The 1,038,967-nt window shown below is 40.8% G+C and overlaps 6 protein-coding genes, 6 long non-coding RNA genes, 2 other non-coding genes and 2 pseudogenes across 50 annotated transcripts; 8 read left to right on the forward strand and 8 right to left on the reverse strand.

Annotated features, from left to right (window-relative positions):
* Nucleotides 1-53,232: 53,232 nt before the first annotated feature.
* On the forward strand, nucleotides 53,233-87,987 carry LOC112674720 (uncharacterized). The gene is made up of 4 exons (XR_004803407.2): nucleotides 53,233-53,349; nucleotides 72,997-73,217; nucleotides 81,850-81,970; nucleotides 87,841-87,987. It is a non-coding gene; the product is annotated as an uncharacterized LOC112674720 (transcript).
* CCDC148 (coiled-coil domain containing 148) lies at nucleotides 75,996-357,497 on the reverse strand. Of its 15 annotated transcripts, none has more exons than XM_049106215.1 (17): nucleotides 357,224-357,497; nucleotides 294,588-294,641; nucleotides 293,298-293,419; nucleotides 286,187-286,290; nucleotides 280,528-280,604; nucleotides 280,170-280,321; nucleotides 278,989-279,084; nucleotides 278,729-278,910; nucleotides 263,254-263,392; nucleotides 260,877-261,083; nucleotides 202,463-202,603; nucleotides 173,940-174,058; nucleotides 127,602-127,716; nucleotides 125,184-125,324; nucleotides 92,470-93,205; nucleotides 76,421-76,631; nucleotides 75,996-76,082 (listed from the first exon to the last, which is right to left on the reverse strand). In XM_049106215.1, exons 2-15 carry the CDS (start codon nucleotides 294,637-294,639, stop codon nucleotides 93,044-93,046), a joined length of 1,809 nt encoding a protein of 602 aa, XP_048962172.1. In that variant the 5' UTR covers nucleotides 294,640-294,641; nucleotides 357,224-357,497; the 3' UTR covers nucleotides 75,996-76,082; nucleotides 76,421-76,631; nucleotides 92,470-93,043. The 15 variants fall into 15 exon arrangements, with proteins under 15 accessions (XP_048962172.1, XP_048962170.1, XP_048962167.1 ...); XM_049106213.1 differs by having other exon boundaries at nucleotides 294,579-294,641; XM_049106212.1 differs by lacking the exons at nucleotides 294,588-294,641; nucleotides 357,224-357,497 and adding an exon at nucleotides 294,408-294,529 and having other exon boundaries at nucleotides 76,002-76,082; nucleotides 92,470-92,653; nucleotides 93,085-93,205.
* On the reverse strand, nucleotides 91,341-91,447 carry LOC112674767 (U6 spliceosomal RNA). Its single transcript, XR_003145575.1, has one exon. It is a non-coding gene; the product is annotated as a U6 spliceosomal RNA (small nuclear RNA).
* LOC112674722 (uncharacterized) lies at nucleotides 94,597-108,910 on the forward strand. Its single transcript, XR_004803406.2, has 6 exons — nucleotides 94,597-94,901; nucleotides 96,597-96,675; nucleotides 96,754-96,866; nucleotides 97,001-97,135; nucleotides 99,436-99,608; nucleotides 107,969-108,910. It is a non-coding gene; the product is annotated as an uncharacterized LOC112674722 (long non-coding RNA).
* Nucleotides 250,205-251,341, reverse strand: LOC112674721 (TP53-regulated inhibitor of apoptosis 1-like). The gene has a single exon (XM_035696525.2). It carries the CDS (start codon nucleotides 251,248-251,250, stop codon nucleotides 251,020-251,022), a length of 231 nt encoding a protein of 76 aa, XP_035552418.1. The 5' UTR covers nucleotides 251,251-251,341; the 3' UTR covers nucleotides 250,205-251,019.
* A 375-nt stretch (nucleotides 357,498-357,872) lies between the features above and the next one.
* PKP4 (plakophilin 4) lies at nucleotides 357,873-590,725 on the forward strand. Of its 12 annotated transcripts, none has more exons than XM_049106377.1 (23): nucleotides 357,883-358,026; nucleotides 394,856-395,089; nucleotides 429,670-429,806; nucleotides 486,335-486,447; nucleotides 514,168-514,202; nucleotides 531,635-531,766; nucleotides 531,879-532,069; nucleotides 535,069-535,621; nucleotides 541,082-541,270; nucleotides 543,823-544,046; nucleotides 551,146-551,274; nucleotides 552,339-552,552; nucleotides 566,668-566,851; nucleotides 569,888-570,005; nucleotides 571,312-571,503; nucleotides 571,708-571,881; nucleotides 575,538-575,688; nucleotides 579,174-579,369; nucleotides 583,328-583,412; nucleotides 583,534-583,651; nucleotides 586,155-586,283; nucleotides 587,931-588,004; nucleotides 589,717-590,725. In XM_049106377.1, exons 3-23 carry the CDS (start codon nucleotides 429,675-429,677, stop codon nucleotides 589,963-589,965), a joined length of 3,582 nt encoding a protein of 1,193 aa, XP_048962334.1. In that variant the 5' UTR covers nucleotides 357,883-358,026; nucleotides 394,856-395,089; nucleotides 429,670-429,674; the 3' UTR covers nucleotides 589,966-590,725. The 12 variants fall into 12 exon arrangements, 11 of the variants coding, with proteins under 11 accessions (XP_048962332.1, XP_048962336.1, XP_048962337.1 ...); XM_049106385.1 differs by lacking the exons at nucleotides 357,883-358,026; nucleotides 394,856-395,089 and adding exons at nucleotides 429,927-430,023; nucleotides 495,178-495,284 and having other exon boundaries at nucleotides 429,669-429,806; XM_049106375.1 differs by lacking the exon at nucleotides 394,856-395,089 and having other exon boundaries at nucleotides 357,873-358,026.
* Nucleotides 372,412-425,249, reverse strand: LOC125754461 (uncharacterized). The gene is made up of 3 exons (XR_007408778.1): nucleotides 425,148-425,249; nucleotides 424,895-425,000; nucleotides 372,412-372,874 (listed from the first exon to the last, which is right to left on the reverse strand). It is a non-coding gene; the product is annotated as an uncharacterized LOC125754461 (long non-coding RNA).
* LOC112674717 (uncharacterized) lies at nucleotides 483,976-530,043 on the reverse strand. 4 transcript variants are annotated; one of them, XR_003145524.3, is made up of 5 exons: nucleotides 529,898-530,043; nucleotides 526,840-527,017; nucleotides 505,277-505,480; nucleotides 505,099-505,201; nucleotides 483,976-484,344 (listed from the first exon to the last, which is right to left on the reverse strand). It is a non-coding gene; the product is annotated as an uncharacterized LOC112674717 (long non-coding RNA). The 4 variants fall into 4 exon arrangements; XR_003145523.3 differs by lacking the exon at nucleotides 483,976-484,344 and adding an exon at nucleotides 501,709-501,875; XR_007408777.1 differs by lacking the exon at nucleotides 483,976-484,344 and adding an exon at nucleotides 501,913-504,441.
* A 3,067-nt stretch (nucleotides 590,726-593,792) lies between the features above and the next one.
* Nucleotides 593,793-598,787, reverse strand: LOC118350144 (uncharacterized). Its single transcript, XR_004803415.2, has 3 exons — nucleotides 598,686-598,787; nucleotides 597,187-597,311; nucleotides 593,793-595,441 (listed from the first exon to the last, which is right to left on the reverse strand). It is a non-coding gene; the product is annotated as an uncharacterized LOC118350144 (long non-coding RNA).
* A 41,728-nt stretch (nucleotides 598,788-640,515) lies between these two features.
* On the reverse strand, nucleotides 640,516-645,389 carry LOC118350145 (uncharacterized). 2 transcript variants are annotated; one of them, XR_004803423.2, is made up of 3 exons: nucleotides 645,244-645,389; nucleotides 643,002-643,121; nucleotides 640,516-642,800 (listed from the first exon to the last, which is right to left on the reverse strand). It is a non-coding gene; the product is annotated as an uncharacterized LOC118350145 (long non-coding RNA). The 2 variants fall into 2 exon arrangements; XR_007408628.1 differs by lacking the exon at nucleotides 645,244-645,389 and adding an exon at nucleotides 643,377-643,607.
* Nucleotides 645,390-693,474: 48,085 nt separating this feature from the next.
* DAPL1 (death associated protein like 1) lies at nucleotides 693,475-713,667 on the forward strand. Its single transcript, XM_025471130.3, has 4 exons — nucleotides 693,475-693,628; nucleotides 702,466-702,553; nucleotides 704,922-704,982; nucleotides 713,382-713,667. The coding sequence occupies exons 1-4, from the start codon at nucleotides 693,571-693,573 to the stop codon at nucleotides 713,496-713,498; spliced, it is 324 nt and encodes a 107-aa protein (XP_025326915.1). The 5' UTR covers nucleotides 693,475-693,570; the 3' UTR covers nucleotides 713,499-713,667.
* A 27,739-nt stretch (nucleotides 713,668-741,406) lies between these two features.
* On the forward strand, nucleotides 741,407-776,146 carry LOC112674623 (uncharacterized). The gene is made up of 6 exons (XM_049106126.1): nucleotides 741,407-741,433; nucleotides 744,599-744,681; nucleotides 745,192-745,930; nucleotides 756,063-756,234; nucleotides 766,857-766,976; nucleotides 774,738-776,146. The coding sequence occupies exons 1-4, from the start codon at nucleotides 741,407-741,409 to the stop codon at nucleotides 756,153-756,155; spliced, it is 942 nt and encodes a 313-aa protein (XP_048962083.1). The 3' UTR covers nucleotides 756,156-756,234; nucleotides 766,857-766,976; nucleotides 774,738-776,146.
* A 10,458-nt stretch (nucleotides 776,147-786,604) lies between these two features.
* Nucleotides 786,605-787,896, forward strand: LOC112674621 (tetraspanin-17-like; annotated as a pseudogene).
* Nucleotides 787,897-810,894: 22,998 nt separating this feature from the next.
* On the forward strand, nucleotides 810,895-1,037,638 carry TANC1 (tetratricopeptide repeat, ankyrin repeat and coiled-coil containing 1). Of its 8 annotated transcripts, XM_049106149.1 has the most exons (28): nucleotides 810,895-810,983; nucleotides 864,955-865,065; nucleotides 889,404-889,483; nucleotides 899,639-899,719; nucleotides 914,821-915,021; nucleotides 950,550-950,654; nucleotides 961,323-961,453; nucleotides 962,555-962,741; nucleotides 976,303-976,566; nucleotides 981,816-981,938; nucleotides 982,714-982,995; nucleotides 984,145-984,302; nucleotides 987,031-987,262; nucleotides 988,412-988,578; nucleotides 990,526-991,133; nucleotides 997,806-997,914; nucleotides 998,745-998,867; nucleotides 1,004,766-1,005,002; nucleotides 1,007,371-1,007,556; nucleotides 1,010,058-1,010,136; nucleotides 1,024,434-1,024,567; nucleotides 1,026,553-1,026,676; nucleotides 1,026,994-1,027,169; nucleotides 1,030,113-1,030,245; nucleotides 1,031,444-1,031,535; nucleotides 1,033,535-1,033,681; nucleotides 1,034,211-1,034,311; nucleotides 1,034,789-1,037,638. In XM_049106149.1, exons 5-28 carry the CDS (start codon nucleotides 914,946-914,948, stop codon nucleotides 1,035,975-1,035,977), a joined length of 5,163 nt encoding a protein of 1,720 aa, XP_048962106.1. In that variant the 5' UTR covers nucleotides 810,895-810,983; nucleotides 864,955-865,065; nucleotides 889,404-889,483; nucleotides 899,639-899,719; nucleotides 914,821-914,945; the 3' UTR covers nucleotides 1,035,978-1,037,638. The 8 variants fall into 8 exon arrangements, with proteins under 8 accessions (XP_048962106.1, XP_048962103.1, XP_048962105.1 ...); XM_049106146.1 differs by lacking the exon at nucleotides 899,639-899,719; XM_049106148.1 differs by lacking the exon at nucleotides 899,639-899,719 and having other exon boundaries at nucleotides 981,816-981,917.
* Nucleotides 924,033-925,208, reverse strand: LOC112674713 (uncharacterized). The gene is made up of 2 exons (XR_003145520.3): nucleotides 925,005-925,208; nucleotides 924,033-924,646 (listed from the first exon to the last, which is right to left on the reverse strand). It is a non-coding gene; the product is annotated as an uncharacterized LOC112674713 (long non-coding RNA).
* LOC112674712 (chromobox protein homolog 3-like) lies at nucleotides 1,018,866-1,020,337 on the forward strand (annotated as a pseudogene).
* Nucleotides 1,037,639-1,038,967: the final 1,329 nt, after the last annotated feature.

Genomic DNA, 1,038,967 nt, shown 5'->3' on the forward strand with positions numbered 1-1,038,967 from the left:
GTGTCTCCAGCATACATTGAGCACCTTGGAGGGATCACGTGTTCTCTTAAAGACCTTACCTTGTGCAAAGGTTGATGGGCAACCTATGCTACCAAAACAATTCTTGTGAACCAGATAGTGCTGTGAGTTGTATACCACTGGTGTGTTTCTGCTATTTTATTTTTGAAAATTAAGTTTAATAAACAAATGCTGTAGGTCTAGGTCTGGATGACCCCAGCCCATCCCTTCTTCCTGTGGAATTTGAACTTGAAATTAGCTCAGGCAGCTTTGATGATTGCTAGGCCTCATCTGTAACCCTGGAGGGAGCCCAAGGATTTCTCAATTAATTATGTGCTGAGAAGGACCCCTTCCCTCCTCACCTCACAAGCTGAATCAGGTGGGTGATGGTTCAGGCATAAGTCCAATCCTCTTCAATTTTTCCCTCTGCACGGAAAGGAGAGCCGAAGAAGAATGAGTGACTAGACTTTGTAACTGCTCATTACGGGGCCATTCATTACACTTTTTAGTATGCAGTATGTTAATAAGCCAAGATATTATGGCAGAGGGTCCATAACTAATCTACTGTAATAAATAAGAGTAATGGCCATGGTACCAGTATATTCTATGGATATAATGTGCTGCTGGCAAAGTGTGACATTTTAAATAAACTTTATTCTTGAGGTATTTAAAAAAACATAAAGGCAGTAATGAAATATAGAGCACAACATTAGTTGACACAGCAATTCCTGCCTCCCAAGACCCTGCTAAATAACCAGAGTTTAAATCTTCATCTTGAAATACACAGCTCGTCTATGATTTTAAGTGAGTTGTAAAACTTTTATGGAGTGTGCCCTAACTTTATTTAAAAAATATTCTCCACTTTTATTGTAAAGGTGACCCAGAAGTACCTTGTGAATAATAGAACAACATATTTAAGCGATTAAATTCACCTCTCCAGACAATACCTGAGCCTTTGTGGTACTTCTGTCTCTTCCAGAAGGAAGTGAGAACAGGGAGGAATCTTGAATTAACAGTTTACCCCGAACACACTGATTTTTAACTCCAGAAGGGACAGAGCTGTACCTCAAATGGGCAAACTTCAAACTTCTGCCATCAGGTTGAAATTAGGATTCAAAAGCTAACACCACTTATTGTAGAAAGTCACAGAAAGTCAAATATTTGTATACCTGAGTGTTGAAATCACCAAAAGTTCATACCCCCCACACCTGGTTTTGAGCTGTTGTTTTTGGACTTTCAAAAGCTGGTTTAGGCCTGTGGGATGAGTTCATTCCCATATATGGAGAAGTAATTTTAAGTCCAAAAACTAATTAAGATACTCAAGTGCTTTTTATTTACTGCCAGTTTCATCACTGAGTTGCAATCTCCTAATTACATCAAACTCCTGTACAGTTCTCTGTAAAGAACAAACCGTTCATTTTCTACTTTCTTTGGTTTTTCTTCTTAAGCTTACAGTCTTTGAAGATACTTGCTGTCTATTAAATATATATATTATGTCTGTGGGTATTTATATACATACACACAGAAGGGTCTTGAGCCTAACAGTGTGTGCGGCCTCGTGTGGCTATGGCAATGGCTCACCAAAAATGAGGAAGCGAGGATTCGTCTCTTTATTTCTTCTTTTTTTCACTGAATCACATACAATAACTAGACTGTGTCATAACCAATAAAAAGCACTTAGCAAGTAGTTTCTTTTCTGTGGTGCCACATTGAACATTATTCAAATGACACGGGTTTTAGTCACTGCAAGTTCTGCTTTCTGTAAATTCCATCAAACATCCACTTCAAAAAATATTTGCAGGAAGGCAATTATTACAGAGTCTTGTGAAGACCACTTGGAGTTCATGAACACTGTCTATTGGAGTGTTTATAGAGGGCAGGGAACATGATGGCGCTGGGCCTTTTTTCCTCCATAGGACTCCCCTGTGTGAGCATTCGCTGCCTTTTTATCAGTGCTCGGTGGCACCTCTGTTCTCTCTCTGTCTCCACTTCCAGCCCCAGCTTCGAAGGGAAGAAGTCAAGGAGAGGCGCAGCAAGGCTCAGGTATGGCTGTCGCCCATGTGTCTTTGGGGAACGTGTGCTGCTAAGCCTGGCGGCCTGGAGCGAAGGTGGGCAGTGTGGACACATGTCTTGTATTTCAGGTAAGGTTAGGTAAGCGGTAGGTCTGTACTGGGGAAAGTCTTAGTGGGAGGGAAAAGGTAATCTTTTCCATGTTGCCAATACTCTTCCATTCCTTTTTTTTTTCTTAAGGTTTTTTTAAAAGAATTTATTCATGAGAGACACACACACCGAGAGAGAGAGAGAGAGAGAGAGAGAGAGAGAGAGAGAGAGAGAGAGGAAGAGTCACAGGCAGAGGGAGAAGCAGGCTCCCGCTGGGGAGCCCTATGCAGGACTCAACCCCAGGGCCCTGGGATCATGACCTGAGCCAAAGGCAGACATTCACCCAGGTGCCCCTAGACTGCTCCATTCCTAGCTTACTTGCCAGAGGAGGAAGAGAGTAGAGGAGTGGCAAGAAGTAGAGAAGAGGCCAGCAGGTGGGGTTTATAGGGAGGGAGGCATGAGTGGGGAAGAGCGGAGGAAGCTGGAGGGATGCCAGGAGCTGGTGCTGGGGAAGGGGTCTGGGAGTAGGGTGGGAATGGAGGAGTGGAGGTTGAGGCTCCACTGGGTGGTGGGGAAGGGGAATGCCGGGACGCCTACCTTCCTGAGAGGCTACTTTCCTCTCGCATGGTCCCACCACTGCCCATACTGCTCTGATGTCTCCTGTTACAGCCTGCAAAGTCAAGCCATCATTTTGCTTTTAAAAATTATTGAGGGACCTGTGTGGATTCTTTCTCAATAATTTTTGTATCCTCCAAAGTGGAAGGAAATCAAATCCTCTAAAGCACACACGAGTTTTGTCTTACAAACAAAATGTGTATTTCATTTTACAAATATCTTGGTGGCTTTCAATTTATGTGTACACCAGGATAACTATTTTGAAAATCATTTCAAAGGGCCAGTATTCAGGAGCTTTTAGGTGTGATGGATCTGTCTCCTGAAGGTGGTTACACGAATGTTAAAATTCGTGGAACTATATGCCAAAAAAAAAAAAATCAATGATTTAAAAAGTAATATAAAATACAGTATTTTACTGCCCCAAGAAAAGCCCAGCTCCATTGTAAGATCCAAGGTCTCTGTCTTTTTTTCTTTCTTTCCGTAATTAGCCTAAAGGCTAATGTGGCTGTTGAGAAGAGACTAGATTAACTCTAAAGGTCTAGACTCGCTCTCTACAAACATTAATGCATCCAATTAAACAACACTTACCAGACACTTGCTGTGGAATTCCCAAAAGGCCACTCTCCTGGAGGGGTGGGTGTTTTGTTTTCCCCCTCAGATGTTCAGCTAGAGCAAAGTTCAGGAAATCTGTGCTCTCCTTCTGACTTGACATCACACTTTTCTTGAACTTCACTGGTCCTCCTCTGCAGAATGGGCTTGATTCCTTTCCTCTCCTTAGAAAGGTTGGTATGAGGAAGTGGAGTCCTGGGAGTGAGCTGTGTGAATTGCGCTGTGCAACACAAGTGTGGGCTTTCTTAGGACCAGCTCCATGTACACTCACGTCCAAAGACCAGACAGCAGGGCTGAGGTAGCATCTCTGTTCTTTTGCTGAAAAGGAGAAACAGAAAAGGGTTTGGTTTTCCCTGTGCCCCAGGATACTGTAAGTGTCCTCCGGAGCATGTGCTAGATGGCACCCCCGATGCCCTGATGTTCTAGGAAGAAGGGAGGATGCAGCAGGGAATAATGTCCAGAGAGCTAGAGAAGCCCACTGGGGCAGCGACGAAAAAGACTCCAGGCACAGAGCTGAGGTTCAGATGGCACGCTCCTGAACTGTCTGCGTATAATTGGCATCCATTCCGATTGGTCAGTGGCCACACTCCACTGATGGTCACTGATGTTGAACATAACCACTGCTGGGCAGGGACCACTGAGGCAGCATAAACAAGTGGGGCAGCTTACTGTAAGAATTTCAAGGCCCTCTTGGTTCAATTTTTCCCCCCAGCTTTTCAAAGAACATGAATACAGGGAAATATTTCATGACAGTGGGAAAAGCACTTCAGTGCAGCAGAAATTGGAAGTGAATGCATGGATGCGTGGCCGCAGAGCGAGTGAAGACTGATGATAACTGTGGCCAATTATGTGTAAAAAGGACAGCTGCTAGCTGGCTATAGACTAGGGGTTCTTAACCTTTACAGGGCCATCAGCCCCTTTGGCAGTCTGGGGAAATCTCTAGATCCCTTCTCAAGATGAGGTTTTTAAATGAAATAATATATGTAAGATTATAAAGGATACTATTATTTCAAAATACAGGGATCTCATCGGTCAAGTTTTTAAAAGCAATTGTACCCGTGTAGAAATATGGGCGGTGTGGTGCCAAATATTTTGATGTTTTAAGAGAAGCCGAGTGCCAAATTTTTAAATGAAGCTTTCTGAGTTTTAAGTGTCAACATGACATTTTTCAAACATTAAGCCAGTCTACCTCAGCAACATGTCTGGGTTGGGTTGGCTGCTGGCCACCATTTCGAAACCTCTGTGTTAGATGTTGTAGGAGACTCTGCACAAAAGGAATGGTGACAATAACACATGATGTCAACAGGTAAGAGTGGGAACAGTATCATAGCCAAACCAAGGAAAGCCTAACACTTAGCCATTGGTCCGATGGAAGAGTACAAAATATGGCAGAAAAGATGTATGTATCCCATGTGCTTGGATTCAAGTTCATAACAAGGTTAGTCATTATTTTTCTTCCTTTGTGATTTTAATTTTAGCATCCCACCTTCCACTGCGATTTCCCACTGAGATACTTAGATTTTGTTGTAAGTTTGGATTTGGAATTTAAGGTTTTTAATTTGCTTTCATCACTTCTTTCCACTGTTAGAAAATGGATTCTTTTTTCTTTTTTTTTTCTTTTTTTTTTACCCTGATAGGAAAGAGGGGAGAGCTAGTCAGATGCTGTCAGTATAGAAAGGTAATACAGGAGTAGACACCAAAGGAAAAACAGAGAGGAAGGTTGTTATTTCAATGAGAATTTCTTACAATAATAATATCTAGAAAGGATTTTTGCTTGGTTGGAACTTAACTGAAATTAGGTAAGATCAGATAATTATATTTTAATATAATTAGAAAATACATTGGTCTCTCAAAAGAGTTATGGAACCCATATATATTTACTTATAAATGGGTCCCCACATTCCAATAAATGGAAGCCATACCATGAGGCCAGGGAGTTATTTTTTCAAATGAAGTCAAGGTAGTATATAGGAATGACCTTTCCCAAATCAGTGGCTTCTAAATTTTTTGACTACCCCATGTAGAAGAGAAGTATATTTTATATCATTGTATGTGTGTGATTATATATATGTATACACATACAAATATTTATATAAAACAAAAGCTCCATAAAACAGTACTTGCTCTTGCCAAGAGATGTGTTTTCTAATTCTATTCCGCTCTATTTCATTTTAAAATGTTGGTCTGCGGCATCCCGGGTGGCTCAGCGGTTTAACGCCGCCTTCAGCCCAGGGCGTGATCCTGGAGACCTGGGATCGAGTCCCATGTCAGGCTCCCGGCATGGAGCCTGCTTCTCCCTCTGCCTGTGTCTTTGCCTCTCTCTCTCTCTCTCTCTGTCTCTCATGAATAAATAAATAAAATCTTTTAAAAAAATGTTGGTCTGAATCCACTAATTGATTTCAAAACCTTCTAATGGCCTGTGACTTGCACTTTGATAAGCAGTGTTAGCATAAGTCACCATGTTTCTTCCATCCTCCGGGGTCCATTGGGTCTGGATCCGGTCCTTCTTTCTTCATCCAGGCTTGTTGAAGATTAGGTGTGTGGCTTCTGTATAATAATCCATTTCCATCTTCTTAATTCTTTAATTTACTCATTTTTTCATTTTTAGTTTCATTTATTCGATAACATATTTCTTGAATATTCACTATGTGGTAGACACAGGTCTTACATACAGGGCACCAGGAGTGTAAATTGATTATAATGTCATGTATTAAGAACTGAGCCAGGTAGTGTATGCACAGGTAGTGATGGAATCGCGGAGAAGTGGCACCTGCTGGTGGTGAGTTTGAAAGGATAAGGATGGGCTGGATAAGGTCTGACTAGACAGTCGCTTGCAGGCATCTGAGTGCCCTCTAAAATAAGCTCCCTGGTAGGAAGTGAGTCCATACACCTGAGGCCGGGGCATAGGCGTTGGCATGGGTAGGGAGTCTGGGATGACAGGGTGAGCTGAAGTCTTTGGCTTATAGCAGGGGGAGGGGAGAGGAAGTGATGAGATAATGGGGTTTTGGGAAAGTTTGGAGGTCTCTCGGCCTGGTGCTAAGTTTTTCTCCCACAAAGAGGTGACATTGCAAAAGTGTGTTATTTTCATGTTGACAGAAGGATCTCGTCTTTCACCATGATACTCCCAGAGAATGGATTCCTGCAAACTAGTAAAACCTAGTCCTGAGCTTGGAATGAACAAGAACTCTCAAGATCACTCCTCATGAAGAGCCCCTTCTTCCTCTGAAAGTTCAAAATGACAAGAGATTCAGTTAGAGCTGGAAGAAAATTCAGTAATGGTCCTCCAACCACTCCCATTTTGTAGAGGACAACTGAACCCAAAGACCCACCCACGTCCACAGAGCTAGTCAGTAGGAGAGTCAGGCCCGGAAGCCGGTCTTCTGCGACATGCCCCAGCCTGGGCCCCACCCCCGTAACTACCTGACGAGGAGCTTCTGGAGGGTTGGCCCCAAGGAGCAGGGCAGCCTCTCCTTTGCCTCCTTGCCTTTTGCTGCTTCCTGTGCAAGCCCAGGGAGGCACCTGCACACGTGGGCCACTCTTTTGGTAGATGACAGCTTCTTGTTTAGAGGGTCAGCTGCCGTCACAGCTCACTGCAGTCTTTATGGCGTCTTTTTTGTTCCAGCAGCAAACATTCTGGCCGGCAGGAACTTTGGAAACTTACTGCATCGGTGTCTTGAGCTCTGTTCAGCTCCAAATTCCCTCTGTCCCAGCGCCTGAGGGAAACTCCTCAGGGTCAAACCCAGTTTATTTGGGAGGCCTCTGTCTAATTTCTTCTTTGCGTAGACAAAAATGCAGCATTAACAATTTAGTGTGTGCAAAAGTCACCTAGTGAACTTGTTAAAAATGCTAATCCCACAATCTGTCCCCAGACATTCCAGGTCTTAGGTCGTGCTGTACGTGAGCCTTTTAAATATCTTCTTCAGGATGGGGATACACGAATCCCCGTAGGGCACATTTAGAAAAAAAAATACCAGAGGACAAGCATAGAGGATTAGAAGAAAATGGAGAGCTGGGCTCCCCTGAAGTTATTTCCTCTCTTGGCTGAGGTGAAGTTAGAAGACCAAAAAGGCCTCCTTCAACGAAACCACTGAGGCCACTTAGATTAGCCTCCTTTCCCCAAACTGCCAAGAAATCTACACAAATTGGCCCACAAAGAAGCAGGCTTGGGACGTGAGCTGCCCAGGGAAAGGGGACAGTAGGCGCCCTTCGCTGTGGGGGGCGGTGGGCCCCAAGCCCAGGACAGAGCGGCGCCGGCTGGTCACAGGTCCCACAGTGGCCACAAGGTGGCGATCTTCTGCATCCATTTGAAAACGCTCTGCGCGTTCTCCTCAGGTTTAGCTTATTTTCAGTATTAAATACATCATTAGTTTCAGAAGGACGCATTAATTTTAAAAGGATGCAAGGAGAAACGGTTTAACAGGCAAGCCTTCAAACTCGCATTTCAATCAAATACTGACATACTCTAGATGGAAGAATTTAGTCAGATTTCCACATCAAACCCCAGAAAGTTGATAAAAATCTGTTTGAGAAAAGGCTGTAGTCTTTGCAAAATGAAAAATGTCACTCAAAGAAAGTGTCTTAAAAGCTTTCTGAGAAGTTGGGTTTTTTTTTTTTTTTGAGAACTAGCAGGTCATTAAGAAATAAAAAAAGCATCATGTGGTAAAACTTCCTTTATCTTGGTCTGCAGTCAGGATCAGAAAAGAGAGAGAGAGAGAGAGAGAGAGAGAGAGAGAGAGAGAGAGAGAAGCTCTGGATAAACATAGTACCAGGGCAGTTCTGAACAAAAGTGACAGCGGAGCTGTGGCTTGGCTGGTGCAGACCTGAGTTTCTCCCAGTGACACCCCCAACCCCCACCCAGGCCTCCTGGGAGGTGCAGCTGCAGGTGAGGAAGCCAGTGGGCCGAGAGCAGAGAGACGCTGTGAGGCACCACAGCACAACTCCAAGCCCACAGCGCGGCCTCAGACTACTGGAAGGGCGAGGCATCGGCAAGGTTGCACGCTGGGCCTGGGAGCTCAGGCACAGAGAGGCCTGGGGTTGGGTTTACAGTGAGAGCAAGACCACATTCCTCAGGGATAGGCCGAAAAAGATGGCAAAGGCCTCAGAGCCACTGGAGCATGCAGGGGACAGGGTGGCTGGTCACCTCGTGGGCTTTGGGCCATAGGTATCCATGTCTGTGCACACTTAGCAGGGAGCAGCCCTTGGCCGCAGCCTCACAATGAGGATGTCCCTGACACATTTGAATGTCGGAACAATGTGTCTAGGAGGTTAGGCAGGAGGAGAGCGTGAAGGGATAAAAACTCACTTTTCAAGGGCACATGGGAAAGGTGGCCTCACAACCTATCCTCTCATTTTAGCTTCTCCTGGAAGAAGAAACCCTGGAAGGCAAGAGGACATCACTGCCGGAGGTACAAAGGGCTGCCAGGACTACAGGGTGGCAAGGAGATAGACAGGCCTCCGTAGATGGGCCTTCCTTGCTCTCACTTTTCCTCATGTTTTCCCATTGCGCTCATGGTCAGGTTAGGACATGGTTGGAAGGGGAAAACTCTCATGAAGAGGAATGGCTGAAGGGACCGTTTTCCTAGGAATTTGGAGAGTGCAAGAGAGATGCCTGAGAGGTTGCCTTTTTTCTCTTTTCTTTACAACGTGGGGCTGGGGCAAAGGCCTTGAGGTCCTGGTTGTTTTAAGGGACAGCCATCCTTTGGTTATCCTCTGTTCAGGCCCACTCACCGCAGGGAAAATCAGCGAGAGCTTTGGCAGAGAGGTTAGACATTCTCTGCAGAGCTAGTGTGTCTGCAGGACAGTGTCCCATGAGAACCTTCCCTTTGCTGCTAGGCAGCTGATGGAGAGGCTTCTAGAGCTGAGGAGAGGGATATTTAAGAGACATTCCCTCGGTAAGACCGTTTCCCCACTGCATTATCTGTGGATCTAGGGAGATGGGCCTCTCGAAGCTGGGCCCATGGAAAGAGCTCAAATCTTGCCGTCATGAGACCTTGGGCCACGAGTAATGTCAAATACTGTAGGTGATTTAAGGATAAGCAGTTTTATTTAATGACCCTCGAAATGAAAACCATATCCCCTAGCCAGTGTGATAAATGCCTTACCTTTGGGGTACATGACTCACTGACCTGGGCTGATTTACTTAGACTCGGGCAATCAGCTCGTAGAAGCAGGAATGGAGAAACATGGAAGTTGGTTTTAAGAAGTAAGGTTTTGAGTTTTTGTTTGTTGGGGTTTTCCTTGGATGGCAGATTTCATGTTTGGAGATGAAGTTTCTGATCTACAATGAGGAGGGATGGTGCTTAGAGCTTATTTTCTGAGGAATGGGAATGGATTTGCATAGATTTGTCCTCTTCAGTCTCTGCATAACTGCATAATCGTGCAGGCAGTCAGCTTGACCCAAAGAAAGGGAGGAGAGCTCGCGGGCTGGCACAGGGGTTGGACTCCTGATGTGGGTCTCCTGGGCCTAGAGCTTAGGGCTGCTCCTCTACCTGCTTCTACCCCCCTCATTACACGTGACACCCTCACCTGCAAGATGGTCACCTGGACATGAATTTTGCCTTCATCAAGACATCTTTGTAAGTATGAACAGTTACATCATAAAATAAGAAATAAAGACAAGTTCCCTCCAAATATTTAGAAATATTAAACTAATAAACTAAATGCATTGTTCTCAGATCAAAGCAGCTGTTTCTAACTAATTGAGAGAGTTTCTTGTAATTAGATTTCTTTTAAAGATTTGCTTAAAAAAATAATGTTTCCTTTAGAAGCAGATGCTGTGTTGACTGGTAGTCAAATTACCAGAATCTTAGACATTTTAATATCACTTTAGATAATTAGCTGCGTTGCATTAATTTCCAACTACTGTGCCTTTGAGTTCTGTCTGGCAGCCATGTGGGTATTAGTCTCACAGGAAACTTGCTGAATGGCCAAAATGTTGGATGCCTTGGCAAGGCCGCAGAATTACAATATATAGTGTGCTCCTTGCTGTAAGTGGAGTAGCGTGTAATTTATTGTCCAAACTTTAGAGAATAAAATGAGGCACAATTAATAATCACTCCAGGAAAACAGATATAAACTGGGATTTCCTTGCCTATAAGGCAAGGTTTTTCCTTCAAAGTTATTTCACAGAAAGATGGAAGGTACAGCTATAATTATAAAGGTTATTCAGGTTCTCATGAAGTTATTCATATTTCAGGTCAAGCTCCCTTTTTTGTTGTTGTGAACTGGAAAATACTCTTTAGGCAAGACATCCTGAAATGATTCCACCACTGTTAGTTTTGCATTTCTGTAGGGATCAACTAATGGAAATCAGGTTTAAAAAGGAGGGATAGAAATTTGACACAGATTTACTAATTATTCCTGCTGGATTTTGCAAACAGTTCTAAAAGCAAAACGGTAAAATGGGTGGGCTGTCAACCTATAGGATAAATGGAAATTCCTATTGTTATGAAAATGTATGGGTTAGAAGAAATTTTTCAGCAACACCATCAAGCATGATTTTTAAAAGTACTATATGTCAAACAACGGAAGCGTGATGATATGTGCTCTGGATGACTCCGCAAAAGATAAAAAAAAATTGGCCATTGTGATGAAGGACACAATGAAAACAGAAAATGTGTATGGAGACTGAATGTATAAGAGTGGGCAAAATGCTAAATGAAGCATTATTTTATGTAATACCTGATATTTAATATCAGTATATAGTTTATTTAACAAATTAAATATTATGATTAGACACTTGAGTATTTTATTCATATCCCCAAAAGTTTATGTATGCAAATTGGCCAAAAACTTCCCTTTGGATTTTCTTAGGGGAATCACTTTATATTTGGAGTCAGCTTACATCCAGGCATATGTTGTAATCACCACGTGGGTTTCTGTTCTGTGTAGGTTTGTAGCAACAGGCTCTTGGAATTTAAGAGGGGGTGGATAAGGGGGGGGGGTCCCCCTGACTTCCTGACTGGGCAGAAAATTCATCAGGACTCCAGGTGATAGAGCAAAACATTGAGTTTGTGAACTTTGTCTTTTTTAATCCTAAATCCAGTTGCTGTCTTTCAAAATACCACCATGCAGGGGGTAGGGGATTATGAATATGAGCAGGTCCTAAGATTAGTAGGCGACCAGCAGGGTCTCTGCAAGCTAAGTCTCTCAAGGCTACACTGAATGGCTCAGGGGCAGTTCCTTTCAATCACATGCTCTAAGAAGCCTCAGCCATGGACCCTTGGGTCCCTAACTTAGTTTGGTGTTAAGTACGTTTATCAAAGACCAGCCACTGTATGGCTCTGGAAAGAAGAGTGTGTTGTCCTGGTCTCTTCAGGCCTCCTGGGAGCTTAGAGTCTAGCTGGGGACAGGGGGGTGATAAGATGCACTCTTGGGATAACCAGCTCTGCAACTTCAGGCAAATCCCTTAAACCTCCTGATGGAGTTAGAGGAGTTTTCTTAGAAATGTTAACATCAATGATGTTAACAATGAAATGTTAACAATGAAATGTTAACATCAATGGTATAGAAAATGAACACCTCCGAAATAAAAAGAAACAGGATCAGCGTGGCTGGGGTGATTGGGAAATCCTCTGATGTCTTAGGTCTTCATGATAAAAAGAAATTAGGCTTCCCTTCTCCATTTACTATGGGCTTAGTTCTACAGATCTTGGAGTAGAAGTACACTGAGGGTCAGGGAGGAGAGTTCACTTAGTTAAACCTATACAGATACATAAAAGGCCCTTAAGAACCAGAGAAAATAGTCTAGCCTCCCAAACCCTAACTTAAGGTATTACTCGGTAGAGTGAGTGGCTTGGGGAAAAAGAAATCATGTGATCCTGGTGATGACTCCATTCTCTTGATTGGTCCTCTAAGGGAACTTCAGAGATTTCGAGGTGCTGAGAGCAGGCTTAGGGATGAGAGAGGAGTGTAGAGATGGGGAGCCAGGGTATTGGAGCACCTCCAGGACTGCTAAGGTACTTGGTTGATCTGGCTGTTTTCTAAGGAAGATCTGGAGAGTCAGCCAGCGTCGGTTGGGGAGGCTTGCGGCTCTGATTCTCTTCCTTTTCCAACTTGCTCTAGTTACCTCTGTGGTTGGGAGCACATTGCTGGATAACCAGGTACATGAACTTCTTTGTAGAACTCACACAAACCACAACTATGCCATCAAAAGGCTGTGAGATAAAATTGAGAAGATGGATTCCATGTCTGTTGCAATCCAGGTGGTTCTAATTCCTACACTTTTGGTTTTCTTTAAAATTGGAATCCCTTGGTTGGGTAAAATACTTCCTTGCTTTCTTTAAAAAGAATTTCTTTCTTGTTTTAAGCAAAGATCATTGCAATCTGGTTCTGTTCAAGATCATCATGGTTAACATAAAAAAAAAAAATCTCCTTCAGTGGGGTGCCTGGGTGGTCCAGTGGGTTGAGCTTCTGACTCTTGATTTTGGCTCAGGTCGGCTCAGGTCATGACCTTAAGGTCATGGGATTGAGGCCTGCATTGGGCTCCATACTCAGCATGGAGTCTGCTTGAAACTCTCTCCCTCTGCTCTTCTCCCCTCCTCTTTGAAATGAGTAAATAAGTTAAAAACAAAACCCAAAACACCCCAAGCCTCCCTCAAGTGCCTTCTTCCCTTTGTTTTGGGCTCATCACTCAGAATGCACATTTTCAATAGCCAAGTATTGTATTTAGTTCCAGGCAGCACATTTCATGAGGGATATCAGAAACCAGAAAGTTCCCAGGAGAGAGGGATGCTTTAGGATCTGGAAACTATGACAAATGAAGACCAGAAAAGAGAACTGAGGATCTCGTCTGGAGAAACAAATCTCAACCTAAAAATTGAGAGCTGGTGCTGCCCGTTAATGCAAAAGTGGGACTAGATATCGCTCATTTTAGCTTTAATAAAACTTGGGGCTAGTCAACTTTGGAATGGGCCGGGATGAAGTCACGAAGTCATGAGAAATGTCCTTGGAAAGATGAAGTAGGCCTCTTTCAGGGGTGCCACATCTGGGACGCCTTGCTGTGTAAGGCTCTGAGTTTAAATCGGGGATACAGGTGATGTATTACAGAGTGCCTACCTTGGCAGTGCCTACTGTCTTCCAGAAGAAATGATGTCTAAATAAAACTATAAGTTAACAGTGTAGGAAGTGCATACCACGGACTAGGGACATACTGACAGATGCAGGACGGCCAGGAATCGGCAGACGCAGAGGGCTTCATTAGGAGGTGGGATATAGGATGGTTGTGAAATGTGGCTGAGATTCAGATAAGTGCTTGGGGAGGTTCTAGGGGTGCAGCTGGGGCTCCAGGAAGACTGTAAACAAAGGGCTGGGCTGGAACCCTGAGGATGCCTAGAACCAGGAGGAGGGTCTGTGAGGGGAGGACTCATAGGGATCGGAGATAGCTGGAAAGGCCACGTTCTGGAAATCCTTGAACTCTAGGTTGTTGGAGTAAATTCTCTGCTGGTACCTGAGTTGCTGAATAGCGATGTCTTTCATACTTGACAGGCAGTGTTGGCCTCTTTGTGAAGCACCTCGAGAGAAGACAAATGTTAGGGTAGAAAGCAACTACTAGCATGGCGTTTTCCTGACCTCTTTCATCAGTGGAGTCTCTAGCCTTAACAGGCTTTTAAGGGAAATAGTACATTCTTTCGGCATTTGCCCGTATTAGCCTGCCCACCCCTAAACCCTCAGAGCCCTCTGTATAATTACCCCCAGGAGGCCAGAGGTCATTTAGAATGGCAAGTGTAGGCAACACCCAGCTATTAGAACTCAAATTTCAGAGCTCTCCCTAAATTCTGGCCTGAAGCCTTTTGGAGATGGCAGGGGGCCCCAAAGGTGGGGAGCCTTTGAGGTTGGTATTTTCTGCCTGCAATGAAGGCGTGTGGTTTCTGAGGTTGGCATGGGTAGGCTGTGTTACTGTAGGGAGGGGTGCGGGTCCACTTCAGGGAGGCTCTGTCTCCTAAGCACTGGCTGCAGCCCTACTCTTGGCCCCTCTACTTCCTCAGAGGCACATATTTGTCTGTTCTCCCTTTTCCTGCATTTATTTAGCTACACTCCTAGGAAGTGTAGGAAGCTCAGAGGAGACTCAGGGCTGCTCCTGTGACCTGCTACCCCAGATGGGAGGGGTGTTCCAGACAGGAAGTGCTAAAGGGCAGCTGTTCCAGAACGGTTCTTCCAGTGAGTCTACAGGAAGCCATCCAGCTAGCCAGTGCTTCTCTGGTTTCCTGAGACAAGGAGAAGCTGGGAGGTGGGCAACACAGTCATTGGTCTGCATGTGGGGCCTTTGCTTGGCAATAACCACCTTCTCTGTATAAGAGCTGCCCCACTTGTTCTCATGGAGGGGCCCCAGAAGCCCCTCAGCAGCTTTGGCATTAGGCTATCCGAGGTTTAAAAAATGCTACCATCAGGATGGATTCACTGGATTTTAGAATAATTCTCACTCCGGGGTTCTCTTTAAAAATGTAATTTCACCAGATACAATAAAATTAGTCTATTGGGTCACTCCTCCCTAGTAAGAGGAGTGCATTGCCCTGGAGGCATTAGGAGTTGGAGAAGGCAGCCAAAGGCAGCTAAATATTTCGAATGGAGAGAACAGATAATACCAAGGGCCCTTTTACTTCCTTTAGGATTTGCCATGGGCCAACACAGACCCAGTTGAGCAGCATCTCTTGGCTCTGGGTAAGCTTCTCAGAGCCCAGGGTAAGGCTCTATACTCTAAAATGGATGCTTCTGAAGCCCTGTTTTATGTTCACTTTTCCCAGCAGCAAAGCACACGGGAACCCAGAGCTTAACCGTGATCTCTAATTCCACCCTTTCACCCCCGACCTGCTCTGTCTGGTGTCCTTGCGTTCATTTTCACCATCAGGGTCTTGTCTTTGAAGTTGGCTGGAGAGTCTTAAGTCTGTTTTTGGTGGGAAGGGGGCTCGTTTTCACTGAGCAGACCCAGCACTCATGAGGGCGTGGCAAGCTCTCCATTCCTACTCCAGGCCAGAAGCCAATGACCTGGGACCATCGCATGCACAGCAAAAAAACTTCTGCTCAAATGCTTTCCAGAGAGAACCGTCCAGCAGGTGTCAGTAAGTTCTAAGATGTGCAGTGAGCCTGGCTTGACGATCAAGTGTGCTCTTTTCCAAATCGGCTTAGCTTTCAAGGACTTCATAGGGGGATGGGACCCACCAAAGGGCCACGAGTAGTGGAGTTCCCAAACAGGAGAGCGAGGAGGGGAAATAGAAATGCCTTTCCTCACAGAGAAGAACTGAGATTTGTCGTGCGGCTGAGGATTCTAGAAGTCTGGCTGTGGAGCCCAGGCTGAGAAATGCATGCTGATTGACGAGGAAGAGATCCCAAGGCCCAGACAGCAGTTCATGCTGTCTTTTTTCACTGCCCCGGGGCACGTCCAATCTTACCTGGAGGCAGCCTGTTCAAACTAACCTCAGGTTTCTGGTTCTACTTGAATGAGGCCTGACCTGAGGTCATTGTGAAGAGCCCAGGCCCTGTCAGTTGGCCCAGGGGACTCCATTCTACACTAAAATGACCCTCCACCACCTAAAATTGTGCACATTGGAAACCCAGGAGCCACTATAGCTTGGATGGGGGCCCTGTTTCTGGCTTAGCATCAGACCAGGCTCCAGGAGACATGAGGCAGAGGTGTGGAAAAGTCTTTACTTCTCCATATCCTCTTTGTTTGATCAGCATTTACTGAAAGACTGCTGTTCTCAGAGTTAGTGCTAGAAACTGTGGAGGATACGGAGAGATGCAATGTCAAGTGCCTGAGTTTAAGGGGATCGGTGTCCTGAAGTGGACTCCGGATTTACAATCATTGTCCATCAACTACTATCCTGTCCTATTGTGCTGGTTCCAATTAGAGGAGCCCCTCCCCCAGCTTATAGAATCTTAATAGAGCGATCAATTAGGCATCATACCCTACTACTACTGGGGTGGGATTGTGACCTAACCTGGATGATCAGTCTACACTGACATAACTACAGGAGGTTCTCTTACAGCTAAAGGAAATGAAACTAATCCATAGATTGACGATATTTGAGCTGTCAAACTGTTTAACACTATATAAAAAACAGCGTGAAGTTTCCCAGAGAAAGGATTGACTGATCCAGAGATGTTCTTGTTTTACATGGGATGTAGTTGTTCAAATATACTGAAATTGGGTTTCCTCCGATAATCAGCGGATATCATCATAAGCTACTGGAACAGGGGATGTCTAGGAAGTTGATTTTCTCACTAAACTTAGATTAATGAGTTCTGAAGGACCAGGATTGTGTCAAATAGTTGGCCAGTAGTTTTTGAGCCCTTGGAGATGCTCTGACATGTGAGTCGGTTGGCCAGAGGGAGAAGGAACCTGAACATGGACCTTGAAGGAAACCAGGCTCAGTTTGAAAAGTAAAAGTGCCCATTTAAAAAAGGCAAAATACCAGCTTTGCTTCTTTATCCTGAGATATTAGATACATCATCATCAGAGAATGGCCAGGAAAAGTGCTTGCTGAGTTTCCTAAGCCATTCTCCAAGATTCATAGTGTCACACATTCTGTTATTAAAGTGATATTTTGTGTTTTACAGTTTTCCCTGTCAAAGTCTAACCTAAAGTCTTTCCACTTGAGCCTGAAAGGAAAGGGGGTGGCAACAAGTCCATTCACTACTGCTCTAGCCCCATGTGCTAAGCAGAGACATCACGTGTTCCTGCCAAGGCCAGGGATGGTCTTATAATTGACCTTAGTACAAAGCTGTCCGCCTTAGCATTCATTATGAATCCATTAGCGTTGGCCTACTGTACACCACACAAGATGAAAGCTGCTTTCCAGCATAAACTGTACCCAGTGATACATGTTTATGTAAAGACCATGAGCAGAAATTTTGCTAGCTCTTATCTGTTCATAAGCTGGTGTAAGGCTCAGAGAAAGACACAACTTCAAAATCAATCAACTATAGATTGTGACAGTGATGCTGTGAATATAAATGTTTATGGAAAGGCAAATGAAGATAAGACCAGTTGCTTCTAAGTACTCGACACGTCAGTTTCCTGTCCCTGTGGGCAGAAGATAAATATTCAATGAATGAGGCAAAGAATGGTGATCAGTTGAAAGGGGTACAAAGTTTCACATTTCCAGATGTGTTTTGCTTCACACTGACAGATCCCAGACAGTCAAGGAGACCCAAGGTCATCTGCGTGTGCTTTAAAGAAAAAAGTGACACAGCTTCCAACCAAACACTGGTCAGTCTCAAGCCTGCACTGGGTTGGGAAAGTTTCTGATCTTCAAGCTCATTTTGTTTCCTAAAATCTCAGATTCATTCTCACCTTACAGAGTCAGCCACAGTCTTTAACCTGACATAGAGGAAGGAAATGCAACAATCCCCATAAGGGGGACATATTAGTTTCCTAGAGCTATTATAATAAGGTGCTACAAACTGCATGGCTTAATGCAATCAATAGAAGTTTAATCTCAGAGTTCTGAAGGCTAGAATTTCAAAATCAAGGTGTCAGCAAGGTTAGTTCCTTCTGAGGGCCTTGAGAGACCATTTATCCACTGCCTTTCTCCCAGCTTCTAGTGACTGGCAATCTCTGGCATCCCTTAACTTGCAGATACATCTCTCTAAACCTCACGTCCATCTTCACATTGGTGTTCATTCTCTGTCTTCATATGACCATCTCCTTATAAAGACACCAGGAATATTGGATTAGGGGCTCTCCCTACTCCAGGGTGACCTACCTCGTCTTAATTATACTTGCAACAACTCTATTTCCAAATAGAGTCACATTATGTGGTACTACAGGTTAGGACTTTGACATATATATGGAGAGAGAGAGAGAGAGAGAGAGAGAGAGAGAGAGAGAGAATTTTATGGGGCATAAGGGGAAACAATCCAACCCATAATAGGGAATGAGGAATTATCTGACCCTGTCAAATAATGAATGTTGCCAAAGCATATATGGTAACATCTTAGATAGTTTTGATTTGTGGTGGCAGGCCCAGGGGGCCTTTGAAACTAGGGGATCCGATAATGTATCCGCAATGGATAGAAGTGTTTGTTTCATTGTCTTTCCATCTCAGCTCTGATTAGAATGTCCACTGTCACCTAAAAGAGAAATTTCTATATCCCATCATGAATTTTCAGATCCATCTTATTTTTTGTTTCCCAAATTTGAAGATGTCAGGAACACATCCTTTGGTATTTGTGTCAATAATACGAGCTTTCTGTTTTGGTTCAGGTGGCTTCTCTCCCCAGAGCTTTCTACCTGCCAGATTTTCAATATAGCTTCAATACATGTAGAAACAGAAAAACTATCCCACAGAGGCTAAAGTAATATGAAGCTGATTTGTTAAAAAGTTGTGTCTATAGGATAAGTGGATCCTCAAATAGTCGATCTCAAAGAACTAGGTCGATAACGCCTCATTATTGAATGAGGACAACCAAAGTAATGCTATTTGGTAGCATGCATTTGCTAGTTGTTTATAACTTCTCACTGGGCAGATGCTGGAATGATATATTTTGTATCATGCAGCAACAGTAGACAAACAGCTAATATTTCTTTTTCTAGTTCAGTTATTCATATCTCAGCACTGCTGTAGAAAGGAGTCATCTCGCTCCTTTTACCGCAGAAAAAGGAGTTCATACTACTCTTCGCCACTGAATTGGAATATCCTGTGGCTAATGCAAAACCACACTAGAAGAGAATTTTTTACTTTCCGCTTTCTGACCTCCCCAAAGATATCACTGTCAAGTATAGGCATTAAAAACTCTATTGAGGGTTCTTATAAAGATAATAGGGATAAAGAGAGGGCTGTATGTGTCCAACACTTGGACTATATATAACTTTATCCCCGGGGACCAGGTCAGCAGGACTAGTGCATACGTGGTCTATACCATAGGTTCCACTGGGCATCTGTAATTTCCCCTGGGGAGGAAATGCCTTCCCTTGAGAGCCATGGGGTTCTGCATACTGCACTGAGGAGATCTAATCCATTTTGGCTGGTTGCACTGAGATACTCTCTGTTCCCAATTAAATCAATTATCTGGGCAATCTTCATAACTAGCGGCAGAAGACTTGAGCTGTCAGGACTGGCTGTAGCAAAAATATTTGGGCATGTGGGTTAAGCCACAGTTGTTCTGTGGGTGTCTGAGGCTGGGGCAGGGAAGTGGGCTGAGTGCACACTGGGGCCAGCTTTCTCAGTTATTGTTGGGCTCTAACTAAACAGCAGAAAGGGCTTTTGCCTGGAAGTCAGGACGTAGTGTTCTCACTCCATCTCTGGCACATTAAGCGAGCTTCTTCACCTCAGAGTAAACTTACCTTTACATTTACAAAATGAAAGGGTGAAGCCAGACGGTTTTTGTTAGTTTTTACAAAGCAAATGCTGAATATCAGGCACTGTAGTAAGCATTATTTCATTTAACCCTTACAACCAATCTCTTATGAGAAATGAGGCCCAGAGATGATAAGTAACTTGTCCAACGTCACACAGCTAGTAATTTTTGATGATCAGAACACCCCTAAGTTCCTTTCTGACTATAATTTTAATGGCTATTCCTGGAGAAGTCAAGTGGAAGATCCTGTGTCCCAATAAAGACTTAAGTTCACTTAGATTCTTGCTCCTCAAAGTCCATGGACCAATCACATAGGCATCCCCTGCAATTTTTTTGGAAATTTGGAATCTCAGATCCCATTCCAGATTTGTGAATTGGAACTTGCATTTTTAATCAGATAACAAGTTGATTCCTATGCCTATTAAAGCTTGAGGGACACTGATCTAACTAAGGCTGACCAAAGGCCAAATTGAGACCATTCAAGGGATTTCTGTTTCCGGTCGCCTCTGGTAAGCATTGAAGGCTCTATACTAAGGGGCCAAGAGAGGGGTGCTATGTCTTCCTTCCTGCAGCACCAAGCCATCTGCCCCGGGCAAGGATCTGTGTTTCTTCTTGGACTTTGTACCCAAGTCATATACTCCTGACTGTTGGCTTCACTCCCAAAAGGAAGCTTTCCGTAGCCAGAGGAGATCTTTGTATCTTTGGGGGCTGACTGCAGTGGGAAGGCCATCATCAATGGATTAACATATGTTCAAGATGAAATTCTCCAATGTCCTTTTGCAGGCGGGAGAAATTGCTCTTCTCACTTTCCCACTGGCTTCCCTCCTTTATTTAACAATGACTCCACACAAAAGCTTTCTATGGAAAGATAATTGGATTTCTAACTCTATTTGTTCAAAACTCACTTAACATTATAATGGCCCCAGTTATATTGTTTGTATCAACTCATCAGTAGTAAAGTACCAACTTCTGAATAAATATGTAGATTTTTGTACATACATCCAGCATTACTAAAGCAGGAAAGGAAAAGGAAATGAGAAATAGAAATCCATTAATAAAAACAGATACCAGGTACCTTGCTGCACTAGGCTTAAACATGCTGGATAAGTTAGATTTTCAACGTCTGAGTGCTATTTTTATCTTACCTATGTATGCATTTGCTTAGTGTTTAATCACTGTGGAACTTCTGGCAAACGGGTCACTGAAGAAGAGTATAGCCTGCTGTATTCAGCACTGAAGTGCCAATTTACCTCAATCTAAAAAGAATTAAACACACACTTTAACAGTGATTATCCCTCCCTCAGCATGGGGGTGCAACAGAACCTTGGATTCCTGAATATCCTAGAGGTTTTCCTTTAACATCTTTAGGCCAAAGCAGAATGTATGTGTGTGCGCGCTTGCGTGTATTTCTAGGGCTTTCACTATGTAGTTGGACCAAGATTTTTTTCACCTTTCAAGTACACATAACAAGGCCTTTTTTCCATGTTTTTTCTTCACTGTTCTTTCCCCTGGACAAGGAAGAGGCTACCACTCAATAAATGAAACAAAGGGCAGAGTGTATCATCCGCTAGGCCCAAACCAATGATGTTCATAAGACATCATCCTCCAGAAGAAAGCACGTGGCTGCTCTTACGTGGGGGTCTGGGGAGGCTTGGCGCTCCGACAAGTGGGAGTAGTTGGGGTCGGCCAAGGGGAAGCAGCACTAAAGTGTGGCTGCTGCTGATGGGTTGGGTTTCAGAAGCCTCATTATGGATTCAGAGTTGTCATTAACTAATTGGGAAGGGTTAAAACTGAATTGGGTGGTTACTTCTTGAAGATCAACTAGCCTTCAGTCTTTCCTTGTTGAATTTGGAGTCTAGACACTCTCTATGTTCACCTCCTGTCCCCACCTGCCACCTCAGGCAGCCCGTGTACTCACCGTTGTACGAACTATTAAGGAATATATTTATGAGTCCACTGAATCTTAAAGTGCCATGCCTTGGCACTCTTCCTTAGGGAGAATAGGAAACACACGGCCCATGTGTGCACCCTCCCCTTCCAGGCCTGCTCAAAGCTCATGCCACTCTGCCACAGAGCCCACATTAAGACTTTGACTGCATTCTAGCAGCCTCTACTCATTAAGTGAGATTGCCAACTGAAGGAAGACGATTGCCATCTTTCATGGAGGAAGGCTGTCATCCCTGCTCTTGAACAACTTTGTAAATTTTTAAAAAAGATTGTATTTATTTATTCATGAGAGACACAGAGAGAGGCAGAGACACAGGCAGAGGGATAAGAAGGATCTGGGTGGGGAGCTCAATGAGGGACTCCATCTCAGGACCCCAGCATCGCACCCTGAGCCAAAGGTAGACACTCAACCACTAGCACCCAGGTGCCCCAACCTTGTAAAATTTAATTATCCTGTGCCTTCTACTTTTCAATAAACCAGCTGAGGAGAGTTCCAGGCAATTTTCCTCAGAAAATGTAATGTGTTATGCAATGCATGGTTGTCCTATAACTGTTAAGGGCAGAGATCCTGAGTGTCACAATGTGGAATAGATCTATTCCTGCCTGAGAGGGCACGGTAGTGCGTCAGATAAGAGCACCAAGACAGATAAACACGTGGATTCTAATTCTAGCTGAAAAGTTTACCAGCTCTGGGACATTGGACAATCTTTTAAACCTCTCTGAGACTTACTTTCCTCTCTTGTAAAATAGGGATAAAGCACATAGGATTCTTGTAAAGATTAGGTGAGAGGAACACATAAGACACTTAGGACAGGTACTTGGTAGACTGTAAGTGCTCAAAATGTTGGTGATAGCATAATTTGCTATTTTATCTGTAAAGAAATCCTGGACATGGGAGTCAGAAGGTCTGAATTTGAATTTAGCTAATATTACTAGCCCTGTGGCCAACAGTCACTAAAATTAGAACACTTGCAATGCCTACGTAATTGAAGCTGATGTGTACTAACTTTGTGGCACTGTTCAAATCACCCTTCCAGGGCCTCGACTATCTTCTCTGTACAATGGTGATAATAACTACTCAGTCTAAGAGATAAGGTGGCTGTCAGTATTAAATGAAATAATATCCATGACTTGATAAAGAACCATGGGTGGCACTCGTTTCTTGAGAATAATCGAGATTATTTAAAGAATAAAGGGGAAATAACTTAAACCAGGAACCAAAATTCCTCCATAAATAGTATTTTTAAAGTACTGGTTGAATTTTATTGTTAAAAATGAAATACATAGGGGCACTTGGGTGGCACAGTCGATTGAGTGATCTCTTCTTGGTTTCTGTTCAGGTCGTGATCTCAGAGTCCTGAGATTGAGCCCCATGTTCAGTGTGGAGTCTGCTTAAGATTTTCTCTCCTTCTCCCTCTGCTTCTTCCCTGACATCTCTCTCTCTCTCTCTCCACCCCCAAATAAATAAATCTTTAAAAAATGAAATGTATAAAAATAAGTTAGCTTATATTTTCCAAAATTTTATAGTTGTAATTATTTAGTAATCTTTAGAATTATAAAATGCATCTGATGTTCATTTTATTGGCTTAACTTGACAGACAAAATGTTTAGTCATCTTTTTCTTCACATTTGACTTTTGCTACACACTTATTGAAAGGGTCATTTTTTGCAAAAATATTAAAGGACTTCACTCATTCTCCCAAGGGTCTCTTTTAATTCTGATATTTAAATGACTCTCTTTTGAAGCTCAAATTGTGTCCTCATCCAAGTCAGATGAAAGCCCGCATCGTTTGCAGGATATGCAATTTCACTTTGTTGCAATCAATTTGCATTTGATTTGCATTGTATTATTGACCACATGGGAGTGTCCGACAAAGATCTTGATACCATATGTGAGGGTAGACACCAGCTTAATGGGAAGTTATGATTAAATAGGAACTAATTATAAAAGTGGTCAGTTAATTAGTGAATCTTCTTCTGTCCTGAGAACTTTTGCTTCCTCACCAAATCTTGGCACTGCATAGATGTAGTTAATGAGTCTCCCTGTTCCCATTAAGACTGTATATGATCCATTTCCCAAGAATTTGATTTGGGATCAAATTCTTAAGAATCAGACTGTATTTCAAATGCCCTCAGATGGGAGATTCTATTTTAAGGCATCCTTTGATGTTTCTCAAGTAAAACGAAAAAGCTACCTAATCCCTGACTTAATCTTACTTTTCACAAATCTGAATTTCCAGGAATCACATTTTCTTAGAGCAGAGTGCATCCACATGGCTTCAGCAAGTTGGCGAGGGTGGGGGTGGGGGTGGGGGTGGGGGGGTGGGATAAGTGTTGTTGCCTCAGTTTTCTCTCTGCAGGGAAGGGGCGAGGCCCAAGACCATTTTGAAGTAGGTGCAGGTGGACCAGGTATAGAAATAAATTCCCTACTTGCAAGGAAAGAGTGAACGCCCATGTGGAGCACCTTTCCCCTTCCCAGCTGCCCGACCAGTAGATGACTGGGGAACAGGACATAAGCAGGCGAGGGAAGCATGGCCCCATCTTTCCTCAGCACCTCCTGACCCTGTTACATCCCTTGACGTGTCTGGAAGGAGAAGCGTCCGGTGTTCGTCATGATCATAAAAGCCACCCTTTCCCCCATTTTTAAAAAAAGATTTTATTTATTTATTCATGAGAGACACAGGCAGAGGAAGAAGCAGGCTCCCTGGGGGGGAGCCTGATGCAGAACTCGATCCCAGGACCCCAGGATCACGACCTGAGCTGAAGGCAGACGCTCAACCACAGATCCACCCAGGTGTACCCCCACCCCCGCCTGCTTTCCCCAATTTTGAACCAAACTCTACTCTCTATCTGTGGGATAAGCAGTGAGTATGGTTGAGATCAAACCGGATTTCATGGTGCTTTTGTTAGATTTCCTAAACAGGCAGCTGTGGGCGAAAATTTAAACAAACAACAGGTCTTTTAAGGGGATCCTGAAATGATCTTGTCATTGTGGACTGTGTTGCTCCCAGGCTGCAGTCTGACCTTAGTATGACAAGAAGCTTGCCCTCTGAAGAACCGGGAGGGCCTTTTGAACAGGCTTTGTTCTTTTCTTTCTCCCAAGGAGGACAGTGGGGTGGGTAGAGAAGGAGACAGAGGGAGAGACAGGGGAAAGTTGGGGGCAGGTGGTGAGGCAGAGGCTCTGGAGAAAATGCTCCGCTCCCGGGAGAAGGGAGGCGCCATATTGCTTGTTGGGAGGACGCCTGCGAGGATGTGGGTCTCCACCCGCTACCCCCACCCCTGGCAAGTTCTCCCACAGTAAAGTGGCCGCGGCTGAAACTTCTCCTGCCAGGCCTGGGTCTGTGAAGCTCCCACACATTATCCACGAAGACCCAAGCCAAATGTTGACAGTCTCCAAGCCTCACTTCACTACATCTTCAGGCAGTCCTAAATGCTTGTAGCTTCTCGTTTAGAGGAGGGGAGAGAGATCCCCTTGGGAGACTGCCTTTGAAGTCCTAAGCTCTAATGTTTAAAATCTGTTAGCAAACCACACATTTCTCCGCTCTCTCTGGAGCAGCTGGCTTCTCTCCAAATAAAGCACAGGGCTGCTGAGCATTCTAATGGGAGATCTTCGGGCTCTCCTTTAAACACTGCTCATAAGCCCCAGCTGCAGAGCGGTTGGCCTGAGACCACCTCCTACGGGCCGCAGTCCTGCTTATAAAGTCCTTTGGGACTGGTGTCTGGAAGGTGGACTTGGGACCATTGTGCGATCCCGACATTGCAAAACGGTGTCAGGTGGTGGCCAAGGCCCTGGGACATCAGAAGTCAGGCCTAGAAGATCAGCAGAGGGAAAGTTGAGGCCTCCATGAGGCATTAGATGCTCCGACCTTCTGTGGATGGCACCTTAGCTGTGTGGGGGCTCACAGAACTTTCGCAGGAAGAAAGAAGAAACACAGCACCTAACCTCAGGAGAGTCTCAGTAAACCTTAGATGTAAAGGTCATGTTGTTCATATCTGAAAAATGGTGACTCAACTGGTTCGGGGGAGATGAGAAGTACCACTCCAGGGTCTGCTGTGTGCCCGCATGGGAGGGCCCAGAGGGCCCAGATGGCACCATCTGGCCATATGGGTGCTTGTCCTCTCGCTGGGGAGATGGATGAGGACAACTCACGTCAGAAGGAGGCATTCTCTGGCGATGATATGCCATACCAACTGAAAGGCCAGCGTCTGGAGTCCAGTTTCTTAGCATGAATCCCCCTGCGTCCCCCCACCCCGTGTACAATCTCAGTAGGGCCGAAGCTTGTTAAGGTTGTACCATAGTGCCCACCTCACAGGGATGCTGGGCATTTCAAGTGAGCAATCCCTGCGAGCCCATGGCAGGTGCTCAGTAAACATCAGCTCTTGACATTATCCATTACTCAAAGATGGACTATAACTAGGCTCTAAGTGGCGGGGTATGCCAGAGGGTGACCCACAGTTCGGAGAAGCAGAAGATACGTGGCTGTGAAGTAGGCCTGGAAAAATGGGCTGGATTTAACCTCTCAGAGGAGAGGGGCAAAAAACAGGACATGCAAAGGGCATGAGAGGAAGGCCCAGACAGCGGTGTCTATTGGGTCTATTGGGTCTAGACAGTCTATCGGGTGCCAGACTGGACTGGGGCTGAGCAAAGAAAGCACTGGGATTCGTTTACAAGGGCAGAGACAACCAGCGGGCTGGGGCAAATCGGACTGGCTAGGACAGGGAGGAGGGAGAGATGGAACTTCTCTGAGCAGGAGTGCCTGTGGTGATGGTGGAGTTTTAGGACTAGAATAACAGGACAGCAGAGAGCCTGGGGTCAGGCTGGCCAGCTAGGGTGCCGTAGGGGTGTATCGGGGGGTGCAATGACTGGTGGCATCTGGGGCTCGGTGGAGGGCTGCATTCGAAAGACCTTTGCAGGAAATAAGAAATGGGACTTGGCGACATTCACCTGGACGGTGGACACATTGTAGAATGTGAAGCCTTCGCTGAAAGCTTTCCTTCAGTCAGATATCTTGGCTTAAAGGAACAGAAATGCACTCAAGTTAAATGAAGTGATTAAAAATCCGTACACAAGCACAAGGATTCGGGAGAAGCTAGACAAGCAAACTAACAAAAGGAGGCCTCAGGGAGACGCTAAGTGGAGAGTCTTCTCTAACCTAAATGGCTCCAGTGAAATGTTTGTGTTTTTGGGCTCTACCGATAACAGGCTTAATTTTGCTCCAAGTGTGTGCATCCATCTCAGTTTCTCACTTCTGACCCCCTCCCTCACCCTTGACAATTATATTTTGTAGTCCCTATAGTGTAACAGGGATACTATTTGCAAACTAATATGTTTTATTCCCCTCTTCAATCATCTTCTTTGTAGCTTTCCATCTCCGAGGCTCCACCGTGAAATCTTTTATTCTTTGAGAAAAGAGTAGTTTTGAAAACTGGGCTAGGGTGAGAAAAGCTTTTCTAAATGCCTTCAGAAATTCAGGAACTGACCTTGTTTGGGTCAGATCATAGAACTCCTCGCAGGGCCTGGAGATATCTTTTCCATCTAATCTAGCCAAGTCCCAAGGCTTGACTAGCACTGGTAGAGGGATCACAGGGTGCAGGTGAAGTGAGGGGAAAGCCATCCTCTGCAGGACCGAGGGAGAAGGGAGAGAGGCAGAGTTGAAGGAAAGGAGATTTCAGACACCTGTTTTGTTCTTCTTCTTATCTCCCACAGTTGCCTCAAGGCCAAATTTGAAGGGCAGCGGGTAGCTTTTGGACCATCTAGGTAATGCGGAGTGTTCAATAGCATGAAGATCCTGCTCCGCTCTTGCCCAGGACACCAGAAGGCCATCACTTCCACATTAGCTCTGGGACAGCTTCATCAAAGTGAACCCGGTGGTGCCTCCTGTTGCTTTAGTGTTTTCCAACTGCTTTTGGTGTTTCAGTGGTGTGGATTCAACACAGAGGAAAGAGTTCAGGGAGCTCTCTTTCTGAGCAAGAGTGTTTTGATGCTGTGACAAATGAATGGGAGTCACAGGCCTTTCACATGAGCAGGAGCAGAGGGAGGCCACAGGATAGGGAGGGCCACCAGCCATAGTCAGAGCTGCACGAGACAGGATGGCAGGTGATACCACCTGCCAGTGGCAGTGGTGTGTGTCAGCAGGGCCAGCTGTGGGGATGAGAAGAGACAAAGGATATCGCATGGCTTTTAGGGCTCTTCCCCATTTGCCCCATAGACTCAGATGCCATACTGAAATAGAGAAAAGAAAGAAATAAAATTCTAACACACTTCGTAATACCTAAAGAAATGTCAAAATTATTACTTCCAGCCAAGAATTGGGCTAAGGTGTTCTGCTTTATTTTGCTTTGTCCCTTTGTTACCAGTCAATGGGGCCTCAAGAAGATTAAAGAAGCTATAAATCAAATGAGGAAACCACATTTTCTCCAATGCTGTGGAATTATACTTCAAATAAATTTATAACCTTACCATGAGGGTGTCTGCTTGCTCATAGTTTCCACTTGAATATGGTCCATCATGATTTCCCAGCCAACTCCCAATTGCTCTCTAAATCAGTATTTACAATTTCATTTCTTACTAAGTGTCTCATTTGCCCACCATTTGTTAGTTTAAGGACCCCCCCCCCCCCCCGGGCAGAGAACCTGCTTTGGACCAGATCATCCCTTTGAGCCAGATTGTACATTGGGCTCTGACGTTTGTGTCAGGAAATGGGAGACAGCTGTACATAGGGAAGTTCCAGGAAAGCATCTGAGGTACAGAAAGTAATAGCTTAGTGAATTCTTTACTATTTCACCTATGATTCAAGTCATAACCAAAGGAAAAGTTGGAAAAATAAAGGCATAAAAATGTTCTGTCTCAAAGACACGTTCCTTCCTCTGTGTCTTGCCAGTAGACCTTTGTAGTTGTGATTGAGTTTCTCCCCTACCAGAAATAAGTGTAGGGTGTCCTGTAAATTTCACCTTCTTCTCCCACATGGGGAACCGAGGATCCGTCCATTCTTTTTATTTATATATTTATTTACATATTCCAGTTCCTCAGATATTACAGTTAATATAATTTTGCCATTATATAAGTAGAATATGATTTTTCAAAGAATTCAAATATATTGGAACAGACGAACTAAAATCACGTATCGCATGCCCAAACACACTATTCTTATTTGAAGATCTGAAGATAATTCAGCATTTTGCAGTATCTCTGGGTTATAATTATGAAAGTCAGTTATCATTGTTCTTTATATGTGCATCTGAGAGAGTTTTGGCTAACAGTCTATGTCAGTTTATAATTCTTTCTCATGTTGGCATTTATTCCAAATTTCATTCTATCCAAAAGCAACTTTGAGGTGTCCTGTGGTGTATTTCCTCCCTTGTGAACATCTTTGTCAGGAGCTCCACATGTTCACACAGCAGGGATGTTGAGGATCATTTAAAGAGAATCAATCGTAAAACCCAGTCCAGGTGATACATACTTCATCATGAGCTCGGGGCTGGTGAGCTAATGAGAAGGCCACATGGTGACCGAGGGGTGTTTGGATATAGAGAGAGCTGCTGGTTTGTTTACTCATTAGCCTAATATCAGCATAAGTTTAAACTTGCCTTTTCTGAAATTTGTGTGTCAGTGGCAAGAGCAACATGCCAATATGAGGATTTGGTAGCTGGCATCAGTTTTAACCTGGGTATTATCACCTACTCACAGCCATGAGACCAATAGAAATGGACAGCCACAGAAAGTCTCTCTTATTTTTTCTAATTTAGTGCCATTCCTTAGTGTCATGTGGAAATAACATTCACTTCAATATCAGCTGTAATTGTTAAAAAAATAGGTTAAGATAGAGCAAAATTATAAACAAATGTACCTTCAATTATATTTGGAAGTAGGGAACAGCTGATCATCCTAATCCCATGCCCTTGTGGCTCATCTACTAATTTACTTTTATTCAACCAATATTTAGTGAACAGTTACTATATGCCAGGCTTTTTGTAAATTGCTGGAGCACAGATCTCCTCAGCTAGCTTTCCTCCCACCTCAGCCCTGGTATATTTGGGTATTTACTTGTTTTGTGGGATGTCCACTTCCAGGTCAGCTTAAAATCTGAAGAGAGAAGAGGTATGCAGGGTAAACAGTCTTGAGTAGCATTTGGTCAAGGGGAGATGAAAGGGTGAGGGCCTGAGAATCCATAGCTAGCTACTCAACCAGGGATAGATTAAGGGGTGAGGTGTCTGGGCTTCTGTCCCCAGCCACCTAATTGAGAAGGGGCACTCAGCATTACAGGACATCAAATAGGAAAGAACACAGGTTTTTGCAGCAACTGTTCTCAGACGTTGCCCTTCTCGTTTGGAAGGAATACATGGACAAGTGGGATGGGCTGGGCAGGAGCATTGTGAGACCATCCCCTGGGAAGGCTTTGGAAATAGTGAATGTTAAAGAGTGGTATTATTATTATTATTTAGAGAGAGAGAGAGAGAGAGAGAGCGACATAGAGGAAGGTTAGGAGGGAGAGAGAATGTTAGGCAGGTTCCACTGAGTATAGAACCTGATGAGGGGCTTGATCCCACAACCCTGAGATCATGACCTGAACCGAAATTAAGAGTCAGGGACTTAACCCTGACTGAGCCCCAAGAGTGGGGTGCCCCAAGAGTATTCTTGTGTTGCTGAGTAGTGGGTGTGGTCCCAGCCAGAGGTGAGCTGCTCAGGAATATAAGAGAGTTGAGGGAGGCCCTGGGTGGCTCAGTTGGTTAAGAGGCTGTCTCTTGGTTTCAGCTTGGGTCATGATCTCAGAGTTGTGGGACTGAGCCCCGTGTTGGGCTCTGCTCTCCACAGGGAGTCTGCTTGAGTCTCTCTCTCCCTTTGCCCCTCCCCCCTTCTCTTACTCTATCTAAAATAAAATTAATAAATCTTAAAAAAAAAGAAAAGACACTGAGGACCCCCCTCCTGTGTCTTCTCTCTCGGTTTCCCCTGATGTAACACATAGTCTGTCCTCTAAGCCAGGCAAGTACTTGAGTATTGGTTTAAAGGGGTGGCCGTTACTAGCTGTCCAAATTCCTGATTCCATGTTTAGCCATACTCTTCTAGTTTCTCTGGGACCTAAACCATTTGAGTGCTTTGAAAGGACATCAGAAAGCAGCATGAGGGCCTGAAGGGTGTTTGGAAATCGAGGTGAACTCCCATCCAATTTCAAGCCCTGCTCCTCTCCCAGCTAAGCCATGCAGGCTCTTTCAAGATGTGAGGTGAGTGAATATGTCCTCGGTCATTGCTCTTTTCCTCTGTAGCCCCCGCCGCCTTCAGGCACCAGTGCTATTGGAGTGCGCCCTGACACTTTAGGTCTCCCCGGTGGCTCCAGACACTCTGCTTGCCCACCTGCATCACAACTTAATTGTGAAGTGTTCAACACCCTTGGAGCTTCACCAGTGACTTTTACCATAGTATCATATTTCAAAATAGTAGTTGATTATGGCTCCATGTTGAACTTCTTCCCCAGAAGAAGACACCTTTTAACAGAGGTTAAAAGTAAAGTGTGAGAGAGAGACAGTGTATTTCAGAGGAATGCATGTGGCATGGTAGGCTGTGGGGACAGATAGTGATTTAGAGGCTTGTGCTGCCTGATAGTGTACCCCGGAAACCACAGCTCCTGTGGTATGAAAACTTCCCCATCCATGACTCGACCCTGCTCTCTTTCTTTGTCCTCAGCAGATCAGTTCCAAGTTATTTTCAGGTGCCATGCAAACCGGAGGACACCAGGTCTTATTATGTCTTTTCCCCATTTTCCTTTCTAAATTTCCTCATCCATCTGTGACTCAGCATTTCTTAGTAGCAGAGAAGAATTTTTCAGCCCCTTTTCATCTCAGGGTGTGACACAGTCGTGAGTTTTCTCTCTACTGTGAACAACAGGTGCATGGAAATCGTAGTTGGAGAGAACAGGCTGTAGCGATCAGACTCTGCAGGAAGTAGGGGCACCGAGCACTCCAACAGAGTCCTGTACTTGGGATCTAAAACCATTTCAAAAATCAGTCTGTACTAGAACAATCATCAGCTTTCATTTGGAAAGAAGTTTGTGTTTTTCATTAGTTTCTTATGATTATGTATTAGAATTCAAATGTATTTGTTTTAAGGCCTAAATCCTGTGGACAGTTTTTACCTGAAAGAGACTTGAACAAAATGGCTCAAATAAAGAAATTTAGCTGAAAAGACTTTTGAGGAGTAGACACTTTTATGCGCTGAGGCTCTCCATGAGCATATTCTGACATAGACCATCTCCTCAGACAGGGAACATAGTATTTTCTCGAATCTGCATTTTGAAGGAACTTGTGAAACTGTTAGCAACTCCTTGTTAAAAGCCTAGAGGCAAAGCCTTCAAGTGAAGACTAGGAAGTAAACAGTTTGGCTCCAATTTATTTATGTGGGTTACTTGCCTAAGTTTTTTTTCCCCTTCATGCTACTTTACTCTGTCCTTGTTTTCTGATGAGATAATTGATGAACACTGCATTGACTCCAACCAGAAAATTCCAGTCTCTAAAAGAGATCTTAGAGTAAGAAGGACCTGGCATTTACTGAGTGAGCAAAGAGGACAAAAATTCTATTATTCAAGAAATTTTTTAAGATGACATTTTATTTGCTGCTATCATATGTGAATATGGAATTTGGAAAAGGGTGGCAGTCAGAGCAGATAGTATTACTGGTCGTGAGCTATTAAAATTCATCGGGGAACACTCTAAGGAATATATGCGTGGAATATCCTTCATTTTATAGCAACCTGAGTTGATTAATTGATTTTTTTTCCTATGGAATTTATAAACCAAGGAGGATTGCTTAATATTTAAATCAACTTTAATGATGAGTGAAATTCCTCAGTCAGATGCTAGAAAAGAAGGAGCTTGGGGACAGAATCCACTTGGGCTATGCTGAAGGCATATTGAGGAATATGAATTGAATGTGAACTATCAGAGGAAATGATTAAAATGAATTAACAAATAGTGCTTGGGGAGAAAACAGTTACTACTCTTTACCAAGGACAGTGCTTTACACATACAACATTTTATTGAGTCTAGGAGGACACTGTTATTCCCATTTCATGGGCCTGAAGTATAGGTACAATGAAATGTAAGTATATGACCCAGTGGTCCTGGCCCATACTTCTTCTAACAAGAAATCATGTGTTCTTTTTTCTAACCCACAAGACCTTCCATGGAAATGTCCTGCCATTCTGCAGTGGATAATTCATCTTCTAGCTACAGAAATATAGGGATAGGGTTAAGGTTGCCAGATTTAGCAAATACAAACATAGGAGGTCCCAAATATTGTATGGGACAATTTTTTCCACTTAAAAGTTACCTTAATTGTGGTAAGATACATGTAACATAAAATTTGCCATACTAAAAAATTGTTGTTTATCTGAAATTAAAAGATAACTGATGTCCTATATTTTATCTGGCAATGTTATGTAGGGGACATGGGGGATTGTGAGCATTTGCCGAAAGGGAGGAACCTGAAGGAAAAAGCAGGCAAGAAATTGGAACCCAACAGTGAACCCCTAGAGTCCAATGAACAGCAAGGAATCTTCCTAAGGAAAAAAAGATGCACCTTACTGAGTCCATTTGCACAGGAAGCTGTGGGAGAAAGTATGATGACAGAGACACCAGAATGTGGTAAGCTTGGAAAAAGTTCACTTGTGGTAAGTAAACATTCAATAAACCGTGGCAGAATTAAGGGCTGCTGTTATCGAGAATGGACTCACTTCTTTGTCTAGAATAAGACCGACCATATTACCCCTGATGGCTCATCCTCTGGATACCAACCGTACCCATTCATTGTAGAGGTGTGGAGCTACTAAGTTAAGAGCACAAACTTTGGAATGATACTAGCTGCCATTATTATCTCCATCACTTTGATCAGGTTATAAAAAGTCCGTGGGCTCCAATGCTTTTATTTGTGTAATAGAGTTGATATTACTCTCTTTAAAATCTATTTTTACTCAATAAACAGCAGAAGTGGCTTTTCTTCATCACCACCACCACCACCACCACCATCATCATCTAGAATGGGAATTGGTAAACATTTTCTGTAAAGCCTCAGATGGCAAATATTTTAGGTGTGATGGACCATAATGTCCCTGTCACAGTTACTCAACTCTGCTATTGTAGTGAGAAAGCAGCCACAAACAATATAACGGATACGGCTGTGGCTGTGTTCCAGTGAAACTTCATTTATGAAAACAGGCGTTGGGTCAGATTTGGCCTGTGGGCCGCAGTGTGCCAATTCCTGATTTAAAGCAGGGTCCTCAGTCTCCTCCCAAATCTCATTATCATGAGGAGGGAAGGAAAGAGGTGCTTCAGGAACTGCTGGATAAATAGGAATTTATCTGTCAGGACATCAGCTCTATGTGGTGAATGGCAAGTGTGGTGAATGGCAAGTGTGTGTGTGTGTGTGTGTGTCTGTGATCTTATATTTTTACAGCAGTTTTAAGTTCACAGCAAAAATGAGGAGAAGCTAAAGAGATTTCCCATATGTTCCCTGCACCACTCATGCATCACCTCCCCCTTACCAGCATCCCTCACCAGAGTGGCACATGTGTTAAAATTGGCGAACCTACTGACTCATCGTAATATCATAACAGCCCAAAGTCCGTAGTTTGCATTAGGGTTCACTCTTGGTGTTGTGTATTCTGTGGGTTTGGACAGGTGTATGATGACATGTACCCATCATCATGGTATCATACAGAGTATCTTCACTGCCCTAAAAAGTCTCTGTGCTCCACCTGTTCATTCTGCCCCACAAACCCTGACCCCTGGAAACTACTGATCTTTTCACTCTCTCTATAGCTTTGCTTTTTCCAGAATGTCATGTAGTTAGAATCATATAGTATATGTAGCCTTTTCAGATTGGTTTCTTTTGCTTAGTTGTATGTATTTAAGGTTTCTCTATATCTTTTCGTGGCTTCATAGCTTATTTTTATTTTTATTTTTTTATTTTTTTTTCATAGCTTATTTTTAATGCTAAATAATATTCCATTGTTTGGATGCACCACAATTAATTAATCCACTCACCTACTGAAGGACCTTTCAGTTGCTTCCAATTTTTTTGGCAGTTATGAATAAATAAAGCTACCATAAACATCCATGTGCAGGTTTTTGTGTGGACATAAGTGTTCAGCTCCTTCGGGTAAACAGCAAGGAGTATGATTGCAGATCGTATAGTAAGAGTATGTTTAGTTTTGTAAGGAACTGCCAAACCGTCTTCCAAGGAGGCTGTACCATTTTGCATTCTCACCAGCAATGAATGAGAGTTCCTGTTGCTCCATATCCTCATCAGCATTTGGTGTTGTCAGTGTTCTGGATTTTGGCCATTCTATTAAGTGTAGAAAATCTCATTGCTGTTTTAATTTGGATTTCACTGATAACATATGATGGGAAACATCTTTACATATGCTTATTTGCTACCTCTATATCTTCTTTGGTGAAGTATCAAGGTTTTTGGCCCATTTCTTAATGGGATTGTTTTGTTATTGTTCAATTTTAAGTTTCTTTGATATTTTGATGGACAGTCCTTTATTAGATATGTCTTTTGCAAATATTTATTCCCAGTGCCCTGCCTTTTGAGAAGGCCTGATGTGGAGGAGTAAGGAAGAAACATGTACGCTCTCTGTCAAAAAACTCTAAGGAAAAAGTTGAATTTTATGTATTTTGTGATAATATGTAACACGTACTGGATGCTTATTGTGTGCCAGCAACTCTGTTAAGCATTTTATACACATTATCTTGTTTAGTATAGCTCAAGCTCTAAAAAGAACAGGTAGTATAACTATCTCTACTTTGCAGATGAAGAAACTGAGATTTGGAAAGATTCACAGGATCACACAGTTAGCCAGAGTTCAAATTCAAGCAGTCTTACTCCAGTGTCTGGATGCTCGACTCCTATACCATAATCCTAGTGCCTTGTCCTGGGCCTGGTTCAGTACCATTCTAGAATCAGTTGTAGAAGGAGCAAATGAGTGGGTGAATCTATGAAGCTGTAGATCACATCCTTCCAGGAAATTTGAAGCATTTTACGCACAAGTTGTTGAACTCATTGCCATTCCTTTTGAAGCCCAAGGGATTTATCCACTCTAAGTCAAATGTGGAGAGCTTGGCATAGACAGATTAAGGTCTTCTTAACTGGAGGTAGAAACAAGTAGTGAAGAAAGTAATAGGGAATAACACCCTATTATTATTCCAAAGAAGGTGTTTTGTTTACTAGGTGGTATCTGCTGTAAGCATTTGCACAATTTCACTGTGACTTACAAGCAAAATATTAGTAGCTATGTTGAGTAAAGATCTGTACATGTAGGAAAGTCACCAAAGGGAAAAATGCAGATTTGCAAATGATTAATAAGGTTTTACTTTATTTTTTCATGGTGTTGTTTTGTTTTCTTGAAGAAGAGAATTCTTAGAATGTCTGGGAAGGAAATTCAATATTGTATTTCTCTGTGTGTTTGCAGAATTGTGGGGTCTGCATATTGAGGTTCCTGATAACATGGGATCATGCTGAAATTGCTGTAGTGGGCCATGAAGAAGAGTGAGGTGATCAAAAATGTAAAAACTATTCCCAACCCAATGACTTGTGGGAGTCCAGTGTGTGCTAGGGGTGCTTGGGGGATAGGCTCTGCCTGCGGCTTTTTTGAAGCCTTCTCCAGAAACATTGCCACTTGTATTTCTGTTGCCTGCTTTCATCCCCATAGGCAATGAATTTCACATTATAGTGAGCTAAGAATTTTGTCCATTAACAATTATTTTAATTGTGGTAAAATACATGTAATGTAAAAATTTCCATCTTAATAATTTTTTAAAGATTTTATTTATTTATTCATGCGAGACACAGAGAGAGAGGCAGAGACATAAGCAGGGGGAGAGGCAGGCTCCTTGCAGGGAGCCTAATGTGGGACTTGATCCCTGACCTGGGATCATGCCCTGAGCTGAAAGCAGACACTCAATCACTGAGCCATGCAGATGCCCTATTTATTTATTTATTTATTTATTTATTTATTTATTTATTTATTTACTGTTAGAGAGAGAAAGAGACAGAGAGCATGAGTTGGGAGAGGGGCAGAGAGAGAGGAAGCGTGAAAGAGTTCCAAGTGGACTTCACACTGAGCTCAGAGCCCAATGCAGGGCTTGATCTCACAACCTGGAGATCATGACCTGCGCTGAAACCAAGAGTCAGACACTCAACCAACTGAGTCACCCAGGTGCCCTCCATCTTAATAATTTTTAAATGTACAGCTTAGTGGCATTAAGAGCAGTCATAGTGTTGTACAACTATCACCACCATCCATCTCCAGCACAGTTTTCATCTTGAAAAATTGAAATTCTACTTATTCAATAACTGCCCAATCCCACCTCCTCTCGATCCCTGGCAACCACCGTTCTACTTTCTGTTTCTATGCATGCACGTGACTACTCTTTTTTTTTTTTTTTTTTGCACGTGACTACTCTAAGTACCTTGTGTAAGTGGAATTATGCAATTGTTGCTTTCTTGCATCTGGCTTGTTTTCTTTAGTCCCATGTCCTCAATGTTCATCCATGTTGCAGCAAGTGTCAGAGGGTCGTTCCTTTTTAAGGCTGAATAACAGTCCCTTGTATGTATGCACCACATTTTGCTTATCCACTTATCTGTCAAGGTACATGTGGGTGGCTTCTGTCTGTTGGCTACTGTGAATAATGCTTCTATGAACATGAGTTGAGCTAATGATTTCTTAACTTTTTTTTTGAGTATAGTTGACACACAATGTTCCATTAGTTTGGGGTGTGTATTATAGTGATTCAATTTCTCTGTGTGTTACGCTGTGTTCACCACAAATGAAGCTACCATGTGTCACCATACAACACAATTACAGTATCATTGACTCTATTCCCTAGGCTGTGCCTTTTATTCCCATGACCTCTTCATTTCCTAGCTGAAAGCCTGTATCTCCCACTCTCCTTCACTCATTTTCCCACTCCCTTCCTTCTGGCAACCATCATGAGCTCATAAATTTTACATAACACTGTGCTAAGCTCTGTATAGAGGAAATGCAGAGACAACTCTCTTGGAGTTTCTGTTTTATTTGTTTTTTTATTTTTCATTTTTATTTATTTATTTTAAGTAGGCTCCATGCCTGGTAGGGCCCAACATGGGGCCCAAACTCATGACTCTGGGATCAAGACTTTAATGAGATCAAAAGTCAGATGCTTGGAATCCCTGGGTGGCTCAGCGGTTTGGCACCTGCCTTCAGCCTCCAGCCCAGGGCGTGATCCTGGAGTCCCGGGATTGAGTCCCACATGAGGCTTCCTGCATGGAGCCTGCTTCTCCTTCTGCCTGTGTCTCTGCCTCTCTTTCTCTGTCTCTGTCTCTCATGAATAAATAAATAAAATCTTAAAAAAAAAAGTCAGATGTTTAACTGACTGAGTCACCCAGGCACCCCTAGGAGTTTCTTTTTTAAAATAACATCACATTTAGCCAGCAAATATAATACCTAACTCTTAACTCTTTCATTTATTTGACATTTATTGAGAGCTTACTATGCACTCTTGTGTACTAAAGAATTTGGCCTTGCCAACGAGAAGTTCTAGCCTTTGCCTTTGACTTCTGGGAGGTAATCTCTGAGCCTTTGGAAAGTTATGCCTAGTAGGAGAGCTTTGTTTGCTTGGGGCCTTTAGGTCATACTAGACGTCTAACAATGTATTCAATCTAACAGTGTATTTATAGTGAGGGCTGCCTGCATTCATTAAACCTTAGGATGGGACTGACCAGACCAGGAAGATTAATAGTGTGGCCTAGGGTCAAGGAGTGAGGGCAATCTTGGAGACTTTATCTCTAACTTTGTACTTGGTCTAACTCCTTATACCTAGGTGTTGTGTTAGGCACTGAGTGTATCCTATTAGATACAATACAGCTTCCTCAAAGCAAGGGAAAGGAGAAGTTAGATTTCCAAGTGCTGAGGACAGACTGTTGGAAGTGCTGAGGCATGAAATAGCATGGTACATTTCAGAAATGGCAAGCAGTTTGGCATAACTGGTCTTATTTTGCTTTCCCATATTTTTCTGTCTTGGTGGATGACATCTCCATCTATCCAGCTAGTCAAACCAGAAGTCTAGAAGTCTTTAACTTCATGATGTATCCCATTAATTTGACTTTCTATACCTCTCAAGTATCTACTCCCCATCTCCTTTACCACTGCTACCACCACGTGGTCTACACTACCATCAACCTCCATCTGGATTCCTGCAATAGTCATCTAACTAGTATGCAAGATCCACCTCACCTCTGTCAATCCAGTCTCTACACTGTAGCCAGAGTAATATTTTAAAAGTACAAATTTGATGATGATGTTACTTATTCCACCACACAAACATTTAATCTTTTATGGTTTCTCATTGTTATTAGGGAAAGACCAAATCCTTGGTCTGGTTTCAAGATCCTGTAGGGTCTGGGCTCCAATTTCCTTCTCCAGCCCCTTTCTACATAAAATCACTTCACCCCACCTCACTCAGGAAGATGATAGGAAGAACAGATGTGTAGGCACAATACCCATGAAAAAAGGGAGAAAGGATGTTGCCCAGATCAAGCAAAGATTTCCTGACTAGTGGTCAGAGAAGTGAAGGAGGAGAGATAAGTATAGGGATATAAATGAAGAGGACAGGGGTGCCTGGGTGGCTCAATGGTTTAGCGCCTGCCTTTGGCTCAGGTTGTGATCCTGGGGTCCTGGGATTGAGTCCCACATTGGGCTCCCTGCAGGGAGCCTGCTTCTCCCTCTGCCTATGGCTCTGCCTCTCTCTCTCTCTCTCTGTGTCTCTCATGAATAAATAAATAAAATCTTAAAAAAATAAATGAAGGGGACAAGTACAGAGGGTCCCAAAGTCAGCTGGGGTTATCAAAGCAAATGGCCCTGTTATTAAGTGAGCTGTTGATTATCAGTCATTGAGGAGATCTTCAATAAACAAAAAAGAAAACCCTGGCTAGTGGTGAGATCATAGATTCCCTCCAAAAGGCCAAGCAAGATGGGAAAACACACGAGAGGGAAACTTTGCACTTACCGAATTTGCTGCCTAGCTCTAGCGATTTAGTGAACTTGACCATCAGGTAACAAATCTGGTGTTCTCAGCCAGCGTCATATTGGACACAAAGCCTATCGATATTTCAATCATAAGGCTATTTGATTGATGGTTAGGATAACTGTGAATTCCTTGGGCTTCTCTTGAGTGTTTTCCCATGTGAGGTCATGTTTTAACATAAGCGATATATCATATCTAGGCAGCAAGGCATGACCAAACTTGAGCACCTGGCTGACACAGAGACAGGTTTTAGTGACTGACTTTGACTATGGTGAGCAACGGGCAAATGTAGACAAACCTCTTTGAGGGAGGCTTTACACAGAGTACAGATTTTTTAGTTCAAATGTTGGCTATTTACTTGGTATGTAACTTGAGGTATCTTATTCAATAAGTTAGCTGTGAAATGCAAGTAAAAAATTCAATAGCTGTGAAATGCAAGTAAAAAAGTTCTACTTCAAAAGATAATTGTGGGCAAAAACAAAACAAACTGAACAAAGGAAGAAAAGAAAGAGACAAACCAAGAAACAGACTCTTAACTATAGAGAACAAACTGATGGTTACCAGAAGGGAAGTGGGGGGGAGAATGGGTGAAATAGAGGATGGGGAGTAAGAAGTGCATTTATCATTATAAACACTGAGCAATATATGGAATTGTTGAATCACTGTATTGCATGCCTTAAACTGATATAACACTATATGTTAACTCTACTGGAGTAAAAATAAGAAACTTAATAAAAAATAAAAATGAGAAATTAAGATGTAAAAAAAGATAATTGTGGGGGTAAATGAAATAAAACATTTGTAACATCTTCAGTAGAGTATCTGGCACACAGAGATCTGGAGAGGGCACACCCCACTTTCTGTAGCCATCTTCCTAACATGGCTTCCTCTTTCTCCTCCATTCTTTTTCTTTCCCTCTTTTCTCCCTTTCGTGTCTTTGTCTGATACCCTAGTTGTTCATGGCTCCTAAATTCAGCCTTCTATTCAGGCCTCTCATCCCACAGTTGTCCCAAACCAAAATAGCTTCTTGCTTGTTAACATTCATCAAAGCTCTATTTCCTGAAGTTCTGACCTCAGCCAGATGTTAAGGAAAAAGCACTTTGATTAGTTGGTTAAAGTAGTTCATTACAAAGTGTAAATAGTTTATAGACATTAATACATTAATTAGTACATGTCACTAATACATGTTATTTTGTTCAAGCATATCTCTGGTGTGTGTGTGTGTGTGTGTGTGTGTGTGTGTGTCTAGGGACTCTCCCATTACTTGTGTCCAACCTGAGGCTGTACAGCATAGGTGATTAGGAGAGTAGGCTCTGGAATTAGTCTGCTAATGAATCATATCCAGACTCAGTGTCATATTAACTATGTGACCTTATGCAAGTTACTTAGGCTTTCCACATATTAGCCTCTTTATCTATACAATAAGTCTAATAAAATTGCAAGGTGAAATGAGATTATTCATACAACATACTTTGAAGAGTGCCTGGTGCACCATAAGTTCCCCAGTAAGTGTTAGTCATCGTGATAGTTGATCATCAGGCCAGTCATCCCTACATCATCCCACCTCTGCTTTGAATCTCAGAGAAAGTGGGACTCAATTTGATACTTCCTGCTCAAAAGTTTCCTAGTGATAAGAAGAGCTTCTCCTTTTGCTTTGTCCATGACCAGAGAGCAAAATTCCAGGAACTCAGCATCTAAGCATAAAGTCATTTCAAGGTTTGTGTGATGGACAAGGATTCAAGGGTAATTAGGTTCAGATGAGGTCATGAGAGTGGAGACCTCATGACGTTAAGTGCCCTTATAAGAAGAGACCCCAGAGAGTGCCCTCTCTTTCTTTTCCTGCCATGTGAGGACATCACTAAAAGGTGCCATCTGCACCCAGGAGGAGGGTCCTCACCTGGAATCAGCCATGCTGTCACCCTGATCTCAGACCTCCAGCCTCTAGAACTGTAAGAAGATAAATGTCTATTGCCTAAGCCACCCAGGCTGTGGTATTCTGTTACGGCAGCTCAAGCAGACTAATACACTTTGAAGTGATAAGAAGATCTTATAATCATCCAAGTATAAAATGTCACAACTTTTCCGTGCCCTGGTAGAAACTTACTAATAAAGCTAAGACTTTGCTCATTGACCTGTGATCTTGTTCGCTACGCTAATGATAGTCACGAGCTAAAACCCCCGTCGGGTGTCTTTTAGATGAATCACAAAATTGTTGTCCGAGTTGGATAAGAACTTCGGAGTCATTGATTTACCTTCTTGTGTGGTGGGTGAGGTAATGAGGCCTAGAGGGGGTAGGAGCTTCGGCAGGAGCCGCACAGTGGGGGTCCGGCTCTCTCCCTCCAAGGCCTCTCCTCTCCACACAAGCCCATGGTACACATCATCAGTCACAGGAAGCCCTGGTGAGGCTGTAGAGACGAATTAGCTCAAGCCAGAGCTCCTAGGGCGTGCAAAGATTTCCTTTCCTGCTCTTCATGTGCACAGGAGGAAACACCGGGCAGCAGTGTTAACCGTTTACCTGCTCTCTAACTCAGAGATGCCGAGGGACTGGGGCTTGTTTCTTATAATAGGTCTAAGCTTCCTCTTGAGCCCCATCCCACCCCTCAGTGTGGGAGATGGGGTGACAGGGAGTGGTGTATTTGGGACAGTGGGTCGTGACACCTATATTTGCTATCAAACAGTATGGCTGCCTCTTCCACTTAGTCTCTTTTAGATCATTTGGCTTATTTGGGTTTATTATTCCAGTTTCTCCCCCCACCCCCACGCTCCTTCTCAAAATGGAGCACACCTTAAGTCAGTCTGTGCAAATCTGTGCGCTGTTCTGCGGTGCTAAGTCTGGTCCTTGGCTGGTGTCTGCTGAGTTGCCCCTGGACCTGCATCATCACCTTTGGGTGCAAGATCAGGTAATTTGGCCCTATCTCAGGGCTTCACAAGCCTGCCAGTTCTTTCTGTGGCTCCTGTCCCTTCTCTGAAGCACATGGGAGCTTTGGATCCTCTGGACCAGGGATGGGCCCGCTGTGGCCCTCTGGCCAAAGCCTGTTTTTGTAGATAAAGTTTTATTGGAACATGGTCACGCTCATTCATTTTCACACAGACTATGGCTGCTTTCGTGCCAGTATTGAGTAGTTGTGAATAAGACCGCGTGGTTCACAATGCCAAAAATGTTACTATCGGGCTCTTTAGAGAAAATGTTTGCTGGCCACTGGTCTAGATCACTAGAGCTGTCCAATAGGGCTTCCTACAATGTTGGGGCCGCTTCTTATCTGTGCTTCTCAGTACAGTGGCCAACAGCTGCATACAGTTATTGAGCACTTGAAATGTGACTAGTACAACCAAGGAATCATATTCAAGTTTTATTTAAGTTTGATAACTTAAAAATTTAATTTAAATAGCCTTATGTGTCTGGTGGCTACTATGTTGGACAGTGCAGCTGTAGACACTCCGAACAGGCCCTGGGAGCCAGGAGTTCTGCCTCAGGATCTGCCCCAGCCACTCCCGGGGTATATGTTCCTACTGAAGGCTTTTCACCAGGTGTACACAGCTTTCCTCAGGGAGTGGGGAGAAATAGGCCATTAGTCCCTGAGGTTCCAGATTCCTTCATTTCTATCAGATATCCTATAGAGTACCACCCACCCATGCTCTAGGTTTTGCCCCAGAGAAAGGTTGCAAAGAGCACTCTAACTCTCTTCCATGGCCCCTGGGTCCAGGAGGGCAGGTGTTTCCTCCTTTGTCCCGTGGCTGAGACTTCCCTTCAGTAAGGGAACTGCTCTGTCTTCCAAGTCCCCGAGATCACATTTGTTCTCTTGCCTTCCCAGGGCCATCTGATGGATGAGGTGCAGAGGAAGAAGCCAGCCTCACTATAATAGAGGGCCATCATGGCGGCACTTGAAAATACTGTTCTTAAAGGGCTGCTACATTAACTTGATTTATGTGAGGCTAGAAGCTTGACTGTGCTCAGGTCCAACACACATTTGTTGCGTACCTGATGTTTCAAGACCTCAACCCATTGCTAGAAAAAACCCTATCTGCTTTTCTCCCTTGGCTTTTTCTCTTCCACACTCCTAAACTGACAAATACAGTTTCACCACCATCCCTTTGAATCTGCTTCAACAGTTTTAGAGGAAATACCTGCAATATAAGCATAGTCTTTTCTTGAATAATCAACATATATGATCTTGAATAATCAATTATTAACTTTCCTGGAATGCCTTTCCTGATCCCGTCCCTTAAGGCCTCATCACTCGCCCACCTGTGGCAGCGCCCCCAATCCTTTCCCTGCTTCGCTGTTGTCCACTGCACTCATCATCACCTGCCAAACTCTGTGATTACCTGGCTCACTAACTTCCTGTCTCCCTGCTTAGCATATGGCTATAGTCTCTGGTTCACAACTGTATTCCTAGAACACAGAATACTGCCTGAGAGAAGGTAGGCACTCCAATATTTTTTAAAATTTTCATTCCAAAATAGTTAACATATAGCGTTACATTTGCTTCTGGTGTAAAATATAGTGGTTCAATGATCCTGTAGATTACTCTGTACTCACCAGGACAAGTGCACCCCTTAATTCCCATCACCAATATATTTCACTCACCCATCTACCCACCTCCTCTCCGGTAACCATCAGTGTGTTCTTACAATTAAGAGTCTTTTTGTTTGTTTGTTTGTCTCTTTTTCTCTTTGTTCATTTGTTTTGTTCTTGAATTCTACGTCATGAGTACAATCATATGGTATTTGTCTTTCTCTTATGGACTTATTTTTCTTAGCATTATACTCTCTAGCTCCATCCATGTTGTTCCAAATGGCAAGATTCATTCTTTTTGATGGCTGAGTGATATTCTATACTACATCTTTTTGATTGTCCTAATTTTATTTTATTTTTTAGAATTTTATATAAATTCAATTAATCAACATATAGTGTATTACCTTTCAGAGGTAGAGGTGAATGATTCATCAGTCTTATATAATACCCAGTGTTCACTATATCATTAAGGAGGGCTCCTTAATGTCCATCATCCAGTTACCCTATCCCCCCATCCCTCTCCCCTCCAGCAACCCTCAGTTCATTTCCTATTTTTTAAAAAATATTTATTTATTTATTTATTTATTTATTTATTTATTTATTTGACACATGGAGAGAGAGGCAGAGACAGAGGCAGAGGGAGAAGCCAGCTCCTCATAGGGAGCTTGATGTGGGACTCGATCCCTGACCTGGGATCACGCCCTGAGCTGAAGGCAAATGCTCAACCCCTGAGCCACCTAGGCGTCCCACTTTGTTTCCTATTTATTAATTAAGAGTCTCTTATGGTTTGTCTCCCTCTCTTATTTCACCTTGTTTTATTTTTTCCTCTCTTCCCCTATGATCCTCTGTTTTGTTTCTTAAATTCCATGTATGAGTAAGTCATTCTCTGATTGACTTCTTTTGCTTAGCATAATTACCCTTTAGTTCCATCCACATCATTGCAAATGGCAAGATTTCTCTTTTTTTTCCATGGCTGAGTAGTATTTCATGCCATATATATATATATATATATATATATATATATATATATATATATCTCACATCTTCTTCATCCATTCATCTGTTTATGGACATCTGGGCTCTTTCCACATTGCTGCTATAAACATCGGGCTGCAGGTGCCCCTTTGGATTACTACAATTGTTATCTTTGGGGCAAATATCCAGTAGTGAAATTGCTAGGTCATAGGATAGCTCTATTTTCCACTTTTTGGGGAACTTTCATACTGTTTTCCAGAGTGGCTGCACCAGCTTGCATTCCCACCAACAGTGCATGAAGATTCCCCTTTCACTGAATCCTCGCCAACATCTGTCATTTCTGACTTGTTAATTTTAGCCATTCTGACTGGTGTGAGGTGGGATCTCATTGTGGTCTTGATTTGTATTTCCCTGATGCTGAGTGATGTTGAGTATTTTTTCATGTGTCTGTTGGCCATTTGTAGGTCTTCTCTGGAGAAACCACTATTCATGTCTTCTGCCCATTTCTTGATTGGATTATTTGTTCTTTGGGTGTTGAGTTTGGTAAGTTCTTTATAGATTTTGGATAGTAGCCCTTTATCTGATATGTCATTTGCAAATATCTTCTCCCATTCTGTCAGTTGTCTTTTGGTTTTCTCAACTGTTTGCTGTGCAAAGCTTCTTATCTTGATGAAGTCCCAATAGTTCATTTTTGCCTGTTTCCCTTGCCGTTGGAGGCATGTCTAGAAAGAAGTTGCTGCCTGTTTCTTCTCTAGGAAGAAGAACAGATTTTGATAGATTCTTGTCTCACATTTAGGTTTTTCATCCATTTTGAGTCTATTTTTGTGTATAGTGTGAGGAAATGGCCCACTTTCATTCTTCTGCATGTGGCTGTCCAATTTTCCAAATACCATTTGTTGAAGAGACTTTTTTCCATTGGACATTCTTTCCTGCTTCATAAAAAATTATGTGACCATAGACATGAGGGTCCATTTCTGGCCTCTCTGTTCCATTTATCTGTGTGTCTGTGTTTGTGTCAGTACCATACTGTCTTGATGATCACAGCTTTGTAATAGAGCTTAAAATCTGGAATTGTGATGCCACCAGTTTTAGTTTTAGTTTAGTTTTCTTTTTCAACATTCCTTTGACTATTCAGAGGGCTTTTCTGCTTCCAAACAAATTTTAGGATTATTTGTTCCGTCTTTGTGAAAAAAGTTGCTGGTATTTTGATAGAGATTTCATTGAATGCATAGATTGCTCTAGGTAGCAAAGACATTTTAACAATATTTGTTCTTCCAATGAGCATAGAACATTTTTCCATTTCTTTTTTGTCTTCCTCAGTTTCTTTCATGAGTGTTCTATAGTTTTGTGAGCACAGATCTTTTGCCTCTTTGGTTTACCTAGGTTTATTCCTAGGTATCTTATGGTTTTGGATGCTATGCTACATCTTCTTTACCCATTCATCTATTGATGGATACTTGGGCTGCCTCCATAATTTGGCTATTATAAATACTGCTGCAATAAACATAGGGGTCCATGTATCCCTTTGGATTAGTAATTTTGTATTTTTGGGGTAAATACAGTAATGCAATTACTGGAATGTAAGGTGTTCTATTTTTAACTCTTTGAGGACTCTCCATACTATTTTCCAGAGTAGATGTACCAGTTTGCATTCCCACCAACAGTGCTCAAGAGTTCCTTTTTCTCCACATCGTCACCAACACTTGTTGTTTCTTAAGTTTTTGATTTTAGCCATTCTGACAGGTGTAAGGTGATATCTCGTTATGGTTTTGATTTGCATTCCCCTGATGATGAGTGATGTTAAGCATCTTTTCATGGGTCTGTTGGCCATCTAAATGTCTTCTTTGGAGAAATGTCTGTTCATGTCTTCTGCCATTTTTAAATTGAGTTAGTTATTTTTGGCATTGAGCTGTATAAGGTCTTTATGTATTTTGGATACTAGCACTTACTGGGCATATCATTTGCAAGTATCTTCTCCCATTCAGCAGCTTGTCTTTTAGTTTTGTTAACTGTTTCTTTTGCTATGCAGAAGCTTTTTATTTTGATGTAGTCCCAATAGTTTACTTTTGCTTTTGTTTGCCTCAGGAGACATAACTAGAAAAATGTTGCTTAAAAAAGAAATGTTGCTAAAGCCCATGTCAGAGACTGCCTGTGTTCTCTTCTAGGATTTTTATGGTTTCAGGTCTCACATTAATGCCCTCAGTCCACTTTGAGTTTATTTTTGCATTTGGCATAAGAAAGTGGTCAGTTCATTCTTTTGCATGTAGCTCTCCAGTTTTCCCAATGCCATTTGTTGAAGAGATGGTCTTTTTCTCATTGCATTTTCTTGTCTCCATTGTCAAATGTTAATTGACCATATAATTGTGAGTTTATTTCTGGGCTCTTTATTCTGTTCCATTGATTTATATGTCTATTTCGTACATTGATTAATTTTGAATGAATAAAAACATGGGATTATACCTCATAGTATGACTTTGGTATTTTATTTTTTATTTAAAGGTTGTATTTATTTATTCATGAGAGAAACAGAGAGAGAGAGAGAGGCAGAGACATAGACAGAGGGAGAAACAGGCTCCATGCAGGGAGCCCGACGTGGGACTCGATTCCGGGTCTCCAGGATCCTGCCCTGGGCTGAAGGTGGGTTAAACCACTGAGCCACCTGAGTTGCCCCTGACTTTGGTATTTTAAAATGAATTAAACTCCTTCCCTTCTGGGAGTAAAGATAGTAAAGGCCAAGGGGGATGAAGACTACAGAGATCTTTCTTTACTGGAGGAGCAAAAATTGTAAAAGAACATGGAATCCCACTCACATCATGGGTTAAAAAAACAAAACTTTGGCAAGTTAAATGATGACTCATTGCTGGCAAAGAAGATGTAAACCCACCTGCTCTGTTTCCAAAATTCTAATTTTTCAACCATTCTTTACTTAATTATAAATACTGCAATGCAGATTAACTTCTAAAATTCATATTTACATAAAATTACCAACTTCTGGAGGTGTCTGTTCTTTTATAATAAAATAATGAGGTTGTGGAGATTACTTCAGTTTCTATTTGGAATTAACTAGAACATTTTCTGAATTATATTTCACCTAACATCTTTAAGCTTCAATGTATCCTAAATTAGGCCTCTTTCTTAGAAAATAAAAGGGTACTAGCAAATAAAATTTCTGGAGATTTATTTTAAATTAAATAATGTGTGTAAAAGCATATCATTAACCATGAAGTGTTCTGCATTAGTAAGACGCTGCTACTATCGTCATCATCAGCAATCTCGGGAAAATTTTGTAATACGGTTTCCTTTCTCACCCTGCCAAGAGTGTGAAATTATTTGGGATTAGAAATTGCCTAATGCTTAGATACTTAATGAAAGTAGCATATATTTCCCATTCTGGTGAAGTGATAGGAATCTGTACAACCTCATCACATGGAGAGTGATAGCTTTGAAAACACAGGACAAGAGAAAAGGGGGGAATCAATGGAATTGTTTTTGAGTAGTAATTATAGATTGTGAGGTGCTGATCTGGTTGTCAGGGATTGTGAGTGAGATTTTACATGAGGGCACACTTAATATCAGGGTAGTTAACCCAAAGAAAAACAAGTCTTGATAAGCCCCTGGGTCTTTTCTTGCCAGAGGATTACCTGAACACGTTTCTTCTAACAATCTCCTGATTTTAGGTAAATGAGCAAAATCTATGCAACTTACGCAGCCCAAATCCAGTGCAAGTGTTTGAGAAAAATCACTATTTAAGATAGGTTTATTTATTACCTCCACTTTGCCTTTTGTTTGAATATGACAGAGATGGGAGCAGAGGAAGGAGTAGCTAGTTTAAGCAGGCTGTTTCATTTCTCTGAGCCATGGTTTTCTCATCTGTAAGATGAAGCAGATAGATGGTCAGGGATCACAGATGATCACAGGGACCTGGTGTGTATTTGTATGAAGCCTGCTTGCTGCAGCTAAGGTACTAGGGAGTTCCTGAGAATTTGGTAAACCAGAAGGCCTTCCTTAAGGGATTCACAGTCAAAATGCTGTATGAGTTCTAGCTATCTTGGGGTGGAGTCTTTTGGGTTTTCTATGTAGAGTATCATGTCATCGGTGAAGAGGGAGATTTTGACTTCTTCTTTGCCAATTTGAATGCCTTTTATTTCTTTTTGTTGCCTGATTTCTGAGGCTAGGACTTCTAGTACTATGTTGAATAGCAGTGGCGAGAGTGGACATCCCTGTCTTGTTCCTGATCTTAGGGGAAAGGCTCCCAGTGCTTCCCCATTGAGAATGATGTTTGCTGTGGGCTTTTCATAGATGGCTTTTAAGATGCTGAGGAATGTTCCCTCTATCCCTACACTCTGAAGAGTTTTGATCAGGAATGGATGCTGTATTTTGTCAAATGCTTTCTCTGCATCTATTGAGAGGATCATATGGTTCTTGGTTTTTCTCTTGCTGATCTGATCAATCACATTGATTGTTTTACGAGTGTTGAACCAGCCTTGCATCCCGGGGATAAATCCCACTTGGTCATGGTGAATAATCTTCTTAATGTATTGTTGGATCCTATTGGCTACTATCTTGTTGAGAATTTTTGCATCCATGTTCATCAGGGATATTAGTCTCTAATTCTCCTTTTTGGTGGGGTCTTTGTCTGGTTTTGGAATTAAGGTGATGCTGGCCTCATAGAACGAGTTTGGAAGTACTCCATCTCTTTCTATCTTTCTGAACAGCTTTAGTAGAATAGGTACGGTTTCTTCTTTAAACGTTTGATAGAATTCCCCAGGGAAGCCATCTGGCCCTGGACTTTTGTGTCTTGGGAGGTTCTTGATGACTGCTTCAATTTCCTCCCTGGTTATTGGCCTGTTCGGGTTTTCTATTTCTTCCTGTTCCAATTTTGGTAGTTTGTGGTTTTCCAGAAATGTGTCCATTTCTTCTAGATTGCCTAATTTATTGGCATATAGCTGCTCATAATATGTTTTTAAAATCGTTTGTATTTCTTTGGTGTTGGTGGTGATCTTTCTCATTCATGATTTTATTAATTTGAGTCTTTTCTCTCTTCTTTTTAATAAGGCTGGCTAATGGTTTATCTATCTTATTAATTCTCTCAAAGAACCAACTCCTGTTGGTTGATCTGTTCCACAGTTCTTCTGGTCTCTATTTCATTGAGTTCTGCTAGAATCTTTATTAACTCTCTTCTTCTGCTGGGTGTAGGATCTATTTGCTATTTTTCCCCAGCTCCTTTAGGTGCAAGTTTAGCTTTTGTATTTGAGTTCTTTCCAGTTTTTGGATGGATGCTTGTATTGCGATGTGTTTCCCCCTCAGGACTGCTTTTGCTGTATCCCAAAGATTTTGAATGGTTGTATCTTCATTCTCATTAGTTTCCATGAATCTTTTGAATTCTTCTCTAATTTCCTGGTTGACCCTTTCATCGTTCAGCAGGATGGTCCTTAACCTCCACGTGTTTGAAATCCTTCCAAACTTCTTGTGATTTAGTTCTAGTTTCAAAGCATTATGGCCTGAAAATATGCAGGGGACGATCCCAATCTTTTGGTATCGGTTAAGACCCGATTTGTGACCCAGTATGTGGTCTATTCCAGAGAAGGCTCCATGTGCACTTGAGAAGAATGTGTATTCAATTGCATTTGGATGCAAAGTTCTATAAACATCTGTGAAATCCATCTGGTCCAGTGTATCATTTAAAGCTCTTGTTTCTTTGGAGATGTTGCGCTTAGAAAACCTGTCAATTGTAGAAAGTGCTACATTTAAGTCACCAAGTATAAGTGTATTATTATCTCAGTATGTCTTAACTTTGGTTATTAATTGATTGATATACTTGGCAGCTCCCACATTCGGGGCCTAAATATTGATGATTGTTAAGTATTGGGACTTCATCAAGATAAGAAACTTTTGCACAGCAAAAGAAACAGTCAGCAAAACTATAAGACAACCTGCAGAATGGGAGAAGATATTTGCAAATGACCTATCAGATAAAGGGCTAGTATCTAAGATCTATAAAGAACTTATGAAACTCAACAGCAAAGAAACAACAAATCCAATCATGAAATGGGCAAAAAACATGAACAGAAATCTCACAGAGGAAGACATAGACATGGCCAACAAGCACATGAGAACATGCTCCGCATCACTGGCCATCAGGGAAATACAAATCAAAACCACAATGAGATACCACCTCACACCAGTGAGAATGGGGAAGAATAACAAGGCAGGAAACAGCAAATGTTGGAGAGGATGTGGAGAAAGGGGAACCCTCTGCACTGTTGGTGGGAATGTGAACTGGTGCAGCCACTCTGGAAAACTGTGTGGAGGTTCCTCAAAGAGTTAAAAATAGACCTGCCCTACGACCCAGCAATTGCACTGCTGGGGATTTACCCCAAAGATACAGATGCAGTGAAATGCTGGGACACCTGCACCCCTATGTTTATAGCAGCAATGTCCACAATAGCCAAACTGTGGAATGAGCCTCAGTGTCCATCGACAGATGAATGGATAAAGAAGATGTGGTCTACATATACAATGGAATATTACTCAGCCACTAGAAACGACAAATACCCACCATTTGCTTCGACATAGATGGAACTGGAGGGTATTAGGCTGAGTGAAATAAGTCAATAAGAGAAGGACAAACATTATATGGTCTCATTCATTTGGGAAATATAAAGAATAGTGAAAGGGAATAAAGGGGAAAGGGGAAAAATGTGTGGGAAATATCATAAAGGGAGACAGAACATGAGAGACCCCTAACTCTGGGAAATGAACAAGGGGTGGTAGAAAAGGAGGTGGGGGTGACTGGGTGATGGGCACTGAGGGGGCACTTGATGGGATGAGCACTGGGTGTTATGCTGTATGTTGGCAAATTGAACTCCAATAAAAAATAAATAAATACAAATGTTTAAATTCTTTCCTGTCCTGGTTTGGTGGGCAAGCCTCTGGCTGGCTGCCCCTGGAGTGAGTGATTGCTAAGATGCAAGAAGTCATGTTCCACCAGCCTATATCTTTTCTTGTAGGAGAGTGCTTTTAATGTCCACCTGTGCAAGTTGTTATTGCATCTAGGTTTAAATGTGCCCTTTTTGCCTGCTCTGTGAAAACTAAGCTGGGCCGTTTATTTTTTTTAAAGATTCACTTATTTATTTTAGAAATAATGAGAGAGAGAGAGCATGAGAGAGAGGAAGGACAGAGAGAGGGGGAGAGAGAGAGTCTCCAGCAGACTCACCACTGAGCACAGAGCCTGATGCAGGGCTCAATCCACAACCCTAAGATTAGCAACCAAGCTGAAATCAAGAGTTGGATGCTCAAGTGACGGAGCCACCCAGGTGCTCCCAAGATGGGCCTTTAGATAGTTTTCTTATGTCAGGTGGCATGAGGTTAAGCTATGCTAGTAGGTGGTGCTGGAGAAAGATTATAGAAGAAAGAAGTTTACTTCTTGATTCTAGTGAACTCTCTTGGTGGGCTCCCTCTGTGCAAGCAGCTTCTCCAGTGTCCATGCCTGTAGATGCATATCCTCTCTAGCTCTTGCCTTTTGTAGCACGGGTGACTCCTCAAGCATTTGACTCCTGCATTGCGTGCAGCTACTGTAGTGCAGTGACTTCTTCAGTGCCCACTTTTACATGGAGAGTGATTTCTCAAGCATCTGGATTCTGCACCATAGCCATTTCCCCAACGTCCAGTTCCTATAGGGTGTGAAGCTTCTCCAGCACTCAGCTTCTACAGCATGGGTGACTTCTTAAGCATCTCTCTACTGTAGTGCATATAACTTCTCTACACCTGGCTCCTGGATGTCTTTGGTCACGTTAGTAGCAGAATACTTCTGACAAGACACCTCCCTGTAAACAGCTTTTCCCAACACCCTAGAGGGAGGATTTCCAGCAAGTTCCACTGGTTTAGCATCACAGCGACTTTTCTGACAATCTGTGAGCCATAGTCATGCACTCCAACAAGATCTGGATTTTAGCCTTAGGTAGAAGAGGTCTTTCTTGGGTGCTCTATCTCAGCCCTAAGTGTAGCACCTGACCTTATAGCTGCTGTTTCTATATTTGTTAGAGTTCTCTTCATTTCTTAGTAGCTAATCTCTTGTGACTTCTTAGATTTAAGAATTATTTATAGTAAATTGTCCCTTGTTTAAATTACTGTGTGGTTTCTGTCTCGTGAATGGACCCAAACTGAACTATCCTGGAGGTCTCAGTAGCTCTCCCATTTATGTTGGTGTCATTCAGATGGGGCATCCCTACCCATTCCAGGTAAGACACTTCTATCTACCTCTTTCTAGAAATTAGACATGCCTTACAATATATGCTTAGGTCTCTTGTCTTGAGTGAAGACTCTAACCTCATTTAATAGATAAGATCTCTGAGAACAAGAAAACTTACATAATTTCTTTATGATCATGAAGCCAGTTAATTATGGAGGTGGCACCAGAACCCATGGCCTGACTCCCATTCTGGTGCTCCTTCCTTTCTGCCCCAGTGACATTATTCACCAAAAATATTGATTAAGCAACTATTCGCACATAACTAAATTTGTAAGTTTTAATTAAAATTTGAAAAATTGATCCAATATCCTTCTTAAGTAGAAGGGCTGGGGGAAGTGTGGAATTTAGGATCAGAGAGACAGGGGCTATTCACCACTTGCAGGAAGTAGGGAAAATGGATGAACATTGTTGTAAAAAGGAAATATCTATATTAAACATTTGTTGTAAAGAAGAAACAAAATAACATACACAAATCACTTGTCATCATTAGACACATTTAGGGAAGCCAGACAACTGAAAAAGCACTTAAATCATGCTGAATCCATTTCATTTCACACAATTCTTTTCCTTGCTTGCTCATTTCTTTCATGTATATTTTACTTTATTTATTTTTTAAAAGATTATGAAAGGGTATGATTTTACTTATACTGACACAGGTATATGATTTTACACTAAGATAAAACTAAAGAAGCTAAACATGTCTTCAAGAGACAGGGTGCTTTTTGCAACAGTATATGTTATAAAGCTTCATTTTCTCCCTCATCCCCCAACTTCATTGAGGTAAAATTGACAAAGAAAAATTGTATATATTCATGGTGTACAACTTGATGTGATATAAGTATACACTGTGAAAAATTACCACAATTAAACTGATTAACACAATTATTGCCTCACAGAACTATCACTTTCTTTTGTTCTCTCCTTTTTTGTGTGTGGTGAAAAACACATAAGATTTACCTTTTTAGCAAATACCAAGTATACAATATAGTATTGTTGCTATAATGATATTGTTGCACATTGATCTTCAGAGCTTATTCACCTGGCATAATTAAGACTTTGTACCCCTTGACCAGACCAACCTTCTCTCTCTCCCCAGCCTCTGGCAACTACCATTCTACTCTCCCATCTATGAGACTGACTATTTTAGATTCCACATATAAGTGAGATCCTGTCATATTTGTCTTTCTGTGCCTGACTTATCTCAGCATAATGTCCTTTAGGTTCATCCATGTTGACACACGTGGCAGGATTACTTCATTTTTAAGGCCTAATAATATTCCGGTGTATATATATGTACCACATTTTCCTCCTGCATTCATCTGTTGACAGATACTGAGGGTGTTTCCATATCTTGGCTATTGTGAATAATGCTGACATGAACATAGGAGTACAAATATCTCTTCCAGGTCCTGATTATATTTCCTTTGGATATATACCCAGAATTCCATGCATATTTTAAGAAAAATAGTTTTTAAAAGGCTTTCCCAATTTTTTATCCTTTGTTTGTAACTATTTCTGCCCTCAAATAATGAGTGTACATCTAGCAAAGAATGGTCAAATTAATTAGAGTGAGTCACAATCATTGAGAGAGGGTGAGCTACATGCTACCTGATTCATTGCTCCTTCATGGAATCAAGGTGGGTAAGTGTAAAGTTAACTGCATTCAGACAAATATATCACAGGAATCACTTTTCTGTCTGTCAGGCACTATTTGCAGAGATATCTGGGCCATTCAGTGTCATCACCACCTGTGGTTGAAGTCTGATTCTCTAGGGCAGACGCCTGCTTAGGTACAATACAGCCACATCAACATGCCTGGCCTCAGCCCCATGACTCTCCCCTTTTGAAGCATTCTTATTTGACAAAGAGATTTGGATTCCATAAACCACACATCATTTCACATTTCTCTAGTTGCATGTTCCACAATTTGTAAAAAAAAAAAAAGGGGGGGGGCATAATAAGATAATAGGTGGTATTAAGGTAGAAATTGTCATCCTTTATTAAGTGCTTATTATAATCCAGGTGTTTAATATATATTTTCTCATTTTGTCTTCCCAACACTCCTGCGTGGTAATTACTATTATTTCCATTTTACACAAAACAACCAAACTAACTAGAGTTTGAAAAGATGATGAGCTTGCCCAATAATACATGGATCCACTTGACATAAAAAAAAAATTATCTTGGGGATCCCTGGGTGGCTCAGCGGTTTAGGGCCTGCCTTCAGCCCAGGGCATGGTCCTGGAGTCCCGGGATCGAGTCCCACATCAGGCTCCCTGCATGGAGCCTGTTTCTCCCTCTGCCTATGTCTTTGCCTCTCTCTCTCTCTCTCTCTCTCATGAATAAATAAATAAAATCTTATAAAAAGAATTATCTTTTCAGTACACCATATTGCCTTGGTAGGTGCAATTTGTTAGTCTACCATTATGAAACAAAACACCATTCATATACTGTGATAGAATTGTGCTTACTTTTTCCTTCTGCGTTCAGAGCCAAGAATATGGCTTTTCTCTGAATACAATGACTTTCCATTTATCCACACACTGATTATACTCAAGAACAATGCATCATTTGGTTTGTTGTTGGTCTATTTTTATAAATCTTGGTGTTCTACTCTCTTCAAGCTTATTAAAGCCATAGTTCTCTGTCCTAGCTAGCTTGACTTAAGTCAAAACTTGCCAAATTTTGCAAATTTTTTCCCCCTGCTTTGAAAAAGAATTGTGATGCTTGTACCAAAATCCCAGCCCCTGCCTTTTGTTTCCCAGGCTATGTCCTCATTGGTCTGTGAATGAAGAAGGGATTAAGGCAAAGAATTAGGGTATTTGAATCAGGGTGGAATATCTATATGGTCCTGTTTCCCTGCCCCTTCTCTCACCCTAAGAATGGAGAAGGAGCCAGGCTCTGACAGGAAGAGAGGGAAAATGTCCATGAATGTGAGTTGTTAGGAAACCACATGTAGCATTTTGAAAGTATTTATTTAAAGGCATGTATTTAAAATTTTTCGAAGAAAATTTAGTATTAAAAATAGTGAGCAATGCCTGTGTCCTATTCTAAATGTTGATTTGCAGTGTTGTCACACCTCAAATGAGTTAGAGACATAAGAATCAAGCATTACCAGGAAAATAAAGGAATAGATATATTCTTATAAAGTAAATCATAGAATATAGCAGAATTATGTGAAATGCTAGTATTGGGGAAAAAAAGAACACAAGTCCAAAAGCTGCTTGTGTCAGTTCTTTAGTGCTTAATAGAAACAGGCCATTTTTAGTGCTTAACAAAAATCAATCCTATTTTAAGAAAAACTTGTGGCCCTGAATTATATACTCTGTACTGAGCCATGTTTTTCTTTCACCTGAGGACTCAGTTGAAAAAATCTCCAGTTTTTATAGTATTATCTTTGCTTATTAAACAAAGCATGTGCAAGCAACATGGAAAAATGAGCCACAGCGACATGTCTCTGAAAGTAAACAAGATTAGTACTGCATAAATGTTAATGAGTGCCCTTTAAGGAATAAAAGGGCTAACCCTAAACTGCAGAAATGAAGACCATCAGCTCATGAGCTGATGCTATCACAGCATAGTGAGGATCAATCTTGGAAGAGACCCTTACGATGCCAAGGTACACGGGTTTTGCAGGATGCACACACGTGGTCCTGGCTGACCAGAGGTGGGACTTGGACCTGAAACCCCTGCCTTAAGTTGAGACCTTGGAAATTCTGTACCTAAATATTCTAATGACCCGTCTTGAAATGCAAAGGAATTTTGTTTTGTCAGCAAATGTCGATACAAATGCAGTTTCTAGTGAGAGACAAAGTATGACGTGTGGTTGTACCTGGTGCTGAAATCCTTGAATAGGAAATTTATATAAGCCTGGTGCTAGACTAGGGCTACCCTTGGAGCTCCTGGTAGGAACAAATACAAAACCACTGTCTAGGGACACCTGGGTGGCTCACTGGTTGAGCATCTGCCTTTGGATCAGGTTGTGATCCTGGAGTCCTACTATCGAGTCCCACATGGGGCTCCCTGTGGGGAGTCTGCTTCTCTCTCTGCCTGTCCCTGCCTCTCTCTGTGTGTCTCTCATGAATAAATAAATAAAATCTTTAAAAAAACAAAAAAAATCACAAACCACTGCCTAGGGATACTTTCATAAACCGGTGTGTATTAGGCTCATAGAAAATGGCTCAAAAATAAAATTTATAGGTAAAACTCAGAAACAATCCCTTATGAGGGAAAACAACAGACACAACAAACAGGAAGATTTGCACCTCCAAGGACTTGAGAGAATTAAGCAGTCTGAAAGAAGCTATAAAATAGCTCTGTTTAAAATGATCAAATAAACAAAAAGGTGAGATATAAATATATGGAAACAACAGGACACAACTTAAAAAGAATAGGCAAAGTTGAAAAATTACAATTAGAATATCTATGCATGGAAAACCACTCAGCGGAAGAGACATCTCAGAAGATGGTGTAGCTGGTATATGTTGCCACAGTAATGCTATGGCCTAGGACTTGAATGATTCACAATAAGCGTATGGTGCCCATGTGCCTGGGGTCAGCTGGGGCTGGCAAGGTGGCTCTGCTATCCTTGGCTGGGTCTACTTTTGAGGCATTAACTGGCTGTTGGCAGACCTAGGCTGGCCTCAGTTGGAGTTCCTGGGGTGACTGGGCTCTGATTTTCATGCTTTTCATCCTCCAGCAGACTAGAGTGTGCATGTTCTTATGGCAGTGATGGAGGTGCAGGGGCAGGAACAGCTGGCATGCTGCCTCATTTGTTTGATCAAAATAGTGACATGGCTAAGCCTGGTTAAGAGGCAGGGTAGGTCACTCCACTCGTGGTGAAAGGGAGGTCACGGAAGAGGGTGCAGATTCGGGAGACAGGAGGAATGGAGGATGTTGCTATAGGAGATAGTAATTGGGTGAAAAAGCTAGTTTAAGGACACCTACCGAGAGAATGAGTGAAGAGAGACCTGAGAAAATTTCTCAGTTCGTAGCAGACAAGTCAAGAGATAGAATATATGAACAAGGTAAGACATTGGGACGGACTGAGATGGCCCAACATATATCTAATCGGAGTGCCAGAGAAGACAGTGCATTCAAGGAAGAAATAGTGAGAAGTTTAGAGTCTATAACAGATCTGCTGTCTCTAATTTGGAAGCACAATGAGTCCTGAGAACTTTATTTTTTTCAAATGACACCTAAAATATACTTTAGAAAACTTGAGACTATAAAGAGAAAATTCAAAAGACAACAGAAAGAATAGTCAGGGAACTTACTAAGATAAAACAAGTAAATGAAAGCAAAATTTTCATTAGCAACAACAGGTACCAGAAGACAACAAACTAATACCCTCTGAGTGCTGGGGGAAAATAACCATCCATCCAGAACTTCATCCTCCTAAATAGTCACTCTAAAATGAGGGCAAAAATAAAGACATTTTTCAGATAAAATCCATGCTGAAGAACTATTATGTAATGTGTTTTAAATGAAAGAAATGAAACTCAGAAGGAAGGAATAGAGATGAGAAGCAACAGGAATCAAAGACATGGATAATTTAAAGTATTATTAACTGCAAATAAAACAGTAACCATAATAATGACTAATGGGGGTGGAGAGGCATGAAAACAGGATGCAGGAACTAGGATTAGAGTTCTAAGTCCTTGTGTTATTCAGAAGAGTAGAGGTATTAGTTAAACATAAATTTTATTAAGTCAGGTATGCTTGTTAAAATGTAAGAATAACCATTAACAGAACAAACATAGAATATATAACTTCAAAAACAACACAGAGAAATGGAGTCTACAGATAACCTATTCGACAGAAGGCAAGAACAAGTGAAAAGACGTACTGTCTGTCTGTCTCTCCGTAAACACACACATACAGAAACACAAAATAAGGCAAGAAATGAATTACAATATATCAGCGATCACAGTATTTGTAAATGCATTAACTCAGGTATAAAATTCTTAACCTTGGAACCCCTGGGTGGCTCAGTTGGTTAAGCGTCTGCATTCGGCTCAGGTCATGATCCCAGGGTCCTGGGATGGAACCCCTCATCGGGCTCCCTGCTGAGCAGGGAGCCTGCTTCTCCCACTGCCCCTCACCCTACTTGTGCTCTCTCACTCTCACTCTTTCTCAAATAAATAAATGAAATCTTTAAGGAAAAAAGGAAAATGTTTAACCTCACTAATAATTAGGGAAATATAAAATGAAGCAAAGAAACACCATTTTAGGACTGCCACCTTGTTAAAAGAATTATGGTTAATAAATAACACCTGATTTATTGCCAAGGCTATTGGGAAACGGGGCACATTATACACTATTGACGCAAGTATGACTTGGTAAAACTACTTTGTAGGGCCGTGTAACAACAGCTGGTGAAATTGAACATGTACAAACATATGACCAGAATTAGAGCTCATGTGCATACACAAGCAGATATTCGTAAGGAATCCAGAGAGAAAAATTGGAAGCAGCCTAAGAAAAAGGTAAGCTGTAAAGAATATTTATATAGTACATACACTCTCTCACGTTGTCTCTCCCCCCCTCCCCACCCCGTAGCTTATATTACCACACACACACACATGAGCACAGGCAGGTTTAAGGTACAGATATACATGTAACTCGCTCATGTAGATATAAACACATAATAAAAGTTTAAAATGTGCGCTAGAACAATATCCACTAACTTATCCTGCCTCTGGATAGAAAACAAAAGTAATGCAAAGGTAAGGAAGGTGGAAATCATTTTAATGGGTTCTTTAAAAAAATTGTATTAAATGTGGCAAATATTAGTAATTGGTAAATTTGTGTATTAACTACACGGGCATCTGTTATAGCTGCACGCTTTTACATGATTGAAATGTTTCATAATGAAAACTTCAAGGAAATACTGAGAGAAAAACCGACAATCATCACAATAGAAAATGAGATGCAAAGCCAAGGTGAAGTGTTCAAAAAAATCACTTTAGAAAAATCATGACATTTCCAAGGATGGCATTAATAGAAATGTGAATGTGACCATGATGATGTACTCAAGATTTTCTACTGCTTTAGAAAAAATGTGAGTTCAACTCAGTGTATTGCACTTAGTAGGTTAGGAGAGTTACCCATGGAACACGCTGTTCGCTGGCACTCAGCTAAACCCAAATTAGAATCACTCAGCTTTGAAATTTCATGACTTTCTGGGCCTGGAATTCATCACCTCCACGATGTATTAGCATTATTTTCCCATCTGGGCCTTCTTGGGCAGCAGCAGTAATAACCTTGGATTTTGTTAGAAGTTTGGGCTGCACCTGCCTTGAGTTTCAAGGCAAATAGCGTCCTCTCTCATTTCAGGGTGAGATCTGTCAAACTCACAGAGCTTCTTTCCAACTGAAAGTCTGATTTCCTGATGAACTTCACTTTCCAGGTGGGGCATTTTCTTTTTTGAAAAGTAAACTCTACACCCAATATGGGGCTCGAACTCACAACTCTGAGGTTAAGGGTCACATGCTCTGCCAGCTGAGCCAGCCAGACACCCCACAGGTGGCGCATTTTCATCTGGGGCTGTGAAACAAACTCGGAGCTTTAATCTCCAAGGCCTCAAATCTCCATAATGGGCAAGCCACAGGGAGCTAAGAGCCTCTCAGGCCCAGGGCCTTTTAACTCCCTTTATAGAAACTGCTCAGGAGCACACAGAACTGGCTACAGGTAGGGTGTTAAATTGGACCAAACTTTTTTTATGGCTGAATAATATCCCATTGCATATACACCACATGCAAGAGGGTTCCTTTTAATCTACATCCTTGCAACACTCGTGGTTTCTTAAGTTTTTGAGTTTAGCCATTCCGACAGGTGTGAGGCGATATCTCCTTATGGTTTTGATTTTCATTTCCCTGATGATGAGTGATGTTGAGCATCTTTTCATGTGTCTGTTGGTCATCTGGATGTCCTCTTTAGAGAAATGTCTGTTCATGTCTTCTGTCCATTTTTAATTGGATTATTTGGGAGGCGCTTGGTGTTGAGTTATATCAGTTTTTTATATATTTTGTATACTAACTCTTATTGGACATATCACTTGCTAATATCTTCTCCCATTCAGTAGGTTGTCTTTTAGTTTTGTTCATTGTTTCCTTTGCTGTGCAGAAGCCTTTTATTTTGATGTAGTCTCAATAGTTTATTTTTGCTTTTGTTTCCCTTGCCTCAGGAGACATATCTAGAAAGGCATTGTTTTGGCCAATGTCAGAGAAATTACTGCCTATGCTCTCTTCTAGGATTTTTATGCTTTCAGATCTCACATTAGGTCCCTAATCCATTTTGAGTTCATTTTGGTGTATGGTGTAAAAAAGTGGTCCAATTTCAATCTTTTGCATGTTGCTGTCCAGGTTTCCCAACACTATTTGTTGAAGAGACTGTCTTCTTCCCATTGCATATTCTTGTCTCCTTTGTCAAAGATTAATTGACCATATAGTCATAGGTTTATTTCCAGGCTCTCTATTGTGTTTCAAAGAGGAGTTATTTTCTTACAGAAAATCTCAACTTTATAAAGATTCCAGATGTCAGAGCTCTGTGGGTCCTGGAAAATATGTCATTTTTAATGTATTTCTAATCTCATACACAATTACTGAACTTTCAAAACCTAACTAGAGTAACTCTAGTATCCCATGGGACTGAACACAGGAGCCTCGGTCCTCTGCAAGGACTGGGGGATGCTGGCATCCACTCCATGGTCTCAGTGTGGGTCAGTCTCCACTAGAATCCCCTTCAAGGGACCCCGCTCATGGCAAAGGCTTCATCCACTGCCCCTCTGCATGGCCCCATCTAGAAGAGGATCATATAGTTCAAGTACAGAATTCTAACAGAACTGTAGAGGGATAAGTACTCCAAAGAACAATATAAATACTGGTATTCCTGGCCTATGTGCCAAGGCTTTAATTCTTATTGCTTAGAAGTGTTATGGAGATAGTGGCTTTGAAACATATTACCAAGCTCTTCTTTCCTTTCTGGGCACAAGACCATTTTCATAGTCCATATTCCTATCTACTTGCTGAGGTAGGTTGTACCTCGGGGAATTAGGACTTTTTTTTTAGGATTTTACTTATTTATGAGAGTGAGCAAGCAAGCATGAGCAGGGGGAGGGGCAGAGGGAGAGGGAGAAGCAGACTCCCCTCTGAGCAGGGAGCCCCATGTGGGGCTCGATCCCAGGACCCGAGATCATAATCTGAGCCAAAGGTAGATGCTTAACCAACTGAGCCACCCAGGTGCCTTGACTTAGGAGTCTTTTCACAGGAAGTCTGAGTCCCTAAGGAGGCAGTGTGAGGAACAATAAGATTTTAAGAATATTTGTTTTCATTAACTGTTAGAAGCTAGGTCCTGTGAACTTGAAGATGGGGATTTCCAGAAGCCAGGGAAATTTCAGTTTATGATACAAGGGTATTTTACTTTGGTCAGGTAGAAAAGATACAAAGAGGACCTCATCTCCCTGTGATGAGAAAGGTGGGCTTGGAAGCAGGGAGAAGTAGGGCAAGATGTTCAGACAGGGTTCCTGGCCATCATCTACCCCTGGGGATGAAATTCAAGGGAGACAGTACCATATAAGTATCCAGTTAGGCATAGGTCAGCCTGAGACCACAGGAGCAGGAAGTGTGCATTCTTCGATGAAGCCTGGGAGAGATTGCAAGTCTATAGGAAAATCTCCATCTAGCATGGTGTGGGGCTCCAAGTGGGCAGAGAGGAATCGAGAGAGACAGCTCAAGACAACACCAAAGCCTACATCTAGCATGCAGAGTACTCTCGCAAGGAAGCAGAAGTTCTCAGAAGCCAGTGGGCTGTCAGGGGCCTCAGGACTAAACGAAGAGGCCACCAGAAAAGGGAGCTTTGAGACAAATAGGCCTCAGACTTCAGAGGTGGGTGCCAGCATCATGTTCCATGTGCCAGATGGGCCCAGCTACATTTCCGTCACCCCATTCAGAGACCTATAGACCAACCCAAATAGCTATAGGTTCTTCCCCAGAACACAACGGATAGAGCCTGACCTGCCACCTCCCAGTGGAGCCAAAAGATGGGGACCTAAGAACATGGATCCCAGAGCCCTGATCTTCCTTCCTGTCAAGTAACCAAGTAAGCCTCTCCCCACCCATCCCATTCAGTGTGCGTCATCTCACATGGGAGCGGTGGGCAGAGGGAGGAAAACATGTACTTGAAAGAGATCAAGCCATTTAAATGAGACTGTCTAAAGCAAAGACCTGGGACACCTGGCTGGCTCGGTGGTCAAGAGTCTGCCTTTGGCTCAGGGCATGATCCTAGGGTCCTGGGATCGAGTCCCACATCCCTGCAGGGAGCCTGCTTCTCTTTCTACCTATGTCTCTGCCTCTGTCTCTCATGAATAAACAAAATCTTAAAAAAAAAAAAAAAAAGCTTAAAAAGTAAAGCAAAGACATGAAGATGTTCTTGATTGGCAAGTTTAAAGTCACCATGCCTTGCCCTAACTTTCAGGATGGTGGGCATATTGGGAAAGATTGGATGGCTAATAGAAAATAAGATACATTTTCCTGTACATATGAGTAAAAATGTCAGGTTGCAACATGTCTATTCCATAAAGGAAACAATTGTGTGTTTTTTAATACCTCCCCTCTTCATTAAAGGATTTGAGGCAGCTGCAATCTATGTATTGGAGAGTAAACACTTAAGGAAAGATCCAAAGTTTCAATGAGCTTTAGTTATTAGGTATGAAGAAGAGAATATAATGCTGTATGTTAACTATACGAGAATTAAAAATAAAAATAGAATGTTGAATCACTTAGTACAAGTGATTCAACATACAGGTTTGCATGAGCAGTGTGGTAACTTGTATCTTTTCTATTTATGGAATGTCAATATTTTTGTGGAAGAAATCAGAGAAGCAAGAGCTCTCTTAATCATACCTGTAGCTCCAGCACTTTCTAGATTTCCTGGAGCGCAGTGTGTGCTCAGTAAATATTTGTTCAATGAATAAATGAAAAAATACACTGCTTAGCATCAGAATGGATAACTTAAAACATTCGTGAGCTCTTTCAAGCCATGGATGGTAGCATGGGCCAAATGGTGGAGCAGAGGAAACTGGGGTGCCAGGAGGTAGGCATTACCCCAAAGAGTTACCCCATCGTCACCATGAAAGACCAGCTTCAGAGAGAGGGACAAAAGAAAGGAGTAGAGGTGGGGCTTTGCTGTGCATTGCCACCCCTGTCTCTCACAGGGTGTGTGTGTGTGTGTGTGTGTGCGTGATTGTTTCCTGGGCAAGAGTGCTTGTTGCAGCCTTAGGAGAACTATAGGATCCTTTGTAGGCACCTCGTGGAGAGGCACTCTCAAGACAGACTCTGGGCCCAGAGCAGAAGGGGTTGGTCGGGAGAAAGGAAAAGAGCACCAAGCATGGCCTCAGGGAGGCAGGCCCAGCCTAAAGGTGGGACAGTGGTTGTTCTAAAATTAGACTCAACTTCTAAACTTTGTTCCATTAAACTTACAATGTGTGATGAATTAAGAAATATTTTTATAAGCCCTGCAATGTCTTGTGATGTAATTCGACTATATTCTTTATTAAAAGAGTTAAGATGCCAATTTGTTAAGTATAAAATTTTTTTATTAAAGATTTTATTTATCTATGTGAGAGAGAGAGAGATAGTGAGAGAGAGCATGGGCAGTGGGGCGAGGGAGAAGCAGGCTCTCACGTGGAGCTCGATCCCAGGACCCCGGGACCATGACCTGAGCTGAGGGCAGATGCTTAACCGACTGAGCACCCAGGGCCCCCATTAAGTGTAAACTTTTAATGCATGACTACCACCACCCTATTTTGGCCTTTCTTTATTTTTTAAAATGCCAGAATTTTAAAAGCTGAAAGCCACCATGCCCTGTCGGAGATGTTCTGCTGCCTATAAGTGGAAGCAGAAGCACATACTGCTACAAAAGGCTCCCTAAGTGAGACGCTTGCTCTATCACCTCTGTGCATCTCACACACTGGCCCCTGGGCCCTGAGCACAGGCCGCTCGTATTCACCCCTGACCCCCAGGAATAGTTTTTGGGACTACATCTTTCCTCAACACACAGCCCAGGAATCACATCCTCCCAGAAGGGCCTGCCCCTCCCTGACCACCCCCCCCCCCCCCCCCCCCCGCCGCTGGGCTCAAGGCCTCACTGAAGGGTTTCCATAGATCCTGTCATATTCTTTACTGCTCATCTCTCTTCTCTCCAGAGTGTAAATACCTTTAGGGCAGAGGCCACCCATCTCATCCTCTTTATGTCCTCAGAATTCAGCACAGGGGCTGGCATGAGGTAGCTGCCCAGGCCTCAGAGCACGTTTCGGGGAGCCCCAATTCCTAGCCATGCTCCTCCCCAGAATGGTAGGAGCACTGTTGTCGGGGGTGGGGATGGTCCTACGTCTACACAAGTACATCTCACCGATTAAGCAGAAAGCATAATGATCTTGGAGAGAGACCCAAGGTCATCCGGCTGCACACTGGGACTGATTTCTTTTCTCCAACACTAAAGAGACAGGGGCAAAATCGAGCCAGATAGAGCATTGTCATGGGAGTGAGAATAGGAGAATGCTGGCACCGCGGAGCCAGCCGGAGGGAAGTAAAGGCCTTTGTCCGGGGTCGGGCCCTGTGAAGCGTGGATCTGGCAGAGCCGACGCAGGCCCACCGACCTCGAGGCTGTGCCGGGTCACAGGGCTTTGCCTGGCATGCGGCCTTCATTTACAAAAGGTCCAGTGCTGGCCCTTGGTTGCCCCGTGCAGCCTGTGCACCTGCTTTCTACAAACGAAAGCTTTGCCCTTTGCCATTCAAGTGGTTGGCCTTTTGCAACACAAAAAATTAATACCATCCAGGAACAAGCTACCATAAGAGTAGGATGGAGTCTGGGAAGATTGAAAACTAGGGAAAATCATTTAAGTCCAGCTAGAAGACATTAATCAGTACTCTGCTTTCAAGGATTCCACAAAGCTATTGTGCAATTCACCCCAATGATGTCCACTTGCCTTAATGTCCTGGGGTCTTGTTCTATGGGGCCCATGAATCTTGGCTGGCACGACCTGGCACTACTGGTGATGGAGACCATGGCTGATGGGATTTGCACTGGAAACAGGCTTGTTAATTAGTCTAATGAAGTCACAGGAGTCATTAATTAGCTAACACGTATCTAATTAGCTCGCAGTGTCGCCTGTCAGAGCCAGGGGTAAATGCCAGACCGGAATTCGGTGGTCCTCCTCATTATCCCCTAAAATAAATTGAGACATGCAGCATGGAATACCAGGTAAAGGGTGGAGATGCCCTGGTGGTGAGTGGGCATGCTGCAGCTCCCACGCTCAGGTGGAGCAGTGGGAGGTGGGTCACCAGGTGGGACACGGATGTATCATTGTAAACTACCAACAGGTACTTCTGTCTCAAGTCACAGAAGCAACACCCCTGTTCAGGCTTATGTTGCCTCAAGGTTGTTATGACCCATGCGAAGATCAGTTTCTTCGAGGACTTCTGAGTACTTTGGGCAAAGTTACACACATCTATTTGGTGGTGGCAGCGGCAAGGTTTAGGCTGCTACTACGTTAGTTCTCCAGTCGCTTTCTGTCTCATTCTGTAAGCTCTGTTACCTGGGCAAGTTGGACTGAAGGAGCCCAGCATGGAATTTGAGGAGTTTTTCCAGAGTGACTATCACCACAAAGAGGAGCATCCTCAACACGGAGATCCCAGGTAGGATATGAACACTTGATTATTGACTGTCGTGCACATTCTTAGAAATCCGTTCACAGGGATCTCTGGGTGGCGCAGCGGTTTAGCGCCTGCCTTTGGCCCAGGGCGTGATCCTGGAGACCCGGGATCGAATCCCACGTCGGGCTCCCGGCGCATGGAGCCTGCTTCTCCCTCTGCCTGTGTCTCTGCCTCTCTCTCTCTCTCTCTCTATGACTCATAAAAAAAAAAAAAAAAAAAGGAAATCCGTTCACAGTATGCAGTGCTTTGTATTTGCTGTTGTTTGGGCACTTATGGACATTTTGAACTCTGATTTGCTTGAAAGTGATGAGACTAATGTTCTCAAAGCTCTTACCAGCATAGGATTTTTTTTTCCAGCATAGGATTTTAATTATCATAGTTGATTGCCATGAAATCTGAGGCAAAAAAGGATCAAGATGAATTTCCTCTAAAATCTTTTAGATTTTCTATTCCTAAAGTATAAAGTGAGAAGCAGCAGCAAGGTAGTATATTCATGGATTTCTTTTTTTTTTTTTTTAAACAGTGAGAGAGAGCTCATGTGCATGTGCGAGCATGCAAGCTGTGGCGGAGGGGCATAGGGAGAGAGAGAGAGAGAGAGAGAGAGAGAGAGAATCTTAAGCAGCCTGATGGAGCCCGATGCGGGGCTCGATCTCGCAACCCTGAGATCATGACCTGAGCTGAAATCAAGAGTTGGATGCTTAAATCCACTGAGCCACCCAGGTGCCCTAGGAATTCACAGATTTCTTAACACTGTGTTTTCTAAAAATATTGGACTATAGTTCATTTTTCTACCTGGATTAACCTCTGGCAGGTAGTTCACTGGATTTTAGCTAGGATTTAGCTAAGTGAAGAGCCCCTGGGAAATGGATTGTGTTTAATTATCAGAACTTCCATGTGATTTTGAATGGGCAAAGTTCACATGAAGTCCTGACTTTGAATGTTCTCCTCACTTCTGATTATAAAGAATGAGACCAAGTTGGGGAGAGGTAGGGATGGGGGGTAAGAAAATGAAATGTTTGGAAAGGGAGACATTTTTGGGACACATTTTTGAGATAACCCAGTGGAGTTGCTATGGAAATCAATGGAGAACTCATATCCATGTATAGTTGTCTCAAAATAAATAAGTCAGTATGCTACACCAGACCCACACTGGGACTAAGGCCAGATGTGAGAGAAAGGCTCACTGGTTAACAGTTGACAAGCTAACCAACTTGGTCAAGAAGACAGGATGCCACACTTTCAAAGAGAGCCTATCACCTTGGGGAAGTGCTTTTCTGAGAGCTGGATTGGAGTATAAAAGGCCATGTCAGGGAGGATATTTTGAATTGATAAGGGACTTTAGAATGCCGAGGGAAAAGCTCCATTAGCAATTTTAGAAGAAAACATAGCTTATAAGGGAGGGTATCATTCTAACTTGGAGCTGAACTACTATGATTTCATCTATAATTTAATAGCAAATCACAATATTTTTCTTTTCTGACATCAACTTAAAAATGATGTAGTAAAAACTATGGCTTCAAATTTACTTGCTCAGAATAAACCCACAAAATCTGACAGGAATACATATGTTGAGTGAGTAATTTTGATTTTTTATTTGTTCTGATGAGATGGATATTCTTTGGATTTTATATTAAGTGTTATAAGATGGACCTCTGCAGTTATGGTTCTTAAATTTATTTATTTATTTATTTATTTATTTATTTATTTATTTATTTATTTATTTATTATGTTCTTAAATTTAGAGATAATACAGTTGGAACACAGCTCATAATACAAAACAGAATAAAAACAATTCACGTTTGCTTCCCAATGGCATTTTCATTTCTTGGTTCTTTATGGTATTTGGCTCATCTAAGAAAGTGGAGGAGTCTATCAATTATATCTCACTTAAAAAAAAAAAAGAAAATAGGACAGAAAAAATGTCATAAAAAACATGCAAAGGTTTAACCAACCTGCATGAGTGAACAAACTCAAAGTTCAGCCTGGGATTCAGCCTTTAATTCCAGGACCCTGGGCTGAACCTAAGAAATAATTAAAGGAGCTTCCCAATGCCTAAAGGAGATTTAACTGTGTTGCAGCCTATTATGAAGTGATTTCATGTGCTTTGTGATGGACTTTACATAGAATTCACTTCTAAAATATCATGTATGTTATTCATCTCAGGGGTAGACATAAATCTGCCAAAGCTGTCTACAAATTTAGCTCCAATTCTTGCCCCAGGTTCACAGAACATAATAGAGCATTAATCTTCATGAGGCTTAAGGAATTCTTGCGAGTTCCCTCTGATTTGCTGAGAGTTGTGTGAAACCTCTTGCTAACGGCCTTTATCATGTCAGCATTTCAGAAAATGCTCCACTTACTCATCCCAAACAGAGGTAGCCTCCTAGGTGTTCATTTCTTTAGGGAAGCCAAAGAGAGGGATAGGAAATATTATGAAGATGAAAGCAAGGGTAAAATGAAAGACTTCTCAGCCAGCACTTTCCTTTGGTTACCAATATTTAAAACTGACCATTCTGTGTAACTTCTCATGGTTTGCTATAAGACTTTATTCCTAATCCCACCTTTGACCCATGTTTTAGGAAAAGAAAATACAAAACAAGATTGAGGAGGAAGTGGTAAAAGCAATTCTACTCAGTAAAAATATATTTTAGAAAGATCAAAGTAGGGGTACCTGGGTGGCTCGGTCAGTTAAGTGTCTGCCTTCAGCTCAGGTCATGAGCCCAGGGTCCTGGAATCGAGCCTCACGTTCGGCTCCTTGCTCAGTAGGGGAGTCTCTCTCTCTCTCTCTCTCTCTAATAAATAAATAAAATCTTTAAAAAAGGAAAGGTCAAAGTACTACCGTTGCCAGATTCATACTGGGTGGAATTTGGTGGGATACCCAAACGAGTCTTTCCTTTGATCATTAATAAAGTGATCATCTTAGGAGTGCCTCTTGGTGAGCTCAATGGGATAAAAATCTTCTATGGATGTGTCCTCCAATAACTGACCAAGGGATTATCAGACATTGGGGCAGACATCAAGGAAAACTAAAGAGCAAAGTAAATGGTTGGCTGGCTTGAGAATTCTTGCTTCTTGAAGATAGGAAACACAGAGTAGATGGGTGATTTTAAAAATACCAAAGCCCAGATCTCCTTGACCAACTGAATCAGAATTTCTGGGGTTGGGGGCCCAGGTATCAATACCTTTTAAAGCACCCCAGGTGACTCTGAAATGTTGTTGGAGTTTAGAATCACCAGAGAAGATGAATGATTCCTCTTTTATAGAATAATGATTCATAGATTCTATTGGGAAATCTCTAGATAGTGAAAGCAGTTTTGTGGAGTAAAGCAGAAATTGTAAAAGTTGGAAGAGAAAGTGGATGGCAGTGTTCCTCAAACTTTGATGTGCATGAGAACAGCAGAAGAGCTGGTTAAAATCAGATTTTGATTTGGTAGATCTAGGTAGGGGATTGAGATTTTACATTTCTGACTCAATACCCAGGCAATGCAGCTGCTGCTGCTGGTTCATTGACCACACTTTGTGTAACAAGAGACTATGGGTAAATGTCCTCTTGCCCTTCACCAAGAGAAGAAAGGAGGTGTCCTTTTGCCTTGAGGCTTTGAGGCTTATTCTGAAATAGGAGAGTGTACTAACATCATGGAATGCTTTATTTTTGAAACCAGCTATGATCCACTAACTAATTAAGAATCTGTTACCCTAAATGTTTTTGAGGAGGAAGTTAATAGTACTTCTGTTCCACTTCCTGAACAGTTAAATTTAATTCAACAAATAGAATTTGTTAAGACTTAGGGATTAAAAAAAGATATATGAGACAGCTTGTATGAGGGAATTCACAATCTTTCTGGGGAAACAGAAAATTAACATGTAAAATGCTAAATCAGTGCTCTAGGAGCACAGCGGGGAGGAATCTGTATTGACCAGGGAGGAAAGATTCTTGGAAAAGCCTTCATGGAGGAGGTGATATTTGAATATGAGGTTGAAGAACAAGTAGGATTCTAATACGTGAAAAAAGGAAGGGAAGGGGAAGGATGCTTCAGGAACAAAGGCGTAAAGCAGGGGTTCCTAACTTTGGCTGCACATCAGACCATCTGGGAAGATCTAAAAAGTACTTTCAGAATCTAAATTAATTGGGGCCTGAGAACCAGTATGTTAAAAAGCTCCCTGGTGATTTTAATGGGCAATTAGGTTGAGGATCACTGGAAATATATAAAGATACTGGCTTTTTGTTAAGATTTTTTGAGGTATTTGGAGGAAAATGGGAGGAATGCAGAGCAAAGAGGTCCCAGATGGTTCTTGGCAAAGATGGCTTGACCCACTGCAGTGTAGGGAAGAAAACTTGTTATCACTAATAATTAAGGCAGTATATAATTATTACTGAAATAACCGAAGGCTGTGAATGATGTGCTTCATAAATATGGATTAAATTGAATTAAGGTCATTCCCATAGCAGCAGTCAGCTCCCTGTCTTGCATACATGGCTGACATTGTTTTCCTGAGAGAGGAGAAGGGCTAGTGGCCCAGCTAGCACCACTGTGCTGGAGGCCTGGGCTGGGCCAGTGGCCACCAGGGAGGAAAGGAGGTAGATTTAGCACAGGCGATAGAGGGAGTCCTCCATGGCAGTTCTCCTCAAAGCATGCTGCTTGGGCCAGCAAAATCAGCACCGATGAGGAGCTTATCAGAAATGCAAATTCTGACACATACACCCCCAACCTGTTGAATCATAACTTCTGGAAGAGGAGCCCACGAAGAATCCAGTAATTTTTACGTCAGCTAAATTTTGAGAAGCACTGAGCTACAGGGCTGAGGGACTACAGGACTCACAGATGACATGAACTTATACACAGAATTTCTATACACATAAGTTCTATGTATAGAACCCCATGGAAACCCAAGAAGGAGGCAAAGAAGTGGAGATGGAGAGTCAGGAGTGAGAAATGCCCCTCGGCAGGGCGTATGGAAGAATTGCCATGGGAGCATCAAGCTGCCAGTTCAGGACGCACTGCTCATGAAGTGGGGGAGGGGACAGGAGGACTGGCGGCCATGGCAAGGCTAGGATGGATGCTGCGGCGTGCTGGGCCATCACAACCAGGGTCAGCCCGAGTGAACAGGTCACCACTGAACACACTGGGTGACGGAGTGATGGGCTAGCCCCCTGAGTGGCTATAGTCCTTTCTTTCTGGCAAGCCTGCTTTCCTTTGCTAAAATTTCCCATATTCTCTCCTGGGAATCTGGTGGAAAAATGCTGCTGGACAAATATTTTCTATATTAGAATGTCCTTCTTTTTCTCTTACCTTCTGTTTTTCAGTTTCACTTACCTTATGACAATAATTTTGTATTATGCTGTCACATGTTTGCTAAACTGAGGTCTTTGAGTCTCTAAGCTCTTTAGCCCTCATGTCTTCTTCATGCTTTTTCTTGAGCATTCCTTTTCTTGATAAACTCTAAATCCTGTTTCTACAGAACTTTGTGCCCATTCATTCTTTCTTTGCCCCTGTTATAACCAAATCCAGTCTCTCTGGTTCCTTCTCAGCTCTATGCTTCTACCCCATTTCATTTATTTCCTACTTAAATCTTCCAATGGCACAAAGATCATTTCCAAGTTGATAAAACTAAAAACCTCTTGTTGTTCAGGTAGGATAATGCTATTTACAAATATCAGTGGCTTCTGGGGTACCTGGGTGGCTCAGTCGCTTAGGTGTCTGACTCTTGATTTTGGCTCAGGTTGTGATCTCTGGGCTGTGGGATAGAGCACCATGTTGGGCTCTGGGCTTACCACAGAGTTTGCTTGAGATTCTCTGTCCCTCTGCCTCTCCCCCTCCTTGCTGGCTCTCTCTCTCTATTTCTCAAATAAGTAAATAAAATCTTAAAAAAAAAATCAGTGGCTTCTTGCTCAATCTAAAATAGTGATGTCTACCCTGCAGCCATTTGAGATCCAGGGACTTCCATCTCCTGCATTTTGGCCAGAAGGCAAAGGATTGGGTGAGATACTAGAAGATAAGTGTGTCATTTCCACCGACATATCATTGGCCAGAACTCAGTCAGATGACTTCACCTTACTGCAGGGAAGTTGGAACTGTGGTCTAGCAGTGGAAAAAGAATTGGCATTTGATGAACGCACTTTGCCACACCCTACTTTCTCAAGGTCAGTCTCTTTACAGCTGCTATCTTTCAGATTCTTCATGTGAGAGTTGTAATAATGAGAGCTAACAGAGTTAGTCTCTGTTTCGTGTACATCAGGTATGTCACAGACATTATCTCAGGCCTTACGGCAATCTTGCAAAGCAATTATTTTCATTCTACCCATTTTTACAGATGAGGAATCTAACAAACCAAAATAAAGTAACTTACCCCAGAACCCAGGCAGTCTGCTTCCAGACCCCAGTAGCTTATATTATACAGTCCCCCTGCAAAGAAAGAAAATGACCACTAGGGCCTGACAAAATTGGAGAAATGACTGTTCTGTAATCTACTGGTTGTATAACCTTGCATGAGTTTCTCAGCGTCTGTAAGCCTTGGCCTCATCATTTGTAAATTGCATTATTAATATTACTTACTTAATAGAATGATTATAATATTAAAATGTAACCTACTAGCAATGCTTGGGGATGTAAGGCTAAAACTATTTCTAACTTTAGGAAAAACAACTGAGTTTCCTCTGCTGCCGTTTCTTCTTATTTTCCTAAGAGAAAGTTTATACCTTTGGCTAGAGAAATGTCAGAGATCCCAATAGGAATCAAGCTATGTTCATACTCTGAAACCATTTAGAATGTACACATCATGAACAATTGTCTCCATCCCAACAAGACATAAAGTTTCCTAAACTAAATTGAATACAAATACGATTATTTGGCTGCTCTGGTCCCTAGAGATAAATACATTTTTATTGACAATACTGCTGGGTATTCGGAATTCGTTATGATGTTAGTGAACTTAACATCTACATTCAGAGCTGAACCTCATTAATTCTCATTTTATTAAATCATACACTAAATCAACAAAACTAACAATACTATCTTATTCCACTTCTTGAAAGTAACCATTATCCAATATTTCCTATTATTAAGATTTGTGTTATTTCATAAGAAATATTATGAGAAAATTGTTTATGTAAGACTGCTAGGAAAATTGTACTTCTGTATTATTTATTTTATCATATATATTTAAATATAAGAGCAACTCCTGTTGCTTATTTTAAAATTGAGAAAATACAAACAAGAACCAAACACACCTAAAATACACCCCTGACTATTTAAACACAGATACCATCAATTTATTTTCTTTTCTCTCAATTGTTTTTAATAAATATTTTAAACAGTTGGAATTATATAACTTTGCATTCTGCATTTTTCACTTAACTTTATGTCGTTAACATCTCCCCATATTACAACATTTTCTTTGAAACATGTGTATGAATGTCAAGTGGCTGTACCATCCACTCTCTAGTCTATGTTGATTTTTATGTTGAAGTATTTTCTATGATAAACAGCACTCAAATGGATATTTTTATAACTAAAGATTTTCCCCACTTACTTAGGATGATTCATAGAAATGGTCAAGGGAATAAACTTTTTAAAGAACTTTTGTTTTCCAAAAATCTGCACCTATTCATAGTACTGCCAGTAGGAAGTTGTGTGGTTTTCTTTTTTCTTCTCGGTTATTGTTATTATTTTTATTTATTTTGTACTTATTGACGTATAGTGACACACAGTGTACATTAGTTCCAAGTGTAGTACAACATCATGTTTCAACAAGTCTATAGGTTATGCTGTGCTCACAGCACATGAGAATTGTGTGAGAACTATCTGTGAGAATTGTGCAGTGTTCATCTGACTTTTATTCACTTCTTTAGTAGAAGGGAGCAAAAGTCAAAGTTCTTACATTCACTATCTTGCTAAAGCTTCAAATTAGGTCTTGTAGGTGAATTTAGCAGGTATTAATTTCCTCCATAAAACAAGGTAATTGTTCTGAAAGGTTAAAGGAGGTAAATAAGTTACATCATATAGTGGCAAAGCTAGGGCTGGGGCCAAGATCCTCTAAGTCCCATTTCCAGACTTCTTGCCCACTCTACTGGGTATACTCTGAGTCATAGTAACTGAGAACAGTCCATTAAATGGGAAGGGGTATTGAAGAAAAGGAAGAGGTTAGCTAGAGGAAGAAATAGGAGAAGAAAAGAAGATGAAGGAAGAAAGGGAGGGAAGGAAGGAGGGGGGAGGAAGAGAAGAAATAAATCTGTAATGTTCATTAATATTGGTGCTAAATTGCTTCCTTTCCTCCCATCTCTCCAAGGGCATCTGTGATAGGCATAACACAACTGGTAAATAAAAAAGCTGGGATTAAACCTTAAGTTTCTCTGATGAAAAAGGTCATGGCTCTTTCTCTATTTGAAAGAAGAAAGTACTCTACTTTGATATTCTAAAGGTAGTTTCTGGGAAGCCATTGGGATGGAAAGCTTTATTTTAGACATGAAAATTATGAGACTCACCCCCTCCACACACACACACAGTTGTCTCGTCTTTGCTACAATTCCAGGAATCAGACCTTTACCTTTCTACCCAAATAGATTTTCATTATCACTTATTCTCACACTTAGTCATAACCACTATCCAACTTTATAAACTTACATCTACTTGGTTATGGATGGACCTTTTCTGTAGATTGTCTTTTGGACAAAACAAAAATGAAAACATGCTGTATGGTCCCACCAGAGAACAACTCTTATTGAGTGGGTCATTTTGATGGCTAGGAGGCAAAAAGTGTGTGTGTGTGTGTGTGTGTGTGTGTGTGTGTGTGTGTGGTGTGGCTTGGGGAAGTATAGTCTGGTATGATCAGAATTGGCTGTTTAACCTCTAGCAGGATTCTTTAGAGGTAGCAGGTAAAGTAAAGTCTGTTTTACACACACAGAAGGTTTTCTCAGAAACTTGCCTTCTTCCAGCCACATTTTTATCTTTGAAAGAGAACATGCCAGGTTCAATCTCGACTCCCTTGAATTCCTTCAATCTTCTTCTAGCTAAGAAGAGAGGATAAAATGCATCAGTATCTGAAAATTTAGCCTTGTCTTCATAAAGATGATAATCATTATTAATAGTATTATCTACAAAGGAAAGGAGAACTCTGGGTGTATAAAATTTAAACCTCAAAGTTTCTAATAAACATTCTTTTGTCCTTCATTTCCTTGCTTACTAGATTTTAAAAGGGGTTGCTAGCTGCTGCTGAAAAATATTACTTGCTTAACACAATGTAAATTTATTTCTCACTCTCATAGATAAAAAGTAAATGTTCCTGGTGGCTTTCCCCCCAACTAGTGATTCAGGGACCCAGGCTCCTTCCATCTGGTTGTTCTGTCACCTTCAAGGAGAGGCTTAGGAAGTTTCCCTGGGTGTCAATACTCATTCAGCAGACAGAAGAAGTCAATCTATTAGAGCACCAGTGGGAGATTTCTATAGGCTAGGATGGAAGTGGTACTCATCAAATTTGTTCACATTCTAGTTGCTGGAATTCAGGCATATGGCTTCATCCAACTGGAAAGGAGGCTGAGAAGTTGAATTGAGTTGTGTGCCTGGAAAGAAGGGAGATAGCTCTGGTGAATAGCTTAATCAGTTTTTATCAAACTGACTAGAAATAGGACCAGATTAATGCAACATGGACAACATGGCAAAGTTAAGTCCTTTAAGACACTGAGTAGGGGCGCCTGGGTGGCTCAGTTGGTTGTCTGCCTTCACCTTAGGTCCTCAGGTCATGATCCCTGGGTCCTGAGATGGAGCCCCATGTGGGACTTCTTGCTCAGTGGGGAGCCTGCTTCTTCCTCTCCCTCTGCCTGCCACTCCCTCTGCTTGTGCACTCATTTTCTCTGTCAAATAAATAAAATCTTAAAAAAAAAAAAGACACTGGGTATATTTGAAAGTGAGTTCATTCTGGTAGTCATTACTCAAAGTCCATAACATATTTTTGTAATTCTTCAGAAGGACTCCTTCCCGATTTATTTCCTCTTTGATAAAACCAGGAAAAATGATAATTTTGCTTAGGACATAAATCACAGAAGTGCCACTTAAGGTCAATGTTGATTGGTGGTCTTCAGCCATATTTTACTTCTCATTAAAGCAGGCAGACTGAAAATTGTGTCTAGAGGTGATATTTAGTAAGTCTGAGTTAGGAATAAGTCCTCAAGAATGAAAATGTTTCTGTCTGTACATATTATCTTTGTGTCTCCAGAAACATTCAGAAATTCCTGTTGATTACAGCAGTATCTATAGTTCAAAGAAGAATTCAAACCACAAGCTATTCTAACATCTGTTTTGGTTATATGGTCAATCTGAAGAGTTGTAATTTATATTCACTGGCACCACATAATGAAGTTATTTTCAAACTACTGTATTTTGTAAAAAGAAAACAACAACAAAAATGACCTCTTTGTACTTAGATGTTGAGCCGAGTCCTAACTCTCCATACCAACAGAAGGAAAAAAGTCATGAGTTATGAATAATAACTTAAGACTCACCTTAGACCACAATCTTACCCTCTTTGCTACCCAGCCTTTATGGCTAACTTTCATTGCAGTTCATTACCAACCTTAGGCCCATCAGAGAAACCCGTAACAGGGCACTGAAAAGACAATAAGAGGGTAGAAGACTAGCAGAGGCCTTGGATAAAAGGATAATTATATCCTATAGTTGAAAATGAATGTGGAACAGGAATTATTGTTAAATGGAAACAGAACGCATCATATAATCAGACCACCCAATAGTCCTAGTAAATCTTTTGTGAATGAGGGGACCTACTCTGTAACCTCAGTTAGGTGTTTCCTTGGACAGATAGTCTTCATCGCTGGGAGGAAGCTCACCAGCAGTCCTTCTGATCCTGTGCCTAATGCTGCCCACACTGGTTAGGCGCCACCAACTGCCTTTTCCTTACTGGATTCCAACCAGCTTCATTTGTACTAAATTCTACAAGTACAGCAACAATAAGCAAGCTCAAAAGCAAGGCCAGGAAATTGCTACGTGATGTGAAAACTAGTAGTTGCCATTTGTTGGACACTTGGAAGTTACCTGGCTTTGTGCAATGTCCTCTGCCATATTGGATCCCATTTTATCCTTACCAAAACCCCCCAAAGGGTTCTGCATTTTTCTATCTTGGTGACAATGATCTGAAGCACATGGAAATTATGTACGTAACACTAAGCAAGTCACTAATCAGCGATAGGGTTGGGGTGCAAAGCCAGGTTTATCTAACCTCGGAGGGCAGGCCCTGAAACACTACATCCGTTGCCTTCCCCTCTGACTTGGACCTTCTTTAGACTCTGTGCTCCTCACTGCTTAGCTCAGATTTCCAAGGGGCACCAAGCCCTTAGCTCAGATTTCCAAGGTGCCAAGGGGCACCTCTTCTGGTGCCCTTGTATGGGCAACTTCCCGGGGTCTCTGACATCTGCTACTGCTCATCTACTCCACTGCTGGCCCGGCCGCCCGCACTGTTAGGCTGCTACCCCCCTCCCTCTGGCCTCCGCCTCACCCATCCCCGAGGCGGGCTGCACCCCGATAGACCACTGCACACGCAACCACCAGACAGTTTTATCACCACATGGTTATTAGATTCGACACCCTTGACTACAGCACCTATAATTTCAGAGACGTTAAAATGTGAATAAAACTAAGACAAAAACAAATCATTGGAATTGATGAAATATCATAGTGAGATTTCCAGTCTACAACGATATGCTTATTTCACGAGAATTTCTTCTGAAGGAGAAGTTGGAAACTCTTGGTGTGATTTCTTTAAAGATTTAAGCTAACATAGCACATTTTACAATAAAGACTTATGTTGGGGACTGTGGAATGAGAAGACACATCTAAAACTCACTGTTCTTTTTTTTCTCCCCTCATGTTACTTATATTCCACATCCATGGTAAGCATATGGCCTGCTAATGCCCCCAACTGAGCTGTCTGTAGCAACTCAGGATGCTGGCTGGTGTTCACTGTAAACAAAATCACCAGGAAACACCTACCTGAGCAAAATCATCACTTACTTTGATTTGGTGATTATCTTTTTCTTTACTGATTAAGTACATCAAACTTGGAGTCAGGTTGCCTTATTTACAGGTCAGTGACACAAGTTAGCTCAAGTTAACTCATGAACATGACCCCTAGCATCTCTGGGCACCCACAAGGAAATTACTGAAAAAATAAAATAAAAACATTAAAGTTGAAAGCTGACCCTTGGTGCTTATACCACTTATAAGGTGGAGGTGTTTATTTTTATTCAGTTTGTCTGTGTTGGTGGGAGCCCGGGCACAATGAAAGAGTTTGCAGCGTTTATGCCCAAGAGGCTGGGATTGGAGGAAGAGGGAGAGGACCTAAAGGACGTCTGAGCTGGAACGGACAGATGCTGCGTGCCCAGAACCGGTGCTGTGTCCTCCCCCGGCCTAGGTCCTCAGTGGCTGCCCTCTGTAGTCCTCACAGGCTAGCAGAAAAAGGTGCAAAATCCTGAACACAGAGTTCTTTCTCCTCACCTGCTTTGCATTTTCACACAAGCAAATTAAGAGCCCAGCTGTGGCATTCATTGTTGGAAGAAGTCCTAGGGGCAGGACATGGCTTTGGGGTCACTTTAGTTGAGTTTGTTAGCTATCACTTAGCTATTCAAGTTAGGGGGGACAAACCCCTCAAAACACACCTCCTCTCTTTAGTTTATTACTGATTAAGCCACCAGCAATTTTCTCTCTTCTCCCCCTTATCCAGCTCTGGGAATGTTGTATTCCGAAACAATAGCTCCATGTTGTCGTGTGTCTGGACGTGGGAGCCCTCCCAAGGGGCCCAGGCCGGGGTGGGGGGTGTCCATGCAGAGTTGTGACACTTCTGAGGAGCTGGTGCCATGCAGGCCCTGCACTGGGGAAGAGCCCTCATCTGTCAAGCACCTCATGGCACCTGTGATGGACCGATGGTGACCGGGGCGGGAGGCCTGGGCAGCGGAGGTGGGCTCCCCTCTGGGCCAGGAAGACCTTATACCTGCTTTTGGGGCTCAGATGGAAAAATCCATTCATTTAACCATTTGCTCATTCAACTATTACAGAACGTCTGCCTTAGAAGGAAACTGAATATTCTCCGATCTCGGCAGGTTTTGTTTTACTAAACCTGTTTTTGCTTGACTTTTAGGCTACGACTGTTTATGCACAGTAAATGGGTAAGAACAATAAAGTGACATTTATATAAATGTGAAACTATCATAGACAAGCAGTAAAGCTTCCGAGTAAGAAATAAAAACAGCACTGGACTGATCCGCTGTCCTGTCTGGGAAAAAGACCTGAAACATGTGTCATGGCCAGGGCTCGGCCCATTAAAAGCAGCCTCCACTGGGCAGACAGAGGATTTCCAATGGGGACCCCTTCTTTAAAAATTCCTTCTCTCCAACAGCTGCTGAGGGTGTGTGTGTGTGTGTGTGTGTGTGTGTGTGTGAGAGAGAGAGAGAGAGAGAGAGAGAGAGAGAAGAGAGAGAGAGAGAGACTTTAGCAGGAATACATTAGCCCATTTGTCATTTTATCATCATGTTGCATAATAAGTGATAATCATAAACCTATCAAATATCTGATTTAGAAGGAACCTAATAGATCAAATAATAGTTCCTTCTCTTAATTTATAGTTGAGGAGAATGAGATTTAGAGAGTCTACCCATTAGTGGCAGAGCCAGTGCCAAAGCCCAGGCTTGTTAATCTTGGACATGCAAATTAATACAGGTTTGATTCATGTCTCCAGGAGGCTTACAATGCATTTGGAAGCCAGGACCTGTTCAATGGGAACCAAAAATGGCAACCTAGGGGTTCAGACTTTCCATAGTTTAATACTCTTGATGGCAAGAGAGGGGGAACTCAGCTGAGCACACGATGGTCAGGTTGCAATAGTTTCCCAGATACGTTAATGAGAGAACTAGTGGCAGGTATCACCTCATTGCCAAGATGCTTCTGGTGCTTTTCCACACACACAGTCTTTGTACCCAAGAGGAGAACACACTGAAGAACACGTTTGACTCTCGATTGTTATGTTAGGCACGAAATAGCCACCGATTCAAAACTCAGCTCCAGCTGCTACCAATTCCAGCACAGAGGATCTTTCTGGAGAGTTATTAGAACATACTGTAGCCACCAGGAGTCACTAAACGCTCTTACCTTTGGGGACCCCTATTTCTGGTGACATTGATTTTATTGTAGCAAATGCTGAGGAAAATACGGGCTGTGGTCATGAAGTACGGCGACATAGGCTCACTGCGCCCTGAAGGCCCAGGGGCGGTGTAGGCCGCTCCTCTACCCTCCCTCAGCCCACGCCGAGTTAGCAGCAAACGCATGAGCACGACGAAGCGGATTTACTATTCCATTTAGTACGTGGAAGAGGACAAATGACACGACAGCCAAATTTATATTTCCTCGGAATCAAGTCAGTCTCGCGAAAGGCTCTTTTCCAGAGGCTCACCGCGAAGAGCCCAGCAGGGCGAGGAGAAAGGCCGAGCCCCGACCCCAGGACGCCTCCCCGTCCCCATCTTCCGCTCTTGACAATGAGCGAGCTCCGTGTAACGGGCGGGGACACGGCTCTGTCTGGTCCTCACAGATGGACACATCTATCAGCGTGTCAGGTAGGCGTCAGTTAGAGCTGACTTACGTTTTCCTCAGCTTTGGCAAAGTCATAATGATTATGTAAATTTATCTGAGGGCTGCTAACTTGTAATGAAGGAAGAAAATATGTCCTGCTCGTGTACCAGTTTGCAGGATGTATAATGACTTTCTCTTTTCTCTCGACAGCATGGCCCTGGCAGTCCCTCCACTTCTAGAATGCTTATGCTCCACGAGCTCATCCAATTAGAGCACCAGGCCTGGTGCTGTGAAGTCACCGCTATCAGAATCGGTACCTGGAGGAGAATAGGTGAGACGGGCTGATTTCTATCATCAGATCCAAGTGACTGCTCCAGACAGGGAGCTGCCAAAGTACAGCAGCACGCTCCGGGCCCAGCAGATACCCAGATGGGCTAGAGAGTGTCAGGAGGCTGGGCCTGAGGAAATTTAAAGAAATTTAAATGAAAGAAAACTAAATCTAGTGGAATATTTCCTTTCTGTCTTCCTCCTTTTTTGTCCTCCATGGAAACCTGGTGTGAGAGATCACACTGCGTCTTGCCCAGATGGACTTAGGTAGTCTTACGGGGGAGGCTGAAAGAATTGCTAGCGAATATGCATGAGGATAAGTATAAGTTTTGGAGATAAGTATGAGTAAATGTTGAGGCTGAGGAATTTTGTAAGTGACAGAAACAAGTGCTTTGAAGGAAAAATTAATCACTAAGATTTGCCTTGTTTGTCAGCTAAGGAAGCAGATTTCAGAGCTTTTAGGAAAACATTGTTTTAGCTCATGTCAGTGACTACAGCCCTTTTCCTGACTGGCTCTTTTCCTCATCAACACACCAGAAGAGATCAGGCTGGGCTTTTGGGGAAGGGCCAGGTGAGGTTTCCTAAGGTTTGGCCAGGGCCCCTCCTCCTCCCTTCTTCCTTCTTCCTCAGCCGGTCAGGGGCTGTGCCTCTGCTTCCATCTTGGGTTGACACCAAGTTCTGAGGAAATCTCCTTATTTTCCAATCTTTTCTCCAGGAGCAGACCGTGTGAGGAGGCGATTTTACTATGTCACCAAATTCAAATATAGACAGGACATCCTAACTGAGAAGGTTTGGTTGACAGAGTGACTGGATTGCATGGGAATTGTCAGAAGGCCTGTGACTCTGCTCTCAGAATTACACAGTAATTCTGGAGTAAGTTTGGACCTTAGCAAACTTCAGACAAAGACCTAGAGAAGTGATTTGTCCAGTTGCACAGAGCCACAGGTGGCTAAGCCATGCTTCACCAGAAACAGACATGTTCACAAAGATTATGCCCTTTCCACTGCTGGGGTACAGGGCAAAGTCAAGCCATGGCCCTCACAGGTGGGATAGAGAACATCTGTGGATGGCCATTCAGAAAGAGAAGGACAATGTTAGCAAACACTGTTAAATCAGGCACCCTTCCGGACTGTTGTTCATCCAATGTTACTCCAAATAACCAGTATTATGTAACAGTGCATTTGGAGATGAAATGGGTAATGTTGTTATTAAGATTGCTTACAATTTGCGGTTGTGAGATACAAGGACCTGCTTGCATAGCCCACGCCCATGCAATGTACCATCCTTGCCGCTGTGGCTGCCACTTGATAGGAACAAGTGTCCAGCATGAGCAAGGTACTCTGCTGACCACCCAGCTCATGGTCATGGATTCTAGTTCTTTAATTCTGTAACATGATACATCCGGTCCACAGGCAGTACCAGTATCACAATGAACGTCTGTGAATGGTGGGAAATGAAACCACCGTGCTGTTGTGTATACTTTCATTTCGAAGTTTTATCCTCACTAAGAACACTTTACTTATTGGTAGGATGCAAATGTTTGTCTTGTTTTAAGCAGCATTGCATTCAGAGATGAAGGAGGTAAAACTCATTCCTTTGCTGATGTTCCCACTCCTTAGATGAGCCAACGAAACTTGATGAGGATAAAATACCCAATTAAATGGTACTTTGACCTTTGAGTGACTCTGACCAAGACGTAAATGTTCTAACATATCTAAATTTTAGGATGGCATGTGAATAATATCATTTTTAAAAAAAGATTTTATTTATTCGTGAGAGACACAGAGAGAAGCAGAGACACAGGCACAGGGAGAAGCAGGCTTGCTCTGGGAGCCTGATGCAGGACTCAATCCTGGGATTCCAGGATCACGAGCTGAGCCAAAGGCAGACACTCAACGACTGAGCCACCCAGGCATCTCCTCCCTTTTTTATTTTTTATAAGATAATATCACTTTTGATGCCCACATTTTCAAATTCCTTCTCAATCACTTTCCTGTTTCTAGGATATTATGTATAATTCAAGGAGCCTTTTGTTTTACTTATTTATTTTATTTTATTTGTTTTACTTATTTTAAAAGTGTCTGACCCACCAAGCTCTTTCATCGGAGCCCACTGTGGGTCTCTCCCTGTACCTTCTAAATTAATCCCATGTTGATCAATTTTGGAATTCATAAAAACCCAGAAGGTTATGGCTGTGCTCTGTGGCACGGTGAGATAAGCTTCTGTAAAGGGCCAAATAGTAATTATTTTAGGCTTTGCAGATCGTATGATTTGTTGCAACATCTCAACTCTGCCATTGTAGTGTGTAAGCAACCAGAGGTAATGTATATGTAAATGAATAAATGTGGCTGTGTTGCAATAAAACTTTATTTATAAAGACAGAATTGAATTTGGCCCATGGATTGTAGTTTGCAGATCTCTGCTCTATGGCATCTCTATGGAAGCATTCACTCATCCAACAAATTTTTATTGAGTACCTATAATGTAATAGGCAAAATGCTAGGCTTGCAGGGACAACGGTAAACAGACATTGCTCTTATCTTTATAGAGCTCACGTGTTATCCGGGCAATAGACAGACAATGAGTGAGGATGATAAACTAAGGATGATAAATGTTAAGACACAGAGAGTCTAGGGCACTATTGGTATATGTCCCCTTATCCAGGCTCTAAACAGAAATCAGAATGGATCAAAAATTAGATCCAAAGCTGGGCTGGGGAAATTTAACATAACCTATCCATGTTGCCTCAACACGGATCATTTTTCCCCCATTTCCCCCCCATCTTCCCCCATCATTTTTCCCCCTCCATGGATGCAGATGTTTTGAAAGAAGTGACTTACTTGCACACCTGAAGAATGAGTTGGAGGTAGTCTGATGAAAGACTATGGGGGAGGACAAGAGAGCATTCCAGGCGGGGAGAGTAAGAGTTGGCATAAAATGGTTTCTCGAGTCCCTAAGTCTTGAGTTCCTGAGTTCCATGAACAAGCCAGGCTTTGCAGCAATGGAAGGTCAGCCAAGAGGCCTAATTTACATGAGGTGGGGGTGGGGTGGGGGAATGATGTGACAAGAATCAGAAGGAAGAGAGGATAGAGATGCACAGAAATTACAGTAATCAAGGAGTTGCAGAGAAGATTAAATATCAAGCAGTCACATCACTTTATGAAAGCTACTTGCTGGCAGGCTCATTTGGTTTATTCCTGACCTAATTTACTCAAATTTGAGCCTGAAGGCCGATCCTAATTTGCATGTCCAAGAGTCATGTTTGTCTTGAAATCTAAACCTGATCACATTGTAAATGCGAATCTGGAAAGACAGCAAATGTAAATGCCTGTTCTGAATGTGATCATTTAATTGCATTTGGAAAAGAAAATAATGTAAAAGATGAAAATAGGGAGAATCATTAGCAACCAGCACTAATTAATGTTGGCAGAATAGATTACATATTGCATGTCAAAAGTAAACTCTAAGTGACATTCTTCCGTAAGCACTTTTGGAATCCCACATTGCAGCACTGCACCGGGTCGGGTGTACCAGCAGATGCGGCCGACTGCTTCCCGGAGCCCCAGTTTGAGTAGGTCACGTTGGACAACATCACCACCTGAAGTACTAAGCTTGACAAGGAACTGGCTGAGGAGCACCTCAGCTGTGGGAATTCCCACTTCCCAGCCCCCATCAGACATGTGATGTGTACCTAGGATTTTTATAAAGGTGACAAGAAGTTATAAACTGAGAGAGGGACAGAAAATTGTCAGCAACTCTTTGTTATTCAAAGCCATAATTTATATTAAAAACTCTGCTTTAGAAAGTTAAATAGTTGGGGATTAAAAAAAAAAGAACTGAAACAGCCTTTTTAACTTATTAGAGCGTAGGACTGTAAGGACATAATAAGCAGCAGAGAAACATCCATAATGAATTTATATTGAGAGTGGGTTTAATCCTCCAAGAACAAATCAAATACTAAAATACAATTAGCCATGTTAGCAAAATCTTATCTCTGTTTATGCCTTTAATTTAAATTGGTGACTCTGGGAAAAGAGGAAATGCTGATTATATGTTTCTGCCATTTTGTTTTGCCAAATGTACCTCAGAAAGGATCTGGTACCCAGGGAAGAATGGGGACCCAGAAACAGGGACAATTATTTAATTATTTGGGAGAGGGAGAAATCTAAAGGGATGGGTGGTCTCAGAAATTTTTTTTTTTTAATCTCTCAACCATGAAGGGTCCCCAAATTAGGTTTAGGGACAAACTGAAGGTGATTGCCAAGTAGTAGCTCTTGCTACTACTTGGTGAGGGAGGGGCCAGGGGAAAACATGCTCAGAGGCAGACCTTGCTCATTCCCGAAGAAAGAACCTAAGCAAGATTGCTACTGTTCCTTAAAGGGCCTTCTAGAAATCTTGTGGTGTTGTTGTGTTTGTGTATGTTCATCAAACTATCTCATTTTAAATTAGGTTTCTTTTCTTTTCCCTTGGATCAAACTTAGGGTATGATATAGAATTTTTTAAAAATTATGTATGGAGACAGGTTATACTATCTGTAAATGTTACTTCAGATTAGTAGAAGTGGTGTCAGTATGTATGTGTCATAAAATAGGAGGCATGTTGTGTCTGATAGGGTGGAGACTCTGTCATAGGCCCCTGGCTGCTTCGCGGGGAGGGTCATCGATAGGTTTCAGCCAGAGCCTGTAAATGGCAGCCTGTTGGAGCTGACGTTTTCTTTGGCCTGCACGGGTATTTTTTTTTAATGTGAATTATTTTGCCAACATTGAACATTTCTGGAGGTTTCGCATGAAAGTCCAGATTTTTGGCATCTTGAGATAACATAACATAAAAAATATAAAATAATCTATGCATGGCAGCCCTGGCAAGGCCCAGCCCAGAGCCAGGCTCCATTTGCTGAAGGTGAGGCAAGGCTGATCCATTCAGACCACGCAGACCTCATCGATGTTACCTGCTTGGCTTCTGGGACATCAGGGTTTGCATTGGCTCAAGTAACACCGTAGTAGAGGTGTTGGCAGACAGCAGGGAAGAGGGAGAAACAAGGAGAAGCAGACAGCCCGGGTGGAAGTAGTGTGTAAGAGGAATGGAATGGGAGGAAAAAAGGAGAAAGGAAGCCAAGATGGAGGCTGTGTGAATAATGGATGGTGACAGAGTGCATGGCCTCCCTGCTTCAACCCCCCCCTTAATTGGGAGCAGTACACACACGGTGGAGGAGGCACAATAGCATCAGGCTTTTCCAATTCCTTCTGGCTTCACTAGTTGGCACAGGTGAAATTAAGTGCTAAATGAACACTGAGAGCGGCCTAGAAGGGAAAAAGGGATCACAGAAGGGTGGCATGCTGCCTGAGACACGTGGGGCCGGGAAGAAGGTGGATGAGTATTGGTTGTATACAGCTAGCACCGTCCTAATGGACATGGGGAGCTACAATGTCCGAACCCCCCTTCCTGATCCACAAGTAGCTTCAGGAGACTTGAGGCTGCCTGCTGCTTCTCCGCCAGCGCCCGTCCCTGAACCATCACCCAGTCACGGAAGCAACCTGAGATTTTCCTCAAAGGGTAGATCTCCTAGCAATCCTCGAGGTTATGCTGTCCCAGTCCAGCGCTAGCTGCTGTGGCCACTCAAGGATTACTTGCCCCAGAGCTGGAGTGCTCAACACCATGGAGACTCCTCTCTACAAGAGACTCTTGAGCCAGGCACAGCCTTGCCCCAGGCCCCTCGATAGGAGGATTCAGATGGCTGGGTTTATCCTATCAGGAGCGCAGACCCAAGCACTAGAGGTAGCCATAGAGCGCTTGGGTCCCCAACAAGCCCCTTAGTAATACTACTGTCACGCTGGTAGGACGTCAAGTTGCTACATGTTCTCCATTCTCTTTCAGGCCAGGGTTGACTAGATGGAACACTGTGGTCCTCTTCCAGAGAAGAAAAGTTACAGCGCTTGAAGAGAGCATATAAAGCCAGTGTTAGAAATACTGAAATGGAATCAACAGTGTTCGTGCCTGAGTGTAGATTTTGTGGTCTTAAAGGTAAGCTATTCATGAAAACCTCAGGTCCAATTCTTTTTCATGCAGTTATTTTCACTTTATAGGAGAAGAAAAAAGAATCCAACCATATATTACTTGGGGCTGAAGGCATGCCTTGTGATTGTTTATAATATGATAATGTCTTGTGGGAGGGCAGGACATTATTCTCACTATGAGATGAGAAAACCAAGCCTCAAGAGTCAAAAGTGAGTTGCCCAAAGTCATGAAGGTTATGTAGTCAAGACTTGACAGCAAGTTCTACTTTTTTGATCCTGGCAGTGGCTGCTATTTTCTGTTACAATTCAATTTATCAAGATATGAAACAAAATATTCCCAAGACAGTTTATCAAAGGACAAAACATTAGTGGAGTAGTATGTTTTTAAAGTTAATTTACATGCATTTTTGCTTTTCCCAGCTTTTTATTTTGAAAAATTTTCAGAATTCAGAAAAATTTAAAAATAGAATACCTGTGTGCACTTTACCAAGATAAAACAATTTTTAATATTTTGCCACATTTATGAATGCTTCCTAAATATTTATATACACCTATTATATGTATATATATTTATACTGGCATGTGTAAATTTAAGTATCTATACATCTATTTGCTCTTTTTCCTGATTCATTTATAAATGAATTGCAAACATGCCACTTAACTCTTGTACCTCAGCATCATTTCCTTTTTTTTTTTTTTTTAAAGATTTTATTTTTATTTACTCATGAGAGAGAGAGAGAGGCAGAGGGAGAAGCAGGCTCCATGCAGGGAGCCTAACGTGGGACTCGATCCCGGGTCTCCAGGATCAGGCCCTCGGCTGAAGGCGGCACTAAACCGCTGAGCCCCCCGGGCTGCCCCTCAGCATCATTTCCTAAGGATAAAGATACTCTCCTAATAACCAAAATACCATTATCAAACCAAAAACAAAACAAAAGAAACTAAGGAAAGTAAAAACAGCTTCATAACATCACTTAATACCTATTCCATATTTAAATTTCCCTAGTTTTCCTAAAGTACCTTTTATAGATTTTTTTCTTACTCAACATCAAAATAATGTCATACATTATATTACTTGGCTGTTATATCTCTGTACTTTTTACGTCTAGAATAGTCCCTCTACTTTTCTTTTTTTCCTATGACAATGGATTTTTTTTTTTTAAAGAGTCAAGGCTGTTATCTTGTTGAATATACCATGTTCTAGATTTGTCTGTGTGTTTCATCAGAGGTTCACTTGTTCATCTATACTGCAGATTTCCTGTAAGTGGAAGTGAAGTCCAGTGGCCTCCCTCAATCAGCTACATGCCAAGAATACTTTATGGCAATGTAAGCTTTTGATCGCACTGCCTCAGGGAGATGTAACATGAAGATGTCTCACTATTAGTAATTTAAAATTGGATTACATGGTTTAAGGGGTAACTGCTATTGTTTTCCACTGAAAAGTTAAAATTTTCCCTTTGCCTGGAATAAAAGAATCTCTGCAGGACACTTTGGCACTGCGTCAACACCGTGTAACCCAACCATCTTCTACCAATTATTTTAGCATGGGCTGCAAAATGGCTATTTTTATTTTTTTTATTTTATTATTTTATTTTATTATTATTTTTTTAAATGGCGATTTGTAATTCCATCATTCCCCCTATGTTTAATATCTGGCATTCTTAAGAAAAGTTTTTCTTTCTCACACTTCTCTTTCTTTTGGTAGTGGGGGGTGTAGTTATTTATGGCTTTCTGGATTTTGTTCAAATCAATGTGTTGTAAAGGGTTTCTGTCATTGTTTTTGATACTCAAATTATCCCAGTATTGACCAGGAAGAGCTCCTTCTAGTGTACTCTGTTGTCCTTTTGACATAATCCTTTCAACTCTTGAGAATTTTCTTGCTTTCAAACACAACAGGATTCTCAGGCACAGCTTGGGCTTTCCTTGCCTCGGGTCTGGAATGAGCCATTTCTCCAAGAAGCTCTAGTTCCTTTTGGTGGAGAATGGTAACAAGAAATCAAATATGGGTGTGCCATGCATTTTAATTTTTGGTGAAATTATTCCAATAGATTTATCTCAATTATTATCTTCTTAAATAAAGGAATTTCTTTTTAAATTAATTTATTCATTTTAGAGAGAGAGAGAGAGGACACACCCATGAGGGAGGGGTTGGGGAAGAGGGGGAGAGAGAATCTCAAGCAGACTCCCCATCGAGTACAGAACCCAATGCTGGGCTTGATCCTAGGACCCTAAGATCATGATCTGAGCCAAAGTCAAGAGTCAGACACTCAACCAGCTGAGACACCCAGGCCCCAAGAAGGACTTTCTTCTGTGCACCAAATAATGGCCTGAGTGCCCAGGATTTAGTAGAGGACAACACAGACAGTCTCTGCCTCTGTGGTGTCTAATGAGGGAGACAAACAACAGCAAAGAGTAATGTGTAGTAACAGTAATATGTTGAATGCTGAAGAGTGCTATGGCAAAAATTGCAGCAGGGAGAGGGAACATGGACAAACAAGTTGGGGAGTAAAACCATAATTTTAAATTGCATGGTCAGGGAAGGGTGCATGGAGAAGGTACTATTCAGGACAATGGCACATGGATATCTGGGGAAGAGCCTGGGACATGCAGATCAAAGGCTGCCAGGCAGGAGCACACAAGCTATGTTATAGGAACAAGGCCAGTGTGACTGGAGGAGAGAGAGCAGTGCAGAGTGGGAGGAGCTAGTGGGTGCAGATTGTGTGGTCACTGTGAGAACTGTGACTTTCACTCTGAGGGACATGGGCAGCCATTGGAGGGCTGTGAATAGAGAAGTGACCAGATCTGACTTGCATTTTAACAGGAGCACACTGACTACTGACATGGGGAAAGCCTACTGGGGGGTTCGAAGCAGAAGCAGGGAGAGGGGTAGGAGGGTAGAACAGTGGTCCAGGGGGAGACGATGGACCAGGGTGATAGTAGTGGAGGGAGTAAGAAGTAGTCAGATGCAAGGTACATTTTGAAGGCATATCCAACAAGATTTGTTGACAGTTTTTATGTGGATTTTGAAAGAAGACAAGAGTTAAGAATAACTTTGGGTTTGGTCCTGAACAACGAGTAGGATGAAGTTAACATAATTGGATTGGAGAAAATTAGGGTTAGTAGACATCAAACGGAGGCTAAGTAAGCAGGTGGACTTATGAACCTAGAGTTTAGATGAGAAGTTTGGGTTGGAGAAGCAAAATGTAAGTTGACAACATATAAATAGCATTTATTTTATTTATTTTATTTATTTTATTTATTTTATTTATTTTATTTATTTTATTTATTTTATTTTATTTTATTCAATTTGCCAACATATAACATAACACTCATTGCTCATCTCATCGTACACCCTCCTTAATGAAAAATATGGAGTGTTTCACAAATTTGCGTGTCATCCTTACACAGGGGCCATGCTAATCTCCTCTGTATTGTTCTAATTTTAGTACATGTGCTGCCGAAGAGAGCACTATATGTGGCATTTAAAGCCATGCAGTGGGGACACCTGGGTGGCTCAGCAGTTGAACATCTGCCTTTGACTCAGGGTGTGATCCTGGGGTCCGGGATCGAGTCCCACATCCGGCTCCTGCATGGAGCCTGCTTCTCCCTCTGCCTGTGTCTCTGCCTCTCTCTCTCTCTGTCTCTCATGAATAAATAAATAACATCTTAAAAAAAATAAAGGCATGCAGTGGATGAGATAACAAAGCAAATAAGTCTAGAAGCAGATGAGAAAAAGTCTTTGGTTAGATCTGAAAGCTAGGGGAGGTGAGGGAGATCCAGCCAGGACCAAGGAGGAGGGGCCAGTGGGATGGGCAGTACACCTGGAGAGTCTAGTGTCCTGGTCCCTAGAAACCTCCAAAGAAGTCAATAATTACAGCATGTTAATGTGTCTTTTAAACACAGGTAGAATTTTAATTCCAATATTTGACCTTATAGTCAATCAGCTTCAATATATAAAACCACAAACAAAATATATGGGGTAACATTTCTAAAAAGACATTTTAGAAAGAAGTTATAGTTCCTAAGAGATTAATTGCAAAACCACTGTGCCTAATACTCCCATCTCTCAGAATACAGCACACGCAGATCCCCGCAGTATGTGGGGGACGAGTGCAAATGCACCGCACCCTCTTTAGAAGGTCAGCAGTAACGCCCTTTTGTCTCCACAAGCTAGTGAGGGTAAGAGCCACAGGCGGGGGCCAGACGACCAGGAAACCACCACCAGGTGATGATGGTTAATGGCTTCACTTATACATAACTTTTTTTCTTAAAGATTTTACTTATTCATCCCCAAGACCCACAGAGAGAGGCAGAGACACAGGCAGAGGGAGAAGCAGGCCCCCGCGGGACTCGATCCCTGGACCTGGGGAGCACGGCCAGAGCCCAAGGCGGACGCCCAACCACTGAGGCACCCAGGCGCCCCCCCATACATGACTTTTTATGTAACAAGGGTCTCTAGAAGCCATTGTACTACCTCAAAGGAGTGACTCACTGAATTTGGACTGATGCGAAGTCGATCTTCCTGCCTCCCCCTGGGACAAGGAGGACAACCTTGTGTCCACGTGGATGGCCGCTTCCGATCTCTGTGATGAGCATCAGCTCTCGCCACAAATCTCACTTCACCAGGAAGACTTCCTTGTATGATGACCTCGACTCACCCACTGTACTTCATTTCCCTGAAGCACATTGACCACACTATAAATTAGATTTCTAGTTTCTTTACGTATTAAGATATGTATTATTTTACAGATATTAATGAGTGGAGGTACATACTGAGCATCTCTCTCCATTAGCACTGTAAGCACCGTAAGAACAGAGACCTTGTTTGTGGTTTTCTTGCTGTTTCTCCAGCACTGAGGCTAGGACCTGCCATAGGGGCGGTCCAGACGTATTTGCCACATCAATAAACGAATGAATGAAAGCAATGGCCATTAACTCTCATTTACCATGAAAAATGGCTACAGCAAATTCCTCTGGTTCTCTCATTCCCCGGCCCCACTAATGACTTGGAATTCCTAAAGGCCCTTAGAGCATCTCGAACTGTCCAAATGGGAAAAGGTAAAGCCTTAGAGGCAGGCCTTCCTTCGCTGTGAGGCGCATGCCCTACCTCTGCTGGATCTCCAGCCCCTGGACCCTTTTGTGCAATAGGTGTACAATAGGTGTACAAGCTGCTCGAAGTGTGGCCACGGACACCCGGACGTCGCTGTTGTTATGCTGATCTCGTTATCCTGAAAAAGAACAGCGGAAATCCAATGTTGCTTTAACAAAGATTACAGCAAAGGGAAATAGTGGCATTCACAGAATCATTCTCCACTGGAAGGCTAAACCTTCAGAATAATGTAAATCCACTGTATAATGCGGCATGAATGAATTCATCTATGGTTCTGTAATCTGCATACATCTGTCCCTCCCTTAAAGCAGAATGTACTTTAATTAAAGCCCTAACACTCTGATTAAAGATGATAATCCTTTTGCACTGTGAACTTGTGATAAGTATGTTCAATTTGTATCCATTTAAAAGACAGTTGCTGCCTTTTGACCCAAGCTTGCTTCCATGGCTGTCTGTGAAACCTAATATTTATCTAAGATTAAGTTCTGCTTAAATCCTCTTCTCTGTCTTTAGCTGTTTGCAGCACTCACAGTGTGGGTTTTTTTGTTTTTTTGTGGTTTTTTTTTGGGGGGGGGGGTAAAGGAAGAAACCAGTGTTATTTCTTTTGACAGATGCTGGTAACTTTGGGGATATAGTCGATCTTCATAATATTATTTTATTACAATTCAATGAAAAGGAGCAGAATCTTGATTTTAATTCAATTTTATATTCTTCTGCTGGTCCCAGCCATGAAGGATAGTGGGCTCTGGGAACTGCACAGAGATCACTGATAAAGTAGATATTACAGCGATTAAAGATTACATCTGGTCTAGAGCTGGAGTATTTCTTAACTGCAAAATGGAGAAAAACAGGGTTTTAAAATATTATTACACAAAGTATGAGGCAACCAATTGCAGTTCTCTTCACCCTCCCAAGAGACAAACTGTGGCTCAGAGAGGTTCAATAACTTTCCCAATTCTCCCAGTTAACAAGCAGCTGAGCTGGGATTGGAACCCAGCTCTGATTCGAGACCCTTTTGCTCCACACTCTGCTACGTCATCCCAGCAGCTCCCCATGGATACACAAGGTTCATAGTCTGTTCAGAACAGCAACGACAACAAAAATGCAAATTTCCCTATTTTAAAGGCTGTGAGCAGATAGCTGTTCTACTTTGCCAAGAAAATCAGTCAGTGTATCCAGGAAATTAGGCATCAGTGGCAGGTAAATCATTTATTACTTTTACAAAAACTAGATTTTTAAAAATTGCTTCTGTGTTAGTTTTTACATACTTTTAATCAATTTGAGCCTCTATAGTTTTATTTAATTTATTCTAGTTCTCCTCTCCTACCCTCTATCCAACTCTCCCCCCTCCCACCATACCAATACATTCGCGTATAAGGGGATCATTTAGGGTCAATGACTCAACCATTTGCCTGGTTGGTATTGCTTGTGACCTGTTTTGCCCTCACTGTGACCCCAGTGAGTATTCCTGGGTGTCCCTCCTGGAGTCTCCCACCCGCAGCATATCAGGTACCATCCTCTACCCATCCTGATGCCTCTGTAGTTGGGGTCCAGCATCCAGCAGACACTCAAATACTCAAGGCTGCAGGTGGACCTCTTGGAGATGACAGCATGGTCCTCACACTGACAAGATGATGGGAAGCACATAAGCTGAGGGTGTGGACTTGGGACACGCCTCTGAGATCCAACTTGCTCCCATCTAGAGGGTGAAATGAGGCAACCTGCCTAAGGAAACCACTAGACAGAGAAAAACAGATGGACGAGAACCGAGATTTCCTGTCTCCTGATCTTCACTCTCTCCACTATTCCATAAGGTGAAAAGAATAACATTTATCTATTAACAGGTTACTTATATTCTTTTTTTTTTTGAATAGGTATTAGCAGCAGCTTTCTTTTTTAAAAAATATTTTATTTATTCATGAGAGACACACAGAGAGAGAGGCAGAGACACAGGCAGGGGGAGAGGAAGGCTCCTTGTGGGACTCAGGTTCCCTGATGTGGGACTGGATCCTGGATCCCGGGATCACGGCCTGAGCCGAAGGCAGTTAGATGCTCAACCCCTGAGCCACCCAGGCGTCCCAGCAGCAGCTTTCAATAAAGGATGAATGTTTAATGTAATTTAAGCAAAAGTAAAGAGAATTGAGGCATATATTTAAGGAAGTAGGTGAGCAGTTCTCAGTATGAAAGAGGCCACAAGGGAATACAGTACTAAATCTAAATACTTAGATTTAGATCTGAGTTTCCTGGAGGCCAAGTTGAAAATGGAAAGACGTCTGGGTTATATAGCACTCATCATCTAATAAAAGAAATATTCAAGGTTTATCATAAAAGCTTCATCCAAACGTTAAGCTTGAGTGAAGTTGTCAGCTATATTATAAGAGATAGTGTCTTCAATAAACTTTTATAAGTGATATGTGGCAATTCTTGATAGAATTCATTCTAAGTCTTGGTTCTGTCTAAAATCAGCATTTCTTTGGGAACCTAAAGCACTAGGGTTCAGATATGTTGTTGTAACTTGATTTGACTCAGGATAAAGTTTAAAGTCTTAAAAGCAAATGTGCTCAAATATCAATGTGAAAATAATTTACTGGTAAGGTTTTCTTTTTTAATGATATAAATCTATATTTTATTTTATTTTTTTTTAAGGACAATGATGACCGTTTTTAATGATTCTTGTTCAAAACATTGCTGATCCCCTCATGTTTGCTCCTCCAGGTTGAAGGAAACTTTGTCTCTAGAGATATCTGTAACTTACAGAACTTTTATGAAATGTTGTTTTGTAAACAAATTAAAATATTTATCTTTTCTCCCTACCTGTAACCCTCCAGAGTCCAGAAACTCTCAGTGAGTATTCTTTCTTTTATAGCAATTGTAAATCATCTGCGTAGATTGGGTGGGAATCTGTATTGTAACCAGATACCATTGGAAGGATTGGTGTGTATTATTTCTTTTTTTTTTCTTTTCTAATGTAGACTCACTGCCCTCTCTCACCCTCATCCTTCATTGTCTAGGCCTAAGAATCTGTATTATTAACAAACACTGGGGGCACCTGGGTGGCTCAGTTGGTTAAACCTCTTACTCTTGGTTTCAGCTCAGGTCATGATCTCAGGGTCATGAGATTGGCCCCTGTGTCGGGCTCTGCACTCAGCATGGAGTCTGCTTGAGATTTTCTGCCTCTGCCTCTCCCTCACCCTCTCCCTCTGCCCCTCCTCCTGCTCACACTCAATTTCTCTCTCTAAAATAAGTAAATTAACAAAATCTTTAAAAATACAAAAAAACAAAAAATAAGCTCTGGTTCTGATCCAGGTGGCCAGTGGGGCACATTTGAAGAAATACCAATCTAGAAGAAAATTATTCCTATGTTCCTTAGCTTTGATCCGCCTCTTTGAATATAAATTTTCCCCACTTGGTTTTGATTAGCAGCCAATAGCCTGAAATTGATGTTTCAGGGAAGACAGAGGAAATACATAGGCTCTGGGTTGTTGAGCCTCCTATGCTTTGTATTCCAGGCATACACGAAGTAAAGATGGGGTCTGCTTAATGAACTCAAAGCTTGAGGAGTGAAGGGGGCCATGAAAAAGGTTGAGGGTAAGTGAAGGAAGAGCAGTCATAAGGGCCAGCCTGGAAACTCCAAAGCTGATCTTTGCTGCTTTGCTATTTTCCAAGGCCCAGTCCTGCCTGGCTTCTGCAGTGCACAGAGGCAATCTGTGCCTCACCTCGCTGTCTCTGCCTATGGTTTATGCAAAGCCCTTCCGAGAAGTCCATTCTGAATCAGAGAGGTAGGGCTAAAGTGGGGGTCCACTGGGGTCTGCGGATTCCTAAGGATTCATGGTGGATTTCAGGGGCCCTGAACTCCCTGAAATCATACATGAATATTTTGTGTGTATGTGTATATGTGTATTTTTGTGAAAAGAGTTTCCAGTTACAACTTTCATCAGATGCTCAAAGGGATTAGAAAGGATCCCAAAGAATGGAGAATCGCTACAAATTCCTGGTGCAGCAGAGCTCCATGTTCACGTTGGTGTGTTCCATCATGCTGCAGCCTCAGGTCAGTTAGCTGACAACCTCCTTGGTGACAGCTAGGTCACCAAGTCTCTCTATATAGGAGCCACTCTCCCTGCCCAATCTGAGGATTATGGTAGCAAAGCTGTCAGCCTTAATTTTGACAAATTGTTTTGGGTAATTAGTCCCTTTTAATTGCTCATGGAAATAGTAATTTTAGGTGACAAGATTATTATATGCTGCTTGTTAATGGGTCCTCCAGGGTCAAGAAAACACCTCTGGGATTGCTATGACCTGTTCTCTTCCATCTTTGGCATTCCCCCTTGAAATCACCAGAAAAGACGTTTAGTAAAGTCAGTTCCCACTCTGTGAAAGGTACAGAGCACGAGTTTCCTTTTATCCATTTGCCAAGTGAAGGATTAGAGGAGGACTTTCAACTTTTCCCTGCTACTCACTGCCAGCCGATGCCAGGCTTCACAGACTAGCTGATCATTAACTCGAAGGGCTGAGGAAGTTTCTGGCCCTTCTCTTTGCTTATTTACCCATTCAACCAAGTTGCTTTACAAGCGAGTGAGTTTTAAATAAATAGAGTCCTAGGTGATAAAATATTTGGCTCTCAGCTCAAGTTGAGTATTTTCATTGCTTTTCACTTCACTGAACAGGAGGGTCGGTCTGACCAGTAGGTCAGGGCAGATCCAGGTAATGGTTCACCATGTGCCTGCTCAGGGGAGCAGTGGATGGAAGGCAGAGAACTCTTCTTGGCACTTTAGGAGGCTGGGAATTGACTGCCTGTTTACTAACTGTGTCATTCTGGGCCAGTTGTTTGACCTCCTTAAGCCCTCATTTCATCATCTGTCAAAGGGGATAAAAATAATAGCTAGCTCATAGTTCAACCGTAAGGACTAAATGATATCATAAATACCCAGCATATAACACGAACTGAAGCAAACAAAAAAGATAGCATCTATTATCATTACAGTCCATTTCTCCTTCCGAAATCCAGATCTTATTAAGAAGTCTGAATTAGTGGGGAGGTAAAAAAAAACCCACAAATATTACATTCATACCCAACTTATCTCCATGTCTTCCAAGCTTGTTAAGGTAGGCACACCTAATCCCATGTATACTGAAATGTATAACGATCTAAAATGATGCAGATGAAGGGCACCTGGCTGGCTTAGCTAGTGAGCATGTGACTCTTGATCTTGAGGTCATGAGTTCAAGCCCCAAGGTTGGCATAGAGCTTACTTACAAAAAATAAAATGATGCATATGAAGATAGAAATGACCACATTGCTATCTATTCAAGGCAGTTAACACGGATTTCAGTGTGCATAACCACGTTCCCTGAAATCAAATATTTCTTGTGAAACTGACAATAAAAGAATTTGCAGAGGACCCAATTTTTCTCTCTGGTTTTTCTTGATGGAAAAAACCCAAAGACACTACCTTCATGGTGACTTTTCTTTTTTTAAAGATTTTATTTATTTATTCATGAAATACACAGAGGAGAGAGAGAGGCAGAGACACAGGCAGAGGGAGAAGCAGGCTCCATGCAGGGAGCCCGACGTGGGACTCAATCCCGAGACTCCAGGATCACGCCCTGGGCCGAAGGCAGGCACTAAACTGCTGAGCCACCCAGGGATTCCCCAGGGTGACTTTTCAAAACAGTTTCTTTTTTAGAAAAATATGTTTGTTCTTCTCCCCTGGTTTCATATTTATCTTAAAAATTTTATTCCTAGTCTTTAGAAACTAAATTTTAACAAATTTGCTCCTTCACAGAGCTGGTTCTTAGGTTTATGCATTTCATTTCATATTTTCCTGATCAAATTTCATAAGGGTCAGGGATCACACTTATGGGTATTTCCTGATGTCTGCAATCATACCTCTTTCTCTATTTACTCTTCAGCAAGGGCTGCAGCAGGCAAACTCAAATATTGCATGACAGAGTAAAATGTCATCTCAAGAGTAATGGCTAGCTCTCCAGTAATACCCTCAAGTAAGAAGCTCCTGCTCTAAGAACTGGCAATAGGATAGAGAGCTGGAGCTTTGTGTGTCTAGGATGGCAAAGATCTCTCCTTTTCTTGTCCTGAACACTAAGCTTCCCCAAGCCTTAAAAAAGGGAAGGGAGAGTGCTTAAAATGATCCCAGCTAACTTATTTAGATAGAGGCTTGCTGGAGTCTCCAGAAATATGAATTATACGGAAGGCTAGAGGGTTCAGCAGTTTGCATCTATGTAACGGAAAATAACACAAAGCACATATGCTATGGAGATTGGAATATTTGTCTGGTTTCTACACAAAAGATAAACCCACTTATTCAGTAGTGATATTACCTGCTCTTCTAGCTCCTGTGATCCACATGACACATCTTGACCAGATCAGCTTGCCCCATGTATTCCGATGGAATGCCAGCAACGGCCTCAGCCTCTAATCTCCAACTTCCCAACAGCAGCTTGGATTTCATGGCCAGATATCAGAACTGTGCAGCCCAATCCTTCCCTGAAAATTTGCAGTTCAGGTTGTAATGTTGAAATCATATATTATTTGTGACATTTTTATATAGTTCTTATCCATGTGCTAAAAGAGTAATAGAGAGTGGTTTTATAAAACCCCTTTCTCTTGAAAAATGAATTTGTTGTAAAGGAATTTAATACTTAACATTAAATTAAATTAAATTAAAATTTCATCTTGGAATAAGTTAGCTAAGTTAGTCTAATAATTAAAATTTTAGAACTCCTGGATTGTAACATTTGGAGTTTCATATGCAGCATTAATTAAGCTCACATCAAAATAGATTAGCCACTTGTAGATACAGTTACCAGTCACTCTGTTTCTGGAACCAATCCAGAAATGTTGGAACATTGTCAGGCACTTACTAGGTGTTGGACAAGTGACAGAAATTGATGATGCACATTTAGAATATCTACAGAAAAGAAAGTGTCAGTGTAAAGTAGGTGTATATGAGAAAGCCGCCCTCCAGGAAATTTGACCATACTTTTCTACCACCTGCATGATTTCAGTGTACCATAGAATAGGATTAGAGGCCTATTTCTGCCTATGTTCATGATTTTATCATGGAACATAACAATTCTAGACCACACATTTATAGTCAGATGCAAAAAAGGATCCTGATTTTTTTCAGAACTCACAAATGACTAAATTGCCTTCTAGCATTTTTCTTGTCTTTTGAGGAAATGTTCTGAGGAGGCTATATTTTTAAATCTCATTTCAATAATCACCCAATAGGCTGAGGAATTAGTAACAAGTGAGTTTAGACTTGAGTTCAAGATGTAAAAATCATCCTTTTGTGTGACTGTGCTCTGGTGGAGTTACTGCCTCCTGGGGGGTTTCTAAAGCCGTGTGCTTGGAAGTTGGGAAGCAGGGGTGGGTGGTGGGTGGAGGATGGCTGACATGCTTGTGTAGTGTGTAATGTTGTGTGCAGATATTTATATGGTTGTGGCTCAAATAAAGTTTAAGTCCAACTATAATAAAGGTTCTTTGCATCCTGAAACCACTGCCACATGAGTGAGGCGCAGGGTGGGGTTCCCTGTTGGTGGTCAACAGGGTCTAGTCTGGTTGAGTCTGAAGGGGCCTGCTTCTGCTTAGAAAATGATCTTATATTTTAATCAGTGACAATAGACAACTCCCTGAGAGGTGCATCCATTTGAGGACTTCTTTTGACAGTAGATATGCTTGAAATATGATTTTTAAGGTACCCCAATAACTGACCATCAAATACACAGATCAGAGCTAAAAGTAATGTAGAATAACACTGCAGTCACTAGTGAGGTTTTCACTTTGTTTCATATCCTTTTTAGACCACGTGGAACATTTCATAATGTTCTCCATAAGACTCTCAGCTCCTGGAAAATCTCCTTTATTTTCCTTTTTATGGGAGAAGAAGAGGTTATGAAAGAGGGAGAAGAATGAAATAATTGTAGTTAATCATCCTCTCAGTTCCTGATTAGGAGTGTGTATGTGCCTGCCCACCTAAGTTTGTAAATGTGTATTTTCCCCACTAGTTATTTCCCATCTCAGAAAATGGTATCAGCCGAACAAACCAGAAACCTAGTTTTTAAAAAAATATTTTATTTATTTATTCATGAGAGACACACAGAGAGAGGGAGAGACACAGGCAGAGGGAGAAGCAGGCTCCCTGCGGGGAGCCCAATGTGGGACTCGATCCCAGGACCCTGGAATCACAACCTGAGCCAAAGGCAGATGCTCAACCACTGAGCCACGCAGGGGCCCCTCTTTGGTGATTCTGTCTCCTTCCAGTCAATCACCAAATCCTGTTAATTGATTTTCCTAAATATTTCTTCAGTTCCCTTCAAACTAGGGTTACACTAGGAAGATACCAATTTGTTCTAATTCCTATATTATGTTGAGAACATTCATCATTTTTCATGAACTTGGGTTATGACCTCCCAGCTTGGCTTCATTTGAAAGACCATGTCTCCCATCTACCCACAGACTGCCATGGAGTAGTCCTCTGTAGGTAATCTGCTCACCCGTGCCTGCCCTATGTTGGGGTATTGGCTTTCACTTCACTAATTCCACCTTTCCCACTCATTTCATCTTGCCCTCCTTAAGCACTCTGCAAGAATCAGGCTCAAAAAACTCTCTCCTGGTTATTCCTAAGTATGGCTGTTTGTGTACAATTTTTAATATGTTTGTTCCTTTGTTCATTCATTCATTATAAATACATATCCCTCCTTCTTCCCTAAAATAATTAGAGTAGAGACAGGTTATAAGGATAATACGAGCACATCAAAATAGTATAGATTAAAATAAGTGGGAAAAATAGGGAAGTGTGAAGGGAGGGGACATCACTGGCACAGAGCCTGGAGCTGATCCCAAGATGCATAGATGATGCATCCCATACAGTCTATTCTGTATAGAGCCTGGAAGATGGCAGGCCCTAAACTGGCTTTGGGCTAGCTAGCACTGCTCCTTAACGAGAAAAGTTTAGTGTCTCTAAGATAAAATGTGAACTAATAATTAGGAGAAGAACAACTAGTCCCGATTCTAAGAGGTCACACTGTGTGGTATGGTGAGGAGCAGGGGCCCTGGAGCAGATGGCCTGGGCATGGGAGGTGGGGTGAGTGGTGGTCAGCAGTGGTACACATTAGGATCACCAGGGAAGCCTTTAAAAAACATCATCTGGGGCCCTTCCTCAGGACAACTAAGTACGAATCTCTGGGAATGGGACTGGGAAGCCCTATTTAAAAAATTTCCCCTGATGATTTGCTGCCAAGGTCAATGATTTAGAAGGATGGAAAGTCTGTGAATATGACAGGACATTCCTCCCGGAGAACTTCTACAAATCTTTAGGTGTGTCTCCCCTGGAATAGTTCTATAAAGATCAAGCTCTTTCATTTGAGTCTCAATGTCAGGAACAGTGTGTATACACACACACACAGACACAGACACACATATTTTAATTGAAGTATAATTGACAAATAAAACTATATATTTACAGTGTACAGGGTGATATTTGATATACATATACATTGTGAAATGATTAACACAATCAAGTGAATTGACACCATCCACTACCTTACATAGTCCCCCCCCTTTTTTTTTTTTTACAATAGTCAAGATATGGAAAGAAATCCTAAGTGTTGATCAATGAATGAATAAAGAGAATGTGGCATATGCACACAATAGACTATTATTCACCCATAAAAAGGATGAAATCCTGTCATTTTTAACAACAGGGATAAAACTGGAGGGCATCATGCTAGGTAAAATAAACCAGACAAAGAAAGACAAATACTGCATACTAATACTTATATGTGGAATAGTTAAACAAAAAGAAGTCAAGCTCCTAGACACAAAGAATAGAATGGTGGCTACCAGGGGCTAGGGTGAGGGAAATACAGATATGTTGGTTAAATTGATCTGAGGATACAAATTTTAGCTACAAGATGAATATACTCTGGGAATCACAGCGTGGTGATTATATTCAATAATGCTATATTACATACTTGAAATTTGCTATAAGAGTAAACCTTAAGTACCCTTACCACGGAATAAAATTTTTTAAGAGAAATTTTTTATCCCTTCTGAAATGTATGTGTTGAATTTCTGATCCTTAGCGTGGCTGTATTTGGAGATGGGACCTGTAAGAAATTATGAAGGTAAAGGAGATCATAGGGTGGGGCCTTGATTGGCTAGCAGTAGTGTACTTATAAGAAGGGACTCTAGAGAGCTCACTCCAGAATTGTGAGAAAATAGATTTCTGTTGCTTAAGCAACCTAATATTTTGTCAGCTTGAGCTGATTAAGACATGATTTATATGTATATAATTGTACATATATGAATTATATATGTGTGTGTATATGTGTAATTTATGTGTATAACTCATTCACTCTTAGAATATACCAGGCACAGTGCAACTGTGTGTGTGTGTGTGTGTAGTATATAATGATATATATACAAAAATAAACACCAACAAAGCCATCATAGATAGATGATAGATGGATAGATATAGATAAAAGCTAATGTATAGCTAACTGCCTGTCAACTTAATCTTGCCCAAATGTTGTTCTTAACCAACCTTTCAGAGTAATATGTGTATATTATTCAATGTAATGTGCTATGTGAATTCATTAACAACCATGAGCAGCTCGTTAGTTCCATGTTTCACTTCTAAGCAATAACAAACTCAGTAATTGACACACTTAAATGCTTAGTAAAACTAAATCTTTGGTCCAAAATACACCAAATAACCTCCTGGCTTATTTGTATAGAATGTTATTTAGTGCTTTGTACCCTGTAGATCCTTAACAAGGGCTATAAACCATCAAGCTCAGGGATTATAACAAAGTCAGCTTGAATTTTATTTCCATCTCTTAAAAATATAGCTCTTAACATTTGGGACTCATTTTGGAGATTGTTGATAAAATCTATGGGCCCATTCTGCAGGAGAAGGCACATCACACATATATTCCCAAATTTGTATTAAATTTCATGGATCCAGACACTTGCCTCTGGCTGTTCATGGCAGGATACCTCGTGTCCCCCATTCCAGACTTCCTGTAGGTGGCCCTTGCCATATTTCTGTCCTCTCCAGGTTCTGGCAATTGCTCCCCCCTATCCAGCTGTTCCCAGCTCACTATCCTTTCTTGTTCCTACATCCTGACCGCTCCCTTTGTAAATAGTAATTCTTCCAGTACCTCGGTTCCATTGTGCCACCTGATTCCTGGAATACAGCCTCCAAAATATATCTGGGGACCCCAAACCATTTTGAAAAACATGGACTTACAACTCCATTCCACATGAAGATCTTTCAGTTACTTTTTTTTTTTTTTACTGCAAAACAGAAGTTAGTTTTTTTCTTAACTGGTGGAACACTTTTTAAAAGATAATCTTCTATACAAGGATATTTACTCTTACATGTAAAAATTCTCATGGAATTACCAGGGCTTATAGCTTGAGAAACATGGTGCTTGACTTATTTTCTTAACTGGCTGCTGGGCATCACATGTATGAAAGAATTGAAAGCTTGAGTAAAAGACAGATAAATGGCCTCTGTTGCTTGCCTCTAAGCTACGGTCTCGTCATCCTGTCATGGAAGGAAATTAAAATTGTCTGACACATATTGAGTTTCATAAAGCCACACTGTTCCTCTATGGGATCCTGTGTGCCTGTAGAAGTCAGTACCACAAGTAGGTTTTTTGAGGATTTGATCTACAATCTTCATTGGGAATTAGAGCTAAGTAAATTCATATTTAGTTATCAGGGTCTCTCTTTGTCCCTTTTAAAAAATAAAAGAACTATATAAATGTTTCTTTCCTCAGTCCTTCAGGACTTTTTCTATCTTCAGAGAATCCAAAAATAATATTCAGTTCCTCCTAAGATGAATAACTGAAATACTTGTAATTTGCAACCTGCTTAATTATTAACTCCTCAACTGTTCTATTTCTGGTTTGCTTTTTTATTCTCCCCAAATAGGTATTGCTCAATCCAGAATCAATTTATAATTTGTTTTTCTAAGCACTGAGCATGACAGTTTTCACTAGCAAACAAAAGCCCACCTTTAAACCACTTTTCCCCCCAAAACTTTAAACTTGATTTAAATATTATTTTTTATAAGTATAAAAATCATCAAAGAACCTAGAAACCAATATTACATATTTTGTAGAGGATTAGTAAAGAATTAGCCACAAAAGGCAGTAATTTAGGATTGTGCCTATTTTTTCTAAATTTCTTAGAAAAGCTGTTACTCTACAGTAGCTTATAATCATTACCATCATGAAACACTGTAGACATTCCAGAGTTAGAGAAACCATCTGAGTAATGTGATTTTTTCTCCATGCCCTATCAGAATAAGATGAATGAATTATTTAAGATTTAGGTTTTTCTGGGACACCTGGGTGGCTCAGTGGTTGACAGTCTGCCTTGGGCTCAGGGTGTGATCCTGGGGTCCTAGGATTGTGTCCCACATCAGGCTCCCTGCAGGGAAACTGCTTCTCCCTCTCCCTGTCTCTGCCTCTCTCTCTGTCTCTCACAAATAAATAAATAAAATCTTTAAAAAAAGAAAAAAAGATTTAGGTTCTTCTTTTTCATATCACTTTATTTTTCTTCTGAGTTTAAGATCCTTTGCATTTACATGTCTTCCCAACATGGCAAATAACAAAAACTAATGAAGAGGCAAACAAAATGCTAGTTATGTTTTACTTACTCTGGGTAAATAATCAGCAGTGGAAACTAGTCCACTACTTAGATATATTTCCTACACTTCACTGTCCTGCCTTCCTCTTTCTTCCACTGGGCCTCTGGAGAAGTCACCTCTTAGAGAGCTGGTTCCATGATTGATTTAAGGTTGCAACACCATGGATCTACTCTAAGTCAACAAGCAAATGATAGAAAAAAATGTATTTATAAAGAACTTATTTTGTGCAAGTCACAGTGATAGGTGTTATAGGAGAGCAAAACACAGTAATTTCCTTAAATGACGTATAACCTACTAAGTTTGAGGCACTAAGACAAATGGGTGCATAGTTATAATTCAAAAGATAATCTGATAGACTCCAAAAGAGACATAGAAATAAAAGTGTTTGGGGAGTCAACAGAGGCAATGATCATATGGAGTGGAAAGGATTTGAAAGGGGTTCTTGGACAAGGTGGATATTTGAGACAAGCTTTATTTAAGAGCCACAATTTGAAAGAGTCTTTGGGAAGGGTATTTTCATCAAAAATAAAACCATGAAATAAGACAGAAAGAAAATAATAGGACATGGCTATTCTAGTCATATCCTATTTGGCTGAAAAGGTAACTTTTGTGGAACCCTACAAGTCAGGTTAAGGAGATCAGGCCTTGAGCCTAGGCAAAGGGAGGTGGCTGAGAGGCATAAAGTAGGACTGATGAGGAGGCTGTTGGAGGTAAATGGGAGGAGGGGGAGGAAGGTAGAGATAAGTGCCCATAGCAAGAAACTGCATCTGGGTGTGAATGACCAAGACTTGACCGCTACCTTCCAGAATATCAAGGTTGCGGGGAGGGCAGAGATGGATTAGAGACAAGTTGAACCTGCCAAAGACATCATTTTCTTGTTAGACTAGTCAGCTCCCCTACTTGTGAAGGTCACTGCCTTCACATTTTCACCTAATAAGTTAAGCAGCTTACATATTTCAGAATAAAAATTCCCTTTTCATGTGAAGATGATGTGTTTCCAAAGTCTTTCTTTTGCTAAAAGGCAAAGGAAAGTTCAAGCATAACAGAGCCAGGAGCAGCAGCTATGGAAGAGAATGGCATCTAAAGGAAGAGATGTCGGCCATGGTCTCAGTATTTGTGCAGATAAAACACTTTCTGGCTTTGTGACTAATAAAAAATTAGCTTTCCCAGAAAGAAAAAAATGTATGAATTCAATGTTAAAATGTAAGGACTCAATGAAATTCTGACACATTGTACAACATGGATAAAAACCTTGAAAACATTATGCTAGGTGGAGTACGCCAGACACAAAAAGGCAAATATTGCATGATTTTTCTTATTTGAGATACCTAGAGTAGTCAAATTTATAGAGAAAGAAAGTAGAATAGTGGTTACCAAGGGCTGATGGAAAGAAGACAAGGGAGTTATTGTTTAATGGGTACAGTTTCAGTTCGGGATGATGAGAAGGTTCTGGAGACGGATGGTGGTGATGGTTGCACAGAAATGTGAATGTACATAACACCACTGAATTGGATACTCGAAAAAAGGTTACAGTGTCAAATGTTATGGCATGTATATTTTACTACAATTTTTTAAAGAGCAAAGGTCTTAAAAAAAAAAAGAGCAAAGGTCTATTTTGTGTTTCTATGATGCCAAATTCCAGTTCACTAATTTTTAGAGAGAAAGTTCACACTCTGATCTGATAGGATCATGCCCGCAGGTTGGCCTTTCTACACGGACCTCTGTTCTATAGGAGAAGTCATGGTCTCTAAGAAGTTTGCATGGGGAATTAGGAATCAGAGCAAAAGGAGTTGGGTATGGTAGTGGCTACCAGAAGAGAGATTGGCCTAACATTCTTGTCCTCAATGTAGAAATATATCTGCCAAGGAGGTCTGAATCTTTGCATTAGCCAGTCTGAGTACTCTTCCTCAAGATAGTGTAGCCAACCAAGGTTATTTTTCAAAGCACAGTTCATCATAGTCACAAATGCAGTGAGAAAATATGATGAACACATCAATAGCTATCAGAAAGAATGATTAAATCTAAAATACTCACTAGAGAGAAAAGGAGTGACATCCGGGAATATTTCTACAGGATCAAAGTCTGATTTTAAAGTGAAATTTTCCTGTATCAACCCAATATGCATTGCCCTTGGCATAAATGCTTTGGTGTCTCAGTGACAGTAGAAGACCAATTAATAAGGCTGTTTATCTTTGCAGGTTGACATAGCACATACGGGACTCTGTAGGATTGAAATATGCTACCAAAGAAGGAAAGAACATGATGTGAAGTGGAAGAAGCTGATAAGAAAAAAATGAGAAGAAATGTTGAGAGGGAAGGGAGACTAGCAAGGAAGGAAAGCAGTTGTGAAATAATGTTATGAGAAGGAAGAGGTCTATTAGGGTTCTGCAAGATGGAGAGCTAACATATCCCCAAGGTGCTGGAAACAGCTGCAAAAGCTGTATGAAATAGTTTTAGAAGAGAATTAAAATATGCTTTAAAAAGAAAATTTAAAGTCAGAGTGGTGACCTGAGTGGATACCTGTCTATCTGGAGGCTAGGATTTAAAGTTCATGTAGGCATAAGCCTCATTTTGGGTGAGGCAAGGTGTTGGAACTAAGATCCCCAAAATCTAAGGCCCTCAGATCCAAAAAACACATATTTCCCCAAGTAATCCAAATTCCATGCTTGATCCTTATTCAGACTTGGAGCTTAAATTTATATCATATTCCAGGAAGCCTCACTTAAAAATATAAACAGAAAATTCGGTCAGGAAATTGATGCCCTGGCACTCCTTGCATAAGTAAATGCAAAACCCACACAGGAGAACACAGACACACCTAGGTGGCAAGGGATCCTCACAAAATGACAAGACTTACTGAAGATGAGCCCATGATAAAAAAGTCATAGAATAGCAAGTAACAATTTTTGTGTGAGGTACAGGCAGTGGACACAAGATACGGGAGGATTAGACCCAATAATGTGAGTTACTAGAATGGAACTTAGAAAGTAACAACCAGGGGCACCTGGGTGGCTCAGTGGTTGAGCGTCTGCCTTTGGCTCAGGTCATGATCCTGGGGTCCTGGGGTCGAGTCCCACATTGGGCTCCCCGCAGGGAGCCTACTTCTCCCTCTGCCTGTGTCTCTCCCTCTCTCTGTGTGTCTCTCATGAATAAATAAATAAAATCTTAAAAAAAATAACCACCAAAGAAAAGATCTTTAACATTATTAAAGCTATCACAGAAGTAATTAAAACACAGGAATGAGAAATGGAAAAAGACAAGGCCACTTTGAATAATGTTGATGCTGCTGCTGCTAATAATAGTACTAATAATAGTGCTAATAATAGTACTAATAATAGTGCTAATAATAGTATGAGGTATTAGTACTTTTCCATTTTATAGAAAACGCAGCATGACATCATCACCTCCCAGAAGCCCCTTCTCCTAATATCAACACTGTGGGTTTGGATTTTAACACATGACTTTGTGGGGGGTGAGGGGGTGGGGGAATGGATAGGCACAAATTTTCAGTCTATATTCTAGAGTACAGGGTCTTAACCACTACACCAAACCAAAGAGCAAATTTTATTTCCAAATGAAATTCCAGATTCCAAAAACTTTCAAGATTTCAAAATTACAAAAGTGAAAAAACTTATAAAGAAAACTCAGTGAATGAATTAAACAGCAGATTAAGCACAGGTGAAGAAAGAATAAGTGTAAAACAACTGAAAAAAAAATCTGAAAATATAGCACAGAAAGAAAAAAAGATGGAAAATATAAAAGCAAGAGTAAGAAATATGAGAATAAAATGAAAAGAACCAACATATTTCTAACAGAAGGTTGTAGTAGGAGAGGGTAGAGAGAACAATAAGTAGGCAATATTTAAAAATGTAATGACAGAAATTTCCAGAATTGGTGAAAGATATGAATGTTCAAGAAGTGCAGTGTAAGTAAAGGTAAATCACATGAGGACATTTTTTAGTGAAACTAAGAAAACTAAGAAAATATCAAAAGCAAGCAAAAAAAAAAAAAAGAGTGGGATTCCCTATAAATAATTAGATTAATAGCACATATCTCAATAGCAGCCATAAATTCTAGAAGATTCTTTATCTGAAAGATAATATCTTCCGAGTCCTGAGGAAAGATTTTTTAACCCTGAGTTTTATACTCAGGTAGAACATCCTTCAAGCACAAGAACAAAATAAAAATCCTACACTTAGATTCTTGCTGAAAGAACTAATTAAAGGATGTAGTTCCAGGGAAAAAATGAACTCAGAAGAATGTGTAGGATACAAGGAGCAATGGTGAGCAAAGAGACTGGAAAACATTGAGAAATCAATTTAGGGAATTAAACAGTGCTAGGTAACATTAAATGGAAAACTGAAATGTGATCAATTGAAGGTCCTCAATGCTCCCATCACCAGGGAGGAGAAGAAAGATATTTGGAACAGTGTTAGAGTTCACTAAGTTACTTGCGTGTATTAAAACATGAGGGCTTTATCAAAAGAATTGAGATTGAATGTTGAATTTTCAAATAATTAGAGGGGGAAAAATAAAGGAAAATTTGATTACAGTAGTAGAAGGAAAAAAGGAGAAGAAAGAGAAAGAATAGAAATAGCATGGGAAAGTGGGAACAAACATAAGGTGATGGAAATAAACGTAACAGTGCTCACAGGAAGTACGAATGAACTCCTTGGTCCATGAGACTGAGAAGTAAAGCCAAATCCAGCTATATTCCATATATGGGAGAACTTCTGAAACTTAATGACATAGAAGGTTGACATTAATGAGACAGGAAAAAAAATGTCAGATTTATATTTCCAACAGGATGGAGAAGTAGGTATAAGAAAACCCTCTGCCACCCCAAAACACCTAGATCTGCATAGATCGCTAAAGGACACTTTCAAATGTTTTATTAAACTCACAAGAAAATAGGGGAAATTCTTATAAGACAGAAGCAGCAAAGAGGAAGCCCGGACCACAGAAGCAGATGAACACAAACACAGAAACTGGAGCCGCTCTGGATCCGGGGTCAGCGGCTCCAGCTCAGGGGTCAGCGGCTCCAGCTCAGGGGTCAGCGGCTCCAGCTCCGGGTCAGCGGCTCTAGATCGGGGGTCCGCGGCTGTAGGTCGGGGGTCAGCAGCTCTAGATCAGGGGTCCGCAGCTCTAGCCTCGGAGCCAAGCCCAGCCTGCCCTCCGTGTTGTCAAGCGTTAGCGAACCGGGCCAGGCCCGGCGTTCACATGCTGTCTCTGGCTCCCCGTGCAGAACTGAGTGGTTTAGACAGAAATCATATGACCCGAAAACGCTGAACTATATCTATCCCTCTAGAGGAAAAGTTTGCTGACCCTTGCTCCCGGGGTCCAGAGACCTGAGGATTCATGGCTGCCGGGGTTGGCGTGAGGTGAGGAGTGAGAGCGGGAGCCCAGGCCTCCCGTCTGAGCACCGTGAGGACGATTACGTGGAGACTCCTCCAAAAGACACCATCGAAATGAATCTCCTCTCTGTAAAGGGGGAGTTGAGGGGACATCTGACTGTTTGCAAAGGGTGCAGGCCAGGAAACCTGTCAGCGCGCTGGGCGTTACTCTGAGGCTGGTGCTCATTGCCCACCAGGCCCCCCAGGCCCACCAGGCCCCCCAGGCCCACCAGGCCCGCCGGCCCCCCAGGCACGGAAGCCCACCAGGCCCACCAGGCCCCTCAGGCCCCCCAGGCCCGGAGGCCCACCAGGCCCACCAGGCCCCTCAGGCCCCCCAGGCCCACCAGGCCCACCAGGCCACCACAAAAGCAGCCGGCTGGCTCCGAGGTCCACTTCCACCGGTGTTTTCTCTGCATCTGCCAGCTGTATTCTAAAGAAGGTGTTACCAGCATTTCCTCTCTGTTGCTTCTGTGCATTTTAAAAAAACAGTTTATTTATTTGAGAGAGAGAGAGGGAGAGAGCGAGTGAGCAGGGGGAGGAGCAGGGGCAGAGGGAGAAGCAGGCTCCCTGCTGAGTGGGGAGCCCTATACAGGGCTGGATCCTGGGACCTCGACCATGACCTGAGCCGAAGGCAGGTGCTTAACTGACTGAGCCACCCAGGTGCCCCATTTCTGTACATTTTTTCATTCGCTGTGGAAGACTGACTAGTCTCAAGGGAATAGTTTCATCCTTCAGGGCCTGACAGGGCTGGCGGCTGCCTGCAGGCAGAGGACACATTGGGTTCTCTCCCAAAAGCAGGCCACTACGACATCATGGCACGACTACCTTGGGGCAAGCCACCCGTGGCCGGTGGGAGACCTCCTGTGGAAGCCAGGGCCTGTGATCCCATCTCATATATTAGTCCTTTATTTCTCTGCTCATAACCCCCCTTTAATCTCCACACCATCAATAAATCTTGTCACTCACTGCAGGCTGATCACAGCTATTAGGGTGCGGAATTAAGGAAATTTCCTGTTTTTATGCTTGTAGCCAAGCTTAGAGAGAGAACAGCAACTGCCCCTGGAAGGCCAAATGTGAGATGGCAAAAGATGGTCTTCAGAGCACGGGGCTGTGGTTGGAGCCACAGGACTGGCTAAGATGACGGGCTGCCACCAGGACACGTTTGTGTGACATGTAGCCATTGCCAGAAACCTGGAGAGCAGTAGCAGGTGAAGATACAAGCTGACGGTTATGGCAAGACTATTGATATATAAAAAAGAGGTGAAACTTTATAGTCACTAGCTGGGAAGTCATTTGGTACTTGAATAAATCTTAGGAAACGAGGTTCTATAGGATAGACAGATGGAAACAATGGCTCCAGGTAGCAGCCCTCACAGAGGATTCACATCTTCATAAATGCTTCACTACTGAAAGGGATTCAGCATCCATTGCAGATAATGAGAGATCACTGAAGGACACGGCGATTGCTGGGGGACTTCCCAGCACCTCTTAAATCACATTACTATGATACGTTTGATTCCATATCCAGGTAAAAACCCAAAGAAGAGTCGCCACTACCTGACTTGCGGTTATGTCCCGTCATTTTCAGCTGAGGCCCAACATAGTTCTAGATATCTGGGACAACAGAAGGATGGCCAGGTTGGTATATCCTGAGAGTGGAGGCAGTAGTGTTCGGGGCTCAGAGGCCAGGTTACCTGCCTCTAAATCTAGGTTCTGATGAGATTAGGAAGACAAGCCACCTTACTGTACCTATTTCCCCATTAAGGGCAGCCTGGGTGGCTCAGCAGTTGGGTGCCTGCCTTTAGCCCAGAGCATGATCCTGGAGTCCTGAGATCGAGTCCCACGTCGGGCTCCCCGCAGGGGGCCTGCTTCTCCCTCTGCCTGTGTCTCTGCCTCTCTCTGTGTGTCTCTCATGAATGAATGAATGAATGAATGAATGAATAAATAAATTCTATTAAAAATATATTTCCCCATTAAGTAAGAGGGCTAATGTTAGTGCGTAGCTCATAGACCTGTTGCTGATCAAATGACTTCATACACGTAAGGCCCCTAGAAGAGTGTCTGGGGTGTGGTTAGTGCTCAGTGCACGTCGGCTGATCTACTAGGTGTTCAGGCAAAGGCCTGAACAGAGTCAAGTCCGGGATCTGTTGTTCAAGAGCTTAGATTCAGGTGTCGGTGTCTGCGCAACGAACCCCCTTAAAGCAATAAGGTGCTGCCATGTCTCATGATTCCGTGGGAGAGTGGCCTCAGAGGAGCGGTTTTCCTGTGGCTCTCACTGGGGTTTCTTGTATGGCCACAGCCATACGGTGGCTGGGGCTGGAGTCACTTGGAGACCGGAACCTACTGGAGTGTCCCAGATGCCTTCTTCCCTCCGCGTGTGGTGCTTTAGTGCTTGTCGCCTGGCGTCTCTCTCCACGGAGCCTCCCATCCTCCCCCCAGCTCCCCCCAGTCCCCGTGTGGCCTCCCTTCCAGCAGGGGCTGACTTCTCGCACCGTCTTTCTCCTCAGAACACCACAGCAGCAGCTGCCCAGGCCTTCCCTCGCGCTTAGGTCCAGGGCTGGCACGGTGTCCCAGGGGAGACAGCAGTCACAAGGTCACCTAGAGCCAGGGCGGAGGGAAGGGACTGCAGGCTCACTGGTATGGTCTCACGGGGCTTTGCAGAGGGGAAAGGAGCGATGCCTTCAGTTCCATTTTCCCCCTCATTTGACAAGGATCAGACTCCACTCCTCTTTATTTTCACATCACCTCACACCTAACTGATCATAAATGGTTCTCCCCAGTCCCAGTCTTCTCCCCACTTTCATCCAGCCTGTACCAACTCTCATGTTAGCCTTCCAGAAGCACAGTCTTTGTTTCCATGCCCAAGAAAGGTTAACTATTTAGTACTGTCTACATGATAAAGTGTGGACACCTTAGGCTGTTATTCAAAGGTCCACGGGCTTGTGTCTGAGAAGATGAGGTTGGGGATAGGTTGGAGAATGCCGGAAGCTAAACTCACATCCCAATAATTACTGCCTTCTAGCTTTATCAAGCCTAACAGGTGCACAAACAACACAAAGGAAACATATGAATAATGTATCATTTCTTTTCATCATGAGAACAGACCACAGAGGCGACAAGGGTCAGCAGCCTGCAGGGATGAAGAAACGGCCAGATTTTAACAAAAGGGCACCTGGAAATTCATTCCTTCCTCCTGGGAAGGGTCTCATTATCACCCCAAAGCAAACTGCTACCTTGTAAAGCCACTCAGCAAGCCACATCACCTAGGACAGTCATCTATGCCCAATGTCGGAGTTCTGGGTCCCAATATTCTTGTGGCACTATTTTCCTGTGCCTGTGCTATAGGTTATGCAGTTGCCTCTATTTATACCTGTGTAGGAGATTAGGGGGGTTTCATTTCTCCAGGAGGGAAGTTTGGGTCCTAGTCAACGACAGAATTCCTCTGCGATGGTTTCCCAACTTCATGTTTTAACTTCAGACTTATCTGTGCGCCACACAATGTTACTATAACACTCCCTTTTGCCCCTTGACACAAACCTTTGCAGCCATTCATACCGGTCTACCCTCTGTTTCTCCACTTCCTAGTCCTTTCTCATCTCTCTGCGTAAGATAGGAAGGGACCGCAGGGAAATAATGGAGAAAACTCAAGCTGTTCCAATGTCCCACAAGCCATGAAGGTAGCAAGAAGGATAAGAAGGTCTTGTTCTTTAGCCCTATCATATTTACTGCCTTTTACTTATATTTTTTTCTTAAATATAGATGTTTTATTTCCTCAGCCATATGATGAACATGTTCTAGGAAAAGAAGGGATTTATTTTATTAATTTTTAAGGATTTATTTATTATAAATCAGAGGGAGAGGACAGAATCTTAAGCAGACTCCACAGAGACTGACATGTGGCTCAACCCCACGACCCTGAGATCATGACGTGAGCTGAAATCAAGAGTCAGATGCTTAACCAACCATGCCACTCAGGCACCCTAAGAAGGGCTTTATTTTAGACTATGTCTTTCTACCTTATATATTTATATTTATTCAGAGCAGCAATATAAATAATTATCTGCTAGTTGATTATCCCATATAAAGACAAAGTTCTTACAGTTCACCTATCCATCCATCAACCCATTCTGTCATTGAGTCAATAATCATTTACTGACTGCTATGCACCTCAAATCTCTGCCGGGTGGTGCCCATCACAGGGCAGTTTATGCAGGTTCTGGAACTCTTAGATTCCTCAGCATCTGATACATAGAACCAAATAAAATATTCAGCTTTAACATTATAAAAATAAGGGGATGAAATTATGAAAATAGTACAAGCTCATGGTAAACATTAAAACAGCATAGGAGGGCATAAGGGCAAAAGTAAGACTCCGGTTGCCACTCCACACAAACTTCCTATTCTAATAGCCTAAAAGTAATAGTTGCTGAAGGATTCTCCTCTATCCTTCAGAAATTTGTATCTTTTTTTACAAAAATATCATTCTATATGTATTTTTCTGTTGTTGTCCACATCTCTCATCTATACAATGTATTTTGGTTATTTTTTCATATAAGGTCATGTAACTCTCCTTGTTCTTTTTTTTTTTTTTTAACAGTTTTATTGAGGAGGGGCACCTGGGTATCCCAATCGGTTAAGCATCTGACTTTGGCTCAGGTCATGATCTCAGGGTCCTGGGATCAAGCCCCGCATCAGGCTCCTTGCTCAGACAAGAGTCTGCTTGTCCATCTCCCTCTGCCCCTTACCCACTTATGCTCTCTCTCTCTCTCTCAAATAAATAAATACATACATACATACATAAATACATAAAATCTTTAAAAAAAAGAATCCACCCAGTTTCATTGAAGGGCACCTGGGTGGCTCAGTTGGTTAAGTATTTGACTCTTGATTTCAGCTCAGGTCACGATTCTCAGGGCTGCACGATTGAGCCTACATCACTGGGCTCCACACTAGACAAGGAGCCTGTGTAAGACTCTCTCCCTCTCTGCCCTCTCCCCAACTTGCTCACTCTGTCTCTCAACAAAACGAAACAGTTTTATTGAGCTATAATTCATATACCATGCAATCACCTATTTAAAAGTATATTATTCAGGGGTGCCTGGGTAGCTCAGTGGGTTAAGTGTTGGACTTTTGATTTCAGCTCAGGTCATGATCTCAGGGTCCTCGGATGGAGCTGCATCCCAAGCCTGTGTGGGCTCTGGGCTCAGCAGGGAGTCTGCTTGAGGATTTTCTCTCTCCCTCTGCAAACCCTCCCATACCCCCCCACTGCTGCTCATGCTCTCTCTCTAAAATAAAGAAATAAATTTCTAGAAAAATAGTATATCATTCAATGATTTTTAGAATATTCAGAGCTGTGCAGCCACCACCATAATCCTCATTCATTCTTCTTAATTGTTGCAGAGATTTTGTTTTATCTTATGCCACAATCTCAGTAAATATTTGTTGAATGAATTTAAACAGATTTGGATTGAAAAAGTGGGGGAAAAAGAAAATTAGAAACATAAAAATAAAAAGCTCCAAGGCTTCTGCTAGTCCTTTAAGACAGTTTTAAACAACTATGTCATAGTGATATAACAATATAAATGAAAAAATATTCTTTTCACATTATCTGAATCTTTTCTTTCCAAATAGCAGAGTCCTAATCCATGTGTACATAAATTCATTTTGCATTGTGCTGGATTTCCTTTAGCAAGTCAATTATTTTTGCTTTCAAGTAATGTTTTATTTCATTTTATAAGCTTAAAAACAAATATTACTTCCAATAATCTTCCAAATTAAGTTAGCTTATAATATTTCAACAGTAACAGGACAATTTTTCCAGCATTTGCTTCATATGTACTGTGAAGGTAAGCGTTTCAGATTAATACAATATTTATAAAACGTCTAAAGAAATGTAAGCAAATTGTTTTTGAAATTATTTATAAATATTAGGAGCTTTAAGCATATGTGGTGCTAAGTAATATTGACATGTCTGGGAAAATGTGCAAAACAGAGGGAAATAACACAACTACTCTTTCCCCACACTTACGTTCCCACATACAAAATAATACGTTCTGAGTGGGGAAAAAAAGGCACTTGGTAAATTAGTAAGGCCTCCAGTGACATTAAAACATGCCCTTAAATCCAAACCTGAATCAAGCTAAGAATGAAAAATTTAGACTCAAATGCTGTTGAAGATAGGAAAGAAAAGAACACAGGCTCTTGTTCGTGTAAAAAGAGGAATTGTTGTCTCTACAGAATGTTGGAAAACATCTTTCTGGAGATTTTAAAAACATGACAAGAACACGACAGATATGATGCCACATTCCTCTCTAAGGATTGAGATTTGATTCCATGAGGCCATACAGCTCATGGATTCTATTATTATAATCCAGGCCACACTGAGGCTCAAAGTGCAATATTCATTGTTCCTAAACGCTTCGTGTCTAAATTCCTGAAAGCTCTCCCCTTCAGGACGGCTCTGGTGCTCAGCAGTAATCTAGCAAGTGCTCAACTTCAAATGCATCAGCAAGCATATACCATTTTTCCAAAAACAAATCGATCAGATGTCAGAAACAGAATTCTCAGATCTTTTTCTCTCCTTAAACTTAATCATTCCCGGGATTTGACGGAGATCTGAAGAATTCTCTATCTTAGATTCTTCAGGCAAACAGTCTTGATCTTAAAAAGTTTCTAATTTCTCCAAGTTTCCTTAAAAATGTCTCTTACCTTTCGAATGACTTTATACTTTGCCCCTGTGTCTTGGACTTAAAATCTAGCACAGGTAAGGAGATAATGGGTCTGTTTTAATGAGGGCAAAATAAAACCCAAGAAAATACAGTCTCCATAAAAAATATCCAAATATATACCAGGCATAGGAAGCTCCAGCCTCTTCATGCTTTTTAAAAACACTGTACAGGACTTTGAATACGGGGAATTGGCTGAACTCTTTGAAAGTAGTTTTTACTTGGCCCACCCTCAGAGTGAAAATCATTGTTGTGAAAAACAGTCCTCAGGAGTTAAGGTGACCAAAAAGACGCCTGAAATGTTCTCTTCTTCCTACTTTCTGAAGAGAGGGGAGAGGGTAATAGAGAGGACAGATTACAGAGTCAGAGAAATTATCAGCGGAGGGAATGAGACTGTGCATGGTGCATCAGAAACCGCAAAAGATCAGTGTATTCCTGCAGCCATGGTAGCAAACTAACTTAAGGCAGTTTACATAGAAAAGCAATTTATTAAAGAGTGTTAGGTATTTCTGGTACACCAGAGAGTCTGTCTTTGAGGTTATCCAACTAGGGAAGATGCTCAACCTTTATTAGGAAGCTTCCTCAGGAGCCCCACTGCTGCTCTGGTAGTTCCAGCTCTACTTGCCTCACCTACCCTGAATGCTAGATACTAACAGCTATGCACCTATTACCTCCTAAGCTTGAAAGCCCCCACTGCCAGCCTTGCCAGAAAATGGATTCTTGCCTTCTCACATAGCTCTCTTATAACAAAATCTCAAATAGGTGCATTTGATTGCCATAGAACATATTATGAGAATGGGGAAAATTAAGCAGTTAGCTTCTACTCTGGGAGATGGGTACATGATGTGAGATAATCCCCAAATGTGAGAATGGTGTGGCTGGGAAGCTACAAAGCATGGTACGTTATCTTCCATTGGAAGAATGGTTCCAGTTATAGAAGCCAGAAAATCAGCAGGTCTTGATAGACTAGATATTACAAGTGAGGGAGAGGGGGTAGTATGAGTGACTCTCAGATTTCAGGTGTGCATATGTGGTGGATGGTGGTGCCATACTAAGTTGGGATGGGCATGTTTAGTGCAAGAAAGGCCATTGGGGTCAAGGATTCAGTTTGGGGGGATTCTGGGAAGACAATAGCAGAAGTGTCATATTTTTTAATCTCCTCAAAGCAGCCTATGAAAAGAAACCAAAAATAGAACAATAAAGCCAAACACTCATGGGGATAATCTTCAACAGTAGGCAACAAGGTGCTTATTTCCATCTACTACAAAATATGAACGGATAAGGAGTAACCGCTGACAGCTCTAAGACCTGCTTGTCCCAACACCTTTGCAGGACAGAGGGAAACAAGAGACATCAGATGGACTAGAGAACCCAAAAGAGCCAAGTATCCTCAATGGAAACTTCAGAAACCCGAGAAGGGTTTTACATTCTAAAAATGAGTGAGCACACCGTTTGCGGTGAGCTCTGAAGGGGCCCCAGAAGTCTGTCCCATCAGGTCCCAAGTCGTCAAAACTTACTTCTAGGACAAAGTTCTATCATGATGAGAAAATGCTGCAAGGAGAATGCAAATTGAGCACCACAGGAACAGTAGAGTCAAAGGAAATAGCAGGTCAAGATAAAATTACGGGAGGACACAGCTCCAGAAAGAAAGTTGCGAGATCTTTCGAACATTGCACAAATACAGCGAAAGAGAGAACTAGAACTGTGAGTTTAGAAGGATTATCTGGAGCCACACATATTTCTAGAAGTTAAGGAAAACAAAGGAAAGAATGATCTTAATCTTAATGTGAACAAAACGATTAGGAAGCAGAGTAATGTCTCTACAGAAAAGGAATGAACACTAGAGAGACGTTACCACAGTATGTCTTGCCAGAGAGAGAGGATGTGCTCTGACACAGCAGGGCTCTCATAGCTTATGGTCTGAAGCTTTGCATCAAATAGAGGACCCACAAAGGAGCACTGTGACTGTGGGAGACAACCTCAAGATAGTTGCCAAGGCTCACTGCCCTGAGTCTTGTTAAGGGTTCTTTCTCTTATGAGATGTGATGGTGCAAAAGGATGAACTGGGAGGGCATTTAGTGAATTGCAGATATAGGTAAGGGATTTTGCCCATGGACATTTTTGTGAAAGTTTATTCTAATGAGCTGGGTTCACTATATTTTTTATTCCCACCATGTTGAGAATAATCACGAAGCCAAATATTCCACCAGTCAGACTGATCTTTGTCTTTTTTTACATTTTCCAGCAGCTGCAACCTCCTGGGTAGGAAATGGCAGGGACTTGCAGTGGAGAGAAAAGACTTCTGCAGTGGAGGTAGACTTCTGAATAGTAATAACAGCAACTTTCAACAACACTGACTTGTTATTCTGATTAAATAATCAAAATTTTTAAATAGTAAGAAATACATACTTGAGGGTTTTTTTTTTTTCAAAAGATTTTGAGAGAAAGACATGAGTGCATATGCACACACAATTGAGGAGGTGAAGAGGGGGAGAGGGAGAAGCAGACTCCCCAGAGCAGGGAGCCCAACCTGGGGCTTGATTCAAGGACTCTGAGATTGCAACCTACAGACTGAGTCACCTAGGCGCCTCTATGCTTGGGTTTTATTTATTTATTTTATCTAGTGCGCCTGGGTGGCACAGTTGGTTGAATGACTGACTCTTGATTTCCACTCAGGTCATGATCTCGGGGTGGTGGGGTCAAGATCCATGCAGTGAGCTCTGCGCTCATTGGGGAGTCTGCTTGAGATTCACTCTCTCTCTCTCTCTAAAAGTAGATAAATCCTTTTAAAAAATGCTCCTTATCTATAATACTATCTAGATATTAAATAGATAATTTGGAATTTTTGTTAGCATTTATAGATTTTAAAATATTCCTTCTAAGCAACCACACAAACACATTTTTTTCCCTAGCCAAAACACATATTCCCATGCTTGAAATGCTGTTTCTAATTTCTAATTTATTTTTACAGGCTAATTTGCAAAATGAAATTGTTTGGATGATTGGTTTGCAGTAAACATGGTATACCAAATTGGTTTCTAAATTTAGAGAAAGGTTGAATCTCCTCTTATAATAATCAAGAAATAATAAAAGTATTAATGATAATGGAGCTTCCATAATTAAAAAGTCAAATTCTGAAATAAGCAGAAATGAACTTTAGCAGGTAGTAGCAACATAAATTATAATTCTTGCAAATGGTTATTTTGAGCTCTTTTCATGGGATAATGCAATCTCCAATATGCAATTTACTAAATGATAATACATGTATCATATGTGTCATAATTATGTTCATAGTCTTGTTGAATTTAGTACTATTAGGCATAACAAAGACATAGGAAATAGTACATGAGAGTCTAAGAGTCATAAAACAAAGTTGTTTTAATGAACGCCTTGATTTCTATGTCTGATATTTAAAAAATTTTTAAAAAGTAGTAATTGTTATCCATAGAAATGTTTTCAAAGACAAATCTTGTTTATATATAATAGGATTTGCAGATGAACTCTAGATTTTAAATATAGTAGACTCCATGTCCTTTCTTGGAGGTTTTTGAGGGTTGATTTTTGGTAAGATCTCTTTGGCATAAAATGTTTTATGAAGTCCAGCTTCTCGAAGTGCTAACTCAAAACGGAGTCTAGGGTCAGAAATTATCTGTGGAAATAAAATACATTTAAATAAGTGGCAATTCAAACTAATTAAATTTTACCATTTAGTTCTATATTTCCTCAAGATGTTTAACTTATTTTTTTCTGGGTAGATGACTAGATGAGAATAAACTTGGTGTACACTGTGACTATATTATTGGTTTGCCTTTTTTTTTTTTTTTTAAACTGAAAATGTCCAGGGGCACCTGGGTGGCTCAGTCAGTTAAGTGGCCAACTCTTAATTTTGGCTCAGGTCATGATCTCAGGGTCCTGAGATAGAGCCCTGAGTTAGGCTCACACTCAGCCAGGGAGTCTGCTTGTGGATTCTCCCTCCCTTTCTTTCCCCCTCCCCCAGGCTCATTCACATGCTCTGTTTCTCTCTCTCTCTCTCTCTCTCTCAAATAAATAAATCTTAAAAGATAAGGTCCAAATCTTTTTTTTTTTTAGTATTTTTTTTAAAAGATTTTATTTATTTATTCATAGAGACAGAGAGAGAGGCAGAGACAGAGGCAGAGGGAGAAGCAGGCTCCATGCAGAGAGCCCGATGTGGGACTGGATCCAGAGTCCCCAGGATCACACCCTGGGCTGCAGGCGGTGCTAAACCGCTGCACCACCGGGGCTGCCTGTAAAGGTCCAAATCTTGATATCATTTTCCAGTGCATCTGTGGTTTCCAATATAATGTGTAGGGAATATCATACTAGATTAGTCAAAATAGGACACCTTGAAATTATTAAAAAAAGGGGTAAAAAAAGCTCACTTTCAGTACTATCATTGATTCAAAATTGATAGCTAGAATTAGAAAATACAATCATTGATTAAACCACAACCTTGTGCATTGGTCTTTAAACATTCTAATTTCTCCATCATTCAGTAATATGTAAGTTATGTTTAAACGCATGGCCCCTACTTTAAAAACAAAAATCAATCGAGTTCTCCTTCCAAGCCTGAGATTTCTATTTCAAGCAGAATTAGAAAATGTTTCCACCAATGTGATCCTAAATGGGAATCGAAATATGAATAGCTCAGTTTCTATTTTCATTTATAGCCAATTGGAACTTATTCTTCTTCCCCTCCTTCTATGAATGTTAAATGTCAACAGACATTATTTGCAATGATAAGGTAGCCACATATTGATTTTAGCTAATGGGACATTTTATGTGGACTTGAAGTCCCCCCCTCCCCGCCCCAGAGGATAGGATAATAAGCTGTTGAATGCAGCCCCTCCTTCAAGAAACTCTTAAACTATTTGGGGTCATAAGAAAGTATGCAGATAACTACAGCTCATGGCACATGTGACTGATGTTCCAAGAATAGAATACAGAGGTACATCTCCTGGTGCGGGTGAGACTAGGATGACCTCGGGTAAGGCGGAGCACTTGAGCTAACTATAAAGCCCACCCTATTCTTCTATGAAGCAGAGTGGGGAGGAAAAGAGATGGAGCAGAAAAGGAAGTCACATGCACATTCAGAGGTCAAATAGGTCAACTTGGGAGCAGGGCAGTTTGGGTAGAATGCTGGAGTGACAGTCTACTACAATTGTCTACACAGGAAGTAATAAATGCTAAACTTGACTGGTCGCAAGGAAGAGAGAACCGTCAGAAACACTATGAAGAGAAGAGTCAAGTGATGAGGTACAGGAATGAGAGGCAGTGATGCGTACAAGTCAAAAATATGACAGAGATTTGTGTCTGAGAAGCAACATATATTTGAGCCTTAGACCTAATTTCTCCTCTTCTGGCTATAGTCTCTGTGCTCACTTCCAATGATTTATGCCCCACCTGTGTGCTCCCTAATTATGTCCTGGACTCACCTGTCTTCTCTCACCTTCTGGTTCATAAGGTTTAAAATGTCTCATTATACTATTTGTAAAATAGAGATCAAATGAAATGGAGACCTCTTTCGAAAACTGACCTCCATTTCCCCAATTTACCTCCCCAGAAGCAGCCCATCAGTTTCTTGTGAATGTGTCCTAGACATCTTCACCCTAAACCTGACAGGAACAAAACAAACTCTCTCCCTAAGTCTGTTTTTCACTTCTGTTTTCTTATATGGTTAATGGCAGCCACACCTAATGATTATAATTTACTGAATTACTTCAAGGTGTCAGGCAATAGCCTAGGCAATTGACATTTATTATCCTAATCCTCATAAGAACCTTACAAATTATTATTTTACAGATGAAGTAAACAAGACATAAAGATGTTAATAGCTTACACCAGTTCACACAGCCAGTAGATAGCAGATGTGGGTTTGAATCCAAAATGCAGGCTCTCCTCAGTGTCACTTGCTGCCTTGCTTAGGATCATTACTCCCTCCTCCAGCCAGGGCCATCCGTGACCACCCCCCCCCCACCTCCCACTTTCAGGAGAGGGGCACCACCTGAAAAGGATCTGACCCCTGCCACCAAACCCACCAATTTGCTGTCCAGGACACGTGGCTAAAACACGCCTGATTGTATAATTCACCTGCTCCTGAGTCGCCTGTGCTCTCAGGATAATATCTCCGCAGGCAAGAGTTACTGTACTTTTTGGTCTGACCCTACCCTGTTCCCAATCTCACCTACCAGCACCCACCCTTGCCACGTGCCTTACACTGGAGACACGTCAGTAAGGGCCCCTTTCCACCCTCTTCTGCTTGGTGAAACCCTTATTGCCTTAGCCCAGGTACCCGAGAGCTTTCCAATTTCTGACTTCGACTCTTGGCCAACCCCAGCTGCCCTGCTCACTTCTCCAACAAAACAATGCATCTTGCTTGAGGAGGCAGCCCTGGCGACGTTGCAGTGCCAGATACAGTATACGTTCCATACATATTTGTCCAATTAGTAAATGAGTTGTTCAAGAAGAGGCACACTCAATTTGTTAGTAAGTGAACAAAGTTTCTTACTTTTTAATTAAATATTTAGCTTCTCTCCTTAGATCTGTAAAATTAAACTAGGGAGAACTTTCTCCCTTAATTTCAGCATTGACTATGTTTTAGTGTGTTTATAAATGTGAACTCAGTTTCTGAAATTAAACTTTTTATTTGCAATTTTCAAAAAAAAAAAAAAATTCAGTGACATCCATTCATCTGTCCTCCTTCCCTGCCTTCCATCCGTCCATCCAAAAAGACTTTAAAATCCCTTCTCAGTAACAGGAACAGACTAAGAGGAGTCAGAAGTTCCTAGAAATGGTTAAATGACGCCTTAATACTTTTCCACAGAAAATGTTTTATCATTAGCTCTATTATCTTCATTTTAATTTCTGAAAGCTTCCCTCTGCTTTGTCTTATCAGTATCATCAGTTGTTGCTTTAATGGGATTTACATTATGAATTTAAACAAATTCTGAATGATAAACATTTAAACAATAAAATATGGTATTAAGACAACCTAAGTTTTAAAAATTATTTTTAACATAAAAATGTAAATTTAAAAAATAATTTTCAATGACAGATTCCTAATACCTTCAGATAAACTGTCCCATGGTCACCTATCAACTATTTTATAACATTAAGAATTGGGCAGTAATTGTGTGCTATCATTTAGCAGTAAAAATTATGCTAATCTATGTGGCATTCAAATGTAAATCTTGAAAATAATCTGAAACCCAAAACACTTCCATAAATCTTAACATCATGATGGCTTTTGCATCAATCATGCTAATTCCCATAATTACCTGGTGTTCATTGTATGTATTCAGTGTAAAGAGTGGCTTTTGAAGAATAAATTCTTCTTCAATTCCAATACCCATCCTTGCTTTTGATGCCGTTGTGTCTGACATCATTCTAACAGGGTCAAACTGAGCAACAATAGCAACCTAAAAGAAGAAAAAGCATGGCTACTTCGATTAAGATACAAGCTTCCTACATCTGGGGAACCCTGTTAATGTTTAATGTCCATTAAAGATAAAACATCTTTAATAAAATTTCCTAAGGACAGGCAGACAGAACAGTGAAGCAGGCCAATCCTAGAGATCCTTTTTTTTTTTTTTTTCAATCCTAGAGATCCACAAAGGAGTTAATGGTTTAAAAACAGAGCGTATTAAAAGGCCATGATATTTATTGTTTGCTACTGACTGAATAATTATAGTTATTATTAAATTTATAATTAAATTTAGATAAAAATTTATCTATCTGGTACTAAGTCACAGGAGATCTGATATAGAAAACCTACACATTGACTTTAAAAGTAAAAAATATTAATGTTTAACCGCTAGCAACTTATGGCCATGGTAACAACCCCACAAAGCTTTTCAGAAAGTTTAATCTGATCAAGCTCAGTCTCAAATATATTACTCATGCCTACAGTTGAGTTGTGTTGGCATTACTGGGCAAGATGGGTGAATCCTATTAAGTAACTAGAGTTCCAGGGACTGTTGTAAACCATTGACACCCTTCTACTGAAAAACTGCAGAGTCATTTTAACCTAACTGACCTTGTCCTTTATGATAATTGAAATCATTCAAACCTGTATCCTAATGAAAAGCCACTAATTTTGTAAATTATATGCACCATTAGTAACACCTGCCTGTTAATTCCTAAAGTCAAGAATTAACATTAAGAAAATGGCATTTTTAATGCCATTTAGAAACTGTAATGACATAACTGGGGGTTGAACATACTTTAATTATTATAGGTTTCCTAGTCAAAATGTCTTATACTGGTTCTAAACACTGATTACAGGTAATGGGCACCGATATTTCCTCTCTCAAAGAGTTCACAGATGGAAAGAATTCTAGTCATAGGGACTCTGTAAGCTATAAAAGTTACACTGTGATCAAGAATGTGTTTAGTAATAGTGACATTAAAGTTTTGTCCCCAGAAGGCCATGGTATGTAATTATTTGCTAATGATTGAATAATTTAAATTTTGTTGAATCTAGGATGACAAGGACTTACATTCCTACACTTTGAATTTATTTCTGTCATCTATTTTGTCGAAGAAGATGATATAACAGTTGTATGCATTTACATTTCTTCTAAATTATGCCATTTAACTAGACCTCCTTGGTTTGAATCCAGTCTGACAGTTAATAGCTGTGTGACTTTGGGGAACCCCTGTGCCTCCCCAGTTTACTCTTCTATAAAATAATATTGCTATAAAATAGAAATAACACATATCATGGGGTTGTTGTAGGTATTAAATGGGATAAAACCTAAGAGCATTCAGAATAGTGCTTTATACTTAGTATTTTTTAAAAAAATGTGAACACATTGCTACAAACCTCTGAGGCAGCTACTATTCTTATTCTCATTGTTCAGGGGAGGAAATGAGCTTAGGGAAATTAAGTAAAAGATCTAAGTTTCCTCTGCTAATAGGAGCAAACCAGGTTGTACCAGGTTTGACAGACACCAGAGGCCAAGTTCTTATCCGAGATTCCATGTTGCCTTCACTGACATGGATGGGAAATCAGAGAGTCATTTCCTGTCAGCCAGAAAATGGTGTCAATGGATTTTGGAGCTTATGAGTTGAATTAATCACTTCCAGATCAAATCTCTGAAAAATTATCAAGTAAAACTATTTTAATCACATTTCTCAAATTCTTATATTCCTGCTTTTGCCATCTACTGTCCACTTTAAAAACTTTGGTCTACTTTCTACGAGGCAAAGCAATGGGAGGCTCTAATTCTCTCACAAAAAAATAGTACTTTTAAAAAGTGGTTTTTCACGTGTTTGCTGATTGTAGGGTATTTCCAAACAGAGGTTTCTATCCCCAAAGAGGATTACCTGGCTCTAGCTCCACCAGGTTTTTTGAGACCATAAAATCCTTCTGGTAGATGCAAAGTTCCACTCCTGTAAATGGAAACTCTTCAGCTAATAAACTGGAGGAAATATGAATGCATTTACATCTTGGGAGAGCTAAAAAAAAAAAAAATCTTGGGAGAGCTTTTTGAAAGGTGCTGATAAAATTATTTTAATATACTAAGAAACTGGAAACTGTTCAACATGAATCTAATTGTTCCCAGGAATGAAGACCGGTGTCCCAATTTGGCAAAGTTACATTTTATAATCACAGATGTTGTGAACTAAGCCTGCTAATAATGTTATTAAGGACACTTACAAACCACCCATGAAACTTTCCAAATTAAAAACACCTGTTTCCTCAGGGCTTCTAGCCGCCTCTCTCTCTCCTCTTCATGTGCTTCTTGAAGGGCCACTTCTTTTTTCTCCACCAAACGCTTTTCCAGTAATTTTTGTCTATATTTCACCCTTTAAAAATAAATCACAAAGAAGTTGGGAAAATAATTATGGAAATTATATGAATAGGAGCACAGGGGCAGAAAGCATGTTGGGGGCGACATCATGGGCATAGTTTATTTTTACTTGTTTTTGGTTGATGTCTCACATCCACACGATAAAATGCAGTGGTATAAAATGCAATCTACACTAATTCGAATAGCCAGAGGACTGCAGATCATGAGGCAGGAAAACACAGTAAAATCCAATAAATCCAATCCATCTCTTTCTTCCCTAGAATCATTGTATTGACTCTCAAACTGTCTGTCGCCTGCCACAGTTGCAGCTCATCCAACCCAACTGATGACAGTCTCACTCTTTGATTATTCCAGCAGTTTTCTGAAGACGAGTTTTAACACAATTTGAGATGTTAAAAGGGCTGTTACCAGTTAAATACACTTGCTTTTAGAAAGAATAGTAAATAAAATACTATATTAATATGCCCAAAAGGTCTCAATTACTAGAACTTAAACCAAACTTTATATTATCACTCATTTTGTCAAGAATGCCTTCGGGGGTAGGGGGGCGTGTGTGCATGTGTATGAAGTTTAAAAATTGCACTTAGACTGTAGATGGCAGCAAAAACATGATTTTCCCATAGCATTGTTTCCATTCTTTTTAAACTCAGCAGGTACCAAAGCAGAGCACATTTCAATACCTCCAAACTCATTCGGTCCTCTTCTGCTGTTTTTAGACAGCCTCCCTTCCTATCTTTTTGCCCAAGCCACTCTTCTATTGAATTATAGAGAGGAGATTTATCTTTTCTAAAAGAGTAGGCACTTGGGTTCTCAAGGGAATAGGAGGCCATTGCCTGTCTTCCATTATTGATGGTTTAGATTTAACTTTCTTCAAGACATCAGTCACAAATGTGCTTTGCCCTTAGTGCGCCTACCTGGATTTTCCACAGAGGTACCTTCACTAAAACCTTTTAATTCTGGATCTTGAGGTTTATTTACTGAGGTAGGTGTTCACTATGCATCAAGTCCATTGGTAAGTGCTTTATGGGTTTTAACTCATTTAGGCTTCACCACGACCGGATGTTGGGGTACTATAATTGACCCTATTTTAAAGGCAAGGAAATGGAAGTATAGACTGATGATATAACTTGCCCATGTTCTCACGCCCAGCAAGTGGCAGAGCCGGAGATCAAACCCAGGCAGACTGACCCCAGATCTCACGCCAACCCTGACCTTCCCAGCTCCCTGCAATTAGCCACTAAGCTCTTCTCTCTTCCCTCCTTGATTGCTCCCCTCACCTCACTGACATGAATACTTACTGTGTGCTTACCCTGTGCTAGATATTATAAGCACATTGAGAGAAAGATAGCCCTTAGAAGTTTGTAGTTTAATAGAAAGACAAAAAACAAAACAAAAACAAGCCTAAGAACTAATCAAGGTATACAGTGCCTTCAGAGAGGTATAAACAAAGTCCACTAGGACTGACTGGGTTGTGGGAAAAACGGAGCAGATTCAACAAGAGCTTTGTGGAGGAGGCAGCATGTGAGCGGGGGCTCAAGGATTAGCATTTGGAGAGATGTGGTGGTGGAGGGGAGGCTGGCCTTCCTGGCAAACAGTGCCGGAGAAGTGGGACTCAAGAAGCACACTCATACTCAGGCACCTGCAAATGTACGGTTGGCATCTAACAGTGGGCAGCTTTTTAAAAGATTTTATTTATTCATGAGACATAGAGAGAGGCAGAGACACAGGCAGAGGGAGAAGCAGGCTCCATGCAGGGAGCCCGATGTGGGACTCGATCCCCCGACCGGTATCACGCCCTGGGCCAAAGGCAGATGCTCAACCGCTGAACCACCCAGGTGTCCCAAGAGTGGGCAACTTTTAAGTTTTGCCCCTTGGGCAACTAGCTTGCCTTGCTGGTCACAGTTCTGAGAAGGGAAGAGGCCAAGGGGGCTAGAACAGAGTGAGTGAGGCACTTGAATCTGTGTCATTTGAACAGAGTGAGTGAATGAAAGACAAGCCCAGGGAAGTATCAGCAGGCTGAGCCCAGCAGTCACCTGGCTCCTTCAGGAAGATTTGCTCTTGGGGAGGAAAAGAATCTTTAAAACTAGGCTGCTCCTGAGGCTGACAGTAAGCAGCACAGGAGAGAAAGGAGGAGGGAAGCATGAAGTAGACGCTCAGAGTACAAAACCCACAATGGGCTTGAGTGGGAGAATCCTGAACTCCTCTCCTGGCCGTGGCTGTCCTCCTCCTCATCTGTGCTATCAGGAGTCCGTCATATACATGGGTTAAAGAAGACCTAGACCAGATCGCTTCCTTTCCTCCAAGGCCTCCACATCATGGAAACCTATTTCTCATTCTCTCCACTTCCACTAAGGCATGACACAACCTCCCTAATGAGGTTCTACTCGATTTATGTACTGAGTACAAGCTAAGTACACTACTGTGAAGGTTCAATTAAAACCCTGGGATTTTATAATTACCATATGCTAATTCTCAGAACCTTTGAAAAGTTTCTATTCCTTTGGGATATATAGGTTGCTTTGTCTGCAACTAAGTTTTGTCTCCTGTGGAAGAGTAATACTCGATCCAGTTAGGGGAGCTTGACTAGTGAGGAAGAAGTTGCAAATCAGAGTCAGGCATTTAAACCTGTGTCTGAAGAAGCCCAGCTCACCCTTTACTCTGAGGCCCACTCACACATGCAACAAATGTTTACCAAGCACCTGCTCTGCATCTACCGCTGTTGCAGGCATTGGAGGTACAGTTTCAACACAGGAGACATGGTCTGTCCTCACAGAACTGACAATCTAGCGGGGATACATAGACCCAGCCAATTCTGTGAAAGGGTGGCCGTTGCTCTGAAGAGGCAATGGGACAGAGGCCTTGGGAGAAGCACTTTGCAGGCTTGGGGCATTCATTCAAGGAAGCATCCAAGAGAAAGTGCTCTAAATTTCAGACTTGAAAAACAGAGGGGGAGAGAATAAAAAGAATGTTCCAGGCTGAGAAAAATAGCATATGAAGTCCTAGAGGTGAGAGAGCACAATATTTTTGAAGAACTGAAAAATATTTGGAATATCCAAGAGTGACGAGTTCCAAGAGCTAAGGCTAGAGAGACCAGAGGCCAGACTGGGGCTTTGCAATCATGAGGGCTTTGATAAGGGAAACGTGGTGATCCGAAAAACCTCTCCAACTCCTAACTCTGGGAAACAAAGGGTTGCAGAAGGGGAGGTGACATAGTCTCGACATAGACCAGCCTTTACAGATCTGGGCTGAAGACATAGACAGGGGGATCTTTATCAACAGCACAGAATCTCTCAGGGGGTTGGGGTAACTAGGTGACCGGCATTAAGGAGGGCACATGACGAGATGAGCACTGGGTATTAGACTATATGTTGGCAAACTGAATTTAAATATTAAAAAAAGGAAAAATATCTTCTCTTATATGGATATGGATTGTAAAGAGTCAAGACCAGGGAGGGGTATCCACATGCAAGTTGATGGTTTCCTAACCTAGGGAACTGGTAGGAGGTAAATATTGAGGAGATACTGAAGAAGACATAGATTTAAATTTTATGTAGGAAATAGAAAAAAATGGAATAATTTTTTTACAGGAGAGCAGAAGAAATAGAGAAATGAGTTAAGTTTTCCTTCTTGCATAATGAGCGACGGTGTCCCTCACTACAACTGGGAACTTAGAAAAACAGGGAAAAGAAAGAAATTAGGTTCAGTCTTGACATAGACCAGCCTTTACAGATCTGGGCTGAAGATGTAGACGGGGGATCTTTATCAACAGCACGGAATTGAGGCCATGGAGCAGATGGAATCAATCAGGAAGAGAGTGTAGAGCAATACGAAAAGTAGGTCTAGGAGTGATTGCCAAGGAAACATTTCAGAAAGGGACAGAAGAGGAAACCATTGAGTAGACTGAGGAAAAATGGTGCCAAAGCAGTGAAAGAAAATGACATTAACAATGTCAAATGCTACAGGAAAATCTCACATAACACCAAATGGTCACTGGACTAAATAGGGGGGAGTCATTGGTGATCTTGGCAAGAGCAGTTGGGAGAAAGGTGGCTGAACAACTCGTGGAGCAGACTAGGAGGAGGTGGAGGTGGATGAGGGAGTGGAGACAAGCCCTTCAGCAAGACTGGGGCCCCTGTAGGGAGGAGAGAGACGGGGGCACTGCGGGGAGCGTGCAGCTGATCACACTTGTGTTGGCTCCAAAGTGATGATCAAGATCCCTCTGGCCACCTCGGGGATTTGCCACGAAAAGTTTAAGCAAACAGGCAACACACTCAAACTCTTCATTTATACGGATGCTAGAGTTTAAACTCAAATAACAATTCCCTTTAAAGGGGGAACTCTCGGTGCCTCTTTCTTCTCTCAGTCTGGATAGAAACTTTTCTTTGCCTAAAGAGAAGTGATGCAGAAAAACTCCTGGGAGAAAGCCAAATACTCACATATTCATGGGGAAAGAAAATAGCAACACAGTAAAGTCAATCATTTGGAAAATTTTCCACATAAATACCTTTAGCTATTTGAGGTAGCAGATTTTCTCCAAATTAAACTGTTGCTATGAAAGTCAATGTCAGGAAGTGGCTAAGCTCAATAGTCTTTAAGTTGTGCACAGAATTCCCAAAAAGGAGTCCTAGGTCTATCTCTCAGTCCATTTTATTCTCTCAGAGTCTACAGAAGTGGGAAGTGTGGCAAAATGGGCATTTTCAACTTCTCGTGGGGGAGGAGAAGCATCGTATGGTTCAAAAGCAACAGCTGCTGCAGAATCAGGCTCGGCATTAACAATAATCTGGAAAGGATTTTGTTTAAGCCTCCAGGCCTGAGTGTAGTTGAAGGTACAGGGAGCTTTCATGTCGAAAGGGAGAGTTTAGGTACCTTTAGGAGACTCTTTATTGTGTACTGCACTCTAAGAGATGAATGGACAAAAGCAAATGGCTTGGAAGCACCTGGAACTTTAGTAGCAGGGTCTCTTCAGTAAAACTTCAGTGAAAACTGGACAAAATATTAAGTACTGAACCTTGACCTCCCCCCTGTCTGTAGCCGCAGGTAATTTCAATCTAAATAAACCTACAGCAACCAAGGGGGTTGATAGCTGATAGTGGCAGGATCTGCAACTTAAAACAACATCAGAAGCTTAGGCAGTAAATAAAACAACATAAAGGGATCCCTGGGTGGCGCAGCGGTTTAGTGCCTGCCTTTGGCCCAGGACGCAATCCTGGAGACCCAGGATCGAATCCCACGTCGGGCTCCCTGCATGGAGCCTTGCTTCTCCCTCTGCCTATGTCTCTGCCTCTCTCTCTCTCTGTGTGACTATCATAAATAAATAAATTAATTAAAAAAATTAAAAAAATAAAACAACATAAGGACACCTCTTAATTAGGATACTGGAACCAGTATTGAACTCCCCCCAGAATTGTTTCAGGAAAGTGATTTGCCCTACTGAGTTAAAGGCAGTTTATATGCAAACTTGCTACTTGGGGTTGAGGTCACGTGGCTCACTCACTATTGAACAAGAACTCAGTCAACAGGCACCTGCAGGAGGAGCTGCTGCCAGAGGCTTTGGAGCGGCAGCCTGGTGAGCCTGTTCCTGCCTGTTGGGAAATCCATTTTTGGCTCAAGCCCACTCAGAAAGCCATTCTGCCCACCAAGTGGAGAGAAACCCCTCTCCTGGCCATGGGGTACTCCACCAGGGAAGAATCACAGATAGAAACACAGGCAGGCCAGGGGGCAGCACCTATCAAGAGTGGAAGGGGTGGGTAAGGGGAGAAAGGGAAGCCAGCCCAGAGAAAAGAAGGAAAAGAATGTAACTGGATGCTTCTAATAATATGAGCAATGAGATTAGACTCAGTGGGGAGCCCGGCTAAGGGCACAAGCGGGTGCCAATTTCTACAAATAGAATATGAATCCTGATACAAGGCAGTGACATCCTGGTACGGACAGGCATGGGGCAAAAACAAAGAGGATTCATAGTGTATCCACAGGACCAAGAGATGAACCCTTGCCAGCCCCAAACAGAGACTCTTCTTCCAGTTCAGAGCATTTCCTGGTCCCTTTGTGAGGTGTAAAGGCAAATTCCAATTGGAACTCTAGTCTTTAATTGATTCAGTTGGTCAACATATGGTTATTTGAGCACCTACTATGTGCCAAGCACTGTCCCCTGTGCTTAGGATATACCAGGGAAAAGATAAAACTAGACAAAAAAGATCCCCACCCTCTTAACTCTTACAGTATTTGTGGTTTGTCATAGGCTGCCTAAACTAACATTCTAATAAAATACGATTGTTCTTATTTAACTTATCACAAAGCCCTAAATTAGCCTCTTATATTGCTATAGAATAATGGTTTTCAACTATGACAGTCACTAGAATCACTAAAACTTATAAAAAGTTCTGATGCCAACCAAGGTCCCAAGCCAAACTAATTACATCAGAATCTGGGGTTGTGCTGTTGGGGCTCAAGCACTGGTGTTTTGTAAAAAGGTCCCCCAGGTGATTCTACTGTGCAGTCAGGCCTGAGAGCCAACACCCTTGGCCCACCGGTTCCCTAAGTTGAGCTAAGATCAGAACCACATGGAGGGCTTGTTAAAGCTCAGGTCACTCGCCCACCTCCAGGGTTTTTGATTCAATAGGAATGAAGCGGGGCCTGAAAATTTCCATTTATAAGACATTTCCAGATGATGCTGACTCTGCTGGTGTGAGGCCTACACCTTGAGAAGTAGAGTATAGATAAATATTCAGGTTAGAAGTTAGAAGGTTAGAAGGCCTCTGCCTGATTATTGTCACCAAGACAAAACCAGGAACAAATTACTACCCAGACAGGGCTTATTTCTGTTTGCAGGGGCCAAATAGCACACTTATATGCCTCCGGACTGACCCAAACTAGAAATTCCTGCTTTGGTGATACTGACTCTCAAGGGCAGCATCCTGCAACCTCACCTCCCCCTCCATGACCCTACCGCACACAAATGATGGGTTTCCCCAACCACAGTGGCCTCTCAGGCTCGGGTCAGTGTCAGCGACGAGCAGTTGCAAGAATGGCTGCTACTAAACCAATTTCTTTCTTCCCAATGGACGAAGTGCGGGTGTATCCTGATGACAGTTGAAGACTGCAGGCTACTGGACATATTTAAAGGGTATACTCAGAAAAGTCAAAGAAGGAAGAAATAACTTGAAAATATTTCAGCCTTAAAAAGGAAGTATGAGACATTTCCTTTGGGAATAATTCTTGTAGCTCCAAGGGGGTGGATATTTTTCATACTGCAAGTGAAAACCCACAAATGAGAGTGAAGTACATTTTCCTGTTTGTGGCGACCAATTTCAACCTAGCGTCTGACTTCCCTTGAGTTAGAAACACAGACACATAAACAGCTGCGAAACAAGGACTTAAACCTGACAATCTAGAGTTGAACAGGATCACATGTGGGGAGAGGGCCACTGAAAGACTGTTGCAAATATCCTATAAGCTCCTTCCCCATATTAGTGCAGAAAGACATTTCTACCACAATTTGTCCCCCTTCTTCTTGTTAAATTTTATCTCTTTCCTTCTAGATTTCAGTTATCCTTTTATACCCTTAAAATTTGCCTAGAATACTGCTTTCTAATAGCATTTCCAGAGGTGCACCATTAATAAAGAATTAAGAATAATAAACATCTTTTTTAAGATCATGCACTAGCAAGAGTAAACAGCTTATTCCTGTGACCAAGCTTGGAGCTCGGCATCATCTAGAACCGCTTCCTGCCAGCATTTCAAACTGAAGAATTCTGTTCCGACTCCGATGTCTAAGGCCACCACATACACTGATGAAGACTATAGAACTCCACGCGTGGATTGCCTGCTAACTGCCTGTACTTTTTCTGTTCTCATCACTTATCCTTACTCAGCCTGCTACTTTAGCTCATCAGGCTCTCCATTTTTCTATGATCTATTTAAACTGTGTTCTGTGTGCCAGACGCGGAGCTAGATCTTCCCTCGTGAAGTTTGCTGTCCTACTTCTCCTCTCCCCTCCCCGCCAGGCTGTGAGGCACAGTAAGACTCCCTTTACCTCATTCCCTCTCCAGCTATGGATCCCCGGGTCTGTGTTTGTGAGGGTGTTATCACTAGTATCCCCTCATTGTCTTCTTTTCTTTCCACATATGCCCTGCAATTCCCAGCCCTGATCCTTTGCTGAATTTATTATGTATTTATAAAGTTGAACTTTACCTGGTCATTCAGCACTCCTCCAGATTAATTTTATTTACACCAGCTGCTTAAGATTCTCCCCCTTAGCAGAGAACCTCATCTCCTACTTTACTGGAAAGGCCATAAGCATTCATTTCCCCAATGTGCTTTGCCCACATCCAATTTTGTCAAGACTCATTCATATTTATCCTCTGCTTTTTAAGAAAAGTATGTATTCATGAGAGACACAGAGAGGCAGAGACATAGGCAGAAGGAGAAGCAGGCTCCTCTTGGGGATCCCGACCCGGGACTCGATCCCATGACCCTGGGATCATACCCTGAGATGGAGACAGATGCTCAACCCTGAGCCACCCAGACGTCCCTATCCTTTGCTTCTTAAATCTGGGCTTTTGTGCCATCAGCCTATTTGGTTCTAGGCTCTTGCTCCAGAAATGAATTTCTTCCTGTATTTCTTCAGTCTCTTTCTCATGGTCCTTTCCTTTATGGTTCTTTTTCCTCTACTTGCAAACTTCTTCAAAGGGGAAAAAAAATGTGCCTCTTATCTGAATCTCTTTTCAGCTGCCATCCTCTTCTTCATTTTCCCTTCACTGCAAAAATTTTTAAAAGAATAAGACATACTTTTGACATTAGTTCTTCACTACTCTTTTAATCCCAAACCCATGCAGTCTGGCTTCAGCCTCCTGCACTCTCTGGAAACTACTCTCCCCAGTGTCACCAGGGACTCCAGATTGTACACCTAGATTCTTTTAGAGCTTCTCTCTACTTAACCTGTCTGCATTGCCTGGGACTAGTGACCACCTCCTTGAAATGCACATCCTACCTCTCTGCTTTTCCTCTCTCTCTTTTAATGGCTCCTCTTCACCTGTCCACCCAGGGTCCCAACATGAATCCTCTTCTTAACTTACAAACATCTTTTGGGAAATCTGACTCCAGCTACAACAAGGCATCAGTGTCTGTAGCCTCCGCCTCCTTCAAACCCCCAAATACTCTGATCTTTTATTTTTTTCTTTATGTAAATTCAAAATTGGTTTCAGATAAATCTCTCAAGTGTAACTACATCATACTGATAGTTAAATACAGAGAGCATCTGCTTTATTGGGCATCTGAGGTTGGCGGCATAATTTTTTCACACAAAAAAAATCTTGGGAACAAACCTAATGACACATGCCTATGAGAATTCCGGAATGTCTCCCCGCATCCTTGTAGACACGAGCCACCCTGGTACCATGGAGAGGGCCAATATTCCATCTCGTCTGTTACTTTAGGTTTGTTCTAATTCAAAGGCAGAGATTAAGTTCCCATTGCTTGATACCTTATAACACAGCTGCAACAATTTTAACCTGAAATACTTATAGCAGGGTTAATTTCAACTACTTAAACATCACAGAATGTATAACTTTGAACAATATGACTCCTTGGAGCCAAGAAAATCTTTTATATCATTAACTGTCTGAGGTCACAACATTTGGGATTATTAGCTACTAATCATTTTATAAATCAGGAGAGGTCTTCCAAATATAATAATTTTATTAGAAGAGTTGTTGTTTTAATTTTATTCCTGCTTTTTGGCAGTAATCGGATACTAGGGCTAACTGCCTATTATGGCCAAATCTAGGTTTTAATAATTAGACCACATTGTGGTAGACATCTGTCTTTTTTTCTTTTTTTAATCTTCTAGCATAGACCTAGTAACAATCAAACCCTTTCAAACTGCCTTTCCTCATTCCTTCTAGGTCTGTTGAAACCTTTAATCAGAGAATCCTCCCCCTGCCTTTCCTGGTGACTAGATATGGTTAATAATAGCAGTTACAAATATGGCCACAGTGACTGGCCCTCAGTGAGCTTCAGCTGAGCCAATCAGAATCTCTCCTGGGGATTTATAAATGGCTATTGAAGAAGAAAAGCTTTCTTTTCTCCCTGATGTCACTAAGCTAAAATAATGTAATTAAACCTGGAGCTGTTCAAGCCATGTCTCTTTTCCCCCCAGTCTCCCCAGCCCAGGCATATGAGGAAGTCCATATCAATGCACAAATAGATAAGAGTAAAAAAGTAGGAAGGGAGTGAGAGGAACCTACAGATGTCACTTGAGTACCTGAGGCAAGACCCACTCCTAGATTCCCATTCGGGTGACTCAATCTATTCTCCTTAAGCTAGTTTGAGTTAGTTTTCTCTCAGTTGCTTCTGAGGAGTCCTGACCAATAAACATATCATCTATGTATAAGGGAATACTTACTTATCTGTACAGACTCTGGAACAGGAGGGCACGTACCACTCTGTTCCAAGTGATAATCAGTTCATTTCCCAAATTGATGGCCCATGGAATGTTAATATCCCACAGGATGTTAACATGTGTGCCATGGATAATGTGCTGGGTGGTCAAGGAAGCCTGATAAAGATAAACAAAGTGAATAGGTTCCTTTATAGGAGGATCTCTCAGAATACTTATTAGAATACGGTGATACATGCATTATGAATTTTCAGAAAGGAGACTAGTGTGCTAATTTCCCCCAAATTATCTGATAATAGAAGCTTTTTTCTAATAGAGTTTAGTTTGGGAAATGTTACTTGCCTTCCACTGAACAAGCAGAGATATTCAAGTAAGCATTTTAACTAATAGGCATAAACACAGATATACTTATTTGTACTACAGTTATTTGTTTCCATGTGCTGTTTGTGTTAGACTACATTTCCTGAGTACATTGGCTATGGCTTAATTGCCTTTGTATCCATAACAACTAGCATAGTGCCTAAAACAGAAGGCAATATTCATTATAGACCAAGAAAGACAAGATAAATGATAAATTTTAAAAGTCATGGCAAACATTCAATCAAATTTTCTAAAGTATAGGTAAATAACAGGACATTAGAGTTGATAATATAAAAAATTAAAAATAAGTTGAATACACACTCTTGTTAAGCCTGTCTAATCAGTGGGTATTCCTTTGTAAGATCTGTAATCATTTGAGGAGTTGAAAGAGAAGTAAGAGAAGTTGAAACACCGGAGAACAAATCAGGTATCTAGTTCCTTTGATCAGTCAGGAACCATGGATGCTAAAAGGCAGACTTAATTGTGACATCCATGACACAGACCTGCTAGTCCTGTGATTTCGGATAGGCAGCAGAGGCAGGAATGACTTGTTTGCTTTTAGGAATTATTTATGATGATCTGAAATTTAATAGTCTACCCACACAGAGCAGCATTTATTTGCCTAATTGCCTTCATACATTCATTTATTCAACATATTAAGTGCCACATATGTAAATATGTAAAAGTCATAATCATATCAAGTCACATAAGAAAAGCCCAGAGCAACTAGAAACACCAATAATGTAGATGAAAAGATATATTTGAATCCATTCGGGAGCTTGCCACTTGCCATCACTGGAGTTCACTAAGAAGAGACATCTGGGGGCACCCGGATGGCTCAGTGGTTCAGCTTCTGCCTTTGGCTCAGATCATGAGTGATTCCAAGGTCCTGGGATCAAGTCCTGCATCAGTATCCCTGCAGGGAGCCAGCTTCCCCTCTCTCTGTGTCTCTGCAGCTCTCTCTGTGTCTCTCATGAATAAATAAATAAAATCTTTAAAAAACAAAACATCTGTCATTCGACACTAATTGGGTAATTTGCACAGTGACTCTTGAACTCACAAATGGTTTATGGTAGATAAAGTTTAATGTCACAGGTAATATGGATTGCATTTTAAAAATCTTCAAGGATCTATCCAATCATTTTATCAGTTTTATAAGAAGAGAACTCATGTTGAGGGTTTACCTCACAATATTAGCTTTCTTTAAATTATGTTTCCACTTTGGCTCGTACAGAAAAAGAAATAAAGGTAAGAAGGTGACAAGCACAGATATTTAGTTTTATTGGATTTTTTCCTGAAGAATCTTGTAAGATACATATAATTTCTGATAACCCTAGTTTCAAGAAGAGTGTTTTCAGAATAATCACAACTGAAAGAAGCATTGTGTTAGAATGAAATTTTAAAAAGCCTAACTAATGAAATACACCACTGGGTTATCAAGTTATAATAATTCAGTTTGGTTTTGCCTATTTTCAACTTCTGACTTTAATTGGTCCTATATTTCCAGAGACAGACTCCTGTGTCATTTTGATTGAACTGGTTTCTGTCCTCCAGGAATCCTGATGGAATGGCACAGAGAACAAAAGAAACCACAGTCCTCTCCCTCAAACAAATACTTTAAGTAAATAGGATTAATAAAACTTGCCTTCTCTAATATTGTTTGAAAATCCCCCTTACATTCTCTTTCCTCCTTGCCAGGTCCCTCAGAACTTCTGTAGACAGCAAACATCAAAAGGACCAAAGATTTTTATAGTGATTCAACCGCCCACAGCAATGAAGTAAACCCTGATTTTCTTTCAGCCTAGGAAATGATCAGCAAAGAGGCTTCACAAACAGCCTCTTTAACATTTGAAGTTTAAAAAAAAAAAATCAGTGTAGCAGAACGGTTACTTTCATAAACACCTTTGGGGCTTTGTTTTTTTTCTCTCCTTTTTTTTTTTTTTTTTTTTTTTTTTTTAAGTACCCTGCTAATCCCCCCTCTGCAAACATTATAGAATATTTACTTTACCATGACTTTTTGGTTAGGCATTTTAAATATGCTTTTAAAAAAACAAAAGATAAAAATATATTTCATTTTGGGCATGACTTTCCTCGTGCTTCTTTCCTTGGCTCCCTTAAGTGCTGATCGACTCCCCGTCTTGCCTGGAGTTCCTGCACGACTTCCTGCCCAGTCACGCCTCTCTTAGTCTCCCTTCAGCCCCAGAATTCAGCCTTTGGGGCTGAACTCTGAAATCACTGGGCGTTTTCTTTCTTTAGAGGCAGATCCCTCCACAAAGCAGGGCACCCTGCAATCCGGCCGGATGAGCGCTGCGGTTGGGATCTGGGGGGAGGGCGCATCCCCAGGGCCAGCTCCCTGAGCTCCCAGGCCTGTACTGCGGTTTGTCCAGGTGAGACGCTGAAGCTCCTGTTCCAGAAAGGCTATTGCTTGAGGCCAAGGGAGAGATGTGTGGTTTTCCTCGGGGCTCAAGCAGATAAACAAGGGGGGTGCTCAGCGGTTTAGCGCCGCCTTCAGCCCAGGGCGAGACCCCAGATCCCTGGGATCAAGTCCCACGTCAGGCTGCCCGCATGGAGCCTGCTTCTCCCTCTGCCTGTGTCTCTGCCCCCCCTCCCCCGTGTGACTCTCATGAATAAATAAAAATCTTTGAAAAAAATTTACAAATAATACCCACAGGGGATGCCTGGGTGGCTCAGTCGGTTAAGCATCTACCTTTGGCACAGGTCGTGATCCCAGGGAGCTGGGATCTAGCCTCTAGTTGGGCTCCCTGCTCAGTGGGGAGTCTGCTTCTCCCTCTTCCTCTACTCGTCCTGGCCCTGCTCATACTCTTTCTCTCTCAAATAAATAAATAAACTCTTAAAAAAAAAAAAAAAACCTACATCACCAACCCTCAGCCTCACTTTTAAAGGATATATATTTTTTCTCAGCACTATTTAGGTACAGGCAGAAATAAATCTACAAAAACTCTGTATTTTCCTTTCTTATATTAAGCTAAAGATATCCACATCCATGTTCCTTGGGACCTCTCTGAGTGCAGAAATGGAGAAATGCCTAGAGGAGAGTCATGGACCAGAGAAGTAAAGTGGGTAAACAAAAGCACACAATTTGCACAATTTAATAGAATATCAGAATTATAGTTAAATCCCAAGCTTGGGGAGCAGCATGGGAAGCAGCCGGGGAAGGGTGGACAGAATAGAAGTAGGACCGAACTTCCTAAATAAGTTGTTGGTATAAACAAAACAGGTAAATTAACTTTTACGAAGTCCTACTTAAAAAAAGTTACCATGGGGATCCCGGGGTGGCGCAGCGGTTTGGCGCCTGCCTTTGGCCCAGGGCGCGATCCTGGAGACCCGGGGTCGAATCCCATGTCGGGCTCCTGGTGCATGGAACCTGCTTCTCCCTCTGCCTGTGTCTCTGCCTCTCTCTCTCACTCTCTCTGTGTCTATCATTAAAAAAAAAAAAAAGTTACCATGGCCAAGCATTGGCCTCTCTAGAGCAGGAGATGGGTTGTCGCTGTTCACATTTTGCACAGCATGTAAAGCAACAGCACGAGAGCTTCCTTAGGGAGAAGAGCTCTCTCTAGTCACAAGACCTTCTTAGTTATCAAGCTCACAAAAGAAACAGACCCAGCTCTCTCAGGCACCTTATTATGACCCCCAAACAGTAAGCCCACAGGAAAATCCACTTAGTCCAAGTTAAACTAATGAAAGGGGCATTGATCTTGCTCCTCAAAGGTAGATTATTTACCCAAACTCAAGTCATTGGGTGATCCAATGGCCTGGGTAGCAAAAGAAAGTGATTTTATTTTGCCTAAAAGCTATAAGCTGAATGTCCTCAGAATTCTAACTTTTTTTTTTTTTTTTTACATAAGGAATTACTTTGTGGTAAGGAAACAAAATTGATAAAACTGGAAAAATATTCTCTTTAAACAAAAATGAAATATGGCTGCCCCAAATGACTAGCGCAACGGCCAAGAGTTACATTCTTTCTTCAAATACTAACACTACATGTACACATCCTTCAACCTAACTTTTTTTTAAAATTGAAGTATAGTTGACACTCGATGTTACATTCATTTCTGGTGTGCAACATAGTGATTTGACAAGTCCATATGTTATGCTGTGCTCTCCACAAGCACAGCTACAACTGTCACCACACAACACTATTTCCACACCATTGACTATATTCCCTATGCTGTATCTTTTATCTCTGTGGCTTATTCTTAAATGGAGGCCTGTATCTCCTATGCCCTTTCACCTGTTTTGCCCATTCCCCCTCCCTCTGGCAACTATCAGTTTGTTCTCTGTATTTACACGAAATTCTAATTTCTTAGAGATATAGCCAACCTTGTCACATATATGAAAGGCAACTCACATTTTCTCTCCAGGTAACTCTAAATTTCAATCTTTATTGTCCGCTCCCAGATGTCACAACTCCTCCTGCCAGATTCCCCATTATTTCAAGAGACAAGAATATTCCCTAAGGCCTCCTTTTAAATATACATCTTTCTGAGATCATGTTTCTGGTTTCCCTGAAGATTGTCACATCAATAAATCTATCTTCTGCCTGGATCCTCAGTTTTGAAAATAATTTTATCACCTTAGCTAGGTACAGCCGACCTTTCTCTCTTATATGTATTCTTCAATCCAAACAGAAGGATTGCACCATTTGAAGGCATAAAAACATTTATATGTAGACCTTGGCATAATTGTAGATGCAGATGAGACTTTCTGCAAATAGGCCAATTGCCAAACCCAGACCACAGGAAGACCCTATCTGAACCTGGCCCAACATAAAATCAGTTATGTCCATTATGTGGAAGCCTTAGGAAAGTATGGTTTATGGAGCAATAGCCTGAGACATCATAAGGATTAACTTGCTCCCAGTATTAAAAAAAAAAAAAAAAAAGAAAAAAAAGGCATCAAAAGCCTTGCTCCTTTAGAAACATTTAGAGCTTTCAAGCCCACACACACTCAGATAGTACTGATAATTCTCTCTCTGTTTGTAGGATTTGGAAGAGCTACAAAGAATAAAGAGCCACAATATTTTGACAAAGTATGATGTATTCTTCTCTTTAGGTATGTTTGTTAGAAAACCTGGACTTTTCCCCTTCAATTAATAAAATATCATAAGTATAAGAAGCTTTGAATATATAAAGACTTTCCAGGAATACAACAGATAAATACACATACTTGTTATATATAAAGCACTGATATTTTAAAAATCACCTAGTTGTATAAAACCACAGTTTTCAAGGTACTCTCACATACATTATTGTGAAAGATTCAGTATAAAACATTTTATTCAACTAATATCTAAACAGCATTACTCACTTTTTCCACTTCTGAGTACATGAGAGAGGCCATCAGCAATTAATTTTTAAAAATTTAATTAGGATTTATATCCTACCTGTTCCCAAACAAGATTGAAATGATGCAGAATATTAAACCCAAGGTAAAATGGCAACATTAAAAATCAAAGAACATAGAAAACCAAGTAAAAGAAGTAGATGTTTCCAAGCAATTGCAACAAGTTGTGACACTGGGGGCCGTGAACGTGAACTTGCCTCTCACAGGAGTTAGCCTTTGCTCACCAGCAGGGCGGGGGTTGGGGGTGGGGGGTGGGATGCTGAAACACTGGGCTACTTAACAATATGTTTCCAGAACCATCTGACCATCAGGGCCTCTGGATTAATTATACTCCTGTATTTCTCAGAAAGTGATTGGTAAACCAACTGAAATGGGATTTTCAGTGATGCTTATTTTTAGAATGCATATTCCTGGGCTTAGCCTAAGATCACTGGTGGCAGGATTCTGGGATTATATTTTCACATACCCACTAGGTTCTATTTTTGCTCTGTAAATTTGGAAACCACTGCTTTTCTGGGATTAGTGCCTGTGATGTGGGAATAATAGAAAACCCAGGACCAGGAAGACAGAAAATAAGGAATGCCTGGGTGGCTCAGTCAGATAAGTGTCCAACTCTTGATTTTTGGCTCAGGCCATGATCTCTGGGTTGTGAGATCATGCAGGCATGGAGCCTCCTTGGGATTCTCTTCCTCTTCCTCTGTTCCACTGCACCCCCCCTCCCGACTCTCTCTCTCTTAAAAAAAAAAAAAATTGAAAATTGTTCTGTTCTGGTTCTCTATCTCTTGGATACTGCTTTTTGCCCTCCGATTTTTGCCCTGTGCTCATAGTACTTTCAAATGCCTGGTCCATTGAAAGCTTAATGTTTTTCTTTGGATGTTCCCATATACTTGGCCTCTTCTAACTATAGTATTCTCCTTCCAACTTCCCATCCCATCCCCTAAAATTGTTGTCTGTTGGCCATTTGTAGGTCTTCCCTGGAGAAATATCTGTTCATGTCTTCTGCCCATTTCTTGATTGTATTATTTGTTCTTTGGGTGTTGAGTTTGGTAAGTTCTCTATAGATCTTGGATGCTAGCCCTTTATCTGATATGTCATTTGCAAATATCTTCTCCCATTCTGTCGGTTGTCTTTTGGTTTTGTCAACTGTTTCTTTTGCTGTACGAAAGCTTCTTATCTTGGTGAAGATAGTTCACCCAATAGTTCATTTTTGCCTTTGTTTCCCTTGCCTTTGGAGATGTGTCTAGCAAGAAGTTGCTGCAGCCAAGGTCAAAGAGGTTGCTGCCTGTGTTCTTCTCTTGGATCTTGATGGATCCCTGTCTCACATTTAGGTCTTTTATCCATTTTGAGTTTATTTTTGTGTGTGGTGTGAGGAAATGGTCCAGTTTCATTCTTCTGCATGTGGCTGTCTAATTTTCCAAAAGCCATTTGTTGAAGAGACTATCTTTTCCATTGGACATTCTTTCCTGCTTTGTCAAAGATTTTGTTCATAGAGTTGAGGGTCCATTTTTGGGTTCTCTATTCTGTTCCATTGATCTAGTTTCTGATTTTGTGCCAGTACCACACTGTCTTGATGATTACAGCTTTGTAATAGAGCTTGAAGTATAGCTAAAATGTCTGTGCTACCTAGAGCAATCCATACATTCAATGCAATCCTTTTCAAAATACCATCTACTTGGTGGTGGAAAAAATAATCCTAAAAATTGTATGGAATGAGAAAAGACCCCAAATAGCCAAAGGAATGTTGAAAAAGAAAAACCAAAACTGGTGGCATCACAATTTCAGGATCTCTTTTATAGCTCTGCACAGCTACAATCTCTCCTTGTCTTGCTTGGGATTAATTTACTCCAGCACTGTTTAGGGGAACATGTAAGATACTCCCTTCATAGCTTCTGGCCATCAATAACCAAATATGGACCTATGTAGGAGGAATTATCTGTTCTCTGCTCTTTAATGTTATTTCCAGTTAATGGGCCTTATTGGATTATTCTCTATATTTGAGGTACATATCTTATGTTTTCCCTACTCTCCAAATGCTCTCACATTCTACTACTCTTGCTATTTTCCACTTTAGCTCCATATATTCCCTGGCTTATGTTATCTCCTCATGTGCCTCCTGTATTTGACCATTCACCTGAAGGTACATTCAACATCCTGACTAAACTTAAAGTTTATGGTCCTAATTTCTGCAGTATAATGATCAATCCTCCAGTCATACATCTGGGAATTCATCATCATTCAACACCCATTTAGTCCCAAGGTTTTGCTGCTCTTGTTCCCTGTGAATTTTTGCCTTTTCTCTTATAATTTAGGATTTTACTCTGCTCTCCCCACTATGCCCCACCCCTGACTTTTATTAGGATTGTTAAGACTGTTGTCAAAAATATTTGCTCCATCTTTAAGAAATATCTTTGTCCCTAGCTCAAAACTTCTCTTAGATCATGTACAGCATGTCCTGAGAGTTATCTATGTTTGACTCTGCTTCCTAAGCTCCCAGTGTTAATAAGAGCATTAGATGAAAACACCCCCTCCGTACCCAGCTCCTTCAGTCTTACACTAAAGACTTCCAAGTTTCTAGAAAACCTTCTACTTTTCTTCGAACTGACCAGACAAGCCAGAACAAGGGCAAGTGTCTGCTGGGTGCATGGGGTTTAGGACGTCACTTCAGATTTTGGGGAGAATTCACAAGAAGGCCGGACAGCTAATATGGCACAGCAGGTCTGCATACAGGCAATTCCATAGCAATCCACGAGAAATCACAATTATCTCTTCACGGGACCTAAGTCCTATTATTGCTTTCATCTGCTGGGGTGACTGTGCCCCTTAGTCAAGTGCCAAAGCTGTCTCATACCAGCTGGAGGGTGACAACTGCTAAATGTTTAGGACCTTTGCAAGCTAGTTCTTTAATATAGCCATTAATAAACATTAACTTATATTAACTTACAATGAAATAAATTGTATTTAAAAACAAAGGGAACATGGCTAACAGACATGTGAAAAGATGATCAGTATCACTCCTCAAGGAAATGCAAATCAAAACTATAATGAGATATCACCTCACATCTGTCAGAATGGCTAAAATAAAAACCTGAGAAATAACAAATGGTGGTGAGGATGTGGAGAAAGGGGAACACTTGTGCACTGTTGGTGTGAATGCAAATTGATGCAGCTACTGTGGAAAACAATATGGAGGTTCCTCAAAAAAGTTAAAAACAGAAGTACTCTGCATTCCAGTAATCGCACTACTGGTATTTACCCTAAAAATACAAAAACATTAATTCAAAGGGATATATGCACCCCTATGTTCATTGCAGCACTATTTACAATAGCAAGCTATGGAAGCAGACCAGGTGTCAATCAATAGATGAATGGATATGGAAGATGTGGTATATATGCAATAGAATATAATTCAGCCATAAAAAAAGAATGAATTCTTGCCATTTGCATCAACATGGTTGGAGCTAGAGAGTATAATGCTAAGTGAAATAAGTCAGAGAAAGGCAAATACCATAAGAATTCACTCACATGTGGAATTTAAGGAACAAAACAAATGAACAAAAGAAAAAAAAAGAGACGCAAACCAAGAAACAGACTCTCAACTATAGAGAACAAACTATGGTTACCAGAGGGGAGCTGGGTGGGGGAATGGGTGAAATAGGTTAGGGGGATTAAGGAGAGCACTTGTCATGTTGAACACTAAATAATGGATAGAATTATTGAAGCACTATATTGTACACCTGAAACTGAAATAACACTCTATGTTAACTATACTGGAATTAAAGTTAAAAACTTATTACAAAACCAAAAAGTCAATAAAAAATAAAAACAAAGGTGGCAATAAAAATTCATCACTTCCTAATTATTTTACTATTATCTGTGCTCTTGGGGTTATTTACATCTGTTGTATCTGTACAATAGAAATAATATATAATGGCATACAACCACACATGTCCTCTCAATTCTGTGTTAAGTCACATCAAGTTGGTTGAAGTAAGCCATGGTGAAAGTATGTACACCAGAGAAAACAGCAAATGCTACAAATCAGGGCTTATCCCATCCCTTCCTTCAACCCCTAGAAAGCTGTTGAATACTGACCAGTACATTATTACTGTGAATCCACTTAGTATTAAAATGGAAAAATACAAAGGTACAGTATAGTTAGTGAAATTTCCCTACTTTAATTCACACTTTTCCATTTCTTCCAACCTGCTTTTCTTTCAAAGTGTTCCAACCTCTCCCAAGTCAAAACATGTGGAAGCATAACCTATATCAAACAACTGACCTGAATAGTGTTCATATTATTACTTTATTAATTGGCTCTCCTAAGATGAAGAGCCAATTAATAAGACTAAGACTTCATCTCCTAAGATGAAGTCAGAAATTCCTTTATATAAAGGAATCTGATTTTTCTGTTCAAAATCCCTTCTCCTTTACCTACATTGTCCCCAGATCCTTTTCTGCACATGTGTGTTTGTACCTGTGTTTGTGCATATCCATTTGCTCTATGTATAGTTACTTCTCAATAGCTAACTTGAACTTCAAATAACTACAGTTAAAGCTCAACTCTGTATCTAGGAAGACACTAGAAAGGGAGATCATTAAATGCCTTAGAATCAATACTTGAATTCTTAAGAGGGAATTCAGGAGGAGATCAGCAAATGTTATTAAAGGATCAGGAACTGACTCAAGAAAATATAAAGAAAGTAAGACTCCTTATATGGCAATGATAAGGCTAATGGGAAACTGAAAGTGATCTTAGAGAATGACTGGGAATTTTATACAGAGGAGTCATTGTTCTGGGTTTCCACTTAGGATAAGTTAAGAGAGATTTAACTTACAGCACTTCATAGAAAGAACTTGAGAAGAATTCAGCAAGAGAAAATTATCTTAAGGGGTTATTTCCCCCTAAAGTTCTTTTTAATCAGCCATTTTAATCAATGTTTCCACAGAAGCTTAATTCAGAGGTAGAGAGTCTTATTACTAAAAAGTCACTCAAAAACGCAATCAATGGAAGATGGGATGTCTGGATTTTCCCCAAAAGTAGATATGGACTTTAGCTTTCTAAATATTCTCAGATGTTCTAAGCTCACCTGAAGATCATATTTACTGAGGCTTCCTCGAATAGGTGGGTACGTATACATAAGGGATGAGGATATAAATACCAAAGACACATAATACCAAATCAGATAAAAAAAAAAAACCTTCATTCTGAGACTCAGTTTCTCAACAAGATCCCTTTGTGGGAAGGCATGGGAGGGCCTTAAATAAACAAATTCCCCTAATAACCTACCATTTGTGTGTCTAATCCCATTTTGAACCCATTTACGCATTAATAAGTGCAACCTCCCAAGGTAGTTACTTCCCTGTTGTTTTTTTCTTCTAGTATTTGGGGATTTGTTAAATCCTATGCATATATTAAAACCCTTTTGGGATCCCTGGGTGGCGCAGCGGTTTGGCGCCTGCCTTTGGCCCAGGGCACGATCCTGGAGACCCGGGATCGAATCCCACGTCGGGCTCCCGGTGCATGGAGCCTGCTTCTCCCTCTGCCTGTGTCTCTGCCTCTCTCTCTCTCTGTGTGACTATCATAAATAAAAAAAATAAAAATAAAAAATAAAAAATAATAATAAAACCCTTTTGATGGGGATCCCTGGGTGGTTCAGCGGTTTAGTGCCTGCCTTCGGCCCAGGGCATGATCCTGGAGTCCCGGGATCGAGTCCCACATTGAGCTCCCTTCATGGAGCTTGCTTGTGTCTGCCTCTCTCACTCTCTGTGTCTCTCATGAATAAATAAATAAAATCTTTTAAAAAATCCTTTTGAAAATAAGGCTATAAATCACTAAATGTATTAATTAACTGCATTAATTATAATTAATAAATTAAAAGTCAGAATTTACCCTACTTGGGACACCTGGGTGGCTCAACGGTTGAGCGTCTGCCTTCAGCTCAGGGCGTGATCCTGGAGTCCTGGGATCGAGTCCTGCATTGGGCTTCCTGCACAGAGCCTTTCTCCCTCTGCCTGTGTCTCTGCCTCTCTCTCTGTGTCTCTCATGAATAAAGTCTTAAAAAAAAAAAAAAAAAGAATTTACCCCATTCAATCCCTATGAGATGTAAGACTTCCAATGACTTCCATAATTTGGCCTCCACTTATCTATTCAATCTCTTCTCTTACCACCATTTCCCCAGCCCACTCCAAACCCTATGCTTCAATGGTACCAAATCATTGCCAGTTCCTTTAAATTGCATGGGTATTTGGCAGAAAGATATTTCCCATTTCTGGAAGATGTTTCCTTCTACCGTGAAGACTTCCTGACTCCCCCTGACCCCTCCTACCTGGTTTAGGTACTGCTTCTGTTTGTTCCTGTTGTACTTGTGCTTGCCCTCACCAAGAGTATCTGAATTCCCCATCAGACTGTCAGGTCCTTGGAAACAGGAACTGTCCTTTTTGTTCATCTCTCTATCCAACGTAGCAAGCATTCAGTTATAATTGTTAAACTCATAAATTAGAAAGGTTAATAGACTTAAAATAACATCACCACTACATTCCATACTTGAGGCTCAGTATATCAACTCTGGCCCTCTATACAGAATGGGATGATTTCATGGTCAATATAGTCACCACTTTCTGAATTTCATTAGGAATCATGCAGTCTCCCAAATGCAAGTTTATGATGATTTTATACACATATCAAGTCAGTTTTTGCTTTCTTTCCTAGTAGTGTCTGGGATTTCATTCAATTTTTTGGCTTATATCTTCATGCAATGTTTGTGGTGGCATCAAGGTCTATTTTATAGGTCGGAAAAGATCATTTATAACTATCATCCTATAAGGATGGTTTGTAGGATAAAAAAGGCAGAAACAGTGAACTGCATTTAAATTTATCTTGTTTGATTTTGTATATTACTGGTAGCACGTAATTCAGCCCTTTGTTAAACAAAATTGAAAAGCCACTGTGAAGTTCAAAAACATCTCCTCCTCTAAGGAACAAAAGCAGGAGAAACTTTCATTGTAATGAGGGAAATTAAACCTTGATTTTGAAATAGCTTTGTCCTCACAAAGATGAGTTATTAAGAGAGGAAACCAAGAGTGGAAAGATAAAGGCAGAGATGATCAGACTAGTAAAGATTAGTTGAATGTACGGAAGTCTGCTCTAAAGCTGTGTATAGGCTTTACTGGGAGAATTAGAAGAGTGTCATGGTGGTGAGGTGTGAATTGGGGAAAAATAAAATCCTGATCTATAAGAAATATTACTTGGCTTTATTTGCTCAAAAGCATATGATACTTTAAGCTTGGAAACTTTTAAATAGTTTCAATTAAAAAGATATGTTGATGTTGATTTAAAACCAGTTTTCAGCTGATGTTATTCTTAAGTTATTTCTCTATAACAGAACTTAGGAGTTTTAAATGACATTTTCTGAAATAAATTGAGATTTTAATTCCAAGTCATGTCTCACAGGAAAATTGCAGGTGAATAGGAAGGTCACCTTATTATAATTATTAGTAAAAATATAGTTATCTGCTTAGATTGTTATCAGGAACAAGCAAAGTTTTCTTTCCCTTTGGGAATAAAAGGGGTCAGTGATACAAACCTCCTGTTTGTGACTGATAATTAAAGATTGGTGATTAAAGCATAGGCACTTTTTTTCTGCCTCTCTTGCTCTTCATAAACTTGCTTTCTTAATTATTTTAATCAAAAGTTTACAGAAAAATAGGATTGATTTTATGTCATGAGATTGAAAAGCAACCCAGGAGGCTTGAGATACTCTCAAACAAGTCATTCTGGTCATGATTACAAATCATTCTGATGGAGGAGAGAGGATAATCAAATGATCCTGTACATTGGTCCAAAAAATAATCTACACAAGAACAGGGTGTGGAGACAGGATTTAGTGGCACCGTGTTTAAAAAGGATGGTTGTTATCTAAATCCATACACTCAAACAGGTTTTTATGTCTCACTAATTTATTTTAGTCTAAATAGTCAACAGTTCCATCATGTTTTTAGCCATGATATTGACTTTTTTGAAGCATTTAAAGTTGTAAATAGCATATCCATCATTTTGGGTTTGTCTGATTATTTCCTCTTGGTATCTAATGCTTTCCCTTCATTCCTCTTCCCCCTAACTTTCCTTTAAGTTTCAAACAAGGTGTTAACCAACAATATACAACTCAGAGGCCAAATCCAATCCTCCATTTTATTTTTGTAAATAAAGCTTTATTGGAACAGAGCCACACCCATTAGCTTACATATTGTCTATCACTGCTTTCCTAGGGCAGGGTTGAGCAATGCTGAGGAGACCATATGGCCCACAAAGCCTAAAATAATTATAATCTGTCTCTTTTTAAAAAATCTTTGCCAATTCCTATACTGGAAAATTGTTTAAATTGAGATAAAGTATTTTTGGCACAAAGGTGATGTATTTCATATTGCATCCTCTCAGGATGCACAATGTCAGGTTGTTAGTCCACTACTAGTGATGTTGTTTGTTTACTTAAAGCGGTGATAGCCAGATCTCCCCAATGTATAGGCATGTTTTTTTCCCTCTTTTCATTTAGTAAATAATTCATGAAGAGATACTTTGGTTCTGTAAATATTCTGTTTATCATATAAAAATATTCCATCTAAAGACTTTATTATCTACTGATGGTCTTTACCTGAAATAATTATTACATTGGCGATTGAAAAGTGCCAGCTTCTAAATCTATTAGGTCTTCAACATTTATGAGATGACAAAATGATAATTTCTTTGCTCCAAATGTAGAATCAGCCATTTTCTTCTCAGTTAATCCTAATTCTTTTAGGTGAAAATGATATTTAGAAATCAATATCTAAATTGATGTAGGTGCTAGCCTGTATGATTTAGTACCTGGAGTGTATGGCCCATAGGCTGAAATATTTATTATCTAGCCTTTTACAGAAAAAGCATACTGACTCCAGGTATAGGGAAATAGCAGAAGGGAGGGCCATTACATACCCTGGTCCTGTTAACATTAAAATGTTCCTTTAAACGTTTTGTCCTACCACAAATGTAAAATATTTCAAGGTCACAATACCAATGTTCTCACTAATAGTAAACCACTGAGTGAAGTTTAAGATTTCTTCCCAGTACTTTTCCCCTTAAAATTCATCCGACTGGGATCCCTGGGTGGCGCAGCGGTTTGGCGCCCGCCTTTGGCCCAGGGCGCAATCCTGGAGACCCGGGATCGAATCCCACGTCGGGCTCCTGGTGCATGGAGCCTGCTTCTCCTTCTGCCTGTGTCTCTGCCTCTCTCACTCTCTCTCTCTCTCTCTGTGACTATCATAAATAAATAAAAATTTTAAAAAAATTTAAAAAAAAAGAAAAAAAATTCATTCTTCGACGGAGGATGTATAGAGGCCTAGTTTCTTTTCTTTTCTTTTTTTTTTTTTTTGAGGCCTCGTTTAACTAATATTTTCCTTCCTGTGGTTATATTAGTTGGGAGGGGGCTATAAAAACATTTAAATGATAATTAAGGAAATTAGAATATGGAGTCGATACTAGATGACATTATAGAATTTTTGTTCATTTTCTTAGCTATCCTAATGGTATTGTGGTTAAGTAGGTGATTGTCCTTATTAGCTAAATCATGCCAAAATATTTAGTGGTAAGATTTCATGTCTGCAATGTTCTTTTTTTTTTTTTTTTATGTTTCAGTTTTTTAGAAAACCTAGATTTATTTGTTAAGCTATTACAAAGACAGGACAATTATCATCTGAAGTACTCTGAGGACTTCATCCCAATTTCACTGGTTGTTATGGAAACCAACCTAAGAGGTTAGAAATTAAAGGATATAAACCTGAGGTTATAACAAAACAGACTGGTGACATGTGGCAAAAGGCATTAAAGGCTAATCAGCAGCACTTGTGTTAGTGATAGTATATGTGGCTAAGATATTTCCCAAGAGGCTCCCTAAAGACACTTACCCCTCTGGAGAATGAGCAGCGGTCGGGATTTCTCTGAGATTTTTTTTTTTTTTCTTTTTAAGGGGTAAGGGAAGGCCTAGGCTCTAAAGGGGGTAGATATTATACTCCACCTCCCTCTTCCCATCCAGCCTACCTACACTTTCAAGTGCCTGTGTATTCTCACCGTGTGGCCTGCCAGGTTACGGAAGATGCACGTAGTGAAGGTAGGAACTATAGGCCTACTCAGAGGGCACCTATATACAGAGAGTTTTAAGGTAGATGATAAACTACAAATACCCTCTTAGTTCATTCACCTTTGTTAATAAAGGTCATAGTTTCTTCGGTGACAACTTTTTAATCTCTGTATAGTCTGTCTCATAAAAGAACTGGTTTAGGTAAATTTTGGAGAAGGAAAAAGACTTTTATCAACACTTACTCCACAGTAGAAGAGGCACCAAGTTCTTTTCTACAGCGAGGAGTAGAATCTCACATCAGCATGAATCATTCTCAGTGACCACAATCTGCATCCCCGAACTATCCAGCAACTGTTGGAAGCTACCTCCATCCCACCTCATAGTCTCTTGTTGACTCTTCTGTCCAGACTCCAGCCATGTTACACTGGCTGCTCAGCCTGAGAAAGCCTGTGTTCTAAACTCTTCAATGTGGCCGGGCCTGCTGCTGCTAATTGGGATAATCCTTCTTCATGGGTATAAAATGTAGGGATGTCTGCCCACCCTTGTTCATGTGCTTCTGCATCCTATTCTTCTCCATCCTCGTCAGATGGTTATCTGAATCTTCATCCTCAGGATCTGGAGGCAAAGTTGGGCGTTCACACATTGCAGTGAACATTGCTGATTTATCACTAGGCACAAATCTAAGTTCAGCAATAGGTTCAACATTATCATCATTGTCTTATTCTTCAGCAACAGATACTTTTGATTCTTCCTCAAATTTGGCATTTACCATAACATGCAAATACTCACATGGATAGGCATCTAGGTGTCTGGACACTGTGCAAACTAATGGTGGCATATTCCATTGAGAATCCTAATCTAGGGCCATCTAACCAAGGAAGGTGGCTCTCAGTAATGTAAGAGGTGCCAAGATGCCAAAGGCCTTGCTGTTCAGCCCAGCCTTGATATCTGGCTGCTGCTGCCGGAGCCCCTCAGTTGAGCATGGCAGCAGGAAACTTTGAAGGAAGCTCACTGAAGCAGGAAGCACAGAAACACAGGCCTGGAGAGAGAACCAAAGCACAGCAACTCCACCACTTGCCTGAAACTTTTATTTTTTTATTTTATTTTATTTTAATTTATTTTATTTTATTTTATTTTATTTTTATTTATTTATTTATTTATTTATTTTATTTATTTTATTTTATTTATTTTATTTTATTTATTTTATTTATTTATTTTATTTTATTTTTAAAAAAGATTTTATTTATTCATGAGAGACACAGAGAGAGGCAGAGACACAGGCAGAGGGAGAAGCAGGCTCCCTATGGGGAGCCTGATGTGGGACTCAACCCCAGGACCCCGGGATCATGACCCAAACCAAAGGCAGGTGTTCAACCACTGAGCCACCCAGGTACCCCTGCAACTTTCTTTTAAATAGTATGGTAGACCACAGTGTATGGGCGGGGTGGAGAGAAAGAGGGAAGAGAGCAAGAATACAAATAAAGGAAATAGGGCATAATACTTAAAGTTAGTATATCTGGGTAGAAATTCTTTGTACAATTTTTGCAGTTCTTCCTTAAACTTGAAATTTTATCAAAGTTGGGAGATAGAGGAAAAAGAGAGATGATTGTGAGTTCAATAAAGATTTTAAAAAGTGATCCATATACACATGCACCAATACTTTGTCTCCTTGGGCAAAATTAATTAACATACATGTTCTGCGGAAGAACCTTTTCTTGTGCTCTGCTTTGGCTGAGGGTCAGAGCATACCTAGAGCTCTAATTACTTTAATGTGAAAGGGAACTGACAAAAAAGAATGACGCCGTCGATTGAATAGAATTGTCAGGTTTTCTAGCTTTCCTTAAGATTCCAGTTCAATTTATCTAGAGGCTAGTTATGGATAGAACCCAAATACATAAGGATATTTTACACAAAGCCACAGCATTGATGCGCTCCCCTTCTACCATCCCACTAACCTGGAGTCAGCAAACGTTTTCTTTAGAGGGTGAGATAATAAATATTTCAGGCCTGTTGCTGTGCTCATACAGTCACAGTATGTCCCATGGTCATTGTTACACTGACACTGTGGGCCATACAGCTGCTGTACGTGTCACACTATATGTGCCATTGTGGCCTACAAAAGCAGCCATAGACAAATGAACGAACATGGTTGTGTTCAAATAAAACATTTCTTATGGGCACAGAAATTTAAATTTCACGCAGTTTTCACATAATGTGATTTCTTTTTTTCCTAGGCATTTAAAAATGTAAATATTCTTGGCTTACAGACAATACAAAAAATAGACAGAATGGTAGGTATGGTTCAACCTAGAAAACAAAAGGGAAGAACTTACAATTGCACCTTTGTGCAGGCTGTGTTTTAGCTGCCTCACTTGGCTCTGGTGAAGGAAAGGGGCTCCTCTGAATGGCCTGACAAGGCTAAACAGCTCTATGCTTTTAAATCCACTGAGCAGATACTAAGTCTGTTCCCAGACCTCTGAGATTCAAAAGGTCCGTTAGCTGCCCTAAATAGGAAGGTTTGTTCTAAGTTAGTAATCAGTATAATCGGGAGGAGTCAGTCATCATGTAGGTAAATAACAACTAGAATCTTGGTCTATCAGCTTGGAACTAGAGAGGTTTCTCATTCACTTCCTTCTGCAAGTGAAGGCACCTTATCCACTGTCTTTTTAACCTGGGGCTTTACCATGACCGATTGATCACATGTTAATACCTCTGTGCAATCAAATTAGTTTGCTTGTAGATGTAAATTTGTCTTACTTAAATAAATGTATTTAGATACTGACACAAATAGCGTCCTAAGTAATGGTTTTTATTTATAATAATCTCTATCCTTTAATAATATTGCCATAGTGACCTTGAACCATGATATGTGCTGAACCATGGTGGGCCCCTTTGGCCAGAGAGGGTTTTCCCCTATGCCTCTCCTTCATTGCAAATGACAAATGAGTTGAAAACCTACCTCTCCAAAAAGAGCTTATGAAAAGAAAGGGCTTATAGGGATAGAGATGGAGATGGGGAAAGAGAAATACATAACTATCCTCAGTATTTAAATGGTTGTCAAGAGAAGGAAGGTTCAGACTTGTTCCACTTGCTCTCAAGCAATAGAAGAAGGATTAATGCGTGGAAGCTGATAAGAAAGAGCTGGGCTTACTACCAAAAAATATAGAAATAACAAGAGGAAAAGAGAAAAATTCAATAGCTGTCCAAAGATGAAATGGACTGCCCTGGAAGACAGAAAGTTTAGTGTCTGGAGATACACACATACCTAGGATGTATGACCACTAAGTGGAGAGGTAGTAGAAAAGATTCAAAAATTGAAATCATTGAACTAGGTAACTTTAAGATCTATGACATTTAACACTTAGGCCTGACACTTTTGAGATGGCATTCTTAAGAAAAAAAGAGGCAGGGATCCCTGGGTGGCGCAGCGGTTTAGTGCCTGCCTTTGGCTCAGGGCGGGATCCTGGAGACCCGGGATCGAATCCCACGTCGGGCTCCCGGTGCATGGAGCCTGCTTCTCCCTCTGCCTGTGTCTCTGCCTCTCTCTCTCTCTCTCTCTCTGACTATCATAAATAAATAAATTAATAAAAAAAAAAAGAAAAAGAAAAAAAAGAGGCAAAGATAAATAATCATAAGAGTGAGGTAATTCCTTATTCCTCTAGTTTAACCACAGCAAAGACAAACGTGGCTCATTCACCCACAACAAATTCAGGCCTTACCACTTTATTCTAGCTTTATGCATTCTCCCATTTAATGGGTGTTTATTGAGATTGTGTGTTACTCTACAATTGCTAAATATGAGAACATTGTGGTGTAGACACAGATTTTGTTCTCATAAAATTAAAAATTTATTGGAAAAAATAAAAATCTAACAAGTAATTATAATTAAAATATGGGTGTTGAGATTGTGCAGATGTAGGACATTGTGCTGGTCTTTAAACATGATGACAGGGGCACCTGGGTGGCTCAGTGGGTTAAGCGTCTGCTTTCAGCTCAGGTTATGATCCTGGGTGAGGGTTAGTGGGATGGGCCTGGGATCCAGCCCCATGTCCAGCTTCCTGCTCAGAGCAGAGTCTGTTCTCCCTCTTGCTCTGCTCCTCCCCTCACTTGTGCATGCTCTCTCTCTCAAACAAATAAATAAAATCTTAGGGGAAAAAAAAACATGACGACAAATTATTTGATACTTCCTCTTTTTAAGAATTTGGAGCTAAACTCCCTTTACTTGAATCTGGTTAGGCTTATAACTACTTTGACCAACAGGTAAAATAGAAGTAACACTATGTGATTTCTAGGTCATATGGCTTCTGCCTTGCTTATTGGAAGATGAGTTTCTGGAGCCCTGTGGTACCTTGTAGGAAGTCCAGCTGCTCTGAGCCCACTGTGCTTTGAAGGAGTCAAGCTTCAGACAGAGACGATGTGGAGCCCCAGAGCTCCTGCTTCTCCTAAATTTCTAGTCAACCCAGTCCAATGAAAAGAGGAAGTCATCAAATTATTCCAGCTCCAGGCATTCAAGCCACTCCTAGCCATTGATGTCTTCAAAGGTCTGATAGTCCAGACATCATGGAGCAGAGATAAGCCATCCTCTGTGGGACTTGTCTAAACTCCTAACCCAATGAATCCAAAGCACAATAATAACATCATTTTTGTCCCATGCCAACAAGTTATGGGATGGTTTGTCACCAAATTTCATCACAACAGGTCTACGAGAACATGTATTAAGACCTAACCTTGTTTAGGGGCCAGAGAAGGCCTCCGAGGAAGTCACATTTGAGCAGAGACATGAAGGAGTAAGAATTAGCTGTGAGAGTGTTCTCAAAAGATGCAGTCTGAAGAGCCAGTGGAGGCAAGTAAAATACTGGGGCCCTTCAGGAGCTGGTAGTGTTTAGGAGTCTAAAGAGGAGTCGGATGGGCAAGAGTCAGGTGGGAGGGGCGCCAGGGTGGCTCAGTGGTTGAGCATCTGCCTTTGGCTCTGGTTGTAATCCCAGGGTCCCCGGATCAAGTCCCTCATCAGGCTCCACACAAGGGAGCCTGGTTCTCTCTCTGCCTATGTCTCTGCTTCTGTGTTTCTAATGAATAAATAAATAAAATCTTAAAAAAGAAAATCAGTCAGGTGGGAGGTAAAAGATGGAGTCTGACCATGGTCATCTCATAAGCAATATTATGGCATCTGAGCTTTATCAGAAGTGTGAAGATGAACCACTGAAGAGTTTTTTGTATCAGAATCACATGACTGGATGTGTTTGCATTGCAGGCAAGGATGAAATAGTGAGAGTTATAGCTTTAATTCTGGTGAGAGATAACAGTAGACTGATGAGGATAGCAATAGAGACCAATATTCAAAAGGTAAATTCATGGGATTTCAGCAGCCTTTGGCTGCTGAAATGGGGAGTGAGAGAGGGAGGAGTCACCTGACTGGGCAGCAGGGTGAGTGGTAGTTTCCTTTACTCAAAAGGAAATAGTAGAAGAAGAACAGATTAGAAGGGTTGATGAATAGCTTCCTCTGAGGCATGGAGAATTTAAAGTGCCAGAGAGACATCCATGTGGCAGTCAGGAGACAGTTGGTTAAACATTATAGGTAAGGAGGAGAGTATGCAGAGGAACTAATATTGGAGTATTTTAATCCAGGTACTTTATAGATAGTATTTCCTTTAATTCTGATAACAACCATGTGGGACCTGCCTAAGATCAGAGAGACAGAAAGTATAGGGTCGAAATTTCAAGATAGATCTTCTTACTCCAGTTCAAAGTAAAAGACCTGTACTATTTTCCACTTATAAAAATCACAGTGCGGGCTGATAGCCTTTGGATTTGGAAAGCAGCAAAATCAGCATTTGGGAATGCCTCTCCAGTCAGTCTAGTGGGTGACCTGGAAAGCTACAGTTTGAAAAGGGACCAGAGACAAAGAAAGCTATCCAACTGATCTAAGCCACAGTGGAGACAGCAGTGCCGCTTGGCCCTATGGCATCACAGATTCCCTGATGTATTCTGGAGGGTCAGAATGTTTCATAGAGCTTGTCTAATACCCTCAGGACTGGATAGCACACTCAGGTCTTCTTTGCAGAGTTTTCTTTTAAGAACCAGCTCTTGGTTCACTAATGGACGCTGACAATCATTATGATGACTAGCATTTGTCAAGCAGGCGCAATGTGGTAGGCTTTGTGGTGAGTGCTCCCATGTTCTAATTTATTTATTTCTCAGAACAACCTTATAAGATAGTATTATTTTTTTAATCTACCTTTTATAGACTAGTGTAGCTACCAATTGGACTATTGACTTTAAGACACCAGGTGACAATAAGACTCCAGGTATTCATAATGAGCTGGATGTTATCTGAGCCACCTGGCCATAAGGCTGGGAGTGACTAGCAACATGGACTAATGAAATGAAAGTAGATTGAGCTTGACCATGAGCATGACCGGAAGACACAGATAATTTTTATGAACAGGTGGCTCATCTTCCACACTGACATCACTCCTTCAACCCACACATATGGCCCAAGAGGCATTCTCAATAACTAGCTGACTGGAGAAGAAAAAAAAAATGAGCCAGTTTTATAGCCAGGTCTATACATATCCTGGCCCCAGACAGATGTAAACTGCTATGATGAGTAGCTCTGCTCTGAAATCTCCCTGAAAGATGGTAGAGAGAAGAGAAATTTTCCAAGTGGGTATAATTTCAAGAAGACTATCTTAATGTTCACTTTACTTGAGGCAAAGGATTAGGTAACTGCCACACATTAGGTACTTGAATATTCTTTTTTAATTTTATTTATTTATTCATGAGAGATACATAGAGAGAGGCAGAGACACGGGCAGAGGGAGAAGCAGGCTCCATGCAGGGAGCCCGATGTGGGACTCGATCCTGGGTCTCCAGGATCACGCCCTGGGCCCAAGGCAGGCGCTCAACCACTGAGCCACCCAGGCGTCCTGGTACTTGAATATTTTTAAGTAAATGAATAAATGATGGATTAATAACAATTTGTAGGTGGTAGTTAATAGTTTGGCCAGCTGATTAGGGACATTGAAGGAATATGATTGGAGGATTTGTGACAGGAAGAGTCAGAGAGATTATGTGTGTGGGAAAGTTCCCCTAATGGAACTGGTTCAGAGTGTGGGAATAATATATGGGTGATTTTAAAGAATTAGATGGAAGAGATGATCTGCTATATGTGTGTCAGTCTTCTTCTCCAACAAATTAATACTTGTTCAGTGGGCTCATGGTAAAATTCTCCCACTGGTGGGAACAAAAGTTATACATTGCTCTGTTACATGAATTTACCCTCATCAAGGCTGATCCGATTTTGTCAAGGGCAAAATACAGCAGGGATTTAGACAGTGTTAACTCGTTACAACGTTATATCACACTCATTCCATCAGGGGAAAGGCAAAAAGAATTTGGATTTTCTTTCCCTGTACACCATGTTTGCACCATTTGTGCACTGTTGTTGCATTCTACAAGATGATGCTTCTTCCTAAGGAACTCCCTAACTGTGTAAGATGTAGGGAAATGGGCTGAAGCCCCCATGCTGCTGTCCTTATAAAACAAAGAAATGGCCTATTGAAGACTTAGATATATCATGAGCTGTGAGATAGTATTTTGTGAGGTTGGGTGTTATTTTACAGGAGGCGGTTTTGCTCTCAAGTAGTGGCTAATATATTATCCTGTTTCTCCACACAGCCAGATCATATAGAGTGGGAATGGTGCTTTTCACTATTAACCCTAAAGACCCATTTGCAAAATCTCTTTTTCCCCATCCCTGAGACTCTAGTCTCTGCTGGTTTTAACTTCTAATACTGCCAGCGGGAGGATAACAATGGTTACATTGAAATGGGAGCTGATGTAAATATTTGCCTTTGGGGGTTTATCATACCAGTTAGTAAACAAGTAGAAAAGGAGGTTCTACTTGTGGAACAGTTGACATCAGAGGTGGAACAGTTGACATTTGGAACAGTTGACATCAGAAGGAAATAGGACTGCTGTCATTTAACAACAGAGGCAGGAAGAAGTAGGTGACCTCTAAGGAACTCCTAGGATATCTTCTGGCATTGCATGGTCAATAGTAAAAGTCACCATACATAAGCCGGTATAGGTCAACCCATTAGGTAAAGAACTTCACCCAGCCAAGATGCTGGCTGAAAGCAAAGAGCAAATGTAATGCATAATAGAAAAGAAAAATTATAAATAAATTTGAATTATGATTTTCACCACATACACACATATACATACATACATACATTTATAAATACAGATCTTCCTCGACTTAATAAACATCTTAATAAACCCATCATAAGTTGAAAATATTGTCATTTGAAAATGTCAATAACACACCTGACCTGCCATACATCGTAGCTTAGCCTAGCCTACTGTGAGTGTGCTCAAAACACTTCCATTAGACTACAGTTGAGCAAAGTTATCTAAAACAAAGCCTATTTTATAATAAAGTGTGGAATATCTCATGTAATTTATTAAATACTGTGCTAAAAGTGAAAAAAGGAATGGTTGTATGGGTATAAGTGTACCGATTGTTTACCCTTGTGTGGCTAACTGGAAACTGCAGCTTGCTGCCACTGCCCACTCTCAGGAGAGAGTATCACACTGCATATCAATAGCCCAGGAAAAGATCCAAATCCAAAATTCATTATATATAATTTTATATATATATATATGTATATACATATACATATATATACACACACACACGCATACACACACACTAATTTTCTGTCTGCTTTCTTCACCTTTCTTTTCCTTCCAATTTTACATAAGGCATGTTTATTGGTAGTAATCTAATATTTAGTCCATAAGTCATGGAATATTGGGATGGATCATAATAGAACCAGAGAACAAAAAAGCAAAAAGACATCATTTAGAGATCTTCAATTTAGAGCTAGACAAAATGTAATACATGAGACTTCGAGTTGATTCCCTTTAAGATGAGGTAAGCATGTTTTGAGTTGTAAAAGGTAAAATTACTGTGTTTGGTGGAAGGAAATTTATTGGCAATGTGGTATGAAAAGAAGGGTATGTTGATTTTTGCCAACTCTAACTGTGGACTATAAGAGACATCTTTTTAATCTTTCTTTCCTTTTCTCAGCTTCTGAGTCCTTCTTTTGAAGAAATTTCCCCTGTAAAGCGATGTCCGATACTTGCTTTCCCACCTTGGCAGCTGGCTCATGAGCATGTGATCTGAGTTCGGCCCATCAGCTGCCTCACTTCGAAGCCAGTAATGCAAAGAGGCAGGGCCTGTGGAGACACCGTGAAGGCTACTGGTGGCAGCAGTGTGCCAGGAGTGTGACTAAAAGCAGCACTGCCAACTGGGACATCTGGAGTCCAGAAATGGCAGAGGAGGAGGTGCAAACTGTGGCATCTAATGGACTGTGGCTGGACTTGCTGGGATGAGTCTGTGCAGGGAGTTGGAGTACAGTCTTGCCTCTTCTTATCTTTCCAGCCTCTGTTATTCCCAGACATTTTCTAAGCTCAGTTCTGCAAATGATTCTGTAAGCTACCCTAATATGAAATGTTTTTATTGCAAAATCCAAGCAGAAATGATTTAGTTGTTTGTAAACTAGAACCCTAGTTAATACAAGGAGGCTAGGCTGGATGCTTTCCCAGCTCTAAAACTACATGACCCTATCAAACTCATATTAAAATACATAAAGTAAGAAAATAACCTAGATCATAAACACGTTCCTTTCACTAAGTAGTTACTATTTAATGTCATCTGATAGCTGTGTGTGTGTGTGTGTGTGTGTGTGTGTGTGTTCCTTACAGGAGTAGTGCCAAGCAAGGAAGGGAAGGGTAAACAAGTGCTTGAAGCTATATTGTATCCTCATAGTGGTATTTTGAGGAGGTTACCATTACATTTCTCCCAGCCTATGGCTTTATACATCCTTCATCTAACCATGCTTGCCAAGTTTCCGCCTGCCTAGCCCTGCAGCTTTAGAAAATCTTCCTAGAGTTTATGCCTAATAGGTCAGTGTGTCATTACCGGAAAGTGCTTAGTAAAACTCCCTTGCTAAGGAGTTGGTGATTAAAAACCTTTGTAACCTAAACAGTGGTTGCCTCTACTTCACTCAAAAGACCATGTGGGGCATCGGAGAACAAGCATCCCTTTGCTGTAGAAAAGACATAGCAAATCATTTGCCTCTCCATATTGGTATAAATGTTGAAATGATAGCATCTGTGGTCACTTCATTGACACATACATATGAAGGACAAATAGTGATGGGTACTAAAGGGAACCAATAATGCACATTTGTATAAAAATGTATTATAACAGGTTTCTGAATATTGCCAACCCTCAACCAAACACATACCTGCTGACATTCCATTTTATGTCCTAAACAAGTAACTGCAACAGACAGATCAATGTGGCATTTGGTAGAAATCCAGTAGCTTTTTTAATGAGCAAAGATTTCTAAAATCAAAAATCAAAGTTGTAAACAATAAATTAAAGCAGCCCAAACTCCTAAACAAATGGTACTCTCTGATTGCTATGGTTTGGAAAGGATCATAGATCTGAAGCTGGACCTGCCTACCTCAGGAGATAAATCATCATCCAAGACCTCTACAATGACCCTTAGCTGAGCCATCTATGCCCAGCTGGTGCTCCGTCTGCCCACTGGCACAAGATTGCTTATTTATATTCACATTAAAATTACTGTACATTACTTTGTTCATAAACTTCTAAGCCTCCCTCTGTCAACTATGCTTGTTCAGCTAAAATGCATTTAAGAACTATTACAATAGTCCTTAACAATACAATATTACAATTAAGTCCAAATAATTTTTATTCATTCTCCAATATATGAAAATACACACACTCACACACATACATGCCATAGTTAGTTATATTATACTGATGAGCATGTTCATTTTTAAAAAGATTTTATTTATTCATGAGAGACACAGAGAGAGAGGCAGAGACACAGGCAGAGGGAGAACAGGCTCTCTCAGGGAGTCCGAAGTGGGACTCGATCCTAGGACCCCAGGGTCACAACCTGAGCCAAAGGCAGATGCTCAACACTGAGTCACCCAGGTGCCCCTGATGAGCAGGTTCTAAGTATTATTATTTTTAGACAGAATTGCCTCTATGGGTTGGAAAAATGGTTTTTTGGTTACCAGTGGGGTCTATTTCAGTCTTTTACATTAATGCTAATTTGTGAAACATTTCTAATATCATTTAAAAGACAAAGCAAACAGTCTTAATAAGAACTATATTTGTTTAATGTCTCACAGTGATCCTTGGTCGACATTATTTGGAACATCCACTTGGAATGGGGATTTGGTTGACAGAGATTTAATGAACAAGAGCATTCTACTAATTTTGGGAAATCTCTTGCTGAGAAGCAAAAACATAACAAATGCTGGTAAAGTTTCTGTTGAAGTCACTCTAATAAACATACTCTTTAAAAATCACAGATTAGACTGTGAACCCACTTTAAATGCCCTTAATGTCTTCCAATACAACATGCTGAATTTTGTATATTGTTAAGAAAAGGCATGGAAAATAGAAACATCTGGTTTTACTACTTAGAAAATGCAATAATTGTCAATTTCCTGCTGTTGGCAAGCACCCCAAAACACACACTAGATTAACAAAGGCAATTTAGTGTTAGGAAGGCAGCTGGCTCTAGTTTCTTCCTTCCCAAATGGTCATCACCATCTTAAACTTCAAATATGTACTGTGTTGCAACATAGAAAAACTCCCTTCTTTCAGAAACAATAACTAAAAACTAGTGTTTGTTATTACACAAAGCATTACTTTCTCCATTAAACACACACCCAGGCACCTGTATGCACACTCACACACATACACACCTGCTTAGAGAGAAACCTGCAAGATTTTTGCTTACAGAGGATTCTTGAATTGATAAAATCCTCCATGAATATAAAGTTTCACCTCCATAACTTCCCTGGACTATTTCAATGAAGGAATAGCATCAGAATTTAAAAATTCAGGGCACATCTACAAAGGATGGGATCTTCTCAAGAACCCAGTAGATGATTTGGGTCCATACTTCAAAAAATAGAAAAAGAAGTCCTGTATACTGGTCCTCAAACTTCACTGCACTTTAGAATCCCCTGAAGATATTAAAAAAAATGGTTAGGACCAAGATCCCATTGCTACAGATTCTGATTTAATTGATTTGGGGCCTGGCCTGGGCATTAGGACTTTCAAATACTCCCAGACCCAGGTGATGCTGTTGTAATCAAGAATGCAACCAAGAATGCAAAGTGCTCTAGGATTATATTAGCATTGACCAAAGAAGTTCTTACATCTTTACCTTCCAGTTGTTGGTCATGCTGGCTTCATTCAGGCATCTGGTTATGAAATGCTAGCCAGAGGAGCTACTTAGCCAAGAAAGTCTGTTTTAGAAATCTTTAAATTACCTTTTAGAGCATACAGTTAAAATTTTAAATATGTTAAAGTTATTACAAAGGAGGTAAGTGGGAAAGGCAGGCTTTTTATTAAATTACAAAGAACAACAGTGAATATAAATAAGTGAAATGTCACAATTACATCCATCCTTGTAAAAATAACAGTTGGCAAATACAGAGGAAGGAGAGTCTACGTTAGCTGCACTTCAGAGAGCTGAGCTTCAGAAAAGTTAGAGACTGAACATTTTAACAAGCATTTACAAAATGTCATCATGACAAGAGGAGAGAGGGCCCTCTGCATGGAAGAATGATCTAATTTCTGCATATTTACTCTGCAACTTTCAATGGTAATGGGAAGGAATGATGCTTTCTGCTCTTCCCTGTGCATATCTGACGTAAAGAATGCTCAATAAAGGGGTACCTGGCTGGCTCAGTCAGAAGAGCATGTGAATCTTGATTTCAGGGATTTGAGTTCCAGCCCCATGTTGGGTGTAGAGATTACTTAAAAATAAAATCTTAGGGGTGCCTGGGTAGCTCAGGTGGTTAAGCATCTGACTTGATTTTGGCTCAGGTCATGATCTCAGGGTCGTAAGATCACACCCAGTGTCAGGCTTTGTGCTGTTAGATGTGGACCCTGCTTAAAATTCTCTCTCTCCCTCTGCTCCTCCCCATGCTCATTCACATGCATACGTGTGCTATCTCTCTCTCTCTCAAATAAACAAATACATCTTTTAAAAAAATCCAATTCCACCTGTCACTTTTTACATCTTTAAGTGTGGCTACAAGAAAATTTTAAATTGTATGTTTGATTTGCATAATATTTCTATTGGATAGTACTGCCTATACCCTGGAGAGATAGAAGGATGAGATGAAATTGAACAGGGTAATGAGGACCCTGAACAGTGTCAGAATCTGTAGGTTATCCAGTCATTCCATCGGAGACTGGAGTTGGTGTTTTACACGCGCCACCCCCGCCCCCAACCAAATGAAGAGAGATAACCCAAAATGAGATCATTTTGAAATGAAAGAGCCTGAGATACTTTTATTTTTTTATTTTTTTATTTTTAAAGATCTTATTTATTTAATCATGTGAGAGAGATAGAGAGGCAGAGACACAGGCAGAGGGAGAAGCAGGCTCCAAGCAGGGAGCCCGACGTGGGACTCGATCCCGTCTCCAAGATCATGCCCTGGGCTGAAGGCGGCGCTAAACCACTGAGCCACCCGGGCTGCTACTTGAGATACTTTTAATGGAAAAGTTTTCATCTTTGTTCACTACCCTGGATGATGGGGTCTCATTAAGAAGTTGAGATCAGTTATTATTCTTCACACATTTGGGAATGATGTGAGTAAATACTTCACCTCAATACAAAGTAAAGTCTTTTATAGAGTTGATATCATACTTTTATGTAAATTTTGAACCCTGCTTGGTTAATCATCCTGTATACATTAATCTCTTACCAACATGAAGAAACATATATTGTCCTAGCAAAACAGATCTAAAAAGTAATACTGAAACGGAATACCATTTGGAAATAAAAAGGAAAAAAACAATACTTGCTATAACATGGATGAGCCTCAAAAACATTATGCTAAGGAAAAGAACTCAGATGCATTACATTTATTTATTTATTTATTTTTGATGCATTACATTTATATAAAATGTCCAGAAAAGGCAAATCTATTGAGGCAGAAATAGATTAGTGGTTATTTGGGACTTGGGAGTAGGATCAGGAATTAATGGAAATGGGTGTGAGTGATTTTTCTGGGATGATATAAATGATGTAAAACTAGACTATAGCAATGGTTGTACAACTACACAAATTTACTAAAAATTATTGTACACTGAAAACAAGAGAGTTTGTAATATATAAGTTCTTCAATAAAGAGGGTTTTTTAATGTTAAAAGCAGTAAGATTAATAGATTTCTATAGAGTATTCTAAATTTTTGTACATTATTATGAAAAGATGTGGAAAATAGACAAGTAGAAAAAATTGAAAACTATAAGTAACCTTGCCTTTGGCAAATACCCCAATATCTACCAATTTATTGTTAGGACATCAAAAATGAGATGTAAACTATTTAGAAATTAGATAATGAAACGCTATTTCAAAACTTGTAGAATGCAGCTAAAGAGACAGGGAAAAAAGGAATCTATAGCTAAATATATTTATTAGAAAATAAGAGATTGAGAACAAACTAACTAAATCTTTCAACCTAAGAGGATAGAAATAGCTCAATAATATTCAAGACCATGTTTCTTTCTCTGTCTTACCTCAAACTCTACTCCTAATGAAACAAGTCCTCATATTTTACCTAATCTAAATACTTGATGGACATTTGTCACCTCTGTGTCCCTTCCTAGTTCATACACTTTTCCTCACACAGCTACTAAAGAAAATCTAGAATTCGCTTCTTGGTCATCAATTTCTACTTATTCCAAAATAATTTTGAAGCCTTCACCAGAAAAAATCCTATGAAATCTTTTGAAGAAGCTGAGAGAAGACTTGAACTGGAGAGCTATTCCAGAAGGATGATCCTAGATTAGAGATTAAGTTTGGTATGTATTCTTTAAAAAAATTTCAATGCAAACAATCAACAGAATTTTTTAAAATGAAATTTGACATAAGAAAAAGATATTTTTGAAAAGAATAATGAGTGAACACTTGCTCTATCAAATAGCAAAACAGATTAATTAAAACAGCACAGTATCAATGTAGAAATATAAATATAGATCAGTCTTTATTTAATCGAGAGTCCATATGGATATGAAAGTATAATTAGAAGTATAATACATAATAAAGGTGGCATTTCAACTTAGTGAGTTAGGATGAATCATTAAATAATTGATGTTGAGAGAGTTGGCTATCAATTTAAACCAAAAAATGAAAGTCAGACACTTAGCTCATAGCATTCTTGGAAATAAAGTCCAGATGGCTAAATTTTAGAAGAAATGTGGATAATACTTACTATTTTCAAAGAATTAGGTACATCTATTTGCAGAGATGCTACATATAATTTTAAAGTTTATGTTTTGCAAACGTGATGCTGGACCAGGATTATAAACAGGGAATGAGTCCACTTTTGCTGCTGCTTGTCAAGCTGACTGCTATGGTTCAGAAAGGGGTCTTTTCCTAATTTGTCTATTCAGGTAGAGAATCTGTGCAGTTTGCCGTTAAAACAGAGCACCTTTTCTAATTGGCACAAAAATCTTAAATGCTAGCAGTAATCAAAAAATAGTTAATAATAAATAGGTAAACTTATAGATACATAAATGCTTTTATAAACACAAATGGTTTTTATAAATTGAACATGTCCCTCTAAAATTCATATGTTGAAGTCCTAATACCCAATGTGATGGTGTTTGGAGATGAAGTCTTTGGGAAATAATTAAATTTAGATGAGGTCATGAGGGTAGACCCTCATGACGGGATTAATGTCCTTGTGAGACAAGACATCAGAGAGCTACTGTCGCTCTCTCCACCTACGGACACAAAGCAAGAAAATAGTTGTCTAAAAGCCAGAAAGAATTCTCCCCAGAAAGTCACCATGCTGGCATGTTGATCGTGGACTTTTAGTCTCCAGAATTGTGAGAAAATAAATTTCTGTTGTTTAAACCACCAGTCTATAGTATTTTGTTATGTCAGCTGGAGTTAATACAATAGTATTATATTATAAAATGTATTGGGTTTTTTTTTGTTTTTGTTTTTAAACTCATTTTTTATATAGGTACATATAGAATGTATGCATATATATCAGTAGATAACTGATAACAGAAAGGACTTCAAGAGAAGACATTATATGACAGTGATCAACGGGCACTTTAGCTTGAACCTCGTGTTTTATTTTTAATAAAATGTCTCGTTATTACATGTTTTATCTAAAATGTTAAAATGCTTAAATATTTTGAGAAAAAAATTATTAGGAAGTATCTTATGTTTTAAAATTTCAATTGATAGTAATCACTTATAGTTAATGTGTGCTACATTCAGTACTTCTTTAATCCTTGCAACACCCCTATAAAGTAGACACTAGATATGCCTTTATTGTACAGATAAAGAAATTTAAGCACAGGGAAGTTGAACAACTTACCCCAAAGTCATATAGTTATAAAGTATGGAGCCAGGATTCTAATGTTGACAACCTGATTAAAGAACCTTCCCTCTTAACTTCTCTGACATGTTCAGAAAGAGAACAGAGCTTAGGAAATCAGGAGGTTAGTGGAAACTTTGGCAAAGACAACGTCAATAAAATAAAATAATTCTTAACTATGGGAAACAGAGGGTTGCTGGAGGGGAACTGGGTGGGAGGATGGGGTAACTGGGTGATGGACATTAAGGAGGGCACATGATGTGATGAGCACTGGGTGTTATGTGCAAGTGCCGAATCACTAAACCTTACCTCTGAAACTAATAATACACTATATATTAAATTTAATTAAAAACATTTTTAAATGAGGGTGAAACACAGATTATAACTGAGAAGGAAGACATAATTAATAAATAAAATGAATCACTATATCTTTTTATGCTGAACCACATAAAACTGCCAATGCTTAACCATTTCTGACCTGCAGAAATGGAATTTTCTTACAGTTTGACCTAATATATTTGGTAATTTATGGATATTGTTTTCAAGAAACTTAGAATTAAAAAATAGAAAAAGAAAATGAACAACAGAAGTTTTTAAACCCTCAAGGCCATAGGTGTGTGTTTTTAACAGATCTAGAAACTGTCTCAAGCTTTTATTCTGATGTGAAAATATGTGCCTTCAGTTAAAAAATTAAATATGAGATTTGTGAACTGTATTTAGTAGTAGAGAAAAAAATACCTAGCCAGATTTCTTAGTGTCAGGGTGGTTATTAGAGAACAGAACTTCTGGTTCTTGCCAGAAGCAAAAGCTACCAGTAGTTTTTACATGTTGAACTCCATCTCCCTAAGTCACAGAATGAGGACAATGCTTTCATTTACAACATTATCCAACATTTTCAGGAAACAATTTTTTGATACATTATATTATCCTGATGTTTTAATGAACTTCTCCACTGATTTCCCACTGGCATGCAAATATTAGGCTCATAACTATCCAAGTCTACACGTCACATGAGTTGAACCTACAGATCATAGACCCCTAAAAGTTGATAGCTCATTTAGCCCTCAGAAACGATCCAGTTCAATTTTACAAAGAACAAGGTAGAACTTCATAGAAGTTAAACGAATGGTTTTGGCCAAGTCATACACTATTCAATGAACATTTAAGACTAAAACCCTGGTCCCCTGATTTCTAGTACTTAGTACTCTTTTTGCTATGTGTGACATGCCTATTTTTTCCTGTTATGTAATGCAGATTAATCTGATTTTCCTTTTCTTCTTTTCAACTGGAGTTCTGAGTCAGCTAATCTTGATAATTATTGGAACAGGAAGCAAAAGACTGAAATGGCTCTGTAATCAAAGAAACTCCCTGGCTCTGAGGGGGAGATTCTATTAGAAGCATGCCTGCTAGATGCTGGGACCTCACATCTGTTCTGTTATTCCCACCCCCTTTAATTCCTATGGCTCTCTCTTGTTTTTCCAGCATAGCTTCAGACTACCTAACCAGCCTTTGGCCTCCACCATTGTCTTGTTCTTTAGTGGGATTTTTTGTCTCTGACTCATGGCATGACCTATTTGCTGGTATCCACCTTATCTTAGTTTGTGCTTGTTTGGCTGGTTTCTCATTGGCTGTTTTACCTCTTAGCCTTGAGCCTTGGCTTTTCTGTATTCTCAGTTTTCTCCATAACAGATTAAACTGAACTCTAAAATTCTGAGATATCTCAAAAATGACGTAAATTTCATCCAGAAAATCTTTAGGAATTGTCTGGCATCTACATGGAACTTCAGATTTACTCTGCAAACTTGGTGACTGGAGTTTGAGATAACTCCCATGGGTCACAAAGGAAGCTTCCTATATGTAAGTGAACCTCGTTGTATAAAATGGTTATATTTTCCAATATAAGTCTAAGGGGTAATTTTCATTATTTATTTTTTAAAAAGATTTATTTATGTATTTGAGAGAGAGAGTGGGGAAGGGGCAGAGGGAGAGAGAATATCCAAGCAGATCCCAAAAAGGGACTCAATCTCATGAACCATGAGATCAAGACCTGAGTTGAAACCAAGAGTCAGAAGCCCAACTGACTGAGCCACCCAAGCACCCCTATGAGGTAATTTTTAAATAAACTTTATTTTTAGAGCAGTTTTAGGTTCACAGCAAAATTTAGTAGAAACTACAGAGTTCCAGGCAAGTTTTTTACACTAACAGTAAAGTTACTGTGACCCCCTTTGTGAAACCAAAGAGCTATTCTTAATTTATCTCTTGTTAAAATCTACTCAGAAGCCAGTTATCAATTTATTATCTCATAACTCCAAACCTACCCTTCATTGCCTACTCTATGAAAGTAGAGCTACACCCTGTGACTATTTCTCCCTTTCAGCTGGCACAATGTTATGTCAGAAAGGGGTTCTGGAAAGATGGTGATGGAAGAAGTGGCCTTCTTTCCTGTTTCTGGTGTACTCCTTCTTGCTTCTACCATATGGCTGCCTGCTGCATGTGTGGGGTACACCCAGTGGCACCTGTACCCATGGAGTTCCAATGGCACTCAATGATCAGCTTCCCATCAAATTTCAGAGGCACTCCCATGGTCAGATTCCCACTGAGTTTTGCAGGCCTCCCAGTGGTTGACTTCTAGCTTTGGCCTCCTATACTCAAGCAGGGTGTTTCCTGCTTGCCCAGTGACTATGAACATATGCTGGTTGAGCCCATCTAAGAACTTCACTATGCAGTGAACCCCAACTGTGTCTTCTACAATGAGGTTTGAATCCCAACCATGGAGTGTGTGTGGGGGGGGACACTTCCACATTTGTTTCTGCTATGGGAACCTTCGTTCAGCCCTGGGATTTTCTTTAAAGTTCTCTTTATCTCTTTATATAACAGAAGTTTTCTATTAGAATTAGTAATTCTTTATCTTAAATTTTCCCTATTCAAATTACTATGTTGTCTCTGTCTCCTCACTGACCCTGATTGATACAGTAAACTTGGAAAAGTAATTTTAAATTCTCAGGGTACTCATTCATAAAATCAGGACACTGGGTTAGTTGATCTCAAATGTCCTTTTCAGCTTTAAAATTACACCATTCCAAGAAATCCTCTGTGTTTTTCTATATAGGGTGCATTCTAAGTATACTAGAACGAATTACATACAGGTATAATTGTGTACTGCCTTCCCCAGCCATCCTCACAGTAAATGGGTCTCCCTTCTTAACTGAATAATGGTTTCCTCCTTCTAGGTCAACATATTCAGTCACAGCAGCAGCCAATATCATTTCATGCACACAGTGGGCAATCAAACACTATGAAATTGTCTCTGAGGGTTTTAACTAGGAAGCTATCTAAGGAACTAAATGGCAAGCTAGAGATTTGTGTATGAATATAAGACTGAAATGCATTATAAATATCATTTTATCTATTTGTGAATATAAATATTGTAAGAACACATTAAGTATAGAAAAATCCTCCCTCTGCTACTGGTTACCCTACCATCTCCATCACTATGCAATTTAAGATTTTTCTTTTACCTTTCTCGGTCTTTCACTGATTGTTCAGCCATTAATTTCTTCAGTTCTTCCAGGCGCTGAAGATCTCTCATTTCCATTTCTTGCCACTTCTGCTCTTTTTTAGCCCAGTATTTTCTTATCTATTGTATAAATGATACACAGAATTTAAATTAACAACTGATAAGTCAAAATCAGGTGAAAAGTAATGAGAAAATATTCACTGGTTCATATAGCCAATATTGAATTTAAATGGCACTTTATCTTTTTCATTTCTTAGATCTGGCCACAGTATGTTGACAACAGAAAAAAAAATAAATGAAAACGTGAAGGTACATGTCCTGAGAAACTGCATGGTTTAACAATTTCTGAGGTGGAAACATAACTTATGCTGAGATCTAAAGTTTAAATCTAGGGCTAAAATAATTGACTTTCAGGGAACCACAATAGAAGCATGTTATTGTCTCTAAAGTATATGATCTACCTGTTACTCAAGAATATTTTTATCCCCTTATGGTAATGCAGTCTTTAACAAATATAGCTTTAAACCTATTTTTACTTTAAAAGCATGAGTTTATTTATGCTAATGGACAGCAGGATGTTGAAAGCTTTATGCTTCTGGGGAAGTGGCAGGAGATAGGTGGGAGGAAGGAGGAGAAGAAAAATTAGCAGAGTTGTGATATATAGTAGTTCTGACTTATGTGGTAAAATAAAGGACAAATTTATCCAGCTCAAAAAGGGTGAGAGCATTGTTCTTACTGGCCCTGATTTACTTCTGTTCTCTGAAAATGGAGGCAGACTGAGGAAACTGAAAGTACACATAGGGATTTTCAAGGGGATGAAACCATTATTCAAGGTCCCCTAGTGACGGGACAGTTGAAGTCAACCACTCTGGTTTGCCATGTTGTGTGTGACCCAAGAGACTGGATCTTGCTGGTAAAGAAAAGAGCAGAGCACCTCCATGGTGAATGATAGTGAGTAGCTGCCAGCAGAAGCTCTGTGTGGGGGACAGGTTAGCTTCACCCACAATGTGACATTGTCTCTTTTAAGAAGTAAATATGAGGGTGCCTGGGTGGCTCAGTTGGTTAAGCATCTGCCTTCAGCTCAGGTCATGATCCCAGGGACCTGTGATCGAGTCCCGCATTGGGCTCCATGCCTGGTGGGGAGCCTGCTTCTTTCTCTGCTTCTATTTCTCTCTCTCTCTCTCTTTCTGTCTCTCACGAATAAATAAATAAAAATTTTTAAAAAAGTGAATATGAAAAGCTAAGTGCTTTCAGACTTTCCCTAGCAAACATGGTCTCTGACCCCTGGGAGAACTAAAAGAAGCATCCCGAGCAACATGGCCACAGGCGTCACAACTCCAACACCAGCAACCACAATGGAGACATCCACTCAGTGCTTAGTGAATAGATGAATAGGCGCACAGTAATTTCACTCCAGACATCATGGAGATGTGGATTTAGGAAGAATGGAGACGAAGCTAGAAAGGTAGCAGAACCAAAGATGGGAAGTGAAAGGAGAGGGTAGGAGAGACAGACATAGGAAACACTGACAAGGTATGTTTCGGAGCCCTAACGGATAAATGCCGCAGCATTCTATCAGTGCCAGATATGGAAATGTTAACATGGTTATATCTTCTTCCTCAGGGGTTTAAGTGGTCTTTTTTATGCTTTATGCTTTTCAGTGTTACTTTATTGTTTTACAATGAATATGTATTTCTTTTGTAATCAGAGAAAACCAACTTCAAAACTAAATGTTTAAAAAAAAAAAGCAGATATTAAAGAGCATTTTCCTCTGGGCTCCAACAGACCAACAATGCTCATTTACACTGGGTGTTGGCGTTGGACGGAAGTCAGTGGTCCTTTTGTCAACATCCTTTGACTACAAGCAGACCAACCCCAGGTTGCTGGTGTCTTCAGATTGCAGACATCATTTGGCCTGCTATCCTCTGCAGGCTCTAGAAGTAAGTCATACCTGAGGCATTTGTCATCTTTGGATCAATCATTTCCATTCCCAATTCTCTGCCATCTTCAGACATTGCTAGAGTGTGAGCCTCCCTCTCCATCTTTCTCTCTCTTTCTCCCTCTGACTCTTCCTCTCCCCCTCTTCTCTCTCTCCCCTTCTTTCTTACTTCCTCCCCCATCTCTCTCCCTCCCTCCTCTTATGTGAGCACAATTTATTCTCTCTCAGTGCTTTCTACTGGGCTCTCTGAAACTCCTGTATCATTATACATTTTGACTGTTTTGACTGCAATTCTCTTGAGTAAAGGATGATTATCTTCTGATTCCCCATGTGCCAGGAGGCTGGGGAATGGTTTGGGCATTTTCCTCTTTGTTCACTGCTGCTTTACACTCCAATGATATTCCTCTCATGTACAATGCTTTCTTCCTTCTGTGTTAACTGTATCTGGCTATATCACTTTCTACCTGTCCTTATCACTGGCATGTGTGGACTTCCAGGTCATTCACAGATATTCATCAAGAATTCAGATATGCGGGTCACAGCCACATAGGACTCATTGTCCAAAACAACTCTTTCCACTTTCCTACACAACTTCAGCATCTGCCTGAATGCCCTCCAATCTATTAATCTCACAGTTTCATGATTTCCTCCATTCCAGGGAGCCACCTCTTCCTCCAGGATCCTATTGTCATCAAGCACATTTCAGTTCCAATTCTGAAATTTTCAATTATAACCATCGATTCTATGACCCGAAACTACCCACTCCTTTTCTAACATCCTCTGTGTTCTGGTTGCATAATTTTATTCCTCTAGTAGAGCCCTCATCACAAGGCTTTGCTAATTAATATGCTTGTTTCTCTCTCCCACCAGACTTCAGAAAGTGTGATGTATTTATCTGGCATTTCCAACATCGACTAAAGGGTCTAGACCATAGTATATACCTAATAAACATTTGATTGATGAATGAATCACACAATTGTAGAAACTGGCACCAAACTTATGGTTTCAACTGAATCTTCATTGACAATCAGCGTTTCTTTTTTTTTTTTTTTTAGCATTTCTTTTATGAACTCCTGGTTAATGCCTCTTAATTTCTCATGTCTGTATTCTAAAACCTGTTTACTATGTTAAGTTCCATATTTGCCTCTCCTTCTTCACTTTTATCAGGGGAAATGGAATCTCTAAATGATATTTTCCATGATGCCCTGCCCCTCAGAAGAAGAGATGCCTTTCTTTTGTTAAAGACTTATCCCTTTTGGGCTCTAGATCCTACTCCCCAATTCCATCTTCTTCATAACCTTTCTCCATCATCTACCTCTCTCCCTTGTACCTTCAAACTCTTGGTCTGTACTGCTTCCTTTTCCTCACATGGAAATATATACAGGTCTCACACATTTACAAAAATTTAAAAACTTTCTTTAGATCCCCAAGACTATACTTTCATTGTTCCCTTTTCAGTCAAGCATCTTAGAATACTTTTCTTCAACTTCACATCTCCCGTTTTACTCCTCACCCATGACATTCCTACCACTGCCTTCCCTCCAAATTCAGTACTCTCACCAGTGATGTCCAAATGAGCAAACTAAATGATCCTTTTCAATCCTTATTTTACATAATGTGTTTGTGTATTTAATTCTGTCAACCCTTATCTATAGTCTTAAGATATTACTGACTTTGGCATTCATTTGTTCAACATATATTTATTGAACACAAGCTTTAAGCCAGATACTGTGCTATGTACTTGGAGTATGATGCTTAAAGAGAAATAAGGCCTCTATTTCACAGAGCTGCGACTCTCTAGAAAGAGAGAACGAATAAACATGTAAATGAAAATGAACAGAATATTACATCTCAAGTTCTAAGAAGGAAATAATTATAGAAATGATTTAGAAAAATTGGGGTAGAATTTTCATTAAGAAGGCATATTTTTGTAATGACACTTGAATTAAAACTTGAAAGATGATTGTGAGACAACTACAGGAAGAGATGGAGGGTGATCACCACAGGAAGTGGGAGCTCTAGGTCCAATAGCATTGAGTGGGAAAGACCTTGTGCATTTTTAAGACAGAGAAGAAGCCAGTACAGCTAGAGCATGTGGTATGAGTTAAGAATGAAGGTGAGATTGAGAAGCTAGCTGGGAGCTAAGTGGTAGGTGAGGATTTAGGTCTAGAAACAAGGAAAAGCTATTAGAGAGCTTAAAGCAGGGAGTGACATGATCTGACTTACATTTTTTTAAAAGTAGCTCTGGATATTGAGTGAAGAATGGATAGTAGAGGAACAAAGGAGAAACAAGGGGACCAGATAGAAGAATAAGGTAAAAATGATCACTTGGATCAGGAAATGAAGGGAAGTGTTCAGACCTGAGAAGGTTCTTGAGTGGAATCAAATTGTTCACTGAGGAATTAGATATGAAGATTGAAGAAAAAGGGAATCAAGGATGATTCCTAGCTTTTTGCTAGAGCAGTTGGTTGAATGATGGTACCAATAACTGGGATGGAAGATTGGAAGAGTAACAGGTTTGGGAAAGAAAGACAACCAGGAGCTCAGTATTGAATATTAAACAGTTGATGTGATTGCAAGACCTTGAAGTGGAGATTCCAAATAAGCATACATCCGTACAGCTGGGTGGCTGAGGGTCAGTTCAGGGCTGGAGATCTAAATTAAGGAAATATCTATTTACAATGGTATTTGATGCCACAGGATTAGTAGAGATGTCCAGGGTGAGAACATAAATAGAAGAAAAAGGTGGCCATGTACTTTCATTCCTATCTGCCTTTTGTAAACTTTCTTAACTAGATCTATTGCCTTTCCCTCTTCTACCTGTCAGTTTTACTCTATCCTTATCATCAGGATAAATACTATCTCCTCCTTGACTCATCCTCTGAACCCTCTAGGAAAAAATCTTAGCTCTATCCTTGGCACACCGATGACCCTTGGTGAAGATCTGTTACTCTCCCTTCTTTGTCCTGCCTTGAGTTCCTGGATTCTTTTTCACGAGGCTCTGCCACTGCATTATTACTGATATATTTCGTCTTTCCTACACAGCTGGCATGGTCTGCCCTGCCTGTAGCCTGCTGAATCGCTCCTGTCCATCCTTTAAGATGCAATTGTAGCATTACTCTCAGCCTTTCTCTTTCTCCCTCTCTTCCAGACATAGGCGTACCTTCTAAGGCACTATTTAGGTATCCTTAGTGTAGCACTTTCCATATTGGTCTGCATTATTCATCTTGGTATTGTGGTACCTTGTATCATGTCTGACACAGGGCTTAATTGATTAGGTGAGTGGAAGCTTCTTCTGGTCTCTCATCCGAGAATAACAAAGTTGTGGATGGGAACAGGGCCAGCAGTTTTATTTGCAGGATGGTAAAGTCTGAACTAAGCACTTCCCTAAGGACAGTTCCATTCACTTTTTGTCAATTAATAGGAGCAGGAACTATGTGTCAAGAATTATTGGCTTTGAATGCCTCAAGCTAAAGTTAAGGCTAAGGATATTTAGCTAGCCCTTTGGGACATTTGTTGAGACACAGATTTCAAACACCCTGCTTTTCACTTTTTGAGTGATCCTTGTAACATTCCAATGATAGGGAAATCAGGCCCTAATTATGCCCCTATTTCTTCTTCTTATCTATGATTCATATTGGATGTTCCCCTTCCATAGTCCTACATTTTGCTCATTTTGATGAAGTTAAGCCAGTAAAAGTGTAAATAAACCAAATAATTTTTCTGTAACATAATGCTATGCTAACTTTTCAAAGAGCTTGAGATCATTTTTATATCCTACTTTACCTTTCTAATCTTCCAAACAATATTTCTCCTATTAAAAACTCCACTAGGAAACAATGTTTACAGCATTAGAGTACCTCAGAGTTTATTCTAAAAAACTTGGACTGATAGTACATAGCCATTAAATTATATTTTTCACTCCTTCAGTCCAAGAATTATTATAATTTAGCATGAAATAAGAATTTTTTTACACATAGAAAGCAAAAAGTTAGGACTAAAACATTATGGAAGGAAGACAGTTTGGTTTCTGATTTGAAGCAATCTGTGTGATGTTGAATCCTTGAACAAATAAGCTTCTATACCTTGCTTCCAGGTCATTATTTCAAAGGTTTTAGTGACTCATGCAGAAGGAGGTCATAATTCTTAACTAGATACATTCCCTGCAATCAATTTGACAAGCATCTATATTTCATCATATAATTCTTTCACACGTTTGTGTGAATTTCTGAAAGGTAAAGAACATTCCTTACAGTATAGTATTTATTTGTATCTAGTATTGCCTCTTGCAAATGAGAAATACATGATAAACCTCTGCTAAATGAATCCAGAGAGAAATGATATGGAAAAGCAACATTGCACACAATACTTTTCTTATTTCAACTTATATAAATCCAAAACTATTAATAAAGCATCCAATTAGACAATAACAATAGACAATAAACAATCAGCAGTCCACCCCCTAAGTCATGTAGGGGTGGAAGTGCATTTAATTTCAAAAGAGCCTGGGGGGCTTGGTATTTCTCTAAGTCAGATTGTCCATGAAAGTCAGATTAAAGATCTTTTTTTTCTTCCAAAGATGGACACTTTGTCACCTCTATCCTCAAAACCTTTCAGCCAACATTATCTCTTCTATACTCTGTGGTACAGACAGCTCTGTGGGCTTAAACCCAGGAAGCTTCTGATAAAAATTTGGCCCCCAAAGAATTACTTTGCATGGCATTCTTTATGCAAATATTTTGAACTCTCTATATGGGCAAGAAATCAAAATAGAAAGTCAAATTTGCAACCATCCTGCCTAGTTATTTGAATAGATCTCCTTTCAGTTCACAATTCAGACTATTTGTATCACAGCCCCTTATCAGTGCCCTAAACTTGAATATTTTTGCCACCAATCTCCAACTTGATGAACAAGTACATCCACCATTGGTAAGAGGGTAGGTTGTCATACACTTTCTGAAGAATAAATAAGAAAACCACTCGCAAAAGCCTTAAGGATTAAGAAACAAAGTTTAAGAGGGCCTGGGTGGCTCAGTTCTTGAGCATCTGCTTTTGGCTCAGGTCGTGATCTTGGGGTATTTGGATCAAGTCCCGCATCAGGCTCCCTGCAGGGAGCCTGCTTCTCCTCTGCCTATATCTCTGCCTCTCTCTGTGTCTCTCATGAATACATAAATAAAATCCTAAAAAAGAAAAAAAAGAAACAAAGTTTAAGAATTAAAAAGTAGGGACATATGCAAAGATTTGGGTATCGGTATGTTTATTACAGCCTTAAAATGGCAAAAAGTTGAAAATAATTTAACATTCCAAAATAAGAAATTGATTAAATGCAACATTTCCCATAATGAAATACTATATAAACTCTAAAAATTATGTGGTAGGAAAACAGGAGAAAATATACAATTTATTGATAAATTTTAAAAAATAGGTTAAAAATATTATATGCAGTATGATTCCAGCTAAGTTAAACGTATATATATCCCCATGTATATAGAAAAAGGAATATAAGGACACTGTTAATAATTTTCTTTTGGTGCTGGTTTAGGAATTGGGGTATATCATATTATATTTTGAGTGCTTGTTTGTATCAACAAAGGACAAAAATACTTTACAATTAAAGTATGTTTTTTAAGTCTGGCCAAGAAAAATCAATAGTTAGAAGGAATATCTAAGGGACACGACTATTATTCATTCCTGAAGTTTCCAAACTCTATTTCTATACCAAGTCAGATGACAAGAATATTGCATATCCTTGTACAATAACATTTTCACTTTTTATCACTTTGCATGCAGCATTTTCACTTTCTAGAGAAAGTTTCATAGGACTATGGTTTAATTTTATATCATAGGCCTTATAAAGGTTGATGCAATATCATATGAGGATTGATTTAGATTCTTCTGTAAAGCAGTTCTACTAAAAATGCTATTCACTGCATGGTTTGCCTCCCTCCCCCAGTACATGCTGTCAGCTCCTGATGTGCTGGGATGTTGTCTATTATTAGCAAATAAGAGCTAAATGCTTCCTTTTAACTTTAACCATGTTCAATTACAGCACCCCTTTTTAGTCTTGGTTTGCTGACATAACTATATTCCCATCCTCTTAATTTTTTGTCTTACATTCTCTTACTAATTTTCTATTTTAATGATTCTTAATAGGAAACAGATGGCACACTCAAAATTAGAATAAATCAAGAATATAATAAGTGGACAATTGACAAAGGAGGGTTGGAATTCAGGGCAATCATAAGACATCATGCAATAGCTGGGCTGCTTTATCACCCATTGACCAGAGTCAGAGAAAGCTGTGTGAGGAGGGCCACCTGACAGGAGCTGAGAACTCTGGTGGAGGACGCAGCTGGTCATCACAACTCTGCAGGGCTAGGAGCTGGGGAAACAACTCTCCCAACATCAGTCTCCTTTCTCATCCCCACCTCCAGTGTACCATTTTGGCTGAATCTAACCAGAACCCAGAGGGCAAGGGAGCTATACAAGACAACTCCCTGGGCTACAGGAAAGAATAGAGAGTAGATATGACCCAAGGGGGAGATGTCCAGCACAATAGTACTAATGCCTCTTACTATAATTTGCTTGGAAGTAGGTGATGTCTATATGCATAAATAAGTAACATGAATCTCTTTTAGGTGGTGTTCACTTACAAGAGCATTTTTCCATAGCTGAGCTGTCTACTTGAATTGGCAATAGCTGTTTTCTGCTGTGATGTAGTCTTATGTCCTTAGAACAATGATGAGCCAAGAAAGTATTCTGGGGTAAACACATTAGTTATCTCCCTCCTAATTGAAATGCCAGGTGGATTAAAAAATAACTGTCATGTCTTCTTTAGAAGTAAGGTCTATTTTCAGTATGAGCATTGAAATACTACATAATGATCGTGTCATATGTTGATATTGCTAAAATGAATTTGTCTGTAATCTTGTTTAATTTCTCTCTTTTCACTATTCATTAGGAAGGGAGTATATATACCAAGGATGTTGTATTTCACAGCCTGAGGTGTCACAGAGAGTAAAAAGTGAAAAGTAATCAAACCTCAGAGTCATTCAATCATAACTTCTTAGAGCTAAGGTGATTTTAGCGATCATTTATTCCAAACACCTCATTTTACATTTGAGGACGCAAACCCTCAGAGGCTGCATAACTTGCCCAAGGTCATACACCTTGTTAGGGCCTCTAGCTTGGCATATTCTCCTCTATATCTCAGATTTAAAGTACAGTTGTATACTGCTTGTTCGTTATATTCGTTCATTCAACTAATATTTGTTGAGTGCCTTGTGCCAGGCACTGGAGATAAAACAATAAAAATAGACAAACCCCTCTTTTGTTATGGGCCTTACATTCTAGAAGAGAAAGAGAAAACAGCCAATAAATAAGCAGATGGGTGGCAGGTGGAATGATAAATGCTAAGAAAAAAATACAGTAGGGTAAATGGACAGAGTGACAGGAAAGGAGGATGCTATTTGAAGTTTGGTCATTGAAGTTGAACTTTCTCTCTGATAACATGATACTGCAGTGGGATCCTGAATGAAGTGAGAGGGTGAGTTATACAGACATCTGGTAGGACAGTATTCCAGGCGGTGGGAATAGACAAAGCAGAAGCCTATGGGGACCTGTACCAGGGTCTTGGAAGAGGAAGAAGTAGGCTGGTATGGCTTGTGCAGGATGAGTGAGGGCAAAAGTGGCAGGATATAAGATGTAACAGACAACAGATTATAGGAACTGACATAATCTGACATGAATTTTAAAAACATTTCTCTGACTGCTGTGTGGAAAATAGCCAGGAGAAGGAGAATGGGAATGGAAAAGGTGGAGGAAGAGAAATTTAAGGGATGGAGATGTTATTATAATAACTCTGACTTAAAAGGTAGAACCTTTTATTTATGACGATAGGTGAGGGTATTGGTAGGAGATGTGCAGGAGAAAAGTAAGAGTCAAAGATAATACCAAGGCTTTTGGCTAGAGCATTGGGATAATAGGTTTCCATTTTTTGAGAAAAAAAAAAAACTGGAGAAGGAGTAGGTCTGCAGGGAAAAACAAGAATACATTTTGGGCATACTAGATTTGAGGCAGTGGGGTGTGTGAATTTGGAGTTCAGGAGAGAGGCCTAGACCAGGATCTTAATTGTATTTGTCAGCCTATAAATGACATCTAAATAATACCGCATTGATTGAGATCACCTAGGAAGTGTATATGCTTAGAGGATGGAGCCCCCAGGGCACTCCCAGGCCAAGAAATTAGAATGATGAGGAGGATCCATCCAAATTTATTGGAAGGAGAAACCAGTCAGGTCAAAAACAAAGGGAGATAAAAGCAGAGAGAGAGAATGGCTTCCTGGGAACCAAGTGTCAAGTTTTCCAAGGAGGAGGTGGTGATCACTTCCATCTTAATAGTTCAAGTAAAGTGAGGACTGAGATCTCCTGGAATGAACAAGATGAAGATCAATGATGACCTTGGTAAGCACAGCTTTGCTAGAGTGGAGGGACAAAATTGCCCATTAGAGAATGAGTAGAAAGAAGTTGGAGATAATGTGTAGGCCATAGAATGGTACATTTTCTACAGGAGGGTGCCTGGGGTCAAGGGAGAGTATTTTTAAAACAGAAGTCATAATGGCATGATTTGTAGGTTAATAGAAAAGATCTAGAAGAGAAGAGACAAGGGGTGGTGGGAGAGAGATTGAGATGACCTTGAATAGGAGAGAGGGGATGGGATGTAGCACATAAATGAAGGGGCTGGCCTTAGGAGTACAGATACTTTATGCATTGTAAAAGGGAAGGTGGGTAATGGGTACAAATTCTAATTGGTTGGTAGATGTGATATTGGAAGCCTGTGGAGATCCTATTCTTGCTAAATGAGATATTGATAGATAAAAAAAATCACATCAAAATCATTATTTTCTTCAGTCTACTCACCAAGAGAACAATGAAGGTGGCGTTTCTTAATCCATTCATAACACATCTTACACTTGACACTTCAACTATGATCAAACTATAATGGTATATGTAAGTGATGAATCACCAAATTCTACACCTGGAACTAATATTGTACCGTGTGCTAGCTAGCTGGAATTTAAATAAAAACTTGGGGAACAAAATCTATAATTGTGTGGTTTCTTATAAATTTCTCTCCCAAGGAGAGAAATCCTCAGGGAATATTAAGAAGAGTAAAGCGACAGACACAGTGAAACTGTTTGCACCCATAGAACAACAAATACTCCCTAGTAGGCAGACTACTAAAGAGTTTTAAAATTATCAGTTTCCAAAAAAAAAAAATTATTAGTTTCCTGTCTATTTAACAATTTTGAACTAAACTAGGACGGGACCAAAGCCATGAAAATGACCCTAAATAGTTTAAAACTGAGCTTTCTCAAAATTGGTTAATCACAAAATTAACAGCAAACCGCAATCACAATGGTGCACAGCATAGCGTAGTGTTTAGAATCATGGACTGTGGAGTTAGGCTTCTTGGGTTCAAATTCTGAATCTCTTTATGGCAGTATGACTTTGGGGAAATTCTGTATCTTCTATGTGTCTCATTTTTTTCCTTGATAAAATGAAGATCATATTAGTACCCAACCCTTAGGGTTGTTGAGAAGATTAAATGAACACAGAACAGTGCCTTGCATGAAGCAAGCACTCTATAAATGTCTGTTAATTAAATCAAATCACTATGAATAATCCAGAGCTAGGAAGAAAATATAGCCAAAAATTAATACCTGGAATTAATTAAAAAAAATTTTTTTTGAAAACTGCCTATTGGAAAATCTCTTACAAGGAAACATGTATCTGATTCTTGATGACCCAGGCTGCTATTTTCCCGTCTCCATCTGACTTTTTCTTAAAACTGCGCCCTGACAAAGAGTAGGAAGATTCTCTCACCAACTTTTGTTTTTACTTTTTAAAGAGAAGCCCTAGTAGAAAACTCCACTATTTCCCTAAGTTTTATTGAGAAATAATTGGCATACATCCTTGTATAAGCTTAAGGCATACTGTATGATGGTTTGTTTTGTATGATGTAGTGTAGGATGATTACCAAAATAGGTCCAACTAACATCCAATTTCTCATATAGATACAATAAAAAGAAACAAAGAAGAAAAGAATAAGGGAAAAAATTTTTTCTCCTTGTGATGAGAATTCTTAAGATTTACTCTCGTAACTTTCTATACAGCAGTGTTAGCTATGGTCACCATATTGTGCAATTAATACCTGTTATGCATTTATCTTATAACTGGAAGTTTGTACCATTGGACAATCTTACTCTACTTTTCCCTCCTGTCACCCTCTCTCTTGTGATCATAGTCCAATCTTTTTTTCAGAGTTTTTTTTTTAAGATCGCACACATAAGTGAGATCACATAGTATTTGCCTTTCTCTGATTTCACTTAGCATAATTACTTTCTCTGACTACACTTAGCATAATGATTTCACTTTCTCTTATTTTTTTAGCATAATGCATTCAAGGTCCATCCATGTTGTTGCAAATGGTATATTTCCTCAGTTTTAATGGCTGAATAATATTCCATTATATATATACATGTACATAAACCATGACTTCTTCATTCACCCATTGATGGATACTTAGGTTGTTCCCATGTCTTGATTACTGCAAATAATGCTGCTTTGAATATGGGGGTGCAGATAACTTTTTGAGTTAGTGTTTTTGCTACCTTTGGATATAGTCCCAAAAGTGGAATTGCTGGATTATATGATAGTTCTATTTTAATTTTTTGAGGATCCTCCCTACTGTTTCCCATACGGCTGTACCAATTCATAATCTTACCAATAGTGCACAAAGTTTCCCTTTTTCCCACATCCATGCCAGTGTTTGCTACCTCTTGTCTTTTTGATGATGGCAATTATAAAGATCATTAGGTGATAACTCATTGTGGTTTTAATTTGTATTCCCTAATGACTAGTGATGTTGAGCATCTTTTCATGTACCTGTGGCCTTTTATATGCCTTCTTCATAGAAATGTCTATTCAGATCCTTTAAAAATGCCTAATTTTTAAATTGGGTTGTTTTTGTTTTTACTGTTAATTTTTATGAATTCCTTATGTATTTTGGTTATTAACCCCTTCTCAGATATATGTTTTGCAAATACTTTTTCCTATTGCATACATTGTCTTCTCATTTTATTGGTGGTTTCTTTTGATTGCAGAAGCTTTTTAGTTTGATGTAGTCCCACTTGTTTATTTTCTATTATGTTGCTTGTTATTCAGGTATCATTCCTAAAATCCACGTCAAGGAGCTTTGCTCCTATGCTTCCTTGTAGGAGTTTTACAGTTTCAGATCCTATTTTTAATTCTTCAACCCATTTTGAGTTAATTTTTGTGAGTGGTATAATATATGGTTCCAGTTTCATTCTTTACATGTGAATATCCAGTTATCCCAGTTACATTTATTGAAGAGACTCTCTTTTCTTCAGTGAGTATTCATGACTCTCTTATCAAGTATTAACTGACCATAAAGAGTTGGGTTTATTTCTGGGCTTTCTATTTTGTTCCATTAGTCTATTTGTCTATTTTTTATGCCAGTACTATACTGTTTTGATGACTATAGTTATAATATAGCTTGACATTAAGAAGTATGATACCTCCTGCTTTGTTCTTTCTTAGGATTTCCTTGGCTCTTCAGAGTCTTCTGTGGTTCCATATACATTTCAGGAGAGTTTTTTCTACTTCTGTAAAAAAATGCCATTGGATTTTTGATAGTGATTGCACTGAATTTATAGATGACTTTCAGTAGCATTGACATATCAACAATATTGCTTCTTCTAACCCATGAACACGGGATACCTTTCCATTTAATTGAGTCTTCTTCAATTTCTTTCATTAGTGTCTTGTAGTTTTTAGCATGAAGATATTTCACTTCCTTATTTAAATTTGTTGAGTATTTTATTGTTTTTGATGCTTTTGATGCTACTATAATGGGATTGATTTCTTTGTTTTTAAAAATTTTATTTTTTACTGATCAGAAATGCTATTGATTTTTGTATGTTAATTTTGTATCCTGCAACTTTACTAAATTTACTGATTAAACAGTTTTTGGTTGAGTCTCTAGGATTTTCTATATATAAAATGTCATCTGCAAATAGAGACAGTTTTACTTCCACCCTTCTAATCCTGATACCCCTCCCTCCTCCCTCCCTCCTCCCTCCCTCCCTCCCTCCCTCCCTCCCTCCCTCCCTCCCTCCCTCCCTTCCTTCCTTCCTTCCTTCCTTCCTTCCTTCCTTCTCTTTCATTGCCTGATTGCTCTAGCTAGGATGTCCAGTACTATGTTGAATAGAAGTGTAAGAACGGGAATCCTATGCTGTTCCTGATGTTAGAAAAGCTTTCATCCTTTCACCCACTAAGTATGATGCCAGCAATGAGCTTGGCTTATATGGCCTTTATTGTGTTGGGATATGTTCTCTCTATGCCTGATTAAGAGTTTTTATTAGGGGTGTCTGGATGGCTCAGTTGATTAGCATCTGCCTTCGGTTCAGGTCATGATCCCAGGGTCCTGTGATCAAGTCCCAATATCAGGTTCCCTGCTCAGCAGGGAGTCTGCTTCTCCCTGCCCCTTACTTGTTCTTTCTTTCTCTGTCAAATAAATAAGTAAAATCTTTAAAAAGAGAGTTTTTATCATGCATGAATGAATGGATTTTGCTGAATGCTTTTCATGCATCCTTTGAGGTGATCATATAATCCTTTTCTTTCATTCTATTAATGTGATGTATCACATTGGTTAATTTGCATATGCTAAACATCTTTGCATCCCAGAAATAAATCCCACTTGATCATGGTGAATGATACTTTTAACATGTTGCTAAATTTAGTTTACTAGTATTTTATTGAGAATTTTGTCATCATCAGTAATTCATCAGGGATTGACCTACAGTTTTCTTTTCTAGTAGTGTCCTTTTCTGATTTAGGAATCAGGCCTTGAAAAATGAATTTTGAATTTTCCCTCCTCTTCAATTTTTTGGGAAAAGTTTGAGACGGTTTGGTATTAATTGTTCTTTAAATGTTTACTGAAATTCAACAGTGAAGCCACCTAGTTCTGAGCTTTTCTTTATTGGAAGATATTTTATTCCTGATTTAAAATCTCACTAGTAATTAGTCTATCCAGATTTACTATTTCTTTCTGATTCAATATTGGTCATTCATATATTTCTAAGAATTTTCTCATTTCTCCTAAGTTGTCCAGTTTTTTGGCATGTAAATGTTCATAGTAGCCTCTGAAGGTCCTTTTCTCATCTGTGGTTTCAGTTGTAATATCTCTTTACTCATTTATAATTTTGTTGATTTGGGTCTTTTTTTTCTTTAGTTAGTCTATTTAAGGGGTTTGTCAGTTTTGTTTGTCTTTTCAAAGAACTAACTCTTAGTTTGTTAATTTTTCTATTCTCTATTACATTTATTATGCTCTAATCTTTATTATTTCCTTTCTTCTGCTAATTTGGGCTCATTTTGTTTTTCTAGTTGCTTGAGGTATAGAGTTAGGTTGTTTTCTTGGGCTATTTCTTCTTAATGTAGGCACTTATTGCTATGAACTTCCCTCTAAAAACAGCTTTTGCTATGTCCCGTAAGTTCTGGCTTGGTAAGTTTCCATTTTCATTTGTTTCAAGAAACATTATTTCCTCTTTAATTTCTTCTTTGAGCCATTAGTTATTCAAGAGAGCATTGTTTAATATCCATGTGTTTATGAATTTTCCAGTTTTCCTCTTGTTATTGATTTCTAATTTCATGCCATTGTGGTCAGAGAAGACACTTGGTACAATTTTAGCCTTGTTATATTTGCTAAGACTTGTTTTGTGGCCTAATATAAGGTACATCTTAGAAAATGTTCCATGTGCATTTAAGAATGTGTATTCTGTTGTTGGCTAGAACGTTTTGTATGTCTGTTAGTTCCATTTGGTCTACAGTATTGTTCAGATCCACTGTTTCCTTATTGATTCTCCATTTGGAAATCTATCCATTGTTTAGACTATTAAAGTGCCCAACTATTATTGTATTACTGTTTATTTCCCCCTTTTAGCTCTGTTAGTTTTTTTGCTTTACATATTTAGGTGCTCCAATGTTGGGTGCATAAATCTTTACAGTTATATCTTCATGTCTTAAAACTTTTATCATTAAATAATGATCTTCTTTATATATTTTTACTATTTTTAGTTTAAAGTCTATTTTATCTGATGTAAGCATAGCTACTTTTGGAATTTTGCTTTGTTTAGTTTTTTGTTGTGGATTGGTTGGTTGGCTTTGGTTACCATTTGTTTGAAACATCTCTATCCATCCCTTGACTTTCAGTCTATGTCTGTCTTTAAGACTAAAGAGAGTGTCTTTGCAAGCAGCATATTGTTGGGTCTGGGGTTTTGGTTTTTTTATTAAGTCCATTCAGCCATTGTATGTTTTTTGATTGGGGAATTTAATCTGTTTACATTTAAAGTAATTTTTGATAGGTAAGAACTTATTATTGCCATTTTGTTAATTGTTTTCTGTTTATTTTGTAGATCCATTTTTCCTTGTTTCTTATCTGTCATTTCTTTTAAGTTTTGATATCTTTTGGTATTGATATACTTTGACTTCTTTATCATATTTTTTTGGTAATTACTACAAGATTTTCCTTTGTGGTTACCATAAGGTTTACCAAAAAATATATTAAAGTATATAACAACTTCACTTCAATAGAATATATTTTACACATTTACTTCTTTTCCCCTTTCATATTTTAGGTTATTGCTGTTACAATTGACATGTGTTTTCTTTGCATTGTGTAATAAAAGATCATTGTATTGATTATTTTTTCCATGTTCTTTTTTTTAACTCATAAACTAGAATTGTGAGTTATGTACCACTATTACCATATTGCAGAATCTAACAATGACTATATATTTACCATTACCAGTGAAATTTATGCTATTTTGTGTTTTTATGATGTTAATTAGCATTCTTTCACTCCCACTCAAGAACTCTCTTTAGTATTTCTTGTAAGGCAAGTGTTGTAGTAATGAATTTCCTCAGCTTTTGTTGTTTGGGAATCTTTACTCTTCCTTCATTTCTGAAGGACAGTACCACTGAGTATAAAATTCTTGATTGACAGTTTTCTTTCAATTTAATTGGACTTCAATTTGCCAACATATAAAATAACACCCAGGGCTCATCCTGCCAAGTACCCCTCTCAGTGCCCATCACCCAGTCACCCCAACCCCCCCCCTCCCTTTCTACTACCCCTTGTTCATTTCCCAGAGTTAGGTGTCTCCCATGTTTTGTCACCCTCACTGATATTTTCACTCATTTTCTCTCCTTTCCCCTTTATTCCCCCTCATTAATTTTTATATTCCCCAAATGAATGAGACCATATAATGTTTGTCCTTCTCCGATTGACTTATTTCACTCAGCATAATGCTCTGCATCACTGGCCATCAGGAAAACACAAATCAAAACCACAACGAGATACCACCTCACACCAGTGAGAATGGTGAAAATTAACAAGACAGAAAATAACAAATGTTGGAGAGGATGTGGAGAAAGGGGAACACTCTTGCACTGTTGGTGGGAATGTGAACTGGTGCAGCCACTCTGGAAAACTGTGGAGGTTCCTCAAAGAGTTAAAAATAGAACTGCCCTATGACCCATCAATTGCACTGCTGGGGATTTACCCCAAAGATACAGATGCAGTGAAACGCCGGTACACCTGTACCCCGATGTTTATAGCAGCAATGTCCACAATAGCCAAACTGTGGAAGGAGTCTTGGTGTCCATTGAAAGACGAATGGATAAAGAAGCTGTGGTCTATGTATACAATGGAATATTTCTCAGCCATTACAAACGACAAATACCCACCATTTTCCATTTTCTTTCAATTTTTTGAATGTTATCATTCAATTGTCTCCTGGCCTAAAATATTTGTGCTGAAAAATCTACTGATGCTCTTATAGGGGTCTCCTTATATGTAACTTTTTTTTTTTATACTGCTCTTAAAATTCATCTTAATGTAGCCCTATTTGGTTCAATCTATTTGGGGTCTTTTGGTATTCATGGATCTGAATGTTCATTTCTCTCCTAAGATTTGAGAAGTTTTTAACCATTATTGCTTTAAATATATTTTCTGTCCTTTTCTTTTTCTATTTTCATTCTGAAATTCCTATAATGTGAATTATTATATTATTATTAATTATAATTATTATAAGTGTAATTATTCTTACTCTTTTTTCTTTTTCTCCTCTAAGTTTTCTAATGTCTTATCCTCTCAGTTGCTGAATCTTTCTTCTGCATGGTTGAGTCTACTTCTGAAACTCTGTTGAATTTTTCAGTTCAGTTAAGTTCAACTTAAAGATCCCTTTTTGTTTGGTTTGGTTTGGGTTTGTTTTTTTTGTTGTTGTTGTTGATGGTTGCCATATCCTTGTTGAACTTCTCATTTTGTTTATGTACTGTTTTCCTAATTTTGTTTAGTTGTCTGCATTTTCTTGCACTTCACTAAACTTCCTTAAAAGGATTATTCTGAATTTCTTTTTTTTTTAAGATTTTATTTATTTATCCATGAGACACACCCAGAGAGAGAGAGGCAGAGACACAGGCCAAGGGAGAAGCAGGCTCCAAGCAGGGAGCCTGACATGGGACTCGATCCCAGGTCCCCAAGATCACACCCAGGGCCAAATGTGGTGCTAAACTGCTGAGCCACCAGGGCTGCCCATATTCTGAATTTCTTTGAGAGTTCATAGATCTCACTATCTTTAGGGTAAGTTATAAGAATTTTATTAGTTCCTTTTGGTGGTATCATATTTATCTGATTCCTTATGTTGGCTTCTGTGCATTTTAGTCATGGAGCTCCTCTTACAGACTTTACAGGTATGCTTTGGCAGGAACAGTTCTTCACCAGTAGGCTCAGTTTGGGTTTCTGGGTGTGTCTGCTGGTAATGTCTTTGGGTAGGTGGGGCTTACTGTTATGGCCTATTTTGGGGTGAGGGAAATATTCAAGCTCTGAGGACAGGGATGGGGATATGCCATTGACTGAGAACATTTAAATAGGACTGCTAGCTTGGTTCTCTATACAAGTGAAGCTATAGGATGGGCTCCACAGTTGTTTGAATTCTCTGGTCAGGCTTACTAGATGGTTGGGACTGGATATGATATTCAGTAATAGATGGAGCTATGAATTAGACTCCCTGCACTGTCAGAACAGCAGGACATGGCCCAAGGTCTGTTCTACTCACTGTCTGGGAAACCAAATCAGGCCTGACTGTGCACTGAATTCCCTGGTCAGGTGAGGCCACCAGTTTGCTCTGCAGATGAGGGAAGCCATAGGCTGTGCTCTCTGTTCAAGTGCCACTATGTGAAGGGCTGTTGAATCATCTATGCAACTTCTCAGGTGCTCTGGTTAAGTTCCCTAGCTGGACAGGTTAAAGGTTATATTCACCAATAAGCAGGGTGATGAATTAAATCCCCTGCCCTGGCAGAATGGAAGAGCAGCTCTAAAACTGCTTTTGTGTGTTGTCTTAATGAAGCCAACCTCCACCCCAAGTTCCCTGACTACTGCCTTTGCTCTGTAAACTATCAGCTCTGCTGCCCTTCTCTCAACTTGAGTACCACTGGACCACACAGCTTTCAGGGTATTTTTACCTCTGGTCAGATGAGGCTGGATGACACTCTCCACAGTAGGTAGGCCTGTGTCTCAGCTCCCTTGCCTGAATATGAAGGAAGGGATGCTCCTGGCTACACTCAAATTCCCAAACAGGATCTCTACTGGAGAAGGTCCGGGACCTATCCTCAGACTTGTCAATGAATTATTCCCCCTACCTATGCATAGCATAGGAAGCTTCCATGCCCTGTGGCTTTGCTCTGGGGGCTATCAGTTTTGTCCACTCACCTTTTAATTTAAGTGTCACTGGACCACACAGCTCCAAGAAACTGTTACAACCCCTTCTGGTTAAAGGGGACTGGATGGCACTTTCCACAGTGGGTGAGGCTATGACTCAGCACCTTGACTGGACATGGGCAAACTAGGCTCCAGGGTGGGCAAAACTCCTATCTGAGGATCCAAATTAGGCAGATCTGCACCCACAACTTGGTGCCGCAGATGAGCAAAACTACTCTTGTGATTACTATTTGGACATTGTGGGTACAAACTCAGTTTGCCAAGATCTGTGTGCTGGTTGTTGCAAGCCCCACCTTCAGCCTTCTCCATTACAGATCCCTAATAGCTGGGCCCCTGCAGATTGCCCTGCAATCCCTGTTGTATGAGAGAAGAGGAGGGGCTCCCACAAAGTGATTCAAAATGCTAGGGGAAGCTGGTCATCGCCCCTGGCCTTTTTCCACTGGAGGAACTGGAGGCTCAAGGGAGACCTCTTTGTGTGATGCTGGGTGGAGGATTAATGCAGTGTCAATGTGTAGCCCCTTTTCTTACTCTTCTCATGCAGTATGTGATGTCTGGTACAGGGGCCAGCTTCAGCCTCACCCCCATGTTCTAGAATTCTCCCAGTGCTGTCTTGCTCTTGAAGAGATGTTAGTTCTTTATCTGAGTGGGAATGAAATCAAGAATGACTTATGTCACCATCCTGGTGACATCACCTAGAGATGTTAATTTTTAAATACAGTTGAAACTAGAAAAGTGAGCTGCTTGGACTACCATCCTACCTTCATGTCACCTGTTGATTGATAATTGTGCATTTGAATGTACATTCAGTCTCATATTGAAATGTTAGAATCAGTTAATTAATAAGCTTAAGTTAATGTCCATTTCTAAACTTTAATAACAAAATCAGGAACATTATGAATATTTTAAAATTATATGATCTTTGATTTCTTTTGGATAATTAAACCTCCCATATTACATTAATTTCTTTACTTAATATTATTCAGAGGGCCAATATTAAAAATTCAGAAAATAATAAACTGAACCCAATTTATTTGGAGTCATTTTTACAAAAAATATACATTCACTATCTTCTTTTTCTAACTATTATAATATCCTGATAGTTACTTTACTCATTAGGTTTTATAGCTCCCTCATTTGTGGTATTTCATCAGACTCTCAAACAAAAAGACCAATAATTAAAAGACAATCACCCCTTTTCACAAGAGTGCAACTTTACACTTCTGGGAGTTAGTAATTGAGAGAACTGGGAGGTAGTTCAACAGACTGGGCCTTAGCCAGATGGTGCTACTTTGGCTTTAGTGGCAGGTGGTTCCTTTAAAGAGAGGATGTTTGCAAGTGAGAAATTTAAGTGGGTGTATATTAAAGCAGAGATCAAACTGGAGTTCAGAGAGTTTCAAAGACATATTTTTAAGGTCCAAGGCATCAATCAGAACTTTTATATTCTATATTCTCCATTTTATGAAAATGTAAAAAAGTGCTCTAAGCTCATTTTAGATCACCTGAGTGTCATGGCATTACTATGCTGCTGAGTGCTGCCATAATGTTTTTTGTAAGTTCACAGTTCAGTTGGTCCCTAGTGATACATTAAATACATTTACAATATTTATATCTTAAGTCATTTTAGCCTCAGTGGGATCCAGTTATCTCTCTTTTACACACACACACACACACACACACACACACACACGTGTGCATGTGTGCTGTTCCTTTAACCAAGGGATGTTGTCCAGGTAGTGTTCTTATCTTAAAGGCTCTTTAAGCCTTTATCCCACTACCTAAATCCTCAAATCTATATCACCTTCCCTCTGCAATAGCAGAGAATTCACTGGAAATGAAAGGCAAGCAGTCACAGGCATTTGAAAGAAATTGCATAGGACAGTTCTATGTCCTGCAGTTCAGGGCACAAATGCATACAGTAGCAATTAAAAGCCTAAACAAAAACAAAAAAAAATTAATAGAGAGTTGGTGAACCTTATTGGAGTCAGGCAGGGCAAAATGTTCATACACTAAGGCCTGAACTTTGATCAATTATAGCAAAACTAATAACTTATTGGCATAAGAGGATTCACACTAGGAAGCAATCAGGCTAGCATGGGCCATCATGAGGATAGATACCAAAGTATGGTTTGCTGATACAGGACCAGGAAATAAGAGAAGAGGAGATCCCGACATGAATGAAGGCAAAGGCGCTATCCTAAACTCCTTAAGCTATCAGTACCACTGAGAGAACTGGGAAAGTCACACTGTAATTATGTGTGTGCATATGTACATACACAAGTATATCCATTTGTAAATACTGTGTATATATGCATAAATACTTAATTTACTTATGTAGTCATAATTTAATTGTAAACTCCATGTAGTCCATTTTGTATTTTTAATTTTTCTCTATTTAATTTTTCTTTTTGGTCTACTCATAAAATTTAAAGCTAAAAGAAACCCTTTTGTATTATTAGTAAGAGCTTCTACTAACCTAACCAAGAATTACATATTATCTTCGTGGTGGAGCAGGTAAACACAGCCCTTTAAAAAGATACCAGAGTGGTACCTGGGCGACTCAGTTGGTTAAGTGTCCAACTTTTGATCTCAGCTCAGGTCTTGATCTAAGGGTCATGAGTTTAGGCTTGACATTGGACTCCATGCTGAGTATGGAGCCTACTTAGATAGATAGATAGATAGATAGATAGATAGATAGATACCAGAAAAGGGGCAATTTCTGTTTGAGTAGGGTGACCTCTTAGAATTGCATGAAGGATTGTGTATAATGTGTCTCACATTGAAGACACTTGGTACACACTTATTGAATAAATGAATAAACCCATGGATAAACGATTATCCTATTTGGACCTTTAGTGACCCCCTTGGGTTTATACACAGTTTTACTGTCAATATATCCTACTGAGAGCTGATACAACTATTCTATGTATAATAAGGTGGTGAGAAGTGAGGAGTAATTTTACCTGAACCTAGATGGGTGGGTTTGGTCTAGTGGTGGAAGTATTAGAAATGCCAAGTCTCTGAGTAGTTTTATCAGCCTGTTTCCTGCCATGAGAATTTTGGGAGGTCCATGAGCTTCCTTTCATTTCGTATTCACTCTGTCCTTTTCAGTCCAAGCTGGCAGTATTTCTGATAAAATTTTCTCAAGAACCAAGTGAACCTTTGCAGATTTTATGGGGATTTCACTCCATTAGACAAAAGCCACACAACCACAGGTCTTTTTGAGATAATCCTTTCTCTCTCTCTCTCTTGGTTTTCTATTGAAGTGGCTGAGAGAAATCACTCTTAAACTTTCAGAGTCTCTCTAATTTGAAATCTATGAGAAGCACTCTTAATCTCTTGGAAGGGTCTTTTATATGACTGAATACTCTGACCCTGTGCTCTTTGCAAGGCTATAACAAAGGGCTGTATATTCACACTTTCAGCCTTTTCTGTATGGCATGATGATGGCAATAATCTCTTAACTCTGGAGCTGTTTGCCACTTAGATAGGCTGAGAATTTCCCAGAGCATCAAATCTCTTCTTTTTACTATAAGTAGCAATAAACCCTAGTGGCATCTTCAACACTTTGGAAATCTTATAGCTCATCACATATGAAGTTCATTACTCAGGAATGTTCTCCACCTAACTGCAGCACAGAATTAATTCCTTAGGCTCCTTGTCACCACCTAGCAGTGACCCTCCTTTCCCCAGAGTTCAAGACTATGTTCATCTCTTCCTTCTGAGACTCAGCAGCCACATCTTTAACATCCATATTTTTACTAAATCAGTTCAAGGCATTCTAGTCTTTTTCCTATTATGTTCCTAAAATTCTTCCTGCTTCTTCTCACTTCCCAATTCCAAAGCTACTTCCACATTTTCAGGTATTTGTTATGGCAACAATTCACTTCTAGATACCAAAAACTGTACTAGTTTTTTAATTGCTCTGTAACAAATTACCACAAATTTAGCAGTTTAAAACAACACTCAACTCAGAAGTCCGACATGGTGTACCTGGCTCTCTGCCCATGACATCACCAGAATGAAATCAAGGTGCTGACAAAACTGAGTTCTAATATGGAAGCTTTAGAGGAAATTATGCTTCCAAGCTTATTCTTGTTTTTGGCAGAATTCAGTTCCTTACAGTTGCAGAACCATAGGTTACAGGTTCCCATTTCCCTTCTGGCTATCGTCCAGGGCCACTCTCAGCCAGTAGAGTCTACACACATTCCTTGCCATGTGACTTCCTCATCTTCAAGCCAAACTATTGAGTCATGGCTTTTTCATGCTTTAAATCTCTGATGACCCCTCTTGTGGGTCATCAGCTAAAGAAAACTCTGTACTTTTAAAAGGCCCATGTGATTAGGCCAAGCTCTTACAGGTAATCTCCCTTTCTCGGGGTTATCTGTGCCATATAACATAACCTAACCCACAGAAGTTATAGTCCTGGTGATTATATAGGATATGTATCCCAGGAGGGCAGGAAATTTTGGGGCTCATCTTAGAAGCCTGCCTATCACAGGTGTTATTCATTAGCCCCCTTTAAGTCCCAACAATCCTGAAGAAGTAGAGTTTATAGTCTGGGAATTCATTTTTTTATCATTCTCTATGTCTACCTCCCCACCCCCACCATTCTTAGCTCTTTAGATCAGTACATTATTAGATTAAGAAACACTGGGTAAAAAAAAAAAAAAAAAAGAAGAAGAAGAAAGAAAAAGAAACCTGGGTAAGGGATTTCATGATAAATTGTTCTCATAGGAACCCACAGATTCCCACACTGAGAGAATAGCTTTGATCTGAATTGAAAAGATACTCTGTATTCCCTCCTAAACACAGAGCTTCTTGAATCTTCTGGAAAGCAGTACTGTTCTAGCCTTCTAGCCTGCATTCTGTTTATGATAGCCTACCTTCTTTTATTTTAGACTTTCTGCTCTCCTCTGATTATCTGTGGAAGAATATAATTCTGAGTATTTGCTATATCACCTGAGGACAAGGGGGACCACCTAAATGCCAAGGTTCTACTGAAGTCTGGGTCTATTGATATTTACTGATATGATGTCACTTGAGGTTAAGAGATCACAAAATGATAGATTTCTCCCCAGAAACATCTCTGAGGTAAGACTGAAGGTCACATGGCTGATGGGCCATGGCTGGTGAAGTTATTCTGACTTTCCTGATAATGCTTCCCATCTCTTAGCTGTACAACGTGGAGGCTTCAGTGCTGGATTAAGAATTAGTAAAACTGGGAGAAAATTTGTAACATGCTAGAGCAAGGAAGGAATATGTCTCCTTTTAATGTAAGCCTTGCTTGAAGTCTCTATTTTGGGAGTGAGGCTGTAACTATCTTTGCTTTGACCCCATAGAACTCCAGGCATCAAGCAGCAAAAAACCTCCTAAAACTCTGTGATGCAGAATAGTTTTTATGTTGTTCAAGCCATCCAAAATCTACATCTAGTGAAAGGCTGGTACTGGGACCAATATTACATATCAGGCATTTTAAGGTTCACCTAGCACAGTAGTTTTGTTTCTTACAATAGCTTCTAGGGTTGGTTTATGGGAAGACATTATCTTTTGCTTTTATCATGACAATAATTTCAAAAGTGGAGAGATGCTTCTGAAATATTGCCATTATCACCAAACAGCCTATGAATCAAAACTTACCTTGAGTCTTGAGATAAAACTATGAAAACTGTGAATGCTATATTCAACTCAAGTTTTAAAGCACAGAAGAAAAAATGATCTAATAATTTAAAGGTCAATTTGAAAAGAGTTGGGCATCTACCAGGGTAAACCTTGGCACTAGATACAAATTAAAATGTTATTCCAGCAAAAAGACAGTGTCATTCCCTAAAAGATAAACTGCTGAGAAGAAGAATTAGGAAAAAGATTATTTGTTATTCAGAAATCCTTAGGTGGGGTTTTATACATGGAATAGTTTCTCTATCTCTACACCTGCTAACTTATAAGAAGAGAAGTCCAGGCAGGTGAAACAGTAGATGAGGAAAAACAGAGCACCAGCTGACAAAGCAATCAGTCTCAAGTCAGGGGGAGCTTCTGACTTGAGAAACTATAAGTGTGTTTCTGTCAAACTGCTGTTAAACACCAAAGAACTAAAATTGTTTCTAGCATAGAAAATAGAACAAAGAGAGTCTGGATTAGTAGTACATATAAAGGTAGCCAGAACTTTGGTCAGTTTGTCTGAGTTGACATAGAAATTTTGGATAAACTATAACACAACAGCACACAAACACACAGAGTCCCCAGTCCTGAAGATAAAGATGGAACTCAAAGTCAGAGCAGTAAAGAGCCAAAACCAAAGGACCCTGAGCAGAACTGGGCCAGATACAGACCTGAGGAGCTGGTGGCTGGGTCTTTAATATTAGCTGTGAGATTTGTGTACATGAGAGCTGAAATCGTGCCACCTAAAAAGAGTAAAGTCCTGTAAGACTTGTCCGTATACAAAATGGGAACAAGACACACCAGGACCACTCCCCAGAAAAGTGACATGAGAGCTAACTTTCTGCTTGGGACCAGAGGGAAAAAGGGATCATGAGCAGATCCCAGGCTGGTGCTGTGCGTGAGTGCTAGATGAGCACCCTCTGAAAGGTCCCAGAATAGGTTCCCAATCTCACAGGTAACCCACGTGGTCCTGGGCCAGTAAAATGTATAGGGCCCTAAGCAGAAGTGAACAAAACTCTCCATAAGGATGCTCTTACTGGGACGCCTGGGTGGCTCAGTGGTTGAGCGTCTGCCTTAGGCTCAGGGCATGATCCTGGAATGCCAGGATCGAGTCTCACATGGGCTCCCAGCATGGAGCCTGCTTCTCCCTCTGCCTGTGTCTCTGCCTCTATCTCTGTGTCTCCCAAGAATAAATAAATAAAGTCTTAAAAAAAAAAAAGATGCTCTCACTATCGGGTAACGGTTCATAAAGGAAAACACAATTCAAAAAAGGAAAAAAGTTTAATAACTTTGATTATTTGATCATTTTAAATTTCTGTGAAACTCCAGACACTATAAACCAAATTTAAAGGCAGAGGACCATTGAAAGAAAATATATGGAACCCATATAACTGACAACAAGAAATAGTATCCAGAATTTATAAAGAACTTCTACAGATTAATAAAGAAGAGACAAACAAAAAGTATTAATTGGCAATGCACCGAGGAAGAAAATGCCCAATGAACATGAGGGGATTTTTAATCTCACAAGTGATCAGATGAATCCAATTTAAAATACTAAGAGGGGGAGGAATGCCTGGGTGGCTCAGCGGCTTAGTGCCTGCCTTCAACTCAGGGTGTGATCCTGGAGTCCCGGGATCGAGTCCCACATTGGGCTCCCTGCACAGAGCCTGCTTCTCCCTTTGCCTGTGTCTCTGTCTCTCATGAAGAAATAAACAAAATCTTTTAAAAAATAAAATAAAACACTAGGATACTGTTCACATTCATCAGATTGGCAAAAGTCAAAAAGAAGATAATATTTTTTAAGAAGATAATATTTTTATAATATTCTTATAAACTAAAAAAAAAAAACTCTTATAAAATTGAAAGCATACAAATCATATCACATAGTAATTCTCTTCCTCAGTGTACCATAGAGAAAGCCAGGCACACATGCCCAGTCCACATGAACAAGGCAGCTGCTACAGCACGAACAAGAACAAAACTTTAGAAATGTAGTGTCAATCACTAAGAGAAGTGACGAATGGCAGCCTACTTCTCTAATGAACCAGTCTATAGCAGGGAAGGCTATAGCAGAGAAGGGCTGAACTATGTCTCCTGCTTATTCACATAGCTCTATCTCAAAAATATAAGGTTGAATGAAGAAGTACATGCCTCAGAGTGATATGAGAGTAATCACGAAAAAAATTCAAAAGTCACAAACCATACCTTAAAAGATGTCAAAAGCAATAGATGGCCAGAAAAGATAGGAATAAAATTTATAATTGAGTCTGACTTTGAGGAGGTAAGAAGTGGTACTGAGTAAATCCTCAAGAGAGGACTTCAACTTTATCTGTAAAATAAATCTGATAAAGAATTAAAAACATTAACAATTTCAGTGCTAGGTGATGAGTACTAATGTGTTCATTTTATCCATTTTTGTGGTGTAACAAACACAAGTAACTAAATAAATATCCCAGATATATTTTTAAAATCCTGCCTCAAATTCACTTTTTTTCCCACAGTTTCAGCAATCATTAAAGCTGTTTATAAGTGTTGTGACTAATATTTTGAAAAGTGGGAAGCAAACATTTGCTCAAAAGTAGAGTGATGCATTTGTATCAGCAAATGAAAAACAAACACTCTAACAAGTCAAGAAGTAAATTCTTGAAGAGGCCTTTTGGTATTCCATGAATTGCTCTGACTCTGGTACAATGTATTTTATCAGCAAAGACATCTCTTGACAGTCAGTTGCTCCACTGCAGTCAACCAAAATGCTATCCCAGTATCCTCTTATCTTTCCAAGTCCCTACTTAGTACAAGACTTGACAAGTCATAAATCCCATCCTTTCTTTACCTACCACATTTCTTCTAATTAAAAGTACCTGTGCTCCTGCAGGTCAGTAAAGTGGATTCTCCTCCATGTCCACAAATCTTTGAAGCTTAAACGAACTGAAGCAAGACGCCACTAGAACCTTATGAATCTTTCTAAGAACTGCCTCTGATGATTCCATGCCAAACACCAAGATCAGTCAAAGCTGAATCAGACAACTAAGCATTCGTTCACACATTCACAGCAACAGATTTCATACTTTCTTTTTCTTCTCTGCTCTTTGTAACAATTCTTTCTCCTTCCATAGCTTCTCTTTCTCCTCCTCCTTTTCTCTTCTTCTGGCAGAAATTTCCATTTCCAGTCTTGCTATCTCTTCCTGGTGAGCTCTCCATTGAAGAACCTGAAATAAATGGAAATTCATTCCAATAACTATACCCACTCAAGTGATTTTGCAGACATAATAAGACTACATTCTATATCAAGCAAAGGTTTTCCAAATACACATTAAAATTCTGTGTGCATATGACTGATATGTGCATGATATATATGCAAGATGTGTGTATTAGTGATAAGATGAGAAAGCAACTTTAAAATCATCTCATTCAGGGATTTTTCATTTAGATTCATGGCCTGAGACCCTAAAGAGTCTGTGAATTGACTTCAAAAAAATCTATGAATTCTCATAAACAGTATGTAAAAATTTTTGTTTTTGCATAGGTGTTTTTCTGTAACAACAGTTCTAGTTTCTGGTCAACAGTTTTCAAAAATTCTCAAATGATACTAAGCTCCTAAATAATTTAAGAACCACTGTTATATTTCATCCTTCCTATATTATAAGTGAGGGAAATGAGCCTGAATAAAGGTGAAGAAAAATTTTAAGACATTTAAAAGAACTTTCTGGGTACTGACAGGTATTATTGGTAGAAGCAAAACTGGTTCTGTACTTCTAAACGACACCGGGCAATATGTAAATAAATATATATCACAATATAAAATGTGCATAGCCTTTGACTCACAACCACATTTTGGGGAAGTTATTCAAAGATGATCAATTAGATAAGTGCACAAAAATATATCCACAGGAATGTTCACTATAGTGCTTAAATAGAAAAATTAGAAAGAGCCTAAGTGTCTGGCAACAGGAGGTAGCTTAAATTAATTATGGTACCCTCATGTAATGACTTCCATTGAAAAAGAATAGTCTATAACTATATTCACTGACATTAAAAATGTCTACAACATATTATTAGATGAAAAAAAGCACATGCTTTTACATGTAGTATGCATACATTAGTAGTATGATCTCCTTAATATAAAATATCATCTCTGTATGTATACATAGGAAAAGACTTGGAAGGAAGTTTACCAAAATAATAATACTGATTATCTCCTTATCTCTGAATACCATCATTTCATGAAAGTTTTCATTTTTCAAAGTTTGTTTTCTAAAAATATACTTTCCCCTATTTATCAAAATAATCAAGAGGGGTGCCTGGGTGGCTCAAGCCCAACTCTTGATTACAGCTCAAGTCATGATCTCAGGGTTGTGAGATGGAACCTTGAGAGGGGCTCCATGCTCAGTGAGGAGTCTGCTTTTCTCCCCCTTCCTCTCCCCATCCCTTTGCTCACATGTACTCTCTTTCCCTAAAATAAATAAATCTTCAAAAAAAAAAAAAATAATCAAGGGGGCAGCCCAGGTAGCTCAGCGGTTTAGCGCCACCTTCAGCTCAGGGTGTGATCCTGGAGACCTGGGATCAAGTCCTGCATCGGGCTCCCTGTATTGAGCCTGCTTCTCCCTCTGCCTGTGTCTCTGCCTCTCTCTTTGTTTCTGGAATAAATAAATAAAATCTTTAAAAAAAATAACCAAGGAAATTCAGACTCTTGGTTTTCAGACACACCTAGGTTTCTCCATCTGCTGCATATCCTGGCCATTATATTTACATTCTTCTTTGGAAGCCCATTCCTAGAATAAGATCATATGCTTTCTATCCTGATCTCCCACTCCCAAACCATTCCTTCCTATAAACCATCTTCCATCTGTAACGTACTGTATTAAAATCAAGTGTTCTATCAAGTGCTGCTAGTGATGCTGCTACATCATGTTGGCCTGTTGACCATCTTTTCCCAATTAAAGCTCTTTACTTCCTGCCCCACAACATTGTTCTCTCTGCTTCTCCACCGATGGATAGCACTCTCTTCTTTTCCTGTTCTCTGTGTCCACTCTCCATCCTCAACTCTACTGCTATCCTTTTTTTTTTTTTTTTTCCGAGAGAGAGAGCATGAGTGGGGTGTGAGAGAGCAGAGGGAGAGAAAGGGAAACAATCTTTTTTTAAAATTTTTTTAAAAAAATTTTTATTTATTTATGATAGTCACACACAGAGAGAGAGGCAGAGACATAGGCAGAGGGAGAAGCAGGCTCTATGCACCAGGAGCCCGATGTGGGATTCGATCCCGGGTCTCCAGGATCACACCCTAGGCCAAAGGCAGGCACTAAACCGCTGCGCCACCCAGGGTTCCTGAAAGGGAAACAATCTTAAGCAGACTCCATGCTGGGCATGGAGCCCAACGTGGGGCTCAATCTCCTGACCCTGAGACCCTAAGCTGAATCCATGAGTCTGATGGTCGACCGACTGAGTCACCCAGCTGCCCCTATTGCTACACTTTTTCTTTGACCTCAGCCACTCTATACTTATTATGTGTGTCTCCTATGAGTTAACCTATCCTTCTCTGTGTTTGACTAAAATGTACAGTATCAGCTTTGTCTTTTTGCCTACAATCCTATCCTAAAAAATGCTTAAAGCCTTTACTATTTGCATGTGCACCCAAAATACAGTATTTTTAAAAATTAAATTCAACATCTTTAGCTCCACCACAGCTTCACAAGCCCTGTGCACCTGCTTCTTCTTTCAAATATCCTGGGTTGTCCTATGGAACCACAAGCAGTTTGTATTTTTTTATTACTGTATATACCTATCAAAATAACTAATTCTTTACATTTTATATCTGACTTGGGCTACCTTATATTTCTTAAGATTAGATGAGTTTTACTTATGACAAATCAATTTCTAAAGTATTGAATTTCCCTAGGCCACTTCACAGTAGGTTCCTAGATCACCCAAAGTCTATCTGCTAAATATATTGAGAAAAATACCAGAGTTCATGATGTGATGCCAATTTATCCCAATAGAACCTAAGTAATTTAGTTTTCTTACAATCAGTGTCCCATTTTAACTTAACTAAGTGTAATCTCGCATTATGTGAATATGTGGCTATTTTTGTTCTTAGCCTCATGGTATGGTCCAAACTATTGTCCTACCTGGAACACCCTCAGTTTCCCCCTATTTCATAGAATGCTCCTTGGGTCAGTACATGTCCCACATCTCCCATGAAACATTCTTCAACCCATGATCATTTTTCTTATTTCACTTACTAAACCATAGCTGCTCTCTAATCATTTTGAGCATAATGTTTAATTTTTATTTACAAGAGGGTCCATGATACACATGTATTTTGTCTTCCTCATACCATCTAGCAGAGTACTAACACATCATAGATGCTCAATAATTACCTTCTATTTAATTTACCAAAACAGACCTTTTTAAACAAAACCTAATAAATGAAGAAGAAATCAAGGCATTAGAATATACCATTTTGTAACATCTAATTAAACAAGGATCATAAATTCTTGTTTATGATCATCAATAGCTACTAAACACTTCACGTTAATAGCAGATGGGAAACTTTGTACTGGAAAAATCAGGCTGGTAACAACTGAACACACTGAACAAACAGATATTTTGGCTTCCTGATGGAAATATACAACCTTCCTTGAAGTATTCCTACCAAAAACTAAAAATGAATATCATCAAATCTCTAGACCTATCTATCAGGTTACAGGAAATTCAGCTAATGGAGAAATATATTAAACAATAGTATAGGGATACAATCAGCAAAACTAAAATTTGAAAAACTTTTTAAAAAAATATTTTATTTATTTTTTCATGAGAGAGAGAGTGAGAGAGAGAGAGGCAGATACACAGGCAGAGGGAGAAGCAGGTTCCATGCAGGGAGCCTGATGGTGGGACTCCATCCCAGGACTCCAGGATCATGCCTTGGGCTGAAGGCAGGTGCTAAACCACTGAGCCACCAGGGGATCCACTAAAATTTGAAAAACTTTAAAGGAATTTAACAATTACAAGAAAAAAGGAAGGAGAACTATGGATTAAGAGATTTAAGAAACATATCAATTAGATGCAATATGTAGATTATATTTGGCTTTTATTTGAGTAAAATTAATGAAAAAATAAATTACAAAAAAATGTTTTAATATTGATTAATTAGTTGATACTATTAAGAAAATATTGTTGAAATTTTTAGGTATGATTTTAATATAGTTATGCTTTTTTATTTTTATTATTTACTTTTTAAAAGATCTATCCATTTATTTATCTTAGAGAAAGAGGAGAGGGGCAAACACGCTGAGTGTGGAGTCCAACCAGGGGCCCAGCCCCACAACCCCAAGATCATGATCTGAACTGAAATTAAGAGTTGGAAGCTCAACTGACTGAGCCACCCAAGCACCCCTAGTTATGCTTCTTTAAAGAGTCTTTTTGATTTTAGAGATATATATCAAAATATTAATAGATCAAATTGTATGATGTCTGGGGATTTGCTCACTCTTACCCAATGGTCATAGGTAATTGTACAGATGAGACAAATTTGACTAATGAATTGATAACTGTTGACATTGAGTGATAATAGACTTGTTTATGTTTAAATTTTTCCACACTAAAAACCTTGTAAAAATAAATAAACCATAAAATATAATGTATGTCCAAAGAGTTTTATGTAATAAAATATTGTAGTCTCAAGGTTCTCACACAGTAGAAAGGGAGATTTGAGACACACTCAACTAACGAAAAGAAAAGTAGCATACATTTAGCCTTTCTGAGTACTAAGACTATTTTTATAAATTTCAATAGAAAGAAGCTTGGATTTTAGAACTACTCTTCTTAAGACTAACTTACGGGAATTATCATTGAATAACCATTACATATGTGATATAATATTTAATGAAGCCTGCACATAAGCAAATATCTATAACTGGAAAAGATTCCTATTTCTAAAGACAAGTATAGCAAAATAATAATAATAATAATAATAATAATAATAATACCACCACTAAAACTAAGGCAACCCATTTTACCCATCAATTTAGCCAATTTACCCTTCCTTGTCATTTGCGAATCTAAATGATGTTTCTTACGTTCTCCAGAAAAAATATTATGGTAGTTTTTTAACTGGTTAAGTTCATATTAAATCTACATAAGTAAAAACTGTGCCATAAGAGGCTATGGTAGATTTTTAAAATATTTATTTATGATAGACAGAGAGAAAGAGAGAGGCAGAGACACAGACAGAGGGAGAAGCAGGCTCCATGCAGGGAGCCCGACGCGGGACTCCATCCCGGGACCCCAGGATCGTGCCCTGGGCCAAAGGCAGGCGCTAAACCGCTGTTCCACGCAGGGATTCCCATGTGGTAGATTTTTAAATGGGACAAACACTCTGAAGAATTGTAAAATAAAAGGAAGTTCAGTAACCAAAAGCCAATGGGTTAAGATGTCAAGCAACAGATGTATGTATGAAATTCTGGGGAAAAGACTCTTGAGCAAGTCAGCATCAACCTTTAGAAACTCAATTACTGGGGCAGCCCGGGTAGCTCAGTGGTTTAGTGTCTGCCTTCAGCTCAAAAAAAAAAAAAAATTTATTTACTTATTTGTGAGAGACACAGAGAGAGAGGCAGAGACACAGGCAGAGGGAGAAGCAGGCTCCATGCAGGGAGCCCGACGTGGGACTCTATCCTGGGTCTCCAGGATCAGGCCCTGGGCTGAAGGCGGCGCTAAACCGCTGAGCCACCTGGGCTGCCCAATAAAATCGTTTTTTTGTTGTTGTTGTTTTTTGTTTTTTGTTTGTTTTTAAAAGAAAAGAAACTAAATTGCTCCACTTAATGGAATCACAAGAATGGTCAGGGACCCTTAGAGTTTGCTTGAAATCAATAACTCACAATATCATCTGTAATTATAACCATACTCAAAAATAAAAAGTAAAGAGTAAAAGAAGAGAAGGTTGTTGGAGTAGCATTATATCCTAAGCAGCTAGAGTTGTGAGATCTTAACAAGAAACCGGCTCTGCAGCAATCGGTTTCCAGGCAGTAAGGTAAACAGGGCTTTTCAGAATGCACAATGGACACGGTGAAGAATCTGGTGGGAAAAGGGTGTCATTGAAAAAAAAATCCTTATCCCATGGATCCCCAGAGGCAGTCATGGGATTTTGATGGCTCCCATGTGGAGAGAATGATACCCAATTATTGTATTTTTGAGATGCCCAAGAATAAGAAAGCTGGCAGGTGGGCAAAGGAATCAATATTATCACAATAGGCTAAAGTATAGAAGACTTTGGAGCAAACAGTGAGTAAAAGGAAGAATAGTCCAGAAGAACATTTTAGTGGTTTTATTTTAAAGGGTTTGTTAATTATATAGCTTTAAATAGAGCATGTGAGCATAACTGTTCAGCAACTGTGCAGCAATAATAACCACGCAAGAACATTACCACAGTGGCAGTCAGGAGCATGTTGTAAGGAGAGCATTATTTAGATTATTAACTACAGGACATTTTTCCAGGTCTTTAGTTAATACTTTAATGTTCCTGCCAAAGGTACAGTCTGAATGAAACCTTAACCTAACAAAGAACAAATGGAGTTTAAAATGTTCATCTATTGCAAATAATAAAGCATTTAAGATAAAAATGGTTAGTAGCATTACATGTATTCTTTGCTTGAAATTAATAAACACATATATTCTCAGAGTAAATAAAGTACTAGAAAAACAAAAAACAAAGCCCATCAAAACTTCAAAGGTAATAATGGAAATTAACATCAAGGTAACAATATTAACACAATTTTACAACAAAGGTGAGTACATGAAAAATTCTATGATAAGTGGCAATGTGGTATAAAGGAAATGAATACTGAACTGTTGGTCAGAACACCTGCTTTTTTTTGTCTTATCTCTGCCAATAACCAATAATATTGTTACTTTGAACAAATGGCTAACCGTTTTCTTTCATGTGAAAGGGGAGGACTGGATCAGATGACTTCTATGATTTCTGCAAGTTATATTATCCTTATTCGATGTTATATTTTCCTTATATGGAGAGATCACAGTATATGATATGCTCTACAATTTTCTTCTACAAGCAAAAACGAATCGCAATGAGAAAATCAGTATTTTATAGGCCGGTTAAATAATAGACAATTGAATATTAATATAGAATTCTATCATTCATGTTTATGGAAACATTGTGTCATGTGTGTTGCCTTATACAGGAAAAGTTCTGTCTGGCCAATACCTATAACCAGCAACAATAATATTTTAAAAACTGCCATTTATGAGGACTTCTTGTGTGCCAGGCCCCTGCTACACAAAGGCAGTGAACACATGGTATGATGTAATCTTGGAAACAAGCAAGTTCTCTTTTTCACACTTCACGTGGCTGACTTCTACTTACACTTTTTCATGTCTAAGCTTAGAGATCATTTGCTCCAGGAAGCTTTCCCCAACTCACCATGTCTATGTTAGGTGCCTTTTCTAATTCCCTAGCACACTGTCCCTCTCTTTTATTACAACATTCATTAAACCATTTACCTGTACTTCCCACTTGGCTATGAACTCCTTAAGGGCAAGGACCAAATTGGTCTTATCCATAACCTTTCTACCGAGCCTATCATGGTATCTGGTACTTAATAAAGTTTCAAGAAATACTTGGGATATGCACAGAGAAGGCTCTGAGGTTTGCTTGGCAATTAGGTTGACATTTCCCCTTCCCTGCCACACTGGACTGGTCTTTAGAAAGAAAAGGCACCCCCCACCCCTACCATACACCACACATGCTACCATATTCTGACTCCTCCACAGGAGACTTCTGATTCTTGATTTCCCCAGTCCTAGTTGTTTCCATGCCCCCTAGGCTCCATCTCTGCTTGTCTCGACAGTGAAAAAACATCCAGAAAACGTTGTCAGGATTTTCAATAACTAATTCACATTGCTAGCAATATTAGAGGACACGTGCAAAGAAGTGGCAAGCTCTCTGTCTTCTCCTTCAATATTCCTATAAGTTTCTAGATTCAGTTGAGCTGAGTAAACTTCGAGTTTTCATTTTATTAAGTCTTAAACAGTCTGATAATTCCATCAAATTCTTTCCAGTTGTTCCACTATTTATCAATGTTACTTAAGCTTTTTAATCTCCTGTGTTTCATTCATGTTTAAACTTCATTCACATCATTACAGTACCTGTGGTATTGCCTATCTTACTTAAAGCTTTCTATTCTCTCCTTGGCATTTTTACTTAGCAGAAAAATTTGGTTTTTTCCTTTGGTTTCACAACTATCCCTTGGTTTCTTGGTTGAATCTGTAAGTGCATGTTTTATCACCTCACTTTGATAACCACTTTCCATTTTCTGTGGCTTTTTGTTAGTCTTTCTCAGAATCTCAAAGATTATTCACTATTATCTTGACTGTTTCATGTCCTTTACTTTTCTAATAAAGTCTTGCAAAGTTTCATTTAATTGGGTCATATAGGGTCTTAACTTTAGTGTGAAATAAAACTTATGGAGAAAGAAGCAAACTAAATGTCAGTAAGCAGAAAACTACCAAAAGATATATTTTTTTCCATAAGAGGTGAAATCTACAAATCTATCACTCTGTTTTATATATGAAGCTGACAAAGCCAAATTGTATAATATTGTCAGAAAATTGTCAGGAAATCACTTGCCTGCTGGCTACGAGATCCAGGGGAATCCTTTCCTATTTGTAGGCCTCACATCCTCATTGAAAAAATGAGGAGGACTAGTTCAGTTTTTTAAATGAGGGCCACAACTCATTAGTAGATAATGAAATTGATTTTGTGGATGGGAACTAGTGTTTTCTTATGAAAGAAAACAGAACGGAAAATATCAGAGTGCATTTTATGTCATTATAGTAATGCCGTTGCAAGAAATTTTTGTTTCCATTTGTGTGTGTGTATGTGTGTGTGATCTAAAATACATTTCTCATTGTAGGCCATGGTCAAAGAAGCTCGAAAAATACAGCAGGAAGTTCTCTATAATCTCTTCCAATGCTAAAATTCTATGACTCTGTAATATAAAGAGCAAAGCTATTGTGTTGCCGTCATTAAGCCACAGTCCCTATTCCTTCTGTAATCAACCCAGAAGCGTGGTATAGATGAGAGAACCCAGGTTTTGAAATCATAAGCCAGAGCTTGAATACTTACCCCTGTAACTTATTAATGGCATTCTGTGGGGTACACTGCTTAACCACCTAGAACTACAGACTAACAAAAAAGGGAGTAAGAGTGATGCACGCCTTACAAGACTGCTGTGCAAACACCATCAGTTTATACAAGCCAGAAACTCATTCTGCTTGTCCCTGAAACTCTATTTATAATCAATTGCTAAGTCCTGCTGACTGTACCTCTGTCTCTCAGACCCATTCACTTCTCTCCATCTTCACAGCCCCCATCCTAATCTACAAGGATGCATCTGGCACCCACTCTTAGTTCATTCCATGCCCACATCCCCATCTCACTGCCTACGCTTGCAATGGTTTCCGTTGTTTCCAACTATGGACCCTAAGACCTCCGGGATTTGGCCCTGCCTATATCTGCACCCCAACTCATTACCTCCTACCAATAATAGACTCATCCTCTGGGGTCCAGGTGCACCTGGCCATCCTACAAATCCCTGAACAGGCCACATTGCCTCCAGCTATGTGGATATTGTACATGCTATTTCCTTTGCTTGGAATGTTCTTCCCTTCCTCCTTGCCTCCCCCACACCTTTTCCAAATCAATCCTTACACAGTTCCAATGCTGTCAGTGAAGCCTTATCCACCCGCCCTACAGGAGGTTAAGCCCCCCAGCTGCATCCTCCCATAACAGTTTTACTTTGCCTTCAAGATATTTCTCATAGTTTAAAAGGAGGTATCCAGTGCTGGGATTACATGACCACCATCTGCTTCCCCACCAGACTGTGATCTCCACAAGAATAGGGACCCTATCCAATTGGCTCCTCATTATATCTTCAGTGCCTTACACACCACCTGACACCTACTAGATGCTCAATAAATAAGGTTGAATGGATGAATAATGGAATAAGAAAGCAGCTACACAAATGTTAACTATGTTCTTAGATTGCTGCAATTGCTTTCCAGTTGACTTTCCTGACTTCAGTGTCACTTTGATTTAACCCATTTTGTACACATTTGTCTATTGGATGACTTCTTACATATCTCTTTGCCTCCTGCTCTGCTCAAGATTTGAATAGTAGGGTCTTTGCATTGGCTATCATTTCAAGTGGTTTTATAACTATTTATTTGGACACCACCTTATTCATTTGAATAATTCCTTATTCAAAAGGAGGATTCAATCCTTAAAGGTAAATTTGGACTTGAACCTATATGGCCTAATTTCCTATTACTCCCCAGAGCAGACAGGCCAGACCTTTCTCCTTCTCCTCTGCCCCTTTCTCTCCCCACTACTCTTACACACTCATGCTTATCTCTGTCGCAGGCCTTTGCCTAGAAAGCCCTTACTCCTGTTCACCTATCCTTCAGGGTCATTCAGGGCCTCTTCATAACGATTTCACGCAATATTTGCTATCCCTCCCTCTGATCTGTACTCATGAATAGTTGTCTAAAATAGATACTATCCAGTCACTCTCTAACATATCTTGATTTATTTTCATTTCACTTATCACTAGATAAAAATATATTATCCTAAGAGTTTTCAACCCAAGGAGAAAATTTTTTCCTTTCTTTTTATTGTTAGATACATTTAGATACATTGTAGATCATGAGATGGTGGATATTAATTAAACCTATTGTGGCTATCATTTCACAATACATGTAAATCAAATCATCAAGTTGTATGCCTTAAACTTATATGGTGATATACCAATTATTTCTTAATAAAATCGAAAAAAAATTATTATTAATTTATTTTCTTGTCTGTGTTTCTCACTAAACTTTAAGCTCCATGGTAACAGGGACTTGGCCTTATTTATCCCCTGCTCTATCCTCATTCCTGGAACAGTGACTTACTCAGGGTTAGGTGCTCTATGATTATTTCTTGGGTGGATGAATTAGTGTCCAAAACTCAGATTATAAATTTTATACTTGATTAGGCCGTAAAGCTCAGATCCAAATAAGTACTAGCATGTCATCTAGCATGTCACTTCCGCGAGTCCATACTTAAGGTAGGAAAACTCAGGCTGACCAATTCCTTCTATGCGGCATAATTCCTTCCACGTATCCCCGGTCTCCCTCTGCTCTCTGCCCTTTTATTAACAAGATACGCTGAAGTCATTAAGATCTCACACCGCTTGTGGGACCTGAACTCGGCTTTGAACTTTCACAAGAAAGAAGGAGGATTAGGCTGTAAAACAACGGAAGACTTGAGAATACATTAAGACTAGTTTAGGGGAGGGAGGAGCCAAAGTGGCGGAGGAGCAGGAGACCTTCGTGTCCTCTGGTCCCGGGAATTCAGCTGGGGAGCTATCAAATAGGGCCCCCGGGTGGCCCAGCGGTTTAGCGCCGCCTGCGGCCCGGGGCGTGACCCGGGGTCCCGGGATCGAGTCCCCCGTCGGGCTCCCCGCATGGAGCCTGCTTCTCCCTCTACCTGTGTCTCTGCCTCTCGCTCTGTGCCTCTCATGAATAAATAAATAAAATCTTTAAAAAAAATGCTGAACACCCAGGAATTCAACCAGTGACCTAAGGAGAGAATAGCTGGGAGTCCACGGAGAGAAGTGACCCCTCTCCGCAAGGTGGGAGGCACCGGAGGGTGGATGCGAGGGGACACCTGGGGGAGGGAGCCCTGGGGGAGGGACACCTGGGGGAGGGAGCCCTGGGGGAGGGAGCCCTGGGGGAGGGACACCTGGGGGACGGGACACCTGGGGGAGGGAGCCCTGGGGGAGGGACACCTGGGGAGGGACACCTGGGGGAGGGGCCCCTGGGGAGGGACACCTGGGGGAGGAGCCCCTGGGGAGGGACACCTGGGGGAGGGAGCCCTGGGGGAGGGACACCTGGGGGAGGGAGCCCTGGGGGAGGGACACCTGGGGGAGGGACACCTGAGGGAGGGGCACCTGGGGGAGGGACACCTGAGGGAGGGGCCCTTGGGGGAGGGAGCCCTGGGGGAGGGCCGGCACAGCTGACAGGTGCTGGGCGGGGCGGGAGTGGCCCAGGAGGAAGGTGAGGGCGCCGCCTGCGGTCAGCGCGCCCCGCGGGGCCCTGGCCCTGGGCCGGGGCTGCGGGGCGGGACCGGGGGTCCTGGGCGGGGTCTCCGCAGAACCCGCGGAACCCCCTCCTCCCCGGCGGGCGTGGCCTGGCGCGGGCCGCGGGGGTCTGCAGGGCTCGGGCTCCGTGGGGTGGGCGGGGGGACACGGCCGCCGGGGGGCGGGGGACCCCGAGGGCGACAGGGCCCCGGGCGCCGGGCGGGGGGCGGGAGCGACGGGCTGCGGTTCCCCGCGTGGGGCCGCGGCTCTCGCTCCAGAGCTCCGGGCGGGACCGGGAGCCGCCACGTCCGCCCGCAGGCTGGGAGCAGGGGAAGGGCCGCCGGGAACAGCGGCCGCCGAGGCATCCCAGCGCCCTGCGCCGCGCGGCCCCCGGCAGGTGGACGGCCCCCCGCAAGCCCGCGCCGAGCAGCAGGTGGGCTCCCCGCTTGCGACCGCGAAACCCCAGCGCCGGGGGGGACACCCAACTCCCGGGGCTCCCCACGATCCTATAGTCCCGCCATTCAGGAATTCAACAAATGTCTTATTTTATCAACTCTTTTTTAAAATCTTTTTTTAAAAGATTTTACTTATTTATTCATGAGAGACACACACACACACACAGAGACAGAGACACAGGCAGAGGGAGAAGCAGGCTCCATGGAGGGAGCCCGACCTGGGACTCGATCCCGGGTCTCCAGGATCACGCCCTGGGCTAAAGGCGGCGCTAAACCGCTGAGCCACCCGGGCTGCCCTAAAAATCCTTTTTAATTTTCATTTTTATAGTTAGTTACATTATATCCTTTTCATTGTATTTGATTTTATTTTTGAATGTATATATACGTCTCTCTTTACAATTTTGAAATGTAGTTTCTTCTAACATATTGACCAAAATATACTCAGGATATATTGTATTCTTCTGTTCACCTGTTTTTATTACTTTTTCCCTTGTTTTTAAATTTTCATCTTTATAGTTACATTCTATCACTTTAATGTATTTAATTTCATTTTTGTACATATACAAGTTTTTCTTTCTTTAAAATTTTGGGATCTGATTTTCTAACGAACAGACCAAAATACACCTAGAATGGTGTATGATGGATCTGACCTCCTCGCCTGTTTGATTATATTCTCTTTTAAAAAAAAAAAAAAATTCGGTTTTGGGTCTCTTCTGATTTGTTTAGTGAATATTTCTCTGGGGTCATTGTTGTCATTTCAGTATTTTGTTCTCTTGTTCATCTATTATTCTCTGAATAGAATGACAAGACAGAAAAACTTACCTCAAAAAAGAGGACTAGAGGGGCACCTGGGTGGCTCAGTAGGTTAAGCATCTGCCTTCAGCTCAGGCCATGATCCCTGGGTCCTGGGATCAAGTCCTGAATCAGGCTCTTTGTTCAGCTGGGAGTCTGGTTCTCTGTACCCCCCCTCCCCGCCCCATTCATGCTGTCTCTTACTCTCTCTCTCTCCTTTCCTCTCCCTCCTTCTCTCAAATAAATGAATAAACTCTTAAAAAACAGAGTGAGAACAAGAGGCAGTATTGACTGCCAGGGGCCTAATTACTATGAACATAAGTAGTATGTCATAATTAGAGTTCAGAATAATGATAAAGTTACTAGCTGGATCTGAAAAAAGCATAGAAGACACTAGAGAATCCCTTTCTAGAGAAATAAAAGAACTAAAATCTACTCAGGTTGAAATAAAAAAGACTATTAATGAGATGCAATAAAAAATGGAGGCTCCAACTGCTAGGATAAATGAGGCAGAAGAGAGCATTAGTGACCTAGAAGACAAAATGATGGAGAATAAAGAAGCTGAGAAACAGAGATAAATAACTATTATATCACAAGGGGAGAACTCAAGAGATAAGTGATACTTTAAAGCAAAACAATATTAAAATAATTGGGATTCCAGAAGAAGAAGAGAAAGGGGGGCAGAAGGTATATAGTAGCAAATTATAGTGGAGAACTTCTCTAATCTGGGGAAGGAAATAGGCATCTAAGTCCAAAAGTCACAAAGAACTCCCCCCCCTTAAAAGCATAAAAATAGGTCAATACCCTGACATTTAATAGTGAAACTTGCAAATCTTAGACAAAGAGAAAATCCTGAAAGCTGTTCAGGACAAGGGGTCCATATCCTATAAGGGTAGAAACATTAGACTGGCAGCAAACCAATTCACAGAGACCTGGCAAGCCAGAAAGGACTGGCATCATATATTCAGGGTACTAAATGAGAAAAATATGTAGCCAAGAATACTTCATCCAGCTAGGATGTCATTCAAAATAGAGAAATAAAAAGTTTCCTGGACAAACAGAAACTAAAAGAATTCGTGATTATTAAACCAGTCCTGCAAGAAATATCAGAAGGGATCCTTTAAGAGAAAGCCCAAAAGTAACATAGACCAGAAAGGAAGAGACAATATACAGAAACAGTGACTTTACAGTTAACACAATGGCACTAAATTCATATCTTTCCATAATTACTCTTACTCTGAATGTAAATGGGCTAAATGCCCCAATCAAAAGACACAGGATATCATATTGGATAAAAAAAAGCAAGACCCATTGCTGTGCTATCTGCAAGAGACTCGTTTTAGACCCAAAGACTCCTCCAGGTTGAAAGTGAGGGGGTGGAAAACCATTTATCATGCTAATGGACATCAAAAGAAAGCTGGGGTGGCAATCATACAAATTAGATTTTAAACCAAAGACTGTAATAAGAGATGAGGAAGGACACTATATCATAATTAAAGGGTCTATCCAACAAAAAGATCCAATAATTGTAAATATTTATGACCCTAACATGGGAGCTGCCAATTATATAAATCAATTAATAACAAAATTTTAAAAACATATTGATAATAATACAGTAATAGTAGACTTTAACACCTCACTCATAGCAATGGACAGATTATCTAATCAATAAGGAAACAAAGGCTTTGAATGACACAATGGACCAGATGGACTTCACAGATATAGTCAGAGCAACAGAATACACATTTTTCTGGAATGCACATGGAGATTCTCCAGAATAGATCACATACTGGGTCACAAATCAGGTCTCAACCGGTACCAAAAGATTGAGATCATTCCCTGCATATTTTCAGACCATAATGCTTTAAAGCTGGAACTCAATCACAAGAGAAAATTTGGAAAGAACTCAAATACAAGGAGACTAAAAAGTATCCTACTAAAGAATGAATGGGTAAACCAGAAAATTAAAGAAGAATTTTAAAAATTCATAGAAACAAATGAAAATGAAAACACAACTGTTTAAAACCTTTGGGATGCAGCAAAGGTGGTCCTAAGAGAGAAGTAGATATACTTAATATTTTTTGATATACTATATCAAAAAGAAAAGAGAAAGGTCCCAAATAAATAAAATGAATGAAAGAGGAGAGATCACAACAAACACTGAAGAAATATAATTATAACAACATATTATGAGCAACTATATGCCAACAAATTAGGCAATATGGAAGAAATGGATGCATTCTTAGATGTATATGAACTACCAAAACTGAAACAGGAAGATATTGAAAACCGGAACAGATCCATAACCAGCAAGGAAATAGAAGCAGTAATCAAAAATCTCCCAACAAACGAGTCCAGGGGATAGATGGCTTCCTAAGGGAATTTTAGCAAGCATTTAAAGAAGAATTTCTCCCTCTGCCTATGTCTCTGCCTCTCTCTTTCTGTGTCTCTCATTAATAAATAAAATCTTAAAAAAAAAAATTGGATGCCTAGGTGGCTCTAGCAGTTGAGCCTCTGCCTTTGGCTTGGGCCTGATCCTGGAGTTCCAGGATCGAGTCCCACAATGGGCTTCCTGCATGGAGCTTGCTTCCTCATTGGCCAATGTCTCTGCTTCTCTCTCTGTGTGTCTCTCATAAATAAATAAATAACATGTTTTAAAAAATAAAGAAGAATCAATACCTATCCCTCTAAAGCTGTTGCAAAAAATAGAAATGGAAGGAAAACTTCCAAACTCATTCTATGAGGCCAGCATTAGCTTTCCCAAAACCAAAGACCCCACCAAAAAGGAGAATTACAGACTAAAATAGCTGATGAACATGGATGCCAAAATTCTCACCAAGTTACTAGCCAATAGGATCCAACAGTACACTCAAAGGATTATTTACCATCACTAAGTGGGATTTATTCCTGGGCTGCTAAGGTGGTTTGACATGCACAAATCAATGTGATACACTACCTTAATAAAAGAAAGGGCAAGAACCATTTGATCCGATCAATATATGCCAAAAACATTTGATGAAGTACAGCATCCTCTCTTGATCAAAACTCTGCACAGTACAGGGATAGAGAGAACATATCTCAATACTGCAGAAGCCATCTATGAATAGCCCACAGCAAATATCATTCTCAATGTGGAAAAACTCTCAGTTTTTCTCCTAAAGTCAGGAATGTGGCAGGGATGTCCACTATCACCACCGTTGTTCAACATAGTACTAGAAGTCCTAGCCTCAGCAATAAGACAATGAAAAGAAATAAAAAGCATTCAAATTGGCAAAGAAGTCAAACTCTCATTGTTTGCAGATGACGTGATACTCCATGGAAAACCCAAAAAACTCCACTCCAAAATTGCAAGAAATTATACAGGAATTCAGCAAAAGTGGCAGGATATAAAATCAATGTACAGAAGTCATTTGCATTTCTATACACTAACAATGAGACAGAAGAAAGAGAATTTAAGGAGTTGATCCCATTACAATTACACCCAAAACCATTTAAGATACCTAGGAATAAACCTAACTGAAGAATCAAGGGATCTGTACTCAGAAAACTATAGAACATGCACTAAAGGAATTGAGAATGACACAAAGAAATGGAAAAACATTCCAGGCTCATGGATTGGAAGAAAAAATATTGTTAAAATGCAATCTATATATTTGGTGAAATCTCTATCAAAATACCATCAACTTTTTTCACAGAGCTGGAACAAATAATCCCCAAATTTCTGTGGAAGCAGAAAAGACCCTAAATAGTGAAAGGAATATTGAAAAAGAAAACCAAAGCTTGTAGCATCACAACTCTGGACTTCAAACTATATTACAAAGCTGTAATCATCAAGACAGTGTGGCTGGCACAAAAACAGACGCATAGATCAATGGAACAGAATAGAGAACCCAGAAATGCACCCTCAACTCTATGGTCAACTAATCTTTGACAAAGCAGGAAAGAATGTCCAATGGAAAAAAAAGACAGTCTCTTCAACAAATGGCATTAGGAAAATTGGACGATCACATGCAGAAGAATGAAACTACCATTTCTTCACACCACACACAGAAATAAACTCAAAATGGATGAAAGACCTAAATGTGAGACAGGGATCCATCAAGATCCAAGAGAAGAACACAGGCAGCAACCTCTTCGACTTTGGCCGCAGCAACTTCTTGCTAGACACATCTCCAAAGGCAAGGGAAACAAAGGCAAAAATGAACTATTGGGTGAACTATCTTCACCAAGATAAGAAGCTTTCGTACAGCAAAAGAAACAGTTGACAAAACCAAAAGACAACTGACAGAATGGGAGAAGATATTTGCAAATGACACATCAGATAAAGGGCTAGTATGCAAGATCTATAAAGATTGTTGTTTTCATCTACTGATTGGTATTTCTAATTGCTCTAAGCTTTTCTTTTTTTTAGATTTAAAAAAAATTATTTATGAGAGACACAGAGAGAGAGAGGCACAGACACAGACAGAGAGAGAAGCAGGTTCCATGCAGGGAGCCAACATGGGACTCGATCCCAGGTCTCCAAGATCACAAGGCGATGCCAAACCACCAAGCCACCCAGGCTGCCCACTCTGGGCTTTTTTTATGTGACTTGAAATGATTATGATTTTCACATATTTACATATGTGGCACATAATATGTTGAATGTATGAAGGCAATTAGGCAAATAAATGCTGATCTGCGTGGGTAGCCTGTTAAATTTCAGATCATCATAAATAATTCCTAAAAGCCAACAAGTCATTCCTGCCTCTGCTGCCTCTCCAAAATCACAGGACTAGCGGTCTGTGTCATGGATGTCACAGTTAAGTCTGCCATTTAGCATCCATGGTTCCTGATTGATCAAAGGAACTAGATACCTGATTTGTTCTCCAGTGTTTCAACTTCTCTTACTTCTCTTTCAACTCCTCAAATGATTACAGATCTTTTTTTTTTAAAGATTTAAAAAAAATTATTTATGATAGTCACACAGAGAGAGAGAGAGGCAGAGACACAGGCAGAGGGAGAAGCAGGCTCCATGCACTGGGAGCCCGACGTGGGATTCGATCTCGGGTCTCCAGGACCGCGCTCCAGGCCAAAGGCAGGCGCCAAACCACTGCGCCACCCAGGGATCCCTGATTACAGATCTTACAAAGGAATACCCACTGATTAGACAGGCTTAACAAGAGTGTGTATTCAACTTATTTTAATTTTTTATATTGTCAACTCTAATGTTCTGTTATTTACCTATACTTTAGAAAATTTGATTGAATGTTTGCCATGACTTTCAAAATTTTATTCATCATTTATTTTGTCTTTCATTTCTTGGTCTATAATGAATATTACCTTCTGTTTTAGGCACTATGCTAGGATACAAAGGCAATTAAGCCATAGCCAATGTACTCAAGAAATGTAGTCTAACACAAAAACAGCACATGGAAACAAATAACTGTAGTACAAATAAGTATATCTGTGTTTATGCCTATGGTTAAAATGCTTACTTGAATGTCTCTGCTTTCAGTGGAAGGCAAATAACATTTCCCAAACTAAATTCTATTAGAAAAAAGCTTCTATTATCAGATAATTTGGGGGAAATTAGCACACTAGTTTCCTTTCTGAAAATTCATAATGCATGTATCACCGTATTCTAATAAGTATTCTGAGAGATCCTCCTATAAAGGAACCTATTCACTTTGTTTATCTTTATCAGGCTTCCTTGACCACCCAGCACATTATCCATGGCACACATGTTAACATCCTGTGGGATATTAACATTCCATGGGCCATCAATTTGGGAAATGAACTGATTATCACTTGGAACAGAGTGGTACATGCCCTCCTGTTCCAGAGTCTGTACAGATAAGTAAGTATTCCCTTATACATAGATGATATGTTTATTGGTCAGGACTCCTCAGAAGCAACTGAGAGAAAACTAACTCAAACTAGCTTAAGGAGAATAGATTGAGTCACCCGAATGGGAATCTAGGAGTGGGTCTTGCCTCAGGTACTCAAGTGACATCTGTAGGTTCCTCTCACTCCCTTCCTACTTTTTTACTCTTATCTATTTGTGCATTGATATGGACTTCCTCATATGCCTGGGCTGGGGAGACTGGGGGGAAAAGAGACATGGCTTGAACAGCTCCAGGTTTAATTACATTATTTTAGCTTAGTGACATCAGGGAGAAAAGAAAGCTTTTCTTCTTCAATAGCCATTTATAAATCCCCAGGAGAGATTCTGATTGGCTCAGCTGAAGCTCACTGAGGGCCAGTCACTGTGGCCATATTTGTAACTACTATTATTAACCATATCTGGTCACCAAGAAAGGCAGGGGGAGGATTCTCTGATTAAAGGTTTCAACAGACCTAGAAGGAATGAGGAAAGGCAGTTTGAAAGGGTTTGATGTTACTAGGTCTATGCTAGAAGATTAAAAAAAAAAAGACAGATGTCTACCACAATGTGGTCTAATTATTAAAACCTAGATTTGGCCATAATAGGCAGTTAGCCCTAGTATCCGATTACTGCCAAAAAGCAGGAATACAATTAAAACAACAACTCTTCTAATAAAATTATTATATTTGGAAGACCTCTCCTGATTTATAAAATGATTAGTAGCTAATAATCCCAAATGTTGTGACCTCAGACAGTTAATGATATGAAAGATTTTCTTGGCTCCAAGGAGTCATATTGTTCAAAGTTATACATTCTGTGATGTTTAAGTAGTTGAAATTAACCCTGCTATAAGTATTTCAGGTTAAAATTGTTGCAGCTGTGTTATAAGGTATCAAGCAATGGGAACTTAATCTCTGCCTTTGAATTAGAACAAACCTAAAGTAACAGACGAGATGGAATATTGGCCCTCTCCATGGTACCAGGGTGGCTCATGTCTACGAGGATGCAGAGAGACATTCCGGACTTCTCATAGGCGTGTGTCATTAGGTTTGTTCCCAAGATTTTTCTTTTTCTTTTGTGAAAAACCTATGCTGCCAACCTCAGATGCTCAGAAAAGCAAATGATCTGTATTTAACTATCAGTATGATGTAGTTACACTTGAGAGATTTATCTGAAACCAATTTTGATGTTACATAAAAAGAAAAATAAAAGATCAGAGTATTTGGGGGTTCGAAGGAGGCGGAGGCTACAGACAAAGATGCCTTGATTGTAGCTGGAGTCAGATTTCCCAAAAGATGTTTGTACGTTAAGAAGAGGACTCATATGGAAACTTGGGTGGACAGGTGAAGAGGAGCCATTAAAAGAGAAAGAAGAAAGCAGAGAGGTAGGATGTGCATTTCAAGAAGGTGGTCACTAGTCCCAGGCAATGCAGACAGGTTAAGTAGAGAGAAGCTCTAAAAGAATCTAGGTGTACAATTTGGAGTCCCTGGTGACACTGGGGAGAGTAGTTTCCAGAGAGTGCAGGAGGCTGAAGCCAGACTGCATGGGTTTGGGATTAAAAGAGTAGTGAAGAACTAATGTCAGAAAGTATGTCTTTTCATTTAAAAATTTTTGCAGTGAAGGGAAAATGAAGAAGAGGATGGCAGCTGAAAAGAGATTCAGATAAGAGACCCATTTTTTCCCCATTTGAAGAAGTTTGCAAGTAGAGGAAAAAGAACCATAAAGGAAAAAGGACCATGAGAGAGAGACTGAAGAAATACAGGAAGAAATTCATTTCTGGAGCAAGAGCCTAGAACCAAGTAGGCTGATGGCATAAAAGGCATCTTAAAAATATGGCATCTTAAAAAGGTTTAAGAAGCAAAGGATAGGGATGCCTGGGTGGCTCGGGTGGAGCATCTGTCTCCATCTCAGGGTATGATCCCAGGGTCATGGGATCAAGTCCCACGTTGGGATCCCCAAGAGGAGCCTGCTTCTCCTGTCTATGTCTCTGTCTCTCATGAATAAATGAATTTTTTTAAAAAGTAAAGGATAAATATGAATGAGTCTTGACAAAACTGGATGTGGGCAAAGCACGTTGGGGAAATGAATGCTTATGGCCTTTCCAGTAAAGTAGGAGATGAGGTTCTCTGCTAAGGGGGAGAATCTTAAGCAGCTGGTGTAAATAAAATTAATCTGGAGGAGTGCTGAATGACCAGGTAAAGTTCAACTTTACAAATACATAATAAATTCAGCAAAGGATCAGGGCTGGGAATTGCAAGGCATATGTGGAAAGAAAAGAAGACAATGAGAGGATACTAGTGATAACACCCTCACAAACACAGACCCGGGGATCCATAGCTGGAGAGGGAATGAGGTAAAGGGAGTCTGACTGTGCCTCACAGCCTGGCGGGGAGGGGAGAGGAGAAGTAGGACAGCAAACTTCACGAGGGAAGATCTAGCTCCGCGTCTGGCACACAGAACACAGTTTAAATAGATCATAGAAAAATGGAGAGCCTGATGAGCTAAAGTAGCAGGCTGAGTAAGGATAAGTGATGAGAACAGAAAAAGTACAGGCAGTTAGCAGGCAATCCACGCGTGGAGTTCTATAGTCTTCATCAGTGTATGTGGTGGCCTTAGACATCGGAGTCGGAACAGAATTCTTCAGTTTAAAATGTTGGCAGGAAGCGGTTCTAGATGATGCCGAGCTCCAAGCTTGGTCACAGGAATAAGCTGTTTAGACTTGCTAGTGCATGATCTTAAAAAAGACGTTTATTATTCCTAATTCTTTATTAACGGTGCACCTCTGGAAATGCTATTAGAAAGCAGTATTCTAGGCAAATTTTAAGGGTATAAAAGGATAACTGAAATCTAGAAGGAAAGAGATAAAATTTAACAAGAAGAAGGGGGACAAATTGTGGTAGAAATGTCTTTCTGCACTAATATGGGGAAGGAGCTTATAGGATATTTGCAACAGTCTTTCAGTGGCCCTCTCCCCACATGTGATCCTGTTCAACTCTAGATTGTCAGGTTTAAGTCCTTGTTTCGCAGCTGTTTATGTGTCTGTGTTTCTAACTCAAGGGAAGTCAGACGCTAGGTTGAAATTGGTCGCCACAAACAGGAAAATGTACTTCACTCTCATTTGTGGGTTTTCACTTGCAGTATGAAAAATATCCACCCCCTTGGAGCTACAAGAATTATTCCCAAAGGAAATGTCTCATACTTCCTTTTTAAGGCTGAAATATTTTCAAGTTATTTCTTCCTTCTTTGATTTTTCTGAGTATACCCTTTAAATATGTCCAGTAGCCTGCAGTCTTCAACTGTCATCAGGATACACCCGCACTTCGTCCATTGGGAAGAAAGAAATTGGTTTAGTAGCAGCCATTCTTGCAACTGCTCGTCGCTGACACTGACCCGAGCCTGAGAGGCCACTGTGGTTGGGGAAACCCATCATTTGTGTGCGGTAGGGTCATGGAGGGGGAGGTGAGGTTGCAGGATGCTGCCCTTGAGAGTCAGTATCACCAAAGCAGGAATTTCTAGTTTGGGTCAGTCCGGAGGCATATAAGTGTGCTATTTGGCCCCTGCAAACAGAAATAAGCCCTGTCTGGGTAGTAATTTGTTCCTGGTTTTGTCTTGGTGACAATAATCAGGCAGAGGCCTTCTAACTTTCTAACTTCTAACCTATAGTATTTATCTATACTCTACTTCTCAAGGTATAGGCCTCACACCAGCAGAATCAGCATCATCTGGAAATGTCTTATAAACTGAAATTTTCAGGCCCCACTTCATTCCTATTGAATCAAAAACCCTGGAGGTGGGCGAGTGACCTGAGCTTTAACAAGCCCTCCATGTGGTTCTGATCTTAGCTCAACTTAGGGAACCGGTGGGCCAAGGGTGTTGGCTCTCAGGCCTGGCTGCACAGTAGAATCATCTGGGGGACTTTTTTACAAAACACCAGTGCTTGAGCCCCAACAGCACAACCCCAGATTCTGACGTAATTAGTTTGGCTTGGGACCTTGGTTGGCATCAGAACTTTTATATAGTACTAAACCATCAAAAAATGAAATATTGCCACTTGTAATGATGTGGATGGAACTAGATGGTATTACGCTAAGTGAAATAAGTCAATCAGAGAAAGACAATTATCATATGTTCTCACTCGTAGGTAGAATTTAAGAAGCAAAACAGAGGTTTATAGCAGAAGAGAGGAAAAAATAAAACAAGACAATCAGAGAGAGCAACAACCCAAAAGAGACTCTTAATCATATGGAAACAAACTGACGGCTGCTAGAGGGGAGACGGGGAGGGGATGAAGTAACTGGGTGATGGACATTAAGGGGGGCACATGATGTAATGAACTCTGGGTATTGTATAAGATTGATGAATCACTGACCTTTACTTCTGAAACTAATAATATATATATAAATTCATTGAATTTAAATTAAAAATAAGAAAAAAGTAAAATGGAGCTAGAGGAATTGTTTAATTTCTTCATGAGTGAAGATATAAAATCCAGTGCTCTTCACATATTACTGGTAGGAACATAAAACACTACTGCTACTTTGGAAAATAGCACCTCCTCAAAAGTTTAAATATAGATATACAATGTGACATAGCAACTCTACCGCTACTCATATATCCAAGAGAAATAAATATATAGTCACAGAAAAACTTGTATCTGAATGTTCATGGCAACACTATTAGTAATAGCCAGAAAGCAGCAACATCTCAAGTGTCCATCAACTGATAAATGGATAAACAAAATGTGATATATTCCAATGGTATGGAATATTACTAGTCAATAAAAAGGAAAGAAGTAATGGTTCATGCTACATGGATGAACCTTGAAAATATTATGCTAATCGAAAGAAGCCAATCACAGAAAACCATATACTCTATGATTCCATTTATACAAAATGTGCAATATAGGCAAATCCATAAGAGACAGAAAGGTTACTGGTGGCTGGGGTAGACAGGAATGATGAGTGACTGCTAAATGTATGGGGAGACTGAGTCCAGTCACAGAGCTGTGATTAAAGCAGTCATATCTATGTAATAATGAAACCTTGATAAAAACTCTGAAGAGGTTCAGAGAGCTTCCTGGTTGGTGAATTTATGAATGTACTGAGAAGGTGGCACAAGCTCCAGACTTTCCCATTTCAGACCTGGCTTTATGTGTCTCTTCTATTTGGCTGATCCTGAGTTGCATCCCTTATAATAAAACAGTAGTTAAAAGTTAAAAAAAAAAAAAAAAGGCTACTTTAGGGTATATATGATGAAGGTCTTGAGAAAGATTAGGCATATATATGAGCTTAGCTATCTTCTCCCAGTGGATAAAGAATACTGACTTATTCTCCTTTTAATCTCCCCCAGAAATTATCTCTGCCTGAACCACAGTAAATATTTATTATGTGTATGTTTAACATGATTTAGCACTTTATTATCTTACATAAAAAGGTTTTGTTTATATAACCACAAAACTGTCAGAAGAAAACAAAAAACATGAAAGCTCCTTCATATCTGCTTTGGAAATGATTTTTTTGACACAAAAGCAAAGGCAACAAAACAAAAACAAAAACAAGTAAGACTATGTCAAACTAAAAAGCTTCTGCATAGCAAAGGAAACCATCAACAAAACAATCTACCAAATGGGAGAAAATATTTGTAAATTATATATCTGATAAGAGATCAATATCCAAAGTACATAAAGAACTCCTACAACTCAATAGAAAAAAACAATTAAAAATGGGCAGAGGATCTGAATAGATATTTTTCCAAAGAAGACATACAAATGGCAAATAGGTACATGAAAAAATGCTTAACACCACTAATCATCAGAGAAATGCAAATCAAAACCACAACGAGATCTCATCTCACACCTATTTAAAAAGCTATCATCAAAAAGACAAGAAATAACAAGTGTTGGCAAGGATGCAGAGAGAAGGGGAATCCTTGTGTACTATTGTTGGGAATGTAAATTGGCACAGCCACTATGAAAACAGTATAAAATATTAAAAATAGAAATACCATATGACCCAGCAATTCTGTGTCTGGGTGCTTATTTAAAGGAAATGAAATCACTATTTTGAAAAGACATCTGTAATCCCATGTTCATTGTAGCATTATTTATAATAGCCAAGACTTGTGAAAAATCTATCAATGGATGAATGGATAAAGAAAAGGTGTCTTATACACATATATGTAAATATGCATATATATCGTATATACATATATGTCATATATATACATATTTTTAAATATATAAATATTATTCAGCCATAAAAAGAGAGGACCTGAGGGTATTATGCTAAGTAAAATAAGTCAGAGAAAGACATACTGTATGATCTCACTTACATGTGGAATCTAAAACAAACGAACTCATAGATGCAAAGAAAAGATTTGTGGTTGCCAGAGGTGGAGAGGTTGAGGTGAAATAAGTGAAGAGAGTCAAAAAGTACAAAGTTTCAGTGATAAATAAGTCCTGGGTATGTAGGTATGCAGAATGGTGAGTATGGTTAACAACACTGTATTTTATATTTGAAAGTTGCCGAGAGAGTAAATCTTAAAAGTTCTTACCACAAGAAAAAATAAATAACAAATATGTGTGGTGATGGATGGTACCTAAATTTCTTGTGTTAATCATTTAATGCAATGTATATGTATTTTAAATCATTATGTTGCACGTCTAAAACCAATACAATGTTATAGGTCAATTATATTTCATTTTTTAGAGGAAAAAAGGTTTTGTTTATTAACCATTTCAAATGCATATCTCACTTTCAAACTAGATTATATACCACTTATATTCTGAGATCAAGGTTTATGCAGTTTTTGTAATCCATAAAATCCACTACAGTACAAACTCATAGAAGGTACTCTATGAAATACATTATAAAGATATCTGTGACCTAAAAAAAAAAAAAAAAAGATATCTGTGACCTTTTAAAAAATATTTATTTATTTATTTATTTATTTATTTATTTATTTTAGAGAGAGTGCTCGCATGTGTGAGTGGGGAGAGGGGCAGAGGGAGAGAATCTTCAAGTAGACTCCCTGCTAAGCACGGAGCCTGACAAAGCTGCATTCGAGGACCCATGAGATCATAACCTGAGTTAAAGCCAAGAGTTGGATGCTTAACCCACTGAGCCCTCCAGGTGGTCCAAAGATATCTGTGATGTTACATATATCCTATAAGAAAGTTGAGACAACTTTCTGCTGAGCAGTAATTGTAGTTTGGAATCAGGGATTTTCCATATCGCCACCAACCCCAGAATGATTTCACTTTTTATTCTGCAATTCTGAGCTTTCTTAACTTGGGCTCTGGTTAAAAATAAAATACAAATAAAATTTGCCTAATAAGGCATTTGCTTAATTAATGAAAGTGAAAGGGACTTCTGAAAAGAGGAGTTATTTAGAATCCTCTCCTGTATTCAGGATGCTATAACGTCTAGAGGGAGAAAGTGGAAGATGTGTATTATAAAATGTAAGTAAGCATTATTAAACTATTCTTAAATGCACAAGTTTACACTAGCATAGTCATATACCTCACAGCTCTGATATTTCCCTCAGAGTTATTATTTTAATGAACAGAACCTCAAGAGAAATGCTCATAGATCATTAATCACTGGAATAGGGGTTTTTTTTTTATGAGAATAAGATAATTTTGGAGTTACGATATGGAGCCCACTGCTGAGAACAAAAATTAAGGAAAATGATTATAGAGTGTGATAAAAGTGATTACAGTTTATGGATTTCCTAACTCTTAGGACCTGAACAGGAAGCCTACAATGAGAACATTGTTTTCCCCCATCAGCTCAGTTCTTTTTAGATATAGCACAGAATCAACAATAGATAATTCACAGAACTTGGCAGTACTTTTAATCTCTTCACACAAACTCATTATATCTTACCTATATGGGGGCCAAGAAGAGAAGTCAAGCAGAGATCACAGAAAGATTAACTGGGAAAAATCATAAAAGAAAGTGACTTCCATTATCATCAGCAGAATCCCCTTCACTTGGGATGTTATTTGGCAATAAATATTTCAAACTAGATAGTGGATGTTGATATATGCATATTGCCTGAATGCCTTCCTGCAGAAAGTACAGTCAGAACATATCGGGGAAAAAAAAAGCAATATCTTCTTATGAGTAAAAAAAGCAGAAGGAAAACAGGAGGATTGAGGCAGACTAAAGTTAAAATACAAAATTAAGGTGCCATTATACCTATGCACAGGAACCTCACCCAGATTATCCTCCAAAATGCTAATGCAAGTTACACACAATAATTCCTCGAATAGTCACAAGATGATAAATCCTGTTGTCTTGAACTTTTTCCAAATAGATACTAAAGAAGAAACAGGATGCTATACTGATACTACAATATGTTCATGGAAATGGGAAATCTTATTCCATTCCATAAAGTCTTAGTAAACCTCTAAAATGAATGTTCTGAGCAGATAAACACTAGAACAATGTACATTATTTTGAATTCATTTATTTTATGTTCAAGATTTAACCAGTTTTACTTCTAAACGACAACTACACTGAAGCTCATTTACATATTCCTCTACCTTCCCCAAACTTCTAATTACTTATTCTGCATATGTTTCTCAGAGGAATAGCTATGACCTCTTACATAAAATTCTATACTACTCAGCCAAGGAGACAAGTCTGTCCTAATCCATAAAAACATATTAAATAGAACATATAAAGCATGATGGTGTGAATCTAATTGGCACTTAAACTAAAAAATTCAGAAATTTGAATTTGGTCTTTCAAGTCTACATTCTATCACAAGTTACCTGCTTATAGGTAATTGCTCCCAGTTAGGAAAAAAAAGATCCTATCTGTCACAACAGAGCTAATGCTACTTACTGATAATTCTGTTCATCATTATTTGCAAATATCTTGGGGATTTTTTACATTTAAAACAAATTTGCCTTTTATAAGAGTCAGATGAGTTATGGCAATCCAGATTTCTCATATGTGTGATTCCTCTATGTCATGCACATTACATGAATCACATAGAAAGAGGCTCTAATCCTTGAATAATATTATCATTAGCATTTAAATTGATGTATTCCATGACATTAACAAGAAAACATCTCTAACTTATAATTGAATAAAAGCACATTTTAAAGAGTAACATGTCAGAACTAATAATGCCGATTGTCCATCTTCACTGGCTGGCTGGACCCACCCCCTGAATGTTCCCTCTGTGTTCCCAGGGTCTCCTTTTGGTTCTTTCCTTTTGACTCAACCCAGTGGAACTCCAGTACCATGAACATGCTCACAGCTCCCAAACTCATGGCTCCAGATCCATATACACAACTACCTGAAGGATAACCTACAGCCCTCTAAAAGTAATGCATTCAAAAAAAGAATTACTATTCTTCCCTCAGAACCTATATTCCCTATCTAGGTTGATGACATCATAGATAACCTTGTTGTCCAAGTCACTCCAGACTCCTTTCTTTCCTTACACCTCACATCCTGTCCCCCAAATCCACCTTAACATGTCGAAGATTCTTTTATCTCATCTCCAGGACCAAAGATACTATGTTCAGTCAAACTTTCATCATCTTTTTCTTATATCATGAGAATTATTTCCTAGGTGGGATTCCCACTTTTGATTTAGCCCATGTCAATCCATCCTCCACATCATGTCTGAGTAATCCTTTTATAATGAAAAATCTGATTGTATTACTCCTCTGCCTCAAGGCTTTCAATGGTTCACCACTATCTCTAGCAGAGGCACAAGTTCAAACATCTATTGGGGCCAGGCAAGTATTGAGTTAGTAAAGAGGGGGTAGGGATAAGATACCAGGTGGTGGCTAGGGCTGTACCCGGATGTATAGGCACATGCCTATCCAAAAGATACTGAAAGGAGGCAGTTGCTTTTGACCAGCTAGTTGTTGTCACATAGAAATGTAGGTCCTGGGACACCAGACATTCCAATTTTTCAAGAGATGCTGGAAGTCTGAAGTTTTATGGCCATTTGCCTAAATTATAATGTTGAAAATACACCTACTTTCTTAAAAACAAACATATGAAGACCTAATTTAAAACTTAGGCTATCAGTTTCAATCTCTCATCTACTAGATAAAATTCAACTCTTAGCATGACATACTAAATACCTCACTATCTGTCAGAGAACATTCCTTTCTTCACCCTCCATGCTCCACTCAAACAAACTACATGCCATACTTCTTTAGCCTCCCATGGCTTTAAACAGCCTTTCTACTTCTGAAACACCCTGCTACCCCTACTCACTTCTTATTTTAAAAGAAAATTGTTATTTATGCTTCCAGACTGAGCTCAAGCACTCTTTCTCTGTAGAGCCTTCCCAGACATAGCTACAGTAAGACAATCACTTTGTCCTTGGTGTCACTACCATTCTAAAACATACACTTAGGGCCCCTGGGGGGAAGGGGGGTTCAGTTGGTTAAGCGTCTGCCTTCAGCTCAGGCCATAATCCTGGAGTTCTGGAACAAGTCCTGAGTCCAGCTCCCTGCAGAGCATAGAGCCTGCTTCTCTCTCTCCCTCTGCTCCTCCATCCCACTTGTTCTCTCTCTCTCTCTCTCTCTCTCTCTTTGAAATAAATAAATAAAATCTTTTAAAATATACACTTATTACAAAATTAATCACAGTTTGAAATTAGTTATTTTAAAGTTGTTTCTCCTATCAGATAATGGAGCTCTTTTAAGGCAAGGACTTGTTCAGCTTTTTACATCTATTCACAGCCTACAGCCTGTTATTGAATATATAATACTTTTGGAAAGAAATAAGACTTCAGTGACTATGCCATTTTTCCAAGTTATAATAAAGTATTAACAGTAGGAAAACAGAGACCTTCACTCCTGTCTGAAAGAATTTAACTCTGCTTTCATATAAATATAACAACTTTAGCTTTAATTGAAAAATGCTGACAATCTGTCTCTTCTCTCAGGCTGGTCAGTCCTTCACACATGTGCAGTAGCTTCAGTCCTGTTTTCTGAGTCTATAATTCTGCCTTTTCCAGAATGTTGTACAAAAGGAATTACACAGCATGTAGTCTATTGGGTTTGGCTTCTTCACTTATCATAATGCATTTGAAATTCAACCATGTGGTTGCACGTTTCAGAAGCCGATTCCTTTGTATTACTGAGTATTCCATTGTATGGATGCACCACAGATTGTTTATCCACTCACTAGTTGTAGGACATTTGGATTGCTTCCAGTTTTTTGGTGGTTATAATTAAGCTGCTATAAACATTTGCTGCAGGTTTTTGTATAAACATAAGTTTCATTTCATTTGCATAAACACCCAGTAGGATCAGTGAGTCATATGGTAAGTGTATGTTTAACTTTATCAGAAATTGCCAAACTGTTTTTCCAAACTGGCTGTACCCATCTGCATTTCCATCAGCACTATAAAGAGTTCCAGTTGCTTCACAACCTCTTTAGGTCTTGATGTTGTCAGATTTAGGGATGGTGAACTTTTTGAGGGGAGGAATGATTAGAACCATCCTATCTGAAGCGCAGTAGTGTCTCATTGTTGTTTCAATTCACCTGCCCTCTCATAAATCATTTTATCTTTACTCTCACATATTAACTAATACATCAGACATCTCTACGTCCCACCTCACATCTTCTTAGCCAACTTTTTAACTGTAGCTGTTGTTGTGGAAACCAGCTGCTCACAGGTATGACCTGAAAGCAACTCAATTCCACCTCATTTGCACCATGGATCTTTCACTTTCTGCCCCACAGCTTCTCTGTCCCCACCCCTCATCTGAAATACACGCAAAAACCTTCTCATTCTGATGCATGCATAAACATAGAAATGTAAGAAAATGTATACTCCATTGGGCAACTTTTGACCAAATGTGGATGGCAGCTGGTGAATACATACTCCTTCCTTTGGAAGAATGGTTCCATCTCGATAGCACCTCAAAGGATGCCAAGTGAGAATGCACAGACTGAACATTGTGCTGCCCGCAGCGGTGGTCAGCAAAATAATGTATCTTAGCAATGGCTTTCCCTCTTTCTTTGTTTGACTCTTTTGAAGCCCCTACTTTTCTTCCTTGAGGTTATTTTCCAAAATAACTCTCTGTAAGAAACACAAGAACAACACTTTTTTTTTTCTCTTTGGTGGGTACTATTTTTAGGCATGTCTTCAAGCCTAAATCAAGCACAAGATCACTAAGTTATATGATTAAATGGTTGGACTTTTAATACTTAAATATGTCTCTTTGATTAGAATTTCCAGGAGATATGTGAAGATAGTATTTCAGATTTACTGAAAACAATAAAACATTAATGTCAACTTGCTAAACATTAATATTTAACTTTTATTTTAAATTTGTAAATTTACATTGTTTTACTTTATTTACTTGCACATTTTGTGACAGAGCCTCATGGAAATAATGAAAAACAACTGAGGCAGCTTATTTAGATGTGGTTTCTTATGGAAGGGTGATGTTACTGGTACAAGAGTTCACATCAGGTCTGGAAAGAGGACATGAGTGACAGTGACCCTTGTGTCATTTAAGACAGAAGCAAATAGCAAAGGAAGGTTTTACTTTATTTTGTATTAGTACACAGTCTTTGATCCTGATAACTCTGGCCACTAAAAGCATAGTCAAGTGGCTCAGATAAATCTTATGCTTAGAAGTGTTCACATGGGAACTAATTTATAGGTAAACTTGAGATCTTACCAAGGTTTGTATTATTATCATTGCCTTTGACAACAGATAACTATTTTTCTGGTTGCCCATACAAAAGTAGCTTTTGTTAGCAAGCAAAAGAAAGCTAGTCTATTCATAAGGTTAGATCTCTAAATTTTCTTGATGACAATACAAGTATAACTCAAAGCTTTTTGGCATAGATCTTTCTGGCACACATACATTGTGTGTGTGTGTGTGTGTGTGTGTGTGTGTGTGTGTGTGTGTGTGTTGATTATATCTACAAGCACTCTTGTGTGGGAGTTTTTTTCCAATTATAGAAAGTATTCTTAGTATCCTCATAAGAGGTAGAAGCTACATACTAGTAGACAGAAGCCACATATGTGTACTCTATTAGAAGATAGCCCGTGAATTTCATTCACAGTGTTTAGGCTTCATAGATGAATTCTGAAGGAAAAGCTCCTGGGAAAAATGAGCAATTTGGGTGTTATGTGATTCCAGATTAAAAAATGCATAAGAGAAAATTATACAAATAACTGCCTAGGATTTACAGTAATCAAGCATTGTAAATATTTACAACATACTCTGTGAAACTGACCTATCCTGTCTCACCATAATCATCACCACCTTCTCTTTCACTAACTAATGGAATTAATGATGCAGATTTTTACAGTTAATAAGCTATTTTGAGGGTTTTATATGTACTCTTTTAAACTTTTCAGATAATAATTCACCAGTATATGAGTGACTTGCAACATATCTATTTTATTAGAAAATGTTGACTGCAAAAAAAAAAAAAAAAGAAAAGAAAGAAAGTTGACTGCTGATTATATTTATTTAGGAGTACAACTATGATTTAAACAACATACCTTATAACCGAACTTAGTGATTTTGCCATGAAAGTAAATTGCTCTTCTCTTTTCTCTGTTATTCTAAGACACTTCAGATTGGAAATTTCAGGCCTCTTACCTCCTCTTTGTCTCCCTATAGTAAATTAAGTTATACTAATTCATCCTTTGTGTTATGGGAGTCTTTTTTTCTGTTCCCTCTCCTCCTATTCAAGCCCAAAAGACTAGGCCGATGCTCGGTCAGGATCTATCAGGACCAATTATAAGTGAGTTCTAAGACAAAAAAATTACCTGACAAGCTTAAATACAGCACTCCAAGAGGTTTTCATAAGAAGATGTATAGTGGGAATTTCTATAGTGGGAAAGCACAAAGAGCTGTAGCTCAGCTTCAGACTTATGAATGATCATGGAACAAGTCCCAGGGACAAGTAGAGCATATGCTAGAGGTGGAGACAAACATACGGGTCCTAAATCCAAGTTAGTCTCCTTTAGAGGAGGAGGCTCCTTCTTAAAAAAAAAAAAAAAGATTGTATTTATTTATTCATGAGAGACACACAGAGAGAGGCAGAGACATATGTAGAGGGAGAAGCAGGCTCCCTGCAGGGAGCCCGATGCAGGATTCGATCCCAGGACCCCAGGATCACACCCTGATCCAAAGGCAGATGCTCAAGCACTGTGCCACCCAGTGCCTCAGGAGAAGACATTCATAACTCCTTCTGCATCTCTGGTTTATGGAAGGTAAAGTATAGTTCTTGGATGAACAGATAAAGCATCCTTGAACAAAAGTCAAGAAGAAAAAGAATGCAACTACTTCAATGCTTTGGCAATTCTTATCTTTGACACAGAGAAGAAAAAGAGGAAACTCTATAATGCCTTACCTCTCCATCAAGTATGAAACCCTCCCCAAGTAGAGTAGATTCAGACCTTCCGATGTCACTGCAGAAGCCTCGTCCAGAGTATAGAATGCTAGTACTGCACAGGCATGGAGGCGTGGGGCTTACTGCAGAGGACAGGACACTGAATGCAAGTCTGACGTGGGGAATCAATCTTCCTGGGGTACTGAGTCAAGGTTCAAGAAAAGCTTGCCTAGAATCAAACATACCAACCCCTACATCTCTGCTTATTCACTGGGGGGAAAATGAATTAATGAAACCCAGCACATATCTCTGTCTGGGGCCTGAAAACCTTGTCTCCCAAATTGAAGCCTTAGAGACAAATGAAGTAGATTAATTTTTCTTCTAATTGGAGATTATGTATTTGGAAGGGGCCAGAGAATGTGAGAAGTAAATAGCTGGCTCTGAACAAAGAACCAAGGAAAGATTTGCTTTCTCCACCACAAAGTAGGATTCTGGATCAGCAAACCCCTACGTGAGCATTCCATAAAGATAAGGAAGAAAATATAGGTGGGAGTCATACAGACCTGACATAGAAGATGTTGAACTGAGAGGAGATGAAGATGGGTAAGAAGTGTACATCATGGCGATGACAGGCATGATATACAGAGAGCAGCAGTAAGGAGGTATTTGATGATTATCAATAGCAAATGACAGTGTATCCAGTCCCAGTAGTAAATAACAATGTCCTCAGACTTCTTCAACCTGTGACTACAAATGTCACGTTAGCATTCGTGTACGAATTCTACTGCCTCCTTATGCTCACCTCCTCCATGGGACTTCAGCCCACTGTAAAGTGCTCCCAAGTACTTCTAGAAATTAACAGAGGGTATATTAACAAGCAAATGTCTGCTGGACATTTGCCTCTTTCTTAGACGTCAGGGAGGATCGGCCATCTCTCCTCTCATCCACTAAGTCTGCAGCTCTTACAAGGGATTCCCTTGCAAGTCATCTCCTGGTGCCGGCAAAGCCACCAAATCCTAGGGAAGTGCTAACGAGCCCTGCATTCCCTAGTCTCTTTATACCGCAGGGGTCTAGGCTCCTCACAGAAATGCATCATGTTCATTACTCCCTGCTTCAAGGGACTCAGATGCCATGCCGTTCCCTAACATCATCTCTCATCCATTTGTCTCAGGCACCGAATACCCAAATAGAGATACATGGCATGAGATTATATAATGGTTAAGTTTGGAAGGATCTATCTTGTTCCTCTGTACTCCCAGCAAAATACTACACTCCCTTGGAGAGGACTCCAGCCTTAACCACTGACTTTCTCACAGAAGGGGAGAGTGTTTTCTCTGCAGTTTCCTTGCCCTTGCTTTGGGCTCAGAGCTTAAGGTTGCTGAACTCCATGGCTATGGTCCAGGATAGCGGTTACTCCAATATAGAGATGACCCCCAATTCATAAAGTCTTGCGTGGGACTTCAACATTTTACTGGAATATCCCTAAATGTTATGAGCCTCTGCATACAAGTGAAGTCCCCCTGGTCTAGGCTCTGGCTATTCAACATGTGGTCCATGGACTTGCAGCATAGGCATCACCTGGGGGGGCTCATTAGAAAAGCATAATTTCCAACTCCATCCTAGAATGTGCAGTTTGAGGAGACCTCCAGGTGATTTATGTTTACATTCAAGTATGAAAAGATAGTGTTACAGACTATATCATTAAATATTACCATTTTAGAAAATTACGTCACTGATAGCAACACTGTTCATGAATGAGTCATGAATACATACATCTGTATCCACCTACATCTGCAGCCTTCACAGTCACTGTGATTCTACATATAGATGCAAGTATCTGACGATTGTATCTTCTTTTTTTTTAAGATTTTATTTATTTATTCATGAGAGACAGAGAGAGAGGCAGAGACACAGGCAGAGGGAGAAGCAGGCTCCATGCAGGGAGCCCGATGCAGGACTAGATCCAGGATCACGCCCTGAGCCAAAGGCAGATGCCCAACCACTGAGCCACCCAGGTGCCCCTGACCATTGTGTCTTTTGGTGGTGTGACACCCACACATTTACACACTGAAATACATATTATTTTATACCAAATTATTTTATTTTACTTCCTTTTCGCATTATTGTTTGGGCATTTTATTTATTTCATTTTCAAGTTATTTATTTCATTTTCAAGTTATGTATGTAGGCTGACTGTATTTTCTGTGTATTTCATTTTAGGACATTGAGATTTCATAGAACAGTTTTTGCAAATAGAGGGCATTGTGTCTGAGGGCATTGACGACCACTGCCCAGGTCCATGGGAAGACATTCACAAGTTTTAAGCAGGGAAGTAACATGGATAGACATTTTGCTCCAAGTAAATTATTCTGTTGGTTGTTTGGAGGATATATTCAGGTCCATAAGGCTGGTGTTGGAGGAATCAATTTGGGAAACTATTACTGCAGTCCAAGAGAGTCAGGAGTGGCCATAGCCCAGAAGAAAAACTTGGACAAGGAGGATTCTCAGAAGCAAGGATGGGAGAATTCCAAGAAGAAAGAGGTAAGTCAATAGAGTCAAATGGAGTTATATGAATTTATTTAAATTGGTAGCTAGGTGGCCACAAAATGTTCATAAGGCCAGGAAAAACAAGGCCAACTCACTTTGCCATGGCATGAATATTTAAGGAAACTGACATAGAAAAGGAGAAAGAGGAAGGAAGACTTGCTTTTCTCAGAGCAGCATTTTCCCATTTATTCCTATCTCCCTGCAAGTGACCCTGTAGTCTTTAGGAAATGGCAGTAGTAAGACTGCAGAATTAATTCTAGTCTCAAATCAAATGCCACATATGTCACTTCTGACAGACCCATTTTTTTGACTCAATGTCCTTATCTGGGGCTTAGGGGTAATAATTTGTCTTCTCTCTTAAGATAACTTTGATGGCAGAAATATACATGTCAAAGTATTTTGAAAAATTAAGGAAGATAACTAAATCGTGATTGCTATATTGTTCAGATTTCGACAATATAATAGGTTTCCATTCAGAGCATCAGTATGCATGAGTGGGAGCCACGCCACTCACTTCTAGGTAGTAATTAGGTTTTCCTTTCTCAAAAAAGAAAGAACTTTCTGATATTAATAATTCTCTATGGCTTCATACTAGGGAATTTATGTGAACAAAGGGGCCTAACAGTTCTGTGGCTTTTTGGAGTCTCTATCTTTTTTTAAAAAAATTCCTGTCAGCCTAGTTTTATAATCAAAGTACATTCTTTGGAGACCTTTGGTGACAGCTGGAAGTCGGAGTTGCAGTTCGTTATATTTATTCAAGTATTTTGTAAAAGATTCTTGATGGGGAAATTTTAAATTGAAAAAATTCTCTGGAGAAATTATTATTACTTTGAAAAAGCATAAGTAGTCATGATGACTTTGAAAAGGTACATATTAGGGTGAGCGTTTTTCCTGCAATGTAAGTTCCAGACAGAATCACCCATGTACATCATCAGCAGTCCTTGTTAGTATCCAAAGAAGTTTATGGCTTGAGCATATATTCACTTTAAAATCTAAGTATAACTATTATACCTATAAATTCCTGACAAGCTTTCTTTTTCTAGAGAAAGAGAAAGATGCCTAATGTCTCCAAAAAAATTATTTAGTTAAAAGGATTACTGTAAAATGGCAATATTTAGTTGTAAATTATTTATATAACTTGAATTTTTTTCAAGAATCTTATCAGACAGAGTGAGGCATTTCCTGGGTTTGTGTTCAAAATTACTTAATTGTACCTTGAGCCAACTTTAAGATTGAGTATGAAGGATTACATTAGGTGAGATGCAGCTCCATTCACACACACAAAATGGCATTTCCATTATCATTGAGAAGAGTTTTTTCAGCCATATGAAACACTGTGAACTAAGCAGGCATCCAATATGGTCATTTATACATGGATAATCATAGTTCTGGATCAGACTTTGAAAAGGTCTCTTGCACCTAACTCTGGGAAATGAACAAGGGGTAGTGGAAAGGGAAGTGGGCAGGGGGTTGGGGTGACCGGGTGATGGGCACTGAGGGGAGCACTTGGCGGGATGAGCACTGGGTGTTATGCTATATGTTGACAAATTGAACTCCAATTTTAAAAAAAGAAAAAAAATGAAAAGGTCTCTTGGATTAAACCCCATTATTTTAAATTTGTTCATAGATGCTCTGTTAATATGACAAATGGGAAAAGTATGATGCTTCATACTAATTATCAGCCTATAAACAGAAATTCGAACCTATGTATCTAATACTAGAAATTCACTCAAAGATGCAAATTCACAGCAGAGATATTAAAATTGCATATTAAACGCAAATCCTAGAATTTTAAAACTGGAGATAATTTAGTACAACTTTTGTCTTTGAGAGACAAAAAAATTGAAGCCTGAGAATATTAGGTCTTATCTTTTCTAGATTACTTATGAGCTTGTTAAACAAGTTTACTTAACCCCTCTAAGCTTCTGTTTCCTTGTTCATAAAATAGAGAAAATTAAAGATCTAACTTACTGTGTTATAGTAAGTATTAAATGAGATCATGTATGTAAATCATGTGGCATAGTCTCTAAATTGTAGTAAATGTTTCATAAATGTTAGTTTTTATTTTCCTTGTTTGTGAGTCAGAGAAAAAAATTATAACATCAGCTTAATTTGGAACATTTGGTAGGTGTGAATTGTTAAGTATCAAGAATGACCATCATCACCTCAAAGAAGTGTAGGACATGTTAGAGTGGCTCTCCAACTCCTCAAAAGACTTTTTGCATGAAATAGTCAATCCTGCTGTGATGAGTCATTTAGGTTGTGCACTACCCAATTTTAATTATTGTGCATGTCACCACCCCTTGAGTTGTGCTCTATATTTACTTTGCACAACTAACATGTAGTAGCCCTGGGAATAGTTTTCAATAACGAAGGTCTTAACACATTCACAATACTCGATTGTGATCTATAATTGGACTTAAGGTATCTGTTGTAATTAGTCCTAACAATTTTTTTAATTTTAAAAAGATTTTATTTATTTATTTATTTATGAGAGAGAGAGAGAGAGATCACAGAGGCAAAGGAGACAGAGAAGTAGATTTGCTGCTGAGCAGAGAGCCTGATGTGGGACTCAATACCAGGACCCTGAGATCATAACCCGAGCCAAAGGCAGATGCTTAACCAACTGAGCCACCCAGGTGTCCTATAATTTTTTATTTTTAAGAGAATTTTTTTGGATTCTAGTTTCTGCCCTGGAGATAGATAAAAATGTTTTACACAAAATACAAAAGCATTAACCATGAAAGAAGTTGATAAATTTATTATTACTTAAAAATTAAAAACTCTTTTATGTAGTAAGTTATTACTCAGACAATGAAAATGAGAGTTACAGAGTGGGAAAATATATCTGAAGCACATATAACCCACAAAGAGTTTATACCCAAAATATTTAGTGAACAAGTATAAACCAATAAGAAAACGACAGACGGCCCAATAGAAAAAAGATGAGCAAAAGATTTGAACAGGCAATTCTACAAGAAGAAATAAAAAGTGTAGTAGTACCTTACAAAGTTGTAAATACACATATTCTATGACCCAGCAATCCACTCTTTAGTATTCTTCACAGAAATGTAGTACCAGGGAACATGTGTAAAAATGTTCATAGCAACATGGTTCCAAAAAGCTCTAAATGTGTAAATGGCTCAAATGTCATCATTAGCAAAATGGATTGATAAACTGTGGTATACCACAGCCACACACAACAACAAAATATAGAGGAAAAGATGCTATGCACAATACAAGAACATACTATTTGATTCTATTCACAAAAGTTGAAACACAGGCAAAACTAGTTTGTGTTGTTCAGGGATGCATATCCAGTGGTGAAAGCAGAGAAATGATTCTCACAAAAATTTGCTTATACAATTCAGAGGCTGAGGGCTGATGTTAGGGTAGAGCCTGAGGGGGAAAGTATGGGTCGAGGCTCAAAGAAATGGACTAAGAGAAGCACACAGCCAGGGACTGGGGTGAGGCAGAAGTCTTGGAGAGGAGGGGGGAAGAATTACATGGTGTGTGATAGACCTGGAAGGACAAATAAGATGCAGATATGGAAGATGAGGTGAGTCACAGAGGAAAGGGAGCTGAAGCACAGCAGCAGGCCAAGGAGGGGATAAACTGGGGTCACCACAACAAGCTAGGGAAGAAGGAGGCTACCAGCTGGCAAGAAATGGGCACAGGCATATACGGTTGTTGTTATATATTAACATTTCATACTATCATCTCAAGCCTGGCTGACTGCAAAAGCCTCCAAATGGGTCAGCCATCTTCTTCCCTTGCCCCTCTAGCCTATTCCCAAATCAATAGCCAGGGGGATCCTGTTAAACTGTTTATGTCAGATCATGTCACTCCTTGTTCACTATAGCCAAGTATTCTCACTTCTGTTCCTCAACTATAGTAGGCAGTCTTGGCACTTGCTACTCCCTTTGACAGATTTGTCTGTTACCTTTCCTCTAGATAAATAGCTTTCTCTCTCAACTCTTTCAGGTTTTTACTCAACTGTTTTCTTCTAAGGCCTTTCAATGACAATCCATCTAAATATTCAACAGCACACATACCCCAGTTTGTATCACTCTCTCACTAATACTTACTACTCTCTTGCACTATATATTCTACTTATTTACCTTGGTAGGCATTGTGACTTTTATTAGAATGTAAGTACTGACATATATACAAGGGTTGATATTTATGAATCTTTTTCATGTTTGACTCCCTAGTACTTAGAAGAATGCCAGTATATACTCAGATTAATATTTGTAAAATGAATGAACAAAGAATAAATAAACAAATCCATCCATCTAGTAATGAAAGCTAGAAACCTGGGCACCTTTTGTTCTTTCATTTCCATCATTCAGTCTTGTCCATTTAATTTTCTAAATATCCCTCTACCCCTTCCTTTCCATCTCTATTTCCATCGCTCTAGTTCAAACCACTGTCATCTTTCACCCAGACTATGACAATACATAACTGACTTCCCTCCACTCCCCTAGTCTATGTCCCATAAAGTCCATCCTCCCCGAAACTGTCAGATTGATCTTAAAATATGTCGATATTCTGCTAAAACCCTTCGATGGCTTCTCATCACATACAGTGATTACAACTCCAGCTCCTTGACATTGCACATTCCTGTAAGATCTAGCACACACTTACCTTTCTAGCCTTCCTCTCATTACTCTCTGGAACACAATTTATAATCAGGAAACACCAAAATGCTTTTGTACACTAATATATTTTTTATCTATGGGAGACTGTCTCAGTCTCGGGTTTAGAATGTCTTCCCACTTCTCACTTTACCATAATAATAAACACCATTCTTTAGGATTTAGTTCAAATGCTTGCCACTTCCAGGGTTTACTATTGTTGCCCCCTATGCCCCCCATACCCTCCTCCATTATCCCATAATTTTCATATGTACTCTCCTATGACCTCACACTCCATAATAACTATATTTATACACCATTGTCTTCTACTGGAATCTAAGATCTTTGTGTGCATCTTAGTCATCTCTGTATGCCTAGTGCTCATATTAGTGCTTGGCATAGGCAGGTGCTCAAAAAATATTTGGTGATTGAGTAAATGAGTGAGTTGTGCTATACATAAAAGTAATTTTTATAATAATCACTAAGGAAATTGGTAACAAGCAACTTGTGTCGCTTTCAAATACTCAAGCATTCAACATATGTCTTTTACAAATTCCATCTTTTGTGAAAGTAAAGAAATAGGCACAGAGCCCAGAAGAATCACTTTTAACATGTCTCTTATGGTTCTTTCATGCCCAGAAATTTGATTCTCTTTATTATAAATGCCTCAGGCACCAACAGATCATTTTTCTCATTTTTTGTTCAACTGTATCCCTTCGCTACTCTGCCTCTCTCACCCACAAAAAAGAACTTCCAGTGAACCACTATAACCAAACATAACATTTGTTATAATAAGACAATATAGGAGAAACTCAATATACATTATTTTAGACATTTGCAAAATGGGGATTTTCTCAAATAGTCCTCAGTGAAAATAGGCTAACAGGAATTCACTGGATAAGATTCAGCTTCGTAACAAGAGACAAGCAATCATTATGTTCAGAGAACTAAGTGCTCCATTAGGTAGAAATATACCTATATACCATAGACATCACAACAGAGATTTCCTTTAACAACTAACATATTTAATTTCTTCATTATTACCTAGAGAGGTCTATGAAGATACATGGCACATTAAAAAGATGCCCTCATCTGTCCGTTTATCAACTGTTAATCCTAAACTTGAAATTCTTTTGATAAAAGATTTCCTGTTCCATCTAGAGCTAAGAGCAAGGAACCAGGACTAGATTTCTCTACCCAATTATCCTCTCATTCACTGCTTAAAGTTTCCCAGTCAAACAATGCCAGGGTAAAAGGGCAAACTATAAAAGGCATACAGATCTGCCCTCTGAGTTTCTAGTTGGAGAAAAGTATATATAGTAGCCAGAATAAGCTTTATAGTTATGAAAACTATGGAGATTGTCTCAAAAAGACTTGGATGAGTTAATACCACAATACCATACCATACCGTTTGATTTTAAAATGCAAAATATTGGGGCTTCTGCGTGGCTCAGCTGGTTAAGCATCTGCCTTGGGCTCAGGTCATGATCCCAGGATCCTGGGATTGAGCCCCACATGGAGCTCCCTGCTCAGTGGGGAGCCTTCTTTTCCCTCTCCCCCTACCCTTTCCCCCTGCTTGTGCTTGCTCTCTCTTTCTCTCTCTCTGTCTCTCATGCTCGCTCTCAAATAAATAAATAAGATGTAAAAAATTTTTAACATTGAAAAAAACATAAAAGCCATATGTGAACAATATGAAATACAAGCAGATTATCAGAGAATATAAATGGATAAACAGGATTCTTCTCCTTGCACTTTTATTTTTATTTTTTTTAAACATATACTTGAGTATAAGTTGGGAATTTTTTTTTAAGATTTTATTTATTTATTCATGAGAGACACAGAGAGAGAGGGAGAGAGAGAGAGAGAGAGAGAGAGAGAGAGAGGCAGAGACGTAGGCAGAGGGAGAAGCAGGCTCCATGCAGGGAGCCTAATGTGGGACTTGATCCTGGGTCTCCAGGATCACGCCCTGAACCAACAACGGCACTAAACCGCTGAGCCATCCGGGTTGCCCCCCCTAGCACTTTCTAAAAATAAAGTCAATTTTATACAAATACAACTTATTCAAGGGTATATAAAATCAATATTGGGCTTTTTGAGTACCTATTATGGATTGTAACTGATGTTAGGCATTAGTGATATAAAGATGAATAAAAAAATGTATCTTTCACTTGTTGTTTAGAGTCCAGCAACAGATATACAAACATTAAGTTCAGATGGAATAAATGTAATGTGGAAGGGGAACATGGGGAGAATAATGTGGAGTGGGGGAGGAAGAGCACATATGCCTACTGCAATACATGTAAAAATTAGATCTCCAGAGACAGTTGCACTATTAATATACCATTATATATAATGTAAAAAGACCCAGCACCCCTTATACTTACCTATATATTAGGATGTGCCTGCCATAAGAAACTACTAATATTCAACCTTTTCTGACCTACAAAAACAGCAATTTGATATGATTTAACCTGTGAGTTTCAGGACAAAGTTTCATGTATTTGTTATACTAATATTTGGTCATCCCATATCAAGGGCAGGGTGAAGAGGCATGGAAAGAAGAGTAAATGGCACCAAAGGGATGAGAGAAGCTTACTATAGAGAGAAACTGACTATAGTCATCGTTTAACCAAATCTATTTTTTTCCAGAGTTTTCCCCTAAAAGACAATAGACAGCTCTTCAAGAGAATGATGTGTCTCTGAGGGTCCTGTGTTTGTTCTTACAGATAATAAGCTTTTGTGAGAATGTCTGAAGCAGAAGTAGAGTCTTAAGGAGGCAGGGACCCCAAATCCCTTGCTGATAACTCATATCCATAGTCTGCTGTTTTTTATCCCTCTTATTTATTCTCCCCTTTTTTCATAGTACTGACCTCTTAACTAGGGTGGGACATAAATCACCTGAAACAGACCACATTGTTCACATTGCAGTCATGTATGGCAGGTATTAATAAGTGCTTCATGAGAAGCTAAGTGGAATCAGGGTGCAATTTCTGGAAAGTTAACTTGAAGCGAAGTGGCCTTCTCTGGCCTTCTTTTCCTCTTCCTGCTGATTAGGAAAGTCCCCCATTCCCCAGTTCCTATAGTTTTTTCTTTGCAAGAAGATTGTATAAATGAAACTACACACTATGTCGCCTTTTGCATCTGGTATTTTTCACTTAGCATAATACCTTTGAGATTTGTCCATGTTGTTGCATATTTCAGTACGTATTACTTTAATTGCTAAGTAATAGTCCATTGTATGGAAGTATCATAGTTTATTATCCCTTCCTCAGTTGAGGGCATTGGAGTCTTGGAGTTGCTTCCAGTTTTAGCAATGACAAAGCTGCTGCACACGTTCACTTACAGGTTTTTGTGTGAACACAGGTTTCCATTTTAAATAAGTAAACATCTAGGAGTAGGACTGCTGCAGGACTCGATCCCAGGGAATGTGGTAAGTGTATATTTAATAACATGAGGAACTGTAGAAATGTTTTATGAAGTGACGCTATCAGTTTGCATCCCCCCAGCAATGTGTGAGATTCAAGTTGTCCCACATCTTTGTCAATATTTGGCATGGTCAGATTTTTTATTAGACTTTTTAATAGATATATAGCGATAGCCATTGTTGTTTTAATTTGGATTTCTCTGGTGACTAATGGCATTGAATATCTTTTCATGTCATATTTGCCAAATATCTTTTTTGTGAAGTGACTGTTCTTTTTTTATTGAGTTGTTTAGTTATTATTAAGTTTTGAAAATTCTTCATTAACTCTGATGTGAGCCCTTTATGATATATGTAATTTGCAAATATTTTCTCCTAGTGGGAGGTCTGTCTTTTTATTGTCTTCACAGTGTCTTAAGTTCTTTATTTTTCTAAAGATTTATTTATTTGAGAGAGAGAGAGAGAATGTGAGCAGAGGAAGGGGCAGAGGGAGAGTAGGAGAGAAGCAGACTCCTTGTTGAGCATAGAGTCCAACAGGGTAGGGGGGCAATCTTACCACCCTGAGACCATGACCTGAGCCAAAATCAAGAGTCAGACACCGAAGCAACTGAGCCACCTGGGAACCTCAAAGGTTCTTAATTTTGAGAAAATCCAATTTATCAACATTTTTTCTAGGGATATTGCATTTGATGTGAAGAAATCTTCCCTATCCAAGATCAAAAAGATTTTATCTTTTACTTTTTCATGTTTTATAGTTTTCAGTTTTACATTTAGATCAATGATCCATTTTGAGTTAATTTTTGCATAAGAGTACAGGTATGTATCAAGGTTCATTTCTTTTTGCATCCGGATATTCAATGGCTCCCACACCATTTGTTCGTGAGACTACTCTTTCTACATTGAAATGACTTTGTATCTTTGTTGAAAATCAATTAAGCATAGATATGTGGGTGTATTTCTGGAGTCCCCCTTCTGTTAAATGAGACACACTTAAAATTTTCTTAATGTATGTACATATATATATTTATGTATGTATGTATGTATGTATTTTAAAGACTTTATTTATTTATTTATTTATTTGAGAGAGAGAATGCACGACAGTGAATAAGAACAAGCGGGATGAGGAGCAGAGGGAGAAGCAAAGGGAGAAGTAGGTTCCCTGCAGGTAGCCCAATGTGGGACTCGATCCCAGGACCCCTGAATCATGACCTGAGCCAAAGGCAGATGCTCAACCACTGAGCCACCCAGGCGTCCTTATGCATTACTTTTAATAGGAATTTCTAAAAGGCTGGATTTCGTAACCCCAAGTTGCGGCTTCTTCTCTTAAATTACCCAGTCCTTGTGATTATTTTGCCTAAAGTTATAATGCATAAACTCACTCTAAAATGCAAACATACAATATATGTCACAACAAGTATCCTCATTTGTAAAACATCTTATGAGATGTATTTTAAAGAACATTGAAAAGTACAGCCTCTTTAGACTTTATTAAATAGACCTCAATGCAGACAAATATGCTTTTTAAAACTAAGACATTTTAAGAGTAGGGCTAGTTTGACTATTTTACTTGGAACTAATACATAGATTCATCAAGTCCCCAAGCCCTGTGGAATTTCAATTAGCTACCTGCCAAGAGCCACAGATAGCATAATATAGCTGTATAGAGGAAATACCATCTGCTTCTGTGAACAAAAATCACTCTAGTATTGATGCCTATGGTTCCTCAGGGCTCCCTTGATTCTGCCAATATCATACTCATGGTTAACCACAGAGGACTTCTCTGTGAATGTCCCCAACTGCAGAGACTACCTTGATTCTGCCAATATCATACTCATGGTTAACCACAGAGGACTTCTCTGTGAATGTCCCCAACTGCAGAGACTATAGGGAAACCAGTAATGCAAGGGATTCATCAATAACACTGATTATGCCGATGGTGCACGGCACAGTTGACCACACTAAGACATTCATAAACAAATGCCCTAAATTGGCAGAAACTACTGAATCTTGATAGTTCCTGTGATAAACTAGACATCTAAGTTTTTCCAATTATATTGTTTTTTTTCTTTTCTGATCAAGGAAGCATGTAATGTGAGCATCATTAATGCCCAAGAAGAAACTTCCTTATCTCCCATTACCAAGGAAAAACTCCCTGAGATGATATCAGATATATAAATAGAAATTAATTGCAACTATGGAAATTGATAGATTGTTATCATGTGGTGAAATTAACTTTTCCTTTTGTCATCTAGTCACTCAAGCCATGTGACTTATGGGTAAGCTTTTATTGGCCACCTCTCTTTTAAGATGATCCTATATAGAGTCTTGTGTACCTATAGAAGCAATTCTAGCTTGAACCAGGTAAGTGCTGGGTCATTATTGATTCTGACTTCTGTTCATCTTAGCCTGCAGTCAGCAAGCAGACAAGTGAGAATAGCATAGCAGAACCCAGACATCATCTATCTGGGTTTGAGTTATTAGGTGCATACATCAGAATCCACACTACTTAGTTCAAGAAGGAAAGTGTGAATTGCAGGGAACTTCACGTCTTTGGAAGGGTCAGAGAAGCAAGGTCTAGACTAAGCTTCCAGTAATAACATCTAGAACCACATAACACAGACCTGATCAGGTCATATTGACTCTGGCATGACTGGAAAGTTGCTGCCATCATGACTGATCCCAGGACATGCTGCTTTTGCTGTTGTTCACACCAACAAGATGTATCTCCATGCCATATCTGTCTCTTCACATAACTCTCTTTCCCTTCACCTTTTGTTTCAGTAGTTTGATTACCATGTGCCTCAGTATTATTTTCTTTGCATTTATCCATCTTGGGGTTTGCTAAACTTCTTGAAAATATACACAGATGTTATTCATCAAATTTGTGAAGTTCTTGGATATTGTTTCTTCAATACTGCCTGTATTTCATTCTCTCTCTCCTCTTCCTGGGCTTTAATTACATGTATATTAAACCTGTTTGCTATATTCCATATCTCTCTTATGCTCTCTATTCTGCTTTTCATTTTATTATTTTCTCTTTATGTGCTTCAGTTTGAATATTTTCTGTTAACCTGTCTTTAAGTTCATTAATTCTGTCTTCTGCTATGTCTAATCTGCTTTTAAAGCTCATCCAAAGTGAAATGAGTCAATCAGAGAAGGACAAACATTATATGTTCTCATTCATTTGGGGAATATAGATAATAGTGAAAAGGAATAGAAGGGAAGGGAGAAGAAATGGGTAGGAAATATCAGAAAGAGAGACAGAATATAAAGACTCCTAACTCTAGGAAACGAACTAGAGGTGGTGGAATGGGAGGAGGGCAGGGGGTGGGGGTGACTGGGTGACGGGCACTGAGGGGGCCACTTGACAGGATGAGCACTGGGTGTTATTCTGTATGTTGGCAAATTGAACACCAATAAAAAATAAATTTATTATAAAAAAAAGAAAAATTGGAAAAAAAATAAAGCTCATCCAAGGAGTTCTTAATTTCAGGTATTATATTTCATATTTCTAGAATGTATTTTTTCGGTCTTTTTTAAAAAACTAAATGTTACAATTAATTCCATCTTCATGATTACAGATATTGCAAGGCTAGGTGGGTACACAAGGCAAATAAAACAAACTCTTGTCCCATTTAACCAGATGCAGCATTTTGGCAGTTTTATGATAATATAGGTAGACCTAAATAATTGACTTGGGCTGAAAGCTGGGAATAGCAAATCTCTGCAATTTAAGATCTTCTTCCATTGTTACTCCAAGGATCTTAATTCCTAGGAGCTCTGAAAGGTGTGTACTGCGACATTCTTCAAGCTTTCACACCTTAATCAGAAATCTGACACCTTTTCTTAAGGTAAGGAACTCTTAAGGCTGTCTTCCTCTTGGCTAACCCAGTCCACCAGCAATCTTAAAAGTTGTTATATAAAAATAAAACCATGTCCCAAGCATTGATTAGAACCATTGTGCTGGGATCCCTTTTCAGAGCTTTAGCTCCCTGAGAGAAAAGACAGATCCTAACCAGTTGCTTCCATAATAATAATAATAACCCTGATACAATCTACCTAATGTCCTTTGAAGCAAACTCAAGAGGTCAGGCAACCCTGATCATCCTGACAAGTTTAATCAGTATTTACACACAAAGGATATTTAAAGCTGATCCTAGACCAAGTATTGCAACCATAATCCCAAGAAATCATTCAGTTTTAGCAGGTGAAGTTCCAGCAAGATGCCACAGCACAAGTGAGAAATCATCTCAAAGCAAAGAGTGATGGTTCATCATCTTTTACAAGTGAGAGGAAATCAAGGAGAAAAGAAAACTCCCTTCTGAACTCCTCATCAATTCAATGGCTATTTTCACAGCCTTAATTGATGAAATCCAGTGTCCTCAATTTCCTGATTGGAGGAGTCAATTTTCAAGGTGACTGTCAAGTTCAAGAAGAGCTTTCAGGCTTTTCTTTGCCATGGCCCATGAGTTCCAGTCCTTCAATGGGAATCTCCTTCTCCTTTATTGCTTTCTGAACACACTGCTGAGAGTGCTTGAAGAGGTCGGTGCACGGATCTCTGGAGCCGTCCCCCTTAAGGAACTTCTCCGCAAACCAGGAATTGAAGCACTGGTTGTACTCACGCTTCATGTCGGTGCAGGCCTCCCCTACGCTATTCATGGCAGCGGAGGCCTTTTTTATTGGTCTTTTAACTACAATGTCTATATCATTTCTGAGTCTGTTTTATTCCTTGATTATCTTTCAGTTACTTTTCCTGTTTCTTTGAATGTTTAGCTATTTTTACTATGTGAATATAGGGCTCAACTTCAATTTTTTTTTTCATTTCAAGAATTTTATCTATGCACTTTATGTCCAATGCCTACAAACAGGTTCTTAAAAAATATTTTGTTCAGTTTTTATAGTTGTTTACCATTTTCAACTATTCTTTATCACTGAAATTGGACCTCAAAAAACTTCCTACTTTTAATGAAAGTACCATTTACCATCTGATTTGTGAAACCTAAGTCCAAGTCTGTTCTCCATCAGCAAAGGAGCCTGAAATCTGTGAAGAGGGGACTTTGCAAATGGAGTTAATGCTATGAGAAACTATCAAAATGTGAAAAGCATGTCCAAATAATATTTATTCAAAAAAGAATCTTCTACCCTATTACTATCTGATTCTGTAACTACTATGGCTTCTTGATAGGTAAGCAATCAGCTAGAGGTGGGATAAGGAACACAAAAGTAAGATGAAGTGGAGAAGAGTAGAAGACTGCCTGGTAGCTTTATTCATGCCTAAAATGTACCTCGGTTTTATAGATTACCAGGTCTTATTTTTAAAGCCACATTTGAGAACAGGCACCCTGATGTTTATAGCAGCATTACCAACAATAGCCAAACTATGGAGAGAGCCCAAATGTCCATTAACTGATGAATGGATAAAGAAGATGTGATACACACACACACACACACACACACACAGGAATAGCAATAAGTCAGTGAGAGAAAGACAATTATCATATGATCTCACTCATCTGTGGAATTTAAGAAAGAAAACAGATGAATATATGGGAGGTGGGGGAGAGAGAGAGGAAAATCAACCATAAGAGACACTTAACAATAGAGAACAAACTGAGGGTTGACGGAGGGAGGTGGGTGGGGGGAATGGGATATATGGATGAAATGCATTAAGGAGGCATTTTTTATGATGAGCACTGGGTGTTGCCTGTTACTGATGCATCACTGAATTCTACTCCAGAAACCAATATTGCACTATATATTAACTAAGTAAAATTTTAATAAAATAAAATAAAAATAAATAAAAACCATGTTTGAGATTTCAGCATATTCAATATTGACAATTAAGACTTATACGTTACTTCTTAATGATTTTGCATATCCACGTACCTGTTTCTACAGCTAGCTTTCTCATAAATAAGGTAGAAAGAAGATAGTGAAAATAGTACTATATCAGGAGGTATTGAGAAAAAAGAGGGGGAAAATGCCTACGGCTTATTATATACTTCATTTCAGCAAAAGTTACTGAGTACCTACTATATTCCAAGCATTAAAAATCTGTGACAGTTGCAGGGAATGGTGGATTGGGATGGGAGGTGAAGGCATAGAGGAGTTGGAGGAAGTTTATGTTACTCAAGATGAATAAGATGAGGTTCCTGCTTACATTTGTGTAGGAGACAGAGATTGTCCAGTGTGCCATAATCACTGTCAAATCAGGGTTATGTACAAGGAGTGATTGAATCTGACCAAGGACTCAAGAAATCTGCTACAGAAGCTTCTGCTACCTTCTGTAGCAGGTAATTTAAGCTGAATCTTGAAAACGAGTGAGACTTAGCCAGATGAAGCAAAGTAGGAGCGATATTCCAGGCAAAATCAATAATAGCAGGAACAAATGAAGAGTAAGGAAACAAAATGTTGTATGGTGCAATGGCAGAGGTAGAGGGGGAGTGGGTTACAAAGGGTTTTACATTTCTAAATAGTAAAGTGCGAGGTTTAAGAAAGGAGGCTGGAAAGTGAGTTGGGGCCCATGTTAGACCTAGAAAGCTATGCCAAGAAGTTTGGCCATTATCATAAACAAAGGGTGTCACTAAGGAGTTGTCATCATGGGAGACCATAACCCTAATTGCATTTTAGATAGAGCATTCTCCCTATCTAAAATTCAGAAGGGCAAGATGTGCATAGCCATTAGAGCATGATTGCAACAGTCCAGGGACAATGCCCAGGGCCCAGTGATAGGAAAGAAGGGGTAGAAAGTTAAGAGATAAAATGTCCAAAGTTGGTAAATGGCTATGGGGGTGAGGAAGGGAGAAGAGGAAGCTAAGATAAGATTCAAGAAAAGAGTGCAAATTTACTGGAGGGAAACAAAAATTCCTATTTTGGACACAGGCTTTGAGATAATCAGTATGTAGCTGGATAAATGACATTCAAGAGAGAGAGGCTCAGAGATGGGAAAAAAGATTTGAGAGTAACTAGCATATAAAATAGGTAAAAACATAAGTGGGGTTAGGAACCTGTGAAGTAATGAGAGAAGGGCAATGAGCAAGGACAATAAATTTGAGGATACCAGGGTTTTAGGATTGTGCAGGCAATGACAGATGCACAGGCAGACTAAGATATGGCAAACAGATAATATTTTAGAAACCGAAATAATACTTTAGAACAGTGCTTGGTCAACAGTGAGAAATGGTCTACCAGCATAAGGATGGAAGAGCACTGACAGGATTAGATAATTGGAAGGTCACTGGTGACTTTGGGGAGAGAAGAGAATCTTGGTAGAGTAGAGAGGTCAGAAGTCCTGAGAAAATATAGATTATTCTTTCAAATGGTTGATTTCAAAGAAAGGGATAGAGATTAGAGACTTCCCAGAAGCTAGAGGATAACTTGGAGTCAAGAGAAGTTTTGATTTGAATAAGAAAGACTTAACCATATTTATAGGCTGGGAAAAATGCAGAATAAGAAAGAAAAATCATAATAAAAGGAGATAATCAGTAGAACCACGTTCCTAAAGTGGTTTAAAAGGTTTAGAAAAGGTTTAGAGTCCCAAACACTGCGGGAAGGACTGGATAGGAGTATGCAGAAGGCATCACGTCTTGGAGGAAAGCAGGGGACTAGCATAGAATGGGGTAGGAATTCAGGACCTATCTCACACTCCATGACTTCATTTTATTTTGTTTTATTTATTTTATTTACTTATTCATGAGAGACACAGAGAAAGAGGCAGAGACATAGGCAGAGGGAGAAGCAGGCTCCCTGCAGGGAGCCTGATGCAGGACTCAATTCCAGGACCTCAGGATCATGACCTGAGCCACTGAGTCACCCAGGCATCCCTCCATGACTTCATTTTAGTGATAAAGTAGAGGTGGGTTGTCTCCTGGGGGCTGGAGGGGGAGGGTATATGGCATCAGGTTAAGTATTTATTTAAAGGACATATGACTTTTGAAACAGTCATATGAGGAATAGGGGAGAAATGGTGAGCTAAGGACAGGACTAAGGCCTCCCATGTGGGATTGAGAGTCCAAGTGAAGCTGAATTTTCCTTAATAGCACTTGGCCACCCAGCATGGATGCAGAGAAAGTCAACTGTAAGACAGATCTGGGAATGAAGTTCCCCAGCCATGGTGTAGACAAGCAGGCAAAAAAATCAAGGGCACAGCTAACTGAGTGGTTAGGCTGGATGCTGGGGAGGGGCTGGTAGTCCAAGAGACCTTCAGGGATCAAAGAGCAAGGAGCAGGAGAATGAGAGCTCTACTTCTCTGCTTTCTTCTCACCACTCTGGTGAGAGGCCTCTACTTGCTACAGCATTCATTATGGATAGAAAAACCAAAATAAAACAGAGAAGGAGAAAACGAGAAAACTCATTATTTCAAAATTCCTTTAACACTTTTCTTAAAAGGTACAAATCATCTAAATCATCCCCCAAAAGCCTTTTTAAATTCCAAGACTAGGAACAAAATTATGGTTAAATGTTTAATTAATGTTTATTATAGCTAGCATGCTAGTTTTAGAAGGTCAAATTTATGATACAATAAAGTAATATTTTTCACATTTTGTGGGTCTATTTTATAGTGCATTGGGGCTCCTCACAGTATAATAAATATCTTCTATTATTTTGTAAGATTCTTGTATGCAAAGCTGTACAGGGCTGAGATAATATTGAATTTCAAGTCAAATTAGCTGGCATGAACATGAGGCAAGTCACTTTATCTTTCAGGACTTCAGCTTTTAGAGTTGTAAAATGAAGGATGGGGATAAATCTCCAAGTTTCCTTCCAGGATAAAAAAAAAAAAGAGCATAATTTAGTATTTTAAATTACTATAGAACTGATAGGACTACTCCTTTTCTTTTATGATAGACTTTTGTTTCAAGCTATAATTTATTGAACCTCAGTCCTTGATCACGAACACATACTCCATGATAACACCATCTCTATGGGAAATTGAATCCAATTGAATCCATTTTGCATCACAATCTACTCTATGTTCCACCATTCTCTGCTCACATTTATTCTTTGGAAGCTTCATCTTCAAAAGTTCAGAGAGACTTTTTTCACCACCTTGTGACCATGGGTCTCTAAGGAGAGGCCATATTACATTGCTTCCAAAAACCAAGCCTCTGATTTCCATGGGTGGGTACTCTGCAGCAACGCCTGCACATCTTGGATTTGTCACTGAGGATAATATGATAAAATGCCTATAGAGTATCTATTAGAATGCTTGAGATGTGGGAACACTCCATAGAGTATACCCAATACACTGAACAGCATGATACACGGGAAATCATCAAAACACAGCATTATTCTTGTCCCATTTAGGTATTTCTCCTGCTGCTCAGTGAAAACTAAGCAGAAACCATGACTCACTCCTGGGTTACAAAGGGTCCTAAAGTCACTTTAAGACACAAAGTACAGCCTTGATTCAAAATTAAATTGCCCAGTTCCAAGAAATGAATCAACTCTTCCCTCTTTATTCATATGATGACATCTTTCATTCCCCAGACGCTTAGACCATCAGAGTCCATGGGTAGAAAGGAAAAGGGGAAAACTGCTTAGTGATCCTGGATGGCTCAGTGGTCTGCTCAGGGCATGATTCCAGAGTTCTGGGATGGAGTCCCACACCTGGCTCCCTGCATGGAGCCTGCTTCTCCCTCTGCCTATGTCTGCTTCTGTGTGTGTGTGTGTGTGTGTGTGTGTGTGTGTCTCATGAATAAACAAATAACACCTTTAAAAAAAAAGGAGGGGGTAGATATATATAGGAGAGGCCAGCAGAATTCTCATTAGACTGGTGATTGGTGCTGTCCCAAGTTAACCTGGCAGGTGGCTAATGCTGGCAGGTGGCTAATGCTGACTCTTGCCTTCCTACCAGTTTTGTTGCCTTGATTCCTAGCTGGGAAACATTTCTGGGAACATACCCCTGATGTGGGTCATTTACATTTTCCTTTGTCTAGGTGCTTCTCTTCCACCTATCAGGTTCTGATTTATTGCTATTCCACCCCTACTTCTGGGGGGGGGGGTCCCCCTTCCCATTGGCAGGAGTCCTGTTGGGCAGAAAAATCTCAGGCAGGCTGCCTTTGAAAGTGACCTTGTGCTACTAGGTAATGATTTCTTAAGTAGGGCACATAAAAGATTGATAAATAGTATTTCGTGAGGACCTTCCAGGTTCCATTTAGAATATAAGAAGCTGGAAAGAATGTCATCTCCCACTTTAAGCACAAGGAAAAGCTGCATCAGAACTTTTCTCAAACCCATCAGAGAGCCGAGGTCACAGGCAAATAAACCGGAGATTTAAAGAAAGGCAGATGTTTCCAAGGAGACAGGCAATATGGAAACTTGCTTACTTGAGACAGAGCATCTGGGAAAGACAAGGCCACCACAGAAGTGGGTAACAACACTTTGTAATTAGTCAATGAATTTTTACAATTTCCTGCTGTTGTAGAGCCTGAGAGTGTAGAACCCATGGAAGTTTCAGAGACAGGGGAATTTACATGCCCTTACAGGTTTTTCTTTATAGAAAGCTCATAACAAAGATCAAGGTCAGGGGAGAAGAGCAGATGAAGCCTCTAAGGTCTAACAGATAAGAACAAAAGCCCTACGTGAGTGGCAACTCTTGCTTTGGGCTCAGGTTGTGATCTCAAGATCATGAGATCAGGACCCCCACCCAGTGTCAGGCTCTACATTCAGTGGAGAGTCTGCTTGAGATTCTCTCCCTCTGCCCTTCCCCCTAACCCCCCCCCTCCAAAACAAATAAATGAAATCTTTTAAAAAGAAAAAAAAAAAGAACAAAAGTCCTACAGAACAAAATCTGTTGGGGGTAGTGAGCGGTGTCAAGCAGCAAACCCACCAGGGCATAGTGTAGACCCATTACAGCTGGGGGGAAAAAACAAAAACAAACAAAAACAAAAAACAAAGACACCCTCCTCTTCTAGGGGAGGGGGAGGAAGCTCTCTCCCACACAAGAACCCCCAAGACAGGAGGCATAGTTTGTCTACCATGGGGAGGAGAACAAGATCACTGAGCAGGTTCTAGCCCCAAGACCAAGTGACAACAATCCTGCCTGAGACTGAGGCTGAACCAAGAAAGCAGAATGCCTCTTGCCTTATTAGATACAGGCCAGCAAGTGTCTAATAAGAATCTTCTGAAGGGGAAGGAACAACAGGAGCAAGGCTCTCTGAGGCACAGGCTCCCAGGGAAAGCCGAACCCTATGTCCACCATAAGCTATGCAATACTAATTGCCAATAACTGAAAATAGCTGGTGAATGGATAAACTGTGATTAACCCCAATCATGGCATACTACTCAGCAATAAAAAGGAACTATTGATACACATAACAATGTGACTAGATCTCAAATGCATCATGCTAAGCGAAAAAAGCCAGACCCAGAAGTCCACACACTGTATAGTTACCTTTATATAACATTCTAGAACAGCCAAAAGTATAGGAACAGAGATCAGTAGTTGCCAAAGGCCAAAGGTGGGTATGGGGTTGAATACAAAGGGGCATGAAAGATTTCTTTTTTTTTTTTTTTTTTTTTTTTGGCATGAAAGATTTCTTAAGGGTGATGAAGCAGTCTATATTTTGCTTGTGGTGGTAGTTAACATGTCATGCATTTGTCAAAATTCATGGAACTATACACTAATTAAAAAGGGTGATTTTACTGCATATAATTTATATCTCAGACATTTAAATTTTAAAAAAAGAATTTCGTTAAAATTAAGAACTTTATCAAAAGACACCATTAACAAAGTGAAAAGTCACAGAAAGAAAGGAAATAGAACTTGCATACAGAATATATAAATACACAAATGAATAAGAAAAAACAGACAACCCAATAGAAAAATGGGCAAAAGTCTTGAGTGGACATTTCACAGGAGCTGATATCCAAACGGTCAATATGCACAAGAAAAGACACTCCTATGAAAAAACATTCATCAGGACACTGGAGTGGCTCAGTGGTTGAGCGTCTGCCTTTGGCTCAGGTTGTGATCCCAAGATCCTGGGATGGAGTCCCGCATTTGGCTCCTCTTAGGGAGCCTGCTCTCCCTCTGCCTGTGTCTCTGCCTCTCTCCTCTATGTCTTTCATGAATAAATACATAAAATCTTTAAAAGAAACAAACAAAGAAAACAAAGAAAGAAACAAAGAAAAGACAATTCATCATCTATCCTAAATGTATATGAAAACCTTGTTGAGGTACCACTACACATACATTAGATGAGCTAAGAGTAAAGACTGGCAACCAACCAATGTTGGTTAGGACATGAAGCAATTGAAATTTGTGCTGCAAATTTGTGTAACCTCTTTGGAAAACTATTTGGCAGTGTTTACAAAAGCTAAACATACCTGATCCAGCCATCCCACTCTCAAGTATAAATCCTATAGAAATGAGTGCATATGTCCACCATAAGACATGTTCAAGAGTGTTTCTAGCACCATTATCATAAGAACAAAAACCCGGAAATAACACAAATTTCTATTAACAGGGTAATATATAAGCAAATTGTGGTATATGTCTACAATGAAATACTACCCAGCAACAAAGAAAAACAAATAATTGCAACATGCAACAAGAATGAAACTCACAGAAATGACAAGTCAAGGAAGTACAAGAGTATATACTGTATGATTTGAATTATATGAAATTTATGAATAAGTAAAACTAATTTATGGTGATGAATTCAGAATAGAGGTTATGGGTGCAGGTAATATATACTGAGAAGAGGCATGAGGGAAACTGAGCTTCAGGAAACGTTCTATATTTTCTTTTTTGTTGTTGTTTTTTATTTTTTTAGATTTTATTTATTTATTTATTCATGAGAGACACAGAGAGGGAGAGGCAGAGACACAGACAGAGGGAGAAGCAGGCTCCTTGCAGGGAGCCCGATGTGGGACTCGATCTCGGGACTCCAGGATCACATCCTGAGCTGAAGGCAGATGCTTAACTGCTGAGCCACCCAGGAGTCCCCGTCCTATATTTTCATCTCAGTGGTTTTTACATGAGGCAATATATGTCTGTAAAATTTCATTCAGTCACACACTTATGTTCTCTGCTCTTTACTGCATGTTTACCTCAATACAATACAATAAGAAGAAAATACCCCCACAGCACAGTGGAAAGGCTAATGATAATGTGCACAAATTGAATATCAACAAGACTAAGGAGTATATAAAGACTTGTCCTAGTCTCTGACCCTAGTGTGTTTTCTTATCAGCTGCAGACGAAGAAATGTGCCTTAGCTCTATAGCCCATTGTAGATAGATCAGGCTTGGATGCAGCCTCTCTCCCTTCTAGGGCCCAAGCTTATGCAATGCCCAATATAATATCTTTTTGTTTAAAGCACTGCAGAGCAGGCATTTTCCTCTAATGTTTTAAGAGATATTTGTTTTTATACACTATTAATTGCTGTAGTATAACTATTAACTGCAGGTTATTTTTTTTCTACCACTAGAATAAAATTTCTTGTTGCACTATCATTCTCCTACCATGTCATTTACCAATAAGTAAAGATTTGTGTGCTTTACTGTATGTGATGCTGTACCTCCATAAAATCGGTTTTTAATGGTCCTGCCAACACTCCTAGGGAGGCTACATCCATCGACATAGGGCCTCCAGGACTCATGCACTGGCGACCAGTCTGGGGAATGCAGTTATTTGCAACATAGCAGCCATCCTTGTTTTCAAGTCTGCCACAGAAGCAGCTCCTCTAGTTCCCTGTGAGCATCAGACACTGATCCTCAAGCCCCAACTGCAGGGCTTCCCCATTAAACTTTCCAAGTCAAACTGGAGGCCGCTCACTGGAGCTATAGAAGAGGAATAACCCATCCACTCCACCTTTTGCTTTGCCCATCGGGCTCTTCCCAACATATCTCTTCACAAATCCTCTCCCCTCTTCGTAAATGTACCCTTTTTTTTTTTTTTTTACATCTTTAATGTGAATGAGAGGTCCAAGAGTGTGGGAGCCAGAATCAGACTTCACTTTATAGCTACTTTCTGCTTTTTCATCCAGCACCTTTCCCTGGTGTGCAGCATTTGTGGTTTACGTTGGGTATCTCTCAATCCAGACTTAAATACTGACCTCCTGTTGCAGGAATTTCCACTTGAACCATATTAAATTGTTGATTGTTGACTACTGTTGATCTACAAGAATTGCAATTTCATATGGTTCAAACTAACAGTTTTATTCAAAATAAAAATTTTAGAGAAACCAAACTTTAGGTTGGGTTTGAGCAAAAGGGAAAAAGGGTTCTTAAATGAACACCAGGGCAAACCCTGAAACACCATCAGCAGAGCATCTCACCTTGGCTTTCAGATGAGCACACAGTTCCTGTTGCTTTCTTCTGTCCTTAGCCAAAGTACCCTCTATTGCATGTGCTGCGCAGGCCTCCGCAAGGGTCAGCACAGCCTTCTGGATAAAGTCTCTCCTGTTCTTATTCCAATTTGATATCAGGATCCTTCGCTGCTCCCTAGCAAAGCGATATTGATCACAATATTTCTCATGCTCCACCTGAAAAGATAACAGATGGCAGACACTTATTATGAAACTGAGCCTATGCTTTATGTCATTGTTATTAAAATGAATTATAATCAATGATTTAGAAAAACTGGGGACAAACATCTTAATTGTGAATGTAGTAACCAGGACCAGGTACCAGTCTGAAAGTTATGAGCTGATGGTTAACTGGTGACTAAGGACCAGTTATTTAATGTTTGTAAGTCCTTAGTTTCCTTGTATAGGGTGGACTCTCACTAGGCAGTCCTAAAACAACTTCCACATCTACACAGCAATGAAACTATTCACAAAAAGCATTATTTCCCCTGTATATAATTTCAAAAATGTTCTATCTTTAAATCAGTTGGGATATTTTAACAATTACTTCAAGTGCTTCACCTAGACACATGCCAATAAAAGTATATTCCTATCATAATTCTTAAAACCTCAGTTTGCCCTTGATTACTGAAATATTCAGGTGATAGGATGTCTAAATTTAAAGGAATTACAGCAATTATGTTAGCTTTTCCCATCCTGCAGTCCTGATGGACATGGACAGTCTAACATGGGTACTGGTAGTTCCTGCTGGCAGTAAATCTCAACCATGAGAGATCTCAGAGTCTTGAGGGGAAGAACAGGAATGGAGATTGCCTGAGCAGTTTGAAAAATCTTTGTAGGTGATTCTGAGATGCTCCTTATATAAAGTTGTGTCTCCTGAAATTGAGAGCCATTGACCTACATAATTCTTTATTTTGCCAGTTTAGACCACATCTCTGAATTTAATATATTATTTAACCCCTAAGTGGAGTGACAAAAGAATCTAGCAAGCAAGATAAGGTTGTCCTAAAACAATAATTTAGTTATGGTTAATTAGGTACAGGATGAAACAGGCTATGGATTCACTTAGACCAAATATCAGTTACTAAAATATGTTCTGGAAACTTCTGAGCTTTGTTTCCAAAAGCTAAAAATATACTTAAAATCTGTCAAACACTAAGAAAGGAAGCATACACCATGCAGAAATGAATACTAATCAACCTAATGTAAGAAGTGAGTTTAAAAATCTTTATCATGTCAATAGCAGGTAAATACAAAAACTTACAAAGTTAAAAATGACAGCTGGTTACAGAAATAAATAGAACCAACGGGGAATAAAAATAATGATCCAATTTAATAAATTAAGACTTTAAAAATCTAGAGTGAATTATTTATTACATAACATGTTTTTTACATAACAGGTATCTACAACAAAATAAAGATCAGAATTAAATAATTGTTGGTGGGGGAATGGGGGTAGGAGAGAATGGTCATCTGGATAAGTGACCTTTGCTTAAGTTTCTTTATCTGTAAAATAGGATAAAAATAGTACTCTTTCATCCACTGTTATACGTCTTATAGGAGCTTACACATGACTGCTATAAGGTAAATTCTACTTGCTTAATTTTAAATAATTACAGAAGTGCAGAGTATGTGATAATATTTTGTAGCGTGGCCCATTTAAAAGTTAAGAGTTCACATGTGTTTGTTTGCATATGTGTCAAGGTGAGTTATGGTAAAGTTAATTGGTGACATGGTAACTTTTGTTTACTTGTCTTTGTGGCCTTATGAACTAAAGAATGAAACAATAATTTCCCAGGACTTTCTTGGGGAAATTTCATTCATGACTCTGAGCTCTAATTTGGGGCATTTGTGTTTCAGACTCACCAAAGGGGATCAAGTGGAATCACTGTTGTGGGGATGACATAGGTAAGCGCCAGCCCCCAAGGCAAGTGCTGGCTTCCCCATGACCAGAAGGGCTCAGATGTGACAGGCTCTGTGGATAGATGAGCTGTCACCACTTTCAAGACCCAGAGATTCCAGAATCTTTGAAGATGAGCAGGTGAATGCACAGGCACCCAGAGGCCAAACACTGGTAGAGGAACCCAAGAGATCACAGTAAAGATCTTGGTGCAAGCAAGCATGGAAGAGAATAAATATTGCTTAAAGGGTTTTCCACCTTCTTATGGACCATAGGATTTGACAAATGAGAGACTCAACCTATAACTCTGTTATTTGCTAGAGTGTAGGAAAAAAATAATTTAAAAAATGTATATATATTTTAAATTTATATCTAAAAATATAAATTTTGCCTAGTAATTACTGACCACCAGAATTATTTAATTTGCTGTTATAGTCCAGCACTCACCAAATCATGCCTAGATTTGTGAGGAAAATATCTTTGTAACATGTTCAGATACAGAGTCCTTCTGCCACAGAGATCTCCAGGATACTGATCCAAAACAGCCTGGTAAATCCAGTGGTCTTCTTCACTTAACTGGAAATTTCTGGAAGCAATAAAAAAGTCATAACATATTGTTAAGCAACCATGGAGTTACAGAGAATTCAAACTGCTCAAGCTACTAACAAATGGTACAGATTACATAAAATGAAACCTGGTGTTTGTTTATTTGTTTATTTTAAATACATTAGCCAAATTAAATGTTTGCTATAGAAAAGGTTCTAAATTCTAATCCTTTATTGGTCTTGCCACAAATTCCAGGCATTATTTCAAGAAGTTTGCCAAGTGACATAATATTTTAAAAATATTTATTCTATCCTTCCTATGATAATATTTTTTAAATCATGGCCAATGAGAGAAATAAATGAACATGGGGAAATAAATTATTGAGACATACAGAATAAAAAGAATTTTTATTCCTGGAGGAAAGCACAAATGTAGACAGCTAAATGAACAATTACACAAAGGAAATTAAGGCCTGAGGAAAGCACTTATTTAAAGTTTCACTTTAAAATAAGTCTAAAATTGTCATTTACTTTACCCTTTCAACTTCTCACTATGGAATTAAGACTAGATAATATTAGTGAGAAGATTACCAGTGGTATTAAATTTCAGATCACTAAAAAAATAATTTATAAATAGGAACAACTCTTCAAGGCCCTACCTAAAAACATGTCCACCCTACACCAAAAATGCCTTTATCATTTCAGGAAACTCCTAGGCACTGGCCTGGTTTGTGTTCTACATAAGGTTTTAGCAAAGCCCTGTGCAGAGTGGAAAGGTTGCAATATCAGCTTGAAGTATAAACGGAATTAATGTCTCTTTATCATTCTGGGTTTATTTGCATATTATTATTCCTGCTTAATAAATTGGAATAATCAAATACAGATGCAATCAGAGAGAATATTATTAGCAACAAGTATTTCTTTGATCCAAGATGGAGACTTGCTATTGTTTATTTCTACTATATCAATGATCTTCTACTTTGAAGTTAATTGTGCAATTCAAAGAATTTCTCATATGTCTTCTATGCCCTTGAAAAATATTTGACAACTTAAAATAGAATAAAAAGCTCTTTAAATCAGTGATACTAATGGGAATTCCACCGTCCTCATACAAGGTTACCTAGTTTTTGTAAAGCATTTCATTATTCCAGTAAGTAGCAAGAAAGAAAAAATTCTCTTTCAAAGAAGATAATCTTTACTAACAGCTCTATAATGGGAAGAAAAAAGAGGGTTGGAGGTGCTCTGCTAGGAAGCATACTCCACACTTCTGTATGACACAATAATCTATGGCAGAGAAATACTTTGAGAGGAGTTGTTTCATTGAACACACCAAGTGTATTGGTTCTGTCTGAATCAGTTATGAATGCATAGACAGTCGAAGCCTTCTGCAAACAAAGCATTTCAAATAGGGGTATGAACCTGCAGAAATTCTTGCCTGAGTGTACTTGGCATTTAAAATACTCTCAAGTCTAGGGCGCCTGGGTGGCTCAGTCAGTTAAGTTTCTACCTTCAGCTTGGGTCATGATCTTAGGGTCCTGGTGTTGAGCCTCGAGTCAGCCTACCTGCTCAGCGGGGTGCCTGCTTCTCCCTTTCCTTCTGCCCCCCACCTCATCCCACTCCATCCCACCCCCCGCTTGTGCTCTCTCTCTCTCAGATAGAGAAATAAAAATCTTTAAAAAAACGAAACAAAACACCACCCTCAAGTCTTCACGGATAATACCTAAGCTCCTCTCTTGAACTCATTTTCATTCATGATAACAAAAATGTATTTTAATAGCAGTTAGCCACATAAATTCTCTTTTACTGCACCACAAGTAACAACAACAACAAAAAAATTGACCTGAAGTCCATGTCTTCATTCATACTTTTAAACTGTTTCCTAATCAAAGGGACTTGAACATGGTTTGACTTTCCACCTTTATTTGATTATAAATGTGGATGTATGTAGTAGGGTGTGTGCTGAGGAGGGGAAAGTAACAGAATCAAGGTCCAATAAATTGTCCAATCTCTTAAGTTGTCATTCATCTATACAGTGGATGCTGTTGTGTTATGCCATATCTCCCTTATTGGCTCAAAGTCCCATCACCAAAATGCTGATAATTCACAGATGTACCTCCATTCACTGGAGAATTGTCCTGGACCAAATGGGAACTGTCTCACCCAAAATGTTTCTCTCCTACCTGTTTTTGAAGGCCAGCTGCAACCAATGTTTGGCTGACATTGGGTATAGAACCGCCAGCTCACTTACCTCCTGATGGAACTAATCCCATGATACCATTCATGCTCTAGAGTTTCACTGTGGGAGCAAACTGCAGCCCATTTCCACTGAGATCACCTCCATACATAGACATTTTCCTCTCCTCTTTCCTTCTTCCCCTTACCATCCTTCTGAGAGTATTTCCCAACAAATCACTTGTTTTTACCATTTCTGTCTCAGCTTTTCTTCTACAGAACCTGACCTAAGATGATCTCTAAACTGTCTTACCTATAATTTTCAAAGATAGTTTTAATCCTTTGGTAAATGGAGAAGTACTTCTAAGTTAATTGCTTTGATGATCTTTCATATTGAATGGTGGTACAAGATTGCGGCTACACTCAAAAAGAAAGTATAAATGGCAAACATTTACAAAAATGCTTTTCAAATAAAAGCACACATTAAGCAGTGTACATTGCTATAAATAAATGCAACAGCAGGAGAATTTGTGGCACTGAGTGCATTTTAATGTATTGTGTGAATGTATTAATTAGGTGCCATTTTAGCAACAACATCAAAACCACTTAAACATATGAAATGATAATACAACATCAAAACTATTTCAAAGCAAGCATGCTACAAATGATCACATCCATTTTGCTCTTCTTATTGATTTTAGAAACCTCACATCTCAACAGCTTTTTCCAATTACCACAATTACACAAATTGTAAGTCATTTTTCTAGAATACATGGAATAGAAACAAAAAACATACTTAAAATGATACATAAATACTCACAATGTTATTATTTTAGAGTATTTATAGCAGTTTCCAGAGCCACAGGCCTAAATTTTGAGGCAAATATTCACACTGGCAATAGTTAATGGCACCGTCATACATCATCTCCATTAGGATGCTGTTTGCAAGGGAGAAAGCTCCCACCATTATATATACACTGAGTCTTCTGGATAGTAAAAATCTAAAGGAATATTCAAACATAATAGCCTCTTCACAATAACAAAGTAGCTGTTTCCTACTTGGCCCCTAAAATAAAATCAAATTTAATAAATCTGTATTTCTAAATTCCAATCTGAAAATTTATCTTTACTAATCGTCTTTTCATTGTACAGGAAAATCTATATAAAAAGCTAAGCTATATAGAATAACTAAGGTTAGCTTTTACCTTCCAAAGTTCCTGTTTTACCTTCCAAAGTTTTCTGTTTAATTGCTTTGCTAGTGATTCCAATAACAGAAGTAGCTAAATTATGCAGCTATTGAAAACTATTCTGATCACTTATCCAGATTTCTAAATTTGAAAAGTGACTCTATAATTTTAAAAAGTTTAAAGAAGGCTTTAAAATTATCCTAAACTTCTGCAATTTTTAAATTATCTTTAGACAAAAAAAAAAATCCTTGGCAGGTCTGTGCAATTTCTTTTCTTTTTGTCCACCCAAATTTTCTAATTTAAAATGTTTCATAATTTTCATCTTTATAATAGCACAAGATTTTATAGTTTCCAGGCTTCCTGGGCACTTCTAATACTTCAGGGAATTCCAGACTCTAAAAATGTGAAGTATCTACCATTCAATCTCCACCCACCCCCCCATCCCTGCCCCATAATGAAGTCCCATGATATAATTTTATCATGATATCCCAGGATGTGAGACAAAATAGGTAATTTAGAAAAGGAGAATGTCAGCTGTGAGAATCAAACTACACCAGGGTTGATAAGTCTCCCTAATTCTACCCGTTTGGATCATCCAAAAATCCTAAACTGACTCACAATTAAATGAACTACTAGTTTTCTTCTTAGTCATGCTTAAGTCACTTCCTTAACATTCTGGTTCCATCAAAATACATTTGTGGTGGAGGAGAGGCAGAGAGGTAGCCAATGATGGCAAACAAGGTACATGAGGGTAACAAAGTATTTTAATAGCAGATATAAGTCTATGAAACTAAACATGGTGTTCACAAATGGCTGAAAATTGTTTTATAATTTTCTCAGAGTGAAGGGAGTTTTCCAGCAAAATGGTAGCACCTCCTTAAGCTGCCTGATACATCCAACAGCTAGCTCGAGATTGGCAACTGGCCATAGTGAATCTAGCCTAGAGAAAAATTCTTAACTCTTCTAGTATAACAGTGGCAGGAGACATCTAGTGCTTCTCACCACTAAGAAGCAGGATTGGTTCACTGATGGATTAATGTGAATAAAAAATAGTTCTGATGTAATCGGCTTATTTGGCTACACTGGGTCTGACCTTCTAGGAAATACAACTTGATTCTACATTTTAATGTTGTCTTTCCGACTCAGACTCAAACACTGAATCTAATCAGCCTGGTTCCTGAAACTGTCTCCTCACTCCACCCCACTCCCTTTATTCAAATATAAATCTATCTTTGATTTTTAGCCTGGTTTACAGGGGGCTCCCCAGCCTTACACTTATTTCTGACCAACAGAATCTCCTCCTTGGGTTTTGTTTGAGTAAGTACATTTCTTTCCAGGAAATCTATTCTCACTTAGTAGTTCTCACCTTCAGGGTCCCAAGCTCCACCCAGTCTGCCTACTGAGGTGGGAGCTGATGGCTAGAATAAAGTAGGCTCTCAGAAGTATGACCTTTGCTTCTCAGCCTTTTGGCTAAAATGAAATGTAGAAGCATGGCCAAAATCCACTGAATTAAAGAATGAACAACAAAATTGCCCATAGGATAAAGCAAGAACTTGCATCAGCATCCAAAGCCATAGTCTTTGAGAGGTGACAGGAAAGTAAAACTATGGCAGAGTTCTAAAATTGATGACTCCAGAATTTTTCATAGAAAGGTTTAGGGGTATGAATCTGTCCAGAAGAGGAGGTTTAGTGACTTATTTGGAAGTTGTAATTGCTATTTACATAGCAAGTACAGTGTTTTTTCTTAGATGGGGGAGGGTGGTAATAGTTGTCATAGAAAGCTTGATTTTTTTTTTTACTACCATGTGTATTTTTTAGAAGTGGAGTAGCTGGGTTGATGGCAAGACTCCTAAACCACCTTATCCCTACATCCATCTACACAATTTTAAGAGGCAATATAACTCCTAGTGGAAGTTTTGAGATCAGGGGATAAAACAGCCTGTTAAAAGTAAAATATAATAGCTCAACCACTCCATGTGCTGGGTTTTAAATAATTATATTCATCATAAGAAGTATAAGGAAAAGGTAATTGTAGCAAACATTGCCCCTACTCCTGCTTCTGCCCACCAGAATCCTAATTTTATTCAAGATCTACCTTCTTCCATAGGGCGCCCTCTCCAGGGAAGGTGAGCACCATCCCCATCCCTGAGATTGAATCTTGATTGATTTAATCCATTAACAATTATCTATTTACAAGCATCCTGTTCTTCTGGTCAGTGTTTGGTATAAGCATGGATGAAAGACCCAATTCTGGCCAATGAAATGTAAAGAGAAGTCTTCTAAGGCAAAGTTTTCCTAGCTTACAAGGAAGAAATGGTCCTTTTCTGCCTCTGAATATTATGGTGGGAACTGCTGCAGGAAGCATCTAACTTGTAGGAAGGCAGGGCACAGAATGCAGAAAACCCAGACTTCACTGTGCTTGGACTTCTCTACTTCTGCACTTTTTGGGAAATAAGAAAAGAAATCTCCTTATTGCTTAAGTGGTATTGACTTGTGTTGAGATTTTCTTACTTATAGCCAAAGATACCCTATTTGATAGCTAACTGACGGAAAGAAAAAATGACTTTTTAAATATGGCATCCTAATATTGCTTTGGAAGGAAAGTGCTATGAAGGATATAGAGATTAAAGAGATGCAGATCCAATATGTCCAGAGACCACTATCTACGGTAACATTCCTCAGATGATTAGCAACTGTCAGGTGTTCAACATCAAGGGCCATTTTTAAGACAAAAACCCAAAACTAAACATAACCAACTCAAACTCAAATGTATAGAATCAGTAAAGACAAGATCATGGGATCCCTGGGTGGCGCAGCGGTTTAGCTCCTGCCTTTGGCCCAGGGTGCGACCCTGGAGACCCGGAATCGAGTCCCACGTCAGGCTCCCGGTGCATGGAGCCTGCTTCTCCCTCTGCCTATGTCTCTGCCTCTCTCTCTCTGTGTGTGACTATCATAAATAAATAAAAATAAAAAAAAAGACAAGATCATCTACGAGCATGTTATATGCTCCATTTTTAAAATTCTGCTGATCCAGAATTTGCAACCATGTTACTATTTTATTTTTCATTTTGAGGAAGTAAGAACATTTTTAAGTGCAATAAAGTTGAAGTGAATAAAGTTACCTGTACAGACATTAAGACTCAGTTTTAAGAATAATAAAACTGGTCTACTTCTTTGGGATGGCATGAGGAAAAATTCAATTAACCATTGAGGGCTTTTGAAATTTTATTTACTTATTTATTTTTTAAGTAGGCTCCATGCCCAAAGTGGGGCTTGAACTCACAACCCTAGGATCAAGAGTAACATGCTGTTATGACTGAGCTAGCCAGGTGCCTCAGGCTTTTGAAATTTTAAATGCCACATAAAAATAGGAGAATATCACTTCAAATCAACTGTCAGTAATCACTAAAAAATTATAAGAATTGATTAGTACTGACAGTCCTCTTTCTCAGTTTATTATTTTTTAGACATTATCAATATTCAACTTTATTTTCTTGCATAGGCACTAATATGGCAGATAGACATAAGTCTGAGCATGTTGATTATAATTTCTTACATTACTGGTTCTTCATAGCCTCAGTTCTAATGATATGGTTTCCTCAAAGGATTGGGCCTCAAGGTATAAGGAATATGCTACACATATTTTATTATTTTAATAATAAATTCTATCTGTATTAACCAGGTTAAAATAACATATGTCAATTTTCCTGGGCACAAATCTTTCAACCTGCTGTTTCCATTTTCTCCAATCTGATTTACTCAGGATTAATTTGATTTCACATCCAGCAAAGAAGAGAAACCTCTCATAAATGACTCCCACTCCTTCATCCTGCAAAACCCAGATTTTTCAGTCTTCAAAAGTATTAAAAATGTAGCTTCAGACAACACTACACTGTGTAGTTTCTAGCTGAAACAATTATATCAAGAAGGCAGATACGGGCTGCAGTGATTTTAACAATAAGGATGGTTGAATCTAGAAACTTATAGCCACTATTCTTATATTTTCACAGACATATTTAAACAAACATCTGAGTAATTATACAAGCTGAATTATTAATTAATCAAGCAAACTTTAAGATTAGCTTTTGGGGTACACTACAGAAACTGCATCCATTTTTTTCCCTTGATAAAATGCATTCCACCTTAGCCAAAAGAACTTAAAATATACTTCATTCCCATAACAAACCAAAAGAAGGTTGAACAATTGTCAAATATGGCTTTTAGTTCAAGAGTCATAAAGTAATTAAGTATTTTCAATGACATATTTAAGAGAAAGCTGTTAAATATATGTGACAAAAATAAATCATAGTCTACAATCATGGCTTCTCTCTAGCAAAAATTGCGAAGTCAGATTGGACAAACCATGTTGGAATATGCCAAGAGAAAATGAGAGTTACCGTAACCTAGGATGCTGTACAAGTGGGTCATATAACCAATGTGACTAAGTAAACATGCTAATGTTCAAATAATTATGTTCCTAATTCTGAGCACTTCTCCCCTTAGGGAAGCAGAGGAGAGCATGTCTCAACCTTGACATACAACCAGCCCAGATCAGACATGTAGAACATGAGATTGGACATCCCCAGGCACTGAAATTTTCTAAAATTTCCAAGACTACATTCTCAGAAAAGAATCCCACCTGGTAATTAAGGCCCCGATGTTTTAACTTGTTGTAACATCATCAAGTAAGTAAGTATCAGTTATTCTGCTCCTTTCCCTCTCTTTCCTCTATCTTGTATTTATCAAGCAACACCCTCATGTGTAAATATTTGTTTATTAAAAACATTTTAAAGAAAATTACATGAAGCCACTCACTGTTTATTGAGTGCTGGCTTCTGATGCTGGCTCTTATCTTTTTCATCTTTTTTTGCCAATTCTGTTGGCAAAACTTTCACATAAAGATAGTGACAGAGCTATGCTACGTAAATAAGTATTGAAAAAGAGAGAGAAAGAGCATATGAGCAAGACACTGGTGATATTCACACATGATTGCAAAATCCAATGAAGCCCAAAAGATGAGCCAAACAATGGAAAGTCTGCTGGTCAATGTATAAATTTTCTACTTTTCTGGAGAGCAATATAGCAATACTCTTAAAAACGTTAGAATTTTTCAGTCCTTTTGACTCAGCAATTCACTTCCAGAAATTCATGTTAAGTGAATATCATGGGATTACTCAAAATACAGCAACAGAGTTATTTGTTCCAAGGTTTTTAAACAAATATCAAAATGAATCCAAAACCAGGAAATGGGTTGAATTTATCTGGTACAACCACATATTGTAATATCATGCATATAATAAAAAATATGTTGTAAAGGAATATTTAATACAGCAACCTAAAACATAGGTTAGTAAACATTGATTGGAAAAATGAATAATATTGGACTTCATTCACAAACAGGAAAAACAATGAGTACGTGTAGAGTATGTTTCCATTTTTATAAACAATATACATATAACTTAAATATATAAAAATGCTACCAGAGACTATCTCTTAGTGTTGGGAACCTAAGACTAACTTTCACTTCTCTTTGCTTGTCTTGATTTTTAAAAAAATTTCTGTAATAAATGTAATTATTTCTGTATTAAGATAAAATATATATATAAGGAAACATGTATATAAGGCAACCAAACAGTTATCTTGAAATTTACTAACAAGTAACTTCACAGAGTAAATTAAAATAATTTAATTGAAACTACAGGCCTTGATAATGTACACACAGAGGGCAAAATTGTTATAATCATTGTGAATTTTAAATAGTACTCAGATTCTGATCTCATAAAATAATAGGATAATAATTATGAATCAATATTTAAAATTTAATATACCTATCAAGCAATAAAGTAGAAATTATTTGTTATCTCTCTATAGCTTTTGCTGCATATTGGCTTCAGATCTGACATAGCTAAATGGAGCATCAGACAATTATGTCTCATCTATATGATTAATTCATCCAAATATTAGGAAATTAAAGCCACAATCTCATCTGAGTCTAAAACAAGCAATTAAACTTGTCTTCATGTTACTAATGAAATACAGGCTAAATAGAATCTAAATAGCTTTATACATATTGAATAAAGAAATAGGTTCAACTGTAGTCAGATTTAAAATATATGTAAGTTAGAGTAGAAGACAACATTCTTTAAAGCTGTGCTATCCAAGACAGTAGCCACAAGCCACATGTGACTATTCAGGACTTAACACATAGCTAGTCCCAATTAAGGTGTGCTGCAAGGGTTATCTGCAGACCAGATTTCAAAGACTTCATGTGAAAATGGAATGTATTGTATCTCAATAATTTTAAAATATTGATTATATATTAAAATTATAATGTTTTGAAGTATTGAGTTAAATGAAATATACTATTAAAATAAATTTCATCTTTTAAGGAATATTTTAACATGGCTACTTAAAAATTTTAAATTATCATTATATGAGGTTCAAATCTGTGGCTCGCGTCATACTTCTATTCAACAGCACTGATCTAGTAATCAATGCATGACCAACACAACTGATATATGTACATGCTTGAAGTGGTATAGTGTGAGGGAAAAGCTGTCAATTCAGATGAGCAGAAGAAACTCATTCCTGTTCAACTATCTGCTACCTCAGAAACTTTGGAGAAATTCTTCACTTTCCACTTAGCTGCAGTTTCTTCATCTGTAAAGTCATTTTTTAAATGGGCTGTATTGAGGATTAAAATGGCATATACCTGTCATGTCATTTAACAGTCATTAAATATCAACAGTATCCCCTTCACTCTTTAGATTTAAAAAAATCTGTGTTTTTGTTTTACAAAAACAACAGGTATGCCAAATTATGTATAATTTTACCTCCTGGAGATAACTGTTGTTATTGCTTGTTTAGATAAACTTCCAGTCTTTTTTCTGTAGCTTTATAAATGTAGATGTAACACTTTCAGAAGGAAAAGGAAAAAAAAGAGAATCCACTATTTTTCAGACTAATTTCTAATTGCATAGCAACTTATTGCAGTTATTTGTACCATTATAAATTGTTTAATATAATTATTAATGAAAGTGGATATATCATAATTAATGGAGATAATCCTCTAATTGTTGGCTATTTTGTCACCTTAAGGATTTTGCTATCACGAATGAAAGGAAAAAAACAATGTTGAATATCCTTGAAGCCAACTATTTATTTCACATCTATGATTGTTTTCTTTAAGATTATTTCTAAACAATTACTCACCTTTATAAAAATTTTTGATGACATAGTGTCAGATTGCTTTCCAAAAGAATTTATATACCATTCATGTATGAAAATGCCCATTTCTTCTATATTTTCAACTTTGGATAATTTTTTATGTTTTACCATCTTATAGGTAAAAATCTGAGTATTTTAAAAAAATGTAAATAATAGTGAAAGGGAATATAAGGGAAGGGGGAAGAAATGTGTGGGAAATATCAGAAAGGGAGACAGAACGTAAAGACTGCTAACTCTGGGAAACGAACTAGGGGTGTTGGAAGGGGAGGAGGGCGGGGGGTGGGAGTGAATGGGTGACGGGCACTGGGGGTTATTCTGTATGTTAGTAAATTGAACACCAATAAAAAAAAATGTTTATTGCTTTGATGAGTAGAAAGGTTTTCATAAATTTCTTTGTCATCTGTATTTGGAATTCCTACCCAGAGTTCCATGGACTGCCACTATGACATCTATTCACCTCTCAGTACCCGCACCATGTACTGTGTGTCTCTACCTGTTACTGGGGTAGATCTGTTTGTTCCTCTATTTGTGTACCAAATCCCATTATTGGATTATTCTTATCAGTATCAAACAGAGTAATATTTCCCCCATTTTAAGCAAAACAAAAGACAAATCAACAACATAAAAGTCTGGCCCTACTTTCTTGCTCTCATTTACAAAGAACTTCTCAGAAGAGCTGGTCTATACTCATTGTCTTCAATTCTCTCCTCCCATTCACTTAAATCAAACCCAATTGGGCATCTGTTCCCACTTCTTCAATGAAAATGGTTATCAATGACTCAACAGTTGCTTATCATCTCGAGCAAACAGTCCATTATCAGCCATATTTATTTGACTTAGCAGCATTTATTCAGTGATCATCCCTCCTCAACTCACACTGCTGACCACTTCTTCTCCATTTGCCTTCCAGGACAGTATAGTTCCTTGGTTTTCTTCATATCTAATAGACCTTTCCTCAGCATACAGTATTGGGTTACCCCTCTCCTTGCTGATGCTTTAATGCCAGCAGACCTAGGGATCCATCTTTGATCTCTCCTTTGTCTCTTCACTCACTATTTTGGCGATCACACCCATTTTCATGGTGATGACTCACCAATATGAATCTCCAGCTCAGATCTCTCTCCTGGACTCCAAAGTCATATAACTGACTTCCTTCCCAGAATCTGTACTTGGATATCTGACAGGAACTCAAACCCATGTCTAAACCGAAACATCTGGTCTTCCACATAGCACAACCCTACTTTTCTTATAGTCTTCCCCATCTCAGTTGATGGTAACTACATCTTCCCAGTTGCTCAACCTCAAAAATTTTGATTATTCTTTTGTTACTCTTTTTCACATGCCTTTTGAACTCTTCAGCAGATGCTGTTGGTTCTACCTTTAAAATATGTTCAAAAGCTGGCTATTTCATAACACCCCCACTTCCTGATCCAGGCCACCATTATCTCCCACCTAGGTTACTTTAGTAACCTCCTAAGTGTTCAATCTTTTCTTGTCCCTCTCTACCTCCATCTTAAACACAGCAACTCCCAAAGTGATCCTGCTAAAACACGTTAGGTCTTGTTACTCCACACTGCTCTCACACTTTTACTTCCAATAGCTTCCCATGTCAGAGTAACATCTAGTTGCTGTAGCTCAGGGGAAATAAGGTTACTGACTGGTACAAACTCCCATCCAGAGCCTACCTTTGGATATGGGGATAGAGTCTTTCCAACCCAAACCAATGAGCTGCTACAAAATAGAAGGAATTAAAATAAATGTTGGGGTTAACCATGCATCCACTGCCTTTAGCCCAATGAAAATGTTATAATTAAAAAATGTCCCCTCAATATTTCAACTTTCTTATGTCATAGCACCACACATCTGTTTAAAATAAGCATCCACTCACTTGTGTAGGTATGTACATATATGTACACAATCTATATGAATTCTCATAAGGCCTAATAGCTAGAAGCAAAATGGGAAATGGCCATATCAACATAGTGGCAGACACTGGCAATCTATAAGTCCAATTAATATTATAGCTAAACATATCATTCATTTTGCGAATTAGAATAGTACATTTATGTGACTTACTGCCCAGCAGTCACAGATTGCTGATGCCAACCACCTCTGTATTTATTCAAAATAGTCCATTTACTCTTTTTTTCTCCTCAAAGAAAGTACTCCTGAAAACTCAATTTTATTGATGCTTCATCATTCATTACAAGCATTTTTATAAAATAGTCTCTTCAGTTAATGTTTACATGTAGTTCTTATTTGGTCGGGATACATGTGTATATATGTTGCTTCCCCTAAATATTCTAAGCCTTCTAAATGGCAAGGACATATTCTAGTCTAGTCTGTCTACTGGCGCCCCTACCAAGGAGTTTAGCAGAAATCACTTATGTTAAGGATTACTCAATAAACATTCACCAAGTAAAAATATCAGTAATTATATAAAATTTATTTTGGACAATTACATGTGGCAAGCAGACTTTAAACTAGAACTTATGAACCTATATTTCTCCAGAGTGGATTCCTACTGCTCCCATAACATGCCTTGCCACTCTCACCTTCATTGTTTTCACCTTTAATTCAACTCAACTGAACAATTATTTATTTGAAAGCTACTATGTGCCAGGATGTGCTAGGTGCTAAGGTTCTGCTAGGTGTTAAGGATACAAATATTGCTAATAAATTATTTTGTCTTCAAGGGGTTTACAGTCTAATCATTTAATATCCCTTCTTAGAATGTCCTCCCTGCTTCCTTTCTGCCTTTTTCTAATTCTACTCAATCTTTAAACTCTGTAGTGAACTTTACTTCCTCCACTAAGCTTTCTTAAGCTATTTTTCCCTCAGTGTGTCTTCCCACTGCAGAAATCTTAGCATGTAATATATTTTCATCTTATTCTCTATTTAACCTTCAGTAATGACAATGGAACTGTGAATCTCAACTTTTTCTGAGTGGTACAGCACTGTACAAAGGAAGAGCAGAAACTGAGTTCACATGACAAGGGAAGTAGGAAAATGAGCTGTGAAGGATAGGTCTTAGTGGAAAGTATCCACTTAGGCTACCAAGGCAAACTTGTCCATGTTTAGGAGCTACTAACTCAGAAACACCAGTCTCAGCCAGATTTCCTAGTGGGCCAAGACGCATCTGGGAGGAAAGGTAATAGGGCAGTCAGCATGCTTAAAAAGGAAGAAGTCAAATTTACCTAGCCACAAGCAGCCTGATTATAATCCATTCCCCAGAAAAACAAAAGAATAAAATTTTAAAAAACATCTCCTTCTTACTTGATAAGCTCTAAAATCTCTTCAACAAGATTGGGATGGGGAAGGAGAGAGGATGTTTATTTTACAATTAAAGACTTCAACTAAGTTCATGGTTGAGTTAGCATTTCATTGTGACTGAGTTTCAATTAAAGTGTAATTAATTAATCGATCCGCACATATAAATGATATATTATTAATTTCTTTTCTGAGCTTTACTGCAAGGTAAAGGGATGGAAAAAAAGAAGGCAGAGAGACAAGGGAGGACCGGGGCTCTTATAAGCCTAAAAAGTGTCTGCCCAAGAACACGTGACAATCCCCACAGAAATGTAAGAAAAAGTGTGGGTCAGGAAAGATTCAGGCTTCATCTGAGATTGCCTCTCCAAGTATGTGAAGACAAGTAGAAGCTGTACCCAGAGGCTATTAAAGTAAAGAACTCTACTTAGTAGGATTTAAGGTTTTCCTTGTTGTTATTTCTTAACACTAGCAATTTCATATAAAGGAGTTTCATTTATAGGCAATTCATTAAGAAATGTAAGGAATTCAAAATATTTATTTATTTTTATTCAAAATATTTATTATTTTAATATTTTATTCAAAATATTATATTAGCTTCAATATAATAGAATTTATATTTTGAAAAAGAGGAAAACTATTGAAGGGACAGATTTATAGTAAATTAAAGTAAACCTTTTGCTAAATTCCTTACATTTTTTTAAACTCCTTACATTTCTTAAAAAAAAAATCCTTACATTTCTTAGTGAATTGCCTATAAATGAAACTCCTTTACATGAAATTGGCTTCAATATTGGCTTCAATATAATAGAATAAAAGGCATATTTTCCTATGAAATATTCCTCAGAAATTCATATATGAAACACATACATGAGGTAAGCTAATGATCTAACCTACAGTGGCATTTCTGGCTTTGTTCACTTATTTAATTAAAAGATGACCCCGCCAAAACTGAATTTTAAATCCCCTAATGTTGTATTTGACATTCAGAAGAGGACTTGTCATTTTCAGGATATATCCAAAAGTCCATTTTCTAAAAAAAATTTAACATGTTTTTAAAAATTTATAAAACATATTTTGTGTTTGCTCTAGAACAAAATCACAGCGGATTATAGGTAACATAATTCCATGGACACATTTTCCATTGAAACCAACTATTACTAGTAATGATTTATAAATTTCCACTAAAGAAGAGTTTCACATCTTAAAATAAAAATTCATAGTTGCTGAAAATTCATGCTTGAAAACTATTTCTTAATTATGTAGGAAAGAGCTCCGTGAGGGGCATATTTTCATCATGTTTCAATTTTATAAAAATCTTTAAAAATAGTGTTCAGGAAAATTATTTTGGAGGAAAGAGAACCCTAATTAAACAAATAATCAATCTAAACATTTATTGATTGACTATATTCTAACCACATAGTAGCTATGAAAACAGTAAATCAGAAGTATAGTAACCCTTAATACAAAAATAAAAATTTAGTGGCAAAAATCTACATAATTCAAGTAGTTTTATCTTATCACCTGGATATGTCTTCTAACTGCAAATCAAACTCTTGAAGTTTCTTTTTATATTTCTCTGTAAAGTTACAGAACTCATGAAGAATTGAAGATTTCAAATCAGGGTATGGGCATTCCAATGTTTCTAATTCCATGGGCAGTTCACTAAGCAGGTTACTTCTTTCTTCTGAAGAATAATCTAGTATCTGAAAAAAATTAAATGACTGTTTTATTTAACACAAGTGACAGATTGATAAACAAATTACTATATGCATCACACTTACCTTCATATTCCAGTCTGAAAGATAGTTTTCTATTTTCTGTTGCTCCAGACTAAGTCTTTCAAAGACAGCTTTCAATTGTTTCTTCACGAAATCAACCTATAGGATATAGATAAGAGAAAGTCTTTTTGAGGACATGTGGAAAAGGGTTCAAGAGATGCCATAGCCAAGCAGTGTTTATCAGAGGGAGCTTCCAGAAACATATACTAAAAATGGGCCTAGGAAGTATGTATAGTGGAGTCATAGCCACTCTGCACCCTCATTTGGATTTTGTTTGTGGTAAGGCAGAGAGCTTACCAGATTATCTCCGGTTCAATCACCCCTTCCTCCCCTTGCATCCTTGCCTCCAATCCCCAGCTGGGCATGAGATTTTTAATGCCTTTTAAAAATATATATTATTTATGAAAGCAATATAACAACACTACAGAATAACTGAAAAATAGTAAGAAAAACCACCTAGAAGCATACATCTAGTGCCACTATGACTATGGAGCTTTTGCTGTAGCTGGGGGAGGTAGTCAATAAAGTAATAAAAAAAAAATAGATAAGACAATTATCAAGAAGAGGTAAGTGACATAAAAACAGGGTAATGTAATAGAGAATGACTATAGCTTCTCTCATGTGGGTGATCAGGATAGGCCTCTCAAGGGAGAAGACCTTTAAGCTAAGACCTATGTGACAAAAAGTGCCATCAGTGAGACAGATAAAACAGGTGATACAAAGGCCTTGAGATGAGAAGGAGTCTGGCACGTGTGAGGAATAGATGGGAGGCCAGCCCTAATGTGACAAGGCCCAGGGGAAGGTGAGAGTGTCAGGTAGGAGAGGAGGTTTGAGAAAGAGACGGCCAGGTGTATAGGGAAGAATTATGGGCCAGCAGGAGCCTTGAGGGGATCTCCCAGGTTGATGAATGATCTCTGCACTGAGAGTAGAATTCCAAAATGCACTGTGAAGAGGGGCAAGAATGAGTGCAGATGCAGGAAGACTATTCATGGCCATTGTAACTTTTCAGGAGAGAGATAAGCATGCTTGGATAGATTCAGGGGTATGTTTAAGATATTGAAGAGATAGAATTTGCTATGTCTTCTATTTAAAGACAAGGCACACATTTGTTTCTGACATCAAATGGTTCTAGTTGGGACCAAAATGAAATATTACATTAATAGAAGTAAAGGTAATATACTGACCTCTTCCAGTACTTTCACTGCATTAAGCTCAATATGTGAGTATGAGTGCTGTGAAATATGATGCTGTCTGTATTTTAGATCTGTTCTCAACTGCTGAATAGGATTTATCACATTTTTAAGATACATGCACCATTGTTCTGATAACTCTTGTTCTATGGAGAAACGAAATTAAATCCAAGTAATACATTATTATTTTAAGTTTCTTTAAGAACAGGTCCTTAGAGCACAGATTTAGCTTTGGATTCCTTTAGAAAAAAGCAAGCAGTTAATAGTAAGAAAACATAAAGTGAGTGGCCCACTTTCATCTTCAAAACAAAACTTCCCTTTAAATATAGGATCAAAAAGGAAAACAACTTACCAAAATTTATAAGGTCAGACAGACATTCATTTCCAATGTTCTTGAGAAAAGATTTTATTTCAGATTCCATTTTACATCTGAAATAGACATTTCCTCCATCAATTTTTAAAAAAATAATCATAAACATATATAGATTTTAAAAACATGTAGCAGTAGAAATTTAATCTAATGTGGTCCCATTCACCTGTTCATTTATGCAGACCATATACTAAATTCCTAATGGGGGTTGGACACTTGCTAGACACTGAGATAGAAAGAAGCATAATGAACACTTCAGGCAGAAGTAACAGCATGAGCAAAGGCAAGCATGTGGCACATCCTAGCATTGCTTCACATGGAAAGAGCTTAGGGCACTGGGAAGCCACTGAGGGATATTAAGCTGACCTCACCTGCTTCAGAAAGATTCCCAAGGCAGCAAATGGAGGGTGGGCTGGAAGGAAAGGTGGTCAATAAAAATAGAAAATGAAGAGGAGGGGATCAGGTAAAGCTGGACCAACGAGGTGTTATTTCAAAAGTTAAGAGATGATGAGGTCCTGAACTAGGGAAATGGGAGTAAAAGTATGTTTTATTTTTATACACTAATATAAGTAATAAATCTTAATGACTTTTTGTCATATTATTTAAATATGGTCATTTTTAGAATAAAACCATAACCAGCTCTAAGTGGACAACCAAAAACATTGTAGTCTATCCCTTGCTTATAGCAGATTTAATTAAATATTAGAGGAGTTTTGATGTATCATGATTGTTAAAATATAATATTAGAAATGCCATAAAATAGGGGCCTCTGCATGGCTTAATTGGTTAAGTGTCTGCCTTCAGCTCAGGTCATGACCCCCAGGTCCTGGGATAGAGCCCTGCATGGGCTCCCTGCTCAGCGGGGAGTCTGCTTCTCCTTCCCCCTGCTCTTGTGCTCTTGTTCTCTCTATCCCTCTCAAATAAATAAATAAAATCTTTTAAAAAATGAAATAATATAAAATAAGAAAATAGCATAAATTGCAACACTTTAATACAATGATTATTTTAATTTTTGCATATAAGTCCTTGTCTACATGCTTGTATATCTTAAATGACTATAATTATGGCATATTTACCATTTTATGCTGTGGTTTTTCAATAACACTTTAAGATATGTCTAAATAATTCCCACAATTACCATTCATTTTAATGACTGCACAGGATTCTATTTTATATATGTGCCACCATCTTCTAAGCCAACTCACTTACCTGGGAAAGAGGTTTTATTTGTATCTGTAAAGGACGGGTGTTATTGTAGATGAAACTTCACTATCTACTTTTTTAATATACAGTTTTTTGCCAGAAATATATTTGAAACTGTTACATGGGAGGATAGGTGCATAATAGTGGAAAAAAACACAGAAATTATTTCATGGTTGAATTGTTTAAACAAAAACAGTACTTCTCAAACATCTAGCCAGATCCCTTATATTTCATCACCAAGAAAACCATAGTAAAACATACAAGCCAACTGGAGAACTGGGTTTGTTCATACAGGAGACCAACCTGCTACTTGCCTGTAATAATTCTAATAAGTTCCATCTTGGCTTCCTAGATGGACACCCAATCCATCTGCCAAGACTAGGCTTTTTCTCTGATTGTTCTACTTTCCTGACAAAATCCAAAACCATTTTACCATGCCCTCACGAACCATGAGACTCTGAAACTAGCTGTGAATATAGGCTAACATTTCCCAAATTGTGTTGTAGAAGACAATAATGTCAATGAGATGCTGGAGTTGGGGGGAATGACATGTTTCTACAGTACAGGATTTCTCAAAAACTTGATTATGCTAAAGTACACTGAGGTTATCCAAAAAGGGTAGGAAACATATTTTCTAATTTATAGGAACATGAAATTCATTATTCTTAATGGAGTATCTTGAAGAATATTTCTGTTTTGTAGAGCATGGTTTAAGAAATATAAAAATTGTGGTCTAGGGTGCCTGAGTGGCTCAGTCGATTAAGTGTCTGACTCTTTCAACTCAGGTCATGGGATTGAACCCCATGTCAGGCTCTGTGCGCAGCATGGACTTGGCTTAAGATTCTCTAACCCTCCACCTCTGTTCCTCCCCCTAATATAAAGAAATAAACCTTTAAAAGATAAGAGCATTAAAAATGGTAACTGGAGAAAAGAATCCTGCCCTATTCATCACTGACATGCTAGACCAGGTCCTGGATGTTCTCCAAGTTGGAACTTTGTATCACATACAATGTCCTCCCCATCCAAAGAGTGAATAAATGTAAGGCAGCTCTCTGTGCCCAAATTTGCCAATTTAAGTACCTCCTAATGTTATTTGGCCTAGCCTCTGTTACCAACAAATTTGATGGTACTACAAAAAAGCCTCCTGAGTTTTTGTGAGACCATTTGCCAAGATGATATGTTAACCTATTTCCTAGGTCAGCCTAGTTGCAATGCAACCACCTGCAAGGTAAACCAGCCTGGTGATGGGTGTTATTGAAATCTCAGAGTCTACTGTCATACAGGTCCTCATCCTTCCAGGATGGTGCCGAAGTTAGGTATAGACTCCGTCTCCTCAGAATATCAAACATCCCCAGAGCTGCCTGAGATTTCTAGAATAACCATTTAGTTACAAATTTGGATAGAGTAAGCAAAACATGGGGCACAAGAATGGTAGAGTCAGAAACCATAAGCAAATAATAAGCAAAAGGACATGGATCACAAAATGCAGAGCAAGAGAATATGTTAAAGTTCCATAATGGAACTAACAGCCAGGAGACCTGTAGAAAATTAGGTACCAGAGCAGGCTAAAGGTCAGTCAAAGCTCTATCCCTCCCGCAGGGAAGGAATTCAGCAGGTCAGACAGCTTGGTTCCTTACACTTGGCTATTTGATCCACTTCTCACTTGAAAGAGTCTCACTTGAAAGAGTGAGCCTACTAGAGGCAGAGAAGGGAGGAGTCTCACAACCAGCAGCGAGGGAGGGCACTCAGGAGCTCAGCTTAGAGCGTCCTCGGAGGCTCTGAGTTGCACAGTATGAATACTGGTGTCAATTTTATCTTTAAGGATGCATGCACAGACATTTAATGGTTGTTGGCAAAACCCCATGATATCCTCTGTTAAAAGGAGATATTTTCAAAATCATATTTTAAAACTAAAACTGTGAGCAAGAGACTGCATGTATTTCTAACAGAGATTTGGTTATAAAGCATCCCTTGTAGGAATCATCATAGAAGTAGTGAAGCTTACAAATAAATCCTCCAAATTGTATGATTCAACAATACTGATTAAAATAAAAATTGTAAAAAAATAAAATAAAATAAAATAAAATAATAAAATAAAATAAAATAAAATAAAAATTGTAATTCTTTACCACATGGCCAATACAAATAATTCCCGCCTTAGCCTCTAAAATCAGTCATTTTGAAACAGGGAAGCAAGTGCCCCTGTGAGAGTATATCAAGTTCTCCGAGGGATGTAGTTTGAGAAAGAATACTAAATACTAAATGTAATTTTATAAGTTTAAATATTAAATTTTATAAATTTAAATATTATATATTTTAAATAATATATACTTGGAAATTTTATGTGTCTAGTTTCTTTAGGACAGATTTCAAAGAATTAAAGTTCAGCAAAAAAATATTTTTTTTCTAGCAAGATCAGACCAATTAGACCTTTGGGTGATATGAATGGAACTCTGTGGGGGGAAAAAAGCTTCTCAACTCCAAGTTCATGGAACACAGGAGTTAAAGGCAAGTACTCCAATGCCACCTTCACATAAACTAGCTGATTTGCCTTCTGTTAATAACTTTAATCCTCTGAAACTCACAATTGTCACCTGTAAAATGGGGATAGCATTGATACCTACTCTGTAGGGTTGCCGTAAGGACTTAATGAAATAAAGCATATAAATTATTTATCATATTACCTGTCACACACTAAATAACCCAACAAAAGTTCAATGTCATTGTAGTCCCCTACCTTCCGTGGGCCTGAGATTCTCAAATGGACTCTCTTACAGTTAGGCATAAAAATATTTTACTTTTAATTTTCTATTAAAAGAGAGTACAGGGGCACCTGGGGAGATTAATTGGTTAAGTGGCTGCCTTCAGCTCAGGTTGTGATCTTGGGGTCCTGGGATTGAGCCCCACATCAGGCTCCCTGCTCAGTGGGCAGTCTGTTTCTCCCTCCTCTCTCTGTCCCTCACTCAACTCTCTCTCTCTCTCTTTCAATGAATAAATTTTTTAAAAAATATTTTTTTAAAAAAGGGGGTATAGGTTTTTCTTTTTTTCTTTTTTTCTTTTTTTTTTGTGGCGAGAGTATATATTTTTAAAGGTTAGAGTCAAACTCTCGATTTTCTGGTGGTCTCTAAATTCTTCACAAATCCAACCACTTCTCTAACTTTTTCTCCTTTCACTACTAGTTTTTAATTTCACTGAAAACATCTTGAAATGAGTCTATTTTCTAGACTAACACAGAAAATTATCTTAGAATTCTTCTTTTTTGCCCAGTTTTCAGTCCTTCTAAGTTTCAAGACATTAAGAGTATTGCTTGAAAGCTTCTCCCTTTCATTGCCTTTGTGTCATTCCAGGTCACCCAGAACTATTTTCTATATGATATGTATATACCTCTTTTATCTAGCTCTAGTTATGCAAATTTTGAAAAAAAAATTTCTAATGAGCTTAATCATACTCTCCATAAAAGGTGACTTTTTGAGAGAGAGTCTGATTTGTTTTTATAGCAGCATGGTAACAAAGTCTATGTCATTTTGTTTTTCGATATTTTAAGTTATACAATGATGTAAAACTATTTCCAATCATGAACCTTTTAGTTCACAGGTATGAAAATCTTGCAAGAATAAGAAACTCCTATTAATTTGAAAAGTACCTACATCAAAAGCAAAGCTAATGATCTTTGAAAATTTGACTTAGAATAAGATCACAAAATGATCTAGTTTGATATAAAACATGTGATTAAAAATATACATTTTTAAAACCATACTTAATAAATACCACTATCATTAAAACTAGTATATATCCCAAATGGAGGAGAAACACTTCTGTCTTCTCTTTTTGCTCTGACCTTTGAAAGAGATTTACTTTTCAGATAAGAATTAAGAACAAGGATAAAATCATGATTTTGTTACTTCATCTTGAAACAAGGGCTGGAAATAATAACAAAAGTAAAAGATGCAAACTGACCAAGCTAGTCATGATGCAGCTACATCTAGAAAGCAGTCAACAACTTGAACCCCTTCATTTGTTCATTTATTCATTCAGTGAAAGCATTTCTATTTCTCCTCCTATGAATCCTGTGATGAAAAGATGGAATTGATGGGATGTTGGCCCTTGTTTGCCACTTCATAGGGATGACAAACATGGAAACAAGCAGGATAATTCAATGTGCTAAGGGCAACATGAATAATTACAAGTGTGACAGATTGTGTAGAAGAGTAAATGATCAGCACATATAGAAAATTATCTATTTTTCCTAAGGAAAGCAAAGGCCATATTAATGTCTTCACTAGATTCCAAATTAAATTGAGGAAGTGAAGGAATTTTAATTTGACTTACGAACTGTGTTTTTATTTTAATAGTTTAATTAACATGGAAGTCCTAGAACATCTAAATAGATGTAACTCTTAGCAAGTCTCATCTTATAGAGATTTCCCTCAGTTCTTACCTGACATCAGTTAGCCTTTGATGCTCCTGCCACCACACTTGCTTGTGTTGTTTTATTAGTGTTTGTTCCTTAGATATCTTTGAAATCTGCACTGCTTTTCTGATCTAGATTTAGAGGAACAAAAAAGGAGCTATTCCAATGTTTTCTAAATGTGTTTTCCACAACGAAATTGTTTAAGTTAAATATTTATCCTTTTTTAATCGTATCAGTGCAACACAAAATCCACCTTAAAATAAGTAATTCATTAGACAAAAAGCAGGAAGGTGAAAGAGAAAATGATTTGGAATACCATCCAATTTAAGTTGTTTTTAAAGTATTTATGAAAAGAAAGGTGAAGTAATTCTATTCTCCTTACATACAATAAAAAATACCTTAGTTCATATTCATATAGTCTCAGAAAATTTTTCAAAAGCTTTCCATATATTTTCTCATCTTTTTCATACATCTCCCCGGCCAGGCATTATGGGCATCATTATTCCCATTTGACATATGAGGACACTGAGGATCAGAGAGGTTAAAAAACCTGGTCAAAATCATAAAGCTCATAAACACCAGAAATACATAGAACCTTGGTATTCAGGTTGGCTTTTATATGATCCTTCAGCAGAGGATGGGGAAAAGTCATTGGATAAGTTATTAGAAATCCTGGGCTTTAGTCTCAACTTCAGGACCTGCTAGAAATATGACCTTGAACATGCAATTTTAATTTTCAACTCCATGACTTCATAAATAAAGTCTTTAAAAATTTAGGCAAATATTTTTAAAATTTAGGCAAATATTTATTTGAAGGAAATTAACAAAGAAATAGTGGGAAAAAAATCACATAACCTTGAAACCCACATTTTTAACTAGATGTAAGTTTTCCCCAAATTTTATGGCTTTTAAAAAAAATGTAACATGTAATTAGTGCTTTGGGGTTTGTTGGCGAGTTGTATCAGGCCTGGGTCAGCTTGCCTCGACATCCATTCTTGGCCATCTCCCTGGTCTGCTCCATATCACAGAGCAGCCTTTATTTCCCAGACAACCCAATTCACTGGCTGCCAGCTGGTTTCAGCCAAAGGGAAATACTGGTTGTAGGAGATTGAAGGGAGGGAGGAAAGGAGAAGCCAAAGGATTACTCTGCCTGCCTTCTCTCCTCTCAGACTGGTCTCCAGGAGCATCTGCATCTTCTCCATTGCTCTAACTATTCCTGACGGTTACACTACAGTTCCAACAATTTCTGAGTAAACTCAACCCACAGAATTTTGTACAGCCCTGCTTTTTATAATGTCCCTCTGACCCTTTTTATAATGTCCCTAAGCATGGCAGTGACTTCTGCTGTTGTTAACCTCTGTATTGCTTCATGGCAACCCGGTTTGGCTTCTCAGCTCTACACCTGTGTAGCCAACCATTTCCTGCATTTAAAACCCCTCTACTCAAAAAAAAAAAAAAAAAAAAAAAAAAAAAGATCCTTCTACTCTAAATCCTTAATGTCTGTTTACTGGTTACATTGATATGCATGTGTTCATTGAATTCACATATTCCATATTAATACTTCTAAACATCTACAAAAGTGCTACTCTCAAATCAGAAGTTTGATGAAATATGCATATTTTATTTTTTCTGGGTTACTAGAATACTTAGTACACAGAAAGCCTTAACAGATCAAGGCCAAAGATATAAAAACTTCAGAAGACAAGTCCTAAAAAGACTCTTCATAATGCATGCTATTTTGAGCTGTCATTCACTGATTGCTTTAACCTTGAGTTTATCTTTCCACTGTTCTGGTTACTGATTCAAAATTAGGGATATAAGAAAACAAAAACACCGAGTCAAAGTCAAATTTTTCCCTCAGGAGGTCTTAAGAATGCCGTAATTATGAAAAATACATTTAAATAAGAACAGGACACTGCATAAAAACATTCAGCAATCCTTATCCTAACCTACTGAAAACATACTGTCCATAGTCCATAGTGTTTCTAAAATCTGACACTCTAATGTTTGCTTTAAGAATGTCTGAAACCCATTCCAACTACTTGCCACCTACAGCCTCTAAAGTTTGTTGCAGCAGACGCAACTTTTAAAATTAGATTTCTCTGACATATTTGGTCCATGTTGTACAAAAAAATTAAAACACATTGGTGAAAGATGTAGACACATTTTTACAGCTTAAAAAAATCAATGCTGTTGCTTTGAGCCCAGGGAAAGACCAATTAAATAGACTATAAAAGTCAGAATAAAGCTACTATTTTTCACTAGACACTTCCAATATTTTAAAGAACATCTTGATTTTTTGTAAGTTCACTCATTGACTCCACTTCTATCCTCAGGCCAAAAATGAAGAAACATAGTCTTAAAAGAACAAAAAGATTTAGAGTTGTATCTTTATCAATAGATTTCTAGGTGATTCCAATTCATTTTGCTAGGCAATAAGCCATATGAAATCAATATTGAAGGTGCATGATGATTTATGCAGAATACTGGTGAATTAAAAATAGCAAAAATAATAAATTCATTAAGGAATAAGAAACTAGAGGTTTTCTATGTGGTTTCTTGTGAGATCCAAGATGATAAGACTCTATATAAACATCTTGATATGCCATGAAAGCCCTTTGGGCCAGATGACCCATCTTTAAATATTGGCAACAGTAACTAGTGGACCACTTGAGTGTTGGTACATATGTACATACATTTGTCAAGATTCATTGAGATATATACTTCAGATCTGTGCACTTAACTATGTGTGAGTCATACTTCAATAAAGGTAAAAGAACAGTTAAATACATAAAGAACTGTTAACCTAAATAAAAAGAAAAAACTCAACTACGCTAAGATGCAATTCCTCATCTATCAGGCTAGCAAAACCTCAGATGTGTTACAAAACACTCTGTGAGGCTATAGGGAAACATATTCTTTCTTATGTTGCTGGTGGGAATGCAAAGTGGTACAGCCTCCCACAGAGGGGAATCTGGAGGTGTATAGCAAAATTTCATATGGATTTACCCTCTGACCTAGCAATCTTACTCACATAAATCTATCTGAACACTATACCAACAAAAGTATAAAAAAATAAATGAACAAAACTATTCACTGCAGCACTATCTGTAATGGAAAAAGACTGTAGTACAAAATTCCATCAATAAGTGATCCTGCCAAAATAAATTGAACCCGAATCTGACCAAGTTTCCAGATATAACTACCAATTTACTAGAAATACAAGAGACAGAAAAACATGTTAAATGACACCACCAGGATGTAGTCAGCAAAATCCAGAATGTTAGAAAGTAAAGAAGACAAACAATACAATTTCTTCAAAAAATAAATTATACAAACAAAAGAAGATAGAGGAGGAGACCTAAAAAAATAAAAATTAATTGTAATATATTGACCTTACTTAGATACTGATCTGAACAAACTTTAAGTAAAAAAATTGAAGACATCATGGAAATTTAACACACTGGATCTTTGAAATTAAGAAATTATTAGTACTCTAATGGTAATGGTATTGTAGGATGTGGGGTGGGGCTGTTTAGCCCTAATCTTTTAGAGATACATGCTGAAATATTTATGGTTAAATATGATGCCAGGGCACCTGGGTGGCTCAGTGGTTGAGTATCTGCCTTTGGCTCAGTTGTGATCCCAGGGTCCTAGGATGGAGTTCCACATCAGGCTCCCCACAGGGAGCCTGCTTCTCCCTTTGCCTGTGTCTCTGACTCCCTCTGTATCTCTCATGAATATATAAATGAAATCTTTAAAAATATATATTATGATGCCTGATATTTGCTTCAAAATAACCTGGCACAGGGGAAAGTTGTGGTAGAGAGTATAGAAATATAGAGAAAACAATAGCCAAGAGCTGATCATAGTCAAGGCTGAGTAAATTACATAGAGATTAACCATTCACTCTAATTTTGCATGTGCTTACAATTTCCCATAATGTTTTAGAAAAAAGAATTAGTAGACAGATACTTAAACACCAAGAAATATTCATTTTTGGTAAGCAAAGCAATTCAAAAAAATAATTATAAAGATCTCTTTAATACTTAAATTAGAAATGAATACTTAACATATAATATACCAAAAACTGGTCTGTTTCTGGCCCAAATCTACTATTTGGCTTCAGGTTCAATCTGAGCCTGTGAAAGACTAGATCATTCTATGTTCACATCAGTGTCTTATCTAGCAGCCCAGAACTCGTGCATGATCGGTGACATTGACACATCTGATCAATATAACAATATCAGTAATAGAAACTAGGCAAGTCATCTGAATTTACTGTTAATTAATAATTATTAGAAGAAATTAATAATCATTATTAGTTAAATGTTATTAATTATTAATAATTAAGTGTTAACATTCTATCATTCAGTTTAAGTATGCTTACATTTAATATTGCCAGGGTATACTGCTGTAATAATTAACAATGATTGTTAAAGCTGTTAATTTCCTGTGCTCCTTAATTAGGAAAAAAAAAGTAGGAAATGAACCGATCTTTAATACAAGTATTGAAAGAATGTATGAACTATATAGCATTAAGAATAAAATATATTTTTCATGAGCCAATGCATATTTCATAAAAATAAAAATATAAGAGTAACAAAGATGATATTATAATCATAATCCTAGTTAGTGTAGATTGATTGATATATATATATCAGCATTCATAACATTAAAAAAATAAACTGTAAGAATTATATTTCAATTCCATTTAAGCCACAAATCTTTCAAAGAAAAGTCTTATTTGGAAATTGTTCACATTTTGTAAGAGTCAATTAAAAGCAAAATGTCAACTTGCCATCTTTAAATGAGAAGGAAAGGTCAAAAGTCATGTAAAACAACATTCCCAATACATCTTTCTTAATCCAGCTATACTAAAAAATGAAAACTATAGAAAGAAAGAAGAAAGTATTAGAAAATGATGAGGTATCCGGGACACATTTTGTTCTCACTAACCAAAATTCAAAACAACATATACTATAAAAATGCTTTAGCAGGACAATTCTTCATCATTATGAATCTATGGAGACTAAAAATGGAAGCAAAAAGCTTATCGAAATGATTGCTACAGACTGTGAGCCATTTTCGGTAGTTGAAGACAAGGGATTTTTTTAGATTTGCCAAGCTATAAATCCCAGGTACAGTTATTTCCAGAAAGTATGTAACTAAAAAGCTTCTTCCTGAATTATATTCTATGAACAAAAAAGTTACTGATGTTATTTAAAATATCAGTTGAAAGAGATCATCTGTTTAATCTCACAAATACGTAACACATGAACCAGAGAAGCAATCTAGTAGCAGACAAGGCTGAGAAATTACTGCCCTTGTACTTAATATCAAAAAATGAAAGCCACATCAATAATTAACATTTTTAAGCATATTTATTCTTTGATAGTGATTCTATTACCATAGAGAAATTCACTGTGACCAAGCACTGATTTTTGATACTCAACTATTCCACATTCAGCTAAAAAAAAAATTTTTTTTGGTATATGATGGATGGATAAACAGATATAGAGATGATAGTTAAGATATATGTATACATATATAAATATATATGTACATGTTTCAATACTGACAGGGTATAGAGAAAGTGTCTGTGGTGGTATCTTTATTAGAATAACACTTTGGGAAAGAACTTTTAAAAAAATGCATATTTTTTGGCCCAAACATTCCAATCATGGGAATTTATCCTATGTATGATTTCCAATATTGTAAAATTGGAGACAATCCAAATATCCAAAACTCAGGATGTGATAAGGCATGTATCTTTTTCTATTTGAAGTACTCATCACGCTTGCTTTTGCTTAATTTTTATCAGCCTTGAGATCCCAATTCCAATGTCATTGCCTCAAAAAAGCCTTCCCACTCAACTAGGATCAAATCCTGTTAGTATACATCAGACAGCATATCTATTATTTGATAAACACTGACTTTCCTCCTCCTCCTCTCCTGCAAACAATATATGCCATGAAGCTAGGGAATGCATTTTGCTCACTATTGTATCATCGAGCCATGTGATAAATATTTATTGATGAGAGTAATTAAATATTATATAATAAATATCATAAAGACTACGTGGTAAATTGTTAGAGAGAAAGTACACAGGATTTCATGTCTATGTTTATCATGGGAGAAAATAAAATATGTGTGTATATGTTTATATCTCTAAATATGTATGTGTGCATATATACGTTATACATACAATGGGTCAGAATAGAAGTCAGAAACATGAAAATAGTTTCATTAGGATAATAATTATATAAGTGATTTTCCCATAAAATTTCTTTCAATGTTCTGAAAATACCAAATTCTTTCAAAGTCATATCTGAACAGAATAAATAATGCCCTTTATAAGAGGCCTCCTTAATTTGAGGGGATATATCTCACTGATAGACAGTCATTTATTTGTAATAGGTACAAAATGTGCTTTGGAATCATGTTTGCCTTTTTAAAAAGATATTAACCATAAAAAAGCATGCAAAACTAATGCAACACAAAAATATTAAATGGAAGTGAAAATTTGTAAACTACTTAATATGTCACTTTGCCAAATCAGATTTTTAATGCAACCGAGCAATGATAATGTTGTTTGTAAGATGCACAAAGAGAGAAAGATATTGCATGAGTAATACTAAATCATTATTGGTCCTAAAATACTGTGCACACTTACAAATAAACCCCTTTCAAATTTAGTCCAGGTTCACCTTTTCTGAGATCAAGGCAAAAAAAGAGAATTGTAGAAAAAAAAAGGCACCTGAGGGCATATTTATATCATATTGCAAAAGGAGCCTTAAATCAGATGATAATCCATGGCTGGCATTTATTTGCAATTCTTATTTTTCAGAGTAAGTTAGAAATTGCTGAATGTTAATAAAATGGCTATCTTTCTAAAAGTAAAGACCTCAGGATTGTTAGGACCATTAACTGAGGAATGCATATAAACTATACAGCACAGTGTCCCAGAGCACTCAATAAACATTAGCTGCTATTCACTATTAACAATAGTGAATAGTGGAAGATTCTAAAAACTATTTAGAATGTCATTTAATTTCACATTTACATTGTAAACATCATTTTACTTTCTGGAAACACAATTTTCCAAAACTAGAAAACACACATACACACTTCTAACCTTAGGCTCTATAGAGGCAGACGCTAATTTTTTTGCTTCTGTTAATGCATGCAACTGTTGATAGTCTACTGGTTTATACTTGATGCTTCTCATTCCATTTTTCATTTGGAACACCAGATTATCTGTTTTTCATCAAAAACAGAAAATGACAAAAAATAGTATCATATTATTGGAAGTCTAAATATAGTTATGGCAACATTTTGACTGCAGGTCTTATTTTTAAATATTTTTAAGCAAAACCAAGAAATAATATTACAACATTCATATTATATTTGAAACTCTAGCTCTAGAAACTTTAAAAATAATTACCTCTATATACTTTGCATAAAATGACTTCTAACAGAACATAAAGAGAATATTTCCATTTAAGTAAGTATATTGAGAATTTCAGAAAATTATAATGCCAAGATAGAAAGCGTGACCATTCTTTTTATTTAAAAAGTTTTAGGCATCAACCGTGAATATTTAAGTATCATCTTATTATAAATTAAGTTAAGTAGATTTTTAAGTCATAGTTGTATTTTTTTTTTTAAGATTTTTATTTATTTATTCATGAGAGACACAGAGAGAGGCAGAGACACAGGCAGAGGGAGAAGCAGGCTCCATGCAGGGAGCCTGACCTGGGACTGGATCCTGGGTCTCCAGGACCACACCCTGGGCTGAAGGTGGCGCTAAACCGCTGAGCCACCTGGGCTGCCTCATAGTTGTATTTCTAACAGAAAAATTGAAAATATTTCAATTAAACTTGAAAAAAGGTTGAAACTGAGAGCTAAAAAACTTAATAGGTCAAATAAGAATAAAATGATATAAAATGATCAGGTAAGCATTATCCATTCAAATACATAAAATGTCCTAGTTTAGTATGATATTCACTGTTCTGATCAAGTAAAACATAAGTAGAAGGTACTCAAAGACCAAGTAGATTAAGTATAATAATCTGAGTAATTCAAGCAAAAAATAAAATAAAATAAAATAAAATTTAGCCCCAATTATACGAATACTTATTCTGTGCCATATAAAACAATTGAGACTAAGTATATCATGGATCACATAACTTTAAGTAGACTCTAAATGATTGAGGACAAGCACAGTAAAGGAAAGTATGGTTACCTTGACCACTATTGAAGAAGATTAAAGCATGCATTGTAAGGCAACTGGAGACATCTTCAGTATGACCAAACAATGAGCTTTCCAATAAAATTTTGAAAATCAACATTCCAACTTTACATCATGCATAATCCACAATAAGTCATAGAACACATTTGGAAGTAGGAAAAATACCTAAAATACCGTTTTTCTGAACTGCCATGAATGGTTGGTCTCTTTTATTCAAGTCCTCCATATCTGTCAAAAAAAAAAAAAAAAGACAGCTAAAATTTCACACTGTTATTTTCCAAATGTTTTTAAAGATGTGTTAATCATTGTGTTTTTTTAAAACAAAGCCCAGGACTGAGTGCCTTAACTCTTTGTATTTACTAAAATTTGCTTCTCTGAGTTTTAGAAGCTGCCTTCCATTAGTTTTTTGCCTCTATGCTTTTCCTGTTCTTGGTGTCTCCTTCCAACCTCTGAAATTTTAATCTCCTTTTCTTGGATTGTATCAGTGACCAATAAATATTTTGTGATTTAAAAATTGTGTAAGTTTTATCTTGAGTTCCTAGGAGGAAAAAAACTACATAAATTAAAGAATAAAGTCAAGTAACTCACTACTACCATTAAACCAATCAGCCTTTGTGGCTGACTTCTAGAAAGCACTCAACGCACAGCTGCCCCTTCTTTCAGAGCTGGACTCAGTTTCAGAGAGTAGCCTTGTCCTAAGGTATATCATGGCTGGGGCAGCCTGTACCCAATGACTAAGCAAGGAGGGACTATAAATCCTACCAGTTTGGGCCCAATGTGGGTCATTCTGATGGACAATATTTCATCCAAAGCTCCCTGCGGGGTTGACCCAGACTTTGTTGGACCTGCATTGAAACTGACTTTTTCATCTGCTCAATCCTGCTTCTTCCTTCTTCCTTTCATGGGTATGGATCTCTAATGAATTTCCACCCCAAGCTCTGTCTCAGCATCTCCTTCCTGAGAACCCAACCTGCAGTAGCACAAAACTAAGTTAACATATTTTTAGGGTGCCTCCAGGGCAACAGATTGGTCAAGTGGTGCTTTAAGTAACTGTAACATTTTTCATAAATTTTTGTTCCATATCCACTAGATTGAACTACTCATGTCTAGTGACTTTTGCAGTAGCTTAAGTCTTCTTAAAAGGAAGAGAAAGCACAAGTTCATGACTTTTGGAAACTCTCTCTCATCCCATTCCTTTCCTCCCATGATAATTTATATCTGTCTTCACATCTGCATGTTTACTGGCTCAAAGTCTGTCTTCCTCCACAGACTGGTGGCCTATGTGTGTCTTACTTCTGATTGCATTCCCAGTGCCTAGCACAAGTAGTAAATGTTCAATAAATATTATTTGATAAAATGGATGAAAGATAGCTGAAGATAGCTTGATGTGTTCTAGCCTCGAGAAGGGCTGCAATACCAATTCCTTAGTCTGTACTACAGCTTCCCTCTCCCAGCAATAAATTTTCACTTTTCAAAAGTCTGACTTAATTCTGTAGTCTACAGGCAGAAATGGCAAATTTACATGCCTTAGAAGGTCATCAGGTCAATGAAAGAGTTACAAGGTACACAACCACAGGGAATGCAGAAATGAGATGAAATGAAAAATTAAAGAGCATTTCATGCCCACAGATAATCAAATACATTTTTTTTCTTTTTATTAACAAAGGTATTCCACAAATAAAGCCAGTATCCAAAACAAATGGTTGCTACATTCAGCAGCCAGTTCATGAGTTCTGGCCGACTGAGTCTTACCTCTAGTTCTCATCTCCATTCCCACCTGGAATTTGTCTGAGCTTGCTATCTCTTCTTGGAGAGACCTTGTCAGTTCCCTCATTGATTACCTTTAGGTTTTCCTCAGATTTAGGATTCATTTTGGGGGAATTTAGTTTGCAAGACTGAGGTCCTGAAACAAAGTGGGGTTTTGCAGACTTCCTTTAGGTTACCTTGGTCTAACATTGCTTAGATTCTCAGATTTTCTGAGGAAAGTCAGGACGTCCACACAACATTTCTCACTATTTCTACATGATTCAAATAAGAAACTTATAATAGAATACATTCTGGAAATCAAAATTGCAAACAAAAACTACTCTGTCTTCATGAACTTGAAATCTAGTTTGGTTGCAACTCTATAGAAGACCAAGCAAAAACACTTCTTGACCTAAATTTTTTAATATTTATATATAAGTCATAAATAATTACACTTATCTTTCAGGGATGTTGAGGATCCCTGAACTAAATAATTGTTAAACTGAAATAGTATAAAATTGACAATTGTAGTTTTCTAATATTGGAGAATTAGATAGGCATTAGATTTAGAATCTGAAAAGTTCACATATAATTTAGTCTAACTTCTCATTTTAACGTATAAGATGATTGCAGCCCAGAAAAATGACCAAGATCACAGAAAACTTCAAGACCAAAATCTCATATTAATAATACAAAAATCTCTGAAAATGAAGATGTATATCATAAGCAATATAGTGGCCAAATCCAATCTGAGCTGAAATCATTTGGCAGCAAATTTGACCCAAATCAAAGTTCATTTTATTTAATGTGGACATTCATACATTTGTCCAAAAATGTTAATGTGTTTAATTTTGGGGTGCTACCCAGATATCATCAGTTTTAAGTAATGTAGGGCATATGCTCTATATCACATTTTTTAAAAAAAATCTGAAAAATCAAAACTACATATCAAAACTACATCTGGCACCACAGCCTTCTGATAAGATATTATGAAACTGTACTAAAACAAACAATCCCTGATTCCCAAACAAGCATATGTCATCTAGGCCATTTCAATTTTATGCTTACTAGTGAACTTCAAAGTGGCTACTTCAGCCTAGAGTTAGAATGCTTTTGGCTGAGTAACGGCTATTTGAACAGAATTTTCCATGTTAAATAATTTTAAAGCACTTAGTTCTAAAAATTATTCCATGTTCACATTATGTGACATTTTAGAAATCGCTTATGAGTATTATCAAAATGTTAGACCTTTTAGATCTACTCAATTACTGAAAATATTTTAAAATAATATATTTTTATGAGAAGTTTCTTATGGTTTAGGAAGACTGTTTTGATATATAATGTAACGATAGCTTTGCAGTAGCTAGAGGATTGGATAAAGATTTTAATATAAGGTTAATTTTTACAGATTTGATAGAGAATCTAAACTTAAAAAACTACATGACCTCAACTGGTCTCTATGGGGTAGTTAAGCAAGAAGGACTTCTCTAGAGATGAGAAAAAATAGCAAAGAGATCATTTATATAACAAGGCAATCTTTTTACAGTGATAAAATTTGTATTATTCTCTTTCCTAAGAAAATCTCTTTTAATACACCAAGGAAGACAATGTCAGTTGTACTTAGGCTTAGAATTGTACAGCACATAGCTGGTTTGTTAGCTCTAAACTGCCTGACTGTGTAGACATGTACATTAGCCAATCACCCCATGAAGGGAAGTTTTCAGAAGTGTCAGGAGTTTTGCTAGGTCAATTAGGGTGAGAACAACACCAATATGAAAAAATATCTTGGGTGTAACATCATATTATAACCTTTTTTCATATGAAAGATCTCCTTTCAAATGTGACTTCAAATACTACAGCCAAAGTCTGATTTAAGCAATACTTTTCTAATATGCAGTATTCTCTTTTTAATTCTAAGTAGAATGGTGCCCATTACTTCCATTGTGAAGCATTATACATTGTTGTTGGTATAAGGTAAAAATATTGTCCTGGAAAAATTAATGGAACCAAAGCAAACCTATTAAAGTTTAACAAAAATAAAGTGTTCAGTTACATAATAAATATTTCACAACCAATTCAAACATAATGGGGGAAGCTCTCACTCAAAAGAGCAACTACAACAGAACAAACAAAAACAAAATATCTGGGAATAAACTGTACAAGAAGTGTGTAGGATTCATACTCTAAAAAAAACCCAAAAAAGTTTGCTAAAGGAAACAAGACTTAGATAAAGAAAATCAATTCTGATTCTGTGGACCAAATATTTAACAGTGGCAATTTGGGGATAGTAGGATTATAGTTGATTTTGATTTAGAAATTCTGTTCAAACAAAAAGAGAAAAAATATTTTTTACAGGAAAAGAAATACATTTTAAAAAATACTAAGCAGGGGCAATAATTATTTCACTATATATTAGGGGAAATGATGCCACAGTTTCCGTATTTTACCAGTCAGAAAAGAAACTGGATTTCATGACACCAAGAATCCTTTAAGTTGTGAACTTGTATATATAATTTTCCACGCTAATATTGAACTGACTTATTTCTCCTCTTCTATTAAAAAACAGGATATGCTAAATACATTTGTAGAATTTTGTAGAATTTGAAAACATTACCATTAAAATATTAACAAGTTCGTTTTTTAATGCTATATGTGGAATAAATATATTAAACTATCCTTTCAATTATAAAAGTACTGGTTAAATAATATGAAACTGTATAGAAAAATATAAGGTAAAAATTAAAATTTCCAGCCCTACTTAGCCCTAATACTCCAAATTTTTTAGCCCTGGCAGTCATTTTCAATGTTTTATTGTATATTCTTTCAAAGATTTTCTATGCACATGAAAGTACATGTGTATATTATGATATATGCAATTATGCATATATCATATGCAATTATGATATATGGACAGTTCTACAAGTTGTTTTTCATCTATAACTTATCTTTCCACATCATTCTATTTATATGTCTAAAGATATGTACAGACATATGCATGTGTCTAAAGGTATATATAGACATATCTTTAATGGCTGTTAAATAACTAATTCACATACATATCACTATTTTTAACCAGTACAAGAATTCAAGAATGAAATTTTTCAAAAAATACTTTACCCTTTTACAGCATAATAAAATCCAGAAGCAGAAAAAGGAAATCTATAAAATTTCTGCCCTTTTTCTAATTCATATAAATTTGCTTATGAAGCAAATTCTATATATACTCACCCTTTATGAATATCCCTTTCTTTATTTCTATAATAGCTCAAGGAGGGAATCTATTTAGATTCCCTCAACTTCACTAATGAAAATGATTTAAATAAAAATTCACTTTTCCTATATGCTTTTCCAATAAAAGTCTGGGGAGCAAAGTCAAGTAGAAAGAACAGAATTAATCAAGGCAAGCAACCCACAAGTTTCTGAGGGACTTCAGAGTTCCACAGAGAGTAGAAGTAACTTCAGTAGAGCCTCTCATGCCCTTGTTTCTGCTACATCCTCAAAGCTGTTCTCATCATTTCAAAAACACAAGAGAAGTTGCATGTGTACCTAGTTTAAAGCAGTACATAGTAAAAACAAAGAGTGGGGAGAAGAGGGAAATATCAAGAAGAGGGAATAGATAAATTCACAAAACTCATATTGATAGACTCAGAAATTCTAACCAGAAGCCATGACTGGCGATTTTAAGCTCTGCAAAACAACATTGGGAAATTAAATAATTATTTATGAAGAAATATTACTTTATCCCTAATTTTCTCCCTAAATGTGCAAGCCATAAAAGAAGAGTATTAAAAGTGATCCTCTGTTGTGAAAAGACTCACCACTTGCCCTTTCTGACTTGCAATTTTGGACATGCTTAAACTGGACACTTCGTCAACCTTCTTCTGACACCATCTGGGAATCCAGTTCCTCATCCTATACACCTGGACTTGAAGTTAGAGGCTTGTCTGCTTCCTCCTGGTCCTTTTAACTTCTAACTTCTCCATCAGTAGAAGAGCATCATGAAATTCAGCCCCTCCAAATCTTTTGTTTAGATTTTTGCAGTAGCATTTTATCTGTTCTCTGGCCCTGGCTGCCATCACGCAAGTGCCTGAATAAGCGATGTCTCAAAAACCCAAATATTTCTAATCCCCCAAATGTTTTCTCATGGCCTTCCAGGATGAGGTTCAAATTCTGCATACCAGGACCTTTTATTTTTTTAAAGATTTTACTTATTTATTCATAAGAGAGACAGAGAGAGAGAGGCAGAGACACAGGCAGAGGGAGAAGCAGGCTCCATGCAGGGAGTCTGATATGGGACTTGATCCCAGGACTCCAGGGTCATGCTGAAGGCAGACACTAAACCACTGAGCCACCCAGGGATCCCCACTAGGACCTTTTAAATCTAGCTCTTCTCTTTTAGCCCCTTCCTTACCCATTACCCATTACCCCACATGCGCGTTACACTCCAGCATTCCTAAAACATTTGCAGATCTCAGAATACTCACAGCACATCTGCTATGGTAGGCAGAACAACGGCCTACCAAGGATGTCCTCATCCTAATCCTCAGAACCTGTGAATAAATGTTATGTGGCTAAAGAGAATTAAGGTTGTAGCTAATTGGCTAACTTTAGCTATGGAAATTACTCATGTGGGCCCAATGTAATCACAAGAGTCCTGGAAAGAGAAGGCAGGTGTGTCATAGAGAAGGAGATGGGAGTGAAAAGCAGAGGTCAGAGAGAAGATAGTTTTGAAGATGCTATTCTGCTAGCTTTGAAGATAGGGACCAGACTCAAAGAATGTAGGCAATTCCAAAAAGCTGGAAAGAGCAAGGAAATGGATTCTCCTTAGAACCTCCAGAAGGCATGCAGCCCTGCTGGAACCTTTATTTATTTATTTACTTATTTATTTATTTATATTTATTTTTTTGGAACCTTGATTTAAACCCAATGAGACCTACTATGGATCTATGACCTCCAAAATTATAAGATAATAAATTTACGTTGCTGAAGCCATGAAATTTGTGGTAATTTGTTATTTAGCAATAGGAAATTGACAGTGCTCTTTCATACCTCCCTACCTTTGCATATGCTGTTACCTATGGTTGGAATGCCTTTCTCAACTCCTGCTTCTCTGGCTAATGCCTACGTACTTTTCAGTCTCGTTTTAAGCATCTTACTATAGTTTCTCTAAATCCAGGTACAGATTATTTGAATCCTTTCTTGTGCTACAATTATACTTTTGTAAATCTGCTGATGCAATTATTCCTTTGTTTAGTGTTAATGGAACATCTATAACAGACCAGACTAAGGAATATGGATTTATTCAGGCTCTGCAGAGAGACCTGCCCTGAGTATCTCAACTTTAGTAGCCCCCTTAATCCCCAGTCACTCTTTATTCCTCAACCTAATCATTTCCCTTCATAGCACTTCTCACTATGTAGCATTATGCTATGGACTCGTTCATTTATTTGCTTATTGTTCACATCTACAACTAGGATGTATGCTCTAGAAAAGCAAGTCCTTTGGCTGATTATCTCTATTTCTCTTGAGTGCCTAAGATAGTGTGTATTATATACTAGACATTCAACAGATATTTGCTGAAAAAGCACCAGGTGATTGCATTACAGGTCATGTCCAGGCCCTAGGCATGGTACTATTAGAGGCAAACTCATAGTTTCCCTTCCTCTTTCCCAATTTTTAAAATCTAGGCTTGCTTGTAGGAAATGAAAATTATTATCAAAAACAAACTCCAAATCAAAATAGGCAGTGCACTGAGGCATATGCCAATAAGTAAGAAAGGAGAAACACCCCCACTTGACCTTGGTGAGTTTCAGCACTGACAGTAATGTAAGTTCCTGTTAATTACAGTTGGAGGTGCCCCTTGACCAGCTATTCAGCTGCCAGTCACAGCACATAACACATCTGTGTCATCTTACCTCTTCAAGAGTTTGAGGATAAGAAGGACATTTCTTGCATAGTACACACAGATTACCTGGCTTTATCTCCAATATATATTGTTCAATGAAAAAAGCAAGTTGCACCATGATACCATTACATAAACATGCAAAGACACCAAAAAAACGTTATGCATATTACACACACACTCCCCCATACATGCATCCTACAAAGGACAAAAGTCTAAAGGATATACAAATAGATCAAACTAGGGAGGATACTGCAACTGGAGGTTAGTTTTAAAGGGGACTCTATCTGTAATGAAATCTTGGCTTTTTTACAAAGAGAATGTATATATGTATACTTATGTAAATAAAAACAGCAAACATTACCTCCCAAGGTCTTATTTCTAAATAATTATATTATCTATTGTAGAATAAATACAATTATATTTGAGTTTATAAGGGATTATCCAGTAGGTTCTGTCGGTGAGAGCCCCACAGCCTACTAACCCGACCACGCCCATTTCTGAACCTCCTGAACTTGGACTCCTCCAAAGGACCTTTATCCTCCCAAGTTGTGACAACTCTGTGAAGCCAGGCCTGAAATACCCGGTTAACTTTATCTTTAGTTTTGAATATAATCTTTCTTTTTTTTTTTTGAGAGAGAGAGAGAGAATGAGAGTGAATATGCACAAGCAGGGGGTAGGGAGGGGCGGAGGGAGAGGGAGAGAGAGAGAATCTGAAGGTCCAGCATGGAGTCTGAGGTGGGGCTTAATCTCAGGACCCTGAGATCATGACCTGAGCTGAAACCAAGAGTTGGATGCTTAACCAACTGAGCCACCCAGGTGTCCCAATCAAATAATTTTATACAAATTTGTTGTGCCTTATACAAGAAATTTCTTCTGACATCTTCTTTAACTAAATGATTCAAAACACAATATTTTAAAATTTTACTTAATGGTCACAAATGCACTATTCATTCTTTTGATTGTAATTTTGTTCACTAAAGGAAAACTATTAACATCAAGGCCACAAGCAAGGTTAGAGAGTTCAACAACTAAATCGAACTTTTCACTATCCCACTATGACTGCTGAGGAAATTCTATCACCTTCATTTTAAAACTATGGCAGATATAACTAGGTGTCAATATCTATTCCCCCGTTTTTCCTTCCTAGCAGAATCCAATTTTTTTCAGGATTAAAAGATTGGCCTTCCTTGATATCCCTGAGACTCAAAGTGACCGTGTGACACAGTTCCAGCCAATGTGACCTAAGCAGAGGTCTTCTGGGAATTTGAGTACAAGATTTGTTTTTTTCATATGAGCACTGGTCCTTTTTCCCTGTTCTTCCTCATTTCTTCTTACCTGGAAATGTGGATGTGAAACTGGACATGGATAGGCCATCTGTGACTATGTAGTGAGTATTAGGATGAAAGATATATACTAAGTATCGCACAGAAGAAAGCCAAAAGGAGCTCAGCACACTGATGATATCAAGAATCTGCTATACCAGCTGTGGACTACTTCTCTCTGGGCTTGTTATGAGAGAAATAAATCCCAAGCTTCTACAAGCAGTTTCTGTAACTTTCAGTCAAACAAAATTCCCAATTGATACACAATGGGAAAATATGAAGCACCCAGAAAGTTTTGATGCTTTTCCACATAAAGCAGAATAAAAATTCTTCTAGAAAAGAACCCATCAATACAGCACAGGATAAAATACTAGAAAATATTATTGTGGTTGCTTTTCAATAATAGCATGAGAAAATCACAGCTAGAAAAATTTTCTGTTTGAAAACTCCAATAGAGTTTCATTTGCAGTGTAGGTGGTTCTGGAAGGGGAAAGAAAAACATCTTAAGAAACTTAATTTCACCATCAAAAATAACACAGAAGAATGTATCTGTGGGGTTCAATACTCTAAAATAAATAGTTTTTCCACAAAGGATCAACTATATGAGGAGAAATAAATCGGGTTTTAAAATTTTTTAATAAAAAGTAACAATTAGCCACTCTTAACAATAAAGACTATAGCACTCTGTTAAATGACAGTGCTTGGAACACAGTAGCACTAATACATTTTGAATGAATGAAATATAATGAGTAGGAAATATTTATTTTTGTGTGTAAGAGAAAGATCTGTAGGTGAAGATGTGAAGAAATTAAAGGAAAAGATTAAAGGAATTAAGATAAAGTTTAGAAGAGGAAAGAAAGTGTGAAGAAAAAGAAAATTAAAAAGAACAAAGAGAGAAAGAAAAATGTGCTCATTTCCTATTTCTACTTTCTAGTTCCCTTAAGTTTGGCCAAAAACAGACAGCATCTTCCTCCCTATAAAGGCAAACTCACAGTTTTGATCAGCTACACTGAAGTGGCTAGAAGTTTTACTGCAGAGGAGGTAGAGAAGGTAATTTTCAAACACAAAGGTGGGCCCTAAGGCAGGTGTGGTGGGATTTCCATTGGCAGGAGGCAACTAATTCAGGAAGAGCAGCTGCACTCTGAAGGAGACGGAAAATCTATCTGATGTAAGCAGATAGGCTGAATGCAGAAAGGGTAGTGAGAGATGTCACTCTTGTCTCAATTTTTGTTTCAATCTAATTCTTCACCCAGAAAAAGGGGAAGGAAATCCTCCACTATCTTCTATTTCATGTACTCCTTCCACAGGGATCCATATTCTCTGAATAAAGTTGGAAGTCCTTGTATGAAAAATCTCAATAATATCTTATGAAAATCTCAAAAATATCTTAGAAGAAAAATAAATTTCTCTCCTTTAACAAAAAAGTGAAAGAAGAGTTCTTTCTGCCTGGGATGGTGTGAAAGGAGGGTAAGGGGGAAGGTGGTGGGAGGCCAATTGTCATGTAACACAAGGACAAACCATAAGAATTTGGCTGCACGTGGATTTTCCACTTGGCTTTAAAAACACCATCAGAATAATTTGTTCTAAAATATAATGGTCAATAATACATAAAATAGCCACTAACTACTTGTCAGTGGCAATTGAAGACATGAGATGCAAGAAATATCCATGCAATGGGAGATTTTAAAAACCTGCTCCTGTAGAAAACATTGCCAACAACATGGATTTGTTTAAAATTTAATTGATATGAGAACACTACATTCTCAAAACTAAGATACACCTTAACTCTAAAGCAGTGTTGGGCTTTGGAATGAGACTACAGAAGAATGAGTTCCAGCACACTATTTTTAAATTATGGAACTCTCTCAGCAAATGACTTAAATGATAAAAAAGACCTAATATTGTAAATGTCAACTCCTTCAAATTAATTTATATACTTCAATTGAAATCCTAAGAGCGGAGGTAGGCGGGGGGTTGGGTGACGGGCACTGAGGGGGGCACTTGATGGGATGAGCACTGGGTGATATGCTATATGTTGGCAAATTGAACTCCAGTAAAAAAAAAAAAAAAAAAAAAATCCTAGGAGATTTTTTGGTAGAAATTGGCAAGCTGATTTAAAATGTGTATAGAAATGCAAAGGACAAAGGATAGCCAAGGAAATCTTGAAGAAGAGAACAAAGCTGGAGGATTTATAGTATTATATATCATGATCCATTATGAAACTGTAGTAATTAAGACAATGTGTTATTGGCACAAGGATGGACAACTAGGCCAATGAATAGTACAGAGGGGCAAGAAACAGATCCATGCATAAATGGTCACCTGATTTATAAGTTACACTGAGTAACACTGCAGTTTGCAAAAAACAGTCTTCAATAAATGGTTTGGAGATAGCTGGATGTCCATATGGAAAAAATGAATCTTGACCCCCTACTTCCTAACATTCACAAAAATCAATTCCAGATGTATTAAAGATCTAAATGTGAAAGATTTTAAAAATGAAACTTTTAGAAGATTACATAGGACAACATATTCATGACCTTGGAGTTGGCAAAGATTTCTTAAACAATTCACCAAAAAAGCTAATCATAAATGGAAAATGTAGTAAGTTGGGAAATACTAAAATTAAGAACTTCTGTTCATCCAAATACACCATTAAGGGAGTAAAAAGGCAATGCAGAATGGGAAAATATATTTGTAATATACATATTCAACAAAAGACTTGTATCCAGAATTTAGATGTATTTAAATGCCTACAAATTAATAAGGAAAAGTCAGGGAACCCAATAGAAACTAGGGCAGAACACCTGAATAAACACTCCACAAAAAAAAAAAAAAAAAAAAAAAAAAAAAAAAGTCTCCAAATGGCCAATAAACATATTAAAAGGATTCAATTTTATTCATTAGGAAAATCCAATTTATTTTTTTAAGGATTTTATTCATTTATTTGAGAAAAAGAGCATGAGTGGGGGAGCAGCAGAGGGAGAGAAACAAGTAGACTCCCCACTGAGTGTAACACCATCTTGGGGCTCGATCCTACAACCCAGAGCCAAAACCCGGAGTCATATGAGCTGTGTTATAGTTAAACACCTATTGCATGGAAAGATAGGTATTAGCTTCCTCACATTGCTGTAGGTCAAACAAGGTTTCTGGCAGCTCCTTAGGGAGCCCCAGCATGTTTCCTAGAGTGTGAGGTCGCCCTTTGGCAAGACAGGGTCACCTGAAAAGGGAGAAAACATTCCTTGACAACATCTCTCTGGTATGCCTCTTTGCCAAAGCAACAAGGGCATCCTGAAGAGGAAGACTCTGCATTTTCTCCTCTGCTTTTTTCTTTTCTTTTTAAAGATTTCATTTACTTATTCATGAGAGACACAGAGAGAGGCAGAGACACAGCAGAGGGAGAAACAGGCTCCCGCAGGGAGGAGCCTGGGATCACTAAAGGAGCCAAAGGCAGACGTTCAACCACTGAACCACCCAGGCATCTCTCTCCCTTGCTTTTCTGTACTGCTGCCTTACCCAAGTCCTTAAATTGCAAAAAGTGTGGCCTTGCCTCTTATTCCTAATGTATAGCTCCCTTTATGCTAAATGGGTTAAATTATACTCTCAGCTTAGATTCTATATACTCAGAAATAAAAATTATACTCATTTTTATTTGGTTTTAGCTATAATGAGAGGCATCCAGGAGTAAGAAATACGTATGAATTGAGGTAAAAGGGGAACAGAATTTACCACTTATTGAGAGAGCATCTGTAATACTTTATACACTATAAAATAGCTGCTATCAGTCCCATTTTACAGGTTAAAAAACTGAGGCTCAGAGAGGTTAAATAAGTTGTTCAAGGACATGCTTTTAGGAAATGGTTAAAATAGGTTTTAAAGCCACTGACTTCTTTTTACCAGTCCAGTGATTCCTGGTGATTTCTTAGGCTTCATTCTTTCATTCATTCATTTTAAAGCTCGCTAAGAAATGTCAATGATTAGCCCAGGTTAAGACCTACTGTAGTACATATCACTGCTTCCCTAAACCTGAAAGCAAATTAGCCATATACAATATGATTACAGTGCAGATTATTTTTTTTTTCATGAGCTTTCATCAGCTCCAGCCTCTCAGAATTTTACTCTCAAATTAGGAGATAATGCTTTTAACTGGGGCATCCAGATATCACCATAAATTCAGATTGAAACAATTTTTCCCCTTGCTCTCTCAACCCAAAGACAAATACTCCGAATTCCATGTTTAGAACTAGCATCTTACCATAAGCCCCAAACCCAAGGACAGTTTCTTCTACCTCTTTCTATTACACAATTCTTGATAAAAAGTCAACCTAGGTCCCTAAAGTCACCAGGTGTCCATTTTTTCTTCAGGGACTCCCCCAACCCCACCCTTCCCAGATTCCTTCCCACATATTCTATTATCCCTCATGTTCTCAGGACTGGTCACTATGCATTCACCTTCATTTACTTTTAGCTTACATTCATCCTTAGCTCTAACAGTCTGCCCCACTCCCATTCTAGTTTTTGCTAATCTATCTCTGGTAATCAACTCAAATCCATTGTTATAACTGAGCATCCTTGCAGGGAACAAAAAAGTATGTAAGAATACATATATGGTTAAGTTCTGTGTCCTTTTGAAATCGTCCTTTGAGTACTTCCTTGTCTTCTGGAATAACATATTTTCCAGTGTCATCTTGTGCTTTACTTGTCACAGTCCTGGAATCAGCTATTTTTTCCAAGGAGCTCTGGTTTTTTGGAGGATGGTATTTAGAAGTCAAAATCTGGACATTAGATGTACTCATGGCTATTGGGATGTCACTCCTCCCTGATCCTCCCTATGAGCAAAGCTAGAAATACACACACACACATATACACAACCCTCTATATTTACTTCTATCTCTATTTCTTCTTAAAAATTAGGTAGATAGTGCCACCTGGGTAGCTCAGCGATTGAGCATATGCCTTTGGCTCAGGCTGTGATCTCAGGGTCTTGGGATCAAGTCCTGCATCAGGCACCCTGCAGGGAGCCTGCTTCTCCCTCTGCCTATGTCTTTGCCTCTCTCTGTGTGTCTCTCATGAATAAATAAATAAAATCTTTTTAAAAAATCAGATAGATAGATAGATAGATAGATAGATAAAGAGACTATACGATGCACACTGATATGTCCAACTGCAATACAACAGCATGAAATTCATTCTCATTTTCTCCCTTTCTACATTTGTAACTCATTCTAATAGTAAGAAACCCAGCCCCTGTTATGCTTTATATTTTTTTTAACTCATCAACACTCCGTATATAACCAACCTCTCATCTCTGATGACAGCATTCCTCCTCTACACCAACTCTCTCTTCAATCCATTTGAGTTCCAACAATCCACAGCAGTACCTTACCACTACCACATAAGCTCCAATATCCCAATGCAGACTAGAACCTTCTAAATAGATTTTTTCCTCACTCTGACTCCCCATCTGTCCTGCAGCCCTCTGCATGGACATGGCTTCCCCTCTGAGTTTCAAAACTTCATGTGATGTATATATTCACACTCTACTCACCCCACTTGAGCTCTAACACATTACACTGGATTACCCCCATTCATAGGTACTCCCTCAGCTTCACTTGAGTTCTGACACCCTCATGGGCTGCCCTTGCACATAAATGCAGTCCTTATCTTGGTTGATCTCTGACATCAGCACTGGTCAGGCCTCCCAAATGAATCCTCTCTTCCCCTGTTCTGGACTCCAATGCCATGTCCTGAGCCACTGACGTTCCTTCCTCTGCTAGTACAGAGACCAGTCTTGTTCTGCCCCTTCTAATGGCTTCAGAACTGATCATTCAGGAAGGGAAGAAAAAAAAGAAGAAATTGGGTAGAGGAAACATTGCTGTCTTCCTAAATAGGTAATGTACCTCAACAGAAATTCTCTACTTTATTCTTACTACAATTTGACAGTTTGCTATTGACAACTCTAAAAATATCTGATATACAAATGAATTTATCCTATAAACAGTGACACTCTTAAAATAGGAACCAGTCAGTGGAGCATCTGCATGACTTAGTTGGTTTAGCATCTGACTCTTGATTTTGGATCAGTTTATGATCTCAGGGTTGTGAGACTGAGCCCCACTTTAGGCTCTGCACTCAACAGAGTCTACTTGTCCCTTTCTCTCTGCTCCTCCCATCACTTGCTCTAACTCAAATAAATAAATGAATGAAATCTTTAAAAAAAATAGGAATGAGTCAACATTTTCTGCATTTTCTGAAGTCACTTTATTCTAAGAAATTAAAGTTTATAATCCTTAAATTAATGAAAGTAATTATCTTTTAGTGATTAGAAGGATGGGTAACCAAGGACAAAAAAAGAGAATAATATCCATTTTTCCTTCCAGAGAAGGAAAATATCATACTATTCAAGAGTGTGAGCTCCCAAGAGTGATCCCTGGGTGGCGCAGCGATTTGGTGCCTGCCTTTGGCCCAGGGCGCAATCCTGGAAACCCGGGATCGAATCCCACATCAGGCTCCCTGCATGGAGCCTGCTTCTCCCTCTGCCTGTGTCTCTGCCTCTCTGTCTCTCTCTGTGTGACTATCATGAATAAATAAATAAAATCTTAAAAAAAAAAAAAAGATTGTGAGCTCCAGAGCTAGAATATTAGGTTCAAAATGAACTCTGAGGGGATCCCTGGGTGGCGCAGCAGTTTAGCGCCTGCCTTTGGCCCAGGGCGCGATCCTGGAGACCCGGGATCGAATCCCACGTCGGGCTCCCGGTGCATGGAGCCTGCTTCTCCCTCTGCCTGTGTCTCTGCCTCTCTCTCTCTCTCTCTCTCTCTCTGTGACTATCATAAATAAATAAAAATTAAAAAAAAAAGTTTAAAAAAAAAACAAAACAAAATGAACTCTGAGGCCTTTGGCAAATTCCTTAATTCTTTTATGCCTCAGTTTTCCCAACTGTAAAAAGAGGATAACAGTGGTACTTCTTACAGTTGTGAGGACTATGGCAGATAATATACAACAATTCCTTAGAAGAGCATCTGGCATCAAAAATATCATAAAATATTACTTATTAATGTTATTACAAGGGTACTCCCAAATACTTGAAAATGTGTCCATAGGGTTTGATTCTTAGACCCTGATTTGAACAATATATTAAAATGTAGACTCTGAAACTTAGGTCTTAGCACTTATGTATCAAAAATCCATGAACATACTAAAGAGGGCACTTGATGGGACGAATACTGGGTGTTATACTATATGTTGGCAAATTGAATTTAAATAAAAATAAATTAATAAAAAAATAAAAATACATTTTGCTTAAAAAAATATCCATGAACACAAAGATAGGCACCAAATTTTATGAATGGATTTAAGACTGTATATTTATCTTCTTCCCTTAAAGACTGTGTTTGAATTAAAAACATAAAAATTTAAATTTTCACAGAAAACTTCTAAATCTCCTAGCATATGTTGGTGATCTCTAGTGTGGCAAAAATTCCTTAGAACATAATATATTTTCATTCTCTCTATAACTTGAGGTAATATAAACAAAGATGAAATAGCCCTTTTAATGAATTTTAGTTTAGTTTAAATAGGCAGGACTTGTTTCAATTATTCTAAATAAGAATCACCTGAAACAAACTAACCGGAAAAAAAGAGAAAGAAGAAAGTTTATGTATGATGGACTCTGCACTAATCAACTGCAGAACATGAGAAGATTATGATGCACTTAATTGAGCAGATCCTAGATCAACTCCAGTTTTCAACCATAGTCTCTTATGGCCAAGATCATTACTCTTTCAAAAACATTTATCCACATCACATCTTCATGAGCTCATTAATGTAAAACTTTGTTTTTTTTTTTCATTTAAAAATAATTTGACCAAAGAGATAAGTGTAGAATGCTCTGTAGGACTACTGCCCTAACTATTTAGGTTCATTCTGCTCTCTGACTTTATTAGTAATTATTTTCTCAAGATTTAAAATGTATTTCCAGAACAAGTTTCTCACATTTTCTAAATTCAGTGCAAAAGTTTAAATGAAATAGTGAAGATGAAATATCCTGCTCTAAAAAATGGCTGGCACCTCCTTGGTCATAGTCAAATAATGTCATCGTCAAACCTTGACTCAGGTTAGGCTCTGCTCATGATAAAGGAACTTTAACTGTCCAGAAATAGACAGCAAACACTGTATTGTTCATTCTCATGCTTCAATATGCATGTAGCTCTTTACTAATCAAGGTCATTCCTGAGCACTTTTTCAGAGAAAATTCTAGTTGTCTGAGGATTGAAGGTGTCCCACTTTACAAAAGAAGTTATTTTAAGAACTTCTACCCTATTTACATGCTGCTTGGGAGTACAGTGGATATAAAATAACTGCCCTTTGTCCTTAAGTGAAAACCTTTTAAAAGCAGCAGAAAGATTTAATACAGCTATGGTGTGTGTACTTTTGAAACTTGTACATTATATGGCTCAGTTCCTCCCAGATAGAAAGCTGGATAGTCCTAGATAGACTCCTGGCCAGGGAGTCTTCACTCAAAACAGGAGGATAGAAAGATTCAAACACGTATTAAGCCCAAGGAACAGAAAATCTCAGAGCCAAACATGCCAGGAGGAGAGTTAATAAAGAGGGAAAGACAAGGCAGGGACATCCAAGTTCACAATGAGGAAAATGATGCTGAGGAAAAGCACTTGGGGATGAAATCAGAAGAGTTAAGGAAAGAGTGGTGGGATTACGAATTAATTGCTTAGAGCAAAAATTTTCAGACACTTTTCAATAGCCAAACTCTTTTGTAAACAAAATTCCTTTTCCAAGATTTTAAACTTAAAGCCAAAGAAAGCTTGAAGTTGGTCTTTATCCATGACTAAAGTTCTAAAACATAAAGCTTAACAGCTGTCACAAACCATGTTTCCCACTAAAAGAAACCAGTCTGCAGTGAGCACGTATGAAGCCAGTGTGCTGAGAGATGGAGGTGATGAATTTTTCTGAGGCAAACACTGAATCTTGCCCTTGGCTTCATTTGTTCTAGCTTTGTTGGTATACCTGAGCAAATGTTTTTTGGTTTTGTTGTGCTTAAGCTATATTGCATTGTAACTAAGAATCCTGACAAATATGCTCAGGCCTTGTAAAGATTTGGCAGAAAGTAATTTACTCTGTCCAGAATCCCTCAGCATCTCCACAGAGCACCAAGGTTCTCCAGATCCGAAACTGAAAGTCACAGCTCTAATAACTATTATTTGAGACTTGTCTTTCTGTACAGAAATGGGTTTAATATGTGGCTGGTGTCAGGGATGAAACAACACATATTTCATTCATTCATTCAACACATATTTATTGGATTCCTGTTAAGTGCTAGGCACCATCCGGTGCCCCTGGTCCACTACAGTAGATGAAAGAGACATGCTCCCTGCCTTCATGGTACTTACTAATGGCCTGATGTGCTCAAGGGCAATGAATTACAGAAGGCAAGCTCTCCTGGCTATTGATGGTTGCTACTCTTTCATAATAATGCAATGAAAAACATTAGTGCTCAAATGAATTGTCTGTATTTATCATGAACATTTAATTAAAAAATCAATATTATTTGTGAAATGCCTATATCACTAGTCCTAAGACATGCTAGCTCAGCTTATAACTGCCATAAAATCTCACAGAACATTTAATCAAGGTGACATAAATGAATTAAACATTTGCCACAAAGTAATGAGGCTTTATTTTATACTAGTTATTGAAACTATTTTGCTCTTTTAAAATACTGAGAAAATATCTTTCTTTACTTCTGAAAACATGTTAATTGCTAGCCCATATTGCTTTCCTTAGCACTTAATATGATTACTTATGCATAGAAATGGTTGAAGAATCCTTCTATTACAAACCAAGATCTCCTAAGGATAACTAATTCTTAAACAGTAAAACAATTAAGTCCTAAGGTGAGATTTTTGGTGTAGTATCATGACATGAATTTGAAAGGTTTTTGCCACTATTTTGAAAGACAAGCCTGGGTTTGTAGGGTTACGCAAGTATAGTTGTAATCATTCATCAGAAGATACTTTTGGGACTGTGACCAACTAGAGACAAATAAAATCGTTCAGGAATGCAGGTGAGTGTTTCAAAGTTCCACAAAGTTTCCACAGTCACAGAGGCACAAGTGGAAGGTGTGAGAGGACAAGACCTGGATGAGAATCTGAGCAATGGGATTCAGTTTTAAGATAAAACCACAAGGAGAATGATCCCAGATTCGTTCCTTTAACTGGCAGTCTCTCTTTCCCCATGAGACAGGAAGTGCTGACCTCACCAGACATATCACATTGCAGGGTCATAATTTCGCTGCATGTACTCAGATATAAATTCATTTCCTGCATCTGAGTCATCTGATTTTTTCATCTTGGTTTCTCACCTCTAGTTTGAGGTTGTACCAGTACCAGTTTTAAAAAAGAGAAATGATTTGGGTTTCTCTGCAGAGCATTCACCTTCTGTATTGATCCTTCCATTGATTTACTCCCTCACTCAATATTTTCTGAGCATATACTGTGTTTCAGTTGCTGTGCTAGGTGCTGGAGCTACAAAGATGAGCAAGACATAGTCTCTATCCTCCAATAGCTTTGAGCATATGGTCTCTAAACTCATGATAGTGCTCTCTAAACTTTTCAAATCCATATTCAAATCCATATTCTTAATAACATTTTTATTATGTTCTGTCAATAACAGAGATTTACTATTTGTAAATTATTACAACTATTACAGGTTATTACTATTATTCTATTCCTTTCATCTAATATCTCAGGGCAAAATAAACCCTTAGGATAATGTTCTTAGATAGCAACAGTCGATATAAATCTATTTTTAAATTTTTAAAAATTTTTTCTTTTTAAGGATTTTATTTATTTATTTGAGAAGGACAGAAAGAGAGAGAGAATGCCAGAGAGAGTGTATGGGAGAGGGACAGAGGGAGAGGGAGAAGCAGACTCTCCACTGAGAAGGGAGCCTGGTACAGGGCATGATCCCAGGACCTGGGGATCATGACCTGAGCGAAAGGCAGATGCTTAACTGACTGACCCACCCAGGTGCCCCCTATTTATTTTTTTAAAAGACTTATTTATTTGAGAGAGACAGCACGCAAGCAGGAGGAGGGGGAGAGGGAAAGAGAATCCTCAAGCTGACTCTGCTCTGAGTGCACAACAAGGGCCCTGAGCTCATGACCTGAGCCGAAATCAAGAGCTGGCTACTCAACCAACCAAGCCACCCAGGTGCCCCGATGTAAATATATATTTTAAGTGATCTTAGTAATTTAAATCTTCTTCCAAACACAATCAGGGTGCTACTGTTATTGGGTTTACTTATAATGGGTTTAATAGCAGGGCCACTGCATATTGCTGCATCCAGTCACATGCCATAATGCTGCTTGGGAAATCCTCATAGAGGTATAGAGAAGTCAGCTCTGATATTTTCTTGTTACTTGTTATACCTACATTATACATATCATTAATAATCCAGGGATTTTGTAGGAATATATTTAAGGCATTTGTCCATTTTATAAAGGTTAATTTTGATTTTAAAAAATGTTAATGTAGGGTAGCCCGGGTGGGTCAGTGGTTTAGCGCCGCCTTCAGCCCAGGGCGTGATCCTGGAGACTCGGGATCGAGTCCCATGTCGGGCTCCCTGCATGGAGCCTGCTTCTCCCTCTGCCTGTGTCTTTCCCTCTCTCTCTATCTCTCTCTGTCTCTCATGAATAAATAAAATCTTAAAAAAAATTTTTAAAAAATGTTAATGTAATGTGTAAAAAACCATATAAAAGTAATTTATAACATTTCAGAATATGCTGAATATGAGAAAATGAGAGCAAACTTGGCATAATGGGGGAACTGAGCATAAGTACCAGGATGCATCCATGCATTAAAGATAAGAAAAGTTTCCTCAGATTTGAAATAAATATAAAAAGAAGATCTAACATTGCCTTCCTGCACTCTCCAGCAATGGATCAACCTGTGCTCCACCTGGAAGAACACTGGTCTGCAGAGTGAGACAAAGATGCTGACATCTGAGATACCAGAGCACAAAGGGCAGATAACCTCATTTCACTTGAGATGGAAGAACAAGGTGGACAAAGGTAGGGCTGGTGACGTGTAAAGTGAATCCTAAAGAACAGTAAGGTGGTTTCATCATATATAGGAAGAGAGAAGGCCTTAGAAGACATGGCTATTGAAATCAGGGAGCACAAGAGCAGGATATGTTTGGAGGAGTACCAGCAGGCAATTATGCGTACCTACAGGTGAGGGGGCCAACTGGGCAGCCTCAGATATAGGCAGAGAAATAATGGATGAGAAGAGGATTGACAGAAATCTGCTGGTGCCAAGAACACTGATGACTTCAATTTAGAAAAGGGCAGCCAAAATTAAATAGATGAGCTGATGAGAGAGCAGATCACAGAGGTGGATAGGTTTTTAAAGAGAAATCATCGAGGAGCATGTCATATTAAAAGACATGGCTGTAGAGCAGCTCTCTTGGTAACTAAATAAATGGCCCTTATCTCCTGGAATATCACAGAGAATAGAGCAGTTATCCAGAAGAGCCTTTCCTAGTACCAGCTATCCGTGAGTTAGACAAATGGAATAATTACATAATACATTTGATTTTAAAGGATATCATGATCATTTTGTCTTTAATGGCCAAAGAGCTTTCTGAATTCTTTGCCTCTGATATTCCTCTTTGTAGCCTTGTTACTCTTCAAAAACTCTAAGGGACTCTGGGCTTGACCAGTGAGAGGTGTGTAGGTTCAAACAGCCAAGTGAGTCCTTATCAATTAACTGCTTTCCACTTACAATCACTGTCTACCAGTTTTGAATTTATTTATGAAAAGTAAAGCTTAGCTATTATACATTAATATATGCATACATTCAAACACCACTCTTTTTTTTAGAGAGAGAGATTTTATCTATTTATTCATGAGAGACACAGAGAGAGAGGCAGAGACATAGGCAGAGAGAGAAGCAGGCTCCCTAAGGGGAGCCTGATGCGGAACTCAATCCCAGGGCCCGGGGATCAGGACCAGAGCCAAAGGCAAATGCTCAACACTGCCCCATTCAAGCACTACTCTTATTAGGTGAAATTGTATCACATTAAATACCTTAAATATCTTACAGTTTTGTCAATTATTCCTTAACAAAGCTGGAAAAAATATTACTCTTCTATTCCCAGAAAACGCAAACTTATACAGAAAGACAATATACTATATAGTTGAGGCAAAGCAGCAATTACCACTTAACAAATAACCAGGAAATTCAGTTGGGGATTCCAGGTTGCATTTGAACCACAATAAAAGGATAAAAATATTTCATAACTGGTTTCCCAAATGAAAGAAAAGGGAAAGAAAACAGAACTCTTCTGGGATTGCTAAAAAGGAGAAAGGATTCATACTGGAAGGAAGCATGAGAAAATTCTACAAGAATTGGCATGCTAAATATTAAGGGGATGTTTGGGGCAAAGCTGTCTAATAAATAACAGTCAGTCAGAGAACAGGTGTCAGGGAATTCTTAGCATCAAATCTCCCTGACTTCTTTCAACCCTTCTCACTCTTGCAAGCAGAAGGGAAAAAAGTCTGAGGAAACTCCATGCTCCAGGACTAGGGAGAGAGAGAAAAACTAACAAGGACTTTGAGAGCCAGCTCCTCTGCTGCTCCTTTTCATGTGTCCTACACCCTCACCCAGAGTCCCTCTCATTAAAGTCATTCCCGATTTAGCTCATAAGCAGTAAAACTTGCCCACCTATTCTTACACACCTTGACAGCTAAGAATGAAAGTTTCCATTTACTGTACTTCCATAACATAACTCTGTTGTTTGCTCTTCTTCTAAAATGAGTTATCTTATTATAAAAAATTCAAATAGTACATAAAATGTCCATCATAATCCTATCCCTTAGAAACAGCCATTTTGTGATTATTTCTTCAGCTTTGTTTTCTCTTTCATTATTCATTGGGTCTGTTCCTTAATCTGAACAATAACCAAAAAACCCACAATTTTTTAAAGATTATATTTTTATTTTAGAAGTATAAAAGATGTTCAAAATATTTTCAAAGCAAAAATTCTGTGTTCTTTTTTTTAACTTCGTTGAGTATAGTTGACACAGAATATTACATTAGTTTCTGGTGCACAATCGAGTGATTCAACTTCTTTATATGTTATGCTATGCTCACCACAAATATAAAAATGCTGCATTCTTGTAGTATGAATGTAATAGAATAAAAAGCACAAAGCAATAATATGGTCTCATCTGTTTGAGGGGATAGCCCTAAAGTAAAGTGGCTAACAAACTTCCCTGCCAGAAGCCTAGCCCTGACACTAGGGGCCTGTCTCAAGTCACACTACACAGTCCCTCCACCAAAACATTGACCCATACCTCAGAATAGACCCTTCTTCTCCCTTGTGTTCTAGGAAAATCCCATGATCTCAGCTGGTTGTTTGAAGAATATTTTCTGCTTAATTTCATGTTAACATGTGAATGAAAGAAAGGTTGCTTAAGCAGGGGCCTTCCCAGGAGAATGCTTGTTAACACAAAAGAATCTCTATAGGCTAGAATTTCAAGGTGTGTGATAAGGTGAAATGGAAGAATTTCTGGTAGTGTGCAAAGATAATTTTGATTCAAAGAACTATCCCCCACTGAAACTGAAAACCACATGGAAAGACTGTCCCACATGTTTGAGTTCCAGCATAATGCTCATCTCATTGGAATATTACACTATAAAGACAGGAGAGCCGAGAGTAGCAAGATGAAGGGCTTTGGACATAGGTACATGTGGATTCAAACCCACACTGCCCCTAGCTGGAGGAATGCCTTTGGTGTGATGTTGTTGCTCTTACCATTGAACTTTCCAGACTTATTTCATCACCAGTGAAGCAGGATTGTTTTGGAGAATAAAATGAATAAAAGAGCATATATAAAATGTTTGGCACACAGTAGGTACACAAGAATAGGAGTTACTGTTCTTTATGATGTTTCTTTCAGTCTCTATACAACATGTGCTAAACTGGGATTTTTCCAGTCTTCTGTTAAGCGATTGTTGATGGAGTGGCCAAGGATGGTCCAACTACTGGCCAAATGGGAACAATACATCTCTTATTGTACTGTACATTGAAATGATTAGAATGTTGCCAAATTTTTCCCCTAAGAGAGGTCACAAACCAAGCTAAATTTGGCCCACAGATATAATTATTTCAACCTTCACAGTACTGTTTAGGTTTCTTATCTGAGTTAGTTGCCAGCATTTCATGATCAGGAAATACAACACAAAATCTATATTTCCATCTTTTTTTTTTTTTAAATCATGTTTCTGGGAGGCCTGAGTGACTTAGTCAGTTAAGCATCTTACTCTTGGTTTTGGCTCAAGTCCTGATCTCAGGGTCCTGGGATCAAGCCCCACACTGGGCTATGTGTTCAGCGGGGAGTCTGCTTGAGATTCTCTGCCTTTGCCCCTCTCTCCATTTGTGTGTTGTCTCTCTCTCTCTCAGATAAATAAATAAATCTTTAAAAATTCATGTTTCAAAGCTTATTCCTTAATGAAAACAATGGCTGGAGTAAGTAGCCACTAGCTTTTTTAGGTAGAACATAGGCTCTCCTTACCATGCTTATAGCACCCCAACATGGTGGAAGAATGTCAATTGCCATTTGTCATCTGGCTTGCACTGCTGCCTTGCTAACTCCGGGCTTTCCCCACTAATTTTCATTTCTGGCCTAGTTCCTATGGGCATTTGAGTTAGTGACCTCTGCCATAAAAGCTGATGAACACATTCCACAATACATAGCAGTATATTCAGGTTCCAAAATCCGATAATCTGGGTTTGAATACTCATTCTCCAGATTACTATGTGACCTCAGGTAAGTTACTTTACTCTCAGAGCTTCAATTTCTTTAACTCTGCAAGAGAAAGAGTAACTGGCTCATCTGACAAGATCATTGTGAGGTTTAAGTAATGTAACACATATGGAGAACTTTTCACAATATTTGGCTATAAATGTCAACTACCACAGTGACAACAATGACAAGGACAATGTTGATGATGCTGTTACTATGACTCTCGCCATTACTGCTAGTAGTAATTGTACCACTACAATTATACTAGTGTTCACAAACACAATTCTGGGCTTTCTTCATTCACATTTCTGTTTTCTCAAGCTAGAAACTGAAATTATTTAGAAAGTCCTAGGGAACATGGAGCCTTTCAAAAGATGGGAAAGAGCAATTTCTTTTTTTCAAGATTTTAATTCATTTATTTTTGCAAGAGAAAAAATGATCATAAGCAGGGGGAGAAACAGAGGGAGAAGCAGACTCCCCACTGAGCAGGAAGCCTGAGGTGGGGCTCAATCCCAGGACCCTGGGATCATGACCTGAGCCAAAGGCAGATGCCTAACTGACTGAGCCACCCAAGTGCGTGAAAGAGTAGTTTCTATCTGGTGCTGTGCATGAGCACATTGAAAATGGCTGTGGGAAGAAAGGAGAGAGCTTCTAATCTCAAAGGCAGTGAGATCACCAGCCAGCCAGACTCATGATCAAGCCCAGGTGAAAAAGGCAAGAATCTGGTGCAAAATCCCAGTTTAAAGTATGTTTTAGGGCAGCCCGGGTGGCTCAGCGGTTTAGCGCTGCCTTGGGCCCAGGGTGTGATCGTGGAGACCCGGGATCGAGTCCCATGTCGGGCTCCCTGCATGGAGCCTGCTCCTCCCTCTGCCTGTGTCTCTGCCTCTCTCTCTCTGTGTGTGTGTCTCATGAGTAAATAAATAAAATCTTAAAAAAAAAAAAAGTATGTTTTAGAAAAGCCAACCAAGTAGCCATACCAGAAAGGGAAGATAGGACCTCTAAAGTCTTGGAGCTAGAAAGCTTTAGAGGGGCAAGGGAGATACACAAAAGTTGGAACTGACCCAGGGAAGACAAAACTTTCCCTCTGAGGAAGAGGTACTGGGGCAGAGCAATGGAGGAAAGGAAGAGAACACAGCAAGAGAACCAAAGACAAGACTAGAAGAGAAGGGAGATCACGTAGACAGTGCAAATCCCACCATGTGTGATGACACATAATCTGAAATTACTTCTCTTTAGGGCCTCCACAAAGTGGAGAAAAATAACTAGGCTGTACACCTAAAGTACCTAATAGCCCCAAGGCGGGATTTTCATCATCAACACAACAACTACCATCCATCTTGTGCAAAGTACTTTCATGTTTATCATTTGATCCAAGACTAGCTATATGAAGTCCTATACTCTTATTTTACAGATGAATAGTGAAGAAGAGATTAAGTCAATTGCTTAAAGGCAGAAAACCAGTAAATGGTGATGATTGCTAGAGCTTAATTCTTCTGAAACCAATTACTTTGCACTGCTCACTGCACAGTCTTCAGAAATTGCATTTTGATCACTGTGTAGTTTCCAGGTTTGGTTTTTTCCTTTATAATTTTCCTAATCTGCCTAAGGAAGTTTGTTTTATTATTGTTTATTTGTTTGTTTGTTTGTTTGAATGCAGGTAAGACTTGGTTGAATACAGAAGAGAAAGGTCAGGAAAAAGATATGTCAAAGCCTGGACCAGCATGTCTAAGGAGATCAGTTTCTCTGGGATGTCAGGCATAGGGTCACCAACAGTCCCAGCAACAGATTAGGATAACCCAATTTTCCTACCATCACCCAGCTCCAGACCAAAGAAGTTGGAGATTACAATGTAATAACATCCCCATAAGGGGATTTATAGTAACTTCATCCAAAATATCTTTATCCTCCCAATGGATAGGTTAATCTTGTATTATTCTAGTCAGAATGAAGATTTTAGTCAAGAAGAGACTTTAAAAATTGTAGGAAAATGTAACTCAAAGGAATATTCTCTGCCAGGATTTGGAACTTCCCTGTTTAGATAGTATAAGTTTGCCAAGGACTTTCCAGTTAATATTATGCTTTCAACAATGATTAGAAAGTAAAATGTATTATCTCAAACTGGACTAATATTTTTTTGCAGGTCATGTGATTTTGCCTTAAAAGATTTTTCCAGAGCTGAGAATAGAACATGTCTCTAAGGCTCCTAGTCCAGGGAACTAAACAATGTGGTTTCCTCACTTTTAAATGGTCTGTTTTGAAATGAGCACATCTCAACACTTCATCAAGCTAAGAAAAGAAACAAAAGGAAAGAAATAGTCTCTTAGGCCAGGAAAAGCTGAGATCGGTTTGAAGATGCAGAAGCTGAAGTTACCTGTAAGGCTGCCAAACTAAACTGAATCAATTGATTCAATTTTTTAAAATCAAACAAAACTCCACACAAATCTATTTTTCATCTTCTTCTGGCCCAAACTCTGCCTTTCAAAATTAGACAAAATGCCTGTTAAATCCATTGATACACAATAGATTGGGAGATGTTGATATTTTGTAAGATAGGGATTTAAGAATCCAGTTTTTAAGTTTGTAAAATGGGGCTTTCAAACAAGGTGTGCATGTGTGTGCGCACACACACACACACACACACATTCACATGCCACACCTGCATATACCTTCTCTCCAGAAGGCATAAAGATACTCATTTCAACCACTGAGGGAAAGCACCTGCAACACATATAAAATATCTATTACATCACCCATTAAAGTGTGTATTTTTAGAGCCACTGTGACCTTTATGTGAACTGAACAATAAGCTGTTCACAAACCTGACAGAGAGCAGCTTTTCCAAAGTAAAACAGTGAACCACTGTCCCTAATGCACCCATCAAACTAAACAATTAAATGGCATCTAGCACAAAATTTAAAAAGCCATTGTAACAAAACACTGCCAAGATTATTGGTCCTATTTCAAAAAAAAAAAGAAAAATCATTGTTTTGCTCTGGCATTTATTTTAAAAAAAAGAAAAAGAACTAATTTATTTATCAGATAAATGTCTTGAATAAATTTAAGTCCCAGCAATTCAAGCTGCCAAACTAATTTGAGTGCTGGTAGCCACAGGCTAATCCTAATAACACTCTCATAACAAATAGTTATTGGCTGGATGAATACAACTCCTAGTTCCTGGGTTACTAGTTGCATGACCTTAGGTAAATTACTTAACATCTTAGTTCCCATTGTCTTTTCTAATACAAGTATCATAATAACAGTTGCCTATTGGAAGTTACACTATATGCAGTTATAAATGAAATCATATGTGAAGAGTTTAGCACAGTGCCTGATATAGAGCAGATGCCCAATAAAGGATAGCCATTATTACAATTGAGAAGTCTCATAGAGTGATTATGTAATTTCTTATTCAAACCAAGACACTTTTGAGATTGACAGGGAGCTCTATTAGCAATATAGTGCTAGGGATGGAAAGTCAATCTAATCATTGTATAGCACAGTCTGGTAGCATGGAATATAGACTAGGAGCAAAGTTTTAGTGATAAGCAACATGAATATAAAATTGCATTAGTAAAGAAGAATGCCTAGCTACCTACCTATGAACAGGAAAGACTCAAGTTAATTAAAAATTTCCAATCTTGTGCAGCAGAATGGATGGAACTAGAAAGTATAATACCAAGTGAAATAAGTCAGTCAGAAAGACAAACACCATATGATTTCACTCATATGTGGAATTCAAGAAACAAAACAAGCAAAGGGGAAAAAAGAGAGAAACCAAGAAACAGATTCTTAAATAAAGAGGACAAATTGGTGGTTATCAGAGGGGAGGTAGGTGGAGGAATGGGGGAAATAGGTGATGGAGATTAAGGAGTGTACTTGTTGTGATGAGCATCAGATGATGTGTGGAGCCATACAATTACTATATTATATATATATATACCTGAAACTAATATAACACTGTATGTTAATAATACTGAAATTAAAAATGAAAACTTAATAAAAATAAATAAAAATCTGCAGTTTTATAATCAGCTGATGATAACCAGAGACAACTGTCAATATCAAAAATTTTTTTAGCATTCTAAATTTAAACAGGTCAAACCCTTTTGCACCACTTTACACAACACTTTGAACTTAAGAGTTTTTAACATTTGCATTTATCACAAAACATTTTTAGCCATTTTTAAGTCTATATATATCTTCCCATGTGGTGTTTTTAGCATAGCTTTTATGCTAAAAATTAAACTAAGGTTTAAATTATGGAAGAAATAGCACAGCAATTATCCAAATAATCAAACCAGAAAGGCAGTAACCTGGATAGTGCACCAAAATATTCCAGTCACTAAAGAGGACAAGTTTCCTCTCTGACATCCTTAATTCAAGCATTGTGCTTCTAGCAAATTAGTCAATCAATTTGGAAATTTATAGAAGTACAATCCATAAATGTTTACTTAAAATCATCCTGTTAATTTTGATAATTTTATAGAGATTTTTGTGAATGTGTATGTAGATGATTTCATCAGCCCTCTTTAAAAGAAAAGGTAAATTACCAAATGACAAATGAGTTAGTAGCAATATTAAAAGGACATTATGGGGGATCCCTGGGTGGTGCAGCGGTTTAGCGCCTGCCTTTGGCCCAGGGCACGATCCTGGGGACCCGGGATTGAATCCCACGTCGGGCTCCTGGTGCATGGAGCCTGCTTCTCCCTCTGCCTGTGTCTCTGCCTCTCTCTCTCTCACTGTGTGCCTATCATAAATAAATAAAAATTTTAAAAAAAAGGACATTATGGGAATTTGTATGGAACTACCAAAAGGTTCCGAATAGACAAAGCAATCTTGAGAAAGAACAAAACTGGAGGTATCACAATCTCAGTTTTCAAGATAGATTACAAAGCTGTAGTAATCAAAACAGTATGGCATTGACACAAAAATAGACACACAGATCAATCGAACAGAATTGAGAGCCCAGAAGTAAACCCATACTTATATGGTCAATTAATTTATGACAAATGAGGTGAGAATATATAATAGAGGAAAGACAAGCTTTTCAATAAATGGCATTGGGAAAACTAGACAAAATTTACATTCAAAAGAATGAAACTAGACCATTTTCTTACACCATGCACAAAAATAAACTCAAAATGGATTAAAGACCTAAATGTGAGACTTGAAACCATAAAACTCCTAGAAGAGAACACAGGCAGTTATTTCTTTGACATCAGCCTTAACATTTTTCTAGATGTCTCCTGAAGCAAGGGAAACAAAACAAACTGTTCAGATTACCCTAAAATAAAAAGCTTTTGTACAGCCAAGAAACCATCAGTGATCTACTGAATGGAAGATATTTGCAAATGATATATCCAATAAGAAATTAATATGCAAAATGTATAGAGAACTTTTTTTTACAGCTCAGCACCAAAAGAACTAACAACCTAATTTTAAAAAATGGGCAGAGCACCTGAAGACATTTTACCAAAGAAGTCATCCAGATGGCCAACACACATGTGAAAAGATGCTCAACATCACTTATCATCAGGGAAATGCAAATCAAAACCACCATGAGATATCACTTTACATCAGTTAGAATGGTGTAAATGACAAGAAATAACAAGTGTTGGTGAGGATGTGGAGAAAAAGGAACTCTCATGCACTGCTGGTGGGAATATAAACTGGTACAGCTACTCTGGAAAACAGTATGGAGGTTCCTCAAAAATTAAAAATAGAAATACCACATGATCCAGGAATTCCTCCACTAGGTATTTATACAAAGGAAATGAAAACACTAATTCATAAAGATATAAGTACCTCTATACTTATTGCAGCATTATTTACAACAGCCAAGATATGGAAGCAACCCAAGTGTCTATCAATAAATGAATGGATAAAGCAGATAAAGTATATATATATGTGTACACACACACACACACACACATATATATATATGTGTGTCTATATATATATATATATATATTGACAGACACTGAAACATTGCTCATCCGTATAAAAGGATAAGACCTCACCATTTGCAACAACATGGATGGACCTAGAAGGTTTTTTGCTAATTGAAGTAAGTCAGGCTGAGAAAGACAAATACCATATAATCTCACTTGTATGTGGAATTTAAAAAACAAAACAGGGATGTCTGGCTGGCTCAGTCAGTAAAGTGTTTGACTCTTGATCTCGGGGGTTGTGAGTTTGATTCCCACATCAGATATAGATATTACTAAAAAAAAAAGATACATCAGTAAAAAAAGATAAAAAAGAAAATGTGTGAGAGGTTTTTCAAATTTAATAATTTGATTTAACAAGCTAGTAGTATAAGATATCAATATTGGGTAGCTTGGGTGGCTCAGCAGTTTGGCGCCATCTTCGGCCCAGGGCATGATCCTGGAGACCTGGGATCAGGTCCCGCATCGGGCTCCCTGCATGAAGCTTGCTTCTACCTCTGCCTATGTCTCTGCCTCTCTCTCTCTCTGTGTCTCCCATAAATAAATAGGTAAAATCTTTAAAATATGTATATATATATATATACCAATATTTTAGGGACATTTATCTGGCTCAGTCAATAGAGCATTAGACTCTTGATCTCAAATCATGACTGTAAGCCGCACAATGGGGGTAGAATTTACTTTAAAAAATTAATAAAATAAAATTTAAAAATATATCAATATTCTGAATAAACAATATATAATGTAATTTTCCTTCTTAGCAAAAATAAATGAACACATTTAAAAAAAATTTTGAAAAGGGGCATTATGGAAAGAGTTTTTAAATTTTGCCTATTTTTGAGGCCCAGCTGGGTGGCTCAGTTGGGTAAGTATCTGCCTTGGGGTGAGGTCATGAATCCAGGCAGCATCCTGGGATCGAGCTCCCCAAGGAGCCTCTTTCTCCTCTCCCTCTACCTGCCATTTCTCCTGCTTGTGCTCTCTCTGCAAATAAATAAATAAAATCTTTTAAAAAATAAAATAAATTTTATCTATTTTTGAGAGAATAGGAGAAAAACAAGAATGCATATTTGTGTTTTCTTGTGTATTCATTAAGGAACACAGAAAAGATTAAGAAGAAACTACTAAAAATGATTATGTACAAGGCAGGAGAAATAGGGGAACCAGGAATGGAATGATGGTTGGATTTCTCCTTGCATACATTCTGACATCATTTTAATTTTTGAACCATATCAAGTATTAAAAAAAAGAATTTTAAAACTGTCTATTTTAAAAAGTAAAAAGCCTTTTTATTTAAAGTAAAAAGTTTTAAAGAGACCATTTTGAATCTACAAACAATGAAATGGAATTTAAACACTGAGGAAGAAAAAATACCTCCCTAGCTCTTACAACTATAAATTTTATTAGTCATGACAGATGATTAGTAAGTCTAATTAAAGAAAATAGTCCAGCCTTATAAGGATAATCCATATAAAGACAATAAACACACAGACACAATTCACATTTCATCAGCAATATTTTATTATCCAGATCTTCAGTGACTTTGCAAAAGGAAATAGAAGCAGAGGAAAAATTGAAGAAAATATTGTAAATATGAGCAAAATATTTTAAACAATCATTAGCATGAATAAAATGTTAGATGTTTAGTTAATTAGCATTAAACATTAAATTAACAGTTTAGTAAGATTGAATCGTGTTTTCTAAAATTCCTCAGACAAGTTAATGACTGCCTTATTTACATATTTCATATTTTGTTGTAGTAGACAATAGGCATTATTTACAATATTTGAACTTATTGGATAGTATTTTTTGGATAGTATATTTTTGGATATTGTAATAGTTCAAAGTAAATCATACGGAAGAATAGCTAGGATTCACGAATATATGATGCATGTATATGAATTGTGTCTGAATATGTGTATGTGCATATTTTATAAGGTATATATGAATTTGATGACTTATGAAATGATTTTGATGATTATTTGTAAAAACATAAAAATTATAACTAGCTTTTGAATGTGAGAGCAATCTGGCCTAAACATCTGCCTCTTTATTGATTGTCAGGGGTTCTGTGTGATGTCACTGGCTAGACCAGCACTTCACTTCCCCACTGATTTCTCAGTGTAATTTCTCCCAAGCCAGCCTGATCTGTGACCTTGCTACCTATTCACATTTCATCAGCCAGTTTGAATCCTAGAAACAAATCACAATGCTGTAGAAGCGCTGGCTGAGACCTGAAATGTCTTTACACAGTTATGAAGGCTCTACTGCCCAAAGCCTAAGGAGAAACTCAGTTCTTTGTAACAGGGCTGACACATAGGGTTGGGCAGGGAGTTCACTACACAAGTGGTTCTGGCCATCAAGAGATATGGTGTCTGAAGTCTCGACTGTGCTTGCTGGCTCGGCCGCATGCCGTGGTATGGACTGCACGTCTGTTTCTAATTTACACAGAAGTGTCCTGTGGGCTAGTATAAGCCCTGAGTTAAAATCTGACATACAGGTGAGAGACAGGCCCTTTTGTATTTGTTTTCTCTGATACTCTTCCCCTCACAGTGAGGCCTAAAACACTACAATGTACACTTTCAGAAAGTCATTTTAAAGTACACCCTCGAGATTACAGCCAGGTAGGCAGATTACATTTGCAGTGTATGGATGAGCCCACTTTCGTCTAGTTTAATATAAGTGTGTTTTCTTTCCTGAACTTCTCTGTCTCACTCCCCTCTTGCTCTTCCCTTCTCTTCTCCCCCCCCCCCCTCAGTATTTCTCTATCTCTCCCCCTCAACCTCATCCCTAAGACCTTGAAGAAAACAAGATACTTTCTGCCTGCGTTTTTGATACAATGCTCAAATTTGGGTTGAAACAGTTCTCTCTAAAGCCATCTGCCACCCAAGCTGTTTGCATCCTTTATTGAATTCTCATTTCTAAAACTAGGGAGGAATCAAGAGCCCCATGCTGCCAGCTTCCTCTAAATTCACCCCTTTGACTCCAGACTGCCCTATGGTTTTCATTGCTGGTTTCAGGTTACCTCAGCTTTCCCCCCAGGCATCTTCTTTTTGATCACAAGGTCTATTGGGAGTCACTCAGTCTCAAGGTATCCATTCCTCTTTCATTCCACCAACAGACTGTCAACTTTTGCTCTTTACATAAATAGCATCCCCCAAATATACAACTGTATCAAAACACATGAATCTTTTAAAAGGACGTGGTAAGCAAAAGAAGTACAATGACAATATATGTCCTATTCAACTGTAAAGAGAGAGATAAGCAATCAGGGTAGCAACACAGTTATTAAAGTTTTGGCTATATGGCATCTGACAGATTTTTTCTAAAGACATCTAGATGTAGAGGAAAATTTAAAATAAAGTCGGTTTGGGACGCCTGGGTGGCTCAGTGGTTGAGCGTCTGCCTTTGGCTCAGGGCATGATCCCGAGGTTCCGGGATTGAGTCCTGCATTGGGCTCACTGCGAGGAGCCTGCTTCTCCCTCTGCCTATGTCTCTGCCATTCTCTTTGTGTCTCTCATGAATAAATAAAATTTAAAAAAAAAATAAAACAAAGTGGGTCCAACTAAAGAACAGACCTTAAATTGGCCTATGGTTGGAGTCCATTATTTATATGTCAGGGTTAGTAAAAACCTTCTAATTAGATGCAAAATTTTTGTGTGTTAATTTTCCTGGGGAGAGATTACACAGATTTCATCAACTTCTCAGAGGGAATCTGTGACCCAAATAAGCTTAAAATATTGAAGGAGAGTCAGTGACTGAAATATCAAAAGAACCTCAAAGTAATTGATGAAATTAACTAATATTTAGCCAATTTTAAGTGCAAATATCAAATTCTATGTGTAAATATTAAAATGGCCTCATTATTGGTGGGAGTATATTAAAGGTCCAGATAAGCTTTTTAAGCCCATTCAAATTACTTCATACACGATCAAGAAAATGTGAAAGTATTCTTTAAAGTAGCATTTCCTAAACTTCTGTGATTATGTGAGTCACTTGGGGTGCTTATAATTAAAAAAGAAGAAGTCTTTGGTCCCACATCATAAACACTGAATCAGAATTTAGAAGGGAGGGGCCTAGGAATTTTTTATTCAAGTTTTTTTTAAGAGTAGAATTAGATTCACAGAAAAATTAAAAGGTACAGAGATTTTCCATACACTCCCTGCCCCCCAAACATACAAACAAGTCATTATTAATACCCACCATTATCAATATCCCCAACCAGAAAGGTGCATTTGTTACAATCCATGAACCTACATTGATATATCATCAGCCTTCAAAGTCCATAGCTCACCTGAAGTTCACTCTTGGTATTGTACATTCTATGGGTTTGGACAAAGGTATAATGACAGAGTAGTTTCACTGCCCCCCAAAATCATCTGTGCTCTGTCTATTCATCCCTTCCCTCTGGAAATTTTTTTCAAGTGCCTCTGGTGATTCTTATCAACAGGAAGCATTTTATGGAAATTTTCCAAAGCTGCTATCAATTAATGTCCTTGTTAATTACACAAAACCAAATGGACAAAAAAAACAAAAAAAAAAAAACAAAAACCTGCAAACCTATGCCCTACTTTTTAAAAAGTATCATTTATTTAAAGTTAGATTACTTTCTTTATGAAATTTTGAATACAAATGATTAATAAATTATAATAGTTTAAAACATTTTCACCTCTATAATAATACAAGAAGTATTAATTTGGTAATCTGGATACAAAGGTTTTTCTACCCAATTTTTCCAAACCAGGTACTACAGTACACTTGCTGAAATATTTAGAAAGCTTCATGCATGTGAGTCTAGGAATTTGATGAACTATCATGCCTAAAGTATTTTTTTTTTAAGATTTTATTTATTTATTCATGAGAGACACACACAGAGAGAGAAAGGCAGAGACACAGGCAGAGGCAGAAGCAGGCTCCACGCAGGGAACCTGACGTGGGACTCATCCCAGGTCTCCAGGATCACACCCCAGGCTGCAGGCAGCGCCAAACCACTGCGCCACAGGGGCTGCCCAACTATCATCCTAAAGTATTAAGAAATTACAAAAGGAATCTTAGTATAAAAAGCAAAAAGTTAAAAGAAGCAGCAGGGGGCCAAGTATTCTCTTTCAAACATATTATTTCATTAAACTAATAGTTTATTCACAAATGGAATGTTTTTCTAATGTATTATAAATCACCCCAGGGAGGTTATTTATAATGGTCACTCTAACGGGCTAGCCCAGCTAGTTTATTCTATAGTGCCAACTTTATTAATTAAAAAAAAATACCAGAAGGAAATTTCTTTTTAATTTATTTAATTTTTAAAAGTAATGCAATCAATTCAATTTCACAAAGATTTGTTTAATATATACTATAAGCCTGGCTCTTGGCTAGCTGCTAAAGATAAAGCTATCCTGTTCTAGATATATTTTTTATTTTTATCCTGCTTTTTAAAATTTTAGGTAAACTAAAACAGAGGTTGACAAACTTTTTCTGCAAGAGGTCAGATAATAAATATTTTATGCTTTGTGGCCCATATAGTATCTGTTGTAACTATTCAACTCCACTAAGTCGCATGAAAGCAGCCAATATATAATCTAAAAAGCATCATTCCAATAAAACTTTATTCACACAAACAGGCTGCTGGCCAGATTTGGCCCTTGGGCTTTTGTTTGCCAACCACTAGACTTAATAATTTGTGAATGCTTATTTAACCTTTCAAATCTTACTTAACCTTTTATCGTACCTGCCTTACTTAAAATGCTTATGCCAGGAATAGTGAAAAGCAGGTATATCAAGGAGATAGGTAATTAAAGAATTACAGAAAACATAGGCTGAGAAAAATCAAGGAGGCTGTTAAAAGAGGAAAGGCAGTGTCACCTAAATAGAAAATGATTCATCAAGAAAGGTAAAGACCTAGAATGCAAGTATGAAAACTTTGATAACATCTGTGTAATAATGGCAGGAATAATAGTATTATACTATAGAATAATCCACTTCTACGCAAAATCACCTCTATAGCTCTAACTTGCTTTAAAAGGCAGAGGATTAAAGAATTGGGCATAAAATTAAAAATGTAATGCATATTCATTTTCTAAATTAAAAATACAAATAAGCACACACAAAAAATATTGTATCTCCTCAAATGCTATCAACTCAGAGATACTACTTTTCAACTGAATAATTTTCAAATGTGTTAAAAGAGCTCACTTTTCAAAGGATCATTCTGTAGCTTGAAGAATCAGTGCTTCAGGTATTCATTCACTCTTAAAGTTCACGTTTTAGATTGCCCAATCTGCTCAAGAGGGCATACTGCAGTGCTCGGCACTCAAGGGTCTATCACCATAGGAATAGTGTGTGCCAGACATTGTATGAGGAGCTTTCTGGAGATCATCTTACTGAATCCTCCCCACAATCCAAGGAAGCAGGCACTGTTACTATGTTTGTGTTAGAAATGAGCAATCTGAAGTACAAAGAAGTAATTTGCTCTTGGTCAAGTAGCTAATTAGTGGCAGAACCATACTATGAACCCAGGAATTTTGTCTCTAACATCCATACTCTGAATCTATAGTGCTTCCCCTAAGGAAAAATAAGTACATACACAGCACATCATATATCCTACCATCAGTATTTCTGACACTAGTTGCTTTGATTGTGATAAACATAAATATGAAAAGTATGAATGTTTCTGCCACTCATGAAGAAATGATGGGGACAATGCCACAATTTTCAGTGATTTGATAACTCCTTTTATTGACTTGTAGTAATAAATCTGAGTCTGTTGTTCAGTTGCTGAGGGCCACAATTTATTATTTTTATTTTTACTTTTAATTTTAATGCCACTGTGGTTAACATACAATGTTATATTATTTGTAGGTATACAATATAGTCATTCAATAATTCCATATATTGCTTACTGCTCATCAAGATAAATGTACTCTTAATTCTCAACACCTATTTCAACCATCTCTCTATCTACCTCTCCTCTGGTAACCATCAGTTCCCTACAGTTGAGTGTTTTTTGGTTTGTCTCTTTTTTCCCCTTTGTTCATTTGTTCTGTTTTTTAAATTCCACGTGAGTGAAATCATACGGTATTTTTCTTTCTGTGCTTGCCTTATTTCATTTAGCTTTATGCTCTCTAGATCCATCCACATTACTGGAAGTGCCAAGATTTCATTCTTTTTTATGGCTGAATAATATTCTGCTGTATATATATCACACCTTCTCTGTCCATGAATCTATGGATGGACATGGGCTGCTTTCATAATTTGGCTATTGTAAATAATGCTACAATAAACATAAGGGTGTATGTATCCCTTTTAATTAGCATTTTCATATTCTTTGGGTAAATACCCAGTAGTGAGGTTACTTGATCTTATAGGAGTTCTATTTTTTATTTTTAGGGAAACCTCCATACTGTTCTCCACAGTGGCTACACCAGTTTCCATTCTTTGAGGGCCACAACAGAATCAGATAGGTGTCAGAACAGTCAGTGGTTCAGAACTTTTGGGGGGGAACCTACCCTCTTTGCAAATATGACAGAAGCCATAGATGCTTTTTTCCCAAGGGAATGCATGTAAGCCTAGTGTGATGGTCCTGGAAATGCACCACTCAATCTCCTTCCAGAGAACTGTTGCCAGGAGCAGAGTTGACAGACAGCCCAGCTGTGGCCCCTTTGGATCGATGATAGCATTCACAGCAAAACCACACTTCCCCTGGGGCTGCTTGGAGCCAATAACTAAGCATAGCAGGACACTAGTGCCAGTACCTTTCTGCTGGACACAAGATACTTCAAATTAGCAGTTTTTCCATGGGGATTTCCCCATCAGCCTTGCTGACGTTTTCTTGGAACTGTACTGATGTTTGAGATTTTCTACCCAATATTCCTTCCCTTTTTCCCTTCACAAATGTCAGACCCACCTTGTGGTCTCATTGCTACCTATTCCTGCTCCCTCTCTTTTATCCTCCATAGGCATTTTCCTATAAATTGTCTAAACCTGTCTTGATGTCTATTTCTTGGAAGAGCTGAAATCATATTCACAAGCATGTAAAATGTGCAACTTTCCAGAGGGTTAATAGAACCTTGCAGCCCGTTTGTGCATTCCTTGGAGTATAAGAATACCAGGTTAGAAAACCAATACAGATGGTACAATGAAAGTCATATGAAAAATAGATACTAATTCAACATCTGCATTATTCTGTTCTTATAAGAATGTGGCCAATGATTTTTTTAAAACCCTGTGAAATCCTAAATCAAAAAGGTTCCTATATACTGGTTAAATTATGGTAATTTACTATTTTTTTAAAAAATCTATATTATGCTGAGTGAAGTAAGTCAATCAGAGAAGGACAATTATCATATGGTTTCACTCATATGGGGAATATAAGAAATAGTGAAAGGGATTATAAGGGAAAGGAGGGGAAATAAGTGGGAAAAATTAGAGAGGGAGACAAACCATGAGAGACTCCTAACTGGGAAACAAAGAAGGGGTTGTGGAGGTGGGCAGGGATTGGGGTAACTGGGTGACAGGCACTGAGGAGCTTGATGGGAATGAGCACTAGGTGTTACATATATGTTGGCAAATCGAACTTCAATAAAACAAAAACAAAATGAAAAAAAAATCTAATGGAAAAAAGAAGAGCCATGGAAATGCCATAAATTTGAAAACCTTTGAATATTTTGTTTGAGTGTTTTCTTAAAAACTGGTTTCTGTAAAGAACACTGGACTCTGCAATACTGAAGCCTGAGCTCAAATCCTAGTCTGCCTGGGCTTGCTGAGTTTTCTCCTGCAAGTCAACCTTTCTGGGCTACCATTTCCTTATTTCTAAAATGAAGAGGTTTGACTACAGAATTCCTAAGGAACTCATCAACTTAAAATATCATGATAATATATATTTCAATTAATAAGTTGTTCCAGGGAGATAAAGTCAGTTTAAATATAATAATATCAATAATGTTATTTCAGAAGAAACTGATGGTAACTTTTTATCTGTATCCTCACGATCTGGCCCTACTTCTTTTTCTAGTATTATGAACTGTGTCCTAGCAACACCTTCTTTCTGATACCTCCCAAGATCATTCTTGTCTCTAGGTCTCTTGCATCTGTTTGGAGAGTAGTTCTTGTAACTTTTCAAATTGATGGCTCCTTCTCATAGTTCAGGCCTTGGTTCAAATGTCACCTCCCCCCAAAAGACTTTATATGACCATCCTGTCCAAAATAAACCTCCCAAACCCTTCCCAAGTCTTGTTATTAGAAAAGCCTGTATATTTTCTTATCAGCAGTTACCATCACTTGTTTGGTTGTCCATTTCTCCCCACTAGAATAGAATCTCTATGGGGAATACATTTTGTCTGTCTTGTTTAACATTATATCTCCTAGAATGATGCCTGGCATGTAAGAAGCTCTCAATAAATGTCACATGAATGAACAACTTAGCAACTGAATAATGCACCCTTAGAGAAAACATACATTATAACCTTTAAGAGAATGAAAGGAATTATAAAAATCATAGCTCATTCAATTTTCCAGAGTCATATAAAAGTAGAATATAAACTTGGCTCTCTGTTGTTTTTCACAACTAGGAAAGATTATACCCCAAATGTGAGCCAGAAGTAGCATTAGTTTTAGCTTTCAGCTAGGTATTTCTGCAGAAGGTCAATAGAATTATATGCTGATCAATATCAAGATGATGTTCTAACTAATTGAGCAAAAAGGCTTAAATTACTTAGCTTTTAATATTTGGAAACAAGCAAGTATCAAAATAATTCTATTGATTTTCAAAGAATTGAAAATCACAATACCATATAATAAAGTTATGAAATAGCTCTATGAAAATTTAATCATTATAGAAATGTTATATTAAGAATGAGTCATAGAAATGTAAAGAAAACATTTTTCACAAGAAAATCCTTTAAGTGAATTTGATATTATAAAGTATAAGGAGCAGACAAAATTGAAGTGAATTCTCAATTTTCCATGATATAATCAGGAATTGGCTCATGAAGAGGTAGCAGATTTAAATGGTATAGGTTTTGGAGCTTTGTAAATCCTGGCCCTGACACCAATTATGGCTTTCAGTAGCTCACTTAATTTTTAATTTGTAAAATCATACTACTAATGCATGTTGCATTATTAGTAATAAATGTTTCAAAGATTCATGATACTGAACATGGGATTAGGAACATATGAGATAATAAATGGTAGCTAAGCTGGACAATGAAAAGGCACTAGCAATTTAAGTCCCTGGTGCTCTAGAGTATGTGCGTGTGAGAGAGGAGAGAAATGTCAGAACTACTTCTTTAAGCCCATTTCCCTCACTAGAAACTAGCTACCTTTGCCTTCTTTGTGAAAATATACAATATGTAGAGTTGAAATTTGACTGAAATATTTTGAAAGTAGGCCTTTTTCCCCTCTCTAGAGATATGAATGGCAAACAGCAACCATGAGGTGAATCTTTCAGCCATATTTTTAAAAAGAAAAAAAAAATTTTGCCCTCATAATAAAAGTTTACTTGAAATTAAATTCCTCTATGCTATTATTTTCAATGAAATATGAATCTCATTTTTTAGAGACTATAAATAAACTGTCATTCAGAATATATGAAATGATGCATATTAGGCAATAATTCATAAAGTGGTCAACAAATTTTCATTTAGGATCTATCATGCTCATGATTCTATAAAAATAAAAAGGCAATCATTGACTTGTTCATTCAACAAATATTTATGTAGTGCCTAGTGCTGAAGACGTGAAGCTTATTTCCACTGGGGACAAAGAGGCAGTGGCATAATTAGTTTTATACAATTATACACAAAGTGCATGTTTAAAGGTAAAGGAAGGCTTTCTTGAAGAGGTGACAGGAGCTAAAAGTCTATAGATAAATAAGAATTAACCCAGAGAAAGGTATGATTTGAATGTGAAAAAGTACATTCCAGATGTGACATCTCCCAAGAACTGAAAGAAAGCCACTGTGGCTGGATAAGAGTAAGGGTCTTATGGTGAGGGAAAAAGAGAAGTAGACAAGGGCCCTTTAGACCTCACTTAAGATTAGGGTCTTTATGTAAAATCAGTATGAATCCATTGAAATGATTTAAGCAAGAAGGTGACATGTGTAGATCTGCATTCTGGAAGATACCACTTTAGCCTGAGGTATTGGGTGGATAGTTAGAGGGCATATACAGAGGCCAGTTAAGGGACTGTTACAGTAGTAAAGGTGAGAGGCAATGTTTAGCTTGAGCTAATTCAATGGCAATCATGAGAAAAGGATGGAGTCAAAACAATTTAAGAGATAAAACGAGCAAGACTTGCTGATAAAGAGGCTACACAGAGACATAGCTAGGGATGGCAGAAGAATAAGGGAAAGGAAGCTAAGATCTCTCCCTGGTTCTGACCAGCACAACTGGATTGGGTACAGGTATAAAGTACTGAAGTATGAAACACTGGAAATGGGTCAGGTTTGGGGGCAGGGGTCTGTGCAGGTGAAAGGATCACAAGATAGACTGATCAAAAAACAGGAAGATACAAATTATCAATATCAGAAATGAAAGAAGGGCCATCACTACAAACTATACACACCTTGAAAGCATAAACAGGGAATATATTATAAACAACTTTATACCAAGAAATTCAATAACATAGATGGAATGTACAAATTCCTGAAGGTTATAAATTATCAAAGATTACTGAAGAAAAGAAAACATGAATAGCCTTTTATTTATTAAATTAATCGCATTAGTTGTTTAAAAAAAAACAAAAACCCAAGACCTCTTGTAGGTCAAAATTCCAGGGCCAGACCATTCTACTGGTAAATTCTATTAATCTTTTAAGGAATAAATAATGTTACTCCTAACCCAACTCCTTCTGACATTAAAGGAGAAGGGAACACAGCCCAACATTTAAAAGGTTGGCATTACTCTAATACCAGAACGAAAAATGAAATTATAGGAAAAGACAACTAAAGACCAATATTCCTCAAGAACAAAAACAGAAAACTCCTTTATAAGAGAGCATATCGAATCCAAAAATATATGTAAAGAACAGTACATTGACCCAGTGGTGTTCATCCTAGGAATGTAGTTATTGGTTTAATATTTGAATATCAATCAATTAAATTAAAGATATTAACAAAATAAAGCAGAAAAACCATTTGATCATCTTCAGATGCAGATATATTTGACTACATTTAACATTACCTCATTACTGAAATTTTCAACAAACTTTGATACAAAGAAACTTCCTTAACTTGATAAAGGGCATTTGTAAGAAACTGACAATTATAATCATACTGTATGGTAAAAGAATGCTTTTCATTTTCAATCAGAAACAAAGCAATGATGTATACCTTGACAGCTCCTAGTCAACACTGTTCTGGTCTTCCCAAGTACAGATGAAGAAAGAAAAATGACATAAAATGCTGAGACTTTGGAACTATAACCACTATCTTTATTCAAAGACAGCATACTGTGCCTATAGAAAATACCAAGTAATATACAAAAACAAAACAAAACAAAACAACAACACCATCTACTGAAACCATATGAGTTTAACTAAGTCATGGGATATAAGAACAATATACAATATTCAATTGTATTTCCACAATATTCAACTGTATTTCTACCATTCAATGAATGGTTGGAAAATGAAATTTAAAATACCATTTAAAATAGCATCAAAACTATGAACTACTTAGGAATATATAACAAAATACTTTGAAGACCTCTATCTTAAAAATTGTAATATATCTCCAAGAGACATTCAAGAAAATCTAAATTAAAAAAAGAGTATACTATACTCATGGATCAAAAACTTGATGTTATTGTCAGCTTTTCCCATAGTAATATCAAAAGTAATGCCATCTCAATAAGCTTCCCAGCTGGCTTCTTTAAAAAATAGAACTTGACAAGCTGATTTTAAAATTTATCCAGAAAAGGAAAAATGACTTTTTAAAGATTTTATTTATTTATTTATTAGAGGGAGAGAATGCACACAAGTAGAGGGGAGGGGCAGAGGCAGAGGGAGAAGGAGAAACAGACTCTCCACTGGGCAGGGAGACACAGGGCTCAATCCCAGGACCCTGAGATGATGACCTGAGCCAAAAGCAGACACTTATCCAACTGAACCACCCAGGTGCCCCCCAGCCAAAAGAATTTTGGAAAGGAACAACAAATTATCTCATCTTAAGACAATATAAAAAGTACAAATATCAAGACATTGGGGTTTTAGCAGAAGTATAGACATACAGAACAATAAAACAAAAGAAAGCCTAGAAATAAAATCAAGGGATCCCTGGGTGGCGCAGCGGTTTGGCGCCTGCCTTTGGCCCAGGGTGCGATCCTGGAGATCCAGGATCGAATCCCACGTCGGGCTCCCGGTGCATAGAGCCTGCTTCTCCCTCTGCCTGTGTCTCTGCCTCACTCTCTCTCTCTCCCTCTCTCTCTCTCTCTCTCTCTCTGTGTGACTATCATAAAAAAAAAGAAATAAATAAAATCAACAAATAAATATAGTCAGTTGGTCTTTTAAATTGTGGTAAGATATATACAACATAAAATTTACTATTTTTGAGTGTGCAGTTCAGTGGCATTAAGGACATTCCCATTGTTGTGCAACTATCACCACCATTCATCTCCATAATTTTCTCACTTCCCAAACTGTATCTCCATATTCATTTAACACTGACTCCCCATTGCCCTCCCCTCTGGCCTCTAGGAATCACCATTCTACTTCCTGTCTCTATAAATTTGACTACTCTGGGACCATACAATATTTTTCCTTTTGTGACTGGCTTATTTCACTTACTGTAATGTCTTCAAGATTCATCCATGTTGTTGGGGCACCTGGGTGACTCTGTGGTTGAGTGTCTGCCTTTGGCTCAAGTCATGATCCCAGGGTCCTGGGATTGAATTCTGTGCATTGGGCTCCCCATTGAGAGTCTGCTTGTCCCTCTGCCTATGTCTCTGCCTCTCTATGTGTGTCTCTCATGAATAAATACATAAATAATAAATCTTTTAAAAAAATTCATCCATGTTGTAGTATGTGTCAGAATTTCCTTCCTTTTAAAGGCTGAATAATATTCCATCGTATGTATATAACACATTTTATTTATTCATCCATCCATCCATAGACACAGGTTGCTTCCACCTTTGGCTATTCTGAATAACACTGCTGTCAACATGGGTGTACAAATAACTGTTTTGAGTCCTTCCTTTCAACTCTTTTGGATATATAACTACCAGTGAAATGCTGGGCCATATGGAAAGTCTATATTTATTTTTTGAGAAATGGACATATTGTTTTCCATTTTATTTCCTACCAGCAATACATAGGAGTTTTAATTTCTCCATATTATTGTCAATACTTGTTATTTTGGGGTTTGCTTATTTTTATCTCTTTAATAATGGCCAACCAATGGATGTAAAGTGATAGCTCATTGCAGTTTTATGTTCAGTTGATTTTAACAATTGTATGCTGATAAATTCAGTGCTGACAGGATGGCCTTTTTAACAAATGGTGCTGGATAGCTACTGAAAAAAAAATGAAAGTCAAACCTTGTTTTATACCATATAATGAAATTAACATAACAGGTAAAATTATAAAACTTCTAGGAGAAAACAGACATAAACCTTCATCACTTTGGAGTAGGCGATGAATGTTCAGATTAGACAGCAAAGCCCAACCATAAATGAAAAAATTGATACAGTGGACTTAATCAAAATTAAAACTTTTGCTCTTCAAAAGACACTGTTTAGGAACTTAAATTGCAAGCAAAACACTAGGAGAAAATATCTGTGATACATATATCTTACAAAGAACCTAAATCTAGACTATATAACAACCTTATAACTCAATAAGATAACCCAATTTAAAAAGGCAAATTATTTGAACAGATAATTCACAATACAAGATGTACACATGCCCAATAAGCACATGAAAGGATGTTCAACATCTTTAGTCACCAGAGAAATGCAAATTTAGATCACAATAAGATACCACTACACATATTTGAATAGTTAAAATTGAAAATATTGACAGTACCAAGTATTGACTAGAATATAAAGCAACTGGAACTTCATACATTGCTGATAGGTATATAAAATGGTATAGCTACTTTGGAAAACTTTGGCAGTTTCTTCAATAGTTAAATTTACCATAAGACCCAGGAGTTCCAGAGAAATATAAATGTATGCCTATGCAAAGACTTGTATACAAATGTTCATAGTAGCTTATTTATAATAACCACTGAAACAATTCAAATGTCCATCAATAGGTAGATGAATAAACCAATTGTAGTAAATATATATAATACAACGCTCAGCAATAAAAAGGAATGAACTAATGATACACACAATATGGCTGCATCTTAAATTGCTATACTGAGTGAAAGAAGTCAGACACAAAAGAGTACATGTTATATAATTCCATTTAAATGAAATAAATCTAATGTATAATAACAAAAAGCAGATCACTTGTTGCCTGGCAAGGGATAGTTAGGAAAATTTTCAAGTGATAGAAATTATTCTATTAGTGCTTATGTGGATGATTGATCTGTCAATACTCATCAAACCATACTCTTAAAATAAATACATTTTGTTTTATGCAAATTATATCTTAACAAAGTTGATTTTAAAATAATACGAATCATCTCCATCCTCATGTTCAATATTGAAAGAGAGAAGAAACATGAAACAGGAAAATAAATAAATAAAAACCTATCAGGAAATTGGATGCTTTGGTAATTGGAAACTCAACTCTGAGTCTTCCATGTAATACAGTGCATATAAATCCAGACTCCAGAATTAGACTCAAGCTGGTTCAAATCCCAGCATATGCCACTTAGTAGCTGAGTAATTTTGGGCGAGTAACTTATCTGTGCCATAATTTACTATGAAGTGAAGATAATAATAGTATACCTACCTCGTATATTTCTTACAGAGACTAAATGAAATATACATGAAGTGCTTAGCACTGTGTCAGGTAACAGTAAATGCTATGTGTTAGATATTATGGTGCAAATAAAAATGACTACAAATCTACTTCATACTGCTTGTATCTGAATGGTTTTTATCTGACAGATGTTCCATATTCTAGTAAAAAGAAAATGCAACATGCTTAACAGTGAAAACCACCTCCTATGAGCTATATAAGCAGACCGCCCAAAGATTTCATGGAAAGAAAACTTGGAACAAAATCTGAAGTACTATTATAATCCTGAGGTGAGTAGATTAGCATATAGCCCCAAGTCTGAACAAATTAAACATCTCTTTTAAACTTCTCTTACACGGATCCTAATAAAAAATGGGATTTGGAGGCACCTGGGTGGCTCAGTTTGTTAAGCGTCTGCCTTTGGCTTGGGTCATGATCCCAGAGTCCTGGAATTGAGTTCCATATCAGACTCCCTGCTCCTCGGGGGGAGTCTGCTTCTCCTTTTCCCTCTGCCTACCACTCCCCTTGTTTGTGCTTGCTCTCCCCCGCACCGTCAAATAAATAAATAAAATCTAAAAAAACAAAATTATTTAAAAATGGGATTTTGATTTCTTGAGCTATCAATTGGCCAAATTAAACTGTGAAAAATCTAAATGTACAATACATAAGAAGCAAATGAAGAGATTCTCGGAACTAATTATATTAACCAAAACATTTCTAAACTAAATATCACACCAAAAATCTAAGATAAATCAGAAATACCTGATTATAAGGTTGCAAACTAAGCATAGAATTTAGTTACCTTATACATCCTGGAACATCTACTGATTTTTTTTTTTAATTTTAATTCAATTAGCCAACATATAGTGCATCACTAGTTTCAGATATAGTGTTCAATAATTTATCAGTTGCATATAACACCCAGGGCTCATCACATCATGTGCCCTCCTTAATGCCCATCATCCAATTTATTTTTTTAATGTAATTATAGCTTCTTTTTACTAGTAGGAGTGGTAATAATATAAATTTTTATTGTGATAAAATATATATAAAATTTACCATTTATCCATTCTTTCCAGTTTCTTGAAATATCTGACATACAATGTTGTATTAGTTTTACGTCTATAACATGATGATTTGATATATGCACATATTGTGAAATGATTACCACTGTATTAGTTTAGTTAATATCTATTAAGTCACATAGTAATTTTTTGTGTGTGTATGACAACTTTCAAGATCTACTCTCTTAGCAACTTTCAAATACACAATATAATATTTTAAACTTTAGTCACCATTTTATACAGTACATCCCCAGGACTTACTTATAACAAAGCTGGTACCTTTTGAACTCTTCACTCATTTCACTTTCCTCCCTTGCTTCTGGCGACCACCAATCTGTTTTCTGTATCTGTGGATTCTGGCTTTCTATTTTTATTTATTTATTCATGAGAGACACACACAGAGAGAGGCAGAAACATAGGCAGAGGGAGAAGCAGGCTCCCTGCAAGGAGCCCGATGCAGAACTCAATCCCAGGACCCTGGGATCACGACCTGAGCCAAAGGCGGATGCTCAACCACTGAGCCACCCAGGTGTCCCTCATTCTGGCTTTTTAAATTCCACATATAGATGAGAATCATACAGTATTTATCTTTTATTGTCTGCCTTTTTCACTCAGCATTAATGCCCTCAAGGTCCACCCATGTTGTCTCAAATGGCAGGATTTCCTTCTTTTTTTATGGCTGAATAATAGTTCAGCATGTGTGTATCTGCATGTGTGTGAGTGTGTGTGTGTGTATTACAATATCTTTATCCAATGCTTAGGTTGTTTCCATATCTTGACTATTGTATATAATGCTGCAATGAACTTGGAGGCTGCAGATATCTTTTCGAGACAGTGATTTTTCCCCCCTTTGGATAGATAGCAAAATGTGGAATTGTTGAATTGTATGGTAACTTTACTTTTAAGTTTTTGAGGAAATGCCATACTGTTTTCCACAATAGCTGTACCAATTTACATTCCCACCCAATGCACAAGGGTTCTCTTTTCTCCATGTTCTTACCAATGTTTATCTCATGTCTTCATGATGACAGACATTCTGACAGGTGTGAGGTGATATCTCATCGTGGTTTTGATTTATATTTCTCTGATTGATTAGTGATGTTGAGCACCTTTTCATGTTTGTGCTGCCCATTTGTATATCTTCTTTGGAAAAATATCTATTTAGCTCCTCTGTTCATTTTTTAATCTATTTTTTTGTTGTTACTGAGTTGTATATACAGTTTCTTACGTGATCATGTGATGTGACTTTTTCTCTTATTTTAGTATTTGAAATAAAAATATGCTGAGGATATTTTATTAAAAGGCATTTTTTTTGTCAAGTGACATCTTATGACGTCACTTCTAATTTCTACTTTTGTTGATATATTTTTTTGAGCTTCAAAAATAATATTTGTGACCTGACAAAGTACATGTACTAATAACATTTTCCTTCTTTCCTAGAAAACCATGAGGAAAAGTAAAGTATTCATTGATTTATCCAGATTCAATATCTTCCATGTTTCATCAGGCATGTGCAGGATTACAATTTTCTAAACACTATACAACTTTGGCTTCTCACCAGTCAAAATTATCTCTTGTTTTTTTTTTTTTACATGACATATTTGTCATGCTAGCTCTACAGAACATTATGTATAATGGACTCCTTAATCAAAATGGATAAGCCCCTCCCCATTTAAAAAGCTCATGTGGTTGAATATTGAGGTGGAAAATATTGTACCCAAATGAGAATCTTGCTATTAGATTTGGCTGCCTTTTTCTTATCAAAAGAGCAGTTATATTTTTAAAACCTGCTTTGATAGAATAGAAAGAGAGCCCCATTATCAAAAACAAAGATTTGTTAAAGGTAGTATTGAAAATAAATAATTGGCTTTTGTTCATGAATGGCTAAATCTATTTTGTGGTTTAAAGAGCTAAGAACAGATTGCTTCCCTTAGACTGTTAGCAAAGAAATGTTTTCATCAATTAACATTCTTTGCTAAGAACAGTTTTTTCCAGTGCTATTTCTCAAATGGAGCATTACATAAATAGAGCTGCCCAAAGGACAATTCTTGGGCTTTTTTCTTTAATGTTTTAGAGTATAATAATTATGGCATGCCAGTTCAAAATGCTGGCAGAAAACAAAACAAAAAAAAAATCACATTTCAAACAGATAATTTACTTGGAGGAAAAAGTTGCCATTAGGTAGCCATTCCTGCAAATTAAATAAAAGGTACATCACCCACAAATTGTGCCAGTCTTCCTCTTCATCATGCTTTTGCCCAATATTTACATCCCAGTAGGATGAAAAGTAAAGGGCATTTATAGAATGGGTGCAATAATCATGAACATTTGTTGAGCAAGTTCTTACAAGTCAGGCACTATTCTAAACGCTTTATCCATTTTGATTCATTTAAGCCTCACAGTGATGTTTGGGTAACACTGTTGTTCCTGCTTTGCAGAATAGGAAATTGAGAAAAGGATCATACAGCTAGTGGGTGGTAAAGACCAGATGCATACCCAGGCTCTGGAGCCCATGCCCCTAACCTCTCTATTCTCCCTATCAGTGATGGGAGACCACTCACAGGCAGTGCTCCTGCAGAAGTGGACCTCTGTCATGCTTTTTTTAGTAGACAGCTACTCCCAAAGGGGAAGAAAAGGGGAAGGTCCTAGAAGGAGAGAAAAGAAGGCAAGATACAAGTGGGAGTTAAAGGGAGAGGCAGCTTATTGAATCAAGAAAAAGAAAGAAGCGTATTCAAAGGCAGTTTATGGGAACATGAGAACAAAGAGGGTGATGGAAACAGACTTAAGCGCTGAAGCAAAGTGATAAACGTTTGTGGTAAATTTCCTTCAAGAAAATAAAGAAAACAAAGCCAAGATTTAGAATGAGATCATGCAGCATTTTATTTTATATACAAATTAACCTAAGCCCAGAAAAGATTTGAGTTTGACTGATACATTTTATAGATCAGTAAACACAGGCCAGAGAGATTAAATGACTTGTCTAAGACATGAAGAAGCAGGTAGCATACATAGGCAAGGCTAGAACCCAACCAGATCTTCTAACTTTGAGCTCCGTGCTCTTCCACCAGCTCTATCAGCTTTTAAAACACAGAGGTGGTGGTCAATAGTTTTTGACTCAATTTCAGAACCATAAAAAATAATTATAGAGTATACATGTTGAAGATTAGACACAAAATACCTCAAGTTATCATCTTCTCAAGAGTCAAATAGCATTGTAGAAGAGCAATGTAGATAAAGTAGTCATTTCTAAATGCAAGGAAGAGAATTCTTGGCATAAATTCCTATTTTTTTTTACCTCTAATGTTTTTCCCTTAAAAATTTTTAAATTGAAATTATTTCAGCTTTAAAAAATTTAATCATACATGTATATATGGCAAAGAGTGAAATGAATCATATTAATTTCTTCTTTACTAGAGAGACTGAAAAGGTTGGATAGAAAAAGAATCTTAGGTGGCAGTTACATAGCCAGTTTAGATACTGGTTTGTCATCCCTAAAGTTCTTTCCAGCTTGAAAATTCTATACTTTTAGAAAATTGGTAATTGAAATAAACATTAGATGAAAATATTATAATTTAAGTATATTTGACCCTAAGATTATGATACATCACCTAACATAAGCCTCTGAGAAAATTGCTTATAGTAGCTTCCTAAGAGGTAGATTAATGAGTTAATAAAATGCCAGTGGTTGTTATCCATGGCATTTCAGACACGATAATTGATTAAAAACCTTTTTTACCTATTGAGAAATAGAGGGAAGAAAGCTAAAAGGAAAGGTGAAGTAAAGGAGAAATGAGGAAAATTTTTCTTATATAATCTCTTAGATACCAAAGACCCTGGTATTTATAGTACAGTACTATATGCATACTAAAAGCCAGTAAGATTAAATATTTCACATTTTTTTAAGTTTAAAAGTTAATGAGTAATGTTTGTGAGAATGGAGAAGTATATTATGAGTCATTTTCACTAATATGGGGCAGTCAGTGGAAAAATTAATGAGTTTTCCAGAGCCAAATAGTAAATCATTGAAAGCCTAGTGTTTTGAAATCAGGTTTTCTATTGACTGTAGAAATGAATTAATTCGGGTGTGGGTGGAATTTTTTTCTTATCTCAAATTCTCTACTTTATGGCAATTTCCTTGCCTTCTTTCCACTATATTTTGTTATATATGTCTCACTTTCACATCATTTGGCTATGTCAAAAGAATAATCTTCTCAGTACCACTTGGGACTTCATTGATCTCTCTCAAGTTGGATCACAGTTATGATTAGGGACTCTGATGATGTTAGAAATTCAAATGTGACTTGTTAGAGGTAAATGATCTAACTGATCTTCAAGACAAAGAGAACACTGAAAAGTTAGAGTGCAGTCTTCGAAAGATTTATTTCTACCACTTGAGGTAGATAGAAGAGAAAAACAAAAACTGATAGAAACAAACCTAACAAAAGGGAAAAACAGTCTCAATCACATACGTCTATTACTAAATGTAATTATAAATTGTTTAAATGTCATACTGTGTTAATATTATATAAATTATAAAACACAAATATAGGACACTCCATAAGTACAAAAAAGATGTATTAAATATATAGTATGATTTTTTTTAATGATTTATTTATTTGAGGTGGGGAAGGGCAGCGGGAGAGGGAGAAACCAAAGCAGACCCCCAGTGAGCATGGCGCTGAACATGGGGCTAACTACAGGGCTGGATCTCACAACTCTGAATCATGACCCCAGCTGAAACCAAGAGTCAAATGCTCAACCCACTGAGTCACTACTCAGGGGCCCCTATAGTATTGATAATTTAAATAAAATTTTTTAAAGGTTTATTTATTTATTTATGATAGACATAAGGAGAGAGGCAGAGACACAGGAGGAGAGAGAAGCAGGCTCCATGCCGGGAGCCCGATGTGGGACTCGATCCCGGGACTCCAGGATCGCACCCTGGGCCAAAGGCAGGCACTAAACCACTGAGCCAACCAGGGATCCCCAATTTAAATAAATTTTAATGACACTTTTTTGATGGAAAATACTGCATTACCTTGAAAATCATGGTTTCATACCCAGTCATGGAAGGATTCAAGTTTAAAATCAGCTTATTCCCATATTTGGCTGTAAGGGCTATAAAAGCTAAAATAGATACCACAAAAAGATATGGAAGAAATACAAAGTTGGCTTCATGTACTCAATTATGACACTCAAATTTCAACTCCAACCAAGAGTTATAGTAAGGTTGTAATTTAGCCTTTTTCTCTAACAAATTTCTGACTTCCCTATCAATCAGTTTTCCCTGAAAGTTTTCTTGTTTTCTTTAATGTTTAACAAATAGCATCTCAATCCACTGAAATGCTATTTGGAAAATTTTCAATCATGTTAGAAAATTGTTTCCAAATTTACTAAGTATTCATATATGAGAGTTTTAATATTATATGCTTTTATCACTTTTGAAGTTTTTGTTTGTAATAGCTTTATTGAGACATAATTTACATTCCATGAAGATACATGCATTATAAGCATACAATGTGATTATTTTTAATAAATGTATAATTGTGCAACCATCACCACCATTCAGTTCTAGAGTATTTCCATCACATGAAAATCTTCCGTCATAGCCACTTGCATTCAATCTACACATCCAGCTCAATGCAATCACTAATTTGCTTTTCATCTCTACATTTTTTTCCTTTTTGGAAGTGTCATACAAATGGTATCATGTAATATGTGGCCTTGGGGTGCCTGGGTAGCTCAATCTGACTCTTGGTCTTGGCTCAAGTCATGATCTCAGGGCTGTGAGATCGAGCCCCTGGTCAGGTGGGGTGCTCAGCCCCCAGAGTTTGCTTGAGATTCCTTAGCCTCTTCCCTCTCCCTCTGCTCCTCCCTCCAATCAAGCTCTGTCTCTAAGATAAATAAATAAATAAAATCATGTAGCCTTTTGTGGCTCTTTCTTTTTGGCATTATATACTGCATGTTTATCCATGTTGTAGAAAGAGTCAATAGTTCATTATTTTTGTTGTTGAATAGTATTCCATTGTGCCACGTTTTATCTGACCATTAATTGATAGACATTTTGATTATTTTGGGGTTTTTTTTGGTTACTATGAATATACTGATATTATGATGTAAACATCTTTGTGTGGACATGTGTTTTTATTTCTTCAGTAGAAATCTAGAAGAAGAATTACTGAGTTATATGGTAAGTTTATACTCATATTTTAAAGAAACTGTTAAATGATTTTTCAGAGTGGGTATATCAATCAGCAATTTATGATAGTTCTAGTATTCCACATCCTTGCCATCACTTAGTATTATCAATCTTTTTTTTTTAAAGATTTTATTTATTTATGAATGAGAGAGAGAGAGAGAGGCAGAGACACAGGCAGAGGGAGAAGCAGGCTCCATGCAGGGAGCCTGATGTGGGACTTGATCCCGGGTCTCCAGGATCAGGCCCTGGGCTGAAGGTGGTGCTAAACCACTGAGCCACCTGGGCTGCCCTGTATTAATCAATCTTTACCTTATACCCATTCTAGTGGTTGTGTAGTTATATTGTGGTTTTAATGTCCATTTCCCTTATGATTAATTATGTTGAATATCTTTTCTTGTGATGATTAACCATTTGCATAACATTTTGGTGAAATGTCTATCCAAATATTTTGCACATTTTATTTTTTTTATTTTTATTTTATTTTTTTAAATTTTTATTTATTTATTTATGATAGTCACACACAGAGAGAGAGGCAGAGACACAGAGGGAGAAGCAGGCTCCATGCACCGGGAGCCCGACATGGGATTCGATCCCGGGTCTCCAGGATCGCGCCCTGGGCCAAAGGCAGGCGCCAAACCGCTGCGCCACCCAGGGATCCCTATTTTGCACATTTTAAAATGGAGTTCTTTGCCTTCTTACTTTTGATGTTTAGAAATTCAATATATATTCTAGATAAAAGTCCTTCCTCAGATTATGATTGGAAAATATTCTTTCCCCAGGCACCTGGCTGGCTCAGTTGGAAGGTATGTGACTCCTGTTCTTAGGGTCGAGTTTGAGACTGATATTGGGTGTAGAGATTACAAATAAATAAATAAATAAATAAATAAATAAATAAATAAATAAATAAATAAATGTAGAAACTTAAAAAAATATTTTGAAAGACAAAACTTTTACTTAAAAAAAAACCCTTATTTTTATTTAAGTCCAATTTATCAATTTCCTCCTTTATGGATCATGATGTGGTATCGTAGCCAAGAAATTTTTGTCTGAAGCAAGTCACAGAAATCTTGTACTATGTTTTCTTCTAGAAGTGTCAAAATTTTATTAAGATTTTATTTTTAAATTATGTCTAAACCCAACATGAGGCTTGAACCCATGACTCAGAGATCAAGAGACCTAGCTCTTCCAATGGGGAGCTAGCCAGGCACCCCAGAAGTCTTATGGTTTTAGTTTTTAGGTCTATGATGCATAATGAGTTAATCTTTCTGTGTGTTGTAAGGTAAGAGGATAAATTCATTATTTTGCATATGGATGGATGTCAAATGTATTTCTTGAAGAGACAGCCCATTCCCTATTGAACTACCTTGGCATCTTTTTTTTTTTTTTTTTTTTAAGATTTTATTTATTTATTTATGAGAGACAGAGACAGAGAGGCAAAGACAGAGGCAGAGGCAGAAGCAGGCTCCATGCAGGAAGCCCGATGTGGGACACAATCCTGGGTCTCCAGGATCACGCCCCGGGCTGAAGGCAGCACCAAACCACTGAACCACTGGGGCTGCCCTACCTTGGCATCTTTAATGGAAATCAATTGACCATAAATGTAAGGACTTATTTCTGTACCTTCTATTCTATTTCATTGATCTACATGGCTATAATTATGCCAATACTAGTTAATAAATTTTGAAATTGGATATTGTAATTCTTCATACTCTGTTGGGTTTTGTTTGTTTCTTTCTTTTTTGATATTCTTGTTTCTATGTATGTGCTTCTTAAAGATTTTATTTATTTGACAGAAAGAGTACAAACAGGGAAAGTAGCAGAGGGAGAGGAAGAAGCAGACTCCCCGCTGAGCAGTGAGCCCAAAGCAGGGCTAGATCCCAGGATCTCAGAATCATGAACTGAGCCTTAGGTAGACACTTAAATCTCTGTATGTGCATTTAGGACTGGCTTCTCGATTTCTACATAAAGTGTTTGTTTGGATTTTGTAGACAACTAATCTAGGGATCACACTGAATCTACAGGTCAGAGTTCTTATACTTTTCTAAAATATATTCCTAAGTATCATATTCTTTCTCATGTCATTATTAATGGAATTGTTTTCTCAAGTTTATTTTTAAATTGCTAATTTCTAGTATATAAAAATGCAACTGATTTTTACATAGTGATCTTACATCTTGTGACCTTGTTACATTCATTACTTCTAGCATTATTTTTATTGTATATTCTTCAGACTTCTCTATGTATACAATCATGTCATCTGTAACTATAGCTTTAAATTTCCCTTTCCAATTTATATGCCTTTAATTTTTCTTTCCTTATTATAATGGCTAACCTCTAGAACAATGTCAAATAAAAAAGATAAGAGTATATATCATTTTATTCTCAATCTTAATGGAAAATATTCAGTATTTTACCATAAATGTGGTGATAGCTGCAGGTTTTTCATAGATGCACTCCATTACATCAAGGAAGTGCCCCTCTATAGCTATTTCGTGGGACATCTATATCATGAATGGTGTTGTATCTTGTCAATTGCCTTTTCTTCATCTATTTTCATCATTTTTCCTTATTTTTAAAAGCTATTAAATAACAGAAAAAATATGGCATTTCTTGATTTGTGGTTCCTGAGAAGATAATGTACCAGCCAGTGCTGTTGACTTGTCCACCTAGGCCAGTCCAAGATGCACAGAAGTTGTAACCAGCTGTGTGGAAGCCCTGTGATGAGTTAGCTGACCTGGTATGTAAAAGAAACAAGGGTCTAGGAATGGGAAGGGTCAGGTGCCATGGTGGGAGGATAGGCTATATAAGGAGTGCTCTTATGTGTGATTTATGTTCTCTCTCCTACTATTCTAATCAGCTTACTGCCACCTTTATGAAGCAGACAGTTCTGGAGTTAAGAAATGAATGAAGTTATATTTTCACAGAATTTACCTAAGGAAAATAACTTCAAATCTAGTACTTTACACAACATTTTGGTATGATGACATTTGATGTCCCAGGGTTGGCACTGAGTCTAGAGCATACTTTACAAATGGAGACTATTGACTTTTCAAGTGCCCTGCATCTGACAGCCTTCTTTTGCTTTGGGCTTCACTCTAAGTTGGCAGCTATATGGATTCTATCAGTAATTACTTCTAACATAGATCCATTAATGAGGACTGTCACCTTAATTTTTGAGAGATCATTTTGCTTAGTATAGAATTCTTGATTCATAGATTTTTTTTTTCTTTCAGCACTTCAAATCTGTTCTTCCATTGTTTTCTGGCTAATTTGTTTCTGATGAGAAGTCACCTGTTAATTTTATTGTGGTTTCCTTATATTATAATGAGTCATTATTCTCTTATTGCTTTAAAATTTCCTTGTCTTTGTCTTCTAACGTCTTTTGTCATGTTTTCATGTTTGATGATGATATATCTAGTTTTGGTTCTTATGTTTATTCCACTCCGGACTTACTGAGTTTCATTGATCTCTACATTAAATTTTTTTATACAATTCAGGAAGTGTTAGAAGTTGCTGCTTCTTCAAATATTTTTAATATATCCTTCTATTCCTCTTTTCTTTTTTTTTTTAATTTTTATTTATTTATGATAGTCACAGAGAGAGAGAGAGAGGCAGAGACATAGGCAGAGGGAGAAGCAGGCTCCATGCCCCAGGAGCCCGACGTGGGATTCGATCCCGGGTCTCCAGGATTGCACCCTGGGCCAAGGGCAGGCACTAAACCACTGCGCCACCCAGGGATTCCCTATTCCTCTTTTCTTTGTGTATTCCTAGCTATCTCAAGTTTCTGGGGCTCTGTTCATTTTTCTTTAAACTTTTTTTTCTTTCTGTTCCTCAGATTGGATAGTTTCCATTTCTTTTTTATCGTTTCTACTTCTTTATTGAGAGTCTCTATTTGTCGAGTCAATTTACTTTAAGGTTTTTAAATATATTTATGGTAGCTGTTTTGGATTAGTTGTCTATAAAATCCAATGAGTGGGACCACTCAGCACGTCCATTGGCTACTTATTCTTCTGAATTTGGGATATGCTTTCCTGTTTTTTTGTTTTGTTTTTTGTTTTGCAAGTCTCAAAATTTTTGGTTGAAAACTGAATTTTAGCTAAATATTATTACAATATTGGATCATGTCTAGTTTTCCTCCTGAAAGTTTTTTTTTTTTTTTTGATTGCTAGAAATTAGGCTTTAGGATTTGTTTCTTCTGAGCTGTGGGGCACTGATATCTCCGGTAAATTTTCCTATCCCATTTTTATTTTTAAACCTAATTTCTAAAAAGTTAATATACATATATATAATAAATATACATTCTAATATTTTCTTCCTACACCAGTGGCATGGAAAATGATTCTACCTTGAAAAAGCAATCATATTGCTCATCTTCTTAAAGTTCTTCTCTTGCTCCCAATTTCACAGGAAGAGAACTAAGTTGAAGAATAAAAGGCTTTGATTGGGGAGTGGGGAGGAATAGACACCACACTAAATAAAGCTCTTTTACTCAAATGAGACTGGCAATACTTGGAACTAGACAGATCATTCATTTTTTTATAGCTTGACAGTTTTAGACTGTTACTCTTCATAGTTCAATAAGAGGTCATAATACGTGCTCTGTTTTCTTGTCATATACTATATTATTGTCATGAAACCTTATTATAAGAAACAGAGCCTCACTAAAGGCAAAACAGGAAAAGTATGTATTGGGGTGACTATAACAAACAGCTCATGGAATACTAAAAAATGAAGTGTATTCTGGCTTTGTGAGGAGAATAGGAAAAACATCAGGGCCATGGCAGCAGTTCTCTCTGGCTCACTTGTTCTCTCAATTCTCAATTTCTAGGAGATGAATCTGATTGGCAGTATTATAGGTTATGGTCAATGGTCTGCAATGAATTGGTTAATTTTGAGTCAGGTCTCCCCTAGTTAATACAATGGCCAGATGCTAGGTCTGAAGCTTGCAGGGCTGCATACTTCAAGTGTTTTGTATATGGGTACTTGGAAACATGTCTATTACACTCACCAGATGTTGGATGCCCTTATGATGTTATAAAGTTGTTACATTCTCATGACTCCACCGTGTTCCAAAAAACAGAGCAAATGGATGCTTTAGATGAAAAGAACAAAGCACAGAATTTTAACTCTGAATATGATAACTTTATGCCAAAGCACATACAGCCGGTCCTTCTCACATTGGTCCCTCACTCATAGAGGTGTAGGTATAGGTCCTCTTAGATGTAAGATCTAACTAAGGCTTTTCTCTCTTGGGAGGCTGCATGGCGGAAACCTATACTCTGCTCTGCCATATGTTATCTCAATTTTCTACTTTGATATTCTAGTCTCGTCTTTTTGTAAGTACTTCTCAACATCACTGATTCTATGCTTTCAAACTTAGAAGTCAAATTCTTCCAAGGACTAAAAAAGGATTAATGAGTGTTGGCTTTTCTTAGTAGAGGAGACAGTTTAGTAGTCCAAGGCACTATGGAGGATACAGTCATGACTATTCATGTATCCTACCTTCAAGGAGAGAAGGCTCACACAAATGACTACACCATAGGGTAGAGAGTATTAAATGCCACCCTCTCCAGAGGTGTGGGTAAGGTCGGGAAATTTTCAGAAAAAGCTTCAGAGGTAACTATTGGGCTGTGCCTCTATTCAGAGAATGGTCTGGAGGTGGGACACAGGTCGGGAACTCTGAGCAGAACGATTATTAAGCTTTAGCAGCCATTCTCAGGACCAGTTTATTCCAGGGCTCTCTTTCCCTCACTTGCCACCAGCTTTTGTTTTAACATTCCTTTTTAAAACAAACAAAATGGGCAGTCCTGGTGGCTCAGGGGTTTAGCGCCCCCTTCAGCCCAGGGTGTGATCCTGAAGACCCAGGATGGAGTCCCACGTTAGGCTCCCTGCATGGAGCCTGCTTTGTCTCTGCCTCTCTCTCTCTGTGTCTCTCATGAATACATAAAATAAAATCTTTAAGAAAAATTAAAAATAAAAACAAACAAAACAAGCAACTATCAATTAGTGTGTTTTTTGGAATTCTTGTATTCTCCCACCTTCTCCATAGGCTTCTAAGAATGAGAAAGGAGGCAGTGTTTCTGCTCTCCCCCTTTTCCTTGTGGCCTCTGCTATTATTTTTCAGGAATACTAATCATTATGAATTATTATGAAAACGACAAACATTGGAACATTACAAAGCATTCATAATCATGAAAGGTTCTGATCGCCTTCTTTCTAAGATGGTAACCAAAAAAAACATCCCTTTGACTTCTGCTGTTTACTTCTGTTCTAGAAGGTGGTGCTCACCAAAATTTGTAAGTCTTTTGAACTTTGCCCTAGGTCCCACAATCAGCCTCAGCAGAGCCCCCACTTCCGATGTCTACTTCTCAGAGTTAGACCCACCTACCAAGGTGGTAGGATAGCAGGTTATATGCTTCCTCTTCTCAGGTTGTTCATTTGCATTTATATGGAACCTCAGAGTGGGAGACAATAGTTTCTACCCATCACTGGAAATCTGGAATTAAGGCATTGCAATTTGCAAATAAAAGGCCCTTTTGTAGGAGAGAACTTTACTAGTAAAATGAGTTAGGATTTTGAGGAGACAGTGCCCAACAACTTTCAGAATTTTTTTATCGAAGGTTACAAAATAAAAGCCTTAAGAAATTCCTTCCAGGCTCTTTTTTGGTGTAAAGAGAAGCCAAAAGATAGAGAGGGAGGTAGACTGGAAGGAGTGTGGTTTCACAAAGGGTCAGATATATATCTCCCATCCAACTTCTAACCAGGCCCAACCCTGCTTAGCTTCCAAGATCAGTCGAGATCAGGCGCGTTCAGGGTGGTATGGCGGTAGACAGGGCCAGATATATGTAAGGAAGGTGTAGAGAAAAAAAATTTTGAGAAGAAAATAACATATAATCTAAGAGAGAAATTATAATCAATGGAGGGGAATCTTGAGGTGGGAACATGGCCCACGTTTAGGAGTAGAAATGGAGTATGAGTTTAGAACAGAGAGTGGCACCCCTCCTCGATCAGGACTGAAGTAAGTGATCAGGTGTAAAAACTGAGACAGGTTTAGGAAAGTTAAATAGAGAAACCTCATGATGGATGCCTCCATCAAGTACGTGGCAAGATCATTTCCAGAACTAGAAGAAGACAAAGTACAGTGGGGGCTGGAAGAGAGCAGAACTAGGACAGGTTTGGGAGAAGTGCCCTGGATAATCACCCTCCTGATGAGGAAAGGAATTTAGAGAATCAGTGAAGACCCAGCCAAGTCTGGATAGCATAGACTTATACTGGAACAAAGTGATTTCTTGGTCTTATCCAGGAATGCTTGTTAGTACAGGAGCAGGTTCAAAAGAAATCTTTCAGCTGTGTATAAGAATTACGAAAAATAATAATGATGATGTCAAATGGCAACATTTTAGGGGACTTTATTCATGGTAGATTCCAGTAACATTTTAATTATTATAAACATGAAATACACACTATCAAAATATTCATCACGCATGTGATCTGAGAAAAATACAAAAGGATCATTGGAGTAAAAAAGAATTAATTCTTGCTTTTTTCTTTCCATGCTAGCCTAAGGCAAGAATAAAGGAAATATCAGTGTTGTTCATTCCATTAGGCACATCTTCTATTCATTCAGTGTTATTAAATATTTTTTAAAAACAAATCCTTGGCATCTTCTTAGAACATTAAAAAATAAGTCATAAAAACTTGCATTTTACTTTTTCTGTTCTCCAAAAACAAACACACACACACAAAAGCCAGAAATGAAAAGCATGATGAGCAAACTTCCATGATGGCAAGACATGAGACAGGCACGCACTAAGGTCTCCGCTGCTTCCCTCCCAATTCTGGAAAGAGTTAGGAGGATTTCTGTATAGGATCACCAACAAAGTTTAAATTTTACTACAAATTCTAAGAGATGTTTTTCCAATCAATGCACCATATTAACAAGTCTTACCTATTTTTGTAATTTTCAATTATAGTAAGACAAAAACTAATAGCAAAGCATATTATTCAACTTAAAATTCAGGACAGTGGTTAGACATAATGTAGCTTGCACACACGTTCATTTGTTTCTCACAATAAATGTTTATAATTTCCAAAATCCTATCAGCTTTTTCACAAAATGTGGTCCCTCTAACTTGAGGGGTGGTAGCACAAACATGGTCTTCTTATGTCTTACTGACATGCCAAAATCACCAAAATAAGGAACTTAAGAATGTCAGTGGCTACATGACAGAGCAGTATCATGCTTAAAGCCTAATATTTTCACGTCGAGTCACCTGAATAGCCAGTATCTAAATATGAAAGTTGTTTACATGAAACAACTGTTTTGACAAACTAGCACAAAGTGACTAAATGAAAGCAAAGAACTTGTGATTAAAGCTCAAGATCTTTCTGTGTACTGATTGCACGTCTCAGTTCACTTAACAAATTCGAGGTAAACTGGAAAATACCCAGAAAACAGCATCTATCAACTGTAATCTATTCCCTCTGCTCTCTGAGATCATCAAAAGGCATGGAGAACTGACTTTGTCACCTGTCTTTCCCCACCCTGTAGACTCTTAGGGGAAAGAGCGTGCACCTGCCAGGCTCCCGGAGCAGAATGTACACACAGGTGGGTCTTTAATAAATATCCTTCCATGGAGAGATTAGAGGTTTGCTTGGAGAAGCGGGGAACACGCTATCTTACGTGACGACTCACTGTCAGCCTGCTTCCTTGCCAAAATATCATTCAAAGGAAATCTTGTTTGAGTCTCCTTCAGGTGGGGCTTTCAGTTTTTAGACCCAACATTTTGAGGCAAGGTCTGCCTCAGGGACAGAGGGGTGCTTGGATGCAGACCAAGTAGAATTCAGGTGGGTCAGTGACGTCAGGAAGAAGCAGCGAGTTAATGGGTAGGGTGCAAACTCACCTGGAGTAGCCGAAGCGGCACACAGGTCAAAGGTCAAAGGTCAAAGTCTCGGGGGCTCCCGGAGGCAAGACGAGCGAAATGCCCACTCCTAGGCTCTCCAGGGTTCCTACAAAGGCTCAGCGGTCGCCGCCTTGGAGGTGAGGCGAGGAACGAACCCTACGTGCACAGCTGGGCTTGACAGGAAGCCGAAGCCCCAGCTGCCTCGGGTTCCCGAGCCTGCTCCCGGGAACCCACGCACCTCCTCCCTGCGCCCCCGCCCGCCCCCAAACCCCAGGCACCTTCAGCCTCCCTCCCCGCCTGCTTCGGGCCCTCTCGCTCTTAACAGCATCGGTCTCTATGGCGACCTGAAACCGCGGCTCTCATTGGCCCGTTCAACGTGAGGGCCGGGCCAATGGGGAGGGCCGGCCTGCCGCGCCCGGCCAATGGGCTGCGCGGGGGGGCGGGGCGGGGACGGCGGCGTGCTGACGTTCCCGGGAGCCCGGGGCGGGCTGGGCGCGCGCGCTGGCGGCCGGGCGGGCGGCGGCGGCGGCCTCTGGGCAGCAGAGGGGGCTCCGGCGCTGAGTCCGGGTCGACGCCGGCCGCGCAGGCGGCGCCATGGGCACCGGCTAGAGGGGCCCGCGGGCCGCCGCCGCCGCGGGGGTGGTGGGAGAGCCGCTCCGGGGGCGGGGGCGGGCGGGGGAGGGGGGGCGGGCCGCCGCTGGGCCGCGGCACTTTTCTAATTTCCTCGGGTGCCGCAGCGGCGACCCCTCGGCGCGGATGTCCCCGGGCCCGCGAGCGACGGCGGGCGCAGCCTAACCGGGAAAGTAAGTGTGCGGGTCCGGGGGGCGGGCTCGGGGGTGTGGGGGGGGGGGGGGCGGCGCGCCGCTCCGGGCCCCAGACCCAGACCCAGACCCAGACCCCGGCCCCAGACCCCGGCGCCCAGCGCCCGAGCCCAAGCCCGAGCCCGAGCCCGAGCCGGCCGTGCGGGGCGCGGGGGTCGGCGCCTCCCTCCCTCCCTCCTGCCGCTCGCTGCGTCCCAGCGCCCCGCGGCCGCCCGGCTTCCCCGCCCCGCCGCGTGCTCCTGCCCGCACTCGCCTGCCGGCGCCCCTCCCCCCGGCGGCGCACAAGTTTCCCCCGCATTGCTCTCCCCGGAGCCCCCCCGCCCCGCGCCGGACGCCGCGCCGGAGCCCCCCGGACGGCTGCCCGCGCCGGGCCCGCGCCCCCCAGCGCTCGGGGCGACGCGTCGGGCCCTCCGGCCGCTCTCCTGCCTCCCACGCCCGGGTTGCCTGCCCCGGTTGCCCCCGAGCCCCGCGCTCCCGCCGGGCTGCCCGCCGCCCTGGCCGGCGCGCCCCGCGCCCTCGGCGGCGCAGCCCCCGCTCCACCCGTCGCGGCCCCCAGCCCGGGGCTTCCCCGGTGCCGCCCTGCGCCTGCCAGGAGTTGAAGCGGAGCTGCGGCACCCCCAGCCCGGGCGGCTCCGGGGTCCCCCCCCCGCCCCCGGCCGGGAAGCGAGGGCTGGAGCGGCGGGGCCGGGATCGGCGCGGCTGAGTGCGACAGCGGCGGGCGCGGGCAGGGGAGGCGCCGCGGCCGCCCGGGGCGCAGCGATAGGCAGGTGTGTGTGTCCGGGGGAAGGGGGGGCGCGCAGCGGGCTCGTCGGCTGGCGACAGATTGTGCAGGAATGCGAGGAATGCACCAGGGGCATAGTCCGGGCGGCCCGCCGCCGCTGCACTAGCGCCTTCCCGGCCCGGCTCCCGCCGCGCAGCCCGAGGTCGCCGGAGCATCCTCGGAGCTGGTGAGCGAAGCTGCGCTCCCCCGCGCCCGGCTCCCCGCGCCTCGCTCCCCCGCTCCCCGCTCCCGGCTCCCGGCTCCCCGCGCCTCGCTCCTCGCTCCCTGCGGCAGACGGCGGCGGAGGGGAAGCGCGGCGGCTGTGTCGGGCTTCCGCTAGCCTCTAGCCTGGGTTTTGCTGCATTGGTCTCCAGGACCGGGGTTTTGAGGCGGAGGGTGGTGTAGCCAAGGTTATTCATCATTGCACAAGGTTCTTGGCAAGTTTGGTTTGCAAGGTTTGAATAGAGCCTGGTTTTTACGAGGGTTTTTTGAAAGCCTGCAGGAAAGGTGCCCAAGGTTCTTGGAGTAGTGAGCTTGCAGCCAACGCATTTTAGCTCTAGCAAAAATGTCTGTTAATGCTCATGGGTAGGCATGTGTTGCAAGAGAACTCGAATGCATCACTTTGCTATCATAAGAATTGTAATTTTTTTCTCGTCATGCTGGGTTGTGTTTAGACCTCTTATAATACATGATGAATAGAAACAGAGAAGCAGTGTTTGGTCAGCGATGGGACAGATAGAACTGTCTGGTACAGCTAAATTCGGGGCGTGTCAGTTACCACTGGAAGTAACACGGGGACAACACAATCATGTATATTTCAAGATGTAATTTATTAGTTGAGGTCGTCGTTCTTTTTGTTACCGAGTTTGACTGAAAAACATAAATAGAACCCTCCAACTTTTAAAGAATTGTAGTCATGTATAAAAATCATAATGATGCATATATATTTTTTGGTCGAATTTTATTTTCTTTAATGCAGAAAAGCAGATTTTTGACAGTGCTTTTCTAGAATTGGACTTAGATTATTTTATTTTAAAAGGGGAAGTAGAAGACAGCTTCTCTTCTTGAATGCAGTATATTGCTATAGAAGTATCTTCTTGTGCCTGTGAAACAGTTATGGAAATGGTAACATGAAAATGAGAACAACTGAGGTCCAAAATAACATTTCTGGATGTTGAAAAGCATACTATGTGTGCCTTTCTTTGACACAGTTTGCTCTGGAGGTTGAGTTTACTATAAGCCTCTCCACACTTGGTTATTTTGTATCAGATTCAGGAAAATAATAAGTTGATTGTCTAGCTGTCTTCCAATACCTACTTTGTGTGGAGCAAATGCATTGAATAGTATAAGATGAGAACCTTTTAGTTAGGACTCAACAGAAAGGAAAGATAGAAGGGGGGAAATAAAACCCAAAACTTTGCACCTGGAAACGTTGCGTCTTTTGCCTGCTACATTGTTTTTTAGGTATGTCCTTAATCTGTGGATCTTTTAATTTAGAGGCTTAACTCTAAATTAGTAACACTGTATTGGATATTGGGACGTGTTTATAGATGCCAACAGGAAACTTGTTATGTAACAATATCATATTACAACAGAGTAGAGCACCTGCTTATTTGATTTGATGTGAAGATTAGAAAGTAAAAGCACTTTCAGTTTCTCTGCTACATTAGAAATTGAAACAACTGGTCTAAGTGTATAGGTTATGTATATACATGATTGGCTGTACAAATAGTTTTACTTGCTTCAAGTAAAGGTAGGCTTTTAGTTAGAAATATATTTTAGTTGTTATAGATATTTGAAGGGAAGTTTCAAAAATAGTGATCATTCACAATCAATAACTGTGTTTTGGCCAAAGTCTATTCCCTCACCAACCCCCACTATTACATAAGAAGAAGGTGCTGCATTTCACATATTGTATGTTACCACATATTGTATGTTATGCTGAAGATTCCAAAGATTGTGGAACTAAGTGTCTAGTTACCTTAATTCTTACCTACGCTATTTTGAAGGGAGATAGTGGAATAGGATAGTGATGGAAAGCATAAGAGAAGGTAAGCAGAAAATAGGAGCAGCTGGCATTCATCCAGAAAAAAAAATGTTAATGCTGCATTTACAAGCTGAATGAGCCAAATCTACTTTTGTAATTCTGATATATTTTGACTTAAAAAAACTATTCCCAAACTCAATTTAATAAAGACTTTAGCAGTTGTATGACCTTGAGTATTTGAATTAAGTGTATATTAAGTCAGAATTGCAGTCTTTTTCCTTTACTATACAAATTGGGAAAGTAAATTTAAAACTTTTAAATTCACTTAAAAAATTCAGTTATTGATAATTTAAAAATTGAATTATTTCCTTATTGTTGGTTAAGAATTGATTTGAATAGAGAATTTTTATATCCTAGAAGATGCAAATCACTTGGGAAGTCCAGTCTCTCACCTGACCAATCCAAAATATTAAGATATTTTGATAATGCTCTATAATCTATTGTTTGTTTTTCTATTTCAATCAAAAGATAAATCCCTAATTTGCTTAATTCTAAAATGGAATCATAATAATGAAGTCATATCTTCATTATTAACTGAAAGATAAAAGGTTATTCTAGGGTTATTCTAGGGCATTAACATTCATGGAATTGTATGTCACTTTGGGAAGTTGCCTTCACGCCTTCAGTGTACTGGGAGATAATTACTTCTTAAGTGTTAAATGGTTTTGTAGTGCCTTTCCTGCACTGAAGGTGGAGGAAGAATCTGATACAGAACACCAGTGGACTGGTTATGTTTGGAAAATTAGGTAACTATTTCATGCCCAAACTGTAACTACATATAGTTGCAGCGAGAGAGAGAGAGAGAGAGAGAGAGAGAGAGAGAGAGAAAGTAAAACTTTAAGCATAACTGGATGTAAGGCTTCATAAACTACCGGTAAGTGGTGATAGCAATCAACAGGTCAATTTGACACCCAGCTGTGAGAAAAACACACTTCTTTTAGGATAAGGAGATAACGACCCTAGCTCACAAAGATCAATAATTCATGTGCTTGCTGGTTTCAGTTGAGAAGTTGTATGACATTCAAATGTTGCTTACATTATCACTTTAATAATTCAGTGGAACTATCTTCATCTTTTGGGGACTATGTTATAACTAAGTTGAGGATATTAAATGATGGTGCTCTTCAGTTTGCTGCAGGCATTCTGTTTGTCATTCGTCTAAGTTTTCTTTTTATAATTTAGATTTACTTTTATTTGGTACACTAATATATGTTAGCTACATTCTTGATCATTTTATTATTCATAGTCTTGATAATATAGTTTATTGTGATTAATACATAATGATTCACTGCAGATGATAAAATGTCATTAGATTGTAAATGTTTAATACTATAAAATATATAAATTAAAACATGGAAATGTCTGAATTATTTTAAGTCATGTCATTGTGAAACATTTTTCTTGAACTGAAAAATGCCTCCCAATTGGGTAGATGCCAGTCCCTCAGACAGATAATATATCATATAGCCCTCATAAAGTCTAGAACTACCAAATGAGAGGTGGAGAGGGAGAGGGCAAGTGAATCAATAACCCTCTTTCTTCAACAGCCAAGACATGTTTGACTTCTATAATTATTGTCTATGTTAAATATAAATTTAAATATAAATTTAAGGGAGTTGTAAATATGCAAGGAAGTCTATTCTGTTCTTACCTAATATGGATTCTCTCCCTTACCTCCCTCCCCCCAAAACACACACACCACCACCCAATGCATCTGTCTGTTTGGAGAGGCAGAGAAAGTTCCACTTTCCACTTTATATAGAATTTGGTGCTTAGTATTCCAAGTTGAATTTAGAGTGGATGGAAGTTTTTGTCATAAAAATGGCATTATATATGAAACTTAGGTAAAATGTGTAGTTGAAGAGGGGTTATCAAAGTACTCTATAGAATTTGGGGGCCTGGCCTGTTTTTCATAGACACCCACAACTGACTTACAAATAGACTTTTAAAACATTGAGTAAGTGGTGTCTGAAATTCTAGGCCATTGTAAGCTCTCTCTTAAATTGCAAACATGAGGGAGAGGTGAAAAGCACCCTAGTCCAGAAATTAGGAGATCTAAATCTTATGGCGATAAACCATTTAAGAACATTCAGGTTTATAGCCTCCTCCTTTTGAAAATGCAGTGTTTGGATTGCATTGATCTTAGATACATTTCAGCTCAAGATTTCCAAAGTCCTCAGTATTTTTTTTTTGTTGTTCTTTTGTTTTCTATGAAAAGGTTTCCTAAGCATTCGTTTATTTACTCAGTCCTGTTTCTCCTTCTATTGCAAATCATATCAGCAAGGAAGTTGAGGTTCTCTTTTGAGACTTTTGAATTTCCATCATGCTCATCTTAAATTGTTTTGTTTTCCTTTTTTAAAGATACCATTTTGGGGAGGTGAGGAGAAAAGGTATACAATGTTTTCAAGGTCTTGGCCATCTACCCTCACCCCTCATCCAGGATTCACCGTGGTAGTTTAGGCCAGAAAAAGTCCCTGGGCTTTCACCTTGACACCAAGTGAAATACATAAAAAGTGTCATTAAGGAAGTGAGTGAGGTATTTGGTTAGTAGCCAGACTGTCATAGGTGAGTTCTGTTTGCTAAGTCTGTGATTAGGTAAATTATTTATCTCTCTGGATCTTGTTTTACTCATTTATAAAACAAAGTAATAAAAATATCTACTTCAAATGGTGGTTGTGAGGATTAAATGAGTTAATACATGTTAAACACTGGAAGCTCCAGGGCAGCCAATACCTTTAAGTCATTATTTTTGAATTGTGATGTTTAATGATACTTTCTTTTTTTAGGATTTATTTATTTATTTTTAGAGAGGGGAGAATGAAGGAGAGGGAGATAGAGAATCTCAAGCAGACTCCCCACTCGCACAGAGCCCAAGGCCAGGCTGGATTCCAGGACCCTAAAATCATGACCTGAGCCTAAAGGAAGAGTCAGACACTCAACCAAATTGAGCCACCCAGGTGGCCCCTTAATAATATTTAATATTTTTGTAGCATCTACCATATATTGGGCAAATTATTGACTTGCTTTCACCTTAGTCAACATAATTATGAATCTAAACACTATTTCAGGAAAGAAATAAACTACTAAAGAGAAATTATGAGCTTGGTAATTTGCAAGAGATTGCCCATAAGGAAGAGAATCCAGCAAAATAAATCAAAGAAGGGCCCTTTTAAAATAGGGAACTTAATACTTTTTTTCAGGTAGGCAATACGTAGAGGCATGTAAAACACCACTATCCAATGCATGTAAAAAGTTTGGTTAAACATTTCTTAATACACTCATGTTTAAAAGGTAAAGTCTGGTAGCATTATATTGCAGGGGTCAGAGTGAAAATACTTGCAAAATGTAAAACGTATATTTTAAATATGTATATAACTATGGCATTTGTAATTCTAGTCATTTTATGCAATGTCTTGCTTGTCAATACATGAAGAAAGTGCTAGTGTTAATCATTTATGAGCTAATATGCAGATTGTAAGTTAACTCTTTAAGCTGCCTTTTCTGTCCAGAATTGATCACCCTTGAAATTGGTAGGAAACTGCCAAAGCAAGAAGGACTAGAAGAGAAGTTTGGAAGATAATTGATGTAATAAACCCAACAGTCAGACAAATGATTTAAGAGATATGAAGAGTCTCTAGTTCTAGACCTAGCTGTACTACTAAGCTGTGTGTGTCCCATGAGTAAGTCATTTAACTCCTGGGCTCTAGTTTTCTCATGTGTAAAATGAGGGAGTTGGACTAGATGCTCTCTAGAGCCCTACTACTTATATTTCACTACTCTTAGAGTATTACACATTCCAGTCCATTTCATTATTTTCCCTCAGCAGTAATGGAGACCATCTTCTCAAGAGTTTATTACAATTTACTCTTTGGGATAAGGGGAGAAACTTGAAGTTGTATACCTGAAATACTCATAAAAATGTGTTGTGGCTAGACAGGTATTTGACCCCATACTGGCTGAATTAGTAGCTAACCTCTTGTATTTGTTTGTTAAGTCAGTCTCCTGTGTACTTTTGAGGCTTAGCCTCTAATTGAGACTAAATTTTCTGGAAGTGGGATAAAAATAGAAGGGGATTTAGGTAGTGGTTAGAGGGACTAGTCTTGTTAAAATGAGAAAAACACCTACCATTTGCTTTGGTTTGATTTGTTCTCAAAGAAATTAACTGAGACAGAGTTGTTCCTCTGAAAGCATCTTGCTTTTCCATAAATACTTTATGTGTGTGGCCTAAGAACTCACTAATTTGTATATCATTATAGAATATAGGTATCTTTCATTTAGTTCTAATCTTTGCACATAGACAATGTACCATTGTTCACAAACTGGTGGATCTCGACAGAATGATACTGTACTTGATTGAATTTGTGCTCCCAGGGCTCGAGGGTCTTCCTTTTTGCTTTTTTTTAAACAATTGAAAACTCCATTGAGGAGAGCTGCTCTAGATCCTGCTCCCCTACAAAGGGGAGAAAAAAAATCCTTATAGAACTTATAAATGTATATGTTCCCCATAAATAGTAGTTTAAAAATAATTGGGATTGACTGTTTTTCTTTGCTAATCCAATAAGTACATTATTTTCAAAAGGAGAGTCAGTTATACTACTAATGCATGCAATATTAAATTAATTTTCAATGTCATGATCAAAGTAAACACTTGAATAGGCTTTTCAGCTTCCATACCTTCACGAAAATTAGAAACACTCACGTAAAATGGAAACCAGTAATAACCACTTTGAAGTGAAGTGCATCATATTTTCTGACACCTGTACCCTAGATTGAATAGGAAAAAAGTACTGATCTAGTTAGAAGTAACTTGTTATTCCTGAGTACCACCAGGAGTCCAAGCAAGGGGACTGAACACAATTAGTGCTTCATTTATTTACTGGAGCCCTACTGTGTGTGAAGTATTGTGTTCTGTTTTGGAAACCTCTTATTTAAAAAGATACAGGATTCATTTTCACTCCATTCAAGCAACTTTCATTAGTCCCCTACTCTGTATCTTCAGACTTTGCTAGGCCTCATGGCCAAATAATGATTTCCCCCAGGAGTTTTACAGTCTGTGTTGGATTCAGTATTGAGAGTCTCCATCTTTAAGGAATCTGTGATTGATTTTACAATGTAGTTGGGAAAGATAAGATACATGAACTGGTAAAAAGGTGTCCTAGAAAACTTTGGTTTATAAATAAACATGCAGATTTTTTCTGTGTTAGGAATGAGCTGTAAAATGACTTTGTATTAACTAGGTTTTAGCTAAATCTCCTTTTTAGGTATGTGTTACTTGATAGGTGCTGCATTAACCACTGTCAGTGACTTTCTTTGGAAGAAAAGACCTTCATCTGAAAAAGTGCTCCCTTGCCAATAATAGAGCTTTCAGAAAATATTTTAATCATGAACCTGATTATTTTAGTTATATTTCTTGGAATACTTTACCACATAGCCTATATAAAATAATTGATTACAGTGAAAATGAATTATTTATGAAATACCATAATTCTTCAAGACTTGCATTTTAAGGAAGTTCTTACTTTCGTACAGTAGTACTTTGGTTTATTGTGCTTTGTGTTCTTTATTCTTTATGCAATTTGTGTGCCTTTATAAGTCCAAACTTATTATCTATTATTGAAAATATTCCCTTCCGTTGGTATGAATAAACAGAAGAATGTTTTGAAAATCTCTTGTGACATCTGCTAGAATAAATAGTCTCATTGAATCTTACCTTGAATTTCAGACTGATGCACTGATGGGAATTTTCCACTTATTGTCAATTTGTCAATGACTGAATAAGCAGAAAAGTCAGTTTTTCTTAAAGCACTGAAAAAAGAATCAGAAAACTCAGTTGGACTTGCACAAGAACTGCTATTATTTTGAGACCTGTGACAAAAAACTCATCTGTTAAATGTCTAATTCATACTGTCAGCAGATGAAAAATATATGTTGGTCTGAAATCTTTGGACAGTATATTGGCAGGTGTCAGTCTTCAGAAATATTGTTTGTGGGTCATTTGTTTGGAGCTCTGAACACAGTTTTCCACAGAAGCAACATAAATCCAGAAATTCACCATCCTAAATGTAACTGGAATGTATTAGTTCCAGGGTCCCATCCTCTTCCTTTTCCTTTGAGCTATTCAGCAGCAGGGACTTTGTCTTTTTGTGTGACTCTAGTCTTTCTAGATACCTTATATGAATAAATTAGTTTTTAAAAAAAATATTTTTATTTGGGCATAGCTGACACACAATATTACATTAGTTTCAGTTGTACACCATGGTGATTCAACTTGTCTATATGTTATGCTATGCTGACCTCAAATGTAGCTATGATCTGTCACCATGCTATGCTATTGTAGTATCACGGACTTTATTCCGTATGCGGTGCCTTTTGTTCCCATGATTTAACTCATTCCATAACTGGGAGCCTGTATCTCCCTCTCTCCTTCACTCTTGTTGCCCATTGCCCCCCTCCTTTCTGGCAACCATCGGTGTGTTCTCTGTATTTATAGGTCTGATTCTGCTCTTTGTTTCTTCTTCTTCTTCTTCCTTCTCTTCTTTTTCTTCCTCCTCCTCCTCTTTTCCCTCTTCCTCCTCCTCCTCCTTTGATTCTATATAGGAGTGAAATCATGGTCTTTGTCTCCGTCTGACTTCTTTCACTCAACATGATACCTCTAGATGGATCCGTGTTTCTGCAAATGGCAAGATCTCATCCTTTTTTAAGACTATGAAATATGTCACATATATCACATCTGCTTTATCCATTCATCTATTGATAGACACTTGGATTGCTTCCATATCTTGGCTGTTGTAAATAATGCTGCAGTGAGCATAGAGGTGCATATATCTATGAAGTAGTGTTTTCATTTCCTTTGTATAAATACCTAGTGGAGGAACTCCTGGATCATGTGGTATTTCTAATTTTTGAGAAACCTCCATACTGTTGTCCACAGCAGCTGTACCAACTTACATTCCCACCAACAGTGCTTGAGAGTTCTTTTTTCTCTACATCCTCACCAATACTTGTTATTTCTTGTCATTCTGATGTTAGCCATTCTAACTGGTGTAAGGTGATAATCTCATTGTGATTTTGATTTGCATTTCCCTGATGCTGAGTGATGTTGAGCATCTTTTCACATGTCTGTTGGCCATCTGGATGACTTCTTTGGAAAAGATCTATTGAGATACTCTGCCCTTTTTTTTTTTTTAAATCAGATTGGTTTTTTTTGGTGTTGAGTTGTATGAGTTTATATATTTTGGACATTAACCCCTTATGAGATATATCTTTTGCAAATGTCTTTTCCCATGAATGAATGAGTTTTAAATTACAATTTTTTTTTAAGATTTTTATTTATTTATTCATGAGAGACACGCAGAGAGAGAGAGAGAGAGGCAGAGACATAGGCAGAGGGAGAAGCAGGCTCCATGGAGGGAGCCCGATGCGGGATTCGATCCCTGGTCCCCAGGATCATGCCCTGGGCTGAAGGCGGCGCTAACCGGTGAGCCACCCGGGCTGCCCAAATTACAATTTTGAAATACCTTCACCTACTACTCTTGGGTAAACAAGAGTTTATGCAATCCTCTTTCCTTTTATAAACTGTCTTAGACCCTCAGAACTGTTTATCACGCATATTTCAATGGGAAAAGTGCATTTGCTTTTTAAAAATTACCTTTGTAATACAACTTTCTAGGTAAATAATTCATTATGGCAAATTCCTTATTAAAAACCATCAATTAGAAGATTTGTAAGAGATTTATAAGAGATTGATTCATATTCATATTAATTGCCTGGATTATAACCATAGTGACATGAATTTTTACATAGTGCTCTTTCTCAAACTATTCATATGCAGCCATCAAAGCACCAAGACCAGCTTGGTCAGGCTTTGGCAGTATGACTTTGGGCAAACTTTCCATCTTTTGTGAATTAATAATAACTTTTACATACTGAACTTATGAATTGAGGTCAAAAGTATATGTAATTTAAAAAAAAGTATATGTAATTTTAAACGTGAAGTTTTTCAAAGGAAAAAATATTACTAAAAAAAATTACTAAAATGGTATAATTCATGCTATAAAACTACATAAACATTAAAAGTATTAAAACGGATTTCATAGCTTGTTTTAGCCCAGTGGGAGCCACAAACTTTTGTTTGATTTAAATAGTGTAGTTAGAAATACTCTTATACATTTTGGTGGTGCTTCCCCCAACTTGAAGTAATCACAGTGGTAAAATTTGAATAAATAATAATTTAAAATTAAGTTTTATTTGTGAGATTATTATGAATTTACATGTGGTTTTAAGAAACAGTAAGGAGATCCTGTATACCCTTAACCTAGTTTACCCCAGTAGTAACATTTCGTAGAACTATAGTACAGTGTCACAACCAGGATACTGACATGGATACAATCACAATACAGAACATTTTCATCACTACAAGCATCCCCCATGTTGCCGTTTTACAGCCAGGCCCTTACTTCTCTTTCACTCACACCCCCTCCTTAATGTCTAGCGACAACTAATTGTCCTCCATTTTTATAACTTGTCATTTTAAGAATGTTATATACATAGAATAATATAGTATGTAACTTGGGGGTTTTTTTGCTTATTTTTTGTTTTTACTCTGCAAAGTTCTTTAGAGATTCATTCAGGTTGTTACATGTATGAGTATCTCTTCTGTTTTATTGCTTTGTAGTACATAATATGATGTACCACAATTTGTTTAATCATTCACCTGTGGAGGACATCTGGGTCATTTTTAATTTATAATAATTTTCAGTTTACAAATATAGCTGCTATAAATGTCTGTGTCCAGCTTTCTATGTTACCATAAGCTTAGATTTCTTTGAGGGAGATATCCAGGAATGCAAGTGCTGGATTGAGTTACAATTTTTTTTTAAGATTTTATTTTTAAGTAATCTCTACACCCAACATGGGGCTCAAATTCACAACCCTGAGATCACAAGTCACAATCTCCACTGACTGAGCCAATCAGGTGCCCCGAATTATAATTTTTTTTAAAGCTTTCTGTAATTATACATTGAAATACATCAAAACTCAGTAATTTAAAAGGTAAATTATAAAAGCATCTATAAAATATACAGACAGCTTGTTTATTAAATATATATAAATTATTTTGTTACTGATTATTTGTTGCTGAATAAACTCCTATGAGTTTATTTTATTTTTAGGAAAACTCCATTCATTTTAAGTGGAAATCATGAAGTTGCTTTGTAGCAACTTCAGTGTTTCTGTTTTTCTGTTTTGTTTTAAGGAGCAGGTGTATTCAATTTCTGATAATACTATTTTTAAATGCAGTTTTTAACATTGAATTTTTTTCTGAATTTCATCTATGTAGGATGTGAGTAATCATAGGTAATATTCCTTCAAAAAAGATGTTTTTTTGTGTACCATTCCAACAGGCAGAGTAGATATACAGTGAGGACAGCAGTATCCTTGTGTGATTGGAATTGATCCAGTTCTCAGGTAGAAGATAATAAGCATACCTGATATTTTTAAAGGCAGGGATTCTTTCTTTACTAGAAAAGAAGACATGTTTTTTTAAAGCACAATTCTCTTACTTTCTCCCCTTTTTTTCCCACTGTCTGCTTTTTGCATAATTATATACAGTTTCTGCCAGAGAAAAATGTTGAAATTGTGTCTGGCCCAAATAAAGTCTTTACTATTGATAATTTGATTTTTTGAATTAATGTCCTTTCTACCTGGAATGTCAAATATGTTTCCTTTTTAAAAAATACTACCAGATAATTTAATTAGTTTTATATAATTTTCTGTATTATATATTTAGTTTAATATTTTTATCAATGCTTTTAGCATTCAGAGTCTTCTGATATCATAGCTGGGAACATAACTAATGACCACTATCAGTCCTAAAATACAACTTCTACAGTACCATTTTTTTAACACTGTGCTTTTTTAAAGCTTTGATCCTTTCTCTGTATTTGAACGGAATAACCTCAGTGCCCTTTAATTTCCCAGTATGATCTTCCCAACAATTTGTATATTTCCCGAAGGTTTTTCTCTAGGTAACTAGTATGCCCTTCTCTGCCGAGTGACCCCGTGGTTTTCTTTCTTCGAGGTCTCAGTGACCCTTCCTTAGTGAAGCCACCTTTGGCCCTTTGTTTCTTACCACTTTGCGAATAACTGCTACAAACATGTGTTATGTTGTGTTCGAGTGGTTTCTGTGTCTCTTCATGGCTATGTTGTAAGCTCTGATCAGGTTGGAGCTGTGTCACAGCCATCATTGTAGCTCTCACCTAGCAGTGTGCCTGCTGTTCATTATACACCAGATGCCTGCTTTGGGTAATGAACAATTAAATACTTTGTTTACAACCTTAGTTGTCCCTGTCTCCCCTAACTTTCAGTAACTCCCAGTTGTTTACCCTACAGTATGGCTTCAAACCCCTTAGCCTGCCTACCATTTAAGTCCCTTTACAATAATTACTCTCCTTCCTGAACCTTCCACATCAGCAAAACTAGTTTCTACTCACTGTTCCTTTCCTTCCTGCATCCTACATTTAAGTCTTTCTTTGTCCTCAAAGACCTAGTTCAAATATTGCCTTGTGTGGGTGACTTTTTAGGATCACTCTGGATGACCATCCTCTCTCCAAACGTTTTTACTTGTGCTCTGGCTTTTAATAATAAACTCTCCATGATGGTTTTTCTCTTGTTATATTTGATTGTTAATCTCTACCTATTAACTTTTCTCTTGTCTCCTTCTCCCAAGTAGATTATAATCCCTTGAGGGAAGGGTTCTTGTCTTGCACATTTGCTACCCAAGTGACACTTTTCAAGTAGAGGTGGTGCCTGTGGTGGTGTTGCCAGGCAGACTTATCCTCTAATTTAGGCATACCGAAATGTCCATGAAAAGGCAGTCTCTCATTTGTCCTTTCATTAATAGTTATGTGCATAGCACCTACCATGTAGCAATCTTTAGTATATGCCCCTTAGGTATATTAGTGACCTCAGTAGCCAAATAAGCTACTTATTTTGATGGCTGATTGTGAAATAAGCTGTATTAAGTGAAATTTTGCTTCTCTAAGTTACTGCCGTCACATTGAAAAGAGTGAAACCTATGGCTAAGAAAACAGACTTACCTCTTGAAATTTTTGTTTAACAACAAAAAGACTATCTACTTCTGAAGCTACAGAGTTGGGATGTTCACTATAGTAGCTACTGACCTCATGGGCTATTTAAATTTTTTAATTAAAAATCTAGTTTCTTATACTCACTGGCCACATTTTAACTGCTGGATAAATACACATGACAAGTAGCTATTATTATTATAATAGGCAGAAACAGAATGTTTCTGTCATTGCAAAAAATTCTGTTGGAACTTATATAGAGTGTAACTGGGACCAGTTATAAAAAAAGAACATTGTAGATGCTTTTACAGTAACAAAGCAAAATAGTCTAGCTTTATAGTCTTCAGAGCACTTATATTAATACTCATTTAATCTTTTTAATAACTGTAAAATAGGTGATATGCTACCTTCATTTCACGTGCAAGGAAATTGTGAGCATCACAGTGAGGAATAAAAAGAATAACTCTTAAAGGGCATCAAAATATACTTTTAGTTTGTGGTTCAGTTCTTCATACTGAAACATAGTTGTTATTTAGTAGTAAATATTTGATTAATGAATTATGGAAAACATTTGATGTACATGACTGTATGTTATTTTTGCTTTCACTTAAAATCTCACCAAGTTAAAAAAAATCTTGATTGTCTTTTGAAATTTTCAAGAGAGCTCAGTGAATTCTAGTCAACAACCATTTTCTTCTGAGGCTCTGTGCTAGGCATGAGGAGGGATGTGGAAATGATGCAGAAAAGGTCTTATCCTTTGTTAATGTTCTACACTAAGGATATTAGCTCTTAGAAGTGATACTATAGTAGCATTTGAGCCTCAGAGATTCCAGAAATGTCATTATTGATTAAACAAAGGCTTGATTGTCTTCACTTATGTAGCAATTTCAAGTCCACCGGAGCCTTTTACTCTCCTCCATTTTATCTGTACGCTGAGACCTAGAGGGGTGGCAAAGGTATAAAAGGCAAAGAACTTATTTTTGGGAAGCTTGTATTAAAACTCTCTCCATAATTCTAAGGATAAAAGAAGGAAAACAGTTGTGCCATTTGTAGTTTTGCTTTGGAAATTTTAAATTAAAATTGCCTGGAACACTTAGAAATTTGGGTATATGGAATAAGTCAACCTACATGCAAAATATAGTATTATATTCATTTAGTATATAGACTGAGCCCTTGCTTCATAGTCATCTGGAAGTTAAAGCAGAGTCCCCCTTCTCTTGTTTCTTCCTTTAATGCTGACTTAAGACCCAGACATTTCTTTTTTTTTTTTTAATTTTTTCAATTTTAATTTAAAATTTTTTAAAATTTAAATTCAAATAATTAACATATAGTGTATTATTAGTTTCAGAGGTAGACTTCAATGATTCATCAGTTGTAACACTCTGCTCATTACATCACATGCCCATCATCCAGTTACCTCATCCCCCAACCCCCAAAGACCCATACATTTCATCTGATTTTAAATGTCCATAAATTAACTTCAAAGCAAAAATGCTGACATACAATTTGATTTGCTTTAAATTGATATATAACTGGGCAGCTCGGGTGGCTCAGTGGTTTAGTGCCATCTTCGGCCCTGGGGCATGATCCTGGAGACCCAGGATCCAGTCCCACGTCAGGTTCACAGGATGGAGACTGCTTCTCTCTCTGCCTGTGTCTCTGACTGTCTCTCTCAAGAGTAAATAAATAAAAATCTTTTAAAAAAATGATATATCTTAACATTTCATGTTTTTAATGTTTAACATATAACAAATCTATGCGATACAGACTGTGGTTTTATTTTTCACTGCTTTTATTTTTTATTTATTTATTTTTTCCACTGCTTTTAAAAAACAAGGTGATTGTCCCTCCTCACATGAACACGTAGGCTGTAACTAGTATCCAGGCCACCTCCCTCTTCTGTCTGACTCGGTTTGATTGTAAAGACATGAGAGCTGATAGAGTCCATCTGAAGATAGTTTTTCATTCACTTTTTCTGAGTTCATTGTAACTTTCGGTTTTGAATTAAGCTGCTTAAAGCTTTTTGGAGCAGAGAAAAGAGCTGAGGAAGAATGCATTTTCATTCTGTATCTTTTAGAAACCATTTGATAAGCTATGTTTAAGTTTTGGCTATCTTGTAGAATAAGCCTGAATAATTTAAGCATGTTTAATTTTTCAATAATCAGAAGTGTTTAAATGCTTTTGTTAAGTTTAATGCAGTAACTTAAATGGAACTACTTTTCAATGACTAGTGCTGCTTTTCTTTGAAAGAATGCTTAGTTCAGTAAATGGCAGTTAATAGAAGGAAATTATCCTGATTTTGTAGCTGTGAATAAGATTGGAGAAATATTAAAATAGGCATTCATTGATATTTAGGTTGGATACTACTGCTTATGTCAAATCAACTAAATGAAGAGATGAATCTTACTTCCAGTATGTCTCCTCTCATATGTGTGATGAGCTTCTGTTACTGCAGTGATGTGCACAATTTGAAATAAAGCACAGTTCTTCGTGTCAGCACTTGAAGGCTTTTTTTTTTGACAACAAGCAAAATGTTAGACATTTCAGTGTGAATAGCTCTCATGATCCAGAAAATACGAGCAGACAATTTAATTGTTCTTGACTGTAAAAATTAAATCTGATACTAAATTTAATCCAGGAATCTATTCATGTAGGATTTTTCCCTTATTTTAAACAAAAATTAAACTTGCATGTCTAAGCAACTACATTGATGTAACATTCAGAAGAAAATCCATGCTAAGTGATTTATAACCCATCTTTACTCACCCGTTATTATTAATCATACCATCTTTAAAACTTTCCTTCCAGGAAGCCCACTCTTGGGCCATTATTATTTCTTCTTGATCTCTAAGGCTCTGAAAAATTCCTCTGTCCTGGGTGTTCAAGTAGTGTTTGTTGAAAGGGGCTTAGACTCGGCCTGGGACTTAGGGTAGGACCAGAGTGTGAAGCTCTGTTAGAAACAAGCATAGTGTCTTGAAGTTAGGCTGCTCATAAAATAGGATGATTTAGTTATACTGACAAATTCCTAGCTGCAATGGGCTTTCAACCAAATGTCCTGAGAAAGACAGGCTTTTTGCCCTTCCCTCAGCAGTTTGAGGCTTTGTTCCATAGTAAAGCTGAGAAAGGATGATCTAGGCAAGCTTTCGTGCCTTTCCCACCGCAGCTGCTGTTTCCGTGAATCAGGCTTGCACCCACTGGGAGGCTGTCTGAGGACTCTTATGTTGGCCCCTGGGGAGGTTCATGTAGAAGAACCTGAGTGTGTATTTGCCACCTGTCAGTGGCCCTGCAGGATTCTGTGTTCTCTTGCTTGCCCACATTCAGGCTTTACCAATTTGCTAAAAATTCTAACTCATTTCTTACTGGCATTCAGCAGCATCTGCCCAGGTAAGCCAGTCTGTCCTTCAGGGTGCCTTTCATCCTTTAATTCCAGGTTAGTTGTTTTTACTGAGGTTTCAGCTCTCTGGTGGATTGGAAGAAAATTGTGAATTAGCAGATTGTGTGGTATTTTTGTTGGTGCCATCAGGGTGAGATCTCTGTTCTTCCTTCCTCTCTCCTGGAAAAAATGTTACAAGTACTTTTATAGCTGCTTTGTAGAAGATAATCTTCCTACTTGAAATGCCGAGAACCCATGCCCTATTTTTTTAATCATTTTATTGGAGCTTTTTCATTTTTTGATAGCCTGTGGTCCATGTCCCTACTAAGTAGTGGACTAAATGTCATGAAATTGACTTTGTTCTTATTTTAACCTTTAGCACCCAGCAGAGTACCTGGCACAGAGTAGGCACTCTGTGTTTGTAGACATTGGAGTAGCATTTTAACTTAAGTAAGTGCATTTTTCTTATTCTTTTTTTTTAAGATTTTATTTATTTATTCATGAGAGACACAGAGAGAGAGAGGCAGAGACACAGGCAGAGGGAGAAGCAGGCTCCATGCAGGGAGCCCAATGTGGGACTCGATCCCGGGTCTCCAGGATCACACCCCAGGCTGCAGGCGGCGCTAAACCGCTGCGCCACCAGGGCTGCCCCTTATTATTCTTAATAGTGGCAGCATATTCTGTGTCCTGCCCACATCCCGTGGAACTCCCCATCAGTTCAGTGTCTCCTGACCCCACAGTTTCCTAGCCCCAAGCCCCTGGGACATTGTGCTTGAAGGCCTTCTCTGCGTCCAACATGGGGTCAAAGTGAGAAGTGCCAGGAGGTCCTTACCTGTAGGAGCCCTAGCAGCCTTCAACCATTAAGGAACAGGAGCTAGGCCAGTAACCTCTTACATGAAGTATCTCTGAAGCCTGCCCTCTGTAGACTTCAGAGTTCCCAGCAACCATGTGATCTCCTTGCTCACAGCACTAACCTGCTCATGCTATGCATGTTCTATTGATGTCCTTCTCTGGCCTGTCTCACTTGTCCACTTCCCAAGTCAGTTATTGTACTTAAATCCTTGGTGTCTCATTCTGGGGAAGTTCAATTCACTGCTTATGTTCTGTTTTCTGATTATGAAAGTGATCCATACTTTCATAGAAAAATCTTTAAATGCAGAGAAGCACGAAAGAAGAAAGTAAAATCCACCTATATTTTCTTGTACCCAGAGGTGACACTGTTGCCATTTTGTTGTGAATAATCAAATTCCTTTTTCAAATTTATGGTGATATTAAAGTTAAGCCACAGATACCATGATCCATACTCACTCGAGGGTAGCACTGCTGTCAAGGTTAATGCTTACAGAATCAGACTTTTTTTTTTTTTTAAGATTTTATTTATTTATTCATGAGATACACAGAGAGACAGAGAGGCAGAGACACAGGCAGAGGGAGAAGCAGGCTTCCTGTAGGGAGCCCGATGTGGGACTCCATCCCGGGGCTGCAGGATCACGCCCTGGGCCAAAGACAGGTGCTAAACTGCTGAGCCACCCAGGCATCCCTGTCAGTGCATTTTTAAAAAGATTTTATTTATTTATTCATGGGAGACACAGAGGCAGAGACACAGGCAGAGAGAGAAGCAGGCTCCCTGCAGGAGCCCGACTCTAGACTCGATCTCAGGACCCCAGGGTCATGCCCTGGGCCGAAGGCAGGTGCTCAACTGCTGAGCCTCCCAGGTGTCCCTTAGAATCAAAGACTTTTAAGACCAAGGAAGGCGGTTAAGAAATCACCACATGCGGTCCCTTCCTTTTCCGGGTAGATGACCCGAGTTCTGGAGAGGTGGTCAGTCAGGTTCGTGTGTGTGCCTGGATCGGGAAGCCTAGGTGTTCTCCTCAAGTATTTGTGTCTGTGTTTATCTGCCTGGTCGTCCTTTGTCAGAATAGTCTTTGCAGACTGAGGCCTCCCAGGCTCCTAATGAGGCCTTCCTGTGACAGCTGCTAGTTTGTTCTCTGTGTGCCATATCCCTCCTTTACTTCTTCAGGTAGTTAGCTTGCTGCTCCAGTGTGGTCACCTTGCCTTAGCTTAACTGTGGCGGAGTTATTTGGGAGACTAAACTTCAGCTTGAGTTGCAGGAAACAGTGGCTGGGGTGTACCATCTTCGGAATCTATGTTAATGATATCATTTTTGTTATCCAGTTTGCCAGACAGTTCTAAGTTATAAAGCTGAAAAACAGTGAGACCTAAGCCTTGGCCTGAAGCCCAGCCAGACACCATGTAAACCACTAGTAACCCAAAATTATTAGCCAGGTCATAAAAGATACGTTGACCTTAATGAGAGTTAACATCTCTTTTCTGTCATTTCATGGATTAATTTCATGCATTTAATTATGATTATTTTTTTTTGTTTTTAAGATTTTATTATTCAGGAGAGACAGAGACAGAGAGAGAGAGGCAGAGACACAGGCAGAGGGAGAAGCAGGCTCCATGCAGGGAGCCCGACATGGGACTCAATCCCAGGACTCCAGGATCACGCCCTGAGCCAAACGCAGTGGCTCAACCACTGAGCCACCCAGGCGTCCTTAATTTTGATTCTATGTTTTAGTTTCTAGGAGTTCTTTTTTTAGCTTTCTATAGTGATTGCTACATTATGCTGTTAAATTTTAGGAAGTACTGAAGAAAAAATGAAGAAAAAAACATGTACATGAAAGTGGTATGGAATACACATGTGGCCTCAGATTTTACATTCAAATGTTTTCAAAAAGTGGAATCAAGCTACTTGCATATTCAAAATATACCCTTTTCTTTTTTTTTTAATTTATTTTTATTTTTTATTTATGATAGTCACACAGAGAGAGAGAGAAAGAGAGAGGCAGAGACACAGGCAGAAGGAGAAGCAGGCTCCATGCACCGGGAGCCCGACGTGGGATTCGATCCCGGGTCTCCAGGATCGCGCCCTGGGCCAAGGGCAGGCGCCAAACTGCTGTGCCACCCAGGGATCCCAAAATATACCCTTTTCTAAAAAGTAAATACAGGGTACACAGTTTCCAGAATAACTCACGTGTTCAGTGTAAGATGAATCAAGTAGTATTGATCCCTAGATCATTCATTCTCACTGGGTTACCAAAACATTTAAGTGGCCCTTGTATCTGTTCTTGGGCTTATCTTGATGTAATAGCCTAGCCAAGAACATCTTTCTGCTTCATGAGATAGCTGGCTGCAGTACATAAAACTTTGACCTACTAGTACATTGTGATGATACTATTTACTGTTTATTGATAAGGGACCCTTAGCTAAATCTTAGGTTCTAGAAGTTACAGAGAAGAAATTAGTGAGGTGGCAGTGACTGATATGCTAAATTTGCATCAGGATTTGTCTTCTAGGGCAGCCGGGGTGGCTCAGTGGTTTAGCATCGCCTTCAGCCCAGGTCCTGATCCTGGAGACCTGGGATCAAGGCCCACGTCGGGCTCCCTGCATGGAGCCTCCTTCTCCCTCTGCCTGTGTCTCAGCCTCTCTCTCTCTCTCTCTCTCTCTCTCTCATGAATAAAGAAATCTTTAAAAAGAAAAAAAAAAAAAGGATTTGTCTTCTACTCATGTAGTTCAATTAATTTGTTGCTTCAAGTATCATATCTTATGGTCATTTTATTTAAATCTAAGAATTAAATTCAGAGTTGGGGGGGAAGGCCTATCTATGCTATCTAGCTAGCCAATTTAAAAATAATCTCTTAAGTGGCATGGTCAAACCCTTCCATAATAGTATTAGTGGGATACAAAAAATTCAGTTCTGTGAAATGTGGAGTTGGATCAGTGCAAGGTTAATGAGGTCACCAAAGTAAGCCTGCCTACAAAGCTAGCCAAGCACAAATTGTGGGAGTTTGAGTGTCAATTTAGTTAATATAGAAGTTTTTTGTGTTGTCCTGATTTGTATAGTTGTGAGGCACTTATCAGAAGATTTTTGCTTTAACTTGTTCATTACATAAAGCCTTTCTTTCATAGGTTCTAGACTTGTTCCTATCCTGCATTTGTTGGTGAACAAAAAGAAATTCAGGATAGGGAGCAATTGGTATTCACTAGTCATTGTAGCAAGTACGGCAGTAAAACCATCATCAGTAATTACAGAAATCTTAAGTGCTTGGTTAGATATCTCTTATTTTGGAACACTGGCAATGGCCAAATATTTAGGTCTAGAGTATGAACCTGACTCTTGGTTTGGCCAGAACTTGTCTCAGACCTTTAGATGTCTACATGAACAGCTCTGTGCCTTATACAGAAAACACACATGGAAGCTCAATGCACTATGTGAGCTTTTAATCTACAGTCAGCCTCCACTAGTGTACCAAGGAAAGGAAGAGAACTTGTTGACAGCAAATAGATGATGGGCCCAGTTGTTTCAAGGCCACAGAAAACTTTCTCAAGCTTCAGGTCCAGGGTGATTACATAGCAGCATCTTGAGCAGGGTACCATGTTTCCCATTAGCTAATTTAAATGAGAATTTAGGACTTTAATCCTCCTCTCCCCTCCTCAAAAATTTAAAAACAGGAATGATCTAGGCCAACTCAGCTGGAGGTGTGCTTTTTACAAATAAAGAACTGGAAGAAAATCATGCCAAAGTGAATGAACTACTTGAGTGCAGCAGAAATATCAGCTCTTATAACCCTGAAATATTAATTATGGCCTGATTTTTGGAAGCCAAGCAGTAAGGGATGACATTGTAAAGAAAAGTGAAGTAGCAGTTTTATAGCAAGGATCCCTAAAATTCTATTGTCATATTGATCAACTGAGATTCGACTGAGGTTCGATTTCCTGGTAATAGTTTCCTGATTAAAAATGGCTAGAACTCCATGCTGGCTAAGCCATAGGGACTGGCTTCTAAGGTATGCAAATAAATAATCTAATAACTATAATAATGCTTCATATATGTAACAGATAAGCCAGGGACAAAGTTTATTCTCTCAGCTCTTGTGTTCTAGAGAGAAATTTCTGGTTCAGGCTGAAAACATTTCCAGTGTTCTAAAATAGACTGGCAAAAGTTAGAGATCTTAAATTTGCAGTTTTGTTTCTGAAAGGGTGTGGCTTGGAATTTAACTCATGCTAGCTACAAGATGTGAGGTCATTGAATAAAGAGGAATTTTAACTTTTTCCCAGATTCTAAAAAGTCATTATTTAGATTGCTTTGAGTTTTTTTTAATTAGAAGTATTAAAAAAAAAAATTCTGCACCTTAAAAGTAATCACATTATGTTGTATACATTGTTTCTCCTTTCAGTGAGTTAGAATATTTTAAGATGCCATGGTCACAAGCTGATAACTTGCTATGACTTTGACTTTCAAAGTTTAATAAACACTTTGGACCATGCTGACAATGTGGTCTTTAAATTCTTTGTACTAAGAGATAGTCACATATTTCAGAAGTATTGTGCCAACTACAATACTAATCAAGATGAAGATGAATGGCATCATCAGCAAGTGTGTGTCATCTGCCTGCTGTCCACTGCTCTTCCTTGGCATTATTTCATCTTTTTCTGTTAAATAGCTTTGTAAATATTTTTTATTGAATCACCTAAGTTATTAGTAATGGCTTAAACCTCAGTCAACATGGTGAAACACAAAATATGAATTATCTACATAATACTTTGGTAGTTGTACAAAAATATAGTTTGAAGTATAATAGGTGAAGGGGGGTCAACAGATACCAATTTTCTAGTTATAAATAAGTCATGGGAATGTAGTGTACAGAATGTTGGCTATGGTTAATACTACTACATTACATATTTGAAAGTTGCTAAGAGTAGATCTTAAAACTTCTTTATCACAAGAGAAAGAATTTGTGACTGTGGTAATAACTGTTAGCTAGATTTACTGTGGTGATCATTTCCCGATGTATAAAAATATCAAGCCCATTATACTGTATACCTAAAACTAATATAATGTTATATATCAATTATACCTCAAAAAAAAAGAAACCCATAATTTGAGCTTTTGGGGTAAATGAAACTGGCAGTCGCTAATAATAATGAGGCTTTTTGTTTAAGGTTTTTATGGAATATTTCAAGTACAGAGAATAATGGAATGAATACTCATGAAACTAGCATTTAAACTTAAATCTTGTTTTGCCAGTTTTGCTTAAGGTCTGAAGTTGGTGTGTGTCCTTTTCATTATGTTTTAATTTTACTATGTACATTTTATAAATATGACCAGGCTTTTAGATGCTAAAAATCTTTGTTATGGTTATATGATTAGAGTTATAGTAAATTAAACCTATTAAGTACTTCAGTCGAAGTACTTGCATTCTTTTTCTAGGCTGGGCTGCCGCCAAGCCAGCCCTCTCCAAGAAGTTTCTATTATTTTTGTTTTTCCATTAGTAGGAGTTACTTAAACAACATTAATTTTTTTTCAGCACTCCAGCAATTTAGATGTTAAATATTAGGTAACTTTTAAATGCAGCATAATTTTTAAAATGTCAGGGATCCCTGGGTGGCTCAGTGGTTTAGCGGCTGCCTTCGCTCAGGGCAAGATCCTGGAGTACTGGGATCGAGTCCCACATCAGGCTCCTGGCATGGAGTCTGCTTCTCTCTCTGCCTGTGTCTCTGTCTCTCTCTGTCTCTCTCTGTCTCTCTGCCTTTCATGAGAAAATAAAATCTTAAAAAAATAAAATAATTTTTCCTTGATATATTCATTTTTAAGCTTCTGTAAGCAGGTTTGACATTTTTACACTGAAATTGAGAATCTTGGTATATTTATAAATTTGGAAAAGAATTCAACTAATATCACATAATCACAGAAAAACTTTATTAACCTGCAATAGGCAGTAATTTGGTTTTTTAAAATGACAGCTGAGTAAGAGTTTGTAAGTATTAATTACTCTGTGATTCAGTAATCTCTTACTATATGACCCAGGAAAGCAACCCTTTTTCCAAGTCATGAATGAAATAAAATGCATTTTTAAAGCATTTGTGCTTTCTCTTTTGGATCTATGCAGATTTTGTACTTCTCTGTTCTTACTTGCTTTATTCTTTACGCTTAATTTCTCTTTGTATCTTTAAGGAGAGAAATTTAGCCCATTTCTTATGTTTCCTTGCCTTAATTTTGAAATCCAGGGCTTGCCCGTAATGTGGCTCCAGTTTTGCCTTCAGTTCTAGTGTCAGCCACGGCTGCCCGTATGACTTAAATCTTCACCTTACATATCCATCCTTTGTCAGCTGAGGAGGATGTCAGAAAGAGGGCCACTCAGTCTTTCTTCTCAGACTAAAGTGTAGAATTCAGTGTTTTTTAGTACATTCACATAGTTACATGGTCATCATTACTCTTTCTTCAGAACATTGCATCACCTCCAAAATAAGCCCTGTACATGCAAAGCAGTCCCCTGTTTCCTTTTCCCTCTAGTCCCTGGAAACTACAAATTTACTTTGTGGATTTACCTATTCTGGACATGTCACATAAATAGAATCATACAAAATGTGGCTTTTGTCGTTTTGTCTACATCTTTTACTTGGCATAATATTTTCAAGATTCATCCATATTGTAGTATGAATTAGTACTTCATCCCTTTTTATAACTGAATATTCTTTTGGATGTATCTACCACATTTTGCTTATCCATTTATCAGGTGATGCTCATGTGAGTTGTTTTCTTTCTTTCTTTTCTTTTCTTTTCTTTTTTTCTTTTTTTTTTTTTTTTTGACTATTAAGAAAATGCTACTGTGAACATTTGTCAGGCTCCATGCTGGATGTGGAGCCTGCTTAAGATTCTCTCCCTCACCCTCTCCCTCTGCCCCTCCACTCCCCCTCACCCCTCCATGTGTGTGCATGCATTCTCTTAAATAATTAAAAAGAATAACTTTATTTCTCTTAAATAATTAAAAATATTTAGTAGCTTTTCTCTATCCAGTGTGAAAATAGTAAATATTCATAACTAGGTCCTGAAATTTAGGCATTAAAAAGTCTCTTGGCCCATCTCCAAGTTACCAGTGAAGCTATCTGCTCACTAGTATGTGCTTACAAAAATCAGTATTTTGAATTGGGGAAATTACTAGCTTTTAAAAAGTTGAAGTAAGTGTTGGGAACCTATAATAAGTTCTGTTTTATCCAGTTCTCATGGTAGAGTTAGTTTTTTGTCCTCAGTTACTTGTTCTATTCTTTGTTAATACAGTCTTCTCAAAGGCTCCTCCCTAACTGATCTCTGTTATTTCATATAAATTTCGTGTGTTGGTAGAGCCACCTGGAGATTAATTAGCTCTGGCTGGACATTAATGATAAAATATGTAATATGTTACAAAGACTCTTAATGTGGCATGTTGGAGAGAAAGTAATGTTTTGTGCATTGAGATGGTGTTTGGGGAACCTACCATCTAGAAGAGTGATTTTTGTTTGTTTTATTGTTGGTTATATTTTAAAACTTTTTAAAGCCCTTAACATTAAAAATACTAATAGTTTTTATTAAAGTTAATTATTGTTTTTAACTCTTGAATTTATTAATATTTTTAAGACCAACGGACTTCAGAATTATGTTGTCCTCTAATAATATGTATAAAAAATAAAATTAGAAGAGAAATTAACAGATAATCTGAAAAGTGTTGCTTTTCATCAGTTCTGCAAAGTATTTTAAAGCTAGTAAAATTTATTGTCCATTAATTTGAGCTTTGTTTTCACATCTTTTGTCAATCTGACCGATGAATCTGTATAAGGTATATGTGAACATTAAAAAGTTAACCATAACAGCATGAATAATTACATATTTTTTCCAGATCTTTTGATCCTGGGCTAATTACATCAGTTTTACTACTTGCCTCTGAGAATTGAGACATTGAAGTTCTGTTGTTTGAACTACCCATTGCAGTTTTGATTTAGTAAATATGTTAGAGATGGTTTGTGGTTCAAGGTTAGTGTTTCTTAATATGTATGTTGTTTATTCTTAGGAAGAATTCCTTCCTTTGACAGTCACATGTGCATATATGCCTTTCTCAAGGAAGACTTTACCTAATGAGGCCACTGGTGTTTTTTTTTTATTTTTATTTTTTTCAAAAATTTATTTATTAGAGAGAGAGAGCAAGCGCAAGCTGGGGGAGGGCAAAGGGAGAGAGAATCCCAAGCAGACTCCCCTCTGAGCACAGAGTCCTATGTGGGGCTCAGTCTCCGGCCTCTGAGATCATGACCTAGTCCAAAATCAGGAGTCAGACACCTAACAGTGTCTTAACACTTAACACTTAACTGAGCCATCCAGGCACCCCCCATGAACGTATTTGAAATGTAGTTACAGGTGAGAGATAAACAGAAGATTACCTGGTTCTATAAACACTGCTAATAAGTGGGGTGCCAGCACAGCCACACGCAGAATTGTTAGAAGGGAGTAGTTAATAGTAGGAATGTTCTGCAAGGGGCAGTCAGAATGAAAGATACTACTAGGATATTATTACTAAACCGTCCAGTTTGGCATACTGAAATCTCACCTCAGTGTACCCCACTTGTTGTCCCCAAGTGCCAGATCTTTGAAAAGAAAAAAAAAAAAAAAGAAAAAAATCAGTGCCATTCGAATAGGTCACTTTTCTCTTTCCATGACTTACACCATTGCTCTATGATAAAGATTGAAAGCCTGACCAGATCCTACCAGGCCTTGTATGACCTGCCTTCCTCTCTATGCAGAGGTTCCAAACTGGCACAAGTCCAGATTTCCAACTTCTCTTCAAAATAATGATCTTTGCATATTGAGTGCTTACATATGACAGGAACCATTTTAAGCATTTTATGTGAATTAATTCTTTTAATCCTTACAACCACCCTACAAGCAAGGTATTATTAGCTGTGTTTTACAGAAGAGAACATAGAAACGGCAACAGTGTAAAGTATGTCATATAGTCAAACATGGCTAGGAAGTGACAGAGCTGGAATTTTAGTCCACACCCCTTCATCCTAGACCCGATACTCATCACACCTTACTTTGCTGAGATAGGCTTTCAGTGTGACTCATATCACCGCCATTGATAATTTCACATTTATTTGTAGAATGATTTGATTGAAGTCTCTTTTTCCTACAAGACTACAAGTTCCATGAAAGAGGAATTCATGTCCTTTCCCCTTTTACCATTGTTTTTAGAGCTCATTACAAGCATCATACTAGGTGGCCCATGTATATTTGTCAAATGAATAAATGAACATGATTTGATGTGACCCATCAGTAAGCTTGAACAGGAGACTAACCTCTTCTGTAAGCAAAATTATCTAATTCTTTAGTTCATTATCATCTGTAAAATCAGAAAATGATCTTGAAATGTCTACAAAGCATGTTGAATTCTAATACAAAAAATGTGTAAGTTCGTAATGGCCAAAGCTTGTTTTTGTAGTTTTGTTTTGATCACAAGTAATGAGAATAGGTATTAGTTTATGCTCAGTTACATCCATCTGGGACGCCTGGGTGGTTCAGGGGTTGAGCGTCTGCCTTTGGCCCAGGGCGTGATCCGGAGATCTGGGATCGAGTCCCGTATCAAGCTCCCTGCAGCGAGCGTGCTTCTCCCTCTGCCTGTGTCTCTGCCTCTCTCTCTCTCTCTCTCTCTCTCTCTCTCTGTCTCTCATAAATAAATCTTTAAAAACATCCGTCAGTAATCAAAATATATTAGTAAATGTAATCTAAGATTATGTTTATAGTAAATTATTTCAATTTATTTAAAACATGACAGCATATTTTGTTACAGAAAGAAAATGTACATCTTAAGTCCCATTGAATTTTTTATTTTAAGATTTTATTTACTTGAAAGGGACAGAGAGAGATGAGCAAGAGCACAAGAGCAGGGGGAGGGAGAAGCAGATTCCCCACTGAGCAGGGAGCCCAAAATGGAGCTCCTCCATTCCAGGACCCTGGGATCATGACCTGAGCTGAAGGCAGCTGTTTGACCAACTGAGCCACCCAGCACTCCCAAATTTTTAATTCCTAATTGAATCTATGTAATCACTAGTGGTGGAGTTCAAATTAAAAGAATTACAAAAATGGAATTTGATAAGGAAAATTGTATTTGGTAACATTTAATTTATAATCACAGTGAAATTATTTTGGAGATGCTTGGCAGCTCAATTTCTAAATTCTTATTTTTGTGATAGGCTATAATTAAACTAGTTTCTATTTGAATATGTAGATATGATATAAGAAAATTTTATTAAGTTGTTTGAAATGTGGAGAAAAAATTGTCATAAAAAGTAGAATTTTTTTCTTTGAAGTTATTATTAATAAATCATGATGAAGTCGAGAAACTTAAGCAATATATGGCCAAACCTTTTCCATTGTATCAAATCTGACCCTTTTTGAAACCTAATGCTTCATGGCAGTGTAGAACTGCGTTTTAGGTAAAACAGAACACTTAAAGGACAAAGTTTTAAATGACTGTGTGAAACCCTGCAGCTTTCTGAGCAGTGTTTCAGTTTACTAAGAGTTGTGGAAGGTCAAATAAAATGTAGGATTTAGAACCAAGTGTCCCATATTCCAAACCCAGCTCTTCTTGGCTAACCCATAAAGCAGAGAATTGGTTAAAGCACAACAAACTAGTACTTACTACATGGCAAACATAAACACTTGAAAGATGTACCCCAAGTATCACTAGCAGCACATTGTCCTGAACTATAGAATAATAGCGATTGAGAGTTAGTGTTTTTGCTTGGGATGGTTCCTCTGGAGCATGAACAGCTCAAGGCTAGGATCATAGATAGTAAAATGTTTGATTCTAGTGACTTTCTTTTTAAGTTGAATAAGCCTATTTGGGGACTGGCCATTTTAGCCATGGCTCTGCCTGTGAAGCATGGCTATTGTCAGAATTAAGGTTAATGTTTTAAACACAAAGTATATTCCATGTAACTTATATGTAACTTCAAGTACCTGTTTCCATCTCTGAGATGTATTCTTTATGAAATGTTACATCAACATTATACATTATATAAAGTATACCTATAAACAAGGGAAGGGATAGAGAACATAGGAAAGTTCTGTGGCTCATGGGCCAAAGCATGGAGTTCATCCTTTAGCAGTGATTTCAGCACTAGCCTGTCAACTTTGTGTGATACTTAAAAACAATTGCAAGTGCCATAGGCCTTAAGGGCATACATAAACAGGACATTTTCAACTGGCGCAAAGCCCTTTTAAAATTGCATTTGTGACACACCTAGGTGGCTCAAGTGGTTAAGCATCTGACTCTTAGTTTCAGCTCAGGTCATGATCTCAGAGTCATGGAAATGAGCTCTGTGTTGGGCTCCACATTCATCGTGGATCTGCTTCAGATCCTCTCTCCCTCTCCCTCTGCTCCTGCCCCTGCACACTTGCTCATGCTCTCTCTCTCCAATAAATAATTTTTAAAAATAAAATTGCATTTGTATAAACCATACAATACTTATGTATATTTTCTAATTTACCAGTTGTCATAACTATAATCTTTGGAAATATGTCTTAACTATAATCTTGGGAAATAATAATAATATACATGTTTTAAACACCAGGAAACAGACAAGAAAGATCTTTGACTTGCCTAGGCTCCTGTAACTAGTAAGTAATAGACGCAGAATCTAAACCTTAGTTTTCTGTTGTAGAGATAAAAAGCCTCTCTAACCATGCTGATCTCTGAGTTATCAATTTGGGCTATGTCGTATGTAGAAAGAACCCATCAATTTAGAGTTTTGGTTTGTTCGGGTATAATGTTTAGATAATTATTCACATTAAATTTTAATAGACTTAGGGATCCCTGGGTGGTTCAGTGGTTTAGCTCCTGCTTTCGGCCTACGACGTGATCCTGGAGTCCCAGGATCGAGTCCCACATCAGGCTCCCTGCATGGAGCCTGCTTCTCCCTCTTCCTGTGTCTGCCTCTCTCTCTGTCTCTCATGAATAAATAAATAAAATCTTTAAAAAAAATTAATAGACTTGTGAAAGAACGTAAACTTTAGAATAGTTTCTACGGGGGTGCCTCGGTGGCTCAGTCAGTTGAGCAACCAGCTCTTGGTTTCAGCTCAGGTTATGATCCTCGGGGTCCTGGGATTGAGTCCTGCATCTGGCTCTGCATTAAGCAGGGAGTCTGCTCAAGAGTCCGCCCCTCCCTCACGCTCTACCCTTCCACCCACTCCTGTTCATGCTCTCTCTCTCTGTGAAATAAATAATAAAATTTAAAAAATAATCCACACTTTTTTCTTTTTAAAATTTTTTAAAGATTTATTTATTTGGAGGGGGAGGGGCAGTGGTAGAAAATCTTCAAGCAGACCCCCTGCTGAGCACTGAGCCCCATGAGATCATGATCTGAGACAAAACCAAGAGTCAAACACTTAACTAACTGAGCCACCCAGGCACCCCCCCCACACACATTTTTCTTTATATTGTTTCAATTGCTCAATAAGGACATTGTACTCTACTACTGCCACACATAGCCCTGGCTCCTAGGGACTTCGTGAAGTTGAATGAATGAATGAATGAAGTGAATGATTGAAAGAAAAATAAAGATTTGGCAGATATTTGTGTCTTATAAGAGCAGCTCTTTTGGGAATAAATATGGTGGTGAAATATAACATTGCAAAATAAGTAGAGAACTCCTGATAGGTGCCTAAATCATAAGAGGAAATGCTGATTTGTTTCTCCCGTTATGGAATGATTCACTTCTGAATTCTTCCAGAGGATCAGACCATATTCTATGTAGACCTTCCATTTTTTTCAATTTCTTCCCTATTTACCCACAACTTTATCACTGCCACCTACTAAGTTATTTCTAACCATTGTCTGTGTGATCCTACAGATTTCTTTACACATGCACTACAAATCAAATTTTACATTCTAATAAAACCAAATTATAAAAATTTGGGGGAGGAAGAGGTTTAAGATGCAGATAGGATATAAACTTCAAAAATGTATAAAGGGGGCAGCCTGGGTGGCTCAGTGGTTTGGCGCCGCCCTCAACCCAGGGCATGATCCTGGAGTCCCTGGATCAAGTCCCACATCGGGCTCCCTGCATGGAGCCTGCTTCTCCCTCTGCCTGTGTCTCTGCCCTCTCTCTCTCTCTCTCTCTCTCTCTCTCTCTGTGTCTCATGAATAAGTAAATAAAATCTTTTAAAAAATGTAGAAAGGCTAAATTTAACAAATAATTTGTGTGCTAGGAACCACATCCTCTTTAAACTCTAGCACATGCTATCCCTGCTAGAATCCCTTTGCTTTCTTCTCCTCATTCCCCACAGAGATGAATCTTCATTTGGTCTTACTCTGACTACTGAGGCTTTTCCGGTGATGGTGCCTTGCTGAATTCACCCAATCTACTGTTTTTTTTTTTTTTTTTCCCTATATTGCTTATATTTTCCCACTACTTATAAAGAATGTGAGGAAGCATTCACAAAGAAAAAGAGGTCATCCCCAACCCTTTCTTGACTCTGGTACTCACTTATCTCCTCTCACTTATATCCAGGTATAAGTATATGGCAATATGTGGTAGACAGTTCTTAAGATAGCCTTCAGTGATGTGGAATGCATGCCTTTGTGTAATCCCCCTAGAGCATGGCCTGAATTTATTATTCAGTTCTTATGAATAGAATATTCCTTAGCATGATGGAATGTCACTACCAAGAACAGCAGAGTTACCAGTATCATAATTCTTGATACCTTCGGTGAAAGAACTTCCAATCCACTCCTGAGTCAGGGAAAGAACAAGGCCTGCGACTACTTAAAAAGAGCTATCCAAAAGGTTATCTAGAAATATATAGGAGCAGGTGAGAGAGGCACTAGGCCTTCAAGAGTAGGCTTGTCTTCATTTCTGTGGACTACCTTAGTGGTCTGGGAAAGGCATTATTACATCTCTCTGAGCTACTATTTTTTCCTTTCTTCAGTTGGAGGGAGTTAAACTTGAGGGTTTTGATAAATCTCTTCAGTTCACATTCTGTACACCCAGAAATGTAACATTTTTCTTTTTGATAAGGAGGTTTCATTTAAACAAAAAGTCCCATCCAGGTAGAGTGAACTTTTTTCCTTCAGAAACCATGTCGTGCATATGAAATTTATGTGTACTGTCTTAAAACTTCTGATATTATTTCACCAGATATTAGCTTATCCAGGCCTCTCATTTTTGAGTTACTATTTATAGTAACTTCTTAGAGTTATACCTTTTATAGCTATGAAGGAAGTTTTAATGTGGTCACACTATCTTAATCTTTTTCAGCTTGTGTTCCTGACCAACAGGTTTCTAAAACTAAAAATTACTTGCTAGGGGGAAATGATGTGTCTCTGTCTTTGCTGCATGTATTTTGTTCCTCTTGTGGATTTAATATGGCATGCCTGAAATCATCTTCTATCCTCTAAAATGTTCCTGGTATCTAATGATGGCACTCAAAATGCAGATATGGGGTTCCCTAACCCTTTGGCTTCCTGCCTTAGCTGGATGCTGGCAGATGGCTTTTTGCTAAGAGCCCTCTTTTTAGAGTCCCTTCCCGCTCAAGTCTAAGGTTTATTAACCCTTTTCAGAGTATAAGAAACTAAATTCCACCCATATAACATAGCCGTATGTTATTCATATGGTTTACAAAATTTTCTTGCCACTTGGAATCTGTGGAAATAATTTTTAAAGCTACGTCTATCAAAGAAGACAAGAAGTATGTATGTTAAAAATATAATTGTGTCCAGCAAAAGTTTAAGAAGATATAGTAGGAGGGCATTGAGATGAGTGGGGTCTGGCTTTCACAGGTCTGGCTCTCATGCCAAAACCCTTGTCACACCCCTGCCACCTCCTTTAAGAAAGCAACTAGGACTATAAATCCTGTTTCTTTAGCTGCTGGTCATTAAGGATTAACAGGAGAAACTATTCTCAAATTTTTATTTGAGATAAAATATTTATTCTCAAATATTTTTATTTATTTTTAGTTTATTCAAATTATATTTTTAAATGGACAAATTAGAGATAGTAGATTAAAGAGTTAGATTTATTTAAAATATTGTCAGTCAATTTAAAGATGTGCAAATCATTAATACCAGATGGCATCTACCTAGGATATTTGAGAGGATCTAGGACATTAATTGATCACCTTTCTTTCCTTCTAGGCTACTAGTACCTCTGTGATAACAGACACGGTTACCAATCCAAATTTTAAAAACTCTGGAGAGAGAGCAAATGTGATAATACAAGGAAAAACACGGGGTACCTGGGTTGCTCAGCTCAGTTGGTTAAGTGGCTGCCTTCAGCTCCTGTCATGATCCTAGGGTTCTGGGATGGAGCTCATTCATTGAGTTCCCTGCCCAATGGGGAGTTTGCTTCTCTCTCTCCCTCTGCCTCCTCCCCCTGCTCATGCTCTTTCTCTCTCAAGTAAATAAAATCTTTAAAAACAAACACACACACACAAACGAGGGAGGGGCACCTGGGTCATTCAGTGGTTGAGTTTCTGCTTTTGGCTCAGTCATGATCCCTGGGATCAAGTCCTTCATCAGGCTCCCTGCAGGGAGTCTGCTTCTCCCTCTGCCTGTGTTTCTGCCTCTCTCCTCTCTCATGAATGAATAAATAAAATCTAAAAACAAAAACAAGGGAAAACATAATAGCATTTTTTGAGGAGATTAAAACATAGTATTTTTTGTAGATCTTCAAAAAACTTGTAACAAATTCTGTTCTTTTTTCTCCACACCCAGTGTGGAGCTTGACCTCATGACCCTGAGATCAAGAGTTACATGCCCTACCCACTGAGCCCAGCCAGGTGCCCCCAAATTTCTGCTTTTAATGGCTATAAAAGTTGCCGTTGGGCGTTAAGTGGCGATAATAGCTGATGTGTCCTAGATGGCTGAAATTTGGAAATGGGTGATAACAAGTTGGAATACTGAAACATTTTCCCTGGAGAAAGAAGTGCAAATAGCAGTGTTCTCTAGGAACCCATGCAGGGAATGGTTTTCAACACCTGTCTAATCTGTTTTGAAGAGGGCTTGAAGTTTTGGGTTTTTAGTAGTGGACACCCTAGAAGAATAGTGAAACTGCTTTCATTTGTTGTTTTCACTTTTATTTGTTCTCCCTACTTTGTTTGCATTGCTAATTTTTATTTAGTAGTAATTGGACTGAAGTGAGGGTTGAGTTGTTCATACATTTCAGTTGGTGATACTTTGTCATCATTGGACTGGGCCAAGCCAGTGTTTTATTTATTCCCTGTTATCTATCTCCTACATATACCACCCCCCACACACACTACCACAGGCACTTATGTGTTTAGTGTGGGGGTTTTTTATTGTATGTACTCTCTTATAATATATATTTTATATTATGTAAATTGTTACATAAATGGTATTATTCTCATTTAGTTTATATTTTCACTCAGCAATTTCATTTAAAGAGCTGTCCCTGGGCCTGTGTGAATATTCATTCACTTGTTGGTTTTTTTTTAAGATTTTGTTTATTTATTTGAGAGAGAGAGGGAGAAAGAGAGAGATAGTGATAGAGATAGCAAGAGAGAGCAAAGATGGGAAGAGAGAGAGAAGCAGGGTCCCCACCGAGCAGGGAGTCAAGATGCTGGGCTTGATACCAGGACCCCTGGATCATGACCTAAGTTGAAGGCAGATGCTTAACTGACTGAGCCACCCAGGTGCCCCAGCTTGTTGGTTCTGACTGCAGCTGAGTATTTTATGATATACATTCATCTAATTTTACCTCTCTACTTCTTCACTGATAGGGATGTAGCTTGCTTCCACCTCCACACCATCACAAAGTGAGATCCAAATCCCCTGGAATCTGCATGATGATTTGTTTTGGAACTATGCAGATCACTCTGTCATAGACTATAAGTACATTTAATCGGCATTGGCAGCGCCTGATGGTCCCTGGGATGGCTGCATCCATCTATATATCCCCACACCACACCAACATGTGGTACAGCTTTCTAACTTTTGCCAGTCTATCAGATATAAAATACCTATTTCCCTACTTGTGAACCTCATCATCTATTCATCTACTTGACTTTTTGGATATCCTCTTCTATAATTTTTTTTATTAGTAGATTTGTTGGGGCTCCTAACTTCTTATGTTGATTTGAGGGATATTGTCATATTCCGGATATTAGTCCCCTATCAGGGTATTGCAAAATTCTGCTAATCTCTCATCTGACTGTATACTTTATCCTTTGAAAAGAAATACTTAAAATACACTATCAAAATGGGGGGTGGTTCATTTTATTCTTTTTGTTTTGCCTTATGACAAGTAGGTACTGAGTTCTTCCCTACTCCTGGGCTTCAAAGATGTTTTCCAACATTTTCTTCTTTTATACTTTTTTTTTTTTTTTTACATTTCACTATTAAGCTTTCCTTCCTCTGGAGTCCACATCGTGTCATGGCCCTGATTAAAAGCCTTCATAGTAAAGCCAGAACCCACAGAGGGCATATGAAGCCCCTCAGCATTTATCTCATACCTTTTCTCCCATTCAGATGTGCCCACACTGCCTCTTATTCACCTTTGTACTACAAGTACACAAAATCTGATGTTTTCTAAAACATTCTGTAGCAGAAAAGTGAGCATTGTGACATAATTCAGAAGTATTTTCCCTATTTAATTTAAAACCTTAGAAAGGGACATTTCTTTGGTTAATTTTTTTTAACAGAAATACTTCTATTTAAACTATAGAAGGTAGTACATTCCAATTATTTCAGGAGTCAAGCAGTATAGAATTGTACAAAGCATTAAATGAAAAATTCTGAACACCAACCCTTTTGAACTTTTCTCTTTGGAGGCTAGAGGGCCAGGGAGGGATGTCAAGAATTCTAATGCCCAGGCCATGTTCCAGACCAAATAAACCAGAATCGCTGGGGGTGGGACCCAGGTGTTGGTATTTTTAATAGCTCCCTAGGTGATTCTAATAAGTAGCCAGTGTTAGATGTACAGCAGTTCTTACAATACTTTAAAAAATCAAAATGGCTTATACCAAACGTATTGTTCAGCATCCTGCTTTTTTTCAGAAGAATTTGCTAAGTGAGATTTAAAACTCTACCTTCAGTTTAAAATTTAACTATAATTTATGAAGAATTCTGTTAATTTTGAACATGTTCTCAAGTATGCCGGCCTTGTTAATCAACTTGTACAGCATTATAGAGTAACTATTTTATTTTTTAAAGATTTTATTTATTTGAGAGAGAAAGAGAGCATGAGTGGGGGGGGGGGGTTGGGGCAAAGGGAGAGAGAGAAGCAGACTCCCTGCTGAGCAGGGAGTGGGACTCGACCCGGGACCCCGGGATCATGACCTGAGCCCAGGCAGATGCATAGCCGCTGAGCCACCCAGGCGTCCATTGGGTAGCTATTTTAAAGTGGTCGAGTATCCTTGTGAATAATGGTAACTTTTGGCTTATACATTAGTGATAGTGTGAAGTTCTTCCCTTTTAACATTAGAATTCAGAGTTGTCAGCATCCATGATGGATGGCCAGAGCCCTTTTGGGTTCTTTGTTTTTACTGGGCCAAATGGCAGAATGTAATCGGGCACTGAGTAGGAACTAAGGTGTATAAAAATTAAAAGCCAAAATAATAATAATATAATAATAATAATTTACTCAAAGTTTTTTTTTTTTTTTGGTTTTTTGGTTTGTTTGTTTGTTTTATACTGCGATATCTTTTCTCTTATCCTCAGTAACTTCCTTTCCACCGCCTTCTCTTCAACAAGTCTCCCCGGATTTCAGCAGCCTGACGCCTGCCCTCGTGCCTCCACCTCCTGCGAGCGGGCCTGCGCTCCGGTACCTTCCACGGCCCGGGGCCCAATGCTGCCCCCTCTTGCTCCGGCTCCTCTCTCTGCTCAGCTTGGGAAGATTCTCTTCTCCTCACTGAAGTTTATTCTGCTTCATCTTGCCCGGCAGGGCAGCATTCGGTACTAGTGACTTCCCGCTCCCTGGGGACATGTCTTGTCTTCCTCCCTTACCTCTTAGGATACTTTGTTTTTCTGTGTCTCCTTTTATCTTTTCGACTCCTATTTCTTTTTCTTTTTTAAGATTTTATTCATTTGAAAGAGTACAGGGTAGGGGTTTGGCTAGTAGGGGGCACGGTAGGGGCAGAGGGAGGGAGAGGAAGGGCAAATCTTAAGCAGACTCTCTGCTGAGCAAGGAGCCTGACCTCGGGCTCCATCCCAGGAGCCCCAAATCGAGATCATGATCTGAGCCTAAATCAAGATTCTGCCGCTTAACCGAGTGAACCACCCAAGTGCCCCTCCAACTCCTATTTCTTAGTTCCATTTTCTGCTATTTGCCTCCCATTTGCTTAAGTTACCTTTCTTCCTTCTTAAAAAAATTTTCTATATGTTTGCAGTAAAAAATATGGAAACATTTTAAAAGACTATCAGAAATCTTACTGTTTAAAAATAACCTTTTGGTTTTGATTCTTTATGAAAAATAGGATCATGCATACTGCATATGCAGTCTTTATAAATGATCTTTATTTTCTCCCTACCTAATAACATATATTTACTAAACTCTTTGTTTTTAATGTTGGTTTCTGTTTGAACTTTTAAAAATTCTTTTATCAGTTATGTATATAGTTCAATAATATTGAAAGGCATATAATAAATTAGAGTAATCCTCTTGCCTTGTTCTTTTCCCCAGAGGCATATGCTTTCAATTATTTTAGCTACTTTTCCTGATATTTATCTCTTCATTTCTAAATAACGTGGTTATACCATTTCTTGAATAATATAAGACGTTATCTACTTACTTTTTTTAAATGTAAGTGAAAATTTATACCTTATACCTCTTTACCCTCTTTCCATTTTTCTAATACTGATAAATTACAAGTATTTAAAATAAAATCACTATTCATTGTTTACATTATTTACACTGTGTAAATGTCATCCATCAGTGAGCCCAATAGTCTTTTTCTTTTTCTTTTTTTTTATTTTATTCATTTATTCATGAGAGACACAGAGCAAGAGAGAGAGGCAGAGATACAGGCAGAGGGGAAGCAGGCTCCATTCAGGGAGCCCGACGTGGGACTCGATCCTGGGTCTCCAGGATCAGGCCCTTGGCTGAGGGCAAGCACCAAACCGCTGAGCCACCCAGGAATCCCCAGTCTTTTTCTTTCTGGAGAAGTATTTATCCTCCAGTGGAAATGCTTTCCTCATTTTCCATTTCCTTACTTTTTTTTTTTTAATCTTTTTTTTTTAAGATTTTATTTATTCATAGAGACAGAGAGAGAGAGAGAGAGAGAGAGAGGCAGAGGCACAGGCAGAGGGAGAAGCAGGCTCCATGCAGAGAGCCTGACGTGGGACTCCATCCAGGGTTTCCAGGATCATGCCCTGGGCTGCAGGCGGCGCTAAACCGCTGCACCACCGGGGCTGCCCCGTTTCCTTACTTTGGTTTTGATTTATGGCTGAATCTTTCCACACCCTTCTTTAGTCTCTTAGTACCATTTTCCATATGGCAGTCAGTCTAGCAGATATGTGAGTTTCACTGTTTTCTTTTGACCCACAGTCTTTGGGCCAACCCTATCTTCCTGCTCCAGACTGGGTTGGTTGCCCTCTAGGCTTGCTTCACAATTGAATGTCATTGCACCTGAGTAACCCTCATCAAGGGCGTGAAGGGATCTCTGACACTCCTGCATGTCAAGGGATAAATTCAACTATATAATGAGGTTAGCAAATCTGGAGACTTGTGAAGGTCTCAGAAGGTCTCTAGTCCCTATAGATGTCAAGCACTTAATGCTGACAGTGAGCAATGGTTGACCCTGGTCTTATGATTTGTATGTGCCGGCTCATTGGTCAGCACACTTCCTGATGTTTCATTCGAGGTCTGACCATTGATTTCCTCCTTCCTTTTCCCCTTTCCTTGCCCCTTGAGATCCCTTCTCTCAATCTTATTTCATTCTTCCATGTGATTATTGATTGCGCTGCCAACATTTTTTTGGTCTTTTGGGAAGAAGAGAATGGAATTCAGGGGTGCAAGATTTATTTAAAATAAGTCTGACATTTTCAGACTTCAGGAAGTAGGCACACTCTTGCCATTATAAAAATTGGATCATTTTCTTTTTAAAATTTAGGAACTTTAAACGATTCCCTGATGAAGAGGGAAAAGCTGTTTGCACTCAGCATATTTCTCATTATACTTCAACTCAAGATACTCGTCTATTATACTACTTTAGGCATTTGCTCTGTTTTCAGCACTCTAGGACAAGAGGTTATATATTTCCATTATGTGCATCCTGAAAATCATTTCATCTCAGCACTAAAATTGTTTTTTCAAATTGTAGAGGAGGAAATGAGTTCTGTTTAAAACAAAAAAGATATCTTAGTAGCAAAAACTGTAACCTTTATACAATCTTACCTAAAGTTCACTTGAAATATCAACTGTGCCAAAAATACTCTGTGAACTAGAAAGTTCCTTGCAATACTTTAAATAAGTGACTTAAAAAATACCTTACAGAGTGCTTGGTGGCTTAGTTGGTTAAGCAGCCATCTCTGAATTTCAGTTCATGTCATGATCTCAGGGTCCTGAGATTGAGCCCTGCATAGAGCTCTGTGCTCAGTGAGGAATCTGCTTGAGGATTCATTCTCTCTTTCTCTCTTTCCCCCCTCTGTCCCTCTCTCCCTTCCCCTCTTCCCCCTGCCCTTCAGCTCACTCAGACTCACTCTCTCTCCTTAAGATACACAAATCTTTTAAAAATATGTATATCTTAGTTATTTGAAATCAGATGAAATTATGAATCTGATAAGTCTGAAGTGATGATTAATAACATTAAGGATGGTTTCTTATAGAATAAAATATTTAAACTAGGCAATCACAGATAGTAAAAACACTTTAAAACATCATAGCAGATTACTTTCGTTACTTCATTTTTTAATTTATATTTTTAAATAAATTTTCTAAACAAAACCGCAAAGACTTTTTTGAGGTACTAAATATTCTCATTATAGATATAATGCATTTAATATTTCTTATAATTTGTAAGTAAACAGTTATGATTTTTTAAAGCAAGTAGAAGTTTTAGTTTTGCTATTTGCTTGTCCATTAAATTTAAACAAATATTTAAACTGCTTTGAACCTGTTTCCTTATCAGTGATGTCAAAATAATTCCTACCTTTAGGGGTTTTTGTGTTTTTGTTTTTGTTTTTTAACTGAATGAGATGAAATAAATAGCCGTTATTTTGTTTTAAGTTCTGCCGTTTTAGTTGTAACTATTAAACCAAATGGTATCATTTTTTTCAAACTCACAAAGACTGGCAATAATGAATAGAACCTTGTACAGATGAGGCTCACTGAGTTGAGCTCACGTTGCTGCAAGTGTTCTGGAAAGGAAATTGGTACTAAGCATCAGTAGCCTTAAAAAAGTACATTTGGTCCATGACTTCTAATGTGCTGAAAGGCAATAATCACTCAAAAGGACAAAGATTGTTTTCTGCTGAGTTGTTTAGAGTATTAAAAACTATAAATCTAAATATTAAGTTAATACATCATATAATAGACTTCTGTATAGCCATTAAAGATAGACACATTTTTTTTGAGAGAGATGTTTGTATTTTTAACCTTTCATTATGGTAAGTGGATATCAGTTTGAACATATTTTTTAACTGACTACAGGACTGGCTAACTTTTGCTATTCTGTGTTGGGCTATCTTTGCATTTATGCATTTTTGAATGCCCTTCCTTTTTCCCTGGCTCTTTGCCTAGTTTAAAGTTCCTAGTTGTCTTCCCTCTTGTCTACTTTTTCAACTCCTCTTTAGTTTCTTTGCTTTTGCTTGCCCAATGCTAGATATAAGGCACATGGAGAAAATAAGTGCTGGGTGAGGAAAAGCTACCTTCTCTTAAAAAAAAAAAATCCAATTCTTTACATTGTGGTTTTAAAAATGGTCTCTCAGTTTTACTGGAAACTTATGGAAAGAGCTTAGGAGACAGGTAGACCTGGGCTTGAATCCAGACTGTTTCATTTGCTAGGTGTGTGACCTTAGGGCAAGTTATTTAACTTCTCGCTTCTGTATTTTCAACAGTTATGAACCAGGGTTAACTTGTGCCTCGGTTTTGTCTTGAAGATTAAATGAATTGTATGTAAAGTGCTCATTATGATTTGACTTATGGGAAGTGTTCAATAGATTGTTGCTGATGTTGCTATTATAACATTAACTTTTCAGAGATGGAGACCAGACACCTTATTTCAAGTGCTATGTCAGTGTTTAAAATGCCAATAAATATTGCCTATTTGGTGTGTAGTCAAAAGCCCAAAAAACAAATAAACAAAAGTTTTGGGTTATAGTACTCAAAAGTTCATCTGATGTTTTACATTTGAATATTGTATAAACTTAGATGTGGAGTGTGGCAGAAAAGGATTATGGGGAAGGAGAAAAAAAAAGTCTTAGCTCTCACCTAATTTAAAAAAAAAAAGAATGAATGACTGCCTTGAGGCAATGTGAGGATGGGCAAAAAGGGGAGAGGGAGAAGATTCTAAATTGTGCAGCTTTTCACACATTTTTAAATGAATGTGAATATAAAATTAGAAGGTGTAGGTGATTTGAGATGGACAAAAAACCTCCTCAGATATAAAAAAACATTTTTACAGTCTTCACTACATTCTCGTGATAGATTCTGTATATGTTACTAGTTTTTACCTAGTGTTCCAGAAATGTTAATTGTGTTGTGAATAGTAATTTTGTTTCTTGGGCTGCATTTTTCTTTTCAGCATTAATTTAGTGGTAAAAATCATTGGGAATCTGGTTTATTATGTTGATATTGGCCATATAGCCATCTCCTCCAGGATACTTCTTTAATATCTGGGGATACTGCACGGATAAGCCGTGGAAATAGGTTGATAGGGCAGTCTTAGGCTGTTCTGGAACTTACTCTGCTTTGCTTTGCTCTTAAATATACTCTTGCTCCTTTTGTTCAGATAATGCTGTTGCCCCTGTGCCAGCAGTAGAAGGGCTGTAAATGGATTTTTCATTAGAGGTAGGAAAGTTGGGGAGATCCAGTTGCTCTGCCTCTCCTGACCACTTGACTTTCCACAGCACAGCTGGTGATGGTAACATCATAGCCTGTGGCTACAGAAAAGAGCAGAGCTGCCTGCCCATGGATTGAGCCCATGGGGCTAGTGCATCAGCTCAGTGCTCTGGAATCCAAAAGTATGTAAGCATGTACAATAAGAACTGTAAAATTACCTTACATGAAAGGGTGCCTTCAGGGGTACAAAGTAACAATCACTTTAGATTTCCTACATGTTTGAGCAGTTTATAGTAGTGGTTAAGAGAGAAGCCTTTGGAAACTTCATTTTAAATGCATATGACCAAATGATCTATTGGGCTTTTTTAAAAATTAAAAAATGAGCCCCTTTTACATCAGCACTGTAGATGTGTACGTTGCCTGAGGATGCCTAACTGCCAACCCAAACAGGCATCGGTCCAGCCCGCCACCCCCAACCTTAATGCACAGCAGGCCCAGCAGCCTCCTGCTGAGCAACCTGCCCTGTCCGGTCCCCACCTTCTGTCGTGAAACATGCTGTTGACCCACCTTGCTCAGTTTCTGAGCTTGTTCTTGGGAGAAATTCATTCCTTGTGACCCAGTTGTATCTCTAGCTCTAGAGAAATCATAACACCACTGAATTTTGACCAGATTTTTTTTTTTAAAAGATGTATTTATTTGAAAGAGAGAGAGGCAGAGGAAGAGGGAGAGAGAAACTTAGGCAGACTCCCCACAGACCTCAGAGCCTGATGCAGGGCTCAATCTCACAACCCTTAGATCATCACCTAAGCTGAAACCAACAGTCTGACTCTTAATTGACTGTGCCACCCAAGTGCCCCTGGCTAGGTAATATTTATTTAACACATATCTTCATTTAAGTTAGAATAGCAGAGGTCAGCGTTCTGATAATTCTAAAGGATAGTTGGTCATTTGTCCACTAGCCTAAAGGAAAATTTATATTTGTGTGGTGACAGAGCAGAGCATCATTGACCCCTACTACAGCTTGAAAGCTCAGTGGCCTGACTTCATGGCATTGTGTTCTAAATCATGCCATTGTCTTAATACTTGTTCTTCAACTACTTAGTTACAAATGAGGTTAATTATTTCTGGAAAAAAATTTGGTAATGCATGAACCAAGTTAAAAAATGCCCTTGCCCATATATTTGTCTAGTTTTCTTGAATAAAATGAAGGATATCTGAACATAAAAAGTATAGAGATTCAGAGTTTAAAGTACAGAATGCATGAATTGATCAAAGTCTCACCTCTCCAGACTTGAATTTGCAATTTATGATTCTATTATTATGCATCTAGTATATATCAGGAGTCAGATGCTAATCTTACAGAAATGTTAGTACAAATTATTAAACTAATGCTAGAGAAAGTAGTTGTGAAAGTCATCTTCCATAGTAAGTTGTTGGCACTTGTAGGGTTAGTATATAAGGTAATTTAGTATGTTTTACATTCATGAATAATCAGGGCAGACTACTTTTGCATGTTTGTTTCCTGATTATTCTATTTTTAGCACTTCTATCATTTCTCTTTCTACTGCAAGAAGCTGGAACATTCTAACCGCAGTGCGGTGCACACACCCATAGCGCAGTGGCAAACTTGAAGGCCCTGGTAAACTCAGTTGCTTCTTTAGAGAAAGCAATCATCCTGATAAACTGCCAATGATGACAAGCTAGTTGATTATACCAGTCAAGGTTTGTTACTAAGCATGCAGAAATTTTTATTTTTGCCTTACAAATAATGTTTTTGTTTTTGATAAACGTGTATAGTAGAAAAATAAAGATAACCCTTTCTTTTTTTAAATATTTCATTTATTTATTCACAAGAGACACACACAGAGAGAGAGAGAGAGGCAGAGACACAGGCAGAGGGAGAAGCAGGCTCCATTCAGGGAGCCTGATGTGAGCCTCGATCCCAGGACTCCAGGATCATGCCCTGGTCCGAAGGCAGGCGCTAAACCAATGAGCCACCCAGGGATCCCAAGATAACCCTTTCTTATTAAAACGTGAGTTCATAAAGAAAAAGGCACAAAAGGCTTCCCTGTTCATAGATATTTTCCTTCCCCAAGCAACAGAAACAACAGTCCTTATTTAACTTAGCAGCATAAGCCTGCAAGTGGTATTGGCCTCCATTTTCTCCCCACACATGTGTCTCCTAAGCAATCTCTGGCTTACTTCAATCATGGAGACCGTGATAGCGTGTATGCAATTGAACCAGCTTTCCTGTGTTGTTGACCTAGGGCCCCCCTGGGTTGTGGAACTACTCTTGTAGAGTTGGCCACTTTGGGCCTTGAATCTGGCTGAGCAAAAGCAATTTGTAGCAGCTGATGAAGCTGTGGATCTCGATTAGGTCCTTTCTGGTTTTCTGCTGGCCTCCCTCAGAGTGACCCATCAGGTCTACAAACCTGGTGTGTCCAAACTGAGAGTCCTTATTGGCTCTGCCTCTCGTGTTCTCTAGTTTCATCATGGTACCAGACAAAACCGTAGTTCATGCTTGAATTGTCTTTTTCTGCTGCCCCCATGTCCAGTCAGCTATCTTTGTTTGATTGACTTGTGTAAGATTTCTCAAACCTGTAGTCTGTCCAATTCCCACTTGTATTTTTCTTCCTACCTGAATTGTTAGGATATGCTCCCAATAAGGCCTCCTGCCCTCTCTTCTTCCCAGCCAGCCTAACATAGTAGCTAAAGTGATCTTCCTGAGATATGAAAGTGATATCATTCTCCTGCTTGAATATTTTGTTGGAGTCCTGCTGCGCATCACACAGGGTCAGGCTTCTTAGCCTCGCCTGTGAGACCAACAGCCATCCATGTGTTTCCCAGGATTTATCACTGTCTCCCTTCAGGGACTCTGTCATTCAGCTGAACCCCAGTGATCCTCAGATCTATACATATCCTGCAGTATACCACCTCCATTCTTTCTGACCATGCATTCCACTCTCCCTTGAGTTTCTCCTTCCCATTTTTTACTCAGTGTCTAAGGGCTGTGTACCCTTCAAAGTCCTGCTCAAGTATTTCTTCCACAAAGATGTTTCCGATCACTAGCACCTCCTTCTTCCTGCCTGTATGTGTGCATATACACCATTGCCCCTTTATTTATACCTCTTTTAATTACCTCAGGTACTTTTTGACAATGTGTTTATAGCCATATATCCTGTTTCCTTTTTTTTTTTTTTTAACTTATTTATCCATGAGACACACACACAGAGAGAGAGAGAGAGAGAGAGGCAGAGACAGGCAGAGGGAGAAGCCGGCTCCATGCGGGGAGCCTGACCTGGGAATTGATCCCCGGTCTCCAGGATCACGCCCTGGGCTGAAGGCGGTGCTAAACCGCTGAGCCACCTGGGCTGCCCTGTTTACTTCTGAACTTACTTTGAGGTTAGAATTAGCTTCTGATTCACTCTTGTATTCTCCTTGGTGCTGAGCATGGTGCCACACACATCCATAAGTGAATCCACAGATCTTGATTTTTAAGATTCCTGCTTATCTGTGTTTTGTTCTCTACAAATTGCCTTTGATATTTGGTAATATTTATAAAGTTGTGTAGGAAGTAATGTTAAGAAAACTTATCCTTGACCATTTATAAGAGAATTTGATTGACATTCCTTTGTTTTAAGCAATTTTATGAGGACTTTGTGGTAACATTTATTATACTCTATTTATAAGTGGGGAGAGACAGCCTTATAATAGGAGGATGGAGAGATCTACTTGTTTATACTTTGGAGTAAAATTCTACCAGTCAATTTGATAAGATATTAAATGTATTTTTAAATATTTCTAATAAACCATGGGAGTTTGTGTATTGGTGAAGAAGTCATGAGGATTGACTACCATGGGAAATGACTTCCATTCTTCTGTTAATTAGAAAAGATTTCCTATAAGAGAGAATCTTTTAGACTTTCCAATATTAGAAAGAAATTCAGAGATGTAGGTATCTGGGAGAAGACATGGACTAATGTAAAGGTATTTATATTCTGAGTTACCGTGACAACTGTGCCTTTAGGAGCCATCCTCAGCAGCTCTGCTCCAGGCAGAATGAATACCAGAGAGCTACGACAGATTCCGAATCACCTTGCCCAGTGTCCTTGCTTTTACTGGGCTGCTGGAGGCTGCCTCTAACTAGGAGCCATTTTGTAGAACTATTGCTTTGTCTGAAACCTGGCAAAATATAGCATGGCTGCTAGACCTAGGCACAGATGGGTTTTAGATTGAACTTGGTGAGGACAACAAGCATCTTCAAAACTCCCTAAGGAAGGGTCCAGGCTCAGCAGCAATCTGGGAACACTGTAATCCCTGGGGCGGGCTTCCCTATTCTACTGCAGCAGACCCTGGGGCCTGGTGGGCTGTGGCCTCAAGTGGGCTATGTGACTTCAGAGATGTGTTATTAAAAAGGCTAACATTACCAGTGATAATGTCTCATTTAATAAAGCGAAACAACCATAAACCCAGTGTTTATTGTTGCCTTGCAACTCTGCCCTTCTAGGTATCCACTGATGTCACTTAAAATGAGCCACTTTATTTCTAATTGCTACATGCCAGTTTGGTTTATGTGCTTCTGTTTCTCAGCATTCCACAGATGCCACATTACTCAAAGCTGCACTTTAGTGCATCTTCACAGATTTCTCCTCCCTGCCCTGCACAGCCTCCCTGCTTGAGGTTCTCATGTAGCAGCTGCTTGCATACCCTGCTGATACCCATCCACTGCACATGTCCAGACAACTGAGCTAAATTGGAGTGAGCATGGCTTCAATGCTGGTGAACTGGCTATGCTCCAGGACTTTGCCACTATGTCTTGTCATCTGATACTGTTTTGTTAAAGAGGCAGATTTAAATACCCGAGTGAGGGCACAGCCAAGTTTATAGTTGTGTGAAAGGTGCATGATTATTATTTAAGTCTCTGTTAAAATGTATGGTTTTGATTCATTCTCATACTGTCTTCTTAGCACATGCACAATATCACCATGCAGATGTAAGATTTTCTCACCTAAAACAGGTTGTGACTTTGATCTTCTTACTTTTCAGTCCTTCGTATCTTTAGAACTACCAGATATGTTGATGTTGGTTCCTGGAAATAAGGTACTGGACTCCTTATTAGTGACCTCCAGGTCCATTAGAATCCAGATTCCTGCCTTGTAGCTTAGGGTCCATCTGAACTCTGGTTCTATTTCTTCTGAGATTGATATCTTCCTATTCCTAGTGTGGGAGCTCCCCAGAAAGCTTTCAGAGAAGCTAGAGCCCAAGCTAGTGCCCTGGGCTGGAAACCTTAAGTTTCAATCATCTCTCAAGCCCCTTTGAACTTTAAAATTCTGTTACAAAATGCCTCACCTTTAGTTCCTAGTCCTGCACTTTGCCTGCCGTCTTACTTATCCCCAAGTCCCATCTGGTCTGTAGCTGAAGTGTCTTCTCTTCACCCCTCCCCTTTAGCACCTCCTTTCCTGTTCACCTTTGAGGTGAATCTCTACAGTTGCCTGTAGCTGACCTCCCACCACCAGACTTCTGCTCCCTCAGCCCAGGTAGTCTCATGGCAAACAAAAAGCATTTCCAATGCAACACTACCCTTGAGATTCACTTGGTGCAGTTGGAGACATTGGTTCACAAAGTTGTGTTAAGTCACCTGCTGATAGGTGCTGATGGTGATACAGAATGTTTATGTGTGATATAGTGTCTACAGTGTGTTAGAAATAGTTTTTGTAAGAATAAAAGTAGACATTCATAAAAGCAAGAATAGTAAGCTCTCCCTGTTTTAAAATAAACTTTTGGCACAAATCCTTGAGACTTTCTGCTCCGTGGTCTTCTATTTATATATTTAAGAATGCTGTGGGAATTCTTGGTAAGAAGTGTTAAAGATTTTAGGGCCATCTTCTACCTCTCTTAGCTTTGCTATCCACATCTGTTTTGCATAAATCCAGTTAGAACCTCCCCTCATAGGAATTCTTTAGCCTAATTAAAACTTTGAGCCATAACACACATATGAAGGAATTGGAAAAACTCCTGGAAGCGACATTTGTCAGATGAAATAAGCAATATCCAAATTGTTAACTGTACTTGTATGCTTCTGATGTTTCATAGATGCATGTCGTCTCGTGTAGAAGATATGTTGAGAGGAATTTCAGTGATGCTTTAATTTGTTTCATATTTAATTTAATTGGTAGCCAACTCTAATCTAACACTTTAGCTTCAGATGCCATTGATTCTCCTTTTACCTCTAATTTCCTCCTCCCGTGATTCAAAAGTACTGTGATAACATATAAATAAATGCAATGCAATGGTTTGACTAAGAGAATTCACTACTAAAAATGAATCCCATAAGTAACTTCATGAAGAATGTTTTTGTAAAATGAAATTCTATTTTCATATATATATACAAACATTTTATCTTATATTTTCTTACTGGGGATGCACTCGTAAGTTTTTTAAATTGTGCTTTTAAGATCTTACATTATTGAAATTTTATGTTAAAAATTTGAACACTCCAAGCATTTTAAATATCTAATTTTTAATTGAATATTTTAGCAGCTTGGGGCATCTGGGTGGCTCAGTCAGTTAAGTGTCCTTGATTTCTGCTCAGGTCACCATCTCAGAGTCGTGAGATCAAGTGCCCTATAACGGGCATGAAGCCTGCTTAAGATTCTCTGTCCCAACATTATATGGTCTCATTCATTTGGGGAATATAAAAAATAATGAAAGGGAATAAAGGGGAAAGAAGAGAAAATGAGTGAGAATATCAGTGAGGATGACAGAACATGAGAGACTCCCAACTCTGGGAAATGACAAGGGGTGGTGGAAAGGGAGGTGGGGGGGGGCGGAATGGGGTGACTGGGTGATGGGCACTGAGGGGGCACTTGACGGGATGAGCACTGGGTGATATGCTATATGTTGGCAAATTGAACTCCAGTAAAAAAATAATTAAAAAAAGATTCTCTGTCCCTTTCCCCCTGCCTATTCCCTCCCACTCACATGTTCTCTCTTAAAAAAAAAAAAAAAATTTAACAGCTGGGCAAAGTTTATACTTTACTTGGAACAATTTTTTAATTTCAAGCCCAATAAATAATTTCTGAGTTATTGACTTATCTAAAAGTTCAACATTGATTCTATAGTTAAGAAATTGTGTTCTTTAACATTTTATTGTAAAATTTTCTATAAATATAAACCCAAACTGTATTTTTTATCTTTATAGAGTTATGAAAACACTGTTTTATTATGTTACTTCTGATTTGTTATTTTGGCACAGTGATTCTCAACCTTTCATGTGTGTGTCTGAAACACCTGGAGCAATTGTCAAAAACAGTGACTGTGATCTCCTCCCAGGAACTCTGATCCAGTAGGTCTAGGGCTTTGCTGAACCTGCTGGACTGTTTACTCAGAACCACTGGTTAGGAATTCTAGTAAAGAGTGATCTTTATGATTTTCAAATATAATGAGTCTGAAACACAGAAAATGTAAGAAAGTTTCACCAGAGATCTCATGGTTTGTAATTATATTTAAGACTTGGAGCCTGACACAGGGCTCCATCTCATGACCCTGAGATCATGACCTGAGCTGAAATCAAAAGTCAGTCACTTAGCTGACCACCTGTGTGTCCCTAAGATGCTTTTTAGCCATATTCCTTTTCTTGCTGTTCCTAAGATACTGCATTCCACATATTTGGATTTAAATATATGTAGTGCTGACAGTATGACTGCTATTACTTGGTAAATTACCAAATGTACATTTGCTAGTTTTCTTTAATTTGAGAAGTGGCGATTTACAGCATTGCAGTGACTTTTAAGCTGTTAACTTTGCATCAGTGTTAGAAAGTCAATATAAATAGGTTTTTATAAAGCACATGGCCCAGTGCCTCATACACAGTAGATGCTCAGTAAATATTGGAATGGGCAATGAATGTACATGCAGCCCGTTTTCTTCCACCATAACAAGAGTTACTCCTTGAAAACTTGGCTGATCCAGCTTTGAATATCTGAGACTTATCTGGTGCATTGACTTTACCATTTTTGCCATCTTTGCTGCTTATGCTTATATTCCTAAGAGATGATTATCTCACTGTTAATTTAGCTCTTCTAGTAAGAGTGGGAGACAAGTTAAAACATAAAACTAAGCCCTCACTTTTCTCTTAAATGTTAGTAAAACTTACTAAAACAGGTAGTGTTAAAGTTCCTTTGGGGATGATTTAGGTTCATTAATCAGGTTTATTCTTCTAAATACATTTTTTTTTATTTATTTATTTATTTATTTATTTATTTACGATAGTCACACTCATAGAGAGAGAGAGAGGCAGAGACACAGGCAGAGAGAGAAGCAGGCTCCATGCACCGGGAGCCCGACGTGGGATTCGATCCCGGGTCTCCAGGATCGCGCCCTGAGCCAAAGGCAGGCGCCAAACCGCTGCGCCACCCAGGGATCCCCTAAATACATTTTTTTAAAAAAACTTTATTAGCTAACCTGGAATATAAGTGACAGCAAGTTAGATGCTATTTTTGTCTTTCTTACAAGTACACAGGAATTTCCAGTTCTTTATTCTGACCAAATTTATTATAATTCCCAAAATATTAAATATATTGAATATCTAATGTTATATTTTCTAACAATTTCAATGATGTTTTTAGCTTTTTTGATGGCTGTGCTATTGATTATAACATACGAAGAGTCACTGTAGACTGCTAAACTCCTTCTCATACCAGTGTTCACAAACATGATTCTTTCCATGAGAAAATGGACAGAAGAGCTTAATAGTGTCTTCAAGTTGAAATTAAGAGAAAGCTCCATTCCTGTCCTGGCTCTGATGCCATAACATCATGGACTCTACCTCATAAAACATTTGCTTTAAAAAAAAAAGATTTACTTATTAGAGAAAGAGAGAGCATGTGCACATGCACACACATCTGAGGGGGCGGGGGACTGGGAGGTAGAGGAGAAGCAGAGATTCTCAAGCAGGCTCAGTGCTGACCATGGAGCCTGATGTGGGGCTCCATCTCACAACCTGGAGATCATGACCTGAACTGAAATCAAGAGTCGGACCCTTAACTAACTGAGCCACCCAAGTACCCCCTCATAAAGTATTTCTGTACTGCTCCTCCTTAGTTCATAAGGATATTATAAGAATGAATTGGGTAACTATTTTGAATGGCTTTAGATACTGGGAAGAAAGGTATTCCATAAACCATACAGATTTAGGAAAACAATGAATTCAGCTGTGGACATGATGAATTTGAGGGTCTGGAAGGACACACCTGTTGATGGCCAAGAAACATGAAAATTGAAACTGAACTCATGGCTACAGAATTGTTTTTAGTGGTTACAGGAGGCTCATCCTTCAACTGCTAGTGCAAGCAGTCCTCATTCTGAAGCATTAAAACATTTGGAAAACAATAAATCCCAACTTTTTCTCTCATAGCTATACTGCAGATTTTGAAATTTAAAAAGGTTGCATAGCATTAAGAAAGTACTTTTGAGTCAGATGGTAGCTCACTCGTGTTCCTTTTAGGACTGCATTGCTTTGGTTGCATCCTGCAATTGAAAGAACGCTGCCTTGTGAACCAGCAGATGCATTATTAGCTAGACCTTGGGTAGGTTGTCTCCTGGCTCAGAGCCTCCCGTCACCTCTCTAAAGTGCCATTCTCGATGATGGTTTCTTCAGAGGAGCAGCCTGACCAGTTGTGGCAGAGGAGATAAAGAAGGTCCAGGAAGAGTAGCTCCTGCTTTTATTGTTTTATGTATTGGTATTACTTTTGGAGTTTATTTAGAGAAAGGGGTTAAGAAAATAAGAAATTTGAAAAACTTATCTTGTTGATGATCTTCAAGGTCCTTCCTGTCTCTAGAGTTGTATGAGGCTGTTTTTATTAGTCCTCAAGTATAAGTTGCTACCACAGAAGTTAGCCCCAGTGTTTGGTGTCTGTTGGTGATCTCCAGCATTTCTGACCAAAGTGCTTCTTGACTAATCTTGTATTTGGTTAAATGGCTTCCTTAGAGTTTGTTGCTACTCTGTTTAATACTATTTTGTGATTTTTGAAATCTGATCGATTCGACATAATTATCTCTTCAAAATTTATACTTATGTCTATTTTTTCACTATTAGTAAAATTTTATAAATTAGAATATTATAATTATCTGAAGAGAATAGGAAAGAAACATTAGAGTGGAACTTTCCCCTGTTCTGTCTGACTAAAATGCTTTTATGAACTGTTGCCAAGAAATTCCTGTAGATATAATTTCGCCTTGTATACTCTTAGGATGGATGGGCCAGCCAACGCTGGTAAAAATATTTTGGCTAGGGAAGATAAATCAAAAGCGGTTAATAAAAGAATGGCTAAGTGGTTTCCAAAAGAACCATATTTAGTTAATGGTTTTCTTCATGGTTGCACTCACTTTTGAAGACCTGGTCTTGGGAGTTGCTGTTGCTACTTTGTCTCTCTTGGTTGACAGTACAGAATTACAGAAAGTCAGAGGTGAGAAATGGTCAGTGATTCCCCTGGTCAACCTAAAGCCTATTCCATCCAGCCATAGGCTGTTTTGTACTTGGTTTTGCTTTGAAAGCCGAGATGACATGCCAGTCACTTGGACGTTTTCATATTTTGTACGTTTCTCATGACATATATTTTGCAGTGGTGCACATATGTTGATCCATAAATGATTGGTATGACATACTGAATCGGAATAATGAATTCAAGTCTAGAGAGAGACCTGTGTATTTCTCAGTGTTTCTTTCCATGTGACTGACAACTGTGAAGGTACAAAGATGACTTCATGTTGTTAACGTAGTGGCTTTGTTGTGATGTAATTTCAGTAGCTGTTCCTGGCAGCTGTTAGTCAACAGTAAATTGAAAGCCAGCTGGTTTAGATATCACAGTGGTGAAGCTCTACAGAGGTCTGTGAGACTGGGACTCAGTTATGGCAATGTGAGACTGTCCCAGCCGACTCTCAGTTGTGTTTCATCTGATGCTTTCCCAGCTCTATCTCTTGCCTGTCTTACTCCATTTGAAAAACTCCACTTTCTTCAAAAGGTAAATTGCAGGCCTTGATAGGACAGACTTTGGGCTTCTTGACAGTAAACACTGATTTTCAGTTTGTTTGTTTTTTCAAGATTTTATTTATTCATGAACGACATGGAGAGAGGCAGAGACACAGGCAGAGGAAGAAGCAAGCTCCCTGCAGGGAGCCTAATGTGGAACTGGATCCCAGATCCCGGGACTGCAGGATCACGCCCTGTGTCAAAGGCAGATGCTCAACTGCTGAGCCACTCAGGCGTCCTTGTTTTTCAGTTCTTTTGTGACCATCAGATTATTAAAGTTAATGTTGATGTCTTGCTCAAACTTCTTTTGTTTTTTTCACAGATACCAAAAGAGCAGAGGAAATGTATTAAGCAATCGATAAGAAAGTGATGCTTAGGGTCACGGAATTTCTTAGGCTACTACTTGAAAAAGCTCTCTCAATCTTTATTGCCAGTTGAATGCAGGGTAATGTGAACACAGTGCTCTCCGTGGTGATCTTTTGTCCATGATTTAAAAATTCCTGGATCCATCCCCAGTAGTGGACTTTCTTCACCTCTGCTCATTGTGGCTCTACTACAAGGTGCCTGCTGCCTTTCTCCTTTCATAGACATGTGCATTTCCCCACCCAAAGAGTACTCTGTCCCTTAGACATTCCATTGAAAACACGGAAAACAGAAATGAAGATGCCAGTGAGAGAAGATTAGAAACCACTTCAAGTCCTAGGCACTTCCAACTCCCACTGACAGTTCTTGCATGTGTTTTAATAGTTTACAATTGATATATAGGTAGGAAATTGATAGTGAGAGATCTGCTACTTTCAGAGTAGTAGTAGTGACTTAGAAAGAAGAGAGAATTGTTAGGCTATAAGATAAGCAGATTGCCTTTTCAGTGTCTTTTTCTACTCCATCAAAGTGACAGCTTGCTCCATCTTCATCAAACGTTAAATTAAATGTCTAATTTATCATAATACCTCTGATGTTCAAACTTATATATGTTGCTGTAATTCTTACAGGTTGTGAGGGTATGTGCTTCCATTTAGACAGATGGTATTTTTGACACAGCCATTATACTCCTGCTAGGCTGATTGGACATCAAAATTTTATATTCACACTATTACCTTAATTGTAGAGAGATTCTGGGGTGGCTGTGGAAAGTCATCTAACATGTGGTCTTCTTTGCACTGCCAAGGTTCTAAATATTTATCAATCATTATTTATTTATACTCGGTAATGCCATACTTTATTGGTGAATGTTCTACTTTTCAGAGGGCATTAGGTAGGTTCTCTGCAGTATCTAAAAGAAATATGAGCATATCCCTGTCAACCTGTCAGTGAACTTCAAATCACTATTTATGATCTTCAGATTAATAAAAGCAAGTCTTCCTGCTACCCCTACCCCCCAAATTAAAATGACATTAAAATGCATCTAGGACACAGTATTTTAAATTCAAAATGCTTATGTTTTGAGACTTGGTTATGTCACATTAATTTAGATTCTGAATTTGTGATCAGTTTGATAAACTAAAGTTACCTTTACATTCTGAAAAAATGAAATATTAAGCAAAAAAAAAAGTAAAATTTTAAGAGATGTAGATATAGTTCCTCTTTGAGGCATCCTGTCACATTGTTTTAGTATCACTAAATGCTGCTTTGGTCCGCTCATTAAATCAGGGCACAGATACCTTTATTTTTAATAGTGGCAATAAGAAACATGTTTTTATAATATGGAATAATCTAATTATTTCATTTTCCTGCCCATTTAATCTGAACAGGTAATGTTTTAGTATATGGAGACATCAGGACTTTGATAACAGCTTTCTAGATTATTGCAGGGATCAGAATTAAGAAATACCAGAGTGAACACATCGTGACACGGGATGAGTTATCTCCTGCTAGTGGAATGTAGCATTCTTGAGTTGTGGTTATTCTTCCTAAATTCTTCCTTTAAGGAAGTCAAAACTCTCACCTAAAAAGAAACAAGTTACCTAACTAGGAAGATAGAAAATGAAATCTGATTCGTTTTGACATTTTTAGTGCCAGCTACTGAACAAAGAACTTCTTTAAGGAAGTTCATTGTTCAGGGGTTCTTTTGCTTTGAATAGGAGCCATCTAATTTATTAAACATTTTTCTGCAAGTGCAGTAGTACAAGCCAGTTTCTGTTTTCAACTCCTCACATAGTAAAACCAGTTCTGTCAGGAGGCATTGTATGCAGTGCCCCAGCACACATACTACGTACCAGAGAAAATACAGATATATATACACTTAACTCTAAATAGGTGAGGGCATTTTAAGGAACAGATACAAGTGGGTGAAAATGAGCACTGTGTGTTGTTAAGACTCTAACTAGATTAGTTGGACTAGAGAGATGAGTCATCCAAAAAAAAAAAAAAACAGTTGCAGAACACATTAAGGAATGCCTTCTTAAGGGTGAGGCACTTACAAAGTATGTGTGCAGGAGGAAGAAATGGTTCGGTGAAGCAGAGGCAGGGAGCTTGGTTTACACTTGCTTGTGGAGTTATAAGGACAGAGGTGGAGGGGCTGTGTTCTGGAAGCAGCAAGAAACAGGACTGGACCTCTGCTGGGGAGGGGGAGGCAGGAGGGCTGAGTTGAAGGCTTGGAAATCCTCACCCACAGAGGGATGTGTTGAGAAGGAGCTGCTGTTAATAAGGATACCCACAGTGTGGGGACAAGCAGACACAGAGGGCCCCCTTCCAAATTTCCACCTAACTTTGGCCTCTGAGTTTTTTTTTTTTTTAAGATTTATTTTTATTTATTTATGATAGACATGGGGGGAGGCAGAGACACAGGCAGAGGGAGAAGCAGGCTCCATGCCAGGAGCCCGATGCGGGACTCGATCCCGAGACTCCAGGATCGCGCCCTGGGCCAAAGGCAGGCACGAAACCGCTGAGCCACCCAGGGATCCCCTGGCCTCTGAGTTTTGTAGTGATCTGTACTGATATATCTGCCCCATCATTGTCTTAGAGTTCTTCATTCCTCAAGGTCCAGCACAATTCCTGTTGTCCCTTGGGAGCCAGATCTGTAAGCCTCAGTGAGTTGAGGAAGGAGAGCCCTAAGAGAAATGTAGGGGAGAAGGAACATTCAAAGGTCTGTAAGACCCATGTTAGAGTCCTGCTGTGTCACCTGCCCCACAGAACCTTTTCTCAAATCCTTTAAATTGAAGGTCTTTATTTTTCTCACACATACTGTATTAGGTTGATCAAAAGTATACTTTTCGGTTAAGATACACAATTTGATTTGAATGCTAAAACTTACCAGTACCTCCAAACAAATAAATGTTTGGAAGAAATTAGCAAGTTGAAGAATTTGATGTAACTTTGAACAATTTAATGTATTATTTATCTGATGAATAACATTTGCTCAGTTAACTGTGTCACCCGATTGAATTTCCTTCTGGAAATCTGATAGTGAGACGTGAGGAAGACAGACACACTGAAACCAGTTAGGAAGACATTTTCAAAGTGAAACTTCCATTGCAGTTTTATATTTGTTCAAGTTTTCAAACCAGAACACTTACTTACCTTTCCTGTGACTAAGACACACCATTTAAATTTTACACATGAAATAGGAGAATATGTAAACACAAGCTAGCCAATAATAGATACCTACTCTGAATCAGCCCCACTGAGTGTTTCAAAAATCCTGAATAAAACATAAAAATTTTTATAGTCATAAAAATGGGGGTAGGATTAAAGCCAGTAGAAATGGTATGGTATAAATTATAAAACACAAAACACTGTGAATTCTAATGATAGGCTTTATTTTAAAATGTATAAAACAGACATAATTGCCTAGGTGCTTTCTAGATATGTGTGGAATACTGAGTCATATTATCCTGGTTCTTGTTTTAAAATTGTTTGCCCTTCAAATAATGCACTTCTTTTAAAGCAAATTTTAAAACAGATTACTAGACATAAATGATATCTCAGAATTAAGGTAAGCTTCTGCAAAAGTTGACTTAAACTAATGAATGTTGAAAGAATCTAGTTTAATTAACATGCATATGTTGGAGTTGCAATGCATAGGCATTGCAAATGCACAGCAGTGGTAGAGATTTGTGGAACAGTTGGCATGGAAAACATTCCTAGGCAGCTCTGTAAGTACATAGCTGTTTTCATCCTGTTGTAGAGTGACTAACAGATGTATATTACTCATGGTGACTAACCTTTTTATTTATGTGAGTTTTGTGTCACCCTTTCTTAAATTTCTGAATTATAACGAGTCACTAGTCAGCTAGATTGTTGTCTAGAGAGAATGAGATAGTGGTAGAAATGAGGCTTCCCCTAAATCACACCAGAGCTTTGAAGTCACTGTAGTCCTGAGCCTGGCCTCAGTTTTTTTGGTTCTAAGAAGGAAGACTAAATATAAACCAGAGTGCTAATTTGTTAATTCATAATTATGAAAATGTCCATGTTTACCAGACAGACTTTCTTCTGGCCATCAGGGTTTCTGGGTGGAAAGAGAGTTTCAAGAGAGAATTCATTTCAGGACTGTTGTCCCTCATAGATATAGAAGAGCTCATATTTTTCACTTCCCCAGGCAGAGCCAGGATCTAGGTTTTCCCTTCCTGGGATTCATAATGACTGTTCCCTTCTCCAGTTTTGATGGTAATAACACATGATGGGTCACAATCACATTCTCATTCTGGGCCGGATGTTAGGATCCTTTCCTTGATTATTTTATAAAGTTATTTAGAAAAATGAATTTACTGATTCTTAGTTTATTTCTGCCCATATCTAATCTTACCCTTATTTTATTGAGTTTTCTAAATCTCCTGGGAGCGGCTCTATTTTCTTTCTCTCTAGATTTTGAGGATCATCTCCCTGTAGCATCTAAGTGTGCCCTGTGAGGATATTGAAGCCAAGAGGATAGTGATACTCGAGGACTTCTTTGTAGTCTCCTTAAACAGATCACCTGGACAATGAAGGACAAGTTTTCCCAGGATTACATTTATCATTGTATTCCCAGAGACTTGGGCACATTATGGAAAGAAGACTTGTTTTCCCTTACAGGTCCTGCATGGCATGTGGTGGTGGTGGTGGTGGTGGTGGGGTAGTGTTGTTCTTCTTCTTCTTCTTCTTTCTTCTCCTTCTTCTTCTTCTTCTTCTTTTCTTCTTTTTTTTTTGGCATATGTTCTTCTTGAAGTCTTCTTTGGTGAAGTTGCTCCATTCCCCGCAGTTGCTTTCTAGCTCCTCACGGGGCTTTCCAGATGTTTTCCCACTACTACAAGTTGACACCATCTAGCTTCTACTCTCTTCTGCTGCTCCTCCTCCTTGGTATCTGAGTCCAGGTTATATTCCCACCTTCGCTGGTGCAGAGTGCATCTCTTCCCTGCCTTCGTGGTTCCTTCATCTTCTCATCTCCAGAATTTTCTCCCCTGTTTTCTCCACCCCCCAGGTTAGACCATCAGCATTCTCTGCACACAGCACATTGGGCTGTTTTCTACCTCTCTGTCTCTACAGTAACTGTCATCTTCCCCGATGATCCTCCTACTGGTGGACCTTTTATGCATCTTTACTGTTGGAGTCATTTCGTTCATCACACTGTTTTTATTCCTTTCTTTCCTGCTAGACTGTGAGCTCCTTCAGCATCTTGATGGTTCTGAAATCTAACACTACCTAGCATGTAAATGTTACTTCAATGGGAACACAATATGCTGCCACTCTTTCCCTCTATTTTTTTTTTAAGAATGTATTTATTTATTTGTGAAAGACACACAGAGAGAGGCAGAGACCTAGAGGGAGAAGCAGGCTCCTTGCAAGGAGATTGATGTGGGACTCGATCCCTGGACCCAGGATCATGCCCTGAGCTGAAGACAGATGCTCAACCACTGAGCCACCCAAGCGTCCCACCCCTGAGCTACCCAGGCAACCCTCTTTCCCTCTGTTTAATTCTTTCACTGAACAAACTGTTGAACACGTACTATGTTTCAGGCGCTGAGAATACAGTGTTGATCCAGATGAAAATAGCCCCTGCTCTCACTGAACTTAGAGTGCATGGTTGAGGGATATAGAACACTGATTCAGAACAGTGGTTCACTGATGCGCCATCTGTAATCAACAAAATTCTAGAAACTTTGTAATGGTTGGTATTTTTTCCTATGCTTTCTTCAGAAAGATGTTTGGAGATGTTAAGTGTGAAAATGTGTTTGTCTTCTTGGAAACAAACTACGGCATTAAACATACAGAATCTAAACTGAATAAATGAGACTAAAAGATAATTATCAGTTTTCTAACTTCAAGTTGCTGAAGACAGGGACAGAAAGAAAGGATTGTTTATAAGTATAATTATTAATCTCCTGTACTTTATTTTGGATGCCTAAAATTTTCCCTTTTACACTAAAGAGCTGCTTACAAAGTTGGAAATCATTAGATGCATCATTGCTTAAATCAGCATTATTAAAAGTGACTTTAAACATGTATAAAATCAGTATTTTTTGAGACTCTCATTCAAAACTATCAGCTTTTCTTTCTCATCTGGGCTTTCAGTGAGAAATCTTATAGATTAACATCTGTCCCAAACTGGACACCTTAAGCAAATTGTTATAACCTAGATGGAGAGTTGATCTCTACAACCAAAGTACCAGTATACATTCTGTTTCCATGTAAGTATTCATGAGGCAAGCATTAAAAATATAATTAAAAGTCACACCTGGCCTGGAGTGGGCCAGGTTCTTTTTCTGGAAAATCATTTATTCCTTCATTTAGAAACTAAGTTTTCCAAGAAACTGGTACCCAACTTACAGCCAAAACACAATTTTGTGGTTAATTTTGTTGGCAGGAATCTTTATTAAAAAGACTTAAATTTTTTCTTTCTCATTTTCTTAAGAGTACTTAATGAATGTTTTTCTTTTAATAAACTGACATTACTGGAAAAGCTGGGGAGAGCCCAATTTTAATTGTAAAGGTTGGAGCAATACCTCTTTTTAGCTACATTTGCCCATTAATAATGATTATTGTGGAAGTTCTCAAAGTATTAATAGGTGACCCTTAAAAAGCGTAGGGGTCAAACAAATATGCGATACTAAGATGAGATTAAACAGGTTCATTTACTTTAAGATTTCTCAGAGTTTTTAAATGGCTCTATACTATTGCTTAAACTTGAAGGTATGTATAGTAGGGATCTTATTCATAGGAAGATTCTGATTCAGTAGGTCTCAGGGCCTAAAATTCTGCATTTCTTACAAGCTCTAATGGGCTGCCATTAGGCAGTGTAACTGGTCCACAGATCACCTGTTAGAACACAAGGTTTTTAGGGATCTTCAAGAGGAAGCAGGCTCTGTAGTATTTCCCACATGTATAATCATAGGAACCTTGTTTTTGACATACTAGAAATTATCTAGGCAGCATACTTTTGAGAATTTTAAATTTTAAATGGAATCTTTCAAATTACAAATGAATGTATAATTTAAATAGAAGTCTAATGCAGAACTTCTAAGAAATCTAATACAGAACTAGATTATTATCAGCTAGACAGCTTAGTATAAATCCCAAGACACTGAAAAGTCATTTAGCTAGTCCATGTAAAAAGAAAAATCAATATAATGAACTAAAAACACAACCACTGCATAAGATAGCAGATTGTTACTAGGTTGTATACTTTTTATTTTTAATAGACCTTATAAATATTATTAAATGCCCAAGTCCTTAATTAAACAATTTTACATTATTTTTATTGCCTCTAGTAATTCACTTATAAATTACCATATTTCTGAATTCTCATATGTACTGTTAGTGATTTCATTAGTTTCTAATCTTTGTTAATGCTAGCATTTGATATGAAAAACTAATGATAAAAACAAATCTTTTATTTAAACAGCTTGAGATTTGATATGGCTTAAATATTCTTAATTGCAAATGATGTGAAACAATAGTCTAGGGAGGTTTTTGAGAAATCTATTGGACCTAAAGCAAAGTTTTAAATGTAAATAAAAGCTTAATAAAATTAATTAATACATTATAGGTGGGCTTTTCCCCACATGGGTCCTGCTGCACCTGGAATAGTGTCCCCATTTATTCATGCCTTTCGAAACCCTACTTTGAACACCTGCCTTCCATGTTCGAGCTCTTACTGCCTTCTTGATCTCAAGCTGCATTTTATTGTAATTGCTTTTTCATTTGTCTTCCCTTTTATGCTGTAAATTGGATTGGAGGTCAGGGTCTTACTCATCATTAAACTCGTCAATAACATCTAGCTTATAGTGTAGTACATAATAAATGGAAGATCAGTAATACTTTAAATTATATCTTATAATTCGGCATGAAAATTTTAATTTTTTAATCTTATGATTCTTAAAAATAATGTAAGTTAAATATTTTCCCCTGCCCTCATTAATGGCTGTATTAGTTTCACTTGCTCATCATGTAATAACAAGTCATCTTAAATCTCTGTGGCTTAGACAATGGTTTTTTTAAATTTCTCACAAGTCTTGGTTGGCAGGGAGGTTCTTCTGCTGATCTTGCCTGGGCTCACTCATGCAGTAAGCTGGAGACTTGGTCAGGGCAAGGCTTTCCAAGATGACCTGGGTTACATGTTCTCAGGTATTGGCCATAAGGGCTGGGAGTGCTGAGCCTCTGTCTCCATGGCATCTCTTAATCCTGAGCTCTTTCACAGCATAGTGATTTCAAGATTCCAGAAGAAGCTGCAAGGTCTTTTAAACCTCAAAGGTTGCACAAGATCTACATTGGCCACATTTTGTGAGTCCCAGGAGGCCAGCCCCACATTCAAGTGTTGAGCAGTGGTTCTTCCTCTTCCTTAGGGGAGCAGCAAAGGCACACTCACCTGCTATGTGTTTCTTCTCACTAGGTTAAATAAGAACATCAGTACAATTTGATTTTCTTCAGCTTCTCACCCCTCTCATGTTGATATCATGGGGAGTTTATTTAGACTTTAATCTTCATTTGTCTGAATTACTTGCTTAGCACTGTTTGTTGTGTTCTAATCCTTCTATTATATATGTTATTTGGTTGCAGAACTTCTTTTAAAGATTGTTGAAGCCAAACTTTCCCTAGTACCAGTACTATTACTAGTAGATAAACATAACCTTGGACTAGTCTCAAGTCTCCAAATGTCTTTTACCTTTTTCATCTTTTTTAAATTTTTGAATTATTTTGATCATTCTTATGCAATACCTTTTTTCTAAAGTAATCCTTCCACCCACTTGGGACTCAACTCACAACCCCAAGATTAAGAGTCACATGCTCAATAGACTGAGCCAGTCAGGCACCCCTCTTATGAAATACTCTTTAAAAAAAAAAAATTATTTATTTATTTTAGAGAGAGAGAATGCACCTGTTTGCACCTGCTTGCACCTGCTCATGCTTTAGGGGAAGAGGGAGAGGGAGAGAGAAACTCAAGTGGACTCTATTCAGGTCTTGATCTTACAACCTGAACTGAAACCAAGAGTCCTACGCCTAACTGAGCCACCAAGGCACCCCAGAAATATTCTTTATAGAAAAAAAATTGTTCTGCTATTTATTTCATTGATTGAGATTTTTTATTTATGTCATAACTTTTTTATTTCAAGGTCTCTGGCTGTTTCTCCTTCATGCACACAGCTTTCAATTTAAAAACAGCATTGTTCAGGGGCACCTGGGTGGCTCGGTCAGTTAAGTGTCCAGCTCTTGATTTCAACTCAGGTCATTATCTGAGGATTGTGAGATCGAGCCCAATTGTGGAGCCTGCTTAAGATTCTCTCTTCTTGGGACACCTGGGTGACTCAGCTGTTGAGCGTCTGCCTTCACCCCAGGGCATGATCCTGGTCCAGGGATTGAGTCCCACATCAGGCTTCTTGCATGGAGCCTGCTTCTCCCTCTGCGTGTGTCTCTGCCTCTCTCTCTCTCTCTCTGTGTCTCTCATGAATGAATAAATAAAATCTTTAGAAAAAAAAAAAAAAAAGATTCTCTCTCCCTTTCCCACTGCACCCCACCCCCGCAATAAATAAATAAGTAAAGCTTCGTCTAATGTTATTTCTACATACTCCACTTTTCTTGCTTAGAGAATCAGTCCCTTTCAGACATCAGTAGTTGACCAGGGCCCTACTCTTTCTGGATCGACTTCTTTGCCTGTAGCAACTGTTTGAACATGTACAGGACAAGGGCAGACCAGCCAGCTGCACTAGTTCTACTCTTGATCATCTGATCTTGACCCTGACTGAAGAACCTAGAATCTGGTATCTGAGTAGCCTGAGCCTGCATCCTGCCCCCGCCCCGTGTGCTCCAAAGCAGGCCCTCTTCTGTTTGGTACTATGGGGGTTTTTTTGTTGTTTTTTTGTTTTTTGTTTTTTTGGTGCTATGGTTTTTTACCATAGGTTTACAGTCTTATTTTTCTGACTTCACACTAAAGCCATTTTCTAAATTTCTAGACTGATTTTCTTATCTTGAAAAATGCCTTTTCTGTAATTTTGTGGTGTTTTGAGTTGGAAAAGAGAAGAAATGTGTGCTCATCATGCCTTTTGATCCAGTCATCACACCTCAGCTTTATTCTTTTTTAAGGATTTTATTTATTTATTTATGAGAGACACAGAGAGGCAGAGACATAGGCAGAGGGAGGAACAGAGGGAGAAGCAGGCTCCCCACAGGGAGCATGATGCAAGACTTGATCCCTGGACCCTGGGATCAAGACCTGAGCCAAAGACAGACACTCAACCACTGAGCCACTCAGGCATCCCTCTTTTTATTAACTCTTAACATTCCAGGCTTCTCCTTTTTCCTCATCTGTGTGTTGTAACCAATCCCAGATCCTACAAGGTGAGCCTGTAGAACTTTCCAAAAAGAGATTTCCATTTCTCCTTCTTTGCTGTTTGTAACAAATAAGATACTTTTGGGATTTATTAACAGTTTTTCAGTGTTTCCCTATGTTACAGGAACCATGTCCACACTTTGCACACTCCAAGGAGCATCATTCATATAGAATACAATGTGAACTGCTGCCTATAGGTATGAACAGAGTTGACCCTGATGTTACATATTAACTGTGGGTTTTGTTCTCAGAAACTATTAGTGAATGGTAAATGGGGTTGCAGATATTTTATTTTGTGATGTAAGCCCCTTTTTTATTGAAATAAATACCTTCAAGACACTTATGAGTTATAAAATTTAGTGTAGGTTTTTTTAGTGTAGTTTTATAACCAGAAGTAAACCATAGTATTTAAGCTGTTATACACTATTGCATCCTATTTATAAATACTCAAGTTTTTCTATTTATAGATCACATCTAATAATAATTTATCGGGGATCCCTGGGTGGTTCAGCTGTTTAGCACCTGCCTTTGGTCCAGGGCATGATCCTGGAGTCCCGGGGTCGAGTCCCACATTGGGCTCCCTGCATGGAGCCTGCTTCTCCCTCTGCCTGTGTCTCTGCCTCTCTCTCTCGCTCTGTGTCTCTCATGAATAAATAAATAAAATCTTAAAAAAAAAAGAATTTATCATGTTCTGCATTTATATTTTTCCTTTTTCATGAGAAAAACTATAGAAGAGTGCAAAAAATGCATATACAGCTAAAAAACATTAAAAACCAAAAATATCCATTGATAATTACCCATACCAGTCCAGCACTCCAAAAGTTCTTAGTGTCCCCTCTGAAATCTCCCCACAGAGGAGATTCTACTCCTTGTAGAAGTAACCACTCCTCTGACACTCCTCTGACTTTTTTTTTTAATGACTATTAAATGACTTTAATAGTCATTTCCCTGGTGCCTACAAATGCATCCTTAATAAAGTTTTATCTTGCCTATTTTTTAAACTTTACTGACCTGGAATTCTACTGTTTGTATTCTTTTGTGACTTCCTTTATTCAACAATATTCTTGTGAGAGTCATTCTTGTTGTATAGTGCTGTTGTTTACTTGTGTTGTTATGGATGAAACACGATGTGTGACTGCACAATTTATTTACCCATTTTACTGTTAATTGTCATATAGCTTGTTTGTGTTTCAGAGCTTCCACAGAGTGCTGCCATGACCTTATTTCTGTGACTCTCCAGATGTTTGTGTGCGGGAATGTCTCTAATCGGGACTGGAATTACTGGCCTATAGAATATATTTATCAGGAGCTTAACTAGGTATAGGTAGATGTCAAAATGTATTCCCAAGTGATGGCTCCTTTACATACCGATCAGCAGCCTATGATATTTACCAGTGTTCTATATCTTCACCAAAATTTGGTATTGAAAAATGTTTTGTCATTCTGAGGTTTGTTTCATTGATATCTCATTGTAGTATGGATTTGCATTTTTCTAGTTACTAGTTGTCTAGTTTTGGCCATCTAGATATCCTCACCTCTGAAAAGCCTATTTACACCTTTTGCATTTTTTTTTATATCAGGTTATCTTGCACTGATCTTTTGGTTGTAAAAATAAATCCAGAAGCCAAAACACTTAACTGCTATATATAGTTTATTCTCTAGAATTACTATGCTGTTTGGCATATATATCTCTTCTAAACAAATTCTTGCCAAGAAGTTTAAATTTTTTGGATGAACTGTCTGATTAGAAGTTTAGTATGTAACTATCTGTAAGCTTCCTAAAGAGTTGCAGATTTTAGAAATGCTTCTTACTTCTAGGATATTTTAAAACTCTAACTGTGAAAAGTTCATCTAGTACTCCTTTTAGAATTCTAGAATAGATTCCATATGGTCCTGAAGGTGTTTAACTTCTGAAGCATATTCCTGATTTCCCAGTACCTCATTCTTCTATAGTTCCAGTTTTGTTATAAGTAAAGCAAAGAAACTTGTCTTTGTTACATAGGATGCTCAGTGATTTTTTTTCTGTTTATTGTTAGAGTATTTTGTTCATCTAATGCTTATTCAAAAATATTTATTATCCTATATTATTAATATCTTAGTTTAAATCAAATTTGAATATTTGTGCATTTTGAAATGGTTGTCCTTAGTCATCCATAGCATTTTCTGAGTGTTGAAAATGAAGTCATGAGATATGTTATAGTTCAAAACACTAATGCAAAAGAGAGAAAAAAAATATATGGATTCCAGTTTATATCACTGGATAAAATGAAACAAAGTATATTTAGTATACTTTGGCCAAAAAATCGTCAGTAAGGACAATAGAAATGAGTAAATAGAGGAAAATACAGTATGTAGTTGATCTTGTATCCCAGAGAGATTTATCACAGAGATAATTTTGTGGATTGGTATCATCTGTGGTAAAAGTGATTATAGATACTGAGTCATAGGTTTTGTGCATGTACATTACATGCATAGCTGTTTGTTGCATCCATACCCTGCATTTATTACATCCACAGCCTCAAGATTCAGTATTCACTCTTGAATGTATATGGCCTGCAACCTTGGGCAGGACAATTTCCCGTTATTCAGTGATAGTTCACTCTAAGATTGAGATACACACACATACACAATTATACTACAGTTGCACATAAAAACTTCTTTGTCTTCAATAAAGATTATAGTGAAAGTACATAGTCTGCCTTCCAAAAAGTATTTTTACAAGGCACAAAAGAATGCAGTTCAACAGAATGATAAAAATAGACCTGGGCAAAGAGGAAATTTAGTATAAGTAAAGCCTGGGATGAAATGAGAAGATACTTGTAAGAGTTGGTCATATATTCATCTCAGCTTTGTATAGCCAAACAGAGAAACAGCACTAAGATTTCTGCTGTCCATGATGCCTTCAGGAAAAGCACAGCTTCCTAAGCTCCAGGTGCCTTTTTACAGATAGCGGTGATATGATAGACAGCATTATGAAAACTGAAGAACACTCACATCAATTCAGAATGTAGAAATTGTCTTATCTTAGTGTCTGCCTCAGACGCTTGAATGTTTGCTTCAAAAGGAAAGACCTTCCTGAACTTGCTTTCACTGTTCCAACCTTTAATTTTAATTAAAAAGAATACAACCATTAGCCAAATTTGATTAAAAGTATAAAGACAGTAATAATAAAAGCAAATACGAGTTTGTTACAAAACTGTTAGTTTTTGATCTATAGCTCTTTGGATCAGAACCTAAAATGTCTAACTTTGTTTGTTAATAGCAGTCCAGTAGAAGTTTATAGACATCTGCTTGTCTGCATAGTCCTTCTCTTCTTGAGGTCAAACTTACTCTTCTTGTTCCATTAACCGCCCTTCCTGTGTCCCCCCCCCCCCATCCCACCTCCCATTAAGGTCTGAGCTCATAAGGAGTAGGAGGTGTCATTCATTTTGTCCCCATTCCTGTGACTGATAGAAATAACTGAATCCCTTCACCATCCTGCTCATCCCCTCCTGAAGGGATACATTTGTATCTGTTCCTGTATGTGTACATCTGTAACTGGATGTGGACATGTCCCAAGGAGCCTGAAGATGAGGTGTACACTCACACGTCCCTCTCTCCTATCATCTTAAGTACCGATAACAATACAGTATAAAATCACCTTGACTTAGGGGCAGCTTTGTCTCCTGCATGGTTCACTCATTCTGCTCTTAACCTGAAGTGCCTAAATCTTTTCCCCAGTGTGCTGCTAAGCTAACCTCAATATAAGACCCCACATTTATTCCTGTTGTTTTTATCTCATAGAGGCAGCTCATTACAGCAGTATAGCAATGTTTTTTATATTTTAATTTATTATATGAATTCAATATTCATTGTCATTGAAGAATTTGAGCATGCCTTTGTATTCTTTACATTATAGCTAAAGTTTTTGGTTAAGATTGGGTCAAGATCAGAGTTCTCTGGCATTACATTGGAAACCTTTATAGAATGATCTGTTTCCTTCAGCTATTTACAGACTGTGAGAGTCAGCAGTTGCCCTGTACCAGACCCATTTCTCCGCTGATTATAATATCATGGGGACTTCTACTATACACGCCTCACTGGAGTCTAGACACACTGCATTTCCATGGTTACGCTGCCAAAGACAGAAATTAGAACAGCTTAACGTGACTTTTCTTTGGTGTGCCCCTTTCTGGTTCTCACAGATCATCTCTTGGATAAAATCCTTATAAGAATCTCACCTAAGATCTATGTCTAGCTCTCTAGTTTCTGATGTGAAGAGAGTCTACTTTCTTCTTTTCAAAAACAGCAGTGGCATTTTCCTGCTTCCAGTTTCCTGGCACCTCTATCATTCCCTGTGATTCTCCAGAGAGCCCCCCAAATGGTTCAGTTTTCTAAGGTCCGTGGAATGTGATTGTCCAGATCAGGCAAGCTGAGGTCATTGAAGGAAGCATAAGGCCTTATTTCTCATGGTCCCTTTGCTATATAAGCACTCATTGTTTTTTGGTGTTTTATTTTGTTTTTTTTCCTTTGCTAATGGGAAATAGCAAAATCCTGTGACTCTAGTTTTAGCTTGATTCCTATGACTCCTTAAATTGTTATGAGGACTACAAGAAAGTGGCTAGAAGACCTTACTAAGTTTAGAACTTGTCAGTACTGTGACATCCCTCCTCTGCCCATTGTTGGTTATGTTATTTGAGGGCTGTTCCAAGAAATGAGGGGCTGCGAAGTGTCTCACCCTCAGGCATGCATGGGCACCGTGGTCATTCTTCAGCCCAGCAGTGTTAGCAATTGTCTGCAATGCCTTTCAGTCTTTGAGGAATCAGAGAATAAAAAACATCATCCCTGCCTATGAAAATCTCTCCTGCCAGGTACTAGTTTCTTTTACAAATTCCTAAGTGCTTCACAGCCTCTACCTGTCAACTTTGGTGGTGTTATACCATTGCTTGCATCTTGCTGTACATGGCCCTGATCTGATTGATATTTTGCTGCCTCAGCTAGATGATGAGGCACTAACGGTCAGTGACTCTGCTTTATGCCCACACCTCTTATCCCCCTGCACATTATGCGGGCAGAGTGGTATTCGGAAAATGGTCATCTGATATTGATCCTGGACAGTAGGAATCATCAAAATAACATTGTGAAATTAAAGTGTGGTATACCTACAGTGATGTAATAGAATTACAATAATACAATTATATATTTCAGTAAAGCTCCTCCTATTTATATAAAGAATTAATAATTACTTCCCCAGTGATATTTGTATTTTCTCCTTTTCTCAAATTCTTTTTGTTCACTGAATTTATGTTTCTCTTTTCCTTACACATTGGTATTTCATGATATTATACTCTTGACATTTAAAATTTTTGATTCTTGGCATTATTTGTTTCACTGTTGCGTAGTAACATTTTTGTTCTTTGCCACCATCTGCTTATTTTAAGGTGTGTAGTTTTTCAGTGGCATAGAATACTTTCATATCTTTACTTGCCTTAAATATTAATCTAGGATTTTTATGTGAGGCATTTTTTTTCTTCACAGACTTCATCTCGTTTCTAGTGAGCACCCAATAAATTAAAAAATGGGACATTTTATTCGGTTGATGATATTTTAAGTATATTTTATATCTCAGTAAGCTTACCACATAATACTGAAAAATAAAGATTCCCATAAAATCCTTCCATTTTGTTGTAGAAAGTATTAGTAAGCCCTTTTTTAAGGGGGAAAGTAGGACTCAACAAAGTGGTAACTTGTTTTGGGGCACTTAGGTTTTGATCCTAGACCCACTTATCTAAGACTAAATGAAGTTCCTCTTCTACTCATACCTTCTCCTTGCAGGTGAGCTCCATCTAAGCTTGGGTACCATAAAAATGAAAAATAGAGAATTCATGTGCTAGAATAGGTATATGGGCTCTTAATGAAGCTGGCATTAGGGAAAATGTACAAATTCATCATGTTCACTGCCCATTTTGGACTATTAATATGCAAGAATATAGCAACTACTGTTAGAAGCCTGGAACCTAAACCCTCCTTCACTAATGTGAAAGTCAGAAGAGTGAGGATGATAGATGGAGAGAGGTCCGGTGGTATACATATCTTCCCCTGTCTTACAGATGGTGATTTTAGAAATAGCAAGCTGATACTGAAATTTAGGAGAATGGGGAGAAAATCCTCAGATCATACTATGGAATTGAACATTGTAGAAGTTGATTTTAAAAAATCAAAATATAACTATAGAGTAATAGGAGAAAACTATGAAGAACATCAAGAATAGTATTTATGATCTGATATATCCATATGTGAGTATACAGAGTAACACATTGAACAAATAAGGTCTCATAAGCATCATAGCACGTGGTGAGATTAGCTTGATGACTGCAGTGAGACAGGGAGAAGTTGGTCAGTCCTTCATTTGTATATTCATTTATTCAGCAAACATGGATTGAATACCTATTACATATGCCAGGCACTAGGCTAGTCTCATAGATGATAGACTGCTCTCAAGGAAACAAACTGCTGTGTAAACTAGTTATTAAAATATTTACAAAAAAAATATTTACAACATCTTAGGTAGGAATCTTTTCCCAATCTTCCAAATTTATGAAAAGTCCATATCAGGTCACTGGTCTAGCAGACACACCATTCTTGGTGTGTTATCTTAGGAGAGGCGCTCTATTACTTGCTTAGGACTCATTCGTCTTTCACAAGTTGCAGGCCTGAAAAATAGACCCTCTTTTTAAACACCATCTCCATAGCCATTGTCATTTTTGGGTAATCAGATTCTTCTAAGGAAACCACGTTAGCTATAATACTCCATCAAAGATATCCTTATTCTGGTTATTAATGCCTTCCGTTTCTTTTAAATACAGGAGACTTTTGTTTATTTTCAAGCCCAAGTTTTAAACCTTTTTTTCCCTGTTGCATAAGCCTCTTCTGTAACTGGTAAAGCCTTTGTGTATTTGTAAACGTCCTCTTGTATGTGTACTTTACAAACTGGCCCCTGTTGCAGTCTAGAGGATTTATTATTATTTGTTTCATGATATGATCATATTTACTTACTGTTTTTTTTTTAAGATTTTATTTATTTATTCTTGGGAGACACACAGAGAGGCAGAGACACAGGCAGAGGGAGAAGCAGGCTCCAAGCAGGTTCCCCACAAGGAGCCTGATGTGGGACTCTATTCCAGGACCCCGGGATCACGCCCTGAGCCAAAGGCAGACACTCAACTGCTGAGCCACCCAGGCATCCCTCCTTACTTTTTTCGATTTAAAAAATCAGCAAATCAACAAGCTTCTAATGGCTTTCTTGTCCTTGGTACATTTTTAACTAAGAGCCTTCCCCCACAACACTTTTATGTCATTTTTTTGCTATGATGTTGTTCATACATTTTCTTAGTATGTATTTTATTATTACTATTACTATTATTATCATTTCAGTGTTTAATCATACTAGCTGTATGTTTGGTCTTAGATGTTATATTTTAAAAATCAGATAGCTAGGATACCTGGGTGGCTCAGTAGTTGAGAGTCTCCCTTTGGCTCAGCGCATGATCCTGGGGTCAGGGATCGAGTCTCACATCAGGCTCCTTGTGGGGAACCTGCTTCTCCCTCTGCCTGTGTCTCTCATGAAGAAACAAATAAAATCCTTAAAAAAAAAAAAAATCAGATTGCTGTGAGGAGTTGTGTGTGTAGAAGTGTAGTATTTCCTAGGAGCCATCTGCAGATCCTGTCCCTGTCTGTTCCTGCATAGGAGCCCAGGAGCAGGTGTTAACTCTTTGCCTGCTTGTTTGCAGGAGGAATGCCCGCTCCCGAGCAGGCCTCACTGGTGGAGGAGGGGCAACCGCAGACCTGCCAGGAAGCTGCCTCCACTGGCCCAGGCATGGAACCCGAGACCACAGCCACCACTATTCTAGCTTCCGTGAAGGAGCAGGTACCTCCTCTTAGTGGAATGTGCAATCAATTATTTCTTCAATGCCTTTAAAAATTAATCTTTGGTTGTGTTTTAAATTTGTCTAACGTCCTTGATGCCTTCACGTTTTTTAATTATAAGGTGTTTACATCCCTGAGTACATTGGGATGACTGGCACGTAGAGCCGCTCCAGGTGCCAGTCAGAATCGGAACATGCAGGATACTTGTGCGTCTGCAAGTAAGGACAATATCGATGGTGATTGGTGTCTCTGTCTCTCCCACATTGCAGAGTGTGTGCATGCACGCAAGCCTTGTAAAGCATATTTTACACTGCTGACTTCTCTATCAGGACTCTGGCAACTTGAGGCCTGTAGTATCTTAGAGATGTTGAACATTTTAACATTGTAACATAGGTATTCTGTAGGGTTGTCTCTGTGATTTTTGGATAAAGGCTGTATTTGTTGTGTTTGTCTGAATCAAAATATATTCATTTTGTGAGCTAGTGTTCTAAAACTTGTCAAACTGTGCCAGTTTGCTTCAATGTCATGTTTATGTTGACTTTTCTTAAGGTACTTAATACCTTGTATCCTTCACATACAAGTAGCCTTCTAAATTAGATCTTATCAGTTGTGCTGAGAGAAATTGGAATGCCTGAATTTAATTTCTTTAGACTTAAAAGCTTAATAAGGTGAATGTAAGTTTAAAGCTCCAGGGATAGTTTTCTTTTCTGCCCCCTCCCTCAAAAACAAAACCAAACAAATGAAGAGGTGTTCTATGAGAGTTTTTCTGTTGGAAATAAGTTAATAATACATTTTTTTTGACCTTATGATTAAACCACTGGTTCTTTTTTTCTCAAGAATTACAAACTTAAGTGTATATTTGCTGGAATATCCTTTCAGAAATCAGTATCAGCAATTCAGATGACTAATGATGAGAGTAAAGAAATATTTCATACCTCATTATTCTACTGTTTGCTGTAACTTAAAGCTAAACATGCAGAATAAAAAAATACTCCAGAATGATATTTGACATTAGAGCTATGTTTTCAAGAAAAATTATTTCATAGCTTACTCTAATAGCAAGATATATTTTCCTTCCCCCACTGAAACTTGAAGTTTCCAAAACATTCCACAAACTAAAAATTTGAGAAAACACACAAAAAAATTATAGTCAGGATTGTTTTCGTTTTCTACCAAATTATAGATTATCCAAGCTTTTCTCACCTCTGAGGTGAGAAAATGAGGAAGAAAGGACTCTTTTCTTACTGTACTTCATAGTTGTAGAGATTTGACCCAAGGAACTGTAAAATGAGACTGATTTATTTGGAGCTCTTAGCATATTTTGCATTTTAGTGAAACATGATGGTAAATTTATCAAAATGCCCAGAACTGACGTAAAGCTAGAAACTGTGTTCAGTAAACACAGCTACAGGAACTTTGCATTTGTACCTTGAAACCAGATGATACCTTACATGTTGAAGAAAATTGGAAAACTATCATGATTTTGGCACTGGAATTCCTTGACAGTCTCAAATGACTTCAACATTCTGTCTTTTGGGATAAATAGTGTTCTGAATGAGTATGTGCTGGGAAATAGCATGAAAGGTTCCTGTTTCTGAAGATAGCCTAAAGAATGCAGGTATTTGATATTTATGAGAATTACCATATATATCCCAAATTATTTAGTTAGTGGGAGGATAAACTCTACTCTGATATTCCTGTTCTAAGAATTTGAATCCATTAATATGTTTGCAGTTTTCATGCTTAATTTCTTTTAAAATTGTTTATCAGTGCTCAGTACTAAGCATTTCGTTTAACCCAAGACACCATATCCATCTCTTGTTCCAAAATAGTCACCTGATTTTAAATAGCCAACTTGAGCTTCTGTAGAACTTTTGTGCTGCCATGCAAGATCCTCTAATTTCTTTATAGTTGGGGTAGAAATTTCCTTTTTTGGGGGGAGGAGGGGGTAGAAATTTCGTAGGGCTTTCCTGAAATGGCACTCCCTATCATCTGCCCAATGAGACAGCACAGAAAAGTCAGGAATAAAAAGCTAGTTAGTATTCACCTTATATATTTGATTTGAAAATAATCAGAATGTGACATTCTTAATTGTATTAGGCCCAAGTGAAATAGTTAATGTCCTTGATCATGTCTTATGTCAAAAGAATAATCTTCTGGGTGGGATATATAATTTTTTTTTAAGTTTCACTACAATGTAATGTTCACAGCCATGGAGTGAAAACATGAACTGCTCTGACCTCAAAGAAAAGACCTTGTTTGATGGCAGCCATGTCTCAGGAAGGATGTTTTATTGGGGTGCAGAAAGAAGAGACGTTTAGTGCAACTGAGTAGATAGCCTGGGTTCCTATCCTGCACGTACTACTTTCTGTGTAATCTTAGGAAGATTACTTAACCTCTCTGTTCCTTCGTTTCTCATCCATCTGTAAATTGGTGACAATGGTAGTTATTGAGGATATTAAATTAACCATTATAAAATGCTTACAGTGATGATTGACAGTAAATGCTCACAGTAAAGGTTAATGTTATTATTTTTTTTAAGATTTTATTTATTTATTCATAAGAGACACAGAGAGAGAGGCAGAAACATAGGCAGAGAAGCAGGCTCCCTCCAGGCTCCCTCCCAATCCAAGACTCATTCCTAGGCCCCAGGATCATGATCTGAGCCGAAGGCAGACGCTCAACCACTGAGCCACCCAAGTGCCCCCCAAAGGTCTAATATTACTATTTTAATCGGCATTTCTACCTAAGAAGAAAAGGCTTCTCTTAGGAGGAACTGGTATTTTTGTTTTTAAGTATATATGGGGATTCCGTGAGCCTTCTTTGGACATTGATATGAAGATAAAACAACTTTGTCAAGGTTGAGCTATGTTTATGCTATGACAGTATTTTAATTCTACATGGCATTCAACTTTCAAACCTTCACCTTGCTGGTCTCACAAATTAGAACAGTTTTATGTATGTATTATAAGAAATCAAGCATGTAAAAATAAATTTCACCAGCATGCTGATTTAGTGCAACCCAAACATGATGTCAAAGCACTTAAAGAATTGGAAAATAATGTCTTTTAACACACACCTGAATTTTGAGAGGAAAAGTTTGGGTTCTTCTTGAGTAAAGCAGTCTCATTAGCAAAGCATTAGTCTGTTAATATCTGAAATTGGATTTTGGGTGTCAAACCACAATTATATCTTACTCTACTAGGCCACACTTTCCTTAGGATCCCAAAGACAGAAGCTGTTCCTTATTCCTTGACAAAATGTTGACATTCACATTCTCTCTCTTTTGTAAAGTGATAACCTTCTATGTTGATGTTAGTTACTTAAGTGCATACCTGCCCAGTGACAGAAAAAATCCTTGCTCTTTGGCAGATAGAAAGAAGGAGCCTACTTGTGTTCGAGCATTGTCTCTTTGTGAAGCCACTTGTACCCCAGCTGAAGTCAGATCTCTTCTCCTCTTTAGCACTTTATAACAGTGCTTTGACTCTTATTGTATGCTCCCTTGGATTATATGATCAGCTACCTGATGACAGAGCCATGTTTCATACATTGTTTCATGCATATGTTACAGGCTTCTCCTCTAGAGCCTTTAATAACATTAGACTTGCAATAAACGATTGCTCAGGAAGGGTGTGGATGAATAATACTGGCTCTCAGGTTACTTCGTAACCAACCTAACTGTTTTGTGAAGATAATAGGACCTGTAGCCACATTCATAGAACATTACTGAGCAAGAGAAGCTCACAGATAGCACTGAGAAATGGAGCTACTCAGCCATATATTCTTATCCTTAAGACAATTTGAATGGAATGTATCCATATTGACCTAGGAATTAAATCTGATCTCTACATGGAGCAAACTAAAATTTTATTTGCTATTAGTTGTCAAATAATGACATAGATGTTATGAATTTCACCTCCCATCTGTCCAACTTAGCTGAAAATTAAATGTGCAGAAAGGAGGACGTGGTTTATCTTGGTGATGTCACAAAATATCCACCAGCATAATATTTACCAAGTGATAGAAGTAACCCCTGAGGAAATCTCTTCAAGGATCATGCTTTAAGAGAACTAAAAATCATCCCATGGGAATAACAAAATAATGTGATCTTTGAATTCAAATCTGAAATTACATGAAGTGCCAATTAAACATAAGCCACTACTTGGCTATAATCAGAATCAGCATTGGTCAGGTTCTCCTGTTCAGCTCAATTCCAAATAAAGATCCAGGAGTCCATGATGAATACAGATATTGGAAACAAGAAATATTTTTGTGTATCGCAATAGTTTTCAAGTATCTGGCCAATTTAAGAATGGTCTGGGATCCCTGGGTGGCGCAGGGGTTTGGCGCCTGCCTTTGGCCCAAGGCGCGATCCTGGAGACCTGGGATCGAATCCCACGTCAGGCTCCCGGTGCATGGAGCCTGCTTCTCCCTCTGCCTGCGTCTCTGCCTCTCTCTCTTTCTCTCTCTGTGACTATCATAAATAAATAAACATTTAAAAAAAAAAATAAGAATGGTCTGTGCCTAGCTTAGTATCTTACATGTAGTAAGACAAAGAAATACGGCCAAATGTGCCCTCAAAGGGCCCTGCTTCCTTTGAAATCCCTAGACTTAAATGATTGAGTTCTCCTTGAAGTGGTTGGTAAATATTTGGATGCAGTAGAATTGGAATTTGATAAGACACTGGCTACTCATCCAGAGCTCTGCCACTAGCCCTGCAACTTAGATGTGGCAGTGTGCTACCTTCATAGGTACAAAGAGCCAAGGGCTGAGTATAGGACCTTACCATCAACTGGTAGAGTATATTGTAGTTTTGTTTTGTTTTAAGGATTCTATTTATTCATGAGAGACACAAAGAGGGGCAGAGACACAGACAGAAGGAGAAGCAGGCTCCCTGCAGGGAGCCCAGTGTGGGACCTGATCCCTGGACCCAGGGTCACGCCCTGAGCCCAAGGCAGACACTCAACCACTGAGCCACCAGGTGTCCCGATATTGTAGTTTCTATAACTGATAGGATGTAATCAGGATTGTAGAAACACTCTTTGAAAGACTATATGGCCTATCATAGGGTTAAAAAGCATATTTCATGGCTCTATGTAGGATGCAAGTTGGTTTGTATTCTGCAGAATCACACATAATATTTATTACAGTCTTTTATCTTGTCATAAAATAGCTTGCATAATTGAAATCTCTATTTGAACTTGGCCATAGTCAGGCACTCTCCCATTCTGCTGTTCCCTCAAAAACCGCACTCTCATATTTTTGGTTTCTGATTTAAGAAGTTTGGAAATGACATTTAAGGTCTAGGCCAATCTAGGTAGCATGAAATCGTAAGCACAGAAGAACAGATTTGGTAAAACATGCTCATTTTATGTATGCTTTTCTTACTCTGGTGAAATCCTGAATTAGGTACTAATTGTTATTTTTGATGAGTGAAAATTGCATTGTTCTTTACTGGTGAGGCTCTCAGAAGCCTCAAGACAATATTTTCTGACTTCAGTGAAAATTTCAATTCTACCTTCGGTGTATCTGTATTAACTTAAGTGATATTTAAATATCAAAGGCTGAAAGGAGAGTCATTAAAGATCCTTAATTTTTAAAGATAGAATAAGGAACTTTGGAGCCAACTGTGCCCTATTGATATCACTTCATTTTTACGTGGATATGTTAGCTTCAGTAATTACACACCCTTCCTGTATGGCGGAATGCCCAGAACTGAACAAATTCCAGTGCAATTATTTACTTTATTCCTCTGAAACTGAAACAACTCAACTGTTGTGCACCTGCCTTTGCAGCTTCCTTTTATTTGGCCCCTAAGTTTATTTACAATGAAATCATTCTCTGACACACCTCAACCACATGCAGAAGACGGAATTTTTATTTGAACTGTAAACAAGCATAGTTTTTTGCTTAGCTAAAAGCACTGTAAGTACAATGCCTAAAACTTCACATTTTTCCCGTTAGTAACTTAATCATTTTCCTACTGGTAACTGAATTATCCTGGAAGTTGTAATTACTGTGTAACATATAATGAAGTCTTCCATGCCTGAACTGCATCATCAAACACAAGGTAAGATTGGATCTTTTCTTAGCGATTTCTGTAGGATCATCAAGTTTTACAGCTATACCTCCTTAATATTATAGAAATGTGGTTCAACATGAGGTATGAGGTCAAGTGGCAGAGCTCTTATGACACTATTTGGCTGTATTCAAAAATTCTGAATCCTGCCACTCGGTTTTCAGATCAGTCCTCTTAAGTTGTGTGTGCTGTGGTTAGAATATAACGTTTCTCTTCCGTGTGTTGATGGTGAGGGTATCTTCCATTTCAGGTATCTCTGTGGTTAAGGAATACAACAGAATATGGCCAACAGGTTTATTCAGGATGTGAATGTATGCAAAAAAAAATTGCCCGTCAACAAAAAATTAGACTGCCAATTTAGCTAGCAACAAGTTTATACACTTTGTGATAGCTTGATAAATGATCAGCTGGACCTGTTCACAAAGTTGCCCAGTCTTACATGTCCCAGGAGTACATCCTGAATAACTAAGTATTTGTTCTGTTTGATTCAGTTGGAGACATCTTAGGTTTGTTCAGACTTTAGTTTTTTAAGTTTTGTTTTGTTTTGTTTTGTTTTGTTTTGTTTTGAAGAGCTCTTAAATCCTAGGAATTTGAACAGGCTCCGTCTGGCTTTTCACACATAGCTAGATCACATATGCAAGCATGAAATATATAGTAGGTGCCCAAAAATATTTATTGGTTTAATGAAATGGGAATGTAAAAATGCTTACAACTCCCTGTAAGTTAGCTTTAGTGATTGCTTTTAACTAAATAAAAAAATGTCGATTGAAAGCCTACTGTGAGCCAAGCACTCTGTCCAGGAAAGGGAGGGGAAGGATAGTAAGGAGGCCTAAGAAGATGATCTGTAGATGATCTCTTCTGATTCACTCAGAAGAATGAGAGGCACAGACCATATTTATACTTCTATATGAAGTAATTGGTACAGTATGAATATTCATTAATGGAACCACAAAATCCAACAATTTGTGCTTTTGCTCCTTTTTTAAAGCAGGCTATAGATGTGTATTATATCAGTTTTATGTAAATTTGCTAACTTAGGCATTTTTAACTTCAATTTTTACCGTCGAATTAGCATTACCTTTCTGTTTACATTTGAAAGTAATAGAGTATTTTTCCTTTATTAACACTGAAAGTTAAGCCTGACTTTGTATACTTAAAATGATAATTTCCTTTTCAGTTGAATAACAATTCCTGTTCAGAGTTAAATTATGAATATATGAAAAATTTTTTCCCCTGTACATGCAAACCTTATGCTATTAATGTTGAAATGAGTGACTGCTGAGTTGGTGAGATTAAATGGGTGACAGGATCGTTCAGCACTGAATTCTCTGCACTGTGTGATTGTTTTTCTTTTTAGAATCATTTCTGGAGAGAAGAATATGTTAGAAACATTCTTTTTCCCTCAGGTCTAACCCTGCAGTTAATCCATAGCTATAGCAAAACAGTCTGTCTTCATGTGCAAGTGCTCTCAATTTCTCAATTGCCATTTTTGTTACTTCTGCAGAAATGGGCCCATATGGTCTTACTGTGTCTGTTTATATATTATGAATATATTGTTTCCAAAGTGATCAGATATGCTTGTACGTCAGCAAAGTAATTTAGGTTATGATTATTTCACTCTAGACATTCCTAAGTTTTTTTTTTTTTCAAGTAGTTCAAAGACAGATCTTTGTCTTAGCTTATAGAGTCTTAAGAGTTTTTATGTACTCAAACCTTAATACAGGGGTTGCATGTAATAGAAATAGTCTCCAAACACATTGAAAGACCACATTAAAAAAAAAAAAAAAAAGACCACATTTTTGAAACCTGAAGATAAATGTATGTTATCCAATTAAACTCTATATAAGTCATATTTCAGATATGAATGTGGCTATCATTAATTGATAGATAATTGATAATTAATTGAAAGATAGTTTTCTTAGAATTGAAATCTCTTGGCTCTTGAAAGAAAATGTAATTTTCCTTTAAAAATTGGAGTTCAAAAAAAAATTGGAGTTCAAGGCATTTTTCAATGTATAGGCTCTTTAATTTATGTTTTAATTTGCATACTTTTACATAGGAAAATTGCTAAAGAGCAGCATAACATCAGAAAAGTATTCATCATATGGTATCATCCTCTGTAATGGAAATATATCTGATTTGAAGTTCTTCTAAAATCATTCCTAAACCCTAAATAAAGATAAACCTCCTTAGCTTACTATTAAGGCTTACTATTTCCTTTGTACTTAGCATATGTGCATTCTGTTATTCCTGTAGAAATTCCTTTCCATCATAAAGTTGATGTAAACTATCAGTTTTCCTCTTTGCAAGTATTTTCATAAATTGTTTTATTTAAAAAATAGAGAGCCTGCCTTGCACTTGGCACCTCCTTTTTTTCATTCATGACCTTAGGTGCCTCCTATGTTTCCTGCTTGAAAACCATAACTGCTATAAGGGGAGAAGCTTGTTGGAGTATTCCATTGCCCTGTTTTCTCATTTGTTTCTTAATAAGGTGAATATTGTTTCCTTTACATAATGGAAGCGCTTCACAGCAGGATCTTGATTTTTCTCTTATTTCAGTTAGCAAAGTATAATGAAAAATGAAAAAGTGAATTCTTATTAAATTATTTTGTAGAGAAATGTATCTTAGTAATTGCTACTGTTGGCATTATTTTAAGTTGATTGATGAGAAGATTTGATGGTCTGTAGGTAAGAATAGGAAGATTTAGATTTGTATAACTAATGCATACTGAACAGAATGCTGTTATATGTGGCTTATTTGATTTGCAGCACAGAATAAAGAAAACATATTTTACTGATGTGAAACTATTTTATTTGGTTGAATTTTTTTTAAATTTCTGAACTCTTGATAAAACTTTTTGATTTCCCATTAAAACTATGAAGATATTCACCCTATTCTCAGAGTTCTCCTCTTGTAAGGCCAGTAGAACAGCATTGAAAAGAATAGTCAGTGAATTATCTATGCCAGTTCTGCCTTTATGATCATATAGACTGACCCAACATCGGTTTAGGGGGTTTGCTGCTTTTTAGTACAGCCAGACTGCTGTTTTCTTCTCTTCCTATCATCATCACTGCTAACACTACCACTACTGGAAACAAATGAAAACTTTAGAAAAGATTTTGTCATACAGGTAGAATGTAAGAATCAGTGAACTCTGTGGAATAGAAATCTATTAGGAAACTAATAGCTAACATTATAATTTATCATGTGCCAGGCATTGTGCTAAATGCTACATATGGAGGATCTCCAATGTTCTTTATCCCAACTTCATAAGTTAATGCTTTGAAAATCTCCATTTTTTGGCCACAGAACTCTGGTCCAAATTTCTTTATTCCATGCATTTTTGTACCTTATTAGACTTGGTGGGAAAATATATAGTCTTAAGTGATACAGGTAAATAGTTTCAGTAAATTTTTTTAATCCTTAAATTAGCCATGGCATTTTCTGTTGCTTTTAAGTAAAAATCCTGAATTATTTAGATAGTTGTTACTATTGCCCCTACTTAAAGGGAAACTGAAACTCAGGAAAGTTGATTAACTTGCCCAAACTTATGCAGTTAATAAGCAGGGAATCTGGGATTCGTATTCAGGCAGTTAGGTTACAGAGATGCTTACTAGGCAATTAAAATCTGCAGTGGAAGCAATAAAGAGAAGAATGGATACAGAGGAAAAGTGAATCGCTGACAGTCACAAGATTAGTTGAGAAGTTATCTTGGAATATAAAGGAAAAGAACAAAAAAGGATATGATAAATGTTACTAGACATGGAGGATATGGAAAATAAATCTAACATAAGCATTGTGAATGTTCTCAAGAAAGATTTTATAGTAGCTAGAACAAAGACAATGCTTAATTTTAAAACATTTTTTCTAAGCTGAAAGTAAAGCTGTGAATGTCCAGATTTGAAGGGGTCATCACATTCCAGGCATCACCTATGAGACCAGTCTAGGAATAACCTTGACAAAATTTTATATTTACAAAGATACAGGAGAAACACCTACAAGAAGCTATATAAAAGAAATAATTTATCTGCAACAGATAAAATCAGACTGAGAACTAGCTTTGTTGAAGCAGTAGATATAAGAAGAACATAGAGCAATGTGTTCAGAGTGTTGAAGGAAAAATGCTTTTAATCCAGGAGTTTTACACCCAGCTAAATTGTCTAATATGTGAAGGATTAAAAAGATATTCTCAGATATTCAGGCTCTCATGAGATATAGTCACCTTTGTACCCTTGGTATCCTTTCTGGTAATTAAAGATGTGTTTTCTTCAGAGAGTAACTGAATTTAAGACTCACAAATGAGAAATTCATGTTATAAAATAACTAGTGCATCTTTCTTTATTAAGACTCCAAACCAAGACTCCAAACAACCCTTGATTAAGACTCCAAATCAAGACTTGTTACATGTTATCAATTAGATTTTGCAGTTATTCTCTTGTGCTCACCTGCTGCCTGTGGTCCACAAGCTACATACTCCTTGGATGGATGGATGGATGGATGGATGGATGGATGATGGATGGATGGATACATACATACATACATATGCTATTCTGGTGACTGCCATTTTTGGCCATTGTTACTATTCTGATTCACTTTTGATAATAGTAGCTAAGCTGCTTACATGTTTAGACAGTCCACAGGGAGAATACCCAGTCAGTGCAGAGTTCAAGGAATTCAGTGGCATTTTTCATTGTCTCAGCACTTAACAATGTTTTACAACCTGTAAACTTATATTGAATGACTTGAGTCATGGTTTATTGGCTTATTGAATTTGTAAAGACAAAAAAGAGAGAGAAATCTGCAGTTTGAGCTGGAAACAAATTCCTATTCTTATCATATTTCTTGGGCCTATTAAGTAGTATTTTAATTGTACTTAAAATATCAACGTTAGTAATATCTTATTTATGTTGATATATACTCACTTAGCAAAGGTCTTGTAAGGAAATTCCCAAAGGTGTTCTGGACTACAAAGGATAGGATTTGTATCCTTAGCATCAAACAAGGTAAGCAACAGAAGTTGAGTGGATACCTGTTGAATGTGTGAATAAAATAAATGTAATCTGTGTAGAGTAATTACAAATGAGTAAGGAACAAGGGGAGTATTTGATATTAACATAATTGACAACAAAAGGAGTATAAATGACCAATATGCACATGAAATAATTTTCTCAACTCACTAGTAATCAGAAATATGAATTAAAATAATGGGAATATATCTGCTTTATGTTGCCAACTATTAAAGATAAAACAGTGCAAGTGTTGTGATGTTGGCAATTCCATGTAGTTTTGGTCGGAGTAAATTGACATAACCATTTTGGAAAGCACTTTAATAATCTGTGGTAAAGGCCTTAAAACTGGTTCTATCTTTGGTTCAGTAATTCTGATTCTGGAGATCCAGTCTAAAGAAATATTTACTGTTAACACAAAGATATTAATTATAGTGATGTTTCTAATATCTAAAAATTGACAACCTAATTGCCCAATATGAGTAGAATGATTACATCATAGTATATGTATATGATGGAGTTTGCACAGCCATTAAAATCACATTTTTAAAGAATATTTGATGACCTGCAGGGTGTTCATAATACAAATGAAAACATAAGTTATCTATGTGTGTAGAATCTTGTTATAGAAATACATATGTATATATGCACATGTGCACTCAATAATACAGGAGGTACTCGTAAGTAGATACGCTTTTCCCTTTGAATTTTCCAAATTTCTTATAAAACACATGTAGTGCTTAATAAAAATTCTAAAGTCACAAAATAATATGACCTAGGAAGGAGGAAGCCTTTATAAAAATGACAATAAAAAGTTACTATAGATTATGGTTGACAGAGAAGGAAAGAACAGACATTTTTATAGGTTGTAAGATGTGGAAAACTTGTCAGATCAATCATATTTGAAATGGAAAATTTTGCATGATTGTCAGTTTTCAGATCCAGAACAGTATCAAGGCAGTGGTTACTAAGCTCAGGAGCTCCCACTTCTACCCCTGGCTATGTTGTGTAACTTTGAACTTTGAGTGAAAGCTCCTGTGTCCTAATAATGTCTTTAAGTCTTATTAAAATAGTAAGTACTCAACAAACATTCACTACAATTGAGATGATAAAAAAGTTATGGAAGCAACATATTCTAGCCCAGGGCCACTTAGGAGGGTCCTGGATCCAGAATGAGGTATACTCAACAGGGTGGTCATAGGCTAAGACTTGACCCATGGAAGGAGTTCCTAGCAAAGGACCAGTCAGGGGTTACGTGCTGAAGGGCCCTTATGTCATGCTGACAAAACTAATGGGAGGGGTCAGTGTCTGTCTGGATCCGCGGAGATATGTGTTGTATCATCTTAAAATAATTTTGCAAATTCAACTATTTGCAGCTATCTTTAGAGTAATTTTAGGAATGTCATTAAGAAATTCCTTAGATGGGGGATCCCTGGGTGGCTCAGCAGTTTAGCACTGCCTTCAGCCCAGGGCGTGATCCCGGAGTCCCGGGATCGAGTCCCACATTAGGCTTCCTGCACGGAGCCAGCTTCTCCCTCTGCCTCTGTCTCTGCCTCTCTCTCTCTCTCTGTGTCTCTCATGAATAAATAAATAAAATCTTAAAAAAAAAAAAAAAAAAAAGAAATTCCATGGGTACATCTTTACTAGTTGCCTCGGAGGGAATTCTACCGAGTGTCATTAAGTAAAAGAAGGAAGATGCAGAGAGGTGTAATAAATACCCATGTTTTTGGACTGCCCCCCTCCAGGATATAAATTCCAAGGATGCTTTCCACTGTATTTCCAGAGCTTAGAATAGTGTCTGGTACTGATCAGCTCTCAAGACTTGTAGAATACATACTTGTTGAAAATGTTTGAATGTTTGTGGAAAAGAAGTAGGAAACAAGACACAAATACACTAGGCACAAGAGACTCACATTAATTACCTAGGAAAGGTGAGGGAGTAACTAAGTACCCCTGCCCAAAAAGCAGTGTAGGAAGGGCATTTCCGGAGTAAATAGTCTCTTCCTGACATGTTTATGATAGGTTTTACCTGATTATCTTTTCCTCGCTATTAGAAAAATCAGTTCTGGAGAAAATCAGTAGTCAAAAGAGATTGTTCAGAAATGGGTTTGTTTTCCAGAGTAATAGTGGTCCTTGATCTTAATCAAAACCACACTACACTTAGGGTTCTTCTGCATATGCAGATAGATATACAGTTGACTCCAACCCCACAGCCTAGTGACAGCAGACTGACTATATCTTGAAGTGATGTCACACGTTTTTGTGGGGGGTGGAGATCATCTGTACTGACGTGACTATGTTTCCTAGCTTTTAAATGCTTCTAGCTATATTTCATTGAAAATGTAGCTTTAGTGAGTCATGTCTAAAACCGAAGAAATACTGTGCTTTTACAGAGAAGTTGAGAATTTGTCACTGCTCTGGTCTCGCCTTCCATAACCTGAATGCGGTCCAAAGCCACTTTCCATCACTTGGGCTGATATATTTGACCTGGCAAACTCAGGCTGGTGTACCCCAAATGTTCTCTCATGATATATTCCTACACAAAAAGGTAAATGTAGTAATTAGGACTGTCTTATTTTATGACTAGAACTATGCAAAAAAATATGGAGCCATACCTAGTATAATTCTTGTGTCTGGAAAATAACCCAATTTCAGAGTTGTCTTTCCCAGGCAGACTAGAAATGCACAAAAAATGAGTAGACTGGCCACAAAATATTGCAAAGCACAAGATCCAGTTTGTTATTCTGTGGTTATTTTAGCTAGCATTTCGACTGCCCTGAATAAGTTTTTAAACATCTCGAGGAAACCATGTTTCATTACAAGTACCTTGACAGCTCCAAAAAAATGTCAAATGGCCACCTGAGAGCCCAGGACAGGGAGTAGGTAAGGGGTAACAGCAAGGAGAACCGAGCTCCCATTACCTTCAGTTGGATGATTTGGAAGGTGCTCCTGGGTAGGCTGATCATGATCAGCCTATCAACTAGAGCATCCTCCCAGCCTACCTGCCAGCCTACCTGCCAGCCCACCCCTAGCATCCTCTAGAAGAGGCACACAGAGCCCTGGGGCTTCAGTTTGTCCTAAGGACATATGTTTAAATGAGGTTACCCTCATTATTTATGGTAATAATCTGGTAATCCTAACTCAGTGAACTCTTAATAGAATTTCACTGTACTCTTCTAAAGATTTGTTTATTTTTTTAAGATTTTATTTATTTATTCACGAGAGACACAGAGAGAGGCAGAGACACAGGCAGAGGGAGGAGCAGGCTCCCTGCAGGGAGCACGATGTGGTACTCCATCCCAGTACCCTGGGATCATGCCCGGAGCCAAAGGCAGACGTTCAACCACTGAGCTACCCAGGTGTCCCAAGATTTCAGTTGTTTTAGAATTCCTCTAGGAATTGGTGGGAAGAATGTAGGTATTGATGTCCAACCAACCTGGCTTCAAATCCAGACTCCCACAAATAATTTTATGATATTGGGCAGGCATCCTTAACCTCTCATAGTCTGTTTCCTCCTCTGTAAAATTACAGTAATAATGTATAGGTTGTTGATTGTATATTTAAAATGCGGATAATGGTGGGTACTTAATAGATGGTCAAGTCCCTCCTTAGAAGCAGAGCTATCTCAGGTGTTTCATGAATAATGACACTTTCTCTTTTGGGGAGTTTTTAGTGATAAAGCTGACATTCAAATCTAATTGCTCTTGAAATTGTTATAGCAAAATGAAGCCTCTCACCCAGTGTGGAGTATTATTTACTCTGTTGCTCTTTATTTCCTGCAGAGCATTACATTTATTTTCCATCTTTATCTACCAGAAATTTTTAACTCCCAATCTTCCAGTTTTGTTTGGTGAGTTGAGAAAATCCCCATTTTTTTTTTTTTGTTAGAATCTGCCTTAAGACTCTTCTTTACCTGAAATAAATTTGACATTTTGTAGTCTAAAATGATGTGATATGGTTATTGCACAAGAGCTCTCTGTTGGATCTGAGGAGCCATTAATTGTTTTGAGAATATGAGCTGTGACTGGGTAGAGGCAGTAAGTTCTGATTCACAGTGCAGGATGATGTGCTCAAGCAATCTGGTGTGCTCCATCATAACATCATCACAGAGAGATGGCTAATGTTCTATTTTGAATCCCTTAAAGAAGATTCCCAGCCTATCCTATCAAAAAGAATCCAGGAATTAATTTCCTGAAAGCTTTTAATATTTTCTATTTTTTAATACTAGATCCCAAGTGCTCTGTTGAGACACATTATGTTCAGTAAGTCTTTGTCTATAAGACATATACACAATTCCTATCAAACAGATGGCAGAGATAAGAAAAGTTAAAACATTACAAATAAAATGAATACCAAACTCTGATTGGACACAGCAGTGCTGACTTGTGTTTCTTACTGAGGGCTAAAGAATAGTGCTCCAGTGCTATGGCATTTATTATCTATACACCAAGCACAAATTATTGACGGTTCTTAACCATCATTAATATTTATTGAGTACTAATGTGCATGTTAAGTACTTTGTACATATCATCTCACATAATCCTCACAACCATCCTATGATAAGTCTGTTGCTATTGTTATTCCTGGTTTACAGATGAGGAAGGTGAGTCATAAAAGAGCTTGTGGAACACAGGTCCTCCAGAATGTTAATACCATCATCCACAGTAGAATCCTTTGTTCCTAGAATGGGACCTGCTGCATAATAGGTACTGATTTTGTTTGATGACCAAACTTGCTTATGTTCACAGTCTGGTTAGAATCCAGAGACTGACAAAAGGTTCAGTTCCAGGAGACTGACCATAAAGCCTACAGCTTGAACTTACTTCATTTTTCTGCTCCTCTCCTCCTTCAGTCAGCCCTGTATTAGACTGAAATAGAGACCATGATCCCAGCCCATTGATCACCATCCAGTGAAGATGCTCAAAACCCAATAAAGATGTTCAGAATAGCCTCTGCTAAGCTTTAGAACAGGAGTTGAGGCAGGTACGCACTAACAGTCAGCTCTGTCATAAATATGTATTCACTGGGCTTCAGGTTTACCTGATAATATAATGAGACAACATAATAGTGTGTCCTAAACAAGATAGAAATATAATCTCTCTCATGAAACGTTACAGAGAGTAGCAGTCCAGAGTTAGCCAAGACAACATTGCCACACAGTTGCCTTCTCTGGGTCTGAGTTAGCTGCCAGTCTCATTAGGACCTGGCTGGTAAGTAGGGGTAAAGAACCAGGGGGAACGTACATTCCCTTTGGAGAACACGATCTAGACAAGGCTTGGTCTTAAGAGCAAGCAGCCCCAAAAGCTGGGAATGCATGCTCCAGTTGAGCAACAATGGGATCATCGAAAATAATTATTAACAACTGTCAGTCTCCCTGGGAATAGGGTGGGTGCCCTGGCACCTGGGCCTTGTTGGCTCCTCACTCTTTCAACCTGCCTTACTGTACCCTTAGGCTCGGCTGTGCTGTACTAGATGTTTCATGGTAGGTCCATAAAGGACCAGAATCAGTCATTACATTGATTTTTATATTTCTTGGAAGATGATTTTGTTTTTCTATTTAACATTTGTAACAAAGAGTAGCTATGAAGAATAGACTAAAACTTGGTTCCCTTGTGTTCTCAGTAAACTTTTAATATGCTTCAAGTTTGTTTCTCCTGTAAATACTGCTTAAATTTTTAAAAATCCTCATATTGAATTTTTCATGATATTGCCATTCTTGTAAAATGATAATAGAAATTAATTTTTTTTAAAATCTCATTTTAAGCTTTTCACGTGTAGGAGAGGAAAAAGTTTTTCCTTTTTTTGGTGAAGGTTACTCTAGCTGGCTTAGGAATTAAACTGACCTGAGACAGATTAATAGGAAAAAAACTCAAAGTTTTATTACATGTATGTGGAGGCCCAATAATGAAATTGAGACCCAAAAAAATGACCAAGGCAGGCAGGTTTTAGACATTTTAGAAAAAGAGATGTTAAGTAGTGAGGAATTGGCAGGATAAAGAAGGCAGATGCTTAGGAACCTTAATTAGTAAGGAATTCAAAGTGAAATTTGGGCTGATGTAGTAGTGGTAGGTAGTTCAGTAGAAAAGTAACAAGGTTTATTTCTATAGCCTTTATAGCTTTAAAGTCCCTGTCTCTGGTCATTTTTCTTCTTGGAACAGGGTGGCACTTTTCATATGGAAGACATGTTTCCTGTTTCAGGAAGCAGAGTCTGAGTATCCTTGCACTGTTTCCCAAGTAGCTTCAATTCAGAATGATCACTATGCACATTTTGCCCTGGGCTACTATACATGCTGTTATCTTGAAAAATAGTAATGTAAATTGCTGAATGTGCCCTCTGTGATAATCAATGTTGCTATGAGATCCTAAATGTTTTGTATCTGTTTCTTTACTTCCATTCCTTGCTTTTGGAAAAATCATTATATTACCACAGCGTTTTAAATTTAAGTATTTTTTATAATACGATCAGGTTTCTCTCCAGAGAACTCGAGTCTCACATTATATTTGTAAGTACGTTGAATGTACTTCCCTCATTACTCAATAATTCCCTCATTACTCAAAAACTTTTTCCTTTACAATTTATTTCCTTTTTCCAATTTATAATTGGAAATGAGTAAATTTCAAAGTATAATCTCAAATAAAGCAAATTGCTTTTAAGAAAACAAGACATTGTTTAATTCAAACATTTTAATCCATAAGAGTAAGAAAATTATCTATTTTATTCAACTTCTTATTCCCAGTACCTAGAATAGTGCCTGGTACATGGTAAATACAGTACTCAAATATTTGTTGACCAAATCATATTTAACTTTTTAAAGTTTCCCATTTAAAAAAATAAAAAAAAATAAAGTTTCCCATTTTTAATCTATATGCCCCAAACTGTAACATAAAACACATAAAATATCTTGAATAGCAACTACCCCCCCAAATACTCAGTATGTCCACATACTGCACTCATGCATACACATACACCCCAGTTATGCACGTACCCATGCATTTATTTAAATGTCAGGCTACTGGCAAATTCAGCCCTTTGAAACATACTAAAAATTACAATTAAAATGTCTCTCAATAACTACATGGATCCTATATTTTACTCTTTAGCCCTTCAACTTCATTCATTCTAATTTAAAGTATTTAATTTGGTTATCTTTGTATTTTTGTAGAATATGTTTTAGATATGCAAATTTGGGTAAAGGATGGGGGGAGGGGTGATGAGAGGGACCAAATGTCAGGAACAGAAAGAGTGGAGATCAAAATTAGAAGGGGAACAGTGGTAGCACCAGCTGACATTTCTAAGTCAAGAAAGGAGACAGCAGCTTACAGGCATGTCCAGTGATTAATGATGTCTTCATCTTGTGAGTGTTCATAGTGATGCTCTTAATTATCAAGAAAAGTGTGTATGTTCTATATATCCTATTTAACAAGTTAGGGAAAAGTATAATACCTTAGGAATATTTGAAATTAGAAAATAAATTGGCATTAGAAGGATAAGCTTTGGATACCCAGAAGTTTTAATCCTGTCAACAGCTTTTTAATCAAAGATGACAGAGAAATGAAAAATGATTACATAGTACAAAGGATCCAAATAAACAGTTTTTCAAAAGAATGCATTAGGAAGCCATAACTAGGGAAAAACTCCACTGAAGGACTAGATTAGTTCTACCCATCTGGTTATCCTCACCAATAGGCAGGGTAAGATTTTTATGAGAGAAATATAATTAGTGCTTACTAAGCACTTACTATGGGTCAGATGCTGTGCAAGTGCATACCTTAATTCCCCATGGCCCTGGGATGCCTGGGTGGCTCAGCAGTTGAGTGTCTACTTTCGTTCGGTTCAGGACATGATCCCAAAATCACCGGATCGAGTCCCATATTGAACTCGGATCGAGCTCCATGCTGCTTGCATGGAGCCTCCTTCTCCCTCTGCCTGTGTCTCTGCCTCTTTCTGTCTCTCTCATGAATAAGTAAATAAAATCTTTAAAAAAAGAAATTCCCCATGACCCTGTAATTTAAGCATTATAGGGATTATTTCATTTTAAATATGAAGAAACTGAGTGTAAATGGGTTGAGTTGCTGCTAACGGTCACACAATTCATAAGCATTTAACAGACATCTTCCCCTGTCCCTCCACTCCCATTCCACCACCGGTTGCTGAGCTTTTGTTTCTTGTCCAGGGTTCAGGAGAGCCACATTTAGTTGAAACATAACCACTTTGTAGTTGTGTGACCCAAGCCAGACCATGAAGTGTTCCCAAGCCTTAGTCTGTTGAATGATGGGGATAAGAGTAATTAGTTGACTGCCTACTGCAGAGGGCATTATGAGACTCATGAGAATAAAAGTATGTAGAAATCCTCCAAGCTGTAAAAATTATTGTTCTAAAACTTTGTTATGATATCCTTATAGTCCACAAAATGACAAAGTTACTTCCATTTAGGAAGTAGTATAATATAGCATTGTGGACTAAGAAATAATGGGTAATTTAGGCCTCAAATATTTTCAAGTTAGAAATCTTAATTTGGTTCTCCCTACCATAAACACTCTCCTATTCTACTTTCACCACCACTACCCTTAATTAAAAAAAAAAAAAAAAAGTCCTGGTTATATTTGTTTCATTCCATTGATATGTAGGCTGCATAAAGGAGACAGTGACAGCAATGAAGAATTTGCTTTGATTGGTGATTCCTTTTGCTCTGATTAGTGAATGTGGTTTGAATTGAACATGCCACCAGAAGGCAAAAGGTCCTGTATTCACATGCAGTCATCCATCCAACTCAGTATATACACATCTATTTTCCATATATAACTAAATGTCAGACAAGTGCACATTCATCATCTGTTGGAACTTCAGAACAGCAGAAACCATGTCATGAGAAAGCCCTCATTGCCTGCAAGTGGAAAGAGGGAATGGTAACTTTTAAGGAAGTTGGAGCTTAGTGATTGAAATTCAGCTGTCCGACTAGGCTCCTTCTGCCCTCAGGGCTTTTCATTCAGAGGACCAGGATCTAGTTCTGTCCTATGTACATGAATACACAGTATGATTGGGCACCTAGAGTTCTGAAATTTGTAGTCTTCAGTTGAGAGCATGAAAGAGAGCTGACTTAGCTTTCACATTTATTCAGGAGCCACAGGACACAAGACAGTTGAGAATTACTTCTGATCTGCTCTTTGTTTCCTCTGGAGGAAACCCTTATTCTCCCTTTGGGGGCTTGGCTTCCTCGCCAGGCGCCTGGGCCTCCTCACCCTCGCCCTGTATTCCCTCACTTTAACAGCTGTTTCCTTTTCCTGCTTCCACAGTTTTGTCCTTTTTGCTCTTCCTCCAACTCTCCAACAGCGTTGTTTCCTATTGTTTGTTCAAAGAAAGGGAGGTAGAGAAGAGTTTTTAAAATTTGAGGTTCGGGTGAATCTGTTCTTTTAAGTTGAAAACTGATAGTTGGCAAGTGCCCTTGTTACACGTTGCAGAGCACTGATAAAATCTCATGAGTTTAACATCACAACTATTATGAAGTCTAAGCGTATTCAGGGTTAGGATTTTCCTAATTATACCTGCATTCAGTTTACAGCCTTCATACTTACTTAAACCCACCTCCAATAGTTCATCATCATATCTGAGAGCAACTAGAGCTATTCATTTATATATATTTGTGTGTGTGTGTATTTACTAGCTAGGATCATGTTTGATTCAAACCTGATACTGTAGCTTTTCCTATCTTTAACTGTTAATGAAATTTTGTAAGTGCATTGCATGATTTAATTAATGTTTATAAAAATTCTTTGAAGGTAAAATCTCTCCATGAATGTCAAGAATTATGATTGCTTTCTTCATGTAATTCCCAGGACTCAATTTATAGTTTCTCGCATGATCAATCAAGAAAGGTTTATATGTAATACTTTTGACAGTATTTCAACTTAAAAGCATATTTTTGGTTGAGGTGGATGCTGGATTATTCTTGCTGCTTTTAATCCTGAAAAAAATGAACTGTGTAAACTCCGATTAAATTGATATCTCTTCAGTCCTTTATACTGGAATACCTTTTGACGTTTGAATACTACCCATCAAACTTTCCGCATTAGACTGTCAGATTACTTATTAGTTATATACTGAATTTGTGTCACTATTCTGGGATTTATTTGAACTAAATTTTATTTTAGAAGAGAATTCTGTGATACTCTAAATGGTATTAAATAAAATGAATAATGAGATTCAAATATCTGTCTTTTTAGATTCCTTTGCTATGTGAAGTTTTTGAATTTTGTTTTTGGTTTGTTTATTTTTTGAGATGAGGGGAGAGGGCGAGAGAGACTCTTAAGCAGGCTTCACGCCCAGCACAGAGCCCAATTTGGGGCCTCATATCAGGCCTCTGAGATCATGACCTAAGCCAAAATCAAGACTCGGACACTCAGTCTACTGAGCCACCCAGGCATGCCTCCTGCCCAGTTTATTTTTTGATATAATTTTGTTCAAACATCGTTTTTCGGGCAGCCCCAGTGGCGCAGCAGTTTAGCGCCGCCTGCAGCCCATGGCGTGAGCCTAGAGACCCTGGATTGAGTCCCACGTCGGGCTCTCTGCATGGAGCCTGCTTCTCCCTCTTCCTGTGTCTCTGCCTCTCATTCTCTCTCTGTGTCTCTATGAATAAATAAATAAAATCTTAAAAAAAAAAAAAAACATCGTTTTTCTCCAGATTTTTGTTTTATTCTCCTTGAAAGATTGTAAGAACTGTCTCTTTTATCACTATATTCAGAGAACCCTGCAAATAAGAAATGCTTAGGTAAAGATGGTTAGATGGAAACAGTCAGCACTGCACATTTAAACTTGATACTTTTGAAGTCTTCTTTACTATGTAGTCATAAAATACTTGGAAATTTTGTCGAACTTAGTATAAGAGGAAAGGAAAGTGAAATTTTGGGGGGAATAAATAGGTGCATAGATAGGGCATGGGCCAAAGAGCCACGCAGTAGACAGCCTAAATGAAGTATTATATTTAACCTAATTTCACTTTTGAAAAAAGGATTCCCTTTAAGGCAGTGCAGCTTGGTGGATAGAAGATAGGCATAGAAAAACATCATGGGGAGCAGGAGGGGGAAACAGATAATAAATAAAACGCAATGGAGTACAATTTATGGATAAATGGTATAAAAATAGGTCTGAACAGAAATGGAGAAATGCAATAATGGCTGAAAAAAATCAAAATTGTGATGGTTAAGGGTAAGAAACGAGTTGGAATCACAAAGCACAAGGCCTAGAGTAAGACATGGACTGCTTTTATTTAATTATTTATTAATGTTCATTCTGTCACTGTACATTGAGTAATTTTAGAAAAGACATGTGACTTCTTAGCATTCCAACTTCCCTACTGACAAGTGACTGACCCAGGATGATATGGCATGGCAGTTCAGAGAATAGCCTTTGGAGTTTGGCCAATCATGAACTTTGAACTCATTTTTAAATGGTAAGTATTATATCAGGGTAGTAAGTTATATATAGCAAGTATGTTTCAGGAATTTGATCTAGAGAAGTGCTTATAAAATGCAGATTTGTATTTCTTTGCATATTTTATTTTATTTTTAAAAGATTTTATTTATTTATTCATGAGAGTGTGTACACAGAGAGAAAGAGAGGCAGAGACACAGGCAGAGGGAGAAGCAGGCTCCTCGCAGGGAGCCCAACATGGGACTCGATCCTGGATCTCCAGGGTCACGCCCTGGGCCAAAGGTGGCACTAAACTGCTGAGCCACCCGGGCTCCCCTCCTTGCATATTTTAAAGAAGACAGATTATTAAAGAACTTCAAATATATCTAAACTTTTGAATAGTACATGCAACATTACTCTTAAAGCAAAATCAGCAAACATTACAAGAAAACCACAAATCACTATCTCAGATAAATATAAATGCAAAAGTCTTTTTCAAAATATTAAGTCCAATCCAACAATATGTAAAAACTTAATCTGTGGGGCTCCAGGGTAGCTCAGTCAGTTAAACATCTACCTTCGGCTCAGGTCATGGTCCCAGGGCCCTGGGATCAAGCCCCATGTGGGGCTGCCTGCTTCTCCCTGTCCTCCCCACTTGTGCTCTCTCTCGCTATGTCTCTCTGTCTCTGTCTTTCTCAAGTAAATAAATGAAATCTTTAAAAAACACACACACAATCCATTATGACCAAGTGTGGTTTATACCAAGAATGCAAGGTTGGCTTAGGATTTGAAACCTAAGCAATGTAATTCACCACGTTAATAGAAGGATGGAGAAAACCTGTGTTATTATCTCAATAGATAAGAAAAAACATTTGATAAAATTTGACACTCAATTATAATGAAGTCTTTCAACAAATTAAGATAAAATGTAAATGTGGAAAAACTAAAATTTAATGATGAAACACTAACGACTTTCCCTTTTAAGATTTTAGCCAGTCGGGGATCCCTGGGTGGCGCAGCGGTTTAGCGCCTGCCTTTGGCCCAGGGCGCGATCCTGGAGACCCGGGATCAAATCCCACGTCGGGCTCCTGGTGCATGGAGCCTGCTTCTCCCTCTGCCTGTGTCTCTGCCTCTCTCTCTCTCTCTCTGTGACCAAGAGAAAGAAAGGAAGGAAGAAAGGAAAAGAGAAAGAAAGAGAGAGAGAGAGAGAGAAAGAAAAGAAAAGAAGGAAGGAAGGAAGGAAACTAGCAAATCTTAAAAAACAAAAACAAACAAACAAAAAAAGATTTTAGCCAGTGTAGTAAGGCAAGAAAAAGAAATAAGAGACACATAGATAGGAAAACAAAAGTAAAACTTTTTTTCCCCCAGAAGTCCTGATTTTGTATGTATAAACTCCGAAGAATGAGAGTCAGCAAATTATAGCCAAATTTGGTCTGTCACCTATTTTTGCATGACCTGTGCCTAAGGTGGCTATTACATTTTTTTTGCTGGTGCGGGTATAAAATGGATACAACCATGTTGGAAAACACGTTGGCAGTTTGTTATAAAATTACTTATATGCTTATCATATGACCTAGCAGTTCTTCTGGGTGTGACCCAAGAATGAATGATATATGTCCACACAAAAACTTGTGTGTGAATGTCCATAGCACCATTCTTTACAGTACTACCAAATTAAGATTTTATCAGTAGGTGAATAAATAAGCAAAGTATCTTATGTTCATACTGCTCAACAACAAAAAAAGAAATCACAAACAACATGGGTAAAGTCTCAAAAATATGCTGAGTTAAAGAATTCAGACGTAAAGTACATTGTGCATTATTACATTTACATAAAATTTTAGAACAGAGAAAATTAATCTATAATGATAGCAAATCACAATTGCCAGGGAGCAGTACCACAAAGGAGTTAAGGCAGTGTTTAGAGGGTGACGGAATTCAATGTTATTTGAATTGTGGTTCATTGTTGTGTACATATAGTAAAACCCATCAAACTACACCTTTAAAATGAATGTGTTTTATTGTATGTAAGTTATATTTCAACAGAGTTGGCTTTAAAGGTAAAAAAGTAGGGCAGCCCCGGTGGCCCAGCGGTTTGGCTCCGCCTTCGACCTAGGGTATGATCCTGGAGACCTGGGATCGAGTCCCACGTCAGGCTCCCTACATGGAGCCTGCTTCTCCCTCTACCTGTGTCTCTGCCTCTCTCTCTCTCTCTCTCTCTCTGTTCATGAATAAATAAAAAAATAAAAATAAAGGTAAAAAATATTAATCTTTTTTATTTTTTATTAGTATTTTTTTAAAGATTTTATTTATTCATTAATGAGAGACCCAGAAAGAGAGGCAGAGACATAGGCAGAGGGAGAAACAGGCTCCATGTAGGGAGCCTGACGTGGGACTCGATCCTGGGACTCCAGGATCACACCCTGAGCTGAAGACAGTCATTTAACTGCTGAGCCACCCAGGGATCCCTATTAACCATTTTTAAAATCCCACATGACTTAGCTTAAACTAGACACTGAACTTCACAAGGCACAGATCCTTTGGTAGACTTTTTTTTTTTTTTTTTTTAAACCTCCAACATGCAGCTTGGTACCAGGCACCCAATAAATATTTTTGAGCAAATGCTTGAGTGAAAGATAGGAGCAAGGTGACATAATAGGCTAGGACTAGAAGAACAGAGTTCAAGTCTAGCAGAGGCTGGGTGAAGCTTTTGGATATAAAATTTTTGTTTTAGATTTGTTCATCCTAACATTTATTTTTCTATTGGAGAGGAGTGTTTGCAATGTAATCTGCAATGGCTGAAATCATAGATAAAGTCTTTTAGATGGCAGACAGGGATTCAGACGATTAACTGTGGAGTACTATATATAAGAAACGATTTTATTGAAATAACGTAAAGAAGCTTGTGTTGTAGTTTTAATCAAATCAAGCCTGACTCATCCATTTGAGGGCAAGATTACGGAAATAACAACTTATGTGCTTCAGGAGTATTTTAAGTATGAAACAGTTATATTCATATTTACTTAGGAAGAAACAGAATTGGTGGATAAGTAAAACTTTAACCCTGTGGGAAAATTTAATATTTGTATTTGGCTTCTCTGTGTTAGCGCTAAAGAAATTGCTTTAGGTTATACAACTCCATAAATGTTACATTTCTAGTATTACCAGAAGGGTATTTTTTAAAGGGGAGAATCGTGTTTTATTTTACATCTGAAAAATAAACTTGAATCAGTGTATTCTGCTTTTTAATCCTTTAAAATGTTATTGTAGTACTTTTCTGGAGTTTTAGGAGAAAATTCTCAGTGGCCTCACACCTACATCCTTGTAAGGGCTGAGTGGTTTGGTTGAAGTTATCCATATTTCAATCTTTTATATTTTTTACTGTAAAAACTCACTGACTCATCTTTGCTTATCATGAAGTATTCACCTATTTGGTTTCATAGGCTTGTTTGGATCAACGAATGTGGTTAATCTAGGGAATGCATCATTGTGTTTTACCTAAAACACCCATGTCTTGTAACTGAACATAGATGTGTCCTTGGAAAGAGAAGAAAATTAACCCCACCCCAACCTCATTCATTTATCTGTAATTTTCCTATGCAGTGTTTGTAGTCATTTGGTACTTAATACTTAACCAAACCTAGTATTTTGACAGATGGGACTGTTTCCTTCTGGTGGAGGGTCTTAGTGGGGTTGGTCCAGCCTTCCTCTCGCAGCCTTACTTGAAGGTAGTAAAAACCAGATCCAGATTTCTTGGAGTGTGGTTGATAGACTGTCTTCCTCAGAATCATCCATTATGTTTGCTTGTGAAAAATTAATCCTAAAATGATAGAACTGGGGTGGTGGTTGCACAACTGACAGTCACCACAGTAGTAATTGTTTCAGGCAAGGATCACCAGTGGCTGTGAAAACTAGTAGGTAAGTATGAGAAGCAGGGTATTATTTACATGATCTGTTTACATTGTCTCAAATTATCTCCTCACAAGATATTATTAATTACCAAGAAAAATTAAGAGCAGAACAGTGGAGAAACCTGGCACAGACCATCTAAACCCAGTGATGGAAGTCCAAACCAACCTTGATGGGACAAATCAGCCTATGCATTTGCCCTCCCCCTTAGTTTCACATGCATATAGATGAATTTGAATAAGCTAAAATTTGTCTTTCCTCTGGTCCTTCCTGTGTATAAAATGTCCAAACCAGTATCTGTAGACCATGATTTCCAACATGGAACAAAAACTGTGGTTACCCTTCAGACTATGCTACATGCCATTATATTTCAATGCTCTGATGTATTTTTACACCTTGAAAGCATATAGACCTCTTTGGTCTTACCTAGCTAGGTGTATTTGCTTAGCTATTTGCCTCTCTGTACAAATACCTGTTTTAATGTTTCAAATAGTATTATTTTTTGGTTCCCAGATGGAGCTCTTGGAAGGAACACAGCCCAAAAATAGCCATACAGACTAGCCATACAGACCTATATTGGATTTGTTAAGGCTAATTGGCAGTATATTCCTATATTGCTGTAAGACCTCCATGTCTCCCAGGATATATTATTCATCACCAATACTTGATCCATTTCCTTGATGAACTTACTATGCAAACATCAGTGCTTTCATTGGTCTAGTGTTTAGTGTGAGATTCTGCAGTCACCAACAGCTCTCTGTTCCTAGAAGGGTGGAGGCCAGTGTCCTCTCCCCCTGTGAGTGGCCCTGCATATAAGATTTTGACAGAATCACCAGAGACTAGCTCAAACAGGTAGAAAACAACTTTTTATCCTCCTATAAAATTTGTTTTACACAGACTAATTGGGAATTGAAAACAAACAAATTTTTTACCCTTCCTTTTAACATATTACTAAGCAAAGGAAGAAGTTGGAGATTGACTTAGGTACATAGCTCAGTATTTTATTTTAATTTTTTTTAAGATTTTATTTATTCATTCATGAGAGACACAAAGAGACCCAGAGACACAGGCAGAGGGAGAAGCAGGCTCCCTGCAGGGAGCCCAATGTGAGACTCGATCCCAGGACCCCAGGATCACGCTCTGGACTGAAGGCAGATGCTCAACCGCTGAGCCGCCCTGGGATCCCCATAACCCAGTATTTTAATCTTTTGTGTTAACTAGTTTGGAAAGAGTAATTAATATTCCAGTGCCTATGTTTGCATTTATTAACAAAATTTAAAAACTTTTCCTGATTTAAATGTAACACTTTTATCGAAGATCTAGTAGCTTATTTTGATGAAGCTTATTTTCTCTCAATCATTTCTTTAAAAGTTGTATGAATTTATAGAAAAAAAATATCGCAGTTGTGAAAAATACTTATGAGTATGCCTAATATATATGGTTATGGTTTTTTAAAGAGTTCTAAAATGATTCAACATAATGTAAGTGATATTTTACTTCAGAGCAGCATAGCTTCAACATTTTGGAGGAGAAGACACAAGAAGGATCAGGTACAATGAGGACCGAAACCTCACTCTCTAGAAGCCCTCTTTGTGGCACTGTTCCAAAGTTGTATTTATAGATCTCTCAGGAAAAAATTATTCTATAGCCCAGGAGAAGTTAAATTGGACAATCTATTAATGAGGGGAAATGTTGCCTAAAACATACTGTGCATCAAGGTGTATTAGTGAGTAAATCTCAGCAGTATTGCCAGAAACATGAGAAAGCAGCGTCTGGGTGGCTTAGCCTGTCATGCGTCTGCCTTTGGCTCAGGTGATGATCCCAGGGTCCTGGGGTCAAGCCTCGCATTGGGCTCCCTGCTCAATAGGAAGTCTGCTTCTTCCTCTCCCTCTGCTTCTCCCCTGGCTTGTGCTCTCTCTCTCAAATGAGTAAATAAAATCTTGAAAGAAAGAGAGAGAGGAAGGAAGGAAGGAATGGGAGGGAGGGATACCTGTACATTAAAATGTTGTACCTTAATAGAAAATAGATGTGGTTCCTGTTTTTAAGGCAAGTTTACTGAGGTCTTATTTACATGCAATGGAATATACCTTTTCGGTGAGTAGTTCTAAGACTTTTGACAAATGAATACAGCCGTGGAGTCACAATCAAAATATAGACCATTTCCATCACTCCAGAAAATGTTCTATAGAAGGTTTTCCAAAAGGTGATTGAAGCCTTTGGACAAGCACAGTGTGATACAACAAGCACTTGCCACCATAGCTGTGACTGATAGGGTGATCTCCAGTCCTCTTTGGCTGCAGTGTCTGCAAGGGTGGCAGTTTGGGATCTTTTCAGTGTAAGAACTTTTGTAGTTAGGCTCATAAAGTCTGTCTGCTTCTCAGTCAGACCCAACTGAGAATTTCTGGCACTCTGTGTTCCAATGAAAACCAGTGTTTGAAATTGCTCTTACCACTGAAGTCTGCAGCTGTGAATTTTTAAGTTTATGCAGGACTGGGCTTTTATATTTTACGCATTTGACATTTATTGTTGTTTTGTTAGTTTAGGTTTGCAAAATAAGTATAAGAGAAGGCTTATAAACTTCTGGGAAACAAATGGTATGCCCTACCAGGGAGCTCACAGGCTAAGCAACCTGGCTTTTTAACCACATGAATAGCAGAGAAAACAGATTAGATTGCTTTGCTGCTTATTTATGCTTCTTTACATCAAAAATACAACTATATGCTCAAAGTGATCTGCATGAATCTGTTTTTGTGAATAACATTTTACAAATGCAATTACTTGGTGATCATTATTCCTTTCACTATTAAGTATTAATGGCCATTCTCTAACATACCTCTGGTTTGCCTGCTAGCTTAAATGGGAAAGAAAAATATCCTTTTTTAGTGTAGAAATTTGTACCAGTCCTGTGACCTTTGGGTTAACTTTACCAAAGCAATTAAAACTGTTAATAAGGACACAGTTTTTATTTGCCAGTTAACAGCTCTAGAGGGAAAATCCCAAACTGTTTGCTTGTAGGTTAGAGAAAAAGCATTAATTTGTTTAGCACTACCAGTGCTTCTCTAAATCTTACCTTCTTTCCTATAGCAGTAAATATGGTTAGGGAACCAATTTCTTGGCTGTGAAGCCACTCTTTCGACAACTGATCAAATTAGCAAAGACTAGTTGCCTGCTCTTCTACCATAACCATCTCAGCCAGTATTCTCCCATCTGTTATTTGATCACCATTGGCTCTTCTTTATCCCAAAGAGTCGATGTATAACCTAAATAAGTTTTAAAAGAGAGATGTCAACCACTTATTTAGCCACTCCTTAAGTGGAGAAAACATTTTCCTAAAGAGTACTTTCCTGAAATAAAGGCATATCTCTTCCTAAAATCTTTTGACTCTCTGCAGAAGTTTTTTTTTTTTAATCTTTGCAACTATTTATATTTGCTAATTTACCAATGCTTACTCTATTTAGCTGTACTATCAGCCTCATTTTAAAATTATGTTTGCAAAGTTAATTGCAGTTATCTGTAAATGGAAAAATCAGAATAAGTATTTCACATTAACATAATAGCTTTAGAAAAGTAATTTTTGCAGCTTTTTATTGCAATATTAAGTAACAAATGGTCACTTTGAAAGAGCCAAAATTAATGTGCTTTTCTTCTATAATGTGAGTGTGGTGAGCAAAATAATGCTCCCCTCTCCAAAGATATGAGGTCTTAATACCTGTAGCCTGTAAATATTACTTTATTTGGAGAAGAAATATTTACAGATATAATTAAGGGCCTTGAGAGTAGGAGATTATCCTAAGTTATCCAGGTCAGCTCTAAAATGCCTTCAAACAGTCCATGGAAGAGAGAGACAGAGGGTGATTTGACACATACTCAGAGGAGAAGGCAATGTAAAGATGTGGAGACAGAAATTACAGTGGTGTGGCCACAAGTCCAATAAGCCACCAAGCACCAGAAGCTATAAGGGAACATATTCTTCCCTTCATCTTCTGGAATGAGTATATCCCAATTTACAACCTTGATTTCAGCCAAAGCCAAGTGAAACTAATATCAAGTTTCTGATCTCTGGAACTGTAACAATATAAACTTCTGTTGTTATAATATACCTGATTTGTGATGATTTCTTCCACACCAGGTTTGGTTGTAGGAGTTGAGATGCTGATGTAATGCTGATGTAAAAATGTGGAAGTAGCTTTGGAATTTACAATAGGTAGACCCTAGAAGAATTTTAAGGGATACAGTAGAAAAGGCCCAAACTGCCTTAAACACACTTGTGGTAGAAAGATGGACTTTGAAAGATGGACTTTGTAGGTGTGTCTGGTGACAGCTCAGGGGAAATGAGGAAGATGTAGTTGGAAACTAGAAGAAAAGTGATCCTTTTTATATAGTGGGAGAAAACTTAGCTAAATTGTCTACACAGTTGTGTGGAAAGCATATAAGCAATGAACTTAGATATTTAGCCAAACAGACTTCCAGCCAGAATGCTGAATATACAGCCTGGTTTCTTAGGGTTTGTGGTGAAATGTAAGAAGAAAGATAGAAATTGAGGGAAAAACTCTCAGGGCAAAAATGAGCTGCAACTTGATGGTTTGGAAAATTTCCAGTCTATCCAGATTGCAATCAACACTAAAATTAGGAAATGTATTGTTGGGAAAGTGTGCTCTGGAGAGAAGGCCAAAGGTGTAACTGGACAGTCTTTAGTGCTGACAGAATGAGATGTATGACTCTTAGATGCCCTCAGCCATCTCAACAGGAAATAGGGATGGAGATGGGATTTTCCAAGAAAGATCTATGGAGGACCCTCTTGTTTAATGGCATAGATACACAGGAGATCCACATGGTTTTTGAGAATATCAAATTAGCAGAAACCATGACAGCTTGACTGAAAGGGACAGAGACAGGATGAAATGTAGGAAGGCTGTGGGACTTTCAAAATTCTATAGGCAGAAAACAGCCTTTATAAAATACTCAGATGCAAATATGTGCTACCCTTTAAAAGAAAAAAAGGAAAAAATGATTCCAAGTGTAGAGCTTCAAGCCATGGAATATTACTTTCAGGCCTTGAAACCTTGCCCCACTGGATTTTAAAATTACTTGAGCTGCATGACTTCCATTTTCTACCTTGTGAAGTTGGGGATGTCATAGCTTTTATCCTATGCCTGCTTTACCATCTTATTTTGGAAGCAGATAACTTGCCTTCTAGTTTCACAGATCAACAGATAGTGAAGAATTGTACCCCAGGATGGATCATACTCAGATCTCACCCATACCTAATTTAGATGTTTAGATGATGAGATTTGGGATTTTGAGCTGATGAGGTTTACATGAGACTCGGTTTTTCTGGTTGATGTTATTTATAATGGGCTTAGATTTAGGATTATGTTGGGATGGGGTCCACATATTTTGCACATGGGACAGACACAAATCTTTGACTGCCAAAGGATAGACTGTGGTAGGCATGATAATGCTGTGGTCCATATCCCACCAACCCCTCCCCCCAAAGATATCAAGTTCTGATTCCTGGACCTGTAAATGTTCCTTTATTTGGAAAAATGTCTTTACAGATATGATTAAGTATCTTGCGATGGGGAAATTTTCCTGACTTAGACAGGTTGAAGCCTAACTGCCATCACAAGTGTCCATGTAAGAGAGAGGCAGAGGGGGAGTTAACACATAGAAGATAGTATGAAAGTAGAGGCAGATAGATAGTGGCGTAATGAGACCACAAACCAAGGAAGATATGAGAGGCAAAGAATGGGTTCTCCTCTGGAGACCCCCACAGGTATTGTGGCCCTGTGGGCACCTTAATTTTGACCTGCTGAAATTGATCTTTAAGTGCTGGCCTTTAGAATGGTGATAATAAAGTTTTGTTGTTTTAAGGCATCAGGTTTATGGTAATTTGTTAAAAAAGACAGAAGAGACTAATACAATGACCCTTATATATTTGGCCCTTAGTAAAATTTTCCATTTCAATTTGATCTATCCCAGGTTATTACTAAGAATTATCTAACATTTTGAGGAAATACTTTTTTTTAAGATTTTATCTGTTTAGAGAGAAAAAGTGCATGCACATGAACAGGAGGAGGGGCAGAGGAAGAGTGAGAGAGGATCTCAAGCAGACACCATGCTGAGCACAGAGCCCAACTCCTGGCTCTATCCTACCATGCTGAGATCATGACCTGCGCTGAAATCAGGAGTCGTCAGACACTGAATCGACTGAACCACCGAGGTGCCCCTCGAGAAAATACTTGATTGTACTTTTAGATGTTTTTTCCCCTTTTTGTCAAAAAAGAATTTAGTAATTTCTCAGCTTTATTGATTTTTTAAAATGTGATGCTTGGTTTTGAGCTATATATATATATCTTAGAATGTTTACTCATTTTTGTAGGAATTCTTCGTTATTCTTCTTATATCTTGGGGAGAAGTAATTTTTAAGTGTTACCTTGATTTATATTTATCTTATGAGTATTTCAGATACTAGGATAAAAGAAGAGCTTTAAAAGATATTGAAATTATTTTAGCTGTTTTAATCAGAAGTGGACTTCAGTTATTAAAATTTAAAATGATTGTAATTAAATGGCAGTGTTAGGCAATAGTTTGAAGTCTAAAAATATATTGACAAATAACTATACATTTATCTTTCAACCTGTGTTTGGTAGAACGAATACTGGTAAAAATACAGTGAGAAAGAAAAATCTAAAATGCATGCTCCCTACCCTCATGGAGCTTATATATACTTGAAACTCAGATTCAGCAATTCTAATCATTAGAATCTATACTGTTATTTAATGATGGTTCCATTCCCAATTTTCTTTTCTTGTTTTTGATCATGTTGGGATTATAATCTCAGGGGAGAAGGCACACATTAAACAAATAAACTCAAAAAAAAGTACATATATAAATTGATTTTTGAGAAGTATTGTAAATGAAAAGGATGGATATTATAGGAGAATATCTAGGGGGAACGTACTTTTAATGGATGTTCAGGTAAGGCCTTTTTCAAAGAGGTAGCATTGAAGCTACAAAATGAAGAATGAATATTCTTATCCTCATGTTTCCCACTGCTTCCTTTATGCTAGTTAGGAAAGCTCCTTGAACTAGAAGAAGACCCATGGGCTTCCGTCATCAAAATACGTCCAGAATCCAGCTACTCTATTTCCATTATCCAGTCACTCCATGGTCCACACACCACCCTCGTCAAACTGCAGCCTAGACTTGTGCGGAAGCCTCCTAACGTGTCCTCCTGTTTCTACCCTTTCCTGTATAGTCTAGTCTCAACAGAGGGAAAAAATTAAAATGGATGCTATCACCCTCCTGGCCAAATTTTTTCTAACAATTTCCCATTCTTGGTATAGAAGCTAAATGTCTTTACAAGGACCTCCAAACACCTCCATGATCAGACCCATGGTTTCTCCTCTTTCTCACTTGCTGCTTCAGATACACAGGTTCCTCAGTGAACCCATGCCAAGTGCATTTCATGGCCTTTGCACTTGTCCTTCCTGCTGCTTGGAATACTTTTACTTCATTTATGCCTGCTTTGTTGTTGTTGTTTTTTCCACTTCTTTCTAATTGTGATGCATTTGGTAATCACTGAAGGATAGGTCTGTGTACAATAAGCAAAATTTGGAAACAGAAAGGAGTTGCTGGCTGAGGTTGCCATGTAAGAATATTTAGAGTAGGTTTTCTTTTGGCTCCAAAGTCCAGGAGTCTGCAGATATGACCTGATGATGCTGTGGATCAGGATCTACTTAACTCTCAGGCTGTGACTACCTGCACACTGGATATAAGATCTGTCACACCAGGAACAGATGACTGCCAATTCACCCACTGAGGCCTACGACCATTTAAAACCTGGAGCACCGGGATCCCTGGGTGGCGCAGTGGTTTGGCGCCTGCCTTTGGCCCAGGGCGCGATCCTGGAGACCCAGGATCGAATCCCACATCAGGCTCCCGGTGCATGGAGCCTGCTTCTCCCTCTGCCTGTGTCTCTGCCTCTCTCTCTCTCTCTCTGTGACTATCATAAATAAATAAAAATTTAAAAAAATAAAAAAAAATAAAAAAATAAAACCTGGAGCACCTACCATACCTGTACCTGAAGCTAAGAGAGCTGTACTCAGTTATGTACATCCCTTTCTCCCAACAATCCACAAGTTCCTGCCCTGTACTTCTAGAGATATTAAGGGACTCATCTTTCACATGTCACTTTTCTTTGATTCATCACCAGATGTACACTTCTGTCTGGTTATCCTGTCAGATGCCAATCTCCCATCTCCATCTTTCTCTTTATTCTCTTGCCCAGTCTAACCCCCATCCTCCCCGTGCTCCCTCTCAAACTCTTCTGGGTTCTCTGGAACCTCTGCTCTATGGCCAGCCACTAACCCCACATTCTCAACCTCCTCTTATCATCCCTTCCCCAATTCTTGCCTTTAATAGTGGTCTAGCTGTCCCCTGAAGGGACTCCGTATACTCTAAAATTCACCCTACAGACATCTGATTATTCTCTTAACCTCTGAGGTTCTCAAACTCAGGAAATAGGATCATTTTTCTCCTAGATCCCCAGTCATTTACATATATGCACCCTGCACAAGTCCCTGCTCCTTTGAGATTTCACGCCTGACTCTGTCACCCTTTCCTTCTCATTACTGTCATTAAACAGCCTTCTGGTTATTCAGCCTCAGTCATTGAAGATTCAACTCTCAGTTCATAGCAACTTCTCCAGTTCACCTCTGCTGTGCATCTCTAGGTGACTTCAGTATCCACCCAGACATCCCATCCAGTCTCTGGTAAAGCAGTCCCTTGGCATGCTTCTAAAAGTGACCTTTTCCTTTGTATTCCTAGACCAGATCCCACTGTCCTCTAGCTCACTCCCAGAAATAATTTATCATCTTCATTAAAGGTTCCTTTTCATTGGTCTTGCCTTAACCAACTCTACTCTTGATACACCAACCTCACACAGTCCAACAATAGGGAAGGTAGCAAAAATCAGATTGCCATATCTACAGGAACAGTAAAAAAATGTTAAGTGGCAAATCAATAAGGATCCACTATGTAATCCTTGCAGCATTGCATGTTTTCATTGTATTTTGGTCTATTTTTTATTTTGTTTGAAATAACTAGTCTGAATATTCTAATTATATGTATAGATGCTAATGAAATTATCTCTTCAGAGCCGTGTCTAATCAGTTAAATATACGTACATGTTTATTTAGTGAAATGATCATTTCTAGTTGTGTTTAAGGTACTTCTCAGTTTTCTAAAAGATAAAATGCAACATCAGCAAAAATGGAAGAAATAATTAACTTATATCAATTTTCTGTAGACTCTGGGTGCTTATAAAGTATTGAGGTTTGAGATTGGCCACTTCTTTCTTCTCTAGAGCCTGTCTGATATATTTGTAATTGTGAACCAGCTGTCCTCCTGCCCAGCAGTTTTCTGGGACACCACCTTTCCCAAACAGCAGGTGTATATTAAGGACATGTAAACTGATTTGAATAATAGAGCAAAATGCAATTAGAAAGGTAAATCTGCCACAGAAACATTATACCATGCATTGCAAAACCAAATGTAAATAATTTGGATTAGATTCACACCATTGGGTGTCTCTAGTAGCCTAAATAACAGAATTGGTTGTACAAAATAATACGTCATGAATGCACTTCAGTCCTTTGATTTGAATGTTTGTAAAATGTTTTACTCTGTCTCTAGCACCCTTTACAGCCAACTGCAAGACAAGTTAGTTAAATGTGTTCTATTTGGACATGAAGATGGATGGGAATAATTCACACTCCTCTAGATTTGCTTTGAGTTGATTTTCTGATGGTTATGATGGATCTTGTCCATCCCATCTGTATCTTCACCTGGTCTTAATTTGATCATGACCTTATTTGTAGGGTGGCTGGCATTCTGTGATAATACACAGACATAAACTGTTTTTTTTTTCTCTGCAGCCTACTTTTTTGTTATCGATGTACTCTCCTAGCTAAGCCACATAGGCTCAGTAAAATCTACTATGAGACTGAGGTGGTTTTAATGTCAGATTGTTTCTTCTATAATTATTTTGGCCACTGTTTACCTAACTCAAGGTACTTTAATACTCTTGATCAAATTCTAAGAACAGTACATTTATATCCTGTCATAATAACAATAAAACATTAAACAAATATTTATGAACCAGAATAAGAATTCAGTATTTGCCTGTGATAAAGGGTAATGCCTTATTTATCACATTACTACACTGTGACATTGGCAAGTTCTGAAATAGTTTAAAGATGTCTCTCTTATTTTCCGAATAAAAGGGAAGTAGGCTGTGTGCAATTAAACACATATCAGTGTGAATGTATGTGTGAAAAATATCTTCACACAGGGTAGTTTATTCTTTAAAGTTCCTTCAATACACTAATGACATACAATTTAGTTTAACAGCTCGGTGTGTTGTAATCAAGAGTGTGAATAGGCAATCAAATACTTCTGTGAAACTCTCCCCAAAGAATTCATAGCAAGCCTGTTGCTATGGTGCATTCTCACCTGGGACTTGTTTAGCTTCTTTCTCAATCAGATATATTGACAATAATGAGCTAAAAAACAAAAATCCTCATAGAAAATTCAGAGAGAGAAATCCAGATAGATAGATGAAGCAAGGCGGCTCTTCTTGTTCTACTTGCACTTAGGAGTTTTTATCTATGATCCCAAGAGTCTCAAGATCCACTGAAGACATTACTGTCTCAAAGTGAGCTGGATGTCATAGAAGTCACTGTTTATCAAATGGAAACCATGGAGAAGATCATCTCTGAAAAGTGCAAACTAGATTTTCTCCATCCGCAACTGCTTCCCTGGAACTTTAGAAACTGTTTGTTGTTTGAGACCATCAAACTATTCAGACTATTCAGTAGTGCCATTTTAAATATTTTTTTTAATTTTTATTTATTTATGATAGTCACAGAGAGAGAGAGAGAGAGAGAGAGAGAGAGAGAGAGAGGCAGAGACACAGGCAGAGGGAGAAGCAAGCTCCATGCACCGGGAGCCCGACGTGGGATTCGATCCCGGGTCTTCAGGATCGCGCCCTGGGCCAAAGGCAGGCGCCAAACCGCTGCGCCACCCAGGGATCCCAGTAGTGCCATTTTATTTAGATAATGCCAAAAAAGAGCTTGTGAGTTACAGTTATTAAATTGAAGGAGATGATCACATTAGAGTTAAATAACAAGCGAGGTGGTGAGACCTTTGATGGATTATTTAGGCTCATACTGTTTTTTTCAGAGATTGTTATCTTCCCCTCTCCACCTTGAAATCAATTTCATTGCTACACTGTGTAGGTCATGGTGTGAGGCTGAAAGACGGTGAAGAGCACTGACTCTGGAGTCACACCTCTTACCTTCATATCCCTACCCTGCCATCTACCAGGTGTATGACCTTAGACACTCATGATTTGCATCTCAAAAATGAAAATAATAATACATACCTCGTGGAGTGGTTGTAGAAATTAAATAAGGTGCTTATTAGCACATAGAGATCATTGTTTGGGTATGGGTTGTACTCACCACTTATAATATGCAGAGAAAGCATTAGTACAGTAGCTAGTTCATAGTTAGTGCCTATTAGATAATAGCCAATAATCCTAGTGTCATTATAACTCCTTAAAATGAATCTGTGCCAGATACAGTCTCTTTATAAACATAGGAGGAAATATAAGGAAATGGTTAAAATTTGATGTAATTCAGTCATAAAAATTTTTAGTCATGTGAATGAGATGGGATAGGGAGCCAGAAAACATTGCAAGCCATCCTTTATACTGTCCTAGAGCTACAAGGTTGCTGGATCTAGAGTCATCAGCCCTATAGCCTTTGCAATGAAAGTGTCACTGTTGTTAAATTCAATCCATTCGGCCAAATATGTTCTGTTCTAAAACACTGTTGTTCAGACCAACTTAGTATATACTACTGAGAAAATGCTGATTTGCCAAATCATGTATTTTTACCTACTGTTTGATGTTCCTGACACTCATTACCCAATGCTATTGTAATGTTTCAGTTTAATTATATATACATTATTTTAAAAGATAATGTCACAGATATTGATTTAAATTGACAATTTAGGGTTAGATTCAAGGAAAGCGAGTAGTAGCCATAGCCTGCCTATGGTGATCTTCTCCAGAGCCCTCACATTCACTGTGCTGGTCGGTTCAGGTTTCCTACAGCAGACTGTGTTATCCTTTCTGTCCGATGGAAGCCAGTCTCCATATCCTTGCTCACATACACACACAGGCATGGTCCCAGGACCTAATGCTGATGGCACCTCTGAGGCAGGTGCAGGCCAGCATGCTGGCCTCGGTTTACCTGAGCCTACAGCCTTGGACAGGAACACTGCTGACCATTTGCACCAAGCAGTCAGTTCAGAAGAAGCATCCTCTTGACAAATCAACTTCTTGCTTTTAGGAGAAAAGACAAATAATTCAGCTTGATATTTTTATGTCTGTCCGTTAGAGATATGAGCTTTTGGCATGAAAATGACTGGCGAAAGGACACCTGGGTGGCTCTGGGTCTGGACTGGAGATGAAGCCCCGTGTCTGACTCTTTGCTCAGCTTCCCCTTCCTCTTCCCCTCTCCCTTGATCCCTCCCCAGCTTAAGCACTTGCTCTCTTTTTCTCTCTAAAATAAAAAAATGAACCTTAAAAGAAAAATAAAATTACTGGCTGAGATACCCTCAGAAAACTGCTATTTTCAAGTATGTTTATAAAGATGGACATAAGGAAGGAATTCTTTTTTTAGAAGTTTGAGATTTAATTGACATATAACATTAGTTTCAGGTATACAACATAATGAGTGTATTGCAAAATGCTCACCATAGTAGTCTAGTTAAGGAATTTCTTAATGGCATAAGATGATAGAGAAGATATTGAATAAAGGCTTTATGCCTTAACTCAGTATCTGAATATTAAAGAACAACTCCATTTATTTACCCACCATCCCCATACTGGTTTTTGGCATTGATATTTTGATATCTGCAAGCTGGCTATATAAAGAAATTATGCGTTTTAATTTTGTGAGAGTCATGAGAGCCCCTAAATTTGCTAAAATTGCTTGTTCTAAAATTTAAGAAATAGAAAATAGGGCATATGATAGTAGCATATGCTCTTCTCTAAGTCATTTGTTATGAAAGGTGCTTCAGCCACTGCTTTCTTCTTGTGATTTTGTATATAAAATTGGATCCTCTTAAATGAAGATTAAGAAGAAAGAACAAAAAAAATGACGAAGCAGAGCTATTGAGAACAGAATATGATCAGATGATGAAAGAAAGATGAATTATTAACTGAGTGGTATAACATCATATAATGCTAACAACTTAGTTAAAATGGAATCCAAGACATCTATCTATTGTCCAAATTGCTTCATTTTTTCTTCTACTTAGAAATTGAAAATACATTCCCAAATTTTTGGCAAGTAATCCTCAGAGGAGAACATGGTGCATTTTTTAAATGTATATTTTTACTTTATAATGGCTAATTCTTTAAAAACAGCTTGACAGTTTTCACAGCATTTAGCATCTTATTCATATACTCATACCAGCTCCTATGTGATGTGGGTGTTATCCCCATTTAACAGATGATTAAACTGGGGTTTATAAATGTTAAAGTGATTGGTCCAATATTATACAGCTAGTAAGTGATAGAGCCTAGATTCAGATGTAGGTTGGACTCCAAATCCTATAATCCTTCCATCTTTGTTTCTGAAATCATATGCCTTTAAAGAAGCTTACAAGCCTTTAAACTAGGGTCTAAAAAAAAAATTAAAAATAAATAAAAATAAACTCTAGGGTCTGGGTTGGCAAGCTGTGGTCTATAGGCCAAATCTGGCCCTCCACCTGTTTTTTGTTTGTTTATAGCTTACAAGTAAAGAATTTGTTTTTACATTTTTTAGCAGTTTAAAAATAATCAGAAGAATATTTTGTGACACTTGAAAATTAGATGAAGTTCAAATTTCAATGTCCATAAATAAAAATAACCACACTCATTTTATGTTACTTTCCATGGCTGCTGTCGTACTACCAAGACAGTGGTGGCTAGTTGTGACAGAGACCTAGCTTACAGTCCACAAAGCCTAAAATATTACTATCTAGCCCCCCCCCACTTTTTTTTTTTTTTTTTTTAGATTTATTTGAGAGAGGGAGAGCTTGGGGAGGGGAAGAGGGATAGGGAGAATCCTGAAGAGACTCCCCACTGAGAAAGGTGCCCCATGTAGGGCTCTGTCCTAAGATCATGACCTGAGCTGAATGAAACCAAGTCAGCCTCTCAACCGACTGAGCCACTCAGGAGTCACTATCGACCCCTTTATAGAAACTCCTGCTCTAGGATATTAGTACCAAAATCTGTGATTAGTAAAAGTTTTTTGTGGAACATGAAAATTCCTTAAAGCTTTCATGCACCTTAGATCTTTTGATGGTCCCAACAGCTAGTGAGGCAGATGGTGTTTGCCTTCTTGTACCAGGCAACCAGGAAATGGATGCCAAGTCACATGGTCTCATCAGCACCACACAGCTTTCCATGTTCACTAGCTTTCTAGGTACTTAATTTTATTTGGCATCCTGAAGTAGGGGTTTATTTTGATATTTCAGCTTGAATGTTATAATCCGATTTCTCATTGTCATAAAAAGAAACTTCATGTCAGATTTTGTCCATTCTGCTCCTTTGGCTCCCACACAGACCTCCTAGGGCCTATTGTGAAACTCATGCATTCATACTCTCTCTGTTTCTCTCCTTCCCCCTCTTCCTCCTGGCTCTCTCTTCCTTTCTTCCCACCATAGTGCCTGTCACGTAGTAGGCACTCAAAGTTTAAATGAATGAATGTTTAACCAAGTCAGTCTTTTAAATTACAGAAGGAAAAGCTGTAATACTAGTTTTATCCTTGTAGATAAAGCCTTTCACTACTGAATTTTGTGAAAGTTAATAGGATCTTGACAGAAGAAACTAGTAGAAAAAAATACAAATGTGAACTTCAAGATTTTTTTTGTGAAATTTGACTTAAATTTGATGTAGAATTCGGGGTTTTTAAAAATATATAGTAGCAGCCCAAGTATCCATCAATATAAACAAAAGGTGGTATAAACCTACAATAGAACATTATTTAGCCCTAAGTAGAAAAGAAATTCTGATGAATGCTGTAACATAGATGAAACTTTAAAACATTGTATTAAATGATATAAGCCAGTCACAAAGAACAAGTATGATTCCACCCAAGTAAGATACCTAGAGTAGTCCAATTCATAGAGACAGAAAATGAAAAAGTTATCAGGGGCTGGTTAGAGGGAAGAATTAGAAATTATTATTTAATAGTTACAAGATTTCAGTTTGGGAAGACAGAAAAGTTCTGGGTGTGGGTGGAGGTGATAGTTGCACAACAGTGTGAATATACTTAATGCCACTGAACTGCACACTTAAAAATTGTTAAAATGATAAATTTTTATACTATCTATATACTATAATATTATAATAAAAATACTATATAATCAGCTACTTTAAAAAGCCATTTAGAATACCTATCGATTACATAATACAATAAAATGATTACTCTTTCAAACTACTAAAATTCTTAGTAAAATTTTACTATTTAGTAAATGAAAAATTTACTATTTAGTAAATGAAAAATTTACCATTTAGTATATAATACCTTAAATGATTTGGCCCTAAAGTTATTTAAAGTGTAAAGTGTAGCATCCTCTTTCATGTTTTATTCCAAAAATTATGTTGACATAGAGGATTGATAAGAAAAATCATGTAAATTTGATTTTATGGCTACACTGAGAATAAATTGCTCTTTTCTTCCTTATTAGCAGTTTATGGAAGAAAATTAATTAAAACCATAGTACAAAAAAAAAAAACCAAAAAAACCACAAAACCATAGTACAAGCTGAGAAAAGCACCTTTCCAAAGGTACCAGTTCTTTATTGAAGAGTCCTGTGGAGTTTTCAAGAGAAATATATTCCGTGGAATCCGTTAGATCAGTCAATTCATTATACAGCATATATTTTCAAATAAGATAATTATTATTGTTGTCATGTATTTCATGCCCTTCATGAAAACTAATTCTTAAACATTGCCTTCTTTAATAGGTGAAAATTGGAACATTTAACTAATTGTGAAAATTAGCATCTTGGTGTGGTTTTACATGAATAGACAACTCTTATTCTATTTTATTTATACAAATAATTACAAATGAATGCCCAAGCTAAGAAATTAAATATCCAAAGAAATTAAATATTCAAAAAAAGTATAAAATTAAAAGTAAGCCATCCTATAAATGTAGGTTTCCCTTTCACAACCATTAATACTTTCCTCGAAATTAAGTTTCTTGAGCATATGTCAAGAAAAAATTTTTCTGCATACTCTAGCAAAAAAAAAAAATTTGTCTTTTTAAAAACAAGTGTGTGGCTCTACTTTCCTGAATAATCTTTCTTGGAGATTATTCCACATTAATGCATGTGGATTTACTTCAGTCCTTTCTAGCAATTGCATGCAGTTCTGTTAATATAGATGTATGTAATATATTTAATCAATTCCTCATTGATAGGTGTTAGATTGTTTCCAGTTTTATTTGATTGGTTGGTCTGTGTACTTTTCCAAGTATATCCAGAATTTCAGCCTTTGAGCTGGTGGACCAATAGGTTGTGGCATTTTTAAGTTTTTTTAGATATTCTTAAATTATCCTCTCAGAGTTTGCACCAATTCACATTCTCACAGCACCTTTTCTCCACACCCTTACCAGTGCTGTGCACTGTGAAATCTGCCAAGTCCTGTTACTCATTGTTAAAATGGGACTAAAATGGGCACTTACAGGTCATCAGAATATTATTGAACCCCTTAGAGTACCTTGATAGCTTCAAAAAAGTAAATATAACTGTTCTCCTTTCACTCAGAACACCATTTTCAGAACATAGTTAAACAGGATCTGCCCTGATAGTATTCAAACAATACTCCATTTTTCCCTCTCTCCCTTTCTTTTTCTTTTTCTTTTCCTTTTCTGATTTATTTTACAAACAGTGAGTGAGCAGAGGGTGGGGCAGAGGGAGAGGGAAAGAGACTCTTTTTTTTTTTTTTTTTTTTTTTTATGATAGTCACACACACAGAGAGAGAGAGAGAGAGAGAGAGGCAGAGACACAGGCAGAGGGAGAAGCAGGCTCCATGCACCAGGAGCCCGACATGGGATTCGATCCCGGGTCTCCAGGATCGCGCCCTGGGCCAAAGGCAGGCGCTAAACCACTGCACCACCCAGGGATCCCATGGAAAGAGACTCTTAAGCACACTCCATGCTGAGCATGAAGCCTGACACAGGACTCCATCCCACAAACCTGAGATCATGAAATGAACTGAAATCAAGAGCAGGACACTCAACCAGGCACCCAGGCCCCCAACAATACTTTATTTCTTTAGCGCTCTTTTCTTTCTTAATTTTCTGAATTAGATTTTAATTAAAGAAGTCCTATGCTAGTTGTAAAAATGAAATAATGTAGAGAGATAAAATAAAAACGTAAATAATCTCTCAGTCCCTTTCTCAATCATCCCCTCCTAAAGTTACAAATTTTACTGACCTGCTACATTTCGATCACACTTTTCTTCCTGCTCAAACTCATGGAGTATCTTTTATTTTATTATTTTAGTGTGTTTTACTGAGTTCCCCAATTGGCTTTTTCTCTTAATCATGTGTAGTGGTTTTTCTGAGGGAGCAGATAAAGGTTCAGCTTATTCTTTTTAATAACTACAGATTAGTCATTATATGTAGTGTGGAGATTCCGTAGTTTGTTAAAGTATTGCCATGTAGATGGACGTTCAAATTGTTTCTTACAGTGCTGCACTTAATATTTCATATATATGGTTGCTTTTATTTCTGTAGGGTAGATATCCAGGAGTTGAATTGCAAAGTCATGGGGAATATGTATTTTTAATTTTAGTAGATGTTATCTGGTTGTTTTCCAAAAGGGTTGTAGCAAATCACACTAACATGGCTCTTCCCCAGCCCTGGATGTTACCACTTTTTAAAATGTTTGCTTACATGGGGGCACCTCGGTGGTTCAGTGGGTTGGCCTCTGACTCTTGGTTTTGCCTGGGACCATGATCTCATGGGCGGTGGGATCAAGCCCCCTGTAGGGCTCTGCACTCAACATAGAGTCTCCTTGAAGATTCTCTCCCTCTGCCCCTCACCTCACTTGCACTCACATGTGCATGCATTCGATCTCTCAGAAGAAATAAATCTTTTTCTTTAAGTATTTGCTAATATGATGAAAATGACATCTCATTGTTTTTTGATTTTCTCCTTATGAATGAAATGAGCAACTTTGTCTAATATTTTAATTAGCATTTACGTTTCATCTTAGGCCATTTGTTTTGTTTTGGGTTTTGCTTTTTTTGGGGTTTTTTTTGTTTTTTTTTTTGTTTGTTTTGTTTTTTTTTTTTTAGATTTTATTTATTCATGAGAGATACACAGAGAGGCAGAGGGAGAAGCAGGATCCATGCAGGGAGCCCAGTGTGAGACTCGATCCTGGGACTCCGAGATTACACCTTGAACCAAAGGCAGACTCTCAACCACTGAGCCACCCAGGCATCCCTGGCTGCTTGTTTGATACCCTTTGCCTATTTTATTGTATATTTTGTAAAATTTGTTTATATGAAATTTTAAATGTCTGTTATGTGTTACAAATATTATTTCTCTCTTTTCTGGTCATGTTGACTTTGCATGATATTCTGGCATATGAAGTTTTATTTTTATGTAGTTAAATATGCCTATTTTATCCCTTATGATTTCAGGGTTGCTTGTCTTATGGAGGGCTCTATCATCCTAAGGTTATAAACATATTTTCCTAGTTCATCTTTACATAATTGGGAGTTTTTCTTATTGATTATAGGACTTGTATATGTGCGTGTGTTGCAGGCACATGTGATTCCAAGATAGTAATCTAGCTTTGTTTTCTCTAATTATACCAGCAGTTCTTTTCTCATTGAATGAAATTCTACCTTTGTCATAATTAGGAAGTTCCCACATATACTAGCATCTGGCTCTTTAATTCTGATTACATTCCAGGGCTTTATTTGATTTGGGAAGAAAGTTTTGAAACAGGAAAACCTATTACAGTTCTAAATACAACTACAGGAACAGAAAAGGAAACAACCTCAATTTTTTCAGTTTCCTATAATGGAAGAAGCAAGAATTTAACATTCCATTCTTGTTCTTCACTTATTAATTATATCACCTTGAGCAAGTCCTTTATTTTGCCTCTCCCAACATAAGGTTGCTCAACTCAATAGTGGCCTATACTTTTATAAGGATTAGAGAAGATATGTAGAGTGCCTGACCCACAGTTGGCATTCTTCAGTGATACATAGCATATAATGTGTTATGATTTAATAAATAAGGAAGTAAGATACTTATATCAAGTTGTACCTTTTCTAAACTTAAACAGATACATTTCTTCACAAGTATATGTTATTATATACAAAGAAAAAATTCTTTTTTTAAGAAAAAGAATTCTAAATATGGTAATTTAATTATTCTTTCAGATAAATATATTAATCTGAACAATAAAAATAACATATTCAAATCTGGCACTTTTTTCCTAAAAACATTTCTTGTTTATTTTTTCCTAATGAGAGCCACAGAGACTTAACACAATTAAAAAGCAACAGCATGTAACTTTTTTTTTAGGTAAGTGGGGGAAATACAGCTATTAAAGGTAACAAAAAGTAAGTGAAAATTGTGTTTATAAATGGAAGGAGCAGGATGTTTGAGGAGGAAGCAGGAGAGGCAGAGAAAGAGAGATGTTGAGATAGGAAGACGAGGAGGCACATTGTAGACCTGGAGACAGCAGGCATGAGTCTGGATGCAGACTCATGTTGGCCTCAGCCTGTGGCCAGACATGCCCTAGCTCTTTCCTAAGGCTTTCATGCTCTTTGCAGGTTAGATGTATCCTATAGTTATCAGTAATACAGTGATTTTCTTAACCTCATTTCTCAAGAATCCCAGGACAAGTTAGGGAGGTTTCAGAAGGAAAGATCATGTTAGCGGAGCCATATGAATAAAATGTAAAACTAAAAAGTTTAGAAAGCAGAAAAAGTTGATCACCTCTTACACCTCTTGAGCCAGGTAACAAGCCTTCACAGGGAACCATTTATTGGTTAGGGCCCAACCATTAAATATACATTTTAGTTCTACTAATTACTCACACACTTTAGCCATAAAATATTTGCAAAACAGAAAGAACAGCTATAAACTAAGCTTAGTAATGAAAAAAAGTATCATCATAAGAAAAGATCTACCTACACTGCTTGTTGTTTCCTTTTCCCATTACATTTCATTAAGTTACTAACCAAATCTTAAATTAATCATTCTTTAAATTAGCCTTATTCCCTAGTGCTATTTATTAGACCTACCAAAGAAAGGAAGATTAAATTTAGCCTCGTTTTTGTTCCTTTTACCGTTTTTATGGTTTTTGCTATGCTTGCTATAACTAGTCCACGTGGAGGAAGTGGAAGATTGGTCATTTATTTTTCTCAGTTTTCCATTTCAGGAAATAATGATTTATTTCCATTATTATCATCTTCTGTGCAATTAACTCTCAAATGAGCAACTCACATTACGTGATATGCATCATTGGTCTTACTAATTTTGAAATATTTATATACTAGAAAACCAGATAAATTGTTAATGTTAAGTCATTATTATCTTTCATAATTTCTTAATGAATTTTAAAGTATTGGCTAACAGAATTTTCAAGGTATTATATTTTAAAGAAAAATTTCCTTGTGCTTTTGACATTTCGATTCTACCAAATAACTACCTGGTTGGAAAAATGACAGCAACAGTTATTGTCACCTGCAGTTGACACTGGCTCCGGGTATCAATTTTCCATGTTGCCTCCCTTTCTCAATATTTTACTACTAGGACTTCTCCAAGTATACATAATTTTAAGCACTAGTGAGAAACTCCTCATTTCCTCAGAGCCAAGGTAGGAAGCTCAAGAGATCAGAGAATTAAGCTGGTGGACAAAGGTGTAAGAATGAGGTGGCAGGGGGGTGGGGTGTAAGCAGTGGCATAAGTCATATTAATGGTAGTAAACCACAGTGCCACTGAAATTATGTACACATCATTTATTTTTAAAAACAAAACCTTGGGGTATCCCTGGGTGGCTCAACAGTTAAGCGCCACCTTCAACCCGGGGCCTGATCTTGGAGTCCCAGGATCGAGTCCCACGTCAGGATCCCTGCAGGAGCTCCCTGCTTCTCCCTCTGCCTGTGTCTCTGCCTCCCTGTGTGTTTCTCATGAATAAATAAATAAAACCTTAAAAAAAAAAAACCTTAATTTGCCCATGTCACCATGAAAAGAGGAAATTCCTGCTAGAACTAATTTGTTAAAAGAGTAGTCAACAAAATTATGGGAAACCGAGGTTCTAGTCCCAGCTCTGCCCCCAAATATCCCTAAACTTTAAATAAAAGTAGAACATATTCTGTACCACTGATGACCTATATTTTTTTTTGATGACCTATATTTTAAGGACATGATCATTATTGTATTCAAAATGCTTTAAGAGCATAAAAAAGGATCAGCCATAATATATCAAGTCTGTTTCTGATACAAATACTCAGGAATTAATTAGTTTAAAGGTTTATACAATAAATTATAACATACAAATAAAATGTACTGTATGAAATCCAACCTGCATGAATTAGCAGGGTTTTCTTGTTTTGCTTTTGCAGAGAGCTAGAAGGATACTGAGATGAATGAAATAGATTCCAATTCTTTAAGAAGAATCAAGCTTAGTATTGAGCACATGTAATGGGCCAAGCACTTGTCCAAGGGCTAGATAAAGGGCTCTAGGCATTTAGGGGAGGGTAACATTTCAGGGTTATGAAACATGAGAAAAAGCTTTGAGCAGTATGTATAGGAAAATCATTAATAGTTCAGTCTAGTTACATGAAGGAGAGTGATAGGAAACAAAAAAAAAGTATTTGGCTGGAGGGGAGAAGGAGGGCACACTACCCTTGGTCTTAAGATACAACTCCGTTGACTTCATAAGTTATGTTATGGGTGGGGCAGGCAGGTCATGGTGCACAATGGTTAACACTATGAAATTAGGAATCAGGTTGATTTGATTTCATATTCTGGTTTTGAATGACCTAAGGCAAGTCAGCCCTCTATGGGATGAGGGCAACCCTGACTACTTTGCTGGCTGAATGGGGGAGTTAACCAAATAGTGCATTTAAAGCACTTGGCAGAGAGCCTGGAGCCCAGATAGCTCTCAGTAGAAGATTAAGATTATTGATGATTAGAATTGTGCTTTCAACAGATATAGCAGGAAAAAATGTTAAAAGGCAAGGCCTTTGACCACCATGGTTGGAGGAAGACTGAGAGAGGGGTTACTGCTGGAGTCCAAAGTTAATGTGAGCCCAAATTAGTGGGGAATGGCAGGAATTGGAAGAGAATGGACCCAACCTATGTCAGAGAAGCGGAGTAACAGGATTTTGGAAAGCATTTATCATGAGAAGTATAGGGAGTAAGAGAAAGGAAGGAAATGGTGCAAACACTTATGATTTGAGCCTGGGTAAGAGGGGAAGGGTGGCTCCATTAGGACACTGGTCCTTGAAAATCTGCATGCATGAGAATCTCCTGGAGGAATTGTTCAAGTACAGATGGCTAGGCCCCACCCCTTCTGATCCAAAGAAGTTTCCAGGTAGTATGGGTGCTAATGCTGCTGGTTCAGAGCACACACTTTGAGAACCACTGCAGTAGAGGAAAAACACAAGAGGCCAAGTGGAGGACACATCTTTAGGTATAGTCACTTAGCCAAACACTGAATCTGATTAAAGATAGTGAATTTGTGTATCAGCAGTATGTATGGACCAGTGTGATGGTCAGATTGCCAAGTGAGACACTGAAGGGGCAATGGCAATGAGTTACCATTAAGGAGACAGTTGTTTCAAAGCCATTAGTTGTGCTATTGAAAATGCTTGGACTTTTACCTTGAGTTCTCATCTGCATCTGGTTTGAGGCAAAAAGCTTTCCTTGTAGGTTTTAATGTAAACCTATCTTCCTTTATTTTGACTTCTAATAAAGGAGCTTTGGTGACAGCATTCCAAATATGAGACCTAAGCTTTGGGATAAAAATTTAGAGCATCTGGTAAACTTTGCTGTTTTCTCTCTGCTTCATTAAAATTGAAGAATAAGAAAGATATCAAGGCTAGAACCTGGTATAATCCTGTGTGTTTTGGTGGGAAGATAAAACAATAAATATTTTAATGTTGCTCATCCTTATTGGAATGTTAACTAGTATAATGAAAAATTAGACTGGCAATTTTATCTTGTATTTTTCTTTTATCTTAAGCAAGATCTAAATATAAGCAATGGGCTAGTGTCAGGCAACTAGTCTAGCAGAGGTATCCTAATCAGGTGTACCCTTCATATCTTCAGAGTGGGATGAGGTCAACAGTTTCCATTTGAAGGTTAACCCTTTGTGGTGCCCTGCCTTTTGTAAATATTGTCTGGACACAAGTAATTAAAATTTTGTTTTCCAGTGTATAAAATACATTACTTCAGCCATCTCTAATTATAATAAATGAGCTTTATTTTTCAGTATTGCCTAAGTCATGTTCTGCAGGACAGTATTTTTTTTTTCTTGAGATTTTAATAGTTATTCCTTGGAAAAGAAAAAGTGTGCTTAGTTTCAGTAAATCAAAGAATTGCTAGGTTATACAAAGGTAAGCTGATTTCCTATGGATAGACTTCTCAGAATTTTGAATATGCTAGTGTTGCCATGAATACCTAAGATTTAGAAACTTCTGGGCAGCATTTCCCAAACCTTGTTGACCTGGAATCTCTTCCTTTCAGGGCAAATTTTATGAGACACTAATGTTCTCGGAACACAGTTTAGGAAAGGCAGTATTATTTAATTCTTTTTAATTTTGAGTTTCCTTTTAGCAAAGGGAGCTAGCCAGTGCAAAGGAGATGGATATGTTATGCCTAGCATTTCTATAATTATGTACGATTTAGGGACTGCCAAGTAGACCTTATAATGATTTGTTAGTTATTAAACTGTTATAGGAAGTCAGGACGTGGGACGCCTGGGTGGCTCAGTGGTTGAGTGTCTGCCTTCAGCTCAGAGCGTGATCCCAGACGCCCGGGATCAAGTCCCACATTGGACTCCCTGCATGGAGCCTGCTTCTCCTTCTGCCTATACCTCTGCCTCTTTCTCTGTGTTTCTCATGAATAAATGAATAAAATCTTTAAAAAAAAAATTAGAAACTCATGACAGTTAATCTCCTCTACATTACTGACTTGGTAATTTTGAGGCTGAGAAGTTCAAGGACCCTTTAAAAATGTGGCTCCTTTGCTTTTAGTACCAGCCTAGATTAAAGAACAGCATTCAGGATGTTTTTGAGGCTTTCTTATTTGCTCTTAAATAATAATTTTTAAAATAGTTCCCTAGGCTTGGCTCAAGACTCTCGAAGGTATGATTATGACCATAATTTGCTCATATTTTGAACATGAGAAAGAGGGAAAAAAGGCTATAGTATGTCCTGAGAGCGAGAGCAGGACCTATCCAGCACAAACCTATATGTACTTTAAAAATCTAACATATTATTTGGTGATAGTCTCTTAGTGATACAAAACTCTTTCTTTCAGCATACTAAGGCAGAAAAGTAAAAAATTTTTTGGAAGATTTTTAAACAAAATTGATTGAAATAAAAATGCTTTCTTGCTTAGCCACTGATTGCACCACTAATAACCATGTCCATTTTCTTCTTTCAGTATAACCAGTATTCAGGACTTTCCTGCTGAGATTTATGGGCATGGCATGTTACCCCCGTGTTGTACATATTCTGATGTGAAATGATTTTTAGTACGCCGATGAACCTCTTTAAAAATTATTATGTATTTTAATTTATATTAAGAAAATTAGGGATCCCTGGGTGGCGCAGGGGTTTGGCGCCTGCCTTTGGCCCAGGGCGCGATCCTGGAGACCCGGGATCGAATCCCACGTCGGGCTCCCAGTGCATGGAGCCTGCTTCTCCCTCTGCCTGTGTCTCTGCCTCTCTCTCTTTCTCTCTCTGTGACTATCATAAATAAATAAATATTTAAAAAAAAAAAAAAAAGAAAATTATAAAAAGCCTTAGAAAAGAAATTATAAAAAGCATTAATAACTGAAATATTGTGTTTTCAAAATAAGTCAATTTAAAGAAAAATAGTTGGCAAAAGATAGTATAGGTCAAAGGGGAAGAAACAGAGATTGATAAGAAGGGAAAAAGGTAGAGATTTCACTTCCAGTGAGCATCAGAAACAGATGGATATGTTAAAGAACCAACTAGAAGTCTCAGAAATGGAAAATATTATCATTAGAAAACAAGTAAAATCAATGAGAAAAACCCTTAATAGGGCACACAGAGAAACAATGAATTGAAGGTAATACTGAGAAATTTCCCCTGAATATAGCTCTGAGAAATTAAGAGAGAATATGAAAAATTTGTTTAAACTCTCGTCCTTTCCCTGAAGGAAATAAATATGCTGAGTAAAATGTTTGCATTTTTTTAAAAGCAGGGCTAAGCTGGAAAGAAAATAAAGAATTCACAGAGATCAAAACTGAAATGAAAGTGGGAAGTGAGTAAGCAGTGAGTAAACCTTTTACCTTGAAGGTACCTGTCCAATCTAGGTGAGCTTGAGCATGCCATTTGATAGCTACATGCTACGTGCTATTTGAGGGCTGTCCAAAGTGGGGATTCTAATGGGAAATCCCTTGCCCAAAGCTAAAACTTGGCCAAACTACATTAGTAGAAGGGTAATAAGAAACCTATCCCACAGAAGACGACAAGCCTGGGTGCTGGAAGTAGGGAAACATCCTTCCCCTGAGAATTTATGATACTTAAGATTTTCAAAAATCCGAATAGCCAACAAACATACAAGAAGATGTTGGCTATCAGGGAAATACAAATTAAAACAAATGCAAGGTAGGTTCCCATATTTATCAGATTACCAAAAAGAGAACTGGGGATTTAAGCCCCCAAATGCAAATTGATGTCCATGAGAAATGTGGAGAAACTGGAACTCTCTCATATACTGCTAGCTGGAATATAAATTGGTACAACTGCTTGGGAAAATAACTGTGGCAGTCATTATCCAGTATCTCACAGAATTTAAAAATTAAGAGTGAGAGAAAATTTCTTTCTTTACAGAAAAGGAGACCAAAAAACAATACTATCATAGGTTGAGTTCTCATTGAGATGGAGTTTGGGGTGCAGAGTATTAATTGCAAATTGACACCTGTGGAGGAGAAGGGAAGGAAAAGCAGGATTGGGTGGAGTTCAAATAAAATACTCTGCAGACTGGCCCAGCCCCCAGCCGGGGGGAAGGGTTGGGAAGCAGGGGAGCAAATCTGGGCTCTGCCTTTGTACACCCACCTCCATCAGTGTCTGGCTGCAACCTGCCCAGCGGGCTTGTCCTTGAACCAGGCAGTTTTCTGCAGCTGAGTCACCCCTGAAGTGACTGATAGCAGAGGCAGCAAGTCCTGCCTCAGGCTCCCTGTCCAGCTCGGTCCACCATACAAAGCATGAAAATTAAGCTTTGTTTTCTTCTATTCCCTTGGCTCGCTGTCAGAGAATATTTATCAATGTATTTACTGAGAGATGAGGTAAACATAAAGAAAAGCTTTCAAACACATGCGAACAGACTTCATTTTATAGCATATTAGTAGCCTTGACTTCCTTTCTAAGTTTGTTTATGGTCTTGTGTGCCAGAATTTAAGAGGAAGTTGTCATATGCTAAATCATTGGCAAATGCTTTTAATATTATTTTCCTCGTTGACTCAAAGGAGAACAAATACTGGGTCCCCTTATAATTCAGATGCCCAGTTTTGGATACTGATTTCAGGATTAGCCTTCACAATGTAAGTTCAGATGATAAAATATGAAGTTTAAAGTTATAGGTGGTATCTGTGTGGTCATCTTAATGAGTGTTATTTTAGAAATGATGAGGTGTGTTTTTATATGACTGTGTAATAAATACTGTCTTCATCAGGCAGTCTAAGAAGCTGGAAGAGACAGAATTGTCAAATATTTATATCCTGCTCCCCCATCTTGGTGCTAGTCCCATACGGCTGTTCAATTTATATTCTATAGGTGTAATATTAATAATTTTGCAACAAAGCACACATATGTTCTACTTGTAAATATTCACAGGTATTAGGTAACCTTTACAAATTTCGTGCTTTATATCTTCCTGATGTTCTGGTTTCAGGACTTTAGTGACATCCTGCTTATGAAAAGTGTGAACAAATAATGGGCAGAATGATTCTGATAAAAGTAGCTGGTGATGTCCAATATTCTAAGTCCATGGCCAGTAGTGATATAATGTGAACTTTACTCAGTAAAATGAGTATGAATGAGTATGAAATGTATGAATGTTGAAGTAATCACCCAACTTTTTTTTTTTGGTTTTATTTATTTATTTATTTATTTGAGAGAGAGAGAGAAAGCAGAGGCAGCGGGAGAGGAGGGGCAGAAGGAAAAGCAGGCTCTCCACTGAGCAGTGAGCCTTATACAGAGCTCCATGCCAGGACCAGGCTCTGTCCCAGGATCCTGGGATCATGACCTGAGTTGAAGGCAGATGCTTCACCGACTGAGCCACCCAGGCACCCTAGAATCACTCAACTTTTAAATGAAAAATGTCGTTACATCATGGGTACATAGGTTCTCCTATCAACTCAGCTACTGTAAATGGTTTCTGTAGTTGCTTCAGTCAAGATTTCTAGTTGCAAGAAACAGAGACTGACATGACTAATTAGCAGAAAAAAAAGCATTTATTAAGCAAGTATTTGTGAATTCCCACATTTTGTTGCAAGAGCTGGAGAACAAACCTTGAGATTTAAATTCCAGAAACAGTGCCACAAAATTGGTTAGAAAAAGAAACCACCTATACTGCTACCAAGCATCAACTTAGCAGTTTGTGTGGAGGCCATATCTGTATTAGGAACTTGATCTTGACGTCTGTTGGAGGGATTGCAGCAAGAAGGTGAAAGAGAGAAAATAAGCTTCCTGTTTTCTGATGTCAGAGTCTTAGCTTCAGCATCTCAGTCGCAGTCTGACATCTTCTTGGCAGAGCCAAAGTCACCATATCCCTGCTTCTGAGGAAAGGAATTATGGGACAATAAGTTCCAGTTTCTGCCTTCAAGGGGGAAATTTCCCGATTACTTCCTTGAAAGGATGCTTAAAAGGTCATAGGCAGCCAGAACATAATAAAAATCCACTGAAATGGAATTTTTTGTATGAATGAAAATTTTTTTTATGTTCTAATTTGAAATATACTTTAATCCTACCCTGGTAACTTTTGGCCATCCCAAAATGAAGAAAACACAGCAGCCCTCCATCCCTAGTAGCCACTGAACTCAGAACACAAAGGTAATGTGATGGCTCTGAGAATATATTTGAATTCACAGATGGTCCCTTTCTGGCCCAGCATGATACAAGCAACCAGTCTTCCGGGATTGAGTGTATAACAAACAATTGAGTAAAATTATTGAAAGAATGGAAGTGTGTCACAAGAAATATGATGCTGTTTAAGGGCAAAGAAAGACCAAATGTGAGATAAGCATAATACTATTTGCTCTTAAAATCAATTATCTTAGCCTAATACTGAATGTTGCACAGTTAATATCTATCAAGTCTTTCGTTGGTAAACATTTTTTTTCTCCCGTTGGTAAGCATTTATCAAGAACAGAGGTCTAGGAAATGTTAAGCAGGGGCAGGCAGCGTCCCACTTTGATCATATTGTACAGCATTACTGAGCCAACTATTATTCATTCAGGCCATGCCCTATATACGCACACCACCTGGGCTCATTAGAAAAGTATTCTCAGTATCAGAAAGCATTAAGGAGTTCAGGGACTGTATCTTAAAAATTATTCTAAGAATAGTTTGTAGAATTTACAGAGCCAGTATTGTCAAGTAATAAATAGCATGTTTGCCTGACTCCACAGGGAGCTAATACACTTCAATTAAATTGATTTCAATTTTGGCAAACAAATAGCACATATTGTCATAAATAATATTTAAGATAGTTTTATTTCTGACTAGTTTCTAGGTTTAGGGTTCATATGCGTGGTATTTTTGACTTAGCAGTCATTTTCCAATTAAACTACTTAGAGTTCATCATTTACTTTGAGTAGATTTGTAAGGAGATGATATGGTACAGGGGAGCTTGAGGTATTATTGAGGTGTTACTTGTGGCTTAAAGCCTTTGCAGTATACTTCATTTGATCTATAGATGTTTTATAGCATAGCATACTTCCTATGCTAAAATTAAAATTAAAATCTTGTTGAGATAACAATGAGATAAGTACAAATAAAGTTAAAATCTTGTTGAGATAACAATGAGATAAGTACAAATAAAGTTAAAGCATCTTCTATGATAGAATTTCCTTGCCTTCATAATGCAGCATAGAATGAATAAGATAATTTCTTTAGACCTCACAGCTTTTAAATACAATTTTAAATTCTATATTATGGCTCAGACTTCATTTTTTTCTCCCCTTCACAATGACACATGAACAATGAACATGTTATTTCCTAACAATAGAAAATTTTTTTGTTTATATTGCAGATAAATATAGCAAGACTTTTTCTGTAGGGTAGGAATGATTTTTTTTTCTTAATGATTAAAAGGCTCTGTGTGAAATATGATAAAGTGATCTCATCATGGGAATTTACATTTTTTCAGTATAGTCGGAAGAACATAAAAATTAGCTCTTGAGGCTGAAGAGCTTACGTTGGTTGGTGGGCACCTGATGTAGACACATCAAGGATTCTGCAGACCTTATATTTAATACAGCACTGTAGCAGAAGTACTATTTGCAAACCTCAGAAGAACAAACAAAGCAAATATCTATTTTTCCCATATCAAGCAAAGGCTAATATGCTAGTGCCTTTAAGTTTGAAAAAGGTACGTATGAATCAGTAGGTTATGTAGGTCAATAATTCCACCGAAAACTTTTTAATTTCACAAAGCCACACCATATATAGTGCTGTGTAATGGGTATGTTCCTGTTTCCTATGACATACATTCATGTATATATCTGTCTTGGCACCTTATATGCCTTTTATTTCCTTGAATCACAGGAGCTTCAGTTTCAGCGACTCACCCGAGAACTGGAAGTGGAAAGGCAGATCGTTGCCAGTCAGCTAGAAAGATGTAGGCTTGGAGCAGAATCACCGAGTATCGCCAGCACCAGGTACAGAGCTGATGGCTCTATCTTTTTACATGCTTTCATGTTACATGCCTTATTAAGTTTTCCTGGGTGCAGCAAATGATTCTGTTGGTGTTGTCAACTGTTAACTTGCCTTTCTGAATTTGACACCAAAAATGTCAATTTATTCAAATTTGAGAAACCTCTTGCAATATTGATTATCATTCATCCTGTGCTTGAAGTATTTTTTATGGCATTGGGAAGTTTCTGTATGCTACCTTTAGAAATTTTATTTCTCATATGTAGACATAGTAAATGATATTTTTCACATCATTTACTACTATGTTTTGATGTTTTTCAAATCATTAATTACTAATAACATTTAAGCAGCTTTTAAAAATGTCTTCAGTTGACCTTGAGTTTTTCTAGAACTCTGTAAAAATGCTATACAAAGTAATTACTATATGAAATAATTCAGTGTATTCACATACTAAATTCAAAACCAATATATTACTGAAAAAAACTATATTTAATCAGAATTATTGTTTTGTGTTAAAATAGCCTCTTAAGTTATTTAAAAACATTATTATTATAAAAAATTACTGCCATGTTACCAAATGGTGAAATCACTGCTGATCCTATTTGTGGATTTCTTTCTTGTTAATTACATATTCTAGTAAAGCCAACCATAAAATATCTTCTATTGCTTGCATTTTTAAGTTTGGTTTCTTTACTACTGTGTAAGTATGTGCCAACAGTAACTTGTCTCTTAAGTCATTTCTAACATTATTATTGTTCTGCTTGTCAGTATTGCCTATTACTCTTAGCCAAGAAAGTCTTCTTAGTGAATAGAGTGCTGTCTGTAGTTCCTCCTTCCTGGCTAATTATTGCTATGGATTTAAAAATATTAGGCTAATAAGTTGTGTTCTTGTGAATGTTTTCATCTCTGACCCTGAAGAGTTGTGCATATTGATGTGTTATTAAGACATAAAGTATTCAAATAAGATTAATAAAACTTCTAAAACACAAATATCAAGCTATGTGATCATTTTTTAGTTATCCAAGCAGGTTTTTTTTTTTTAATAGGAAGGGAAATTGTAAGCAAAGAGTAAAAATGTACATCAAATATTTCTAACTCTGGCTTTGTACTTAATGAAATAATTTATCAAGGAAGTTAAAATTGTTAAAATCAATTTTAATTCTATTCAGTATTTTTATTCAATATATTTTTTAAAAAACTATCTCTATCTTTAGCACCAAAAAGAAAACTCAATACTATGATATTGTATAGTTCCAAAGACATAGACCAACAGATTTAAAAATATATAATTTTACACTAACAGAAAATTTAATTCAACACTTAACGAATTCAGTTAGGACTTTTATTCTGGCAATTTGGCTAATTAAACTAACATAGAAATTCTCTTGATAAACCCCTAGAAATACTTGATATATTGATAAAATAAGTCTAATAGAGAGGAAAATCTCCAGGTACTAGAAATAGGAAAGAAACTCAAAGGCAGAGCCAGAAGCATTTGAGCTAACTCTGGAGGAGACCTAGGGACGATCAACTCCTCCCCCCTTGAAAGCACTAGTCTTAGATTTAATACCCATGCACATGTGAACTTAAGATTAGTATATTAAGCTCTGACCCTCAGTTGGCTGCACCCATGGGTAAACTCCAAACCACATGTGGGTTTGGAGCTCCAATGTAATTCTTCATGTTGTTCAGGATCCCCATCTGGGAAACTGGCATCACTAAGGATGAGCTCACAATCAGATATTATAAAACTTGAGTAAAAAAAAACTCAACAATGAGTGAGAATCAATTGGCAGAAGAAGACAATTTAAAACTTCAAGAACATGCTATTCTTGGAGAAAGTCTGATTAGGTGTGTACAGGATAACAGACACAAGGATGTTCATTATAATATTATTTGCAAAAGTAAAATATGAGAAAGAAAGTATCCATCAGGATGAAAATGGGAAATAAACTGGGTAAGTGGACTCAAGAACAGTTAAAATGAAGTAATTAGATTACATGTATGAACATGAACATCTTTGCAAAACAGACCTTTTTAAAAGATTTTCTTTACTTATCTGAGAGTGAGAGAGCATGAGCAGAGAGAGGGGCAACGGGAGTGGCTTCCCACTAAGCAGGGAGCCCAACACAGGGCTCGATCCCAGGACCCTGAGATCATGACCTGTGCTGAAGGCAGGTGCTTAACTGACTGAGCCACCCAGGAGCCCTGCAAAACAGACTTCTGAGTGAAAACCACAAATTGCAAAAGAATAAATATAGGAGGATATAATTATGAATACTTTAAAAATATATGTAGCAGCCCTGCATAATTTTTAAACAGTGTTTGATAGTGTTCACAGATATATGCATGTGTAGTAAAAGTATAAAAAATATTTTGGAATGACACCAATTTAAGATAGTGGTACCTCTAGGAAGAAAGGGAAGAGGAAGCTATCAGTAATTAGGCTTTAGCCAAGTCTGTAACATGTTATTTAAAATTGACATCTAAAGCAAATATGACACAATAGTAACATTTGTTAAATGAGGGGGGTGGTTGATATGTGCGTGGCTATTAGATTATTTTCTGCACCTTAATTTTTAAAATCTTAAATAATTTTAATTGAATTAGCTAATTCCATAGGTTTAAAAATGTTAGTAAAAGTACATGTTATATAACATTTACTCTGAGTGATTTTGGTGTTTTGTCACTGGATCTCAGGGCCTAGTGTGATGTGTGACATGTCACTGGGCTTGGTCAGTGACTTTTGTCTAAATGGATGGTTCTGCAGCAAGGGAAGCCGGGTTGACCAGAGAACAGGGGAAAGCATGCACAGAGGTAGATGGGATTCCTCACTGTGGTTGTATTGAAGCACACCAAGAGGTTCAGGTACCTAGGATGTGTCCTAAAAGGACCTAATGACTTGTGAAGTTGGAAGGGTACAGCTGGCATCTGGTTGTGGAGAACTGGGGACAAATGTGATGATAAGTAACCTTCATGAGGTCTTAAAAGAGACCCATTGAAAGTTATTTTTGGAAGTGGTTGTCTGGTAGTGTAGTCCATGGGTCAGAATGAGAGCAGCAGGCCAGGGATCTATTATGGAATATTAGGGTTATGAGAAAAGCTGGTTTTGTCATTCAGTGAACAGTGTTAAGAATCTTAAAAGTTCCATTTTGCTTGCCCTACTCACATCTCACATTGGATTCTCATGTATTCTCAATGCCCCCAACATAATGTTAACACTTCCTCACAGCCTTTCCCTAGTTTCTCTGGGAAGGTCATTTCTCTTCATCTGAACTCAAAACTGTTCATGCATTTGTCAGCTCTCCCAGGAGATGGTAAGGCCCACCTCATCCCCACAGCCCTGGCACAGTGCCTGGTGCTCAGCAGGCAGGCACCCAGACAAATACTCATCGAATGAATAATGAACTTCAATGAAGTCTCGTGTGTTTTAAGCTCATCAAATAAGAATGCTTCACCATGAGGTTTTCTATTTGGCATCTTTGGATATCTGTCTGCCCTTTCTCCGTATCTGTTCTCTTTCAGTGTGCTTCTCAGTGGACCTCAAGAAGACTATTGACACAGTTACTTTGTTCTGTGACCACCAGGTTTTACACACTAGCAAGAAGCCCATTAGATAACAGTGTTAGTGAAGAGGGAGCATAGGTTTTTGTCACTTGAGAGATCCTTCTTGTGTCTTCTAGTCCCCACCAATTGTCAGTCTTAGAACAAGAATCTAAAGATAAGGAAAAACAGAAATTAACTCTCATTCCCAAGCCCTCTTTCCTGTCAGCCATTTCTGATTTGCTCAAAGGAAATTAAAAGCAGGACTACTGCTTATGACAGAATTCTTGAAGCTCCATGAATGAAACTTCCTTTGGATTCAGGTCATTCTTACATGAATTGAGTTTAGTTAGCAAAACGGGGATTTGATAACTAGTTATCTCTCATATTGTTTTATTTAGACCCTGTGTCCGAGTTGGTAAGGTGATCTGTAAGGTTTTCTTAGGTTTCCTCATCCAATGATGACATTATAAAAACCCAAAAGGAGATGAAAAGTACAATTTTTATTTACTTTTTCTGTTGTTCAAAGCATTTGCTTTTATTGGCCTTACCCCGTGAATAAGAAGGAGGCTGTGGCATGAGGTCCTATTTAATAAATGATTCTTATATTGTGCTGAATAATATACCATAGAGCCCTCTCCCAAAGGAGTGCCTCTAAAACTGAGCAGTTTGGTTCCCTCACACTGGTAGTACCATAGGTGAATTTTTATTCATTTTATTATTTTTTTTAAGATTTTATTTATTCATGAGACAGAGATTGAGAGAGAGAGAGAGAGAGAGAGGGAGGGAGGCAGAGACACAGGCAGAGGGAGAAGCAGGCTCCATGTGGGGCGCCCGACGTGGGACTCGATCCCAGGTCTCCAGGATCAGGCCCTGGGCTGAAGGCGGCGCTAAACTGCTGAGCCACCCAGGCTGCCCCATAGGTGAATTTTTAACCCATGCCATGAGATGTTGTTCTTCATTTCTAGGTGGAGAAACTAAGCCTCTGCTTTTTATTTAGAAAGTGTCCTCAAATGTGAACAGTTGCCATTGGCAATTTGTTTGCCATATGCCTTGTTGAGAACTTAAAAGCAAAAATCATTAAAAATCATTTTAAAATCTTAATGATTAAAGTAATTGCTTAGTTTTTCTATTAATGCCTCTTTGGAACTCTGGTTCTAAACAAGGTTAATAAAAACCCCATTTCTGATTTGATTTCTCATTTGCTTTATTTACTACAAAAAAGCACTAATAACCCAAGCAATATCAACATATAATGATCCTTAATCTACAGTTGATGGTGCTAATATCCTAAGATGAAATGTCAAGCCAAAAATAATCATTATAACTTTGAAAAACCTGAAGGTGAGTTATGAGATTAGTTAATAGAGAAGTTTATCTATGTATTTAATGTTTCCCCTCATCGAAGGTAGGCTATGGAAATACTTAATAAGGAACTTATAACTTTTCTCTATTAATACTAAATATACTTCTTTTATGTACTTAATATTCACTTCATTTAAAGTAGGCTGTGGGATCAGTTAATAGAGAACAGAAGATACTACTTTTCTTCATTTGTTTGGAGTATACTTATAGTTATCTATGTATTTAATATTTTGCTTCATTCCAAAATTATTTGAAATATTTCTTAAAATACAAAAATCAAAAACAGAGTGAGGAAATTAGAGCAAATGGAAGATAATGATTAGAACCATAAGATGAGACCAAGGTTAAAATAGTATAAAAATGTATGTTGCTAACATTCCATGACATTTGCTAAAAGTAAGGGAGCCATTTTGGCTCTGAGTATATAGATTTAGCGTATATACATGGGTGGGCTAATTTCAGGTCCTTCAAGCAGGCAGTGTGCCGTGATGACTGTTTCTGTCTGCCATGCTTTTTATTATGGTCATGGGTAACAACGGGTGCTGAGACATGAGGTGTCCTGTATTACAGGTCACTGTGCAACTACCTGGTGTGCATGTCTTAACCAAGGGACCTGGCCCTCATGCGATGCTAAGGTGTGTACAGCTCATCTCAGGAGAATCTCAGCACAGTTAACTCAGAGGGACATTTGCCCTTTAAATCTCTTGCCTCCCATGGGCTAGCAACATCCTTCAAATCCAAATCTGATGAGCATGGACTTTATTCTTTTTCTCATTGCAACATCATCAGTGGGGTTTCTTTCTGACATTAGTCTAGGTTAGATTTCAAGCGATAGGGTGACAGTAGACAGTCCCTGTAGCCCACTGTGAGGGGCCCAGCTCCTCACCCTGAGATTTCCCCTGCCCACCTCCACTCCCAAGGGCAAAGGAATGGGCAGGGGTGGCCACAGCTGAATTCTTCCTCTGTTTTGGGGTCTGGGTTTTGTTTTGTTTTTTACTGACTGTGGAGTTAAATAATGCTCATTTTAGACAATTTGTAAAATTCAAATAAGTATAAAGAGAAAAACCCATAATTCTACCATTCAGAGATAACCATTTTGTTTTCAAGTCACACTTACTGAAGTGTAGTTTACTTACAGTAAAATTCACCCTTTGTCACATACAGTTTTCTGATTTTTGAAATTTTTGGCATGTGGTTGTATAACCACCACCACATAGAACATTTCCACTAACCCCACAAAAGAGGCAATCACTTTTATGTTTCGTTCTCTTCAATTTATTTTTTTAAGTTTGAGGTAATTCCCCCTGGCTAACCTTTTGTCTTGTTCCTAAAGTCCCACTTTGACATGCCAGACCTAACTTTTAATGGCTCCCACTTGCCTGAGGAATTCCCAACGGGACAAAAAGTTTGAGGCTGAACCAGTGACCTAGGGATGCTAATTCAGCAGTGGTTGGAGATCATTACAGCCTCCCAGTGGCAAACAGCACAGTGTGGGTGGAAGACTTGGCCAGAGGAAATACTACAGGGCAGATCAGCCTTCAAGTGTACAAGGTGTGGCCTGCGTTTCACGTAAGCAGAGAAATTACAAGTAGTGCAACTTGGTGGGTAAAAAAACTTGGAAGGAGAAGAAAATGTAATTTGAATTGAAAAGTCAGTAAATGAAAATATGATCATCTTCAACTTAATGAAACTATTTCTGAGATTCTATTATACAGAATTTCAAAATTATCCCTGGTTGCAGATTTGGAATCTTGCCATTCATTGCCCAGAAACAAAGTTTCTAGACAAGTTGTAGATAGTGAAAGAAAAAGCTTACTTCTTCAGGGCACATAAATTGGTTCTACAAATTTTATCTTGTAAATCATAGTTTCTCCACTTATTAAGAGGAAACACTAAGTTTTCATGTACGTTGAAATAAAAAAAAAAGATTCTTAAAAAATGGAACTTTTAGTATTTGTAGGAAACATTAATTAATGGCAACTTTTGGAATCAAAATACAATTTTAAGTTTTCATTTTAATTTGTGTACATTGTCTGCATTTGGAAACAGTTGGTCCCTTCACATTGCCTGTCCTTTAACTGCTACTACTGATGCTGGAAGTTAGTCTAGACTGAGAAGAATTCTGTCCATATCAGCTGAATAAGGGGGAAAATGGGTGACAATATTGAAATTAAATAACTTTACACTCTTCCCAAGATTATCGCTCCCTTTCAGTTAGTTTGAAGCCCTGCTAAAATAGAATTCTTTATGGTTTCAAAAAGGTCATACAATCTTGACAAATAGTCTTCTTATCGCCACTTAAGAAAAGAACTGTGTTATTTTTTAATGAAAAGATTTTATTCCCCACTGCCATTCACATATTTTTTTTACACTTTATAGGGTCATCTGCTAGTGCCCATCAGGCTTCCATTGATACTATTAAAAATTCTAAAAATATTTTAGGCTGACAGTAGCAGAAAAGGCTTTTTCATGGTTCAGGTCTTTTCTTCAGTGAATATTTTTAAGTCATTGTGAAATAAACCTCCTCAAATGATACATTTTTAAAAAATGAAGTCTTTGGAAAGATGGAATGTTTATGCCTTGACAGTTTATTACTTATTTAATGTACCACTTAGGAAGATGCTTGATAAAGTTCTGTCCATTTGACCTCCAGAGCTCTCACCAGACAAAACCCAAATTTTAAAATAATAGTTTTATTGAGATATATTTCACATACCATAAAATGCATACTTTTAAAGTGTACAGTTCAGTATTTTTAGTGTATTCACAGCATTGTTCAGCTCTTACTCTGTTCCATGTCAGACCATTTTTGTCACCCTAAAAAAGAAGCCCTCTACCCATTAGCACTCCTTTACCATTCTCCCCTCTCCACAGCCCGTGGAAACTGTTTGTCTCCTTTCTGTCTCTGTGGATTGATCCTTTGGACATTTTCTACATACGGTATCAGACAATCTATGGCCTTTTGTAACTTGGCTTCTTTCACTGAGCATGTTTTTAGGGTTTACCCATGTTACAAGCATGTATCTGTTCTTCATTCCTTTTTATTTCCAAATAATTATTCCATTGTATGGATAAACCAACTTTTATTTATTCATAATAAACAAACATCTTATAGACATTAGGGCTATTTCTACTTTTTAACTATTGTAAACAATGCTATGTCTCAGGTATCAAGAGGATAAGATCCCAGGAGGTTTGCTTTAGGTGTTCTTAGTCTGGGGGTCATGGAGAGACACAGGGAGTGATAGAAGTTTTCCTTAGCCTCTTCACCCATCCTCCTACTCCCCCCAAGAACTTGCCTTCTTTCCTTTTTCCTCTGCTTTCTGTTATGGTAAATCTCTGTATCCTGCTGAGCTACTCAGAGCTACTGGTCTGCGTTCAGTTACTTTCAGTACCTAGTAGCTAAAGCTATTTGGGAGTCCTGTAATACTCATCGGAATATAGTTCACCAATTTCCATTCCTAAGTATTGCCCTTTGGTCACTAGTGTCTCTCTTAATGGTCAAACAAATAAAAGTTCTCAGATATCATTTCTAATGGAGATCAAATGAGGAATAAATTATTTGATATTTGAATGTAATTATCAGAAACTCTCTTGAGGATCTGTGCAGTGAATATTTATTAAATGGATGCTCTTACGAGCAAATTTAGTAACACTGAATTTTTATGATGCAACTCCTATTGTAAACACAGTACCACATCTGAAAGATATATAAATGAGTCTATGTCTGACCTGCAGCTCTACAGAAGTCATTTATCTTGAGCAGTTTACTTAAGCACAGTTCTTCCAGAAGGCATTTTAATTACTGCTTCTCATTGCCATTCCAGTCACAAGCCAATTTCATCTGGGACATACAAATCCAAGTGGCAAGTGTTTCTGCTGATTTGAATTAAACTTGTCTAACTAGGTCTTCTGCAGGGCATGTGAGCCCAAGGTAATTCAACCAATATTACATTAAACTAACCTATTTTAACCTAAGAATGTTACCATCGAGAATGTGGATTTAAGACAAATAGTTGTCATAAGTAATAGTCTTTATGGATATAGAACATTATACAATAAAATGTGTTAATCATAGCAAATATTTCAAAATGAATTGCCTAGTTTCTTAGACTGAACATTTAAAAATGTTAATTGCATGATATCGTTAGAAGGAACCACAAAAAGAGATCAAGTTTATAGTTTGCATCAGTTTCATATTATCTTAAGACTATTTCAATGTATTTGGTTAAATATGGAGGCAGCCCAACTATAATAATTTTCCTAATTAATGAAGAGGAAAATGCTTTTTAAAATTCAGAGGCCTCTGCTTCTAAAATATATGTATCATGCCATTATTTAATTGTCTTTTAAAGCACCATTTTAATTAAAATAACAGTATTTCATTTTCTGTAATTTTTCATAGTTCACATTCTATAATTACTATTCTCAAGATATGTAACAGCAATAAATTACTCAGTCAATACAGAAATTACATTACCAGCCCCCACTCTTAGTCATTAGGTTTTTTTAACTATGTGTATATATTGATGAATTACAAAGTAATTTAAATAGACCATATCATATATTTCAAGATGCTTCCTGAAAAAAAAATTACCTTTACTGTTTCATAAGAATTAATAATTCCTTTAATCACGTATCTTCTATTTACTGTCATTTTGGGTTTTATCTGCATTTTTTAATCTTTAAGAAATGTTGGAAATACTAAGCACAAAGAATAATATAACAAAAGCTCAAGTACTTATATCCCATAACTGAATATTGTTGATAATTCATCATATTGGCTTTTATTTAAAATATCTTTATAATGCAAGCCCTCCTTGCTCCCATTCTGTCTTCCCAATAGCTGACCACAAGTATATAGTTTAGTTTACTTTGTGTACTTTTATATCATTATTCATCCTTGGCCAATATTTGGTGTTCCTTTTTTAACCTACACAAAATGGTATAGTGTGTATATCATTGTGCACTCAGTATTTTTCTACTCTGTATTTAAAATCTATCCATGTTGATGTGTGTAGATCTAGTTTATGTTTTTAGCTGCTGTTATATATATTTCATAGAATAATCAATTGTTTGGCCATTTCCTTATTGAAAAACATTTTACTTCCACTTTTCAACACTATAAATAATGCAGTTGTAACCATTTTTGAACCTCTATCTTGGTTTATACATACAAGATTATGGAAAATACATCATTATAAGTTGAATATTTGGGTCATAATAAATATTTCAATATTTCTAGATCTTCCTGAATTGTTTCCTGAAGTATCTCAACAATTGTACCCTCTCAAGCAGTATGTGGAAAAGTTCCAGGGTGTGTGTGTGGGGGGGTGTCTGTCTGTCTCCCCCTCTCTCTCTTCGTCTTTTTTTTTTTTTGCCAACATTTAAGATTATGCAGGCTCTTTATGCCAATCTAATGTTATCTCATTTTATGTTACATTTTCTTGATGACTAATGTGTTTGAATATTTGTGTCTTTATGATCCATTTGAGCTTCCTCTTATTCATATTCTTTGCCCTTTTTTTTTTTAAGATTTTCTTTCTTCCTTTCTTTGAGAGAGAGAGCAGTGAAGTAAAGTGAAGGGATCAGAGAGAGAGGGACAAGCAGACTCTGCACCGAGTGTGGAGCCCAGCAGGGGACTCGATCCCACAACTCTGAGATCATGACCTGAGTCAAAATCAAGAGTCGGACACTTAACCAACTGAGCCACCCAGGCACCCCTCTTTGCCCACTCTTTAATGAGTAATTTGGCTTATTGTCTTTGGTTCTATCATTAGTTTTTTTGCACTGAAATAGCTCTGGGATGTATATGTTAAAATAACACAGGTCATGGTGTATTGTAGCACTAAAAGTACACAATGTTAATCCATTTTTAGAATACAAGTTCTTTAGTATCATTACAAGTACATAGAAGATACAACCTGTATATATTATATATAGTAATAGATACCTAATTTCCAGATCTGCAGTTGAGGGAAGGTAAAAGCCCAAGCATAATACTAACATTACTTTCTATTTCCAAATTTCCTTTTGTGATTTTGCATTTATTTATATATTTTTTGCAAATATTTATGCTGTCTTCTCTAAACCCACTCAGTAAATACGTATACCTTTGCTATATTGTAGAGATACAAAGATATTAAAGCCTGGAAATTTCCAGTCTAGCAGAAGGGACCATTTTGTAACTAACATAATATGACAAATATGCTTAGTAGCAGCCTAAAATACATGTTTATATTTTATTATTTCTAATTTTATGAAGAGCTCCATGGTGATCAGATTATACTGTCCTAGCTCTGTGCCAGAAGACTTTACCTGTGTCGTGGATTGTCATATCCTTAGCTTAAAATACTTTATAGTATTGAGGACCTAATCCATAATAGAAACCTGTGCTAACAGATGTTTTATACCCATTATCTTCTTAACTGTTAAACAGTATTTCCTTGTTGGTGTTGTGTGTTTAATTTGCTTTGATTTACTCATTACTGTACATCTGAATTTATCATTAGGATGATATTGTCCCCTAAAGATAGTATATTCTATTGGTTTTTCCAGTGGGATGTCAATAAATGGTTTGAGAAGACTTAAGCCTCCCACTTATATCCACTATACCAATCTAAATAGACACAACCTATATAAAATGGTGTTTAACATACAAAGACAATTCTAAAACCCCTAGCCACTAGCTCCATCTCCACTACCACTATTTTGCCTCTCCTTTATGGAAACTGCTGTGGCTTCTATTTATATATTCTTGGTTGATCACAAACATTTTTAAAGAAATCATGTAGACATTAATTCAAAAATTCTAGAAAACAGTCTTGAAAAATATATTTCCCACTAATGTACTTTCTGAAGTTCATTATTTTAGGGGGAAAGTTTACCATTTCTTCATCTAATCATTTTAATCTCCATGATGAAATAAAAGGAAGTTAGTATTAAGTTCACATTCTCATTACCATTTGGTAGGTTAAGGACATGGAGTGGAAAGGCTGATGAAAATATAATGAGATGTTTCTTTAACCCTTCAGAGAACTGCTACTTTATCTAGGTCTAAACCAATGATGTATGGAAAAGAAAATAGAAAATATGATTAGCTACCTAAAAGTGAGTGCCATCCATTAGTGCATTTTCAGCAGTTAATCAGCTCGCCCTAAAAATGAACATGGCTTGTCTGCCAGGGTGGGGAGGGGAGGCACCCGACAAGTTTGCCAGACTTTGTAGTGACGGAATTTTTATTATGGCTTTCCTCCCTGAGGCTTCACAATCTACTTAATAACAAATCAGTCTAATTTGTTTGTTGCATGGATTTTTCTATTGTTTCTCCACTATTAAATAGGGGGGAAAACACTCTAAAACTGGAGAGGAAAAAAGCCTGTCGGCTATATTTTCACAGCTAAAAAAAAATTATATTAAATAATCATGCATTTTAACCACTGTCATGGAGTTTAGATATAACATTTGGTATGCATTAATAGACCTTATCCAAGGAGGAATGTCTTTAGGTTATATGAGTGTGTTTATTTCTTTTAGCTTTTTCTTTATTGCAAAAGAACAAGTAACAGTTATTCTAAGGCCCTGTGATGTGTTGTTTCTGCTTGAGAACAAGTCAGTTAAAGGTTGATCTACCCCCACCTTTCGTTATAGTATCAATACTGGAGTTATTTGAGCCACAGAGGAAATTCAAATGAAATTATCAACCATAATACAAGAACCCAAGTGCTTAGGAAGGACAAAGCATAGATCTACATCTATTTTCTCAGTGGCATTTACAAAGTACTTCCCAGTAAAAACTTACTTGTAAATAGTGAGTAAAGCAGTGCTATATTTCTATGAACATAAATACAAATACATAGGTAGAAATTATATTATTGACAGTAGTACATATGTCTAGAAGTTAAAATATGAGTGAATTTTGCAACCACCAATGAAATAATTAATGTATCTAGATAAGTAATCATCAACAGCAGCTAAAATCATTAGCTGAAGAGATGATGGGAAACCTTACACTAAATGCATCAGGCTGAAGGCATCTGAACCCATCGATCTATCTTATGTTAATACTGCAAATCAAGAGGGGATCCCTGGGTGGCTCAGCAGTTTAGTGCCTGCCTTTGGCCCAGGGCGTGATCCTGGAGTCCCGAGATCGAGTCCCACATCAGGCTCCCTGCATGGAGCCTGCTTCTGCCTCTGCCTGTATCTCTGCTTCTCTCTCTCTCTCTCTCTCTCTCTCTCTGTATCTCTCATGAAGAAATAAATAAAGTCTTTAAAAAAAAATACTGCAAAACAAGAGACGGTCAAAATTTATATTATCCTGATGTGATGCAGTGGATGTACATGATGTCACTTGTGACGAATTCTTGCCCAGGAATTGCTAGTCATCTAGATATAAATACCAAGTCATAGGAAATACGAAGCCAAAGGAACATGTTAAATGACAGTGTGCTGATGCATTAGTCAGATCCAGTCTGTTGGGCAAATGAAATAAATTCAAACAGGGAGGAAAAAAATTAAGAGAGAGGGAAGATGAAACTAGACATCATTAACATCATTAAGAGAGATGTTTAGAGACTAGTAACCAGATACAGCAAGTGGACCTTGATTTGGTTAGACTCAAACAAACCATCTGTTTTTAAACATTGAAATAGGGAATTTGAACACTGACTAGATATTTGTTGTTGATATTAAGCATTTTACTTTTAGGGGCACCTGAGTGGCTCAGTCAGTTAAGCATCTGCCTTTGGCTCCAGGGTCCTGGAATCCAGCCCCATTTTGGGCTCCCTCCCTGCTCAGTGGGGAGCCTGTTTCTCTCCACCTGCCTCTCCCCCAGCTCATGCTGTCTTTTGCTGTTTCTCACATTCTCGTCTCTCAAATAAATAAAATCTAAAGGGAAAAAAAAAGAATTTTACTTCTAATATTTTAGGTATGCTACTGTTATTGTGATTCTGATCTTTTTAAAGTTTCTATATTTAGAGGTACATCTTATTACTGAAGTGATAAGATGTCTGAGCCTTGCTTCGATATAATCTAGTAATCCAGAGAACGTAGTAAGTGAAGGTATAGATGAAATAAATGTGACTACATGTTCCTTTTCTTGTTGAAGCTGCGTAATGAATACATAAGGGATTTAATATACTGTTCTCTTTTTTTACATATGTGTGTTTTAAATATTGTATAACAAAAAGTTTTTTAAATGCTAAGTGATTCAGCTCTTTATTTTCTGACTGAAATTATGTTTAAAATTTGTTTCCTTTTTATAAAATTGGGATGATTCTACATCTTATCTGAGTGGTGGATGTATTGTTTAAATAAAGACTATTTAAGTTGCATAGACTGTGAATCTATAGAGCGCTCCGCACACTTCATGCCGCTGTTTCCATCAATAATGTTGGCTCACTATGGCAATGCATGGGAAGGAGGAGTAAAAGGGAAAAAGAAAGATAAAGCTGATCAACCACTTCTTCTGTCATGTTGCCAACCATTGTTATTCTTTTCATTCATAGCTCTCAAAAGGAAAATGCTGGCCATTAAAGCTAGGAATTTAACACAGTCTTGCCCACATACTTGCCCTGTCTCTTTGCCATGAGGGTGCTTATTCAGCCACTGAACATTGTGTATGGAACATTCCATATCCAGAATACTGTTTTAAGAGCTTTACCCTGACCCTCCATTATCATGATAGTCCTTGCTTCCATTTGTTCTAATAGGCTTTTTTCTTTTTCATTCCCCTAATTTGGTAGTTTGGAAACCCTGTGCACTGATGTGTGGGGGATAAAAGAGAAGGAAACGAGGGTAAGAGAGGGGATAGATGTGTGACAAACTGGGGATCCATGAGAGCTTCCAGAAGATTTTAAAGCATCCTAGAACCATTTTCCTAAGTTCCATAGGTCTTACTACATAGACACGTAACATATGCTATGCCAAATGTTGACTGTATCCTTGTGTCCATTCTTTTTCCAGAACAATTATTGCTGATCCTCGCTCTGTACTCTATCCCACATGTGAATTCATTCTTCCTTCAGCACTAAAACAGCGATTTATGGTGCTTGTCCGTGAATTAAAAACTGAAAATGCTGTTACAGTGAGAAACACCATTTTTTTCAAAAAACAAGAGATTTAAGAGATATGCTCTTTCTTTCCACACTTACAATAGGAATAATTTTTTTTTGAAAATTAAAGAAACTTTACTGTTTATAAAAATTTTTAAATAAACATATTGGGTAATCAACGGAAAGAAAGTAAATAGCATTCTTTAGACATATGCCAAATTTGATAGTGTCTTTATATGAGTATAAAGAATTGTATGTGAATAAATCATTTGCTTTTTTTTTTTAATATTTTATTTATTTATTCATTCATGAGCGACAGAGAGAGACAGAGACACAGGCAGAGGGAGAAGCAGGCTCCATGCAGAGAGCCCGACTTGGGACTCGATCCTGGGTCTCCAGGATCACACCCTGGGCTGAAGGTGGCGCTGAACTGCTGAGCCACCCGGGCTGCCCAATCCTTTGCTTTTGAATGCCTAAAAAGGATAAGTAATCAGCAGGAGTACATGTTTAATAAAAAAAAAATTGAGGCTTATAATAACTTAAAACTCCTTGTAAGTAAATTTTTACATAGGCTTCTCAAAACATTTAAATTCTAAAGTAAAAAAATGAAATTGTATGCATCATAAACAAAGCTATTTATAATGACAAATTTTAAGGGGTTTGGATGCCAGTCAGTGTATCTCACTACAGATCTCTACGGTTTTATCCCATGTTCACTCTGCTCAATCTCATGCAAAACCAGTAGAAAAAACAGGACCCTTTTCCTGCTCCCTACCAGTGCCAGCTTCTTAGAAAATATACATGATTTAAATTGTTTTACACATTTCTTTTTTTTTTTTAAGATTTTTATTTATTTATTCATGAAAGATACAGAGAGAGAAAGGCAGAGACATAGGCAGAGGGAGAAGCAGGCTCCCAGCAGGGAGCCTGATGTGGAACTCCATCCCGAGACCGCAGATCCCACCCTGAGCCAGGGGCAGGTGCTCAACCGCTGAGCCACCCAGGTGTCCCATCCCGTTTTACACATTTCTAAAGAGAGTATATTTGTGTGTACTCTTTCTTTTTTTATTTTAAATCTTTAAAAATGATTTTCATTTCTGTTTTTTCACCTTTAGAGGGGCTTTGGAAGAAAATAAGCGACAGAAACAGCAAATTTTAGATCATAGATACAATTTGCAATAGCCCATCTATTCCAAGACTGACCTTTTGCCTAACTAGGACCCTAAGTTATGACAGAGTACTTAGGGAAGAGAGCCTGGTGTTGTAGTTAGCCATTCTACTATTGTCATCTAACTTGCCTTCACTCTTTCAAATGTCAACTGAAATGTTAGAAAACCCTTCTATTCTGACTTCTACTTTTACTGGTTGGAACACCTGTCATGGGCTGGGCTTAAACAGAAATCATGCTTCCTGTATAATTTATGAGGATACCAGAGGGAACTGTTTGTTTCATTTTTGTGTAGTACTACATCCTTTTTGATCTTCCCCTTCCCATATGGTCTTTTGGATCTTTTATTCATAGATTTAAAGCACTAACACAAAATGCTTTTGTCAGAGAATATTTAACATCTTCTAAAATGTGTTTACCTCCAGTCCCTATGAAAGTTACTTGAATTGTGAAAAGGACTAGTATTTCCTGTTCCTTTAATCTTTTTGCTCTGCATTAGGTACATAATTCTCTCTTTAGGAGACTGGTTGGAATACTATTTATTTATATCTTACCTTTTCCTGGAATTCATTTTATACAGCTGTTATAGAATCCAAAAATATGCATGGGCAGAGTAGCATAGGGAAAAGTGGAATGAGAATTAAGAAAACAAGGGTGAGAGCCCATAGAGCCAGTAATGAGACCAAAAATGTTCATGATGGTGGCTGGTTATACATCTTACTTTAGCCTTGCTAACAGCCAATGGAAACCAAGACTTTGCTGTCCCTTCACTCATGATATTTTAAAGACTAAAATTGTAAAGCATATTCTGAGAGCATGGGTAGTTTTTCCAGGTAAAATGTCACTGAGAGGGAATGTATGCGTCAGACCATAAGCCTTCAATCTTTTCCACCTTGCATGAGGTGTTGGTCTGCCCTTCCACGGCCACCTTGTTTGCACCTTCTGTTAGTCATGCAAGTGACTGGGTGTCAATTGCAGATGGGTCAGCCCAAATCCATCTGCATGAGTGAAAGGTGAATCAGGGCTCCTGTCCTGGTACTGACAGGTTGGGGACAACTACATCTTAAACGAAGCACATCATTTAAGTGCCCTTTCTTTTCTCTAACCTCAGTATCACTTTCAGATCATATGAACAATTATGAAAAGAGATTCTTTACCCTGTCTCACTTGTTATGACTTGCTTAGTCCAAATTATAGGTATATACTATTTCAGGGGCAATTGAGAGCCATAACACACAAGAACAGTAATAAGTTATCATTATGAGCATGTTGTCATGGTTTCCCTTTTCCTGACTCCTGAGTTCAAGTGGTCTTCTTTTAGGAAGAAGGCATCAGTTTCCATCTAATAGAGATTTGTCCAGGGTCTGATACCGTAGTAAAAAAACACAGAATAGAACCTCAGTCCTAGAAAAAAATCATAAATTTAGAGGAAGAGTTTTTGTTTTTCTTGGGATTAATTGTGAATAGACAATAAATAAATTTGGAAGAGATTTTTTTTAATATTTTTTTTTGTTTATTAATGAGAGACGCGGGGGGGGGGCGGGACAGAGACACAGGCAGAGGGAGAAGCAGGCTCCATGCAGGGAGCCCAATGTGGGACTCGATCCTGGATCTCCAGGATCAGGCCCTGGGCTGAAGGCGGCGCTAAACCACTGAGCCACCCGGGCTGCCCTGGAAGAGATCTTTTTTTTTTTTTTTTTTAAGATTTTTATTTATTTATTCATAGACATAGAGAAAGAGAGGCAGAGACACAGGCAGAGGGAGAAGCAGGCTCCATGCAGGGAGCCCGACGTGGGACTCGATCCCGGGTCCCCAGGACCACACCCCAGGCTACAGGCGGCACCAAACTGCTGCGCCACCAGGGCTGCCCCCTGGAAGAGATCTTAAAAGTAGTTAGATACCAAGAAGGATTGCTTTCTGAGTATTATTACTAAGATATCGTTATTGCCTATAGACTAGTGATTTTTCAAACTAGAGTCCTCAGAGCCCCGTAAGAACAATAATGTAGTAGATGGACATAGCTTTTTGCCTTCTGCCTCCTCACCTCTGCTTCAGCCAGGCAAAGCAGTTCACTTTCATTATCTGTCCTACATATTAGCCTTCCTACTTTTGACTTACTGAAATAGCGTAGTGGAGGAATGTAGAGCTATCCGCTCCCATCTTGGGCTGAATAATCATTAAGTATTATAGTTTAATTTTTTCTAAGTGCTCTGGTTCTGGTGGTAGGACGGAGCAGAAGTCTCTTTAATGTAAAGGATCTATTTCCCAGTTTGTTTACTTTTGTTTGTTTGTTTGTTTGTTTGTTTGTTTGTTTAGAGAGGGAAGGGGGAGGGAAAAAGAATTTTAAGCAGACTCCATCCCCAGCCCCAAGTTCATGACCGGAGGAGCTAAAATCAGGAGTCAGATGCTTAACCTACTGAGCCACCCATGCACCTCTATCCTAGTTAATTATCTAAGTAAAAGTGAGAGATGAGATCCTTGTTTCCCAAATACAGGAAAAATTAAACTAGTTAGAAACTAACAGTTACCTTTTAGTAGGTGGTATGTGTTCTTGGAACATCAGAAGCTGGCTTGTACATTAGAGGGTCTTGATTCCATCGCAGTCTTCTGGACCCCCCACTTTTCACCCTGCTAATTATGAGTGTAAAATAAGTTCAAGAACATTCTTGTTAAGGGTCACAGTAAGAAAAAATTTGACCTACTTACATGGTGAATGTTTTTAAGAGTTGGGACTTCCAGGTTCCTGGTTAGCTCAGTCTGTTAAGTGTCTGCCTTCAGCTCAGGTCATGATCCCAGGGTCCTGGAATCAACCCCTGTGTTGGGCTCCCTGCTCAGTGGACATTCTGCTTCTCTCTCTGGCCCTCCTCCTACTCTCGTTTACTCTTTCTCTCACAAATAAATAAATAAAATCTGGGGAAAAAAAAAAAAAAGACTTGGGACTTCCACAGACATTATATTCAACAAGTAGCATTCTCAAGCACTCAAGAAAGCTAAAGCACAGAATGAGCTCTACCTACCTAAGAGCTCACAAGAAACTAGAATATTTTGTAAATGTATTGGGAGAAATAGAACAAAATTTTAAATATACTAATTTTAAAGGATGTCAAAATGATACTAATGAGAAATAAAAAGACTTAAAGTATATTATGATATTGGGGCACAGGGTGGCTCAGTCAGTTAACTGGCTGACTCTTGATTTTGGCTCAGGTCATGGTCTCAGGGTCATGAGATGAGCCCTGTGGTGGCTCTTTTGCTCAGCAAGGAGTCTGCTTAAGATATTTTCTCTCTCTCTTTCTCTCTCTCTCAAATAAATAAATAAACAAACAAACCTTACAAACAAACCTTTTTAAAAGTATGTTATTATATTATCTCCATATCACAATTGAAGATTTAATTATAATTAATGAAGATATAGAAATTTGTGTTCAACAGAATGGTTACTCATTTAAGGGCGTTTAAATTTATCTTGTAACATTACCAGGTAGAGACTAAAATTTAACAGTCATTAGTAGTTATTTTGCTAGATTCCTAGGGTAGAAAATCCTAGGTGCATAATAGGAAATATGGAGTGACCTGGGAACTCTGGAGCCCAGAGTCCATATCTAAGAAGATTATGATGCATTTCATTAAAAAGCAATTTGTAATGCCTAGAGGATAATAAGGTGCTAAGTAATTGCAGTATGAATTCATTGCCAAAAAATAAAAACCCAAACAAACCATTTTTCTTTTTAACTGAGAAATGGACCTTGGAATCAATTAACAAGTAGACTTATAAATCTGAGAGCAATGGATTATAAAGGAAATTATAGCAAACTAGTTAGTCACCAGAAGTTTTCACAATGGATTTAGAATCCAGAAGACCTACACACTTATTAATAGAATAACTCCAATTAATAGAATAATAAAGCCCACCAATAACAAGTGAAAAAGTTGAAAGGTAATTTTAAAATGAGCAAATCACAAATTGGAAATAAGACAGTAATGAGTTGGTAGAAAAAAGAAATGCCGTTTAGAATTTATTTGAGCTACTGAGATTTCATCTGTAAACATGTGGTATTCTTAAATTCAAGAGTTAACATATACAGAAGAAATACAGAACTTTTGGGGTGCTTGGCGAGCTCAGTTGGTTAAGCATCTGCCTTCGGCTCAGGTCATGATCCTGGGGCCCTGGGATTGAATTCTGCATTGGGCTCCCTGCTCTGCAGGGAGTCTGCTTCTCCCTCTGCCTGCCATTTCCCCTGCTTGTGCTCTCTCTTTCTCTGTGTCAAATAAATAAATAAAATCTTTAAAAAATACAAAACTTTTGTATGGAACTCAGAACTTAAGGTCAGAACTCAAAATAGTAAAACTAACAGTAAAAATAGTTAATGAACATATGATTAATGAGTGTTCATCTGTTAATTATCTCCTTTCAGTAAAGGAAGATCACCTAAGAATCATTTTAAAAACATAGTGAAAGAATATGTTGTAATAGTGAAATAAATAGATCATGTAATGCTCCTAAATTGGGATGGTTTAAACAACCATTTCAAGACATTGTCATAACACAGAAGGGAGAAATGTTCATCTTACTTGGACATGTAGAATATTAATGTTGGTGGTCTCCCAAACTGGCTGATTCCCAACTCTTCACAATTTTTGAGCTGTGGGAATTGAAGCGAACTCTAGAATATGGCAATATATTTCATACTGCTACATATCTCTCCCAGTGGAGCCTTCACATTCAAATTTCTACCTGAGTGGTCCCAATACTAATGTACTTTCTCTTGATAGGTGAGTAGGAGAGCTAGATCTTGTTTTTTGTTTTAAGACAAATGTTTCACACTTTGGGTTGTGATACATATGTAAATGCTTCTTCCATCAAACACTGCTGGGCCCATCGGAGTTTTCTCACTTTAAGTACAGCCTCCTGAAAATCTCTTGATACCTTCATGACTTTGGGCATGTGATCCAGTGAGGGTACCACACAAGTACTGTATTAAGTGTTTATAAGACAGTTTAAGCACTGGAAGACATGGTTTTTGTGTCTTTTCACTATTACCACCCACCCTATAATAATGTCTTGCACTCAGTAGGTAATTAACTGGATTCATGTTATATGTACAATAAACATCTTTTTTTATAAGATGTAGAAAAAGCCACATTGGGGGCTAAGGCATGGTAGAATCTGACACCTTCATAAAATGATTGAAACAATTTCTAAAATTACATAGGAATTGCCTTGAAAAGAACAACCCAAAGAGTTAAGATGAATATCAGGTATCATTTATTTATCATCCTACTCACTACTAGTTATAAACATAGAATTAAAACACAGTCTTGGGGCACTTGGGTGGCTCAATGGTTGAGCATCTGCCTTCAGCTCAAGTCATGATCCTGGGGTCCTGGGATCAAGTTCCACATCAGGCTTCCCACAGAGAGCCTGCTTCTCCCCCTGCCTGTGCCTCTGCCTCTCTCTCTCTGTGTCTCTCATGAATAAGTAAATAATCTTTAAAAAAAATACACAATCTTTATCCTCAAGAAGATGGTCATAGTTTGAAATAGTAAACAACCATTGCAATTAAAATCATATGAAAAGTCAAAAGTTGAAATGGATTATTGGGCACATTCTTGACATACAAGAGGAAGTAATCAAATGTCATTGAGTTAATTATTTTATTGTTGTTGTTGAGTTAATTCTAGAAGGATAGATCACCAGGGAGAATGTGCTGTTAGGGTACATAGTCTAGACAGTGACACATGCTCATGTTCTTCATAAATAAAAATTTCTAAAATTATTCAGTCCAGTGATTCCTCTCCATTAATAGAAGTGAAATTTGTTATTGACTATGCTTACTTTTTTAACTATTAATGAGGGTTCTTTATATACATATATATGTATGAGTAGGTATAAAATTTCTTAACACAGTGATTTTTTTTTCTATTCCCCTTCTCCCATTTTGTCCATCCCGCACTTCCCTCCCCTCTGGCAACCATCAGTTTGTTCTTCAGATTTTTGGGTCTGTTTCTTTTTGTTTTTTTAGATTCCACATATAAGTTAAATCGTATAGTATTTGTCTTTCTCAGATTTATTTCACATAGCATAATACCCTGTCGGTCACAAATGGCAAGCCCTCTCCTTTTTTTCCTTATGGTTAAGTAATATTCCTTTGTGTATTTTTACACCACATTTTCTTTATCCATTCATCTCTTGATGGACACTTGGGCTGCTTTCATATTTTGGCTATTGTAAATAATGCTGCGATAAATATAGGGGTACATATATATCTTCAAATTAGTGTTTTCATTTTCTTTGGGTAAATACCCAGGAGTGGAATTACTGAGTTGTATGTTAGTTCTATTAATTTTTTGAGGAACCTCCATCCTGTTTTCCACAATGGCTGTACCAATTTACATCCCCACCAATAGTGCCTGAGGGTTACTTTTCCACCTCTTCACCAACACTTGTTATTTAGTGTCGTAGTCTCCTGTTCTTTCGCCTCTGCTTCTGCCTCCTCTTCTTCTGTTCTTGCCCATCTTTAATTAGATTATTTGGGGGAGGGAGGTTGGTTTTGAGTTGTATATGTTCTCTCTATATTTTGCATATTAGTCCCTTAGCAGATAAATATCATTTGCAGATTATCTCCTTCCTTTCAGTAGGTTGCCATTTTGTTTTGTTGATAGTTCCCTTTACTGTTAATACAGAGATTTTTTTTTCAATAAAGCAGTAAGTTTTATAGTTTGACTGTGTTCTACTCTCAAGCTGTGGCCTGGTTTTCTTTTCAAAAGAGAAATAACTCTTGGGTTCTGTTCAATTCAGTGTGTCTTGTAGGAGAGTAAAGGTAGTAGCCTGCCCCTGTTACTAATAGAAAGAACCCCATCTAGACCCAGAAGAGAGGGAAAGGGCATAGTAACACTACCATGTGGCTTCATCAAATTCTCCACTGCCCCATTAACTACTGCTTACCTACTAGTGTCCACTAATGCAGGCTAGCCCACATCAGACACAGTAGAATCAGAAGGAAATTGAGAACAAACTTATGTAGACCATTTTTCAAAAATACTCTTAAGTGATACATAGTAAAGGTAAACTTTATTAGAGTGTTTAATTTCATGGGTATATAACAAACATATTGTAACATGGTACCTGCGTATGCCATTCTAGAATTTTGGTAATTCTGAGTTTCAAGACTGTGTTTCTATACATTCTATCCCCAAAGTAGCATTGGAAGCATGAAGCAGCATAGCCTATGAGGGAACCTCAAGAACTAGAAGTTCCTAGAATGTAGGTTTGTGTGGAAAAGGGCAGACTAGAAGGAACCAGGTGGCAGAGGGCTGTCCGAGGCATACTAAGATGTTTGAATTGTTCCTCTGTGGATCTCTTCTCATTAGCATCATAAGAATGATGTTGGACCTAAGGATTGGAAAAATCACTATAGTGGCAGCATGGAAGAAAACCTGAGAAAGTGAGAAATTCAAAGCCAGGAAAATAGGTAAGGAAAGTCTGAAAGGATGGTCCAGCCAAAAGACACTGCGAAGGTGAAGGCCTGAACTGTCTGTGCTAGTAGGGATGAATTCAAAAGATACATGTTTTAAGTGACTGCCGTGGGCCAGATACTACCTTAGTTTCTGGAAGTCCATCTGTGAATGAGGCAGATTTTTCTGTCCTCATGGATCTTGCCTCAGTAGTGCATGGAAAACAATAAAATGACTCCCATGTTCTTCAGTTTGAGTGACTAGGTGGTCATAATTAAATGGGAGTTGGTTTGCAGGGAAAAGAGTTTCAATATGTTGAATACAAAGTGTGTTATATCCAGTATGCAGTTGGAAGTACAGCTCGGGAGTTAAAGCCTGAGGTTTTGGCTCTTTGCAGAGGACCTATTTGTACTTTTCAGTCATAACACTTCATTTTATGATAACATCAGTCAAGGCTTTTGGTTGCAAATAAAATCCTCTCTGGCTTGTGTAAGCACAATAGGAACTTACTAAGAGTTTTTGGGTATCAACTTGGTGGAATCTCTAGGAAGGCCAGACGACCTGATTCTGAATCAGGGTATCCAGAAACAGTGCCCGCTGCCACCGCTGGGTCCGCTGTAGGTGTCTTCCCCAACCCCCGCCCCTCACCTGGCTTCTTACAGACCCTCAGTCACTGACCGGCCCTCCCTGCAGAGGAGTATGAACAGGCTCATTCTCTGCCTTGGGGGACAATCTCAAACTGCAGGGTTTTGAAGACACTGCATAGCCATACACGTCTAGCAAACATTTTTGCCTCCATTTATGTCTTTGAGATGAAAAATAAACTATTTAATCTCAGAAGTTTGTAGAATTTTACAATGGTTTACTACAAATCTTTTTGTAACATTGTGGTGAAGGTATGGTGTCTTCCTTAAAAGAAAACTAATACTGTTCACATTAATTTATTAATTTGCTGATGAACTTGCTTTTAAGGGTTCACTGTATGACTAGACAGTCCCAAACTTATGAATGGATTTCATTCTAGAAGGTTGTTGATAATTAAGTTATTAGAAATTGTGAATGCATCTTTCCACTGAAAGTTATTGTGGATGATTCAGTTCTTGTATTTTAAAATGTGTTTTACATTCCAGCGGAAGCTCCTAGAACACAAGCTACTTGGCATCTTCAGAGAAGAAGTGAAAGGGAATGGGATGGCATCATTTGTGGGCACAGTGCCTGTAGACACATTGTAGACAGTCAATTAAACTGGGGAAGTGTTTCTAGGATTAGATGGTTGGAGAGAAGAAGGGAAGAAAGGGAGAATAAGCCTGTTGCTAATAAGGAACTACCTCTAATTGTTCTAATAAAAGCAGGTTACATTAAGTGACTTATAACAGCATTTCAAAATTGCACGTATTTATTGTCTGATCCCCAAATCCCAGAGTGGTAAACAATTTGAGAATCATTTAAAGTGAATGCTTCAAGAAAATGGACTGTTCTGAATAACACGTAGTGACCAGTTATAACACAGAATTGTAAGATTAGTGTGAAGTAATTGGGCTGAATATACAGTCTTCAAAAAATACCATGGAACTTTTAGCTTATATTTAATCCTAGTATTAGCTTATTTTCCTAATGATTTTCATCTTTTACCTAACTAAGAGTATAGAAAAATATTAATTGAGGCTTTCATTGCCTTTACCTAGGATTGGCTGCTTGTGTTTTGATGATCAAAGGCCTTTTCAGCAGTAAAGATGCTGTTTGCCTAATTGAGGCTACTGGAATTTCCTACCTAGAGTGAAGTTAAATAGTTGACCTGCTTGAGCCCAAGTAATAAAATTTTATATACATCTGATCATTCAGAACAATTGAGAACTCTTGTGAGTGCCTGAGTGGCTCAGTCAATGAAGCATCTGCCTTCAGCTCAGGTCATGATCTTAGGGTCCTGGGATCAAGCCCCACATCAGGCTCTCTGCTCAGCGGGGAATCTGCTTCTCTCTCTCCTTCTGCCACTGTGCCCCGCTTGGGCTTGCTTGCTCTCTCTGTCTCTCAAATAAATTAATAACAAATAATATTTTTAAAAACATTTCAATAAAAAAGAAGAACTTGATATTACTTCTACACGGTTTGTTGCAACAACATATATTAAGCACCTGCTATGTGTGAGGCAGTATGGCAAGGTCCTGACATAAAAAAATGAGTGAAAGAGCCACAACATTTGCCCAATTTGAGCAATAGACATGAATTATATTCTGTGACCTATGAGTATAAAAGATCTTGTAAAGGTATTTCATTAAAAATTTATGTAAGTTTCAAACTCAGAAGATAATTTTCAAGATATTCCCACATAACCTGAGGTATATTAAACATTTCTGGGTGGCAGTTTAGTTTATCACGTATTCTAATAGTGACAGACAATATTAACATTTTGATAGGAAAACAGTTGAGTAATATCAACGTCAGTATTTAGAAAACTAATTTAGGTGATCAAATGAAATAAAAACACATTCAAGAGAAGTTGAAATTCAGTGTAAGAAACCACTTTTAGAGTCACAGAATGTGATAAGCCACTCAAGAGCAAGACAACAAATGTGCCCTTATTGGTATTTGACCAAATTTGCATCTTTTCCTGACCCATCAGAGCCTCCTGCAATCAGTTAGGAGTCCATCAGATAAAGGAACATCAGCAAAGTGCTAAGGATTTGCATTAACTGATTGACTGTTCACTGGGAGCATGCCCCCCTTGCTTGGAACTAGTTCAAGGTCCTGGAATGTGAACTGCTGTGCCTCTGACAGAGGAAAAGCAAATTACATATGAGTTGAAGTTCAGGGAGCTCTTACTGAATCTGGAGTTACATTAACCACTTAATGAATTGGGGAAATATCAGGGGGTTAACAAGAACTTAAAACTATAGCACTGAAAGCAATTTTCCCTTCTGTTCCAACTCCTTTATTTTATAGTGTTTTCTTACACCCAAAGTCACACAACTTTTCCTTAAATTTAATAAATATTCCAAAAAAGATGTCAATATCTGCTGTTTTTCTGATTTCATAAAAGTACAAATGTTTAAGAAGGAAAAGAAAAAAAAAACTTCTAGTTGTACCCCACAGAAATAATTTAGTTTTTATTTTTCCAGACTTTTTTCTGGGCATATTGTGGGTGTGTGTGTACATGTGTAATGCAAAAACAGGATCATAAGCCATTCTGCTATATATATAGTAGTGGGAAGCCCTGACTTTGGAATCAGGCCATTGTGGGTATGAATCTCAGCAATTCTGTTTAATAGCAAAGACTTTGGCCAGTTTCTTTACCTGTTAAATAAGGATGATAATGTGTCTATTCATATGGTTGTTGTGAATAATATAAAGGGGATAATTTATGTGAAGTATTTCATTAAACAAATACTTAATAATCTAGCCTCATGTTCTCTTGTTCCTATGTCTACCACACTGTCCCTGTAGCACCATGATTCCTTCCCTGTATTGGGGGAGGGGGGGCATACAGCGCAGGGGGGCAGGGATGAACATGTATGCTTTTATGTACAAATTTATTAGAATTTAAATTTATTAAACTCTATAAGAGACGTGTATAGCTAAAATATTCTCCTGGATTTTCAAACCTTGTATTTTTGATAGAAGGGTTTGTTATATGATTTAAGTTTTATAAGGTAGCTTGCAATTCAAACTAACCCCCTTAACTTCTGTGTCTATTAAACAATTTCTAGGGCTTCTTTTGAAAATGACTAAAAAGTTCATAACCATCTTTTGTGTCCTTTTTAATGTGTTGTATTCAGTGTATACATATATGTCTTGTGTATCATGTAGATGGTCTTTTTAATGTGTTTTCATATTAATTATCAAAAAAAACCATGAATATCATGCATAATTGTTATTTTATTTGTCTTATCCAAGGAGAATCTTTTATCACTTTATAATTTGCCTTAATTTTCAAGTAGAAATATAGTTTTGTCCTAAATTGATATGGAAAGTTAAATAGTGCCTAAAAATTAACTTAGTTAGAAGAGTAGCTTTAAATTTTGAGATTTTTATACTTTCATGTAATAAAATGTGAAAATTAAATGTTTATGTACAAAATAAGCCCACAGTTAAATTTTATGACAAAGGAAGTAAATGTTCCTTTTTTTTCCTCCCTTTTTCTCTAGCTCAACTGAGAAGTCATTTCCTTGGAGATCAACAGGTATGAGTTTTTATCATATAAAAAACTCCTTTTTATATCTTGCACACACAAGAGTGGTTTCATAGCCTGCTTTCTCAATTTACTGCCTTTTGGTGAAATAAGCCAAGCAAAGCCTTTACTAGTTACAATATTGAGCTACTTTGCTTTGATGTACTTAATCTGATTGATTTTTTGAACATCATTGAATAGGTTTGTATATGTTAGTTATAAAGAAAGTTAAAGCATTGGACATCAACATATCAGTACTATAATCATGAGACACTTTTAATATCAGCATATATTATCTGAATATTTTCTTTTCTATTATAAGAAAGTACAGCAATGCCCTCACAAAAGTTACTGCATCATCTGGATAAGTTGACTAATTGTTTATATAAATCAAGGTCTTTCCTTTCATAATATTTCCCACACTCAAGAGTTGCCAGAAACATTCATATTCTTTATGTATCCAGATGTAAAATATGTGGTAGCTTCTAATATTAGTCCAGAAGCTTCTAATGTAATCTCCTTAACTTTTTACCCCAAATTCATTTCATATAAAGGATGAATTACATTAAGGAGACTGTCTGCCACATTCATAAATATTTGATGTCTTCATACTCAATGTTCATTCATTAAATGATTGCTGTGCATGTACATCATGGACCCAGTACTATATACATGTGATGGGCACAACAAGTACACATTCGTGCACTCCACATGGCATTTATAATGTGAAGGATGATGTCATCAATATATAAATGGTAGAATAAGCCTTGATATCTAAATACTTTGACCACTTTTTAAAGATTTTATTTATTTATGAGAGACACACACAGAGAGAGGCAGAGACCCAGGCAGAAGGAGAAGCAGGCTCCATGCAGGGAGCCGGCCTTGGGACTTGATCCCGGGTCTCCAGGATCACACCCTGGGCTGAAGGTGGCACTAAACCACTGAGCCACCCGGGCTGCCCTACTTTGACCATTTTTAAACGAGTTTTGAACTTGAATAAAATTCAAAAATCACCAAGTGCCTGGTATCCTAGTTTACCAGAAACTGGTACCAGAATTCTAGATTATTCACAGTGCATTCAAGGCACTCTGCTATTTTACAAAGAAGCTATTCCCAAGAATTTGTTGTTTATTCAAACCATAGATTAGGTAAAGACATATGAAAAGCTACTTAACAATAAGATTAGCAGTAGTTTAATATAAGGAAAATCATGCCATGAAATAATATGCAGTTAGATTCCAGAAATATATTATGTGGGAAGTATTGTTGTAAATGGACAGCCTATTTCTGAGATCGCTTTGCAAGAAGATGGGCCTGGAGCCTAGAACTTGACGGGTGGCCAGGGTCTGGAGAGCTCTTTGTCATTGTGCAGTAGAAGAGACAGAAATATCACATCCAAACATTTAAAACTCTTTGAGGAGATGATAAAATATGCAAAGTCTGGATAGCCACTTTGGGTCAAATTATAGATATCTGTAAATACAACTCTAAATTGAACTCTCCTGCAGGTCAAGGGGAGCCACTGAAAATCTTTGACCAAAAACTCACCTGATTTAAGTATTCCTCAGGAGAAGCAGCAAAACTGTGAATTATTAAAAAGTGATTTGAAAAATTTAAAGAAAAATGCAAAGAACACAATAGTGCATTTGGTACTTGGTTATGGCAGAAATTTACATTTGATATAAAATTTGATAAATTCTTCTGTAAGTTTGTCTTTAATAGTGCATCATTAATTTAGTTCCAGAAATATTTCTTGAGAGCCTTAAACAGTTGTCTGGCACATAGTTGTTAATGTTTAAAACAAATATCCTTGTCCTCTTATATGCTTCAAGTCTAGCTGAGTTGTGTATACTCGAAATTGGGAGGGAGGAGAGCTCTAAAGGGAAACTACAGGTATATATCAATTTATTGAGGTCTATTTCTAGCCATTCAGGTTGTTTCTAATTTTTTACCAATATAAATAGCATTTTGGTAAACATCCCTGTATTTAAATTTTATCTGCACCTTCGATTTACCTTTAGCTAGACTTCTAGAAAATAAAATATCATTTAGAGTATATGAATATTTTAAGGCTCTTGATACATGTATTCAGGTTACTTTCCTGAAAAGATTGTATGATTTCTCCCTCCCTTTAGGTATGTAACATTGATCCTCTTGTACTTCTTCATTTGATATCATCATTTATATCTCTATCTACAGAATATTAACATCTCCTATATACTGCTCTCTTCTCTTGAAGTGGCAGTGTTTGATAGGCAAGAGCTCTTTGCAGCCCAAGGATGATAGCTCTGTCAGTCAGGTGGAGAATACCCAGCCCATGTCAGGTAGTTCCATATGAGGAATTTGATGCTCAAGTGAGGATTGCAGGGTTTGGGAGGATTAAACAGCATGCTGAAACACTCAAGAGACTGACCATTGCCCAAAGCCACTATCATTTCAGGACCGAAGGTGCAAAGGGTTAGGTGGTTTTGTTTTTAAACTGGAATACTGGTGGGGGGTGTGGCAGGGTGAGATTTCCAGCACTAGCTGGAACCAGGAAGGAGATAAAGCCAAGCCAGAAATACTGCCTAGAGCAGAGCTGGAGAACATCTGGCTGAACAGAACTGGAACATGCAATTGGTGGTTTCTCACTACCAAAAGCCAGCCAGGCACAGTGTCTAACTATGTTAATTTACATAGAGAGAGGATGAACTTAGATTAGGAAGGACATATAATAGAAAATGAAATATTGGATCCTTGATGTCCTTTTCTGCCTCCTCTCCCCTCTGGTACATTTACTCAAGTTCAGTCGTTTCACCCCCCCTTTCATGATTTACTAATGAGTTAAATAAAGATAAAATGTGTGTGTGTGTGTGTGTGTGTGTTGTCCAAGTAGCTCCCCAAATACCTTAGTGCTAGGGAAGTACAACTCCAGTAATTGATCTGTTTCCACCACAGCTACATTGATAAGTCACATCTAATAACTCTGCTTCATCCTTTACTTTTGTCAGAATACACTCTTATCCAAACTCTTATTCAAACCTGGCAGCTGTTACATTTACTTACCCTTTTTTTTCTTTGGGGGGAATAGGAGTGTATGAATTTTCAGCCGCTGCAATCACAACTGCTATTTACTTCACTTTGTATTATTTAACTGTATTAACGTTACTTGTGTGTTTTCTTAAATTTGCCTACTTTTCAGCCATACTTATGACATTTAAGCTGTAACTATGGCAATAAGCTAGCTACAAAGATAAGGAGAGAACATTGAAATTTGTATGCATGAAAGAGTAAAATCTGATTTGTTTTATGTTTCTTTTTCTAAGTAGTTATAGATGTCTTTAGAAGTTGGAATGTAAGTAAATAATGGCATAAAACGGCAGTTTTGCTGCTACTTTTGCTGTAAAGCTTAACTATTATCTTCTCTTTACCAATTGTATGCAGAGATACTAAACATGAAAGTCATCTCACCTTTAGAATTTGGCATTTCTGACCAGAATAAGGAGCAGGAGTGGCTTAAAAGTAAAATATATATTATATTTATATGTTATAAATAAGTACATATATAATATAAATATATATATCAGACCGAAGACCTTTTAGGTAAGTCTTCGGTCTAGCCCGTGTTTAGCTAGATTTTGACAAAGGAACATCTTTATTGAATTTCCTTGGTTTCTTAAATAAGAAAGGATTACATGAGAAGATTTAGGGTTGAAAGTCTCTTATTGTTCCTCATTTTTCTTTAACATTTTGAACATTTTCTTAAAGACAATTTCTCTGCCTTTATATGTATACTAGAAATTTGACTTGAAAAGCTTGGCTCTTTAAAAGCTTTTTAGCATTCAGGTAAATTGTTAGCAGGGCAGTGGTTTGATCACTACCTGGGAGAGATCCCTGCCTACTCAGGTATTTTCAGGATGGTACATTCTGTTGAAATGCCAAAAACTGAGGCCAGCTGCTGAATTTTGTTTCTAAATAGCTAACATACTGCAGAGGCATTTTCTAAGGAAGAACTCAGGGTGCTCTAGGCAGAAAAGATTTCCACTGCTTCATGATTCAGTTCAGGAGAATCCCTTTGCTCCTTTGCTTGAGTTGATTAGTTGATCTGATTAGTTGGTTGGTCTGTCAGTCATTCAGTTAATTTTTGTATGAGGGTTAGTAGGCTGTTTGAAAGAGAAAAGCCAAAGCTTTTTGAGTTTGGTGCTCAAAGAGATGACTTCCCAAAGCATAAGGAACAACATCCACTCTACAAAACACTTCTGTGTTTTCTGGCTTGTTGGGAATGAGTCTTTAAGGAGAAGCTTCCCCTGAAGAAATACAGTTGTTTTGAAGCATTTATGCTTTATTGTTATCTCACTTTATTGTTCCCCCTCTCTTCATTGTTTTGTGTTTTTTAGTTTACCAGCATTTCATATCTGCTCCCTAAAAACATAAAATGCACGTCCTTTTGTCTTTTGTGAAGAGAGCTTATCATTTTCTGTGTTGGCTTTGTCTCTTCCTTAGCCTTACATTTCTTATAACCTTGCATTTGTGGGACTTTTTATGTATGTTCTGCTAAAAAGGAGGAAGAAATGTTATCTTAGTGTTCCAGTTTTGCATCATTCACATCTTCATACTTCTTAAAAACATAGATATTTGTACCATCTCTTACGTTCTACCAAAATTTGAGGTAGCTTTTGAAAACACATAGAATAAAATAGAAGATAAACACCATAATCATGAAAATATATAATAGAATTATAGGTAAAGGCCTGAGGAAAATGAGAATGCAAATATATGCACATGTAATTATAATTCTTCATGATGGAAAATATTATATAGAGTAGCTTTTAAAGAAAAGAAAAAAGGAAAGAAAAAACCTTGGGCTCACATCTCTTTTACAAAAAAGCAAAAAAGCACACCAATTCACTCAACAAAACAAAACAAAACAAAACAAAAACAACACCATACATAGTGTGTGTTACCCACCAGAAAGAAGTTATTGAAGCCATAAATTGAGTTCTTTTGTTAGAGTGTTCATTGGTTGTTACTTAAATCCTCCAGCCACATCCTGTAAAGTGAATTGTGCCACAAGTCACAACTTCACAGTTTTTCTGTTCCAGGAAAAAAAAATTACTAGAGACTAAGCAGTTTCCAGTTTTAGTACTTATGTGTAAAATGAGAGGAGGGGAGCAGCATGACATCAGCCTGAGAATCCTTCCCTCTTCACCTCCAGCCCTGTCCCCCCTTCCCTGCAGATGAAGAGAAGGAGCCTCCTTCTGAACCTGAGTGCACTGTCTCTTCCCACAGGCCAAAGAACAGGCTCACTTGCACTTGAGAGAAACAGTCACAAGAGCAGATTTTAATGTATATTAAGTAACTGATTGCAAATTACTACGCCTAAGAAAGTAAAGAAGGCAAAAGGAAAAAAAAAAAAAAAAAAAAGCAGCAGCAGCCAAAAGATCAGAGTCTTTCCTAAAGCAACGAGTTAGCAAAGGACACAGGAGAATGAAAGTAAGGGGAATTTTCTGGTTGACCTAGAAGGTATTTAAGGGGTAAAGAAACTTGGTTGGGTCTTTTACAGTAAGTAAAGAGAAGGAGAGAAAATAGTAATGACTTCATATAGTTGAAATAGTTGATGTTTGATAATAAATATGAAAGGAATGAAAAAGATTGTGGTAAAATAGGAGTTTTAAACTGATACGATTATTTAACTTCACAGTGCTACATCCATTTACTGTGGAATATGTACTGAAGTGCCACAATTTTCACATACTGTCCATTTAAATCATTATGGTTTGGTATGTCCTGACAGTAGTAGTTCATGTATACTACAAAATTTAAGACTTTAAGGGTTAGGTTTTGCATTTTGTTTATATATTTAAATTTTGTTCCTAAAATGAATGAACACAACTTTCTTCCACTGTGTTGGGTTTAAAAAATATATAAAAAACACGTAAATAAGGAAGATAAAAGATAAATGAGAGACTAGTCCTGAGTCAATTTATCTTTCTTTTTTCCTCCAGCTGGAGTAAGTAATTTACAACACAAAAAAGCATCAGCATATCATGAGATAAGACGCAAACTTAAATGGGAACACTTTATGCCTCAGTAGAAATGTACTGGATTTATAAAAGAGATAGAATAGGAAGCTGTGTTATACATGTTCATAAATAGGATATTAGATTAGCAATCATGTATAAAGGACCATCATCTTATTGAGGATTTGGGGTGTTATGATTTATTGTGGCTTATAAATTGCACAAATGATAATTTCATCACACATTCATTCCTTCCTGTTTCTCTTCTAAATAACAGGAGGATGTGACTTTCTGTGAAAACTGGCCAAGTTTTTCCTCCCTCATTATTTCAGGCCTTTTGAGCAACATAGTCATGATAGTCTCCTTACCACAGCTGTAGCACCATAGCTTTCCGATCGCCACTGTAAAGGTTCTCTTCACTTTTTAATGTTTTATTACTAAAGGCCTTCTCTTATATTTTACAAAAATTAAGTCCAAAAGAACTTGGAGTAAAGGTAAAAATTTCCTTCATTCCCACATCTTTCCACACCATGGCCATTGCTACACACACACCTGTACACACACACCCACACACACATATACGCACCTTTGAGCTTGTTTTGTTAATTCAGTGAGAACATATTATGCATTATCCTATGCTTAAGTTTTTTTCCTTAAAAGCATTATAAAACACGTTTTTATTAATATGTAAAGATCTGCCTCTTTTTTAATGGCTCAGTAGAAGAAAATTTACTGATAATAATATTGATAATAAGCAGTCCCTTATTGGTAAATATTTTTATTCTTTCCAATTTTTTCCTTTGACAAACAATGGTAAAAGTTTTCTCTGCACATGAGTGTCTTTGTCGATAACATTTTTTTTTAAAGTGGAACTGCCTGGTCAAGAGTATAGACAGGGGCTTTTTTTGGCAAATATTCTCAAGTTGCCCACCAGAAATGCTTAACAATATGTGGGAGGGGGTGAGACTTTTCCTCTGCCTTCTTACATTAAGTGACTGGTTGGGGTGGGGACAGTGAATTTAACTGACAAGAGTTAAATTAATAAGAGAATAATCACAAAGTATTCATCTACACAGAGGAAGTCACAAAAGTAGTTTACCTAAATGGATAAAGTTAGGAGTTATTTACCTAAATGGAGTAGAGGAAGTAGGCAGAAACGTCTTCTGTGGGGAAAAACAAATGGGTTTCTAGGGGAACAAATGGATATAAGAAATTTTGTTTTAATGTTTATTAATGCAGGTGCAAGTGGTCCTCCTGTTTTTTTCCTTCATGCCATAAATCTCCCCCAGAGGGTATCTGTGGCAGCCTCACCCCCAGAAATTTCTGCTTTTAGTGAAATAAGGGATGTTCCAAGAAGGCTTCTTTCTACATCTGTTGAATCTCAAATGTCTTTAGTTTAAAATAACCTGCATGCCAACTGTCAGAGTCCGAGTGGGTCCCTGCAAATACATATTCCTACCTATACCAGCTGCTATGTTTGTCTATGCTTACGATGTTGCCAGGGGATAGGAGTGTACATTTTCATGAATATATAAAATTTGAATGAGTTATTAGACTTCTAAAAGGCCATTTATTTCCAGTTGCCCTGTATCATAAGCTTTATGGACAGATTAAACAGTAAAATCACTTAATGAAATAATTCTTAAATATTCATTAAATCAAACGTCACGTGAAGACCAGCATGCCACCAACCATCCTTAAATTTGGTTAGTTCTTACAGAAGTTGGAGGTCAACCTGCTCTTGGGATTTGATAAGATTGGCATGTTTCTTGTCCTTCTTTACTTTTCATATCTGGCTCAAAATGATCACATACATTTTTCTGTTGGCAAAAGTGCAACAACCACTAGCAGAACAAGCAAAATACAAACTTTTTATCACCATTGGAGGTAATTCAAGTATGAGCATCTTGTTCCAGAGGCTCCCAACTTCACTGTACATTCAGACAGCCAGCAGGGCTGTTCAGGTTTGAGGCTCAAACCAGGCATCCACGGTGTTTGAAGGCCCCCTGATGATCCCAACACTGCAGTCTGAGAAGACTGCCTTACTCATTAGTAAATTAATTTAATTACAGGTAATTAAAAAGAAGAATTAAAAGTTTATCCTGCCAGTCCTGTACAGATTATATTTTAGGATAACCAAATAACCCTGGCCATGAATAGCTACTGAAAGATATCTAAAATATACCAAAGGAATTCCTGCTGATAAATGTAGAAAGAACAATAAAATTTGAAAAATCACCGATTTGCATCCTCTAATGAAATAACTGATTCAAGCAAAGATTGTCAGTGTATGCAAAAAAAAAAAAAAAAAAAAACCCTCTGTATTTTCGATCCTGGCTGCACATTAGAATCACCTTGGGAGTTTTTAAACTCCTTCAGATCACAGTTTAGGCAGATTAAATTGGAATCTCTGGGCGTGGGACTCCGTCAGCAATAGTTTCTAAATTCACACCCACCTCGCTACCCCAGGCGATTGCCGTGTTCATCCAACATTGGGAACCATTGCATTAGGAGAGAGGTTGATGATGAACTTGAAAATACGGAATGATCAGGCTGTCACTGCTTGAATTGACTGACTGATTTTAAAAGTTGTAAAAGTCCTAATACATCATGATGTAAAAACTACACCGCGCCATCCGTATAGTATTCTAACCACAAAAGTTTGACCTGAAAGCTTCTAGCTCTAACTTTCTGCTTGAAAGACATACAAAGGTTAGAGGATATATAAATGCCACCATGAGAAACCCCCACACTCATTCAGAATGTGGAGCATTCAGAGTTTATTGCTGTGGTTCCCCCAGAGACCCAAGAACATGAAAATGAGGGTATGGGAGCCCCTTTTTAACGTACTAAATAGCAATCATGGTCCCAGCACCATCAGTAAATCTTATTTCAGCCTGACTAGCACAAGCCAACTAAAGAAAAATTTTTCAGATGTCAGGAAAATTTGACTATGAACTCATTATATGGTATGATGGAATAAATGTAGTTTTTTGAAATCCTTGTTTTACAGAACCACATATGGAAGTATTTACAGTCAAAATGATCTGATATGAAGGGTCTGTTTTATAATTCTAGAACAGAAGAAAGGAAAAAGATAAAATGGAACATAAAAAGTATGGCATAATGTTGTAACTATTAAATTGGGAAGGTGGTTAATTATACTACTCTTTCTTTTTTTTAAAGATTGACTTATTTATTTATTTTAGAGAGAGGGAAAGAGTCCCAAGCAGACTCCATGCTGAGCATGGAGCCTGACGTGGACTCAATCCCACCACTCTGAGATCATGAACCTGAGCCAAAATCAAGAGTCGGGCACCCCTTCTCTCCCTACTTTTATGTTTGAAAACTTTAATTTTAAAACACTTAAATATAAATTCTCTAGACAAAGGGGTCAGCATATTGGGTAAAATAGTACATCAGAGTGACACATGTTAAAGCCAAACTGCCAGTGTGAGCCATGACACATGACAGTTTCCCAGCCAGTAGATGTTATTTCATGCATATTTACATATGGGCAGGATTTTGTTAAATGATTCTTGATTGAAGCTGAATTACCTATAAATGTGCTAGCCTTTCTGCTAGTTTAGAACTATACATTTATTGCTGTGTTTGTGCAAGTTCTAGGTAGTTTCACTGTACACATCTTAGCTGCAGACACTTTCACAGCATAACTAATTCACCATAAGGCAGCTGTGCTATAAAAGATAAAAAATCATGAAAAATAAAAGGGGGACATTCATTCAAAGGACTTAATGAAATAAGAAAAATGAGTAGCAAAATGTAGAAGGCTAATGCAAAATATTTGAATACATTCAAAATGTGTAATGTAGAATCACAGCAATACTGTTTTTATTTTGTGGATTGTACCTAAGCATTTGTCTTCAAAGTCTTTTGTTTTTTTTTTCTTTTGTTTTTTTCAGTCTTTTGTTGATAGCATTATTAACTTTTGCTTGTTGATGTGTCTCCTCATTTGACATCACACTTTCTCTTTTTTCTTTGTTAGGAGAAACATCAGATTTCAAATATTAGGATGCATCTTTGAAACTGAAATTTTGTGTTGTGCTGTGATAAGCCTTCTACACAGTTGTTTGTTCTTGGCATATTGTCATATATCCATTGATAGATGTTCCAAAGTTCTTTGGGAAATGTGTGTTCAAAACTCTGCATCACTATATAGACCTTTATGAGGGCTAAGCTTTATGTAATATAAGAATAGAAGTACTGCATCACTGAAGAAAAGAAACCAAACTCAACCAGTTTGTTGTTTGGGTTTTTGGGGTTTTTTTAATCTTTTATGACAAGATCGCTTTATCGCCAATTAGTTTCTAAATATTCCTACACCATTTACACATACTATATGGGGATGTATATAATACATTCCCCAAAGACTTAAATACAGTGAATTAGGACTTTTTTTTTTCTAGAGAGAGAGAGAGAGAGAGAGCATGCTCATGGGGTAAGGGGTAGAGGGAGAGGCAGAGAAAGAGAATCTTAAGCAGGCTCTATAATCAGCACAGAGCCCGACACGGGGGCTCAATCTCATAAATCTGAGATCATGACCTGAGCTGAAATCTAGCTTAACCAGCTAAGCCACCCAAGGAGTTAGGACTTTGTATTAAAATCATATATCCAGTTTCAGACCCTAACATTTTATGTTTCATATATACATGTTAAATAAATATTTACGTGTTCTCATACTTTTAGTGATATGTGAACAATTATTCTATTAACTACCTAACATAAAATAGAACTTTTTATAATAAATTTATTTTTTATTGGTGTTCAATTTACCAACATACAGAATAACACCCAGTGCTCATCCTGTCAAGTGCCCCCCTCAGTGCCCGTCACCCATTCACCCCCACCCCCCGCCCTCCTCCCCTTCCACCACCCCTAGTTCGTTTCCCAGAGTTAGGAGTCTTTATGTTCTGTCTCCCTTTCTGATATTTCCTACACATTTCTTTTCCCTTCCCTTATATTCCCTTTCAAAAATAGAAATTATCTATTTTAGTTTAAAAGCTCCTCTTTTTCCATTACCACCTCCTCAACATACAGAGCCACACTTCCTCAGTTTACAGTTGTTGCTTTGGGAAATGTCAGAAAGACTACCATCTCTAACCCCATATTTCATTCTTATGCCAAAGTTACCCTGCATTTCACTCTATCTTGATAATCTACCAAAAAAGATAACCCAATAGAAGATTATAGGAAAACCTGGTTTCAGAAGACCTATCTATTCCTTTTGATAGGAATATCATCCTACACCTACATATTTTTATGTGTTTTTGTTTTTGTTTTTGTTTTAAGTTTTCTTGGGATGCCTGGGTGGCTCCATCCGTTAAGCATCTGCCTTCAGCTTAGGTTATGATCCCAGGGAACTGGGATCCAGTCAGGCTGCCTTCTTGGCTGGGAGTCTGCTTGTCCTTCTCCCTCTGCCCCGTGCCTCTCCCTACTCCTTGCTCATGCTTTCTCTCAGATAAATAAATAAAACCTTTGGGGAAAAAAAAGGGTTTTGGTTGTTTCGTTTTGAGGGTTTTTGTTTCATTTTAACAGAGGGGATCTATCTTATATCTCCTACTATCAAATATACCCATTTCTATATTTGGTAACATTTTTTTCCCTAAAAGGAATAAAGTGTATCTTTGAAAAAATAGTTGAATGATTTTTGAGCACTAGTTTTTTTTTTTTAATATCACAGCAAGTCCTTTATTCTTTTTTCAGCTTTCTCTGTAAGAAGCAAGAGACCCATGGCCTTTTATGGGTGTTGGAAACTTGACATGTGTGATCCATTTCTTTTCATTTTTATAGTTCTAAACTCCTTGTTTTTCTAGTTTTCCTCTTACAGATATAAATTCTGTATGGTAAGTAGGACACCTGTATTTTAATTCATGCCTAGACTAAAAATACTTGATAAATACCCATTTTAATATGACTATTTGCAGAAAGACCTTTTTTTCCTAACAATTATTTTTAATCATTTTGTATTCCTGAACAGAATTCAGGAATTTTAAATATTTATGAACAAGAAATCTCTCTGGCGACATATAAAACTATAAAATACGTTTTTAGATTTGCATTAGAGAAATTAAATAAAGTGCTTTATACCAGCTTATACAGAAACTAAGTTTCCTGAAACCACAAAATTGAATCCAGGAAGATGAGCTTTTGTGGTAGATTTCAAGGCAGCCTAATTGATGTTTAGAGCAAAGTTTAAAATGAACTAGAAGATACTTCATTAATGGTTTCCATTTTCCAAGACTTTTCGCTCATCATTTTCTAGATGAGTAAAATTTTTAGAGCTACTGTCTTAATATTTAAAAGATAGCATAAGACCCAAGAATCTAGATATACTCAAAGAGAACCAGACTAGAAATAGTTTCAGTAAACAAGATCGTCTGCCCGTTATCTCAAGTTTTTATTTCCATTAATACCCAGCTTAGAAGGATATCATATGTATACAGTAATCTGGATTTGAGTAAATACTCCAGGTATCTGTAATATTCTTAAGATATCAGTCAATGTCCAGCCGTGTCTTCTGTGGATCAAAGAATGTTTTTATGATTCCTGTTTCTGTCACCCTATTCACATTTCCGCTCTGCAACAGTATTTCCAGATTATCTTATTTCCTCTGATAATAGGGTTACCTGCTGTAGAAGTGAATCATGTACATTGAAGAAGTTACTGAAGAGATGAAGTCTTTTCAAGGCCATCATCCGTATCCTCTTCCAGAATTTGGTCTAGAGCTTTTCTTCTTAGCCATATAAGGCACTGGAATATATCTGTAGCTTTGTGAAATGTAGATTCCTTCCTGAACCTGCAGCCCTACAGGAAGCCAGAGTACCATAAGCCATTCAGGAAGTTGAGTCCCCATAAGATAAAATGTTCTACTCATATTTTCATGAAGTGATGCCACTCAGAGTATGAAAGCCTAACCTTGACTCACAGGCCAGAGTTGGAAGAAAAGTGAGATACTCCGTTCCCTTAACTGTCAAAGACAGCATCATCTGCTGTAACACTGCATTCTGTTACCGTCCCAGGAGTCCTGCCAAAATTCACATTGCACTATCTTTTATGTAAGGGCAAACCTTAAAACACCATAGCAACTCAAACAAGCACAAACAAGGAGACTCTAGCAAAAAATTATAGTATGCTGGACTGTGAAAGACTAGCTACAGAGTTGTATATACCAAAAATCTCCTTACTGATCTCTAAGTTCCTGTTTCCATGGTGATTTTACACATAGTACAGACCTCCATTTCATATACCATAAACAGTTAGACACAGATTAACAAAGCAGAGGAATTTCAGTAATTTCAAGTTCTTTGGAAAGACCTTAGCCTTTTTCCTGAGCATATTTTTATGCACACTTGGTGTGTATTTGGGAGGTATATCATAATACACTTTGTACTTTATCTTTCACTGTGAGCTTAATGGTGGATAATAATGAGATTTACATAACCCTACAGCATAATTGTCCCTTACTCACTAGTATTTTCTTAGCTACAGTCTTCTACTTTTTCTAATTATTTTCCTTGTTTAGGTGATATTGGGGCACTCAGATGAAATGTAACAGGCAAGAAGGACCATGTTTCCAATAATCTCCCATTCATAAACACAAATGGAGATTATTTCATTCTACCTTGAAGTTTGTCCAAGTTCCATATTTTTAGACATGCATTTTCATGGAAGATGCTAATTTGATGTTTGAAAATACTCCATAAGATATTTCTGATGTCCCACAAAACATGTTTGTGGAAAAAGTAACATGTTCTTCAGCACACAGATGAAAGAAGTAGCATTAACATTCTGTTTGCCATTTTGTTCATCAAAATGTCTCAATTTCATGTTCTCATTGCATTAAATCACAACATGCCAAATATTTAATTCTAGTTTATAGCAGTGATTGTGAAGTGATCCCATCCTGTAAGGCTCTGTGGTTTCTCTGGTAAATGTGACTAGTGTCTTCTTTCATTCCTCATAGCACATTTTTGAAAGACAATCATTTTAAAGTAAGACTGCATAAATAACAATAGGTGATCATCTCAAACCTTAATCCTACTACAATAAGAATGCCTTCTACAGTAATTAGGAATTGGGTCTTACCATAGGTAGAGACTATCTGTGTATAATTTATGTGTGTGCATGTAATTTGGGAATTACAAGTTTTCAAGGCAACAGTAAATAATAGTAAAACAATTTGAAAATAATTTAACTTTCTTTCAATGATTGAGAAGAAATGTTGGTATCTTTTTGTCTTTGCAGATATACATTACCATTGGGCTTCATTATAGAGTAGAAAAATGACTGAAGACCTCCTTGATAGTTAAGAAGTGGTTGCTTTATAGTTTGTATTAGATTAATCTCACTTATCAACTTTTTAAAACTCAAACTTTCATATTTACTTAAAGATAGGGGCACCTGGGTAGCTTGGTTGGTGGAGTGGCAGCTCATGATCTTGGGGTTGTGGGTTTTAGCCCCATGTTGGGTGTAAAGATTACTTAAATTCTTTTTAAATCTTTAAAAAAATAAACTTTGATCCTGCTATCTATGCTCAGTTATTTAAATCTACAAATTGGATTTGGAGGACATAGGAATGTAGTATTTTAGTCTTCACATCACTATCTTACTCTCTTTTTCTGCATACTATGTTTTTGAAGCTTTGTGTTTAAGAGTATAAGAAACAGTGGTGCCCGGCTTGGTTAAGGAGGATCCAGCTCTTGATTTTGGCTCAGGTCATGATCTCAGGGTCATAGGATCAAGCCCCACATAGGGCTGTGCAATCAGCAGGAAGTCTGCTTGAGATTCTCTCCCTCTCCCTCCATCTTTCCTCTTACTCTCTCTCAAATAAATAAATAAATCTTTAAAGGTATAGGAAACAAGTACTAACATTTAGAGAGGATTTATGGTTGTATTATTTTCAGGGTAATTTTTAAAATTTTGTTTGGGTTTTTTGTTTTGTTTTGTTTTGAGATACTAAGTCTGTTTTTATTATTAGGATGACCAGTATGGAATCCTGTATCTCACAGTTTGTGCTTGCTCTGTTTAAGATTATTTATTTTAAATAGCTTCTCTTAAAGAAGAGTTTAAATAAGCACAACTGTCACATGATTTGTGAGAAAATATCCTACTGGATGAGGAGACACAATTGCTGAGGTTACAGATTTTTAGGGTGCCTCTTTCTATTTAAATACTAGCTCCTAATAGTTTAAAACAAACAAACAAAAAAAGGCGTACATGGAACTCTAATGGGTTTCAGTTTCCATGGTGATAAGTTTTCAGCTCCTGACACTGCATGCCACCTAGTGTTTCCAAGGCAAAAGCTTTGATGTATTGGTGTCCCACGTTTTATCTTGTACTAAAGCTGAAGCTGAGAACTATCTGAACCTCCTTTTCTTTTAAAAAATGCTACATTTTCCATGTATGAGAAGTCGTGGAGCTACCACGGGGGTGCTGCCGTATCTACAGAAAGTTGTCGTTTCCCATTTGATGTTTGAGAGCTCCATTTTGGATGAAGCCATGGTGGACTGCGGCACAGCCTGCTCTCTGCCGTCCTCGGTGTCACTATTCGCAAGCACACCAATTCCTTGCACAACTCTTCTAGCCTAGCTAACTACGTATTTTAGTTAGTCCTTGATAAAATTCCATCCCGAAGTGCTATGTAAGAATGTATAGAACCCTAGAAACTCCTACCAGAAGACTTACAGATGAAGCAGATCACTCTCCAGGATTATCAGCCTGCCAGAGCCTCAGATCACGTTTCCATGTGTACCCGGGAAACCATAGACAATCTGTAATCTGTATTGAAATTCCAAACTTAAGAATTCAGAACTGCCTCAGAACTCCACCACCTAGAAGTGTACTGTCAAATAATAAATCAGGAGACAGATCGTTAAAAATCTATATTAAGAATGTCAGCGAATCTTTCTGGAGGCTAGGAAACAAAACCTTGGATTGAATTCGGCATCAAGCTAAAAATTTAGAATGCAGTTGGGCTCCCAGCTCTCCTATAAACTTTATATTCACTTTCCAAACTAGCTTGATCAGCAATGCTTACAAGTTTTACTTTGCTTTACATAGATAAACTTTACTGAGTATAATAAAGCCATAGCACAATGCCAGGCGTGAATCAGCACTCAATAAAGAAGCTGCTCTTCTTACTGCGAATTTGTTTGTTAGATATTACTGGTCACCGACTGCACACAGTCTACATGTCCTGGGCACTTAGGAGATACCAGTAAGCAGACCAGACCAAACTCCCTGCTCGCCCTGTTCCTACACTCTAATGGAGAGAGAGTTCAAGTGTAGGATAGAAGGGACACACTTTACCTCCCTTGGGAAACTTTTCCTAAGCTCCTTTCCCCCAGGTGCTCCCTGTGTCCCACACACACACGCGTATCTTTTCACATAGCTGCTTTCTTAGGGCCATAATAGTTAAAGGAAGAAAGTTAGAAAGGAAAGACAAATGAGAACACTGAAATCCTTAGGATTGTACCTTGGACCAGAATGTGATAGACTTCATGTAAATCTTTAAAGAGAGAGTGAAGCAGTGTTCTTGAAAATGTTTGTTAGCAATCTGAGGGTTAAATTTGAGGAAAGAGACTTCTGAAGATAATCAGAACGTGGGCAAATATATTTTGAAAGTACTAGAGAAAAGAGGTCACGTTTGAATGGAAATGGGGAGACGCAGTATGATTTACACCACTTCAATTTACAGCGTACAAAATGGAAGTAGGAATAGAGAAGGAGAGAAATAGTTTTAAGATCAAGATGACAAAATGATACTGTTGAAAGTAAGAGATAATGGGAGAGATGGATTTGGCTAGAGGAAACGAGGATAAGGTTTAGATTTGTCTATATTGATTCAGAAAAAAACTAAAAATAAGGAAAGCAAATGGATAAAAAATTAAAGTTTCCATCATTTGTAATTCTGTAGACAATGTACAGAGTTCCATTGATTTTATATAACATGAAGTATAACATAAAAACCTAGCTCTGCCTTCAGAGGTTTCATTACCAAGCTCAATAATATAAACATGCAAGTTTTTATTTCAAACATTTGGAGGTATGGAGGATCTTTTATTAAACACTGTGACCACCATTCTTACTCAGAGTCTTCCTCTTGGAGGAAGTCACCCGAGAAGTGAATCTTCCAAGGAGGAACAAAGTCAGTTTTCAGATTTTAATTTTGTATAACATGTAAGTTAACTTGGGGTGGTAATCAGGATAGACAATTGCCATAAAATTTAGAAAAATATGTTAATAAAATGAGTCTATTGAACACTTTCGTGTAGAAAAGAGTCTAAATGATTGTGCAGTTTACAATGAAAATAGTTTTGTATTGACTTAAATTATAAGAAGTTACAAATATCTGAACCTTTTTAGCAAGTTTTAATGTAATACTGTCATTAGATTTAGCTGATTAAATTTATCTTCTTACAGATGTGCCAAATACTGGTGTAAACAAACCTAGAGTTTCTGACGCTGTCCATCCCAACAACTATCTCATCAGGACAGAGCCAGAACAGGGGACCCTCTATTCACCAGAACAGACATCTCTCCATGAAAGTGAGGGTCTGTTGTATTATCTTTTAAGTATTGGATTTGCTTTTAATTTGTGTGCTATTTGAAAATGAGCATCAGAAGTGTAAAATAAAGATATTTTCTGCTGGTTTCATTCCTGCAGGATCATTGGGTAACTCAAGAAGTTCAACACAAATGAATTCTTATTCTGACAGTGGATACCAGGAAGCAGCAAGTTTCCACAATAGCCAGAATTTGAGTAAAGCAGATAATAGACCCCAGCATTCATTCATAGGATCAACTAATAACCATTTGGTGAGGAACTCAAGAGCTGAAGGACAAACACTGGTTCAGGTAAGGCAAGCACATCAAGATCCTTGTGAGGAAATACCCTCCTAACTGAATATCTGTTATAAATATTCTTTATTAGAAATAAAACCAATACTTACATTTTTATTTTATAGAATGGGCAAAGTAGCAAAATCATTTTAACACTTTTCAGGTCTGTGATACTAAAAAAAAACTTGTAGGAATTATTTAGGAGCTCATATTAATGAATTCTGATAAATTTCAATACAAGAGAATAATTCTCCTAGAAGAAGCAAGTTTGGCATAAAAGGAAGAGTCCAGGGCAGGAGTGTGAGAAAACTGGGTAGAATATTGTAATCCCATAGGGATGTGCGTTCCTAAAAATACTAGAGCTCCAGTATGTTCTAAAGAGTCCTAGAGGCCTAAGCACTATTCCAACACCTGAATAAAATAGGACTGGCCCCTTCTAACCAAAGATTTTTGCCTTCACCTGTGGAATTATTCCCTGAAATCCCATTTCTTTGTTAAAATGTGGATATTCTTGCCTATAGAAAGGTATCATGTACAAGTGTAGCCATTCTGTTAAGTTAGGATTTTCTAACTTGTGGGTCAAAAAAAGAGATGGCCTGTGTACGTTTTTATAAAAACTCATTAGCTCCTCACTCATTGCCACTTCATTCCCATCAGTCCACTAACATGTGCCAGAATTAATGGAAGCAGGGTGGCAGTAACCAGTGGGGATAACAGTCTGTAGAAGTACCCCAGTGGTTTCTCTGGAGCTAAAAAATGGCAAGATCATCAAAGAAGTTAGGCAGACACTAATCCTCCCATAATGTAATAGAGGAAGCCCTGCGTATAACACTGCAGTGGGCCAGGCTTCCCTGCACCAAAGGAGAAACACAGGAGGACTTTGGAACTTCGGCTCAACAATTTAGGAGAAATTCTTAAGTAATGAAAAATAGTTCTGTATTAAGCAAAAATATAGTGCATGAATTTTTAAGCCAAGCTGCACCCCTAGTCCTTAGAGTATACATTTGTTCCTTTGCCATTAGGGATGGTTTGATAGGAAAGTTTGAGAAGCTTTGGACTAGGTACTTACAGGAGTTTATCCACTTGGGTGAATTTTTATGTCAGCTGGCTTGAAGTCACACTTTAGAATAATAATTATCTTAACTAGAAAAATTGTCTTAACTAGAGAAATTGTCTTTTCTCCCTAAAAGTGGGGTACTTGGTACTTACCTCTTTTTTTTTTTTTTTTTTTTTAACTTACAGTAAGTTTATTTTGTTCCTAGAGCTGAAGAATTAGGTTGCAAGGGGGTCTCTAAAACTCGATTTGCATGTAGTCTGGGCAACACGTTTCTAGCTTTTGGACCAAGTATCCCATTTTGGTAGGAAACCGCTCATATGTGAGATCTTCTTCACTTATTTTTAGCACTATTTCTAAACCCCAAGCACAGATTTTAATTTTCCAACTGTCTACTAATTTGCAAACTCCCTCTTTCTTGCCTTGTTGTTTATTTACAATTGCTTTCCTACCCCAGATCTTCTCTCCATGGCTGTTGCCTTCCTAGAATTGTTGAGTTTGAACACACTTGAGGTGTCAGAGCAGGTGTGTCAGCTAGTCCACTTGCTTATGATGCATGGAGACAAAGCATTCTTTCCCTTAACGACATCTAAGAGTCTATAAAATCCTTGCCTTATTCCTGTTTCCTTAGAGCCCCAGCTAAAAGTGAAAGGGAGTTGGTGGGAACTGTACTCCAGCAGCCTGGTCTTGGGCTTGGAATTCAGTGCCCTACTGTCTCATCCTATGCCTGTTCCTCTCAGGCCAGTGCCCCCGTCCAGCCCCCATCCCTCATTGTTGTGCTGCATTACAAAAGGCATCTGAGACCTAGTGCTTGCAGGAGTGAGTCTACAGATTCATAGAAGGACCAGCCATGGCAGAAATGTTCTTCATTTCCCATTCTGGTCTTTTCCAGCTGGCTAGCGAAGAACCCACCAGAGACTTTGAGCATTTCTCCTTGCTGCAACAGATTTTGGGGTACTTTTTTGCATCTCTCTAAATCCACCAGCTAAAGATAAGAGCTTATAGTTCAAAAGGCGGTAGAAAGAAATGGACAAAATCACTAGGAGCCACACTTGAGCTACAGGAAGAAATTTGGCTAGAGCACCTGTGCAACCAGGCTGTCCCTTGACAGTAGATTCACCAAGGAGAGCTTTGGACCCCAGGCCCTATCCAAACATTCATTTATTCCACATTGAAAGAACACATTCCTTTTGTTAATGGGGCCAACCCATAAAGATGAATTAATTATAGACACTCCTCTAGTCACATTTAGATTGATGCATTCAAATACTGTTTTGTTTTGTTTTACATAAATGCAGTACCTTGGCCAAACACACAGTGTTATATTAGTTTTAGGTATACCATATAGCAATTCAACAATTCTGTATATTACTCAGTGCTCATCACCGTGTTTTCATAATTCCCTTTATCTATTTCATCCACCCTCCTACCCACCTTCCCTCTGACAACCACTAGTTTGTTCTCTATATTTAAAAGTCTGTTTTTTTTCTTCCTTGGTCTCTTTTTTTCTTTGTTTCTTCATTTGTTTTGGTTCTTAAATTCCACATATGAGTGAAATCGTATGGTATTTGTCTTTCTCTGTCTGACTTATTTCACTTAGCATTATGTCCTTTAGATCCACCCATGTTGTTGCAGATGTCAATACAACATTTTATCCATTGTGAAAAATGCATAGGCAGGAGGGTAAAAAAAATAAAGGTGAAAGAAAAATGAATATTAAGTATCTTTGGATCTCTCTTTACTGGTTGATTTAGTATTCTGAAGGGGAAAAGGTAGAGGTTAAACTACCAAAAGAAGGTAGGCCAAGAAAAGCACAGTAAGAACAAATACCCAGCTCTAAAGCATAAAAAGGAAAGGACAGTGAATTCAGTCTTTAGTGAGCTATGTGCATTTTTTTCTGTAATGACAGTGGACACAAAACCCTGGATAAACCCGTTCTCTTTTTTCCCCCTTTCATCAGCCATCAGTAGCCAATCGGGCCATGAGAAGAGTTAGTTCAGTTCCATCTAGAGCACAGTCTCCTTCTTATGTTATCAGCACAGGCGTGTCTCCTTCAAGGGGGTCACTGAGAACTTCTCTGGGTAGTGGATTTGGCTCTCCGTCAGTGACCGACCCCCGACCACTGAACCCCAGTGCATATTCCTCCACTACCTTACCTGCTCAGCGGGCAGCCTCTCCGTACTCTGCACAGAGACCCGCCTCCCCTACAGCTGTGCGACGGATTGGGTCAGTCACCTCCCGGCAGACCTCCAATCCCAACGGACCAACCCCACAGTACCAAACGACCGCCAGAGTAGGGTCCCCACTGACTCTGATGGATGCACAAACTCGAGTAGCTTCCCCATCCCAAGGCCAGGTGGGGTCGTCGTCCCCCAAACGCTCAGGGATGACCGCTGTACCACAACATCTGGGACCTTCGCTGCAAAGGACTGCTCACGACATGGAACAATATGGACAGCAGCAGTATGAAATTTACGAAAGAATGGTTCCACCTCGGCCAGACAGCCTGACAGGTGAGTGCAAGTGACAGCACGACATAAAGCCGGATGAGGAAATCTTGTGCGTGATCGTCACTGAAACAGAGCATGATAACATGGGAAAGCTTATGTTTTTATCTCAGACTTTACACTGCTAACTTCACACTGACTTGTCTTTCAGGCTCTATAATTCTTAGTGCATGAAACTATATACATTTATATCAACCAAAAACCTCCCCCTCCCAACATTGGGTACAAAAAGTATGTTTTTGCATTTTAGAAGCACTGGTTGTAATTCTAGGCTGTTTATCCAGTTTTGTTTTTGTTTTTTAGTGAAAGATTTTTCACTAGATAAGCTTACTCATATCCAAACCCCTAAATGATGTTAAAAGATGGCATCAGAATATCTCTTTAAATATTTAGCTTTTTTAAAAGAAAAGCTATAATGGTATAGAATATGGATTTTTCTCACCTACTGCCTTGATTTTAGCTTCCTATTGGGAAATTCACAAAGCTCTTATGATTACCTTCAAATGCGACTCAGATTAAATCAGAAAGACACCAGCAAGGTGCCTGATACTATAGCCATTTCCTTCAGGGTAGTTTCATGGAGGATTTCCCACATAATGTATAGACATAGTTCTTTTTATCAAAATGAAGTTTATCTTTAGTTAGTGTTTTAAGTTGCATTTTAAAGTAAGTTGCATTTTTCCCCATTTTATACACAATGGGGAAAAAATTAAAACTATGTAAGAAAATGTGAAATGAGAAATGAAAAATCTCAGGCTCCTCGACCCTTAACCAGTCCCACTCATCAGTGGAGGGTTCTGTGTTTACATATATAAGTTCATATATTACATACAAATGTGCACACATTGTGTTTTATACTGATGGGAATTCTGTTATATATTTATATATATTAAATACCTTATACATATGTAAATATGTGTAATATATATATCTTCTTTTTTTAATATGTCTAAGAGCTCCATTCTGTCAAGAGATGCCTATGACCCCCATTTTTATAGATAAAATTCCTTTTATCTCTACTTTATTAATGGACATTTGGGTTGTTTTTTCATTTTTAGATAGTAGAGACAACCATGCAATATATATAGTTAGTTCTATTTTGTTCTTGCATATTTTGCACTACTCAGATAACTATGGGATTCATTTCTTTAAGTAAAATTGCTAAGTCAAAATATATGTGTATTTGTTCTTAAATATTGTCATACCTCCTGCCTTCCAGGAAAGTTGCATAAATTTCTATTTCCACCACTAGTTTTGAGCCTATGTATTCTCCTAGACCTTCACTAGCACTGCACATTGTCAGAGTGCTTCGTCTTTGCCAGTGTGGTAGGTTAAAAGCTGCATCTCATTGTTTTAAATGCCCTTTATTGAGTTATGACTAAGATTGAAGATTGTACATGTTTATCAGCCATTCTGTTTCTTTTCTGCAAACCGCAAGTGTAGGATTTTTTACTTTGTTTTTGGTATTTCTTATTTATACGAGTTTGTATTATTTTGTATAGTAACATTAATACCTTTTCCTATGGCTTCTGAGAAAGATAAAGCCTTTATGAGATTTTCTAGTTGAATAATTTTGCATGAAGAATTAAAATTGAACTAGAACTTGAGCTCAGATAAAGTACTAGTGGAGAAACCACCTTTTTTTCATTCAATCATCAGAGGAGAGCACTTGGCTTAGATATTTTCTAGCATGCCTCTGAAAGTCTGCAGCAAAGTGAGGTAGGAATCATTTATGAAATTCTGTCTCCCAAGGAAACCTTGAAAGATAAATCGTTCTGAGAATTTCTGTATTCCCCCCTGTGTATGTATAGAACAGCTATGCAGAAATCTATGTTTGCAGTAGAGTGAAGTAGAAACCGAGGAAAGGAAGTGAGCACATAAATTACTGTCTATGTTTAACCCCAAGACGGATGGTCTCCTTTGGTTTAAAACGCCTGCCTTCTGACATTGCAGGTAAAATTAGACTGTTTCACGGGGGGAGAAAAGCAGACCTAGACTATCACAGATTTTTTTTTTCCCTAGTCGACTACAGTCTTCAAAAGAAGCAAAGAGTTTCCTTATAAAGGTTCTAGAAAAAAAAAAATGAAAACTAAAAATAAAAAAATTAATTAAATAAATAAATAAATAAAGTTCTAGAGAAGCTTTGCTTCTCATCATCTACCTGCCCACTTATTCTGAATGTGGGTCCTATTTTGTGAATTCCTTTCTTTTATTCTTACTTTGGAAAGTGTTGTGCTTGTCACGATATTTACTATGGTTCTTGACGTCAGAGGATTAATAACCTTCTAATTGATAAGCCTGAAGCAATATTTTATAATAGATTCAGACACTTGCATATTTGTTTATAATAATTTAAGTGATGATATAATATGTGTATAAATTACTTCCTACAACAGAAAAATATGCCTGCTCTAAAATATTCATTTTAGTAAAATCAGAGCATGTCAGGAAAAGTTTCGAGAATACAAAGAATACCATTTGGGAGATAAATTTATGTCTATTTCCAGTGTCTTAAATATAAAGATTTTAAATCACAGAGTATATGTCACTGTAATAGGTAAACTGATATGTATTTGTGGTATTGCAAATAGAAACTATTGGTTAGGTAAATAATATTGTGGAAGATCAGTCTTTTCCATTATTTGGAGGGAGAGAGAAGGCTATTAAAAATAAATTTGTGTGAATACTTCTGGAAAAATTATTTCTAATAATAGTTAAAGAAGAAATTATTTGTCTTCCAATTTAAAAGATACCTAAGTTATAGTGGATTTTCTACACATAATCATTTTAGTTATTCTATAGAAGCAATGCAATTTTGTGATTCTTTTTAAATGTAAATGTATAGGACATTTGAGTTTTATTTGTGTGTGTACACGAACAGGTGAACAAAGATAGTAACCATCGCTGTTTTGTTATTCACAAAGATTTCTAAAATCAAAAAGTACTATATTTCACTCTAATTCTAAGGCTTTTATTTTCCATTATCGTATGCCACATATAGTAATTTCATCTCACTAATAATCTTAAAACAAGTGAATATTTGCTGGATGCTTTTTAGAGTTAACAACAACCTCATTTTGTTACCTTTCCCATGAAATTATAGTAAATATTTACAAATACTTAAAAATCATATCATACCTCATAGTTGCCAGCAAAGAATCTACCAGATGCTTGCACCGTGAGACTTGTAACATTCTGAGAATGATGCAGAAGGCTTTGTTCTTATTTCACATTACCAGGGAGGGTAGTGGGGCCATGGGAGCTCAGGCAATTTCAAGAGCATCCGGGGCTTGGCTTGCCTACAGTGTTGAGTGATTTACAGAATCCCACAGCAAATCACAAGTATTTGTGGCTCTATGGAGTGTCAAAATAGCACCTTGTATTGAAAAGATTGCCAAGGACCAGGTGTATTTAACTGCCCACTTTATATCACCATTAACAAAAACAATGTCTGCACCTTTCTTCAGAATACTCATGGATTCCGTAAAGCAATGGAGCTTTCCTCTGCTAAGAACGAGAAATTTTTTTAAAGATTTTATTTATTTATTTATGAGAGACACAGAGAGAGAGGCAGAGACACAGGCAGAGGGAGAAGAAGGCTCCCTGCAGGGAGCCTGACCTGGGACTCGATCCTGGGTCTCCAGGATCTGGCCCTGGGCTGAAGGCAGCGCTAAACCGCTGAGCAACCGGGGCTGCCCCAGAACAAGAAATCTACAAGTGAATAAAAAGTTGGAATCTCCAAATGAGAACTTTACAGTAACAATCCTAATACCATCTTTAGAGTTACTTTGGCTTCCACGTACCCCTGGTGGGCTAACTTTGCCCCTTAATTCTGTGCTCTTTGAGGGCTCTGCCAGGTTCAAGACCTCTCACGCCATGTCTCCTTGAACCTTGAGGATTAGCTGTAGCCAGTGTTGTGTGTTCCTTCTCAGCCCTACAAATAAGTAGTTCTCTGATGGAGACAAATCACATTTCCTTTTGGGCTCTCAGTTTCCTTGGTTTTGAAATGAGGTTTGGCCAGATAATCCCAATTGTATGATTGTTTAAGCCCATGATCTTGTAAGTGGAGAGCCAGTAGCTAAAACCTGTATTGGTCCATTTAGTTTCTTTCCATGTCACATTGCTGTCCAGGGTAGGTAATAATCATTCATCCCAGAAGTTCTGCGTATTGGGACGCCTGGGTGGCTCAGTGGATGAGCTTCTACCTTCAGCTCAGGAAGTGATCCTGGAGTTCCAGGATTGAGTCCTGTGTTGGGCTCCCTGCAGGGAGCCTGCTTCTCCCTCTGACTGTGTCTCTGCCTCGCTCTCTGTATCTCTCATGAATAAATAAATTAAATATTTTTTTTAAAAAGGAAATTCTGCATATTAAACTTTCTTCCCACTCCTCACAAGCAACATTATCATTCATGTTCAGGCCCATTTGCCTTTAGGTATCATGTGATTAACTGAGCTAATAGGAGGTGAATGATCCTATCTTTTTGTAATTAGTTACTGTGTTAATTATTTGCAGTCATTTTAAAAGCAAGTAAATGCTAACTTCAGATACGTTTGTGCTTTCTTTTGCTCATATTTAGAACATAACTTTAATGTTCTTACCAAGTGACAGATTTTACTTACTGATGATGATAAATCACAAACTTCTGAGCATCATAATACAGACTGTTACCAATTCAATTTCTTTAATATTTGGGTTTGAACTGTGTACTTTTTTTTATCACAAGTCCAATCTGTAAACTTCCATTATTAACAGTTTGAATGAAAGAATTTTTCAAATGATTTAATATTAATGTACTAACTTTATGCTTTTCTTTTGTACTAGAAAGAAGGTAAACCAGAATCTAGTATGTGGGTTCCTGCCAAAACAACTATGTTTAAAAAGCAGAGAAAAATACAAAGCCAACAAATAGTAAAACAATACCTCATAATAATAAATGTTATTGGTCCACTGATAATAGTCTAATTTTATAACAGAAAATTTCATGTTTTCCTGTAAAAATCATGAGTGAGTTGAAAGACATATTTCTAAAGTGTTCTTAAACATTAGCCTTTACTAAACACTGTTATGTAGACATTGTCTTAGATGTTGAGATTTAAGAGGTGTGGGACATGGTGGGCCCTGCTGCAAGAGCTGGTAGTCCAGTCCTGCAGAGCAGCAAAGAGAATGGTATAAACCAGTGTTCTTATGTTTGAACAAGGGAAATTGTGTAACAGTAGAAGAGGGCATTCTCTTTTCTGTCACCGCGATAAAATAGCTTACCGTTGGGGAATGAATTTCAGAGTATCAAACCATCTAATAACTTATTTTTTCTTAGAAAATTTACCTTTATCTGGCATCCTCTTGTAAAACTCAGTAGGTTTGGTGTTTAGACTTAACATTTGGTCCTATTGGTAAGGTCCTATTAATAAGGCTTTTAACCTCACCAGAATTTTCTCAATTTCTTAATGATGTGATTTTCCCTCCTCTAGGCTTACGAAGTTCCTATGCTAGTCAGCACAGCCAGCTTGGGCAAGACCTTCGTTCGGCTGTGTCTCCCGACCTGCACATCACTCCGATATATGAGGGGAGGACCTATTACAGCCCAGTGTACCGCAGCCCAAACCACGGGACTGTGGAGCTCCAAGGATCACAGACAGCGTTGTACCGCACAGGTTCAGGTGGGCCTCGGCACCATTCAGCTCGTTTCCCAAATGCACAGGCCCAAGAGCAGAAGTTCTTCTTGAGATTGGATGCTCTGGTAGTAAGAAATCACAGTGCCCATTTGATTGTCAGATGAGCAGCTGTGACAGCCAATAGATAAGCAATAGCACAAGTTCGTATTGTACCTGTTTATAAGTGACATATTTTTTACCTTAGTTTAATCTAATCAATGAACATATTAATTGGGATCCCTGGGTGGCACAGTGGTTTAGCGCCTGCCTTTGGCCCAGGGCACGATCCTGGAGACCCGGGATCGAATCCCACTTCGGGCTCCCGGTGCATGGAGCCTGCTTCTCCCTCTGCCTGTGTCTCCGCCTCTCTCTCTCTCTCTCTCTCTCTCTCTCTCTCTCTCTGACTATCATAAATAAATAAAAATTTAAAAAAAAAATGAACGTAGTAATTATACTGTTGATTCACAAATAAGTTTGTAGAGCTACGAATCTGACTCTCCTTGGATTTGAAATATATCGGATATAGAAAGGAAAACCTTTGTTGGGATGTTCCTTTGTGCTTTTGTTTCCTGGAACGTGTATGTAGAGAAGATCCCTTGATAAGTTATTTGCCTATCTTTAATTTAGCATCTGTGCAGCCCAAGTACATTTCGTATTACTCCTTTTTAGATACTAGATTTCCCCTGAACGTCTAAGTGTAGAATGTGAAATATATATTCCTCATGATGGACTCAGTCTGGGACAGAATACAGTAATTGTATTTATAAAAATATGGAGCTAGTACATCACACCCTTGCATCCCCACTGTCACTTTTATACCACACCATAGTGGCTGGTAGAGCAGAAGCTATAGCCTATGGCCACATGACCCGTCAGATTATACTGCAGGTCTGGCTCATGGAATCCCAAGAGGCCCCCTTTTTTTTAAAAAAAGAGATCATACAGGGGATCCCTGGGTGGCGCAGCGGTTTGGCGCCTGCCTTTGGCCCAGGGCGCGATCCTGGAGACCCGGGATCTAATCCCACATCGGGCTCCCGGTGCATGGAGCCTGCTTCTCCCTCTGCCTGTGTCTCTGCCTCTCTCTCTTTCTCTCTCTGTGACTATCATAAATAAATAAAAAAAAAATTTTTTTTTTAAATTAAAAAAAGAGATCATACAGAGGTGCCTGGGTGGCTCAGTTGGTTGAGCATCCCACTCTTGGTTTCAGCTCAGGTCATGATCTCAGGGTTGTGGGATCAAGCCCTGTGTCAGGCTCTGGGCTCAGTGCAGAGTCTACTGGAAATTAACTCCCCCTGCTCGCTCGCTCTCTCTTTATCTCTTTCTCAAATAATAAATAAATTAAATCTTTTTAAAAAAAAAGAGAGATAGTAAGATTTATTAACATGCCCACAGTGGTAACCCCACAAAGGCATAGCTCTAGCAGACGTACCTCCCAGAACACTAGGAGGGAAGAGACTATCTGAATTGATTCTTTGCCAGAAACTGATGGTTTGGTCCACTGTAGGATTTTTCTTCTAATAGAACGTACCAATTTTTAATAAATATGAATGAAGAACTATTGCACGTGTTACATGCTGTAAATTGAGGAATTTTTTAAGATCTGATTGGCTTTATTAACTGATTCATGATTCATCATCCTATCTAACAAATGGAAAGGAACTCCTAAGGAATTTCTTTCATAGGATTAAGAAAATGATGTTAATAAAATCATTTAATTGTGGGAAGAATATGTTTGCAGTCATTGGAGAGATACCTTCTGCAATAATTAAGAAAAAACTATTATATACAGCATATGGTACCTTTATACATAGCATGATGCAAAAATTTAAGGGAGTAGCCACAGAAGAATTTGCTATATCAGTCTTCTTTCTTAAGAAATAAATTTTCCAATATTACCAAAGTTCAAAGGTCTATAAATAAAATACATATCAAAATAACCTGTTACACTACGTGTTCGAAGTTTGATGATCTCAATTATCTACAGATTTGAATAATTGTTTTTATTGCTAAAATGAAATTATGACATTTTACCATTTATTTCTCAAATTAATTCCTTTTCCTATATTTACCTTTCACTTTTGTTACTAAATCTTAATAAGTAAGATCAATCATGTAAGCAGATCTATAGTTTTATTTTTGCTCTTTTCAAATAATAAAATTGACACAGTCTTTGTGTATATTAAAAACTTAAGTGCCAGGACGCCTGGGTGGCTCAGTGGTTGAGCATCTGCCTTCGGTTCACGGCGTGATCCTGGAAACTGAGGATCAAGTCCCACATCGGTCTCCCTGCATGGAGCCTACTTCTCCCTCTGCCTATGCCTCTGCCTCTCTCTCCCTTTCTGTCTCATAAATAGATAAAGTCTTAAAAAAACAACTTAAGTGCCTTTTTTAGCACTAATGAGCTAGATTGGTAAAATCTAAATTGTTAGTATTGGTAACATTAAGCAATTTATGTAATTGTTAAAAACTGTAATCCTTAAAATTAAAAATAGTTTTACTTTGAAAAGTATCACCTTGTAGAGAATATACTAATCATTTTTTAAATGTTGACTTTCTAGTAGGTGTTGGAAATCTGCAAAGGACATCCAGCCAACGAAGCACCCTTACATACCAAAGAAATAATTATGCTCTGAACACAACAGCTACCTACGCGGAGCCCTACAGGCCAATACAATACCGAGTGCAAGAGTGCAATTATAACAGGCTTCAGCATGCAGCGCCAGCTGATGATGGCACCACGAGATCCCCATCAATAGACAGCATTCAGAAAGACCCCAGGCAAGTACTGGTTATGAGTCTCCAGAATGCTACAGTATCACGAGCATCAACCGTCCCTTTATTCTGTTTGTTTGTTTTTTTTCAAGTTGCCAAGTCTATTATAGTATCAGTTAACTCCTTATCTCTAGTATCTCCGGTTGTATTTTAGCACTGTAGGTCATTGAGGTTCATTTCATGATAGATTCCTTCTTTCAATGCTTTAATAGTAAGTTAGAGAATGCACAAGTCTGTGTAAGTATCTGCAGCGTTCATCACTGACCTGCTTCACCAAAACAACTCCCTGGGATAGCCTTCTTGGTCTGAATTATACGAAAGATTTTAAAGGATCATTTTACCCCTTTCCCTTTATCCTGACTGACTCATTAGATGAGGGCCTCAGAAAAAAATGTATGGTGATTTAAACTGGAAAAAATCCATGTTGTGTACATTTTAAATCCTACTGGTCAATGCTGTGTTGTGCTTTTTTTAACTAGGTCCTTTGAAAAGCTTTCTGCCATTTAGGAGAAGATAGTTTACAAGAAATTCTCATATCTCATAAGCAAAAAATATTTGGCTAATAATACATGTCTCCTACTTTTAATTTTATTTCGCCTTGTAGAAAGCATGTTTTATTAAGATAAGTGTGAGTCATTTAGTACTTGATTGATTTTGAAAAATAGCCTCATCTGTAATGAAAGCCATTTAAAATATTCAGGAAATAAAAAAGATATTTAGAAACTGAAAGAATTTTAATTTCCGAAAGAGTGGAATTATTTCTAAATTTTAAGCAGCTTGAGTGTTATATGAAGGCATATATTAGCAAGATTTCATTCACTCTTCGCCTACGAATTGTTGTTTTACTGGAAAATTGTTATAATTATCAATTCATTTTTAGCAACCTACCAACCTATTCTAATGAAACGTGAATTAAAAACATGAGTGAGATTTTGCTCATTAAAGCAAAATAAAAGTACTTTTGAGTTGAATGGGAAGCCCACCGCTTCACTGAAACCTTTGCATCTAGTCACTCTTGCCTACAGTTCTTTATAGTTCATACATACATTTGGTTCTGCTAGTCCATGTTCTTGCCATTTTAAGGGTTTTTAAGTGATTTGTTTTATAGTACCTCCAATATAATTAGGTCAAAAATACTTTTATATGATTTCATTTTTTAAAACCTCAAAATGACAAAATACACACCCTAATGGATGCAGAAAATTCCCAAAAGGGGTTTTGAATTATAGGCAATTTAGACCATACCTCACCTGAACCTGGAGAGGAAAGAATAGCTATCCAGAAAGACAGTGAAGTGTGATTAGAGTTTTGAGCTTAATCTGTGTCTCTAAAGACTTCAGTTTTGACCTCTAGAATGAGTTGATTCACCATAAATGAGGATTTCATGTATGATAATACACTTCAGCTATTCATAGTATGATAATTTTGTAGTCTAATGCGTAAAACTGTTATGGCTAGCTTTGATTATGTGAAGCTTTACTGATAATGCATTTTGTAAGATGAATAAATGATTATTTTATAATAATAAGTGCATTTATTCTAGACAAAACTGGAATCCAGGTGAATCTGAACTTTAAATATTCAAACCAAAATAAAAAGCTCCTGACAGCTTTTAATTTTTAGTTTTGAAAATAGCAAACTTGACGTAATATTTTTATTCACTTCCAAGCCCACGTTCTTTACTATTAATGCTGCATTATAATTAGCCTGGAAAATTTCTTCTAAGACTTTAGCAGTTATTGATGTTTTCTACATAAATGGAAATCTGTGATTTTTTTTTTATAGTTATCTAGTGTGGAAGCAAAATTTATTAGTAGTATACATGACACATCTAGAAGGAGTAACAAAGTACTTACTATGATAGTGTTAGTGACATAAAGAATATTAGCATTCGTGGTGTTCCTTTTGAACAGGGCTTATTTACTGTCCTGTTCAGCAAAATAATTCCATTTACTATCTCTTTGACCTCATAATTGTCATTTTATAGCTTCATCCATCATAAAACTTATAATTTAGTGTTACTATTTTTATGTAAATATTCAGTTTACCTTTTAAAGAAATTAAGAGAAGAAACAATGATTTTCATATTCACTACATGTTTACCATGTATAGTTCTTCTCTTCCTGTATATTCTTATCATAAATTCAAGTTTCCATCTCAACCCATTTCCCTTCCACCTAAACCCTTCCTTTAGCCTTTCCTGTGTTGCTTGTCTGCCAGCAACAAATTCTCTTAGCTTTAAGTTATCTGAAAATGTTCTGATTTCATTTATTTTTAAAGGATATTTTTACTAGATATAAAATTTGGGACTGGCAAGTGTGGGTTTTTCCTTTCCTACTTTAAAAGATGTCATTCATTGTCTTCAGACCTCTATTGTTTCTGATGAGAAATCATCATTCTTATTACGTAATACATCTTCTGATCAGCCACCTTTCAGGTTTTTCCCTTTATCTTGGACTTTCAGCAATTTTACTGTGACAGGCCTAGGGTGGGTTTTTTTTTGGGGGGGGGTGATTTTTTTTTTTTTTTTTTTACATTTACCTGCTTGGAATTCAGCTGAGATTCTCTGAATGTTGGTTGATGATTTTTACCAAAACTGGGACATTTTTACCCATAATTGCTTTAATTTTTTTTTTTTCTGCCCCAAACTCATTCTCCTCTCCTTCTGGAATAAGTTGGCATTATCCTACAGGTTACTAAAGCTCTGTTTATATTTTAAAATCTTTTTTCCCTATATTCTTCATATTGGATATTTTTTATTGATCTGTCTTCGCATTTATTATCTTTTCTTCTATAGTCTCCATTGGAAAGCCCATCCAGTGAATATTTTATTTCAGATACTTGACCTTAGTGAAGTTTTTTTATAGTTTCCATGTTTCAGAAGACATTCTTCATCTATTCATTCCCTACGTACATCTTTTCCTTTATTTCTTTGAGCAAATCTGTAATGACCTTTTAGAGTCCCCCTCTGATAATTCTAACATGGGTTTTCTCTGGGTTTGGTTCTGTTGTTTGGAGGGTTTTCTGTTTTGTTTTTGACGTCTTTGTAGGTTACATTTTTCTATTTCCTTTTATGTGCAGCAGCTTTAAATCCTTTGCTAACTATTATGGATGATACATTGTAGGAACTCTGGATTCTGCTGTCTCCTCTTAGGATTCTGAGTTTAGCTGTGGCAGACAACTAAATTACTGACAGATGCTTCTGATCCCATCAAGATTGGTTTTGGTCTTCTAGGATGGGTCTGTTTCAGGTTTGTTTTACTCCTAGTGTATTCTTCTACTCTTTCGCATAGTTCATTGTGGAGACCAAATCCTGAAATGCTCAGTAAAGTTTGCACTCCGACTGGCCTGGCAGTCGAGCATCACCCAGCACGTGCTCAGCTCTGTCCTAAACAGCTGCTCCACCAGACCCATACATCCATTATGGCCATGGACAGCCCAGCCCTCAACTAAGGACTTGTGAGCAATCTCCTGCATAGTTCCCTCCCTCCAGTACCCTGCCCCACAAATTCTAAGCACTCTGGCATCCCCAAATTCTAGTGCCTCCCCCTCAGTTCAGTAAGTCCATTGCTCTACTTCATGGACTCAACTTTGTGTGTCATGATTCCAAAAATGCCCTGCAGAAAGCCAGGGAATACAGGGCTGATGATTCCTGTCTCTCAAGCATTACATTCTTGTGTTACCTGTTGTCCAGGACCTAAAAACAGTTCCTTCATACATTTAGTCTGGTTGGATAGTTGTGTTTTATGGAAGGGCAAAGTCCAGTACCAATGTATTCTATCATGGCTGAAAACAAGTCTGGGCCTAGGTTTTAGTGAAGAAAACCCTGGCAGGCATTGATGCCATCCAGCCAGCCCATGAATTGATAGCAGTCTTTTCAGGGTAAATTTCTACAGAAAATCAGGGTTGGAATTGATGCCAACCAAACCTAACTGCCCATCTCCAGCTGGAGCCCACCTTTTGTGTTGTCGGGCCCTCATGATACCCAATGGTGCCGGAAATCTTGATCATATCTGTGCCATTTAAGGAGGAGAAAAATGTGTATTCGTAATGATTGTGAGTCATCTAGGAAAGATGAAGTCACACTCCTTGCACTCTGTTAATTACAGCATAGATTTACATAATAGGCTTTAGACAGATTTTGACCAGAAATAATTAACATAGTTTCAGTGCATAAAAGGGAATTTATTTGTTTTAGAGAGAGTGACCCAACTTAGAATAGTCCCCTTTTTTAGGGCTGATGATTAAAACACTCATATCATATTTCAAAATATATAACTTATTTTAATAAATATCGGCACAATTTAATCATCACAGCCAACCTAAGAAGGTAGAGATGACCATTTTATTGTTCCTACCGTACAGGTGGGAAAGATAACATTCCAAATAATTAAGTAGTTTTCAAAATCACATAATAAATAAAGGTCGTACAAGTTCAACAGGGGCAATCTAGTTATGTGTTTCTGCTGTGTTAGCCTGCCTCTCTTGGCATTTGTGGTATTCTTCATTTTTTTTAAAGATTTATTTATTTATTTATTCATGAGAGACACAGCAAGAGAGAGAGGCAGAGACACAGGCTGAGGGAGAAGCAGGCTCCACACAGGGAGCCCGATGTGGGACTCAATCCTGGATCCCAGGATCACACCCTGGGCCAAAGGCAGACGCTCAACTGCTGAGCCACCCAGGCGTCCCTATTAATGATACTCTCCTCCAGTTTGTTCCCCAAGCCAGAATTCTCCATCTCACCTTTGGCTTCAGTTTTCCGAAAATGATCTAACTGCTGTGCAGAGTGGATGAGGTGAGAGAGTGATATTTGAAGCAGAGAGAACATATAGGAGGCGGTTAGATGTGCCAAGCAAGATGGGGAGAATGGATGGGTTGGATTAATATGAAATATTTTAGAGATAGTCAACAAAGCTTGCTTTTAGGTTGGATAAGAAGGATTTAGGAAAGAGAGGTCAGAGATGGCTCTATTTTGTTTTGAGCAAATGTGTGGATAGTCTTCTTGTCACCAATCTTTTCTGATTCTAGTACATTCTCTACTTGGCCACCAGAGTTATCTTATAAATGTGACTTTATAGGGCAGCCCTGGTGGCCCAGCAGTTTAGTGCCACCTTCGGCCCAGGGCGTGGTCCTGGGGACCCGGGATCGAGTCCCATGTCGGGCTCCCTACTGGAGCCTGTGTCTCTGCCTCTCTCTCTTTCTGTCTCTCTCTGTGTCTCATTAATAAATAAAATCTTTTTTTTAAATGTGACTTTATAAATGTTGCATTCTCTCACTCTTCTACATCAAAACCTCTGCATTCGATTCCTTATGTGTAGGGTCAGCATACAGGCTACCTGGGTTTCACCTACCTCCAGTCACTTCATTACTAATCCCAGTTCATTGCCTCTATCAAATGTTATTTAATAGTGCCTACCTCGTGGGGCAAGTCAAGGTAAATGAGGTAATGCATATAAAGCTTGTGACACAGTGCCTAAAGCAGACAAACTCAATAAATATTAACTCCCTGTTATTAATATTAAGACTAAACTTTTTTAGTTGGGCATCCAAGAATCTTTACATGAAACTGTGTCTTATTCAATGCTTGTATCTCTCTGGCACCTGCTACAGCACCTGCAGCATAGTAAGGATTCACTATTCGTGTGAATGGATATGTATGTGTGTGCAGGTTTAGATTACCCCTTTGTAGTGACAAGCAAGTTAATACATGGAGCCTTCCCAGACCAAGAACGACTCTAGGCCTTTATAAACTAGGCAATAGAAGTATCACTGCCTTGCTAATTTAAAGAGTTTTTCTTAAGGTTTATTCAGTATCAATTCATTTTTTATAACAGTTTATTCTGTAATCAAAGTCTGCAAATTGATTGTCTTGTGAACCATTTCTAAGAAATTGGTCTTCTTATATGTAATGTAAGCATATGTTCATATTTAACAAGGATCCCAGTGAGCCAATCAGTTGACATCAGAAAATTCTAACAACGTGATATTATCTAAAAAGGCACAGTGTAAAGGTGTACATGCTTAGTAGGATTGTACATTCATTATACAAGAAGTTGGGGTAGCATAGGGGTTGATGGTACAAACTCTGAAAGCAGACTGCTCATGCTAGTTGAATGACTTTAGGCAAGTTGCTTATTCCCTCTTGTCTCAATCTCCATTTCTATGTGGTTGCATTAAGAATAAGTGAATTAGGGGATCCCTGGGTGGCTCAGCACTTTAGCGGCTGTGTTTGGCCCAGGGCGTGATTCTGGAGTCCCAGGATTGAGTACTGCATCGGGCTCCCTGCAGGGAGCTTGCTTTTCCCTCTGCCTGTGTCTCTGCCTCTCGCTGTCTCTGTGTCTCTCATGAATAAATAAATAAAATCTTAAGAAAAAAAAAAGAAGTGAATTAAATACATAAAATGCCCAGAATACTGCCTGGCACAGAATAAGACTCATAAAATATGAAGTGGTATTTAATATGATCCAGTTCTTTGAAAAAGAAGTTCTTTATGCACATGTGCACATTTGCACACCTAATAGGAAAAAAAGACCAGCAGGAAATGTCAGCAGTGGTTTTCTCTGGGTTGGGTATAGGGTTATTGATTAAATATTTTTTAAGTAATTTGCTATGCTTCTATCTTATAATCAAGAACAACCATAAAAATTAAGTTTCTTAAAAATCTTTGGTCCCACATTATTTGCAGTTTCCAGGCTGACATCAGATCTGCGTATTCCCACCAGCGTCCCTTTCTCTCTTCTCACCTGACTAAAGTGTACTTGTTTACCTGAGCCTTGCACCTGCAGATTTCTGACAGAGGCAGAAAGGCATAAAATTAGAATCGAAGAGGAAAATGAGAATGGAGACGTTTTTCACAACTTCCTTTGTTCTCTCGAGTCTCTTCCTGCGCATCTGTTTATTGTGATTTCTTTAAAATCTAAAGCATCCAGGCCTCTGCATGTGTTGATCACGGGGAAAGGTTACTTATATTTATCTATTTTAGGAGTCCTATAACTTCCAATTCTGGTCCCGGCCAAGCTTTTTTTCTTCTGACAAACACTTCCCTCAGTGCATTGTTAAAACCTGGTCCTTCCCTCTCTGAAACAGCATTTTTCTCCCCCAGGGAGTTTGCCTGGCGTGATCCCGAGCTGCCTGAAGTCATCCACATGCTGCAGCACCAGTTCCCATCAGTCCAGGCGAACGCAGCCGCCTACCTGCAGCACCTGTGCTTTGGCGACAACAAAGTGAAAATGGAGGTACAGCCCCCAGCACCTGGCAGGCCCCAGGAGGCAGCACCTTTCTGTTGAGCAGTCACGTGCTTGCATGCTTAAGAAATTACCAAATGCCATCCGGAGGCCCTTTCAAAGGGATATTTAGATAATCAGATACCCCTCTACTTCCTAACCATGCCTTGCAGTATTTCTCAGGAGAAACCAGGATAAGTATCCTTCTTGGAGCGCTGTTAGCATTTTCAGATCATGTGTCCACTGTTAGCTGATTTACAAAACATGAAGCAAAACTCAATTTAACCTGCACTTTTTAAAGCATTTGCCAAAATTCTATTCGATAAAAATTATGTATGAAATTAGTGAGCTCATATATTTGAGGAGGTTCTGGTCAAGACTGGGTCAAGTTACAGACCTAAGTTACTAATACTGAACCTATATGAATATTTCAGATGAGTCATTGGTTATTGACTAGTGTCCTAGGACATACAGGTTCTTTGTTTTAACATCTTAGCATTTTCCCCCTGCAATGGCATATGGAACTTGGTTGTTTTTCATCAACTTTTACTATACAAAACAACATACCAGTTACTGAGCCAGAGGTGGGTGAAGGAAATAAAGCCCAGAAATATCCATGTAATATACTGATTAACTGACAAATGGAAGATTAGGGAGAGTAGTCTAGAGAAACAATTCTGTAATCCTGGTGACTTCAGCCAGAAATCCTTTCCTCTGTGTTACCTCTGATCCTTTATACAGCTTTGTTGTGTTTGTGTATTTGCCCATTGCCCTCAGAAGTGGAAGTATAACCCTTCCATGTGTTTAGGAGGTTGGAGAAGGACTCTGCTGGCTTCCTGTGGCCATTAATACACCTACTTCTCCCTTCCTTTTCTATGCCATGAACCCAGGAAAAGAGCTTCAGCTTGGAGAGTGCCCTTAATGTTTGTAAAAGATATGTTATTTAGAATAAAAAGCAACCTTTTGAAATGATCTGGAGTTGTCCATTTCCCATGATCTTTCCATAACAGGCTTCTGTTTGATCACTGATTAATCATATGTCACTCAGGCCTGGTACCTTATATTTTTCATTCTAGGTATGTAGGTTAGGGGGAATCAAGCATCTGGTTGACCTTTTGGACCACAGAGTTTTGGAAGTTCAGAAGAATGCTTGCGGTGCCCTCCGAAACCTTGTTTTTGGCAAATCTACAGATGAAAATAAAATAGCAATGAAGAATGTCGGTGGAATACCTGCCTTGTTGCGACTGTTGAGAAAATCTATTGATGGAGAAGTAAGGGAGCTTGTTACAGGTGGGTAAACAACGTGATCTTGTCCTGGAGGAAATGTTGAAACCCATCTAGATGAGGTCTTTTTGCGGGGGCAGTGTGAAGAAGTTTGAGGTTCTGGGTAGGAGACGTGATGCAGTGGTCACTACAACAAAGGCTGAATCTAATTTAATCTAGTGATTCAGAAAGCACTTGCGGTGCTACAGGGTCATCTTGACTCGTATCAGTTATTAATGCATAAGTTTCAGCTAACAGATATCTTGTGCATACAGGACTGAATATATTTTTTTTAATTATGTATTCCATAGTAAATATCCTTTGTTTTCAGTAAACTAGCTCTCCTTTATTATGAAAGAAAAATACACTTAATGGATCGACTACCTTCTACTTGAGTTCAGCCAGGTTTTAAATGCCCGTCAGAACCTCAGATGCCTTCCTAGGTACCGGAGATGTGCAGGTGAATACAACTCCGTGCCTGCCCTCATGTAGCAGTTCAGCTCAGGAGGAACACAGGTGGTTCTCTGCCAGTGAAATGTGACAAGTACCAGGACTCAGTGGAGGCTGCATTGGGAGCACAGAGGACAGGTGGGGAAGTTCCCTGGTCAGTGAGAAACCAAAATTGCCCTAAAGGAAGGGGAAGCATTGGCTGGGGAGATAATTCCAGTCACAGGCAGAGGCTCAGAGCCAGCATGGAATATGGGGTCAGAGCTTCTAGCAGAAGAGGCATGCTGAAGGAAGACAAAGCCAAAGAGAAATGCAGGTCTGATTTGGGGAACTTTTATGAGGAACTTGTGTCCCATACACAGTGAAGGTGGTTATAGGGCATGGCGTGACCGGTTTGGGCCTTTAAGTGCATTCTTCCAGCAGAAAGCAAGGTGTGGGATTGATCTGAAGTAGATGAACCAGTGTCTGGGAGGCTGTAATCTAGAGGTAATAGCTTGAGCTGCATCAGTGATAGAGGGTTGAAAAGAGGGAACAATGAGAGAAACATTTCATGGTGAGGGCACAGTGAGTGGTCCAGGGGGGGCAGTGAGAGAACAAGAGGAAGTGAGTGATGTTTTGTCTTGAGAGACTGGACCTTGCAGCACTGTCCATGGTTCAAGGATGCTTGAGGTCCAGACGAGAGACTAATTCTGCAGCACAGCAAATTATTGACAGCATTATTTATGATAGAGAATTAGGGGGAAATAGTGAGTATTCCCTGGTAGGAAAATGGTTAAATAAACGGCAATACATTCACACAGCAAAACCACATACAAGGGTTAAAACCCACGCGCATTAAAGCTACCTATGGCAACATAGATAAATATCTAGAAACAGTGGGAGAATGATAAGCACAACATGACACTATTGGTATGAAGTTCCATAATATGTAGGCTGAGGCCATACATTAGTTTTCGATATACGCACATGCAATAAAATTAAATTTTTTCATTGGAGTAACAGAAGCTAGATCAAGATTGTGTCTAGGGGACACTGGTAGAGAAAATGGGATCGAGGGGTATCCTCCAGCCCTGTTTCTTTAAAAAGAAAAAGAAACCTGAAACAAGACAAATGTTAATATTTAACAAAACTAGATAGTAGTTACTAGATAGTAGTTACCTGGGTGTTTTATATTTGCTATGCTATTAAAGTAGAATATACTTCATGTATAACCCTAAACTCTGGAGTGGGCTGCCTGCCTGCCTTAGTGTAGTTTGAATATTAACGTTTTAACAGATCTAAATTACATATTGATTTATTAGTATTTCTCTTTCTCAAATACTTTGAGGGCATCAAACCGTCCCACACCAAAAAATAAATTACTTGCACTTACATAGGTCTGGCGTATGTAACGAATGTTCTAATGAGAGTTAGAACAAGCTAGATAGAATTAAGAAGGAAGAATATAGACAAACCCATTCTAGAAGTCAACACACTCACTGTGATTACGCCCCCACATTAGCATTAAGCTCTGTGGTAAGGGAGGCTTAGAGGAACCTGCGTGTATGCGGCATATGAGTGCTCTCTCTCCTTGCCTGGTGTTTCCTTCCTGTCACTCTGAACTTCTGCGTAATTGTCCAAATACCTTCTTCCAGTAATACCTGTGCAGCCAACGAGGGTGCAGGCTGATGTGTGTGGGCTTCCTGCAAGATCCATGGACATCCTGATGTTAGAAGCACAGCTTCTACTCAGATTTGATTCTCTTGATTAACTAGTCACAATAAATGTGCAGTCTTTTTCTCTTCTGTCATAATTTCTCACAGGAGGAATGTCTTTACGGGATTTTTGTTTCTGAGGTTTCATCCTTGGGTAAAATGGCTGCAGTGCTTTTCCTGAGCTAAGCTCAAGGAATTCGTAAGATTTAGTGATAAACAAGAAGCAAGTACATGAAAGTTTGGTGATTTCTTTTTCATTTGAGAATAAATCTGGTTTATTTGAAGTATAGCCAGGCTTCACTACTAAGAGCTTTTATGTACTAATTTACCTGGCGTACACTCTAGATGTAAGTGCTAATTTAGATGCTTCCCTCCATATTTCACTATTCGTGTGTGGGTCCAGTATTAGTTGCTGAGAACACAAGATGTTTTAAGATATGGGCCCTAGCCTTGAAAGGAGGATACGAGTGTTATTAATTCAAAAAGGCCCTGTTCCTCCAAAAGATTTTATTGCTTCTAATGTAAAAGCTAGCAAGAACCTGATTTTTTTTTTTTTTTTTTTTTTCTGAAACAACTGCCAGTAGCTTTTAGGCTTTAAGTATTTTTGTCCATACTTGTAGGAGAGGGAAAATTAAGAATTGCTATATAACTCTGTACTTTTTCTCCTAATAATTCATACTGATATAAGAGCTGATTGCTTACAAAACATTCTCTTCAAAAGTAGTCTTTGCTTTGGAATGGGAGTGGTCAGTTTGTGAACACTTCACTCAGTTGACATATATAAAGGAGTTGGAGCAGAGGACTTCAAAACTGAATTTCTAGCTCCAAAATGCTGAATGCCTGAGTCTGATTTGTATATAAACATTATCTAGCTAATATGAAATTACAAAGTTGTAATATAAATCTAGCATAGTTCTGTGTATGTGTTACATGTATGCATGTATTTATAGACCAAGATTTATGAAGATAAGAAAAATTATATGTTCATTTTTCAGTTCCAGAATTTAGTGGTACCACCTTTAAAAGCTGTTCAGTAATTTTTGTTACTTTTTAAAGAGCATTGCAAATTAAGACATCCTTGAGCTCCTTCGTTAACTCTTCCTTGAGTCGAATACTCATAAGCCATCTATGAACCATAGAATCAGTTCAGAGGGGTTGAAGGGGATCTCAAAATAAATTTTGTCCCATCATCAGCTATCCAATGCATGTATCCCTTATACAGCTTCCACATAAAATAGCCGCCATGATGTGCTTGGGCCCCAGGGACAGGGAACTCACTGCTTTGTGGGGTTAATACTGAGCCTTGGAGCTGTCCAGAGAACAATAACAAAACATTAAGTATGGCTCGAGAAGGCAAGAAAGATAGGCCCTCAGGAGCTTATTTGGGCTAGGAAGAGCCCTCTAGGAGTCCATTTGACCCTAAATCCTGCATCCCAACCTCTCCTAACCAGGAACGTGTGTCCCAGTCCAAACCATTCTCATTAAAGCATGTCTGTTCCAGATGTGGGCAGCTGGGTGCTATGTGACCACATCACCCAGCATGCCCTATGAGCTGCCTGTCTCCTGTAAAATCCTCTTTGAAAACAGAAAATTATCCCTTCAAACCTCAATGTTCGGCCAGCAGCTCTACAAATCACTCTGGCCCTGGCCAGCCTCGCACAACTCTGGCCCTTCGCAGCCATGGTGTAGGAGCTCCTCGGTGGGAACTGTAGTCGGCCTAGGATCGTGAGATGTTAAAGCACAAATGAACTGCTGTGTTTGAAGTATTATATTATCTGAAAAAAATATTATCCCCTTTTAAAAGTAAAAATACTTTTTATCTTAATAGTAAGTAATGCAACCTAGTTATTAATTCAAAGACTTATTTTTTCTTCTACTCCCCTTTGTTTCATTTTGGCATTTTTATGTACATACATGAAGAAATTTTAGCTATTCTTTTAAGAAGATGCTTCACCTTTGCTTTAAATATAATAATTGCCCAGCACCTGCATTTTGGGGCCACATCTTTATTTGCAGGGAAGAAAAGGAAAAGTGCTTTTTGCCAGGTGTATTATCTCAAGACAGTATGGCTGTCATCGTTAATTAAAATGGTCCTCTAATAATGTAACAGGTTCTGTGTGTTCTCTTCGTTGTGTTGAACATTTTCCAGGTTGAAACCTAATGAGCTTTTCTTTCAGTATTTGCTGATCTATATGAGTGGTTAGGGTGGTTGTTTTTGTGTTCAGTTTGTTTGTTTTTTTTTAATCACAAAGATACTTTTTGCCTTTATTGTGTTTAAACTTGAAAGCTGTATAAAGTATGGTTGTTCCCAGTTGAGTTATAAAATGAATGTCTTCTAGGCCACACATTATGGGTGGAAAGTGGGAACATCTTGTCACTAGAAAAGATATGTTGAACTCATTTGCTTGAGATAATTAAATAGTGTTTCTAAGCCAGGAAATATGAGTTTCGAGTTACTGAGCATCCTGAAAGCATCATTTTTTAAAAGCTATAGAAATTGATATTTCACAGAATCCAGAGGCCTGCCTTTTAATGAATCAGAACGGCCCAAAACTACCAAATTTCTATTATCCCTATTAATGCTGATGTTAAATATCAAAAAGTAGCCTTTGTTCTTGAATAATAATAGACGTTGTTTAAATGACTGCTATATTCACATTCTTTCCAATTTAGCAAGTGATTATTCATCCATATGGCTAAGTAAAATATTCCCACACTGTTTATTTAAAAATTTTTGGATGCTAGCAGTAGATTTCAGATACTATGCAGAACATGAAATTAGGTTTATTCCCTTACTGATCATTAGTGCCATGTTTCTAATTAGGTAATAATTAAGAAGAAAATGATAGTCCTGCACTAAGGAAGGGTAGATGGGCCAGGCTAAAGTTTAGCAAACAAACAGTAGGTTGTTCTATAAAGAGCTTAGTGCACATGCACTCAGCCATTTGGACTGTTAAGTGCCATTACAGGATGAAATAATTTACTAAACATGTCCCCATGGTCTAATTATTATGCCTTCAAAAAAGTCATTTGTTCTTTGGTCCAGAGAGGAGTTGGCCTATTTCTGTCCTGCTTTTTGTGGACCATTAGAGGCATCAGGAGTTGCATGGGTAATTTTCAGAAATCTAGCAACATCTCTTCCCAGTTCTCAGCCAGCATCCGTGGGATCCTTACCACGTGCCCTAATTTATAAAACAGGAACAACAGAATCATGTACTTTCTTATTTACTGAACATTTCACACCATAAAAATTGGTAATAAATAGATAAAATGACAAAGAAGTTTAATTGGTAACAAAAAAAAAAAAGGTGTATTATAAATGGGACAACTCCTAATTCAGAGTCACAGAACTTTGAGCTAGAAAGGGCTGTCAAGAAATCTTCATAAAGCATCAGGTTGCTTAGAAAACGTGAAATGTGATTTTAGTCTTGTGAATATTTCAAGGTTTATAGTCCAAGTATGAAAAGATTAAACCTTGTAAGTAGAATATGACCTTCTATACTATATGTAGGCTTCTACATGCCATGCAAAATGAGACAGTCAAGTGGGGAGTCTCAGAGGTCCCTAGAGAACTCAGGTGGTCAGCTGTGGGTCAGAGTAGAATTTTTTGGCACAAGAGAGACCCCATAGTGACACACTCCCTCAGGTGATTAGACAGCCAGTATATGTGAAAAATATGAAGGCCTATAACAAAAATATAAAAAGAAGATGCCCAAGAGACATGAGCCCAGGTCCCTTGAGTGCTTTGCGGTTTCTGAGTCTGTAGGACTTCTCATGTCTTAGTACCGGAGGTACTTTTGTCTCTAAGCTTCTGCTGGTGCCAGACAGCTGGTTGAAGATTCAATGCACATGAAGCAGCACATCCCTGGAACCCATGAAAGTCAACTGTGGAACACAGAACTTCAGTGACTTTTTCTCAGGCAGATCTCTAAGACAGTGTAAATGACCTAATTCTGAGCCAGACGCTGAAGTAACCAGAAGAATAACAAGGGTGGCTGGGTCACTGCCCTCCTGCCACCTTGGCATCACTGTGTTTCTCTCAGGAGAATTTCCCTTTGTGTGACCCGTTCACTTTTACAAATTCCCCTGACAGAAAGAGCCATCTTTTACATCCCTTACGGGCAGTTCTCAATCAGCATTTCTGAATTGTAAGCTGATTTGTTTTCAGCAGAAATGCCTTTCCAGGCTATGGAGGACTCCGTGACTACATTACATAATTAATCCTCTCAACCTACCCATGAAATTGCAAAATTAACTGAAATAAGACTATGCTGAAATGTAAATGTGAGTCTGTAAACGGATCTCTAGAAATTGATAGATCTTTTCAAAGATGCTGTGATCCACCTTTGTACCTGAAAAATCACAGAGACATGGGCTAACCCTGTGTTCTTTAAAGACTCTAAAGATCTATCACTCGTGTCCTTTGGCAGGGAAAGATTTAAACAGCAGGAACAATCTCCTTCAACTTGAATTTGTAGGCTGGAGCCCCACTGTGTGCAGTCTCTGCGGCTAGCCCAAGCCATCGGCTCCACACTGCCACCTCCAGGGAAGTTTCCTTCTCCCACATCACCTAAGTGTCTTCTCACTACTGCTGCTGAAACCAGAGGTGGTGGCCACTTTGCTCACAGCTGGACCCAAGTGAACTTTCCCATGCCTGACTTGGAGTATGCATCAGCTGTGTGCAGGAAACCACAAGGAGCAAGCAGGCGAGCAAGGCCAGGCCCACCCAGCTGGCTGGGCCAGGCCTCCCAGGGGACCCAGCCCTCGGGGCAGCTGGACTGCCCATCACCTAAGCAGCCGGCTATGCTGGCCAGCAGGGAGGGCAGGAAGAAGGAAGACATGAGAATCCATGATGGCATGTTCTGGGAGTCCCCACACATGGTTCAGCAATCCCTGCTGAGACGGTAGCATCTGAGGAACCCTGGGAGCGATTATACACCACCATGAGTGTTGTTCCCTCAGCATTTAGCCAGAGCAAGAAAGGCTTTTCTATGAGTAAAGATAGTACCTCTGTCCCACTCTCATAATAATCGCTTTCCCATTATTTCAGCTCCATTCCAGTTTCATAATTTGTTCACAGCATTCCAGTCCTGGTGAAAAGCTTGAGTGATTTGCCTGAAGCCACAAATGGTAGGCATTTTCTACTGTACTGCTCTCTTCCTGCTGCCCCAGTTGCCTCATTCCTGTTACAGCTCCAGGTTCTCAACAGATGCCGAGCTGGGGCTCAGCTGGGATGGATCAGCCCTCACCTTGCATCAGGCTCCAAACTGTGGTCACAAGCACTTGCCCTTCCCCTTGGCCTTCCCATCTCCTCCTCACTCACTCCTCAGGCCCTCATCACATTCCCCCTAAACTACTTCCTAGGACATAGGCTCTGCTCCCCTTGGTCCATCAGCCCTCCATCATCATCCATGGGATCACACTTATCCCTGCCTCGCACACTTCCCCACTTGGCGTATGACATCTACAGCCCCCTTCCTTCCCTTCTCGGCTAGCCCAAGCCTTGAGATCCCCACTAACTCCTCCTCCCCCAAGGCTGTGGCCCACCTAGAATGGTTTCCCCGACCCTAGTGCTTCTCCCTGGCTTCTGCCCTTCACACTCCAGCTCAGATGTGGTGCTCCCCAATCCTACTGGACAGGTTCCTATGCACAGAAAAACATCTGGGGAGAAGCAGCATGGTGTTGGGGCTGAATGGGTCTTGGGGTGAGATCAACTTGTTTCCTTGCAGCTCTGTGGCCTCAGGCAAATTACCCATCCCAGTGCCGGCTTCCCCAGTGATCAACGCAGTACCAGTTGCTTGGCGTGAGGATAGCTATGGAGTGCCTATCACAAATGACATGGAAGCTGTGCTTGTTGCTTCTCATACTCTTGGGTTCTTTGTGATGACTGCCCTGTGTTATAACTATTTGTGGCGAGGCCTCTTGAGAGCAGAGGACTCCCCTCCATGTCTCCCGTAGATGCTGGCATGAAATGAACAAGTATCTTTACAAACACTTCCCAGTAGAAGTATAATGTAGGACACGTATAATTCTGAACTTCCTACTAGCCACTAGGAAAGGAAAAAGGAAAGAGGAGCAGGTATTATTTATTTTGACAGTGTGATTTATTTAACCCAATTCTTCTACAATAATCAATTTATAAGCAATATAAAAATTATTAATAGGAGGCTTTACATTCATTCCTTTCATACCAAGTCTTCATATTCTACTGTATATTTTACACTTCTAGCATGTGTCGATTTGGACTACCCACATATGGCTGATAGCTCATCTCTTGTACAGCACAGATCTGTACCATGCTTGGGTGTATCTGAAAAGCATGAGCTGCATATCTTTAATGGACAGGGATATAGGAGACCATATTGTGACCTAACATAGTAACCACAGAGTCATGACATTACTATCTTCCCAACAAAAAGCCTCAGAGTTGTAAAATCCCTACAGGGGTTAGGGGAGAGCTTCAGGGGCAGCTTCAGTGAGAAGAAATGGAGAGGTGTATTTGCTAGATCATGAGTGTTTCAGCCAATGACTATCTACTGGGGAATAATCATGGAGGCACGTGCTAGGAGCCCCAGTGGCCCTAGAGCTTCAGAAGCCCACGTTCCTGCCTTGTCCACGGACTGAGTTTGCAAGATGCACACATACTCTGACCTTCATATGCGATCTAAAGCCTTGATGTTTTGTATTTTCACCATTAGCCTAATATTTCTATCCCCACTTGTCAAAAATGTTTGCAGGGTGGGTATCCCAACACCAGTGTGTTCTAGGGAGCATCATAGATGGAGAAGCGCCGGCGGGGGGGGGGGGGGGGGGTTGTGAACACATTCTTCTGAGCTGAAGCATAGTCATGAGAGTGACCTGTCATGACGCTCACTCTGTGCCAGAACAGCAGGGCCTTAGCATCTGTTCTCTGCTATAATAAGGCTTGGGCAGTTCTACGTACCTAGTAGATGCCTTGTGAAAGGAGGACTGATGGAGGACCACCAACAGACCCCAAGAATAAGGATGCAGGAACATGCCCAATAGTGCCGTTTAAAGTGCACTACTTCTTTTGGCTATTTTATTTTTCTTTTTGCAATATCCACCAGCATTTTTTTTTATAATTAGGAAACTGGACATAAATTGAACGCTATATAAAAATTAATGGTTTTAGATTTCTTTCATATCACAAAGAAAAACAATTGTGTAAGCTGTTACATATTTATGCTAGCAGAGAAGTAACATTTTCCAAATGTTTTGTTGGTTTTTTCCATTAAGAAACACATTTTTCAGATAGTGCCATTATTTTAACTAATCAGTAAAATCAGTTTCTGATTTGACTATAAAATTATCAATTGGTTGTGAAAACAGCTTTATAAAGCTACTTTTAAATATGAGCTCTTTCAAAATTCTGCAGTGTAGGATTTATGTGAAAGAGTATTGTAATTACTTTACTCATTCTTTGGGGGGAAAATGAACTTTCATCTTTCATGGGAGTATTTCATTGCAATTATTGGCTACTGAAAAATGTGTGCACTTTTTTCTGCAGTAGAGAAGAAGCAGCTTTTTCTACAATAATATGCATGAAATTCTCTAATATTTTCTAAATTAGTTTGTATGTGTATATTCTTAGTCCTCACAACAAATAGCTAATTACTTTAAGTTAAATAAAATATGTAGGCTTCCTAAACCAAATTATGATTCATTTTTAACTTTCTCTTTAGAAACCAGGGGATAATGGAGTACGCCACTAAATATTTTTGAAGCAAACTTTGCATGAGGACGTAGAAGCTGGAGGTTTATCATGTTGATGAGGATGCTAATCCTATGGCTCTCTATTTTCTCTGCGGTCTTGCTACATCTGGGAGTTGGTGTATTTACTATTCATTACTTACTGCTCTAGCAACATTCTTCCTGGACCCATTAAATGAAGGCCTAGACAGACTAAGTGGAGAGAACATTGTTTTATTACTACTTTAGTGAGGTGGAGTATACATAGGTATTATTAACTGGTCTTAAGAATGGTGCTTTTTACTTTGAATAGATAAGCCAAATTAATCATTCCACAGCTAAGGCTTTTAAGTTCAACTGAACCTTCTTCATCCAATATTGGTTTATCAGAACTGGTTGTTTAGGCTTTCCATAACCTTATTTTCGAAATAGAAGATAGGGGGAAAAAATATTAATGTCTTGAGACTTGCTTTGAGATTTGAAGTGGCTAGTTTAAATCCACACCCAGTGCTATAGCTCTTTGTGTTACGTGGTAAAGTGCAGGATTAGAGGCATAACATAACTCAGTGCAAGATGATAAAGCTGCCTTGGTATGGGTCTCCTGAATGCAACAGACTTAGCAAAAATAGTATCTTTTCTTTTTTTCTGGTCAAGAATAATTTTGAACATTTTTTGAGAAACGTTCACAGAAAGCCTGTGATTTTATGATCAAAAAGCCATCTCAACTGACCAAAAGATAACACAGTCACCTTGTCTATTAAAGGGTTACATATTTTCAAACAATTTAACATTTTTTAATTGGGCGACACTGATCTTTTCCATTTTGCGGTTTTTAGGGGTTAGGATTCTAGCACACTGCTATAACTCTTAACTTCTGGTTCTAGACATATAACAGAAATGTGATTCTCCTATCCTCAGAGCTAAGATGATGGTTTCAATAACCATCTCTTTTAGTCTTCATAATGAAAGGCAAGCAAAACTATGCTGGCAAATTTCCTTTAAAGATCCAGGACATTGTTCTGACCTCTCCCCATAGTTATAAACCTTAAAGACACTCCTGAATACTCAGCTTAAGAAAAGCAGGTAATAATTATGAGCTAAGTCTGGCAGAAAGGAAATCCAAAAATAAATATGTGCTATTAAATTGGATCCATCAACAAATATTTTTGAGCACCTATTATGTGCTCTGCATATGTGTAACAAGACATGTAAGAGAATGGATCATGATAGAGTATTTGTTCCTCATTATACTTGCCTAATGATATTAAAATTAAATTAAGAAATACAAACACTCATCCTTTAAAAAATCAACATATAGAATTCATTTTGTGCAGCCTGACTCTGTGTAAAGCCCACAATGCCTGGCACAGAGTAAAATCATAATAAATGATCATGTTACCATAGTTTATATTGATTTATGACTGTTCAGTCCCATGTAGATAAGGGCTAAAAGTAAACTACAGAATGGCATATAACTCCACTGGTCATTCTAGATGCCTGATGAAAGAAAGGGCAGGACAAAATTCTGGTACCTGCACAGAAAATTGGGGAAATCTGCAAATCTGGAAAATCTCCTCTTCACAGAAGTAGGTCCTACAGGAGCCAGGAGTGGAGGCAGGAACCATAAAAAACAAGATTTTCTGCCAATGATCAGAGACCTTCTAGGCATCAATTCCTAGATCCATCGTGGCAAAAAACCACCCCTGTCCTTAGTTATGTTTTCACCTGAAGTCTGTGACTCACGCTGTCTCATTTCTGTAGCTGTGGATCTGATTTTATACCTATAGCCTATAATGTAATAGGCTTTCCTTTCCAAAAGCCTTGCCTTAAAGTTAACTTTACAAGAATACATTTATTCTGTGAAGTACAGCCTAGCGTTTTAGAAAATGCAGCCCTTCCCCATGTGTTGAATTCTGTGGAGTGAGGATTTTGAAAACATGTCACAAAATTGTCAAGGAAGTTAGGAGATGACCCTGCCCACCAACAGCATCTGGGCTACATGCTGTCCTGTGGCTGGCACAGGTCCCAACAGGCCCCAGAATACCCTAGGTCGAGTCTGTCCTCATTAGCAAGAAATATTCAAGCCCCATTCGTGGCAGCCTTTATCAGCCACAGTTTTATGCCTCAACCTACTCTTTCTTCCATCTTCTCTCCCTTCCCCTGTCTTTGGATCAGGACAGACCTCCAGGGACTTTTCATCCTTAGCTCCTGGGCCCCTCCCATGGTCATCAGTCCTCTGATATCTTTCCCCTAAAACAATGCTTTTCAGATGTCTTTTAGACAGGAAACTTTTTTTCAAACAGAAACACACAGTACAGCCCAGTATTGAGAACAGGTAAGTATGGAGCCACTCTGGGTGAATTGGTGTGGGGATCTGGCAACCTGCTGCCAGTCCTCCCTCCGCACCTCCCGTGGCTGCTCTTGAGAGAGTCCAGCGAAACTTCCAAAAAACAGGGAGCACAACCTCCCTAGATTAAAATCTCCTTGGATGAAAACCATTTTATATAGAAACTTATGGCCAATTCTGTCAGAATCCATGGAGAAATAGCTCCACCTGAGGAATTGAAGTTCCTTTCATAAGCACCCCCAGGGTATGCCGCCCTCTTGACTAGAAGACATCTGTTGTTTGCCACATGATAATCATATAAGCAAAGGTCTGTAATGGTAGATAGAACAGGCTTTCAGAGACAAATCAGGGTCTTTACGTTTCCTGATCCCAAACTGTCTCAACCTCCCTCCCATTTGGGGTCTAACTAGATGAAGCACTGCTGAGGCTGAGATCCTTCGGTTATGGTGAGCTAACCCACCCCAAAGGGTAGAAGCCGAGAAAGAGCGAAAGTCCTTGGGAAACAAGGGTAAGCCAGGTCCAAAAGTCAAAGGCGAGTGAGAGAGGAGCGGACCCAAGCATCAGCTGCCACCAGCAGCCACTCCCTGTGCAGCGCGGGGAAGCGCTGGCCCTCTCCGGGCTGGCCAGAGCAGTGGGGGGGGTGGGGGGGTTGCTGCCGTTGGTCCGGCCCTATGCTTGTACTTCTCCTTCCTGGAGAAGGAGGGAAAGGCTCCTATCGGCCCTCTCCCCCCTCCCTCCTCTGTCGAGGGCCCTGCAGTTTGTCCAGGAGAAGGCTGAGCAGAGGCTGGGTTGCCTTGCCCTGGAGCAGTACTTCCCCCCATACTCTTGATCAGTCATGTTCGGGGCTTGACCCACCCCCCTGGAAGTGGCCAGACCTTGCCAACCCCCTCCCCTCCACACGGCCTCAAGCGTTCTTGTATGTTGATAATTCTAAAAGCACCGTCCAGGCTTCTGAGCGTCTCAAGAATCCGTCAGGAGCGCAGGGCTCGGAGGGACCCCGGACCTCGGCGCCAGCTGCGCCGCCTCTCTTCGCCCCACTTTTCTCTAACTTGGGAAAATGCGTTGATGTGAAAAGGACAGAGAATAGGTATAATCTTGAATTTGCTCTAATTTCTAAAAGAATAAATCTTCGAAAATCTGTGTGCTATAACAATAATGTAACCCTCCTCGTAGTTGACACAGAATTGAAGGCGCTCTAATATGCTGACAATTTAAATAGCACTCTGGTAAGGACGCTTGAGGTCTGCTGGCCTCGGCCCGATGCGAGGCTTAGTGTGCTGAGAGTCTCGTCTCTATCCAGAAAGGAATGGCAGTGACCCGCACATGGAAATAAAGCTCATCGCCTGAAAACAAAAATCTTTCAACCTTACCTAAATGAGGGAGACGAAGCACGTGTAACCACCCTCTATGTATTTTACTGCAAGCATATTTAAGCGTGAGCTTCCCAGTGGCAAAAGTAGAAAAAGGAAGCATAATAAAAAGAAACATGTCAGCCTTTTGAGAAAGAGAAATGTCTTCCAAGTACTAAATTCTAAAAGTGGTTTGTCACACAGAACATTGAATGTAAGGGATGAAGGAATGAATGACATCTTTACAACAATCAGAGATGCGTTATATTTATGACCGTTGATTGGATTGTGCCCCTTCCCCTCAGAGAGTAGTTCTAATTTGCTTTGCAGAGCTGCAGTCATCTTGTCTGATAGATGGATAGGCTCTAAAACTTAGGAGAAGGACTGTTACAGCTTTGTAATACACTGCCAGAAGCTCACATATGTTCACTCAACGTTTATTAGAAGTCCATCCCCTGCCTGGTTGTAAATTCAGGCCATAGATTAGATTTGGAACAGACTGAGTTCACATCAATTAGGGCTGATAGGTTTGTTGTATTACTAAACCTGCAGGATCGTTAATTGATAATTTGATTTTTTTAATCTCATTTTTTAGGAGTTCTTTGGAATTTATCTTCATGTGATGCTGTAAAGATGACAATCATTCGAGATGCTCTCTCAACCTTAACAAACACTGTGATCGTTCCTCATTCTGGATGGAATAACTCTTCTTTTGATGATGATCATAAAATTAAATTTCAGACATCACTCGTTCTACGTAATACGACAGGTTGCCTGAGGTAAATTCTTTATTTCTTCTTTCCAATTAATACTTTGATCAAATAACATGTGTCATGGGTAAGTTGATTTTAGAAGGATTTACTTCATTTTATAAACATTTACCTACATTTCCAAGTTTGTTTCAAAATTTAGGCCACTGGACTCTTATCCTGTGAGGAAAACACCATGAGCACAGGCTAGTGGCCTGAAAGACATTATCTGATAAATGACTCTTCTGTGGATTAGTAAAAAGGGCCCTTTCAGTCTGAAATTACTGCCAAAATTCCAGTGTTTTCTACTTTAACAGCAATTTTCTGGGTTCATCACATCCTGACTGCTAATGTGTTTGTGAGCCTGGTTTTTGTTTAAATTCAAAATGTGATGGTTAAAACTTTCTTGCTTTTAAAAGGTAAAAAAGGTGTATGGCTTAAGCAATCATTGGGTTTGAGTTTTATAAATAAATGAAGATAAACTCAAATACTATTTGAGCATGTGAAATTCATAAAGGCTCCTTCAAGTGTGGACAGTAGTGCTTATTATTTGCCATTAATACTCATCAGCACAGTTTCTACCCAGTGTCCCAAGCATACAGTGCTCTGGTAACTTGAGGCAGAAGCCTTGGGGCAGAATGGTGTGGTGACGCTGAGAGGCAGCCTGGCTTCCTGTCCCACTCTGAGCCTCAGTCTCCACATCTTTACATCTTTACTGTCTCACACTTACGAAGAATCAGCTCATATAAAGTGCTTAGGGTAGTGTCTGACACACAGCGACGCGATCTGACATTTAAGTGTCCATCCAAGCATCTCAGTAACAGCTTGAAAGATATGGAGGGAGCCTGGGCTGCTGCTCTGAAGCAGCACTATTGTGACAAGTGAGTGTCGGCCCTTTGCTATGGGTGGATGACAATCAGGATCCTGGGAAACAGGCCAGCTCCCTAACTCAGATATGTGCATCAGAGGGCAGATTATAGCACCTACTGTGGAAGGAGCATCTCATCCTTTCTCAGTGCCTGGTTCTAGGGAGCTAGCCTGCCAGGCTTCCCAGAGACAGGACACACCAGCCCGGCTCCCCCAGTGGTTCAGGGCTAAATGTTCTTGGCGCATGCCCTCTGTGTGAAATCCGTGATGAACAAGACAGGCCCCTGCTCAGACAGAACGATATTCTATTGAGGAAAACAAAGAAGAGAATAACAGTAGGTGCCACAGTGATGTGAGAGTTCCTAGGAGATGATTTTGATAGTCAGGTGGCCCCTCATAAGAGGTGAAATTGAAGTCCAGATCTGAAATACCACCAGGAGCTGCTTATATGAGGGTGAGGTAGGAGTCAGGAGGAGGCATGTTCTTAGCAAAGGGAACAAGTAGTATAATGGCTCCGGGCAAAAAATGGGCTTATGGCTAGAGCTTAATGGGCAAGGCACAGAGTGGTACCAGATTACGTAGGATTTTTAAAGTTAGGGGAAGGAGTTTACAGTTTATCCCAAGTGCCTTTCAGAGGGCTTTAATCATGGGAGTAGTAGGACTGGCTCCTGGCTTCAGTGTGAAGACCAAACAAGGGCAGCAGTAGAGCTGGGAGGCCGAGGCTGTTGGAGTGATCCAGGCAGACCATGTGGCCTAGACCAGGTGCTGGAACAAGGTAGGAGATACTGAGTATTTTTGTGGAGGGGGAGCTAATACCTAAATCTTTGGCTGAATCAATTGGGAGCACAGGAAGAAGAAAGGATGGAGGCATGAGCAGTTGAGAGTTTTGATCACGTCATTTTGAGATGTCTAATTAGCCATCCATGTGGTAACACCAGGAAAGCAGTTGGATAAAGGAACCTGAGTTTTAGAGGGGTCAGCCTAAAGACAGACCTTTGGGAGTCCTGCATGGGCCCATGGGTTGTATTAAAGCCAAGGAGCAGAAGGAGACTACCCATGTAAAGATAAAAACAAGAAGAGACCAAAGTAGTCCTGGGCACTCCAGAGGGACCCACCAGCAGAAACAACTGAGGAAGGGCAGCAAGATGGGAGGAAAAGCAAAGGAGCGAAGGGTCCCAGGGTCTTATGAAGGAATGGAAGACAGCACCTGTTGAGGGCTGCTGCTGAGAAGTGAACTCAAGATAAGAGCAGAGGAGGGAGGGACCATGGGTGACATTGTTTCTCTGGCCCCAGAAAAAAAGATGAAAAGAAAAATCATTCAAAATTCCCCCTTATTTGGCTTGTGTTTGGAAAATCTCAGAATTTGCTTAGAACCCTTGTTAACAAGACATAAAGTAGATCTTCAAAATTTGGTTATCAATTCATGAAGACAAACTGATATCAAAAGTTTCAATATGGTGGCACCTGGCTGGCTTAAGTCGATACAGCCGGCAACTCTGGATCTCGGGGTTGGGAGTTAACATTGGGTGTAGAGATTTTTTTTAAAATAAAATCTTTAAAAATATATATATATTTATATAAAGTTTCAATATGGATGAGACCTAAGACAATCTTCAGGGTTTTTTTATATTTGAAAAAAATGAGAAAAATCATAGCATAAGAAATGTCCATATTTAACTTGAATAGTTCTACAAGAAATGACATTTCTCCTGTTCATTCAGGAAGCATATATGACCACCTACCTACTCTAGGCAAAACATTGTAATAGGTGCGGGGGGCTGCCAGACTGGTGGCCCAACCAGGGAAGTAGAGCATGTCTAGAAATAACCACCCTGGCTAACAGGCGTTGCAGGCACTTTTCCGAATGCTTTTTATGGAGCATCTCTTCCTCAGCATGACCCTCTGAGGTGATCAGTATTCTCCCCTTTTTGCATATAAGGAAACTGAGGATAGACCCCAAAACAATTTTTAGGAGGTTAGAAAAGTGTGCCATAGTTTTAGGGCTTCAGAGTTCAGAGGCCCTGCTCCCTTCTATTTGGGTAGATAATGGGGAGCTAGTTATTGTGAGTTCTCGTGATGTTAAACTATCTCCTCTCCTGGGACCTGCATGGCCACTGTCGTCCGACCTCTCAGATGTAAGGTCAGGCTCTGTGGCTAAGGAGTGAGCTCAGCAGCTCCTATATGTCTCTGCCCATGCAGGAACCTCAGCTCCGCAGGGGAGGAAGCCAGGAAGCAGATGCGCTCCTGCGAGGGGCTGGTGGACTCGCTGCTCTACGTGATCCACACGTGCGTGAACACATCCGATTACGACAGCAAGGTCAGTGCTGGCTGGCCGTGCGAGGGCCACGACGGCAGGTGACAGCGGCTGCCTGACGCTGCTCTTTGCATGCCATTCATTCTTTCTGGAATTCTTGAGCCTTTCCTACTCATCACGCTATACTCCAGATTAAGGGGAGTCTCTCTAAAAGTTACAAATTAACAGCGACATGACAATTTAAGAAAATAGCCTTAAAACCAGGAAAACTGAGTGACTCCATGTAGCCAAGGACTTAGCACAGGGTGGCAGGGTGTCGACTTCCTTCGTGGTTCTCTTGGGCTAACGGTCACTGTGGTTGCCCCTGCTCTGCTTCCTCCAGTTGTGTCCTCTGTGGCTCGAATCTGATCCATCTGTATTTGCGTAGTGAATAAACCTTCCTGGTCGAGGCCCTGTGACCCACCGACTGCTCTGCCTTTCTAGCCCCAATGCAGGCCACAGCCTCCACCCCGCACCCGCTCCGATGCCCTCCTCTACAGCCCCTGCCTTGCCCTTTGACCCCTCCCTCTGTTGCCCTGCTGGTTAGTCTTTCCATGAACAGAGGTCTGCGGCAGAAAAGGATGATGAGTGGTGGGCTCGGGGAGAAGGGAGGGGAAGAGTTCAAAGCGATGGCCAGGTTTTTGTTTGAACTTCGTTGAACCAAAAGATCTGTAGATAAAGTTGAGAGAAGTAAGCAGGTTGGAAGGAGAGCTTCCTAGGAAAGAGCGGAGCTTGGTTTTGGGCGCTCTCACTGAAGTGACGGCCGCCCAGTCAGAGGTGTGACTCAGTCTTTAAGAGGCAAAAGGAGGTACAGGAAGCAAAATGTACGGGAGGCAAAATGTCAACAGAGAAGGAGATTGTGGAGCTTTCCAGAGGGAGGGGAGGGTTTGGAGATGGCTGGAGAGGCCAAGGATGGGGCCGGGGGAGGGGCTTCCCCAGAGATGGGGCTAGTCACACCTCTTGTCACATGAGGACTTCCGGTGGCAAGGAGGAGTGAGGGTGCGGCAACTGGGTGTGTCTGCTGCTGCAGCAATCCTGAGGCAGGATCTCTCGGCATCTCCCCTTCCAGAGCCTGGCACGTTTTAATCAGCATGACATGAGATCCACAAATGTACTTACAGGGATGGCTCTGTGCTCTGTCATTTGGGTATCCCACAGAAATTCTAGAATCGTGATCCTCTCCTTAGATTGTTTCAGGTTCCTATAAGTTTAAAAAAAAAAAAAGTTCTCTCATATTCTGCATTTACTTAAGATCACGGCTGCTCGGTACAGAAGCATTTTGCAGTAATGTGCCTCAATGGTTTTAATTATACGCTGTGTTGGTTTTCAGACTGTGGAGAACTGCGTGTGCACCCTGAGGAACCTGTCCTACCGGCTGGAACTGGAGGTCCCACAGGCCCGACTGCTGGGGCTGAGCGAGCTGGACGACTTGCTAGGAAAAGAGTCGCCCAGCAAGGACTCAGAGCCAAGCTGCTGGGGGAAGAAAAAGAAAAAGAAAAAGAAAACACCCCAGGAGGATCAAGTTAGCATTTTATTTGACATGAAACTCTGAGGTTTCATTTTTCTGGGAATAAGAAATCACATATTTGGCAAGAAAAGAAAATTTCTCATTATACAGTTTTTCTACCTCACTGTAGCTGAATCCAGCAGAGAGGAATGTTTTCAAGTATTGGAGAGTGTAGTGTGTTCATTTGCTTCCATTTCACGTGTGCTCTTTGTCTTGCAGTGGGATGGAGTTGGTCCTATCCCAGGACTGTCAAAGTCCCCCAAGGGGGTTGAGATGCTGTGGCATCCATCAGTGGTAAAACCGTATCTGACTCTTCTAGCAGAAAGTTCCAACCCAGCCACCTTGGAAGGCTCTGCTGGATCTCTCCAGAACCTCTCTGCTGGGAACTGGAAGGTATGATGTCCTCCGGGACCCCACACTTCTTTCCATCTGTGCGGCCAGCCCAGACCAACAATGACGGTGAAAGGGACACAGCCGTTAGGACAGACCTGGGGGGGGGGATTGACAGCAGTTGGCTCTGGGGATCCAAAGATGAATGTGACACAGCCCTCCCTGTAGAAACTGGAGGCTAGAAAGAAAATGTACAGATCAAGTCAGTACAGTGTAGACTCCACAGGATCTGTGTACTGTGGGGTCTTAAAAAGACATCTAACCCAGCCTGGCAGGTGAGAAAAAGGCAAAGAGGAGAGCCAAGAAGTAGGGAAGGATTCTGGGAAGAATGGTGCTGCCCAAATGGAGTATTTCAAAATGAGCGGAAGTAAGCCCGCAGAGTCTGAGGTTGGTGCTACAGAGGGAGTGATCCAGAGAAAGGGACAAGAGGAGAAAGACCTTGAGGTGAGGAAAGGACAGTGTGGCAGAGACTACAGGATGCTTGCTGGGGCATCACAGGCAGCTCACACGTGGCCCAGGTGGGACCCAGGCGGTGTAGACAGGCCTGATGGCCAAGGATGATGGCCACATGACCTGCACCAGAAGGGCCACTACAAGGGTTGAAGCGGACAGGCGACACAGATGTGGATACTGTTGGGTCCCCTTAGCCGCAGTACAGAAGACAAACTCAAAGAAGGAGAAAGTAGAGGCTGGGATTCTGTGCTGAACGTGCCAGGGGCCTGAATTAGCGCTGAGCTAGGGCAGCACTTGCAGGGCAGAGGGACCACTGTTCCTGTCTCAGACTCTTCCAGAACATACGTATAGCAAAAGTTACCCCTTCTCCTCAAAGCTGTGTGGCTTCTTTATGAAAATTCAAAGTGGTTTCTTACCGTTACAACTGTAAGAGGGTCTCAGGACTTTTTAAAACATCATCTACCAAGTTCCCAGACAATCCTTTTCTGAAATATTTTCAAACTCTAAAAATCTCCTGACCAGTGTATTTTTTTTGTTTCAAGTTTTTCATTTAAATTCTAGTTAGTTTATATATAGTGTAATATTGGTTTCAGGAGTGGAATTTAGTGATTGATCACTCACTCAACACCCAGTGCTCATCACAAGTGCCCTCAATGCCCATCACCCACTTAGCCCTTCCCCCGCCCACCTCCCCTCCAGCAACCCTCAGTCTGTTTTCTATAGTTAGGACTCTCTTATGGTTTGCCTCCCTTTTTTTTTTTTTTCCTTCCTTCCCCTTATGTTCATCTGTTTTGTTTCCTAAATTCCACATACACATGAAAAGTGGCTGCACCAGCTTACATTACCACCAACAGTGTAAGAGAAGAGGGTTCCCCTTTCTCGGCATCCTCACCAACCCCTGTTGTTTTCTGTGTTGTTAATTTTAGCCATTTTGACAGGTGTGAGGTGGTATCTCATCATAGTTTTGATTTGTATTTCCCTGATGATGAGTGAAGTCGAGCATCTTAACCATGTGTCTCTTGGCCATTTGTATATCTTTGTTGGAAAAAGTCTATTCATATCTGCTGTCCATTCTTAACTTGATTATTTGTTTTTTGGGTATTGAGTTTAATAAATTCTTTCTAGATTTTGGATATTGACCCTTCATCAGATACGTCATTTGCAAATATCTTCTCCCATTCCATAGGTTGTCTTTGAGTTGTCTGACAAGTGTATTTTAGTAGAGTTATTATAATGCTTGTTTTTGGCTGCTTCCTCCACCATCACCTCCCAAAATGGGAACCTTGTGGCCACTGTATTATCCATGAAAGAGAAAAGCATTGGTAAGGCTAGGTGTGGTTTGTTTCATGCAGTCAACTGCTATAATGAATGTATACAAATGTTTATGGCCTAGTGCTAAGCCAGCATGGTTAGTTTGTTATTATTGTTTTTAATTAACGTTCTAATAGCTTGGTATCTAAGGGCTGTCTCTGGAGTCAGACCCCTTGGTTTCAAATCCTGGCCCTTACATTTATTAGCTAGGGGGCTTGGATCTTTCCATCCTGTTTCTGCATCTGTAAAATGGAGGTAATACCTACCTCACGAGGTGGTTGTGAGAGCTAACTTAGACAATAACATGAAGGACCTACGACTGTGCGGCACATAAGTAGTCATAAATATATTTATGTTGATGACTCAATGTTCACATCCAGTTTCTCATGACCCGAGAGACACATTCGATGATAATAAAAAAGACAATAATTGAAATAGATGTGATATGAGTTGTGTTTAATTACACTTCTCGAGTCATTTAGTGAATGAAAGTTAGATGGCAGGCTCATTTAAAATATAAATACTGTATTAAAATAATTTCAAAAGTATCTAAAATCAAAATATTAGATCCTCATTAAGAAAACAAGATAATCATCACCACAGATGTTTTCAAGTCAAGCTATTTTGGGAGTAGCGATGACTATAGTGCCCCAGAAGGGAAATGCTCTGGGCTGGGCTGAGCCAGGTGGTCTCCAGGTGAGACAAGTGTCGACTCTGTCCTTGAAGATTTCAGAGAGAAGTTGAGAAAGTGCTTTAGTCTACAGCAAGTCATGTATTCCATTTCCTTCCCCTCCCCTACCCATAGATTTCATTTGATTTAGAAAAATAGGAGTATTTGTTTAGGAAGAATGTTACTAGGACCTTTGAAATGCATCTTTTCCTCTTCCTTGTATTATTAAAGTAATCTATTCTGTTGGTATGCAAGGAACCCAGTGGTCAATCATATATTTTAATGTTCAAAGTAACACAAAAGGCTGGCAGATCTTTGTCCTCATGCCTTGACCACAGCAGGAAAGTATTAGATGTTTTATGAGCAACATTTTTCAATTATCCTAAATTTTGAAAAACAATTTGCATTGGTAAAAAATGTCAATAAAAACTCAAAACAAGATGAAAGACCCAATTTTCAAATGCTACCTTTTTTTGGTTATTTCCCTGATGACTTAGCTGGCGTTCATTTCCAATTCAAATGGTACACACGCTGACTCGCTGAACAGACTTGCCTCATAGTCACAAAAGAATTTCTTGACTATGAATTTAAAAAAGCAGCAGCAGCTAACTAATCTTGCATAAGAAAGCACTCTGCACGCAAATATACTTTTTCACTAGTCTGTATGAATTACGATGCTCGGTGTTTCTGGAGAATTCTTTTTCTTCTGAGGCAAGGGCTTTTTTTCAGTCAATCTCTTTGAAAGGTTACTGAACTCTAAATATTGGTGCAGAGAGTATAGGAAAAGAATGTATTGATGGAGACCGGTTTTTCTATAATGTGCACTGATCAGTTACTGTCTCTGCGATCCTATTTATAGCCTCTGGACCTGGCATGGGGCCAAGTACAGAGAAGACCCAAGATCCTTCCTTAATCATGTATATGTATCTGAGGTAGAAAGCAATCACTGCCTTCTCTTTTCTGCAAAAAATGTATGGCAGATGGTGGTTTGAGATTTCCAGGCTTTAAGATTTCTTTTTAAATCAGTCATCCTAGCCTGTCTTTATCCCTAACTATAGTTGTTGTTTTTCTTTTTCTTTACTGACACCACAGATTTAATCTCCAATTGAAAAGAAAACATTTAATCTATTAGTTTATCTTTTGGAAACATCTTTTTTAGGTGACAGTAGCATTTGAGAGTTGAACTCTGTTTTACACTACTCTATGGCTTGTTTTTACTCACTAGTTTGCAGCATACATCCGGGCAGCTGTCCGCAAAGAAAAAGGGCTCCCCATCCTTGTAGAACTGCTCAGAATGGACAATGATAGAGTTGTTTCTTCGGTGGCAACTGCCTTGAGGAATATGGCGCTAGATGTTCGCAACAAGGAGCTCATAGGTATGTTCTGGTGACAAGGTAAGCTATAAAGAAAGAGAAACTACATTTATAAAACTAGGGCTGCCCGGGTGGCTCAGTCCATTAAGCATCCGACTCTTGATCTCAGCTCAGGTCTCATCTCTGGGTTGTGAGTTCAAGCCCCGTGTTGGGCTCTACACTGGGTATGAAGCCTACTTTAAAAAAAAAAAACTGTTCTTTTGACTTATAAAAAATATGACATTTAAAATGATTAACTGAAGTCTACTCTCTAGTGTCTCGGCAGATCTGTGTACCCTTTGTGCTGTCTATACTTTGTGACCGTTCCTTTTCAGCAAGAGGCAAACTCATTAATTAAACCTTGATCAAGAAAGGAAAATCTTCAAAAAAGGTAGCAATTTCAGTTACACATTACAACACTACTTGATAGAGTTGGTGTCTCTATTTCCTAAGAGAGGTCCATTTCCTGAGCAACAAAAGAAGTTAATTCTCGCTTTCTGATTTTTGAGACTGATAACTGCTAACTTACCAACACCACCATGTTCTAAATAAAAAAAGAAATCACATAAATGGTTTGTAGCTTTTCCCTCTCAGATCTGTGCAAGTGCTCACGCCATGGCGGGACCACTATCCCAGGCCATCTCCCCACCAGGGCAGGGTCAGGACGAGGCTAAAGCAAGTGAGGCACATAGGTTACAAAATGGTAGGAGGCACCCTCCACCCGGGGCTGCCCAGATATAGGATTGGCACTTGCATGAACCTGACGCTGAGCACTTCTTCAAGCTTGCCACCCTCGGCAGCTTAGCTTGCTTGCCTGCAAGGCCATTGCCACACTCAAGCAGAGTATAGGAGGGAGGGAAGACCAGAGACTCCAGCTGACCTCAAGTTAAACCCTGACCTGCTGCGCACCGGCTGTGCCACTGGGGGTCCTGTGGTGAGCCCACCAGCCTCGATTCTTTCATCTAGATATGAAGACTCTTCTCCAGCCCTGCCTCTGAAAGGGAGCCGACCACCCTGCGGTCCTCACCATGGGTTTGCTGTGCAAATCAAACAAGAGGATGGACGATGAGCTCCACGCCAGCCCCACCGCCGATGACAGGCCAGGAGGGAGGGAGGGGAGGTTTGACAGGATGTGGGTTAGTGAATAGGTATTAAACTCGATCAAATATGCCTGCCCTGAGAGAGGGGGAAGACAGAGGGAGAGAGACCAAGAACAAGGGCAGCAGTGCTTACCTGCAGGAGTCGCCGTGAGGACTCCCTGGCAGCTTCCGTGAGCGCTGCGACGCGGAGCCCGGCAGAGCTGCTATTTTAAATTATCACTGAGATTAACCTGCTCTTAACACACCATTCCTTTGAGCCAAATTGTGCCCCCCCCCAGGAGAGAAAAGGAGCTTCTTCCACACCCTGTTCACAGGCCAGCAGGTCCTGCTGCCAAGATGCACTGTAACCCTTAGTTCTCACATTTCCTGGAGAGAAATCCTGTAGTTCCCTGAAGAAAGTTTTTTAAGTTATTTTTGTTACATCTATAGTGTTTCAATTTCTTATAAGATGTACATATAGCCTGGGAGTCCCTAATGCTAAGAAATAAACAGTTGACCACATATGACGTGTGGCCCATATTGCACAGCGGGGAGGGGGCACAGAGGTGCAGGCCCCATACCACCGAGGGCATCTGGCCTTCTGTCAGTGCACCCCTGTGTTCCCCGTGAATGTCCTGACCCACTTGTAAACTTCTGTGAGCATTTTTTTACCCAACTGGAACACTCTAAAATGGTTTCATGAATCCCTTTCTTGTTTCTCTATAAAGATCCCTTTTTCCTGAGGCCTAAACCCCTCCCAGATTCAATATTCGATCCTAATATACTCAGCACTTCTGTTCCTAAGAACCATCCCCTTCTGAACCATCCCCTTCTTGGACACCCCCACTCTCTGCTCATGCCCGTCATCAGCTCTAGCAATGGCCTTTCTCTCCAGAGCCGTCCTCCACAAGGAAACCAAGTTTTGTCGCCCCACGGAAGTTCCCGCGCTTACCAACCTGAGTGGGACCGAGCCAGCTGTCCGAGCCGCAAGCTCCGAGGGAACCACCAGGCTCACTCACAGGCACACGGAGCTGCCTTCCCAGTCTCGGGGGGCAGTTTAAAGTTGCGCCCAGCAAAAGGACAAAGGGCGTGTCGCGGACATTGTGGTTTTTGCCAGTATTCAAAATCACCAGTGCTAACTTCCATCTGTTCTAGAAACCACATTTATCTTCTGGCTTATAATGTCAACATTGTTTTTCTGTTATTCACAACAGTGTTCGCTGTGAGTGAGCCAGAGCCTTCCCTGTGAAATGCTGTGAATTACGCAGCGTATGGTCAGGGCCTGTCCGCTGCTGCTTACTATTGTATATAAATAGGTCACTAATAAAAGCCCCATTTTGTATCCACTCAATCATTAGCATAGAAAAAAAATAAAATATTTACTCGAGCTTTAGTTCATTTCTTTTGTGTGTCATACAATTATTCTAGTTTGTCAGTTGGTAATTGACATTGAACAAGCTAGAGAGATTTTGGTTTTGGGGAGAAGTAAGGGAAACTGAGTATTTGTAAAGAAATGCTTCAGTAGCTCGGGGCTCCCCAGCCTGTCCTGTCAAGAACTCTGTTATCTTTGCATCATCATATCAGATAATACAGTCATCATTTTAATGCCAAATGTCACTTTTGTCTCTTTAAAGAAACTAACATGTTGTTATCACTACTGATGTCAGATCAGCTGGTATTTATCTTCAACTTGATAAAAATGTGCAGTGGTTCCCTGTTCTCACATTAAGACCCAGAAAGATTTAATGAAAAGTATTGTGTGGCAGCCTTACTTGGTCCAGCTTTAAAACTTATTCAAAGATAAGTTTTTAAAGGCTTTATAAGGAACTTAAGGTATTGTTGATGTATAGGAATTCAATTGAGAATAAAACCATTGTAATTTATGTCTCACTGTTAATGAAAATAGTTCAACTGAAGCAACTGGTATAACCAGTTTTATACACTGATTTACATTTCCTTTCAGTGGCTTCCTGTAATGTTTTAAAACCCAATCATTTCTTCAAGTCGGCATTGTAGTAAACATTAACTTCCCCCCTAAAGTTCTGGTATTTGTCACTTTCCATTTTGTCATGTTTTTTCTTTGTGTTATTGCCTTCTGAGGTTTGAGGCGGGGGGGGGGGGGGGGGGGGCGGCGGGATGGATTGTTTTGTTTTGTTTCTTTTGAAGATTTTATTTATTTATTAGAGAGGAGAGGCAGGTAGAGATGGAGACGCAGACTCCCCCGCTAAGCAGGGATCCCGATGCAGGGCTCAACCCCAGACCCCTAGGACCATGAGCTGAGCCGAAAACAGATGCTTAACTGACTGAGCCACCAGGTGCCCCTGAGGTTCTGTTTTTAAGAGAGAACACATTGTCAGGATCTTGCGACAGCAGCAAAAACAAAAACCTAGTACCTTTTGAAAGTGGAATGAAATCTTTTACATTTGGCAGGTAAATATGCCATGCGAGACCTGGTCAACCGGCTTCCCGGCGGCACCGGCCCCAGTGTGCTGTCTGATGAGACCATGGCGGCCATCTGCTGTGCTCTGCACGAGGTCACCAGCAAAAACATGGAGAATGCCAAAGCTCTGGCCGACTCAGGGGGGATAGAGAAGCTGGTGAACATAACCAAGGGCAGAGGAGACAGGCAAGTCTGGTGCAAGGACATGGGAACACGAGGCTCTTCTCCTTAGAATTGTCCTGTGATGAGGGCCTTTGAAGGATATTCTCTATTGGAAAGGATTTATTTCCAATAAGCTAAACAGTCTCCGCCAATTAAAATCTATGTTAAGAGGCATTTGCAGTCATGTGGCCCCCTTTCTCTGATTTTTGCTTTGTTCTGACATCCCTGCATTCATTTTTGTCTCTAAAGCCATGTTTGCTTGTGCTGACCCTGGGAAGAATCAGAAATGTTTTGATGAGGAAAATCTGAGGTCACCTTCCCTTTCACCTTTGACTCTACTCCAGGCTCTAGAGCCTGTTCTGCAAGAACATCTTACTGAATCCTCAGCTCTGGGACTGATTCCTCTGCCAGGTGCTCAGAAAGTATTAAAATCACTGCTCTGCAGCAGGGCCTGCTGTGTGGCCTCAGGATGTGCCCTGGGCTGGGATCATACATTTCCCTTTGCTTCTGGGTGAACCTAACTGATGAAGCAGCAGAAGTAGGAATTAGAGAGTTGGTGGCAAAAATAGAAGGGTTTTTTGGTCACTAGAGCTATAGCAGTTGACTATAAATTTGCCTTAGTATCAGATCAAAGAATCCTTCAAGGAAGTGGGAAGTAGGGCTGCTTAGAGCCTTCTCAATACACAGGACACCTGATCCATAAAAATGGCACCTGTCTCCCCACTCTGCACCCCCTTCCCCTGCTCTCCTCTCCTTCACAGCACTGATGAACCCGATATATTACCTAGGGCTTTCTCTGGCCTCTGACTCCCCAGTACCAGGGACTTTGCCTTTTCTTAACTATTGTACCCTCTACATGCAGAACAAAACCTGACCTATAATAGCTGCTTGGTCACTGTTTATCACTTGGCTGAGTGACAATGCTAGAACTCACATTATTTCTTGTCTAATCTTTTAATTTATACTTTTGTAGGAATTTCTAAAATAGAAAAATAATGTAGCAAAGCATATTCTCATCCTCCAGAAGTCACACCTATCAACATGAACCATATTTCCTTTCAGTCCTTTTTTCTTATGTATCTTTTTAATCTCATTAGTAATAAATGCACACACACCTTATTTCAAAAGAAATTAAATGTTACAGATAAAGCTAAAGTAGCCATAATCACTTTTTGTGCTCTTAAAATTTCATTAAAGGGCCTTCATTGGTGAAAGGCATAAGAAGAAACTAGAGAGATGCTGAACCAGTGCCAGAACCTTTGTATATTTAAAAAAAAAAAAAATCCAGTGTAATTTTTTTTTTTTTTTTTTTTTTTCAAAACAAAGACTCAGAAAGTCCTAGATCAATTCAGATTGCCCTCTGAACACACGCTGACGTTCCTGGAGTCATTCCCCAAGTTTACTGCCTACCTGCTATGTACTAGAGCAGCAAACAGATCACCCAACAACCCCCTGGTAGCTTACATTCCTAGGCAAGGTAGATGAGGTACTAGTGAGTAAGAAACACAGCCTGTCAGATGCAGATGGAGCAAATAATAAAATCGGGAAAGGTGATGAGGAGAAAATGGAAGGGCTTCATGTGTGGTGGACGATGGGAAGCCAGTGGGAACAGAGTAAGGAGGAGCTGGAGGAAAGAAATATAACCAGAAATACAGGATTCTGTGGGTCAGTGTAAGGACTTTTATTTACTCTGAGGAAAACCAAAAGCCACCGGAGATTGTTCAGCAATGGGGGGGGGACAGCCTGACTTCCTTAAAGGGGTCATCGTGACTTAGTGAACCTTCTCCACCAAGTAGAGGCTAATGGTGGCAGCAACTGTAGTGGTGAAGAAGTGATCGATTCTCACATGGTTGAAAGAATCAACAGAATTTGCTGAGGGGTCAGATGAGCAGCAGGAGAGGAGGAAGATGTCAAGGATGACCCCAAGGTCTTTGGCAAAAAAGACCACAGGATGAAACTGCACTTACCAACATGGGGAAGCCCACAGGAGCGGATTTTTTAGGGAAGACCAGGTGTTTGTTTTGGACATGTGACATCTGAGACGTCTATTGGACGTCCACATAGACTGCATGGTCAGCAGAATATATTTGCGTTCAGGATAGAAGTCCAAGCTGGAAATATAAATTTGGGAGTCATTAGTGTATAAATGGCATGCTTCGAAAAGAGAAATAGGCTGAGAAGGAAGAAAATATAGATGGAGAAAAAAAAGAGGTTTCAGGGCTCATAGCTAGAAGCCAAGGAAATGAGCCAGCAGAAGAGCCCAGGAAGGGGAGCCAGAGCACTGAGAAGAGGAGGCACTAAGAGCTAAGGGAGGAAGGGTCTCACAGCTGAGCTCATGGCAGGTGCTCCTGCTCAGTAGGATGAGGATTGAGACTTGTCCAGTCGAACACTACTGACGTCACACATTTCAGAGAGGATGAGAATTAGAGTTCTGAAAATCCGTAACTTTTCCAAGGAGTTGTGCTGTAAAGGGGAGCCCGGAAACATCCTTGCTTTTCTCAAGAGTTAGGTTTCCACTAAGAGAACTCCTCCGCAGATATCCAGCCCACCTGTATCAAGGTGTGTAACTGGCACGCTCCCGCTGTGTCGAGTGCTGCGTAGTCCTTGGAGCCCACCCGTCCTTTCCTGCCTCCCGGCTGCCCAACAGTTACAGACAGGAAGGTGAACACCAGCAACAGGGTCAGGACCCAGCTGAGAATGGCATGGCCGTGAGGTGTGAAGACTGCAAAGCCATCCTGGGTGTCAGAAATTCCATCTCTGCTTTTTTTTTTTTTTTTTTTTTTTTAATCTCCTTGTTCTGTGGTCCGTTTTGAAAATCTAAAATTTAGAATAGCTTTGGGTCGGTTGGTCTGACCTGGTTCTACCCTTGACTCGTGAGGAACACTGAGAAGGAGTGTAGGGTAGGAGGGAGTAGTGGAGATGGATGCAGAAATGCCCCACCTCTAGGAGCAGACTCAGCCGGTGGGGGTGCCTGTACCCCACGGCCTTGCTGAAGCCCTTGGAGGTCATTGCGACCCATCTCCTGTTGTTTGGGGCAGAGAAAGTGCCTCCAGGCTGCTCGCCTCCCTACTTCTCCCCTTCATGAGAGTTTAATTGGGGGGATAAGAAGAGGAAATCAGATTTTAGATCCTGTGATATATATTTGAAGTCAAGTTTTCAGTGTTGAAATGAATTGTGAAGAGGCATTCCCTCATCCTTACGGCGGACTCCCCAGCTGACTCCGCAAGCGCCGCCCCAGCCCTAACGGGTGATCTGGGGGCCTTTGTTGAGGCAGGAAGCTACACTTCCCTCTTCACTCACCACTGAGGCCACGGTGATTTAGAGGAGCAGCTCCCGAGCTGAAAAGCAGTGACCCATGGTCAGCAGGGCTTGAGCAGAGTGCCAATATTCAGCAAATGCCTTCGGAGAGAACTTCTAACCAACCACGTTTCCTACATTGAATGTCAGGGCATATATGTACATTTGTTTACACAGAGACATAAATGATAAGAAGGCAACGCAGGTATTTATATGAAGACGGAATAATGGGGGGAAACAAATTAACTTGGGAGGGTCATCCGACACTCGGGATGCAAGGTCATAATGTAGCAAAGCGTATTCTCATCCCCTAGAAGTCCCAACATTCTCCATTACTGCCTTTTGGTTAACCGTGTTTCCCCTCGTAGATACGGGGGAAGGCTAAGGGCGGGCAGCCGACAGGCCCCAGCTAGGAAGGTCACTGCTTATCCCGATCACAGCCTCTCCCCACAGACTTGACCGCCTGAGAGCATCACCTTGGCCCTTGCCCACCCCGACCAGCCCTGAACTTGCCCAGCTCCGAGGTACACCTGATTTCCTTGGTTGTATTTTCCAACAGCGGCCCCTATGCCCTCTGGTCCTTGGAGAGATGGCATCTTGGCCACTGGTTTGCAGCCTGAACCTCTGCAAGTGGAGCCTGTGGCTGTGCTGCCCACGTTCATTAACATCTTTGCTCTCTCCCCAGATCATCTCTGAAAGTGGTGAAGGCAGCAGCCCAGGTCTTGAACACCTTATGGCAATATCGGGACCTCCGGAGCATTTATAAAAAGGTAACTTCCAAGAACAGCTCCGGCATAATTAGCGTTCATCAGAGCACACATTCATAATCATTTATTGTAATGAAATGTCATTATTCATTCTGAGAGGTTTCTTTTTCTCTTAACTCCACAGGATGGGTGGAATCAGAACCATTTTATTACACCTGTGTCGACGTTAGAGCGAGACCGATTCAAATCACATCCTTCATTGTCTACCACCAACCAACAGATGTCACCCATCATTCAGTCAGGTCAGTGGGCAAACTCCACTCCTTCGCTAGAACATTTGTGTGACAGGCTTTCTTTTCCAGCCAGAGAAGACTGAACAGAGACAATTAAGCCTGTCACCTCCAAACACTCAGGAGGTGTAGTCGATCTTCATGCCAAGAGCCTCCTCAGATGCCATTATAAACCACAGGCCCGCTCTCCTCCTTTCATTTTAAAAGTTTATGCAAGTTTACACATAAATGTATCCTGGGGCCCTCCATCCCACCTCCCCCAAGGTCCTGCCCCCTCGGTGTGAGAAGGGGCGTGGGCCGCTGTTGGACAGGCTGGCCAGGTGGATGCAGGAGTGGAGGAGCACACTGAGAACCACAAGCCGTGCTTGAAATGAGCTGCCCTGCCTGCCTGCTGGCCAGAAGTTTGGAATCTCCTCCAAAGTGATTTTTTAGTTTTCTTGGTGAGAACTCTTAGAAACAGGGTCCTTTAGACGTGATCTTTATACCTGCATTCTGGGGGGGCTACAATCTCCCGCACCTTCCTCCTTCCCAGTTAAACCTCCATGCCCTGGCTGTATTCCAGACACTGACCCCCCCCCCCGCCCCCCATTCACGACTGGTGGGAACAGGCCCTACAGGTGGGTTTCAGGAATTCCCTTTGATCTGTAAAGTGGGAATCTTGGCAACCACAGTACCTACTTATTAGTGTCTAATTTGGTAGAAAGAATGTTCTGAGACTCAAACTGTCTTTTACATGTAAGAGCAGAATATTACTACCAAGCCAAGTTAGTCCGATAAATTTAATTATTAGCTAAATGACATAGGAAAAGTAATAAATATCTTTTTATTTGGCTTTAAATCTCCCATTCTGACATATAAATATTATATGTTGTATTCAACTGTGCTACTGCTGGCAGTCTTATTTCTCTTGTGGACAAACGTGGCCAAAAAGACAAATATAGGACTGGCGGTTCTTGCCACATAATTGGATGTCTCCACTTGTACTAGGATTTTTTTTTAAATTATCTGTGCCTACTGTGTATGGTGTATATTTTTATCTTAGTTTTTAAATTATGAGTTGTTTTCTTCAAAGAGACTTATGCTCGGTTTTTGACATCCTTGCTGAGCTCCCAGGTGTAGCCTGAGGCTGTCTTCTTTTATAAAAATGCTCAGAATCCTTTAGGGACTCAGAAGTAGGGGTGTCAGGGGAAACAAGAGATTTGGCTGCTTAACAAAAGGTACAGGCAAAAGAATAATTTCAGACAGATGAGGCCATAGTTACTAAGCAGTGAACTTATTTTGAGGACCTCTTACATATACACACTGGACAGTGTTGATGAGCTCATCCAAGTGCCTGGGTACCTTTTTGGATTCTGTTTCAGAGGTAAGATGTAATCCATACTTGTTGCTCCAGTTATTCTAAGGGCTAATCCTCTGTCTCTCCGCACTAATGTAGCATTAGCTTACTGGTACTTCTGATGCCTTGCTAATGTACTTGTGGGAGGTAGGTGGGCACATTCTTTGTCCTCCTACCTTCTAGAAAATAAACAAGAGTAGTAGCACACAGACACTGCCCATGCATGCTCACCTTTGTTTAACACACAGCAACCCTACGTCAGTGAAATGACCTTTCAGGGAAAATATTTCTGTGTCCGTCTGCCTCTGAAAGCATCAAGGCATGCAGAACCACTGGTGGCAAGGCTTGGGGGCTGTTGCTTTCAAATGGATCGAGTGAATAAGTGACCACTTTCACTTACAATTAACCTTAGTGCAAGCAAGATGACTTTTTAATGAGAAAAAAAAAGGATGTGTGGTGCCTTCCTTCTGTGCAGAAATGCTCAAAAGACTTATGGCTAGATCAGTTATTATTAAATGTTTGGCTCCAGCTGGGACAAAAAATTTTCTGGGGTTTTGTGAGGCTCAGTTTATTCACACTGTGAACTTCTTGAGGAGCCAGGCTTACTGACAGCTGATCACCATAAAAAGAATTATAAATTTTATGGGCTGGGCACTCTTATTCAAACGCATTTAGAGATGCAAATATTTTTGAAATAATTAAAAATCAAAATAAGCCATAAAACACCTACTTACTAAAGAGCTGTACATAAAGGATAATAGATGGGTGTCTTACAAGCAACTGAACTGAGATCATAAAATAGCAAGTGTAACTCTTACGTGGCTAATCAGTCACTTTCACTCCGTTGTAAGAGGTGGTGGGAGTCCCTGAGGCCACTAGTGAGAAAGCCCCGTGGTTCCTGTGCTGCGCCCCTAAGCCGGCAGCCTGCACCCCCGCTGGGGGAGGCTCTGGCGGGGCCACGCTGGCCCTGCCTCTCGCAGCAGCAGGCCTGAGGGTCGCCCCCCCTCCTCAGCACCGGCTGCCCGTCGGCTCACAGTAGCTAAGAGCTGATTTTTAGCACCAGCTGCGTGGCACTTCTAATTGCTGACCTTTATTTTTCCAGAGAGGATTTTGCAGAGCCACTGACAGTGCTTTCTCTTCTCCTCCTTTCTCTCCCTCCTGCTCCGCCTCTCCCCCCAGTCGGCAGCACCTCCTCCTCACCAGCACTGTTAGGAATCAGAGACCCTCGCTCTGAATACGATAGGACCCAGCCACCTATGCAGTATTACAATAGCCAAGGGGATGCCACACATAAAGGCCTGTACCCTGGTAAGACGCCACCTGGGTGTGTGATAGAGTATCTCGAAAAACCACGTGCTTCCAGGCCCCCTGCCAGCAGCCTGGGAAGTAGCCCGTGCCTGTATTGAGACGGTCCCCCAGCAGCCCACCATGTTCCAGTCTCTCCATTTCCTGCCCCCGGGGCTGCTGCCTTTTCCGCTTGTTATAAGGAAAACAAGCCAAGGGAGTGGCCTAGTGACCACAAATAAAGAGGGCACAGTATCCAAGAGAGGTGGTTCTGGCTTCCCCCAGGCAGTGCCTTGGCTCTGCTCGCGCCCGTCCACGCCGTGTCTCCCCGTGTTCCCGTGTGTCAGAGCTCTGAGCCTGTGACGCTTGCAAGGCCACACCTCCTAGACTGACTCATCTCTTAAATTCAAACCTGGGAATGGAGATCAATTTCATTTACATTTTCATGGAAAAGAGTTTGAATGAATAACGAAATGTATAATGTGATTCTTCCCAGGGTGATTATATTTTAAGAAAACAGAAATAATGTTGCATACTATTAATATAAATTTTGATGTCATCCAGAAAGCTGGGCATGTAATTTAAAGGATGCCAGCGCAGAGTTACCAAGATTTCATATTATCCCCATTCTCAACTCTCTTGCAAATTATAACTACTCTAGAGGTTTCAAATAAGGCAGTGTGACTGAGCTATCACAAAAGAGTACTCCTTCCTCAAAAAAACCTGTTTATTAAAAAGAAATAAATAAAACCCGATGGCAACTTAACAACTGCTGGGGGAGCCGTCTCAGTTGTGCTGTTGTCTTTGAAATTGTGATTTCACGGGACTGTTTACTAATCGACTATTGTTACTATGGCAATTAATAGCTCAGAAAATTGCAGATGCTACATTTCAAACACCAAGCTCTTTGCAAAGGAAATGCACAAACTGAAGCGCATTGTTGCTTCAGATTTGCAGCAGCCTGCTTCATTTTAAAGACTGCCTCTTTAGCATGCATGCCCTTCTGTATCTTCTTCGCTTGCTTCAATAAACTAATTTGCCTCAAGTATGTTTCATTTTCCTCATTAAAAAAAAAAAATCTTTGCTAGCCCTAACAATAGAAGGGTAGCCAATGACATCACTGGGAGTCTGCCGTGAACTCTTGAAGACAACCCTCTGATTATCAGACTCTTTTTGTTTCAAAATGTACTTAAAAATGGCAGAGGCAAGACTGTGCCTCACGTGGCCAGCCGCCTAGAGCGTGCCTGTGCCTGTCCTCCCGCCCGGGCCTCAGTCCCAGCTGCTCTGCAGGCCTGGAGCTTGTTCTGATCGGTTTCCCGTCCCCGTCTGACCCGGGGCTCGGGGAGCAAGGCTGCCGGTCAGAGCCAGCTCAGAGCCGGCCGGGACATCTCCGCTGCCAGCGGCTCCCCCACGGTGAGCAGAGGTCGAGAAGGAAGCCTCTGGGCTGGTGTCGCGTTCTGGGGAGACCCACGACTTCCTGGGGCCGTGTGCACGATCCCCTGGTGGCCCGGGCGACCGCCGCTACGCGAGAGCCAGGGAAGCCCGGCCCCTGTCCCCTGTCCCCGGCCCCTGCCCTGTTCCCCCCCACCCCCGCTAGGGCAAGAAGCCCGCGCAGCCGGAATGCCGGAATGCCGAGCGCTAGTTTTAATTTCACAAAATATTTTCTTACAGGCTCCAGCAAACCTTCACCAATTTACATCAGTTCCTATTCCTCACCAGCAAGAGAACAAAATAGACGGCTACAGGTGAATTTGCAATATCATTTTTACAGAAGGTCATTTAGCAGGGATGGAGCCAGGAAGGGGCCTGGCCGCTGGAGCCAGCAGGGCCGGCCAGCGCAGCGGGGCGGAGGAGCTTCCCCTGGGCATCGAGCTCCCCAGAAGCTCGTCTGTGGCTTGAGCAAATCACTTCCGCAGTAGCCTCATGTGCTTGAATATTCAAACTGGTGCTACTGAGACCACCAAGCCACTGATGGGAACAGCTGAGAAGTCTTTACTCCTGTTCGCCCACCAGTCTCCTTGTCCCACTCCTTTCCGTTAACCTCTAAAATCTCTTCCATCCTCTGAGTGGGGAAAGGTTGGTAAGCACGCTTCATTCTCTCAGCTCATTGTTCTCTTTTGTACACCTCATCCTCATCTTCGTGACTCCTCCACATCCAAACATCCATGGTTTGAAAACACTTGGTTGGTGGCAAGTCTCCACTAGTCTCCGAAGTCAAAGTGGACTCAGCTGTACTGGGTGGACCCCATTCTCCATCAGAGTAGGGACTAATGGTTGTAGCAGCCAATCTCTGCTTTCACGGGGGCCTTAAGTTTATTTCGGTCCTTCCGGATGCCATGCCCACAGGGGTCATGTGATCTCTTCCAATAATACCTGAGCAACTGGGGTTTTCCAAACAAGCCCGTATCCTAAACTTGCAATAAGGATACTCTAAGACTTTCCTCCATTTCATCATTTTTTCTCTGTAGATGAAGAAAAAAGAGCTTCCCAAATTACTTAAAATTTATGCTGTAGTTTTTAAGTCAGGGGGAAGAAAACCTTAAAATCATAACTCTAACTTAAAAAGAGAATTTTGTTCTGAAATGCTAATAACGTTAGAACGAATTTAGTTCCAGAACATGATGGTGATATGTATGTGATAAATTTATTACATCTTACATCTTACTAAGTGGGGGGATTTGGGCATGAGCAAAAGGGAAAAAAAAATATAAGAGCCATGACAGTTTTTCTCCAAACGTATTTGAAGAAATTAACATGAGGTCAGAGATGAGATAACAAAAGAAAATGGAGGCAGTGTCCCCTGAGGTGGATGCCCACATGGGTGTCACCTTGCTTCTTTACAAACCTATTAGTCCTGGCTTGGGAAGTCTTTCCTTCAAAACTATTTGCTCACGTGTCTCTTCCAATTTTATTATTCTGCTGCCCGGAGATTGTTTATCACTCCTTTAATAGTACCTCACATTTCTTTTTAAACTGAGGGATGGACTCCATCTTCACCTCTGAGGTAAATGCTTTAAAGGATGGCTCTGTCTACACATAGCTATCTGAAGCATGAAAATCCAACCTCCAACCAAACTCATGATGTGCTAATGGTTCCCTGGTGTCAAAGCAAAAATCAAGGCCCAGGGAACAGGCCCCTCCACAGCAGAGCACAGAAGTGGACCTCTAGTGGGGAATATGGCAGCAGGGGCAATCTTGGGTGCTCTGGAGACACCAACTTCTAGACACCTTAGAACAGGACTTGAGTGAGCTTTGCCAGCCCACTTGTAAACACAGTTTAAAATCCTTACAATCTACTAGTAAACATACATCATGTACCAGAAAGAACTTTGAACCATATGTTCAGAAATATTAAATACTACTTTAAAATATGAAGCAGGAAACCCACATTAATTTCCCTTAAACACATATTTCCAAAAATTGCCTTGATTTATTTGCTTTTTCATTTCATCAACAGCATCAACAGCTGTATTATAGTCAAGATGACTCCAACAGAAAGAACTTTGACGCATACAGATTGTATTTGCAGTCTCCTCATAGCTATGAAGATCCTTATTTTGATGACCGAGTTCACTTTCCAGCTTCTACTGATTATTCAACACAGTATGGACTGAAATCGACCACAAATTATGTAGACTTTTATTCCACGAAACGACCTTCTTATAGAGCAGAACAGTACCCAGGGTCCCCGGACTCATGGGTGTAGCGTCAAGATGCTCGGTTGAAGAACTCTTCTTTCTAACCTTGTTTGGATTGAGATGAAAAAAATCCGTCTTGCTGATTTGCTGATGAAATGTGAAAGTGAAATGGAAGGACCGAGTGAAGAGCATATTTTTTTTTCTTTTTTGAGGAATTATCAGGGAAGTAAGGAAACCTTTGGGAGAGAGGACTTTCTAAGCTCTATTTAGGTGTTAGATCTAATTACTTGTAGATTCTATAGTCTGGTGAAGGTGTGGGCGATGTGATGAGAGGTTTGAGAAATGGGTGAAATGAGATGGGGGATGTGTAGGTCAAATCAAATTAAAGATGATTTTTTTAATGTGAATAAAGTTATGTTCCGATAGTTTGTACAGAAAAAAAATAATAAAATGGATGCCCTTCATGTTTTATTGCTATTACTAAATGTCAAGATTGTATGCTATTATGTCTTGTAAATTTCTTTTGTTGGTGTAAATATGGAAATGCCACATTGGTTAAGTGCCATCATTTGTAATGCAGTGTGTCATTTGAAAAGAGATTTGAAGAAGCTGACAGCTAAAAAACAAATGGGAAACCCAAGGAATTCTTAGCAATTAAAAACAAACTATAACATCCTTTGTTTTCAAAATGAATAGTGTACCTTTGAAGCACAAAGTCCAGTCTGGTATAGAAGCGCCATGCCCATTCCCTGCCTCTTTCATAGGACACTTCACTGCCATTTTCTATGCACATGAAAGAAAAATAAATGTGGAAATTTCATCCTTGGAGATTTGTTCCCTGTTCTTTTTTTATTTTCTGTGTGTAATACGGGAAAAGCACATTCTATAAATGTGAATATAACTACATGTTGGAGACAGCTTAAATATACCCAAGTTTTATGGACTTTTCTAGTTTTATACACTTTATGAGATGAACTGTACCAAAGAATGAAACTATGAAATTTCCTCCTCGTTATCTACCTTAGTATTTTTATTTGGGGGGGATCTGTTTTGAATCTAATGTACATTGTCTTTTTTTTTTTTTTTTTTTTTTGGGTCTTCAGACTGCCGTATGTATCAACACTGCCTTTCGCCTGAATGCAATTACATCTGGCAAGACCAGCCCTAACTGAATTGACAAAGACTCCTTTTGGCAATTTTTTAAAGAATTCAATAACTACGTAAAAACAATGGTTGAGCGCTTACTGGTAGACACCAATGTAGGAAACCAAAACAAATACTAAGTAACTATTTTCCTGAATGATCCCATAAGACAATAATCCCTAGATTAGAGACCGTGGAGGAAGCCCCATATACATGATAGGAGTTCCAGTTATACCAAGCAGCATTACTTGTAAGCTTTTCTCCATTTGTTGAGACCAGGGGCACCAGCCCCAGGAGACCCAGACAGGCCTTCCCAAGTCTTGAGGTTTCCAACTGGATCTTACATGGGAAACAACCTGTATGGCAAGTGAAACCCAGAGCTGTTGACTGGGCTCAGTATATTCTGCAAATGAGGCACAAATCATAGGTTATAATATGCGCTTATATTTGTATTTGGAAGAAGATGTAGGAGAGAAATGCTTTCCCTTGTTGAATGGACTGCAGCCCAAGATTAGAATCCAAAGTGAAATGGAAATACAAATACAAACTGGAATATACCTAAAGTCTGTCAGTGGGGGGGACTTTCTGACACGCAGGCTTTCTCAAATTCTCCTCATAGGCCCTGACAGCTCAGCAAACAGCCCTCTGGGTGGCCGAGCTGCCAGATTTCCCTGAGGAACTGCCAGCAGGACGTTTGACCGCTCTGGTATCCATCTGAGCTTTGAATCGCTGACTTCTTTGAACTGGACATTTTCATGTCTGGGTTGCAGGCACTCAAGGAGTCAGGAGTACGAGAGAATCTATAGTTGGCCTGACATGAGTGACAGTAACTGACTTGCTTTTAGTGACTTCATATGTCTTTGGGGTAACTTAGTGGACCCAGGCCCCCAACTCTGACAGACAGCATTTCAAAAACAGATCTAAATTTGGGTTACAAAGAACTCACTTGGGCATCCACTTGGATCTCCTAATGGGGCCAGAAGGCCTGTGGGTGAGGCCTGAGCAGATCAGATGCCCTATAAGGCTCCTTCCTTGTGACCAAAGAAAAGAAGCTTATGGACAGCTTGAAAGATACAAAACTGTCGCTGATCAAAAAACTAATCCCAGTCTCTCTTCCAAGGTATAACGAGCTCTGCTATAACACAGTTGACTTTTTAATTGCTGCCCTTACGTCACAAGATAGGATGCAGAATTCCCCTAGAGGTGGTCTGTGGTTCTGCTCAGTGCAGGTCCACCCCATCCTGCAGGGTCAAGGCAGAACTGAGCCAATGTTGATGAGCTAGACCAGTGTTTCTTTACCTTAAGGGTATGTTAGAACCAACTGGGCAGTTTTCACAACTAGGAGGGCCCTATCCTGACCAATCTAAAGTACAAGAGGTGGGGTCCAGGCCAGCTCTTGAAAAGCTCCCTGTATGACTGATATGCAGCCAAGGTGAAAGCCACTTGGCCCACACACCATTACCCTCTACCTTCCTGCCCTGTGACATGAAATTTTGGTGGGTGGGGTTTGAGGTGTAAAGTTTGCCTGGAATAGTGATAGAGATTTGGAGTATTATAACAGATTCTAAACTTGAAATGTGAGAGGTATTAAGTGTGCTGTTTAAAGTTATGTCCTTTTGAGCCCAAGGACATTTCATGAGTATCAGAAATGATGACCTTGCAGTCCAACAATTAATCCCTGGCCAATATTTGGTTGTCCACATGACTGCTGATTATTGCAATGAAATACCAATAGTTCACTTTCTCAAGCACTCACTTTGTGCTATGAGTATCACAAATATTATCATTTATCCCTCATGGTCAATGTATGAAATCTGTACTAATACCCCATTTTATAGATCCTAAAGCCAATGTGGAGCAACTTGCTGAAGATGATACAGTAAGTGGCCAAGGTCAGGTTAGTACTATAGTCTGTCTTAACTATGACACCAGTGTTTTTAAAATTCAGTCATTTGAGTTCCAACTGAGCTATTCTTTAAGGAAAACTGTTCATATTTGTCTTTAATTTTCCAAAGGAAACTCTATCACTGAAGGAAAAAAATGTCACCTGCCATAAATAGTCACCACGAAAATGAACATTTAGCTATTCAACATACAAATTTTGAGGGACCAAGAGAATTCACTGTCCACCACCTCTGGTATTACACGCACCTCATTTTGGGAAATGTGGGTCCTTACCAGTTTGCTGTGTATGATGGTTTAGGTGAGCTGAGAACTCCACTTAGGACATTCTGAGTCATGCCTCTGACTACAGGCCCATTAAAACAAAATCTGCCAAGGCCCTTTTGTTCAGAGGCCTCAGCAATATGTTTAGAGGAACACACATTTGAATCCACTGGATGGTGGTGTTATTTCTATGATCATATCATATTATAAGGAAAAAAGTATTTGTAAACTTGGCCACCTCTGTTCACTTCATTAGATTTTTTTGAAAGTTGTTTATAACAGCATTATTCATAAGAGGCAAAAAACTGGAAACAACCCAAATCTCCAACAGGAGAATGAATAAACAAACTGTGGTACATTTATGTAATAGAATACTAGTCAGCACTTAAAGAAAAACCACAGATACAATAATGGATGATCCTATTTCAAGACCAAGTAAAACTTATCTATGGTGATATATTGTTTCCTATAGGAGTAAGTACTGACTAGAGAACTTGTGGAGATGATGGAAATGTCCTGTATCTTGATTGGGGTGGCTCTTACACAGGTATGTACAGTTATCAAAAGTCATCAAAATTTTCACATAAGATCTGGGCATTTCATCACATGTAAGGTTTATTCCAAGTTAAAAAGTTATTAACATTTGTTTTTAAAGGCACTAAAGAAGTATGTGATGACATTGTCTGAGGTTTAGTTTTATGACTTAGAATCAAAGTGATTACAGAGTTGAGAAAAATCCAATTTATATATTTTAAACATTCCAAACATCTACTTAAGACTGGTCATGGAGAGGATGTAACCACCAGTTGACTTGAGAGCTGAAACTAGGCAGTCAGAGGCTCCCCATCCCCTTCCCTGTCCTTAGAATGCGCATTCTGCTTGCCTTCACCACCCTAGAAGCTGCCACAAGGAGAGAGCCCTGAGACAGTAATGTGGCGTTGAGGCCATCTGGATGGCATATGTTACTAAACCCAGTTAAGGCTTCAACATAAACTTTTAAAATTCTGGTGGGCAGGTGCAGAGATATACTCACCAAGACAAGCCTCATAAATTCTCTTGCTTATTAAATCTGCCACCTACAAATCTGATTGGTCTGCCTCCTCTCTGGTCTCTCCTGGCCCTCTGTCTACAGGGCCCCTTTTGCAGACCAACAAGTGGTTTCTCAAAAGATTTTAGCACAAAATTCTTTGTAGCTATATGCACAAAGTTTATTTAAAAGCTGACAGCTTACCAAATTTAAATTTAAACAGAATTCTAGAAAACACATATTTGAAAAGCAGTATATGGGAGTGTCTTTTGAATGAGCTATGCTTGTACAGATTTACGTGTGTGTGTTGACAAGAAAGTAAGTTGAAAAGTAAAACAGGCTCATGTTTAAACATGTTACCAAGAGAGAGAAGTGTGTCACCCCTTTTACCTAATGATCCAAAGAGATGTGTAAATAAACACCTCAAGCCACAGGGAAGGAGTGTGGGAGGGAAATCCTTTCAGCAAGTTACCAGAGAGGTGTTAGCAGCAAAACAAACAGGTCAGTGAAATCAGAGGCAGAGCAGCTAATGGGACTTTTAACTCTACAAATGCAGAGCAGACTTTGAATTCTAAGAGGATCTTTGCTGTAGGTCAAGGAAATCCTTGTTGGAGAAGAGAAGTCTTACTCTTTTTTTTTTTTTTTTTAAGATTTTATTTTATTCATTAGAGACAGAGAGATAGAGAGAGAGAGAGAGAGAGAGAGAGAGAGAGGCGGAGACACAGGCAAAGGGAGAAGCAGGCTCCATGTAGGACTCCAATGTGGGTCTCGATCCTGGGACTCCAGGACCACACCCTGGGGCAAAGGCAGGTGCTAAACCGCTGAGCCACCCAGGGATCTCCCAAGAACAGTCATACTTTTAATTAGAGTGGATCTGGGGAGGGAGCTAGAAGACAGAAAAGGATGCACACCATGTTTGGAATTCCCAGGGCAGTTTCCATCCTGATGGACGGCTGCCCTTTGCTGACCTGTGCCAAGGAATGGACTCAGCCTCACAGAACCGTGTGTAGCCAGGAGCTGCCATCCATACGGAGTAATACTTCTCAGCTTGTCTCAGAATCTTCTCAATTCTGCCTCACTTTAGAAGATTTTGACTTTTGTCTCCAGCCTCACTCATCCTGTGATAACAGTTGACTGTTCATCTGCCCTACGGTTTGACTTAACTTGTTGTCTTTATGAATTCACTTATTCCGGACAATCCTTCAAGCCTACAGACACAAAAATGAAATTATTAGCAAGCAAACTATGACTTGAATTGTATCTGTTTTAGTGCCATTCCCCGTTTTAATGTCAGCAGCTTCGCTGGAAACAGCTGGCATGTCCCTTAAGTGGCTGTTTGTGTCTATTGCTGTTGCCTAATTCTAACACAAAATCACTAAAAACCATTTTGTGCTATCATAATCGTTTGCATGAGCCATAACTAGCTCTTTCGTTATTAAAGCCCAGCCAATGGTTGGGGGAATTTTGATAAAGACTTCATGATACAATGGACTATTTCACCCTCCATTCACATCCCAGTGATTCCAGAGCTGACCAATGCATTGCCTTGTAAAAAACAACTAAACAAGTTGCACTGGGTCAAAGGTGTAATTCTGAGATCAGTGGGAAAATATCCAATTCTTCCTTCAGAAATGCCCTATAACTGTTCATTTGCTTCCCCAAAGGCAACACCCCCGAAATCTGCCTTCATTTGCTGGCAATAAAATGTAACATGTTGAGCTTTGGCCTTGATGAGCTGCCATCCACTGAGTACTAATCCAATAAAATGACTTCAGGGAGGATGACATCCCTCTAGCACCTCTCTTCAGGGTTCTTCAGAGTCAGTGCTGTCCCAGCCCAATCCCAGGAATCTCTCTTTCCTTCCCAGGTATGAGAATGAGTTGAATGAGGTATGCCGGGCTTCCTGAGGACTAGAGGAAAGAATTCAATCCAGATGGGCTCCAGGTTGGAAATTACATCATAGGAGGAGATCTGGCCATTGTAGGGATGGTTGTGCTGTGAGGAATGTATTTCAAGCCTTTACAAAAAAAAACTTGTAAAGACAAACCAGGAAGCACTTCCATAGCTAAAGGATTAAAATATTTACACGCCCACCAACATCACTACAATTATGTCTCTGGCCTCAGTGACCAGAAGGAAGGCTCATTCTTGCCTGTAAACTATGGTCAAAAGATAGTGGTGTATTTATTCAGTTTGCAAATAATTTGGTGCCTCTTTTTTCATTTTCCTCTCATGTGCCTACTTTTTTTAAATTTTTAAATTTTTATTTATTTATGATAGTCACAGAGAGAGAGAGAGAGAGAGAGAGAGAGAGGCAGAGACATAGGCAGAGGGAGAAGCAGGCTCCATGCACCGGGAGCCCGTGGGATTTGATCCTGGGTCTCCAGGATCGCGCCCTGGGCCAAAGGCAGGCGCTAAACCACTGCGCCACCCAGGGATCCCATGTGCCGACTTTTTAATTGTTTCTTTGATAATTCTTTTATGAAGAAAAACTATCAAAGGAAATGTGAGATTATATTGAAACTCTCCAAGTCTGCCATTATAGAACATCTTCACTGGAGAAAAGCTGGTCCAATGCCACTTGAAACTAATAATATTGTCCTCTAGGGATGCCTGAGTGGCTGAGCAATTGAGCGTCAGCCTTCGGCTCAGGGTGTGATCCTGGGATCCTGGATCAAGTCCCACATCGGGCTCCTTGCAGGCAGCCTGCTTCTCCCTCTGCCTGTGTCTCAGCTTCTCTCTCTGTGTGTCTCTCATGAATAAGTAGAATCTTTTTTAAAAAATATTGTCCTCTAGGTCCACATTACTGGGTCATAGTAGTGATGTACCATCACTAAGGAATTATACTTGACTGATAATAACAAAGTTTCCCCAAAGTTGTGGCTTCAACAAGATGAGTTATAGAAGGTTTTGGGTTTTCTCTCCTTCATATATCGAACATAGGAAAACAGACCAACACTGGTTTGGTGGCTCTATAAGGTCCTCATGGATCCTGGCTCCATCGTAATCTCGGGGCATGGGCCTCATCCTCGTGGTTTCCCAGCTGACTGCTGAAGCTCCATCCATCACATCTTCAGTCTTCAATAAGCAGAGAGGAGTGGGAAAGTAGAACCTTTAAGGTCATTCTCTTAAAAGAACTTTCCTATAAGCCTCACCTGTCCACCTTATTTTTACCTGGGCCCATTGCCATCTCTACTCATGTAGGGGTTCTGTTGATAAGGAAAACGAGGAGATTGGATAAGGGGAAGTCACAATCAGTCTCTGTGTAGGATGCAGGTGATTCTATGAGGTGATCCCTACACTCCCATTACTTTGGCTCCTATGTAGGCTCCAGGCCAGACCTGTTGTTGTATTAATTCCCTGCCTGGGGAGAAACCATTATACCCATCCCTCCTTAGACTTGAAAGATAACCAAAAATGGATGAAATTTCTCAAGTTCAGGTTGTCCCCAGCAGGTCATTTTCAATCGGCTGTTCCATCTCATAGCTTAGAGGTTAACCATCAAAAGCCAGTTACCATCAGTACTCTGTGGCCGAAACCCTGCCCTCATTAGGACTTCCAATCTCCAGGGGGAAAGCCGTGAGAGTCCACAAAAGCACCTCAGGAGTCAAGCGGAGGGACTCCGGACCCATCTCCCCACTGTACAGACAGCAGCGCACCATCAGCAGTTTCTATGCCCTATGTCCACGTAGGATTATATTAAAAAGTTTCCACGGGTAAAAGCTGGCAAAGTAGGGACAGCCACCGTATGGTCCATGACTGGCCGAGGCGCAGGCCTGCAGCCCAGTGTGCTCCTGACTCCCAGCAGCAGCAGCCTTTCTCGGGCGTCACCTGAACTCACTGTGAGTCTGGGGGGCATCCCAGATAAACCTGGAGGCTGGGGAGGCTGCCGTCCCCCCAAGAACCTGAGCCTCCCTGAAGCCATCAAGTGGGAGTTGGGCTGCCAGGGAAGGCCTCAGAGAGCAAGAGGGACTCAGCTGACCTTCAGATTAATTCTAAGCAGAGGTGCCAGGAAATAAATAGCAATGGCAGGGGGTTAAGGAGAAAACCCTCTGAACCCAGCACAGAAGGAGGTCAGGTGAGAGACGGAGAGACAAGAGAGGGTTTCTCTCACTGCTTTTGGGTCAAAACAAACCCAAAAATAACCCTCTGCGGAGATTTTACTAGGGTCAAGCCTGTGCTAAGGGCCTCATCCCCGTTATTCCGCTTAGTGTTTGGGATAATCCTCCGACATACAAGAGAAAAACCTGCCGGATTCTGGAGCCGCCGCCAGCGCCCGGGGCCTCGCTGCGGAGACCAGGAGGCTCGGGGCCTCTCCCACTCGGCGCTTACGCCCCTGACCCCATGGGACAGCCGCCTCGGCGCCGGGCACCCCCTCCCAAGTCCCACCAGCTCCGGGGCCAAATCGGGCTCAGAACGCAAACCAGTTTTAACGTTTGCCTTGGCAAACACCTGCTGTGCTCAGACGAAAGCCGATGTCCTGAAAACCAGAGAGGTACCGAGCGGCCCGCTCACGAAGCGCTCGGCGCGCGGCACGGCCGCGGCTCAGGACCGGGTCACCCGCCCTCCGCGGGGCGGCCCGGGCTGGGGGTGGGGGTGGGGTGGGGGCGGGGGCGGGCCCCGGGCGGCCGCGCAGCCTCCGAGGGAGAGAAGGGCCTCCCGTGGCCCAGCTTCGGTGGAGAAAGACCTTCCCCAACGACGGCCACTCACTGCCTGCGAGTCTGGAGAGGGAGCCGCGGACGTCCGGGAAGGCGCCGCGACACACCTCCACACCTCCGGCTGCCCTTCGCGCTCCGCTCCCGCCTTAGTCCTCACTCCTCTTCGGGAAGAGGCCACGTGAGGAGAGGGCGGGAGGAAGGTGGCCCTCGAGGCCGCTCCGCCCCCGGGAGGCCCGAAGCGCTGCCCGGCCGGGGCCCCGCGGCCCACAGCCCCGCTGGCGGCCGCCAAGGCTGTGGGCGCGTCACTACGTACACGTGCCCGCACTCCAGACAGAGGAGGACCGCGTCCGGCCGCCCCGCCTCAGGCCACCGCCTCAGCGCGCGGAAGTCCCGCCCCCCGGCCCGGACGGCTTCCGGGACCCAGAACCGGCTTCCGGGAGCGCCCTGCGCGGCCGGCGGGGTCGGCTGTGGAGGCCGCGTTCCCGCAGGGACAGTCAAGTCCGCCGTGCCGGCCGGGAGACCGGAGAGGGGCGACCGTCGAGCCCAGCGAGGGGTGCGGCGCGGCCCTGGAAATAACGCCGCCGTCCTTCCGCCGAAGGTCAGGCCCTGCGAAGAGCCCTCACGTGCGCCAGGCCACCCCGAGGCTGAGGCGCGCGCCGCCCCTGACGCCATTTTACAGCTGAGGGAGGCCTCGCGGGTGACCGCGCAGGCCCGTCCCCCCGCCCTCTCGCATTAGCGAGGGCCCCTCCGCACGCACCGAGGCCTGCCTGGTTTCCACCCTGGTACGCAAACTCCAGCTTCCTGCGCTCGGCCGCTGGGCGGCCCCAGGCCCGTGGCTCCCGCCGCCCCTCCCCGGCGCCCCGTGCTCTGCGCCCGCGCCCGAGAGCCTCCGGGCCGCTCTCCCTAGGGCTGCCCTGGCCTCCAGGTCCCTCCCACCCGTGGGCCGGGTGAGCCCTGCGCAGCCCCGTCACCCCAGCCCGACTCCCGGTACCAGGCCGACCCCCGCGCTCGGGAGACCGCGCCATCCTTGTGCCCGACGCAGACCTTTCCCATGTTTCTCGGAAGATCAGTTCTACAGATTGTCCCTAAGAAGAATTTTATGGTCCGGTGAGTCTGGTACAGGCAGCACAGTGTGTCCCAGAGAGTCACGGTATCTTTAGTGCTTGTGCTGAAGGCTCCGAGAAGTTTGTAGTAAACACTGGATTCGGAATCCAGGGTTTCTCAGCTTTATTAGACCAAAGAACCTTCTCTTTGGGGGCGGGGGTACTTATTTCACTAAGAGTTTTCAGTAGAACTCCGTGCAGTGTGAAAGTAGATAACAGTTATTTTTCCTCACTCAGGTGATGCTTCTTTTTTACTTACATATTCTATACTTTCATGATCAAAATTTATCTTATTAGACTAAGTTTTCTTTAAATATAAGGTACCCTAATTAAAATCTAGACCCATTTATTTTATAGCTGTAGGGAATAGGGATAGAATAAGATCACAGGTACTGATACTAAATGATGTAGGGGTGTTCTTTGTACTCAGTAGCTTGAGTAGTTCTCAACCTTCTTGGTCTCAGGACCCTTTTCTTTTCTTTCCTTTTTTTTTTTTTTTTAAGAGATTATTTATTAGAGAGAGAAAGCACAGTGCAGGGTGCTGGAGAGGAGAAGCAGGTGCCCCGCTGAGCAGGGAGCCTGATGTGGGGCTTGCTCCCAGGACCCCAGGATCACAACCCAAGCCGAAGGCAGACCCCAACTGACTGAGCAACCCAAGCACCCCTGAGGATCACTTTACATTCTTAGAACATATTGAGAAACCCAGAGTATTCTTGTATATGTGGGTTATATCTATTGAAATTTATGATGTTAGAAATTTTAAATTCTGAAAACTTTTACATATTTAATAACTTATTTAAAAACAAACTCATTACATGCTAACGTAAATTACACATTTTAGGGAAAAGAACTATCATTTCCAAAACAAAATGAATCAGAAGAATGGCATTGCTTTACATTTTTGAAAATCTCTTTAATGTCTGGCTTAATAGAACATAGCTAGTCTCATACCTGCTTCTAGATTCAATCTGTTCTGACATCATACATCATGTCTTCATGTGCCATTGTATGCTAGTGAGAGAATAAGAGTGAAAAGGGAAAATGACATATTAGTATTATGAAGAGAATAATTTTGGCCTTGTGTTCCCCCTGAGAAGGTCTTTCGGACCCCGGGGTTCCTGTAACAATTTGGAGAACTACTTCAGATGATCAGCCCGGTTCCTTCTTACTCTGCATATACCTGAAGGGGCAGAGGGCTGACCGCGACTCCGTGACCCTGGGGGTAACATGTCTAGCATCAGGAGGCTCCACCTGTCAGGGAGCCCCAGTCCTCTGGCCTGGCCAATACCCATTCCACTCTACTGCCTAGCACTTCTCACTGTGGTTCCTGGAGCCCAGGGAAGTAGAGGTCAGTTTGTATGTTCTTGACTCAGAAGTTTTTAAAAAGCTTTGATGTATAGAATTTCATTAAAGCCATAAAGGCCCCAAGGTAGCCATTGTGGAAACACAGATATTGCCTTCATTTGTAAGCCGCATAATTCCTGCAAAAATGGATTTAAGCTTTATCTATAATCCATGTCCTGTTCTCCTGCAGGGTTTGAGTGGGTCCATGATATGAATGAGCCAAGAAGAGCTATCTTTTATTTTTCTTCACATGTGGGAGGAGGATGAAACAGTCTTTTATCTTGGCCCAGGGGAGGTTTGAAGCCCAGACACAAAAGAGAACAGAGGGAAAGACAGACACCAGCTCTGGTAGATCTGAGCATAAAGGTGACATACTGCACCTGTGCCAGAGACGCTCCCTTGGGCCGACCTCCTAAGACCAAGCAAGAGATGGGTTTAGATGAGTAGGACCCGAGTGGGTCCTTGTTCTGTAAAGTCCCCAGATGAATCATCAGGCATAGCTAACAACTTTTCTGCCTTGGGCTAAAATGAGAGAAAATGAAACCCTGAGGATCTGGCTATGTACCATGGCAGAAGCAACTACCCCTCCTTCCTCTATAAGAACCTGTATTTATGAGGCTCAAGTTAGAAGTTCTGATTTTGGAGTGATGTGGATAGGACATTGTCGGAGCTCATCCGCTAAATAGGGTGACCTTGGGCAAAGCACATGGCCCACTGAGTCTTAGTTTCATCACGTATAAAATGAGTTATTGCAGGATTTGCTGAGATAGTGCATGTAAGCACTTCACATAGTGCCTGGCCTACAATAAGCACTCAATTGATGCTTGCCATTAGTTTGCTTGCCCTCTAACATGATTAGAGGCACAAAAAGTGCAGGGCCACCCTTAACATTTGCAGTGAACAGGGAAATACAAACGAAGGCCACATATCATTTAAATATATAGACATTTAAAAGATCTAAGTCTTGTAATATTGTTATATAAAATGTTTCATATATTTATCTCAATGAGATAATCTTCATAACAACAAAAATTTTAAACCATGCCTAAAGATATGGTTTTTACATGACCAAAAGTTTATAAAATATCAGATATGACTGATTTTAATTACTGCACATATCTGGAGGCTAGCATTATTTGGATGAATAATAAACACAAACATAATTCATTATTGTAAGTATTTCTTCATATAATGCTTTTTTTGCTTTCATTTTGGCAAAATCATTAATGATGTAGTTATGATCAGTATTTTTACATACAGTGTATTCTATTCATATTAAAAATTATATAAGAAAATAATTGTCTTTAAATGTATATTCAAAGTGTAGGAATATATTTTTACCAAAATTTAAACTAAAGTGCATGTAAAAATCAAAAATATAAATTACTTTTCATGTTTCCAAAATATTCTAATCAAAATTATAAAAGGCAAAATATAGATTCTAATTAATACCATATTTTAAACCTAAGAATTTAAATAAAGCTGACATTAATTTTACTTTCAAACTTAATTAAACCTTATTACCCATTTCAATAAAAATTAAACTTTACAATTCTAGATGCATGTCCACCTGGTTACAAAAATAAAAGATGCATGGTATAACTTCAGTCTTTCCAAATTTGTTGGGACTTGTTTTATGGCCTAATATATGATTATTCTGGAAAGCATTCCATGTGCATACACTTGAAAAGAATGTGCATTCTGCTGTTTCAGATTGGAATGTTATGACTAGGTCTATTAAACCCTTCTGTTCCAGTAAATCATTCAAAGCTACTATTTCCCTGTTGATTTTTCTATTTGGATGACCTGTCCATTGATGTAAGTGGGGTGTAAAGTCCTCCATTGTTATTGTATTATCATCAATTAGTTCCTTTATATTTGTTATTAACAGTTTTATGTTTATGGGTGTTCCCATGTTGGAGGCATAAACATTTACAATTGTTATGTTTTTTTTTGTTGGATTGTCTGCTTGATGATTATATAGTATCCTTTGTCTCTTGTTACAGTCTTTGTTTTATTTTTTTTAAAGTTTTCATTATTTGAGAGAGTGAATATACAGGCAGGGAGGAGGGGCAAAGGGAAAGGGAAAAGCAGACTCCCTGCTAAGCAAGAAGCCCGATGTGGGACTCGATCCTGGGTCTCCAGGATCACACCCTGGGCTGAAGGCAGGTGCTAAACCGCTGAGCCACCCAGGTGCCCCAAATAACCATCTTAATGTCATGCATGTTAACTGTATGCCATCATATGTACAAATTTAAGGTAACATAAATTGGGTCCCTGGATGGCTCAGCGGTTTAGCACCTGCATGGAGCCTGCTTCTCCCTCTGCCTGTGTCTCTGCCTCTCTCTCTCTCTCTCTCTCTGTGACTATCATAAATAAAAAAAAAAAATAAAAAAAAAGAACCACATATCAGAACTTACAAAGATGACAACAACAATAAAACAAATCAAATAACCCAATTAAAAAATGGGCAAAAGACATGAATACATACTTTTCGTAAGATGATATACAAATTGCCAACAAGCATATGGAAGATGCTCGACAACACTAATCAAAGAAATGCAAATTAAAACCACAATGAGATTTTGGCTCACACCCTTAGGATGGTTACTATCAAAAAATAAGGGGTGCCTGGCTGACTGAGTCAGTAGAGCATGTGACTCATGATCTACTCTTAGATTTTAGAGTCACATGATCTTAGAGTTGTGAATTCTAGCCCCGTGTTGGGTATAGAGATTTCTTAAAAACAAAATCAACGGGATGCCTGGGTGGCTCAGCGATTAAGTGCCTACCTTCGGTCCAAGGCGGGATCCTGGAGTCCCAGGATCAAGTCCCACATCGGGCTCTGTATATGGAACCTGCTTCTCCCTCAGCCTGTGTCTCTGCCTCTCTCTCTGTGTCTTTCATAAATAAATAAATAAAATCTTAAAAACATAAAAAATAATTTTAAAAGATAAATGTTGGCAAGGGTGTGGAGAAATTGGAACCCTTGTACACTATTTGTGGGATTGTAAATTAGTGCAGCTCCTATGGAAAACAGTATGGAGGATCCCCCAAAAATAAAAACAATTACCAGATGACCCAGCAATGGCGCTTCTGAGTATATATCCAAGAAAATTGAAAGCAAGCTCTTGAAGAGATATTTGCACACTATATTTATAACAGCACTATATATAATAGTCGAGAGATGTAAACAATCCAAATGTCCATTGATGGGTGAGTTGGTAAACAAAATGTGCTATATATATGATGGAATATCATTGAAACTTTGAAAAAGAAATCCTATCATATGCTACAAAATGGATGAACCTCAACGACATTATGCTAAGTGAAATACATGAATCACACAAAAAATACTGTGTAAATTAATTTATATGATGTATATAAAGTAGTCAAATGTAAAAAAATGGAAAGTACAATGGTGGTATTGGGTTAGAGGGAAGGAGAAAGGAAAAGTTGCTTAATAGGTGTAGAGTTTCAGATTTACAAGATGAAAAAATTCTGGAGATCAGTTTCACAAAAATGTGAATATACTTAACACTATAATGATGTTAGCTACATATATAATGTTAATATATATATTAATAACATGCTAATATATTGAACCATACACTTAAAAATAGTTAAGATTGAACACCAATAAAAAAATAAATTAAAAAAAAAATAGTTAAGATAGTAAATTTCAAGTTTGGTTTTTTTTTTTTTGCCACAGTAAAGAAAGTGTGGTATGTGTGTGTATAATTTCTTCTAAATATTCATGATCAACGAGTGTCCCTTTGATATTTGGAATAAGCACTGTTTATCTGGCCAAGGAGATACATGCTGAGAATTTTAATTTTTTAATTTTTTTTATTTTTTAAGCATGCTGAGAATTTTAAAATAAAAATATCTCAGGACACCTGGGTGGCTCAGTGTTTGAGCATCTGCCTTCAGCTCAAGGACATGATCTCGGGGTCCTGGGATTGAGTCCTGCATCAAGCTCCCTGTAGGGAGCCTACTTCTCCCTCTGCCTCTCTCTGTCTCTCATGAATAAATAAATCTTTAAAAAATTAAATTATCTCTGCAAACTACGAATAGAGAGGAACTTCCTCAAATTAATAACACCTACAAAAAAAAATCTATAACTTAATAGTGAGAAACTTGAAGATTTCCCACTAATGTCCGGAACAAGATAAGGATATCCACTCACCACTGCCTTTTAACATCATACTGGAAGTCCTAACTAATGAAATAAGACAAGAAAAGGAAATAAAAACTCTTTAAGATGACATTTTGTCTATGTAGAAAATCTTAACAATGACAAAAAAATTTGGAACTTATAAATGATTATAGCAATGTTGCAGGATACAAAGTTAATACAGAAAGCATTTGCATTCCTTTATACCAGCAATAAACAAGTGGAATTTGAAATTAAAAACACATTGCCATTTATATTTAGACCTCAAAAAATGAAATACTTTCAGTATAAATTGAAGAAAATAATTAAAAATATCTGTATGAGGAAAACTACAGACTCTTAAAAGACATGAGAGAAGAACTAAATAAATGGAGGGAAATTCCACGTTCATGGTTAGGAATACTCAATATTGTCAAATGCCAGATCTTCCCCAACTTGATCTATACATTCAATGCAATCCTATTCAAAATCTTAGCAAGTCATTTTGTCAATATCATTAAACTAAAGTTTATATGGAGAGGTAAAAGAAGCAGAATAGCCAACTTAATTTTTTTAAGATTTATTTATTTGAGAGAGAGGGTGCGTGTTGTGGGGAGTGGGGGTGAAGAGAACCAAAAGGAGAGGGTGAGAATCCCAAGCAGACTCCCCGCAGAGTATGGAACCCAACACAGGGCTCAATCCCATGACCCTGAGATCATGACCTGAGCTGAAATCAAGAGTTGGATGCTCAACCAACTCCCAGGCCCCCTAGCCAACTTAATATTGAATGAGAAGATGAAAGTCAGAAGACTGACACTACCCAACTTCAAAACCTACTATGAATCTACAATAATGAAGACAGTGTGATATTCAAGAAGAAATGGACAAATAGATTCAAGGAACAGAATAGAGAGCTTTCCCAGAAATAAACCCACATAAATGCAGTCAACTGATCTTTGACAAAGGAGCAAGGGCAATGCAATGTAGCAACAAAGATAGTCTTTCAACAAATGAACAAATGGTGCTGGAATGTCAGAGCATCCACATGCAAAACAAAGAATCCAGACACAGGCTTTATACTCTTCACAAGAATTAACTCAAAATGGATTATATAATATTACTAAGTTACATAATGCACAAGGAAATAAGCCACCCTGAATAAGAGTCACCAGAAACTATAAACGAGAAACAGGTGAAAAAATGCATCAAATGTTGACATTATCAGAGAAAAATTCCAAATAAGCATTTAATATCATCAAAGATAAAATGTTTAAACATGCACAGAGAAATATGCTTTCAAAAATGACTACTTATATCTTTTAAAGACCCAAGTATATTTCCTAGAAATTAAAAGTAATATAATTTAAATAAACAATGTCAATCACAAGGTTAAATAGCCTACTGGAGCTGAGGTATGAATTACTGAATTGGACAGTTCTAAACAAATTACCCAAATATAGCACAAAGAAACAAAAAGGAAAAATATGAATAGTTCAAGAGACTAGACAATAATTCAGAAGACAGTTGAGCTAGGGTGTGCCATAGACTGAATATTTGTGTTTCCCCCAAAATTGTGGGAACCTAATCCCCAATGTGAGAGTATCAGGAAGGGAAATTGGGAGGCAGTTAGGTCATGAGTGTTGAGTCCTCATGGATGGAACTACAACCATTATAAAAGAGACACCAGAGAACACCCTGACCCCTTCTGCCATGTAAACATAGCAAAAAGATGGTCACCTAAGAACCAGGAAATGGGCCTCACCAGTCACTGAACCTACCAACACCTTCATCTTGAACTTTCCAGCCTCAGAACTGTGAGAAATAAATTTGTTTATAAGCCAGCCAGTCGCTGGCATTTCGTTATAGCAACCCAAACAGCCTATAGCAGACTGGATCTAGATTTCAGGCCATCTCTCCTACAAAATGTGTACAACCAGATTTGCAGACTGAACTTCTGTCCCCTGAAAGGTTTTCCATTCATTACTACTTTTCAGAACCATACTTGTACTAGACTCTAATAATCATTTCAGAATAAAGTGCAGACCCACAGGGGGTGGGGAGAAAACTTTAAGAGAAACAATAAGTGGGTGCCTCTCACAAGTGGGGACTTTGTGATAGGACAATCTACTGCACTCACACTACCTGAGGATGAAGATCTGACACACTACTTTATGACTTTTCTTTTTCTTGAGCATTCTCACTATTGAAATTCTCCCTGCACTCTGAAACAAGATCTGTCTCTGACCCAGGCCATGGTTCTACCTATACTTTCCTGGCCTTCTGTAACACTTTTAAGTTTTAAATTCATAGTGCAAGAGGTATGGAGAAGCTTCTCCATGGTGCCTCAGCAGTATTGATCTGGAGAGCAGTTGTTGAGGAGTTTGAGTCTAGACTCTGCCAGCAAAACAGGTTGTGCATGACCGAGGGGTGTGTATGTAGTGTACAGAGTCTAGAACAGAAATCCCTTTTGCCCAGGTCTAAGGGCAGGGCCGCAAAGGGCCTTAGTGAGTTCTCCTACCAAATATGGGTCAATGTCTTATTGTCTCCTGGACACTAAAACCCTGAGAAAGGGCAGAGGTGCCCCAAATATTGCCCAGAACCAGGTGGTGTGCTAACTGCTGACTCACTTTTATGCATGGCCTTCCCACTCAAAGAACCAAGGCAGAAAAAAAAATCAGGAAATCAAGACAGATAGCTGTTTTCAGGTTATTCTTGTGAATCGCCCAGGTATCTTGCTTCCCTTCCTTGTGGTTTGTCTTTGGGCCCATCTCCTCTCCCTGCCGGTCCCACCCCCTGAAATGTTAAAGCCATAGTGAGGGATTCCAGTGAAGGCAGGGATCATCTGTAGTTCCCGCTAGCTACACAGTAGGGACTCCTGTCATACAAATAAAAAAAAGTCAACTACACCTTAACAGTTACTGAGCTGACTCTAGCAATGAAAACGAACAATGTCAAGATTAAAGGAGGAAAAAAGTCAATGGATGTATAAGTATGGTCTTAACCAGATGTCTTCTGAAGAATTGAGCCTCTGAGAAATCGAGGTATACCTACATACAGCGTTTCTCTCCCTTGTCCCCCATAGCTATTCCCCAAAAGCCAAATTAGGTTCAGATGTGTGACTCCTCCTCCCAGCCACAAAAGCTATGGCCCCAGGGGAAACTAATTTCTAATATGGCCTCCTAGGAGGGCCCCAGCCAAGGCCTGGTAAGGCCATGTTGGGCTCTGCAATCACCCAGTCTCTCTCTCTCTTTCTCTCTCTCTCACTGACAAGACAGCCTTTGGAGAAGATGAGCTATAGAATGTGCCACAGCAGAAAGAGAAAGAAATCAGCAGAAGAGACAACCAAGAGCATCATCAAAGCAATTTTATTACCTCTTTTACCAGCCTATAGGACAACCCAAAGGTAAGAACTTAAGTGTTTGTTCTTGATTCTTCAGAGCAGTTGTCTCCATGTCACATGCTTCTCTTTCTAATGCAGTGATTCTCAACCAGGGAGCTGTTTTGCCTCCAGGGGACAGTTGGCAAACTATACAAATTTTTGGTTGTGACAACTGAAATGGGGATGCTATTGGCATCTACTGGGTAGAGGCTGGGATGCTGCTAAACATCCCATAATGCACAGGTCAGCCCCCTACCACCAACAACAAAGAATTATCTATCCAAAAATTTCAGTACTGCTGAGGTTATAAACTTTGCTTTAATTTTTCTGAGTCCAAAGTTCCTGTCAATGGGTTTTCTTCATTTACCATATATATTAATTTCCTAGGGCTACCATCACAGAGTACCACAAATGGAGTGGCTTAGAACAACAGAAATTTGTTCTCATTGTTTTAGAGGCCAGAAGTCTAAGTCAAAGTGTCAGCAGGGTCATGCTCCCACCAAAGGCTCTAGGAGAAGATACTCCCATGCCTCTTCTAGTGTCTCATGACCCCAGGTGTTCTTGGCTTGTACCAGCACAACTCATCCTCTGCCTCCTTCTTCTTCAAGTGTCTCTCTTTGTTCTCTCCTCTTCTTAGAAGGACCTTAATAATTCCAGATCCTTAATAATTACATTTGCAAAAGGCAATTTACAAATAAAAGGACATTCTGAGGTTCCATATAGAAATGAATTGGGGTGGGTGCAGATACTATTCAACTCAATATACCCTAGAATGGAGTGACCTTTTAGCTGAGAGTAGTGGAGGTTAATTTAGAAAACAAAAAGCCATAGGTGCCCACCCTTCTTAAGTATTCAGACTGCAGCTGCAGGGAATGAAAAATAAAGGAGGTAATGAAGCCCATGGATGATTCAGTTGGTTTAGCTTCTGACTTTGGCTTAAGTCATGATCTCGGGGTCCTGGGATAGAGCCTTATATCAGGCTCCCTACTCAGTGGGGAGCCTACTTTTCTCACTCCATCTACCCACCCCTACTCTCTCTCTCTCTCAAATAGATAAATACAATCTTCTTAAAATAGAAAGAAAGAAAGAAAGAAAGAAAGAAAGAAAGAAAGAAAGAAAGAAAGAAAGAAAGAAAGAAAGAAAGAAAAGAAAGAAAGAAAGAAGATAAATCTGGCAACATCCTGCTCTCTACTACCAGTGTTAGTTGCCAAAATAAATAAATAAATAAATCTGTCCCCTTCTGTGTGTTCCTCCTGCTCAAAGCCTTTTTTTCTCCCCCAAAGAATAATAGCATAGAAAAATGAACTTCATAGGAACATCAGGACCTATATGGAGTCTTGGTATCAATGGCAGTTATAAACCATGGTAACAAATTCTCTGGCACTCCTCCCATTGAAAGGTGGAGCTTATGTTCCTGTCTTAGTCCATTTGGGCTGCTATAAAAAATGCCGTAGACTGGATGCCTTATAAGCAAAAGAAATTTATTTCTCACAGTTCTGGAGGCTGATGATCAAGTCATCAGCAAATTTGGTGACTGATGATGCTCTGCTTCCTAGTTCACAGAAGACCATCTTTTCACTGTATGCTTACACGGCAGAAGAGGTGAGGGAGCTCTCTGGGGTCTTTTTTATGAGGGCACTAATCCCACTTGTGATAGCCCCACCCTCATAACCTAATCACCTCCCAAAGGGCCCACCTCTAACTACCCTCACATTGAGGATGAGGTTTCAACATATGAATTTGGGGCAAACACAAACATTCGGTCCATAGCAGTCCCCTTCCCTTGAATCTGGGTGAGCTTGTGTCTGCTTTGTCTAATGGAGTAGGTGAAAAATTAAACAGTGCAGATAGTGGAGGCCTGGCCTGGGAGCCAATCCAGTCCAAATCTGTGGCACTTGCTCCTTAGTCTCTACACCACCTTGCCTTGAAGCACAGCCTATCTGGAATGGTTACTTACACACTCTTCAGGTAAATTAAATTTTCTCAAAGTTTGTGCTCATGAGAAAACTGAATTAGGGCACCATTATAAGGGTCGTAGCATCTCAGGAAGGATGAATCAAATCAGAACATCCCTGGACATGCTTATCCCCAAGATAGCACAACCAATGTTCATTTGTCTCCCTTGTGTAGATGTTTTCTTTTAAGCTCACAGCAAATATTCTTCTTGACAGTAAGAGACCTTGCAAAGAACAGAGTCCTGTTTTCTAAGTGTAGGCTCTGGGGTTTCTCTTCAGATCCCTTAAGATCAGTTTGTCCAAAAGGAAAATAAAAGTAGCATGTTTGGGAGATCCCTAGGTGGCTCAGCGGTTTGGCGCCTGCCTTTGGCCCAGGGCGTGATCTTGGAGTCCCGGGATTGAGTCCCACATCAGGCTCCTGGCATGGAGCCTGCTTCTTCCTCCTCCTGTGTCTCTGCCTCTCTCTCTCTCTCTATGTCTATCATAAATAAATAAATCTTTTTTTTTTAAAAAGTAGCTTGTTTAATGTGTGACTTGTGAAATACAAAGTCAAAGAAACAATTTTATATTAATTTCTTTTTTTTTTAATTTTTATTTATTTATGATAGTCACAGAGAGAGAGAGAGAGAGAGAGAGAGAGGCAGAGACACAAGCACCGGGAGCCCGATATGGGACTCGATCCCGGGTCTCCAGGATCGCGCCCCGGGCCAAAGGCAGGTACCAAACCGCTGCGCCACCCAGGGATCCCTATATTAATTTCTTTTAAACAACCCTTTAGACTACTAGTTTCTAGTCCAGCACGTAAGGAAGTCATCACTCCATCCTTACATCAACAATGAGTACAGAGCTGAACAAATGAAAATCAACAACTCTTCTTAGACCCACCAAGAAAGAGAGGTCACAGGATAAACTGCTGCCCTCAGAGCAAAACTTCTGTGGGAACCATTACTGGGGTAGAAAAACCTAAACTGTAATGAACTGGTGGAGGCTCAATAATTCATCAATCTCAATTCTAACAGTTAAAAACTCCAAGGAGGGGATCCCTGGGTGGTGCAGCGGTTTGGCGCCTGCCTTTGGCCCAGGGCGTGATCCTGGAGACCCGGGATCGAATCCCACATCGGGCTCCCAGTGCATGGAGCCTGCTTCTCCCTCTGCCTGTGTCTCTGCCTCTCTCTCTCTCTCTCTCTGTGACTATCATTTAAAAAAAAATAAAAAAAAAAACCTCCAAGGAGGCTTAGTAGAGGAGGGGAGGACTCCCTTTTTTGTGAGCCCTCTACATATTTTGCGAGCCCTTAGTGGAGGAGGGAAGGACACATTTTGTGAGCCCACATGAAGATCCCCGTGTGCTTCTAGGAAGAGGGGATGTGTATCATTTAAAAATACACAAGAATATTCTGTTCTTAACAATGCTTGCCCTCAAGGGAAACTATTTTACCAGAGCCTTACCTATTAAGGTCCTAACAGAGCCTAACCAGCCTGGGAGAAGACAAATACTTAACTCCATACCCCCCCTTGACTTCCTGTCCCACCTAAACTAGGGGGAAATTGAGAAGCACTTGTGAAGGTCACAGCCCAGGGGCACAGGATCACTAAAAGACTGAGTTCTTTAAATTTTTTTTTTTAATTTTTTTTTTTATTTATTTATGATAGTCACAGAGAGAGAGAGAGAGAGGCAGAGACACAGGCAGAGGGAGAAGCAGGCTCCATGCACTGGGAGCCTGATGTGGGATTCGATCCCGGGTCTCCAGGATCACGCCCTGGGCCAAAGGCAGGCGCCAAACCGCTGCGCCACCCAGGGATCCCAAGACTGAGTTCTAATCATAAGACTATAAAACACCTCTCTCCCTCCATACCTCCCCACTACATTAATGGCCTATTTATCTCAGTTCTTTTACCCAGTACATCATGTCTGGCTTTCAACAAAAAACTACAAGGCATACTAAAAGCCAGAAAATACAATCTGAAGAGACAGAGCAAGTATCAAAATCAGACTCAGATATCTGAGTTGTTCATGGGATGTTGTTTATGTCAGGTGTTGAGACAGGTTGTGAGGTGTCCTACTATAATCATAGATTTGTCTGTGTGCCTCAGATATTTTGTAGCTTTGTTTGGAGGGTATATATTGGATATTGCTAAATTGTTTTCTTGGTGAATTGTCCCTTTTATCATGATATAATGGCCCTCTCTGTCTCTAGTCATTTTTCTGTTCTGACATGTATTTTATCTAATATTAATATAGCTACTCCTTTCTCTCTTTCTTTTTTTTTTTTTTTTTTGAGATTTTATTTATTTATTCATGAGAAACACAGAGAGAGAGGCAGAGACACAGGCAGAGGGAGAAGCAGGCTCCCATAGGGAGCCCAATGCTGAACTCAATCCCGGGACTCTGAGTGGAAGGCAGATGCCCAACTGCTGAGCCACCCAGATGTCCCACCTGCTTTCTTTTGATTAATGTTTACATGATACATCCTTTTCTGTGCTTTGACTTTTTTTTCACTATTTCAGACATTTGTAAGTGTACAAGTCAGTGGCATTAAGTGCATTCAAATTGTTTATTGTGCACCTATCACCACATCCAGAACCTTTTTATGTTTCAAAACTGAAACACCATACTGATTAAACCACAGCTCCCCATTTCCTCTCTCCACCAGTCTCTAAAAACCAACATTATACTTTCTGCCTCTTTGAATTTGACTGCTCTACCTACCGCACGTAAGTGGGATCCTACTTTACATGTCGTTTCATGATTGGCCTCTTTCACTTAGTATAATGTCCTCAGGGTTCATCCATGTGTTAGCATGTGACAGAATTTCCTTCCTTTTCAAGAGCTGAATAACATTCCCTGATATGAATAGACCACATTTTATTTATCCACTCATCCTTCAATGGACACTTGGGTTGCTTCTGCCTTATGGCTATTGTAAATAGTGCTGCTGTAAACATGGATGTCCAAATAGCTGTTCAAATCCTCACTTTCATTTCTTTTAGGTGGAATATCCAGAAGTGGAACTGCTGAATCAAATAGTAATTCTAGGGCAGCCCGGGTGGCTCAGTGGCTTGGCGCTGCCTTCGGCCCAGGGCCCACATCAGGCTCCCTGCATGGAGCCTACTTCTGCCTCTGCCTGTGTCTCTGCCTCTCTCTCTCTCTGTGTGTGTCTCTCATGAATAAATAAAATAAAATCTTAAAAAAAAAAAAAAACCACCAAATAGTAATTCTATGTTAAATTTTTTGAGGGCACCTGGGTGACTCAGTGAAGTATTTGCCTCCCAGTCAGGTTGTGATCTAAGGATCCTGGGATCCAGCCCTGGATCCTATGCAGGGAATCTGCTTCTCCCTCTCCCCCTGCTCATGCTCTTTCTCTCGCTGTCTTTTGCAAATAGATAGATAGATAGATAGATAGATAGATAGATAGATGATAGATAAAATTTTTTGAAGAACCACGTAACGTTTTCCATAGTGGCTGCAGCAGTTCACATTTGCAACAGCAACACACAAGAGTCCAGTTTCTCCATACCCTCACTAACACTTCTTTTCTGTTTTTATTTTTTTTAACAGCCATACTACTGGCCTTTTACTTTTGACCTGATTTTATCATCATATTTGAAGTGAGTTTCTTATAGACAGCATATAATTGGGTCATGTTTCTTTGATCCACTTTGCCGATCTCTGTCTTTTATGTTTTATAGACTCTATACAGTTAAAGCAGTTATTAATATGTTAAGACATAAGCCTGCCATTTATTTCTGTCTTATGTTTGTTCTGTCTTTATTATATCTTTTTCTTTTTTCTGACTTCTAATGACTTGCTTAAACATTATGTAGAATTCCATTTGGATTTACCTATAGTTTTTTAGTGTGTTGCTTTGTACAGTGGTTTTTTTAGTGGTTGCTCTAGGCATTACATTATACATACATAATTTATAACAGTCTACTAATGTTGTCATTTACCAGTTTGAGGGAAATATAGAAACTTTACATCTTTTTATACCCCCTTACTTTCCTCTGTTTACAGTATTAACTGCCTTAAATATTTTCTCTATATACATATAGAACCGTGTTAGACATACTGTAATTTTTGCTTCAACCAACATAAATCACCTAGAAAACTCAAGAGGAAATGTAAGGACTATTATAATTACCTATATTTTTGCTTACCATGTTCTTCCTTTCTGATATTCCAAAATTCCTTCTTTTTTCATTTCCTTTCGATTTAGAGAACTTCCTTTAGCCATTCTTTTAGGATATGTCTGCTTGCAACAAATTCTGTTGGCTTCCCTTTACCTTAGAATATCTTGAACTCCCTTTCATTTCTGAAGACTATTTTTACTGGCTGTAGAATGATAACCTTAATGCTAATTCTTTTCTTTCAAAACTTTAAAATAATTATGCTGATTCCTTCTGGCCTCCATTTTTTCTGATAAGCAATCCACTGTCATTCAAATAAGTTGTTTTCCATAGGTGTGATATTGTTTTTCTCTGGTTGCTTCCAAGATTTTTTATCTGTCTTTGGTTTTTAGGAATTTGATTATTATATGTCTTAATGTGGATTTATTTGAGTTTATCTTATCTGCATTTCCCTCAGCTTCCAGAATCTGTAGTTTTATGTCTCTTGCTCTTTCTTCTATCACTTCTGTTCTGCTGTTGAGCAGAAAACCCTTTTGAGGGTTTTTATTTGGTTATTGTGTTTTTCAGTTCTAAAATTCCATTTGATTTTTCTTTATATTGTATTATTAATTAATTATATTATTTTTATGTTGCATTGCTGATATTTTCTGTGTCTTTGCTGGAGCTTTCTATGTTTTTATTTATTTCAAGCCTGTTCACAATGTCTTAGTGAAGCATTTTAATCATGATTGCATTAAAATCATTATCTGGGGCAGTTAGTTGGTTCAGTTGAGAGAGTATGTGACCCTTGATATCAGGATTGTGAGTTTGAGCCCCATGTGGGGTATAGAGATTACTTAAAAATAAAATAAAATCATCATCAGATAATTCCAACATCTCTGTTATTTTGGTGTTGGCATTTATCAATTGTCTTTTTGTATGCAGTGTGAGAGCTTTTTGGTTTTTGGTATGATGAGTAATTTCCAATTGAAACTTGGACATTTTTATATATTTTCTGTTTTAGCTGATTTTCTTTGATGCTTCACAAGCAGGGGAAGGGGGTCTTATGCTGCCACATTATTGCTCTGTGAAGGTAGAATTCTAGGTTTCCCATTCAGCTTTTCTTGATATCTGCGAGTGATGGGGCTCCTTATTACCACTGGATGGAGGTTCTGGCTCCCAGTATGGTCTCCACTGACATCATTGTTGGGGGTAGTCTTTGCCGCTGGACTATGGTGAAAATCCTAACTCTCCAATATGTCTCCTGTGATACTTGAGGAACAAGAAGTTGAGATTTTTAAAATTTATTTGAGAAAGAGATAGCAAGAGAGAGAGCACAAGCCGGGTTGGGGGTGGAGAGGGAGAAGCAGGCATCCTGCTGAGCAGGGAGCCCCATATGGGGCTCCATCCCAGGCCCCCAGGATCACCACTGGAGCCAAAGGCAGACACTTAACCAAATGAGCCATCCAAGCACCCCCAGGAGAAGTATTATTATTCTTGGGTCAGCATGGAACTCCAGACGCCCTGTGTGGTTTCCACTAACACTATGGGAGAGGAGGGTATAATATTACCAGCCAGCAGGAATAAAAGTCCTGGCTCCCTACTTGGTTTTCTCCAATATCACTTTGGTAGGAGTGTTGGGGCTCCTCATTATAGCCTCATAAGGTTAGAAATCTAGGCTCCCCACTTGGCTTTTACTACTAAAGGTGGAAGAGGGAACACAATCTGTTTCTGTGGTGTCCGACTGGAGTAGAGTTGTTATTATCAAAAGTTTTCTGTCTTAGGGGTGCCTGGGTGGCTCAGTCAGTTTAGCGTCCAACTCTTGATTTCAGCTCAGGGATCAAGCCCCTTGTCAGGCTCTGCACTCGCTGGGAATCTACTTAAGGATTCTCTCTCTCTCCCTTTCCTCGCCGCCCCCCCCCACAATTAATAAATAAATATTTTAAAAATATATAAAATTTTTGTCTTAGAAAGTCCCTTTCATGGTCCTTTGGCCAGAGAAAACAGACTTATGCAGGAACTTTTTTGCCTGTGCTTGTTGCTGCTTCCAACTTATTCAGCCCCAAATCTTGGATGTTTGAGGCAAAAGAAAACTCAGAGAACTCATTATTGTGTTTTTCCTCAAGTCACAAGTTCTCTAACCTGTCCGCCTTCTTTTCTCCACCTTTCAAAGTCTTCTTATGTTTGGTATATATATAATGTCCATGATTTTTCAGCTGTAGTTAACAGAAGGAATAAGGAAAGGTATGTCCACCGCCGCCGCCCCCAAGTAGAAGTTTGAGAGAATGAATTTTAGTTATTTTTTTTAATGAAGTTGATACCAAGAACAGCATAATCTTAGTCAAAATCAATAAAGACTACAGAAATTTTGTATAACCAAAGGCATAAGAATGAACATCAGCATTTACCACTCTGTTCTGAGACCCATTAATAGTTGTGCCATGAGAATAATATTCCTTTATGATCAAAAACATCTGGGAAAGTCTGCATTTTATGTCCCTCCCTTTGGGACTCTCAATGCAATTAGCATAGTAAAGGCTCTGAGAAAATCTACAGTAATGAATATGCTTAATTTTTTAATCCAGTGTTACCCAAATTAATTTGAGCACAAAACATGTTTTCCCTGAATATCTAATGTTATCTTCTAATAGCATCCACTCTGAAAATACTAAGCCCCACACATAACCCCAGGAGTTCTCTCAGGGCCCAGGCTCTACAAGGGAGGGACTGGCATCTTTACGAGCTGTCCTCCCTGGCATCCCCGAGTTGTCTCTGGAAGGGTGGACATTCTGTCTTGATGGAACGCGTACAAGTAGAGTGGTAGAGGGAGCAGAGTAATCCTTTGCATTTTCCCAACAGTAGTAACCTTTGCTTTTACTCCCTTTTATTTACCTATTTTTTTAATTTTTTTTAAAGATTTTATTTATTCATGAGAGACACAGAGAGAGAGGCAGAGACATAGGCAGAAGGAAAAGCAGGCTCCTTGCAGGGAAGGAGTCCCAATGCAGGACTCAATCCTAGGACCCCGGGATCACGCCATGAGCCCAAAGCAGACTCTCAACCCTGAGCCACCCAGGTGCCCCGTATTTACCTATTTATTTTTATCTGTATACTACCTCTGAAAGATAAGAGAGGAAAGTGTACTATCCTCATTTCTTAGGTGACAGAGACCCAAAGAAATGTGTGTTCCTAGAAGAACCAGATCTAGATCTGTAGGCTTTGGATTACAAAGGTCCTTCATAATTACTGTGTCCCTGCAATCCCTGACTGGAGCCCTGTCCTGCCAGACATGGGTGCAGTCTGACCTCCTGGGCCTGCCCTTTTGTATCCTATACACTGAATCCTGGCTTGGCCTCCCGCAGGCCCCCAAGCAGAAAAGCACACCCACGGAGCATCTAGAACCTTGCTCCCTGCTCTTGCTCCACACAGGGCTCTGCCAGGATGGCCTTCCTGCTTTCCAGAAACCTTTGTTCCATGGAAAACAACTGCTGTTTTCCAGAACAAAATCTCTGGGGAGAAGAGGGGAAGCTAGAATCCTAAATACAGGATGAGGATATCAAAATTGCTCCCTGACCCTCACTTCCTCTTTGGCCACCACAGCCTACTGCGCGACTCAAGACAGGAAGTTGCCCGGGCTTCAGAAGACATTTACCGAGAAGAAATGTTCCCAGTAAACATAACATCCAAGCAGCATGCCCCGTGATCCCAGAACAACACAATAGTGATTTGTCTGCCACATTGCCTTCAGGGAATCAGGAGGAGGAAATGACCACTCTCTTATTTTGAAGAAGGTTCAGCACAAGGGCAAAATCATCAAATACAGTGAGACACTGGATGATGCTATAAAAACTAAACATTTGTCCCAGAAAAGAGCTCCTGTCTGAAAGTCTTGACATTTGTGGTGACGTCCCAGCCCCCTTTCTCTCGGCAAATGGTCAGAAAGGAAAGCAAGTTCTTCAAGGAGGGGAAGAGATGAGAAAGAACAAGGGACTTTGGGGTTGACATCGCTTGTCTCTGATTGGCCTTCCAGAGAATGGAATTTACTGTTGCCTGCAATTAGTTCTTCCTTTCTGCTTAACAATTCTTCTTGCTGCTAGGGACATTAACTGAGGCATTGCATTTTTTTTTTTTTTTAAGATTTTATGTATTTTATCTATGAGACACAGAGAGAGAGAGGCAGAGACACAGGCAGAGGGAAAAACAGGCTCCATGCAGGGAGCCCGATGCGGGACTCGATCCTGAGACTCCAGGATCACAACCTGAGCTGAAGGCAGGTGCTAAACCACTGAGCCCCCCAGGATCCTCAGGCGTTACATTCTTTTTTTTTTTTTTTTTTTTTTTAGGCGTTACATTCTTTTTTTTTTTTTTTTTTTAATTTTATTTATTTATTTATGATAGTCAGAGAGAGAGGCAGAGACACAGGCAGAGGGAGAAGCAGGCTCCATGCACCGGGAGCCCGACGCGGGACTCGATCCCGGGTCCCCAGAATCGCGCCCTGGGCCAAAGGCAGGCGCCAAACCGCTGCGCCACCCAGGGATCCCTAGGCGTTACATTCTTAAACAGTTTCTTCACTCACTAGGCCTGGCGACTGCAATGCCAATAAAAACCCTTCATTTTAAATCATTGATGACTGCTGTTAAAATCCGGCTATAAAATGTGAGGGGGGAAATAGTGTCAGTCCTTATCTCCTTAACTTGAATTTTTCCAGCTTAGGCTCATTTTCCAGATAGGCTCAAGGAAGCAGATGTGGACACAGGGCAGCTTTGATTGGGAGGGACATTGGAAAAATATGGAGTATGTCCGAACAGTAAGCATACACATAGCCTAGAAAATCCACTGTGGTCAGCCTGGAGCCAGCATGAGAGCCCCAAGTACTTGAGGCAGGCCCAGAGGAGATGGTGAGAGTATTTTATTTATTGAAATATATCTGATATAAAACACCATGTGAATTTAGGGGGTACAACATGTTGATTTGCTACATTTATATAATATTGTCATTGTAACGATAATTAGCACCTCTATCACGTCACATAATTACTTCTTTTTTGTAGTAAGAATAATTAATACCTAGAGCCTTGGTGAGTTTGATGATTCTTATATATGATTATTTATATTCATTCTACTCTGCACTAGATCTCAGGATGTATTTGTCTACTAATTGCAAGTCTATACACTTAAACAACTTCTCTCCTATTTCCCACCTCCCAGACCCTGATAACCACCATTTTCTTCTCTGTGTTTACAAGCGTGGCTTTTTCAGATTCCACACATAGGTGATATCATACAGTATTTGTCTTTCTCTGACTTACACTTGTTAGAATGGCTATAATTGAGAAGATAAGAGATAACGAGTATTGGCAAGGATGCAGAGATAAGGGAACACTTGTGCACTGTTGTGGGAATGTAAATTGGTTCAGGTGCAATGGAAAACAATATGGAGGGTCCTCAAAAATCTAAAAATAGAACTACTGTGTGATCCAGCAATCCTACTTCTGTGTATATATCCAAAGGAGGTAAAAACAGTATCAAAGGGATATCTGTACCTCCGTGTTCATTGCTGCATTATTCATAGTAGCCAAAACATGGCAAAAACCCAGGGGTTCATCAACATGAATAGATAAAGAAGATGTGGCATATGTATACAATGGACCATCACTCTGCCGTGAGAAAGAAGGAAATCCTGCCATTTGCTAAGACATGGATGGACCTTGAGGATATTATGCTAAGTGAGGAATGTGAAGTGAAATAGGGCAAGTTCACCTCAGACCACAGCTCCACGCTCAGGGGGCCCTGGCATAAATACCGTCCTGTAGGTGGGGCTGAAAGGAAGAAACAAACAGTATGACAGCCAGGTACTCCTTCAGCACTTAACTGTTTGGCCTGGGGCAATTGCTTCACCTTCAAGACAATTCCCTCTGTGGTGCAGTTGGTTAACTGTCAGACTCTTGGTTTCAGCTCAGGTCATGATCTCAGGGTCCTTGGTAGGGAGTCTGCTTCAGACTTTCTCCCTCTTGCTCTGCCCCTCCCCGACTCCCCACACATGTGCCCTTTCTCTCTAAAATAAATAAATCTTAAAACAAAACAAAACAAAAAGGCAATTCCCTCTTTGGGCCACATCATCTCCAGGGTCACTTTCAGCTTTAACATTGCCTGATTTTTCAAAAATATTTTGGGGTATTTTCTATTCTTTTTCCTCAGATTTGCATTTTTATGAAATAGTCACCTCAACCAATTACAGAACTGTACAAAGCAGAAAATGAAAGATCCACCCACCACCACCCCTGGTATTTCATTTCTACACAATTGGAGTGGAGTTTAAGACCATGGGCTTCAGAACCACATAGCCTGATTCAGATCCATTTCCTGCTGCTTCCCAGCTCCAGGGCCTTGAAAACAGCTGTTTTCCCCTGCTCTTCCCTTCTACTGTAAAAGTAGGACAATGATAGTATTTTTGTTACCATGAATTAACACAACAATGTCTGGAACATAGTATTCAATATACATTAGTGTTTTCACTGCAGCAGACTTCCACGTACAGTAAGGGCAGCTAATATAGCAGACCTGGGTGCTACCTGCAAGGAGTCAGCCCTGGCAAATGTCAGGACCCACTTTGTGTCTGTTCCATGCCCCTCTGTGTGGATATTTTACAGAAAGAAGGAAATGCTAGTTAGAGCCGAGAATAGATAAGGAGCCTCCCAGGACAGTGACAGTGGGCAATCCCTTCAGCCAAATATGTCCTCAAAAGAAAGCTGGACAATCCATTTAAAAACAAGCATCTGGGATCCCTGGGTGGCGCAGCGGTTTGGCGCCTGCCTTTGGCCCAGGGCGCGATCCTGGAGACCTGGGATCGAATCCCACGTTGGGCTCCCGGTGCATGGAGCCTGCTTCTCCCTCTGCCTGTGTCTCTGCCTCTCTGTCTCTCTCTGTGTGACTATCATGAATAAATAAATAAAATCTTTAAAAAATAAATAAATAAATAAATAAAAATAAAAACAAGCATCTGAAACATAGCATTGCAGAAAAGACAAGAGAGGGAAAAACGGAATTTCCTATTAATAGTGATGTGTTTTTAAAAAATCCTTTCCATGCAGAAATTCCCAATCAGGTATTGTCTGGCATTGAATAGTCTACAGCAAAGGAATGCAGAAATACTTTCTGATGGAGAGAGCAAACAAAATTTCTCCTGTCTCCATGCATCCCTGCCTCCCACAGGTTATGTCCTGCCTTCTTAGCCTCCATGCAGAAATGAGCTGAAGACATTTCCAGGTCCCTAGCAGGCCCCCAGCCTGAATGTGCTATCAGGTTTCTCCAAGTCAGCATTACAACAGCTGCCCCCTAGGCTGATTCAGTGGCCTCTGTCCTCAGGCTCCCAGTCTCCTCCAATAGCCATGTCTCAGTGAGGTTTTGCCTCTTTCCCCCAAGTACTGGCTATCCTTTGGTCCAATTCTTTAAGATTTAAACATGTTGTAGAGAGAGATCAGGACATGGGCTTTGGAGTCAGGAACTGATTTAACTTGTCTCAGTATTCTTATCTCTAAAATGGGTCAATAAGACTGTCAGCTGCATAGGCTTGCAGCAAAAACTAGTGAGATGACTGTGTTAAAATGCCTAGCATCCTGCCTAGCATATAGCTTGTTCTCAGTAAAAATTTGTCCCCCTGTCATTTCTTATTGCAAATAAGTGTCAGCCTATCTGCTCCACTAGGCTGTGAGCTCCTCAAGTGTAAGAACTCTGACTTACTCATCTCTCTCTCATTCTGTGTGGCTCCAGACTCCTAGTGTATGCTAGGTACCCAGTGTATTGGCTATTTATTGCCATAATAATGCTGCATAGCAAACCAGACTTAAAACAATCATTATTTAGTTCATGATTCAGCAATTAAGCTGATTAAACTAGGCTCCATTGAGTGGTTTTTCTGGCATTGGCTGGGGCTAGCTGCAGGTCATACAGGCTCTGATCTGAGGACAGGGGACAGTGGGAGAGGGTGACAGACATGCGTCTTTTATCAAGCAGCAGCTGAGCCTGAGTCTATTCACATGGCAGCTGGAAGCATTCTCAGAGTAGAAGAGTGAAAGACCTCTTGAGGTCCAGCCTTGAAACAGGCATATTGTCCCTTCTACCGTATTCTCTTAACACAAAGCCAGCTCAGATTTAAAGGGGAGCAAAATAGACTCCATCATTCCAGCTCTTAATGGGAAGAGTGGCAAAGTCACATTTTAAAGGGCATGAATTCAGAGAGGAGTGGTGAGTTATTACCATTCTTGCAGTTTACCACACCCAGTTTTTGAATGAAAGGGGTAAGTTAGAGAAAAAAATGAACCGACAAGGCAATAGGAAGAAAAGACCAATTTATGCTCTCATAGTTATGGGCAAGGACACTTAAATTCTAGGTTGCTCAATACAAGCAAGATGAAAATTGACCTCTCAAACCATTAAGTAGTTGAGCATTCTCTAAGGTACAGTAAAGAGAATATGTGCCAATTGGGGGATAAATCAAGACACTCCTCTGCCAGTGTCTTGGGAAGGCAGATGAGCCTGGATTTATCGAGGACACTCAGCCTCCTGACAGCAGTATAATTACAGACTCCAGCATCATTAATCAGCAATCACTGACGACTGAGGGAGTCTATAAACCTCTAACTCTCTCTGTTCCAAAATTGATTCAACTTAAAAACAATTATTTAAATTCTGCATACTTATGCATTTGGCCTAGGAGAACGAAGGAAAAATATCAAAAAGAGGAGTTTGTATTTTTATTAATCTCTATCTCCAGAATCTTTTTTCAGCCTTTCAATAATTTGATGAATCTTGTTTTACATACCACACACGCACACGCACACACACGCCCCTTCTATCAGAGAGACCCACCAATACCAAATTAAATAGATTAGAAAGCCTTCATTCCACCTACTGCAGAAAGTCTGGCATCCCCTAAACTATGTATGAATTTCCAGGGGCAGGGGCTCACATTCTTCTGGTCATTTCTTGCTCCAGCTGCTTCCTCACTGTCCCCCCCAACTCCTGCTGTGCCCACCTCTCTCCTTTCTTAACATGTCTTGGCATGGCTCAAAATTTCTTGTCCTCCTTTCTTGTAAAGTTCTTTGTACACTGTTTCATGCAACAGATTTTACTGAAGGTTTTGTGGCCAAAGAGGGTAATTATAGCACAAAATAGGAAGTAAATTCACTCTCAGACAGACATCACTCTTCCTAATTTTGGTGAGCTTCTGCTCACCAGTAGGGATTTCCTCTCTGATTCTGTCTCTCATATGCCCCACCCATGACACTGTGCCCCACACTCTCCTAAGAGCTCTCTCTAGAGAGAGCCATCTCCTGCAAGTCTGTTCTTCTATCCTCTCATCTCTTCCCTCTCCTGGATGCTGGCAAAACCTCAACATTTCTTGATTTCCAAGAGCTTTTTAGTCTTCTTTTGTTTCATCCTTATCCATCCAGGTCAGACCCAGCGATCTCATCTCTTAGCACTAGGGATGCTCCTGTAGTTGTGAGAAACAACAAAAGCACAGTTCTCCCACTAAGAACAACTCTTTCTCCTAGACCAAAAAAAGAAAAATTGCATTCCACTTCTGACATAACAGGTGTTTTCTGTCATCTGTCCAGTCTACCTGCCTTGTGATTTGACACCTCAGAGAACTGCATCTCACCTTTATGCCTCACACCCCCCACTGGAAAGGTCATTCCCTCAGGTTAAGGGATTATATCCAGAAGACACATATAATCAAACATTGTATTTGGAAGAAATGACCCATTAAGCTAATGCTCAAACATTATATTAAAATCTTTGGGGGTGCCTGGGTGGGTCAGTCAATTAAGTGTTTGACTCTTGATTTTGGCCCGGTCATAATCTCAGGGTTGGGAGATTGAGCCCTGCATCTGGCTCTGTTCTGGGCATGGAGCCTCCTTGGGATTTTCTCTCTCCCTCTCCCTCTGCCTCTTCCCACCCAACCCCCACTCACACATACATGCTGTCTCTCTCTCTAAAAAAAGTAAAAATAAATAAAATAAATAAATAAATAAATAAATACAAACTTCTGATGCACAGGTTAAAAATACAGCTTCCCTGGTCCTATCCTGTCAGAGTCTGATTCTGAAGATATGAGGCAGAACCTAGGAATCTGTATGTTTAAAAAGAAGTGTCTTGCCTCCACCCTTCCTCCAGGTGATTCTGATGCAAAGCATCAGCTGACCACTGCTTAACTGTCTTAAGCAGGTAAGAAACACTGCTTTCCTGTTTGACCTATAGAGAGGAAAATGGGGATTCCAGGGATCCAATTACCAATGTATTAGTATTAGTTTCCTATGGTTACTGTAACAAATTACTACAGACTTGGTGGCTTAAAACAGAAATTTGCAACATTATTTATAATCGTCAGAAGGTAGAAATAACCCAGTGTCCATTGATGAATAAATGGTTAAACAAAATGTGTATACATACAATTGAATATAATTCAGACTTAGAAAGGGAGAAAATTCTGATACATGCTATGACATGGGTGAAACTTGAAGGCATTAAACTTAGTGAAATAAAGCAGACACAAAAAATTATTGTGTGACTCCCTGTATATGATGTACCCAAAGTAGTCAGAGTAGTCAGATTCACAGAGGCAGAAAGTAGAAGATTGTTTGCCAGGGGCTGTGGGACAGGAGGAGGGGGAGTTATTGTTTAATTGGTATGGAGTTTTAATTTGGAATGATGAAATAGTTTGGAGATGAATAAACATGATTGCAAAACAATGTGAATGTACCTAATGTCATAGACTGTATACTTAAAAGTGGTTAAAATAATAAATTTTAGGTTATGTATATTTTAACAGAATTTTAAGAAACTAAAAAAATAAAACCCAGATATTCTCTCACAAATCTGGAGGCCAGATTTGAAAATCAGTATCACGGGGTCTCAATTAGGGTGTCAGCAAGGCCACACTATCTCCAGAGGCTCAAGGGAAGAATCTGTTCTTCAATTCTTCCAGTTTCTAGTTGCTGCCAGCATTGTTGGCTTGTGGCCACATCGCTTCAATTTCTGCCTGCATCTTCATACTGCCGTCTCTTCCCTCTGTGTGTGAAATCTCCCTCTGCCTCTCTCTCACAAGGACTCTTGTGATTGTATTTAAGACCTACTTAGATAATCTCCCCATCTCCAGATCCTTAACATAATCATATCTGTGGAGTCCTTTTTTGCATACAAGGTAACATTCACAGGTTCCAGGATTAGATGTGGATATCTTTTGGGGACCATTTTTTAGCCTGCTACACAATCTATCAGGGTTCTGGAGAATGGGGCCAGTGGTGGGGAGAGGAGAAGAGAAGAGGGTCAAGAGCCAAGATTTGGGCCATAGAGGAGCAAGTCCAGGGAAAGGATGGGCATCTTGGGCAGGTAAGAGCACTGCACTGTAGCTCCCCAGTGTTCAGGGCACTGTTCCAACCCAGCAGGAACAACCAGCTTAAGATGAATCCAATGGCCAGGGAAGAGTGGCCAGGATGCCATCGGGGCCCAAGGTCACTTTGCAGCTTCACAGATCCTCCTTGACTGACCTGACAGGCATCCAGGCACTCCCATTGTTATATGCTCTGGGGCTGAAAGGGAAGCAGGGAGTGGCCACAACCTCTCTCATGCCCATCCTGGACTCCAATGAGAGTACCCCGTGTCTAAAGGAAGGATAAAGAGCAAAATTTAGCTCCTCCTGCATGCCAAGCCCAGAGTTAGGCTCTGTCCATACTCGTCTAATTCCCAGGACGGGGGCCTATTAGGCCCTCTTCACAGATGAGCCACTTGCAGCTCAGAGAGAAGCAGTTTGCTCACCGAAACCCAGCATGTCTATCTGCTAAGTCCCACTAAGGTGAAGAGCTCCAGGTTAACTTGGACGCACCAGGGTTCTCGCCCTGGCCCTGTGCTCACTGGCCATGGAGCCTTGGATACAGACTGTCTGCACCTGCTCCCTCATCTCTAACCTTGGGGGCACTGCTGCAGGAACCATCTGTCTCCTGGGGCCAATTGCTGTGAACATAAGCAAGGTGCTGGGCATGGCGTTTGGCACAAGCATGCCCAGATAACCAATATTGATATTCCCAGCTGTGCCCGGGTACAGAGAGCAGAGCCCAGCCCAGGATCCTCCCTCGCCTGCTCAGCTGGAGAGCCCGAGGCAGGCATGCAGCCTGCTGAGCTGGCCTACTGAGGAAGGGGCTTTCTATACAGAGGGGCACCCGGGTTTGCAGCCACTGGGCCCGCTTCGTTCTTGCCTTCCTGCCCCCCCGAGGAGTCCATGACTAACCCTCAGCAGAGCACAAGGAAGCCTCTGGACAATTCCTCATTTGTTCTCCACTACTAATGCCAACGTGGACCTTCGTGGGCTTCAAGGACAGTGTTGTTCAGTTTGCTCAAGGTCTTCAGCAGACTAAGCCTCACTCCAGTGCCAGCTGCAGCCACAGGGCTGGCAGCCAGACGGGGAAAAGCAGGGAGTGCCCCCATCCCCTGCCCTGGGGTCTTCTGGAGGTTTGCCTTCACAAGAACCCTTTTCAGAGCCCCGAATACAGTGTGTAACAGGCCTGTGATTGTACAAATTGTTTTAAAGAGCTTTAGCAAACACAACTGGCCCAACAATAGCCTAACATTGACTCTGGAGGTCACTAAGCCCGGGGTGCCCACAGGGGAAGGACTATGGCACGGCCTGAGTGATCCCTGGCACCCAAGGCCTGGCAGTAGGTGGGCAATAGGATGGAGCTGCCTCCCATGAGCCATGCTCTAGGTATACCTCACAATCACTCAGAAAGGAGGGAATTTGCCCTCTTGTAAGCACCACCATATGCCACCCTGGACCTCCGCATCCTAGGTGAGGGGCTGGTGCTCTATAAAAATGACCCATGGCTCTGCCCCAAGGCCTCAGTGAGTTTTTCCCAAATGAACCTCCTGCCCTCAGCTCTAGACCTACCTATTTCTAGTTCCTGCCCCGAATCCCCAGAACTGGCCTGTACCCCAGCCTCTCAGAGAGGGTGGTGTGACAAATCCGCTCCCCACAGAGCTTGCTCAGCACCTTGCTTGTTCCTTGCCAGGCACATTCCTGTTTGTCATGAGTCTTACCCAAATGTAAACAGCCAGCGCATGCTGGCTCCAGGGCTCAGGCCCAGCCCTCATGGCAGCATGCCCTCTCTCTTTTCATTGAAATTTGACAAGTTTCAAAGTTCATCCTTTAAAATAAAAAGTGCTGTGGGTATAGCAGCACGACCCATATGGGCTGACTGTGCTTGCCTATGACATCATTAACTAAAAAAATAAAAGTGCTCCTAACACGTGAAGGAGCAAATCTCCTTCATTTTTATTACAGCTTTACTTAGCATCTGCAGACTATGGAGACTTCAAGAGGACGAAATCCAGCCCTTAGTTGTATAAACTAGGTCCCTGAAGCGAGTATGCCCTCCACAGCACACGGTGGGACTGGAGTTTTCAGTTGTGTGACCACCCCCCTCACTCCCTAATACGTTATTATTCCTACTGCAGGTGTTAGTTTTTTTCCAAAATGAACAGTGGAGAAATTAAAAAACGGCAGAGCCAGGCAGTAGGTTCCAGAGTGCTTTAATGGGGAGCACTCCCGGGCGAGGTTCCGTGACTCAGAGGTGGCCCGGGTTGGGGAGTGTGGGGGTTTTTAAGCCTTATTGGTGCCAGGTCTGGATCCGGGTGGGTCCCTTGCCAAATTAGTCAAGGGAACACCGTGTCCCTAGGTGATTGGCTGGGGGTGGGGATAGTACAGACGATGGGGGGGGTGGTCCCTGGCTGGAAAGTCCTGGATGGAAAGTTTCAATTTTCCCATCTAGGCTTCAATTTACTGGAGATGATGTGGTGGTGACGGCTGCCTTGGCAGGAAGATCAGCCATTTTGACCCAATTTGAGATGTCCGCCATTTTGGGTGCTCCTGTCTCTCAGCCAGCCCAACAGCAGGATGACAACCGGATGACACAGTTGGAAACTGGAGTCCCACCGTTACTCTCCCCAAATGAGGATCCTGAGCCACAGTCCTGGACAAGGGGGAGCTTGCAGGACAGACTCAGGGGCCCTGAATGGGCAGGAGGGATCCATGATAGAGTTGAGTGGCAAAACCGAAGTCACAAACAGGCACAGACTGATGAAGGTGTTTTCAGGAAGTGAGGCAGACAGAGGGAATCCAGGCACTTGACCCTGACCTCAGGATGGCTTCCAGGCTGGGAGGACAGGAGTCTGAGGAGTCATTCCACCCCTGCAAGAGCACAGCAACTGCAGGGTCACATGGTCCACAGCTTTTGTTTCCCTGCTCTAATAAAACTGGCTGGGTTATCTACATAGCTTAATTCTACCAAGTTCAGAATCTGTGTATTTTCCTGTTAACATGGAATAGAAGCTTATTAACTGAATCAAGATTAATCAGTTTCAGAATCAACATAAGCAGGTCAATTTTTGTGGGTGCTTACTAGTATGAACAAGATCCCACAGAACCACCCCTCCCACCTCCCAGCCCGGAGCTCTTCCCACCAGACCAAGAAGCCTATTGCTCATGCAGAACCTGAAATCACTGGGGAGAAAACAAAAACAAAAACATTTTTTACCTGTCTATACTTTTATCCTTCTGGCATGGCCTGTGTGAATGGAATAAGGAACTAAAGATTTAGCTAATTTTTAAGGTCCATCTAGCTCCATAGTGAGCAGGAGGTCCTCCAGTAGGGACAGGTAGGTCATCCATCAGTCCTCAAGCCACCTCACAGATGGACCTATTAGTCTGGGCCTCAGTTTCTCCAATTATAAAAATTAACATAGAAGACAGAGAGCAGACTTGTCTACTGAAGGATGATTTTTAAAGGCCTCCAACCTGCACATGCACTTTTCAAGGCTTGTAGTATATTTATAATTTTGTATTATTTTTTTAAAGGGGGCCACAAATTACACATGCCTAATATTCTGTAAAAAACTCACTCATCCCCAGATTGTGTCAGGTAGCTAATTCAGAGGCACTAAAGATTCACAACATTTTGAAGAAGGAGCCCAAACTCCTTGAAAGATTAGAAATCATACAATCTTATCTCTACTTTTCTCTACTTTTGCCAACTCCTGTTATTTTTCCCCACTGCTAGTGTTGAAGATGCTGGTATCAGCAACAAGCTAACATCAGATATTCATGATTTTATTTGAAAAGCTACAGAGCTTTGGGTTACAATGGTGTCTCTTATTAATGAGGTAAGGAGCTTCCACTGTGAAAAATAAAACTAAGCTCATACAAAATTCAACTTGGCTAATTTGATTGAACTTGCAAAGGTTGTTTGAGGTTGCAAAACAGGAGGAAGCCAGGAAGAAGAGAAAACAGAAAATCAAAAGGGTATGAAGCAGAGAAAGCCTGGAAGACTGGTCAACAGGATAGGAAAAAGCCATCCCCTTTGCCAGGGTTTCCCTTCCAGCATACAGGGAAACATTACCCAGCCTCTGCTAATGTTCTAAGTAGCAATTGCAATCACAACCCGGAAGAGACTCCTTTCTGTGCTTAAAGATTGATTACAGAATATAATATGAAGGGACGCAATCATTCATTGTCCATGCAACAAATGTTTTAAGTATTTGTTACTAGGTGCTGGGGACAGAGTGATGTGCAAAAACAGATGTGGCTCCTCATTCTAGTCTGAAGGGGAATGAAGACAAGTACAGAGATAATTGCAACTCGGTGTGATTATGGACTTTGGCAGCAGAGGTATAGGACATTAGGGGAGCATAGAAGGCCTCCAATCCAGATTTAGGGAGTCAGAGAAGACTCCTCCAGGGAAGAAGACATCTGAGACCAAGATGAGGAGGCATCCACCACAAGAAGGAATGGGAAGTATGTTTTAGGTGGAACAAAGAGGGATGCAGTTCGGTGTTCCTGAACCAGGAATGTGTGGGGTTGTGAGAGGAGGTTGGGGGAGACAGAAGTTAAACAGGTGCTAATCCTATAGGTTTTGAAACCCTTAGTAGACTCTACCTTAAAGGTAATGACGTGATAAAATCACTCAAATTGTGTGGGGAGTGGACTAGGAAGAAGCAAGGGAAGGAGACCATTTAGGAGGCCGTGGCAAAGATGATAGTGGTCTTGATGGTAGGGAGTTGCAGCCAGGAGCTACAGAGATGTGTACAGATTCAAAAAACATTAAGAGGCACAATGGATGTGCTTTGATAATTGGTTAGAAATGAAGTGTGAGATGGCCAGGGAATCTAGGATGACCTCAGGTACGTCTGGCTTGAGCAGTTGGGCAGCCAGATGGTAGAGCCATTTGGAAAGACAGTGGCTCCAGAAGGAGCATGTTTAGTGCTTCTGAACTGAATCACCCGTTAGGATAAAAAGAGGCTTCAGAATTCACAGCAGAAGGCCAGGTTGAAAAGCCTAACAAAGACTGACTTATGAAAGCTATGGAGGTAGGAACAGAGGAGGAAAAGGCAAGAAGAGGTTAAGAAGTTCAAGTGAAAGGATGATTAGGTGAGAAAAGTGGGCTACAAAAACATATATACAAAACACATGTGCACAAAATAGAAAGAAAAGATGCTGCTGGATCTTCACGAACACGCTAGCAGTACTTATTGCTTCCTAGTGAGATGACTGGTGATTAGTTTTTCCTTCCCTCTGCTTGGCTCTATCTGCAAGGCTAATGATTTACAAAAATATGGGGCTTTTTCAGAATAAAAACAACAGGTATTTTTGCAAAGTGGCTATGTAGGTGAGGGAAGATTATTAGAGGGATTTCAAGTGACAGTGAAGAACTGAATTGGAAGGGTAACAGCAGGAGCTGGTGGACAGCTGACGGACACAAGTAAGGTGATTCGCTGCCTCACAAACTTGGTTGCCTATTGCAGTCACCGGCGAAGTTTAAAAAAAAAAAAAATACTGATCCTGGATCCCTCCAGAGATTCTGGTTAAATGGGCAAGAGGTATGGCCTGAGCGCTAGAGTTTTTCATGCTCTTCAGGTGATTCTAATGTCAGCAAAGATGGAGAACCACTGACATAATTAACGAGAAGCAAGAGAGACCAATTTTCAGAGTAGCATTTTGAATTAATTAGAAAGGAGCAAGAATCTCGGAGAAGGTGGTGGATCCATGAAGGAGGGTCAAAGGTTAGCAATGAGAGCGCCCCTAGGGTCAGGCACAGCGTCAGTCACACGGTGTGTTCTCAAATGACAGCCAGGTATGAGGTGATCTGAAGGAATGTTCCAAGAAACTGCAAGAAATGGGGGCATATTACACGGAAAGAAACTCTGAGGTCTCGGGGGTGTCGGTGCGGTGAGAACAGGTGGCGGCGTCCACCGCATCCGAGGCAGGGGCTTGTGCGTTCCGAGCTGGTGCAGTTCAGCCGAGAGCCGCCGGCTGCGGGCCCTCGGAGCCGCGGAAGACCCGGGCCGCATTACTCACTAACCCTAAGGAAGCGGCGACCGTCGGCCGGAGGCTGGTGGTGGTGGCAGCGCGGCCACCACACAGGCCGCACTTCCGGTGGAGCTGCACTTCCGGGCGGGGGTCAGAGGCGCTGCGGTGAGGCCTCCTTCCGGTCCCGTCCTCTCCTGGCTGCACTGTCTCCACTTGTGAAAGCAGCTGATAGGTTTTTTGCATGTTTTGTGATTGTCATCGTTTGAAAGAGGAGGAGGGGCGGCAATACACGTTAGGGCGGGTCTGGACCAGCGTCCTGCTTCATTTCCGTCTCTCACGCCGTGTTTTCTTCATTCTTCTCTAACTCCAGCTTCTAAAATATGGTGGCTGGAGCAAACTGATTTTTTCTTGGTGAGAGATTAATGGCACAGAATTGGTGGACCTACAAAAAAAGTAAAAATTGGAAAAGCAGAGTCAATCTCAAAATTTCATTTTTTATGTAAAATAACTTGATGTTAGGAATTTATCAGAGTTGAACAATGATTATTGAAATTTAAACCCTAAGAAAACAAGGCGGTGGTAGTGAAGTGTGTGGGACTTTTACTTGCAGTTCTTTCTTTCTTTCTTTCTTTCCTTTCTTTCTTTCTAGATTTTTATTTGTTTATTCATGAGAGACCCAGAGAGAGAGAGAGACAGGCAGAGGGAGAAGCAGGCTCCCTGCGGGGAGCCGGACGCTGGACTCCATCCTGGGACCCCGGGATCACACCCTGGGCAGAAGGCAGATGCTCAACCACTGAGCCCCCCCAGGCCCCCTACTTGCATTTCTTTAAATCTGAGATGGCTTTGGTTGTAAGATTCCCTGTCACTTTCTGTATCATTAAGAACAAAGAATGTTCCTAATTAAACTGTGACACGATACTTTCTTTCCTCATAATTTTTTTTCTTATTGAAAAAGCTCTTTTAGATTAATTTAAACATCTGTTACCACGAATCACTCTCATACATATCTAAAAGGAAGACAGTGAAATAAATTGGTTAAGTTGTTCTGCAAAATTTGTTCATGTTCAGTTGAACTTTTCTGAATCACTTTTAAGTCAATCATGGCCATAGTTTTTCCTACAATAATGTCCTCCAGGCTTGCAAGTGAATTGATGGTATGTTTCCTTATTATCGCCCATATTTTTTTCTAAGTCACTGACATCTCTTTTTGTAAGCTTTTTTTTTTTGCATAGCATGTAAAGGATTGCATGGCAATCCTTCTGTACTTATCTCAGTAAGTAAACATAACTCAGCTTTATCTACCTGTGGATATATTCCTTTCTTGAGTCCTATAAAGCTATTCTTCTCAAACTTTCATGTTCATACAAATCACCTGAGGATCTTTTTTAAAAGGAGATATAAAATAGGTCTGTGTTAGAGCCTGGGATTCTATAGTTCTCACACACTCCCAGGTGAGGCCACTCAGCTGCTCCTATAGTGCCAGTAACAAAGCTATAACACAATCGGTTCAATTGGTTGCTTCTTTGGAAGAAAGTGTAGAGGTATGGTTATTCTTCCAGTAGATGTTTATTTCACTAATGTCAAATTTATGCCCTGCTGCTCTGTTTTCATGCCCTTCTATGTACACAACTTTTCATTTCAACACCAAATTATAGTATAATCTTTTTAAAATTATTTTTTTTAATTTTTTTTAATTTATTTATTTATGATAGTCACAGAGAGAGAGAGAGAGAGGCAGAGACACAGGCAGAGGGAGAAGCAGGCTCCATGTACCCGGAGCCCGATGTGGGATTCGATCCCGGGTCTCCAGGATCGTGCCCTGGGCCAAAGGCAGGCGCCAAACTGCTGCGCCACCCAGAGATCCCTAAAAATTATTTAAATGACAGTTAAATTCAACACCTGTAACCCCAGGAATGCCCGTAATTCATTGGTGTGCATGATGACAGAGTGAGGAGCTAGGACCAAGTTAGTACATGCAATCAGGGCTATGCCCCAAATGCGGGTTGTAAGGAGCACCCCAATGTCAGAGATGCTAAAAAGTATAAAAACATGCACCTTCAGCTCAAGGAAATATGGAGAATCTGTTGCAAATCTCTGCTATTTTCACTACTTTTTTCGTTTAAGAGAATGCTGGCCTCAGCATTAGGAAGTATGACAGAACAGTAATAACCCCAATGTGTTTCTCAGTGTCTCTGGTCTTAACATTTTGGCTTCACCTGTGGAAGTGCAATGCCAGGATGGAAGTTCAGTGTGTGAGCCTTGGTGACATGTATGTTTATAGCTGACTTCTCAGGGCTCCATCTCCTGAGTACTTGCTGAAAAATGCCTAAGTCCCCCCAGCCTACTGAAGCAGCATCCGCGGTGGGGGAGGGGGCCGATCCTGGGGAAACTGTCACCAAGTCCCCCATGAGAGCTTAACGTCACTCAAGCTTGAGAACCATTGGTTTAGTGTCTTCACACCTTGCTCCAGGATTTAGTCTCTGAGTCTCTAGGTAGGGGGCACTACCGTGTACCAAAAAGAGAAACACCAAGTGGCCTGACACAGCATCTGTCCCCGTGCTCCTGGAGCTTATGCTCCAAATAGGTGAGGAGAGAGAACCTGTGCCCTGGGCATTTAGAAGGGGAGTGGGAGAGGAGGAAGAAGGTTGCTTCCAGTGGATACGAGGAGAAAAGTTTTTCTGGAAAGGCAGGAAATATGCTGAGTCTTGAAAGATGGATGAACGTTGGGCAGGACAGGGAAGAGGGCATCACAGGCAGGTGGTTGTGCATGAGCAAAAGCAAGAAGGCAGGGGAAATCGGGTCAGGCTCCTAGACAAAGGCTAGACTGGATATTCTAAGGAGAATCATGTATGTTCAGAAAGCTTGTCAGAAGTAAGCCAGCGCCCCAGGAGAGCTTGCTTTCTTAAAGCTGGTTTCTCTGATTCGAGTTTTAAAATTTGTTTACTCTTCTTTTTCTTCCTTCTCCTTCATTCCACTCTCTTTTCAAGTGAAGAGAGAAGAGACTCAGCGCCGTGATTTTTTCTTTCCATCAGTTCTTCAGGCCAGGTTCCTCCTTCCATTCATGCTGGCTTCTCCTGCCACTCAACTTGCTCCTGCACCGACTCCTCTGTCTTACTCCCGCTGCTGTCAGCTGGTGCATGAGGAGAAATGCAAACTCATTGCAATATTAATCTCAGCAAAACGTAACGAGAGAGGAAATTTTGCTGCTCTGTTGCAAATAGCATATGGAACCTCCCCAAAGCCGAAAGAAATGATTTTTTAATCATCTGCTGTTCAGGATTATCCACGCTCCCTTTCCTCAGTGTGGATAATTGAGGGTTGGCTGTATTTGGATTTCCAAGCAGTTTGGATGTTATTGAAATCCAAGGCTCCCAGTTTATACCCCACACTCAGTGGGCATTCGTGCCTGTAATTAAATTGATCTGTGAGAGAAGGGCCACAGAGGCACCTTTGATGTGAGTGGTTGCCCAGAAAGACAATTGGCATTTTTATGTCACTCACGTGGGACCAAAATAATAGCAACTGCTTTCCTTCAGGAGAGAGGCCGTTTTTGTGCTCTGGGTCTGGGTGCCAATTCCTCCAGACATTTCCATGCGCTTTCCAGGAAAAAAAAAGGGGGGGGGGCCTTTGGTGAATTTACCACCTTTTAGGATGACTTTATTACAGTGTCTGCTGGGCGTCTGTGATACAAGCAGAGGTATTAGAGGTGATTTGTTTTTAAGGTGGGCAAAAATGGGCCAACGTGTGTATGTACACACACAACACACACCCTATACACAGACAACACATACACACACACATACTGGGAACATGGCTAGAAAAAGTGTTCTCTGCATATGTGTGCATTTTATGTGTAAGAAGGACAGATACAGGCTCAAAGAGCAAGAGGTGTATTGTGGGAGGGGAAGACTCAGGACAAGGGAGCAAGCCCCTTGCCTGGTTGTGTTTGCCACCTAGAGAAGAAGCAAGGAAATGTTAGAAATGAAAATGTGTCTGTTTCTACACACCGAGAAGCAGCCCTGGAGGGGTCCTCACCAGCTGCAGAGGCTCCACACAGCACTGGGCTGAGGGCTGAGATGAGAAGGCCCAGAGCCAGGTTGTCGCTTGCTGGGCAGGGATATGGGGAGTGGGCTGAGTGCCTTAGGGGGCTGGGCTTTTGGGCAGAATGACAGAAAAAGGTCAGAGCAGGCCTGCGCCCCTTCCCAGTTGCCATCTTTGGAGGCTGCGTTGGCCGAAGCCCCTGGGCACTTCCAGTGCCTCACTCTCTGTGTTGGCAAGGGCACTCTTCTGGTTGCCAGCAACACAGAGAGCATTATCCCCAAGCTCACTGCCTGCACCAGTGCACAGGGGCAGCCCCCACACCCCTATTCAAGGTCAGAAGCAGGAAACTGTGTGTGTGGTACCCCACTCCCTCCTCGTTAAAGTCAGAACTAAGGAGTCAGGACTAAAGGACCAAATCACATGATGCTAGTCTCTACTCACCCCTCTCCCCTGCCACACCCCCGCTCCAGGGGAACAGTCCTCTTTGTTTTGCTGGCTGGCATCCACTGGCCCGTAAGGATCTGAGCAGCGCTCAAGGCGAGCAGTGTGTCCTGTGGTCAGGCCTCCCCACTCATGTACCTTGGGCTCCTCTCCCTACTTCCCTGCTTCCCACCAGACACACTGCTCTACCAGACACGCTTGCCTGTATCTTCCATCAAGACTTCCTGCACTCTGAGAGAGCTCATTACTGAATATTTATGCCTCCTGCCTATGCCCTCAGCACCGCACAGACACTGAGAGACAGCCCTGCACCACCAGCTGGCTCCCCACTGAAATGAGGGTGAGGAAAGACAACCATCCAAAGCATCACTTCCCGCCCTCCCTGGAGAGAACAGCCTGGCCATTTTCATGATTAAGCCCGCTAACCACTCTTACTGACCTCTGTGATGGCTTCTCCCGACCACAGTGGTTACTGATTAGAGAGAAGCTGGATTATTTTTTTTAGAAGAAAATTAAAGCCATGGGGCGGGTGGTGAGAAGAGAAAGAGAGAGTGAACCCTTGGCTGCAATGCCCTTGGGGGAAACCACGGATTACTCAGTCCATCTCTGCTCTCATGGCCCCCAGCACCCCCAGTCACCCTGGAGGCAGCCCAGAGGGCTCATGCTACCACCCAATAAGTATGCTTACCTTGGGGCAGAGCCACTCTGGCCCTGCTCTCACTAAGCATGTAGCAATTCCTCCTTAGCATCAGGTGCCCTGCTGGGTCCTGGGTGCGAAAGCCAGGTATCCCCAGCTCCCTTTCCCACAGAAGGCTGGCCAGCACTGAGTGTCTGGGGAGAATTTTAGGCAGTCCCTCCCCTGCTGTTCCATGCTGCAAAGCTGTCCATGTATCTTGCTTTATAGACTGTAGAACTGCAGCTCTGCTCAAAAGCTAATGTGTATCCCTCCGGCTCAGGAGCAATGAACTGTCCACTGGCAGTTCTCCCAGCAGGAATGGAAAGCCGATGCTTCAAATGAAGTTTCCTCTACAAATATATAATAGTAGTACAAATAAGGCACTACCCTGGTGTTTCCCATCTGTGTGCCTGCCTTCTATGGCCTGGACTCTTGACTAACACTGGAGTTGCTGATGAAAAGCTGGTGACAGCATAGGGGTGTCTCTAGGATTTCTGTATGAGGGGCCTTGGGTGGCATTGTGGTCGGCGGGGGGGGGGGGGGGGCGGCTTTTTATTGAACACACTGGTTGTTTGGGAGATGCTGATGGAGCCTGCATGAGGGTTAAACCCTCTCCTATCATCCCCACCAGTCCATGGCAACACCCCTAATTGAGCCTGTATTCACGAATGAAACCAGCACTGGGAGGGCCACATTCCAGTTCCAGCTCTAGTCAGCAAAGGGACTTTGCACCATCCCAGAATTATTCAAAGCCTCGGGATTCTCATCTGTAAGGAGATTGGGATTGGACCATTTCTTCTCTAAAACCCTTCATAGTGATTCTAGGCCTTGGAGGAAGGAAGAAAACAAGACTGGAGATACAGTCCCTAACCCAGAAAAAGCTAATGATGGTGAGTGAGAATACATCTCCAAAAGACAAAACTGCATGAAACTACAAGTGGTCAAAGCATGGAGAGCTCCCGCTTCTTGTCCACCACCATCTAGCCTATTTCTGGCAACAGCCTCTAATTTCCATGTGGGACGCTCACAAGGTCTGCTTCCAGGGATGGAACCCATAACCTAAAATACCCTTAACCCACTTCTCACCAGTTCCACACAACCTCCTCATCCCAGCCACTGTTATCTGTCCCTGCTTCCCCCAGCCCTCTCCACATAGCAGCAGAGACCTCATTTTGTTATTATTACCTGTTTTATATTGTGCCTTTTTAAAGTTGAGCTATAATTACAACATGCTGGTTTGATATTTACATATTGCGATGTGTAACTACAGTTGCATTAGCAAACACCTTCATCATATCACACATTTACCATCTCTTTTTAGTGTTGAGAGCAGTTCGGATCTAGTCTCTTATTAAGTTTAAAGTTAATAATCAGTATCATTGACTATAATCACTATAGTGTACATTAGATCTCCAGAACTCATTTACCCACTAGTTGTAAATTTGGACTCTTAAAACACATCTCTCTAATTCCCCCATTCCCCAGTCCCTGGTAGTCACCATCCTAGTCTGTCTTCACAAGTTCAGATCTTTAAAAATTTCACATATGAGATCATACAGTATGTCTTTCTCTGTCTGACTTATCTCGCTTAGAATAATGCCTTCAGGATCCATCCATGTTATTGCAAATGGCGGTATTTCCTACTTTCTCATGGCTGAATAATATTCTGTTGCATACGTGCCACATTTTCTGTAGTCCTTCATCTGTTGACAGGCCCTCAGATTGTTTCCCTGTCTTGGCTATCGTGAATAATGCTGCAGTGAACATGGGAATGCACGTATCCCCTCTAAGATACAGTTTTAATTCCTTTGGACATATACCCAGAAGTGAGATTGCTGGATTATATGGTAGTTCAATTTTTTAACTTTCTGAAGAACCTCCAGACTGTTTTCCATCATGGCTGCAACAATTTACATTCTAACAGTGTGCAAGGGTTCCCTTCTCTCCACATCTTTGCCAACGATATTATCTCTTTTTGATGATAGTCATTCTGGCAGGTGTGAGGTGATACCTTACTTTGGATTGGATTTGCATTTCTCTGATGCTTAGTGATATTGAGCACCTTTCCATATACCTGCTGGCCATTTGTACGTAGACATTATTTTTCCAACATAACTCATGTTGTGTCTCTTCCCTTTTGGAAAGACTAGACTCTCCATCATTGTCAGAATAAAAATCTGCCTCCTTCCTCAGCCTGTAGAGCCCAGTATAGCATGGCTCTCCCCTCCTCTCCCACTGTGCCCTGCTCAGTCCATGCTGCTCTGGCCATACCAGCCTTTGTGGCTCTTCCTTAATAAGCCTGGCTTGTTCCCTCTGCCCAGCGTTCTATACCCAGATCTTCTTCACTCAGCTTCCATTCTCATTTCATTCAGATCTCTATCCAAATGTCACCTCCTAAGAGAGACATTCCCTGACCATCTCATCTAAAGCAGCATTCCACCTCCACATCACTCTATCCTCTTAATCTGCTTTGGTAGTTGTTGTTTTTAATAGCTTTCCTCATTTCCCAATTTTGTATCATTTTATACAATTTACTTGTTTGTTTTCTGTCTCTTACTGGGAAGAAAGGCCTAACAAGGTAGGGGTCTGATCCGTCTTATCCCTACTATGTCCCAGAATATACAATAGTGCTGGCACATAGTAGGTGCTCAATCAATGCTTGGTGAGTCGGTGAGAAAGCGAGTGAAGTTGATCTGTGCATTCAATTTCCCAGTCACACTGGTTGGTTCAGGGATGGGCAGGTGACTACTTAACCTGGTCTGGATAGACTGAATCTGAGTGAATGCCAGGGTGTCAAGCCGTAAGCATACATTTTTCTCTGCTGCCCTGAGTGTTGCCATGGTGAGAGGCTAAGGCCAAAACTGCCAGATGTATCCAGGAACAAGGTCTACCCAGGGGAAGAAAAACCAAGGAGCAAACCTAGTAGTATCCTTAGAGCCCTGAAGGAAGCTATGTCTGAAACCAGAACATTCTATAGACTTTTCAGCCATTGGCCAATATATTTCTTTTTTTTTTTTTTTTTTAAGATTTTATTTATTCATCAGAGACACACAGAGAGAGAGGCAGAGACACAGGCAAAGGGAGAAGCAGGCTCCATGCAGGGAGCTCAATGTGGGACTCAATCTTGGGACCCCAGGATCACGCCCTGGGCCAAAGGCAGGTGCTCAAACACTGAACCACCTGGGTGCCCCCAGCCAGTACATTTCTTAAGCAGCATGTAGTTAATCCTCACACAACACCAGGCACCAAGCACATTTCCCAGATGACAAAATAAGGAAAACACTTGAGTGACTTAGCTAAGGTCACACAGTCAGATGGGGGCTTATCTTCTAACCAAATGCCATGTCAGGTGTTCTCCTCCCCTTTGCCTCAAAGGGCCTTCCTTTCAGGAAGGCAGCAGGCCTACTGGCATGACGGAGCCTAGGCAGGGATAGGGTAGGATTAGCCTCAAAGTGGAACATGCTGCTGTTGTGTTCATGCTGTTTATACAGGGCTTTTCTTCAAAGCACTCCACCTGCTTTTGCAAATAACTATTTCAAAGCTCTTCTGCAGCAAGTCTAGGGGAGACAAGTCAAACAATGGCAACAGATGTTCTGCAGCCTTAGAAGCTAATGAGTGCCCACCCTTATCAGCTGACAGGGTACAGGATTAACAGCACAGGCCTCTGTGATTTGTCTGGTAGAGTAACACAGCACCTCACAGATGTTTAATCCTCATTATCTGTCAGCCCCACCAACAGCATATGGGATAACAAAATTCCTTATGTTAAAGAGCAGCAAATGTGTGGCCCTCGGCCCTTGCAGGCTCCTCTCCCATGAAATCTACTGAGGAGGGCTTTGCTGGATTGTTCTCACAGTTTTAGATGCCTGGCTGGCCCTGCCCCAGGAAGAGCTTTCTCGGAGCGAGGCTCACACTATGTGAATCCCAAGTCCCCCTACCTCATTGGCCTAAGGTCTGTCCAGCAGCTGCCTGCTGACTGCCAGAAAGGCTGTTCTCAGGAAGGAGCCTGCAGGGAAAGAGCTCAGCCATGTGTTTTCACGTAGGCCACAGGCTGCCAAACAGCTTCCAGTGAGGTGCGTGCTGGAGATGGTACCTGGGCTCCCCTGCCAAACCCCCAGGCTCTTAATGAGGGATGGGACCCATGGGAGTTGTTTCCATTCATCGATGGCAGCCTGTTCATCAGCCCACCAGGAACCTCTCTTCAGCCTGTGTTAATGACCTACTGTGGCTCCCACTTTCCCTCGCACTGAGGCTAGTGTGTTCCTTCTCATGGCCAGTCTGCTCTGCTGCTCAGACCTGGGCACACCTCAACCCAGATATTCAAGGAACCCCCACCTAGGTGGGGGCACCCATCTCCTTCAGAGAGATTTGATCCTGCAGAAGGAAGGCTGGGAAACTATGCAGCATGGAGTCCAAATTTAGCTAGTAAAATAAGACTGTTTTCATCTGGACCCAACTATTCCTCAGGCAGTTCTCAGAAAACTAGAATCAGGACAGAGAAATGCCAGTTTTTGTCTGCCTTTGGACAAAACCTGCTAAGCTTACACTAAATGACCATCTGGCTTCATCCCCTCAGGGTCACATGATTTCCATAAATCCTTAGTTTTCCAGCAGAGAAGTACACAGGAATCAGGGAGGGGATTGAGCTCTATCCTCAGAGACTTAGGTTCCATACATCTGGGACAGGATCATTACACGTTTCCCCTCCTCTACACCCCAAAGCCTAAAATTTCATAGACCTAAAGAAAAGATAGAAGGAGACTTGAGAGGTGATCTCACCTGGCAGTGAACCATCAGCTAGTGGGTTTTAGCTAAAGATCAGCAGATGTCACATGTTCAGTGCCAAGTGAAGCAAGGGACTGGCATCTCTCCCACCTTCTTTATTCTCTCCTTCACTGGAGACACATCACGAGACATCAGGAATCACTAGACACGAATCTCCTCATAACTGGTCTCTAGACAATCAGGTTCTTGCCATCTGAGGAACAAAGGCAATACCTGGTATCCAGTGGATACAACTCATGGCCAGAGAGCCAGGCATCTGGCCCCAGGCCAGGACCTCAGCAGGAGCCTGGCAAGTGGCAGCCACCTCAAAGCCAGAGGGACTCAACTCTCCTAAAGGGATGCTTCTGTTAGTCCTGATGGGGACAGGGGCAGAGTGGGTGTCTTTGGGAAGATCCTGGCCATAGTTCAGCAGGAAGCAAGGCGTGCATTTATTCATGGTGAAGATCACATTTCACTTTTGGCTTAGCTGGTCTTCAAGCAAGTGTTGGCCATCTCCACTCTAGCAGGCTGTTTGTGGTAGCTTTCTCTGCAGCTGTACTGGGACACGCGTTGCCATAATGCTGTGTCCACTGTCAACAAGAACAGCAGGCAATAAGTACTGTTCTAATAAACATGTTATTAATTTATTAATCCCCACTATGACTCTGATAGGCGGGTACTAAAATTACCCCACTTTATGGATGACTGAAGCACAGATTGGTTGAGTAACTTGTCTGAGATCACATGGGAAATGGGAGGGGGAGCTGGAAGGTGAACCCGGGTGTTCCGACCTTCAGGGTTGTCCATAGTTTGGATGTGAAGATGGGTACCAGGTGGTCCACAGTTCTGTCCGTGCAACAGTCAGGGGTCCATCCAATCCAGAGGGAAGTGGTGACAAAGGCATCATCTGCCTAATAGGATGATTGGAGTTGTTGTAGTCTGTAGGCTATACAACAGGGTCATGGTTGTTGTAACTAACGTCCTAGATAAGTGATTGGGTGACACAAAACACCATCGGAGTCCAGACAGGTGTGGCTATTTAAGCAAAGAAGGAGCCACAGACTCCTAAAGGACTGGGTGTAGAGGAACTCTAGCTTCTGCTTTCCCCTAGACACCAGTTCCAGTATCAGGAAAGAAAAATCAGAACCAAGCTCCAGAAAGCATACCTTGGTCCATTAGCTTCAGATCCTGTCCAAGACAGCTGTGTGGTCCTAGAGGATCCATAGCTCCCTCCATCGTCTTCCCTCAGCCAGGCATTAGAACCACAGAGGAGAAACCAAACAGAGCCTGCCTCTTATAGCTGTTAGCTGGCATTGTCTGACTGCAATTGATAAGCCACCTACCTTCTCTGCCTGGGTATCTGCCCGTGAGACCCCTCCCCTGCAGACCGTAGTAAGGGGAATTAGCTGAATGCATTGTTAGGAGCCACCCCCCCCCACCCCACCCGGACCCCCCACCCCCCCGCCTTATCCAGAGGGTGAGTGGGAGACGCTGAATGGTTCTGCTGGAACAAAAGAGCAAAGGCTTGGTGGGTGGAGCAAAAGACAGCTAGAAGCAGAGAGAGCAGGGAACCAGAGTTCAAAGATAGTGGGGGCAGAGGCTGCTCCCTTGGATGGCTATGGGGCAGCTGGTAAGAGGGAAGCCTAGCCCATGGGGTGCCACAGAATGGAGGTAGGAGAATAGAAACTTTTTGGGAACCAGAGCAAGGACTTGAGATGGAAATAGGAATCTGAGCAAGGAATCTATAACCTGGGGACAGAACTCCAAGGAAGACTGGGTGCTGGACTGGACAAAGCCATAGTCTATATAACTCTGTGGCTTTAACCATGAATCCACGGGGACTAGCCCTTGGGGGCAACACGTAACTGAACTGGCATTTACTGAGGAAGAAAACCTAAGAGGAAAATGGAAGGCAGCATTTCTGAGACCCCCATCTCAAACGGAGGTGCCCTCGGGATGCTCCTATAACCTGGAGTAGGAATTGGAAGGCCACTCACAGGCAGGGAGATGCAGTACATCTGAGCCTTCGTTGCCTCCCACTAATTTGCTCTTGGTTAATTGCCACCTTTGTCAGTGGCCTCATACTGTTCCTGTAGCTGCCCCAGATGCCACAGTACTGTCCAGTGGAACTTCCTGCAATGATAGAAATGTTTCTTTGTGCTGTCCAATACAGTAGCCACTGGTCACCTGCGACTACTGAACTCTTGAAATGTGGCTAGTACGACTTAAGAGTTGAATTTTCCTTTTAAGTTATTTCTAATTTTAATTTAGCCACATGTGGCTCGTGCCTACCATAATAGATAATGCAGCCCCAGGCCGTAGCTTCCTAAAGGCTGAGACAGGAGTTTCTGCTTCCTCCTCATCCGGCCACGGCCTAGAATCAAGCATGGGCCCTTTGGCGGGCCCTTTGGCAGGCCCTTCGTAAATGAGCCTGACCCACTGACTGAGCGATCCCAGTTTGCACAAAATCATGAATAGACCCGTTCAGCAGAGGTGACATAACTGACCCCTCACTGCTGTGCAGTATAATGGAGAAAAATAGAATTAATCTGGGCACTGAGAGTGAAGTGGGGCTCGCTCCATTCTCTGCAGCAGTGGATTGCTTCATTATCCAGGTCATTATCCAGCCTGTCCCTGCCTGGGTTTGCGTGTGTGCCTGGTAACTGTTGGTGTAAATAAGAATGCCCCGGAGGGGTGGGAGGCTGACCGTCCTCCTCCTCCTGGCCCCTGGCCCTCCTTCTGCATCTTTCTTGCCAGGTCTCCGGCCCACTTGGGCACCTGCTGAGAGCAAGCAGGCTTGAGAAGCGGGGAGCCCACGCCAGAAACCGAGGGGACCGGATAGAGTCTCGCTTGACAGCTCAGAGAACCACCCCACTGTGCCCGGCGACCCCACACCCCCAGGCTGACTCTCCCGGCCGGCCGGCGAACGAGGCCCTTCCTTCCCTCCGGCCGGGGCGTTTCCACGGGTGCCCCTCTCTCTCCTGGGGGAAGAGCCACAGCTGAGGCTCCGGGGCCCTCGCGTTGATGCCGAACCTTTCTTCTACGGTCCTCAAGACGATCGGAGCTCTCTCGTCTTTACGTTGGACCCAAGCGTTTAGCTTTGGGGGTGATCTTTCAGCTGCGGTGGGGTGACTTAGCTATAAAAGCCCCCCGTTGTCCTGTGAGCCTTGAAGCTTCGTTTGCACACGAAAGCTCTTCTCAGAGCCTTTATCACGGTGCGTGCGCCACCTAGAGGCCACGGCCTCAAATCCCGCCGCCCTTCCCGCCGCCAACCTGTTGGCTCTCCTCCTTTCTCTCTCATTTTTCCACACGGAGCCGAGCGGAGCGGAGCGAAAGGCCTCAGAAAACCTGCCCTTGCGGAGTAGGCCCCAGCCCGCCTCCCCCTCCTCAGGACTGGCTTGCCGTGACCCCGCGCGCCCTCACAGAGCTCCGGGCCTGAGAGCGGCCTGCACAGCCTGACCCTCCCAGTACTCAGCCTCTGTCAAAGGCATAGAACTTTTCGGGTTGTCTTAAGACTTAAGGGAGATGCTTGAGCGAGACCAGAGGAGACCGCATGCCTGTGTCCCCAACCCCAGAAGCGCTCTTGCGCTGCCGCCTGGCTGGGTTCTTCTGTGGGGGCCCAGGGGCCGGGACTGGAGATCCCCCGCATCTCACCCTTCCTCCCGTGACTGCATCGGGGCGCACAGCCTCACGTGTGCGTCCGCAGGGACGGGCCCCATGTTAGGGGAACCGATACCAAATATTTCATTGGTGCTATTGCTGTTTGCCTTATGTGGTAAAATATGCATAGTGCAAGATTTGCCATTTTAACCATATTTAAACGTACAGTGCATAAAGTACATGCACAAGGCTGTGCAACCATCACCACTGTTTATTTCCAGAGCTTTTTTGTCATTTCCAGCAAAAAAAAAAAGAAAAAAAGAAAAGAAAAAGAAAAAAAAGCTCCCTACCTTGTAAACAATAACTCCCATTCCTCCCTCCAGCCCCTGGTAACCTCTATTCTGCTTTTCTGTCTCTATGATAATTTGCCTATTCTAGGTAATGGAATCATATAATTTTTGTCCTTTTGTATCTTACTTAGCCAAATATTTTTAGCTGTGGCTGTTTGACTTGGGCTATAGAGGCCCGGCTTTCTTTTCTGTTTTCTCTGGAGTAGAGATGGGAAAGAAGTCAGCAAAATGAACTTAAACCTTGCCCTTGAGCCACTGCCAACCCTGGCTGTGCTCTCTGGCTGGGTGTGCCTCTGAAAATTGCTGTGGTATTGAGGAAAGGAGGAGCCACGGCTCAGATCTCTCAAAACAAACAAGGAAGGGTCCATTGTTCGGGGGCTTAGAAGAATCAGGCCTTGGCTGGCATTTCCTGGCCTGGTTTGAAAGGGATCATGAGCAGGCTGTCACCTTGCAGTCTGATGAGAGGGGCTACCCCTGCAGAGCCTGTGGGTAACTAGAGGATCTGACCCTGGAGGTTTGGGTCAGACAGGCAAGAGGCAGCCCTGGGTGTCTGGACATGTTTGAGGGGTGGTTTCTGCGTTAGTGTGTCCAGGGATAACCCGAGGATTCAAGGGGATGCCGTCCATACTTCCTCCTTACTCCATTCTATAGAGCACTGATTGTGTACTTCATAGTCATCTTATTGCACGAATAGAGTGGCCCTCTTACAGAAATGGCTATTGCTGTATGTGTAGGTTTCAGTTATTTTTATATTACGAAACTGTAATTCTAAAAATGTCACTTCCCAGGGAGAGGGGGATCGCAGCACCGGAGTGAATCATCATAATAGTAACAACTAACATTTATATTGCATTTAATGGCTTCTAAAGCACTTTTCACAGATATGATCTCATTTCTCATCTCAAGAACATAAGAAGGTAGGGAGAGTTTATAAGTGGCACCAGGAAAGGATGCCTCATGTCTTGGTTTCAAGAAAATGGTCATCATCTCAGATCTATAAATGGGCTTCAAACCTAAGATATCTCCTTGGCTGAAAATAGAGACTAAATAGGAGATCCCCTCAAGGATAAGAAAACTGGACATCAGAGAAACATTTTTGACTAGGAATTTTAGCAGTTCTGAGATGTGCAGGACACAGGCTCCTAAAGCTAACCTCTAAGCCAAGGTTTTTTAGTCAGTAAGTGGGAAATGTTGAGGTAAATAACATTAATTTAGTTCTTTGCAGGACTTTTCAGAGCCTTTATTATGTGCACTGTGACTTTCCACAGGAGGGCTAGAGTACATAATGGATCTCACGTGAATTTGATAATGGAATAATTATCATAGTTTGAGACTAATGCTCCTTAGGATACGATTTAGGAAATCCAGACTAAAGAGGGTGGATCCCTGGGCTCAAAGTGAGATGAGGACCAGCAAAAGGTGGAAATGAAGTGCTTCCCAGAGAGCTGAAGGAGGCTGAAGCCCAGAGAAGGGGAAAAGAACAGGACGGGGCTTACTCCTGGAGTGAGTACAGATCAGGTGTGAAGGCCGAACATCTGTAGGGCTTCCCACGCCAGTGTGGCCCATCTGAGTGTGGTCAGTGCAGCATCCACCCTTCCATCCCCACCAGGTTGGCAGCACTGGGACAAGGTAATAGCCCACATCCCCTCAAGGTCATGAGGAGTTGCTCACACTGGTCACACCCCTTCACATGGGAATTCAGGGACACCTCATAACATTCACTCCTATAGGTACTGTGCTCAAAAGGAACCGTCAATATAGGCTAGGAAACCCCTCAGTCATGCTTTTTGGATGACGTGTATTTGTGTGGAATTTAATTTTGATTGAGCGTAAACATAGAGGTGGTTGAAATTTTGCTTTTGATTAAATCAGTCATATCTGCCAGTTAAGGTGCTTTTGGTGTGTTGGACACGGCACTGAATGTTCATTCTACATCAAAGTTTTTGCCTGACTCTCATAAAAATCCTCTAGGAGAGGTTTGGTTACTTTCTTCATTCCACAGGTGAGGAAACCATGTCTTAGCAAAGTTGAATATCTTGTTGACCATACAGCCAGTAGGTTAGAGAGCCCAGATGTTAACCCAGTAACTTCGAGACTCCGTGCTTAACCATAAACTTTTACTGCCTCCCCAGATGTGTAGATAAGATTGCTCGTTGCTCCACCTTCCTATTCATTCTCCCTGTGTACCTTTCCGGAAGAATCTGCTTTATTCCAGGCTAAGACTCTATTTCCCAGCCTCCCTTTTAGTCTGGTACGTTCAATGAGATGTAAGCAGAAGTTACATGTGTAGCTTCTGGGAAGGCAACTTTAAAGGTTACACACGGGCCACCTGGATGGCTCGGCAGTTGAGCATCTGAGAGACCTGCCTTCAGCTCAGGTCACGATCCCAGGCTCCTGGGATCCAGTCCCACATCAAGCTCCATGTAGGGAACCTGCTTCTTCTCCCTCTGCCTGTGTCTCTGCCAATTTCTCTGTGTCTGTCATAAATAAATTTTTAAAATCTTAAAAAAAAAAAAAAAAAGGCTACACGCAAGACATGCCCTGTTCTGCTTTTGCAGCATGCTTCCTCTTGCCTAAAACTTGAAGTGATGGGTGAGTTACAGCAGCCGTCTTGGACCATAAGGTTCCCAAGGAGGGGAACATCACTTGCTAAGGGTAAAAGGCAGAAAGGCAGAAGTTCCTACCCATCATGGAACTAACACACCCACTCTGAGCTGCATAAAAAATTAGCCTCTATTGTATTTAAACCACTCTTATTTGGGTTTTCTGTTCTTTGGAGATGAAACTAATCCTAACAGATACAACAAAGCTGTATTTCATATTGTGCTTCCTTGTCTTAATTTCTAACTCCTGCCCCATCAATAAACCATTTCCTCCATTAAGCCATGTTTCCCTTCCACACCCCGTTCCCCAGGGAAGCATGTTCCCTCCCTGTCTGACTTTAGTCCGAAGTCCCGGTGACTTTTCTGTATCCACCCAGCCTCTCCCTTTCTAAATCTAGCAATTAATACTGTAATCACACATCTGGGCCTTGTATTCTTTTCAGCACCACTGAAAATAGTATTAGGAATGTTCTATAATAACAACTATTTGGGGAGAAACATGGTTTGGTGTAAAAAGTACTGACCTGGTAGAAAAAGAAGGGGGTGACTCTGCCCTTTGCAAGCTGCAAGGTTGTAAGGAGAGAATCAGTAGGTGATCTCTTCTTCGACATGAGCTGAGACCCCCTGACTCAGCCAGTAATGACTTTTCCACTTTATGGGAAGCAGATGGGATTTTAATGAACTGTGACCGTTGTCTATTTTCTTTAAGCAACATGCACCGAGATCTATGCGCCCCTTCCAGGAGATAGCATGCATAGTCACAAAAAGGAAGGTAACATTTACAAATTCCTACTTAAATCTTTTCCTTTAGAAATCATGCTGCTTTACTTTTTTATTTCCTCCAGATAAGAAAAGGAGACTTAGGCCTTCTGTTTTCTAGATAAGAGTCCTGATTGGCTAGCACCACAATGCCACTTTTTCTTTTTTTTTTTTTTTTTGGCCCCAAAGAAAAAAACCAATGGATCATTGAAAGAAAGAAAAAAAAAGTGGGGGGGGGGGATCATTTCTTGATGTAATAAATATTAGGAAACTAGCAGGAGAGAGGAGGAAGGGGTAGAGTTTGGACAGTGTAGTGGAGAGCTCTTGGATGACTGACAACATTCTCCCTTCCAGTGAAAGTGCTCCTTATGAGTTATCACCACACAGTACTTTGTGAGACTACACATTTGTTTTATGCGATTTTCTGTATTTGTGTTACACTTAACATTAAAGGTTAAAATGGGAGAGGAAGGACAGGTCACACCTTCCCACTGGAACTGTTTCCTAGCCATGTTCATCTGTAGATAACTATGGGATTATCTCCCCCCATTGCTTGGGAAGCATTGCCAGCCCCAGAAAATGGAACGACCCTTCTTCTGCAGAGAAATGTAATAATCACACACATTTCCAGAGTGCCTGTTCCAACTAGTTACAGTTGAGAAAGTGTTATATTTTCTCTCCTAGTCCTTAGAACAACCCCATGAAAGTATTAGTACTTTCATTACCCATTTTTCACAGATGAGGAAACTGAGGCACAGGGCTTGAGGACCTTGTAGTTATAAGTGCTCAGGTCAGAATTCAAATATAGGCACTCTGGATTTTTCTCACCACCTATTTGACTAGGGACAGCAGGAAGGGGTCAAAACCATTATGGCTACTCTCTATCTCTGGATATCTTGCATTTCCATTTCATTCATCAAATATGGTCTTGCCAAAGAGGGAAGACCGTCCTCATCTTGGCAGGCCCTTTACCAGTTGGCTTGAGCCACTTTGGTTGTGCCAACAAGTGGGCACAAGCTCCTGTTCCCTTCTGAGTGTGACATGCTCTAGTGACCAACCTCTCAGTGTGCCCAGGACCAAGAGGTTTCCTTATGTACAAGAATTTTGATGCTAAAACTGGGAAAGTTGGTCACCCTAAATAGGCCTTTGCATTATTACATCATGCAGGGACAATCTCCTTCAGAACAAAGCTCAGGTGATAGCTGAGACATTATGATGTATCTGTGAGCCACAAACCCCCATCAGGGAGCACACCAAGCAACAGAGAGGTCTGGCCACTCAGATCCTGGCTAGGCAAGGGGCTGCCTCGGATTGAGTCAACTTCCTATTGCAGAAAGATGAATTAATCCTGACACCTAGAGAAAAAAAAAAATCAGTGATCGCATAGGAATGGTTTGAGAACAAAATTTACATTTCTTTATATTGTGCCATAAATCCCCCCTTGGACTTTCCGTCAGTCTAGACCACGTTTAATTCTGTCAGTGACTATGAGGCACCACTGTGGTCTTAGCAGACAAGGATTCGTGCACACTGCTATAATCCCTTGCCATGGAACAGGGCATCCACAAATGTCACAAGCGCCTCTGCAGCTGACTCAGAGCTGTTAATAGTGTTCGGCTTATTGTCAGAGAGGATGTGATTCAGTAGAGGCCACACAACTTGCCACCAGCATCCATTTCCTCTGGTTGTATAATGATTAGGAGAGGCAGACGTGGGATTATAGAGTTTCGGAGGTGGAAGGGACATGAAAGAGATGTGCGGCCAGTGGCCTGTGGGGAAGGAGGTAGTGCCCAGTGGGTAGTGTGGGCAGGCAGGGGGAGTGTGGACATTAAAAATGACCACTGAAAAAGAAAAAAAAAAGACCACTGTGTGACTTAGTTTCATTCATATTCCTTACTATGTTACCTTCACTATTCCTTCCACAAATATTCATGAAGCACTTGCTGAACACACTCTTGGCGTTGAGCATCAGTAGTACATGGACAAAGTCTGTGTCCTCGTGGAGTTACATTCTAGTAGGGAACTAACCTTCTGGAGGAGTTTCCACTCTAATACCAGGGTGTCACAGTCTTGCTGCCTTTATTGCCTGGTCATTATAGGCTTTATTTTATTTTATTTTTAAAGATTTTATTTATTTATTCATGAGAGAGAGAGAGAGAGAGAGGGAGGCAGAGACACAGGCAGAGGGAGAAACAGCCTCCCTGCAGGGAGCCCGACGTGGGACTCGACCCCTGGTCTCCAGGATCCCACCCTGGGCTGAAGGCGGCGCTAAACCACTGAGCCACCGGGGCTACCCCATTATAGGCTTTATACCCAGAATATCAGCGTGTTACCTGTAAGGATCTATTGTAAAGGAACCATTTTGGAAGAACATGTTCAAGAAGAGGGGCTGGTATGGCTGTATCTCTAAGACAGTCCTTGGACCACCAAAGATAGTTGTACAGATTGTGCACTGCACAATGTTCTAGAGCACTATACACTTAGATTACAATAGATCCCCCGGGACTTGCACAACCTTAGGTCATACACCTGCCCACCACCATCTACCTAATGCAGATATCCTACCACCACATCCTGCTAGAGAATAAAGCCTTTGAAGTCAGCTGTAAAAGAGTTTACCTTCTTGACTTCTAGTCCTGAAATCTTGACCTGTTTCATAGTTTTTTCTAAAATGTAAACTGGTCCTATTATTTCATTCAAACCCCCTTTAAGGCAAGGAATTTCAAAATTTAGAGAACTACATCTTTCATTATGACCCAGCCCACATACACACAGGCATATAACTAAAATCTTCCCCTCAACTGCTTACACTGCCTTCTCTTTTCTATTGAGGAAAGTACGGTGGTTGAGAGTATGACTGGAGCCAGGCTCTAGGTTTCAATTTCAATTCCTCACTTACTAGCTGTGTGACCATATTAGGTTGCTCTGGCTACCGTAACAGCACTACCAATGAAGTGGCTGACAACAACAGAAATGTATTCCATTATGGTTCTGAAGGCTAGAAGTCTAGAATCAAGTTGTTGCCGGGGTTGGTTCCTTCTGCGAGTTGTGAGGAAGACTCTGTTCCATGCCTCTGACCCAGCTTCCAATGACAGCCGGCAGTCCTTGGTGTTCCTGGGCTTGTGGATCACTCCGATCTCTGCCTCCATCTTCCATGGTGTTCTTCCTGGCTCTCTGTCTCCACATGGCCATCTTCTTTTTTTTTTTTTTTTTTTTTTTTAAAGATTTTATTTATTTATTCATGATAGTCACACAGAGAGAGAGAGAGAGGCAGAGACATAGGCAGAGGGAGAAGCAGGCTCCATGCAGGGAGCCCGACGTGGGATTCGATCCCGGGTCTCCAGGATCGCGCCCCGGGCCAAAGGCAGGCGCCAAACCGCTGCGCCACCCAGGGATCCCACATGGCCATCTTCTTATAAGGACACCAGCCATGTGGGAGTAGGGGACCACCCTACTCGTCCCCTACTCCACTATGACCTTCATCTTACCTATTGACATCGACAACTACCCTATTTCCAAATAAGAGTACATTCTGGGGTAGTGAGGGTTAGCACTTCAGCATATCTGTTTTTGGAGGGACACAATTCAACCTAAAACAGACCTTAGGCAAGTACTTCAGTTTCCCCATCTGCCAAATGAGGATAACAGCAGTACCAACCTCTGAGGATCATTGAGTTAATAATAGTGAATACACATACTCTCAGAACAATGCCTTGAATGTCATAATCACCATTTAAGAATTTACCATTATTATTTTATTTTTATAAGCTCATTGTAAACCACTGTATTGATTTCATAGCCACATTTTGAAGATCATTGCTATAAATATATCTGATCCATTGCTGTCAGAATACAATTTCAACTGCCCCCTCCCACCCCCACCCCCCTACACACATGGCTTCCAGGACCTTCATGATTGGCCTCTGCTAACCATTGAGCTCTCTCCATCCAAGTGTCCCTTCTCATGGTGACCTTTCACTTACCTGAGCATATTATAACCAGTCTTGCTCCCAGGGCTTCATGCAAGCTCTCATTCTACTCCTATCCCTGATCATCTAGAAAGCTCCTATTTTCTCTCTCTGGTCTCAATCAAAGAGCATTTCCTCTAGGAAGTCTGCCTTGACCACCAATTAAGGGCTCCTGCCTCACAGTTCTCCCTGCATAGCACTTACACATTATATTGTTAATGCCAGTTTACTTGAGCTAACAAGCTCCCCAGGAATGGCATCTGACTTGTTGACTAGTATATGCTCAACATTAAGTACAGTGGCTAGAAAACACTCTTGGTGGCCCACCAATAGTCACTTCTCCACCCCACCCCCCGCCTTTTTTTAACTTAGCTAAACCTTATTTTCTTCTAATATCAACAACTCCAGAAGACTAAGGGAACTCTTGAGATGAATCGTGACTGATCTGTCCAAATGATGGAAACCCATTCATTTTGCTAGGAACTGATTTAGGAATAGGCAAAGTGACCCAGTTCTCCTCCACTGAGACATGGTCCACAAGATCTGTTGGGATGACTTTGGGAAACAGATCCAGGAAGATTCGGAAGAGCTGTGTGAGAGGAAGGAGCCCATGCCTGTGTCTGGGTGGAGTGGCAGCCGTCCAGCAGCCATCACGGGAGAGGAAACAGGACAAATGTGAAACCGCTCAGGATGGCAAGCCAAATGGTGGATGGAATCTATCTGAGTCCTTGGTGACCTTGCCAGGACTCTGCATTAACCGTTCTATCTCTGGACTTCTTGAAAGGACATCATACCTTTTCCTTACTGTTTTTCTGCCATTTAGATGAGGTGTTTTTTTTTTCTTTTTTAAGATTTTATTTATTTATTCATGAGAGACACACAGAGAGAGGCAGAGACATAGACACACAGAGAGAAGCAGGCTCCTTGTAGGGAGCCCAATGCAGGACTCAATCCAATCCTGGGGCCTGGGATCACACCCTGAGCCAAAGGCTGAGCCAGCCAGACGTCTCTAGATGAGGTTTTCTGTCACTTGCTGCTGAAAGCAACCTGACTGATACAAGTATTTAGGAAATATTCTGGAATGAGTAAACGGTTACAAGCTAAATGTGCTAAGGAAGGAGAAGAGAGAAAAGAGCTAGAAAGTCGCCCATCCAGGAGAGCAGGCAGGAGAGGGCTCTTACATATGTACCTTAATCTTCACGGTGGACCTGGAACCACAGTTGTCTTACTCATGTTAGAGACAGGACACTGAAGCTGAGAAAAAATGTGTATCCTACCCAAGGTCATAGAGTTAGTAAGTGCTAGCACTGGGAATTAATTACTGTTTTATGAGGACTTAGTTCAGCATCTTACTTGAGACTTTTCATTTATAATACAGGATTTTTAAAATTCCCTTTCTTTTTTTCTTTTTTTCATTTCCACTCCCACTGAATTTTTGCCTGCCAGTTTAGAAGTTAAATATTCTAGGGGCACCTGGGTGGCTCAGTCAGTTAAGCACAGACTCTTGATTTTGGCTTAGGTCACAATATCAAGGTCATGAGATCAAGCCCCCCATTGGGCTCCTTGCTCAGCCTGGAGTTTTGAGATTTATTCTCTCTCTTTGTCTCCTTCTGCCCCGCCCCCCCCCCCGTTTGCTCTCAAAAATAATAATGAATAAGTGTTTTTAAAAAAAGCTTAGAATACCTTTCTTTTTAAGATTATTTATTTATTTATTCAGAGAGGGGTGAGGGCAGAGAGAGTAGCAGGCTCCATGCAGGGAGCCGGACGTGGGACTCGATCCCGGGTCTCCAGGATCACACCCTGGGCTGAAGGCGGCGCTAAACCACTGCACCACCGGGGCTGCCCAGTATTCTAAGTTTTGATCATATCCTGGCCACTCCTAACTTTGGACCCAAACTCATGATGTTACTTCCACCTACTAACTTCTCAATCCCATCACACTATCTGTCTCCTTCCAGCAAGTAGGGCGTATCACCCCTCCTCTGAGAGATGGGCCCCACGGGCTTCCCAAGGGACACTCCCATGTCCCTTGGTCTCCTTAACTCCTCTCCTACCTCCTATCAACTTAGTATTGGAGTTTCTCCAGGGTTGCCAGCAGCCCACACTAGTTTGCCATCTTGGCAGGAAGCCCAGGTGTGGGAAATGAATGCCATATACGTCGAATTCCAAAATGCATTATTTTCAGTATCCCGTGAGGCCTGAATAGAGACATGTAGCCTACATGTATATTCTCCTAGTAATCTTAGGAACAGCAAAATTCATTCGTTCAGCCGCCTGCAGCCCTCTTCTCCTGCCCTTGGTGGGAATGAGTGACAGGAACAGAGAATGCATGCTTTCCTCCACCCACCAGAATGTGTGCTTCTTGCAGCCAGCATTTCACAGATGAATGCCGTAGAAAATGCCTTAGCTGCATCCAGGGAATTTCAAGTGCTTTCCTCCTGTTTCTGAGGGAAAACAAACACACAAACAAACAAACAAAAACTGTCCTTTCTGCAGCAAAGCCGCAGGAATTGGCTGTGGAGAGGGCCCTGTGAGCTGGAAACCATGTGCCCTCTGGTGGTCATCGGCAGGAAGTCCCCGCCAGATGGTCCCTCCTTGGAAAAGCAGCAGGGAGTGGGGGAGACAAGAGTGCCTCGGAACACTTAACTTAAATGGTGGAGGGCCATTTGCTTTGGAACTTTACTGAACGTACCCAATACAGGTCATGGGTGTTCAAGTGGGACATCCAGGGCGTGCACAAATCCTGGCAGGCTTGGTTGAAGCTGCCCTGGCCTTGGCCTCCTAGCTCTGAGCCCCCGGGGCTTGGATGGCTTCCCAAAGCAAGGGAGCCCAGCTGGAAGAAATCCACTCACCAGAACTCCTCCTGGGGAGGGAAGGCTGTTTCTAGCGGGAAATATTTGCTAAGGAGCTGAGATCTGTGTGGACAGAATGGTTCTGGGGGGACCTGAGGATTGGCTTTTGACTGCAGCAGATGAAAAGGACAAATAGAAAAGGCAGAAAGCCCGATGTGAAGGCAGGCTGCCCACCACTGGGTGTGTGAGCTGCCCCGGTCAAGGGCCAAGCCTTCTGGGCCTCTGCTGCCCACCAGTGTGCAAGGGGCTTTGGGGGCAAATCAGAGAGTAGCCGGGCTCTACATCATTGTCCCACCTGGGTACGAAAGGAAAAATAGCAGGTGAGCAAGGGGCGGGTGTGGCGGGGTGGTAGGTAGAGGCTAGAGAAGGACAGAAGGACAGAGAAGTAACCCCCAGGGATTCCCAGGCATGGGGGGAAGGGACTGGACCATAATTATCTCAACTGAACCAGCTCTAAGCGCAGGGGAGGGGACCCCTAGCAGAAACATGGTTAAAGTAGATGCTTAGCTTGGGTTTTCAGAGACAACCACCAAACAGCCGCAACTGCAGACCCAAGGCCAAAATGTACATAATGATAACGACAACGGTAAGACGTCATAGTAGTGGTCCGTGCCAACTCAGAAATAAAATATGGGACATTTGTGTTCAGGAACGTAGCCTGTGATCTTAAAACAATATAAGCCACTGCAATTTCTCTAGTTTTTTGTTGTTGTTGTTGTTGTTGTTCTTTTAATTTGCCAAGGCGGCTAGGGGATGACAAAGAAGACAAACCCAGGTGAGCGACTCAGGGTCCCCCAGAACCTTGCCTGTTGGACCATGACACATGAGTAGCAGATCTAGGACTCAAACCCAAATCTTTAATTGGAAATCCCACATTCTTCTTATATCCTATTTTGTCTCTTCCAAATATAAAGTTCATTTTTTTAAATGGTGAAATAACTTTTCTTTTTAATATTTCTTTATTCATGAGAGACACAGTGTGTCGGGGGGGTGGGGGAGGCAGAGACATAGGCAGAGGGAGAAGCAGGCTCCATGCAGGGAGCCCGATGCAGGACTCCATCCCAGGACTCCAGGATCACACCCTGGGCTGAAGGCAGGCGTTAAGCCACTGAGCCACCCAGGGATCCCCTGGTGAAATAACTTCAGTTGAGAAAACCTCATAGTCAAATCCTTCTCTCTGACCTAATCTACTGCTCTCTTTTGGTACTAGAAAAATCAGTATAACAGCCCTAGAACTGCCAACACACATGAGAAATATTTAGCCCTTCATCTGAGGATGGGACCCAACTGACCACATAAAACCAAAATAAAGCGCATATAGGCTCTTTCCGAAATCTTTCATGTATGCCTGAAAACAATTTTAGGTTCCTTTCCATTGAGATTTCTTTCCTCCAAAATAATCCAGGTGTGTGGCTTCTTACACGTGGACACATTGAGGGCAGGATGAGATCTTATTTATCTTTGCTTCCCAGGGCCTAGCACTTTTTGGTAAATGGGAAGTGGACAAATGCTTAGATGTGGGCAGCAAGAGGAAGAAGTATGCTCCTCCAGTTCTTTGGTAGGAGACAACAAGTGAAAAGAAAGGGCCAAGTCAGGCTGGGGCACACATTCACCTCATCATTAGTGTAGAGCACTGCACGCCAGAGTCCGTGAGTTTCCCCAAAGTCTTCTGTTAATTGCATCATGATTCATTCAAATGCCTCCAAATGCAACTTCCATCCCCTGGATTGACTTGTGCAGGCAGGATAAAGTGAAGACAGTTTGGAGTCATTTGCTTTGTTGCCCCAATAAAAGAAAGACTTGGGTTTGCACAGCCTCTCTTCTCCAAGAGCTCGGCATGCTTGCCCAGTTAGTGTCTCACTTGTCTTTGTTTCATCCTCGTGAAAATCAACAGAGGGTGTGATGCTGGTGTTAGGTAGGACCAGGGCAGGTGAGACAGTGTGGAGGCTCCTTCGCCTCACCACAAGGGGGAGCCCATGAGCCCCCCAGTCAAACAATTCCTGCAGGAGCCACCTATTGCCTCCCTACCAGGAGATCTCCGCCCACGAGCAATCCCAGCCTGCCAGGGTAAACAACCGAGAGACAAGGGAGGGCAAGAGTTGCAATATAGAATTACGATAGAGTGTGATAAGAACAAGGCTACGGGGTTGGATGGGGTATGGGTGTGGGGCATCTGGGATGGGCACAGAAGAGAGTCATTGAAGGGTTTAAAGAATTAAAGCTTGGAAGTGAAATAAAAGACAGTATTAATTTATTTTTAGTTAGTTAAATTAATAAATTGGAATTTCCATTCACCAAAATGACTGTACCTTCTATGTTTTCTGTGCTTGATTGACAGATTTGGCTGAAAGGACTAAGCTACATTTCCCTTAATAATCACAAAATAAATAGAAAAAAAATCCCCCCCCAACAAAAAGTAAAGTTTGAAATAACAAGTGTTAGCGAGGATGTGGAGGAGTGGGAACCCCCTTTTTAAAAATTTTTTAAATAATGTTTTTTTTTATTTTGTTGATTTTCTTTTTTTTTGTAAATTTATTTTTTATTGGTATTCAATTTGCCAACATATAGAATAACACCCAGTGCTCATCCCATCAAGTGTCCCCCTCAGTACCCATCACCCATTCATCCCCACCTCCTGCCCACCTCCCCTTCCCCCACCCCTAGTTCATTTCCCAGAGTTAGGAGTCTCTCATGTTCTGTCTCCCTTTCTGATATTTCCCGAGGAGTGGGAACCCTTGTGCATATCTGGTTTGAAAGTAAAATGGTTCAGGTATTGTAGAAAACAGTCTGACAATTCCTTAAAAAGTTAGCATAGAATTACCCTATGACCCAGCAAATCTGCTCCTAGGTTTGTATCCAAAGAAACTCAAAATAAGTATTCAAATCCTTGTCCCACACATGTTCATAGTACTGTTCACAATAGCCAAAAGGTGAAATGGCCCAGTGGATGCATCAATACACAAATTGTGGTGTGTATATACCCATATAGTGAAATATTATTCAGCCATAAAAAGGACTGAAGCACTGCTACCTAATACAACTTAGATGTGCCTGGGGAATGTTATGCTAAGCAAAAAGCTAGACACAAAGGTCATATATTGTATAATTCCATTTACACGAAATATCTAGGATATGCAAACCCTTCCAGACAGATTGCAGATGGGTGGTTGTCCAAGGCTAGGGAGAGTGTTGAATGAGGAGTAACTGGTTAATGAGTATGAGGTCTTACTTTGGAACAATAGAAATGTTTTGGAGCTAGACAGAGATGGTAGTTGCATAACACCATGAGTGTACTAGGTGCCATGAAATTATTTATAATGGTTCGTTTTATGTCATCTAAATTTCACCTCAATAAATTTGTTTTTAAAAAGTAAATCTTGAGTCAAGAGGTGACTGGAAATAGGAGGACAGTAGAATCTTGACAGGTGGCCTGGAGGAGGGCATCTGAGCCACAGTGGAGTATCATGTATAAGAGGAAAGCAAAAAACAGACCGCTATGGGCCATGTGTCTAGAGTTGCTGGAGTCACCCCACGTGCTGGATGGAGGGACACAGGGGGAGTTGGTCTTGAAGGGGGCTTCACCAGGAACAGAGAATTCAACAGCAAATAGTTCACAGATATATTTCATTAAGTCTCTGGGTCCTGTCACAGTGTCCTGTTATAATTCTAAATACTTAGACATCTTACCAAGTGAGGTAGGAGCTGGGCCAACCAGGGGGCCATCACAACACTAAACAGAGCAGACCAGGCCTCACCTGAGCCCAGGACCAAGATTGTAGGTCTATAGGTCTCAGTTGTAGGTCTGTCTCCAACCACCCCTTGAACAAATGCGTGAATGACACCCTGGACTTGTACCCCATGCCACAGTCTTCTTTCTCAGACCACCAAGTTACCCTCTCAGGCAGAAGGTTTTAACCTTTTTGTGTGCCATGGACCCCCCTGTGCTTCTCCATTAACAGAAATTGAGAACATAATCTACTGATGAGTCTAATAATTAGACTGTCATGATAAGCATAGAGGTTATTATGAGATATCTGCAACAAGTATAATGTGATATAAAAATATCCATGATTGCTCCTGTTGAAGGAGTCACTACGCTAACACTGGTTGTTGCTTCTACTCACAATTGAAGAGAATACTAAATTTCAGTTAAAAGCTAATGAAAATAAAGCTTATGAACCACCACATTACAATCCATAAGGTAGGAGGCAGAAGTGAAAACTCTCATTCCTCGAACTGATTGGTTGTCACCATGTTAACAAAAGGAATTGAACAATTGGACATGGCCAGATTGGCTTAGGTCTCTTCTCAGCTGGGTTGGAGACAGCAGGCAAAGGGAGATGGGAGAGGCTGAAGGAGAGCAGTGGCAGGGCCCTGGGGACCGGGAGATTTTAAAGGGCACAGTCAGCAGGAGGGGGACATCTAGGTGGAACTTAGGTTTCCTACCTGCTTTGCTGGCTGGGAATGACATGGTGTCTGCTGTGTTCTCTCTGTAGAACTGGTCAAGCAAGTCCTGCTCAATAAGGTTTGTGTACCACCAACTAAGCAGTGTTAGTAATGACATTTTTGCTCAAGCAACTGTGTGTGTGTGTGTGTGTGTGTGTGTTTAGGGATGGCACGTATATAGAAAATAGCTCCTTAGAAATTGCTCTTACCAAGCACATCGTAGAGCAAGGAGAAAACCCAACTCAGCGCAGTATGCTTCTTAATAATGCCAACCATAATGCAAACCCACCCCCTATTTTAAAAAGCCTCATCCCCTGTAGTGACCATAAGGGGCACTTGGATGGAATGGCCATTAAATGTGTGTGCACCCCCAGTCTTGTTCTGCCCTCTAACCCTTCCACGATCTGTGCCAAAATGCCATCACTCTTAACATGGCCCCCAAGGCCCACCATGAGCTGGCTCTGATGACCTCCCCCCACAGCCTCTTCATTAGTCATTTCTGCCACCCTCACCTGACACCCAGCAGGACTGGGCCACCCACTTCTCAGTTCCCCTGACATGCCAGCCTCCCTCACCTCCAGACCCTTCACTACTCTGGCCACTTATGGGTCTGTCTCCATCACCAGGTGAGGATGGGGACCGTGTCTTGTTCCCACCCATAGAGCCTCAGCACCAGGAGAGAGCCAGTGTACATTTGCTGAGTAAATTAAAATTTGAGTGACAAATTAATACTCACCAAGTACAATGGAATGTAGCTGCTTAGGTGTTAGATCAGTCTTTTCAGGTTGCCGTAACAAAATGTCACAGACTCAACAGACAGAAACTTTTTTTCTCACAGCTCTGGAGGCTAAGAGTCCAAGATCAAGATGTCAGACAGTTTGGCTTCTCCAGAGGCCTCTCTTCTTGGCTTCCAGATGGCCACCTCTCCCTGTGTCGTCACATGTCCTTTCCTTTGTGTAGGCATAACCCTGATATCTCTTTCTCCTCCCTTTTTTTTTTTTTTTTTAAATAGAGAGAGAGAATGAGAAGAAAAGAGAGAAACAGAGGGGGAGAGAATCTTAAGCAGGCTCCACACCCAGCATGGAGCCCAACACAGAGCTCAATCTCAACAATCCTAAAACCATGACCTGAGCTGAAATCAAAATCAAGAGTTGAACGCTTAAATGATTGAGCCATCCAAGCTTAGAAAGACACCAGTACTATTGGATTAGGCCCCACCCTAACAACCTCATTTTAACTTAATCACATTTTAAAGATCATTCCTCCAAATACAGTCACATTTTGAGGGGAGACACAGTTCAGCCCATAACAGGTCTGGAGCAATTTGTTGTGCAGGCTAGATGGTTCCCTGAGGCAATGTAATGGGTTTATACCCCATCTGCTGCCCCTCCTTTCTATACTGCCATTTAAATATCATAATGAATACAAAGCCCAGCAAATTGAGACTGAGCACACATGGGCGCAGGCTCTCTTTCTAGGGTAGCAGCTTCCTTAGCAAACTTCTCCCAATCAGGGCTGGAGATAAAGGGGTACTTAGAAAACATCCCATAGTCACACTTTTTCAAAATGGAAGAAAGGCTCTAATAAAGGTTTCAAATCAATTTCAAAATAACTGAACAACTACTAGTCACCAAATTAGAGGCATTTTTGTCTTAATATTCACTGGAGACCTCTTCAGAGATCAATACCCAAAGAATCTTAGAGAATCAACCACCTTGTTTGGTCCTTGCATATTCCCAGAATATGACTTCTGTGCTCTGAGCTGCCTTGCAGCTCTTGGCTCACCTCTGGCTAACTTCAGTGCTGCTGGCCAGGCAGATGCTGCTGATGCTGCAGGACAGATTCAACTCTACATTTTGTTTGGACTGAGTCAGATCCCCCGCCCCCCCCCCAGATTCATGTGTTGAAGCCCTAATCCACCTGTGACTATATTTGGAGATAGAACCTTTAAAAAGGTAATTAAGGTTTAATGAGGCTATAAGGGTGGGGCTCTAACCCAATAGGATTGGTATCATTGTTTAAGAAAAAAAAGGGGGTGGGGGGAAGAGACACCAGAGCTCTTGCTTTCTCCATGCAGCACTGAGGAAGGGCCCTGTGAGGACACAGAAAAGGTGGCCATCTCCAAACCAGGAAAGAAGTCCTCACCAGAGAGCAACCTAGGTCTTGGATTCCTAGGTTCCAGAACTGTAAGAAAATAAATCTTTGCTCTTTATGTCACCCAGTCTCCGGTATTTACGGCAGCCCAAGCCAACTAATGTGAGCTTGTAAGAAATGCAGAATCCCAGGTACCACCCCAGACCTACTGAATGAGAACCTGGATTTTGAAAAGATTCTTTCATGTTCACATTTTTGCAATTTGAGACGCACTGTCTTAGAATACCTACTGTCTTAAAACTCTATTCTTTTTTTTTTTAAGATTTTATTTATTTATTCATGAGAGAGACATAGGCAGAGGGAGAAGCAGGCTCTCCACATCGAGAGCCCCATACAGAACGCGATCCCAGAACCCCAGGATCGCACCCTGAGTCGAAGGCAGAGGCTTAACCACTGAGCCTCCCAGGGGTCCTTCTATTCTGCTTTTGATACAATGGGCTATTCATGAACCTCAGCTATACTAAGAGCTAACAGACAAATTAGATGAAACTTTTTTTTTTTTTTTAATGACAAAACCATGCAACTGGAGTGGACATCTATCTGATGCCTTTACCTGTGTAGTTCCTCCTCCTGTCGGAGAACTTGGCTATCCCATGTAGTTCTCACAGTGCTAGTCGTTCATGGTGCACCATCAACCATCTATCTGTCCACAGGAGTGGACATGTGACCCAGGCCTGGCCAATCATGGTACCTCAGCTCCCTGTCTGCTGTGGTTTATCAAAGCACAGGTCCAAGCAGACTTCCTTGAGATTTGATGTATAGATGCTGCGAGAGAGAAAGTATCTTTCTTTTGGATCATAAACTGTAAGGACATAGGTATAAACCTGCCAGGCTTTAGCAGGAAAAAAAATAAAACCAACCTGCAGAGGAAATCAGAAATGAGAGTTGGTCAGAGAGTCCTGACAGCACTGTGTGGGCTCCCCAAACCCAGCTGTATCCTTGGCTTACCCAGTTCTCTAAGCGAACTTAGGCTTACAGAGAGATGGGTTTCTGTCACATGCTACCGATATGTTCAGGTGTTAGTACACTTCTCACAAACCTTGTTTGCCAGAAGGCCATATTCAGTCCAAGGTTAACCAATCTAGTACCTACGTATTTTATGTGCCAGGCATCAAGCCAAGTGCCAGGGACACCAGCGTGAAGAAGGTGTAGCCTCTGCCTTCAAGTTGCTGACAGGCTGGGAGCTGGGGCTAGTGGAGTGTTAAAGATGTGAGCAAATCATGCAATAAAAATGGTAAGTGCTGTCACAGAGCTATGAGCAACGTCTCATGGGAAGATATAGGAGGGAAGGAGAATCTTGAGAGGACTGGAAGCAAGCGAAGGCTCGCCAAAGGAGTTAGCATTTGAGCAGAATCTTAAAGTGGGAATCTCCCAGGAGTTTGGTATGGGGAATGGTGTTCCAAGCTGAGGAATTAGAGTGTGCAGAAACCAGGATCTGTGGAATATACGATGAGGGGGGTTGGCCTGAGACAGGCCCACAAAGGGTGTGGTTGAAGGGGGGAAGGTAAGGGGTGAGGCTACAGGTTCGATGTTGCAGAAAGACCTTGTCTAGCCACGGAGTTGGGTTTAATCTGTAGGTAGCACGAAGCTAATGTGGGGTAGAAGAGTTATGAGCAGATTTGTAACTTAGAAAGTTTCCTCTGGAGGTTAAGTGAGATCATTCAACTATGGACCTCTGGCTGGCAGAAACATCATGGCACATGGTAGTATTTAATAGTATTTACTGAATTGGGAGAGAGTGACGGTCTCAGTGGAGGCAGTAGCAATGGGACTAGGAAAAAGGGAGCAATTTTGAGAGACGTTGAGCTAGCATCTATAGGACATCAAATAATTAGGAAAGAATTAAAAATGATTTAGTAGCTTCTCTCTTGGGTGAGCAGAGAGGTAGAAATGAGAAATAGGTACAGGTTTTCAGGTAAAGATAATAGCCTCAGTTCTAACATATTAGATGTGAGTGTCTGGGGAATCCAGGGTGAACTTTCTAGAAGAAAGTTGACCTAACAGACTAGGAGCTCAAGAAAGAAGTCAGAGCAAAGGACAGAAGGACCTGGAAGTCATCCCCACAGAGGTGCAGTTTAGAAGAGACCGTGTTAGTTGAAGAGTAATAACCTCGGAAATGCCAGAAAACATTTAAGTTACGACTCTCCGATGGGATGTGTCACACTCAAGTTCCTTCCTAATTGTCACATGCAATAACAAAGCTCCCCACACTCCCAAATGCCTCTGCAGGGATAAAACAACCAGGCCTCTAGCAATTTGACTCCCTTGGCATGTCTGGACCACTAGCAATCCATAAGCTTCTGGAGGTTCTGCCTGGCAGCAGATGTTGGACGATTCATAAGGAGAAATGGCATCAGCATCCACTGAACCAGACAGCGTCTGAAGTACTACTGCCAACCCCAGGATAACCATAGAACCAGGAGTCCTTCCAGTCTTTTCATTTTCCTGCCAAACTGGCCATGTGCTCACTCTCCCTCGCCAGGAGTCCCTGCCTGCCCCTCCATGGGCACCTAAGAAGATGCCAGAGCCCTTGTGGTGGGCACACATGAGTGGATGGGGGCAGGCAGTCATGGCCAGGGAGCCAACAGCCCAGGGCCTGTTGGACTGTGATTCTCAGCTAACTGCTCTGGTTTAGCCGAGGTTTCGGAACCTATCAGAAAGCTGATTACTTTTCTTATTACACCTTTTTTCTTTGGAAAGAAAAAAAGAGAAAGAAAAAGAAAGAAAGAAAAATGAATTAACATAGATATTTCTGCTATAAAAAGCACATTGCATAGCAGTATAATAATATAAACTTTTGAGTGTTTTTTTAAAGCACGCACGTGTGTGTGTGCGTGTGTGTGCATGTGCATGTGTTTAGAATATACCCCAAAGGATCACACCCAACACTGGGAAGCTAGGATGAGGGAGGAGGAATGGGGAGGTGTTTACTTTCACTCTTCTGTATAGTTTGCTTAAAAACAAACACAAAACCTTGTTCATTTTCAAATAAAAATTTTTTCAAAAATCAGTGAACAAGGGCAGCCCGGGTGGCTCAGCGGTTTAGCTGCCTTCAGCCCAGGGTGTGGTCCTGGAGACCCAGGATCGAGTCATCGGGGTCCCTGAGTGAAGCCTGCTTCTCCCTCTGCCTGTGTCTCTGCCCCTGCCCCTCAGTCTCTCTGTGTCTCATGAATAAATAAATAAAATCTTAAAAAAAAATTCTGTGAATATGGGACGTCTGGGTGGCTCAGTGGTTGAGCATCTGACTTTAGCTCAGGTCGTGATCCCGGGGTCCTGGGATCGAATCCCGCATCAGGCTCCCTGCATGGAGCCTGCTTCTCTCTCTGCCTGTTGTCTCTGCCTCTCTCTCTCTATGTCTCTCATGAATAAATAAATAAAATCTTTTTAAAAAAATCAGTGAACAACAACAACAAAAAATCAGTGAACATTTTAAGCAATCACGGAAAGACAACCTAAGTGTAATAGATTTCCCAGGTCTGTGCAGGAACATACATCACTGAATATCATGGCTTTAAGCAGATGCCCTTAACCAAGTCAGTACAAGTTTCTGATGACTGCCTGAACAAGAAGGTGGCCTCCTGTCTCTAAAATCCCTTCCTCCTCCCTCTCATCCCTCAAGTCAGGTAAGAACTTGTCTGGGGAATGTGTGTAGAAGGGAGTTACCACAATGGTAAATAGGGGAGTCACTGGCTACAAAGACACCATGAAACAAGACCAGGCACTGGATTACATACTATGAATTCATGAGGAACTTGAGACTCTTTGCCCAGACTAACCCAAGTTTATCATACTCAATCTAAGTTAACATGAAATTCATATGAGGTCAATGGTCAGGTCTAAAGCTGACTTGTCCCGGGGTTGAAGGCAGGTGGAAGCATGTTCTGAGCCAACTTATTACCCTCAGCAAGAGCTGGATTGCTGACTGGTTGAAGTTCTCCTCCCTGCCACCCTAGGGAAAGGCCATAAGGGCATAAATCAAGAGATGCTCCTCAGAATAATTAGAAGAAACCATGAAGAATCAGGATTAACTGGCTCAGAAAACATTTCATAAGGGCAGAGATAAAGAATTCCCATTTGGGGAATTTAATTAAGAAGTTAAATAAAATTAAAGATTAAAATCAATTTGGAAAATGATCTACCCTCTATTACATTTTTGACACTCTTTAAGTATCAGGAAATTGAAAATGCCAACATCAGGGATCAGCAGCTCAAACAGGAAAGGTGGTTCCCTAACGTCCTGTGTCATTGCCAACAACTCCTCTGCAGGCACCCCACCTGCCCTAGATAGGAGGAGACTGGTAAGGAGGAAACCTGCCACGCTTCCTTTCTGCCCACCCACTTCCCAATCCCCTCCACCCTCCACCACCCCCATCAAAGACAAGTCTGGCTGCTCCCACCACTGCTGCCCTACAGGGTCTTCATCCTCCACTTTTTTTTTTAAACTATCTTATTTTTGTGTACATATTTGCTTAAAATCAGCAAATTTGTAGACCAGGTTTAGGTAACAGAAGGGCTTTATAAGTAGTTTATGTTGTCTAGACCCTAGGTCTGCTGCAAACACAGTCTGGAGCAAAGTGGAAAATAACATTTTCCTAAAGAGAGCTTAGAAATTCTAATCCAGTGAATTGAGATGCTTCTTTCTCTGGGAGCAGGGCTGAGTTACATCTGGCCCTGAGGCTACCAGTCACAGATTATTGCCGAGAAAAGGCAGAGAGACTACCAAAAACAAGACCAATCAATCCACCCCATGTCCACGGTACAGATACCACAATTCAAATCACCTGCACTTAGATAAACATACAAAACATACTGGCATCTTATCTTTGTAAGATACACGCGCCATCAAAAATAAGATCACTGCCGATGGTAAGCCAGTGGCTGGCTATACTAACTCATGTCATGTAGGTATTGAAATATTTGTACACCCAAGTTCCTAGCAGCATGATTCGTAATGCCCAAAAGGTGGAAACAACCTAAGTTATCCATCAATGATTGAATGAGAAAAAAAAATGTAATACACATAACACACACAAATAGATATTATTCAACCTTTAAAAAGGAAGAGAATTCTGACCCATGCTATGATAGGGACAAACCCTGAAGACACACTAAGTGAAACAAGCCAGTCACAAAAGGACAGATATTGTACGATTCCACTTAGGTACCTAAGATAGTCAAAGTCACACAAGCAGAAAGTAGAATTGTGGTTATCAGGCTTAGGGGGAGAAGGAATGGGGAGTTAGTGTTAAATGGGTATAGGATTTTCATCTGAGAAGATGAACAAGGGCTGGAGATGGAGGATGATGACAATCATACAGTTAGAAAGCACTTAATGTACATTTAAAATGGCTAACTTGGTAAATTCTGTAATGTATATTTTACCATAATAATTTGTTAAAGACTGTCACTAAGCCACAGAGAGCTGCATTAAGTCCAGTATATGTTGATCCATGTTCAGGTGGATCCTTTTCTACTTCTGGAAGTTGGTTGATTTTTCTGGTTATGATATCAAAAGCTGTTGGTATCATCAGGCTGATAGTATCATCTGGCTCATGATTTTCTCTCCTTCTCTCAGCAACTGGCACCTCCCTGGCCTCCCTCCGCCACAACCAGCACCCGGGGCAGCCTCTGCTTAATTAGACCAGGCATAGCCATCTTTGGCTGACCTTGTCCCTCCCACATTTTAATCCTACAGTCGATCCTCACTTCTAGTTCTACCAATTCCCACCACTATCATCATCCAAAATCTTTGGTGTGCCAACGTGCTCTGTTCAGCACAAGTAAAAGGCACATCTCCTGTGTCCTCACAGATGGCATTCTAAGAACAATGAGCTTAAGGAGGCAGGATTTATTCCCCAAGTTGTGCTTTTAAAAATTTTTAGTGGAGGGATTTCTGGGTGGGTCAGCAGTTCAGCACCTGCCTCCCGCCCAGACAGTGATCCTGGAGTCCTGGGATCAAGTCCCACATCAGGCTCCCTGCATAGAGCCTGCTTCTCCCTCTGCCTCTCTCTCTCTCTCTCTCTCTCTCTCTCATGAATAAGTAAAATCTTAAAAAAAAAAATTCTTAGTGGAAAGGGTGCCTGGGTGGCTCAGTTGGTTAGGCGCCTGACTCTTGATTTCGGCTTGGATTGTGATCTCAGGGTCGTGAGATCAAGCTCCATGTCAGGCTCTGTGCCGATTCACTCTCTCTCTCTCTCTCTTTTTCCCTCCCCCTCCCCCCACTCACTCTCTCAAAAAAAAAAAAAAAAAAGATTGCTAATGGAAGGAATCTGACCCATATAGCCTAGAGATGATTATTTCTTGTCATCTCTTCTATCTCTTCTATCTCTCTTCACTCTTTCTTCCCTTCCTCTAAACATACACAAAACAAAAAGAAACATGTCAGGTGGAGTATTTTCATTCCTTTCTGAAACAGTAGAGTCTAGAATTTCAACTGCTTCCCCGAGAAAGCTTATCAGAAAGTTCTTTTCATTTTTTTTTAAGATTTTATTTATTTATTCATGAGAGACACAGAGAGAGAAAAAGAGGCAGAGACAGACAGAAGGAGAAGCAGTCTCCCTGGCAGGGAGCCCAATGTGGGACTCGATCCCAGGTCTCCAGGCTCAGGCCCTGGGCTGAATGAAGGCGGCGCTAAACCACTGAGCCACCCGGACTGCCCAAGAAAGTTCTTTTTGAACAAGTACTCACTCTAAATGTATTTTGGCAAATAAAAGAATTTGATCCAGTTATATATATATATATATATATATATATATATATATATATACCTCCTACATTTTAGTTTTAGAGTTGACCACGCACTTTTATGAGCATGATCAGATTTGATCTTGCCAAGAACCTTGGGAGGCAGGCAGGCTCATCAAGCCATTATGTAATAAATGAGAAAATTGAGGTCCCCAGAGGTTGTGTGTCACCTAAAATTGTAAGTGATTGATGAAGAAAACCAAGATTTACTCCAAAATATCGTCTATATCTTGCTCTACTACATTGTGTGGGTCAAAGCAATTAGTCAAACACCATAAGTAGCCACCATTTTTGGCTTTCTACTATGTGCAAGACCTGGAGCTGACACTAGAGTGCCAAAACTTAGTCTCTGCCCTCCACAGATGGCTCCGTGAGAAAAGAAGAATGGTTTCAATCGGAAGTGACTAATGGCAACCACCAAATTTGCCCTATAGGCAGTAACTGCGGGAGACCAAGTGTCCTACGACTCCTGGCACATGAGCAGGCAAGACCTACACAATGTAGGACTAACATCCTGTCAGGAGCAGAGAAGAGTTTGAAAGACCAGGACCCTCTAGGAAAGATGAGCTCCTGTGAGTGGTCTGCACTCCTGGGCACTGACTGAAGTGGTCGCAGTCTATTGTCTTGTCTGGCACAGCCGCATGTGGGCCTTCTCTGTCCTTCTCTGTGATGAACCCCAGCAATGACTCAACCTTGCCCAAGCTCAAGTGTGCTGACAAACCTGGCCTAGAGCCACAGACAGCCTTGCTCTGGAGTCTGCCCACTGGGCCACATGGCCAGCCTGCCATCCATGATTGCTCCTTTTTCTCTGGAGCTCTTTCTCACTTTTTCCTGGAATCATACTGCCCCACCTGTCCCTGACATTTCAGAGAGGAAAATCCTTGGGTGAAGATAATTCAAAGACTACTTTATCCAATAAGCATTCATTAAGCACCAAGTACGTGCAAAACATGATCCTGAGTTTGAGCGATCGGTCACCAACAATCACATTAATAATTAACTAAGCAGACATTGATGGCTGTCTGCTTTGTAGGTGGAGTGGAAACTGCCAAAGGCTCACCCAAGTTATCTTTCTGTCAGACTGCCCAGTTTGGAACTTGCAGGGAAATCTGGGAAACCAGACACACCCAGTTGTTACCACTGAAGAGAATCCTGTTGACTGAGTATTTCTGGACCCATTAGCAGTATTGGTATATTAGCTGAGGGAAGGTCTCAGAGGGACACCCAAATGGCACATGGTACAGAGAAAGCTGAAAGCACAGAAAGCACGAAAGCTGGCCTAAGGAGCAAACAATTTTGAGTGACCATGGGCAACCAAAGGTTTAATGCGGACCATCAGGGGAGAGGGATTTAAAAAGCAAAAGAGAGTGGAAGGAGAGGTACCAGACAGGGAGTGGCCTCCTCCATGGTTTGGCCCCAAACCAGCCCTGAGCATAGCTAATGGAAGCCTGTGGAAAAAGGGACACCGCCTCCCGGTGCCTCCCAACCCAGCCGCTGCCTGGGAGAGGACAAATAGAGTGCCAACACTGAAATGCTACAATGCTCTCCATTTTGTGTGAATTCCCAAAATTACTGAGGCCTCTTCTTTGGAGGCTTTCAACCTAATGCTTCTTGTAGGCCTTTACTCTGTAAAGAGGATAAAGCTGTCGCATTCGAGATTTCACAGCCCTTTGGAATCTTTTGACTAGAATGGGATCCTGCTCTAGTTTTCCAATCCAACCAATTCACTGGCCAAATTATTTTGTGCATAACATTAAGTCTGTGACCAGTCTTCCTTTGGTGGTCTGCCATATTGTTAATGTGCCAGAAAACAGCGGAGATTAAAGCTTAATGGAGCTAAGGGAAATAATCTGTAATGAGCATTAATAAGCACTAAGTGTGAAACTATTAGTGGGATTGTTATTGGGATAAATCGCCATTCTAAATGGGGTGAAATACTTTGTGGTCCACAGAGTACAGCCCTCTGTTCTTGATACTCTATCAAGCCCAGGAAAGCATTCAGTGTTTCAACTCCCTGGACATTTTCCTCCTGTAACTACTGGAAATCAAAACCATAACTACAACGGGAGTTGTAAGGGCAAAATTTTATAGCTGTTCCACACCTATAAAATGTAAATATTGTATGATGTTTTGTAACTGTTTAATTTTCTATGATTTTCTCATTTTTATACTTGTAAATATAAGAAACAGGTAGACTGGGACTTGTTAGATGTTTCTTGAAATGTACAAACTATGATTTCTCCCTTTTTTGGCTATTTTATTATGGAGATGTGTACTGTGTCAACTTGGTTTAGCTGAAACTGTGTTTCCCAGAACCCCCTTATGGTCTGAGATAAAGTTGGCCAAAAGAGGCATTTGGGCAAGGTTTGGAAGGCAGGAGTAAAGCAGTATCCATTATTCTCTGAAGGTGACAGACAGACACAGTGGAACAGACAGGTTCCAGCCTATCTTCACTCTATCCTGCTCTGTCCAGCTCTTCCAACTGCCAACACTACTGAGCAACTGCACCCCAGGGCGCCCACCAGGAGCTTGGCTGCAGACCTTCAGAAGCCATGATTACACAGAGTTGACCTCTTTCATGGTCCTACTCCGGCAACTGCATATATCTGGCTTCCCGTGTAGGTGCCCCTGCAATTTGTCCACCATGCCAACCCTTCAAGGGAGCAGATTAGTGACTTTTCTCTGATCCTTCAACCCCTCCTTTCAGGATCTTACTTCCCCAGCCTCTCCCACAATTGTATAAGTCCCTACCTCTATAATTCTGTCCTTGCCCCACCAGGTTGAAAGCAGTCGACCAGCCAAAGAGATTTCACACCAGACTTTAGAGTTGGCTTCATGCTCCTCATTTCTGCAGAAAGATGTGCAATGCTAAACTCAAAATCTATTAATAATTCTCAATAGAAATAAACTATATCAGGCAATAGTCTATGTAAACCTTTCTTGAGCTCTAAAATGAGAGCCTGGCATTGTAAAAAGGGCTAAGAAGTTATTAGTTATTAAAGTTTTTTTTAATTTTTTTATTTGAGAGAGAGCATAAGTGGGAAGAAGAGCAGAGGACCCTGGGATCGTGACCTGAGCCAAAGGCACTTAATTGACTCAACCACCCAGGCACCTCCAGAAGTTACTAGTTTTTAAATGTCCTTTTGGAATTCAAAGGTAGTTAAAAAGGATGAGTATCAGTTTTCTGCAAATGTTGATGCCCCAATTTTACCTGCTAGTTCTCGGTAGTACACAAAGAAAAAGGAAATTGGAGGTCACGGTTATTACACCCTGTTTAAATGGTAGGAATCCCATCTTTAGTCTTGAGCTATGCACAGGAACAACATAATCATCATAAATATTTTTCCACCTTCTGAAAGTGTGTTACACAAGAGATCTCCCAAACACTAAGACTTCCGTTATTATTCACATATTTCACTCTTATACATACCCCAAGGGTCTCATCTCCGTTTCTGCCAAATGCAGCTTCTCCTGATTATCTCGTGAATTCCTCCATGAACTACAAGCAATTCTTGTCTGCTTCCTTGCCTTCTCTGCACTTTCTTAGGTGCCCAGGAGACAATCCTAAGCCCCAAATCCCTCATCTGTTGTAACCGGAGAACATTCTACAGCGTGGTATTAGCTGTGGCAAGAAGACTCACATGCAGCATTGCATACATTACCAAGACATCATACACACACACACAAAGGAAAATGGCAATTTAAGGTCACCTGGTAAGTCACCAGAGAGGCATCTGCCCATGCCAGAGATACGTATGCTGTTCAGTGGACAAGATAAAGAGCTAGAATAAAAATGATACCAGATAACAAGCAACAGGAAATCTAGGAGCACTGAACTTTCTCTAGTCCTGGCTATGCAGTCACTTGCTGTGGCTGTGGGCAAATCACACACATCTGTTGAGGTAAAAAGCACTAATTACCCCAATACCCACTTGTAATTGCATATAATTAACAATGGGCAAATGTATCTGAGCATGTGACAGCCAGGATTAAAGACTGCATTTCCCAGTCTTCTTGTAGCCCTGTGACTAAATTCTGACCAGCAGGATACAAGAGGCAAGATTACATGGAAGTCTCCAGAAATTTCCTTACAAGACAACAGAAACACATGCCCTTTGCTTTTTCTGCTATAAAATCCTATGTTGGGCCATGATGTCAAGAGTCACATCCTAATGACTGTGAAGTTGAAAGTTAAGGTTCCCTGGGTTGCCGGTGATTGAGGCACCCCCACACTGGACTTTTATGTGATAGAAAAATAAATATCTCTGTTGTTTAAGTGCCTGTTTTTCAGTTAGATCTAATCCTAACAAATATATGTTACTGTGGTTTTAATTGAGTTTAGATGCCATTAAAATTAGTAAGATAAATATCCAATTGAAAGGTTATTACATGAGCAATATTTTGACAATGTGTATTTTTTTTTTTAATGAGTTGAAACAACTGCTATTGCAGCTTTTCTGGAGATTTTTTATTTTAAATAAAATTGTCTCAAAAATACTGGTACAAAAACAGTTCTGCAGAAATTGGAAGTGAATAGAGGAAAGTAGGAGTAAAAAAATATGTCACAAGTGTGCCTTTTTCCACTTCACATACCCACCTTGTTTATCTGTTGTCATAATGGGAGAAAGAACAATAAAAGCAGATGGAGAAAAATAGCCTATGGCTCCACCAAAGCTCAGCATCAACAGTACTGCTGAGATTTGCCCACAGGTGTCCCAAGTTGTTTGCGTAGCTGGGCCTCTTAACCACGCTTCTCTAGGCTTCCTGGCGTGAGCTCTTCAAGTATTTGGTGATGCAAGGATATCTGTCTTACCTGTCCCTTTGCTCGCCATCCATTGTCACTCCATGTCTGCACGTGAGCTAGAACCTGGACAGTGCTCCCTGCCCCCATCCTCTCTAGAATACTGACCCTTCTTGTCTTCCCTTCTGTTTGTCCTCACTTCATCAATTTCAGCTCTCCCAGAGTGAAGGTCTCCTTTCTCCCACCAATCCTGGCTCTCTGCTAAGATTCAAACAAGCACATTTTATCAGGAGAACACCCCGTCTTCTCTTCAAGCACGTTAACTGCATCTTGAGGCCACGTCAACGGAGAAGTGGAACGTGGATGCCTCACTGATGATCACAGGAACCCCATTACTCCAAGCACTCTGACGCTGCTTCTCTGGTCTTTCCTGATGGTTTGTGGGTTACTCAGAGAGATTGAATGGAGCAGCATGTTAGATACTTCTCTCCCAGAGGCCCTCTCTGGCCTTGCCCCCAGGAGCATTGTTATAAGAGCAGTTTTCTTTGGTCCCCAGGTGGCTCCCAGCTCCTCTGCCTTCCCTCCTTCATTCTCCCTCTCTACTTCCTATACCGTTTTCTGTGCAGTAGTTTTGAGCTTTGCTCAGCTTTGAGCCCATTTTTGCATAAGCCCATCTCTGCAGACTCAAAATTCCCCAAGGCGCTCAACCAAAGATGTGGCAATTAACAGAAACCTTCTTTGGAAGACAGGTACCCATTCTCTCTTGCTGCCTGACCTTGCCTCTTAGGGCCTCACCCTTCCCTCCCAGTTTATTCTGTGTATTTCTGCCAAACAAAAGAATTTTCTTCTCAACAATTTTCTTCTCCACTAGCAGCTAAGAGAATAAAATGTCTCTGTTTGCTTCTCTGCCTTATGAATTTCCCTGTAACCACTAACCTTATCTCAAGTATATTTTCAATGACAAAGTCATTTCTGGGTTTGTTAATTTCACAAGTTCATTGAAAAGAACGCAGTGCTTATCCTTTTGCTTTTTTGTTTTCTTAAAATTAGTGCTTGTGATGAGCATGATCTAGAATGTTTCAGCGTGTATACTTAAGGAGAGGCATTGACCCTCTAGGAAAATATTTCCTCTTGGGTTTTAATATTTGCTGGTAAAGAAACTAAATGGACATTTAGCAGAATGGACATTACTGACTTTATCTTGGAAAATTGAAAATAGAATCAAGTGAGTCTGACCCTTAGCTCTAGACCTTAAATTACACCTACCATTTCCAGCCGATCCCATTAGCCTTTATAGCATAAGGAAAGAGACATAATTTCTTAGTAGGTCAGGTAAGTAGGAAGACCATTTCTTTGTCCATGACAGTCCTACCATAATTATAAATAGAAGTTCTTTCCATTCACAAAAATGTCGCATTTTGGACAATAATATATGTGGTCACCTGGGTGAGGCATTTACAGTCTGGTGCTAACAAAACGACTGACCTGCAGTTAGAGATGGTGCCTGTAGGGCTTAAGAATATGGACTCTCTGGTCCAACAGTCTGGATTCAAATTCTGGTTTTCCCTCCAGAATGCCCAAATTAGGGTCCTTAGCTATAAGTGACAGAAACTGACATTGATTAAGCAGAAAAGGAATTTATGGGGAGGGTTTGGGGTAGTTCATCCAGAAATTGCCAGAAAGGCTGGAGAACTGTGCTCAGAGGTGAGGCATTTGGGGACACTATCCAAAATCACATTGCAGAAGTGGTCTGGTGTTGGAAGCTACCACCATGCTCTTGAGGGCTGCGGCACCTCCCCAACCCTGCCTCTAGATGGCCACCCTCAGGCCCTAGGACTTGACCCTGTGATGGCCAGCACTGGCTGAGAGGAAATCTCTAGAGTAGAGCTCCCCTTCACTGGGTCATTTTCTCACATCTCTTCAATTTTTCACTCTTACAATACTTCTCTGGAGCCTTTTCTACCATCCACGTTGGAGTTCCCAGGTCCCTGATTTCACTATGCAGGAATACTCTGTTCCAATATTTGTATTAATATACAAGTTAATGAGCACAAAACAGGCTCTTCTGTGAGGCACTAAGCCATCAGTATAGATAAAAAAGAAAAAGGCAGTGTAAAATTCCTGTTTAATCTAAAAACTTTAGAAGGATGTGTTCAGACTTTATTTAAAAAACCAATACATGCTGACAAAAAAAAAAAATCATTAATCTACTCCTAAATATATCCTCATAGTGGACTCTAATATACCTGGGCTTTCTTATGCCTTATACTGACCAGTTTTTTACAGACCTTGTCCAGCTCCTCAGAACAATGCACAACCAGGGATTTACCTGTGAGCCACTGACCTTGCTAAATCAGCAGGTTGTTGTCTGAGTCCTGTGCCTTTGAGCTCTCTGGAGAAATCATGGACAGGGAAACAGTCTCTGGGCCCATTCAAATTTATCCTACAGATTTGGCAGAGATGCCCAGGCAGATGAATCCATGGCAAGACCCAGCCCAGAGTCAGCATTAAATGGAGAGGCAGATGCTATTCAGGCTGGTCTCCCCAAAGCTGGCATTCCCATCCCCAATGAGCAACCGAGATACTGTCCATGCTTGCCAAACTCCAGAATTAGAAAGCTAAGCCTGGACTACCGTTGTCCAATGAATTTAATGGACAGTGACAAGATTTGAAGGTGATTCAAATGTGTTCAGCACTCGATCATGTTCTTGGGAGAGAAGGTTCTCACTGTGATAGAGGGAATTTTCTGTTAATTACAAACCACAAGTGAACTATATTTGAAATTTTGCAAATAATAAGCAAGTCCAGATCTCAATTTTCATTGCACAATTGGATGCTGTGAAAAAATAGTGGCAATAATTGTTCCTTCCAGACTTTCATATGTTGAGCCTGTGAGATGTTTGTGAAACCAGAATGGAAGGGGAGGCAGGAAGCCAGGCAAAGTTGCCGATCTGGATCTTATTTCATCTGATACATGGTATAGGTTTGTTGGGCTTCTTTCCTCTGAACCTTGGAATTTTACAGAAAATAAATTTTGCATTGATTATAAAGATGATGACAGTGAGGCTATTTTTGCTAAAAGAAAGGCTAAACCCATTTTAAAAAGCAAAACAGACTACATAGTTTATACATGAATGCAAGTGCAAAATGAATTGAGGAGAAATCTGTTTAGTATAGCTAATGTCCATGAATAAATCAGAAGCTGACCTCATGAGACTTTAGCTGACTTGTAAGTAAACTTGTGTGCAGGTTAGAAAAATCCAGGCCATTTTGATGGCTGAACCCATGGGGAACATGGCTGTGTGTTGTGGCAAAACAAGAAAGCATGACCTAGGGTGAGGGTTCTGGTTGGACATCAGTGCTCACTTCTGTTGAGCCAGGTGCCTGGCTCATCCCATGGCTTGCACTACAAGCAGAGTGATGGAACTATAATGAATTGAATTATGTCCCTCTAAAAGATGAAGAAGTACCCCCATACATACCTGTGAATGTGACCTTACTTGAAAAAAAAAAAGGTCTTCGCCAAAAATCAAATTAATATGAGGTCATCATGAGGGTGAGCCTTAATCCAAAAGGACTATCCTCACAAAAAGGCAGGATTTAGACATGAAGACAGACACACAGAAAGAAGTCAATGTAAAAACACAGGGAAAAGATGATCATCTACAAGCCAAGAATGTCTGAGGCCATCAGAAGCTAGGAGGCAGGCCTGAAGCAAATCATTCTCTCTTACCTTCAGAGAGTGCATGCCCTACTGGCATTGACTTTGAACTTCTGGCTACCAGAATTGTGAGACAATAAATTTCTGTTGTTCAACCTACTAAGTTTGTGGCACTTTGTTATGGCAGCCCTAGCAAACTAATACACAGGAAAACAGTAGGGTTGTACCAGAATGCAAAGCCTGGGAGCATGACCTGGACCAGGAGGTCAGGATTCTCAGAGGCCACAACTTACCCAAACTTCTCTCTCAGTGCTGTAGAAACCATATAACAGAAGCAAAAATGAGCCTTCGGAAGTACCAAAAGCTGCAAACCTATGGGGGAGGGATGGAGGCCAGCTCTGGAGGAAGGCAGAAGGTGCAGAGAAGCCTCATCAGAGTCGTAGGGCTACCATCGCTAGTCCTGTGGAGGGAGCTGCCAGCAGACAGCTTGCCAATAGCACAAGAGTAAGACAAAGTGTAGGGCCTTGGGCCTGCAGAGTAAAGGGGACAAGGTCTAAAGGAAAGGCTTTGGGGTTAAGGAAAACACATTCAAAGCCAACAGGCTTGACCCAAAGAAAGAGAAAGGTACTCCTGACTCAAATCAAAGTAACTGGACTGAAGGAAAACATGAAAAAACAGTTCTTCAAAAATAAGATTGTGTTCACAATCCTGTTTTACATTCATAAAAGTAAATGAGATAAACAAAAATGTATATTCATGCTCATTACTTGGTGGGTCTAGTTTCCTTATCATGTACAGAAACCAACACAACATTTGAGGCTATTGGAGGATTTTCAACTCTGGCCAGAGAGGGATACCCCACGTCTGTATGATTACATCACACTAAGAATTTAATTGGCTCCTTTAGGCAAGACGTCTGAATGTATTCTATTTCTTACAGATAAACATCGAGCTATAAATCGCATTTTTGATCCAAGGAAAATACCAAGGCAGTTGTCAGTTCAGAAAAGATAAAGTCTGATGGCCTAGGAGTGAATTTACTGAGTCTCATGTTACATTTGCAAAACAACCAGAACTGAACTGAGCCTGCAAGTGAAATGGAAATCAGTGTTTCAGAACAAAAATAGAATAATGCATGAACTCTATCCGCTCTTGATCACATCCGAGTAGAGACGGAGGCACTGGGTTTTCATTTCTGTTTGTCATTCTTGTCTTACCCACACAAAAATGAACTAGCTAACTGAGGTATAATCATAGTGCCTCAGATGGATCCATTTCCTAGACAGTTTCAAATCATCTCATAACCGCATTCAGTTGAAATATGCTTTACTTGTAACCCATGAAAGGAATGTTACATTCCTCTGCCACACAAAATATGAACATTATCCACATCTCCAAATGAGCACAAGACTGCCCAGATGTTTGTTATTCTGAAACCTCCAGAAAAAAAGAAAAAAAAAATCTTCTTTCCTCTAAAGAAAACCGTCTGACTCTTACAAGAAAGGACCATAAATATATGTTCACAACAAAAAATATCTATAAAATCTTTGGAAATACAAATAATGATGGAAATGTTATTTTTTTTCAGCTTTGTTCACCATAGCAGCTAAGATTAACAGGTGTATCTGTGACATTTATCTCATGTGATAGAAGCAAAATGTTTCCACATGATGCTGAGCAAATAATCTCTGAAGAGTGTTACCTGGGGCTTTAATCTTATTATCTCCTGGAGATCCTTAAGGGAGGAAGTTAAAGTTGATTTGTTGAATACCACTAGACACTGTTTTGCCAGGTTAAAAAGCCCTTTACAAAATGTGCAATAACTAAATAGGGTCATGGAATCATCCGGTTGGGGGACATTTTAATTAGTAACTAGACTCAATCATGAATCAGTTTGATCTTGGCAACAAAAATATTCAAAAATACTTAATTGAACATTTTCTAATCTGCTGTGTTCTCTTGTGTGAAGACCCTGAGAGGAAGATACACACAACCCAATGGAAGAAATGATTGGATTAGAACGATTCTACCTAACAAGAATTGTAGTAATTAAGTAGCAACTGTCTGTCTGTTGAGGACCTGTTATATCCTGGGCGTGGTGCTCAGGCTTTACATGCACCATTTTCTTTATCCTCACAACTCTTTGAAGCAGATATTATTATCTCCATTTTATAGTTAAGAAAACTAAGGTTTAGGGAGGTGCTTGCCAAATATCTCACTGTGAAGAACTGAAGAACTGAGATTTACCCTACTTGTAAATTAATGAACTAGTCTACCAATTTCATGTGCAGAAGACATGAAACTCTTGGATCAGAGACCAAAAAAATAATTTTCTTGGGGTACCTGAGTGGCTCAGTTGATTAAGTGTGCAATTCTTGATTTCAGCTCAGGTCATGATCTCAGGGTCATGAGATAGAGTCTCATACCGGCTCTGTGCTCAGAGGGGAGTCTGCTTGAGATTCTCTCTCTCCCCCGCTGTCTCAAATCAATCAATCAACCTTTTTAAAAATTATTTTCCTGGCACAGCAGACTCCCTGAGCTTTGTGTATACATCAGTTTCCTAGTTAGAGTGACCATCCATCCCAGTTTGCCCAGGACTTTTTCAGTTTCAGCATTGAGAGTTCCAGGCAAGCCAGGATAATGGATCATTCCAGTTTCCCATGCTCCCCAAATCCTACAAAGGCAATAGGGAGCAGCCCAGGTGTGATGCTCACACACTCACAACTAAGGAACCCCAAGCTGAGGAACCCCTCAATCTTATAGTTGTTAGTAAGCTTGCCCACTTTTTGCCCCCAAAAGAGACATTATTTGTATTATCTTGAGTAACAACAAATGTGCCCAGTGCCCTGGAGGGAGACACTTGATCATCTAAGGCCTTTCACTATATAGACACCCTTGAAAGGATTATCTGATACGAAAGCTATCACAAGTGCAGAAATGTGAGAGACTCAGTTATCTCCGAACTTTCATAGCTGATAAGGGGTGAGAATAGTATTCAAATCCAGATTCTTCAGATGTTGAAATCTGTGTGCTATCCTGCCTCTTAAATTATTCTTCTCAGATTTACAGAGTTAAGGTCAAAAGAGAGTGAGCTTTTCTTTTAGCTGAAGCTTTGAATTCTTAGTCATGTTTAAAAAAACATATGGTATTTTCCATCTTGAATGAACTTATGGAATAGAAATTTGGAGGTGTTGCAGAAATGATACTGTAATCCAAAATAAAGTACAATGAGTCTGTTAAGCTGATTTCTAAAGGCTCTTCTTGCCCTGAGAATCTGTGATTGTCATCCACATTATTACCACCTGCTATTTCCTTTCCTCTTGTGATGAATGCCTTACACAAAGTTATGTTCTTCTGCCTCATTTTGAATCCAGGCAGAATTTCGGCAGCAAAGCTGGGGCATGTATTTTGATACCAGTGTAATTTAAAAACAAATTACATTATAAAAAAGAAAACTAAGATTATAGCAGAGGAGCTTGCCTTTTTTTTTTTTTTTTTAAGTTATCTCTGTGCCCAATGTGGACCTTGAACTCATGAACTCAAGATCAGGAGTTGCATGCTCTACTGTCTGAGCCAACCAGGCACCCCTCACCTTTTTATTTATTGATTGATTTTTAACAAATCTTCATTAATTGTACAATGGTAACTACAGCATCAAATAGGTAGGACTTTTTAGGCAAAGCTTAAAGTATATTTTTTCTCTAATATTGAGATGAAGTTTCCTTTTTTTTTTTTTTTTTTTTTTGTTTAACTCAAGGCTCTAGCAGAGGAGGATATTATGGGACATTTTAAAAGGTTATTTTGAATTCTTTTCTGCACAGGGCTGGTTTTCCTCTCTGCTAAAGATCAAAGAACGATGAAAAGATGAAAAGAAGAACCAAATAAGCAAATGGAGAACAAAGAACCTGAGATAAGAGAGTTTCTATATTGCCTTAGTGATCATTTGCCATAAGGACATTATGGCCAAATGGGGGTACGAAAGTTAAGCAAAATACTAAAAAGTTGATTAAAAAAAAAAAATTCTTCAAAGAGGTAGCTGGCAATTAAGAGACCCTCAGGACATGATCACATCACCCCCCAATGACATGGATTATGTCGTAGAAACAGTTATGCTCCCCATGCTGGGGTCTTCAGGCTGCTCAGGGACCATGAAGATGAGCACTCACGATCCAGAAGTACAGTGAAACCATCCACTCTCCCAGCAGGGGCCTCCAAGAGCCAGACCATCCAATGCATGAAGTAGAAGAAATTCCATAAGGGATGGTGTCAATTTTGGCAGACTAAAGAGGACTCATCCCATCTAAAAATATTCAAATTCAATTTAAACAAACTGCCTAAACAGACTCTGCACCAGTCTGGTCAGTCAAGGGGCCAAACTGCCACCCCGCTTCCAAGGCGGGGTGACCTTAGCAGCAGTCAAGAAATGTCCAACCACAGGTTTGGTGAAGAAAAGTAGAAATTTGACTTGCTTATCGAATGCAGTTTGACAGACAAAAATCTTTCTGAACATGGAGTCTGGGCGACAGAAAACAGTGAAGGGGGTGTTTAGAATAGAGCTGTTTTTCTCTTCAAAGGAGTTGGGACCTGGCATGTTCGGAAAAGACCCAGAGTGCATTTGGAATTTGCAAGAAAATTTAATGAAAGTTGATTTTCAGTAAGCTTATTTTTAGAAGAAATACTCTTTTGAGGGCCCCATGTTCTACACCCCAACACAAAACATGAAAATGACCCTGGCTTGGGAAGCACGGGCACACAAGCCTATTGACATTTCTACTTCAAAATTGAATGAGGTGCAGCAAAGGATATTGCTGCTTTTCTGAAGCATTTCCTGCTGGCTTCAAAACACAGGCCGCTGGCATCTCAGTAGGGCCCAGTTATCTAGATAGGTGGCTCTTGGAATCAGCTCCCCTCCCCCTCCTGACTCCTCCACTTCTCCACCAACTCTCATGTTATACCAGGTGTTCTTTGCATCTTCCTGCTTACTTTCTTCTGTCTTTCCTGCCTGCTCTTTAACATTTCCATTCACTGCCTGCTACCATAGCTATTTTCTTACCCTTTCCGTAGTTCACAGCTTAAGATACTTTTCTTGTAATTTCTGTCTTCACAGAATACACACTGGTCATAGAGGAGAAATAAAATTATTGTTTATCACAAGTGATTGGCATTTTGTCTTCCAAGTGCTTCAGTAAGACTCTTAGGTGACCTGAAGTAGAAAGGCTCTCCCTTCTTGAGGTGGAATTCTGGAAGTTGGAGAAGCCAACTTGCTGGGTGACTGTTCTGATACCACACAATTGAGATCAAAATACTTCTCACCATTGTCCTTCCTATTATTCTCAGCACCAAAAACATGCATTTATTTTGTGCCAACCACATGCCATGTGATCTGAATAATAAGCAGATTCCACTCTCCTAATCCCTGCCCCCACCAGCGCATGCAAAGATAAAAAGGCAGATGTTGCAAATTAGCCTGTTAAAATCGATCCAGGGGCTGAAGAGACCCAGAATCCAGTCAAAGTTCTTGTCCTGACTTCTTCCATCTTAAAATCTGTGACTTTTTCCATACGCACATGCAGACACAGAATTTCAAATAGCATGTAATTCGAGTAAAGCAAATAGAATGAAGGGACTATTTTTAAAAATCTATATTTAGTTGTGGTCTTAGAGGAAAAAAGGAATTGTTTTATCATTCTCTACCTTGAAAAGGTTTTTTAATTCAGAAATCAGACTGGGTAATGTAATCCACAACATTTATTAATATAGTATAAAATGTTAACATACGTATGTGTGGCTTATTTTTTTAATTACCAACCAGTGCTATTAAAGAGCATATTATTTTAGGACAGTGGCATTTTCTTACTACTTCTCTTCAACCACAGTTGAAATAAAATTCTACAAGGCCTGTCAGTATCTTCAGATTTTCATTAATTTTTCAATTTCTAAAGAACCTCGATCACCACACACACCCACAGCACAGTGTCCAGAGAACAGAGCACATGTGCCTCCTTTCTAAGTGTGTCCACTCCCCAGCCCGCATCAGCACACATCTCCGACTTAAAGACAGATTACTGGGGCTCCTGTGGTTGAGCATCTGCCTTTGGCTCAGGTCTTGATCCCCAGGTCCTGGGATTGAGTCCCGCATCAAGCTCCCCATGTGGAGGCTGCTTCTCCCTAGGCCTGTGTCTCTGCCTCTCTCTCTCTGTGTCTCTCATGAATAAATAAATAAAATCTTTTTTTTTTTTTAATGCAGATTATTGTCATTTCTTTCATACCCACAGGGAAGAGGAGGCCCAGAGTTGGGGCATCTGTGGAAACCTTTGAAAGAAGAGACTTTGCTTGCAATTGCATCAGTTTATCACTTCATGTTTCATAACAGGATTATTGTAAGTTATGTTTAGGCAAGTCATTCTTTATGGTTAAAGTAGGATTAACTAATAGGATTGAGAGAGTTTTAAAACCATTCAGAAAATAAGATTATTCACAGTTGTATTTCTACTTATGTGAATAATAGACAATGATCTCTTACCTAAAATGACCATGAAGTTCACTTCATCTAAATGTGTAAGCACTAGAAACATTGCTGCCAGTGTAGAATGGCTTTAGAGAAAGTCGTTTTCCACTGAGAAATCATGGGGGCTACTTGTCTTTGAAGAAATATAGTTTCTAATGTAGCACAAAGCAAAGAAACTTGATTCTCTTTCAACAAGTTACTCCTTGAGGACCCCATGGGTTGGTCCAAATCCGGGGTACCATGAAGCTTCTTCATTCATCAACCATGCAAAGCATTAGAACCGGGACAATGGGGGTGACAGCAGATCATCTCAGAGCAGCAGGGTCACGGAAGGCTGAGCATCAGCCAGAGCGGGGGGGGCGGGGGGTACAGAAAGCGGAGGGGCGTGAAAGCTCAGAGACAGGAAGACACTTAGAAAGTGAGGGCCGGCATGGTCACAGCTGAGATGTCAGGTATAGGAAGCTCCTGGAGAGAGATGTTCCAAGCTCTAGACTTTCACTGACCTTTCAGAGGCAGCTGGCGGAAGCATCTTTTTTTTTTTTTTTTTAAGATTCTATTTATTTATTCATGAGAGACGCAGAGAGAGAGAGGCAGAGACACAGGCAGAGGGAGAAGCAGGCCCCATGCAGAGAGCCCAACATAGGACTCGATCCCAGGACCCCAGAATCACACCCTGGGCTGAAGGCAGAGGCTCCACCACTGAGCCACCCAGGCATCCCCCCACAGAAGTGTTTCTAAAAGTAAGATGTAATAAGCAAGATGAAAAAATCCTTATTCAAGTCAAATGAAAAAGATAAGGTAGAAAAATGCCAGAAATACAAATACATGTTGATACAGTAAGCCAACATACAAGTCCTCCAAATACCTGATATTAAGACTAAAAGGGAGCCTGGGGGTTCCCGGGTGGCTCAGTGGGTTGAGTGTCGGCCTTCAGCTCAGGTCATGATCCCCGGGGTCCTGGGATCCAGCCCTGGATCTGGCTCCACAGGGACTCTGTTTCTCCCTCTCCCTCACCCCATGCACGGGCGCTCACTCACTCACTCTCTTTTGCTCACTCTCTCTCAAATAAATAAAATCTTTAAAAAAAAAAAAAAAAAGAAGAAGACTAAAAGGAACCTGAACTAAAAGAACACAGTGTGGTTCTAAGCCTTTTACTGTATTAAATATGAAAGCCAGTTCCCCACATTGCGTATTCTCTCCTCCCAAAGGGAAGCTGTGGGTCTCTCCTCTGGCACTTCATTTTCTATAGAGACAAGTTTTGTTTTCTATACCTAATAGCCTTCTTCAAAAGCAGAATGTCAGCTAAACTGCCGATCAAACTCAATACCCAGACAACCAGATTTTATGTGTCTCTTGACATAATTCAACAGAAGTGCACAATAACACCCCTGAAATATACTTGCCACATTTAAAAAAAAATCAAACTTGAAACAGAGCAAGCCTTTAGTTCTGAGCACCAATTTGTAGGAAATACAAGAGAACAGGAAAAACATGTTAAAAAGCAATATGACAAATCTAACAAAATCTAGAGTGTCTCAAGTTCTACAGGACTACAGACCCACCTTCTTAAACAATTGCAAGAAAAAAATAAGGGAGAGGAATCTATAGATTTAAAGGATTTAAGAGATGCACCAACCCAATGCAAAATGTACGTGGGTTTGGATTCTGGTGTGAACAAACCATTTGTAACAAAAAACTTAGGAGACAATCAGGCAAATTTGAATACTGACTAAATATTTGATGATATTAAAAAATGACAGTGGATTTCGCTTAGAAGACGTAAGAGTAATATTTTAAAACAGTAACAACCATTATGGCAAAATTATAGAACACCAAGGATTTTGCATCTTAACAGTCTAAGAGGCAAGGGAAGTTTTGTGGGAGGGTAGAGGGTAGCAGGAGGAAGTTATAGATGAAAATGAAATAAAATTGGCCACGTGCAGACGATTGCTGGAGCTGGGTATTAGTGCGTGGAAGTTTGTTATGCTGTTCTCTCTATTTCTGTGTATGTTAGAAAATATCAGTAATGAAAGGTTTTTGTTTGGAGCGCCTGGGTAGCTCAGTCAGTTAAGTATCTGCCTTTAGCTCGGGTCATGATCTCTGGATCCTGGGATGGAGCTCCACAAAGGGCTCTGTGCTTAGTGCGGAGTCTGCTTCTCCTTCTCCCTTTGCCCCACTCATGTGTGCTCGCTCATAAATAAATAAATAAATACATACGTACATACATACATACATACATAAAATCAATCTTAAATTTTTTTTTTTTTTTTTTTTTATTTATGATAGTCACAGAGAGAGAGAGAGAGAGAGGCAGAGACACAGGCAGAGGGAGAAGCAGGCTCCATGCACCGGGAGCCCGACGTGGGATTCGATCCCGGGTCTCCAGGATCGCGCCCTGGGCCAAAGGCAGGCACCAAACCACTGCGCCACCCAGGGATCCCCTCAATCTTAAATTTTTTAAAAGGTTTTTGTCTAATGAATATGTAACAGCATTAAAAACAACTAAAGTTCTTCTAGAGGAGACTTTTTTTTAAGATTTTATTTATTTATTCGTGAGAGACACAGAGAGAGAGAGAGAGGCAGAGACACAGGCAGAGGGGGAAGCAGGCTCCCTGCAGGAGCCCGATGTGGGACTCCATCCCAGGACCCCAGGATCACACCCTGGGCCGAAGGCAGGCACTAAACCGCTGAGCCATCCAGGCATCCCAAAACAATTTAAGTCTTTATAGAAAGGCACTGGTGAAATAAATTCTGATCCATCCAGAAAATGGAAATCACTAAATAACAGTAAAGCATTTATGTATGATTAGGAAACTATCTTCAAGATATGCTATAACCATAAAACATTAGGTACATAATAATGTATGTACATATTATCATGTGTGTTATAAAAAGAAAAAAAATATATGTATGAATTTCTTCTTAATGCCTAAAATACCTTGGAAATTGATTATCTCAGTTCCCCTGGAAAGGGGACCTAGAGGTTCCTGGGGAGGCAATCAGAGGAGGAAGGGCATATAGATTCACTATATACCTTTTTGCATCTTTTGAGTTTTGAATTACATGAATATATTAACTGTTGAATGAATTAAAAATGTAACAATCTTCAGAGATGTTAAATTGACTAATTGTAGGAGACTTAAGACAGGGTGTTGCTGATACAGATACCAAAGTAAGTCCTTCAATGGGAGAGTTTTCCCAAAAGTAGGGTGGGACTTACAGAGGAAGAGGGGCCATCACATGACTACAGGACTCAGGATCCACATAAAGAGATCCTCAGGCTCAGAAATCCAGGCCGCTACCCCGTGCAGCAGTGCAAGGAGGCCCTCCCACAGGCAAATATGTCCTCGCCCTATAACATACCCAATACCCCACCTAGAGCACATGCAATGGGGAAACAGCAGAGAAAATACTGAATGAAATCAAAGGGGGAAAATAAAGCACTAAAATAAACTGATATAGACTAAAGAAAAAATTACAGCAAAAATGTCTGCTATGAATTTCCAGCTCTAGTTTTTCCTCCGACTGGAAAGGCAGGCAGGGCCCTGGGCAGGAGAGGAGGGAAGTCATCCCCAGAGTGGATCCAGTCAAACACTGACCCGTAAAAGCCTGGTGGCTGATGACCTTGCAAGGCCTCTCTTTCCCGAGGCCAGTCTGGCTACAGCTGGGACTCCTTTCGGAATCGTTGGTACCTGGACCTTTCTAGCACACGGAAAACGTATTCATCCCTGTGACATACCTGGTTTATTATGAGCATCTGCTGCTCAGGGTGTGCTGCTCTTGGGCTGTTTTCTTGTCCATGTCTTACACAGATTCCCAGTGTGACTTCTCAGATGCTTCATGAGTCAAGCTCTGGGATGATAATAAAGATTGTGCCAACAGTGGGTCAATAGCCACTTCCAATCATTGCTCTGCCATTTTACAACAGGTAACAACTCATTTGCCTCTCTTTATCTCCCTTTATGGCCTTTTCCCACCTGTAAAATGGGGTAAGTACATTTTTACTTTATAGGAGGTGGGGAAGGTAGGGGTTTGCAGAAATTAGTGTTTTTGCTAATCATCTCCAGTGTACTTCTACGAACAAGTGACTGTAACTGTCTTCTAAAGAAGATTATTTGTCTCTTTGCTCTAACACCCACCACGAAGCCTCCAAAGGCCAAGGCCAGAGAAAGTATCCTCTTCACTGTTTATCTTGTTATCAAGATCGGCTAATATCCAAGCTATGCTTATATGCCATCCTGCACACAGAATCCAGACTCTTTCATTGCTGGGTAGTCCCCTATCTGCAAAGGTGTCTGCCTGCATGATAACTCAGGGGAAAGCTCCCTACGTACACCTCTGAATTAGTACTGGATTCTTTGTTTTGGGTCTGGCAAATAGAGAAGACAGCAAAAGTTTGCTGCTAAATATTAGGAATTTAGGAGCACCTGAGTGGCTCAGTCAGTTAGGCATCCAACTCTTGATTTCTGCTGAGAGTTACGAGATTGAGCCCTGGCTTAAGGTTGTCTCTCTCCCTCTGACCCTACCTCTGCCCACTGGGTGTTTTCTCTCTCTCTCTCTCTCTCTCTCTCTCTCTCTCTCTCTCTCTCTCTCAAAAAAAAAAAAAAAAAAAAAAGGGATCCCTGGGTGGCGCAGCGGTTTGGCGCCTGCCTTTGGCCCAGGGCGCGATCCTGGAGATCTGGGATCAAATCCCACGTCAGGCTCCCGGTGCATGGAGCCTGCTTCTCCCTCTGCCTGTGTCTCTGCCTCTCTCTCTCTCACTGTGTACCTATCATGAATAAATAAAAATTAAAAAAAAAAAAGTCCCTGGAAGAAAGGAAAATTTCAGTGTGAGGGGAGAGCATACTATATCTTAAAAACAAAGGAAGCGGGGACACCTGGGTGGCTCAGTGGCTGAGCATCTGCCTTCAGCTCAGGTCGTGATCCCACCTGGGATCGAGTCCCACATCGGGCTCCCTGCAAGGAGCCTGCTTCTCCCTCCGCCTATGTCTCTCATGAATAAATAAATAAAATCTTAAAAGAAAATAGAGGAAGCTGGTGACCCCAGGCAGGCCCTGGAAGCTCAGAGGCATCTTATATAACAGGGGACAGGGCCCCTTGAAGGGGGCTTCCCTCTAAGCCACCCCTGCACACAAGGGTCATCCTCTTCCTGGTTAGCTTTCTTGCCGCTAGACTGACCTGTATTTCTCATACTTTCAAAACCGGACGTTAGATTCTGTATATAATTAATGTTAAGAGAAAAAAAGCAAAATATGAAAATGAAATGCACAGTGCGAAACTGTGATGGTATGAAGAAGCTAATAATGGCTACCCAAACAAATTAAAAGAAGAAAGTACTATGATGAAAGTGTTGTATGATTTTAAAACATTATTAATGTCTTTACTGTTATATTGTCCTTTCACTTAAAAGACAAAAAGCTATCCGGCAACTTCACTGTCATGAGAAGCCATTTTATTAGGCTTTTAGCATTACTAAGCACAATTTCAAATACTTTGGTCCTTGCAGAACCACTCTCCCATTACAGTTAACTAGACCAATATCCCTCTTAAAATGAGGTTTATAAGCCTATTTAAAGGGTAATAACACGTTGCCTTTTTTGGATGAGGCTTTCATCCTGATGGAAGCTCTAGTCAATCTTCAAAGTAAAGAATCCAGGCTATCCTCACCTCACAGCCTGCAAAACAGCCCAGGAATTTTAATGACTTCTGTACGATAGAGCAAGGGGGGATCCCACCACCCTGAGGGGCTGCCCCATGGTGGTACACCTGCACCAAGTGAGTAGAATTGGGACTCCAGACCTGTTGCTGTGGAAGCAGAGATGGTGTCAGAGTGGGGAGGAACATGCTGGAAGAGGCCTGGAAGGAAAAACATGTGGGCCTCATTTTCCCATTTCCCTTCTTCTTCTCATGTTTCTACAGTAAAATAGGTCGGTTGTCTCTCTGTAGATTATGCCTCCTTTACATACCCCCATTTACAGGGCTGTTAATGACTTGGGGATATTTTCTATTTGGGGGTAGAAGGAAACCAAAGTTAGCACACTGCCTATTCATCGGTGAGGCTCATGTTAAATATGCAGGATTGGGGACCACCTGGGTGAGTCAGTCAGTTAAGCATCTCTTGATTTCGACTCAGGTCGTGATCTCACGGTTGTGGGATTGAGCCCCAAGTCAGGCTCTGTGTTCAGCAGGGAATCTACTTGAGATTCTCTCTCCTTCTCTCTCTCCCCCTCCCCCTGCCTGAGCTCTCTTTCTCTCTCTCAAATAAATAAAATCTTTAAGATATATATATATAGGGTTGGGAAGGATAGAATAGAGAGGGGATGCACTAAGGATTCTAATTACTTACACCCCTCACATTTCCTTGGTTATCCCTCCTTCACCGTCACCTCCTGGACACCACCACTCCTGTTATCTTGGATCACAGGGGTCCTACTTGGATTTCAGGAGCACACATTCTAAAGGTTTTTTTATTCAGAGCTGTGAGAATAATGGTTTTCATAATGAAAATGTTGCCTATTAACTTGCCCTCCAGAAGGTCACAACACAAATCCATTGTTGAAGGCCTCGCTCATGAATGAGGTGAAATAATTCTACTCAACATTACTTCATGGTAAAATAAACATTTGCTCAGAAGAAGCCTTCCTTGCCTGGACATGCATTATATTCTGGTCCCATCAGGCAGCCCTCAGGGCAGCCTCTTCTAAGAGATGGCTGCCCTTTGATGCCTTCCTGGCCTCCTGGACCTTGCAGAAATAGAAGCCAATCATACATCTAGGTTTTATGCTCCAGACCTGTGCGCCATCCAATAAATAGCCACAAACCACATGTAGTTATTTATATTAATATTTAATTTTTAATTAAAATTACGTAATTACTTAATTTTCATCAAATTTAAAATTTGATTTCTCCATTGCACGAGCCACATTTCAAGCACCCAAATCAAAGGGTGGTATGTGGCTGCCATATTGGTCTGAGCAGATATAGAACATTTCTATCATCACAGAAATTTCTGTGGTTAAACCAGTCTCCCCACCCTCTCCTCTGGCAATCAAATCTAATTTCTTTTCCTGTAGTTTTGACTTTTCACGAATGTCTTACAAATGGAGTTGTAACTGGCTTTTAAGTCTTGCTTTTTTAATTTAGCATAATGCTTTTGAGATGCATCCGCGTTGTTGCATGTAAATATCTGTTTTTTTATTATTGTTACTGAGTAATTATTTTTTGAGAGAGAGAGCACAAGGGGGTGGGGAGGAGCAGAGAGAGAGAGGGAAGGGGAGAGACTCTTAAGCAGGCTCCACGCTCAGTGTGGAGCCCCACATGGGGCTTGATCTAATGACCCTGAGATCATGACCTGAGCTGAAATCAAGAGTCAGATGTTTAACTAACTAAGCCACGCAGGCACCACTTGCTAAGTAATATTCTATTGTACGGATATGCCGGAATTTGTTTATCTATTCTACATTTGATGGGCTTTTGGATTGTTTCTAACATTTATTCATTATGAATAGAGCTGTTAAAACAGTCATGCATAGATTTTTGTGCACCATGTGTTTTCATTTCTCTTGGGAAAACTCCTAGAAACTGGATTGTTAGTCACACAGTAAGTATGTGATTAATGTTATAAGAAATTTTACAAGAAACAGTCATACCAGTTCCAAAGAGGCTCTACCAATTTGCATTCCCACCAGCCATGGATGAGAGTTTCAGTTGCCCACATCTTCATCAGGATGCTGTATTTTCCTTTGTTGTTGTTGTTGTTGTTGTTGAGCCATCCTAATACATATGTAGTATATTTCATTGTGGTTTTAATTTGCATTTTTCTAATGATTAATGATGTTGAACATCGTTTTATGTGCTTATTTGTTGTCAATATCTCTACTTTGTGAAGTTTTTGTTTTAATCTTTTGCCCATTTTTAAAAATTGGGTTATTTGTTTTCTTATTACTGAGCTGTTTCTTCATGTATTCTAGAGCCAGTGCTTACCAGCAATGTGTTCTACACATTTTTTATTTCCCCCTTCAGTTTGTGGCTGGTCTTCATTTCCTTAACAATACTTTCTGAGGAGCAGAAGGTTTTGTTTTTTGTTTTTTTGTTTTTTTGAAGAGCAGAAGTTTTTAATTGTGTTGAAGAACAAAGAAGTATTTCTTAGTAACTACCATATGCTCAACTTTGATCAGCATTGGAGATACAATAAAGCTTAAATTTGGACTTTTTCTTTTTAACAGAATTGTTATCCTACTATCCTATTCTAGCCTACTTTTTCACTATCTTATCATGAAAGGCTTCACATCATTAAATATTATCTGAGAATAGGATATGTAATGTGAACATAGTATTCACATGGCTGTATCTTACTGTCCCTACCTATTTGGGGATGTTGATATTGCTACCAATCAATTCTAAAAACTGAAGAAAAGAAAAAGAAATACATGATTGCCATTCTTGTACAGAAGTCTCTGTCCACATCCCCGATTATTTTCTTAGTATGAATGCTTACAGTTGCCAAGGCTGGTGCAAAGACATAGTGCTTTGTTTTCTAACTGTCCCTTCAGAAAGACGACAGACATCTTGAAACCAAAATCTTGACCTCCTTGTCGTGCCAGCATATGACAAAGAGCCTGTCACATTGTAGATGCACCTTACATACTTGATGGACGAAGAGTTAGAAAGAAAAGTATGCACTGAAATTCATCCTCTCCCCTTCCCTGGCAAAAGAAAATAGGAGTTCCCTTAGCCACCTACCTTGCTTTCTGAGATAAAGGGAACAAGAAAAAGGTTTTCTTCTAAGAGGAAACCTGCCAAGGTGATGGAGGTTCCCAGAAAGCTAGGTGACAAGCCCTGTTGCTGCTCAGCAATGCCCTTAAGGGGCCCCGCCCCCCAGCCTGTATAAAGCCAGGCTGCAGTGGGGCAGCATCAGTTGGCGCTCAACCTCCAGAGCACCGTCCTGGCCTTGGCACTGGCACTGGCACGCGCTATGGCAAGTGAAGTGCAAGTCCTGCTCCCCCCGCTGAAAGGGGGGCATCCTCCTGCAGGTAGGCTACCCACCTGCCCTCTGTCCTGCAGATAGCACTGGTCTCACTGCTGCTGCTGCTCCTCCTTCCACCAACGCCTTCAGCCTCCCCACAGAGCAGAGGTTCGCAATGTCCCTGTTGTTGCTTTAACTTCACACCACCTGATTTCCTCCTATGTCTTAGAACTTTCTGGGCTTGCTTATAAACCACCTGAGGATTTGTCAAGTCCTGGTTGAATTAAAACCTAATTATAGATGAAGGCATAAGGGATTCGGTGCCTGTGAAAAGGGATAGTTAAGGTTGGACCTTCCCTCCCTGGCTGGAGGTGAGCAGAGACACATCCACTGGAAGATGCTGATTTACTGCCATGGCAACCTTCCTCCCAAGAGGTTCCAGCTCTAAGACTCCATCACCCCAGGATGACTGTACCTCATCTGACTCAGTACCCAGGCAAAGCAGCTTCCACACGGAGGACAGCAACTTTATTTTCTCTCTCTCCTCAGGCTTTGGGTTTGGGCAGTGTTATCAATAATGTAGTTCGCCTCATCACCAAGCTAAGGGGCACTTTTTAATATGGACCCAAGCACAGGAGGGGCTGACTAGGGAAGGTAGCAATCAAGGTGTTTTGTAAAATACCCACTTTTCTCTCATTCTTTTTTTTTTTTTTGACTTCTGCTCTGTGAAATATGGAGATTAGTTTTATTATACTTAACCATACGCTCATATAGATTGGATGAGGCATGCAAGACTATTTTTAGCCAGTTTTATGTTCTTTCAACTGCCTTCCTTCTTTTTTTCCTCAAGAAACATCTCAAAATCTTGACTACTTTGTTCTTGCCTTTCTCCATTTACGAACCTTATTTATTGGCGTAAGCTTTGGCACTTCTAAGCCAAGGTTATTTTAGTCATCTTTGCTGCAGAGGATGCTGGCAGGTAATAACCTTAAGAAAGCTTCAAACACTGACACAGAGGTTCAATAGCTTTCTGGTGGGCTGCCCACCTGAAAAGAGTACGAATTTTACTACTAACTCTGAGCTTCAAATTCTAGACACCGTGCCCTGGTTTCCAGGGGCAGACTCCTGACATTTTATATTTGTAATTGGATTTAGCCATAGTTAACATTACCTATATTTAAAGTTAATGATGCTGGGGCACCTGGGTGGCCCAACTGGTTGAGCGTCAGACTCCTGATTTTGGCTCAGAATTGTAAGATTGAGCCCTACCTGAAGTTCCGTGCTGGGTGTGAAGTCTGCTTGAGATTCTCTCTCTCCCTCTGCCCCTCCCCAACCACTCATTTCTCTCTCCCTCTCTGAAAAAAATAAAACAAAGTTAATGATGCAAACTAATGGTCAGGAACTATACATGCAAATTATTACAAGAGACATTCATTACAGAGAGACCAAAAAAAAAGAAAGAAAAGAAAAAGAAAAACACGTTCTCTTCCCACCACTTCCACCCCAATCCTTCATGAAATGGGTAAGCTAAAATCTGATTTGCTAAATTACATTTATGAACAAAGAACACAGAGATAAACTTAACCAAATGGAAGTTTGAATGAAACCACCAGGAACTTTCTGCCCCACCACTAATGATTGCTAATTACTCTGTGTACATAGCACACCATGACTCCATCAAGCATGTCACAATGCCTCTGGCATGACAATTAATTATTATGAACTGTGACACTATAGATAAGAGGTTTGGGATAATTAGAATGGAGATGAAGGCAGACTTTTGCCTCCCCGCTGAGAGCAAGGGAACAAAGAAACCTCATCCTTCAGCTTGTCTTGCTACATATTTTAAGTCTGAACCAGTTTGCCATGGCTCAAAATTTTACTCACGGAACAAAAATCGTCCATTGCCAAAACTCCACTGAAGCTTCACCTGATTTTTATAAGCAATATAGAGATGACTGAAAGTGGGCAGCAGGTGTGATATGGAGGGAAGGGTCTGACACTGCCTTTGCGATTGGGCCGACCTTCGGCTTAACCTCTGCTTTCATCCCACACTTCTGGCCCCAGGCGTCCTTATCTTTAAAGCAGGGGCTAATAAATTACATCGATATTATAAGGTGGTTATGATGATTAAAGGAGAACACCTATGGAAAGCACCTGGCCCACGACTGATAATCTCTTTAAAGTGCAGGCCTAGTGAAACACGGGCTGTCAGAAGGAATGATCCTCCCCAATCGCAAGACCTCCTGATGTTGGAGGGCAGCACGAGGCCCTACCAGCAGTCAGAGCAGAAGGGAGCAGAAGGGAATGGACAAGGGACATGGGCCTGCCTCGTCAGGGTTAAAAATGAAACCTCTCAGAAGTCAACCGGCTGTAACTCTTTCCCATCTACGTGTGGAGGGCTGGGCTGCTTTTCTTTCATGTATAGTAATCTATTGCGCTTCTGTTAGCCCTGGTTATCAATGTGTGCTGTGAAACAGACTACATGAAACATGATGTGGCCTAGGCACTAGCCAGCTTAGCTTTGGATTTTCTGCTTTTTTTTGATTCGCCTCGCTCTCAGGTTTAGAAGAACCCTATTGCATGAATGGCCAAAAATGTGTATGAAAGGTAATAGGAGGAAACCAAGTATGCAAGGAACTAGAAAGAGCAGGAGTTTCCAAGTTTTTCTGGATTTCTTGCACCTTGTAATTTGGTTTAAGTCAAATGAATCAAGCCATCAGAGGGGTCACCATGGAACCCCCAAAGAGAATCAGTTTTCTGGCTCACTAAAGAGAGAAGAAAGTCTGGAGACATGCCCAAGGGTCAGTGTCACTTAAAACAAACACCAAAGGCTCAATTCACTCAACTCCAATCTACTCAAGTCAACTAATGGGGGTTGTTGATCTGTAAGGCTCAAGGAGAGGTTGTGAGACCGGCTCCCCTAAACATCACGGGGTCAGGGATTTGGATGACTGCAAGACCAGCTGCTTTCCTAGACATGGCAACAGCCCTGTAGACCAGGATGTGCCGTGGTCTTTGTTTCACAGAGGAGCAAACTAAAAGTCAGCAAGGTTGAGGGACTTGCCCAAAGCCACACAGATAGTGGGGTCCGTGGGGCTGAGATCTGAAAAATAAAGTGGGCCCCATGCCAAAGCTCTCCTAAAGCCCTCTCTCTTTACTTTACCATCTTTTCCTAACTTTTTGGGTCTTGATTGACATCTTGAAATGGGCTGAAAAATTGTAAGTGCAAAGTGAATGTTTTGCAAACATCTAAACTTTTACTTAAAATCTTCAAGTATAAGTGCTCAGTCACAAGGCAAAGTGTGCACAAACCTTTGTGTTACTCAGCTTTTTCCCATCCATTTCCCACTGATTAGTGAAGGAAAAAAAAGCTTATTTTGCAGGCTGATGTGTCTTTCTTTATCTTGACTCTCCTCTACCAAAAATTTTTGTCTGGAAAATCTTAACTGGAAAATTATTATACAGCATTCTAAACTCAAGGGCCTGTTTTTGCAAAGTTATAAACTACAAAACTAGCCACAAGAGTATAACATTTATTCAGAGGCAGGAAAGCAAAGGTTCATTTTCCTCACAGAAATTTAGACTTTCTAATGAAACCACAGAAAGGCATCTCTCTCTTTTACATTTTTATCTCTAATTCATTTTGCTTAAAGTCTTATGTATTTATACCCCAAAAAATGTTAAAATGTTAAATCAGTTCATATTTTACCTTGCCCAATTCTGATTGGTCTGTCTATAGAAGTTCAAAGGGAATATAGTTCCATACACGGAATTGTGTAAATTATTGCAATTTTGAGAAAACAAAGTTAGACACAGTGAAACTTTGAAGAGTTCTTGTGAGTTGAACCTATCTGGTATATGGAACATGGGCAAGTATCTGTTTGTGTTGAATTGTAAATATTTATTTACAATGGTTTATCTAGATTCCAGAGACTAGTGTGACTAGTGTTCCCAGCAGAGCTTTGAAGATGACCCTCCCACAAACTGGTTCCATCTGGTTCAGTCACCCCAAGTACTGGGAGCCTTCATTTGTTCTTAGTCTATCCATCTAGAATATGGGGATATTATCTTCTGTGTCTTTCTACTGTACATGGCTGACCAAGCAAATTACCTACCAGAACAAGTTTGATATGAGAACAGTGTCTGGAAATCCAAGGTGTGTGTGGTTTACTTATGCTTCCTAAATCAATGAGTTAGAGCATAGAGCCCCATCACAGAGAGGAATCAGAGTCTCCTACACGAAAGTAGGAATCTTCTAGGATGATTTTTAATTTCCCCTCAAATATCTCTGTTTTATCATTCTTAGGAATATGCCTAATAATAAATTTTTAAATTTCTTTTGGGGGACACCCGGGTGGCTCAGCAGTTTAGCGCCTGCCTTCGGCCCAAGTCATGATCCTGGGGTCCCGGGATCGAGTCCCACGTCAGGCTCCCTACAGGGAGCCTGCTTCTCCCTCTGCCTATGTCTCTGCCTCTCTCTGTCTGTGTCTCTCATAAATAAATAAATAAAATCTTAAAAAAAATTCTTTTGGCATTTACTTCTCTATTCAGTGCCTTATATTCTTTTCAAAGGGAGGAGTGATTTTATTTTGGAGGCAAAGACTTGATGATGAAGGTCATCTAGTTCAACTTCTAGCAAACTCCCCCAAATCCCCCTGAGTTATTCATGGCAGGTGGACTTCTTTTCTTTAACACACTGAGAGCCAAGGGACTTACTATTGTACTAGGCAACCGACTTCATTTTGAATAACACCAATTAGCCAGGCTAGTAGCCAGGCTCCACCTTTCTGGAACATTGATCCTTTGCATTCTGTCCTCTGGAACAACATAAAATAAATACGACTGATTTCCTCACCAGGAAGCCATTCCTCCTCCATGTGATAGCCCCACAGGTCTTTGAAGATGGCACCCACACTCCCTTGAGTCTATCTTCTTCAGAGGTGATCCTTCCAGACACCCTAGTTCCTCCTGTGACATGGCTCCCTTCTTCATCTGGCCCCTCTCCTCTTGACTTCTCTAGATTGTCAAGGTCTTTGCAAATCAATAGCATAGAACTCAACATTCCAAAGGGCTTCTCATTTTAAACTACTGTTTATTTTAACTATTAACACATTTATTCCTTTTTTTAATTTTTATTTTATTTTATTTTGTTTTAAGATTTTATTTACTTATTCATGAGAGACACACACAGAGAGAGAAAGGCAGAGACACAGGCAGAGGGAGAAGCAGGCTCCATGCAGGGAGCCCGATGCGGGACTCAATCCCGGGTCTCCAGGATCATGCCCTGAGCTGAAGGCGGCACTAAACCACTGAGCCACCCGGGCTGCCCAACACATTTATTCCTATAGTTGGTGATAATAATCAGTCCATATAGATGAAACTATGTAGAAACAATAGCAGCAGGGAAAACACAAGGAGTATTAATAAGAAAATAGTTCTAGCACTCCATATTTCAAACGCATTTGTCACAAGGAGAAAGAAAAATACAGTTGGGAGAGGTACTGAAGGCCCAAGCTCTAGACCTCCTGTATGACTCCTCTCAGTTCAAGAGACAGTGAGCAGTGCTGTGAACACCACCACCCCTCACACGAGGCACTCCCTCCTCAGTCTTCCTGGAAAAGCTATACTTTGGTTTATCTCACATCTACATTCCATGGCTGTCCCAAAGATGATTTCACATCATTTGATTTCTGTTACTGATTATTTGGTATGCCTTTTTCTCATATAATGTGTGTCTTTCTCTGTCTATGTGTATGAATTTAAAGCAGACCATGTGTAAAAATAGCATGCTTTTCCTAGACTTCATCTAATATTACAAAAATTCTAATGAGAAGCTTTTATAATCAATGAAAACACAACTTGGTGATTCAAAATGGCCAAGTAGAGTTTATTTTATGAATGCAAGAATGGTTTGATAGTAAGATATCCATTAATCTGTTACTGTAAGTAACCACATGAAGGACAAAAACCATGGATCATATCCATGAATGCTAAAAAGGCATTTATAATTTTTAAGCCCAGTGAAATACTAATAGAAGAATATTTCCTTAATATGAAAAAATACATAAATATGTACACACACACACATATATATATTTGTGTGCGTGTGGCTATGTGTGTGTATCCACCTAAGTATGCATCATACTTAATGGGGAAACACTAAAAGCAATCCCTTAAAAATTAGGATAATAAAGATGTTAATCACCACAACTGTTTAACATTATTCTACAGGAAGTAGTGCTATAATTCCTTACAGGTTGTATTTTTTTTTTTTTTTTACCTGAAAAACCTAAGAGAATCAACAAAAAACTATTACAAACAATAAGAATTCAATTAAGGTCTGGGTATAAAATCAATGATATAATAACAATGATCTGTCAGAGTTATAATTGAAGAATTGACTCCATTTGTAATAGCAATGGTAACAACCAAGATAAAATGCTTAGAAAATAAACCTAACAGTAAATGTGTTAAGATTTATGCAAACCAGTTACTGAGGGACGCAAAAAAAGATGGAACAGCATACCATGTTCTTGAATAGAGAGTCACCAGGAATATAAACATTTGAGTTTTCCTTTTTTAAAAAGTCTATAAATTTCCTTTGGTCCAGGGCGGGATCCTGGAGACCTAGGATCGAGTCCCACGTCGGGCTCCCTGCATGGAGCCTGCTTCTCCCTCTGCCTGTGTCTCTGCCTCTCTCTCTTTCTTTGTATCTCTAATAAATAAATAAATTTTTTAAAAAATACCACTGACTATAAAAAAAATAAAAATAAAAAAATAAAATAAAAAATAAAATAAAAAGTCTATAAATGTAAAACAAGACCATTAAAAAATAATCAGCAGGACTTTTGGGGAAGGAATTGACAAACTGATTTTAAAGTTCATGTGGAAAAATAGGTCAGAATAGCTAGTGAAATTCTGCAAAGGAAACATAGCAAAGAAGGACTAACTCTATCAGATATTGCCATGCAATGCTGCAATCATTGTCTGTCAACTATTCTTTAATAAATATATATATACACATACATACATATATGCTGCTACATTCATTAAAATAGAGTTGCAACAGCACATAAATGGACAGAGAGATTAATAGATCAGAGTAGGAATCAAATAGAAAAAATTGGACCAAAAAAATTGAGTTCATAAAAAGAAAATAGAAATGGCTTCTAAAACACAGAAACAAGCTCAATCTTTAATGAAATGGAAGAAATGCAAATTAAAGAAGTTTTTTTTTTTTTTAACTTATTGGTAGACAAAACCAAACATTTTCTAGCTCCTATTGTTGCCAGAAGTAGGGGGAAACAATCACTGTCATCATAGTTAGTGAGGTTGTAAACTGGTACAACCTCTGGGAAGGGCAATTTGGCAAGACTTGGGAAAATTCAGAATGTACAAACCCTTAAGAACTAACAAGATCTCTTGTAGGAATTTATCCCATGGGTATCCTTGCACTTGTGCAAAATTATGCATATAAAAGGATATTTATTGCAGCATTGTTTGTGACATCAATGAATTAGAAACATCTGAAATGTCCAACATTTGGGAATTGGCTAAGTAAACACAGAACGTTCACATAATGAAATTCTAAAGCAGATGTTAAAAAGAACAATACATTTCTCTATATTTGGATAGATAGGGAATTTACTCCAAAGTTTATGATTGTATGAAAAATATAAACAAACAAGATGCAGAACAATGTGTATTTTATGCTGCCATTTGAAAAAGAACAACCTGTACAATATCTGGATGTGCACACAGACCCATGTAACATTAGCGTCAAGGGAAATGAATAGACGCTGGAAATATTGGTGGGATGGAGACTGCAGATCCTTCATGCTTTCTGAATTATGTGCCTTATGCATGTTTTACAAAAATCAACAGAATATGTAATAATTCTTAAAGAACCATGATAGTGTCAAATTGATAAGCACATTGAGAAATGGAATAGATTTTCTTTACTTTTCACTTTATTGGAGCTAGTTTTAGAAATGGCCAATTTGACATTTCCATAAAAAGAATTAATAGGTTCAAACACATCAATGTCCATTTAGCTTTTTCTCATTTGAGCTTGTCAGATTTTAGATGAGCAAATTTCCTGGGAACAGAAAGAAGTATTTGCTTCGACTTGCAATCTGAAATGGGTTGTTCTTTTTCAAAAATTGATTTCATCTGACATTGTTAAACACTTGAATTGCTGTTAGGTCATCTGTAGCCTGATTAACACTAATTTATCTCCTGAATGGCAGGATTATTAATGTAGTTTAATTACTCATTAGAACATCTGAGTTTGACCAAAGTCCAGAGGTTTGGGGGTCTGGGATGGGAAGGTGGGGTTCCAGTGGGATCAGAAGCATCTCTCTTGAATTAAACGCCTGTTACTACCGCATGCCCTGACTTTTGGCTTGTCTCTCGGAATCTGTGCTTTTGAATGCTTTAGTTGAAAAGAAAAAAAAAATGCAAGCCTTGCACAAACTTTAATCTTGTGGGAAAACAAGAGGGTCACATTGTAATGGTCTGTTGCTACCCTAAAGAGAGTAATTGGTTTGATAACAAGAAAAAATGGTTTTCAGTGAAATGCCTAGGAGAGTACGTGGCCCTTCTCCTCCCCAACCCAAAGGTGTAAACCTCTGCTGCTTTGTTTAGCCTCAGGTCCTGCTCTCTGAACATAAACAAGCAGCCCTCAACCCTTCTCCCCTTCCCTACCTTGTTTGCATGACACAATATTATTTCTTCTATTCAGTTCAAGGTAATGCTTCATTGTGTTGATTTAGATAAAAGTTTCAATCCTCGGAAAGTACTAAAATTCTTTTCAAATCTAATTCATACCTCAAACAACAAAAGCAAGCCTACCCTTTCTATTCTAACCAAAACTCCTGTGTGTTGCTTATTTGTTTATAGTAAAGGCTGGAGGAATGCGCATTCCCAAGAAACAAGAAATTGGTGTCATGGAGAGACATACCAAAAAAACAGGATTAGAGAAAACAAGGTAGGGATTACTTAATTTCTTCTCCTTCATCACCTCAAGTTGTTTTGAGTAACTCTGCTTCCAGAAGTCAGAAGCCTCCCTGCAATTTGAGACAGACCAATGCTCCCTAGGCCTTTGCTGAACAGGGTTAGGGGCAGCCAGCTAAGAAGCAGTAGTGACGGGGCTGTCTTCTGGAAGACTCTCTCTGGGCCCCCTCACCACCCACATCCTCCTCCTCTCTGCAGCCAACCCAGCTGTTTTGTACTTAAAAAGCACAATCCCAATTTCATCCCAACCTGACTCCTGTTCTGTTAGCTTATCTTCATATTAGCCTTTAAAATAGTGTCCGTAAGCCTGCCCTGTTTTCATAATATGCTTTCTGCTGCAGCAAATCTTATGAATTAAAAATAAATGTTTTTTTTTCTTAGTTTGTTTTAAATCTATCACTCAATTATTTAGAAAATAATGGCCACTCTATTTGACATAGCCCGAAGGCATATAGATACTGAAGTTGTTTCTCCCTTGCTCCCTCGGCTGTAACCTTGACAAAAGGCACCATTCTCAGAGCTAAGCAGAGAGCTGTGGGCTGGGCAAGTGCACGAATGGTCCAATCATTGGACTGTGGTTAAAGAAAATAACTGTGTTCAAAAAGAAAGAAATGTGCAAAACTGGCTCCTCCAATGAGGTAAGGGGGGCACTTCAGAGACAATTTCCAAATGGTTTCCACCGATGAGTTGAAGAGTGATTCTAATGGAGTCAGTTAGAGGATGTTCAGGATGCATCCTTAAGAATTAATAATAGTCTCAGGGAATGCAGAGGGAAAGAGACTACAGAATTTCTCTGGCTCTTTCATATAAAAATGTATTTAAATCACTTTTCAAGTTTTTTTCCCAATATCTGGGATGGGAATTTTTTAAGGATTTGTTCCACTTTAAAATGAAATGCTCATCTTCCTCATTACCAATAAATGTTTGTTTCTTCTGATACCAGAATATAACTAGCACATAATGAAAGGCAAAGGCTGTAAATCCTCAGCAGTAGGGGTCACATATTATTTATCTTTTGACCCAGCATCTAGGACAGTTCTTAGAATACAGAAAGCACTTGAAATGACTCCAGATTGTGATGGAACTGCAAGCTGGTTTTGTTACTAAAACCTGATTCAAGCCTAAACCCTGTTTATTGCCATCCTGATTAACATGCCTGGCCCAGGGGCTCGGAAACTAAAAAGTCATGGCTTGGAAATGACATCCAGCTGGCAGCCAGTGGACAAGTCGTTCATTTCTCTGCACCTCAGGAAATGGGGACTTACTATGAATTCTAACGTCAGCTGAACAATGTGGGAAGAGGTGACCAGAGAGTAATAAAGTGGTGATTGGAACCGTCTTTAAAAACTCCATTGTTGTCTAATAGTCATTAAAAGATGAGAATGGAACCACTGTACAACATAAACAGCAAGAAATTGCTCTTGCTCTCTCCCCCCTCCTCATCCTATTTACCAGCAATAGATAAAGGTATGTAGGGCCTGATGCATATAGGATTTGGGGGCCACTTTAAAGAAAAATAGTAAAACATCACAGATATGAAAGGGCTAGGAACATGCCTGCTGGGGAAGGAACAGGTGCAGGAGGAGGCTCGGAAGCTGAAGCTTCATTAGCTCTACCCTCATTCACCCCTGCTGTTGGTTGGTTAAGCACTCCCTCTGCTTCGGGAGTGTATGCAGGAGACACGAGGGCCTCATTTTCATGGACAGACATCACTCCTTACATTTTGTTGGAGAATGGCTTTTGCAAAATGTATCAGAGGAAATAAATTTCTAAGTATCAGCAATCTATGTCCATTTCCTAATAACTACTACTAACCAACACCAACCATCCAGAAAATAAATAGATAGATAGATGATAGATAGATAGATAGATAGATAGATAGATAGATAGATAGAGCCAAGTACAAATTTTCCATCAAGAAGGAAGGCTCAGCCCTGATTGACGCTCTCCTACAAAATAAACTGGCCTGAGAAAAAGAAGCCAGACACAAAAGAGTACATGCTGCGTGACTCGTTTTATGAAGTACAGAAACAGCCAAACTGCAGAGCTGTAAGTCAGGTAGTGGTTTTCCTTAGGGCGGGCTGGTTTGACTAGTTGTGAATAGTCACCAAGCTATATACTCCAATGGAAAGAGAAAAGAAAAATAGCCTCATAATAATAACGTGGCCTACAAAGATTTTTGTAGCACATGGGCGCACAGAAGTAGAATTGTTTTTTCTTCTAGATATTGCCACACAGAGTAAAAACTTAAAGGCCAAGTAGATAGTCCTTGTATAAACCATGTAGCCTCCTTAGTGGGAAGGTTTTCAGGTCCTATATGACATTTTGTTTCCTCTTTACAGTACCATTGCAAGTGTTGCCAAACTCCAGGCCATGGATACTCTGAATGACACACTGGAGAAGGTGAGGCTTTGGGGTGCAGGTGAGACCCCCCGCCATGGAATGCTCCCAATCAGTATTTATCCATCACATGGGGCTCCCTGGGTGAACGAACACTGACCACTGAGCTTTTATCCAGCTCAGAGATTTGCCATCCTTGTGAAAGAATCTGCTCTCAGTCCAAGGACCGCAAAGAGGTTTTGGTGAGAAAAGCTGTTTCTCCCAAATTCCTAGTGTCTATTTAATAAAGCATTTCAAAAATAAGATAGAAAACAACGCAAGAATCATGACACCAAGCTGGCAGCGTTTTACTCTGCCATCCCAAATATTTCTCAGTGGCATCTCATTTCTCATGGCCTATTTCTAGAAAAAAGCAGCCTGTGTATTGGGAAGTCAGTAGTTTGGGGCCTTCCTCCCCACCACTGCATACCCACAAGGAAATATCTGATTTGAGGTGAAGGTGGGTGGTGGAGGGTTGCACAGTTTTAGGGCTGGAGGCACGCTGGGCCCCGGCTGGGTTTATCCAGTAACATCTGTTTATGAAGGTGGTTGGCTATTGCTATTTTTATTTCTATATCTTGTGTTTCTTCTAAGTAGCTCCAGAAACTCAGAAAACTCTTACCAGAGCAACAGTGCTTTGGTTTTACTAGTTTGTTTTTAAGTTTTGTAGGTAAACTAAATAAGAGTCCTTATTCTACTCCTACAGGGCAGATAAGTTGCATTTAAAGCAACAAATAACCACTCTTTCTGCTGCTCTCACATTAATTGAAGGGACAGGACTGTGCATAATTTATAGAAGGAAGACTAGCTGTTGCTGCCAAAAATCAGGGGCCTGGAAAAGGTCGGAGCAGAAACTGAGCAGCTGGACCTCTGGGGCCTCCATCTAGTAGTAGCTCCTCCACCTGCTATTGCTATGACCTTGAGCAAATTATACTGTGCCTTAGATAAGTCCTTGGTAAAACGGAGACAAGGAAGGGCGCTTGGATGGCTCAGTCGGTTAAGCATCCAACTCTTGGTCTCAGCTTAGGTCTTGATCTCAGGTTCAAGCCCCACTTTGGGCCACGTGCTGGGTACGGAACCCACTTTTTTAAAAAATGGAGATAAGGAAGAGTATATATTTCCCAGTATATATTTCCCAGAGTATATATTTCACTTATGTGGAATAAGTGAGTTTGTACATGTGAAGCTCTTAGAACAGTGCCTGGCACAGAGTAACCTGTTTGTGCTCTGTTCTGGTGAGTAGCACTGGTTCTGTGGCAGCGAAATAAACAGCTGTGCCTGAAGTTCATGGGATATAACAAGGCAGATGGTACTAGGCAGGTTTTTTTGTTTTTGTTTTTTTTTTTAAGTCATCTCCATGCCCAACATGCAGCTGAAGCTCACAACTTCAAGATCAAGAGTCCAATGTTTTACTGACTGAGCCAGCCAGGTGTCCCAGTACAAGGCAAGATCTCGATTATAGGCTACCGCTACAAAGCCTTCTAATGTGGGGGGCTTGGTTCTTCCACAAATAGATTCGAGGTGAGGTCATAAACAACTCTTTGCCTTCCTGGCTTTAGAAGTAGGGCAGGGATGAATGGTGCCCTGTCAGAGCAACACAGACTGCCAGCTTCTGCATCCCACATCCTCCTGCACCTGCCCACCAGACGCCTCTTCCGCAGGGGCCACAGACTGTTCACAGTTGTAAGTGGAACTGGAGGGATTAGACATGTTCCTCTAGAATATATGTGAACCCAAAATAAAATGTTTAAAGAGAGTGGTCAGTCGAAGTTGATTATGCCATGTATTAGTTACAGTGCCAGAGTCTATATTGCTTTTTATAGACATAGGTGCTTATGTCTTCACATGGAGGAGTTCTCTTCCTTTCAGTTAAAAATAACACTTCCTTATTTCACAGATTAAAAGAAAAATCAACAGCGATAATAACAAGTTGTATTTGTAAACCACAAGAAAACATTGAGATGGTGTGTTATTACAAATATTTTTAACAGCAACTGTACCTATTTAAAAAAACAAACAGGGGCACCTGGGTGGCTCAGTCTGTTAAAGCGTCTGCCTTCAGCTCAAGTTATGATCCCAGGGTCCTGGGGGGTGGGGGGTTCTGCTCAGCAGGGAGTCTGCTTCTCCCTTTCCCTCTGCCTGCCATTCCCCCTGTTTCTGCTCTCTCTCTCTGACAAATAAATAAATATTTTTAAGAATCTAAAAAACAAAACAAACAACTTTAACACTGAATTCAATGTTTACTGCAGTGGGACTGTGGCTAAGACTGCATAGTTTACTGGTTAAAACAGGGCTGACGTCAGACATCAGATGTGTTTCCCACTGGCTCTGTCATTGACATTTCTTGCCTTTTCTATGCCTCTGTTTCCTCATCTGTAAACGGGAATGTGGTTAAAGTATCCATTTCACAGACATATTATGAGAATAAAATGAAATTATAGAACATATGAAAGTACTTAGCACGGCCAGGTGCAATTAGCCCTTGTAAGTGTTAGCTTCTATTCCCAGGGCAGTATCCTACAGGACATCACTCGGAATCCCAGGCAAAGTATAAGAAACCCGCAACAAAATCAAGTCCAAGATCACCATGTATAACTATCTTGAATATGGTACTTGATGGGATCAATTGTTTTCTTACCACTAAGAAAAATGCCCCCTGAACCCATAATTCAACCTGAAGCATAATAAGACTTTTTTTTTTTAATTTTTTATTTTTTTGGGAGAGAGAGAGAGAGAGAGAGAGAGAGCACACAAGGTGGTAGGGGAGGGAGGGGCAGAAGGAAAGAGAGAATCTTAAGCAGGCTCTGTGCTAAGCTAGGGCTGATCACTTGACCCCGGAGATCATGACCTGAGCCAAAATCAAGTGTTGGACACTTAACCCACTGAGCCACCCAGGTACCCCTAAGTAAGATTTTATAATAAAGATCAATTTGGGATAGAAAGACCAATGCCTTTTAAAAAACAGATCTCTTGAGATCAGTGGTTGTCAGGAGCTGGGAGGAGAGGCTGACCAGAAAGGGACAGGATAGAATTTGGGGGATTGAGGGTTCTATCTCCTGATTTTGGTCACAGATGTTTGTATTTGTGAAAAGTCATATAAATGTACACTAAAAAGGGTATATTTTACTGTAGATAAATTATACTTTAATTTTTAAATGAAGAAAATGCATAAACTATACTGCCTCATACAAAAAAAATCAAGATATATAAAAGATAGAGAAATGTAAATATAGATATCTGCTGATGGATTTTCACCAGCATTACCATTCCCCTCACAATATTGTCATGAAGACCTAACAATATACAAGAAGAAGAATGCAGAAGAAATGCAGTATCAGAAATGAGGGTCACATCCTCTGCATATGTAATATTCATTCTTGCCCTCAGAATGAATATTACTGCCCTAGGATTATGTCTAGTTCCAAGAACTCATGTTAATTCTCATATGAATGTAAGAACTTAAGAGTCTAAGGTAGGGGGGCGCCTGAGTGGCTCAGTGTGTTAAGCGTCCGACTCTTGATTTCAGCTCAGGTCATGATCTCAGGGTTGTGAGATCGAGATCCCCATCAGCTCTCTCCCTCTCCCTCTGCCCCCCCGCCCCCCGCTCACACACATGTGCACACCCTCTGTCTCTCTCTCAAAAAGAGTGTAAGGCAGTAAGAGGACGGTCCTATTCATAAGAGCTCATCAACCACTGAAACATGGCAAGAAAAATAAAGAAATTTCTATCCATGTTATTCATCTCTAGATACCCTACTTTAAAATCAGCTTAGGGGTTGAGATTTGGGAGATTGGAAAACAATCCCCCAAAGCTTGGAACTGTATGAATCTAAATGGGAAGCAGTCTGAATTTTTCCCCTCCTAGTATTTCCCCCATCTCCTCCCTGCATGCAGACCTCTCTCACTACTTTTCTCCTTCTCTCCTTCCCTCTCCAATCAGCCCTCCCTGCCTCTCTCAGCTCTACATAATGAGAGGGTTCATGTTGCCTGGTGACAGGCCATATATCATGATATTCCTGCAGAAAAGGGGTTATGTAACCCCAAAACTCTCTGGGCTAAAAATCTGGGAGAACCAGTCTCGGACAAAGTTCCACCAGCTCCTTCAAGGCTGTTTGACCTTTTAGAAGTCGTGTAGCTCCTCTGAGATTTATGGTGGTTCATTTAATCTTTTCTTTTCTTTTTTTTTTTAAGGCAGAGAGTGAGAGAGGATGATACTGCCAAATATAATTCTTTAGACAGTGATGGAAGTGATATTTGGCAATAATTGTGAAGCTTCTCTGAATGTGAAAGCGGCCAATTGAATGAAGCATTAGGAACAAGGTTGGGTTATGGTGTGGAGGAGGTGGGAGGTTGAAGCCTAGTTAAAGTTGGGGCCACTTTTCAAGTTGCCAGATGTGTCACCACCACCACACTTAGTGAGAAGTGTGTGAAATGGGATCCTGAGGGAGCGGAAACTATCAGAGGCATCTGCAAATCTAAAAAGGTTTCTCTTGTTCTGTAGATTAACATCACCGTAGGAGGATCCTTGAATTTCATTGACTCGAGCTGAATGTTTTGTTTTAAGCCTTTTGCTTAACGGGGTGTAGAAATCTAAGTGCCAACATTCAAGTTGGAAGTTAACACTCTGGAAAGATGAATGGAAGAGCTGCCTGTCTGCTAATACTACCTAGCTTCAGCCTCTTAAACAAAACCTGCCACCGATTTCCTCGCATCTAGAATTTCTTTCACAGCTCCAATCGTAAAGACTTTTATTATACTTCTTTCGCTTTTTTTCTCTGAAACTAAAACTATAGGTTCTGAGGTCAAAGTTACCCAAGATGAAGGTAGATTCTCCACGTGGGAATTTCTACTGATCAGCTTTTCAAGTTCAATATGTTGCCCCTTCTGTGATGGAGTCACAGCAAGACAAATCCTTATAAATACACCAGCCTTGAATTCTTTCTCTTACGGGGTTACCCTAGATTCTCTTATCCTAATGAATCAGACAAGAAACACCTTTCTTTTTACAAACCCTGTCCTTTTATAAAGACTAATGATGAAAAATCCAAAGCTTCTGAAATTTCAGATGCCAGCTTGAAACACAGCTGGTTGGAAGTTGTACTCTGGAAAGCTATTCCTACTTATTTCTAGTTCCAGCTTGAAAAATCTTCTTATCACCATTGATACAAAATCTACAGCAAAGAATTTATTAGGGCATTGAGAAGTTGACCGTTTTACTTACAGCTTCATCAGTTCTGGTGGAAGACTTTATAGACTCTCCATCCACAACCCCCAAATCCTTCAACATTAGGGTGATCCTAATTGAGGGATTGGAGCATATGAGAAAGAGAACTTGACTGCCTTATTATATATTCAAGAGTTGCTGTACAGCCCTGCTACTAGCTCCCTAAAACCTGTGCATTTGTAATTTAATAATTATAGGCAGTTTCCCTAAGGCTGTTATCTTTGCCAGAATTATTTCCACTTCCTTCTCAATCCTGTTGATTTTTTTTTCCCCCTAAACGTTCCCAGATCAGTTCACAGATGGCCAACCGACCGGCCCCAGGGACAGCCTCCCGTTCATTCCGATCTGCAGCAGTCCCTTACTGAAAGGCAGTTGAGCAGAACTTTCAGGACCTCTCTTAAATGTCTTAGTGAAAATGTAACCCTTAACCCTGGTGCATTATGATGGGAACATCAAATGGTACAGCCACTGTAAAAAACAATATGGCAGTTCCTCAAAAAATTAAACATAGAATTATATGATCCAGCGATTCCACTTCTGGGTATATACTCAAAAGAATTGAAAGCAGGGATTTGACCAGCTGTTTGTACACCAGTGTTCATAGCAGCCTTATTCACAATAGTCAAAAGGTAGAAACGACCCAAACGTCCAACGTCCTATCATCATTACATATCCCTACAAAATGTGGTATCTACACAGTCAGTGGGATATTATTCAGCCTTAAAAAGGAAGGGAATTCAGACACTTAACTACCACATGAGTAAGCCTTGAAGGCATTAAGAGAAACGAAAGAGGCCAGACAGGAAAGGACAAATCTTGCCTGAGGCCACTTATATGCGATACCTGGAAGTCAGAAGTCAGAGACAGACAGAGAAGGTGTTGCCAGAGGCTGGAAGGTGGGAGGAGGGAGTGAGGAGTTACTATTTAAAGGACACAAAGCTTCAGTTCGATGTGATGAAAAAGTTCTGGAGGTGAATAGTACGGATGGTTGCCCAACAATGTAAATGTGTTTAATGCAGCTAAACTGTTTGCTTAAAAATGGTTGAAATGGGAAATTTTGTCATGTGGATTTAAAAAAATTTTAAGTAGTAAAAAAAAAAAAATTGCAGCCTCTGAAGTGCAGAGATAAGCCTAAAGATGTCAGGTCATGAGTGGGTGCCACCCTCCCCCTCCTGTTTCACCCCTACCGTGGTGGCTTTCGTGCCTTCAGAGCAACAGGCAATTCTGTGGCTTCGTCTCCGCCGCCTCGACTTGTCCTCTTGCCCCATCTCCCCTTGGCTACTTGCCCACATTTCTGTTATGTCAGAATCACCTATTTCCTTTCTCACCCCCTTCACCTTGTGTTGGACTTGAAGTAACCTGGCAGGGTGCTCCTCCCACCTGTAATCTCTTCTATGTGGTGTAGAGCGAACCTGACATAATCCATCTGTTTTAGTTGACACTAGAGATACCCCTGAAGTCACTGGCCTCTTAAGTTTCCTTTTAGTTCTAATGTTAAAAGAAAAACAAAACACACTGCCCTTACCCCACTATAACATGTCATGTGGCCCAATGATAATTGACCTGACCAAAAAAAGGCATTGGCTCTTTTTTTACTCTAAAGCAACATTTATGACCCATACCCCGATTATGTTTTTTCCTTCCTGCTAGAACTCCAGCAGAGACCATCCCTGGGTTTAATTATTATATTACTTCTGTATACTCATTGTAAAAGAAAAATTTTTAGAAAAATATTGACAGGCAAAGTAAAGAAGACTGGAGATTGCCCGTAATTCCTCAGAGATAATCATTGTTAACACTTGAGGGTATATCCTTCCACTGTGTTTAATTTTTTAAGACCAAGAAGAAAGGACTTTCTGGAGTCAAGTTCCACATGAAAGGGAATGCTGTGTGCCCAGAGCTCAGGGACATTTGAGAAGAGATAGAAGGCACATATGTTTTCCCTGGCTTAGAAGAGCCCGAACAACTATAAACAATGTGATGCCTGGGGTCACGCGCAGTTTATCTCCCCGGTTATTTAACTTGAGTGTCAGGGCAAGGGCATCTAAGTTCTGCAGTGACAAGTTAAATTCCTGGTGAGCTGAGGCACCCCTCCCTTGCTGGCTAAGGTAAGTGTCCTTAGGTATCTTTCTGTTGCATCGCTCGGCTTAGAAACCAAGAACTGGAATGGGCCCAAAAGGTCACTGGGTCCAAATTCTCCTAGGAAGACTACATCCGAATTGCTTAAGGCACTGGACATCTTTCCATCTTAAGCTCTCCTTAGTGGAAATTCCATAAAGTCTCTTGGTTCCATGTGAAATTCCTCTTAATGTCCAAAGTTTCAGTCTGTGTTCATTGAAAGCCACTTTTCCTCACAGATGTCATCCAGGGGATGACTAATAAGAAGTTTGTAACCTGAAGCTACTAATTAATCACTCTTCAGCTTTCTTCGTGCCAGGCTTTGGAGACTGAACCATGTGAAATTGCCAATATTGGACCATTCTTGACCTACAAAAACAGCCATTTCACACACTTCAACATACCACCTGACCCTAACTCTTCTCAACTTCTTTCATTGGTTCCTTATTTCTGGTCTGTTGACAATGAAGGTGTTCCTCCCCTGCAGGACCTTCTCTGGTGTCCCCATAGCCTCCTCAGAATGTAGTGATCCATATATGTGTGTGCTAGGGCCAAATACTCGTTAAAGGACTAATGAGATATAATTAAGCATTTCTGCCTTTAAACATGTCACTTCAGGGACGTCTGGGTGGCTCAGCGGTTGGGCATCTGCCCTTGGCTCAGGACATGATCCCGGATTCCTGGGATCGAGTCCTGTGTCAGGCCCCCTGCGTGGGGCCTGCTTTTCCCTCTGCCTGTGTCTCTGCCTCTCTTTCTGTGTCTTTCATGAATAAATGAAATCTCAAAAAAAAAAAAAAAGTCACTTCAAAACATACATATAAATGCACATGTATTTTTTTATTATTTTGTATATAGTATAGTTTATAGTTTTCAAAATCAGAAACAAGCTAACGAGAGACACCCAGGTGAATGCATACATGTGTGAGCCCAGAGCTGGAGGTGGTATGGGAAAAAGATGTATGAAAGAAAGAAGCAAAACTGTGAAACTCCTCGGACCAACTGCATCGCTCTCTGCTACTCTAATACTTCATGACCAAAAAAATCCAATACGCTTATTTTTTTCTTTCCTTCTCACCTTTAGCTCAGCCATAAATTTCCAGCAGTGGTGCACATGGCACATCAAAAACCCAGACCTGCTCTGGAGAAGGTCACTCCACTGAGAAGGATCTACATTATTCAGCAGCCTCGAAAATGTTAAGCCGGGACGTAAAACACAGCCGTCTGGCCAACTGCCTGCAACATCTGACAGCTTAGCAAAAAGGACCAAAACTTTCCATAGGCCTAGTGCCCTCCCTTGGTAAATAAAACTGCTTTTGTATCTTCTCTTTTTGACTTTAGATAATAAAGCATCCAAAATTATAAATACAGTGCATTCTCAGGCCTCATTTTGGTCCAGGTCAGGATCCCGCTGATGCTTACATATGTAATTCTGTTGGATAAGTGGAGAGTCCAGAGTACTTGAGTATTCCACTCCACCTCCCAGGATAAGCTCCTTTCTCCTTGTTGCTGACCCCGAGCTGTTCCACCCACAGTGAGTTCTCTCAGAAGGACAGAGGTCAGAAAGGAATGCTCCGAGCTCTGCAAAGGCCAATAGTCTATGCAAACATGAGGACTGATTCTTCCCAGTGTGTTTGTCTTAAGATGCTCAAGCTTTCACTAGAGATGAAATGTTGTTTCCAGGTCCCCACATTGATACGTAGTTTGTTTTGAAGGTTTGCTGAGGGAAAATGAAAAACTCAGATGTGTTACAAACATATTCTCCTCTGTAGAACAATCAAGGATGAGAGGTAGAATTATAGTGTCAGGGACACCTCGGTGGCTCAGTGGTTGAGCGTCTGCCTTCGGCCCAGGGCATGATCCTGGAGACCCGGGATAGAGTCCCGCGTCGGGCTCCCGGCATGAAGCCTGCTTCTCCCTCTGCCTGTGTCTCTGCCTCTGTGTGTGTGTGTGTCTCTCATGAATGAATAAATAAAATCTTTTAAAAAAAAAAAAGAATTATAGTTTCAGGAGGAGATTTGTTCAGGGTCTCTCACAAAGTTCATGCTCTAGAACCACGGGGGTCATGATGCTACAGGGCACTGTGGTTAGGGTAAAGACATTGGTTTTAATTGGAGATGGGCAGGGGAAGGAAAGTGTTGCCATAGCTGACCCTATGCTCTAGCTGTCCTACCCTCCACCACACACACACACACACACACACACACACGGTCTTCATCTACTCACATGTGAATAGCCAAGGCTATCTTCAGGTGATGGTAGGGCACAACCACATTCTTTATCCACAAAGCTTAGCTGTCACTTATAGTTCCACCACCTACACCCCTCATTAATAATGCTCTCCAACAATTAGCACTTGTCGTGACCCAGGAAAGTGGTCAGTACTCTAGTCCATCATGTTATAGGTTGATAACCCTTGGAGTGTGACCTGGTGCCATGCCTATCTCCAATTCCTGGAACTCCAGAAACACTTGGCTAAAGTCCAGTAGTCATGCTGATGCATCTTGCTCCTTCCCCTGCATTGTTTGGCTCTTTTTCAGAAATAAGAAAATTGTTTGAGGCAATATCGAGACTTCAGACAGTGCCAGCATGAATCGATAAGACAGTCCTAACCATCTCACTTTGGCTTAGCTCAGTTCCCAGTCCTCTGGACCATTGTCAGAAATATTCCAGAAAGGTAAGTGTTGCAAGGCTCACTTGTTCTTATAAATGCACAGAAGTTCAAGGTCAGCCGTGACTCCCCAGAGGACAGTAGCAAAGTATAAATAGGTTGATGGAAATTAGCTGGAAAACTGGACTGAGATTAGAAGACTAGGGTTCTACTTCTGCCCTTTACTAGTTTTTTTTTTTTGTTTTGGTTTTTGTTTTTTTGTTTTTTTTTAAGATTTCATTTATTTATTTGAGAGAGAGAAAGCACAAGTCAGGAGGAGGGGTAGAGGGAGAAGGAGAAGCAGGCTCTCTGTTGAGCAGGAAGCCAGACATGGGGCTTCATCGCAGGACCCTGAGATCATGACCTGAGCCAAAGGCAGACACTTAACTGACTGAGCCACCGGGGTACCAGTGACCTTTACTAATTCCCAGCCTTTAAACAAGCCACCCAGCCTTTCTGATTCTTGTCAAATGGGCATAATAACACCTGACCCACCTATTTCCAGTTTTACCTTCCCAGTGGCACACTAGGAAGAAGACAAAGGGACACTGAGATTTGTAATAAGCCATTTCAAGAGTAGTGAGAGCATGATAGTACCAGGATGACTGTCCTAGAAGCTGCCAGAACTGTAATAGCAGGAGAACTATAAGAGATGGTATAAAATGAGCCTAGAATAGGAATTAAAGGAAAAGCTGAAGACTGGGCCCAGACGGCAGTGGGAAGTGACCCGGGGAGGGTGATAAAGGAAATGACAAGCTAAGATGGCAGCACTGCGAGCTTTACCTTTCCTGAGCGTGATGGGAGGACCAACCCCCCAATGGAAGGAAGAAGAAGGATACATGGCATCCTCTCCCTCTGGATTGGAAGATGGATTGCAAGGAAAGATAGGCTGCCCAAATGGAGGCTCTGCAGTAAGGAGCCCAGCATGAATTTAGGCCTACAATTGCAATCACTCAAATCACCAAATCATGGAAAGTAAGAAGGTTGATGTGAACTTCAGATCCAAAAGCAATTGGAATTATCTCAGAGAATGTTTAGAGGAAAAGGACCAGGCCAGTAAAAGAGCTCTGTGGTGATATGGCTGCACATGTAGAAAGCCAAAGGGGCCATTCCCTCTCCCTGCTGAGGAGTAAGTCCTGCATGGATGTGCTGTGGTTCCCCTGGGGTAGGTTCACAGGCCCAGCAAAAACCATGACGCGATGGAGGGCTGTGTCAGGAGGTGCAAGGCTGTGGATTCTTTAGCTCAGGTCAGCTCAGTTCAGCACACTCTGTGTTAGGCATGGGAACACAAAGGTGAGTAAGAAGTTGCCCCTGCCTACCACGAGACCCTAGACCAAAAGGAAATAGCCAACACATCCACATGAAAGGAGAGTTTAGAGATGGTTTGGTGAGAATGGGGAGCATGCCAGGGAGGAGGTTAGGCACAGTAAAAAAAATGTGTTTGCTATGGAAATGAATAACCTGCGTGCAGATCTTTATTTATTTTTTTTTAAAGATTTTTTATTTATTTATTCATGATAGTCACAGAGAGAGAGAGAGAGGCAGAGACACAGGCAGAGGGAGAAGCAGGCTCCATGCACCGGGAGCCCGATGTGGGATTCGATCCCGGGTCTCCAGGATCGCGCCCTGGGCCAAAGGCAGGCGCCAAACCGCTGCGCCACCCAGGGATCCCAGATCTTTAATACACAGTCTTTATGGATCCCTGGGTGGCTCAGCGGTTTAGCGCCTGCCTTTAGCCCAGGATGTGGTCCTGGAGTCCCTGGATTGAGTCCCACACCGCGCTCTCTGCATTGGGACTGCTTCTCCCTCTGCTTGTGTCTCTGCCTCTCTCTGTCTCTCATGAATAAATAAAGTCTTTATAAAAAAAAAAGTCTTTAGTTAAGGTTTTTATTATGCAAATTGTCCAACATACGCACAAGTTGAACGAATATTATACTGAACCCTCGGGTACTCATCACAGAGCTTCAACAACATGGCCAACTTGTTGAATCCATAGCATCCAGCCCCCAACTTCTCCCTCTTCCTCTCTCCTTCTAGATTATTTTAGAGCAAATGCCAAGCACAATTTCATCTAGAAATACTTTAGCATGTTATCTCCAATAGATAAACACTCATGTGTTCTCTCTCTCTGTGTAAACTAAACTTTACAAACATTGTGGAGCAAAAGGGAGTATTATATAAACAATCCAAGAATCTTTCATGATAAAAGCATGACTGGCATTGCTCTGTGAGCCACAAGAGACCGAACAAGTACATACGCGCGCACACACACACATGCACACACAGCAGAGCCAGTTGTGCCCACAGAAGCAACTGCTATGAAATTTGAGAAGGCAGTGAGAGGTGGAACTTCAGAAAGGGAGGTAGGAAATGAAGATGGTTTTCAGGCTGAAGGAAAGAAATAAGTAAACATAAAGTTGGTGGGAGTAAACAAGAGTACAGGAAGAAATCACTAGGGAAAATTAGTTCTCGATGAGGAAAAGAATATTGAGAACATGTGATAATAGCTAGTTGTGAGGTTACTCAGAGGAATAGCGGGGTGATAGGCTTTCTTTAGATGGAACCCAAGGCTGAGGAGGATATGGCTGGCTTTGGGTACATATTATGTTTTCAAGTGAATATCTGTATGCACTGGAGTCACCATCCCCTTCAAATAGATCAGCTGAGCTCAAGCCCCCATCCTACCCCTAGTGGATGTTCAAAGCCTTTCCACAATCTCTGTGACTCTCCAGGGGGGTCATTCTGGTCGCCTCTGATCTCCAGTGAATTTGCTTTTCCTGAGTCCCACCATCCTGATCTCATCGTGGGATTCACCCTTTTCTATGATTTCCCCAAAAGCCTACCCCAGAGGGTGATAAGCGTACCAAAGATTTAGCAGAGAGTTTATATCACAGCAACCAGACAACCTACTATTGAATATTAGATATCAGATTTTATGTGTATGACCTTCCACTCCTTCCCCCTCCCCCCAACCCAGGATTCTATTCACTGTTCATTGTACCCCTGGCAGGCCCCTGTTCCTCCCGCCATTTTGCTGCCGGCTTCCCCTCTCCCACCCACTTTCCTTACTTTCCTGCTCTTCCCTTCCTCCTGATTTCTGTTCAGTTCCACACCAGCAAGTATTAGTATTAGAAATACTAATCTGAGCAATTAGTACTTCTTGCGTTGTCTTGACTCCTGGAAAACAGGTCCTTAGGGAGTTTATCGTACACCCAAATAATCTCCCTGTTCCCAGAAAGTCTGATATCAGACTGTCAGGATGTCAACATTTTCATCCAAATATGATAGAATGGATAAGTAATTGATTGATTAATTAATTAGACTGAAGTGACTGAGAACTTGATCCAAGAAAAACGAGCCAAAGGAAAACGTGGAGAACTTCCAAAGGAAATATTGAAGGACTGAAAGGAAAACACATGGAATTAGGGTGAGCAGAGCTTCAACTAAAAATATAGAATACAGATAGAATTTTGAACCTGCTTTTGCATATAGTATTTCATGAAATCTTCACAAGAATCACAAGATGGTAGTTATCATTATTCCACTTTGTAGACAACAAACATGAGCCTCAGAGAAATTAAGAAATTCCAAGGTTTTATAATGTAAGTGGAGAAATTTCTCTGGGAATCTCTTCATCTCAAATCTAGAGCTGTCTCCATGACCCATGAGAACACAGGCTGGAGCTGACGCTTAGCAGTCTCCAAACAGAGAGGGTCTGGATGTAATTTTGACTTTAAAAATAGAGCTGCATTTGAAGAGAGAAATCTGTGTGAAAGGACTGGTTTAGGATTAATCAAGTCCCTCAGTAGGGGAAGAGCCAGTTGAGTTCAGATTTTCAGATTTTTGTTTAAAAGATATGATACGGAGGGGCGCCTGGGTGGCTCAGTCAGTGAATGTCTGCCTTTCAGCTCAGGCTGTTATCTTGGGGTCCTGGGATCAAGCCCTGACTAGGGCCCCTGCTGGGGAGGAAGTCCCTTCTCCCTCTGCCCCTCCCCCGCTCTTGTGCTCACTCTCTCGTGCACACTCTCTCTCTCAAATAAATAAAATCTTTTTAAAAATAAAAGACACAATATGGAAATTTGAAAGATCATGGAACTAGATTGAGAGAAAATCTATAATTTATAGATATGAATCCCCAAAAGAAAAAAGAAAGCCAAAAAAGGAAAACATGCACAGCATGCCTCCCCTGGGCACAGCACAGGCCTGAGGCTGGGGGAGATGCCATGTGCGTCATGGGAAAGGAGCTAGGGCAGTGGATGAACAAAAGGGGACCTCGGTGTGAAGTATTTATCAGCCTACCAGAGGCAGTAACAGAGACAGGAATGCTTTCTACAAGGGCTTTCCAAATCAAGCGAAATAATCGCAAAAGTGGTGGCCTGAGCCCGAGTCCTGGCCTCTTGTCTTACTCCCCAAACAGCATGAGCTTCACCACCTCCTCCTCCAACTATCGGTCCCTGGGCTCTGTGCAGTCACCCAGCCACCAGCTCGGTCTGGTCGGCGTCTATGCAGGCACCAGGGGCTCAGGCTCCCAGATCTCTCCATATCCTGCTCCATCAGCTTCTGGGGGCCTGGCCACAGGATAGCTGGGGGTCTGGCAGGCATAGGGGGCATCCAGGCTAAGAAGGAGACCATGCAAGACCTGAATGACCTCCTGGCCTCCTACGTAGCGTGAGGAGCCTGGCGGCTGATAATCAAACAGGAGATCAAAATCCAGGAACACTTGGAGAAGAAGGGACTCCAGGCCAGGGGCTGGGGGCATTACTTCAAGACCATCAGGAGCTGCGGAAATTGCGGAGACATCAGACACAGGGAAATCCACGAACAGATGGGGCGGGGGGGGGGGGGGGGGGGGGGCGGTGAAGAGCAGCCCCGGGCGTGTAAGAACGAGGACGCTCTGTTCAAGACTCAGGGCCGGTTAGAAGAGCGAGGGCCGTTCGGGGGGAGATGCCGCGTGGGTCCCCAAGAGCCCGGAGCAGGCGGAGGCGCCGCAGCGGACGGGCCAAGCCCCGGGGGAGACGCGCGGCTCGGCGGGCACCGGGCCCCCCGGGCGGTGGGGGGGATGGGGGTGGGGGGGACGGGGCGGGGACGGGCTCGGGCTCGGCGCGGCGCGGGACCCTCGGCAGGGAGGCTGCGCCACGTGGTGCCCGCTCAGCACAGCGCGAGGACACACACGCACGAGGTCACACGGGGCCCGGGGCTGGGAAGGGACGGGCCACGGCAGGAAAGAGGGGGACAGGAGACACGGCGCCTGGCCCCGTGGGCCGCTGGCCCACGGCCGTGCTGCGCCCCCCCCCGCAGCCCTGCAGCGCCCCCCGCGCCCCCTCCGCCCGCAGCCCTGCAGCGCCCCCCGCGCCCCCTCCGCCCGCAGCCCGGCAGCGCCCCCCGCGCCCCCTCCGCCCGCAGCCCTGCAGCGCCCCCCCGCGCCCCCTCCGCCCGCAGCCCTGCAGCGCCCCCCCGCGCCCCCTCCGCCCGCAGCCCTGCAGCGCCCCCCGCGCCCTCTCCGCCCGCAGCCCTGCAGCGCCCCCCGCCCGCAGCCCTGCAGCGCCCCCCGCGCCCCCTCCGCCCGCAGCCCTGCAGCGCCCCCCCGCGCCCCCTCCGCCCGCAGCCCTGCAGCGCCCCCCGCGCCCTCTCCGCCCGCAGCCCTGCAGCGCCCCCCGCGCCCCCTCCGCCCGCAGCCCTGCAGCGCCCCCCCGCGCCCCCTCCGCCCGCAGCCCTGCAGCGCCCCGGGGAGCGGCGCAGGCGAGCCAGTCTGCCTGGCTTCGTTGAAGATTTGCTTCTTCCTGAGAGACACAGAGGGGAGGGGCCCAGACACCGGCGTGGGTGGGGGGGAGCCCAGCGCGGGACTCGATCCCGGGACCCGGGTCACGCCCTGGGCCCGAGGCGGGCGCTCCCCCGCTGAGGCCCCGGCGCCCCAGCGCCTCTGTCTTTTCCCTGCAGGGATGCGGCCGATGTCTGCACACCCGATTTCTTTCTAGAGCAATCTGAGGACGTTTTGTGTGACATCCCCTGGTTGTGGCACATCGGTTCAATTGTTTTCAGTCGTGCGCTGTGCAGACAATTCCAGGCCACGGACCTGCGGAGCTGCGGTCGGCTCCTTGCGTCCAGACACCCCGTGACCCCGGGGCCTGGGTCCCCGCGGCAGCGAGGCCTGCAGCGGGGCGGAGCCGGGTCGGCGGCCAGGAGCCTGCGCGGAGGCCCCGCGGGTGGAAGGATCGGCTTACTCTGGGCGCATCCCGGCTTGGCTTTAGTTCCCACGGACGGGACCAGCCTAAGGCTCATGGCAGGACTGACGAAACAAAATACAAGGTCGTAGAAGTTAAAAACCAGGAAAATCGGATGATATTGACAGGATGGACTGATGAAGAGGCGAGGCCCGTGGATTCTCGCTTCGAGGTGTGGCGAGCGTGGAGCAGTAGCTATCGGTCCCTGAGAATTTACTGTGTGCCAAGGACCTTCTCTAATAGCTGACCTCTAATATTTATAATAACCCATTTTACGGATCCCAAGTGCGTTGGTCAGAGAAGGTAAGCCCCACACACCCCCTGGATCTTTATTCTTTTCCTTTGGCATGGATATTTTTTCCTAGTCTTTTTTGTCAAGATATTCATTACAACATTATTTATATTAAAAAGCAACAAGTATCCAAGTAATTTCACTTCTAGGTATATACCCAAGAAATAAAAACATGTCCACGCAAAAATTTGTATACAAATGTTCATAGCAGCATTATTTGTTATAGTAAAAAATGGAAAACAACCCAAATTTCCATCAACTGATGGATGAGTCAGCAAGATGTAGTATATCCATACACTGGGATATTCATCTGCGAAATGAAGTATAGGTACATGCTAGAGCGCAGATGAATCCCGAAAACACTGTGCTGAGTGAAAGAAGCCAGTCACAAAGGACCATATATTGTATAATTCCATTTATGTGAAATGTCCAGAGTAGGCAAATCTATAGACACAGAAAGCAGATTAGAGGTGCCTGGGGCTGGGGGAAGGGAGGATGCAGAAGTTTGGTAATGGCAGCTAAAGGCTATAGGGTTTCTGTTTGATGTGATGAAGATATTCTAAAATTGATTGCACTTACGGTTGCACACCTCTGAAAATATTAAATACCATTGAATTATACACTTAAGTAGGTGAAGTATATGATATATACATGACCTCAAAAAAAACTGTTACTGGGGTGCCTGGGTGGCACAGCCAGTTAGTTAATCTGACTCTTAGTCACGGCTCAGGTCATGATCTCAGGGTCATAGGATCAAGCCCCAAGTAGGGCTCCACGATCAGCATGGAGTCCGCTTGAGATTCTTTCTCTCTCACCCTCTGCCCCTCTTGTTGTACTCTCTCTCTCAAATAAATAAATAAATCTTAAAAAAAAACTCGTTACCAAAAAATAATAATAACAGAAAACTTAGTTTTCAAACATCATTCCTGGGATGCCTGGGTGGCTCATCAGTTGAGCGTCTGCCTTTGGCTCAGGGTGTGATCCTGGAGACCCGGGATCGAGTCCACATCGGGCTCCCTGCAGGGAGCCTGCTTCTCCCTCTGCCTGTGTCTCTGCCTCTCTCTCTCTGTCTCTCATGAATAAATAAAATTTTTAAAAAAAGTGAAATATCAGTCATGTGTCATGACACACAGAAAGAAGGTAATAAAGGTTGATGCTGTTTTTATAGTCTAGCTCCCATCCAAGGCCCCACACTCAGGCTACTGTTCACAGTACTGGTGCCTGGCTCCGCCCCACGGCTCAGACTAGACAAGGCAGCTGCAAGGCTATTCTTGGGGCTTGGACTGGAGCTTGAAGCAGTAACAGGTGCCAGTATTCCATTTATTTCTACAACAGCCCTGTGAGAAGAGTATAATTATCATTCCCTTTGGAGGGAAAAGGAAATATTTAGCAAGATTATATCATTTACTAAAGAGCAAAGCTGGGAATCTCCGGGTGGCTCGGCGGTTTCGCTCCTGCCTTCAGCCCAGGGTGTGATCCAGGAGACCCAGGATCGAGTCCCATGTTGGGCTCCCTGCACGGAACCTGCCTCTCCCTCTGCCTGTGTCCGTGCCTCTCTCTCTCTCTCTCTGTCATGAATAAATAAATAAAATCTTTAAAAAATAAATAAAGAGCAAAACTAGTGGGTTGCAGAATTAGGGTATGAGCCTAGACAGACTGACGTCTCAGCCAGGACTTTTAACCACAAGCTTCCAGAGACCAGGTGGGTCCTGAAAGTAGGATACCACATTCTCATCCACTGCTAGTGGGACTGTAAATTGTTGCACACTTCTGGAGGACAATTTGGCAGGAGATATCAAAAGTCAAAAATAGAGACACACGTTTTGATCCTGCAACCCCACTTTTAGAAATTGACTCCACAAAAACCATCACAAGCAGAGATATATACCAAAAGAACAATTTTCATCAAGGTATTGTACAGTAATAGGCCAAAATAAATGTTTTTAGGAAAAACCCATGTTTCCATCCATAAAGGATTAAATTACAGCACAATGTGTCCCTCTGCCACAGTGGCCTAGGAAGGTTGAGTTTTGTGGATGGCGGCTCAGGAGTGCAGGGGTGGTAACGGAATAGAGGAGTAGGAGGGAAGAACCCTCCCCAAAACCTAGTCACAAACCCCAGTCTAGGTCCCCTCCTTACTGCTATCCAAGTTTTCACAAGGATTGTATCAAGGACAGAATCATTCTTCAATGTCACTTACCTGGAACATGACATCTGACCTGAATGTGTTTATGGAATGCTTCTGAAATTAAAAACAACAACAAACCTAGATCTTGGGTTCCAAAATATTATCTCCAAGTAGACTGAAAGAGCTGGGATGGACTCTAGGTCTTTGGCTGAGTCCTGGGGAGCAAGGCCAGCACCCTTCCTTCTGTAGACCTCTCAGGCCTACCTCCACATCCATATTTCTCCTTTCTCCAACAGAAGCAAGCCCAGTAACAAAGTCAGAGACAAGGCAAGTCCAGAACCTGACCACATCTACCACTGTTGCAGATGGAAGCACACAAATAGATTTGAAACAGGTGATATTTATATTTTTAAAATTACTTTTAGGGGCACCTGAGTGGCTCAGTTGCTTAATTGTCTGCTCAGCTCAGGGCATGATCCTGGGGTCCTGGGATGAAGCCTCACATCAGGCTCCCTGCTCAGCGGGGTGCCTGCTTCTCCCTCTCCTGCTTCCCCTGCTGTGCTCTCTCTCTCTTTGTCAAATAAACAGTATCTTTTAAAAATTTTTAATTATTTTTAAACAATGCAAAATTGAGGAATCTTTTTCCAACCCCATTCCTGATCTATAATGGGAGCACGTAGAATTTTTTTTTATTTGGAACTTTGGGGAAGCTGCAGGCTTTTCGAAATGGATGGCTTGATTTATACCAAAGAGAGGAGGAAAAACAGATCTTCTGAGACTGACTGATGGCCACTATTTGAAGTAATGGATGAGCTCCTCAGTGACACACTCAATTGCCCTGACCTATGACAGTAGATTGCCCAAAGTCCATTTTGTACAATATACAAGTTAAGATGGGACTTCTGTTTAGGAGACATCTGTTTCCACAAGAAGACTCTCTGGTTCATCTCATATCACTGTTAATTCATGAACCTGAGAACTGCACTGTGGTTGTATTCTACAGAAATGTGTGCTAAAATATTTAGAGGTAGAGGATTGTGAACTTCAGATGGTTCAGACACAAAATTAGAAGTGGATCATAGATAGAGGGCACTCATATGGGATTAAATGCTAATAATCTGGTAAAAGACACAGTTCTTTTTTTTTTTTTACACAGTTCTTTTTTGTGCTATTTTTGTTTTTATAATTCTTTAAAAATTTGAAATTACTTCTAAGTCAAGTATTAAAAAAAGGGGACTCTAGGCCAGAGAACTAAGAATACACTATTGCTTCTCAACTGGTAACATATCACCTTGGGAATACTACTGGCCTACATCTGATACTACTTTATTTTTTCACAATTATGTTTTTAAAGATTTTATTAATTTATTTGAGCAAGAAAGAATGAGGGAGAGGGAGAATCAGGCTTCCCACTGAACAGAAAGCCCAATGCAGGGCTCGATCCCAGGACCCTGAGATCACGACCTAAGCCGAAGACAGAGGCTCAACTGACTGAGCCACCCAGATGCTCCACAATTATTTTAAATAGATTATACATTTAATATGATTGGAAAATTTGAACTGGGGCACCAGGGTGGCTCATTCGATTGGGCATCTCCCTTTAGCTCAAGTTGTGGTCTTGAGCCCCGCATCTGTTCTCTACCAGCAAGGAGCCTGCTTCTCCCTCTCCCTCTGCCCCTTCCCTCCATTTGTGCTCTCTCTTTCTCTTTCTCTCTCTCTCTCAAATAAATAAAATCTTTTTAAAAATCTGAACACTCTTAGAAGGTAGATACTAAGAAATGTCACTTCTATCCCATCCCCATCCACTTAGCTACCTCACACCTGGAGATAACTACATTGATTAGTTTCTGATTTATCTTTCCAGTGATTCTTTTTTTTTTTTTTAAGATTTTATTTATTTATTTATTTTTTATTGGTGTTCAATTTACTAACATACAGAATAACCCCCAGTGCCCGTCACCCATTCACTCCCACCCCCCGCCCTCCTCCCCTTCCAACACCCCTAGTTCGTTTCCCAGAGCCAGTGATTCTTTATACACAGGGGTATATATTATTCCTCCCTTCCTTACAGAAATGGGCTGTGCTGTACACACCATTCTGTGCTTTGCTTTTGTCACCTAGCATATATCATGTAGATCTCTCCATTCTATCACTTTAGGATATTATCTTTGTAGGGCACCTGGGTGGCTCAGTGGTTGAGCATCTGCCTTCGGCTCAGGTCATGATCCTGGGGTCCTGGAATCGAGTCCTGCATCAGGCTCCTTGCGTGGAGCCTGCTTTTCCTCCCTCTGCCTCTGTCTCTGTGTCTCTCATGAATAAATAAATAAAATCTTTAAAAATAAAAAAGGACATTATCTTTGTTTATAAAGAAGTAGCTATAATAGTTACTTCCTTTATGTACACAGAATGTGTGCCCAACCCTAATACTTGGCTGTGGGTTGAATTATATGGGCTTTGCATTTACATTTCACAGCTGACTAGAAAAGTCAACTTCTAGGTTTGTTAAAGGTCAAATCCAAAATACCTAGACATTTTAAAAAATATTCTGACCAGTTCTGAACATCAAGGAACAATAAAATTTCAAATACTATTCTTGAAAGAACACTGAAGAGATGCGCTGACTACAGAATGTACTTATATTTTCATTGTTCCTTTTTTTAAATGCCTCACTCTGGGAATTTTCAGACAATGTTTGTTTTGTGCTTTTGCTTTTTGCACTACATGGCTGAAGCCCAGAACTGTCAGAGGAAATTAAGTTTATAAAAGAAAACTTTCTAAATTTTTGAAATATTATGAACAAGTGAAATACTTTTTTTTTCTGCCTGCAGTGCATTTCAGTTCAGTTCAACAGACATTTACTAGGCCTTGTACAACCTACTTTGCTTTAGAAGATGGGTAAGACATTGGTCCTGGCTTCAAGGTACATACAAATAGTGTCCCTTTCATGTGGAAACTGCTGGCTATAGCAGGCACACACAAAATACTACCAGAGAACAAAGGAAGGACATTTAGCCCTGCCTCATTAGAGAAAACGAGCTAAGTTATAAGTTCTCTCTAACCAGAGAAAGAAGGATGGGGCAGCAGACAGGCAGGTCATGAAGCTTCATGAAGACACAAAACTACCCAGTACAGATGGAGAAATGGCAAATGGCTCAGTGCCACTCGAGTTCACAAGTGTTAACAGATGTGGCTAGAAAGGGGAGGGCCTTGTGTGATCTGTTCTGGAGCTGGGCCTTGACTCTAGGCAGTTGTTAAAGGAAGGAGCTTGGGCAGGTTTGCCTCGTAGACGGCTCATCTGGGCTTTGACATGGAGGATAGGTTTGAGGAGGGGATCCGTCCAATCCATAGGGTTGGAGAAGAGGGTGCATATTTAAATAAAACACTTCAGGCCTTGAAGACTAATGGCTGTGGGCAAGAGGAGGTCAGGAAGACCATTGGGTTCTGACTTGTGTGACTCAGGGAACAGTGGTTCCATTAAATCAAACATTCTAGATGGAAGAGGGGGCGATGATAAGTTCTGTCTAGATCACGTTGAATTTGAGAATAACAGGCAGATGCAGCTATGACTCTGATGATCAGAGGAGAGTTCTGGTATCAGATCCAGATTTGGGCATTGTGTTCATTTCCTGAGGCTGCTGTAACAAATTACCACAAACTTCATGTCTTAAAACAATACACATTCATTCTCTTAAAGTTCTGAAGGTCAGAGATCTAAAATCTATCTCACGGGGCTAAAAGTCAAGGTGTCAGCATGGCTATTTCCTTCTGGAGGCTCTAGGGGAGAATTTTCCCTAACTTTTCTGCTTCTAGAAGCCAAATATATTCCTTGGCTTGCAGCCCTTCGTTCATCTTCAAAGCCAGCATTATAGAATCTTGCTTGCTTCTCCTGTAGTCAAGTTTCTCTCTGTCCCTTTTAGAAGGACACCTGTGATTACAATCTCCCTATCTTAAGAGACTTAACTTTTTCACATCTGCAGAGTCCCCTTTGTCAAATAAGGTAACATTCACAGGTTCTAAAGATTAGGATCTGGCTGTAGGTAGGGAACATTATTCAGCCTGCCTGTGGCATTAAGTTAATGAGAGTACACACAGACAATCAGTGGGGTGGACATGTATGGAAAGAAGAGCATTGGATTAAGAACAGAATGGTGGGAACACCAAAGTTAAGGAAGTGAGCCTTGGTAGAAGGAACCCAAAGGAGATGGAGAAAGAAGTCTGACCAGGAAGTTGAGTACCAGGAAAGAGCTGGTGTCATGGAGGAAGAATTTGGGAAGTAACAAGGAGGAGGGAGTGGCTAATAGATGAAGTTGGGAAAACCCCCTGGAGGTCCCTGGGTGTCCTTTCCATGACAGCATCAGAGGACTACAAGGGGTAGAAAACAGATGGCAGTGGACAGTACTAACGGACAATGAGGAAGGGTAGGCCATCCTTTCAACAAGAAGAGAGATGTGATGGCAACTAGAAAAGGTGCAGACTCAAGAGAAGTTATTTTGTTTTATTTTGCTTTGTTTCTAGGAAAATTTGAGTCCAGAGCATACTCATAGGCTGAAAGGAAAGAGCCCATAGATTGAGAGATGCTAAAGATTTATGTGAGAGAGACTACCTCATAGAACAAGGTCCCAAAATAGTCTGATGGATGTGAATTCCAAGAGCACTAATAAATAAAATTTGAAATAAGCCTATCCTTTGATCCAGCTTCTAGAACTTATCTGTCAAAAAGAAATCTTACCAAAAAACTTATTAAAATGCTCACAAAGGAGGAAAAAACTATACAAGATTCTTCAAAGGCAAAGAGAAATGTACAAGGGTGTTCAAGACAGTGTTGCATATAATAGGGAAAATCTGAAACAATTTACATGTGTATCAGCAAAGAATTAGTAAGCTCTGGAGTTGATAATAGCTTTAAAATCCTGGAGTGGAAAGATTTGCCTATATATGATAGGATCCAGGGATCATAAAGAAAGGTGTTACAGAATCGATAAGAAAGCAAACAGCTTCCATAGACCCCATAAACAAGTAAAGACTGAAAAAAACATTTCAAGTCTACCTAAGAATTCCTTCAAATTCTTTTTTTTTTTTTTTTAAAGAGAGAGAGTGCGTGCAAAATTGCAAGCAGTGGGTGGATGGGTGGGGAAGGAGAGAGGGAGAGAGAGATAGAGAATCCTACACAGGCACCTTGCCCAGCATGGAGCCCTACATTGGGTTCAATCTCACAACCCTGAGATCATGACCTGAGCTGAAAATAAGAGTCAGACACTTTTATATATTTTTTTTTCTTGGAGTTCGATTTGCCAACATATAGTATGACACCCAGTGCTCATCCTGTCAAGTGCCCCCCTCAATGCCTGTCACACAGTCACCCCATCCCCCTGCTCACCTCCCCCTTCCACTACCCCTTGTTCATTTCCCAGAGTTAGGAGTCTCTCATGTTCTGTCTCCCTCTCTGATATTTCCCACTCATTTTCTCTTCTCCCACTCATTTCTATCTACATCGAAGCAAATGGTGAGTATTCGTCGTTTCCAATGGGTGAGTAATATTCCGTTGTATATATACACCACATCTTCTTTATCCATTCATAAGAGTCAGACACTTTGAGCCACCCAGGCACCCTGTTTTTGGTTAAGCATTGGGCTCTTGGTTTCCACTCAGGTCGTGATCTCAGGGCCATGAGATGGAGCCCCTCGTTGGCCTCCATGCTCGGTGGGGAATCTGCTTGAGATTCTCTCCCTTTCCCGCTCTCCCTCACCCCACTTGTGAGCACGCTCTCTCTCTCCCTCTCTCTCTCTCTCAAATAACTAAATAAATCTTTTTAACAAACAAATAAATAAGGTAAAAATGACAACCTAATAGAGAAATGGACAAAAGTTACAAACTGGCATTTCATAGAGACAAAAGTCAAATAGTTAATAAATGTATATTTAATGATCTATCTCATTAAGGATGAAAGATACACAGTAATAACATTTTGCCAATATGATCAACAAAAATTAGAAAGATTATTATCTGTTGTTGGTGAGGTTATGGAGAAAAAAGATATTCACAAACAGGATTGATGGAATTTAAATATATGCAATAGTTTGAGAGAGCAATTTGGAAGTATCTATTAAAATTTTAAATGTACCTGACTTTTGACTTAGCAATTCCACTTTTAAAAAACTGTCTTACAGATGAATGGATAGAGAAGATGTGGTCTATATATACAATAGAATATTACTCAGCCATCAGAAGAGACGAATACCCACCATTTGCTTAGACGTGGATGAAACTGGAGGGTATGATACTGAGTGAAGTAAGTCAATCAGAGAAGGACAATTATCATATGGTTTCACTCATACATGGAATCTAAGAAACAGTGAAAGGGACTATAAGGGAAAGGAAGGAAAGTGAGTGGGGAAAAATTAGAGAGGAAGACAAACCATGAGAGACTTCTAACTCTGGGAGACAACAAGGGGTAGTAGAAGGGGAGGTGGGCAGGGGGCTGTGGTGACTAGGTGACCAGCACTGAGGGGGGCACTTGACGAGATGAGCACTGGGTGTTATACTATATGTTGGCTAATTGAATTTAAATTTTAAAAATGTAAAAAAAAAAAAAAAAGAATAGATCTGGGAGAAATTTACCTAGGTGGCAATGCTACTAAAACTTGTGATTAAATAGTGGTATAAAAAATAGTTATTTAAGTGAGATGCTTAAAAATAAATAAATAAAAATCTGTCTTACAGAAATACCTCTATACATATGCAAGAAATTATGAATAAGTATGTTTTACTAGTTAATATTTTTATACTTGCCTGAAATGGTGAAAAATTGGACACGACCTGAATGTCCATTAAAAGAACAATGAAACACATTATGTAGGAAGGATATGATGGAATACTGGGAAGCGATGAAAAAGAAAAAACTAGATCTAGATTTAACAAATTAGGTGAAGTTGGGTTATAATACTTAAATAAATAATATATATACACATTAGATAGAGATAGAGAGATCTAAGTTCTAGGTGTAGCATGACCTCATTTTTGGAAACAAAAACTATTTCCATGTATTAGACAAAATAAGGATTCAGTAACACATCAGCATGGACGAATCTCAGATGCATTATGCTAAATGAAAGAAGCCACACTCGAGAGACTGCACACAGTATAATTCCATGTATAGGACCTTCCTGAAAAAGCAAAACTGTAGGAACAGAAAACAGATCAGTAGTTGTCCGGGCTGGAGGTCAGGAAGTAGGTGCCTATACAGGGACACAAGAGAAGTTTCTGTCATGATGGAAATGTTGCATGACTCCATTGTGGTATTTGTCCCACAACTGCATGTATTTATACATTACAGAGGGTAAACGTTACTGTATATGAATTACACTTCAATACATCTGACTTTTTAAAAAGTTTATAAAGATTCCCCATGAAGAGTTAATAATAATTACTCTGGGAGAATGGGAGTGGAGGAGTATGAAGCAGAAAGAATCTCGTACTTTTTACACTTCTGCAAAATTTGGATTATTTTCAGTAAGCATACACTGTTTCTGTAATTTTTTGACTTTTTTTTAAAAGATGTTATTTATTTATTCATGAGAGACACAGAGAGAGAGAAAGAGAGGCAGAGACACAGGCAAAGGGAGAAGCAGGCTCCATGCAGGAGTCCGATGTGGGACTCAATCCTGGAACTCCATGATCACACCCTGAGCCAAAGGCAGACACTCTGAGCCACCCAGGCATCCCTCTTTCTGTAATTTTTGAAAAGGTTTTAATAAGTAAGGCATGCTTAAACAAGGGAACATTATGCAGCTACTGAAGGTAGTTTTACGTGTTCTATCACATAAAGGCATTCATAATCACTGTTAGGTAGAAAAAAAACAAATTATATGACATTACATAATCACAGGGTTGGAAAAATACAATAGAATTTTGTGCATACATATATGTTTAGGTTTATATTTGATTATTTCTGTGTGTGCATATGAGTGTGTGCAAATCAGAAAGATATCTGCCATTTATTTAACGGTAATTTAACAGTATTTACTTCTGGGGAATAGTATCATTGTGAGCTTGTGAAGGAGATTACTTTTATTTTTAATTTTGGTTGAATAGTTACTAGGGTATGTCATTTCTTTTTTTTTAATATTTTATTCATTCATGAGAGACAGAGAGAGAGAGAGAGGCAGAGACACAGGCAGAGGGAGAAGCAGGCTCCAGGCAGGGAGCCCGACGTGGGACTCGATCCTGGGTCTCCAGGATCATGCCCTGGGCTGAAGGCGGTGCTAAACCGCTGGGCCACTGGGGCTGCCCTAGGGTATGTCATTTCTATAATTATAAAAACATTATGGTTTTTATTTATTTCTTTGCCTGCTATTTTTTTTAAGATTTATTTGTTTATTTAAGAGAGAGAGAGAGCATGAGCAAGAGGCACAGAGAGAGAAGGAGAGAGAATCTCAAGCAGATTCCCTGCTGAGTGCAGAGCCCAACACAGGGCTCCATCCCAGGGTCCAGAGATCAGGACCTAAGCCAAAACCAAGAGTCAGGTGCATAAACCATTGTGCTGCACAGGTGCCCTGCCTGCTTTTCTTATCTTTCTTTTTTTCTCCTTTTTTTAATTTTAAGCAGGCTCCACTCCCAACATGGGTCTTGAACTCACAACCCCAGGATTAAGAGTTGCATGTTCTACCGAATGAGGCAGCCAGGCACCCCAACATTATAGTTTTTAAAGATTTTATTTCGAGAGAGAGAGAGAGTGTGTGTGTGTGTGCGTGTGTGTGTGTGTGTGTGTGTGCAAGCAGGGAGAGGGGCAGGGGGAGAGAGAGAGAATCTCAAGCAGACACCACACAGTGTGTGGATCCAGGCTCAGGGCTCAAGCTTATGATCCTGAGATCATGACCTTGGCAGAAATCAAGAGCCAGACATTCAACCAACTGAGCCACCCAGGCGCCACCAACATTAAGATTTTTAAATAGCACAACTGAAGTGGTCACTTTGAGTGACAGGAGGACTATCCATCCTGAGAGTGAGGCAAGACCGTATGGACATGGGAAATTGAAGGTTGGACAGGAGATAGAAGAAGTCAGTAATTTTGGCCTCAGTTTTCTCAATACAGTAGGTCATCTGGTGAGAGTGTGGGGGGCGCGGTGGGAGGAGAGTAAGGAGTTTAAAGGAAGGTGGAAAGGTCTGGAATAACTAAAGAGATTCGACAGGAAGGTTGAGGCTAAATGAAAAGCTCTGCTAAAGGCAAGGGTTACAAATGCCCTCTGGAGTCGGGTCCTGGGGCAAACATGGGAGCAAGGCTGTGGGGGCTTCAGCAAACTGGGGCGGCCCAGTCCTGGTGACTGCCACAGCCCAGAGTTGCTGTGACTCCAAGAGAAGACAGAAATACAGCCTTTTAGAGGAACTCATCCAGCTGAAAATATTGACAAGTAGTTAGATGGGTTTTTTTTTTTTTTTTTTTTTTTTTTAAGTTAGATGTTTTTGTCCAGGCCAAAACAAACTCTCAACAGCCCATGGCAGTAGGGGGTGTCTGTGTGCATGGTTTATTTTTTCCTAATATCACCCAAAGTATTTTCTTTTATTCCCCTAGTTCTTTACAGCCTAACACCTTTTAACTCGCTGAAGCTTGTTTCAGAGGGAGGTGAGATAGAGTTCAGAACAACAAAAAAATCATTGCTCAGTTGTGATATTCAGTACATGCCTTTTAAAAGAACCCGGCAGGAACAATAGTTTTGAATTTCAATCTTTCAGAGCCAAGAGCCAAACCTTTTTGAGAGAGAAAAGTGTTTCTGTATTTTAAAAGCTTCTCTTAGATACCTAGAGTGCTTTCACAGAGCCCATAGGAAAAGGAATTCTAGGAGATGTAGGAGCTGTTTTCCCTCAAGGAAGGAGTTTGATCAGTTGATTGACAGGAGCAGAGAGAAGAGGAAGAGTGATAGGAGACTGAGTCCTTTGTTTTTTTAAGATTTTGTTTATTTATTCATGAGAGACACAGAGAGAGAGAGAGAGAGAGAGAGGCAGAGACGCAGACAGAGGGAGAAGCAGGCTCCCTGCAGGGAGCCCGATGTGGGACTCAATCCCAGGACCCCAGGATCACGCCCTGGGCCAAAGGCAGGCGCTAAACCGCTGAGCCACCCAAAATTTTGTTTTTTAGAGAGAGAGAGGGCAAGGGGAGGAGCAGAGGGAGAGGGACAAGTAGACTCCCCACCAAATGTAGAGCCTAATGTGGGGCTTGATCTCAGGACCATCAGATCATGACCTGAGCTGAAACCAAGAGTCAGACGCTTAACTGACTGGGCCACCCAGGCGCCCAGGAGAGTGAGTTCTAAACCCCTAGATAGGTCTGAAGTGGGAGGGAGGGAGGGGCAGGCAGGGATCCCTCATGTCCTGTTTCCCTCTTGAACCCTGGGAGGAAGTGTCTTCCAAGCCAGCATTGGGAAGCAGTATTCAGGCAGCAACTTCAGTAGGACAAGCCTAGACAGAGGGACTGAGGCCTCAGAGGAGTTGGAGAAATGAGTGGAGACAGTTGGCCTGCAAGCCCCAGAGTCACCGTGGTGACAGATGAGTTGGCCTTGTAAGCTAAGGGCTCTGGAGTGAGCCATCCGGGTCACAGCAGGCCTCCAGGTCTGCACAGCCATTGGGAGCTGAGGTGAGCAGCAAGCAACGAGAGCAAACACCTCAGGAGATTCCAAGGCATGCTGACGTGAGAGCACAGGGTGCTAGTGCCGGGTGCTGCCGGGCTGGATAGTGGAGGAGTAGTTTGCACAGGGGGTGAGAAGAGTTGTAAAATGATTCCAATTACCCAATGAACAGACTAAAATCATACTTGAAGTACTGGCAAAACAGAGACCCCCAGAAATGAAAAAAGAATTTTTTTCTAAGAATATTCTTCCCTTGGGGCACCTGGATGGCTCAGTTGTTTGAGTGTCAGACTCCTGGGATTTAGCTCAGGTCATGATCTCAGGGTTGTGGGATCGAGCCCCATATCGGGCTCCAGGCTGAGCATAGTCTTCTTGAGATTTTTTTCTCCTTCTCCCTTTCCCTCTGCCCTCCCTCACCCCACTGATGAACGTGTTCTCTCTAATAAATAAATACATAAAATCTTAGAAAGAAAAGAATGTACTCCCCTCACTTCTTCCTACCCCTTCTCTAAAACAAATAGACAAACACTAAAACAATCACTATTAGAATCAAATCAGAAATTGGACTTCCTTCTACTTTCGCATTACACCTAGGACGAGGGTACCATACTTTTTCAGCCTAGGACACTAATACAGCCCTGATTCTCAGGTGAGTTCTTGAGTGGTCTGATTTGGAAATGCTAAGTACGAAAGGTGCCCACAGTGAGAAGAGCAAGGAGGTCTCAGGGTTAAAGAGGTCTCCCCGAGGTCAGAGAGCTGGTGAGGTGGGAGAGAGGCTGTAAGGAGGTGGTCAGAGCCCTGGGCGTCAGGCCATGAAGGTGGTGGCTCAGTAGAGCTAGAGAAGGGGACAGGTTGCTGACAAGGTCACCAGGATAAAGAGGCCGAGGCCGTAGGATGGAGGAGTGAGGTGCCAGTCTTCGGGGAGAGCCAGAGAACCTCCAAGGATAACAGATGCCAAATGCCCCTGCTGCCATAACTGGACCTTCGTCTAATGTAGCCCGTGGGCCTATTATATTGAGTAGTAAGTTCACATAGAATACTAACATAATTACACATTGATTAACAACATTGATTATTTTTCTCACGTTTGCAGACTTTAGCGAAATTAGGATCCATATGTGCAATCTGTACTGTACTGCTTACTTTTTTTATTTGTTAAGCACATATATAAACTTCTCCCTCCCAAGTTTTCAGTTGACAAAAGGAGACATTATCATTTGAAAATTTCTGATTTCAGGGAGTTAAAGGTGGACCTGAGCTACCCGGGGTGCCTATTCTGTGCATTTTTATTTGACATTCACGGTGAGATTGCAGAGACAGGTTTTCTTTTTCATAAATGCCTCTTTTTTTTTTAAGTCTCCAGAGAAAATTACTACCCAGGAAAGATTTTTTTTTAAGACTTGTTTTCATTTTCCCAGTGCCAGACTAAGTATTCCTGAGAGAAAACAGACCTTCTCAGGGAATCCATACTCAGTGCATGATATCCAGTTCTGAGGAAATTAACATTTTCCTACCGAAATGAGTGAAACAGGTTATAAGGCAATCTATGTTGACTCCTGGTTAATCTTTAGTTTTACGACGCATTAGTCTAGTCTTTTCTCCTTAATGATTCAAGTATCTGATGCTAAGCTTTACTTGTCAAATAAACCAAAAGTCCAGCTTCATTCTATCTTCAAGCTTATAGCTAAATACTCATCTATGGTCTGAAGAAAGAGGGGGAAAGTCTAGTTGGTTGTAGTAGAATGTTGGAAACGGTGATAGAATTACCATTTTAAAGGTTCTGCTCCGCTGAGTAAAGGAGGTTCTTTTTGCAACGTTTACCTAATTTTCTGTCTCTTTTTTAAATATCTATTTATTTAAGAGAGAAGGGGGGAAGGGACAAAGGGGAAAAGAAGACAAAGTCTTAAGCAGACTTGGCGCTGAACACAGACCCCCACACGGGGCTCAATCTCACGACCCTGAAATCATGCCCTGAGCCAAAATCAAGAGTCCAACACTTAATGGACCCCCACCACCCAGGTGCCCCTAATTTTCTCTAATACTTATTTCACCCTGCTCATTGAGACTTCCATAAGACCTGAGGCTGCACTGGATCCAGTCTAGGAACTGGTAGGGTGAGGGAAGTCTTTGTGAAAATCACAGCAGTTTGATATCCTTGATGCAATGGGCTACATTTTCTTTCTTTTTTTTTTTTTTTTAAGATTTTATTTATTCATGAGAGACACACAGAGAGAGAGGCAGAGACACAGGCAGAGGGAGAAGCAGGCTCCATGCAGGGAGCCCGATGTGGGACTCACTCCCCATCTCCAGGATCACGCCCTGGGCTGAAGGCGGTGCTTAACCACTGAGCCACTCAGGCTGCCTTTTCTTTCTTTTTTTAAAGAAAAGGATTTTACTTATTTATTTGAGAGAGTGAGAGAGAGAAGGAGCAGGGGGAGGGGCAGAGGGAAATGGAGAAGCAGTCTCGATCCCAGGACCCCAGGATCATGGCCTGAGCTGAGGGCAGATGCTTAACCGACTGAGCCACCCAAGGGCCCCTGGGCTACATTTTCAACTATCCATGTGGAGAGGGAGAAATTTTAGTGAGGAAAATTGCATATAATATAAAAATCCTTGGGGATCCCTGGGTGGCTCAGTGGTTTCGCGCCTGCCTTTGGCCCAGGGCGCGATCCTGGGGTCCTGGGATCGAGTCCCGCATCGGGCTCCCTGCATGGAGCCTGCTTCTCCCTCTGCCTGTGTCTCTGCCTCTCTCTCTCTCTATGTCTATCATAAATAAATAAATCTTTAAATATATATATATATATATATATATATATATATATATATATATATATAAATCCTTTTTATTTACTTTGAATGCTCGTCCCAGTGCACACACATTTCTATCACATGGCAATGTGCCGTGACTACAAATGTCCACAGGATCTGGCGGGAGATACTGACAGGCTTTTGTAACTCCTTGAAATCTTCGAAAATGGTAGAGAGAGGTGTGTTGTAGGGGGTGGAGGCTTTTCTGGAAAAACTCAGATCTACAGGTCTCCTCAGTAGGAAGGTTGCTATTACACTTTAAACCAGCTGCAAAAAAAATTAAATAAATAAATAAACCAGCTGCATTGGTTTTCCTACTGCTGCTGTAACAAATTACCACAAATTTAGTGGCTTTAAAAAAACAACAACATGGGGCACCTGGGTGGCACAGTCGGTTGAGCGTCCAATTCTTGGTTTCACCTCAGGTTGTGATCTTGGGGTTATGGGATCAAGCCACGTGTCAAGTTCCACGCTCAGTGTGGAGTCTGCTTAGGACTCTCTCCCTCTCCCTCTGCCCCTTTCACTCATGCTCTCTTTCTCTCTTTCAAATAAATAAATAAACCTTTAAAACAACAACAACCAAAACCCTACAGTTTGACTATCTTAGTCCTGGAGATCAGATATTCAAAATGGGTCTCATGGACCAAAATCAAGGTGTTGTGAAGGCTGTGTTCCTTTCTGGAGGCTCTAGAGGAAAAGCCATTTCCTTGTCTCTTCCAGTTTCCAGAGGCCACCTGCAACCCTCCTTCTTCTTCTGTTGTCATATCTTTCTCTGACTTTGATCCACTTGCTTCCCTTTTTATAAGAACCCTTGTGAATACACTGTCCGCACCCGATAATCTGAGTTAATCTTTGAGTCTCAAGATCTCACATTAATCGCCGCAGCAAAGTCTCCTCACCTTGTGAGGTAGCATGGTCACAGGTCTCGGGACTAGGACGGTGACTTCCTTCAGCCTACCACACCAGGGCGGCCTGTGTTTCCTCACATCTGGGACTGAGCCTCGTCCTCAGGTACCACAGCGGGTCTAATCTGGGCTGGGGCTCTGCAACACCCCCACTGCAGGGCCCTCCTGCTGGATCCTTCACCCGCTCCATGGCCTGCATTCCAAGCAGCCAGGACATAGTTGAACAGCCATGGAGAAGAGCTCTCCAGTCCTGTAAAGAGCCTACAAAACCATTTCAACCCAAGTGAAATGGATATGGTGAATAAGCACGAATTATGAATTATGATATAATCAAAACATGCTTTTATTTTTGTCTTCTACTGTCTTCTACTGTCTTCTACTATCTCAGCGGGGACACTGTCAGTATTTCAAGCCAGACAATTTTCAGGATTTTTAGCATCCCAGGCTCTAGCCCTCTAAATGCCGGTAGCGCTCCCTCTTCACTAATTACTGTGACAATCAAAACACACTCCCAAACACATCTTAATGATCCTTCAAGAGGTGGAGCTGCCCAAAAACTCAGGCAGGCTGCTGGCCTCCGATTCATGCTCAGATCTTCAGGGGCTAATTTTTTATGGCCCCTTTGGGTCACATACACTGTTTCTGTTCAGTAATTAGGAAGCCGGATCAAAGTAAAAACCGAAACTCTGATAGAGTTAGGGCTGCTAACAGGGAAAACCTACAGCAGGGGAGGGGACTGTGGTCAACTTCCCCTTTCTGCACTCAGGGCCCCAGCTTGCTAACATGAGGGGGCAAGTTTCCAAGTCTTTGACAAAGGCTTAATCACAGGATGCCTGGGTGGCTCAGGGCTTGAGGATCTGCCTTCGGCTGGGGGCATGATCCCGGGTTCCCCAGATCAAGTCCCACGTCGGGCTCCCTGCATGGAGCCTGCTTCTCTCTCTGCCTCTCTCTCTCTGCGTCTCTCATGAATAAATAAATAAAATCTTTTTTTTAAAAAAGGCTTAATCACAACTGACTTTTCCTTTTGGGGTTTTTTGTAGGTTTTCCAGTGATTCCCATCCAAGAATGCTTGTACAACTCTCAGGAAATATTGAATGCTTTCTGTTCTCAAGGCCACACCCCCTCAGTCCCTGCTCCATAGGGGTCCCTAGGGCCCTCCCTCTAGGGTAAGGGATCAAGAGTCTTCGAACTGCTTCTTCATTCTACTTATGGTTATGGGGCCTCCTTTGGAGTGCCATATCTATGGCATGTTAGTATCCAGGTGAAACTTCCACCTAACATTTTATTCTGATCAGGAATTAAGAGGATAATTTCAAAGCAAATAACTTAAAGCCAATTCCTCAATGAGTAAGAGCCTCTTCATCTCTGAGATTCTACAATATTGTAAAGTACAGACAGTTCATCTTCATAATACAATACCTTTTCAAGCTAGATTTTGAAGATGGTACTCGAAATGTCCTTTTGTCTGGAAGGATGTTGAGACATTCTCCCCTTCCCATTAAAATGCTGTTTGTTTTTTTTTTAATTTTTATTTATTTATGATAGTCACAGAGAGAGAGAGAGAGAGAGAGAGGCAGAGACACAGGCAGAGGGAGAAGCAGGCTCCATGCACCGGGAGCCTGACGTGGGATTCGATCCCGGGTCTCCGGGATCGCGCCCTGGGCCAAAGGCAGGCGCCAAACCGCTGCGCCACCCAGGGATCCCATGCTGTTCTTTTCTTTTCTACTAACCCTTAAAGCTCTTAACCCTCATAGTTTATATTCTAGTCCCTTCAAAAAATGGAGGTTTGGGGACCTAAAGATAACCTCTTGTGCATGTTCTGTTTTGACTTTAAGGAATATCTGAAAGACAAAGGAGTAACTGACTCAAATATGGTGAAAACATAATGACCTGTTTCACAATAACTATCACGTGGAGCTCTTCACAGCTTACAAAGTGTCTGTGTGTCGATTTTCTCCTTTGATCCTTATGAGGCAAGTCCTATTTTATAGATGAACTAAGTGAAGCCCAGACAGAAGAGGAAGGAGAACTAACATTTAATAAATGCTATCATATGCCAAGTGGCTTTTTATATATTTGTCACCTCATTTAATGCCCATAATAAATATATACAGCAGGTATTATTATCATCCCAAGAAACTGAGACTCAGAAAGATTAAGTGATTTACCCAAAGTCTCACAGACAGTGAGGATGCCTTTTGGCTGTACCCTACATTTAGTCTCCTCTCTTGAACTCGAACTTGTTCAGTTACCCATCAAATGCTTTGGCATCCAACAGATAGTAGAAAAAAAGGTTTAAGGGTGTTTTTGTCTGGTTTATTTGATTGGATTTTAATGCCAGCACAAAGCCAGACAGCCAAAAAGAGGAGACTTTTATGGTTCCCAATCTGGGCATTTAAGAGTGAGTGAAAAGGAACACGAATTGAAGGAAATAGTGGTACCAGGCATTGCACATCTTTGTAAAGTGATTATTTCAAGACCAATCAAGCCAAGATGAGCAACAAATCATTTCAAGTGAGAGTAACCCAATTCTGTCTGTACATTGCTCTGGAGGAGCTCAGAGCACAAAACTCAGGAGACTGGCGGGGGTTGGGAGGGGGGAGGTCATACTCTGGAGCACTCCTGTCAGCATTTCCAGGACCTCCTTTGCCCTTTGGAAGCTTCATATTGAATAGCTTCTTCCCACTTCTTTATAGGCCTCCCACTGTGCAGAGCCTCCACCCTTGGTTTTACTCTTTACCTATCATTTTAGGAAAGCCCTGTTGGCTCCCTTTGTTGCAGAGTTCCAAACTGCCAAGAGGACACAGGCCTCCCCAAGCCCCTTGTCCCCTGACATTTTACACTCAAAGCGCATGGGATATCTGGTTGTCATTATGAACATTCAAGTATTACTGTGATCAAGCCTTTTTAAGTCATTGAGTTGTGGCAAAGCACTGTGTAATGCAAGATAATGATGTTTTACTGGACACCAGAGATTCTTACAATAACAAAGAACATAAATATTTAGCAGTGGTGACAAGGCTATCCACACAATACCGCCCAGAGAGACTGTCCAGCAAGGTTGGGGGGTGCGGGGCTAGCTAAGAGGTGGTCGCTGTATGTAAATAATACATGTAAATAATAAGCGAGAATTAAGAAAGGGACAAGGCAAGCCTCAAATCTGAATGACTCCCCAGAAAGAAACTTCTCTTCCATGGACTCCGTAACCTCATTTCAAAGCAATTTTATGGTGCCAATAATTCCGTAGCTGGTCACTATGGTCACAATGAACTTCTTGTCTTTTGAATAATTGATGATGGAGGAAAGCACCCTGAGATCATGGTAAGAACTCATCATCAGAGTCTGTTTACCATGCAAATGGTTAAAGCAGGGATTGTGAGTTTACAAAAGTAGGTCTGTACTGTCCAGGGATGCAGTTCACAGCTGCCTGGGTGAAGTTCGTTCAACTTGTCAGGAGCAAAGGCTCAGGTGTACTGCCTTCAAAGATGGCGGCTCATGAGGAATTCAAAAGGGTAAAGACCCAAAGCCTAGTATGTGGCTAAAACTTCAGGCTTTGGAATTGGGCTGACTGATTCGATTACTAATTAGAATGGGGACTCTCCCATCCCTAAGCTGTGTGGAAATTACTTTTGTGTGTGTGTGTGTGTGTGTGTGTGTGTGGAAATTACTTACCCTCATTCAGTCTTCACTTTTCCATCTGTAAAATGGGAAGGTTACCATCGAACTTACAAAACTTTTAAGACGAAGTGAAACAATACTGGTAAAGCACTTAGTATAGTGGCTGCTACTCAAAACAATGTCAGTTCTTTTGTCAAAAAACGCACATAGGGCAGCCCGGATGGCTCAGCGGTTTAGCGCTGCCTTCAGCCCAGGGTGTGATCCGGGAGACCCGGGATCGGGACCCATGTCGGGCTCCCTGCATGGAGCCTGCTTCTCCCTCTGCCTGTGTCTCTGCCTCTCTTTCTTCTCTCTGTCTCTCTCTCCCTCTCTGTGTCTCTCATGAATGAATAAATAAAATCTTTAAAAAAAAAGCAAATAAGAAAATTAATAGGTAAGCCACAGACTGGAAAAAAATATGTACAGGATATTTATCTGAAAAAGTGTTCATATCCAGAATATATAAAGAACTACAAATCAATGAGGAATAGATGAGCAACCCAATTTTTTAAATGGGCAAAAAAACTTAGATACTTCACAAAAGATGGATATCAACACATGAAAAAATACTCAATGTCATTACTCCTCAGAGAAATGCATATTTTTAAAGTTTTAATTAAGTAATCTCTACACCCAACATGAGGCTCAAACTCATGACCTCAAGATCAAGAGTCACATGCTCTACCAGCTGAGCCAGCCAGGTGCCCTGAGAAATACATACTAAAGCTACAATGAGATGCCCTTTTACATCCAATAGAGTAGCTAAAATAAAAAAGACTGATGATACTAAAGGTTGGCAATGATGAGGAGCAACTAGAACTCTTGTAAAGTGGCCAGAAGGAGTGCAAAATGGTACGATCATTTTCAAAAACAGTCTGGCAGCTTCTCATAAATGTAAGCATGCATCAACCCTGTGACCTCAAAATTTCACTTCTTGGTACGTATCCAATAAAATATTCAAAAAGAGTTGGACATGAATATTTATAGCAGCCTTAATCTTAATAGCCTCAAACTGGAAACAATCCAAATGCCCATCAACATGAAAAAAGATAAATTATAGTATATCCCTCTAATGGAATACATCATTAAAAAAAACCAACACTTGATATTTGTGGCAACATGGATTACTCTTCAAACTCATATGTTAAAAAAAAAAAAAACCTTTGATGTTAAGCAAAAGCAGCAGACACAGAAAGGACATTGCATATGAAGCACAAGAATAGGCACATCGATCTATAGAACTTCTGGTATAAAATGGATTGACTAGACAGGAACACAAGAGAATGTTCTGGGTGATGAAAATGTTCTCTCATGTTTGGTTGGTGGTAACATGGGTTCGTAGAAGTGAACGTTTAAGATCTCTGCATATTGTTGTGCTCAACTGTTTATCAGCAAAAAAGAAAACTATTATGTTATCATTATTACAACAGAACATCTCATGAGCCACACCACAGGCCTCGTGGAGAACGGGGCCATGACTTGCAGATATCCGGCATACACAGCAGCTCTGTGACTGGCATTTTGCAGTCCCACCAGCACGGAGCAGCTGGTGTTCCCTAGGATCCCTGTACTCTCAGGACTCAGGTTCCCTCTCAACAATCCAATCATTTCCACTGCTGTTCTCTCTTTACTTTTCTTGGTTTCTACTGTAATTTTTTCGTACTTTCCTCTCTTACCCCCAGGGGGAGTAAGACTGGGTGAGTTAGCGTTCTAGTTGGGCATCTTTATCGGTCTAATTATCATATTCAGCTATCTCAGAAACTCTGCTCTCTTTACTCATGACATATAGAATCGCCTTTGTCAGAACCCTATTTCAGGTTCAATCTGTAGGGCCAGGTTGACAGAGTCTCATGACATATTTCATGGTAACTTGGGCTCAAGGCAGGAACTCATGGGGCTGTGGATGGTTGGGCACTTGGAGGTCCCTGAGCCAGACATTGTAACGACCATGTTCTACCACAGGGAAGCAGTTCCCCTGGGATCCCCAGCTTGTAAGACTAGGGCTATAGTTTTGGAGCACAGATCACTGCAGCAGGAAGGCTCCACATGCATGTGTCTTAAACCCACAAGACTGCTCTAAGTTGGGGTCCTCTTACTGGTAGAGTCACATGTAATCACAGCTATATAGTTAAATATATACTTAGTGTCAAGTCTTAATTCCAGAAAAGCCTATTGATAAACATTACCTTCTAGGGCAAAATATTTTCAGGTTTTCAGGACCTGGGCTGAATGATTTTTTAGACAGGTCTTGCAGGGTGAGGAATGGTTGGAATTAAGCAGAGTTTATGACACACTGGCTTCGCATACATGGGCTCAGTGAGGCAATGGGTCTTTTTTTTTTTTTTAAGATCTTATTTATTTATTCATGAGAGACACACAGAAAGAGAGAGAGAGGCAGAAGGAGAAGCAGGCTCCATGCAGGCAGCCCGATGTGGGACTCGATCCCAGGACCCTGGGATCTCAACCTGAGCTGAAGCCAGATGCTCAACCACTGAGCCCCCCAGGCGACCCGAGGCAAGTCTTGAGGAGTATTGCCGATGCTTAAGCTGTTATTCTTGATTGGGAAGCTGCTTAGTGGCTCCTCTTCTTATCTTCCAAGGATGGGAATGTCCTGGAGCAGGCAACTAACTAATTTTTACTTAACACACGAACAGAGAATTCTGTTTTTCAGTTCTCATTAATTCACTTGTAAATTTTTAAGGCAAATCCTCCTGTATCCTACTCTAATCTCCTGCCTTCAAATCCATCAATAACAAAACGAGGTTACAGCTGTTGGAGGCCTCAGGCAATCAGAGCAGGTTGTGATAGGGTGGCTATTGTTTCTTAAATCCTTATGAGACAGTGGGATGCTTTTCCTAGTGTACCTGAGTCCGTGATCCAGGGCACTCCTCCACGTCCTCGTTTATAAAACAGGGATAACAAATGTGTCTGCTTCGTGGAATTGTTGTGAGGATTAAATGAGTTACATAAGTGTGAAGAGCTTAAAAACGTTTCTGATGACCGTTTCGTCTGCCCTCCAGGCCCTCCAGCCTGCATTCCGCGTTGGTCTGTCCTGCGGGGAGCGAGGCTTGCGGGGCCCTCTGCCGCCCCCGGCTCACGCTCGGCAACCGGGGCACCTGGCTGGACACAGCTATTTTTTTTTAAATATTTTATTTATTTATTCATGAGAGACACACAGAGAGAGGCAGAGACACAGGCAGAGGGAGAAGCAGGCTCCATGCAGGGAGCCCGACGTGGGGCTCGATCCCCGGACTCCGGGACTCCGCCCTGGGTGGAAGGCAGATGCTCAAGCACTGGGCCATCCAGGGATCCCCGACACAGCTGTTTAAAGTATCGAGAACTTCCAGGGCGCCCGGGTGGCTCAGTCGGCTCAGCGTCCCACTCTCGATTTCCGCTCAGGTCACGGTCTCAAGGTCAGGAGGTCACAGTCTCAAGGTCAGGAGGTCGAGCCCCGTGTCAGGCTTCCGCTCAGCGGAGAGTCCGCTTGAGATTCCCCTTCTCGCCTCTGTCCCTCCCTGCGACACCTGTGCTCCCTCCCGGATAGACGATCTTTAAAAAATAATAAAAATAACACAAGGGTTTGTATTAAACAAAATAAAAATAAAATATTAAGGACTCCCATCCGGGTGTACGGGGCCCCCAAGCGCCCCGCCCCGGGACACCCGCCCTCCCCGGCCCCTCCCCCCGGCCCTTCCCCTTCCGGCTGCTCCCGGACGTCCGGCTCCTCCCGCTTCCGCCCCGCCGCCGGGCGTCCCCTGAGGGCCCGGGACGCCCCTTCCCCTCCTCACCGCCCAGAGCGCGCCCGGCGGGAGGCTGTCGGCGTCGCCTCACATCCAGGCGCCCCTCGGGTCGCGGCTGGGAGGCCCCCGGCGCTCACCCCAGTCCCTGAGCCTCCCGGCCGGCGGCGACACCCACGCTCTGTGGACGCGCTGCGCCGGGAGGAGGCTGCGCCGCCGACGCCGCTGGCCGGGGCCTTACGGGCCGCCCCGGGTCCCCTCGCTCGGCGCCCGCGCCCCCTCACCTGGGCCGCCCCTCGCCTCGGCCGCCGCCGCTGGAGCCGGCGCCCTGTCCTACGAGGGGCCTGTGCCGCGCGTGCCCGGCGGCCGGGGCTGACTCGCGGCCTCGGGGTGCAGCGCCCGCCCTCACGCGGCCCGGGGCGCCTCGCTGGCCGCAGGGGGGCTCCGGGCGCGGCCCTCACGTGGCTGCTGCAGTGGCCCCGCCCGCCGCCCCCGCCAGGCGCCTCTTCAGCCCTCAGGAACCTGCTCCGATATCCCTTCCTCTGGAAGCTTTGCGACGCCTCGTGGGAGGACCGCGGCTCCCTCCTCCGGATCCGTCGGCACCACGTGCTCCAGGTTTGCGGCGATTCACGTATTCGCCCCCCCCCCCCCCCGGGCTGTAGGATCCCCAAGCACAGAAACCTCCCCTAAGCTGGTGTTCGCTCCACTCAGTGAATACGCCGATGAAAAGTCTGATGCACGCTGCTGAGCGTTACCCTTTAGCCCTACTATGCTGCCCGGACTGCGGACATTCTTGTGCTCCCCCTTTTCCCTCCGCATTTACCCTTCCTGGGCCTTCGGGGTTAGAGGAGAAGGGAAATTATGTTAACTGTGAAGTGGGGTAACCATGTCTCTGGAATATTCCATCTACCTATTATGCCCCCCCCCCTTTTTTTAAGATTCTATTTATTTACTCATGAGAGACAGAACGGCAGAGACCCAGACAGAGGGAGAAGGAGGCCCCCGGCAGGATTCGTTCCCAGGACCCCGGGATCACACCCTGAGCCCCCCCCGGGCGACCCCTACCTGTTCTTTTCTGATGCCCTCTTCCCCCTTGAGAGCCCTCTTGTCCTCGGATGCCCAAAGGGAGAGCAAAGCCAAACACCAAAATTAGTGTGCAAGCACAGGTGAGTCATAGAACATTCTAGACTGCATCTGAGAAATGAGAGACTTGAACCACGTGATGTGTACGTTGTTTGTTGTTCTAACCCTCCGTTGGTTAGAAGGGAAGCAGCTGGAATTTTAGGCACTCCAAAATAGTAGTAAAATTATGTCTGTGCAGAGGGCCTTCTCGGTGTTCCAGGTAATGTCATGTTTTTAAAAATTTTTATTTATTTATGATAGTCACAGAGAGAGAAAGAGAGAGAGGCAGAGATATAGGCAGAGGGAGAAGCAGGCTCCATGCACCAGGAGCCCGATGTGGGATTCAATTCCGGGTCTCCAGGATCGCGCCCTGGGCCAAAGGCAGGTGCCAAACCACTGTACCACTCAGGGATTCCCGGTAATGTCATTTTATCTGTGAATAAGGCCAACCCTGGTGATTGCTTCTTCTCTTCATGGCTCATCACCTCCCACCACTTCTGACTCAGAGCTACTTCCTGACTTGCCAGCTGAACACCCTGAGAAATTTCATCTTTGCCTTATTTACTTTGACACAAAACAGCATTTTCAACTGCTACAACTTGAACAATCCGAACTCTTCCCATCAGACATTTCTTGTGTGTTCTCATCTCCTAAATTTTACAAAAGCCTCTACTCACACCTGGACCATTCACAGAGCCTCTCAGAGGTGGAGAGTTCTGGGCCCCCGCATTTTAAGTAGCTCTATGGCAGGGACTCTAACCAGTGCAGGCAGTATGTTGCACAACTCTAGGGGGCACCCTTCATACTGAGATCACTGTGGAATTATACACACATTAGAATAATTTTCTACCATAAAAAAAAAAAAAGAATAATTTTCTGGCAGATGGCAGCAAGTTGAGGAAATGCTCTGAGGGTTGGCTGCTGTGGTGCCCTCTCCCTTTTTTTAAAAAAGGAAGCTATGCCAAAATAAGCTTATGCAAATCGTCCGTGTTTGCATGTAACAAATTAGTTTAGTTGCAATAAAATATGTATAACATAGAATTTACCATCTTTACCATTTTTAAGTGTAGAATTCAGTAATGTCAAATATATTCACATTGTTGTGCAACCAATCTCCACAACTCTTCTTCATGCAAAACTGAAATGCAATACCCATCAAACAATAATCCCCATGTCTCCCTCCCACAGCCTTTGGCAATCACCTTCTACTTCCCATCCCTATGTATCTGACTAGGTCCCCCACGAAACTGAAATCATATAGTATTTATCTTTCTGTGACTTATTTCAGTGACTGTCATGTCCTCAGGGTTCATGTATGTTGCAGCAAGTGACAGAACTTCTTCCTTTTTAAGGCTGAATAATATTCCATTGTATGTGTGTGTCACATTTTGTTTTAACTTTCATCTGTCCACAGACCTGGTTGTCTCTACCTTTTGGCTATGCTGAATAATGCTGGTATGAGCATGAGTGTACAAATTAATGTGTTTTTTACATTTAATTTAAATTCAATTAATTAATATATAGTGTATTATTAGTTTCAGAGGTAGAGGTCAATGATTCATCAGTCTTATATAACTAACCCAGTGCTCATTACCTCACATGCCCTCCTTAATGCCCATCACCCAGTTACCCTGTTCCCCCACCCACCCACCCACCCCTCCAGCAACCCTCAGTTTGTTTTCCATGATTAAGAGTCTAAAAAAAAAAAAAAGTCTCTTGGGCAGCCCTGGTGGTCTAGCGGTTTAGCACCATCTTTGGCCCAGGGCGTGATCCTGGGGACCCGGAATTGGGTCCCACATCGGGCTCCCTGCATGGAGCCTGCTTCTCCTTCTGCCTGTGTCTCTGCCTCTCGCGCTCTCTGTGTCTCTCATGAATAAATAAATAAAATCTTTAAAAAAAAAAAAAAAAAGAAAAAGTCTCTTATGGTTTGCTTCCTTTTCTGATTTTGTCTTATTTTTCCTCTCTTCTCTTTGCTCCTGTTTTGTTTCTTAAATTCCACATGAGTGAGATCATATGATAATTGGCTTTCTCTAATTGATTTATTTCACTTAGCATAATACCCTCTAATTCCATCCACGTTGTTGCAAATGGCAAGATTTCTTTTTTTGAATGGCTGAGTAGTATTCCATTGTGTATATGTGACACATCTTTATCCATTCATCATTGATGGACATCTGGGCTCTTTCCATAGTTTGGCTATTGTGGATATTGCTTCTATAATCATCAGAGTGGAGGTGCCCCTTTGGATCACTAAGTGTGCATTTTTTGGAAAAATATCTAGTAGTGCAGTTGCTGGGTCATAGGGTAGCTCTATTTTTAACTTTTTGAGGAACCTCCATACTGTTTTCTGCAGTGGCTACACCAGTTTGCCTTCCCACCAGCGGTGTAAAAGTTTTCCCCATTCTTTCATGCCACACTACTATTGGCTCTTTTTAGATAATCCCTCTAGCAGGCCTCCCTTGCATAACTGGCAGCCAGCATAGATCGTATTTAATACCCTTCCCCTAAACAACTGAATTTCAGATGTAATCATGAAATGAAAGGAGTAATAATGATAGGCAAAAAGGAAATGCAGACAGTATTATTTATTTTACTGAACTTATTTATTGCATACATTGAGAACTGAAACATTCTGCAGTCACACAATTCACTGTCTGGAGTAGTAGGACTTTCCTTTTCCAGAAAATTCTTGATGAAATAGGTAATGTTGAATTTCCTGAGAAATGGATTAATCCAAACAGTAGTCTACCAATTTGCTCTTGTGGGGTATCTAAGTTCAGGCTGCTTAAACAAAATACTGTATACTGCATGGTGTAAACAACAGACATTTATTTCTCAATTCTGGAGGCTGAGAAGTTCAAGATAAAGGTGCCACCACTTTTCTGATGAGGGCCCTCTTCCTGGCATGTACATGATGTGCTTGTAGGTCCTTTCCCACAGTCCACATGCATGAAGAGAACTCTGGCGTCTCTTCTTATAAAGATACTAATCCCATTATGGCAGCCCTACTGTCATGAGCTCAGTTAAACAGAATTATGTCTCAAAGCCCCACCTCCAAATACCATCACAATGGGGATTAAGACTCTAACATGGATTTGAGGAAAACACATTGAGTCCACAACTTTGGGTAAATATCTCCTTCTCAAAGCAATAGTTAGTTCAACTGTACTTAACATATGATTGTTTACTTTTTAAAGGGTCACTTCAAAAATCCTAACTTTACTGTCTTAACCAATACTAAACCATTACCTCATTAACCTTGTCCATCCTGATCAGGCCTAACATCAAAAGACCCACCTTAAACCAGACCCCAGAAACCTCATAAATATCCCACCTCTGATCTCCCTCTTCAGAAACACTACAGAGACTTGGTCAAGGCAGTTATCTCCATAGGGCATTAGCAGTCATGAGTATAATCATTAGTAAAAACATCTTAATAAAAAAAAATCAAAATAAATATTACAAGTCACAAATGGGAATGTGTAATGCTTTTTTTTTTTTTTTTTTAAGATTTTATTTATTCATGAGAGACACAGAGGCAGAGGGAGAAGCAGGCTCCGTGGAGGGAGCCCCTTGTGGGACTCGATCCCAGATCCTGGGATCACGCTCTAAGCCAAAGGCACACTCAACCACTGATCCACCCAGACATCCCATGGGAATGTGTAATGCTTTAAGAATACATTACTTTGGGGGAGCCTGGGTGGCACAGTAGGTTAAGCATCTGACTTTTGGTTTTGGTTCAGGTCATGATCTCAGGATCATGAGATCGAGCCATGCATTGGGCTCTACATTCTGTGTGGAGTCCACTTAAGATTCTCTCTGCCCCTCCCCACCATGCATGTTTGCATGCACTTATGCTCTCTCTTTCAAATCTTTAAAAAAATAATAGATACATTGCTTTTCAAAAATAAGTTTTCTACTTTTTAAAAATCATTGTTTTGGGATCCCTGGGTGGCGCAGCGGTTTGGCGCCTGCCTTTGGCCCAGGGCGCGATCCTGGAGACCCGGGATCGAATCCCACGTCGGGCTTCCGGTGCATGGAGCCTGCTTCTCCCTCTGCCTGTGTCTCTGCCTCTCTCTCTCTCTCTCTCTCTCTCACTCTCACTGTGTGCCTATCATAAAATAAAAAAAAAAAAAATCATTGCTTTAATTTTTACGATTAAAATATGTAATTTTTTTACTCTAGGCCCAACATAGGGGCAACATCAACAGTTGCATGTTCTACTGGCTGAGCCAGCCAGGCACCCCTAAAATATATAATTTTTGTAAAGAGGGTAAAACCGTATACCTACATCTGGTCTGTTGCAGTAATGAATAACATCACAATTTATTATTTTTTTAAAAGATTTTATTCATTATTTGAGAGAATGAGCAGTGGAGAGGGGCAGAATCTCTACTGAGCATCGGAAGACCAATGCAGGGCTCTGTCCCAGGACCCAGAGATCATGACTTGAGCCAAAGGCAGAGACTTAACCAACTAAGCTACCCAGGCACTCCTGCACCACAAGCTTTCACTTCAGATTTGCCAACGATTGCCAAAATCAACTTTCACATGTTGAGACAGCATAGCTCTCTCTACTCATATTAAACAAAGGTACTTTGAATTATTTTAATATTTAAAATATTTCAAATGAAGCAATAAATATACAAATAGTTAAGAAAAAACTTAACCAGAGGATGAAACTGGCAGGTTCAGAATAATCTCATTAATAAATCCCAGAGATTGTAATACTGTCCATGTCTGTGTTTCTTTGGGATGAATCATAGCAGTTTTCAAATATCTCTGCAGTCAAAAAAAAAATCCCCTAAATTAGCTTTACAAAAAAATATTCATCATAAATTTCTATTGTATCTGGTTAGAATTTCCTAAATTTTTCTTTTGCAAAAGTCAGAGAAAGTGGCTAATTGATAGTGAACATTGATTGTATCTGATCCTTTACTTTAGAAGGAGGGTCTAGTTCTTGGTGAAAATGAGTAAAGTATTCAGATATTGTCCTTTTGATTTCCTCTGGCAATGTGCAAGACCAGTATCTTTTGTTCACAAGACATTCTTGTCATTCTTTGAAATGTCCATTTCTGGGATGCCTGGGTGGCTCAGCGGTGGAGTGTCTGCCTTTGGCTCAGGGTGTGATCCCGGTCCTGGGATCAAGTCCCACATCGGGCTCCCTGTGAGGAGTCTGCTTCTCCCTCTGCCTATGGCTCTGCCTCTCTCTGTGTCTCTCATGAATAAATAAAATCTTAAGAAAAAAATGTCCATTTTCTTATGCTTTGTTCTTTCAGAGTTGGTGGTGTTCTCCAGTTTTTCCGTGGAAGTCTTTAAAGAACAATTTAAAGCTTATCGTTTTGGAACCTGGGTGGCTCAGTCAGTGAGGTGTCTCCCTTGGCTCAGGTCATGATTCTGGGGTCTTGGGATCTGGCCCAGCATTGGGGTCCCTGCTCAGCTAGGAATCTGCTTCTGCCTCTGCCCCTCCCCCACTCATGTTTTCTCTCAGTGCTGTCTCTCTCAAATAAATAAAATCTTTAAAACAGGGGCACCTGGTGGCTCAGTGGTTGAGCATCTGCCTTTGGCTCGGGTTATGGTCCCAAGGTCCTAGGTTCAAGTCCCACATCAGGCTCCTTGTGGGGAGCCTGCTTCTCCCTTTGCCTATGTCTCTGCCTCTCTGTCTCTATCTGTCATGAATAAATCAATAAAATCTTTCAAAATAAAAAACCCCAAATAGAAACCACAGTAGTTACTTAGAATTAAAACCAGAAAAAAATTTCAGGGAGAGTTATTTTATCACTGTCAGTTTTTAGAATTGCAGGCTAATGGTGATAGTAAAAAGTAGGCTACTTTTAGTTGCTTTTATTGTTGTTTTTAAATTCCCTTTAGACAATGCACTCCATACTGCCTGCCTGGGGATTGTTCCCACTGCCTTCTCATCTCTAGGCTGTCAGCCAGGGATGCAGAATGGGGGACAAGAGAGATGTCAGTAAGACTGCTATGTATCTTATAGCAGGACTTCTTCCTTGTAAACAGAAAATCAATTTTCTTTAGGTCTCTCCCACTCAAGGGATGGGGACTCTTTGCTCAATTCAAGAGAATATGCTGATTAAGATTTTGTGTCCATTCAAGTTCCCTTGTCTGTGATTGCCTTAGGTATGGGTATTTGTTGAAGTTACAGCCAAAGATCCTTGAAGGAAAGTCTGCTGTGAGGGCTTTCAAATCCATCAGTGCACCCAGCATAGTCTAGAGCTAAGACCTAAATAAATCACACAGACACACACAGACATACACCCGTGCACGCGTGCTGCCCATCTGTGTATCTATGTAGATATATATGTATGTGTATGTACATATATATACATTGAAAGCAATATATTAAAAAAGAAAACAATATGTATATGTCCTGTTTTCATCTATATGTATCCTATTGAGATGAATAAAAATGCATTCATATTAAAGAGATATTAAATTCATAGTAGCTCTTTGGCTTTACATATTTTTCTCAGTCAAAAGACTGAAAGTACAAATACTATCCACACAGGTTCATACTTTTATGTTTAAAAGGAGTCTTCTTAACAACATTCTATTCCTTTGTTGTCAAATAGGAGTAGCATCAGAATTTCCTGCCAACCACTAGAGGACAGTATAAACCAGCAAAAAGCCCAGCCATCCAGTCAGCACAGCCTAGTCCTGAGAAGGTGGTAAACAGCCACTTCATCAGAATGTCCAACTTAGGCAAAACCACGCAGATCCCATTTTTCTTTAACTCCAAATGAAAATACCTTTTCTAACTCTCATAAGAAATCTGTATATTGTAACTAGTTATACAGCCTTAGACATTAAATATTCAGAGTCTAAGGTCACAATGGCTGGCTTTACATCTTACCTCCGCCCTTAATAGCTGTATGACCTTGGGAAAGTTTTTCTACCTGTTTCCTTATCTGTAAAATGATAGTAATAACAGTACACACATGCTCCATAAGTGCTAGATTTTATTAAAGCTTAAAGCACTTAGGCTCTGCAGTTACACTGCCTAGATTCAAATACTGGTTCTACTAAGCTAAATAAATAGCTTAGTAACTATGGACATACTTTTCTTAACCTTGCCGTTCTCATCTGTAAAACGGGGCTACTAATGCCAACCCGATGATGACTGCTTAAGGATTAAATGTATATCAGCACCTAACACAGTGCCTGGCATGTAATAAAATGTTATGTATGTTTATGGTTAGGATTACTTTTAATATTCCTTTTATAATTACTAATGATATTAATTAGACTTGCAATGAAAAACTTGCCACTGGTATTTGTGCCATTTATTGCTTACCTTAAGGCACATTTAAGAAATAGCAACACGAAGAACATTTCTTGCTTCTTCCCAAAGCTAAACAGTCCCCTGTCCACAGACTGTCCACTGCTATTCTAAAGCTTTGTTTCTACCAGAAAATCAAATTGGAAAGTCATGCAATTAAGTGGAGAATTTGATTTTTTATCAACAATGTGTAGAATTCGTGCTCCTTTAAAACTTGCTTTCTTTTTGGAAGGATATCTTTTATTTGGATCATTCAAAAACTTGAGTCTCTGCTGTAAGAGTGCACCAAGTGTCATCCCTTGTTTATTTCTCGATAGATCTTTACAGACTCCAGTGAGTGCCTGCTTTCTCCCTCAGCTAGTGTCAGCCCGGTGTTCCTTGTCATTGAGTAAGGATGACAGCTTTTGCAGCCCAACTTACATCTTCCTATCTCCATGGAGAAGCTTGTCTTTTAACAACAACAAAAAAAAAAAAGCAAGAAAGAAAAGAGAGAAAGAAAGAAATCAGACTTTAAAATGATATAAAAACATCGTCAGTCATTTTGAGTGTTTTATTTTATCTGCCAAAAGATACAGTCATTTGACAGTGTTAGTCTGTTACTTAGCATTGTAGTTTCTTTTAGTAATAACAAAATTGTTTTGAATGTTGGTAACAAAAATGAATTGATTTCATGACCTAACCGATAGTATTGGGGGATCTAGAATTTGCCAAAATGAACCAAAAGAGCCAAATTGCTTATAAACCCCATGGCTGGGGACACCTGGGTGGCTCAGCGGTTGAGCTCCTGCCTTTGGCCCAGGGCGTGCCCCTGGAGTCCTGGGATGGAGTCCCGCATCGGGCTGCCTGCATGGAGCCTGCTTCTTTCTCCCTCTGCCTGTGTCTCTGCCTCTCTCTCTCTGTCTCTCATGAATAAATAAATAAAAGTCATTTAATAAATAAATAAATAAACCCCATAGCTGCTAGCCAGTCTGGTCGATGCCTGGCAACAGATTGACTTCCCCATCAGTTTTGCTCATTCTCACCTCTGAACATCCTATTCCCCTGGACACCATTGTCGCTCAAATCAACCCCATTATGGCCAGGGCTCCAGTAGTGATATCACAGAAAAATGAAGATAATGGGTGGGTCGGATGACTGCAAGCCTTGGATCATTTCCAGAAGACTACTTCCTCATGTGAGCCAATGAATCTGTTTTTACCAAGACTTCAAAAGTCTTATCCAAAAAAATCCAGAGCTTCTGTAGTTGGACCACTGATGTTCCAGGGTGACTGTGTCTGCCCTTTCAATCTAAAAGCTAAAGCACTTTGTAAAACCTGAAAACAGTTTAAGACATTAAAAAGACGCACCCCCTTCCAAAAAAAGGAATTTTCATGCACTGTAGAAACCATTCAGAAGCAAAACATCACATCCTAGTGAATATAATGGGGTCTTGCTTCCCCCTCTTATTTGAACACAACTCTCATTGACTTAAAAGTGACATTTCCAAACTGGTTGCAAGAATGATTTGTCCTCTAAACAAAGCAGGCTGCATTTGTTCTGGTAGAATGGCTTCTCTTCTTTGTCTCCGGATAATTTGATACAGCATTCATTCATTCAAGTGTGACTCTCGTTTGAAAAATTTCTCAATGAGACCATTTAAAAAATATTTTTTAATCTGGAGCTTTCATGACCTACTCTAAGGCTTCTTTCAGCCTTGTACTTGTTAGCTTAATAGAAATGGCAAAAATTGATCTTTTGAAATGAAATTGTTCCCAGTAAATTTCAACCTAAAAGCAGTCATTTTTCCCAAAAACTTTGTTCGGACCCTGCATGTGCAGTTTGTGTGTAAAATTTTAAGACAAGGGATTCTCTAATTGCTTCAAGGACCCCCCACCCCCACCCCAAATAAAATGACAAGCTTCCAGCCTTAAGATTTGGAAGTGAAGGGGAGTTACTTAAATCTAGTGTCTTCCATATGCCTGGGGGTTATTTCAAGAATAACATCTCTGAGTGTTTAAAAACAGTGCTGTGGAAATTAGAGCTACAGGTAATATTATTTTCTCTTCTGAGAAATGCACCCCATCAGGGGCCAGTCTCTATGCTTCCCACCTTCTCCGGTCTCAGACGCTTTCTGGCCTCATAGGTCAGAATTCCCATAAATTTCAGGGCCTGCCATTTTCTCAGGGCAGAGGTGAGACCCAGAGAAGAGACTCCACAATCACATCTTCACAAACTCAAAGCAGACTTGCAGGGTTTACATTCTAAGCCTATGAATCTTCTTCATGATGGTTCCCATGTCTCTTGAAATAAACAATGTGGAAAGAAAAATATTATGGTCTCTATTTGCAGCATTTTGTTCTGAAAATAACTTGGACAGAAGAGCTGAATCAGCACATACGTGAGCAAAGCCCTCTGACATCACTTGACAGTCGCCTCTTCTAATAAACAACCAGCTCACAGTGACCACAATACCTGGTGTACATAAGAAAATCAAAATTAAAAGGTCTCTTTAATACTAAAGGTAAGATTCGAGTTAAATTTAGGACTAACCAGAAGGCAGTCTGGTAAGTGGTTGTGTTTAGCCCTCAGCTTCTGTTTTTAGTGTGTGAATTTTAAAGTCTGTGTGGCCCTTTAAGACATAAATAACTGAGACCATCAATGAGATCGTTAAATATCAAAGAGGCTACTACCACAGCTTAAATTTCCCCTTGAGTGAGGAGTGAATGATCAAATTCAGAAACACTTCATTTGATAAAACTAACTGCTCTCCTTCTTGCTAATCTCCTCCTGAGATTTTGCTCTTTACTTGAGCAAATTAACTGAGGGTGAACGATGATCAAAAGAAAAACTTATGAAGAGCAAACTCCATAAATCGCTAGTGAGACCGAAATACACATCAGAAACAAAAAAGTCTTTAGTCCAATAGAGATCAGAAGCAAAAGACGCAGACATAGGCATGAGATATCTGCGATAAAATAAATAGAACACAGACATAGTCAGGTTTAGAGCAGGATTAAGAATGTCGCTATCACAGAAGAACTTTGTGGGGCCTGGCCCTTCCTCTTCCTATACCTTGCTTGGCAAGCAGAGTCTGAATTAGGAGGAACTCCCAACCTATGATCTCCCTACGCCCACTCCATTCCCACACACACACACCAATTTTCTTTTTTTATCAATAAGGTTTACATAAGACCCTTGAGCTGAGCCAAAATGAACAGAGGAAATGTACATAGACATCAAGATAGCCGTGCTTGAAGAAATAGTAATCTGAAAATTACTTCTGGAATATAGCCTACAGCTACAGAACTGCGTGCATACCAAAGAACTGTGTAGAAGTTTATTCATTGTATGTAGTGTTATTTGTAAAGAAATAATTGGAAACAAACATCCATCAATTGGGGACTGGCTAAATAGGCCTTATCCTCACAGTAGAATCATATGTAATCATAAGAACACACTGAGGATGCTTTCCAGGATATACTGATGCTGAATGGTGTACGTAGTATGCTATTTCTGGTGTAAGAATGGAGAGGAGATAGGAATATATATTTATATTTACATAAAGGAACTCTGGGAGGAAACATAAATTAATGAGAACATTTTCTGAGGCTGCATAGTGAGAGGTTAAAAGGGGACAGAGTTGGGCACTTCCCCATGAATGACTTTTTTAAACATTTTTGGTTTTTCGACTATGTGAATGTATTATCTATTCAGGATTTTTTAAATTCAATAATAATATAACTCGGTAACAAAACAGCCCCCTGCCCCCCCCTTTTTTTTAGCTAAGCAACAAATTCGGACATGTCACCAAAGAAAAGATGTGGGTAGTAACTAAGCATGTGAAAAGATGCTTGACATCATTAGTCATTAAAGAAATGCAGATTAAAACCAGAATGGCTCAAATTAACAAACCTGCCAATACTGAGTGCTCAGGAGGATGGGCAGCCACAGGAATTCATACATTGCTGGTGGGAATGAAAAATGGTTTAGCCACTTTGGAAAGCAGAGTACCAGTTTCTTACAACATTTAACATGCATTTACCATACTGCCCAGAAATCCCACTCCTACATGTTTAAAACCAAGAGAAAGGGATACATTAAGTGTCTCCACCCCAAAAAATCCAACAAACTTGAACACAAATGTTTATGGTTGCTTTAATTATAGTGGGCAAAAACTGGAAACAACCCAAATGTCTACCAACTGATGATGGATAACCAGTTATATTGCTGGAATTCCAGTTAGCCATACAAAGGAAAGAACTGACACATGCAACTAATGAGTGAATTTCAAATACTTTCTGCTAAGTGAAAGAAACCAGACTCAAAAAGCTACATGTAGTGTGATTCCATTTTTGTAACATTGTGGAAAAGCTAATACTCCAAAGACAGAAAACAGATCAGTGGCCAGGGACTGTAGGTTGAGAAAGGTTTGCCTACAAAGGGGATTAGGGAACTTTCAGGGGGGGCAATGGGATTGTTCTGTATTGTGGATGTGGTGTACATTTGTTAAAATTCATGAAATTGTATACATTACAGGGGTGAATTTTACTGTTTATAAATTATACCTCAACAAACCTGGCTTTAAAATTTAATAGTCAATAAGAGGAGGGAGATGTGGTCAAACTTGTCCTTTGGAAAGGTCACTCTGGTTGCTGTGTAGTAAAACACTATAGAGTGTGCAAGAGTAAAATGCAGCTGTTCCAGTGGTTCTGTGGGACAATCCCCCTGAGAACCAGGACTAAGACATTGGTGGGCCTGGACAGAGGCAGGCACTTCCGAAGTGACAGTTGGGAATACTTGCTAATAAACTGGATTCAGGTCAGCAGAGACCAAGAGTGGTCAACGGGGACCCCAAAGATTATTTTATTTCCTGTGTGTGTGTGTATTTTATATAAATATATAAAATAAGAGGTTGTACTTGGTCATCCATTCAGGCTGCTGTAACAAAAATACCAAAAAAGATTGGATGGCTTAAGCAACAAATATTTTTTTCCCACATTTCCCACATTTCTAGAAGCTGAAAAGTCCAAAACCAAGGTGCTGGAAGATTTAATGTCTGGTGAGGATTTGCTTCCTGGTTCATAGATGGCCATCTCCTCACTGTGTCTTCACAGGGTAGAAGGGCAAAGGAGTTCCACTCTCATGACCTAATGATCCCAGAGGCCCCACTTCCAAATGCCACCACACTGGGGGTTAGTTTCAACATATGAATTAGAAGACATACATACATTCCATCTGTAGCACTACGCCGTATGAGGCAGGCAGAGAGCAAAAATTATCAAATGGTTCTTTTTTTTTTTTTTTTTTAAGGTTTTATTTATTCATGAGAGACAGGCAGAGACATAGGCAGAAGGAGAAGCAGGCTCCTCGCAGGGAGCCCAGTGCGGGACTCCGTCCCAGGACCTCACCTGAGCCAAAAGCAGATGCTCAACTACTGAGCCACCCGGGTGCCCCTATCAAATAGTTCTATTCCCAATGCCACCATGAATTATTTGCAGAACCTCTGTTAGAGTCTCTAAAATGTATGCTAAGGACTGGAAAAATTACATAAAAAACTGAGAACATGAGGCCAAGAATGCTTTAGCTGTTTGTCCTAGAAATTAAAGAGGAAAGAATCAAGTCCATGTCTTCTCAGGTAAGAAGAGCCACTAGGGAAGGGGGTGTCTGGCTGGCTCAATGGGAGAACTTCACCTTTTGATCTCAGGGTCATAGATTCAAGCCCCACATTGGGTATAGAAATTACTTTAAAAATAAACTTGGGGCACCTGGGTGGCTCAGTGGTTGAGTGTCTGTCTTTGGCTCAGGTTGGGATCCTGGGATCCTGGGATCGAGTCCCACATCGGGCTCCCTGCATGGAGCCTGCTTCTCCCTTTGCCTGTGTCTCCACCTTTCTGTGTCTCTCATGAATAAATAAAATCTTTAAATAAATAAACTTAAAGAAAAAGGGATGGGGGGCTACTGTGAAAGAAGATGCTCTTCCTCCAGAAGAGTGATAGCAAAAAGATGAAACTGTCATTTCTATTTTCTGGTCAACATAAAATGGCCTGACTAGACAAGAAGAGAAAAAAAATGGGACTGAAATATATTTTGTTTATTAATAAATCATTATGATTTATTTGTGGGTTTTTTTAATGTGTAAAGTTCATTTCCTGTGCTTGCACATGTATTTGTCGTGGCTGACTGGACTGACAAGTGATTGCCCATTAGCTTAGCTTAGACGTTCCTGGCCGTTCCATTAACGTGCATAACCCCAATTTGGATCTAACCGTCTAGAGCAGGGCATTTGCCTTTGGCCACCTCAGTTCAGAGTCATTCAGTCAAAATAGCTAAATCATATCTTAGAATGCCATGTGAAGTTCAACAGGAAATCCTTTCAGGTTTGTGCTCATGAAACCCTTTGTGGTAAAGGTGAAGACCAGAAAGAACAGCAATAATAGAGCCCAACCCTTTTTATTTTGCACACACACACACACACACATATACACATACTTATTCACAGATATATTCTGATTTCTTTCTACTAAAGATTTTGTTTATTTGAGAGATAGAGCATGAGCTAGGGGGAGGGGCAGAGGGAAAAAGAGACTCCCTGCTGAGTGGGAGCCCAACATTGGGCTCGATCCCAGGACCCTGAGATCATGATCTGAGCCAAAGACAGATGCTTAACCCACTGAGCCACCCAGGTATCCCTAGATATATTCTGATTATAAAAATAACACACTTTGTGACTATCAAACATTTTAGAAAACCCTCCCCAATTTCGATTACCAAGTATTCACTGTTAGCTTTTTGTTATATATTCCTCTAGATTGTTTTCTGCACAACTACATTTATTTTAAGAGCATTACTTATACAAAGATAATTTAAAGAAATCCAAACCAAGATTTTGACCCTGGGTATTAATACTCCCACACTGATTAGAGGGAGGAAATTAAGTGAGAGGATATATCTAAATATCTCTAAGGATATATCTAAATAATTCATTAACTTTTAAAGAATGAATCTAAGGTTGTTTCCTTTGATGGTTTTTAAGAGAACATGATAAAAATTAATGTAAAAGTAAAATAGAATTACAGAATTATCTGATTCTATATAAAGATTCTTAACAACAATGTTTCAAAGAAAGTTAATACATTTCATTCATGACTGTGACAGGGTTCGGAACACACTACCCCCAAATATGGCCCCTTGGCATATTGAATATTTCAAGCTAAAGGAACTTGGGAAATGGCAGGTGCAGGAAGGACTCTGATCTTCCCTTCCGCCCTGTAGCAGGTCATAAGACTCTCAGATGAGAAGCGCTCTCCCTATACTCAGAGAAAAGGAGCATCCTTTCCTTCAAAAACAGAGGAAGAGGCACCTGACTTAACCAGTCAGTTAAGTTTCTGACTCTTGATTTTGACTCAGGTCAGGATCTCAGGGTGGTGGGATCAAGCCCCACTTTGGGCTCTGTGCTGGGTGTGGAGCCTGATTGGGATTCTCTCTCCCCTGCTCCTCCTGTCCCTACCCCTGTCTAAAACGGAAAAAAAAAACAAAAAAAAAACAAAAAAAAAAACAGAGGAGTCCAAACAGGCATTGCTAAACTTCCCCTAGCTTAGTACTCTGAATTTGTGTACTTTTGTCCTCTCACATTTTTCCACGACTTTCCCTTCTTCCTTAAACCCGGGGTAAAAAACAAAACAAAAACAAAAAACCCCAAACAAACCCAGGGTAAAACCACTCAGGTTTAACCATTTCCTGGGATCTTCATTTCCTAATGAAGGCTCTTGCATTACATAAGATTAAGATTAAATAAATTTGTATGCCTTTCCCTGGCTAATCTGTTTTTTGTTATAGTATCCCAATCAAGAACCTAGAAGGGTTGAAGAAAGATTTTTTCCTACCCTACAATAGAAAATTTTACTTTGGTAGAAATGTCTTCTAAATAATACAATAAAGTACATGCCCTAATGTCTTAGCCATCTGATTATGAAAATGGTGATTAATAGGGGCACCTGGGTGGCTCAGTGGTTGAGCGTCTGCCTTCGGCCTGGGGCGTGATCCCGGGGTCCAGGAGTGAGTCCCACATCAGGCTCCCCGCATGGAGCCTGCTTCTTCTTCTGCCTGTGTCTCTGCCTCTCTCTGTGTCTCTCATGAATAAATAAATAAAATCTTAAAAAAAAAAAAACCAAGAAAATGGTGATTAATAACCAGTAGAAAATTAGTATCAAGATATCTTGTTTGTCTAGACCCAACCTATTCCAGAAAGCTTAAGAAAACCTTTAACACAAATGTTTTTTATCACCTTGTATGCAATTTCTTTTGGTTATAAAAATATTTTGGGTAACAAAAAGATACCCAGACCTGTTTTGGAAGATCAAGTAATGCCACCAAATTTATAATAACAAACAGCAACAACAAACAAAACAACAGGTGGCCCCAGAATTAGATTCCCTAAAGGCAGAGGCAACTTTTAATTTAATAGCTGTTTTTCTTTTTATATTTTACTCTTTAGTTTTAAAATAACAATACTAATTAAATAATTTTAGACATTATGTACTCACTTTCTGCTATGGAAGATAAGTATTTAATATCCTTTTACCACTCCTGCGTACACACCCACACACTCATGCTCTTCCCACTGTACCGTGTATTTGAATCATAATCGTGTATTAAATGAATATTCAGTTTTTACAATAGAATAATGCAAATATTGCTTACAAGTAAGTAGTGCTTTGTATACATTTCTTTTTTTATACTTTCATTTTTCTAGGAGCTAAATACTGCTTATTTATTTGTTTTGTTGTTTTTGCATGAGTGAGTGGGGATTGTGCGTGCATGTGCATATTATTTTTCTATACTTCTCTAATTCTCTTACCAGCAACATTGTCAAGCACCTCAAGTTTTCTTGTAGGTTTTGTTTTTGCTTTTGCTTTTAATGGAGACATCTCTCCTAGATCCTTCCATCCTTCTGTTTCTACCTGGAGTGGTTGATCTCTAGAACTGCTAGATTTTTGTCAGCCTCGTATTTTTTTGACCATGACTCTAGACATTCAATTTGCCTCTTTCCTTTGCTGGAATTCTTGTATTCTTATTCACATCTTCCTCTTTCTTGGTTTATTCCTCATCTTTGGTAGCATACATGTTCTGAAAGATTCCTGGAAAAAAAGATATAAAGAAGGCAAAGTTTTTGAGATTTGTCTGTTTGAAAATATCTTTTTTTCTAACTTTCTAACTTCTAACTTCGTATTTGATAGATTAGCTGAGCAAAGAATTGGATTGGAAAGATATTCCCTCAGAATTATGAAGGTTTAGCGCCTGGTGTTGAGAGTTCTATGCCACTTTATTTCCTCATGACCTTTCTTTTTCTTTCTGGAAGCTTTTAAATTCTTTTTATCCCTACTGGGGATTTGCAGTGCTGTGTCTTGGTATGGGTCATTTTCATTTCCCAATCCCATCCTCTATTCTGGGATGTGTTCATATATCTATCCATGATGGTTCATTTTATGGGTCAGCTTGGCTGGGTCACAATGTGCCCAGATACGTGGTTGAACATTATTGTGGGTGCATCTACGGCTATTTCTGGATGAGATTAACATTTGAATCAGTAGACTGAGTAAAAGCAGATTGCCCTCAGCAGTGTGGGTAGGCTTCATTCAATTCATGGAAACTCCAGACACAGAAGAAAACGTTGTATTAGAATTCACTTTCTCTGCCTGACTGCCTACTACCTTTGGACTCAGACTTGAACTGGAGCTATACCATTGGCTCTCCTGGGTTTCTAGCTTGCTGATTGCAGATCTTGGGACTGATTGGCCTCCATATTCAAGTAAGCTGATCCTTTATAATAAATATATTACATTTATATGTATCTATACTTTTGGTTCTGTTTTTCTGGAGAACCCAGACTTGAACAGTGTCTGACAATTTCTGCCTCTCTTTTGTCCTCTTCTTGAAATCAGATACTGAACCTCTTGAATTGCCCTTCTTCTCTTCCCTTTCCTAATTTTTTGTTCTACTTTTGAGAGATTCTTCAACTTTCTCTTTCAACATCTCTACTGAATTTTTAATTTAAATCAATATGTATTTTTTTAATTTCTAAAGCACTTTCTTGTTCTTTAATCATTCCATTGTCGTAGCACACTGTTTTAATCCCAAGAAAGCAGTAGCATCACTTACCTTTGGGAGGATATTAATAGTTTGAGATTTTTGTAGAGGCTGCTTTCAGGCAACAGGCTTGAGCAATGGAAACTTGATCAAGGTAATAGGGCCCATGATGACCCCCAAATTGAATGCAAATAGGCTCATTAAACAACTCCTCTCAAAACAGCCATAGACCCTAACTGACCAATCAGCTACTTACAACCAAGTACAATTCCTAAGATGACCAACAAAAGGAGGAAATTCCATACTTCCATACTTCCTCACTCGGCCCTGTAACTATAGCCCCTCACCACCACCCTATCACAGTCTCTGCTCTGCTGTTCTGACCACTGCTTCCCTGCAGTGTATTCCATAAACTTCTATCTCCATTGTTCTGCCTTGGGTGAATTCTTTCACAACCTGTGCCACCAGCCTCCACCCGACCTGGACGTCCCATAGTTTCTTCTGCTCCTGGCATAGGCTTTGATTCTCCTGAGTTTCCTTTTTTCTGTTGTTTTATTACTTTTTTTTAATATAAGAAATTTTCCTCAAAAGTCTTCCAGTTCGTGTTAAAACTGAGGTGCTCGGGGCACCTGGGTGGCTCAGTCTGTTTAAGTGTCTGCCTTCGGCTCAGATCATGTGATCTTGGGGTCCTGGGATTGAGCCCAGCATTGGGCTCCCTGCTTGGCAGGGAATCCGCTCCTCCTTCTCTCTCTGCATGCTCTCTCTCGCTCTCTCGCTCTCGCTCTTGCTTTCACTCTCTCTCAAGTAAATAAAAAAATCTTAAAAACAACAACAACAACAACAAAAAAACCTGAGGTGCTAAAAGCCTGACTGGAAGCTTTAAGTCCACAAACAGGGTTTGTCGAACGGTGAGGTTCATGGTAGGGTTATCAGGTGGAGCTTGGACGTTTTCCTGGACAACCCTAAAAGTCATTAGGTCTTTTTCTTGGGTCTTTTCGAAAGAAATACTATCCAGTCTGCTGGGAGAGAACTAGAAGCTTCCCTGCCAGCTTCCTGGGGATTAAGGAGAGGAAAAGGCCTGGGTGTTCCCATGTGGTAGACAGCCTTTCACTCAATCTCACTGTCTTCTGTCCAGTGCCTCATCCCCACCTTCAGCTGTGCCTGTCATCAGCCCTCAGTCCAGGGTCTCTTTGGCATAATTTCTCCATCACCAAACCTCTCATGTCCTTCTTGAGTTGGGGATGTAATCACTGGGCTTCAGTGGGTGGGCTTTAATTGCTCCTTGTGCCAACTCTCAACTAATTTTCCTGTATTTGTCTCACATCTTGCCCCTCCTTGGAAGGTCTCTAACTTCTGACTCTTTCAGGTGTTCTGGGCCACAAATCAGTTTGCTTTTCACTGGCAAGCACCTCTGCAGAAACGTTAGCTTAAATTTTCACTGCTCTAATAATTCAGTGACTATCTCTTGTCCACTTTTAACATTCTAGAATTTTATTGTCTCTAATCCTCTATTGTGGTCTCTGTTCTTCTTGCCCTGTATTGTCACTTTATGTCTTTACTGTCATTTTGGTGAGGTTTCAGGAGATAGCATAAATGAATACAGAACACATGTTCTAAGAGATACACAAGAGTCCTTTGCCATATGTAAGCAGAGAGAGCAAAGCATGAAAAGTATGGTTCTCTGTTCTGCCAGGGTGCTGGCTGTAGGCTGGTACACTCGGCCTCCCCAGTCTACTCCTCACGATTACACATACACAGAACATTTGATTTCTGTATTTTTTGTTCTGGTCTTGATTTTTTCACTTAGCCAAATGTCTTGGAGCTGTATCCATATTCATATTTATAGGCCTATCTCGTTCTTTTTAATGACTACATAGTATTCAACAGTATGAATTTATCATGATTTATTCAACCATTATTTAACCATTTCCCCACTCTTTTTAAATTTTATGCATACACAGACACACATCTATATATGTACACATTTATATAGCCTTAAAAGTTAACTAAATTAAGTGACTAAAATGGCATAAATATAAAATTATATTTATGCAAAGAAAGGATCAAAGGAAGGGCAATATCATATACATAGAAATCTTTGCTGTTGGCTTATACCTAATAGTGAATGAATGGAAGCATCTGCAATGCCTCAAAAATCAGAGATATTAGGATTCTCCTTCAGTTGAAGATACACTATAAATTAAGCTATAGCAGACTTGAAACTCTGTAAGCCCACAGACAGAGATTTATGTAAATGAAAAACTAGGATTCAATTTACAATTTATATTTTTACAAAACAGGTAATGTATTCTCTGCTAATCAGATTTTATGTCAATCAGAGTCCTGACAGGAAACAGATGGCACTTTCCAGTGGGGAACAGAGGATAATTTAAGCAGGGGACCATTTTCAGTGGTGTACGAGGGTGCAAGGACCCTTCCTTGAACACCAGAATGGGACGGTCGAAGACTTTGGGGCTACAACAGAGAGAGCCTTTGCCACTCTTGTGCCTGAGGGTCAAGAAACAAGAGAGTTACTGGGCTCAGAGAGTAAGTCTAGCTGTAAGACAGGCAATCTGCAGGAGCTGTGGCTTTGTGGAGGGACCCAGCTGACCTTCAGCACCCAGAGGAGGAGGAGGAGCTGAGGGGAAACATCTGATTTCACTCATCATCCTGCAGTTTTGCTAAATCTGGCAACCCTAGGTGGGTAAGAGTAGAGAGTCAATCTGGAGAGGCAGATGGAGAACACTCCTCCTACCTGAAGGAGCAGTGTTGTACTGCGCTCATTAGTAGCCGTGCCTATGGACCTTGGGGCAAAGTCAGTCGCTAAGAACCGCAGACAATGTACTTATCCAATCATAATAATGAGTTCATTAAGTCAGCTCTGAAAGTTGCACACATCTTGGCTTATAATTCCAATTATAGAGAAAAGAGACTACATATAAAACGAGTCAATAAAAATGAAAAAGCAAACTTTTCATTAAAAGAGTAAAAATGAAAAAGTAAAAACATCCCCTTGTTGTCTCTTCTCATTAGTATTTGGTTTCTTTATTATTCCAGCCCCTGGGTCTTCATCAGTAGCTGAGTGGAATGTCTCCATCCAGGCGTTAGGAAAAAAGTGTCATGGCAAATAGAGGCTAAACAGACCAGAGAATGCAAGAAGGATAACTTGAGCAAAAGGTGAGAACAATCCTTACATTTATAATAAATATTAATTCATGACAGAAACAACATACAAAGGAGAGTATGGATGGGGCCAATAAGAAAGCAGAGTCCCTCATAAATTACTAGGACTGAATAGTAGTATGGTAATTCCTAAGCATCAATCTAATTTATGAGTAAAATTGATTTTAATTTATAAGCAAATAGAAAAAAAATAGAGTCAGAGTGTCTGCTGTTATTCTTACCTTAAAATAATAAATCTGAGGGGTGCCTGGGTTGCACAGTTGTTTGGGCATCTGACTCTTGGTTTCAGCTCATGTTGTGATCTCAGGGTCATGGGATCGAGCCCCACCTTGGGCTCCATGCTCAGTCTATAGTCTGCTTGGGACCCCCTCTCCCTCTGCTCCTCTCCACTGTGCGCTCTCGCTCTCTCTAAAAGTAAATAAGTAAATCTTTAAAAAAAAACTAATAAATATGATTAGATGGGGGGAGAAAAAGAGCCCAGAGGGACCACTAAGTTTTTATAGGTTTGGAAACTATTTTTTTTTCCCTTAAAAAGTCTTTTCAAACTTAAAGACAGATTTGACTTATTCCATTTCCATAGTTCATCTATTTGCTGCCAAAATATGACATTTTTATAGGTTTAACATGTTATACTTTTTATTACAATTTTTTAAAATAAAAAGTACTGAGGAGGAAAAATTATTTTAAGTTTCTGCCATTTGACTCAACAGCTGTAAGAGAGCTTGAACTCATTTTTAGTGATAAACTACTGCATATCTTGATGCCTGGGAAAGTCCAAGTTCCTGGTTTCCAAATAATGACCCACATCACGTAGTGATCTACCTGGGATAGACCACTTTTTAACATATCCTTTCTATGTGACCAAATTATTTTCAGTACTAGTTACAAAATAAAAATAATAGCAAAAAACCCTCAAAGTGACATTTTTATTATATTATTTATTATCTTATTATCTATTTCTTTTTTTAAGAAAAGATTTTATTCATTTATTTAAGAGATTAAGAGAGTGGTCAGGAGAGAGAGCAGGGAACCCAACCCGGGGCTCAATCAAGATCATGACCTGAGCCAAAGGCAGATGCTTAACTGGCTGAGGCACCCAGACAACTCTCATATTCTCTATTTCTAAAAGTAATCATGTCAGTAAAAAGCAAAATAAACATTACAAAAAAAGAGTTGGATTGTTCTGCTTAATTATATTATACTAGGTCTTTTTTTAAAGTGTATGTGTGTGAGGGAGGATATATAAAGAAAGGTTTCCAAAAATTGTGACTATAAGGGGATAAGACAAGGAATTTGGCAGTGATGGAATAATTCTGTGTCTCAATTGTGGTGGTGGTTACACAAATCCACACGTCATAAAGTTGTATAGAACTGTATATGCACCCACAAATGAATGCATGCAAAACTGATGAACAGGGAATGAGGGCCATGGATCGCACCAAGGTCAGTTTCCTGGGTTTGATAATTGCACTGTCGTTAGGTTAAGATTCCAACATTGGGAGAACTGTGTGAAGAGTATCAGGATCTCTATGCACTATTTTTTACAACTTTTTGTGTTAATTTCAAAAATTCCCAAACTCTGTGATTCCATTATTTTGATATTCTCAAAAAGACAAAAGTATGGTCACAGAGAACAGACAGGGGTTGCCAGGGGTAGGGAAAGGATAGGACTACAGAGGAATAGCACTGGGAGATTTGAGGGGTGATAGAACAGTCCTGTATCTTGACTCTGGTTGTGGTTACACGAATCTATACATGTGTTAAAATTCGTAGAACTGCATATCAACAAAAATGTCAATTTTACTACGTATTAATTTTTTAAAATGTTACCTTAAATATTTTTTGAAAACTGTTGAAAGCTTTGGAATCAGGCACTTTCACTTCTATACTGGAATATTGCTCTCATTTATGTGAGGAACCTAAAAAACAAAGCAAAACAGAAACAGACTCATAGCAGATTCAGGAATTGGTTACCAGAAGGAGGATGAGTTGGAGTTGAAGGGGATTGAGGTACAAACTTCCAGTTATGAAATAAATAAGTCACCAGGATATAATGTACAGCATGGATCCCTGGGTGGCGCAGCGGTTTGGCGCCTGCCTTTGGCCCAGGGCACGATCCTGGAGACCCGGGATCGAATCCCACATCGGGCTCCTGGTGCATGGAGCCTGCTTCTCCCTCTGCCTGTGTCTCTGCCTCTCTCTCTCTCTCTCTGTGTGACTATCATGAATAAATAAATTTTAAAAAAATTTTTAAAAAATGTACAGCATAAGGAATATAGTCAAATAATATTATAATTACTTTGTATGGTGACAGATGGTATCTTATCATGGAGATCATTTCATAATACATGAAAATGTCGAATTTTGTACACCTGAAATTAACAGGATACTATATGTCAATTATACTTCTATACTGTACTGCTTTATCTGATTCCAGATTTTTCACTGAGCTATTTTATAACTCAATTTGTAGATATGTGATAGCAATGCAAAATAATTATTTATTGTCATGCAAATAAATTCTATAGTAGAATTATGGTATGGGAGTTTAAATTGACTTCCCCCACACCCCTTCACCCCAGTGAAAAATGCCAGTTTTGTGTCCCTTTATAAATTCATTTTAACAGTTCTTTGCTCTAAAATGGTGGTTCTGGGATCCCTGGGTGGCGCAGAGGTTTGGCGCCTGCCTTTGGCCCGGGGCGCGATCCTGGAGACTCCGGATCGAGTCCCGCGTCGGGCTCCCTGCGTGGAGCCTGCTTCTCCCTCTGCCTGTGTCTCTGCCTCTCTGTCTCTCTGTGTGACTATCATGAATAAATAAATAAAATCTTTAAATAAATAAATAAATAAATAATAAAATGGTGGTTCTTTTGACTTTTCCTTTCAACTAGTTATACTTTATTTCCAATCTCTCCACTAAATAATAAATTAAGTAAAATCTTTAACATGGGTTCATCTTATATTTGCTTGAGAGTCATGGTTTTGCCATTTTTAGAAATCTATATTTTAACAATTTTATAGCTAGAAAACGCTGAAAGACAATGCAAAAGTGTAATAAAATCACTCTCCACAGCATCTTATATACTAAGGCATTTGAGCTATTCTTAATTATCTGGAATTGTAGTGTCTTATAAATAAATTGTTCTGATAACCAAAGAAAGTTTCTATTACCCTTATTAATAATGCTTTGAACAGGGACACTTGGGTAGCTCAGCGGTTGAGCATCTGCCTTTGGCTCAGGGTGTGATCCTGGGGTCCTGGGATTGGGCTCCCTGCATGGAGCCTGCTTCTCCCTCTGCCTGTGTGTCTGCCTTTCTCTCCCTCTCTGTGTCTCTCATGAATACATAAATAAAATCTTTTAAAAAAATAATGCTTTGAACAGAGGAGGTTCTTAGTAACTATTTGCTAAGTGAATTAATAGAATTGGTATTTCATCTGAGATTGCTCAATCAGATGGAAAGACAGCCTTTAACTTTGCACTTGTGGGCTGAGATGAAGATCCACAATGCTCTTCATTACTTATTTATGGTTGTTCCAAACTTTGTCTGAATATCATTAATCTAAATCGTGGAGGTATTAGAAATTTACTGTACACCTTTGCCTCTCACAAATACTTCCCCTGCCACTACACCACAAGAACTCATCCTTTGCATTGTTTTATTTTAGTCAGAGTTTACAGAGAGAAAAGAAAACTTTCCTTTTTATGTCACCATCAAAACCACTGAAATCCCTGGTAGAGGTAGGGAGAACCTGTAGGCACCCACATAAGAGCAGGAATAATCTGAATGTCTAAAAGGAAACTGAATGCTTCGAATTAAAATTTCCGGGGGGGGGGGGGGGGGGAGGAATGAAAAAAATAGTTCTAATTGGATAAAAGTAAGAGATTTTTCAAAAAGCAGATGGGTGGGTTTAAGAGAGTATTTAGCTGACAGTCCCCCATGGGAGTGACTGTAAAGCCCTGGTTGATTTTTGTGTACTCCTTGGTGAAGACAGAATGATTATGCCTTGGCACAGTTTTAAAACAGGAAGAATGAAGGTTTTAAATCACTGTTTTATTGAAGGAAAACCGTAGTCTGCACCAGAGGATTCAAAAAACCCAGGAAGTGAAGTGTAGCCAACTGCTGCCTGGGGGCAGAGCGGGGGCCAGGTCTGTACCTGGATCCAGACCAAGTCTGTTTCAAGTTTATTTGATTGAGAATTTTACTTTGAAAAGAGTACTTCACGGGACCTTTGGGAGCTGTCAAACGCTGCCCCCGGGCAGAAGATTAACTGCTCTGCGGACCAGCGGGGAGAAGCCTAGTAAATCAGAGGCCCCTTGTTTGTGGGTCTGTAGGCTTACAGGTGGCTGTGTAACAGGCTGTGCCTCTCTGCGGGGCCTGCGGGACTTCACCGTTTATGGGTCAGAACTAACTGTGTGATGCAAAGGAGCATGTGAATCCATTTTCCAAACTGTGGATTGAAAAGGGGGCTTGAATGAGCCTTCAAAAGAAAAGTTTCCTTGAATTATCTGTCTTCTGGAAGGATCCCCAGGAAGCTGGTAGCAGTGGTGGCTTCTGGGGAGGGGAGCAGCCCTTCCGTATCTTATTGAGGGGGACGGTCAAGTGTAGCAGTTAGGAGCATGGTACTGGAAGCCTTGGTGTGTCCTTTAGTTGTGTGGGTTTTCAGCCTGCAAGGGTCTCAGCTGTAAAATGAGGATTATAATGAGGCTTGAATGAGTTAATTATATGGAAAGTGGAACAATGGATATAGCACTATACAACTATTGGCTTTTATCATTACGTGTATTTGCATGTATTATTGAAAAAAATCAATTTTATGGGTTTTTAAAAAAGATTTTATTTACTTATTTATTCATGAGAGATACAGAGAGGGGGGCAGAGACACAGACAGAGGGAGAAGCAGGCTCCATGCAGGAAGCCTGATGTGGGACTTGATCCCGAGACCCCAGGATCATGACCTGAGCCAAAGGCAGACACTCAAACACTGAGCCACCCAGGTGCCCCTAACTTTATGTTTTTATAAAATACTAGAAATATCTCTATAAAGCAAATAATTATCTTCTACTCTCTTAGTTTTCTGGGATTTTCTTGTTATAAGTGACAGTTTCTCACAGTAAGCCACAACTACACTGCTCCTTCCTCCCTCTGGCTCCCTTCTTTGCATATCTCTTCCGTGATCCTGCTCTCTGCCAGGGCAGGGCTCCCTTCACATCTGTGGTGGCCTGGAAGTGTGAGGGGTCATTTCTATTAGCTAACTTCTCCAGATAACACCTGACTGCTCCCCAGAAAGTTTATCAGGAGTAGAGGAAATGAAATAATATTTACTATCCCTCAGGCAATCCCCTGCATTGCAGGCGCCCACAAAAGAGAGGAAGAAGCTGTCTTCCTCCATTTTATTGTGCAATTAGTAAAGGCAAGGGAATGCCTTCTCAAATTTATGCCCAAGGGCATGGATGTTAAACTGGAACCACTACCCTCCTTTCTTCGTTAAAAAAATTTTCAAATATACAGAGAGGTAAAGAGAATATAGCTTAATGAACCCCCATATATCCAGGGCCTAGATTTAATGATGTGAACCCCGCGATATTTGTTCCTTGTTTTATTTATTTATTTTTAAAGGTTGTATTTATTTATTCATGAGAGACACAGAGAGAGAAGCAGAGCCACAGGCAGAAGGAGAAGCAGGCTCCTCGCAGGGAGCCTGATGTGGGACTTGATCCCGGGGACTCCAGGATCACGCCCTGGGCTGAAGGCGGCGCTCAAGGCCTGAGCCACCCAGGCGTCCCTGCTCCCTGCTCCTTGTTTTAAACAAAATTAGAGAGCATGACTCTTTTCCCTTCTTTTCTTTTTTTTTTTTAAAACAACTTTATTGAGGTATAGCTCACATAGCATACAGTTCACCCATTTAAAGAGCACAATTTAATGTGTTTTAGTCTATTTGCAGATATGTCCAACCATGACCACAATCTTTGAAAACATTGTCATTGCCTAAAAAAAAACTTTAAATCCTCTAGCCGTTAACCCCACTTCCCTCCACATCCCCAGCCCTAGTCAACTACTAATCTACTTTCTGTCTCTGTTATATATTTGCCTGTCCTAGACATTTCAAATAAGTGGAATCATAACATATGGCCTTTTGTTACTGGCTGCTTTCATTTAACATAATATTTTCAAGGCTTATCCATGTTGTGACATGAGTTAATACTTTATGGCTAATATCCCATTGTTTAGGTATACTGTATTCATTCATCAGTTGATGGATATTTGGGTGTTGTTTTTTTTTTTCTAGTTATACTCATTCATTATTTTGAAATGAGTTTGAATCTCAGTCCACAAAATAAGTGTCACCTCATTTTCTATACAGAACTTCTTTTGAAAGAAGAAGCACCTATCCCACTAAACAGTGGAAACTTAATCACAGTTAGGATGGGCTTTCCACCTTTCCCCAGGGTGGTGTCCGTGTTCCTGAAGGTTTACAGAGTGTAGACACATGTGGAGTGGTAGGTCTTGGGTCCCTGGATTGCTATCACTCCATGGCATCCACTGAGACATCCAGATGGCCCTCTGTCCACTCAGCTCATGCAGATCAGTGCTAGATCTCCCATCAGCCTGGAACATGATGTCCTTAGGCCCCTGGCTCTTTGGGCCTTGTCAGTGTATTCCTGAGCACATCAGAAATATTCTATGGCTCCAATTTTTAGCAGGGAGATTAGGCATTCCATGGGGCCATTTTACATCTGATTGTCCAGACTCCTGCTATGTAATGTGGCCTCCTCCACCTCCAGGTGGCTGCTGAATACATAACGGAAATATAGCTACTCCAAATTGGGATGTGCTAGGGCTATAGAACATGTACTAGATTTCAAACACTTTGTGCAAAGAATACAAAATATCTCATTAATGATTTCTATATTGATCACATATTGGAACAATAATATTTGAATATGCTGGGTTAAATAAAAATACTTTATTAAAATCAATTTCACCAGTTTCTTTTTACTTGGTTTAATGTAGGTACTAACTAGAACAGTGAAAATTACATACATGGCTCAAATTATATTTCTGTTGGACAGTGTGCTGGCCTAGACTCTCCACGTGGCCATTTCTTCCCTACTCTTCTAACACCACACCAAAGCAGGGAGTGTTCCGGTGTTTTATTAACTCGGCAAGCTCTATTCTGGAATGGAATTCAGCAGGGTGGGATTCACCAGTAATTCACCAGGCCCCTTTCCTGGGAGGGAACTCACACCAGTATCTCACTTGTTTCCTTTTCCTTTCTTTTCTTTTTCCAGTTAGACAGTATTTAGTCAAGGGTAATACAGCCTTCTAGCCAGTCTTCTTCTTCTTCTTTTTTAAAGATTTTATTTATTTATTCATGAGAGATACAGAGAGAAAGAGAAGCAGAGACACAGGCAGAGGGAGAAGCAGGCTCCATGCAGGGAGCCGGACATGGGACTTGATCCCGGGACTCCTGGATCACACCCTGGGCCAAAGGCAGGCACTAAACCGCTGAGCCACCTAGGGATCCCCCTAGTCAGTCTTCTAAATCTGTGGTTTATACCCCACCTGAGCTTTTGAAAATCAAAAGCCAATCATTGGACTCTGATCCTACTGGGTTCTTCTTACCCGGAGGCAGTCTGTGTACAGAACACCCCAGCCACTGCCAGAATGGGGGACTTTTATGGAGGAACAGGAAAAACCGAAAATGAAAACGGCATCAGTTACTGTACCAAACACCACCTTTTATCTGTCATTCCAGAAACGGCTTGTGCAATGATTCTGTGTCGAACGCTATGCCAGGATCTAGGAATACCAGGATGAATGAGAGCTGGGTCCTACTCTCAGAGAGAACTGACCTAATGGGTGATTTGAGAATGTAAATCCATGGGTGCAGTGGAATGTCGGGGGCTCTGCAGCTCAAACATCTGTTCAGGCTACCATAGGGCACAAGGAAAGAGCTAGCCTGGCCAATTCTGCTGTAGGGTGGGGGCAGAGCTACCAGGAAATGAAGTCAGAGCACTGGGGAAACCCAAGGCACTATGGAAACTAAACACTTCATCACGGACTGTGTTAGTGCCTCAGGAAAATATCTCTTTCTGAGCCTTGGTTTCCTCAACTGAAAATGATGTGGATGATTTTGAGCTGTTCTCTCTGCCTCAAAGCATTGTTGTGAAAGAGAAATGTTCAACAAATATGCCAAACTATTAACATGGTTTGGCATTGGTGGTGGGATTGTGGGTGACTATTATTCTGTTCTTAATATTCTGAATTACCCAATTTTATATAATAAACAAGTATTTTATAGTCCTTTTTTTTGTAAAAAAAAAAAAAAAATTTATTTTAAATTTTGCCTTTGCTGCCAAAGTTCTTGAACTAATGGTCTATACTGGCTCCCTCTACTTCCTCCCCATCCACTGAATCCAACCATTGTAATCTGGCTTCCACCCCCTCATCTAAAGGTCTCCAATGGCCTCCCACTTGCTAAGGCCAATGACCTCTTTTCAACCCTTGTCCAACTTGACTTCTCCACATCATTAACACAGCTCCTTAAACTGTCTGAAAAGCATTGTCTGAGTCATAGTGGTAATGTATTTACACTACAGAACACAAAAACAAAAACAGAATCCTAGTATCTACAGTTGCCACCACCATAATACAAACATGGCCATTTTGGAGTATTTCCTGCTAGTCTTTTCATTCAAGCATATTTTTGTATCAGTATGGCAAAAATATATATACAATTTTGAATTTACCACTTCCTTAAACCTCCTTATTTCCACAAAACAATTCTTTCCTGGGTTTTCCACAAGTCACCCATCTCTCAAGTTTACACATTAATACACTAATGTGCATAAGGTTTCCTAAAGAGTTTGTTAAAATGCAGATCCTTGGACTCCACTCTATCTGCTCATTCATATCCTATTTCATTAGGATTGATTTGGCCCCAAGAGCCTATGTTTTCTGCTTTCTGCAGCATGTGGTCCAAAGACCATACCAAAAGACACTGCAGCAGACACATGTCTTGATGGCAACCAGCTAATCAAGCAACCAAAAACCAAAAACAACCTCGCAAACCCAAACCAGAGATTCCTAGTCATTGCATTCTTTAGGGCTAGGATTTGAGTATCTGTATATTTTTTAAGTCTTCCGTGTGATTCCTTTTTTTTTTTTAAGATTATATTTATTTATTCATGATAGACACAGAGAGAGAGAGGCAGAGACACAGGCAGAGGGAGAAGCAGCTCCACGCAGGGAGCCCGATGTGGGACTCGATCCCGGGTCTCCAGGACCAGGCCCTGGGCTGAAGGCGGTGCTAAAGCGCTGAGCAACCGGGCTGCCCAGCCTCTATGTGATTCTGACGAACCACTGCGTTAACTACAACCAGACTATTCTTTTTTTTCTTTTTTTTTTTTTAATTTTTATTTATTCATGATAGGCACACAGTGAGAGAGAGAGAGGCAGAGACACAGGCAGAGGGAGAAGCAGGCTCCATGCACCGGGAGCCTGATGTGGGATTTGATCCCGGATCTCCAGGATCACGCCCTGGGCCAAAGGCAGGCGCCAAACCGCTGCGCCACCCAGGGATCCCGAACCACACTATTCTTTTATGACTTAGTCTTGAAAGTCACAAACCATCGTTTGTGCGGATTCTATTGGTCTCACAGGCTAGCTGTGGTATAGCCTGGAAGATGACGCAAGGATGTAAATATTCACCTGGGGTCCTCCTCGAGGCCGGCTACCACAGTGCATGTCTGTTGTTTTTCTCTATCCTCACCCCTTTCTCTGTGTGGGGAATGCATTTCATGTTGTACAGCTGGAGTCCAACCTCTGTCATCTGAGGGGGAAGCAGGTAACCGAAACATGGCCAATTTGAATAATCTCCTGGCCAGAGTGGCCAATCAAATGTCATCAACTGCAGCCAATCAAAATCTTTAAATTTTGATCGGTGGATTCCGAGGGAGAGAGGGTCTCTAGTCCTCTGCTATTTTGATCTCTAAGAATGATGTAATCTGGGGATCCCTGGGTGGCTCATCAGTTGAGCGTCTGCCTTTGGCTCAGAGTGTGATCCTGGAGACCTGGGATCGAGTCCCACATTGGGCTCCCTGCAGGGAGCCTGCTTCTCCCTCTGCCTGTGTCTCTGCCGCTCTCTCTCTGTGTCTATCATGAATGAATAAATAAAATCTTAAAAAAAAAAAAGAATGACGTAAGCTGAAGCTTCTTGCAGCCATCGGTTCAGGTTATGTCGGAGGAGGCTGCGTGTTTAGTAAGGGCAAGTGGGGCCAGCGCACAGAGCGAAAGATGAGCAGGATGGAAAGAGGAGAAGGAGCCCCGATGAAATAATTGGAGCACCTTGGTCCATCCATGCCTGAAATGTATGCTCAGACTTTCAGGTACACGAGTCAGCACATTTTTGTTTGTTTGTTTGTTTGTTTAAGCTACTTTCAGTTGGGTTCCTACTACCCACGAGCAAAACGACTCCCAGCAAATCGGAAGGGTCTGTATCTTCTTTCTCTTGAATTTCCAGCGTCTGGTTCAATTCCTGGTCTCATTTCCAATCTGATGAATAAATTAAGTATTAGGCTTTTATATAAAATCAATCTGATACATGCAAATATTGGGGATTTGTCAAAAAGAATTTGCAACCTAGCAGCAAGCGACGGCCAGAAGAGCCCTACAGGCCCTAGGACCTTGCATCGCACCAGCCCCCGCGGCAGCCTGCGGGGCTCGTGGCTGGTCCCGGGGGCGCGGAGCTCGTGCCCACCCAGAAGCGGGCAGATGCGCCCGGTGCTCCCTCCGGGGCGGGGAGAGGCGGCGCGGGTGGACCGCACGCACCGGGGCCGGGAGGGCCCGCCAGCCGCGTCGCGGGCGTCAGGATGCGCGGGGGCCTCTGCCCCGCAGGCCGGGCCGGGGTCGCGGACGCCGCGGGGAGCACCTGCTGAGGCTCGAGGGGCGGCGGGACCGGGAGGGGGGGGGGGCAGGTGACAAGTGCTCGGGAGGGAGACAGTCCGCCGCCCGCGTCCCCTCAGTGTCGCGTCTCGGGGAGCCGCCAGCGTCCACCAGGGACGGGCCCTCACTTTTAATTCCCCGCAGAAGGCCTGCTGTCCCCATGGCCCCCCAGACCTCCTGCTGGCAGGGGCCTGTTCCCAAGCCAAGGGAGCCCGCGGAACCCCTCCTCCCGGTGGGCGCTTCGAGCCAGTCCAGTTTTCTTTAGCTCATTCAACTCCTGTGGGTCCTGAGCACATACTGACGGCTAGTTTTCAAAAAAATTCCAAAAAAAATTTCTGGTTTATTTATTTATTTTTAAGAATTTTTATTTACTTATTCATGAGAGATACAGAGGGGGAGAGAGAGAGAGAGAGAGAGAGGCAGAGACACAGGCAGAGGGAGAAGCAGGCTCCCTGGGGGGACCCTGGTACTGGACTCCATCCCAGGACCCCAGGATCCCACCCTAAACCAAAGGCAGAGGCCCAACCACTGAGCGACCCGGGATCCCCCAAACTCTGGTTTCTAGATCAATGAGAGCCTGGATTCTGGAGTCAGACTGCCTGGGTTCAAATCACAGCTTGTCTACTTACTCGCTCTGCAGGATTTAGTACAAGTCCTACTTTGTGCCCCTGTGTCCTGGTCAGTAAAATGCAGTTAGGAATATGATAGTGGGGGGCCCTGGGTGGTGCAGTCCGTTTAGCCACTATCTCCGTGGTTTCAGCTCAGGTCCTGATGCCAGAGTCCTGGGATCAAGCCCCTTATCAGGCTCCGTGCTCAGCAGGGAGTCTGCTTCTCCCTCTCCCTCTGCCTCTCCCCCCACCCTTGTGTTCTCTCTGTCTCTCAAATAAACACATCTTAAAAAAAAATAAAAAGAATATGATAATAGTATTTTTTAAGATTTTATTTATTTATTCATGAGAGACAGAGAGGCAGAGACACAGGCAGAGGGAGAAGCAGGCTCCACACAGGGACCCCGATGCGGGACTCAATTCCAGGTTTCCAGGATCATGCCCTGGGCCAAAGGCAGACGCTTAACTGCTGAGCCACCCGGGTGTCCCGATAATAGTATTTCTTCACAGAGTTGGGGCAGATATTAAATGCATACATGTATGCGTTTATGCTTAGAGGGTTTAGAACATGCAGTGAGCCTGTGTAATTTGTTTACATTATTATTGTTATCCAGATAAAACTACGTTTTTCTCTATGAATCCTCCTTGAATCTTTGTCATTGTAATTACATTTTTTTCTATTTGGCCCTCTTCCCCCCCTCCCCCCGCCACCATTAAACACATCTCATGGTAACGATTTGTGGACCAAATGTTGGTTCACAGTCTGAAGCCAGTTTGGTGGTACACGACTGCCAGCGTCTTGCCAGTTTTCGTCCATAGAGCCTGGGCCTCCCTGCCCTCCCCGGGGCCGCGGCTTGGTGAGGTCTGTGAAGGTCAGTGTCTGACCAAGTTCCATGTACAAACACTGATTAGCAAATGAGCCCAAGGGTCCTTATATGCTCCCTGAGCTCAAGACTCCCCACCAGAAGCTTGCATGAATGTTTGCCCCGACCAGGTATCACATTGTCGAAAGCAGGATCCAGCCACACTCCTCACTGGCTTCGGTGACAGGGTCCTGCACGAGGCGGCAGGCACAGGGCCAGGCCAGATAGACACCCGAGCCTCTGGATGCATGCAAAACCTAAGCCCCATTCTTTCAAAGGGGAGATTTCCTGTTCAATATACATACTTCAAAAACATGCATTTCACTTAAAACAAAAAAAAAAAAGCTATTTCTGGCATCCCTTATGCTAAAGAATAAATCCTCTAGTGTCGATTCAGAAATGAATCGTTCAAGGAGCCATAGTAGCCACAGATTCCAAGTTCTGATTAGAGCGCTTCAGGGCTCACCAACTGCCCCCTGGAGTTTGCATTCCCCATTAGAGCACTTTAAAGTGTTCATTAATAACTCCTAGGGTGAATATTAACACTAACTTTGAAAGTACTCACATATATCTTGCTGTCGAAACTGAAGTATTGAAATTATGAGAATAATTACCCAATGCCTGTGAAGCCCTCAGACTATACCTTGATTTTTTTTTTTTTTTAGGTGACAGTCTACCTATTAGGTCTGATTTTTTGAAGACATTCATAGATCCCTCATTAAAGATGAATAATTAAAATAACATCAGTTGATGAAATACTCTTTGAAAGAAATCTTCACAGCTCTTGATTTTAGAATCGTTGAAAAATGTGTTTTCAGACACGTGGGTGGGATGTTAAATGATTGTACATGTGACTCAGGCACTTCAGAGGTGACACTAACTAGAGCTCTTTAATACCAGGATTATCAGTGCGAAAAGGTCTTCAAAGAAACAGATTTTAGATGATGCTTAAGTATCAATATATTGACACAGAAGATCTTTTAAACTTTTACAGTCTGTAGAAAACAACCTCGGTTTATGGTAAAAAGCCATGCAGCCAAAACGGTAGAACAGAGTTCAATGCCATGTTTATTTAGGACACACCTCACCCCTTTGCTTTTGAAACTGAGCTAAAAGTAGGTCACAGTAGGCAAAATATTAAAAGAAAATATAGATATTTATTTTTAGTGTCCTTGATGGTACATAAGTTTGGCTCTAGTTAATTGCACAGAGGGCAGCAGGGGGCACAGCTTTTCTGCAGGATAAGAGAAAGAAGGCAGAAGGCAGGAAAGATTAAGAAGGGCAATTGCCAAGGACAGGGGTTGTCTAGTGTGAGGCGGATGATCTAGGGGCGCCTGGCTGGCTCAGTCTAGAGAGCATGCAACTTTGGATCTTGGGGTTGTGAGTTCAAGCCCCATGTTGGGTGTAGAGATTACTTAAAAAAATAAAATAAAATCTAAAGTGGATGGTGTATCACTAAAAACCCAAACTAAAATTTTTTGTTTTTCATTATTGTGTTATTAGGGGAAATGAAGGAACCCTACGATTATGGAGGCATAACAATTCACTGGGGTATAAGCATGAAGCTATTAACTGCTCCCAGCCGCCTCTGGAGGAATCCCTGGGCAGCGGGCTCCCTTTATATCTGACTGCTGTTCCCATCCAATTCCATAACTTCCCAGTCCTGTTTCTAATGCTCAGTCCTACTCATTTGTCAACTTCAATGTCAAGAACAAAACAACACAGGGATGCTTGGGTGGCTCAGCAGTTGAGCAGCTGCTTTTGGCTCAGGCCGGGATCCTGGGATCAGGCTCCCTGCGGGGAGCCTACTCCTCCCTCCGCCTGTGTCTCTGTCTCTGTCTCTCTCTCTCTTTCTCTGTGTGTGTCTCTCATGAATAAATAAATAAATCTTAAAAAAAAGAAGAACAAAACAACACAAAACTTCAATATCAGTCTTGTGGGGGTGGGGGTGGGAGATGTGTCTGCCCTCACGTACCCATCCATTTTCTTCTTCTTTCCTAGAGAGGAGCACCCTAGGTTTTGGGGATGGAATGAGAGGCAGGATCTGCTCACTTGACTGCTTTAGGCAGGCGGGCAGGAGGTGACCAAGGCCACGGCTGCCTCTCTCATACGAAGAGATTTTCTTCCCCACCATAGCTGCCCATCTTCACCCTCCATGGGGCCACGTGGCAGCCACATGGGCTCTGGAGTTGGGATCTGGCTCAAAGTCAGCCCCTTTCCTTTCTCTCGGCCCAGCCTCCCCTACCCAAGCGGCCCCGCTGGACACCACTGTCTGGGATGTGGTGCTGGGAGGCCGGCCTCACTCCCTTACTTTGTCTCCTCCACTTACAGGAAATTCTATCCTTGCAGTGCAAATGGTAGCAGTGCAGTCTGGAGCCTCGTGAGGAGTGAATTAGAGCACTTTATGGGAGACGAGGGGAAAGATAGAAAACCATCTGTCAGTAAGTCAAAGGAATGCATCATTCCTCGGAGTAATGGAACTCCAGGCCCCGCGAGCAGATCGAGCAGCTCCCAGCCCATCTCCAAGCTCCAAGTAGTAACTTAATGCCCAGGACTCAGAGAACACATCAGACGTTTTAATTGGTGAAGACAGATACTGCGTGTGATTTTGGCCAACGGGCAGAGAAGAGATCACGGTTCTACTTAGGCCACGCCTTTCCCTTTCACACCTGAGGTCAAAGCTACCAACTTCAGAGCCCCCCACACCTCTCCAGGGCTCTGAATCTTGCCCTAATATTGCTCTGGATTGTTGAAATGCTCCTGAAGAAAAATCTTTCTCACTGGAAATGATTAGTTTTGTTGTCTTCATCCTGAGGCCAGATTCAAACCCCTCCTTTGTGGACTAACTTGCTAGACTTAATTGTTCAGCTCTGTCCTTCCAGCCCCCTTCCTTTTTTTTTTTTTTTTTTTAAGATTTTATTTATTTATTCATGAGAGATACAGAGAGAGAGGCAGAGACACAGGCAGAAGGAGAAGCAGGCTCCCTGGGGGGAGCCCAATGCTGGACTCCATCCCAGGACCCCAGGATCGTGACCTGAACCCAAGGCAGAGGCCCAACCACTGAGCCACCTAGGTGCCCCTCCTCCCAGCTCCCTTATTTTCTGTACCTCTTTGGGAGTCAATGGATAACTCTGGAGCTCAAGTGAATAGGCTATTTCTTTAAACTTTTTATTATGGGAAATTTCCAAATCATAGTAATCAAATTTCTACAATGGTCTCATAAATTGAGATCCTAATATGGCTTATCTGTTTTATTTGATTGAAACATTTCTTGCAAGAGTCAGATTACACTAGATTATGCTGTGGAAACAGGTTTATTTCCTGCTCACGTGAATTTCCCCTGTGAATCAGCTTCACATACTCCTTACTCCTGGCCATGGGCTGAAGAAACAGTCTTCGTTTGGGATACACACACGTCCTGGCAGATGGAATGAGAAATGGTTAAAACACAATGACTTTTTTTTTTAAGATTTTATTTATTTATGAGAGACACAAAGAGAGAGAGAGAGAGAGAGAGAGAGAGAGAAGCAGGCTCCATGCAGGGAGCCCGATGTGGGACTCGATCCCGGGACTCCAGGATCACGCCCTGGGCTGAAGGCAGCGCTAAACCACTGAGCCACCGGGCTGCCCATAAACACAATGACTTTTAAAACTTCTACTCAGAAGTAGAAAATATCACATCTGCTCACATTTCATTGATCAAAGGAAATCACATGGCCAAAACTGATGTCAGTGGGGAGAAGGGAAGCATAATTCTCCCCAAAAAAGAGGGCCATGTATATGGGGAATAGTGCAATCTATCCTACCTTCTAAGTCCCCTTTATTTTATTTTTAAAGATTTTATTTATATATTCATGAGAGACACAGAGAAAGAGGCAGAGACACAGGCAGAGGGAGAAGCAGGCTCCATGCAGGGAGCCCGATGTGGGACTCGATCCCGGGTCTCCTGGATCACGCCCTAGGCTGCAGGCGGTGCTAAACCACTGAACCACCCAGGGATCCCCCTAAGTCCCTCTTAATGTTAGATTTCTCTCCTCATCTTTTTCCCCCTTAATTTACTAGCTGAAGAAATTGGGTCATTTGTGCTATAAAATTTCCTATATTCTGGATTTTGCTGATTGCAGCCCTGTGATGCACTTGCTTAACACATTCCTTTGTCCTTCTGTTTTTTCTAAATCTGTACTTAAATATATAGGCATATTCAGATTCAGGCTCAAATTCTGGGCAAGGACACTTCCTAGGTGGTCATGTGTGCTGTTAGTTACCTCTTGCTGTGTAACAAATCATCCCCAAACTTGGTGTCTTAAAACAACAATCATCATGTATTATCTTATGGATTCTGTGGATCAGGGATTCAAACAGGGCACAAGGGGATAGCTTGTCTGCCTTATGATTTCTGAGGTCAAGGTGAAAAACTCAGGCTGGACTGAAATCACCAAAGACCTGACTGAGGCTGAAGATTCCTTCTTCAAGCTGGTTCACTCACTTGGTTAGCAAGGTGGTGTTAGTAAATGGGTTCTTTTTCTTTTTCCTTTTTTTTTTTTTTTTTTTTTTTTTTTTTTAAATTTTTTTTTTTTACGTTTTTATTTATTTATGATAGTCACAGAGAGAGAGAGAGAGAGAGAGAGAGGCAGAGACACAGGCAGAGGGAGAAGCAGGCTCCATGTACCGGGAGCCCGACGTGGGATTCGATCCCGGATCTCCAGGATCGCGCCCTGGGCCAAAGGCAGGCGCCAAACCGCTGCGCCACCCAGGGATCCCTTCCTTTTTTTTTTTAGAGTTCACTTATTTATTCATGAGAGACACAGAGAGAGGCAGAGCCATAGGCAGAGGGAGAAGCAGGCTCCTTGCAGGGAGCCCAATGTGGGACTTGATCCAGGACCCCGGGATCACGACCTGAGCCAAAGGCAGATGTGCCGGTGGCAGATGAGTCACCCAGGCGTCCCAAGTGGGTTCTTTTTCTAAGTGGTCCTGTCCATAGTGCTGCTTGAGCATCCTTACAATATGGTAGTTGACTTTCCCTACAGTGATTGATCCAAAAGGACAGTATTGAAGCAGCAATGTCTTTTATTACCTAGCTTGTGAATTCATATGCTGACACTTTATTTTTTAAATTTTTAAAAAAGATTTTATTTATTCATCAGAGACACAGAGGCAGAGCCATAGGCAGAGGGAGAAGCAGATTCCCTGCTGGGAGCCCAATGTGGGATTCCATCCCAGGACCCCGGGATCATGTCCTAAGCTGAAGGCAGACACTCAACCACTGAGCCACCCAGGTGCCCCATATGCTGACACTTTAATTGGGCACAAAACCAGCCCTTATCCAGTATGGGAAGTCTACACAAAGACATAAATATCAAGAGTGGAAGTTCATTGGGGGATCACCTTGGAAGCTGGATACTATATGTATCAAGTGGTTTTTGAGGTCAAAAAAGATAAAAAAGATAAATAGGAACAACCAATTGCATGCTGTGTGGGATCATGGTGTCTAGCATTTGAGATGTCATGGTCCAGTAGAATTTCAGGGGGGAAAATAGGCCTAAGGGTAACTACTAGATCTTTATTTTGCCATGTAAAGTCACTCAAAAAGAGTAACCTGTTAATTCTACCACAATTATTTTTTCATTTTTTTAAGTCTTTTTTCTAGAGAAGTACATTATCTCAGAGTGAAGAATTACCAGTTTTGATGTGGAGCAAGGAGAATTGCTCCACAAATGTACATTGAGAATCCACTTCGAAAACACTCTGTAGTCAAGTAGGGGATTCACATACTCTCTCATCCCACAATACCACTCCCAACTGTACACTGGGAGCCTGGGGGGCGCAGCGGTTGAGCGTCTGCCTGCAGCTCAGGGTGTGATCCCGGGTCCAAGCATCAAGTCCCGCATCGGGCTCCCTGCATGGAGCCTGCTTCTCCCTCTGCCTGTGTCTCTGCCTCTCTCTCTCTCTCTGTCTCTCTGATGAATAAATAAATAAAATCTAAAAGAAAAAAAAGTACAGTGCTTTAGGGTGCATACTTAGATGAAAAAAGTGAAAAAAATAGAGTGTGATTGTTATAAACATCACATTATGGTTACCTTTGTGCAGAGGGAGGGTTTTTCGGATTTTGGAGAGACAGGTGGAGACTGTTGAGGTGCTAGCCATGTGTAATTTGTTGACCTTAGTGATGGTTTCACAGATATTACCTTGATAACTCATTAAGCTGCACATTTTATGTTTTCACTGTGTAGTATATTTTATCATAAAAAGGGTTTTAAAAAGGAAAAAGATTAGTCTTTTTAATTAAAAATTTTAGCTTTAGGGGAAACTTTTTTTTTAAAGACCATCTGTTCGTTCTCAGCTCCATCATCCCTCTCTCACTCCTTTCTCCGCCAGCGTGTCAGTAGGCTCTCTGCGAGTTCGGGGGCTCGCAGCTTCACACTGGAGACTCTCACATGTCTCTGATCAGTGCAGCAGGAGTGGATGTATGGTTGCACACGTGCATGCACACAGGCTCACACACTGGGTCGCACACACATGCACACACATGCACGCACACAGGCTCACACACTCGGTCGTGCACACATGCACGCACACAGGCTCACACACTTGGTCACACACACATGCACACACACTAGGTCGCACACACATGAATGCACACAGGCTCACACACTCGGTCGCACACACATGCACACATATGGGCTCACACACTCGGGAGGCTTCCCACTTGTGCTTTAAGAGAGCGCCTTTGCTCCTCTTCCCAGGTGGGCAGGATCACGGAATAGACCCTCCTCAAGAACTCTGCAGTTCCCCCAAGACCTCGCCCCCACCCCAATGGAGAGCTCCCCCTTCTCCCTCCCAGACCTCTGGGCAGGAGGGAGGCAGACCTGCTGGCTCTCTGACAGGCGGGCAGCAGGCCCCCGTCCCCGGGGCCTGCAAGGCGCCCCCCCACCCCCTGATAAGACTGGTCCACGTCATCTTCATGATGATCCTTTGAAATCGATGGGCGGGCTCTAATTATTTCCACTTTTCAAAGAGCCCATTGAGCCTCCTGAGGCTGGAGAACCTTCTCTCCAGTCAGCGGGCCATACCTCTGATCGCTTGCCGGCCCCCAAGCCTCTCGATGTTATCTCCCCAGCCAGCCCCACTCGGGTCACGGTCGATTGTGCCAGAAGAGGTTGCCTGACGCCAGGGCAGCCAAGCCGTAGGGCGCCCGGAGCAAGGGGGTGATGGCGGTTGGGTGGCGAGTTGGAGCATCTGAGAAGCGTTTTGTGAAGAACACAAGGAAGCCGTTGTTAGAAGAGGAAAAGCTAAAGCCCTCGGAGATGGGGAGCTGTGCACAGGTGCGCTGGGGGTGGAGGAGGAGGTAACGGGGAGGAGGGGGAGGAAGGAAGGTTGGCTGTGAACGGAAAATACCTATTGCTACCAGCAGAGGCGAGTTACTTGCGTGGCCCTGCGGGAGCCCTGCAGCAGCCCCTCCGGGCGCACGTCCCAGGGGTCGGGGTGCGGCCTGGCTGCCACTCTGTCCAACTCCTGCTCCACCTTGGGGGGGGCCGGGGTGGCTCCGCGGGTTAAGCGAGGTCAGCTGGGGTCAGGATCGGGTGCCCAGATAGAGACCCACGCCAGGGTCCCTGCTCAGCGGGGAGTCTGCTTCTCCCTCTCCCGCTCTCCTTGCTTGCGCTCTCTCTCAAATAAAGAAAGAAAATCTTAGAAAAGTTTGGGTGGGGGGGTGGGTCGGGAGGCCGTGGGCCTGGGGGCCAGGTGGTGTCCCCGGCCGCTGACACATCGGGGAGGCCTGCAGCCCGGGTGGCTGTTGGGAGTGATGGGAGGTGTGCTGTTGGTGCTGCAGGCGCTTGGGGAGATGACCTTCCTGCTCCAGTCGTTCTCAGGGCTCCCCATCTCTTCCTGGAGCGGGCAGCAGGGGTCCTGGCATTCGTAGTCAAGGGCTGGATTTGAAAGCAGCTCATTTTCTTCCTCATGAGCAACAACGTCAAGGCCTACCGGGCCAGCACTGACCTCCAGAACCTCACTGACCTCGCTCAGGAATATCCGTCTTGCTGCTGAGCCCGAGGACCTAATGACTGGAGCCTCGGTATTTATTTCAGCTGCGCTGAGTTGAGCCCCAGTCAGGAGCGCTGCAGTGTGCTCTTCCTGATGCGACAGGGACGCTGCCGTAGGTGTCCTTAACACCTAGTGTGCTAGGCTGTCGGCTGGACTGGAGCTGGAGCAGCAGGGCTCCATCCACACCAAAGGCTGCGGCGTCGGCCAGTTTGAGAAGTGGCTGCAGGAAAACCTGATTGTTATGGCTGGGGTCCTCGTGGGCATCACCCTCCTCCAGATCTTTGGTATCTCTCTAGCCTAGAACCTTGTGGATAACATCAAGACATTGAAGGCTGACCGACAAGACTACCACAGTGGCCGTGGCCACCTGCCTGGCCCACCTAGGGACCACCCCACACACACATACACATCCTCTGCCACTGTGCCCATGATGGGCAAGGACACAGGTGTTTCTGCTTGAACCTGAGCTCTATACGGGTTGAGTATGGATGTGCTGCGTGCCCAAGGAGAAAGCTATGTCTCTTTGCCTGGCTTAGAGCTGTGTGCATGGAGGGTGGGTATGCCTACATGAGTGTGCACAAGGAGCCACCATCTCAGCTGTTGTTGAGTGGCAGGCTCTCCAGGGGCCTGGGAAGAGCACAGCAAAGAGGGTGTAGCCAGGTGGGTGGGAGCAGTCTACCATGTCCCCACCTAGGCTAAGACACACTTCTCTATGCAAGGCTCTGTGGGGTAAGGTTGGGGCCTGCTGTTGCCTGGGACACAGCTTCAGGCAGCTTCAGAGCTGTGTTCTCTACTAGCTGTGACTTTGACCCTGCCATGAACCCACTTTGCCCTCAATGTCTCAGATTTTAAAATGGATCCAAGAATTTTCTCTCCCTAACTTGCCTCTCAGTGATGGCTACAAACTACTAAAACAAAACAAAACAAAACCCCTGAAAACAAAACAAAACACCAACAACAAAGTTTGAGGCAGATAACCAAGCTATGAGGACAATGATCAAGGAAGCCTGAGCTAAAAGGTAGTTACTATTATCTTATTGGCTGACAAAAGTTAAGCCTTTTTTCCAAAGTACTGATGGAAAAGGAACAGAGAGAAAATAAGAAAGTTAGAGAATCAATCTAGGAATCTACCATCTGATTAATAGGAAAGAGGGATTAAAAAAAAAGAATGAGCAATAAAAAATGGAGTGGAGGAAATTATCAAAGAAATGATGGAAGAAACATCCCCCCAAGTAGATGATGTGAATCTTCAGAGGCTAAGGTTCCATTGAGTACTTACTGAAATAAGTGAGACAAACAGGCAAGGCAAATCTACTTGCCAAGAACACCAAGGAAAAAAAGTAGAGTCCAAAAGCTTTAAGAAAGAAAACGGGTGACACATAAAGGAATAGATAGAAAGTAACACTAGATATCTTAACAGCAACTTTAGATGCCAGGGACAATTCTGAGGGGGAAATACTTATCAATTAATACCCAGCTAAACTGTCAATCAAGCCTGAAAGAAGAATAAAAGTATCTTTAGTCATACAAGGCCTTGAAAGATATACCTTCTAGGTGCCCTATCTCAGGAAGCCATTAATGGTTGGGGTCCAGCAAAATGAGTTTGTAAATTAAGAACAAAGATAGCATGGAACAAAGGAAACAAAAGGGGTGCCTGGGTGGCTCAGTGGTTGAGCATCTGCCTTTGGCTCAAGTCATGATCCCAGGGTCCTGGGATCAAGTCCCACATCAGGCTCCCCCGGGAGCCTGCTTCTCCCTCTGCCTATGTCTGTGCCTCTCCCTTTGTGTCTCTCAGAAATAAATAAATATAATACATATTTTCGGGGATCCCTGGGTGGCGCAGCAGTTTGGCGCCTGCCTTTGGCCCAGGGTGCGATCCTGGAGACCCGGGATCAAATCCCATGTCAGGCTCCCAGTGCATGGAGCCTGCTTCTCCCTCTGCCTGTGTCTCTGCCTCTCTCTCTCTCTCTCTCTCTCTGACTATCATAAATAAATAAAAATTAAAAAAATATATATATAATACATATTTTTAAAAAGCCACAAAATGAATCCCCAGGCAGTGCAGAACACCTGGAGACACACTGAAGCAGGATGATGGCAGACTTGGAGAGGGTGGTTTCCAGGAAAATTATGATTAACACACTTGAGAGTTTGGCAGAATTTATAGTTTTATAAATTCTCATCGATCTATTCCTACATACTTCATTATTTTAATTACTGTATTCATATTATGTCTTTATATCTAGTGACATAAAAACATCCTCATTATTTTTCCTTTTCAAAATTTGCTCTATTTGGGTAAGCTAAACATTTAAATTGCAGAACAAAATACACTTTTGAGACCATGAAAAATATTATTTGGATTTTTATTTAAAATTTTTCATGGCCGTTAATGTTTAGCAGATATGTACTGCTTGGTTCTCCTGGTTGTTTCTAATTAGCAGCCATTTTAATTACTTGACATCTGTGACATGCCAATTTTAAATATTTGAAAATCCCTATGGCAGAGAATGCCATATAGTTGCCCAACTTTACTATATTTCCCAGTATTCTCTGTAGTTCTCTTCAATGAAATGAGAGCAGAAACAACAAATGCCGTTTCTAGGCCTGCCCAATAAAAATTTCTAGGCTTATCCCATTATGCTCTTACCTCCCTCCTCATTGCTTAAAATGATGCTGGTGACAACAAGAGTCACCTTAGAATATCATAAAAATGGCAGAGATACTGTGATCCTGGATCCCTGAAGAGCTATGTAGATAAGAGCTATGTGGGCAAACACCTCCTACCTATCCCTCTAGTCCCATTGCTACTGACTGGAAAATCTGTTTTGAATTATTGCAGAAGAGAGAAAGAAACTTATTGTCTTTAATCCATGGGCAATTTTTAGCTCTATTTAGCCTACCTTAACCAATTTAATGACCAAACAAATGTTACACTTTTAGAGGGTGATTTGATAGTATGTATCAAAATAGTAAAAGCAGAAATATTTCAATATAGCAATTTTATTTATAAGAATATATAATACAGGAATACTTAAATAAGCAGATAAGGTTTAATGTACCAGGATGTCCACTGCAACATTATTCACAGTACCAAAAAACTGAAGGCAACCCAAAGGTACATCTTTAGGGAAATGCTTAAATAAATTATGTTATAGTATCCAATGAAATGCTACACAGCTATTTAGAAGAAGCTCTGTGGCATGAGGAGAAGTGATGTCCTTGATAAACTAATGAACAAAAATTTGCAAATAATTTCATAGCATTTTCTGGGTTTTATAAAACAACTATAAATATATAATCTAGTATACATTATAATTACCATCTAATATATAAATCCATATTTACAGTATACATATTTATATGTACATAAAAATGGTCTAGAAAATTATATACCAATATATTATTAATAGTGATTACTATTTACTTTAAAAAGTACTGTGGTAGGGGATGTCTGGGTGGCTTAGCAGTTGAGTGTCTGCCTTTGGCTCGGGGCATGATCCAGGGGTCCTGGGATCGAGTCCCACATCGGGCTTCCTGCATGGAGTCTGTATCTCCCTCTGCCTGTGTCTCTGCCTCTCTCTCTGTGTCTCTCATGAATAAATAAATAAAACCTTAAAGAAACTAAAAGAAAGTACTGTGGTAGTTTTAAACTATATCCACAAGTACTTCAGTATTCCTTTTGCAAAGGTGGGGCCCAATTTCTATCCCCTTAAGTGTGGCTGGATTGTGTGTGTGTGTGTGTGTGTGTGTGTGTGTGTGTGTGTGATTCTAGAGACAAGGTTATAAAAGATATTTGGATGTCTCCTTACTCTGTCTTTTGGATCATTCACCCTTGATACAGCTAGCTCTTACCTTGTGAAGACACCTAGTAGCTCTAAGGTGAGGTCCATGTGTTGAAGAAGTGAGGCCTGCCAACAACCAGCACTAACAGGCCAGGTACATGAGTAGATCCTACCTTGGTAGTGGATCCTTCAACCCCAGTCAAGCCTTCAGATGACTACAATCCCTACTGGCATCCTCACAGCAATTTGTGAGAAAGTCTGAGCCAGGAACCATCCAGCTAAGCCATTCTGGATCTCTCTGATCCAAAGAAAATGGTAAGATAATGATATGTATTGCTTTAGGCTTTTAAGTTTGGCGGGGAGGTGGGGAGGGAGTGCAATTCGTTATGCAATAATAGATAACTAAAATGAGTATGAAGAGAAGGGTAGGGGAGAGCACCACTTTAAATTTTTTTTATATTCCTCTTTATTGTTTACATTTTTATAATTAACATTTGTGATTTTTAAAAAAGATTTTATTTATTTATTTATGAGAGAGAGAGAGGCAGGGACATAGGCAGATGGAGAAGCAGGCTCTATGCAGGGAGCCTCGATCCCGGGTCTGCAGGATCACGTCCTGGACTGAGGCGGCGCTAAACCTCTGAGCCACCTGGGCTGCCCAACATTTGTAATTTTTTTCTTTTCTTTTCTTTTCTTTTCTTTTCTTTTCCTTTTTTTTGTAATTTTTAAGTTAAAAAAATTTTAAGTTAAAAAGGGCAAACAGTGGTAGCTCATCATTTTCTGAAGCTAGAAAGAATCATATATGTTTCAAAAAACATGTAAGAAACTCTTTCAATGACTAGCAGAAGTGACTGGGTATATAGAGAAACAGGCCAAAAATATATAAAATATCTGCTCCTAGTGATATAAGACTTTGCCAGGCATCAATCATTATTATGTTTTCCTGCCTGAATATTACCCAGTCATCCCTGACTTGCAAAAGAGAAAGCCACAGAAAGGCATTTCTCTCTGTTGTACAAATGTTTGTGTTTGTGTTAACAAAGGACAAAGAGCCCCTTTCTGATTTTTTTCCTTCAAGAACCAGTACTTAAACTTGCAGTTTTGATTAATGGTGATGCCCTAGTTAAGATAGCAGCTAAAGAAGTTAAGTATTTAACATTTGCCTCTTTCTTATCACTCCATAGCCTTCCTTTGGGTTGTACCCATTTGAACTTCAGTATTTGTCTTTTGCTCACATTATTTCTTCTCTTCTACCCAATTATTTTATCTCTGTACTCCCTGCCCAAACCTAACAAATCAGTCCAGCCAGGTTGCAAAGCAAGAGCTTCCTAAAAAAAAAAACAAACAACAACAACCAAAAAGCCATTGACTTAATGACTTCCCCTGTTCATAGTTACATTTAATTCCTGTTGAGCTAATGGCACCAGGGAATGATGTCTGCATCCTGTAGCAAATATTCCCATCATTTCTTTCTTTCCACTTAAAAACATTCTTTAGCTCTTACTAAAGTTAAGGGCCCCAGAGTTCTTTATGTGAGTATTGCATGTACTGTTACATGGATTTTATTCATGTACCAGAGTTTTTAAAAAGTGAATATTAATCTTTCCTGTTGTATAAACTAAATATCTGCAGTTTTCCATATGTAGTGATACCATCAAGGGAGAAAGGAGTATAAGAGAAGAAGGGGGAAAAGTCATTAAAGAGAGAATGTAGGCTGGCTATGAATCTAGACCTAGCTCAACTGTCTGAAAAGTTAAATTGTTCAACTTGAATTACATCATCAACCCAAGTTGGGGTGCTCAGGGCATTCCAGTCACGGCTATTCCAGCTAACCAACCACCCAAGTAGTATAAAAACTGCTCTCAACCTGTTTCTGTTCATTTTTAGTATCCAGGCTTAATTAGAGTTCAGACAGGAACTTGACACCTATTTGACTCACTTAAAATACGATAGGAAAATAATCGTCCCAACATCCTCCCCTAGTCCCCTTTGGTAGCATAGTCAAAGCATCCACTGTAACATTCCTGAAAGAGTGGAGATCTATACTGTTTTGACTATGGAAAGCAGGTCTTTTGGGTCCTGACTGCTTTATGGTCTCATTTGGATTGTGGTGGGTAAATAAGAATGAGATAAAGTCCAAATAAACTGCCTCTCAAATCCCCACACTTGTGTGGATTTATTTGGCCCTTTGATGTCTTTTTTTGTTTCTCTGTTGGAATGTTTCAAATATGCACTTAAGTCACCCATAGAAAAGGCTGCTAATGTAAATGGACATGTGTTTAGAATGGGCTGTCATCTTAACCTTCCCAGAGATGTAAAACCCATAAAGCACAAAGGGTCAATTGGAATTACCTCTTCTGTTTCTTCTTTTAAATATGAGAGGTTGCAGAGTTCAGAGTGCCCTTTCCTTCTCGTCTCTCTATTTATTCAGGTGACTTAAATTTTGGCTGTTATAAGGAGGGGTTGACCCTCAACTCTAGGACATTCTTCTTAAAATTGAATTTTAACTCTCATGCCTTACTGATTATTTTAAGAGTACTGTTTGAGTGTTTGATACTCTATCTTCATAGTGTTTTCCATTTTAAAAAATCTATTAGGAATATGGGAGTGCGTCATGTGAAGTATTCAAACTTATATTGTAAATGCTAAAGCTATGTAAGCTAAAACAAATTTTTTTTTTTTTTATCAGACAAGTAACACTAAAGACAAACTGGAAAGCAGAGGGAAAAATCATCTGTAATCTATGACTCAAATACAAATGCTGCTAAAATAGACTTCACCAGGGGTGATTTGGGGCATTGACCCAGCCGAGCACACCCAGGTTGGTATATTGAAACTGGTACATACTGGGTGCTTAACAGTCCTGGAACCAGCGTGCTGTAAAAGTGTACAGACTGCCTTTTACATTTAACATTTTATCACAGGCATTTTTCAAGTACAGAAGAATTTATTCCTTCAGGTTTATAATTTTTTTAGAGTGTACTTAGAAAAGTCAAAATCTAGCTATATTAGGGATCCCTGGGTGGCGCAGCGGTTTGGTGCCTGCCTTTGGCCCAGGGCGCGATCCTGGAGACCCGGGATCGAATCCCACATCAGGCTCCCGGTGCATGGAGCCTGCTTCTCCCTCTGCCTGTGTCTCTGCCTCTCTCTCTCTCTGTAACTATCATAAATAAATAAAAATTAAAAAAAAATCTAGCTATATTATATCATAAGTTGAATACTTAAGGTCTTACAGTTAGCTGTGTAGTAGAAATGAGACACAATGTAAAAACTATTTTAAAAGCTTAAAGGATCATCCTCTCTTTGCTGAAAATTACATCCCTCAAAGAAGCGGGTCAATGGTATGCAACCATGCTCTGCCTCAGACTTCTAGGTTAGATCAGCCTCCCTGGCATGCTTGAGTGCATGCTTGACTTCAAAACGTGAGTTCCTTAAAAAAAAAAAAAAAGTGAGTCCCTCCCAAAATTAGTATATTCAGAGCAGTAACAAAAATGTGTCTATGATGCTTTCAACGAACTTAACAAAATTACCTACACTCTCTGGGGATTAAAGGTGAGATTTATGCAATAGCAAATAGAGCTCTTGAAAGCAATTGGGCATCACCCTGGGTAATAGGCATCCTGGAGTGATCACTTGAAGGTTTTTGAGGAACAGAAATAGCATAATGCTGCTTGTCAATTTTTATGGCAATGTCTGTATGATCCACTTGGCATCCCTAATATCTCCTTCTCCACGATCTCATTTTAGTCATTTTTGCTTCTGGTCTTCTGGGGTTCAGTTTCAGATCCTTGGGGTTAGGTTAGTTCAGTTGGTCATTTCATCGTACTAATGAGGCCCCAGAAGGTGCACCATTTGGCTTTGTGGAGAGAATTATCTCTTAACAATAAGCCTTTTCTTCAGTCACTGTTCCCCCATCCCACCTGACACCCTCCCCCCCCCCCCCCCCCCCCCCCGCCCCAAGCCTGGGAGGTTGTGAGCAGTTGAAGAGGAGATATTGGGAAGTTTAGGGAAATAATGGAAAAAGCTCTGATTTTGGAATCAGATGAAACTGAAATCAAGTGTACATGTTAGATGGGATTCTCGGTCAAATTACTCAAGCTGTCTAAGCCTCAGATTTCTCATCTGGAAATTAAAGTTAAATATCAAAGTTTGTTATGAGAGTTAGATAATGTGAGTGATACGACGTGCAGCTGAGGGTAAATGGTTTCCTCCGTAATGCTAACTCTCTACTGTTAACCAGGGTCCCCCCTTCCAGCACATGTTAGAGTTGAACTTCATGGCTCACTTTTGGTTGTGTGGGGCCATGAAATTAGTTTTAGCTAATGAATTGTGAGCCAAAGTGACACATACTCGAAACTGCTAGTTAAGGCCCTTTCCTTTTGACATGGTAGTAGGCGACATTCAAGGTGGTAGCTGTTCTCTCAGCTTGGGCTCAATGGCTATCATGAGGAGAGTGTCCCTGCTGACCCATCAAGGGGAAATAGAATAAACGAAAAACAAATTTTGGCATTTTCAGCCACTGAGGTTTTGGTGTTAGTATTATAGCATAACCCAGACTATCCTGTTGCTTTCCTCTATTTGAACAACAAAGTATAAAAACAGAGAAGAAAAAGAAAACAACTAAGAAGAACACCATTTAATTAGTGGATTGTGGAGATATCTGACAGGTTGTCTGATTTCTCCCTGGTATTATGGTAAAGTTGTATTTTCAGACTGAATCTAGAAACAACTCTTCTGGTGTTAGAGGTGGATCCATGTTTCAGCCCAAGTAGAGAAGCTTCAGGAAGCAGAGATATAAGGGCAAGCTTTTTACCGTGTCATAACTGGGACTTAGGGAAATCTTGAGAAATCTCCTAGGGCTTTCATATACATCAGATTTACCCTTGGGTAAATCAACAACATTGTCCTCTCCCTACCCTGACTAGCAATCTTACTTAGAAAGCATTAAAAATTGTTGCATTCGAAAGAAACAAATCTATTATATTCATCAATAAAAATAAAGATGGTATCTCTTGGAAAGGAACATTTCTTTTCACCAAATAAAATTTAATTAAAAAAAATAGATGTTAGTCAAAATATTTAAATGTCCTATTCCCTGCCCTTCATTCAATTACTAGATTTATCAATAAAATCATCTCCTCAGAGGGCTAATTGAATATAACCTAGTAGCAATAAGAAAAAAAATGCAAGAGAATGGCAAATTTTATTTTAACAAACGTTATTATAGCCAGTGTCTCTGAATAATGAGAATGTTTACCAGCCCTAGTTGATAATGGAGGATTTTATTTATTATTTATCGCTAACTGAATTCCAGAATAATAATGGTGACCCTCTCTTAGTGCTCAATGTAATGACAGCTGATTCATAATCATGATACTTTATAGAAAAATAAAAGGTAAAAAAAAGAAAAAAAGAAAAAGAAAAGGTAATCTTTAGTAAAATATTACTGTTGGCAGGCAGTATGCTGAGTGTTTTGACCAGGATTGCGTTCAGCTTCATATGAAAGAACTCCAACCACACTGGTTTAGCCAAATGAAATTCATTTTTTCAAGAAGTTTGGAAGTAGGTAGTTCGCTTCTGGCACAGCTGCTTGAGAAAATCTTCAAGGACCCAGGTCCCTCCTTGGTTCCCTTGATGTACTATCCTTAGCTTTTGTTCTCTTGGTTGCAAGATGGCTGCTTTACTTCGAGGTGTTCTCATTTTATACAGAATGAAAAAAAAAAAAAGAGCAAAAATCAAAATACACAGCCTGGCTGGCTCTGTCCCTCCACCCCACCCTTTTTTAAAATCAGAAACTATTGTATTTCTGGAAACCCTTCCTTCCCCATAGAACAGAGACATATTGTCACCGTAGCTGTAAGGGAGCCTGGGGAGGGAGTATTTTAGCTGGGCCTGTTGCTGCCCAAACAAAATTGTGTTTCTTGTTAATAAAGAAAGAAAGGTAGAATGGATCTTGGATAAACAACTAGCAATATCCTCCATTAAGCCTCACGGGCATTATCCCAGATTTTTCAACAGAACTATGAAGCAACTACTATTAGTTCCCCATTTTATACACTAGGAAATAGAGGCACGGAGGGCTGAAGTCACTTACCAAGGGTTGCACGGATGGTGGGGGGGCAAAGCTGGACTCCAAAGCTAGGCACCCTATGGAAGATGATCCTCAAGTACCCACAAAAGGCAAAATGGCAAGCTGATCAAGTTTGGAGCATGGTTCTCCTGTGAGTCCTCTCACCGCTTAATCAATCACACAGAGAGCCAGCTCCGGGCACAGCCAAGGTCTCACGGGCAATTTGCCAGCAGGTCCCTATGGGAGGCAGTTATGCTGTCATACTTTCCCTGATGTAACCACATACCCTCAGACTCCAAATAGTCTTGAGGCAGCTGTGACAAGCATCAGTATGAGCCTGCTAATGAGGCAGAGTTCATGAGTGCAAAAAACTTCTTGGCACATCACGATTCTGGGAAACAGGATGTATTGGGGGCAGGGGTATTCAAAGGTGTGGCCTCCTGCCCTCTGGGTTTAGGGAGTTTTGTTTTAGGAATGGTATAGGCATTTGGAGCTCAGGGAGAGAAAACCTCATTTTGAAGCTACAAATATTGACAAAAATTTAAATAGTCATTAAAATGCTGGGGTGGGGGAGCTGTTCACACTGCCCTGTTATCTTTATTCATTGCTTTAGTTAACTTTAACAGCTCCTGGCCTGTAGTAAAATACATGAAGTATAGCAACAAGAAAAAAGGCTCAGCTCAGGGCAGGAGAGCAGAGGCACTGGGAGCCAGCCAGTGTTCTCAGGTTGTAAAATAAAATCTCTAGACCAATCGGACACTGGCCTTGGGCCATGGCAGTGATTAATGCCAGAGTTGTAAAAAGTGCTATGGTGGGAATGGTTAGCCAGGTTGTAGTGTGTGTGTGTTGGTTTTTTTTTTCTTTAAAGCTGCTTAACATGAAACACATCATTTTTAGTTGGTTTGGATCTAAAAATAAAGACTTATTTACTTTCTTTTTAAATTAAGAACTTAAGCAACTTTATAGGAGAAAAGAAGCCTAAGAAACGTTAACTATGAACCGGTTATATCATTCCAGTTCTTTCTTGATCTTTGTTCAGATACTTTCACAGAGTTTTACACAATTATAATTGTGATAGTAAAAATACAATTCTAGGTTCTACTTTTTCCACTTAAGTTTATTTTATATGAACATTTTCATACTTATTTGAAACATGTATTTCTCTTTTTAAAAGTTTTATTTTATTACATAGATCTGTCATGGTTTGCTTAATCATCTCCCTATTGTTGGGCATATAGGCTGTTTTCATGGTTTTGCTATTATAAATGATGCCTCTTCCAACATCTCTGTGTAAATTCTTTATTTCTTTTTTTCCTTGAGTTTCTTTCTTTATTCCTTTCAGTTATGTTCCCCAAAGTGGTATTATTTTGGTCAATAGATATGAAGAGTTATTTGTCTCGGTGCTCTGACTTACGTGTCATCAGCAATGTGGAAACCCACCTGCTCTTCCACATCGCTGGATGTGCTGCTTATTTGCCTGGTGTCTCTTAGCTCCCCATCTATCCTTCCACACAATCTGCTTCGGAATGTTGGGGCTAGGAGCCTGCAAACCTCATTTCCCAGGCTTCATGTCTAGCTGACTTTCTGTTAGGTTCTGCCAATAGAAGGTTCCAGGAGAAAATTAGAAGGCATTCGAAGGAAAGAGGGGAGAAGTCATAGTTCTCTTTCTTCCTGTTTCTGGCACTATCTCTAGAAGTGACGTCATTGCTGGATGCCCTCTCCCTGGTGTTGCCAGCATCCTGTTTAGCACTCCCAGTGACATAGTATGAAGCGCAATCCTATTCTATAATAGGGCTACCTCCTTTGTCATCCCTCAGTTGCTGTCTGTCTTTCTGTCCTGACTAATCTCAGGGTTAGCTACTTTTCCCTTTTTGACTTTCAGTTCTCCCAACAATGTCATTTCCTAGAGTAAATGCTGTCTCTTTGAAATGCCTAGTTTGGTTTCTAGTTTCCCAAAGAGACCCTGATTTGTAAGCTGGGTCTTATAATTCTAATATATGTTTTATTAAGGTAATATGTGTTTGATGGCTACCCAAAGCCTTATTTTTCATTTGTAAAAATTGCTAGTGGAAATGGATTTTCTTAAACCTGTAAACATTTGACCCATTTGTCATCTACCTAATTGTTCTGTGTGTCTCTACTATGATAAAAATCACTAGATGACTCCACATATGTGCGTTATTTAAATACAATAAGTTACTTGCATTTAACTGAAAAAATAAAAATAAAACTGTCCACATCTCATTAGCAAATTAAATTGTAGATTGAAATCTAGTCTTAGAATCTTTATTCAATTATGTTAGCTTATTCTTCTGTTTTAATAAATACTATAGTGGGTTGAGTGGTGGGTCCCCAAAAAATATGTGTGTCCAAATACCTCGAACATATGAATGTTCCCCTTATTTGGGAAAAAGGTCTGTCGATTCAATTGCATTAAGGATTTGGGGATTAGATCATCCGGGATTATCCAGGTAGGTGCCCAAAATCCAATTACAAGTATCCTTATGAAAGAAAGGCAGTGAGAGAGTTGAGCCAGACAGAAGAGGAGAAGGCACAGACACAGAGGAGGAGAAGGCCGTGTGCAATTGGAGCCAGAAACTGGAATTACCGGGCTCCTGGGTGGCTCAGGCAGTTAAACTTCTGCCTTTGGCTCAGGTCGTGATCCCGGGGTCCTGGGATCAAGACCTGTGTCAGGCTCCCTGATCAGCAGGGAGCCTGCTTCTCCCTCTCCATCTGCTTGTGCTCTCTCTGTCTCTCTCTGTGTCAAATGAATAAATAAAATCTTAAAAAAGAAAAGAAAAGAAAGAAACTGGAGTTATGTGGCCATGCCAAGAAATGCTTCCAGCCTCAGACTCTGGAAGAAGTAAGGAAGGATTTTCCCCACAGCCTCTGGATGGAAGAGAGAAGCCTGCCCGCTGACACCCTTATTCTTCTGGCCTCCAGAATTGTGAGAAAGGAAATCCCTGTTGCTTTAAGCCCCTGAGTTTGTGGTGATTTGCTGCAGCAGCCACAGGAAACTCATATAAATATTACATCATGTTAATATCTGTTGTTAAAAACGATTTTTCTTTATTCCATTTGTATTTCACTAATCAAACTATTTACACATTAAAAGGGAAAAAGAGCACATAATTATTGCCATTAAAGAACTGGGTTTCAGATGCTTCTTTACTTGTATCCATCTCTTATTTTGTATTTGTTCCCACCTTTTTTAGGTGAGATTTATTACAGGTTGTTCTGTTCTTTTCTGTTCCATTTTGCTGATGACTCAAATAAACCTGATAATTAGGCCTCTGTGTCATTCATGTTCAAGGGAAAAAAAAAAACTAATAGCTTTTTTTTGAGCCAAGACTATTACAAATAATTTGTCTTTGTCGATATTCCTTGACTTACAGGGGGCTACATCCCAATAAACCAGTTATAAATTGAAAATATCGTAAGTCAAAAATGCATTTAATACAACTAACCTACCAAACAGCATAACTTAGCGTAGCCTACCTTAAACATGCTCAGGACACTTCCATTAGCCTACAGTTGGGCAAAATCATCAAACACAAATCCATTTTTTAAAAAAGAGTGTGGAAAAGCTCACGTAATGTATTGAATATGGTACGGGACGTGAAACAGAATGGTTGTCTGGGTACAGAATGGTGGTAACTGTATTGGTTGTTTACCCCTGTGATCCTGAGGCGGACTGGGAGCTAGTTGTGGCTCACTACCACTGCCCAGTGCCATCAGACAGGATCACATCACATATTGCTCACCTGGGAAAAGATCAAAATATAAAGTACAGTCTCTATGGAATGTTTTCACTTTCCTACCATCGTAAGGTTGAAAAGTCCTAAATAAACCATCTGTCAGGGACCATTTGTATGGATTTTCCTTTCAATCCTTTTACTTTATTTTCATTTTCAATCCATCTATTATCCTGTTCTCTTTCTTTTGGTTCTTCTTATACACTTGATCCCATCCTGGTTTTTGTGTTTCATGTTTTTTGTTTTTATGGTAAGGGTAGCCTGGATAGCTCAGTCGGCTAGGCCTCTGACTCTTGCTTTTGGTCAGATCTCAGACTCATGGAATTGGGCCCCTTGGCAGGAGGCTTTGCGCTCCTCACTCAGTTCGGAGTCGGCTTGCCCCTCTCCCTCTGCTCCTCTCTTGTCCTCTCTCTTTCTAAAATAAATAAATAAATAAAAAGTTCAGGCCACCTGGGTGGCCCAGTGGTTGAGTGTCTGCCTTTGGCTCAGGTCATGATCCTGGGTCCTGGGATTGAATCCCACATCAGGCTCCCCACAGGGAGCCTGCTTCCCCTCTGCCTATGTCTCTGCCTCTCTGTATGTCTCTCATGACTAAATAAATAAATAAAACCTTTAAAAAAATCTTCAAGAAAATTGGGGTAAAACACACATGCCTATTTTTTTTTTTGCTTATTTTTTATTTATTTATGATTTTATTTATTTATTCGTAAAAGACACTGAGAGAGAGGCAGAGACACAGGCAGAGGGAGAAGCAGGCCCCATGCAGGGAGCCCAATGCAAGACTCGATCCCGGGACTCCAGGATCACACCCTGAGCCAAAGGCAGACGCTCAACCACTGAGCCACCCAGGCATGCCTGGTTAAGTCCTTTTAAGCTGAGCTTTTCCTGATTCTGGCCTTAACTGGTATTTCAAAAAAATAATTATTTTTATGAAACATGTAAATTTGAATCTTTTATCCACAGACATAACACCTGTTACCATCTATTATCTGCTGTGCGCCATTACATTGAAAAGTAGTTACTACTATTCAGCCATAAAAAAGAGTGAAATCTTGCCATTTGCATGGATAGAGCTATAGAGTATACGCTAAGTGAAAAAAATCAGAGAAAGACAAATGCCATATGATTTCATTCATATGTGGAATTTAAGAAATAAAACAAATGGGGGCACCTAGGTGGCTCAGTCAGTTAAGTGTCTGCTTCCTGAGCAGGTCATGAGCCTGGGGTCCCAGCATCGAATTCCCTTCTCAGTGGGGTGTCTGCTTCTCCCTTCAGCACTTGTGCTCTCTGGCTCTCAGTCTCTCTCTTCCTGTCAAATAAATAAATAAAAATCTTTTAAAAATCAAAACAAAACAAATGAGCAAAGAGGGGAAGAAAAGAGAGAGAGGCATACACCAAGAAACAGGCTCTTAACCATAGAGAACACACTGATGGTTCCCAGAGAGAAGGTGGGGGTGGGGGGATAGGTGATTATAGGTGATGGGGAGTAAGGAGGGCACTTGTGATGAGCACTGGGTGTTGCGTGGAAGTGTGAATCACTATACTGTATACCTGAAACTAATATTATGCTGTATGTTAACTAATTGGAATTAAAATAACAACAACAAAAACAGTTACAGTAATGGTCATTAAAAGTATAATTCAAAGTCGGCTGCAGAGAGGGGCAGAAGGCATAGAGGGACACACAGAAGCAATGCATTACCACAACTTTATTTTATTTTTTAAGATTTACTAATTTAAGAGAGAGAAAGAGCACATGCGCCAGTGGGAAGAGGAGCAGAGGGAGAGGGAGAGACTCCCACGAGAGAATCCACACGTGACTCCCCACTGAGAGTGGAGCCTGACACAGGGCTCAATCCCAGGACACTGAGATCATGACCTGAGCCAAAATCAAGAGTTGGAGGCTTGACCGACGGAGCCACCCAGGCACCCTACCTTTAACCTTAATAATCAACACTCTCTCATTCTTAAAATGTTTCTTGAGGGATGCCTGGCTGGATCTGGATCTTGAGATCATGAGTTCAAGCCCCACACTGCGGTTAGAGATTATATTAAAAGATACAATTTTTTTAAAGATTAAAAAAAGTTATTTGAGAGAGAGTAAGAGCAGAGGAAGAACAGCGGAGAGAGAGAACACGAGTGGGAGGGGGAAAGGGGGAGGGAGAAGCAGACTCCTAACTGAGCAGGGAGCCTGACACAGGGCTCAATCCAAGGACCCTGGGATCATGACCTGAGCTGAAGGCAGATGCTTAACTGGCTGAGCCACCAGGTATCCCTAAAATACAATTTAAAAGATGTTCCTTGGTGCATTCATTGCAGGAAGCTTCTTGGTGCAGGGGGGTGGAGGGTGGGGGGGGATCCCTCATACACATTGCTTCATACCTTTTGTTATCTTACAGTTTCCTCTGACATCCTCTCCTTAGAAGCAAACACAATTCCTCTCCTTGTCACACTCAGAGCAGTCTGGCCTGTGTCTGTGATATTTTGCTACTTAACTCATACATGGGACCAAAGGTCTCACTTCCTGACCTAATAAATGTTTTTCCAGTAAAGATCTTCTAAAGGGGAATTCTGATGCCAGTTATTAAGATAACATTTCCACCTTGGGTTGCAATGAAGTTAAATCACTTTTCCAACGGCTCAGAGCTAAAAGGGGCAGAACTGGGCTGTGAATGCAGGTCTGCCTGTCTCTAAAGTCTAAGGCCTTTTCATTATGCCGTGACAACTCTTACAGAGAACATTAAGGGTTGGGTGACTTCTGAGTCCAGGTTGGAAAAGGCCATGCAGTTTCTGCTCTTGGTCTTGGGAACTTACTCTGTAAGCCTTCAGCTGCCATGAAAGAGGTCTGATTCTGCTAGGGCCACCACACAGAGAAAACCTACAGCCAGGCAGAGATGCCTAAGAGGCCCTAGCTCTTCTGGGTCTTTCCAGTCCGGGTGCCAGACTCCACTGAGCTTTATTCTGACTGTAACACATGGTGCATCCTGAGTGAGAACTGCCTGGCTGAGCCCAGTCAGATGGTGGATCATTATTATATAAAGATACTGAGTTTGGAGTGATTCTTCACACAGTAATAGATGACTTGGAAAAATGCAGAATTTATATTCACTCAAGCATGCAACATATTCCTTGTCCTCATGGAGCTCACACTCTAGCAGAAAAAGCTGTCAGCTTTTAAGCCACTCTGTCATTTGGTTATGGGCATTATTGATTGTGCAGATTGCTCTGTCAGGGGACTCTGGAAGTTAGGTTTCAATCAACATCTGGAGCCAGTCTTTGTTTTTTGATACATTCGTCGTTCTAAGTGATGATACACAGGATCCTTTTTTTTAATGGCTATTTTAATGGCTATTTAATGGCTGTTATTTTGGTTTTCAACTTCTTGAGCATTTTTTACCATCTGATTTTTTAAAAATTCAGCCTTTTGTTTTGAGATCATTGTTAATAACATAGGCAGTTATAAGACATAATAGAAAGCTCTCCTGTACCCTTTACCTAGTTTATCCCAAACAGTAGTATCTTGCAAGCTATAAAGTACTGCCACAGAGATATTGATGTTGGCATAGTCACAGAAACAGAAAATTCCCATCACTACAAGGATCTCTTCTGATGTCCTTTCACAGATAGCTCCCTCCCCTTCACACAATCCCTGACTCCTGGCAACCACCAACCTGTCCTCCATTTCTATAATTTTGTCATTTCAAGAATGTTATGTAAATGGACCTTTCATTATGTAACCTTTTAGAATTGGCTTCTCTCATTCAGTATGATCCCCTGGAAATTCATCCAGGTTGTGGGCATCAGTGTTCATTCTGTTTTTATTGCTGACTAGTAGTCCATGGATGTTCCATGGTCTACAGACAGTTTGTCTGACCGTCCGTCTGTGGAAGGAACCTCTGGGTTATTTCCATTTTTGGCTCTTACAAAGAAAGCTGCTATGAACACTTGAGTATAGATTTTGATGTAAACACAAGTCTTCATTTATCTGGAATAAATCAGAGTGCGATTGTTGGGTCATATGGTGGTTGCATGTTTAGCTTTTTCTAAAGAAATTGCCCAACAGTTTTCAAGAGTGCCATTTTATTTTATATTTCCATCGGCAATGGATGAGTGATTCAGTTTTCTCCACATGCCACCTGATTTTGAATGGTAAGTTAAATATAGCTTCCCAGATAAATATTAGGACATTTTTCTCCCCCCTTTGCAGGTACCAATTCTTTGTCAAGAAGCTTTAGGCCTCTAACATTCTGACTGGCTCTTAGGGGTAGGATGAGGGCATGAAGAATTAGAAAGAAGATGAAGACGGATGAGGACACCATCTAATTTTAACCCCAGTGACTGCTGTCTTATTTTGGGTTCCTGATGTCTTGTTTTAACCTGTTTCTATTGTAATTGTATCAGTAATCTCTTTCCCTTCAGGAGGTCTTTTCAAAGGCACTGAAAACCTTGAAGAGAGGCAATAGAGAAGCTGTAAAAGCAAAAAGAGGCTTAGGAAGAGCTTTGAATCCACTGAAAGGTAGCAGGGCTTTAGCTACAGCTCACTAGGTAGTCAAATCAATCTTTACTAAGTAGCTGGTTTTTAGAGCAAATGCTCTAGGTAAGAGGTGACTTCTCTAATGAAGCCCAGTGGTTTAATTTCTTGTGATAATTACATTGTGCCCTATTTTTCTCTTAGGCAGACATGACTAAAAGCTACTGAAACATTTAGACATGGCACACACAGAAGGTAGAGCAAAAGTTTATATTTAAACATTTCTGCCCCAAATTTAAAATGTTCAGATCCTTAATAGACTGTTTTAGATAGAGCTTCTAATTATTATATTAAAATCCCAAGACTAGTTTAAAAAATAGTTTCCTAAATACAGGAATCCTGTTTTATGTACACTGTGTCTTGGAAGGTACATCTGTCTATTTTGCATCCCCTCTTGGGGAAGAAACCTCTCAGTTCTAGGAAATTGATCATTATCATCATCAATATTCCTCATCTGTTTCTGGATTACATTGTCTGATCATCAAAGGGACAAGGCCTAACTGATTTTTAAACAAAACCAACATTTCCATTTTGGCTAGGCTCTCCATATTTATGCTCCCCACTCCCACCCTCTGGCTTAAAGCAAATCTTTTGCTAGATGCTATTTCCTGATTTATACTTCCTCAAATAAATATGCAACTGCAAAGGAGGTTTGACTAGTGCTTGGTCTTACAGAAAATATTTATATGGGTTCAAGCCCATAATCTCACTAGTGTTGATCAGTACTATTTCACAGAATTGAAAGGATGGTTAGTGATTAATAATGTAAATAAGATTGTAGCGACACTTGCAAAGAATCCGAGCAAGAATCTTTTAAAGGAAACGGTTCCTTTAAATCAATACATTGTGTAATTAAGTATTGCCATATGTTCATTTGCATAACGTGAGGTACACTTATATTGTATATATACTGCAATTTTTCCTCTTTAACCCAGGAGAAAAATGTAACTCTGTAAATGGCTCCTGACTGCTTCTGTTTGAGAGAAGAACTGACAATTTACCCCCAGATGAGTCTCTGAGAGCTTAATTGGAGTTATTATCTACTACTAAATCATCTTTAAGGCAAGTTTGCTTTCACATTTGTCAAATGTAGGCATTCTGGACTCCTCTGATCAAGACTTTAGGTCATTATTCCAACTAAAGAGGCCCCAGGTAATGGGGAGGGAAAAGCATAGCTTACTGTCAACTAAATGAAAGTTTGCTTTTGTAGAGCACTTTCTAATTTATGCGGTGCTGCTAACTGTATTTCGTTTAATCTTCCGAACAAACCCGTGAAGCAGTGAGTGATTCTGTGCTCTCCTCCTTGTTTCATAGATAGAGGCCAGAGACTTGAAAAGACTAAACAAATTGCCAGGAATCACAAACAGTAAGTGCCACAGTCAGAACTGGGATCTAGATTTTATGACTCAAGTGTCCGTGCCTTTCATACAGCTTGCTGAGAAGAGGGAAAGCACCACTCCCAAGGTGGAGAATATTAAAATGCATTTGTTATACTCAAAGTTAATAGCACATTTCTTTTTAAGCCATCTTAACCAGACTCAACAACATTTATTGGAGAGATTACTACCTGATTGCATTACCTCACCCTTCCTAAACATAGGAAATTTCTATTTTTCCCTATAGACCATTTCACCGTCAGAAGATTGAACTAAATCTATGTTTAAAATGTTAATCGGATGGCATGCCGTCTTAAACAAAATTCTCCTGGGATTTTAGTTACTCCTATATTCTTATAAGGAAATGTGAACCCTTGAATCTATTTCCCTATTTTCTTCCCTCAGGGATTCCTTATTGGTTTAAATAATGCTAGCCCTATTGGATGAGTTTCTGGTGTAGTGGGGGGCCATGTGCTAGACCTGCAGAGGGGTTTATATGTCCCATTAGATGACTCTTAATTTGACTGTGTGGCTAACTGTATACAAATAAGACTTTCCATATCCCAGGATGAATGTCTGCCGTTAGCCGCCCCCTGCCCATGATGCTGACACACATGTGTACATGACCATGAATTGTAACATACCCAAGGACTGTTGTAGGGTATGCAATTTCATTGCTTTTCCCAACGGATTTCTAACTACCACCTAATTTATTTTAGTATTCCCCATGTCTCTAAAGATGCCTTTCTTCCCTAAAATGTTAAAAAGGAAAGGAAGAATGAATGGACCAAAGGAGAATGAATTATGTAAACTTTAAAAGATGCTCCAAAATAGGTGAAAAGTGTTTGTGGGCTGAATCACAAACTGAGTCTGGGTTTCCTACCTTGCCTTAATTTTTCTTCAGTTCCCTCTCAGTTTTTGTATTTAATTCCTACACTGTTTTAAACATTTCACTTCTCACTATGTATTCTATACTACACATACCATAATAAACACTGGCTTTGATCCTAACTTAGGCTCGATTTAAAATAGAAGTACTTAAGAATCTGAGCAAAGGGAAAAAAGCATACTAACACTCATGAGACACATTCTTTTCTCACTCCTTCCTCAGCCTATTGCCCTGGGCAGTAAATTATACAGTAAAATAACCAGTTTATTATTTGCTGTTTTCTTTCATTCTGCTGAGAAAAGCTACCATTGCTGGCAAACCAACAGAAAATCTTAAAATGAAATCCAATGTATTGCAGGTATGTTTGCCGAATGTGTTCAACATATAACACGAATGTGATTTATATTTGTCTTTCAATTATTTTTTTTTCAGCTGGAATCAACAGAAATGTACCGAGTTTTTAAAAAATTCAATGGGTTGATCAGAAATGCCATAAGAAAAGCAAGAAGTGATTCTTGCTCACCTCTCCCCCTGAATGAAAACAATCACCTAACAACTATTTAAAGATATGTTTTTTTCAAAGGGAAAAGCAGATATTTAAAAAGCATTGAAATTTGTTATTTGAAATTGTGCTCAGCTAATACTTTTTATTTTTAGATTCTTGGAAAATATTCAAATTTTTCTCTTACAGACTTAATCTTAATGGATCTCCTCCCCTTTCCCCCTCACCCATGAATTCTGATTACTCTGTGTTTTGGGCCTTGTCTTCTATAAAATGCACCATTTTCACTCACAGCTTAAGACAGCTTTGGTGTCCTTAGTATGACATACTGTATGTAATGTTAGCTGTTTAAAGCTGGAGATCAGACTGTGCATAATAACATATGTAGTTTGGATTATATAAACACTACAGGAAGAAGGGGGAGACAGGGCCCTTCTGTGTACAAATTTCACATTGCTCGCTGTATGCCTGTTTAGAATGTTAAATACTCCTAACTAGGCAGTGATGAAGTTATTTCTTTAGTGACTGTGACTTCTGGAACTATAATGACAAAAATGTTTCAACCAAAAATAATTTTTTAAAAAATTTATGGTAGTCACAGAGAGAGAGAGAGAGAGGCAGAGAGTGAAGCAGGCTCCACGCACCGGGAGCGACGTGGGACTCGATCCCGGGTCTCTAGGATCGCGCCCCGGGCCAAAGGCAGGGCCAAACCGCTGCGCCACCCAGGGATCCCCTCAACCAAAAATAATTTAAAGATAATGTTGATAATTAACATATTTGCTTTATGTGATTTTCTATTTACTACTCTGGGAGTTTTTTTTTTTAATAAAGATTTTATTTACTTATTCATGAGAGACACGGGGTGGGCGGGGGAGAGGCAGAGACAGGGGCAGAGGGAGAAGCAGGCTCCATGCAGGGAGCCTGACGCAGGACTCGATCCTGGGTCTCCAGGATCACGCCCTGGGCTGAAGGCAGCGCTAAACCTCTGAGCTAGCCAGGCTGCCCTACTTTGGGAGCTTTGAGGATAGAAGGGGGAAAATGAATTTTTGTCTTCAAAGCCCAGTTTAAGCAATTTCATAAAAAACTTGGACATATAGCTTAAAGGAGCCAAAGACCAAAGAAGGTGATATAAATTATAAATTTCATCCACTATACATTTTGCCTATTATCAAGGAGTCTGAGGCAGGGAATTGTACCAGTGTTTCCCTGGGATTATTTGTATCTTAATATTTCAGATTAGACTATTGTGGAATTTTTTTTGTTTGTGTCATTCTTTTATTTTTAAGGTTGCTGTCTGCCTTTTCATCTGTTGTTGAAAGATTGGTAACTTATGCATTTCATTTCAAGAAAAATTAAAACATACCACCATATTTTTCAGCAATGAGACGTTTCAGAGTGAAGAAATAGGTCAATACTTTTCAGTTTAATAAGTTTATATTTTATGAATATTCCTATTCTAGTTTGAGGAAGACTTCAAGGCGGCTGCTATGTTTACTGCTCAAATATCAGCACAATAATAATCAGGCCTTTGAAACTATGGGTGAAAATCCAGCGAATTTCAGTTGTCTTTCCTTTAGTAGAAAGGATGTGTGGCATTTTGCGTTCTGTCCCTTTTCGTAAAGAGCTCTAACTAGAGACACTCCCCTCCGGGGGTATCTTTATATTGGGAAGCTCTGCATGAGGTTGAAATTTTTATGGGGAACTTGTTTAAAACACAGTTAAAGGCGGGCTTGCTATAGCAAGGTTAGGGGTTGCCAATAAATCCATTTATAGCAACTTCTGTATTCCCAGCTCCAGACACACCACCGGGGTGACCCGTACAGTTTCCGAAGGCCACACACGGCAGCAGCAGTCAGTCCTGCCTGCTCTCTGGGTGACCGAGGCTGGTCCCGCAGCCTCCGGTGTGGAGGGGGCCGACCCCCCCCCCCCCCCCGCCCCGGGCTTGAATGCACCGCCTGGGAGCCTGCGGGGTGCCGGTGAGCCCCGTCCTGGCTTTTGCTCTGCTGGGAAATAAGACATTTTGGGAACTTGGGCATTTAGTTTACTGCTCCCGACCGAAGCAATAATAACATCTTTGTTTCTCCCCCTCCCGGGCTCCCTCCTCCCGCCGACAGGAGCGCGCGGCGGGCCCCGCGGAGCAGCCGGACGGCCGGGCAGCCCCAGCGCCAGGGGGCGCGCCCCCCCCGCCCCGCCCGCCCCGCCCGGGCACCGGAGAGGCGCGGGGAGATGCCTCCTGCGCCGCGCGGCTCCCTGAGCTCGCCCGAGCCCCCGAGAGTGGGCGGCCGCGCGGGCGCGTGGGGCGGGCGGAGGGAAGCCGGGGGGCCGCACAGACTGCGCTCCGCGGCTCGCTCCCGCCCGCCCTCCCCGGCCGTCTGCGGAGCGCGGGGGGCTGCGGGGCTGCGGGGCTGCGAGGCCGCGGGGCCGCGGGGCCGCCGGACCGCTCGGCAGGTCGGGCCCCGGGGGCGGGGCGGGCGCGCGGGGAAGGTGCCTCGGGAACACGCGCGGGGCGGGGCCTGGCGCTGCCAATGAGGCCCGGGGGCGGGCGGGCGGGGCGGGGCGCCGGGAGCGGAGAGGCGGCGGCGCACCGAGGCCGGGCGCTGGCGGGAGCCGCGCCGCGGGGCTGGAAACTTTCCCGGCAGGTAACTCCCGCCGCCCTGGCGCCGCCGCCGGCTTCGCTGGGTCCGGGCGGGGCCCGCTGCAGCCGCGCCCCGGGGCGAGGGGTCCGCGCGGGAGGAGGGGGCGACGCGGCCGGCGGCGAGGCAAGTGCGAAAGTTTCTGGAGCCCGCCCGGCCGCCCTCCTCCGCGCCGGCGCTCCCGGGAGCCGTCGGGGACGGGCTTGGGCACGTCGGGCGCCCGGGCTCGGCCCCGCGGGTGGAGGGGCCCCGGGAGGCGGGCGGGGGCGCGTGGCCCGCGGGGTGGGGGCGCCGGGGCTTCCGGGGCTCCGCGATGTCGGGGAGGGGCGCGGGAGGGGCGAGGCTCGCCGGGGGGCCGCGGCTCCCGGGTCCCCGCACAGGGCGCAGGGGCCCTCGGGGCGCTCGGGGGCCGCTCGCGCGTCCGGGGAGGCTTGGGGCGGGGGCGCGGGGCGCGCGGCTGGGGCCCGCCGGGCGCGGCCGCCTTCCGGACGCCCGGCCGCGGAGGAAGCCCCAGGCATTGTGTGGCTCCGGATCGCAGCCGCCGCGAACTTCCTCGGCTCGGCGCGGCGGCGGGAGGGCGCGCGGCGGGGGCGGCCCGGGTGGGCGCCGCGGGGCCTCGGGGCGCGTCGGAAGCGCGGTCCCGCGGGGCTCAGCCGGGGAGCGAGGGCGCCGCCCTCCTCCTGAACTTGACCCCAGAGCAGCGCCGTCGGCGGGTCCCCAGGTCGGGGCGGGTCGGACCCAGCCGCGGGCCTCGACCTCGACCTCGACCTCGGGCCTGGGGCTGCGAGTGCGCTCGAGTGAGGAGGCGGAGGGGCTGAGAGCTCAGGAGCAACCCGGGAGCTGGGCTCAGAGTTGGTGGGATTTTTTTTCTTTTCTTTTTTGAGAGTTGGCATTCCTCTGTAGTGGAAATGAGGGGAGTCTGCATCTCTCCAGCCCCCCCCCCCCCCCCGTCACGGTTATTCCCGCCAGGCTGGCACTCCTGGGGGGGGGGGGGAGCTCTCCGGCCCTCCGAGGCGGTTCAGATCTGCTACCGCGAAGAGTGCTGGATTTTAACAGCTGCTTCTTGGATGCTGAAACCGGGGAGTGTATGAGCGACGGAGAGACGGTGGATGCGGAGCCCGCCTGGGTGTTCCGCTCGCTCCTCTAATGTACTTAGAGGTTCACGGGGGACCTTCCCGAGAGGATGCCGGTTTCTGCGGTTTGTCAGCCACGGCGCAGGGCGGGTGTCAGGACTCCCGGTGCACGGATCCTGGTGGAATTGAGATGAAAAGTGTGCAGGAGTAAAGGAAATGCGGTATCTGACATCCTTCAGGACTTCCTCCTGGCGCTGCTCCTCTTACCTGCCAAGTGAACTTGGTCCAGGCTTCCGGACTGTTGTGATCTGACAATAAGGGATGGGAAATCGTGTCATCCATTTTAGTGGAGGCAGGAAAGTCCAGAAATAAATGTAAGGTTACTTTTTCATGACCCTGTCTCTCTAGCTGTGATGCCACAAACTTTTAACTTTTGCTGGGACTTGGAAGCAGTGTTTTTCTGCTTTCTTGGTTTAACCACCAGAATGTCCAAATTATCATAATTTATGTCCATCGTGGAACTAAAGCATAACTGATTCATAGTCAGCCCTTTTCTGCTTCCCATAAGAGCCTGTAGAAAAAAGAACATTTTGTCTTTTTCACCACACACCATTTATTTGGTGCCATACTGGGTTTTTGATGCTGGATGATTGAGGGCACAATTTTGAAGACAATGAAATTGTCTTGATTAAATTGTCCGTTTTTAGGCAACATTCCCCCTCAGAGTTGCTGATTAATTCTTTATCAAACCAGTATCCCTGGGCTGATATAACTATAATCCACGTTATAATGACGCCTGCCAGCACAGCTGGAGGTTAATGTTATGTCAATGTTTCCTTTAGACATTTCCAACCGGATCCTGAAGGTTTTGCCTAGGTTGGATTGAGGGTAGGCTGTGAACCTCACGGTCAGAGAAGTGGCTTTATTTTAATTTTTCTGATGAAAAGTTTAGTTTAGTTACAGGAGTAAAATTTACAAATTCAAAATGAAGCAGAGGATGTGTGTGTGTGTGTGTTGGTGGAGAGGGATTTTAGTCTCTAGGATAACTTTGTCTTTTATTTTATTTTATTTTTTAAATATTTTATTTCCTTATTCATGAGAGACACAGAGAGAGAGGCAGAGACACAGGCAGAGGGAGAAGCAGGCTCTATGCAGGGAGCCTGATGTGGGACTCGATCCTGGGACTCCAGGATCAGGCCCTGGGCCGAAGGCAGGCTCTAAACTGCTGAGCCACCCAGGGATCCCTGACTGTCTTTTAAATGTGTATTTCAGTGGTGGAAAATTAGAACCTCCCCCCAACCAGTTTACAAAGTGTTTTGTATACAAGGCTCTAACACCTTTCTGTTTTTTTCATCATCATCATCTCTAAAATGGGATTATCTTTCAACACTAAACTTCTCTAAGACTTGGAGAAATGTGCTTAAGCACAGGTTGCAGAATGCCTACTATTAGCACAGTGCTTTGGGGTTTACAAAGGGCTTTACCTATGTATTTTAACCCTTAATTCTCAGGTTAGTAAACTGAGGCTGAGCCATTTAGATCAGTTTGCTGGGTTTCATCTATAAGTGGTGGAGTTGGACTTGTACCTGGATCTGCTCATTCTCCTTATCCCCTCTCCCTTTATTTATGGAGTCACCTGAGGATTGGCTAAGACTTGACAAACAGACTAATGCTAATATGTGGCAGTTTCTTATAGTATTTCATTTATGGGTTCTTCTGGTTTCAGAACCCCAGGGTTAACATCTATGCTTTGATGTCAGAGATTAAAAACAGATCAGTAACAATGGTAATAAAATTTTCTTCCCGAGAGAGCTTCAGAAATTCACATACCTCAAACTAATCATTTGTTTATTTTCAACTTCTTTTTTATTAAGTAGGCTTCAGGGTCTAGTGTGATTTATAATCCAGACTAGTAACCCAGACAGCATTCTTAAGGAAATCACTTCTCAGATCCATATGTCTTTTTTAAAAATAAGAAATGAAGATATCATTTGCCTTTCATCGTGGTACCTCTTAGCGGAATTACAAAGCTTGGACAAACGTCCCTTTTTTGGTGTCATCATTCTTGGGCTCTTTCTGCTGATGTTTGGAGAAGTCTAATTCCGCAGCACTTTCTGTGCTACATAAATTCTTCCCTCATGCTGTTGGTTTAACGGTAAAGACGTAAGTAGTAGGCTGCAGGTGACCCATTTTCACTGTGACTCTAAATGTTTGTACTGTGTCCTGCTTGCCTATTTAAGAGCACTGAGCGCAACTTGACACTCATCTGGAAGCTGGTATGGATTTTCTTTAAAAGGTTCTAAAATAAAATTATGTGCTAAGCTATAGGCTCTTTTATGTCTGAGCAGCCTGTCCATCTTTAGCTTTTTAAACTTATTCTCAGAAGACTGTCTCTTTAGAATATTAAGCAGTCGGGTTTAAACCTCAAAAGAGAGTATGTACCCATAAGTACCGATTGACTGTAAAGGCTCACTCACACGCGTGTGAGTGGAGAGAGCATGATGAAGCAGTATTTGCTTGTGAAGTTGGGAGACTATCAACATACCAGAAGGGAACAAGAGCAGCAAAACAGAAGAAGAGCTTCTGGTTTTTTATTATCGGGAGACTGGATTTTATTTTATTTTATTTTTTTAAAGATTTTTAATTTATTTATTCATCAGAGAGAGAGAGAGAGAGGCAGAGAGAGAAGCAGGCTCCATGCAGGGAGCCTGACATGGGTGGGACTCGATCCTGGGTCTCCAGGATCACGCCCTTGGCTGGAGGTGGTGCTAAACCGCTGAGCCACCCGGGCTGCCCGGGAGTCTGGATTTGAAATAATAGAGGAAGACTTTTGATAAAGAAGGCTCTCGGGAAAAATTATCTTGTGGAGAGTGAGTGAAAGGACTTCTGGTTTGTTTGGCTGTGGTATTGATGGCACTTGCCCCTCTACAGTAGATATTGTCTTTAAGGGTTCTTGCAGGTATGTATGATCAAGAAGAATATTCTGGGAGGAAGAGTCCCATGGACAAGAATGTCAAGGACAAGAAAATTAATGCAGAGGGATGGCACAGTCCCTGGATTTTAGCACAGGTTTTTGCTACTACCATGAAGGAATTTGTTAGTAAAACTCTTCCAGCCACAGTTGTATGTAGATGTGAACCTAGTACGTTCAGTCAGATAGCCCAGAGCCACAGTGACTCACCACCTTCCCTGCTCCACCCAGCACACCTAGGGTTACTTGCCTATCATGACAGTGGCTTATTACCTCTGTGAGTCCGGGTCGTGGGTGGGGCTGTCTCTAACACCTGGTTATGCTTTTTTTCATGCATATATACTCGTGCAAAAACAGGATCCTTTATACATGTGCTTTTGAAGAAATGTGAGAAAGGTTTGACATATATTTGCACAGTTTAGAATATAGTATATACTTATATAATGTGCTTTTTTCCCCTCTTGTCATATCAGTATATTCTTCTTTGGTACTGTTTTAGTGACTCTTTGGTAAATCCATTACATACATTACCATAATTTATTTAACCAGTCTATTTGGACATTTAGGTGTGTTGAGAAGAAAGATCTCTTAGGCTATGAGAACCCTTTGAATGAGGGCCCAGCACACTGCCCCACACAGGGGCACCTGGCTGCTGGTAGCTTCAAAACCTCACATCATCAAGAAACTGATTCTTTGCTCTTAGTTCCAATTTGGGAAAATCCTGGAGAGAACCCAGATTGGCCTAATGCCAGCCAAAGGAGAGTTAAGGTTGGCAGTCTCCATTAGACCCACAAGATGGGACTGTGGGGAGACAAAGTGTCCCACAAAGAAGGGGGTTATTGTTAATGGAAGAGGGAGGAAGCTGTCTAAACAAAAAGAGCTAGCTGTTTCATGCAGGATATGTTTCCAAAAGTGGTATTGCTGGTCATAACAACATACCAATGTACCAGAGGGTAAGAACATTTTTAATGCTCCTGTGATGTATACCCCACACTCTTGAGACTTTTCCACATTCTTTGGGGATTTGAATTGCTGCATATACAGGCACTTGTATAATGGGTATTGAATTACTGCAGAAAAGTCGAAAATTGGTCATTATTTTCACGTATCCCGTTATACTCCCCTCTCTTTGCCCCATGCTTTATTCTAAATTACTTGGGGTCAGTAACCTCAATTATTTATGTTTATTGAGTGCTTGCTTACCCTGAACTAGGTGTTTAAATAAAACAACAACAACAAAAAACCCAACAACCATGGAAATGAAACAGTATAGTTTTTTCTTCACTGTTGTCCTGTGTACATGGAGTGTTATACCAGGGATGGTTTGGTTGCCCAAACCACAGCATTCCCTATCCTGGTCTCCTTTGCTTCTTGTGTTTTAAACCAACTACTGTGTTTAGTTGATTGCAATTCAGAAATTGGAGCTGGGCTCAGCTGGCTGGTTTTTCTGCTGGGATCTAGGCTTACTCACACTCTGTTGGTTACATGATTCTGTAGGAGGGCCAGTGCTGTAATAATTTCCACATGACTTGGTATCATGATCTTGCTTTTGATTGGTTCTCTATTGGCCGGGCATTCAAGGTAAGTTGGGTGTGTCCTCTGCCCTAGGGGATGAATCTTGATCAAGTTCAGTCAACTTTAGTAATACCATACCTCTTGCTAGTGACTGGTTAATGAATATTTATGTGATACCTATGGAGTACCGCTGTACTGGGAACTGAAAGTTGTCAGCAAAATAGAACAGGTTAATACTCAGAGGATCACAGAGTACAAAGATGGATGTGCCTATGAACATGGTGGCATTTTCCAGCTGCTCAATTAACTAACCCTGAAACCACTGTGACTCAGAACTTGTGTGACAAATTTTTTTTATTATTGTTTGAGGCAGTTATCTCCAAATGGAGTGCACTAAACCATCTAGTCTGAAAAGGAAGGAAATATTAGAACCTTATCTAGGAAAAAAAAAAAAGCTTTATTTTTATTTATTTATTTTTTGCTTTCCTATTATTTAATAGATGGTTAATACTGGTTGGTATATCTGAAAAGTCTCCTGTTACTTAGGCTATATGAGAGATGATTTTATAACCTGGTGGAAGTGCCAGTGGTACTCTCATTCTTATTCTTGCCTTTGGTGAACTCTGTGTAGAAGGATTTATGAATTATGTTATCTATTTTTGAGTAAACAGACTCCCACAAAATGGGCAAGTGGCTCTCTTGCAAAGAAAGTTTAAGGATAATGATATAAGTTTATAGGATAAGAAAGTGTCTTATTATAGAGATGAGGAAATGACTTTTATTTTTTTAGATATTTTAAAAAGATTTTAGAGAGACAGCATGAGCTGAGGGGAGGGGCAGAGCGGGGGAGGGAGAGAATCTCCAGCAGACTCCCCCACAAAGCATATCCTGGGGCTCCATCTCAGGACCCTGAGATCATGACCTGAGCTGAAACCAAGGGTTGGAAGCTTAACTGACTGAGTCACCCAGGTGCCCTGAGGAAATGACTTTTAACTCAGATTAGTAAATTGGCACAAAAATTGTGTATGGATTTGTATTAATAAAAATAAAGGTAAGAATAATGTTTGAATCATTCTCATCCATTGAAAAGCTTTTAATGGATGTTTTATAATGTACATACATTAGTATACACATGTAATTCATAACTCTAGTGTTTTAATTATATATAAATTATATGCAATTTGTAACATATTGGGGATACGTGTTTAATTTTTTTACTTTTAGGGCTCCATGACCAAAAAGTTGAGACCATATTTTCCTGTCACTTGGTAGTTATGTAGTTTTTGTTACTTGTAGCTGAAAGCACAACTGATTTGGGGACAGGTAAGAGCCATGGCTGTTCTCCTTGTATTCATAGCCTTCAAGATTCTCCATGGTCTGGTTCATGACTTTCTTTTCCAGACGCATGTCTTTGCAAATGCCACTCAGCTCATCCCTGTTCCATAACTGTCCCATACTTTGTATCAGTTTGCCTCAGGGGAGGCTGTTTTCCCCATCCCCCACTACATTTTCTTTTCTTTTTTAAGATTTTATTTATCCATTCATGACAGACAGAGAGAGAGAGAGAGAGAGGCAGAGACACAGGCAGAGGGAGAAGCAGGCTCCATGCAGGAAGCCTGATGTGGGACTCGATCCTGGGTCTCCAGGATCAGACCCTGGCCTGAAGGCGGCGCTAAACTGCTGGGCCACCGGGGCTGCCCCTTTTTCAAGATTTTATTTATTTAGTTGAGAGCGCACACACATGAGTGGGGGAGGGTGGGGGGAGGGGAGAGGCAGAGGGAGGAGCAGACTCCCCTCTGAGCAGGGAGGGGAAGGGCTCTATCCCAGAATCCCAAGATCATGACCCAAGTGGAAGGCAGAGGCTTAACTGACTGAGCCACGCAGGTGACCCCCCCCCACTACATTTTCATTGTCCTTCAAGGCCTAGCTCAAATTTTGCTTTGTCATTAACATTTTTTTCATCTTCCCCTTCTGCATTTACATGATTCTTTCTGTTTAATCCCCCAGCACATTACTTGTACAATTATAATTTTTTTTTCCTTATTGCCTTTTATTATTAAGTTGTTGGCCTGCTTACTTTGCCTCCGGGTTATAGGCTTTTAAGTAGGCTCCATGCCCAGCATGGAGCTTGAACTCACTACCCTGAGATCAAGAGTTGCATTGCATACTCTACCAAATGAGCCAGCCAGGCACCCTGGGCTTGATGCCTGGGCTTCTTGATGGTTGGGGTCCTGTCTTGCCTTAGTTTTTTAAATTGCTTGTTTCCCTTTCCTGGAAGAAAAAGGAGTCAGGCAGAGAACCCACAGCTGTTAAATTCAGCTCTGTGCCAGTAGGGGTGCGGGGCGGTAGGAGGTTCTCTCTCCTCCAGCCCTCAATAACCTTAGGAGGTAGAGTGCTGCAGGTTCGTATAAGGAATCTGAGACCAAGGAATGCACATGGCCAAGACAGGAGGATCCAGGATCCAAACCCAGGGCATTTTTATTCCAAAGTTTTTTTGTCTGCCCTCACATGTGTTGCCCACAGTTAGACATTGTTCTCCTTCCATGTGGGTACAGTGTCATGGGTACAAACAGGAAGCTCTGAAGACTGATGCTGCAGAAACATCATCAGACAATCCTAGGCAGGTGCAGTCAGTTGAGAGGAGAGTCTCCTCCCCTGTGGAGTACAGACAAGGCCTGGTGGTTGGGTTGTATGAAGCTCTAAATGCCCGTGGACAGTTAGCTGTTGGCAAGTAGCTCCAAGCCCTTCATGGGGGAACTCCTGTGGTAAGGGTCTGGCCTGAGTGTCCCCACTGGGAGACAGGAGGTGATGGACGCTTCATGGCTCAGCTGAATCAAATTACATATGCCGTTATTCTCTCCATGGGAAGGATAATTGAGGGTTGACAAGTTGTTGGCTTTCAAGTTGAGTCATGTTAGATATATGCTATCATGATGGAAAACAGACATCTCTCTAGGGTTTTGAGGGTCAAATGACAGAATGTCTATGAAAGGGTTTTGAATGTTGTAAATTGCCTCCTAGATGCAAGGGAGACATCAAATTTTATTGTTTCCTTATAGCAGTGACTTCTAGCTCAGATTTCTTTGTTAGCCATTTATGTATTCCCAAAGTTTTTAAGTACTGAGGCTTTTAAATGGAATAGGACACATTTTTCACTCAAATGAACTGCAGATATTAGTTGAAAGCTTGCTTTTATACTTTTAGCCATGGAGTAGATAGAATTTGTGATATGGTCAGTCTGTCTTGGAATCCAATTGTTCAAGTACCCAAAAGACCCATTTGTAAGAACAGGACCACTTCTGGTGCATAAAGATGAGTTCTCCAAAGGACTTGGAGGTAAATTGTTAGAAGTCCTTAAGTACTACCTTGAAAGACTGTCAGAGAGTTTTGATTTCAGGTTTTGTTTTGTGTTTTGTTACCATGAAGCCAGTAACTTAACTTTGAGAAGTCATTGGAGAGCGTTTGAGGAGCCTTTGAACTATCTCGGGGAAGTTTTGAAAGTGTAAATGTGTCGTGGTTTGACAACTTATGAATTTGAGATTTATTTCATTGCGGATTTCAAAGGAAGTAGATTTGAATAGCAAAATTTAACTCCACGGAGGGAACTTTTGCAGTGGCAATTTTGTTTTATACAAAGATTTGATTTAGAAATTAAAACATGTTAGAGTCAACATATACTTATGATAGATGCAAAGACAGAAAAAGTGACAGGCTTCTAAGTTGCAAATAGATGCAGTTGTGAATTTTTTATTATTCAGAGTTCTTGGAGCATACGTGGGACTTAAGAGAGCCTTACTTGAGAGTGATTTAGCTAGGTAAAGCAGCAGTTCCCAAAGGGGGTTCCATGGAAACTGATTCTCATGAAATTAGTAGATGTTATGCAGTGAAAAAAGCTCTGTGTTCAAATAAGTGGTAAGATCTGGGCTTACCAAAGCACAGTAGGTAGTTTTTTTTTTAACTGTAGGACTTCTGAGTACCATTATTTCTAATCTTCATTGTGAATTCCCTTGGAGGGAAACAAAGTTTTAAGCATTTTCCAAATAAATTGAATTGTGGAAACTTTTTTTTTTGCAAAGCATCTTTGCCCGGGAACAGTGTTGGGTTGTTGTTTAATTTGCTGACATATTTTCTTTTTTTTAAAGATTTAAAAAGACTTTTAAGTATTCTCTACACCCAATGTGGGGCTTGAACCTACAACCCTGAGATCAAGAGTCCCAGTGCTCCATTGACTGAGCCAGCCAGGTGCCCCTAATTTGCTGAAATATTTTAAAGCAAAGCCCAGACATCCTGACAAACTTTATTATTTTTTTTTAAATTTTTTAAATTTATTTATGATAGTCACAGAGAGAGAGAGAGAGAGAGAGGCAGAGACACAGGCAGAGGGAGAAGCAGGCTCCATGCACCGGGAGCCCGATGTGGGATTCAATCCCGGGTCTCCAGGATCACGCCCTGGGCCAAAGGCAGGCGCCAAACCGCTGCGCCACCCAGGGATCCCCATCCTGACAAACTTTAGTATGCATTTCTAACTAAGGACTTAAACCCCACCACCTCATTGTCACTTTTCACAAAATTAACAGTGATTTCTTAATGTCATCTAATTGTCCCCCAGATGGCAATTGTCACCATTTTTGTTTTCTTGGATCTGGGATTCAGTCAAGGTTTACATATTAGCACTGAATTTTTGCTGATTTTGTCTCTTTAGTCTTTTTAAATGTAGAAAAATGCTATCTCACCACTCCTTCCTCCTCCCTTCTGACTTGTAGAAGAGACCTTGTAGGATATTCCATATCTATAGTTTCCTTGTTTCCTAAAGTTGTTACCTTTACAAGGTAAAATTGTTTACCTTGTCCTTTGTGCACTGTATTTCCTAGAAATTAGAGGTTAGATCTCAAGGCCTGGTTTAAATTCAGGTTAAATATTTTGGGCAAGAATAGGTCGTGGACTATGCTTTTCTTCTGTGATTTGGGAACAGGCATTTTAATTTAGCAATTCATATTTATATAGGTGTATATATAATATATGTAGACACATACGTAATAATACATCTAATACATATAGGTATCACATACTACATTAATACACGTAATACACACATGTATTACACATACTATGCATCTGTCATATATGTATAATTAGTATGTAATCTACATATACATTTGTATATATGTAATATATAACATACTCATGCGATATGTATTACATATATGTGTGTGTGTATATATATATATGTAATGCCTTCGAGTTCATTTGGAAATTAATTTTATTAGTATAGCAAAGGGGTACAAATTTAATTTTATTCCAGTTGTGGTTGGAAACATTGTGTTATTCTGAATAGTTGGCCTGGTTAAATGGTTATAAGTTTTCAGTATATCTTAAGATTATAAACCATGTTTTGGTAAAGTGACTTGAGCATTAAACATTTTTGGTGGTTGAATTTTATTCAGAATGACAGTATCTGAGTTGTAAGTGTAAAACATATTCTATGAAGATTTATTTTGAGCACATTAATTTAGCAATATGCATTTTACCTCTGTTGGATAAATTTTAACAGAATATTTTTCTGATAAATGCTTATGCTAATTTGAAGTACAGCTATAAATCTAAGTACACTCTCAGGGTCATAATTTTATATGTACATTATCTTGGAAACTCAGACATGTAAATAAAAGTTCCTATTGTAGCTGACTTTGTTAACTTAATTTGATATTTAAGTTTTTTTTCCCTTGATAGTCTTCCAAGTACTTCTATGTCTGGGAAAAATTAAACTCAAAGAAATTTTGTGTGTCTTAATGAAAAATAGCATGGTATATATAAAGTAGCTTTGTGTGATGAATGGTAGCTATCATAGATAGTTCCCAGCACATTCTTGTATTTAATCCCTTAGCGGTTGGGAATATTGTTCTATGTATTAAAATTCACTTGTGAATAATAAGGCACTTTGGACAGTAAGCAGTTTGGAACTATAGTAGCACACTAAAAATACACAGTACTTTTTTTTTTCTTCTCCTCTTTTAAAAATACAAATATATAGGTTTTAGTGAATAAAAGCATGATCTTTGAAGCCAGATGAACTCTGGTTTAGCGTGTGACTCTGGGCAGTTTACTTGACCTCTGTCTTTTTAACCCATAAAATGGGTTAGTAATCCTGTTTCATAGGCTTTGTGCCAAGACTGAAGGTGAGAACCCATGTAAAATGCTTAGCACTACTTGTGATGAGCACCAAGTGATGTATGGAAGTGCTGAATCACTGTGTTGTACACCTGAAACTAATATAATATATTCTGTTAACTGGAATTAAAAACTTAAAAATAAACCAAACCAAACAAATATGTTGCATAGTACTTGGCTCATAAGTGCCACAATGTCCTCTCCTTTCTTCCTTCTCTTCTTAACCATATTTTAAGCTCACCTTTCTGGATCAGTAATTGAATGGAAGTTTTTGTTTGTTTTTATTTTATTATTTTTTAAAGGTTTTATTTATTTATTCATGAGAGACACACGAGAGAGAGAGAGAGAGAGAGAGAGAGAGAGAGAGAGAGAGAGGCAGAGACACAGGAAGAGGGAGAAGCAGGGTCCCCTAGAGGAACCCGATGCAAGACTTGATCCCGGATCCCAGGATCACACCCTGGGCCCCAAGGCTCAATAAATAAATTGTGCTCAATGGTTGAGCCACCCAGGTGTTCCTTGTTTTTATTTTTAAATTTTTATCTATTTTTTTTGTTCTGAGTGTTTTTTTTTTTGTTCTGAGTGTTTTTTTTTTTTGTTCTGAGTGTTTTTTTTTTTTAATTTTTTTAATTTTTTATTTATTTATGATAGTCAGAGAGAAAGAGAGAGAGCCAGAGACACAGGCAGAGGGAGAAGCAGGCTCCATGCACCGGGAGCCCGACGTGGGATTCGATCCCGGTCTCCAGGATCACGCCCTGGGCCAAAGGCAGGCGCCAAACCGCTGCGCCACCCAGGGATCCCATCTGAGTGTTTTTAAAATTGCTAATTTTAAGCTACCGATAAGACCTTGATTTCAAGATAATCTGTATAGTTATTTGGTTGCTTACATTAAAACAATTAGATGTTTATATGAAATATTTTGAACAAACAAGTGGGACATTTTTAGGTAGTAATTTATAAAGGAGTAGGAACCAGAGAAAAAAGGATATTTTATTATTGGCACGAGGATATTGCTAACAAACTGTCTGGTTTTAATGAAAATCAGTATTTTAAAAATCCATTTATTTACTAAGGACTGTGAGAACATGAGAAGCTCTGCAAACTTCAGAGTTTCACTTGAGTGTGGTTTAGAATAATACACTTTATTTTGCTTAGATGAAGTAAGCCTGTAGCACCATATTCAAGTAGTATGTCTATGTTTATGAACAGGCCTATTGCCAACCAGGAGAGCAGCCTTCCTGCAGAGGACAGGGCTCAGTGCTTCCCTGAAGGGCCTCTGAAGGGCCTCAGAGCTTCACAGTGGGGAGGAGGGAAGATTCTCCTTCCTCGCTTATTCCCTGTTAAAGACTCATGTAAAGGGAGAGTTAATAAATCCGAAGTTTCGAATGGGAGAAGTTTTGGAGGCCATTTAAATGGACATTTATGGGCCTTGACTCCTTGGCATTTTGGGTAAACCAGTTAAATGTTCTCTTCCAACCAGCTGTTTCTGAGTCTTGGGACATGTGGCTTTGTTAATGGCTTATACAAGAACAGGTCCCAGGAAGACAAGGACTCACACTACTCTCTGCCCAGGCAGACCTGTTCTCTGAGAATGAACCTGACTCCCTAAGGGTACTCAAGTCCAGCACACTTGAGCTTGTTACACTTTTTTCACTACCATTAAGTAAGAGTTTTGTTTATCCCTTCCTTTCGAAAAAATTTTTTTTTTCTTTTAAGCAGAAGAGGGACTCCTTAAGTTGTCTAGCTCCACATCCCGAAAGTCAAGCCAGGAAGAATCAGAGAGCGTGATTTCCCTCACCCATCATAGAAAAAGGGAGGAGATGTCATTTCCAGAGGGATAGTGATTGAGTTCTAAGCAGACAGAATTTATAAAGACATCTCACCTTCATGGGCCTTTTTTGCTTTATTAAGAGCAATCTTAGCTCAAGGAATACAATATCCTTACAAGTTTTAGAAGTAAAAAGTTACCATGAAGGTGTTAACTGTTTGACAAATTAGAAACTGTTTTCATTTGGTGGAAGCCTTGTAGTCATTCTTCCAACAAATACCTTGAGGGCTGTCATTATGCCCGTCTGAGGCGAGTCCCAGCTCTGTGCCTCAAGCTGAGGAGACAAGTGCATGTGCATGCACAGTTAGAAGGCAAGTGTGCAGCAGGAGAGTCGAGGAGGGAGGGCAGGGGGAGAAGGAGCAGAGGAAGAAGAGTAGGCAGGGGAGGAGGAGGAGTTGGTGGCTGGGGAAGACTTCAGGGAGGAGGTGAAAGTTGTACTTTGCCGGTGGGGAAGAGGGTGAGGGGCTTTCTGTGAAGAGAGCAGGACCAGCAGAGGCAGGAAGGTGTGAAAATACAAGTCATGTTTGGGGTACGGTTACTAGAACAGATGGCACTTGGCATTTGGGTACAGTGGCAAGGAGGGAGAGGAGCCAGATTGCAAAAGGCCTTGCATGCTAGGCTAAGAAGTATGGACTTGATCCTGTAAAGCAAGTGATAGCTGTCAAAAGGTTTGAGAGCAGGGAGATGATGTAATCAGAGCTGTGTGTCGGAGGAAAGCTCAGGCGACGGTGGTGTGGAGGAGAGACTGGCGCAGGGACAGATGGGCGGCAGGGCTCTCTGTTATGAGGCTTTGAAGTAGGTCAGGTGAGAGATGATGTTCGTGGGAGGAAGAGAACCGTTGTCAGTTCAATACCTTTTATTGTGCATTTAGGGTGCAATAGTTCAGGTCCTCACTGCAGAGCACTTTTTATAGAGTGCTGTGATCCTCACCTTCATTTTGCAGAAAAGGAGAGGGGCTCAGCCAAGATTTGCACTCAGGTCGACAGTCCTGTGCCACCATGCTTTTACAACAGAGGGAATGAGAACACACAGACGAGAGTGAGCATGGGAGATGATTTTTGCAGCAGCGTGGAAGCGTCTTCCAGGACAAACCAGGACTGCTTAGCAGCTGGCTCAAGGTAGAGGGCAAGGCTGTTTCCAGGTGGGCAGCAAGGTACCCACAATGCCCATAGCAGAGGCATCTCTCAGGAGGGGAGGAGCAGGGTTGGGGGCCCCTTGGGGATACCCATTTGGAAATCCCCAATAGCCAGTTGGAACTTTGGTTCTTGAAGCACTTCCTAGCCTCCGTGTAGGAGCTCCTTGAAGTCCTTTTGGTAGGATTGGACTAGAACTTCTGTAGGAGGAGATGGGTAATGAGCCCTTCATCCCACAGCCCCCAGGCCTAAACGGTGTTGTATGGCATTTAACTCCGAAGGATTCTTTCCACGGCCTTGCTTGCTAGTGTTTCCACTGGTCTGCAGTGAGGGTTGGCGGTCTGCATTTCTGTAAAGATCCTGGGATCCCAGATTGAGCCAGGCAGGTCGCAACAGGATCGTACTGTTGAGAATGTTTGGCTCTGTGTGGCCTAGGCTGTCTTTTTAACTTCACTTCTTTGAGGGGGGCTTTCAATAGCTCCTTAAACAGTATGATGTTGAGCTCTGGTAAGAACCGACACCTTGGAAAATTATTTTTTAGGAATGTACATACATTCATATTTAATTTTGCCAAGGCTGTTTTGAGTTATTTGGATTAAATACTCAAAAGTAGGAAGTTCCCCCTCCCCCATTAGGTTTGTTTTCCTTCCCCCTCCCCCATTAGGTTTGTTTTGCCTTTTAAGTGGACTTTTGGCAGGAAATTCTAGGACAATTAGATTATGAGTATTTTCCTTGCTTATGAAAAAGAGGTTGGAAAAGGGAACCTGGCAGGTGGAGAGTGAGGAGGAATAAAGCTTTGGTATTACTCATGACTCCAGACTAGCCCCTTCTCCCCTTTCCTCTCTGTCTGTTTTGTGTCTTTTTTCTTTCTATTGGCTTATAATTAATATGTAATATTAGTTTCAAGTGTACAACATAATGATTCAGTATTTGTATATATGGTGAAATCATTACCATAATAAGTCTAGTTAGTTAACATCCGTCACACAGTTACAGTATTTTTCCTTGTGATGAGAACTTTTAAGATCAATTCTCTTAGCAACTTTCAAGTATGCAATACGGTATTGTTAACTATAGTCACCATTGGTGCTGTACATTACATCCCTGGGATTTACTTATTTTATAACTGGAAGTTTCTGCCCTTTGGCCACCTTCATCCATTTTGTGTCCCTGTTTTTGGTGAGTGAAGGCTTTGAAGCCAGACCAGCTAGGTTCAGGCCCCAGCTCAGTATGGCCTAAGTGTGACTTAGTCTCAGGGCCACTGGAATGTTACCCGCTTTCCCCGAGGTTGTTTTCTGAGACTTTGGAATGGGAGTACTTCTGAAGGTTGGGGAATTGAGTGATGTACAGTCAAAACACCTAGACCTAATCCCAGCTCTACTCCCTTAATCTGGAGAGGGAGTGTGAGACCTGGGAATGGGCTTCATTCAACACACCTCCAGTGCCTGCTTCTTTCATTCGGCAGTGTATCCAGGGCTGACTGTGTCGTGCATTTCCTTTTAACCATTTCCTACCATAGTCTACCTTTCCTAAAGAGTTAGACATTCTTGTTTGGTTGTAGCTGATTATAGGAGAGAAATGATTTTTTTGTTTTGTTTTCAGCCTGTGTGTCTTTTGTGTTGGTGTCTGGTTACCATTGGGATAATTTTTGCTGCTTTGTCACTCCTAGTGAGTGAGGCCTGGGTTCATTAACTGCTGCTGAATGGGTCATTCTTTTCTTGTGTGGGAGAGAGGAGTGGCTTCCTCATGTGTTACCACCTTTGCTAAATGTCATTTTGACTTCCTATATTAGTTATAGGACTTTCCCCACTGCCCTTTCTTATCCCTGTCCTGGTGGAGAAGATAGGAGAGGGGCTGCTTGTCCTCTGATCGATTTGTTCAGTCACTGAATAGGCTCTGTGCTAAGCGGTTATTCTTAGATGGTCTGATTTCATACCCTTAAAGGCCTTAGGGGCAGGCATTCTTTGCTCAGCTTGCAGATGAGGGTTTAGAGCCGGCCGTGGGTCTTCTAGCAGGTTCACAGGACGCTGGTGCTGCTCCTGCAGTGCTGGCCTGTGTCCTGCCCCTCACCCGCTTGTGGGCCTTTCCAGGGCGACTCTGTCTGTGCAGAATTGGTCAGCTTTTAAATCTTTTATGGGTGCAGACCCAAAGGTCAGCTGTAGCTGGTGGTATGGGACTGTGGATGCTGTGGAGCTGGGGGTGGGGAGAGAAACTGCTCACCGGGAGAGCTAGCTGTGGGATTAAGCAGGGATGTTGGGCTGCGCGGCTGCTTAAGTCGGCTTGTCCTCTTTATTTTGAATGGCTCCCGAAAGACGCTGCCCGAGTGTGAAAGGTGCACATTGTGGATGCTGTGGACAAGATTCGCTTGTTCATAACCTCCTTTTTGTTTTCTGCCATTTTAGTGCTGCATTCTAGATTGCTTTTGGCTGACTTTTTTGGGGGACTGTAGTGCCCATGGATTACCCACAACAGTTATGGGGTTGTCCTGCCCTCCAGGATTGCATATTTGAGCTTCTCAACCAAACTTTCAGCATCAGAATGTGTGACCAAAAGCAGAATGGAAAGATCAGTGGTTCTGGAATAAAGTAGACTTGGTTTCAAGTTTTAGCTCTCCCTTTATGCCTTTGGACAGATTTCTTAACTTCTGGGCCTTAGTTTCCTCATCTGTAAACTGGGTATCACTGTGTTCAGTGAGAAGTGATGTTTGTAGGGCTTGGCACCCAAGAGGTGTTCAAGAACTTCCCTTTTCATTCTAGCTTAATTCAGTGGTATTAAATATATTTAGTGTGCCAGATATTGTACTAAACTCTGGCAGGTGCAAAGATTAGTACAGTGTTTTCTTTCCTGGAGAAATTTAAACTCTAGTAGCTATGGCTGACTTGTACAAATTCATCCTGAATTTGTTCAGGTTCCCCTGCCCGGCGGGTTGGGGAATCTTTTCTTCCTGGAGGGAGGTTATACCTAAGCCCTCTCTTGAAGGACTGAGTAAGAATTAACCAAGCAAAGGAAGGTAGGATGGGTTGCAGCTAGAACAACAGCATGAGCAATGCATGGAGTATTTAGGAGAACTATATGCCACCTGGGTTTGGCTAGGAGCAGGAGGTACTGGGAGTGCAGCCCAGAGAGCCTGTGTCTGTGAAGGTGCTGGTGGGCCTCATGTACCTTGCTGAAAAACTTAGAATATATAAAATTTGCTAGCATGGAAAATCAAAATGTAAGGAAGAAGTGTTACGTAAATAGTGTTTGATAGCATTGTCAGGCATTTTTATAGCAGATAGTCTGAATTAAATAGATTATGGTACATCCATGTAAGAGAGTGATCTGTAGGTATTAAAAGAATGAGGTCAGTTTATATGTGCTCTTAAGGAAAAACTTCCAAGAATATTATTAAATGAAAAAGATATATATGTATGTGTATACACACACACACACATGCATAGAGTATCTTTGTAAGTACATATCAGTATATGTAAGCAATGATTGCCTCTGAGAGGCATGCCAGGATCTGGGATAGAGTACGGTCTTATATTTTACTGCAGACCCTTCTGTACAGTTTGGCCATTTTTTCACATGCACGCATTTCTTTAAAAAAGGCAAATGTTGTAAAGCAGTGACTAACGTTGTACATTATCAGGTGAGGTGGAAACCAAGCAGCAGTGTAAAAATAACTTGGGCTACTGCACGGTAATGCTATTATGCAGAATGCTAGATTATTTCATGCTCTGACAATAATACCATTCATGGGGTGTTTTAGAGTTTCCCACTTCCACATACATCATTTCAGTCAGAATTAACCACATTTATCTGTGCTTTCATAGCAATTAAAATGGTTTAAGAACTATAAGTGTTAAATGATGCTCTGTAAAGTTTGGAAAAGGAGAGAAAATAACATTTTTTTTTTTTTGTTTCATGCAACATCCATGATTTTATTCCCTTCCATTCTTTGAATATGCCTTTGTGAAAAATACAGCCCAAACGTACATTCACTCAGTGGGCTTTTCTGTTTATATGATTTCATGTGGTTTCCCGGGTGTCGCGTAATTGTTCTGCTTATCTTTTGGAATAGCTGCTATGTTTTGGCGGATGCTGTTCCTTTCCCTGTGGCCCCTGTCACAGGTGTGCTGGTTTTCTGGGCTGATGTTTGTCCCTTCCTAGACCCTCAGAGCTACGATGGCCCCTTTGTCACCAAACTGCAGGCACAGGGAAGGGGCTCAGCAAGTAGATTTGAAGGCATGGATGTTCCTTTTGGGCGTTACAGCAGCATCTTCAGGTAGACACGGTGGGTATGTGCAGTTTTCAGCCAAAGGGAGAGATTCGGGGCGGGCCGTCTTCTCAGGCCCCCGTGGCAGCAGCCTGTAGTGGCCGAACTCAACCTTGAATTCACTGCTCCCGAGCCCAGCCATCTCTCCACTGTTCTTGAAATCAGAATTTTCAGTAGGTTTTTCTGGGGAACAGATGGCTGGATTCCATCTAGAATGAAGAGGATTTTGACCTTTTTGAAAAATTTAATTGCTCTAGTGTGTGTTCCGGCAGTGGGCGAACTGGGTTCGAACTCCAGCAGCCTTTTCTGACAAGTCGTACGACCTTGGGCAAGTTAGTCAACATCTCTGTTCCCCAGTTTACCATCGGTTACGTAGATATAAAGTATATGTGGGTGCCTAGCTCTACAGGGCTCTCGGAGTACATATAACGCTTTTAGGATGGCTCCTGGCTTGGTCAGGGCTTATTTGATGCTAATATAACTTTTTTCCCTCATGGTTTGGTGAAAAAGAATAATACCAGTGTTGGTATGGGTGATGGGGAAATGCATAGTCTCATACAGTATTGGGAGAATAAATGGGGACAACTCTTCTGGAGGGCAACCTTTCAGTGTGTTAATTTAAAACATGCCAGCTCTTTGAACGAGAAATTCTAGCTCGAGAAATTTATGCTATGAAAATAACCGTGTAAATACATAAAGTTATGTCACATGGATATCCACTGCAGTATTGGTTACTAGCAAGAAAGTTGGGTAACCAAATATTTGCCTCAAAAGGAGCTTGGTGATAAACTTGGTCACGCATACAGTGGAATAATAAGCAACTTTTGTATAGGGCGACAGGGAACTGAGTTGGGTCACGTGAGATGATGTCTTCGCTCTATAGTTAAGTTGAAAAACAGGCTACAGAGTAGTATGAGTGCCATAATCACCTTAATGCTTTTTTTCTTCAAAGTATGCATTATGTAACTGTTGGACACATTTGAGGGTCTATGCACATGTTGTAGCCCCCTTGAAATGGGTTGTGTATGTAGAAAAAAGTCTGGAGGATCTTTGGGTGGTAGGATTGAACAGTTTTCCCTACTTAAAAAAATTATTCTATACTATTTTTTCCTAATACAGGAACCATTTACATGTTTCAACCCTTTACATGTATTCTGCATGTTTATTTTCATTTCTTATTATGTTTTTTGAGAGGGAGTGAGAGAGCACATGAGTGGGAGTGGGAGTGGGGAGGGGCAGAGGGAGAAGGAGAGAGAGAGTCTGAAGCCAACTGCATGCTCAGTATGGAGCCCATTGTGGGGCTTGATCTCACAACCCTGGAATGATGACCTGAGTCAAAATCAAGAGTTGGATGCTTAACCGACTGAGACACACCCAGGTTCTCCAAATTAAACTTGTGAAATTTTTAAAAAGTTACTAAAGTTCTCCTTTGATTTGTGTAGGGAGAAGACATTGTCTTTTGTCCTGTTTACAACCTAACAAATAGCATTTGATGTCCCCTGTGTTAATGAATGTGCTAAGGTTTGGCAGTGATGTTCCAAATATCTGCAAGTGTGTGTTTGACATTATCACTCTTAATCATTTAAAGGGTGCTGAAGAAATTAAATAATTTGAATATGAAAAACTTTTCATGTGGTTTGGACAAAGTAATTCTAGTGTTCTTGACATACTTAGTTTAAACTTTCAAGGGGAATTTCTGCTTCAGGACAATAGAGATTAAACTATCAATGGGTCCCAACCTTTTTAAATTCACGGTTTATAGATCACAGAGTGGATTCACTCTAGAGGCAGGATCTCTTTTTGTGGGGAGGGGAGCGTAGAAGGGGAGGGGAATGAATAGAGAGGAATAGGGTAATCTATTTTAGAATACAGACTACATTAGTTCTCAGTGAGAATGAAAAAAAATGAGTCTTAATGTTTATATTTCAGTTCAAGATCTTCATATTGAAAAATGTTGAGTTTTTAATGTTTTAGATTTGCAATCATTTAAAAAAACAACTTGTAACCAAGTTGACTTGCTAATTCATATCTGGTCAACTTTAATGTATTGGGTTTTGAGATTATACTTTAGATTTTAAATAGAATCCTTGGCATTATGTATGAATTACCTCATAAAAGAACTATTATTTTGAGAAAAAAAAGGATCCTATGCTTTTTTTTTTTTTTTTTTTTTTTTTTTAAAGGAGTGATACTAAAGGTGTGTTTAAGTCTGCTTTGAGATTGTTGGGACAAATGACACCAGTCTAAGTAGAAAGACGACAGGCTTAGAGCTGGACAGAGCTGAGTGTGAATTGAGGTTCTGCCGTTTTCACACTGAGAGACCATTTCCAAGACCAATCCATGCCTTGCTGGTTGTGAGGACAGAGACAATGCAGGAAACATCTGATCTTTGTCTCAGTTAAATGTTCAGCACATACGAGTTCCTGCTGCGTTCTTACCGTTGGGATGAAGATTCTCTGTGTTTACACCTGTGTGACATGGGCCTGGAACTGGCCAGCTAGCTGGTGGGCACAGTGTTGTGCACTGAGAAGTTAGGATAAGCTGGAATTCCATCATTATTGCCATTGACCTTTTCAAGGTGATGGATGGTTACCGGTGTTTGTGTTACTTTCTCTTAAAAAGCAAGATTTCAGAGGTGCCTGGGTGGCTCATTTGGTTGAGTGTTTGCTCAGGTCATGGTCCTGGGGTCCTGGAATCGAGCCCCTGCATTGGGCTTCCTGCTCTACAGGGAGTCTACTTCTCCCTCTGCCAACCCCCCTTGGGCTCTCTTTCTCTTTTTTTCTCTCTCTCTTTTTAAAGATTTTATTTATTTATTCATGAGAGACAGCGAGAGCACAGACACAGGCAGAGGGAGAAGCAGGCTCCATGCAGGAAGCCTGATGTGGGATTCGATCCCCAGATCTGCGATCATGCCCTGAGCCAAAGGCAGATGCTCAACCCCTGAGCCACCCAGGTGTCCCTCTCTTTCTCTCTCAAATAAATAAAATCTTTTTTTTTTTTTTTTTTTTTAAGAGAGATTTGTAGGGATGGAGTGCAAATTCCAATGTAAAAATGTTAATCTTTGAAAATCCAGAACTAGGCTCCTGTTATCAGCCACTTGAATGTTATCAAATCAGCTGCAGGCTAACCAGATCCTATTGGGTAATCTTCCCCACCCACCTACAAGCACTGGGCCAGAGGGCAGATAGCCGGAGGGTTGGACACTTGACACTGAAGCTCCCAAAATGGCCGTCATTGTGTAGGATCTTCTTTGGGTTTTTATAGAATGGGATAATGAGAGAACTTCCAGGTAGATAGGTGGTCTTATTAACACACCTGTCTGTGTTCACACTGCCTCCCCCTTCTTCTCCCCACTTAAATCTTTCCTATCCTTTAAGGCACTGTCCTGGCCCCACATTTCTCAGGATGCTTCCCAGACATTGCTCACTTCTAGTCTGTACCTCTGTCTGTAGTAAACATATTAGCATAGGCACCACTGTTCTCATCTTTGATTATGGCTGACCCTGGGGGCACCCGCCAGCTGTGCCTTTTGCTTGCTTTTCTTTACATTTCCTACCTGGATGCAATGTGGACCTTTGGGACACAGCTACTGATTTTGTTTCTTCCTCTTTGTCTGGTCCAACACCTTGTGTCTTAGAAGAATCCTCTTTAAAGTTTCCCACACCACAAACAGTCTTCTCTTATTTACTTTTAACTAAAAAAAAGGGGGGGGGACTTAAAAAACAATTTTTTGGGTGTGTGTTCCTTCCTTCAGTGGCATACATACACATGATATGTTAAATAACGTGTACTTTTTATTGTTTGCTGTTTTACATACACATGATATATAATGTCTCGTTAATATGTATTTTACAAATGATTTGTAATGATTGTGTATTAGTCATTTTCTAGCCTATAGGTATAACATAATTTTTAAAACTACTTATCACTGAATTTTAAATAACACTGCAGTGAACATTCTCCTTTCACAGTTTTAAAATTTTAATTAATAAGTTTATTTCTCGGGAGGGGAGGGGCAGAGGGAGGGAGAGAGAGAATCTTCAGCAGGCTTTCTGCCCAGTTGGCACCTGATGTAGGGTTCAGTCTCACAACCCTGAGATTATGACCTGAGCCAAAATCAAGAGTTGGGCACCTGACTAAGCCACCTAGATGTTCCTTTTTTTAAAATTAATTTTCTTGTAAATAGGCTCCATGCCCAGTGTGGGGCTTGAACTCATATAACTGTGAGATCAGGAGTCACATTCTCTACCAGCTGAACAAGCCAGGCACCCCTCTCCTTCCATAGTTTTATTGAAAGACCTCCAATAGCTTCGTTGTGTTAAAATCAATTTCATACAGTCAGATATTTAAATAGACTATATGAAATAGATACTAAAGAACTTATGGAAGTAACCTAAGTGTCCATAAAGAAAAATACACAAACACACACACATACACACACTGGAATAATATTAAGCCCCCAGAAGGAGGAAATTGTGTCCTATGTGACAACATGTAAGAAATTAGAAGGCATCATGCTAAGTGAAATAAGCCAGACAGAAGAAGACATAACACGGGGTATCATTTATATGTGAAATCATTTCTTAAGAAAAAAAGAAAAGTCATATAAACAAAGTAGAAAAGTAGTTAATGGGAGATGGGGGAAATAGAGTTTGGCAAAATAGTATGAACTTTAAGTTAAGAGTAAAGTCTGAGGATCTGGTGTACAACATGGTGACTATAGCTGATGACACTGTATTACATGTAATTGAAATAAATTTGCTAAGAAAGTAAATCTTAAAGTTCTCAACAAAAAAAAAGATAAATATGTGGGATGATGGATACATTCATTCACTCGAGGGTAATCCTTTCATAATGTGTGTATATCAAAACATCACGTTGTGTACAATAAATATCTTACAGGTTTATTTGTCAGTTAGACATCAGTACAGCTGGAAAAGAAAATTTAATGTAAGAACTATGTACTAATTAAAAACAAAAAACTGAAGAAGGGTGTGTGGGTGGGGGCAGGTATGTCCTAGGATGAATGCAGATTTTGATGAAAGAATCTACCCATATTACAGTGGTAGGACAAAACCTCACTGAAAGGAATGAGGGACAAAAAGCATGAGCCTGACAACTTTGGAAAATGGTGTTTTGAGTAGATGCTGCATTGTAGTAGGTAGGGTTGTTTCTTACTGAGTGCAGGTTAACAGTACTGAAACTGCTTTATATGTATGCAAGGGTTGAACCAATGAATAAATGGATGGTGGATGCTGGGAGCCAGATTTCTTACTGTTGGAGAGAGAAGTTATCCACCAGCAAGGGCACAAGGCTACAGTGAACCATGTGGTACTGGATTAGAGTTGGAGACACCTGTATGAACTTAGGTTTAGCTGAATGTAGACACAGAAATCATTAGAGATGTGTGTGCATGTGCAGATTATTAGACATACGATCTGACCACAGAGAGGGCTTGGAAGCAGCGACACCCTAGTTGCAGCAACATACCCAAATTTTGTTTTTAAAATACCATTCTTTAATAAAAATAACCTGGGGTCCTTGGAAAAATGGGTAATTGTAGGCCTAGAGAGTCTTAGAAAATTATAAATACTCAGAAAACAAAGGGTGAGGTATATTTAAAGGACATACAAGTCAAACTCAGCTACTAATAGCCAAAGCTGGAATAATTTGAGCAACAGAGTTGTGTGGTACTGCGTTATAACCCAAAGTATAAAATAAATATATATGGTTTCAGGGAAAAGAGACATCCTCCTCCTAGAAGAGTTCCAAGTAGTTTATGTAGACACTTATCCCTTTAGGAGCTGGGGCTTAATTTCCTTCATTCCCATGAGTGTGGGCTGACTTTGGTGACTCACTTCCAGAGGATACAGTGCAGAAAGGTGAAAGGTAAATTTACAGTGAAGAAAACTGACAAACACTAGCTGAACTGAATAATCAAGGTTGACTTCACCAGTGGTCATGCTCTTAGCATGTGCCTATATTATGTGATGAGAAGGGCACTTTACCTCTCTGGTTTCCCTTCCTAACCACAGTCTACCTGTGACAAAAACATCAGGAAATCTCAGCTGAGGGATTTAGTCCACAGTATTTGATCAGTATTCCTCAAAACTGTCAAAGCCTTGAAAAACAAGGAAAGACTGAGAAACTGTGACAGAACAGAGAGGAGTTAAGTAGATATGATGAGTAATTACAAAGTAGGATCCTGGAGTAGAAAAAGACAATTAGTGGAAAAACTAGAAAAATCCAAATGAGGTCTGGAATTTGATTAATTTTTTCAAAAGACACTAACATTTTTTCCCCCAACATTTAATTATGAAAATATTCAAATGTAAAGAAAAGGTGAAAGAAATATACAGTGAACATACCCACCACCTAGATTCAACAATTAAGATTTTGTGGTCTTTGCTTTATTGTATGCCTACGCATCAATCCACCTTATTTTTTTTAATCCTTAAAAAATTTTTTAAAATTTGAATTCAATTACTTAACATAAAATGTATTATGGTTTCAGAGGTAGAGGTCAGTGATTCATGAGTCTTATATAACACCCAGTGCTCATCACATCCCATGCCCTCCTTAATGTCCATCACCCAGTCACCCCATCCTCTCACCCCCCCCCAGCACCCCTCGGTTTGTTTCCTATGATTAAGAGTCCTGTGTTTTATCTTCCTTTCTGGTTTCATCTTGTTTTCTTTTTTCCTCCCTTCCCCTGTGATCCTCTTTTGTTTCTTAAATTCCATATATGAGTGAGGTCATATGATAGTTGTTTTTCTCTGATTGACTTATTTCACTTCGCATAATATGCTCTAGTCTATCCACATTGCAACTGGAAATGCATCTTATTTTTAAAAGCATTTCAAAGTAAGTTCCAAACATCAGTACACGTGACACCCCTCACCCCCCATCCCCCACCCCCGCTCCACCAAAAGAAGATCCCAAAACCTGCTTAGAGTGTACTTTCTGCCAAGGCTCTTGTCCAGCACCTACCGGGCACTCACAGTTGACATTATGTCTCTGGTTGTACCCTCTCGAGCATAGAGGAGGACGACAGGTTAGGGAGGAGGTCGGTTAGGGAGGAGGTCGTTTAGGGAGGTGCCTTCCAGAGGTGGCCACTTCCGCTGCGATTGCCAGGCCATGCGGGACTGGAGTGGGCCTGTGCTTACATGGTGGGCGGGAGGGGACGGGACAGCAGGTCTGGGTGGGGACAGTGTGGGACGCCCAGGTACCTGTATGGGGCCTGAGCATTTCTTTGGGGCGAGCCTGAGGCCCCCCTGCCCAGGCCATTCTCCCCTCCTCTCTGGTCCCCTGGGAACATAAATAGAGCGGGAAGAGAGAGGCTTTAGCTCTGAACAGGGGTAGGAGGACTGATCAGCTCATCAATCAGGAGAGTATGTAATTATGTGGAAAGGACAGAAATCACTCCCTGAAGGCCACAGACTTGGGGATTTGCCCAGAAGAGGACCTTACAGCTGCTAACAGTAGCCCTATTCAGCTTGGGTGCATAATGATTTTTAAACTAATCAGGAACCAAAGCCGGAGGCAGGAGGGACAAACACAAATATCTTGTTGACAGAGCAAACATCTAGATTTTGTTGGATAGGAAGTTGCTGAGGAAGGTCAGGGTGATGTAATGGTGCGTGCCAAGCCTTCATCCTTAAACAGATGGGGCCCCGAGGTACCATCTGCAGTTCCCTGGGGCCCTTCAAAATCGCTTCCTATAAATTAAATCATCCTAAGTTAGTATTGAGAGCTTAGAATGGAAGACATACCTGAAGTAAAAGTGGACAAAGGAAGGAAATTTCCCCTGGAGTTACCCACTTCCTCTTCCTCCTCTGCCTTATAAATAGACCCGAGACTGACTTTGGTCCACTTTCCTATTTAGTACTTGAGTATGATTGCCTCCCCCAGTAGCCATCCAAAGTAAACTTCCCTTTCTCCTCTTAAGTGCGGACAACTGCACTTATCCCCACCTAAGCCCATGTCAGCTGGATAGTTTTCATAAACTGGCTTGCTATTTTGGGTTTTCTGTTTTGGTTGAGGAGGAAGTAGTGTTTTTGTTTCTGGTTTTTTCTTTCATCAAAGGAATATTTGTTCTGGGAAAGCAGGGGGAGGGGATGTTTCCCAGTCCAGATCAGAGGAAGAAAATGTACGGGCCCGTATGTAAGTGGCTGATGATGAATCTTAATTGGTGATGTTTTTAAGAAAACATTTTAATAAAACATTTAATGAAACACTTCAGAGCAGAAGGCAGAGACTCCTGTACCCATCCTCTGATTTATTCAAAGTTGTGTGCAGGCACTGAGGATTCACAGTGGAAATGGCAAAGTGAAGTTTGCAGAGATGTGCGTAGAGCATTGAAGGAGTTGGGGGTGGGGTGGGGGTGGATGAAGGGAGACTTCCTGGAGGAGGTAATTCTTGAGCCACAGCTCAGGGGAGTAGCCAGCTGAGGTGTGGGTTGAGAGGATGGAGCTGAGACTTAGAAGGTGAACCTTCTGTGGAAACAGGGTGGAGGGAACATGGAGTGCAGTGGGAAGTTCAGGAGAGGCCCAGGTAATGGTTGCTTTGGAAAAGGAGTGCAGAGGAAAACCCAGGGGAGGTGCATACGGATGCTGGTGGGTGAGGGGTGAGGTTGGGGGCAGGAAATTGGGGCGTTAACCTGTCCAGCCTGCTGGGTTCGGTTTTCTGGGTGAAGTGGGAGGAAAGGGCATTTGCTAGAGCAGGGTTGAGGAGAACGCTAAGTTTGAGATAGCTGTTGAGGGGGTTGGGAGGGGACTTTTAGAAAAAGCCAATGAGAATCTTTCTGGGTCCAACACATTCAATTGCAGTGGTATCTTTCCAGGAGTAGAGTGATTTCTCTTTGGGGATTTCTGGCTCAGCATTTAGGTATGGGGAAAGTGAGTTGTGGTATTGATTCCCAAGGTGTAGCAAAAGGAGAGTGTTGCAGAGAGTGGAGGGTGGTGGCCATGGGAGTGAGTCCTTTGATAACCGGTGGGGTCCCTGCTGTTAAGGAATGAAGAAGGGGATACGCTCCAGGGCATCAAAGAACAAGTACCCTGGGAGTGAGGGATTGTGAGAACTGGAATGGTAGGAGGTTTGGTCTGCATGCCAGAGCATTGAATTGTGCCCTCTGACTCTGAAGTGTGGTCCTGGGAATGGCTGACCAGAATCTGGAGCCAAGGGTTAGAAGCCCAAGTGCAGTAAAAGTGATGGTAACTCAGGTCAATGACTAAGTGCTGTGTGTTAGGAACTGCTGTGTGTGCTTTGAACTGTTTTTTTTTTTTTTTTTTGAACTGTTAATTCAACAGCAGCTCTGTGAATGGGCAAATTATTATTTCTTTTCATAGGAAACTGAGGTCCCAGGAAGGATAAGTAATTGGTCAAGGTCAGACAGTTAATAAATGATGGGATTCTAATCCAGGGTGTTCATCCCCCCACCCCTAAGCCCCTACACTCTTGCTCTTGTTCTTGTTCCTTTAGGAGCCTTAACCCTTGGCGGAAGAGAAAATTGTAAATTAAGTCTCTCCTTCCTTTTTCCAGAGTATAAGGAGAAGTTATCAAAAAAGAGGTGATAGCTGTGAATTGGAGTGGAGGGTGGTACCGCTGGATAGTGAGCCTCACTGGATAGTGACAAACTCAATGAAGGGTGAATTTTTTTTTACATGAGTTTATAAGATAAATGGGTTCGGCCAGTGTCTCCCAGTGGAGAAAGGCCTCATTTGGCCTCATTAAAGTTGGGGAGACGGATGGGGGGTTTAATGGACGGAGAATTTCAGTTGAGGAAGCTGAGAAAGTTCTAGAATGAATGATGGTGATGGTTGTACAACAGTGTGAATACACTTAATACCACTGAAGTGTACACTCAAAATTGGCCAAAATGGTAAATTTTATGTTGTAGTGTGTTTTACCACCATCAAAAACAAAAAGATGGTGAAGGGAGAAATAACAATTGAGAACATTTATGATTTTCCCGGCATAAAATGGGCACTTATTGCCCATACTTGAATATATGCTGAGGATTTCGCGAAGTGCTTTACATGTATTTTTATTTAATCTCCAGTTTCAGACACGATGTAAATTCTGTTGTGCAGAGGAGGAATCTGAAATTTGAAGTGATTAGGCAACTTGCTCAAGGTCATATATGCAGAAAATGGCAAGCCGGGCTACACCACATCCCCCTGGCTCCAGAGCCTTTGCCATTAACCCCTAGGGAGTTGAACAATGGAAAGAAGATTCCAGAGGCAGTGGTGGGGGAGAGGGTGAGGGCAGGGTTGTTGGAGGAGGGACGACTGGGACAGGGAAAATGCTGGGTGACGTGATGAGGTTGGGTGAAGAGGGGAGCAGCAGGACCGTGGCCTCCTGTGTCCAGATTGGACATGAGCTCCGGCGGAGCTGGTGGGAAGGCCAGCTGACGTGACCCGGGACCCGGTCTCCGGAGGGCGTGCGGCTGCCGAGAGCCCCCCGAGGGCAGAGTGGAGGGGGAGGTATCTGCCATCTGTAGGTTTGTTGATGGAAGCTTCTTCTTAGACCTGTGGTAGCAGAGGCCGGAGGTGTGGAGAGGGCAGAGACCGGGCAAGGCCTGTCACCCCCTTTCTCATCTTCCTCCTGAACTTCCTTCCTACTGCAGGTAGAATCTGAAGCGAGCAGCCTGATGTTGAATTTAGGGGCATGGATTCGGGAGGAGCTGAGATGGTGGCAGCGGTGAGGAGGCTTGGCTGTATTTCCAGTGCTGACGGAGCAAATACCAAGGATGAGGTCAAACTGAGGCCAACTCTGCCTTTGTGGCCGATCAGCACACGCCAAATGTCTTGCTGCAGGTTTTCTTTCATTTTAACACAATCGTATGAAATAGGTACATCAGGAGAAAGTTCTAGATTTATCTGGCTCTTCTGGAAGTTTTTGTGGCCGTGACCTGAAACTCCCAAGGCGTATCCTGTCTTCCGTGGCGGTCGCTGGCATTGTGACCCGGGGCTGGACACGGGGGCCTATCTCAGATATTTGGATTTAGCGAGGTGCTGGGGAGGCGATCTCAGCTGTTTATAAGGAGGTGCTCCGCGGAGAGTTCCTGTTCTTATTTCACTTCTCGAGTTTACGTTGGATTCGCGGATTCTTTCTTCGGCTGCTGGTGATTTAGAGTCTGTGCCGGGAGGCGGGCTCCTTGAGCGATGCTTTCCGTGTAACAGTAGTGACTTTGGAGAGCGCGGCCCGTGATTACGTAATGATTTCGAATAAATGCAGAGATGTTCTCAGGACGGGCCCTGCAAGGGCAGCCTGGAAGCCGGCGTCCTGAGGGATTAGGTTGCACTGCAGTCAAATTTTGCAGCTGTCAGAGCTGTGGGGCGGCAGGTCGGCTGTAACCTCCAGGTGTGAACTGACCTGCCTCGGCATCGAGGAGGGCCCCGGGAGGATCGGAGCTCGGCTAGGCGGCCGCTGTCCCCGAAGTCGGTGGTGGGACCTCGTCCAGCGGGATGTCTTAGCCCCGAGGGCCGGCCGCACCCAGATAGCTCTGCAACAGCCCTTTCCAGAGGAACGTAGTTCATGCACTTGCTGGTACCAAGTTCTCTCTCTCTCTCTCTTTTTTTTTTTTGATACATTTTATTTTATTTTATTTTGTAAGATTTATTTATTTATTTGTTCATGAGAGACACAGAGACACACACAGAGAGAGGCAGAGACACAGGCAGAGGGAGAAGAAGCAGGCTCCTTGCAGGGAGCGCAACGTGGGACTCGATCCCGGGCCTCCAGGATCACACCCTGGGCTGAAGGCAGGCACTAAACCGCTGGGCCACCCGGGCTGCCCCAGTGCCAAATTCTGATGAATCAGTTAACTGTCCCCTTTTCTGCCCTTTTTCTTCTCTGGCTAAGAAACACTTGGGTGTCACGTAGAATAAGGCAAGTGGGATTTACCTTAGAATGAAAATAGGACAAAAATAACAATAACGAAGGCAGTTTGGGAAATAGTAATGGCTAGCATTATAATGAGGGGTTACCCTTTGGGCCAGTGCCTTACGGGGGTTCTCTGAAAGCCTCCTGAGAACAGGATCGTGTCTTTTGTTCACAGCTCTGTCCCCTGGCCAGAAACTGTGCCTGGCACAGAGGAGGCGCTCCAGTGGATGAGTTTAGCACAGATAAGGACTCTGAGGCACGGGGAGGTTAAATTGCCTGCCCAAGGCCTCACCCTTAGTAACCGGGATTCCTGGATGAGAGGTAGATAAAGTGGAAGGCACAGAGAATAAAAAGTTTGTCTTCAGAACCTCTTGATTGAAAATATCATTCACTGTGGTTACAGAGACGTCTTGAGTTTTATAAAAGTTCATTCCTCCATCTATTAAAAAATAATTTTTATAATTTATTGAAAATAAATATAATTATGTGATATAGTTTCAGAATTGTAATAATGTTATGAAGATTAAATGAGAAAGAACTTGGAACACCGCCTATACTTTGTTAAGCGCTTTATGTCTTTGAAAATCTTGCCTTAGGTATCATTTATCTTTTAAAGGATATTTTTTTAATTTAAAGATTTTATTTATGTATTCACCAGAGACACACACACACAGAGGCAGAGACACAGGCAGAGGGAGGAGAAGCAGGCTTCATGCAGAGAGCCCGATGTGGGACTCGATCCCGAGGGTGTGGGATCATGCCCTGGACCAAACGCAGAAGCTAAACCCAGGTGTCCCTCTTTTAAAGGATGTTTGATTGCTCACTTGGTTTTAATTTTGAAGTAAAACATTTTTTTTTTTTTTACTATGGAGATGTCTTTAAAAGTAGAACTGAGTGAGGGGCACCTGGCTGGCTCAGTCAGTAGAGCATATGGCTCCTGATCTCAGGGTCATGAGTTCAAGCTCCACTTTGGGCTGGAGCCTATTAAAAAAAAAAAAAAGTAGAGTTGTGTGAGGAAATATAATTCAGAGATATCATAGGAAAGTTAAGAGTGAGGTCTGATTTTAGTAATAATAGTATTATGTTATACTGCATGAATACAAAATATTTTCTTAGCCAAACAGCTAGAATACAGTATTTTAGTAAGAATAGTCCCTAGAGCACCAAGAAAGGTGTATTAAAAGTGTCATCATTTAGCCTAGTAGTCTAAACATTTTTGACATGGAATCTCATAGTAAAATACTTTTGTTCATACCTGCAGCATTTTGAGTATTTTATATAGTTTTGAATTATAGTCGTTATAAAATACACAGAAATAAAAGAATGAGACAAACATGATTAGACATGTTTCTGAGGTTTCCTTTCTATATCCGGAAGATCACCCTGTACCTTCCACTTTTTTTTTTTTTTTTTAAGATTTTATGTATTTATTCATGAGAGACACAAAGAGAGAGGCAGAGACACAGGCAAAGGGAGAAGCAGGCTCCATGCAGGGAGCCCGATGTGGGACTCGATCCTGGGCCTCCAGGCTTACGCCCTGGGCCGAAGGCAGACACTCAACCGCAGAGCCACCCAGGTGTCCCTCCACTTTTGACCTGGTTTAGAAAGACTCAAAGTAATCCAGAAGAGAAAGCACATAGCATTTTTTGAAGGAAAGTCTGCTAGATGGAATGGTATGCGGATGAGAAATTGATAGAGACGTAAACTGTCAGGCAGATTGAGTGTAGGATGTTTGGTGGAGTGAACCAGAAATCTGTGCCTGGCTATCTGCTTGAAATGTTGGTGAAGTAGTCATAAACCAAACTCCTGAGGATTAAAATGTCCCCATTAGAATGGTCCCATCACTTCCTCATGACTGATTATGCTAGACTCGCTGAGTTAGAGGGAAAAAAAAAATACAGTTCCTACACTAAGGTTTTTAAAAATCGCCTTTAAATTTGAAAGGCATTAGACCTGAATGAAGTAGTAAGGAAGTTAAGTTTGGAAGCGAGAAAGTGGAAGTAAGATGAAATCACTGGACCTGAACTTGGCAAGAGGCTGGGTGGATAAAGGGGGTAAGAAGGTGCTGATTGTGGCCTCAGGGGAGACCCCAGTGGAGGCCACTGAGGTATTTGGAAAGGCAGGAGTAGAGCCCGGAGTGGGCCACTTACTGTTGTCATTATGGAATATCTGCTGGTAAAATAGTCTTAGGTTCTGCACAAATTAACATTTTCTAAGATTGTCAAATACCTTACCTGTTTCTGGATTTAAAAGATCACAAGGAGGGAAGACTATCAAGTTAGCGAACAAACTGTTGTTTGCTTCTCTGGGGAGAGTCCTGTGGTAGCTTGCATTCCATCGTAGAAGTCTTCAGCCTGGCAACCTTGGTAAGTGCCTCACACCAACAAGTGGTGATGAATATGAATTTATTTGGGAAGATGGTTGGGGCGGACTGATCATCTAGTTTTCTGTTGGTCCCTGGGACTAGGTTGAGCTACTGTGATAAGTGGGAATTACAGACAGAAAATTCAAATGGTTTCTTGAAGAACTATAAGCAGATTGGAGAAATAAATGAAAGATTGCTCAGAGCTTCATTTTCATTTGAGAAGGCACAAAACTGTGTACTTAGTACCGAATGGAAAGTACAATGTGACAGCATTTCAGCAGTGATGCATTTTATTTATTATCCACAAATAAAATACTTGGATACTAAGGTAATACTTTTGGGAGAGGCATTCCACAAGAGAGAAAAAAGCCTCTTCTGGAAAGAGGTGGGCCAGATATTACAGAACCAGAGGGAAAAGCAGATATGGGCCATTGCCAGGTACCTTCTATTCCCTTCAGAGCTTCTTTGAAAGATAGGATAGATAGATGGACCTGGTCTTTGGCAGCATTTGGCTCTGGGGAAGTTTTTAAAAATGATAATTAAAATATCATTCTTAGAACATGACTGGTAAGTATAGGAATACTGTCCTGTCCTGAATGTCACATAAAAGAGGCTTAGTCACTCATAAATTATTAGTTGATGTGTTTGTGGCTTAATGGGGAATTCGAGAAACTGTAATAGTTGGCAGATACTTACCAGTGCCAGGAATAGAATTGGAGACCGATAAAATAAGGATTTGGGGTTGCTGGGAGTCCTTGAGAAAAGTGACCTCACTACAGGAGTGAATCAAGGAAAAGTTATGTCAATTCCAGAAACATTACTCATGATGGGAATGCAGCCGAGCCCTTCCTCTCTGAATGAGAAGCCCTGGGAGCTTCTGGGAGGGCCTGTCCTACCGCAGGGGTGCCCATAAACCCATTGTTTGAACGGCTGTAGTGTACTGATTATAATCTGCCAAACCCTGTTTGAAGGTTGTGGGAAGGGGATAGCATTCAGAACTGTTTGTGGAAATGAATGAAAAACTTAAAAAATTTTTCTGTGAGTGACCTTTAGTACATCACTTGTTCACATTAGGTCTCAATTTCCTCCTCTAAAAATAAAAAAGAGGTTTATTGGGATAGTCTCATACGGAGAGACTATCTCAAATAGAAGAGATAACTGTGTGTCCATTTTGAGTAGATGAGGGTAAGAGGTGACATTTACTTGCCACTACGTACTGCATACGTTCCTGTGCGTTAGGTACAAAAGTTTCTTTAATCCTCATCTTTACTCTAAATCCTACCCATAAGGTAGTGACATCACTATGCCCATTTTACAAATGGGCGTGAGTCACGTGGACAAGGTCACTCGGCTACTACTAATGAGTGGCTGAGCTGGAATACAGAGAGAAATGGTGATAATAATAGTAACAGTGATTCATCCTAAGTTTTGAATGAAATGGAAAAAAAAAGTCGGTATTTGGGATTCTTCTGTTTTCTCATAGGTTACTTGGAAGGAAAACAGACCTTTTAAGATAGCAAGATCTCAGATTCTACCCCTTGAAGAGGAAAAAACTCATTTTTTGTATTATCAGGATTTGGGGAAAGGGCCATAAGCAACACCCCAGTTTTTCCTGTCTGAACCGGTTCTGACAGAGACAAGGGGAAAGAAGACATTGGGAATTTAGACTGCACCTTTTTTTTACTGATGGAACTGAGATTGGAGAATAAGACATAAATATGTGTCAGCAGTGGGCTTCCTAACACTGAATCCCACAGCAGCCAGGCTTACTGTGGCTCATAGGCCACACTGGACCACTGAGGCTCCCCGACATGGAGCCCTGCTCCCATATAGCCAGAATGTAAAGAAGACTTAATTGTGTGCTTCCAGGAAGTAGCTTGGCACCTAAAGAGCAGAAGTGGGCAGAGGGTGGGTCCCAATCCCTAGTTTCTGTTTCCAAACCTAAAGGATTAGATAAGTCTCAAGGGCATTTAGGAAGGGGTGAGTGAGGCGCCAGTGGGGAGGCCCAGATGGTAGCTGGAGCCTGCACTCCACGGGAAAGGAAACAGGAACCAGGTATCCACCCTCCCCGCCACCCCCAATAAATGCTGTTCTGTTTCCCAAAGTCAACAACATTCTGGATAAATTGTTCTCTTCTACTTGAGATACTGGCTTTTGTGAAAGTGAAATTGGATTTCAAAACAAAACAAAACAAAACAAAACAAAACAAGCCCTACCTGTGTTGTTGCTGAGGTCAGCTGCTCTGTTTTTTTTTTATCTTAGTAGGAGTCATAGTTAACTATTATGTCGTATATTGTTCACTCCATGCTGTAAGAAAGTCTCAGTAAGTGTGCTAATAGCAGTGTCTTTCAGAAGCTGAATTCAAATACATGGTCTTGCAGCTTTAAAATTTGTTGGTGCTTCTAGTCTTTTTGGGAGATGATGAACAGATTGAAAACTTCAGGTAAACAGAACTTGCCCTTATCCATATGGTTGTTGAAATCTTCTAGTGTGCAAGAGACCCAAGTTTATTATTTTTATTTATTACTTATTTTTGCAGGAGACCCAGTTTTAAAGTTTGTTCTCTCCCCTCACACACTATTTTTTCCTAAGAATAATGGAAGGTAGACTGAAAATTATTGTGGACACTTGGATTGTCATTTTCTAAAGTAACATTTTTATTCAACAAGTAAAACAAATTTGCCCAACTAAATTATTCATACAAATTCTAAAACTTGTCATTTAGAGTGGATGCTGGGATATTCAGGTCATTTAGAAGGCTGTGGTTAAAAATAAAATGACCTAAATATATAGTTCTACTTTTTTTTTTTTTAAGGGAAGTTTAAGCTTTTAATTTTTGTTTGACATTGGTCCTAATTCTGTTTCTATTGGGAATGTAAGTAGCTGCTCTTTCAATGTTCTAAATAAAGAACATTCCTTTCTCTCTCTCTCTCTCTCTCTCTCTCTTTTTTTTTTTTTGGTCGTTTCTCATGGTATATATGGCTCTGTTCTTAGCCAGGTTGTATAAGTTCTGTATCCTTTCTGATACATGAGAGGGGTATATATGTGAGTGAGAGGGTGATAAACAAATGACTCCTCCCAGAAAAATGAAAGATTGTTCGTTAATTGTTCCGATCGCTCCTTTGTACTTTAAAGGAAGGAGCAATTGACATGTGAACTTGTCCCAATCTGCTTTTGGGCAGTAACTGGAGCATAAAATGTTGAAAATCAATTATGCATTTAGGGAGGATGAAACAGGCTGACATATTGAAGGCATATTGTATTCTCTTTGGTGCACAAAGAGGGCAGTTACGTCATATTCCTGCAGTAAAGATTGTGTCCCAAGGGGGTGAGGCACAGAGATTAACACATCCTGATGTACCCAAACTTCACAGGACCTGGGAGTTTTTATAACATACTTTTCATTTGTCCTGGGAAAAAATCCTGTCTTAAAAATTGGCTCTGCTTTTTTGGTTGTTGGCTGATAAGTAAAGAATTTGATTTAAAAAAAAAAATACATTCTTGGCCTTGATTTATAGCAGTATGGTCAATTTGCAGTGCATTATACATTCCCTTGTGCCAGTTAGGTGGTAAGATCTTTGCAGCAGAAGGTAGAGAGAGTTTTTGTTTTTTCTGTGACCCACGCTGTCTGACACAGTGCTGACTAGCTACATAGCCATTTGCAGATTTTCAGGATACTTGCACGGTGTTGTCTTGTGTCCACTTGATGGAGGAGGCTCCTGAAGACTGGGTTCTGTTGAGTCTGAGGCCACACGGTTGGTAGCTCTATTAGTCTGTATTAGCTATATTATTTCGTTAAAGCTGTCATAACACATACCAGGAGGCTTACACAACAGAAATGTGTTGTCTCTCAGTTCTGGAGGCTGGAGATCCAGGATCAAGGGATCAGTGGGGTTGGCCCCTTCCGAGCCTGTGCAAGAAGTTTCTGTTCTGGGCTCCCTCCTTGGCTTACCGACGACTGTCTTCTCTCTGTGCCTTCGTATCATTTTTCCTCTGTGCATGGAGGTCTCTGTGTCCAACTTTCACCTTTTTTAAAGGACCCCAGTCATATTGTAGGACCCACCTTAGTGATTTATTTCATTTGAACTTGATTACCTCTGTATAAAGACCCTGTGTCCAAATGAAGTCACTTTTTGAGGTGTTGGGAGTTAGGACTATAGTGGGTTTTGGAAGGACAGACTTCAGGTCATAACAGCAGCACATCTGGGGTCACATTCTCCTTTCGTCTTCGAATTCAGCAACTTTCTCACCCTTGTTTAATAAATATATGTTGTTTGGTTTCTATGCAGCCTGAACAGGAAAAGTCAAACTTTTTACTCACAGATATGCCAGTTTCTCTCCTAATGGTGCCCTGACATGCTGGTTTATAGATAGAAGTCATTTCTTAAAGCACAACAGTTTTGCCTGAGGCTGTTTTTTTTTAAACTGTTATAAAAACATTTATATTTCCCCCTATGATCTCTGGAATATAAAAATTCTTGTGATTTGATGTACACATTGATTTAAGAGATATAAACCAATATATGTGCACTTTGCCAATAATCCTTTTATTTTGAATTACTTTTTTTGTCTTAGCAGGGAAAAATGATTGTCAGTATTCGAGGGTTTATATGTAGGACCTGCAGCCACCTGGGTCGTTGGTCTCTTAACTAACCAGGTGTCAGTAAAAATCAAGGTACCAGGTAGCTCGCATCCCAAGTTTGGGCTGGTACTCAGAATATAATACCTAAAACATAAAATATATCCTATGAGTTTGAATTTTCAGTAATGTTTAAAGGGATCTTTCCTTCCAAACAATCTTTGTGCCAAAAGGTATCAGTTTATTTAAGAAATTTCCAAGTGTAGTGCAGTTTCTTCTTAGAACTAGGTCCAGTTTGACTCAAGATTGTAAATTCATAGGAAATGGCTCTGTAAATGTCAGGAAATAACTATTTGCAGTGGTTCTGAGTTGGAAGACTACAAATACATACTGAATGTACTGTGTGTGCACGCAGGTTAAATACAATTTTCAAAGGAGTTTTAAGTTTGCTTATATTTTACATCCTTTTTTTTTTTTTAAATGAAGGACAGATGTCAACATGCTGAAATTTAAAAATGAGACCCTGATTGAAATGGTTTAGGACATTCTCGTGTGCATGTTGATTTATACCCTGGCAGGAGTCGTGTGTGTGTGTGTGTGTGTGTGTGTGTGTGTGTGTGTGTGGAATGCTGTTAATAGAACAGGCACGGAGATCAAAACCTCTTGTCACTGTTGCCCAGCATCCCATAGTTCAAAGGCAGCCAGTTACATAGTGCTTGGCAGGAAGCCTCCCATTCTGTATATTTGTTGAGAGAAAGGAGAGACAGAGGCATCTGTGTGGAGCATTTTATAATAAAGGAAGAACAGCCCGACTGCTGTAGGCAGGTATTAAAAGTCTGTCCCACCGGCCTCATCCTGTATTTGCTGTTAGTGCATTCCCATGAGGCCGCCAAATTGAGAAAAAGCCCACTCTTGTACAGCACAGCTGTTAAAATAGTTAATACTGTTCTTCCTAAACTATTATGGGAAATACAGTATGTGGCTTTTGAGAACATGAACTTATAGTGCATTTGGGGTGCTTGAGATCATCAACGATTGAATCCTAGTGAAAAGCAGCAGACTGAATTATGTAGCCTCTAATAATTCATTTTTTGTAAGATTTTATTTTTAAGTAATCTCTACACCCACCGTGGGGCTCGAACTCACAACCCCAAGATCAAGAGTCACGTGTTCCACCGACTTAGCTGGCCAGGTTTCCCTCTAATAATTAATTTTAAAAAATATACGTGCTAAAATCTATATAGCATAATTCACATTTTCACCATTTTAAAAAAAGATTGTATTTATTTATTCATGAGAGAACCAGAGTGAGAGGCAGAGACACAGGCAGAGGGAGAAGCAGGCTCCCTGCGGGGAGCCCCATGTGGGACTCGATCCCAGGACCCCAGGATCACGACCTGAGTGGAAGGCAGGTGCTCAACCCCTGAGCCACCCAGGGGCCCCATACATTTTCACCATTTTTAACTGTATACTTCAGTGACATCAAGAACATTCACATCATTTGCACAATCCTTACCCCACTTCATCTCCAGAACTTTTTCCTCATCCCCAAGAGAAACTCTAACACTACTGTCCTTTACCTGAGCCAGTCAATCCCCTGTCCTACCTCCCCGGTGCCCCTCTAACAGAGATTCGGCTTTCTCCCTAGGACTTTGCTTATTCTGGGTAACTCGGGGAAGCGCAGTCATACAATATTTGTCCTTTGTGGCCGGGAGGCCTGGTAATTCTCCAGCTCTCTCTGACTAGCTTTCACCATATGCCATTTTCTTTTTGATCATAAAAGCACGTAGTAGATAACGGTAGGATATTAAAGCTCTAGGACAGAAGTTCAAAACTCATATGCCTTCAGGGGCCAGACAGTAGTAACATCTAATATTTATAAAGCATTTGCTGTGTACCAGGTACAGCTCCCAGCACTTTGCAGGTAACAACACATCTCGCCTCACGGCCCCATGAGGTAAATAGATAATTTGTCTAAGATAATAACATGGCCAGTGCGTGGCAGAGCGGAGATGCCAGCCCAGTAGTCTCTGCACAAGAGCCTGGATTCCTAAGAGGCCCCTTGGTTGTATGCACGTGATGTGGACAAAGGGAAACAGAATCCTGAGCCAGCGACTGAGTGAGCAGACCCTACATGGCATCTGATCCTCAGCCCCAGCGTTAAAAAAAAATTTTTTTTTAAAGATTTTATTAATTTATTCATGAGAGATACAGAGAGAGGCAGAGACACAGGCAGAGGAAGAAGCAGGCTCCCTTGGGGGAGCCCGATGCGGGACTCGATCCCAGGACCCCGGGATCATGACCCGAGCCAAAGGCAGGTGCTCAATCTGCTCAATCTGCTCACCACCCACGCGCGTCCCTGACTTCACTATTTTTAAGTCTTGGCCACTTAACTCAGTTAAAAACAAAAACAAAGCATGTGGGCCAGACAGAAGTTCTGCAGTCTGAGACCTGCTCTGGAGGTTTCCAGATCACCTTTTACTTCTTCAGGTCCCTCAACAGGTTGGACCCCTGGCACACTTGTCACTTGCCATTGTTTGGACCCAGAGGCAAGTTGCTGATCTTTGCTTCCCCAGCTGCAGCTTGCATATAGCACTATTCAGTACTTGTGTGCTGAGTGAGTCTTTACAGCACTCATGATTTCTTCCTATGTGCTGCAGGAGTTCACGGAAAGTCTCATTTAGAAACAACAAAGTCGATTTTGAGAGGTTCATGTCCTTTCATGTAGAGCTTCATAATTCATGAAGGGCTTTTTTGACTTAACAATGCTGATTAAAATAGGACTTCAAAGTGTTTTTTTTTTTTTCTCTAGAAAATCCCACTAAAGAAATTCAAATATATGCCATTATGAACACATAAAAAACCAAACCTCCTTATTTCAATAACAGTTGCTGGCATTTATAACATGCTTACTGCATGTGAGCCAATATGTTAAGGATTGTACACGCCCATGTCTTTTCATTCAGTCAATTAAGAATTTGGATTTGGAGGGCGCTTGAGTGGCTCAGTGGTTGAGAATCTGCCTTTGGCTCAGGTTGTGATCCTGGGGTCCTGGATCGAGTCCTGCATCAGGCTTCCTGTGAGGAGCCTGTTTCTCCCTCTGCCTAGGTCTCTGCCTCTCTGTGTGTTTCTCATGAATAAATAAATAAAATCTGAAAAAAAGAAAAAAGAATTTGGGTTTCGATTGAATTTTAAAATTGGAAGGGCTTGAACACACCTAATCTGATTCACTGACTGCATATAAGCTGATCAGGGCCGACGAATTTAAGAACCTAGTTCAAGGTCATGTATTTATTGTGTGGTACACCCAGGACCCTCTTGGACACCCACAACTGTTGAGTGGGTAGCCAGCATCTCCTTTTTCCTGACCTCTGTCTGGTCCCAGGGTCTTTTTCTAGGCACCATAGTGCTGCTACTTGGATCTTTCCGTTAATCTGTGGGGAAACAGGGCTTGTTAAGTTAAAGTATAATAATGTGTTACCACTCAATATAAACATCTTCTGAGCTGTGGATCATTAGTAGGATATTTCTAATGGTTTGCTAGTATTTGAAATGATTTTGGAGCATATTGTGCCTTTGGGAGATGCCTGGAGTCAGGAGTTACATTAGGCTAAGATACCCAAGTCCTTACCTTATTAGCACAGGACCCTAAACTAAAATATCTGATCATCTTACAGGTAATACTATAAATGAGAATATAAAGAGAATGGTTAACTTAAAATGGGTAATTTACATATGGATGATACAGTGATTGTCACATTCATCTAATATTTGATCCTCTGCCCCCACTTCGTAGGTGTCCATGGTTTTTAAGTCTGCATTTGAAGCTGGAGGGTAGGGTGTGGATGCTTCTCTCACTCAACTGGAAATTATTAAGGCTTTTTCTTTTTTTAAAGTTATTTTCCCAATAACAGAAGTAATCTATGCTTCTGGCACCAATTAAAAAATAATGCAGAAAAGTAATTTTACCATTCAGAGCTTTACTGCACACATTTAAAATAAGACAGTAAATTTAATTTTATTTAAATGGAATAAAACACAACTGAAATTAAAACAGAAGGAATTGCTGAACTTAAATGTTATTTTCAAATTTGATGTTTCCCACACACACTTCAAAGAATATTGCTCTAAAGTTAAAGAAAAACAGTATATGAAAAATATTGACAGGCCAGCACAGGAATTTCAATTACTATAACTTTAGAATTCTTTTCTTTTCTACTTTACCGTATTGTCCACATGGGCGAGAAGGATAAACAATATGGAGTGGCATATAATTAAGGGCTAGAGCGTGTGATACAGGCCTTAAGTCAAAGTTTGAGGACTGGAAAGGGGACTTAACAATTCCCACTTAAAAAACTTAAAAACTTAACCTGAAAACTTTTCCAACAGAAATCAATGTCTTTTTTGGCATTGTACAAGAAAAGAGTTCTGCTACATAAAAATAGGTTTGGAAACCCTGGCTATACATGATTTTACTTGCTCATAACAGCCTTTGGAGGTGTTCTTTCTTGGATCATTAAGACTTGAAGTCTACTGGTTGGGGGGAGGTAGGGAGTAAAACTCCCTGGAAGTGACAAGGCTTGTCAGGGGAGTGACCAGAATGCCACCCTCTCAGCTGGCACTTAGTGATCTGATCTGCTACTCAGGCAGATGTAGGTTTTGTACAGGGATAGTTATGTGTCACTTGGCAATCTTGTTATCCTGAAGACAGTTGCACTTGTGGAATTAAGCAGAAAAGCCCTCCGAGCAGTCCCGAATGGATAGTTCATGGGTGTTTATATGCACCTGTCTCCTAAATGTGTGCCCAGGGCTCTTTTATCTGGAGGCCATTTGAGTTGTGAACACTGATGTGTGTGTTCAGGGTTTCCATCCATAGAAATGACAGTTTGGAAATTGGAGGCCTGCTTGACTGTATAAGGACATCAGCTTGGGAAGAGCATATGCTGTGCAGCCTGACACGCCTTTCTAAGATCCCTTGGCAGGATAGTAACTGGGTTTTTGTGATGACTCCAGGTTAGGTCTTGTTAGATTTCCAAATATTTATTTGGTGTGTATTGTGTGCTAGGCTCTGGGCATATGATGATAAACGAATTAGGGACTTTAAAAAAATTTTTTTTTAAGATTTTCTTTATTTGAGAGAGCGAGCATGAGCTGAGAGAGGGCGGAGCAGGTTCCCCACTGAGGAGTGAGTCCAGCTCGGGGCTCGGTTCCGGAACCCCAGGATCACAACCCAAGCCAAGGCAGATGCTTAACCAACCAGGTGCACAAGGCACCTTTAGGGTCTCTTTTTATAGTATAAGAATGCAAATGGTTTCATACCTAAATACAAGACAGTATAATAAGGGGTATAGAGTAGAGATGAATGGGGTATAGTGAGAGCACAGGGAAAATTGAGACCTCTGATCTGGAGTGAACATAAGGTGGTACAGTCTTGAGGGGGTGAATAGGAGTTGTCTAGGCAGAGTAAAAAGGTATTCTGGGTTGAGAGAGACCTGATAAGGTCTCTAATAAGGTAGTTAGAATCTGGGTTATAAATGTTAGAGACAGTTTTATTCCAAATAGGCAACCTGGGGCTTTAAAAGTTATATAAATTGCCAAAAACATACAAGTAGTAAGAATATAATGAACTGATATATATATAATGAAGAATACAATGAACTGATATATATATAACTATATATATATGTGTGTGTGTGTATATATATATATATATATATATATATATATATACACTGATCACCTAGCTTCACAAATACTAACATGTAGCCAACCTTGTTTTACTAATCCTTCACTGGTTTTTATGTGGTTAGAGCATTTTTTAAAAAGAGATTTTATTTATTTATTCGTGAGAGACACAGAGAGAGAAGAGGCAGAGACACAGGCAGAGGGAGATGCAGGCTCCATGCAGGGAGCCCGATGTGGGACCCCAGGATCAGGCCCTGGGCTGAAGGCGGCGCTAAATCGCTGAGCCACCCGGGCTGCCTGATTAGAGCATTTTATTTATTTATTTATTTATTTATTTATTTATTTATTTATTTATTTGGATTGATTAGAGCATTTTAAAGCAAATACTGGACACTATGTAATTGTAATTGTAAAGAGTTCGGTATGCGTTCTAAATATAAGAAAGATCCCCCCCCCCATGCCGTTATCACATAATATAGTTAATTCCGTAATATCTGTCCAACACTAGTCTATATGCGGATGTCCCCTATTAATACAGGTTTTTTTTATTTTTTAAAGATTTTATTTATTAATTTGAGAGAGCGAGAGCACGGGTGAAGGTGAGGGGCAGAGGGAGAGGAAGAAGCAGGCTGTCTGCTGAGCAGGGACCTGCTCAATCCCAGGACCCTGAGACCACCACCTGAGCCAAAGGCAGATGCTTAATGTACTGAGCCACTCTGGAGCCCCTTAACACAGATTTTATTACTTAAAGGGAACAGTTTCATTATCTAAAAGATTCATTTTTTTAGCATACCTAATTTTTCAGGGATGTTAGATAAATGGGACGTTACTCCCATACCATATTTTTATTCGTTTCTTTAGAAATGTTATACACTTTATTTGGTCTAACTTCTGATTGTTTTAACTCAGACTGGCCCTGATGGAGAGCTGTGCCTTATAACTTTTTATATTACTTATTTGTCACATAGCAAGGTCTATTCCAGGATTTGGAAAACATTCGAAACTCTGAGGACTAGATTATAAATGGTTTTGCTTCAGTTTCTAGCTGTCAGTGATTAATTTATAGGTTGGAAGTATAGAGTTCATTCTACATATAATATTACTCTCCAAGCCTTTGAAAGCTCTTTCCTAGCATGGCTTCTTGACTTGGACCAGCTCAGTGTCCATACTTACCTGCCAGGCTTGTTGCAGACTCCACAGGCTCAGCATAATCCTTCAGAGGTTGGGTTGAGTTACCTCCATTTTGATGCTTTCCTCAACTACTTCAGCCTTCTTTGGTTCCCTGACCCCTTTGTATTCTTCCTATCCTATACTCTAGCCTTTTATTATATGCTAATCTATGTCATATATACGTCTCTTGATGTAGGCAATATGAAGCAGTCAAAGGGTTGGGAACTTTGAAGCCAGCATAATATAAATTCCAGAGCCTGTTTCTTCTTCTTCTTCTTTTTTTTTTAAATTGTGGTGGTAAAACACACACACATGTACATAACACGAGATCTACCCTCTTAACAAATTTTTAAGTGTACAGTAGAGTATTTTTAACTGTCGGCACAATCTTGTACAGCAGATATCTAGGACTTTTTCATCCTGCATGACTGACACTTTACACCCAATGAACATTTCCCTATTTCTCCCTCCCCTCAACCCCTGGTAACCAGCCATTCTACTTTTTGCCTTTATGAATTTGACTACTTTAGATACCTCATATGAGTTGGAATCATACACTATTTGACCTTCTGTGACTGGCTTGTTTCACTCAGCACAATCCTCAAGGTTCATCCATGTCTTAGCATGTGACATGATTTATTTCCTTTTTTAAGGTTTAATAGTATTCAATGTGTGTATATACCAGAATTTCTTTATCCATTGAACTGGTTGAGGCTCCTTCTACAATCTTGGCTATTATCAATAATGCTGCAATGAACATGGAATCTGCAAATCTCTCTTTGGGATCCTGATTTTAGTTCTTTAGATAAAAACCCAGAAGTGGGGTTGCTGGATCGTGTATGTTTGTATAAATATACGTTTGTAGGGACACCTGGGTGGCTCAGCGGTTGAGCGTCTGCCTTCAGCTCAGGGCGTGATCCCGGCGTCCCAGGATCAAGTCCCACATCGGGCTCTCTGCATGGAGGCTACTTTTCCTCCCTCTTCCTGTGTCTGTGCCTCTCTCTGTGTGTCTCTCATGAATAAATAAATAAAATCTTAAAAAACATATAGGTTTGTAATACAGAACTTGTGTTCCACAGCATACAGTGGGTCCTCTCCTGTCCAGAGTCATTGGACAAGACCCTCTTGTTCATGTATTTCGCTATACTTTATCACAGGTAGTTAGTTAGTACTTCCTTTTTTTTTTAAGGTTTTGTTTATTTATTCATAGGAGACACAGAGAGGCAGAGACACAGGCAAAGGGAAAAGCAGGCTCCCTGCGGGGAGCCCAATGTGGGACTAGATCCCAGGACCCTGGGATCATGACCTGAGCCAAAGGCAGATTCTCAACCACTGAGCCACCCAGGTACCCCAGTACTTCTTGTTTTACTGATGCCTTACTGTTTTTGACTATGAGTTTAGTAACTTTGAGAATTATTTTGAGGCAGAGTCATCATTTTCCAAAAAGAAAAAAAACCACAAGCTTTGATTCACTGGTCACTCACAGCAGCTGTGTCATTGAGGAAGTGTTGACACTGCTTTTGGCTTTTAAATGACTGTGTGTTATTCCTTCCCAGGACTGAAAAAATTGCAAGGTTGGAATTTTCAGGATTGTTAACAAGATCAAAAAGCAAAGATACGAAACCAAGGGGGAAATGTCTTTCTATAAAATAGTGGTGGAAGGCAGAAAATGCTAGAATTCTGTAGAAAATGATAGGTATTGCAAAAATAAGCTTTGACCAGAAAATGAAGGTTGCAGTTTTTCATGTCATTTTGAATTGGGATATAGTTTAGCCAGCTAGAGTTTTTAATGTTGTCTGTTTTTGTTTTAATTTGTTGATAAAAATATGCATATAAATTTAGCTTTGTTAAAGGGTTTTAGAACACGACTTAATTTCTTTGGAGAAAAGACCTACCTGGTTATTTTCATATTTGTAATTTTAGTAGCCATAAATGTTAGCTTTGGGGTTGCTTGTAAGAAGCCTTTTGGCTCCCCTCCACCCGGGGAAGACACAATAGTGGCCATTTCTCTAATTTTCCTCAGGTTTCACCTTAGAACTAGTGAATGAAGCTGCTGTGGTTTCTGCATACCCACCATGTTCAGCATGGGCACATTTTTCTCAGAGGAGATGTGTCCTGTTTTCTCTTGCTTTGTTGATGTTTTGTTGCTGGCATTTTAATTTCTGATAAGTTCAGATCCAGATCTTGTGACTTGTGTTCTGGCCCAGGGACCCTCAGCTTTTTGTGATCTGAGTCATTTCCTACTGAGGCCCAGTTTGGGCCTGGAACTCCCCACCCAGGGGTGGAAGACATGTAGTGGGGCAACAGGCCTACTGTTTGCAGCTGGGAGGAAGTCTTGTATGCCAGGAGGAAAGAACAGGGGTCTTGAGTGCTAGTGGCCTGGCAGATGGGTGGTCTGGAGTGGCCCAGCACATCAGAGTAGCCCGACATGAAGAAAACCTCTTCTGGTCCCATGGAGGATTGCCGAGGGGAAGGAAGCATCTCAGCCCCCAGAGACTTGCAGGTTATCAGAACTGAGCTAGAGGGTGAGTTAGGCCTGGGGAATGCAGGAGAAAGAAGTCGAGACTGGACACAAGATCAGGGCTGGTTAAGTAGCAAAAGCAGCTTGGCTCAAACTGTTTAAATCTCTATTGTAGGGGCCCCTGAGGGTGGTTCAGTGGTTGAACCTATGCCTTTGGCTCAAGGCCCCAGGATTCGGGGTCCTGGGATTGAGTCCCGCATTAGGCTCCCCTCAGGGAGCCTGTTTCTCACTCTGCCTATGTCTCAGCTTCTCGCTCATGAATAAATAAATAAAATCTTAAAAAACAAACAAACCTCTATTCTAGAAATTCCCCCTGGATTGAGCCAAAGAAGAGGGTGGGGTGAGGGTCAGGAGGCCTCAGCTGTGGCGGGGAAGGGCTATAGAAGCTGGAAACAGCAGACCAGGCCAGGATGTCCTGACAACCTTGACCTCCACCCTCTTAAAATAGAGAGGTTCTCAGTACCCTGGGTAGGTCATTGTAGCCTGTTTGTAAAATGAATGGGTCTGAGTGTAAGGGACACATTCAACAATGAGCTTGAAACAAAACTGAGAATTGCTTTTGTGAATCTGGAAATAAATTTAGTTTTTAACTCCATTTAGATAAAATAAAATTACTCGAACCAAGTATAAACCATAACCTTTTATTATGGAACTACCAGTTACATTCATTAAAGTACTTTCTTTACTAATCCCAAAGCAAATGCTATTACTTATCAAGACAAAAATATGAAGCTGTGCAATAATCAGTTCTGAACAGATAAATGATTGAAGCCATTTGAGGTTAGGTAGCTTTTAGATGAAGGAAAAACTCATCCTGACCTGTGTGGTTCAGATACGTACATGCAGTGATGCAGAGTTTATTCCTTGGCTCTATGTCTCATATAGATTAGATTCTAAGATAAACCGAGGCTTGCCCCATTGATCATAGAATCCTAATGTTTAAACTTAGGTATTTTTAACTTCTTAAGAAAGCAGGAAAATCAACATCTTTAAAGACTGTAGAAATGCTTGGGCTTATGTTATAACTGTACTGGAATTAAAATTTAAAAAAATGAAATGCTTGGGGTATTTTAAGACACACTTATTTAAATCTCCCCTTCCTTAAGATGATCTGGGCTTCTAGGCAGAGGGAACTGGCACAGGGTCAGCAGGCATCAGCTGTGAGAGGCAGAGCGGGGGGGACATGGTGTCCATACATGGTATGCCTCTGCTCCAGGAAGTTTAAATCTGGTAAGGAGCTTAACTTACAAATACCCAAGGAAAGGAGCAGTGCAAGTGTGTGGCAAGGGTGGGAGTAGGCAGACAGAAGGTTCCCCGTCAGCATGGCAATGCTGAGGGTTATGTCCCTGCCTTGGGAAGTCTGTCCCGGTATTCGGTAGTTTTGGAGACCTCCTAGAAGCAGCACATCGCAATTGGATAGTTGGATACAGTGTCTGTTCTTACTTTTGAGAACATGTGGATCTTAGAGACTGAGCTTGGCCACGTGGGCATCTTCTCTCCTGGTAGAGTGGCTTGGAGACCCACTGAAAATGAAATAACCTTTTCTTAGTGCCCCAAATCATCTTTCAGGGCCACTGATCGTGCTGTTTTGAAATGCCCCCCCCCCCCCTTTTTTGGTGTCCTTGGATACTTTGGGGATTGAAAGTCTATTTATACTATAACAACCTGTAATGTACTGTTTGGGATCTTATAAACTGTCCCTGTCAGTCATTTCAGGGCTGTCATTGTGCCTTGATCTAGCAGTTTACCCATCACCCTCTTAATTCACGGTGACCTGGGAAACCAAATATTTCCCTCCCGTAAGAATCCTATCTAGTAAAATAGCTCTCGGGGAGGGCCTGCGAAAGAGGTGTCGGATCGAAGTGGGGCGAGGCTGGGGAGTTCTGAGCTGTGTGTTTGTGATTTGAGCTGTCTGAAGTTTTGCAGGTTTTGGCAGCTGCAAGGACTAAGTTTGGTTTCTAGCTGCTTGCTGGGTAGCTGAGGTTGCTAGCTCATGACTCCTGTCCCCTCCCCTTCATGTCCCCACTAGAGTGTCACTCTTTTCTCCTACCCACGCCTGAAGCGATTTTGCTGTGGAAAGGAGAGAATGAATGTTTTCTCTGGGACAATGAGAAGAAGGTGAAAGGAGGAAAACCCGGGGCTGAGGCAAGGGTTTGATCAGTCAAGCACTATTCTCAAAACCCAAGATGTACCCAGCCCTGTGGAGGATACAGAAGGATGACGTGGACCTGCCTTCGAGAAGCTTAGCATGTGGTTGGGAGAGAGAACTAACAGACCCGAAATCCTAAGGCGAAAGTGCTAGAGAAGTTTTGCTCTGGGGGTGGGTGCAGCGAAGAGTGACTTGAGTCAGGAACCTTGAGCCAGCTGTGCTGGGTGCAAGCAGTAGTTGAAAGTGGTCACGCAGTGACTTTGGAGAAAGCAGCTACCATGGGAGACTGTGACCCCCATGAGGAAGCGGCAGACGTTATGGAGAGACTTAGCAGCACATCTGGTGAACCCGTTTCAAAGGAGGAATGGATGACTGGTTCACTGACTGTTGTGTCTGTGTGGCTGATTAAAATGCAGACTCTTGGGCTCTACTCCAGATAGTACGATCCCCTTCTTATGTGGTCTGGCGTGGTGTCCAGGGATGCCCAGGTCCTTCTGGTACAGTGGCCTGCAGGACGTGCTTGGGGAAATACTGGTAAAGGATGGATTAGGCAAAGCTGATTAATTCTTTCCACGAGAGACAAATTAGGAAGGAGGCATCCAGGTTGGGCTGCCTGATTTTTGTCACTGTTTCAGAAGGACGGGTCGAGAGCAGGTCACGGAAGGGAGGATAGAATTAACTCCTCAACTGGAGACGGTATTGCTGCAGTCCTCATCCTTCACCCAGATACCCGTGTTCTCCCTCTTACCCACTCACTGTCACCTCGAGGAACATAACGATGCTAATTTAAAATCATGTCTGGGTTCAGCCCTTGTGTGAGCCAGCTGGTTTTAAGCCTAGGAAAGCTCTGTTTTTGGGGCGATATAACTCCAGGAAGTGATCCTGTAATGAGTGTGTGCTTTGTTAGATTTGGTGAGCGAGGAAATACAGATCATCAGATAAAAACAAAACAAAACAAACCTGTTAAATAGTGTTATTAGAAGAACCAGGGGAAATCATGGGGGTAAATACACTTCAGTAGATTCTTCACGTTGGAAAACCATCGTATTATAATCACGTCTTGCATAGCAGACACCTGACCTGGGAATGGTCTTTACAGATGAGCTTTGACTTGCTACCTCTTTCTTGCCTGAAGGCAGAGCTGTGCAGGATTTACGTGGGGAACGACCCAGGCTGTCCCACTCCTGCTTCTCCTTGAGGGAGTGTGCTCTGCAGGCCACACCTTGCACCCACTCCAGAGATCACCACCTGCAAGTTACTATTCACTTCAGCTTCCTCCAACTCTATCCCTGGTCCATGTGTTTGACCTTCCACCCCCCTTTTTAAGCATAAATATTTCCTGCTGCCCCACACCATCAAAAAAAAACACTCTGGGGATAGGGCAGGGGCAGTGGTTCATAATCCTGGCTATACCTGAAGATCAGCTGGTCAGCTTTATAAAGTATCAGCATTTGAGCCTCATCCCCAGAGATTCTGTTCTCATTTCTCTGCGCATCAGAACTTTTAAAGCTCACTGGGAAATTCTGACCCGGTGGTTAGGATTGAAAGCCACCTCGGTGTAAGTGAGGTGGAATGATACTAGCAGTACCTGTGTCTCAAGGAAAATGGAAGCTGCAGGATTTGAAATGAAAATAGGTATTTTAAAATCATGCCTTTTGCTGCTCCTGCCCCAAATGCATGCAAAGTCCCTAGGCTTCTCCTTCTCCCTATCTTCTTCCTTTATTTAAGCCTGCTTTCTATTAAGCACTGGCATTCAAAATGAAACAAAACAAAAACGAGAACATTCTTCTCCTCGCTTTAGCATTTTGGTGGCATTGTTTTTCCACTCTATGCAGTTGACTGTGACCTGTGCCCCCGTGAACTCTCCGGACGCAGCAAGCTGTGACCTTCCTCACCTGTCTGCGCCTCATGTTCTGGTGGAGCGGTTGCGGTGCCACAGAGCCCTGTACAACCAGAGGATGTGGACTGTCACACGGAACCAGTGGTCACACGCCTTGGTCCATGAACACACACAGTAGTCTTTGTTTTGTGGTGTGAGGAGGCCCACTGCTAGGGTTTAGGGAGATAGCTGAGAGATAATAACTTTTTTTTTTTTTTTTTTGATGAATAAACAACTTGGGAGGCTCTTTCTCATTTTTGAAAAAAGAAAAAAAAAGGTAAGAGTGATGACCAGAAAAAGAGTGATGACCAGAAAGTAAACCAGTAAGTAAATTCTCAAAAGCATTTTAAGGTGTTTTTTTTTTTTCTTTTATTTTTTTTAGGAGCCAATTAGAAATTAGATCTGCAAATTAAGACCTAGTGATTGGCAGTTGAGGGTTTTCATTCATCTGGTCTCTAAATTCCCATGTGTTAGATTCCAAAAAATTCTTCCAGTAAATGTGCTTTGTTGTCTTTGAATTTTACATGAAAATATTTTGTGGCATAATGCTTGTTTTTTAAAACTTTCTTGGGCCTAAATTTTGGATTATGCATTGAAAGTGAGTGGAGCCCTTCGAATGGAGGAATACCGAAACAAAAACAAGTAAAAAGTAGAAAGTTGCCCTTTTTAAAAAATCTAATGTAACATTGATTCTGAAGGACAAAAGGTGGAAACTCGAGGTATAGTTTCTGTTCTGAGTTTGGGGAGGTGAGTGATCTCACTGCAGTTATAAGTAACTTCTCAAACACCACTCAGAGTTCCTCTGGTCTACGTTGACCTCCTTTTTTCCCTTCTGTAATTACTGAATATGGCCCTTAAAACCCATGTAGGACCAAATACAGAATCTAAACTCTGTGATCTCATCACCACAAAAACAGGCTGTAGGGACAGTCCTTCTCCTTGCAGGAAGCCGCCTCCCCTTGGGACCTCTGTAAGTCTGTAATTTATAGCGGTGCCTTTGTAGTCTTGAACTCAGAGAGGAACCCCCCCCATCCTTACAGGAGGAGTGTAACAGATGGGTGGCTCTAGGTGGAGAAGGGGCCAGAGGGAGAGCAGGCGTGTGCGCACCTGTTACAGATGTCACGTTAAGGGCGCCCACACATCTGTGGATCGTTTGGGCACAGGGCCTGCGCTCAGGCGGCACGCTGTGGGCCGTGATGGGCATTCCCTTAATACTTGTAGGTGTGGTTGGGACGAATGCGAGGCCTGCCTCTTCCTGAGGTGTGCTCTAAGAAAGGACGTTGGCTGGAGATGGATTCCCTCCCTTGCTGCCAGAACCCTCTGTGAAGAGGCGGGGGATCCCTTTTATGGGCGAATAACAGGACGCCCGGAGACACCCAGGGAGCTGCTGTTCACCAGCTGGTGCGGTCCTGCGGCAACCCCGGGGGCCCCGAGGCCTGGCTCATCTGCGGGCTGTCGCTGAACGCCAGAGGAGGCCCTTTCTGGAGGAAACGTTTGACCCCAAGTGAGCACCTGGTCCGTGCAGGTCTCTCCGGGTCCTTCAGCGAGATTCCTGGGGCTTCTGAAGTGGGGGGAGGCTTGAGCCTACGCCCCGCGGCCGTCCCTGGCTGCCTCCCAGAGAAAGGCTCGTGGGCGCCGCTGCCCCGCCTGCCCGGGGCTTCGCCGGCCGAGGCCTGACTGCGGGGATCGTGTCCCTGGGGGCAGCAGTGCCCTGAGGGCAGTGACTTGGACCGAGCCCGAAGGCCCACGAGGGGGAGCGTGGGTATCACCTGGCAGAGGGACACGTCCCGGGGAAATAGGCCGAGTCGGTCACCGGTCACCGGGGCCCTCTTCCTGGAGTCCTTCCCTCAACAAGCTCCTGCCGCCTCTTGTGACAGAGCGGGGGGGGGGGGGGGGGGGGAGGGGGGGAAGGGGGGGCGGGCAGGTGAGACCAGCCCTGGGGAAACTGGTTGGAGGGGAGGACAGGAAGGAAGTGGATGCTGGCGCTCAGGTCCCGGACAGGCTTCCTGAGCCAGAGGAAGGCCTGGGAGGGCCCCACGGGTGGGCCGGGCGTGCAGGGCGCCCCTGAGCTGTGCTACGATGACTTCGTTTCCAGCGGGGGAGAGGGGCGCCTCGGGAGGAGCGGCGGGGGAGCAGAGGTGTGAGGCGGGCCGTGTGTTCAGGGGGGCTGGGCGGGAGCTGGGGCCTGTGAGGAGCCTGGCAGGAGACCGGGGAGCCCTAGGGAGGTTCTTGGCTCCTTGTCTTGAACCTTTGAAACGTTTCTTTGTGTCCTGGGCTGCAAACCTATTAGTATCACTTAAAGAGAAAACCCAAGAGAGAGAAGTAAAGAAATACTCGAGTACCTGGCTCCAGATGAGGGCGTTGGTAAATATAACCCCTGCCCTGTCAACTCGATAGAGGGCGTCGGAAGAATGAATTTTCTTGCTTTTGCCAACTGGTCACCTTGCTTTCCCCTCTGTTAAGACGATGCGTGTGCTGACGACTCTTTTCTCTCCATCATGGCTTTGTCGGGAGTTTCATGGAGGTTGTAGCTGGTTTAAAACTATTATTATTTTTTAGATTTTATTTGACAGCATAAGCAGGGGAGGAGCAGAGGGAGAGGGAGAAGCAGATGCCTCTCCGAACAGAGAGCCCAATGCGGGACTCGATCTCAGGACCCTGAGATATTATGACCGGAGTCGAAGGCAGCCGCTTAATTAATTGACCGAGCCACGCAGGCGCCCCAGCTGTAGCTGGTTTATAAACTCTGCTGCTTGTCTCCTAGGGCGAGTGTGCTCACAGGTTTTCTTTTCTCCAGGTCTCTTTCTAGGTTTCTGTGGTCAGCTTGTCCAGAGGAGCTTTCTGGGTTCCCTCCCGAGTGAGACCGCCTCTCTGTTTTGCAAGCACGTGGAGTCTGGGGTGAGACAAGGTGAGTGGGGCGCATAGAGAATCTGTCCACTGACAGATCCTGTTTTCAAAGATGAATTATTCTCTGAAGATTTTGAGGCTTTTGAAAGTAAATTGGGTTTTTACTCAAAGAGATTTAAGAATTTTTTAAAAATCTGGTGTCTTAGTTACTGTGTTAAAGCATGCTTATTAATAGGGATGCTTCAGTACATTTTTGTTTCTTTTTTTCAGAACTCTTCTAATTTTATTGTCCTTTCAAGATTTGGGATCTCTCTATGGTTCCTAGCCCAGTACTGAAAATATTTAGTATGCGTTGTGTGAATAGCTTGTTAATATTGACAGTTCACAAAACAGAAGTCCTGTTAACTTATTCTGACTTGTGTCTTTGCCCTTCCCTGGGTTTTTCTTTTCTTTTCTTTTCTTTTCTTTTCTTTTCTTTCTTTTCTTTTCTTTTCTTTTCTTTTCTTTTCTTTTCTTTCTTTTTCTTTTCTTTTCTTTTTTCTTTTCTTTTCTTTCTTTTTCTTTCTTTTTTTTTTTTTTTTAAGATTTTATTTATTGATGAGAGACACACAGAGAGGGAGAGACACAGAGGGAGAAGCAGGCTCCCTGCAGGGAACCTGATGCAGAACTTGATCCCAGGACGCTGGGATCATGACCTGAGCTGAAGGCAGGCGCTCAACTGCTGAGCCACCAGGTGTCCCTCAAGGAGGATTTTTTTAGTTGTATGGCTTTAGAAACTTTAGGAAAGCTGCTACTCTTCTGTACTGCGATTTTCCTGTACTGCAGTTTTATATGTAAATTTTTGAACAAAAATACCTACTTTAAGGGTTTTGGTGAGGCTGGAGGCTCCTCTGATGGGCAAAACTTTTGTTCTGTTCACATTGTGAGTTGCATTCTCTATCTCTAATGTGTGGCAGTTAGTAGGGCTTAAATATTCCCTTTGCTTTAAAGAAGAGCATTGGGGGGATCCCTGGGTGGCGCAGCGGTTTGGCGCCTGCCTTTGGCCCAGGGCGCGATCCTGAAGACCCGGGATCGAATCCCACATCGGGCTCCCGGTGCATGGAGCCTGCTTCTCCCTCTGCCTGTGTCTCTGCCTCTTTCTTTCTCTGTGACTATCATAAAAAAAATAAATAAATAAATAAATAAAGAAGAGCATTGGCTGAGAACTGGGTCTTCAGTCCCATCTTAAGTGAGCACAGCTTGGAGGATTGTTATTTATGCTCAGCTGCTCACAATTGAGGCTGCGGAGCAGAAATTCCCAGGAGCTCTGGATAGAATGGTTGAGGCCTCTGAAGACTGCCCTGTATTCCTTCTCTGTGGGTGTTGGAAGGAGGCCCCATAGGAGACGGGGATCAAGGTTATAGCTGCTTCCAAATCTCTGTGAGTTCTTGAAACGTCCATGTAAGATGCAGGTGCACTCTGCCAGCTGTCACGTGTGGCTTGCTGGCAGGATGTCCCATTCTGCACTCCCCCCTCCTGCCACGCTTTGCTTGTTTGTCATAAAGAATGCAGTGGTCACAGTGCCCCTAAAATTTTGGGCGATCTTGCCAAAAGGTAAAGTTGCTCAGCAGGAGTGTGGCTGGGGAGTACCCAGCAGAACCTAAGGTGAAACTTTAAAAATTAGAATACTGGCACCCCCCCAGGTGTGCTGAAGTAGAATTTCGGGGATGAGGAGGGAGTCCTTGCTCTATATGTTTGTTTTTTAAAACTCAAAAGGAGATAGTATATAACTTCTTGAAAAATATTTGTATGTGGACCAGACTTAAAAACAAAGAGACTCTTTCTTAGCCTGAGCAGATGTTTGGGGGAATTATTTTTGAACTCTACTAACTAGTTTAACCAGTTCATACAGCCAAGCCAAACATTCTCTTGTGCCATAATTTGCATGGTAGAACCATTTTATAACTTTAAGTTAAAATTGTCTGGGACAACACTCTCTATTGTTGTGAGTATACAAGGAATGAGAAAAATGACACTGAAGATAAATGTTCTAAGTTTATCTTTTTTTTCAATTTTCTAAGTTTAATAAGAGTTATGGCTTATTTAGAAATCCAAGTGGAAAACTGCTTAAATGGAATTTCACCCCAAGTACGCAGAGATTTGCATATTGAAATCAAAGCTTTTTGACCTATGGTAACACATTTTTCAAAGTAATATTGAAATTTAAATTTAAAGGTATTGCCCTCAGATTTATTAGACAGGAAATTTATTTAGTAAGGTATACATTTTTCTTCCTCTTCTAGGAGGTTTTTGGGTGGTAGTGAATTAGCTAGTTTTTCTTTATTCCTTCCCTGGGACCAACTTCAGGAAGTCGATAGCTTAATAGCAAAGATCATGTTAAATGTTTTAACTCTTTCTCTCTCTTTTTAAAAAAAATATTTGAGAGAGAGTGCGCGCGCGCGCGCGCGCGCACACACACACACACACACACACACACACACGGGTAAAGGGAGAGGGGGAAGGAGAAGCAGGCTTCCCACGGAGCAGAGAGCTGGACTTGGGGCACAGGACCCTGGGATCAAGACCTGAGCAGAAGGCAAATGTTTAACCAACTGAGCCACCCAGGCGCCCCATAACTCTGTCTCATTTGCAAATTCCCTTTCTCTGAAAGAAAACCTTGCAACTTGTTATAATTTGATGGAGAATAAGTTGCTATTTTGAGATCAAAGAATCCCGTTTAGAGAGGGGCCTTACAGATGACCGGTTACCTGCTTTTCATTGCCTCGACTTCATGGAAACTTCTCTTGTTAAGGTTACACGTGGCCTCTGATAGAGCTCTGACCTGGCTTTTCTGCAGCACATGGTAGTATTGACCACTCCTCATTTGAAACTTTCTCCTCTGGGTTCCTTTGCATCATTTCTGACTACATTTCTTCTTCTTTAATTTCTTCCTACCTCCTACTGTATCTGCCCTTAAATGTTCATATTCCTTGAGCTTTGATCCTTGGTGGTTTTCTTTTAGTCTGCTGAGCCTCTTTGGGGGACTTCAATACTTCTGTGGTTTCAGCCACCACCCACATGCTAACGACCCTCAGGTCCTTCTGTGAGTTCATCTTCTTGTCTCAAACAATCTAGTGGACGTTTCTACTTGGATGACTCATATTTACTGTTAAGTAGGAATATCCGAACTGAACTCTTTTCCTTCCCAGTTGTTGCCTGTTTCTGTCCATTCCCCACTCCCCCCGCCCCCCATTCCCTCATTCCCTGTCTGGTCTTCCCACTTTGGTCATTGGCACTCTTCAAGCCAGAAATGTGTGACTCATCCTTCATCCTCCCTCAGTCAGCCCCATCTCTTGATTTGATTTGCAATTTCTATCATATTACTAACCTAAATAAAAAAGGAAAAAGGCCATTCCACTGACATTTAATGATTCTAGTCATCAAAAGTGGTAGTTGGGGTTATATAAGCAGACACAATAACCTGAGACAGTTATGACCATTTATTTAATTTTTTAAAAGATTTTATTTATTTATTCATGAGAGACACAGGGGGAGAGAGGCAGGGACACAGGCAGAGGGAGAAAGAAGCAGGCTCCATGCAGGGAGCCCGACGTGGGACTTGATCCCAGGTCTCCAGTATCATGCCCTGGGCTGAAAGTGGCGCTAAACTGCTGAAATACCCAGGGATCCCCTAAAGATTTATTTTAGAGCGAGAGTGTGCAGGGGGTAGGGGAAGGGGCAGAGGGAGAGAGAATCTTAAGCAGACTCCACGCTGAGCTTCAAACTCAACAGGGGCTCCATCTCACAATCCTCAGATCATGACCTGAACCAAAACCAAGAGTCAGATGCTTAACCAACTGAGGCATCCAGGTGCCCCATAAGTTCAGGATCTTAAGGCTCAGAGAGATTAAGTTCAGTAACTTAATCTGAAGATCACAGAGCAAGTAAAGCAGGTGGGGTTGGGATTGGGGGATTTTAAACCTGTGGATTGATCTGCCAACTCCAGAACCTTTGATACCATGTCACTCTTTCTTGTGTGTTCCCATAATGCCACTGCTACTTGAGACTTCTGGCTGGAAGTTCTGCTACTTGAGACTTCTGGCCTACCAAGGCTGACTTTGTTGAGGGCAGGAACTGGGTGTTATTCAAAATTATGTGTCCTATATTTTTTCTTAATAGGTACTAAAAACAAGATTTTTTTTTTTTTTTTAGATTTTATTTATTAGCACAAGAGCATGTAATCATGGAATCAGTGGGGAGGAGCAGAGGCTGAAAATGGGGCCCCATCTCACAATCCTGGGATCATGACCTGAGCCATAGTTAGGTGCTTAACGGACTGAGCCACCCAGGCACCTCAAACCTCTACTTTTAAAGTTTTAAATTTAATTCCGTTTAGTCAACATACAGTATTGTATTAGTTTCAGGTGTACAATATAGTGATGCAACACTTCCATACAACACCAGGTGCTCATCACAAGTGGGCTCCCATCACCTGTTTCACCCATTCATCAACCCACCTCCCCTCTGGCAACCATCAGTGTCTTCTCTAAGAGTCTTTTTCTTGATTTGTGTCTTATATTTTTCCTTTGCTCATTTGTTTTGTTTTAAATTACACATAAGAGTGAATGTAAAAGACAAATACTTTCTCTGACTTATTTCGCTTGGCATTTTACTGTCTACCTCTATCCGTGTTGTTTGCAAATGGCAAGATTTCACTCATTTTTGTGGTGGAGTAATATTCCATATTTATATATGTTTGTGAATTATATATGCACATGTATGTGTATATATATGTATATATACACACACACATATATACGTGTGTGTGTGTGTGTGTGTAGGCCTCATCTGCTTTATCCATTCATCAGTCAAGAGACACTTGGGCTGCTTCCATGATTTGGCTAGTGTAGGTAGTGCTTCTATAAGCATAATGGTGCATGTATCCCTCTGAATTAGGGTTTTTGTAGGGTTCTTTGGGTAAATACCCAGTAGTGTAATTGCTGGATCATAAGGTAGTTCTATTTTTCACTTTTTGAGGAAACTTCATACTGTTTTATACAGTGGCTGCAGCAGCTTGCATTACCACCAACCGTGTACAAGGGTTCCTTTATTTCCACATCCTTGCCAATACTTGTCATTTCTTGGGTTGTTGATTTTAGCCATTCTAACAGGTGTGAGGTGACAGCTCATTGTAGTTTTGATTTGCATTTCCTCTGATGATGAGTGATGATGAGTGATGATGGGCACTCTTTCATGTGTCTGTTGGCCATCTGGATGTCTTTGGAGAAAGGTCTATTCATGTCTTCTGCCCTTTTTTAAATTGTATTATTTGCTTTTTGGGTGTTGAGTTGTATAAGTTCTCTATATATTTTGGTTACTAACCCTTTATCAGGCAACTCATTTGCAAATATCTTCTCCCATTCTGTACTTTCCCTTTTTGTTTTGTTTCTTTCCCTGTGCAGAAGATTTTTATTTTGCTGTAGTTCCAGTAGTTTAGTTTTCCTTTCATCTCCGGAGACCTATCTAGAAAGAAATTGCTATGGCCAATATCAAAGAAGTTACTGCCTGTATTCCCTTCTAGGTTGCAGGTCTCACATTTAGATCTTTAATCCATTTTGAATTTTTGTGTATGGTGTAAGAAAGTGGTCCAGTTTCATTCTTTTGCATGTTGCTGTCCAGGTTTCTAACACCATTTATTTTTTTTTTTTTATTTATTTTTTTTTTAAATTTTTATTTATTTATGATAGTCACATACAGAGAGAGAGAGAGAGGCAGAGAAACAGGCAGAGGGAGAAGCAGGCTCCATGCACCGGGAGCCCGACGTGGGATTCGATCCCGGGTCTCCAGGATCGCGCCCTGGGCCAAAGGCAGGCGCTAAACCGCTGCGCCACCCAGGGATCCCTTCTAACACCATTTATTGAAGAGACATTCTTCATCCCATTGAATGTTCTTTCTTGCTTTGTCAAAGATCAATTGACCATACAATTGTAGATTTATTTCTGGATTTTCTGTTCTGTTCTATTGGTCTGTGTGTCTATTTTTGTGCCAGTACCATACTGTTTTGATTACTACAGATTTGAGTTGTTAAGATTTTAAGTAACCTCTGTGCCCAGTGTGGGGCTTGAATTTATAACCTCCAGATCAAGTGTCTTATGCTTTACCTACTGAGCCAGCCAGGTGCTTTAATTACTGCAGGCTTGTAATATGAATTCTGGAATTGTGATGCCTCCTTTGCTTTTCTTTCAAGGTTTCTTTGGCTAGTTGAGGTCTTTTGTGGTTCCATACAAATTTTAGGATTGTTGTTCTAGTTCTGTGAAAAATGGATTAAAGATCTAAAGATCTAAATGTGAGACCTTTGATAGGGATTGTATTAAATGGGCACTTTAATTTTAAGTACCCATTTAATTTTAAGATTGCTTTGGGTACTATAGACATTTTCACAATATTTGTTCTTCCAGCCCATAAGCATGGAATGTCTTTCCATTTCTTTGTCATCTTCAGTTTTTTCATCACTGTTTTATAGTTTTCAGAGTACAGGTCTTTCACCTCTTGTGTTTAGGTTTATTCCTAGGTATCTTATTGCTTTTGGTGCAATTGTAAATGAGATTGATTTCGTAGTTTCTTTCTGCTGCTTCATTATTAATATATAGAAATGCAGCAGGTTTCTGTACATTGATTTTTTTTTTTTTTAATTCTGAGATTTCACTGAATTTGTTTATAAGTTCTAGAAGTTTTTTTGTGGAGTCTTTTGGGTTTTCTATTTAGAGTATCATGTCATCTGCAAATAAAGTTTTATTTCTTCCTTACTTATTTGGACCCCTTTTATTTTTGTTGTCTGATTGCTATGGCTAGGGCTTCCACTATTATGTTGAATGAAAGTGGTAAGAGTGGACATTCCTATCTTGTTCCTGACTTTAGGGGAAAAGCTGTCAGTTTTTCTTAAGGATGATTTTAACTGTGGGTTTTTCATATATGACTTTTATTATGTTGAGGTATGTTACTTCTGAACCTACTTGGTTGAGGGGTTTTTTTTAACCGTAAATTGATGTTGTATTTTGTCCAATGCTTTTTCTGCATCTGTTGAAATGATCACATGGTTCTTATCCTTTATTTTATTAATGTGATGTATCATATTGACTTGAGAATATTGAACCATCTTTGCAACCCAGGAATAAATCCCATTTGATTTATTTAGTTTTAATGTACTCTTTAATTTGGTAGTATTCTGTTGAGAATTTTTGCATATATGTCTATCAGGGATATTGCCTGTAGTTCTTTTTTAGTGAGACCATTTTAAATTTTTTTTAGAGTATGTAAGTACACTTGCCGTGTGCGTGTGTGAGAGAGAGAGAGAGAGAGAGAGAGAGAGAGAGAGAGAGAGAGAGAGAGAGAGAGAGAATTTTAAGTAGGCTCCACCCCCAGTGGGGCTCAGTCTCACAACCCTGAGAGATCATGACCTGGCCTGAAATCAAGAGTCAGATGCTTAAGTGACTGAGCCACTCAGATGTCCCTTTAGTGGAGTCTTTATCTGGTTCTGGTATCAGAATAATGCTGTCTTCGTAGAATGAATTTGGAAGTTTTTTTCTCTTGTCTATATTTTGGAATAGTTTGAGAAGAATAGGCATTAACACTTCTTTAAATGTTTGGTAGAATTTGCCTGTGAAGCTGTTTGGGAGTTTGATTATGGGTTCAATTTCTTTGCTGGTTATCTGTCCCAAGTTTTCCGTTTTTTTTTTTTCTGTTTCAGTTTTAGTGGCTTATATCTTTCTAGGAATTTATCTGTTTCTTCTAGGTTGTCCCAATTTGTTGGCATATATAGGTTTTCATAACTTCTATTTATTTATTTTATTATTTGTATTTCTGTGGTATTGGCTGAGTCCTTTCTCTTAAGTCTTCCTAGATGTTGATCAATTTTTTTTCCCTCAAAGAACCATTTCCTGGTTTCATTGATCTGTTCTATTTTTTGGTTTTGTTTTTTAGTTCTTGTATCATTTATTTCTGCTCTAATCTTTATTTCCTTTCTTCTGCTGGCTTTAGGTCTTGTTCTTTTTTCTAGCTTCTTCATGTGTAAAGTTAGAGTAACTATTTGACATTTTTCTTCTTGAGGTAGATCTGTAGTGCTATAAACTTCCCTTTTAGAACTGCTTTTCCTGCATCCCAGAGATTTTTGGACTGTTGTATTTTCATTGTTATTGGTTTCTGTGTACCTTTTAAATTATTTCCTGATTGATCTGTTCATTCTTTAGTAAGGATATCATTTAACCTCCATGTGTTTGTGGTCTTTAGAGACTTTTTTATCTTGTGGTTAACTTCCAGTTTCATAGCGTTGTGGTCAAAAGGTATGCGCGGTATGATTTTGATCTTGAATTTGTAGAGGTTTGTTATGTGATCTATTCTGGAAAGTGTTCTGTGTGCCCTTGAAAATATGTATTCTGCTGTTGTAGTATGGGATGTTCTGAATATATCTGTTAAGTCCATCTGGTCCAGTGTGTCATTTATAGCCATTGTTTCCTTGATTTTTTTCCATTTAGATGATCTGTCCATTGATGTGAGTGGGGTGTTACAGTCCCCTAATTTTATAATATTATCCATTAGTTCCTTTGTTATTAACTGTTTTATGTATTTGGGTGCTCTCGTGTTGGGTGAATAAATATAATTGTTAACATCTTCTTGTTGGGTTGTCCTCTTTATTATATAGTGTTCTTGTCTCTGGTTACAGTCTTTGTTTTATTTTTTTATTTTATTTTATTTTTTTTTTATTTTTTTTTCAGTCTTTGTTTTAAAGTCTATTTTGTTCAGTATAAATATTGCTAGTCTGGCTTTCTTTTGACATTCATTTGCAAGATAAATGTTTCTCTCTCCCCTCACTTTGAATCTGCAGGTGTCTTTTAGGTCTGAAATGAGTCTATTGTAGAGTCTTTCTTTTTTTGTTTTTAAATGACAGCATGTGAAAATGTAGACTCTTCTGAATCTCTGCTCATCCTTGCTGCTTGAATCATTCATGTGCTGGTCATAACAAAGGCAGAAAAGCCCCTTTCAAATGAAGACTTTTTTTTTTAAAGATTTTATTTATTTATTCATGAGAGACACAGAGAGAGAGAGGCAGAGACACAGGCAGAGAGAGAAGGAGGCTCCATGCAGGGAGTCTGACATGGGACTCTATCCTGAGTCTCCAGGATCACACCTTGGGTCGAAGGCAGGTACTAAACCCCTGAGCCACCTGGGTGTCCCTGAAGACTTTGTTAATAAGAATAGCATAGAACTAGTTATTAGCTTGAGCTTAACTGCTAGAACAGAGAAGGATATGATCTGCAAAAAAGCAGAGTCCATATGTAGGTAGAGGCAGGTAAATTGAAGAGTCTATACCAAAACCAACTAAATAATGGACAGGTGGTTCTATACTTTGTATCCTCCTAGGTCTCACCTTTGTTCTGGGAAGAACATTCTCTTTGTTTTCTATCACCATTCTCCTTTTTGCATCAGATTTTGGTAACAAGAGTTTGTTTAAGGAGGAGTCCCCTTTAATGAATACATAAAACCAATTTGTCATTGTGGAATTTAGAAATTGCTTAACCTTTCAAAGTCTCAGGGTTTTTTTCAAAGTTGCCCTATAAATTTGGAGGCAATGCTATATTTTGCAGGGTTGTTTTAATTGTGACAGAGATAACCTAAAGCACAGTAAGTCCACAGTGAAGAGTAGGTCTTCTTGTCCACAGTTATCAGAGGCCTACAACAGTTTCCTTTTTTCCCCTAACATTTATTATTTTGTGTTTTGTTAGAATTAATTTATTTATCACTAAAGACACAGAGGCAGAGACATGGACAGAGGGAAAAGCAGGCTCCCTGGGGGGAGCCCAATGCAGGACTCAATCCCAGGACCCCAGGATCACAACCCGAGCCAAAGGCAGGTGCTCAACCACTGAGCCACCCAGGCATCCCTTCCTAAAATTTATTTATTCATTTGAGAGCCTGCACATGCATGTGAGTGGGGGGAGGGGCAGAGGGAAAGACTCTCAAGTGGACTCCCTGCTGAGCAGGGAGCCCCTTGCCGGGCTCATCCCATGACCCTGAGGTCATGACCTGAGCTGAAATCGAGTCAGACTCTCAACGTTCAATGGACTGAACCACCCAGGTGCCTGCCGGACGCCTATACTTTCAGATTTAAGAAGGCTTTTGCTAGTCCATGAAGAAAAAATTCAGGAAGAATTGATGTGAGATGGAAAGGGAGTGAGGAGAGTCTAAAGCAGTGGTTCTTTGGCGTTGGATCCTGAAGAGTGGTGTCATCACCAGCTGGGATTTATTAAAAAGTCTCAGCTTCAAACTAGACCTAAACATCAGACTGGGTGTGGGGCTCAGCAGTCTGGTTTAACAAGCCCTAGGGGTGATTTTGATTACCTTTAACTGGCCTAAGGTTAGAGAAATCAGGCTGCGGGCCCTTCGTGTGGTCTGGTGGGGGGTGGGGGAGGATGGTGATTACCTCCCCAGAATGATGGGAGGGAGTAGAGAGGAGCTGGAACTGGTGAGACTTAGTAATTTGATTGGCTGTCCGACCAGAAAGAAAGCCATGGGGATGTAGAGGCCTTGAGTCTGGTGGACTAAAGGGGAAGGTTGGGGGTGGTGGTGGTGGTGTCGTCAACAGGCACCCAGAACCCACGCTGGTGAGTGGGTGTTGGAGGTTGGGGGAAGAGGAGGAGGAGGGTGACTTTAGTTTTGGACATGTTGAATTTGCGTTGCCATAGTCGATGTCAGCAGGTTAGAAATCCAGTGCTCAGATTGCAGGACAGGTAAAGCAATGGGGAAATCTCTTTGTGAGGTGCCTGCGTGGAGGTGGCAGTTGAAGTGGGTATTCACATCGTTTTCCCAAGGAAAAGGTGCAGAGAAAAGAATGGAGATTGACTGGTTTGGAATTTGGAATCACATTGCTTCTCTTTCAGAAGTGTAAGTATAAATGTTTAGAAATACTTCGTGATAATAGTTACAAATAAAATCAGATTATCACAAGTACATTGAGGTTTTGTCATAATGCAATCTTTAGAGGCCCCACTCTGTGTGTTAGAGGCTGGTCTTGTACATCATCTGATCTTGGGATCCAAGGCTCAGGGTGCCAGAGGCAAAGTTCTAGTGTTCTTGCCTTTGAGAGAGAGGAAGTGGAGTCAGTGTTGAGAGTGAAGGTGGCCTGGGGCAGGCTGCTGAGTTGCTGTCTCAACTTCTTTATCTGTCAAAGAGGACAATTAGAGTCTGCCTCTCCTTCCTCCCCGCCCCCCTTCTTTTTTTTTTTTTTTTTTTTTTTTTAAGATTTTATTTATTCGTGAGAGACAGATGGAGGCGAAACAAAGGCAGAGGGAGAAGCAGAGCCCCATGCGGGGCTTGATCCCAGGATTCCGGTATCATGACCGAGCCAAAGGAGATGCTCAACCACTGAGCCACCCAGGCGCCCCACAGTCTGCCTCCTTCATGTGAGGACAGTGGAAAAACTTGACGGTATCAACCGAGTGATGCTTTTGTCTCCACCTGTGCTGCGGTTTTCATGGTGTTTTGTTGAATTTGTGGAGTAAGGGTCTCTATTTGTAACAGATTTACAGTATTGATAAGAGATGATTGTAAGGAGCCATCAGTCTGACTTGGAGATGGATGGCTTTGTGGTTTTCAGTGAGTTATCAGTACATTGAAATATGTGTTTTATTAGGTTTGTGAGAAGGCAGAGGGAGTTGGCTTGGGAAGTTTGCATAAAAACAAGGAACAGATACTTAAATTTATATCCAGCTCTGTTGAAGACTCCCGTATTTTACTGTAGCAGAAAGATGTTTCACTGAGATCATGAAAACTTAGTACATCTGTGCAGCATCTTCATTATATCTAGAACAATTTCACATCCACTGTTTCTAATTCAGTCATTCAAGAAACATGTGTTCCTGTTTTTCACTGGGTTCTAATTGGGATGTTTTTCCTTAAAGGGACCACACACTTATATTTAGGAAATATCTTTGTAACTGTGCTCCAAGTACAAGGAACCCTCTAGCTTTGGAGACTGTAGCATCTGAAAGTCACCCACCCACCCTGCCTTCCCCAACTTGAAAGAAAAGTGATGTGTGTGTGTGTGTGTGTGTGTGTGTGGTTTCCCTGCCACTTCACAATGCCAATTTTGTTCCTAGGTTCCTGAGCTATGTTTCATACTGTTTGTATGTGTTAGGAGAAGTGGTGACAGACTCCGTGATCAAAGGTTTCACTGCGGAATTACTAAGGGCTTTAATTGAACCTTTCACTGGGTTTTAGAGAGAAAAAGTCTTGATGTTTGTATGTGGCATGTCACATAACTTCAAATGCAAAGCTTGAACTTCACAGGTTTGATTAAACTTTCATGGGACTCCCAAAAATAACATTTGTAATCCTCATGCATGGGAATTATTCTGTAATTCACAATTTCACCAAAGTGTTGTTTGCAGTGGGTCGGGTCTGAATGCCACCAGTTTAGTTCAGCACTACCCTCCCAGCTCCGCTGCGGCTGCATGAGGCTTGCATCTTTCTGGGAAGTTGAGCTGCTGCCATGGCTAAAACTGTGAGCCAGACTTAGGTAATTTTATTAGTCTAGAAAAAGTATTACGCTCCTGCAGCTGTTGTTGTAGGTCCTGACCATGAAAACAAAAACCGTCTCAGTTACCCAGGATCCATGAGAAATTGGCAGTGGCCCAAAGCAAGTCCATGTATTTTGGACTCTAAATTATATTTATCTTCATATGGGCATCCCCTGATTTAGGGCATGCAGCTGGGGAATGGCCTGACTGTATGGGGTAGTGAGGGTGGGCGAGGACAAGCCTTGGGTGTACCACCCTTAACTAGGAGGCCTGATCCAGATAATTGGAAGACTATACCTCCTGGACCTTCAACACTTGTAAAAAGGATAAGGAGAGTGCCCAAGAAAACAACAAAACCATAATAAAATACTCAACCTGGCTTTCCTGTTTTCGTCTGTTGTCTCACAGTGTAAATTCCCACAGGTCTTTCTCTTGGAACTGGGCTGGTTTTTGTGGGTGGGTTAGTAATTTGGTGGTGGTGGGCTTTCTTGTAAATAGAACTTTTATAGATTACTATGAAAACTAATCGTGGGACTTGGCATTTAATTGCTAGGGGTGGTGCATATGTGGAATACCCAATCTTGCTAACGTGTGCCAGTCAGTAAATTACTGTTTAATTTTCTGAATTTCAGTGGTTCTGCGAGTGGGATAAAACTGCACTACTGTTTCTCTAGAAGGTCCTGGGCTATTAGCAGAGCACTTAGCAAGTCTGAGTAATTGTCCCTTTGAGTCTGACTGATTGTTTGGGTCATGGTCTCTAATCCTTGGGGTCATTGGATGCACTTCAGGGGATCTGTGAATGTGGGTGGGTGGAAAGAAAATTTACATCTTTATTTTTACCATCTCTAACCAAAATGTGGCTTTTCCCTCAGTGATGAGAGTGGGCAGCGTCACATACTGTCAGCAGCATCTTTGGCTTTGGCAAGTAGAAATCAGATTTTTGTACCACTTTGTGGGAGATAGTTCGAACCATCATTTATGTTCACCATTGCTTAGAAAACTGCAGTAGCTTATTAGACCTGCTGCTGTGTCTTGTAATGTATGTTAAGAAGTACACATTACTTTTATCTCAGTTTTCCTATTTAAATATTTTTATATCTGTGTTTCAATATAATTGATTTTTTTTTTTTTTTTGAAGAGTATTGTCTTCATCAGAATCATTCAGAAACATTCTGATGGGAGCATCTGGATTGATGAAGCAATCCGTGACACTTAAAAGGTCACAAGCTCCTGTCTTGGATGGCACCCTTGTAGTGCTCTCATCTCATTGAGACCAGATTAGTTAATGTTAAAAAAAAAAAAAAAAAAAGTCATATTTGGTTTTTGCTTCATAGCATGAATTGCTTTTGATTTTTTTTTTTTTTAAGATCTTATTTATTCATTCATGAGAGACAGAGAGGCAGAGACATAGGCAGAGGGAGAAGCTGGCTCCCGGCGGGGAACCTGATGCGGGTGTCCCAAATTGTCTTTGATTTTTATCATCTGGAGCTCTGACCTTCCCCCATTTTGGGGCTCTTGGAATGAATTTAAAAATATGACCATTCCTCATTTCTGAGTGACCTTTCTTATGAGCCCCTGTAAAGTCCCCTTTAAGACTGCTTACTGCAACCAAGTGTTTATGGCCGAGAATGGCTTCCCTTACAAATTTTAGGTAAGAGGGGCACCTGGGTGGCTCAGTGGTTGAGGGTCTGCCTCTGGCTCAGGGTGTGATCCTGGGGTTCTGGGATTGAATTCCAGAAAAGGCTCCCCCTAGGGAGCCTGCTTCTCCCTCTGCCTATGTCACTGCCTCTCTGTGTCTCTTAGGAATAAATAGTCTTAAAAAAACAAAAAAAACCCCCAAATTTCGGGTAAGAGTATATAGTGCTCTGTGTGTTGACATTATTTGCTTTAGCTATGGAAGAGATGATGCTGTGTGACTTTTATGAATTTCATTTAGCTCTTCATTGTGTTACTATGGCAAGCATATCCTAGGTTTATTTTAGAACTTGATATCCAAGATTAAAACCTTATATCTATTTGAACTATATAAAACTGCCCAGAGAAGGAAAGCTTGGACACCAGGCCATTCCTTGTCCCATCCTATCACCTTTTAACAGCTGTATGCAATTCATTCAGTGAGCTATGCAGTGGGGTTTTGGAACTCCTCTTGAATAACACTGTTCCTAACCTCTGGGTGTTAGGAATAGGGGAAGCATTGCCCATGTGACACTGAGGTCTCTGTCCCAAGTACTCTTCCCTGTTGGTAATATGGCCCAACTTCCAGTGTTGTTCTTCTGTGAGCTCACAAATTAAAGAGCTTGCTTGCATTTTGTAGCATGACACCTCCAGGTCACAAATATTGACAACACTGGTGTTTGAAATAACTCCTAGATACCTAGCAGAACTTGAGTACACAGTAGGTATCTCAACAGAGGCAGATTCTGTTTTTCAGGATAGATTTGAGACATGGGATGCTGCTCTGTGGTGGACGTGTGTGTGTGTGTGTGTGTGTGTGTGTGGCCAAATATGATTTTTTTTCTCTCCTATTAGGCAGTTTTGTCTGTTTGACTACCTCACCAGGCCCCTGGGAGCTAATCTGTCTCATGTTTATCCAAAAAAGGAGGCATAAAAAAGGGACTGTATAGTTAGGCTCTGGAGCAAGACCACCTGGATGGGCAACCTGGCTCTGCTCCCATGAGCTATGTATGTGACTCTAGGCAAATCTCTGGGCTCTCTGTGTCTTTGTAGAATAGAGATATTTACAGTACCTTCTGCAGAGGGTGGTTGTGGGGATTAAATATGCATGGACTAAGTGCTTAGAGCAGGGTCTGGTATAGAGTTAGTGTTAAATAGGTGTTGCTGGCTGCACATTACAATCACCTGGGAGAGGTTTGAAAAACTGCACCGGGTATTGGGAACGCCCATCCTAATGAAATTAGGAGCTGGAGGGGGTGTGGGTTATAACCTTGTTCAGAGCATCCTAGCAAGTCACTGACAGAGTGGAGGAGGGGTTTTGATGTCTTCTGTTCCAGGGCTTTAAGTGAAAGATCCATCTGTCAGCTACATAAGCAAGAGATCTTTGTGTAATGAATAGCTGCCTTTCACAGGGCATCTTTGAAGTTGTCTGACCTTTTTCACTTTGAGGCCAGATGCAGTGCAATTTAAAAAATTTAATTTCTTTAGATTTATAATACCAGACTTCATTCAGCTGGCATTGATTGATTGAGTACCTTTTAACAGTTTTTGAAAAATGGACTTTCTGACATGTCTTCAAGGTCTCTTCTCCTTTTCCTGTAAAGACTTATCATCCATGCCCTAGACCCCAGCCAGGGGCCCTTTTTTCATCTGTGGTGATGGTTTATCAGCTACTGTGATTACAGTGATCTTATGAACCAGAAATAAAGTTTTCCCCGTAAAATTATAGCACCTGCAAGGTGGAAGAGGCCTGATTGTCCAGTCAAGCAGGAAAGGGAATAGTATCCCTGTTAGACAGATGAGTCCGTAAAACGGAAAATAACTTGCCTGAAGTCATTTTGTTTATGTAATACTGTCTGTCTTTATTCAGGGAGTTGTCATTGCTATACATCAAGAAGTTGGTCAGTGGAAGCTGGGAGTTCATAACTCTGTTGTATGGTACAAGTGGAAAACTTCATAGAAAGAAGGGGAAAGAGAAGAAAATGTAATCCGAATGGCTGTTATGGCGATAACTGCCACATTGGGGATCGGGGCTTGGGTCTCTCGTTGCTATAAACCTTACAGGGGAATATCCTGTGACCCTAGTCATGGCCTCTACAGGGCTATGTGAGAGGATGGGCACCTGATTGTAGACTGTGGTTCATGTTCAAACCCTAGGTGGTCCTCCATGGGCTTTGACCTCCTGGTCATGGGGGCTCAGAGTTGATGTTGGCTTTCTCCCAGCTCTCCTTAGCTGGATCCACAACAATTACATGTTCACCCTCCTGCAAAAGCCACTGTGTCTTTGAGGCTTCTATTAGGCACCCTCCTGGTCATCTTCCTTGCCCCCTGCTCCTGAGTTCCTTGAGGACATTGGAAGCAGCCACTCAGTGCCTGAGCCTTCAGAAGTTCCAGGTCTACCTTTGCACACTGTGTAACTTTGGAGAACTGGTTCATCTTTCTAAGCCTCTCTGTTGCCTTGATTGTAAAAAAAAAAAAAAAAAAAAAAAAAGTTTCCGGAAACTTATCTCATAGGGTTATTTTTTCCTTCTTTTTTTTTTTTTTTTTCCGGTAAGGATAAAAAGAGATTACATATGTGTGTAACACTCCTTACCTGACATATAGTAAACCCTGATTAAATACTAGCTATGAGGATAATGGCTATACCAAGTGCTACCTCTGTTTCTGCAGTGAGCATCTGAATGGCTCTTACCCACACCAAGAATCAAATAGCTTCCAGTAACCCTCACTTGGAGGGCTTGCACTTTAGCAAACCAAGCTTTTGGCCATCGTGTGACCTTTATCATTGTCTGGCATGGTTCCATCTCCAAAATTTACAAGTTCATTTAAAAAGACTAGACTCTTTTCAACTTCCTCATTCACTTAGTCTGTGTTTGTTCTCTGATCTCCTTGAGACCCCATTCCTGTCCTCTCTGGGTCTCACTCCCTTCTTGTCCAGTCCTGCCTCTGTGGCACAGCACTCCAAGCATGTGACATAAGCACCCTTCTCAGTCTTGACAAGTCCTGCAGACAGCCAGCCGCTGATCAGTCCTCTCGTCCTCTGGGTAGTTCTTGGGGCTGAGCATCAGAGGATGCAGTTGCATAGTTTCATTATTTGGTGCCATGGCGTGGTCTGCAACCCAGATTGGGCAGTCTGAGCTGTTCAGCTGTCTGTTTGTTTGTTTGTTTATTTATTATTTAATTTATTATTTAATTTTTATTTATTTATGATAGTCACAGAGAGAGAGAGAGAGAGAGAGGCAGAGACACAGGCAGAGGGAGAAGCAGGCTCCATGCACCGGGAGCCCGATGTGGGATTCGATCCCGGGTCTCCAGGATCGCGCCCTGGGCCAAAGGCAGGCGCCAAACCGCTGTGCCACCCAGGGATCCCAATTTTTTAAAGATGTTATTTATTTATTCATGAGAGACACAGAGGCAGAGGGAGAAGCAGGCTCCATGCAAGGAGCTCGATGTAGGACTTGATCCTGGATCCCGGGATCATGCCTTGGGCCGGAGGCAGATGCTCAACCCAGGTGTCCCTGTTCAGCTGTCCTTTATTTATTTTGATTTTTTTTTTAAAAAAGATTTTATTTATTTATTCATGAGAGACAGAGAGAGAGGCAGAGACACAGGCAGAGGGAAAAATCAAGCTCCATGCAGGGAGCCTGACGTGGGACTCGATCCCGAGTCTCCAGGATCACGCCCTGAGCTGCAGGGGGCGCTAAACCGCTAAGCCACTGGGGCTGCCCTCAGTAGTCCTTTTAATCTTGTGTTTGCCTCCTTCTCTTCTGCAAAGGTTGTTCTTCACCCTGTTTCTCTCATACCTTATTTTTGCTTGATAGAGAAAATGGAGGCATAGCTTCCTGCCTATGTTTGTTGGCTTTTTCTTCCCTATCATATTATGCTTGACTTCGTGTCCCTCTTTGCTGGGTATGAATACTTAGAAATTTGTGTACAACGAACAACTACAATCTCTAGCCCAGTGCTCATTCCTTAATTGGAAAATCAGGTCATAACCCTGTCTCTCTCCGCTGTTTGCTGATCCAGGAGAGTCAGGATAAGTTCCTCCAATGCTTAGGGCCTTGCATTTTAAATGAGGCTATTATATTTTAAATTTGTTTAAAATGTAAATAAATTGTTTAAGTTTATTAAAGGATGGCTGTCTATTTTGAGATAGAACCATTCCCTTTAAGAATTATAGATGGATTAAAACTATGTTCTTCCTCAGTGTATCTACTGGTAGTAAAGCAACGAATACTGGGCTGGGGAGTGGGGCAGGGTGTGGCTATCAGTGGCTCATAGCCTAGTGGAGGAAGCAGGTGGGTAGGAAGTCCTCCAGGAGTTTTGAGGTGGCTTTTTGTTTGTTTATTTACTAGAAAGAGAGAGAAGGAGCTTTGTGCGAGTGGAGGGGAGGGGCAGAGGGAGAGAATTTTTCAAGCCAACTTCCCAATGAGAATGGAGCCCAACGTGGGACTCCATCCCAGGATCCACGAGATTGTGACCTGAGCTGAAACCAAGAGTCAGCCACTTAACTGAGTCGCCCAGGCGTCCTGAGGTAGCTTTTGAAGGGTACCTGTGAAATGCCTTTGCTTTCTTAAATCTAAATATTTATGAACGTCTGGATGGTGGTGGTAAAAATATTGCAGTTCTTTTGTCTTCTAGTTTGGAGCATCTTGCTGTTGGGTGGAGGGGAGGTAGGTGCTTGGTTGGGGAGCATCCAACCTGAAGAGAGATCCTGAGAGACTGGTGCTCAGTCTTGTACACCAGCCATTGGCCTGGGAGTCATAAGGCTTATTGCCAGGAGTGCTGCCCTGGTTATCCCCTATTTGAGCTTTTCCTGGTTTGAAGGAGAATGTATTGATCTCAGGTTTTGGCTTTTCTGTCATTGTACTTGTGCTTTCTGTACATGTATTTGAAATACCAAAATAAAACCTCCCTGCAGCTTTCTGAAGGACCTGTTAAGAGAACAGATCCTGCTGTAGAAATGAGTTGTTCATCGTGGATAGACCAGATAACTTGGAAACTAGTGGTTGGTACCAAAAAATAGTTCTTAAAATTGTTTGCCCAAACCCCTTGTGGGAGAGAATTACCATTGGTTTTGAATTCCCTTCCATAACAACCTGCTATTCATTCATTTAAAAAATGTATTTTTGAGTTGGTTGTGTATAAGGTACATTGCTGGGTGCCGGGAGGGATTCGTCGAGTTGGCTGCCATGGCCTGCTAAGGCTTTATGGAGGAAGTAGTGTTAACAGTTGGGCTCAACAAATCTCTTCACAAAATAAAAAAAGTCTCTTGGAGCCAGAAGGAAGTACTTGTTCATATTTTCCTCCTAAAATAAAATTTCCTTTCTGCCAAGTAGTTCACAAAATGAGAAAATGTACAAACTTGCATACAGTAATTTTCTAGTAACTTGAAATACCAGCTTTGGAGAGTCAGGTTTTTAAATTTTCTTTCTTTTTTTTTTTTTTTTAATTTTTTTTTTTATGAGAGAGAGAGAGAGAGAGAGAGAGAGAGAGAGAGGGCAGAGACACAGGCAGAGAGTGAAGCAGGCTCCACTCAGGGAGCCCGATGTGGGAGTTGACCTTGGGACTCCAGGATCATTCCCTGGGCCGAAGGCAGGCACTAAACTTCTGAGCCACTCAGGTGTCCCAGGTTTTTAAATTTTTAAAGTAATCTCTGCACCCACCGTGTGGCTTGACATCACAACCCCAAGATCAAGAGTCCCATGCTTTACCACTGAACCAGCCAGGTGCCCCAGAAGAAGCATTTTTTTTTTTTTCTAAAGAAACTTTTCCCAAAGCAATATTTCCCATAGAATATCTTCCCATAGAATATTTAAAATATGAGCTGAAAGTGATTTCAATCTAATAGATGTTTCCACTTAATTTGTGCATCAGACCTTAAAACATCTGAATTGAGACTTCATGCCCAGAAATCTTTTAAATTCAGATTACTTGGGGCTGTAAATTTATTACGCTTTTAATAAGTCATACTCAGATCTGACGTCTTTTTGCCTATGACAAGCCTAACCATAAAGAGCAGTAGAATTAGGGGCATGGTTTGTAGAATGGCTTTGAATAAAGAAGAATGAACGGCTGAGCCTTCGTGCCTTGGGGATAAATTATAGCCCAGTGTTACCATACTAGCAGTGGAAATAGGGCAGTAACGTCATACGGTTGCTTTCTGGTTGCTTGATCTGTAGTCACTCTTCTCTTCCCGAGCTTTTCTGAACAAATCATCTGAATCCTAGAGAACTTCAGTGACTGGTTTCCAGTCACAACACGACGACCAGGGCTGAGATTAGTCCCTTGATTCCTGGGCTTTTTCTATTATAGGAAAAAAAAAAGTGAGGTTGGGGAGTGGGGAGAGAGACCTACTGGAATTTCAAGTATTCATCAAGAGTTGTTTTTTCCCAGCCTCGTGGGAGCTCTAAAAGAATGTTGAGATATGGCTCTTGCTTTCAGGAAGCTTCTATAATGCAGTTTTCCATGAATTTCCAGCCAACAGCCAGTGCCCCATCTAGCAGGCCTCTTTGTTTCTTTTTGTGGTCTCTATTCTGCTTTGTTTTCTTGATTTGTTCTATTCTATATAATTTATCTTGAAAGGTGCTTCAGACCCCACACTGCCGCTCACATTTCCTTTCTTTTAATAAGCATTAAAGGTTGCCAAATAAAGGAAAGTAAGCTCTAAAGGTAGCCATACAGAAGACGTGGCTATTATGTAGATGAGTCAAATCTTGGTATGTTAGAAAAATCTTTTCAAGCCCTTAAAGTTGAGGATGTTTTTGCTGTCTCCCTTTTCTGGGGGGAAGTTCTTAATTATATACAACTTAGTTTTCAGTGTTTCACTTGTAAATATTGCTGTTCTGGTTTGCTTGATGTTGATAAAAGTAGGTAGGCACCTTTCGAAACAGCTTTGCTTTGAGGTCAGATAAACTGTTTTATGGGAGAAGCTCCTTCCAACGGAGCGTGCACACATTCAGGATAACTGGATAATAAGATTTTGTGATCATGAGATTTTAATTAAGGTGTGGACATGAAAGGGTATTATGAAATGCAGCATTTTCCTCCCCAGTCTCTCATTGCCTGATGTCACATGGATTTAACTGTGTTTTTTGGCATTCCTTGCAAATGAAAATATATAGGAATGTTCCTTGTAACTTATAAACTGCTATAAATGTTGGCTAATTGCTTGATTTGGAGGAAGTCGCTCATCTGTGTTCATTGCAGCCTGGTTAAATCTGTCAACAAATACTGAGGACAGAGTGGGTGCGAAGCCTGCGTTTTGGCTTCTGTTTGTATTAAAAAGTAAACATAGTCCCTGCCCTTAGCTCACAGATTTGACTTGAAACTGTATAAACAGGCAGTATGACACTCCAGAAGAGGAAAATTTTAATACTACTGGTGTTCTGTGATTTCAGACAAGGTGGTCATGGTTACGATGCTGCTATTGTGATTGCAAGCCAAAATAGCTTCTGTCTTGCTTCGAAATCCTTTCTGTTTTACCTAGGATAATCTTTGTTATATCTTATCTATCACTGTAATCACTGTGCAGAATTCTTTTTTTTTTTTTTACTGTGCAGAATTCTAACACAAAACATGGAGATACTGGGCCTATTCTCAAAGACTCCGTGTATTAAAGGAGAAATCCAAACAGTAAAAGGAAGCTTGGCAGTTTTTGTTACCTCGGGGTGTTTTAAAAGGAAGAACCTATGGTATTTGGGAGACTTAGAATGTTGAATAACAGTAGAAAAATAAGAAAATCTAGGTGCCTTCAGGTCATGGGTGTGAGGTCAATGTTATATACTCACATTTTATTTTCTTTAAATGAAAATTCTGGGAAGTTTTCTCCCACTAGAGAATTTCAGAGGCTGGTCTTTCCTCTCTTCCCCAAAAAGTATATAAATTAAAGAAATGGCAGCTGAAGTTCCTTTTGTACTCCGGTATATTCATTTGAAGTTTCTCCAGGTCACAGTTTGAATAGGTCTTAGAATATAAATTTAAGCGTTTCCCCCTTGACTTGCTATTTATGGAGGAAAGCAGAAACTGGAAAGAAAAAATTACAGTGGCCATCTGATCGCCTTTTCAGTTAACTCAGGACCACCGATGTGGAAGATGCGACAATCCTGAGAGCAGCTGGGCTCCCCGGAGTGGGCAGTCCGGGTGTCTGGCACGTGATGCCGAAGGCAGTGTCTCCCAGTCCTTCTGTGGGACGTGTCTCCCCAGTGGCACAGCAGATCTGCCGCGGGTTGGGGACGACCAGGGTGATGATGGGGTCACCCTGGGTGCTGCGGTGGAGCTTGAGCTCCATGATCAAGGCCTGTGCAGGGCTCCCGGAGAGCTCACTCAGGGACCTCGGCCAAGCTCTGCAGGCTGGCGCGTTTTACTTTTCTTTGTTTTATTTTTAAAGCATGTAGTCTTTGCAAAATGACAAACCCTGAAGGTTGATTGATTTACTTGGAAAAGAAAATATCTGTGCTTAGCAGGCCTCTGTCCCTGAATTTTGTCCACCATCTCTCCTACAATATTTCAGCATGATCACCGAGAGAAATTTGTGTTTCCATGCTTGCCCTTCAGGTGAAACTCCAGTCTTTGCACCAGGGTTCCCTGAAGTAGCAGTTTAAAAAAGAATTAGGCTGTAAACCCTGCCCCTTTGTGTGTAGAGACTTGTTTGTCAGGTGATTTAACCCTGTCGCACTTTACCATCGCCTTCTCCAAATTCTGCTTAAAGATGCTGTCTTCCTGGTTATCTCCAGGGTGGATTGGTTGGTTGTTGATTTTTGTCTGTTCGTTTGTTTGATTGCCGTTGCCCAAAGCTTTCATCTTCTGAGTGGGGAGGCGGAGCATGGAAGGAGGGAGACCCTTGCTGGGAGCCTGCAGGTTTGGGTTCTGGCGCTGCTGTTCATTCGCTGTGTGACCCCTGGGCAGTCAGTCTTCCAGGGTCTCTGTTTCTTCGTCAGGGAAACAGAGGACTTGGAAAAGTAAATACAGGCCTGGACCAAATGAAAAGAAGGTCACCGTGTTGTGTGCTTATGTTGTGCGACTGAATGGCAGCGCTCCGGGCCTCTTGCCTCGGTCTGTGCTCCCCGCGGAGGCCCTGCTCCACTCTGGCCCCAGCAGCCGGTGCCGCGTATACACGGACGCTGGTTCCAGCATTCGGGCTCCCTGGGCAGGTGGGACTGGGCGTCTTCTCCACTGGAGTTTCTCCCTTTTGGCCCCACTCTGCTGCTTCTTTCTTCCAGGAGCAACCTGCTTGCCTTCCACCTTCTTGTCCTTGGTGCACTAGCAGGGGTGTGATGGGTAACACAACCCATTTGGATTTGTTACTGCTGGGAGTTGTCCAGCCATCTCCTCCGAGTTACTGGAGGAAAAAGAGCTGCAGGAGACTCAGTGATGAAATAATGGTCCTTTTGTCTGTCTCTTGCTCTAGGGATGGTTTTAGGTTTCATCTTAGGCCTGGGCCATTGTGTTGTTTTTACATGCTCAGTACAACGCTGTTTAAAAATGCAGCTTATCATTTAAAGGATTCAGCTGTAGTGCCACAGACCGTTCTTCTTTCGTCCCCATCCCCCCCAAAGTCCTCGATGTATGTAGTAAAAACCCACTGCAGTGTGTGCTGTTTGATTGGGTCCCCTGACATCAGCTTAAAATGTTTCCCTTGTATTTATTTTGCAAATGCTTATAAGGTATGTTTTAATCTGATAAACTTCCAAAATGTTTTCCTTGTGGTTATATAATCAGTAGCATCTGCAAAACATGCCTTTAACCATGTAGCTTTCTTCTTAACCATTATCTTGTTGATTCTCTGTTCTAATGTTTTCTTTTGATGAACTGGGGTTAGGAGATCTGAATTCCTGTGCCAGACATCTTACAGTAACGTGCCCAGATTTAGCCTCATAACCTTAATTAGATGTGGAATGCTGAGAATGCTGTTTTTTTTTTTAAACTTTTATAACAAGCCAGTGAACTTCTGATCACTTCATTAAAAGTTATAAAACACTCCTTGGGTCTTTAACATTTAGTTCCCCATCTTAGTTTCTTCATAGAAAATTAACGTAAAACTCAAGGTATGTTTAGATTCTCCTGAACAATCTGTTAGAGCCTAAGTTACCTTTTGTGTCAGTATGTACATTATATTCCAACTCACAACCCTTAATTCCTCTTCCCTCCCCTCCTTCTTTTTTTTTTTTTTTAGAAGCAAAAGAGTGTTGAAAATGTTAAAAGCTGTGCTGAAGAAGAGCCGAGAGGGAGGAAAGGGGAGCAGGAAGGAAACAGGTATGTACAAGCAGGTGGCCGTGGGGCAGCAGCTCCTGCTCACTCTAGGCTGGGAGGATGCCATTGCATTGGGAATGGGTCCAAAGAGTGTTCTGGGTTGGAACGCACATAACACTGGAAGCTATGAGAAACGAAAAAGATTTCTGAGCTTTCTTATGGGAAGTGACTTTGAAAATTGAGTTTGCCTTACGAACCAAATCCTTCCCCAGAAGACTTGTAAAGTTCATAATTTTAACAGAACATTCAGATCCAGAGGCAGTCAGAGTTACAGACCTGGAGGGATAGCAGGTGTGTCCAGGAATTTGGTTTCTAGAAAGCTCTTTCCCTTTTCCCACATGCAATTGCATTTTATATGTTTGACCAACTGCTGGCTGACTGGTCCTCGCCTTTTGAGTATCAGATTTTCCACCTAACAGGTGTAGCCTCACTCAGTGCCAGACTGCTAGTTTTCATTATGATGAGAGCTACTTAATTTGGCTTGGATTTCATTCCTGTTTATAGAGTTCTGTTCTGGTGCTTATGTGGTCATTGTGACTCTTCATTGCCTTCCATGTGATAAACTCTTTTAAGGTTATTTAGGTGACCACTTAGTGGTCTGTTTTTCTACAAAAATTACATATTATTTACTATTGTACAATAAAAATCTGTTAGTCTGGATTGATTTTCTTGGAATGTACTATTTTACTCTGCAAACTTAACGATAATCCACAGTGGAGAGTGGTTGCTTTTCTGAATTATTGTATATTGAATAACATTTCAGTTTTAATTTCTATTACAGTGTAAATACACTTATTACCATAACATCGCTGAATTTTACAGTTAACTTTTCAATTGAAAAGATCTTGCAGTACCTTTTATTACATATTATGTAATATATGTATATAATTACATAATGTTTGTAATGTTATGACAGTGTTAATGTCTGTTGTTTCTGTACATAGGTAATAGAATAAGTGGGCTTAAACTTTTTAGTTATATGGAACTTAAGTAAATTTGCTGTTATCCCATAAACCAAAAAGTCTGCAAAACAGCAAACTTCCTTTAAAAGGAGAATCTTTATTGTAAAGTTACTGTTAAAATTCCACTAGAAGCTTCTCGTTAATGCCTGCATAAGCGGATACAAAGAAAAAAATCAGTTTTTAATGATAGAAACGAGACCATAGTCAGCTTTTAACCTTAAGAAACCACCCCCCTACCTTGAATAATTAATTAGAATTGTTACTATGGAGAATTTTCAGTTCACATAATTTCTATCCAGGAGGACATTCACCCTCTGCTGGGTCAAGGCCAAAATATCTTTCTCTTTATTTCTCTGAAAGCAGTTTAAAAAAAATTTTCCCCCCAGTTTTGGCTCATCTGACATTCATCCTAGGGACTTCATTATTTGCTTCTTTAGATGCCTTTGTAATTTCCAGCATAAAGTTAGGTCCTAAGCTGTCTGGCTGGGGATGCCCAACCAGTGGCCCGGGTCTCCAAGCCAAAACTCCCTATTTAGTCATGGGAGTCTTTCACAACAGACCCACCATCCTCTTTGACCAGTGCCAGTGAAATAACAGTACAGTAATGATTTGGGGCACCCTGCCTTTCAGAATGGCCAGACAGTGAACATAGTTTGCATTTGTAACTTTTCCAGTTTTAAAGCATGTGAGTTTTGGGTTTATTTCCCCCTCTGGTCTTTAAGAGCAACTACTGTTTTTTTCTGAATCATTTCTTCATAATAATTCCCACACTATGGCTTTTCACTAATGCAAACCAACTTGAAAAAGCAATGGGACTATTTCTCATAAAACATCTGTATGGTATGTGCCTTTTTTCTGTTAACTAGAACCTGGTTGTGTTAGTTGGAACAAAGCAGATGGAATCTTAAATCTTGATGAAGTTATGTCACAAGATGATTGGGGAAAATACTTGGAATTTGACCATTCATATGTTGAGCTCTGTGCCAGCTCTCATATAAGTAGATCATAGCTAAGTTTCTCTGTAAATTAAAGCTGACTGATCTACGGAGACTGCCCTGAAACTTGAGCAATAATATCTCCTGCAATATGGAAAAATCTTGCTCTACTGTTTGCAATTAAAACCAATCTTTGTTACAAAGACAAAGGAAAATTCATTTCTATGTACTTGAACTCACAATTACAGAAATTTAGGAAATATTTAGGTCTAAAATACTGAGCTCAGCATTTTATATATCCTTTGTAGATTGTTTTTACAATCTTGAACCACACTTTTTTTTTTTAAATTGAATCAGCTTTGAGAATTTAGAAAGCATAATCACGGAGTTAAATTCAGTATTCTTTAAAAGAATACAGATATTTTTCAGAAATATTGAAAAGTTATTACATTTTCAGTTCTTATCTCTAAAAGAAAATGTCACCTATATCTACTTTAAATTACTGATAAGATTTTAATAGGTATTGAAATTTAAGTTACATGTATATTAAAAGTATTTGAAATATGTACAGTATTAAACTAAACATTGAGTGAACTCTAAATATAGGAAAACCTTTTTAAAAAAACAAACAAACCCAGGAAATGCTTATAGCTAAACAGAAGTGTTTTCTGGAGGCTGTAGAATTGTGTCAGAGAATACAATATTAAAAACTTAATGTTTTGGGGAAAGTACATTTGCGTTGTCCCCACTATTCCATCAGTGCAAATGAGCACTGTGTTTCTCTTGACCTTGAGTTAGGCCTGAGGGAGTAAAAATCAATATTAAACCACAATGTGGGGAGAGCTAGGTAAGGGCATATGTATATATTTTTTCCTTTCCTTTGTCTTATGTTAGGACTCTGATCTAAGGCAAATGTTTATTTTGAAGCTCTCCAGAGAGAAGAGACCACATTTTTTTTTATCTTAAGTGACCTTTCCTATCAAAAAACTTTCATGTTACTATTCTTAAACCTACTTAAATTTATTTTTTTGTTTTTTTTTTTAAACCTACTTAAATTTAAAGATGAAATAATCACTGTACTATAAGTATATTGAGAATGTTCTGATACAAATCTGGACCAAAAAGTTTAGAGTTGATATAAAGAGCAATGTAGAGAATGAATATCTTTTCTAAATAGTGCAATAACACTATTTAGATAATGCATGGGAAAAAGTCCCATTTTGTAATAGAAACAAAAACTTTAGAATTCAACCTACGAAGAAATTTGCAAGCCTTACATTGAGGAAAAGAATGAAACTTTGCTGAAGCACTTAAAGGAAGACCTGAATAAATGGAAAGAAATACATTGTTCCCAGATGGACAGATGCAGTATCTTAACTTGACAGTCTCTTATAGAATAACCTATAGATTCCATTTAATCCCTGATGAAATCCCAACCATTTTATTTTTAAAGACTTTGTTCTTTCAGAGCAGTTTTAGGTTCACAGCAAAACTGAGCAGAAGGTACAGAGATTTCCTCTGTATCCTCTGTGCCTACTCATTCATAGCCTTACCCATGATCAACACCCCCTACCAGAGCAGTACGTTGGTTACAGCTGATGAACCTACACTTGACACATTATGATCATCCAGATCCCATAGTTTACATTAGGGTTCAATCTTGGTGTGGTGCATTCTACGGGTTTGGGCAAATGTGTAATGATCTGTATCTGTTGTTACAGTATCATACAGAATATTTTCACTGCTCAGAATAGTTTTTTTTTTTTTTTTTTAACACAACATAATCAGTTGATTTAAAAACTCATCTGGAAGAAAAAATGCTTAAGAATAGCCGAGGAAAAATGGAAAGTGTGGGTCAAGTGTGTATCCAAATGGCTGAGCCTGGTTCCCATGCCTGGCTTCTAGCTGCAGGAGAGACAAACGTGTATTTTGACTTCTTAGCTTCTATAGGGTAAAGTGGGCTTCACCTCCCACTTCTGTCATCAACACAACATCAACAATAAAGTAGAAGGTCCCTTCTACTTTAAAGGCCAAGCACAAATATTTCATATAGAATAACCACTGCTTCACATAGTAAATGATTTGGCTAGTTTTTTGGACTTTTTTTTTTTTTTCCTATTCTCCAAGAAATGAATCTTAATTCTATTTGATATAATTGTAGCTCACAGTTGATAACCATTTTGGTTTTTTTGGTCTCTCTCTGTCTCTATGCATCCCTTCTCCTGCCCTCTGCCAATCTTGAAACCTTAGCCTTTTACCCTATCCAACTTTTCTAGTTGCTCTGTTTTGGTGTGGAAGTAGCTCCAAGTTGAGGCAGAAGAACAAAGTTTGGTGAACTTGTAATTGTGGTACTGCCTCAATTAAAAAAGAGACTAATGAAGGAAGGGTAGGTTAATATGCCAAAATAATTGTTTATTAGTGTTTTCCTTTCAGTTTAATTATTTGTGTTTTTTTTTTTTTTTTCAGTAGGGGGGCTTAGTTTGAAGCAATTTATTTAAAAAAAATTTGACCCTCACCTTTTCATCGTTAAAACGCAGCTGGTCGGCTAAGTGCACTTATAATGGTGTTAATTAAGACATTGGATAGTCTCTAAACTTGAGTGTGTACTGAATTAATCTGTTAGCTTTGCATCTAATCCTTCACTTTGAATTTGTAGTAAAAGGAAGCTGTTTGCCTCTAAAGTTTAAAAGCCATTGATGTGATTGTTAAATGTGGTATTTTAAGCCATTCCAGGCTGCAGTCTGGTTTTCAGTGGTACCTTCTAAAAATGCCTCAATACAAACGATGCTTTGTTTTATCCGGAAAATATGAAGCTGCTTTTGATTATTCTGTGCTGCATTGCCCATTTTCTGTGGTTGTGGACTATTATTTAGGAATTTAGTGCAGTGACTGTCTTGCTGAGCTATGGATATTTGGTATCTTGTTGTTAACAGACTCCAAAAATGTTTCCCAAGCAACAAAACAGGCAGAAATAATTCAGTCTAAAGGTACTGTATTTCTCTTTACCAGGGTACTTAAGTAAATTCTGTAAAGTATTGGGACATGATATAAACACAGGCTAGAGGCCAAGCTGGTTTTTGGTAGAATCAGGAATGCAGTTCCCTCTGGTTTGATTGGTTCCTTCACCAGTTTCTCTTTGTTGTCTCTTCTGCATGTCTCAAAATCTAGAAAAAGCAAACTTGGGAATTAGAAGTCACAGATTCAAATCCCAGCTTGATTGATTACCTCCCAATTTACATGAATTTGGGCAAATTCCTTAACTTGACTAAGTTACCTTACAGAGATGTTTTCAGGGCAAAATGAGAGAACCTTTTTGCAGAAGTGTCTCACTTGACACCTGGCTTCTGCTACATGTGCTGCAGAGCTTTGCTTTCCTGAGAAAACTGTGTGCTACCTTGAACAAACAAAACCAAGACTTTTTATTCTTTCCCAGTTGAAGGCAGCCAGGACCACTCTCAGGCAGAGGAGTGATGTTCTGGAAGCTTCTTTCCATGACTACCCGTCTCCAAATGCAGATTCTGCCTTCTTCTTGGCATACTGAAGTCTTTTGTGCCATCTTTACCCTTTCCCTCCTAACAAAACTGAGAAAACGGAGTCACTTGTCTCTTGTATGGTGGTTGATACTTGGGAAATCATTTATTTAACCTTTCAGCCTGTATCAAGTACTGGCATTTTATTTTTTTCTTTATGAAATTAAACTAGAAGACTTTCTCCCTTGCTGAAGAGATTTTGGGGGTCAGTAAGCGGCTTTAAGAATAGTTTATAGTTTCTGAGATGTTTCATTTCAACACATTCTTAATTAATGAAGGTCTTCCTATGTAGGAGGCTCTGCCCTCCATCCTCTTTGTAGTTTTCCCATATGTTTTTGGGAAATAGAAAGGATGAAAGAGAAGGAAGAGAACAGATACTTAACATTTATCACGTGTCAGGCGCCTACACGTCATGGACCAAGCTGGTTCATCCTGAACAGCCTGTTTCTTGTGAAGGGCATAATTAGAGAAAGCTCTGGACAGAGAAGGTGAAATTAAGACACCTCCTGGATCTTCTGTGTTTTCCAGCCAATAAGACCCCCAGCAAGTCACAACCTATCTGAATCATTATAAAGTTTGTAGTGGAATTCTCAACAACACTTACTTGCTTGGGTCTCTTTGTATGTGTAGATGACCCATGAACAGTGCAGGGGTTAGGGATTCTAACCCTCACACAGTTGAAAATCTACGTATAACTTTTGACTCCCTAGAACGTAACTACTAATAACCTATTGGACTGGAAGCCTTGCTGATAAAATAATCTATTAACACCTATTTTGTATGTTATATGTATTATATACTATATTCTTAAAATAAGTTAGAAAAAAATTTGCTAAGAAAATCTGATGAGAAAATATATTTAGAGTACTGTTTTAATGTGGAAAAAACAAAAGCTACATATAAGTGGGCCCATGTAGTTCAAACCCGTTTTGTTCAAGGGTCAACTGTATGTGTAAATGCAGTAGGAAACTAAATAGAGAAATATTAAATGTTACAATTCAGAGTCTGATTTTTTGCATCAAATCTAATTTTATAAATACTTCTTAAAGAATTAAAGCTGCTTTTCTGTAAAATTACCCAAAAACAATGGTCTTATTTTCTGTATACCTAATTTTTAAAGAGCTTTGTCATGTGTAGTTTCTTAATTCCCATAAAAATTCTATACCTGGGGCAGCCCCAGTGGCTCAGCAGTTTAGCGCTGCCTTCAGCCCAGGGTGGGATCCTGGAGACCCAGGATCAAGTCCCACGTCGGGCTTCCTGCATGAAGCCTGCTTCTTCCTCTGTCTGTGTGTCTGCCTCTCTCTCTAGGTCTCTCATGAATAAATAAATATCTTTAAAATTTTTTTAAAAATTTCTATATCTTAATTTTAATGTGACCATTTGGATTTTTTTACAGGTTTTTTTTTTTTTTTTTTTTTTTTTTTTTAGAGATTGAGAGCAAGTGAGGGAGAAGGAGAGAGAATCTTAAGCAGGCTCCACAGCACAGAGCTGGGCGAGGGGCTTGATTTCACGACCCTGAGATCATGCATGATCTGAGCTGAAATCAAGAGTTGGACTTAACCAATTAAGCCACTGGAGTGTCTCCAATTTGCATTTTCTAGGAAGAGAATTCCAAGGTTTTATTTCTATTCTACAGAAATATAAAAAACTTGATTTCATATAATCTTTTGGCAAATGTAGTTTCTGAGTGGGGAGATAGGCTAAAAGATATGACATAGATGGACTTTTTCTTCTGTGAAGGATGTTGTAAGTTTACTATTCCTCTTAAAGAGGATGAGGCTTTGACCTTGCAGATGTCCTGCAGCTGATGGATGGCCACTAGGGCTAACCTGTTGGATAACGTTAGTCTTGGCGTAGAGCTTCAAATTGAGAAACCTTTATTTACAGCTGAAAACATGGAGTTGGAAAGTAGAATCTACATCTCTCCATCTTCTGGCGAAGACTCTTTCTGGCCTTCTTCCTGTGTCCTCAAATGGCAAGAGAGACAGCAAGCTCTCTGGGACCTATTCTTATAAGGACATCAATCCCATCATGAGGGTACTTCCCTTGTGATGTACATTAAAACTAATTATCTCCCAAGGGCCTTATCTCTAAATACCACCATGTGGGGGTTTAGGGCTTCAGTATATGAATTTTTAGGAGACACATTCAGCTCATAGCACTTGTCTCTATTCTGATTATAAATTTAATACTATATTTCATTATAAAACATACCATATTTCAGGTACCTCCAAGCTGTCAATTAACTGATATCATACTTTATTACCTAAAATGCTTGACCTACTGAAGATTTCCTTTCTTTAGAGAGTTATTTTTATGTATCTCAATCTTTTTCAAAATAGGGGTGCCTGGGTGGCTCAGTAGCTTGGGTGGGCAACTCTTGGTTTCGCTCCAATCACGATCTCAGGGTTTGGGATTGAGCCCTGAGTCAGGGTCCACACTTGGCAGGGGGTCTGCTTGGGATTCTCTGTCCCTCTCTCTCTGCCTCTCCTGCTTATGCAGTCACACACACTCACTCTCTCTCAAATAAGTAAATAAGTCTTAAAAAAAAAAACACAACACAACTGAAGGGAAATATAAACAGGTTGGTTAAGGCCTTTCTAATTTATATTTAGAGCCTAATTCTTTTAAGTCTTTTTTAAACCTCGTTGTCAATATCCATTTTTCTCTACACTATATTATCTTCTCTGCCATTAAGAGCATTGACAATTAAGTGCTTTTTGAGTCCTGTACTATTTTCTCCAGGGCTTTCTTCCAAGCTGAAAATCCCCATTCTGCAAATTTGATACTTTCATGATCTCAAAAGGAGATTTTAATGGAAAGCTTTCAGATAAAATCCAGGGTTCAGGACACCTGGATGGCTTAGTGGTTGAGTGTCTGTCTTTGGCTCAGGTCGTGATCCTGGGGTCCTGGGATCGAGTTCTGCATCAGGCTCCTTACAGGGAGCCTGCTTCTCCCTCTGCTTATGTCTGCCTTTCTCTTTGTGTCTCTTATGAATGAATAAATAAAAAAATCTTAAAACACACAAGCCTCTGGAAAATAGATATCTGTGTACAAACCTGATTATTTTAGTAGAATGTTTCTAGGCAAGGAATTAATAATGAAAGGAAACATCCTTTTCAGAAGCTTTTCATACCTCTTGCCAAATTGTTTTCCAGATGGATTGTATTGATTGCCACCTGTATAAGCTATATGTGAGTGTGCTTGCTTGCATGATTTTTACTAGGGTTGGGTATTTGTAGATTTTAATAATATTTGCTGATTTTATAAGTTAAAACATGTATTTGTCTTTAATTAGCATTTCTTTGAGATTGATAGACCTTTTAAATCTTCAGTGCCCTTTTATATTTTCTCCTTGTTGTCTCTTTATGACCTTGTACAGTCGACCCTTAAACAATATGGGAATTAGAGGCACCAACCCCCCCCATTCCTCTCTACCCATGCTCAAAAATTCAAGTATAACTTTTGACTTTCCCAAAACTTAATAGCTTGTTGTCGACCAGAAACCTTCCTAATAGCATAAATAGGCAATTGACACATTTTGTATACTTATCATAAGCTGTATTCTTACAAAAGAATAATTAAGCTAAAGAAAATGTTAAGAAAATAAGAGAAAATACATTTACAATACTATACTGCATTTACTGAAAAAGATCTGCAGTCTAAATGGATCCGTGTAGTTCAAACCCGTGTTGTTCAAGAGTCAACTGTATGTTTTTTTTCTGTTGGGAATGTGAGAGGCTCTTCAGTCTGGTTCTTCCCTTTTCCTAGTATGGCCCCTGGTGTGTAGTAGTGGGATTTCCTTATAAAATCACTCACAGGGGAATTTTTATTGAAGTTACTGAAACCTGTCTGTGTTCCATGAGTAGAAGTGTCTCTGGTATTTTAAAATTCCAGGTGTGTATTGAGGTAGAGACTTTGCTCATCTGATTGGCTTCTATTTAAGAAATTTATAGAGAAACCAAAATAAAGGCAAAAACCAACTCAGAATTAGTCATCAGGTTTTCCACTGTACTTGATAACATTCTGCCTCTGTGCACAGTCAAAAAGTCTACTTACCTCCTGATACCTGGATGCACAGCCTGGTTCTTGGCAAGTTGCTACCAGCAGGCAGAGATTGTTCCCAGATAGTTAAGCATCTCCTTAGTAGGTATAAAATTTTAATTCATGGTTCATAATCTTAGATTGTTAGATGTAGGGATTCTTTTTCAAACTAGGGTAAAGTAATGGAATTAAAGTTTTTAGATCCAGAAGAGTCTTAGAAATTGAGTTCAGTTTCTTCATTTTTTTTTCTTCAAGATTTTATTTATCTTAGAGACAGAGACGGAGCATGGGTGGGGGTGGAGGGGTGGGGAGTGGTAGAGGGAGAGGGGGAAGCAGGCTGAGCGTGGGGCCTGATGAGTCTCCTGATCCCAGGACCCTGAGATCAGGACCTGCGCCGAAACCAGCAGTTGGACGTTTAACCGACTGAACCACCCAGGCGCTCCAGTGTCTTCATTTTTTGAGGAATATTTGGAAATGAGGCATTGAACAACTGCCCAATGTTATATAGCTAGTTAAAACAAACATGAGATTGAAGTATATTTTCTGACTCCAGATTAGTTTGGTTTTTACTATGTCTCTGGCTAGCTCTATTATTTTTATTTTTAGCACTGAATAAATATAAAGGAAAAGCTATCTCTGAGATAGAAGATAGTAGATTTCTTTTATATCTATAATTTCTCTCTCCAGGAATTTTGATTTCTACCCTGCCCCAACCTCAAAGGATTATTTCTGAGTTTCTTATATGGTCTTTATCTAGACTCAGTAACTGTGAGTAGTACCTCTTCTTTTTCTATATCTTAAGGACCATTTCTGCTTGGTGTCTTTGAGACTGTTACAAATATTTTGTTTTTGTAAAGCCATTTAAACACCATAAATGTAAATAGCTAAATATACAATTATTAAAAAGAAAGCTATACAGAAGTATTAGAATAAAGACACATCCTTATTTCTTCTCTGCTTTCCTTTTGCTCTTTAAAGACAATTAATGTTAATGGTTTCTTCTTTCATCTTTCCAGATATTTTCTGTGTATATATGTGCATATGTACATATCCTTAAGAAAACTTACACAGACTTTACAGTGTTTTATTTGTAAATTCGTTGATTGAATTTTTACAAATTTTTCACTAATACATAGGTTTTTAAAAGGTTGCTTAACATTACATTAGACAGTCTAATACCGATTGTAATGATGACAAAAGGGATACAACCATCAATAGGGGAATAACGAAATAAATTACAGGCTGAGTCGCCTTGTACATTTCTGCTTGTGCTTTTATAAGAATAATAATTGGTTAACAAGTTTGTTGATTTATAATTTCCTAGATTTTTGTCAAATTGCCCTTCAAAAAGGTGGTATTAAATTTACAGTTCCACTTTCAGTCTATGAGAATGCCTATTTACACTTACCAACATGGGCTGTAATCAAATTATTTCATCTTTGCAGTATGATAGGCAAAAATTGTATCTTCTTGTTTTAATTATGCAGTTCTTCAGAATGAATTCAAACACATTTTTATGTTTATGGGCTATCTGAAATCCTACTGCCTGGATTTGCATCCTGGCTCCATAGTTTATCAGCTCTGTGAACAATGAGCAAATTACTTAAACTTTCTGTGCCTCATGGGTCACTTATGAGGATTAAATGAGTTAATATGTATAAGGTGCTTAAATCCATGCTTGGCACATAGTATATGTTATATAAGTCTTTGTCCTAGAGATTTAAATTTTTTTCTCTAAACTGCCTGTATGCTTACCTGTTGTTGAGTTCAGTATCTGTTTTAATATTTTGGTAAGTGGTTAACCATTAATTGTTTACCAACTAGAGTTCTAAGCAAGCCATACATGTCAGGTTTAATTTTGAATTAAAAAAACTAAAAAGATTCATGTATATTTCATCCTTCATTTTTGGTAGGATTAAGTGAAGGATTTTGTTTTAATTCTGCAAGTTCAGTGTTGAAAGCTGAGAGGTTACACATCGTTATTTCTGGGAGGTCAGCGCTCTTTCTTTTCCTGCTTTGTATGAGAGTTTTGATGCTGCTAATCTGATTAAACCTCTTAAAGCTACATCCTTAGCTCTAAGATTATGAAGATTAGAGATTCTGGAGCTTTCCCCCGCCCGCTCCTCTGTCCATTAAATGGTTTCCATGGCTGTTTCACTCCCCAAACAGTATTTCAAATCCCTTCTGATTCGTGGAAGCAGCATCTCAAAGATGAATGAGCACTCTGCTGGCTTGCTTCAGGAAACTTGGAGTTCCAGTTTACTGTAGCTACTGGCTCTTTTTGAACGAGTGTTTCATTTTTCTGAACTTCTGTTTTCTTGCCTATAAAATGAAGGTAATAATCTGTCATATAGTAATTATAAAGGTCAAATGAAATGAAATTTTTTTTTTTTTTAACTTCAGGCCTGATAATATTGATGATCTGGGGAGTTTGTTTCATTTTTACCACATGGTATTCTTGGTTTGGGGAAATTCCTGCAAAGTGGGGAAATAAAATACACCTATAAATGTTTAAATTTATATCGAGAGTTTTTGATACCCAAATGTTGTGAGGGAGGGTGAGATCTCTATTTTACTTCTTCATAAATAATAGAGAAACTAAGAAGTGAATTCTCTGGGAGAAAATAGGGCAATGCTGACAAAAGTTGCTCTTTGAATATTTATTATGTATCAGTATGCTAAATGTTTATAAGTGGTTATCCCACATAATCAATAGCTTATTGGTAGAGATTAAAGAACTAGTTTAAGATTTTGCTCTGCCACCTAGTAACTGCACAGATTTGAACCCATTTTGTTTGTCTCCAAAGCCAGTGTCCTCTGTAGTATAGTAGCCAGGTTGTATAAGTTCGTTCCATTTTTGGAAGAATAGGGATAATAACAATAGCTCTTTCCTAGGGTTGTTGGTTTTCCTGATGATTCAGTGAGTTACAGGGCTTAGAAAGTGCCTGGACCATAATAAGCATTTTATGTTTGCTCTTAGTAGACTTGTGTCATTTTGACTCACTTTTCCCCCCGACTCCTTGACCCCTTTAGCCTTTAGTGAATGGCAGCGTCTTGGATATTTTTGTTTCCTTGCCTTTGTGGCAGACATAGTCCTGGCCATTTTATCTGGTGCAGATGGAGGAGAGCTGTGGTGATGGTCTGGCTTTAGCAGAGTACTGTGGGGGCAGTTGCTGTAAATAGTCTGGGATGGCATGTGCTGGCCAGGATAGGGAAGGGAGAAAGAATTTAAGCCCCTAACACAAGGATCTGCCAAGAGAAGATGTGAGTGCACTCAAAGTTGTGGTGCCTGTGTGATTTGGTATTCACTTTGTCTTTATAAGAATGGGCTCTAGAAAAAAAAAAAAAAAAAAGTGGGCTCTAGGGTAGTTGTTTAGTAGTGCATTGATTCCTAAACCTGGCTGCTTCCCTGGAAGCATTTGTGAGTCAAATTCCCAGTGGTAGGGCCCAAGCATCTGTGTTTGTAATGATTTTTGAATGGTTAGCTAGGTTTGAGAGCCACCGGGATGCTGTTTGTTCCTAAGACTATGCAGGGCCAGCTCCAGCCAGCTGTAGCAGAAGTACATGTATGTGACTTTGAAAACTCTTGGGAGAGGGAGCTCCCTTAGTATCTAGTCAACCCTGTTGTTGGCAGCCCTCTAAAGGTGAATTTGAAATACAGCTCTACAACGAGATGAGTGACAAGGGTTCCATTCCAGAAATAAGCAGGGACAGGATTTCATCAAAGTAATTTGTCAGTATATTTTATTTGGTTCTTGTGTTTATGTCGATTTCTCATCAATATTTGCATATTCTTTTGCTTCCAAGTTAGATACATGAGAACTAATAGCTATTGAATATGATTTTGATGTTTAATTTATGCACAACTTTATAGGAATTGTTAGAGGGCTGTATTTCTCAAAGCGATGCTCAGAGAATGAATGGAGTAACTTGCATTCCATTTTATATTTGAGAAATCATGATTAGAGTGGAATGCTAATATGGTTAGCTGTGGTGAGACAATATTGACATTGTTGCTAAGATATTGTACTAGACATGTCATTGAGACTGCTGTTTTCAAAACTGAGCGATGCTTCCCCCACCCCCCACCCCCGCCATTGGCGATGCTGGTGTAGCAGGAATATAGCACATAAAATAACGGATGCAGAAAATGTAGTCTTCTCATTCTCTCTCTCCACTCCCTGTACCCCTCCCCCTCCATAGAGGCCTGAAAAGGATCTTGTTAAACAGCCACATGTACACAATTGACTTAGTCTGCTTTTTTCTAGAATGTGTGCTGAATTGGCTATATAGCATTTTTAACATGTTTTTGTGGGGAAAGAAACTTTCAGTGCTGCCTAGAAACTTGGAGGTATTTTCCCCCAAATGTTTATAGTTCCCATTTTCCTTGTAAGGAATTGAAATAAGATAAATGGTAGCAGCTCCCTCTTATCCTTCCTTTCTCTTGTAATGAGGCCTGTTGGCAGCAGAATTGCTGATAGGACTGCCAGAGTTTGGATTTGAGTAGTTAGTGAGGGGGTGGTGTGCTGGTTATGGTATTGTTCTAAAAGTCTTTTTCCCTCCACGTATTTTTCCACCCCCAAAATGTCATCGTGTCCAATATGACAGAATGTTCCCTATGATTATCATTCAGGGAAACATGACTTGCTAAATTATCTGTGGATGACAGTCAGAATTTCTTAAGCACTAAACAGTGTTCAGTGCTTGGTACGCACCTTGGTTAGAGAATCCACAGTGTACGGAGGCAGGCTAGTGTAAAGCCATGATGAAGACTAATGACAGCGGGTCAGGCTACCTGGGTTCAAATCCAGACCTACCACTTGCAGGCTGTGGGGTCTTAGGCAGCTTACTTAGTAGCCTGCATAAACATTAGTTCTCTCAACCATAGCCCAGGGACAGTGACCGCAAATGGAATAGGGTGAATAAATAAACTAATGTATGTGACATGCTTAGTACAGTGTCTAGTACAGAAAGTACGGCTTTTACTGCTAACTTAATCACCATCATTATGATGAGGACAGATACATTTGATAAGCATACATATATAGTTAGAGAATTCTATATAAATCCCGATGTGTTGCTTGAGTGCTTGCTATAATGTGAAATTCAAGGGTGAGTGAGCTCCAGCAGTCATAGCGAGGCTAAGTGTGTAATTGAGGTGGAGAATGGCTTTAGGAGTTGGATATTCAGTGGGTGGTTGCAGTCCACAGGGCTGCCTCCTTGCAGGTGGAGGGCGCCATTCACCTAGATGTGAGACGTGCAGTGTGGTGGTCCTACCCTCATCATTCTTCACATCATCCCCAAGATCTGCAGAAAAAGTTTTCTATGTTATACGAAGTTACATTCAGGGTGTCGTTTTTGAGAAGGTTTAATATTAAGAGAAGGATTGATTGGTTGGAGATGGGAAGTTGTATGCAGAGAAGTCAGAGTGTAGACAGAGCTGGGGCAGTGTGGTTCCTTTGAAGTATGTAGAGTAAGGAACTGCATCTTGAGCCACATAGTGAGTGTAGGGAGAAGTCAGTCCAGGCCTTCACTGTGAGAGCAATCAATAAGAGACCATTCAATGTCTGTAAGACCTGGGGAAAAAGATGACCATGGACAGTGTGAGCTACAAGGGCAAGTCTGATCCAGGTGGATGAGTAGGCGTAGTTGGAGGTGCCTAGATAAAGGAAAAGTGAGCCCTCCTTCCTGGGGAAGGGGCTTCTTGAGAGCAACAACTTAACAGGTGTCCAGCAGGGGTTTCCTGGGAAACCTCCCCGAGATGGAAAGAGATGGGTTCAAATTCATGTTTCAAAGAAATGTTTAATGGAAAATAAAATATGTTTCTGTATAAAATAATCTCATTATAAAAACGTTAGAACATATGTCAAACCAAAAATGTAAAAGGGAACAACTGTTGCTACTTCTGCCCCCTTAAGAATAACCATCAACATTTTCTCAAACCTCCTCCTAGCTTTTGGTTGTGCATATTATTTTCCTATTGTCATCATATAGCATATACAAAAATTGTATATACTGGTTTGAATGTTTTTCCCATATGTTTTTTAAAATGTTGATCATATGGTAGACTCAAATTTTTCTTTTTCATGATTTCAGTTCTTTGGCCATGAAGACGGTTGTTGTGGTGTCCCGTGTTCTGCTTGTTTAGGAGACAGTGGAGGCGGGGGGGCGGTGTGAGAGAGCTTTTTCTACCCAGTGTCACAGCCATGCAAAAAATGTTAGCCATTGTTTGTAAGTTTTGGCACAGGGCACTATTGTCTTAAGAGGTTGCTAGATAAGGTAAGAGATTATTTCTGTACTATGGAGTGAAGGATATGGTTCAAAAATCACATTTCCTGAATGAGAAGGGAGTAGAAGCAGAAGAGGGATGGTTGAGTGAAGTGTTTGAAGGTTGGGCTTGGGCAATAGTTTATAGCCCCTCCCCCCTTTTTTTCCCTTAATGATAGTATCTTCAATGTTGAATAGTTAATTTTGGTTCTTAAGTCACTTATTTTTATTTTCCCTAAGAAGAAGAAATGGGCTGTGCATTTTCTAAGCCTTTGAATATCTGAGAATGTTTTTTGGTCGATATTGTGTTTAATAGAAAACTTGGTGTGGTTTTATAAGGTTTGGTCTTGCACTCCCTCCCCTCCAGTTTCGTAGATGTTGCTTTTGACTTCTGGTTTTTGGTTACTGGAAAGAAGTGTTGTGGGTTGAATTGTGTCCTGCCCAAAGGTGTTGAAGTTCTAACTCTCGATACCTGTGAAGGTGACCTTTGGAAGTAGGGTCTTCATCGATGTAATTGAGGTAAAGCGAGGTCATACTGGATTAGTGTGGACCCTAATTTATGCATTTAGAAGAAAAGCACAGACACAGGATGCCACGTGATGACAGAGGCAGAGATTGATGTGTCTATCAGCGAAAGATAACAGGCAACACCGGAAACCAAGAAAGGCATGGACTAGATTCTCCCTTGGAGCCTTCAGAGAGAGCCTGGTCCTGCCGGACACCTTAATTGTGGACCTAAAGGCTCCAGATACGGGATAGAATAAATTTCTGTTTAAGCTACCCCGTTTGTGCTATGCTGTTAACAGCAGCCTGAGGACCTAAGATAAATAGTCTCAGGGCAGTTGAATTCTGGTTCCTTTGAAAGTTTTTGAGGTTTTGTAGCCCTTTAAGTTAAAAAAATTTTTTCTTTTTTCTTTTTGTTAATATATACTTACCTGGATGTTTATGGTAAGAAAAAATTCTCGGGGTGCCTGGGTGGCTCAGTCAGTTAAGTATCTGCCTTTGGCTCAGGTCCTGATCCCACAGTCCTGGGATTGAGCCCCACATGGGGGGGGGGGTCCCCTGCTCAGGGAGTCTGCTTCTTCCTTTCCCTCTGCTCCTCCTCCTATTTGTGCGCTCTCTCTCTCTTGCTCTCTCTCTCTTAAATAAATAAAAACAATCTTTTAAAAAGCTACCAATTTAGTTTTTCCAGGATGAATCAAGGTGTGTTCCCTTTAGGGACACAGCCTAGGACATGGTATGGTGGGTCCTTTTTAATTGAAATGCATTACTTAAAAAAAAAATGATTTGTTTTTAGTTTTTAAAATTATCATGTCCTTGTTTCTTCCCAGAAAAAACATCTTTTGTTTTTCGTATCTATAATCTTTTCTCACATCATTAAAGTTTTATCCCTCTCTGTGCCTGTGGAGACTTCCTCAAGCTTGTTCTCTTATCACCGAGTGGATTTTCTACTAGGGTTAATTCTACTCTTTATGCCTGAAATGTGGATCATAATCCGGCTCCTGCTTGTTAAATTCCTTACTTTCTTCCCTTATTTTTAATCTGAGTCCAGTGTATAGAGAAAATAAGAAACACGGCATATGAAGGATATAGAGGCCGTGTTATCCTGTCCTATCAAGGGTGCTATGCAGTTCACTGATTTTTTTTTCCTTTTTTTCTTTTGAGTCTTCAGGAAGATATTCCCTTTCCTCTCTCTCAGAAGTTCTAGGTTTCCTCATTCTCACACCATTTATTTTTTTGGGGGGTGTTTGTGGGGGAGGGGAGGCTTTTCATCGAAGAGGAAAGGTCTTGTCAGCTCTGTTTTCCCTACATGGATCTCTTGGTTCCTGCCAGTTGGCATGGGGCGAAGACAGGAGTGGGCACCGGGGTAAGGGCCCTGATAGCTCCTTGACCCAGTGGGCTCTGCGTGCTTAGGTCCTCAGCTGTTGCAATGACGACAAAGCTGCCCTATCGTTATCCTTAACATTATTGGGAATTCTTTCCTTTTCTAGCACTCCCTTATCTTTCCATATGCTTTTTGCATTTATGAGTTTGTCTTTTACTTTGAAGTTACAACCAACTTACTGGGGTTTTGGGAGACGTTTGCTAGCAGTTTTAAAGGAAACGGGAATTCATGCTTCTATCACCTTTAGCCTCCCACCACCCCACCCTTGGCACTCCTGGCTGCCCCCCCTCTCCCTTGCACCTCTGTATTCCTTGGTCCTGTCGTGCCTCATTCCTAGCCCTTTCAGCCTCTGCTCCCCCGCCACCCTCTTCACTCCTCTAGCCTATCTTTCCTCTTCCTGCCCTCTCCCTGGCAAACTCTGGATTATCCTGTGTGTGCTACAACCACAGGTATACACAGCCACACCCCACCGCCAGCAACAGAGATGCCCTGGACTTGGAAGAGAGCCAGAGTGCAGGGTGGGCAGAGAAGGAATGAAACATGTACCTACACAAAGCCTATCGATGGGAGCAAGTGTGCTCGATGAACTGAGAATCTGACCTCCTTCAGAATAGGGTCCTGAACTGTGTCCTCTTCAGCCAATGGAAAATAAACTCACCTCCTAGCAGTCAGCCCCACACACCATAACGTCTAGCAGTCTTTGTGGAATAGATCTTCATTTTATCCATTTGCCAAGTCAGGCCATGGTGGGTGGCCCTTTTAGATCTTGGTATCTATAGGTGGTTCAGTCCTAGGGAATACAAATTTAAAATATTTACAGGAAACATGCACATAAAATGTAAACCATGTTAAAGTGTATACCTCCCATCCGTGCTCCGTTCCTTTTCCAGAGGCAGCAACCACTGGGCCTGGTTCCTGTGTGTCCTCCTAGAAAGCCTCTGCACGTGTACAATTGTGTATGTTTGTTTATATTATATGAGTATACAGTGTATATATATGTATGTATACAGACAGGCACATGGAGGTATATATAGACACATACTCAAGGAATGTATACCGCATCCTAATCATCTGTGTGATTGAGTATTCCCTCCAGTTTCTTTTCTTTTCATCTCTCCCACCTCTGTCTTGGAACGGGAGCATACACATTCGACCACCTTCCTGCCTTGGTGGTTCTCAGTCTCAGGCTGCACCTGAGAAGCGCGTGGGGGAGAGCCACCAGTGCCTGAGCCATACCCCAGAGCAGCTCTGACTGCCTCCCTGGGCAGGGCGCTGGCTTCCCTGTGTGCAGGGATTGGGAATCGCAGCGTCAGTTGTGCGCGGGAGCGGCAGGCCTAGCAAATCTGCAGAATGAGTGGGGTGTGTTCCACGGGCCTGCCAACTATACCTGACAAGGCAACTAGAATAATGGATCCCATGCAGACTGAAGATTGAAGATGAACCCTCCTGGGTTGCTTTGACCACAAGTGGCCCGCTACTTTCTTCTTTCTCTGGGCTGGTCCAGATTCTTGGTTCAACGGGGTGTGACTGGCACTCTGTGCATCCGCCCTGGGCACAGAGAGCAGGCCCAAAGGCTGCAAGAGTTTAATTGGGTTTACCGCACAGAAGAAGATGAAAGGAAACTATTTAAGGTGCTTGATGACTAAACCTCTATCTCCCATCCACTTCGCTTGTATGGTGACAGCATAAGGTGTGGCTGACGGAAAGAAAATTAATGATCTGGGCCTGGGTGCCTCCCAAATGGAAGGATCCAGGAGTGCTGTGGAGCTAATTAACCAGCCAGCACGAAAAGTGAAAATAGATGAGGGAACAGGTTTCTTCTCACGGTGGCCTGGTGCTGCATATAGACCTATATATACTATTTTTGGCATTCCTTATTAACTATTCAGAATGATGTAATGTTGAAAGGCATAGCTCAGTAGGCTTTTTTCAGGGTGGCAGAAGGGATTCTGGATTGGACGGTCTGGGTTCAGACTCCACTCTTGCCACTGGCCAGTGTCCGCATGCGAGATACCCCCTGCTTTCCATATGGTGGGTCTTATTGGCAGAGGAGCATAAAAACAACACCCACTTCACAAGGTCTTTGTGAGGATATGAGATAATGAGTATAAAGTGCCTTGAACCCTGTCCTAACACATAGTATGCCAAGGAAAGCATTTATTGTGTTGTAATAGGGCTCGGGGTGGGAATTTTTTGGAGATCTTGTGTTTTTTTTTAAGCTTAGAAACTCTTGCCTGGTGATCTGCCTTAAAGGAGAATTTTGACAATAAGAGAGGAAATGCCAGTCTCTTTCCTCATGGCCTGTGTCAGGGTAAGGTACATTTGGTTCTATAACTACTGAGTATTGAGAATAAAAACTGAGGATCGCATTTACTGATCTCCATTTAGAATCCCCTTGGTGGATTTTTGAAGACAAAAGGATAAACTTGTCCTGTTGACCAGGTTTTTCTTTACTGGGGGGTGGCGTGGGGTGGGAATGAGCTGCTTTGTTGCCTCTTGGCAGTATTGAGTGTTAGTCATGACTCTGAATAATGTTCTGGAAAATTGCTTTCTTGGATACATTTATCTTATAACTCTCTTTTTGAAATGTACGTTAACAATCAGTAGCTCTGGCTGGTTATTTGGGGAGACCCTGTAAGATATAAAACAGTTTAAAGTGCTCTCAGTTGTGGAGAGAGCCTTCCAAAGGCTCCCAAAATGATATTTGGATCTTGTGGGAGGAAATCTTTTCCAATTTTCTAGGTTTTTGTAAATATATATGAGTTATGTGGTTATAAAACCTTATGATGGAAAATATGTTTAAGAAACATTAATATGTTCCCAGGCAGGGACTGCACAAAAGATGCCCTAGCACATTTAATGCCCTAGTTAAATGTATTGCACAAGCCCCGTTTTCTGGAACTGGATAAACAGAACATCTTTTCTTTCTATTCTGAGCTCCCATCCCCCTCCCCTCTCCACCTAGTCACTTCAGTGGTGCAATAAATGGAAATCTTATTTCCTGCATCTGTAGATCTATTTACCTGGATGTCTAAGCTCTCCCTTCCTTTTCTCAAGTCTGTTCTTTCTGAAATGCGATTTTGCTTTCATCTCCCTGGCTTCTTTGCCCTCGTGGGTTTTTTTTTTTTTTTTTTTTTTAAAGCCTTCTCTAATCCTGCACTCCATATACTTGAATCTGTAATGTTGAACATTGCCATTCCGCATAGACACCTTTAAACATTCATCATCTCCCAGATTTGCATTTTCTTCCATTATGAACTTAAATCCCTTTTTACAGTCTGTAACAGTGGAAAACATTTTTAAAATAAAAAAACCAGGGATCCCTGGGTGGCGCAGCGGTTTGGCGCCTGCCTTTGGCCCAGGGCGTGATCCTGGAGATCCGGGATTGAATCCCACGTCAGGCTCCCGGTGCATGGAGCCTGCTTCTCCCTCTGCCTCTGTCTCTGCCTCTCTCTCTCTCTCTCTGTGACTATCATAAATAAATAAAAACGTAAAAAAAAAAAAATAAAATAAAATAAAAATAAAAAAACCATTATCAAAAGCCATTTCTGCCAATTTAAAATGCGTGATTGGATGGCTTTATCTCCTTTGATAACTCCATTATCTTTGTAAACTATGACTTGGATTTATAGTTCTTTTGTGTTGTATGTATGTAGCATATGTATGTATTTAGTTATATTTATTACAAAGAGGAAGAACCTTATGCCCCTATTCCCTTTATGGTCTTTCATTTTTGGAAATCAAAGAAGTGGTGATTTTAAAATAAGAAAAGTGTGTGTGTTAGGGGCGGGGAGGGTTTATGATGGAGGCTGTGTGTGACAGGCAAAGCCTAAACCTTAAAAGCAAAAACGTGCTGACCCTTTATAGATCTCCTAACTTAAAAACGTGTCTGTTTGGGGGACCTCCATTTTTTTTTTTTTTTTTTTTTTTCAAAATAAAGTTCTTAAATGTATGGGGCAGGGAGCTGGCCAGTTGTGGGAATTGGGAGAGGAGGTCGTTCTAGGTGTGTGGCTTCTGCTCCTCATTGTTCACCTCCATGTCCCAGCTTCTTATCTCTGAAACAATTTGATTGGACTCGACGTTCTCTGAGATTAAAAGCATGTTGGGGTGGATGTGCATGTCTGTGGTATATAAACGTTCCATGGGAAGCACCTGCCAGTGGAACAGGAGGCGGCCTGGCAGATCGCTGGTGGTTGATAACATGGTTTTCCTGCTCTGGAGAGGATACCTCATCCTACCTGGGCTGGCATTTCTGCTACAGCAATGGATAGGGTGATTGAAGCGTGTCTCATCATTTAATTGAGGTAGGAATAAAATAGGTCACAGTTCAAAGAACACCAACTATTCGGAGCTAAAGGGAAATGTGCCCACAGTGCTGGTTATTTCAGTGAAAAAGGTTTTAATTCCTCTAGAAACCTCTTTAAGCATCTGCTGAGGAATGTTAAATCAGCCAGAGAATTTCTGATGTCCTGTTGCCCAGAACCAATATTGTATGATTCTCGTGGTGGCCCCTAAGAGATTTTCACTTTCTTTCACTGACATTGCCTGTGTCCTTGTGATGCTCTTGGGTTTACTTTGACCTGAACCCCTTTGCTCTCATGGAGTTAAAGTACCAGGCTCCAGAATGCTGCCTGCAGCTTCTAGGCTGCTGGATCACCCCACTTGTTTCATATATAAAACTTCTCTCCCTGCTTTGTGCCTTTTTAATAAAAGGGAGCTGGAGGTTAGACACCTGCAACTGTGTCTTTAAAACAAACTAATGGGACAGCATGTTTGGATGGACATGATGATGAGATGTCAAAGTAAACTTGAAATGGAAACCTTTCCTTCCTGAGTCCCATCTCCAAGTCTCATTTTATTGCAGACCACATCAAATCAGAGTGCAGCTGTTCTGAAGGTCCTCATGGTTACAGCCTGCTTTGGAAACTCACCATACTTGGAGTTAATGAAAATATTTGCTTTGCATGATATAAACAAAGTTTATGGGCAGAATTTATAATTAGGAAACTCTTTAATTTTTTTATTTTTTACCCTTCACTCCCCAGTTTTTTTGTTTATGTCGCATTAGAGAATACTAAGGATTTAAGAAATAAGAAAATAAACCCTTTCTCAGTAATGAGCTTTACTCTTTTTTTTTTTTTTTTCTGGTGTTGTCACAGTAGAGGCATTTCTCCCTAATTTTGTGTGTCCCCATCCAAATTAAGGGGCTCGAAGTCTGGTTTGGGTTTTTTTGTACAGGTAAGAAATACTGGCGTATGAGTAGAGAAGACCCTACCTAGTCACAGCCCTGCTCCTATCTATCAGCGTTTTGACTACCAGGTTTGTGATTTCGATGGCATAAGGGCAGTATAGCTCTTTGCAAACCACATGGACAACCTCTTCAGCCCTCCCCCACTTCCAATTTGTGTTCCCCTTGGGGCTATGGCCTCAGCAACTCCCAGGTTCTTCTGTCTCCTAAAATTCCTTGCCAAATATCCAGGAATTAGGTGACCAGCCACCATTCTTATAGGCATAGCACCTGCTTGCATCCCCCAGATGAGCCCAATGTGGCAATGGGGGACTGGTTGTGTGCCAGATACTGGACTAGAGAAAACTGCTCTCCTTCCCTCTACTTCAAGTCTCCTCAATATATGGAGGATACTCAGCCCCAGCAGGCGTTGGCATTATGGTGTACCCCTAGCTCTGCCTTTGGGTTCCTTCTTTTGACAGATAGTCAAAGGAGAGGCAGCTGGGAAACTTGATGTCCTGGTTCAAGACCTCACGGAGGTGGTTTCAAAAAGATTTCTGGCTTATCTCCAGTGGTGGAAGAGTAGCTCCTGAGTCTTGGGAATTGGTGGTGATGGGATCCTACAGTGACGATCAGGAAGTAGGGTGAGCAGCGAGGGTCATAGGAGGACCAGAGTGGGTGATGTTGCTGTTCACATAGATCCTAGGATCTAAGAATTCCTGCTTCCTTCCCTCAGGGACAGAATGCTTGTGTGAATGTTTTTGTTTTGGAAGTTCTAGTGAGAGTTTCCTGATAATTTTGTGTTTTTCTTCAAATACCAATAACTTGGACATTTACTGATAAATCTTTATTTTCCCAAGTCTGTTAAAATCCCTTCAAGTATAGCTGGCCCTGGGGAGACTCAAATGACCTTTCTAATGTTGCCAACTTATTCATTGTGGGACCCACAGCTTTTCCATTCACAGCTTTGCTGGTTTTGAGTTGCCTTTGAAAGTCAAGCATGAGCCTGTCTACCTGTTTTAACCTTGCACCCTTACCCCAGTCTGTGCAGGGAGTGACTACCTTTTTCACCATGCCTCCTAACATGAAAAACAAGCACAGCGATGTGCTTTGAACTTGATGGTTTGGGTCACATCCCTTTTGAGTCTTACACACAAAGATCTATAAAAATTAAGCTTCTGACTCAAATCCAAGCCTTGATGTTTCAGAGTCAGGAAGGCTTGGTAAGGACCAATTGGGTGTTAACTTATCAGAGAGACTAGTTTGCTTATGGAAAACTTTCTATATCTTTCCAGTTCTGCTGTCTATATATTAGAGCATGTAGAGGTTTTAATAGTCAGGGTAATGGGGGAAAAAAAAAAAGGGTAATGACTTACCCTCCCTTCTCACCCATCCTCAGTTGCTTCTTAGTACACCCTGGAGGGGAGGAAGTGATGGGTGGGGAAGGAGTAATAGAGGACAGTTTATTATCTGAATGCTTGAGAACCAGCTGTATCTTTTTCAGAACTGATTTTAGCCAACATACGCCCTTTCTTTGTACTCTCTATACTGTAATTGCGTCCTCTGTATTTTGTCATTGGATCTGCTTACCCTAGAATATCTAATTTCATGATAGTAAGCTTGTTTGTCCTTAAGTTCATTTAGGGGCTGAATACCAAGGAGAACCAGCTTCATCAGTGAGTCATGTTTCCAGTCCCATGACTATGGGTTGAGCTGGTTGAGTTGTAGGAAGGTGGACCCTCTGCCATGTGGAGTGGAGCTGATGAGAGAAGAGATATATGGTGCTAGGGGGGAATGTTGAAGTAGTGTTACCCTTCCTTGGGTTCTCTTACTGGAGAGAAGTGGTGGGCAGCCAGGGAGTTCTGGAAAGAACTTTGGTATTTGAATCTGTTCTATGATCCCTATGTAAGACCCCTCTCCTTTACTTGAGCTGAAATCATAGATTCTTATGGATCATTCATACTTGGTTTTAATCTAATCTCAGGGGGCACCTGCGTGGCTCTGTTGGTTTAAATGTCTGACTCTTGATTTCAGTTCACTTCATAATCTTAGGGTCCTGAGGTTGAGCCCTGCATTGGGCTCCATGCTCAGCAGGGAGTCCACTTGAGGATTCTCTCTCCCTCACCACTACCCACCCCTCACCCCCCCCGCACCTCTGCTCCTGTTCTCTCTCTCAAATAAATTAATGAATCTTAAAAAAAAAAAAAAAAAAAATCTCAGATTGGTGGCTTTCTGGACCCATTGGTAGGAGGGAAACTGGGCCAGTTGATAGGGTCCAGAAAGGGGTATGAGTTCACTGATACTTGAGTGGTTAAACTTGAATTTTCTCTCACACTGTAAAAAGTCACAAGTGGTAAAGAAAAAAAAAAAAAACTTAAAAAACAACATGCACATAAGATATATGGGAATTCTATTCTAAGGATGTAGTTCTTAGGAATTAATCTACCTGTAATGGATGATCTAAGTTAAGATTTTCTCTCTTCATTCCAGGAGGTGACTTTGGTCCAGAGACTTCCCCTCAAGTCCTACCCTCTGGCCATGGTGGCGACTTTTCTGTGAGTAGCCTTCCTGTAGCAGAGGACACCTACAGGGTGAGCTTGGCCAAAGGGGTCTCCATGTCTTTGCCTTCATCACCTCTGCTGCCTCGACAGTCTCATTCAGTGCAATCAAGATCAAATAAAAAATCTCCAGGTAAATAAGCAACAAAACACCCAAACTAGCTATTTTGGTTATATCTGTAATGCATGTATTGAAAGTAAGCAAAACCAGTGCTTATAAGAAATTTTCTGGGAGGTATTTTTCTTTGTCACAGTGATTTCTGGAAGAAGATCTTTAAAACAGAAAGTTATGATTTGAATAGACTTCTCTCTTTAGCTCAACCTGTATACAAAATATTTTGATTGCTCAGGCTAGACTTTTACAAAGATACAAGATCTTGTTATCAGTATTAATGTTAATCATTGGTCTGGTTTTCTTGGTCATAAATTAGGAAATGCCATAATCTAAACTCATTGTGGTGTGTTTAAGTTTTGTATTTTGGCAAAGGTAATCTGACAGCAGTCCATTTATTATTGCCAAGTGTTATATATACCAATATACTTTCTTTGATTACATCACCCAGCATTTGAACTATAAAATTTGTGAAAATTCACACTTGTAAAGGCGTGGGGGGCAGGTCTTATGGATTATTTGTTTAAAGTAGTTTGGCTTCCCTCATCATTACCAAGTTTTTGTACTTAACATTACCAGTGAAAACACAAATGTTACTTAACTTGAGCAGTTATGATTCAGATGTGAAGAAAGCCTTTCCAAAACGCTGATACCTGCAATCATAAGACTTTGCTCTTTTAGCTTTGCTGAGCATTTGTTTACTGAGGGCAGGAGAGTTTGGGGGCCTTTATTGATAGTAAGTGTAAGGATTCTTCTCATTTATACAGAAATGAGTTCAGAATTGGTCCAAAATGTGCTTTGGGGTTATAGAATTGGTATCTGTTTTTCTGGTTTCGTAAGTACTTGTATTACTTGGGATATGACAGGCATTATTTCTGAATCATTTAGTGGACATCTGCAGTTCATGTGGTGTCAAAATTAAGACGGCAGATCTTGAGGCTTTGAATATTAGAAATGGTGCTATGAATTGGTGAGTGTCCAAAACCTTTTATTGTTCTAGAGCTTTCTTATTTTGGACAACATTGTTTACAATCCAGTCATTAGCTGGAACTTGGAAACCTTTTTGGTATGAAGCAATTTCCTGTGCCAAGGAATTTGACCTGTTTATCAGTATTTGGGGAAATTCCTGGAATGTCCTTCCTTCTCTTTGCATTTCCCTACCCCTATATCTCTTTGTTGGATTTCTTCCCTTCTTTCAAATCATGGTTCCCACACTGCCTTTCTTGATGGTTAGCCCACTAGAATTACTCTTCTAATTACAGATTGTGTATAGCATTTTACTTTTTCCTTTATCAGCCATGTCATTTGTCCTTTTTCCTTGAATCAGTGTATTTGCACCTTTGTGTCTGATGGGCACGGCTAGGCACGATGTCTTCTTTGAGTATACCTCATCTATATAAAACAGATAATAGAATTCTGAACCTGTCTGGATTCTTAAGGGCGGTTGAGGGTAATGCAAGGCTAAGTGCAGAGATATGACCTTTGGTAGAATTTTTCTTCCTAAAGCCTGTGCTGCTGCAAATGAATTGATGCTGCTTGGGCCTTAGGCCTGGTGAATACCTAAGAGTCTAGGGAATATGCATTTCAGATAGAATTTTATTATTAGTGGAAGTTTGTTTTAGTGGGACTTGAATCTTTTTTTAAATTTTTTAAAATTTGATTTTTCCAGCTCTGTTGAGATACACTTGATGTGTTACATCATGTAAGTTTAAGGTGTACAGCATAGTGATTTTTTTATATGCATGTATAAATTGCAAAATGATGACAGTAAGGTTAATTAACACATCCATCACCTCATAGTTACAGTGGGTTTATTTTGTGGGGTTTTCGTGGGATGTTAGATAGCAATGAATGGCATGGGAAGTATTGCTATCCGGGAAGGTCTTGAGGCCACAGGCTCTTACTGTTCAGAAATCCATGATGAGGCCTGGTTTCCTGTGTCCTGACCAAATTTGATATTTTTAGTTTTGAGAAAATATTCTATAGTTTTTCTCCATAGGAATAAAATTTAGTTCTGTTAAATTCTTTACAAGGCCTTATGAATAGAAGGGAGCAGGGGTGCAACATTCAACCTCTTAATGGACTGAAGAGAATATTCTCCATATTTGATGCTTTGGGTCCAAATGAAATACACTCAGCAGAGCCAGGCTTGTGCATTGCCCAAATTTGTGCAGCAAATTAATGTCTCACAGTGGTGATTTGGCTTCATTATCTTGGCAATTTTAATTCAAAAGGAAAGCTAAGGGCAGAGATGCTTGCTTAAAAATGGCAGTGACTCAGAATACATCAGACAATAAACAATGTTTTTCCAGTGTCTAACGCACACAGGTTTCTGTTTAAGCCATATTGTTAGAAAAGTTTCCAGAGACCTACTGTTCTACCTGCCTGTAAAATTGGTTGGCATATGGTTGTGAACGTGCATTGGATTTAAAAATAGCCATCTATTTAAAAACCTCACACTGTTGTTACTAATGATAACGGTAAATAAGGTGTGGTGCTGTGCCTCGAGGTGCTGAGCCTTCCCCTGCACTCCCCTTACACCAGATCTTGTCATCTCTCAGACCCAGCTCTGAATTTCCTTGATGACTTCTGTTCTCATTTCTAAGATAAGACCCCTTTCTCTTTTAAGAAGGTGCATTATAAAAGAAAAAAATCTAAACCTGTTTTACTTGTTTGGATAGAAACTTTTCACTAATTGATGCTAATCAAGAAACTGTCAAGGAACTGAAACTATTCTAGCAAAGGTCAAATACTATAAACCCGTGTAACAGGCATTCCCGTAGCTTGTTTTAATGGAAGTTTGTATTTTAATACAATAGGTGATTAGCTCTTGGGCCATGGGAACTCTGGGTCAGAGACAATTTCATTAACCTTGCAATAATGTGACCCTGCATTTTTCATGGTTGAGTTTCTTACATTCCACTTAGATCACTAGTTAATATAATTTACTCTCCTACTATCTTGCTCCATATATATATTTTTTCACTTGTTAGTCTAAAGATAGTTTTTGAGTATTGTTTCAAGTTTTTTTTTTTTTTTTTTCTTGAATGTAAACTACATTTGCTGGTAAAGAAAACAAAAGGACCAGTCTCCATTAGAGTTAAGTGGTGATTGCAAGCATTTTTGGATTAAGAATTCATTAATATTTGCAATGTATCCTTTTGTCTTCCAGAGAAGAGCAAAGCCCATTTCCTGTGATTTATTTATTAGTCCTATCATTAGTTATTTTATATTTGGATTATATTTCTCAAATCACTTTGGGCCCATTATGAAACACTCAAAAGGTGGGGCATGAACAGGAAGCAAGCTTTTAGAATACTATGATGGGGCATAGCAGTAGATGGTGGAAAGTGGGGTGATCTGCTCTTTTCATCCTCACTTGTGAAGAGACTGGATAGTGCTGGCTAGTTGAACCTCTGCCGCTTCCAGTTCCGATTCCTGATGTAGTTTTGAAAACCTCTCTGGCTGTCTGTTTAAGGCAGAAACCTCAAAAATGACAGGCTGTAAAGTGGAAGTCATTCTGCCCTTTGATTCTTGGACCATAAGTTAATTGTCTGTCAAGGCCCTCTCTCGCTCTCGCCCCACAGAAGTATTTCTTAAAATTAGCGTTTTTATTTAAAAAGATTCTTAAAACCTACTCCATCTAGACCTGAGACCATATGTACTGCCTCTTTTCATTTAATATTATATCATGAACAGTTTCCAGTTTGCTTGAAGAACTTGAAATTTAATGTCTTTTGTTCCAATGTTCCATGATTGATTTTTAACCAATTTCCATTTGTTAGATATTTGTTATTTTTCAGGTTTCTTAAAATTGTAGCATGAGGCAAGATATTTTGCTTTGTTTTGTGATTAAATGCCTATGAACTCAAAATTTTTTATTGTGGTAAAATACAAGTAACAAAATTTGCCATCTTAACTATTTTTAAATGGACAGTCCAGTAGTGTAAAGTACATTCACATTGTTGTGCAACCAGTCTCCAGAGTTCCTGATGTGAATGGTTTTGTCCAGCAATTTTTACCCACATCTGATATCGTAAGAGTGGCAAGTTCCCAGAAGTGGAATTATTGAACTAAATGGGTTGCATTTTTAAAGATTCTTGATGCATACTGCCCAGTCACTTTCCAGAAAAGCTGTATTGATTTCACATTCCCTCCTGCATTCTTTGAGAGGCTTCTTTTTGAAGTTAACCATCTTCTGGGAACGGTCTTAGATGGATAGTGCTACTGAGATGCTTTGTCCGAATTAGTAAGAAGGGGCTGAGAGAAGTCCTCCTGTCACCTTCCTCTTTTGAACTTCCCTTCTGTCTGCACTTCTCAGACCATTCCCATTTTCTTTCTTTCCATGTTACTGTGTCAGGGGAATTATTACAGCTGAGTCAGATCAAGTTCATGGTCAGAAAAACACTCAGCTGGCTTCCAGTTTTAGCTACAACCACACTCTGTTATGTGGGGAAGGTCATAGACATTTTATTTTTTCTTTTTTAAAAAATTTTATTTTTAAGTAATCTCTACACTCAAGATGGGGCTCAAAATTCCCAACCCCAAGATCAAGAGTCGCACACTCCACTAGCTGAGCCAGCCAGGTAGGTGCCCAGAATCATAGACACTTTAGAGTTAGTGAAGCCTCCAGACCAGGTCAGGCCATCCGTGCTGGCCTCTTTGCAGATATGGGAGGGATGGAACTTGCCCCAGTGTATAAGTTACTGGTAAAGCCTTGTCCTGAGCCCAGGTCCCCAGCATGTCTCTGATGCCAGTCTGTGTTGTACTTACTGCTTGTACACTGTGGACACATGAGCTGTAATGATGTGGGTTTGTGTTCTGGTTGCATGCCCACAGGGCGGCCATGGGCATAATGTGCCCACGTGCATTGAGTGAGGCATTTTTGGGGGTGGGAGGAGAGTAACCCAGGAAATGCACAGTCCCCAGCACAAACCTGCTTATAGCATTGGCCAGTTTTAGGCTTTGCTTTCACCTAAGTGGTCAGGGCCACAATTAGGGCTCTTTCAGCAAGGACAGTTCCTCGTGCTGCTGTGGTGAATAGGAAAACATTCTTTGTTTCCTCCTGGAGACCTGTTATGCTCCTCCAAGGAGTAGGCGGCTGCCTGGACCTCACTGCCATGGCCAGCTGTGACGTGGACACACACTTTCTGTTGTTCTATGCTCACATATAGAACCCATGTGCATGCCTTTGCTCCACTGTGAACCTGAGGACCTTTCTGGGTGCCACTGACTTCCCCATCTGTGGTTCAGGTTCAGCTGTATACAATTTGTCTGTGCCTTGGACTCACCCTAGAGCTTTATTTTTTTTAATTTTTTAAATTTATTTATGATAGTCACAGAGAGAGAGAGAGAGAGAGAGAGAGAGAGAGAGAGAGAGGCAAAGACATAGGCAGAGGGAGAAGCAGGCTCCATGCACCGGGAGCCCGACGTGGGATTCGATCCCGGGTCTCCAGGATCGTGCCCTGGGCCAAAGGCAGGCGCTAAACTGCTGCGCCACCCAGGGATCCCTTACCCTAGAGCTTTAAAGAGTACTGATGCTTGAGTTCTACCTTCAGAGATTCTGACTGAATGCACAGGAAGTATGGCCTGGGCATTGGGATTGGAAAGAAAAGAAAAAAATAAAAGGTTCCCAGGTGATTCTAATATGTAGCAAAGTTTGAGAACCACCCATAAGGATTTATATGATAATCACATATTCTTTTTTAATGAAGGTAAATACACCGATATTATGTTTATTTTTTAAATCTTGGAAATAATACTTGAGGAAAACACATTATAAAAATGTACTAAATATAGAGTAAATCTTGGTTTTCTTGTACCCCCAGAAAGACACTTGGTTTATTAGGTAACACTTAGTTAAATGTCTTTCCTGCTCTGTTTTGTAGCACATAGGTGATGGATTTGTCCATTTGCCTGAGCACTGGTCATGTAAGAGGTTCCCAGTTTTCCACCAAATAAAGAACAGTGGGAGAACATTCTTGTATATTAGTATTTAATTTAAAGCTTAGTATCTCTAATATTTTCATAGGATAGACTATGCAAGTGGGATTACTGGGAAACTAACATTGGGGATGGATTGTGATATACTTACTGGTCATTTGTACTTTTTTCTTTGGTGAATTTTTTTGTGGTATTTGTCTTTTCTGCTTGAGCAGTATGCATTTCTTACCAAATCATCACAGCTTTCCTGTTGTTTGTTTGAAAGCTATCACTTATGTATGTCACTAAAACATTTTTCCAGATCATCATTTTCCATTTAATTAGGTTTATAAGTGTTTTATGTCCCACAAAAGTTTTTTGTTCTCAGTTCAAATTTGCATCCTTTTGCATTGTGATTTATCCCATTGCATTTTTAAAAAACAGCTTTATTGTGATATATCACATACCATATAATTCACCCATTTAAAGTTTACAGTTCAGCATTTTTAGCATTTTCAGAGTTCTGCAACCATGGCCACAATCTAATTTTAGAACCTTTTTATCTATCTCCCTTAAAAAAAAAAAAAAAAAAAACAAAACCCATTCACATTAGCAATTACTCCACATTCCTCCCTACCTCCCTCCCCCTCTCCCTAATCCACCATCCCGCAGCCCTAAGCAAACAGTAATCTACTTTCTGTCTCTGTGACTCGCTTATTCCAGGCATTTCATATAAATGGAATCCTGTAACACGTGGGCCCCTGTGACCGACTTCTTTCATATAATAGTGTTTTCTAGATTCATCCACATTGAAGTAGGTATCAGAACTTCATTCCATTTTATTACTTAATATTTTATTGAATGTATATATCACCTTTAAAAATCCTTTCTTCAGTATATGAACATTTGGGTTTCTACTTTTTGGTTATTATGAATAATGCTGTTAACATTTGTGTGTGCATGTTGGTGTGTATATATCTTTTCATTTCTTGGGTGTATATACCTAGGAATAGAATTGCTGGATCATATGATAACTGTATATTTAACATTTTGAAGCACTGCCAACGTGTTCAAAGTGGCTGCATCGTTTTGTTCTCCCACCACCAGCAGAGTACAAGATTTCCAGTTTCTCCACATTCTTGTCAATGCTTGTCTTTGTCAGTCTTTTTACTGTCATCCTACTATGTGTGAACTGGCATCTCCCTGTAGTTTTATTACTAAGTTGTAAGAATTCTTTTCATATTCTAATTACAAGTTATGCAATATTCAAATTTACTTGTATTGTGTGGGTTGTCTTTTTCACTTTCCTGATTGTTACAAGCAGGAGTTTTTTTTTTTTTTTTTCAAGATTTTATTTACTTATTTATGAGAGACACAGAGAGAAGGGCAGAGACATAGAGGGAGAAGCAGGCTCCTCACAGGGATCTCAGTGCAGGACTGGATCCCCAGACCAGGGATCACACCCTGGGCTGAAGGTAGATGCTCAACCGCTGAGCCACCCAAGTGTCCCTCAAGCAGAAGTTTTTAACTTTGATGTAGTCTGGTTTATTTTGGTGCTGTCCTTTTGATGCCACTATTGCACTATTGCCTAATCCAGAGTCACAAAGACTTATGCCTATGTTTTCTTAAAAGAGAGGAAAGGGATCCTAGATCCTAGATTCCCCTTTGAGCTAATTTTTTCATGCATGTTGTGAGGTAGGGGCCAACTTCATTCTCTTACATGTGGTTTATCCAATTGTCCTGGCGCCATTTACTCAAGAGACCATCTTTTCCCCATTGAATGGCCTTTGACCAAGTATACTGCTATGCTCTAAACCAGCCCTAGATTCCATTTCTTCCTTTGCTTATTCCCCTCCCGGTTCCTGAGGTCAGAACTTCTGTCAGAGTTGACCTCATGTGTGGCTTACATCTTTTGCTTTGTCCAGCCTTCCTGTGTCTCTCCTTTTCCCTGTATGAGAAATAACTTCTTCCAAACACCTGTAGCACTGTGCTTTCTCCTCCCTCTGCATAGTCATTCATTGCAGGTCTCTGCCCTGACGTTCTGAGAGCTCCTTGTCTTTGGTTCTTGTCTTTGTTTCCCCACAGGAGCCTTGAAAATAGGATCTAATCACTTCTTTCAACTGAAAGGGGGCATAGGTAAGGGGGCATAGGTATGTACCTGTTAAAATGGATAGGAGTTTAGTAATTGGCAATCATTGGCCCCATGTGATTGGTTGAATAATACTAATGGACACATAAACAATTTCAATGTAACCATATCTTACATTTACTTTATAAAGCTAGAAACAGCTTCCTCCTCCATATCTAAAGAGAACTGATTCTTTAATTAAGGGCCTATGTCTCTCTCAGGGCTTTGCTATTGTTAGACAGTGAGCAAAGGGGAGTATGTTTTCAGCTGGGTTGGTCAGGGGACTTCTCAACTCTGCTTTTCTTTTCTTGTCTTGTCTTTTTTCTTGTCTTTTCTCTTTTTTCTTTCTTTCTTTTCTCCTTCCCTCCTTCCCTCCCTCCTCCTTCCCTCCCTCCCTCCCTCCCTCCCTCCTTCCCTCCTCCCTCCTTCCCTCCTTCCCTCCTTCCCTCCTTCCCTCCTTCCCTCCTTCCCTCCTTCCCTCCTTCCCTCCTTCCCTCCTTCCCTCCTTCCCTCCTTCCCTCCTTCCCTCCTTCCCTCCTTCCCTCCTTCCCTCCTTCCCTCCTTCCCCTTCCCTCCTTCCCTCCCTCCCTCCCTCCCTCCCTCCCTCCTCCCTCCCTCCCTCCCTCCTCCCTCCCTCCCTCCTTCCGTTTATTCAAGAGAATGGGAGAGAGAGCATGAGTTGGGGGGAGAAGGAGAAGCAGGCTTCTGATTTGGGGCACGATCCTAGGACCCTGAGATCATGACCTGAGCCTAAGGCAGATGGAAACCGGTAACCGATGGAGCCACCCAGGTGCCCCTCAATCCTACTTTTCTATGCTTCTGTCACTCTCCCATTTTCTCAGGCTCTTGGCATCTTTGCTGCATGTTTCCCACCGCCTGTGGTTAATGCTGACTGGAGGCTTTATCCAGTCACACTTTACAGCAGTATCAACTGTTCCCTGTGGTGGTGTCAGATGGCGGCTGCAACAAACCCAGTGCCATGCTCAGAAATGAGCCTCTTTACCTCAAGAAAACAGATGGGGGCAGGGATAGCAGTGGTGGGTGGCAATGTCTTCTTTTTGATAATTTCTGATTCTCAGAGAGGCAGAGACGTCACAGAAGCCCGCAGAAGCCATCGTACCCGTATCTAACACTGATGAACGTTACCGTAAAGTAGAAATAGACAGGAAGGAAAGATTGATGTTCCAGCTTGAATCCTCCAGCTTGTTGTGAAACAAATCTGTGTGTGTGTGTGTCGGCAGGAATGGGCTGGCTGTGTTCCAGGTGGAGGGGCAAGGGTGTGCGGAGTCTGGCGTCGGGGAGCTGAAGAGAACACAGAGTGGTGATCTCTAGAGGGGCGCTCAGTAAAGACCAGAGTGCTTTACAAAGGGAAAACCAGGACCATAGGGAAAGTCTTCACCATCCGGGCCTGGAGTGTTAAACCAGTAAGCTTTGCCTCTGGTGGCTTATGGAGAGTGGCTAGCCAACAGTTACACGTGGAACCCTTTGTTTGTACAAGCGTTCTGAGAAATAAAATTCAGGAAACTTCCTCTGAGGAGGTGTAACTTTCTTGTCTCTTCCATCACCAACCAAGTCCTCCTTTATTGGTCAAAGGTCCTAAGTGATAGTTAATGAACTTAGGCTTACTATTAATAGAATTTTTTAAAGAGCAGTTCATAGTAAAATTAAGTGAAATGTTTGGAGATTTCTCATACCCCTGCCCTACCACCACCCCGACGCCACAGCCTCCCCATTATCGACATCCCCCATCCCAGTGCAGTGTTTGTCACAATCAGTGAACCTACAGTGGCATGCCATCATCACCCAAAATCCAAAGTTTACTTTCTTATGTTAGGCATTCTGTGGGTTTGGACAAACATATAATGACATGTATCCATCATTATGGTATCATATAGGGTATTTTCACTGCCCTAAAAATCCTTTGTGTTCCCTCCTTTCCATCCATGCACCTCACCTTTGTAATTACAGTCTCCATAGTTTTCCCTTTGCTGGAAGGTCATAGAGTTGGCATCATATAGTATAGTGGCTTTTTCACTTAGTAATTATGCATTTAAGGTTTCTCTACATCTTTTTAGTGGTGAATAATACTCTACTGTCTGAATGCACCACAGTTTAGTTATCCCTTCACATCCTGAAGAACCTCTTGGTTGTTTTCAGGTTTGGCAGTTAGTAATAGAACTTCTATAAACAGCAGTGTGCCAGTAGTTGTGTGGAAATCAGTTTTTAGTACTTCTAGGGGAGTACCAAGAAGCATGATTGATGGATCATATGGTAAAAGTATGTTTAGTTTTATAAAAAATTGATAAACCTCCTTTCAAAGTGGCTATACCATTTTGTATTCCCACAGTCAATGAATAAAAATGCCTGCTTTTTACATCCTCGCTTGCATTTGGTGTTGTCAGTTTTTTGGATTTTGGCCATTCTAATAGGTGTAAAAATAAGGTGGTCTCTTATTTAAAAAAAAAAAAAATTATTTATTCATGAGAAACACAGAGAGGCAGAGACATAGGCAGAGGGAGAATCAGGCTCCCTGTGGGTAGCCCGATGAGGGATTTGATTCCAGGACCCTGGGATCACGACCTGAGCCTAAGGCAGATGCTCAACCACTGAGCCACCCAGGTGCCCCTTTTATTGTTTTAATTTGTAGTTTCCTAGTGACATATATTGTGGAGCAGCTTTTCATAGCATATTTTCCACCTGTGTATCTTTTTGGTGATCTATCTGTTAAGGTTTGGCACATTTAAAAAATCAAGTTGTTTGTTTTCTCGAGTTTTAAGAGTTCTTTGTATATTTTGGATTATAGTCCTTTATCAGATATGTCTTTTGCAAATATTTTCTCCTAGTTTGTGGCTTGTTGTCTTATTTTTTGACATTGTCTTTTGCAGAAAAGTACTTAGTTTTAATGAATTTCAGCTCCTCAGTTATTTCTTTTATGAATTGGGATTGTATCTAAACAATCATTGACATAGTCAAGGTCACTAGGATTTCTTTTATGTTATATTATAGGAATTTTATAGTTTAGCCTTTTACATTAGGTCTGTGATCCATTTTGAGTTAATTTTTGTGAAGGGTGTAACGTCAGTGTCTGGATTTAATTTCCTGCATATGAATGTCCAGACACTCCAGCACCATTTATTGAGGAGACTTTGCTCCATTATATTGCCCTTACTCCTTTGTTAAAGATAAGTTGACTATATTTATGTGGTTCTGTTTCATTGAGCTATATGTCTATTCCTTTTTTAAAGAATTATTTTTAGAGCACAAGCAGGAAGGGGGGAGGGAAGGGGCAGACAGAGGGAAAGAGAGTCTTAAGCAGACTCTGTGCTGAGCAGGAATCTGGCATAGGGCTCAGTCTCACAACCCTAAGATCATGAACTGAGCTAAAATCCAGTTGGATGCTTAACCAGCTGCACCACCCAGGTGCCCCTAGGTATTTGTCTGTTTTTATGCCAATACCACATGGTCTTGATTCCTTTAACTTTATAGTAAATGTTGAAGTCGGATTGTGTCAGTACTCCCAACTTGGTTCTTCTCCTTCAAAGTTGTATTGGCTATTTCAGATCTTTTGCCTTTCCACATAAGCTTAGAATCAGTTGGTTAATATCTACAAAATAACTTGCTGGGATTTTGACTAAGAATACATTGAACCGGGGCATCCGGGTGGCTCAGCGGTTTAGTGTCACCCTCAGCCCAGGGTGTGATCCTGGAGACCTGGGATTGAGTCCCATGTTGGGCTCCCTGTGTGGAGCCTGCTTCTCCCTATGCCTGTGTCTCTGCCTATCTCTCTCTGTGTCTCTCATGAATAAATAAAATCTTAAAATAGATTGAACCTATAGATAATGTTGGGAAAAATTGGCATCTTGACAATGTAGAGTCCTCCCTTCCATGAATATGGAATATCCACTTGGTTTGTTCTTTGATTCCTTTTATTAGCATTGCTTAGTTTTCTTCATGTGGATCTTTTACATATTTTGTTTATACTGAAGGATTTCACTTTTTGAGGTGCAAATGCAAATAGTATTGTTTTTAGCTTCAAATTCCACTTGTTCATTACTGGTAATTGGTTTTTGTATATTCTGTATCCTACAAGCTTGCTATAATCCCTGTTTCAGGAATTTTTTGGTCCGTTATTTTGGATTTTCTACATAGATGATCATGCCATCTGTAGAAAAAGTTTTATTTCTTCTTTGCCAATCTATATGCCTTATCTTTTCTTGTCTTATTGCATGAGCTAGGACTTTGAGGGCAATGTTGAAAAGGACTGATGAGAGAGGATATCCTTGCCATGTTCCTGATCTTGGTTGGAAAGCTTCTTGTTTCCACCATTAAGTATAATATTAGAGTTTTTGTAGATATTCTTTATCAAGTTGAAGAAGTTCCCCTCTATTCCTGGTTGTCTGAGAGTTTTTTTTTTTTTTTTTTTTTTTAATCATGAATGGGTGTTGGATTTTACCATGAATTTTCTCCATCTATTGATATGATCATGTGATTTTGCTTCTTTAGCCTAGTGATATGATGGATTAACTTTCTGATGTTGAACCAGCCTTGCACACCTGGGATCAATCCCACTTGCCTGTGATAAATAATTATTTTAATTTATTTTAAGATTTATTTATTTTAGAGAGACAAAGCAAGAGAATGAGAGATGTGAGTGCACACACACAGCAGGAGGAGCAGAGGGAGAGAGAACCTAAATTCTAGACCCTGTGCTCAGTGCAGAGCCTGATGTGGGACCTGATCTCATGACCTGAGCCGAAACCAAGAGTCAGATGCTCAACTGATTACACCACCCAGGCACCCCTGTAAATATTTTTATACATTCTTGGATTTGATTTGCTAATATTTTGAGGATTTTTGCATCTGTATTTATGAGAGCTATGGATCCATAGTCTTCTTGTGCAGTCTTTGTCTGGTTTTGGTGTTAGAGTGATGCTGGCTTTATAGAATCAGAATGAGTTAGGAAATATTCCTTTTACCTCTATCTTCTGAAAGAGATTGTAGAGGACCAGTGTGATCTCTTCCTTAAATTTCAGTAGAATTCACCAATGAACCTATCAGGGCCTGGTGCTTTTCTAATTTGGAAGGTTATTTGTCAATTCAGTTTCTTTAATAGCCATAGGCCTATTCAGATTGAGCTCACTTTTTGAAAAACTTAATGTATTATCTGCCATCAGTGAGACACTTGTGAGACTCTGGTTTTAGCTAACTAAAATATTAATGATCCTAATAGGTGCAGAAGTCTCCGTCCACCCCAATCTTGGGCAGTTTGGAAGTGGATTCACCTCTTATTTGGTGTGCTTGCATAGGTTATAGGTATTTCCGTATCTGGGAGATGGGGGTAATAATAGTGCTTCTCTTTATAGGGTAACTGAAATTTAAATGAAATGTAGACTGTGAATTGTAGGGCCTGATACACAAGCTGTTCCGTGGTGGTGGTTGTTTCAAGGTAGTCATCTGCCTTTGAGCCCATCTTCATTTTTCATTGTCTGACTTAGTGGCCAAGAATGGATTCCCACAGTATCAGTTCTCTCAATTCTCCATCCTCAGCCAGGTGTGTCTCCCCGATCCCCAAGGGATTTCATCTTCCAATATCTGTTTTTCTGGCAAGCATGTGTCCTCTTGATGGGCAGCAGGCTTTATTCTCTGTGAAGAGGACATGAAAGCAGTATAAGGCAGTGACTGACCCACTGACTGGGTTCCAATTCCAGCTTTACCACCAACTACTTGTATTATTCATCTCTTGTTTTGCATGAGATTTGTTCAAAGTGATTAAGATTATGCCTGTAAAACTGCCCTGTAAAGGAAGCCAGCTCTTAGAGCTGTGATGTAAGTGTAAAGGTTTAAGAAAGCACTTCTGAGCAGGAAAGAAATCTGAGCAAAGGTAGAATGTGTGATGGCGCCTTGCCTCAGTGATCTGTGAAGCTCCTGTGAGCTTCGTATGAAAACAAGAGCAAGTGATTCCTGAAGCTGGTGGAGAGTAAGTGCTCTAGAGTGGTCCACACTTGCTTACCAGGCAGTGGGAGCAAAACTGCAATGGAAGCTGAGAGAACACTTAGATGTCCAAAGCACAGTTACAGAGTTGCTCCTTAGTAGGTAAATGATAAATTTGGCACTTAAGGCAGAAATCTTTGTATCTGGTTACTCTTGAACATCCCTGAAATTGCTTATAAATGTATATGCAGACATACTCTCTCTGGATGAGTCATTTTTCTTCTGCCATTCAACACAGATGATTGTTTATTTGGATGTGCCAGATGAAGTAGGTAGCTTGTTATGCCAGAAATATGTACCTTATACACAGTATCCCATTATGTGATGGTATGTAGAAGCTGGAGAGTGCTAAGGGAACAGGAGATGCGTGTCTCATCCTCTAGAACCTTTCCCCCACCTTGTGGAGCACATGTAGTTGAATGCAGTTGAAGTAGTTTGTGCTCAGGTCATAACTCCTTTGTAACACTGGAGAGAATTGTCATCTGAGAATATAGGAAGTATTATGGACACTTCTGCCTTGGGCATTTCGAGATTTCACAAGGACTCTGGATGTGAGGGTCTTTAGTACTCAAAAGAAAATATGTGCCTGCTGTACACATCTTAGAGTCTACTGTTAATATTTGATGCAGGAATTAGAGGTCTTTTTTTTAAGGATTTTATTTGTTTATTTTTATTTTTATTTTATTTTTTTAAGATTTTATTTATTTATTCATGAGAGAGAGGCAGAGAAGCAGGCTCCATGCAGGGAACCTGACATGGGACTCGATCCCAGGTCTCCAGGATCACACCCTGAGCTGCAGACGGCGCTAAACCGCTGCGCCACCTGGGCTGCCCTGTTTATTTATTTCTTTATTTGAGACACAGGGAGAGAGAGAGAGAGGCAGAGACACAGGCAGAGGGAAAAGCAGGCTCCATGCAGGGAGCCTGATGTGTGGGACTCGATCCCGGGACTCCAGGATCACGCCCTGAGCTGAAGGCAGACACTAAACCACTGAGCCACCCAGGCTGCCCCCAGGAATTTGAGGTCTTGAAGTGAGGCTTACAGGCTAGAGATTCCCTATTTTGTTAATCAAAAAATGATTGTGGACTTTGAGATCTTCAGCAAAAATTTAATGGAGGTTTTCTTTATTAAAAGTAGTTTACTTTTACAAAATAATTTAGAACATTTTTTTCTCAGTTCTGGAGTTCTTATTAGAGTCAGGTGTGTGTTCTCTAAAATTTAAATGAATGTATATATGCATTCATACATACATTAAAATTTATATGCGTAAAAAGGATTCTCAGGAAGCATGGTTTTGTTTTTTATCATTTTTAGAAGCGGTGTTGAGATTTAAGCAGATATCCTCTGCATTCCATAAGATGAACTTCTATACACGTCTTTTTCCTTGCTGCCTTCTTAATGGGGAAATTCTATCCAAGCTATGTTTGTAGTGTAGTGAGAAGTTTCTGGCCCTTAAAAGATGGATAGACCCGGGGTTCAAATCCAAAGTTCCTGTTCTTAGTAGCTCTGTGTCCTTGGAGGTGACTTGACAAGCTCTCTGATTCTGGGTTTCCTCATAGTTCTTAGAAAGGGTAGAGGGGGATGTTGGTAAAGTGCCTGGCTCCTAATACACGCTCAGAAGTGCTGTAGCTCCTGACTTCTGAGATCAGGTAATTTGCTCCTTTTTCCATTTGTTGGCTTCTCCTACTGCGTCCTCTTATGACTCAAGTTTGACTGACCTGGACAGTGGGAAAGGCACTCCTTTCTCAGTGCAGGGACTTCTAATACCTTTCTGTTGATACCTGGATTTGGGTCTGTAAGTTCTGGGTGTGGCTTTGCAGAGGAGGTGACCTGTCCACAGTTCGTGTGAAAGGTCTCATGAGATCTTTCGTTGCTTTTCATTTCCTGTAGTAGGTGTTGCTCCCAGCCAACTGCCTTGTTTATTTATTCTTGGTCCTGTTGTAGTTCTTATTGAAAGTGGTAAAGAGGGACACCTGGGTGGCTCAGGGCGTGATCCTGGAGTCCCGGGATCGAGTCCTACATCAGGCTCCCTGCATGGAGCCTGCTTCTCCCTCTGTCTGTGTCTCTGCCTACCCTCCCCCTCCCCATCTTTCATGAATAAATAAAGTCTTAAAAAAAAAAAAGTGGTAAAGATCAAACAGTAAGAATGCAAGTAACCAAGATTTGGAGTGTGAGAAGCAGTTCACAAGGAAGCAGGCTGATAACCAGAGTTTGGGGTGAGGACAGGGAAACCACCTAGCACCTCTGTGCCGTCTTGATTCTGCCCACCTATGAAAGATCCTTCAGAATGGCCACCTGGGGCCTGTAAGACTCTCAGGAAGAAATGATGTCAACAGGCTAGGTCAAGGAAGCACACATTAAACAGTTTCTGAAGACTTAATATTTATTCAACATTAGGTCTTACTGCATTTTTTTTTTTTTTAAGTTGGTGGTGTTTTAATAAGCAATTGCTTGGGGAATAACAGGTCCTTTTAAGGCAGGAAAAATCTTACTAGTTTCATACGTGTGAGTCCCCTTGATTTTTTTTTCACTGTTGCTTGTAGGTTTCATAATGATACAGTGGAAAGAAAAAATAAAACTTACTGAGTCCAGTATATTTTCCCTGAAATGAGAAAGAAACCTTCTAGCAGACTGCTTAAGAGAATCCTTTTTAATTTGCATTTGGATACTCTTATTATTTTTGTGGTTCAGTTTTCCTGCTTCCTTTCAAACTGGAAATTCTTAGTTTGTGTGCCCTTTGGCCTTTAAAAATAGTCCTTCTTTACACACTGCTGCTCTCATGAGCTCTTGCTTCCCCTGGTTCTTCTGGACTTGCTGGTAGCTGAGTTGGCAAGAGACTTTTCCAGGATCCCTTTCATCACAAGAGGACACTGTGTAGGTGGATGTGACTTTTTTGTGGTGGTGACCTTTATTTTTCCTGAATGTCCTCAGAGACACAGGAAAAATTCTTTCACTTGGTGATTTTGTGAGGTTCCATAAACATTTGTCTTATACAGGCTTATTGAGCATTAGCTCTATGTTAGGCTGTGGGGTAGAGGTAAAGTTGATAGAAAGGTGAACAAACACCTTGCCCTAAGCTTTGAGGACCTCCCAGATGAGTGAGAGAAGTGATGACCTGTAAGACTTCGAGCTGTCTACAGAGTCCTGATGTCATGGAAAAGAGTGAGAATCTTTGGGGGCAGTTGGTAAGGTGCCAAGGGCATGTGACATTAGGGGGTGCTGTTAGCGTGTAAATTAGGGGTTACATAGCTAACAGGCGTTGGGTGGGCAGGAAGAATGTTCTTTAGGGAAGGAACAGCCCCACTTGAGGTCTAGAGAGCATGCAGGAATGTGAGTGATGGCTGCACTGGCCGTAGCTCACAAGGCATAAGGGGGGCGGCCAGTAATGTCAGAGGAGAGCATGGAACTTCGATGGGAGCCAGGAAAGACTTTAGTCTTTTGGCAGTGGTGTCCTTTGATCACTTTTTAAGTAGAGGGAAGGAATAAACAGGGGCTGGAGGACAATAACTATTTTATACAGGCCATTTTGGAGTTGGGGCAAATGGTTGGGACTCTTTTGTAAAGATTCAAATGAAGTATAGGAACCAAAAGCTCTGCATTGACAGGGTAATGGAGGGAAGTGGAAGTTTGTTTGAGAAAGTTGTAGGGAAAAGAATCTATAGGTTGTGGTGACCTTTTGTACATGAGAATGAGGGACAGAAGACAAATGCAGAACAACTCTGGGCCAGACCTCTTTTCATACCATAGCACACGAGAGATATTTGTTCAGCATTTGGGGTAAATGGGCTGTCCCTTGAGGTCCTGCCCCACACTGCCCAGCAGCTGAGGAGTCCACATTTCTGCACACGCTTTACCAATTCTTTGCAAATCAGCTGGGAATCTTGCCGAGGGATCTAGCTTGGTTTTCTAGGTGAGTCCAGATTCAAAACATTGTTGTTGCACTGGTGGCTCTACCTTTCTCTGCTATGTAATTATTAGGAAGTGTCTCCAAGGTGATCATTATTCTTGTAATTTAGGTAAGGCTCTGACAGTTGGAATTTTAACGCTGGTCCTGGGATTTCAAGTCAAGCTGTTTCTGTCCTGCCATAGGCGTAGGTGCTATGTAATTAACTACAGTGTAGAATACAGAAACAGGTTGGTTGGGCAGGCTGGAGAGTTTGACTTTGAATATCTTGAACCTTAGATGTTCCACAGAGCTTCGCTCATGAAGAGTGTTGGGGAGTTGGAAGTGCGGAGCCTGAGCTGAGTGCTGGCCTCAAGCCTGGAGGAAAGAGGGATGCCTGGGGGCTCAGTGGTTGAGCATCTGCCTCTGGCTCGGGTCATGATCCCAGGGTCCCAGGATTGAGTCCTTCATCGAGCTCCCCACAGGGAGCCTGCTTCTCCCTCTGCCTGTGTCTCTGCCTCTCTGTGTCTCTTGTGAATAAATACAATCTTAAAATCCTTCCCCCCCGCCCTTTTTCTTAAGACATGGCATCTGCGGTAGTGGTTAGAAAGTTCAGGTACAGTAAGGAATAAAAAGTGTTCGTTTTTGGCAATAGGGTAACTGATGACAGAATAGAATTGACAAGTTTCTTCTGTCAAAGGCCAGATGGTAAATATTCCAGGCTTTGAGGACCATAGGGTCTGTGTTGTAACTACTCAGCCTTCTCATTGTAGCACAGTGTAGCACAGGTCAGCCATAGACATAAATGCGTGGTCGTGGGTATGGTGTACTAACATCTATGAAAACATGCAATGGGTCCGATTTGACCCCGAGACCATAGTTTATAGTTTCCCAGCTTAAAGGAAGGGGGGGGGATGAAACTTAGTATTTATGTAGGACTTAACCATGTACCAGACACTTTATATTCGATCCTGAGGTGTAGGTACTAACCTCATTCACAGTTGATGAAGAGACCCAGGAGTAGATAATTTGCCTATAGTTTACACAGCTAGCTCCTGACTGGCTGGGATTTCCGTCAGCCCTACTCCAAAGCCCTAGACGTTTCCGTTTCACCTTATTGCTGCTTAGAACAGCGGCATTAGGTCAGATCCCTTCCGGTAGGTACAGATGGCACGGAAGCCATCAAGCTCTTCATTCCCATGACCTTCAGTGATGCCATGTGGTGGTGGTGGTTGTTTTTTCCTCACCCTTGTATTAGTTTGCTGGTGCTACTATAACAAAGTACCACAGAACGGGTGGCTTAAGCAACAAAAATGTATTTTCTCACAATTCTGGAGGCTGGGAGTCCAGGATGAGAGTGCTTGCGGCTTTTTTTCATCCTATGGCCCCTCTCCTTGGTTTCCAGATAACCTCCTATTCATCGAGCCCTCACATGGGTCTTTCCTCTGTGCCTGTGCATCCCTGGTGTGTGTCTGTGTGTCCAGATTTCCTCCTATAAGGACATCATTCAGATTGGATTAAGGGCCCATGGCAGTGGCCTCTTTTTAACTTAATTACCTCTTTAAAAGCCTGCTTTCCAAATACAGTCCCATTCGGAGACACTAGGAGTTATAATACTTCAGCCTATGAAATTTGGGGAGCACCATTCAGCCTGTAACAATCCTCTTCTATGGTGGGTGTCAGGGGACTGTCAGGAACACAACCTGAATGCCTAATACAGAAGATAAAGGCATTGTCCTGTATGTGAAAGTATCTTAGTTACCATGTGAGCTTTGAATTGATTTTCTAAAACATAAACTTTTATTTTATTTTAAAGATTTTATTTATTTGAGAGGGAGAGAGAGAGAGCGAGCGAGCAAGACTGAGTCGGTGGGGAGGGGCAGAGGGAGAAGGGGAGAGAGAATCTCAAGCAGACTCCACACTGAGCATGGAGCCAGACATAGGGCTCCCTCTCATGACCTTGAGATCATGGCCTGAGCTGAAATCAGGAGTCAGATGCTTAACCAACTGAGCCACCCAGGTGTCCCTAAACCTTTTTATTTTAAAATAGTTTTAGATTTAGAGAAAAATTGCAAATGTAGTTCAGAGTTCCCATCTAACACATACCCAGTTTTTCTTATTACTAACATAGTACATTAATGATTATTGTCACAATAAACTAATATTGATACGTTATTATCAACTAAAGTCTATGCTTCATTCATATTTCTTTGGTTTATAACTAATATCCAGGATCTTATTCAGGATACCACATTATATTTATTTGTCATGTCTGCTTAGATTCCTCTTAGTTTCTCAGACCTTCCTTGGTTTTGATGACTTTGCCAGATGCATACTGATTGGAATTTTGTAGGAGGCCCCTCTGTTGGGATTTGTCTGATGCTTCTCTCTTAATTAGACTGTAGTTAGGGGGTTTTGGAGACGAAGACTACAGAGGTCAAGTGCCCTTCTTACCACATCGTTTTGATGGTGGATACTAGCAACGTGACTTATCACAGTTTATGTTAAACTTGGTCACCCAGCCTCGGTAGTAGTTTCCACATTTCTCCATAGTAAAGTTGCTCTGTCTTCTTATGGCTGTCTCCATATCCTGCTCTCTGGAGGAAAGGTGCTGTGAGCAGCCCACATGTGAAGAGTGGGGTATTCTCCTCCCTCTCCTCAATAGTGAGGTATCTACATAAATTTGGGATTTTCTGCATGGAGATTCATTTCTTCTTCCCCATTCAGTTACTTATATCAGTGTAGATTCACAGGTAGGTGACATTTCAGGTTTCACTGTGAGATCGCTACCTCAGGGGCACTTGGCCCTTCTGCCTCACGTGTTGCCTTGTGGGCTCTAGGTGAACGGGAGCTCTGCAGAGGCCAAAAGTGTCAGAATTCTGTTAGATCCAGCCTAAAACCTGGGCAGAGGGCTGCTGCCTCCACAGTTTAATTCCTCCATATAGACTGTTAACCACAGAGTTGAAACCATCAAAAAGGAGCATTTCTGGGTTTTGTTCTCCTAACTCCTCATGGGTGCAAGCATTGTCCTGATAGTGAAGAAATGCACTTGTGGATTTTGTCTGAAATCCGCATTGAAGCAGCGCCACCGTGTGGTAGTTGCTGAAGGATGAGTGTCTTCCAGGAATAATTTTGGCCTGTTTCTGGGACACTCCTGACCCATGTTCTTAAAAGAGGCTACCTTATGACTTTGGCTTTGTGCATCACCAGGTGTAGATTAAAAAAGTAAACATTTGAAGGTTAAGGTTCTTAATAGCTCTTTCTTTTGGCATAGTAACTGCTAACTTTGATCACCCAGACCAAAGGGTGTCTGGGTATCTTAAGGTAAGCTTTCTTTCTGATTATTTAAAATTGTTTAACAGCTGAGGCATAAAAGTACAGCAGGTTGAAACCCTGAACTTCTGGAGCTGTTTTTCTTTGGATTAGGCAGGTTGGGGACTTATTTTAATAGTGTCATTCTTCTTCACTGAAAGGTTTTAAGATGTTTGCATCTGTGTGGAAAGCAGGCAGGGGTCCTGCTAATGCCTGCCGTGGGGATGTGGGGCCGGGATGGGATTACTGGAACTCTGGCTCCTGGAAGTGTTTACATCCACAGGAGGAGTCTCTGGGCACGGGCACGGGAGAGGTGTGGGAATTGGTGGGATAATCCATAGGGCTTTGTGGTTGACCTGACCGTTAGCAAGTGCTAAGCTGGAGGTCAGTGTGATAGCCTATTGGAATTGGTTTAAAGAAAAAAAAAACAACAAAAAAACAAACAAAAAAAAAAACAAGAAGCAGTAAGTCAGTGTGGAATCAGGAATTCTGAATTGAATGTTAATCTTGATCAGCTTCTGCAAGTGAGATGAAATTGTAGTTGCTTTGATGGATTAAAAAAAAAAAATTCTAGGGCAGCCCAGTGGCTCAGCGGTTTAGTGCTGCCTTTAGCCCAGGGCGTGATCCTGGGGTCCGGGGATCAAGTCCCACATCAGGCTCCCTGCGTGGAGTCTGCTTCTTCCTCTGCCTGTGTCTCTGCCTGCCTCTCTCTCTCTCATAAATAAATAAATAAAATCTTAAAAAAAAATTCTAAAGAACCATACTGTAACTCCGTATACAGACCATGTGTCCCTGGGGTCAGAGCACAGAGAGAAAGACGTTGCTGGAGGAGGTTGTGACTGGCTCCGTCACTCTAGAGGCTGTCTGCCTGTAAGGAGGTGTCCTCTGCCAGGAGCTCTTCAGCTGGCTCCTTGTCAGTGATGTCATGGGTTACCTATGTCATCTGTGAGTGCAATTTGTCCTGTTCAAACTCGAAAGAGATAACAGCTAAGCCTCCAGATACGGCTCTGCTGCTGCTCTCTGAGGTTCCTGATGTTTCCAAGAGGTATTTCAGATAACGGCCATCACATGCTTCCAAGTGTGAGCTTCTCACCAGAGGTCACAGAAGAACATTTGCCTCAGGCTCACAAGCCCAGCTCTGCTCTTGCTTTCAGTCTCCGATGAGCCTTTCATGGGACTCTCTGGATTGTTAGAGGCCACGTGTGTGTGGCCTGACACACCAGCCTCTGACCATGTACAGCAAGACCATGGGCTGCTCCTGACCTTAGAGAGAGTGGCTCTGAGCAGCGTACCTTCTCTGTTCAGACAATAGGAACATGGAGAAATGAGTTATCTGGGGGATGCTGAGAAGAATAGCATGATGACCATGGGGACTGTGGTGGCACATGGAAGGTTCTAGAATTCAGCTGAAGGACTAGAAATAAATGATGGCTAGCATTGTGGGCTGGCTAAGGGCTGTGAGAGTCCACTTGCACTGTGGACTGTGATAAACTTGGAGTTAAAGGAATTTGGGGGAGTCCATTTTTCCTTTTACCTGCTCTCCTTCCTTCCATCTTGAACTCCTTCCAGTGAGCATTTTGAAAGTGAGAAACTGACTTTATACTGTGGAGAGACCATTGTGAAAATGAGTCTTTTGATGTCTTAGAGCAGCATTTTGTCTGTATAGCAGATGATGTTAAGAGTTCCAAATTACTCTTCAAGCTATCGTCGTTATAATTTTAAACGTAGCTTTCTACAACCTTTAAACTCCATTTACAAATTTTTTGTTTATAATCTAAAGTCAAGCGTTTAAAATGAATTTCAGCTAAAGCTAAAAATTACATATTTTGAATAGGAATCACAAAGCTAATCAGTCAGATACTCTGATAGTCCATATTTTAAAAGCATTAAAATTTTTCTCCTAGATGTTCCCTGATTATGCCCTGCAATGGCAAACTTAAAGGTAACACAGTCCTTTCAGTCCTTTGAGTTCGACTTCTTCAGCTCTATATTTAATTCACAACCTTGCTGAGGTTGCGGGATGACCAGTATGATCGATCAGCTGATCAGGCAGGTCGAGGTTGGGACCAGTGAGTTGGGACCAATGATTGATGATCACAGTATGTTAACTATATAAGGATTAAGTTGGGCTTCAAGTAAAAACAATCAAATGCATAATGGCTTAAACAAAATAAAAATTTGTTTCTCTCGTTAATAGTCTGGGTTAGATGATGCAGGGCCAAGGTGACTTTAAGGTGTCCATGGTCAGGGAACCAGGCCCCTGTCTTGTGCCTACCCTCTGCATTAGTTGCGTGGGACTGCCGTAACCAAGTACCACCTACTGGATGGCTTACAACGGAAATTCATTCTCTCACAGTTCTGAAGACCAGAATTCAGAAATCAAGGGTTTAGTACGATTGTACTCCCTCCAGAGGTTTTGGGGAAAATCTGTTCTTGCTCTCCTACTTTCTGGGGGCTCCAGGTGATCGTTTTTTATGGCTACTTCCTTCCATTCTGTCTCTGTCCTCACGTGGCTTTCTCTGTGTGGTCTCCCTTTGCATCTCTTGTAAGGATACTCATGATGGCACTTGGGGCCCACCTGGATAATCCAGGAAGATTTCTTCACCTCAGAATCCTTAATCACAAACCACTCTTCCAAATAAAGAACATTTACAGGTTTCAGAGATTAGGTCATGCACATATTTTTGGGCGCCATTATCAGCCTGCTGTACCCTCCTACCACAAGGTCACCTCATGCTCCCGTACGATTGTTAGCATACCAGCTAGCATGTCGACATTTCCTGCCAGATGGAAGAAAGTGAGAGGAGTCCTAAGGGGCCCCTGTCAGCTGGGTTGGCTCGTTTTAAACACTCTTCCTCGAAATCCCACCCAACACTCCATTTCCTCTCAGTGATTGCATTTACCTAGCTGCCAAGCGGGCTGGGAAATGCACTCTCTGATTTATTTAATTCCCTGTGCTGCTGAAGTATAATTTTCAAGAAGGCAAAAATAGGACATGCAAATACAAAGGTCATATGTCAACAATTTTATTTAGCTCATTAATTAAAGAGGGAATGAGTAAGATGTTAAGGCTAGTTTAAATGAGAATTTGGATTACAGAGATTTATATGCTCTGCCACACAAAATTTGTTTACATTGCTATGGACAGGAATCATTTACATTGCTATTAAGTTTTTGGCAATGTGCAGAGCTGTAAAATAGTCCAGTTGCTAGAAAGTCAGTCAAGAATATAGAATGAGATAGTCTTGGAGAATCTGCTTCATGTAAACAACCCCTAACACCCAACTCAGCAGACGCTCTGTAATCTCTTTGCCTCTCTCTAAATATTGGGTACTTCTTAAAACAGTGACCGGTTAAAAATTATGGCTTTCTTACCAAGATAGAAGTGGATAGTAGATGCTGGAACTGGCCTCCCAATGTTTCTGCCTCTCAGTAGGTCAGAGATACTTGCCAAGAATGGAGGCATCCTACAAGTTAGTGATTTTCTCCTGTAGAGATGGACACCCTAAGTCAGACCTCCCTTTTTAAAAAATTTTCATTTTTATTTGTATATAATGAAGTTTACTTTTTGTTGAACAGTTCCGTGGGTTTTAAGAATTGCATAGGGTTGGGGTCCCTGGGTGGCACAGCAGTTTGGCGCCTGCCTTTGGCCCAGGGCGCGATCCTGGAGACCCGGGATCGAGTCCCACGTTGGGCTCCCGGTGCATGGAGCCTGCTTCTCCCTCTGCCTGTGTCTCTGCGCCTCTCTCTCTCTCTCTCTCTGTGTGTGTGACTATCATAAATAAATAAGAAAAAAAAAAAAGAAAATGCATAGGGTTGTATTATCAGCACCACCAGAGTCAAGTACAGAACAGCTCCCTTACCCCCAAATTTTCCCTCATGCTGTTCCTCTGTAGTCAACTTCTACTCTCTGGGATCTGTTGTCTAAATCTATAGCTTGCCTTGTCCAGAATGTCCTATAAATGGAATGATACAGTACACAGTCTTTTGAGTCTGGGTTCTTTTACTGAGTATAGTACACTTGAGCTTCATTTCTGTTGTGGTGGGTATCAATACCGCTTTTCTTTTTACTGCTGAGTATCATTCCATTGTGTGGAAATACTATAGTTTATCCATTCACTAGTTGAAGGGCATTTGGGTAGCTTCTAATGGTGGTTGATTGTCAGTAAAATTGTCATAAACATGTACATGCAGGTTTTTGGGCTAACATACATTTTCATTTCTCTTGGGTCAGTACGTCATTGTGGAATTGCTTGGTCACATTGCTTGGTCACATGGTGTGCTTAATTTTATATAAAAATGGCAACTCTTTACTAAAGTGATTATACCATTTTGCATCCCTGCCAACAGTGGAGGAGAGTTCTCATTGGTTTGTCTCCTCACCATCAATTTTTATTCTTCAGTTTTTTGTTTTTAAATTTTACCATTCTGCTAAGATGTGTCATGGTAACTCCTTTTCAGAGTGGGGCCCTTTTAACGGTCCTCTATGCAACCTAGTCAGGTTGTAACAATATCCCTGGGCAGTGTTGTATGGCTACCCAGGACAGGCTAACCCAGTGGGGTTCAAACCTGAGTGCACATCAGAATCCCTCTGGTCTGCAGTGGGTCTGAGGGTTTGCATTTCTAACAAGATCCCTGGTCATGCCCTTGTTCCTGGTCTAGGGACCATTCTTTTGACCATGATTGGTCTGAACCTTCAGGGAAAGAAAGTTCTCAGGGATGCTGCCTCCCTCTTTTGGAGTTGCCACTTTACCACACACCACAGGGCTCCTTTCCTGCTTGTGGGAGTAACAGGAGAACCCTTTCTCTTATGGGCTTTCTTCCCTAGTTCCTTAGGTAAACTCTAAAATTACCATTCCCGGAAGGAGTCAGATTTTTTTCCTAGGGACATCTTAAATCCAGGATTTGTGGTTAACCATGTATTGGGATGGCTTGGTTAATGATGCTTACCAGCAGGAAAAAACCAACTTCAGGCATTAGATCTTTATGGTGAATTATAATTGCTACCAGTAGGTAGAGGAGGTGAGGGCTAGAGAGTTCTCCCCTATAAACTCAGATGTGAAAGAAAACAAGGCTCAGACAGGGTTCTGTCCGCATGTAGATTCATTAGCAGACTGGCTCACTGCAGTCATATAATGGTTTTACATGACTAGAAGTTCCAGATTGGTTCTTTTAGGGGGTCAGTGCCCTGACAGCACCTTGCATTCATGATTACTGCAGCAAATACAGATTACCTCTATCTCCTAGACAATATATTAATTTTTCATTGTTGCCCTAAGAAATTAGTGGAAATACGTACACTTAAAACAAATTTATTATCTCACAGTTCTGTAGGTTAGAAGTCCAGGCATAACTGGTTCTCTACTCTGATTTCACAAGGCCCACTGAAGATTTTGGCCAGGCTGCATGCTTTTCTGGAGGTTGAGAGGATGAGACACTCCCACGCCTGTTTACAATGGCCGAATTCTATGCCATGTGGCTATAGGATTGAGGTCCCTAGGGCTGGGGGCTGTTCTCAACTTCTAGGGGCTGCTGCATTCCTTTGCTTGTTTCTCCCTTCTTCCATCTTCAAAGCTAGCAATGTGGCAAGTACAGAAAGGTTGAGTCCTTCTGCTTTGAGTCTCTCCAATCGCCTCCCCCAACTTCTGCCTTTTTTCATCTCATACTCTTTCGGTATGAACAGTGTTACATGAGTAATAACTCAGATGACACTGACTTGCTACTCCTTATACAAGGCTCTTGTAAGACTTTCTGGAAGCCCCCCAGGGACATGTCACCTGTGCACCTGAAATGAAGACTGACTCTTCAGTCTTCTCTTTGGCTTTTAAGGGCTCATGTGGTTACACTGGGTCTACCCAATAGTCCAGGACAATCTCTCTAGTTTAAGGTCACCTGGTTAGTAACCTTAATTCTAAATTCCATCTGCAGGACTTCACAGCCATATCCACATTGTGTTTCATTTGGTAACCAGGGAACAGGAATCTTGGAGTGGCATCTTTCAAGGTGTTCTGCCTACCGCAGACAGAATTTTAGCTTATAACCAGACATAGGGTGGGTGCCAGATAATTTCCTGGTTTTTTGCATTGGGATCAGGAAATTTCCTGGAATTGGCAGCTGGACCTGGATCCTTTATTTAGTAAGCCTAGGCCACGTTTCTGAGGGTCTGCTAGATTTTCATACCTGGGTTAGGCCACAGTGTTTCCTGGATGTTTCTGGTTAATCCTCTTAACTCATTTGTGAGCAAGTAGGGCGAGGGGCCGAGGGAGAGTGGGAATCTCAAGTGACTCCTTGCTGAGCGGGGAGCCCCACACAGGGCTGATCTCACCACCCTGCCATCATGACCTGAGCTGAAATCAAGAATCAGTCACTTAACCGACCCGGGTGCCCCCTGGTCTTTCTTTTAAAAGCTAGTTAACCTTGGGGTGCTTGGGTGGCTCTGTTGGTTAAGCACTCAGCTCTTGCTTTTAGTTGAGTCTAGATCCCAAGGTCATGAGATCGAGACCCCCTGTCAGCCTCCACACTCAGCTCAGAGTCTGCTTGAGATGCTCTCTCTCTGCCTTCCTCACTCCGAGTGAGTGCATGCATGCTTGTGCTCTCACTCTCCCTCTCAAATAAATAAATAAAATCTTAAAAAAAAAAAAAAAAAGGCTAGTTAATCTCTGGAGTCTATATTCCAGAGCAAGACAACTAATTGCTTTTAGGCAGTAGATGAAAGGCACCTGATACACATTTATACCACTTATTTATGTTGAAGTGTTTGGAAATCAATTTTAGGCAATATGATAGTTTTGTCCCCTCGCTGAGAACTGGAGGAGAGCATGTTGATATCTTGTTCCCACACTATGTCTGGCATGCAGTGGATGCCAGTGGATACTTGTTGAGTAAGTAAGGTGGATGAGTGTATTTCCCTGCTTTGGTTATATAAAAACAGGTACAGTGTAGGAATAGCACGACCAACCGATCAAACTGCGTTGGCAGAAAGTGGAAACATTACTCAGGGTATTTTGTAGAGTTAGGGGTTTATTGTACTCCTAGTGCTGTAAACATGCACACTACAAACTGAGACTAGAAAATCATTGTCAATATTTATTTTAAAGCTGATTTATTGAAAGGAACGTGGCTTCATTTTGAAACCATTTTTGCTGCTTGATTTAAGTGCCTGAATGGCAATGCACATTTATATCACACAGCGCCTTGTGCTTTGTGTGAGGGAATCAAGGCTGTCTGCCCTTCTCAGTACACTCTTAAAAAATAAGGTATTCAGAATAGGAAAAAGGAGGCTTATTGAGAGTGATGTCAGGTAACTCTCGTATTTCAGTCACCCTTTGCAGGTGACTCATTGTTTTCCTCTCACATTCTTTTTTTCTTTCCTTCCCTAGAATTAGTCTGAATTTCCTCAGACCTTAGCTGTCTTTGGATATGGAGGAGGTTACACACAGCAGTAACAACTCAGATTGCACTGATCTATCACCCTTCTCTCCCTACACAAGGTCCCCAGGCAGTTGTAAAAGTGTTTCTAGAAGTTTCTGGCAGCCCTCGGGGCAGACCAGAGAAGCTTCTGCTGCCTTGCCTCTCATCACCTCACAGTACCCAGGCACGTGGGGTTGGGGAACCTTGTGCTGCCTTTGTCCATCCGTGGAGTAGAGCCCTCTCAAGCAGCATTTAAGGCTTTTATTTGTAGTCTCGTCTCTTCTTCTTTGGGGGAAATCCAAGTAACAGACAACACACTGTGCTTGAGATTATCTTCCCTTTGGGTCAGGCTTCCTGACTGGGTCAGTTCATTATCTGGCTCCTTTTTCCCCTCAAAGCACATCCTTCCAAGAAACTCTCACTGAGGGCAGCCCAGTCCCAGGTATGGTGTTCCCTTCATGCCCTCAGGCCAGATTTCCCCCTTTCTTAGTCCCAAGTGTATGTCTCTTCCTCCCCCCAACCCTTGTCTTTTAGGATACAGGAGGGGGAGGGGTCAGACTTTGGGAGCTCTCAGTACTGTGCCCTTTAAAATCCCAACTGTGATGTGATAGTGTGTCACAGCTCACCATTTGGGAATTGACTTAATGACATGTGCTTTAGGGATAAAGCTTCCCTCCCCCAGAGGAGATTCTCTTACTTATCCTTTATATCGTTCCCCTCTTGTTGTAAACATTTCCTAGCGTAAAATGAAAACCCCAGACCAGATAAAATTGACAGGAACCTTTTCTTTGAAAATTCAGGATGCTTTAAAAAAAAAAAAAAAAACCTCTAAAATGATTGATAATACAAAGTGTCACTTTTCATAGTGTCCAGATGTTGTGAAAAATGTAAGACTGCTTTAAATGCAGTAAGTAGCCTCAGGTGCTTGCTTCCCAAATATTGCTTTCACATATATATAATTATTTTTAACTGAAGTGCTCAGAAATGAAAAGTCACCCCTGCCCTTCTGTCTTTCACTGCCTGGAGATAAAGCCCAGTTTGGTTTATTTCTGCATCTCTTTTAAAAAATATTCCTTATATGGCAGTTTCTAAGCAGCAGAATAGTCAGCTGCATGATTAAAATGTCCGAAAGAGTAGGAAAACTGGCGGCTGGGAACAGTACACTTGGAGATTTACATAAAGGCAGAGGACTGACTGGGGAGAGCGCCTGCCTGGTAGGGACTGGTGATTGAGGGGAGGTTGCAGTGGATCCCCTCCCGGACCCACACGGTATAATGTGGGAGAGCTGTATAATGAGAAGAGCTGGCAGGAGCTCTCCTGGGGCAAGCTGCCTGCTGGGCCCCTGTGTGCCCTCTTTGGGGCATGTTCTGTGTGTCTCTTTATCTTAAGAGCCCTTTAATGTTGAGGACCCCAGGGCACCTGGGGGGCTCAGTGGTTGAGCGTCTGCCTTTGGCTCAGGGCGTGATCCTCGGGTCCAGGGATCAAGTCCTGCATCAGGCTCCCCAGAGGGAGCCTGCCTCTCTCTCTGCCTGTGTCTCTGCCTCTCCCGGTGTCTTTCATGAATAAATAAAATCTTAAAAAAATAATAATAAAGTTGAGGACCTTTCCCCTATATCACATAGTAGAGTGTGGGGGTGGGCAATGGGAGAATTTGGATGAGGTAAAGAATCCAGAGTTGCTTATGATCGAGAATGATTCCCATTTATGATTGAGAACAAATCCCCATTTATCTAAAGCCTCATAGACTGAGCAAGTTGGTGCCCCAACCACACAACCCTAGACCCTGTTGAGGCCCGACAGTAGAAAGGTGGGTCTCCTTGGGGGCCCCGCCCGTGGTGGCCTTGCTCTCCTACTTGATACCTTGGTGCTGAAGTATGGCCTAGCCATACTTAGTTAGGACATCAGTATTTTATTTTTATGGCCTTGCTCTCCTACTTGATTCCTTGGTGCTAAGTATGGTTCTAGCCATACTTAGGACATCAGGATTTTTATTTTAACAAGACATCAACCCCCCAGGTGATCTCTATATAGTAGATGCTTGAAGAGTGCTTCATACCAGTGCTGTGGGTGAGCTGCCCAGGAGTGGCTGGAAGGTAAGGTCTCTGCGACGGGGAAACATGTTGGCCTCTACATAAGCTGATTTTCCCACTGTTTTTTGTTTTTTGTTTTTTTTTGAAGTAATTTCTATACCTGCTGTGGGGCTTGAACTCAGAACCCTGAGATCAAGAGTCAGTATGCTCTACTGTCTGAGCCAGCCAGGTTACCCTTGCCGATTTTCATGCTAATACCTGGCAGTCTGTGTATTGTTTCTAAGGAACCCTTTTCTTAAAACACAGTAGCCGATGGGGGCACCTCGGTGACTTAGTCCCTTGAGGGTCTAATTCCTGATTTTGGCTCCGGTCATAGTCTCAGAGTTATGAGATCACGTTGGGCATGGACCCTGCTTAAGATTCTCTCCCTCCCTCTGTACCTTCCCCTCAACAACAATAACAACAACAACAACAACAGCAACATAGTAACCGACATACATGCTTTCTACATAATTATTATGTAGGATTATATTTTTGTTTTGTGGGGATTAACCTGATAGCGAAGGGGTGAGATTATTTTACTATAAGGTAGCTCGTGCTTGGGAATGTTGAGCATTTTATTTTAAATGAAAAGCTGTGTACAGAAAGATGCTGGGCAGTAGTATCCCCTGAGTAAGAGGGTGGCGGGGAGATGGAATTTGCAGTTCATGTCTCTGTTGACTAGGTGGGCGCTTCATTTTAGGCAAGTTGTTGTTTCAGTGGTATAGAAATCCGTGTCACTGTGGTTCACCAGCAGTTCAGGCGTAAGATGGGTGCCTGGTGGTCACAGGGCTCCTGCTGACGAGGCGTCTGGTCTCCCCCCTCCTTCAGTTAGCCTGCCCAGTGTGTGGACCCCCGGGGCCCTTGTCATGGTAGCCCCTTGGGTAGTAGAAGCAATAACGCTTCTCATTCTGGAGCGTGTGCCTCCTGTTTTCTCTGGCTCCTCAGAGTTCCGTTCTTGTTTCAGTTGCTAAGGTTCAGGGGAGGGTCTGGCTCGACTGTCTGATCCTAGTTTGTATCTGAAGAGCAAAGAAGCTGATGGACAGTCCTAGGTGCATGTTGGGGATGGGCTCTGCAGTACCACGACTGGTCAGGGACCTGCCGTTTCTTTCAGGGCATGTCCCCAACTGGTTACTTACAGTTCTTTTCTCCTGGTGACTTTCCCCAGAGAGGACTCCTCCAATGCGTTTCTGCCGTGGTGTGTGAGCTCGCTGCCCCTGATCTCACAGCTCAGGATGGAGGTGCATCTGGGGCCTGCCAATCTGCATGTGGAATTTTTGTTAATCCCGGTTTTTTAGTTTAGCTCTTGAGTCTCTATGGTCTCTATTGGCATTTAGACCTTCCAGAGAAAGATGCAGCCTCCAGGATGAGAGAGGGAATGCTTCCTGGTTCCGAGGGTCTGACTCTCCCTTAAATAGATTCTCAAGCCCTGACTGATCCTGTGTGGCCCCATCCATGCCCCTGCCTTCAAGGTGCCTCCTATCTCTGAGGCTGAGCCATCTCCCATCCTCGACCCCAGTGCTAACCTTTTTCAGCCCTCTCAGTTCACTGCTCCTTGGCAAGCTGTTTCTCTTTCAGAAGTTTGGTTTCTTGCCTGTGGTGGTCTTCTTTCCCCATCAGTCTCTCTCAAATCCCTTTACTGCAACTTTAATGATGTTTTGAAAAGGAGTAAAGGCAAACGAGTGTTCATCTGCTATGTTTAATGGAAAGTGTGCAAAGATTCTCTAATGAGCAATTGAGAGGAGGAAGGAACAAAACCTCTATAGTTGTAAATTTTTCTTGTTTTATAGCATTTGAGGTTCAGCTGTTTGTGGAAAGCAATTTAAATAAAAGGATCATGTTGGAGAGCAGTTGTTTATACAGGCATACCTTGTTTTATTGCACTTCGCTGTATTGCACTTTACAGATGTTGCACTTTTGCAAGTTGAAGATTTGTGGCAACCCGGTGTCCAGCAAGTGTGCTGGTACCATTTTTTCAGCTGCATTTGCTCACTTCGTGTCTTTGTGTCACATTTTGGTAATTCTTGCAGTGTTTCAAACTCCATCAGTGTTTACTGTGCCAGGCACTGTGCTGATCCTGGGAACCAGATCCATCTGGTCTCTGCTTTCATGGATGTTCCCCTTGGAACAAGAGGCTTACTTGTTCATCATTTAACTGTGGGATATTACTGAGGCCCGAGTTGGGGAGGCTGGGGACCATATTTGAACCTAGGTAGGTTTGACTGATTCCAGAGGCTCTGCTCCTAATACTCTGCAGAGGTGAGTATTTCTTATGGTTAGCAGTTGGCCTCTGAACAGAACACAGTCCTAAGACCATTACATGGATGGGCATAGGTGCTTTTTGAAGGCTCTGGGTGACATTGGGGTTCAATGTTGCAAACATTCATAAAAACCATTGTACATCCATTTTAAGAAAGTACTTACTTTTGGAGAATATTTTTGAAGGATATATGCGGTAGGTGGATTGAAGCCTGTAAATAGATCTGCTGCTTAGATTTGCTGTTACTATACACTGAAGAGTTAAGGTGAGCAGAGACTCACAGGTGTCTCTAGAGCGGTGGCATCATTGCTGGTTGGGGCAGTTTGAATCATGAGACAGTAATAACACAGGGCTTCACGTCCCCTGAGTCCTTTAAATGGAAGAGAGCAGATGGTAGGGGGAAAAGATGCCTGTGATCTCGTTCACTGTAGAGAATAGGTCAGGAACTAAAAGTATGGAAAGGTTCTCATACTTGGTCCTGTTTCCTGCCCTGTTAGAGCTCTTCTTCCTAGTTTCTGGCTCCTCCATAGCAAATATATTAGTTTCCCATTTCCCCTTCTCCCCCAATTGTCTTTCCATGCCTATTTATATAGGGATATGTGTATGTTTTAGATAAAATCTGGATAATGCTTTGTATTCTTCTCTGTAGCCTACGTCTTCCGTTCATATTGTGAACGTGTCCTCCCTCTTCCCCTATAACCATTCCAGTTTAACTTTTGAAAAAAAATCCCCTTTCTGACAGAGCTAAATAAATTATGGAGGCAGCTATGTGATTACATACTGTTAGCTATTTGAAAATCACGATTTCTAAAGTCTGAAATAATATCCCTATTTGTCAAGTACTGTATACTTCCTTGATAATGCATCTGTTTTAATGTGTAGTACATTGTAGGCAGCTGGGAATTGGATAATTTTATACTAATGTAGATGCTTTTGCAGTAAGCCTTTAGATGGCAGCATCTGTCCCCACAAACCACATTCTGAACGGCACTCCTTAGACCATAGGATGTTTGATGCAGAAGAACGCTCAGGATCCACCTGACTAAGCACTTCAGGGTGGTGATGGGGCCCAGAGGGTCAGGGCTGGACAGGAGAGGGGTGTGGACCTCTGTCCACCACTCTGTCCACCGGCTTCTCCCTCACTGGTGTCAACTGTTGCCTGTCTCTGTGGCCTTGTTAAAAACACACTCCTAAGTATAAGGCAACCAAGGAAAATGAAAGTCACGTGGGTGATTCTGGGCCAAATGTAATGTGATGTTTGAAAGGAACAGACAAAATAAGCGGTCTTTTTTTTTTTTTTTTTAAGCAGCTTCATTTAGATATAATTCACATATCCTACAATCCACTCGTTTAAAGTATACACTAGAGCAGTTTCTAGTATATTCCCAAGGTTGTGCAGCCATCACCACTAATTTCAGGACATTTTAATCACTCCAGAAGGAAGTCTCATACCCCTTTGAGCTGTCACCTCCTTAGCCCGCATATCCCTCAGCCCCTGGCAACCATTCGTTCTTTGTTTCTATAAATTTGCCTAGTCTGGATATCCCGTGTGTATGGACTCCTGTGATATGTGGTCTGGGGGCACTGGCTTCCTTCACTAGTGGTGTTTTCAGGTTTCATCCTATTGTAGCATAAATCGGTACCCCATTCCTTCTTATTGCCCAGTACTCTTGCACTGTGTGGATTCGTCACATTTTATTGTCTTCAATTGATGGACGTGGGGCTATTGATGGTGCTCCCACGAGCACGGGTGTACGGACCTCTGTGTGAGCATGCGTGAGTACACAAGTGGAACCGCTGGGCCACGTACTGTGTGTTTAACGTTTTGAGGAACAGCCAAGCTCTTTTCCACGGTGGCTGCACCTGTGCGTGGCCACCAGCACCGTGAGGAGTCTGTTCTGTCTTCCTAAGCTAAGAATTCCAGATTTTCTTAGTTGAGGCTGAGGGGAAGGTGAGAAATGGGACTGACGGCCTCTCCTGTATCCCTGGTTCGCGTGCTGGCCTGACTGCAGGCCTCCCTGAAGGTGGCCCGGTCGGGTGCCAAGGAAGCCACCGCCTCTGCGCCCCACACAATTGCCGTGCGTCACAGTGTGATAACGTGCCGGCGCTCTGTGGCGCTCCGAGTGTGTTTGTGACCCTTGCCTCCTGACTCTGGAGATACCCAGCAACCCGATCGTCTTTGTCCCAGTTAGAGACCAATTCCAAATTAAAAAAACAAAACAAAACAAAAAAAAACCCTTTGCCAAAAGCTGCCCAGGTTTGAACATGTCAGGATCACTTACTTGACGGATACCAAAGGCAGCCGTAGAGACCGCGCAGCAAAGGAGCCGCTTTGGTTTGGGTCCGAGCCTACATTCTCGCAACGGAGCTTACTGCCCCTTCTCCTTTGGCAGCCCCAGGCCGGACGTTCCCGCGTCTGTACTGAAATGAGCGTGCGTGTGCTCAAGGGAGGAGAAGGGGCCGGCTCCTCCTTTAGGCATATTTGGGTCCTGGGGAAGGACACACGCTGTACATTCCGAAGCTTTGTTTGCGTCTGGAAAAAATTAGCCACACTCGGATCTTTTCCACTGCAGGTCCCGTCAGGAAGCCCAAGTATGTGGAAAGCCCCAGAGTGCCTGGAGACGGAGTTATAATCCCGTTCAGAGAAGTGTCCAAGGCAGCAGAGCCCAATGAGAATGGTAAGAATATGTTTTCAATGATTCCCCCCCCGCAAGATTTTACATAATGACATTCCATTTCTGAGTGAAACTTGAGTGCCTCTTGTAGGAATGCTTTGCCAAACTGAATGTATTTGGGAGGTTTTTCTCCCCCTCGGCCACTTACCGAGATCTGATTAGCTAATGTAGATTCTTGGAATTATATACACCGTGGAGGACTAGTTGAGTGGGTGCATATGCATTGTTTAAGGGTTGAGTCTTATTTCCTCTCAATTTTGACCTCTCCGGCATGGGGAGATAAGGAAAACCAGCCAGTAGACGGTTCCTGCACTCTTTCTGTTTTGCTTTTCGGTACTCCCTCGTTTTGGACTATACAGCAGGCTTTGATTGAAAAGCTGACACTTTAACCGTGCAAGCTCCTGATAACTTTCTTAAAAGCATTTGTTAGCTTTTGATAGCTTTTTTGTTTTTTAACATCCAAAATTTTTCTTGTTTTTTTCAACATCTAAAATTTTTCTTTAGAATGTTGAATTAACAACAACAACAAAAAAAGTCTAAATGAATTGAAATCTTTTAGTAAGGATATTGTATATATATATATTTTTTTTTTCTCTATCTGGGACTAAGTGTAACAGACATTATGAACTATAGTATTTCACAGATGTATTAATAGTTGTTCATTTTTTAAATCAGTTTGGGAATTTACCATTTGTTCCTTTCTTGGGTGGCAGGGAGTCCTCAACACACAACTCCATAGTCTCTAGTTTGTAAGTTTTGAACTTATATCCCATTTTCCTGCAGAAACATGTGGTTAGGAATCCTGGCCTATGTAGTAAAGCCCATTTTACCTTCAATGTAGTTACAAGTTTATGCACTTGATCTTAGCCAAAGGGCCGAGAAGCGATGTTACAAATATATGTAGTAATACCGAAAGAGAAAACTCATCTGTATTTCCCCTTTGGAATACCTGGCATCCTCCTCTCCCTAATTGTGGATAGTCACAGGTGTACAGCTCCTTTATGTTCTAACCTCTGTGTCTGCAGTTTGTATTTCTGCTGATATGTAGTGTGGAGTGATACAAAGTAGGACATGTTAGGAAAATGGAGTAGGGTCGTGGCGAAAAAAACCTGAAAATGAGCTAAGAAGAGCAATTGGCAGAAGATAAACATCAGTAAGAGGAGTTTGGAATGGGTGGGAGAAGAGATGGTGCCAGGAGCTGGGTGTTCTGGGCAGGGAAGGGGTGCTGTTGCCTGTGTCTTAGTGTGAGAAATTGTATCCTTTCCCTTCTGTGCAGGCACCTAGCTGTTTGGTTTGAATATGAGGTTCACACTAGGATTTGCACTGAGGAGGGGCAGGGCACCAGGTATGAGTGGTGGTGAAGAGCAGAGAGTCTCCAGTGGTGTCTGGTTAGGATGGCCATTCTACAAACATGAAGACGCTCTTGGTTGTGAATTCATGTGTGCAGGGTAGGGTGTCCATTTTCTGATCTGTTCTCTCATTTCTATTCTAGCTTTTGAAAGGAAAATAAAAACCTGGTCCTCTGAAGTGAATGTCAATAATCAGATCTACCAAAGTGTTCACCCATTTCAGAATAAACCACCCTTTACTTCCATCTGCACCCTCCAAAACCTTTGAAGTCTGGTTATTTATGCCCTTCATGTTTTGGCTGGCCTGGACTCCTTGGTGTAACCTTTCTCCCTTGTGGGGAATATCACTGAGGTGCTGTGTAGAATTTAGGACTTCCTCTGGGTAAGAATGGGGGAGAAATTTAGGATTTGTGTTGGGCAAAGAAAAGAGGTTAAAAAGAATTCCTACTGTGAACTTTTCTCCTCTTGCCCAGGGCAGAGGGCTATCTTTCTTGAGGGAGACCTTCTCTTCATTGGCTGCCAAGTGAACTAATTCAAGTGTAAAGATTGATGTTGCTGGAATAGCCTGCAATTTGCACGTGTACTCAGATTCAAGATTGTCTTTCTGCAAGGGGACTAAAATTATGACATACCTGGGCTGTGAATACAGATCAGAAGTTTCCAGAAGTTTGGTCTAGAATTAAAGACATACAGTACATTTTCCCTTTTTTAAGTGTTCAAGTTCAAGAGAAGGGAAATAGATATGGTTCTTGTTTGTAAGCATATGGTCTTGTGTGGCTAGCCATGGTGTTGGTGGAAGCCCTCACAATTATCTGTTGGTTCATGAGAAAGTGGTCACTTCACAGTTCCACTTGACAATTAGTAAAGGATGGTGTGTTTTGTAATCCCCATGGAATCTTTTACATTTCAATAGGGTTAATTAAATCTGCCATATTAAAGTGTAAATTTTATGTCCAGGTCAATGAACCTAAAAGGAGAGGCTGGAGCAAACTAAAACTAATTGAGTTTGAGTATTAACCCAACCACGTACTAATGTACGGTAGACAAACCCTGCTTCCTAGGTTGATTATCAAGCATCTTCACTAAAGTTTTAACTTAAAATTTGGTCTTATGCTTTTCATATTTTCTTTGGGCATTTTTTTAAATCTCTAAGATGCTTTTCTGGATGCTGTCAATGACAGCATTTCAGAATTCACCAGAGTATTGAAAACAGCTCTTTGTGAAATGCTTTCGAAATTTCCCATAGGCTCATGAAATATCGAGTTACTCTTAGATATTTGAAATACCCTTCCCAGACTAAGCTGCCTCATTTTGTGGTTTAGCCCCATAAATTTATGATTCTTAGCTATTTGAACTTTAAATCAAAGTAAAACAAAACCAATGAGCACTTTCGTTAATTTATAAGTAATTATGTGAATTTACGTATTTTAGCCATCTGGAAAGTGGGTTGTATGATATGGGCAGATAAATATTTTTATTATATACAAAAACTCTGTTGAAGTTTACATTCACCTGGAAACATCTTTAGAGAAACATATTCTACTTTATTCAATATTCTAAAATATTTAGGAAAAACAGCGTTTTCTACCTTGGGGGGAAAAGGACTTAATGAGCTCTTCAAAGAAAATACAATCCCCTTTTTCCTGTCAAATAGTTCTAATAACCTGTGTGTCATATAGAATATGTTTTTCCCAAATAAGCTTCCTGTTGTTAAACCAACGTATTATTTAGGAGGAGAATGTCATTCACCCCAAGAAAGTACGTCTGCCTTAAGGGAAAAATTTTTAAAAACAATAGATAAATTAGAGAGGATTACTAAATTATAATAGGATTTGCAGCTATATTTCTTTGAATTAGGGGCAACCGTAATCCGTTCAGATTTGCTTCCATCTGTCATTAGCTACTTGAGCAAGCTTCGATGGGGAGGGGTGAGAAAGTTTTAGTCTAATGAGTCATTGGTTGGTGAAGATCAATCTCAGAATATGATGAAACTTTTTTTCTGGCAGTCAAGTTAGCAAGTAAAACCAACACACATGAAACAGAATAATTACATGCAACCCTGTCTTGGGAGGAGTTTCTTTTTTAAGATATGTTTAAGCAAATACTGACACCTTGGATTTTTTATTATTTCAGATGTTCAGCTTCTTAGAATGGTGATAAGCTGCTTGACTAATAGTTGAGTAAGGCTTTGGTTAAATGAACGCAAAGAAGAGGGATGTACCTGGTGTGTGTGTGTTGTGGGAGATAGGCTAGGGGTAGAATATCCATTCATTCTGCATTTCCTTAAATATTAATTCTGATGCTATGAAAAACACTGTGTTGGATGCTATTTTAGATGGGTTATCAGGCATAGGTTTTCTCGTCACGGAGCCTTAGAGTCCAGGCGGGGATTAACCACCTGTATACGCAGAGCAATTATCATATAAGTGGGAGTAGTGTTGGGCTAATCCAGCTTGGAGGAGCTACTCCAAGTGGAGGAGCTGAGCTGGGAAGGACTTGATTACCTTAAGATTTACCTGACAACAAAGTATAGGAAGCAGTGGGGCAGGAGACTAGGGTCAGGGAGATGGTTAGGAAGAGATTTCAGTAGTTAGATAAGACAGAGTAAGGTCTCCAGTTAGAACAGGATCAGGAAGGAAGAGGTGATGAATAGGCAGATTCTTGAGAAATTACATGGCCCTAGAAGCCGGAAGGCTTTGAGATGACGTTAGGAGGACACTGAAAGAGAGGGAACCATCTGTTTTGGTTTGAGTTCAGTTTCTAGCACATCGAGTTTGAGGTGCTAGTGGAACATGTAGGCACAAGTGCCCAGTGAACAGTTGAAAAATCAAGCTGCATCTCAAGAATTCTGGGTCTGAGCTGGGGACCCTTTTGTTTGGAGGGAATGTGGTGAAATGAGAGGTGCCTTAGACTAGGGAAGAGGTCGTTAGGAGAAGAGAAGTGAGGATTCATGAGCTGTGAATTAGGTGGGAAAAAATGCCAGCAAAAGCGTAGAAGAACCCACAAGACCGTACAATAATCCTGGAAACTATGGATTTCCTCTCTGAGTGTGTGAAAATTGCCACTTTCCTCCTTGGAGGACAGATTATTTGCAAGGTCAGAAATTACAGGGAAATCAAAAGGGGAGATCGGCCTTTTAAAAAGTAAATATTACTGTGCCTAGCAGGGCTATTTCAGGAGGCTAGTGAACGTGAATGAGTTTGAGTTGTGGGTAGGTGAAAGGGAAATGGAATTGGTGGGGATAGACCATTGCCTTTTTACCCCAAGGCTTTGAGTAGATAAGGGAAGATGAGAGATCAGTTAATAGGTTGAGAAGTGTATGCAACAATGATTTTTATTGATTTTAAAGAAAAGAGAGAATTTAGTACAATTAAAGACTTAAAACAGAGCTTCTCAGAGTGTGGACTATAGACTTCTGGGCATACCCAAGGCCCTCACTGGGGTCTGTGAGGTAATGTTGTTAGGAAGATGCTTCCATTTCTCTTGCATTGACATTTGTACTGAGGGTACAAAAGCAATTGTTGGTAACTCTTCTCATGCCTTAGGTGCACATCAAAGTAGGGGCACCTGCTGTACTAGAGCTAGGCGTGATATTTTTCACCACCGTGCATTAGCATTAAAAATAACAAAACACTGATAATAAGGTTATTAAATCTTGACCCTTGACTGATCTTTGTAATAGCCTGTGTGATGAAATGGGAAGTCCCCATAAAGCACTGCTACTGCATGCTGAAGTGTGATGGTGGTCTCAAGGAAAACCAGTTCTGTGATTGTTTGAATTACAAGCTGACCTAGCCAGTTTTTTTTAATGGGACACCATTTTTGCCTGAAAGAATGACTGGCAAGCCATGGTTATTCAGAATTGGGTATTAGACCCACATTTTCTCAAAAAGAAGCTATAAATGAGTGTGTCATTTCAATTAAAAAACAAAACTGACAGGGATTACTTCCTAATGATAAAATGTGACCTTTTAAGTGAAAAAATTAGGTTTTTGGGAATTTGTATCTGTCACATTGAGCTTGATGGCTTCCCAGGACTTTTCATTTGAGATGTGGTGATTATATTAATGTGATATTTTGGTATCATATAATAAAACGTGTCAGCACTTGCAAGATCTGCAAAACCAATATTTTCCAAATCATCAGTGCATGTTAAAAAATCATGCATGGGTAAAAATATTTGAAGCTTATAATAGACCATTGACTTTTTACTGTAACAGAGTTTAAAAAGTGTATTGATTTGGATTCAAAGTCAACTCTACAACTAACCTTTAAGAATTGCTGCTTGTCAAGTTTGGTGAGGTATCAAAGAAAAATATCTGTAATTAATTGAGAAGGCTCCTCCCTTTCCCAGCTACCTATCTCTTTGAGGCCATAGTTCTTCACGTGCTTTAACCAAATATATTACAACAGATTGAATGCAGAAGCAGACATGAGAATCTAGCTGTCTTCTATTAAACCAGACATTAAAAAGAATTTGTAGAAGTATTAAAACAGTGTCATTCTTAACTTTTTAAATTGAAAATATTTTGGGGATGCCTGGCTGGCCAGATTGTTAGAGCATGTGACTCTTGATCTTGGGGTTGTTTAGTTTAAGTCCCATACTGGTTGTAAAGGTTACTTAAAAATAAAACCTTTGAAAAAAAATTCTTTTTATTAAAAATAAAAACATGTTTAACATGTAAGTTTTACAAACTTAAAATGAATTACCATAGATTTTTAAAAATTCTTAGTTTTAATTTCTAATATGATAAATGTCAACCCACATATCCCAAAGTTCTCTGAAATCCTCAATTCTTAGGAGTGAACCGTGAGACAAAAAATTTGAGAACCCACTGGCTTTGAGGAAGGAAAAGAAGATGGGGAGAAAATAAAAAGAGATGAGAAAATTGACCCAGAGTCTGATAGTTATCTAGACTTGAGGGGATGAGGACTTGATAAGTGGCAGTATGACTGGAAAGAAAAAGGCTGGTTCAGGAGACAATTTGAAAGAGAAATGTTTAAGATTTGGTGACAGTTTCAATATGGGGTAAATGGGATGAAGAACTTTAACTTGTGTGATAACTATGTTTTTGTATTGAGGGTTAGAAACCAGTTATTGACAGTCAGCTCATGTTCATGGGTAGATGCTCCTCTATAAATACTATTTTGGAAATTCAAGGAGTGGGGAAGGTGGCTTAAGAGAAGGAGCAGTCAGGAAGAAACAGGAAAATGCTTCTAAACAGAAGGCAAGGGGGGCAAGATGTTTAGCAAGAAACAGGTCATGGATATTTAGAAGTAGAGGAAGGGACTGTGTCTCATTTAACAGACTTGATTCAGAAGGTACGCATCTTAGAAACTGATATTTAATCAGTTGCTCAAGGTTACATGGTGTAAGTGGCTGAGCATTGTCAACAGTGCCCAAGCCCATAGAGTTTGAGGAGGATGAGAGCAGATAAAGCTTCTCTTGATAGAATGATCTTTGGTCATCCCCAGGGACCCCCATGGTTCTAACAGAGTTGGACTTTGAGAATAGAGAATGAGGAGATGGGAAATGAAAGCAGTTAAGTATAGGCCGAGTGGGAACAGTTTGATAATTTTTTAAAAAGTAGGAAATTTGTTGTTTTGAAGGAATAGTAAGTTCAGAAAAAGTTATGTAAGGCAGAAAAGTCATGCACAAAAACTACTTTTTGTTAGGTAAGAGAAATATAGACACAATTGAATATAGAGAGAAGTGTGCGAAACCAGAAAAAGAAATAATAGTGAGAAAGTGGGCTCTTGGCGTTAAAGTTAGTAGAAATAATAACCCAACTTTGATATAATATCTCAAAGATGCTTGGTATATAAGGTACTTTCTCACTTTTTTAAGTTCACAACCTACAGGTAGTTATGGCCACTTCCCTTATGGGGAAATTGAGTGTTAGAGAAGTTCACATTGTTAGTCCAGAGTAGCTTTGGCAGGGAGAAGTCCTTTCTTGGACTATAGGGAAGGATGAGGGGGTAGTTATAAGGGGCACAAATGGATTAGAAGTTACGATGGCAGTAACTGGGAGCTGGTCAGTTTATGGACTGTACCTGAGTGTTGGTGCTGCAAATCTAAGAAGTGTGATTAGGTAAAAAGAGACAGGAAATGACCCAAGAAATTCTCTTTGCCTTTCTCCACTTGAATACTCCATTATGGTGTGATTGAAGATTCCATGAAAACATTATTGGGAAGCAATATCACTCTTCACTTGTCTAATGCATTCCCAGGAAGTGGGAGGCCAATTATTCTTTCAACTCCAAATACAGCAGTCATAAATTCTTTGGATATTTAAATTCGTGAGATGTAAAGTGTTGGTAAGAAATAATGTCTTTCTCTCCAGTTCTTATCCCACTGGTTTTGGGTCAGGTACACCTATTATTGATGAGTGATTTAATATTGACTACACGAATAAAATACTTTCCATTTAGAATGTCCCAATTGATTTTGGTTTAGGGGTCGTTTTGGAGTAAGAATGAGCTCTAAGAAAATCTTACCCGACTGTTCAAATCTCAGTATTTGGTGGTGGACTGTGGAAGTAGAAATGCATTTTAATTTCACAGCGCAGCCTATCAGTGTGAGTTTGTAGGCAACTCATCTCTCCCAAAATGGCACTGCCACTCTTCACCCAAGGGTCCTTCTGCCAGAATGAAAAGTTCAGAGAGCGAAAGCTCTGTGTTAAGGGAGGGGAGAATGTGGATGGCTTGACATGGATTAAGGAATTCAAACTGAAGGGGGCTTCTGAGGGGAAGGTCACTAGAATGACATTGGAGAAAAGAGAGTAATATGAAAAGACCGTTGGAAAGCTTTTGGACAAAATGAAATTGCAGTGACCTACTGGTTGCTAAGCCTGAAATAAAAGATGTCTGTTCATTCATCCGGAACCCAGGGAAGGTTTTGGAACTTTGGTGGCATCCACGTCCAGGCTGAATAATTAAGAGAACAAATTGATAATGAACTTGCGGGTGTCCTGTCAATTCAGACATTAAACCTGTTGCCACAGCTCCCAACTTGTCTGAAGAGGAAAGGCTTGAGTGAGGAGTCCGTTGTCTTTGCATAAATATATATGTTTTAATGAAAACCATGGCAATTTGGGGTGTCTACGGACACAGTGTGGAGGCAAGCAGTGACTCCTTAGGGGGCACCCTATCTCCCAGGGACTTATGTGGATTGCAGGATCTTAGAGTGAGTCCCATGTGAGCAATAGGCTATGGCCTCATTTGTCGTCAGGGTAAATTTTGTGGCAGCCAAGCCTATGCAGCTGTTCTGTGTGTCTCCACAGCAGCTGCCAACTGGGAGTAGTTTCTGGCACTTTCCCTGGAGTTTCAGGTTGAACCAGAAGCTAGACATTCAGGGGCACTTTCACAGAGAGCAGGCTAGACATAATTTCAAAGGAAAGGGGGGTGTAGAGTAGAGAAACTGCTGTGTCTGCCCCCTTACCCACTTCTTCCCCTTTCCATCTGCATCCTCTTCTCTCCCTCTGGTCCAGCTGCCACCTGAGATAAAAGAGCTGCCCTGCCTGAGCCTTGGGGCAAGGGAGGGTGGGACTGATCCTGTTCTGAAGTGGTTCAGCCTTGGATGTGCCTGAGTTTCGCTGATTTGGTTTGGTTCCTGCCTGCTTCTCCCAAATGCCCAAGTACCTTGGGAATCAAAATATGGTTGGAAATCTCTGGTGGGAAGGGACCTTTTGTCGAGTGGCCTTCTGGGTGTGGTTGGGTATGGTTGACCTGCCCTGGGGTGCTCTCTTACCCCCTTTGGCTTAGGGCCACTGCCCTTCCTGTTGTGAGTTTAACACAAATGATCTAAAAACATGTGGGCTCTCTTAACCCAGAACAACCAAGCCTTGGTTATTTTACCCCTGCAGTTTTCAAGAGCAACTAAAGAAACATCCAAACTGGCAAACCCCAATTCTTGCCACAAACATTGGGAGCTCTTGAGGGTAACCAATGGGTGGGATGCTTTTCCTTCCTTGAAGGTACAGCCAGCCTGATCCCTTGTAGTTGCTGCCCTGGGAGCATGACTGAGTAAAAATGATATGCGAGTGAGACTAATACAGACAATCTACTCAGCTCTACTTGTTTTGATTTTGAGGTTCCTTACAAAAGGCGACGTTAGCATTGAACTTCGGTGGTGACATCATAGCTCATAGGTAACACTGCTATTTTATACTTTCCTCATGTTATATTTCTAAGACTTGCTATCTGCAGATTTCCATATGTAGGAAAAACTGGTTCATGAACATATGGGTTTGCATCTCTAGACGATTAACAAAAAGGAACAAAACATTAAGATGAGTGAGTATATAACAGGTTGCATATTGTTCTTAAGTTTGAACTTCTGTAAGCAGAGTTTGCTTTATACGTTATTTCATTCCTTGATGGATGCTGATTTTAAAAATATAGGAGAGGTGTTAGAATGACATGAATATCATTTCATCACCGGTATTTAAGTTCCCTCAGGCTTTTGGATACAAGGTTAACCTATAGCTCAACATTTAAACCGAACAATACAGTTCTTCTTAGTGCAAAAGGCAAGATGGCCAGCTCCTTGGGTGGGGGCAGGGGGGAAGAGAAGGGAAAGGTTGCAAGCACGCCCCGTGACCTTCAGGTTAACCTTGCTTCCATGCATCACTGTGGAGTGTGCAGAGAACACAGCCTGATTGCTCTCTATCTCCACGTGAACAGCAGAGTGTATTACTGGGCCTTGTCTCTTGGGACACATTTCGCTGGGATTTGAAATCTTTGAGAGAGGATTCCTGATGATTGACCCTTGAGTTCAAGTCCCGGTTCTGACTTTTACTGCTGTGGGGTATGCACAGCACGTTTCCACCAAAGTAGTTCTGCCCGTGCTTTGGTGAACCAGAGCTTGGATTCCAGTTTTACCCCAGCCTCTGAGCAGCCTGAGTCTCTGCCAGCATGGCACTTGGGTTGAACTTTATTTTAGGCTCCTGTGGGCATTGGCCACCCTGTGCTCTTAAAAGAGTTAAGAAGAAAAGCAGGCCCCTTTGGTAGCCTGTAGTGTACTCGTTTTTCACATGCCGTGGAAATAGGAATTGCTATCATATAATCACACTGCATTCTGATTCAGGTCAAATATTTCACTCTTTGCACTTGGCGTTTTTTCTCTTTTACTGTTTTCTTAACCTGTCACAGCCTCTTAATTAGAATGTATTGCTAGAGGTCCGGCAGCATTGTCAAACTTTGTGCATTTTATAAAAAATACACAAAAGCACCAGACAAGCAGCTGTAGTGCCAGCTCCTCCAGATGCAAAACTGAAATTCCCCAGAGGGGCATCTTCATTGTTTTCTTTCTTTGTTCCAGAAGCAAAGGCCGATAATGAACCGAGCTGTTCTCCGGCAGCTCAAGAACTGTTGACAAGGCTGGGATTTTTACTGGGAGAAGGGATCCCAAGTGCCACACACATAACCATTGAAGAAAACAATGAGACCATGGTAATGCCCGAGGAAGACACCGCATATCATACCTGCTCAGAGGATGCGTGAAGGCATAGCCATCTTCTCCGCCTCCCCGAGGGGGCAGTCACTGTTCAGGCAAAGGAGTCTGGGCTGTCGTGTATTGAAATTTCCTTCAACAGTTGTGGTTTCTGCTTCAGGGGGGTGGGGGTGGTGTGGAGAGGCAGAAGGGTGCAGAACTTCGGGATGTGTCCACATTAACCTTCAAGTTACCACCCCGGGAAGAGCAGCTCAATGAATTTAAGTGGCCGAGAGATTCCCATAGTCATGATGCTACTTTTATCTTCCTAATGCTGTTCTTCTCAGCTGGCTACTCTGGGATATGCTTTCGTGTGTGTGTGTGTGTGTGTGTGTGTGTGTGTGTGTGTTTAAGCAGTTGAGATTTTGGAGGGTCAGCGGGATGAGGAATTGTAGGAGATGAGGCAGAGACAAAATAAGATGGAATCAAATGGCTTGTGCACGGGAGAGTGCTTGGCATCCTAGGGAACCAGGAGCCTGCTGCTTCTGAATCGAGATGTGTCTGTTTGCATGGCAATGAGGGGCCAGAGCCCCCACCCCCACCCCCCCAGGGAGGGTCCCTGGGAGGGTGTCACGCACTGATTGAGATGGCGGTGGCCACCAGCCTCCTTGCCCTGATCGCAGAGCCCATAAATCTTCAGGAGTTGAATTGGGCTGCAGTGCTCGTGAAACATTACAAAAACCAGAGTTCCCAGGTTTTCCGTACAGAGGTCAAAGAACCCATTTGTCTTCTGCAGGCTTTAAATGAAAGGAAGTCTGCCTGTTTGCTATTTCTATTTTATGAATGTGCGTTCCCACTAAATTATTTCTAAGACTGCCCTTTTAAAATAATAATAATCATCATCATCATCATCACAGGGTGGGGGACAGGACAAAGATATTTCTCTTGTAAAATTTGAAAGAGCACATCTATATGAAGCCCCTTCTATTTAAAAAAAAAATACAAAACTGTTTTTCCATGTTCCTGTTTTTAGTTTTTCTGTTTGGGCGTCAGAAACAAAAGACTGTGTAGAAGCATCCTGTGTGAAGCCGTGCTAACTCCTCCTTCCATTCGTCTTGCAGTGCACAGCTCTGAGCCAAGGCATCAGTCCTTGCTCCACACTAACAAGCAGCACCGCATCTCCTAGCACCGATAGCCCCTGCTCAACCTTGAATAGCTGTGTCAGCAAGACGGCAGCCAACAAAAGTCCCTGTGAGACCATTAGCAGCCCTAGTTCCACCCTGGAAAGCAAGGACAGTGGAATTATAGGTAAGAAGCACACGGCTCGGTAACGTAACGGCTCAGCGCACGTCAGCCAGAGCATTCAGCAGGCACTTCTTAAGAGGATTTGAGCATGGTCTGTGAAGGTCGGTGTGCCAGGGCCCGCCCTGCTCTCTGCAGACGGCACTGGCTCCGTGGACAGCCGAGAGGATGAAGCATCAGCTTTTACATTCCTTGGTGTCTATTTTTATAACACTGGGCTCATTTGGTTAAAAAATCTCCAGATCGGATCTGGCCTGTGACGTTAAAAAATCTGACCTCCTCATCGATTAAGTCCATCTGTTGGGGATATGGTCCCACTAGGACGTAGAACGGGGCAATAAACCTGCATTTTGAGGTGTCTTCCTAACCCAATCTCAAGGTCCTTTTATTTCCTCACTTATTTCCAGGTATTTGTTCTTGAATTTCCTTTCATGGGATCTGACCACTCTTTTTTTTTTTTTTTTTTTTTTAATTTGTATTTATTTATGATAGTCACAGAGAGAGAGAGAGAGAGAGAGAGAGGCAGAGACACAGGCAGAGGGAGAAGCAGGCTCCAAGCACCGGGAGCCCGACATGGGATTCGATCCCGGGTCTCCAGGATTGCGTCCTGGGCCAAAGGCAGGCGCCAAACCGCTGCGCCACCCAGGGATCCCTGACCACTCTTTTTAAGGCCAGAATTTTCTCAGACTCCATCCTTTGCCCCTGCACACCGACACAAGTCTGGTTGTCCTGAATTGTGGATCAGGAGACACAGATTCTAGTCCTGACTCCTAGGGTGCTTAGCTCGGTAAACACTTGCTTAACATTCGAGTTCTTTGCACTCTTCTTTCCTTCTCTGTTAAAGAATTCTGATTAGTTCAGTAGTTTTTGGTCTCAGGTGCACATTACAATGCTGCGCTGAACATGCAGCTCCTTTTGTTTTTCTGACTTAACGCACATGTCTTTGAGGGATACTTTACATTCTAGTGTGGACTGAACCCCACTTACTTCCACATGAGTATGTATGTAGTCGAAGGGAATGACATTTGAACCCTAATTTTCTCTAGTCTTATCTGCTATTTCAAAACAAGTTGCAGGTCCATGCACTGTGTATTTTGGGGGTTGCCTCAGAAGATCTGTGAGATCACTGGGGTTGGGTTGTGGGCTCCCTGGCTGTAGAACTCACCGTAGCTTTCGGAGAGGCCCTTAGCATAAGGGTGGCTGCCTCTGCCCTCAGTTTTCATGTGGATCAGGCCCTCCCGGTAGGTTTCTGTTTCATTTGGTTTTGATTATCTTATTGGGATGCAGTCACATACCATAATATTCACTCACTGAAACCACTGAATGGTATTTGGTCTGTTCAGAGTTGTGCAACCACTGCCACAATCTGATTTCAGTACCTTTCACCCCAAAAAGAACCCCGTAGCCATTAGAAGTCACGTTCCATTCTACAGACACCCCCAGACTTGTTCAGTGTCTGTCTCCGTAGACTACCTGGTTCTGGACATCGTGTTCAAGTGGTGGTTTGAGGTTGTCATAGCGAATTTAAATTCTTTCACTTACTCTGCTGGTTTCCTGTTCCCACCTCACTCTGCTTCCCCACCTGCCATTTGGTCCAACTCGTTTTTCCCAGTGTTACCTCTGTGCTCATGCCCTCTCTGAGCTGTCACCACAGCCGAGTCCGTGGTATATTCTGCAGTAGCCAGCTGACTCCTTTGACAGCATCCTTCACTCTCCTGAAATGTCCTCTCCTCCCAAGAGTTTATCTTGTTCAAGGAGTTCAGTGCTCCATGGTATTTTGGATAGCCTGTTCTCTTTTCATTCTATGATCTGGCATGGGCATTACCCGCCTCTGATTATAGCCAAGCCAGTTTCTTGTTGTGATAGGAACTTTTTCAATGACTGAAGAGGACCCTCATGCATTCACTCTTTCCTCCCTCTCTGTTTCTCTCTCTTTCAGTGAGATACAGTGCTGCGACTTAAAAAGTATTCTAAAGAGGGAAAAGGAACAGTTGCCAGTTTGGTTTCCTGCCTTGTCAAGGAAAGATCGAGCTGCAGGAATACCAGCACTCTTAATTAGTATTTGATTTAATACATCCATCCAATCTCAGAGTGGTTATTTTCCCTATTATATACTCTCCATAGCACCTCAATATTTTCCTTCAATTTACTTGATATTTTTTTAAATTATTTTTGTTTCCCTATGGAGGGGGAGGGGATCTCATATTATTCTGGCTCTCTACTGGCCTTCTAGTAGAGAAGAGTTGAGTACTACTCAAGTCAAGAGTTGAGAGCTACTGAAGGAGCTATGCAAGATTCCCATTCCAAGTTGGCGTTGTCACATCTGTTAATGTCATTTGTATTTTAAGCTGTGTCTTGTCGTTAAACTTAAATGACAGGTTTCATGTTGTTGGGGCCGTCCATCATTCCTTGGCTGAAGTCAGACATGTTCCCTTAACTCAGCTTCACATAAAGACGGTGACGGTTGAGATGAAGTGGAGTAATGGGCAAATCTAAGTCCCTCTTGTATGGAAGGTCCCCAGCGCTGGGGATGGTGCTCCTTTCTCCTTAGCTGATCTCCTGCCGGGAGTAAGGACCATAGATGGCTGAGAGGGAAGTGCTGTGCTGGTGACCGTGTTCCTCTGCTTGCTCTCCTTCCATGACCTGCAGAACTAGATTCTGTTGCCAGGGGACACATGGGAGATGTGGTTGGTAGGAGAAGGAGAAAAAGCAAGTATTTCCTCTTCAGGCAGACTATGGCCACAGGTCTTTGAAGAGGCAGGAGTGGTGAGGCAGAGGAGGGAGAGAGCTTCCTTTGTCCTCAATCAATACAGGGTATGCAGGTTTCATGGCCTCTTCACCGAGTAGGGATCTGTGACTCAGTTGTGGTTCTGTGATTGCTGGAGGTGGGGCGTGTGGTTTTTCTACCTGAGGAACAGGACTGTTTTTATAAGGTGTAGCCTGGGAATGGCAGCCTTTAGGCATCTTAAATGTTTAACCGAATAAAATATTCAAGAACACAGTGATCTTAGTGGGCAAAGATGAAGGTGAAGATACCTTGGCTTCCTGCTTTGGAAGGCCTGGCGGCTGCTTCTAATAAGCTAATTAGGATCCGTGTTCTGAATTCCACAGGCTCTGGAGAGATGGGGAAGAAGTTTCCATTTAATTTTCCATTTCAAGTTGTTTAAGATTTGTTTATCCCTAGAGCTTGGGTTGGAGCGGCAGAAGTATCAGGGGTGGGCTGGTAACAAGTCCACACAGTTGGGGTGGCACTTCGATCTTTGGGGAGCTGCAGGTGCCCGCATGGGCTCAGAGCTGCATGTACAGTTATTAGCACTGTTTATTTAGGGCACTTAGGGGAAATTTCAAATAGTGTTAGCCCATCCTTAAACATTCCTAACCCTCTTCTTAATATGTAGGCTTATTTCCATCATGGTGATTATATTTAACCTATATATTTTTGCCCAACAGATGCCATGGAGAGGTTGCATTCCCCATGCTTATTAGCTGGCCCTCTGATGGGGCTGCCACGGGGCGCCCCCCCCCCCCAGCTCTGTTTCTGCTGGTTTTGATGTATCGCAGGTGAAGAGAATTCCCTTTTTAGGAATGGCTTAGTAGGAGAAAGGGCAGAATAATGACCATTAGAAGAATTTATTGGACTCCTTCTGGTTTTTTTGTGCAGAGGTCAGGGCTTAGCAGAACCTCCGTGCCCTCTGTTCCAACTTTATGTTGTTATGCAGAGGACAGTCCTACCTCGTCCTGTTTGAGGAGGTCCAAGTTCTTAAAATGTTCTTTAGAAGTATAATAATTCTGTCATGAGACAGTACAAATACTGTCTCAGCTGGATGGGCATAACTGAATTCCCTACAAATAGATATGTATATATTTTATATATATATATACATATATTTTATAAATATATGTATATATTTTAAAGTAAGTACAAGTATGTGTGCAAGTGTGTGTGTATATATACACACATATATACACACATACACACATATATACACACATATATACACACATACATACGTATATATTATGTCATTTGTATTTTAAGCTGTGTCTTGTCATTAAAGTTAAATGATATGTTTCATGTTCATATATATATATATATATATATATATATATAAAATGTCCTACTCTTGACATGTTAAAATAATTGGCATTACCTAGAAATTGTCTGATTTTTCAAATTTGCAAGGTGAGAACCTTCTAAATGTGAAACCATACCCAGTCAGCATAAGGTAGCTTTTTAATAACTTGCTCTAAAAGGAAAATTTGGTAAAGAAGTAGCTTTTATAGATGTTTCCTCCATGCCCAAGAATACGTTTTTCTTAGTGACACTCCTTTGAATAAACTTGCTTCTAGCTGTTAACAAGTGGAAATTGTAAACTGTATTAATCTCAGTTCAGAAAAAAATTAGGTTATACTCACTAGAATGTGTATGAAAGCCAATCTGATCGATTATTTATCTATCTTAAAGATTGATTGATTGATTTTAGAGACCAGAGAGTGTGTGAGTGGTGGGAGGGGCAGAGGGAAAGGGAGAGAGAATCCTCAAGCAGCCTCCCTGCTGAGCGTGGAGCCTGATGCAGGGTTTGATCCCAGGACCCTAATAATATCATGACCTGAGCTAAAACCAAGAGTTGGATGCTTCATCAACTGAGGCACCCAGGTATTCCCCAATCTGATTTTTTAAAAAGCATCACTGAAATCAGTGGGTTTTATCAAGCACTTTTTGATTTAAACATATTGTTTAGTTTTTGTCTGTGTCCATATCATGATCAATATTTGTGTGTGTGTATTTTTATTTATTTATTTTTTTAAAGATTTAATTTATTTACCCATGAGAGATAGAGAGAGAGAGAGAGGCAGAGACACAGGCAGACGGAGAAGCAGGCTCCATGCAGGGAGCCAGACGTGGGACTCGATCCTGGGTCTCCAGGATCAGGCCCTGAGCCGAAGGTGGTGCTAAACCGCTGAGCCACCAGGGCTGCCCCGTGTGCGTGTGCGTGTGTGTGTGTGTGTGTTTAAAAAAATAAAAGGATTAGAGACGTCTGGGTGGCTCAGTGGTTGAGCAGCTGCCTTTGGGTCAGGTCATGATCCTGGAATCCAAGATTGAGTCCCACATCAGGCTCCCTGCAATGGAGCCTGCTTCTCCCTCTGCCTGTGTCTATGCCTCTTTCTCTGTGTCTCTCATGAGTAAAAAAAATAAAATCTTAAAAAAAAAAAAAAAAAGGATTATTGATCTATTTAGGAAGAAAGGGAATGGATATTGGATGAGGAGAAACAAATAAAACCCAGCCTCCCTATCAAGATAAAAAAAAAAAAAATCCTTCCTATACATTAATAATAGATGTGCCCAGGAGAAGGACTTACAGGTAGCAATTAGAAAAATTCTGGCTGAGTAAGAGGCCATTAAAAGTTAGTCATTTGTCCCTTCCAGGCCCTTCTCTACTATCTGCTTGTACCTGCTGACATTTATAATCTCCAAATTACTTTTGTAGTATTCCAGATCTGTTTCTTTTTGAGAGTTGGTGTTAGGACAGCTCTATGAAGGAGGAGGGGTTTTCCGAGTGGGTGGTGTCCACATCTCCCCCACTGGGGCATGTCTCCCACACAAAGCAGGTGTGTTGTTCACCTGCCCAGCTTCCCAATACCTGAGCCACCACATTCCAACAGGCCCGATAGCTTTCAGGAGATTAAGTACTGAGAATATGAAGAGGGTAAAGAATTTAGGCTCTTCCTGCTGCCTTTCCCTTTTCTCTGGTGGGGAGATGGGGTGCAGCTTGTGTTTTTGCTCTTTCTCCCTTTGAAGCTGGAAGGCAGGTGTAAGTTTAGGCAGAGGAATACCTTCACAGGAACATTTCTCCTGTAAAAGTGGCTTGCAGGAAATACTGGATACTTGATGAACATCCTGCTGGCACTTAACCAACTGAGGGAAACTCTAGTTTGATAATATTTGTTTTTCTGGCCAGTTGCTTAGGATATTAAAAAAAAGTTTATCGTGGTCTGACTTTGATCTTCCGTGACTCAACTCTACTCCCTTCTGGGCTTGTAAATGAAATTGATTCCTGAGGTAGCTAGAGACCTTTTGTTCCTTGTATTTCCTGGACTTTGTGTGCCAGGGGAGATGATCAGATGCAGAGAGAGACGCATACAAAGAGGAATTAATTGTATTTTATTTTCATTTTTAACTTGTTGTAAATCCTGCCCTTTTGATTTTATGCTAATACTGCTTTGTTGCCACCTGTATTGCCCTGCTTGCTACTAAATTGAAATGCTTTGAAATTGATTTGGTAATAACTATTTAGAGTGTTTCAGATCTGTGTTAATATTCATTTTGCTGCATTGCCTGCAATTTAAAAAATCATGCCTTAATTATAGAAGCTTTTTTTTTTTATCTCTTGGGTGAGGGAGGAAAATTTGTCTTTACATATGTAATTTGGTAATACACTTAATGGAAAGAAATCCTTAGCCATGATTTGAGACAGTAGAATGCCTGCTGTACTTGTATTCACACTGTGGTTGGATTCTTCAGGTGGCCGTTCTGTTGGTGCAGCAAGCATTTATTGGCACCTACTATGTACCAGGAGCAAGTTTGTTCAGTACTGGTACAATAAATTTCAGGTTCAGTATCTGTTTCAAAACTTGTCCACCTGTGGAACCAAAGAGTGGTCTTCTGCCCTTGGAGACCTGGACAAGTTATCAATTACTGAAAAGGTTTAAAACATGGCAGTGATTGTCACTTCTTGATGGAGGGATGTATGCTGTAGGTGCATAATACCAACCACTGATGGTGCCTTGTGCTCTTTACTGGAAGAGTGCAGAACTCTGTGGAGTCATTCGACTGTGTCCGAAGCTCCAGTGTCTATGCCTCCAGTATACAGGGTAGGTGAAGCTTTATGGAAACAAGGCAGTTGTGTGTTATGGCTAGAAAACTGCTTGTTGTGTAAGTCCACAGGCTTTTCTCTGGAGGCTGTTACTTGCTGTGTCTGACTGGGTTGGGCAGTGTGGCCTGTCTTCCCCTCCTCCAGTTCCCTGTCCCTGTCGGTCCTTGAGGTGTTTCCACAGTCCAAGGGACTGACAGATGCCACTGTGAGCTGTGGCTCGGGTCCCTGGCCTCGCTGCATGTCCTAGCAGAGCGTGCCTTGCGCAAGGCTGGCAACCCCGAGCCAGAGATGTAGGTACAGAGATCTGTCTGCCGCGAGCCGAAGCACAGCACCCCTGGGCAAGGCCACAGGCCGACTGCTCTCTGCCTGGAAGTTGTGCAAAGAGAAGCCACAGGTGACTCAGGCCACCTTCCCTGTGGCCTTCCGGGGGGGGGGGGGGGGGGGGTCTTCCCCGGGGTCCTCTCCTTGGTGGGCTGAGGGAGGTAAAAGCAGTGCCTCCAGGTGAGCCGACTGTGTTCCTGTGTGGTTGGTTGGTTTGCAGGTGGGGCAGACGGAGAAGCCCAGTCTCACGTTTCTCTCTGAAGGTTTCAGGCAGGCTGGTTTCATCTCCGGCAGGCCTGCCCTTTGCCACTTGGGGAAACCCAAAATTCGTCATGGCAGCCGGAACCATGGAAGATGTTGGGGGCTGTGGGGGGTGGGGGAGGGAAGAAGCGAATCCTGTCTGGCCGGGAAGACCAGGGTATTGGGCACGGTGCTTCCCTAACTTGTCTCTCTCCTCTTTGCCCAGTCGCATTTAGATTCCGGTCTCTCCTTCCAGAGTTGTTCGTGATCTTTACTCTGTCAGGTCAAATCTTTACTCTCCACACTAGCTGATTTCCGTTTTTCATTCCCTTCTCCCACTTTTTAAGCAACCATTATGTCCTTTTCTTGTTTGATCTTTAATTCATTGGTCCAGTGTTTTAACTTTTAAACTCTAGGTCAATCATTAAACTGAATACATAAGTTTAAAAATGTTTGTTTTTTCAGTGCTACTCTATTTTCAGTTATATGGGGTAGAAAACATTCTTGGGTACTCATGAGATACGAGGCACTTCACATACGTGCACTTGTATCTGATTTTCTCCACAGTCTGGGGAAGGACAAAGGACTCTCTCTTCAGAGACCCCTGGCTTTGAAAATGGAGAATACAGACCATCTATGGAGCGCTTGAAGAAAATGTCCATTTCTGTTTTTTTTTTTTTAAAGTCTTTTCCAATTTTTTTTCTGTGTATTATAAATTAGGGTACTGTATCTACATAACTTGTAAATACAAGTATTTGGGATGTATGCTCAGATTTTTCTGATAGCGTGATGTGATCAGAACAGTGTAGACCACTGCGACAAGGCTTCAGGCCTTATGGAACTTTCCTGCCTGTGGGGCTGGTAGGAGTATTCAGTGAGTTGAGATACAATAAGGGCTTAGAACAGAGCCCATACATAGTAAACACTATTATATTTATGGCAGCCACTGCTGTTATTTCCTAAGGCTACTTTATACTTAATCCCTCCCCAGTGGATTTGGAATGCTTACAAATAGACATTTGGTAAAATAAGTACCCTCCCCCCTTGCCCCCCCACGGAGATAAGATTTTGGGAAAAGGAAGTAGGAGGAAGGGCAGCCCCAGTGGCTCAGAGGTTTAGTGCTGCCTGCAGCCCAGGGTGTGATCCTGGAGACCTGGGATCAAGTCCCACGTCAGGCTCCCTGCATGGAGCCTGCTTCTCCCTCTGCCTGTGTCTCTGCTTCTCTCTCTCCTCTCTGTGTATTCTCATGAATAAATAAATAAAATCTTAAAAAAAAATTAAAAAAAAAGGAAGTAGGAGGAAGTGAAAGGGGGGAGGGAGGTAGGGGGATGGGGTGTGGGGAGGTATAGGTGTCCAGTTCAGGAATGAGTCAGTCCTGGAGATGAAAGGCACAGCATTGGGAATGTAGTCAGTGGTCTTGTGGTAGCGTTGTATGGAGACAGAGGGTGGCTACCCTTGCAGTGAGCACAGCACAATGTATAGAATTGTTGAATCGCTATATTGTACACCTGAAGCTAATGTAACATTCGTTTATACTTCAATAAAAAAAAATAAAAATACTAGAGAAAAGATGAAGTTGGGAGTCAGGTTGGTAAGACTTTATTCATTTTGCTTATCAGTGGGTTTAAAGTTTGATGAATCTTAGTAGCCAGTATAAAGAGAAACTCAAACACACAAGATGATAATGTTTGTAAGTTAAAGACAAAAATGTACCCATTCCTAGTACTTGGCCTAGAGAGACTTAACCCCTTGTGGGTTCTTGAGGAGAAACCAAGGTTCAAACCCAAGCTCTTTGCACTTTTTACCTCTTCATCTCAAAGGCCGATGAATTCTGCTCTATCTGTATGGTATCCTTTTGGTTTGTTTGTTTTTTTTTGTTTAGATTTATTTGAGAGAGACTGAGTAAGTAAGAAAGAGCACGAGCAGTAGGGAGAGGGAGAAGCAGCTTCCCGATGAGCAGGGGGCCTGACATGGGGCTCCATCCCAGGACCTGGGATCATGACCTAGGATGGAGGCAGATACTTAACCAGCTGAGCCACCCAGGCGCCTCTGTACAGTATTGATGTCAGTGGCCCTTAGTTCCTTAACAATTATGGACTGACAGTGTAGTTGTTTTAATTTTCTTCTTAATGTTCCTTTAAACCTATTACTTGATTTAAATCCCACCAAACTGCTTACTGGGTCCTGAACTTAACACTGTTTTTAAAACATTTTAACTATGCTTTCAATATATGAAAGAACCTTCAATGGGCAAAGAAGGGGGTGCAGGAAAGCCGGGAAGGAGGAAGGCATGTAGTTTTATTGCAGTACTTTATATAGTAAAGCATCTAATGACTGAGTAGTCTGTCTCTCCCACCTCCTAGTCAGCCGGGAACTTCATCCTGGCTACTGTCTGCCCAGGACTGGCTTCCCTCCACTAGCCCCTGCCTGGGGGGCTACTGTTTTTAAGGAACTGCAGAATATTTTTAGTCATAGACACTTCTGGTTGAGAGCTATGTAAGGCAAAGGAAGTTTTAATACATGGTGTGTGGGCCGTCAAAAGGGCTGGTGTTAGACGTACCAGTAACTGTGTGTGTTGGGGGGAGCGGGGTAGGGGAGAAGAAAGATATAGGGAAAGAGATTAGTTTCTCCCAAGTCTGTTCTGTATTTATAAAGTGGGGTTGATGGTTCTCAGCCTGTCCACCTCTTGTCCAGGGTTGTGGTGATCATGCGTATGTCCAAATATGTCTTGAACGTGCTCTGGAAGTAGTGAAGCCGTGTGCACTAGTAGGTCTAGTTAAACGTGCCATTTACTCCAGAGGAAGAGAATGTGCTGTCTCTGGTTAAAGGGAGTTTTCAAACGATACGGAGAGTCTGAAGTAGCACGTGTGAATCAATGAGCAGGACCAAACCTAAAGTAATTCTAAATAGTGAGAAGCGTGGAGCCTAGCCTCCTAGCTCAATAAAACTCGAGGCCTGATAAATCACTCATTTAACAGAATACTGTGTGTTGGAAGAGTGGCTGAGACCCTGTCTAAATGATGATGGCAAGTCTTAATTGGCAGAGCTGGTATCTGTACTCGTTGATGGAATAAAGTGTTAGAATTTTGAGTTGTGAGGGAACTTGAAAGATTATCCAAGTCTCCAGAAAATGTCAAACATCACTTAGTTTTCTGAGGGTCGTTTTTTTGTAAGTCTTCACAGTGAAGATATTGCTGTAGTTTGTGTGTGTGTGTGTGTGTGTGTGTGTGTGTGTGTGTGTGTTAACGTGAAGACGAGTGGCTAACTTAATTAGGAGTTTGAATTTGTTCACCTGGAAGAAAAATAAGTATTTTTGAGTAGCCTGTCATTAGTTTTAGGAACCAGCTTCTTTTTCTTGGCCACCGTGGAGCTGCCCTGTTCTGTGTGTCTCTTGGGTCATACAAGGAAACTGCGCATGTTGGGCCTTCCATCTGCCCCGTTGAATCTGCATCAGGGCTTCACTGTGCCTGAACTAAGATAGAGGCACACTGAGGGGCTTCGAGCCGTGGAGGCTGCATCTGGCACTGGCTCGCAGTGGCCTGTGGAGTGGGGCGATCTTAGTGGGAGGGCGCTGGGCTTGAGAGCCTGTCACCTACCTGGACAGTGGAATGTGTCTTAGCTGAACATCATGAGGGCAGTCGGGAGTCTCTTTTTTAGATACACAATATTAACTTACCCTCCTTTTGAAACGGCAGCCCTGTCTTAGACTTCTGTTCCCTACCATTCCTGCAGCTGAGTGCCCCCCCCCCCCAACTTTCCTTATCAGGAGCCCAGCATTCATGGCTGTACGGTAAGAACAGGACCTTCGGCCTGTGCCCGCCATCTAGGACCTCTGACCAGGCCACCCCTGTTCCATAATGCTGCTTCTGGTGCTGTGCCTGAAACAGGAGGTAGGGAAGTCCCAGTTCCTCTGTCCACTGCTTGAGGTCTGGCCTAGGAGATCCTTGGGGTGTGACTCTGAAGTGCATGGCACTTAGGGAAAGCAAATGAGGAGAAACATCCATTTGATTGTCTGAGTACCCAAATGAGTACATTTGGGGCACCTTAAGAGCATGTGCCTCAAAGTAAAACAGCCACAAAATAAAACCAAACAAATCACTCCCACGCTGGCACTTTTCCTGTAACTTAGATGTTGAGGGAGCCTAATGATGTCTGTGGGAAAAGCATTCTGAGTCTGGAACACTAGACTTACAAATGAAGGCCTGTAACAATCACAATCACAACTTATTAATAAGGTTTCCATCCATAATTATTAAGTAGTGATCTCATTAATAAATTATAATATTCCTATAAAGCATTAGCATAGTCCCTGACATATAGTAACCTTAAGTAAATGTTAGTGGCTGCCATTACCACCACGACCACCAGCATTTTCAGGGTGGAAAGAGTCATACTTGATATACTTATGTTCATATGAATGGTCCCTTTGATAAAACACAAGACTGTGATGGATTCCAAATAGATGGAGAAATCAGTTTTAATACTGTTGATAGAATACTTGGAAATAAATGCTGGGAGTAAGGGCGGACACCCAGTGATGGGCCTGTCCCAGATTAGATTGTGGATAGAGACAGGATATCAAGTCCTGAATCAATAACAATGAGATTAAGTGTAGTGTCTCTGACCACAGTTGGAAGAGAAGTTTGTTCATTTTCTTTTTCATTGAATAAGCAAATATTTGTTGAGCACTTAGTATGTGCCAGGTGCTGTGCTGCTCAGAAAGAAGACACCAGATCGAGATAGTCTGAGGCTTCAGCATGCAGGACGGATTTTTTTTTTTTTCTAAGATTTTATTTATTTGTTCATGAGAGTCACAGAGAGAGAGGCGGAGACACAGGCAGAGGGAGAAGCAGGCTCCATGCAGGGAGCCCTATGGGGGACTCGATCTTGGGTCTCCAGGACCAGGACCTGGGCGAAGGCAGGTGCTAAACCGCTGAGCCACCGGGCTGCCCGGGAAGGATTTTTAAATAGGGAGACAAACCGTGGATAATGAGTCCAGACTGGAGCAACAGGAGTAAAGACCATTTTAGAATCGTGACAGAGTATCCTGCGGTCAATAGCAAGGAAATTGTTTTGTCTTTACTTCTAAACCTTTAAAGAGCATCTTAAAAATAAGCAAAACAAAACTCAGACCCTTGATTCTAGATAACAGGCTGTTGGAGCTAATTCACCAGCCTGCTGATAGCGGGTAGGTTAATCCAGGTGCTGGTCTCCATACACTCCGATCTGCCACACCCCATTGGCTCTCTCCGGTAAAGGCCTGGGCTGTGGGGATGCAAACAGGGACCACAAAGGGTCAGAAGACGTGGCTCTTGGACACAAGCCAGTGTTGGGTCCACGGCAACCTGTGCTTGCAGGGGCTCCGGTGTTTACATTGGAAGTGGCTGTAGAAGCCATGTAGGGTGAATATTGCTGTTTTCTTGTGTCATATTCCTCCTCTTTTGCCGAGGTGGTTATCCATGCTGGTTTTCTTTCTTAGAAGCTAAATTATAACTCTGTAGTCCAGCATCCCTTCCCATGCTTGTGTTTTCTGTGTGCTGGGAGGTTTTCTATTCTGTGCTGCCAAAGGAATAAAGTCAAGTCACTCTCTCTGGTTCTTTTTGAACAGACCTTACTAAGTTTAATTCTAAGGATCAAATTCTCTGCTTGACTTTATAGTTATATTTTTGTTTTCATAAATTTTCTCCTGCATCTTTTCTGCATTAACCGTTGTATCGCCTTGTCCCCTCCCCCCGTATTACAACTATTAATTTGGGAAAAAATATATATAGGTTCAAAGGAATTTAACGAGACATGAATTCTTTTGTGAGCAATTTATCTTTGTTAAAGAGAGATGCTACATCATCTCTAAATTACATAGATTTACTATTAATCAGATACTTTTAGATAGCTTTTTCATTATCTTACCAGCTTTTTTTTCCCCTCCCTTGTAGAATGACTTAGTTTATTTTCCTTGATAAGTAAACATTCTTCTAATTTACCAAAATATTGTATGAAACATACTTTGATAAAAATCTGCATGGACTGGAAAAGTTTCCATTGATCACGGGGAGGGCAGTGTGCTTGTGTTAACTCTCAACAGTCCCAGCTATGCCTGGCCTCCTTCAAAGTATTTTGGTCTCTCATTTCAGCCACAATTACAAGTTCATCCGAAAATGATGACCGGAGTGGCTCCAGTTTGGAATGGAATAAGGACGGAAGCCTAAGGTTAGGGGTACAGAAAGGAGTGCTTCATGATCGCAGGGCAGATAATTGCTCCCCAGTGGCAGAAGAGGAGCCCCCTGGGTCAGCGGAGAGCGTGCTGCCCAAAACTGAAGCCTCAGTTGGAGATGGTCCGGTCCCTTATTCTCAGAGCTCCAACTCGCTAGTAATGCCACGGCCCAACTCAGTTGCAGGTAAGGCCATGCCTCTCTCCAGAAGGATTATGTCAGTGGGTCCAAAGTGCCCCATGTTCACTCTCTCCACTTGGGAATCTGATCCAGACACAAGCCAGCTTTGCAATTGTGGGTCGAGCACTTACGTTGTTTAGGCCTCAGTTTACTCATCTGTAAACATGATAAGGCTGTCCTTAATGGTCTATTAAGTGATCCTTCCACTCTGGAATTCTGTAAAACTAATATTTAGACTATACGGCTCTTTTGTGTATGAAGGAAAAAAGTGCCAAAAACTTGTCTTCGTTTTTGATATTTTAAGCCTGAGTAAATTTATCACATTTTATTACATCTTGGTAAATAGGAATTCTTCTTTAGAATGAGTTTGTTACTATCACTCAAGGAATTTCTGATCCAACTTACAAACTTATTTTTTTATAGTTGAGGCCCATCATACAGATGGGAGGTCCACATTCTGTATCCTTCAGTTATAAGGGAGCTCACAGCTTAAAACACATGCAGTGGAGGTGAGGCCTCTCAATCCAGGGAGTGCAAGCAGGTAAGGCGGATGCTCCTCAGCAGGATGGGACAGTTGGAGCAAGGCCAGGACACACAAGGAGTGACTGTTGCTAGTTGACAGTGGGTGATGGTCAAGCAAGGAGAGCAGTGGGATGGAGGAAGGAAGGAACTCTGGTTCTGAGCTGTCCTGTCTGCTTTTACGGTTCCGAGTTTTTAAACTCTGCTCTTGGGTTGAATTTAGAAGATGACTTGTTTCAGTGTTTCAGTCTTTCTTTGTTACCAACATAGCACTTAAAGTTTCTCCTCTCCTAACACAAAGACCTAGGTTCTCCTCGCTCCCTACATCAAAGGATTTTTCTAAACTGCTCCTTGGGGATGTGGCAGGCCAGCCTGGTGGTTCTGGGCGTTTTTTTTTTTTTTTTTTTTCAATGGAACTCTGAAGCAGCTGATACATAAGTGGCCCTAATGGAGAAATTCTGAGAGGTAGCTCTAATTCACTTTCAAAGGAAGTAAATGGCCTTGTTCCAGAAGAGGGATTTGGCGTGTCTACTAGAGAGCAGTTCTGAGGAACGTTAGGCATACTGAGTGATGGTTCTTCCAGAAGCTTTTAGGCCTTCCCACTGCTCTCCCATTACCGACGACCGCATAGAGTGTTGCACCAGAGGCGTTTTAGGTCGCGTCTACCTAGGTATGATGAATGGCTCGTTTGTATGATCCCAGAACTTGATAGTTTTATTGACTACAACAAAATAGCAAACTTGTATTCAATTTAATCAAGCTATTTAAAAATTAGGACACACATTAATACATGAATAGTGTTGAAAGCTCCCCCCCCCCCCCCCCAATTTGGGGTTATGTTTTCTGCCTGATGTCTCTTTCGTGTGGTCTCCTGCCACGTGGAGTGACAGTGGATATGAGCTGAGCTTTTCCAGGAGACTGCAGTGATTATGGAGCAAGGCTTTCTGATTTCAGCTGTGCTCATTCATTAGGGTCTATGTACACACTTGAGCTAGACCCTGTGGAATGGTGGGAGGGTTTTTACCTCTGGCTTTGAGCAGTGGCTGCCTGGCCTAACGGGCTTGCTGGTTTCTTCTGTGTTGCAAATTTTATAAACTAAAAGCTTATTTTGGAAATAAGCAAGTTCCTTACCTCATGGTATCTGTTAACAAGCTTGGAGTCCAGGAGAGTCTTCATTACCTACCTTCTGTATCCCTGAAGCTGAACTCAGTTAAGAAGTCATGGCAAGATTTTTCCAATTATCATTGAAAAGAATAAAAGATTCAGGTTGTATAGACTGTGTGTAGCACCTCATCTACCTGATTAGAAGGCCAGCTGCCACAAACAGGGTAGTACCCAACCCTCAATGTTAGAAGGATTAAAATATGTCAGGGATCATTTATTGCAGTCCCTTGGAAGTATTTGCATGTGAAGATCCACATAAACACAAATTGCCATTTGGCAAACATCAGACAATTAAATTTGGCCTAGGAGGGCAGAGTTGAGGCCTGGCAGGTGAAGGAAAGATGATGCCAGGCCTCTGTTCACAGCTGCCCCAGGGGATCTGGCCCCCCTCTCCCCTGGGTGGTGGTGGTTGAGAGTGTGGAAACAAGTGCCTGAAGTTGCCAGCCTTTACTGTCAGTGAGCCTGTTACAAAGAACTGTGGCTGTTTCTTTACTGTTGTGTCTAGTACAGTAAATTTAGTAAAATTATTATGTCAAAGACTATAAAAATAAGTAGACTAGGTTTGGAGATTGTTTTAGCATACAGAGATTTTCTTTGTAAAGGTATTTGTTGGAGTGGAATTGGTTTCACATGCTGCAGTCAGGTTCTTTATACCACATCAAATGTGTGGCAGGACACCTCATTCCTTTGTTAGAAAACAGAATGAGAAGCCTTTAAAATGATATCTTAGATAATCTAGAAGTTGGGTGACTCGGTTCTACTCTTTTTGACTAACTTCTTTTTCCTTTTGAAATGCTTTCTAAGTAGATCACAGACACTGTATTCAGTTTTCCAAGAAACCAGCAAATGGAATGGCCAGCCAGTTTTCTTGAAATTCTAACTGGTTATTGCCTAGACTTTATGGCATTTACCTTTGATATGTTGGTCCGTGGTGTTTCAACAGGTGTTTCCTTTTTCTCAGTTTAGAGTTTTCTTGTTCTTCTCCCTCCACCCGACCCCACTTCTCAAAAAACTCTTTTCCTATAGCATCTTAAAATACCCTTCTCACTCAGATGTTAGACACCGTGTGTGTGTGTGCAAGAAGTATAGAATCTACCTACAGGGATACCAGCAGTAGGTTTATCGCAGCAAATAAAATTATTGCTTTACCTCTGATTTTTCTTGACCCTGAGTCGTGCTGAGGATTTTGGAAACATTTATTGTTGAATGCCAGAGTGAGTGTAATTGTCATGCTGGTAACGTCTGAGACTCTACTGTGCGCGTGTGCAAGAAAGCAGCATGTGGTCCCAAGGAGCTTGCTCTGCCAGGTGAGGAGTCCCAGGGTGCCAAGCAGGCAGCTGAAGCTTCGCCATCCCAACCTGAGCCTCTCTCGGTGGCCTTGACAACAGCTTAGAAAGCAGAGGGAGTGGGCAGCTCCTGGCTTTCAGCCCCACTGAGCCAGGGTCCATTTCACCGCATCTGAATCTTGTTTGAAAGAATCAGAGCTGCAGAGTGGGTGAAGCCGCTTTGTTACGTGCTTCAGAGCCAGAGCTGTGGTGACTGGAAATCTGAAAACAGAGGTGTTTGAAGCCTCACCATCTCCTGCATCTGTGTCAAGCTGGGCTGCTTTTTTGCAATCCTCTCTTTGGAATGCCCTTTGTATAGTCTTGTGCTCTTAATCCTTGCAGTTGTCACAGAATTATAAACTGAATGTCATGTTCTACAAGGTCAGGTGAAGAAGGGAAATAGGAAGCCCTTTGGAAGCTCCAGATGTCTTTGAATTCCCTAGGGCTGAAGCAACAGGTCAGATATTTGTGGCTGTTCCAGCTCTGAACTGAACTTGGTTTACAGGTTACAGCTGTGGCTGCTACTTGTCCCTCAGTCTCCAACATGTGGGTGTGTTCATGGTAAGGTGTGTTGAGGAGAGGGGCATTTGCAGAGGCCAGGGAGAGTCCCAGATCCAAGGCAGGAACCTAGAAATGTATGTTCTAGGAGGTGGTATTGTAGGGACCCAGGGTAATGAGTTTGGTCCCAGTGGCCCTCCAGAAAGTATCACATACCTTAGTGAATGATCCAGAGAGAAGCTAGAGGTTGCCATTGGATTCCCATAAATTAGGCTCACTTGGAATTCCTACATAGGGAGTTACCTGAGTCTTTCTAATGGGAAAGATTTGTGTAGAGTATTGACATAAGTATGCACACGATGTGTAAATAGGGTGTGGATAGTCACCAAAAAGATACAGGAGCATAAGTGTATGCTGTTGTGAAGTCAAGGTGTCAGATGTCTCTCCTGGGACTGGGGAAGTGGGAAGGGCATGGGGTGGATTGCCCTTTGGGGAACCAGCAAGAAGGGACATGCCACCACAGAGCCAGCCCTGGAGCTGCCCAGGTGCTTATTGAATGAAGGATTAATGGGGTAGGGATGGGGGGTTGCCAACAGTGAGGAAGAAAAGAATGAAAGCCTCAGGAGGGGAAATAAGGAAGACCCAGATTGAGCAGATGATACTGGTCAGTGGCTGGCTGCTATGCAGCCAGAAGGTTTTCAGCAGACGGATGGCCCAACTTGACTTCTTTCCCTTGAAACTTGGTCCCACTAATGATTTCACCAGTCCTTAGAAGCCTTAGCCCTTGGAATTCAGCTCTTCCCTCTCACTCATTTACCCTCAAATGATGCCTATATTTTATTATCCTGGAAGAGAATTGTATGTCTAGGATCAACAGTACTGCATGTTGGGTCACTTAACCCACAAACAAATCAGGTTAATTTTATTTAAAATTCTCTCATTGTGACCTAGGATGTATATGTAAATAAGAGGAAGTTCTTTTTTTTCTTCTAGGGCAAAAATGTACTGTGTATTTATTGTTAAGATTTGCTAAGAATTAGCAACATTATTTTGTATTGGTTTTTATAATCCAACTGGTATATATACTTGAATAGACTTATTGCATCTTAACTGGTACCTATGTGCTTTGAGTCTTACTGATTTGAACATAAGTAAATGTTACTTCCTTTCAGAATTAAAAAAATACATATAATATAGTAAATAATATATACATAAAAATTTAAAGTTTAGGAATACATTTATTTCTGATGAAATCTGCATAGCTACTTTTACAGTCAGGAGCTGACTTTTAGTGTTTAAGCAGTGGTGATTGTCCTGCAGAATCTGTTCACTTAATTAACAAGGTTGGAATTCCAGCAACCACAGAAGGCTCTCCAGAGCTGCAGTGAAGACTCTAGTACCATGTTGTGTGTTTGCTGTAAGTTTTGCAGCTTTACAGAGTGACACTTGCTGGTCACATTTCTTCATAAAAATTTTTGGTGAAGTCCATCTCTTCCAAGAATAATGGAGAATTCCGGCAGCCACACCACCACAACTTTAAGAATGAGGAACATTTGGTTTTTACAATTTTTCAGTTAACCTCCCTGCCGGAAAAATAAGCTAGGGTGGGCAAGCAAAACCAAAATTCCCTTGAAGTAAATTTTGTTGAAAGCCTGAACGAAATTGCTTTAGTGATTTCTAATTTATAGTAGTTTGGGTATGATATTAAAATCAACTTTGAAAAGACTAAACTTGAGTTTAATATTACAGCGACAAGCTCAACCAAATTGGAAGATCTGAGTTATTTAGACGGGCAGAGAAATGCCCCTCTTCGAACATCAATTAGATTGCCGTGGCACAATACAGCCGGAGGTAGGGCACAGGAAGTTAAAGGTACTTATCTTTGCATCTGCTGTGATAAAGGATATAATGAATGCATTCACTCAACATTGAGGATCTGGATAACCAGCGCTTAAGCCAGCTCATTTAAAAGCATGACACATATGTGTGTATGTATGTGTGCATGCACGTGTGTGTGCGCATATGTGAGCACACTAAAGGTTGATCTACTAATGGCTTCTTCCTTAAAACATGTGATCAACTCATTTCTGGAGTTGAAAAATAATTCTGCAGTGCTTTGAAGTGAAGGGTAATTTAATTTTATACCAACAAAGAATCAGCCTTGTTTTCACTTCTTTGGGCTGTTGGCTACCTCCTTGTAAAGCACATTTGGGTGGTCTTCAGACCTCACACCTGACAGGGCCACACATCATCACACTGACATGAGAGCTGGGGTCCTCCCTTGAGGAACACACCTTTCCCTACAGTAATGGGAAGAAGCCTATCTTAGAAACTCTTAGACAAACCAGTGAGCCCTGGTTTGGCCACTTGCATCTCTTTTCTCTAATCCTCTGCATGTCTGCCCTGAGTCCTGATGTGAAAGAACTAGCAAGTCCTTTTAATAGGACCCTTTGTAAAACCAACAGGGGATTATAAGTGAGGTATTACAGAAGTAGTAATAGAGCTAGATTGGAAATACTTACAGATCCTCTTGAGGCATAAAACTAAAGGCAGATACTAAGTATAATATACGAGCAATATTAAATTGAGTTTTTCAGTGTGTGAAATTATGACATTCTTCTAAAATAATTTTTTTCCCCCCTCTAAGCACGATTTGCTCCCTACAAGCCACAGGACATTTTGTTGAAACCCCTGCTGTTTGAAGTACCAAGCATAACAACAGACTCTGTGTTTGTGGGAAGGGATTGGCTCTTTCACCAGATAGAAGAAAACTTGAGGAACAGAGAACTGACCGAAAACAGAGGAGCCGTGGTTGTTGGGAACGTGGGCTTTGGGAAGACAGCAATCATTTCTAAATTGGTGGCACTTAGCTGCCACGGAAGCCGCATGAGGCAGATTGCTTCCAGCAGCCCCAGTTCACCACCTAAAAGTATGTGCATGTTTAACTACTTGTCTGCTTTATGATATAATGTAAGGACATAATTTTGTTTTTGTTTTAAAAAATGTGTTTATTTCCTCATGTATTGACCATGTGGCTTTAGGCTCTGCTTACGGGAAATCATTATGAGGAAAGCCAGGTTTACACTTCCTATCTGTAGAATCAATCCCAGTGCGTGGCCATGACCTATTCACCAGGGAGGTGAATTCTTGGGGACAGGCCTTGGGAGTGGGGAGGCACCAGGAGCGGGTTCCTAGGGACAGCAGTACCCCCACTCCTCTGCGTGCTCCTGGAGTCTGACTCCTCCTGGGAAAGCTGATGGCAGGTCATTGCTATAAACAGCCCTGAGGTTGCCCCTTGGGGAGAGGGGTACCCAGCAGCACGTAGCCCTGAGGAAAGAGCTGGACTTGCCAAGTGGAAGTATGGACAGACAACCCATTCTCGGTTTTCCTCAAGGTTTTCCAGCTGCTGTTTCAGATCTGCCAGCACATGTGGGTGAACTGTTTAAACCCTCCCATTTTTCCTGGCACCCAGGGAGCCATCTTCTGGGGCAAGGCCAGCCTTCTTCCCTGGTTCTCTCCCAGCTGTAAGGCCTGTCTCCCTCTGTGTATGGGCTTTGAGGCTGGATCCGGTGCCCAGTGCAGTTTGGGTCCTAAAACCAAGGGGGTTAGGCTCCTGGTGGAAGCAGCCAGGAGGAGTCTGTACACAATTCTTTTGTACCCTGTTCTCCACAGCCTTTGTCTTCTATGCTGGATTTATCAAAGTATAAAAACTAACTTAAAATGGGATGTAGTAACTAAATATTTGACTAGTCATGTCTTATTTTGTTTATTAATAAACTCATTAAAAGAAAGTGTCTCTTACATGGTGAACAGGAACAAGTGAGCTATGAAAGATATTTTTTTAAGCAAAAAAAATTTTACAAAAGGAACTAGAAACAGCAGTTCTGCCAGGAGAGTATCTGGGTGGATGGGAGACAGGCCTGGGAGGGACACTTGTGTTCCCCTTAGACTTTGACATTTGGGACCATGTTCACTCATTACCTATTAAAATACTCCCTGGGTCTAATCAAGAAATATGTTCAGTGTCTGTACCACTGTTCTGATATTGTAATAATGAAATTGGCCTCTTTCTCTGCAGCTTCAGATTCCTCCCAGGATCTTCCTTTCACCCCATTACTTTCACCGAGTTCTTCTGCAGGTGTTACCAACACGGCCAAAACACCCCCTGGATCTGGGTCTGATAGTCCTGAGAACCAGAGGCCAAGAGAGGATGCAGTGAAATACCTTGCTTCTAAGGTAATCTGCTCCTGTTCTAGGGGAGCCTTCTAGAGAGAGAGAGAGAGAGAGAGAGAGAGAGGGAGATTTGTTTGGCTTCTGAGAAAGGAATTTAGAGATCTTAAAACAGACACAATTGCTTAATGCAAAAACGTAGCTCTTGTTAAATAGTGATAGAGTACTCCAAGTAAAAGGTATTAATGAAAATACATATCTACAGACACTGGCAGTGGGCTTTTTATTCATCTTAAACAATGGATTGAAAGAATTCCTCAAAGCAGCAGGTCGTATCTCCGGTGCCACAAATCCATCCTTCTAAGCATGTGCTGGTGTTCCCTTGGTGCCCAGAGCAGGAAACGGGGAGCTTTGAATGTGACCTGGGCCCCCACGCCTGTGCTCCCTTGCCTGGGGACTTTGATTCCCTGTGTCCTTCTGTCAGAGGTTTCTGTGATGGTATAAGGAGGACTCGGCTGACTTTCCCTTTGTGGATTCGTAGTCACCAGGGTCCTTCTGAAATCTTCCATCTGCTCAGCATCTGTCACACATTCATAAACCACCCTCTGCATTAGAGCAATGGCATCACTCGCTCTTGCTTACCTGCTTGGGCTCCCTGAGCAGCAGCGGTGTGAGTTTGCAAAGCTGAGGAACCTGAGGTGGCTAGTGTGAGGAGCATCGAGTGACGGTACCCCCTGGGGCTGACTTTGGGGCAGACTTCTCAGGTGAGAGCCGCTCCTCACTGGCATTAGTAGCCCTGGCCACTGATTTGGGGCAGTCATCTGATTAAAAATGGGTGATCTTGGGGACACCTGGGTGGCTCAGTGGTTGAGCGTCTGCCTTTGGCTCAGGGCGTGATCTCAGGACCCTGGAATCATGTCCCACATCAGGCTCCCCGCAGGGCACCTGCTTCTCCCTCTGCCTGTGGCTCTGCGTCTCTCTGTGTGTCTCTCATGAATAAATCAATAAAATCTAGGGATACCTGGGTGGCTCAGCGGTTTAGCACCTGCCTTCAGCTCAGGGCATGATCCTGGAGTCCCGGGATCGAGTCCCACATCAGGCTCCCTGCATGGAGCCTACTTCTCCCTCTGCCTGTGTGTCTCTGCCTCTCTCTCTCTCTCTCTCTCTCTCTCTCTCTCTGTCCCTCATGAATAAATAGAAATTTTCTTAAAAAATCTTAAAAATAAATAAATAAATAATAAAAAATTAAATAAAATAAAATCTATTAGAAAAAAAGAAAAAACCACCACACACAAAATGAGTGATTTGAGGGATGGAGTATAGACTTCAAAGCCACCCTGCCACAGTGATTTTTCAAACCACTTTGTGACCCACAGTAAGTGACGCACGTGACACGGAAGACCTGGCACATGCCATAATCACACAAACTGAAGCAAAGGTGTTTTAGGGCTTTACTTATTCTCACAGCCTGTAAAATTCAGTTTATGAAATGGAAACAAGCTGCCGTGGCTCCAGATTGATTTGATGGCTCACTGTGGGGTCGGCAGGCTTCTTTTGTCAGACCCCGTGCCGGGCAGACCGTGGTGCCCACTGTCTCAGTGGTGGTCTGTACAAGCCCGAGGCTCCTCCGTGTTCCCGCTGGTCAGTCCTAGGGGAAGGTGGGAGAGCAGTCGGCTGTCCTCGGAGTGTTGATGATACATCTAAGCTAGAACTGAAGTCACGTGACATTTCCGACCTTGGCCACATCTACTTTTGCCACTTTTTTTTAAGGGTCTGCAGACCTGGGATATAATCCCAGAATGTCCCTTGACTGCCTCTGTCACCCTGGCAAGGCATTTAACCTGGTGCCGCCGTCAGCTATGAACCAGACCTCATGGGTTGTGTAGCGCTCAGGGAAACAGCAGGCACTCACCCCCTTCTGAAGAACAGGAAGTACAAATACATTTTTACCTTTTTCACTCTTCTTGCCTCATAGCCCTGTTCCTCCCTTTATTCACATGTGGAAGGGTATGAGTTTTCATGTATCTACAGCAGTTTTCTTCCAAGACAGTTCTGCATCTGGCACTTTTCCTTGGGCTCTCTAATGAGTGGCCTGCTGCCACTTCAAATCCATCGCAACAGAGGTGGCAACTCATCCCTCAAGTGCTTGGGCAGGAACCCCTCTCCTCCTATGTGTCCCTTCACGTGATTGGCAGACATTTGGTAATTTCTGATTTTGGTCCTACAAACTGTGTAGCTGTTGAATTTCTCCACAGTGCCAGGTGTGGGGTGGGGGCTGAGGTTTTGAACCAGGCCGCCCGGCCCTCCTGCCTGGGAAAGAAGGCAGTTGTGACTTTCAGCACGACTTTCCTAGCTGCCAGCTTAACCTGGTTTGGGGGAAGCAGATAAGTTTCCCAAGGAAATGCTGCTGTTTTTGAAAGCAGAAATGAAGTGAATATGGCACTTCTGGATATTGAGTACTTTGGGATTATTAGGAATTACTGTAAGCCAGGGTAGGCTTTAGGTTTTATGAATGAGTTTTATTCATTTATTTTCAATACAGAGTAACTGGTGTTGATCTCAGTGCTAATCACGATGGATTTGTGGCTGCAATTAAAAGTCTGCCCAGATCTTGGCAAACCGTGTGAATAAGAGAATAACTGAATCAATTAAGCAAAATAATGACTCCGTGTTGGTGAATAGAAGCAACATATTTCACTGCTGTGGCAGATGGGAACGTCGCATCTGTTTGGGATTGTGGGGGGAGCTTGTGAAGGAGGGGAAGGCAATGCTGATGGCTCTGCTTCTTGCATAGGTCGTGGCCTACCACTACTGCCAAGCCGATAACACATACACGTGCCTGGTGCCCGAGTTTGTGCACAGCATTGCAGCTCTGCTCTGCCGGTCCCACCAGCTGGCTGCCTACAGGGACCTACTGATAAAGGAACCCCAGCTACAGAGCATGCTGAGCCTCAGGTCCTGTGTGCAGGACCCGGTGGCTGCCTTCAGGAGGGGCGTGCTGGAACCACTCACCAGCCTAAGAAATGGTACTTCTGAGCAGCCACCCACACCCTCTCTCTTGTTAGGAGCCTAGAGTCCCCAGGAAGGTCCTTCAAGGGACTTGGGTGGGAGTGAGGGCCGGTACCCGGGAGGGTGTGGGTGAATCTGTGTGCTCTTTCCCAGAACCATCTCCCTGAAGCTCTTCCATGCTTCTTGAGTGATGTAGTTTTAAAGGAAACCTCTCTAATAAAGAATTAACTCTACAGTTGAATATTTCTAAAGGAGCTAATTTGTAACCGGAGGTTATTTAGGTGACTTATGCCCTAGAAACTGTTGCTTGCATATTTTATATTCATTCCTACCTAGTGGGGGAGTACACTGGTTGAGGGGGGAACTTGCCAGCATAGGTTTTTTCAGGGCCTCTGCTCAGTTGAGTTGAACCTAAAGGCTTTTCTAGAAGTGTCTATTTGATTTCTTTCTCTCTTTTTTTGCCCTTGAAATAACTGACCAGGTAAGGGATCTTAATGCTTTTACAGGTTGTATTTCTTACCCTTTCTCCTCCTGGTTCCTCACCTTTTGAGCTTAGTTTACCTGCCTATATAGCACTTCCCTAGAGAAAAGGGGATTGAAACAGATAAATCATCATTTTTCCTCATTTTCTTGGGCAGAAAATTGGTGTTAATATGTGGAAAACCAATTGAGGCTTCCTATTTTAGACATCTATAAAAGAGAAGTTCTCTCTACTGGCTGGCTGTGTGCCTTGGGCCAGATGCTTCTCCTTTGAGGGTCAGTTTTTATTCCTGGCATCCATTGACAGAGTTCTATGGGGGAGGATCCAGAGTCTTTTCCAGAGTTAATCTCTGTATGTGCTAGTTATCTTAGCTGTAGCTCACCCCAGTGACGGGAGTTTATGAAGAGCTAACTGTATCTATATACCTGGGTGAAATCCTGTTAATGTGTATAATGCAATATGTTTCTGAAAACTGTTTTATAAGATTTGTTTTTCTCTTGGATGTGTGCTTTGGTTTTCATTATAAATTTAATAGAAAATATGCTGTGAAAATCATTTCTTCTGCAATACATGTAAACCTTTTTAGTTTTCCTTAATGCTTTATAGTGTACATTAAAATACACTGGGCGGTGCCATTTTATAGAAATGTATAATTTCTTAATTAAAAAATTATTTTATCCTTTAGAGCAGAAAATTCCTGAAGAAGAATACATTATTTTGATAGATGGCTTAAACGAAGCTGAGTTTCATAAGCCTGACTATGGAGATACGCTTTCCTCATTTATTACCAAAATTATTTCTAAGTTTCCTGCCTGGCTGAAGTTGATTGTGACTGTAAGAGCAAATTTTCAGGTAAGAAAGAATTCTCCAATCTCTTTGCAAGACCCCGTACCCAAATTTTACGGTGTGATTAATAACATAAATGGTTATAAAGCATTTAGCTGCTGAATTGAAAACTATATTAGGACTTTGAAATATTTAGTCCACAAAGCCCCAAATGGGTGAAACCAAGCACCTTTTTACCTTCCGAGGCACATGAATCAAGGTGTCAGGAAAGTCTGCTCTTAGCATTGCACTGTCCCTGCACTTCCATAATGCAGGTGTCCAGCCCTGGATGTAATTCAGTTTGTCTACTAGAGTTTAAAGTTATTCCTACTGGAGTGCCTGGGTGCATCCAGGTTCAGCATCTGCCTGGCTCAGGTTGTGATCCTGGGTCCCGGGATTGAGTGCCACATCAGGCTCCCCTCAGCGAGTCTGCTTCTCCCTCTGCCTGTGTCTCCACGTGTCTCCGTGTGTCTCTCATGAATAAATAAGTAAAATCTTTAAAAATTTTTTTTTTAATTTATTTATACTGGTAGGTATTTGTATGGGGTTGCAGTGCGACTTTGTGTTTTTTTGTTTTTGTTTTTGTTTTTTTTAATGAAGAGACAAAGGAAAGACTTTTTCCCCCCAAAGGAAAGATTTTTAAGGCCTTAAAGAAGATCCATTTTATTTTCCTCATAAAACTTAAACCACTTGCAGCCAGATGAAGAGTTGTTTTTTTTTTAAATTCTCTTCCTCATCTTTCCCCTCGTTTGAACCCTAAATCCTATCTTAACAACCTTTGACTCCTTCCCTCTACCCCTATCCTTTTTTAGTAAAGACATTACTCTTAGATTTTGATTTTTGCCCTTTTATGATGATGTCTATTTAAAGATAGCATTTGAGTTCTTTCTTTTCTCATTAAAAGTGGCATTAGGCCTCAGCCAAGCTTGATGTTTTGTTTTTATGGCCATTTTATTCCTACCCTTTGCAGTCATTTATCACACAGGAAGCAGAATTTGGCAATCGACAGAGCAAAGGAGCAGGAGTCCTATATTTTCTGTACTAGCTGTGTAAATTCTCACAGGTTTGTTAGCATCTGTGTCAAATGGGAGCAATTAACTCAGCCTGCCCCCCGTAATTATTACATTCAATGGGGACATGGAGTTAAATTCTTCAGAAATGATAGTGGGAAGCTTAAGGAAACGAACCCCAAAAACTCTTCTCCGCTATGAGGTATCAGGAGAGTGCTCATCTTTAGGGTGAGGGGAGCGCGGGGTAGGAGGGGACATGGGGCTTCCGGGGAGCTGATGATGTGCAGTTTCTAGCTGCTGGTTACACAGATATGTTTGACTTTGTGAAAATTAATGACCCCATGCAATGATGGTTTGTATGTTATACTTCTGTTTAAAAGTTTACTTTGGAAGAACAGCAGTTTAAAAAAAAATAGATGGTAGGCTATACTGAAGGTAGGCAGCTTTGTCAGTGCAGGCTGGGCCGGGGCAGTTTCGGGTTTCCTGGCTCAGTCCTGCAGTCCCAGTATCTGATGCACGATGATGGATGTCTCTTATCTCAATGTCTGGCCGTGTTCTTAGATACACAGTGCTGGTTTGTGTCTTTCCTTGTTGTATAACCTCTGCACAATATAAGGATTATGGGTATCAGGTCACCTCAGGGTCTCCCTGCCGCTTTGCTGGTGTGGCCAGCTCTGGGCTCCTTACGTCTCCCTTGGCTCTGAGTCTTCGGATGAGGGCTTCGAGAAAGCCATTATTGATTCGATCTTGCATCAGGATTTCTTTCACATAAGCTTTTTATCTTCAACTTATCCTATTACATGTTTTAATACAAAACAATGAGTCCCTGTAATCCATGAAAATCCTCCTTGAAAGAAAACTAGTGAGTCTGGTTTGAAATGCAGCAAACATAAAAAAAGAAATCTCTGCGGAGTGACACTGTGGGTTTTTGGGTTTTTTTTTTTTTTTTTTTTTCCTTCTGCAGGAAATTGTAAGCACGCTGCCTTTCGTCAAGCTTTCCTTAGATGACTTCCCTGACAACAAAGACATTCACAGTGACCTGCATGCCTACGTCCAGCACAGGGTTCACAGCAGCCAGGACATCCTCAGCAACATCTCCCTGAACGGCAAGGCCGACGCTGCCCTGATCGGGAAAGTGAGCAGTCACCTGGTGCTGCGGAGCCTCGGCTCCTACCTGTACCTCAAACTCACCCTGGACCTCTTCCAAAGGGGACACTTGGTCATCAAAAGTGCCAGCTACAAGGTGGTGCCTGTGTCTTTGTCCGAGCTCTATCTGCTGCAGTGCAACATGAAGTTCATGACCCAGTCTGCCTTCGAAAGAGCACTGCCGATTCTAAACGTGGCCCTGGCTTCCCTCCACCCCATGACGGACGAGCAGATCTTCCAGGCTATTAATGCGGGCCACATCCAAGGGGAGCAGGGATGGGAGGACTTCCAGCAGAGGATGGAGGCTCTCTCCTGCTTCCTCATTAAGAGGCGAGACAAAACCCGCATGTTTTGCCACCCGTCCTTCAGGGAGTGGCTTGTGTGGAGAGCAGACGGTGAAAACACAGCCTTCCTGTGTGAGCCCAGGTAGGCGGCCCTTGCTGTCCGCTCTGCAGGGAGCCTAACACAACTGCGGAAGGGACTTCAAACACAATTCACCTTTTTCTCCCCCTTTCCCTCCAACAGTTCACCTTTTTTAATAGGCAGCATACTATTCACCATACTGAATAATTCAGTAGGGCAGTGGAATATCCTGCATACTAAAAAAAAGCTTCCTTCCTTCCATTGCTAGAATTTTGGGATTTCTCAGTATATTTGATGAGAGAGAAGCTAGGCAACACCTGGTGACCTTTCTTTGCCATCCATTCTCTTCTAGACCTTGGGTCCTTTATGGGAATCATGGGAGAGTGTGGTGCTGGCTCCGGGGAACAGTGGGCTTCTCCAGAGGCTGCTCTCAGCTCAGTTTCTTCACCTGCAGTCTGACCTTCAGCACCGCTGCTCCCTTGCCACCTCTTGGGCATGCAGCATCTTGTCCCAGGGACCAGATATGTCCACGGGCCCAGAGAGGAGCACAGAGATCACATCTGGCTGCCTTATTTTGCATTTGTGGTTCAGCATGGTGTAACAGATTGGGATTCGGGCTCAGCAGGACTCAGGTTCAGATGTCAGATGACCCGTTTACAAGATGATGCTGGGGCAGCTGCATCTAGGACCTAGCGCAAGGTTCCCCTGAGGATTCGCGGGCGCCCAGGATGCAGTTCTCCTCACTGCCCAGGGGAGGGGAGCGGCTAAGCCTGCCCCCTGTGGAGCCTTGTGCTAATCAGAGTGCGAGGTCAGGGAGGGTGAGGGTGCAGATGCTTTCATCTCTGTGTAAGGGTAGGTTCCTGTCCCACCACTCTGCCTGGCCCTGGCCTGCGTCACTGCTGTATTGATGGCTTCTGCTGCCCGTGAGTTGGAATTGCCCCTGTAACAGGGCCAGCAAGCCACTGGACTGTCCCCTATGAGCTGAACCGAGCATTTGACCAGAAATGAGATGGTAAATAAGCATTTGTGAGCCGCACACCACCTTTCTCCCACGAGGACTGACTTAACATTGACCTAACAGGTCTGGCTGTTTCATTTTGTGGGTAGTGTTGTTTTCTTAGGTAACATTGGGTTAAAGTTTTGTTCTTTTGGGTCTGGTTTGTGGTAAAGAACTGTAACTTCTGGGTTATTTAGCCAGACTATAATAACTAGATGAAATGTGTGCCATTTTATATTTGGCTTACTTAGCCGAGTGAGATCATTTTCTAGGAAGATAGGTTGTAGTTGAGTGTGTAGAAACATAGAAACAAATTGAAAGATTTCAGCAGGGCATATAGATTTGTTACTGGGGTTAGAGGCAGAGGTAGTTGGACTGGATTCACTGTAAAGCATCGCTGTGGTTTGGGTGGTAGGTGGCACTGATATTATGCAGCTTAGGGCACAGCTGACCACCCGTGCTTGGCAGATGTGTACTCGAAATGACAGGCTTCTGAGTGCTGATGCATGCCAATACGCAGGCATGGGGACTTAGCCAGGGTGGGACCAGGACTGGACCAGGCCAGGAGAGATGTGTAGGGTGCAAAGTGTAAGCAGTTGCTCCTTCTTGGGATTGTACGCATCAGCATTTACCCAAGACCCCTGTAGCTCTTAAACTTCATTTAGCAGATAGAGATGGTGGAAGGATGCTACTGGATGCATTTCAGCAAAAGTTTTTGCAGACCCACCATGTATAGAGTACTGTGGCAAATACAGAGATTCCTGGGACAAGGGCCTGGCTCTCAAGGGCTTCCCATGCAGGAGGGGGAGGTATAGCGGTGACCATGTGGGAGGAAAACACTCCACACATGAATTTCAGGAGGGAGAAGCTTCCAGCCAGGGAAGACCATTTTTGGAAAATGTTTCACATACATGAGGACATTTGGGTTGGACCTTGAAAGATGGGTCGCATTTCTCTTCCCACCCCAGTTAGTTGTAATTTTGCCCCAATTATGGAGAAGCAGCAAAGAAGAACCCAACACCCAGACACAATGACATTTCACTTTTTATTTCTGCCTCTTTCCATTCATTTCAAACATTCGCCAAATGAAATTTTCTATATTAAAATCCCCAAACTGCTTTTTTGTTTTTTCCTTAACACATCATGGACCCTTAGCCAGCAGTTCGGTCGCTTAGCGAGCATCTTAGTAAAGGATCATTTTTCAGAGTTGTGCAAACCTTGTAATAGGTGAATGATAATGTGCTTTATGGTACCCTTACTGTGGGGACTGGCAGTTTCTGGATTTACTTATAAATGAAGAAACCTATTGCGAATATCTTGGTGCTTTGCAGGAAAGCAATAGAATTTTCCTCCCAGGTCTGATTATTCCTTGAGTTAGAATTACAGGAGCAGAATTTAAAAGATAAAGGAATAAGTTGATTAGTCTTCATTCACATCACCTAGACTGTTTTTTTTTTTTTTTTTAAAGATTTTATTTATTCATGAGAGACACAGAGAGAGGCAGAGACATAGGCAGAGGGAGAAGCAGGCTCCATGCAGGGAGTCCAATGTGGGACTTGATTCCAGGACCCCAGGATCACACCCTAGGCCGAAGGCAGATGCTTAACCTCTGAGCCACCAGGTGTCCCAACACATCACCTAAACTTAAACATCATTCACATTTCATTACATCTGTTATTTTTTTTTTTCCTGATAATAAGTTGTAAGTACCATTTTATCCCTAAGTAGCAGACTATGGACCTCAAAAAGACCTATTCATACTTAACCACAGCACCATTGCCACACCTAAAATATTAATACTAATTCATCAGTATTATCACAGATTTAGCTGTGGTCAAATTTCTCTACTTCCTTCATATTTTTCTGGTATGTTTGAATCAGGATTCAGATAAGATCTATGAAATGTGTTTTATGGTGTCTTTTAATCTATAGATTTCCTCCTCCTCCTCTTTTTGCTTTGTCCTTGCATTTCTTTAAAAGAATGACAAAGGGGCACCTGGGGGATGCATTTGGTGAAGCGCCTCTTGATTTCAGCTTGGGTCATGGTCTCAGGATTGTGAGATCTAGCCTTAAGCCTTTTGTCAGGCTCTGCACTGGGGATGGAGCCTACTTAAGATTCCCTCTCTCCCTCTCCCTCTGTCTCCAACCCCTCCTTGCACTCTCTATCTTAAAGAAAAAGCATGACAGAGTAATTTGTCCTGGATGTTTTCCTATAATCTGAATTTTGCTGGTTGCATTTTCATGGTATTTAATGTGTTTATCACCTCTATTTCCTGAAATTGGTAGTTAAATCTAGAGACTTGATCAGATTTTATCTTAAAATATTTTTTGCAAGGATATTTAATAAGTGGTAGGTCTGCTTCCGTCAGCATGCCCACAATGTCTTAATGTCTCTCAGAGCCACTGATGATCATTTCTCAGATCCGTCAGTTCGTTAGGGTTGCACAAGGGGTTTTAAAATTTGACCATCTGTTCTCTTTTTTTACATGTCACGGACTTGAGGAATGAATGGATAGGATTTCAATAGGTGGAATGATGCTATTGCAGATAGGAGGAGTTGTCCAAAGCATCATGTCAGAGTGAGCAAGTTTTATTCTGGCAACAAGTCTAATTTGGCCAGAGCTTTTGTCAAGGAATGGAGGAGTTAACAGAAGGATGTGCTAGGGAGAGTGGACTTTAATCAGTCATCTGTGGAGAACTGTAGTTGAGCAGGTTTAGAATGCCAGTTGTCTACATGGCCCGGGAGTGTGGTGTGTGGAGCATAGGGATCTGTGTAACAGGCCGCCGGAGACTTGGTGGACCTGGCTTGGGGGTGCAGAGGGGTAGAGGCTGGCCCTGCTGACAGGAGACAGGTGGGCACAGTGTGGCCTTATGAGCAGAGTCAAGGAGAAGGAGGTGCTATAGAGGATGTTGAGGTGTTAAGCCTCAGAAACCAAGAGTGGCACTGGTCTTAGGCAGAGTAAGAAAACCAGAAGTGTGGAACAGGTTTTGTAGGGCAGGAGCTGGCTTTTGCTTAACACAACTTGAGCTTGTGGGGTCAGCAGAACCATAGTGGACAGGTTCCAATGGTGGGGTGAGCAGGGGGGTCTGAAGGCTGGGGAAGTTGAAGATGCAGCATTATGGATGAGAGAAGTGGTGAGGGGACCAGGTGAAGAAGAGTAGTTATCTGAAAGGAAGCTCCTGACATCTGGAGCATGGAGCAGGATTCCAGGAAGGAGGTCGGGTTGTAGGAGCTGCTGAGAACTGAAGAGAGATGAAGACTAAGAGGGAGCCCATGGCTTCCTAGTGAGGGAGGAGGTCCTCCATCCTTACACATTCCTTCCATCAGGCAGTGAGAGGTAGAAGAGGAGAGAGCCAACTTCCTGGGATGAGGTAGAAGGGTGGAGAGGATCAGCAAGCACACAATGTCTTGATGCCTCTCAAAGCCACTGATGATCGTGATTGCTGAGGACTGTTTGTGGAGGGGAGAGGTTTTGTTTTTAACACAGGAGATGGAGATGGTGTTGAGATAATGTGGGGCAGCATAACTCGTGAAGATGATGATGTTGGAAATGCAAGGGGATGGGGGCAGGGAGTGCAGGCAGCTTGCCACCTCTGTATTCCCGTTGAGGCCTTTCACGGCGCCATTCTCCCGAATCTTGTTTACAGCGCATCTCCTCTGGTTGCTGAGAGCTCCTCCAGGGAAGCGCCTCCCATTGTTCCCCAGGGAATCCTCAGTATCAAGCACCGTGCAGGTTACGAGATGAATGTTAATGAATGAATGAGAAATCATGGTGAGCTGATCAAGAGTATGCTCTTGCACTGGATAGACTGTGGTTCAAATTGCCACCATGTTGTTTACCAGCTATTTGATCTTTTGGGCAAATCATTTAACTTGTCCAGGGCTCTATTTCCTCGTGTAAACAAACTGGGAATTATTATACTTAGTGGTTCACAGGGTTGTGGGGATTAATGAAATAATTCAGTTAAGTTTTTGCATCTCGTATATAGTGAAAGCTTGACATATAGCAGCTTTGGAAAATGAACAGACTTATGAGTGCAGGTAGACTTACAGGGGGCACGTGATCCTGAGACCAGGATGGCGGGAAGAAAAGGTAAATGGGATATAGAGGAATGCAGGTATTGAGTGATTACATGGTGAATTGTCTCCTCAGAGAGGCAGGAAGCCACATGCTTAGCTGAGATGAGTAGTAGAAGCCTTTGTTCCAGCCACTGAAGGGTGCATGGTCATCCCCCCATAAGAGGCAGCCGTGGTACTCAGCCACACATGTCTATGTGGTGGACATGGTTGGCCTGGTCACCGAGTTCGGCAGACTGGGGGACTGAAGATCACTTAGCTTATGGCTGGGAGATGTGGGCCGGGGTGAACTCTGGGACCTGCCCCTGGTAGGGACTAGGGAGGGCATGGGGTCTTGGAGCGCTGGCAGGTGGCAGACAGCAGGAGGGCTGGGAACATGGGAGGATCTCCTCTGAGAAGGAAAACCCAAGATTGAAGTCTGGGAGGTGGAGTGTGTGCAGAGCAGCACAGGATGTGTGCTCATGGAAGAGCTCCGGTCCCTTAGAAGACATCGTACAGAACACTGTCAGCAATCTCTTGGTCTCCACTTGCCTTGATTTCCTCACCTCTAACATGGTTTATAACCTATTTGAAAAATAGGCATGCAACTGGATAGCTAAACAGTATTAAGTGATGCATGCTTTTAATCATCTGGATTAGCACCTACCAGAAAACATTTGAGACCGTGCATTTTTTTCGTGATCTTTATCCTTTTCTCTACAACTACTTGCTTCCCCCAACCCCAAACAGCATCTCAGAATTGTCAGGTTGAATAGAAATGAGAATAATTCACATTGTATAGAAGTTACTGCTGTTGGAGTAAGCAACTCTTAGCATCTTTCCCAGATTGGCTCACACAGAGGCATACAGCCCACAGGAGGTAGAATGAATCTTGTAGGTGTGGGGAGCCGTACTGGGTAGGATGGCTCCTTCATGAAAGGGTTAGTGGGGGATTAGTTGGTAGTGTCAGTTGAATGTCCACCGCGTGCTCAGACATAGCAAGCCCACTTGCACATCGTAGCTTTCTTCCCGTGACAGGAACTGTATTCCATCCAAGCCTAGTATTCTAGGTGTTTCTCATTGTGAGCTGTTACTTTGCATGGCTTGATTTTTTCTTTCCTTCCCATTTTCTGGTCTTCTCCTTTGGCCAGATCTACTCCCAGTGGTAATTATGCTGAGGGGAGCTTGAATTCCGGGTCCAGTGATGGTTCTACTCCATCTGTACATCCTTCCATCCAAGAAATACATATATGAATGGTTGCTAAGGGGCGGGCATTTGCTCAGGATTGTGACTATCGATGTGCCTTAGGCAAGACCCTTAATCTTGTGGAATTTACATTTTTGTGAGGGATGTAAATAAACAAGGTGATGAGTGATGGATGAGGGACAGAGAGTGGGTGGTTCCAAAGATAAAGACCTGCCCTGTGCTAGAGTTTATAGACATAGAGGTCACTCCACAGAGCGAGGGGAATCCAGAGAAAGGCCTAAAATAACGTGAAGAGTAAACAGCATTGGCCGTCTTTTGTCAAGAGGCAACTTTTCTCCTATTTTGTGCGGTGATGCTGAAGCCCCAGGAGAACAGTTCAGAACCATGTGGAGATGTTCACACCTAACACACCTGAGAGCCTACATTCATGGAATGGGGTCTTCTGTTGCCAGCCTTTATGTTTTTTTCTTCTAGGAATGGGCACGCTCTCCTGGCATTCATGTTCTCTCGACAAGAGGGCAAGCTGAACCGCCAGCAGACCATGGAGCTTGGCCATCACATCCTGAAGGCGCACATCTTCAAGGTGAGGCACACCATGCGAGGAAGGCTTTCATCATCATTTTGAAGGTTTTTGGTTTTGGAGATTTTCAACAGCTCTCTCAGCCCTCCCAGAGCTTTCCAGGAGCCCCATTTGTTTTTCCTCCTTTGAATCTCTTTTAAAAAGTTCATTTTCATGTCAAGATTCCATTTCATTCATTCCCCTTTGTTTCTTGGTCATTTGGTTGGTGAGGAGCCTGAGCTGTATCACCTGTGGAGTATAGCACACCCTGGATTTTCTCATCGTGTCCTTATTTCTCATGGACTAGTTTAACATGTTTCTCTTTGCTCTGGATTTCCTATCAGGTAGTAGTTATATCCAGAGGCTTAATCAGGTTCAGAATTGATTGTTGCGCATGCGCGCGCTCTCTTTTTTTTTTCTGTGGGCAGAGTGTCACAATTACTTTAGAGTTTAAACTCTAAGTCTGTAGGGGGTTTCTTGCATCAGGAGGTATAAATTTGTGCTTACTTCTCTTAGCGACTTTTTACCAGTAACTACTGGACTCTTCATGGAAGGTTGTAGGATGGTGATATTCCAATGTTTGTTCTTCCTTTATTTGATTGTGGAACTTCTATACAAGAAACGTTCTCCTCATTGCCATCTCTTTCCTCAGATGTAGTGTATGTAGCAAAGGTGGGCTCATTTCTTGACTGTTGGTTTTACGGAGGGAAGTCAGGCTCCTAGGTCCGGTGTCTTTGGGCCACAGCATTTGCCCTCCATTAGTGCCTGGCTGCACCCTCCCAGGGGGACCCCTTGCAGCCTGATGCACCCTAGAAAGGAGATGATGACGCCCATTTGTCTCGTATTGCTTCCAGGGCCTCAGTAAGAAGACGGGAATCTCTTCTAGCCACCTCCAAGCCCTGTGGATCGGGTACAGCACCGAGGGGCTGTCTGCTGCCCTCGCCTCTCTCAGGAACCTCTACACTCCCAACGTGAAGGTGAGCGAGCCTCTGCACGGAGAGCCAGAGCCCTCCACCCCCGCCCACATCCCTCCAGCAGTCCTGCCTCCCCCTGCCCTCCCCGGGTGGTGGCCCGAGGGGCTGGTAGAGCTCCAAATGCTGCTTTTTCCCTGGTCTAAATCTCACGGGCTTTGAGTGCCCCATTACTGGTTCTCTTCTAGAAGTTTAGCTTTTGCTTGGGCAGGAAAATGTGGGCCGCCGTGTGAGCATGTGATGACTCTTTCAGAGCGGATGTGATAAGGAAGCAATGCACAAAGGAAACCAAAGGTCAAAGGGAGATTTCCAGGGAAAATAGATTTTTTTTAAGCGTCCTGGGTTTCTAATCTGGATTGTCTCTTTATGGTTCATAGGAAATTAAGCTTGATGAGCGACAGTGAAGCAATAGGTACACAGAGAAAACATTATTGCTAAGAGTCACGTGTAGATGTGTATTTGTAACCACGCAGCATGTAGCAGCAGTCCGCCCGCTGTTGGGCAAGAGCGTCCTCACTCTTGATCAGTAGCTGACTGTCACACTACTCTGCTGTGCTTTGTAGAGTAGATTTCCTTCCTCCTTTAACCATATCTAAGAACCTAAAACACGTGAAGGCCAAGTGTCTGAGCAACAAGGAAGGGCTCATTCCCAAAACCAGTGTGGGGATGACTGGTGTGCATTACAGCAGCTTAGAGCCATCTTCTCTAATACAAAGTAGAAAGATCACGAATGTCTCCCACTCGACGTGGCAGCCAGGCTCCTGGCCGTTCAGCCCCAGGCCCTGACATGCCGTGCTGCACACAGAATCTCCGAAGTGCTTTCCCAGGGAGCCAGGTCCTCCCCTTCAAACATCTCCGAGAACACAGTCATTCCTTTTTCCCCCTCAGTAGCATGAAGGGTGAGTATAGTAAGTCGGTGGGGGAGGGCATGTGAAGAGTGTCCCAGGGACGCTTCTGGGGGACTCCCCCACCCCTACTGTCTGCACATCCCGCCCCCAGCACCCCAGCTGTGCATCTAGGAGTGTGGATCTTGCAGAATGCTTCGTGGGTAGATAGAGTTGTGCCCTCTTTCTCCCTCGTCTGCCTTCCTGGTGCCCGGAGAGGGTAGAATGAGCAGACTGAGGAGCCCAGGTGCAGGATGTGGCATTGCTCTGCTGGAGCCCGGATGCCCTGTGCAGCAGCTCGGTGTTGGTCAGAGAAAGGCCGCCGTGCCCAGATGGACACACGCTGGGGCTTTGCCAAGATAGAAGCAGTGCCTGGTGCAGGCAGACTCAGCCCCGTTAGGGCTCCAGGCTTGATGAGCAGAGGGCACCTTGGATTTCCGCCTGACTCCCCTCTTGGCTGGGGACCTGACAGAGAAGCACCCTGGAGAGCCGCTCACGGGCACCGGGTGCCCTGCCCCGCTCCCTCACTTCCCAGACTGGCCGACGGAACTGACGTGAATGGTTTGCCAGGTCGTTGGATAGGGACGCTGGTTCCTGTAGTTCAGGAGAGCTAGCTCTTACTGATCACAGGGAGTCTTCCTTCCGGAAGCAAGGAAAGGTGGAGAACGTGCCTGAATTTAGATTTCACGCGGTGAAGAAGTCATATTAAGAATTTTTGTTTTACTTCAATTTTATAGAAACGAGAGTTGAGGTTACTGTGATAACATTGTTTCATCTTTCATTTCAGCTAAAAGTATATCTTTTGGCTTCTCCGTAATTGGTAAAATTCTGTAATGATGAGGAAGAAAAATAGTAAAAATGGCAACATCTGGTTTCACTACCTGAATGAATTACAGGCACAGAAGAAGTTACTCTTAACGTGGAGAGAAGTCAGTGGGAAGTGTCATACCCTGTTGAGTATGAGTTTTTAAGGCAGTAAACTGAAAGGTACAGCGTAAGAATGTAATGAGCTTGACCCTCCTGAGATAGTAGACTTTCCTTTTCAACATACTCACAAATTTAAGAGTTATTTATCTTTGTTTTATACAACTCCAGTGTCACCTACATCCACACGATGCCCAAATTTATAACTTGGTTATAGAATTTTAAGGCTTTCCATTATCCTTCCGTTTCTTTTATCTTTCAAGGAAAAAGAAAAGGGTTTTCACAGAATCTTGAACAAATTACAGTAATTTAAAATTATGCATGCAATTAAGGAACTTTTTTTAGAGACTATTAAATGTTGTCATACAGGAATGAATGTCATTTTGTGCAATAATTGCAGTTTGCCACTTTGGTAAATTAAAGTGACTTGCACCAGAATGATTACTTAGTAGATGAATTTTAATTTTACTGGCATGCCAGTGATTTCTAGCAATGTAGTCTCCCCTCACCAGGCCAGGGTCATGCCAGCCCACTGAGGTCCAGGCCACCTGTGCCTCTAGGCTCTCACCCAGCGGGTGGTTTTCTCACACGGTCACATATGAGTGGCAGCCAGCCAAGGGCTTCCCAAGGCTGTGGACTGGGAAAATTCAGGCTGTGATTGTTCCAGCCAAGGCAGAGGTGGGGAAGAGGAAACAGGAATGAGGCAGGGACTTAGGTCTGACTTCCCTTGAAGGAAAGGATCCAGTCATATTCTGCATGACAATTAGGCAAGACAGGTGTAAAACAGTTGTGTTGTTGTGAGCTTGTGGGGTACTTGAAAAACTGAGGCTCCGATGCCATTTCTATTTTCCATGATCTCATTGGCTTTGCCTGTCTCTCCCAACCCCCTTTTTTATTTTCTTGCATTTGTTAAACCAGAAGTTTATAGGCAATATTGCCATTTCCAGATGTTATCCAGGGAGAGCTTATGTGGTGATGATCAGGAAATTTCTGTGTGGTAAGGAATAAATGTGTAGGATGAACCATTAAACCCCCTCCTTGAATGCAGAGTAACCTTAGCTGGAGCTGCTGGAGCCACTGGACCTTAATTAGCTTGTGCGCAGAGCTGACCTGTGCCTTACCCCTCTGAGTCTCTGTTTTCCCACCTGTCAGACTGCAGGCACCAGAAGAGCCTGTCTCACAGTGATCAGAAACCTCATCAAGATGTTACCACTTGTGGAAGAACATTTGGCATCTATTGCATGATATTAAAAAACAAAATTCAACCGAGTACATTTGAAGATGTAATTGGCTTTATTAAGGGATTCATGACTCGGGCAGCATCCCACCTGCATGTAGAGGGAGAGGGGCATCTTGTACACAATGCAAGGTGTTCATAGGAAGGAGAGTGGGGGAAGAAAGTTACAGCCAAAGTAAAGACGAGACTGTTCCAGGCAAGGTCACCTTCCCTTAGGAGAAAGGGCAGGGGCCCTCTGCAGGTTTCTTCCTCTTCCTCTGGCGGATAGAGAAGGCCCATGGGAAGATTACGTCAGTGGTACTCATCGGAAAATTTCATATATACAGGTTGACATTTGTGGAGGAGGTTGAAACTGCAACCATGTTAGGTTTGAAAGCCCCGGTTTGGGATGTGGCTTGGCCAAGGTACACCACTTTGACGTGGTTTTCTTCTTAACAATGGTCAAGTGAGTTTTTATTAGGTTTTGCCTACATTCAGGGAACTGAGACTCTACTGTAGGCACCTGAGAACTTCTGGATGTGCCTTTGGTAGCTGTTAACAGAAGCTGCCTACATCTCCCCTCAAATAAGCAGGAGATTTCCCTGCTGCTCTGGGCTAGTGACCGCAAGAGGTACCTCTGGGTTGCCAGGCGCCTGGGATAGAGCTCCCTTCTATGCCTTCCAGGGATCAGGGACCAAGGGTTTTGTAGCTCCTACAGAGTCTGTGAAAGGTGACCGACAATAGCAATTAATATTTTTTTAGCACTTACAGGATGCTGAGGGCTGTGCTAAGGGCTATAGCTGTGTGAGGCATGTTTTTGTTTTGTTTTTTTTTTTAAGATTTTATTTATTCATGAGAGACAAACACACACACACACACACAGAGAGAGAGAGAGAGAGAGAGAGAGAGACAGAGACACAGGCAGAGGGAGAAGCAGGCTCCGTGCAGGGAGCCCGATGTGGGACTCGATCCTGGGTCTCCAGGATCAGGCCCTGGGCTGAAGGCAGCGCTAAACTGCAGAGCCACCAGGGCTGCCCAGGCATGTTCTTTTTTAAATTTTCACAGCAACTCCAAGAAGTGAAATACTTTGGTCCGTTTTTCAGATGAAGACACTGAGGCTGGAGGCAGTTGGCAGTGTGCCCCCAAGTCACACAGCGGAAGGGTGCCAGGCTCAGAGCAAGCCTCAGCTTTGCAGCTGCATTTATCATCTGATGTGTTTACAGCCGTGGCTGCCAACGAGAATCCCTTGGGAGCCTTTGGCACCATGGCCAAGTCAGAATCTCCAAGGGTGGGCCACCAGCATTGGAAACTTTGAAGCTCCCAGGTGGTTTCAGTGTGCAGCAGGGTTAAGAACTGTGGGCCAGGGGAAGAGCCATCAACCGACGGGGGTTAAGTGACAAAAATACCAGCAACATTACACCAACAAAGGAAATATTTTTCCCAAGAAGCAGATGAAGTATGAGTTGACGACAGTTATCTTTTGGAAAGCTCTGCCTCTAAGCACAGACCTTCCAGGGAAAGTCTTGTGAGGAATTCAGCAAGCAAATACTAAAAGTGCACCTTCCAACATTATTAGCAGAGTACCTATTAGGTGGAATGGGATGGCACACTGTTGTTTCCTTAGGAAGCAACTGAAGCACAGAGAGATTGTGTAGTTTTTGGAAAAACGCAGCAGGCTCATTGGGTGGTGGATGTAGTGATCAGAAAAAGCAGGTTATTTTTCTGGGAGTCTTGTGCTGCTGACAGTCCAATGAACATTTTAACATGTTCTATTTTTCTTTCAGGAACTCTTCCTTGTAAAGAAGAGTATTTGTGTTTACTTTGGGCATTACTGTTAAATTATTTAATTTTTATTTTTAAATTTAATTTTTATTTGATTTAAATTTAAAAAATTTTTAATTCTATGATGATTGATTAATTGCCAGAAAAATGAATTTTCTATTTTTATTTAAACAGTGAGTTTTCAGAGTGTGGACTGCTCACCAACAGCATCCATATCATCTGGGAACTCATTAAATCGCCTAGTCTCAGGCCCTACTCCAGGCCTACTGAATCTGAAATCTCTAGGAGTGGGGCCTGAGGATGTGCATTTTAAGTGTCTTTTTTAAAGAAAAGGTTTTTGTGGGGTTTTTTATTTTTAATCTTGGTCAAAAAACCCCATAAAATTTACCATCCTAACTGTTTTTAAGAGCAGAATTCGGTAGTGTTACATATACTCATATTATTGTGCAATAGATCTCCAGAACTTTTTCATCACATAAAACTAAAACACTGCCCTCCTTAACTCACTTCTTTCCCTTCATCCCCTGGTAAACCCCCATTCTACTTTTCTCTCTCTAAATTTGACTTCTCTAGGTACCCCCATGTAAGGAGTGTCCGACAGTGTTTGTCTTTTTGTGACTGGATGTTTTTACTTAGCGTCACGGCCTCAAGGTTTATCCAAGGTGCAGCACAGGACGGGAGTGCCTTCCTCATAAGGGCTGGATGATATTCCATTGCATGGACGCACCCCTTCTGTTCCTCCATTCACGAGTCCACGGACATGTTAGTTGGCTTCCACCTCTTGGCTGTTGTGAATAGTGCTGCCATGAACATGAGGGTGTAGAGATCTCTTTGAGATCCTGATTTCGTTTCCATTGGATATATATTCCCAGAGGCAGGATTGCTAGATCTTGAGGAAGCTCCGCCAGCAGCTACCATTTTAGATTTCCACCACCAGGAATGTGCGTCATCAGTACCTTCCCAGGCCGTACTGTTGCACACTCTAGTTTGAGAACCCCTGGTCTAAAGTAAGGATGCCGTCTCTCTCTCTCCACAAATGCTGTTGTGACTGATGTTGACGTGAGAAATTAATCTTGTTGGGGGGACATCATCCAACAGGTGAGCCGTCTCCTGATTTTGGGAGGGGCCAACGTGAACTACAGGACGGAAGTGTTAAATAATGCCCCGATCCTGTGCGTCCAGTCTCACCTCGGCCATGAGGAAGTGGTCACTCTGCTCCTGGAATTCGGCGCCTGCCTAGAGGGAATGTCCGAGAATGGCATGACCGCCCTCTGCTATGCTGCAGCAGCTGGCCATATGAAGCTAGTGTGTCTGCTGGCCAAGAAGGGGGCCAGGGTAAGCCAGTGGCATTCCCTAGTGAGTGGGGAACAGGGGTGGGTGGGGGGAGATCGTCTTGGCCTTGCCAGAATTATCCATCAGGGGGCCAGCCTCTCTACTTTGTCAAATTGCAACAAGTAGAAATTGCCACATCAGCAGAAAGGGTGAGCTGCGTGTGCCAGCCATTGCCTGATGCTGGTGCTCGGTGCAGCCTTGGGGCGAGAGGGGGTCGTGTGTTTTGCTCATAAGCTCTTAACTCTGCTTGTACTGCCCAAGGGGAAGCAGACCACCAAGGACACCCCTGGCCACAGGCGGCGGGAGTGGGGGTCATCCTTTCAAAAGCCTGGAAAGGGTGACCTAGAGCTCAGCCACAGATTTTAACACGGCGCTGGATTGGTTGAAAAGATTTTAGGTGTTTCATGTTCTTTCCTCTCTTCAGCCTATTCCATTTCATTTCATGTCTCTTAATACAGTGAACTCTGTGGCTCTCAGAAGCCGTGTGCTTGGGCGTGCTGGAGCTCCGGCCTGCGGGAGCTGGACAGCCCAGAGTCCTCCCTTCTCCCTGCCCCAGGGTGTAGGCGCAGCTCGGAGCCTGTGTGCCTCAGGCTCCTCCTCTGTAAAATGAGCAGGACGACGGTCTCTAGCACAGGGCAGCTGTGTGACCGAGCGCTAAATAAATCTAACTGTGTCATTAAACAAGTTCCTGTAGGACCAGTAAGGTTAAGAGATTAAATGAGAACAGTACCCAGCTCGTGGTAAACTCTTCAGGTTTGCTATAAGCATTTCATTGGAAGAGAGGGGATGTGCTTTTGAAAAACAATAGAAATAAATTGCTGGTGTTTGTCTTTATCATTAATTACGATATTTATCTTTATCCTATGTCTTATCCTTTATCCTATGTCTTTTTCATTAATTTAGGATATTTCAACAAAAAGACATTAATTAGAATTGCAACTATGGGAGTCTTTTTGCTTTTCCCTCAAAAACACAACATTTGGGACGAATGAACTTTAGCTCACAGAAGGAGAGTGTTGCAATTAAGCCTTCCCAGTGAGTGCATTCGTGCCTTCATTACTCCCATCTAAATTGTGGCTTAGCTTTTTTTTTTTTTTTAAGATTTTAAAAATGTTTTCCATTTAAATTCAGTTTGCCAACATATAGTATATAACACAATGCTCGTCCCATCAAGTGCCCTTTTTTAAAAAAAATTTTTTTGTTTTAAGATTTCCTTTATTTGAGAGAGACACAGAGAGAGAGGCAGACACAGGTAGAGGGTGATGCAGGCTCCATGTAGGGAACCCGATGCGGGACTCCTAAGACCTGGGATCATGACCTGAGCCAAAGGCAGATGCTCAACCACTGAGCCACCCAGGCGCCCTTAAGTGCCCTCCTTAATGCGCAGTTACCCCAACCCCCTACCCACCTCACCTTCCGCAACCCTTTGTTTCCCAGTTAGGAGTCTCTCGGTTTGTCTTCCTAATTTTTCCCCACTCAGTTTCCCTCCTTTCCCTTATAATCCCTTTATGGCTGAGCTTTATTCAAGGCTGGCAGGCCCTCTCCCATTGCAGCTGAAAGCTCTGTGGGAGGAGGCTGGGTGTCATGTAGGTGGCTCCTGCAAAACTTTTGGGTGGGGGTGCAGAGCATCTCCAGAATTTGCAAGTGGGTGAGGATGGACTCTGGGTTCCTCTTCCAGTCCAGTATTCCTGGGATTAGACAGGGAATGACACATCCTCTGCTGCCTCTTGGACCCGTAGGAGGTAAGCAGCACTTAGACACTAACTGTGGCTAGCTGGCCTTCCTGGCTTTGAGGCCCCAAGTCTTGTGCTAACATATCCCAGGTCATCTGCCTGTGTGTGGCCTCCCTCCCCAATTAGATAGCCCTTAGGGTCCCTCCCTGCTCTTCCTTGTTCATAGCTAGAGTTTCCAGATCCCTGCCTTTGCTGGTTCCCCCGGTTCAGTGGGAACTGCTGGTTCCCCCGGTTCAGTGGGAACTGCTTTATTCCCCCAAATCCTAGCTTGCCACAGCAGATTTAATTAGAGACTGCTTGCTCATGCAACCAACGTTGGGAAGCAGAGGTTTTTGGCTGAGATTTTGATCTGTGTCCTCGCCCATGTCTTCCGGAGAACTTGGAGCTCTAAGTCATTTGCTGGAGAGACAAGAATTGAGGGTGCCCTGTGTAGATCTACACAGGGTCCCGGTGGCCTGGGGTCCATTTACTACAAGGAAGTCATTCAAATGGAGATTCAGTGCTCTAGAGCAAGTTGCATCAGAAGGAGAACCCCACAAGCATCTGCAGTGGGCTGGGGTTTGTGCATTTCATTTGGGGTGCACCCGGCTTCTCCATGGAGGGGTGATACTAAACCCTGACCTTTACCTGCCTGCCAGGTGGACCACTTGGATAAGAAAGGCCAGTGTGCGCTGGTGCACAGCGCACTGAGGGGGCACGTCGACATCCTCCGGTACCTGCTGACCTGTGAGTGGTCGGCAGGCCCTCCGCAGCCGGGTGCGCTGAGGAAGAGCCAGGCCCTGCAGCAGGCACTGACGGCGGCCGCCAGCATGGGCCACAGCTCGGTGAGTTGCGCCACGAGGTCCCTCCTGGTGGAATTGAAAGCCATAGCTCGGTGGGTCTGGCATTGCTTCCGGTCACCTTAGTTGCCAGCCTGTGATGCACATAAGGAATGAAAGAAAATGAGGATTTCAGGAAAAAGCAGTTAGTGTGACTGTGTGTCGAGACCTTCTGTTGGTGTGCCACCCTTCCCGGAGGGAGCTCGGATGCCAGGGCCTCGGTGCGTGTGCACGCTCACGCATGAGGGTGGGGGGGCCTCCTAATGTTCTTTGCCTGCTCTTGCCAGGATCCCAGTTCCTCTTCTGTCCTACATTTACCCTCCAGTGTGGCTGTCTTCCACTTTTTTCTGTTTGATTCATTCTTTTGTCCTTGTGATCTTTAAAAAATAATCACATGGAATACTAGTTCTAAAATTGTTCTTGAGTATTTGAAGCATTTTTAAAAATAGGACTTCAAAGTTCTGGTAGCATGTAAGAATGCTTGTCATTCACAGTTCCCGCACCGAAGGAAAGCCTCATGTAGTAGTTAAACAGAACACTTATTTTTGGTAGGTGCTGGAACTTCTGAGTTTTGAGGATTTAATTGTCATCTCCTGACCCCTGTGTCTGGGGATCTAATAACATTTTACCTGTTCTCTTCCACCTGTTTCTCATTCTGGATTATGCTCAAGCAATTAGAGTTGCCAGTATTAAGGTTCTACCCACAATGATTTATCGCGAATTTGGGTGCAAAGCCAGCTAGCTAGCTGGCTGACTGGCACTTAAGACACAAGGGCAGACACACGGATGTGGGCGCGCACACACCCATGTGCACACCTGTGCATGCACACGGACGCATTGAAAGCTGGCTTAATTTTGGCATTTAAAACATTAAAGGTACACATATACAGTATTTAAGCCAACACTATATATTGCAACAAGTGCAGAAATAAAGGAGAATATAGCAGTCTTCCCTTAAGGCTGATGTAAAAGAGACTTACAAAAATATGAAACAATGCCAGCCAGCTTACCTACATATCTTAGTTTTGGAAAAAGTAGTAACTTCATTTAAAAAATGCATATTGCATAGCAATAGTTTAAATGTTGCTAGGTAATGGGTTTATTATTATTCCTTTAAAATAAAGCTATAAATGTGTTTTTTAAATACCCATATACGTAGATGCACAAGAGAGCATGTTAAATACCCAAATCAGCAATTGAAAATGTTTTTTCTTTTTTAAAGTGCTCCCTAAATCTGTGTGGGAACACAGAGTATGAAAAACCCTCATCGGGAGGACAGCAAATGCCACATATAGATGTGACATTTGTCTCCACTCGTGTTATACTCAGCTTGTTCCAAAGCCAGCTGGGAGAAAGGCTGTGTAGAAGCAGCCTCCGTGGGGCCAGTAACCATCTCCTGGAAGAGGGCAGGGCTTGTTCTCCAGAAGACTTGGAGGGTGTATTTGTGCGCTCATGTGGTGGTAACAAGTGACCACAAACCCCAGTGGCTTCAAATAATGCACACCCATTCTCTTACAGTTCTGAGGTCAGAAGGCTGAAATTCAGGTGTCAGGAAGCCAGTGTTCCTTCTGGAGGATCTAGAGGAGAACTTTCCTTGCTTCTTTAGCGCTTCTAGAAGCCTTGTATTCCTTAGCTAGTGGCCCCTTCTTCTGCATTTAATGTATGTCCCTTTAACCTATACCTCCGTCATCCCATCTCCTTCCTCTGACCTTGGTTCCTCCTGGTCTCTCTTGAGGAGTGTGATTTTGTCAGATGTATAGGAGATTCAGGAGAAGCCTCTCAAGATTCATAATCACATCTGCAGATTCCCTCTTGTCCTATAAGGTAAGCGTCACAGATCCAGGATGAGGGTGTGGACATATTTGGGGCCGTTATGCAGCCTACCACAAAGGGCATGGAACACGACAGTGCTCTCCTTTGGTGCTGTGGCACAGGGTGCGCACTGGCCCGAGGCTCCTGTGATGCCCTTTCCCCATGAGCCCACACTCCTGCCTCCATACTGTGACCTGAAGCTCTTTCTGACGAGGGAGAAAGAAAGAACTAGGGAAGAGAAGAATGTTGTCAGTAGAAAAATCATCTGGGCAACATTTATTTTATTTTATTGAAAAGCTGTATTATTGCTTTGTTTTCTTTGTGAAAAAAATGGATTCACCATCTTGTGCTTTATGCAGAAATTGCTCTTTGTATGATCTCCCGCGTCCTTTGTTGATTAGGCTGGCATATTTGGGTCATGGTGGAATTCATTAGAATTCCGAGTACCTAGTAATCCCGAACAATGTTGCTGAAATTCACTGAGGGTTTTTTTTTTCTTTTTAATTCTTCTCAAAGTGAAAATGTGAATAGCATATGAATTATGCTTGAAAACAGTTTTCATTATATTTTGTCTCCTTGTGCGGTGTGAGATAATCATGGTTACAAAAACAACACCCTTTCTCCTTTGGTACGTGGGATATAATAAGCACATATGGCTCTGAGAACTCATTAAGTCACCTTGCCACTCCTGACAGGTGGTCCAGTGCTTGCTGGGGCTGGAGAAGGAACACGAAATAGATGTCAATGGCACTGACGCGCTGTGGGGAGAAACAGGTAATTATGATTCCCCTGCTTATAGTGTGGGCCAGCTTTCTTGATGTTTTAGCCTCCATTTTGGCCTAAATTGTCTTAAAAAATGACTTGGGGTGCATGTAGTCCGATTGTTATTTTATCAAAAGGCGTTTGAAGTTTACAGCTTTTAAAACTTCCCAGATGAGTAGTAAAAACTTTCCTCAAAGCACATAAAATCATTTTTGAATTACACCAGCAGTTCCTGAAACATCTGACGAAATCTCAGCGAGAAATACCTAAATAAGATGGTAGTTTCTGCTTTGTGGACTCTTCCATATCCTAACCGGCCTGGTCTTCTATGAATAACGCAGTCTGAGCAGGGCGGGAACTCCCAGCCTCGTATTCACATGAAACAAAGGTGTTGGGCATGGGAGGCTTCAGCTGGCCTTGGAGAGTGAGAGTGGGACCCCAAGCGTATGGGGCCCACTGAAGACCCTGAATACAAGCTGCCAAATCCCTTTTCACTGGTGTGCTGCGTGGGTGCTTAACTGTGGTGTGGGAGGGAAGCCTGAGGTGAGTACATTGGAATGAAGATCTGAGTTGGTTACTTGTCAGCTTAATACAGACAATACTGCTTTGAAATTTTCCATATGACTGAATTAGGATTCAAAATAGAAGACTTCAGGTTACGAGTTGTTGTTTCATAGGTATAACCAAGAGTGTTAAAAGGCATTTCCAGGATGTGTCCTGTGTGTCTCCATAGTGTACAGGTATACCTCAGAGAGGTTGTGGCTTCAGCTCCAGACCACCACAATAAGGCAAATAATACACTAAAGTGAGTCAAAATGAAGTTTTGGGTTTCCCAGGCTATTTATAAATGTTTCACACTCTACTGTAACCTACTAAGTGGGTAGTAGCATTATGTCTTTAAAATATATATATACCTCAATTAAAAAATACATTTTGCAAACAAAAGAAACTATCAGCTAAGCTTTCAGTGAGTCACAATCACTGATCACAGATCACCATAACAAATATAATAATAAAAAATTTAAATATTTCAAGAATTACCAAAATGTTACACAAAGACACAAAGTAAGCAACGGCTATTGGACAACAATAGTCTCTGAGCAAAGTTGCCACAAACTTTCAATTTGTAAAAAACACAGTATCTGTGAAGTGCACAAGCAAGTACAGTAAAACAGGGTATACTTGGGTATAACTTCAGTTTCTTACCTGTGCAGAAGTATTTCAAAATGCCTCTCAATTATTAACAAGCCAGATGATAACGTGTAGAGTTGACCAGCTAAGTCACACTTGGGAAAAACCTTGGTTTCCCAGCAGGGAGTACAGGCCTGCTCTTCAGAGCCTCCTGATGCTCTGGGGCTGCTACCGCCTGTGTGGCTTCAAAGCTAGTTTGTGGTACCTGGGGGAGAGGTGGTTTGGGCTCTGATTCTGGGAAGAGGGCAGGACCCCAAGTGGTATCTGATTATTCTTGGGTGAAATGCGTATGGATTTAAGTAGAGCCCTTGATTCCATGGAGCCTTTCCTCCACTCGTTTAAATAGCCCAGGTTGCTCCATAGTTTTGCAAAAGTGTCCATCCACTTCCATACTGTGTTGTGGACGGCAGGCAGTGTGGCACATGCCAGGTGAGTGCATGGCTCTACTTCGTGCTGAGCCAGGAGGTCTGGGTCCCCGTGTGGACTGCCCCACTGCGGGCACTGTTTCTGTTTGCTGAGGACTCTTGGAAGTAAAAGCAATAGCTTTGTTTCCTGGTTTTGTCTGGTCCTCATTCCTGAGCGTTGTCAATGGTGCTTTGCATCTAAAGCAGTCTAGAATGGCTCTTGTCTGTCTCCAGACACAGCTTCAGGGTAGGATCCCCTCAGTGATCCTGTCGGGGGGGGGGTGGGAAGAGGGCAAAGGTTCAAAAAGAGTAACACAGTTTGGTATTTCTTTTTGAACCTTTGTAGAAGTTAATACAGGTCTGTTCAGTAGACATTTAGCTATGAACTGCTTGGCTTTAAAATACCCGCTGCTGGGACAACCAGGCAGGGTCTCCTTGGTCTGTGTTTGGTTCACCTTCCCCTCCTGTCTCCCTGCAAAGATGCCGCCCTGCTTCCAGATGGCAGCTACCTGCCCTTCTCTTCTCTCAGCTGCATTCCAGAAGTGGGGGAGCTAAATCTGTGCACAAAATCTTCCTCCACTTTTCTGGCAGGAGAGGCCCTGCATATCTCCTTTGTTTTGCACAAGGGTCGTTTCCATGCCTGTTGCTGATTAGAAGCCACAGGTCATCCATGGGAGGTGATGACAGCTGACAGCCAGAGAGGAGGAAGCCAGGGACCAGTAGACCTGTGGAGGTCCCTGGTCACTCAGGCCGGTCCTCGCGGGGCAGGTGGGAGTAGGGACAGTCACGTGCCTTCTGTGCCTGAGTGTCTCCCTGCTGATGACCTGGCATCATCAAATGTTACCACAAAAGGGGACGGTTCCTATCTTAGGTTGAGAGAGACAAGAAAGTATAATAGATTTTAAAGATGTTCATCTAAAATAGTGACAGTGTTTAATTTGGGGGTTTATTGCAGCAAACTTGCAGCTTTTAGAAAACCTACAGGGTAGGTCTCCTGGATTTAAGAACAGAAGGCTGAATTTACGTACGTTTCCCTTTCACCAGCATCTGGTTGATGTTTAGCGTCCGGCCCTTGAAAACCTGCTCTGAGTCTGGTGGCTCTTTAGCGCCTGCCTCAGGTGGAGAGGTGGTGGGGACCCGTCAGAAAACACGGAGCCAGCCCTGAGGGAGCCTCTGGGGTGCGCCCTCCACCCACAGCCCTGCCCAGCCTCCGCTCTGTGATGTCCACGAACGTGGCCAGACATCCTCAGGCCCGAGCTTCCTGGGCAGCCTGGAACGTGATACGAGCCCATCAGATGCTTGTGTTCTCTCTGTTTCAGGGATTCCTCAGCCAAGACAAGTAATTGCTGGCTCCCACGAAGTCCCAACCTAACTGAATTACGGTTTCCGTATCTGTGTTTGTTGTGAATTAGCCCACTCAAGTGATCAGAGATGCCTCACTGGTGACCTCATACTATTGCGAATTGTCAGAGGAGCTGTGTTTCCAAGTTTGCAGGCAACTCTCAAGCCCATGAGCCTGCTGTCTGGGTTTTGGGTCAGAATTTCATGTTCTTTGTAGGGAAACAGAGGCCCTTCTATTTCCGCCTTTGTCATTTTATGTGCAAATGTGCCTGTCTTGGAAGCAGAGCCATCTCCACCCCTGATTCCTTTGGTTCACTTTGCAGTTATTTATAAATTTGATTGTTGATGTTGTTTATCAACATCAAACGTTGTTTGCCCCAAATTGTGGGTCTTTTTTTTTTTTTTTTTTAAGATCTTTATTCATGAGAGACACAGAGAGGCAGAGACACAGGCAGAAAGAGAAGCAGGCTGCATGCAGGGAGCCCGATGTGGGACTTGATCCCAGGACTCCGGGATCGAGACCTGAGCCAAAGGCAGACACTCCACCACTGAGCCACCCAGGCGTCCCAGTTGTGGGCTTTAAGAGGGCAGACATTTCCCTGTCTCTTGTGCTCACCTATGTGAACGGCGACTATTTATTCCAGTGTCGCCCAACAGAACTTTCTGTGATGTTGGAAATATACTCTGCTCCCCAGCCTGGGAGCCACTAGCCACCAGTCTAGTCTGGTGCTTGTCACTTGGGTGTCAGCTGAGTGAACAAGTGAGTTTAAGGAAAGCAAAAGCAAAGAGTTTTTAGGGTAGGGGACAGTAACCTTGCAGAATAACTTGGGAGAAATTTTGTTGTTGGGGTGGGAGAGGTAAGGAGTCTATTGCTCATAAGGCCCTGATCTTGCAGTTTCTTTGTGGCTCTCATCGCACAGGTCATGTCCTGCTGGATTCCAGGCTGGCTTAGAAGCTCTGGTCCCAGTCACCGTGCTGCACGTGTGCTGAGGTCATAGTTGGGTGCTGGCTTGCATCTTTGGGAGCACAGCTGTTAGCTACCAGACATGGTGTGGGCATAGCTGAGACACAGAATGGCCCACTGCCAGCCCACCATGGTGTCTGTGGCGACTTCCTCCTTGTACCGCCAGCTTGACTGCTCACCCAGGGTGCTGGGTGCTCTCATCGGTGTTCCCTCAGAAATCCTTCCTACAGCTTTCTCGCTGAGGCCTTGGGCTTCATGCCCAGAAAGGATGCTGTTGTGCCTGTCAGCTGACTGCTCCTCGGGCTCCCCTCCCCTAATTTCTTCAAGGGGATGCCCTGTCATGCGAAGTAAGAAGTCTGGCTGAAATCCTTCCTGTAAAGTGCTGTCTCGGGGCACCTGGGCGGTTCACTGGGTTAAGGATCTACCTTTGGCTCAGGTCATGATCCTGGAGTCCTGGGGTGGAGTCTTACATCAGGCTCCCTGCTCTGCTTCTCCCTCTGCCCTTCCCTTGCTTGTGCTCCCTCTTGCATTGTCTCTCTTGCACACATCCTCATCTCTCTCTCTCTCATTTAATCCCTCTCTCAAATAAAATCTTAAGTGTTGTTGCTCTTGCTGTTTCAGTTGGTGAAATACTTTAGTTGGTAAATACTTTCTAAAGAAGTTTAGTCATTATAAACACTATGGCTTTTTAATGCCAAAACTGTTAAAAACCCCTTATTTGCCTTTCTTTCTAAGACGTGACTCTCCTCCACTGTACGTGGAGTAGATTATTCAGCTCCATGGCCCTCCTTTATCCTGGCAGGTTGGGGCAGTTCAGTTCAGGATGTGTACTAATCACAGCTCCCTATTCTCTTAATTCTGGACAGAATTCTGGGTAGGGCCTGGCTGCCTCTGGACCCTGAATCACAAGTCTAGCCCTGTCAGCTGCGGGGGCTGGGAAGGAGGTGTGTGCTTAGGGGGAGGGGCTACTCACACCTGTTTCCCTTACTGGACCATGAAGCTGGGTAATGAGTTGTACTGCATCATCGATGTTTTCCAAGTTTCCCTCTTGTCTCCCTGGAACTGCTTTAATTTCCCGCTCTGTGGCTCTGCCCACCCTCCCGGAGGTGGGGTGACCTTGAGCTCTGAATCACCAGTGGCCCCAGGCCATGGACAGCTGAGCTTATACTCAAGGCTGCCCCCAAATAAGGTGCATACACCCCAGGGAACAGGATGCCTTATTGTTGGTTTAAAAAATTACCTTTTGTTCATTCAAATTTTACTTGACATTTTTTTTAGGGAGAGGAGGGCTTATTACTTGGTACCAATTTAGAGTAAATTTAAACTTGGTTGATTTTGGCATTTGCGTATGTATGGACATCTCAGAGCAGGTTTTCAGCTGAGAGACTGGAAGGAAAAGCGTTTGTCCATTGCTTATTGGGGCATGTGGAGAATTAGTGTCAAGGACTTTTTCTAAATGTATCCTGTCGAGAAAAGTGAAGTGACTTGCTGTTGTACGCCTACAAGAGTCCATTTTTGGAGATCCTGAGACTCCTACCAGGGCTGTTGCTGGGAAAATCCTTGTCAAGGCATTCCTTTCTCCTAGTGTTTAAGGAAGTGCATAAGATTAGTGGAAATTCAGATTTTGTCAGTCCAAACAAAGATAGAAATTCTTGATTGTTTTTGGCCTAAAAGCATGACAGAGGGGTAACCCAGGACCCTAGTGGGTGCGGGGAGGGGATAGCCCAGGATGAGGGTGGTAATCCAGGATCCTGGATGGTATAGGCGAGGAGGTGGGTGGGATGACCTAGGATCCTGTAAGGGGAAGGACAAAGCAGGGTAATGTAGGACACTGGAGGAGAGGCCAGCCCAGGCTCTGGCAGGAAGGAAGTGGACATGAAGGTCACCCTAAAGTAGAGAGAGATTTAGGGTAAGAACTAAGGGGGCGAGTTTGTCTCTACCCTGTCATCTTCTGGCTCTAGCAGAAGGTTTCCCCTGGCATGAGCGTGCTGTGGAGAGCCATTCCTCTCTACTGACAGGACACAGAAATCAGCTGACCTGGGTGTGCCCGCAGGTGGGGGGAAGGCCTGGGCTATGATGAAAGCCCACAGAGTGTATCTCAGGTGCAAATGAACTGGTAGCTTGACCACTTGCCGGAATTCTGTTCACCACTTGCAAAATGTTGCTTTTGCTGGGTGTGGAGTCCACCCTTCTTGTGAGTAGTTCCAAACTGTTCTATAAAAACAAAAAATCCTGCTTTCAGCATTAAAACTTGTACTCATCTGCATTCAGGTAGCTTACAGCATCTTCACCTACACTGTTGCTTGTTCTTTCACTCCTAGAAGGACTATCCTTGGTTCATGTGCACTTCCACAGAAAAATCATAGTTGTTTCTTTCAAATTCTTTTTTTTATAAGATTTTATTTATTTATTCATGAGAGACACAGAGAGATAGAGGGAGAAGCAGGCTCCATACAGGGAGCCCGATATGGGACTTGATCCCAGGACCAGGGATCATGCCCTGAGCTGAAGGCAGATGCTCAACTGCTGAGCCACCCAGGCGCCCCTGTTTCTTTCAAATTCTTACTGGAATACTTGAATCCTTCCTTCCTTCTTTCCTTCTAGGCTGAACGTGAACTTGTATAGAATGTTTCTGTGGAGGGGCGCCTGGGTGGTTGTCGGTTTAAGTGTCCAGCTCTTGATTTCGGCTCAGGTCCTGATCCCAGGGCCCTAGGATGGAGCCCCCAGTAGGACTCCCTGCTCAGCAAGGGGCCTGCTTCTCCGTCTCCCTCTGCTCCTCCCCTAGCTCATGCTTTCTGTCACTCTCTGTCTCAAATAAAAAATACAATCTTCTTTTTTTTTTTTTATAAATCTTTAGGAGAAAAAAAAAAGATTCTGTGGAAATGCCCCCTTTAACCCTGACTCCCTGCATGGAGTCCTGCACATAACAGTCCTCCCTGCATTCCCAGCCCGTTAAGGAGAGAAGAACCACACATTATACATGCCTGAAATAATTTGGTGTGTAAGAGGATCTATCACAAAATGTGAGCATTCTCTGCATACTTTAGAAGTGACAGCTGTTAAAAGCTGTGTTCGTCTGATAGATTTTTTTAGAACAAAGTCTGTATGAAATGTGATTTATGTTGTCCATGTTTTAGGAAATTGTTCTTAAATTGAATTTGTTATTTATAGTACCCATTATTCCTCAAAGGATTTGAAGAGGCTTATTTGAAATAATACATGAAAGAATAGAAAAAACTAAAGTCAGGAATAGGACAAGGGGAACAGCACGGGATTCCTGAATGTTTACTAGATCGAGCTGTTTTGGCCTTAGGATGCCATGTGACCAGAGTTTGGAAGGAACACAGTCATTGTAGATTATTCTTATTGTCTGTGGGAGAAAGCTTAACAATTCTTCCTGAGAAGAAAAGTGCTTTCTGGCACTCTTGCTCTACAACAACATTCATAGCATTCATGGTCTGTTTGATTAATTGGATATTTTTAAAGGAGACTTCCTGGAGGCAGCAGCATTGGAGTTAGCGGTTAGCCTCCCACTGGCTGTGTGACCTCGGCAAGCTGTTGAACTTCTCTGAGCCTTATTTTCCTTCTCTGTAAAATTAGGATGAGTGATACTCCGTAAAATTATGTTGTATAGGGCAGCCTGGGTGGCTCAGCGGTTTAGCGCCGCCTTCAGCCCAGGGCCTGGTCCTGGAGACCTGGAATCGAGTCCCACGTCGGGCTTCCTGCATGGAGCTTGCTTCTCCCTCTGCCTGTGTCTCTGCTTCTCTCTCTGTCTCTCATGAATAAATAAAATTTAAAAAATTATGTTGTGTATTAAATGAATTTATGAATTTAGAAGGGCTATGAAGTGTCAGTGTAGGAAGCATTTTATAGGCGTCATTGTATGAAATTAAAATATGTCAGCGTCTTCCTAGTTTGAAAGTGTGGACCCAGGTTCATTCAACTGTTTGGGCTTAATTCCTGACCAATACTGATTGGCTCTGGTTCCTTCACCTTAATAAAATGGACCTAACAGTCCTCTAATTCAAAGGATTATTGTCAAGATGAAATAAAAACTCTCACCCACAGTATTTTAGCCAGAGCTCGGCAGTTATAAGTGTTCAGAGATGCAATATGCCGCCAAGGTTGTGAGAAATTGATTGTTAATATTTAATGTCACTTAGTTGTACTTTGGGTCTTGATAGATTATTGAAATGAATGTTTAAGTGATAGAATCTTAGTTACTTTGCAATTATTTTGCAGGTATGAGGGATGGAAATGGATTTCGGTTACATGTGAAGTCCTGTTTCATGGTGATTGTACATTTTGTTTCCTTAATTGAATTCCTTGGCACTTGAGGTTCCTGATAGTCCTCGCATGGGGACCAGCAGTGTGTTTATACAGAACTTGTGACATGTCAAGAGCATCTCGGCTCCTCAGATTTGCTTTCTGCCTTGTTTTAACCTCCATAGGTAGCTCACTGCGAGCCGGGACCATGTGCTGGGGCGGCAGTGGTATGTGTGATGCTCAGTTGCCACCTGTTGCCTGGTAACACAGATGCCCTCCCCTCCACCCCAGCTGCCACAGGCCCTCCGGGGGGACTTCTGGCAGGCAGAGAACACTAGGGCAGGGGCAGGACCAGGATGGTGTTCCCAGCAACGACTTATGAGGCCGCTGGAGCGTTTGGCTAGTGCTGGCTGCCGAGCCCACCCGGCAGGGCTTTGTTCAAGACTGGGGGTGCCAGAAGCTTGGCAGGGCTTCGTCTCCCAATGCAGTGATATTTTTCAGTAAGAGTAATCTTTATCATGTTTCATTTTACCCTTTACCTTGTTGAGGATTAGATCAAATAACCACCTGGTCTCTGTGGAGATGAAGAATTTATAGCTGCCGGGGAGTTGTTCTCTGAACAGAAGCCCTCCCTCCTCCTCAATGATGGAAGCAAATGCCTGACAAAAAGCAGGGCCGGGAGATTTGACTTTCATAAATCTTAGCTGCATTCCTAGAAAGTGGAGGAAGGGGCATTGCCCAGCTCTTGTTTGAGGCAGTGCCGCTTTCATGCAGGCAGAGGACGTGGGGCCAGCCTGTCCACAGCCCAGACTCCGAGGACAGCGAGGCCAAATGCAGGGGGTGGGGGGACGCGGGGCAGGCCCCCTCATAATATCATAACCGGTCAGTTGTTGGGAAACAAGGGAAAGGGGCTGCCATTCTCAAAAAGTTTTTAAGGAATCCTAAAGTTCCTAATCACAGTTTATCTTTCAGATAAAATAGCTGAGCGTTTTCCAGCATTTCCCGTGCGCGCTCTACTTGCGTTCTCCTCCTTTACAGTTGAGTGGGGCTTGTCCAGTGAGCCTCCAGTTGAGGGTCAGGCTGCCTCTGGCGCATCCCATGGTTTCCATCTTGGTTGCAACTAGAGGGCATTTATGAGAATCTTGCTGTCTCTTAACTAATGTTGGCACTTTTCATCTTTTTACTCTTAGCCCCATTTCTATAAAAGGTAGAAAAGCCAATATATCAGTAAATCAAGTGCACCAATAAACGTAAGTGTACCAGCCACTTGGTCCACATCTGCTCTCAGCCGGCTCGGCGGCAGCACTGCCCCTCTGCAGGTACAGCCCACTGTGCTCTCGTGCTCTGGCCCGGGGGGGCGGCATGGGCATCCCGTGAGCACCCCGTGGGTAACGAATGTACGAGAAGGTTGTGGAGACGCCGCAGACCCAGGATCCCGAGCAGCTCTGAGGCGGTGAATGGTAGCTTTTCAAATCTGCAATAAAAAAATGGCCTCCAAAAAAACTACATTGCAAAAAATGCAAAAAATGAGAAAGAAACAGGATGGAGAGAGTAGAAGAGGCGGAGCCTGAACAATTTGTGGTGGCAAAAGTACTGGACCGCCGTGTAGTGAATGGGAAGGTGGAGTATTTCCTCAAGTGGAAGGGGTTTACAGGTGCTGACAATACTTGGGAACCTGAAGAAAATTAAATTGCACTTCTTAATTCTCAAAAAGCTAGTAAAGAAAAAGATGGTACAAAAAGAAAATCTTTATCTGACAGCAAATCTGATGATAGCAAATCAAAGAAGAAAAGAGATGCTGCTGATCAACCAAGAGGCTTTGCCAGAGGTCTTGATCCTGAATAAATAATTGGTGCCACAGACGGCAGTGGAGAATTCATGTTTCTCATGAAATGGAAAGATTCAGATGAGGCAGACTTGGCTGGCAAAAGAGGCAAATAGGAAGTGTCCTCAAATTGTAATTGCGTTTTATGAAGAGAGACTAACTTGGCATTCTTGTCCAGAAGATGAGGCTCAGTAATTGTTTGCGTTGCTTCGTGTGTGTGTGTGTGTGTGTGTGTGTGTATATATATATATATATATATATGGAATATATATATATTATATATGTATAAATATATACATATTTATATATTTATAAATAAAATCTGGGTCTTATTATCAGTGTGAAGAAATAACATTCTAATGAAAAGTTTGATATGTTTGAAGTAGAATTGAGGGAGTTGTTGGGGTTTTTTGCATCTATAGCACTGGTCACTTTGAACAAATAAAAGCTTTCTGTAGTCGTTTCCTTTATCAGAAAAGAATATATGAGACCATGGCATATTATCCCCCTGCATTAGAGAACACCTTTTCTAAATGTTGGGGGAAATCTTCATAGTTGTTACTCAGTCAGAATTTGTGTTTCACTCCTATATGCCTAAGGACCATTCTGGGCTTTTTGTTTATTTAGGGCCTTTTTGTGTGTATACTTTTAAAAGTACATACATAAATGGTTTTCTTTTCGTTATTTTTGAAACATTCACCAAAACAAAAGCAGCATTTTATAACCATGGATAAGCCCATGTTTCTGGGATGCTATCATTTTCAGCAACTTAAGAGATAAATCACTTAAAGTTACATTGAAATTTTTCCTGAAGCTTTAACCTTTCAAGTTTTGTAATTAATTGGACAATTTAAATATAATGTAAAGAGTTTAAATGGGACAATTTAAAAGCAGCCATATCAGAATCCATATCTCTAGTTACAGTCATATAAATGCAAGTTTATTTGCAAGATCCCTGAAAGGAAAATTTTAATCACTACCATCAACCTCCCCACCCAAAGGGCAAAACTAGACAAGTTTTGGTGTACTTTAATTAGGTAAGCAAAACTTAGTTAAATGGACATTTAAAGGTTCCTTCTAGTGAACTATTTCTTTTCAAGAAGTTGAAAAATCCTTGTGCTGTATTGACTAAAAGGTTGTGATTTGTGGAGTGTCTTAAGACTTCGTTCATGGAAACCTAATCATAACCAGGTGGTTAGAAATGTTGGCAATTTAGCACCTGCTGGAATAAATGGGTGGACAGACTTCTATAACCCAAATTCTTGACCTGCATGTTTTTTCTTCACCCCAACTCATTCCTAACACATAGGCTCAATCTTCTCAGTATTTGAATTACTGGTTAAGCAAAAACCAGGAAAAACAATAACTTTGTAGTCAGGATGTTATCCAACTGTATATTGTTTACTTTATTGTAAATACTGGTAAACAGTGGTCAATAAATAGTTTTATATTCCTTTAAGTGAAAACAAAAAAAAGGTTGCTTTCTGGAAGTGGGAACCTCTGTGTGCACTGACCTGTCACCCTTCTCTCAAAGTCTCTAAATTTAGGGACTAAAGCTTTGTGGGCGGAGGTGGGGGGAGGGCAGTAACCATCCATTGTTCAAACCCTCAGGCCGGTCATCCTGTGCCCGGTCTGCCATAAAATGTTACAGACAGCCCTGTTTACCGAATGACTGTGTTCTGGCAAGTTGACAGTTTTTATAAATGAGACCTTTGCCCACAGAACGTGAATATGTCAAAGATGCCTGCAAATGATCCATTTTACAAAGAACCGTATCTGATGTTTTCAATAAGTTCCTATCATTGAGAGTCAGTTGGGTTCTCTTAAAATGAACATCTGCTGTGACAAATCTCCTGTTCTGAGAACAGGACAGTTTTGCCGAGTACATTTATTCAGGATCGTCAGATGATCGATGCTTTCGAGGGAATTTAATTAGAAAAATGCCATCTTGTTAAGGAATTTGCGAGTGAACGAAATTGTCCCCAATTTGAGTCCTAGAAAGTGCCATGTGTTCACATTGATTTTAGAGTCTCCGTCTCATGCCAGGTCTTTTTTTGCCTTCATCTCCAGATTCCATTGGGCAGAGGACAGGCATTGCCTCCCTGCCAGGGCGCCCACTGCCCCTGCCTCCTCCCTTCCTCCCCTTTTCTCCTAGCGAGCCTTGCTAGTCTGGGGTCAGCTCGGAGGTCAGCCTTGCCAGCAGAAGAGCTGGCATTCCTGCGCCGTGTCTTGCCCGATGATCAAGTGTGTAGCTGACTGTGGAACAGTCGTGCTTGTTTCTGAATGCGGTGTCCTCAGGTCTGTGGCTGCTGGAGCCTGAGGTGCCCTCTGGCCTCGGGTTTTGAGCTAGGAGGGCAAAAATCCCCCCTCTGGGTAGAAGAAGGGACCCAGGTGCTGTGGGTCTGCGGCCCTGGGAGGCGGGAGCGCCTCGCTAGGCCTTGGTGTGCGGGAGGGGCGGCTCGGGCCGGGTGGACTGCGTGTGGCCCTCTCGCAGCTGCTTCTGGGTGCGCTCTCCTCTCAGAGGGAAGTGGCTCACGGAGGCTCGGCTCCTCCGGTTGTAAGGGGGGAGCGGGGAGAGCCGGGAACCCAGCCCGACGCCAGGCCCGCCCGGCGGCTCTCTCCTCTGCTGCCCAGCTGCTCCGGCTGCGGCCTTCCCGGGCGCCTGGTTTAGTGCCAGGCTGTCCTTTCCGATGTGCTGCGCTGCCAAGATCCGCTGAGCTGCACCGACACCGTGGAGCTTGTTTGCCAGACAGGAGCTCGTGGAGTGTCTGCGTCGGACCCATCAGCCGCCCGGGCGCTGGTCTGTCCCTCGCAGGGCGTCCTGCGTGGTGGCTGGTCGTGTGCCTGGCTGCCCTGTGTGTGCGGGTCCCCTCCTTTGTCCTCCAGTCGCTGCGGGCCCCTGAGGTTGGGGACGCCTGGTGGCTCAGAGGCTGAGTGTCTGCCTCCGGCTCAGGTCCTGCTCCCGGGATCGAGTCCCGTGTCGGGCTCCCTGCAGGGAGCCTGCTTCTCCTCTGCCTGGGCCTCTGCCCTCTCCCTGTGTCTCTCATGAATAAATCAATACAATCTTTAAAAAACAAAAACAGAATTGTCCCAGGCGGGCAGCAGGAACAGAGCTACAGCATCGCTCTCGCTCCCTCCCTCCTCATCAGTATCGTACATGCTCCTTCCTATGGTGTCACCGTCCCACCAGAGCCCCTTCCTGTCCTTTTCTCCACTGAAGCTTGTCATCCTGGCCTGGGGTTGTCCCCAAAATGTATGACTGTCCTTTCCCCTAGATGATGACACAAGTAGCATATAGCAGAGGACCCGCTTGTAACTCAACCCCTCTTTCCACCAGCCCCATCAAGCATCACGACCTGGGGAGTGGGGAGGCACAGTCATTGATGTGAGGGCCTCGTGAGAACCTGTTCGAGTATTCTCTTTCCTTCCATGCTGTTTTTGTTTTATCCTCGGCTGACTTCCCCAGAACCTGCTGCTACCAGCGGGCCACTCACTGCTCAGAGTCTCACTGGGCTGTTCCCCTGAGCACTCAAGACCCTCTACAATCTGATCCACTTTTCTTGCTTTCTTGACATTCTTAATTCAGAATCTCGACTGGTTACAGAGATTCCAAACTCCATAAGGACAGGAATGATTTGATATGCCCTTGACTCCGTCAGCAATTGCTAGATCTTGTTGATTGAAATTTATGCCTTTAAGGGAAGAGGCTGGACTGGATCATAATTCTGATCGATGCATGTGTGTTGAGCTATATTCTGGTTCTCTTACCATGGGGAGAAAACAACCAAAAAAACAAAGTAAAACAATAAAACAAAAATATAGTGGCTCCTGAATCTACTGGGCTTGGCAGGCATGGCTCACGTCTGCTCACCTGCTTTACCTGGTGTAGCCAGACTGTGTGGGGATCCGTTACCAGGGTGGTGCGCACACCTGCTTGCCGGATGGCTGCTGGCTGGCTGCGCAGCGCTCACCTGGACTGCGAACCACACCCGGGCCTAGGTTCTCCTCCCCGTGAGTGTATCACCGCAGGGCTGCTTGGGCTGCCTGGGCTGCCTCCCGCCGTGGCGCCTGGGTTCCAAGCATGAATGTTCCGGGGAGAAGCACAAGTTGCCTGTCTCAGGACTTGGCCCAGACGCTGGCATGTCGTCATTTCTTGTGTGTTCTATTGGTCAAAGCCGTCACAAAGCCTAGGCGGATTCAGAGAGGTGGGAGAGGATGCACAGCCGCCTCCCTGTCTGTGGGAGGATCATGTGAGAATTTGTGGCCACTGTTAGCCACCCCACACTAATGGACTCCCCTCCCTGTGGTCTTCCCCCAGCCCTGACGGCCGCTGCCGGAAGAGGCAAGCTGGAGGTGTGCGAGCTGCTGCTGGAGCACGGAGCTGCTGTGTCCCGGACCAACAGGAGAGGGGTCCCACCTCTGTTCTGTGCAGCACGCCAGGGGCATTGGCAGGTACTGGGTGGGCCCCGGAAGGCCTCGGAAACGATGGGTGGGATAGAGTTCACTATTGCCCATCTGCCCTGGGGCCAGTGCGGCTCCTCTGAGCCCTGGCTTTTCCTTGTACTTGGCTTCTGCTTGTGCCATCAGTTCTGCTCCATAACCACAAACGGCTGACAGGCAAGCACAGCCTGCCGTTGTAGGCTGGTAACTGGGAGCAAGGCTGGGGGCCGGCGGAGGCCGAGACCTGCTTCCTTGTACCCAGCGAGGGAAGTGGAGCAGGCGGGCCCTGTCATGGTAACAGAAGACTTGCTGTGACACACCTGTTGTTGTGATTGTGTGACCCATTTGTCCAGCGTACTGGGAGGAAGAGGTGTCTGTTGTGCTCTCTAGAAAAGGAAACCTTGGGGACACCTTGGTGGTACAATTGCTTAGGTGTCCAGTGGGTTTCAGCTTAGGTCATGATCTCAAGGTCATGGGATTTGAGCCTCATGTTGGGTTCTGTGCTTGAGACTCTCACCCCCACCCTCTGCCCCTCCCCCACTGCCCTCATGTGTACATGACACTCCTCCTCCCTCAAATCTTAAAAAGAAAAAACATTTTCTCTCTTCTCCAACCCTGTGATTCAAGCTGGTTTGTTTGTTTCTTTCTCCCCTTCTAGACCTATTTATTAGAGCGCAGCATAAGGGGCAGAGGGGAACAGAGACTCTCAAGCAGACTCCCTGCTGCGTGCAGAGCCCAATGTGTGGCTCGATCCCAGGACCCTGAGATCACAACCTGAGCCAAACCAAGAGTCGGATGCTTAACCGACTGAGCCACCCAGGCACCCCATCCGGCTGGTTTCTTTTACTAGGGAGTTACCTGTTGTTGCCTTAATTCAAGGGAGCAGGGGATCCTTGAGACTTCAGGCATTCATTCATTTTGTGAACAGTGGCCATGGACTCTACGCCATGCCTGGCATCAGGTTCCACACAAGCTACAAACAAAAAATGGATCTTACCACACATCTATCATAGGAAGAATTTTCTAGACCCAATTTTACATCACGGAATCATGTGACTCCCTCTTGCTAGTCCCATTGTTAGGAGCTACAAGCGCTCACCATGAAGATTTTGGCTTTTCAGTTCCATTTCCATGAGCTTGGTTTCTGCCATGTGCTCCCTGTGACCCTCACACCATATGATGCCCTCGCTAGTCCTCTCTCCTGGTCTTAATATTCCTAAGTCATGGCGAGGTTTGGAAAGCTTTTGTCAGTGTATCAAGAATAAGAAAGCAATGGGAATATGCCACCTTTAGTTGTTGAGGCCATGTACCAAACACCACGCCAGAGGGCTGGAGACTGTGGTCCACCCCCTACATAAAGCCCCTCACACTGGGAAGGTAGTCATATGAGGCACCTCTCTGGCTCTTTGGTTTTTGTTCGCCAGCCTTTTCACCATGCACTGGTTGAAGGCGCAGTTCTGAGGCTGGGAATCTCTTCCAGGAAGCTTTGCTAAAAACTGCCTGCTGTGAAGGTCAAGCCATCCACTAAGCCCTGAAGCTTAGAAAAGCAGATTGCTTGGGGGTGTGGGGTGGGTGAATGCTTTCCTGCAGCCTGTGCCTCCTACCGGGTGTAGCTGCTACACCACCACGGGGCCGTGACCTCTGTCCCCTCCTTGCCTTCTGCTCACTTATCCCATATGCCCCGTTGCGGCTGTCTGGTCACTGCCTGATTGTGCTTAGGATCTCCCCTTTCCGTGCCTGGTTATGCCTTGTGTGTGTGTGTTTTATAGGTAAGTAGTAATGAATTGGGCAGGTCAGAAAAAGAATATATATTTGCAAGAAGATTCTATTCAAAGGAATACAATGGAAAGATTTCACAAGCCCTACAAATCCCACAACTCGGGCATTTGAAGAAGAGAATCCTTTGCTACTTTTAGGTGTAGAAAAATCTGCCCTTGGTAGAGAGCACAAGATCTGAAATGGAGCGGAGAGATTGTAATTCCAAGTGTTTCTTTCAGATCGTTAGATTGCTTTTGGACCGTGGCTGTGATGTGAGCCTAAGTGACAAGCAGGGCCGGACGCCCCTCATGGTGGCCGCTTGTGAAGGACACTTGAGCACCGTGGAATTCCTCCTTTCCAAAGGTAGCAGCATGGGAGCCCCTGCAGAGGTTTCTTTCAGATGGACAAAGCCAAGAGCTTTGCCAGACCCATGACCGTACTTTTTGATTCGAGTTTGAAAAGTCCCTTTGTTGGTCATTTTCTGATTTACAGGCAAGTACCAGAATAGGTAGTGAGTGTACATACCCATTACTCAGCGTCAACAGTGGTGATCGCTTTGCCAGCCCGAGTTCCTAGGCTTGCTTGCCGCGGGTCCGCACAGGGATTGGTGGATGTGAATCCGTTTGCTTCTGGGCTTTGTCGCACCGACTTCATGTTCTGTGAACCGGCTGTTTTTTCAGGTGCTGCCCTTTCTTCTCTGGACAAAGAAGGTCTTTCGGCCTTAAGCTGGGCTTGTCTGAAAGGTCACAGAGCGGTGGTCCGGTTTCTGGTTGAGGAGGGAGCCGAGATAGACCAGACGGACAAGAATGGCCGCACACCCTTGGACCTGGCCGCCTTCTACGGTGACGCAGAGACCGTAGGTACCCGCGGGTGGTCGCGCTGTCCACCTGCGCGCCGGGCCTGTGCCACGGAGAAAGTCGGGGGTCCAACCATTCCCGGGGGTGTGTGAGGCCGTGTCTGAGTGTGGTCAGTGTGTATGAGCGTGCTGTGTTGTAGCTTTCATTTTTTTCTCTTATTGTGTGGCATGCAGTCTGTTCTAGAACTTTAGTATAAAGTTAGTTAGTTAGTATAAAATTTTAATAGACTCTCAAAACCTTCAAGATACACGATTACAGACTATGTCTACAGCAGATGCATAATTGACTATGTATACACACATGCATATGTAGTTTTATTTTCTTCTAGGAACCCATTTAAATAGGATTCCTGTACAGAGCATTTAAAAATCGCTTTTTCCATGTATATAGGAAATTACTAGTGAAATAATTATCTGGCTTGTTTTTAAATGGATGTGGCATTGTCTAGAAATAATATAAAATGCCCAGAACGCTATGTTTATCTCTTTGCCACATGCCCGAGTCTGAGATAAGAAGGGGCAAAACGTGAATAAGCTAAGAACCACAAAATGTCTTTCCGTGCAGAAACCATGCTTTTGTCGGGTTCCATGTCCCAGGCTCCAAGCAGGTGTTAAAGGAATGTTCGACTCCTTGAGAGTTACCATTTTTGAAGAATTAAATATGTTTCATGTGCAGATTAGCCAGGGAAGACAGATCCTGCATTGCTGGAAGCCGGGGAACTTGGAGCAGAAGTTGTCCTCACCCTGCACATCTGAGCCTTGATGCTTTTAGAAGGCAGTGATGTTGGGTTTAAATGGTCTCAATTTCCTGGATGGTGTAAATTGTACTTACTTAATGTCGATTTTCAAAAACAGCTGTGTAACTAAACCTCACATATCTATACTTTTATTTTTCAGCATATATTACCTTACCAGGTCCTAGTGTATCTGCATTAGGGAACAGGGAAGGAGCTTAGCATTCTAGTGTAATTTTTTTTTTAAATTGTGGTTAATAAACACAACATAAAATTTACCATCTTAACCATTTCTAAGAGTTCAATAGTGTTAGTATACTTCAATGTCCACACTTTGTCCTGTAAAACTGAAACTCTGTACCCATTAAAGAAGGCCTCATTTCTCTCCTCCTCCAGTCCCTGGGAGCCACCATATAGGTGGAGTCCTAGAGTATTTGTCCTTTAGTAACTGGTTTATTTCACTTAGCATAATGTCCACAAAGTTCATCCCTGTTGTAGCATGGTCTGGGATTTCCTTTCTTTTTGAGGCTGAAGAATATTCCATTGTAGGTATGTCACATTGTGTTAATCATTTCATCTGTCAGCGAACATTTGGGTTGCTCCCAGCTCTGTTATGAATAGTGCACTTACGAAGATGGGCACACAGATATCTTCAAGATCCTGAAAATTCTTCAGAATCTATTTGTATTGTTTTGGATATGTACCCATAAGTGGGATGGCTGGATCAAACGATAGTTCTGTTTTTAATTTTTTGAGGAACCTACATATTGTGTCTAGAGTGGTCACACCATTTTACATTCCCATCAACAATGTACAAGGGTTCCTGTTCCTTCACATCCTCTCCAACACTTAATCTATCTTTCTCCTTCCTTCCTTCCTTCCTTCCTTTCCTTCCTTTCCTTCCTTTCCTTCCTTTCCTTCCTTTCCTTCCTTTCCTTCCTTTCCTTCCTTTCCTTCCTTTCCTTCCTCTCTCTCTCTCTCTCTTTCTTCCTTCCTTTTTCCTTTCTTTTTCTTTCTTTTTTTTCCTTCCTTCCTTTTGATAACAGCCATCTTAAACCTAATATCTTATAGGTTTCATTTGCATTTCCCTGATGATTAGTGATGTTGGACATCTTCTCATATGTTTGTTGGCCATTTGTGTCATCTTTTGAGAAATGTCTTCACATCCTTTGCCTGCTTTAAAATTGAGCTATTTGGGTTTTTTATTGAGTTGTAGAAACTCTTTATATATTATGGATATTAATCCCTCTAGTGGCATTTTGAACCCCTGGTGGACTAACAGATTCACATGAAAATCTAAGTTGGCTAGAGACTTATTTTCTAGTGAATAGAACAATTTGAGTAGCCAAAGTGTTTTGTTTTTTTTCTGTGTTCTGTATGTCCAAGTGACTGCTTTCATACTACATCAAATCAGTCTATGTACCATGGTCTCGAATCTTGCCTCTTTACATACCCAATAATTGAGGGTCTTTCCTAAGCCTTAAAGTGAGTTATAATTGGGTTTATCTGATCTCAAGCTGCAAGCTTCTCCAGCTTGCTGTACCCAGGCAGTGTGGATCTGAGTGTTTCTGAAGTGCCCATTGCTGTAGCCTGCCAGCTCATTGGAGCTTTGCAGAAGTCTGCTTCCTAAGTAATTGGAGACGAAAAGATGATTGTGGCATCTCTGTGGCCCGGGAAGTGGATGTGCATGTACTCATCTGTGGTATATGGATGCATGTACCTAACATGTCCCTCCTTGGGAGTGTTCACCCGCCTTCCTCATGCTAATAGAGTGGGTTTTAGCGAGATTGCAGCTCCTCTGTTTCTTTTTTTTTTTTTTAATTGTTTTTTTTTATTTTTATTTTTTAAATTTATGATAGTCACACACACACACAGAGAGAGAGAGAGAGAGAGAGAGAGAGAGAGAGAGGCAGAGACACAGGCAGAGGGAGAAGCAGGCTCCATGCACCGGGAGCCTGACGTGGGATTCGATCCCGGGTCTCCAGGATCGCGCCCTGGGCCAAAGGCAGGCGCTAAACTGCTGCGCCACCCAGGGATCCCAGCTCCTCTGTTTCTTGTCAGCTTTATTTCACATTAGGATCCTTAATGGCCAGAGGTGTAGAGGATCTCAGTAAAGCTAAGACTGCCAGCACCTCCCCAAGAGGCAGAGGTGGGTGGGTGTGTAGCACTCTTGCAGCGACCCTTCAGGGCTCTGTCTCTCCCACCATAGGTCCTGTATCTGGTTGAGAAGGGAGCCGTGATCGAGCACGTGGACCACAGCGGCATGCGCCCCTTGGACAGAGCCATTGGTTGTCGAAACACATCTGTAGTGGTTACACTACTGAGAAAAGGAGCCAAATTAGGTCAGTAAATACCCCGTTTTGGCAGCAGGACGGGGGGTTACCCTCAGATTCTAAAGTATGTCGGGGACCATTAGAGACTTACCTGCTCCCAGATTAAGAAGTAAGATGTCAGGTGCTTAGAGATTGTGTTTTTTCCCTCCTCTGTAAAGCTCATTTGATCACAGTTGTCCAAAATACTTAAGTGGTTCATAACATTATCACTGCAGTGTGGGTAGAAAGCAGCAGCCAGTGTTGAAGGACAGTCTAGAATTGTAGGGCATTAGGAGTGCCCGGGAGCAGGGCAGGGAGCCGTGCCGTTCATCTCTTGGGGAGGGTCGGGGGGGCAGGTATCATGGTTAAGAATGTGGGTGGCTCTGCTGAGCAGCTGAGTGTGGGAACCACTGTCCCGGAGTCGTCCCAGCCGGGCGGGTAGGGCACTGGCAGCCCCAGCAGTTCTGTGGAGGAAAGGCCACGGGATTTACTGGAAACAGGATGGGGGTCAGTTGAGGACCGTGATGGGGCAGGAGGGACTGTTGTGTGGGGGGGAGCCCCTTTTGTGTGTTTGGTCGGAAGTGACCCCCCACTCAGAATGTGTGGGTACAGAGCAACCGGAAGAGGGCTCTCGGCAGGTAGTGATCAGCCCGGCATGTTACACAGGGGGAAACCAAGGCACAACTGGGGTGGATAGTTTCCTGAGGGTGCTAAGGCTCGGCAGAGTCCGTGTTTGAGGAGGAGCAGGTGGCTCCCGACGCTGCTCTTTTGAAGCAGCGTCCCCGCCGCGCTTAGGAGTGGGCTGTGAGCCGTAGGGACGCAGGCCTGGTGCGGGGAGGATGGGCCAGAGCCCGCCTGCCTGAGAACACCCTCCACTCCCCAGCCCCAGGGTTCCCGCAGGAAGCCGAGGAGATTACCGGGAAGCTGGGTTTAACTGAGGAGGGGGTGGGCATGGCTGCTCCGATGCCTCGGTCCCCAGCGCGTCGCCCCGGAGTCGCAGGTGTGTCCGGTCCAGCCTCCCTCCCAGGCGCTTGGTTCAGCGTGAGGCAGATTTGAAGGGAGACCAGCTCCCCGGGGGCCACTCCGTCCCCTCCACTTCACTGTTGTCTGGAGGCTGCAGGACACACTGTGCCGCCGTCGGTGACCGTCGCTGCGCTCGGGCTCAGAAGCCGCGACCTCCTTCCGGCCGGAGCGCTGCTGCGCCCCTGAATGCGTCTTTGTTTTGCAGGAAATGCCGCCTGGGCGATGGCTACTTCCAAGCCTGACATTCTGATTATACTTTTACAGAAATTGATGGAGGAAGGAAACATGATGTACAAAGTAAGTGGTTCCCCCCCCGCCCCCCAACAAGCAGCCCATGAGCAGCCCCTCGGCCTGGCGGGGGCCGGACCAACCGTCCCCGGGCTCGGGATGGCGCTCAGCGGCCTGGCCGGGCTCCCAGGTCCCCGCGGCGGGCCTGGAGGTGGCGGCCGCGCTCCGTGGGGGCCACTACTTCTGCGGCTGTGACTGAGGCGGCAGCCCTGGTGGGAGGCAGAGCGGCCTCAGGCGTGAGAGCCTTCGTGCACCGGGTCGTAGACACACAGGAAAGGGACGCTCAGGAGACGTTTCAGGAGAAAAGAATCGTTAAGTCTCCTACGACTATTAACTTAGTTTTAACATCCTTTAGCGTCTGCAATTTGGAACAGTTTCCAGAGCTTTCTTTACTTAAGATGACCAAGGAATATATAAATACTCAGGAGACTTTTTTTCACCGTTTTCTCTTAGAAATGGAAATATGTGGGTGCCTGGGTGGCTCCGTCGGTTAAGCGTCTGCCTTCAGCTCAGGTCATGATCCCCAGGTCCTGGGATCGACCCCACGTTGGGCTCCCTTCTCAGTGGCAAGCCTGCCTCTCCCTCTCCCTCTGCTGCTCCCCCTGCTTGTGGTTTCACTCTTTCTCTCACTCTCTCAGATAAATAAAATCTTAAAAAAAAAAAAAGAAGAAATGGAAATAAATTTAAGGACTAATAAATTAACTTGAAAGTAAAAATTTTAAAGTTTAAAGTGAAATTTCCAAAATAAGACCTTATAGCTCAGAGGTCAGCAGACCTTTCCTGTAAAAGGCCGGACAGCAGACATGTTAGGCTTTGCCATGTGGTCTCTGTCACAGCTCCCTCGCTTTGCTGCGGGGGCATGAAAGCAGCCACAGGTGACACATGAACGAACGGATGTGGCCGTGTCCGTCAGACTGCATTGTACAAACGGGTGGCAGGCCGGGGTTGGCGGGAAGCTGTAGTTTGCTCACTCCTGGTTTAGGGAGATGCTCAGGCCATTTATGTGTGAATCACTGTTCTTTCCAGGTCTGTGATGAGATGATCAAGTGTTTTGAAAACAAAACACAAAACCTGCATTATGACCACTTTAATTAATCCTTTCACAAGAGGCTGTTGCATGGGCTACATTTAGTTTTTTCCTTTTCTTTTTTAAATAATAACAAATAAGTAGGCATCCAGCACAACCCAGCAGGGTTTCTGGCTAAGAATCCTTTTGAAATTGAGTTCAGAGTGTGTGTTGTGTCTTTGAAGTGGTTTTAATATGAATTTTGGTAGGCAATTATGTTAGAAATATCAGGCCATTTTCAACAGACTTCATACCTGCTGTGCCATGGAACTGACTGAGCAAATGGATTTCTTTAGCCTTGAAAATGACGTGCAGTGCTGTTCGATTTTTTAAAGCCTGTACTTTAGTTCCTCTTCAAAGAAAAATTATGATTCTACAGCGAGCTCTAGGTTTCTCCACAAGACCGTACTTGCCTTGAGAACCGTATCATTTCTTCATCTGATTTCTAGTACACTTAGCATTAAAGCATCTGTAGGAGACGGATCATTTTGGAAATGGTTTTCAAAAATATATAACAGGGGACACTGTGTGACTCAGATCAGCCACCGACTCCTGATTTTGGCTCAGGTCATGATCTCAGGGTCTGGAGATGGGCTGGAGTTGGGCTCCGTGCTGGGCGTGGAATCTGCTTAAAATTCTCCCTTTCTCCTCATCCCCACTGCTCCTGTGCACTCTTTCTCTCTCTCAAAAAATAAAATAAAATATATATATATACACAGGATAATCTGTTGTATTAATAGTTATCAGTTTGGCAACGTATGGGCTGCTTCCTAGAAAACCTGTGTTCCTTCCCGAAGCCCGAGGCCAGAAGCCGCGGGGACAGTGAGCCGGTGCCGGGCAGCCGGGGACCCGCGTGCCCTGGTGGCCGTGGTGGCCCCGGGGGAGCCTGTACCTCCTGGAACATCAGGAAAAGGCCCAATTTCTTTGCTTTCTGGTTCCTAGAAAGGGAAGATGAAAGAGGCGGCCCAGAGGTACCAGTACGCCTTAAGGAAGTTTCCTCGAGAAGGATTCGGAGAGGACATGCGACCCTTCAATGAACTCAGAGTGTCCCTCTATCTCAACTTGTCTCGCTGCCGGAGAAAAACAAACGTAAGCTGAGCGCCGGCCTGTGCCTGGAGTGTTTGCCGGTGGCCTAGGCCAGCCCGCCCCGCGCTCCCGGGGCTCCCGGGGCATCTGTGGGCACATCCTCTGGACACGGCCTGCGGGGAGCCGCTCCTCTCGGGGGCGGGCGGGCGACCGCTGCCACGACGCGCCTCCCGAGGCGCTGGGAGATGCGCTGGGGGGGCCGGTCCCAGAAGGCCAGGGCGCCCAGGCTGAGCACGCGCCTTCCCGTCCGCCTGGCGTGGGGTGTGTTTGCTCAGAGGCGGTGCCCGCAACCGCAACCGGGTAATCGGTGACGAGCGCGGTAACTCGTAACTAGTCGACTCGATTCAGTACTTCCTCCCTCTGCGGCCCCCGCCCGCCCCCGCCCCCACCCCCGCCCCGAGCCGTCCGTTTCCGTTTCTCTGCTGGATTCTCCTCAAGATACTGTTAAGGTTTGGCTGCCTCCTGACCGAGGAACGAGGTCTGAGGGTGCCCCTCCGTGCGGGCCCTGACCCGTGTTTGTTGTCCACGCTAGGACTTCGGCATGGCCGAAGAATTTGCTTCCAAGGCCCTCGAGTTGAAGCCGCAGTCCTACGAAGCCTTCTACGCCAGGGCGAGGGCCAAGAGAAACAGCAGGTAGGGCGGCTGTGGGCGGCGCCCGCGAGGCCTCTGCCCTGTGCGGCGTCCGGTCGGGTCGGGTCGGGTTGGCCGCGGGTTGGTTTCCGGTTGACCTCGGGTTGGATTCGGGTTGGATTCCGGTTGACCTCGGGTTGACCCCGGGTTGGCTTCGGGTTGGTTTCCGGTTGACCTCGGGTTGACCCCGGGTTGGCCGTGGGGCTCGCGGGCTCCCCAGCGGCCCCTGGCGCCTCCCGGGCCTCCCACCCCCTTGATACTGAATCGGAGCTTCCGCGGGCCGGGCCTGGACGTCGTCAGCAACGGCTGCGCTGGCTTCGGCCGCGACGTCTCGGGAGCGGCGCCCGCCCCGCGCTCCGGGGTCCATCCGTGCCCGCGGGGGGCAGGGCGGCGGGGGGCCGCGAGGGTGCCGGCCTCGCTGCTCCGGGCGGGAAGCGCGCCCACCGGGGCGGCGAGTGACGGCTTCTCCTCTGCCCGAAGGCAGTTCGCGGCGGCGCTGGCGGACCTGCGCGAGGCCGGGAGGCTGTGCCCCGCCAACCAGGAGGTGCGGCGGCTGCTGGCGCGCGTGGAGGAGGAGTGTCGGCAGCTGCACCGGGGCCCGCCGCACAGGCCGCAGGGCGCGCCCGCCGCTGCCCCCGGGTCGGACGAGGACGAGGCCGAGGACGAGGACGAGGCGGCCGGCGGGCCCGCGGCCCTGGCCCTGGCCCTGGAGGACGACGCGGAGGCCGCGTGGGCCCCGGGGGCGGCCCCGCCCTTGGCGCCCAGGCCCCAGGCGCCGCCGCGCGGCCCGTCGCCCTACATCCGGAACCTGCAGGAGGGGCTGCAGCGCCGGGTCAGGCCCGCGTCCCCGCGCGGCCGGCAGGGAGGCGGGCGGGCCCCGCGGGAGGCCGTGGCGCCGCCGGGCGGGCTGGGGCCGGGCCTGGGGCTGGGGCCGGGGCTGGTGCCGCCGGCCGCCCGCCAGGCGCAGATCGTCAGGACCGGGCCGCACGCGGGCGCCAGGGCGCAGGGGGGCGCACAGCACGCTCCCGCCGGCAGCGGCCCGGGCCACGGCCCCGCAGGGGCTGCCGAGCGGCTCCTGCCGCCCGCGCCCGCCGCCCCGGGGAGCCACGCGGCCTCGGTCGCCAGCTCGGGCTCCTCCGGCTCCCCGTCCGGCAGCGTCAAGATGTGCGGCTCCACCAGCAGCTTGGCCTCCGGCGGCGGCGGCCTCCCCGACGGCCCCGAGGCCCGGGTCCGAGAGCCTGCGGCCGGCGCCCCGCCCCCCGCGCCCGCCCCCGCGCCCGCCCCCGCCGAGCCCCGGCCGCGCAGCACGCCCTTCATGGGCGTCACGGACAAGACGGCGAGGTCGCAGCCCCAGGGCCACCCCGCGCCGCGCGCCCGGGCCCTGCCCCTGCCCGACGGGCTCCTGGCCCTCGCGGCCTCCGCCGCCGGCCTGCAGGCCCTGAGCGCCGGCCCCCCGGGCGGCGGCGTCCGCGGCTTGGCGCAGGGCCGGGAGCGGGAGCGGGAGCCGGAGGAGCAGCCCCGGCCGGGCCCGGCGCGCCGCGCGGACATCCGGGCCCCCAAGGCGGCCCCCGCCCCGTGCCAGGAAGGCGCCTGCGTCGGCAGCGAGGCCCGCAGGAGCCACCTCCCCTCGGCGAAGCCAAAGCGGTCGTTCATAGAGTCCAACGTGTGAGCCGGCGCCGCGCGGCCTCCCTGTGGCGGCCCAAAGGTTTTCACGAGAGAAACGACCTCAGCCATGGGTTTTTTTTTTTTTTTTTTTCCTTTTTCCCTGGGGGTGGGGTGGTGGTGGATCAGATGTCCTGGATGTATTTAAAATGTGGAATAAAATTTTTTTGACAAATAGTCACCGTGAATAATGCCGACCAGAATTAAAAGCTGTCCTCAGTCATGCCTGTGGAGCTAAACGTTTAAGACCGCCCCAAAGACACGAACTCCCGCTTCTCCCTTCCGAGCTGCCACCCCCCCCCCCCCCCCCGCCCCCCTTTAGCCTTTGCCGTGAGGTCGGAGCGTGATACTCCCTAGAGGACGGGCCTGGGCCTGACCCCTGGCGCGGCCTCCGGATGACGGACCTTGGAGTAGATGGAACTTCCAAGTCTCCGTTCCATTGAGTCAAATCCCAACTTTTATATATAAACATATAAAAGTTTCTAGCTGAATGTGTGACTGTAAAGTTATATAGGTGATATTTTTTCGTTTCTTTTTGTTTTAGCAAAAGACGAGGACATCCAAATATTGTTCCCTTTGTAGTAGTTTCCCTAGAGGATTAAACGTTTAGTTCCATGTTATGGTTCTCCTCAAAAATATTTTTATAGCGCCTTTTTTGGAACTATATTCCCACTTCATGGTGTTTTTAATGTTAGGAAACAGTGTAAGCCATTTGGAATCATGATTGATGGTCAGGTTGGATTTAGGCTAAAACCCTAAGAACGCCGCATTCTTTCGGATATGTAAATAAGCTCTCAACTGGTTCCCAAACTGCTTTTACCAGTGGTGTCGCACTCCTGGAACAAGCGTTCCAAGGTCCTTTAAGGACAGTATTTGATTTGGATAGTTAAGGTATGGTTGGTTGTTGCTTTTGTTTCATTACACAATCGTTACTTTGTAGTCACGTGTTGTACATATTAAATAGCCAACTTGTATTCAGACTTTGTAAATAGAACTCTTTCAAATACTTAATCATAAAAAAAGCTCATGTATTTGCATGTTCTTTGTAAGCTTCATTCATGCTGGTTATTGCACTGAACGATGTATTATTAGGGCATGTTAACAGTATACCAGTAACAGCACTTTATCTCGTTTATATGAACACCTTTGAGGTGCTACTTAAGTCCAAACTGATGTATTATTCATCTGTAAAGATAAGGTACAGGAATGAACCTTGGTTTAAAGGTATTTTTATATGAAAATGGTGCGCTATTGGAGGATGTTAAAATGCTAAATTGAGAGAGGTGGGAGTATAGTTGTTTTATATGTTGGGATGTGAAATTTATTTTCTAGAATTGGGGAGAAGGAAGTTCTATATTTACAGAATGTTTTAAAAACGAATAGTTGTCATGAAGTTCTTGTAAGCATCATCATGGTTTTGTACAAATAGGAAATCTGGTGTCATTCTTCAACATTTGTTTCTGAGTGTGTACAGCGTACTTTGTACAGCTTTTTTTTTTTTTTTTTTTTTTTTTTTAGGCTTTCTGTGAGTTTTGCTAGAAGTACTATGGCTTATTTATTGTTCATTGTTTTCTTTAATATTTGTGAAAGTCTTACTCTTTTGTTATGTAGTTTTGTTTCTGCACAACTACTGTACTTTTCCATATGGAATAAAGAATATTAATAGAATTTGTTTTGTATTAAATGAAACAATGGATAGAGACTGTCCTGATGACAGCGATCTGCCTTCGCTTACTCCTGGGTGATCTTGTTACCCTAAAGAAATAGTGAAAAGTCTATTTTTATAGTAATAATATCAGACACATGTTTAACCTCATTTGATAATTTCAGAAAAAGTGTGAAGCTTCGAGATACCCCAGAACATTCAATGGTTAGCATTAGTCCTTTGTGCCTGAAACAGAATTCCTGTTCCAGAAATCTTGGGGTCTGTTTTTCCTGGAAACAGGTACCTTCAGTAGTATAACTCTTTAAAAACACTTTGGCAATTCACCGAGCACTGTGTTGATTATAAACGTTCTTCACATTTGTAGTCTTTCAGTTAAAAGGGTGCATACATCATACCCACATATCCGTCTCAGAGTAGTGGGAATGCGAGTGAACATCAAACTGGGCTGTACTGTGATAAAACCCTGATGTGGAATCTTGAGTCAGGATATCCCCTAAGACTCCTGCAGGTTCCTGTCTGGGGATGGCTGTAAGGCTGACTAAAGTATCTGCAGTCCTCCTTTAAAGCCATATATTAAACTTGGGGGTTAAAAACACAAAAACAGGTGGGAGGGAAAAGTGTTAAAGATGTTTGGTCACTGCCCCAGAAAGAAGTGAAGTCTTCTTGGGAAGCTACTGGTCAGTCAGTCCTGAGGATGGGGCTGTGGGCAGGTGAGCACTGCTCCCATGTAGTCCTCAGTGAATGGCTCGGCCTCGGGGGTGCAGTACAGAGGCCTTGTGGGGCCCCTTCCTGTGGGCGGTTTTGGATTTGGTTTGTTTGCTTGTATGTCTGGGGAGGAGGAGTTGTCTGGTTTTGGATTTGCATTCATAAACGGAAGCATTTCACTTGAGTAAACTATTGGCGTCTTAGTTTTCAACCATCTTAACAAGAAACTATGGTGAAATGAAAAAGTCGCCGCCTTTTACACGTTTAAAAGATAACCAATCTTTTATTGTGTTTTCTATCAGTGATGTCAATGATTTTTAGTAATTTTGATGTAAAAAACCAATCCACCTCCTTTGGAAAAGTCTGTCAAAAAAAATATATTTTGTTAAGATTATGTTAACATACTTTCTCTGTAGAACACAATAGAAAAACACCTAGGACCTGTTCCTAGCCTTCTTTTTGTCTTCACTTGAATGTAAGAAGCTTGGGTGGTATGAAAAAAAAAATCCTCTTGTAGAAAAATCACAGGATCGTAAATCCCAACTAGGACACAAAGGAAATAAAATTCAGTAATCCATTAGGATGATGGAAATTTTACAAAGCAACTGTAAAGAAAAGCCATTTTG

Source organism: Canis lupus, chromosome 36 (genome assembly GCF_003254725.2).
Source record: "Canis lupus dingo isolate Sandy chromosome 36, ASM325472v2, whole genome shotgun sequence".
Taxonomy (NCBI): Eukaryota; Metazoa; Chordata; class Mammalia; order Carnivora; family Canidae; genus Canis; species Canis lupus.

What these genes read in the sequence shown, in the direction of transcription:
- LOC112674721 (XM_035696525.2), bottom strand. Translation starts at nt 251,250, where the DNA reads ATGAATAGCGTAGGGGAGGCCTGCACCGACATGAAGCGTGAGTACAAC.
- CCDC148 (XM_049106210.1), bottom strand. Translation starts at nt 294,513, where the DNA reads ATGTTGATTTTCAAAATTTTATTGGAAAGCTCATTGTTTGGTCATACT. An exon ending in TTTCAGACTGGAATATGAAG is followed by an intron (nt 278,911 to 278,988) that starts GTAAGTGTGATG and finishes AATTTTTTTCAG; the next exon opens with ATACTAGATTATTCTTCAGA. An exon ending in TAGAAGCCCTGAGGAAACAG is followed by an intron (nt 125,325 to 127,601) that starts GTGTTTTTAATT and finishes TTCTTCTTTTAG; the next exon opens with GTTGCTATTGTTGCTCAGTT.
- PKP4 (XM_049106375.1), top strand. Translation starts at nt 429,675, where the DNA reads ATGCCCGCTCCCGAGCAGGCCTCACTGGTGGAGGAGGGGCAACCGCAG. An exon ending in ATCTCTCCATGAAAGTGAGG is followed by an intron (nt 531,767 to 531,878) that starts GTCTGTTGTATT and finishes TCATTCCTGCAG; the next exon opens with GATCATTGGGTAACTCAAGA. An exon ending in TCGCAACAAGGAGCTCATAG is followed by an intron (nt 575,689 to 579,173) that starts GTATGTTCTGGT and finishes TACATTTGGCAG; the next exon opens with GTAAATATGCCATGCGAGAC.
- DAPL1 (XM_025471130.3), top strand. Translation starts at nt 693,571, where the DNA reads ATGGCAAGTGAAGTGCAAGTCCTGCTCCCCCCGCTGAAAGGGGGGCAT. An exon ending in ACAGGATTAGAGAAAACAAG is followed by an intron (nt 702,554 to 704,921) that starts GTAGGGATTACT and finishes TCCTCTTTACAG; the next exon opens with TACCATTGCAAGTGTTGCCA. An exon ending in TGAATGACACACTGGAGAAG is followed by an intron (nt 704,983 to 713,381) that starts GTGAGGCTTTGG and finishes TCTCACCTTTAG; the next exon opens with CTCAGCCATAAATTTCCAGC.
- LOC112674623 (XM_049106126.1), top strand. Translation starts at nt 741,407, where the DNA reads ATGGCGGCTCATGAGGAATTCAAAAGG. An exon ending in CTCATGAGGAATTCAAAAGG is followed by an intron (nt 741,434 to 744,598) that starts GTAAAGACCCAA and finishes TCTGCCCTCCAG; the next exon opens with GCCCTCCAGCCTGCATTCCG. An exon ending in GTCGGCACCACGTGCTCCAG is followed by an intron (nt 745,931 to 756,062) that starts GTTTGCGGCGAT and finishes CTCTATTTGCAG; the next exon opens with CATTTTGTTCTGAAAATAAC.
- TANC1 (XM_049106146.1), top strand. Translation starts at nt 889,423, where the DNA reads ATGTTAAAAGCTGTGCTGAAGAAGAGCCGAGAGGGAGGAAAGGGGAGC. An exon ending in CACGCCAGGGGCATTGGCAG is followed by an intron (nt 1,024,568 to 1,026,552) that starts GTACTGGGTGGG and finishes TGTTTCTTTCAG; the next exon opens with ATCGTTAGATTGCTTTTGGA. An exon ending in GGAATTCCTCCTTTCCAAAG is followed by an intron (nt 1,026,677 to 1,026,993) that starts GTAGCAGCATGG and finishes CTGTTTTTTCAG; the next exon opens with GTGCTGCCCTTTCTTCTCTG.